Below are 1153433 nucleotides of genomic sequence, written 5' to 3' on the forward strand. Positions count from 1 at the left end.
GTATGGAGGATAGGCGACTTGATATTAAGTAAATAATAATTTAATTATTTCAATAATCCAAAATTAAATTATCTTTAAATATTATTTTGATAAATATTAGACAGAACTATAAAAGAACGATATTATATTTTGCTCAAGCGCTATCCTAAAAATATTGTTGCCTAAGTTAAAGTTAATGAGCAGTGGATTCGAACCCTGAATTCAGGCCAAAGGCTTTCTTGGCGAACGAAAGATTTGGCATTTAGTTTTTTATTTCTTCTCTTAAGGTTCAGGTGATAAATACAAAACATTCATATCTGTTTTAAATCGCTGTATACAGTAACAGTGTATTTGTGGTCCTTAACTTTCATTGTTTTTACTAGAGATCTAAAATTACATTTCTGAAAGAATTCCTGATTTTAATTTTAATGGACATCAATGATTTCAAATGTACTTTTTCACATTAGTCCTCTATTAATAAATAAATCTACGTGTCTAATAAACAATTTTTAGATTATGAACATTATTATTTAATTATTGGGGGACATGTACATATACATGTAGTCTATTCTTGAGTACATTTTATATAATGTATCTTTCATTTTCATTTACTAACCATCGAAGATAATTTACTTCTGTACACAATATTAGTATTGCTGTTACTACATTTTGGTGAAATATTAGTATAAAAGTGTCTTCAGCTTGGTTTAAATAACATTTATTTTGAATTTTATCAGGTCCAGTGTGAGGAACATGCTTCTTGGAGATACATGAGGTCAAATTCCATGAAATTTGAAACTTGATCTCCGAATTTATCGGAGATACAATGGGGAAAGTTTCTGTTGAAACCATATCCAAGTGATAAGTGTTTAGACGCCACGGAGAGCAGCCAGGCTGATAACAACTTGTACTGTCTTTCTGGACTCAGATAACAATCATGTTTTGTATTGTTGTCCACTGACCACATTACTTGTAGAAGTGGTCAGTTAATTCCAAGTCTTATGTTTTGTACAATGTACTATTATGATGGAATAAATTCATTTATCATTTATCATTTCACGCTGAAGTTTGAAGTAAGATATAATACAATGTTTGGCGAATGTGAATTTTTATTTTATGCAAAAATTGTGTAAAACTGCACAATTGGGTTAAAGTTTTAACTAAAGTCCATAAATATAGTTGAAAACAATTTACATAGTTATAACGACCATATTTATTCCATGGTTGAATTTTGGCCAGGGTGATGTGGACTACGTGTTTTACATCTATAAAGTATAAGATGGATGTAATCCATGTTCCAAATAAAAATGGTACGAATACAATGTTTTTAAATATATTTTTTTCTTTTTCTAGTTTATCAATTTTGTTTGTAAGGGACCAACAACAACGGCATTATCCAATATCTTTAGTTTTTATATTTTGCTCTTTTTCTGCTTTAGTAACTTTCCATAGTGAAATAGTATTATAAAGTGCGCGACAAATTACCTAAAAACACTAAATATTTACTTTTAAGAGTCTTTAATGCTGTTCACAGTCTTTGGAATATCGCAACTGCTTTACTAAATTTATCCCAGTTTTCTCTTCTTCACTTTCTTTCTATAATAAGCAGAACAACATCTGGTGCCTCGACGATTTTTTAAAAGTAGAAATTGTTAGCTAGCAGGGCTTTTGGATAGCAATACAACAATTCGAAACTACGAGTATATAAATAATGTCTAATCGTTCATTACTGTATCTAAATTTACAGCAAAAAAGATTTAATTCAATTTTTTAATGTATAATTTTAACAAAACCTGCGTAGCTGTAATTATTTTAACTTATTATCTTGTCCATCTGTTTCGACTTTGTGGTTTATATAATCGTTTATTACAAAGATTAAAATCCAAGACCAGATAAGGAATATGCAAATGTTTAAACATTTACCTCAATTGAAGGCATTGTCTTTTTTAATCTAGCTATTTGCAATAGTAATTTCGGTTGAAACAAGTTTTGTAAGTTGCTAGGGATAACAAAATAATTATGCCAAATCAATTTTGAAACGTTTAAACACTTTAAAACTAGTTTAGTGCGCTATTATATTAAAACTCATTTTTAGGATTAATTATTGATTTTCTGTTCAAAAATCTATTCATTAATTATTGTATTACCCTCGCAGCATGCTGACCGATAAATAAGTGCTATTCAACTATTTTTATATGCTGAAATATACCATTTTTTATTTTAATAACTTTAACTAGTTCTAAATGTGTTAAGTTACGCCTTTACAGTAATACTTTTCCCAACTGCATTGTCTTTGTTCTTGGAAGCCGATGAATGTATACAATTCTTCCTTCTTTACACTGGTTATAGAACTGGAAAAATAGGGTGGGCATTAAATACTATAGTCTATTTTATTGAAGATATGTTCTGAGCACAAGTATTCTAACTTCTAACCTAACGAAATCTATTGCCTATTGTTTTGTAGAAATTTTAAACTAGGCTATTTTATTGCAAATTTTCAAACAATGCCCTTCGTCCATAACAAAGATTAATCCTGTATTTTACTCCGGAAACTCTTTTACTCAACACAGTTTCGATATTGAACTAAATTCTCTCCCCTCACTTCTGTATTTAGGCGCCGACGTGTCGGTCACTCCCTGGGGTCAGTGGTCACCAGAGTCACTCGCGTGACCGGTAGTCACTCAGACCCACGGGCGGCGATACCCGAGCCAGATCTAGAACTCAGGGTCAAAGGCTCAGGTCCGATCGTGAAGGAACAACCGTTCAATTAGCAGTAGTTTATACTTATGCCTATATTTTACAGTGATTCACCGCAAGCAAAGACCCATTACATTCTGTTTGTTATCGCTTTTGCAGCAACATAACACAAGGTCTATAAAGTTAAAGTGCAATATCCGGCCGTCATCGTAATGGCAGTGCTTCCAGGAAGTGTTCATTGTTCGATTTGTCTCGATTTAACGTCAATATAACCAAACCGAATATTATCTATAGCTATTTTATGCCTAGCTATTATCTATAATATTTTTAGCTATATCGATAGCTATAAATGACTTACGCCGCGTACGAGCTGTAAATAATTTTCACAAAAAATATTCACGTATATAAATTTAAAACAAAACCCTCCAATAATATACTTTTTTATTTCTGTGAGGTCTCTAGTACTCAAGGAACACATCATCAGACACACATAACTGAATAAAAGTGGTTACAATAATAATACGCTTTATTCAGTTATGTGGGTCTGATGATGTGTGCCTTGAGTACCAAAGGCCTCACATAAATAAAAAAAGTATATTGTTGGAGGGTTTGTTTTAAATGTATAACTAATTACAATAAGAACAGAACTTCTAGAATGTAAAATATGTAGAATTTTATTTTGCTACTTATAAGGTATAGGATACGAATAATAATTATTTAACTTCTTATTCTTACAGATTCGTCAGTTACCATAGGTTAGATTTGGCTTCACTAAATTTATACCCTATGCAGCTAATCGACAAAGGATAACTTATCTTTTTTGCACACTTTTATAACTACGAATTTTAAATTAATTTTACTTTTTAACTAATCATATTATTTGAGCCTAAAAGGTATGCATTGCATCGTTTGTATTTCACTTTGTCGTATCACTTTCTTGCTTGGGTAAAATGTTGTAAAACTGTAATTGTATCTAAAAAGAGTACATTGCTTGAAAGTGTGGGTTTTAGTAACAAAGGTGCTCTGGAAAGTAAGAACACAAACACACAGGAAACGTGTTAAGGGTTATGAGTGTAAACCTTCTTAGAGAAATAATTGATACCCGTGATTTTTCATTGAACAAACTTTGCATCCATATGGGATTGTGGATTTCAGTATGAAAGGTATTCTAGAAAGTAAGAACACAAATACATATGAAACGTATTAAGGATTACGAATTACTCTGTGTAAACCTTCATAGAGAAATACTTGAAATCCGTGACTTTCCAAAGAACATACCTTGCATCCATATGGGGATTGTGAGTTTAAGTAATAAAGTAATTCTGAAAAGTAACACAGACACAGACAACTTATTCAGGATTACGAGTGAAAACTTACATAGAGAAATACATTGATGCCCTTGACTTGCCCAGAGAACAGACCTTGCAGCTAGATGAGAACTGCGGGTTTCAGTAACAAAGGTATTTTCGAAAGTAAGAACAACAAACACACAGAAGCTTATTAAGGATTACGAGTGTAAACTTGCATAGAGAAATACGTTGATACCCTTGACTTTCCAGAGAACAGACCTTGCAGCCAGATGAGAACTGCGGGTTTAAGTAAAAAAGGTATTTTCGAAAGTAAGAACAAACACACAGAAGCTTATTAAGGATTACGAGTGTAAACTTGCATAGATAAATACGTTGATACCCTTGACTTTCCAGAGAACAGCCAGATGGGGATTGTGTGTTAGAAATCTTGTTCGGTAAATCTAAATTTTATCAAGCACGAGAGTTTCGTCTCCAACAATGGTTGGGATGGTACTAGAAGAGGGAATGAAGCACGCAATCTTCATCTGAGTACGCTGTAACACATTGAGAGCTGAAATCTGCTGTCTATCTGTGTATGGAGAGACAAAAAAACGCCGAAACTGCTTCTCTAGGAGGAGTTTACTCCTCTGCTCACCGCATGGTTTCTCAAGTGATCCGAAACGCATAGCACAGTATTATTACCCACTATTCCTTGGCAGACATAATAAGTGGCAGGAGGCAGCGCTTTGGAAGGGAGCGATCCGTTTTAACTCTGAGGAGTGTATCTTAACTTAGATTACGGAGTAAACCAAGAGGACGACTCGATCACGACCAGCCTTGGAAGGTTTCCTAACTCAGGTATAACCTACATGTGCTAGGACTGCGTCGGCACTTGCTGATAAATTGCACTGTTACACTTTTGTAAATCCAATATTGTCATAATTCTAGATCTGTAGAGAAATCCCTGAAGTCGATATTGTCTGACATTCGTTGGGCACGGCTGATACTCCCTGAAGTCGTAGGGATCATTTCCAAGATAGGACGCAAACTCGTAGAATTCTTAATGGCGTTTCGAGATGTCAGTCTCGCGAAGAAGCGCGAGTCGCTAGAACCACGGACGGAGTATACGCGTTTGAGGAGATGTATGAGTTTTTGCCCATCAGATCGTCTTAGCCAGGAAAGTTTTAGTAGCATGCTATAATCAGCTGTCACTGTATTACAGCGTGCTCAGTAGAAGATTGAGAGCTTTGCTCTCTCTTCCAGTAACAACCAAGCCAGTGTAGTGTACTGAATTTTTGCCCATCAGATTATCTTAGTCAGGAAAGTTTTAGTAGCATGCTATAATCAGCTGTTACAGTGTTACAGCGTGCTCAGTTGAAGATTGAGAGCTTTGCTCTCTCTTCAGTACCACCCAAGCCAGTGTAGGATACTGAGGTTTTGCCCATCAGATCGTCTTAGTCAGGAAAGTTTTAGTAGCATGCTATAATCAGCTGGCACTGTGTTACAGTGTGCTCAGTTGAAGATTGAGAGCTTTGCTCTCTCTTCCAGTACCACCCAAGTCAGAGTAGGATACTAAACTCTACTACAGTAGAACCCCTCATATCCGGCCTCGGTTTTACCGCATCGGTTTATCCGGCCACTTCCCGGAAGCCAATATCGAAATTTATTTACCACGGCTTGCAGACGCGCAGTTGCACGCACTAGTCTCCCACGACTCTTGCGTTATTTTTGTGTATCTATTTGTTTAAATTTTCCTGTGTTGTCCTCAGTTGAGCTAATAGGTTTAACCTGTAAACAGTTCGTTGATTATTTCCAGTGCGGTTAGTACAGTACAGTACAATTGTTTTGTTTCGTCAAGTGCTGTGTACTGTAGGTTGGTTTATCCGGCCGAATCGTTATCCGGCCAGGGGCTCGGTCCCGTGGTGGCCGGATATGAGGGGTTCTAAACTGTACTACTAAAGCTTCCTGGCTAACACAAACAACTCGTACATTTCCTCGGGTTTTTCTGCTCATTAAATTTTTTAAATGAAATGTAAATTGATAAGTAACTTTACTATCGTGAGCGTTTACTCAATATAAAATGTTTACTTTAATACATTTATAATCGCCGTTCCCTCGTTTGTCGCTACATAACGCACAACACAACGTTTCAAATAGCGACAGATTATAGTTCAGGAAGCAATATTTTATCACAATACGACTGGTACATAATCGAAAGTGATATTAAGTAAGTGGATACAGAATAGCCGCGTGATATGGCGCGTTTTATTAATCAGCTGTTTAGAACTAAAAAAATAATCTCAAAAGATTAACATTATAATTTTGGAAAACCGTGAGGCACAGCCCTGTAAACAAGTATATTTAAAAGATACAAATGGCACATTTATAATGTGAGTTTTCGATTGATACAGAATATTTATATAAAGTCAAAGTTTTAGATATATAGAAATGCCGAAATAAGTCAAGACATTCTTGTATAGTACATGTGAAAAAGGTCACTTTTATAAAACGTAACACTTTTTGCTGATAAGTTGCTTTTTTGCACTTTTTACGTACATATAAGCATTTTTGATCCATCTGTGGTGTACCAAAACTATTTCCATATTTCTAGTAGTGTCCTAAAAATAGGTTTTGCCTTTTATTAATATTGCGTGTAAAAACAATATTATTATAATCCCTTTTTGGTTTTGCTTCATACAAATTTTTCCAAAACTGAAAGTAATCAGTCTCTATGCTGTAAATACTTTCCATTTGAGAAAACATTGGAAGTAAACTAAGATTCTTATATTTAAGTATTATAGAAAAAATATGCAGAATAAAAACTTTGTAAACAAACTGCACTAAATAGTAGTACAATAATATGGCATTTAATCTTATAACGTTACTACGATAAAGTTTGTTTTCAATTGGTTGAAAAGCATTTCTTTACTTTCTGTCAGATACTTCGAAACTGGTAATGGTTTATTTAATATGCTAATACATTTTTATTGGTACAGATATGTCTGAATTGTATTTTGCTCCTCTTGTGAATTTTAAAATGGCATTGTAATACTTTTTCAATACACAACTTAGGTATGCTTTATTATGGTATATGCGACCTCAATAGCGACGACCCATCAGTGACTCAGACAGAGACATTGCGAAATCCCTTTCCAAGAGTAACAAATCGACTAAGTACTGTAGAAAGTCGTGCCCAAACGTGGAGTCTGCAGTGATTAATCAACCAGTGCCAGCGTCAGGCAATCGCTAGTATTGTGAATCACATGGAGCGACCTAGAGATTATAGTTAGGCCTGAGAAACGATAGTATTGCTAATTACTTAAAAGCAACCTTGAAATAGCAGTTGGGTCAGGAAATCGCTAATATTGTGAATCACATGAAAGTAACCTCAAGAGGGTAGTTGAATAAAACAATCACTAGTATTTTGAATCACAAGGAAGCAACCTGGAGAGTGTAGTTAGGTCAAGATATCGCTAGTATTGTGAATCACGTGGAAGTAACCTCAAGAGGGTAGTTGAATAAAACAATCACTAGTATTTTGAATCACAAGGAAGCAACCTGGAGAGTGTAGTTAGGTCAAGATATCGCTAGTATTGTAAATCACATGAAAGTAACCTCAAGAGGGTAGTTGAATAAAACAATCACTAGTATTTTGAATCACAAGGAAGCAACCTGGAGAGTGTAGTTAGGTCAAGATATCGCTAGTATTGTGAATCACATGAAATTAACCTCAATAGGGTAGTTGAATAAAACAATCACTAGTATTTTGAATCACAAGGAAGCAACCCGGTGAGTGTAGTTAGGTCAAGATATCGCTAGTATTGTGAATCACGTGGATGCAACCCGGTGAGTGTAGTTAATTAAATGAATTGCTAGTATTGTAAATCACATGGAAGGAACCCGAAGAGTGTAGTTGGTTTAGGAAATCGCTAATGTGTGAAACACGTGGAAGTAACATGGAGAGTTTAATTGTTTCAGGAACCATTTTCTGCATATCATAAGTTAAACAGAATAAAGGAGCATCTCAGTACAGTACTAGGCAAGTATCACTGATAAGAAAGCTATGGTCACAGCCTTGACTTGAAATGCCACTCTAACTCAGATAAACATACCTTTGGCGGTGATGCAACTGTCAGTACAGTTCAAGGTCAGTAGTACTAATAGGAATGCTACAGTCACAGACAAGATGAGATAGGCCACTAACTCTAACTCAGATAAATATACCTTTGACGGTGATGTAACAACTACTCTTGCTCATAATTTTAATATCTAAATTTATTTACATTTTTAGAAAATGTTATGCTGTAGCTTATTTTTGTAAATTAAGCGTTTTTGTCCCAATCACAGCAAAGCCTTATAGCTTGATGGAGGGCGATATCTCTTCCGTATAAAGATAAAGAAGATTTATTTCTTTTTGTATTATTACAAAAATACATAGCATATCGTAACATTAATGTTAATAAATACTATTTAAAAGCGTAACCCAATCTTTAAATTTGCATCCATTGAATCGAAATAACTATGTCTGAACATTCGTAACTCAAAATATTAAGAAAGCACAGGAAGTAGGCGATAAAAAAGCTGCACAGGGGTATTTATTGCAGACTACACACTATAACGTAATGTAAATTATTGCAGTAATGCGTGGGGAAAAATTTTTGGTGATTTAATTTGTATACAATTAGCAATCCACAATGGTGTAATTTAGCTACGTGTGAGACTTAAATAAGTTTTATTGATTGCATTCTCTAGCAGTCCGCATGACAATCCCAGTCGTTTGTTTTTTATTCCCATACATCGTTGTGTTACATTAAAACCGTAGACTCATCAACGGGCTATTATTATTATATTCAAGACAGTCTTGAATCCCAGTCTTTTATCAGAGCTACGCTGTGACAACGTAATCATTATAATCAGACATCTTGGCTTAGCACAGCCTCTAACAGCCTGTAAAGTACTGTACATACTCTAAATTTATATATATATATATATATATATATATATATATATATATATATATATATATACATATATATAGGGTGAGTTTTTAAAAGTGATCCAATAGCTAACTTTTTAATTACACGACTTAGCACCACACTTTAAATTTGGAACTTGCTCAATTTTAAGTTTCACTCAGGGATACACTTTCAAAGTTTTTGAAGATGGCCGCCATTTTCCAATATGGCGGTCAACTTTAAAATCTCTTATGGAACACCCTGTATTTTATGTTGTTTTTTAGATTTTACTCAACAAAATAATACATTTTTGCTTTTGAGAGTTTTTCAATATCTCTAATGGTTCAGGAGCTACGTGGACTGGAAGTTTTTCATAATTTTTGCCAATATGGCGGCCAACTTTAAAATATTTTATGGAACACCCTGTATTTTATGTTGTTTTTTATATTCTACACTACAAAATAAGACATTTTTGCATTTTAGAGTTTTTCTATATCTCTAATGGTTCAGGAGCTACGTGGACTGCAAGTTTTAATCATCAGTCCGAAAAAATCCGAAAATATAAACATATATATATATATATATAAAGAACTTTATGTATATTAACTTTATATATGTATGAACTTTATACATATATAAAGTTCATATTGACGCATTTGAACAAGTAACAGAATATATATATATATATATATATATATATATATATATATACATACACGTCGAATTCTGTACTGTAACTTGTTCAAATGCGTCAATATGAACTTTTAAGGTGGAAGAAGAGTTGAAGAAGCTACGTGAGACAGGTGATTCTATATTCCATACGTTTGCTGATTGAAGGAGTGCGCGCAGAAGGTTCCATAATAAGTAATTGAAAGTTAAAGTTAACCCAGCCTATGCTACCGCACTAAACTCCTGAACCAACCTTTTAAGAAATATTTACGAATCATAACTCACAGCGCGTATAAAAGTCTACCTCTAAAGTGTTTTATTACGAACAATCTCTAGAGCATAAAATTTATTTGCAATGCAGATCAGATTATGATGTTATGAGATATGAAGCGAGGTAGCCGCAGAGCCTCGCCTAGTAAGACATCAACTGCACCGCACTAAACACAATAGATGCGCGCTCCGTGTGCCGTTTACGGCAGCCATTGGCCCTTTACTGCCTTCACGTGTCAATAGTAAATGCCATAGAATTATTGCAACACTATAAATATACATGAATTGAGAGTAGAAACTTTCACAGCGGGGACGAGACATTGGGCCAGACCACCCCACGAGTGAGTAACAGTGCCATTTTGTGCGTTTTAGTATTCAATTCTTCATTTATACCCGTTCCTAGCAAATACCACAGTTGACAGTCTTCATTGGTTCTTGAAATTACGTGACTAGTTATTGATCGTATGAAAATACTGATGTGATGTGATAACAGACGCATGAGCAGGCACCCTTTTGTATTGTGCTATGCTCCAAGGCATTTACGAGTTAGTAGTGTTAGTAATGGTCAGGGGAAGATATGCCCATCTCAAAACCCTGAGCTATGAAACCCTGAGAGAGAGAGAGAGAGAGGGAGGGAGGGAAGGAAGGAGAGATAGAGAGGGATAGAGAGACATAGAGAGAGATAGAGAGAGAGGGAAAGGTAGGCGGAGAGGGTGAGAGGGGGGAGAGAGAGTGAGAGAGAGAGAGAGGCAGAGAGAGAGAGATGTTGGTTAGGTATGAGTGTATGAGTGTGCGAGAAGTTCCAATCCTCCTAATAAACGGTTATCGATATAATCTTTTTCTTTTAGAAAAATTAAGTTTATATTGTTGTTATTATTTTTAATCATTCATCATTACATTATCATTTTTGCCGTTGTTATCTGATAGTCATCTCATTGTCTAACACTTGCTTTGTTGTACCTATGATGTATTTGTTTTTCTTATTTATATTTACAAGTTATATATATATATATATATATAGAGTTATATATATATATAAAGTATCCTATAACCTTCTACAGATCAAGACGAACAAATTAAAAAAAACATTAGGCGAATCCGTCCAGCCGTTTGTGAGTGATGCTGTTACACACGAACAGTTTCATTTTTATATATAGGATATAAATATAAAACTATATATATATATAAATATAAAACTATATATATATATATATATATGTATACGTTACATTAATACATATTTATATTGTAAATTTCAGGTTTTCATTACGTTATTTTTTTCCATATGAAAATTTACAATACAAATTCTTTTAATTAGTACATATTCATGCTGCTGATCGCGTCTCGATCTCCACACACAGGATACGCCCAAGTGGAGATCATTTCCTGTTTTTGTATATATGTGTGATCTGTATTTCTATGAGGAAATAAATATTCATTCATTCAAACTCGTGTGCTTCAACAGAGTTGTTATCGATATCCAAAGTGATGACATAGCTATGTATAGTACTTTGACATGATTTGCAAACTTGGATGACAGGAGCAATGAGGAAACCTCCTTAGGAGGTAAGCGTCGAAAGCATAACATTAGCATTGGAAATTTAAAAACCTTTTGTGCAGAGCACTCGAGTTACTCATCGTAGTGGAGAAGTATGTGGTAACATCAACAAATTTTCAACATTTGATGATGGTCAGTAAATGTTGAGGTAACGTTAAAGGACATTGAGAGATATATTTAAGATCGGCGAGCAGTGGTCACATAAATTCATGCTCAAATTCTAGATGTACTTGTAGTCATTCAATTGTACCTGAATGGCTGTTTTATTTAAGAAATCGAGGGAGAATTGTTACTTCACGATTACTGTAACAAAGTTTTACGTTCGACTAGTATTCTGAAACGAGCATTATCATGTCGTCACTAGAGTATAGGATTACAAAGATTACAATACAGTGTTGCGTTTTATTGGACTGTTCACTATATCGAGACTTACATGATATCATGTTCTCAAGCTTGCTTAAATTCTTTGACCACCTAGCCTACATGAAAATTTATACGCATATGTCTCTTAATCTTCGTCAACTTAAATATTCCAAGTGTACGACCTCCGCCTCAAATTACTTCAGCATGCCACTAATGCAATACAAATTGTATGATTTAGAAATAATTCGCACGCAAACATAATTCTGTTAGGTGATACCTTTACGTTAATTAAAGACCAGTCATTTATCTTAGTATGTTTTCATTCAAAGGATGCTCATTTTCCCCTATTATTTTGAGTCCCACTTTGAATCCTCTGTTTTCTCATGGGCCGAACTAAATTGTTGGAATAATCAGCACTTTCTACAAACTTCAGTATATCACCCGCAGCGCTCAGCCTCCGTCAGCTCCAGACAGCGCGGACCGTGGGCCTGAGTCAGCAGACCGGCGATTATGAACTTGACGAATGTCAAAACACAATCACCACGGAACAACAAGGGGTCAGCACTGTTCCCACAGTGGGAGCTCCGACCTCGGTACCCGCCTGATTGAGATTTATTAGTCTGATAATCAGTACTTGACAAACCAACATCTAATTGCAAGACAAATTGTAGATTGGGACGGATCTCGCGATCCTTTGGTATCTATCAATGTAAATTAAGAATTCACTGTGACTTTAAGAATTGCTTCATGGAGGAAATGAGTAATAGACTGTTTACGATCGTTGGAAATTATTTGCAGCGTGGTTGTATTAGTGGGTATGAAACTCCAACAATAAAAAAATTGACACCTCTGTACTTATGTTATTCTGTATGGAATAAAATGCAAAAATAACGTTACTTTACATTGAAGGAGAGACTCTTCCTATTGGTAACCAAATTATTTTCTTATAAAAAAACACACACAGTTCTCTAATAATTTTCAATTTCTTACACAACATTTGGACATCTAAGCTGCCAACATTAGGTGTGGCATCGTGGAAGTCGACAGACTTTGTTTAAGAAATTTTAAATTATTGGAGAATTGTGTGTGTGTGTGTTTTTTTTTTTTTTAAGAAAATAACATGACTCTGTTTCATAAAATAAAACGTACATATTGTTTAAGAGTTACGTACGATATTTATATATATATATCGCCTCTTTCGCGCGAAACAGACTTATTTCACCATGGGTCTGTTACAAAGATATGGGTGTGTTTAGTTACAAAGATATTGTTTAATTTAGGATGTGTTTGCACTCAAAATACTTAAATGTATTCCGTTTTTCTTCTGCCACTTGGAATGAAATGTTATGATATAAGTGGATATGTTAAATATAAATTGGTGTTGACCGTTGAAATAAATAAATAAATAATTTCACTTCTATGGTTTTGCCATAATTTTTTTACTTTGTGTCTAGCGCACTGGTTTGTGACTCGATTTGTAATGGCCAAAGACTCACTTAGCTCGTATGTTTCCTCAAACTGCAGTCACAGAGTGAATGGCTCGTAGATTCGTATTGGTACCCGGTCTCTCAATGCCCCACAATGTTAATAAAACTAAATTGTAATATGGAAAATAAACGGTATGGTTTAATTGGTCGCTGCTACTATCCATAGTAAAAGTTAAAAAACACAACTGTAATAACTGTATGTAGCATACTAATAACAGTTGGTATGCTAACATTGACATTTTCTTACCCAAATGGGAAAAAATGTCAATGTTTTATTCTGAGACCTAAGAAATTTCATTTCAGAATAATTTTCCTCAAAATCTAGAACTAGAATTTTGTTATTAACTATCAAATATTCTAACACAGGAATATCAAAAACTTAAAACTCTTGCATTTATAATATTATTAAGATTAACCAAATCGTAAACCCTTCCCATAGTGTCAAAACGTTTTCATTAGTACGCTTTTAAATATCCCAGCTGATTCTAAACCAACCTCGTTAAGATATAGAGACTAAATATTTGAAAAACCTCTTGAATGGATAAAAACGCAATAGATGCATATAAGTTATTAAGGGAAAATCATCTTAGATAACTGTTATTTAGTAAAGTGTATAGAGTGGTAATTATTATATTATGTTTTACATATTATTAGTACTTTGCGCTTCATAAGTGTGGTAGAAGATCCAAAATGAGTTCTTGGAGAACAAAGTCTTAAGCTTTTTACGAATGAAACTGAAAGCTTAATGAATGAACCAGGTTCATCTAGGTTATTTCAACCGTTCCAAATTCTACCACGTCTAGAGCAAGTAAGAAAGCGAAAAAGGTTGAACCAGTTTGTTATTTATAGAACAACTGGGTCATTTATAAGCCAATTTCAAATGCGTTTCAGAAGAAATATTCAAATGCATCCCGGTTTCCTTAAGGGGGTTCGGTATGCCCTATCCTTCCCATGTTAATTTGGCCAATTTTATGTACCTTTTTCTCAGAAACCTTTAAAGCTATCATTATCAAACTTTAGGACACTACTATTTAGACCTTTGTTAACATTTATAGCGGAAGACATTATAAAAATCTATTTTAAATTTTTATTAAAAAAAAATATAATTATAAATTATTTTACAAAAAATTAATAAATTTTTTATTTACAACAAATTAAATAAAATTTTTTTTTTAACTTTGTTCCGCTCTAAATGTTAACAAAGGTCTAAATAGTAGTGTCCTAAAGTTTGATGATGATAGCTTTAAAGGTTTCTGAGAAAAAGGTACATAAAATTGGCCAAATTAACATGGGAAGGATAGGGCATACCGAACTCCCTTAAAACATGGTGAAACATTAACTTTGAGGTAGTAAACTATGCGTAATTGAAAAATTATACATTAAATTAGTGTGGATTAGCAGAGCTAAATACAACGCTAGTTCATTGATTTAGAACTAAAGGGATGGAAGCAGCAAAATAATTGTGTAAGCATAATTCTGCAGAGCCCGTCGTTATTCACACAGTATATTAAGGATAATATGTCTATTATTCAAATCGAATTATGTTGTACCGAAAGTTTTACTACTATTGTTGAAGAAAGTCACTATTGAAAATGAAGGTGATATGGACAGTCATTGTGTGGTATGGAAAAGATCCGACCACAAATAATTTAATGGTTTTGATACAGATTTAAATTATAAACACATGCAAAGTAATATGTACAGAGGCATTTAACGAGTATTACAAATGTAAATGAAGATTACAAATTCAACACGATAAAGACTGTAAAGAACATTTGATAAACGGGTGGAATGAAAATACAAGGAATAAAACCAGTTTTAACGTATTCATAAGTAGAGGGTGATTTTTTAGGGCAAATTTGTATGCAGTTGGTAAGCCTTAAAGTTGCTGAAGAGAGTACAAAGGTACTCACTTGAACAAACTAAAATAGAAAAAGAATAAATGTACCTTAAGTATAAAAATATATTATGGGAGAACCACCATAACTCCAGCATTTAACTCACCTATTAATAGCGTACTTAATTTATTATATGCCCTAAACAAAATTTCTTGATTGCAAAATGTCTATTTTCCAAAACAATATAGATTAGAGACGAAATTGTACATATTTATTTTTGACGTAATTTTAATAAGACAAATCATCTAGTCTCAAAATAATAACTTATGTGATACATAATATGTTAATCCCATGAAAGAAATATGGGGTTTGTTATCACAATATACATGAGACTAAGAAATATAACAAAACATCTAATTTCCATACTACACAATAACAATAGGTTAATCAGTGTTATGAAACCATGGAAGTTAGTGAAGGCCCAAGAAAGAAATCGTATCGTTTTGCCAACATTTTTCACGCGAAACTTTCAAATGTACTGTTATTTATTTTCTTGTTGTTCAGTTAAAATTTAAACTGAAAAAAAAACTATGTAGATTGCAATTTTTATTAACAAAAAGTGGTTACTAAAATATCCAAAAGCATACAAAATAATTTCCTTCTTAAAACTTCTATTCAGTCAAGTAGACCAAAGCAATACAGAATTATCAAACCGAACTTCTGTTGATGCTTGGTTACAGATATTGATAAAGTTCTTTGCTCGAAGAACTTAAATACCAGCAAGCAGTTTAATTATAGCATATTAATAGTTTTAGTCATCCCTAGATAATAGTACTTTTCAATTCAGTGAATGAGAAGGATAACTAGGCCACGTCCACTGGGAGTGTCGCGGATACTAAACCGTGAATGAGTGAAAGGAAGGCCAAGAAACAGCCCTATCACGTAATTCCAGCCTGAGCCTGAGTCTGAATGTTTTAACATCCCTATAAATCCGCCAACTGCCTGCTAAGATGGGTTGTGTAAACAAGTGCACAGATTGTGGTGCGAAGTGTTCGACATGAGAGAGATCTTACGGTACAGCGAAGCGACCGAGACCGACCCGGTAACCTCAAGAGCACTTGCTCGAATTATTCATAAAACAGAGCACATCATATAATAAAAACTTAATCTTTGTCAACTTGTATCTCTTGAAAATGTTGCTGAAAGCTTTTACACCAATCTCATATTGAATGACAATCTTTGATGAGCTTTTGGACTGACGTAAACCGAAAAAGGATTGAACATTTTGTAAGATTATCTATTACAAAACTGCAGTTTGGGTATATTTTATACACAAAATACTATTAAAATTTTCCAAGCACTTGCAAGATATTTTATACACAAAATACTATTTAAATTTTCCAAGCACTTGCAAGGTTTTCGATATTGAATATACTAACAAATGGAACTAAAAATTGTCTTCCAAGTTTTTAAAAGTGTAATAAGAACTCTTAAAACTAAATTTTTAAACATGGGATTGCAACCCCTAGAAGAACTATTTTTCAACTTCTCGCTGTCCTTGAGACTTGAACAAGGACATCCAGAATGTAATTTTTTTTATGGACGAAATTTTACACACACGTTCCTCATAGCATCGATATAACAACAAAATCATTTTCACGAAGCCCAATCAAGCATAGACGTTTAAATGGGGTTGCAACTCCTATAAAAACTATATTTAGTTTTTTAACTTCCCTTCCCTTTTTTTGTTTTGTTGTCGTTTTCCTTTTTGTGTGAAGAAAGGTGAAATTTACACACATGTGTATTATGCCCTAAACAGACTACCGGCACAGGAAATATCTTAGACCAGAAGTAGATTATAGTGCCAGTAAGATGTTACTTTTTTACCGAAGTAGACTTTTCAGACCAACGTATTGATTGATAGCGTTTATTACAAAACTTTACACACAAAGTAAAAAACATGGCAATCGTCACGACAGAAACAAGATGGCGGCAATAAAAAGTAAGGGGGACAGGCGTGTCACAACGTTTTGGTATAATTTGTTTATTTTATCCTAGTTTATAATTATGTATCAGGTTAGTTATTTTCCTGAAGAAGAGATCAGATTGCAGATCTCGAAACGTAGTGTTACAGATATTCTTTTTACTGAGCGATGGCAAATGTCCGAAAAAATTCTGGTTCTGTACACAGAACCTAGGACCTACAGGACACAATACGTTTTCCCCGCTGTCATAGTATTGACCCGAACCTCAACCCTCCTTATCTAACATCTTCCAAAATCCATTATTCGAATAAACGCATTGCAGGACAATTAATATCAAAAAAATGTTATTATTTGTCTGTTTAAAGCCAAAGCATGTATGAGAGAATATAAACCTCCATCGTTGTAAATGAGCTGAACGACACGAAATGCCTTATTACGCCCCTGGATGTTACCTAGCTATCAGTCTCTGGCGCGGGGGGTCCCAGGTTTGCCCAGCTCCCATAAACCACGCCGCCTTGCTCATTACTTACTAGTACCTCTGCTGACTGCTAAATAGACGTCATATTTTCATATAACATTCTACTATCAGTTATGTTCTCCTGGTATCCGGTAAAGCTCATTAAACATCGCCAACCCATTAAATCTAATCAGAGTATCTAACTCATACAGGGTAGTAAACTTCAGTTCCACAAAGTACAACTGTATTTTCTTAAGGATCCAACAGGCACTCTCGCCATTCCGTCGCCCGCCTGTGATATAATTCTTGAATGAAAAAGTACTAAAGAGTTGAGACTTGGAACATATAATCATATTGTTCCACGGGTTTTATTGATTTTGGGTGAAAAAGGTCAGAGAGTAGGAAGTTGCAAAGATCTGAAAAAAGTTACAGTCACTGCGGTTAAGACTTTTGTAAAGTAATTACTTTTGTTCGTTTGATTGAGATATTATAAAGTTATAACGCTCTGGATTAATTCAATTGTGTTTATTCTTAGCTAGTCGTAACTCTTTCTTACTTAATTAATCCTATACTTTTCATTTCATCCGTTTTCTCTTTTTCAAAAATGTAACTTGATGTTCCATGATTTATGTTATATCCTTACATAATAAACACAATACTTAATATAATTCACTTTTTACCCGCAATAATAATTTTCCTGAAACACTTGAAAATCTATACTAGACCCTATTATATAAAAATGTAATGGTACCTGTGTGTATGTGTTTGTGTTTTACTCAATCACGTAAAAACTACTGAAACGGTTATACTGAAATTTTACATGGACATTCTTAGGGTCCCTGGTTAATACATAGGCCTATTCCTATTTTTAAATTCGCTTCAGGCTACGTCCCAATGGTCTGCAAAGTTGCAAAAATCCCATATTGGCCTTTAAAATTGAATTACAGAAAGAAACATTATTAATTTAAATAGCCTCATAAAAGTAATCCACTGTTCTGTGTAAACATTGTTTTATGACAACACAACCTGGTTATTAAATTAATTTCAATTTTCACTATTTTCAATTTTTTTTTCATTTATAGTCTTGAAAGTATAGAGTAAGCTTTATAATATTAACAACATTTTTGCTGGAATACTCTCAGGTGTTTGATTTGTTTCAAGATTTCTAGGCTTTGAGGAGGGAACTATCGGTTGGATAAATCGTAGCTTGGGAAAAGCAGAAAACTACTAAATTTTAAATCAAAGTTTCATCTCTCCTTCCAAAAGTTTATGGGGTCCCTCAAGGCAGTTGCTTGGGTCCGATGTTGTTCTCGTTGCACACTGTAGATCTTCGCTCCTGAGTTAAATATAGAAGTGTACATGCACATGACAACGACTATTAGCTTCACCTAACCTATGAGACTAGGGAATTTCGCCGGGCTATTGGAAGGCTCAACGAAGATCTTGAGAGTATACGTGAGTGGTAAATAAAACATGGTAACAAGTTGGATCCAAAAAAAGTGTTCAGTAATTCACATGGCATCAACTCTAATAATGCAAAGATTGCAGAAGGAGAAGGTGGACGTTATGATTGAAGACAAAGTATTGAAAGTGATCAGTGTTCTCATAACCCTTAGAGTAATGCTAGACATTAATCTCACATTTACTGACCACGTCACGTTATGTTTCAGAAAGCTCTGGGACGACTTAGGGATTTGTACAGGTATAAAAGTATTTTACCATAGGAAGCAGAATTGTAACTTGTGCAAACTTTGATTTTTCCTGTTTTTATCATTGCATCCCTCCATACGCCAACAGTATATCGAAGGAGGATATTGGCCGCATATAAAAGTTGCGAAACGCTTTCGTGCGCTTCGTCTTAGACATAGGGAAACAAGAGCATGTATCAGCCTGTCGAGATTGTGCCAATTTGATGCCAATAATTTGCTGTATACAAGCAATCTGATGCTTGGTTAGCCATATATTGAGTCTGGGAGAGCCAATGTCTGGTGGATAGGCCCCTCACCACCAGATGTTCAGGAGAGAGTTCGCTCTTCGATACACGACAGAACGACCCGCTTCATTTTCCTATAGGGAAGCTGGAATCGATATGAGCAGTTTTTCCTATTTTGCAAAAAACTTTACTTCTGTAATTTAAAACTGCTTAGATACTCAAAATTTAAAGCTAGAGTGAAAGAATATGTACAAAATACCTGATACATTGATTGTAAATTTGAATGTTGTTTTAGTTATATTTAGTACTACGTAGTTTAGACGAGCGTTGTTTTGAAAAATAGATGTATCTGAGAAACGCTTGATATTAAAAAAGCATGCTTATTAATTTATTTAAACTACTCTTATTTCGTCGTGTTCTATTGCAAATTTCTAGCAAATATTAATGTGTTTTTGTTTCTTTTTTGAAACAGTCGACTTTTACCAGATAATTATAAGCGAATTGCAAATACCGGTGCCTTGTTTCAGTGATGCAAATAAGAGCACGTGTTTTGTAAAGGATGCTCTTGAATAATTAAGCCTGCATCAGCATTTTAGGCGTAGTAAAAAACGACTTGAAACAGCATAGCAGCGCAAGTAATGGGTTAAACGCTCGAACTGGAGACATCCACTTGAATAATAATTAGTGAAACAAGAGAATAAATTTGAGAAATTCGTAGTAAATGCTAATGAGTAATGTTTGTTACGTTAAAATAAGACTGTGTAAAAGGTGTACTAAGGATATTGAATAGGAATACAAAATCCACGATGAGGCAAGTCAACACCGTGGCAGGTGAGAGTAAAACCCGCCTACCTCTTGCAGCTCTCTGATGATTTACTCCAAAATAAATCACTAGCCCACTTGAGCCGTATATCACCTCTATGGGTGGTGAACCAACAAGTGACCTTGTGGCAGAGTTTGGGACCTCCTCACTCAACACAGTGCTATTGTTACGATATTGTCTGTTTCGCATTGGGGACAGGTGATTTTCAATTCCAAACTTTTATCTTTTAGCAAAATGGGGTAGGTTACGATAAGCGGACCCGGTTTTTTATATCGAAATTGGCAAACAATATTACTTAATCATAACCACCGATATAATCAATCGATACTGATTATTTTGAAGAATTAACTTTTAATAATCGGTATCAACAGCTGTAAACACTTTCAAATAATACTCGTAATGTAATATTTCAATTTTATATAAGTAACATTTGATTATTAAAAATGGCAGTCAATTTTAGAAAACTACACGACATTGCTTTGAAAGATGATAAGTCCTTTTTTTCGTGACTTCAACATGTGGGACTCGTACCGAAAAACCCATTATGTGAAATTTGTGGGAAAGAAACAACTGTAACTGTGAGAGGAGCAAATATGGTCGTCTTCAGTTTTCCTAATTTTGGTTATAGTAATTTGTTTCATCACTGTAAATAGTAAATTCATATTTTAATTTAAAATATATGATTGTTATTGAGGACTATAGGTACTTTTATATCGATTGATAGTCTAGGATTTGAGATTCGAACATTAGGTATCGATGATTACATTCTTCGATATAAAAAACCGGGTCCGCTTATCGTACCCTACCCGCAAAATGTTACGATCTGGTTTATGACACGGATTTTAAAATAATGTATACTTTATTTATAATGCGTTTTATTTATGGTTCTAAATTACTAAAAAATACGATCAATATGTCATGTTTATCGAATATAAGATTTATAACCTAAATCAAAATATAATTTCCTCAAGAAACATTACTTACAGTTTATCTTTTATAAATTTACAACTTATTTTTATAAGTGCGTAGTAAATTGTTGACATTTTATAACTATAAATCAGCTTGCGTTTTAGGTGTAGGATTCAACACAAATATTGGGCTTCGTAAGATGCAAATGAGTAGGGATTTAATTCAGAAGATTTGTATGCTGACTTTTATTATTGAATCCAAACAAGCAAACATATATCCAAATTTTATTTATACAATGAGATCCTCTCATATAGCTAACCGGGTTTATCAATAACTCTCTCAACTTTTAGGAGAACTCGGGCTCAAAGATATTGAAAGAGGCTTGTTTGAAAGAATAAAACAGGGAAGTCATGATAACATTTCCGAGAAATTATAAAAAGTTATATTTGAAAAGGAATTTGTTTGCTACAATTATACCTGTTATTTTTCAATAATATTTTTGTATTGCATGTAAAACCCAGCTAGATGATGTTGGGAAGCTATCTTAACGTTTCCAACATCATCAGTAGTGCAATACAATGGTTCTCCTTCGTTGACTTTATTTTTTAGGGTTTTTAAGTGAGAGGTGACTTAAGATCAAACCCAGACTCTATACATTCAATCTTATAATCACAATATAAACGACAGTGTACATCAAGCTTCTCAAGCATGTGTTACAGGAGCACAGAAACGATTCGTTTTGAAGAGTAGCTGTTGTAAAGTCATCGTGGCTTGTAAAGAATATGCGACGATATAAAAATATCATCGACATTCAGGTAGTAGGTTAGTACCTGCATCAAGTGTTTCGTGTTGCCGAGGTGGTCATGGGTCGAGATAATAATTCTTTTGTTCTCTTAGGACAAGAAGCTTAGAAAATTCACTTAGTCCTATAAGAACTTTAGCGCTGCTTCCGAAGTGACAGGATATTCAGGATAGGTAAGGTTAGGAGGTAGGTACCATCTCCTGGCGAGAACCATGTGGAAGAATTAGGGCACTAATTTCAAATTTATGTTCCCCCGGAAGAAGGGGAGGCCAGCTCTGAACCAGCCTCTCCAGTCAAAGCAGGCAGAGGATGGCACACCCTCTTTGAGACTAGCAAGAACCTCTGATACTTAGTGAACGAACCCCACCAACTCCAACAGTCATCTCCCGCAGTAGACTAGACTATAGAATCATCCTTGCACCTCAGAATCTCGAAATTTGCGGTTAGTGATGTGCCGCTCCTGGACATCCGTAAGGTTGCCCAGATTTAAGTGACACCTCGGTTTTTGCTGTGCTCAGTGGTAGGTTCAACTGGAAGGTATAAACCAGCTAGAAGTGATCCCTGCTGGGTCTGAGAGAGAGAGGGAGAGAGAGAGGGGGAGAGAGAGAGAGATGATCAATTGGTAATGTTCGATTTGTCTCAGAAGTACAATGGGGAGATCAATGACATTCTCTGTGAACTAGAATGGATTTGGTCTTCTCAGAGTGCACAGTTCTTTTTGAATTCGAGCATAAACAATATTCAGTTGTTTAGGGGAATTGCGACTAAGGAACTTCGAGGTAACCTGATAAACTTCGAACCAGAGATGCAGGGGCTGTAGTGGAAAAAATAATTTATCTACCTCTCCCACATGTGAGGATTTTCTAAATATACGTGTTCAATTTAAAGTTTAAAAGAAGATGATTAACCGTCTAAATCCTGGTTCAAGATTGATTAACCGTCTAAAACCAGGTTCAAGATTGGATATGAATACTTCAATACATGTCCGATACATAAACCCGTCACTAGCCCTAATGTGTGTTCCGAATCCGACACATAAACAATGACGAATTCATTGACGAGCGAAGACAGGTGTAGGACTGGGCGACAGGTAGAGCCGTGGGCGTAGCGCGCCTCGAGCCGCCCACCCCATCCCGCCGGAAGCCCTGCCTATCATTAGACACAGATTCCAATTGCATTACCATCAGACCCGAGCCCGAGCCCGAGCGTGAGTGTAAGTGTGTGACCCAGTTGTGAGCAGTGCGGCATTGTCTCGCAGCCTTCGCTCGCACTTCAACACTCATTACTCCCCGCCTTCATGTCACTATGGGCCAGATCAGCTGATAACTCCGGAAACCCAACAGTCAATCTCCCACAGCCACCTCCGGTATCTCTGATCGCTGTCTCCCTTGACACCTCCAGCCCACCTAGCTATACACCCGGGAAGTGCTTGATACAGGCGCTAAGATAGTTTTACTTCCCATTACACTATATGGAATGCTTCAGGGTAATACTCTTCGACTTGTGCTATTTATATAAATAGTATACTTGATATTGTTACAGTCTTTCATTTTCCAAAGCCTTTATGCAGATGATAGAAAACGTTCTTGATAAAAATCTGCAGTTTAGAATTCCTCTTTACAAACAAGGTTTCAAAATGGCTAATAAAGAAAACCTTACTGCTTAATAGTTATCAAACTTTTTACGTTTCATTTGCGACTCACAAAATTAATCCTCAATCAACTTCTCTAATTGAATTGGAATTGAATTATTGTCAGTTAATTTCCTTTAGTAAAAGGTTAATGTAATTTTCTTGGCCACAACTTATTTCAGAATTTTGTGGTAAAGTAACTCAAACTTAATTTTTGTCAGACTGCTATGGTATAGACTGATTACGTGTCCTATAAAACTTTTTTGATGATTTATCATCATAGACGTATTTCTTCTCTCATGTTCTACTGAATAGTTTCGGGTGCTTCATTTCACACTTTTAAGGTGTTCAACTGAAGAAAGCCGTTTGAACTATTATAGACCTACCATTAACTTTGCGCAGAAGAATCATCCGTCAATTAAAAGTTAGTATCATTATTTCTCTTTATATGTATAATTCCATTTTTATTTATCCTAATGAATGTCCAGGATTTTAAAACACTGGATGCAGACCACAGGTTTCCGACTAGCAAGGGCGATAATACGAAATGAAAACCTGTTAAGGAAATTTGTTCATGAACTCGTTTTAAAAAATGGATGCGTTTTTCATATCATATATTTCCCTCTTTTTTATGGAGCATGCCTATAAAATGAACGATGTTTTACATCTTACACGAAAAATTTTAAATTATAAAGGTTACAGGAAATCATGTGAAGGTTATATAGAGCATTCCTGGTCTTTGGTGATCACGTACCGTAACTAGTAAGTATTTTATTATTACATTATTGCAAGTGTTAAAATATATTTAACAAAATGCGGACCACTGTCCGGACAGTTCCTCCTCATGTACACATAAGAAGAAATGGATAGAATAGAAAAAACTGTATTGCGTTGTATTCAAAAGGAAAAACTATTCGAGTAGAGCTTTTAACCATACTTCATAATTTACCATAATCTGTGATACTTCATGTAAAATAATAAAAATTAATAACACTTCCAATTTCACATATATATATAAAACTTTAATAATAACATGTAAAAAATAATAAAAGAAACTTAAAACTCTGAACTGCTCAATTACGCGGGAGCTGTTGAATTTCAACATATTGACAAAAATAACAATACTAAATGAAAAACACGAGTTCGAATTTTACTTATTAAGATGATCATTGGAATAAAGTTGTTTTTTACTGCCTTAATACCCAGAGCTGTACTTCACAAACGACGATCAACTCTAGATGAAACCTTGAACGCCTTCTTTTCACCTTCAACTGATACAATACACGTCATTCTTTTCCACTGTCTCACCACATCCTATTAATGATTTGTCGATGTTATAACGGCTCAGCCAAACACAATAGGATATGACAGTAATAAATTCTCGATTCGTTAAGCCCCAAGTATTACATCAGCGGTTTGATGTTCTAGACAATTATCACTAATTCAATCATCACTTAATAGTTAACTAGTCGGCCAAAAACAGTTGATGACTAATCGAAGAAGTCCAACAATATTACATCAGAATCCCGAAAAAATCGATTGCCCGACGAAGTATTTAGTTAAAAATAGCCAAATCGATAGTCCACTGTGTTATTCATAAAATATTGAGACCATATCTGCAAAATTTTCAGTTGAATTTCCTTCCAACACACTTCATGTGTCACGAAACTGGTTAAACCAGCGACGAATTGCTTTATTACCTGACGAATTTTGACATCGATACGTAACTCGAAGCCGACCTCTAACAACCGATTTCAATTCTCGAATCGGTGCCTTCTGTCTGTTGCACCGTAACGTACTCTCGACTTGCACCAGGCTTATCAAGCACAACAGTGGACTGCCACCGCGCAGCTGTTCTGCGCATGTCAAGGTGAACGTTCCTCCCACGCTACACGGAAAACAAAATTTTGTAATTTCAACTTCAATTTGACGTTTAAATTGTTTATGTATCTTGAACAGTTTTTAAGAAACGGCCGTTCAAAATCTCACCATTCTATTTCGGAGACCCCGTATTATAGTAGCCCTTATTTTTTAAACATTCTCCTTATATTGAGCTAAGTGTCATTTTTTATTAGATTCTCGACAACTCTTAATTTATGACAGTCGGATTATATTAAGATCTATCGATACACCGCGTCCCAGTTTTCAACGGCCCAGAAAGTCGATGGCCCCTGCACTGGCGTCTCCTGTGGCTGATGTGTTATGTATACAGAAGTACTGTAACTGTCAGGGTAGTTATTGTCTTCGGTGGCGCCAACGGCTATAAACATAATCGCCAGTATTGTCTCCCCACGCCTCAGTTACTGACCATTGTTCACTGTTTCTCTGGTCAGAACCGTGGAGAAGAGTGGCAACCTGTCAAACGTTGTGACCAGTTTTGCAAACCTCCCCCCGCCCCAACCACCCGCGGTCTCTCGCACAAACCTTAAACCTTGTTCTGTTGTCGTTGTTGTGAAACCATTTTATAGGAAATGTCTAACGTTTGCTAAAACAATGGATATTCAACACTTTATATTTTTAGTTTTATAATTTGCACATTATTTTGAAATTTATTACGTCTAAAATCATGTATATATGTTACAATAATAGAACACAACATTTCGAATATTAGAATCAATCCTCTTTTTCAGTTGTCAAAACCCCGAAATATATTTTTAAGCATGTACCAAAACATTGGAGACAAATTTGTAGCAATTAACTCATAAGTTTCATTTAGTCATATTGTTTAATTTTTTGTGCTTAACCTTATACGAATGTCTTCAGATGTTTTGGCACCTGAAGAAGAGCATAAATATTAAATCAGGAAACGTAGTATTCTATTTTGATAACGAATAATGATAGGGAGTGTTGGAAATTCTGTTAAATTATCTATCGTTAGTAAAACACTGTAAAAAAAGAATAAAAACCAGCATTTAAAATGTATTTTTACAAGGTATCTTTATTACTCTATTTGATTCCGAAGGTCTATAAACCTTCGTGGATAAATAAAGAAACAGAATAAAGAATAAAGTCGTTAATTGACAGTAATACTAAAACATTCTCCGATCTATACAAGATTTGAACCAGCGATGTTTTAGTTCTAAAAGCCATGTTTTGATACTGTTTATCTATACAGTTTCCACGCATATACATTTCAGTATTATGCATTTAATTTTTAGGTAGGCATAGATTTTAATTGTGAGTTTTCCACATTGTTAAAAAAGTCCTGCCTGAATCGTGGTGAATTGCGTCATTGACTAACAGCAGCAATCAAAATAAATTTCCAGGAGAGGCCCAGCCTGTTGCCCAATTGAGCTGTAAATCATCGACCTGGGTGGCAAACTGAGGCGTGTAGGAGGTGACATTGTATACTGTTCAGCGTTCAGCACGTGTACCGAAGGTTTTATCCTGACAGTCAACCTCAATACCCATGGCTCCGATGATTGTCGGAGGTGACATTGTATACTGTTCAGCGTTCAGCACGTGTACCTGAGGTTGGATCCTGATAGTCAACCTCAATACCCATGGCTCCGATGATTGTCGGAGGTGACATTGTATACTGTTCAGCGTTCAGCACGTGTACCTGAGGTTGTATCCTGATAGTCAACCTCAATACCCATGGCTCCGATGATTGTCGGAGGTGACATTGTATACTGTTCAGCGTTCAGCACGTGTACCTGAGGTTGGATCCTGATAGTCAACCTCAATACCCATGGCTCCGATGATTGTCGGAGGTGACATTGTATACTGTTCAGCGTTCAGCACGTGTACCTGAGGTTGTATCCTGATAGTCAACCTCAATACCCATGGCTCCGATGATTGTCGGAGGTGACATTGTATACTGTTCAGCGTTCAGCACGTGTACCTGAGGTTGGATCCTGATAGTCAACCTCAATACCCATGGCTCCGATGATTGTCGGAGGTGACATTGTATACTGTTCAGCGTTCAGCACGTGTACCTGAGGTTGTATCCTGATAGTCAACCTCAATACCCATGGCTCCGATGATTGTCGGAGGTGACATTGTATACTGTTCAGCGTTCAGCACGTGTACCTGAGGTTGTATCCTGACAGTCAACCTCAATACCCATGGCTCCGATGATTGTCGGAGGTGACATTGTATACTGTTCAGCGTTCAGCACGTGTACCTGAGGTTGGATCCTGATAGTCAACCTCAATACCCATGGCTCCGATGATTGTCGGAGGTGACATTGTATACTGTTCAGCGTTCAGCACGTGTACCGAAGGTTGTTATCCTGACAGTCAACCTCAATACCCATGGCTCCGATGATTGTCGGAGGTGACATTGTATACTGTTCAGCGTTCAGCACGTGTACCGAAGGTTGGATCCTGATAGTCAACCTCAATACCCATGGCTCCGATGATTGTCGGAGGTGACATTGTATACTGTTCAGCGTTCAGCACGTGTACCTGAGGTTGGATCCTGAAGTCAACTTCAATACCCATGGCTCCGATGATTGTCGCTCTGTCTGTACAGTTGGTTAAAGTTAGTGTTGTCTTCTTGGGTAGAAACCTATCCTAACTTTGTTTTCAGCTTGTTATGTTGGTGCAACTGTGAAGTCCTACCCAACACTTAGCCGTAGATGACTGCTGTCAAATTTGAGTTGTAAACGTTCGTATTATTTTAGCTGCTTGGCAAATGCGTTAGCTGTCCTTGCTACATGGCGCAAAGTGTCAGTGAGTGCCTAAGGAAAAATTACATCCATTAGCGTAAAATACACGAAAATTCAGCAGGTTGCCTTCGTCCATTGAGCCATTTCCGAAACAGCAATTTTTTGTTCTTTGGACTGACCTCCTATCCAATGCACGACACTGCCTAAAGTCAGATGAGCGGAAGTTACACGACAGACCTCTCGGCGATAATGCATTATTCATACATGTGAGATTTAGCGGGAAAAAGTCGTCAAGACTCTATAAAGTCATTGGACGATCAATGGAGAAGTCCTTCTGAATCCTCTAATTAATTAATCGAAAGAAAAATGGCGTAAAACAGATTTGTTAATAAAATTTAGTTTCATATAAGAGTCTAAATAATAAAGGTCTACACACGAAGTCACCATAAAATGATTTTGGATGTGTTGATATAATAAGGCCTCATGTGTTAACGAAAAAACCAACATAACTATGTGGTAACATAGGTGTGTGCACCTGTTTTTACATGTCATATGTTAAAATCTAAAACTGGGTTTGTTTAAAAATTTATTTATTCTGCCATTTTCTCGTGTTTACCGTCATGGATAAGACCAATGTAACAGTATTTGCTTACGCTCATCCATACCCTATGGAGTGACATGCACCATCATCGATCTTACTGTTCCTCATGTATACCTCATACTACTTCCTCCAAGGAAGTGAAGCTTCACGCACAATTTCAAGTCTGTAGCAGTTGGTTTGCGAGATACCGTGCGGGCAGGCAGCTTTCCGAAATAGTTAGCGACACAATTTACATTTTTGTAGTAAAGGAAGAAACTTCGGACATTTATTTTAATTCCTCCGTTTTTCAGGATGTATAGTCTTATATTCCTCCTTATTGTTACAAGCATACAAGAAAAATCAAAGAGTTAAATGTGAGCTTCTTTGAGCCATTAGTGAGGTACATGCCATCGTCCAAGACAACGACCACGAAATTCTGGTCCAACCAACTATTAACAATTATTGCACAGTAGGATGTTGCACGAACTAGGATGAAAATGTTTTCACAAACGTTTTGCAATACCGATGTCACAAGCCATGTATTCTTAAAAGCATGTTAAGTTAGCGGTCATTCACGGTTTTTGCGCTGAAAATACGTCTCAAGGACAGTTGCTTTGAAATGAGTTTCCCATCCGTCTCCACAATCATGTGGTGCCCATTAATAGTAATTATAGTGATGAAATAGTTTTTAACATAAAATTTGGTTTCGTCACCACTATGTACTTAAACTATTGTGGCCAATATTTAAAAAAACCAAGATTAATTTATACAATACCATCCTTAAACCATAGTCCTCAAATTCAAACTCATGAATGAATTGGGGTTTCCCAGGGATGAAAATTAAGTTCCTTGTGCAATGCCATACTCTATGTATTTAAACTATTGTGGTCAATATTTAAACAAAACCAAGATTAATTTATAGAATACCATCCTTCAACCTAGTCCTAAAATTCAAACTCATGAATAAATTGAGGTTTCCAGGGATGAAAATTAAGTTCCTTGTGCAATGCCATACTCTATGTATTTAAACTATTGTGGTCAATATTTAAACAAAACCAAGATTAATTTATACAATACCATCCTTCAACCTAGTCCTCAAATTCAAACTCATGAATGAATTGGGGTTTCCAGGGATGAAAATTAAGTTCCTTATGCAATGCCATACGTATCAGGCTTAATTCGTAAAACTGTCTGGCGTGTGGATTTTCGGGCTGCATGTTAACATGAATTGCATTGTGTATTTTACAGAACCTGTGACCATCAACTTTGTTTTCATCTGTCTGTCTGTCTGATTGTCTCTGGACGAGTTGTTGCCTTCATCCCAGCCTCTGCAAGCCACCATCTCTCTTGACATCAGTCGGTCTTAGATACGAGTAGGAAAGTCTTCCTGCGTAGTCACGCAGGGCACCTTAGATTTTCTAGGAGTGCTAAAATATCTTACCTATTTTTCTTTGGAAACGCTACATCCAGTAATACAATCATTAATAACAGGCTGTCTGTCATTTCTAGTACATTTTATGTGGAAATAACATTTTCTTTATCTTGCATGAAGTTTTCCTTTTGTTTTTCATAATATGTATTTTTATTGCAGTTATCACACTGTAACTTGACATGTTTTGTATTTCCTTCATATTTTGAACTTTTTCATTTTAAGCTATTATATGTTTGAACTATAATATGTTTTATTTAATTATTTAAACTTATGAAAATATTAAATATTGGTTAAAATATTAGTAAAGAATATACTGTCAGCTTCTATACATATTGTGATATTACAGAATAAGTTTAAATTCTTAAATAATGCAGTTTTAAAATAAGAAAATTTTAAGGCAATGTCTAGTTATTAGAAAAAACAACAACATGTAACAATACACGTTACTGAGCTACGAACAAAGGTACAAATAAATCAGCATTGGCAAGAATCTAAAAACGATCCTACATGCTTATCTGAATCAATTCTAGAAGGGATAAGTAAATAAAAACATCCCCTTAGTCGGTTTCATTTCAGAATTTCAGAAATTTCAGAATTAACCGACTTTCAACTCATCTCACGCCTACAACAAAATTGGGTGTTAAAAAGTTTTAGCCTGAAGATATTTTTAATACAGGACCTCATCAGAAATTTACTTGAAAACTTTGAATAGACCAATTATATTTTGTTGCCCATCGTTAAACAAGTGAGTTTTATGCCGGCTTTTATAAACTAAATCGTGGCGGTTATAAAGTTATTTCTCAAAAGCTGTTGAATAAAACACCAGATAATAAGTGATGTAAACAAAGGACAATTACGTTGTTAGACTTGACCTTGCGACACAACACTGATGGAGTGGAACTAAGTATTCAGTCACAATATCTTCATCGGCCCTAATATCGGCACCGACTCGGCCTCGCTGTCTCCTGCCTTGCTCTCTTTGTCCCCGCTTCGGATCTATTACAAAGGCTAATCTCATGACCGCATTGTTTATAAATTACCCGGAAAATTTAACATGTTAATTTCTCTTTATAATATTGAAGAATGGTGAGAAATATGGATCAATGTGAAACAGTTAATAAAAAAACCATTGTTAGTAATCTAATATGGTGAATCATATAACCCATAATACATATTATACAGGGTGTAAAAGAAGTCCTGATACATTCCAAACGGATTGAGATATCGATGTACAACCTTCACCATAATTATTAAATACTTTTTGGATTTTTTTAATGATAAATAATCCCCCCCTCTTTTCAAAGAGGGGTACGGTGGGGTAGCTTAAAATTTTCAAACTCCAACCCCTATCTCGTGACGTTTCATTTCAAAGGTCTTTAAAATTCCATATTTTTATGAGTACCGTACCCAAACTATAGATTTCACATTATCTAGTTTATTTATATACTGTCCCTTCGAAATATTATTATAGGATTTTTAGGCTTAGAAATTTCTGTGGGGGTTATAGAAGATAATCGAATCAAGTGTAGCCGAGCGTGGTTGCTGCTTGGATGGGTGACCGCTCAGCGATCCTGTCCTTGCTAAGAGTCCGCCTGCCTGGCCGTTGGTGGTGGTTCGGAGGTAACTTCTAAGCCGTTTGTCCCCAGGTTATGGGTTAGAGAGGGTTCTTAACCCTAACTTCGTCTGGTAAAATGCCATTTTTTAAAATTTTGAAATGATGTATCCCTTATGCATAAAACATTTATGAGCACAGGAGAGAGATTATAGGTGGTGGAAAGGGGGTTTAGCTATTATGATATTATTACTATTGGGCCTTCAAGAACGCCAGACTTTAAAGGAATGTATGAGACCACGCTCTTTAACCAGATGGCATAGACAACGGTGGTTGTCATAGGAGTTAACCACTCCCTCCCACCATGAATATGGTGTCCCGAAATTGTAATCAAAGTGAAAATGAACTGGAAAAAAGTTATCTGCACTGTAGCCTAATGTGTACTAACCTAGCAAGTAGTCATTGGTTTTGTGGTAACTAAACTTCTGGTAACTAAACTTCTTTCCTGAACTAATAGCTAAAAAAACAAATTAAAGTAGTTGTTTCGACCGGCTTACCTGTGTATAAATAGCTTTTTTTATTCTACAAACGTGTTTGCTTATTCTTTTTTCATCACATGCCTGTAAATGGAAAAGAATAATTTACTGTAACAATTTTATTTGTTAAGTAGTGCGTAAAAAAACATTCATACATTTCAAACGCGCATACTAAAGAAGCATTTGCACTTCCAAAGTTCATTTTACATTTTCAAAGTTCTCATGATCTCTGCTCATAAAAACGTCACACAACAATGAACATAAATTCATGCCAATTTCCTAAATATCTGTTTTATTCGATAGTAAAATCACAGAGCAAAGATATGAATGGATATGAACATTAAATATATGTCATAAGCATGTCGATTTGGAGAGTGATTTATGTGAAGAAATCTGTTAATTTCTTTCGCTATTTTCTCTATATAAAGTATTTAACTACCCAACACCACTGCTACTAAATTGACATTTTAAATTTTACCATACAAAACGTTAATGTATTTATGGTCCAGAATATTAATGTTCTTGTTTTATTACATCAGACTAATAAAAAGTCGACAGTATTTTTAAGAAACCAGTTTGCATACGATACATTAGACTTTTATTCTATTTTTAACCAGTTTTATGTATGATGACTGCGTTTTCGATGTTTATTTGGTTCATCATTTCATAGAACACAAAGGGTATTACATCTATCTAATTAATGTTACAGGCGTTTTAAAAAATATTAAAAAAACTCACTTAAAAACAAAAAACTGTAATTTTTGTGTTTTATATTTAGCGTCTTGTGATATTAAATGTGATTTTTAATTTTCTACATATGTGACGTCCTAATCCATAGGAAATGAGTTCAGTATCCTGAGATTTTATGATACTTATATGGTGTATAACGTACTTTCATTCATATAGCGGCAAGTGTTTAAAGCAGCATTTTAATAAAGCATGCAATATCATCTATATTTTATGTTCTATTTATGATTGTTTGGACACATTATGATATCGGTTTCGATCTCCTATGGAAGTGTTGGTCTGTTTGTCTTTTACAGACTCAGACACTATCTGACCGATCATTATAAAAATTTGTATGTATATGTATTTTTCCACGTAGAAGGTTTATGTGCTATGCCGATTGGTGTAACTTACCACCAGGCGGCGCTGCAACATGTCAAAGTTATCAAAGCGCCTGCACATTATACACTGCAATTACGAGACAGTTACGTATATTAAATACTCGTAGCCAAACACTGGAAGGCGCTAAGTTTTTATGTATATTTATCTTTAAAAGAAATTTCCGGTTGAAATTAAAGCTTGAATGTTAGACCACTTTATAATAAAGTACATTTGCGTGTACAATGGCTATAAACATACACTTTTGGCAGATTTTCTTGATCGTGACAACAAGGTAAACTCTACATCGGCGTTGGAAATATAATTCATGTTAACCAGAAGTGCTCGTACACGGGCAAAGTTTATGAAAAGCGTGCGAAGTTGCAGGAAACAGCTAGTTATTAATAAATAAAAGTTAATGTATAACTTCAAAAATTGAAACAACCATTCATGTAAAATATAAAATACAGCTTTCAAAGCTTGGTATTTGCTATTAAGTCCGTTTCACCACAGATTAAAACTAGAGTATCTTTTTCAATCTTATCGAGTGATATTAATTTTGATATTTGACGTCATAGCTCAAACATGACGGAAGCACACACTTTCGGACACTTCGGACGGTGTGAAGGATTTTACACGTATACCGGAAACAAATTACAAGCGCTCGAAGATGTCTTTTATCCGAAATATTCATCTGAAGCCTATGTATGTGTATATTTTCTTGAATGTAGCAATAAAAGAAAATCAAATATATAGTACCAGAAATATCTCATACCTGAAGTAGATTACAAGGAACGGAAGTAGAGTATTTGTAACCGAAGTAGGTTCCCAAAATATACATTTGTTTTAATGATCGAGACGACAAGACAAACTCAACTCTGACGTCGGAAATATAATTCATTTCGAACTACACGTAGAAATTCTAATAGTCGTGCGCAGTCTCTATTTCCTTTTTTCCGATTCTCATGTCCATGAAGACTGAAATTATATGTATTTGGTGTATTCCTACTTCTGTTAGAAAAGTATTACAGGATTCCGTCATATCACCCCACAAGTGCTTTCATTAAAAAGACTACATATTTAGAGTTTTCTAATTGCGTTCAAGTAACTGCTTAATAATATAACTTATAAATTAATAATCACAGAACCTATTGCTAAACGCTAATCTCAAGAACGGCTGGAACGATTCGCCTAATTCCTTTTGTAAAATATTCGTTGGAGTCCGAGAAAGGGTCATAAGAAGAGAAAGATTTAAACAGTTACATGGATTGTTTTGGAATCCTGAAGAATTTGTAGTATTTACGTTTTGCAATCCAAATTTAACTGACATTTTCAGCTGAAGTTTGACATGTAACACCTGTTTATATTTAAATTTTATAAAATATCTATTGTACAGTGCTATATCAATAGTGTAATGCAGATTGCAAATACAAAGTAACATTTAACTTTTACCCCATATTGCACCAGTTACGCATGTAAAACACCTAGTGCTTCGTAAATATTATTTAAACACTGTTATAAAACCAACATTAATGAACAAAAATGTGATTGGTTTCACACACGGCACTCCAAACTGATGGTGGATTTCACAGCGCAAAATATTATACAATGTTAATTTAGATATTTGCATGTACTTAATAAGAATTTCTCCCTTACACCGGCTCTAGATACGAAGTAAATAGGATTTTCCCCTAAACCATAATAGGCCCCTCAATAATATATATATATATATATATATATATATATATATATATATATATATATATATATATATATATATAATTCCTATGTGCAATTATGCTAATGCCATGCACACAAATTTTATTAATGAACTTATATATATATAATATATAATAATAACATAATAATAATATATATTATATTATATATAATAATGTGTTTTATTAGTATTTTAATAATACCTTATCTACATTATTACAATTGTTTAAATTTATTTAAATAAAAGTATCGACAGGACACATTGAAACAGATTTAACAGAAAAATATTTTAATTTTTGTATAAATATACTAACAACGATCTGTTCAACAAGCATGCGTTGAAATCGTTAGCAGGTACAAGAGCTGCTATCTGACGGTGTTCTGCTGTATGACAATGTCGGCAAAGCAGTTTAGTTAGCGATTAAGCAGGTACAAGAGCTGCTATTTGACGGTGTTCTGCTGTATAACAATGTCGGCAAAGCAGTTTAGTAAGCAAGTAAGCAGGTACAAGAGCTGCTATCTGACGGTGTTCTGCTGTATAACAATGTCGGCAAAGCAGTTTAGTAAGCAAGTGCTGCTATCTGACGGTGTTCTGCTGTATAACAATGTCGACAAAGAAGTTTAGTAAGCAAGTTCTGCTATTTTACGATGTTCTGCTGTACGGCAACGTAAGCAAAGCAGTTGAGTTAGCAAGTACTGCTGTTAATTAATCTGAGACAATATTCTTGGAGAACCTTCATATTTACTCCAGGTTTACAATATCAATACCCTATCAACTAGGTTTGCACCTTTATGCTTAATAACGGAACTTAATAAGTTCGTTTTAGTTTAAGACCACTTGAGTGATGAAGTTCTCTAAAATGCTAAATATTTTGGCTCTTATATGATATGAATATTGCATGCAGTTTTTTGTCAGATCTCAAATTATCTTGAGATTCAATTTGAGTTATTCTGTTCTACTTGGGTTCTATACTTTTTTTGAGGGATTTATAAACCTCTTTTTACTTAGACGAGAGAGCAAACAAAACACGTACACATTGACTACTCTCTAAGCACTTAATAAGGATTTTTCCTTGTGTATATATATAGTAGTTTTTTTGTGTGTGTTTTTTACATTGGGAAGATTTGACATGCTTTTCAAGGTCATATTCACGTTATATATACAAAGTATTGTGACAAGAACAAATGTAAAACACTTTACCGATATTGGTTACTTCCTTTTTTAGTTTAGTAGAAACATCTACTAAAAAATAATCGTCAACTGTCATGGCACTTTCAAAAATTGTAAAATATAGTGTAAATATGACCTTTTCAAGAAATACAAATTTTACTTTATTAAAATTTTGTGATTATCACCTTATGAATGCAATGGTTTATACTTTATTCGTTTTTGTAATATATGTATATTTATATGTATATAATATATATTTTGTAATGTAGCATAAGAACCTAATACTCTGTGAATGTTACAGTATGAAATATTAATATATAAATTAAAATATATTAATTGTATTAAATATTAATGTATTTGGTTGTTGAATGTAATATTATTTTTAAGACGACAGTCTTACATGAAATCTGACTTTCTTTGGACTAAGAACGATTTTATTGTGGTATGAACATAATTTATTTTACGTTATAAAATATTACAGTTTTTATGATTAATAATTAATCTATATTTTGTATTACTTCTAACACACAGGTAACACTATCCATGATGTACATTTTAAGAGTACTTTAACGTTACTCACTTTATCATACTGTTTGTGTTGCTTTTTGTTTTTCTTGAAGAAGACTTCCGATACATAAATATTTCTCCAACAAAACATAGGAATGCTATTATGAGTCCACACATTAAAATACTAAAAGCTCCTTGCAAGTGTCCAAAGTTCAGAGGAAGTTTCTTTTCTTCTAATACAACCTCAAAGTTTTTGTTGTGATTTACCAATTGGACATCTGACACCCATTTATTCAAAAAGCCTAATTGCATTGTAAGAAGCAAAAGTTTGTTTAAGCCATTTTCTAAAGGATTACCCCTGGTTGTTACAAGGCTAACATGATAAATCATCATGTCTTCTTTAAGTTTATGAATTTTATATATCCTCATATTTAAAGTGCTTTCTATATCGTCTTGTATTCCCATAAGCGAAACATTTCTAAATTTAACAAGCCCCTGAAGACAACCGTCCAAGCCATGGCATCCAACACGGTTGTCCAAAACTGCTCTGGTGGTTTTATCAAGATCGAGGTGGTCAAAAAATTGGAAAAGCACTCTGTTCCCGCTTGTTTTCAAACCTGAATCCTTAAGGTCATTAATGTTAGAAATCTCTTTTTCAAGTGGGGGGTTGGTCATAAGAGCAAACAGCACTGATGTGTAAGCCATATACCAATGTAAAGAGTAAATTGCCCAAAACGCAAATAGCAGTCTTAAATAGACAGGTTGTGGATTTAGAGTTGAAGATGCTCCTAGACCGATACTGAAAAGATCAGCGAAAGGGATTTTGCTGAAGTTGAAGTCAAAATTCAAAGTTGGTGTTGAGCCAGTAGTATTAAAGTGCTCTAAAACCCAATACAGCAAACACACCATTACGAAAAAAATACCAAGTAAAACCCAAAGTTTTAATGGAAAAACTTTAAAAATAATTTGCCACCGAGGAGCAATGTTGGGGTCTGGTACAAACCAACTGAGTGAGGATGAAGAGTAACATTGAGAATACCGCAAAAGGAAAATAGACGAGTGAGAAGGTATAATCTTACCGAAAGTAATATCAATTTTGTAATCCATTGCGTCTCGTATTAAACCTATCACTTCTCCATTGGGTAATCTTTGGTAAAATGCCGCTGCTCCAGTACTAATGAGCTGAGAATAACTGCAGGTAAAGTTCATTTTCTGCGAAAGCAATCGCAGAAACTCTATATCAGTACCGCCCACATACTCAAACTTCAGGTCTTTTTTAGCACCTATCGGTTTCCCTACAACAAAAGGAAGAGTAGGCACAGCTCCTGTCCGAAACGCGCATCCATTCAGGGTCTCGTATTCATAATGAACAAAATTAGAATTGTATTCCTTTTCCTCTGAACCTTGTTGAAAATATTTTAGACCGTTCTTTTCCACCGATCTACAAACGTTGTCAGTAGAGAAGGGCTTGGCTAAAACTAAAGTAAACTTGTTATCGCATTCTGACAATACGAAAAGATTAACTGTAAACGCATTTATCATCCACATCGCGTTGAAAATCATCTGGTTTTGATCATCTCTGTTTGGTATTCCACATTTTGTTGTGAACTGAATGAAAATAAAAATTGCTTTTGGGTTGAAATTTTCTTCTTTTACCATCCTTGAGATTTGCATCAAACCGCTATTATAAACCGGGACTATATAAACATCAGGGTAATACCTGACAATGCTAGAGACAACATGTGGAAAGGACCAATATTCAACCAATATATTATTACAGCAATAAGTGTCGTTAGTGAAAAACGTCCAATGATGGGAAAGCTTTTTGAGCATTATGTCCATCACAATGAACGTGTTGTCTCTTTCTCTGGGTATCACTACACTGATAAACGGCTTTGTCTTAAAGAACTTCTTCGCCACATGCAACATGAAGTCACTGAATTGATCGGCCAAACTGTCAATTCCTCTGGAAATTCTGATCTTACCAGAGCATTCCGTAGATAAATACAGTAATGTTAAAAAGATTACTATGATTTTGGCAACCATTGCTATAAATTTTCCTCTTCTTTATATCTTCAAACTATTATTCAAAGTTGGTTCGAAAATTGGAATCTGGAACAAAAATGCAATACAATTTTGATAGAAGAGGTAATATTATGGTATGATTTTACCTATAATATATGGTATACTTATTTTATATATGAAGCTCTCAGAACCAAACAGTATTTTATCTACTTTTCAGGAACGTTGGGAAATAGAGAAATTTTTAAAGTAAAATTGTTATTTAATTTACTTAAAACCTTAACCATAAATTTATCAAGGATGCAAGTATTAAACCCCCCACCCCCCAAAAAATCTAGTAATGAATAATATATATTTTTAATAGAACGGAACAATAATACGGTATAGTTGTTTTTTTGTTTCTACTATCACTTGTTAAAATATTTTTCTTTCCTCCCGGACCTCCCTGTATATATCACATAATACAAATATGCGGTAGTAATATATTGGCGGTATATATATATATATATATATATATATATGTGTGTGTGTGTGTGTGTGGTTTAGTGGTGGTAATGCAATTATATATATATATATATATATATATATATATATATAATTGCAATTAAAATATTCTTTTGTTTTAGAAGCCCTTAGGTGTTAAATTCAGACTAAGTGACAATATATCTATATTCATAATACTTATATGAAATAATATTGATATTCACTGAATAAATACTCTTTATTTACCAAAAAACATGAGATTTCACATGAACATTAGCCATACAAATTTCACTAAATGCCATTTTAAATCAGGCCTCAAAGAAATAGTTATAACAAAAATATTAAATATCAGAGTCTAATTATTTAGGGATATATCTTCTAGAAGAATAACAAATGTTGCATTATTGGAACAATTTTTGAACTACAAAAAGTGATCTATGTAGCACAATTATGACTCTACTCCAGAAAGAGCCTTTGATGCGCATGTATAACTGACTTACTCCTGATCACCTAAAAATAATAAAATATTCAATTATTTTCACCACAATGTATTGTGTTATTTTACATCACTCATCTTTACCTGAAATAATAATCTTAGAAGAGCCCCATGTATAAAAACATGTTTTAACTTATATGCAAACCAATTATTATCGAAAAAACCATATAATTATTTCTTTAAAATATAAGAAATAAAGCTAAATAATAAAGGAATAAAGGAAAATAGCATTATATTCCTAAAAATGTACACAAATACTTAAGCTGGGTAGGGTAAGGTAACAAGATATCTTCGGACATTTACCATTGTCCAGTGACAGAAAACACCGGTAACACTTTTTATCATCGAACTATAAGAAATTTCCTTAACAATTTAGTTATCTTTACAATTCCGCGATCGCATAAAACGAGCTATAAGCAAAGTACATTCAACAATATTCGACCAAGCACTTATGAATTACAAGTTTTTGATACTTATAAACAGAGTGCTACTTATCTAACTTATAAACCCTGAGCTGTTACGAAAACATACACTGACAGCAACAAAATGTAAAAAGCGATCACTAATTTCCGCATTGGCTTTGGTGGTTTGATAGCTGACAGACACATGGTAACACCATTAATAATATTTTAATGGTAACAACCTGTTACCTGGATATGTACGTCTAATGGCATTGCTTAAATGGTGCATATTCCATTACGAAATGAGGTACAATAGCTTTTTACACGGTTATGATTAAGTAGATCGTTTTAAATCGATACTTTGAACCCGACTCACTGTTACGCTAAATACAATGTCACACAATATACTTCTCTTATAAACATGAATAATAATACATAATATCTAAACGCGCCATAGAAATAAATTTTAATGTTATTTTAACGTTAACAGCAAACATGAAACGTTTTCTAGTTAATGTGAACAATATACGTAATTTTCTCACAAAATGCATGCAAATAGTGCTCATACTGACGCCAAATATTTTTGTTTTACTTGTAGTGAAAATCTGGATGCAAGTTTGTTTTTAACTGACCACATTTGGCGTTGAAATGGAATTACTTATATCTTCCGCAAGTTAGTTAGACAGTATCAATGTAGACCACATTTCAAGGTTGTAGATGTTGGTGTTTGATAAACCTTTCTTTCATAAAATAAATTATTACAAAAAATGTACCATCGTTAAAAAAATTGTTTGATAAAATTTAAGGTTTTAATATTTTAGGTGTTTAAAATTGAAAAAGGAAATAGTTATAGTTTATCTATTATAAATCTCAGTCAAAAGGGAATAGATCCTAGAATTCGCAGGTCTTTTAAAACCTTTTAACATCTTGTAAGATTTCAAGCTATCAGGCTTATAAGGGTTTGAGAATTATACAATAATACGAGTAAACGTGACAACTGCCGTAATTTCTAAATGATTTCAAATAAATTCGGTTTAGAAATATTATTTATTGATGCCTTGGATAATTTTGTTAGCCATCATTTATTTCATTGCTGTTCGCTGCCCTTCACACTTGTACAAAATCATCATTTTGTTAATTATAAAGTTTGACAAATAAATATAAGGATTTGTGACGACTATTAGTAAATTCAAACAAGTTTTAAACATTTTGCGTATCGTTAGGTGTAACGTCTCAATGTTTTATGAGTACATATGTTCGGTGACTACCAATTTTTGGTATGTTTAACTGAAGACTTAGTCGAACTTTGATTTTGTTATCATTTGTCTTTGGCCTGCCAGTTGATAGTCTTTTCTACATACTTCCTGTCTCACGAAACATGTAAACGAGCGACGAGTTGCATTATCACCTGGTAAATTTTCACCTCGAAACCGACGCTGGACGTTAACAATTTTATTGATTTCAATTCTGCGTACTATAGTACACACTATGCCTTTCTGTTCCGCCGTAAACACCGAATTCGCGACTAGCGCCAGGTGTCACTATACCGACTGCCACCGCGCAGCTGATCTGCGCATGCCAAGGTCAACGTTTCTCCCATGCTACACGGAAAACAAAACTTTGCTATTTCAACTTCACTTTGAAGTTTAATTCAATTGGTTATCTTGAATAGTTCTGAAGTAACAGTTGTTCAAAGTCCCGGCATTCATTTTCGGAGACCCTTATTTGTACATGTTTTTAAAATATTATGAAATTTAAAAGTGGCATTCGTTATAACTACCAATAGGAATATTTATATATGACATTTTAGGTATTACATAGATAAAATATGAAGACTATTCCATACTCTGAAACCATTTACCAAAACTACGTACTGTACAACACATTTCCAGTATTCTCTTCCTTTACTCTTGTACTTTACCCTACACCTTTTTTCAATGTTCCTATCATCGGTTTACAACTATTCTTCTCATTTATTAATTCTATCACTATCGTATATTACCGTCTGACACATTCAGAATTTTCCAAACTCTAAATGCAACGAATTCATTCTACTTTTCCACGGCTCTTAATAATAATTCCACTTAGCCCCTCTATAATGCATAATGCCAGTCATCTTTACGGTCTTTTCTCCTACAGCTCAAACAGGCAATTTTCCCTTAATGTTCATATTCTTACATTATTTTCATTGTTGCACTTTCACATGATGGGAATCTCTGTTTCTCAATATCCCGAATATTTTTTCCCGAATTGAAGCACCTATATATATTTTAGGGATTTTATACTTTTGTTTCCTACAAAATTGCATACGTTATTTCAAAATATCATTATTGTACAATTCAGTTATTGACTCCAATAGTACGAACTTATGATGAAAAAAGAAAATGTTAATACAAACACATACACCATAGTCACTGAACAATCTGCGTTATCTTTATTCGTATTTTATGTTTACGGTTGCTGTCTCAGCATGGAATTTCCTATATAGTGTTTTACTTCGGTGAAGGCTATTTCCTTATTGTATTGGTGTATTGTGTTATTATTAATATATGCTGAAGCACCAGTCATAAATCTGAATAGTTCGGATTAAACTCTTAGAGTTTATTAAAATTACATCTTCATGCTTGTATTGCTTGTATACCAAGACAGAAGACAATTTAATAATAAAGTTAAGCTTATCGTATAAGCAGCCTTTTATTAGTGTATACATTAAGTTCATATGAGCCTATAGCCTAAAATCATAATCCTTTCGTCTTCAAAAAGCTTTCATGGAACAGAGTTCAAATTGGATTAAAGGAATCTTAAGGTGGGGTTTAAAGATAATTAATTTAAATAATCGCTGTTGCATACCATAGTCTTTGGTTACTGAATGAAGTAAGAAGTGTTCGTGAAACAAATTTCGAAAGACGAGCTGAAAGTCGTGTGGTACTATAGTAAATCTACAGCATCTGGTAGATTTTGAGGTGGAGGTCTGTGAACTGGAAGACTCTGTGTTATACTCTTTCTCTTTCTTGACTTTGGATGGAGTGAAAGGGGCATTTCTAAGTAAAAGTCTCGCCACAGTCGCTACACAATCTTGGTGTTGGAAAGATTTATTTGTTTTAAAAACGTTGCTTTAGTGTCGTGAAATGATTCTGGCTTGTGAACAGTGTGTTCCTATGTTTAATCAGGCTGGTGAGAATGAAACCATAAAGAAGTTTCATGGTGGAAATCATAAATGGTTATTTTTTTAAAGATAATGTTTTTGCAAAACTTATACTCGTATCATAGCTTCTTTTTATCTTATTTTGTCATCTTTTCGATACTCCATGGAGAATATGTCAACTGTCTCTACTGCCACTTTCCACTTACTGTACTGTTCTCTGAAATAATATCCCAGATGTGTATAAAACAAAACTATTATTTAACTGATATAGTGTCGCATTTAAATCTGAAGAATTTTCATTGGTGACTACATTACATTGCTCCGGAAAATCTCAAATTATTCAAACCAATTATGGGCGAAGGTTGATGTATTAAAAGAAATGGTTGGGATTTAAAAGAGGGAAAGAGGGCTGAGAACAAACCCTGAGAGATTGATCGTCATTAATACAAATCAAAGATATCTATAAAATGTGGTAACTTTGAGGTTGTTATAGGCCAGCAAGTTGGAATTGCACCACCATCCCTGGTTTCATAATTATTGGCCTAAATGTTAGATAGTAATACCCTACCGCGTTTTTAGTATATTATAAATTCATACCGAGTGTGTTTTGCGTTATAATCTCCTCTAGATACAAACTGTGCTCTAAAACATGAGAAGACAACAAATCTGTGCTGAGCGACATTTATTCATGGGGAACATTAAACTGCAGATACCATTAAAACTAGCATTCTGTTGGAAATCATAATTCCTGCCGCTTTGATCCTATTTTATAGTGGCATCACGATTTAGGAGAATGAAGTTACCAAAACCGCAGATCTTTTGTAGCTTTTGTAAAAAGGTTGATCTGCCTTATAAACCATGTATCCTTTCATGAAAAATGTAAATGTATATTTTGTGAGTTTCTGTTATGAAATCAATGTCAGTTATTGGTATTTTAGCGAAATGCATTATATACTAATTCACAGAAATGTTGTAGTAGTTCATTTCCACTGCATAGCCAAGTCTTAGAGAGAGCTTTGAATTAGTATGATTAGTTCTTGGATTAATTTACTGACCATAGTTATGATAGGGGGAAAGTAGCTCATATCCCTTACTACGGTTTGTAATTGATGAGTGTCCCACACCCCTGGTGTTACTTGGGAATGGGACAGAGAGTGACTGAGTCGAGTTAACCTCTTTTCGCTACACTCGTACAATGCCAAATGATTTAACGTTAGAATTATTATTGGATACACATTTCGAAACCAATATTGCATAGTGTCAACATTCGGTACCAGGAGATAATATACAAATGATCAGTTAATTTACATATTTTTTTTTACTTTCCATTTCTTCTTGCTCAGTTGGATGTCTATTGGATATTGGCAATGTGAATATTTTATTTATTGATGTTTGTTTGAATGTAAATGTAAGTAAACATTGTATATATCGAATTGAATTTGTAGATTAAAGATAAAAAATTATATAGAAGGACTTTTAGACTTATTAGCTTTTAGAAAATTTACGTGGCACTACCACACCGTGCACATGAGGTTGTTTTGAGGTTAAGCCTATAAAATGTGAGATTTGTCCTAATTTGATGGTGGATTTCACAGCGCAAAATCTTATGCAATATTAATATTAATTTATATATTTGCATGAACTTAATAAAAATTTCTCCCTTACACCGGATGTAGATACGAAGCAAATAGGATTTTCCCCTAAACCATAATAGGCCTCTCAATAATATATATATATATATATATATATATATATATATATATATATATATAATTCCTATAAAATAATAACGATATATGATAAAAGCCTATGCAATTATGCTAATGACATTCAATTAATTTAATTAATTAACATATATATATATATATATATATATATATATATTAAATAACGTCATAATAATATATATATTATATTAAATATAATAATGTGTTTTATTAGTATTTTAATACCTTATCTACATTATTACAATTGTTTAAATTTATTTAAATAAAAGTATCGACAGGACACATTGAAACAAATTTAACAGAAAAATATTTGAATTTATGTATAAATATACTAACAACGATCTGTTTAACAAGCATGAGATGAAATCGTTAGCAGGTACAAGAGCTGCTATCTGACGGTGTTCTTCTGTATGACAATGTCGGCAAAGCAGTTTAGTAATCAAGTGCTGCTATTTGACGATGTTGTGCTGTACGGCAACGTAGGCAAAGCAGTTGAGTTAGCAAGTACTGCTGTTAATTAATCTGAGACAATATTCTTGGAGAACCTTCATATTTACTCAAGGTTTACAATATCAATACCCTATCAACTAGGTTTGCACCTTTATGCTTAATAACGGAACTTAATAAGTTCGTTTTAGTTTAAGAACACTTGAGTGATGAAGTTCTCTAAAATGCTAAATATTTTGGCTCTTATATGATATGAATATTGCATGCAGTTTTTTGTCAGATCTCAAATTATCTTGAGATTCAATTTGAGTTATTCTGTTCTACTTGGGTTCTATACTTTTTTTGAGGGATTATAAACCTCTTTTTACTTAGACGAGAGAGCAAACAAAACACGTACACATTGACTACTCTCTAAGCACTTAATAAGGATTTTTCCTTGTGTATATATATATATAGTTTTTTTTGTGTGTTTTTTACATTGGGAAGATTTGACATGCTTTTCAAGGTCATATTCACGTTATATATACAAAGTATTGTGACAAGAACAAATGTAAAACACTTTACCGATATTGGTTACTTCCTTTTTTAGTTTAGTAGAAACATCTACTAAAAAATAATCGTCAACTGTCATGGCACTTTCAAAAATTGTAAAATATAGTGTAAATATGACCTTTTCAAGAAATACAAATTTTACTTTATTAAAATTTTTTGATTATCACCTTATGAATGCAATGGTTTATACTTTATTCGTTTTTGTAATATATGCTTTGTAATGTCGCATAAGAACCTAATACTCTGTGAATGTTACAGTATGAAATATTAATATATAAATTAAAATATATTAATTGTATTAAATATTAATGTATTTGGTTGTTGAATGTAATATTATTTTTAAGACGACAGTCTTACATGAAATCTGACTTTCTTTGGACTAAGAACGATTTTATTGTGGTATGAACATAATTTATTTTACGTTATAAAATATTACAGTTTTTATGATTAATAATTAATCTATATTTTGTATTACTTCTAACACACAGGTAACACTAGCCATGATGTACATTTTAAGAGTACTTTAACGTTACTCACTTTATCATACTGTTTCCGTTGCTTTTTGTTTTTCTTGAAGAAGACTTCCGATACATAAATATTTCTCCAACAAAACATAGGAATGCTATTATGAGTCCACACATTAAAATACTAAAAGCTCCTTGCAAGTGTCCAAAGTTCAGAGGAAGTTTCTTTTCTTCTAATACAACCTCAAAGTTTTTGTTGTGATTTACCAATTGGACATCTGACACCCATTTATTCAAAAAGCCTAATTGCATTGTAAGAAGCAAAAGTTTGTTTAAGCCGTTTTCTAAAGGATTGCCCCTGGTTGTTACAAGGCTAACATGATAAATCATCATGTCTTCTTTAAGTTTATGAATTTTATATATCCTCATATTTAAAGTGCTTTCTATATCGTCTTGTATTCACATAAGCGAAACATTTCTAAATTTAACAAGCCCCTGAAGACAACCGTCCAAGCCATGGCATCCAACACGGTTGTCCAAAACTGCTCTGGTGGTTTTATCAAGATCGAGGTGGTCAAAAAATTAGAAAAGCACTCTGTTCCCGCTTGTTTTCAAACCTGAATCCTTAAGGTCATTAATGTTAGAAATCTCTTTTTCAAGTGGGGGGTTGGTCATAAGAGCAAACAGCACTGATGTGTAAGCCATATACCAATGTAAAGAGTAAATTGCCCAAAACGCAAATAGCAGTCTTAAATAGACAGGTTGTGGATTTAGAGTTGAAGATGCTCCTAGACCGATACTGAAAAGATCAGCGAAAGGGATTTTGCTGAAGTTGAAGTCAAAATTCAAAGTTGGTGTTGAGCCAGTAGTATTAAAGTGCTCTAAAACCCAATACAGCAAACACACCATTACGAAAAAAATACCAAGTAAAACCCAAAGTTTTATTGGAAAAACTTTAAAAATAATTTGCCACCGAGGAGCAATGTTGGGGTCTGGTACAAACCAACTGAGTGAGGATGAAGAGTAACATTGAGAATACCGCAAAAGGAAAATAGACGAGTGAGAAGGTATAATCTTACCGAAAGTAATATCAATTTTGTAATCCATTGCGTCTCGTATTAAACCTATCACTTCTCCATTGGGTAATCTTTGGTAAAATGCCGCTGCTCCAGTACTAATGAGCTGAGAATAACTGCAGGTAAAGTTCATTTTCTGCGAAAGCAATCGCAGAAACTCTATATCAGTACCGCCCACATACTCAAACTTCAGGTCTTTTTTAGCACCTATCGGTTTCCCTACAACAAAAGGAAGAGTAGGCACAGCTCCTGTTCGAAACGCGCATCCATTCAGGGTCTCGTATTCATAATGAACAAAATTAGAATTGTATTCCTTTTCCTCTGAACCTTGTTGAAAATATTTTAGACCGTTCTTTTCCACCGATCTACAAACGTTGTCAGTAGAGAAGAGCTTGGCTAAAACTAAAGTAAACTTGTTATCGCATTCTGACAATACGAAAAGATTAACTGTAAACGCATTTATCATCCACATCGCGTTGAAAATCATCTGGTTTTGATCATCTCTGTTTGGTATTCCACATTTTGTTGTCAACTGAATGAAAATAAAAATTGCTTTTGGGTTGAAATTTTCTTCTTTTACCATCCTTGAGATTTGCATCAAACCGCTATTATAAACCGGGACTATATAAACATCAGGGTAATACCTGACAATGCTAGAGACAACATGTGGAAAGGACCAATATTCAACCAATATATTATTACAGCAATAAGTGTCGTTAGTGAAAAACGTCCAATGATGGGAAAGCTTTTTGAGCATTATGTCCATCACAATGAACGTGTTGTCTCTTTCTCTGGGTATCACTACACTGATAAACGACTTTGTCTTAAAGAACTTCTTCGCCACATGCAACATGAAGTCACTGAATTGATCGGCCAAACTGTCAATTCCTCTGGAAATTCTCATCTTACCAGAGCATTCCGTAGATAAATACAGTAATGTTAAAAAGATTACTATGATTTTGGCAACCATTGCTATAAATTTTCCTCTTCTTTATATCTTCAAACTATTATTCAAAGTTGGTTCGAAAATTGGAATCTGGAACAAAAATGCAATACAATTTTGATAGAAGAGGTAATATTATGGTATGATTTTACCTATAATATATGGTATACTTATTTTATATATGAAGCTCTCAGAACCAAACAGTATTTTATCTACTTTTCAGGAACGTTGGGAAATAGAGAAACTTTTAAAGTAAAATTGTTATTTAATTTACTTAAAACCTTAACCATAAATTTATCAAGGATGCAAGTATTAAACCCCCCACCCCCCAAAAAATCTAGTAATGAATAATATATATTTTTAATAGAACGGAACAATAATACGGTATAGTTGTTTTTTTGTTTCTACTATCACTTGTTAAAATATTTTTCTTTCCTCCCGGACCTCCCTGTATATATCACATAATACAAATATGCGGTAGTAATATATTGCGGTATATGTATGTGGTTTAGTGGTAGTATTGCAATTATATATATATATATATATATATATATATATATATATACATATATATATATATATATTTGGAATTAAAATATTCTTTTGTTTTAGAAGGTGTTAAATTCAGACTACGTGAAAATATATCTATATTCATAATACCTCCCTGTATTTATCATATAATACAAATATGCGGTAGTAATATATTGCGGTATATATATATATATATATATATATATATATATATGTGTGTGTGTGTGTGTGTGTGTGTGTGTGTGTGTGGTTTAGTGGTGGTAATGCAATTATATATATTGCAATTAAAATATTCTTTTGTTTTAGAAGCCCTTAGGTGTTAAATTCAGACTAAGTGACAATATATCTATATTCATAATACTTATATGAAATAATATTGATATTCACTGAATAAATACTCTTTATTTACCAAAAAACATGAGATTTCACATGAACATTAGCCATACAAATTTCACTAAATGCCATTTTAAATCAGGCCTCAAAGAAATAGTTATAACAAAAATATTAAATATCAGAGTCTAATTAATTTAGGGATATATCTTCTAGAAGAATAACAAATGTTGCATTATTGGAACAATTTTTGAACTACAAAAAGTGATCTATGTAGCACAATTATGACTCTACTCCAGAAAGAGCCTTTGATGCGCATGTATAACTGACTTACTCCTGATCACCTAAAAATAATAAAATATTCAATTATTTTCACCACAATGTATTGTGTTATTTTACATCACTCATCTTTACCTGAAATAATAATCTTAGAAGAGCCCCATGTAAAAAAACATGTTTTAACTTATATGCAAACCAATTATTATCGAAAAAACCATATAATTATTTCTTTAAAATATAAGAAATAAAGCTAAATAATAAAGGAATAAAGGAACATAGCATTATATTCCTAAAAATGTACACAAATACTTAAGCTGGGTAGGGAAGGTAACAAGATATCTTCGGACATTTACCATTGTCCAGTGACAGAAAACACCGGTAACACTTTTTATCATCGAACTATAAGAAATTTCCTTAACAATTTAGTTATCTTTACAATTCCGCGATCGCATAAAACGAGCTATAAGCAAAGTACATTCAACAATATTCGACCAAGCACTTATGAATTACAAGTTTTTGATACTTATAAACAGAGTGCTACTTATCTAACTTATAAACCCTGAGCTGTTACGAAAACATACACTGACAGCAACAAAATGTAAAAAGCGATCACTAATTTCCGCATTGGCTTTGGTGGTTTGATAGCTGACAGACACATGGTAACACCATTAATAATATTTTAATGGTAACAACCTGTTACCTGGATATGTACGTCTAATGGCATTGCTTAAATGGTGCATATTCCATTACGAAATGAGGTACAATAGCTTTTTATGCTGTTATGATTAAGTAGATCGTTTTAAATCGATACTCTGAACCAGACTCACTGTTACGCTAAATACAATGTCACACAATATACTTCTCTTATAAACATGAATAATAATACATAATATCTAAACGCGCCATAGAAATAAATGTTAATGTTATTTTAACGTTGACAGTAAACATGAAACGTTTTCTGGTTGATGTGAACAATATACGTAATTTTCTCACAAAATGCATGCAAATAGTGCTCATACTGACGCCAAATATTTTTGTTTTACTTGTAGTGAAAATCTGGATGCAAGTTTGTTTTTAACTGACCACATTTGGCGTTGAAATGGAATTACTTATATCTTCCACAAGTTAGTTAGACAGTATCAATGTAGACCACATTTCAAGGTTGTAGATGTTGGTGTTTGATAAACCTTTCTTCATCAAATAATATTCAAAAACTGTATCATCGTTAAAACAATTGTTTGATAAAATTTAAGTTTTTAATATTTTAGGTGTTTAAAATTGAAAAAGGAAATAGTTATAGTTTATCTATTATAAATCTCAGTCAAAAGGGAATAGATCCTAGAATTCGCAGGTCTTTTAAAACCTAATATCTTGTAAGATTTCAAGCTAACAGGCTTATAAGGGTTTGAGAATTATACAATAATACGAGTAAACGTGACAACTGCCGTAATTTCTAAATGATTTCAAATAAATTCGGTTTAGAAATATTATTTATTGATGCCTTGGACAATTTTGTTAGCCATCATTTATTTCATTGCTGTTCGCTGCCCTTCACACTTGTACAAAATCATCATTTTGTTAATTATAAAGTTTGACAAATAAATATAAGGATTTGTGACGACTATTAGTAAATTCAAACAAGTTTTAAACATTTTGCGTATCGTTAGGTGTAACGTCTCAATGTTTTATGAGTACATATGTTCGGTGACTACCAATTTTTGGTATGTTTAACTGAAGACTTAGTCGAACTTTGATTTTGTTATCATTTGTCTTTGGCCTGCCAGTTGATAGTCTTTTCTACATACTTCCTGTCTCACGAAACATGTAAACGAGCGGCGAGTTGCATTATCACCTGGTAAATTTTCACCTCGAAACCGACGCTGGACGTTAACAATTTTATTGATTTCAATTCTGCGTACTATAGTACACACTATGCCTTTCTGTTCCGCCGTAAACACCGAATTCGCGACTAGCGCCAGGTGTCACTATACCGACTGCCACCGCGCAGCTGATCTGCGCATGCCAAGGTCAACGTTTCTCCCATGCTACACGGAAAACAAAACTTTGCTATTTCAACTTCACTTTGAAGTTTAATTCAATTGGTTATCTTGAATAGTTCTGAAGTAACAGTTGTTCAAAGTCCCGGCATTCATTTTCGGAGACCCTTATTTGTACATGTTTTTAAAATATTATGAAATTTAAAAGTGGCATTCGTTATAACTACCAATAGGAATATTTATATATGACATTTTAGGTATTACATAGATAAAATATGAAGACTATTCCATACTCTGAAACCATTTACCAAAACTACGTACTGTACAACACATTTCCAGTATTCTCTTCCTTTACTCTTGTACTTTACCCTACACCTTTTTTCAATGTTCCTATCATCGGTTTACAACTATTCTTCTCATTTATTAATTCTATCACTATCGTATATTACCGTCTGACACATTCAGAATTTTCCAAACTCTAAATGTAATGAATTCATTCTACTTTTCCACGGCTCTTAATAATAATTCCACTTAGCCCCTCTATAATGCATAATGCCAGTCATCTTTACGGTCTTTATTCCTACAGCTCAAACAGGCAATTTTCCCTTAATGTTCATATTCTTACATTATTTTCATTGTTGCACTTTCACATGATGGGAATCTCTGTTTCTCAATATCCCGAATATTTTTTCCCGAATTGAAGCACCTATATATATTTTAGGGATTTTATACTTTTGTTTCCTACAAAATTGCATACGTTATTTCAAAATATCATTATTGTACAATTCAGTTATTGACTCCAATAGTACGAACTTATGATGAAAAAAGAAAATGTTAATACAAACACATACACCATAGTCACTGAACAATCTGCGTTATCTTTATTCGTATTTTATGTTTACGGTTGCTGTCTCAGCATGGAATTTCCTATATAGTGTTTTACTTCGGTGAAGGCTATTTCCTTATTGTATTGGTGTATTGTGTTATTATTAATATATGCTGAAGCACCAGTCATAAATCTGAATAGTTCGGATTAAACTCTTAGAGTTTATTAAAATTACATCTTCTTGTTTGTATTGAAACACTACCAAGACAGAAGACGATTTAATAATAAAGTTAAGCTTATCGTATAAGCAGCCTTTTCTTAGTTTATACATTAAACTCATATGAGCCTATAGCCTAAAATCATATTCCTTATGTCTTAAAAAACCTTTGATGTAACAGAGTTCAAATTGGATGAAAGGAATCTTAAGGTGGGGTTTAAAGATAATTAATTTAAATACTCGCTGTTGCATACCATAGTCTTTGGTTACTGAATGAAGTAAGAAGTGTTCGTGAAACAAATTTCGAAAGACGAGCTGAAAGTCGTGTGGTACTATAGTAAATCTACAGCATCTGGTAGATTTTGAGGTGGAGGTCTGTGAACTGGAAGACTCTGTGTTATACTCTTTCTCTTTATTGACTTTGGATGGAGTGAAAGGGGCATTTCTAAGTAAAAGTCTTTCGCCACAGTCGCTACACAATCTTGGGTTTGGAAAGATTTATTTGTTTTAAAAACGTTGCTTTAGTGCCGTGAAATGATTCTGGCTTGTGAAGAGTGTGTTCCTATGTTTAATCAGGCTGGTGAGAATGAAACCATAAAGAAGTTTCATGGTGGAAATCATAAATGGTTATTTTTTTAAAGATAATGTTTTTGCAAAACTTATACTCGTATCATAGCTTCTTTTTATCTTATTTTGTCATCTTTTCGATACTCCATGGAGAATATGTCAACTGTCTCTACTGCCACTTTCCACTTACTCTACTGTTCTCTGAAATAATATCCCAGATGTGTATAAAACAAAACAATTATTTAACTGATATAGTGTCGCATTTAAATCTGAGGAATGTTCATTGGTGACTACATTACATTGCTCCGGAAAATCTCAAATTATTCAAATCAATTATGGGCGAAGGTTGATGTATTAAAAGAAATTGTTGGGATTTAAAAGAGGGAAAGAGGGCTGAGAACAAACCCTGTGAGATTGTTCGTCATTAATACAAATCAAAGATATCTATAAAATGTGGTAACTTTGAGGTTGTTATAGGCCAGTAAGTTGGAATTGCACCACCATCACTGGTTTCATAATTATTGGCCTAAATGTTAGATAGTAATACCCTACCGCGTTTTTAGTATATTATAAATTCATACCGAGTGTGTTTTGCGTTATAATCTCCTCTAGATACAAACTGTGCTCTAAAACATGAGAAGACAACAAATCTGTGCTGAGCGACATTTATTCATGGGGAACATTAAACTGCAGATACCATTAAAACTAGCATTCTGTTGGAAATCATAATTCCTGCCGCTTTGATCCTGTTTTATAGTGGCATCATGATTTAGGAGAATGAAGTTACCAAAACCGCAGATCTTTTGTAGCTTTTGTAAAAAGGTTGATCTGCCTTATAAACCATGTATCCTTTCATGAAAAAATGTAAATGTATATTTTGTGAGTTTCTGTTATGAAATCAATGTCAGTTATTGGTATTTTAGCGAAATGCAATATATACTAATTCACAGAAATGTTGTAGTAGTTCATTTCCACTGCATAGCCAAGTCTTAGAGAGAGCTTTGCATTAGTATGATTAGATCTTGGATTAATTTACTGACCATAGTTATGAGAGGGGGAAAGTAGTTCATATCCCTTACTACGGTTTGTAATTGATGAGTGTCGTTGACCCCTGGTGTTACTTAGGAATGGTACAGAGAGTGACTGAGTCGAGTTAACCTCTTTTCGTTCCATTCATACAATGCCAAATGATTTAACGTTAGAATTATTATTGGATACACATTTCGAAACCAATATTGCATAGTGACAACATTCGGTACCAGGAGATAATATACAAATGATCAGTTAATTTAAATATTTTTTATTTTCCATTTCTTCTTGCTCAGTTAGATGTCTATTGGATATTGGCAATGTGAATATTTTATTTATTGATGTTTGTTTGAATGTAAATGTAAGTAAACATTGTACATATCGAATTGAATTTGTAGATTAAAGATACAAAATTACATAGAAGGACTTTTAGACTTATTGGCTTTTAGAAAATTTACGTGGCACTACCACACCGTGCACATGAGGTTGTTTTGAGGTTAAGCCTATAAAATGTGAGATTTGTCCTAATTAACTGTTTTTGTTTATTAACCTTCAAAGGGCCACAAATAATAAAAATCGCATTTATATAAGTTTTGTTTGTTTGTTTTTGCTATTAGTGTGTGGGAGCTGTAATATATCGGTTAAAAAACAATAAATATAACAAATTATAATTTTTTTTTATTTATTCTTTTGTATATATTATTTTTTTAATTATCGCAAAATACTGTAGTTTTGATGAAAAAATTAAAGCCAAAATTGCAGAAAAGGAGGGGTAGCTGTTTTTGCTAGAAATATGATTCATTTTAATCAGAAGCGCTCATACACGGGCAAAGTTTATGAAAGGCGTGCGAAGCTGCGGGAAACAGCTAGTTATTAATAAATAAAAGTTAATGTATAAATTCAAAAATTGAAACAACCATTCATGTAAAATACAAAATACAGCTTGCAAAGCTTGGTATTTGCTTTTACCTCTCCGTCTCACCACAAATTAAAACTATAGTATCTTTTTCATTCTTATCGAGTGTAATTTGTTATTTGACCCCACAACTACGGCAATTGGTTCAAATTATTAAGGATTTCCAATTGTCCCCTTATACCGGAAACAAATGACAAGCGCTGGAAAATGTTTTTTGTCCAAAATATTCTTTTACAGTCTACGTATGTGCATATTTTCTTGATTGTAACAATAAAGGAAAATCTAATATATGGTACCAGAAATATCTCATACCTGAAATAGATTACAAAGAACGGAAGTAGACCATTTGTAACCGAAGTAGGTTCCCAAGATATACATTTGCATATGTTTTCTTGATTGGGGGATACAAGACAAACTCAACTGTGACGTCGGAAATATAATTCATTTCGAACTACACCTAGAAATTCTCATAGTCGTGCACAGTCTGTATTTCCTTTTTTTCTGATTCTAATATCCATGAAGACTGAAATTATATGTATCTGATGTATGCCTACTTCTGTTAGAAAAGGATCACAGGATTCCGTCATATCACCCCACAAGTGCTTTCATTAAAAAGACTACGTACTTAGATTTTTCTAATTGCGTGCGGGTAACTGCTTAATAATATAACTTATAAATATATTAATCACAGAACCTATTGCTAAGCGCTAATCTCAAGAACGGCTGGACCAATTCGCCTATTTCCTTTTGTAAAATATTCCTTGGAGTCCGAGAAAGGGTCATAAGAAGAGAAAGATTAGAAAAGTTACCTGGATTGCTTTAGAATCCTGAAAAATGAGTAGGATTTATGTTTTATATTCCAAATTTAACTGACACTAAACAGCTGTTGACACTTTCAGCTTGAAGTTCGACGAATAGGCCGAAACATCTGTTTACATTTAAATTTTATATAATACTAGCGGGCCCGGCGCGCTTTGCTGCGCATTTCAATAATGTTTTGCAAAAGTTGCCCGCGGCTTCGCACGCAATTTCCCGTTGAAAACAGTACACTATATTCACTTATTCTTTTTCTATCACATTCTAAACATTGCTGAGATAATTGATAGTCGTTCCATCGTGAGCCTCTTGGGCGTATTATGAAGGTATGTACCATATTCCTGCCTCTATCTAGCTGTTACCCACGGCTTCGCACGCAAATCTTAAGAACCGAAGTCCTTATATTACTTAGTAAATTTTTTTTTTTACTATAATAAAATTTTAGATTAAATTAGTTATATCTCCGATGCCACGATTGAGCTTGCTTTGTTGTCTCGATCGAGAGAATATGTACACACGGAGTTTTGAGAACCATACTTCTGTCAAAAAAAAACAACTAAGGTTGATTTTATAACATTCTTTATATTTGTAGCCAACGTTAAGATAGTAATTATGATATCTGCATTTACTCTTCTGATCAAGCATGAGCTGGTTTATATTAAATAAATATTGCAGTTAAAGGTGAATTTTTACGTCAAATTTGAATTGTATTATCTGGATAGTAAAGTCTATGTTTAACAGTGATTGCAAAAACAAGTTTTAAACAAAATTTGTCGTTTCTCTTAAGCTTACTCTATGCTTTAAAACTATAAGTGTAATATATGTTTACAAAGAACAGCTGATTAAAAATTTGAAAAGACGTTAACATATGTTTGCTGCAATGCATTTCTTATGGGTATTTCTGTAACCAGTGGGGCGGAAATCCTGAATCGGGAAAGGGATGGGCATAGCTTATAAACCTTCTCCGTGGAAAAATACATATACGTACAAATTTTCATCATGATCGGTCCAATAGTTCACGATTCCATAAAGGACAAACATACAAACATTCATTTTTATATACAGGGTGGAGTCAGAAATATGGTAAAATATTTTAAGACGTGATTCTAGAGCTAAAAATAAGAAAAAAATGTTTATATAAAGGTAGGTCCGGAAACGCACCATTACTGAGTAATGGCTGCCGAAAGACTTTGCTTTGTTTTTCAGTTCACCTGGTGAAATTAAGTGATTCTGAAAGGTTTTGGTCTTACTTTTTAATTAAAATAAGATAGATTTATAAAGAAAATCACCTGAAAAATCAAATAAAACCACTCTAGAGGTTGTAGTGTGAATAGCTTTTTAGAAAATGTATGACATTTGCCAAACATCTAATAACAAAAATACCGTCTTAAATGTTTGATGTCGAATAACATTGTTAAATGACCAGTAAACAAATGGTTTTTCCTAATACAAATTGTAGAAAATTTAATTCTGAAAACAACCATAATAAGCAAAGTTAACTAAATGTGTAAAAAGGTTTATGATATTGACTCCTCACGTATTACACTACACAGCAAACTTTTGCTGTTTTATAATAAAGAATGAGTATCTGATTGGTAACAGCTGGTGAAAAAGAAACATACATTTAGTTCAAAATTTTTTATTTTTAAATACAATAAAACATCTACAATTGCTTTAAGTCTCACCGGAAGATTAAAAATGATGCTCTAAATTACCTCCATTGTTCAAAAATGCACGCGTTTAGGCGTCTTCTCATCAAGTTTCGGAACCCGTTAAAAAAAACTCCAGGTTTCTGCTTAATGGTTTCTATTCCATTAGAAATGTTAAATCGGAGTTCTTCTATTGGGGAAGAGTAAAACTAATGTTTTTAAATAATGTCCCCAAAGGTAAAGTCCAAAGGATTTAAGTCCGGTGATCTTGGTCAGCTGGTTTAAGCTGGCCATGAAACTGGTCCACCTCAGCCTATCGATTGATTTGTGAAACTCTCATTTAGGTGTCCACGAACAGCCAGAGAGTAGTGCGCAGGTGCCCCGTTCATGCATAAAACGACATGTTTTGGCGCAAATGCAGAGGTACATCATCAAGCAGGTTTGGTAGTTTCGTCTCTTAAAAATTTCAAGTACACCACGCCATTAAGCCTGGGAGGAAGCACGAGTGCGACTAAATGATCTGCTAAGATTCCAGCCCAAACATTTACTGAAAACTGATGTTGTGGGCGATTAGGTTTGATAGCATGAGTATTTCTGTCTGCCCAAATGTGGTTGTTGTGGAAGTTAATGATATCTGTTCTTGTAAAGTGAGCCTCATTGGTAAAACAAAATTGTATTTAAAAAGTTTGGATCAGCACATTTTAATAGAAGCATCGACAAAAAACAACATGGGGAGCGTAGTCTTGTGGCAGAAAAGTTTGGACATGCTGGAAGTGTGTGGGTGTAACTTGGTAATCGTGTGTAGTATTCTCCGAATACTAGATTGGCTGACATTGAACTGTAGTGACAATTCTCTAGTGCTCTTTTCAGGATAATCAGAAATGTCATTAAGAACCAACTCTTCTAATTCAACAGTCCTACATGATCGGGCGATGCCTGCATTACTATGCTCAGAAGACTTCAAAGAACCTGTTTCAGATAGGCGTTGCTGAATATTGGCAAAAATCTTGCGCTTGGACACCTGCGGTTAGGAAAGTTCTCTTGATACAGACGTCTTGCTGAAGTACTATTGCAGCGTCCCAAACCATACATTAAAATGCATGTCTACGAATTCAGAGTTTTGAATACACATGAATATTTACCTTCCATTTTAATAAATGAAACACACAACACAAAATCACTAATAACATGGATGCAAAAATAGCTGGTTAAAATATTTAACACAAGCACATTAGTATCTTTACAGTTTGTTGTTTTGTTCAACAATGAAGTGACATATGTCATGTAATAATAAATGACCAGCTGATTATTTATTATTTAAAAATATTTAAACAGTTGTTGTTTAAAAGAATAATTATTACCAGCTGTTAACCAATCAGATACTCATTCCTTATTATAAAACAGCAAAACATTGCTATGTAGTGTAATTATGTGAGGAGTCAATTTCATAACCTTTTTTACACATTTAGTTAACTTTGCTTATTATGGTTGTTTTCAGAATTACATTTTTCTACAATCTGTATTAGGAAAAACCATTTGTTTACTGGTCATTTAACAATGTTATTCGACATCAAACATTTAAGACGGTATTTTTGTTATTAGATGTTTGGCAAATGTCATACATTTTCTCAAAAAACTATTCACACTACAACCTCTAGAGTGGTTTTATTTGATTTGTCAGGCGATTTTCTTTATAAATCCATCTTATTTGATGTTAAAAAGTAAGAACAAAACCTTTCAGAATCACTTAATTTCACCAGGTGAACTGAACACAAAGTAAAATCTTTCGGCAGCCATTACTCCAGTAATGGTGCGTTTCCGGACCTACTTTTATATAAACATTTTTTTCTTATTTTTAGCTCTAGAATCACGTCTTAAAATATTTTACCATATTTCTGACTCACCCTGTTGTATATAGATAAATTGTATAGTGCTAGATCAGTAGGGTAAAGCAGATAGCAAATACAAAGTTAACATCTAACTTTTACCCCATATTGCACCAGTGACGCAGTAAAACACCTAATGCTTCGTAAATATTATTTAAACACTGTTATAAAACCAACATTAATGAACAAAAATGTGATTGGTTTCACACACGGCACTCCAACTTGATGGTGGATTTCACAGCACAAAATCTTATACAATATTAATTTAGATATTTGCATGAACTTAATAAGAATTTCCCCCTTACACCGGATGTAGATACGAAGTAAATAGGATTTTCCCCTAAACCATAATAGGCTTCTCAGTCCTACATATAATTCCAATAAAATAATAACGATATATGATAAAAGCCTATGCAATTATGCTAATGCCATTCACAAAAATTTAATTAATGAACATAAATTAATATATATAAAATAACATCATAATATTGTAGCAATATATATTATATTATATACAATAATGTGTTTTATTAGTATTTTAATACCTTATCTACATTATTACAATTGTTTAAATTTATTTAAATAAAAGTATCGACAGGACACATTGAAACAGATTTAACAGAAAAATATTTGAATTTATGTATAAATATACTAACAACGATCTGTTCAACAAGCATGCGTTGAAATCGTTAGCAGGTACAAGAGCTGCTATCTGACGGTGTTCTACTGCTTGACAATGTCGGCAAAGCAGATTAGTAAGCAAGTGCTGCTATTTGACGATGTTCTGCTGTAAGGCAACGTGGGCAAAACAGTTGAGTTAGCAAGTACTGCTGTTAATTAATCTGAAATAATATTCTTGCAGAACTTTACTATTTATTCCAGGTTTACAATATCAATGCCCTAAAAACTAGGTTTGTACCTTTGTGCTTAATGTTGGAATGTAATAAATTTGTGTTAGTTTAAGACTACTTGAGTGATGAAGTTCTCTAAAATGCCAAATATATTGACTGTTTACATAATATGAAGTGTAATATTGCATAATATGGCATTTTTATTTCAGATTTCAAAATATCTTGTGATTCAATTGGAGTCATTTTGTTCTACTTGGGATCTATATACTTTTTTGAGAGATTTAAATACCTCTTTTTGCTTAGACAAGAGAGGAAACAAAAACACATACATTGACTACTCCTAAGCGCTTAGTAAGGATATTTTTTCTTTACATACATAGTATATTTTCATTTGTTTTTCATCTTTTACATCGGAAAAATATGACGTGCTTTTCAAGATCATTTTCACTTTATACGTACAAAGTATGGTGGCAAGAACAAATGTAAAACACTTCATCGACATTGACTACTGCCTTTATTAGTTCAGTGGAAACGTCTTTATAAATTAATCCATCAAACTGTCATGCCACTTTCAGAAATTGTAAAAGTAATTTTTATAAATAGTGTAAATATGACTGTATATGAATTGTACTTTTTATTATTTTGTGAGTGTCACCTTTTTAAGAGATGATTTCTACTTCACTCGTTTTAGTAATATATCCTTTATAATGTGGCATTCAATATAAGTGCCTAATACTCTGTGAATGATACAATATGAAAAACCTATTTCCAATTCATAATTTTGAACACTGCTATTATTAAACCACTAGAACTAGTTGTCATTTTGAAAATTAATTTAATCTTAATAATTTTCTATTTATAATATATTTAATTTTTAATGTAATGTTTAAAATACATTACTACGTGTATCACGTTAGAATTAAAAGTAACATTTCTAAACTAAACAACTCAACCACTAAACCACTAAAAATTAAAAAAAACATAATAAAAATAATAATAATGCCATCAAATAAAATTACAATCATGTAATTATAAGTGGGGGTTTATTGTTATATTATTTTTAAGACAACTGTCTTACATGAAATATGTCTTTTTTGGACAAAGAATGATTTTATTGTGGTATGAACACAATTTATTTCACGTTATACAGTCATGATAATTAATAATTAATCTCTATTTTCTATTAATTCTAACACACAGGTAACATTATCCATTATGTAAATTTTTAAATTACTTTAGCGTTACTCACTTTATCATACTGTTTGCATAGCTTTTTTGTTTGTCTTGTAAAAGACTTCCGATAAATAAATATTTCTCCAACAAAACATAGGAATGCTATTATGAGTCCACACATTAAAATACTAAAAGCTCCTTGCAAGTGTCCAAAGTTCAGAGGAAGTTTTTTTTTCTTCTAATACAACTTCAAAGTTTCTGTTGTGATTTACCAATTGGACATCTGACACCCATTTATTCAAAAAGCCTAATTGCATTGTAAGAAGCAAAAGTTTATTTAAACCATTTTCTAAAGGACTACCCCTGGTTGTTACAAGGCTAACATGATAAATCATCATGTCTTCTTTAAGCTTATGAATTTTATATATCCCCATATTTAAAGTGCTTTCTATATCGTCTTGTACTCCCATAAGAGAAACATTTCTAAATCTAACAAGCCCCTGAAGACAAGCGTCCAAGCCATAGCATTCAACATGGTTGTCCAAAACTGCTCTGGTGGTTTTATCAAGTACAAGGTGGTCAAAAAATTGTAAAAGCACTCTGTCCACGCTTGTTTTCAAACCTGAATCCTTAAGGTCATGAATGTTAGAAATCTCTTTTTCAAGTGGGGGGTTGGTCATAAGAGCAAACAGCACTGATGTGTAAGCCATGTACCAATGTAAAGAGTAAATTGCCCAAAAGGCAAGCAGCAGTCTTAAATAGACAGGTTTTGGATGTAGAGTTGAAGATGCTCCTAAACCGATACTGAAAAGATCAGCGAAAGGGATTTTGCTGAAGTTGAAGTCAAAATTCAAAGTTGGTGTTGAGCCAGTAGTATTAAAGTGCTCTAAAACCCAATACAGCAAACACACCATTACGAAAAAAATACCAAGTAAAACCCAAAGTTTTATTGGAAAAACTTTAAAAATAATTTGCCACCGAGGAGCAATGTTGGGGTCTGATACAAACCAACTGAGTGATGATGAAGAGTAACATTGGGAATACCGCAAATGGAAAATAGACGTGTAAGAAGGTACAATCTTACCGAAAGTAATATCAATTTTGTAATCCATTGCGTCTCGTATAAAACCTCTCACTTGTCGATTGGGTAACCTTTTGTAAAATGCCTCTGCTCCAGTACTGATGAGCTGAGAATAACTGCAGGTAAAGTTCATTTTCTGCGAAAGCAATCGCAGAAACTCTATATCAGTACCGCCCACATATTCAAACTTCAGGTCTTTTTTAGCACCTATCGGTTTCCCTACAACAAAAGGAAGAACAGGCACAGCTCCTGTTCTAAACGTGCATCCATTCAGGGTCTCGTATTCATAATGAACAAAATTAGAATTGTATTCCTTTTCCTCTGAACCTTGTTGAAAATATTTTAGACCATTCTTTTCAACCGATCTACAAACGTTGTCATTAGAGAAGGGCTTGGCTAAAACTAAAGTAAACTTGTTATCGCATTCTGACAGTATGAAAAGATTAACTGTAAACGCATTTATCATCCACATCGCGTTGAAAATCATTTGGTTTTGATCATCTCTGTTTGGTATTCCACATTTTGTTGTCAACTGAATGAAAATAAAAATTGCTTTTGGGTTGAAATTCTCTTCTTTTACCATCCTCGAGATTTGCATCAAACCGCTATTATACACCGGGACTATATAAACATCAGGGTAATACCTGAAAATTGTTGGAACTTCATATGGAAAAAACCAATATTCAACTAATATATTATTACAGCAATAAGTGTCGTTAGTGAAAAACGTCCAATGATGGGAGAGCTTTTTGAGAATTATGTCCATCACAATGAACGTGTTGTCTCTTTCTCTGGGTATCACCACATTGATAAACGGCTTTGTCTTGAAGAACTTCTTCGCCACATGCAACATGAAGTCACTGAACTGATCGGCCAAACTGTCAATTCCTCTGGGAATTCTGATCTTACCAGAGCATTCCGTAGATAAATACAGTAATGTTAAAAAGATTACTATGATTTTGGCAACCATTGTTATAAATTTTCCTCTTCCTTATATCTTCAAACTATTAGCCTATTCAAAGTTGGTTCGAAAATTGGAATCTGGAACAAAAATGCAATACAATTTTGATAGAAGTCGTTATCAGTCACTTGAGCTGAGCAGACGTGCGGGGTTTGTGCCGAGTTCAAGGTCAAGCGAGACACGTGCCGTGTAGGCAGGTTGAAATTTGTAAGTTTATTAATATCAATCGTTCAATTTTATTTTCGAGTAAGCGATAGTTATGGCAGGCATCTGTAGCGTGTGCAATGTTGCATGTGATAAAATTACTGAAAGTGTTAAATGTGCGGGTGAATGTGGACAACAATACCGCATAAAGTGCGTATCCTTGCAGGCAGACTACATAAAAACGCATGCAGCTAAAAACGATTGGTTCTGTGACGAGTGTAAGAAAGGCAAAAATACGTCATCCACGGGAGCCAGCAAAACTGCAGCGACAAGCATCACGCTGACGATAGAATTCCTCGTCTCGATGATGGAAGAATTAAAAATGGAAATTTTTGGTGAACTTAAAAGTTACTCCAAACAGTTTGAAGAATTCAAACATTCCGTAGAGTATCTATCAGATGCTGTTGACGCATCTAATAAGAATATGGAATTAATTAAACAGCAATACGTGGAAATAAAAAAAAGAAAATGAGAAACTTCAGGAAAACAATGGTATACTGACAAAACAAGTAAAGGACCTCCAAATAAGAATGAGAAATATGGAACAATATTCCAGAAACTCGAACATTGAAATATCTGGGATCCCACAGACTCCAGGAGAAAATATCCAGTCAGTAGTAGAGGACATGGGCAATGCAATCGACGTGGAGGTGAAGCGTGGAGACATCGCGGCGGTTCACCGCGTCCCATCCCCAGGAAGGAGCGGACCCCGCAGATTGTGGTGCAGTTCCACTCAAGGGTGCCGAAGACTACGTGGTTGGAGAAAATACAGGGCAGCGAGTAAGAACAACAATGGACTTATTGCAAAACATGTAAATAATATATTTCCTAGTATTAATCTATACATAAATGAGCATTTACCCCCAGAAAATAAAATGATGCTGCAAAATACAAAAGAAAAATGTAAATATGTAAACTATAAGTACACATGGTGTAAAGAACGGAACATTTTTGTAAGAAAGGCTGATGGTAATAGTTGCATCAGAATTGTTGATGAAGATTAATTTGGCCAAAATCGTTTAAAGGTTTGTATCGGTGTGCATGAGTATACATATATTGTTTACATGTTACATATATTGTTTCAATAAAATTATACAACTTGAGACCTATTAGCCTTCTACCGATAACTTTTAAATAATAGAGAAAATTATGAAAAAAAACGGCTTCTTAGTTTTCTAAACAGTAAACACTCTTTTAGCGAAAATCATTTTGGGTTCACGAAGGGAAAATCAACGGTAGATCACTTTCAGTTTTCGTTGAATGTTTATATAATAAAATCAATTTTGGCAAAAGGGCATCTACATTATTTATCGATTATAAAAAGGCATTTGACCTGGTGGACCAAACTATTTTACTTTCTAAATTAGAACATGCAGGAATAAGAGGAGTGGCACACAGCTGTTTTAATACATACCTTTCAAACAGAGAACAAATTGTAAAATTTAAAGACTGTCATAGTAATCCAGAAAGAGCTGAAAAAGGTGTGCCACAGGGCTCTGTGCTCTCGAGCACATTATTCTTGATTTATATTAATGATTTGCTGAAAAAACCATTCAAAGGGCCATTATGCTTTTGCCGATGATTTGGTTCTATTATATGTTAATGAAAGCGAAGAAGAGATATTGCAATGCATAATACAATACTTAAATATTTTGAAGTTGTGGTGTGTTCAAAATAAAATGATTGTAAATGTATCTAAATCTAAAGTAGTTAATTTTAATTTAAGAGATTTTAAGTTTATTAATGATATAACTTTTCATGATTTTGATTGTAATCAAACAAACATATGTAACTGCGATAAAATTGAGATAGTTAAGCATTTTAAATGCCTAGGAGTATTTTTAGATAGTATATTGTTGTACCGTAGTTGTAATTATTTATTCTGAATCGCGGTAGGAAGTAGGCTCTTTTGTTAATTAGACGCGGTGCGTGGACATTGTCTGTTGGTTAGACCGGTACATCAGCTGATCGAGATGTCTACGGTGATACGTTCCCGAGCCGGTTCCCGGAGAGGGGGACTAGTCTTGAAGTTTCGACGACAGGGTGTAGACGTCCAGCTGAGAAGCAGTAGTTCTTCCTCTAATCCTCTAGTTTGGGATATAGAGTAATTCTTTTAATCGGGTGTAAATTCAAATCAAGTTATTAATTTTCTTTAGTGCGTTTTTAGTTTCCTATCAGCCTCCATAGTCTTCAAAGTAGTAAGTCCCGTACCAGCGTTTAATTAATATCTTTTATTTTTTATACTGTTGTGATTAAATTTGTAAAATTTCCCATATTACAGAGTCTGAGAATTAATTAAATTTTTGAAGTATTGTGAATTAAATTTTGGTCGTAAAGTTAATATCAAGTTTTGTGTTATATTGATTTTTGAATATTTTGAGAAGAGAACTTTTATTTTATTTTGTTAATTTAAACCTTTTGGAGAAGTATACATTTTTAGTTTCATTTTAATTTTAATTCATTTTTTGATCAGACTCTTAATTAGATTTGATCGATTGTGAGAAGTTTTTTGAAGAAAATCAAATCTAAAGTTTGTAAACTTTGTTAAATTTTTGGGTGAACTCTAATCGGAATAAATCAAGTATTTCCGAAAAGTTGTTTTGATTTATAAAGTATTAGCTCCAAAGTAATATAACATATGTACTATAATAACGGTACATGGGAAAAACATATTGAATATATACAAAATTTTTTAAAGCGTCAAATTAGGAAATTTTATTATACGAGTATAAGGAATAAATGTAACGCAGATCTATTACGGACTTTATATTTTGCTCTTATACGTCTAGGTTGCAATATGGTATTCACTGTTGGGGAGGAGCTTTTAAAAATTCAATAGGAAAACTTAGAGCAACCCAAAACCATTTTTTGCGTATAATTTTATATAAAAACAAGAGAGAATCATCTTTTCCTCTTTATCAAAGGCTAAATATGTTACCACTCCAACATTTATTTATTTATAAAGTATTAAAATTGTTTTCAAAAGAAGCGGAAACAATAGAACAGAACATTTATATAAGCATACGTACATGACGCGGAACGTAAAAAACAAAGCAGTTTTAAGACCAAAAGTTAAACAATCTTTTTTTTAAATCGTTTGTTTTTTTAGGCCCAAAGTGTTTTAATATGTTACCAATTGATATAAAAAAGTGTAAATCTAATAAAACATATAAGTTCACCTCAAAAAATGGCTGATGAACTCTGAGGAAACCAAACAATTAACAGATATAATTAAATAAAACATTTCTGAATGTATATATGTGAGTGCTGAAAAAGTTGTATATAGAGTATAGGGAAAATTTAGGTTTCATGGGTTAAAATAAAATAAATAAACTACGATAGTAGCAGTAATTTGATAAGTGTGTGTAATTGTTCTAGTAATTATGCGCTAGTAATTAAGCGTTTTGGTTGCTTAATTTTACATTAATAAGAAGGGTTTAAGAATGTCCACAGTAGTTTGTAAGGTAATAAAGTGATAACACTACAGAGGCCGAATGCCAATTATCAGTGTCATAAAAGTAGTGACTTATAATAGTGTATATTGTTTGATTGCTAGCCATCAAAACTGTGTAGGATGGTTGAGTATATTCCTACCATTATATGATGCATGAAGTGTAATGTTGCAGCAGGAATAAAGATTAAAGATATATTCATTTCATTTCATAGAAGAGGTAATATTATGGTATGATTTTACCTATAATATATGGTATACTTATTTTATATATGAAGCTCTCAGAACCAAACAGTATTCTATTCACTTTTCATAAAACGTTGGGAAATAGAAAAATGTTTTAATAAAATTGATTGTTATTTAATTTACTTAAAACCTTAACCATACATTTATCAAGGATGCAAGTATTAAGCCCCCCAAAAAACTAGTAATGAATAATATATATATATATAATATATATATATATATATATATATATATATATATATATTAAATAGAAAACACAATCGAAGAAAGGACAGTTTGTAAACGGAACAAGGATAAGAGACGTTTTGGAATGTAAGGAAGCATTGTTTTATGGCTAGAATGCTTTTTGTTTCTTAATGAATTAACTCTGAGATAAAATCCACACAACTACGAACGTGCAAACAGGTTATGTTTATAGCAATGAATCTCGTAAATATTAGTCGTTGAATTATTATAACGATTCATAGACAGTTGTTTAGCAATTGTACTTATACAAAACCAAATGTTCAGGTTTACCAAAATATCAACCTGAATTTAAGGAATAATAAGACTTTAAATTGCATACATGACAGTAAAAGGTTTTGGTACAAGGCACTTTGGAATTGGAGTAGCCTAGTGGTCTAGGGCCTCTGCAGGCAAGTTAGAATAAAGGGCATTTTGTATTTGAAAATTAAATACGGCCCCGTAGGCCTATTGGATATGGTTTTAAGTAAAAGAGACTTTTTGAGACTGAAGATACCTTTTAAAATTAATGTTAATTCATAAAACGGACGTTTAGGAACTAAAAACATCTTGTTTTCAATAGAAGAATGTGCTGGGAAAAATTGAAAATAAAAACCCTAATTTCGAAAAAAGTGGATAAAGGACACTGGTTCTGGCTGCCTCATATACAGGATGGTCCGGGAGGAAAGGAAAACATACAGCATTATTGACTTTATTTACATCAATGTTCTCAGAAGTACATTCTCTACATTTTTTGTTTCTGAATTTTATGCATTTGTTAGTTGTTTAATAAAATTATAGTGCCTTAAACGGAATAAAGGTGCTTGTTTACTGTACATTTTTGTTTTTAAAGCAAGTTATGTTACAAACCTAGTACTTACAGTTCTTTGACCTACTTTATTCAATTGTTCAGGTCAAAATTCATATGAAACGATTACATTTTTGCCTTAATTACCATTCTAATGGTTTCAGTCCAGGTTCGTTTAATCCTCAGAGTGTCTAATCTGTCGCTAGCCTTATGTCGCTAACAAAGCATTTCCTGACATATTTTTATTTGAATTTTTGATATAGCTGTTTTTTGTTTCTACTATCTGTTAAATTCCTTTCTTTCCTCCCGGATCTCCCTTTATATATCATATAATACATACATACATACATATATATATATATATATATATATATATATATATATATATATATATATAAGTAACCTCTAATTGCAATTAAAATATTAGTTTTGTTTTAGAAGCCTTTAGGTATTAAATGGAGACCATGTGACAACCAATCTATATTCATAATACTTATATGAAATAATCTTGATATTAACTGACAAAATTACACTTAATTTGACCAAAGACTTGAGATTCCGCCTAAACATTGGTCACAAACATTTTAACAAACGCCATTTTAAAGCATGCCCTCAAACAAATAGTTATAACGAAAATATTAAATATCCTAGAGTAATTACTTATCCTAGACTTTCTCCTGAATACATCTAAATAATAAAATGTTTAATTATTGTTGTAAATATCATGTGTTGTGTTATTTTAGATCACTCAACGCAATTAGCCTTCCTTACTGGAAATAATAATATAATATAATGGAAATAATAAGAAGTGTCCATGTATATAAACATGTTTAAAAATGGGGTCTTTTTCGTTTAAGGGCCAGCACAAAAGACCCTAGCTTGCCTATTCAAAACTCAGATCACGCGATGCTTGCCCGCTGCGCAGCGCTTTGCGCTGCATGCTCTTTTAGAAAAAAATTAACTCGAGCTTGCAAAGTCCAAGCCCAGATCAACTCACCACGCTTTATTGACACACACAAAACTCAGACAGAACTAACGCAGGTTTCATTACAGGCAAAAGATAAGCGGCGCGCGTTTACCACTGATAAGATAAGACGAGTTTATACTAGAAGTAGTACCTGGACTACTGCCCTACGAACTAATAACACCAAAAAAAAAAAAAAAAAAAAAAAAAAAAAAACGATTAAATGCACTGTCAGTCAGGTATAGTATGTTTGTAAGGTGCTGGCCCTTAAACGAAAAAGACCCTAAAAATGTTATGCTAACCAATTATTATCGAAAAACCATATCATTATTTCTTTCAAATATAAGAATTAAAGGTAGAAATAAACTAAAATAGCATTATATTCCTAAAAATTTACACAAATTGTTTAAATGGATAAGGAAAGTAACAAGATTTCTTCGGACATTTACCATTGTCCAGTGACAGAAAACATTGGTAACACTTTCTATCATCGAACTGTAGCAAATTTCCTTAACAATTTTGTTATCTTTACAATTCTGCAATTGCATAAAACGAAGTTTTTTTTATACTTAAAAAGTAAAGTTCTACTTATCTAACTTATAAATCCTGAGCTGTTACAAAAGCGTACACTAACAGCAATAAAATGTACTTTATAAAAGCGAACAATAATTTGCTCATTGACTTTAGTGGTTTGATAGCCGACAGACCCATGGTAACACCAATAATATTATTTTAATGCTGTTACCTGGATATGTGCGTCTAATGGTATTGCTTAAATGGTGCGTATTCCATTACAATATGAGGTACAACAGCTTTTTACACTGTTATGATTAAGTAAATCGTTTTAAATCGATACTTTGAACCAGACTCGCTGTTATGCTAAATAGAATGTCACACAATATACTTCTCTTATCAACATGAATAATAACAACTAATAACTAAAGGCGTCATAGAAATAAATTAAAACGTTATTTTAACGTCAGTAAACATTCAAAATTTTCCGGTTAATGTGAATAATATACGTAATTTTCACACAAAATGCATTCTAGTAATACCGTATTCATACTGACGCTTAATATATTTCGTCACCATTTTGTTATTTGTAGTGAAAATGTGGATGCAAGTTCATTTTTAACTGACCAAATTTGGCGTGGAAATGGAATTACTTATATCTTCCATAAGTTAGTTACACAGCATCAGTGTAGAAAACATTTCAACTTTGTAGATGTTTCTTCATCCAATAAATAAGTTTAAAAAACTTGTACTACCATTAAAAACCAGTTTCTTTTTATAACTCTTCAGGTTCCAATATTTCAGGCGTTAAAGTTGATTAAGAGAATAGTTATAGTTTATCTATTATAAATCTCAGTCAAAAGGGAATAGATCTTAGAATTCGCAGGTCTTTTAAAACCTTTTATACATCTTGTAAGATTTCAAGCTAACAGGCTTATACAAGGGTTTGAGAATTATACAATAATACGAGTAAACGTGACAACTGCCGTAATTTCTAAATGATTCCAAATAAATTCGGTTTAGAAATATTATTTATTGATGCCTTGGATAATTTTGTTAGCCATCATTTATTTCATTGCTGTTCGCGACCCTTCACACTTGTACAAAATCATCATTTTGGTAATTATAAAGTTTGAAGAAATAAATATAAGGATTTGTGACGACTATTAGAAAATTCAAACAAGTTTTAAACATTTTGCGTATCGTTAGGTGTAAAGTCTCAATGTTTTATGAGTACATATGTTCGGTGACTACCAATTTTTGATATGTTTAACTGAATACTTACTCGAACTTTGATTTTGTTATCATTTGTCTTTGGCCTGCCAGTTGATTGTCTTTTGTACAAAACCATCATTTTGGTATAAAGTTTGAAGAATAAATGTAAGGATTTGTGACGACTTAGGAAATTCAAACAAGTTTTAAACGTTTTGCATATCGTTAGGTGTAAAGTCTCAATGTTTTATGAATACATATGTTCGTTGACAACCTGTTTAACTGAAGACTTAGTCGAACTTTGATTTTGTCATTTATTTTTGGCCTGCCAGTTGATCGTTATTTCTACATACTTCCTGTTTCACGAAACAGGTTAAACGAGCGACGAGTTGCATTATCACCTGGTAAATTTTCACCTCGACAACGACGCTGTACGCTAACAAATTGATCTCAATTCTGCGTACTACAGAACACACTATGCCTTTCTGTTCCGCCGTAAACACCGAACTCGCGACTAGCGCCAGGTGTCACAATAGCGACTGCCACCGCGCAGCTGATCTGCGCATGCCAAGGTCAACGTTTCTCCCATGCTACACGGAAAACAAAACTTTGTTATTTCAACTTCACTTTGAAGTTTAATTCGTTTGGTTATCTTGAATAGTTCTGAAGTAACAGTTGTTCAAAGTCCCGGCATTCATTTTCGGAGACCCTTATTTGTACATTTCTTTAAAATATTATGAAGTTTGAAAGTGGCAGTCGTTATAACTATCAATAGGGAATAGTTATATCTGAGATTTTAGGTATTATATAGATAAAATAGGAAGACTATTCCATACTCTGAACCCATTTACCAAAACTACGTACTGTACAACACATTTCCAGTATTCTCTTCCTTTACTCTTGTACTTTACCCTACACCTTTTTTTCAATGTTCCTATCATCGGTTTGCAACTATTCTTATCATTTATTAATTCTATCACTATCGTATATTACCGTCTGACACATTCAGAATTTTCTAAACTCCAAATGCAATGAATTCATTCTACTTTTCCACGGCTCTTCATAGCCCCTCTATACTGCATTATGCCAGTCATCTTTACGGTATTTTCTCCTACAGCTCAAACAGGCAATTTTCCCTTAACGTTCATATTCTTACATTATTTTCATTGTTGCACTTTCACATGATGGGAATCGCTCTGTTACTCAATATCCCGAATATTTTTCAATTGCAGCACCTATACATATATTGCTTGCTCAGTTGATTAAATAGATTTTTTAAATATTCTATGAAATTAATATTTCAGCTCTCTAGCAATTTGTTGAAACAAAATGGTAGCATTTTGAAAAACTATACTTTATAAACAGCAAAAAACAGTATTTTTTGGTTTTGTAAAATTATTTATTGTCATATTCTAGATAAATAATGCATTTCAATCAGAAAATTAGAACATAGCCTATTAAAAAACCTACAATTACAGTCCACAGTTATTCGAACTGTAATATATCCACAGCAATACACACACTGATAAAAGCGCTTAACAAACGAAGCATAAGCTCTTACAAAGAAATTTTGCGGAATCCGGAGAAGTTCCTCTTCAACTGATTGTTTTAATTATTCATCATTATTGAAGCTACGAATATAAACTTGTACCTTAAAGTAATCCCATATAAAGAAATCACACAGTTAAATCTGGGTATCGCGGTGGTCAATTTAGAAAATCACTTCCAACACCAATTCAACGGCCATGAAGGTTGTCATTTAGTAATCGCTTGACAGGATTTGCAAAATAAGGAGGAGCACCATATTGTTGGAAGAAGCGCAAGCAACATTCTTCAATCAAACAGCTGTTTTCAACAATGAGCGTTATTAAACAGCTGTTCTTTAAAAATGCAACGCAGTAATCAAAACAGGTAATTCAAGAAATAAATTTTTATAGGAAGCAAAATGATAAAATATTTTGTATGTCACCATTTTGTTTCTACAATTGTTAGGGAGCTTTAATTTTCACAGAATATTTTTAAAAATCTACTTTATTAATCGTGTAGAGTTTTAAAATGTTCGGTGCATAAATGGGCAAGTAAGCTAATATAAAATCAAACATTTAAACCTCTTCGTGGGACACCCGGTATATAATACAATGTAACATTTCTGGAATCTGGAGTCATGTTCGTCTGAAGAGATCAAAGAAAATCGACGACGAAGAAGCTCAAAACGAATCTTTACATTAGTTCCACATCAGAGACACCTACGACATCGGAGTCAAGTGTGATACGGCGTCAGATACCAGACACTGCAATAAAAAGAAAGGTGAACTGGAGCTAAACTCAACAGTCAAAAAACTAGGAATTGATTATAATTTTTTATATATTAATTGTTTAATTTATTGACGACAATATTACTTATTATTATTTTACAAAAATATAATTTATTCTGATTCTCCAGATTTATTTATTTTACTTTTTGTCTGAATTCTAATGTTTACCGTCGTTTAATCTTTTACATTAATCAACAAATATTTTTATTTTATTATTTCATTTTTATTAATGAAATAAAACCGAGACAACGAATGCACATCACACATTATCTCATTCAACCGCTGCCAGCCAGTGGCTGATACTAATGGCATGTTAAGATGAAATTCACACATGCCATGAATGTTCAGGTTCGGCTCATTGTTATACAGGATTCGCAAAAATATAGGGTCGGATACTTTTCTAATTATGTTGTATTTAACATTTTATACTCTAAGTTATTATCTATACAATCAACATCAGTGTTTATAATATTGTAACTTATTCTTCAGAAAAGTAAAATAAAATATTCAGTTACAATAAAATCAACGATTGGAGCAATGTGAAATATAATTATTTTCAGTATAGATGTATATCATGTCATGCTATTTGACAATCCATTAATGTTAATCTGTAACTTGTCCTTAAATTTGTATAAATTAATAGCGTATACATTTACAACATTTACTGTAAATATTGACGATAATGTACAGTAGCGTAAGAGTATATGTACACGTTAAAATCTTATTTAATTTCACCAAATTTTGTTCTTTTATTTCCTTGTGATTGTTTGTCAAATAACATTATATAAATAAACTTTTCCCCTAAAAAACACAAAGAAGAAAATATGAGTCCACTCATTAAAATACTAAAGGCTCCTTGCAAGTGTCCAAAGTTCAAAGGAAGTATCTTCTCTTCAGGTTCAACATCAAACTTTTTGTTGTAATCCAGAAATTGGACATCTGACGCCCATTTACTTATAAATCCTAATTGCAATGTCAGAAGTAAAAGTCTGTTTAAACCATTTTCTACGGGACTACCCTTGCTCATTACGAAGCTTACATGATAAGTAATCATATTGTCAGTAAGCTTGTGAATTTTCGAAAGCCGCAAATTTAAAGTGCTTTCTATGTCGTCTTGTAGTGCCATGACAGTAAAATTCCTTAGTGTAACGAAGTCCTTAAGACACAATTCCATATCAGGGCACTCAACATGATTGTCCAAAACTGCTGTGGTGGTTTCATCGAGTGCAAGGTGGTCAAAAAAGTGTAAGAATGCTCTTTCAACGCTTGTTGTTAAACCTGAATCCTTAAGGTCATGAATGTTTGAAATCTCTTTTTCAAGTGGAGGGTTGGTCATGAGGGCAAACAGCACTGATGTGTAAGCCATGCACCAATGTAAAGAGTAAATTGCCCAAGAGGCAAATAGAAGTCTCAAATAGACAGGTTTAGGATTTAGAGTTGAGGATGCTCCCAGTCCAACACTAAATAGATTAGCAAAAGGGATTTCGTTAAAGTTAAAATTCAAATGTGGGGTTGAGCCAATGGTGCTAAAGTGCTCTAAACCCCAATACAGTAAACAAACTATTATGAAAGCGATGCCAAGTAAAAACCAAAGTTCAATAGGAAAAACATGAAAAATAATTTTCCACTGAGGAGCAATCTTGGGGTCAGGCACAAACCAACTGAGAGAGGAAGAACTGTAACATGGAGAGTACCTCATTTGGAAATAAGACGCGTAAGAGGGGATAACCTTACCAAATACAATATCAATTTTAAAGTCCATTGTATCTCGTATAAACCCTCTCACTTGCCGGTTGGGCAGTCTTTTGTACAGTGCCTCTATCCCAGGACCTACGAGCTTTGAGAAACTGTAGGTGAAGTTCAGCCTCTGTGAAAGCAATCGCAGGAATTCTATATCTGTTCCACCAATGTATTCGAATTTGAGTTTATTTTTAATACCTATAGGTTTCCCTATTACATAAGGACGAGCGGGCACAGCTCCTGCCCGAAATTTACATCCATTAAGACTCTCCTGTTCATAGTGAACAAAATTAGAATTGTATTCCTTTTCCTCTGCACCATGTTGAAAATATTTTAGACCGTTCTTTTCCACCGATCTACAAACGTTGTCAGTAGAGAAGGGCTTGGCTAAAACTAAAGTAAACTTGTTATCGCATTCTGACAATATGAAAAGGTTAACTGTAAACACATTTTTCATCCACATCGCGTTGAAAATCATCCGGTTTTGATCATCTCTGTTTGGTATTCCACATTTTGTAGTTAACTTAATTAAAATAAAAATCGCTTTTGGGTTGAAATACTCTTCTTTTACCATCCTCGTGATTTGCGTCAAAACGCTATCATAAACCGGGACTAAATAAACATCAGGGTATAACCTGACAATGCTAGAGACATCATATGGAAAAAACCAAAATTCAACCAATATATTATTACAGCAATAAGTGTCGTTAGTGAAAAACGTCCAATGGCGGGAGAGCTTTTTGAGAACGGTGTCCATCACCATGAACGTGTTGTCTCTTTCTCTGGGTATCACCACACTGATAAACGGCTTTGTCTTGAAGAACCTCTTCGCCACATACAACATGAAGTCACTGAATTGATCCGCCAAACTGTCAATTCCTCTGGAAATTCTGATCTTACCATAGCATTCCGTAGATAAATACAGTAACGTTAAGAAGACTGTCACATTCGTGACAACCATTGCAACATTTGCTTCTCCAATATCTTCAAAGTCGATTCGAAGTTCACTCGAAAATTTGACTCTGAAACAAAAATTTAGTTTGAGTTATGACCAATAAATGAGTAATGAAATTAGTATAATATAATAATATTTATAAACACATCTTAAAAAGTAGAAAAACACATGTATCTTTTGTAACTAAATTATTTTTCCTGAGATGAAAATGTAATTTGTGATATCGGAAAATGATTTTAAGCTAATTAAATCCTCTTAATAATGAACTAGTTGTAGGGATCATTTTATCACAACTTCAGTCTTCATCTCTAGAAGTCAAGCAACTCATAAGCAACTCAGGGTTGATTTCTTCAATTTAATTACTTGTTAATTTAAAAGTTTATAAAGCGAGGTTTACTTTTCACGAGGCAACGGTGTACAATAACTCAACACTGGATTACAAAAATTACTGTTTTGGAAGTTAAATTTCCCTTAGCCTGGTATTTTATTGGATTAACATATCATAAAACGGTCATTATAAAACTGAGGATAAAAAGCAATATAGAATAATACATCAAACAACCCTACTCACATTTGAAATATTAAAACCATTTTAGATTCAATATAGAGTGTTCAAGATGGTCGCCAAAACTAAAAACCTGGCCAGACTGAAAAAAGTGTTATTTTATGGATGTTTAGTAAAATGGTATGATTAATTCTAAATTACTTTTGAGAATGTCCATGAATTCTGTACCTTATGGATATAGCTAAATTATTACCAATAAAGGCCTTTCAGAGAGGTAAAACATTTAATTAATTTTGCCCTTGTTATTGAATAGTATTCTAATGACTAAGCTCGACGATGTATTCAAGTTGAATTTTGACCTTATACGAAAATTAATATTATTTCTCTCAATTTCATTTCTATATGACCAGTATCCGTCTGAGAAGGTTTCATAATCATAACCAGCATTTAATAAATACATTTTAAGATTATTATAAACATTTTAAATACAGTGCTTAACTCACCTCTTTTTGAGAAGGCTGGTTTAGAAACAGGTTTATTAACACAAAAGGGACGTAGGCGCAATACAAACAAGGCTAAGAGTAATTCTTAAAAATCTACACAATTGTTACAATTTTGTTATTTAGATTTGTTATAAAAGTTACTGCAAACAGGAGTTACTAAGATAAGTATTATTATGCTTGTAAATCCAGCACTATAGACTATAGTAGAGACTTTCATTGACTGCAAGGTATGCTTTAGAGAAAATGAACAATAATTTTCTTCTTGATTTGAGTGGTTTGGTAATCTAACGGAGACACGGCAAGCGATTAATAATATTTTATTAACTATCGATGTTACTATGAGTATGCACTGTCTAATCACGTGACTCAATCGACGCATACTCCATTACGAAATGAGTTTTTTATTGAGTATATTTATAAATCGATATGGTTTGTTATGAATATAAACAACAATTTTTTTAATGACGGAAAAAATAGCATTTGTATTATTACGCTCATTCTTTAAAGGCCAATTTATTAATCTTTCAATATCAATAGTCTTCATAATGTCCATAAGTTTTTGAAAAAAATTGAACTTTCTTTTAACTTTAAGAGATGGATATTTCTTACTTCTGTTTGTACTCAAAAAACTAAACCATAACTCTTCTGTTCTTTTCTAGACGTAACTAAGTTTGTTTACAATTTTAAATAATTTATTTTTAATAAATTTTATTGATTTATTTTGTTGGTTGATATTCATGATTTTCACCTTACTTCAGTTGTTGAATTTTAAATATATTGTTTGTCCATAATCCTGACGCGCAGGCAAACCTGACGCGTTATTATATAAATAACGTCTTTATGTGTGCGCGAAATTCAGTTTACATAACTGTTTTACAAATGATCTCATGTCAACAACTATGAAATCTAAATTTAATTATTTATATCTAAATTAAAATGCACTCGAATTAATCAAACGGTATGTAAAATTTGAATATCTTTTCTAATGTCTTATAAGTGAGTCCCTTAATGATGGGTGGAAGGGCATTGTACTCCTGGGGTCCAAAGTACGAGAAATCTATCTTCGTTGCCACCAGCCTTACTTGCGGCAGTTGCACCATGTCGTACTGTCGGGTCTGGCGGTGTTTAATCAACCCTAATGTCGACAGCTTGCGCTCCAGGTAAGAAGGTTCACGAGTATCCAATATCTAATGTATTAATTATACTGTTTGGAGCTTGGAAAGAGTGCACGATCTTTTCTCTGTGAAGAGATCGAATAAAGCTCCCGCGTTACACAATTTTCCAACAGAGGATAGCGTAATTTATAGTTACAAGTAGAAAGGAATTAATCATTTGCAGCTTCGATGACACAGGAATTAAAGTTCTAACCATATTCAAAATTCTTAATTTATTCATAGCACGGTAAAAAATATGATGTTCAAGGTGCTTAATAAAACCTAGCTTAGTGTCAATTGTAAACCCTAAGACCTTTAACAATTGCTTATCTTCCAAACAGTTTTCACTCAAAGCAACATAGAGACGCCCTGCAGTTATTAATAGATAATGAGCAAAAATACAAAGCGGAACATTTATCCGCATTCAATCTAAGCCCATATCCATTCGACCAGCTTTTTATCATAAGCGAGGCGTCATTAACACATTGTGCAGCTTTATTGACGTCTGAAGGAGGGTTCGTCAAAAGAAGTAGAGTATCGTCTGCACACGAGTTAAGGGGCACCATGGCAATTCGTTTTCAAGGTCAGCGGTGTTTAAGATGAATATAATTGGACCCAGACACGAACCTTGGAGGACATCCATAGCTTTATAAAACACATTAGAGTAACATTCTCTTATTGTAGTTGTCTGTTGTCGTCATTTTAAATAAGTACTACAGCAATTAATAACCAGCAAACTGATAGAATTTTAGTTTAGCTAGCAACAATTGAATGTTCACTGAATCGAAAGCATGAGAGAAGTCCAGTCGCTAGGATAATCCCATGGCCCTTATTTCTTGCCATTTACAGCTCATCCGTAATGTTCAATAAGACCGATTTAGTGCTGAAAAACTATCTAAAACAGATTTATTTTGTGTAGTGTTTTCGGTTTTAATATAGGCCGTTAATTGATTAACTACCACCTTCTCGAGGATTTTAGATGAGAGTGGTAAAATTGATATAGGCCTAAAGTGAGATAGCAAGTGAGATGTTTTATTTTGGGTATGGGAATAGAAATATTATGCTTGCAACTTGCAAGCTGTAGTAAAACACCCTAACATAAACGATAGGTTGACCAGATGAGTTATAGCTCCTATACAATGTGGACTCATCGCATTTACTATTTGTATAGAGTTCCGTCAATATCGGAGGCTTTTGTTGTGATACTATTCATTATTTTCTTGATCACATTTTGAACTGTTGCAAACTTAAAACTGTTTTTACTTTCGTAAACAAATTTTTGTTTCAGAAATTGCATTACTCAATCTGATCTTCCTTCCATTAATGATATCGGCAAAATAAATTCAATTGGCGAAAGAAATAGTATCTATATCCCCACAATACTTCCCTGTGCAATAATAACAATAATCTTTATTGCTTATAGACAATAAATTAGCAATAATTGCATAGCAAGCGTCGACAGAGTAAAATAAGGAAATACATCATTTAAATGATATTTTGACAACATGCAATCTTAGAATTCTTGTTCTATATCAGAACCGGGGGGGGGGGGAGGATTCATATTGTTTAATGTTTTAAAATCTTTAAAAAAACTTTCATCCCAGCGGACAAAATGTTCAGACCATAATAAGCCATTCAATACACCCGTAGAACAAAATGTTGCAAGGTACTTATAAATAAATAAAAGGGTCATAAATGCCCGAGGAAACATTGGAGCAAACTCTTTCAATGTGTTAGCACTCGATCAAAGTGGTAGTGTGTAGTAGTGTGGGTTCCAATGAACCTAGTGGATTCAGCATCTTCCAGAAGAACGTCGTTCATCAGCCATTACCGCTAGTAATTGTTGGTCTTGCTGCTAGCGAAGGAAAAAGTTTATGACGTTTTATATTGAACTTTTCGTTTTAATACTGACACTAGAGAAATGTTCAATGAATAACTTCACTTTAGAGGTGTCGTTAGCATATTAAAGTATTCTTCCATTCTAGATTGATGAGTTCAACCTATCTACGTAAATTAGAAAAAAGAATAATATTGATCCTTGAGGGACACCATATGGTATTTTGACCCTGTCAAAGAGAGCATCCACAATCTGCATGCACTGCTCTGTGTCTTTCAAGTTAAGAGAAGAGCTATTTAAGTGGCAGACCATGAATACTACTTCACAACTGGTGTAACAATGTCGTGTGTTACACACAATCATGCCTGATGTCACTGGACTTTATCGGTCTCAGATCCTCCACGTTACGGGCCACCTCAACCTCACTTACAGGAAAAAGGACCTGTGACGAGATAGGTCATCTTCACAAAGGCTGTCCAAGTTAAATTAATTATCTGGTTCAGCCACAGTCTAAAAAATTTGTTGCACTCACTTGCCACTTTCAAGAGAACGTCAGTTATTTTGTGTGTTGTTTGGAGAGTAGAGGTTCAGGATTTGGATAAAATGCAAATATTTTGCACTATTTTATTCTATGCGCTTTCTGAAAAATTGTCTGATTGTTCAGACAAAAATCTCGTGCCTTGGCATTCTTTATTTCTTCCCAATAGTTTTTCTTAAAATTGTGAAAAAAGTGTTTAATTCTAAATTTTCAGTCGTGACGTATATTGAATGATAAAATTTGAGCCTTTAGAGAAAGTCTTCAGAAGACTTCAGAGGAAGTCGAGGATATTCGGAGTGTTCAAGATATTCCTTCTCCTTTGCTAACGCTAAAATATTTATGTAGCAAGTGATATTTAAATGGAAAATTACACAATCTTAGAATGCGTTAAAGGCTTCCTCCACTTGCTCAAAAGAACCCAAGAATTACAATGATTCTTTCTTGAGACATTTGTTAAAAATCTCTACATGAATTTTTGTTCGGAGTGAATGATTACTGCTTCCTGGGCAAAGTGATCGGAGATGGCTGTATCCAGCACAGAGACTGAAACATATGGAATATTGTAAATAGTTGTACTAGACGTAGCAGTCACTTGTGTTGGTGAGTTCACAGACCAGATTATGCCAAACGAAGTTAGAATATTGCAAAGCCACTGGGTCAGAGGATTGGCGTGGTCTAGGAGGGCAATGTTGAAGTCACGAATGATTATGAACTTCATCGGTTTGGAATTTAAAAAAATTAAGAAATGTTTTCAAGTTTTCAATAAAAGTAGTGCTACATCCATTTGTGGTGTTGGTTTATACATAATAACTCTGATTTTTTTAATGGAATTTTGATTAATTTCAATTCCGGCCACTTAAAAATCTGTATCACAGTTATAATCAATGTTCAATGGCCTAAACATCATTCAAAATTTAAGAAAAAATATCAGTACGCAGCTCTTCTACCATGAGTGTTAGTTCATCAACTTCGTTTGTGGCACATTTCATGATCAGATGCATAACGGAAAATGCTTCAGCTGGAAAAAAATCTTTAATTTTATGAATGTGATTTGGTTTTAGTGGTCTTTTGACGTCATAAATCCCCAGTTCTGACATCTCTACGATATATTTACATAAATTAGTGGTGTTTGGTATTTTTGCTAGTTTGGAATGGTAGTCGAAGGGCTAGCCTGTAGACTGTAGAACCAATGAGCTGCTTTTAACTGACAGTGCAAAAGAGTCAAAGAGCAGCACAGTTTTATGAAATCCCTTGCATGTCTGTTCTATAATGGAACACACTCTGGTCATGACAAGATATTCTGATTGATTCATTCAATGGAATTAATGTTGTACAATCAGTTTTGAGTTTGGAAAATATTTTTCTGTGTTAAATTTAAAGCATTTTAAGATAAATTTCCTGAAACAAATGGAACATTTTTTATCACAACACATGAAATTAAGGGTGTTCATATAGGAAATTTAGTCAAATATGTATTCAGGTCCAAAAGACGATTGATGATAAAAATTTACTTTTTAAAGTATGTATATGATATACAGCTTTAAAGAATGACATGTTTTTTATTCATTTATAACTTGAGAAAATTATACTTTTTTGAATTAAATATAATAGCCTAAAAAGTTATATGAAAAAGGCTGGAAACCGAACTAAAGCTAACAGTTGGTCAATTCCCCCTCCCCCCTTGGTGTATGGTATAAGTTCAATCAACTGCAAAACTCAATCCTAAACTTTAGGGAGTTTATGTTAATATAATGCTTCTCTTACGCCAGTATTATATAGTAAGCAATTTGACCACTATAACTGACTTAAGAATAACTCCACATTATTAAGAAGTGAGAATAAAATAAAGCTCTTACTTAAAGTTCAAACTGATTTACATCTTCTGATGTGAACACGAAAGTCGATTTTAATTTAACAGGTACAAATGATTTTCTGTTCAGGAAATGGAGAATGTCTGTATTCGCTCACCACTTACCTCAACAAAATATGAGAATACAGAACTTGGTGTAAATAAGATTGTGTTCTTAGTTTGTAATAGTCTTATCATACACTGGAGTCAGTGGGAAGTAAATAAACCTTAAGTTCTATTCATCAGAAAATGTCAAAGCAACAGCGTAATTCAAAGGTAGGGTAGGGAAAGGGGTATTAGCCCTCAGTAAGTTGTTTCTGTCCTCTTTATATTTCATCTCACGTTTTGTTTTGTTAGTTAAGTTTCTATACTTAATATTAATTATGTCATATCTTTCAGCCTGATGTAAATAGCTCTTTATATTTCTGGAATTATTTTCCTCTGCGCTTTTGATGAAATAGTGCACGAATATTGAAAATTCCCAGTGTTTCTTCCAGTACACTAGAAGCGATGTGGAAAAAAGAGGTGGTGTTTTCTTATTCATAGTAGCTGAACATTTTGAGCAATCAATGTTAACTTTAAAAAGAAATTTACGGTTTTAGTCGTTCCAGACAGAACAAGGGACTGTTGTTGGTTTTCTGTGTAGAGAATTGCAGAACGAAAACTGACTGTCAATTGTTATTTAATACAAATGCGATTGTGCAGTATTCTCAAATATGCCTATTTACAGTAGTATAAAATTTGATGCATTATGTTTAACTATAAATCATAAGCATCCTCTAAATATACAGGTTGCAGTAAAGTATACAAATATGATTGCAGTTATTGAAACTAATTCTTGGCATTAGAAATAAACATTCTGAGATATAACATTAAATAATCTTGTAATATATCAAACTGTCTAAAGCTCTAACAGAGTTGAATGAAGTTATTAAGGTATTAGACCATTAATTATGTGGAAGTATCATAATTATAGTTAGTATTCATCTAGAAATTTAACTAAGAGACGTGGTAAGTCTCATACTTGGTGTTTGTCTAGAAACGTAGGTAACTACAAGTGATACCTCATAGTTAGTGTTTATTTAGAAACGCATCTACACTGATAAGTCTCATAATTGGTTTGGTGCTCATCTAGAAACATATCTACAAGTGATGTCTCATACTTTATTTGGTGTTTATCTAGAAACATATCAACAGGAGGTAAAACTCATAGTTAGTATTCACTTGCAAACATAACTACAAGTGATAAAAAGTTAAGCTACACTATTACAAAATCATATCATTCATAATAGAACTATAAATGAAAGATGAATCTCTTGTTCAATAAATTGACATAGGAGAACAAATTGTCTGTTGGTATGTGACTGCAATTATGCAAAACAGCAGTTGGATCCCAGAATTAGAAATTACACCTCGCACAAGCTATATTATTAATTTACTTTCAAGTGTTGACCATATTTTAGATAAGTTACCTAGTCCTTTCAAGAACCGATACAATCCATCTTTAATAGTTTTATAGACTTTCTACCCAATGTTTTAATTGCCAGAGAAGTTTCAGCTGCTCAGAATGTAAAGTTTAGCATAGTTACTGAGTAGAAATGTCTACAACAGATCCAGAATACTGCTGACGCCAAGACATTAACAAAACAAGTAACAGCTGGCCTCGAACATGGTTTCTATGTTAATTAAGGGTTTCTGTATTGTACAGACAAATCTGGATCTAGAGGCAACATGCCATTCCTTGCCAGAACAAACCGAAATATACAGATCTACTACATAATGGTTCAAACTCATGTACAATTTTCAAACAAAAGCTAAATAAAGAAGGCAAATTTAGGCTAACTTTAATAGCACATTGCTTTTTTATTTTAACTACATTGTACAAGTTCCTTGAATTACTATACCTATATAGACCAATTTAAGTAGGTGTATCGATCACTGTTAGGTGTGTTAGATATAATGCATTCCATACATTTCAATTTTCTTAGTTTTTTTTACTCAAATAAAATTATTTAAAAATAAAGTAATACTTTGGGGCATTCTAAGCATATTTGTTCAAAATGGAATTTTACTTTTAATTAATTAAAATTACAAATACGATCTTAGTATTTAATAGCTTATTTTTAAATTATTCAAACAAGTTTGATTCACGCTCTATTTAGGATGTAGTTTTTATCTCTTTAAATTGTGTGGTGAGTTTTTGTCACTGTGTCATACTTTAATATGGCACCTAAAAGCATTCTAGGACAAGAAAATGTTAAGTCCAGCTCGTCCTATGGATACTGGAATTTTTTTTCTAATATGGTACCTGTCACTATTTCCAATAACTATTTTAAGGCTGATGTTGAATTATTACATACAAATTTAAATGTAAAACATATAAAAATGTGCAAGATACTACTAAAAAAAACCATTGTCAGTGAATAATTATTTGTTTTTTTGTATTTTTAGATTTGTTATCACTTCTGCTTAAAGATTTTTTTGAGTCAAACAACACAGAATCATTTTCTCTCTATAACAGTAGATTTCACCCTTCACAAACTAAGAGCTTTCTTCCCTTTCCTTGAGTTAACCAGACTGCATAATTGGACTGTTTACATTCTCTCCAATTTTTATAAATACTACTTATTATGATGTGCAAAAAGTACCTCTTTCAGTGGGTTTCAGTAGAAAACACTAATTTGGTCATAAAGTAGTGTTCTTTAAAGCATATTGTTTATCTTATTTTCCATCATAATATCCATTATATGAACTCAAAATAGAAAATTATTCATTACAATTAGAACCCAATTCGGATGTATTCTCAGAAATGATAACTGACTCATATAAGATTAGGGAAAGTAAATAAGTTTGTTACCAATCGCACAATAGCATGTAGCTATAGATTTACCCACTTTTTTACATAGTAAACGAGGACAAATATTGACAAGAGCTTGTTTTGTTCGGTTTCTTTAGGAGAATAAGATGAGGAACCTCTGATTGTAATTAGTCCTAAATGGAATTTTGCACTGCTTCTGGAATGACAGGATATTCTGGATGAGTAAAGTTAGAGGTATAGGGGCCGCTTATTGTCAAAATCCCATGATAAGGTATAATGGATACTATCTAGATCATTTCACCTTGTGAGAAGAACTAGCTCGGCTACAGCCTCTTCCAGTCAAGTGGGAAAGGGACACCACTCCTTTATATTCAGGCTAGCAAAAACCCTTTAATAGTAAGGGAGCTCCTCCCTTACTATCGATGAACTCACCTCCACACTACTGAAACACTGTAAGAATGAAATAGTGAGTCCTTTATGTCACATAATCAACCTTTCATTTCCACAGGGCATTTTTCCATCAAAACTTAAACTTGCAAAAGTATTCCCTGTTCACAAAAAAAGGAACGTAACATCAGAGGAAAACTATAGGCCAATATCAATCTCCCAACAATATCTAAAGTAGTGGAAAAGATCTTACTAAACCAACTGATAACACATATGACGACTTACAACATCTTGACGACCCAGCAACATGGCTTCCTCCGTGGTAAATCCAGCTATAGTTCAACTGTCAGAATTCATCATCGACCAACTTGAAGAGGGTACAACTGTGACTGCCATGCTGCTGGACTTCAGTAAGGATTTTGACTGCCTAAACCACTCTCTACTTCTCCAAAAAGTAGGGAACATGGGCATTAGAGGAGCATCACAAATCTGGCTTGCTAGCTACCTGAGAGACCGACAGCAACTAGTTGAATTGAACTACACAAACAACAATACATCCCATAAAGCAAGATTTACCTTACTCCCTATCACTAGAAGTGTCCCTCAGGGATCAATTTTGGGACCAGTGCTTTTTATTCTGCTAACGAATGACCTTCCAAGCTACCTTCTTGACTGGGCCCAAGCAATGCTATATGCAGATGACACAGCCCTTCTTATTGCACAAAAAGACTACCTCGAACTTAACTCTTTTGTAGCCTTGAATATGACCAAACAATACTGCCAACATATTAATCTTGTTCTTAATGAGAGCAAAACACAGCAACTTATATGGAAAGGCCGAAGAACCAGTAACTACTATGGCTTACCAGAAATAGCTCAAGATAACAAAGCAAAGTACTTCGGCATTATAATAGATGACAAGCTATCTTGGAATCCACACATTGACGATCTCTGTAGTAAGCTTGACTCCAGTATTTATGCTCTTAAAAGAGTAAAAAGTTCTTGTAACCAAGATACTACCAGGACAACATATTTCTCTCTAGTTGAGTCCCACTCAGGTATGAATTATTAGCATGGGGCAACTCTTCAGCAAGAAACAGGGATCATGTTGTAGTTCTACAAAAAAAAGGCTATTAGAATATTAGCAGAACTGACTCCTCACGAGTCATGCCGTCAGGCCTTTGAAGAACTTGGAATCCTGACAATGGTCTCACTCTATATTTGCGAGGCCACCTGCTACTCAATAGCTTAGAAACCTGACCACCTAGGTAACAATCATAACTATAACACTAGAAACGCATATGACTATGCCCTGCCAACACACCACCTCACCCTGTTTGAAAAGAAACCTACCTACATGGGGAGAAAACTTTTCAACCAACTCCCAGAAGATCTGAAGAGACGTAGAGAAGACAAGAACTTCAAGACATCGCTCAAGACCTGGCTGCTACAGAAATCTTTTTACACCCTAGAAGAATTTTTCAATGCCTGACTATTTATGGTAACACTTCTGTACCATATATATAAAAAATATAAACTTAGCTTCATCATCTCTTTTTAACTCTAACTGTTATCTTGACTGATTTCAACTAAGCTATTGTTGTATATACAATTTTAAGATATGAAATGTACAAATCTTTAATAACGACACCATTACTGCACTCTATGTTCATGTAAATAAAGAATTTTGATTGATATCATCAAATCCTTTTAACCCAATGTCCCCAACACTTGCAATTAGTTATGTACCACTTCATCTATGGAGTTGAACAGATTTAAGTGACACATCCGTTTTTACTGTATCTAGAGTAGGATTAACTAATTTCAATATACTCTGTGGAAGAATCTGATTTGTTTATACCTATTACTATCACTAGTATACAAACTTGTAGCTTACAGCATGTTGGGAACAGTTACAGGCAAAACACTCACTTACCTCTAAGCATCTTTTGCAATGTCATGAAATAAAGTATTCATTTACAATTAATATTGCTGTTAAGGTTAATATTTTTCATAATACTTGATGTTTTGTGTCATTTAATTTGTGCCAACAATTTTCTTTTGACTTTGTGAGAGATTTTTCTGTGTAATTTATTTTTAGTTAGAAGAATATTCAGTTTAATTGAATTTACTGAAAATCTAAATTTAACAAATAATGACAACCCATTTCAAAGTTTCTTAATCTTCACTTGTATATTTCTCTAACACCTATTTCTCAAGGATTTGAAGGGCACTGGAGTTGTTGGAGGCGTCCTGCCCTGATGTTAATGACGTTCCGTCCAACGTGGCAAAATGTAAACCCAACCTTTCTTGCGTATTCAAAGCCGCTCCCAGGGTCTGTTATGACAGGAAAACATCCACCACTCTTCTATCGGGAAATAGTCACGTTGATCTTGATGGTTGAATACCATGACGCCATTGTATTTCTCCATGAAATTACAAACAAAGAATTTTTGATTTGATTTGATACAAGTCTATTGAAATACTTTTCAAGAATTTTTTATGAATTGATTTTGATTTTCAGTAAATTGAATATGAATGCAATTGCAATTGAATGAAATTTGTGAGGAGCCTGTGTGATGGTTTTGAATGCCATCAATGTTGGTGGTTGCTTTAGGCTATTGGTCAATTTATAAATCTTAGTGTAAATACCCTTGGAGACGTTCCCTGGTTCCTAGAAGCCTTCTAGATGTCAATGAAGCGCTTTCAGTTAACCAACATTTCAGGTGACCGGTTACTGGATAATCGGTGCTCTACTGTAATTACTTTTACTCATTCTTTCTTTGGAATTGGTGGCAGTAGAATCAAGAAAACACATTGCTCAGGATCTTAATGTAATTATATATCTTGAACTTACCTTATCTCAGCACACAAGCAGTGTTGTTTTAAAATATAGGAGGAGCTTTTACATGGTTGTCTGGTGAATAATATTTACAACCATGTTTTATTGGCATAAGATATTAATTCCATTGTTTATAATAATTTAGTTCAGTATTCTCTAAGTAAATAATTGATAAGCTGGTTGAGTTGTACTGTGGACCAAGACATAGAATCAGGTGATTGCTCCCAATTGGCCGAAACAATTGAATTTAGCATCACTTGAGATCATGTGATGGCCTAATTGGTTCAGCACAGCGTCCCCTGTACGCTGCCTGTCCCTCAGTCTTTCTATGAGCAGTTTCCCTCTCGCTTGTAGAAGTTGTACAAAATACGACTTGTCCCGTAAAGTTCTTTTAATCACAATATAGTGCACAATCCTTTCAAGACAAGGTGTCGGTGTTATCTCGATTTGCCCCCTTGTAAAACCCATTGGAACCATTTTGTAGAAATTGTTTGGCACTGGACAGATATGGATTCCTTTGTTACCACTTTATTCCACTTGTCCATTCCCCCTGGATTCCTGTGACTGTTGTTGTGAAGTGTATCTCCGATGTTATCTGTGACTTTACCTTAAGCCCATTGGACACCGAGTCGACCCCATGGGAGCACCTCCAGAAGATGAGAAGTCAGACGTACCATGCAACGCATCTGGCATGTGAAAGTGACGTTGGTGAGTGGCATTTTTCTATAAGAAACCCTTTTAATTACTCTGCTGCCGACCTTCCCAACCACATCTGCCTGCCTTTTTATTTTATTGTTATCTCTTTAGTATCACAAGATTCATTCGTCTTCCGAGTTCGGATCACTCCTAGTTTTATTTATTCTCTCTTAGCCTTACACAATTCATCTGGTTTACCTGAGTTTACAACAAAATAGCTTTGGGTATGGTATTTTATAAGTTGTTGGTCAGAAAACAACTTACGTACATTAATTTTTTTTTATAGGGACAGAGGTTACACAGATATAGTAATCAAGGATGTGAAGCGGATTTCATGGTAGGTCTGAAAATGTCCTGAACTGGTTGAAGTAGATGTGTGAACAAATTTGGCTTCCTATTCTTTTAGCTTTCTGTACTGCGATGTAGTTATTGTTTCCTATATAGCGCTGCATGGATATGATTTATCACGATAAAATATATAACCAAGTTGGGTGTACCATTTGTAGGAGATTCCTTATTTTGGAATAATATGTGGCCTAATTAGATGTACTGACATCACAGACTCTTGAAATTTAGCTTTTTTATTACAACTTTGGCAAGTTAAAGCGTGACTTATAAGTTACATGTGCACTGTGCTTGCTCCTCTTAAGTGGCAAGCTTGCCAAAGGGTTTTGGACACTATTACTGACTGGTGGCATTGACTAGTAAGACGATTTGTGTGAGATTAAGATTATTAAAGCCTTTGATAGTTTAATGAACCATTTTGTCAAATAGTCAATGGCAGGAAGAGAGAGAAATGTTGTTTGAAGAGAAAACAATTTTGTTTTACACGTAACAAAATGGTGGTACAATTTGTTCATTTTAAGTCAGTCTGGTATATTGTGACAGATAGAGCATTAATATTTGGATTAGGGACATCCACTATTAACAAAGTTCACAATAACCCTTTGATGTGCTAGTTTTACTAAAGGGATTTCTTAGTTAGCTATTTTTACGGTTTATATGTTTTTTGTAACTCTTGAAAGCTATTATTATGGTCACAATTCAATAACAAATGCCTTGCAAAACATATAATAACACAGATTGAGTGATTTTTAATAATAGAGACAAAAGATGTAAAACGGGTGTTTTGTGTCTGGTAAACTTATACACGATTACACTAATCTCATCAACTTCCGCCCAAGCCAACCACCGTTAATTTAAATTATATCTATACCACAGACCAGTGACTTTCATAAGTCTACACCAGACTGCAAAGATCCATAACATCAGGCACGGGAAATAAAAAGTGTGACTGTAAGGCCAAATATGGCGTTTGAGAGTAGTGGCTTAGACCAAGTAGCCACCCTGATTTAACGTCTTGAATTTGCAAAAAGCTCAATTATGATTTCCCTGCCCCGATTCTATCCCATGAGCACCTATTGAGAATGTATTGTGTGTATCACCATGTGGCAGATACATAAAAGCATGCACATGGGTTATTTTTTCAAGTTAACTAGAAACACAAAAATCAATTCTTAAATACGATAAAAAAGGAAGAAGGGTGGAAAAAAAGTCCAAAATTATGTGCATAAGCAGCAACAAAATGTACAATATATTTATTTAATTCTTTACAATTTACCTAAACCTTTATCTAGCCTTGCTAGATCTTTGATTTGAATCACAATGTAATAGTTTTATGTAAAATAGTTTACACATATTATAACAATATAAATGATTACATTTTGAGTATCTGTCTCATATATGTAGTTAAAGGCACATTTGTTCCATAGGTAATTTGATATACAACATTTTATATGAATTCAATTTTTACAATATACAAAACATAGACAAAGTAATCTTACAAATTCCATATCTTTCTATAAAATACAATATTTTAAAATTTGGTCTAGTTTATATTTAAATATCGTACACAATAATTACTGAATAATCTGTATTTACAAAGTTGCAGTCGCCACATACTGGGTGTATCAGTGTCTCTATAAGACATCAAGAGTCTACTCGTGATGAGGGTGCAAATAAATATTGAAAACAGGTACAATAACAGTGGCCCTTCGAGATTCTTTTGAATATTTAAAATAAGGCCTCCTGGGACAAAATTAAAAGATCCTACAGTAAAGATAAAAACAATAATCTGTAACAAGGCCTCAATCGTGATCTAAACTGAAGAAAGTTGTCTCTGACATGAGAGCGAGTGGACAGTGATATGGAGAAGTGTAGTTGATATGAGATATACAACCAGTAGTCTCTTGCAGTTGCTACAGAAGGTGCAGACAGTTACTAGACCTACTTTTCACTTGAAATGTAAGCCTTTTTAGTGATTGATAACGTTACAACAAGAGTTTTTGATAAACAGACTTAAAATAACAATTTACCCTAAACTTTGTTAATATGCAACATTTTTGCAATACAAAATTTCTCAAACTTTAACTCTAAAGTGAAAAACTCAACTCAACTGCTAAAGAACTTAAAACATTGTAAAAATTATATTTAAAAATTACAAAACAATCAGGATTTTAAAATTTTAACTGAACTCCACTTTGACCATCTAACATGCTCCTAAACGAAAGTAGAAACATAGTAACAAAGAACTATGTATAGGAGTAATAAGTATTATACTGGCAAGATGTCATGTTTTCTCGTGTTGAGACTCGAAACATCATTCAGAGCTCTTGTTGGCATGTACTCTCGGATAGAGCTGAAACATAACACAATTAATTACACACAACGTAGCTATAGCAAGAAGAGTTGATTCAATTTGAATCTTGAATTTAGCTCCAAATCATCCTCCTTTTATCACAGCGTCTGGTATCTGATGCTGTCTCAGGCGAGCTCTGGAATATGGAGTCACGTTTGTCTAAAGAGATTCATAGAAGTGGGCAACGAAGTAGCTCAAGATGAACATTTATATCATTTTCGACATCAGAGACACCTAGATTACAAGATACAATAATACAGTGTAATCTGGGTGAATTGGCAGTCTCATTGTATCAAAATCAATTGTACACCATATTATTATTTGTATCTTGTAATCTTGGTGACTCTGATGTCAAAACAATGTAAAGTTTCATTTTACGCTTCTTCATCACCGACTTTCTTAGGATCTCTTCAGAAAAACATGACTCCAGATCTCGCCCACCATCACTCCCTGTCACTGAGTCTCGCCCACCACCAATCTTTACAGGGTAGATACATTCTTGAGCTACACCTTACCCCCAACAGATTACGAGGGATGTAACCTTTCCTGTAACTGAGTCTCGCCCACCACCAATCTTTACAGAGTAGAAACATTCTGAGAGCTACACACGTACCCACAACAGATTACAAGGGATGTAACCTTCCCTGTCTCTGAGTCTCGCCCACCACTACTCTTTACAGGGTAGAAACATTCTGAGAGCTACACACGTACCCCCAACAGATTACGAGGGATGTAACCTTCCCTGTCACTGAGTCTCGCCCACCACCAATCTTTACAGGGTAGATACATTCTTGAGCTACTACACACTTACCCCCAACAGATTACGAGGGATGTAACCTTTCCTGTCACTGAGTCTCGCCTACCAGCACTCTTTAGAGGGTAGAAACATTCTTGAGCTACACACTTACCCCCAACAGCTTAAGAGGGATGTAACCTTCCCTGTCTCTGAGTCTCGCTCACCACCACTCTTTACAAGGTAGAAACATTCTTGAGCTACACACTTACCCCCAACAGATTACGAGGGATGTAACCTTCCCTGTCACTGAGTCTCGCCCACCACCACTCTCTCTCCCACTCGTCCCCCTTCCTGAGTACAATGAGTCTGTCGCCTTCCTTGAAGTTCAGCTCATCCGAGTTGTGAGCTTCGTAGTCGAACACTGCGTATACAGCTCCACTGTTAAGAATTCCCAACTTTTCTTGGACACCTATAAGAAGATTATAGAACATTAGTTATTAGTTAGTGACAAATTTATTACACTACAAGATAACAATACACAATACTACATCCGTGTTCGCTTTGCTGAGGTTGCATGAAAAATTAGAAATCTACAGATTATTTCATTCAGACAGACAAGAAGTTTTTCCATCCTCCCGGCAGACTAAAGATAAATTTGCCTACTGAGAAGCAAAATAGGCTTCAATGATGCTCAGCCAAATACTACGGGTAAGCATGCACCATCATAGAACTGTTTCTTGTCTATGTAGAAATGAAAAAATATACAGAAAATACCTTTCTCAAGATGCCTTCCCACATGACACATTCACCGTTTTCTTCATTATGTTGGGTTTTAATTCCGTGTTTTGGACATTTTTTTCTATGCTACACACCAAGTCAACAAAAGATGATTTTGTATGTTGGGGTAGTTAAACTACATGTATAATATATTTCACAAATTTAAATCTCATATGATTATAATTAGTTTAGTTTGTTTACAAATTTATTTGTTCTGAAATTTTTTCCTTGCCGTTATGGTTACCCATAAGATCACTGTAAATATGTTCACAAACGCTCAGCCACATAGATCGATATTCACCATCATTGACTCAGAGTTACCTTTATAGAAATTAAGCTTCATAGCAGTCATAGAGAAATTAAATTTTTCCAGCCCTTCAAGCGATATGCTTCGCTAACGCTTACTGAATGACACATTTAATGGTTTACTTACACTCAGAAGTTCCAATTTTATGATTCAACATCATGTTCATATTTCTGATCATAAATCGTCACCTATTAAAACACTACTGTTGATTGTAAGTATTAACCAAGGCTCTACACTCTATCAATAGAAATAAATATGATAATTGATAACTGATCGTGTTCATATTTCTCATCCTATATGTATTCTCGATTATTATTTTGTCTATGATTAATACATGTATACTGACTGTAAAGGTATTCAGAACAGCCATCAAAGCCTTCCTCGTCTTCTTCACACTTCTCAGCTGCTGTCTCGTGGTCACTGAGCGTCGTCGCGAAGATACAAGCTCCATGCTCCACCAGGAACCTCACCATGCCTAGGTTGTTGCAAGATGCCGCACAGTGTAGTGGTGTCCTGAAATATACCATTCAGGATCAGATTAATGTATAACTAACATTGGAAAAACTCTCAATATAAAATTCTGCTACCTGAGGTCAAAGCTAATAATTGATAGCAACTTGAAGTTTTTCATCAAAGAAAAATCTTTTAGACCCTAGATGATGTTTTATATGCACGAAAAGATGAAAACTTATTCAGATATTGATAATATTTAGGTTTATGTGGATTGTTACAAAGTGTGCCACATAACTTCATGCATCAGGTTTCGTGTTGGTCAGGTAGTATATGGTTGAGTATTATTGTACAAAAACAAGACAATAGTGTCCAATGGACTGTGGTAATTATTTTTGAGGGTTCATTTTCTGTTGTTTTAGGTCCTACCATATGATTTAGAACAAATAGTAAATTCCACATTATATAAATCAGAAGCAACATTCTTTTGTTTTGCCAAAAAGATAGTGGTCATGATTTATCTAGATAATGTGTATAGTTTAGTATGTAGCAGGGAATTCTCATCTAAAACCACTGTTCTTTTCAATATGCCTTCGCCATATATTACAATTTAAAAAGTGGTCTAGCAAATGAAACAAATAACTTGTTAGATCTAAACCTCACTGAACATCGGACTCTCACATTTCTTTCCTTAGCAACTGTAGTAGAAAGTAATCATAACAATATTTTTATTGGTTTTTTATGTTATATCATTTCCAAATAACCTTCAGATTACAATGTGTTCTCCATGATCCTCATTTCTTGCCTTCCAAAACTCACCATCCATCGCTGTCTTGGGCATTGACATCACACCCGAACTGGACGAGGAACCTGACAATGTCAAGGTGTCCTGCACAAATGGCGTTGTGCAGTGCTGTGATCCCCTCGTCGTTGGCCGCACTCGGGTCTCGCACTTGTCCTGCTGTCCTCACCACAAGCTCCAACTCTCCCTCCAGTGATGCGTCCAGAAGCAGTGCCAGAGGATCGAATGACACTCTCCGCGTTACCTGCTTGTGACCCCCAGAGCCACCCTTCAAGTTGCCCTTCTTTGCTCGCCTCATTACCAACATGTCACCTATACCAAAACAGACAACAGACATATTTTTCAAACTATTTTTGTTCTGTTTCCAGTCATATAAAGTTATAGCCTCCTAATCTCAGTTGAACTTTTATCTATCCATAGTGAAAATTACCTTGCACCTCCCTCGGAGAATCAAAACCATGTCTTGGATATTTTTAAATTAGTTTAAATACAACTTCAATTGCAAGTAATCAGAACTGATTTCCACAATACATTGAAATTTGGAAATGTTTATGCATATAATTCGTTTGGAAATCATGAGACAAATTTGGGAAAGATTTTAATAAGCGGCCTACACTTGTTATTCAATTATTAAAGAACTATTCTATATATTATCCAAATTAGATATTATTTATTAATAATAGGAAACATAAATTATAATACATTTACAACAAGAATAAAATCTTACAATTTTTAATAACATAAATTTAACAATAACATTACAAAACAACAAATCCAACTATGGCCTAGACCTACACATCAGAAATACATTACAATATGTATAGATTGTGCGGATAGCAGTGAGTAACTGCTTTTGTGAAGGCAGTAGTCAAATCCACATGTATATCTAGAAATTTATCACATAATTTCCTCATATTTACGCTCATTATTAAATTTTCAACAAATTGGTTACTTCTTGCTGTTCACATGACAAATGGCTGTAACTAATAAGTAGGAATCATAATTATGGTTAGTTAAGTAAATTGTAATATTGAATTATTCATTAGGATAAAAACAACCATTCGGTAAAAACAACCGAATAAAAGTGTAGGCCGCTTATTAAAGTCTACCCCAAATTTACAACCTTTCCAAAGTTACAACAACAGAAAGTAGTTAGATACCTGTCTGGTCTTTATTGAGGTTATTTCTTGTCTCAACATCAGTGCTTTCTTCTGAACTCTTGTCGCTCTGATGGCTGTCCTCATTGTGAACATCCTCAGGGCTGGGGGGACCTACTCTGTCTGTCTGATCAGTACCCTCCGATGTTGACACCAGATCTGCCGGTGGAGCTTCCGTCTCCGGAAACAGAAACGCTGGCGGCATCTCTATCCTCCTGCTGGAGCTGAACACACTGGGCTCTACATTGTAGTGGCCGTCGCTTCCCTCCGCTTCTTCCTTTGTACTCTTGACTTCTGATCCTTGAGTGATTAAGAAACCTCCATTTCTTAACCTAGGGATCTCCGAGGGTGGCTGCTTCTTGATTGTCAGAGGTCGGGCTTTTATTATTTGGTCTTGAGGCCTCTTAGGTATCGTGTCCTCCAAGGGGGGCTCGGTGGTGGGTGGTGGAGGGGGGACCTGGTCCGAGGTGACCACTAAGGTGGCACTGGTAGACACAGGCTGCTGAGGTTGGTAGAGATGTCCAGGCTTCAAGGCCGCCGGGTAGTCACTCCCTCTGTAGGGAACATCAATATTTTCATCAGGTTTGTGTTAGATATAGCAGATATAATAACATAACAATCCTAAATTCACATTAGGTAGCAACAGAGGCGGTCATGTTTATGCGACTGCGCCTAAGCTCAAAATAGCTACTTGCACTCGACAGTGATAAATGTTGTATCAGGGAAGATGCGTAACCGACCACTGGGCACACCACATATCTTGCATGAGATCGGAGGTAGAAAAGAAACGGTACTTGTACTTATAATGAATCTTGTAATAATTTGAATCTTATAATAATTTAATAAACTGATATAGAGCAAAATTACTATTCAATTTTTTCAAAAGAAGGCAATTTCTTAGTACACCTAATTTCATTTTAAGCATATATTAATTAGTATTAATATATGCTATATGCTATGTTATATGTATTAGTGGGTGGGCCACTAGTTACACTGCTTTTTGCCTTAATCAGAACTAGTTCCAAATTCATTTATTCATTGTTTAAAAGTTATTAAATGTGTGAAATCACAGGTAAACTCAGATTTTCTTCCTTCGTTGTAAATTTAACACAATGACTCTACCTACTTTTAAACATGAAATGTTTTTCTGAATACTTAGAAGTGACTGTATAAATAAAATACGTACAAAGAGCAATATAAATGTTTTGTAATGTACACTGATGTTATTTTTCTCTAATGGATGCACCATCTCCAATGAGAGGATTGTATATAACATGCTTGTGTTAATAATCCAGCAAATATCTCTATACAAATAACTCGTACTATTAGCAAAATTAGTGTTTTACAGGTATTTTTATACTGGTATTAAGTTTTTTAGAACTTTTAATCTTAATGTAAAATAGCATAGTACATAATTAATCAAAAAATTAAAACATGTGAATTTCTTCTTTCAGAGAATCTCATACTATATTCAACCCACCCCTATAATTGAATGTTTCTAAAATGTCTCTATTTTTACTTGCTTTTGAGATTGTACACTTGTTGCAGCTAGACTTGTAATTTATATAACAGTTTGATTTAAATTTTTTCTCCAAAATGATTAGGGATACTTTATTAACCCTGTTTGTATGGCAAATCTAAATATAAAACACATTTGTTCATCAAACACTTTTAAAAATTTTTTCTGGTTCAAGTATTAAAGCCAATACCAAAGTACAAAATCAAGAAACAAAAAATTACAATGCGGTTCTGCCTCAAGGCACATGCCCTTAGAACCTATTATGAATTACAGTTTGCTTAAACATTAATAATTATTGTGTTCAAAAAGTTATTTACATTTTGATTTCAGCATAAATCGTTATAGTAATATCCAAAAATAACTGATACTTTTTCATATCAAGAAAGCCAACACAGTTGTTATAAAAATCTTTTATTACACGTTACATTTTTTTGTATATAAAACTTTATGTTTATATATATCCTTGACTTAGTAAAGGTATGAATTCAGCATGAACTTTTAACTCAAAATGTAATATAATTTATTCTATTATGGTCATAATATATACAATTTGACATATGTAATTCTATCTATGTCATAATATATGCAAAACATTATCTTATACCAACAAAACTCTATTTTCCACTATTTATTCAACCCAATCTAAAATAAGAAAATTCAACTGTACTTAGAGTAAGTTTTTCAGTAAAAAGTAGTTTCCTGATGATCTGTACTAATTTTCTATTTGATATCTGATGTTCACAACATTACTCAATTTAGTTATTCACAACAAAATAGAAATTATCATGAGATCAAAGAGTAAAAGGTTTATTGATTTCTGAAGATTGTAAATGTATTGGAAACGGATTTGATCAGTTCTATTCCCTAATCAAAGGGAATTGAAGCTAGTCCATTTAATCAACATGGTTGATTTGGCTATCTAGGGGGTGGGGATGAATTCTACCAATCAGCACATGGCTAATTGACAATTAACTGTGATAAACACCACAATTAACGCTCTCAGGTTCACTTACAGCTGGAATGTTACATTCAAGTCATCATTACTGTAAGTACTCCCATTCATGCAATGGACCATTAATTTAACTCAATGTAATGAAACGGTTACATGGGGTGGTACCCACTCAGGGAAACTTCTAAAGTCAATGTTTACTTGTACAACACAAGATTGTTAATTAACAGAGAATAAATGTGAATTTTTTATTTGCTAAATAATCCAATAGTTCACTGAAACTCTCAGCCAAAACTAAAAGACAAAAAATACTTTTGAATTTTGGTAGGTTACACTATATTGTCCGTGACTGGATTGAAAACTCACGGGATTGAAAACTCTATGAATTTTTTTGTAAAAGTGGATTAGAATGGGAATTTGGATGTTTTATAAAATAAATCATCTCATGGTAAAAAGAACGTGGCCAGAAAAAAATTTGGGGGGGTTAAGACAACTTTCCGTAGTGGACAGAAAGGAAGTTAAGTGCAGTCAACCGCTCATTCCTATTTTGTTCCTTAAAAAGTTCTTGACTCATTTCAATGTTGAGAATGACCTTTCGAGGGATCCGGACCCCTTAGACCCCTCACTGGCTACATTCTTGCATACTACTAGTAACTTTAAAAAATACTCTGAATTTTGTATTTATTACACATTTTGTTCAACTTTTGATGAAAAAGTAAACTATTTTTACCACAGCAACATTTTTATTTAATATTAGCAAACGATTAATTGTGTTCAATTTTAAATGTTGTGTGTGTAGACATTGAATTTTTAACTATATTGTTTGAACAATTAAATATCAACTTTGAATCATCAGTCAGCCTGTAATGGAGTTATTATTTCTCTTTAATAAAACCCCAAAGTTAAATTATCAAATGCTAAGTAAGTTCGCTATTATATTATTTATGTATTTAGTAGCTATCACTCTACATTTATTTTTTGAGGATTTTTTTGGTAAACTATTCTGTGTTTAAAATTATATGACTTATTATTTGATATCTAACTTTAAAAATCTCTAGAAGGGGTCCTAATTTAGTTTTTAATGTATTTCTATGACTAATATTTATTGAATTCTTTATGAAAAAACATGATATTTGTAAACATTTTGCTGTAATATGTTCCTATCCAAATGGCTTAGAATAACTTACCCATTATTACTTTGAAAAATAACCAATATTATTTCTTGATTTCTGAAGATTGTAAATGTATTGGAAACGGATTTGATCAGTTCTATTCCCTAATCAAAGGGAATTGAAGCTAGTCCATTACATACATAACACCAAAACGTTCTTGTACTAAATTATTGTGGTTGTAGGAAGTGTTAATATTGCTACGCTGCATTTGATGTTAATATTAATATCAAATTTTAAAATTTAAAAAAGAAATTTAACAATGATTCAAAGATCATGTTTAAACATTACGCAGTATAGACTCAAGTACCTAGAGGATGAGATAGCTGTTCCCCTGAGAACACTGAGCGCCGTGTCTACAGCCTCGGACGAGATGTCTACTTGAGCTCTGCTGGGCCTCTTACTATCCTCTTCATCCGTACTCTCCCCCGCCCAGTGGGCCTGTCGAGGAGGTGGTGGGGGTGTAGGCTTTACTGGCAGCGCAGGTTTGGGCGGGAGGGCGGGCTTCAGGGGCGAGTCAGGTGGCTCACCCTGGGCTGGCGGTAAAGGCAACTCTTCTTTTTGGTCCCGAAGAATACCCTGGAAAATAATTAAACCTATGTTATATTGACTATGTGCCATTTTCTTTTATATTAGACAAATAAAGAAAAAGCTTATCAATAACATTTTTGTTTTACAATACTTTGTACCCTAAAAGACTTCTTGCTGGAAAATAATTTACAAACATTAAAACAATGTCTACAAAAGAACTGAGATTTAAAGATACATCATCATTCAGGTGATTGAATGTACTTGAAACTTTTCTTTATGTTAGATTCCTCCATAAATGTCTTCAGCATACTAATGGGAGAAAACCAGATAAATAAATTGGTTAGGATGAGTTTAAATATGTTTTCCTTACACCTTGACGAGTTTTGTAAGGTTTATAGTTAGTTCAAATATTGTTGCAAGAAATAAAACACTTTTTACAAGAATGTATCTTTTGCTAATTACACTACTTTTTGACCATTTTATTGTCTGCACCTGTCAGTAAGATTTAATATAAATGTTATTGTAAGTGGAATTATTTTCTAAAGACAAAAAAAACCTATTAATAACTGTAATTTGCATATTTACTTAGGTAATAAACTTTACTAAACCATCAACTTCTATATATACATAAAATATGGTGTTATAACATGAATTAGTAAAACTCAAGAGAATATACGGATTTGGGAACCAGATATATTAATTGAAATGGATTACATGAACTCTGACCTAATACAAACACTCGCTACTATAGTGTAATTAATATTAAAGGAATTGATTACCGATTTGATTCTAGATATGGGTGCCTAGACATGAATTCAATTTAAACCAGGTTTCCAAGTGTACTAAATTGACTTTAAAACCAAAGTGGATGTCCTCAGCTCTTGGAAATTCCAGGTGATCAATATGCATAAAAACTGCATGAATATACAGAGCCGTGACTGTCAAGATTTTGAGAGTTTTGTAAGCCTCTCTACAGGTTTCCATTGGGGTAAGGCAAGCAATTGCTCAATGGAGCAATTATTTCACAGATTATAGATTTCAAGAGATAGCCGAGATACAACAAAATGTGCTGCCACTACATTTTGGGGTTCCAAAAAGCCATTTCAGCCCTGCATCATGCAGGAGAAACGGTACTGAGTGAAGTGTATGGCATCAGGAGGGATTTGAAAGATTGTATGTCTCAAAGCTGTAGGAAAATTCCGTCCCTTTTTAATAAAATAATCCAACTACTTTTTTATACCGTACATCCTGTGCACATCATGCTGAGATGAACTAATTAGCCAAGTAACAGGATCACATGTAGAGTTGTTACCTGTGGAGTGGAGCTGAGAGTCTGGGGTTGTACCGGATGGATCTTAGTGGATGATGTTTGGTAGATAGGCGATGGTAGCTGTACCGAAGTGGGGGCTACACTGCTTACAGGCTTCTGAACATAACATAATAACAAACTTATGTTATTACTTTTAGAAAAGATGTACTTTTTATATTTAAACTGCATGTCCATTCGCATTGATCACATGACTTCAAGAAATCGACTGATGAGAATCAGTCCAGTGAAAGATGGCAGTGCCGATGAAAATTAAGGAGGAATAAGAGCCTAAAACGTCTCCAGTCCAGGAAATCTTAGATTTATCTTAATAAATCTTCACTATCTGAGCATTAACTTCCATTACTTCTAGATTTCAAAAAATCAGTACCTAAATCATTTTGGAGCAGATTACATTAAAATTATTCAATAACAGTTGAGGCCCTTGTATAAAGACACTTAAATAATACACCCAAAATTTTACCTTTTATATTTCAAATCATCATCCAACATCCATTTTTTAATGGTGGAATTACATCCCATCAATTCTCCATACTGAAAAAAAAAAAAACTCTTTCCGTCAATAAAATATGTTGGTAATTTCTTAAACCAGTGATAAATGCTAAAACTGTAGATCTTAGGATCAATCACAAATTCTCATTCTGCTGGACTTTATATACAACGCCACAATTTATCTTGCTTAAAAAAATAGTACCAAGCAAATTGTGTTAGCAGAGATTACGAGGAAATGTTATTTATGATCTAATTAAATATTCTGCACCTGTAAGGGAAGCAGTAAACTGAACTAAACCATTTATTTAGGGTTAAATATTTGTAGCATAATCAACAACACTGTGAATTAATATGTAAATCCGGGCTTAACACTGGTATTGGAAAGTGCAATACACTTCCTGTCTACTGTACATTAACATTATTGTAACAATAAGGATTTATAACAAATCATTTTTAATATTTTTGCTTTTCAGCTAAAACATTTTATTTACAACATAACTGGCACAAAACTGCTCCACCAAACAACATATTTTAGTGATCTCTGCCCCAAACATCGGACACAACCCAATATTCATTATTGGAAATCTGTTTGTGGTTTCATGAGATATTAAAATCTCCACATGTTACTTGAACTGTGAAATAAATAATTAAAACACATATTCTACTTCTTGAACTATTTTTAAACAGATAAGTTTAATAGCTAAATGAAGTAATTCAGATAAAAGAAAAGAAATGTACAAGATTTATAATTAACTAGCAGTTGCCCGCGGCTTCGCACGCAATTTCCCGTTCAAAACAGTACCAAAAATTAATTTTCTGTCTAAGATATTTCCAGTATTATTTAGGAGTGTGCCTTGGAATGTATCAAAGAAACCCAATTTCGATCATAGAGTGTCTTCTTTCGGCTTCTATGTAACCAAATTCGATTACCTTATGTGCAAACATTCACGGATTTGGACATTGAGGTTGTTTTCATAATAGCGTTTAATAGTATTTTCATTGCATTAGATAGTTTATTGATCATTGGTGCAAAATGAATTTAAAATTAGGCAATGACGTCTTCTATGCAACCTGCATTACACTACTGATTAAGCACTTTACAATAACAAGTTTCTAAATTTTAAATGTAAACAAATGTTTCTGCCTCTTTGATGAACTTCAGCTGAAAGTATTAACAGCTGTTTTGTATTACGTGTCGTAGCGCAGTCTGTCGGATCCAATATAAAACACTCCAACATCAACAACAATTTATAATTAAAAAATTAATTAAATAAACTATTTAAATTGGACAAAATTGTGAATCTAAACCATTCTCGAATTCCATTGAAAACACACAAAAAATTTCATAAAAATCGGTCCAATAGTTTCCGAGTCTATAAAGGACATACACACAAACATTAATTTTTATATACATACATTTTTATATATGTATATAGATAATACATTTTTTATGACTTTTATTGATATTTTTAAATTTAATCTCTTTTCTATTTTGAAACCATTAAAGGAAACGGTACAAGCATTCAAGACAGACTCAGAAGATAACTAACAACATGACTCACCTGAAACTGTTCAGAGAGAGAAGTTGGAGGCAGGAAGAAGCTAGACACCGTCACCGGCGGAACAGAATGGGGCGAAGGATCATGCGTTACATTAGTAGTTAGAGGGGGCATACCATTGGAAAGAAGGGGGTTGACAATAGACTTGGTGGGAACCACCGTCTGTACAAGAGAAAACAGTTAAGAACAGTTGGCAGAACTTGTTATTGGCACCAGGCCAGCATATGTGGCCTATGCAAATATTATTGTTGTATTGTTATATTTTATGAAGTCATTGCTTTTTTTAGTTCTTTTAACTAAGTTCATAACCAAATTCCACACATGAAAAATAGATTTTTTTTAATACCAAACTTTTCTTGAACCAAGAATCAAGAAGTTTTTTTGCATAAAACAATTATTGTATTGCAATCATTGATCAACATTTTCCATTATACGGAAACATTAAAATCAAAAGTAAAACTTAATACACTTTAAAATTTACAGGTCTCTTTAAGTCATCCCCAGTTCGGCCCCAAATTGAACATCAGTCCTAGGAACTTTGTAGATTCCCTTATTCCAGGATGACGTCATCTATCATTACAACAAGCCGAATATCTGTCTTGTGAACAAAAATTGATAAATTTAGATTTTAAATAGTTTGTGCTGAGGTTAATTGCAGAAAATCTTTGAATAGAACTCAAACTAACTAAAGATTTAATTTTGAGTGCTCTGGTTTTGATTGGTAACATGGACTTTTCTTATCTGCACATTAACTCATCTTTCTGTTAAGGGTAGATGATTTTATATTTCCATATAATAAAAACAAAACAGGCCCAAAACCTGATCCTAGTAGGGCACCATGGGTAATTTTATCTTTTTAAGATATAACATCCATGATCTGTACATACTGGTATCTCTTTTAAGTTTTAATGCAATCCATCAATGCGGTAAACCACGGATGGCATACACTAACTGGTGCAGCAATGTTTTATGTTCAGTTAAAAGCCTAAGAAGGTTGAGAAATATGCTAAGTATATTCTTGCGCATATTCAGACCATCAACGACTGTTTCCATAAGATTTGATGGAACATCCAAACTGTTCTCAGCTCAAAATCTCAAACTTTTGTAAAAAATTCATGAGTTTTCCAGGGAAGACTTTTTATATACCTTACCCAAAATAAGCAATATTGATATTGGGCAATACTTTTAATTAAGTACAGATCGGCCTTCTTGAAAACGGGAATAATTTATGTTTTTAAGAAAGATGGGAAAATGGCATTTTCAAATGAGTGTTACACCGTGAAAAGTGGTGACATTGTATTGTTTCCTGGCCCCGAGATTGTACTTTCATACTTAAAACAAACTCTGATAAGACCATAATTACGGCTGAGACCCTATAACCATGTGTTCACTGTCATCTCCCATACTATGGCATGGCTTGCCTGGTCTGTCTCCCTTGGCTGATTTGGCCAGTGGCTAATTTGAATATTATTGATCCCTCATACTAAAATTTACAACAGATGATGTGCTACAACTGTTGTTTGGTGATGAACAAAGTCCAAAAACATTGCTACAACTGTTATTCATGATTGTAACTGAAACGTGAAAGACTTTTCAAGTTCTGCCAACAAATGAGCATGCAAACATCCCAAAAAACATTGCTATGTACATAGTAAGCCAAAATAACAAAAATATGACTAATGCTATGGAAGAATTAACAAATTATACCACAGATATCAAACTAACTTTTGCACTTTCCAACATTAAAAAGCATGCAAAAAAAGAGGCTTGTTGTATATATGTCTTATCCAGTTTGTTTTTATTTTAAGCATCTCAAAAAAGACTTTAGGAATTTTTTATAAACTAACAGTATTTTTGACAGTATTTTTATTTTTAAAGGTTTAAAATGAATGGGTATTAGTGACATGTGAATCCCACTTTTAATTATAGCAAAGAAAAAAACATAAATCAGATATTGTACTATTTTATGTACTTATTAAAATTAAAATGATGGATAAGCTATTAAGCACAGGATTGGCTGTTTGTTAAAAAATGTTACCTACGTTGAGATTGAATGTTGAGTCAAAAATAATATTATACATTATTTTTAAAATATTTAATTAATGCTACTCAAAAATAGCTTAGTATTCACTTTTATAATTATTATAGATTTAAATACATTTGAAGATCTTTGAATTTGTATTAGGAACATAATTTATATAATCTTTTACACATGGCAAGATATTTCACAGAATAAGTCGATTACTGTTAAGAGAACCAAACCAGAAAGAACAGTAGAAAAGGTTACACAATCACCCAGTTTAGAACAACAGAGACCAGATACCAAACCCAAACAAAGACCCAGAGTGTGGTGCTACCTGGTGGCTGGAGGTTGAACTTGTGCTGCTGTTGGTGGCGATGGAGGAGGTAGGAGAGGAGTTGCCCACTGGCTGTCCCCGGCTAAGGAGAGACACTCCCAGTCCTGTCGTGTTGTACACCCTGGACATCAACAACCATACTTAAGTAAGACAAGTGTAAGAAAACCGGAAAAATCAGTACACATTTCCAGAATTCTTTCTACAATTCATACAATGGAAAAGAGGTTTACAAGCAGATAAAAAGGATGATTAAAGATCCTTCAAAACAGCCCGTTTTCATTATTAAACAGGCCTTCTTCTTCAACCCCCTTTCGACACCAGTAGATTTTTAGATTGTTCTGGCATTCAATATCAAATTCCATCCTTACTCATTACATTCGTATTACTGGAAATTGACAAGTATTGGAAGTGAATTGTAGTATGAAAGAATTTCTGTTATTAAGATTCTTGTAGCGAAACTTTTGTTATACTACTTTGTGAATAAGATTTGGAATTTATTACTATTTTCTTGAATGATGATAAATACCAAAAAGTTAAGAGTTTTCTTTCATTACAATTTTAAAATCGACTGACCTGGGTGCCAAATTGCCCAGAACTGACAGTGACGAGGTGGAGGAGGTGGACGAGGATGAAGACATCATAGAGGGTGACAGCTTACTCTGGTTGGCAAGTGGGGTTGCTAGTCCCTTGTTGACACCAGTCGGTATCGGTATACTATGCACCACATTCATTAACTGTTGTTGAGTCACATTGTTGTTTACATGATTTACACTATTGTTATTGTTTTTAACCATTTCTATTGAATCACAGACCACATTCTCCCCCCCTTCCCCTGGTGGCCTCCTCTGTGGGACCATACCCTTCACTCCCATCGTCGGGTGCGTTACGTAATTCACGGTAAATTTTGTGTTATAAGGCAATGTTTGATATTTTGGGTCCGATTTACTGGCACCGAACTCCGGTAAGTTCTCTACCAGTTCACTTTTGTCTTCTTTCACTTTGTACCCGTCATCGACCGGTGAACTGTTTTGGTTCGGGGGTTGGTTCTTGTTGACGGCCGCTAACTTCATGTTGAAATCGTCCTGAGAGCCCGTGAGCCTCTCGTGGTTGTAGATCTGCTCGGAACCGACGGCCTCCATGGGGTGGTTCCTCCTGTTCAGGAAGGAGTCCTTGGCTTCTCTCTCGGGTTTCTCCGGTCGGAGTTGACCTGAAGGTTGTCTTGTTGGCAGTGGCTGAGGTTTTTGGTAATTGTCTCCATCGCTGGGGGAGGAAGAGGGGACATGGTGGTACGGCTCGATGGCTGCTATGTTGCCTGCAGTCAGTGGTCTTAGGATCTGCTTGGTGGGTGCTGGTCCATGCTGCTGATACAGATGCTGCTGCTGCTGATGGTACTGGATTGCTGAGGCACTCAACGCACTCCTGCAAAAATTACAAATTTTATGAACTACAATACTAATACTTTGTTATTAGGTAGATATTTATTTTTTGGCAACATCAATTTTTCAAATACCTTGTGTTCTAATTCAATGGTTACTTTTTTAAAATTTAGATTGATTAAATTATCAGCAAAGTGAGCAAACCTTAGTACTGAACTTACTGCAGATAAACTTGAAACACAAGTAAAATGTTTAACACCTATTGGTGACATATTAACTACATTCTTAGTTTTTATTTTAAAATGGCAATTAGATAACAAAGTACAAGCCATAAATAAACTTAGGTACCCTTACTGCATAAAAAATTAATACTTTCTTAATTCCAAGTAAGATATTTTGCCTTTTGTGAAGACACCACATGCAATTTTGAAATTAATAAGATAACTTTGGATAGAACTAATTATTTACTTACATATCTGTGACAGAATAATTTAAATCTATAGATAGAGTGTGTCAGTAGTCAAATTAGAGGATAATTATCAGGGTAAAATTGCCAGGAATAAAATATTGCTTGTGATGATAACAGTTACCTACAGTTTGTTTGTTGGTTGCAGAACAAATCAGATACTGACAGAAGACTCTTTATCATATATCTTTCAAAGGAGGATTTGAAACATTCAACTGATGTATGAGTTCAAAAGATGTGTTTTGATAGGAATTTCACATTGCCTCCAACAGGGATCTTACTCGTACCATATGTTCCTTAGCATACGTGAGGTCATTCAAAGGAAACTGGATCTCTGTATCTTATTCCACCTTGCTACTTCATGTCATATTTTATTTAAAGGACTCCTACAAGAGTGTTATCTGGAACCCTAGTGTAGAATAAGAAGCTTTCCACAGCAACTGTGATGTGACTTATTGGGAAAACTCCAATCTCTGCACTCAATCCTGTTCCGTGTTACGACAAGATGGATTCTTATATTATATTACTTCCAATAGAGCCGTCACTAGAACCATTACTATAAAAAATTATATACTCCCTATCATCAATGAGTTAAGTTATTATCATTGGAAGAAAATTACATCTGGGCCTCTCATTCTGTATCGTTATGTCATGTTTCATTTAAAGGACTTATAGAGGAGTATTATCTAGAACCCTACTGTAAGTTAGGATGCTTCTCACAGCAACTCTGATGTAATTTATAGTGATTGGGAAAATTCCAATCTCCACACTCAATCCTGGCTCGTTATTGCACGACAGATTTTTTGATACTGCCTCCAATAGGGACATCAATCCGTCCATTACCATGAACAATGGCATGTTCCCTAGCATATGTGATGTAAGGTGTGGGCAATGGAATAAAACTTCATCTTATTCTGTCTCATTGCTCCTTGCCATGTTTCAAAGTACTCTTATAGTAGCGTTTTCTGGAACCCTGATGTAAACTAGGAAAATTTCATTGTAATTGTGAGGTAACTTATAGTGATTTGGAAAATGTCAAACACCACATAAAATCCTGTCCTGTTAGTTCAGGGCGGTTTTTATATATTTTCATTCCAAAGCCAGATGCAAAAGTGATATCCCTAGCTATTCTGACTCAAGTCGTGGTAATTGTAAGAAAACTGCATCTCCACAATTTGATTTGTCAACCCTCTCCATATGGTTTTATATGTAAAGCTTCCCCTGTTTTCCTGGTCTGATACTTGTCCAATCCATAAAATAAATTGTGGATTTAAAAATCACAATTTCTAAGATATGAAAATTATGAAATTTTAAGTGTAATGAGAACTTAGGTAAAATAGCGTTAACACTGTAACGAAGATTGCTTGCCTAGTCATAAGTAACTTCATATCACAAATCAAAAATGCTTTGTTAACATGTTAAGCAACTCTATAAGTTTACCATTTTGTCAAGAAATAAGTAATTCAATGCAAATAAAACGAACATAAATCTACTCCTATTTGGGTAATGTTGCCAGTGCTTCCAGTGACATGAATATGAACTGATTTTCTGATTGATAATGTTTATTATTTTTCTGATACCATTTTTACTTTCACGTAGAATGTATGCATTCATTTCAAGGAAGTTTTATTTCATTTGTCCTCCATGTCATTAATACAATTTCTTTAATTGCAAAACAAATAAATACTTTCATTAATTTGTTTTTTTCCTATAAACATTTATTGATGCAAATAAAACGAACATAAATCTACTCCTATTTGGGTAATGTTGCCAGTGCTTCCAGTGACATGAATATGAACTGATTTTCTGATTGATAATGTTTATTATTTTTCTGATACCATTTTTACTTTCACGTAGAATGTATGCATTCATTTCAAGGAAGTTTTATTTCACTTGTCCTCCATGTCATTAATACAATTTCTTTAGTTACAAAACAAATAAATACTTTCATTAATTTGTTTTTTCCTGTAAACATTTATTGATGTCTACCAGTTTATGTTTATTTGTATTATGTCTATGCAAACTTGAATAGATAGGCAGAAAAGTAATAGACTTCTAGATCCTAATTCTCCAGACTCCATTGTCTTCCTCAACTGTTGCAACAATCCTCTTAAGTGCTCTTCTCCCTCTCAAATCTTCTCCCCTAGCTTATCCCATTGCTTCCGGGACAATTCTCTATTAGCTGCAGAACAAAATGTTAACTCTTAAAATACTAAGGGTTGATGTAGTCCATTCTTACTTCTCCAATACTGTTCTTAGGTCTCTACAGCCAACAAGTGATCGAAATGAATATATTTTGTGCTTGCTCAGGAAGAAAGAGACATGGGGTTTAATCTTAAAGAAGTACTTTAGCAAGGTAGCTTTTTGAAATAGATAATTATCATCTCTCTCCATTAATTTACCCCGTGTTACTTCTAAGATTTAAAGTCAATGTTTTTCACAAGTTCGTGTGAAATTGACAATGGGTTTGAAACCAACCTGAGCTGGTGTTGGTGCGAGGTGTTGGCCTTATTGCTGGCTGCTGTGATCTGGTTAGCCAACTGTTGGTTGAGCAGACGCTTGCGGTGTAATCGGTCTTGCAGCTCCGATATCCGCTTGTCTATACTTGCCATCTCCTCCTGCCGCTGAGACAGGGCCTCCCTCTGCTGCGTCAGTCGGGCATTTTGCTGTTCATTCACCTTGTTCCGGTACTGAAACAAACATGTACTAGTTAGCTAAGTGTGATTAGATGAATATATTAACTTCTTCATTATCTTAACCATCCAGTGTGTATTAGGCCATCTGCCTAACATATTTATTGAATGTTTCAATTAAAGAATTAAGGATGAATCTCTTCCTCAATTTACAGTTGCAATTAGATGGATGAAGAAACTATTTCATGTGGCCTATTTATACATTAAATTCACTCTACTTTGATCATTGAATTTTTACAGTTAGCTAAGAATTCTGGAGGTAGGTATACCCTGGAACTTTTATATTACCATCTGATGGATCTTAAATTGTCGAATTCTACAGAAAAATGAAAATTCTATCAAGGTACCTATAATTGAAAACTACTGTAAACCATATAAACTATGATAAACAATAAGTAAATATTATCTATTTAATAAATTTTAATTTTCATGATTGGTTCATGTCCATAAATACACGTTTTTATTGAAACAGACAAAAATGTATTTCGCTGAAATATTGGTGATACTTATTTGAATTATAAAATAAATTTGCTCTTCAATCTCCAATCAGGATAAACACAGATAAATTATTTGACAATTAAAATAACCCTTTTGGCTCAGTTAGAACAAAGGTAAATTTCACATGTGGCCGTCATCTCTAAAATGTCAAACTGAAGACGCATTATTAGTTTAGATGTTTAATTCGCACAAAACTGATGGGAAAAGAACTCTAAAACGATGGTATATTAATATAATCCTGACACTTTCAAGCATTTAAAACACCATAATCTTAAAAATTTACAAGACAAAAATTGTTATAAACACAGAAATTTCTTCATAAGAACGTGAACTTAATTTGGTTAAAATCAATCCTAAATTATTTTTGTAAACATATTTACTTATAGTGGGTTCCATTGCATACTTCTCTAACTTTAAAGAGCCACCATCTTTAAGAGTTATCTAAAAATAAGTAAGAATAAATGTTGCTTAAATTCCGTGGAAATGTAATAAAAGTGTAAATTTTGAAGTACAATATGAAATAGTTGAGATAAAATTTTGCCAAAAATGCTAATAACCGCCATCTTCATTTAGTCTGAATTTATTAAGAATTAGGTAGTTATCATGTTCACAATTATTTCTGCGATGTTGTATGTTACTTGAATGTTCTTACGTCTGCTATCTGCAAATCTTATGAAATATCAAATAACTAAAGAGCAAGTTAATGTAAGTGACCTGAGAATTCTGAAATTCTTTTTTGTTTTGTGCTATAATGCCTAATAACCGATAAACAACAATTCCTTTTACAAGATTCGAATAGTTGCCATCTTGAAACCTTAAGAAATATCGAAAAAAGTGAGAGGATAAAAGTGGTTTATAATTACCTAATGCATGTTAAAAATGTTTTGTTTTGGTCTATGTCCGGAATTAGTTGAGTTAAAATTTTTGCTTGAATGCGAATGGTTGCCATCTTAAAACGTTTAGTTTTATTGGTTTAAGACTGGCTAGCAAACTAATCAAAGCTAAGGAAAAATATTGCCTCTGCACCAAGTTAACTTGGATAGTTTGATATTATGGCAGTTATAGTGTTCACAAGCTCAACAATGGTGCATAAGCAAACGCAAGCATGCACGCAACATGTAATTGCAAGTATTTATATATATGTATACAAATTTTCGGATTATGAGGGTAATGATCGAGAAAATACAAAAAATCTTTTGTAAATTCCATCACAAGGGGGATTGCAACAGGCAGACTTCAATAAAATCTACAGAACAAACACACTTGCTAGTGGACAATTTGCTCAGCATGTTCACTTGGTAAATGAACAAAGGGAGACGAATGTTTAATCCACCCCACAACATTTGCAGTACTTGTCACAGTAGATGAATGAAAGCGTAACTCACTCAAACTGTTTGACTGGTGCGGTGGAATTGAAAATAAAACTGTTGATTCATAACTGTTAAAAGCACTGGATGTACATGTTCAGCTTACTGATATAGCACACACAGTACACGTTATTGTCAGCTCTCTGCATTGTACACTTATCAGTGATTTAGGCTACCGATTTGAATGGTACACTAACCTTGCACCATATGATGATTGAATGGTGAATTGAATTCATTTGGTGATGCATAATATTATTATCATCCAATTTGTAACAATTAAGATTGACAGAACAATACATTAACTGTTTTTTACATCACCAACTATGTGATGAGCAGCTGCTTCTTGGTGTAAACATGAGAGAATACACACTTAAATGTGCTTTGTCATGTTTCCCTCTTTGTAGAGACTGCCTGATTATTGTCCGTGGAAGTGGTGTCCCAAATAATGACATGTTACATGATTCACAAAGTTCCTATTCTCAAAGTGCCTAAGTGAGAGGCTCTTATACCAGGAGAAAGCCTTTGAATATAGCAACCAACAAAGCATCCATTGGGACTTTAAACTCCAACGTCCCAAAGTGAGACGAAATCAGTAGGAGAGGTTTCCTTCTTACTGCCTAATTAAGTTTGTTTTTACTGTTTATTGATGTTTCATAGTTTTTATCTTATGTTTCTAACAATGGTATCAGTTTTAAAAGTTATGTTTTGCCTCCATATCTCCCATCCATCCCAAAACGGTTAAATGATCACACCCTCATTGTAAACACATGTAAATTGTAGATACAAGTAAAATTTGTAACCATTTTCATTTATTCTGTTTTTAGGAACAAACAAAAAAACATAAAGTACCATTAATGTGGTTTGATGTATGAAGTAATAAACATAGAATTTTCTATACTTACTGTATACCCCAATGAATGAACAACATAACCTAATGGTTAACAATTGCAGATTGCCAATATTCCATATAATCTTTCCAAGCCTCCACTACACGTGATACTCCTGGTATTGGGTATAGTGCATTTTAGCTTTAGTTTTTGACCATGCTATAAAGAATATCAGCAATAACAACACCTCTAGTAACTACATCCATAAACGTACTAACAGTACAGACAACTCAGCTGACTACTTAGAGCTAATAGAAAAGCTTCTGTTTAAGCAAGTTTGAACTTCGTTCTGCCTCAGCTTACTTGACTATTAATATATATGCAATAGCTGGGTATAGCCAATTTTCAATTTAAATTTGATATTAAAGAATGCTTGCATTTGGCCCTTTCAACTTTAAATTGTTTAGACTGAAATTTAAAAAACAATGTTAGTTGATTGCATTAGGTTTTCGTTTCATTCACATTGAAATTATAGAAAAGTTGTAGTTTCTTTCCCTATAACTGTTAAGAATTCCATACCGGAGTACTTATATTTGACTCACCATGAGTTCTCTCCGGAGTTTATCTAGTTCCTGAGCCGTGGAGGGAGGGGTGGACTCCCTCCTCCCTCTCCTCAACTCCTCCAGTTGTCTCGTCAACTCCTCCACCTTCGCCACCGCCACCGACAACTCCTTCTCCTTCTCATTGAACAAGGCACGTATAGAATCCAAGTCCGATGCTGTAAAAAAAGATAGTTGATTAAAACCAAGGAAATCTATCTAATGAAATACGTTGAGTAACTATAACTCACTCAGTATTCAATGAGATAGTAAGCGAAATCCCTGTAAAATTGTTGATAATAGTTACTAAGAATAAGAATTTGCCCATTTACGAGGTGTTCAACAATGAGATTTAATCTTCTCATTAATTATTAGGCGTATGATTTTTACAATTATAATTCTATCAAAAAATAAAAATACCATGATTGAACAACACGAAACATTTCTTTGGTTGTATTAGTTACGCAAGAGACAACTCATCCAATGCTATAAATTGAGGCACGGCCAAAGTTAGCGCTCAGACTGCCATCTGTGGAGTGAGATGCGTAAGTAGCTCAGGTAGCAAATATTTGAACAGGAACACTCCTAGCGTCGAATATCAGAACTACTTCAAATAATCCCCCATATCTCAGCACACCTCGTCTGTACGAATGAGATCTCCTGTATAACTAGTACAATCAAAGATAAAACTCAAATAGAATATTCAAAATAGTTTGACTACATTGATGCAATTAGCACTCGACTTGAGCGATGCGACTTTTACTGCAATGAATTCCATTAAAACTTTGACTATTTGATGAGGCGTTCACCACCTTCATCTCATTAGATATGATTTCTCTCCTTAATTTCTGCAGGACACATTACATCCTCCATTAATCAATACATGTACATAATATATTAACAAAATATGCAAATAAACATAATGAATAATACAAGTGCGCGCAATGGTGCAAGTCTGTGAGCACTGGCCTAGTTGTTTTGCTCTAATTAAACAAATGTCAAAGGTCAGTGCATGTTACATGGGTGAGACAGAGTGCATGTTTATTACTGGAGTTATTCTAATGAGTTATGAGCTAAAATTAAAATCAACGAGTTTGAGAATTTACGTGTTATTGTAATGTAATGTATTCGGTGTTGTGCTATTTATTTGTGTTTGAAATTGACCTCATAAAGATTATCAAAAAAAAAATTTGCTTATTCAAATTCAAAGTTGAACAGTTTATTTATTTAGTTATTTGGCAGTAAAATCAATAAATCCAAGAACTGTTGTTCAATATATGGCATACAGAATGGTGGAGATGTTCATCCTGCCTGCTAATTTAGATATAATTATAGATAGAAAAGAATTTGATGAATGGCTCTCGATCATCATGACGTGTATTCAAAATTTTGGAATTAACTTCCGCCTTGATATAATCAAAGAACAACCGAACTTCCTTGTGATACAACATATCGATACAGGCAAACATACAACCAAAGAATTTTATGAAAATTTCAGAAATGTATTTAAATTTGTTTTTGACATATTCATGGTTGTAAATAAAATTAAAGCTATTACAAATAAACAATCCTGCAAAGATTGCTAATGATCTAAAATTGAGGTATACAATCAATTTTAAAATAAATACTTTATTATTTGACTATTACAATGATTTTGCTTCTATCTGTAGAAACATTTAGAGTTTTTGAACATTATATTAGAATTCATGATCTTAAGCTTTAACAACTCTGTTGGATATAGACAGTCCTCTTGGGGGTTTTTCAGTCTGCTTGTATCTTAAAGCACAATCTGCAACACTATGCTTAGTCGCTGCAGTGTATGCATATTTTACTGGCCACATATTAACAACAGAGATACTGTTATTGTACAATAATTTAATAACTAAGCACGGTTTTGGCTTTTGCACTAAAAACCTGTGTTATCTTCATAGTTATTTTACACCGAGTTTAAGATATGTTGGGGCTTTTTTTGAAAACAACCACCCATAATGTTCAGTAAAGCATGAAACCGATTCTCACACTAAAGAAATAATCCTAGTTTTGATTTTTAATTGACACCGTTAAAATTCTATCAGAGGAGCAGTCTTTAATTGCATATAGTGGAGGTTCAGATTAAACGTGTGGTTTGTTCCTGTGATTTATTAACGATACCAACAAGCTACAAGATAATTAGGAAAAGAATAAATATGACTACTTCTTAAGAATAGGACAAGTTAAATCTCTCATGTGAAAGGCAAGAACGAATGGTAGTTATTTGTTGAAAAATACTCTCAACAATTAAATCACTCGTTTCTTGACTTCATTCTCCATTAGCTCACAATGGAACAGTTGCAATTAGAATAGGTAACCACGTACGTACATACGTATGTACCGAGTCTTAAAGATACGCGGCCGTTGTTCTTGAGAAAGTAGAAACTGTCAAGTACACGCTCTAGATTACCCAGGCCTTGAATATAACACCTTGAGAGGGATAAAGTGAAAAGAAGCCTTTCTTTCGTGTAACATTCTAATGAAAGCCAAACTGTTCCTGAGGGCAGGGAAACATAATAAGGCTTTATGTTCCTCCCAGACGTTACCTGCCTCAGCTAGAGCACAAGATCACTAAAGACTGTTCAGTTTGCAGAATCAGACTTCTGTCAAGACGACGGCTTCTGTGTGTTATATGAAAGGATAATTCATTCACTCTGGTGGTTTCTATTTGGCATGAACCCTCTTCGACCTCAAACACTCTCGCATGTACTTTTATTCATTCTATAATTTAATTTAGTCAATTTTGTTACATACGTAATGTTGAAAGCAAAATAAAAAAAGTGTCCAATAATGAAGTAGTAGACCTAACTGAAATTAAAACATGTATATTAAAAAAATTATTCATTTTCTTTAACACGTCTTGTTTATGCCGTATTTAGACTAGGTTTGTTAATTCCATATTTACACTTCACCCATATTTGTTTTATATCGTGGTATGTGATATAATTATTTTAGTTCATTAACATTTTTACTAAATCCGATCTGTATGCCAAATTACTAATACATGTCTAAGCGCAGACCTAGTAGGCTGCTGTAGTGTGTGGCTATAGAAGGGTCATAATCATTTAAGAGGCCATGGCCCTACGGATCGACCATAATCTTTTTACAATTTCCAGGTAAAAAGCATTATATTAATGAAACGAAATTAATTAACTAATCGATCATACAGATTGTTATGGCAAGTCAAATTCAAGAGATAAGCGAAATACGGTGTATTATTAGTTTAAAAAGAAGGATCTAGCACATCCATTGGGGAAAATTCTAAAAATTGAAACGTGTCAATTTCAGAATTAGATTACTTGAGCATTACCATCGCCGATATTGCATCACCTCGTTTGCTAGGTGACAATATTGTAAAACAAGGTCACCCCTGGCCGCTTCAAGGGTCAACCTGGGGCTTTACCCCGCGTTTTGACCTCAAGACTTTGTTCCTAATAAAGTCAATAAAAGCCACGAGCGGCTTTTGCGTCCAACCCCCTCTCACTCTCGGCCTACACATTACCCTAATGGCAGACGTTTACCTCAGCTTTAACTAGTACGTTCTTCTTTCCACCCGTACCCGCTATTCTACCTCTTTTAATGATTACATATCTTAAATTTCTTCTCTTCTGTCCAGGTTACTTTTATTAACGTACGGATTTTAATAATAGGACACGTTTTAAACATATGTCAGATTTTCTAAGCAACGGAATTCGAATAATTCATTTTGAAGCGAATCCCATTTTAATTTCAAAATGTAAGAACACCCAACGCAAAAATTGAAGTTTATAAGGCGTTTATGATTGTTATTCTTAGGTTTGCAACTAAACCACAGGGGAAAAATAAGTCTTCCAAAATCAATAGATGATTAAAAAATTAGAATCCACAGATAAACTAATACGTGCACAAATTAAAATTATTCAACACAACTAGGAATATTAGTTTCCAGAAATATTTTAACAATGATAAAGTTAACAAAACTTTTTAGCTAAACTAAACTAGTATGATCACTAACTGTTTATTTTAAAACATTTTCTCTGATTTCTCATTTTATTATGCAGTACTCCAGATTTATACTTATATGGTACGGCAGCTTGTCTCAAAACTGGTATATTAGCTACACATGCGAGTTGTCTACGTAATCCAAGTACTTTGTATGTGGATTTTTTAAATAAATAATACTTAACATTTACAGTACATGACACAGGGATAGTTCAAGTCAAAATTTACTATATATCAAATTAATTATAGTATTTGTTTTTTGCATTACATTTATAAAGAAATACAAGTTACGATATGAATTTATATCGGAGTACAAAACTATCTTATTTTGTACTAGCTGTTACCCACGGCGTCGCATGCAATTTTTAAATCGGAGCCTTTGGCCTACTTGGATAAAGCACTTATGATGTAATATGATAGTGTCTTATGATATATTTTTGAACGTAAGTAAGCATACGTCATGTAAGTATTATTTCAGTGTTCATGGTTAATACGATCAGAGGTTAAGGGACTGGCTCTTATGACAGGTTTTACGCTTAAAGGAACATTTCTGGTTCGAATAAATTATATTACCGACACAACATCTGAGTTTGCTTTGTTACCTCGATCAAGAAAGTATAATCATATGTCTCATAAACCAACTTCGGTAAAAAAAACAACTTTTTCTTTCCAGCCCTTGTAATCTGCTTTCGGTTTAATGTATTTCCAGTGCCATGGTTGAGTTAACCTTTTTGTCTTGATGAAGAAAACATACATACAAACTTAGGGCTAAGAAGTCTACTACGATCAAAACAATCTACTCTCGATATAAGGGGGAAATTCTTACTAAGATCAAGGCACATTTAAAATAATTTTATATTATAGGTCTTGCGTATGTAATAGCTTTACTGTTTTTCGACCTATAGTTCTAGTTAAGAAGGGCTGCTTGAGGCATGTTGGTGTTCATTCTTTTATTTTCATTAAGCCACTGTAAAAATCCCATATTATAATGTCAAGGAAGCCAACCAGTTTTGATTCCCTTATGTGCTAACATTCACAGCTTTTTTCGCTACGGAGAGGATTATAACAGTGTTTTTAATAGTATTTCTAAATATAAACGGTACACAAAGTATTTACAATGTGTGTTCATTAGACAAACTTCAGCTGAAACAGTAAAGGAGGTTTAAAATGTCAACAGCTGTTTGATGTCAGTTAAATTTTTATTGTCAAACATAAATATTGTAATAATTTTCCGAATTCTAAAGTGTTGCGGGAAAATATACCGATCTTTCACTTCTTATGAACCTTCCTTGGACTTAACGAATATTTTTTAAATAGCTAAATTGTTCCAGCCGTTCTCAAGATAAGCTCAGCAACACATGCAATGATTCATTTTTATTTAAAAGACAAAACGGGAAACCAATCTACTAGAAATTACAATTAACGAGTTTGGAGAGTTTAGATATTTTTCAACATAAAACACATTTAAAGATTTTAGATGTCCAAATTACGTTGTCTACATCAAGTAAATACGACAAACGCATTCAACCACAAACACATTGAGATCTGCCAGACCAGGTGGCCAGATAGTGGGTGGTTGCAATGGGGGTGAAGGGGGGGGGTCTCAACGGAGTCCTCAGCACGCTGAGAATGCTGCTGACAGCAAAAATGTTTACTGTTTACAAGCAAGCTCCGCCACCCGAGTGCTCTCTACATCTACCTACGCCTTGCCTTGCCTGTTGCCTTACACACACCACATCACGAGAACTCAAATTGTGTACCCACAGTTTTATATGGTAAACCAAAGATACTGTCAACAATTACAAGTTCTAAACAGTGACGTTATTGATGGTCTGAGGAAGCGAGGCCAAAATCAACCCCAACAAGTTAATCAGACGATTAATTGATCGAGGTTTGACACCGAGATCCGTAATCCCAGACAGGACATAACAGGGCTGAGCACGCTAATTCTCCTTAATAGAGAGATTTAATACCATTGGTAATATATATTCATGTTAGTTAGACGTGTGCATGCCGTTAATGTCAACACTAGAGTAGCTGTAGAGAACTCGGGGATCAATTAATTATAATTGGCACAGTATGGTGTGTTCGGGTTGGCTAAAACGTATTATTTGGGATCCGGTGAGCTTAGACATGTACCCACATTAGATAGACTACATAAACAAAGTATACAGTCGATACATTCGTGTTAGTTAGACATGTGCATGCCGATAATGTCAACACTAAAGTAGCTGTAGAGAACTCGGGGATCAATTAATTATAATTAGTACAGTCTGTGTGTATTGGCTAAAAGGTATTATTTGGGCTCTGTTGAACTTGGAAATGTACCCACATCAGATAGACTACATAAACAGACTATACAGTCGATACATTCGTGTTAGTTAGACGTGTGCATGCCGTTAATGTCAACACTAGAGCAGCTGTAGAGAACTCGGGGATCAATTAATTAGTACAGTCTGGTGTATTCTATAAGGTATTATCTGGGCTCTGTTGAACTTGGAAAGTTACCATCAGGTATACATCATAAACAGACTATATTCATGTTAGTTAGACGTGTGCATGCCGTTAATGTCAACACTAGAGTAGCTGTAGAGAACTCGGGGATCAATTAATTAGTACAGTCTGGTGTATTCTAAAAGGTATTATCTGGGCTCTGTTGAACTTGAAAAGTTACCATCAGGTATACATCATAAACAGACTATATTCATGTTAGTTAGACGTGTGCATGCCGTTAATGTCAACACTAGAGTAGCTGTAGAGAACTCGGGTGATCAATTAATTAGTACAGTCTGGTGTATTCTAAAAGGTATTATCTGGGCTCTGTTGAACTTGGAAAGTTACCATCAGGTATACATACATCATAAACAGACTATATTCATGTTAGTTAGACGTGTGCATGCCGTTAATGTCAACACTAGAGTAGCTGTAGAGAACTCGGGTGATCAATTAATTAGCACAGTCTGGTGTGTTCGGGTTGGCTAGAGAGTATTATTTGGTCTTTGGCGAACTTGGAAATTCACCCCCATCAGGTAGACTACATAAAGACTATACAGTTTGTATCGGAACCCACTCTCAATGTTACAGGACTGTTAATTTACACATATTCATTCTGTACATAACTGAATTGGAAAAGCTAAAGGTACTTAACGGCTTAATTGCTGGGGCGATTTAGTGGAAAAGGGCACTTAGCATTGTTAACATCTCTTGGACTTCCACGAAGCGCATTCTCTTGGAGACCGTAGAAACTATAGTAAACATTTATGACACATAGGTCTCTTAGCACTGTATTGGTCCTTGCAGCAAAAAAATTTAAATTGTAAAATGGTACTTAGTGCCTTTAACTTTTCCAGTCTTCAATTAATCTCATTTAAGTGGTTACGACAAATCCATTTAACCAGAAATGAATGATATCGTTGCAGATGAGTCTGTGAAAGGTTACGAAAAACAATTAATAGCATACATTTTCCCTATGAACTATTTCCAATGTCATGCATCACGTGGATACTTGGCGCTGTACTACTGTGAGTTATTGATTTGTTTCCGATCTCTCTACTGTTACAATACAACTGTAAATTTCGAGTGTTTCTAAAAACATAACAAAATCTACTTCAGATCGTCTATATAAAACAAGTTATGATGTATCATGGCTGTCAAACCGTACAATTTCTTACTTGGAAGAAATTTATTTGATTTAAAAAAAAAGAAAGGTTAGAATAAGAAAGCTATACTGAGATTGATTTAGACTTCAAACTGAATTAAATTATGGAAGGAGAGATTTTATGCATAATAAAGTAAAGTGTATTATAAGTCATTATTTAACTGAAACTTTTAATAGCATTGCACTGTACAAAGAATAGCAAACCATCAGCCAACAATGTTCTATTTTTAATAATAATATACAAATTTATCGGTATTGAGAACCATATCTAAATGGCTTCAACTAACCAAAGTATTAATTAAATAGTACGAAGTGGTGCAAATGAATCGTTCCATGGTTTGTAAAGAATAAATGCTTTTTGTTAGTAGGAAAAACTCAAAGAAACCTTGCACATAATTTGCAGGGGGATAACGACAATATCAGTTTAAAATAAATTACGATCTAGCACCTACTTAACAACAAAACTAGACACAAATACCGAAATTCTATGCAGGCACGTGTGTGTTCGATCGGTGGCCTACATGTACACAAACAAGGCACACAACTACAACAACAACAAGACCACAACAACGCCTGTCACTGCTCACTACGCAAGGCGGTAGTTTAGTTTCAATTTCATTGATGTTTTGCACTACCGGAAGACCGGGCAATTTAAAAGCAGGTCGTTAACCTAGATCTGGGAGGATAATAGAGAGCAGGGAACGGTTCAAGGTTAGGTTAGGTGTAGTTCCCGCCAGAGGACCGCATTCCTGAGTCAAACTCCGGCAGTGTTGCCACGTCTAGCCGGTCGAATCACCTGATCTTGGCTCAGCAGCAGGTGTACCACTCCACGCTCATCTCAGGAGCACTGTGGGGGGAGGGGAAAGAGAACCTTACCGAATACTGACCGTACACTGCGCACATTTATCTGCTTTATTCAACACCTACTACGCCGCAGAAGCCTACACGCCGGGTGCTATTCTGGAGAGGGGGGGGGTAACGGACACTATAATACTAGTTTACTAATGAAGCTGATTTTGCATTTCAAAACAACAAAATTATGAAATGTTCAAAAAGGGGTTTACTCTATAATCAACGTTTAGTTCAATACGCAAGTTAATTTTAATGTTGTATTATACAGTACGAAGGTGCATAAAAATTGTCTAAATGAAAATTATTTTTCAGAATTTCGTAGGAGGCTATGGCCAATGTTTTACTAGTTAACATGAGCCTAGTGTGTATTCCAGGTAACCAAGGGAAAGAATATTTCTTCATTTACATAATTAATTTCTACGATTTTAGCCATGGAAATTAAACATTCAGTATTCATTACAAGTAACAAACAAATTTACTAGTAATAAATTTGTCCGTATCACTCTAAAAACTGAATATAATAATATGCAGCCGGGCTGAAACTGGAAGAAAGCTCAGTACAGTGTTGATTAAAATAAAATGCGTTGCCAAAGAGAGAACAATTAAACAGAAACAAATCTAAATGACTGCTTGTGATCCATACATTTTCTAGAATACGCCAGATCTAATAATAGCCTCGGTTAAAATAAGTTAAAAATATAACAACGAATTTAACGGAAGATAACAACCAATTTAAGTTACAATATTATTTTAAAATAAAAAAATAATACTTTGGAGTAGCATATAACACGTAATCAATTTCTTAAATCTAGATTTACCTTATGATTTTCAATAATTATATAAGTTAAGATAATCACAACCGATCTAAGAAATAAAACATCAATTTGTGCACTGCTGATTAAAACACAATAACTGATTTCTTAAATTAATTAGTAACTTAGAATGTTAAATATATAATGCGAAAGTGAATTATATTTTTAACCAAGTCCTTTTTTAAATAAAGAATCGTGTATAACGTTATAAAGGTGAAGTACATTACTATGACATACTGCACTGCACTAAAAATGCACAAGGTAGCAAAGCGAGCAGGTCAATTAGATGTACCAGACAGAGGCTGTGCACTGGCAGCGTCATTATAGTGTCCTGGCTGTCATTATACTGTATTGTGGCAGTCATTACAAAGTCGTGCCGTCATTTCGGTCCTCATCTTGGCGCTGACACGCATTTCTCATTATTTTACGAGATTTCATTCTTGTCATAACAGAAACTCTAGGTTTTAAAGGCTTTTGTCTGGGTTAGTTTGTCATCTACATTAATGCACGCTTTTCATTTTCTGATTTTCAATGATGAATGATGAATATTGAGTTGGAATATTTAAAGTGGAAATAAATAATACTCCATTTGTAAAGTGTCATTTGAGTTAAAGTAACATTCTTTAAAACGAACAACATTAACGGTTAATCCAGCGTCTGGTATCTGACACATTTACATCGTTTCGCTTTGAGCTTCTTCGCCGTAGACTTTCTTTGGATCTCTTCAGACGAACACGACTTCAGATTCCAGGAGTCAAGTCTGAGTCGGTGTCAGATACCAGACGCTGCAATAAAAGGAAGGTAAACTCAAAACCCAAAAAAACTACCAAAACTAAACTAAACTCAAAATTCAATTGAATCAACCCTTCCTACCATAGCTACAATAACGGTTAGTTATAGGGAATAACTTCACATTCCATTATTTTAGTTAATATGTACTAAGAAACAGGGAACTATTTTAAAAACTAATATTGATACTTATGATCTTTTTACTTAGAATTAACTCCTACTCCACCTCCGCTGCAGGAAGATGTATAGTATGGACGACATACATTGGATTATGATTAGTGTCTGTAGATTGATAGAACAGACTACAGGGCATGATTCATTTTTGGGGGATTTATAAAAGAAAACGCAAAAATGTATTAATCCGATTTTCGTGAATGCAGCAAAATTAGCCGAAATAGCGTCAAAAAGTAATAAAAAGGAATCCAAAGTCTATTTTTATAACGACAGCACCTATTTTTTGCGGAATCAATAGTAGGAATTTCCCAGAAAAGACATTGATCATCAGTCGCGCTAGTGTTGGTGAGCTATAAGATGGGAGGTTATCGATAGATAAAAAATATGAAAAAAACAGTGTTTCTCAAATAAAGATTGTTTAGATTAATATTCTTAAAACGAATCATCGGACACGAAAAACAGGTTTAAATAGCATCACTTAACCATCAGAAAACCAAATATTTTACTGAAAATAACAAGTTACAATATTTTGTATCTATGAACACAGTTATCTCAGAAAACAAGATTGTTTAAAATGTTTAATCGTTTGGATAATCCTCGACTTTGACACCCACCAAAACTATCGCGGCTGACAGTTAGGAGAAATTCCTCTATCACTTTCACGGAAAGTAGGTTGTATACTTATGCAGTACAAATTGGCTCTAGGTTGGTAGTGTGGGAGGGAAACGCTGATGAGATTATGAAACGAGTGCCCGTCCACATTGGGCTTCCGTTCGCCCCAACGACCAATTATTCGCATTCTATCATAGCCAAGTGTCATACACAAACTATACTCTAATCCCTCCAACTTGCGTACAGAGGAGTGTCAAACCTATGCCACAGTTCAGTCAGTAGTTGTGTTGTAGACTACTATAATTGTACAAATTCAAACTTAACAGTGATGAGAGTTTGATCGTACCAACACAAATTCTGAAATAATGATCTAAACCATATCAGTGATTTGATTATAATTAAATTCGCCAAGTAGGTATAATTTATAAACTTTTCCAGAAGAAACATATGGCTGAACTATTTTAGGATTTTATAAACACATATTGATTTTTATAGTGTAGTGAAAAATTTAATTTTGAACAATAAAGTGAGGATGTTTCACTTTCCAGATGGTATTAGACAGTTGCGCGGAAGAGCGAAGTAGTTTTACATCCATAACGTAAGTAGTACACATTATCTACAGAAAGCTGTACACAGTGGATTTAATTTTTTATTTACAATTTATATTTACAATCTACTTTTCATTTTTACTGAAAAAAGAATCGTATCATTCACTGAATCTGTTGTTTGTGAAAATCAAATTGTCCAAGTCATATGCATATAGTCTACTTTTACTGAAAAATGAGAGGGTACAGGCAAAAATTCTTTCGAAGACCTTAGTAAAAGTAGAAACTAGAATTCGGTTAGGTATGTAAATATTACAAACTTATTAATTTTTCTTTCATATACACGTTATTCTCATATAATTGCGATTAAAATTGAAGTTACAAAATTATTGTTAATTATTCCCTCTTCTTACAAGCAAACCGTACGTAAAAAATAAAACTTCTTTGAAATCACCAACATTTGGTGTTTTCTTAAAACCTCATAAACAATGCTTGATAATTGGGTCGACAATGTCACTGGTTGTGACTAATAAAAAGGTATAGTAATGATCGTTTGGACATTTCCCATTTCGAATCAGCTAGCCTTTCAGGGCTGTCACCACTCATTTACTTTTCTTGTCAAATTTTTCCTTTTTTTAACAGCATCTTACAGCGACTTACATTTAACACTGGTCCTTTTCAATTATTCATTTAATTATTTCAGTTACAAACAAAACTTTGAAATCTTATTAAAATTTAATTAACATCTCTGTCGTAACATAGACTTTCTCGCTGTCCATTGTAAACCCATTTCTACAGAGTAATAAAATTATACCAGTTACCTAACAGATAAAGGTTTAATTTTAATTTTTAAAGTAGTAACTTGTGTAGTTTCTACTTGCCTTTTAGTACTGAGTTGAGTATAAAGTGACCTACCTATGTGTTTTTTTTTTAGTTCGTAATTACTAACCAAAATGAACTGAATTCATTTATTTTATTTTATTTTCAAAATTTAAAGTCACCTTGTAATACTTTTAGTATTTTAGCTATGCCTAAAACATTGGTGAAGTTTGAAAAATCTTAAAATGCAATTGATAACAACGTTATTAATGTATGACTGTTAGAATCATGAGGTCTTATGAGATATTCCTTCATATGGGATAGAAGAAAGTTGACATATCACCCTTACTGAATTTGAGATAAGTACTGATAAAACATTTTAATTCAAAAGGGCTTAAGAGAAAAACGAATGTGCAAAATAATATTTATTACAGAAATAAACACATATGGTAGTGAGAAAAGTAGATCCAATGAGGGCGTGCTAGAAAATGCTTTAGACGGGAGGAGGGCAAACGTTAGCTTAACTTTCGACTTTCGACTGGGAACTGGCAGCATCTGTCAAGCGATGTGCTGTCAGTGCCAGTCTGCCCGCGGGGAGCCCCTCAACCCTCCCTCACTCATCCCCAGGCGAAACATTCCGCTGCTGTCAATATTAGCCATTGGCATTTAGACACTTTCCGTGTGCACTTTGCGCGTCTCAAGTTGATTTACAGTTCGGGTCTGTTTTATTGTGCAAACAAGGGATGCTGCACGGGAGAATAAATTACACGTTTGTTTATTCCCAAGTACCCGTGTGACAACTTTGTCTGACTGTTGATTCTACTACTACTTTAAACAACTAAACAATTAAAACTGTATTGAAAAACAGTTTTTTTTTTAAAGCCGATCCCTTTTAAGCCTTCCTCTGTCCGTCCTCATGGGCCACTGGCCTGTGCGAGGATCTTATCAAACAGAATAAGGGGGAGAGTCGATACAGTACAAGGTACTGATAAAAAGTGCAACGGTCACAGACAGGATTCCAACCTGCGCTATCTCTAACTCAGACTGAAATTCCAAATGTCTTGGACCGCTCAGCCATCGGCACTCCCAGTTCCTCCAACAGAGCTCACTTAATTAAGAAATTTTAAAAAATTTTGGTTTGTAAATAATTTCGTAAGCCAACTCTTCTGTAGGGGCTCATTGGACTGCTAGCGTGACTTGTAATTTACTTGAAGCTCGGATTATGAGGATGCTTTGTTTGCATGTAATGAATGAGTCTACATAGGAGTCCTTGTGTCGCCTGACTAGCTTACTTGACTGGTAGCGCGTCCAGCAATCCACTTGTAGGTTGGATTATGAGGATGCTTTGTTTGGATGCAAAGAGCAGGCTAAATAGGAGTCCTTATGTCGCCTGACTGGCTTACTTGACTTGTAGCGCGTCCCGTAATCCACTTGTAGGTTGGATTATGAGGATGCTTTGATTGGATGCAAAGAGCAGGCTAAATAGGAGTCCTTGTGTCATCTGACTTGACTGGTTGCACGTCCAGTAATCCACGTGCACTTTGGATTATGAGGATGCTTTGTTTGGATGCAAAGAGCAGACTAAATAGGAGTCCTTATGTCGCCTGACTGGCTTACTTGACTAGTAGCGCGTCCAGTAATCCTCTTGCAGGTGGGATTATGAGGATACTTTGACTTGATGTATTGAGCAAGCTAAACAGGCGTCCCTGTGTCGTTTGACGACTGCCCTAACACCTCAGATAACATGAAGGATGTCGAAGCGTTTTTGAATTATACAATTTGGCATTGAAAACTAGAATTGACTAACCTATCGTTAAAACCACATAAGATTGCAGAATTCCAGATGCAGCTAGTATAAAAACTACACTCCCCTAAATATCGTATTTGCATCCATTCACTCTCGTAAAGAGAAGAAAGGGCTTAAAGTTACAAAAAAAGTATTTTAAAATGTTTTCAGTAATTCATTTACTGGCTTATTCAGCGTAAAATACGCATTTGGTAATATTAGCGTCTTAGGTTCAAAATTGGTTATACGTAGCTGGAAACGCTCTCGGAATTATTAAGTAATTTAATTATGTTTATCTGTCTATATACAGAGAAGAATATTAAATAAAAATCGGCCTGTTGTTCAAACGCCTTTACTCGCGCTACCGCGCATACAAAAGTTACCTTTCAATAAACAAGTTACAAATTTAACAAAGGCAACAGATCGTCTAACAGCACGAGTTCAAACAGTTCAAATTCGGGGTCAAGTTTCAAGTTAAAAGAGAGTTACGTCTTAATTGTTCACGGAGTTTCAAATTTGAAAGTAACTTTTCACTTTTCACTTGGGATGGGCGTGTCCGTGACTTGAATATTATTCAACTGAACGTGATATTACAAGTGCTTCTCATTGCCTTCTGGACTTTTTTATTAATTTTGTCCACACCTTAGTTTCATTCTATAAATCAAAGTTTGCTTTATAAACTCACGAAATGTCTTTGACTGCAGTCTTATTTAAGTAGTCTTATTTAAATCACTCGGTTTGAGGATTGTATTCACTCTTTAAAGGCACAAGAAAAACAATGAAACAATAATTAATTCAAGATACATGTAAATAGGGTAATGAATAATAATGTCTGTTATAGTGTCAAATACATGTCGAGAAAAGTAATCATGGGTCAATCAATGGCCAGATCAGTCGATCGTTTCATAAGTCTAATCGACATTTTGAATTACGTAACCAATATTAATTTTTTCATACTTAATAGTTTTTGAAAAGTAAATTAATAATTGTCAAGTCTAGGAAATGAGTATAAGAGGAGGACATGGACAAAAGCAGCAAGCACAAAGCTCTGGCCACTTTGGGACGCTTGTGTAAGCTAATTATTTCTCAGAGGGGGTTCTTTATGACGATCTTGTCTGGGGAGTCTGCGACGTTACAGCCACACGCTCCCTTGCACTTCGCTGATAGTGGCATTCAAATGGAAACATCTGTTGTCTCAAGACTTGGGGAATTGCCGGGGGAGTACACTTTATCTGGAAACCTCCCTTTGTAACAGATTTTTCAGAAGTTTTCATCGATGAATTCAACAACTTTTCTACTTTTTAATAAAAAGAAAATTTCGAATGTTTTATACAACACCAATTTATTGATTAAAGTCAACAACATCGTGGGGCTTAAAATTAGAACATGGAATAATATATTATATAATATTATGGATGTTTTTGTGCGCAATTTCGGATATTATATTAAACGCTGAAACGCACTTTGCGTGCCGTATGATAAACAATCTGTTTTGAACTTCAGTTGTTGAGTAACACAGTCATACTGCCAACTTTACGCATCAAAAACTGTTATGTTGTTGTACTGAAAGAATAGCAGGTTTAAGGTTACTGAAAGAAATCATTTATATCCCTGTTCCACTGTAAGGTAACGGAATACAATCATTTCATGGTCCAATTTAAGTATGAAACACGGCTTTTATTTGTGCACTAAGACAAAAAGATATGTTATCAGTTCTGTTAACAAACTGCAAGCTTAAATAACTGTAAAACGTTTAAAGGCCGTACCTTTACTGATTTACTTAGCTCAGATTTGTCACGCTGAATATGTATAACCATTCTACTTCGAACATTACTCGACATTCATATTGAGCAGAAACAAGTAATGATCATTGATATTCTACCTCTCAGGTCTAGCGGCGTGGATAATGGAGAGTTTGGTAGCGTCAACAAGTTAGTGGTATAAGGTAGTGCTAGCTCAGCAGAGCGTAAAGTAATGCTCGAATTGCCCAGCCGCGTCAGGCATTAATACGACAATAATTGATGGGCGAATGATATTCATGAGGTTGAGTGGCTTACCGCACGGCAAATGTAAAGCTCAACTAAGCCGATAACTTTCACCTATTACCTTTTAGTGGTAAAAGATAAAGCTAGCTCAGCAGAGCGCTATGTAATACTCGAATTGCCCAGCCGCGTCAGGCATTAATACGGCAATAATTGATGGGCGAATGATATTCATGAGGTTGAGTAACTTACCGTCCGGCAAGTATAGAGGTCAACTGAGCGGATACCTCTAACCTCAGGCATTAATACTGACAATAATTGATGGGCGAATGATATTCATGAGGTTGAGTAGCTTACCGTCCGGCAAGTATAGAGCTCAACTGAGCGGATACCTCTAACCTTAGGCATTAATACTGACAATAATTGATGGGCGAATGATATTCATGAGGTTGAGTAGCTTACCGTCCGGCAAGTATAGAGCTCAACTGAGTGGATACCTCTAACCTCAGGCAGAATGGCGACCTGCGTCAAGGTATTAATACTGGCAATAATTGATGGGCGAATGATATTCATGAGGTTGAGTGGCTTACCGTCCGGCATGTATAGAGCTCAACTGAGTGGATATCTCTAACCTCAGGCAGAATGGCGACCTGCGTCAAGGTATTAATACTGGCAATAATTGATGGGCGAATGATATTCATGAGGTTGAGTAGCTTACCGTCCGGCAAGTATAGAGCTCAACTGAGCGGATACCTCTAACCTTAGGCATTAATACTGACAATAATTGATGGGCGAATGATATTCATGAGGTTGAGTAGCTTACCGTCCGGCAAGTATAGAGCTCAACTGAGCGGATACCTCTAACCTCAGGCATTAATACTGACAATAATTGATGGGCGAATGATATTCATGAGGTTGAGTAGCTTACCGTCCGGCAAGTATAGAGCTCAACTGAGCGGATACCTTTAACCTCAGGCATTAATACTGGCAATAATTGATGGGCGAATGATATTCATGAGGTTGAGTAGCTTACCGTCCGGCAAGTATAGAGCTCAACTGAGCGGATACCTCTAACCTTAGGCATTAATACTGACAATAATTGATGGGCGAATGATATTCATGAGGTTGAGTAGCTTACCGTCCGGCAAGTATAGAGCTCAACTGAGCGGATACCTCTAACCTCAGGCATTAATACTGACAATAATTGATGGGCGAATGATATTCATGAGGTTGAGTAGCTTACCGTCCGGCAAGTATAGAGCTCAACTGAGCGGATACCTTTAACCTCAGGCATTAATACTGGCAATAATTGATGGGCGAATGATATTCATGAGGTTGAGTAGCTTACCGTCCGGCAAGTATAGAGCTCAACTGAGCGGATACCTCTAACCTCAGGCAGAATTGCGACCTGCGTCAGGTATTAATACTGACAATAATTGATGGGCGAATGATATTCATGAGGTTGAGTAGCTTACCGTCCGGCAAGTATAGAGCTCAACTGAGCGGATACCTCTAACCTTAGGCATTAATACTGACAATAATTGATGGGCGAATGATATTCATGAGGTTGAGTAGCTTACCGTCCGGCAAGTATAGAGCTCAACTGACCGGATATCTCTAACCTCAGGCAGAATTGCGACCTGCGTCAGGTATTAATACTGGCAATAATTGATGGGCGAATGATATTCATGAGGTTGAGTGGCTTACCGTCCGGCATGTATAGAGCTCAACTGAGCGGATATCTCTAACCTCAGGCAGAATTGCGTCCTGCGTCAGGTATTAATACTGGCAATAATTGATGGGCGAATGATATTCATGAGGTTGAGTGGCTTACCGTCCGGCATGTATAGAGCTCAACAGAGCGGATACCTCTAACCTCAGGCAGAATTGCGACCTGCGTCAGGTATTAATACTGACAATAATTGATGGGCGAATGATATTCATGAGGTTGAGTGGCTTACCGTCCGGCAAGTATAGAGCTCAACTGAGCGGATACCTCTAACCTCAGGCATTAATACTGACAATAATTGATGGGCGAATGATATTCATGAGGTTGAGTAGCTTACCGTCCGGCAAGTATAGAGCTCAACTGAGCGGATACCTCTAACCTCAGGCAGAATTGCGACCTGCGTCAGGTATTAATACTGGCAATAATTGATGGGCGAATGATATTCATGAGGTTGAGTGGCTTACCGTCCGGCAAGTATAGAGCTCAACTGAGCGGATACCTCTAACCTCAGGCAGAATTGCGTCCTGCGTCAGGTATTAATACTGGCAATAATTGATGGGCGAATGATATTCATGAGGTTGAGTGGCTTACCGTCCGGCATGTATAGAGCTCAACTGAGCGGATACCTCTAACCTCAGGCAGAATTGCGACCTGCGTCAGGTATTAATACTGGCAATAATTGATGGGCGAATGATATTCATGAGGTTGAGTAGCTTACCGTCCGGCAAGTATAGAGCTCAACTGAGCGGATACCTCTAACCTTAGGCATTAATACTGGACAATAATTGATGGGCGAATGATATTCATGAGGTTGAGTAGCTTACCGTCCGGCAAGTATAGAGCTCAACTGAGCGGATACCCTCTAACCTCAGGCATTAATACTGGCAATAATTGATGGGCGAATGATATTCATGAGGTTGAGTAGCTTACCGTCCGTCAAGTATAGAGCTCAACTGAGCGGATACCTTTAACTCAGGCATTAATACTGGCAATAATTGATGGGCGAATGATATTCATGAGGTTGAGTAGCTTACCGTCCGGCAAGTATAGAGCTCAACTGAGCGGATACCTCTAACCTCAGGCAGAATTGCGACCTGCGTCAGGTATTAATACTGACAATAATTGATGGGCGAATGATATTCATGAGGTTGAGTAGCTTACCGTCCGGCAAGTATAGAGCTCAACTGGACAATAATTGATGGGCGAATGATAATCAAGTATAGAGCTCAACTGATATCTCTAACCTCAGGCAGAATTGCGACCTGCGTCAGGTATTAATACTGGCAATAATTGATGGGCGAATGATATTCATGAGCATGTATAGAGCTCAACTGAGCGGCTGATGGGCGAATGATATTCATGAGGTTGAGTGGCTTACCGTCCGGCATGTATAGAGCTCAACTGAGCGGATACCTCTAACCTCAGGCAGAATTGCGACCTGCGTCAGGTATTAATACTGGCAATAATTGATGGGCGAATGATATTCATGAGGTTGAGTGGCTTACCGTCCGGCATGTATAGAGCTCAACTGAGCGGATACCTCTAACCTCAGGCAGAATTGCGACCTGCGTCAGGCATTAATACTGGCAATAATTGATGGGCGAATGATATTCATGAGGTTGAGTGGCTTACCGTCCGGCAAGTATAGAGCTCAACTGAGCGGATACCTCTAACCTCAGGCATCTATATAAGTTCCTTGGTACAGAAGTTGCGAGCATTAATTCCGGTAATAATTGTTGGGCGAATTATATTCATGGAGCTGTACCACGAGACATACTCTGCTTACGCGTAATTTCGTCTGGACTGCTTTCCACTACACAAAATATTACGCACCCATGTTTAAAAGTATGTCTTGAGAATGTGGCTGATTGATTAATTATGTTATACGATTAAATCTATACGAATATTTTACATCCTTAATCAATGCTGTTTGAACGGAGCAGTATTGATTGTCAACAAATGATATAAGGATGACAGTTTCTGCTGAGTATTACAAAAACACTTTTGTTCCTAATATCCAAAATATAACTTTTTTGGATCTATAAATGTGGATTCACAGTGTTTGGCTTTGTGGAGCACTGGACATTGAAAATGTATCAATAGCATTTAACACAAAAGTTGTAATGGTCTATTCATACTAAAACTAGGTAATAATATTGTACTATTAGATGCTATTTCTGTAGGCTACATAATATATTTTGTTAATGTTCGCTCGATTGAAATCAATTCTCGGCTCGATAGACTGCAGTATTGACTTTTAAGACAGGAAGAGGGAGAAAGTGTTTATCGGAACCATTATCAGTATTTTAAACAATGTAAAGACCGTGCGGTGATTCAAGGGCGTGAACATGAAAATGAGAAAGGGTGGGGGACACACGCCAACATGAATATTCAACGCGATGAGGGGGGAGATCGTGTGTGGGGTCCGGTGGCTGACAAATACTGGAACACGACTGTCTGTCTGTCTGTCTATCTGTCTACCAGTGAGGTCGCGGACGTCGGTAATTACGTTCTTCCATTGTATAAACATGACGGCTAAATATTACAGTATGTAAATAATACTTTACATTCACGACATTAATAGTTACGCATCAGTGTTTATGTTACCTTATATACCCTCATAAAACATATATTTCATATTTTTATAATTAACTTCACTTCCAACAGAAAAACGAAATAAACATGACAGAAATAGCGGAGGAAATGAATTATGGGAAAGATAATCGAGTCAGATATTTACAGTTGTATGCCAAAAAAAGTAAGTTTATATGTTTCATCCTCAGCGTAATGAAATGTATTAATTAATTAATTTTCGAAGGACCTATATTAAGTTTTATGACGAACCCGTGTTGGAGAAACTTTGCAGGCTTGTGTAAGCAGGAATATGTTCGATAGAATTTGAATTTTAATATCTGTTTTATGCAATAAGAAGTGAAATTTGAAAAAAGGTTGTTTATAAGAGGCATACAGTGAAACGTTAGCTGTAATTGATTATATGTTTTATATAGATCATCCCAAAAGTAAGGGCAAGATTTGTAATCTGCTAGACCCTTGCTTTCGGCTTCGAGCACTGATTTAGAGCACACCCTTTAAGTCGCGTTATCACAACGTTACTATACAGTTACTATACTACAAGATCTGATATACCGTCCATTTGGATGTTATAACACCGAAATTTGGTTTACATCGGTGGTCAGGAAAAATCACAATAAATTATGTAGTTCGGCTCTATATCTGCAGGAAACAGACAGTTTACATTTGGTTATATAGCACAGTTAGCTACACCTTGCAACACATGCTGTTTTACACAATAAGTTTACAGGAAATATGCCATCCACTTATAGATTACAATGTTCATAAATACGAATCTGATAGAGAAATGTCACAAATAAAAGCAGAAATATCTGGTTTAAAGCGTATTTTGGCGTCAGGTGGAATGTTAGATTCGATGTTTAATTTGTACTATACAATATATTCAATATTCACGAATCATTTTATACTTGAATGACAAAATGTCTTCCGACTGTATTATAATTATCGTTTATTTATTATTAGTCGCTGTAATTTTGCCACTTACTTCCACTAAGAAATATAAACATAACTCCCAGTACATAAAGGGAAAGGTAATACAAGTCTGAACATTTTGTCCAAATTATGTGCAGATTTCTTATTACATTTATGTAAAGTTCCCTAATATAGAGGGAAATTTCAATACCATGTTTTTAAATGACTTTAAAAGAAGAGAATGAATAAAGATCAAATGTTGTAAAATTTTAAGGATATCGGAATTATAAAATAACAACTTGGTGCGTAACCATAATAGGTTATTCGGATTGTTTTTATCCCAAACCTACCTGAAAAATCTGATCAATATCTTTTTCAGCTAGTCAAATAAATAATATCTGTGGTCTACTTTTTTACAACTTCACGCTTGTTCCTACTCATCACAGCTATCTTCGTACCTAAGAAATATTACTAATTAGTAGAGAATGTTTTAGTATTGTGTATAGAGAATTAACGGTTGAAGTTACAATAACCGGACCAAGCGTTAGGGAAATCTTAAAACTATGGTTTTTATGCCACATGAAACACTAAGCAACGGTCCGAGTACGTACAGTTGGTAAGTGGTTGCCACGTTATAATCGGCTTGCAGAGCTCTGAGCAGTTGATAACTCTGTACTGTCACTGTATTACTGATAAATACTGTGCTGAGGAGTAGACATGCCTCATCATTTCTCTCCAGCTGTGACTTCAAGTAAGAGTTCTTGCCGAAACACTACGAGTATGTACAGTTGGTAAGTGGTAGCCACGTTATAATCGGCTTAGAGAGCTCTGAGCAGTTGATAACTCTCTACTGTCACTGAATTACTGATAAATACTGAGCTGAGGAGTAGACATGCTTCATCATTTCTTTCCAGCTGTGACTTCAAGTAAGAGTTCTTGCCGAAACACTACGAGTATGTACAGTTGGTAAGTGGTAGCCACGTTATAATCGGCTTAGAGAGCTCTGAGCAGTTGATAACTCTGTACTGTCACTGTATTACTGATAAATACTGAGCTGAGGAGTAGACATGCTTCATCATTTCTCTCCAGCTGTGACTTCAAGTAAGAGTTCTTGCCGAAACACTACGAGTATGTACATTTGGTAAGTGGTAGCCACGTTATAATCGGCTTAGAGAGCTCTGAGCAGTTGATAACTCTCTACTGTCACTGTATTACTGATAAATACTGAGCTGAGGAGTGCACATTCTTTCATCATTTCTCTCCAGCTGTGACTTCAAGTAAGAGTTCTTGCCGAAACACTACGAGTATGTACAGTTGGTAAGTGGTAGCCACGTTATAATCGGCTTAGAGAGCTCTGAGCAGTTGATAACTCTGTACTGTCACTGTATTACTGATAAATACTGAGCTGAGGAGTAGACATGCTTCATCATTTCTCTCCAGCTGTGACTTCAAGTAAGAGTTCTTGCCGAAACACTACGAGTATGTACAGTTGGTAAGTGGTAGCCACGTTATAATCGGCTTAGAGAGCTCTGAGCAGTTGATAACTCTGTACTGTCACTGTATTACTGATAAATACTGAGCTGAGGAGTAGACATTCATTCATCATTTCTCTCCAGCTGTGACTTCAAGTAAGAGTTCTTGCCGAAACACTACGAGTATGTACATTTGGTAAGTGGTAGCCACGTTATAATCGGCTAGGAGAGCTCTGAGCAGTTGATAACTCTCTACTGTCACTGAATTACTGATAAATACTGAGCTGAGGAGTAGACATTCCATTCATCATTTCTCTCCAGCTGTGACTTCAAGTAAGAGTTCTTGCCGAAACACTACCGAGTATGTACATTTGGTAAGTGGTAGCCACGTTATAATCGGCTTAGAGAGCTCTGAGCAGTTGATAACTCTCTACTGTCACTGAATTACTGATAAATACTGAGCTGAGGAGTGCACTTCCATTCATCATTTCTCTCCAGCTGTGACTTCAAGTAAGAGTTCTTGCCGAAACACTACGAGTATGTACATTTGGTAAGTGGTAGCCACGTTATAATCGGCTTAGAGAGCTCTGAGCAGTTGATAACTCTCTACTGTCACTGTATTACTGATAAATACTGAGCTGAGGAGTAGACACTTCCATTCATCATTTCTTCTCCAGCTGTGACTTCAAGTAAGAGTTCTTGCCGAAACACTACGAGTATGTACAGTTGGTAAGTGGTAGCCACGTTATAATCGGCTTAGAGAGCTCTGAGCAGTTGATAACTCTGTACTGTCACTGTATTACTGATAAATACTGAGCTGAGGAGTAGACATGCTTCATCATTTCTCTCCAGCTGTGACTTCAAGTAAGAGTTCTTGCCGAAACACTACGAGTCTGTACAGTTGGTAAGTGGTAGCCACGTTATAATCGGCTAGGAGAGCTCTGAGCAGTTGATAACTCTCTACTGTCACTGTATTACTGATAAATACTGAGCTGAGGAGTAGACATGCTTCATCATTTCTCTCTATCTGTACTTCGATTTAAGAGCTCTTGGCGAAACACCTTATACAACAGAAGTAGCATGGAAACATTGACCTGCAGAAGTTATTGTATCAGAAAGGATTATTTTTTAGCAGATTTAGCAGATAATCTTCAATATTGAACGTTTCAAGACCATACTTGACAAATGTTTGAAGAATGTTATAATACCTAACGACTTATATACGAAACATTTTATAAAGCAATTAATCTGCTACAAATAAATATCAGAAAATCATACTTTAAATAAATTTATACAATTCCATATTTTTAATAACAATTGCCTCTAATTTATGCTAGTCACATCAAACAGTAAATCCTTTAATATTTTACAATGTATAATATGGGTATAATAAATAATTTCAATACTTTTATTGTATTGTGGAACTGTTTGATTAATTATGGAATTAGTTTAATTAAAGTAGCAAATTATCTTGTTTTTGATGGAAAATATAGAACGGATTTCTTAATTATGAATACGATAAACGATGGACTTTTGCTGCAGTAAACAAGATACAACAGCGAAACAAAATGCAACCCTTTGCATCACATACAGAGAATCTATTTAAAATTCAATTTTAAATCAATTTAAGGAACAAGATGTGCCAAAACCGGAGGTGTCATGTTATAATCTCAAATGTTTCAAATGTAAACCTATGACATATAATATATTGATTTAAAGCTTTTTGACAAAAACATTACAGTGAAGTGTGTTGCCGTTTCAAAATGGCGGGACAAAACATAATAAAATTGAGGTTTTACATAAGATCCCGTATAAACACATTAATTACACTTTGCTCACACCGAAAAAATTAATATTTTTAATACAGTAGTAAAATGGGCATAACTAAACAATTTAAACAGGCGATTACGTCATATTGTACCTAATTTTAAACTAACATTTATATCATTTATAACCGCTGTTAGGTGATAAGTAAAACACTGTTTTTTTATGATAAAGATTAAAAGTATTCGGTATTATTGCTGTATATTAAAATTAGTACATTTGTCCAACGTAACTCTACATGGTATGTGGACTTAATAGCGTTGTGGAAAGAATCAGTTTGGTGCAATCAATATTTAATCATTTCAAATTGGCGGACGGGTACATATTGAGAACTAATGAAATAAATCGCTGGTGTGATTCACTCTACATGTGACTTATTGGTTACTGTCTCTACAGATGAAACACTGACCTGGAATCATTACGAAATAAAAAGGGACTTTATTTATTTTATTTTTCAATTTAGAGAAATGTCTTAAATAATTTCGCAATGGAAACGGAAAAATCATTTAACTGGTATACATATAACATATACTGTACAATTTAGAGAAATGTCTTAAATAATTTAGGAATGGAAACGGAAAATCATTTAAAGGTATACGGACGGCTTTTTACATATACTGTACTGTAAATACAAAAATGTATAATTATTTTATTTCAAGAAGTAACTCATTAGGATTTACCTTATTCTTTCTTAGTAATGAAAAATAGCACTTGATAATAGTTATAACTCTCGTATTATAAACTTACTTATTCCTATTTACCATCTTTAAAAAATATTTATTTGGACTGTGTATTTAATAAATTTAATACCATTCTGGAAATTAATATTTAAATTGAAATTTTCATGATTCCTAAAATAAACCGTTTCTTCAGCTATTTCCATATCCACTAATTTAAAAGCTATTGCACTCACCGAATAAATGCATCTACTTAAAATGGAATATTTTAATAAAAAAGTAATGAGTAATTCAAACATCTTCCAACCTATTAAACTGACAATTTATGACCACTCGACAAAAGTTATCTATATAATATACTATACATCATTTGACAATATTGGTGATAGTAGTTTAGGAAAGTCTGAAAAAATAATAATTAGATAAATGTGAATTTTGTTTTAATTGTATCTAACACTTTATGTACTCCATCCACAACGTTATCACGCAGATAAAAATTTAAATAAGATATTGCTGGTTTATTGTAAATTAGCGTAGACAAAATTTCCAGAAACACTTCAGAGTTAAACCCCTCTCCAGTTGAAATGGGATCTTCATGCACTTAGACTATAAGCAGATCAGGGCGAGCTGCAGACATCAATGTGGCAAGATTTCCTCTTTGTATTTCCCTTTGTTGAGTTAGTTAAAGAGACTCAAATAAATATACACACCGATAAAGGTAGGCTGCAGCTATAAATCCTCTGAAGTAGTATAAGAACCAATTAAATACTTAAATGCATATCATTATTCACAGTTTATGTATAGTTTGAATAGTTTTATCAACGAAGTGATGTTTAATAAATGATTTCAACCCCTACCTGAACGATAGAGAAACGAAGAATACTCGTATATTGCAAATAAGGTTGGTGTTGACACTCACGCCATGGCAAGCCATGCGTGAAAACTGATAAGGCAGAACCTAATTTCACTGAAAATTTGTTAAACATTATAATTTTTAGTTCCACAAAAAACATTCATAAAATAATGAATGATATTTTATAAAAACTTTTAGCTTATATTTAGGGCTCATCACTCCTTAAGAAACATAATTGTAATAGTAATTTAATACCTTCTCTTCATCTAAATGGAAAGGTAGACGTTTTATGAACGTGAATTACTGAAACATACAAGGTAAAATCATTGGAAACCATTATTTCCCAGAATAATTGAGGCAATGTCTTTAAACCACGGAATGACAGCCTATTAACTGACTAATAAACGTAATTTAATACTCCTTGGTTGACAGTCTCGGTTTATTAAATCGGTGCTGTTCATTTGTTTAGAATACATGTGTTTTTATTCGATTATAAATTGGGAGTGTTGTAAATTTTGTTCATTGCTGCTAAGTATTTGTATAACTATATATGATCATACTGAAAAATAACACGCTAGATTTTGTGTTACATTTCCCGATCTATTGAACATTTTCCAATAAATAGTTAAATACTCTCTAGTAAATGTGTTTCGAATTATGTATAAACTGACTTTTGATGACATTTCTACGAGTTAAGAGTCGGCAGTAATTGCAGAAATATTTATTTTTGCCTTATAAAAATAATAATATACCTCAAACACACTTTTCCACTCTCATTTATGACGGTATTCACCAGATTTCAAAAATAGAATTAATAAGCACCCAAGCACTTTTTATATTTTTAGATAATTTTAATGGTTATCCAGAAAAAAACCTCAATCTTATTTGTACTTTATCGTTTACATACTCAAAAAGTATACACTTTACAAAAAACTTAATCATGTATTTAAAATGAGATCATCAACTACCAAATCCACTACCAACAATAAGGGCTTGAATTGTTTGAGGTTTAAAATTATTGTTCTTGTGAGGTTAAACTCAAGGTCGTTGCACTACAACGAGCAAAAAGAGTGTAAAAATTAAACCAAACCTTTCAACGTCCACGATAGACCCCAATCATGACTTTTAAAAATCCTTATTGTTTCTGAATTTAGGGGTAGCAATATAGACAGAGATAATCAAAATCTTGGTAGGGCTGCCAGACGATTATACCAATAATATACAAAAGTCAGACATGACGTCAGAGAGACCGATCCACGCTCTGTAGCCCCGCCCGCACTGTTAATGCCTGCAAGCCGCTTATAGCCGATGTCGGCTGTTTGCTGCGGCTGCGGCTAAGAATGACTGCACAACATATTGTTAACAAGATCAATACTGCTAGCCGCTACAACAACCGCAGCTGCCACCGGTCCGGATCGGACTGTAAAGTTCTGTAAGTTACGCGAGGAATGTCTTACCCAGATGGTTTCCTTCGCGATAAGTTATAACAACTTATGGCTATAACAACGTTGGAGCTCTGGAGGCAAGGGTTATCTCACTGTTGAGGTTACAAACTGCCGGTCGGCTAAACCAGGTATTCTTATTTCAATCCTGTTTGTAAATATAACAGGATTAAGAACATTTGCCATCATTGCATGTTACAACAGAAACACGACGTTTCGAAAAATTTTATCTGCTGTCTACTTCAGGTATCAAATCTTAAAACATTAAAACAATTTAGAATTCGACGCCTGGAAAAGAGAGTATATCCCAGTTCCCGAAATATAATGTATTTTGTTGTAACATATACCGATAGGAAAAGGCCGAAATGTTTTAACCTTTCAAACAATGCATCTTCAAAGTTTACTACTACTGTACCAATACGTTATATAAAACAACAGATGTATTGATGATTGTATAAATTAGTGAATGATGTTTACTGTTTTGATTATATTTTTTATTGAATTTATGTTTTTACGATTACTCAGCTTGTAGTTAACAGTTATTGTGTAATAACCTGTACTAGATCTCCATCATTTTGAAATCAGTAAAGGAAGTAGTTACTCATACTCAACGTACAAAACCAAATAAGACAAAGATTAGAACAAGTAGCTTTGCGTACTACTGGTTTTATTTAATAAACTATACATTGTACGTAAGAGTTCACAAATAAACTAGATTTACATGACCCGTGATTTTTCTTATTTTCTCTCACAAGTGTCTTTGACTCTCAACACAATACACGAGCAAGAAAGGTAAATATTTATGTCCAATATTAAAATTTAGAACAGGTGTAGGTACAGAAAACCACATTGCTAAATATATTGTTTAAACAAATAAATCACCATTATGATTTTGAACGGATTAGAAATATTTTGTATTGGTTAATAAATAAGTAACCTGGAATTCGTCTGAACACTTTTCTCTGATAACGTTTGAAATATTTCAAAACTAATCAGGTAGCATTTTAGATGTGCAATCTTTCCCTAATTGCTTTTACAAAATAAGATGAATTAGTGAGATCTTATAAATCCCCCTCGAAAATTTTAAGCTGTTATATCCACGTCGAATCTGTTATAAAAAGGAAAGTAATTTGTCAGATCTTACGATTCAGTAAAAGAAGAGGGAGAAGAAGAAGTAAGATACTCGGCCCTGAAGATGTACCACAGAGATACAGTAATGTAAATCTAATGCATATTTTATGCACATCGCATCTTTTCATTTCCATGGTAAAAGTTCTGTTCTTAACCCGCAGGCGGTTTGATTCTAACGGTCTATTTAATTACAATATTTATTATATTGTGTTGGTCAACACAATTAGATACACTTTCGTAATTTTCTTAATTTTAAATACAGTTAGATACCTAGCTGTAAAATTTAAACACGGTAATCTAAGGGTAATCATAAGAATCACCTGAGTTAATTTCAAATGTGGAAATAAAGTAAAATATTTACAATTATTTAAACACTTTGGTGATAAATTACGCCCAGTAAATTCGCCCGGATGTCACATAACATAGAATAGGTTCGGACTAAAATAGTCGAGGCGCTATAAAAACAATAGTATTATATAGTGTGTAAACAAAGACAGTGAGTAAATAAACCCCTACTTTTTAGAAAACCAGACAATTCCTCTTATTGGAGAGCAAACAATGCATTTTTGTACATGCTCTCAATAATATTGTCAGTGCACAAATAAACGTTACAATTTATGAAGTGATTTCCATACTGTATTTTGTGGAATACTTAACCATCTAGATATACGAGAATGCTAGTATTTTGATTACTACGGTAAACAAGAGCAATAATGTTCAACTATATTAACATCATATTGGAGATAGTGGTCTTACATAGTGGTTATATTAGGAAGTGATAATGTTGCCCGTAGCAGAAGGAAATGCCACAGTATAGTTATTGAATTTAAACCTCTGCAATAAGAGTCAATTTAGCTATACAGGGTGTATATTATGTCTGGAAACACCCAAATATATCCTTTAATAATTTTAAATATAAATTTGAAACCTCTTACAATCGTGATAGAGATTGGGCATCTACTTTTTGGAACAATGTATTTTTATGTCACACCAACGGGGGACGTCCCTGCCGAGGGTATCGTGAATATTCTTAATGGAAGCCTATACCTTGTGATACATAATTTTAAAGGTAATAGCTTACTGAATTGAATGCCACAAACCGCATCTCAAGGGAATTATTCTATCAGAAAATAGAGCATTTTTAGTATTGAAAATTTACTGATGTTCAACAATGTAATTTTAAACATGGTTCTCGCCACAAAATGTGTTACAACTAATTTTTTAGCATTTTTTTAAATGTTTCAATTAAATAAAACAAAAATTTCATTTTAAGCTGGTTCTATTAGCACAAATTTGCCAGTTTTTATTACAGTACAATTATGGAAATAATTAATGTTATTGATTTCTTATTACAAATAAAAAATAATGTATGCTGTTAGAAAAGTCTTACAACAAACGTTTTACCTGCATTTGTGTCAAAGCAATTGTTCGAACTGTGTTCCTTCTACGGTTTGACAATGAGCCAATCTATGTGTAAAATGATTCGACACAGTTGCCTAACATTTCTTCAGTTATCAAAGCAATCTCCTCTATAATCCTTTTTTCTTAGGTCCTTCCAAATTATGAGGCTTTCTTCTATAAACAATTGGATTTTAAATGACCCCATAGGAAATAATCGATTGGTGACAAATCCGGAGATCTTGGAGGCCATTCGATTTCTCCCTCTTCGGCCAATCCATTTTATGAGGAAACCTTAAATCCCAATACTCTCTTACCTGTCTCCCATAATGGGGTGGAGCACCATCCTGCTGAAACCATACATTATCAAAGTATTCTCCTGATGCAATTTGAATAGCTGGATTATTTCATTTTGGAGCATATTGTAGTAAAGTTCGGCATTTAAATTTCCATTGATGAAAAAGGGTCCAACAATTTTGTTACCTAAAATTCCACACCATACGTTCAGTTTTTGTGGTTGCTGTGAATGGGACTCAGTAATCCAATGTGGGTTTTCACTAGCCCAGTAACGGCAATTGTGCCTGTTAACATTGCCATTTAGGAAAAAAGTTGCCTCATCAGAAAAATAGTATGTTGGTCAGAAAATCTCTATTGTCATCACATTTGCGCATCACAAGTTCACAAAACTCAACTCTTCTGTCGTAATCATCCTCACTTAACTGTTGGACTAAAATGAACTTTAAATGGTTTGTATTTATAATTTTTCAAAATCTTACTCACAGACATAGGGTGCATATCATGTTGCTGTGCAGCTTTTCTGAGCGATGTATGTGGGTCATTCAATAAAATGTTTGCAAAACATCTAGTGCATGTTCTTCATCTGTTGCAGATTGTATCCTACCCGACTTTGGCCGATTACGTACACTCCCTTTCATTTCAAAACGCTCAATATAGTTTTTTTGATATTGTTGAAACACTTATGGATTCCCTTTCTGGGAAAGTGTCATTAAACAAATTACAAACTTCCCGATAAGATCTTTGACGATCGCCATATCCTCGCATCATCAACAGAGTAATTCGTTCTCTTTCAGACAATTCCATTAAAATGCCAAATAAAAACTGAACTGCTGTAATTAGATAACTTGTTGACAGCAATGCTTCAGAGACACTGAATTAACTCGACAGGAATGATATGACCTTTGTCCATTTGTAATTCCCAAGCTTAGACCTGTCTAGTGAAAGCTCCATGCTCAACAAACTGAAACCCTGTAGACCAGATGATTAATAACACAATAATGTTTCTCATAGGCTAGTGACCTTTGTCTCTTTAAACCTTTCCTGCTGTTACTGGAAAACACCAAGTACAGATTCATAAGTAATCAGAGAAAGTGACTCATAAGTTTTATTCATTGTAATAAAAACTGGTAAATTTGTACTAATGAAACCAGCTTAAAAATAAATTGTTTATTTTATTTTAATTGAACATTTAAAAAATGCTAAAAAATTAGTGTAACACATTTTGTGGCAAGAACCATGTTAAAATTACATTGTTGAACATCAGTAAATTTTTCAATACTAAAAATGCTCTATTTTTCTGATAGAATAATTCCTCTTGAGATGCGGTTTTGTGGCATTCAATTCAGTAAGCTATTACCTTTAAAATTGTGTATCACAAGGTATAAGCTTCCATTAAGAATATTCACGATACCCTCGGCAGGACGTCCCCCGTTGGTGTGACATAACAAAACAATTGTTCCAAAAAGTAGATGCCCAATCTCTATCACGATTGTAAGAGGTTTCAAATTTATATTTAAATTATTAAAGGATATATTTGGGTGTTTCCAGACATAATATACACCCTGTATTCTTAAAAGCGGCGTGGAGATGCTTTCACTTATTGGCGGTGGTGGAATAGTAATGAAAATAATTATAGCACCTCGAAACAAATTATACAAGCACTGTAGTTTAACCTACGTAAAATGATGTACTATACGAACTGTAGTATCATACATAAACACTACAATAGTACATAAACTGAAACTCGGTTAGCAGCTCAAACACCAATTTAATAATTTATACCACAAAACAATTCATTCCTAAACGGCCGGTATTATTGTATTTGCAACTTATGAAACAATGTAGTTGTCATAATAAATAATAATGTTTAAATTTGAAGTAAAATTCTATGATGTGGTAATAGAACCAGATTAACATGCTAAAATCACAATACACTTGAATTAAATAATTAATTAACGACGGAAATTTTAATTAATTGTTACCGGTTTGTAAAAAAACTAACAAAGATACTTTTACATTTACCAAAGGACAAAAAGCTTTGTTCCGCTCTGCAGTGTTATATTGAAAACAGTGTATAGTAACATTAATTTAATTTCTGTATAATTAATTAATTACCATTTTGTTCAGATCTAAACATTACGCTACGAAATTATACTGTTGTTCGCAAACTAAAACAATCAGGGAAAATTAATTAAAATGTGTTATTTCGATTAGTACAGGATGTGTTGTTTTAAATACTGGTTTAGCAAAATTAAAAAAGAGATTAATTTCATTTTTAGGCCAACTGTAAGACACAACAACCACTTTAACTCTTGTAACTGTATTCCTTAAAGATTTCATTCCGACCTATTTCATGGAAGGAGCTTACATTTGGACGAACTCTTTCGCTAGCCTTAACTCGCGATGCGTATCCGGATTTACGCTAGTACAAACTTAGTTCTCGATTTCTTCTCAGTTCATCCTATATAAAGCTCTTTTCCGCAATAGTATGACTAAAAGGTTAGTACTTTCTAAAAGTATTGCTTAAAAAAGAACACTTTAATATCAATTTCAATTGTTATACAATACAAAAATATATTTATTGACTATCCCAAATTCAATATTAATGTGATAAAACTAACAATAATAACAATATCAGTTTCCAAATACCAACAACTGTGTACTATCGAACAAGATACAACACAAACACGTGTTGTACACTCCTACACCCCATTTATAACATGTAAAGATCACTTGAGTTCCGATGAGAGCCCCACGTATTCCGAGTCACGGACTAAATGTAATTTCGCACGTGCCACAAGCTCTTGGTTTCAACATAAATAAGTGCTTGTGTTCGTGAACTGTGGACATTTACAACAATGCATGTGCGTTGTATATGTGTGCTTCCATTCTATACAAATGTTATACAAGAGTTTAACAGTGTATATAACATAATTTCCTTTTTAGGCACTCTATGTAACAACGTAACAACGTGGTTATTTTAAAAAGTGAAAGTAATTGAAATTGGTCCTTAAATTTCGCAATCCGAGAATCCTCAATTTTATATTTTCTAATGAGCTGATTCAGGGTTAAAAATAAAGTTAGTTAAAGACACTGAGGTGCACTGAACTTTAATCCAGCATCTAAAATTTACAGTAAACATATAATTAAAATAGATAAGGATGAAGATTGAACTTAAACGAATAAATGAATGAAGAGAAGAGAAGGCCTATAATAGCTGGACTTTGCTATGCAACAATATTTATGTATTTTGGTAACGCGGTTGTTGCCATTACTACTAACTACTATACGAACTGTATCAACCAAAACTCCAAGGAATAACAACTTGAACAAGCATGAACTAGTCAATGAATAATATAATTCAAAAACACACTTTACTGGAGTTATAGATTTGGAGTTTCATTGCCATTAAAACCTGGATTTACCTATAATTCACCAATATATTGTACTAGAAGCTGGTTCCAACAATAACTGGACGCACTGACTGACCTGAAGTAGCTCGAGTTGGAAATGAGTCATCCAATTCAGTAATAAAATTTATTGGAGTTACAAAGCGTGCTGGTTCCTACAATAACTGGACGCACTGACTGACCTGAATTAGCTCGAGTTGGAAATGAGTCATCCAATTCAGTAATAAAATTTATTGGAGTTACAGAGCGTGCTGGTTCCTACAATAACTGGACGCACTGACTGACCTGAAGTAGCTCGAGTTAGTAAATGAGTCATCCAATTCAGTAATAAACATTACTGTATTTACAAATCGTGCTGGTTCCAACAATAACTGGACGCACTGACTGACCTGAAGTAGCTCGAGTTAGTAAATGAGTCATCCAATTCAGTAATAAACGCTTTAGTGGAGTTACAGAGCATGCTGGTTCCAACAATAACTAGACGCACTCACTGACCTGAAGTAGCTCGAGTTGGAAATGACTCATCCAATTCAGTAATAAACTTTATTGGAGTTACAGAGCGTGCTGGTTCCAACAATAACTGGACGCACTCACTGACCTGAAGTAGCTCGAGTTAGTAAATGAGTCATCCAATTCATAATAAACATTACTGTATTACAAATCGTGCTGGTTCCAACAATAACTGGACGCTGACTGACTGACCTGAATTAGCTCGAGTTGGAAATGAGTCATCCAATTCAGTAATAAACTTATTGGAGTTACAGAGCGTGCTGGTTCAACAATAACTGGACGCACTCACTGACCTGAAGTAGCTCGAGTTGGAAATGAGTCATCCAATTCAGTAATAAAACTTATTGAGTTACAGAGCGTGCTGGTTACAATAACTGGACGCACTGACTGACCTGAAGTAGCTCGAGTCATCCAAAACTGACTTCCAACAATAACTGGACGACTCACTGACCTGAAGTAGCTCGAGTTGGAAATGAGTCATCCAATTCAGTAATAAAACTTATTGGAGTTACAGAGCGTGCTGGTTCCTACAATAACTGGACGCACTGACTGACCTGAAGTCGCTCGAGTTAGTAAATGAGTCATCCAATTTAGTAATAAACTGTACTGGAGTTACAGAGCGTGCTGGTTCCAACAATAACTGGACGCACTGACTGACCTGAAGTAGCTCGAGTTAGTAAATGAGTCATCCAATTCAGTAATAAACATTACTGTATTTACAAATCGTGCTGGTTCCAACAATAACTGGACGGACTGACTGACCTGAAGTAGCTCGAGTTAGTAAATGAGTCATCCAATTCAGTAATACGCTTTAGTGGAGTTACAGAGCGTGCTGGTTCCAACAATAACTAGACGCACTCACTGACCTGAAGTAGCTCGAGTTGGAAATGACTCATCCAATTCAGTAATAAACTTTATTGGAGTTACAAAGCGTGCTGGTTCCAACAATAACTGGACGGACTGACTGACCTGAAGTAGCTCGAGTTAGTAAATGAGTCATCCAATTTAGTAACAAACTTTATAGGAGTTGCCTACAAAACCGGTCGGATTGACTGACCTGAAGTGGCTCGTGTTACTGAATGAGTAATCCAATACAGTAAAAACTTACTAGAGTTACAGAGCGCGCCGGTTTCGTCTGAAAGCTAATAACAAATGCATTTAGTGTGTACACTTAGGGAAAGAACTTGAGTGATTTTATTTACGAACTCGAGTTGACTCAGGAACTTTGTACTTAGGGTGGAAGTGCCTGGATGCGCCGCGCGCCTCGCCTGCAGGCACGATAGTAAATATACTGTACAACCCCACTGCCACTAGCTGCGAAGGAACGTTAACGGTATCATAGTGTTTCTCATTACGGCGAAACTTATTAACATAAACAAAATGCGATGGTAAAAGTTGTCTTAACTTTTATAACATACTTAGCATTGCTATATTTTATGTAAACCAATTTTCGTTCTTAATACGTTTCTTGCTCGAGGTCGTTTTACTCTGCAAAATATTTTGATTTCTATTAATATTTCCTCTTACTACATTCTTACATGAACAGTTTTTGTTTGAGTGTGTGTTGAGTAAAAAAATACTCATTTATTAAACGCGTAAAAGACTAGCGGTAACAAACTATTGTAGCGGAAGTAGAGGTAGTTAAAGATGGGTTTATTTTAAACTTACAAACTTTTTGATAATCAAAAAACTATATTTGATTCAAAATACAAACACTCCTTTTAAAGGAAATTATTGCTGTTAAATATTACAATGCGTAACAAAATTATACTTACCATAACATTATTTATATCTAGTAGTGTATTATACAGAGCTAATATATAAATGCTCAATTCCCGCTGATTGAATTAGCACCATGGTGTACAAACAGAATTACATAAAGTTTATCGCCCATTGTACTCAACAACCATAAAAGCCGACCAAAACCATTAAAAATAATAAAACCACAATAAAATTATTTTGATAAGCCATTGTACAACAGAAGTTACAAAAGTCTTATTTAATTAAACTTTTATGGTCTCTTACAATACTAATACAAATAATTGTATGGTCTCTTTACTAGGTTGAAGCTATGTTCTCTTTCTTAGCTGTGAATTTGAGAGCTAAATTTGCCGTTTTATAGTGGACTTAAAGCTAAACAATTTGAAGAAACTTTTACATGGTACCATCTGATATATTGCATCATCCCTTTGTTTAAAGTTTGTTATAGACTATGGAAGGTTTGAAATGATACCAGGATTTCAGACATTTGCCATCGTTGAAAGGTTATGAAATGAATAACACAACGTTTCGAGGATTGAAATCTCCCCCACCTGACGAAGAAGGTAGATTCCAACCCTTGAAACGTTGTGTTAACCTTTTATAACGATGGCAAATTTCCGAAATTCTGTTATCCTTCAAAATTTATATCGTATTAAATTACATCAGTATGAAGCAATACGGTATTAAGACTGTATTTAAATTTTACTATATTTTAATGGTAAATACAATTTCTTTAGGCTTTGATATGTTTAGTTTTAAATGAAATTGGCTTTATCAAAAATTACGAAAGATAAAAATAAAAAGTTTTTGTTTGATAAAATAATTTTTAATCGTTAGTCTGCTACGCGTTTAGTAAATTTATACACACACCGAACATTTTATACTTTCACCGAAACAAACACATGTATACTAAGTATAAGCAGTAAGAGTAAATACTTATAGAACAAAAATTTTTACATTGTACATGGAGTTTATGCACCACATAAAAATTTCGATCCAAACCAGAAAAACGTTTATACTAAATAAGTAACGTATTTTAATTCAAGTCCATTAAATTATTGTATTTATATCATGAAAATAACCAAAATGTTGAATATTTTTTACGCGTTAGAATCTGGCTCGTTATGGGTTGATCCCACAACGATTTCCATTGACTGACTGTAAGGCGGGCGTTCGTTAAAAATATGGTTGATTGATTGGAGCTCTCCCGGTGAACGGGGATGCAAATTGGACTGTTTGTTAGTTCCATTAATAAATGCCTTCAAGTATGCTCGTTATGGCCGAATCATAAATGACACATCTGTAACTGTGTGCCGGTGTCATTCTAGACATATTATTAAACCACACTCTCACAATGAGACTGTTAATTTGTACAATTCAATTTAATAATAAAATATTCCTGAGAGAAACAGGATTTTTTTGACAACACTGAGATATGTTTTAACACTTTTTAATATGAACATTTTGAGGAGTGATGTATTCATTCTGTTCAAGTATTATTTAGTTATTTCATACTGCGGTAGTTTTGCCATCAATCAGTGTTACGAAAATTTGGTAACACTACGTTTCGAGATCTGCAATCTGATCTCTTCTTCAGGTAAATAACTAACCTAATAATCCAAAACTAGGTTATTTACTTGAAGAAGATATCAGATTGCAGATTTCGAAATGTAGTGTTACTGATTTTTTTTGTATCACTGAATGATGGCAAATGTCCGGAAAACTCTTGTTTCCTTCACAATCCGTCCATCGTCAAAAAAAACTTCAAACAAACAAATATTCCCCCAACAATTTTCTCTTATGACTTTAAAAATTATACCATTATTTGTAAAAATTCAATGTCTAGATTTGTACCTCCCGGGGCTTCTGATTGCGTTCCACTGCATAGCAAAACTACCGCAGTATGAAATAACTAAATAATACTTGAACAGTATGCATAAATCACTCCTACAAAATATTCATATTAAAAGTCGTTAAAACGTATACATCACTGTTGATACCAAAAAGGTTTCATATCTAGCAACTGTAAAAGTAACTCTACGAAATGGCTTTAGTAAAAATTACGGGAAATTGAATATGTATAATTAAATACTACCGTTACTATTGAAGCATTGTTGCAAAGTATTCCTCAAGAAAAACGGGTTTGTTCTAGACTGGAACTTCAAACCTACTTTCAGAATTTCACTGCCTGGTACTTGTCTTCCCTCTACTAACCACCCTGTACTAAAATTAATACGGTATTGTTCGGTAAGGATTTTGTACCATTTGCCTGTTGGAAATTACGAATTTCCACGCCTGTAGCAGTACGACTAAGGGTATTTGGTGATTTCTTAATAACCGCCACTGAAGCGACAATTGTCTGTAGGATCTCGTCATAGGAACTAGGATGACAGCTGTTGAACCTTTTTCAGGCCACTTACTTTCAGGTCTGGTTGTAGTGAGGCGGATTAAAATGTGGTGATTGGAATTTCACACAATTACTCTCAGTGTTTTTGGGTTATTTCTTTATCAAAATAACAGTGGAAGGTGCACCTATGTTGAATGCCTCTTTTCGGGGTTTACTGCTGCTGAGATAGGGATTTCACAGAATTACCCTAATGGTCTAGGGGTATTTCTTTAACAAAGTAACATTGGAAGGTGAACCTCTGTTTGATGCCTCTTTTCGGGTTTTAGTGTTGCGGAGATTTGAATTTCACAATATCGTTTCCAATGTTCTAAGAGTTGTGGCCTTAAAAAAGTAAAAGTTGGACGCCTATTTTTCAGGGTTTAGTGTACTCTGGAGATTGACACTATTATTCGCACCGTTGTTACAGATGTACCTTTATAAAAGTAAAAGTTGGCTGTGAACCTCGTTTTGAGGCCGGGGATTAGTGAACTGTGGGAGATTTTATTTTCACACTATTATTTGCACTGCTTTTAGGGATTTGTCTTTAAAAAAGAAAAGTGTGCTCTGTAGATTGGAATTTCACACAAAGGCTCTTACAATAATACAGATATTGCTTTATCGAAGTAATGGTGGAAGGTGAACCTCTGTTAGAGGCCTCTTTTTCGGGGTTTAGTGCAAAGGATGTGGTGGTAACACCCTATAACCACAAATGACTTTAAATGCCTAAACACATCTCTGGATTATGGATCCATCTTCTTTCTTCTCAGAAGGTTCCATAATCCAGGCTAATACATGTCGGGATAGAGTCCTGCAGCCATTATCTAAGACTCGTATATCTACCTTGACGGGTTAACAAAAAGCATTCCCCATTTAGTAGCTTGTGTTGACAATTAATTATCACTTGAAAAATATGTCTGATTAATTAGTTTTAATAGTAGAGTATTGTTTGGTTACGGAATTACACTTTTATGGACCAAAGCACGTTAAAACTGAAGCTAACAAAAAGAAACATTCACAGCTACAAATGTAAATAAACAAAGCTGTTTGCTCTTTGTATAAAAAGAAAGAATGAATACGAACAACAGTTGACAGAATAAACATGCAGAGAGTTAGTGGTGTAAAAACTCGTCTCCACCGCATTACTCGCAGACTGTACATCATCAGAATTGAAGTTTGTCACTAGTACTACCTTCGCTGGTGCTCAATTCGTTAAGATAATTGTGTTACGTGTTGCAAAGTTTGATGCTGTGGACCGAAACAACATTCGAGAATTTCGTTTTACCAATTTTTATAACAGGTGGTAGCACTTTTTATTCGCAGAGCGTTAACGAAGCCTATCATCAATTTGGGGTTGGATAGTATCTCGATAATGAACTGACCTACAAATTTGAAATCTTGCATGAAGCTTTATTTGTATATAGGCGACATCGAAAATTCAATGATGGCGCATGTCACTACTTGGGATTTGAGCGTTAGCGAAGTAAAAATTAAAAAAGTAAAGTAGAGAATTTATTATTTTACCGGGCAAGGTTAGGGCTAAGAAGCCGACTCTAACGCTTAAACTGGGACCAACGGCTTAAAGGTGACTTCCGAACCACCACCAATGCCGGGCAGCGGGCTGCTTGCAAGGACATGATTGCTCAGCGGTCATCCAACCAAGCAGCAGCCACGCTCGACGTTGTTCGATTCGGTTATCTCGAGATAACCCACTAAACTGCACCATTGGGAAGTTTATCTTATCGCAGGATATCTTGAGAACAAACTGATTGAGCTAGGCTTGAATTTTGATAATTTGCTACTACTCGAACTTTGGCAGAATTATTCATCTATCTCCCTATGTATCTTGCCTACAATCTTGAGATCTTGCATGAAGCTTTGATTTTTAAGTAGGTATAATCGAGTTTCATGATAGTGCACATTCGTCCTTGGGATTTGTCCGAACGTTAGCGAAGTCTACCAATCGGAGATCTATTTTTGCCGTAGACGCCTGTCATTTACCTGATGTCACCAAGGATAAGCCTATTGCTTAGATCGGAAGTCCGGGGAGACAGCTGTACTGGAATGTTTATAGGTAACTTTTAGTACTTTTTTGCCAGTAATTAGGTCATTTTTAGGAAATGTTTTTGGCAGCTTTTTGGACAATGGGATAAACCATATGTCACCAGATCACGTTCATATTACACGGCTAAAGCCTTAAAGCCTATTACGAGACACATAATTTGGTGTATTCCTACATTATATTACAAACCATACACGATATTAACAACATAATCCACGGCAACGATTTGACTACTCCACTCCATGTTCAGAGTTCAAAAATCCTTTATTTCCCATAGAATTGTCAAAAGAATGTACATTTCCAAGTGCTTGGCACAGAACGCGTGAAAAAATTTAAATATATTTCATTCAATACATTAATTTACAAGGCTATACAAATAGTTGGCAGTTAGTCCATAATGTATTTTTTCAGTCCATTCTGTGTTTATTCTGATGCATGTCTCCATGCTACACTGTTTGCATTCAATTAAATACTTCAATATTAATATAAATTTTTTTTAATAATAATAAATATACTCGTACAATAATTCTGATATTGACGGTGCAAAAATAAGAAATAATAAATAAATAAATAACAGCAACTTAATAAATATGTGATGGGTTCCCATTAATTAGACATTTAACGTCTCGATTAAATCATTACATATTGTAGCCTAAAAATGGGATGTAATCAAGAACTTTTATAAGGATGTCACGATGGTAGCGCGCTTACAAGAATTTCCGTGGTTGGCGATAGAAAATATGAAAGATCCTTATCTCCAAAACAAATCATGTTTCGTTGAAATATATCCCGGGGCAGAGCTTTCAACAGGAGCATTATCGGAAATCCTAACTCAAACGCAGAGATATTCCTAGGCATAAAACCGGCGGCAACACCCTCATAGTTCATCTGGGAGAGTGTTCCAGCCAAACCAGCGGCGCCTCGAAGCCACAAATGAAATACTTTTCTTAAACTACAACTTGTAAAACGTGTACAAAACTTTTATGTAACAACTTCAAAATTAAAAACTTGAATACTTGTGCTTATACTGCAAGAGTAAGTATATTAAATATGTTATGAATAGACTCTTATTAATAACATAACAGAATTATCTCTTTTTATAGTAATAAATAAATATTCATAAATTGACAATATGTCAATAGTAAAACATCAGTTCATTATAGTTTTATTAAAAGCATTGGTAAGACGTATTTATTTATTCACTAGGGCAGAGATATTACACTGCATAAAAGGATTGGACGAGTGAAAATATGAGATTTAGCCATCGTACCCTGATCAAATATCGTGTATGCCCTTTATAGAACTGAATGTGCAGAAATGTATCTCGTACCTCTTTCATTTTCAATCGTTCCTTTTCCGGTGTCCTGCTTTTCATTAATGGCTTAATAAAGCGCGACAACTCGTTAGACAGTTCACGCACGATTAATGATTTTTTTAAACATTTTTAAAATTATGCGAAAATGTGGTAAATGGTTTGTCTTAATGTGGACGAAAACGTAATTAATAATTCAGTTTGAAATTTGAATTTGTAATTATTAACGTTTAAGATTGTCGAGAAAGATTCGTCTAGATAATCAAGAGATAAATGATATTAATTTCTCATTTAACAAATGTTTTAGTATTGAGGAATATTTACTAAATATTACTTTTTAGTTTTAAATATATATATATGAATACACAAAATGATATCAACTTGTACTTTACCACTTCACATTTTGACATTTTACACTCCGCTAAGCAAGTAAACAACACGTTTAGAACAACATGGGCCAACTCCTACACCTATTAAATGTCACTGAGCAATTTTCATGTGTTAATACTGTAAATTAAACTAACAATTAATTCAAACCGTGTAATATCATGGCGACAATGTCATATCTTAACGTTTAAATTCTTTAATCAATCAAAGTTTCTTTACATCTCAATAAATCAACAATATAAACAGAATATAGTTTTTATATATTTATTTTGATATATTTTATTTTCGTCACAATGAAATTTCATTTCTTTCCTTTACCAGCAACTCATTTGTTGCATAAAATTTTATCTATAATATTATTACAAATAATAAATTATTTGCAAACATATTTTTATCAATCCCAAAACATAAGATGAAGTAAAAAAACCACATTCGTGAATCAACAATACATTGAAATTATGATGGATCACAAACATGTGTCAACCGATCAAAAATCCGGTTTCAATTCAATAAAGCGCGAAAATATTATAAAATAAATTAGTTTTGTAATTTTTTACAGTTTTGTAATTTTCATCACTTTCTTATAATGATTGTCATGGAATTATTTCCATTCTCGTTTTAAACACGTTTAGGCATTAAGATTAGTACTACCTACCGCGAAAAACTCCAAGCTAAATATTCTTTATGTAAAACTCAAATTCAAAACTATTTTTTGAAAATATTCATATTACGACGAAATTCCTTAACAACGTACTATTGATTTTCCTATTTAAATTTCTCAGTACAGGACGGATGAGTGAATGCAAAATTCCATTTCCCATTTTGGTTTACCACGACCTATAGTTCCATAAAAAAACAGTTATCTTTTGATTTAACAATAATGATTCTTTTTTGGTATGATATCTGAAATCTCCTTAAAAAATGAAATATTCCACCTTTAATGTCAATCACATTATTCGCATAACAAGAACAACAGCATATAGTGATTTAACAATAGAAAATGGCTATATTTTCCCTGGTTTTAGCTCTTGGCATGAGCGAGAAAAATGGTGGATCGGTTATAACTAATAATAATAATAATAATAATACATATTTTATTCCATGAGACATTTTTACAGGAAATATATCGGAAACGTCAAATTTAGAGACCTAAAATTTTCCAATTCACTACCACAAAATTCTCTTTCGTACATACTGTACATTGTTTGCCGTCACACTCTCACTCATTCGAATTGTCCAACTCTAGTTCCTAGTCAGTCTGCCAATCGAGGGTCTCCCAATTAAATGCCATGAACTCGTCCGTGTTGTAAAAAGCGTTTGCGACTAAAGTTGATTTTAGACGAGCTTTAAATGCCTTCGGCATTGGGGCATTTTTTCTTAGAGGGGTTATAAGTTAGAGGAGTAAGATGAACTAAGGGCATAATACAAGTGCACTATTTTAAACACACGCAGTATGCATCTAAATAGTGTAACACAATTTTGAGATATTTCGAAGTTTTTAAGACAACACATTATCGAATAATCACAAGCAGACATTCGCACAGGTCAATGTCAACGACATTAATAAACGAGAGATTTTAATAAGATTGGCTCAGAGAAACGAATATTAAGGGGTTTAAAGAATTGAGAAAAAAGTATATAATGTACATTAGTGTGACAGGCTATAAACATTTATTTAAGTCATCTGGCGTAAACGATATCTAAAAATATAACATAAACTTGCTAGCACAGTGAAATTTTTACTTAATCAGGGTAACAATGCAGAGTGTAAAGCAGTAACAGATGGTAGTAATGATTTCCTGCCTCCGCACCACCGATGTGCTGGTACGCCCAGAAGGGACAGTGAACGTTTTACTTAATCGGTAACAATGCACAGTCGATACAGCAGGGACATCTGGTAGTAACGATCTCCTCGCACAACGCCACCGATGTTGAGAATAGGACACACTGAACGTTTTACTTAATCAGGGTAACAATGCACAGTGGATAAAGCAGTAACAGATGGTAGTAACGATCTCCTCGCACCACGGCACCGATGTTCGGGTAGTCAAGGCCGGAGCAATGACCGTTTTACTTAATCAGGGTAACAATGCATAGTGGATACAGCAGTAACAGATGGTAGTAACGATCTCCTCGCACAGCGCCACCGACGTTCGGGTAGTCAAGGAGCAATGACCGTTTTACTTAATCAGGGTAACAATGCACAGTGTAAAGCAGTAACAGATGGTAGTAACGATCTCCTCGCACCGCGCCACCGATGTTCGGGTAGTAAAGGCCGGAGCAATGACCGTTTTACTTAATCAGGGTAACAATGCATAGTGTAAAGCAGTAACAGATGGTAGTAACGATCTCCTCGCACCGCGCCACCGACGTGCGGGTAGTCTAGGCCGGAGCAGTGAACGTTTTACTTAATCAGGGTAACAATGCACAGTGTAAAGCAGTAACAGATGGTAGTAACGATCTCCTCGCACCGCGCCACCGACGTGCGGGTAGTCTAGGCCGGAGCAGTGAACGTTTTACTTAATCAGGGTAACAATGCACAGTGTAAAGCAGTAACAGATGGTAGTAACGATCTCCTCGCACCGCGCCACCGACGTGCGGGTAGTCTAGGCCGGAGCAGTGAACGTTTTACTTAATCAGGGTAACAATGCACAGTGTAAAGCAGTAACAGATGGTAGTAACGATCTCCTCGCACCGCGCCACCGACGTGCGGGTAGTCTAGGCCGGAAACAGTGAACGTTTTCCTTAATCAGGGTAACAATGCACAGTGTAAAGCAGTAACAGATGTTAGTAACGATCTCCTCGCACCGCGCCACCGATGTTCGGGTAGTCGAGGCCGGAAAGCAGTGAACGTTTTACTTAATCAGGGTAACAATGCACAGTGTAAAGCAGTAACAGATGGTAGTAACGATCTCCTCGCACCGCGCCACCGATGTTCGGGTAGTCTAGGCCGGAGCAGTGAACGTTTTACTTCATCAGGGTAACAATGCACAGTGTAAAGCTGTAACAGATGGTAGTAACGATCTCCTCGCACCGCGCCACCGATGTGCGGGTAGTCTAGGCCGGAGCAGTGAACGTTTTACTTAATCAGGGTAACAATGCACAGTGTAAAGCTGTAACAGATGGTAGTAACGATCTCCTCGCACCGCGCCACCGACGTGCGGGTAGTCTAGGCTGGAACAGTGAACGTTTTACTTAATCAGGGTAACAATGCACAGTGTAAAGCTGTAACAGATGGCAGTAACGATCTCCTCGCACCGCGCCACCGACGTGCGGGTAGTCTAGGCCGGAGCAGTGAACGTTTTACTTAATCAGGGTAACAATGCACAGTGTAAAGCAGTAACAGATGGTAGTAACGATCTCCTCGCACCGCGCCACCGATGTGCGGGTTGACCCGGCCAGGCTCGCATCTTGCAGCTAAACGTTGCTAATTTATCTCAGAAATTAACATTTATTACCAATTTAGATTCTTGATTACAAAATATAGAACCAAGAGATAAAAGTTAGTATTCTTTTGCAAATTGTGAATGAACAAACCGATTGAACGAATTTTCGAGAGGCCCGACAGATTGAACGAAAAAACTATTGCATAGATGACTGGCCTATAAAATGTCCCGGCGGCACCTTTTGACAATATCATTCGCTCCTTACAAGAGCTATATATGTTCATGTTTAAAGTCTATGTGACTTTTCCGTCTTGAGTTATAGATCAGATGAGATGACAGACATACAGACGGACAACGACAGGATTTTAAAGCCCTGCCGGGTTCTAATCAGGGCAATGGGATAATAGGCGCAATATTTGCCAAGATAAGTTTTGGCTTGGATCTATTCGTGGCCAAAATAATCTAAACGGCCTTACAATTTAAGGAGGAATTTGGAAATGCAAAATTCACCTGTATCATGCCAATCCTCAATTCTTCAAACTTCGAATGCATATCCTTTTTTAAATTCTGTCCGAACATGGCAAGCGGGTAAACCAATAGGAGAAAATTTCGCCCGCGTACGCAACCCCATAATGCCTTTGCTTCTTTGACGGAATGTAAGAGGCCCGTCTAAGAGATACTAGCGGACATCTTCAGGAACACTTCAATCTGGATGGAAAAGATGGAAAATCTACAATCTAATTTACAATCCAATTTGTGGTAAGAAATCAAGCTTTCATTCGCCATTACACCAGTTTAAACTTAACAAAATGTGTGTCGTAAATGATTTGCTGGTATAATGTGTAAAAAATTATATTTATACGGAGCTTTAGAGTATGTGATGTAATCTGAAAAGAAAGTAATTGAGTACTGCGGAAAATTACAAAAAAATTGAGTAAAACGAAACAATTTAAAAATTACAAAACTGTTATGTATTTTACATTTTTTTGCACTAAGTTGAAGTAGAATCCGGATATTTTCTAAATGACACATTCATTAATCATTATTACATACTATATATTGTACACTCCTCATGCGATTCCCTTCATTTTCACTGTACTGGTTCATTCATAAATTAAATGGATGAATGATTAAAACTTGTAATGGTGCCTGAGAATTTCTAAATAAATCACCATGAGACGCCAACACACTGTAAATCGCAAGGTGAAGATGATCTCAAGCGTAATCCTTTTCTCATGTAAGCTCGCATTATTTCTTTCTTAGGCGTTATTTTTCCTTCTTCTTATATGGCCTACCACAAAAATCACGTAAGGGCCTTATCTCTTTCAAAAACGAGCGTATTGTTTAGCGAAGAAAAGACAATTGTAAACCAAAAGACAATGATAGGGTTATTTCAAAAGAAACCCGAATGCTGCCTTAGGTACGTTGTGTGAATTTCCAGTTGGCGATTTCCTTTGTACCTGTGTGCTGTTCTTCAATACCAGAAACCTTTTGTGGTGGACAATAGCGCGGTCTGACGCTTTGTGCAGCTATAATACACTCCCAGCTCCTGGCGAAACATTTAGAGAATTACTAATGAATCTCTCTAACGGCTAAAGGCTGTTGAAGTAAACTACCCGCACATGAGCGGCGACTACCCGTTGTGCAATTAACGACAACAAAAATGTCATCCTTTAAAAAGAAGAATGGTTACATATTCGAGCTCAGTTTTAGCACATCGCGAAGTATTTAAACAATTACAGTTGTCAGGTTTATAGATTACAGATATAAAAGAAACCGTTAAGCCGAGGGAAGGAGTTGAAAGAGTAGCAAAGTTTATAAATATCAAACGTAAACTCACTCCGCCAAACTCAGCAGGCCATTATACTCAAGCAGTTTGGGAGATATCGGGAACTTTACAGAGTGCGGGAAATGATGTTCATTTATTCCAAGTACTCTACTGAGAACTATTCGCTCCATTTAAATCACTCCGGACCCCTATTTCTTCTGTCTTGTTCGTAATGTAAATACACTTTCAAGAGACGGATTTCACAGAGTTACACATATGATATCATCATGATTTAGCTCTACTTCATGTATTAACTTGATGGGTCATGTTTCTGCTATGTACATATGGTTTACAAAAATAAATTTTATATTTGCATTCTGCATTTGAAATTACAAGCATTATTGAAGACGAAATAAAAAAGGTAAAACCTCAATCACGAATATTTAAGCTCCCAAAAGAGGCATTAAAATGTGAACTTTTAACATTTTGAAAAAGCCTTGAGTTAAACCTTTATTGTGAAAATTCATTCTCCATTTTTATTTTAAAAAGTAAACGTAATGCCAACATTGACTTTTCACTAAAAATTGAATTTTTCTCAAATGTTGAAATAGGATTAGGATCTTTATAATTTGTGACAAAATTAAAATTTGGTTTTCAATATATGAAAATTGGATCGATTTGGACCGAAATACTCTTGTAACTCTTTACAATAAAGACTAACAAAAGGGGGGAAAGGGTCATCCTTAATAGGTTTATTTGCGTGTTTAGCGTTTATTATCCTATATAGGTGTTGTTGCCGGCTCCTCTTCAGGGAAAATGTCCTAAAAAGTACGTCAACTAACTATACAGTATTCCCTAGTTTTCTTTTTTCTACTTCAAACTTTAGCAAATGTGACAAATCTTTTGATCTCATGTACACGCTGTCAATTATAAGAACACTGGGCAGCCTGGCACTCCATTATCTCGAGGAAAAGGATTTATTACAGTACATCACGCTTGGATTAGTATAAAGAGTGTGGGAAAACTGGGATCCAAAACATTTTCCTTAAAAAGGTTTATCATTAAAAATTATGCTGCAAAACGTAACACATTTTTAATACATTCTAGAAGCTCTTTTCTAATTGGAATTATTAATAAATTTAAAAACAAACACTCCAACCACTTTTATTCACTTATGATGGTGTTCCTTGAGCGAAATAGGTTTAAAAAGAGTATATTATTGGAGAGTTTGTTTTAAAATTTATAGGTATTTTTAATATTTTACTAATAATTTCGAAATATTTTTTAATACCCGTAACGAATATTACTTGTGAGACTTTTAAACGCCATTGTAGTTTAATAATACTTTATTATCGAAAAATAATTCACATATAACATTTATCATAATACTGTTATGGTATATATCCAAAAGACCTGCTATCGCGAGTTGTAAGTTGGATTGTAAGGCTCAGCGCTCTTGTTGTATTTACACCCTGTAATTGTTCATTTCTGTTCAAAGTATTCTATTGGAATGTAGCTACACAAAAATGAACTTACTAAGAGAAGCGTTGTTGAGCTTGTTCTGATCGACTTGACCGCGCAGTGCTCTGAGCTTGCGCAGTTTCAGTTCCTGCGCCTCGACGCGGTCTCTGAGCCTGCGCAGTCGCTCGTGTTCGGCAGCCACCTGTTGATGCCGCGCCTCGTGCTGCTTGAGGAACCTCAGCCGCTGCTCCTTCGCTGCTAGCAGTTGGCGCTGGGAGTCGATCTGCTGCTGTTGCCTGCAGGCCATCTCCTCCAGCTCGCTCAGCGTCAACTCCACCCCGTCCCGCAGCTGCAACATACGACCGCAAGTTGTAGATTATATGTGATAGGACATCGCGCACGTCAATCAGATAAGAACTTTGTTACTCAACCTTTAGTGTTGTGCTTTGGACAACCGAGGTGTTCTGAAGGAGATTTGTGTAGAGCAAGAGTCGTAAGTCAGTTATACATGCAGGTCAAGATATGCAATAAGGCTATATTTAGTAGCCAACACGCCACACCCACATCACCTTCGTACCGGTAACTCTACAGTTCTCTATCTACGACGAGTGATCTATATCCTCTTTTGCTGCTAACAAATGAACATAAAGTGTAATACTTACTTAAAAAATAACATATATTACTTACATTTTTTAAATGACATAGAACTGTATTGGATTCTACATCGTTGAATTCAAGGCTAATCCGGCATTATATGCGATTGCATATCATAATATCCACAATTATTCATACATAAGAACCGATATACGTAGCATTACCCAACCTATTTTTACTTAGCCTGGTAACAATTCAGTTTGGATGTCAGACTGAACAATAATACCCCACTCTTGCAGAAGCCAGCATACTTCTGCTAGAACAATCGCTTTGTTTTAGGTTTTATTTATTACCCCGGGGATAAATTATTTTCATGTGTAACATTATCGTTATGGTGTTTGCGACCGTTTTGTGCTATAAGAAGTTACACAGGACAAATCAATACATGGTAACTGGTCACTTCTTCAAGGCTAACGCTCTGAAGCACAGAGAAGTTGGCTTGACAATCTAGAAGCAACAATACAGGTTGGTTTGTATCAAATTGTATCAAAAACATAGCCTACTACAATACCGAAATAATACAACACTACTCGTATGTTTCAATCATTCACCAATGATAACACAAAACGTGACTGTTGCTCCAAATAGAATACAACATGTCACTAGCATGTCCAGCAGATATAGTCAGCAGAAAAATTCAATGATTTGATAATTCTGGCCAGAATCAGAATAGTCAGGGTAGAGAGTACACTCCCTTACTCACTTAGGGGGCACTTCGCTTTAGTCGGTTGTTTATTACTTCAATTTGTACAGAATTAATTTCATTAACCGCCCCTTCGTTTCCATCACAATTTCCTCAGCATCACATCTTACTTTGCGTATTATAAAATAAACCGTACCTCGAAAATACGTCTCGAATACTTTTTGGGTTCTCTATATTATACAGGTATAGCATTATTATCCGGGTTTTTAGTTTTCCCCTTGACACTGAAATCCGAATTACACAACTTAGGTAGCACGTGGAAGAAGTTTGAATTTTACGAGAAACGTGGAAATAAAATAAGAATTTTAAATACATCCTTGTTTATACAAGAGTTACTGTAATATTTTTATTTGCAATATGTCTTTAAACGGCCAAAATATGAAGTAATGTGGAAACAGTTGCAAAACCTCGTTTAGAAACCACACAATAATACTTATTTTGTTTCAGAACAGCTAATACTAATTTGAATGGCCGATATATGTTCATATTTATTCAGAAAAATTATTAACATAATATTAATAGAAAAATATAAATCTAATCAGAGTGATGAGACGGTCGGTACCTGTTACAAACTTTGCAATGCCGACAGCTGGGAGAAAACACAGCGAACCAAGTTGGCGCACGAAAATCCCCCAGTTTTATTTAACTGCCATCAACATCAATAAAATATATGAGTACGCCTCACGACGTGTCACAATACTTCAATATTTGAAGAACAATATTTCAAGTCTATAGCTCATTTATTAGAGTTACAATGTCACATGTCAAATGTGATATGGTTGTATTAGTCGTTTACAAATTTATACTGCGATTTTCTCGTTGCCATCACGTTAAGCCATACAACCAATATAACAATATTCACTAACGCTCAGCCAAATCCCTTGAATTTTCATGCACCTTCTTTTAACTTTGCTTGCTTAATGAAGCTTCATACAAAATTGCAAGTCTATAGGCAACACTATGGGTATGTTGCTAAAGGCTGATTCATTGTGAATTTTCGGTTCGGCTCTATTTTACCTTCCATTTACTGCAGCGTTTGAAATCCGACACTTTCATAGATTTGACTCCTGGAATCTGGAGTCCACGTCCTTCAAAACGAATAAAAAATATCGGTAATGAAAACGTTCAAAACTAACTCTTTGCATAGTTTAGGTATCAGAGAAACCTAGACTACAATAGGTATATAGGTTATGTTCTCGAGACATCGCGCAGACGAACATAAAGTAAGAAATCAAATGTTTCCAACCCTCCCCCACTTCGTTAACGCTCAGCCAATCACTGGAAACAGTGGTATAATTTGCCTTTACCATTACATTTGTGGTAATCTACCAATACTGTGATGGTTGAACAGGCCCGGAGACATTCATCTAATTATCTTATTCCTTGCGTAAAACACGATTGCGGTAAATTACAATATATTAACTAATACTACAAAATAGTAATAATCCTGTCTTCTCAAGTAATGACCGTATTACAGATGTGTAGAAAATATCCATACTTAATATAAGCCCAGTTGCAGAGATAGAATTAACCAATAACACAGTTGAAAAGCCACTTTGAATCTCAATACAAACGAACCAGTTAATTGAAGTTAAACACAGATGAATGAAAGTTCGCAGACAGAAACCAACGTTGGTTTGATAAATTATCTCAGGTTCATTCTTGTTTTCTGTTCCGTCTGTCCGTTTCTGAGAGTCTGACTTAGCTTAATGATGGCGTTCAGTGATTAATCAACACGATAGACGATATATTTTCCGGAGGACGAACCTTTCTGACGGTAAAATATTACTTCACACAATCTGAAATAACTTTCGGTAATATTTTATTGGTTGTAACTCAGTTCAGACAGTAAAGTCCCTATTGGTGCATAATATGTTATAATGACGGAAAAATTAGAGCTGTCATATGTTGCTACCGTGAACATTTTTTTTATACTTCAGAACTCTCAGGCCTCTTTCACACACATCGAATTTGGACGTCCGATATTTTATCGACCGTCCATATTCCAATAGTGGCGCATAGCAGTAAACGGGAGCTTTCAGACTAGACGATTTCTGAACGGCAACGATAAAATGCCGTTTAGCAGCCGTCCACTGCCACTGCAGACCAACGGCACCGTGCCGTTGCCGTCCTTACAGTGGCGTACGTGTCCATTCGTGCGCTTCCAGACATCTCGATATTTTACCGTCCGGTCCTCACTCCTCACTTCTCACTGCGCCTTCTCTCTGCACAATCGCTGTTAAACTGTAACTGTGCCCAGCTTGTTAATATGGATGGAGAATTTGCTATTGATAATGAAGTGCTTATTTCCCTAGTGGAAGCCAAACCATCTTTTAACATCTCGTGAAGTTCATCAAACAAAACCGTAGACATTCTAAAGAAATTAAAAAACTTATTTCCATCACGTCGAAGTTCTTCAAAAAGGTGTGAAAGGTTCCCACCTGTTCCCTTGACTTATTAATTGGATGTATCCAGCACTTCCGCTTAATCCTACGACGCTTTATACGGCGGTATAGGAACCACATAGCCACAACACGTTTTTATTTATTAGAGAGAAGCAATACAACACTAACTACAGCACACCATATACTCGAATAACTTTCTGAACGGTAAAAAATCGATGTGTGTGTGCAAGCGGCACCCAAACGATAAAATATCGCCCGTTATTTTATCGGACGTGCAAATTCGATGTGTGTGAAAGAGGCCTCAGACCGAGCATTTAATTTTAAATGTAAGCACGGTCGTTTAGAGAACGCTCTACAAAGCTGTTTTTTTGCCGGAATAGATAGCAAACACTTTTTTTTAAGGAACATGACAATGGATATGCCATTACTTTTTTTTAATTAAATTAATATATGACTAAAGAATTACAATACATTTTTTTTAATGTACTAATTGAGTTAAATTTTTATTGCATTGCCTTCATAGCATGACGCGAAGCCTGGTTTAAAGACACCTACTAAGGAATTGTGATACACTTCTAGTTCGTAGAGATTTTTGTCAACCTCAATGCCAAAACATACTTTTACATGAATGACGCGAAAGAAGAAATTCATTATTATATGAATTTTGGCTTATTATTCAATTAACATAAATAATATGTAAATTATTTGTACTCTCAATAGCAGTATAAAATAGTATGTAAGAATGGCATATGCCATTCTTCTGTAAAGAAAATATCACTGTGATTCATTAAATGAAATAGATTAATGATTTTGTATATACTGTGTTATACTAAAATCTATTGTCCTTAAATTGTTGTCATCACCAACTTGGGTCTTTTAGTTACTTTTAATTTGTATAATTTTACCAATTTTGAAAATCTCTATAAAATAAAATATAAATTAAATAACTGACAAAACGTAGACTAGAGAAGACATCTAGCTCATAATTAGACAAACGTTTAGTGTATCATTCAATCTAATTAAAAATAACAGACAACAAGACAAACTATTTAAATAAATATCAAAATCGTGTGAATGAAATTCACATGCTATTGCACAAAACCAATGAAAATGCATAATCATTGTCATTTATCATCTGGAATGTAAGAAATAGAGGATTAAAAGTTTGTTATGATAGTTATAGTTGTCATTATATTCCTAAAAATACTTTTCATTTGCCTAAATTTTGTATGTATGTAAATAATAAATACATGGGGGCCAATTGTAAGTAGTAAATATATTTTTATTTATAATATTACGATGGGTGATGTTAAGATAGTCAAATAAAAATTCAATACTTAAAATAAAATATTATTATTAAAAATTTAAAGTACAAATACATACAAATGTACGGGTGCTAAACGAAACAAAAAACATAAGACTATAATAAAGGGAATTTATTTGGCAATTTCAAGCTAATTAACAGTTGAACGAAGGCTTTTTTATTTAATTCATCAATCAACAACTACATCATGAATATACCTTCGTATGTATATATTGTAGGAATAAATTTACAGAAAAATCAAACTTACTAATTATAGATAATTATGTAACTCAAAAGTTATAATTGCAGCCTGCAGGTAATGATACAATTTTTATGGTTCTCTACCACCTCAAGTACGAAGAAAATCAGATACAATATCGCCATCTCTCGGAAGCTGCACTGTCGTTATCTCTTCCTTAAAAGGGGATTTTACACCCCTTCCACCCCTTACACACGAGAGTGGTTTATCACTCAGTAGTCGCATCGCGAGCTCTCAGAGAGCATTTAACACTACCTTACCACTTCTACAGCCTCCTGTCTCTTCTAATATCCGCTGTAATGTGTAACACTTTGACGATACTCTGTAGACGGGACCCACTCCCTTACACACGAGAGTGGTTTATCACTCAGTAGTCGCATCGCGAGCTCTCAGAGAGCATTTAACAATCCCTTACCACTTCTACAGACTCCTGTCTCTTCTAATATCCGCTGTAATGTGTAACACTTTGACGATACTCTGTAAACGGGACCCACTCCCTTACACACGAGAGTGGTTTATCACTCAGTAGTCGTATCGCGAGCTCTCAAAGAGCATTTAACACTCCCTTACCACTTCTACAGACTCCTGTCTCTTCTAATATCCGCTGTAATGTGTTACACTTTGACGATACTCTGTAGACGGGACTTACCCCCTTACACACGAGAGTGGTTTATCACTCAGTAGTCGCATCGCGAGCTCTCAGAGAGCATTTAACACTCCCTTACCACTTCTACAGACTCCTGTCTCTTCTAATATCCGCTGTAATGTGTAACACTTTGACGATACTCTGTAGACGGGACTTACTCCCTTACACACGAGACTAGTTTATCACTCAGTAGTCGTATCGCGAGCTCTCAGAGAGCATTTAACACTCCCTTACCACTTCTACAGCTTCCTGTCTCTTCTAATATCCGCTGTAATGTGTTACACTTTGACGGTACTCTGTAGACGGGACTTACCCCCTTACACACGAGAGTGGTTTATCACTCAGTACAGTCGCATCGCGAGCTGTCAGAGAGCATTTAACACTCCCTTACCACTTCTACAGACTCCTGTCTCTTCTAATATCCGCTGTAATGTGTAACACTTTGACGGTACTCTGTAGACGGGACTTACCCCCTTACACACGAGAGTGTTTTATCACTCAGTACAGTCGCATCGCGAGCTCTCAGAGAGCATTTAACACTCCCTTACCACGTCTACAGCCTCCTGTCTCTTCTAATATCCGCTGTAATGTGTTACACTTTGACGATACTCTGTAGACGGGACTCACTCCCTTACACACTAGAGTGGTTTATCACAATGTACAGTCGCATCACGAGCTCTCAGAGAGCATTTAACACTTCCTTACCACTTCTATAGACTCCTGTCTTTTTTAATATCCGCTGTAATGTGTTACACTTTGACGATACTCTGTAGACGGGACTCACTCCCTTACACACGAGAGTGGTTTATCACTCAGTACAGTCGCATCACGAGCTCTCAGAGAGCATTTAACACTCCCTTACCACGTCTACAGCCTCCTGTCTCTTCTAATATCCGCTGTAATGTGTTACACTTTGAAGATACTCTGTAGACGGGACTCACTCCCTTACACACGAGAGTGGTTTATCACTCAGTACACTCGCATCACGAGCTCTCAGAGAGCATTCAACACTCCCTTACCACTTCTACAGACTCCTGTCTTTTCTAATATCCGCTGTAATGTGTTACACTTTGACGATACTCTGTAGACGGGAATCACTCCCTTACACACGAGAGTGGTTTATCACTCAGTACAGTCGCATCACGAGCTCTCAGAGAGCATTTAACACTCCCTTACCACTTCTACAGACTCCTGTCTCTTCTAATATCCGCTGTAATGTGTTACACTTTGACGGTACTTTGTAGACGGGACTTACCCCCTTACACACGAGAGTGGTTTATCACACAGTAGTCGCATCGCGAGCTCTCACAGAGCATTTAACACTCCCTTACCACTTCTACATCCTCCTGTCTCTTCTAATATCCGCTGTAATGTGTAACACTTTGACGGTACTTTGTAGACGGGACTTACCCCCTTACACACGAGAGTGGTTTATCACTCAGTACAGTCGCATCGCGAGCTCTCAGAGAGCATTTAACACTCCCTTACCACTTCTACAGCCTCCTGTCTCTTCTAATATCCGCTGTAATGTGTAACACTTTGACGATACTCTGTAGACGGGACTTACCCCCTTACACACGAGAGTGGTTTATCACTCAGTACAGTCGCATCGCGAGCTCTCACAGAGCATTTAACACTCCCTTACCACTTCTACAGCCTCCTGTCTCTTCTAATATCCGCTGTAATGTGTAACACTTTGACGATACTCTGTAGACGGGACTTACCCCCTTACACACGAGAGTGGTTTATCACTCAGTACAGTCGCATCGCGAGCTCTCACAGAGCATTTAACACTCCCTTACCACTTCTACAGCCTCCTGTCTCTTCTAATATCCGCTGTAATGTGTAACACTTTGACAATACTTTGTAGACGGGACTTACCCCCTTACACACGAGAGTGGTTTATCACTCAGTACAGTCGCATCGCGAGCTCTCAGAGAGCATTTAACACTCCCTTACCACTTCTACATCCTCCTGTCTCTGTAGCTCTTTTAACGATCTGAGTTTTCCCTCTGAAATTAACTATATTTTACCTTATACTATATTATTAATAGATGTATGCTCTTATAAATGTCTCTCTAAATCGAATATAACAAGGAAAATGTTTAATGTATTAAGTTTTAAAATTTTAAATTTATAACTGCTTGAAAATAAAAGAAATTTTATAAGTAAATTAACGCCTGGTAGAAATTAAATTACCTATTACTGATAACCTAAAATATTATGTGGAGTTATATTTTCAAGTATCTGTTCAACGGGGCACCATAAAAAGCGATATAATTCAATGTCTGTCGTCCCAATCAATAAGCGGTAAAATTGCTGCGATGGCTCAAAAAGGCTGCTTTGATGACAGCTAAAGATGCCACACTCACTGCACTAAAGTATACACATAACGCAGCTATTGTGGGAAGGTTTAATTCAATGGGAATGTTGAGTTTAGCTCCTATACATCTTTCTCTTACGTGTTGCATCTGAAATTTGATGCTGTCGCTGACTTAAGATTTCAGATGCCGCACGAAAGACGAAGGTGAACTGGAGCTAAACTCAACACCAAAGTATAGTGTGCGTACTCTGATGTACAGTTCTCTGCCAACGGACTGGAATAGTTCGCTACCGGGTTTGCTAATTTGTTACGTTCCTGCCTGCAGTTTACGAAACCTTTGTAGTCAAACAGTCCGTCAGTTCTCATAATGTGTTTGTTTACCTTTGCTGTTCACTGGATAGTTTCCCGAAATAGATATTAATCACGGATATTGTTTAGTGTTTAGTGAGTAACAATAATATATACATTTCAACATTATATTAACACTTATTGATCTGGGTTTGGTCGTCTGAATCAGTAAAAGAGTTTATATTAATTTAACAACAAGTTTTAAGTGAACGTTTCCTGAAATAGATATTAATCACGGATATTGTTTAGTGTTTAGTGAGTAACAATAATATATACATTTCAACATTATATTAACACTTATTGATCTGGGTTTGGTCGTCTGAATCAGTAAAAGAGTTTATATTAATTTAACAACAAGTTTTAAGTGAACGTTTCCCGAAATAGATATTAATCACGGATATTGTTTAGTGTTTAGTGAGTAACAATAATATATACATTTCAACATTATATTAACACTTATTGATCTGGGTTTGGTCGTCTGAATCAGTAAAAGAGTTTATATTAATTTAACAACAAGTTTTAAGTGAACGTTTCTCGAAATAGATATTAATCACGGATATTGTTTAGTGTTTTGTGAGTAACAATAATATATACATTTCAACATTATATTAACACTTATTGATCTGGGTTTGGTCGTCTGAATCAGTAAAAGAGTTTATATTAATTTAACAACAAGTTTTAAGTGAACGTTTCCCGAAATAGATACTAATCACGGATATTGTTTAGTGTTTAGTGAGTAACAATAATATATACATTTCAACATTATATTAACACTTATTGATCTGGGTTTGGTCGTCTGAATCAGTAAAAGAGTTTATATTAATTTAACAACATGTTTTAAGTGAACGGATTGTGTGATATGTTAAACCAGAGGAGATCATAGTTAGCATTTAAATTATTATACATTTACTGTAGGGTAAGTGTTAGTTATAGTGACAAAAATCTTACAAACATCCAATATTGTAGCATACACTCATATAAAAAATATAAAATTGCATGACGTCGAATAATTCGACATATAAATAAATAGCCTTGCAAGCATTGTCAGTAGAAAAGCTCAATGAACTGGCACTTCAGTTGTGGGCAAGTCTTGGCAAACAGTATTATGGTATTCCTCTTAAATCGAATATTTATTACTCCAATTCGTACAGAATTAATTGCACTAACATCCCTTCTACTGCCATTACCATTTTGCTTGGAATTACATCGTATATTTGGGTCTTAAGAAACAAACTGAACAAGATATATATATATATATATATATATATATATATATTACAAAACATTAACGATATAACAAAAAATTATAAAGTTGTGTGTTTGGAACAACATTTTAATTTATAAAACTCCTTTTTGAATAATATATAACACGTAATATTTCTATAATAAATATTTAATACTGCATTTGTTTTAATTTTGTCAGAGTTTTTCACCAATTAATTGGTAGTTATCTAGAAAAAGCCAATGAAAACAGTCAAACTCTAAATGAACGATATATTGAAAAAAACAATGGAAACACAGAAAAATGATTCCCGACAGTGGGTCCGATTTTTATCAAATTCCTCCAATATAACTGGGATTTATCACTCATACATTATTTATTTTCTCATTTTTCTTACTAGAAAACCAACCTTAGGAAAAAAAATCAAGAACGCTTTAAGAAAACCACGAATGTCTCTGAAGTGGTAAGCGATTACATGATTGTCGCGAAGTACTCTCTGTATTTTATTTAATGTCACGTTAACATATGTTTAATACGCGTCGCTGTATGTGTATTTGTGCCCTAAGTAAGACAATAATGATATGATTCACACTTGCTTCTGAGTAAGTTGATATAACAAAATCAATTAAATGTCCTGTTGAGGAATTCCAAAATAACAGTAGGTATGGTTTATGCATAAATTGTTTCTAAAACAAGACGACTAGGATCGTGGTGGATCATAAACATTAAAATAAAACAGTTATAAGGTGCTACAACACAGGTTTTCGCTAAAAATTACCCTCTCTCATAAGAGTTTTGCAGCCACCGAAATTTTGCGACGAGCCATGTCACCCCACAGTGGTCGTAAAGAGGAAAGTCTTCGCTCCATTAACTTTTAATAAAATTTAAGTCACTTTTTTGGATTCTTATAAACTATTCAATAATCACATAATATTTTTGTCAGACATTCATGACAGCTCAAAGGAACTAAAAAATGAACGTCTATAATTTCTTCCCAAAAAATATTTTGTTTCAAAAATCAGTACTTAACTTATATGTCAGGAATTACTCAACCAGAAGCTATTTTGAACATTTATATCGTCGAACCTTTCAACCTTTTAGGCTCCCGTTAAAAAATGTTCGGCTCTCAAAATGCAACAAAATCTAAATTTTTAATAATTCGGATGTGATTTATAGATAAGGAATATTCCAATGATGACAAATCAAAAAATGAACTCAACGTATAAAGGAGATTATCCTTTAAATTTAGGACCATGCTTAGGTAACATTTATACAGATGGTGGCTATGGCGCTCTTTTATACCGCATGAATTGTAAAAGGAGTAGCTGATACTTAATCAACCACTACAATAATTCTTGATAAAATATGGTTAAATTTCTCAGTACTTAGGTGTATGTGGGGTGACCATCATCAAAGTTTACTGGTTCAAACCCCGAACATACATTGCTTAATTAATTCATTCTTGAAATATTCTCGCCTCACTGTGAAGAGTCTTATTCTGTAAAAAGATGTTAAGCTGAAACTGGTTGGAACAAAAATCTAACTAAGTCTATTTAGAAAAGAACGTAAAGTGGATGGAGCTAGCACGTTATTACTTATAGCTCAACAAATCAGCTATCGATAACTTCTTTAGCACCGGCTGCCAACTTTTTGACAATCTAATGCTGGATTCATTTTTTAAATTATTTTCATTCTTGGTTCATTCAACGGTTTATCTTATTCTTTTTAAATAAAAGAAGAGTTTCGTCTCAATTTTGCCCAATTTCCTGCAAATCAGATTGTAAACTGATAGATCATAAGTATGAGGATAAGACGGATGTTTACTTTATTTGAGTTGAAAATGCAATGAATAAATTATCTTGAGTGAGTCACGTTTAGGTCCTTTGAGTGTATCATGACCGATTTGTACTTAATTCTGCAATTATGCGATATAACTTGAAACTCAGTTTGGTGTAGTAATTATTACCGATTATAATGTAATTTGTATAACAATCATTGATAACTGTAAGAATGTAGAAAACAAATCATTAAATATTTTACTGTTATTAATTTAAAATTGTTTTCAATACGTTACATTAAATTCAAAACATTAATGACAATAACTATATGGAATAACTTGTGTGTAATAGGAACAATTAGTCCGCATAAAATGTAAATATTGTTATGTGGCAAAATGAGAAAAGTGAATTAATTACGTGACCTTTGACGTCACATTCACTGACCAATTTCGCATTTAATAATGTTGATTAATGAACTGAAATATTCTGCCTTTGAAGCGTGCAGATAGTGGTTTCTTGCTCAGCTTAATCAAGTGTTGTGAAAAATGTTACATTCCATTCCGTCCACAGATTAGTAACAACTTAGCTTAAAGGATGACGTCATTAGTTTTATAATCATTTACATGTATGGCTTCTTGTTAAGGATTTTAACGCACAATTACATCATTATATTTTGTTTAAGAATGTAATAATAACAATCCAGATCAATACAGTTGTTGATTTAACCTGACAACAACTTGAATATCAAAACGTCTACGGAAAATATAACCACAGGTTTTGGCTTTTATTACGTGATATGATTATGCCATTAAATTAAACAAAGGTAATGCAAGCAGCAGCGAGTTTATGAATATAGATGAAGTTATAACACTCTCATGAATACGAGTTTGAAGAAGATTCGTGTAAAACGTCGACTTTATAAACAATTCACTTTTGTCGTTCTTTAACATTGTAACAAACACGTACTGTAAATGACTTATTTCAAATAATTTCTTCAGAAATATTTTGTCCAACTGTCCTTCAATGAATACAAGGAATTGATTAACCGACTTCCACTGTTTCGTGCCTTTTTTGTGAACTTTAATTATTAAACTTTATCTTAAACTTAAACTTTACCTATGCTGTATTTATTACATAACAAACATATATTAACAAGGTTACATTAAAATGTTTCCTACTGTTCACTGATGGATTTTAATCGATTACAGGAGGTTATACAATTCAAACTATTTTCATGTTCTTTTTCTTATATGTGTCCACCAAGTTTTTTCCGAAACTACTGGAACGATTTAGATTAAAAGAAAAGCGTTGCTCCGGATTGGTCCCACTTAACTTTTTTAAGGATTAGAGAAGTATCTGATCAGGAAACACTTTGGAAGTTTTACATATAAAACAATGTGGGGAAGTCCGACGAAGTACAATACGGATTTCTTACATTTAATACGAACTACTCCAAGAATTGTTACAAAACATTACTTTTCGTGTTTGGACTAGGAGTGACGACCCTATCGGGGACAATATACACAAACCGTCCTGGAGGAACGGGACAGGATTTTTTGCAGAGTTTGAAATGTTCCAAATCACTACATGTTACTTCAAAATTACAGTGAGAAGTTTCCTAGTATACATAACTTAACTTACAGATGCTAGAGAATACCCATTGTTCATATATACTTAATAGTTTTAGTGTCCTGTAGGGAGCAATGTGAAATCTTTCTTACAAGAGTAAGATATGAGAAAAGCCAGAGAGTAACGTTTTTCAAATAAATTTTTCATTACTTATCCCCTACATATTCTTGGGAAATATTTCTACATGTATCAGGATTCTTCGTACATAAATCGGTCTAACGCTCAAGCTTTAAGTTCAACCAGATATTTTATTTTAAAAACAAATATACAACAAAACGTAACGCCTTTTCGTGTTTGGCCTAGGAGTGACGTCCCTATTGGGGACAATATACACAAACCGTCCTGGAGGAACGGGACAGGATTTTTTGCAGAGTTTGAAATGTTCCAAATCACTACATGTTACTTCAAAATTACAGTGAGGAGTTTCCTAGTATACATAAATTAACTTACAGATGCTAGAGAATACCCATTGTTCATATATACTAATAGTTTTAGTGTCCTGTAGGGAGCAATGTGAAATCTTTCTTACAAGAGTAAGGTATGAGAAAAGCCAGAGAGTAACGCTCTTCAAATAAATATTTCATTACTTACCCCCCACAGATTCTTCGGAAATATGTCTACACGTATCAGGATTCTTCGTACATAAAGCGGTCTAACGCTCAAGCTTTAAGTAAAACCATAAATTTTATTTTAAAAACAAATATACATCAAAACTTAACGCCTTCAAACAGTGTGTGGCTATTCAATATGCGTAACTGTCTCGTAATTGCAGTTCATAATGTGCAGGCACTTTGGTAACTTTAATATTTTGCAGCGCCGCCTGGTGGTGGGTTACATCAACGAGCATAGCATATAAACCTTCTACGTGGAAAAATACATATACATACAAATTTTCATAATGATTGGTCAAATAGTTTCTGAGTCTATAAAGGACAAACAAACATTCATTCATATATATATATATATATATATATATATATATATATATATATATATATATATATTAGAGTGAATACTATTTTGAACTCTAAAGGACGACACAGGATAAAGCTGTAAATGTCAGATGTGATGATGTGCAGACACTACATGCGTTGCGGAACTACTTTATTGCGCCATCCTATGTGACTCGCAGTATAGAGATGCGGACCGTGTTACGGCACTTCACCGACAAACGCCCTCTCTATGGCCTGTTCATGTGTTACGTGCGCTCCCCCAATTACGGCTGCGTTAGGAACTAATCCATCCAGCCGCCAACGTGTGTCAAAGCGTTGAAAATTATTTACAGCTTAATTACGGGCACATTAATTTATTGTACACAAAGTAATTGGAACCTTGAACATTTCAAACTGTTCAAAGTGATGTGGATTAAAATCTCTATTCTGATACGTCAGGAGGGAAAAATTAGCGTCACATAACGTCAATTTACAGTTAATTATTTCGAGTAATCACCACTTACCAAATATTGGTGCGGTATAAAACTACATTCATTAAAAAAAAAAACTATAACTTTACTTGTGCATACAAATGTGAGTGTGTCAAGAACCATTAGTACCGATACTACCTAGTAACAAGAATGTTATAAAGCATTAACAACATTTATATTTAGCAGCAAGTTTGGCATATGTCTCTCTCATCTTAAAGGTACAAACTAATTAGTTCCTCCAATTTCTTTTGGGGATGTTTTCTAGATTAATTCATAGTATTAAGTTGTATATGGAAGGTATTATACATAGAACAATAAAACCAGTTTCGTATAAATCATTTTTTTTTAAATTACCAAATTCAAATAACTGCATATATATAATAAAATATTTTTACCCTCCAAAAAGTCAAAAAAGGGTTTAATATATATTTTATTTTTTTTTAAGATTTTACAACGATTGCGTTTGGAATATATCCAGGAGCACCAGGATTTCATTTATAAACGGATTGAGATATCAATGTACAACCTTCACCATACTTATTAAATTACTTTTTGGGAATTTGTTGAGGGTAAAACAATTTCCTTTTCAAAGAGGTGTAGAAGGGGGTAACTTTAACATTTCAAATTTTAACCCCTATTTTGTGCCAAAAGTCGTTTAGCAACCCCATATTATTACCTACTTTTATATATATGCAGCGGCACTCAAGATTTGTAGTAGTCATTACTGTGTCTTGCAAATGTTTACTGAGAGATACAGATACACTTGTCTAACGACTAGAGTGTGCCAAAAGGGCAACAACTTTACAAATCAAGAGTCTGATCGATGGACTCCCTGACTGATGAAGAGCCACAAGTAAAACTGATCAGTCACACAACTTGTAGGCGAAAGTGTACTACTACCAGACCTCAGTCATTACATTAGGCCAGCTTTCTGAACTCTGCAAATTTCCTTTTCGAACAAACATTTCAACTTTGACAGAAATAAGACTAATTATAACTTTGCTATTTATAAAACTAGTTTGCCTACGTTCGCAAAATCCAAACCGCAGTACATAAAGTATAAAACTGCACTTATGGCCCGTGATACAATTTTTCCAGTCCCCAAAACAACACAGGAGGAATTAAAGTTTTAAATGTAAACCCCCTTCCGAGTTTCATCGATTTTTAAACTTCTTTTTAGAACGAAAATGAACAGTGAAAGTCACTATCTCATGCCAGTATAAAGTGAAGACCGAAATGTGAACTTAAAACATCTTTAGAGAAGTAATTTTCATGAAATTTTAAAATCTAAACAGTCATGAGGTATCCATTACTTTTCCAAATATTTAAAAATTGCATACTGGATTTTTTATTTGCTTGAAATAGTAATCTCAAAATGTGGGTTTTTATTTTCTTTCATGAAGAACTTTAATAAGAGATGGAACTCGACGATGGTTAAGTTGCCCCAAACAATAGGGTTTACTGTATATTGAATATGGATTTTTAGGTGCATCCTTTATGGAGTCGATGGAAATAACTATGCTTTTTATTTAGCCTCACGATTTAAATGCAAAAACCCGACCGCACTGGACATAACCGAGTGTCATATATTGAAGATTAAATCACGGCGACAGAATGCGGGAAGAATTGTAGGGCAAGTAGTACAAACACGTGGTAACAACCATGTTATCTTGTGTTACAATGTGGGGTGACGACACGGCAGTAGCGCGGTGCGGCGGCGTTGCGGTACATGTGACGGAATGCGGAAAGAATTGTAGAAAAAGTAGTAGAAACACGCCGTAACAATCGTATTGTCTTGTGTTACAATGCGGGGTGACGGCACGGCAGTAGCGCGGTGGGGCGGCGCTGCGGTACAAGTGACGGAATGCGGAGAGAATTGTAGGGCAAGTAGTACAAACACGCGGTAACAACCGTGTTATCTTGTGTTACAATGCGGGGTGTTGACACAGCAGTAGCGCGGTGGGGCGGCGCTGCGGTACAAGTGACGGAATGCGGAGAGAATTGTAGGGCAAGTAGTACAAACACGCGGTAACAACCGTGTTATCTTGTGTTACAATGCGGGGTGACGACAACACAGACGCCTGGTATTGCGTCCAGTCACAGCGTAGCGCTATGCGTGGTATTGGGCATTATGAGGGAATATGGTTGCATCAGTTTTCGTCAACCAGTTTACAATATGGTTCACGTTTGTTCCGCAGGATTCGTTTCATTTCTGCAAGATTTTATCACCTTGCTTTCTTGATCTTAGGAATTACTTATAATATGTATATTAGGAGGGTCTAATATAGGTTTTTATTTGTGTATAAAACACTTTTAATTGTAAATAAGCAACAAATCATAAAGATACAAGAGAATAACATACGCATTTTATATATATATATATATATAATATATATATATATATATATATATATACTTGTCAAATAAACATTATTTATGAAAATTAATACTTTTTAGTTTCTGATTAATTTTATACGATACTTTTTAACAATGTTTTGTAATTTATTTTAGAATTTCAATTAGATTGAATAAAATAACAAATTTTACTACTGACAATTCGTTTAAATTAGCACTAATTAATCCTAGTATGTTATTGAATGTCCATGTTTAAATAATTAATTATTTAGAATTAAGAGGAAGACTAAATACTGCAACACATTGCATTAATTTATCCCATTAAGACTTTGAAAATTGTTCAGTAATATAACATGATTATTTAATAAGCTACAAGTTAATGTTTTTTAAGTTATATTACGCTTTGATAATTTTAATAGACCACAAACTTATTTTAAAATATTAAACTAATATATATGTATCCTTGCACTAGAATGTTTCTACTATACACTGACTATACAACTTCGGCTACAATAATCTACATTTTGGTGATGGTTACATTCCAAACCTCACAACAGCAGTTCATAAACCTTCTACGAAAGCGCATCTGTCTCCGTTACAAGGTTATTCAGTAATTAAATTACAACTCAACCACTATGAATACATCTCAGCCAAAATAACGCTTCAAAAATACGTAACATTTCAACATTAACTTCTGTAGAACAGTGCATTTGTGTAACTTCCCAATAATTGGCCTTTGATGAAGAATGGCTTTAATTAATTAGTTGACGCTCCCTACTCATTTTATCACATAGAAATTCACTCAACTTTGTATTACACTGAATGTACTAAGAACTTATAATTGAACTGTATCTCAAACTGTACTATACTCCCTTAGTTAAAAACAGCTAAATCTCCAATATATCGCGTTTAACAGCAGAAAATAAAAGTAGTACAATGTTAAAAACTTACAAAACAAAAATGTATAAAAATACAAATGGCTAAAACCACTTTTTACTGCAGATACTCGTGTGTTTGCTTCTTCCTTAAAGTAGGTCATCCAATCTCTCAGTACATCTTGGTAAAACACTTTCTAGATGTTTTCAGTAGTCACTCAAATTTATCCGTTTCACATATATGGACGTAAAAGTGCATTTACTCTGGTTATGTACATTTCCATTTGCACTGTATGAATTTATACAAACCTTTATCAACGAATACCTCGGACCATACATGTATCAAATACTCATATGACACACATAAGGAAGCAGTAGTGCATTAATGCTCATCCTAAGATAAGATTCAAAAATGACCAAAGGCCAGCAGGGGAAAAGAGTACTACAAAACACAAAATGTGTGGTATATTTATTATACGTATATATAATCCAGAAATGTAAGTTTGACCATGAAGTGAAATTGCGGATCTAATTAACATTAATAAACCGTATGTATTAAATATACAATAACTTTATTGGTGCATACGTTTTCATTGAATTCCAATAATTGATGGATGAAACACTATACAATGATCATCACAACGACATTTTTAAAGTACTAGAAAGTATCTGTCCGCATTTTAGTATCAATTCGAATTTGTAGTACTAAAACTGCCGTTAAACTTCCACACTTTGTCATGTTTAATGATATCGTTAGGTCTGCAGATGCCACACAACCGATACTGGCGTTATCAGCACATTTCCATTCTCTAGTTAGGAAACTCGTTAAAACAAGAGACAGTCAACTGCATTTAAAAATGCAGAAGAGCATTTTATGGCAGTTTAAATTAGGTAAAGCTTTTTCAAAAACCGAACTTAAAAAATTAGTTAAGGCGCATTCCATTGTAAAATACAAACAAAACGAAAATTCCTGAACAACAGTAATTGTACATTTTACCAGCTTCTTCTTATTGGAAACTAAATGCTTAATATATGATCAAACACTCCAATAAATGACAAATTTTTATTTATGTGAGGCCTTTCGTGCTCAATGAACACATCGTCAGACCCACATAACTGAAATAAAAGTAAAGTAATAATTCAAACAATTTAGACTTAAATAAAAACATATGTCTTGAAAAATACAAAGGGATAATATTTTAAAGGCCAGGAAGTATGTCTACTGTATATGTAAACATTAATATTTCATTAGATTAAAGGCAGTAACGGTGAATTTTGTAGAGGTCCAGGCTCATTATTTACTAAATAATTTTGGTTCTTCTGCATAAAAATAGTTTTTTAAGAATCAAGGAATTTGTTGTTTTTGATTTCTTTTAATAATTTTACTTGTGAAAAACAGGGTCCAGTATGAAGTGCATGTTTCGCCATGGCCGATCTTTCCTCTTGTTGATACTTCAGACATGCTTTATGTTCCTTTACTCTCTTTTTTTATCTTCCTTTTTGTTTGGCCAATGTATTTTAAATTACAGTTGTCACAATTCATTGAGCACGAAAGGCCTCACACAAATAAAAATTTGTCATTTATTGGAGTGTTTGGTCATATATTAAGCAACAGCAATAGTGTTTTTGTGACAATATTTCCCCAGTGTATAATGGACGACCGGTGACAATCTAAGAGTAAAGCTAACGTATTCACATGTATTATCCCGGCTCTTGTAAGGTGGCACAAGTGAAGAATGGGAACAATTCGGCGAATCCATTGCGGGCGTGACCAATTCCCCAGTGTCCTGCCCGGAGATGAATGGATGGTTGGTTTATTGACCTCTTGTCCAGCAGATGACGTTAGTTCGCCACTGGTCAGGTCATCGTGGTTGTTATTTTGTCGAGCAGAGTTCGAATGTTATATTTACGTACAATATATGTGCTTTTGATTACAATAAACCTAGCAGAAAGCTTTAAGTACGAGGTTACAAACTATAACAACGTAGAGTTAAAATTCGTAGTGAATATCACTTTTTCGTGTGATTCATTGAATGGTACAGCTGGTTTAATACTCTGAGAATATCTTCCGCAAAACCAAACAGGTCACAAACAAGATACAATGGCATTTCTCAAATATAATCTTTTGTTTCCATCGGTAAACGTCAACTCTCCCTCAGTTTTAATGCAAGGATTTTGTAAAATATGACTTCTATAAGTGTTTTGATTATTTATCAGAATGATTTAAATGAGAGGAAACAAAATTGACGTATTGAATAACTGTAACAACGCAGAGAAAAAGTTCGTCGTAAATACCACTCCATCTTGTGATTCATTGAAAGGTACAGCTGGTTTTATACCCCTAAGAATATCTCTCGTAAACTATGAAGAAACTAACACAAAACCGAGCAAGCCACAAACAAGAGTAAATTGCATTTCTAAAAATACTCTCCTGTTCGATTCCTCGTGCTTTTGAAATGTACTCAGCATGCTCCGCCTAAAAACGCTTGGAAATCTGTTTCCTTAACTTAACCTCATCTCTCCCTCAGTTCCAATGCAACACTTTTGTAAAATATCAATTCTATAAGTGTTTGGTGTCTATTAGTAACGGAAGTATCGAATACAGAATCGAACAGTATCCGAACACAGCTCGGGTATTCGCGTATTCGAATACCTCAAAATGAGTTCGAATACTTTATAAATGAATAACATTTCTCTAGAAGAATTGAATTCAAAGCTACAGTATTCATTCGTTTGGAATAGTAATATTCAAATAAAACATTCAAGAGCTGTATTCGCATTCATATATAAGTATTAATTAGTGGGTTTTAGATTATCTGTGTATGATATCTGGACTATGAAAGAATAATTAAAATAAGATTGGTAATTTAGAATGTTATTAAACAAATTTCAAACCTGACAAAATGTATGAATATTCTATTAATAAATAAATCTGTAAACAATAAAGACAAAATTGAATGTTGTTGAGTAAAAATAAAATGATGGCTTCAATTTATTTTTACGATATTTGATGACACAACCTTCAGTAGAAAAGAATCTTTTAGATGGAAGTAGCAAGTAAATGAATATTTTTTTCTTAAGTTCATAAATCACAGGTATGACATGTTTGCAGCAAGCACAAAAATGCAAAGGATATTCCCACATTTTTGGCAGGGCAATTCCAAAGAACCAAGAAACAATGGATTACGGGAAGGAAGTCCAGACTTCTCTAATAAAAATACTGAACGCAGATAAAGTATTCGAATACTTGTACTTTTGAATACACTGTATTCTACTCTTTTAAGTATTCGATTCTCCCATCATTATTTTCTACACGTGTATTGCTAAAGAAGGAAAGCTCAAAAACGATGTTCTTTGCAGAAATTAAATAAAGATGGTAAAGATATAATTCGTAACGTACTGTTTATGGCTTTCTAATGCGTATTTAATTAATTTTACACGATATGAAGGATTACCGAAAATGACATTGTTAATTGATGATGATGATCTGAGGACTTGACTAAGGACTCATTACAGCCCATGCCACTGACAATAATGTCAGCCAATCCTGCCAGATTGGTTAATACGTCACGAGAGATACCATCTGGATATGTCTAATTTGACCAGTGTGCTTGTATTGGATACCTTCATAGATAAACTATAGACCCCACTATCACTTCAGTAGGATAATGCTAAAATGTATGAGTAAGATATAACACTAACAATGTTGTATATCGAAACAGCCGTTTAAAATAATGCATTTGGATTTGTAAAATCTTTTTATTTAAATTCATAAATCTTATAGAAAACTTTAATACAAAAAATTATAACATTTTTGTGCAAATGCAAGTGAATATACAAGGATAAAATAAAATGTAAGGAATTTTGGTAATCATATCCCATTAAAAATTAATGACGATACACATGGAAAGATGTTACAGTATGTACATAAGTTATAGCATTAGGGAGTGACATGATTTTAATCACTTATAACAAGGACATTTTCTTTTATGAAAAATTAAAATGGGAAATGACAACGTTTTTTTAACAAAATGCAATTTATTATTGGAAAACGTTATTTCATGAAGGTATTGTGCAAATTTCAACATTTTATTATCAGACATTTTTATTTGGGCCTAGTTTCATAATTTCCTGTTTAAATGTCTATAATTCTACGTGAAGGGATATAATTTTAATTTTTAATGTATGGATTTCTATCTATGACAACAGAAACACATTTTCCACAACCAAAAATTGATTGTAACACCTTACAAATGTTTACCAGAAATAAGGTGTAATGGAATGATGAGATGAGGTCTTAAAATTTAAATAAGAAGTGTTCTCATTTTAAAATATTGTCAAATACCGACTGGGAAAAATGAACTAACTAAAGCTAACAATTAGATAGAGTGCTTTGTAATACTCTCTGTGCATGCTAGTCCAGCACGATTGACTCCTGAAGCTTTATTAATGCTAAAAGCTTAACCTATCATACTCCCTTTAAAAACGTTTAAATACTCCCTTTAAATTTTTGAAATAAAAATACAACTTTATTAATCATACAACAAATTTTAATATTATCTATAAAGGAGCAGCCCTACTCAATCTGTCAAGTTGTAAAAACACCAACGACTTCAAAATGTATCATCGCAGTGATATTGAACGTCATCGACAGTTAAATTGTGATGACGGACTCGGCATACATAGCTCGCAATGTTCTAAACTCGATATTCAAAATCGGTAATCAGCTGATTGTGAAAGGGATTGTGCTCGAACGGCCGGTTCATTCATTAGAATGTGTACGTAGCCTACTCCACATATTGTGTACCGAGCGGCGAGAGTGCACATTAAATAAATACGAGAGCTTTACTGACATTTGCTCAAACAGAATTGTAATATCTCTTACTTTACTATGCTGGGGGTAAAGGATTAAACAAAACGTTTTTGTCTCTTTCTGTATATTAAATCCTAATTGAAGGTTGTCTACCAGTTTTTGGTGCAGTGGTGTGAATGTGAATTCGCACCTTTTCCAACTAATACAGTTGAAAAGTTTTTGGTTGTTGTGATGGATCAGCATACAGTTTTGGTATCATGTAGGTGTTTGCTTCCACATATAAGTATATAGAAGTGAGTGTACGTTACGTAAGTTCTATTGGATAGTTAGAACAATTGAGATTTTTAGAATGGAGGGATTTTAACCTTATGATGTCTAAGTGATAAATACACAAATATTTATTTTGTGGATTTACATGTTAAAAAACATGTCTTTGAGCATCTGTCACAAAGTATGGTTAGCACAGATTAAATTAATATTTTAGAAATGAAAAACAATTGGTAAAAGTAGGCACGAAACTTATGTAAACCTCAGAAAGACTTTGCAAAGATGAGGGGAAAGTAGGAATTAAAAATTATATCTGAAGAAAACTCATTAAGTAGAAAGTAGCAGGTTTTATATTTCCAATTAAGTTCATTACTGAAAACCAAGGGAAAAGTTATGATGGAAGTGAAGTTTGATAATTATTAAATACTTGTTTAAGAAATAAATATATTAGGTTAAATTAAACTATATTGTTACTAAGGGAATAATTAAAATAATCGTACTAAAATTTAAGATGTGAAGTGAATAAAATTTATTTAGCTAAGATTTAAAATATAATCAACTAATTAGTTAATCATATGTATTATTATACTTTTAGACAGAATTTCCAACCAAACATGTTATTTTAAACGTTGTTCTCATTGACAATAGATAACTGTGTTCAAGTCTACCAGGTTTAGTCTCCTTTATGGTGATGCCAATTCTATACCGTCATTTGCAACTAATCTGGTCACTTTAATCACCGTTCTTCCCTCCCCACAGGCAACTGTGTACTGTGCAACCTAAGTGATCCCAATTCTATACCGTCATTTGCAACTACTCTGGTCACTTTAATCACCGTTCTTCCCTCCCCACAGGCAACTGTCTACTGTACAACCTAAGTGATCTCAATTCTATACCGTCATTTACAACTAAGCTGGTCACTTTAATCACCGTTCGTCTCTCCTCACAGGGAACTGATAAATGTGTTGAGTCCCTTCCAATTTTTGGAGATTTGTTTGACCTGTGATCTGCTGTCTACTGTGCAACCTAAGTGATCCCAATTCTATACCGTCATTTGCAACTAATCTGTTCGCTTTAATCACCGTTCTCCCCTCTTCACAGACAAGCGATTACTGTGTTGAGTACCAACCAATTTTTGGAGATTCGTTTGAGCTGAGATCTGCTATCTACTGTGAAGCCTAAGTGATCACAATTCTATACCGTCATTTGCAACTAATCTGTTCGCTTTAATCACCGTCCTCCCCTCTTCACAGGCAGGCGATTACTGTGTTGAGTCCCAACCAATTTTTGGAGATTCGTTTGAGCTGTGATCTGCTGTCTACTGTGTAACCTAAGTGGTCCCAATTCTATATTGCCATTTGCAACTAATCTGTTCGCTTTAATCACCGTCCTCCCCTCTTCACAGGCAAGCGTTTACTGAGTAGAGTCCCTTCCAAGATTTGGAGATTCGTTTGAGCTGTGATCTGCTGTCTACTGTATAACCTAAGTGATCCCAATTCTATACAGTCATTTGCAACTAATCTGTTCGCTTTAATCACCGTCCTCCTCTCTTCACAGGCAAGCGATTACTGAGTTGAGTCCCAACCAATTTTTGGAGATTCGTTTGAGCTGTGATCTGCTGTTTACTGTGTAACCTAAGTGATCCCAATTCTATACCGTCATTTGCAACTAATCCGTTAGCTTTAATCACCGTCCTCCCCTCTTCACAGGCAAGCGATTACTGAGTTGAGTCCCAACCAATTTTTGGAGATTCGTTTGAGCTGTGATCTTCTGTCTACTGTGTAACCTAAGTGATCCCAATTCTATACCGCCATTTGCAACTAATCTGCTCACTTTAATCACCGTTCCCCTCTCCTTTCCTTTAAGGGCTCTCAGGCAACTAACGGATTACTTTGTTCTAGTTGCCTTCCGATTTAGGGAAACTTATTTAAGTGTACCTGCTGAAATCCTGTAAAATCTTCCATCGGCAATAAGATACTTTAAACAAAGAATATAGCTCAATTATTAGAAAAATACAAATGTGCAACTGTTAACAAGTCAACTGGAATATAATAATTTTGTAAAATCGGTACGGAGAGAAGATAAAATATCAGAATTTAGACAATACCCTTTGTTCTTAGAGTTATGTAGCCCATCACAACTACGGTCTATATTTTCCGTTTCACACCAATTTTTGCAAAACATTGCTCACGCAATTAAATTCTTCAAATATTTCGTCCACGGCAAGAAGCCCATAGTCAGTCAACAGAATATGTCAAACCGACTGAAGATTTCTTCAACTCAACCGACTTGTTTTTGTTTTACATCTGTGTAAGAACGAAATATGTCGAGAATTGTATGTACTTGCTATGCTATGGGTATACTTTGTAACTTGTAATTTTTATTCACAAATACTCTAATTATTTTAGAACTTATAAATGTATCACGAGATACAAACATAATTTTTCCTGACCATTTTAAACTTTCTCTTCCTAGTAACTCTTTTTTATAAGGGCCTAAGGTGTACAATAGCATTCCAACTGAAATAAAACTTGCCTCTGATATATCAATTTGTAAGAAAGAAAATTGAGATTGTATTTGTCCGAGAGGGCTTTCAACAGCTAAAGAGAGGCCCTGTTACCTAATATATTATTAATGAGGATCTTGACAGTTATTGCACTGAGAGGTTTTGTCGATGCAGCATCATAGACATTATATACAGTACATGTATAAATTCCAAACGATCGTTTATTCAAATTACTTATTTTATGTTTTGAATAACGTCAAAAACAATGTTAAATGGAGAATTATAATTTAACTTTGACTTTGAATTATGTGAAAAATGTTTTGACGTAGTGTGGATCGAAACACAGATAGTAGTTATGTATCATAATTAATTAAGCAATATTACTGACTCGGTTAAGAAATATTTACACTACATTAACTGTAACGCTTCCTCACATGCACGGAATATCAGCGAAGGTAAAATAAATTATTCGATTACAGGAACGTGTAAACTTGACTTTCACCACTGATCAGTATACAATTATTGTGAACAGGTTTGACGACTAATCACACAGGTCATTGCCACAATTCAATATTCATCACGTCCACACAACCGAGTAACGAATGCGATACAATTCGTCGTAAAATATAATGTGGACACGCTAATTGAATCGTAAAATCGACAATTCAATTTGCTTAAGCTGCAATAATGATTGTGCCCAGTGGTGCGGTAAATGTGATTGGAGGCTCTCCGTAATAGAGCCGACCTTAATAAACTGTCATTTGGAACTTTAAAATATCGTTATTCAATGTCTAATTGAATTCATGTTTTATCTCCTGTCGACTGAAAAGTCGATGACAATGGAACCGTTCACACTCCTTGATCCTTAATAATTGGTATTTCTCGGAGTACTTTCTGCGGAAAATCGTATTTAATACTTCCCGTGTTCCCAAAAATTAGGTCACACATAGTTTAATCTCCGTGAGAAATATTTTATTCATTATATTTGTAATAAACTTACAGTTGAACAATCCGTGACGACTTGTCTCTTGCAATCATTTTAATCCCAGACAATCCATTACAGCTAGTTTTCATTACGTAATGGTTTAATAGCAACTGCACTGTCAGGAGAGACCGTTGTAACATATAACAAGCTCATAGTAGTCGTTTAGATGATTAAAACTAGTCCGGCATAAACTAATTGTTTTATTGCAGTTTTTTACTCAGTGACGCAGGATAGCTATTAAATTCTTTACATCCCGTATATATTTACGTCGTAAAAATGATTTCCTTAGAATAATACGTATACTCATATTATGAATGACATAGTATTCATCACTTCAAGCAAAAGATGTTCTATAAATATAGATCGAGAAATGTGTAGTTTAGCCGCCAACCACCATTTCGTAGTTAAAAAATTATTATCTCTAGAACTATTTAAGGTAGGTAATCCACATTTGGCACATGTGTTTGAATAGATAATAGGAAAATGAAAAAGAAAGTGGGTTATTTTCTGTTGAAAATACTTAAAGCCAAATAAAAAAGACACGCAAGAGACCTATATAGTTATAAAAACTTTATGAGACACCAACTATTTAACCAATTTCATTACAATTCCAACGGTACTTGTTTCACTGAAATCCAGTGCATAAGCGAACACGAGCAACAAACATTTTGTCTTTTAATAGGCATCAACTGTAAAAAAATGTTATAGGATAAAAACTATTTTTCTATTTTTATATCAATTACCACGATATTTGTTTACCGAAACCCGTCAACACATAAGCGAGCACGACCACTTTAAAGATACGCTTACACAAGCCAGGATTGCCAAACACGTTACTGTTGAGAATTATCAGTTCTTGGCTTGTTCAAAAATAAAAATCAAAATCTTTTTTATTGCAGCGACATTGTATGTACATTGTATGGCAAACGTCAATACGGGGTTTCTAAAATTCCAGGCATTCATACACATAATACACATTCATACTTACAATTTTACAATCACGCCTCTTTCGTTCTTCGCCAATGCAGCCCACTTAGTACAGCAGAGTTAGTCTTCTAATTGGGCGGTCTCCCAGTCGAATGCCAAAAACTCACCCGCATTATAGAATGCCTGAGACACCAAGAAGCGTTTGAGGCGAGTCTTTAACGCCTTAGGCGTTGGGGCATGTTTAATTGAATTGGGCAGTCTGTTGAGGAAATGCACACCCGCTTGCGAGGGTAGGCGTTCATGAACTACCGTTTTGTGTCTCCCAGTCCGGTAGTTTGCTCTGCCACGCGTCTCATACATGTGTATGTCTTGGCCTCTGGTTAAGGCACATTTACTCATACAAAACAAAGTTGTTTCCAAAATGTAGAGGCACGGCAGAGTCAACAGCTGAAATTTCTCGAAAGCTTCCCTGCACGACTCTCTAAATTCGATTTTGGCGATTACTCTAATTGCTTTTTTTTGGAGTCTGAATGCTCTTTGAAACTGAGTGTTTGTTACAATTTTTTTCTTAAAATGATGAATACTATCTCCCACAGAAGTTTGTGACACCTTTTTGTGAACACCAAAAATATTAGGAAACATTTTCGTCAAGAAGGCTACAAAATGAAAGTTGTATGCATAACTTATTTTAAAATTAAAATATTTTTGGTTCTATTTACATTATTCATATAATTTTCTAATTATTTGGATACACCATGAAATGTTGTTCCAATGAGTACAGTTCGCGGTGATTCAAGTCAGTGTTATGCACAGTAAACAGACACGTCCCCGGATATGACCCGGGATTTCGGTATCGGAAAATCGATCCTCAATCTCTCGGAAAGTTATTCATCCGGTTATAAGAACGAGAAGAAGGGGTCAAGCGATCTGACTCCACCTTTCACCACAACAACCAACCAGTGGTGTACTGCTTACGCTATTTTATTCAACACTATTGGTTTGTTTGGTTGGAGTTCCCTTATGGACTACGCGGATTTTAACACTTCCGTTGAATATTAAAACCACGGAACTAATCACCTTGTGTATTGTATTCAATAAGCGCACGGAAGTGGCAGCGAGGTGCCAATTTCCGTAATGTTCCCTTCAGCTCCTGACTATAGACGCAAGTCCGATTGAGTATTCACGAGTATGTACCAACTCTATTGTGACTGCAGAAGCCTATCCAAGAGTACAGTATGTGAACTTTCCATTGTCTGGTACGGCGACAGCATTCACCAAACTTCCTCAATAAGGCTATCCCTTCACAGTTCCAGATATGGAAACTGTCAATGCATGTACACAATGGTCTGTTGTTGGGATCAACAGTTAGTTTGTTGGAGCTGAGAAAGCTTCGTCCTGATGACAACAGAATTTCTATAATATTATATATAATATTAAAATATACATTTCCTGAAATTTGTCTATGGTGCTACAGTAGTTTTTACTTTTCTTCTTTTAAAGAGGTAGTCCTCCAGAAAGACTTCTCTAAAGATCAAAAAAGTAATTTTGTATTGCTCCATGAGGAATTAGAGGCACCTAAAGACAAAGTAATCGATTCTGTAATCACTCTCAAATAAAAACTGATAAAGATTAAAATATCAGTGTTTCAAGTATTTTAATGACTTCTAGTTAAGATCATTATTTTTTAAATTAAATATAAATTGTGAAAATAATAATTTTTCTTAAGGAAATATTTTTTTTATAAATAAAACATGATATTTCTTTCTGCGATCCTTCATATACACACTTTAAAAAATAATAACCTTATTTCCAATTATTTTCCTTTGGTTTTTATTACAGTTGCATCTAAATCGTATATACCAATTCACATGTAATGGTGAAAAAAATCTTCTGAAAATGTAATTAAAAATACTGTAGCTAAATATTGTGTTTAAAAATTCAAAAGTAATTATTCAAACCGAAAACTGATTGCAAAACCTTAAAAATATTGTTCACTCTGGAATCTTTAACTGCTTGTATCAAGGTAATAACTTGACTTTGTAGTGTTATTAATTTTGCAATTAACTTATGCTAGAGTTTTCTTCAAACTATATCAGTACCATGTAGAATTGGCTGCATTTTTTTAAGGAAAAGATTATTTAGTAACTTAAAAAATAAATCCAGCGTACTGACTGCACTGTCTCGAAACACGCCTTACAATCAAAGCCAACGTTCCAAACCCTGCGGGGCTGAAGAATTTCGGCATCACTCTCGCTCATCGAAATCCCTCCCACAAATCGACAAATCGGACAAAAACGCGCATTTGGGAGATTGAAATTAAAAGTGTAATCATTTTAATGGTTTGGCAGCCGGCCAGAGCCGGAGAGTCGAGCGCTCACATCTGGCCAGGATGGCAACATTGTGTCGGCACTCAGCTCGTTGTCTGCACTCATTGGCGAGCTCGGCTCCAATAAACGCATTCATTCCGACAATATTTTTTATTAATTTTATCCCGTTTTATACGGCCATTCACTAATACAATTCTCACTCTTTATCTTAATCGATACCGGTACTTAGCGATTAAAAATATTTTGGAACATGTTTCAAAATTTCGGATAAAATTCAGAACGCTAATTGTATTCTGTCTAGCTTTCTAAAAAAATAATTTTGTCCATTTAAATAATAATTAAAATTCTGACCATTCAATCAACATTAGTTTCTATTGTGTATTAAAAGATGTCTTTTTACTGAATTTTTCTTTTCTCTCGAACTGATTTTACAATTATTAATAATATCAAATTTGTACATTCGTTGTAATGCTTTCTTACAGGAATACCGATTAAAGAAAGAATGTACTTGATAACAAAAATTGTATTTTATCCTTTTTGCACATCTGTGTATTAAAAGATATCGTTTTACTGTATTTTTCTTTTCTCTCGAACTGATTTTACAATTCATAATATCAAATTTTTACATTCGTTGTAATGCTTTCTTACAGGAAGGAATACCGATTCAAGAAAGAATGTACTTGATAATAAAAATTGTATTTTATCCTTTTTGCACATCTTTTATTGGTTAATAATTGTAAAACAAAAATTGAATAATTTGATGATTTTATGCATATAAGTACTGTATATACTAAAATCGTGCATTTATTTTGTCATCTATTGTATAGTAAATGTGCTCTAGTTATATTCAAGTGGCCTGCTGGTAGGCTGTAGTATCTTCAAGGGACTACGTTAAAATAGTGTGTTTCGTTTTGTTTTTTTAATGCATTACATTTTAGCAATAGCATGAATGAAACTCATATTTATCTCTCAATAACCGTTTGTTTAAAATTACTGAAACGCTAAAACACTACATTGTCAATTTTATCTAGAATTATTCAAGACCATTGAAGGTTGTAAAGAAATGAAAATTGACAGCACTACTTAATATCTTGTCACTATGCAGAACATAACATTTCCACAATAAAAAAAATAATTTTACCTAAAGAAATATATTTTAAACCCTTAGCACACCTGAAATTTTAAAGTAAAATATTATTTTACCAGGCGAAGTTTATTTTAACCTGGGGATCAACTGCTTAAGGTTTAATTCCAAACCACCACCAACGGCCGGGCAGGCGGGCTGCTTGCAAGAACAGGATCGCTCAGCGGTCACCCATCCGAGCAGCAACCACGCTCGACGTTGTATGATCCGATTACCTTACTGTAACCGTTATATCCGCTACACTGCGCCATTGGAACAAAACACGCCATAAACAAAAACGTCGTTTTTTTGCTGAAAATTATTTGTAGCTCTTCTGTTACAACTTAGCATAGTCGAAAAATCATTCTTTCTGACGGCCTGGAGGATATTTCTATAAGGTCTCTGCGTCAAGATTCAAATTTAGATTGCAGGTATATATTTACCGTAGCAACATTGGCATTCATAAATCTTACACTTCACCAAATATTTGGATTGTCACATCAAAAGTTGTGTTGTATATCTATTTACGTTTACCAGTCCTTGCCAACTTATGTAATAACACTGGACTCGGAATTAGTTGACCGTCTGACAAAAATATCAGTTGCCGAATTATATGCCTAATTGTCCATATATTACAGCGCTACCTAATCATAGAACATTAATCGCTCAGAACTTACCTGTCACGAACAGCTAAAACTAAATTTAAATTCTTGGGGAATTTTGAAAACCCCAAGAAAAATCACAAGTATGTCTGTTTACTTCCTTGACATAAGGTTCAAATTGTATGTAACTTTCAATGTATTGATTAAGGAATGGAAAAATATTTAGATAAACAAACAATATTGAGAAAATAAACAATGGTATGATAAAATAGCATTGCAATGAGAAAAACGTCAGGATAATCCTCCTAAAGGGTTTTAAAACTTAACCGGCCGTGAAAATTCAAAATTCAATATTCGAAACCCACTTTAAATTAAGTTAATAACGTATAGATACTACAATAATTACACTTGATATTTAACTAATGTGTATTCGTTTGTTTGTGTAATACCGAATATTCAAAGAATCTACTTGAAAACAGCACATCGTTTATTAACAGAATATTTGTCAACAATATGTTCATCAACAGTACATTAATTTCATTGTTTAAACTTTGTTAATGATTGAATGATTTTGAAAGATAATAGGATTTCAGACATTTGCCATTGTCATGTTACAAAAATTATGACAGACTGAAATTCTAGTAAACTATTTGTCAGTATGTTATTTATATAATTCCAAAAATCAGTGTTTTGATGTAACGAAATAAGCGAGGAACGTTTTTAATTTATGATAAAAGAAAGCGCAGAGTTGTAAACAGGGTGCGTTGAACCATCGCAAAAGCGTCTTTTATTCACTTTATAAAAATCATACATTGCAAAAAATGTCAAGTAAACAGAATACATAATGACAATTCACTTTGATCACTTTACCTCGCTATCGGAGAGACTAGATGAATATTTAACTAGCTCCTTTAATAGCTTGGTAGAATTACATTGTAAATTCCCTCCCTTGCTGGGGGCCAGACATACGAGACGCGCATGTCCACCGACCTAGATCTCGACACTTATATGCGTCCACTTAAATTATAATAAAACTACCTACAGTTTATCCTGAATAATGATTCATGAATAAAAATATCTTTTTTATGTAAATTGTAAAAAACAATTTTTTCACTCGTACGTATTATCTCCAAGTTAAGTTCTCGTGTTACTAATCTCTTAGCGTAGGGAAGGGAAATTACTTAAAAAAATAAATTTCTGCATAAATTGAGAGAGAAAATGTAAGACCCCCCCCTCCTCTGTTTATTTGTTTACTGGAATTGTATGTATTGGCAAACATTGCTTAAAAGCTTATTTTACTAATTGATTAAATGAGCAGCTTTATGTATATTGTACGAGTAATAGTCACAATACTCACGATGAATGATTGGAAAATATAACACTTAATCATTTCAGCTGCAGAGTATTTTGTTCTGTTCCGTTAGTTGAACTTAGTAATAATGGGATTGCATATTGATTTAGTAATGAAAACAAACTTTATATATATATATAAAGTTATATATATATATATAACTTTATATATATAAAGTTTTATATATATATATATATATATATATATATATACCACTGGACTAAAATATTTTATCACCCTCAAGACAATTGTATTTCTTGGCTTTGTCTCTAAATAAAACTTGTCTTTTAGGGTGAACCTTCGCTCTCTACTCCCTTGGTCCACACAAGTACTGCTTTGCGTCGCGGAAGGTGGGGGGCGGAAGAAGGGAATGGTTCTGTGAGACCGAACTTTGTTTAATGCTTATATCAGATCGCGATTCGGATATCGACTAGATCATTTTTTAGATTTCAAAATCAATCGTACAAAATGTTCTGACTGAATCGTAATTTTATAAGCACTAAAATATTTTGATCGCAAATTATAATGCTAATAATATCTAAACTAAATGAAGTCAGAATAATCTTTTACAACCTGAATAAAAATTGAAATCCAATTTTTTTTAGTGTTAAAAAGTAAAAAAGAAAAGACATTTTGAAAACATTTAATGAATTATTACTATGAATTATCACTGTATAAACTTCAAGCTTATCTTCCCAGTAAGATCTGTACATTCCTAGCAAATACACTATTTATATAAAAATACATTACAAATGTTTAGTTAAAATACATTTAAAAAGATTTAAAAAAACATTTTTTAAATCTTAGGTCATGCTACCGGTGTGGTGGGACAGAACTACGTGGATATAATGACATTACACAACTACCAAAGCGTGGAGTTGGACCTACCTTTTCATCAGCCGTGCGACCGTCTACCAGCGTGACTCTAGGCGGCTCCTTACCAGTGGCACACGCGGTCACCGCACTATCACAGTCACTGGGCCCAGGGGACACCCTGGACTTGGAGAGGGAGAGCCTCCGCCGGCCGGGCCCTGGTGGTGAGGGGGTGGCGACCATCTTGCGGGCCCGGCCGGGGACCCGGTCTATGACAGGGGGTGCGGCAGGGAGCGGTACCGGGGGGTCGGGGGGTTGCAGGGACCGGGACTGGTACACACACGCCAGCATACTCCCGGCGACATCAACAGTGGAGGACCTGTGGCGGAGACAACGTTTAACATCAGCTGAAGAGTCGTCCTGGTGTACCAGGAAAGAAAGTGCTGCCCGAAAATGTCACGGCTTTGGTGCAAAGAAGCTCAGAAGCCACTGTTTGTGTAATCACGAACAGAGTTCGCAAATATTTCGCAAACACATAAAATATGATAGTTGAATATAATGTTGAAGCAATATTGCCTTCGAAAAGTAATTATGACAATTAGAAGGTCTACTTTAGTTGGGGGCCAAATGTGGGAGTCAAAGAGTTCTTGACTTGGAAGAGATTATCGATTGGTGTGGTTGAATCCGATGCTACATCCCCTTACATGTAAATACTATATATAAAGAACGAGCAAGAGGTGGTATCCAATATACAGAAATTACTGATTTTTTTATAAATCTAAACAATTGATATTATTTTGTTAAAGGAGGAGCTCTTCTTATTGGAATACAAGATTTTCTATTAATTGATAAAAGGAAAGTCACAATTATCCAACAATTTTATTTTTATACAAGAGGCCTTTCAACATCAAAGAGACCTTCGTCAGGTGGCATAATGAAAACCAATGACGTAACAAAACAAATTAAAACGTGTTCATGACAACAACCAATACCCCTAATTGTTTTATTTAGTATATACTGTACTGTGTTAGATACTGCTTTGAACATTCTTGTAAATATTTTGAAGAAATAAATTGAGTAAATATTAGAAACCATAGTGTAATACTTTAATTTATTAGAGTATGCTATTCAAAACTATTTCTTAGAATCAATTTTTGGGGGAAGATTATGTACCTAGTTGAGAAACAATGTAACTGCGAATTGATCATTGCCTTAATATAATCTTAAGCAATATTTACTTTCGAAAAATAATGATGAAAATTAGGAGGTCTACTTTATTTGGGGGGCCAAATATGGAGAGTCAAGGAGTTCTTGACTTATATGAGATTATCGATTGGTGTTGTTGAATTCTACCCTACATCCCCTTATATGTAAATACGGTATTTAAATTTACAAGAATATAAAATTCGTTGTTGTTTTCCACAAAAGCCTAAAGCGCAAGTAAGGGGTGTTATGTAATATACACAAATTATTGTTTTTGTTATAAATCTAAACAAATTATATTACTGTTTAACAACGAATTTAATCATGAAAAACAATGACGTAACTAAACAAATTAAAACATTTAACTTTAAAAACAATATACTATTGTTTTATTTAGTGTAAACTACTGTGTTACATACTGCTATGCCTTTAGTTTTTTTTTAAGAAATGTTTTGAGTAAATAAATATTAAAAGCCATAGTGTAAAACTTTAATTTATTAGAGTATCCTATTCAAAACTATTTCTTACAATCAATTTTTTGGGAGAAGATTGTGTACATGGCAGTGAAACATTGTAACACGTTATAAAATAGTCTAAACTGCAAATTGATAACTAATTAGTGGAAGTAAAGCAGATTAATCGGCGAATGTGCGATATGAGGACAGCTGAGAGTTGGGCTCGGACAGGGTATGAGGGAAGTACTCGTGAAAATTGGCATCATTTGGTGACAGTACGAGACCTGGGGTGCTCGTCTGGATTTACAAGTGCTTCTAGACGGTCTCGGTCTCCCAGCCCCTCCCCACGAGTGGTTTTAATGATGTCCACTCGACTTTATCGATTTCTCAGGCGGCGTTTTATTAATTAAACGTATAAACTTCCCGCTCGAGATTTCGCGCGTTCAGGAATAGTTTCGTACTTTATTAGATTTCCGTTAAAAGTCACCACCACTAGGGGCCCTTTAATTATAACCCCCTTTACCTGTGAAAGAGGAGTACTCAAAATTGGCATCATTTGGTAACAGTACGAGTCCTGGGGTTCCTGTCGGGATTTATAAAGTGCTTCTAGACGGTTTCGGCCTACCGATCCCTTCCCACGAGTGGTTTTAATGATGCCCACTCAACTTTATCGATTTCTCAGGCGACGTTTTATTAATTAAACGTATAAACTTTCCCGCTCAAGATTCCGCCCGTTCACGAATAGTTTCGTACTTTATTAGATTTCCGTTTAAAATTATCATCGCTACAGGTCATTTAATTATAATACCGCCCCTCCTCTTTTCCAAGTAGAGTTGTGATTTCGACTCGGACAGGGTATAGAGGAGTAATAGTGAAATTTGGCATCATTTGGTGACAGTACGAGACCTGGGGTACTCGTCTGGATTTAAAAGTGCTTCTAGACGGTCTTGGGCTCCCGATCTCTCCCCACGAGTGGTTTTAATGATGCCCACTCAACTTTATCGATTTCTCAGGCGGCGTTTTATTAATTAAACGTATAAACTTCCCGCTCGAGATTCTGTCCGTTCACAAATAGTTTCGTACTTTATTAGATTTCTGTTTAAAGTTATCATCGCTACAGGTCCTTTAATTATAACCCCCTCACCTCTTATGCAAGTACCGCTGTGAATTGGTCTCTAACAGGGTATAGAGGAGTACTCGCGAAAATTGACATCATTTGGTGACAGTACGAGACCTAGGTGCTCGTCTGGATTTACAAGTGCTTTCAGACGGCCTCAGTCTCCCAACCCCTTCCCAAAAGTGGTTTTAATGATACCCTCTCAACTTTATCGATTTCTCAGGCGACGTTTTATTAATTAAACGTAAAAACTTCCCACCCGTTCAGGAATAGTTTCGCACTTTATTAGATTTCCGTTAGTCATCACCGCCACGGGCCCTTTAATTATAACCCCCCCCCCACCATAGTTAAAGAGACGAAGTAACTAGGGCACTTGTAAAATCGCACTAGACGAGTAGAGGGAAGAGAATATGTGACAGATTACAATGTCAGCTGCAGAATGTAGCATTCATACATCTCGGCTCACGAGCGCCGCCGAGCCCGTGTCATTAATAAAGCGTACGGCCCTCTCGTATTGTAGGGTTCATTGAGTCGTTCCTCGCTCGCTTCCTCCTCAGGTCACTCTCGTCCTTCTGCTACATACGATTTCACGTCTAATCAGACGATTTACTCGTTCCGGAATACGTGTTTGGTATGATTGTTACAGAAAATAACGATGCGGACAGGATTTTAAACGTAATTCATGTTCACCTAATTAAACAATGCTTATTATTTATTTCAGCTCAAAAGCAAAATAATGAATAAAATAAAGAGTGAACATTTATTACAATTAAATTGAATTTCCGGAGGAGGGACGGCGTTTTTTACCGTTGTCTTGATTTAATTAAGCACTTATTAAAAGTGGCAACGAACCGTACTATAAGTCCTGGGGCTGCTTTAAAACAAATGAATATTTGTAGAATATATTACTAAACAGAATAAAAGTACATATTTTTTTTAAACCATGTACGGTACTCTTGTTTATCTATAGTATTAGATGAAGAATTTGAAATATATGCTTATAACTAAGAATACGACATCAACAGATAATTTGTATTAATACCTTTGTATCTACGGTAAACCAATACGTACGATGTCACGGAATATCCGACATAACATAACTTTGCTGCCTTTTTATACCTTTGGACCCAAAATCGAAAGAGTTCTACATTTTGAGTTTCAAGACTCTAGGAGCGTCTTATCAACAGTTATGTCATAGACTAAGGACCCTGAGTTCCGTATATACCACTGTCTAGCTTGTTAAACGTATGGGCTGATGTTAACCTCGTGTGTGTAAGCGTTAACCTCGTGTATGCAGCGTTTGTAAATGGCGCAGTGTATGGGGTACAACGGTTATCGCAAGATAACCAGATCAAGCAACTTCGAGCGTGGCTGCTGCTTGGATGGTGACCGCTGAGCGATCTTGTCCTTGCAAGCCGCCCGCCTGCCCGGCCATTGGTGGTGGTTCGGAAGTCACCTTTAAGCCGTTGGTCCCCAGGTTACGTTTTAGAGAGGGCTTCTTAGCCCTAACCGCGTAAAATAAGACAACTTTACTTTACTTTATGTCAAATAATGTATTGATATTGATTTTAAATCCAGTTTACTTATAGATTATCCTAAAACGAATATCTCATATACTCTACAGTACTTCTATAAAACCTCATGAATACGGAAAAAAGTGGAACTCAATTTAGAGCGATAAAAATACAGATCCTGGTAAACGCTTCGTAAAGATCGTTCAAGTATTCAGTAAAAGCGTTTAACCCCCGCACCCTTGGCTGGTGAAGAGTCGCGATGGCACACCAAACCGCATAGCTATAAACACGACTCGGACACTGATGATAAACCGATACGAACTTCGATGTAGTTCACCGGAGTGACCGACTATATATTATTCACCGGGCTGAAAGCCCAACTATCCCCGGCGGATCTGCATTAGATCAATCGAGTGCTACAAGTCAAGGCCAAGTAAATACCTAACGAGATCTTTAGTCTCCATCCCATACAGTAACTGAATTCGGAACGCCCTCAAACTTCATCTATACCGAGTGTTATTACAGATAAACAATGTTCCTCTTAAGAGGAGTATGTTTTATCTATGGTGCTATATAAAAGTTGTTGAGATTTATTTATAATGTATAATTTAAATTTATCAATATAAAAGCATTTTAAATGTAGCGATATCGTGTAACAGAATTTCAGAAATTTGCCATTATTATATGTTACAAAAATAGAACACGACGTTTCGAGGATTGGAATACTCTTCATCAGGTGACAAAATGCCTTAAGGCATAAGATTGAGCATACACAAAAATTAAAAAATCTAGTAAAAATATGGCGATTTAAAAAAAGATTTTTTGATTTTTGAGCAAGCTGAATATTACGCTGATGAAAAGGATAGATTCAAATACATGAAACGTAGTGTTTTATTTTTGTATAACATAGAATGGCAAATGTTCGAAATCCTACTATTCTTTCAAATATTCCATAGCGCATTTTCCATCGTCCAAACACTAGAAACATAATTTATACACGAATTCATTACAAGTAAGGCTTGGAAAAACGGTGATCGATAGGCCTCGAACTAGTTGATAAAATTATTCAAATCTTTTATACAAAAACCGGTAAGAGGGAGAAGAGTTAAAATAGTTACTTTAGCTTGCTGAACTCTATATTTTTGATTGAAATTGAAAATTACGTTTCATCTTTTATCACCAAGAGCCAGTTAATCATAAAAAACAGAAATTTGTGATTTTGGATCTTGCATTCTTCATAAATTTCTTATAAATAATGTAATCCTTTGCGTATGCTTAATAACAAAGAAAGGAAATAACTAAGTTAATTTTTATACAACAAATGTAAAAAAAAAATTAATACAAATAGGAATATTGAATTCATAATTACTTATTAAATCAAACAGTGGTATATCCGAAACACAGAAACAAAACAAGTGCAATATAGGTATTTTTAAAATTAATTTCATAAAATAAGGGAGGTGATTGTATACTTATATTTTTAATATAGTTATGACAATTATGCGATCAATATATGATAGTATAAACAACAATAAATGTATGTTACAAGATATGTATGTGATGGTTGGTTCACGCTAAAGGCACACCATACATCGTGCCGCCCCTCGGGGAACTGCAGGTGTCACAATGTCCAAAGTTTCTTGTAAACTACCATTTTTCACGGTTGAGAATTGCTGCTGGAGAGAGAAGTGGCTAATTTAAAATAATAACTCCAGATATTTCCCAAGATTTACGCCGGGCGCACTTCTTTGTTCAGGGAGAAATGTTCAGTTTTATTTCTTTTTTCACTTCAACAGTATAAATATTTTCTCGTGAGCGGGGAGGAATGGAATAATACAGAAGGGGCTGCAGGGTTGGTGTGAGATAGAAGATACATTCAGTTTCTTTGTTATTATACTTCCGTGAGTCAGCATGATGACAGGAAGTATTTCGCTAAGTTTAATAGTGTTTCTACAGATTTTGTTCCATTTACTATGTTTTATTTTGTATCTTTGCTTGGTATCTTTAATCTAAATCAAATTTTTGCACAATGGTGCAGTTTGTTTCAGAATAGTGGCTGGTGGTTATAAAATTGTGAAAGGCGTTACAATCAATCCATTTTATGATTACCTTAGTACCTTAGTCATGATCCGACCTAAAATTGTACTTAAAGCTCCCCTTTAAAGGGTCAGTCAGACTTCGCTAGTAACCTTCATACAATAATTAAAATCCCGATCGTATCCAGAATCCATAGTGTTCTATTAATACAACAAAATAAATTGCTTTCATACGAAACTCGTTTGCTTTTACTGGAAGAAATGATTTTCTCATGGGAGAGGGAGGCTTACCCTATCAGATGATGAAAGCCCTTAGGGAACAACTTGTGCCTGTGTTGTAGGGATCTGGGAGAAGATCGCCCCTAACTAGACTTTGATGCTGAGAGATTTGAACTACTCATCATCTAACACGGTATTCGTGCTGCATATGACGTTTCCTTTGCTATACTGGTCGTATTACAACCTAGCGAATAACTTAAGCTGATGCTGGTATATATAGTGTTGAATAGTAAAACCGAAGACTACTGAGAAATACAAAGGCACAGAGTAAATATAACGTACTATATAAGCAAGTCTTTTCAGAAAAAAACTACTTCTAGCTGAAATTAAAAAAGACAGTTATAAATTAGTTTCAATGATGATGGCAGATTTATTTACCAAATTTTGCTTCAAAACCCGACAGTTTCACAAACAATCGCAATTCAACACAAAAGGAAACGCACAACCAAATCGATTTCTCAACGTTATAAAGCAAGAGCGTAGATAGAATGCAAAGCGAATTATAATCATTATAAAGGACAAAGACCCTTCAAATATCAAACTATAGCTCCCAGCAGACGTATATAGAACATGTGCAATCAAAGGTTTTGGCTGTAGGAAAGCTAGCCCACAACTGTTTGTGTCCGAGCTTTGTTGCTAGCGAGCCTCAGGTATTATGTTGCTATGAAGCTACAATCGCCGCTTTGTCAGACCTCAAATCCCAAAACGCTACAAACAAACAGAATACAACCACAACCGCAGCTAAATACTTCTAGAAGCTGGACGTAATTATACGCCTCGAAAGTTAGACACGCGAGTACCAAAATGATAATCAATGTTTTGTCACAGTTAATGACGCTAATTTGTATAAATCACTTTGACAATCAATAATTCACTGATTCATCCAGCTGTCTCTTAGTTCTTCACATAAAGTGCCTTTCTAAGTCCCACAGCTGCAGCTAAATACTTCTAGAAGCTGGACGTAATTATACGCCTCGAAAGTTAGACACGCGAGTACCAAAATGATAATCAATGTTTTGTCACAGTTAATGACGCTAATTTGTATAAATCACTTTGACAATCAATAACTCACTGATTCATCCAAGCTGTCTCTTAGTTCTTCACATAAAGTGCCTTTCTAAGTCCCACAGCTGCAGTTAAATACTTCTAGAAGCTGGACGTAATTATACGCCTCGAAAGTTAGACACGCGAGTACCAAAATGATAATCAATGTTTTGTCACAGTCAATGACGCTAATTTGTATAAATCACTTTGACAATCAATAATTCACTGATTCATCCAGTTGTCTCTTAGTTCTTCACATAAAGTGCCTTTCTAAGTCCCACAGCTGCAGCAAATACTTCTAGAAGCTGGACGTAATTATACGCTTCGAAAGTTAGACACGCGAGTACCAAAATGATAATCGATGTTTTGTTACTATTGTTGACGCTAATTTGTATAAATCGCTTTGACAATCAATAATTCACTGATTCATCCAGTTGTCTCTTAGTTCTTCACATAAAGTGCCTTTCTAAGTCCCACAGCTGCAGCTAAATACTTCTAGAAGCTGGACGTAATTATACGCTTCGAAAGTTAGACACGCGAGTACCAAAATGATAATCGATGTTTTGTCACAATTGTTGACGATAATTTGTATAAATCACTTTGACAATCAATAACTCATTGATTCAATCAGCTGTATCTTAGTTCTTCACATAAAGTGCCTTTCTAAGTCCCACAGCTGCAGTTAAATAATTCTAGAAGCTGGACGTAATTATACGCCTCGAAAGTTAGACACGCGAGTACCAAAATGATAATCAATGTTTTGTCACAGTCAATGACGCTAATTTGTATAAATCACTTTGACAATCAATAACTCACTGATTCATCCAAGCTGTCTCTTAGTTCTTCACATAAAGTGCCTTTCTAAGTCCCACAGCTGCAGTTAAATACTTCTAGAAGCTGGACGTAATTATACGCCTCGAAAGTTAGACACGCGAGTACCAAAATGATAATCAATGTTTTGTCACAGTTAATGACGCTAATTTGTATAAATCACTTTGACAATCAATAATTCACTGATTCATCCAGCTGTCTCTTAGTTCTTCACATAAAGTGCCTTTCTAAGTCCCACAGCTGCAGTTAAATACTTCTAGAAGCTGGACGTAATTATACGCCTCGAAAGTTAGACACGCGAGTACCAAAATGATAATCGATGTTTTGTCACAATTGTTGACGATAATTTGTATAAATCACTTTGACGATCAATAACTCACTCATTCATCCAGCTGCCTCTCAATTTTTCACATAATGCGCCCTTAGTCAATTCTAGCAAGTTACATTACTGATTCATGTGTTTGTGGACAAACCGTACAAACTAAAACAGACTAAATTCCGACACAACGTAATATTGAAGAACCTGACGGAACGCAAGGAACGAGTAATAGCATAGAAAGTGAGAGAGACGGATAGACCTTTGACCTTTTGATCCAAATTCAAAAGGGTTCTTCTTTGGACCAAGAAAAACATATGTACCAAGTTTAGAACATCTTATACTCTATTAAGGTTATCGCATGGAATGAAAGTGACGCGGATGGACCTTTGACCTTTTAATCAGAAATCAATCGCGTTCTTTTTTTAACTCAGAGAAACATATGTAGCAAGTTTAAAATATCTTGTACTCTATTAAGAGCTATCGTATAGAATGAAAGCGAAACGAATAGACCTTTGACCTTATGATCCGAAATAAATATGTTCTTTTTTTGAACCAAGAGGAACCTATACATCAAGTTTAAAATATCTTATAGCCTACTTTATTCTATTAGCATAGAACGAAAGCGAGACGAATAGACCTTTGACCTTTTGATTCAAAATCAATAGGGTTCTTTCTTTGGACTAAGAAAACCTTATGTACAAAGTTTAGAATATGTTGTACTTTATTAAGAGTTATGGAATAAAATGAAAGTGAGATGGATACCTTTGACATTTTCATCCGAAATCAATTGGCTTCTTTTTTGAACAAAGAGGAACCTATTAATAATATTTAAAACCTCTAGAACCTTTCTATCAAAACTTGACGGATAGACGGACGGACAACCACACGATTTTAAGAAGGGTCTTTGGGGTCCTTAATTATAACAATGCAGGGTAATGTTCCTGACAATTTCAGTTTACGAAAATCAATAAGAGAGGCCTTCTAAAAATGCTCATATGATTTCTAAATACAGGCTGCAAAAAATTAACATCTTGCAATAAACGACAGGAACAAGTCTAGGTCTGGCGTAACTCTAAATGTTATTCACGGTAGTTAATTCCTCTCCTAAAGGGTCGATGTACTCGGGTTGACTTCCGTATTGTGCCCAGCGCGCCTGCATATGATTGAATGCAGCACATAAGGTGCTGTTATAACCCGGTATATTGCTTACGTGGCGGTGCATACAACACGGTACGGCGGCCCACATTCCGTCCATCGACATGACGCGACGGGTTGAATTTATGACTGATTTTAATATAAAAGACATTTTATTTTTTCCACAAATTTAATTTATTTTAAGAGCGCCGGTTAAAGCATCATCAGTTATTGTTTACAGAAAAACATAATTGTAAAACCCAAAAACTAATAAGTCATTAAAGTATTATGTAGAAAAATATGGTTGGAATTCATAATTTTTGAATGGATTTCTTCTTTTACTAATGGTAGAAAAATGTCACTGAAAGTTACGGAAGGTTGGGAAAAACATTTATCTTTCAAAACCGTCGTACATGTACTTTCAATTTTGTTTTCTTTTAGTCCAGGAAGTACACTTGATGATTCAAAAAGTATATGGTGATTTTCCTTTATAGCATGTTCAACTAATTTAGATTTTTCAAAGTTTTAATTTTTATAATTGTAAATATGTTCTTTTAGCCTCGTTTCCACGTCTTGATGTTCGTCCGATATACGAGTAAGTCTTTTTGTATCTACAGTCAATTTTATACATTACATTCTTGGTTTCCAGTTGTTTTGTTTTTTGGTTAAAATTTTGTTAAGCAACTTCTTAGATTATGTTGTAACTTAAAAACAGTACGGATGTTAAATTTAGAATATATCTTACGTATTTTTACTTATGTTCCTTTTACATGAGGAATAGTTACAGTAGTGAGATAATCAGGATTATCTTTTTTGTTAAGTTGCTTACAACTTTTGTTTCTAGTCTTAGCTCTTTCAATAATGGCTGGCTCAAAATAAATGTACTCGTATATATTACTTAAAGAATCTTTTTGGAGAAGATAACAGGATGAATGAATAATATAATACGATGTTTACACATTTCTTTTCGAATAGTTTTGTGTATGATAATTTCATACATTACGCGTGTTCCAATAAAAACGATGGTGCAAAGAAATTTCGATCCACCGCAATTTCTTCATTACGCATTGATTTCTAGCAACACATTTTTCCAATTAACTTTTCCAAAACCAGTTCAAAGGTCCCATACGTATTGTATGCAATGTTCGGTCATACAAGTCACATACAATACAGCGTGGACCACGCCTAAATGTATATTTAATCTCCACAGAAAGACCGCCAGGCGCCGCGCCGGCTCCATTCATCATTCCGCATTATCTGCCAGTCAATGACGACCATTAGTTTGCATTTCATTTTCATTTCCTAAAAAGCCTTTGAGCCGCTTCCCTGCACGGATTGGAAGACAGGGAGTATTGTTTCTAACAGAATGCCAGCGTTTCAGTCATCAGCTACGGCACAAACAAGCAACATCGTGGGCTCTATTGTCTATGACACAGACGATTGTTTTCCTTTCCAAACCGAATAGTTGCATTTTGACTAATTGTAGTTGCTGACGTAACGCCGTAACGATTATGACGCTTTCCAATTACTTTAGTTACATGACTGTGCAACTAAATTGCAATAAGTTTAGATTCCCAGACGGAATCCTACTTTATTAATTCATAAGAAAAATTGTTAATAATGAGTAGTTTTTCTTCATAAGTATGAATACAAGATTAATATAAGAAGAACAGTTTATTTCCGTAATGTTGTCGCTTTATCCGTAATTTCCCTTTTCTCCACTGTTTTTGACCTCCCATCACAATACAATAAAGGGATACAAACTAGACGTGCTAACGCAGAACATACAAGCCAATTTTATCACGTAGACCAGATCTATAAAAAGTCTTGCAGTGTTTCCTTTACAACAAATCGATGTTCAGTATTATACTCAACTTCTGTAAAAATAAATAAATATCCAAATAGTGCGGTAAACTATGTAGCGTGATTTCGAAACTATTTGCTGTTGTAATTCGTTCAGTAAATATCTACTACATTTTACCAGATTCTTCTTATTGGAAACCAAATGCACGAATGTGGGTCTGACGATGTGTTCATTGAGCACGAAAGGCCTCACAAAAATAACAATTTCTCATTTATTGGAGTGATTGTTCATAGATTAAGCATAAACATCTACTGTCACGTGAAAATGATAAGAATAAGCACATCAGTTCGTTTAACGTTTACTTCAGTCATATTGAAGTGTTTGTGACGAAATGAAACATTTTAATAGTATAGTTTAATTGTTGTGGAAATGAAGAAATATAACTGTTAATTTTTAAAGGCAAATTTCCAAATAAAGTACATTGTGAACAACAAATTTGAATTGATATGTAATACCAAGCAAGATTCAATACGTCATTTAGTATTAACACATGCTTCCACAACACAAATGTAAATGACAGAGCTATTTTTACTGTGCGAAAATTATATAAATTAGTATCTGCCGTGCATATTCAGTTAGTTAATAAATTAATAAAATTATTATATCGAAGGTATTACTAAGTTCAAGCAATCGCTTCCTTATCCCCTTTACTCAAAGTATTCCTAGTCAACCAACAATGATTACTAGATACTAATGAATAGTGTTATTATTCATTGATATCAGGGATAGAAATCAATTTGTTACGGATTGACTTGTAGGTACAACAGTGGTTACCCAAGCCAATCTTATCGAGTAAACTATACACAAGTTGCATGTAACACCGTGGTTACCCACGCCAATCTTATCGAGTAAACTACATAAGTTGTATAACCTGTACATAACACCGTGGTTACCCACGACAATCTTATCGAGTGAACTATACATAAGTTGTATAACCTGTACGTAACACCGTGGTTACCCGAGCTAATCTTATCGAGTAAACTATACACAAGTTGCATGTAACACAGTGGTTAACCACGCCAATCTTATCGAGTAAACTATACATAAGTTGTATAACCTGTACGTAACAACGTAGTTACCCGAGCTAATATTATCGAGTAAACTATACACAAGTTGCATGTAACACCGTGGTTACCCACGCCAATCTTATCGAGTAAACTATACATAAGTTGTATAACCTGTACGTAACACCGTGGTAACCCGAGCTAATCTTATCTGGTAAACTATACACAAGTTCTATTACCTGTATGTAAAACCGTGGCTACCCAAGCCAATCTTATCGGGTAAACTACACACAAGTTGTATAATCTGTACATAAACCCATGGCTATCCACGCCAATCTTACCAGGTGAACTTTACGCAGGTTGTATAATCTGTACGTAATCCCATGGCTACCCACGCCAATCTTACCAGGTGAACTATACGCAGGTTGTATAATTTGTATGTAAAACCGAGTCAACCCAAGCCAATCTTAACGGGTAAACTATAAACAAGTTGTACAATCTGTACGTAAACCCATGGCTACCCACGCCAATCTTACCAGGTGAACTATACGCAGGTTGTATAATCTGTATATTCGCTACCCACGCCAATCTTACCAGGTTAACTATACGCAGGTTGTATAATCTGTATATTCGCTACCCACGCCAATCTTATCAGGCAAACTACACGCAGGTTGTATAATCTGTACGTAAAACCGTGTATACACAATCCAATCTTACCAGGTAAACTATACGCAGGTTGTATAATCTGTACGTAATCCCGTGGCTGCCAACGCCAATCATAACGGGTAAACTATACACAAGTTGTATAATCTGTTGCTGTAACAGCAGCATGGTGAAGCCGGCTCAACATATCGCATAGTTCTCTAATTAACTGTGTAATGAGCTCAATGATTGGTGGGGAGGGGGAGGGTGTGGCATCCGGCCACCAGTCCCATTACAACTGATTTGTTTTGTTTCCAATGAAACAGCTGTCAAGCAATCATTCACATTCATCTGTCTCTTAGAATCCCTAACGAATATTAAGACATTTAAATTGGTTGTGAGTAAACGCTTAGGGGTGAGTGACGAGTAGACATTTTTTAGCCAATGTACGTATATTTCCCTCCTCAATGTACATTAGTACCGACTGTATTATTTTTAAAACTTGTGTTTCATTCGCAAGTTTCCTATTTGTACATTTCGTTGCAAAGAAAACACTTTCACTCGTTTGAAGTGATCTTCCGGAAGTAGCGAATGAGGTCCAAATACCTTCCCGAAACTGGTGTGAAAGAATGGGATGTCTGAGAGATTTACACACCTGACAGAAAGGAATGTTTGCCGGCGCCTGGGGCCTTGTACGACCTGGGGTTGGCAACCGTACACAACCCCAACCCCAACCCCTGACTGACTCAGGTAAGCAGGTAAGGACGGGCGGGGACACATTCCTCGCGTTTCTAGGGGCATTTCTAGGAGGCACGAATACCTCAGAGGACTGGGCTATCTCCATCTTGATATCGCGTTACACCAACATGGTTTTTGACCAATGGAAAACATCCTACGTTTTGCATAATACAATACGGAAATTGATAAGTATGCGAATTAAGCAGGATACAAATTGTTAATTTAACAATTTTGAATATTTTCCATTTATATTTTGGTTCCCATTTACACTAGTGTAATACGTTCAAGGTAGGGATATGCACAACACGTGTCGCATAAAAGGCATCGCTGAGTTGCAAAAATTTAACTCTATAACTCACTTGTTTAAGTAACGTATTATAATGACACATGAATGTATTAAAGTTTTTATACATTTATTTATTTACCCTATAATACCAATTTAAACATTATCCCCAAAGCTAATCCAGATCCCATGAAGTGTCATAAACAATCACCGAACTCGAAGTTGCTTACATATAAACGTAGCTTAATAGAACATTTCTAGTCTACAAGTTACTTTGTTCTCGAGATTTCATGCTGACAGAGAAAAACAGAAATATATAAAAATGTTTCCACCCTCCAATCATTGATTTCACAAATTTGAGTATTTTATACGGTATAACCTTGTATTCAATATAATTTTATCCCGTACTTGACTCAAACTCTGACCATTCCACAATTAAATCACCATCCAGCTCCATCCAATAAAACTGCGAACTTAAAAATGCCAACAATATCATATAAGCTGTACACGAAACTAACGGCAAAATGCAGTGTTCAAAAAAGTACTCATAAATCCTTCCATTTTAAAATGAGTAATGAGACAATTGAGGGGGAAAGGTTCGTTAATAATTACAGTACTGCCAACTTGGCGACATTCATCTTCTCTCCTTTGATTAGCGCTGTCCCGTCCGCGCCGTCACGGTCTAAATTAATGTCCTGACGTCCTTGTTGTTTAACCCTTCGCTACTTTCAATTAAGATAAACAAATAGGACCAAGGATATATAGGAAAGTCCGCTCAGAGCTAACTGACAAAACCAGGCATCTGAGGAGAACAATGACTAGTAATACTAGATTCGTAACAGATGAATCTTGTCGAATTCGTAACAGAGTTCACAACCCTTATTATTCGAATAGTTCCCCAAAAATTGGCTAAAATTTATAATACAAACATTTGAAGTAAAACGTTACCTAGGATAAAAATATACACGACAACATATTAACGACTTCATTTACTTTTAGTACACCTACTTTCATTACGTCATTGTTGTTGTAAACATGGTTTGCCTAATGTGTCAAAAGATATAACATTTGTTCGTTTACTTTGTTTTTAACGATTAAGATGCGTAAAATGGGTACAAAATAAGATATAAATAAACAAAGATACTAAAAAAACAATTTGGATACATTTTACCAGCTTCGTCTTATTGGAATGTAATACCTTAATGCATAAACAAACACTCCAATAATTATTAAATGATATATTTGTGAGGCCTTTCGTGTTCAAGGAACACATCATCAGACCTACTTTTATTTGAGTTACGTGGGTCTGATGATGTGTTCCTTAAGTATGAAAGGCCTCACAAAAATAAAACTTAATAATTATTGGAGTGTACTATTTTGAATGCTGGATTTCAGTAATCACAGCCATGAAGCCACACACAAAAGATGAATGCATTGAAGCCCCTATCAACTGATGACTCTCTTCGAATTATTTTCGTGTTTTATCTATACATATCTCCGACTGTATTTCCTAAAATCACTGTCAAAGGTCGTAAGCAAATTTAACCGTGGGGTGACAAACCTAGATTCACGCACGAACACACAAGCTGGGTGGGTCAGTCTCTGTGGTGTCCACGTTACACTCATAAAAGTAGCTGAGTTATGTTCAGGGAGAAAATAGCAAAAAAAGTGAAAAATACTCCGTGTTGAAGGAGTTACGAGTGTGACCAGTTAATTAACTACAAAGGTCATCATGGTTAATTTATTTGCAAACAAGTAAAACTGTTTACTGCATTATATGTCGTGATTAATTACAAACTGTTTACAGGCTTCGTGTGATTGCACGTCGTAATAATCAAAGTCGAAGTAAATAGTTTTAGGTCCCCCGGGCGTAATATTAATTAGTTATTTAAATATTCATAATTAGATTGCTTTTCAACTTCAAAAGACCCTTCTTGGTATCTAAAGCGCAAACTGATTAACTGGCTTTCAGTCGACAGTCCCTATTCTAATAATTATAAAAAGTACATAAATGCATTTTTTATTTTTAAAATTATTGATTATATTACTGTAATTTAAAAATAGGCATATAACATTCGATATAGCTGAAAATTAAAGGTTTGGTTTGTTTAAACAAACTATTACAACGAAGCTCTATAGACAACTTTTTATTGATCATACTAACATACAAGTATGGTTAATATGTTAATGTGTATATGAAATCTCATACCATGTTGCTGTATTATAATATTGTATGTTAAACGTAGATGAATCCGGAAAAAACAGTTGAACAAGATATATAAGCAGGTTGTAACAGATGGTGTCATTAGTAACAGCGTATAGTAACATAACAGTAGAGTTGTGAATGTATAATCAGGTTGATGTGTATTCAGAACAGATGATGCTACTGTTGTATTATCAGTGTAATGATTATCAACGCTCAGGATCAAGTGGGCTGACGATTTCAGGATTGCACTAAGCATTAATGATGTTACTGTTGTAATATCAGTGTAATGATTATCAACGCTCAGGATCAAGTGGGCTAACGATTTCAGGATTGGACTAAGCATTAACAATGTTACTGTTGTAATATCAATGTAATGATTATCAACGCTCAGGATCAAGTGGGCTAACGATTTCAAGCTTGCACTAAGCATTAATGATGTTACTGTTGTGATATCATGTAATGATTATCAACGCTTAGGAACAAATGGGCTAACGATATCAGACTTGCACTAAGCATTAACGATGTTACTGTTGTAATATCAGTGTAATGATTATTAACGCTTAGGATCAAGTGGGCTAACGATATCAGGCTTGCACTAAGCATTAACGATATTACTGTTGTAATATCATGTAATGATTATCAACGCTCAGGATCAAGTGGGCTAACGATATCAGGCTTGCACTAAGCATTAACTATGTTACTGTTGTAATATCAGTGTAATGATTATCAACGCTCAGGATCAAGTGGGCTAAAGAAATCTGGCTTGCACTAAGCATTAACGATGTTACTGTTGTAATATCAGTGTAATGATTATTAATGCTCAGGATCGAGTGGGCTAACGATATCAGGCTTGCACTAAGCATTAATGATGTTACTGTTGTAATATCAGTGTAATGATTATCAACGCTCAGGATCAAGTGGGCTAAAGATTTCAGACTTGCACTAAGCATTAATGATGTTACTGTTGTAATATCAGTGTAATGATTATCAACGCTTAGGATGAAGTGGGCTAACGATATCAGGCTTGCACTAAGCATTAATGATGTTACTGTTGTAATATCAGGGTAATGATTATTATCAACGCTCAGGATCAAGTTTATTAATGATATCAGGCTTGCACTAATGCTAAATGATGTTAATACTATAAATCAGTATACTGATTTACAACGCAAGGATCAAGTTGATTAACTCTATCAGGATGCTATATAGTATTAATGACTTTACTATTATAATATCAGGATATTCCTTATCAACATTCAGGCTCAACGATATCTGAATTGTAATAAACATTAAATATGATGCTGTTATAATATTATCGTATTGATTATATACGTTCAGGATGAAGAGAGTAACGATATTAGGATTGCAATCATCACAGGTGATACTACGGTTATGATGGTTATTAAGTCTTAGATCCAAGAGGGCTACGTTCCATGGTCGTGTTCATCATTAATAATGTTACTGTTATCATGTTCGTGTAGTGATTATCAACGTTAATTTGACGAGGGTCAACGGCAGGATTGTATTCAGTAATAATGCTGACGAGAGAATTGAACAAAATCCAAAGTCCAGCTGGGTTTCCAATTTACCGTCACAGAGTAGACGTTATGTTTAAATCCACAAAAGGAGCACCTTGATGAATATAATCCACAATATAATCCACATATTCTTAATATGAAATATTAGTTTTAGATACCTAAAGATGCCATTTAAACGTCAAGAAACTTCTTCAATAATATACCTAAATTATCTGTGTTTAAAGTTTGTTATTGATGATGGTAGGTTTGGAATGATAATAGAATTTCGGACATAGTCATCGTTATATGGTACAAAAAGTATTATATGGTACAACCGTAGTGTTATACTTATTATAACTTATAACGATAACACATGTCCGAAATCCTATTATCCTATCAATATAGATACTATTATGATATCAGCTGTCAAACTCGTGGGCAAGATACAATAATTAAAACAAAGAACTAAGGTGTTCTATATATTATATATGTACAATTTGTTACTCTGTGATTATTTGAAAAAAAAAATTAAATAAACTTACTGGAATGTACAGTGGCGTACAAAGACCAGCTGGGTGTGGGTGAGTCCAAACCACGATTCCGTTATTTTGTGTTGTAAAACATGTTTCCATTTCTTTCATTACATTCTCTAATGAATTACACTGTACGTAATTTGTTAGTACGCTATCACTGTAAACTTGGGTTTATGAAATCATTTTACCACAAGATTTTTATTTGGCTGTTCTTTTTACTTCTCTGTACTGGTAAATAGTTGAAAATTGTTTTACTGCGTACTTTGGAAGTAGTAACAAGTTTAATGTCAATTATACAATAAGTCAAGCATCTGAACTGTTCCGTTCCCGAGCAAAGTTCGCTGAGATATTGTTTGCGAAAGATTAAGCCCGGTCCTGCAGCTGAAGACGATTGGACAGACAATGAAGCCATAAGTTTCCAGCGGGTGAAGTTGAACGGGCAGTGCACTGGGGTGCGGGTTTGAGGGGGAAGCGATAACACTAACACTGCAGACTTGGATACCCGCTGCGTCTTCTGTTGGTTGGCTTATCTTTACTGTCAAACCCACAAACCCTCAAGACCTTTTGCAATAATACTGGTTGCAGAAGGTAATTAAATATAAAAGGCGTTTACAATATATGCAAAACAAGTTATATCCACTTTTAGTGTTTTTGAGATAACCTCAAAATCGTATTTGTCATAATATTTTATATCCCAAGAAAAGGGTTTTTACTCAAACAAGCTATATCCAGTCCAGTAAATTGGATTTAAAAAAAAACTGAAAATCAGGTTATAAACTTATTTTTTCATATTAGATCCCTAGACGTTTTGTTCGAATCAAATTATGTAACCTATGGAGTTTGGAACCAGGTAATGCTCCCTCGGACATCATCTAATCAAAATTGATAAAAAATTTATGTAATTGATAAGAACCAATTTGCCATTTTGAGTTGTATTTGGGTTGAGCTGGAATATTATTCATACCTCTGTTGAGTTACATTTCTACTTTCGTTACATGTACACAATCAAGTAAACAACGTTTGGTAGTGCCACCTTGATCTTATGAAATGTGAATAAAACCTATTCTATAACAGATTGCCCATTGATTTTTCATTACTTTGGTCCATTTTCACCCATATAACACAATATAAATTAGATTTAGTACAAATCAAGGTATATTCTGTCCTTAATTTTAAATTAATTTATATCCAATAAAAACAGTGGTAATTTTTTCGAAAATCAAGTTATATCCATCATATTTATTACATTTTTGAAGAATCCATAAGCATCTATTCTAAAGAAAGCCTTAATAACTACAATAGCAACCCAAAGTAAAATAAGAAAATATATTGTGTGAAGTAGAACAGTTTATAGGTTTGCAAAAAATTTTTCTTCCTCCTGTAAAATAACCAAATTGATTTATAACTTGTTTTGTAAAATAGCTCTTCAAGTTATAAGCTCGTAGTTTTGTGGTAACTTATTTGTCGCGAACGGCATATTCATAGTTGAATGTTTCAGTTGAAAAAAATGCCTCAATATCCAAAGAATTTATATTACTAAAGCAATCTCGCACATATTACTTGACGAGTGCTCTCCACATTTCCTCGTATAGAATTGGCAATAGTTTATTGGAGCGTGAGCCCTAACCAACACATGATCCAGCTAACAATTAACCCAAGTTTCTGTTGGGTAAATACATTGGTTTCCGATCGCAAACTCAGAAACTTCGACTTGTTTCTGCTAATGCATCTGAGCTCGCCTAACTCAGATCCTGGTTTTACTTACAGCACACGTGCCTGAAGGAAACCCATTTATACATTAAACCCTTAAGGTAGAGTGGCATTCCTTGTCCTTAATACTATACATACAGTAAAGTACCAAACTTTTTTTAAATTATAGTATTTGTTTTGAGTTCGTAAAGCGCAGAACCGTCCATAGTGTACCAATTTTTAAAAGGGTTTATCGTGTTTTGGTTTAATGTAGCATTTTTTTAAATTTAGAATGTTTAATATAAATAAAAACAAATATTTATAAACACGCTTGAACTATACACCATTCTTGGAAAATACAAATATCCATTTGATAGCTTTTCAAATCATAATAATAAAACAATAAAACCATTAAAATAGAGCATTGTAGGAGGACACACTCTTAAACCAATGCATTTTACAATTTTATTTGTTATATGACAAGATAGTGTTATTCGATTACACACCTACATTTAATATACACGAGGCAAGTAATAACTCAGTCAAGTCTTGAAAGATTTTGTCAAATGTGGTATAATGGAAAAGACATTTTTTCTACTTCCACATAAAATTTATTTAAATTTTTATTTAAATATAAAATTTATTTAAATTTATTTAAATTATGTGGAAGTAGAAAAAATGTCTTTTCCATTAAAACCTACACACTTCCACCAAGAATACAAAGCAGAAAATGAAATGTGGTATAAGCAAAATAATATTATTTATTATATGTATCATATATTATATCTTATTATTATATTACATTACTTGGTATTTGGTAATTTGTCATAAAGTTTGTATAAAACTTGTTGTTCTTGTAAAACCCTTTATAATTTTGAAATTGAAAATGACATAACATTGTTACTGTTTTTCATAATTATATCTCTCGGTTATATACGGATACTAAGTATATATGAATGAAATTTACACATAAAGTACAGTTTGTATCTTTAATTTAATTCATAAGGAAGTACTGAATTTTTTAATTTCAGTATATTTTTTATTGGGGAGTATAATTATATCGTGTATTCCTTATCTACATGACATTCTATTTCAGAATCGTAAACATATCTGGTTATTTACTTAACATCCTATGTAACTATTTGGAAAATAACACGTTTGTATTAGAAATATACAGTATAATGTAACCATGGTGATTTTCCAGCATGCAAGCGAAAACAATTTACAAAGCGGAAATAGGAAGAAAAAACAACTCGGAGGAAAAATTGACTACTTTAAAAGTGAGACGGAACATGATCCATTAAACCCCAGCGAAGCCGAAAATAAACGCTTGCCTTAACTGACGCACGACTTTAACGAATGGTGACTTTTATTTACTGTTGATTTATGAGCAAGTAACAAATAATTGAGCTGTAAGTATTGTATACGTTCTGGTGGTGCGTGTAAACGTTTTTGACGCTAACATATTATTATCACATTGTTGCTCAGGTTGATACAATCATATTTCACCATATGAACATGGGTCTCCGATGCTTAGTTTCCCATCCGTCTGTCTGTATGTGGTTTGTATTAAAAAAATTAATAAGTGAAAAACAAATAAAATAAATTATACCAAATTTGACTCAAATATTTTATAGCAAAGCCATTTACTAAAAATAATATAACGAAATTATCTTTCGTATTTTCAAAATGACAGCCATTAAAACTTTTAAACTTTAAATATCATAAAAAGTAACAATTTTTCAAAAATTGCAAGACAAACAGTTTTTAGAGGGTTTTCACAAATCTAATGACACTGAAATGATTTAAATCGAACAATAAATAACTGATTTATAGCAGATTTACAGTGACAAGACATGACCCACATTGAGAGCTGCCGTTTATTCAATTTTTGTATTGTTCGACTATTCGTTGAGTACCTCCATGGCCTGTATGTGGTTAGCCGACGCTGATATACCATAACACAACAAAACAGAATTACAAATCATGAAACAACAAATTAATCTATCTGCAATACTATTAAATACCCTAAAACAATATTTTCTTTTGTACTTTGTTGTGTCGGAGACATGGGTACCTTTCTTAACACCGTCTTCAAGTGAAAGGTTTGTATAATATACTGGAGTAAAACTGTTTCTCTACATTATTGTACAACACTGAAGAGAAATTATATAAATGTACTAACTGAATGAGATGACATAATTTATCTCGGTATTAGTAGCTACGTGTGAACAAGCTTGTGAAAGTTATATGAACATTTTATAATCGTTTAACATTTTATAAATATAAATGTCATTATTTCGTTTTATTCAACATAACCTAAAATAAATAGATTTTAAAGCAAATTTAGTTTTAAGAGTATTAAGCTAAATAATACGGTCTGAGAAATATTTATCAATTAATATGTTTAATCCTTATGATAATCCCCCATTTCCACCCACACCTAAACGATAGTTGTAGATCGATGTATTTTTCTACAAAGAAACGTCTATCGATTTCAAGAAGAAAAAAAGTTGATAAAAATCGGCTCCCGTTTTCTTTACTACAATGTCCTCATTTGTTTTTACAACACGTGTTGGCAAGATTATTCGAAATACTCGCCTTCGGCTCGCTGGGGGCTACGCCCCCAGGCCCCCAAAGTAAGTGCCTTAAATTCGGGGATAAGAGGGATTTGATGATTGGTAAAATTCGGACATGAGGTAATCCCAGGAAATTCCATGGAGGGGGGTTTTAATGTTACCAGGGGTTAAGACATCAGGGGGGTTTAATTTACTCAGAAGGTTATCTGGTCATACCAGATACTTCCGGGGGGGGGGTTAATGTTACCGAGGGTTAAGACATCAGTGGGTTTAATTTACTCAGGATGTTATCTGGTCATGCAAGAAAATTCCAGGGGGTTTAATGTTACCGGGGGTTAAGACATCAGGGGGTTTAATTTACTCAGGATGTTATCTGGTCATGCAAGAAAATTCCAGGGGGGGTTAATGTTACCGGGGGTTAAGACATCAGGGGGTTTAATTTACTAAGGAGGTTATCTGGTCATATTAGATACTTCCTGGGGGGGGGGTTAATTTTACCGGGGGTTAAGACATCAGGGGGTTTAATTTACTCAGGATGTTATCTGGTCATAACGGGGAAATTCCAGAGGGGGGGTTTAGTGTTACTGGGCTGTTAACCACACGTAGTTCTCTTTTAGAGGTTGTTGTGTGTGTTAAAATAAATAAATTCTCTCTGTCACTATCTACTATTGACGTTTCGCTAACGCTCAGCCAATTCCCTAGGGGGGTTGTAAATCACTCGGTAACGTAGTAATAATTGTTCAATCCGGAACCAGAATGAATTGAACAAATCATAGTAGCAAAAAATCTAAAACAACCTAAATGTGCATTTTGTAAAAAACACGATAAATATTTTACCATTGAAAGCGATTTAACAGGCTTACTAAAGGATATAAGACAAAAGGCTACCGTACCTTTTTTATAGGTCTCATAGTTTTCTAGTTATTGAATGATAAAGATTTATTTAAACTCCAATCAACGTTTCGGCTGATATCGACTCCAGAAACAAGATTTTCACGTATCAATCACAAAATAATTGCATTTTAAACGCGTTTTGCGGTCGAAACATTGTAGATAGGTCAAAAAGTCACTGGGACCTTTTTTGTAGACCACCTAATTTTCTAAATCAAACCTTTGTTTCATTTTGAACTTCCGACCAATGGTTTTTGCCGCTATCGACACCAAAAACAAAATGTTCACGTAAAAATTACAAATAAATTGCACATAACTACGTTTTTCGGGGGTTAATACATCAGGGGGTTTAATTTACTCAGTTTGGTTATTTGGTCATAACAGGAAATTGCGCGGGGGGTGGGTTAATGTTACCGGGGGTTAACGACACACCCCAGGCTCCCTTTCGGGTGTTGGCCAAATTCGGGGGATATAAGCGGAATTCGGAATTATCTTGGACCTATGTTATTTAATTTTTCATTTTTAAGCAAAGTTTTTTGACTTTTAATGGCGTTTTTACGGGTTAATCCGTTAGAGATACGAGAAAAAGTAAACTGGACCTTTCCTGTCGGAAATTTAATTTTATCTGTGCCCTCAGATTTGATCTACGACCTACCGTTCAACCACTATCAGGCAGAATGTTAAAGGGGGTTTAAGTACATCAGGGGATTTAATTTAGTCAGGATATTGCTGGTCATATGAACAAATTCCCGGCGGGGTTAATATTACAAGGGGTTAATGGCACACGTGGGCCTATTTTTAGAGGGTGTTGTGTCTGTGAACGTAATAAAAAACTCTGTCCCTATCTACTTTTGAAGCTTCACTAACGCTCAGCCAAATCCCGATGTGGAGGGGGGTTTTAGTCACTCGTTAACGTATTAATACAAGGTCAATCTGGAAAAACCAGCATGAATCGCACTAATTATAGTTGCAAGATTTAAAACCCCTAAAATTGACGACAAAGAATTTGCCTTTTAGAGCATTTACCAGGCTTACGGAAAAGATAAACGATATAAAGCTGCTGAACCTTATTTGTAGATCCTATCAATAGCTAGTTACAAAAAAATTTTTACATTTAAGCTAGGGCCAACGGTTCGGCCATAAACTGAGCCCGGAAGGTAAGTTTTTTAAGTGAAATTTTCAACATAATCACGTTTTACGGCTAAACCAAGGAAGATAGGGGTAACAGACCACTTGACATTTATTGTAGATCGCATTATTTTTGTATTAAAATAAAATTTTTAGTTTGGCCTAAACCTAAGGTTTTTTGTCTGCAACGGAGCCCAGAAAACATATCTCACGTAAAAAACTTGTAAAATCGATAATTTAAAACGCGTAATGCGGCCAACCATTGGGGATAGAGCAAAATGTCACAAGACCTTTATTGTTGATCGCGCTGTTTTCTAAATTCCATTAAAAATTGGTTTGACCCACGACCAGCCGTTTACCCGCTATCAAGCCCGGAATGTAAATTTGTAGGCGAAAAATTTCAAAATATTTTCACTTAATCGTGTTTTGCGGTCAAAACTAATGAAGATATTAGTAAAAAGTTACTTAACCTTTATTGTAGATAATATTATTTCCTAAATCTAATCTCTGTTTTATTTTGACCTCCGACCAATGGTTTCGCCGCTATCGACCCCAAAAACAAAATTTTCACGTAAAAAAAATTACAAAAAAATTGCACATAATCACGTTTTTCGGCCAAACCAATGGAGATAGGGCAAAAGGTCACTGAACCTTTTCTGTTAGATCGCGCAATTTGCTAATTGATGGCTCAATCATATTTGAGCTACGACCAACGGTTCGGCCGCTATCGGGCTCAAAAAATTATTTTTAGCGAAAAAAAATCTCTGGAATGTCAAATATTCGAGCGTTTTGTCGCTTAACCATGGAAGATAGAACAAAAAGTCACTGGACCTTTTTTGTAGTTCACTTCATTCCTGACTAACGATTTTTCATCAGATCCAAGCTAGCTCTATGGTTCGCCCACTATCGGGCTTACAAAAAAAGGCTTGCAAGGGTTAAAAAATTGCGCGCGTTTTTTTGCGAATTTTTTTGAGGGGTTTAAAATTAAAAATTCCCGGTTTTTCAGACTTTTCCTGTTGGTTATACGGCAAAAAGTACCTGCGTGCAAAAACTTCAAGTTTCTAGCACTTCTAGAAGTAGGTTAGAATTTGTATACATATATCAGTCAGTCAGTCCAGTTTCACATGCGGCTGTTTAGTATATTAGACTCGCCTTCGGCTCGCTGGGGGCTACGCCCCAGGCCCCCAAAGTAAACGCTTTGCAAATTCGGGGATAAGCGGAATTCGGTGACTGGTTAAGTCCGGACATTAAGTAAATGACAAGGGATTTATAAATTGACCTTTTTCATAGATTTTTTTCCGGATTCGTAAAAACTTTTGACTTTGAGGGCATTTTGCGGTTTAAAACGTTAGAGATACGACAAAAAGTGACTGGACCTTTCTTGTTGGAAATTTAATTTTGTCTTTCGATTGTGCCTCAGATATCTGATCTACGACCTATGGTTTAGCCAGAAATGAGCTCGGGAGAGGAGAAAAGTCTGCACGGGTCAGCTATCTTGAATTGTTTTAGTATAAACATAATAAAAACCGACCTCAAGGCAGTATTTTAAGTCGAACAGGGGGGTTTTAATATCACCAGGAGACTATCTAGTCAAGGCGAGAAATTCCCTGGGTGGGTGATTAATGTTAAGGAGGTTAAGACAAGAGGGGGTTTAATTTCGTCAGGATATTGTCTGGTCATATGAACAAAATTCCCAGGGGGGGTTAACGTTACCGGGGGATAAGTCTCCAGGGGGTTATCTGGTCATACCAGGATCTTCCCAGGGGGGGGGGGTTAAGAGATTTGGTGACTGGTAAAATTCGGACATGAGGTCATGGCAGGAAATTCCCTGGGGGGGTTTAATGTTACCAGGGGGGTTAACACATCAGGGGGGTTGAATGTACAGGAGGTTATCAGGTCATACCAGGAAATCCCCGGGGGGGGGGGGGGGGGTTAATATTACCGGGGGGTTAATGACACACTTGGGCCTTTTTTAGAGGGTATTGTGTCTGTGAACATAATAAATATTCCTCTGTCCCTATCTACTATTGACGCTTAGCTAACGCTCAGCCAACTCCCGAAGTCACTGAACCTTTTCTGTAGGTCATCTTATTTCCTAAATAAAACGTTAGTCTTATTTTGACCTCCGACCAATGGTTTCGCCGCTATCGACCCCAAAAAAACAAAAGTTTCGCGTTAAAGTTACAACAAAAATTGTACATAATCACGTTTTTCGGCCAAACCAATCGAGATAGGGCAAAAGATTACTGGACCTTTTCTGTAGATCGCGCGCAATTTGCTAATTTGATGGGTCAATCAGATTTGAGCTACGACCAACGGTTCGGCCGCTATCGGGCTTGAAACATTATTTTTATCGAAAAAAAATCTCTGGAATTTCAAATGTTCGAGCGTTTTGTCGCTTAACCATGGAAGATAGAGCAAAAAGTCATTAGACCTTTTTTTTAGTTCACTTCATTCCTGACCATGAATTTTCCGTCAGATCCGAGCTAGCTCCAACGGTTCGCCCGCTATCGGGCTTACAAAAAAATGCCTGCAGGGGTGAAGAATGCGCGATTTTTTGGGAATTTTTTTGAGGGGTTGAAAATGAAAAAATCTCACTTTTCGGGATTTTCCTGGTGGTTACACGTGGGGGAAAGCTATCTGTGTACCAAATTTCAAGTCTCTAACTCATCTGGAAGTAGGTTAGAATTAGTATACGTGAGTGAGTGAGTCAGTCAGTCAGTCAGTTACACATGCGGTTGTATATATATTAGATGCGACCAGTTTCTAGGAAAAGTAAAAATTTTAAGTTCCTTACATAATATACTCTCTTTTATAAATGTGAAAAGTGTTATATCTGACCAAAACGAGATAAGGAAAATTCTTTTATGAAGCCGGAGGCTACAGAAACGATGAGATCAACTACTAAAATAATAATATTAACTAGGGTTAATAAATTACTATTCTCGACATGAATACATGCAGTTAATTTAATTATGAAATGTTTCGTGCACCAACGGAAAGCGAATATTACAAAACGTAATCGTAAGGATAACCAAAGACTAATTCCATATTTTCCCATTGTTATATTTGATAAATACTTGTGTGTACGTTGACGTGCTTTACACATTTGTTTTATGTGTAAGCATGACGTAAACGATAAAATCGTACAATACATACATTCGTGAACAAACTGAGTCAAATGATGTGACATTTTAAAATGTGAAGTGGTAGTAACACATGAAGCTTAGTGAAATGAGGTTTACGTTTGAAATTTTGCATGCAACCTCAGCAAAGCCAATAGGCGTAATTACGTGACACGTGGTGTAGTGTACTATTAACTAGCATATTTAAATTTGCAATGAGCAATTTTACATTACAAATTTAACTGTTATTATGGCCCAATACGTAAAATCGGAATATTTAGGAGGAATAAAGATTGAAAAAACATCCTGTGAATATACCATGTTTTTCTTTATATAAAACGATAAACTTGGGATATATATATATATATATAAAGAGGTTAGGTGCCAAATGGCTCACACATTTACAGAAACAGATTATTCTCTTCTTAACAAATAAACCACGGTATATTGTTTTGAAACATTTATAAATTTTCGTGTATCTAGGTACACTTCTTCAGATAAATATACATGTGTACCTAGATACACGAAAATTTATAAATGTTTCAAACCAATATACCGTGGTTTATTTGTTAAGAAGAGAATAACCTGTTTCTGTGTATGTATATATATATATATATATATATATATATATATATATATATATATATATATATATATATATCAAGATGAACATAGAATATTCCAAAGGCGTGTTAGAGAGTATTATTCCTCCTAAGTATTAGGGTTTTCTTCGTAAGAGTTGTGCCATAGCAGCCATTTTTGTTGTGTAAAGTGTATTCAACACCAATTGCAAATTTAACTTATAATGAAAATTTGCAGTAAACATATTTTTCAACATTGCTTTGATCTCCGAACCATCACAAGCCCTGTTTCCACCATTGTGCTTTTGTGAGACGTATTGTTTTGTTTCCCTCCGGGCGATGGAGTCCTTTTAACTTTAAACCGGGCTCTGATAAAATTTGTTACAAAGCGACCCGATGAAATTTCAATTGTTACAACTTTTGGACGTACATTTAATATTTATACTTCAGAACCACGCCACGTCCCACAGAGGGCTCTATTTAACAGTTTCCATTTGATTACAGTTACATAATATGAATCGGTAATGTGTGCAAATTTACCAACTTGTTGCTGGATTTTAAATCATGTACAAAGTCAGTTTTCACAGTGACGTAGGTATTTGTAACAAAATCAATAGTTAAAAAATATATACTCGACCATTGGTGGAAGTACAATTATACATGTACAGAGTGTTCCGTAATTCCGTGGGCAAAGGTATTCAAAGATATTCAAAGTTAAAAAGTGTTAATGGCCGCCAAACAAATATATTATTCAACATGACGGAAAACTAAGAACTAGAAGCCTACATTTATATGGTGACTAGTTTGTATCAACATGAGCAATAATGTGATATACCTTAATCCAGAGAGTTGCGGGACATTCTGTATATATATATATATATATATATATATATATATATATATATATATATATTCAGAGCAGTTTAAAAGAAAATTACAATTATTGACTGTACAATATTTCGTTTACCAACAACTTTTTCAAATATACAAGTAACAAATTACAAGGTATAAAAATAATAAACAAAAAAGAAACACCTGATAACAAATGTTCTATTATGGAAATATAAGTTTTGACATCTAACAAATTTGGACAATTTGTTAATTTTCAAATAAAAGTATATAACACAATTTTGAATTTTAATAAATTTTCTAGATAAGAATCTTAGTTTACAAGTGGAACAAAATAATTTAGCGAATGTTAAGTCCATATGGTTTTTTAGATTGTAATATGAGTTGATGTTCCATTTTATAATGCCTTAGATTCAAATAGTTTCGAAAGCTATTTTCACAAGGTTTAATTTTGCTTATAGCATTGAGTTCATAGAAATCCTTAAAGCCTTTATTATGGTGAACAACGTGTAAGACTACTGGCTTTTTCGTTTTTGTGATTTATTGAAAAGCTGTTTTTTGATAAGTTTCTTAGTAACGCTACTTTTGAATTTTTCGGTCTTATTCATAATTTTTCAAACAGCACAACGTGGTTTATTAAATGGTTCACAGCCGAAAGACACATTTCAGGATTACTTCCAACATGAATTATGTATATATCTACTCGTATACGCATTTGTTGTAACAAATAACTAATTAATGTCACTTTTCCCCGATTCGTTAAAGTTTAAAATATATAAAATAATTATTTGAGTATAAGAGGGAAAATCACTTTGTCGCTTTCAGAGCGACAAGTTTGATCGCACAAGGCGGGGCTAAGAACGTCAATTATCTCCTGGGTAATAAAGAAGTTTTCTTCTTTGATACACACCGGATTTATCCAACATTTCACGTTCCGTTATACATTTTGAACCATTATGCGTTGTAAATAACTATCATTTTTATCTCATTTTTACTTGTTATTTGAATAATGCTTTTTTTTGTTAATAGTTTTGAGCTGTTTTTTGGAATTTACAAAACTTCCGCAGTTTTTTACATGGAGGGAAGCTGTTCTATCGACAAACCACACCTGAACAAGTACAGGAGTACCGATATAGGATGTATGGGTCTTTTCTATTGTAGGACTGTGTATCTTAAACAATTTTCTATAGAAACACAAAGATATGAAATTTAAAAAAATTCTATACAAATATAATGATATCAAAGCACATTCTGATAATTTACTGATAGGTACTACGTGTTTTGTGTTCCCAAAAAATACTACAACATCGTGTAATAGAACAGTTCAAACAATAATATTTTGTCTTGTGAGACTAAACGAAGGTACTACGAATCTTCGGATGAAAAATGAAAGTGATCCAAGCTAGAAGAATTCTTTCGCCGAGGAAAAGGCTGGACATTGCGGATCGTTATACATAGGTTGATTCTAACTTCCCTGACTAGTGCAACAACACACTGGCAATCCTTTTTGTAAGGAAAAGGACCAGGGCATTATTACTCAATGGAGCTATGACCAATAAAATAATGCTTCTGAACCGTAACAATAAATCAACATACTCCAGGCCTGAAGTATAAACATGTACTTTCTTCAGGGATAAACATGTACTAATTCTAGATATAATAAATTTATCTTTGTAATATAATGTAAACATACATTTTTTAATCATGCAAAACATGATTATTTTTAAACAAATTACCTTAATAACTTTTAGCGATATGTGTCAAGAACATAAGAGTGAACTGAAAGAGAAGTAATCACGGCAAAACAAAAGCTCGTTTCTTTAGGTTCTATACCAAACACATGTAGGCAATATTTCTAGACCAAATCTCCTGCAAGAATATGGATCTTTGTTTGACATCGTATTTTCTGTCATCTTTGTAAACAAGGAAATTATTTGTGAAAGTGCTTCCTTTGTGAATAAAATGTACGATTACTCCTTCTTTAACGAGGACTCTTATGCAGCTACTCACCAAATCAGTTATCAAGGCACGTTTCATGAAGAGAATATGTAATCGTAGAAGGATAAAAACCCAAAAAGTGGCATTAACATGGAACGCATTGAAAATATAAATTATTGCGTGCGCTTTACATATTGCTGACTTTTTATTTTTGTTATTCAAACGTAATTTTAATGTAGAACTAGTTCTTATTAGATTATTCATGAAACAAAGTTCGGGACTCTGACGACACTGTTATAACTTGATTTGTTCTACAAATTGTACGCCGGAGAGAATCTTTACTTCATTTTAGAGAGTCCACGGAAACTTATTAACACAGTTCTTTCAAAGCACAATGACTGGGCGAAATAAAAAAAATACATATTTCAGTTTTAATAAGCTTCGTTGGTGTAACATATTTCGTTGGTGTAAACTCGCTTCAATATACTAGTAGGCGAAACTAAGATAAATTATCAGTTCAAATAATGAATTTTGCATTTCCGGAAAATTATACTAAATGATACACAGATTAGTCACATTGTTAATGGTAAAAACAAACTTCGAACAATTGAGTTAATTTCTAACCTGTCTACGGTTATTTCTAAAAATAGTATATCATATCATTTGGTATCATACCATTCTCTTACATTTTATAATTTCCAGAAAATATTAATTTGTTAAAACAACTGAACTGTAAGATTGTATTAAATAATATGTTTGTAACATATTTATAGTAAATTCTCAATTAATTCAAAAATATAAAGAACCAATCCAAATAATAGTTTAATGGTAACACATAATAATTCCAGTCAATTTGATCGGTATTAACAATTTATCACTGTCCCATTGTTGTCATTAAAAAATTAGAAATGGTTGTCCATTGCATGCTGCCCTGGACGCTTAATGAATATTTTATTACCTAAGATTTAGATCAGCAGTATGACTAAGCCCACGAAGACGAGGCCATGTGTAATAACTGACCAACGTGTGACGTCACCACGATTACTTGTACATGCAATAGTTCCTAATTACTCATGGGCTGAAACAATTAGTAATTACCAACAAAATATGTAGTTACAATGCAACTATATGTGCCTGTCATTGCGCAACATTTTCGTTGGATTGCAATATTGTGTAAATAACGAATTGGGACATAAAAAAGTAGTGCATAATTTATTATTAACCATAAATCATACATAAATACCAATCATACATCGGTATGGTTGTATCAAAGGTAACAGGCACATTAATGAGTTATGTTGTTGAATAAAACCTTTATCGAGTAAAAAATCTTTAAAGTTGCTAAATAATATCAAAGCAAAATTATCAGAACTTAAACCTTTGTACAGTATTGCCCCACTCCCTCCGGTTCCTTGACTAACTCACTGGGAAACAAAGAAGAAATTTATAATTTCTCAAACGACTTTATAATGAACAAAATTACTATCTTTCCTCAACTTGCAACTTTATATGTAATATTAGGAGTTCTTGTACTTAAACGTTAAGGTAGGTTAAAAATACGATGACAAGAACGGAAGTGAAAGAGCTTGGAACTATTGAATTATCAATCAACTATAACGTTAACAAGCTGCAGTATAGTTAAAATAATTATGATCATAGAAGTATGAGCGTGATGTATGTGATATGGAATGAGCACATGATAAATTAAATTTCTTTTTATGTAAATTTCATTTTGAGCGGAAAATATTTGGAGAATATTTATTAATGATGGAAGATTCTCAAAAAATCGATGCCTTTTTAGTTTTATCATTACAATTATTGTGTTGACAATGGCTAATTAGTAATGTATCTTATCTATGTAAAATATTACAAGTTATTTTAAATCATTAAGTAAAAAAAATCTCTACAAAGAAAGCAGTTAAATATTCACAGTTCCATTAAACATCAGAAAATTAAAAACCAAATTGAATGATTAGGCTTTAATTAAAAGTCACACTGTTCATAAAGGCGTAAGAGAGATCTATCTCCGCCTCCATTCAATAATTCAAGAACCCGCAATTTATTAAGCTCAACCAAGACAATTACTTCAAGGAACTAATTAAAATACGAATTAAGTTCTGAAATTAGCATTCTTTATTCGTTCACATATTTAATTCAGAGTTCTTAACCTTCAGAGACTAGCAATCTCACCTAGGAATTACACTCTCTCTAAACAAAAATTAAATAAATCAACCTTAATGTATAGTCTTACTGAAAATGTTCGGTTGCTCTAAATAAAAATCAAAAAGTAACGTAATTTTTATTAGATATGTTACCTTTATAATACGTTAAAAATTAGGAAATAATATCATCTTTATTCTCACTCACACTATTTAATAAAATACTTAAAAAAATATTGATTTTAAGCTTTTTAAAACGTTATATACTTTATATAACTAAGTATGACCCATAAACTATTAAATTAACTTTTCTTTATATAATAATTTAAAATATAAAGTATCCCTACAAAACAGCATAATAAAAATGCACATTGCAGTGAACTTATTTAGAATTTAACATTTTCCAAAAAAGTCGTAAATATTGTTTTTAATCTAATATTAACTATTTGGTTATAAGCTGTTAGGATGGAAAATTTAATGCATTTTACTGTTTAATAAATAACACTAATATTCTGATATTGTAAAGAACGCAACATCAACAGTAGCCTATGAATGTGGTTTTTCATTTGTTATTTATTTATAAAAGAGATTTAATAAATTTGTCGCATTTTACATATTCGCTCGTAACAAATAAATGTCACCATCTAAAAATGAATAAACATGTGGAACTCGTTATTTTTTCCATTTTATGTTATTATTTTATTGAGAAACAATTCATCTATTCACCCGAAACCAAACATATTTTAATATTTCTCACGAAAAACACTCAGTGCGGTCGTTTGCAGAAGGAGAAGGAATTGAAAATATTACAAATTCCTGGCTCAATTTGGAGTACAATTGGAAGATAATACGTTAAAGAGCTCGTATCTAACCATTGTGTCAACAACACCGAGGATGAATGATGGTTAGCAAAATACAGCAAAGCACAAACAGGAATGAACATAAGATTGGAACCGATGTAGCAAATAGGCACCTGTCGCTCAGTTAGCAACCGCCGCTCTTGTTCTTATTACTAAACCGCAAACCCAGATTAAACACCAAGTTGTATTAGGCACACAATAGTTGCGACGCACAGTTTCCATTACAACCTCTCATCGGTAACTTCGCCAGTGTAACTTACACAAACGTGAACTTCGGTTACAATTCAATGGCGGCTCTCTACCATGCAGATAAACCACGGTATCGTATCAAAGCTATTACAACCTGTCGCTCAGTTAGCAACCGCCGATCTTGTTCTTATTACTAAACCGCAAACCCAGATTAAACACCAAGTTGTATTAGGCACACAATAGTTGCGACGCACAGTTTCCATTACAACCTCTCATCGGTAACTTCGCCAGTGTAACTTACACAAACGTGAACTTCGGTTACAATTCAATGGCTGCTCTCTACCATGCAGATAAACCACGGTATCGTATCAAAGTTATTACTACCTGTCGCTCAGTTAGCAACCGCCGCTCTTGTTCTTATTACTAAACCGCAAACCCAGATTAAACACCAAGTTGTATTAGGCACACAATAGTTGCGACGCACAGTTTCCATTACAACCTCTCATCGGTAACTTCGCCAGTGTAACTTACACAAACGTGAACTTCGGTTACAATTCAATGGCTGCTCTCTACCATGCAGATAAACCACGGTATCGTATCAAAGCTATTACAACCTGTCGCTCAGTTAGCAACCGCCGCTCTTGTTCTTATTACTAACCCGCAAACCCAGATTAAACACCAAGTTGTATTAGGCACACAATAGTTGCGACGCACAGTTTCCATTACAACCTCTCATCGGTAACTTCGCCAGTGTAACTTACACAAACGTGAACTTCGGTTACAATTCAATGGCTGCTCTCTACCATGCAGATACACCGCGGTATCGTATCAAAGCTATTACAACCTGTCGCTCAGTTAGCAACCGCCGCTCTTGTTCTTATTACTAAACCGCAAACCTAGATTAAACACCAAGTTGTATTAGGCACACAATAGTTGCGACGCACAGTTTCCATTACAACCTCTCATCGGTAACTTCGCCAGTGTAACTTACACAAACGTGAACTTCGGTTACAATTCAATGGCTGCTCTCTACCATGCAGATACACCGCGGTATCGTATCAAAGCTATTACAACCTGTCGCTCAGTTAGCAACCGCCGCTCTTGTTCTTATTACTAAACCGCAAACCCAGATTAAACACCAAGTTGTATTAGGCACACAATAGTTGCGACGCACAGTTTCCATTACAACCTCTCATCGGTAACTTCGCCAGTGTAACTTACACAAACGTGAACTTCGGTTACAATTCAATGGCTGCTCTCTACCATGCAGATACACCGCGGTATCGTATCAAAGCTATTACAACCTGTCGCTCAGTTAGCAACCGCCGCTCTTGTTCTTATTACTAAACCGCAAACCCAGATTAAACACCAAGTTGTATTAGGCACACAATAGTTGCGACGCACAGTTTCCATTACAACCTCTCATCGGTAACTTCGCCAGTGTAACTTACACAAACGTGAACTTCGGTTACAATTCAATGGCTGCTCTCTACCATGCAGATAAACCTCGGTATCGTATCAAAGTTATTACTACCTGTCGCTCAGTTAGCAACCGCCGCTCTTGTTCTTATTACTAAACCGCAAACCCAGATTAAACACCAAGTTGTATTAGGCACACAATAGTTGCGACGCACAGTTTCCATTACAACCTCTCATCGGTAACTTCGCCAGTGTAACTTACACAAACGTGAACTTCGGTTACAATTCAATGGCTGCTCTCTACCATGCAGATACACCGCGGTATCGTATCAAAGCTATTACAACCTGTCGCTCAGTTAGCAACCGCCGCTCTTGTTCTTATTACTAAACCGCAAACCCAGATTAAACACCAAGTTGTATTAGGCACACAATAGTTGCGACGCACAGTTTCCATTACAACCTCTCATCGGTAACTTCGCCAGTGTAACTTACACAAACGTGAACTTCGGTTACAATTCAATGGCTGCTCTCTACCATGCAGATACACCGCGGTATCGTATCAAAGCTATTACAACCTGTCGCTCAGTTAGCAACCGCCGCTCTTGTTCTTATTACTAAACCGCAAACCCAGATTAAACACCAAGTTGTATTAGGCACACAATAGTTGCGACGCACAGTTTCCATTACAACCTCTCATCGGTAACTTCGCCAGTGTAACTTACACAAACGTGAACTTCGGTTACAATTCAATGGCTGCTCTCTACCATGCAGATACACCGCGGTATCGTATCAAAGCTATTACAACCTGTCGCTCAGTTAGCAACCGCCGCTCTTGTTCTTATTACTAAACCGCAAACCCAGATTAAACACCAAGTTGTATTAGGCACACAATAGTTGCGACGCACAGTTTCCATTACAACCTCTCATCGGTAACTTCGCCAGTGTAACTTACACAAACGTGAACATCGGTTACAATTCAATGGCGGCTCTCTACCATGCAGATACACCGCGGTATCGTATCAACCTGTCGCTCAGTTAGCAACCGCCGCTCTTGTTCTTATTACTAAACCGCAAACCCAGATTAAACACCAAGTTGTATTAGGCACACAATAGTTGCGACGCACAGTTTCCATTACAACCTCTCATCGGTAACTTCGCCAGTGTAACTTACACAAACGTGAACATCGGTTACAATTCAATGGCGGCTCTCTACCATGCAGATACACCACGGTGTCGTATCAAAGTTATTACTACCTGTCGCTCAGTTAGCAACCGCCGCTCTTGTTCTTATTACTAAACCGCAAACCCAGATTAAACACCAAGTTGTATTAGGCACACAATAGTTGCGACGCACAGTTTCCATTACAACCTCTCATCGGTAACTTCGCCAGTGTAACTTACACAAACGTGAACATCGGTTACAATTCAATGGCGGCTCTCTACCATGCAGATACACCACCGTATCAAAGTTATTACTACCTGTCGCTCAGTTAGCAACCGCCGCTCTTGTTCTTATTACTAAACCGCAAACCCAGATTAAACACCAAGTTGTATTAGGCACACAATAGTTGCGACGCACAGTTTCCATTACAACCTCTCATCGGTAACTTCGCCAGTGTAACTTACACAAACGTGAACTTCGGTTACAATTCAATGGCTGCTCTCTACCATGCAGATACACCACGGTGTCGTATCAAAGTTATTACTACCTGTCGCTCAGTTAGCAACCGCCGCTCTTGTTCTTATTACTAAACCGCAAACCCAGATTAAACACCAAGTTGTATTAGGCACACAATAGTTGCGACGCACAGTTTCCATTACAACCTCTCATCGGTAACTTCGCCAGTGTAACTTACACAACGTGAACTTCGGTTACAATTCAATGGCGGCTCTCTACCATGCAGATACACCACGGTGTCGTATCAAAGTTATTACAACTTATTTGGAAAAAAAGATACACCACGGTACCGTATCAAAGTTATTAAAACTTATTCGAAAAAATAAGTTCCTGGATGTATACAATTATTTAATACAAATTACTAAATTTTAAACGACTCATTTATAAATTTCTTTCAATCAAGTGGATCTGTAAAGCTTTATGTATTCAATGTAAAAATTACGCATGAATCATTACAGACAGCTCCATATTCGTCACACAAAGTAATTATTTTGCTTCGGATCTACCAAATCGATATTACTTAACATCTTATTTGCCGTATGGTAAAAAAATTGTTAAAACATAAAATCATTACATTATTAACACCATAAGAAACTTATACTTTATTTTAAAATTTAACTTGAACTCCAACACTGTTAATGTTTGACTACACGATTTTCTGTTTACATTTTTCTTCATAAACGACTTTTTGTACCCATTTAAATTTTGAAACAGATTAAGAATCAAGAGGAATTTATCTACTTTTTAATTAATATTTTACAAAATTGCTAATTTGGTAATGAAAACAGTTCGTCTTCAAGGCCGTAACGGCTGGGAGTAAGTATTTACAGTCATTACATTCTATTCACCGTATTAATGCACATAGAATATTTTTAATACCATATTTTGTATTCTTCTTAAAACATATTCTCATAAATATAGAGCATGAACAGCCCGTATCAACTTAGGCATGTTATAAAGTGTGTTGAACAATAGTAAAAAAAAGCGGTTTTCTAGTAGGCCTACTAACAGAGATCATTTCCTCTCTGTCACTTCTCAGCTAAGTGATGTGGGCCGGGAATATTGCCAGTGGGAGGGAACTTCTGAAATGGGAATATTGCCGGGAATATTTCTTTGTTCCGGGAAGATACCCAAAAATTGAGAAATTGTGAAAATTTGTAATTTTGAATGTTTTAACACTTAACAACCTTACACTAGGTTAACTAAGTGTACTCATACATTTTAATCCAGGAAATTATCATTCCATGCATTCATTACCTGTATACACAATATCCTGAGAATTGTATAGTACTTAATGGATTTCAATTCCTAAACATTATTAAAAACTCAAGCATTATAAAAAGTAACGTTCAAACATCCTAGATCTAAAATATTCAATAACCCTATTTTTATACATTCACTGTTTCTTTATGTTTTTCAGCTTTACAATTTATACAATTATTGCCAATATTTCCATTTTTATACTACCAGTTTTTTTTTATTTATACTAATTTTATTATAAAATATATATCAGTTTTATAGTTTCATTGAGCAATATAATTACTGCTTTTACCAATTATATTTCCCGTTTTTTGAGCTACCTTGCAAATTAATAATAATTTCATGGGAATTTATGAATTTTGGAAATATTGGCGAGAATATTTCTTGGAATATTTCCTCCATTTTTAATTCCCGGGATATTTACATCACTATCCCAGCTTGAAAGGGTTACTAATATTATAATAATATTACATAAGGATTACTAGCATTTGAAAAAAGAAAACGAAATATTAAATAACGTTTTTAAATGTTACAGAGCGGCGAGAGTAAAAGCGGCCCTGCGATGCTATCAGCCCAGTTTACCGAAAATGTACGAAATGCGATTATAAAGTGCAATAAAATCCTCGGATCCTTTTACATAGAGTTAACAATAAAGGCTAGAGGGGTAAGAGGGGGGGGACGCACACCAGATCAGCGTTTTGCCTTGTGTTTGCATGTTCCTTTCACAAAGAGTTTGTTATTTTTCAATCTGCATTGCTTAGTTAGCAGGTTGGGGATTCAGCTAGAAGTGAAATGTTAAAATTAGCGAGTTTTGGATCATATAAAACTCACAGAGCGGGATGTGAGTTTTGTGAAGATTTGTCAGCTGTAGATACGTTCATTGCTAGTGCTCAGCGTGTGTCACAAAACATTACTCAGTCAAAACCAGTTGAATATGCGTTTAAATGGTGTAAATAAGAGCTTAGCCATGCATGGTTTACATTGTCTCATTTAACTACTAAATTTTGCCTGACTCTAAAAGAAGCATATAAATTTTCAAGAATATGAAAATGTTTATCGTCGTCTATGATCGTTTTTGTCTTAAGGTACCAAATAATTAATTAATTTTAAATTTTATAAGGGGTGTTTCAGAATTCTCTTGGTCTTTTTTCTGAACATGACTGTAAAAAATATATACGGGTATTTGCAACCTACTGTATGTTTTAATAGAGATCCATTCAATATTTTAAAATACTAAACCCAACATAACATAAAACATAATACCATAGAAAAAATAATAAATGTTATTACTTTCATTACATTAGTATATATATATATACACACACACATACAAACATATATATACATATGTTACCAAATTTTTCCTCTATGGTATTATTTTTTATGTTTCGTTTGATTTAGTATTTTAATATATATATACAGGGTGTACATAAAGTCCTGCACAGGTATAATATTTTCTGAACGATAACAGATAAATCAAAAAGATTTGGTACATCAACACTACACATAAAAATCTACTTTTTGAAGGAACTATCAGTTTTCTGTAATATCATGGGGACGTCCCGCAAGGAGTCAGAAGGAAATCTTAAATAGGAGCATAGATCAATATGCACATCATTTTAAAGGGATTATCTAGCAGAGTTTAATGCCGCAAACCGCACTCAAAAAGATTGATCCAGTACAAAATAAGGGATTAACAATAATACTACTCAATAATGTGTTTTGTTTTTGTCTGGATGAGTATATATAAATATATATATAATTTCAATAAACATTGAATCACAAAAAGTACTTGCTCCGCCGGGAGTCGAACCCGGATCTCTCACTTGCCGGGTGAATGTGCTACCATTACACCACAGAGCGCTTACTTTTTTCCGATTCAATTATTTTGTATTTAGCCGTATCTGTCACATATGCGTTTAAATAAGCAAACTAACATATGATCGGAAGACCAAACACCTGTCAAACGACTTTTATTTACGTTAAATTGTATAAATGGCAATAGCCTTATTTAATTTCAATAAACATTGAATCACAAAAAGTACTTGCTCCGCCGGGAGTCGAACCCGGATCTCTCACTTGCCGGGTGAATGTGCTACCATTACACCACAGAGCGCTTACTTTTTCCGATTCAATTATTTTGTATTTAGCCGTATCTGTCACATATGCGTTTAAATAAGCAAACTAACATATATTTTTGTGATTCAATGTTTATTGAAATTAAATAAGGCTATTGCCATTTATACAATTTAACGTAAATATATATATATATATATATATATATATATATATATATATATATATTTCCATCAAAATTACAAATAATAGGACAAGTTAATTTAGAATAATATTTTACAATTCATGATTATGCGAATTAAACGTCCAATTATTTGAAAAGTAATATGATCGTTTTCTTAAATAATTTCCATAAATAAAAAAATAAAAAAACTAGGGATGGCATTCTCTCAGACCTGTTTGGTCTGAACTATGAATAAGTATGAATGTTCACGACAAGCTTCTGAGAAAATAATTAATACAAAAACTTACAAACATAAAGCACACAGAATATTTATAGCTGTTTTCTTATTTTTATTATTTAGACTGTACATTGACAGAGCAGAGCATTTTTTTCAACAAGTGCAAAAAAATGTGTATGCATTAAAATAGAAGTACAACAATAAATACAAACAATAAATAAGGAACAATACAGTTTCTATTCTTTGCAGAACTTGTCACACTCAACTCGCAGCTAGTTAATGTCATTTCCTATAAATGAAAGTGATCCAATCAAAGTTATGTCACTTGAGTTTAACGCCGTCTGTTTCCGTCAAGTAATTAACTCAAGTAAGACAAAATCATTTCAAGTTGTGAAACATCTGGTATATGGCTTATTGTTCTTTAAGATTGTTCAAAATTAACTCGCAACTTAATTCATTGTTTTGATTTATGGCTTCGTTTTCGATATTAGATATGTACAGATATTCTTTTTTAAACCGGATAAGAATCCCAGTGAATTCCGGATTTCAGTAGATTTCATGTATACCTGCCATTTTAAACAAGATGTATAATAGTTTCGAAAGTTTAAAGTTGTAAACTATAAACTGTACTCAGTCAGAAAAAATAGTTGATAAACTCCATCTTTTATAGGACAACCATTATTGCTATTTTACTACTTCAACAATAGCGATGTTATCATAAGTTCAAAAACACTGAACGAGAATCATAAAATTGAACACACGTTATATCTTTATGGAAAGCCATATTTATAGAAAGATAATTACATACAAAAACGATGTATAATTATAGAAACAAGATAATATTCCAAAATATAAATACCACGACCTGAAATCATTATGAATAGTGTAAAATAAATAATAAGGAAATTTGTTTCGACCCACAAAAGGTTCCACTAAAACAAGTTAATAGTTTTACCTTTATACTATATTGGGCCATGGTCGAGATGTAATATCCTTCATCTTCCAATACACAGTGCGATGAAGCTGGTGTAGGTATTTATTACATAATAAAAATTTATACATCACGGTTTTTATAAGAATAGAGGTAGTTATTTTGTACACTTAATAATCCTTTATTACATGTTTTTCGAAACATCGAACAACTGTCATATGGAAACCTAGAAATACTGTCTCATATTGTATGAGTTTTTATTACTACATTTTTGAGCACAGCTAAGTTATTATCTATTTGTAAATTTTAAAAGCAGCAATCCTTAAACTTTTCCTCCAGTAGAATTAGTTTTACCTTGCCTCCAAAAATCTGGATCTATGTGACTTTAAATTGTCATGTACATAATGTCGTGTCATATAAAAAAATGTAATACGTAGCTACATATAATCGTTTGGAGAAATTTTTAACCTCAGAACTTACGATAGACGAGAAGCGGAATAACGGTTTGGTAATGTCTGAAGTCGAAAATATTTGAAGATTCACCGCTATGATTTGTTGTGTATTAAACGTTCGTATGATACAGTTTTAAATATTGCTTACCACTGGCAGTGAAAAGTAGTTGAAAATTATTAGACTAAATGCAAAACGAACAACAGCTATTAAATACACAAAGTCAAAGAAAAATCTAAATAAAGTTACCTTGAATGAGAACCCTTCGGCGGGGTCGGACAAAACTTAGTTTGCGTAAGAGTCAAAGTTGGAGAGGCAAGAAAAAGGTCATCGAGAAACAAACGAGATTTGTCACAGTCAAAAGAGTCTGGAAGATGAGATGAGTATCGGGAACTCTAGACGGAGCAATTAACAATACTCAACTTTGACTTTTTCTCTCTAAATGATTTATTTACGAAACGTCTCGCTTCATAACATTTACCTGTAACGACGGCATTTGATTGATGAAATTGTCTACTGATGAAAGTGAAAATCGTAATAGTGAAAGCTATTTTATACATCATATTTATTGTAATAATCGATCAATTCTCATACCTGTACATCTATTAAAGTCAGTGAGTAGGGAAATTACAATGAAAGCAAAAAACAAGGAATATGTTTTTAGAAATTGCACAAAAATAAGGACATCCAGTTACGAAACGTCTCTATGGTGTCTTTGATTGATGGAATTATCGATTAAAATGGAAATCGTAGTAGTGAAAGTCCTCAAATATGATTATGGGCAACATTTATGCACATCATATTATTACAACAATGGAATCGCATACATCTATTACATGTTACAGTTAGTAAATGATTACAAGAATTGCAACTGAACCGAAGAACTCGAATTATTTTGTAGTAATTAGACAAAAATAAGGAAATTTAAGTACGAAAAGTCTTGCTTCGTAACATTTACCTGTAACTCCGTCCCGTCTTTGATTGAAGAAATAATCGATTAAAGTGAAAATCGTAGTAGTGAAATCTAGAAGTCCCCACATATTTGTTGGTAGGCAAAATGTATACATATCATATTAATTACAACAATCGATTCGTACACTTCTATTGCATGTTACAGTTAGTACATGATTACGGGTATTACAATTGAAGAGAATAACAAGAATTATTTTTTTAGAAATTGCACAAAAATAAGGACATCTAGTTACGAAACGTCTCACTTCGTAACATTGACCTGTAACTACGGTGTTTGATTGAAGAAATGATCGATTAAAGTGAAAATCGTAGTAGTGAAATCTAGAAGTCCCCACATATTTGTTGGTAGGCAAAATGTATAAATATCATATTAATTACAACAATCGATCGTACACTTCTATTGCATGTTACAGTTAGTAAATGATTACGAGTATTACAATTGAAGAGAATAACAAGAATTATTTTTTTAGAAATTGCACAAAAATAATGACATCCAGTTACGAAACGTCTCACTTCGTAACACTGACCTGTAACTACGGTGTTTGATTGAAGAAATGATCGATTTAAATGAAAATCGTAGTGGAGAAAGCTAATAGTGGGAAACATTAGTTCCCACGTATATGATTATGGACAATATTTATGCACATCATATCATTAGAAAAAACGATTCGTACACTTTTATTACATGTTGAATTCAGTAGGTAATTACAATGACAGCTAAGAGCGCGAATTATATCATAAAAACTGGACAAAATCAGGACATCCAGTCATCAAAGAATTTTATTAAAGCTATTTTTGTTAACTAAGGGTCAATCACGTTAGGTACAGAGGTCGAGTAAATGACCTCCTGTTTTAGTTCACTTGAACGTAAACAGTTATTATCTATAGATTGTATATGATTCTGATAGCTAAATTTGACATACTATTACATTCTGGCTATTGCATATTTACATTCTGGCCCATCATATTTCCTCACTGATGCTCAGCGATGTATCGCGCAAAATGAGCTACGATTCTATAAAGAGTAACCTCAGAAATATTCAAAGGACTAAAACAAACACACATATATGTACATGACTGCCTTTCAGACTTGGTAATACTCATCGATTTAGTTACGACTTCCGCGGCCCGGTATCGTTGCGAGTTTTATACAGAATTATAATCTTGAAATACTTTGACCTTGCTGTGTGGAACCATCATCAACGAATTTTAACATATGTTGAAATATTTTGACCTTGCTGTGTGGAACCATCATCAACGAATTTTAACATATGTTGAAATACTTTGACCTTGCTGTGTGGAACCATCATCAACGAATTTTAACATATGTTGAAATATTTTGACCTTGCTGTGTGGAACCATCATCAACGAATTTTAACATATGTTGAAATACTTTGACCTTGCTGTGTGGAACCATCATCAACGAATTTTAACATATGTTGAAATATTTTGACCTTGCTATGTGGAACCATCATCAACGAATTTTAAAGTACCTATGTTGAAATATTTTGACCTTGCTGTGTGGAACCATCATCAACGAATTTTAACATATGTTGAAATATTTTGACCTTACTGTGTGGAACCATCATCAATGAATTTTAACATACGTATACCAAAAAAAGGCTCCAAAGCGAAACCGAAATTCAGAAGGTCATAACCGCGTAACCGCCCAGTGCGTTGACGCGATGTGAACCAGAAAATATGGTTAACACTGTAAATCTAAAAAATGCCCCATTAAAAAAAATTGGTTTAACATACTTATTTTTGTATTATTGTTCGGATTGTTTTAGCTAAGAGAAAACATATTTTAATACATTAAAGGGCAGAGAATGAGCAAAAATTTACACTAATAGTTTGCGAGGAACGATATGTTCGTAGGAACAGGAAGGGAAGGGAGGTCGGAGGGCGGGCGCGGGCGCGGGAAATTGTGAAACGATGCGTGAAATTGGACGATAGAACTATGACGAGATCAGCGTTCCACGACAATCTGAGGCATACGGGAACAATAGTTGTTGATTTATTACTCGGAAGGCATTTAATATTGTATAATTTAGTTCTATTACAACAGTAACATAATTCTCCAGTAGGTTTTTCCCTAAATACCTTAGACATAAGTTGTTTACAAAGCCTATTACAGTACGAACTGGATGACAAATACAACTTTTCAACGACAAAAAAAACCTTCTTCGTAGGCAATTTTGATCGCGACAGACGAAAAAACCACATTAAAAATGTATTAACAAATATTTACTTTGTAACAAAAAAGAGTAATATTCTGAAATATATCTCCAGCAAGTTTATTGTGTTCTCAATTCATGCCGGTGCGTTGCGTTTATTTATATAGTATATATCAACAATCACAAACGCTTTCCTTTTATCTACATAGGATATATCTACGAAAATTAGTATAAATACCCATTTGCACACTGTTAGGTATTATCCAAGGTATATTCAAATAGTATATGTTTAAGGTGTATTTAACCAAATCAAATTTTTGTAGACTATAAATGTTTTTGTGTGAATAAGTAGTTTACCGAACAATCATGTATCAATATGTGATACGTAAATTCGGTTATTTCCAAAAATAACCGAATATACTTGAATATACTTTATACTTACTACCTGTTACTTAACGGTGAGATCCCTAGGGTTAACATACGAGTAACTTGATTGTTCCCAGTTGCGAAATTCAATAACGTTGACATTTCACAAGGATATGCGCACATGCTCGGAAACACGACAATCATCGTACAAAAAACTAAAAAATTAAAACCAACAAAGTGCTACGTCATAATACAATGAAACTAACATCTGAACATACTGAACGGCACAAAAACTTTCTCACTTTTCGAAAACACGTTTTAATCCAGGGAAAGAAGTACTTTATGGAACAAATATCACACAACAAACACAAACCTGTATTCAAGAATCTAAAAATGCGCTTCAAAACTTCAACATGCTTTTTAAGCATGCTTAAAAACAAGTAATATTAAATGACATCATCTATGGAAACTACCAATATTATAAAACAGACTGAAATAAAGAGCTCTATCTAATTATAATTAATTCATTTGTCAATGTTGGCAGGATTAACCGAACACAAATTAGCAACTATAATAATTTATATGACAATTTTGGGAATTTACATCTTTCTGTCAGCCTGTAGTAAACTACTTCCTGTTTCTCTCTATAATACAAACCCTATTTACAAGATGAATGTATATAATATACTTATAAGTTGTATATATAAGTATATCGAAACGAAGAATTAAAAACGCTCGACTACTTTTGCAACTCAATACGGTTATAATCGGGTATCGGTCGAGCGTGGCTGCTGCTTGGATGGGTGACCGCTGAGCGATCCTGTCCTTGCAAGAAGTCCGCCTGCCCGGCCATTGGTGGTGGTTCGGAAGTCACATTTAAGCCGTTGGTGTTAGAGAGGGCTTCTTAGCCCTAAATACGCCTGGTAAAATAAGACATCTTTACTTTACTTTTACTTTACAAACTTGAAATTCTTCAGTGTATTGAGTGTACTTTTTTAAACTTTTTTTCGACACTGAGCGGTAATTTGTAACGTTTCGGATTATAAATCATTCGAAATTACAGGTTCAAATTTGATCACTACTAATTTGTAATTACGAAGAAAAATGTAATCAGTCACTTTAAATTAGGGAAGAGGCTGTCAAGACAACGGAACATAGGATATGACAACAAAGTTTTTACTAAGTATTATCACTGCACGTTTCTAAAGGGATTTAAAATATATTTTAGTGTTATTTCTTTGTAGTCCTTTCTTTGTTTATATTTATATTGTTATTGTTTTAGTTATTTATTTATATATTGTCGTATAGTTGTAATGTCCATATTTGTTAGTATTGGTAATAAATCTAAACTAACCAACTGAAATGAACTGATACTGCCAGGTTTAATTATGTCATTATAATTATAAATTTATGCCAACTTATTTCCCGCACGCACCTAAAAAGTGCATTGGGAGTGTTAAAAAACTGCATATATTAGTTATCTGAATTTTCTGCACGAAATGTGTATGTTTTGCATTTATTCAATGATTTCCTGAATCAAGATTTCTGAACTTGAGCTTGAATCACTACATAAGGATTGTAAACCCTGATACTGCACACTAACTTGTCATCGAAACCCCTAAAAGGGGAAGGTGTATGGGATGGGCCGGGGGAGGGTCTTGACTAACCGGGCCAGACCTTCATCTGGGGGATTACTAGAATAAATATCCGCTCGACCTGAACTCTAACGAAGCGAAACTGATGTTGAATGGATTTTAACTGATTCATCGTTTTAATCGTCCCTCAGGATCGGTCCCTTCAGTTTTGGAGTTGCATTATATTTAATTAACAGATTCATACTTCGTTCCACAATCATCAAACGTTGATCAAATGTATACGCTTCATTAATAGTAAACATTTCGTAACGAATTTTCACAGCGTCTGATGAATGACCTACACGTGTCGATCAATGGAAAGCTACAGTCTAGGAGCTGAGACACAATTACTATGTATAAGCACACAACTTGGGCTTTCTTGTAATCGATACAGGAATTTCTCCTAAGACAGGCATTGATCGTCCGATAGAGCGTTTTGGTGCAGATCGCAGTGGGCGGGTTAAAATAGCAAAGGATACTTTGATCAGATCTTATTTTTCTCAGTTTCATGTACATGAATGACAAATAGAAATTCGTTATATAACTAATTAGAAAAACGTCGTTCTATGCTTAGCTTTAAGTGATTTACATTTTTTATACGTGTTTGAAGGGTGCTTTTAAGCGTACACAGCTAAGAAAAACACAAATTGTATTCATGAAAAAAATAATCGTTTCATTTTTAAATATTTCGTTATCCACCAACAGTTGGGCGTCTGACAATCGATTTGTTCCTAAGAGAAATTCCTCAATCGATTACACGAAAAACAGGTTGGGTGCTTATACAATGTAAATTGGATCTATTTCCTGGACTATCAATCCCGTATCTTTAAAGAACCTTGTTGGTGTTTAAACTAAAAGTAAATTTCACTTCGAATTATCATCGCACTAAGTACATTAAACAAACGAATGGAAGGGGGGGGGATTGTAACTGGTAGAGGTAAAAAAAACGGTTCCCCTCTTTTTAGTGTTCCCTTCACGTTCTTTAGTTTCCTAAATCTTAACAAGTAAATATGTGATTTTACTTATTAGGTAAGAGTTATACTGTATTGTTTTATAAGCCCCACTTTTTAAACCGTTAAACCGTCCAGTCAGCATCCTCCTTTAGGAAAGTTAAGGGTTTACTTGGCTCGTATCTACAAAAATACACTTCCTTCATATACAAGAGTAATTTAAAATGCGCTGGATTATTATTATTATGGAATTACAGTAGAACTTCAAAAATTCAGACGTCAAAAATCCGGACCGTCCATAATCCGGATTCAGTTCTGGCGAAAATATTTTGATTATAGACGTACAGACTTTTAAAAATTTTCAAATATTTCGTAATTGAAGTTATTAATCAATCACAGTTTTACATTAGGTAGAGTATTTTAGTTTTATATACATGTACTTTACAAAAAATATGACTACTGTATTTTTTCTGTAAGTTAAACATTTAAAGCTTTTATTAAATAAAGTAATGAATAATTTTAATTATCCCCACCACGTAAACAACATAGGGGTTTTTGCACGATGTGCACCTAACGTTTCATTAGTTCTTTTTCATTACCTCTTTTTTGGTTCATTTCGAAAATGGGGACATTTAAAAAATCCGGACGGGGTCAGGTCCTAATTGATCCGAATTATTGACGCTTTACTGCAATACAGTCATTTTAAAAATTTTGTAAATTTTCCACCAGTGCCAGCGGCGTGTGTGGGATCGAGTAGCGGATGAGGGAGACCGATGGTAACCCGCCCCGGTATTAGCCCTTCAACCGGCGGCGATGTGTGCGTGAAGGGATGCAGGGATGGAGGGGAGGGGGCAGTAATCGCTGAAATCACAGACGCCGGCGGTTGGCGGTTTTCAATAACAGAAGCAGAGAGGGCCATTCACTGCGGCCCGAGCCTGTGAGCGCGTTTGTGTTTAGGAAACTTCCTTCTCTGTGCTCTTTGCCGTTTAATTCAGAATTAAGAGAAATATTTCCCGCACAGTGTCGATAATTGGAGAAACAAATTAGTGATATTTAGAAGGCTGTTGTCGTTTTCTGATAAAACGTCTCATGTAACCCCTACCTTTAGCCGTGTTATCTTATTCCGTAACATAAGCATTACCTAATACTTTCTAAAATAACAGCTTAGCGTTTTAAAATACGGAATACACTCATGTAAAACATGCTAGTCAACTAACATTTACGTGATAGAAATTAAAAATGCTCATGCCGCTATAAAACAGAATAAACCATATTGAGTAAAACGATTATTGAATAAACATTCAAGCTAAAAACTGCCCCAATAACCTACCGGTGTGCAAAGATAAGTTTAAAAGGTTTATAGTATTATCACGGGTTCAACAAAGAGCGCCATTAGTGACGTAACCGATCCAATTTCGAGAGAGAATTTCAGCCAGAACGATTCCTTACTTTTCAATAATAAATTTAATTATCATCATTATTTTAATTTTATTTATGCAAATCTGGAAATTCACATAAAAAGCGTGTAACAAATTAATGTAATTTAACATTGATTAATAGTTACTTCAGTTTTATTAATTGTATTATTATTGTATATTTATATCAAACACTTTTCGAGGTTACATCTCTAATAAGTTCTATTGATATTACAATTCTAAGTTGATTATATATTCTGATTTCTCTTGTATTACATGGCACTTTGTTTGCATTTTCATTTGGAACCTTCTGGTATACCTAGTGGACTTTACAATTAATGATATGTAATTAGCACTATAGGACACTATAATATAAACTTAAAATATAAATATACAACAAATTGTAATATCAATATATATTATTAAATATAGAGATAAATAAAATTGTTATTAGGAATTCATAAACAGAAACAATATTAGTGGCTGGATTATCGTTAAATGTGATGAAACATTAATATAAACATCATAAGCAAAGATATGAAAGATATAAGAGGTTTTATAATCATTATATTATCATTTTTTATAGTCATTTCACACAGCAAGTTATTTGATCAAAGTAATAAACTTTTACGTATGAAGCGTTATTGTTCGTTTCTGGATAATTATGAAAATGGGAGCCATAAAAAGTCAAACATAAAACTTAAATATGTGTTAACATTTCAGACGTTCATGAGAAACAATAACTGAGGTTTAGCACACAAATGAGGATTTTAAAGCCGAATATATTGACATTTTGACAATAATTGTGAGACAAGCGTGTTTAATTATATACGAGTAAAACCAATGACACAGTTTTGCAGTGGTTTATATTAAATTATGGACACATATTGTAAATGCCCCAGGATTTAAACGCACTGTGGTTTGAAATTCTTTTAAAGAATCGATCGACTAATTAAATAGGAACTGTTAGGAGTATCGGATCGCTGTGGTGTGGCCAGACTGCACAGTTGCCGATATTAACTGTAACTGAATACGTGTTGTTTCCAATTTCCAGGCAACAGAATTCTCAGTTATGTTGTTTATAACACCTCGGCATCAATCTCCAACACTGAAATGCTCAGTCTTGGTTACTACTTTCGTTAAAACATTATTTGTAACAATAGCTATTAGGAGCAATAAAATTAATCTATTTTTAATTATATGCTTTTTCAGTTTCAAACGAATATAAATTGTCGTTGCACTTTACTTTATTTAAGTTGAAATTTTGACAAATAGTGTTAAGTAGCTAAATTAAAGAAATTTACCTTAATTGTAAATAATATATCACAATCACAAGATGACCCTTTGAGACATTTTTCGTTTCAATAAATGTTTATTAAGATGCGATGCAATTTACGCAAACTATAATTTACATTTGTGAACAAAATTGTTTTTGTTAGTAACACTCTTATTCTTACATTGTAATAACGCTATACAAATATATAATTTATTACTCATGAGGATATCAAAATTGTTATATCTTTTAAAGGTAACGTAATAAAATAAATGATTAAATTGTTTCAAATTTTATATTTTAAAAAGATAAATATTGGGTTAAGAATTTTAATTAATGTGTGGATACGTACTATTGTTAGACCATTTATTACTTTGTCTTACTTGAACTCTAAGAAAAGAAAACGAGAAGGGTATTCTTTTAAAAAATACAAGAAAAATTAAAATTGAAAAATCCCTTACCATGTAAACCATGCGTCTTTTTTCTTTCTCACAAGCAACTTTTAAAACGTACTGTAACGTCATGGGAAGTAAATAGCATATTAAAATCTCGAGTCTGAAATTAATGACTCTTCAGCGGATGAGAAATCAGTGAAGGGGGAGGGGGGTAGCGGGAACATAACACTCCAGGGAGGACGATGATGGCACGCACTGACACTCGCGAGCGGACAGGAAGATGGAAGGCGACGAGATCCTCTCCTCTCCACAGTTACCGTGACACTGCCTCTGCCAGCTGTGTGTGTGAGGGGGGCTGACACGGCAAGGGTGGGGTTAGTGTGGGGGGCGGCCGCCAGACAGCGTCACAGTCGCTCATCATTGCCCGGCGTTAGCGAGTGCACGATGACAATACATGCAGTGCAACTCATGCCCCGGTGTGTACGGCTGATTGTAATCGATAAATCGTGATTGTTGCAAGATGTCGTGTAAGAAAGTCCTTAAATTCATTGCATGTTTCCAACAAATCGGTGATTCTTTTTGCGAAAAAAAAAAAAAAAAATATTGAAAAGTAGGTATGCAAAGGAATTCAGGAACACACTCCAAGACAACAAAAAGATAGAATCGCTGTCACCTAGAGTCCGTGACGTAAGGAACATACGTGCAATCTTATTTCCAAATTCCGTTATAACATTCCAAATAATAAACTGAATCGACACTGAATATAATAAATAATACACAGTGCAATGTTAGCGCTAAATTCCAAAAAAGATTTAGTGATAATGAACGAACATCAGAGCAGCAATATCAGTCAGAATTTAAGTAGCAGACTTAAAACTTTAGTAGTAGATCATAAATGTTTTATAGAGCTTAGGTTCAAAAGGTAGGATTACTTTTATGTACCACGATAAATGTTCAACCTTAAGGCGAAGAAACGGTGAACGGCTTCGCTCCCAATATAGGGACAAAATTATGTGGTTTATTGATTAGTGATAAAAACATATAACGATAAAAGAGACTGTTATTTACTTTAATACATTTTCTGGTTAATCCTTTCACCGATTGTCGAATATTTGATCTATATTTTTGAGACATCGTGTATCTCCTCTAACCTAAATTTCCGAACAAAAGAGGTCCATCTATCACCCTCTCCCCACCTTAAAATATAAGTTGTGTTTTGGCATCCCAAACCCAAACCTGCCTGTATTTGTATGCCAAGCTAGAGATTTCCGCGATCAGAGCACCATATCCCATTCTTTACCGCAAGAAGCTTGACATCTTCATGAACCTAAAGTAAACTTAGAAAGAAGCTATTTTGCGACACTTCTCAAGTAATAGGATACGCAGAATAGGTAGAGAGTGTTGCAGCCGCCTCCTACAAAGACGCCATGGAACAGTAGTCACCGCTTTGATCTTGAGATATATTTTCGCTCCAGTGTACATTTTTAGCTGGTTTATATCTCCCAGTAGAACTTACACTGGTTGCAGCAAAACTTATGTTATATGGTCAACCCAAAGGATGACCAGAAGTATCACACCACTAACTAAATGTCGATACATTGGAGTTAAGGATAACTTGATCGGTGGATCTAGTTTACTGCAGGGGATGAGGGATGATTATTGGAGTGGATTGGACTCCCTTAGTATAGGTTAAAACGTGCCTCAAAAGAAGAGCTGGAATAGAGCCTCTTTTCTTCCAAGGCCGTTTGGCTGAGATACTGCACGCTTTGTGGAAGCTCTAACATGGTATCTCAGTAGGAGGTGGCCGCAATCTCTCCACCTTTATCCATTAAGGATATACTATCACTTCGGAAACCATGCAGAAAACCTTGTACGGTTAAGTGAAGTAAAGTTTTTTGACTGTCCTAGTGAACAAAGTCACAACGCTTTGGTATGATTTGTTCATTTAAATCTCTTTTACCTGAAGGAGAGATCAGATTGCAGATCTCGAAACGTAGTGTTACTGATTTTTTGTTTCACTGAACGATGGCAAATGTCCGGAAAAATCCTATTTCCTTCACAGTCCTTCCATCGTCAAAAATAAACTTCAAACAAGAAAATCAATTTTCCTCTCGTTCCAATATCTAGCATTTTGGTTTGTTATCGCGTACATATAGGATGTCCAGAGTGTCCGAATGCAAATAACAAGATCATTGAATACAACCGTTAGCAGCTACAAACAGATGACATATCTGTGAGTGAAGTACAAAACTTCATTGGATGAAAGATATATCACATGTTAGAAAACAAACGTACGACGAAAGTTCTTACTAGGTGTTGTACAACTAAAGTGCTCATTCCAAAGGAAGATAAGTGGGTGAGACAGGAGCCGAAGACCACTTTCGATACCAATTTAAGTTATCGCACGGCTTAGACTCCGAGTGCCATCTGCCTAAGTGCGGCTTATCACTCGACCCTGGTCGTGGCAGATCCATTAGAAGCTAACGATTGTGTCTGACACCAACACTGCTATTATTATTCTATTATTGTCTGCTGATGTAGTTTCTATTGGAAATCAAACAAATATTAAGATTTGTTTGACCAATTCCGACACGTGAAAGTACAACAGTGCAGCGGTTATGCTACGGGCTCAGCACGGCCAAATGAAGTGATCAGCATGCAAGTCAGCACCGCTACCCGCTACTATCAGCGCAACCACGTATTGTCACATGCCGACCTCACTTTTAATGTGACCGTTGCTAACTCGACCTCACTTATCGCTCTAGCTCAGATATATTAATCTAAATCCAGTCTTTTCAGAGCGTATTGGAAAGTTATGAACGGACTGATTACACAGTATTCTGATACTGATATGGACATTTTTCACTTTTGTGTTAAGAGAAAAGTTAAATTTCAGCAGTGTTTGTAGTACAGACTACTTTGAATCATAAGATTTTATGATCAGCTTATACGTTGTATGACTCAATTAAGATCGGCTCAGAATATACGTCTAGTAAATTATTAAAACGAGTAAGTGATATGATGTCAAAAAATTCTCAAACGTGTTGAATCATGATTACAGTCTAATGATTCCTTTTAGCAACTTTATGAGGATGCGATCAATTTCCGGCTAGATTGATTTTTTTTAATTAGTCTTAACCTCTTAATGAAGAACCTTCTATGAAGACAGGACAAATGTAAAACAAGTTTTTGACAACTTCATAAATTTATAAATGTCTTTTGGATAGGTGATGTTGGCAAAATAAGACAAAAGTATTAGTTTGGATACCTACAATCTTTGCGGGGATATAGAACAGTTTATTCTTGTTTCCTGCATGCAGAGAAGGGCACGACTAGAGCTGGAACTAAAAATTCATTTTTTAACTAACCCAAAAGTAAAACGCATGTACCACATTAATGTTTGCGAAAAAAATTATAATCAAAGCGTAATCGATATTTTACAGCAGAAATTGAGAAATTGTCATCATAAATTGTACTCATTGAAAAACTGTTCAATAAAGGATATGAATGTTTAAGTGTGTATATTAAAGATGAATGGAGGGCATGACATGTGTTTATAAAACATGTATTTCCAAAATACTTTTTGTTAGAAAATATGTTCTTAAATTATATTATTAAATGGTTCTTTTCTTATCTCACAAACCATTAAAACATGTTATTTTAACACTTTTACAACAGCAAACAATTAAAAATGTTATATTTAACCGTTTTTATTTAGGCCTAAATAAAATTTTCCTATTTCTATTATAATGCATGAAATACGTGGAGTGATGAAAAATAGTTTCTTCCTCTTTGTCGTTAAGGAAGAAGATCAAAATACTATTGATTCACCACAGCATCAATCATCTGCGAAATGAAACATACGAGAGAATGTAGTATCCCCTAACCAACCTCCCCCCACCTCACCACGGTGAAAGTACTCCACTGGTTTTAGCCCACCATGAACTTGCAATAAACCTATGAACGATGTTCGTGTGGTTACATATGTCAAGAGTTTGATATTAACTTGCTTTTGCTCAAAAATACGATAAAAATAGGACTAACTGAGGTAGTGAACTAAAGTAGTGTCTTTATTTTACCAGGCGAAGTGAGTGCTAAGGAGCCCTCTAACACTTAACCTGGGGACCAACGCTTAAAGGTGATTTCCGAACCACCACAAATGGCCGTACAGACGGGCTCCTTGCAAGGATCGCATAGCGGTCACCCATCCAAGCAGCAGCCACGCTTGACGTTGCTTGATCTGGTTATCTCGCGATACCTGTAGGTAGTGTCAGCCATGTTACACACTACACAGACTCACAGTATTCGTTACTTCAGATACACGCATTTAAAGTAATACCTTATGTTGGTTAGGGTGAACTATAAATAATAATTTATAACTTCAATATTACATTTCATGGCGTAAGTAAAGAAAGCTTCACGCAACGTTTTCTAATTAAAAGTCTTTTGCCGGATTTATATTTTAAAGACATATTAGTATAAGCCTCCGACCATTGTACATTTACTAGAAGAACGTAAATGTATATTTATTATTATATTTAGTCAATAATACACCTCGAAAGATATTCTACGTGTTCTGTTAATATAAATTATTGAATGTGTTCGCCACACAGTATAAGCGTTGTAGTGGGAGGCGGAACCATTAATATACCACAGACTCGCCATTAACCGCTTTACTGCTGGGTAAAGTCCAATGGGCGCCAGGTGACTGCGAGAGTCTCTAACTCAAAATTTACGTCAACTTTCCACTTTATTTCTCAACTATTCTCGTCGAGCAAACTTTATTGAACCGTTGCCAATCTCGCAGACAGTTTTGATTCCTCTTCTGCAAACTATCACCAAACTACTACCAACGTTACTATTAGTGCATTACTAATCATAAAAACTACGAAATATTATAAATGATTGACGGCAACTTACTGAATTGTGTCCAATGGTCTTGAAATTGTACTCACCTGCAACAAAAATGACAATAATAAACATAAAACATTTATAAATTTAACAAATATAACCTTGCTACTCATCTTGGACTTGGAAATGAGGGAGGGATTGGTCTAGGTCACGTATCTTTTTTAGTAATAAAATCTCTTTTTTAATTTAAATTTATTTTTAATTTATAAATATCCATATTGACATATGCATTTATTGAGAAAGAAAAGGTGTAAATACTACGTAAATTGCATACATCCATAACAATCGTATTGGATCAGAATTTAATAAACTGTTAGTCTTTGCCCGTTTAAAAATTGAACATACTTATTAGATTATTAAGCAAACCACTAAGTACAAATGAATAATGAATATATACCTTTAAGTACCAATATTAAAATTAGATATGCTTCACATCAATAACGCAACAATGAAAAAGCAAATTTGTTTTTATTGTTCTTTTAAAGAGATTAAACAAGCGGGTGCCAATTTCTGTTGTATTGTTAAGGCGACATTTTTTTACCAAAGCAGTCTTCGTTATATGCTCATTTACATCCGGTAATTGCGAAAGTTTTATGAATAAATATCTGTTCGATGACAAGAAATATAAAAGCGTCGTTGAAATACAGAGTGGATCAAACACGGGCTCTTGAATAATAATAATTCCACAAACCTCCACCGCCAACACCCACTTCAAATACAAACCTCCACCGCCAACACCCACTTCAAATACAAATCTTCACCGCTTATACCACTTCAAATACAACTATCGCAAACACTCGCTTCAAATCAAACATCCATCGCCAACACCCACTTTAAACACAAACAACCATCGCTAACATTGGGCTCAAATACAAACCTCCATTACCAACACCCACTTCAAATAAAAAACCTCAATCGCCAACACCCACTTTAAATACAAACAACCATAGCTAATACCCACTTTAAACACAAACAACCATCGCTAACACTGGCCTCAAATACTAACCTCCATCGCCAACACTCGCTTCAAATCAAACTTCCATCGCCAACACCCACTTTAAACACAAACAACCATCACTAACACTGGCCTCAAATACAAACCTCCATTGCCAACACCCACTTCAAATAATAAAACATCTCAATCGCCAACACCCACTTTTAACAAAACACAAACAGCCATCACTAACACTGGCCTCAAATACAAACCTCCAACGCCAACACTCGCTTCAAATCAAACTTCCATCGCCAACACCCACTTTAAACACAAACAAACATCGCTAACACTGGCTTCAAATACAAACCTCCATTGCCAACACCCACTTCAAATAAAACACCTCAATCGCCAACACCCACTTTAAACACAAACAGCCATCGCTAAAACTGGCCTCAAATACAAACCCCCATCGCCAACACAGCTTCAGATACAAATAAACCTTTTAAAATAAGCCTAGTTAGATACATTATTTTAATTCGAAGTGGGATATGTTTTAGTTTGTACAGTCATGAACATGGGTGGGTGTCCATGTTACTTTACCATGAAACTCTATGTTACTTTCATAAAAGCTAATTTCACAGCAAATTCAAGAAATAAAATTCGATACTATAAAATCAGCTAACCCCCCCCCAGAATTATATCCCAGTGTGAATTTGTTTGTTGTGCTACAGACGTTTAACGGAAATCCAATTTTTCTTCATGAATGCTTTTAACGTATTGATAAATAATTTCAATACGGTGATACTGTAACTGCAGTTCTCACGCGAAGATGGTCAGCATGACGATTGTTCTCGCTGTGTTCTCATCTCTTTAACATGACCCCTGTGGGAACAGTCAGGAACAGACTGGGGTACTGTGGGTATCGTGCGAATGGACTACACTTATCCGTCCACCTAGCATGGAATAGACGTTCAACAATGCACGAACACAATTATTGCAGTCTGTCGGACGCCCATCTTGTTGGAACAACACTAGTCGTTTCTCTTCCTTGATCATTTGGCATTGACGCTGTCCAACTGAGGTATTAACTCCAGTAAATACCTCCAGTTATTGATTTCTCCGAAAAAAAAAAAAACAGTTCATTAATCAGTTAAGTCCCACCAAAATTTGCTTTAGGCTAGTCTCTCATTGGTACTCTCTGTGTCTCATACTCGCAAATTGAGTGGCGATGGACTCACATATTCACGTGGGGAGTTAATTCATTAGTAAATACGTGTTGTTAAAAAATAACCTTTGCAGATATTAATCCCAGGTAGAAGGACATCAATAATAAGAATCTTCAACTTTTAACATTGGTTTTTGTTTTATACAACATTAAAAAATGTATGTAAGATTGTTAATTAAAAATTTCTATCTATTGTGACATAAATCGTTATAGTCCAGTAGTCTCGTACAAACTCGTCATTTTAAATCGGTAAAAGAAAAACAAGCGTCAGTTAAGTATAAAAAGACTTATTATTTAGTGAAAATTGAAGAATTGAGTCATCTTTATCTAGTTGTATGACTGTGATGCAGATACAGCTATTATTTTTGTGTCTTTCTGTCTGTTTTCAATGTGCTGTAAATCGAAAAAATATGATATAAAAGAAAAATTATACTTTCGACACTCTCAAATTTCAACCTCAACTAACGAGGCAGAAGATTTTTTCTTAGGATAAATTAGGCTATCGATAAAAAAACGAGGTTATGTGATTGTACAATACAAATTTATTCACTTCAGCGTCAGAAACAACTGGTTTATACTCAAATTATATTTTCTACTTGTTGGTTTACTTTACAAAACACTGCCAGATTTGTTAAGCTGTCAAGTACGAATTGTTGCGATGCGTCGTCGTTAGTTGCATCACCATCAAACTACCGCTTGTAGTTCCGCTGCACAACACTAATAGAGTTTGTATCAATCAATCAAACAACAAATTGACCTATCTGATGTGCTGTAGCCATACCAACACAACACTGGCATTGACTGCAGTACTGCGCGGTTGAGTGATTAATCCGGCTATTACAAGATTACAAAACTCAACAACCCGCAATACCAACGACGCTGGGGAGCAGTGCTGCCAACTTCGGCTAGTCCATGGAAGCCTACAGGAAGTGTCTCAGACGCCACCTGAACCTTTAACTTACTTTTTTCTCTTTCCCTCGTTTAGTCGCTTAATTAATTGTTCTTTCTTCTGCTATAGTGAGAACCGTGTTCAACACTGACTTTTTACCTCTTGTTTTTGCTGAGCTTGTAGTTGTTTTTACCTGATTTATATTTATTGTTCCCCATTTTTTAGTTTTGTTTTTAGAATACTTTTGCTATTCTTTAAACAATTTATAATACTCATTTTAACCTTTTCTATTAAATTCTGTTTTAATTAAATTCCTTCATGTTTGTTATTTTAACTGTTATTGACGTTAACTACTATATTACGTTTATTTACCTCACTATATTGTATCTAGTCTGTGTAATGGGAAACCGTTATCTATTCAATATTCTCTATAACAGGAATATATGCACTATTATTTCAACCAAATGTTTTCTTATTAATGTTAGATAGAAGTTTAAAAAAATGCATAAACTGTTTGTACATAATACTGTACAAATCAGTTCCAAATACAGATTCGTAACATTCAAATTTATTTTTGTGAGCGTTTGTTTTGTTATAGGATTAAATCATGTTGTTTGTGGCTATTGTATATTTCTACACTGATCTAATACTAAACATGATAGCAATGAGAATAGCAGATCAAATTAATGTTTAAACATTAGACAAACTGAGTACAATAGCAAAAAAAGAGAGTGGAAAGTCAGTGTTAAAATTCGGTGACAAGATGTGATTTAAGCGCACACTTGCCTTGTAGTGGCCTCCCTAGCTTATCGGAACTTTTATTATTCTCCAATGAAACCAATCTTAATCGACGAAAATATGAATGTATCAGGTGCCAATACATTTTGAGAAAGTTTTCATCTGTGGACGATAAATTGCGTATAAAACTTCATTTCTACGTACACAAGAATGAGTACTATAATTGTGCATGTTTTCGCACAGAATTCGACTGAGCATCATTAATAATAATATCTTTATTGCGTTTAAACAACTTCCGACATTGTATTGCAATCGTCAACTTTAACACATTTTGGGAAAAAAAAAAAAAAAAAAAAAAAAAAAAAACATGTACACGTTTTCAATCAGTCAGACATACACTTTAAACATTCATACAGACACATCCATTCCGACATCAGATCCAGCTGTTAAATTTTGATTTTTAAATTTCCCAGCGGCTCATCATGAATTCTTCAACAGAGTAAAACGCTTTAGACACCAGAAGGCGCTTGAGACGAGTTTTAAATTGATTTGTGTTGTTTGAATTTTTCACACTTTGAGGGAGCCTGTTGATTAGTCTATCATTGAGTCCCATCACTCCGTAGGCTCACCCAATGTCTCTTCTGTCTGCCGGGGATGTAAAAATGTCTTTTATATTATTGTCTGTATGCAAAGTAAAGTAAAGTTGTCTTATTTTACCAGGCGAAGTTAGGACTCAACACGTAACCTGGGGACCAACGGCTTAAAGGTGACTTCGGAACCACCACCAATGGACGGACAGACGGGCTGCTTGCAAGGGCAGGATCGCTCAGCGGTCACCCATCCAAGCAGCAGCCACGCTCGACGACGTTGCTTGATCCGGTTGTCTCGCGATGACCTTTGTACTCGCTACACTGCGCCAGTAGCAAATGTAGCATATACAGGGTGATTCATGAAGTTCTCCCCCCACTTCTACAGCACATTGTACTAGTAAAAATAATGAAAAAATGTTATATAAACATAGGGTCCGAAAACGCTTCGTTAGCGAGTTACAGCTAGCGAAAGATTTCGCCCGAATTCCTGGGTAAAGAGTAAAATAAAGCCATACTGAACCTTTTGGAAAGGTTAATTAAGTAAGAAATATCGTGGATTCTTATGTATTTTTACCTGATAAAGCTAATAAAGTAGGTTTCAGAACTGTACCTGTAGTAGTTTTTGAGGGATTCAGGTTAAATGCAAGAAATTGGGGCACGAAACAATGTTTTTTTTTTTTTAAGTTTGATGTACAATAACTTTGTTAAATTGGTAATAAATACATAAAATCAACAAACATTAATTGTAGAGAATGTAATTCTGAGAAAATTGATATAATCAAAGTCTAAAATAAAACAGAAATAAGTACCAAAAAATCGATTTTATTCAGTATAATACATTACTAGTTTTAAGCAAAATAATCAGGTTGGGCCAACCGTACGCACCTTTTTTATAATAGATGTTCGAAAATGAGGCCATCATTATCAATACATTTTGCAGCACGTTTGTGTATTGCTTTTGTTGCGTTTCTTAATTTTTCAGGACTTCCCTGTATCTGCACAGCCGAATCCATAATACGGGCAATTAATTCATCACGAGAATTCACTTTTGTCTTGTATACAATGTCTTTTCATCCATCCCCAGATGCAATAATCCAATGGAGATAGATCTGGTGATCTTGGTGGCCAAGGGTGAGGCCCTCCACGACCAATCCAGTGTCCAGGAAATTGATGATTTAAGTAAGCAGAAACGGCACGTGAAAAGTGGGGAGGTGCTCCGTCATGCTGGAAGTACAAATTTTGTCTGAGATGTAAAGGAACATTCTCTAACAGCTGCGGCAACTCTTCTTGAATGAAATGCAAATAGAACTCAGCAATTAGGCGTCCAGGTAATATGAAAGGTCCAATCAGCCGATTGTGCAAAAGGCCACACCAGACATTGACGCTAAATCGTGTTGAAAGTTCTGTTCCACTACCTCATGTGGATTTTCTTCTGCCCATGAGTGTGTTCATTGTGCAAGTTAATTGACACCATCCCGAGTGAATTGTGCCTCATCCGTAAACAAAATACGCTTGTAGAGTTGATTATTAATATTCAAAAAGTTGCAAAACTCCAAGCGAAGCGGACCATCCCCTAGCTGTAGATGTTGAACCTTTTTGTTTATGAAACGGATAAAATTTGTTTCGATTAAGTGACCTCCACACCGTTTGACTGCGAAACTCCTATCCGCCTAGAAATACGTCGTGTACTTACACCTGGACTGCGATGAACAGCATTAATAACAATATCATCATCAAGTTGGACAGCTCGTTCATAATTGGTTCTAGTACTTGGTAGTGATTCCTGTTTTCCCGAAGAGTACGAAAAGTTCCTGAAATTGTTTTGGTATCTGGAATCCTCCTTTACCATTATTAGGGTAACGTAGTTCATATTCTTCTACAGCAGCTCTAGCATTACCATTACAGTAACCCAAAATAAAAACCATATCAGCGTATTCCTCTGATGTAAATAAGTAAGGCATTTTTTTTCGCTGAATAAACAATCGAATTATAACTCACAGAAAAATTGCATTTAATAACACGATTCTCAGAAACCCGATCTCCTGCTGTAGCTTGCAAAACACCACTAATACACAGTTCTAACGTAACAGTACAGAATACCATTGTTGATCAGCTGTTATTCGTGCGTTACCACTTAGAAATTAATAAAAACAAAAAACTGCATTTCGATGATTAGTAAACAATAATGGAGAAATGTTTGCTTCAATTTATTTTCGAACATTTGATGTAATTAAACGTAATAAAATATGATATTTTTATTTACAAACAAATTTATTTAACAGTTAATCTTGTTTTCCTCAATTTATCTCATCATTAAGGAACAAACATTTTGTTTTTGTTTTATTTTAACTAAATACCGTACGGTATTTCTTTACAGCTAGTAATGTATTATACTGAATAAAATCGATTTTTTTGGTACTTATTTCTGTTTTATTTTAGACTTTGATTATATCAATTTTCTCAGAAATACATTCTCTACAATAATGTTTGTTGATTTTTATGTATTTATTACCAATTTAAACAAAGTTATTGTACATCAAACTTAAAAAAAACATTGTTTCGTGCCCCAATTTCTTGCATTTAACCCTGAATCCCTCAAAAACTACTACAGGTACAGTTCTGAAACCTATTTTATTAGCTTTATCAGGTAAAAATACATAAGAATCCACGATATTTCTTACTTAATTAACCTTTCCAAAAGTTCAGTATGGCTTTATTTTACTCTTTACCCAGGAATTCGGACGAAATCTTTCGCTAGCTGTAACTCGCTAACGAAGCGTTTTCGGACCTATGTTTATATAACATTTTTTTCATTATTTTTACTAGTACAATGTGCTGTAGAAGTGGGGGGAGAACTTCATGAATCACCCTGTATATGTCTATCAGCCCGCAACCCAACAAAGCCTGCTACGCGATACATGGTGTGGCGTACTTCTGCCAAGTATGTAAACCATAAATATAAATATTCTTTTCCAAACATATTTTGATGAATAAAACTAAATCTGCTACGCCTACATTGCTGACTTCTTGTACCTAAACACGAACTAAAAATGAAATGTTACCAACAGTTTATAATAGCTAATACGTTGGAATGTTTCTCATCTTTGTTATTCAATCGTAACCTGCGATATCTATCGATACCACTTGTACGAATATCACACTATGAAAATATCAACAACCAGATCAATTTTAAGATATTGGAAACAATGTTCCCGAATGAATCTGCAGACTTTGTTCTTCTTTTCTTTTTTAACTAAAGGAGAGAGCGATCCCCTCATAAGCCTTTTTTTTGTCCGTCCTCTTAGGCCACTGGCCTGTGCGAGGATCTTATCAAACAGAATAAAGGGGAGTGTCGATACAGTACAAGGTCGATGGTACTGATAAAGGACATCGTAAAGACATCAGCACTCCCATAAGTTCACGTCGATGTCACAAAACATACGCTCAAAATAGAATCCATCCTTGAGACGTAAATCCATAAGTATATTATGGATCAACACTGTATTATATTCATATTTACAATCTAGCAGGCCATGTTTTGTCTCTCACAAATACGTTGTTTATGAATATTTAATGTATTTAAATTTCCTCTCAAACTATGCAAATGGTAATTTAATTATTTATGCCATAATTTATTTTTTGTTGCCTTCCATCCCATTTCATCCTTGATGTCTGATATCTATGACCTTGGTGGATGGTTACAGTTCTCTTGTTACATAGTGTTAAGGCTATAACATTGTTTATATCATTACTTTCATTCTTTAATCATACAAAATTAGTTATATCCATATTTATGTATGTATGCTTATTTGCATATTCTTATAGTATAAAATAATGCAACTTTAACACTTTCTGATCGATTTTATTGTGTACAATGTAAATTTCGAATTCGATGAATTCATCTTCAGGTACTTGACAAGGTATATTATATATCAAACAATTTTCGAGGCTACATCTCTAATATTCATATTCTTTATTATTTTAGGTGTATATTAGACACGTTTGATCCTCCCAATATTAAATCTACAAATAATATTTAGGTCATTTCATATTTATGCTTCACTTTAAATATCACTTCTCTATACAGCTAATTTTGAAGGCTTATCACTGAAACTTTTACTACGCATTATTAAGTATTGAGAGCTGTTAATTATATGATTGGTTATAATAATAAGTAAAAACATTTTAACTCGATAGCAAACGATAGGATTAGTCATGTGAAAGGAACTCCCGGTTATTGAGAAGGGTTTATTGAGAGGTATAAAGCGAGGTTGAGGTACGATATTGACCGTCTCGACACGCTCTCGGTGAGTGTGACGTATTGAGGGCCAATAAAACCCTAAGGGCACACAAAGAACCGGTCTGATTCCCGCCGTAAACTGCCGCCACACACCGGCCAAATTTGCTTTTCGCGGAGCCAATAACTCTTGGTCTCCATTGTGAGGGAGCGGTGCCCTTCGACAGGGGTCAGAGGTCGTCTGTGACGAGTAGGCCTTCGACTGGCAGCCGGTTTCCTAAACAGAACGGGTCATTCTGAAACTTTTGGGAGAATAAAATACCGACAGAGCTGTGTTAGTACATTCCTTGTCTACCCATTCATAGTATAAGACTTGAAAATAATGTAAATTGAACCAAGTTCATCAAAACAAAAAACTATCAAAAGCAATTATTTTTTTATTTTTAATTTCTGTGCGTCGCGTTTGAAGTCAGAAAATAAAATTAATTCATTTATAAAACGACACATTGGTATTTAAACTTTCATGTAATCAAAAAATGCTTGAAAACATTTGATACATTTATAAATCTACGCACGATACAGGAATAAATCTTATTCATTATATTTCCAGGTGGTTATCACAATCGCTGTAGGTATCTGATTACAGTTATACCCACATCATATTAATTCTAGAATATATTGCTTTTTATATATTAATTTTGTATTGGTCTTGAGTTGGCAAAAACCTAAGCTAGAAAACAAACAATGTTTATTTATTGCGCGATAATTATTGCAGTTTGTTAATTCGCAGGAATTATTAAACACGTGTAGAACAATGATTACCTACAAGAAGGCAAACTTTTGTTTAATTTGGCTGAAACAAACTTTAGATTACCTTTAAGTACAACTTGTTTCAGATTTACTAAACTTTCATAACCAGAAACTTATGTTTAAGTATTATTATCTTATTATTTTCAATTTAATTGTTGATAAAAAGACCGTAATAGTGGCACAACTATCGTAGAATGTACACCACCCATTACAAAGTTATATTTAGTAGAAGGCTGAAAGAAATTAAAGACTTTTTTACATAATAAGGAAGGATTACCGCACTCTACATGTCTAGTATCAGACTTCATTGAGATTACTGCAACAGTTGAAGAGTATACCATATTTCCAAGGCAGCATACATTAACATGCCACAAGATAAAATGTCATGTGTTTGTACTCAGTTTGTTACCACCTTTTTCTATTCTATGATTTTCTTGTTGCCATTACGGTTACCCAAAGACCAATTTAAAAATTTGTGTTGCGCGGTCCTGCTCGTGGACGAGTAATTGCAGTCCAATTTCCAGAGACAGTCCCAATAGCAACCCAAACTGAGTGGGGACTGCAAATTCAATGTATTGTTGATTAGGATTACTGTAACACATGCCTTGAGACTATTTGGAACACTGGTGTCTTCTGAAAATTAACCGGGTTGGAACAGGGTCCAAATAGAGATGGAAGTGGCAAAACAACATTCTTTTGGCAAATCCTTGGTATCTCGATATGATTCTTGTTGGCAATTATGTCGTATTCATGATTAATTAGAAGCAAGTAAGGCAGGCTAAATTGAGAAAACATTAAATTCACCAGTCTCATGGTTATTGTTTGGGGGTATATTTTCTAGTGACCCATAGGGGTATTATCCATAGGGGCTCTATTATGAATACTTTAACTACATGAGAATCACCAATTTGCTTTTTTTTAGGAGCCAAAACGCTAATCTGAATCCGTTATGAGATAGAATTGACAGCACTCCTGGTTTGTTTGACCAGTATACATTGTTTGCATACGGATTCGCTAGAATTTGCCTCATTGGTAAGCGATAAGCTCATTATTGATCAAACAAAAGGTGGCGTGTTCGGTTGTGGACTCCAACTTTGCCAATAATGGCCGAGGTCGAGTCGATACCCCCCTCTTCGGATTGCTTGGGAATCTCGTATTTATTTAAATTGGTACACGATTTGTATCTTGGTTTTATATATAGTCAGAACATATTGTTATACGTTATTTGATTCTCTGAATCGATAACAGTGAATGGCAATTAGTCCATTGAAAGGTCGAACTATAGACGATATTCTAAAACCACATATTTTTTATGAACTAATTATTCCAATTTTTTACGACCCAAACCATTCATACCACATCTAACATTTGGCACTCATTCTGCTTCATTCAGAAACAATTTTTCCCACCTCAAATCAGAAGTAAGTTTTCTGATTATGCGGTTTCCCAGCCATACGCCAAAAACTCGTTCACGTTATAAAACGCGTTTGACAGTGAACAGCGTTTCAAACGAGTTTAAACTCTAAGCGTAGGCGAAATTTTTATTGCATTTGACAAACTGTTGATGAGATGAACTTTTCCTGTGAATGCAAACGTTCATGAGCTGCCACCCTGTCACCCAGCTAGATGGTATTTTATGCCTCTTGTATAGTACGAGTGAATACATCGTCCGTTGGTCAAGGTACGTTTCAACATACAATATGTTGTTTTTATTTAAAATGTAGAGGCTTGACAGTCATTCGTTTTTGCAGTTTGAACGCTCTCAAAAACTGATCCCTTGCACATGTACCGCACAGTCCCAGTCGGTAGGTGAGATAGGGATAAATTAAATCATAATAACCTGTTACTAGAACCTGGGCAGTATCTAGCCTTATAACATAAATGTATGAGGCTAATTTGGAGCAAATGTAATAGGAATGGATTTTATTGGAAAACCTTGATCATGGTGATTTCCAAAGAATTTCGAGGAGCAGACCTCTTCTAGTTTGGCATCTTCCAACATGATGACAAGACAATATTCACAGTATGTCCAGCGTAAATGACAATTTAAAAAGTTGGATTTTGAATGGTGGAATTAGACAACACATACTAATATACAGGTTATACATTATACGTGTGTCTATACGTTACAAAATGTATTAACTTTCATTTGGTTCCTCTCAATTTATAACCAGAGCTCGTAAAATTAAAACTTTTTGATCATAACTCGCCTCATTTAAACATGTTTAAAACCTATACATCAATGTGTGGGTTTATCAATTGGTCTATTCAGTGATCAATCGATCTTGATAAATTTTTTCCGATCTTCAACACAGAAGATTTTAAACTTGTTGTTTTAGGCATCTATAAAATCAATCGTTATGATACCAAACACGTGGAATGTACATAGTGTTTCACGTAATGCCTTAGGAATATTCTATACTCCATTTTACGAGTATTAAAATCAATAGAGGTTGTCTTTGTACATTTATATTAGTCAGCCTTTGAAGTTAAGTAAACAATTCGTAGTTAAATCGCTATCGCCAGTTAATCTGGTCAGACGCGAGGTTATAAAAACTTTATTAACGTCCTTGTTCTAAGGTTTCTTACTCTGAAACTTGTCAGTGATCAGCTGATTGAAGTGATATGTAATCAAATCTTATTATAGAGCAATGTAATCGTGATGGCACCTGGTGTGGTTGCTAAAGTTACTGTAATTTATCAGTCATTATGGATAGATAATATGGGGTTGTTATGCATAATAACGAAATTCAGTAGTCAAAGTGATAAACAAACCATTTTAACCAGTCAGTATACATAATAGTTAACGTAGGATAATAACCACTTTGATAAGACATTATAGCAGATCTCAAGTTAATCAAAGGGGTAATTTCAAGATGGCGGGAGAAGTCACGTGACAAAACATAATGGCTTTGTGAAATCTAATGGTTCCATAAAGTAATAAATAATGCATGATGAACCCTTTGAGTACCGTTTGTATTTCATAGGTACATTCTAGAAATGCCATAAGAGAAAATGTACATTCGAGGTTGTTTTTGTTATGAAGCTTGCTATTTCTTAAAACACTATAACAAGATATGAAGTAAAGTATTTTGTAAATTAACTGTACATTCATGTGTATACTCAAAACTAAATTTCATTTAAAAATAAAAAAAAAAAAAAAAAAATTGTTAAAAATTTACTACCAATGTTCATTGAAATTGCGTCATCTGAAACCTCCAATAAAAATAAGATAACCTCTAACTTGAGATATAATATTATACATCTACTTATGAGTCTACACAAACAAACAGGTAATCCATCTTTCTCAGAAGTTAAAGTATAGCAAATGTTCATTATTCAACACCAATCCAAATTTGCTCATTTTGGCCAATTTTTGTTTTGTTTATATTTTTGCTCAAACATTATACTTTAGCATAAAATAAAACTTTTGGTTCATGACAATATCACATGCTTTACTTCTAAACTATACGTACACTACTTACAAAACAAAACAAAAAACACGTAAGCAAGTAGTATGGACTCTCTTTTCGCACTATTTGCAGAAGTACCTATTTCTCCCCCAATTAATTTCTGAACACTACTTGAATATAATAAAACTTAATTATAAATAAATAATGTAATTGTAACGTAGAAACAGGTAACAATTACACACAACATAAACAACAAAGACCACCTGCACTGATGCTATACCGAATTCTGAGCTTCGTGACTCAAGGTCACAGACTATCGATATACAGAACGTAAACATATAAACGATACATCGATCCTAAGCGATTGTATCGAACATCGCAACACCCAAAAACTACGCAGTCTGTAATACCGTTACAACTGAACCTCCGTACTGTACAGACCAGTACGGAGTGTTCTGTACCTCTGTTTGTTGGTCAAAGTACTGAAAATGTCACTTTGACCAACTTCGGTCGGAATGTATGAATGCTGGATAAAGTGACAAATAGAGCACAACCAATCACTTTGACCAAAACCACTTGCTATTATACATAGTGAAATCCCAATAAATATCAATCTTTACATGACGATGGGAAGAACGGTTTAGCTATGTAATGAGGGATATGTGTGTTAAATATTCTAAAAAATTGTATTGTCTTATTTTTTGAAAGTAAAGAACTTTTTAAACGTCTTTGTGTTCATTGATTAAAAGGCATTTAAGTGATGAGAGGCGGGTGAGATTTAACAATAAAACGAAGCGAGCGCTTAGTTTTAACGGTACTTCAAGTTCAAACAAAGTCTACTAAACACTTCGAATAAAAGCATTAAATTTCGGTCTTAATTTGCAATAATTCCTTTCCAAAATGCAGCTCTTATATGAATACCTCTATATTTTAAAATGTCAATTTATTCCTGTTTTGGTTCATCAGATGCTTCCGCATTATACTTTACGAAGTTAGAGACACAGAGATAAAAGTTTACAAATGGTGTTAAAAATTTGTTTCGAGGTGAGATTCTTTGTTGGCTGAGCGTTAGCGTTGTTTATCACTTGAGAGGCAGGGAATAATGTAAGTTTAGTCTTTCTGCTAGTACGCACAGTATCACAAAAACGAATTGACCTACGGAGTAGAAATTGTGCAAGAAGCTATAATTCTGTATAAGCAACATCGAATTCGATAATGGTGAATGTCACTCCGTGGATTTGCCAAGAGGAATTACTTCGCAGTCTCCACCTCTGTTTGGATTCCGATTGGGACTGCCTTCTGCAAATTGGTCTGCAATTATTCGTCCATCACCATATTGTACCCACAGTTTTGTATACAGCCGTTGTTGCATTAGCAACAATTCAATCCTGGCAATAAACACTGGTCTACATATTGTTCTTAAGTTCTTTTTTTCATCCTGACAGCCTTTCTTGCAGTGCACAAAATCACCTCTAACGATGTCAAGTTCTCCAATCAGTAAAGGACTCCCAATGCCCCCATTACTTTTTCTGCACCTTTTGTGGTTTAGGGGTTCCGCCGTTCTACTTTGGGTTCCTGCCACCGGTTTCAATTATGAACGGAATTGGCTGTGATCACGAATACTGTACGGTCCATATTTTGCAAAAAAACTCGGTCTATTTCCGCTACGCCCAATTTACGGAGTAGAACTTACTAATGATGTCTCAGTTGTTAAAATTGTTTGAGTAGAACTCAACATTAGGTGCGTAAAAAGTATCGATGTATTGATTCTGGAAGTAAATTTTTTCAATAAATCTTACAGAAGTCCAACATTTCTTTGTGTTAGTTTTTATCATAATTAAAACTTAGTTGTATAACAAGACACAAATCTCAATTATTACAGTACAGAGAGTACAGTAAAATATTGTAGATGGTTGAAACTGTTACAGAGGGGCAGGAGGGCTCGATTACGTTTACATTTGAATACCCAAAAATTCGAATATAAGTATTTTCTCGATACCTACCGCTTGAGTCATAATGCATGGCATCCGACATTCTTGCCAGTCGTATATCAAAGGTTGTATGAGCACATCGAAGTGGTGCTCAGTACTAGAATCTAGAGAATTCAGTTATACTCACGAGAATATCACTGTAATTTTTGTAATGTACAGTACTCCTTAGATACAAATATATTATTTTTTATGTATTAATCCGATATGTAAGCAATATCCATACCAAATTCCGTCTAATTCTGTCGACTAGATTTTGTGTGATTGAGTGTCAAACATAGAACATCCAAAATATACAAACAACCAAACATCATTCTTCACAAACTTCCAAGTTATTAATAATATTAATAGGATTAGCTCAAGCGGTTCCTGAAATACTGAGTGTGGACAGACAACTGGATAAAAAGAAACATCCTCTTGCCATTCTTATTGTCAGTCAGTAGCTTTTATTTTGTTAAGTCAATACAGGTTTTACACTCAATATACATTCAGTATTTTCAACTGTGCTTCTCATTTAGAAATCGCAGATATATAAAGCGTGAAAGGTATATACAGTTTCAATTTAAAAAAAATAAATTTCCTTTATTTATTATGAATATTGTTTTTTTTGTAAAGTATATTCCCTTATTCATGTCTGGAGATAAATATTGATCTTTATTGAATAAGAACGACTTCTAGTGAACATTAAAAAATGATCTGGAATGAAATCACTCGCCATTTTAATATTTCCTACATTTCGTTTCAGTTGCAAAGAATTGCCTTGAAGTTCGTAATAATGAAATTGCGCGGATATAAACAATAATAGACAAAATAAAACGCACACATACCGCAGCTTGTTTCACAAAATGGCGTAAAAACAAACAAATGACACTCTGGAGTCCTGCCGGACCGTGGCCGCAGCACCCCCTCCTCCCCCACCCCATAAGGGTCCTGAGGTCGCCACAAACACCAACTTTTGATTAAATTCCTCAACTTATAGTTTAGCTCATTCATTGTTTACATTAGGGACTAAATACTGCGTGGATAACAGGGGCCGTCCTAATGTAACAACGCAACTGCGTATTATTTGCATTCTTACTTTGAAACGTTGATCACATTAATGTTATCAATGTGAAAGTTTTTGAAGAACGATGATACTCAATTACCAAGAACGTAGCCAGGGAAAAATTTCGGGGGGAGTGGTCCAGACAACTGATATTTTCCCGTAAAAGGCAGAGAGTAAGGCCCCATTTTGTTCCTTAAAACGCTCTTGGCCCGTTGCTTTTTTGACGATCTTTCAGCAGTACATATCAGTAATACTGAGTTATGTAAGTAATAATAATGGTTCACTAAAGAAGTAATTGAAAAAATTGAAAATTTGGGGGGTCCGGACCTTTGGACCCCCTCGCTGGCTACGTCCTTGTCAATCACACACAACATCTAGTGGACGGATTCAGACGAAATTTGGCATGTACTCGTATACTGATTAGATGTAAGAATAAAACTTAGACACATTTTTATTCCGAAATACTGCGGTTTATAAAATACTTGTTACGGAATGTTGTATTTAGAAGAACAATACCATTCGTCGTAGTTTGCTAAAAACATTATGACACTCAAATTTTCTAATTTTTACTATAGATGGCAGCACTGTCGAATTAAAAAATTTTCTTTATTCTGAACACTCAAAACTAATTTCATTTACGGCTTATTTAGGTACAAAAACTGAGAGACCATACACTAATATGACTCAACGAACCATTCGCTCTGTGACTACAATTTGAGGAAACAAACGAGCACATTGAGCCCGTGGTCATTGCAAATTGAGTGTAATTTTTATCGCAGAACACCATAAAGGGGACAGTGAAAACCGTAGTTTAATGTTGAAGAGAAATACGATACTGATTAGAAATATAGAAATGCATATAATTCCTAGATTGAATCAAGAAAATAGGATGATACACAGATTTGAAAGCAAGAGCATACTGTATTTTGCATTAGGTCAACTGTAGCGATGGACATAATATACTTCATTCGAACCAGAAATGCTCCTACTCGCGCAAAACCTAAAATAACAGTCAGCCGCAATTTTGCTTAAACTCTGACCTCTGACCAGAAAACACGGGAATAATACTTACTTGATACACGCCTAACTTACTTTTTAAATCATCATCATAATTATAACTCCCGTATTATTACATTATAAGCGTTTTTACCAAAATAGTATGGAGTTCGACTTTATTATTTCTCCACTATTGGACAAAAATATATATATCAAGTAACACTAAAATAATTGGAGCTATTCTTTTAAATATCATCGAATGTTGCACACAATTTATATATATATTTCATTGGCACTTAAAAAAACTCTTTCACTCCCCGATATCAGGGTCTAAAATACTGCTATTTAAATTTGAAGTCCTATTACTCCTATTACTCGAAAATGGATCACAATTTTGGATATCATCACTCAATCATCACTAACCCCAGGAGTGTTTGCTGCGTTATTTACTAAATATATGCCTATAATGTCCCTGCTGTGGCTAAGCAACAAAAGTGCGTGCTAAGCCGCGGGTAACTGCTAGTACTCTCAATAAATAATTATTACCCAAAGATTCTCACCTAAGATCAGAAAAAAGTAAAGTCATGGTAAATATGTCGTTTTAATCCCTTCAAAACAAACTTTTCATACAAATAAAAAGTTAACTTACAACTATTTGCTGCAAATACACAACTCTGCTACAAAGTTATCTGTTATAATTTACACATAAAATGTATTGTTTATATTGATTAGTTGTATATGGTAGGGTCTCTGTTTATGCCTCAACAAACAAACTATTCCATATTGAGTACTTAGATTCAGATAAGAACTAAGTAGAATTTTGTGTTTGAATTATTTTAAAATTTCAATGCAATCGGCATTTAAATATTATTCAAGTATTCATCCGTCGCCAAGATGTAGACTCGGCAATAGTAACCGTTCATAAATATTATTATTTTAGTAATCGTAAGGAAATATGGGACTGGCAGCGAATCAAAGACAGGCAAATAGTATATAACTTTTTACTACATCTATGTTACAAAAACTTTTAGTTTGAGAATAATAAACTGCACGTAAATAAAAAAAAACTGTAGAGTAAAATACTGGAAGAACTTTACTGTAGTGCAGTTGAGGTATAAATTCCATCGTTCCTCTGCAGACCGGTAGGAGACAGCTGGTACGACACAAAATAGACCGGAACGGTGGCGCGGTGGAACGGTTCCTACTCCATGTCGTGGCGCGTCACTCAGCCGGAAAACTCTTGGGACTCCTATCTCACGCTTTTCCCTCCTTTGTGCTCCTGTGCGATCATCAAATAAATAACACCCGTCTAAAAGTTGAACTACTAACTCTGTAATTGGGCTGTAAATGTACAACACTTTAAACCCAAGATAAATTATTAGATGCGCTATATTTATTTCGGTAGAGTAATCCTGTATTACTCCAATTGTTGTATAATAAATTTAAACTGCTTATTTAAGTTAAACAATTAGAAAGAGTAGAAACATTTTTTTATATAATAAAACTTATGATAATTGTTAGTAATTGGACAATAATAAAATAATTTAAGTATGAAGTATGTATTACAAATTTTAAAATAAACATTCAAAATTTAACTCCTTATTTTTCTATATAAGGAACATTTTAATAAAAATTGGTTAAATTATTATATATTATAGACAATTTAATACAGAAAGGCCCTGTATAAAAGACATAGTTTAGGAAATTTACTCACATTATAGTTGAAAATATATAATTAAAAAAATATATTTATAGATAAAATTCTGTATTACAAAAAACCCCATAACATTAACATTAACTAAAAAAATCCAAAACACAAATATTTGTATTCAAATTCTACTTCAATGCGTTTCTTGATCTTTGAATAAGCGTTTAACTCAGAGAAAAAAACTTCAGTGAGAAATGCTGTCCCAACAGAATAATAAGGCCATGCTTCCCTTGGAAACTCAGGTCGAAAGAGAGTTACAATTCAAGGAGGGTACATCAGTGAGAAATGCTGTCCCAACAGGATAGTTAGGCCCTGCTTACCTTGGAATCTCAGGCCGGAAGAGAATTTTGAACTCAGGGAGGGAATATCAGTAAGATATGCTGTCCCAAAAGGATAGTTAGGCCCTGCTTCCCTTCGAATCTCAGGTCGAAAGAAGGGTTTGAATTCAAGGAGGGAACATCAGTGAGAAATGCTGTCTCAACAGGATGTTAAAGGCCTGCCTCCCTTGGAATTTTAAGCCGAAAATCCGTCGAATCAATTAAACCCAAAATGAATGTGATTTAAGGAGAAGACGGTATTTAGATTTTTAGTGTCATGGCGGTTTTTGTAAGACTGCTGTACTACAATGTTTACACAGCACGTAAAAACTGCCTTAATACAACATAGCAAATACAACTGTATCCTGCACTAATCGGTCTGTGATGCAGTTCGATACTGACGAAAGTCACAGTGAATCCTTCGCAAGGGGCAACAGCCTCTGTGTTATTGGAAAACACTTCGAGTTCCCACCTTGTGTAGTATCCACATAATTACAAAGAGCAAGTTACAGCATAATAAATTAATCAGTCTGTATGAGATGTACAGTGATGAAGCTAATAAAATTCATCACAGGCCAGTCATGAATGAACGCTTATAGCACTGAAAATTCAATCCTCTCACTATAAAAGATATTCATCAATGTACCAATTAAATTTATCTAAACACATTTTAATATTATTAGACTTTTAGTCCACAAAGCCATTTTCTCAGATAAAAATTATTGTTTCCGTTATAAATTTGTGAAATGTGTTCGTAGTAGTAATTTTATAACTCTCCAACATCTATTATTTAAAGACAGCTCTCCAAAGCGAGGCCGATATATTTTAAGGATTTAGCAGTATAAGCCCTAATTCGACACGGTGTGAACTGGAAAACTACCGTATTAGTTAGACCATCCGCCGCGTAAGACTACGAACGTAGTTATTTACTTAACAACGCGAGTATTAATTTCCGATAAAAGTAATTAAGGATTACGAGAGTAATTCTAATTTAGCTCCAAAACATAGTATATAGGACTTTAAATCTACGGAAAACATTGGTAAAGTACAAAATTAAAGGTTAATAATGGATTGTCACATATGAATTCTTTGGCACTAATTGACATAAATTGTGTTTTAGCATACCGTATTTAAACACATCTTTGAGTAAGCAATGATTTAAAAAATACCTTTTCAAACTGTAATAGCGATAAGGAAGATCGGTGGTGATGGAGCCACACATGAGAAAACACGGCTGCTTTGCGAGTGATACATTTGGAGCAACGCGTACATCCTCTGTCTGGTTTAAATAGTCTGACCCATTTCTCTCCGCTTTAACCTCACTGTTTCCACATCCCCTGACATATTATAACATTTCCATTACCGTTACATTCACGGTTACTGTTACAGCTGGTTGTACTCTGCTCTTTTATTTCACAGGGCATGTCACATATGGTGCCGTTCCGTGTACTGTGGCGTCGGAGCGGGCGTCCGTCCAACCCAGCGTGGCGTAAAGTACTGTTGGGTTATGTGTCATTATTCGTCACCTAATCGGTATTTAAGTCTGTTAATCATTTTAATTTTTAGTAATTTTATAAGATTTTTCAATACACTATTACAGTGATAAAAAACAAAGGAAATACAAAAAAATGGGAATTGGTTATAAGAATTAATTCTACATAATACAATCACATAGGATATATGTTGTCATTGCTTATATATATTTGCAAAGCTTTTTTACTATCAAAAAATTAATATTTGTAGTTGATACATCTCGTGATATAAAAATATGTAATTCAATTGACGTTGAAACACCAATTGGTAAGTCTCCTGTAAGTTGTAAAGAAGTAAGTGTATTGTAGGTAAATGTTTTAAAAATATAAAAAAATGGTAGATTAAATTAGTACAATATCAGTTAGTTTAGGTATTTCTATAGTTATTTAAACTTTTTATAGCTCTTTAGAGTTACTTTCTTGATGTCAGCAGCAATGTGACAGTACGGAATTGTAGGATTTACAATAGTATTTAGAATATGTTAGAGTCCTATAGTTTACCTATAGTTCGACGTGGAGTATTACAAAGACGTTCTATTTTACGGTTTAAATACCTATAGTTCCTCGTTGAGTGTTACAAAGATGTTCTATTTTACGGTTTAAATACCTATAGTTCCACGTGGAGTATTACAAAGACGTTCTATTTTACGCCTTCAGTAGATTTAACTTAGGATTGTAACTCTGACACTTGAGCAATCCAAAACCTACAATACCACCATTAACGACTGCTCAAATACCGGTCCCAGGGATAATCCTTAGCAATAGGAATTAATTGTTAATCATTATTAGTTACAATTTTATGTATCAGAAAAAATCCAAAAATTTCACAACTCACATTTACTTTTCGGAATATTGTAATCTAGTAATAAGGCAACAGAGTATCATTAAATAAACCGATACAACAGAGATTCCAATAACCCGTCAGTACGTAACGGAAAGAAATAGCACATAGAGGAACAAACAAACGGATGGACTACCACTTTTCTTGTTCTACCCCAAAATCAATAGAGCTCTTTGTTGGACCAAGTCCTAGGATTTTTCTATCAAGTTATATCACACATTCGTGCAGACGGATGGGACAGACAGACAGACTGACTGTCCTTTTGGTCTGTTTACTCCAAATCTATCAGCGTTCTTTCCCGCTCTATGTACCAAGTTTCAAGTCTCTCGGAGGTTTCTATTCAAGTTATATCACACATTCGTGCAGACGGATGGACAGACAGACAGACTGACTGTCCTTTTGGTTTACACCAAATCTATCAGCGTTCTTTCCGCTCTATGTACCAAGTTTCAAGTCTCTCGGAGGTTTCTATCAAGTTATATCACACATTCGTGCAGACGGATGGACAGACAGACAGACTGACTGCCCTTTTGGTTTACACCAAATCTATCAGCGTTCTTTCCCGCTCTATGTACCAAGTTTCAAGTCTCTCGGAGGATTCTATCAAGTTATACCACACATTCGTGCAGGACGAATGGACAGACAGACAGACTGACTGCCCTTTTGGTTTACACCAAATCTATCAGCGTTCTTTCCCGCTCTATGTAGCAAGTTTCAAGTCTCTCGGAGGTTTCTATCAAGTTATATCACACATTCGTGCAGACGGATGGACAGACAGACAGGACTGACTGCCCTTTTGGTTTTACAACAAATCTATCAGCGTTCTTTCCCGCTCTATGTACCAAGTTTCAAGTCTCTCGGAGGTTTCTATCAAGTTATATCACACATTCGTGCAGACGGATGGACAGACAGAGAGACTGACTGCCCTTTTGGTTTACACCAAATCTATCAGCGTTCTTTCCCGCTCTATGTACCAAGTTTCAAGTCTCTCGGAGGTTTCTATCAAGTTATATCACACATTCATGCAGACGGATGGACAGACAGACAGACTGACTGTCCTTTTGGTTTACACACCAAATCTAATCAGCGTTCTTTCCCGCTCTATGTACCAAGTTTCAAGTCTCTCGGAGGATTCTATCAAGTTATATCACACATTCGTGCAGACGGATGGACAGACAGACAGACTGACTGTCCTTTTGGTCTGTTTACACCAAAATCTATCAGCGTTCTTTCCCGCTCTATGTACACAAGTTTCAAGTCTCTCGGAGGTTTATATCAAGTTTATATCACACATTCGTGCAGACGGAATGGACAGACAGACAGACAGACTGACTGTCCTTTTGGTTTACACCAGATCTATCTCAGCGTTCTTTCCCGCTCTATGTACCAAGTTTCAAGTCTCTCGGAGGATTCTATCAAGTTATACCACACATTCGTGCAGACGAATGGACAGACAGACAGACTGACTGCCCTTTTGGTTTACACCAAATCTATCAGCGTTCTTTCCCCGCTCTATGTACCAAGTTTCAAGTCTCTCGGAGGTTTCTATCAAGTTATATCACACATTCGTGCAGACGGATGGACAGACAGACAGACTGACTGCCCTTTTGGTTTACACCAAATCTATCAGCGTTCTTTCCCGCTCTATGTACCAAGTTTCAAGTCTCTCGGAGGATTCTATCAAGTTATACCACACATTCGTGCAGACGAATGGACAGACAGACAGACTGACTGCCCTTTTGGTTTACACCAAATTCTATCAGCGTTCTTTCCCGCTCTATGTACCAAGTTTCAAGTCTCTCGGAGGTTTCTATCAAGTTATATCACACATTCGTGCAGACGGATGGGACAGACAGAGAGACTGGACTGCCCTTTTGGTTTAACACCAAATCTATCAGCGTTCTTTCCCGCTCTATGTACCAAGTTTCAAGTCTCTCGGAGGTTTCTATCAAGTTATACCACACATTCGTGCAGACGGATGGTCAGACAGAGAGACTGACTGCCCTTTTTGGTTTACACCAAATCTATCAGCGTTCTTTCCCGCTCTATGTATCAAGTTTCAAGTCTCTCGGAGGTTTCTATCAAGTTATATCACACATTCGTGCAGACGGATGGACAGACAGAGAGACTGACTGCCCTTTTTGGTTTACACCAAAATCTATCAGCGTTCTTTCCCGCTCTATGTACCAAGTTTCAAGTCTCTCGGAGGATTCTATCAGGTTATACCACACATTCGTGCAGGACGAATGGACAGAGAGACAGACTGACTGCCCTTTTGGTTTACACCAAATCTATCATCGTTCTTTCCCGCTCTATTGTACCAAGTTTCAAGTCTCTCGGAGGTTTCTATCAAGTTATATCACACATTCGTGCAGACGGATGGACAGACAGACAGACTGACTGCCCTTTTGGTTTACACCAAATCTATCAGCGTTCTTTCCCGCTCTATGTACCAAGTTTCAAGTCTCTCGGAGGTTTCTATCAAGTTATATCACACATTCGTGCAGACGGATGGACAGACAGACAGACTGACTGCCCTTTTGGTTTACACCAAATCTATCAGCGTTCTTTCCCGCTCTATGTACCAAGTTTCAAGTCTCTCGGAGGTTTCTATCAAGTTATATCACACATTCGTGCAGACGGATGGACAGACAGACAGGACTGACTGCCCTTTTGGTTTCCACCAAATCTATCAGCGTTCTTTCCCGCTCTATGTACCTAGTTTCAAGTCTCTCGGAGGTTTCTATCAAGTTATATCACACATTCGTGCAGACGGATGGACAGACAGACAGACTGACTGCCCTTTTGGTTTACACCAAATCTATCAGCGTTCTTTCCCGCTCTATGTACCAAGTTTCAAGTCTCTCGGAGGATTCTATCAAGTTATACCACACATTCGTGCAGACGAATGGACAGACAGACAGACTGACTGCCCTTTTGGTTTACACCCAAATCTTTCAGCGTTCTTTCCCGCTCTATGTACCAAGTTTCAAGTCTCTCGGAGGTTTCTATCAAGTTATATCACACATTCGTGCAGACGGATGGACAGACAGAGAGACTGACTGCCCTTTTGGTTTACACCAAATCTATCAGCGTTCTTTCCCGCTCTATGTACCAAGTTTCAAGTCTCTCGGAGGTTTCTATCAAGTTATACCACACATTCGTGCAGACGGATGGACAGACAGAGAGACTGACTGCCCTTTTTTGTTTACACCAAATCTATCAGCGTTCTTTCCCGCTCTATGTAGCAAGTTTCAAGTCTCTCGGAGGTTTCTATCAAGTTATATTCACACATTCGTGCAGACGGATGGACAGACAGAGAGACTGACTGCCCTTTTGGTTTACACCAAATCTATCAGCGTTCTTTCCCGCTCTATGTACCAAGTTTCAAGTCTCTCGGAGGATTCTATCAAGTTATACCACACATTCGTGCAGACGAAATGGACAGACAGACAGACCTGACTGCCCTTTTGGTTTACACCAAATCTACTCAGCGTTCTTTCCCGCTCTATGTACCAAGTTTCAAGTCTCTCGGAGGTTTCTATCAAGTTATATCACACATTCGTGCAGACGGATGGACAAACAGACAGACTGACTGCCCTTTTGGTTTACACCAAATCTATCAGCGTTCTTTCCCGCTCTATGTACCAAGTTTCAAGTCTCTCGGAGGTTTCTATCAAGTTATATCACACATTCGTGCAGACGGATGGACAGACAGACAGACTGACTGCCCTTTTGGTTTACACCAAAATCTATCAGCGTTCTTTCCCGCTCTATGTACCAAGTTTCAAGTCTCTCGGAGGTTTCTATCAAGTTATATCACACATTCGTGCAGGACGGATGGACAGGACAGACAGACTGACTGCCCTTTTGGTTTCCACCAAATCTATCAGCGTTCTTTCCCGCTCTATGTACCAAGTTTCAAGTCTCTCGGAGGTTTCTATCAAGTTAATATCACACATTCGTGCAGAGACGGATGGACAGACAGACAGACTGACTGCCCTTTTGGTTTACACCAAATCTATCAGCGTTCTTTCCCGCTCTATGTACCAAGTTTCAAGTCTCTCGGAGGATTCTATCAAGTTATAACCACACATTTCGTGCAGACGAATGGACAGACAGGACAGCCTGACTGCCCTTTTGGTTTACACCAAATCTATCAGCGTTCTTTCCCGCTCTATGTACCAAGTTTCAAGTCTCTCGGAGGTTTCTATCAAGTTATATCACACATTCGTGCAGACGGAATGGACAGACAGACAGACTGACTGCCCTTTTGGTTTACACCAAATCTATCAGCGTTCTTTCCGCTCTATGTACCAAGTTTCAAGTCTCTCGGAGGTTTCTATCAGTTATATCACACATTCGTGCAGACGGATGGACAGACAGACAGACTGACTGCCCTTTTGGTTTACACCAAATCTATCAGCGTTCTTTCCCGCTCTATGTACCAAGTTTCAAGTCTCTCGGAGGTTTCTATCAAGTTATATCACAACATTCGTGCAGACGGATGGACAGACAGACAGACTGACTGCCCTTTTGGTTTCCACCAAATCTATCAGCGTTCTTTCCCGCTCTATGTACCAAGTTTCAAGTCTCTCGGAGGTTTCTATCAAGTTATATCACACATTCGTGCAGACGGATGGACAGACAGACAGACTGACTGCCCTTTTGGTTTACACACCAAATCTATCAGCGTTCTTTCCCGCTCTATGTACCAAGTTTCAAGTCTCTCGGAGGATTCTATTAAGTTATATCACACATTCGTGCAGACGAATGGACAGACAGACAGACTGGGACTGCCCTTTTGGTTTACACCAAATCTAATCAGCGTTCTTTCCCGCTCTATGTACCAAGTTTTCAAGTCTCTCGGAGGTTTCTATCAAGTTATATCACACATTCGTGCAGACGGGATGGACAGACAGACAGATTGACTGCCCTTTTGGTTTACACCAAATCTATCAGCGTTCTTTCCCGCTCTATGTACCAAGTTTCAAGTCTCTCGGAGGTTTCTATCAAGTTATATCACACATTCGTGCAGACGGATGGACAGACAGACAGACTGACTGCCCTTTTGGTCTGTTTACACCAAATCTAACAGCGTTCTTTCCTGCTCTATGGACCAAGTTTCAAGTCTTTCAAAGGTTTCTATCAAGAGATCAACCACAAGATATTAATAAAGCCCCGCCTGTTCCTAAATAATAACAAATTAACAATTCAGATTTTTTAAAAGTATGTTTTATGTACATATAAAATGAAGTTTCTCTTAATTTGGTATAATCAAAGTTTTTCCTACAATCTGATACTGGTTTAGAACGCTACTATGTTCACTAATGGAAAATGTTTTCGGTACCGCGATTATAGTTACTTTTAGTGTACACAATAATGATAAATATTGTAACATAATTATTACGGCTATCTGTTAATTCTTCGATCGTTACGTAAGGATATGGCTAAGTATACTGTGATGTACCTCAAACATATAAAGTATTTTGAATATCTGTAGCGTTTTCTTTACATACTCGGGGTCGCCGCACATAAACAAATTATGTCACTATAATATTTTTTTTTATTTCACACAGGAGTTGAACTAATAACAGATTGGCCCTGAGGTTTGTGGCCTATAACAGGTACACTACAGACGTACGATCTGTGTCGCCCTGCCGCACACCAATATCTCGTCTCCCTGGGCTGGTCGTGTCGTTTCACGGGGCTCAGGTCTTCAAAGCCGGGGAGAGAAACAAGCCTGCACATTTTAACGCACCGCTTACCTTCCACAGATTTAATACTGAGGGATTCGATATTTGTCGCAATTTAAAACTACGCCTAAACTTCACTCGAATTACACAGAGGCGTACTTTAGGATGTAACATTAATGTTCTTTCAGTTAAATAATCCAATGTAAATTCTAATGTTTTGTACATGAAACAGATACGATATGTACACGTAAGGCGCTCTGTAAAGCACGAACTTTAACGCCCTAATGTAAACGGAAAAAAATTTTTTTTACATAATGTATCAACCGTAGGCTACTGCATTTTAAGTGATGTTATCAAATACTGTATGTAGAATGGATAAGCAATCTGGCATACAGACTACCCTAAAAAACCGGCTTGGTGAAAATATCTTGAATTTTATCCAATAATAACAACGGTACATTCCAAACACTTTGTCGTGGAGAAAACAGGATTTTCCGGACTCCATCGTGAAGTGATACAATTATACAATCAGCAACACTACGTTTCGAGATCTGCAATCTGATCTCTTCCTCAGGTGAATAATATAACCTAATACATAACTACAATTCAGGTTAAAGTAAACAAAACATATAAAAGTGTTGCGACACGCATAAGTCAAGTGCCACAACCGCCTATGAATTTAAAATAATATCAGTGAATAAATCAAGCATACATTAGAATAAGCTATCTGGCCTATAGCACACTCTAAAGAGTCTTATCCAACACGAACAATGTTACATTTTAAAACACTTTATCGTGATGAAAACAGGATTCTTTTCCGGACTCCATCGTTAAGTAATACAATACAATCAGCAACACCACGTTTCAAGATCTGCAATCTGATGTCTTACTCAGGTGAATGACTAACTTAATACATAACTATAATCTAGGTTAAAGTAAACAAAACATATAAGAATTTTGTGACATGCATATGGTAGGAACCACAACATCCATGTTGTGTCTATTCCATGAACACTAACGCTCAAAAATGCACTTAATAAAAATTAAACGCTCATTATTAAAATTAAACTACAAAATACAGGTCAAAACAGGTCTGCACTCACTAGTCAACCAAATAGACCAGATTGTATGATTATTTTATCTGAATAACCAATAACAATAACAAAAACATCTTTGAATGCAAATTAATCATATTTTAAATTAAGTATCTTACATCATTATATGACTAAACATATGGTCATAAAAGTCCTTGATGCTTAACGCTATTCTTGAGGGGATAAAATCACGATAGTCGCCTGTACAACCGATTCTTGAGAAACTAAAACCGATTTTTAAAGTTCTGGTAGCATTTATAAACTTTGTACGAAAACAGATTTGTAACAAATGTAGGGCTTCAGCAGCTTCAAAGATTTCACTCTCTACACAGTTGTCGTTTAAAGCAGCGATTTTATAACGAGCAATTTTCCACAAACACCCGACATTCACCAGATTGCTTCGTTCTGCTTGTTTTATTTAAACGTACAATATGCGGCATTCACCCGCTTAAAAACTTTGCTCGTTAAAAAGTAAACGGCTTGGTCAGCAAAGTTTCTACCTGTAATGGGCATTACCTTTATGGGCTTTATTAAAAAAAAAACTTGTACCTGATGGTTACTTGAAACTTACTTTACAGTCATGAACATATGAGATATTAATGATTTTAAATGACAAATCTTTTTATAATTTATTCCTCAAAAATGACAATTCTTATGGTAAAAAAGTTTTCTAAAGGTGGATTGAATATATATATATATATATATATATATATATATATATATATATATATACAGGTGATTCATGAAGTTCTCCCCCCACTTCTACAGCACATTGTACTAGTAAAAATAATGAAAAAATGTTATATAAACAATAGGTCCGAAAACGCTTCGTTAGCGAGTTACAGCTAGCGATAGATTTCGCCTGAATTCCTGGTAAAGAGTAAAATAAAGCCATACTGAACTTTTGGAAAGGTTTAATTAAGTAAGAAAATATCGTGGATTCTATATGTATTTTTACCTGATAAAGCTAATAAAATAGGTTTTCAGAACTGTACCTGTAGTATTTTTGAGGGATTCAGGGTTAAATGCAAAAAATTGGGGCACGAAACAAATGTTTTTTAGTTTTTTAAGTTTGATGTACATAACTTTGTTAAATTTGGTAATAAATACATAAACTCAACAAACAATTAATTGTAGAGAATTTAATTCTGAGAAAATTGATATAATCAAAGTCTAAAATAAAACAGAAATAAGTACCAAAAAATTGATTTTATTCAGTATAAATACATTACTAGCTGTAACGAAATACCGTACGGTATTAAGTTAAAATAAAACAAAAACAAAATGTTTGTTCCTTAATGATGAGATAAATTGAGAAAACAAGATTAACTGTTAAATAAATTTGTTTGTAAATAAAAATATCATGTTTTATTACGTAGTATTTTTTTTATAAAAAATTTACATCAAATGTTCGAAAATAAATGAAGCAAACATTTTTCTTATTATTGTTTACTAATCATCGAAATGCAGTTTTTTTGTTTTATTAATTTCTAAGTTGGTAACAAGCACGAATAACAGCTGATCAACAATGTTATTCAGTACTGTTACGTTAGAAATGTGTGTATTAGTGGTGTTTTTGGCAAGCTACAGCAGGAGATCGGGTTTCTGTGAATCGTGTTATTAAATGCAATTTTTCTGTGAGTTATAATTCGATTGTTTATTCAGCGAAAAAAATGCCTTACTTATTTACGCTGATATTCCAATATCAGAGGAATACGCTGATATGGTTTTTATTTTAGGTTACTGTAATGGTAATGCTAGAGCTGGTGTAGAAGAATATGAACTACGTTACCCTAATAGGAGGATTCCAGATACCAAAACAATTTCAGGAACTTTTCGTACTCTTCAGGAAACAAGATCACATACCAGGATAGAACCAATTATGAACGAGCTGTCCAACTTGATGATGATATTGTTATTATAATGCTGTTCATCGCAGTCCAGGTGTAAGTACACGACGTATTTCTAGGCGGATATGAGTTTCGCAGTCAACGGTGTGGAGGTCACTTAATCGAAACAAATTTTATCCGTTTCATAAACAAAAGGTTCAACATCTACAGCTAGGGGATGGTCCGCTTCGCTTGGAGTTTTGCAACTTTTTGAATATTAATAATCAACTCTACAAGCGTATTTTTTTACGGATGAGGCACAATTCACTCGGGATGGTGGTCAATAACTTGCACAATGAACACTCATGGGCAGAAGAAAATCCACAATGAGGTAGTGGAACAGAACTTTCAACAACCGATTTAGCGTCAATGTCTGGTGTGGCCTTTTGCACAATCGGCTGATTGATTGGACCTTTCATGTTACCTGGACGCCTAAATGCTGAGTTCTATTTTGCATTTCCTTCAAGAAGAGTTGCCGCAGATGTTAGAGAATGTTCCTTTACATCTCAGACAAAAATTTGTACTTCCAGCATGACGGAGCACCTCCCCACTTTTCACGTGCCGTTTCTGCTTACTTAAATCTATCAATTTCCTGGACACTGGATTGGTCGTGGAGGGCCTCACCCTTGGCCACCAAGATCACCAGATCTATCCCCATTGGATTATTGATCTGGGGATGGATGAAAGACATTGTATACAAGACAAAAGTGAATTCTCGTGATGAATTAATTGCCCGTATTATGGATTCGGCTGTGCAGATACAGGGAAGTCCTGAAAAATTAAGAAACGCAACAAAAGCAATACACAAACGTGCTGCAAAATGTATTGATAATGATGGCCTCATTTCGAACATCTATTATAAAAAGGTGCGTACGGTTGGCCCAACCTGATTAATTTTGCTTAAAAACTAGTAATGTATTATACTGAATAAAATCAATTTTTTTGGTACTTATTTCTGTTTTTATTTTAGACTTTGATTATATCAATTTTCTCAAAATTAAATTCTCTACAATTAATGTTTGTTGAGTTTATGTATTTATTACCAATTTAACAAAGTTATTGTACATCAAACTAACTTAAAAAAACATTGTTTCGTGCCCCAATTTTTTGCATTTAAACCCCGAATCCCCTCAAAAAAACTGCTACAGGTACAGTTCTGAAACCTATTTTATTAGCTTTATCAGGTAAAAATACATAATAATCCACGATATTTCTTACTTAATTAAACCTTTCCAAAAGTTCAGTATGGCTTTATTTTACTCTTTACCCAGGAATTTCAGGCAAAATCTTTCGCTAGCTGTAAACTCGCTAACGAAGCATTTTCGGACCTATGTTTATATAACATTTTTTTCATTATTTTTACTAGTACAATGTGCTGTAGAAGAGGGGGGAGAACTTCATGAATCACCCTGTATATACAGAGTGAGTTTTATGTCCTGGCACACCGGGATATAATTTAAACGGTCCGAGATATCTATGTGAAACCTTGACCCCACCTATTATAACATATATTTTTAATTTTTCAAGTTGTTGAAAATTTTGCCCCCCCTTTCTAAAGTGGGGTAAAGGGGGGCAACTAAATATTTTCAAATACAAACCCCTATCATGTGACCCCTCATTTTAAAGGGAATAAAAAATTAAATCCAATAATCCAAACTAGAGGTCTCTACGTTTATTTTAACAGATTTTATGACAAATTTACAATTGAGTAAAGGGGGGCTACTAAACATTTTCAAATACAAACCCCTATCATGTCTCAAGTTTTTCACACGTCTAGCACAATGTCAAACAGCCGAAGGTGAACAGTTTGAACACCTGCTACATTAAAACAGGTAACTGTTTTTAGAATTTGCGTTAGTGTTGACTCATGTTACGATAAACAGGACAAGACAGTTACTGATTTTATTATTGTAAATTTGTCATAAAATCTGTTAAAATAAACGTAGAGACCTCTAGTTTGGATTATTGGATTTAGTTATTTATTCCCTTTAAAATGAGGGGTCACATGATAGGGGTTTGTATTTGAAAATATTTAGTTGCCCCCCTTTAGAAAAGGGGGGGGGAAATTTTCAACAACTTGAAAAATTAAAAAGATATGTTATAATAGGTAGGGTCAAGGTTTCACATAGATATCTCGGACCGTTTAAATTATATCCAGGTGTGCCAGGACATAAAACTCACTCTGTGTGTATATATATATATATATATATATATATATATATATATATATATATATATATATATATATAAATTGAGAGATTTATTTAAATAAAAACTAAAAATAAAAAAATGGTCATATAACCTTCCCATTTCACGTAAGCACAATGGATGTCAAGCATGTGATATCCATGAAATTCCCTATGACTGCACAACAAGTTTCTACTTCCATTTCGCCGACAAGCGTCGTGTGACTTGACGCCTTGTGACTTTCATCTTTGGGGTTGTCTGAAGCAAATAAACTCCGAAACATCGGGGACTTAAAGGATGAAATACGATGCTTTGTCGGCGAAATGGATGTGGAAACTTGTCGTGCAGTCATAGTGAATGTCATGGACATCGCATGCATGACATCATATTCATACGTGAAATGGGAAGGTTATATGACCATCTTTTATTTTTAGTTTTTTACTACAATATTATATATCAAAATGTTATATATTTTTTAGAATCCACCTTAAGACAACAGTAACAATGTCATTTTTGAGGAATAAGTTATAAAAAGCAATGTCATTTCAAATTATTAATATCTCATATGTTCATTACTTTATACTAAGTTTCAAGAAACCTTAATGTGACTATCTTAATATATTTATTTTGAGTTTTTTTTATAAAATTAAACTTCTAAATGTCAAAACCAGTGCTCTTTTTCAATCTTCCTGTGTAAAGTTAATGAGGAGGTCAACAACCAATGGATTTGAAAAGAAAATAAGAAATCTCTTATTTTTCCAGAGAATTGACTGATATTCCGCAGTTTATTGAATCTTACCTCTATCTATAGCTCTCAATCCTATAATCCTTCCTTCATGCCAGCCCACTACCCAAGTCCTTAAACCCTCGACTCAACCTCTCGTTAAACCGCCACCGATTCCTGTATCTCTTTAATCCCGAGTTCTATACCAATAATCTAGTGCTACCTGGGATTTACCTACATTTAATTTATCACGATTATTTATGTTATCCACCATAAACATCAGTAAAACTGGATCTTAAATCTTCCGTGATTATAAACGTCGACGGTTTGAAAAGAAAAGAAAAAACAGATAAGTATTTAATAATTTGGTATAATATAAAATATTTAAATACTCTACGATTAAATCTGTACCGTTCAATTTTTATTTAGAATGTAAATGTAAATCAGTAACTATTTATTATAAATCGTAGAGGTACTTTAAACTTAATAACTAACACATCCTTTTTGAAGCAATCTAATATTTAATACATAACAAAATTATTGATCGATAACTTAAGTTTTAATTTTTGTTATTTCCCAGTAAAGGTTCCAATAAAAGGTTTGGAAGTACAAAAACTAATACTAATACTAAAATAACAACAGTGTGAGTATTCTAAATGAATACACTCAAAACATTCAAAGGATTGACTTTTTCTTTCAAGATTGAAAAAAGAACTTTCAATGATTCATTAACAAAGTCAAGATTCAATCTCCAAATCATTATCCTAATTCACTTAGGATATTATGTAACCTACAACAAAGGGGAACATTAGGAATCGCTTTTCTTTTGTCCAAAACCCACCTTAAGACTTTTTCTGTAACATTATATTATTGTTATATTTGACGTAATATTTTTCATAGTAAAACGATATTAAACTCTGTATGGTTTAAAAACGTTAACAGTGTTTTATACGCACTTATGGTATTAAACTAAAGACCCAACCAAAGTTTTAACACCCCTCTCGGTTCTCTGTATGTTTTTGTCACGGATCGGTTTTATTGATAGCCTTTATTATTTTTGCATCTGAAACAAATGTGATGAATGTTATGAGAAAAACTAAACTTTATTTTGCTCTGTTTGGCTATTTCTCTATTTCGGCAACTAGACATAAATGGTTGTAGACAATTTTCAAATACACCGGACACACGGCGATTTCGTTTTGTACATAGTCATTAATTTATATTACGAGTTAACTAATTATCTAGATAGCTTTTAATACAAATATTTATTTAATTGGATTAGTGTATGCCATTGTACTATCATATTATGTTTTTCACAGAAGACAAAAGAACCTAAAATTGTTTGGTTAATATAATTACACTAATCTAACATACAGGCCGAGGTAGACCACCCGTACAGTACGTATAGCGGCCAAACCAAACGAGGTAGATTATTCGTAACAACTTGAACCCCCTTATTTCCACCACAAAGAATTTGGAGAAATTATTTTGAAATCTCTAAAACTCCCCAAAAGGGTAGGGGTGGTTTTTGGAAAAAATTTCAAATGTAAAGGTATGTTTAGTTATAACTCATTTTAAAGGTATTTCTTCACTGATTATTTGGATGAAAAAAGGTTGAATCTATCTTGCCGCTTATGTACAGGGTACACCAAAACGTTAAAAAATCAGGGTTTTTGTGGGTAAATTTATTGCAACTACCTGCAAAAATGTAGAGAGACGATATTTTTAATCAAAACTAATGATGAGACGGCTTATCGAAAAATATCATTAAATGCTCGTTTGGTTTGGCCGCTATACGTACTGTACGGGTGGTCTGCCTCACCCTGTACCTGTACAAATACAATTATTAAATATACTTATTTGCCAAGAAGCAAAAAAGGACAATTAAATGATATTTGGAAGACTTTTACAATTACACCATGTGCAACAGTATGCTACATTATAGTTACGATATAAGCTAAGGTTGCCTATTACTCTGAACATTGCTTTCTTGGATTTATTATTTCATTATATGTGGATTTCTGCCTTAACGTCTAAATACATATCTTTTTAGAAACCAGAACTCGATGATGATTGCAAGACAAAATTAACTAATTTGCCTGTTTAGGACAAATACAAGTTGTAAAGTATCAGGTAGATTTCTCTTAAACTCGCGAAGTATTTGATAGATTCAAAGGGACTGAAAAGAAACTTAGTGATCGAACTTTTGGGGTATCATTATATCACGGCAAAACAGCGCAGGAGACTGAATATTAAAATTGTTACTGGATTATCTATAGAAAAATCTGTCCTTATGAATTTGTTAAGATCTCATTTGCATTCAAGATGGCGGCTATAACAAATTTTAAAGTATGCATAGCATTTTACACAAACTTTCTAATTGGTCTAAAAGAAAGTTAGTAAACTAATCTTATCTGTAGGAAAATTAATGCCTTTGTTACGTTTGTAATTAAGCATTATTCGATTAAAAGTTTTAAGATGGTATATGTATGTACATGGATAAATTTCTTTATTGATTGTGATTCAAAATGGATAGAATTAAAGTATTTTTGAGCTTTTTACAACTGATAAGGCGTTATAACTTTCAAAAGCTTCCTCTATTACAAAGGTTGTGATTAATGAAAATCGAGACCTCTGCAAATTTTCTGTGCATACTTCATCACTTCAAACAACGGCTCAAGTATTTCAGTAAATAGAAATTGATCGATATTATTATTGTGGAAGCGCTCATCCCTCTGTGTGCTGTTTTATTGTGTACTTTACAAAAACACAATTCAACGAGAACAATGAGAACAATAAAATTTTGCGCACTGTTAATAGTGATACAGTGAATATAACCACTCTAGTTATATTTAGACTCAAGAATTTAACTCTAATAATAGTGAAACAAGAAATCAGTAACACTACGTTTCGAGATCTGCAATCTGATCTCTTCTTCAGGTAAAAAACTAACCTAATACATAATTACAAACTAGGTTAAAATAAACAAATCTTACCAAAGCGTTGTGGCACGCCTAAGTCAGGAATCACAACCACCATGTTATTTGATTGTTGATTTTAACCTAGTTTGTAATTATGTATTAGGTTAGTTCTTTACCTGAAGAAGAGATCAGATTGCAGATCTCGAAACGTAGTATTACTGATTTCTTGTTTCACTGAACGATGTCAAATGTCCGGAAAAATTATGTTTCCTTCACAATCCTTCCATCGTCAAAAATAACCTTCAAACAAAGAATCTAATAATAGGTTCTAGTAAATAATCTTAATGATTTTCTTATTACGTTAGTCTTACTAAACATACTTATAATATCTTTTACTCATGGCATTAATTTGACAATATCTATTTTGGGCCCCTTATAAATTGGACAATATAAACAATGCAAAGTTAGAACTAATTCTCCGGAATATTATTGAAGTGTATTAACAATTAACACATACAGATCACAGATTAAGGAACTTCTGCTTACTGTAGTGTATTTAAGGTGACGACGGTGGGTTTCGATTGCATTACTTTGCATCCCCCTGGATGAGGGTGGAGGGGGAGGGAGGGGTATAATGTGAAAACGTTGCACAACTCCGATAAAAGATTATAGGAAGACCCTTCCTTCTTTCTGTTCTTTATCGGATTCCGATACGGCAAGAGTTTATTCCAGTTCCTTGCAATATAGGAATTCCCGCCCAGTCTACTCCCGAGACATGTATATTCCCTGGGAGATATCTTACGTGTTCATTGTTTACGGTTAGACTTGGTCGACTTATACGTGGAGGGTACTTTGTGAATGTATTTGTACCTGCTATGTTTCGGGATTTCGTTAAACCTCATATATTTACTTGACGATTTTGTATGTAGCAGTTGATTTTGAATAGATCTATCCCTCCCTACAGTCATAACGGGAAAGTACTTCATTTAAGTAAACAATTCCATAAATAATTTATGAATCTGCGATCTTATATTTAAGATGTAATTCAAAATGTTGCATTGTGTTTATTTTCAGCTTTGATCAAGGGAGTATAAGTGTAATGTAGCTACAATAAACTACGTATAACAAGTAAGACACTATCAAATCATCCGAACTGCCAAAATATTCAAACCATTACTTAAACTAAAATGTTTAAGGTAAACTAATAATGAAAGAAAAACCATTTATGTAACTCACTTGACTTGATTCTCTGTAAAATATCTGCTTACCTGAAAATAAAAACATGTAATTAGATAAAGAAACCTCATGTTGCATTGTAATTAAGTTGTTGGAACATTTTAAATTATAAGCTCTTTAAGAAAGTTTCTACACGGGAAATTACAGTAATTTATGTAATTTACAAATGTTGTAATTAAAACCAAATAAAATGGCTTAGGATAAAACATTTTTTTCACTTTTTACAGTAAAGATACGAAATATAAATGACATATTATTTAAGATGTAGTATGACTTTAAATAACATACCACTTATGAAAACTAAATGTTTCTCATGAACAAAAAATAAGTTAATATCTCCAGCCAGCTTCCGTATATAGATACTATAGGAAAAGCATGTTCTGATTCCCAACATTCGTTTAGCGTGATTATAAAATGCTAAGAAACCTACTGTAAATATCTGCAATCCTTCGTGGAATAATTAAGAATTTATAATTTTCCTGTCTATAGAGAAAGAGAACAAAGACAAATGGTTAAAATTCCGTTTGTAGATGTGATCTTCTGAAACAATACACATCCATGGACAGCCTTGTTGTTTAAGGTGTGCCCCAAGGTTTTATCTTAGATCCTTTACTATTTATTCTATATAAAAATGACAGTCTTGTGTTGTACCTTAATGGGCTGTGATTAAAGATATATTGTAATCTAATACGAACTAAACGAACCGAAAACTGATTGGACTAACACAACATATCTGGAATAGCTTTAAAATTATAGTTATATTTTGGGTCAACTTTATCGCATTTCATGAAGGGAAAATATCCAATCCTAATATATTATTACTGAGATAAAGAATGTTAAAACTGTGTAATATTTGAGTTTTCAGTTAAGTACTAATAAATATTTGTGCAAATAATGTGCGGTTGACTATAATGTATCTTTGATGGGAGGGGATGATTCAGTGAGAAGGTTGGGTTAGATCCAGTTCACCTTCCTCTTTAGTGTTGCGTCTGGAATCATGTCAGAGAATTGACTCCTGGAATCTGGAGCTATTTTTTGGAGCTGTTTTGGAGCTCTTTACATAGTTTCGACATAGACACATCTAGACTCCAGAATATAAATAGGCTTGTTTGAGGAGTGCCCCAAGGTTCCATCTTAGATCCTTTACTATTTATTTTGTATACAAATACAAGACTTACAGTATTGTGTTTTACCTTAAAGGGCCGTGATTAAAGATTTATTGTAATGTAATACTAATTACCCGAACCGAAAAAAAAGTGTAATCTAGTTGAAGAGGTATTGTATATACTCATCAACAACATTATGCTTCTGATGAGACAACAACACAATGGCAATGACAAAACTAAATCTGGGTACTTTGTCAATTCTATAAATAAACCGACTACAAATAAACTAGCTAATTAGAGATGCCAATCAAAGCGATCAATGGTACGACTCCCAGTGCAGCTCGATATCAGATGTGATGGGCCCACGATAACGGCCGTATCTACTCCAATCACACAACATGTAGAGACAGCTGACAACACCGAGGTGCAGTACGCCAATACAGTCCCTCGTGTCATGTCAGCGCTAATTCACCCGCGCCATTAGTATATGGCTATATTTGTGTTCGTGCCAACTGCATTGCACACTCAACAACAAACGTCATCCCACTCCAAATACAATCTGATAAACCGGTGCACTCAGTCAATTATACGCTTCCATGAATTTATTCCATTGCTTGATTACTGCGTGCCTGAAATTCGTGAATGAATGCAGGTCATCAGCCTGGTAGAGTAAAATAAAATGATTTAGAGAAGCAAGCAAATTTTCTCTCTCGGACAGTATACTTCAATTATATTTAAAAACATTTTTAATTGTTGAAAAATTGTCGGTTTTTAGTATATGTAAATAAATTTCTTATGATTCTATTATTTACTCTAAGATATCTGAAATTCATTAATCTAAGTTTGAAAAGAATGATATTTTATTGTTTAGATAAGTTGCATTTTTTGGAAGTTTGGTCCAATCGCGCAAAATCTAGGGAACAGATTTAGAAGAAATTTGGCAGGTACATTGCTTGGATATAACAATAAACATGTAGAGCTATCCTCCCCCCCCCCGAAATATTCCGAAATACTACTTATTATCAAAAACTTATTCCAGAATTTTGTTATATACATGATCAATACATCATATCTAAAGTAAACAATGTCTTATTTTACCAGGCGAGGTTATGGTCCTCTCTAACACTTAACCTGGGAAATAACAGCTTAGAGATTACTTCCGAACCACCAACAACGGCCGGACAGGCGGGCTGCTTGCAAGGAAAGGATCGCTCAGCTGTCACCCATTCAAGCAGCAGCCACACTGACTTTGCTTGATCCGGTTATCTTGCGATAACCACCGTACCTACTACAATGCGCCATTGAAATGTGTCGTAATGAGTTGTAAGAGTAATATTTAACTATAGCTATAGATGCTAACAGTGACGAATTCAAACCATTTGTTAATTTTGAATTCTATAAATTATTTTCTTTTGACATTGTGGACGAGAATTTGTACAGCAGATTAAGAGCCAAAAGTGGAGATATTGTGAGGTAATGGAAATCAACAAAGAATCTGCTTTGTGAATACAATTAGAAGAAACAATCGAGCGCAATGATCCCGTCGCCACTGCAAATAAAATCACAAAGCAAAGTAACATATACAAACTGAAATTTTATGTGGCAGAAAACCGTCGAGGAGGCAGTGGGTCTCTTTTGCACTGAAAAGACGCACAACACTGATTAGATATAAAAAATGTACGGAATTCATGTGTAGAACCGAGAAAATATGATGGTATAGCGAACAGAAAGTAGAAAGCAAGGGCATACAATGCACTTTATCAAGTAAAAAGATATTCATGCCTTTGAAGAATTAATACCGAGGGCACTAGGGTACAAGCAAAGACAGAGCTGCTTGGCCCGCTAAGTAATCTTGAATTTAATTTGAGGTAATTAATAAAACCATAAATATGATTAGCGCTTTGGGATGGTTCCAAAAGATGTCAATGTGTAGTTGTGAGTGTGTCCGCATGTTGTTTCGAGAACGATTGGACGTACAGTAGAGAGATTTACAACCGGTCTATTGAAGGCGCATCTGGATGTTTGGATTTTTACTGTATAACTTATACGTAAGTAAAATACAAGTGCCGGAAGTAGACGCTTTCTTGTGGCAGTATGCTTCTTAAAAATAAATAAATTTGTGGTGATTATGCCAACAAGACAAACTGAACAAGCCTATATTTTCTAGATTGAAAGGGTGGGCAAGAAAGCAAACTCAGCTGCAGCAATGCATATATAATTCATTAGAGCTGATGTGCTCCAAAACCTGATATGAGAGCCAGTCGTAATTTTTATTAACTTCCGTTCTTCTTAGGCATAAACACAACATTTATATGTACTTGATGCATATTTATTTCCGTTTTAAAATATTCATATATATATATTACACCATAAGTGTTTTCACTAAAAAGACTAAGGGCTTAGACTTTTTTATTTCTTCACAGTCTATACTGGTCTAAAATGATTCAAGTGGTAGTAATACCATTGGGCCTGTTCTATCATGAAATATTGCGGAGATATATTTTTACTGATACTTATAAACCTGTTTCAATCTCCCAATTCTGGGCCACAAATACAGCTCGATAAATTGAAAGCCTAATTATTCTAAAATGGGTCAGCAGATTGGAATATCTTCCAGTGACACTATCATTATCCACAGTGTTTGATATTTAAAAAATTATATGCCTAATATATCCTAGTTGTACACCACGAAATTGCGGGCGAAACTGCTGGTAGAATAAGGAATCGCGAGAAGATCTCTTGCAGCCACCATTATTCTTCATTCCACGAATCTTTAGCTTCTTTGCTTTCCCCACTTTACTAACTATACTCTAAAACATACATGTTTCTATTAACAACAGCCAGTAGAAAGCCTTTAGAGTGCATAAGGCGACATCTTTTAATGTGGGATGATCTTGATTAAAATATGGAACATTGGTAAAATTGGTACTACCTTCCTAAAAAATCGAATAAGAGATAATCTGCATTGGAAAGCCAAATAATATTATAAACGATTACATTTCTTGAATTAATTCTGGATTAGCTGACTTACTAACGAATCATTAAGTGATATTCCATATGCTTTACTGTGTCGAAAACTAACAAATGTCAGGAAGTCTCCTTATTGACACGATAAGGACTAGGAAGTGTCCTGCCAAGCTCCTGAAGACCACGTGTGCCCGCGGGTGTTGTAGCCGGAGTGTCCTGGGCTCGGTTTTTGTGACCAAGGTTTTCTCTGGGCGTGACAGCCCGTATTGACCTCTTGACCTCCGACCCGACCGCCACTCCTTCGCCCAACATCTGGCCGATTTATGGAACGGTTTCTTTGTCTTCCGAATGGAAATCTGTCCCTAAATATATTCTAGTTTTTACTGTCACCGCCGCACACAACGAAATGTGGGCTGGAATATATTCACGGGTTGTCCTTAATATTTGACTTGATCCATATTGAACACTTTAATGTAGTCAAATGTAATTATAATAGCAGAGATAATATGTTATATTGTAAGCTGGGAAGTTTAATTAATTCCTTCTAATTGTTGTAAAATGTCTATACTATGTCGAACTATTGTATTAACGCACATGCCAATGATAACGAAAATTTTATAACGAAGGAAATGATTTATAACATTGATTATCAGTTGTGAATTATTTATCAATTTTTCAAAAGTTCATAATTAAATATTCGTGAAATGTATTCTGGTGCATAACAGTATCTAAAATACAATACACAATGACCAATTGCAAGGAGATCTTTTAACAAATCGATATGTGGTTGACGTTGGTTTTAATTCACGGTTATAGAGAAGTTAAAGTACGACGACTAATAAGTTTATAAACCGTTAATTCTATAACACAGTAATCCTTAGAAACCTTAGCGGATGTTTCTGTTTCCTTTTCCAGCCACTTGTGAGTAACACTTAGGGAGTCTGCAACTTGTCAAAAGGGCTCGGGACTGCTCTTGAAGGAAACCTTATACACTTTTGGGTTGTGTTACTGTCATAACTACGAGTATAAGGGTTGTTACTAGCACTTTTGAGATAAGCCCTTTACCTAACACTTAAAAGAAAAGGAGTAAATAATGTGCGTTGTATTTAAATCACTTTCACGGTTAAAACAACAATTTCTGCATATTTGCATTACATAAATATAATAAATAACTTAATTCTTTCTGTCTTTGTTTAATTTATTTTTAACGTTGTAAAAAAAAGTGGACCATTCCTCATACAAAGAATTCACAAATGTGAAAGAAGCGGGATTTTTCAGTACATTTGCCGTCGTTCAGTGACACAAAATATCAGAATCAAAACGTTATCACTAAACAATGGCAAATGTCCGGAAAAAAAAATCCTGTTTCCCTCATAATCCTTCCACAAACTTCAAACAAATATTACTTTACGCAACTTTCACACGTTCGTAATTACTTTGACATTACAGTGATATATTTAAACAGCTGGAATATATTAAGTAATGAAATATCTCACAAACAAAAGTCATAAAATTTCCTCAACCATAAAGTATTTTCTATTCGTTAAATTAGTGGAGAATAACTAATTAGGTCAGTTGAGCACCCCATTAACTTATCAGTGTCTAGGTGAGGAGCGACATGACATCCAATAACACTTGGAAGTTGCAGAGCTGACACCGATGATATATTGGCCGAGCAGCGTCTGGAACGTGCAGATATCTCTTACGTCTCTTAGACTTGTCAGGGATCTCTTACACGACCTGAACGTGTATATAACTTGTTATAAAATAAAACACAAATCAGCCTAGAATTAAGTTTAATAAACCGACACCGAAACAAGAGAATCGAAGAACCCGATTTAAAGAAATCAACCCTTCATCAGGATTTTAAGACAAGAATATACCCTCAACCGATAATCTGCCTAATAAAAAATGTACTCGTGAAGATTGGTTTAACCTTTCACGGTTACATTTTATTCAGCACTCTGAAACTTTTCTATATTATTCGTACATGTTTGTTTCTCAGTCGATCACACATGTACCGTTCAAACCGCCTCCAATGCTATTGGTATTTTAAACATTCAGGGTGCATTATTGTTATAAATTGTTGAAATTCTTCAAGATGATCACCTCATGCATCATTAGACCCATGAAGACGATTCTACAACGCCTGGAAGTACCCTGGAAATCCTCGACTTGGATGTATCTTAAGATTCCTGTAACATGAGCATGGATGCTCTCCACCGACTCCCAATGCTTTCCCTTCAGCTCTCTCTTCAGTAGGGTGAACTAAAACAATGCACACGGAGCGAAGTTAGGACTGAAAGGAGGCTTGCGCATCATGAGGATCGTGTTCTGGGTCAGGTAGGGTACCGACGAAGGCCGTGTGGCAGGGGGCATTGTCGGGGTGGAACTTGATGAAGTTTTTAACTTCATACCTGACACGCGAGACCCAGTGTTTCTGTCTCTTGACCTTGATTATGGATCATTCATCAGAAGGGTCCACAACCAAAGCTCTTGAGCACCTTGCGGTACAAACTCAAAACGTTTCCTCGGACGTCAAAGAACACAATCAGCATTGCTTTTATGTGAGATTTGCTCATGCGCGCTTTTTTTGGGTTTTGGAGAAGGTTGTGTGTGCCACCTTCCACATTGAAATCTCGATAAAAATCTCTCCTCAAAGGCCTCTTCCAGCATTTGATAAGTTTCCACTGCATTCTTCCCAAGCCGCACACAAAACATGGCCGCGTTCCGCTGTTCCAGCGAGCGGTCCATCGCTACGTGACACAATCGAAAAACAGACTTCGGGCAAAGAAACGTCCTACCACACTTTCTGCTTGGGGCGAACTGAGACTGGGCCTCTTTGGAGGGGCACAATCCCACCACATTATCTGACCGGTCCGAGCGTGCTTTGATAAATAGTCGCATCACAATAAAGTCATGTGCATAAGCTATACTACAATAGCTTTATTTAGTTCGTAAGCAGTGTTTGGCCAACCACACAATAGATCAGAATAATTGCAAAATATGCAAAACATGATTTCATATTTGAAAATACGTATTCCAAACTTAGTCTTTCGAGACACGCTAACTTAAAATTCACATACTAAATAGAGCATAACATTTCAATGTTATTGATTTATAAATAAAATTTCAATTTACGTGATATTTGGTTTAAATTTTATATTTCCTGATGCTGATACAACAATCATTCGTGTAATATTGTTCCAACCAAGAGCAATATTGCAATTTCAAACCCGTTACAATCATTAAAGCTCACACAACAAAACTAATTTGCATGAACGGCACATACTGTTCAATGTAACCCATGTTATGCACTTTCCGAATCCGTAGCAAACAGCTGTTCGTATACTGATTCCCAGGAACAAATACATCTAGTTTTGAGGTCTGAGTTTTAAGATGGAGTGTTATGTGGGTACATGAATTGAGCAAAGCGGAACTTTAGACATTCAATCGTAGAAATAGTAAATTACTAGTAATAAATTATCGTCAATTATGTATTAAAAGCACTCAAGAGAACAGTCTGAAAATACAATAATGAGAGAACGCTACTGTGTCCTTTTAATACTATTATGATAAATACATTTCTTACAGGGTTCGAAGTGAAATTATAAACATATCGGATATTTATAAATTTGATTACAATACACAATAATTTTACCAGTATATACCTCAACCTCGTACTTTTGTTTGAGTAGTTTTGATAGGATTAGATCTTGCGAGATCATTTAGGTGTATTATTGTTCAGTCAACATTTGAAAGAGATATAAAAAAAAACCCCATTACATGAAGACGGAACTAAAAGCGCTCGCAATACATCAGGATTCATCAGTTAGTCTGGCCAGTTTCAAGAAAGATAAAGCCTTTCCCATACTTTCCATCCAGGATAACATCTATCAATAATATTAACTATTTTAGTAACTCACACGTAATTAATTTAGCAAAAAAATATGATTACATCAATTAAGAAATGAAGAACAAGTAAAAAGTACATTATATTTCAAAGTAAAATTATGTTATGAAGCATCTATAATGTATTCTATTATAAAGGGTTTCGGATAAACGAGTCTAATATCAGGATGACTCACCGTAGCTTTTATAGCCATTAAATAGCGTCGTTAGTTAAATAATTTGTTAATGACGAAACATAATGTATTCACTAACAGCAAACTAATGATGTCACAGTCAATATTGTATTGTAATTATACGTCACTATATAAATACAGCAGTGATGTGTAGCAGAGTTTCAGTAATGAGTTAGTTAATCTAACTATTTATTGAAACTTGTAAAACAACGAAATATATGATTCTAACTAGTAGCACAAATGTTACTACGCAAGTCAAGTATTTGGCAACTTGAGACGACGAAATCTAATGATGTCATGTAACCACTTACTCAATCCAATTATTTTGGAGATTTGAGACAACACGATCGGCTAATTTAATGTAACTAGCTACTAGGAGAATAGTTATTTTGGAGATTTGAGACTACAAGATCAGCTAATGTAATGTAAACAGCTACTACGAGACAAGTTATTTTAGAGCTTTGGGACTGGAAGATCAGCTAATGTAATGTAACTACCTACTAGGAGACTAGTTATTTTGGATATGTGAGTCTAAAAGAGATGCTAATTTAATATAAATAACTACTACGAATTTAGTTATTTTGGTGATTTGAGTTTACAAGAGCTGCTAATTGAATGTAATTATCTATTAGAAGACGAGTATTTTTGAGATTTGAGACTACAAAATCTGCTAATTTAATGTAACTAGCTACTAGGAGAATAGTTATTTTGGAGATTTGAGAGTAAGAGATTTGTTTATTTAATGTAAATGTCTACTAGGAGACTAGTTAATTTGGAGATTTGAGACTACAAGATCAGTTAATGTAATGTAAACAGCTACTACGAGACAAGTTATTTTGGAGCTTTGGGACTGGAAGATCAGCTAATGTAATGTAACTACCTACTAGGAGACTAGTTATTTTGGATATGTGAGTCTAAAAGAGACGCTAATTTAATATAAATAACTACTACGAATTTAGTTATTTTGGTGATTTGAGTTTACAAGAGCTGCTAATTGAATGTAATTATCTATTAGAAGACGAGTATTTTTGAGATTTGAGACTACAAAATCTGCTAATTTAATGTAACTAGCTACTAGGAGACTAGTTATTTTGGAGCTTTGGGACTGGAAGATCAGCTAATGTAATGTAACTACCTACTAGGAGACTAGTTATTTTGGATATGTGAGTCTAAAAGAGACGCTAATTTAATATAAATAACTACTACGAATTTAGTTATTTTGGTGATTTGAGTTTACAAGAGCTGCTAATTGAATGTAATTATCTATTAGAAGACGAGTATTTTTGAGATTTGAGACTACAAAATCTGCTAATTTAATGTAACTAGCTACTAGGAGACTAGTTATTTTGGAGCTTTGGGACTGGAAGATCAGCTAATGTAATGTAACTACCTACTAGGAGACTAGTTATTTTGGATATGTGAGTCTAAAAGAGACGCTAATTTAATATAAATAACTACTACGAATTTAGTTATTTTGGTGATTTGAGTTTACAAGAGCTGCTAATTGAATGTAATTATCTATTAGAAGACGAGTATTTTTGAGATTTGAGACTACAAAATCTGCTAATTTAATGTAACTAGCTACTAGGAGACTAGTTATTTTGGAGCTTTGGGACTGGAAGATCAGCTAATGTAATGTAACTACCTACTAGGAGACTAGTTATTTTGGATATGTGAGTCTAAAAGAGACGCTAATTTAATATAAATAACTACTACGAATTTAGTTATTTTGGTGATTTGAGTTTAAGTGATGTTATCAAATACTGTATGTACAGTATGTTGATTGGAAATAATGTTATTGAATAAATCAAATATACAATAGAATAAGCAATCTGGCATACAGACTCCCCTAAAAAACCGGCTTGGTGAAAATATCTTGAATTTTATCCAATAACAACAATGGTATATATAACTTGTTATTGTTTATATAATGTGTTATTGTTATGTATGTCAAACACTTTGTCGTGGAGAAAACAGGATTCTTTTCCGGCCCCCATCGTTAAGTGATACAATACAATCAGCAACTCTACGTTTCGAGATCTGCAATCTGATCTCTTCCTCAGCTGAATGATTGACCTAATACATAACCACAATCTAGGTTAAAGTAAAAAAATCGTACTAGAATTTTGTGACACGTATAATTCAGGAATCACAACAGCCATGTTGTTATCTATTTCATGCACACTAACTCTAAAATATGCACGTAATAAAAACACTCGTTAATATTAAACTACAGAATAAAGGTCACAATAGGTCTGCACTTACCAGCTAACCAAATATAACTGATGGTAAAATTGTTTCATCCGAATAACCAATAACAATAACAAATACATCTTTGAACGCAAATTAATCATATTTTAAATTAAGTATCTTACATCATTCTATGATTAAACACACAGTCATAAAATTCCTTGATGCTTAACGCTATTCTTGAGGGGATAAAATCACGATAGTCGCCTGTACAAACGATTCTTGAGAAACTAAAACCGATTTTTAAAGTTCTGGTAGCATTTATAAACTTTGTACGAAAACAGATTTGTAACAAATGTAGGGCTTCAGCAGCTTCAAAGATTTCACTCTCTACACAGTTGTCGTTTAAAGCAGCGATTTTATAACGAGCAATTTTCCACAAACAGCCGACATTCACCAGATTGCTTCGTTCTGCTTGTTTTATTTAAACGTACAATATGCGGCATTCACCCGCTTAAAAACTTTGCTCGTTAAAAAGTAAACGGCTTGGTCAGCAAAGTTTCTACCTGTAATGGGCATTACCTTTATGGGCTTTATAAAAAAAAAAAAAACTTGTGTCTGATGGTTACTTGAAACTTACTTTACAGTCATGAACATATGAGATATTAATGATTTAAAATGACAAATCTTTTTATAATTTATTCCTCAAAAATGACAATTCTTATGGTAAAAAAGTTTTCTAAAGGTGGATTAAATATATATATATATATATGTATGTATATATATATAATTTACAATTGAGTAAAGGGGGGCTACTAAACATTTTCAAATACAAACCCCTATCATGTCTCAAGTTTTTCACACGTCTAGCACAATGTCAAACAACCGAAGGTGAACAGTTTGAACACCTGCTACATTAAAACAGGTAACTGTTTTTAGAATTTGCGTTAGTGTTGACTCATGTTACGATAAACAGGACAAGACGGTTACTGATTTTATTATTGTAAATTTGTCATAAAATCTGTTAAAATAAACGTAGAGACCTCTAGTTTGGATTATTGGATTTAGTTATTTATTCCCTTTAAAATGAGGGGTCACATGATAGGGGTTTGTATTTGAAAATATTCCTCTTTAGAAAAGGGGGGGGGAATTTTCAACAACTTGAAAAATTAAAAAAATATGTTATAATAGGTAGGGTCAAGGTTTCACATAGATATCTCGGACCGTTTAAATTATATCCAGGTGTGCCAGGACATAAAACTCACTCTGTATATATATACATATATATACATTAAATTGTATAAATGCCAATTGCCTTATTTAATTTCAATAAACATTGAATCGCAAAAAGTACTTGCTCCGCCGGGAGTCAAACCCGGATCTCTCACTTGCCGGGTGAATGTGCAAGTGAGAGATCCGGGTTCGACTCCCGGCGGAGCAAGTACTTTTTGCGATTCAATGTTTATTGAAATTAAATAAGGCAATTGGCATTTATACAATTTAATGTAAATAAAAGTCGTTTGACAGGTATTTGGTCTTCCGATCATATGTTAGTTTGCTTATTTAAACGCATATGTGACAGATACGGCCAAATACAATATAATTGAATCGGAAAAAGTAAGCGCTCTGTGGTGTAATGGCAGCACATTCACCCGGCAAGTGAGAGATCCGGGTTCGACTCCCGGCGGAGCAAGTACTTTTTGCGATTCAATGTTTATTGAAATTATACATATATATATATGTATATATTTATATATATATATATATATATATAAATTGAGAGATTTATTTAAATAAAAACTAAAACTAAAAAAATGGTCATATGACCTTCCTATTTCACGTAAGCACAATGGTGTCAAGCATGTGATATCCATAAAATTCTCTATGACTGCACAACAAGTTTCTACTTCCATTTCGCCGACAATCGTCGTGTGACTTGACGCCTTGTGACTTTCATCTTTGGGGTTATCTGAAGCAAATAAACTCCGAAACATCGGGGACCTGAAGGATGAAATACGATGCGTTGTCGGCGAAATGGATGTGGAAACTTGTCGTGCAGTCATAGTGAATGTCATGGACATCGCATGCATGACATCATATTCATACGTGAAATGGGAAGGTTATATGACCATCTTTTATTTTTAGTTTTTTACTACAACATTATATATCAAAATGTTATATATATTTTTAGAATCCACCTTAAGACAACAGTAACAATGTCATTTTTGAGGAATAAGTTATAAAAAGCAATGTCATTTCAAATTATTAATATCTCATATGTTCATTACTTTATACTAAGTTTCAAGAAACCTTAATGTGACTATCTTAATATATTTATTTTGAGTTTTTTATAAAATCTATTATATAAAAATGAAACTGTTCGTGTGTAACAGCATCACTCACAAACGGCTGGACGGATTCGCCTAATTTTTTTTTTAATTTGTTCGTCTTGATCTGTAGAAGGTTATAGGATACTTTTTATCCCTTTCCCGATTCAGGATTCCGCCCCACTGGTTACAGAAATACCCGTAAGAAATGCATTGCAGCAAACATATGTTATTAAGTGAAAGAGTCTTTTCAAATTTTTAATCAGCTGTTCTTTGTAAACATATATAATGCGACAAAAAATATATTTATATATAATTTAATTACTACACTTATAGTTTTAAAGCATAGAGTAAGCTTAAGAGAAACGACAAATTTTGTTTAAACTGTTTCTGCAATCACTGTTAAACATAGACTTTACTATCCAGATAATACAATTCAAATTTGACGTAAAAATTCACCTTTAACTGCAATATATATTTAATATAAACCATGCTCATGTTTGATCAGAAGAGCAATGCAGATATCATAATTACTATCTTACGTTGGCTACAAATATAAAGAATGTTATAAAATCAACCTTAGTTGTTTTTTTTTGACAGAAGTATCAGGAATGTGGTACATACCTTCATAATGCGCCCAAGAAGCTCACGAAGGAACGACTATCAATTATCTCAGCAATGTTTAGAATGTGATAGAAAATGAATAAGTGAATATAGTGTACTGTTTTCAACGGGAAATTGCGTGCGAAGCCGCGGGAAACTTATTGAAATGCGCAGCGAAGCGCGCCGGGTCCGCTAGTTAAACTTCTAAATGTCAAAACCAGTGCTCTTTTTCAATCTTCCTGTGTAAGGTTAATGAGGAGGTCAACAACCAATGGATTTGAAAAGAAAATAAGAAATCTCTTATTTTTCCAGAGAATTGACTGATATTCCGCAGTTTATTGAATCTTACATCTATCTATAGCTCTCAATCCTATAATCCTTCCTTCATGCCAGCCCACTACCCAAGTCCTTAAACCCTCGACTCAACCTCTCGTTAAACCGCCACCGATTCCTGTATCTCTTTAATCCCGAGTTCTATACCAATAATCTAGTGCTACCTGGGATGTACCTACATTTAATTTATCATGATTATATATATTATCCACCATAAACATCAGTAAAACTGGATCTTGAATCTTCCGTGATTATAAACGTCGACGGTTTGAAAAGAAAAGAAAAAACAGATGAGTATTTAATAATTTGGTATAATATAAAATATTTATATAATCTACGATTAAATCTGTACCGTTCAATTTTTATTTAGAATGTAAATGTGTTTATAAATTAGTAACTATTTATTATAAATAGTAGAAGTACTTTTAACTTAATAACTAACACACCTCCTTTTTGAAGGAATCTAATATTTAACAGATAAAAAAATTATTGATCGATAACTTAAGTTTGAATTTTTGTTGTTTCCCAGTAAAGGTTCCAATAAAAGGTTTGGAAGTACAAAAACTAATACTAATACTAAAATAACAACAGTGTGAGTATTCTAAATGAATACACTCAAAACATTCAAAGGATTGACTTTTTCTTTCAAGATTGAAAAAAGAACTTTCAATGATTCATTAACAAAGTCAAGATTCAATCTCCAAATCATTATCCTAATTCACTTAGGATACTATGTAACCTACAACAAAGGGGAACATTAGGAATCGCTTTTCTTTTGTCCAAAACCCACCTTAAGACTTTTTCTGTAACGTTATATTATTGTTATATTTGACGTAATATTTTTCATAGTAAAACGATATTAAACTCTACATGGATTAAAAATGTTAACAGCGTTTCATACGCACTTATGGTATTAAACTAAAGACCCAACCAAAGTTTTAACACCCCTCTCGGTTCTCTGTATGTTTTCTCACGGATCGGTTTTAGTCATAGCCTTTATTATTTTTTCATCTGAAACAAATGTGATGAACGTTATGAGAATAACTAAACTTTATTTTAATCTGTGCGGCTGTTTCTCTACTTCGGCAACCAGACGTAAATGGTGGTAGTCAATTAGCAAAACACCCGAGACAAGGCGACCTTATTTTTACATAGTACTTAATTTATATTACGGGTTAACTAATTATCTACATAGTTTTTAACACAAATATTTATTTAATAGGGTTAATATACGATATTTTACTATCATATTTGATAGTGGTTTTCTTATATTATTATAACTATAGATTAATGCATACGTCGTTGTTATTATATTTGTAAATTATGAATTTTGAATATTAAACAGTAGCGCCTATTCCCGAAAATAATTTTATCCATAGATTTGTTATCAAGCTACAATAATCTAAACTTGTTTGGTTGGTATAATTAAATTAATAAAATATACTTGTAAAAATCCAATTCCTAAACATATTTCATTTGTTAAGAAGCACAAAGGGATAGTTCAATGATATTTGAAAGACTTATGCAATTACAATACTACATACTACAGTATGTTACGTATGGTTCAGATATAAACTAGGGTTGCCTATTACTTGAACTTTGGTTTCTTGGATTTATGTTTTCATTATATGTGGATTTCTGCCTTAACGTTTAAATCACGTTAAAATATATCTTTTTAGAAAGTGGAACTTGATGATGATTGTAACACTAAACCTATTTAGGGCAAATAAAAGTTGTAAAGTATTAGGTAGATTTAAAAGAGATTGAAAAGAAACTTAGTGATGAACTTATTGAGGTATTACTATATTACGGCAAAACAGTACTGGAGACTGAATATTAAAAATGTTACTGGATTATCTATAGAAAATCTGTCCTTATGAATTTGTTGAGATCTCATTTACATTCAAGATGGCGGCTATAAAAATTTTAAATTATGCTTAACATTTCAACCAAAGTTAATAACTGGTATAAAAGAAAGTTAGGAAAGTCGTCCCAGTAGCAAAATTAATGCCTTTATTATGTTTGTAATTTTGCATTATTCGATTTAAAGTTTTAAGATGGTATATGTATGTACATGGATAAAATTTCTATGTTGATTGTGATTCTAAATGGATAGAATTAAAGTATTTTTGAGCTTTTTACAACTGATAAGGCGTTATAACTTTCAAAAGCTTCCTCTATTACAAAGGTTGTGATTAATGAAAATCGAGACCTCTGCAAATTTTCTGTGCATACTTCATCACTTCAAACAACGGCTCAAGTATTTCAGTAAATAGAAATTGATCGATATTGTTATTGTGGAAGCGCTCATCCCTCTGTGTGCTTTTTTATTGTGTACTTGACAAAAACACAATTCAACGAGAACAATGAGAACAATTAAATTTTGCGCACTGTTAAGAGTGATACAGTGAATATAACCACTCTAGTTATACTCTAGAGTCACTAGAATTTAACTCTAATAATAGTGAAACAAGAAATCAGTAACACTACGTTTCGAGATCTGCAATCTGATCTCTTCTTCAGGTAAAAAACTAACCTAATACATAATTACAAACTAGGTTAAAATAAACAAATCTTACCAAATCGTTGTGGCACGCCTAAGTCAGGAATCACAACCACCATGTTATTTGATTGTTGATTTTAACCTAGTTTGTAATTATGTATTAGGTTAGTTCTTTACCTGAAGAAGAGATCAGATTGCAGATCTCGAAACGTAGTATTACTGATTTCTTGTTTCACTGAACGATGTCAATGTCCGGAAAAATTATGTTTCCTTCACAATCCTTCCATCGTCAAAAATAACCTTCAAACAAAGAATCTAATAATAGGTTCTAGTAAATAATCTTAATTATTTTCTTATTACGTTAGTCTTACTAAACATACTTATAATATCTTTTACTCGTGGCATTAATTTGACAATATCTATTTTGGGCCCCTTATAAATTGGACAATATAAACAATGCAAAGTTAGAACTAATTCTCCGGAATATTATTGAAGTGTATTAACAATTAACACATAGAGATCACAGATTAAGGAACTTCTGCTTACTGTAGTGTATTTAAGGTGACGGTGGGTTTCGATTGCGTTACTTTGCATCCCCCTGGATGAGGGTGGAGGGGGAGGGAGGGGTATAATGTGAAAACGTTGCACAACTCCGATAAAAGATTATAGGAAGACCCTTCCTTCTTTCTGTTCTTTATCGGATTCCGATACGGCAAGAGTTTATTCCAGTTCCTTGCAATATAGGTATTCCCGCCCAGTCTACTCCTGAGACATGTATATTCCCTGGGAGATATCTTACGTGTTCATTGTTTACGGTTAGACTTGGAGGGTACTTTGTGAATGTATTTGTACCTGCTATGTTTCGGGTTTTCGTTAAACCTCATATATTTACTTGACGATTTTGTATGTAGCAGTTGATTTTGAATAGATCTATCCCTCCCTACAGTCATAACGGGAAAGTACTTCATTTAAGTAAACAATTCCATAAATAATTTATGAATCTGCGATCTTATTTAAGATGTAATTCAAAATGTTGCATTGTGTTTATTTTCAGCTTTGATCAAGGGAGTATAAGTGTAATGTAGCTACAATAAACTACGTATAACAAGTAAGACACTATCAAATCATCCGAACTGCCAAAATATTCAAACCATTAATTAAACTAAAATGTTTAAGGTAAACTAATAATGAAAGAAAAACCATTTATGTAACTCACTTGACTTGATTCTCTGAAAAATATCTGCTTACCTGAAAATAAAACATCTAATTAGATAAAGAAACCTCATGTTGCATTGTAATTAAGTTGTAAAAAAAAATTAAAATTATAACTCACTAAGAAAACTTTGCTGGAGTTCTTAGTTTCTACACGAGGAATTACATTCATCAACATTATAATTGTTGTAATTAAACCCAAATACAGTGGCTTAAGATAAAATATTGTGTTTAAAAAATTGATATTGTAATATAACTGGCATTTTAGTTATGATGCATGACTTTAAATAACATACCACTTAAGACAACTACATGTTTCTCATGCATAAAAAACATGTTTTTCACTCTAGCCATTACACGTAAAGATACTGTATGAAAAGCATGATCCTTTCCCATGATCTGATCCCCATCATTCATCTAGTGTGATTATAAAATGCTACGAAACCTATTGTAAACATCTGCAATCCTTCGTGGAATAATTAAGAATTTATAATTTTCCTGTCTACAGAGAAAGACGATAAAGACAAATGGTTACAATTCCGTTTGTAGATGTGATCTTCTGAAACAATACACATCCATGGACAGCCTTGTTGTTTAAGGTGTGCCCCAAGGTTTTATTTTAGATCCTTTACTATTTATTCTATATAAAAATGACAGTCTTGTGTTGTACCTTAATGGGCTGTGATTAAAGATATATTGTAATCTAATACGAACTAAACGAACCGAAAACTGATTGGACTAACACAACATATCTGGAATAGCTTTAAAATTATAGTTATATTTTGGGTCAACTTTATCGCATTTCATGAAGGGAAAATATCCAATCCTAATATATTATTACTGAGATAAAGAATGTTAAAACTGTGTAATATTTGAGTTTTCAGTTAAGTACTAATAAATATTTGTGCAAATAATGTGCGGTTGACTATAATGTATCTTTGATGGGAAGGGATGATTCAGTGAGAAGGTTGGGTTAGATCCGGTTCACCTTCCTCTTTAGTGCTGCGTCTGGAATCATGTCAGAGAATTGACTCCTGGAATCTGGAGCTATTTTTGACCTGTTTTGGAGCTCTTTACATAGTTTCGACATAGACACATCTAGACTCCAGAATATAAATAGGCTTGTTTAAGGAGTGCCCCAAGGTTCCATCTTAGATCCTTTACTATTTATTTTGTATACAAATACAAGACTTACAGTATTGTGTTTTACCTTAAAGGGCCGTGATTAAAGATTTCTTGTAATGTAATACTAATTACCCGAACCGAAAGAAAAGTGTGATCTAGTTGAATAGGTATTGTATATACTCATCAACAACATTATGCTTCTGATGAGACAACAACACAATGGCAATGACAAAACTAAATCTGGGTACTTTGTCAATTCTATAAATAAATCGACTACAAATAAACTAGCTAATTAGAGATGCCAATCAAAGCGATCAATGGTACGACTCCCAGTGCAGCTCGATATCAGATGTGATGGGCCCACGATAACGGCCGTATCTACTCCAATCACACAACATGTAGAGACAGCTGACAACACCGAGGTGCAGTACGCCAATACAGTCCCTCGTGTCATGTCAGCGCTAATTCACCCGCGCCATTAGTATATGGCTATATTTGTGTTCGTGCCAACTGCATTGCACACTCAACAACAAACGTCATCCCACTCCAAATACAATCTGATAAACCGGTGCACTCAGTCAATTATACGCTTCCATGAATTTATTCCATTGCTTGATTACTGCGTGCCTGAAATTCGTGAATGAATGCAGGTCATCAGCCTGGTAGAGTAAAATAAAATGATTTAGAGAAGCAAGCAAATTTTCTCTCTCGGACAGTATACTTCAATTACATTTAAAAACATTTTTAATTGTTGAAAAATTGTCGGTTTTTAGTATATGTAAATAAATTTCTTATGATTCTATTATTTACTCTAAGATATCTGAAATTCATTAATCTAAGTTTGAAAAGAATGATATTTTATTGTTTAGATGTATAGATAAGTTGCATTTTTTGAAAGTTTGGTCCAATCGCGCAAAATCTAGGGAACAGATTTAGAAGAAATTTGGCAGGTAAATTGCTTGGATATAACAGTAAACATGTAGAGCTATCCCCCCCCCCCCGCGAAATATTCCGAAATACTACTTATTATCAAAAACTTATTCCAGAATTTTGTTATATACATGATCAATACATCATATCTAAAGTAAACAATGTCTTATTTTACCAGGCGAGGTTATGGTCCTCTCTAACACTTAACCTGGGAAATAACAGCTTAGAGATTACTTCCGAACCACCAACAACGGCCGGACAGGCGGGCTGCTTGCAAGGAAAGGATCGCTCAGCTGTCACCCATTCAAGCAGCAGCCACACTGACTTTGCTTGATCCGGTTATCTTGCGATAACCACCGTACCTACTACAATGCGCCATTGAAATGTGTCGTAATGAGTTGTAAGAGTAATATTTAACTATAGCTATAGATGCTAACAGTGACGAATTCAAACCATTTGTTAATTTTGAATTCTATAAATTATTTTCTTTTGACATTGTGGACAAGAATTTGTACAGCAGATTAAGAGCAAAAAGTGGAGATAATGTGAGGTAATGGAAATCAACAAAGAATCTGCTTTGTGAATACAATTAGAAGAAACAATCGAGCGCAATGATCCCGTCGCCACTGAAAATAAAATCACAAAGCAAAGTAACATATACAAACTGAAATTTTATGTGGCAGAAAACCGTCGAGGAGGCAGTGGGTCTCTTTTGCACTGAAAAGACGCACAACACTGATTAGATATAAAAAATGTACGGAATTCATGTGTAGAACCGAGAAAATATGATGGTATAGCGAACATAAAGTAGAAAGCAAGGGCATACAATGCACTTTATCAAGTAAAAAGATATTCATGCCTTTGAAGAATTAATGCCGAGGGCACTAGGGTACAAGCAAAGACAGAGCTGCTTGGCCCGCTAAGTAATCTTGAATTTAATTTGAGGTAATTAATAAAACCATAAATATGATTAGCGCTTTGGGATGGTTCCAAAAGATGTCAATGTGTAGTTGTGAGTGTGTCCGCATGTTGTTTCGAGAACGATTGGACGTACAGTAGAGAGATTTACAACCGGTCTATTGAAGGCGCGTCTGGATGTTTGGATTTTAACTTTATAACTTATACGTAAGTAGAATACAAGTGCCGGAAGTAGACGCTTTCTGATTGCAGTACGCTTCTTAAAAATAAATAAATTTGTTCGTGATTATGCCAACAAGACAAACTTAACAAGCCTGTATTTTCTAAATCGCGGGGGGGGGGGGGCAAGAAAGCAAACTCCACTGCAGCAATGCATATATAATTCATTAGAACTGAAGCGCTCCAAAACCTGATATGAGAGCCAGTCGTAATTTTTATTAACTTCCGTTCTTCTTAGGCATAAACACAACATTTATATGTACTTGATGCATATTTATTTCCGTTTTAAAGTATTCATATATACACCATAAGTGTTTTCACTAAAAAGACTAAGGGCTTAGACTTTTTTATTTCTTCACAGTCTATACTGGTCTAAAATGATTCAAGTGGTTGTAATACCATTGGGCCTGTTCTATCATGAAATATTGCGGAGATATACGAGTATTTTTGCTGATACTTATAAACCTGTTTCAATCTCCCAATTCTGGGCCACAAATACAGCTCGATAAAACTTAAAGCCTAATTATTATAAAATGGGTCAGCAGATTGGAATATCTTCCAGTGACACTATCATTATCCACAGTGTTTGATATTTAAAAAATTATATGCCTAATATATCCTAGTTGTACACCACGAAATTGCGGGCGAAAATGCTGGTAGAATAAGGAATCGCGAGAAGATCTCTTTCAGCCACCATTATTCTTCATTCCACGAATCTTTAGCTTCTTTGCTTTCCCCACTTTACTAACTATACTCTAAAACATACATGTTTCTATTAACAACAGCCAGTAGAAAGCCTTTAGAGTGCATAAGGCGACATCTTTTAATGTGGGATGATCTTGATTAAAATATGGAACATTGGTAAAATTGGTACTACCTTCCTAAAAAATCGAATAAGAGATAATCTGCATTGGAAAGCCAAATAATATTAAAAATGATTACATTTCTTGAATTAATTCTGGATTAGCTGACTTACTAACGAATCATTAAGTGATATTCCATACGCTTTACTGTGTCGAAAACTAACAAATGTCAGGAAGTGTCCTTATTGACACGATAAGGACTAGGAAGTGTCCTGCCAAGCTCCTGAAGACCACGTGTGCCCGCGGGTGTTCTAGCCGGAGTGTCCTGGGCTCGGTTTTTGTGACCAAGGTTTTCTCTGGGCGTGACAGCCCGTATTGACCTCTTGACCTCCGACCCGACCGCCACTCCTTCGCCCAACATCTGGCCGATTTATGGAACGGTTTCTTTGTCTTCCGAATGGAAATCTGTCCCTAAATATATTCTAGTTTTTACTGTCACCGCCGCACACAACGAAATGTGGGCTGGAATATATTCACGGGTTGTCCTTATTATATTTGACTTGGTCTATATTGAACACTTTAATGTAGTCACATGTAATTATTATAATAGCAGAGATAATATGTTATATTGTAAACTGGGAAGCTTAATTAATCTCTTTTAATTGTTGTACAACGTTTATACTATGTCGAACTGTTGTATTAACGCACATGCCAATGATAGCGAAAATTTAATACCGAAGGAAATGATTTATAACATTGATTATCACTTGTGAATTATTTATCGATTTTTCAAAAGTTCATAATTAAATATTCGTGAAATGTATTCTGGTGCATAACTGTTTCTAAAATATAATGCGCATCAACCAATGGCAAGGAGATGATATGTGGTTGACGTTGGTTTTAATTCACGGTTATAGAGAAGTTAAAGTACGACGACTAATAAGTTTATAAACAGCTAATTCTATAACACAGTAATCCTTGGAAACCTTAGCGGATGTTTCTGTTTCCTTTTCCTGCCACTTGTGAGTAACACTTAGGGAGTCTGCAACTTGTCAAAAGGGCTCGGGACTGCTCTTGAAGGAAACCTTATACACTTTTGGGTTGTGTTACTGTCATAACTACGAGTATAAGGGTTGTTACTAGCACTTTTGAGATAAGCCCTTTACCTAACACCTAAAAGAAAAGGAGTAAATAATTTTGTGTTATAATCTTTGCGTTATGTTTAAATCACTTTCACGGTTAAAACAACAATTTCTGCATATTTGCATTACATAAATATAATAAATAACTTAATTCTTTCTGTCTTTGTTTAATTTATTTTTAACGTTGTAAAAAAAAGTGGACCATTCCTAATACAAAGACTTCACAAATGTGAAAGAAGTGGGATTTTTCAGGACATTTGCCGTCGTTCAGTGACACAAAATATCAGAATCAAAACGTTATCACTAAACAATGGCAAATGTCCGGAAAAAATCCTGTTTCCCTCATAATCCTTCCACAAACTTCAAACAAATATTACTTTACGCAACTGTCACACGTTCGTAATTACTTTGACATTGCAGTGATATATTTAAACAGCTGGAATATATTAAGTAATGAAATATCCCACAAACAAAAGTCATAAAATTTCCTCAACCATAAAGTATTTTCTATTCGTTAAATTAGTGGAGAATAACTAATTAGGTCAGTTGAGCACCCCATTAACTTATCAGTGTCTAGGTGAGGAGCGACATGACATCCAATAACACTTGGAAGTTACAGAGCTGACACCGATGATATATTGGCCGAGCAGCGTCTGGAACGTGCAGATATCTCTTGCGTCTCTTACACTTGTCAGGGATCTCTTACACGACCTGAACGTGTATATGACTTGTTATGAAATAAAACACAAATCAGGCTAGAATTAAGTTTAACCGACACCGAAACAAGAGAATCGAAGAACCCGATTTAAAGACATCAACCCTTCATCAGGTTTTAAAGACAAGAATATACTCTCAACCGATAATCTGCCTAATAAAAAATGTACTCGCGAAGATTGGTTTAACCTTTCACGGTTATATTTTATTCAGCACTCTGAAACTTTTCTATATTATTCGTACATGTTTGTTTTTCAGTCGATCACACATGTACCGTTCAAGCCGCCTCCAATGCTATTAGGTATTTTAAAAATAAATTCAGGGTGCATTATTGTTATAAATTGTTGAAATTCTTCAAGATGATCACCTCATGCATCATTACACCCATGGAGACGATTCTACAACGCCTGGCAGTACCCTGGAAATCCTCGACTTGGATGTATCTTAAGATTCCTGTAACGTGAGCTTGGATGTTCTCCACCGACTCCCAATGCTTTCCCTTCAGCTCTCTTTTCGGTAGGGTGAACAAAAACAATGCACACGGAGCGAAGTTAGGACTGAAAGGAGGCTTGGGCACGGCGAGGGTCGTGTTCTTGCTCAGGTAGGGTAACGACGAAGGACGTGTGGCAGGGTGGCATTGTCGGGGTGGAACTTGAAGAAGTTTTTAACTTCAGACCTGACACGCGAGACCCGGCGTTTCTGTCTCTTGACCTTGATTATGGATCATTCATCAGAAGGGTCCACAACCAAAGCTCTTGAGCACCTTGCGGTACAAACTCAAAACGTTTCCTCGGACGTCAAAGAACACAATCAGCATTGCTTTTATGTAAGATTTGCTCATGCACGCTTTTTTGGGTTTTGGAAAAGGTTGTATGTGCCACCTTCCACATTGAAATCTCGATAAAAATTTCTCTTCAAAGGCCTTTTCAAGCATTTGATAAGTTTCCACTGCATTCTTCCCAAGCCGCACACAAAACATGGCCGCGTTCCGCTGTTCCAGCGAGCGGTCCATCGCTACGTGACACAATCGAAAAACAGACTTCGGGCAAAGAAACGTCCTACCACACTTTCTGCTTGGGGCGAACTGAGACTGGGCGCGTTTTGAAGGGCACAATTCCTGCCACATTATCTGACCGGTCCGAGCGTGCTTTGATAAATAGTCGCATCACAATAAAGTCATGTGCATAAGCTATACTACAATAACTTTATTTAGTTCGTAAGCAATGTTTGGCCAACCACACAATAGATCAGAATGAATGCAAAATATGCAAAAGATAAGTCAAAGATTTCCTATTTGAAAATACGTATTCCAAACTTAGTCTTTCGAGACACGCTAACTTAAAATTCACATACTAAATAGAGCATAACATTTCAATGTTATTGATTTATAAATAAAATTTCAATTTACGAAATGTTTGGTTCAAAATTTTATATTTCCTGATGCTGATACAACAATCATTCGTGTAATATTGTTCCAACCAAGAGCAATTGCAATTTCAAACCCGTTACAACCATTAAATCTCACACCACAAAACTAATTTGCATGAACGGCACATACAGTTCGATGTAACCCATGTTATGCACTTTCCGAATCCGTAGCAAACAGCTGTTCGTATACTGATTCCCAGTAACAAATACATCTAGTTTTGAGGTCTGATTTTTAAGAGGGAGTTTTATGTGGGTACATGAATTGAGCAAAGCGGAACTTTAGACATTCAATCGTAGAAATAGTAAATTACTTGTAATAAATTATCGTCAATTATGTACTAAAAGTACTCAAAAGAACAGTCTGAAAATACAATAATGAGAGAACGCTACTGCGTCCTTTTAATACTAGTATGATAAATACATTTCTTACAGGGTTCGAAGTGAAATTATAAACATATCGGATATTTATAAATTTGATTACAATACACAATAATTTTACCAGTATATACCTCAACCTCATACTTTTGTTTGAGTAGTTTTGATAGGATTAGATCTTGCGAGATCATTTAGGTGTATTATTGTTCAGTCAACATTTGAAAGAGATATTAAAAAAAAAAAACATTAGATGAAGACGGAACTAAAAGCGCTCGCAATACATCAGGATTCATCAGTTAGTCTGGCCAGTTTCAAGAAAGATAAAGCCTTTCCCATACTTTCCATCCAGGATAACATCTATCAATAAAATTAACTATTTTTTTAACTCACACGTAAATTAATTTAGAAAAAAAATATGATTACATCAATTAAGAAATGAAGAACAAGTAAAAAGTACATTATATTTCAAAGTAAAACTATGTTATGAAGCATCTATAATGTATTCTATTATAAAGGGTTTCGGATAAACGAGTGTTATATCAGGATGACTCACCGTAGCTTTTATAACCACTAAATAGCGTCGTTAGTTAAATAATTTGTTAATGACGAAACATAATGTATTCACTAACAGCAAACTAATGATGTCACAGTCAATATTGTATTGTAATTATACGTCACTATATAAATACAGCAGTGATGTGTAGCAGAGTTTCAGTAATGAGTTAGTTAATCTAACTATTTATTGAAACTTGTAAAACAACGAAATATATGATTCTAACTAGTAGCACAAATGTTACTACGCAAGTTAAGTATTTGGTAACTTGAGACGACGAAATCTAATGATGTCATGTAACCACTTACTCAATCCAATTATTTCGGAGATTTGAGACAACACGATCGGCTAATTTAATGTAACTAGGTACTAGGAGAATAGTTATTTTGGAGATTTGAGAGTAAGAGATTTGTTAATTTAATGTAACTAGCTACTAGGAGAATAGTTATTTTGGAGATTTGAGAGTAAGAGATTTGCTAATTTAATGTAAATAGCTACTAGGAGACTAGTTAATTTGGAGATTTGAGACTACAAGATCAGCTAATGTAATGTAAACAGCTACTACGAGACAAGTTATTTTGGAGCTTTGGGACTGGAAGATCAGCTAATGTAATGTAACTACCTACTAGGAGACTAGTTATTTTGGATATGTGAGTCTAAAAGAGATGCTAATTTAATATAAATAACTACTACGAATTTAGTTATTTTGGTGATTTGAGTCTACAAGAGCTGCTAATGGAATGTAATTATCTATTAGAAGACGAGTATTTTTGAGATTTGAGACTACAAAATCTGCTAATTTAATGTAACTAGCTACTAGGAGACTAGTTATTTTGGAGCTTTAGGACTGGAAGATCTGCTAATGTAATGTAACTACCTACTAGGAGACTAGTTATTTTGGATATGTGAGTCTAAAAGAGATGATAATTTAATATAAATAACTAATACGAATTTAGTTATTTTGGTGATTTGAGTCTACAAGAGCTGCTAATGGAATGTAATTATCTATTAGAAGACTAGTATTTTTGAGATTTGAGACTACAAAATCTGCTAATTTAATGTAACTAGCTACTAAGAGACTAGTTATTTTGGAGATTTGAGACTACAAGATCTGCTAATGGAATGTAATTATCTATTAGAAGACGAGTTATTTTTGAGATTTGAGACTACAAAATCTGCTAATTTAATGTAACTAGCTACTAAGAGACTAGTTATTTTGGAGATTTGAGTCTACAAGAGATGCTAATATAATGTAAATAACTAATAAAAAATTAGTCATTTTAGTGATTTTAGTCTAAAAAGCTGCTAATGGAATATAACCTTCTAGGAGACTAGTAATTTTCGAGATATGAGACGACGAAATTACAGTATTGTCATTCGTTTGAATATCAAGTCTGAAAATTGAAAATTAGTTACATAACTAACTGATACCATCAGCCCAATACGTCAATGGTTTGGAGAGCTCATGTTAAGCGCTGAGGCTCTCAGTAGGCAGTGCCTACGTTACTGGTTAAAATGGTTATTAAAATACTCAATACACCGTACCCCAAACATCCGTCCCAGCGAAGGACATTTTTCTACGTTTGTTACGCTCCATTGTCATTGAACAGCCGCGTAGGTTCTCCTTCCACCCTCAAGTCCAGTTAGCTACCTGTTATTGACCCATAGTTTTCTTGGGCATAAAGGGGAAACACGGTAACTACGCGTGGTCTACTGTGTTATAAGGTGTGCGGCAAATTATAAGTTTTTAGCTATTTTGTGTAACAAGTATGTACATTTTTAACAATGGTCTTGTTTTTTATTTACACGTGTGTACTATAATTATGTCAAGAAGAAACTAAAACCGATTGTTGTTCATTTATAAAAAGATACTTTTATTATTTGTAAGTTGCACCCCATGTCATTTAGTTAATTTTGTAATATATTCAAAGTTAATTTCATATTACACATATAAGAGAGAAAAGCGAATGGTAATTTTTAGAAAAATAAAATTCGAGCTTCAGTTCAATTATAAAATAAAATGGATTAATTAATGTCCCGCATACTTCCAAAAATGCAAATTCATCTTTATTGCAATAACAATTCATGGAATATTTAAAATATTTCCAAAATTCATTTTTTTAAATATTTAAATTAACGTCTTGTAAACAATAGTACTCCATGTATATACGTGTACTGTGCACATTAAACGTTTCAATTTTAAACAGCTGCAATATTGAAGATACTGACACTGCGGAAAGGAACTGTCACAGAGAGTTATTTCGTGAGTTAGATGGTAAAACAACTACACAGAGTTACCACGTTTCAACTGGAAAAATGGGTTACGAATTATTATTTAGTGACTTAGATAGTAACACCACTACACAGGGTTACTACAATTCAACTGGAAAAATGGGTTAAAGAGGGTTATTTAGTGACTTAGATAGTAACACGATTACACAGGGTTATCACGCTGATGACAGGGCTATCAGGTTACAAATGATCACGTAGGTCACGGAGACAACGCGTTAGATAGTGACAAGCCTATCAGGTTACAAATGATCACGTGGGTCACGGAGACACGCGTTACACAGTGACAGAGCTATCAGGTTACAAATGATCACTTGGGTCACGGAGACACGCGTTAGATAGTGACATGCCTATCAGGTTACAAATGATCACTTGGGTCACGTAGACACGCGTTACACAGTGACAGAGCTATCAGGTTACTAATGATCACGTGAGACACGCGTTAGATAGTGACAAGCCTATCAGGTTACAAATGATCACGTGGGTCACGGAGACACGCGTTACACAGTGACAGAGCTATCAGGTTACAAATGATCACGTGAGACACGCGTTAGATAGTGACAAGCCTATCAGGTTACAAATGATCACGTGGGTCACGGAGACACGCGTTACACAGTGACAGAGCTATCAGGTTACAAATGATCACTTGGGTCACGGAGACACGCGTTAGATAGTGACATGCCTATCAGGTTACAAATGATCACTTGGGTCACGGAGACACGCGTTAGATAGTGACATGCCTATCAAGTTACAAATGATCACCTGGGTCACGGAGACACGCATTTAGATAGTATCAAGATTACACATAACATACACTATCATTCTATACATCATTAATTTACCGTAATTGTGAATATTTGGGTAGTTTCTATAAGAACTGTTTAAGTACTATTTTCGTTAAGACAACAGTGTTAATAAATTACCACTCTTTAAAATGGGAAGTTAATATTTTGAGAAATTATTATAAATCAACGAATGATGGGTTGTTGAACGCAGACGTAATACCGGTCTCAGTACTGAGGGATGAATAATCCATACAACTCTATATTCGAGAGCTGATTCCACTAAAGTGGTATTCGCCGCCGGCAGAAAAGCCAGCCGTCTATTGAGATATCAACCCCCAACACACAAGACCTAATACATAATAATCCCCGCATATGAGGGTCTGTTTGGAATAAGCCGTGGGTCAAAGTTTCCCAATAACGCCAGAGTCAACACCAGCCGTCAACTCCGTGTTGCCCCTCTTTGCATATAAACATGTTTGATTAAGAAAATAGTGCGACATGAACTACAACACTTCACTCCATGACACACTTTAGGTACAACGTTAAATTACTAATTACCTAAACACTAAATCACTAAAGATTACGGGACACATTGTACCAATTACAAATACAATATTCATAATTACTATTAAAACATTACTGAAAAATTGTGATTATACAAATCATGGTTAAGACTATACAAAAAAAAAACAAATGGACAGGGATTGTTAACAAATAAACACCGAAAATATATGTGTGTTAATAGCGGAATCATTCTTAAATATAAATTGTCCTCCTGGCTCAGATTTTGTGATAGCTGAAATATTTATTTTATTTTATCTATAGGAATCCATTACATATCAACACAAAACCTTTTATCTTCACAACTGCAATCTTTACGTAATATGTAGACTTTCATTGAACAGTTTCTCGGCCGCCATTTTGTGTATTTACGTATTTAATATTCGCTACCATCCAGGATTTCACTTACGAAGGCTTTGTTATGTTTAAATTTGGGAAACTAGATCGAAACCATAGGCCTACGGATTAAGGTATATCTATATTTAAAAATGCATCAAAAATGTTCTTAAGAATTGAATGTGTGGGGTAACCATTAAGTTCAATATTATACATTAATTCATTTTCTAACATTCCTTTGAGACACTTTATATGAAACACCCTGTATAAAATACTGCTTAAAAAAGTGATAAAGGAAAAGAAATTGCAACAATAACAATGTTCAAGAAAGTTTACAATCCACACAATGTATTTAGTATATCTTATTCTTTCTAGTTAAAGGCGTACATTGATACTCAGCGTAGTTTATTTTCAATTCCAGCTATAAAAAATTTTGAATCACGCTCTTGTGTAACACTAACTGTAACAACAATTTTAATTTTTTTAACTAAATTTATAACGGACGCACTTAATTTTACATTTTTCACACGTAAATAACTAAGTACCTACCGTAAGTTACTTTTGCATTAGCTTTGGGCCAAAATCGAATAGTTTAGATTCCGAGAGCTAATTTGGATTGTATAAGCACACAGCCTGGAATTTCTTGAAATCGATAAAAAAACGTTTTCAATAAGAAAGAAACCAATCGTCAGCCACGTTAATTTTGGTGGAGATCGAATTATGAGGTATAAAAAGGGTAAACATATTAAAATAGTGACTTTTGGTCTCTTCATCTCTATGTCTGACGATGACAAACTGCTATTTATGTGTCTGACGATCGGGTTTATGTATATAAAAAGTATAAAACTGCAATCTGAGAAAAGAATTATCGTCTAATATTTCGTACACAAATTCAACTTAAAAAAATAACGTAACTTTCGATTTCTTTCGAACAATTCCTCAAACGATTTGAAGAAAAACAAGATAGTGGTCACAAAAAATTCCAAACGGCTCACGACTCCTTGACCAAAAAACCGTTTCAGTGTGTCGTTAACAAACTTCTTAAAACCTTTCTTGTCAATTTGAAATAATTCTTGTCAAGACTGAGACCATTGTATGAATGGCTCGCAGCCAAAGAACAATACTACCCGTATTATTACGTCCCTGATTAATTTCACGGTTGCACAGGTTACGGCTTGGCTCAGTGGTTTATGTGCTTAAACAATGGCGGGACTGGTAGGTTTATCTTACCAGTGGTGATAAAGTCGATCCACACGAATCGTAACTTTGCTATCACATGCACAGCAATTGTAAAGTCAAGGCCATCATCGTGGCGTTATTGTGTAACGGAAGTAACGCGCAGCAGTTGTCAAACCTGTAACGCGTTCCAACTGTTCTCTGAAGTTTCTAGGTTAATTTATTATATCACTTTGTAAATACTATTTAAACCGGTTTTTCCTTGTGTGTGCGTTCACGCGATGCTGGAGTAAATTGTAGTTAAATAAATTTTCAATACAAGGTTACACGTAAAGGCTAAAATTTAAAGAAAACTTTACAAGCAAATACTCGTATTTAGAAGTTACATACGAAAGAATTTACTCTATGAAATCCATACTTTGTCTCATAAGTATGTAAGAAGGTCTACTTCATAAATGTTTAATTATACATAGATAAATCTCCTCATATCAAACACACATAGATCAAAATAACATTTGCGTTATAATAATAGAGATGATACAATGGTTTGATACAAATAAAAATGCATAATGTAGAAAACATGGAACAAACACCCGAGGCAATGTAGTACGTAATACAAATGTTATTTTCCTATTAACATTTTAGAAAATACTTTATAAAAGTGGAAGAAAACGTATTTTTGTTTATTCTGCACATTTATAATCTTTTTGTTGAGATTTTCAATTTTAGTATTCGGAAAATTGGAAAGGATTTGTTTTCTGCTAAAATGTTAGCAGAATAAATGTAAAAATATAAAATACTTTCTATTATTATTTAAAAATAAGCACAAATACAATTGAATATTGCAATGTTTTAGTTGCTCTTCTCCCAATTTTTAAGAATAAAATATATAAAGAGTCTTTGAACAATGTAGAAGTATCTTTTTCAATTTTCTTTTTTTATATTCATTCCTTTTATATACGGATTAAAATTCATTTTAATGTTTTTTAAGAAAAGTAATTAAATAGGTTATAAGCATCGAACGTCAACAAAAATACAAAGTATTACAACAGGGTTCAATGTAAAATTTTATTTTTTGGAAATTTATTTTAGTTTGATAAAAAGGTTCACTTACAAATAGTTCAGCCATACGTATGTAAATAAAGCTATAATAATAATTATTATAAACTAAATTATATAAATAAGAAACAATTGGTAAAAATAGGAAATCGTTAAGAATAGTTTGAGATTCAAAAATTAATAAAAATTATACTTAATCTAAATCTAATATGCTTCTAATGTAATTGAATGCACTATGAGAGTTACTTGGAGAAATTCAATGATACAATTTCAGCAGTGCAACGTATTTTTAAAGAATATTTTAGTGCAAACGAGATTTAAAAACTATTGAGGTTGACAGATTTTAATCGATCAATCACTTTTAACAAAATATAATTATTGTGACAGATATCTCCAGTTTGTCATATACGATTGCAATACGTATAGTTTTTTTGTACATAATTTAGTACGTTAGATAATAATATACGCATTTTATATACATATGGCTATTTTACTTGAAATGTCTATTTGAATTGTCGATTTGTTGGTATTTTAAACTGCCAGTCTGTTAAGAAGAAAAAAGTATAAAGACAAACCCATTTTCACCATTTACCTGACCGAACTTTATGGGTTTCGAGTGAAATGTTTAATTGGTGGCATTTATTTAAACTTATTATTTCTGACATATTCCCACGTGCCTTGCTGTGAATTGCGTGTTTTGTATATTATGGAATTGAAAAGTCGTCTTTTTAATAGTTAATCCAAAATTATAAATATTGGTGATTTAATAAATTATTTTGGGGAAAGTTTGAAAAAGTTTCTTTGGTGGATCACGAAATAAATACCAAAACTTTGTAAATACATAAACAGGCTTTGTAAATAATAACTTTTCACAAACGTAAACGTATCATAAAACATCGAATATTATATATTTCTACTTAAATACGGGTTGGATCTAAATTCGTATAAAATATCTTACTGATTTGAAAAAAAATTGAATTTGTAAATTTTAATTCTACTTTTAAGAACAGTTTTTACAAATATATAATTATGAGTTGTAAAAAATATAAGTCGAAAAATTGCAATCAAGGGACGGAAAGAGGCCAAGGATGGTAGTAAAGAACTGTACGTAAGGTAGTGCATTTCCTGGGAAGTTAGAACACGTTTATTGTCGTAATTGTCAAAATATCGATATTCCAAACCCATCGCTTCAAATACTTCGCTTCCAAGTACCCTGACTGTACAACTCCACCATTACTAATACGTAAACTTACAGTGGTAACACACATTTTAGCAACACAGTAATGGGAACAGCAGAAGCAACAAATTCACATTGGGGCAACTTGTATGGGCGAGGGACCACATATGTTACATACGCTGACAGGTATTTCATTTAGCGTTAACCCTGGAGCTGTTACCCCATTCACCGGCTTCTACACTGAGATATCTTGTGGTGAACTGTCTGTGTCAGGAGTCAGGAGGTAATTACAAATCACGTGATCAATATTATTATACAATGCTCAATTACGTCAAAACCTGTGTTATTTAGATAATAAAGTAAACCGTATTTTAGGTGAGGTTTTTAGTCATGATTCGTTGTGATTCGAACACTACTGTATGTATTACACTGGTGAGAACAAGAGTTGGAGCTAATTTTTATTTTTTTTTTTAGGAGAGGCCAATCCCCTTTTGAACCTTATCCTGTCCGTCCTCATGGGCCACTGGCCTGTGTGAGGATCTTATCAAACAGAATAAGAGGGAGAATCGATACAGTACGAGGTTGATTGTACTGATAAAAAGTGCAACGGTCACAGACAGGATTTGGACCTGCGCTATCTCTAACTTAGACCCAAAGTCCAAAGTCTTAGACCACTCGGGTCCTAATTATGCATAGTGTTTCGTGAAATACAAAGAGGAATTTCTCATACAAAATAAACCGTAGTAAGCCACCGTAGTTTTGGTAGAGTCAAAATGGAACATAGAACTATAATAACTTCCTAAATCACATATCTTTAGTCTTACATTTAAAACCAACAATCACGTACTAAATAAAAGTTATATCAACTTCAGCCCACTACAAAGAGAAAATTGCCACTTTCAGCTAAATAGTCGATGTTTCTATAGCTGGCGGACACTGGATTAACTTTTATTTATTTGTCTAATGGTTGGTTTTACGTGTCTCAAGTTAACATTAAATACAAGAAAAATGTAACATTTTATTTTTAAATCTTCATGTCCTACCATTTCAATATCCATGAAATCTAACGTGGCTGGCGACCAATTTGTGTCGTAGGGGAAATTCCTCTACGGATTTCATGAAAGACCAAGTTGCGAACTTATTCAATGCGAATTGGTTCTTGTTTCCTAAACTACTTCTTTAATTATATGAGTATCTCATTCAGAAGCTGAAGAAACTATATCCATATTTTGAGGACGTTCGACTTAAAAATAGAATTATTAGAGCATTAAAAATCTACACCATTGTATAGAAATGTGTAACTTATTTTGTAAACATTGCAGTATCCAATTTATTAAAACGTATTGAGCTCATAAACTCGAGCTGTTGTACACTTTATATTGTGGCTATAAAGTCTATATAAGAACAATGTTCGTGTTTATTAATAAAAACACCGGCGTGAAAATGACTGTTGCTATTATTCCGTGTGTGCTCGCTTTTTACGGCCATCCTGTGTGAAAATGGTGACCAGCAGCAGTACAACAACTGTTGACGGACAATCCCCAGCTTTTTCCAAACGTTACAGCTCGCAGCTAAAAGCTTCCATACGCTTTCTTTGTTTATGTAAATAACGTCCCGCAGCGCGATCGTCCGTGACGTGCAATTTTGTTTTGGAATAAGATAGGGGATTAGCATGCAAAAGCCTAATATCAGTTAAAAGCTCATTACACTGGTAAAAAACGCACGTAAATTCATATAACGGTTAATTTAATTTAACTCTGAAAAATTAAACTTAACTAAAATTTGACTAGAAGTTGAAAAATAGTTCCAAGTATTCACTAAATATACAATTTCTTATTAAAATATGTTTTTAAATATCTTTTCAATACAGAAAAGTAACCATAATTGTTTTAAAATTGCAATGTTTCTAAATTTAAATAAAAGTGTCAATGTTTTGCACTTTATTAATGCATTAGCTCAAAAACGGTTTTAATTATTTAAATACAATTTTTAGAAACATTTAAAACAGTCATAGTCATAGTTAAACTAATAGTATTATTAGGAAACGAAATATGTTTGACGTTATGGAGTAAACTTGAAATACATTAAAATTGTATATTGAAGTAATTTTAGGGGCATCAGTGTGTGGGACGCAAGCACCGACAAAAAGCCAAAAATGTAGAACCAAAGTTCAAAATTTAGATCTAATGATAGCTCAAATTTATAACTTTTTCCTTAAAGGATTAACAAAATGTTTTTAAATGTGTAAATATTTTTAACAACATATATTTTAGCTAGGGATGTGTCATACTCTAACAAGATATAATATAGCTAGATCGTCAAATAAGTGTCAAAGTTTATAATACAAAGTTAAAAATTGTATTTTGCTATTTTTAGAACTTAAACTATACTTCTCTACTGTGCGCCCTTTAGAGAACATATCCAGGTAATTTTATGTAGATGATTCAATGACCTGAAGTATAAGTATGCGTAAAACCAACATGTAAGTACGTCTACAATCTACACCTTATTTTATTTTAAGAAAACATTTATTTTTATTCCCAAAACGAATATCTGGAAATTTATACCCTTCTAGAAATTCAATAGATTTTGACATAAAATTACAAAATGTAATGTCCAAAAAGTCATATGGAATATATCTACCGTTATTGCATCATAGCCTTCTAATGTGGTTAGAATACGCAGAGAAAAACAGCCAACACGTTAAAATAACCGTTTCAGTATTCAGGAGTAGGAGGGTTGCGAAAACAAATAATGGGCTAGAGAGGACAGCAAGAACGATGGTCAATTGAAGACAAATGCAGAATGTATGCCGACATCGACGTTCAGTATGCCGGGCAGTAATGCAGGCATCTGTCACCGAGGGCGACAATTTGTTCACTGTCCGCCAACCATTGAGCACAGTTATTCTGAAGATACATTGAGACTTGCACGTACTCTGACCCAACGTGACGATTCTACCAAGGGTATACGCAATTAGGGCATTATAGTTAAGTGAAAACAATATTTTAACGAAAAAACACGATTTATCGATTCATAAAAGTTTATTTGAGCTGGTTTTCAGGAAAGTATTATTTTTATTTGACTGCCTTTTCTTTACCCAAAGTCAAATAGTATCATGCATTAAGTAGTATGCTATCTTTTGGTGGCAAATACCAATTGTTTGAAGTTTGTTTTTGACTATGGTAGGACTGTGAAGAAAACAGGATTTTTTCGGATATTTGCCATCGTTCATTGATACAATACAATTAGTAACACTACGTTTCGAGATCTGCAATCTGATCTCTTTTTCGGGTAAATGATTAAACTAATACTTTGCTACACTAGGTTAAAGTAAAAAAAAAAAACATACCCAGAGCATTTGACACGCATACGTCAGGAACCACAACAACCAGCTCTATGTGGTTGGGCGGTGAGTGCAGACCTATTGTGACCTGTTTTCTGTAGTTCAGTTTTTAGAATTAGGGTTTAGATTTTAATAAGTGCATGTTTTAGAGTTATTGTGCATGGGACAAACACACAACATGGCTGTTGTGATTCTTGACATGCGTGTCAAAACGCTCTGGTAAGTTTTGTTTTACTTTAACCTCTAGTTTACATTGTAATGTTGTCATGCATTAGTTTAGTCATTTACCTGAAGAAGAGATCACATTGCAGATCTTGAGACGAAGTGTTACGGATTGTATGGAATAAATAAATGTGCGGAAAAATCCTGTTTCCTTCAAAATACTAATTATGCTTCCTTGAAATGAAATTACCAGAAATCTTACCAGAATTGTTATTAAGGATTTTTTTTATAAAACCTTTTTTAAATTCCTTTTTTTAACTGTAATTTTTTAGGGTATAATAAACATAATGGGCTGTTTACAGCCATAAATATCTATTTAAAAAATTACGTTGAAATAAGAATTGATAATGTTGCAATATTTTTCATGTAACATAAAAATAACGATTGTTACTTTTTATAATTACATAGTATATACAGTATCTCAAAATTTTGCACTATTGAAAAATCTGTTTACTTCAGTGAGATACTTAAGAAAAGCAAAATCCAACAAGCCAATATTTTTCGTGTAACATAAAAATAACGATGATTGTTACTTTTTATAATTACACAGTACGTTTCTCAAACTTTTGCACTACGATGATTGTTACTTTTTATAATTACATAGTATATACAGTATCTCAAAATTTTGCACTATTGAAAAATCTGTTTACTTCAGTGAGATACTTAAGAAAAGCAAAATCCAACAAGCCAATATTTTTCGTGTAACATAAAAATAACGATGATTGTTACTTTTTATAATTACACAGTACGTTTCTCAAACTTTTGCACTATTGGAACAGTTTTGTACTTCAGTGAAGTACTTGAGAAAAAGACAATATAACAAGCTGTAAATATGAAGCGTGATGCCTAAAAATTACAAAGGTATCAATTACGAATGTTGCGTTTGTCTGCCTTATTACTGAGTGTGTCAAGAAATAGGTGGATAAAGCTAGGTTAAAGCTGGTGAAGTTATGTTGTGGCGGACTGCCGTGCAGGCAGGCCCCGGCGGGCGCCAGGCGTACCACCGCACGCAAACTAAATAACAGCACCCGACACGAACACTATATATCATTGTTAACTTTACTGCCATGAGTCTTATTGTTCCGCTGTTAGGGTTGCTAAATCCTGTTCCTGTCCGGGCAGTCACTGTTTATATCCCTCACCACTGCCCGGTTAAATCTACCAAAACGGTTGACTTTTATCCCAGTACTCGCTCTTTGTTTCAATTCAATTCATAATTTACGTTTTTTGTTAATAATTTAAAATAACGAAAAAGATGCATTAATGTGTAGTTAAGACTTATGCCTTGATATTTTATAAACCTTTTCATAAATTGTTGTCTTTTCAATGAGCATTTATTACATGAGGAAGAAGAAGGCATTTTAATATTAGGGTATAAGCGAAGCCTTTCCCACAGCATTGTCAGAAAAGTTGCATGTGTAATTGAATAGGCAACACGGCGGACGTTTAAATTGTGCACGCAAAAACACCATTTGCCTTTGATGGTTGTAGTTCCAAAAGATACACAAGGGGTACAAAGTACCTCTTGAATATAAATGTACATTCTTAAAATGTAAAGATTTGTTGTAAACATAGTTCTACAGATTAAATTTGAGTAGCATCACTTAATTTTGTAAAAATAATTTCTTTTATAACCAGAGTAATTTAAAAAGTTTCACGGTTAAAAAATGTTTCAGTTGTTTTTTCTAATACGAAATTGGATACGACGCAACGGCCAAATAATAAAGGATTTGTTGAAATGAGAAGCCAACGGCCAGTCTATTATACTAGAAACCGTTGCTGTATATGTAGAAATTCTTGAAAGATCGAGGTAGGGAAGGACACCAGTGAAGATCGTTGCATGACACCCTTACATCCCCGGGGGCCCTTTGGCTAGTTTTAACCTTCCAGCTGAATCCACACGGGATAAAACTGAGACAGTTGTGTTATAATTGGGGATCCCGGTGGATGTCTAGGAGCATCTCGTTACTAACCGTAAATGTCTAGTTTGCTGTAGAGGATGTTAAAGGTTTCTGGAAGGCTAAACATGAAGGAGGGCTCCTCAATGCCTTTTTGACTGGAGGATACAAACAGATCTAACCACCCTTTGCTCTAAGGTGACATGAACAAGGCATAGTACTCGATATCCCTCCTCATAGTAAATGTCCAAGAGCGACTGGTCACTAACCGTAAATGTCTAGTTTACTGCGGACGATGACTGTTGGAGTATTGGAATTCCCATCATGTTAAAGGGTTTTTGGAAGGCCAAACATGAAGGAGTGCCACTAAATGCCTGCTTTTAGAGGCGGCTGGAACAGACCTAACCTCCCTTTGCTCCAAGGTGACATAAGTATGGCTTAGTGTTCGCTATCCTTAGCGGATGTACCATGGGAATTCGAAACAGGCGGCCCCTATTCCCAGAGTTACCCACCATGAATATTCTGACATTCCTGAAGCACCACAAAGGTCCTTTCAGGACTAAATGCAATGTGAGGGTTTCTCAGATTGTTATCCTAAGTGATAAAATTATTGCGCAGTCAAATGAGAATGTGAGAAATACAACCAATAAGGACACTCCTCCCAAGTACAACGGTAATCTATAACTCACTAGTTGTACTAACGTGAAATCCTGGCACGCATAGACATTACGAAAAAAATAAATCAGTGACTTTATATAAAACATAAAATAGACACAATAACATAGCTGTATGTTTATGTTTTCTTTGACAATTTTGTATAAAAGGGAGTGATATCCTCAGGGTATAAGGAATGTCAACTCGGTGTTAAGCAAATATTATTTAGATGATGCAAAGTATTGTTCTCGCCTCTCTCCTTTTCCGAAGAAAAAACCCAAGATGATTAGGCATTTAGAACGATTGAGTGGGTGGAGGAGAGAGTAAGGAGGGGGTTCGCTAATTGATGTGGCTTGTATGTGGCGGTCATGGGGGTTGTTTGGGAACAGACGGACTACAACCTGTGTATGTGGTCTGTGGTCTCAGGTGATAGCAGGGTGATTGCTTCCGACCGCACTACTACCTAACTCTTCACTTATAGTGGTTTACTGTTTGCCATATCAAACAGGTTCTATACTGCTGGATTAAGTTTGACTATTCCACTGCAAACTATTCACTATGTTTCTGCAATTCTGACGGAAATAGAAAAAAAGGCATACAACCGAATATAAAGAATACTATGAGTCTTTAATAGCTTAGTTTGATTAATTTGATATTTTACAGTAAGTTCTGTCCAGTAAACGGTAATTTATTTTAAACAAATGTGAGTACATTTTTATGGTTATTTTGGTGAGCCTATCCCAAAAAAAGAAAACTAATTACAATTTTAGTATTGTTACCCGCGACTCCCAGGAGGGTTCACTTCTAGCCAGTTTATACCTTCCATTGAGTTTGAACCCACAGTGAGTACAGGAAATCCGATGTGTCACTAGAATTTAGGCAACCTTATGGATGTCTAGGAGCGGCACATCACTAACCACAAAATGTCGCGATTCTGGGACGCAAGGTTCAGTCGATAGGTCTAGTCTACTGCAGGAGATGACGGTTGGAGTTGGTGGGTTTCTTCCCCAAAAGTCAAAGGTACTTGCCAGACCTAGATATAAGAGTGTGCCACCCCCTTCCTGCTGCTTAACTGGAGAGGCTGGTTCAGAGCTGGCTTCTCCTTCTTCCAAGGGGACATGACTTGAGATTAGTGCTCTAAACATTTCCTCATGAATGTCGACAGGAGGCGGCTCCTACTCCCAATCTTACCCATCCAAAATATCCTTTCACTCCGGAAAGCAGCGCAAAGTCCTTTTAGGACTAGGTGATATTTTCTAAGCTCCTTGTCCTAAGAGAACAACAAAAAACACATTTTGATTGTCCATAGTATGTTTCGAAGTAGATCTTGTTCTATAGCTCAACTTGTTGGAACTTGAACACCAGCGAAACCTCTTCTGGTACCATCTGGTCATCAATATATCCTAAGAAATCCCTAAAGTCAGTGAGTCCAAGTAAGAAACGTTTATTACCCTGATTCCACCCGACTCGTTGGCCCAGGAAACTTATAACCTCCAAAAGGGTTTTCGGTAATAGTCAATGGACAACGGAGATAGGTCTGACTTTGATGTCAATGTTGAAAATTACGACTTTTATAACAGTTTTGCCTGACCTTGTTTTATAGCTTTGCTGATTCAATCCATATACACGAAGGGTGAGATTATATTCTGATTGTTAGAATACTTGGCAATTTGAATTGTAAATTTAAATTCAGTAGTTGCTTACTAATTAGATTAACTTGTGTTATTGCCTAATTTTTCAAAGATATAGTTTATTAACTAGTATGTTAGGATTAGCTAGAAAAACCTTAAGATGGAATGAGTTTGACAACATCATTAATAAAACAGCTACTTAAAATATCCCTGCACACAGCTCAAAATCACTTCATCTCATTAGCAAATTAGACGCAACGTGTTTCACAATATATTTAAACTGAATATTTTTTGCAAGGCGTGTACTGTAGTCTGACATGTAGCGACGCGAAAGCAAAACAACAAGTAAACATTGGCCGTAATCCAGCTAAATCATCGCGCCCAGACAACGCTCAGTTCTATGCGGCAGTATTTATAGCTCTATCTGATGACCTGTGTCAGTGGAGTGTCGACTGTCTGACTAATGATGTATATAAACAGCTGTGCAGACGTCATTGGTAGCCATTGCAACATTATGGAACTCAATGATACGACATGAGCTTCGATAACCGCTAGCATACAATATATGATTGTCAAGGACAGTATTTATAACTCTATTTGATGACCTGTGTCAGTGGAGTGTCGACTGTCTGACTAATTATTTCAATTAATTCCTCCAATTAAACAGACATGTGCCAAATGTGTATGCTAGGGCGTAATATGGCCAGGTCAACTATAAAAAAAAATTTAATCCTTAACATTTATTAATTGTTACTATTTTTTGAAACTCCAGTTCAAATTTACATTTTCCTTCAAATTCGACACGTTTTTCTAATTTTAAACAAGTCACATATTTCGTTTCAGAAAGTTTTACTATTTATGTAGTTGACGTAACGCACATAATTTAAATTTAATTACATTGGATCCAACAAAGGTTTCCACACGTAACTAAGAAAATATTGTAACTGCATAGTAATATATTTTACTAACACCAACTATTTCAGATCTTATTGAAGATAAAATAAATACAATTAGAAAAACCACTGCATTGGAAAAGTGCTTATTGGTTCAGAACGCTCTGTAAAATAACGGATCTTTGCTCACACTAGTTCAAATAAAGGGTGAGGCAGAAAGGATGGATGTTTTTAGAACAGATAGTATTCTGATCTGGGTAGTGGGAGTGGGGCGACTAAAGTGGCCATGTGTTCGGTAGAACATACCATTTTGTCTAGTCATTGTTTAGTCGTCATCATGGAGTCGTGGAGTGTGCAACACCGTGTGTTTACTTACGACAATTTTTGTTCGTAATAATGAGAGTATTGTTGCAGTTCAGCGCGACTTTCGTCGTCATTTCAATCTTGCGAGAAATAACAGTGTACCCACTCGTAACACCATTTTACGTTGGGTTCAATAATTTCGTTCAGTAGGAACGGTGATGAATAAACGACCGCCAGGGGCTCATCGCACTTTACGCACTCCAGAAAATGTGGAAAGAGTTCGGCAAGCCATACTCCGTAGTCCTGGTCGATCTGCTAGGAGACATTCTTCTGAACTGAACATCAGTAATCGGTCAGTAAGGCGTATTTTACATAACGATCTAGGATTTCATCCTTACAAAATTGCCATTGTTCAACAATTAAATCCTGGCGATTATGTAAAGCGGCTAAATTTTTCTCGAGAAATGAAGGTCATACTTGACCAAAATGAAAACATCATTTTGTTTACGACAGATGAAGCACATTTTCATTTGAATGGTACCGTTAATCATCAGAACTGTCGTTATTGGTCTGATGAAAATCCAAATTTAATGCATGAGAGACCATAACACAGTCCCAAGGTGACAGTTTGGTGTGCTGTGAGCAGTACAGTTGTTATTGGTCCATACTTTTTTGAAGACGACAACGGGACCACTGTAACTGTAACCTCGGAACGTTATAGACAGATGTTCACTGAATTATTCCTACTTGAACTAAGAAGAAAACGTATTCCTATCCGGCAAGTATGGTTTCAGCAGGACGGGGCGACAGCTCACACAGCAAGAAATTCAATGGAAGCAATTCGGGCATCATTTCTCGGTTTGGTGACATTGATTGGCCTCCTCGTTCCCCAGACCTGTCCATGTGCGACTACTTCTTGTGGGGTTTCCTCAAGTCACGTGTTTACCAGCATAAACCACGTACACTTCAAGAACTAAAGGAAGCAATTCGTGTGGAAGTCGAAAAAATTGGCAGGGCAATGTTAAAAAGAGTAGAAGCCAACTTCCGAGAGCGGCTTGTAAAGTGCATCGCTGAAAAACGGCCGTAACCTGTCAGATGTTGTTTTCAAACATTAATTTTCTAAAATGGATCATGTGAATACTATACTGAAAATAAATGTTTTTTTATGCACAGGTAACGACATATTGCTTTTTTGAAAACCGTTCATCCTTTCTGCCTCACCCTGTATAAGCTGAAACCTCAGACGTCGAGCATTAATTAATAAACGGAAAAATAGCCAAACTATTAAAAATGAATAATATACGACTAATATGTGTTTTTCGGTTGTGTCTACATATTACGGAATGAGATAGGTGATCAACACAACAGAAAAAGCCTGTTGATGAAAAAATCGATGAAAACGTGCATGATAACAACAACCCCCGTCGTAACGGTCGATCACGTGACTCTCTACCAGTAGAACACCCCCTCCCCAGGACAATGACACAACCCCTATGTATGACAGCTGGTAGTTACTCTGTGCCTCATTACCTCCCCCTCCCCCCCCCAACACCACTAACAATTATCACCCCGCGTAATCAAGTGCCGTTGGACAAACGGAAACTAGTGAAAACATCTGCACGGATTGTCCTACGTAATTCCATTAGTTCTTTCACAATCACTGGCAGTGAAAAATAAACTTTAAAATGTAATAATAAGCTTATTAAGGGCTGAAAATGAACTATACTATAATCTGTTGTCTATAAACTTTCTTCTTCAACATACTAGTATAGATAGATAGCCCTAGTATAGTAATAGTATACAGTATAGATAGCCCTAGGAAGTCTTACTTTGACGTCAAAGTCTACCTTAGACTGTGTAATTTCCGGAAAAAGTCTGTGAGCTGATATTTTTCATTTTAAACTCGCAGTTCATAATCATTGATCAGTACAGCTTTTCTCCTAAAATCTGCACCGGACATATCAGTGGTCTTCGCTGAAATCCAACGTTAAAACTGCTAATCATGCAGACTTTTCGTTGCAAAACTGTAATGATAAGACCTTGTTTTTTGGGGCCAATGCTACACCTCAAACACAGTTATGCCCTATTTTTCGTGGTATATTTATTGAAGTTGCCTCAATTTTGGCTGTCAAACCACAATAAACATTCAAACATATATTTAGATATTTTATATAGCATTCGTACAACCCCTTCGCCAAATGTTTCGACATCAAATACCAGTCTTTCCAGAGTTTTCAATAAGAACAAAATACCGGTCTCCTAACTCCAACAAAATCTTCGACATTATAAAATGCCTTTGATGTCTAAAACGGTTTAATACGTATGAATTACATATTTAAAATGAGACAGCTCTCATAATTCTACGATAAAAATAAGGCCGTAAAACTGTATCGAGGTTTTATAGCCTATTATTCTTTGAGAGTTTAAAATCAAGATGTTGAGTAGCGCAGTTTGTCTGCACGTTGATCAGTTGGAATTCCTCTATTGTAATTATTTTCTTTTATGATGACAATAACTCATTACAGAACGGTAAACAAATTTAGAAAAGAATGTAAAATTTTATTTCGTAGTAATATTTTGTTGATATTTAGATAGTTATTGCAAGAAAACTATATGGAACTTCTCCCTTGAACTATGGGCAAGAATGAGGGCACTGATAAACTGTGATTATTTCTGTTTTAGAGCCAGTTTCCAGAATAAAATAACCTACTTAAAGATGGTGTTTAACTGGCGGAGATTGTGGGGGATAATCAAGACTACGACATGTCACGCCACGGCGGGCGCCACGAGTCACGGGGGGGGGGGGGCACACGCACGCTAGACGCTCGTAGGAACAAGCCACGTGACCCCATACTATGTAACTATGTAATCATTGCGTGACCCCTACTGGTGTCTTCGATATCGAACACATTGCTGAACTCGTTGACTTACTTTGATCTGATTCGGTTTATATAATTCGTTATAAATCAATCATTGCAGTTTAGTATTCTAAACGTGACGTAGATGTGGTGGGATGTGCTTTGGGATCATGTCTAAAACATCGCAGTGCTCTCAAATGTCCACCTAATGAGACAATCGTAATACGTCTTCACCTACATTACACTGTACTTTGTGGTCTGAATGTTTCTTATGTCAAAACGGTGTAACGAGTTCCTTTTGGGCTTCTTCATCGCTGACTTGTTTGTATCTTTTCAGGCGAACAGGACTATGAATTCCAGAAGTCCAGTCTGTGACAGCGTTGGATTTTAGACGCTGCACTGAGAGGAAGGTGAACTGGGGCGAAACTTAACATTTATATTTGAATTTAGACAATTGTTTAACACATTTTAATCACCCAGCAGGGATCACTTCTGGTTGGTTTATACCTTTCAGTTGAACCTAACACTGGGCACAGCATAAACCGTTGAGTCACTTAAATCTGGGTAACCTATGGATGTCCGGAAGCGGCACATCACTAACCGCCAATTTCGAGATTCTGGGGCGCAAGGGTGATTCGATAGGTCTAGTCTACTGCGGGAGATGACTGTTGGAGTCGGTGGGGTTCATTCCCTAAGTGTCATTTCCCTAAGTGTGTTCTTGCTAACCTCAACATAAGCGTGTGTCACCCCTGTCTGCTTTGGCTGAAGAGGCTGGTTCACAGCTGGCTTCCCCATCTCTCGAGGGGACATGACTTAAGATTAGTGCCCTAAATTCTTCCTCATAGATCTCGACAGGAGGCGGCCCCTACCCCCAACCTTAACCATCCAGAATATCCTGTCACTCCGGAAGCAGCGCAAAGGTCCTTATAGGACTAGGTGCAATTTTCTAAGCTTCTTCTCCTAAGAGAACAAGAAAAAACACATTTTAATGCGGTTGTTTTACTAAGGCACCAACCTTACCATTCTTTAATATTAAAATGACCTCCACATGATGATAGATTGACAATATTTGAAGAATCTACATATTTCTCCACATATATAAGTATCATTTGTCTATATATTATCATTAAACGCTTTAAAAACACTTTCGTAGTCTTCCGATGTTATCTATAAAAGCACACTTATCACAACAAACAAACGAGATTTCACCACATCACAAATAGTTTACTGTTAAATGGGTGAGAACAATCAAACCATACAGGAAATGAAATCTAATAAATTCTCACATAATTTCCTCCATCAATTGTAAGTACTTAAAATCAGTGCACCGCCCAGTTTGAACAACCACTTACGAGTATACCGGGAAACCTCCAACCCTTAGTCTCTAATACTAGTATTTGCTGTGGTAGATTTTTTATAAAGCAATGAGCTATATAAAAAGAGCTAAATATTTCAATGGAACAATTTGATCTAGATATCTGATATCTATATATGGTGATACATATTAGTGTGACCATCTCTCTGTGTGACCACAAGCTGTTCAAGTACATTAGACAACACACACATATACTATATAAATCAAAGTAAAGGTAAAATTTTGGAAATACCAATCCCTGGATTCCTACATAACTGTAGCAATAAACTGTAATGTTGGGCGCAGGATTCTATAAGGACGGTCGGTAGTAGTGGTCAACAAATGAAGGAAATATTGTCATATTCTAGATTCAATTTTTTTTGTCTCCTGATGTCGTGAAGCCCCTGGTTGGGACTACCAGGGAATTGATTTCCTCCTGTAAAAATAAATTACAAATGGTAATGAAAGCCTCAGTGCCGTTGTGAGGCCGGCTGAGCCGGTACATAAGCGGATTGTAGCGCCCCGTAATAGGGTTTCTACTGGCAGTCCTTGATTAACCTGCTCGTATTAGAGTATCCTGGTAATTAATTGTAAGCTGTTATACGACTACCCCTTAGTCTTCTGGCTTACTCGGGCCCAATGAGCTCAAATTGTTGTCGATGTGTATAGAGCTTGAACGAGATAAATGGTTTATTGCCTGGGTGTGTTATCCATAAATCCCAATGTTCTTAGGCCTATTGTCTTATCATCTTAAAATATTTTTTCTAACACCAATCATTGTTGTATATTTCGGATTATATACAGATCGTGTTTAAACATTTTTTAAATGGTTTTATGTTACACTCGATCGGGTACAGCGAGCGGTTTATCGCGAGATCGTCGAGCGTGGCTTCTGCTTGGATGGGTGACCGCCTGAGCGATCCTGCCCTTGCAAGGGGGGCAGCTCTTTTACTCTACGAATCGTTGTCTCAACGACCCTATTTTTATATTTGCAATATTAGTGTTGGGTCTTTTACACTACTAATCGTTGACTCAACGACCCCTTTCTGAAAAAATAACAAATAACAGGGGGTCTTTTACTCTACGAAGCGTTGTGACAACGACCCGATTTACTAAGAAAACTAAAAGTTCAATCCAATGGTTCTTTGTCACAACGACCCATATACCGAATATAAGAATAGAACTACAAGTGGGTTCGTTGACACAACGACCCTTTTTTCTATATTTTTTATCTAATTCATTAAATTGGGCCGCGTTTACACTACGGATCTTTGTATCAACGGCCCAAATATAAATTAAAAGTTGAAAAGTAGAAAAAGGTTCGTAGAATCAACAACCTAGTTTCAGAATTAAGTTGAAATATATGTATTAAGGGGTCGTTGACTCAAAGACCCTATAATGCATCTAACCTCAAATAAGACATTCTAGGGCGTTTACTCAACTGATCATTGTCTCAACGCCCCCTCCGTCCCAAACAAGCACTTTCAAACGAAACAGGGTCAATCAGTCAACTCCTAGCCCGTTAGGCATGAAGGCGCTGCGTCTGTGCCGAGTTTAGTCCTAACATCTGATATAAGGGTAAATACTTTGTATAAGTATTATATCTAAATATTTTTTTTTTTATTATACGTATATATTATTGAACAGGTTTAAAGTCTGGTAACAGTTGTATTTATAAAATATAAGAAATATGTTTAAGACATACATTTCTAGTTATGATTCCCATTTCTTGTTTATGTATTAAAAAATATATTTCACTCATGTACATAAACTGAAATAATGTAACTGTCATTCATATTTCTACTTTTGTCGGAAACAGGTTGAGGTTTCTAATTATTATTAAAAGGTTAATCAAACAGTACCCAACGTTCAAATTAAAGTTAAAATGAAAACATTGCAAACAAATGAAAACACTAATACTAGATTTTGACAACTACAACTCCAAACATGCACTATGAGGAATTCGATTGGCAGTGCCGAAGCCACTCATCTGAGAAGGACGAAAGATTTAATTTCTGTATGTCTGTAATGACCGCACAATATATCGAAAACGAATTGACTTATATATGGTTACTGATTTATAGCGATCACTTTTAAATTGCTATTGCGGTTAACCGTACAGTGGACGGGAAAATCGCAGAAGAAATAAATTTGTAAGCAAACTGTGTACAGTCATATGACATTTTTAGATGTGGCATGGTAACAAAAGTACCCTATCCATCCGCAAGATATTTCTAAAAATGTCTTTTTTGTGTGCTTTAAATTTTATATGAATCTTTATTTATACATGGACAAGAAGGAGCTCCATTTTGGCGCATGTATACTCATTTTTTCGGCTGAGCGTAATATATTAGGTATATTGTAACATATACGTACTTGAATTCTGTGCGCTCCACTACCCGTATGTTATTTTTATTATATCTGATTGAGTTCATTTATAAGTCTAGGTGAGTTACTGTAGTCGACACTATATACATCATCTGATATCAAAAACTTTCTTACCACTCAGTAGCTAATCCCATCGTGTAACTGTAGAATATTTAGCGTATCACTATACCATGTAATCGATTTGTTAATTACATGTATAAGTTGTTAAAGAGGTTTGTTTGCATTGGATAGTTTTAACAGTTTAAATTAATCTATGGTCAAATATCAATGGAATGAAACTTAAATATTCTAACTACAACTACAGAAACAACAGTGAGGTAGTCTCAGGTAAAGGCTCGGGTGAGGTGGTTCCTTCCTCAAAATGGTGTCGTTAGCAGACAAATGCAATAGTTTTATTGCAACCGGTCCTCGAGTTTACGTATATAAAATATACGTACATGTATATTTTGGAAATTTAACATCAGAGACACACCTTTCTATAAATAAGTTGCCTGGTAGCAAAATAGTTAAACAAATTATTTAAAAATACTAATATTAAAAGGAAGTAGTTTTGCTGAAAAGGTTGATTGGCTTGCCGCAACATCTCCCTTTGATATATATTTTTCATATAAAGCCATCCTATAATTGACAACAAATGACTGTAATTCTAAAAATCTAATATACCAAATAAATTGCAAGTAATGCTCCATACAATACATTGGCCAAACATCTAACCATTTATGAATCCGTATGACAGGGCATAGGTTTGATATATTCCATAAAAATAAAGAAAAACCATTAGCAAGACATGGTCTAGAACATAAACAAGAGTGTTTTACATTAAAAGGAATACACCAACTACCACCATTCCTTGATGAAAAATTACAACAGATTAAAATTAAAGCCACGTAGAGCAAACTCATTAAATCATGTTGAAGACAAAAAAAACCCATTTGGTCTAAATTTAATACAAATTTTTTAAAGATATAAATTTAAAATTATTGTTAAAGATTAAAAATTTGTCAAAAATTAAAAGTTTTTATTCCATCCTTTCTAAAAAATCAACTGTTTCGAACAAGATTAAATAAGAAAAATTTTACGTCAGCTGGACTTTATCAAATGTTATGCACTGTGTTTAAATTTATCATTTCATGATTCTTGTTTACGTTTTATAGGTTTGTATTAACTTAATTTAAAACTTCCTGAAGACGGTATTAAATCCCCTGAAATATAAAAGTGAAAAATGGTTCTTTTATTTTTCTTCTATTTAACACAGTGACGATAAATATTATTGAACACTGCATAATTTTGTTATAGGTGAAAGGAGATTGTATATTTTACAGTATTTCTTTAAGTGCAATAGAGTTTTTTAAGCCTCCTAAAATGACAAAATTATAAGATGCAGCCTATTTTAGCTTTGTGAAATGCAGTCAGAAATAAGAATGTTTTGTAAGTTTTATTGAACATTAAAAACCAGCTCATTCACAATAGTGTGTTTTATCTTTTTAAACTATTACTAAGGATTTTTATCGTTCGTTGAAAATAAAAAGAAATATTTTCATATTCATTTACAACTTTATTTCACAATTGACCCTCCGCCACCCCCCAAGTACAGACAGTAACCTGAGACTACTAAGCTTTTATAGAATTTGTAACTACTGTAAGTTGGATCAATTCATGAATTCAAGAGAATGTCAGATCCTACAATGGCATTCAAGCCAATAAGAAGGAATGGCGGTATTTCTATTTATAAGAATTATTTTCTTCAACTAGTAATTTCAGGTCATGGTTTGCCATCTCGACCGTTGACAGGGAACTGTGTTGTTGCAATCCGTAAAAATTTAATTTCTTCCACTGAGAACTTTAATGTCCAGGCTACTCATCTAGATCTTTGATAAGAAATTGTGTGGTCGACAAGGAATTTTGCAGTGGAAATCCATCAGAGTGGTTCCGCCTCGGAGAATTTCAGGTTCCAGGCTTGAAATCTAGACCGCCGACAAGGAATTTTGCTGTGGCAGTCCATCAGAGTTGTTCCGCCTCGGAGAATTTCAGGTCCAGACTTGACATCTAGACTGTCGACAAGGAATTTTGCTGTGGCAGTCCATCAGAGTTGTTCCGCCTCGGAGAATTTCAGGTCCAGGCTTGACATCTAGACCGCCGACAAGGAATTTTGATGTGGCAGTCCTTCAGAGTTGTTCCGCCTCGGAGAATTTCAGGTCCAGGGCTTGACATCTAGACCGCCGACAAGGAATTTTGCTGTGGCAGTCCATCAGAGTTGTTCTGCCTCGGAGAATTTCAGGTCCAGGCTTGATATCTAGACCGCCGACAAGAAATTTTGCTGTGGCAGTCCATCAGAGTTGTTCCGCCTCGGAAGAATTTCAGGTCCAGGCATAAAATCTAGACCGCCCGACAAGGAATTTTGCTGTGGCAGTCCATCAGAGTTGTTCCGCCCGGAGAATTTCAGGTCCAGGCTTGACATCTAGACCGCCGACAAGGAATTTTGCTGTGGCAGTCCATCAGAGTTAGTTCCGCCCCGGAGAATTTCAGGTCCAGACTTGACATCTAGACTGTCGACAAGGAATTTTGCTGTGGCAGTCCATCAGAGTTGTTCCGCCTCGGAGAATTTCAAGTCCAGACTTGACATCTAGACTGTCGACAAGGAATTTTTGCTGTAGCAGTCCATCAGGGTTGTTCCGCCTCGGAGAATTTTCAGGTCCAGGCTTGACATCTAGACCGTCGGCAAGGAATTTTGCTGTGGCAGTCCATCAGAGTTGTTCCGCCTCGGAGAATTTCAGGTCCCAGGCTTGACATCTAGACCGCCGACAAGGAATTTTGCTGTGGCAGTCCATCAGAGTTGTTTCGCCCCGGAGAATTTCAGGTCCAGGCTTGAGATCTAGACCGTCGACAAGGAATTTTGCTGTGACAATCCATCACAACTATTTTCTTCCACTAAAATTTTCATACTTTTGAGTTTAGGTTCTTGTAATGAAATCCAGACAGCTAGCAAAATATTCAACTATTAGTTTTTCAGAAAACGTTTATTTAAACTTACGGTTTCAGGTACTTAGGACGATATCCTGGTCACCGACAAGGATTCGGAGAATTTTATCCTTCAAAACTTCTGTTCCCACTGATGACTTTGGTCCTTGGAAGGCATCGTGGCAGGCCGGTACGGATTTAATCATAGTTTTGTTTCCTACTGAAGATTATGACTAATTGAGAATGACATTCTTGTTTAAACAAGATTTTAAAGTTGTAGGCATGAAATTTTACTTGATAATACATTGAATCCACTGTTTTTATTTAAAATTATGATTATTGAAGTGCAGTTTTGAAAATTTTACAGTAGCTTGGTCTGACTTTTAAATTTTGAATGAAATTACGTTTCACTTTCCATAAACCATAGTTACTGATGTCAACAATAAAAAATTAAGAAGTTGACTATCCTGTTAATTTTAGCACCTTTATACCAATTGCTTGCTAAATAATCTTTAGTACTATCGCTAGCCAGTACACACTATGGTGTCACCACCCACAATCAACATTTTTAAACGTTCAATAACTGTCCACTTTGAATCCGTGTCCACAGTAATCCGAACGCACGCTAGTCCGAACGACCTTTAGTCTGTATTTTTAGATTTTTATGTTACAATTTTAAATCCAGTGTGAGCCACCGAGCATTATATCATTAGTTGTAGAGTGTTTCTGATAGTTTATTAATATTTCCTCATATAAAGCAAAAACATTCGGATCAAAGGCACGCCTTTACAAGTTGCTAACCTTTACCTTCAATATACTAAATTATTTTGAGTACTCCCAATGTCACTCGCAATGTCAGTGTATCTCTGAATATCGGCCATATTTCAATTCAACTGCCATTCAGAAAGTATTTTTGTAACGAAGTTATATAAAACTCGAAAACTTATGTACATTTAAAAAGATTAATATAATTATCTTTGTAAATAATAAGGCAATGCTTTTCTTTTGGGAAGTTCTTATCTCCCTATAAATTGTATTTGTATTTTTATCAAGCCGCATTAAAACATTGCCCCGTAACTCTTTTTGCAAAAGTGTTCTACCAACAGCACAGTAAAAACTTTATTTCGAAATTTAAAAATTTTCAAACCAGATACAAATGTTTGAAAATTTGACCAAAACATTTGATACAAAATAATAGAATACAAAATGGTGGTAAGGAAACTTTTAGGTGCATGTAATAATAAACAGTTGCAAATTTACCTTATGCTGGAAATCTCCGGGAGATATTTAAGGATTTTCACGATCACAACCCCCAGAATCCATAACCACTACAGACCAAAAATGTAAGTAATATATATATATATATATATATATATATATATGTGTGTGTATATATATTTATTTGTTTATATATATATTGGCTATTTTTAACAACTACCAACCATAAATAAAAGAAACAAGGTTTTTGTTATTCCAGGTTTTTATCTACTATTATTAATTTGATCTATATTCTTGATATTTAGAATTGCTATTTATCGTTACAATTTCCATTTTTAATATTTATTTGCATTCCATTTTTTATCACTTCTTACTTGGTAATGTCTTATCATTACTGCTTATAAAGTATATCTGTATCCGGTTAAAAGGGGTTTATATTTAAATATAATTTTAAATGAATACAAAACAAATTATTACATTTGTAAATTTATAGTGGCAAGAGAATTATGTACGCTACATCAATACGAGCGCAACATTCAGCGCCGTACGACTGGTGCGCGGTAACATCTCGCCACAATGTCCGGCTGCACGCAGTTGACACAAAGACCCTAGTAGACTAAAAGAACCTCTGAACAGTTAAAATGTAGGTCGTTGTCTCAACGACCCTCTTACTATATTTTATCCATTGAGTTAAAAATGGGTTATTGTCGCTACGACCCCTCTTCACATTGCTTATACATTTCTCCATTTTGGTCCGTTGACACAAAGAATGGTTGAGTAAAAGACCTGGTTTTTTCAATATAAGCATTTAATATAATTTAGGGTCGTTGAGACAACGACCCATCTTTTGAAATGTTAAACTAAACTGGCAAAAAGTGGCGTTGTTGCTACGAACCCAGTTGAGTAATTGACCCTTTTTCATTCATTTTACTGGGTCGTTGTCACAACGAACCTATGTAGAAAATCTTAAATATCAAAATGGGGTCGTTGTCTCAACGACCTGTAGACTAAATGACCCTGTCTTATTTGTTATTTTCTCAGAAAGGGTCGTTGAGTCAACGATTAGTAGTGTAAAGACCCGTCACACCTTGCAAGCAGCCCGCCTGCCCGGCCATTGGTGGTGGTTCGGAAGTCACCTTTACCGTTGGTCCCCAGGTTAAGTGTAAGAGCGAGCTTCTTAGCCCTAACTTCGCCTGGTAAAATAACACATTACTTTACTTTACCTTATTTCCACTTTTGCACTCATTTCGAACAGATATAATTTAACTTGAAAGGAAATTACCAAAGTTACCGAAAACTTTTAATAAATTCAGTTTATCGTCAATTTTCATAAATTTATTTCGTTTGGAGCTGAAGTTTTACCTTTGCCAAAATGAAATAGAACAAAAGTTCTAGTTTGGAATAATCACTTAAAATATAGTCGCGATATATAGGGGGTAAAATAAGATGTTAGAGCTTACAGATTAAGCGGTGCCTAATATATATGTATATATGTATATATATATATATATATATATATATATATATATATATGGCAATAGCCTAATTTATTTTCAACAAACATTGAATCACAAAAAGTACTTGCTCCGCCGGGACTCGAACCCGGATCTCTCACATGCCGGTGAATGTGCTACAATTACACCACAGATCCCTACTTTTTACGATTCGATTATTTTGTAGTTGGCCTTTTTTATCTCATATGTGTTTTAATAATCAAACTCACTATGATCAGAAGACCAAATACCTGTCAAACAAACGTAATTAAAAGTCGTTTGTCAGCTATTTGGTCTGTTGAATCTGCCAAGGAAAGAAATGATCTGATAACAATCCCAGAGACGTTTAGCTGTAGTTTAGTTTAGTACTTTTCCTGTTCACAATTAAATATTCAAGAAGAAAGAATATCTAAGACATAATAATATTTTCCGGTTCAGGTTTATGACCCATCCATCACATTAGTTTCCCATTATTTTAGACATACTACAGTTAAACAACCCAGCACTGATAACCCCATAGGCAACTTTCTCTTTCAAAGTACAGGCAAGCAATGGTAACTTACATTCGTTTTGAGAACGTATTTTCACTCTGTTAAACATAAAATGTTCAATTATATTTATAATAATTTTATGTTTCCTTTTAATATCAATCTACTTCAATTCGTTTCTTCATTTTCAAACAAAAACATTTATGTATGTTTTATTTTAAGAAGGAATATGTTTAATGTCTATAAATTATTTAAATTTATTCATTACTACAAGAATTAATGTAGTTAATATAAATGTAAATGTATTTATGTAAAACAATAGGCATGTACGGTATGTTTAATATAATCAAAAAACGTGTTTTTATCAAATTTTCTCCCTCGATTAGCAATTTTAGAGGGTTAGATATAGTTATATGAATACTACTGTAATGTAATCCATGCTTTTCTGGATAAATTAATTTTGAATTTGAATTGGAATCTTAAACGCTGCCTGACTATCTGTGAAAATTCGGTCGGCTTGCTTCTGTATCGTGATCGAAGATTCCCACGAGCACATTCCATAATGGCTGTGACTTCTGCCTAAAAAGTTCTCTTCCCTAGCTTATAAGCAAATTTCCGGATTTAGGAATTTTCCTGAAAAGTACACACACAAGTAGTTTAGCATGTTTCTATGCAGTCGAGTGTTGGAGAGATACGTGTTACAGGTCGGACTGCAGGGTGGCGCCGGCGAAATAACGTTTGGTAGGGAGACTACCGCTGACCTCTAATCAACACGCAATGCGGTGGCCCTTTTTATTTGGCCGACACGAAAGACACGCAACAGACAGCAAGCTGTAATAATTACTGTGGTGACTGTGGCTCTGATACCTGGCTGGAATGTTGATGTGGCTCGATGAACTCATTCGGTTTTAAAGCGGTACAATCAGTTTTAAAGCGGTACAATCGGTTTTAAAGCGGTACAATCAGTTTTAAAGTGATACAATCAGTTTTAAAGTGGTACAATTAGTTTTAAAGCGGTACAATCAGTTTTAAAGTGGTACAGTCTGTTTTATAGCTGTACAACCTGTTTTAAAGCGGTACAATCAGTTATAAAGCGGTACAATCAGTTTTAAAGAGGTACAATCAGTTTTAAAGAGGTATAATCAGTTTTAAAGCGGTAAAATCAGTTTTTAAAGCGGTACAATGAGCTTTTTGTTGGATGTTTGTATCCGATTTTTTTATACTACGATGAGTGGTTGGAATTTAAAGCGGAATTTTCAAACACCTTGTAATCAGACCCATATAAAAAGGTTGAAGATAGGAACTTCTTGCAGTATGTACTACTAAAAAAATTACCGATTTTCATGAATGATTTTTAAAACTAATTAATACTAAAGTTGAAATTAAAAAATTTGTTTAAAAAGATTATTAATTCTAAAAAAATAAAATTTCCCTGTCACACCCTCAACCTGTACCTTATTCACATACTGTAAAGTTTTATATTTGTTCTCTTTAGCAGTAATTTTATTTTGGAGTTGATTACAAAATTCCAAACTATAAACGTCTGCAATTGATCGTGGACTGATGTTTTATACTTTTTATGTCGCAGGAGACATACGAAATTTAAAATCAAAATATTTCCCCAACCAAAAATTAAATTTAAACACTTCAGGCGTTTTAAAATCTGGAAAATCGTAATGCAAGAAATAAAACATTTATACTTCTCTCCACTTTCAAAAAGAATTTTAATAAGACTCATAGTAAGTAACTACAGCATAAAACAATCCAATAAGTAATAAAGGACGACATATGCATTATTCAGACTGCGGCGACGAGGTGAAACAGTCTGACGTAGTGTCGTTTACATGAAGTAGGCGGCACTCAGCAGATTAAGGCAGGTGCGGTAGTTACTGTTCACATTTCACCGGCTGCCGGACACACTGTACACTGTCTCCTCCCACTCTGGAGTACATATTTGTATAATGATACACCAAACTGTGAGTAACAGCCGGGGATGTGAGACAGTATGACAATGGTACAGTTTACATGTAGGTAGAGCACTCAGCAGATTAAGGCAGGTGCGGTAGTTACTGTTCACATTTCACCGGCTGCCGGACACACTGTACACTGTCCCTTCCCACTCTGGAGTACATATTTGTATAATGATACACCAAACTGTGAGTAACAGCCGGGAATGTGAGACAGTATGACAATGGTACAGTTTACATGTACGAGTAGGTAGAACGCTCAGCAGATTAAGGCGGGTGCGGTAGTTACTGTTCACATTTCACCGGCTGCCGGACACACTGTACACTGTCTCCTCCCACTCTGGAGTACAAATTTGTATAATGATACACCAAACTGTGAGTAACAGCCGGGGATGTGAGACAGTATGACCATAGGCGTAGCGTGACCTAATAATTTGGGGGGCACGGGGTCTCCGGGGGGGGGGGGGGGGGTCCCGTGGAAACTTTTTGAAAACTACCACTTAAGAACTAAAGTAAAGTATATGTGTATTTTTGTTAAACATTGGTTTTAATCAATTTTTACTATATTGATGGATTGTAAAAAGACTCAATTTCAAATTATACAAGTTTATTCTATTCTAGACAATAACTGCAAGGACATTTATAACACAAAAACAAATTTGTGTACAAGACAAAGTTTTAAGGTGAACAGAACTACAGTAATGGTTTTCAACGAACCAATTTTCGTTACTTCTAATGAAGCATTAGCCTCCTATCGGCTTGATTTGAAAATCTGTCAACTAACAGATCTAGTTTTTTATCTTTCATGTATTCAGACGTCAATTCTTTGCTCAATAGACATCAGGCAAGCCCACTTAAGCGGTCCTTCTGTCATGGTGCTTCGAAGAAATGTCTTTAGCCTTCGTAGTGTAGAAAACGATCTTTCTGCGCTTGCTGTTGTGATAGGCCACGAAAGTGATATTTCTAGTAGCTGCCAAACATCTGGTGCACTGGCTTGAAGATCATTCTCAATAAAAAAATCAGCCAACTCTTGGAACGTTATTCTTGTGGTTGCTTTGTCTGTTTTGACAAAATTGTTCTTTGCATAACAGTGAAAAAACTTAAGATGTACAGAGAAACTTAAAGACAAGTTATAAAACTTTTGGATTGCCATAACAGCGTTGTTGTCAATTTCGGTCCAATTAAATAGTAACTGGGCAATGCAGTTGATTTTATCATAATCGTTCTTGGAAAAACGAGATTGCAGGTTTACAATTACTGTGTCTAAAGCAGCAAAGTAAATGCCAGTCTTGAACATCTATTCAGGTTCAGGTTCAGGTGATTGATGAAATGCAGCATCTGAAGAGCTACTACTAGCTTCAAGTTTTTTTCGGAATCTTCCGTTTGCGTGGTAGTGAAGGCCTTTCAACTGACAAACCTTTCATACCATATTTGTTACACTGTTCTTCTGACTCATTCCACATCTGAATAAAAGCCATCATCATTTCCGTCCAGTTTTAAACAGTCAATGACTGATTCAACTTTTGCAAAAACCTTAGAAATGTCAAGAGATTCACTCTGCAGTTCTTTGGAGAGTATATCAGTCTGACTCAAAACGCTGTGCAATAGTTTTAAACTGAATACAAATTCAAATGTGCTGATTTGTTTGGCTAGACCATCAGCTTCGGCTGCAAATTTTACGATTTGATACATCGTTTGCAATAACTTCCAAAGTTTAGTACACTTCAGGGAGCTGCTCTAGAATTACATGGATTGCTTTGTGTCGAACTGTCCATCTAGTTCGAGACAAGCTCACCAGTCTTTTCATTTTTGTTTCTCCGCTTTGCTTACATATTGATTCAAATATTGAAAACCTGTGTTAGCTGATGCATTAATTAAGTTATACAGGTGATTTTACTATGGATAAGCAATTCCGAAGCTGTCTTATTTCTTCACAAAATCTCTGAACAGCCAGATCAAGCAAGTGGGCATGGCAGTGTGTGTACAAAGCTTTAGGCTCTTCTTCTTGGAACCTTGAGGCAACACCTTTGAATTTGCCGCTCATGTTACTAGCTCCATCATATGCCTGGCCGTGCATTTTATTTAAGCTTATACCCAACTGCTGCAGATACTGTTTAATAGTGTGATGTAAATTTTTCACCAGTAGTGTCTGACACATCAACGAAGCCCAAAAACCTTTCATTGATTTTAATGTGTCCAATCTATTTTAGTAATGTATCGAATGCAAATGCTAAGCTGTTCACGGGTTGAAATATCCGTAGTTTTCATCACAAATAATTGAGTAGGCCAAAGCCTCACTCACCTCTTGGACAATTTGTTGAAGCATTTCACTTTTTATGCAATCTATTATCTCATTTTGTACCTGGGCACTTTTGTATGAATGGACTGGGGATTTCATTAATGTTTGGATTCCTTCCTCCATTTGAGTAGATCTCAGTTGTAGCAGTTCTATAAAGTTCCCACCTGTTAAATGAAGCAGTACTCTCATCATGTCCTCTTAAGGCAAGATTCTGTTTTCCAAGGAATAGGATGTTTTCAATTATGAATTTTAAAATACCTCCTATTCATCTCAACCATTTTAGTATGTGCCGAGGACAAACGAATCTGCTACCGTGCTTCCTGCCTTTTCTATACTCATTGAGAAACTGTTTAGATTTTGATGCATTTCACTATTCTCATGTTTCCTGAATTTTTCCAAAAGCTTTCTTCCAATTGTTCATGCCCAGTTTAGTGAATGACTCCTCCCCGCGACCAGACTTATGTTGACAAAATAGTCGGCATGGGTAACAAAATGCAGCGTCTTTAATGGGGGCTATATTCGACCCAATTAAATTCACTGTACCAGGATTCTTTAAAACTGCCTCGATTTGGATTGAATCTTGCTTACCTTAAAACAATCAACAGGCTGAAATGCTCCTTTTGCAATATCTGCACTTTGTACTCCCAATGAAGGATCTCTACTTTCGCCCTGGAATGTAGCATCACGATCTGGGCGTAAACAAGATGGCGATTCATCACCAACGCTACCTCCAGTGCTACTTCCCGCTAAATGTCTATCTTCATTTACACTTTCACTTGAATTTTCCAAGTTTTTTAAAGAATGTTAGTACAGAGGACTGTTTCTTAGACATGATAACAAACGAACATCCGCAAAAATTACACAAACAATAGCAGCTCAGCTAGTAACAATAAGCTTATTGAACGAATAAAACGTGGCGACCACCTATAACAACACAACACAGCGCACTGAGCTGGTATGATATCCCTCCGCCAGGCGTCGTCAATGCTCGGAGGCCCTCGGCCGGCGTCGGCTGGGCTCGGGGTGCATTCGATCGGCTGCTCCAGCTCGGGCGCAACCGGCCAGAGTCGGCTCACCGGCACTTGTAAATTTAGTTGTAACTCGCGCATACTTTACACACACAGAATCAAATTAGATGCATACAGAAAAATAGACTAACGGGGGGATCTATATTAGTTATTCCATTCGTAACTTTTAGTGTATACATATACGTAATTTAAAGATAATTTATATTATTTTTTTTCTTTTTTTGCATAATGTTGGGGGGGGGCACGTGCCCCCCCGGCCCGACGCCACTGAGTATGACAATGGTACAGTATACATGTACGAGTAGGTAGAACGCTCAGCAGATTAAGGCAGGTGCGGTAGTTACTGTTCACATTTCACTGGCTGCCGGACACACTGTACACTGTCTCCTCCCGCTCTGGAGTACATATTTGTATAATTGATACACCAAACTGTGGGTAACAGCCGGGGACGTGAGACAGTAGTATGACAATGGTACAGTTTACATGTAGGTAGAGCACTCAGCAGATTAAAAAGTGAATGCATTTTAGATGCTCTCTCTATAGGTCCTTATTTCCACCATTACTGAATTAAATGCATCATATTTTACGAGGATAATTATAGTTATTTGTTTAATAACATATCTATGGTCAATCGTACATTGTCAATACCAAGCACAATAGAATAACGGCTCTAAACGTGTTAAATGTTACTTAAGTGATTCTGTTACTTGGGTTTACCTACTTAGATGTTAAGTTAGTACAATTTTAGTGAGAAATGGTGTGATATATCCGTAGTAACTACTAGTGTGAGATATCAGTAGTAAACCACTGGTGTGAGTTATCCGTAGTAATTTTCGTTGTGAGACATATGTAATAACTACTGTTGTAAGTGTCGTCAGTAACTAATGTTGTGAGATATCCGGAAAACTAGGACCTCCTTCCCAAAATTTTCATAACAGAAAATGGCAAAATTGTCATCATCAGTTTCGACGTCAGAGCCAACAATTAAGAACTACATTTTCTATTTTTCATAAATGTAGATTAGACCATCCCGTCCCTTATGATGGTCGATATGGGTTAGGCTAAACGTACATTGGGAATATTTATACCAGTACATGTAGTATTGAACTAAGCATTTTACCACATGTTTCCAAGAGCAGAGCCCCGTTGAATTAAAAGTGAATTAAGGTTTTGCGATCTTATACGGCAGAATCACTCAAAATTAACAAACTCAAAAGTGAGACACCAATCAAAATACGAGTAATAAAACCAATTCTGATAACAAAACATGTCAATAATAAATTCAAAATATGTGTTTTTTTAATTGTAGTTCATAAAAATTATCCGATATGAGTATTGTTGATATATTAATTATTTCATCACAAAACTTGTTTGAAAAATACGACAGAGCGGGTTTTAGACGCATTTACTGATGTGAGTGCGAATGGTACATAATAAGCCGTTGTAATGAGGTTTCAGGGCAAACTCTTTTCACCAGCGTCGAGAGCCTCTTCTCCCAACACCCTTTGAGGTTCTGAGGGCGGCTCGGCTCAGATAACATTCAATTAGGCGACTCTTATCACACCGCCCTTAAGAGACAGAAGGGCAGCTCGCATGGCGCATACACGCGGTTCTGTTCAGGCTATCCAACAAGTCAGTATAAAATTGTGTCGTATAAGTGTGATGATTTACTTTTGAAAAAAAAAAAACAACAATACTAGGAGATAATGATTTTTTCCTAAAAATATATCCATTCTGTGCAAGTTGCGTCTCTTAAAAATATTTTATACTTGAATTCCTGCGAAATAGTTGAACTTTTCAATTGTCGGCCCAATAAACTCTTACACCTACTTAAGAGTAAACTCTCGCTTTACCCTTTATCATGCAGTAATTATAAAATTTATTTTTGTTCGTTAGGACTGAGTAATTCTAGGGTGCTGTTATTTACAGTCGTATTTCATATTTTCATTCTTCCATTCTTGTTTTTTATCATTTTCTATTTGTAGCATTTTCTACTTGGCTGTTACTTTTGGTCTCTACGGAAATAACTTTTTCACTCCCATTTTTATTTTTTCCAAAGAATCTATTTATTACTCTGTATGTATTCGTTTCAAATCAGAACTTTGTTTCTAGTTGAAACAATTCGTCTCTCTCTGATTTCAATGAATTTCAAAACCATTCAATCGATACGCTTAAGTTTATTTTGTTTATAAGCGTAATTATAAACCATTGTTCGTTATGTATTATGTGAGAAATATACATCAGTATTTCAGTGTTTAATATATAAATAGTTTTAAAGTGATGAAATGTCATTAAGGCTGTTAAAAATTCACTTTGTTTTATAAATGTTTGTTGTGTGGTGTATAATTTGATAGCTTTACACAATTTGTATAATGTAACATACTACTATACATTGTGTAAAGTTTCAAATAAACATATGAATCATTTAAAGTGAGTGTAAACATCGAATTTAAAGAACAAAATGTGCATAATTTTTGAGTGTTTAGTTTTAATAATTTAATAAACAAAATTAATTTATTGAAGAAAATATGTACCCTAAAAACTTTTTTTGTTTGAGATTATTTTTGTGTGGAATATGATAAAGAGTACTGTTTTATCTACGAGTATTGGCTTAAAGAAACAAAAAGTAGTCATTTAGTAATTATAATTTTAACTGCTATTTTCAATTTTTTACCACACATCAAATACAGTCATTTCATGCAAAAAGAATACATTTCATGGAAAATTATACATAAAATTATTTTTAAAAGACCTAAACTACACATATTCTATTTCTTCCATATGTTGTGCAGTCAGTAAAGCTAACAACTTTACTGAGTTTCAACTTGAAACTTTACCCAAAATTAAAAATAGATTTTAATTTAATAACCCTTACAGACGCACACGATATGACTAGATATATTACGTTGTATTTATTTATCTCAAAAAATAAAATAAAATAAATAATTCAGTACAATTTTCTTACGAATTTAGAATTATAATATATATGTCAAAATTTATTAATAGTGTAAATTTGATTCTATCATGCAAATCTTTTGGTAGACTTCAATGAAATATTGTTGATGAATAAATATTTTAGATTTGTATTCCTTTCATACGATGAGTGAATTCTACTCGTATTTAAGTTAAAATATTAAGTGGGATCAAACAAAATGATTGACCAAAGAAGTTATTACTTACTATTCTGTTATTATTAGATTGATTAATTATAGAGTGAAGTATCCAACTATAGACGCTTGAGTGGTTACAAATGTCTATTACCAAGTTGTAACCGAGGGTCGATGACAATCTACCGTTGAGTCCCTCTCGGCTAACCCGACCCTCAAGTCAAACCCCGGCAAGTTTCAAATCACTTGGTCCACAACTGAAACTATGTTCATTTACTGTCTTACTGGCTCTCCAATAATTATGATTAAGGTTGGCCTGGTATTCACTGTCTAATAAGTATCAGACTAGCCGTTCGATAAGAGTTTTATTATCAGTTAAGTTTATAATTACAGTTTAGATTTAAAGTCAGTGTATAATATACAGTTCTTAAATTGATAATTTAGTATGGTTACATACACAAATTTCCTCTCCCAACACGTTTAAGGTGGTGCAATCGAGTAATTAAAAAACTTTACTGTCATAATTTTTCAAGGTATCCTTCTTCAATGCAGAGAAAGAATAAAAAAAACATTTTTGGATCACTTCACGAGAAACTATAGACATCTGAAGAAGTCATTTTGGGCTATTTTATATTCAGGCACAATTGAAAACTGCTGATGATAAAAATATCAAGTTTTACAGTAAGTACAGGTATGTGATGTATTACCTGATATATGTATAAATGTTACGGAAAAAATATTTAATTATATATTTTTTGGAATAAAAATGTGTTACTCCCTTTGGGAGAATGGTATCTAAAAATTGATGTTATTTAATTTTCAAACAACGTATTCATACAGAATTTGTGTTGATTAAAAAAAAGACGCCTAGCGCCTTCGTATTTTCAGTCTGTTTCCTGCCACGCAGGAGTACTAGAAAGCCATTTCCTAATCTTTTTAGGACTTTTTCGTCTTATTTTTGGACGGACGGGCAGGGTGTGCTGTCGCAGCTCCGCTCAAAACAATACACTGCTACCTGGCGGTCAGAGTTTGCATAACTGGCACAAAGACAACCTGAAAGTAATACAACAGTTTTGTTTGTGGAGACACTGTACTGAAGACTGAAAAAGTACGAAAACATTTTTATTAATCACTCCAAGAGATGATAAAAATGTGATCTTTTACAGAATGTATAACTAGTATAACAGTTCAGATTCAGAGTAACATTCTTTTATTTATTTGTGATTTAAGGAAATTAAAGTTTTATTATAAATACAAAAAACATGTACACACTGTACAAGTGTCTATACAGTTTTGCAACGGGTCTGATTATAATATTGTTTTTAATCTGCTTCAAATTTCTACTTTTCCTCCTGGAATAATCAATACATTTTTTTCCATTCATCCTGTGTTCAAAATGGTATCTTAAAGGACTGTGGGCAAATGTTTTAAACAAAAAAAAATTGCACAATCTTCAATAATTTTAAATTAAATCGTTTTCAAAGGACGATTTGTATATAAATGTCATGTTTATTTTATCTAAATCAACAAACCTATTTAAATCTATTTCAGAAACTGTTATTCCAGTATATGCTCGTATAAAAGGAACTACTACTGAAAATATTACAGTAGTATGAACTGTACAGTTATATTTTGGTAATTTATTGTTCCTGTCAAAACAAATAAGAAATGCCCGTATATAAGCTGGAGTCAGAAATACTCAGTTTACCTTTTGTCTGTATGTATTTTTAGATTTTATTTAAGAGACCAGTAAAGATAAATGCTCAAATTTAGCTCAATAACTATTCTTGCAGTCTATAATCAAGAGAAAAGTTAATATTATATTATCATACCTCGTTTTAAGATGGCGGAAAGTTGAACCCACAAAAATTAAATTTAATCAACTAAGAATTTCGTCAAAAGCAGGCAAATTAACCGATTTAAAACAATCAAAATTTATTAGTTGTTGTTGTTTTTAATTGTTCGGTTTCTTGAAAGGATAACAGGATTTCCGACATTTTCCATCGTTGTAGGTTATAAAAGGTATAATACTACGTTTCGAGGATTTGGTATGTTTGAATCCTGTATTCCGTTCTTTACTATTTTCTGCTCGTTATTTTTGTATGTATTAATACCTCCCCTACCTGACGAAGAGGATGGACTCCAATTCTCGAAACGTTGTATACCATTTATAACCTATAACGATGGAAAATGTCCGAAATCCTGTTATTCTTTCAACCCTTCCATCGTCAATAACAAATTTTAAAGAAAGAATTCTGTTTCTTGTCTTAAGGCTCTACATAGACAAGACAGAAATCAAAGTTACGCCCTTCTAAGGGGTTTGGCTGAGCGTCAGCGAAGCCAACAAGTTCACAAGATATTTCGAGACCGTATTAAATTATTTACAAAACATTGAATGAATCTTCAGCGAAGCGATTCGTGGTTTGACATACTACTATTTTGTATATAAGCAACATTATATTACGTACATAACGTATGTATATTATGTTTGTACGTACATTATGTTTCATATAAATTGTTCCTCTCGGTGATATTTATTTATAATACATTGGCTACTGACTGTCACATATCCAAGCAGCGATGTGAGTCTGATACATAGGTCAATACTAGTGCAGGTATTATCTCAGCGTGTAACATCAACAACTCTCTAACTACTAACATGAGACGTTATTATGTATCTGACATCTATTAATTAATTGGTATACAGATTTCAAATTTATGGGGAAATACGAATACGTTCAACCCTTTATGTAGCATGTATCTATTTAGATAAATCATCCTGAATGTGTCGATTGCCATTCATGTGACTCCCTCACTATATTCTGCCAAGAAAAGGGTTAGACTAGCTAGTAATAGTACTGATTAACAAGAGCATTAGTTTTTAAATTAAATCAACACATTTAAATTTAAATCACGTGTAAGAAAGACGAAGCTCCGGTAAACACGCCTGGATACTAAATCCTGGATTAAATATACAATTTATGATAATATTAGTTAATATCCTTCCTTTGGCCCTGGTACTTTTATGATTATCTCTAACTAAACCTTCTTATTTGTATAATATAATTTAATTTGTATAAACTAGAATAGACTTTTTTTTAAGTAAAGACATCTTAATCCTCAAGCTCATTATAGGAAAACTCATAGAATATAATGTTTTAATAAATGTGAAAGTAGGGAAAGGTTTCTGAAATATTTCTGAATAATTAACTTCAATAACAGCAATATGTATAATCTTAATTGCATCAATGATTATATAAATGTGAGGATATTTTTTTGTTATTTTCAAACACACATCACAAAAAAGTACCATGGCTTTTGGATGGTACAATGACCCACCCGACTTCTCTTAGTACACCGGACAAAATTAATTTTAAAATCACAGAATCTCCACCCCATATTTGTAAAGCTTCCGTATCTATTACATTTGACACCTACCCACAATATTTTATATTTAGATTTGTTTGGCAAGGAAGAACCTACATGGAGGAAAAGTAGAAAAACCTCAACTTAAGTTTCACAAATTTCTATAAATAATTTCTCTATATTTAGGTTATATATTCAGTTAAGAAAAGCTTTCCCGGGTCTCATATCTACGTTAATCAGTGAGCCAATGTTAGTGTAACTTATATATTAAATAAACGGTACAGTAGAAATAAGTTCGGTTGTTTAAATCAATGTCTGTTATAAAACTTTGATTAAACATAAAAAATATAAAAATATCAAGCTGTAATATCAAGTAAAACTTGTCATAGCACATCCAGGTGCCCAGGTAATTAATCAGTCTCTCAATGTCAGCACAAGAAAATTTAATTTAAACGAGGCTTTCTTCTGTTCCCGGGGTGCCCCAAAAACAATTAATTAAGGATAACACGTCCTACACATACAATGGATGGACGATATGGATATGTACACTCTGTACGTATGGATAAAATACAATAAAAGGACGATATAAAGTCAGACACATATAGATTAAAAAATCCATATTTGATTGATAAAATACAATTACATTGTTGACACACAAAAGGTCACAAGAATATTGCAGCCTTACGATATCGTAAAAGCGACCAATGAGAATGCTGAAATGTCCCATGAGCAGCCAACCAGTGCTGAAGTACAACTCTTTCCAGGTAGCATGGGGGGAGGGGAGGATCCGTTACACGAGAGGGAGTAAGTCTTATCAATCTGGTACCGCTTATTTACGGGCAAATCAATTTTCTCGCCACACAATAGCCACGCTACACCTGCCCCGCCGCTACCACCCTTGATCCTGCTACCGCTACCCCTGCGCCGCCAAGCCTTATCGGGCACAAACTTATCCTGTATTTTCTGGCCACACAATAGCCACGCTACACCTGCCCCGCCGCTACCACCCTTGATCCCGCTACCGCTACTCCTGCGCCGCCAAGCCTTATCGGGCGCAAACTTATCCCGTATTGGCCCATTATTTTGACACCTTCATTCTGGACCAACCAATGTCGAACAGCCATGTCATACCCTTTTGAATTTCTAGTTGTTACCCGCGACTTCACACGTCTTCGCCCATAGTATAGGGGCGTCGTATATGATCTCTTCTACAACCTAGTTCTTTGAAGATTCGTTATTAAAATTGGAAGATATTCTCTTCTTTGGAACTACTTTATAAAATGGACTTAAATCCAAAATCCTAACAGGTTTTTTAAGCGAAACTATATAAAAACTACTTTAGTTTTTCATTTGATTCTAATTGTACATCTGTATTATCAAGGAGACATAATAATTATGTAAACTGACGGGAACATTAATTTATCATAAAACCATCCATAACCTACTTTTCGAATACATATTTTTGTCCCTAACTAGAAAATTACACGTCACTTTTGACACGTCTATATTTTGATTAGATAGAGACTTACGTAAGAAGATGTAAGTTTTGTGAGACGTTGTTCTTACCTGAAACAGAGAGAAACCAATTAATTGTTATTATCTTGCAAGAATATTTCACAGCATATTACTACTAAAAAAATGGAACAGCATTTCGTCCTAAGTAGGTTTGCAATTAACCATACAGTTGTAGAGCGACCGCGGCAATACAGTGTTCCATATCATGTACGCATGATACACATAGAGATGGAACAACATTTCTGATATATTTTAGATATACATGTGCCAACTGAATTAAATTCTTATCTAAATATTGAAATCTTAATATTAATCAAGGATGTGATGAAAGCACGAAACACTGAAGTTCAATATTAGACTGGAACTCGAGGTTAGACGAATATAACCGTAGGTTATGGCCAGTATAGCCCCATCTAATATATCACATGTTTCTTAATATTGCATCCACACTAGAGGTAAAGCCGAGCCCCGCAGTCGAGGCCTCATCACTGTCACCGCATTGACGTTGACTTAGATTTATGGTGGACAATATAGCACATCACACACCTCATGTTTGAGCCATATTTAAAATATTATTGTAAAGGAAAGTTAAATAACCTTACACTACAAAGTGATTTAGCATAATCTTTTATTTAGAATTTATATACTCGAGAAAAATATAACATTTCAAAAGTAATTTACGAAAAATTATAATTTTTAACGTATTGTACAACTGTTACACTATTTAACTAAAATTTACGTTTCGAGATGGAGATTGGGAGCAAAAATGACTTTGAGATTTACAAAATAAAATAACATCTTGAGGAACCCAGCAGGGTTCACTTTTGGCTGGTTTATATCTTCCAGTTGAACCTACCACTTTTGGCCACAGCCAAAACCGATGTGTCACTTAAATCTGGGCAACCTTACGGATGTCCTGGAGCGGCACATCACTAACCGCATATGTCGAGATTCTGGTGTTTAAGAGTAATTCGGTTCTAGTCTACTGCGGGAGATGACTGTTGGAGTTAGTGGGGTTTGCAAACTTAAACTTGCAACATAAATAAGAAATTGACTACGTTTAATTCTATTCTATGACGAAAAATGGTAACTAAGATGACAGGTTTAAAGAATAAAGAAACAGACTGAATAACTATTCCGTAAACGGTAACTATTCATTCGGCAGCTTAACATATTGCAACTGGAAATTTACCTATTTCTTACGGAATTTTGATGAGAGGAATGTTTTTAGTGTTATATCCTGTATAAGGAAAAGCTACAACTTAATCTCATTCATGTTATAATAATGATTTCTATGGAACAGTAATGTTTTGCTATACACTTCTATTTTGTTATAAATTAATAAATATTTTGTGATTCAAAGCAATTCAATTTGTTGAATGACGTGTGGTTTAGATGGTTTTAATATTTTCCACCCATTTATCAGATTGAAGGTTTAATAATTACAATTCTGAGAATATTCCAAGTTAATACACATTTCTTACTCCTGATTCCTTGTAATCATTTTACATTTAAATTATTAATATAACGTATTAATGCTTTAGCATAGAACGAATGAACTAATGCATTACTCATCTACATATTTAATCAATCGTTCAATAAAAAGTTTTAACACACTTTTTAGTTAATGATCAAATTATAAGAACTAAAGTTGTGTTTCTCCTTTTATCTGTTGTTATCAAGTTTAATTGTAGTTACTTTCGTAATGAATCGCATTAAAGGTTCAGCTTACAGCGAGTAAGGTTACGTAATTGTACATCTCGCTGTTAGCAAATCACCAGAAAAAAGATTTATCGCAGCTCTATCAAAACTACTTTTGACAAACTGTGTATAGTTACAGGATGGATTGTAATATTTATACGTTATTACAGACAATATTCTACACAAGTTACCAGACTCTGGCTATTCCTAGTTCTTACAGAAATAACTTCTATAATGGAAAAGATCAAAGTACTGTTATAGCATTTCCTTTCACGGAAAGTTGTTTATCCCACACTACAGTACCATAATAGGAAAGGGCTAAACATAGTTATAGCATCTTCTTGCACAGGAATATGTATGTCAAACAGACCAGTACTATAGTAAAAATGAGAGCATATTGTTATAGGATATATAAAAACAGACAACCAGTAATGTAATAGGAAAGGATACACTATTGCTATAGCATCTCCTGTCACAGAAAGACGTTTGTCACACAAAACAGTAATAAAATAGGAAAGGATGTAATATTGCTATAGCATCTCCTGTCACAGAAAGACGTTTGTCACACAAAACAGTAATGTAATAGGAAAGGATATAATATTGCTATAGCATCTCCCGTCACAGAAAGACGTCTGTCACACAAAACAGCAATAAAATAGGAAAGGATATAATATTGCTATAGTATCTCCTCTCACAGAAAAATGTTTGTCACAAAGAACATTACAATAATAAGAAAGGATATAATATTGTTACAGCATCTCCTGTTAAAGAAAAATGTTTGTCACAAAGAACAGTACTGTAATATGAAGGTATATAATATTGCTATAGCAGCTCCTGTCACAGAAAAACTTTTGTCACAAAGAACAGTAATAAAATATGAAAGTATGTAATATTGCTATAGCATCTCCCGTAACAGGGAGACGTTTGCCACACAAAAACAGCAATAAAATATGAAAGTATGTAATATTGCTATAGCATCTCCCGTATACAGGGAGACGTTTGCCACACAAAACAGCAATAAAAATATGAAAGTATGTAATAATGCTATAAGCATCTCCCGTAACAGAAAGACGTTTGCCACACAAAACAGTAATGTAATAGGAAAGGATATAATATTGATTATAGCATCTCCTGTCACAAAAAGACGTTTGCCACACAAAACAGTAATGTAATAGGAAATGGATATAATATTGCTATAGCATCTCCCGTCACAGAAAGACGTCTGTCACACCAAAACAGTAATAAAATATGAAAGTATGTAATATTGCTATAGCATCTCCCGTCACAGAAAGACGTTTGTCACACAAAACAGTAATAAAATATGAAAGTATGTAATATTGCTATAGCATCTCCCGTAACAGAAAGACGTTTGCCACTTAAAACGGTAATGTAATAGGAAAGGATATAATATTGATATAGCACCTCCTGTCACAGAAAGACGTTTGCCACACAAAACAGTAATGTAATAGGAAAGGATATAATATTGATATAGCATCTCCTGTCACAGAAAGACGTTTGCCACACAAAACAGTAATGTAATAGGAAAGGATATAATATTGATATAGCATATCCCGTCACAGAAAGACGTCTGTCACACAAAACAGTAATAAAATATGAAAGTATAATATTTGCTATAGCATCTACGTCACAGGGAGACGTTTGTCACACAAAAACAGTAATGTAAGAGGAAGGGATATAATATTGATATAGCATCTCCTGTCACAGAAAGACGTTTGCCACACAAAACAGTAATGTAATAGGAAAGGATATAATATTGATATAGCATATCCCGTCACAGAAAGAACGTCTGTCACACAAAACAAAACAGTAATAAAATATGAAAGTATAATATTGCTATAGCATCTACCGTCACAGGGAGACGTTTGTCACACAAAACAGTAATGTAAGAGGAAGGGATATAATATTGATATAGCATCTCCTGTCACAGGGAGACGTTTGCCACACAAAACAGTAATGTAATAGGAAAGGATATAATATTGATATAGCATATCCTGTCACAGAAAGACGTTTGCCACATAAAACAGTAATAAAATATGGAAAGGATATAATATTGCTATAGCATATCCCGTCACAGAAAGACGTTTGTCACACAAAACAGTAATAAAATATGAAAGCATGTAATATTGCTATAGCATCTCCGTCACAGGAAGACGTTTGTCACACAAAACAGCAATAAAAATGTGAAAGTATGTAATAATGCTATAGCATCTCCCGTAACAGAAAGACGTTTGCCACACAAAACAGTAAATGTAATAGGAAAGGATATAATATTGATATAGCATCTCCTCTTAAAGAAACACGTTTGTCACAAAGAACAGTACTGTAATAAGGATGAAAGGATGCTAAAATGTTAGGTAATTGTAATTAGCTTATCGAATAAGTAGTCTCAAATTGTATTACCGTTTTTCTGATCTATTACTAATTCGCTAATTGAGTTATGTTAAACCTATTCATAAATTGATTATAAGAGTTTAATTTTTTGTTTCTTTGAATTAATTTTACTATTTTTATTTAAAAATTATACTTTATGGTTGTTATATTTGTTTAGTAGACTTTTAGAGCTATTTCCCAGCACACAGGCATTATGCCTTGCTGGGAACATATTTCACTTACAAGTATGTACGTATATCATGCTTACTTTGTGAAATAAAGTTTCTCATTTCATTTTAATAGGAAGGTACATAATACTGCTACAGCATCTCCTGTCACAGAAAAATGTCTGTCACAAGGAACAGTACTATAATAGGAAGATATACCATATGGTTATATAACGTTTTTACAGAGAAAAAGGTCGGTCAAACATCCCAGTATTATAAAGAAAGGTAGCAAACGGCTGTAGCATAGCCTGCCACAGAAAAATGTTAGTTACGGATCAGTACTATAATGAGTAAGGACAGAAGACTGTTGCAGCATCTCCTTTCCCAGATAAAATGTTCGTCAAACTTCTCAGTACAATAATGGGAAAGGGCAGAACACGGTTAATTCGTCTCCTTTTAACAATAAAAAGGTTCGCCAAACAAATCATTACTATAATGGGAAAGGATAGAGGACAGAATATGGTTATAGCATATCCTTTTTACAATGAAGCTGTTCATCAAACAAATCAATACTATAATGTGAAAGTGCAGAGGATGGTTATAGCATCTCCTTTTACTGAAACTGTTCATAAAATAAATCAGTACTATAATGTGAAAGGGCAGATGATGGTTATAGCATCTCCTTTTACAATAAAACTGTTCATCAAATAAATCAGTACTAAAATGTGAAAGGGCAGAGGATGGTTATAGCATCTCCTTTTACAGAAAACTGTTCATCAAATAAATCAGTACTATAATATGAAAGGGCAGAGGATGGTTATAAATATCATCTCCTTTTACAGAAAAATGTTCATCAAACAAATCAATACTATAATGTGGAAGTGCAGAGGATGGTTATAGCATCTCCTTTTACAGAAAAAAGATTTTAATACAAAAACAATTCACACAAACCTGAAGATAGAATTTGGTAAATATCAGAACTGGATTTCGTACAATACTGGTGTCCACTCATTACCGAATTACCTTCTTTTCAAGGCTGAAGACAATAACACGGTTTAAAACATAACCCACTCTGAATAAAACCGTGTAAACTGCGCTAAATCGAGCGCAGACGGTGATCTCTAACAAATCCCATGGTAAATCAATCGCTTCTATTTCTGCGCACGGACGTTCTATTACCATATTGAGCTTACATTTGTATGCGCGCCGACACGACTGAGGGTTATTTCCAGTGTACCAATTAAGATAACTTTAAACTCAGTGGAGGAAAACGTGCGAAAACTTCCATGCCAATTATTACATTCAAAGCCGTTATACAGGGTGTCAATAAATTACACAATCAAACTTCACCATTTGATTTATCACGTCAAAATAAGTAAGACATGTCATGTAAAGTATATTTCTACCTTGCTTAATTAATCGTCTGTCTCTATAGTGGTGCTTTGTATTCAAAATTTACATTTTTCAAATGATTAAAGAAAATTATTATAAAGTAGTAACTTTTCATAATATTAGTCTGATAAAAGACATTAGACTAATCAAGAAAGGACTGTTCTTCATATAACATTTCTAAATTATTTTGACCAGACAGATTATTAGGTCCAGATCAATCTTTCCAGTATCCTATGTTTAAAGTTTCTTACTGGAGATTGAAGGTTTGAAAGTATGATATGATTTGGGATATATTTTCCACCGTTATATTTAAAAAAAATGTATAACTCAATGTTTCCAGGGCTGAACCTGGAATTTTTTAACCTGTTCGTCAGGTAAAAAATAGTTAATATTTAACTAGTTAAATAGGTATAGTTAGTTATTTATTTAATGTTAATTATTTTGAAGTGTATTTCTAGAATACTTTTGTATAGTTTGCATTAATTAGATATCCAAATGATACATTGTTATCCTTTTCAATATAAAGATTTACTTTGTCTTTCATTTTTTTGTGGAAATAAACGTGATTTGATTTGATTTTTTTTTTTTAATAGAAAAACTATTTTTCCACCTGACGAAGAGGATAGATTACAATCCTCGAAACGTTGTGTTATACGGTTTGTAACATATAACGATGGAAGATGTCCGAATTTCTATTATCCTTTCCAGTATTATTAGAAGTGTAGTACAATGAAATTTATTTTCACTTAAATTAACTCTAATTTTAAATTTATATGTTCTGTCTCTAATATAACTGTGAGTTTCGCGTCTTTTGTTTATCACCCTAAAGACACGGGGTTGAATCTCGGTTCGGGCACAGACTTGTTTAACGCTAACATTTAACTATCTGGGACTAGTCTAAAATAATATGATAAACGATTATGGGATATACGAAGCATGGAAAATAAATAAAATAAACTTCTATAGCACCACCTTAAAAAGCTACCATTGCCAAGTATGGGAAAAGTTGCAGGAAGGTTTTCCTTGTGCAAACGAAAAAGACAGAATGTTTGTCTCCTCCAATCAAACTCATTCCACGACGATGTAATATAAAGCAATACTATCCTCCGCTTAGTACTAGCAATAAGAGTTTTGGAACATCCAACGGATCAATAATTCGCATTGAAATCACCCGCTTCTAGAATATTATTCAAGTTTAGTATTAGAGAATAAATTATTTTTATCTCTTTCGTTTCGTTAGATAAACCATAAAACCTGATTTTAAATTAATAACCACGCCACCAACTAATCCGGAATAGTTTGATATTTTCTTGTCACTAAATGTTTACTTCAACTATTCCCACACGAACTAAATCACTCGAAACTAATCTCATACTGGATAATATTTATAAATACACAAAATAGTTAAATTGCTACTTTGCACACAAATTTTATGGTATTAATTCTTTGGCATTCCTTGAATACGTAAGCTTAAAACTATGCAAGTAAGGGTATCCCATATATAAAGAATAATATAAAAACGTTGTAAAATATTTAACATTTAACGAGGAGATAAACATTTCTGCGAAATCTCTCGCTTTAAAGTGTTGCGTTGTTTTGATTACCTTTAGCATGGATTTCAGCGGAAACTCTAGATCGTTTCGAATAAGAATTTGTAACACATTAAGTCTTAAACTCTATTAAGTAAAAGCCTGAATTTGAAGTGTATATTGTATATTCGAAAACTTACATATATGGTAACTTAATCTGAAAACCACATTATGTACCAATTTTGTAAATAATTGAAACATTCAAGCAACTTTTACTAGTTTACTCGTTCATTCCGTAATAGGTATAGTTAGGATATTATACAAAACACAAATTAATACATAAAATTACACAATAACATTTAAATACAGTTTGTAATATTTAGTAATATACATTTTTGTACAATTAAACAAGCAAAAAGGTAAACTTAACCAATGTAAATATTCTATGAAAAGTGTATTTGTTCTGCTATGTACTAAAAAGAATTTAAAATACAAAATAAATTAACTTTAAAAATTAAAATTTGATACATGTATAACTGACAAAACTTTCAAATTACTAGCATTTAACGTAACGTCAGATAACATGCAAACGATCTGCTCGTATCAGCTTGCAGTGTCAGACATGCTTAGGGTATCGCAGTCAAATCTTATCACAGATTAGTAATTGACACTGAGGAAGAGTTACAGTAAACTGGAATTGGCCATTCCCTACAAGGTCCTTTATATAGCATTAAAAGTAACCGTCAGATAACATGCAAACGATGTGCTCGTATCATCCTGCAGTGTCAGACATGCTTAGGGATATCGCAGTCAACTCTTATCACAGTTTGTTGACACTGAGGAAGTTACAGTAAAACTGGAATTGGCCATTCCCTACCAGATCCTTTATATAGTATTAAAAGTAACCGTCAGACAACATGCAAACGATGTGCTCGTATCAGCTTGCAGTGTCAGACATGCTTAAGATGTCGCAGTCAACTCTTATCACAAATTAGTAGTTGACACTGAGGAAGAGTTACAGTAAACTGGAATTGGCCATTCCCTACCAGATCCTTTATATAGCATTAAAAGTAATCGTCAGATAACATGCAAATGATGTGCTCGTATCAGCTTGCAGTGTCAGACATGCTTAGGATGTCGCAGTCAACTCTTATCACAGATTAGTAGTTGACACTGAGGAAGAGTTACAGTAAACTGGAATTGGCTATTCCCTACCAGGTCCTTTTATATATCATTAAAAGTAATCTTCAGATTACATGCAAACGACGTGCACGTATCAGCTTGCAATGTCAGACATGCTTAGGATGTCGCAGTCAACTCTTTATCACAGATTAGTAGTTGACACTGAGGAAGAGTCTTTATCAGGCCACTGAGTCGGAAGGTCGTATGATAAGCCGCTCCGCTTGATAAGGTTAGCTCGACCTACCTGCCCGTTCTTTCCTGATTAATTTTATGCATCTGCATATAAAGTGATACATATTTTTAATAATTTTTTAAAGTTATTGTTTTTCCGTAATAAGTGAATTATTGACTAGCGTGGAGGTGTGTCAGACATATTTTTATTTTTTCGCATTTATTTTTTTTCGAAAAACCTAACCTATGGCTTTTGGTAAGTGTAAAACAGTTAATATCAAATCGCAAAGAAGGTATTAAGTGCGAGAAATGTGCAAAGGAGTTTCATGTGGCGTGTTGTCGTGTCAGAACGGTGGCTAAGTTGGAGGGTATGACAGAGAAGCAGATTGAGGAGTGGAGGTGTGAGGACTGCAAGCCGGAGGTGCCAGCGGTGACACGTCCCGGTTTGGAGGATACAGCAGCAATGAGTATTCTCAAAATCTATACAACAAGAAATGCTTAAAAACAGCAACAGAAAATAAAGAGAGTTTCGTTGCACTTGAAATTACACTTAAAAATATCAGCACTACGCTAGATGGAGTACAAACAAAATTAAACTACGCTTGAAAAAGAAAAAATGCAGACCTGAAAGTTAAGTGTAAAAGATTTATACAATAAAAACGCCCTATTTAGACAAGACAGTTGGCAGCATGCAAAATGAAATTAACGAAATACAGCAGTATTCGAGAAACCGAAACATAGAAGTTAGAGGAATCCCTTACTCTCGTAATGAGGATATCTACAATATAGTGAGAATGGTCGCCCAGGCCCTGAATGTGAATCATGCAAATGAGGACATCTCTATAGCGCACCGGTTGTCGAGACCCACTAAGAATGTTTTGGCTCCAGGCATAGTAAAACAGTTTGTGTCAAGATACACCAAGCCGTGTGGTTGTCCGCAGCCAAGAGGAAGAAGATCGAGACTACGGACCTGTCCCCGACACTCAAGCAAGCCCCTGTGTACGTCAATGAACACCTCACGGCACACAACAGGCAACTTCTAGGATACGCAAAGACCCTGGTCAGAGAGAAGAAGCTCGCCTACGCCCTGGGTTGAGTGACGGCAAGATCCCTGGTACGCAAGACAGCAGACTCGCAAGCTGTGAGAGTGCAGGACTGCGAGGGTGCCAACATGGTAGCTGCGGGACCACGGACAACATCTCAGGACAGCAACACGGCACCTGATGACACCGCACCGGCGTATGATGGCTCGAACACACCTTAAGGCAGCATATGGACCTCCATAGATTTAAAAAAGTAAGATATGTTTTAGAAAGTTACTGGAGTAAATTTGAATAGAAACCAATTATAAAAAACAATATCCAAATTTTTAAAGGTCAAACGTGACCTAACTTAAAACGAATATAAATATATATGTGTAACTATTTTTAAAACCTTCGAAGGGGGTGACTAAAGGTTGAAAAATGGTTTTTTTTTTTTTATATTTATATTTATGTTAACGTATATAAAACTATTTAAATACACAGCAAAACCAGTGATATTTTAAGATAATTATTAATAAACCATATTTTTTCAGCAAAACCTATAAGTTCAGGAAATTTAAAAGTTTTATTAACGTTTTTAAATTAAAATCTACAAAAATGTTTACGTTTAAAAAAATTATTATTAAAATTTAAAAAAAAAAGAAATATTTGAATAAACATCAAGTAGCAGTGTATTTTTCTACTATTGATTGGAACGTTATCTACTAAAAAATTTACATATATAGTTAAAATTTTTAGTAAAAATTATTTATTAAATGGTGTTTGGTTAAACTGTCAAGCTAAAAAATAGAATATACAAATTATTGGTTGAATACATACCAATTCAATTTTTATTAAAGTTTACAATGTTTTTCATTTGTATGATTTGATTACAAGAAAAATATTTTCACTTTTTGTACATAATCTTTTTACAAACAATTTACATATCTAGTTAATAGGATTTTTAGTATCATCAGTTTTTAAGTTTACTTTACAATGGTGTTATTGTTAAACTAAGCTAAAGTTATAAGATTTATATACAAATTAGTTTAAAAGGTTACATTTATTTATTTTATCATTATTTTAGTGTAATAGGAGTTTTGTTTTATAAACAGTTATGTTATTTTCATTCTAGTATGTATTTGATTACTAGAATAAGATATAATTTATTCACTTCTTCTTTTGTACATAATTCTTTTTACAATAACTATACTAATAAAGGAACTGTGTATTTAATCTTGCCCATGTGTTTTATTAAGTTTTACTGTAATTCCTTATTTTATGTAACCATATAATAACTTTACCTAAAGTCAAAGTCATAAACTTACTATATTTATTTACTTTACTTATATTTATTTAATGTTTGTTTTATAAACATTATTATGTTTATTATCATGAAAGGAAACTATTGCCTATATTAATTATTATAGTAATTTTAAAAATGTAGGGCCACAATCTAAGATTATTTCGTAAGTCCTAGTGTATAATAATGTTACCTCAGTACAAGCATTTAACAATTCAGTAACTATTAATGATTCATGTTAATTGGATTATTTACTGTAACGTCTCTATTTAAACATACCCTATAAACTTATATGCACAACTTAAATTTCTTAGCATCTTATTTTTATAGATACCTACTTTGTTTGTTTCTTAATAAATTCCTATCAATATGTCTAACAATCTGATGAGGGAAAACAAGTTAATTTTTCATTTATGTATTTTTAAAATTTAAAATTAAGTTTACATTTCAGTTTAAAATAAAACATGTACATAGATAATATAAGAGCTAGAACAGGGCGGTGGGTTTGAAAATGATTCTTTTATTTTTTATTTCTGTTTATTGAAACATTTTTTAAATTTTGATTCCTATTTTTTCTTAATTTGATTTTATTTTTATAATAAATGAACAATTTTGACCTTGAGGTTGAAGAGTATAGAAAAGTTTTTTGTTCTGTTGAAAAATTTCAAAATATTGATCTGGTGTTTTCCCCTCAGAGGAACAAAGTTTTAAAAGGTTTTTTATCTTAATATCAGAATCTACAATAAAAATTTTGATTCACTATTAATACACTTAAACCAAATTAAAAAACACAGTTTGACAATTTTATAATAATTTTAGGGGAGACATGGCTAATGGCGGAACAGGGTTGGGGATTCAGTTGTAGAGGGATATTACGTTTTATTCAAGTTCTAAAGTGAAAAACAAAAATGATGGCGTATTGGTGTATGTGAGTGAGAAGAGTGAGTGTGTCTGTGAGAGAGGTAGAGCTTGTGATGTGTACGGCATGAGTCCTAGACTTTACTTATCTAAATAAACATTGCAACCTACTTACAGTGTACAGAACCCACGATAGTGACCTTGACAATTTTACTACAGCACTAAACAACTACTATGGGGACATGAATAATAACAAGACGTAAATACTAGTGGGGATTTAATGCTAACTTAATACTTAACTGACAACAAGAGACTGAACGCTACCTGGATGTGTTTGTATGACGCTGGGTTTTAAATGTGGGATTGACAAACCAACAAGAGTAGTGGGAGAGAGTAAAACCTGCAATCGACCACGTCTTCCATACATCACGATAATTTCACAAATGTACAGACTGGAGTGATCGAAAACAGACATAACAGACCATTATGCAGTGTTTTTTAGAAGTAAAATTTAAATAGAAGCAATGCTAGCAGACACTTAACAGTAGTACTTATATAGAATAAAAAAACAACTAACCGCAGAGATAAATAACAGCAATTGGGCAGGTGTTTTACGGAAGCTTCCGATTTGAATACCGCGACCAACAGATTTTTTGGAATTATAAGTGTTTGTTTAGAGAAATCAAAAAAATCCATGAAAGTAAAACCTGCTCTTTTAAGACCTATAAAACCCTGGATTACTGAAGGAATAGTACGATCTATAAGAAGACGAGAAAAGCTTAGTAAGTTAGTTAAATCTCAACCTTTTAACAATAATATAAAATTTGTTTACTTACGATATAGAAATAGGTTGAATAGTATTATTAAAAAATGTTAAAATTCAATACTATAGAGAAAAACTCAACGAAGCAAAGTATGATCCAAAAAGCTTTTGGAAAACTGTCAACGAACTTGCTGGTAGAACAAACAAAAAAAGATATATTTCCATTGAACATTTTACAACTAATCAAACAGTAGGATCTGGAGACATTAAGTTAAAGGTAGCAGAAGAATTTAAATCAATATTTTTTCTCAAGTCGGTTCTAATCTGGCGAATGCGATTGATTCAAGCGGCCCACCTGTAGTAGACGACACTGACTATGTGACTTACTCGACCTTTACAACTGCACACTGTCACGGAGGATGACTTACAACGGCACGTCAACCAACTACGTGGTGGCTCAGCTCCGGGCTATGACGGAATATCTGCTTCTTTTTTTAAAAGACAATTTAAATGTATTGGGGAAACCGCTTCTACATATTATAAACGAAAGCATCCGCTCTGGAAAATTCCCCAACGCGTTCAAAAATTGCTAAAGTGGTACCAATTATAAATCAAATGAATTTGCAATCAAATCTAACTACAGGCCTATATCATTATTGAGCGTTTTTCACTAAGGTAATTGAGAAGATAGTAAACGAACAGTTAACTGAATATTTTAATAATAATATTTTAAACAGACTCGCAGTATGGTTTCAGAAAATCTATGAAACACTGCAGATGCACTTTTTTGTTTGAATAAAGATATCAACGAGGCTGTTAGTAGCAACAGGCGTTTTGTCGTGTTGTGGTTGTTTTCTGGATCTCGCAAAGGCGTTTTGATTCAGTAGATAGGTCAAACTGCTAAGTAAGTTAGAGTTAATTGGCGTTAAAGGAAATTCATTAAATTGGTTAAATATCTTATCTAGAAAATAGAAGCAGTTTTGTGTTACAATTAATGTGGCGTTAATAGTAGGGAAACCAACCATAGATTACGGCGTCATTCAAGGGAGTACGCTCGGCCCCATTCATTCCTCATATAATGCGAATAACCTTGCCAAATAAATATAACGGGGTAAGCTTTATCTCTTTGCCGATGATACAGCGATATTCTTTGATGGTAAGAGTTGGGAGGAATGAGGGAAGTGAGGGGCAAGGCCACCAAAGAATATTGAGTCTGTTAATGTTCAAAAAGCTAGACCACAACCTACTGCCACACTTAATGTTCCAACAAACCTCAAAATTAACTGAGAAGATTAGACGCCACCAACATACAACGTATCCATTGTGAAAATTAAACTGACGACATATTGTGGAAATTTCGCCAACACAACGTGAATGTGAAATTTTATTGGACAGTTATACATTAAGCTGGACAAACAAGTTAATTGGAACATTGAAATACATATTTAAAACTTAGAAAAATTTATTTATGGCATTTAGACAAATTAGTCACTTTTAAATAAATTAGAATGGCCTATTATGCGAGAAATTAGGAATGGTTATTGCGCTATGTACAGTCTATAGAAAATGGACTGATAGCATATGGTGGTGCGTACAAAACAATTCTACAACCGTTATTAGTTACACAAAAGGCAATAGTTACAGCAGCTCTAAGAGTAAATAGGCGATACCCTACAGATGCTGTTTTCGACAACTTAAAAGTTTTTGACATACGACAGTTATTTGTTAGAAAATTGTTGATGCATATACACAACCGGTTTCGACGAAATCTTCGACGAAATAACTCATGACTACAACACTAGAAATGCGGACAATGTTGGATGTTGGAATACGTATACCAAGACTTTTAAGAACTTACTCGACCACTAATCCGTTCATTATAGCCCACTATTTATACAGAAAATATACCTGAAGACCTACAGCACAACAACGTTTATACAAGCACGACATATAAAAAGAAAGTTAATACATGGTTACTGGAGGTTGGAAGGGACAGAACTGAACAAATTATAACATCAATATATAGGTAAAAAAAACAAATATAAACTTAACTTTCGACATTAACGTAGTATAAATGTGTGTCATTGTGCGCTAGCGTGTGTCAGTGTGTGCGGTGTGCGTGGTGCGTGCGTGCGTGTGTGTGTGTGTGTGTGCGCGCGGTTTGGGGTGTGTGTGTGGTGTATATGTGTGCGTGTGGTGTGTGGTGTGTGTGTGTGTGTGTGTGTGTGTGTGTGTGTGTGTGTGCACTGTTTCGAGTAGTGTGTATTGGGTGTATGTGAGTGCGAGTGATTGGGGAACGTCGAGTCATTAGGTGGGGGGTGGGGGGTGGGAGGGTTGCAACTGCCATAGTCTTCTCCCATATAACCAAAGAAATCTTTAGTATGTTCTTTTTAAATTATTAAAAAACATAATCAATTAATAATTTTAGTTTCTGAATATTTATATTTATTTATTTTTACAGAAATTTTAATTATTTTTATAGAAATTATTTTTAGTTTATTGTAATTAAGCTGCAATAAAATATTAAGTAACAATGCGTGTACATTACAAGACTCATTCTCAAAACACAAGTTCTTACTTAGTTTGGGAATTAATTTCTAAGTTTTATTTTATAGAGTTTTACTGCAACATAATTAGTTATTGTATTATATTTATATTTCACCTAATGAAATGTATGTAAACTAGATGTAAATGTTTTTTTGATGAAGAAATAAAATAATTTTTGACTTGACTTGACTTGACTTGAGAGTTACAGTAAACTGGAATTGGCCATTCCCTACCAGATCCTTTATATAGCATTAAAGGTAATCGTCAGATTACATGCAAACGATTGTGCTCGTATCAGCTTGCAGTGTCCAGACATGCTTAGGATGTCGCAGTCAACTCTTATCACAGATTAGTAGTTGACACTGAGGAAGAGTTACAGTAAACTGGAATTGGCCATTCCCTACCAGATCCTTTATATAGCATTAAAAGTAATCGTCAGATAACATGCAAAATGATGTGCTCCGTATCAGCTTGCAGTGTCAGACATCCTTAGGATGACGCAGTCAACTCTTATCACAGATTAGTAGTTGACCACTGAGGAAGAGTTACAGTAAACTGGAATTGGCTATTCCCTACCAGGTCCTTTATATAGCATTAAAAGTAATCGTCAGATTACATGCAAACGACGTGCACGTATCAGCTTGCAATGTCAGACATGCTTAGGATGTCGCAGTCAACTCTTATCACAGATTAGTAGTTGACACTAGAGGAAGAGTTTACCGTAAACTGGAATTGGCTATTCCCTAGCAGGTCCTTTATATAGCATTAAAAGTAATCTTCAGATTACATGCAAACGACGTGCTCGTATCAGCTTGCAATATCAGACATGCTTAGGATGTCGCAGTCAACTCTTATCACAGATTAGTAGTTGACACTGAGGAAGAGTTACCGTAAAACTGGAATTGGCTATTCCCTAGCAGGGTCCTTTATATAGCATTAAAAGTAATCTTCAGATTACATGCAAACGACGTGCTCGTATCAGCTTGCAATATCAGACATGCTTTAGGATGTCGCAGTCAACTCTTATCACAGATTAGTAGTTGACACTGAGGAAGAGTTTACAGTAAACTGGAATTGGCCATTCCCTACCAGATCCTTTATATAGCATTAAAATTAATCGTCAGATTACATGCAAACGATATGCTCGTATCAGCTTGCAGTGTCAGACATGCTTAGGATGTCGCAGTCAACTCTTATCACAGATTAGTAGTTGACACTGAGGAAGAGTTACAGTAAACTGGAATTGGCCATTCCCTACCAGATCCTTTATATAGCATTAAAAGTAATCGTCAGATAACATGCAAACGATGTGCTCGTATCAGCTTGCAGTGTCAGACATGCTTGGGATGTCGCAGTCAACTCTTATCACAGATTAGTAGTTAACACTGAGGAAGAGTTACAGTAAACTGGAATTGGCCATTCCCTACCAGATCCTTTATATAGCATTAAAAGTAATCGTCAGATAACATGCAAATGATGTGCTCGTATCAGCTTGCAGTGTCAGACATGCTTAGGATGTCGCAGTCAACTCTTATCACAGATTAGTAGTTGACACTGAGGAAGAGTTACCGTAAACTGGAATTGGCTATTCCCTAGCAGGTCCTTTATATAGCATTAAAAGTAATCTTCAGATTACATGCAAACGACGTGCTCGTATCAGCTTGCAATGTCAGACATGCTTAGGATGTCGCAGTCAAGTCTCATCACAGATTAGTAGTTGACACTGAGGAAAGAGTTACCGTAAACTGGAATTGGCCATTCCCTACCAGATCCTTTATATAGCATTAAAAGTAATCGTCAGATAACATGCAAATGATGTGCTCGTATCAGCTTGCAGTGTCAGACATGCTTAGGATGTCGCAGTCAACTCTTATCACAGATTAGTAGTTGACACTGAGGAAGAGTTACCGTAAACTGGAATTGGCTATTCCCTAGCAGGTCCTTTATATAGCATTAAAAGTAATCTTCAGATTACATGCAAACGACGTGCTCGTATCAGCTTGCAATGTCAGACATGCTTAGGATGTCGCAGTCAAGTCTCATCACAAAATTAGTAGTTGACACTGAGGAAGAGTACCGTAAACTGGAATTGGCTATTCCCTACCAGGTCCTTTATATAGCATTAAAAGTAATCTTTAGATTACATGCAAACGACGTGCTCGTATCAGCTTGCAGTGTCAGACATGCTTAAGATGTCGCAGTCAACTCTTATCACAGATTAGTAGTTGACACTGAGGAAGAGTTACAGTAAACTGGAATTGGCCATTCCCTACCAGATCCGTTATATAGCATTAAAATTAATCGTCAGATTACATGCAAACGATGTGCTCGTATCAGCTTGCAATGTCAGACATGCTTAAGATGTCGCAGTCAACTCTTATCACAGATTAGTAGTTGACACTGAGGAAGAGTTACAGTAAACTGGAATTGGCCATTCCCTACCAGATCCGTTATATTGCATTAAAATTAATCGTCAGATTACATGCAAACGATGTGCTCGTATCAGCTTGCAATGTCAGACATGCTTAGGATGTCGCAGTCAACTCTTATCACAGATTAGTAGTTGAACTGAGGAAGAGTTACAGTAAACTGGAATTGGCCATTCCCTACCAGATCCTTTATATAGCATTAAAAGTAATCTTCAGATTACATGCAAACGACGTGCTCGTATCAGCTTGCAATGTCAGACATGCTTAGGATGTCGCAGTCAAACTCTTATCACAGATTAGTAGTTGACACTGAGGAAGAGTTACCGTAAACTGGAATTGGCTATTCCCTACCAGGACCTTTATATAGCATTAAAAGTAATCTTCAGATTACATGCAAACGACGTGCTCGTATCAGCTTGCAATGTCAGACATGCTTAGGATGTCGCAGTCAACTCTTATCACAGATTAGTAGTTGACACTGAGGAAGAGTTACAGTAAACTGGAATTGGGCCATTCCCTACCAGATCCTTTATATAGCATTAAAGGTAAATCGTCAGATTACATGCAAACGATGTGCTCGTATCAGCTTGCAGTGTCAGACATGCTTGGGATGTCGCAGTCAACTCTTATCACGGATTAGTAGTTGACACTGAGGAAGAGTTACCGTAAACTGGAATTGGCTATTCCCTACCAGGTCCTTTATATAGCATTAAAATTAATCGTCAGATTACATGCAAACGATGTGCTCGTATCAGCTTGCAATGTCAGACATGCTTATGATGTCGCAGTCAACTCTTATCACATATTAGTAGTTGACACTGAGGAAGAGTTACCGTAAACTGGAATTGGCTATTCCCTAGCAGGTCCTTTATATAGCATTAAAAGTAATCTTCAGATTACATGCAAACGACGTGCTCGTATCAGCTTGCAATGTCAGACATGCTTAGGATGTCGCAGTCAACTCTTATCACAGATTAGTAGTTGAGACTGAGGAAGAGTTACCGTAAACTGGAAATTGGCTATTCCCTAACCAGGTCCTTCATATAGCATTAAAAGTAATCTTCAGATTACATGCAAACGATGTGCTCGTATCAGCTTGCAGTGTCAGACATGCTTAGGATGTCGCAGTCAACTCTTATCACAGATTAGTAGTTGACACTGAGAAAGAGTTACAGTAAACTGGAATTGGCCATTCCCTACCAGATCCTTTATATAGCATTAAAATTAATCGTCAGATTACATGCAAACGATGTGCTCGTATCAGCTTGCAATGTCAGACATGCTTAGGATGTCGCAGTCAACTCTTATCACAGATTAGTAGTTGACACTGAGGAAGAGTTACAGTAAACTGGAATTGGCCATTCCCTACCAGATCCTTTATATAGCATTAAAAGTAATCGTCAGTTTACATGCAAACGATGTGCTCGTATCAGCTTGCAGTGTCAGACATGCTTGGGATGTCGCAGTCAACTCTTATCACAGATTAGTAGTTGACACTGAGGAAGAGTTACAGTAAACTGGAATTGGCCATTCCCTACCAGATCCTTTATATAGCATTAAAAGTAATCGTCAGATAACATGCAAATGATGTGCTCGTATCAGCTTGCAGTGTCAGACATGCTTAGGATGTCGCAGTCAACTCTTATCACAGGTTAATAGTTGACACTGAGGAAGACTTACAGTAAAATGGAATTGGCCATTCCCTACCAGATCCTTTATATAGCATTAAAAGTAATCGTCAGATAACATGCAAATGATGTGCTCGTATCAGCTTGCAGTGTCAGACATGCTTAGGATGTCGCAGTCAACTCTTATCACAGATTAGTAGTTTACACAGGAAGAGTTACAGTAAACTGGAATTGGCCATTCCCTACCAGGTCCTTTATATAGCATTAAAAGTAACCGTCAGATAACATGCAAACGATGTGCTCGTATCAGCTTGCAGTGTCAGACATGCTTAGGATGTCGCAGTCAACTCTTATCACAGATTAGTAGTTGACACTGAGGAAGAGTTACAGTAAACTGGAATTGGCCATTCCCTACCAGATCCTTTATATAGCATTAAAAGTAATCGTCAGATAACATGCAAACGATGTGCTCGTATCAGCTTGCAGTGTCAGACATGCTTAGGATGTCGCAGTCAACTCTTATCACAGATTAGTAGTTGACACTGAGGAAGAGTTACAGTAAACTGGAATTGGCCATTCCCTACCAGATCCTTTATATAGCATTAAAAGTAATCGTCAGATAACATGCAAACGATGTGCTCGTATCAGCTTGCAGTGTCAGACATGCTTAGGATGTCGCAGTCAACTCTTATCACAGATTAGTAGTTGACACTGAGGAAGAGTTACCGTAAACTGGAATTGGCTATTCCCTACCAGATCCTTTATATAGCATTAAAAGTAATCGTCAGATTACATGCAAACGATGTGCTCGTATCAGCTTGCAGTGTCGGACATGCTTAGGATGTCACAGTCAACTCTTATCACAGATTAGTAGTTGACACTGAGGAAGAGTTACCGTAAACTGGAATTGGCTATTCCCTACCAGATCCTTTATATAGCATTAAAAATAACCGTCAGATAACATGCAAAAGATGTGCTCTTATCAGCTTGTAGTGCCAGACATGCTTAGGGTGTCGCAGTCAACTCTTATCACATATTGTTGACACTGAAAAAGAGTTTCAGTAAACTGGAGATGGCCATTCCCTAACGGATGTTTTTATAAAGCATTAAACTTATCCGTCAGGTTAATTATGCACCTATGGTCCCGTGGAGTAAATCTTATTTTTATAGGTAAAAATATTAAAAAAACGCGTTTGAACAAACAATATATATAATATTTGAATAGGCAGACGGTGCTATATGTATTGTTTTTATTGCAATGTATTATGGAATTGTACTATAACATAATATATTAAATAGACAATATATTCTATAAACATTTCAAAATAAAATAAATGTAAATTTTAAAGCCTTTTTCCGGGGGAAATATTTTGCACTAGAACCTTTTCGTAAATGAAAGTCCTAGAGTAAGTAATTTATTTAAAGCAAAAAGATATTTAAATGGTTGTTAGTGCATACAGTGATGTAATTAAAATTCAATTAGGAGCTTCTCCAAGAGTCCTACAAAATACATTTGTATCAACATAACATTCCGACTTGTTTAAATTACAGTAGTTAAACGTTTTACTTTCAATGAGACCTATCTAATTTATACCCTACTTTTCGTACTTTCCAATCAGATCCATCCCCGCCAATCCAAGTACTAGTTACGTCCCTGAGTGTATAATACCATTCTTTGATTACCTTAAATTACACCTAAAGGAAACAAAGGGATGCTTTACTCAAATTCAAAATAAGAAAAGAAGAAAGTGGCGGTAATCAAGGATGCTTCGTTCAGATGTTTTTTCACAAGGAACTTGTTTTGATGATTTCCCAACGACTCCGCCTTGGTTCCGCATAATATTTACATAGAGAGGGAAGTTAACGATGCAGTAGAAGACTTCAGCGCAATTTGATTGGTTTGCTAAGATATTATATTTCTTCGTTCGTTCATTGTTGAAGGTTTTCTTCAATACTTTACTGAAATAATTACTACCAATGTAATGTTTAGTGTAAAAATAACGACCTAATAAGTGTAAAAGCCTATTGTTGATTTGTGAAATTACTTATATCCTATGTATTCAACAGAATACTGTCAGTGCCCAATGAAATTAGCTGTGACAGCTGTTTTTAATCTTCAAAGATGACAAGATCGGAACACAATAATAAATTGACACCTACCATTAGTTGATGCGCTATATGCTTAATCTTTTGTTAAAAATACTGGATAAGAAATTTCAGTTAAACGACAATAACTTGACTAATTAATATGTAGGTTTTTAATCATCATAATCCTAGACGACAATGTGATGGGATATCGTACATACTCGTATTTTCTTTACAGCAAGTACTACACATAGGGTAGAGTCTAGTAATACAATATCGACGTAAATTAGAATGTCTTTTCTTCACTTTGCGTTCGCCTGTAACTGTATTATTTGAACCCAGGAGGGTTCACTTTTGGCTGTTTTCTACCTTCCAGTTAAACTTATACTGGGCGCAGCAAAAAATGATGTCACTTAAATCTGGGCTACCTTATGGATGTCCAGGAGCAGCACATCACTAACCGCAAGTATCGAGATTCTTAAGTGCAAGGGTAATTCGGTGGAGTCAAAGGTTCTTGCCAGCCTAGACATATAAGCGTGCCACTCCTTGTCTGCTGTAACTGGAGAGGCTGGTTCAGAACTTCCTTTTCCTTCTTCCGAGGGGACTGAGGGACTGAGATTAATGCCCTAAATTCTGCCTCATGGATCTCGACAGGAGGCGGCCCCTACTCCCTAACCTTACCCATCATGAATATCCCGTCACTCCGGAAGCAATGCAAATGTCCTTTTAGGACTATGTGCAATTTCTAAGCTTCATGTCCTAAGAGAGCAAAAGACAGCATTATTTCTACTCACGATGAGGTTATATCCACGAATATTAAATCATACTATCGGGAGTGCCGATGGCCGAGTGGTCTAAGACGTTGGAATTTGAGTCTGAGTTAGAGATAGCGCAGGTTCGACTCCTGTCTGTGACCGTTGCACTTTTTATCAGTACCATCGACTGTATCGACTCTCCCCCTTATTGTGTTTGATAAGATCCTCGCACAGGCCAGGGGCCCATGAGGACGGGCAGAATAAGGATTAAAAGATTAAAAGGGGATCGGCTTCTCCTTTTAAAAAAATCTACTTGAAACATCTAATGCCCATTTACACACACAACCACGTTCATTAGAGAAACAAATGAACAGGAAGGGACACGGACAGTAATACGTTAGGACAGGAACGAGCAAGTACTTGAGGATTACACACTGGAGATTCTAATACTAGACAGTTTCAATTGCTGCGGATTACATCGGGGTTAAAGTAACATCGGGTAAGCATCAAGTTTAGTGGGAAGAGAGGGAGAGGGTCGGGAGTCTAAGTTCGTAAAGTCAACTGTCGCATTAGTGGTTTAATCGGCTTGCAGTAGTTGGGCACGCAAAGCGGAGATTGTTCCTAAATAGTTGACTCGTGATTCCTACTAAATTACCCGAATTTGTATAAACTATCTAATTCTATATATTACATATAGAATTTGATAAAACCTTTTTTAATTCAGAACTCGAATTCTATCTTGCTGACCGAGTATATATACATTACAGACCACGTGTCTACAACTTTTAATTTCTTAGAGCACTTTAAAAACAAAGTACACTAATAAAAGTATTTCCAAACTCATTAAACTAACTCTTAACTAACCAACTGTTGATCTATAAATACAAATTAATTTCTTAAATTTGTAATAGTTGTTCCATCTGAAGATTACACTCTTAAACAATTTACCGCGGGGAGCTAAAATTGTTACTAAACGTTTCAAGGGGATTAATAAATCCAAAATAAAAAAAAACACTTTAGGATAAAACTTGCATTTATTTCGTTTTGATTGAATGATTGAATAGTTTTAAAAGACCTCTCAACCATAAAATAACCAGTTCACAACAAAACAGAATTCCAAACAAAACAAGTTAGAATGAAAACACGAAAAAAGCACCTAACAACCCTGTCTTCACAACTTCCACTTTATACTCTTAATATCGCTCTTTAGAGCACTTTATAAACGAAATACATTAATGAAAGTATCTCCAAACTCATTAACTAACTCTTAACTAACCAACTGTTGAGCCAACAATACAAATTAATTTCTAAAATTATTAATACTTTTTCCAACTTTATCTGAAGATTACGGTCTGATACAATTAACCAAGGGAAGCAAAATTTGTTACTAAACGTTAAAGATGATTCATATCCAAACTTAAAACAGTTGGATAGGATTCATACATAAACTATAGGATAAAACTTGTATTTATTTGGTTTAGTTTTAATGAATTATTATCAAAACTGAGTTATGATTGAATAATTTTTAAATGACCATACAATTTCAGTTCACAACAAAACAGAATTCCAAACGAAAGTAAAGAAGCACCTGGTAATAAAATAAACAATCAGTTGTTAAAACTAACTGTTGTCAGGTCAGGTACTTTGATTTTTTTCAACACCCTCAAAACCCAGTTTAATTTCAACTGATATTTTATTTCCGAAAATTACTTTTAGTGTTTTAAGAGGCTTTTTCTCTAGAATCGTTTAATATATTTGGATAATTATTATAGTTTGGGAGTGCCGATGACCGAACGGTCTAACTCGTTGGACTTTGGGTCTGAGTTAGAGATAACGCAGGTTAAAATCCTGTCTGTGACCATTGCACTTTTTAACAGTACCATTGTCCTTGTACTGTATCGACTCTCCTTATTCTGTTTGATAAGATCCTAGGACAGGCCAGTGGCCCATGAGGACGGGCAGAATAAGGCTTAAAAGGGGATCGGCCTCTCCTTTATTAAAAAAAGTTTCATTTGAATTGTGAATTTGCACATTTTAATCAGAGGATTTTTTAAATAATGACCATTATTGTTAGAAAATCAATTTAAGTAACTTTTTACAGACCAAATGTGCAAATGTTGAGTTTACCTCCAGTTCACCTTCCTGTTACGTACAGCATGTGAAATCTGACGCTCTTGCAGGCTTGACTCCTGAAATCTGCACGGAGTCATGTTCGCCTTAAGGGATCCAAGAATATTGTTGAGGGATCCAAGATGTGAGGTTGAGTGGTAGAGAGGGCTAAATAGCACTAACTCCGCCTCTTAAATAAAAGCATATTTCATTTCATTTCAAGAATATTCGGCGACGAAGAGTGAAGAAGCTGAAAACGAACCCCCCCCCCCCCGCATCATTTGGACACCAGAGACATCCGCACTACATAAATTAGTGCAATCTACGTGAATAGATATTCTCATTGTCTCATCAGATGCACATAAAGAGGTAAGAAGAAGGTGAACTGGAGATGAACTCAATATTCGCATTAAAACAGCCCTTCCCACCATAGCCGCATCATAAATATACCCAAAAATATTTTAAATAGCCCTTTCCAATGAAAAGATGCGTATGAAAACTTAGAGAAATACCTAAATGTATACGTTTAACTTTTGTAGTAATCGAGGTTAAATCCCTTAAAGATAATAATAACATTAATATAGTGAAAATAGAAGCCCCATAATATCTTAACCGTTTCCTGGATTCCATTGTTTTGCCATGAGACTTGTTTCAACAGTAAATATTTGCGGGACAACAGGCCAGTGATGGGTTTAACAAGGCAGTTAAAGGGCACGAATGCCATAAACTGTGCCGGTAAACAAGCAGTCGCGTAGTCACAGTTAAATATTTGCTGCCGGACCCGGAAATGAAGGCAGGACAGGCTCTCTGTAATCACCTGCTACCCATATTCGTATAGGCCTACAGCCGTTCCTGCGGCAGTAACTAGGCAAATCAAGAGATAGCCCATTGTAAGTCTGTATATAAATTGATGATAGAATCCCATTTTGCAGCTTACAGTCTTGAAAGTCTTGTATAACCGCCATTTTGAAACGTAAAATCTATTTCTGAAACATTTTTCAAATCAGCAGTCACTTAGACGAAACATCTTGCAATAAGTTTCAATAATATATTAACTAACGATATTATTTTTTTTTCCTACACATACAGACTGATCATAAACTAAGCAAGAACGGACTATGCTTAATATGACATTTCTAACTTAATTCGACGTGCCGAATCAGATGGTAGTACATATAAAAATATAATTAATGTTATAATGTATTATAATGTTATATAAAAATGTTTCGTTTAAATTCCGCCCAATTCAGAACTAATTCAAATTATTAGTAATAACAATGCACGTTATATCCTAAATTATTATTAATAACAATGCACGTTATATCCTAAATTATTAGTTACAACAATGGACGTTATATCCTAAATTATTAGTTATAACAATGCACGTTATATCCTAAATTATTAGTAATAACAATGCACGTTATATTTTAAATTATTAGTTATATCAATGCACGTTATATCCTAAATTATTAGTAATAACAATGCACGTTATATTTTAAATGATTAGTTATATCAATGCACGTTATATTTTAAATTATTAGTTATAACAATGCACGTTATATCCTAAATTATTATTAATAACAATGCACGTTATATTTTAAATTATTAGTTATAACAATGCACGTTATATCCTAAATTATTAGTAATAACAATGCACGTTATATTTTAAATTATTAGTTATATCAATGCAGGTTATATTTTAAATTGTTAGTTATAACAATGCACGTTATATTTTAAATTGTTAGTTATAACAATGCACGTTATATTTTAAATTGTTAGTTATAACAATGCACGTTATATTTGTTTTTAAGTTTTGATACAAATCTGTGAGATCACTATAGCAGTATCACTATGCGGAAATAAAACTGTTGTATTTGGGATAGTACTGGGATAGTATTTTTCTTAAACACTGTTAAACTTGGTGGAAGGTAACCTGGATTAATTATTTGACTTACATTTATTTCTGGTGTGGAAAAATAATTGTACAGTATTAAGTAGTTTATTTTTCATTTTAGTATTAATATTTTATTTGTTGATTTACCGTACACAGTTTTCAATAAATGAATACAATTTTTTAATACAGCATACGCGTTTAGTTCATACACAAAACAACACATGACAATTAACTTCACAGATTTTCTCGGACAAATACGAGTATTCGTGTTAAGTTAAACATTGTGAATCATGAATCTAGAATGTCTACAATCTAACAATTTTTTAACAATACTTTAAAACAGAACAAAAAATTTCGAAAATTTTAAATAGAATTACTTGATAATTTAAATCTTGAATACAAGTTTGTTTTACTCGAGATCATATTGATTTTTGGCTCCTTAGGAATTATTTTAAAAACCTAAAGGCTTATTTTGATTGCAGAGATTTGGAAGATGAATGAGTTTTAAGATAGTACTACTAAGCACCGACGGCTTTTTAGTTTTTCGATATTAACATATCAACAAATACTCTCTAATATTATTTTCATATTAAAAGATAATACGAGATACACAAACCAAAAGAGTTTTGAGGCGTATCGTTAAAAAGAGACAATTCTATGACAAAAAGTGTTTTGAGGTGTAAACCGGGAAAGTGGATATATGGTGGGTATATATGGAAGTACTGGATATATGGAGTTAATTATGGAGTCCCGTACGCATTAATTATGGAGTTAAACAGGTGTGAAAAATATTGCTTTCAAAACTACACATGACTTAAAACGTGGGTGTAACGTTGAATGCCTGGCATAAAATCCCCACCCACTTGTCTTTCGCCAAAACACGTCACTTTCTATGACGTCACCTGGCTTTCTACAGCGCACCGCTCTGTGTCTATCGTGCTGTGGTGGTTTTGTTTTTCTTGGTATTTTGCCTCACTTTTGGGCATAGTGACGTAACTTCTGTCGTGACTCTTGATCATGGATAGCATTATCCATTTTATTTTCCAACTTTCAATCCCATTTGAAAAATACCTTTAGTTTTAATTTGTACATACAAAACGCGTCCTATTATTATTCCTAGTCCTATTATTAATAATAATTCTTTATTTAAAAAAAATGAATGTTATAAATCAATTTACATAGTTTTAATTACATTATTGCACTCAATTAAATAAATAATGGGTTCCCCTAGGCTTAGCCCGTTTGGGGTTACCTTCATAATATTAATCCTAAAGAGGAAAGTGATGCCAATTATCATTTCCATTTACATAGAATAGTTAATATTAAAAATAATATATATATATATAGAAATCACCGTTAATGCTTATTTAATTGCAAAAAATTCCATTCTATACAGAGTATTGAATAGAACCTAAAACCTACTTACAGTACAGATTTACATATATTACATTAACATACATTATCATCAAATCAAGCCATTTTATTTCCTACTTTCATACAAACTTATACTATGTTATATTACTAAATTTCTCACATACATAATACAAAACAACTTGAAAATTAACAATTCGGTACAAAATCGTTATCATTACTCATAAACACACGCGCGCGCCACAACTAAATTAAAGATTTGAATAAACTTTCAATCATAATAATTCTCCCCTGTCAATCGCTACTTACAATATATAATCAATTGCTATTTACAACAAAAAAGCGATTAAATCAAATTTCAAAGCAATCAGATCTATTAATTAATTAATTGAAGTAAAAATATCGGAATAGAAGTAATGTTAGTTGAACGCATTGAGCAGCTGGGGATTCACGGAGCTTTAAGTTGCTAATGTCTGGGTGCCACTGGGGAACGGGGTTCCAAGCCATTAGCTAGAGTCCTCCGCTGCTGAGCTATGGTTATAGCTATAATGGTAAACATTCCTGACTGTATATCAATTGTTGGTAGTATTATTAATAGTAATATATGTGAGTATTTACTTCCTAACATAAAAAGAAGTTGAATTTTCGACATGAACCACTAAAAAAAATCGTTTATGTAGAGAATTTAACTGTAGAATACAGTCTGAAAGTAAATACTGTTTCCATAAGAGTCTTAAAATGTTTCAACGTCCTTGAATCGCACATCAGATCGAAGTGGTCTAAAAATTCATGTTAGTTGTGGTAAAAAATCCATCATACCACTGTGCAAAACGTTCATCTTTGTCGTACTATCATGTAGACTACAGCATTATAATATGAGTGTTTTAGTTTTCAAGGTACTCTAAAGCAGAAAAAAAGAATTTCCAGAACTGTCGAAATAAAACAAATATGAATATAGATTAAATAAACTTTATCAACATATTTTTGTATATGTAAAAGTCAACTCCATCAATATCATAATGACATACATTTTTCATCTCACCACATGCAACCTACATCCGTTACAATCTCCACAGATTAATCTGTTTAGTTTTTAATCTGTGCTATCCCTCGTATAACAGATTACGCAAAGAGCAACGATTGCTGACTATTCTAGAATAATCTGAGCTTTGAGTTCATACTGTAGTGGTGTACAGCTGTAATACTGTAGCAGAATAAGTTATTTTAGTAATATTTTTACGATATTGAATAATATTTGGTACCTATATTTAAATAAAATATTGGTTTACACCTGTATTAAGCATTAGAGGTATGTGAAATGTAATATCGTAGTACCTATTACGCTACACATTAAATGTAATACTAATGCATTCCGGATTTTACGAGTAACGGATATATTTATCATTCTTCGAATGGCGGACGACGTACTGTGAACGAATTTCCACGTAATTGGATTTTAGATAGCTAATTAAATCAATGATAACTACTTTTGAATAAAGAGATGTAATTAATCTTTCATATTTTTCGTTCTAAATATTAAGAGTAGCATTTTGTTTAATAGGTTCCCACATGTATTCGTGTGTAAACCTTACTAAGGACTTTCAGACTTAGTTACAAGTGATATAAGACAATTTACCCTTGAGACACATGCGATACTTGCCGAACGTAATAAATGTACGATGATTTATTACAGATCTGCACCTGAGTTTATGTTCAAGGCCGCTCGAAGTTGTTTTGTACGAGTCGTTTGCTACTGCCTGCCTGCCTTGCCCCCTCACCAGGCTATTGATTCAGTGGCCCATGAACTCTAGGCTATAAGGCTGAATCACTCTGTTACACTCAAACTCGGAACTCGGACGATGCCCGAAACGTTTACTCACATGAGCATTTTATTCGGACATTGGCCGAAGCGAAATACCCAGCACCAACAACACAACAACAACAACTGGTGGGTAAACGAAAGTACTCAATTTCCGAAATAAACACGTTCACCGGAGATGTAGCAAAACCGTAATATCCACAACCCGACGTGGATAAAATAGATTATATAGGGTTAAAATAGGGTCATGGGTATTTGTAATTTGCGCAAACGCCGAAAAGCCTCCTAACACAATTATACCCTACACTAATTCCATCACAAACAAATAAAATAAAATAAAATTTCCATTGAAATTCCATTTATTTTATTTAAAAAAAAAAACTAAACAGTAAAATATAACAAGTATCTTTTTATTATTAGGTGGTAAGTGGTAAAAACAAATTACTGTAGTAATAATTTAAAGATTCACTGACCGTAGCCGGGCTTAAAAGGGGATGATGGGTCTCTAAAAAAAAAAAAAAAAAAAAAAAAAAAAAAAAATATATGATACAGGTAATGAAAATTTCCTGTCTTTTGTTAGTTACAAGAACCATTTTCTTCATAAAGCTATCTTCAAATCATCAAATATTATGAAATATTATACTCTGATTTTGAACTAATGTACCAATTCCAGCTCTAAATGTTCTATGATGTTACAAGTATTGTTCAGTATGTTAACAAACAAACATGTAAAAAGTGTCGATATTAATGTACTTTTAACTGTATAGTTACCATCTAACTTTTACTATCAAGTTAAAAACCCACATAAACTTAATTATAATTTGACAAAAGTAGGCTGTGTATGTACGTATATATGTTCTTAATCGGGGAAAAATAAAATCAGCTATGAACCAATGAATAATCGCGGGACTGAATTGCGATGGCTCTTTAACATAATTTTTAACAATTCAACATTAGCGTCGGAAATGTAATGTAATGTAATGTAACAGAAGTGCTCATACACGTGCAAAACCCACGAATTGCGTGCGAAGCCGCGGGTAACTGCTAGTATATTTACATATTATGGCATCCAATACTTCACAGGTTAGTGAAAACAGTTGCTTAACACATTATGTAAAATAAAATACACTATTGTTCTGAAAGAGACAGTTATGTCGAGGTGGAAGCCGTGATGAGGTGTTACAACATTAGGAGGACCGCGAGGGGACAGCAGGTAAACTTGAACAGTAACAGTTATTTATCAGGTCACGTGGTCAGTATAACCCCTGCTATCAGTCTGTGTCCTCCCACCCCCAGTTTTTGTGACCCTCAGATATCCTCTCATATTTCACACTGATGTCTGTTTATTGTTTCACTCATTTCCACACTGCGCTGACGTTGTTTCTCGTCGTGTCCTGACAGCTGAATCGTTATAAATATCGCATTTGACACAATCTGTTTTGGACGGCGGTAGTTGTTTTTGACATCTACATTAGGATTTTTACGGACATTTGCCATCGTTCAGTGAAACAATAAATCAGTAACACTACGTTTCGAGATCTGCATTCTGATTTCTTCTTCAGGTAAAGAACTAACCTAATACATAACTACAAACTAGGTTAAAATAAACAAATCTCACCAAAGCGTTGTGGCACGCCTAAGTCAGGAATCACAACCTACATGTTGTTTGTCAACTTCACTAAACTCTATAAACATGCACTTAATAAAAAACTATACAAAACACTAATCATTAAAACTGAACTACGGAATACAGGTCATAACAATACGTCTTCATTCGTCTACTAACCACCTACGACTGACCAGAGGGATTATTGTTTCACTGAACGATGGCAAATGTCCGGAAAAATCCTGTTTCCTTCACAATCCTTCCATCGTCAAAAATAACCTTCAAACAAAGAATCTACAATTAGGTTTGAAAACTGGTGAATATCAATTGGGAAAATATATGGAAGTGTATTTCATAGAATCAGACGATGCAGATTAGCAGCTCGTACTGTTACATCTTACACTAAGAGTATTAACCAATTTTCACACAGGCAATGAGTTATCGTAACTTTGATAGTAACTCCCACGCCCAAAAAAGGTGTAATGTGTACCGATATTAACACCTGGAACATATTTTTTAGCATTGTTTTGTTTTTGGTTTTTTTTTCTTATTCTGAGCGAGAGCATACATACGGTTTGGTAGCTGATCTATATGTAGTAATATGAAACTCATTTCCTTTTAAATGCGAAGAAACCTTATTATTTAATTGCTCTGTAAGGTATAGTGAAATCTTAATTGCAATACATGTATATTTTATAAACGGTACGTACATGGGAATGATTGTTACCTTGACTTTATGTTTATACAACGGTATTAATTAGATTCAACACAAAGATACTCACTATTGTCCAAATATAATGGGGAAATCCATAAAAAAATTTGAAAAAAGTCACACGGGAAGAAGCACAAGAAGAAGCCGAAGTTACGGGTCGCTACGTAATGATGTGTGGACTGTTTCGCCACACAGTAAAGACAGCTAAGATGAATTCCTAATATACATATATATATATATACACACACACATACATATATATATATATACACACACACATACATATATATATATATATATATACACATACATATATATACACATACAATATATATACATGAATGAAATATATGTATACACACATATACAGGGTGATTCATGAAGTTCTCCCCCCACTTTCTACAGCACATTGTACTAGTAAAATAATGAAAAAATGTTATATAAACATAGATCCGAAAAACGCTTCGTTAGCGAGAGTTACAGCTAGCGAAAGATTTCGCCTGAATTCCTGGGTTAAAGAGTAAAATAAAGCCATACTGAACTTTTGGAAAGGTTAATTAAGTAAGAAATATCGTGGATTCTTATGTATTTTTACCTGATAAAGCTAATAAAATAGGTTTCAGAACTGTACCTGTAGTAGTTTTTGAGGGATTCAGGGTTAAATGCAAAAAATTGGGGCAACGAAACAATGTTTTTTTAAGTTTGATGTACAATAACTTTGTTAAATTGGTAATAAATACATAAAATCAACAAACATTAATTGTAGAGAATTTAATTCTGAGAAAATTGATATAATCAAAGTCTAAAATAAAAACAGAAATAAGTACCAAAAAATCTATTTTATTCAGTATAATACATTACTAGCTGTAAAGAAATACCATACGGTATTTAGTTATAATACAACAAAAACAAAATGTTTGTTCCTTAATGATGAGATAAATTGAGAAAACAAGATTAACTGTTAAATAAATTTGTTTGTAAATAAAAATATCATGTTTTATTACGTTGTATTTGTTTTTTATAAAACTTTACATCTAATGTTCGAAAATAAATGAAGCAAACATTTTCCCATTATTGTTTACTAATCATCGAAATGCAGTTTTTTGTTTTATTAATTTCTAAGTTGGTAACGCACGAATAAACAGCTGATCAACAATGGTATTCTGTACTGTTACGTTAGAACTGTTTATTAGTGGTGTTTTGCAAGCTACAGCAGGAGATCGGGTTCTGTGAATCGTGTTATTAAATGCAATTTTTCTGTGAGTTATAATTCGATTGTTTATTTCAGCGAAAAAAATGCCTTACTTATTTACATCAGAGGAATACGCTGATATGGTTTTTATTTTGGGTTACTGTAATGGTAATGCTAGGAGCTGCTGTAGAAGAATATGAACTACGTTACCCTAATAGGAGGATTCCAGATACCAAAACAATTTCAGGAACTTTTCGTACTCTTCGGGAAACAGGATCACTACCAAGTACTAGAACCAATTATGAACGAGCTGTCCAACTTGATGATGATATTGTTATTAATGCTGTTCATCGCAGTCCAGGTGTAAGTACACGGACGTATTTCTAGGCGGATAGGAGTTTCGCAGTCAACGGTGTGGAGGTCACTTAATCGAAACAAATTTTATCCGTTTCATAAACAAAAGGTTCAACATCTACAGCTAGGGGATGGTCCGCTTCGCTTGGAGTTTTGCAACTTTTTGAATATTAATAATCAACTCTACAAGCGTAATTTGTTTACGGATGAGGCACAATTCACTCGGGATGGTGTCAATAACTTGCACAATGAACACTCAATGGGCAGAAGAAAATCCACATGAGGTAGTGGAACAGAACTTTCAACACCGATTTAGCGTCAATGTCTGGTGTGGCCTTTTGCACAATCGGCTGATTGGACCTTTCATATTACCTGGACGCCTAAATGCTGAGTTCTATTTGCATTTCCTTCAAGAAGAGTTGCCGTAGCTGTTAGAGAATGTTCCTTTACATCTCAGACAAAATTTGTACTTCCAGCATGACGGAGCACCTCCCCACTTTGTCACGTGCCGTTTCTGCTTACTTAAATCATCAATTTCCTGGACACTGGATTGGTCGTGGAGGGCCTCACCCTTGGCCACCAAGATCACCAGATTTATCTCCATTGGATTTATTGCATCTGGGGATGGATGAAAGACATTGTATACAAGACAAAAGTGAATTCCTCGTGATGAATTAATTGCCCGTATTTATGGATTCGGCTGTGCAGATACAGGGAAGTCCTGAAAAATTAAGAAACGCAACAAAAGCAATACACAAACGTGCTGCAAAAATGTATTGATAATGATGGCCTCATTTTCGAACATCTATTATAAAAAGGTGCGTACGGTTGGCCCCAACCTGATTAATTTTGCTTAAAACTAGTAATGTATTATACTGAATAAAATAGATTTTTTGGTACTTATTTCTGTTTTATTTTAGACTTTGATTTATATCAATTTTCTCAGAATTAAATTCTCTACAATTAATGTTTGTTGATTTTATATATTTATTACCAATTTAACAAAGTTATTGTACATCAAACTTAAAAAAAACATTGTTTCGTGCCCAATTTTTTGCATTTAACCCTGAATCCCTCAAAAACTACTACAGATACAGTTCTGAAACCTATTTTATTAGCTTTATCAGGTAAAAAATACATAAGAATCCACGATATTTCTTACTTAATTAACCTTTCCAAAAGTTCAGTATGGCTTTATTTTACTCTTTACCCAGGAATTCAGGCGAAATCTTTCGCTAGCTGTAACTCGCTAACGAAGCGTTTTCGGACCTATGTTTATATAACATTTTTTCATTATTTTTACTAGTACAATGTGCTGTAGAAGTGGGGGGAGAACTTCATGAATCACCCTGTATATATATATATATATATATATATATATATATATATATATATATATATATATACATACATATATTTCATACATTTGAACATGTTTACTTTAGAATTAAAAAAAAAAACCCGTATTACCATTTTGGACATGCTGACGAGTAATAAAATAGCTAGGATATCAATGAACAATAGCAAAACTGTGTTCAAGTTATGGCAAAAGTCTAAGGACTTAATTTAATAAAAGCCAGGGACACGATTCCACTGTGCAAGTTTCGACTTGACGAAGTTTCAAAAAACAGTTCATATTATCTTGGGAACGCGTATAATATATATGTAGTATTTATAACACAGAAATAACCAAAGTTAAAATAACTTAAACCAAGAAGACAGCGCCAGATTATCGAAAATCTGGCAGCACGTGATGCAAAGTCCATATCTATTGCATAATAATCGTATTGATAGTTCAACTGAATAAGCTTCGGCCAATCACGATTAAGCTTCGCCCATTAGCTCGTTTGCGGACTTGTTTAACTAACTGGTAGTGCCAGTTTTGGTTTAAAATTTCTTGTTTAGAGATAACTTTTCACAGCGGGGCATAAAATTTAATATATCACGATTTTAATTGTGTTATTAATTCCTCACAGCGGTGAGAATCGGAAAACAGTAGATGATAATAATGCTTGATAAGACGATTAAATATTGATAAATTAAGTTTCAACCTGGTACAAAAATATATTTGATAATTTAAAAATTTAAAAATGATCAATGATTTAATTTTGTTTGTGAATCCATATAAAACATGTTTCACAAACCTTTTCTTATGAGCAATATTTTCTTTTTAATTGTTTTCAAGATATTCGAGTTAGGGCATAAAGTACTGGCGAAAATAGTTTTCAATGAAACAAGCTCAAAATGGGTAAAAATTGCATCCTATAAATATCTCTCGGCTAAGCTCGTTTGTCAATTTGTTACGCCATATCGTCCAATATTGCAGCCGTTTAAAACAATCACAACTGCGTTATTTATAGGAATACAAAAATATTATTGTTTTACAAATGAAGTTGAATCCTTTACTTCAAAAATTAATCTATTTAATGTTTAAACGATATATTCCGATTAACCGTTTGGTGATTAGGTAATACTAGTCTTTTCCTTTTACTTAGCAAATTTAGGGTACATATGTAATAGCTTTTGAGGCAATATGGTTATTATTGCAAGTTCTCCTATATTTTTCTGTAACGTGCCATTGGAAGAGAAAACTTTTACCTATACTGTGTGTCCACTGAAAACTTTGCTAGAGGTTACACTTGGGGTTAATACTAACAAGACTAAACAATACAATAGAGGAACCAGATACCATGAGGAACCAGATCTTCACAAATATCAGCCAACGAACTATTCGCTCAATGGTGGTCTTGCCAGATTGCAGCGCCTTGGGAACGAAATTTACTCAAGAATAGATTTTTTCAGTGAATCTTTGCTGTCCTTCAGGAAGAAATTATTTTATTTGATCGTTGAGCAACACTAAACTAATCTAGATGCTTAGTCTTAGTATATTCATTGAGATGTTGTCCGACGTCACACAATATGTTTTTCTGGTCAATCATAGTTGTACTGCCAATTGTTCCTGTTTTTCTTAGTTTATCCCCGTTAATGTTTTCTCTATTAAGCTCTCACCACTGTTGTTGTCTTTGCTGTTGTTTTGTTTATTATTTATTGTTATTAATGTTATTTATTATTATTGTATTGTTGAATTTTTTAGCCTCCAGTAGAATACTGTAGAATGTAGTATAGTATTTTCCATCTCGAAAATGTTCCTTTAATTTATATTACTATTGTAAATGGTGTATCCGTTGGAAGAATAAATAAATAAATAATCATATTTACTCCGATATGCAGCCTTATCGTTGTATTGCAACGAGGAAAACAACATGGAAAACAGTTTTCAATTTTGAATTTGAAAGAAACGTATATAACTTACTTTCATTATACCAGGTACTTTCTGCGATATAATAATCAAAATCTTCTAAAGGCCAGTGATTTCTAAACTAGATACAAACTTACGGCTAAATGCATCCCGTATCAAAGTGTGGGACACGGCAAGAACGTAGCCGTCAGCCGAGTCCGGGGGTAACGAGTCTGCTATTGACACCTTGTTTTGCTTTACTCCATAGTTACTTGCTGTTGCTCACCCTCTACCTGTTAACTGAACCGACGAGCCTGCCGTTTTTGTATACCCCCCAACTCTACACAACCTACGTTTAACTTCTAGAGTTGCGCTTTAATGAAAACTCACTTAGGAGAATATTCGCCTTCAATTGACATACGGTACAAATTAAGAACACAGTATACACTATTGTGTCATTCACACGAGTTCAAGACTTTAATTTTACAACTACCTGCAATTTATAACAAAAAGTAAATTATGTGTTATAAATACCTACATCCTATACTCATGCATGGTTATTCATAAACAACGTAATATAAACACCCATAGACAGTTTTCAAATGTGTATCTCAAAGTTTCTCCTATTTACAAGTTTGTAATAAAATGCTACTTTTTTATAACGAGTTTGTGATAATTATTTTATTAATTACAAAAATAAAATTACAAAACTACAAAAACGTTAAATTGTACCAGACTTGACTTATTGGTCACTTCAGTTAATTCAACATACTCGTTTATACAGCTTATCCAGAAACTACTCAAGCTTAAAAAATAAGTTTAATACGCTCTGAATTAATGTAACTATTGTATTATTTTGAGTTTTCGTGTATTTGCATCATATCGTATTTATAGACGGTCCAAGTGTACATTCGTAATTCAGAGTTTTAATTCTTACTGGTTTCTTTGTATAAACAATAATGTTGAACGATATCACTCATAATTCAAAATAGCACTCAAATTTAAATACATTTAAAATACAGACTCACTATCAGATAGTTGTATTCAATAACTCTGCTTTCAGCAATGTTTTGTATTAAAAAAATATGAGATTATTAAAAAAAATTACAAATATACGAAATAGAAGAGAAATACAGAAGGGCAATATTTTTATTTACGATACCAGACTTTATCAATTGGTCACTCCAGTTAATTCAACATACTCGTTCATCCTGATAGTTGTATTCAATCAATCGGTTTAAGTAATTTCTGGATACCCTGTTCTGTTTACACCAAGAGCAGTTTTTAGCATATATCACAAGTGTTTCGATGAGCTCGTATGTAATTATTGAGAGAAGAACAGATCTACTGTCCCCAGTCATAAAACAATTCGATGAACATTCTGATAATAAAAAACATTTACATTCACCATCGTACTAGGGGAAATAAAATGACCATAGAAAAGTAGTAGTGATATAGCGTGTCCAATGTCATCAAAGCATCGATAGAACTGGTATGACAGGACATGCGCTGTGTCGGTCCTGGTTTATGGGGGTGTTATGGCGGCAGATGGCATGGAAAGGTATTGGCGAGTGTTAAAGGCACGATAACTGAGTTTTATGACCACACTGAAGTTTATATCTCCTCACTCGGCCCTGCATACATTACCCGTGTCGTCTGCATATTTACCTGACCTGGCTAGAGGTTGTAACTCACTATCAGATCGTTGTAGCACTGAGTACTGCTTGTTTGTTAAATCCACCGATATCTCCCCACTCGGCCCTGCATACATTACCCGTGTCGTCTGCATATTTACCTGACCTGGTTAGAGGTTGTAACTCACTATCAGATAGGATTTTTCCGGACATTTGCCATCGTTAAGTGAAACAAGAAAACAGTAACACTACGTTTCGAGATCTGCAATCTGATCTCTTCTTCAGGTAAAGAACTAACCTAATACATAATTACAAACTAGGTTAAAATAAACAAATCTTACTAAAGCGTTGTGGCACGCCTAAGTCAGGAATCACAACCTACATGTTGTATGTCAACTTCACTAACACTAAAGACATGCACTTAATACAAAAACTATACAAAACACTAATCATTAAAACTAAACTACGGAATACAGGTCACAATACGTCTTCACTCGTCTACTAACCATCTACGACTGACCAGAGGGACTAGCCAATGGTACTCGTGACGGCTGGCTAAAACACGATGGCGGAAATACAAGGGAAGGGGAACAGGAATGGGCCCTTTCGTTATTATTGGTTCATGCGAGATGAACTTCTTAAAACCATATTGTGACTCCGCAGTGGTTTATTACAAATATCCGATCCGTTTGATACTTTTGGTTTTCTCTTTAGTTCATTTTTTAGAATTGGCAACCAAAGCGGCCTAATCTCGACTGATGGTTGACTGATTGGTTGGTCTGCCAATTTAATGTATGTTGCCTCAATTAATTTCCTTTTGAAGAAATGTGGTTCCCGATGTATTATGTGGGCTTCATCCCAATTCATATGATGGTCTTCGGACCAACAATGGTGTGCAATTTTTGACTTTTCTGTGAAACCTTTTCTCGTGTTTTCTTTGTGTTCTTTTATCCTTATGTTTAGTGGTCTTTTTGTCTCGCCTATGTATTCCCTATTGCAGCTACATTTTATACTGTAAACACAGTTTTTGGAATCCTGTGTGCCATTTTTTGGTTTTGTTTTTACGAGACTTTGTCTAAGAGTGTTGTGTGTTTTAAACGCGGTTCTAATGTTGTACTTTCTACCTACTCTTCTAATTTTCTCCGATAATCCCGGCACATAAGGGATTGACATAAACGCAAATTTATCACAATTCTGTTTTTCTGACTCAGGAATGATTCTTCTGGTTCGTTTGCACTTATTAATTACTAATTGAGGGTATCCATTGCTTCTGAGATCTGATTCAATTTTCTTAAATTCTTCTTTTAGTCCATCTTTATTTGAGCACAAGCTCTTTGCTCTATCAAACAACGAGTAGGCTACTCCTTCTTTGACAGATTTTTGATGGTTGGATTGATAATTTAAATATTTTCCTGTGTGTGTGTTATCTTTCGAAAAACAGTTGTCTTAAGGACATCCCTATCTCTTAATACACACACATCCAAAAAGGGAAGCTTGTTTTGGACTTCCACTTCCATTGTGAGGCGGATGGAAGGAGAAATACTATTAATGTGATTCAAAAAATTATTTAATTTAATGTCTCCATGAGAAAAAATAACAAAGGTATCATCCACATACCTCCACCAAATCTTCGGTTTGAACTGAGCTGAAGCCAACGCTTTTCGCTCAAATTCCTCCATAAAGATATTGGCGAAAATAGGAGACAGTGGAGAACCCTTCACTTAACGATGGCAAATGTCCGGAAAAATCCTGTTTCCTTCACAATCCTTCCATCGTCAAAAATAACCTTCAAACAAAGGACTATCAGATAGTTGTAGCACTGAGTACTGCTTGTTTGTTAAATCCACCGATATCTCCTCACTCGGCCCTGCATACATTACCCGTGTCGTCTGCATATGTACCTGACCTGGCTAGAGGTTGTAACTCACTATCAGATAGTTGTAGCACTGAGTACTGCTTGTTTGTTAAATCCACCGATATCTCCTCACTCGGCCCTGCATACATTACCCGTGTCGTCTGCATATTTACCTGACCTGGCTAGAGGTTGTAACTCTCTATCAGATAGTTGTAGCACTGAGTACTGCTTGTTTGTTAAATCCACCGATATCTCCTCACTCGGCCCTGCATACATTACCCGTGTCGTCTGCATATTTACCTGACCTGGCTAGAGGTTGTAACTCTCTATCAGATAGTTATAAAAGTGAGTAACTGCTGAAAATTTTGTATTATTCTTTCAAGTTTTAAGCTCAAGATCAAATTTCAATGAACTTCAATGCGTTTGGAAGAAGTAACTATAAATATGTCGTTGAAGTTTTGTATTGCAGTAATAAATAATTTGTAACGGGAACTTGTTATACACAAGTAACTTCCAAATTAAATGCATCATTAAAATATACTGAATAATGTCTCAAAAAGAATTATTGATATACAAATTAAAAAATAACACTTAATTAATTATACCAACCCCATAATTGAAGTAATCCTGTTATTTCAAATGTAAGCCTTTTGTTTTTATGTGTTTTATAACTATGTTTAGTTTTTCACCCTAGTAGTCTAATTTGAATACAAGTAAATTAATATGTTTTGTCAGAATTTATAATAAAACAAACAATGAAATGTTATGTATAATGATCAATAATAGAGTTATTTTTTAAACATGAACGCACGTGAAACTGCAATAAAATTGAAGAAAATTTCTGGTCGATTCAACGATGATTTATGTTGGAAAATGATCGTCTATCGTTGTAGGGATAATATGAGTATATAATAGGTTTTTTTCACTTGCCATCGCCGTATAAAATACAAAGTTTCGATAATTGGAATCTATCCTCTTCTTCAGGTAACCTTAAAGTATAAATTAAAACTATACATTGCAATACACTCACCCTCTTCAGAGATGCCAAGAGGACAGTAAGGCCGGAATAAACTCCACGTAGATACCAAAGGGTATTGAGTGGTTTCAATAAGCCCCACCTATGTCACTGCACTCAAGAGAAGTATTGAACTGTATATAACGCTCAAGCCTGAGATAGTGAGGGGCGATAGCGGTCTCTCATTCTCTCGCACTTTCTGAACCGAGCAGTGCGTGTTTTTCAGTGTACCTATTTTATGCAGTGACTTGGTTAGTGCTCATTCTAACCACTTTGGGCCCTTAAATAGACTAAATGTTTGAATGTCTTGAAGTAAAAATCTGATTTTGAAGAGTTCATAGTCAAAAAATAATAATTTTTTTAGCTAAATAGTGTTTTTTGTATGCTTAACACTTTAAGGCATTTTTACACCTTAAAAAGATGACGTATTCCAATCCTTAGTACGTAGTTTTCTATTTTTGTAACATATAACGATGAAAAATTTCGACAAACCTGTTTTCCAAATGATTTATCTTTTAATATTAAACTATAGATAAAGACAGAGTAGATAGTCTTTAGGGGATCATCAATACACGTTTTTATCGTCTGCACACACGGTATTGCTGTTCCGATACGACAAGGGTGATGTGGTGAAAAGACTTGTGACATGACTGCCAATAACAGTGACTAAACAATAGCTACTTCATTTTTGTGATTCCTGGTTGTTAATGGATCGCACAACTGTTTTGTGCACAGTTTATCTGGTGGTGAACAGAAACATCAAAGCGAGTAGAGTAGACCTGGCGTTCACCTGCCAATAACAGCTGGGAGTTAAACAGCGCTTCCCTTCATCAACCACACCCCCTCAACAGCTCGCGATGTTTTTGAGTTTTTATGGCTACAATTCACTCAGCCGATCGTAATATTTCAATTCAGAGTCTGTCTCGTTGTGAATAATGACATACGAGACAACATGAAAGGTTTCTCTTATGAAGAAAGTTTGAAAAACATGTGTTAAATAATGGGGCAGTTTAAATTATAAAACAAATATCATCTTAATCTAATATTATAAAATAGTTCCCAACTTGTTTGTCAGAACTGAAAATAATGTTGATAAATGACAACATACCTATGGGTGACCCACGTTTACATAATGATATATAAAGTATAATGGTTATTATATGAGTTGTTTTTATTTTGAATTGTATATATATATATATATATATAATTTTTTTGTCACGGCCCTTTAAGATATATTTCTTGAAAACAGGAAAGGAAAGATAGGACTTTCTTATCATTTCTCGAGGAACTCTTATACATTAAAAGTATTAGTTTGGACCATCTTACTATAGACCTTAGATAACGGGAAAATAGAGAGCTTATTAATATTTTGAAGTATGTATGACAAATAAGAGACTTTGAATTTTTAAATGCATGTCAATTCGTCAACTCATAATGATATAGAATTATGTAATTCTTTAAAGTTATATTTCTTTAAAACGACTCCATAAGCTTTATATTAATGCAGTTTAATTACTTCAAATTTGTAATATTACTCATAAACGTGCTACAAAAGAAAAACATACCTTCTCAGTCAGGTTTCGTTGACGGCTGCAATACTATCACAAATTACCGGTAATGACCATAATTCCTCACTGTTTATAAAGAAATTCTATCTTTCATGAAATATGTCCTAGAAGGCTGTAGCTATGAACATTACAAATAAAAATAGAAACGAAAAAAGATTGCACTAACTTACAGGGGTCCCTTAAGAGTTCTTTGCATCTCGTAATGCAAATAAAAGTGTTTTCTATGATTAAAGATTGTTATTGACAATGGAAAGTTTGAAAGAATAACATGATTTCTGGCATTTGCAATCGTTATACATTATAAAAGGTATAACACAACGTTTCGAGGATTGGAATCTATCCTCTTCGTCAGGTGGTGGAAGTATTAATAAATACAAAAATAACGAACAGAAAGAAGTAAAGAAGAGAAAGAAAAGAGTTCAAACACACCCAAAAGCTGCTGTAGCCTGTGCTAGTGTGATGTGTGATATATCCTTGTACTGATTTGTGCTCTGGACTTGCATCCTGCAACTCCAATCAGCTTTTGGGCATGTTTGAACCCTTTTCTTTCCCTTCTTTACTTCCTTCCGTTCGTTATTTTTGAATGTATTAATAACTCCCTCACCTGACAAAGAGGATAGATTCAAATCCTCGAAACGTTGTGTTATACCTTTTAGAAGTGTTTTGTTTTATACTTTACACATTATTTAAGTACAACCTGTTAATTAATAATTTGTAAGCTAAAAGACGTTGCAAACTGGAGCAATAAATCAACTGAACGAAAGTATGACAGAAAATCCTTATTGTTTCAGCCAAATATTTTTCGGATAAATGAGAGAAATGAGAACGCATTTATGACGCAAGAGTGCGCTTACATCTCTAGTTTACACAGACATCCAAACCTTCCCCATAAAGCAAAACATCAAACGAAGGCACTACAGCTGATTAACTGTTGATAACAACTCTGTCATAACAAGGCATAGCACAGTTTTTGTAGATTACCAAACTACTAACTTACGCAGGCACAAAAACAGAACGCGTGTCCTAAAACCACCGAATTAATTATACTTAGTTATTTTACGTCTTGAATTTAAAAATGATAAGAAACTAATATATTTCTTTGGTATTAGAACTGGATAGGGTAGCTCTGTGGGTTGAACACAATCATCACATCAAAGATGCCCGCCACCTCATGTTTCCATTCATTCCATATATATGTGTGAAATTGTACTGAATATACATTACGTGATTAACTTTTCTGACAAAAAAACATTCACATTAACCATAGTACAAATATTTTCTATTATTTGATCAAAGAAAAGTCACAATTATTCAATTATTTTATTTTTCAAACGAGACCTTTCGACATCAAAGATGCCATCGTCAGGTATGAATGAACAACTTAAAACAATTATCACCCGGAAAGAGCATAATACAAAATCTGTTTAATTGAAAGTAAAAAAATCAATATTAATATATGTGTAAAAGTTTAGGCCAAAAAGAATATAATTATATTTTAAAGGAAGGGTGAATTTTTAATCATTCCAAAATCATTTTTTAATATTTTATCTTTACGATTTGTATATGTATAATGTTTCATAAATATCGAGTTCTTCTTGTTTATGAACTTGTTTTACTAATAAGTTTTTAAAGGTGTGATTTGTTTTTAATGCATGTTTGGCAATAGCAGATTTTTTAGTTTGTCCGTATTTATCATATATTTCACGTTCTATCAATCTTTTTAATGGTTCTTTTTGCATGGGCAATGTAAATTTTATCGCAATATTCACAGTTAATTTTGTAAATTTCACTTTTATTTTCATATAAATTATTCATCATAATTATGATAATTATATGACTGTTTCACTGCAAAACTCGTATTAATTTCATTAACACCATTCCCCACGCGGAAAGAGAGGAGGGAAGAGACAAGTTGCGTCTGTTGGTCATCAGATGACAACATTTCATCCATATTACAACGAACGTCTTTAGGACGATCGTCAACTCGGAAAATAAAATTATTTGTGACCATTTCAATAAGGACAGACGCGCAGGTTGAAAACCAAAGCAAAGTATTGATAGCAATAATAATCTCAAAATTTCTTAAAATATCTAATTACTAATTTTATTTAAAAAACTTAATAAAAAGTGGGAAAAATCAAATTGACATTTATCACTAGTAACAACAATGATATTTACTTAAATTCTTTGTACAATTTCATTACAGTTCTTAGAATGACACATATGGAATACATTAGATGGCTTCCAAATAATGTGTGAAATTCGTTCTTATGAGCCGGCTGTATTGACGGTCACCTTAAACCAATTTAAAACTTCTAACACTTACTTACTACCGTTCTTTGACACATGTCCCATTTAAAGGTAATAATATGTTTCCGAACGCTTTTTAGGTTTTTCGGTAGCTTTATTGGTTATTCGGAAAAAAAATCTCAAACTTGCTTATATTTATAGTATAGTATAAATAGTATATTATATATAGTATTTTTTTATAACATAGGTTTGTATGTAAAAGAAAACGTGTAATTTGTTTTTTTTTTTACAAATTTACAAAGTATGAAAATGTGAAACTATGTTTTTGAAAAACAAAATTTTTATCATTAACAAAACTTTAGGAAAAAACATTTTTATTTATATAGTAACGCCAGAAAATCGTCTTATTTACAAAAATCGAATGTGAAGAAACTATTGCATTAAAATTGTTAAATTGTTTTATTTTTAGTAATTTATTTAAAATTGGCGTTAGATTAGACCCCGCTATAGCACTACGTTGATCAAAATATGGATAGTAGTTGATACCATTATTTTTTACGGAGTGTACCTCAAGGTCGTTTCTCTACAGCCGGTTCTTAAAACAAGGAAAACCCCCAATCGTTTTGTTCTACAGGTTTAGGAGGATCGAAGTCAAAGCGTCGGCAAGCACGCTGCACAAAACAATCGAAGTAGCAAATGAGATAATACTGCGTGTGTGGACTTCACCCGTTTATCGTGTTTTCTCACAACATAAGTGATCACTTTTCATAATCAAAATTACCCCAAGGGCTGTTGTAATCATACAAGTTCGCCTACTCCGCTAGATCCTTTAGAGTTGCGCTGCGAAGCCACCGAGCATGCATGCCTAGTCACCGATTCACCACGGTTTTATATGTGAAGGGTACAGGAGTCCGATTAAAGAACTTAAATTTGAACCAGGGAATTCTGAAGCGTACCCTGTATAGAAGTGCAACGTTCAATCTTTGCGTATCAAATCAAGCAATTATATTTTGGTAAGCCAAATCAGAACCTAATGAATTGTGGACATTTACCTCGAAGACAAAATACCGCTGCTATTTCCAATTTTCTGGGCAGAACCCGATCACGCACAAGATCACTCGGTAAATCCCAAGAACGTAGGTCCGGGAAACTATTAAGCGCAGTAGTTCCAGTTAAAAGTGATAAATCTTGACGGTAACAATAAGAGAGCAGCCGGGCCAGAGCGTAGAGCCTGATGGGGAAAGATGGTGATTGAGATTTATCGGCTATTGTGGAAACTAAGTCGCGTAGCCGCGCACTGTACGAGAACAGAGAATTGGCCCGGCCTGGCGACTCGTATTGATATTGTGTTTGTAAACAAACGTCGTTAGCAATATTCAATTCTCTAACAAGCACCTTATCCTAGTATGATACTCGTACTTATGTTTTAATAAATAATAAATCGTGTACACGAGGAAATAAACGTTGTTAGCAATATTCAATTCTCTAACAAGCACTTAATCCTAGAATGATACTCGTACTTATGTTTTAATAAATAATAAATAATGTAAACGATGAAATAAACGTTTTTAGCAATACTCAATTCTCTAACAAACACTTAATCTTAGAATGATACTCGTACTTATGTTTTAATAAATAATAAATCGTGTTACACGAAGAAATAAACGTTGTTAGCAATATTCAATTCTCTAACAAGCACTTAATCCTAGAATGATACTCGTACTTATGTTTTAATAAATAATGTAAACTAAGAAATAAACGTTTTTAGCAATACTCAATTCTCTAACAAGCACTTAATCTTAGAATGATACTCATACTTATGTTTTAATAAATCGTGTAAACGAAGGAAATAAACGTTGTTAGCAATATTCAATTCTCTAACAAACACTTAATCTTAGAATGATACTCGTACTTATGTTTTAATAAATAATAAATCGTGTTAACGAAGAAATAAACGTTTTTTAGCAATACTCAATTCTCTAACAAGCACTTAATCCTAGAATGATACTCGTACTTATGTATTATTTAAATACTTGTGTTTTAATAAATAATAAATAATGTAAACGATGAAATAAACGTTTTTTAGCAATACTCAATTCTCTAACAAACACTTAATCCTTAGAATGATACTCGTACTTATGTTTTAATAAATAATAAATCGTGTTAACGAAGAAATAAACGTTGTTAGCAATATTCAATTCTCTAACAAGCACTTAATCCTAGAATGATACTCGTACTTATGTTTTAATAAATCGTGTAAACGAGGAAATAAACGTTGTTAGCAATATTCAATTCTCTAACAAGCACTTAATCCTAGAATGATACTCGTACTTATGTTTTAATAAATACAGCATCGTGTAATCAAGGAAACGTACCACTTTTTTGCACTAAGTAACGGTAGTCCTGTAAGGAAAATAAGTAAAAATTAAATATATTTCAATAAAATATCCTACCGACCGTTATGAACACACAATTTATTGAACTTTTCATAGTATCAAGGTACAATTTACAATAAAACGTTTCTGTACATAAATCTTACCACAAGATTGGATTAGTCACAATTCTCTGCCCTAAACATTTACATAATTTTGGATAAATATGTATACTTGTATAAGGAAGTTTCAGATGTGTCAGGATAATAATTTAAATGCCATTCATAAAGATTATACTTGGTGACTGAAAACCCCAAATTCATAGTATATACAAGTTTTTAGTTTTCTTAAGGATACTCCAAAACAGGTGTCAAAATTAGTAAAAAATTAGGAATGCTAAATTTCTTTCTAGCTGATTGTACTCGTGTTTTGTCCTAACACCACCTTAAAATATCGCTTTTATAATCGAAACAGTTTAAGACTTACATTGCGGCTCTATACTGAATGGTCTAGAGTGGTCATTATAGACGACAGCATTCATAATGGGACCTGCAGATCTGACTTGTACATACATGCAGTTAAACTACTGTAACTAACTGACTAACTACAATACAAGTAGTTAACACCTCACTACGGCCCCTATAATAAATTATCCCCAACAAGCAGCATGCATTAGCTGCAGTCAGCGTACTAAACCTTTCTACGGTATAACCGTGTAGCTATAACAGAAGTAGTTATCACTTTAATTGCGGCTCTATACTCAGTGATCTTGAGTAGTCTTAACAAACAGCATTCATTATAGTGTCTGAAACTGTTAATTATTGTCAATTAAATAACTTTAAGAATGTAAAAAATTTAACATTTTGGGTGGAACTATACTTAATTAAGTAATTTAAATTCAGTTTGGATCAGATTCCGTTATATGCCCCCAACGCTTAAACTTTTTTCAATGAACTTAGAACGTTATAAAACGATGTAGTTTAGTAACAGAACTAACATTATGCCCCCAACGCTAATTTTTCATTTACGGATGATTATAATAAATTATAATTGGTTACTAGCTAAGAAAAAAGGGTACTTACGTATTATATCGACCACACCCCTATATTTCTCCAAACACAAAAATTCAACAAAAACAAACATTACCACCCAAACAAAAACTAAACTCTTTATTGAAACAAAAAAACACACAAAACTTGTTTTTATTTTTGATCACACTCCGCCACCCAAAATGCGAGTGCCTCCGGCCATCAGCGCGGACTTCGGCAGAAAGTGCTGCCCCGTGCTGATGTCAACGAAAGAAAAACATCCCTCGAGATAGTACCTATCAGTAAAATATCACATTCTAGAGGGGCTGATCAGAAATATAAATTGAATTGTAGTGGAAAGGCAATTATGTAAGGTAATTATGTGTAAAAAACTTAAATAATCATGTGATGCCGCGCGGCCTGCCGTAATCGGGTCTCTCGAGAAAGATAAGATAACAGCGACAACAATACCGACCGCAATACCTGGAAATGCTTGTTGATTGATGGAATGTTAGTTCTGTTACTCAACTAAATCGTTTTATAACGTTCTAAGTTCATCGAAAAAAGTTTAAGCGTTGGGGGCATATAACGGAATCTGACCTCAGTGTGTACTATCAGGAGCACAACATACAGTTTACCTAGGTTTGAGGAAATCAGCAGCGACATCAGTTGTAAGAGCGGAGTGGTTTGCATATTGCGAAGGCGGTTCTGTATTAGATTAACTTCTCGCCCTTTGACGCAAAATCCTGTTAGATCAGAGAGAAGGTTTTGGTTGTACGGTCCTCATAATGTATCTCAGGTGTACATGTGGGTTACTCTAAGGTCCTCTAATACAAATTCCAGTTGGTGGAAGAAATGGCTGGTCAAAGCTTAAGGAACTGCAAGGGTTAAATCGACAACTTTTGAGCGAAAATTGGATTAAAACGTGTTTAATTATAATTATCATTTTTTAAGCCGGGGATGAGACAATAGTTATGTGTTATAACAATTAAAGTTGTATTGTTACAATCAAAAATGTGTTATCACAATTAAAGTTATGTATTATCACAATAAAATTTGTGTTGCCACAAACAAAAAGTAAGTGTAATCACAATCCAAGCTAAGTGTTATCACAATAAAAGTTATGTGTTGTAAGGATAACATTTATGTGCTATCACAATAAACTTTATGTGCTGTCACAATCGAATTTTTGTGTTATGACAATGAAAGTTGTATTATCACAATCAAAGTTAACTATTAACGTTTAAGATTCAACAGTTTAACTTTACTGGAGATTAGAATCTTATGTCAATAATAATAATTATGATAATCGTCCTTAGTATTTGGTCTAAAATTAATATGCAAATGTTTCAAATATAATGAATATGCCAAATAAATCGGTAGAAAAATTAAAATCAAGTGGAAGCCACTTTGGTGAATCCGTTGTGCTAAAAATATCATAGAAATTAAAAAGTTGAAATCTTATCAATTATAAACATTGAAACAATACACTATGCAAAATTGTATGTGGATTTGATACATTTATACATTTATTAAAACAAAATAAATAGTAAAGAATGACTGTATTATGTAGTAATTATGCTGTTCTAGATAATGCAAAATACCAACTAGTAGCCTATAGCATATAATGCGGATATAGCCTATGTACGATTAGTGGGAAAGAGATCAGACACAGCCAATAAATGGCAAAACGCTCGGTAGAAGAGCCTGAAGAGAGTGGATGCACTATACACGAGGTGTAAAGCCTTTACTAGCAACAAGAGACGCTGTCAATATAATGAATCTGGGCTCAGTAGAATAGTGATGGATGCGCTAATGTCGTGTACAACCTGTACTAGCAACAAGAGACGCTGTCAATATAATGAATCTGGGCTCAGTAGAATAGTGATGGATGCGCTAATGTCGTGTACAACCTGTACTAGCAACAAGAGACGCTGTCAATATAATGAATCTGGGCTCAGTAGAATAGTGATGGATGCGCTAATATCGTGTAAAGCCTGTACTAGCAACAAGAGACGCTGTCAATATAATGAATCTGGGCTCAGTAGAATAGTGATGGATGCGCTAATGTCGTGTACAACCTGTACTAGCAACAAGAGACGCTGTCAATATAATGAATCTGGGCTCAGTAGAATAGTGATGGATGCGCTAATATCGTGTACAACCTGTACTAGCAACAAGAGACGCTGTCAATATAATGAATCTGGGCTCAGTAGAATAGTGATGGATGCGCTAATGTCGTGTACAACCTGTACTAGCAACAAGAGACGCTGTCACTATAATGAATCTGAGCTCAGTAGAATAGTGATGGATGCGCTAATATCGTGTACAACCTGTACTAGCAACAAGAGACGCTGTCAATATAATGAATCTGAGCTCAGTAGAATAGTGATGGATGCGCTAATGTCGTGTACAACCTGTACTAGCAACAAGAGACGCTGTCAATATAATGAATCTGGGCTCAGTAGAATAGTGATGGATGCGCTAATGTCGTGTACAACCTGTACTAGCAACAAGAGACGCTGTCAATATAATGAATCTGGGCTCAGTAGAATAGTGATGGATGCGCTAATATCGTGTACAACCTGTACTAGCAACAAGAGACGCTGTCAATGTAATGAATCTGGGCTCAGTAGAATAGTGATGGATGCGCTAATATCGTGTACAACCTGTACTAGCAACAAGAGACGCTGTCAATATAATGAATCTGGGCTCAGTAGAATAGTGATGGATGCGCTAATGTCGTGTACAACCTGTACTAGCAACAAGAGACGCTGTCAATATAATGAATCTGGGCTCAGTAGAATAGTGATGGATGCGCTAATGTCGTGTACAACCTGTACTAGCAACAAGAGACGCTGTCAATATAATGAATCTGGGCTCAGTAGAATAGTGATGGATGCGATAATGTCGTGTACAACCTGTACTAGCAACAAGAGACGATGTCAATATAATGAATCTGGGCTCAGTAGAATAGTGATGGATGCGCTAATGTCGTGTACAACCTGTACTAGCAACAAGAGACGCTGTCAATATAATGAATCTGGGCTCAGTAGAATAGTGATGGATGCGCTAATGTCGTGTACAACCTGTACTAGCAACAAGAGACGCTGTCAATATATGAATCTGGGCTCAGTAGAATAGTGATGGATGCGGTATATCGTGTACAAACCTGTACTAGCAACAAGAGACGCTGTCACTATAATGAATCTGGGCTCAGTAGAATAGTGGTGGATGCGGTTTATTAGCGAGAGACCAACTACGATGTCAATATAACTAATCTGCGCTCGGTAGAAAATCCTGAAGAGAACAATTATGGATGCGCTATGTTGTGTAATAACCTGTAATAGGGACCAGAGATGCTGTAAATACAACGAATCTGCGCTCAGTAGAAGAGCCTGAAGAGAAAAGTAATGTATGGGTCCTATGGTGTAAAGCCTGTACTAGATAGAGCCGCATACCAGACAGTCTGTGCAGTGCGGATATAGGATGTGCACGATTGCAAGGAAAGCGACCAGAGACCAGAAGCCGTCATGGCATGACTCAGCACCCATTAGAAAGCCTGTGATAGAGGAGGTGAGGAGGGGGGAGACACCAAAGTGACCCAGTGTGTGATGTGTGTCACCCAGTCATCGACCCCGCGCCTCGCTTGTCTCTCAGTAACGTTTCGGTTTCCTTTATGCTGCCTTCGTCATAATGCCAGCAGCCACAAACGCGAAGTAGCACAACCGAAAGTGCATATTTTCCAATTAACTTTATAGTCAACATGAGTCGGTGATTCACTTTCAACATTTACCGGCGTCCCTCTCTACATACAAATGAACTTCATGGCCTACTAAGGCCACGGACAGAAGCGAGGTCAAGTTTGATTCCTGGAGAAACACGGCACTTAATTTTACGATCTTTCTTTATTTAGTGTGCACGTACGGGAACCAAGGAGCGAACCAAAGAGACAATTTTGTTATTGAATAAAATAGTAGTAGATATGTATTTTGAGGTTCTAGACCACTTTTGGAAGCAAACCGTAATTCCAACATAAAATCCTTTTCAATGTACCATTATTGAGTGAGAAATAAACATTAAATGTTTTGGAGCTAAAATCACGGTTTTTTTTTTTTTTTTTTTTTTTTTTTGAAAGTATAACTTCGATTTTTCAACTTAAAAGTGTATAATTTACCCAATTGTTTGTAGAAGTATTATTCTTTTATTCGTATTAAATGGCACTGTAACAAGAGTTTAATGAGGTTGGCGATTTAAAATTCAAAGAATATAAGAAATTAATTGATTTAGAAGACAAAAGGAAATATCAAATCATGAATTTGGAAAAAATTAAAGATAAATTCGGGCTGACAATCATAGCAGAATTGGTAGATTTGAAAGTAAATTTACCTAAGAGATTTGTAAGCCTTTTAGATAAAAAAAAGATTAAAGGATTGAATAAAAATTATAAAATACACTTGATTGTTACTGGAAAGAAGACTATTAAACACAAAGAATGTGTTACAATTAACTTTGTAGAATAAAGATATTTCATTAAAAAAAAACTTAAGAAATTATAAGCCAACAATGAACATTAAAAAAATTATAGACTCGGTTATTTTTCATTCGTGAGTTACTGTTTGATTTCTCAAATCTCATTGAACAGAATTTTATGTTGAATTACGGTTTGCCTCCAAAAGTCGTCTAGAACCGCCAAATACATATCTACTGCAATGTATCAACCTGGACTTATACTACCTTCTCACATTGTGTCATGGAAAGCACTAACTCAGGCAACAGAAATACTCCGTAGCATCTCTAGGACAGCTTGAGCTATAGTACTCAATTGAGTATTCATGTATTGTCTACTCAACTGACAGTGCTTTGCATCTCTCGTACCTGAGGTGAACGGACTAAGAGTCCATGGGAAAATTCTTGAAATTGATTAGACTAGATTGACACCTGCCGAAGCAAATCTCCAAAATTGAAAGTCATCTAATGGATGATGATTTACCAGACGTTCCATACTTTTGCGAAGTTACGATTTGTTTCGTCAAAACATTGACATCATAAGGTATCCACGCATTAGGTTTCATTGTTTATTAAAATGAAAAACACAATGTACACGACACAATTAAACATAAATAAACATTAGCATTCACGAATGAATTTTATATGCCTAGCAGCAGTAGGAATGAACGTTAATTGTATCGCGAAAGTTATTTGTTTGAACGTTTATTTTCCGTTCAAACGTGTGCTTACAAACAGCGGTAAGTTTATATACGTGTATTCTTAATCCTGGATCATTTTTAAATAACCTTCTTTCAGTCGCATGCGAATCTAGATGTACCTTCCCTTCGGTTTAATTCAGGACATTCAATACAAACAGCAAGTATTTTTTACATTGCATGAATGGGAATATTCATAGTTAATTATATTTCTATTAACTAAGTTTAAAATTTATGTATACGTAATACATTCCAGCTGTCCATCACTAAATTTTACATTTAAAACAATTATGCAGTCATCGTGTAAAAAGTGTAAAACCACATTAAGGCACGTGTTGATTTGACAGATAACGTTACACGTGTAAAAGCTAATATGCCATGTAAGATGTTCTCTGGCACTCGAGGGGAAGGTGCTTAACGCAAGCATGTAAGGCGAGATGGCAGAGCTGATAATGTGTGATAACCCCGTGACGAGGTGTCGCGATCATGTGAAACGGTGCTTCATTGTAACATATCGAGACTCCTGTATCACATCGTGGTGATCACATTATTGACAGATACGTAAATGTGTAAATAAAATCAACACAGAACACAGCACAGAGCTGTACAAAAGTCACATTAAATTTATAGATGTATATATCAATCAATGGTATTGGAATGAAACAGGATTTTTCCGGATATTTGCCATCGTTCAGTGATACAAAAAATCATTAACACTATGTTTCGAGATCTGCAATCTGAACTCTTCTTCATGTAAATAACTAAACTAACAGATAATTACAAACTAGGTTAAAATAAACTAATCATACCAGAGCGTTGTGACACGCGTAAGTCAGGAATCACAACCACCATGTTATATGTCAACTTCACTAACTGTAAAACATGCAATTAAAAAACTAAACACAACACTAATTATTAAAACTGAACTACAGAATAAAGGTCACAATAGGTTGTTATTAATTTTTTTGTATCATTGAACGATGCAAATATCCTGAAAAAAACCTGATTCCTTCACATCCTTTCCATCGACAAAAACCAACTTCAAACAAAGTATTGAAATTTCTAAATTTTTGTGTGTTCAAGAAAATTATAACCATGCGTGTGCTTTTTAAATACAATAAAAGGCTTCCCATCGAAACTTGACATTTTCATGAACGATCTGGGTAAGGAGAGAGTATTTAATGGCACTTTAAAATATATATCTCTACTTGTCAAAAACAAAACGTTATAATATACCTTCTAATTTTCTTGATTTATGTAACTCTCGATGGTCGTGATAATAACGTAAATTGAAAGTAGAGTTCTATTTAAATATTGATATTTCCCTTAAGAGCGCACTCGAGTTCCCAAGGCCTCACTTCACCCCATATGAAGGGAGATGTTTCCATTACACAAATGCACGGAGGTCTACCAAACCGTTTGGGATTTCAATGTTCACACACGAACATGTAGATAGATAATTCTTGATAGCATATTTATTGTACAAGTATATTAAAATAAGAAGACAAAATTTTTGCGCCGCGCACCTGTCTTAACGAGCTTCTTGTATTAGTTACATCGAAGGTTATCGTTTATGTCACCTCATGCCAATTACGTAGAACAAAGTTACTCAATTTAGAGCGAGTATACACTTTTTTAACTTGTAAAAGTAACAATTATTTGTTATTTCTTATGTTCATTCCATACTGTATAATTTATTGAAAACGTTAATCGCAATCAGATAATTTTTTTCTACCAATATTACATTTTCTACTAACGCCGATTTCAAGGAGGCAGGAGCAGAATAAATTGGTTCACGATCGCCAGTTGGACGTAGCAAGACCTAGATCCGAGACCAAGACGTCGGTATAACTTAATATCGAGAGCCTTTGTCTTGTAATAACTTGCTAACTCGATATCTACTCTGCCTCCAGCACCCTCCTCTACCCTCAACCTCGCCCCGCACATACAACTGTCACTCTATCTATCTCTCGCTCATTCTCTGCCATTTTCACTGCAAAACTCCCTTAAAATTATATTTGATTGACTCTTTTGGATCGGAAATGGTAAATTTACAGTTGCATTATTACATCACTCACATTAGTTATTTATTTCCTACTTTACCCATGCATATATTTACTTTGATAGTCCGGAATTTGACAGTCCTACAAGCTTAATAGTGACGCAGCATTAGTCAAAGAGCAGTACGTAAAAGCTCAATCATGTCATGTTTTGTGTTTTTATATTAAAATTATTGTTTCTCTTCTCGTAAAAAAGTAATACATAAATTTTCTATTTCATACATTTGATCGTTGAAACTATAAACGATAGTTGACATCATAGTGTATCGTATATGGAATTACCAAAGCTTATACGATTAAATTCGTAAATACGTCTGATTTTTGGTATTACGACGTTTTGGGCAATCCCAGGTCCCGTAACCAATAATTATGAAATAATGATTTTGATATCTTGACATTTTATCAATTTAAAATGGCTCAATCAAAAAGTAAACAGAAAAATGAAAAGCTCGAGTGTAAACATAATTGTTCATAATACAAATCTTGCACATTTTTTGTGGTCTTTAAACCTAAAATGTTATAAAAATTCATTATTTATACGTAAAATTTCCAATGGTTAACAATTTAAATCGATATAAGATTAAAAGAGACATAATATAGTTAAGAACTGAGAGAATCAGAGAGACAAAGATGTTTCAGTTTCAGTTTAACATTTCTTTAGATTATAATATCATTATGATCTTACATAAAGTGAACCGTAACAATACACGATAACTTTAACACTTACGGCTTGTTCAAATTTGCTTTAACATGTACGGTTATTAGGTTGGAAACTAAAGTTACAATTTGTAAAATGGTCAAGCCAACAATGATAATAACGCAACTGTGGAATGTTCCTGTTTTTGAAGCGAGACATATTTAGCAAACTACTACACTCGAGGTGATAAAATTTATACTGCTTGTTGTTCTATTTCTGTATAAGATGTATATAAATATTTAATTAGTTACTCCTTTTATATAAGTAAAACTATTCATTCTGTCCTACCATTTAAGGTAAAGTTAATATTGAGTATGTGGCAAAAAGGAGCTGTACACACGAGGCTTAACATTTAACCTCAATGATTATTATAAACAATTAATTAATTAAATTGTTTTGAACAGCTATATTGAATATCTTTTATTGTTCAAATTAACAGTACTTTGCCACGTTCTAGTAAAGAATAACAAAAAGATATCGAGTGTTACGTAATCTGTAAATCAACAGAGGAACTCAGCAACAGTGTTATTTGTTGATTAGATACCTAAGTGACAATCAAGTAGCCAAGATAACCGTCTACAAGAACAGCTGCGAAAGGCGCGTATGTCCAAGATTGCTAACTGCGCAACAGTTTCAAGGCGAACAGGAACCAGGAGAATGTCAGGAGGGTACGTGAACTACGCCACAACAACATTGTTAGACAGTTATGTTTAAATACTGGATTCCAGCCTGCTCTATTTTTTCCTTTTAAGAAATAACGAGATTTGAATGTTCTTGTTCGAGTTTCCTTTTGCAACGCAAGGGCTTTGTAGGAATGTTGAAAAGTTACAACGTGACCTAGGCTTCGATTTAAATGGTAAAACCAGATGAATACTGAAGGCACTCCTTTATTATTATTTATTTATTTATTCACGGCAATACGCCAATTACAAAACTAAACACAGTTTGCAGATGGCTGCCTGCAATAATAAAATAAAAGCCATCATGACTACAATTAAAGTATGGATTAATATATAATAAGTAATATTAACAAGATTGTATAGTAAAAAGCTAGATACTTAATGAAAATAACATAACTGGATAGATGAGTGACACTAAATACCAGAAAAACGAATACAATTGATTACAACATAAGATAGACAACGATAACACTACTAAATAAGTAACAAAATTGTACAGTAAAAAGCTAGATCCTTGAATGAAAATAACATAACTAGATATATGAGTGACACCAAAAACCAGAAACGAAAACAATTGATAACAACATAATGATAGACAACGATAACACTAATAGACTATGAAAAATTAACAATGTAACATATACTAGTAACCACTATAAATACGCGACAAACTTGAAACATGCTACGGAAAAGATAAATACATAACAATTTAAATAAGTAATAACAGAAGATGCCGAATACACAATAGCCTAAGAGACGATTAGAATAAATACAATACAATAAATAATAAAGACAGATATGAGCTTAGTTAATGAAATACACCCGAAATCAGTTAAATGCCGCTATTGGTTATAGATTTCGGAAGTCAGTGCTCTAAGGATAGGAATAAAGTCCTCAGACTAGAGGTGCTGTCGTAGAAGAAATCATAGTGCCTTTGCCTGGCAATACCACGCTGAAATCAAAATGCCACGTGGTGGACCACCCTGAAATGTTTTTATCATGCCTCTATAGATTGCACTACTTGTCAATACTCTATGGATGGCTCTCAGGTCCATTTACTTTCATGTCTCAAAATCTTAATTCTGCAACTCTCACTACCTCTCCCCCAATGATAGGTAACAAAACATTTTTATTAGTTGCAATAGATCTCACATTTTGCAGGGTATAGAGCTAAAGTATTCTGGAGTGTCGAGTTCTGTAATGATCATCGAGAGAAAAAAATGGAAGAAATCTCACTGTCCAATGCTTCTAATATAATTCTAAAGCATAAAAAGGGAAGCATACTTATTTTGTGTTTCCTAAAATAACATTAGAATTGTTTCTAAATATATCGATCATACATTTTTATTACAATTAATAAATGGTACAATGTCAATAAAGGGTATAATAAAAACATAATTGACATACAAATGCAATACTTTCCTCCATTTATCTGACAACAAATTTAAAACTTAAATATTCTATTAACTATATATTAGGCTAATAATAACTCTATTAACTTATTGATAATCCTATTTACTTAATAATAAAAGCTCTGTTTAATACGGTTTTACTGTTTAGAAGGTTTCAAATTATTGTACATTTTAACATTTATAACACAACGTTTTTATGAATAAATCGATTGTATCATCATGTAATTAATGCGATGTACTTATGGATTTACAGAAGTCAAAGTCAGGAAAATCACTGATCACAATGTAAATCACCAACCGATGTATCAGAACTGGATCAGCTTTACTGTCCTACCCCTCGTGGCGTTACAGCCCTAAAGAACGGTTTTATAGATCTTAAAAAGAGCCAGCAACGTCTTATCTAGGAGTCCTGCTCTTTTATTTGAAATCTATTCCTGACCATTTCTCACCATAAACTTCCTAATCACATAATAACTTTAATGATTGCTACAAAACTAGTTTTAATTGTTGTCATAACTTACTGTATAAATAATATTGTTAATTTTCCATAATTTTTACATTTTGCACACAATTAACTTGGACTGGTATTCTGTACCGTTAAAAACTTTTTTTAGTGAAATTGCATTTTTAAATCATGCACTCTGTTAAAACTAAAGTATCTTATTGATATATAAAGCGTTAAGGAATAGCTGACGTTACCTTAATATTATTACAGAGCATTTCGGAAACTCACCTGAAACAGAAATTAATTACAAATTAATACAAATTTTAAGTTGTATTTACTAAATTCAAAATAACATTAAAAACAACTGTAAAAGGAAAGATCTGTATCTTATATTCATTTTCAGTGAGGTCCATTGGTAAGGTTTATAACATTGGCATCACGTATTCAATTATAGATTGCTAAAGATAACGGTTAGTTCTTTGTTTGAAGGTTATTTTTGACGATGGAAGGATTGTGAAGGAAACAGGATTTTTTCCGGACATTTGCCATCGTTCAGTGAAACAATCAGTAACACTACGTTTCGAGATCTGCAATCTGATCTCTTCTTCAGGTAATAACTAACCTAATACATAATTACAAACTAGGTTAAAAATAAACAAATCATACCTAAGCGTTGTGGCACGCCTAAGTCAGGAATCACAACCACCATGTTGTTTGTCAACTTCACTAACTCTATAAACATGCACTTAATAAAAAACTATACACAACACTAATCATTAAAACTTAACTACAGAATACAGGTCACAATACGTATGCATTCGTCTACCAACAACCTACGACTGTCCAGAGGGCACTAGCCAATGGCAATCGTCACGGCAGACAAAAACAAGATGGCGGAAATTAAAATGAAGGGGGAAAGGAATGGGCCCTTTTGTTATTATTGGTTCATGCTAGGTGAACTTCTTAAAACCATATTGTGACTCCGCATTGGTTTATTACAAATATCTGATCCGTTTGATACTTTTGGTTTTCTTATTAGTTCATTTTTTAGAATTGGCAACCAAAGCGGCCTAATCTCAATCTCTGATGGTTGACTGATTGGTTGGTCTGCCAATTTAATGTATGTTGCCTCAATTAATTTCCTTTTGAAGAAATGTTAGATTATTTTATTTTAAATTTTATTATTCAAATAAAAAACATCAGACTTCTTTATTATTGTGATATATTTTATCAAACATTTAACTGTATCATTAAGATAAGTTTACACACCAAAGAGGTACAAAAATGAGTTTCTGCTGGTGGTAGAAAGATTCTCACTCAAATACAACACTTGATGTAATACTGTCAACGTTTATTTGGATCTTTTCTGTAATAAGAACTGTAACAAATTTCCGAAATGTCTGGTTTCATCAATGTTCACGAACGTGTGTACATACTAGTGTCTTCTGGAGACGTGTGCTCACACATGAACCACGTTCACGAGATTGACTTTTTTGGACTTGGGCACTACAATTATTTATTTCCCACTAAATGTAATGAAAATTCTATATAATCATTTCTATTAATGCACAATTTTAATAAGAATATTTTACCACTATTTAACTAATACCATTTCGTAAATATACGACTGATATTACAGTTTTGTATTGTACTTCTAAGTACGCATTATTTTTAAAACATTGCGGCTAAACAGTAAGAGATGAATTGAAACTTGAAAAACAATTAAGTAATGAATGTCTTATTTTAGCAGGTGAAAGTAGGGATAAGAAGTCCTCTCTAAAACTTAACCAGGGGACCAACAGCTTAGAGATGATTTCCGAACCACCACCAATGACCGGGCAGGCGGGCTGATTGCAAGGATATGATTGCTCAGCGGTCACCCATCCAAGCAGCAACCACACTCGACGTTGCTTGATTCGATTATCTCACGAAAATCGCCGTACCCGCTTAACTACGCCATTGGTCTTGTGTTCAGTTTAAATATGTTAACTATCTGGATCTCACAAACCGGACATTAAAACATTGTTACAAATTTAAACTTTAAATTGAAAACTACGTAACTTGCAACATTAGAGACATGAATAAATAAATGGATAAATAATTTAAATATACATACATTAATGCGCACACTGTAGGGAAATAGAATACATAATTATTACACCAACATATAGTGGTTCACACACCGGCTGTGTTACAAGCTTGTCTAGTCGAGTATATTAGTGCCAGTAGGTCGAGTCTCGGAGAGAAATATCCAACTTAGCAATATTACTGAAGGATGATTGTTGTTATAATACCAAACCCAGGAGTGTGACAGGAAATATATATTTACTAATAAACATATTTATTGAGAAATGTAACTATTGTAATTAAATTAACTCATTCTCACGATTAATTAACAAAGTCCATTAGTTCTCGGTGTGCGTACTATATATTCTTCACGGTCACACGTTTTCTAGTATTGATTCACACAAATATAAGATATTTATAATCATAATCTGTCAGACCGATTAGGAAATCGACTATATGCTTGTTTGTGGTTTGTATAAAAAGTTAAAGTACAGCACTTTTACGTAATAGAAATGACATTTAGCATAACTTTTACACAAACATATTTTCCTTATATAAAAAAGCGAACACTTTATTAACTTTATGCAAATTTTACAAAAACCGACACACAAAATTGTATAAAGTTTATTTTTTACAATGGAAGGATTGTGAAGGAAACAGGATTTTTCCGGACATTTGCCCTCGTTCAGTGAAACAAAAAATCAGTAACACTACGTTTTGAGATCTGCAATCTGATTTCTTCTTCAGGTAAATAACTAACCTAACACATTATTACAACCTAGGCTAAAATGAACAAATCATACCAGAGCGTTGTGACACGCATAAGTCAGGAATCACAACCATCATGGTAGGGCTAATAATCACTCTCTAACACTTCTCCTGAGGATAAGTAACTCTAAAAGTTAATATTAATTTTAGTTTTGTACTAAGTGCATGTTTTAGAGTTAGTGAAGTTGACACACAACATGGTGGTATGATTTGTTTATTTTAGCCTAGTTTAGCAAATGTCCGGAAAAATCCTGTTTCTTTCAAAATTGTATATGTTTTCTTAATATTGGATTTAAAAATAAGTGAGCAAATTAATGTTTAATGCTCTGCAAAACCTTACAAAAAGAGTAGTTTAAAAGTAACAAGTTTTTATATGAAAAAAAAATGTATTATGATCCTACGAACAATTAATTAACAGCACTAAGTGCTGTTGTTGTGTTAGCTTTTATAAAATTTTACATAACAAATTTTAAATTTTCGTAAAATTTAAATCAATAGAATTTCAGATTATTAGTAATAGTTATAAAATCTATTTATTTATTTTTAACAATTTTCTCCAGCTCAGCCAAATATGGATTATTACCGACAAATAAATATTGGTATATGCCGGAAATAACTTTTCCAATACAGCAGTGTTCACAAGAGACAATGCCGCAGGGTATGTCCAGTCCATGTCGCCTAATACACCAACAAAGACACCACCAGGCGGGTATCCCTTGGTCGCTATTGTGCTGAAAACGAACAAAAGATCGTACGTTATTGTTTGAATGAACTCATCGGTATGTCTATTTCATATCCACATCGTGATTATCACATATCCGGATTTTGTCCCGTTCTACAAAACCCAAACTGGGCAGAATTGACAACCCAAAATAATTCTGATTATATAATGTGAACCATACAATAATTTAATTTAATTTAAACAAAATTGTTTATGATTTAAAGGTTAATGTACTTGTCCCTATCTAACAATAATAGAGTCACTAATTTATTAATCATATTCGCCTTTGATAAGTACAGCGCGTGCGCGTTTATAATTTATTACCAATAAGAAGAAACAGGAATCTCTAAAATAAATAAAGTTCTATCACTAGAAAAGAATTAGTGTTGTTTCGAAGCTGATGTTCTTGGAAAAGGACTGATGCGAAGAGGCTCTTTACTTCTTAAGAGTTTTCCTGTAAAGCAGCTCTCTCACAAATCAAATCAGAGATTTTGTTTTCGTGTACGGAGCGCTCTTGTTAAAAAAATAAAATGCTGCACTTCAATAAACACTCCGTTACTTCTACCCTAATGATTTTATGCTGAGTCAATAAAAACGCAACTCATTTCGTTGTATAAAAAACACGCCACGAATCAATTGAATGTTTTCTTTCATTAGTAGTATAAAAACTGAGTACGTTTTGTACTTCAAATAAATAAAGTACAATGGACTGCAATGATGTTTACAACAGAGACAACAAATGTTATTTGTTTTCTCCACCTAGTGAATGTTTTGGGATGACGGTACAAGGCAGCCCTACAATGCTGCAATAATATTATTACCACATACAGAACTGTTCTATTGAGTGTTTATTGTAATAGCAAAATACGAGTCTAAATATCATTTATATTTCCGTGAATTTGAGAAACTAAACAACGTGTGATAGAACATCTCAGATGTAATAGGTAAAAGTTTTCTTTTCTGAAATAACGGTGCTCTTTCACACAGGCTATATGTTATATTTATTATGCACAAGGTTTGTACACCACTCCATGTATCTATGCTCATTTCTTTCTCGAGATGTTTTGCTGATAGGTAAACAAAACGAAAATCGTGCAGAAAATACATTTTTTTCACCCTCCTGGTAGAAAAAAGAGAAATTAAGTGAGCCCACCGAGTGATTCCATGTTTGAAAATGCACCACAATAGAACTTTTTCTTTTCTATATAGAAAAGAAGTTTCTAGCAAAGTTTTAAACCTACAGATGAAATCTTTTCACGTGAGACATTCACAATTTGTTTTTAAGTTAGACTTCATAGCAGTGTTCAAATAATCAAGTTCCGGTTATGTAGGTGGGGAAGTATTACAACGCAACACTTCACTGAAACCAATTACCGAATTAAAAAAAGTCACATGTTAAACATATCATTACACTATGTTTGTTAACACATGTATTTATTTTGCTATTTTCTCGTTGCCATCACGGTTGCCCATAAGACCAATATAAAATTAATGTGGATTCAGCCAAACTCCACAGAGTGATACACAGCATCATCGAACTCAGAGTTGGCTCTATGGAAATGGATATTAATGCAAACGTTCAAGTCTTATATGTCAATCTTGCGGACAGACATACAGCCCAGACATTAAGTTTTACCAGCCCCTCGAGTGGTAGGCTTCGCTAACGCTCAGGCAATATAATAAATATAAATATGTAGTCTTAACTTAGATAGTTAGATTGATAATGGATGTGACCTGTACAATTTTTATGCTGTCAAGTTCCACTTTTACTAACAGAAATTCTTGTCTGTTTCGCAATTGGTCGTCTGTCACAAATTCTAATTACTGAATAAAAGTGAAATTAATATATTGTAGCTATTCAACCGTTAGGCCTACATTTACTCAGAATAGAAATACAAATAACAAGTCTTCCAACAGTCTCCAATCGATTATGAATCAAGCTAATGTTTGACGTTCGCATATGTTAGAGTATAGAGTAAACGGCATAAACCAAATTGCCCTTCTCGGTCTGGTTAGGCATTTTACTACCCTCTACTCCCCCCCCCCCCCCCCGTAATCTGACGCTTTCTCTCATCCAGGCAATCATTTTATACATTTTTAAAATTTTCACTTGTTTTCTAAAAAATTATTTAATTGATTTAAATATTAATGCTTAAATATATCCGAAGACATATCAATTTTCTAGGTCATGTAAACAAGTACGCACATGTACTGACAAAAAAGCTATCATTTTGAAGTATGACATTTCAGATACTACTTTGGCAAACGAGGGCACAGAATTTAAAATCAAAGCGAGACGTACTCATTTTTGTTCCCCAAAGCTCGCACTCGTTCCATTAATAATAACTGGATATTGAGTTTATATATTTATTTTAATATTTCAATCCAGTATCGGGATTTAATTGCTAATATTTATCTTACGGCTATAGTTGTACTAATTCGCTCAATATGTACATGTTTTCTTCAAGCAATACGGACTCCAAAATCATAGTCAATAATGGTGACTACAATAATTTCTTTCAATAATGAATCGTTTTTAGCTGATCGTTAGTGAAGTGGGCAGGAAAAAGTCCTATTCTGTATGTTGCATGTCTGTCACAGGATATCACAAGAATAAATTCAGCTAAGGATTTGAATTTGTTGCAGGAAACTTCCTTTCTACAAAAACAAAACCTAGTTCAATGATAGTGTATCGGTGGGATTTGACTGAGAGTTATGTATCGACGAGATGCCTAACTATCTCCAAAGTTGAAATTGAAGACCATTTCAAAATGTTGCATATTTTCCTTACCACTCAAGAGAGTACCAAACTTCCTCTTCGGCATCTGTCAATACATCATTCTTCTGCAGGACATTTCTAAATCAAAAGATAATAGCATCCAAATTCTGCATAAAGTTTTATTTTTATGAAATGGAATGATGCATGCTCCCTGGGATTTAGCTGAGCGTCTGCAGGACCTATCGCTCATGAAGAGTTGTGTGAAGAGGCGTAAGTGATACAATGTATGTCTGAATGGTCTATTGTCAGAATGAATTATTAGGTTAGGTAGGACGATTGTGATACAATGTGTGCATTGTCTGTTCGCAATAAAATCTATTATTAGTAGCTGGAAAACTTTCTATAACATCTGTTTGTCTATCTGTCAACAAGATAATATATCGAGACCAAAATGAGCTATACATTTAAAATTGTGCATGAAACTTCAAACGCGAATCCTAATCTGATCTGCTCCTATTGTGTAATGAATGTGGGTACATAGGAATACTTACCTTACAGGTAGACTGATCTTTATTGGAATTTACGAAAGGATGTGAACATTCACATTTCCGTCAGTAAACCAATTGTGCTTACTTACATCTTATCATCGAGTTAACAGTTAGTGGGAAAAAGGCATTACCGCTCTCAGAGGATCTTATCAAACATAATAAGGGGGAGAGTCGATACAGTACGAGGTTGACTGTACTGATAAAAAGTGCAACGGTCACAGACAGGATTTGAACCTGCGCTATCTCTAGCTCAGACCCAAAGTCCAACGACTTAGACCGCTCGGCCATCGGCACTCCCAAATGTTACAGTGTAGCAGTGTAGGATGCGGAGTTCTAAAGTTCCGCAGTTTCCTTCCAAACTAAGAATTCAAGGATCATTCTTTATGTACGTACAGTGAGTGAGCCGTGACGCAGCTAACCTGGTGAAGCCACAGTTGGGACAGCTGCTCGTGAATACTGGTTAATTCTGGTACCTTTTCATTTCAGGAAAATAAATTACAGTTGTTTCACTTGTGGCGGAGGAGTGATATACGAGTATTGTAGTGATACATTCAGGTCAGCAACTGCCCAGCCCTGGCATATTTTGGCAAGAGATCTCTCTCATCATTTGACTTCCACCACCTCTTGTCGACCACGACTGTCCTAAACTATGTACTCACATACGAGCAATCGTTCACTATGTCGTTTATGTATGCCGTGTTTATTCTTTCTTTGTCCACTTTATTTATTTTGTTTATTATAGTCAATTTATAATAGACTACTTGTTTTTAATGGCATTCTCACCAACTTATACATATAATAGTCCCTTTATTATATAAAAGTAATTCAAAAACATCCGGGTGACACGTTTTTACGAAAAATCCGCTATGTTTTGTGTATTATTACACAGAAAAACAAAACAATTTTTAAAATTTCAATTTATAACTAAATATTATAATATTTAATTTGGAGGTTTCGTAATTCTTAAAACAAATCACATTATTTCGACATGAAGATACAAAGAAAATGGGGATAGTTTATACTCTGTTTGAAGAATCCAATATTGAAAGTTTTTTTTAAGGAAATGTCTTAAATCATTTATCTAAATTACTTTATAACGGCAAAAGAAAATAAATACATTAATAATTTATTACAAATTTACTGAATATTGACTATAAGTTTCTATAAAACTTATTCTAAGAGAATATACGACAAACATATAACGCATAGAACTAAATCTGGGTTTAAATATACAGTACCTTTTTTGGTAAACTTTTAGAAGAAGTAAGTGGTGTTTTATTCGTATATTACACATATTTCTGTTTCACCATAGTTCCTACTTAACTAGCCAACAATTAACAGGCAAGGAATTATTATCCATTTCTACCCGATATAATGTCATTTCTGATCAGTCTTTGTTGACTTTTGCTAAAGCACTTACTAGATCAATAAGTTAGGGAGGAATGACTTAAATACTTAACTTTTTCTCCTCCCCCAGTGCATTTCTTAGCAATTTTTGGACATCAGAATTCTCACGGCAGCAGGATGTGACGTATCGTTGGTATTTCCTGAAGGTATCCTGGGATTTATAGTTTTATTTCCGTCAGCACTTCAAATGTATTGTTGTAGTTACACACGTGTCAGTATGAAAAGTGCCAAACTATTATTAAATACTCATTGTAATTGAAGTTTCCAGTTATCATGATTGAAATCTAATTTTGGTACAGTCTGTGTCGAATTAGGTAAATGCTTAAACAATGTGACAACTTTTACTGGCCATATCAGTACTATTGGTACGAGAGGATTATAAAGTATTTATTACTTGAAACCTGACAAACCAAAGCGCAGTATTGATTTTAAAAAAGCTACGAAGCTTGTTTTCTCCACAATCATTTAAACGGAAAATTAAGAATTGGTTGAGCATTAGCAGCCATTGGCAAGCTACAGCTGTCCATGAGACATAAAGAGAGACAAAACAGACGTTACATTTTCGATGATTTTTGTATGTATACGTTTTATCACAACAAACACATACTCATATAAAAATCATGAAATATTTAATTTAAAATGTTGAAAATGGTTATTATGGCTAGATTTATATCTTTATTTACAACAGATACGAAAGCTAAACATGTCAGAGAGATTACCTAATATTCATGTTTAAGTTTTAAACACATTGATGTATTTAAGTGCATATATTACAGTCATTATGTATAACATCTGGTTATTATTGTTCAGTCAGAATAATGTGTATAATGGCAGAATAAAATAATAAAGAAGGATTACTCATTTTGACCAACTTCAGTCAGATATTATGTATAATGGCTGGATAAAGTAATAAAGAAGAATTATTCACTTTGACGAACCTCAGTAGGATAATGTGCATAATGGCAGGATAAAATAATAAAGAAAGATTACTCATTTTGACCAACTTCAGTCAGATATTATGTATAATGGCTGGATAAAGTAATAAAGAAGAATTAATCACTTTGATCAACTTCAGTCGGATATTATGTATAATGGCTGGATAAAGTAATAAAGAAGAATTATTCACTTTGACGAACTTCAGTCGGATAATGTGTATAATGGCTGGATAACGTTATAAAGAAGAATTATTCACTTTGACGAACTTCAGTCGGATAATGTGTATAATAGCTGGATAACGTTATAAAGAAGAATTATTCACTTTGACGAACTTCAGTCGGATAATGTGTATAATGGCTGAATAACGTGATAAATAGAGCATTAATAACCACTATGACCAAAACCACTATCTATTACACATAATGACTGGATATTATATATAATAGCTAATAGTTAATTACTTTGGCTGTGTACTCGACAACGGCAATTAATACCAGAGATAAGAAATAAATAATAAAATATGAAAGTACCACCAACACCACTCAGGAGTATATTTGTGTTCACTGTTATAGTGTAAATGCGTACGGAATTTGTTTCCTACATATAATGACTCCAGTATCAGCGGTTACAATGAAAATCCACTGTTATGAGTTTTATTGACATATATTGTGAGCACGAATATTAACAGAGTGTTAAAGCCGCAGATGTAGTAAAACCTGTGGAATATAATCTACAGCCAAGGGTAAAATATTAGCAACAATCACAATTATCAATATTAAGCATAACTAGGCTTACTGCAATTGTCTCATATGAAGCACTTAAAGAACATTTTTACATAACTTCACAGAACATTACACTCAGAACCCAAAATCACCTTCCGCTCCAAGTTTTATATATATATATATATATATATATACCTAATTAGCTGAAAAGTTACGAAATATTAAACAAATCATTTTCAGTTACATTTTATGGTATTTTATGAATAAAAACAAAAATAGGTTTGTAAACAAATAAAAGACAAAAGTACCACGTACTATATAAAAAAGTAAATAAAATATGTAACTTTTCCTAAACTTTGAGAGAAAAAAAATATTGTTGATTAGCTAAGTCAATATGTGCTTAAATAGCGCATTGATCTTTCTATGACAGAAGTTATTTATATGTTTATAATGTTGATTTGTTTTTAAAGTTCTATGTTTGTTGCTATGTTTTTTAATTTGTTTGTTGTTTTTTTTAATTCGAATTGTATAAAGAGGATACTAATTGTTATGTTTTTTTTTACTGTTAATATTGGATAAATTTTATTCAAACATTATATGGAAAAGTAGTTAGAATTATCTTTATATTAGTTATATTTTTTTATTCTTATTTTTAGTTCATTTGTAGTTTCAGGCACGTCGGAGAGTGACCAGCATGTAATTTTATGTAACTCAACTCAAAAAGTACTGTATTATGTTTATTTTATTTTGTTAAACCTAATCACACTACTGGACATGTGATTAGGCTATTCCTAAGATTATATTTTTGTAATGTTTTTGTACTTTTTTTTAAGTAATAAATAATTATTCTCATATGCTATATAATTGCTCGTAGAAACAATAACTAACCAAAAAAGCAGAAAGCATTTCAAAAAAATTCATAACTGCATTATTTATGGAATATAGAAAAAGTAAAAGATTTTATGGAATGCTGATGTAATTTTTAAACATTTATAGTAATCAATTTTAATGTATTTCAAACTGTTTTCGAGATATGAATTACATATACATTTTTTTGTTTAAAGTTTGTTATTGACGATGGAACTTGTATTAATATATGCATGTATTAATACCTCCCCAACTTGACGAAGATGATAGATTCCAATCCTCGAAACATTGTGTTATACCTTTTATAACCTATAACGACCGCATGTAAATATCATAAAACATACATAATTTATTTTACACTTGACACAAAATATACCTTCTCACACTGAGCTAGAAGGATTTCTTTTAGTGCAGCATCGTGATGAGTTTTTAAAGAAGCCATAACATTGTGAATTGATTGCAAAAATATGCAGAGAAAGGAATAAAGTTGTCGGAGTCAATGTGTTTAGGCGATGTTTAAATTAGGCCTTCGTCCCCAATTATACCCCAGGGTGCTCTACAGGCTCCATTCATCCCAACTTTGATACAATACATAAATAATGTAGTTTTACAGTAGCTTGATTAATGGAGCTTGCCAAGTTTTAACAATGCAGTCTCTCAACGCCAATTTTCTTGATTAGTGTTACACTACTATGACGCTTTACGCTTTGACAAATACAGTGGTTAATTAATTAACATTACCAAACTTTATTCATAAAAACCGTTTACTCTCCAACCGGTATGTAGAATATGTAGAATTATTTTTAGACAGAATTAAGGAACACAATGAAATAACAAATGACAAAGTGCTTTATTGGATGTTCCCTCTTGAGAAAACTGCTGCCAGCAGGATTTCCGATATCTTGAGTCCTGCCCCAGCGGACCGGCCGACGGTAATATCAGGAACAGGACCTCAGAAATTGATTTGAGTGGGAGAGAAACAGCTCCTGCATCGCATCTGTCCCATCCGCTATGCTATTCGATACACTTCCTTATTCTATACGATTTTATCTTTGACGTTTTTCTTGACTCTGTGAAATAAAAACGTCCTATTAAATACTGATTGAACAAAATTATATATACTAGTTCGTAAAAAAAATTAAGTCACCAATAACCATATATTTTTTCAAATCAAAATTAACACTTCTTTCCTTATCAACCGACTATTTTGTAAGTTTCATGTTTTATATAATGAAACATAAAATAAAGACGAACCATTTGTGTATTATTTTTCATCGTGCTCTTTAAATACTTCGACTTCTTGGTTACTTGTTAAGCTTTACGTACACTACTAATAGCTTACACGCCTAAGCCTGACCCCAGTCGTAAGCATGTGTTAGGTTAGGTTAGATGAGCAGTCACGGTTACAAAATTTATTTCAGAAGTAGATTTGCTGTCACTTATAAATGAACATACAATAGAACAATTGTTGATATTGCCGATTATACATATAGTTATAAAAACCAATTTTCTTAACGTCATCACTTATAAATGAACATACACTAACCAATTGTCGATACTGCCAATTTATACATACAGTGTTATAAAAGCCAATATTTCTTAAGGTCCCCACTTATAAATTAACGTACAATAAAATAATTATTCATATTGCTAATTATAAATACAGTGTTATAAACCAATATTTTTTAAGGTCTCTACTTATAAATGGACATACAAAAATAGATTTCGTACGTATTTCATGATCGAAATTATTTAACACCACCCGTGAAAAAAATGAAAATAATATATAGTTTGGCACTTCTTACTGAAAGCAATATTCACACTAATTAACTAGCAAGTAATTCATTAACGATAACAAATCTATGGCAATGGGGGTCTGACATAATCCCCATTATGTTTGCAGCAATGCGGAGAGCCCGCGTAATCAAGTAAATGGATCACAAACAAATATTAGGTTAACAACCTGACGCGTGCGTGTCGTGTCGTGTAGAAAGTGGGCCGGTCACACGGGCACGCGCGATACGTATTGTCTTCGGCAGGCCGCCGGCCGCAGCAGTGTCTGCGGCACACGGCCTATATACATTAACTTATCTCTCTATCTACTACATATTTATGCTATTAGAATGAGCATCATTATCGACAGCGGCCTCCTGCATACTGAATCGGCCCTTTCACTGGGTAGCTTAATGTTGTTATTGTTATTAACTTATAAACATGTAACTTGGCTGTGGTGGGAAGTGTTGATTCAATTTGACTGTTGAATTTTGCTCCAGTTCACGTTTCTTTTATTTCAGCGACCGGTATTTGTTGTTGTCTTAAACCTGCCTCCTGGAATCTGGGGTTGCGTTAGTCTGAAGAGATAGATACAAAGAAACATAACACCAGATTCCAGGAGTCAAGACTGAGACAGCGTCAGATACTAGACGCTGCAAAAACAGGAAGGTGAACTGGAGCAAAATTCAACATTCAAATTAAATCAATCCTTGCTACTATAGCTACATTAACATCGCATAGCACTTAATTGTGCATCTGATGAGACAATGAGACTGCCACTTCGCCTATTTTTAGGTATCTCTGATGTCAAAACTATGTAAAGATACGTTTTGAGCTTCTTCTAAATTAAACTTTCATCCTCAAAAATTAATTATGGAAAACAGAATTTTATGTGGTAAATAACTCTTTCAAAATAGTATTTTGAGTTATAATATGTGAAAATAAAATAGAGGAATGACTGGCCTAAATGCATTTTATGCTTTTTATTTACTTCTTGCACACTAGTATACGTATTGCGGGTATTTATGAAGCATCTTAAAAAATATTTAGCTTAGTACGTACAATCAACAACTCTGTATAAAGCTAGTCAGTAATTAGAATTATAATACACTGCATCATGTAGTTCGCTATGTGTTAAATTGTCAACCACTAATTATTTTTCAACTAAAGGAGACTTAATATCGTACTAGAAACAATGTATATCAAAAACACCTGTTTTACTTACAGCTGAAAAATACCCAATACAGACAAACAGACACTGGATTTTACCGTGTATGGGAGAACAAGTTGGGGGCGGGTGTAAAAGCAATCTACGCGGTACAGTGGGGCTATATCTATTTAGTAAAGTGTACTGAAGGCTGGATGGAGAAGACTGCGCTGGAGGCGGTAAAACTGAGTATCGTAACTCTCTGAAAGTGCAGCGTCTTCTTCATTACTTTGTGCGCTGCTGAGCAAACGCCGTATCTGGACTTAATAACGTCTCCTTTACTCACTTTGTTGACTTCCCATCCGAAATTAAATCAAAGCATGATCTTACTTGGGAATGGTGAATTTAGCTGCTATATTGCTGTTGTGATTAGATTTGTTAGAGGGACACAATAAGCGATAATTTTTCAAGAGACACAAATTTACCGTATAGGTTGTTGGCGTTGAGTTAAAAGTATTGGTGGAGGGAAAAATGGGGTCTTTTTCATTTAAGTGCCAGCACCTTACAAACATACTATACCTGACTGACAGTGCATTTAATCGTGTTTTTTTTTTGTGTTATTAGTTCGTAGGGCAGTAGTCCAGGTACTACTTCTAGCATAAACTCGTCTTATCTTATCAGTGATAAACGCGCGCCGCTTATCTTTTGCCTGTAATGAAACCATTTTCTCATAAGTGAGTTATACTTAGTTTTTCTTGTTCAATAAAGCGTGGTGAGTTGATCTGGGCTTGGAATTTGCAAGCTCGAGTTAATTTTTTTTCTAAAAGAGCAAGCAGCGCAAAGTGCTGCGCAGCGGGCAAGCATCGCGTGATCTGAGTTTTGAATAGGCAAGCTAGGGTCTTGAACGAAAAAGACCCGAAAAATGGACCGGCAGAGAACTGTTTAAAATTATAAGTATTATAAAATAAATTAAATACTCAAAAGTTAACATTTAGTAGACTATTAGATTTATTGGAATTTAACTTGTAAAAGGTAGCCATCCTAAGATTTTTTCTAAACTCCAGGTTTCCCGATCAAGAAATATTTTATCGCCTATAAAAGTGAACTTCAATTTTAGTACTCTAGATACTTTACAGTGCAGGCATTAAAAGATTTAAGGAACGGACTGAGTATAATAACAGGGATACAAGTACATATAAAGTTTTACACTATCAAGTTTAATTTAGTTACACTGTGATGAGTTCGTAATAATATCATAATCTGTGAAACTGTTAAAGATGCAGCCATGTAAGATTAAATTATGTGTAATAAGAACAATAACTATTCTAAAGGTTACAATGATATGTTCTAACTGGACCCAATATTACAGAAATTTTTATACACAAAATTCAATCTCTGTGGTTAAAATAAATATAAAACTAGCAGAAAAACATAATACATTTTGTAATTTTTTACATGACTGGGTAAAAGTTATTGAATGCACTTTTACTGGGCAAAAAGTAGAATTGATTTATTGAGTTGAATATAATAAAGCTTCTAGTTACTGTTCACTTTATATTTTAGACACCAAATTTTTTGTATTAAACACTTTTTTTGTTAATGACATTTTTGTTTTTGTTTACGTGAAATTCGACAATGTATTTTTAAACTATCATAAATTCGAAACCAACGTTAGTTTTTTTGCATGAAAATATCAATAAGTTATGTATATATGCAAGTAACAATACATTTTAGGTGTTAATAACTTAAGAATTCTTCAGAAAATAAAACACTGACGGTTGTTAAAAAAAACAAGATAGGAGAGACGTGTCCACAGTAACGTTGTTGCTTATTTACGTATCTCCTCAATTTGTTAATTAATTATTTTGCTCAGGACAAATGCAAATAATATAGACGTTTAGTAGTTGATATATCGTTGATGCTTGAATATTTCATGTATAACGTAGAAAAGTGCCAGTGATAATATAAAAAGTGTTTGTTGCTAAAAGACTTGTTTATTTTTTAATAGCGACTGGTAAAAGAGGACTATAAATTTTTTAAACAATGTTAGTAATATTATCTCAATATTTATTAAGTTCCCGACAGGAACGTGTTAAAATCGTTACCGTTGTTTGCATTTTTGATAAAAAGGTCCTAAACTGATTTAAACTATACAGGTTCATATTAATCCAAACAATACTACGGAATTTGGGGTCAAAATATCATAGGTCATAAAAATTACGTTCTATATTTTGTTGTATCAGTTAGTTTAATGTTGTTATTGAAGAACTTGTAATTGTTGATGTTCAAGTAAATAGACGTTTTTGCTCGGAAAATGTGTAATTTAAATTTAAATACTCTTAAGGCTGTTTCAGAGTACTAACCAGAAATAGGCCACAAGCCAGTTTTGGTTGGAGAGGTAACAGTTTAACGTAGTTCCCCTTGTTGTCTTGTTTGTGTTATAATTACCGCAACGTTGCCGACTAAAATTGCCAGTTTGTCGTTACAAACTTACAAGCATGTTAATTATTCCAACCCGGCTTGTACATTGTTTCACTTGTTGTCTTGTTTGTGTTATAATTACCGCAACGTTGCCGACTAAAGTTGCCAGTTGTCGTTACAAACTTACAAGCATGTTAATTATTCCAACCCGGCTTGTACATTGTTTCACTTGTTGTCTTGTTTGTGTTATAATTACCGCAACGTTGCCGACTAAAGTTGCCAGTTGTCGTTACAAACTTACAAGCATGTTAATTATTCCAACCCGGCTTGTACATTGTTTCACTTGTTGTCTTGTTTGTGTTATAATTACCGCAACGTTGCCGACTAAAGTTGCCAGTTGTCGTTACAAACTTACAAGCATGTTAATTATTCCAACCCGGCTTGTACATTGTTTCACTTGAGGTTAAACATATATCCAGTTCATGCATTGTATTTGATCTCTGATTGAACACACATGAAATGTTTACTTTATTGAAGTTTATGTATACTTTTATCGTTTGTTTCAGCAATAAAACTATGATTAATACATACTCACGTGTGTTGATGCGAGGGATACGTGGGAGCGGGGTAGATTTAAACGAATTCCTCGAACTAACCATTCCAAAAATATGCAGTTTTACTTTTCCCACCCCTCTACCGTACTGCCTGCATACCCTAATGTGATCTTGTCCTCATTGCGTTTTTGTGCCTTACTCAATTTAAGAGTGTCATTTTAGTCAGTATATTTAACCTAGTGCATTATTTAACCAGTACTCGTAATTTAGAAAGTTATCTAAATTTATTGATGTTCATATTATTTTCATATAATTTTGAGTTATCATATTATTGATAAACATAAATACTAACCAATAATTAATTGATTTAATGATTGTGCGTTATCGATTATAATTGATAATTATAAATAGTTTGACAAAATTGTAGTGCGTATTTAAATATATATTAATTATTTAACTCAATTTCCTAATTTATGATAACGTTTAGAAAGCGGCCGACTTATTTTGTGATTATTTTTATCATTACGTTTTGTAGTTTTGCACAGTAGTTTAAACGTATGAATAAATTGATAACTGAAAAAGTAGAAATACAACTAATAATATTAAACGATGTTACAATCATATTCAAATAATTACTAACCCATAAAACTAATCTAATCAAATATAAAAAACTAGAACAACGACCGGAACAAGTTTTTGATAGTAATATAATGCAAACCTAAAACTGTAAGAAGAAATATAGTCGAAATTATAACTAAATTAAATTACAAATTAAATACATATTCAAAAACTTTCATTAAATTATTCATAGTCGTAATGACAATTTTACATTGTCAATTAAACATAGCGTAATGTTTTTAGAAATGTATGGAAAGTGATTGACAGGGACGCATTCTTTCCGCTGTTCCACTTGTGAGCTCCGTACAGTAGTACCTAATCAACACCAGACTAAGGGTGTCAATAATTTACAAAATGGTATAAATTAGAACCTGCATACATGTTTTTCACTGATTTAGTCTTTTTACAAATGATGCAAGGTACTATTTCTATTTTAAAGTGATTTAAAAACTTTAAAACAATCTTATTGCTTAAAATTGTATTAACGAGTGTATATAAAAACATTATTTAGCTACTATAAATTGTACTCATTTTGTGATTGTTTCAGTTAACGTTGGTATTTTATCAAAAACCCTTTGTGAACTCAACTTCCAAAACAATTAAAATTTAAATATAGTTAACTAGGTTCAACTATACATAACAAACTATAAATTTGAATATATCCGCATTACCCCATCAAGTAACGATCCGGAGATTTCACTACAAGTCGTGATGTCCAGAAATAGAACATCCTTGACATAGATCCACGCCACATTGCTCGAATGAACTTCTGAACGAAGGAACTGTACTTCTAAATTAAGTTAAACCAATCTAATAACGATATGCGCACATTGCGTACAATATTTCAACATTTTAAAGTATTGCAACTAATAAAATAACAATGAAATCATCCGATAGAATAAAAAAATATCTTAGAATTGAGGTCTTAACCTTGGTCATAAAATAGGAACATAATACATGGGAAACAATACAAATGTACTCTATTACAATACATGCTCCTTTGAACATTGCGATGTAATAAAGTCAGTATTGCTTTTGAATGCTGCCGTTTGGCTGAACAAATATCAAAGCTAATAAAGTGAGTTGGATCCCAGCCCTGCCTATGAGAAACTGGAGCGAAGATTCAACTTGAGTATGTTATATAGATACCTTTGCTTTAATTGTTGACTTAAGTTGCAGAGACGACTTTGTGCGCGAATGGGAGATAGAGGTTCTTTCACAATAACATGTTCAAGGGAATCATGAGACACACAGCGATTATTATACGAGCAAACTAATGTTAATGTTACAAAAATAGGACACTACGTTTCGAGAAATGGAATCTAACCTCTTCATCAGGTGTCAACGAACCTTAAGGTTAAGCACACAACAATTATAAGAAAACAATGATTAGAATGATATGGCGATACAGTAGTAGGCCTACCTCAAAATCGAGTTCATAAATTTATTGGTTTATTAGCCACATATCTATTAGTTTTGTTAATTTTATGTAAATCTTATGAATAACGTTTTCTACAGCTGATGAAGAGGATAGATTTAAATCCATGAAACGTAGTATTCTATTTCTGTAACATTAAAGATGGCAAATGTCAGAAACCTGTTATCCTAATCAAATCGTGAATCGTCAACAATAAACTTTAATCAAAGACCAAAATTAATTAATGTGTAAAGAAGCATAGTGTAGAAGTAAACGTAAGGTAATTTCTTCGTTCAACAGTATTGACGACTATATTGAAAAAATACAAGCATTAAAGCAAAAGTTACAAAATTGTTTGAATTCATGGAATTCATGTATGTATGAGCTGTATAATTCCGTTAGTACGTATTAGTTTTGTTGTAGCCTTAGAACTGTAAATAAGGTCTAACGTTACGACACAATTCAATTTTACTGGAACATAAACGTGTCTAAAAGTTTCAGGACGACACTATGAGCCTATTGGTGCACACTATGGAAATACTTTACAACAAAAATTTGTCACAATGATATATCACAAATTCACCGTTTGAGAATTCATATCCAACTGTACCTCTCACGCTCTCCTTGAAGGCCAATTGAATTTTGTTTTAAGCATTTTCAATATTACTTACAAATTCACAACTACAAAAGTTTTATACCTTTTGAGAAGAAATGCACTAGCGTAATTTTACTAATTTCCTAAACGCCATCGCACGACAATATAAAATTGAAAGAATACAAAAATTTACAATACTCTCAAAATTCATGCATTGGGAGAAATTCAAATTTTTATGATTATTCTTTGTTTGAAGTTTTTTTTTACGATGGAAGGACTGTAAAGAAAACAGGATTTTTTCGGACATTTGCCATCGTTCAGTGTGTTTAGTTTCACTGAACGATGGCAAATGTCCGGAAAATCCTGTTTCCGTTTATGATTAGTATAAACTTCATCATGGAAGTAACAGAATCATTCAAATTGATTCACATTACAAAATTCTGCATGAACGTATACTACCACACAAAAGTTTTGTCTATTAGTGCACGGATAAAACATCAAGCAAATTATCAACCGAACTTTACACGCCTGCAGAATCATACGGAACTGTTCAAAAGGAAAGGTTTGTCATCTGAGAAATTCATGTGAGGAATTTAACCCTATACAGATCTTTCCCTTGATCTGAGTTCTCAACAAGTAATATCATTCCTGTGCCGCTGTCACGTGTGCAACTTTCATTCAATAAATGTCAGTGAACACTCCATCTTACCAATTGTGCAGTTCGTAACTTGGAGTGTATTGATATGAGAACATTCGGCATGTAGAGCAGAGATTATTATGCCTATTTAAAAAAAAACCTAACTTACTACAAACTATATATATATATATATATATATATTATATGAAAGATAATACACTTTTTATGCAAATTTAACGAATCAAACTGCAACATTTTTACTTTCGAGATTTTCTTAGCTGGAATAAATAAGCATTTCAACTGGAGTTGGTTTTGGGCTCTGGGAATAATTATACAATGAGGATACTTGCAACAGACTAATTTTGTTTACAAAATATACATAAAATTAATGTAATGAGAAAGTTCAGATACGTAACAGCCAAGTTTGGTTGGAAAATATAACTAAATAATTTTTCAGGCTCAATCGGAAGAAATAAGTAGATTTTGTGAGAGATGAAATATTTGTTTATTCTCATGGGATTTACATGTACAGTGCTCAATATCTTTAAAACCGCTTGAGCCCCAAAAAGTGTTCATTAGAAAAGTTTAGGAAATGTAAGGATTCTAGAATACTTTAGATTTGTTCTCCAGGTTCAAAAATAAAGGAGTTATGAATTATACAGTTTGAACGGGTGTCACATTGAAACTGAATGGCACACCAGCTACCAAGGAACTTTGAAAGAAGACCTAAAAGAAACAAAATTGATATTTAAGAAACAAATTTAAAACTTTTTTATAATAATGAATATGACTTATTTATCACCAAATGAAAATTAACGAATTTGTTATGTGTTAGAGACTACAAACAATTTGGTCTGGAATCTCAGATATTTGATTTAATAAAACTAGTATGTTAAAGGAAAACAAACATAACACAAGTAATAAAAGTTTTAAACTTAAAATAGTGACATTGAGAGTATTTTAGCGACTAAAAACAAATATATAGTACTAGTAAAACATGAATGAATATGATATTTGTTTATACTTCTTCACGTGTATGCCAAATTTATTTCCAGGCAACTAGATGATAATAAATCATATTGTTTTAGATTTTGTTCTAGAAAGAACACTACACATCTGAAATTTGGGTGACCAGGCGAAATTATGGTTAAGAAGCCCTCTCTAACACTTAACTTGGGGACAAACGGCATACAGGTGACTTAAAGTTGACTTCCAAACCACCACCAACGGCCGGGTAGGCGGGCTGCTTGCAAGGACAGGATCTCTCAGCGGTCACCCATCCAAGCAGCAGCCACGTTCGACGTTGCTTAATCCGGTTATCTTGCGATAACCGCCTTACCCGCTACACTGCGCCATTAGCACAGTATCCGGAATGGTGATATTTCCTTAAAAAGTATTTACACGCGTTTTGGGTAACGAAGTTCTATAGCGTTCTATAGTGATACAGGCTACTCTCAATGTAATTCTGGGAAGTAAGGCGTCTGCTACAGTCAACGAGTTAAGGGAATTGCAATAACAGTAGTTAGTGAAAGAGTATTCATTCGAGACGTTTCATCGTTGATGATTTTTTTATTTATCCCAATATTTTTCCCCGACGATTTAAAAAATCCCCTTTACTTCCTAGACGAACTGGAAGATGCTTACGTATAGATGTAATCAAAGGCAGTTTCGATTAGACAACAGAAAATGTCGAGGAAGTAAATAAAGCATTTAAACAAGTTCTGAAAGAATAACAATAGTTTCCACTTAATATTTATATCAGTAAAAACTGAGCGATAAAAATACCTTTACTCAAGTTAATGTTAGTAAAATTTATCTTCAAAAGACAGAGTGACAAATACCCTCCCACGCATTTATTTTACAATATTAATATGGTCACTTCAAAGCCTTCATAGCCAATAAAACTGTTATTGGCAGTATGTATTCTCATATTTCCTTATTTTTTATTATCCAACTAACTGGCGCCGTATAAAGTATATCGGTTAGCATAGCAAGCAGGGTGAACGGGTGCCAATAAAGGCAAGGTGTCGAGAAGGTGGTGGCGGCGCCTATCGAGGCGCTTGCCGCTGCCCCGTGACCTCTGACCCGGACACTACATACGGTACAGTCTACTCTCGGGGCTCTGGCGAGCTGCCAGCCTCCAGGTGACGGATTGGCGAGCTTCCTGCTCCACAATTAGCACCCTCCTGGAACCCGATCTGCTTCTAATTACTCAGAGCAAGCCCTAATGCTACTTGCTAAACTTCAATTCCTGTTTACGCTGTTGTTACGTAAGTTATATTATACGTGCAATAAACCAGGCAAAATAATTCCATTATTGATTTAAATGTATAAGTTAAATTATGCTATCCCATCATTAACGTAATGATATTCATTACTAAAAAGAGTTTGATAATAAGAATATACTGGGAATGCCGATGGTCGAGCGGTCGAAGACGCTGGACTTAGGGTCTGAGTTAGAGAAAGCGCGGGTTCAAATCCTGTCTGTGACCGTTGCACTTTTTATCAGTACCATCGACCTTGTACTGTATCGACTCTCCCCCTTATTCTGTTTGATAAGATCCTCGCACAGGCCAGTGGCCCATGAGGACGGGCAAAATAAGGCTCAAAAGGTGATTGAGCTTCCCTAAAAAAAATACGTTTACATGCTTAGATCAACATGTTGAGTTGAGCAAACATTTTTAGGCTGTTGATTAACAAGCTATAAGATATTCAAGCAGCCTCAGCCTTTCTTGATGGATATACTAAAGTTATTGTTTGTTTTTGTCTGCCGTGACGATTACCATTGGCTAGTGCCCTCTGGTCAGTCGTAGGTGGTTAGTAGACGAATGAAGACGTATTGTGACCTGTATTCCGTAGTTCAGTTTTAATGATTAGTGTTGTGTATAGTTTTTTTATTAAGTGCATGTTTATAGAGTTAGTGAAGTTGACAAACAACATGGTGGTTGTGATTCCTGACTTAGGCGTGCCACAACGCTTTGGTAAGATTTGTTTATTTTAACCTAGTTTGTAATTATGTATTATGTTAGTTCTTTACCTGAAGAAGAGATAAGATTGCAGATCTCGAAACGTAGTGTTACTGATTTCTTGATTCACTGAACGATGGCAAATTTCTGGAAAAATCCTGTTTCCTTCACGAAAGTTACCTTAACGTTTTTGCAAAGTCCAAAAACGAAGTTATGCAAAATATTATAAACAGAGAACTCATTTATGTTCAACATATACATAGCTCTAAGCTGTTTAATGCATCCGCCCTCGCCTCGACGCATACATTACTTGAATAAAAAGGGCATTCTTTAGATTATATATTACAACACCCATTTCCAATTTGACACAAACTTTCGTTAATGGCTGTACGTAGACAACTGGAGACACTTCCATATATAAATAAATTCATATTTTAAATTTCACTTTTGAAGATGTAAACTACAACACTCTGTTCCAATTTAGAACTTGAATAGCCTACATTCTACAGGCTAGACAGATGTTACTTAATCATTCTAGTAACTGTTACAAACGTGTGGAAATATACGTATGCTGAGATCTGACACTTCATTGCAGCTTTGCAATATTTAGTTATTCCAATACATCACAACGAAATCATCCTTCTAATAGAAAAAGTACTCTTTTATTTCAGACTTACCATATATTACATATATAGTTTGAAATTATCAACAATTTCTTTATAATGGCTTGCAGCACGGATCATTAGACACATGTAAACACGTTTTTAATATAATGCTCAAACTGTTCATACCATGTCTTAATTTAAATACGTATACAACAGCGTCAAGTTTAAAAGAGGGACAATATTAAAAAAAAAGAATAGAACATTGATTTGGGTTGGCAGGATAAGTAGATTTAGTCGAGGGTCTAATGACCCTACCGCTGTTTGCCAACCACTAATTTCTCCCTCAGAGAAAACATTTATCATTAAATTGTCTAATGATTTGGTCCAAAGGTAATTTCAAGATTTAATGCAGACAGTTGAACGTTTTTACCAATTTGTCAACATGCCGTTTTTAATATTGTGTTGGTTATATTTTGCTTTTTTTAGTAAATTGTTGGTTGTCTGAAAAATTTTGGACTGATTACGAAACATTTTTTATGTACAGTTCCAATTTTGGAATGTGCATTCGAACTAGATTGTGCTTAAAAGCGTAACTAATGGAGAACTTTATAGCTACAGACTGCCACTGTAAGTACCATACTAACTCAGTACGTGGTCGTTTCGAATTAAAAAAAAAAACATTTGTTTAACATTTCAAGAGAGAGCGAAACGAGCGGTGTTAGGGAGGCTTTGGGAAGGAACGGAATTCCAAATAAAACGTCCTAATATTATAACGTGCGAGTGATTAGACCCAATCATCGCTCAGTGGACACTGTGTACTGCGCACTCTCCCACTAGCTTATCAAACTTTCCCGAAAGCGATCGGACTGTCAGTCTCGCTGAAGGTCAAGCAAAGGTCATAGAGCGACTCGCAAAACCGGTTTGCGGCGGCAAGTAGATCACCGATCACCGTTCCTTACCCGCCACGCTGCCGGCCGAGGCACGATCTGCTCTGTCAGTCACTTCACAAAAATTTGCTCGGAACCAATTTGTCTGAACTGGGTTTAACATTTGCTGCTGAAATATAAATATAATCTTCTACTAAACTCCAGGAATTTCAGGACTTTTAACAGAATGTTTGGTGCATTTATGAAAGTGAAGCCAGACTGGATCACGACTCACTATTTAGTAAGCAATAATGTAAAGAGAAAAAATTATTCCCTTATCAACCTAAGGCATGGGAAGGTTCAAAGGTTTGAAAAGAAGTAATTGAAAATAACGCTCGCTTTAAAAGAAGTAATTGGAATAGAAGTATTCAGCAAATATTATTTTAAATAGAAATGTTTATTTCGTACATAATATGTTGAGGTAAATTCGTTTGAACAAATTCAGACGATAAATAAGTGTGATGATTCCAGGATGACCCAGTTGTGCTACAGACGGGAAGCTTAGTACAGCTGGTGATACTTGGAAGACAAGTAATAGAAAATATTATAAGCTTAGTAAAGCTGATCCTACTTTGAGCACAAATAATATACTATTTTCATTACTTGAGCTACTTTGTTTAACACATATTACTTTTTATCATGTACTGAAAATTGGTTTATTCAAAAATTGTGAAAAGTAAATTTTTTACTTAGTATGTACAAGTCAAAGAGCACTGTATGCTAAGTGTTAATCGAATATCAACATATTTTGATGAAAAAAGAAATCTTAAATGTTTATGCATTGCAGTCAAGTAAGGGGTCTTTTTCGTTTAAGGGCCAGCACAAAAGACCCTAGCTTGCCTATTCAAAACTCAGATCACGCGATGCTTGCCCGCTGCGCAGCGCTTTGCGCTGCTTGCTCTTTTAGAAAAAAATTAACTCGAGCTTGCAAAGTCCAAGCCCAAATCAACTCATCACGCTTTATTGAACAAGAAAAACTAAGTAGGTTTCATTACAGGCAAAAGATAAGCGGCGCGCGTTTATCACTGATAAGATAAAACGAGTTTATACTAGAAGTAGTACCTGGACTACTGCCCTACGAACTAATAACACAAACAAAAAAACGATTAAATGCACTGTCAGTCAGGTATAGTATGTTTGTAAGGTGCTGGCCCTTAAACGAAAAAGACCCCAAGTAAGTAATTAGGTATATTCCCTTTAAGAATTCAAAAATAAATTTGCGTTCAGCCAAAGTAGAAATGGGTACCAAGATCCAAAATGGAACCACATAAGAATATTTTAAAATGTAATGTATTATAAAATTAAATGAGTTCCGTTCCCAAAATGAATTAAATGTTTCTGTTAAATCAAAAATAATAAAAAACCAGATTAATTTAGGTGAAAAATGTCTTTAATAATATTTTAGTTTAAGAATAAAAGATTTGTTTTCTAGATGTACATGTTTGTAGAGATTTTGTTTTCATTATCTCCCCAACATCAGTCCACCCAGTAACTAGGCATAAGCAGGATGCAGTCTTAAAACGGAAATGAATCCCTTTCTTGTTTCATAATAATATCATACATCGTTAAATTACCATTAATGCACCATACAGATCGTACATTATTGTACGTATGGGCGAAGTAGTTAAATCAATAAACGAACAAGAGTGTGAAATATGGGCGGATATCTGAGGATCACGAATCACGTAGAGGGGCGTAGACTGATAACCACGGTTACACCGACCACGTGACCTGATAAATATCCCGTAATGGTCGTTGTCACGTGGTGCCCTCGTTTGGGTCATGACCACTTGTACAGTCGCTCACCTAGCTTAGTACACGATATACGTTTATTTGCTGATATAACTATATGTAAAGTTCCATCTGGTGTATAAACTGAATGAAAAAGAATTGCACCAAAGAATGACTAACGATTCTGTAAATATATAAACTTGTTATATAACAAGAAATTAAAGCTTGCTTAATTTAAAATTAAATATTCCTCCTTAACGTATTCATAGCAATAATGAATTACCAGAATTAGTAATTAGCAGAATGAATGAATGAAATACCAGTTAAGAATGAATTTAGTCAGTTACCCCTTTATCCAATGTTTATAAAAGTAGCTAGTTTCGTATTTACAATATAATATATATATATATATATATATATATATATATATACACATATATATATAAATACAAAATAATTGAATCGTAAAAAGGTGAGGGCTCTGTGGTGTAATGGTAGCACATTCACCCGGCAAGTGAGAGATCCGGGTTCGAGTCCCGGCGGAGCAAGTACTTTTTGTGATTCAATGTTTATTGAAAAAAAAAAATTAAATTCGGCTATTGCCATTTATACAAATTTAATTAATGTAAAAAAAGTCGTTTGACAGGTATTTGGTCTTCCGATCATACGTTACTTTGGTTATTTAAACGCATATGTGACAGATGGTTCTCATGGTTAGGTAATATAATTTCATTCTTTCTTGGAATTTGCCGATAAACTAACATAGCCTACTCGTATATTGTGGCACAATAAAATAGTGATCTGTGCTTTTCCGTTTTTATGTGTGCCCTTTGCATTTTAATTAAGGACAACAATACTCTCCGACTACTGTTATAAATATTGGTGTGTAAATACCATATCTCTAAAAAAATGTTTACGAGTTTTTTATCATGAAAGGATTTCGAACATTTGGTATAAGCATTTGGTGATTTACAAAATACGTAACACAATGTTACAAAATTGAAATCTATTCTTTTCGTCAAGTGAGAAGACAGTTCGTAGATATTTATTCTTACTTTTTTGAGGATTCATTGTCATGTTCGTCGTTATTTACTTATTTAAGTTTCATTTACCACACGCTTTAGTGCTGATAAGTAAGTATTAAGGTATAATTTTTCCAAAAGGGAAATCTGTAATGTCTTTTAATCTGTTCTAGAGTAGAAGATAATCTTGTGCAAGGTAATTGTTTCCTTTTCCAGTGCAATATAAAGTCAGTTTTATTCTATGACGTAGTTATGTTAAATAAATCAAATGCTAATTTCGTAATAAATAATCAAAAGGAAAAATGAGGAAAGTCAGCAGATTACCAGGTGGTCAGTATTGATAAACATTATCAGGCAGGTCCCAGAAGTATAACCTGTGTCGCGACCTTAACCTTTCAATGACCGGCTCTCTCTAGGCTTCGTTAAAGAATCAAGAGTTGGTAAGTGTGTTTAAAATCTTCACGGTTTATCTGATAGTTTAACTGTTGCGTTAACAAGTATTTCTATTGAGTTTATGTCGCCGTCACTACCGAACGTTAAATCGAAACCGAGTATAAAATCACGTTAATTTACGACCTTGCCCCCAAATCTGGGAGGTTAATCTTGGCCGACTCTCTCGGGCCATTTCCCCCACAACAAAACATCAAAGACGCCGTGGACGTTGTGCAAGGTCCAGGCCAGCAGGCGGAGATCTAGAACGTCTATTCATAGAGCGACCTGGATGTGCGGTGTGCGGTATTGTCACTGAAGATTGCCTGCCTGCCACCCGATGATGAGATCTGTGATCAGCTGATAAGCTGGTCGTTCCAGTACAATGGACAGCGTGCAGGATGTTGGCACACCGTTAGACAGGTGCTGCCGAAGAGACGACTACATGGGGAGATGATTGCCAAAAAAGTGAATCTGGAAAGAAGAATATAGCCACACACAATCTTGTTTTAACAAAAGAAACGACTATTTATTTCACCAGAATTTTAAGAACAGGGTCTTTTTCTTCCAGCGATTCAAAATAAATAAAATCCTAGCGAGCATGAATTACGAAAATTTTAATTCAAGTTGCCGGTATGTTATCATATTTAAATAGTTTGGAAACGAAATAGTCCGATACATTTAGATATCAAATGAATTTTTAAATTTAGATATCATCTCCAATAATAGACTTTAGCGTATAGAGATAAAACTACTACTCACCGAAAGAGAGGTCGTGCATATGGTTTGGTCCGATTTTAAACGTTTAGTATAATTAGAAGTAGAATGTACTTATTTCCTAAAAATACAATGAATATTAAAATGTATTTAATTTTACATAGAAAACTAAAACTTAATTGTCTTGTTAACGGGTTTATTTTAGGCTGCATAATCCCTACTCATGTATAAACTTCAATTAAATTTATCAACACTACACAATGCCAGTTTACTGAAATAGTTTAAAAAGGAAATAAAACGTTGGTATTAATATTTTTGAGGAAATAATAGGGCCTCCAAGGCTAAGTCTGTTTGGAGGTTCCATCAATGTATTATGACAAACGGTATACAAGAACACAGCTTCTCAATAATAGAAAAATAATAATAATTCAACTTCTCGCTCAAAAAACATAAACAAAACAAAGCACGCATCTATTTCATATGCTGACATTTTGCCAAATAATGTAAAATAAAATAACTGCTTGTAAAATATACACACACATGTATACATACACATATAATAATTAAATAATATATGATAATATAATAATAAATTAAGATTATACAGTTATTACCGATACAAAAATACAAGAAATCACACAATTAATTAGCAACATTTTACTGCAATGTTTACTATTATAACTTTAACTGGCTTCATCCAGAAATCTCTGGTAGTGTTTCAATCTCTTCTGTACTAAATAACAAATGCTTAAGTCTTTTTAAGAAATACGTGTTTAGAAGTTTTCTTAATACGGTCTGGTATTAATAATAATTTAGGATGACACTGACAATAAAGCTGTTATCACTGAGTAAAACGATTGGTATTTCAGAGATACAAGAGTATGGCGTTAAAATAGTTACACTAGTATTATATGAATATATTACATGAATGTATTACATGTATTGCATGCGACATCGATTTCTCTGCTGTGATGTAAATAACAGTTTCCCCTCCATACAAATACTAATACATAAAAGGGATTAAATTACAGCACACTTAACGTATTTAAGGTGTTAAATTTTTTGTAAGAAGTAAATAGATGCACAATTAAATTTCCAAGTATGTTCCCCCAATTTAACCGGTTTCAACAAAAACCATGGGATATATTAAGTCCCTGTTTACGCTACATACCTTCCATTACTTTCAAAGTCGAAAGAGAGTTTCTAAATCCGGGACTGTATTGTACCGAGTTTATAGAGTAGCCTTAGTAACAGAGGAATTTGGCGTTATTACTGTATTTCGTGGTCGAGTTACAGGGCTCAGACTATGGCAGAGTTGTATAAACACGAACCTTCATGTCGTACCAACCTTCCTGCTTGAAAAGTCCCTGAACCCTCCCTTCTCCTCTTCTTCCCCCTTCATGTCCTAGCGATATATAACCAGTTTGTAAACGTAAATTTAAGTTAAACAACGTTTCTAATGCCGTACATACTTCCGTAAGTAAGGAGCTCTCCAACCTTTTCTGACTTTCTACAATCTGAATAGGAAAATTTTTTCACGTTTGATGATGTAACTATAATTACTATTTGGCTCATACAATCCTGAGATTAATTTGAATTATATACGCATACATCCTAGATTTTAGAAAAATCGATACAGAAATTTCTTTTTAAACCGTACCCCATTGTTAACCACGCTATATTTTATCGGTGGGAATCGAAATGGGAGAGTTTTAAAATTTTAAAATTAGTTTAAAATATAAAACGATGACGTTGTTCGTGAATTTTTTTACTTGACATACTTATAAATTACCTTTTAAATACGCGAATAAAAGTGAATTAAACAAGACAGATAATTTGGCTAAAAATACCAATTTTCACTTTCTTTGATTCCTGTTTTTTTAACTTCGGCTTTCTATTTCAGACTCGGTAAAAAGTAAAAAAAATCTTTATAATAACATGTTTTTGCATAAATAGCTCTTAGTGTGAAATAAGCGTTAGACGTATATACATATTTTGAGATATAAGTGATTTAGTTCTATAACCACACAGAGAGGGGTGGTTGTTGTTTGTTTGCTAAAAAATATTTTTTCCCAGGATTTAGAAAAAATTATTTATAAATTTATAAGGGCATTTTGTGATACTCAAAAATGAGAGACAAAATTATAAAAGCATAGTTCTAAATAAAGACTTCTCATTTAGAGTGAAACCGAAGAGAGTGAAAAGTAAAAAAAAGTAAAGAATGTCTTATTTTACCAGGCGAAGTTAGGGCTAAGAAGCCCTCTCTAACACTTAACCTGGGGACCAACGGCTTAAAGGTGACTTCCGAACCACCACCAATGGCCGGGCAGGCGGGCCGCTTGCAAGGACAGGATCGCTCAGCGGTCAACTATCCAAGCAGCGGCCACGCTCGACGTTGCTTGATCTGGTTATCTTGCGATAACCGCCGTACCCGCTACACTGCGCCATTGGCCTTTTAGGGTTGAATAAATATTAAAAACATTGTTACAAACCATTTTTTTTTGTATGGAGCTTAAATAAGATATTTCCAATGTTTATTACCTTTAATAAATGTTTTAATTTTATGTTTGTCAACAACGTCGAATAAGTGGTTAAACACTGTACACCTAAGCCAATCATTATTTTACTAGAAATGAATAAGTGTATGTATAATTTTCTAAAAAAAAAACAATTTAACGAATCGTAACGTATAGTGAAAACGATAAAAAATGAAAAGATTTTACATTAAATAAATGAAACTGTTTGTATTACAAAGTCCGGTCTGACAGGATTTTGGTGTGTTGAATTTAACACAAAAGTAAGGGATAGTGTCATTCAGTATGCCCTATGGAAAGACCATGATGTACGCTGTAGGCAGCGATTTACGGAGCATATTGCTAACGATCACATCGTTACGCTAGTGATAACTCTCGTTATCTCTTATCAGTCACTCCAATGCCGTCTCACAGCTCAGGGCCAATGCTGTTACAATACAGCATCTTTTGCACGTTTCATGTGAAGTTATAGTGGTATTGATACAATTGATGACGCCATATTATAGTTCATCGAAGTCGTGTAAACGTTATCCGCGTGAAGCTCTAATAATTTTAGTTTTGTTGATCGATGATCGATATGTAGATCGGTAACAACTAACATTTAAATATATGCCTATAATTTTTGTTTTATTAAAGTAAGAAATAAAAATTATAAGTAAAAAATGCAGACAGAAAAGTTACATTAAGAAAAACAATGACATGTTGAAAATAAGTTAATAATTATAGACAATTTCGATAATCCAGAAAGAGTTCTAAATCAACTTGAGTACACATACAGTTACATGGGGAAGACGCAATTATAACAGATTAATAAATGTATTTCATAATTAATGTACATTAATTAAAACCCTTTTTGGTTAGAATCGTTTGACATTAAACCGAATCTGATTAAGAGGATGTAATAAAAAAGTCTTGAGATTTTCTCCATAAGAACGATGTTAAACATCACTCACTTTTACGCCATTATTTTTTATCGTATTTGTAGGAGAGATGTGTCATTTTAAAGATATAATTATTAAGCACCCAAACAAAGGTTTTTAAGTGTATACTTGCATATTGAAACAATGAAGTATAAAAAGTTCCATCACGTAGAACGGAAAGATGATTGGATTGCCGTTTAGAAAGGGATCGCTTATGATGTGTCTACTATATTGCAGCTAGTATCCGTAATTCAATTACGTCACGGCTTGTGCGCTATTTTTACCAATTATTACATTCGTAATTGGATGGCGATGACGTCATGTTTCCACCTACTCGAAAAAGTATTTAACTGAATTTTATAAGCAATTTTTATGTATTTAAATAGCATAACCGTGTACCGCTTACTTGAAATTGCGATGGGTAGAAAAGATAAGTTTTGTTATAAATTGGATTTAAAAATATAAAGCGTATTGCCAATATTTCTATTCTATAATCCTTGGCAATAGAAAATTAAATTAAAACAATCTACTTCATGTTGCGTGGTAGAAAGCAAAGTTTCGAGTCTAAGTTTATGATTTTTATGCCTTACTTTAAAGAATAACTACAGAAATTACAAATTTAAAGAAAGCTGTCAGACATAAATTGAATGTCAAAGAGTATCGTAATGTATTCAAAGTATCTTATATACTTAACTTTGGATAACAAATTATTTCGTTAAATACTACGGCGTATGAGAAACCTACATTGCGGAACAGTTGTATTTCAATTCCAAGAATGGAAATTTATACGGTTGATTCCACTCCCAAGGCACAAGTTACTTATGCACAATAATACCGTCGCACTGTTCCATTGCATTATTGTTGCGTGGATTGTTTATTGTTAACATTTGGAATTGTGCAACAGCTTATCATAATTGTTTAAATTAAACTAGTGATAATGACAGCATGTCAACAAAGTAAATGGAAGTTAAAATAACTACCTATTAATTTGTTTTGCATTTAAGGTATTTTTACACTATTCTAGGAAACCTATTGTAAGGAACTCCTATTGAAATCTATTGGCCCTGGATCCCCTATAGTTATTTTGTTTTTAATTTTGGGGAAATGTGGGATAGCACCAAATCTTAAAGTAGGCCAATAGTTTAGTTAATTCAAAGGACTTTGTTAAAACAAGAAACAAATACCACCCACGTTTTATAGCTCTAAGAAGTACTTTTATGAGAGTCTTTAAAACCTAACCATCATACTACGTAAACAGAGGTAATTTTACTCACTCAAAGAAGAGTACATAATGTTATCTGCAGCGTCTTACCTACAACAGATAAAGAACAAAATTAGGGCGTATTTCAACATACTAGCTTACTGTGTTAGGTATACACTTTTTACACAAGCGAATGAACATTATATTCTCAAAATTAAAACGTCACTTAATATAACGCTTGTAATGACTCATTTCATACACCCATCTCACATTCATTTCAATACTTAGGCCTAATTTAATTTAGAACTTTATTAGTAATAATAATTAAGGAATAATTATTTATAAATTGTCTCAAATTTAACTACAAACAATAATAAATACGAAATCAAAATTAATCAAAATCCACCTTATTACATATAAAACTCAAAAGTTATAAAGTGAACTAAAGTCAGTGATACAGTGTGCAGGGATGATTGTTGAAGAGTGAAGAGAGCAGATATTTGAAAGGTGAAGAGGAGAGAGGGATCTGAAAGAAGTGAAGCAAGATTATTATTATAAAGAAACTGGTTACATTTATTCAGCAGTATTTGAAAGGTTACTTTATTAAATTCTTATTATCACTGAAGTACAAAGAAGCAGAAGACAGACATTGGGTGAGAAAATTCTTTTTAAGTTTAACAGTGATTCATTGGAAGAACATAAAACCCAGGAACATTCAATTTGGTTAATAATTCAAAATTAATAGAATTAAATTTTAACAAAATTATTCTTCAAAATTACAAAATCTTTTATAAAAAAAATACCCAATATTTCTATTTCATTAAGCCAGCACGACCACCCTGCCCTAAAATTTAAGAACTGTATTTAAAAATTTACCATTATTATTGTATCCTCCATCTTGTTTCAAAATTCAAACTTGTATGTCAATTAATTTATCATCATTAATGTTCACATTTATATCATACTGAGTTATTTGTTATTTCTAGCTATAATCATCAGAATACAAATTAAGTTTAACCATTTATTTAAAGTGTATAATAGTAATAGTATATTACACGCTATGTACGACGATAGTTCCTCAAAAACGACGTCAAAAATATTATGATAATAAATGTACCGTCTTGCTCTCTTAAAATTACCCCTACACACCACTGGGTGCATTGTCTCATATTTTGGTTTGATTCCTTTAAGTTTTGATTACATAATTACAACTTTGAGTACGAGAAGATAACAAAAAGCATTGTATAATTATTAATTTAGCCTTTATATAAGTGTATACTTATGTGATCGATGGAGGTTTAATATATATACCATCACATAAAGGTTTGTAAATAAAATCCTGATACACCTGGATGTATTGCAGCCGGATTGAGATATGGATATACAACCTTCACCATAACTACTAAATTACTTTTTTGGACTTTTTGAAGGATAAACATATTTTCCCGCGTTTTTCAAAGGGAGACAAAGGGGGGGTCAGTTTCAACTTTCAAATTGCCACCCCTATCTTGTGAAGTGTCATTTGAAGGGTAAATTCAATAGAAACACAATGACATGAACAAACCATTTCTACGACGATCCTAGCATAAGTTATTTGAAAAGGGGAGGCGAAATATTTTTACCTTCCAAAAAGTACAAAAACGTATTTTAATAGGTATTGGTAAACATTTTACATTGAAATCTCAATCCGTTTGGAATACATCCAGGCGTATCAGGCCTTAATTTACACCCTGTATAAGAAACTTGGTAATACTTTACAAAAGTAAACAAATATTGTTCCCAATTATTCAGATGATGCAAGGTGCAAGACTTATAATTGCAGTAAACCACCAAAATCCCGGACAAAACCGCCAATTCACCTCCGACACAGTTTTGTGTCTCAATAAACACAGCCGGTGTTCACACGGCACAAACAGCAAGCGGCTAGCACGCGGCTGTGTGAGTGGAGGGGCACGGAGGGGAAGGCGCGACACTACCTCGCCTAATTATACTGTAATTGCGAACCAGATGCTTGCTCCGGGGAATTCCGCAAAATTTTTATTTCACACCGGGGAGCTTCTTTGCGTCGTTCTTTCTTAGTGTTATTACAAAGCTGCTACGTTTCGCTTCCTCTTTTAATATCTTTACAAATAAATTTCGCTTTCAAGTACATGTTCCATTTTAATAAGATTTTCGAAGCTTATAGGCAGGGCCGTACTCATCTTTGGGGGGTCCTAGCCATCTTTGGGTCATCTATTCGACCGGGCCTAGACATGTCCCCCCACCGAGCCTCCGTCACACCGCTTCGCCCCCTCCCCCCCATTATCACATTTACGTCATCTTATTATTTTGTTAGTTGTAATTAATATAGAAATTCACTGTTCAGGATTTGAACGTGATGTTAATGATTTTCAAAGTAATCGTCACAGTTTCTTCGAAATTGTAATATAACAATATTACAAATGTAACGTACATTATCGTTAGAGGTATTAGATTGAGCTATTTAGTCCATCAACAAGGTCCCTTTAAATAAACTGTCTGAGTACGGGCCTGCTTATAGTTCCTTAATTTTGTCCATGGTCAACAAGAATAGACTGTATGTATTATTCCAAATTTACTATCACCACTGAAAAACGACCCTTCTCGTTGTTTTAAACACAGTACCTGGTACCAACAATTTGTACTGTTGTACTTCACTTTATGAGCAATTCGTGGAAATCCTCGCAACGCAAAGATGCACTGACACGGAGGAGGACCGGATGAGTCAAAAGAGCGAGAACAGGGAACAGGATACGCCGATGACGTCATACCGTGTCCTTGCCCCACAGGAATGCCGTCCTGCTCCTTGACTCACAGGTTCACCTGCCTTTCGGGAACAGACGGACTGCGCCTCCTCTCCCAGTCCATGCACCTGGTAGCGGTGGGAACATCTCACATCATCTACATCACATCCATCATCCATTTAATTTGTTAACATCGGTTAGTGAACAATCCTAGAACGTATTTTACGTAGTTTTTCATTATTTTTCATTTGACCTCTATTAAGGACCTAACAGATCCTTAAAAAAAGGGTTGTGGTCTTTCTGTCTGTGCAATATCACTTGATAGGAAGGTCATAGAGATTTGAAGTTTAGCATATAAGATTGCTCTTGGAGGGAAGAGAGCATTATTGAACTTGGGGTCAAAAGATAGTAAATAAAAAGTAAAATTCTATCGTTTCCAAATTGGTCTTATGGGTAATCTTGGTCGCAACGGAGAAAAAAATAGTAAAACTCAATCATATGACATTTTTCAGTAAGTTATCAACTCATGGGATGAATTTACTTCGTTGGATTGGTTCACATCATGCAAAGATGGAATATTTTAATTTAACCTCCAATGTCGTTCTTTCGGATTCATCGGTACTCCGTTGTCAGTTTATATTTTCAGCCTTCCCAAAGACTTTTCGCAGCTGTTGCGACAGCTTAAGTTGCAAGCTTTAGTTACAGAACTGTTATTGATTCCCAGCTACAAAAAGTTCTCTGGGGTGTGGGAAAGTTCTCTTAGCGTGGATATACACTACACACGTCGCTATAAAAAATGCAATTAATTTGTAAAGGTAACTAAGACGCCCGATATTTACTCCATCACACACCTAAATCAGCTAATTTGCCGTTAAAGTTCGTAAAATTAAAGGAGGTGCTCGATTAAATAAAAATTCTGAAATTAAGAATACTTCACACAGAAATAGCGAAAGATCCTAGTAAAAAACCAAACAAAATCGGTTTTGAAGTCTTAAATACCCTTACTTACAAATGTTGTCTTTTTCTTTTGGGTTTCGACTAAATATTAAGACATTTTTGTTTTCTATATTTACTGATACGCGAAGTGTTTTAATTATACACTTGAAGTGACCATGAATTTAAAACATAACCATGTTAACACAAAACATTGTTAAGCATCTTACATGTTTAGAAATACGTATGGTATGAAAGGAATGCCAAAAATATTAAAAGTATCGTCTGTCGTCTTCTTATTTTAAATCTTCATATAAGAGACCGGCATATAGTAGGTTCTTATTTCCGACATTCAAGAAAAGATAACCCTGCCGATTAAGAACGCAATAAACCTTTTTTGCAGATCCTTTGTTAAAGATATCGGACTTTCTTTCAATAATGGGAATGATTAAATACACATTTCATAGATTAGTCACACGCGTGCACAGAATATCCACATTAATTCTACAAATCATTTACTGAGTTAAAAGAAACATGCAATCCCGAACCTTTCATAGAATCCATAAAAATTTTACCTGTTTTAAGTATCGAACTCCCAATTAGATAGGTAGCCAATTTGTATAAGCAAAAAAACAACTTTCCTTGAAATCGGTAGAGGAATTTCCTCTAAGAAAGACGACGATCTCGACGGAGCTCGAGGTGACTTTCAGTATTTTTATCTAGTTTTATGATCGAGTTGCAACTATGATTTATGTATCTGCCGGCCAGGTGCCAATTTAAGAAAAAAAATCTGAGAAAAGAGTATCGTTTGGATTATTGAACCCCTTAGGTGCCAAGCATTTTTGTCTTCTACTAAAACTACCGCAGCTGAGGGTCGAATTCTTTCTTAAGAAATATTCCTCTAAGGATTTACAAAAAGGTCAGATTTTGCGCTCATAAAATTCAAATTAGATCTTGGGTCCAAGTTCTTGGGTACTACATAACAAATTTTGATAGATTCACTGTTCACAAATTCCTGATGGGTTTAATTTGCGTCATCCAAACCCATCGACTGGGTTAATTCTCCGCTAACCCAACGCTTTCTCATTTTTTTATATATATCATCAAGAAAACAAACTGAATCAAACGGGGAAAGGGATGATTGATTATGTGCTATTACCAAAAATTTTGACCCATATTGATTCGCGCATGGGAATTAAAGGGGTTCGCAGCCCTCGTAGTTCTGGTAAACCGCTGAGACGACTGGTGAAAGAAAAAGAGCTTTGATTCAGAACTCTCACTCCGAGACACCCGGAGTAGCTGGTCAACCACAACCGATCCCATAAATCCGAAGCCGACCGAATGTTCCAATCAAGACGATTCTTGGGTCAATTGTAAATCCAGACGAATGACGGCCATATCCGACGCCGCAGCAATAACGCTTAATTACATACAGAAGACTGGACTCGGCCCAATCGTAACCGCGTACTCGCTGTAGAAGGCTTAATGAAGGATGACGACAATTCTGCTGGCTCACTGGATTGTTTGAGAGTATTGCCGATACAGAGGTGAAAGAAAAGCCCTTTGAAGACATAAGTTGCTTTACACGATCTCTGTGTAACAGACCCTTTGTACAGTTACATATTTTCAAACACCTTGCTACAGATTTGTAAAAGGTAATTTTATTCTCCAGTGAACACACTCCGAAGGCCGCATTGCGGATCTCTTGAAAGATTTGTTGCAACACATCAAAAGCAACTATTCATAATTTTTTTGTAGAATATATTTGAGGTGTTCTTTCATAAAATTGATTTAAAGTACCTAACATACTCAATCAAATATGCGCGCTCATAATTATGTATACGTTGTTTTAGTAACATTATATTTACTACTTATTCTAAATATTTAAATGCTTTCCTTCATATTCTAAGTTTACCAATTATGTTACCCTTCAAGGCTGTTATATATATATATATATATATATATATATATATATATATATATATATATATATATATATATATATATATGTATGTATATATGAAAAGCTGCAACTGACGTAGACACAAATATAGTGTCATTTGGATTAATTTATAATCCACACGTGCATAAATGCACATCTGTTACTTGTGAATGTAATTAGGATTAATACTTGAAAAATTAAAAAAAATTAATAAATAAAAAGGCCTTATTCCACCGTTTTGTTCCACTCATTCTCTCCAAAATATGCTGCTGAAGTTCATGACTGGACAAACCCCAAAAATATCATAAATACCTGTGAACACAACACAATGGTCTGAACTCTGAAATCGCAAGTTAATGTCAGTTAATCAACAAAGGACAATGGCAAATCGGTTCCCAGCATTGTTGATTGTGTTGAGGAAGGACACAGGCCGCCATCCTGCCAAGGACACAGCGCCCCAAGTGACCTCAGGAGTCATTATCGTTTTTGTCATGTCAATAATAGTCTCTTCTTGTATTACAGGAATCTGAACTAGGGGAGTTTGTCATTAATATTTCGAGTATATGCAAAGCAAAAATACAAAACCGCTGACGGATAGCAAGGTAGATTTGTATTGAATAATATTGCTAGTTGTTTTTAACACTTTTGAAGTGACGTAGAAGTAGTATTGAATACCTGCAACGGTTGAGAATGGTAGATTTGTATTGAATAATATTACTACTTGTTTTAACTCATTTGAAGTGATGTAGTAGTATTGAATACCTGCAACTATTGAGAATGGTAGATTTGTATTGAATAATATTACTAGTTGTTTAACACTTTTGAAGTGACGTAGAAGTAGTATTGAATAGGCTACCTGCAACGGTTGAGAATGGTAGATTTGTATTGAATAATATTACTAGTTGTTTAACACTTTTGAAGTGACGTAGAAGTAGTATTGAATACCTGCAACGGTTGAGAATGGTAGATTTGTATTGAATAATATTACTAGTTGTTTAACACTTTTGAAGTGACGTAGAAGTAGTATTGAATACCTGCAACGGTTGAGAATGGTAGATTTGTATTGAATAATATTACTAGTTGTTTTAAACTCATTTGAAGTGATGTAGTTGTATTGAATACCTGCAACTATTGAGAATGGTAGATTTGTATTGAATAATATTACTAGTTGTTTAACACTTTTGAAGTGACGTAGAAGGAATATTGAATACCTGCAACAGTTGAAAATGGTAGATTTGTATTGAATAATATTACTAGTAGATTTAACTCATTTGAAGTGATGTAGTAGTATTGAATACCTGCAACTATTGAGAATGGTAGATTTGTATTGAATAATATTACTAGTTGTTTTAACTCATTTGAAGTGATGTAGTAGTATTGAATACCTGCAACTATTGAGAATGGTAGATTTGTATTGAATAATATTACTAGTTGTTTAACACTTTTGAAGTGACGTAGAAGGAGTATTGAATACCTGCAACAGTTGAGAATGGTAGATTTGTATTGAGTAATATTACAGTTGTTTTTAACTCATTTGAAGTGATGTAGTAGTATTGAATACCTGCAACTATTGAGAATGGTAGATTTGTATTGAATAATATTACTAGTTGTTTAACACTTTTGAAGTGACGTAGAAGGAGTATTGAATACCTGCAACAGTTGAGAATGGTAGATTTGTATTGAATAATATTACTAGTTGTTTTTAACTCATTTGAAGTGATGTAGTAGTATTGAATACCTGCAACTATTGAGAATGGTAGATTTGTATTGAATAATATTACTAGTTGTTTTTAACACTTTTGAAGTGATGCAGTAGTATTGAATACCTGCAACCGTTGATAAAAGTAGATTTATATAGAATAATATTAGTGGTTTTTAACACTTAGAAGTGATGTAATAGTATTGAATACCTGTTTTTTAACACTTTTGAAGTGATTTAAGTAGTATTGAATACCTAAAACAGTTGAGAATCAAGATAGCACAATGATATTGATTTCACACCGCAGTTCAAGAACAATTTTGGCACCTACTATCGTTAAACAGTTACAATATCGTTGTTGGAATGGCCATTCGCTGTAAATTCAACTATTAAACGATTGTATAAATACTTCATCGTCTTTTTTTGCAACGACATTTATTTAATTTTAACGTATACGATAGTGAATCGGTAATATGCTTAGTAACGGCAGGAATATACATGTACTCTGAAATTAAACCCAATAAATAAGTACAGTAACAAAAAATATTTATAAGATATTGCTGATAATACGTAAAGCAATCAGAAAAGTAATCAGTTGACTTCAATTCATATCGCTGATTAAATATTCATCTAACCGGCGAATTTACGTATTCAATTACGGTTATTGAGGTTCTATATTAAAACACCACAAAACCGCTATATTGGATTCGGTTTTGATAAAATTAGACACCATTAGTTATTTAAACAAATAATAAATTATTTTTTTAGATTGCCAATCGGCTAAATAGACATTGATAATTTTAAAACTTATTAAACTTTTCCAAGTAATTATGTTTTTGTAACATGTGGTTTGAACATTATGAGTATTTTGTAATATTCTTCAGTTATTCAATCATTAGTACCAGTACGATACGCTATTAAATAATGAACGCGTGTATAAATATCCCAGCCCTATCACCTACCCCATACATACTTCAATCTTAATGACTACCGTCGTCTTAATTAAATGGGAGTGTAACATACAGAGGTTATTAAGTTTAAGATCTTGTATTGTCGAATACTAAACTGATATTCTTTAAACACTTTATAAGTAAATAGGTCTCCAACCTAGGAGATACTAGGGTCTTTTTGTTGTTCGCTAGGGTTTCAAATCCTCGGACCGAAACAACCTAATGTTATATGATGTACTTTGGAATGAAACCACGTCATGTTATTGTACGTACCTTGGACCGAAGCCACCTCATGTTATTGTACGTACCTTGGACCGAAACCACCTCATGTTATTGTACGTACCTTGGACCGAAACCACCTCATGTTATTGTACGTACCTTGGACAGAAACTACCTCATGTTATTGTACGTACCTTGGACCTAAACTACATCATGTTATTGTACGTACCTTGGACCTAAGCTACATCATGTTATTGTACGTACCTTGGACCGAAGCCACCTCATGTTATTGTACGTACCTTGGACAGAAGCTACCTCATGTTATTGTACGTACCTTGGACCTAACCACCTCATGTTATTGTACGTACCTTGGACCGAAACCACCTCATGTTATTGTACGTACCTTGGACAGAAACCAAACTCATGTTCTTGTACGTACCTTGGACAGAAACAAACTCATGTTCTTGTACGTACCTTGGAACAAAGCTACCTCAAGTTATTGTACGTACCTTGAACCAAAACCACCTCATGCTATTATTGTACGTACCTTGGACAGAAACCACCTCATGTTATTGTACGTACCTTGGACCGAAACCACCTCATGTTATTGTACGAACCTTGGACCAAACCACCTCATGTTATTGTACGAACCTTGGACCAAGCCACCTCATGTTATTGTACGTATTCACCATGGTATGGAACTAGATATTTGGTCACACACTTGTACGACGAAGCTATGTTCTTAATCCAGAGGAATTCCTCTCGAGTTAATTTGGGACTTCCTGAGTGGTTCGAGTAGATTTAGGAGAGAAGCTTCCGCTTAGCATACTTTCAATGTGCACTGTGTGTTCTGGAATAAACACATTTTTTTCATCTTTGTGTTTATTGACTCGATATTTAGATGCAGTGGCGTCGCAAGCCCTAATAATGAGCAGGGCTTTTCCAAAACGTCTTTGTTCAGTTTTTACGGAACGTGAAAACAGCATACAAATTTAAAATACGAGTTTGAGTTGGCTTTAATAAAATGACCTTGACTTTTATCCCACAAAAAATCTTAACTGGAACTGAAATTATCTTTTTGAACTAATGTAAAAGAAACTTGTGCTCTCTCTGCCACAGAAGGCTAAGTTTTTACACTCCTTCAATTAAGACAAGGATGCTCTCTCGATAACAATTGATTAAATATTTGGCATAACATACATATGGAATTTGTAATCAGTGTTTAATCTCAGTACATGTGATTTCCTCACTGAAATACATTTCTAGACGTATTTCTAGGACACTGGGTCCGTGTGTGTGTGTGAGCTGCACTTTTATAACCACGCAATATATGGTTCTATAAATATGAACAAATCTGCATTCTTATCGTACTGATTAAACTTTCACTTCCATCATGAATGTACAACTCACCCAATTATCTTAAAGGTACAAGGTGATTTTTTAAGGGTATAACGGTTTAAAATCTTAAAGAGCCGCTTGTAGCAAAAACTCTTAAGATTTAAACCACAAGAACAGTGTTAAACCTTAAACAGTTACAAACCTATTTTGTGGTCATTAAATGATAAAAACGTTTCATCGATATAAGTAGTACACATTAGAACCCTTTAGAGGTTTTCTTCCGGAGTATATATGATCTGAATGTTTAAATAATCTCGTTTTTTGTAGATCATAACAATAATACATAACTACAAATAGTTTGGAAGTGTATTTATTTATTTATTTTTATTTTTTATTTTCCAACGGCAGCAGCCAATTTACAAATACAAACATAGATAGTAGATACAGTGTATTACAGTCTCTTAAATATATATATATATATATATATATATATATATATATATATATATATTCAACCATTCTGTAATCAAAACAAGGGCGTAAAAAACTTTCTATTATTTGGTCCAAGCAAAGTCACATTTATTCAATAATCTTTTACACGAGGCCTCCTGACATCACAGATGTTATTGTCAGGTGTGACATCTTTGATGTCGAAAGGCCTCGTGTACAAAAATAAAATTATTGGATATTTGTAACTTTTCTTTTAACAAATAATAGAAAATAGCGAACCCTAGAGAATGGTCGAGTTATACCATAGAGAGACTAGACAAAGTCTAAAAATGAAATGACGTGATTGTTTCTAACAATTATAATGTTACTGCAGTAAAATATACTGCACATGTTATAAATTGCTTTCTTTATCCAGAGAGCAGTGTTTTGTTAGAATAGCAAACTGTTAAAGCAGTGTAACTTAATTATGCAGCTAATTGCAATCAGAGTATACGTTGATAACAAAATTATCAATTGATGCGGTTTGCGATGTTCAATTACCATTCCGATATGTGTTTTACACGTTGACGAGGGCTCTGCACTGTATATAAAAATAATTTCATCCTATTCAATAAATATGGAAAATTATTAAAACTTAATTTTATTCTAATTTCTTTTTTTTATACTGGTATGAGCTTTTTCCAGGGTCTAATTGGAACATTGTATATATGTGTTGTTCTAATCAATATTTTAAAAGGGTTTAAACAACTGTATGGTTTAAAAAGTAATAAGTTCGGATGCTGTAAATATAGAAAAAAGGAATAAATCGAATTAAAATTTCAAATCGAAGGAAGAATTCAGTGCCTTTCTTTTACAAATATAAGGTAGATGTACGCCAAACCCCATGTAGCGTAACAAGGCTTCGAAGAGCACAGACAAAATTTCAAGTCAATAACTATTTCATTATTGAAAACTATTGAAAACACGAATAAAAATAAACCCCCAGTTCTGTTATACAATTAAATAGCAATAACTGCAATGGAACTGTATATTATTATGAATGTACTTGACGCATGCATGCAATGTAATAATTGTTTGACGCAATAAAGGTTATTATTATTATTATTATTCTTGAGTGTCCTACGGACAGATAGACTGACAGACGACATACAAAAAATAAATATTTACAACCCCCCCCCCCCCAGAAAAGAGAAATTGTGTCAGCCAATAATGATTAATGATATGATTCTCGTTGTCATCATGGTTACCGATAAGACCAATGTAAAAATATTTGCTAACGCTCAGCCAAATCCCATGGAATGACATGCACCACGATCGAACCCAGTGTTGCCTAGGGTTAATTGTAAGACAGGGCCTTATGGTCCTAAATTCGCCCTTTTCTATATTATGATTATAATATAAATAAAAGTCATTTCATTATGATTATAAAGCTTCATGACAAACTTTAAGCCTGTAGATAATTTTGAGACAAAAATTAAATTTGTCCAGCGCCACTAGTAATAGGCTTCGCTAACGCTCAGCCAGTTGTTTATTGTTTAAAAACAGTTTACCTAGGAAATGTACTAGTTTGGTATTTAAATCATTCTATGTATTCTATTTGTGGTTCTATGTATTAAATAGGAATAATGCAGCAAACGACAGCACTCTAAGGTTGATTACAGCTCTAACCATTGTCTAATTCTAATCTCATCCCTCCTGCCATCCCTACCCCACCCCACCGGTTTTATTCAGCCCGAAGATTAAAGCGTGATACAGAGACTCCCGGCTTTGTGGCGGGTTTCATCCCCTAAGCCCCGCCGTCACATTTCTCTTGCTGCTCGGGGTCGAAATCATTCGGTCTCAACAGAATTTCAAAAGGATTTTCAATTTTAAATCGCCTGAGACTCCAATTTCGTTAAAATGAAGCAAGCCAAGGAAATATTCCTTTCAAATTGTAGACTTTTACAAACAATGTAATGGAACCAGATAATTAATTACCAGATTTTTTTACCTGTGAATCATCTGTTCTTTTTTTTACCTTCAAGAACTAAACATAGCTATTTATATAAAATAAAAATCTGTTGATAGTATAAGTATCGATGTATATGTAAGTACCCAATATATATATATATATATATATATATATATATATATATATATATTGGTTATGTTTTAAATTCTTGGTTTGAGTACTGTTTTGTATGAGTTTTGTTTTTAATTCATTGTGTTTCTGATGAAGGGTTCTGAGAACTCGAAAATTAAAACATGAGCACTGAATATTATGTTTTTTCAAAAATTTTAAAGTACTTAGAAGATTATATATATATATATATATATATATATATATATATATATATATATATTAGACGTTACGGAAAGACAATGACGTCATCGACAGGCTAGGCGCAATGACTGGATATGTCTGACTCAACATGCTAACAACTCAAGTACGATCACTGTTGTTACAGTACATACATCATTACACTGTTAACATTTACTACTGACTAAAACCGTTTTCCCCTTTCTCTGGACTCTGATCCCCCACGGTACTGCCGCGCCGTTAGGCATTACTGTGCGGGGTATACAGCTACTGTTCTTTCTTCTAGTAAACTAAGGGAGACCTTCCCTTTCACCTTTCTTCTAGTTTCAGGCTTTTACTCTTTTCCTTTCGATCGAACGCAGGTCTGTGAGGACTTCTGCAGCAAAGGTGGTTGTGGCGTTCCGAACGCCACAAGTATCCAATATGCATATATTGATATGCGACTATAAACGTTTTGTATTCAAAATACAACGAAATGGATGAATTGAAGTGCTTACGGTAGTCAATATAAGCGTGTACTTTCATTGCAAAGTTTTACGTATTGAGTTTGGTTTAAATTGTTGGTCTACCGGAATCCTGTCAAACTCCAACTGAGAGCTGGATGGAGGAAATTTACTATAGTCTTTGGGAGGTAATCTTTGATAATGCTCACCTCTGAAACGGAGTAGAGCATTCCAAAGGTAATGCGCCCGGGCTGGGCAGGGATGTGGCGGTATCAAGCCCAAGGAACTCGACACCGGACCATCAACATTCCTGACGTAGGGTAAGTCCGCGGTTAGCCCAAAATACTCGGTTATTTCAGGCCGATATCCCTCCTGATGCTTCAGTTGAGTGGTCTTAAGTTAGGCACCTCACTGCCTCACTCTGCTAATGTGTGCCCTGGCAGCGCGAGGGGCCAGGGGAACGCAACCAAAACTATTGGTTTTACTTACACTTGACTTGTTGAGCTAGTACTTTTAACAAATTTATAAAATTGAACACATTTATTTCCCAGGCTATTATTATTATATTTTTCCATAAGCAAAATTGTTATTATCTTAATTTTTATACAATAGACACAAGAGTGTCCTTTATAAACAATACAGGAATATTGTTATGATGACTTGGTTTACTTTTAAGAGCCAGCTGTATTAAAATGATCTTGAGTATACGTCCCCCACGGGAACTGGCTGTGTATTAGCGAACACCAGAATGTCCTTTATTAACAATACAGGAATATTGTTATGTTGACTTGGTTTACTTTTAAGAGCCAGCTGTATTAAAATGATCTTGAATATACGTCCCCCACGGGAACTGGCTGTGTATTAGCGAACATCAGAATGTCCTTTATTAACAATACAGGAATATTGTTATGTTGACTTGGTTTACTTTTAAGAGCCAGCTAAATTAAAATGACCTTGAGTATACGTCCCCCACGGGAACTGGCTGTGTATTAGCGAACACGAGAATGTCCTTTATTAACAATACAGGAATATTGTTATGATGTCTTGGTTTACATTTAAGAGCCAGCTGTGGTGAAACGATCTTGAGTTTTGCTCTTTAAGAACAATGTTACAACAATTATGTTTCAATTTACACATGTGGTTATAAAGTCCATACTCTTCGAGTATCTAACAATTAAGTACAAAAACGTTTTTTGAGAATATTTTGCTGAAAACCCCAAAAAGTTGGAAAATTCAAGAAAAAGCTTTCGGGTGAGTACTAATTATTAAGACACCTCTCACACTTCTATGATGAAAATAAGGTAGCCAGTACAGCCTGCTCTTAAGAGGAAAACGTAATCGTAAAAGGTTCAGATTTTATTTATTTTCTGCATCCCCAGTAGTGTAAACTGTTACAAACTGTTAACTTGGTTATTTTCTCTACATTTAAGGTGTTTATCATGTTTGGCAGCATGGTTTTGAAGGAATGTCTACGAGGTACAATAAAGGGTTGCTACACACATGATCACAACAGACCCAAACACGATTTCGATAAGGCCACGAAGGCATTAACGATCGACCAATCGTGACTCTGTAACCCAAAATACCCGGTACTCAAGTGTGCGAACGAGAACTGGGTAGACTGTAGTAGAGACACATTTAACCGGCGACAGATCACGTGACCCAGGGGTGCTATTAGCACGGAACTGTGCTGATGTTTTCATAACTCGGTGTCGAGAGTCGTGCGCGCACAGCACGATTGTCGCATTTGTACCTTGCTCAATGCGCGGCGTGGAGATGCCGTGGCGCGAGTGTCGCAAGCGGCGCAGAGCACAATGCGGTCAGAGAAACTCGGGCTGGCTGCATCGTCTGCATTGCTCTTCTCACCACCGGGTTCATTATCATTCCTCAGGGACCGACAACTCACGAGGATGAACGAATCGAATAACTAGTTCCGAAGAAATAACAGATAATAGTTATAGCGTGGATTTTACAACTTCGAATCTGGATTTAGACTCGATTCATCCTAAATCTTAACTGAAATGAGCTACTGAATCCTGCCACTATGAATGTGTTACGTGGGTACATTTGTGACCTCGGAAGAGTAGCCGCTGAGTCACCTGACCTTGCAAGCATCCTGCGTTGCAGTCGTTGGCGATACTGTTCTGAAGACACCTTTACGCCCTTAATCTTCAACCCTCACCTGGTAGATTAAAACCCCAATGAACAAATTAACTACGACTTGCTCCAAAATGGAAAAAAAAGATGGAAGAATTACAGATTCAGGAAATTCTTCTCTGATCTCTATTCTCGAATTATATCTAGGAAGTACTTTGATGCTTCAAACTCACGAGGATGAACGAATCGAAAACGAGTTCCAAGGAAATAACAGATAACGAACAGTTATAACATAGATTTTATAACTTCCAATCTAGATTAAGACTCAGTTCAACCTAAATCTTAACTGAAAGGTGTTCTTGAATCTGCCACTGTGATTGTGTCACGTGGGTTCAGTTGTGACCTTGAATGAGTAGCTGCTGAGTCACCTGTCCTTGCAAGCATCCCGCCTACACGGTCGTTGGCGATAGATTGTTCTGGACACCTCCACGCCCTTGGTCTCCAGCATGTCTTAACCCTCACTTGGTAGAATAAAACCCCAATGAACAAATTCACCACCTACAGATTGCTCCAAAATGGATAAAAAAAATTAACATGGAAGTTTGAAGTTTATTTTTGACGATGGAAGGATTGTGAAGGGAACAATATTTTCCGGACATTTGCCATCGTTTACTGAAACAAAAAATCAGCAACACTACGTTTGTTTTATATCAGTTTTATAACTGCTTTGTAACAGTAAGTCGTAGGTGGTTGATAGACGAATGCAGACGTATTGTGACCTGTATTCTGTAGTTCACTTTTAATGATTAGTTTTATGTCTACTTTTTTATTAAGTGCATGTGAAGTTGACACACAACATGGTGGTTGCCATTCCTGACTTAGGCGTGTCACAACGCTCTGGTAGGATTTGTTTATTTTAGCCTAGTTTGTAATTATGTGTTAAGTTAGTTATTTACCTGAAGAAGAGATCAGATTGCAGAGCTCGAAACGTAGTGTTACTGATTTTTTGTTTCACTGAACGATGGCAAATGTCCGGAAAAATCCTGTTTCCTTCAGAACATGAAAGGATTACAGATTCAGGAAACCGTTTTAAAATCATATTTGGAAAGTACTTTAGTGGTTTCAAATCCTTGAGTATAAGTTTTTCATTACTGGAAGCAATAGTTAATACAGAACAGTATACTCTATATAAACCCGTTGTAAAAGTATTTTCTAATCGTCGTTGATTATATTGTATCCATTCGACTAATGCCAAACAAATTAGATTGTACAAGCAGTGAAAAGACGACTGTCCACAGAACGATTGCGAAAAGAAACCGATCAAAAAGGCATTGGCCGCGACATAAAGGGAGGCCAACAACAATGGCAGAACGGAATCTATAACAGTAGCCGACGTGGCCGTGACATCGCGTGAAAGTTGTAACGGACGGACAGATAGACGGACGGGCTTGTAGTCTCATGAATGGAGGAATGCTACGGCAAGGTTACTGTGTCATTTTTATTCGACTTTCCCTTATGCGGCGACAAATACCTGGGTCAGAACAGACCAGGTGATTACGGCGGCAAAGCGACCGTAGCAGCCGCAGCCGTTTACCAGTGTACTAGTTACAGCCGGGGAAAAGGTGATTAGGGTTTAATAGCGCAGCGAAAATATAATGGGATACAGTTGTGGGTAGAGAAATCCGTGATAATATGAGGGTCTCTTTTTCTTTCTATGCCAATAGCATTTATCTCAGTTATACCAAATGTTTTAAAGGGAAAACGGTTCAAAAATTCTATAACAAATTTTAATGACATCCACGGGAATCGAACCCGTGACCTCAATTTTATAGAATCATTGCTTTACACCTACTCCACAGAGAGGGTTTGTCCAAAAGAAAAACGTTTCAACCCTAATCATCACGGGAAATATTTATCAACTACGCTAAACGTGTTGAAGGGGAAACGGTTCAAAAATTCTTTTACGAGTTTTTTAATGACACCCATCGGAATCGAACCCGTGACCTCTCTTTTAGAGAACCACTGCTTTACACCTACTCTCAAGAGAAGATTTGTCCAAGAGAAAAAGGTTTCAATTCCTAATAATCGCTGGAAAAATTTATCAGTTACACCAAACGTTTTGAATGGTAAACTGTTCAAAACTCCTTTTGCAAATTTTAATGGCATCTTCCGAAATCGAACTCGTGACCTCTCTTTTAGAGAACCGCTGCTTTACACCTACTAAACAGAGAAGGTTTGTCCAAAAGAAACCCAATTCAGCTCCTAATCATCGCGGGAAAAACACGACAAAATAAAACATCTAGGTTCCACACGGAATCGCAATTAACAAAACATGTTCATCGTGGACTTCCAATTTACTTGCCAACGACTCGTTACTGCAAAGCCTTTAATCCGGTAAAAACAAGCGGCTGAGTTAAGGTAACACGTTTTAACGCGTTCTCATTATAAGTCTCTACGGTATTCCGCCGCCTGCCATCGCACACAATGGCTTACAGACGGTATCGTACATTCAGCGCCGGTCTCTCCCACTACTTTTTGTTCTTTGGCCTATTGTTTCGTGAACTTTACAGCAACTTAAGACACTAGGCTTACAACTGCTTCCATTCATAGGAAACGTTAATTAAATACTCGAAATTGCATAACCTTTACGACATGATCAAAGAAACAAAAAGAGGTATTTGTGACATTTTTTTAATTTGAAGAAAATGCTCAATAGATTTCACCCCAAATTTTTTTACGATGCAGTTAAATAGAATGGTATTTACTTTGTTGACAATTTATTTTTTATATAAAACAAAATAAAATTTATATTAATGCGTACTATTCGATCATCCCTTCAAACCCCAAAGGGATTAAGCCAATTATTATTCTTCAATCCTATAAATCGATGGTCGATGATGATTTATGCTGTCCTAGTTGGTTCCCTATAAGAATGGGAGTTCAGAAGGTTTAGCTCACAACACAGTGTAGACAAACCTAATTTCAGTTCAGTGGGTTTGCTTCACATTCACTTTAGGACTTCTTTAAATGGCACTCAAGATCACTTATTTCACTGCACTGTTTTCTGCTTGAAGGCAATGGCTTGTCGCAAATTGCTGATCATCCTTTGAGTATCATCCTAACTTTGTCAAGCGCTTCTTCAATCTCACCGCTTGGCTCTTCTCAATGTTATCAAAATCAGTGATAGAGCGCAAAGAAATTTAAATACCCAATTTTTTGAAGGGGGTTTTTTCTACGCCACTGGTATCTCCATTCAGGATAATAAACGTTTTTAAGGGAAAACGGTCTAAACTCAATTACAAATGACCTCCCCGAGAACCGAACCCGTAACCTTAAGGTTAGAGAGTAATGCAGCCATGCCCCTACGCTAAGGTGAAGGTAATTTAATTCCTCTCCCTCCAAACATCGTATGATTCAAATTAGAAACAATCGCTTCTAGCATTCTCTCCAAATTAAACAACTCAAGTCAAGTCATACGCAGTTTTGATAATACATTAAGATTTTCTATAACGTTGTAATTTTATCAAACTGTAAAAGAAGAAAACAGTTATTTTTACCTTAAATAGGGACCACTATTTAGCAAAATTTTACCTGTACAATATGCGTAACGACTAACGACTTGGAATTGGGTACAAATAGATGTCAATTATTACATTCAACATTTGGGCTTTGTTTACGCTAAAAATCTTGAAGAAATTTATTGAGTAATAATAGCGGACACAAATTTTAATTGTAACAAAAGATTAAAAGATTATCCCGAGGCTTTATATTCAGCCTTCAAAAGGTCTCGCTTTAAATATTTTTAGATTCAGTATTATACGACCTTGAAAGTTCTCCTTGACCTTGGACCACGAACTGTCGTCATGAATTTAACAACATGCAACTACAAGTATACTGATGGAGAGCTAGAGACCCTGAGAATAAGAAGACATAATACCTAGTGATGTTTATTGCACGGTTTACAGGGGCCATAAACTATTGTGACCGGACCCTCATTACAGCTCCTAAATATCCCACAACAATAATTGGCGCCGATTCGCCACGCAGCCATTCCAGCTGTCAATGTATTAGGTGTATTGTTATGTGTCTATTCACCGATCCCACCTTGCTCACATTTTAACTGAGATTACAAATTACAAAATCTATTGTGTAAATCACTTACAAAAATACACTGGGCAATTTTAGTTCACCCAGGGTGGGGTAAATACCCCTCCTCCTCCGCCCTCTCACAGTACCCCCACCACTGCCAGGCACTCGCCCGCTTGCTCTATCTCCTGACCTGGTCACTGCCAAATAGCGGCTAACCTCACACTAAAACGCAAATTTCCAAGGTACGTCTAGACTAAATTACTGTTCAATTAATATGTAAAATATTGCTTGTATAGGCATACACACAAAAATACAATATACTTATAGAATAGGTAAGTAGCTGCAATGTAAACAAAATGGCGCGAGCGAGACACGATCCACACAGCTGATAAAACAGAGACTAAGAGATGCTTGTCCCACTCCCCACCACTGAAGGGGGGACCTCTCCTGCGCGAAGCTGCTTAGATATTTGCTTCAGCGCAGGTTTCTTTGCGAGCGGTTATCTATAGCACACTCGGCTCGTCGTGAATATTTAAAAAAGCCAATATAGAAATCCGACTTGGGATTTGTGCTATTCGTAAGACATGGTTGTTTACATTAATATACCTTTATTAATGTTTTACAGTTCTTAATGGACTGATAAATAATGTTTTTACAGTAATGTTACTCAAATAAAACCGTATAAGTATTAAATTTTTATATTAAAAATAATTTGAATAAATTACGTTATACAATATTATTGTTTGTTTCACGTACAAAAATATAATAACTGGATGGTAATTATGCTAATGTTTTTAATAATATATTTCGTTCTTTCAATATTTAAGAATTCACACGACAGCTAAAGGGAAGACCGAAATATATCATACGTGAACTTAATGTGTTGTGTAAGTCAAATTAAGTTAGGTAGCGTAGCTACGCAAAATGTTATTTTATTCGTTCGCAGTGGTAAATACAGTTTAAGAAAACTATAGTGACAAAACCCTTAAGAGTTCTTCATTAAGAATACATCAAGAGTTTTACTAGGGGCAATAAAATGGCTGGCTCTTTAAATAACTGAATGGTTTTCTAATTGGTTATATTATTTGGTTCAATCTACATGGAATAGGTACAAATCCAAATGATCAAAACTCGTCTTTCCAAATTCGCTATAAATGTCAGTCCATAAATTTCTACGCAATGCCATTAGCACACCAAGTACAAACACAATATACAAACAATACTATACAAACTCGTAATATTCAACTAGAGATATTCAATAGTTGTAACAAAAAGTAAACTACAGAGAATTACAACCGTTAGAACTCTTCAAAGAGGAAAAAGGAGGAAATGGGCAAAGTTTGAGCGCAGGGTGGACATCGCATTCATCGCTCTGCCCAAGTTTAGCGATGAATAAAACAAAGTGTAGCAAGTTGGGACAAGTTTGTTGTGTCCCGAGTTCCAGCTGATCTCCCCGCGCGGCGAGCTGTGGGAGAAAGAATCACTCTCGGGAATATTTGTCTCCTCCGCTGGGACGGGATTGATGTTACTCGACTACACAACACAGGTGAATTAACCACAACCACACTATGATCGCTTAGAGCAGTACTGTCTATTTTATCGTACTACAACTATTCCGACTTCGGTATTTTATTCATCTACTCGGCTCAGAAAAAAAAGAAAGCGGGATCAACGTACCGAATGTGTTTACAAGTGAGTCACAAGTTCAGTACATGTAACAACAGAGAATTGGGAATTGCACCTCAAAAACGCCCACAAATCGTATCTTCTACTAACAACTTTAATTTATTCTAATTGTACACTTTATTAATTCCTAATGTGGACCATGTTTAAGTTTGCAATAACGATCTAAACCCACTTTTATCAATGTCTTAAAATAGAAAATGGATATTTCGGTTCCAGAAAGAAGTTTTAGGCGGTCGCGATCCATAATTGCATAGTAACTGATAATATGTTTGAAATTTTAGTTTATATTTCAATTCAAATAGTTCATAAAAATAGGGGACCTAGAGGAATAGGGATTTCTGGGTGGAGGAGATAACAAGCTAAGGAGAGGTAGTCATTGGTGGATGGGATAATCGAGATATCAACATTCACGCGAAAACAGTACAAAGTATTTTAGAGGTCAGAGTAAGGCTACCAACTGCATGACATGAAGATAATTTAAGAGTTATTCCATACTTTTTCATCTGTTTCGTTACTTTTGCAATAGTGTCTACCCCTATGGTAAAGTAAGAATGTCGTTTTTCCTTTGTGCTCTGTCTTATTTGCTAATACGCATCTTATTTGCGCATCTCGTTACTATTACTGTTTCCCGTTTCGTGATTGGTCAGATTTTGCTGCGCAGTACATTTCAAAATAAAGAAGTTGTTCTTTGTGTTTTGTTGTCACCATTAGCTACTTTGCATTTTGTGTGTTGTTGAGTTTGTAGATTTGCCTTTTTGTAGGACTGGACTCCGAGTATGCTACTTTTCGGACGAAACGATGGACTGAGCACTCACGTGATCTGAGCTTGAATTTAGGTACTATCTGGAGGGTGTGATTTTTTTCATTTTCCCGCATTGGGGAGTGGCGCTGAAGGCGCCACAGAAACCCACGGCCAGTATTATTAGTACTTTTTTGACGTAATTTCCATCATTATTTAGGCTTTCCTCTATTTTATACCTATTGTACTACTTTCCTATGCCTTTTTAAAATTTTGAATTTAAATTTTGACAAATAGTGTGAAATTGCTAAGTAAACCTTACATTTTAATAAATCAAACAAAAACACTAACATTGATTTATGAATGATGCATTTGTATTAGTTACTTACACCCAACAGGACGTGATGCTTCGAAGTTATAACATGATCGTAATTTTGAGTAATAAATTTAATTAGACAAATGGAATACCTTAATTTAATGTTGATGAGGGACCATTCCAACAGGTCCCATCAGATTAATGTTGTTTATTCAATGACAGTGTAAGATCCATTTCTGCGAGAGAACAAAAATGTACACAAATTGTCAAGTAACAGTACACAGTGCATGATTGGGACATTGTGCTTCTTTGAATAGTTAATATCAATATATTTAAACAACGCCAAGGTAAGAAGGCTTTGACGGTCTCTTAAATACAAGACATTAACAATGTACAATTATGACCTTCAAGGGACAAAGCTACGGCTCTATAACCCAGAGGTCACGGGTTCGATTCTCAGAGAGGCTAACAAAGTTTCAAATGGGATTTAGACGGTTTAATGTATCAATAACCATATAAAGGATAACAGTATTTCGGACATTTACGATCGTTATAGGTTATAAAAGGTATAACACAACGTTTCGTGGATTGGAATCTATCCTCTTCGTCAGATGAGGGAGACTAATACATACAAAAATACGTTACTATTACACGATAGTGGAAAGGGATTTCTAAGTCACCGTATGATCTCGATGGTGACCTCTTTATGCCTCATGCCACCTAAACAAAACAGTAAGAACGAAATACCACGGAACTTTCCTATTATACTAATCATAACCCCAAGCTTCGTTGTAACTCCAGATGTACTTCTAAACTGGTACCAAGTACATTTATTTTTGCCGACTCGAACATGTTGTTTGCTTGTGTTTGCATGTTTGGCCGAACTGAACTGGTCAGTGTTCACGGTACAATCGGTGTCTAAGAGTAAACACTTGCAACTGCACCGCACAGGAGTATTTTGGTCCGGCCGACTCGCCTTTGCCCGACTGCTTAGTCTAATGGGCCTGCAAAGCCAGTAAGCTCTTTACTGTTATCCCTGCAGACATTGTTCCGCAATAACGAAAATATAGAGGGAACCAATTACACATTCAGTGTAAATACAGTAATGTTAATGTATTAAATTACTGAAGAAAGATTAAACAATAAGTAACATGAGGCGATATTATTTTTATGTCTGTATAAGATGCAAATTTCCAACAACAGCCAATGTTTCGAGCACAAAGTTGCTGTCGATTTTTGATTTGTTAAATGATTTTTAGTTTTATAATCACAATCCTTCAAAAAAAACTTCTTTAGAGACAATAAAAACGTATTGTTTTACTCAAAAACGGTACACGTTCAGGTCTAATGGAAAAGCGTTGAAAATGAGGATGCGATTTCAAAATTCCGATGTATTTGGTGGTAAACGAAAAATGTAACCTGAGAGATTACCATATTTTTAATGTAAAGTAACCCAATTTTATTTTATTTTTTTCACCAAAGATGAAATGTTCCCGGAAAAAGTTCCCTTTGGTGTGGTTAAACAAGACTTTTTTTAATACTGTAAAATACTTATTATACATGCGTTCTAAAACTTTAAAAAAACCTAGTTTGTATTAATTTATCTTATAACTTGAAATCGAACAACTTCCTCATTACCTTTTAATTAATACGATGCATTAGAGATCTAACGGCCGGCTAAGAACATAATAGGTGAGAATATTGAAATAGGAAGTAATTATAATTTTAATTGCTAATACAATTAGATTTTTACATGCGAAATTCCCACATGGTTTCCAGCAAACTAAATAATGCCAAAGTAATTATACGTGCATTAGTTTTCTATCCTTAACGTGCTGGACATTGTATTCTGCCGTTTTCCCAGAAACTGGTAACTCTAGAAAGTCTAGAAAAGGATGTAGGTTTCAAGTTTCTTTTTTCGACACATCAAACTCATGAACATTTATTACGAGGGTCGTTCAATAAACCCTTAGAAAGTCCTAGAGATGGCACGCGTAAGGATTGATAAAAAAATTTGTTCGTACGCAGTATGTTGACAAGACAGCTGTTAAAATTTGAGCTCGATTCATTGCGTACTTTCGTTGCTATTGACGATTGAACTGAGCAAACTTTTGTTTGTTTATAATAATGGAGAAAAGTGAAGTGAGCGGTGATAAAACATTTTTATTTCAAAGACTTAACGCCGAAAAAAAAAAACAAATCTGAGTTGGATGCAGTTCATAGCAAATCTGCTCCTGTGTTTGCAACAGTTTACAATTGGGTAAACGAGTTTAAACGTGGCCGTTCATCTACAAATGATGAACATCGATCGAGACGACCAGTGGTCGTGTCTACTCCCGAAATGACTGGAAAAGTCCTGGAAATTATTTTGAATGATCGACGAATTAAAATGCGTGAAATAGTTGATGCCACAGGAATTTTACAAAGTGCAGTCGCTTCAAATTTGCATGAAAAAATTTGTTAGTCAAAAAGATTTCCGCGAGATGGGTGCTGCGTTTGCTAACCGAGGACAATAAGAACAATCGTGTGGTCGACGGCCAAAATGGCTGAATTGAAATTCGAAACGTTGCAACATCCACCGTATTCGCCAGATTTGGCTCCAAGTGACTTAACTGTTTCCGAATTTGAAAAAAACAAAATGGTTTGGTGGACGACGGTTCATTAGAAACTAGGAGGTTATTGTGCAAACGAATGCTTTTTTGAAGAACTTCCGATATATATTTTTTGGATGGCTTAAAAATTTGGGAAAAATGGTTGGGAAATGTATTTGGAGCTGAATAAAAATATGTTTAGCTAATCATAAATAACTAATCAGTACTGTTATCTCCTGGCAACAAATTCACTGTAATCATTCTAAGATAACGCGAGTAGTCAAATGTTAGACTTAGATTCAGATTATATCATTGGTGATAATTCAATGGCAATGGATTCTTAGAAAGCGCATTACGTCATCTACCAGTATGATGTGGTCAGCGTATTTAGTTATCTCTGCAATAGGCAGTAGACACTGTAATACATGACAGGCCAATACACTCCAACGAATTGTTATTACCGTACCTGCAATAAGTTATGTAAAGACTATTTTACGGCACTGGAGGAATGTTCTTCAAAGAGGTTAGCCAAGACAATATTTTGGAAGTAACTTTTGATTATAGGCTACGTATCGTAGCTGTTTAATTTTAACTCACTGTCATGGACAACGCTTATTAAAACATGCAATCCCTTTTTTCGGTCAGATTCCGTTATATGCCTCCAACGCTTAAACTTTTTTCAATGAACTTAGAACGTTATAAAACGATGTAGTTGAGTAACAGAACTAACATTATGCCCCCAGCGCTAATTTTTCATTTACGGATGATTATAATGAATTACAATTGGTTACTAGCTAAGAAAAAAGTGTACTTTGTTTGAAGGTTATTTTTGACGATGGAAGGATTGTGAAGGAAACAGGATTTTTTCCGGACATTTGCCATCGTTCAGTGAAACAATAAATCAGTAACACTACGTTTCGAGATCTGCAATCTGATCTCTTCTTCAGGTAAAGAACTAACCTAATACATAATATTACAAACTAGGTTAAAATAAACAAATCTTACCAAAGCGTTGTGGCACGCCTAAGTCAGGAATCACAACCTACATGTTGTTTGTCAACTTCACTAACTCTATAAACATGCACTTAATAAAAAACTATACAAAACACTAATCATTACAACTGAACTATGGAATACAGGTCACAATACGTCTTCATTCGTCTACTAACCACTTACGACACCCGTAGTGTTACTGATTTACACAAAAAACAAACATTACCACACAAAAACTTAAACTCTTTATTGAAAAAAAACACACAAAACTTGTTTTTATTCTTGATCACACTCCGCCACCCAAAATGCGAGTGCCTCCGGCCATCAACGGGGGCTTCGACAGCACCTTCGGTCAACGAAAGAAAAACATCCCTCGAGATAGTACTTATCATTAAAATATTAAATTCTAGAGGGGCTGATCAGAAATATAAATTGAATTGTAATGGAAAGGCAATTATGTACCGTGCAAAAAACTTAAATAATCATGTGATGCCGCGCGGCCTGCCGTAATCGGGATTCTCGAGAAAGATAAGATAACAGCGACAACAATACCGATCGCAATACCTGGAAATGCTTGTTGATTGATGGAATGTTAGTTCTGTTACTCAACTACATCGTTTTATAACGCTCTAAGTTCATTGAAAAAAGTTTAAGCGTTGGGGGCATATAACGGAGTCTGACCCTTTTTTCTATTTCTTTGAAAGGACAACAAAATTGAAAATGTAATTGCATGAGCGTTAGTGAATCCTATCACTCTTGGGACTGGAAAGTTATTCTTTGGTGTATCTGTCTGAATGACATCTCGAAGTAAAAACTCGCCTATGGGCTTGAGATGTTGCATGACGCTTCATTGCACATATGGGTAACATCGAGTTCGATGATGGTGTATGTCACACCATGGGATTTGGCTGAGCATTAGCGAACGTGTTTATATTGTACTTATAGGTAACCATGATGGCAACAAGAAAGTCTAAGAATAAATCAAATTGTTAACAACATACTGAGAATAATCATTTGACGTAGTAACACATGCAATGTATAAGCATGAATAAGCTATTAAAACTCCTACGCATACTTCTCCTTGTTTTATTTTCGGTATGGGAGCATTATGTTAACAGTAACTACAATCTTGTGTGTTGATTAGGTGAAAATTTAATAACGACTTATCATCTAAGTTGAAATAACAATGAATTAACCTAACCGTGTTGTAATAATAAATTGCGGACTTTGTGCAATAATAGCGTGCGATGTTATGTAATGAGATTGCAGGGAACGGTACGTACGCAATCGTAATGACAACAATTAGCGGTTTAATGCAATCCAGTTGGAGGGCTTCTAGAACATCTGGGAGAGAACTCTGATGGTTTTTTATTGGCAACCGCAAACGCGTTTCCGGTTTCACAGCCAGCTACAAGCTGGACTTGATTGATTACGCTACAAATCACTGTTTTAATTGAAATTAGATTAGCATATACATATACTGTAGTTACTCGTACAATAAAATTATCTATTTCAAGGTCAAAAATTCATAGAGATTGTTCTTATATTATAGTTACACAATTTAAATTTTCTGTCCGCTGTTATTTTTTACTATTGACATACTAAATATTTATGATATTTGTATTTATTATTTATCCATAGAAATTTCAATTTCGGCTATCCCGCTGTGTGTGTAAAGGTTTTTATTATATTAATTACACAAGCTAACTAATTCAGAGCTAACATTGAGGCATGGCTAAAGCTCAGACTGCCCTCCGTGGAGTGAAGTGCACTGGTAATAAATATCTGACCGATATTTAACGATCATAGTTAGTGGCGCAGCCCTAGCGCCGAACCTCAGAACTAACTGAAATTATCCTCCGGACCTCAGCACGCCTCGCTCGTATGAATGATTTACCTCATATTTAACTAATACAATCAAAGGTACTCCACCCATTACTACTTGATTGTGAAGGAAACAGGATTTTTCATTACAATCCCTTACTTGATTGATGTAATACCGGCTACATTGCACATTATTCATTTTAATACTAAGCTATACTAAGCTTGTTTTAGTATAATATTAAGTTAATGTACATATGCATTTCCATGTGTGCTTTAAATATTCGAAAACCTCCATTTCAATTGTGGGCTTAGACGGACGGTTATGGGCTTTAATGATCCTCAAAGATGTCTTTCGGCGAAGGACACTTCAGGACATTCTGCAGGCTAAATGTTGAAAATATAAAACTTTTTGTAACTATCTCAAAACTGATTACTTGTAATGCGTAAATTAATACCGAGCAGAAAATCACTACAGCTACTCACTCACTAAATTATGCATACTTACCAACAATGTTCTCTACTCGAATTCATTTTGCAGACGGTCTTATCGTTATAAATAATAGATAAAATTGATTAGTATTATCTCATTTTTATCATTTATCAGTACGTAATTATTTGTTGGAAAAACTGTGCTAATTCTTTGAAGTTTGTTTTGATAAGGTAGGATTGTAAAGAAAACAGTATTATTCCAGACATTTATATTCAGTTCTATTTGGTTGGCCGATGAGTGCAGACCTATTGTGACCTGTATTCTGTAGTTCAGTTTTGATAATTAGTGTTTAGTTTTTATAAGTGCATGTTTTAGAGTTAGTGTGCATGGAATTGACACAATATGGCTGTTTTAGTTCCTGACTTATGCATTTTAAAACGCTTTAGTATGTTTAGTTTACTTTAACCTAGATTGTAGTTAATATTTCACCTGAGGAAGAGATCAGATTGCAGATCTCGAAACGTAGTGTTACTGATTGTATTGTATCACTGAAAGATGGTAAATGTCCGGAAAACCCTTCACAAACTGTGCTAATTAGTATTTTTAAAGTTTGTATTTTGTAAAAATATATACACAAGAATAATTTACACAAAAGTACGTTTGAAGTATACTAAACTATTTTTAACGTGAGTAATCACTTTCAAAAGACAAGTACACTATGAATACAACTTACAAAATGTACAAACATTTATTGAATCTGTTAGTTTGAGGGACAGTTCAGCATACTGAGAATCGTCCTAAATCATCTTGTGACATGACGTATCGGTATCGTATACTCATTGCAAATTCTAACGCCTTTGCGGCAATTATATTATCCCAAAGTATTGTATTTACTGAATTTGTATTATTATTAATTATTGCCACTTGCCTTTGTCATCTTATTATTAGATACGTTTCACTTACTATTTTTGGTTGTGACACACGTATCATGAAAACTCAAAAATCATCAAGAAAATTAATACTGAGCCGTTCTAGACAACACAATATCAATACAAATTCCCATAAAGCGTTACCGTTTTAATTTGCGATGTAATCTTCAAAGCAAACCTTTTTGCATAAGACGAGTAGATAAATAGAGACAGAGTAGGAGAGTTAACTGGGAAAGGAAGGGAAACTGCATTCATTACATGGGTACAATGAAACATGTTGAGTAAATGTAATCAAAAGTTGGCAGCAATGCCTTTGTTGATTAAATTACGTGTTCCCCCGTGGATACCTGGAGTTCAGCTGACGCCGAGTTAATTCTTACTTTCCTGGCGAGGGAATACTGTAAAAACTGGTTTATACCCAAGCGCCGTACCTCACAACGCCGCGTCAGGTCTCCGCGGCCGCTTTACAGCACATGTTGTGTCATACTGCAGGAAAATACTCTTTTAAGACTTATAGTACATAAGTATATTGGGGCAATTCCACAAATTCCAAATAGCGTATTTATGATTTTAATAAAGGTATAAAAAAGCACTGTGATAAAAACAATAAAAGTTATCTGCATATATATAGAATACTTATTGTTTCAGTTGTATGATCATTTTGAAACAAAACAACTCAATCTTACAGCATTACATGTATATTTTGTAATGCTGTAAGATTGAGTTGTTTCGTTTGAAAATGATCGTACAACTGATGCAATAAGTATTCTTTATTTAAATGTGAAATCAAAACGCCATGGTCTGAATTTTTTCATTCATTACTATAACATGTATATTCAAAGTTTCAGCCTCACGAATGAATATAATCATTTTCACAATGAATTATGGTTGGTGTTTAAGACTTTTAGTCCATAGATATACTGGGGTAATTCCACAAAAACCCCAATAGTGTATTTATGATTTTAAATAAAAATAGAAAAACTCACTGTGATAAAAAACGATAAAAATTTTCGGCAATGATAGAAATGCATATGATTTTGAAATGCTGTAACTATTTGAGATTGAGTTGTTTTGTTTCACATGATCATACAACTGAAGTAATTAGTATACTACTTTATTTAAATGTGAAATTGAAACACCACATTCTCAATTTTTTCATTCATTATTCTAGCATGTATATTAAAAGTTTTAGTCTTACAAATTAGTATAATAATTTTAACAAAGAATTATGGTTGGTTACTTAGGAATTGTATCAATACTCTTTCCCAATTAATGTTACCAGCCACCGTGTGAGGCTAAGAACAGATCTCGACAACAATCGACACTAATTATTTGGTCGACACCATCATCACAAAATGGAAAGCATTATTCACTTAGATGTAAACAGACATCATATTTATGACTATATATTTGAATGATGGTCAATACGTCTTCACAACGAATTATGGTTTGTCACGTAAGAGTAGTAAAAATACTCTTTCCCTACTAATGTTGCCAGTCACCCTGTAAGTCTGAGACGAGATCTCGAGAAGGATCGTCACTAATTATTTGGTCGACATCATCATATCGTAAAACGTAAAACCCCCCTTACCTCTATGCAAACAGGCAATCGTATACTGGATTGAAGGCTAACATAGTGAATGAAAAACGAACATCCATTGATATTGCTTTATTTGACAAGATTTTACAGAAATTTAATTGGCTTAAAATTAAACATGATTGTATCATGAAAATGAGTGTTTAGAATTATTTTTAAGGCTATATCCAAGTCGGAAAAATATGTTTATTTATATCCACAAGGATTGAATAACACAGAACTTTGTATAGTTTCATTTTTTTTTTAAAGTATCCAAGTTACATACGTGTTACTGTTATCCTTGCTTACAACAAGCCAACCCGATGCTTGTTGGGGGGGGGGGGGTTGATGAGGACAGTGACGAACAAAACACAATCATTGTTTTGTTGTACAAGAGGAATAACTGACCTAACTCACCTGGTCACGGGGAGAGGCAGATCTCGTGATACAAACAACCCGGCCTCCCCCTCAAACAAACGGGGTAAGCCCACAACGGAAGGATGTTGATAACAACTGTTTGTTTGTTTGTTTGTTCGTTCTATCACGGTGTTCTAAGTGGTCCTGTGTAACGTAACCGATCCCCGCGCCGCGCCTACAGAGCACAGCCTACGCTTTCACACCACTTCCTCTTATCGAGTCACATTACAATAACGATTCGTTCAGACTATTTATAGTGCTCTGAATTTTTAATGATTCGGCGCTGTCTTCTAAGGCATCATTACACAACCACAAAATCTACTAAGACATACCACACCAGTTATAAACGCTTAGAACGGAATCCGGATAGTGAATCCAAAATAACGTGTACAAATTGTGGATTTTATTAGCAGAGCGCTTACTTCGTGTCAAAACAAATAAAGTGGAGTAGGAGTTTCGCCAGTAAGAAAGTGAATGTAATGTCTGTGCCAGAACAGCGCGGCGGCGGAGATGTCATTGCCCGGTCGCACACATGTACGCTCCTATAGACCGTCGGAAGCTGACGTCAATCCGCTCGCTCCACAAGCAGCGTCTGTCTTCCTATATATCTGTACTGCTCTGTTAAGTGGTGCGTCTGTCTTCCTATATATCTGTGTACTGATCTGTTAAGTGGTGCGTCTGTTTTCCTATGTATCTGTACTTCTCTGTTAAGTGGTGCGTCTGTCTTCCTATGCATCTGTGTACTGCTCTGTTAAGTGGTGCGTCTGTCTTCCTACGCATCTGTGTACTTCTCTGTTAAGTGGTGCGTCTCTGTCTTCCTATGAATCTGTACTTCTCTGTTAAGTGGTGCGTCTGTCTTCCTATGTATCTGTACTGCTCTGTTAAGTGGTGCGTCTGTTTTCCTATGTATCTGTACTTCTCTGTTAAGTGGTGCGTCTGTCTTCCTATGTATCTGTACTGCTCTGTTAAGTGGTGCGTCTGTCTTCCTATGTATCTGTGTACTGCTCTGTTAAGTGGTGCGTCTGTCTTCCTATGCATCTGTGTACTGCTCTGTTAAGTGGTGCGTCTGTCTTCCTACGTATCTGTACTGCTCTGTTAAGTGGTGCGTCTGTCTTCCTATGCATCTGTGTACTGCTCTGCTTAGTGGTGCGTCTTCCTTCCTATATATTGTGTACTGCTGTTAAGTGATGCGTCTGTCTTCCTATGTATCTGTACTTCTCTGTTTAGTGTTGCGTCTGTCTTCCTATGCATCTGTGTACTGCTCTGCTTAGTGGTGCGTCTTCCTTCCTATATATTGTTTACTGCTGTTAAGTGGTGCGTCTGTCTTCCTATGTATCTGTACTGCTCTGCTTAGTGGTGCGTCTTCCTTCCTATATATTGTGTACTGCTGTTAAGTGGTGCGTCTGTCTTCCTATGTATCTGTACTGCTCTGTTTAGTGGTGCGTCTGTCTTTCTATGCATCTGTGTACTTCTCTGTTAAGTGGTGCGTCTGTCTTCCTACGTATCTGTACTGCTCTGTTTAGTGGTGCATCTGTCTTCCTATGCATCTGTGTACTGCTCTGTTAAGTGGTGCGTCTGTCTTCCTACGTATCTGTACTGCTCTGTTTAGTGGTGCATCTGTCTTCCTATATGCATCTGTGTACTGCTCTGTTAAGTGGTGCGTCTGTCTTCCTACGTATCTGTACTGCTCTGTTTAGTGGTGCATCTGTCTTCCTATGCATCTGTGTACTGCTCTGTTAAGTGGTGCGTCTGTCTTCCTATGCATCTGTGTACTTCTCTGTTAAGTGGTGCGTCTGTCTGCCTATGTATCTGTACTGCTCTGTTAAGTGGTGCGTCTGTCTTCCTATGTATCTGTACTGCTCTGTTAAGTGGTGCGTCTGTCTTCCTATATATCTGTGTACTGCTCTGTTAAGTGGTGCGTCTGTTTTCCTATGTATCTGTACTTCTCTGTTAAGTGGTGCGTCTGTCTTCCTATGCATTGGTACTGCTCTGTTAAGTGGTGCGTCTGTCTTCCTACGTATCTGTACTGATCTGTTAAGTGGTGTGTCTGTCTTCCTATGTATCTGTACTGCTCTGTTAAGTGGTGCATCTGTCTTCCTATGCATCTGTGTACTGCTCTGCTTAGTGGTGCGTCTTCCTTCCTATATATTGTGTACTGCTGTTTAGTGGTGCGTCTGTCTTCCTATGCATCTGTGTACTGCTCTGTTAAGTGATGCGTCTGTCTTCCTATGTATCTGTACTGCTCTGCTTAGTGGTGCGTCTTCCTTCCTATATATTGTGTACTGCTGTTTAGTGGTGCGTCTGTCTTCCTATGCATCTGTGTACTGCTCTGTTAAGTGATGCGTCTGTCTTCCTATGTATCTGTACTGCTCTGTTTAGTGGTGCGTCTGTCTTCCTATGCATCTGTGTACTGCTCTGTTAAGTGGTGCGTCTGTGTTCCTATGTATCTGTGCTGCTCTGTTTAGTGGTGCGTCTGTCTTCCTATGCATCTGTGTACTTCTCTGTTAAGTGGTACGTCTGTCTTCCTACGAATCTGTACTGCTCTGTTTAGTGGTGCGTCTGTCTTCCTATGCATCTGTGTACTGCTCTGTTAAGTGGTGCGTCTGTCTTCCTATGTATCTGTACTGCTCTGTTAAGTGGTGCGTCTGTCTTCCTATGCATCTGTGTACTGCTCTGTTAAGTGGTGCGTCTGTCTTCCTATGTATCTGTACTGCTCTGTTAAGTGGTGCGTCTGTCTTCCTATATATATATGTGTGTGCTGCTCTGTTAAGTGGTGCGTCTGTCTTCCTATGCATCTGTGTACTGCTCTGTTTAGTGGTGCGTCTTCCTTCCTATGCATCTGTGTACTGCTCTGTTTAGTGGTGCGTCTGTCTTCCTATGCATCTGTGTACTGCTCTGTTTAGTGGTGCGTCTTCCTTCCTATGCATCTGTGTACTGCTCTGTTTAGAGGTGCGTCTGTCTTCCTATGCATCTGTGTACTGCTCTGTTTAGTGGTGCGTCTTCCTTCCTATATATTGTGTACTGCTGTTAAGTGGTGCGTCTGTCTTCCTATATATCTGTGTACTGCTCTGTTAAATAGTTGGCATATAACAGTACTGCAATCTCTTATCATTGCCTCTGACTTTTTATAACTACAATTGAGAGTTACGTACTCGTATTTATGTCGGAGTATATAACAGACAGCAATTGGTATCTTAGCTGTTGGAGACACATATACTACCAATACTCAAAAAGAAGCTAGTGGATGGAGTAGGTCCTAACTTGGAAAAGTTCTAGTTACTATTCCTATACACTTGAATACATGAGACAATGATTCTTTCATTTCATATTTATTTCATATATTAAATTGGTTATTCGTTTACTCTTTAAATTTATGATCATCTGATATTTTTACGCATTAAATGTTACCATAGTATTATTTGTATTAAGAACTTGTGATAAAAAGTTCTGACATGTAGATTTCAGTTATTCAGGGAATGTAAACTTTAGTAATAAGGTTTAAAAGACATGTTTGTTATGTTGTGTTATTATGTTATGTTATTATCATGTTGAATATAAAAACCATTTTTCAATCAGTTTCAGATTACGACTTTCTAATACCTATATTCAATTTTAATAAATTACTTGTTAATCTTTATCCTCCTTGTAACATAATAATATTCCAGTACAAATTAATTTAGAACGGTTACCTCATTTATCCAACATACTGTATAATCCATACAGTAATACAATTACTGAATTATTGAATTATATTCCAGTATAAAATAATGTAGAACGAGTCACTACATTTAACCAATATACTGTATAAACATACAATTGTAAACATCGCAACTGTTTATTGATTGTAACAACATACGATATGTAATATACTTTTAAATAATCACGTAATAACTGTCCAGTCCAAAAAGTCAATAAATACGTCCGAAAGGTCGAAATAAGGATATGTTTTTATTCCTTCCACAAACATTCGAAGAAAATTATAAAACATAATACGTTTATGACGCTAATTACACATTTATACGACATTTGAATAACAGAGTAAGCAAAACACAAATCAGAACAACGCCTGATTGCCATTTCAAGCATAAATTTGTTTTACAAACATGGGCTGTTTTTTCGGACTTAAAATTTTACAATTTCAAAAAGATACAAGAAATACGGCAAAATTTCAAACATATAGAGAAATAACAAGATATTAGTTAGTACCAAATAGTAAATGCCTTGGGTACTCTAATATGTATCCAGTACTTACTGAAAATAATATGTTTCCTCTTTTCATTTCGCACTTTTCTGATATTCTATAGTAATTTTACATCGGTTTGCCGTCTTAAGAAAAAAATGCAGCGTGAAGGATGAGTTTTGAAAATTCATTTGTACACAATTAATTCTAGTGATTTTCCTCAGTATGAGACACTTCACAATAAAAGGCAGCTGAAGGAAATTGATAACTCCACGTACCTTTTTGTTTTGCAATATAAAGAAAAAAATTGTAACGGGATTGTTTATTTTACATCTCATCCGTTAGTGAGGAAACTACCTACACCTTCCATCAGCCCAATCAAAATTTGTTAAGACAGTGGCATGAAACTACCACCACTCTTCTTAAAAGCAAAACCGTCCCATACCCAAAAGTAAAAATAAGTTACTTTCACATATTCACCAACATAACATATTGATCTCAAATTCAGAGGAGCTAAAGGAATCACATGTTACAAGCACCCTACCTGTAAATCTTTTCATGACTATAATCACAATTCAATTTCGGCTTACAGTATCCCCGTTGTCGCCCTTTCTCGCTTTAACCGCAAATGGTGGAAATTGAATTTTACTGTCAACATTTACGTTTTACGAATACCATCATTACACTGCATATTCCGTTACAATTCACATGGCTTTGAAAAATGTCCAGAACTCATACTTGCATAAAAGTATTATTTTTTTATAGCAACCTACGTTTTAATCTATTACACGTCTGGTTTGATACTAATGCATCTACAAAGCTATGAAACCTACAATGCTAGAACTGTAACAATAAGCAATTCACAAGCTGAATGGGCATTATATCCAGTAGCTTACTTGTTTGAACCCTTCACATCGGCAGGACCTCTGGAACCTGGACGCCTTGAGTAAGACACAGTCATTTTCCCTCGCCACTCATTTTGGAGCGTCGAAGACAGTCATGAGCTTTTTCCCTTCATTTAAGTATGCTCATTTGGATAAGTTCAGGAGTCATTATGATAGGTCTATTGAGTCTATAATTTTACACTGACAACCATTTACACGTAACTGGCCTACAATGCTGTGACAATACGATGCACATTTCAGGGCGTGACAAAAACAACACAATTAAACAATAAACAAGCGAAAACAAGACATACAAAAGGTAGCACAAAACACTATTCAACGTACAAACTACGGAAACTACGAACAGTGTTCAAAAGGGAACTCTCTTAAAAATTCACGACACAATCGACAAACACAAGACGTGTACCAAGGACTCCCAAAAGGAAACAAATGGTAATAAACATTCACTACGTTTAAAAACTAGAATTCACTAACAGTGCACAATAGAAAATCACAAAACGGAACGAGAACACGAAAAACAAGTGAGGGTATGTGGATGAAAGAGGAGTGACTCTAAGAGGCTCCACGCAGACTGAGCTGTGAGATTTGGCTTTGGCTATGAGGTTATATCTGTCCAGTAACACACAGGCGCACTCACACACGCGCAGGGAGTGGCACACACACTCAGATAATCTCTGTGTAACATTATACCCCTGTCATTGCTGCACTCACATGTCGGCGTGTTGTTGGTGTATGAAGGGACACAGATGGTTTTGTTGTCAACGATGACGAATGGATGGATGATAATGAATCTTTTGAGAGACCACCCACTAAATCGCTCTGCGCTAGATAAACAGTAGCCTCTGATGTGCGTTGTGATTGAACAACTGTGAGCGCTAAAACTGTTTACTGCTACCAATGACATCGTGTTTATTGTTGAAATTGAAATTCCTGATTAAAAGTTAGTCACAATATCTACCCGAAACTGAATGGATAACAGGATTTCGGACATTTGACATGGTTATAGGTTATAAAGGTTTATAGAAGTTAAAAGGTTATAGGTTATAACACAACGTTTCGAGGATTGGAATCTGCCCTCTTCGTCAGGTGGGGGAAGTATTAATACATACAAATATGGACATAAAGAATAAAAAGAAATAAAGAAGGGAAAGAAAAGGGCTCAAACATACCTAAAAGCTTGCTTGGAGTCCAGTCCAGGCGTTGTCACTGAATAGTATACAAGTCCCGAGCACAATCACAAAAACGAGGATCACAATCAAACAACACACCAACATAGGCTACTCACAAAAACGAGGATCACAATCAAACAACACACCAACATAGGCTACTCACAAAAACGAGGATCACAATCAAACAACACACCAACATAGGCTACTCACAAAAACGAGGATCACAATCAAACAACACACCAACATAGGCTACTCACAAAAACGAGGATCACAATCAAACAACACACCAACATAGGCTACTCACAAAAACGAGGATCACAATCAAACAACACACCAACATAGGCTACTCACAAAAACGAGGATCACAATCAAACAACACACCAACATAGGCTACTCACAAAAACGAGGATCACAATCAAACAACACACCAACATAGGCTACTCACAAAAACGAGGATCACAATCAAACAACACACCAACATAGGCTACTCACAAAAACGAGGATCACAATCAAACAACACACCAACATAGGCTACTCACAAAAACGAGGATCACAATCAAACAACACACCAACATAGGCTACTCACAAAAACGAGGATCACAATCAAACAACACACCAACATAGGCTACTCACAAAAACGAGGATCACAATCAAACAACACACCAACATAGGCTACTCACAAAAACGAGGATCACAATCAAACAACACACCAACATAGGCTACTCACAAAAACGAGGATCACAATCAAACAACACACCAACATAGGCTACAGTGCGATACTGAATACTCAATAAATTTCAGTAAATTCCTGTTCAGTGACAACACATGGACTGGACTGCAAGCTTAAGAGCATGTTTTAACCTTTTTATTTCCCTTATTTACTTTTTTTTATTCTTTATATTTGTATGTATTAATACCTCCCCACACTTGACGAAGAGGATAGATTCCAATCCTCGAAACGTTGTGTTATACCTTTTATAACCTACAACGATGGCAAATGTCCGAAATCCTGTTATCCTTTCAAACCTTCCATCGTCAATAACAAACTTTAAACAAAAATACCCGATCTGTAGTGAAGTCACTGTTGAATAGGACTATCGATTTCGACACTATAATATTCCATTAAAACCATTATTAATCAACAATTAACAATGCCAATTGTTCAATTATTTCCCAGTACGTATACAATCGCATTGTGAATACATACTTTGTCGGTGAAGCAAGTGAATATTATTTAGGCATCATCTGATTGATGTATCCTACACAACACAGACTTCTTACCATAACGTCCTCCAATAACGTTAAGTTTTAATTATCGTAATGTTAAATTATAAAAATAAGGACAGGTCAGCTTGTCTATTGGCTGGTGTTTAAGTTTAATGGTATTCCATTAAATCTAAACTGACAAAATTTATGTCTGTCATATTCTACTAGAGATTCCCCATTCTCTATCAGACTAATAGATCAATACTAGCAGGTCAATGACTCTATAATTTTTAGTTTTCTTTATGAATTGTGCCTATTATCTATTAATGTCTATTTAGAATATTTTTTATTCAAAGATTTGCAATCCAATAAAAGGGAAAAATTATATAAAGAAGATGTTTTCAAATTTTTGTAAAAATTCTTTGGTCACATATTCAATAATACTAACAATCTTAGTAACTGGACAGAAAAATATTAAAAAAGATAATTTTATTACTAAAATTGAAATGCATTTTAATATTCTAAACTAAACCTCCCATAAGAAAAATTACATTATGTTGGTCTACACACAACGTAGCTATGGTTGCAAGGGTTGATTCATTGTGAATTTTGAGTTTGCTCCAGTTCAGCTTCCTTTCATGGCAGCGTCTGAAATCAGACTGGACTCCTGGAATTTGGAGTCATTTTCGTCTTATGATATGATAACAAATTCGCCGATGAGGAAGCTCACATCGAACTCAGCATCGTTCCGACATCAAAGACGCCTAGATTAAAATATTCAGTATAATCCAAGTGAAGAGATATTTTCTTGTATGCAACAGTCAGAGTGGAGCAAACTCGACATTGGTTAATTTGGTTTACTTTTAGTAATTTTTCACAGTAATGTTGGATACACTCAAAATGTACCGTGACAATATTTTCCCATAACGTAAGTTTAAACTACGTGTATTACGCAACACTGATTTCAGTGAACAATTTCGATTTCACAAATCTGCAAGAGGTATGCAAACAAAAGTCAGCAGCTGCTTTTACACTCGGCTGGCAGCCCCAAGTTCAACCGTCTAGAAGGGTGGCGGGTTAACAAACCGAGTGTTATTTTGTTATTCCGTTTAACGGGCTTGATTTAACAGCACCGTTATGTTCTCAGTTTGATCAATTTATTTACAAAATGCTTTACAAAGAGATATTGAGAGAGTATGGTCTATTTGTGAGTAGAAGATGATCAATAATTAAACTAACTTTATTAATGATCACACGCACTTTATAAAATTTATTCATTCCTACAACTAAATACAAACAATTTATACTAGTAATAAAAAATAAATAAAACAACTTTTCCTGACCTTTTAAATATTTTATAATCATCAAATAAATAATACTGTATGCAAATTATACTGAGATAGATAGACCTAACAAGACTGAAATGTATATGTGTGATGAGATGATTTAATATCCAAAATAAATAGTAAAACTATTTCACATAATTTATTTTCCAAATATCTTACGAAACTAGGCGAATTTATCACATTCTTTTCTGAGATTAGCGAAGGCTTATCAGGTCTTCAGACCAGAGAGACGTCATGTCAACAGCTGATTTCCAAGAACTATCCGCGAACGCTGTTAGCTTATCAACTCGCCACATTAAAGAACGTTGAAGGAGCTCTGATAACGAAAGTACCAATAACAACTTGTGTACACGACCTTCGCTAGTATCATGCCAACTGATATAAAAATGAGGAATTTTGATAAACCGTCTACATCCTGGAAACTGTTTAACTATTTCTTTGCAACAATACAATTGTGCAGTACTTTATAAAACATTTGTTCTCGACAAAACTAGATCAAATTCTCTTTATTCATAACATCGTTCAAAAATATCCAACAAATTCCACTAATTAGTAAATAATAAGAATAGATTTGGAACTGTAAAATTTTCGAAACGTTCATACTCAGGGTTAAATTGTATTCAAAAAGGGGGTTGATGCTGGTTAAAATAGCTACCTCAAATTTTTTACGTTATATTTGAAGGAGAACAGAGAGCATAGACATTATTCGAACTTCATTTCTTGTTTAACAAACTTCACTAAAAGGATTGAAATGAGACTAAGCTGATAAGTAATTACTTAAAACATAAATTATAGTAAAACAAACATGTCATCAAAGGACAGCATGCGGTTTACTTACTGATAGGTAAAACAAACCAAGTTATCTCCGTGAGCAAGGTCTCTTACCTAAAACAGAACACGAAATTAAATAGAATCCAGTTATCTCTTGACATATTTAGAGCAACACGAGGCAACAGAAAAAGTCTTAAAATGTAAGCTACCTACTTAACTATTTGGAAGTCAAATTTAAAAATCCCTTACCCAATTTTCCTCTGCTGGAACTTTATTCGTATCCACCTTTCCCAATATGCGAAAACTGTGATTCACCAACACAGCGTAAATTAACTGTAGCACAATGGTCGTGACCTCAAAAATATATCCTATGGCACTCATCACTTTACAAACACGTTTATTCCTCCTCAAACCGGACGTACTGAATGGATTTCGGCAACGGGAGATACAAGGATCAGTAGCACACGACTTGGCAAGCCACCCCAGCCTACTTGGCCAACTAACGGAATGTTAAGTATCCTAGGGATGTTCATATGTAACTAGGTCGCTCTGGTGTCTTATGTATCCTATGGCACTTATCACTTCACAAACACGTTTGTTCCCCACACCGGACGTACTGAATGGATTCCGCCAACGGGAGATACAAGGATCAGTAGCACACCACTTGGCAAGCCACCCCAGCCTACTTGGCCAACTAACGGAATGTTAAGTATCCTAGGGATGTTCATATGTAACTAGGCCGCTCTGGTGTCATGTATCCTATGGCACTCATCACTTCACAAACATGTTTGTTCCCCACACCGGGCGTACTGAATGGATTCCGCCAACGGGAGATACAAGGATCAGTAGCACATCACTTGGCAAGCCACCCCAGCCTACTTGGCCAACTAACGGAATGTTAAGTATCCTAGGGATGTTCATATGTAACTAGGCCGCTCTGGTGTCTTATGTATCCTATGGCACTTATCACTTCACAAACACGTTTGTTCCCCACACCGGACGTACTGAATGGATTCCGCCAACGGGAGATACAAGGATCAGTAGCACATCACTTGGCAAGCCACCCCAGCCTACTTGGCCAACTAACGGAATGTTAAGTATCCTAGGGATGTTCATATGTAACTAGGCCGCTCTGGTGTCTTATGTATCCTATGGCACTTATCACTTCACAAACACGTTTGTTCCCCACACCGAACGTACTGAATGGATTTCCGCCAACGGGAGATATAAGGATCAGTAGCACATCACTTGGCAAGCCACCCCAGCCTACTTGGCCAACTAACGGAATGTTAAGTATCCTAGGGATGTTCATATGTAACTAGGCCGCTCTGGTGTCTTATGTATCCTATGGCACTCATCACTTCACAAACACGTTTGTTCCCCACACCGGGCGTACTGAATGGATTCGCCAACGGGAGATACAAGGATCAGTAGCACATCACTTGGCAAGCCACCCCAGCCTACTTGGCCAACTAACGGAATGTTAAGTATCCTAGGGATGTTCATATGTAACTAGGTCCACTCTGGTGTCTTATGTATCCTATGGCACTTATCACTTCACAAACACGTTTGTTCCCCACACCGGACGTATTGAATGGATTCCGCAAACGGGAGATACAAGGATCAGTAGCACATCACTTGGCAAGCCACCCCAGCCTACTTGGCCAACTAACGGAATGTTAAGTATCCTAGGGATGTTCATATGAGACTAGGCCGCTCTGGTGTCATGTATCTTATGGCACTCATCACTTTACAAACCCGTATATTCCCCACACCGGACGTACTAGGTGTATTCCGCCAACGGGAGATATAAGGATCAGTAGCACACCACATGGCAAGCCACCCCAGCCTACTTGGCCAACTAACGGAATGTTAAGTATCCTAGGGATGTTCATATGTAACTAGGCCGCTCTGGTGTCTTATGTTCGGAATATGGCCGCTAAATTTAATAATATTTCCCCATAATGTAGATTGTGAGAGTATACACGTCACAGAAATGTGTGTGAATGCAAAATAATATTGATGGACGAATTAAAACTGAACTCAAATTAAATTAACATTTGTTCGCTATTACAAAGTGTAATACGTTTCACAATCTTAGGGTAATTCTTTAAAGGATTACAAAATCCTATACACTGACAAAATACGAGCGATTCTCTTACAAAATTAAAGGAATGGTGATGAACAATTTTCGGAAGCGGAACTGTTCATGGAAACTCCAAATGTGATCCTTCTCTTAAATATAAGGCCTAATCTAAAATAAAAACATTCTTTTACCTGTATCTTACTCGTATAGAGTATTTGGTTTTGTAAGGATACCGAACTCCAATATTCAATATGATAAAGTCAATATAATACGTCCTCAATTCAGTATTATACTAACTAATATTATTAATGCCAAGCAATATGAAAGACTCCATCGAGTTCCATAGTGTATGTGATGTAAATATAAGGTATGTCGTCCACATAGAAATGGACAGGATCTAATACTTCCTGGCTTAAATATTTATAGACAACAAAAGGTTACTGTTTTATAAGCTAAAAATATAGCTGGAGCTCCTGATTTAAAAAGAACATTTTTTAAATGTATTTTACTCTAATGCATACACATTTAATTATGTATAAGAGAAGAAATACGACAGAGAACCATTATAAAGCAAATATAACTTTCCTATGTATTTTGCTTGTTGCGCAATAGATTAATTCAATGCCGATAAAGATATTAATTATGAGGTGCGCTATTTTCCTCGTTCTCAGATTAAATATTATCATTTACGTAAAACGAGAAAGCGTTATGTTTACACATTCGAATGTCTTATATTTCAAGGAAAACTCTTTTTGTGTCTTTCATTCTTCTAATCGAAATAACTGAAGTTAAACGTTCTGTGTAATGAAGATAACTAAAGCAATCGGAAAAAATTCAAATTCAATCCAACTAATGATACTCGTAATCACATAATTTTAAATATATTCAAGTCATCGTTGCCATCGTTAATATTGCGAACTTATTTTTGCAACGTTTCCATGACTATAATATCGAAAAGGCGTTAACGTTCGGCTTAGCGTTAGCGAAGCCCTTCACTCTGGCTGGATAAATTCACATCATTTTGTCCACACGACATCTCGAAAACAAACTAACCTATACATTTGAAATTTTGAATGATGCTTTATTTCTACATAGACCCTGTGTTCGATGATTGTGCATGTCACTACACGTTATTTGGCTGGGCGTTAGAAAATATATTTACATTGGTCTTGTGAATGATCATGATGGCAACGGAAAAAGCAGAATAAGCTAATCTATAAACACATTGAGTCCAATCATATAATATTTAAAAATCTTAAATATTAACATAATATGTAACCTAACTGCCGCAACAAATGCAACATCATGCGTGTTGACGTTTAGTCATAAAGTAAAAAGAAAAATAATAGAGGTGTTAAAAGTCTGTGACACGATTCGATTTCGGTGTACTCTTGTGGAATTTGGCTGAGCGTCATTGAAGGCTAATACTCAGAGGGCTACCGCAATTTCCCTTATGACTACTGATGGATGTCAACATTTTTTTTCTGTATGATTGTCTTTCCGCAATAGATCTCGAGAATTAAATATAGACTTGAAATTTTGCATGGAAACTCAGCAACGTGTTGTTAATCATGTTAATTATACAAAACACCATTTGTGTAACATTAACGATATCAAATATCCGAAAACGTGTTAGCCCTTTAAAGTGAAATTCGCCATTGTATTATTGGCGGTGGTAAATACAATATATTTAACATGACTAATCGCTAAATCATTAATGTTAAAAATCACTTATTATATTCATTACACACAAACACACAGTACACAAAGATAGACAATCGCGTAGAACCTTACACCAAAGTGAAGCATAGTAAACATAAGTCTCTCAATAACATATACCAATTAATTATGAAGTAACTATTAGTCTTCTATCTACATGTTTTTTCGATATTCTGAATCTAAAACATACCTTCCTAATTGAAATTTTTGTTTGTCCCGTATGTAAACAGAAACATCTATAATAAAACGTTATTTTAAAATTAAAACCTCTATTCTATATTCACGCCTTTGTACTGACTGTTATTTTTTTTTATTGTAATGGAAAAATATACGTTTTAATCATGGAAAGTACAAAAAAATGCAACACACATCCCGAGGCAATGGCCTTATTAAATTTTCCATTAGTAATAAAATTAAGTAAAAATAAGTTACCGCATCGTAGCTATAAAAGTTCTAATCCATTAACACTCAAGTCGGTAGAATAGAAGACCATCTAAGGGCCACTGAACTTTTGAAGAGTATCTGTGAGTGCTGATAAAGTTGTTACAGAAAATCGACAATCCAAATACATGAGAGTGTTGGAGGAATGTGTTGTCGGCCAATTGTAGATAACGACACTCCTCACACGTTCAGACATCGTTGGTGTGTGAAGTGTGATACTACTGCAGATACGGTGGAATGGCTGCCAGTGGATTAAGGGAGGAAGCACTGAGAGGGGGCGGGGGTGAAAGTATCGCAGACGGAGTTCGTGACTACAATCTAATCCGGAATTTGATGGTTCGATTATACTGGAAATATAATCTTCGGATGCACGTGCGTCGCTGTTGTAGCTACAATTGCGCTCGAGATTGGAATTGAAATTGGCAAGCTCTTCGCTACTTTGTATAAACCTACAGCTGATCGCCTTCTTCATTAGAGAAACCGGTCCCCGTCCCGTCGTTGGATCGCTCCAAGCTAAACAGTTCAATTGAGTTCTGACAATTACAAAAACTGATTAAACGCAGTACTAGACTTTCGTCCCAACACGGCCTGTAATCATTTAAAAAATTAAAAATAAAGATGTCTTATTTTACCAGGCGAAGTTAGGGCTAAGAAGCCCTCTATAACACTTAACCTGGGGACCAACGGTTTAAAGGTGACTTCTGAACCACCACCACCAATGGCCGGGCAGGCGGGCTGCTTGCAAGGACAGGATCGCTCAGCAGTTATCTACCCAAGCAGCAGCTACGCTCAACGTTGCTTGATCTGGTATCTTGCGATAACCGTTGTACCCGCTACACTGCGCCATTACAAATATAATTTGAAGCTCAACAGCATTTATGATTTTAATTATAATTGTTCCTCTATTCACGTGCCATTTTGAATGAGGAAATTCTAACTTGTAATATTAAGTAGAAAGCTTCTAGGAAGTAAGTATTTATTTGACATCAATTATGATTATCAATTAACGTTTAAAAGCCACGCTTCGGTACACGTGCTTTTTGAGGTAGAGGCAATTACTAGAAAATACTTAGAATTCATTTCATGTTTTTAACGGTTTAAAGAGATAAACTGTAAGGAAATCCACAAACCTTAACGACTTTCTACAAATTAACGCACTACACGTTTCTAGACTGTTTCATTTTCCTCCTGTTTTTAACACAGTATAGTAGGGACGTTTATTACATTTCCAGAGGAGTTTATGAGGCGTGTGCTTATGAGCGAGGATAGTTTAAAATGCTTTTGTAGGTTTACAGCGCTAAGTTGAATTATTAAATACATATAAGTATGCTAGTACATCACTTCCTAGTTGACAGATGATTGATTTTACTTCATAAAAATACCAACTGGGTACAGCATAAGCTGGGAAAAATTATGCAACCCAAATAGCACAATAAAACAACGCTGTAAATGTCATCGAGACCTATAACAGTTTTTAGACAAGGGTTTTTATGTAAATCAGAATTTTTGTATTAATGGTTTAATTCGTTCACAGAAATTATGCGTTGTGGTATAATTGAGCTCCAGATTACCATGCTTCGTCGGTGAACTTTTGTAAAAAATACCACATATAAACGAGTCTTCTTACCCCAGTCTACAAAACAATGTTTCAGGAATGTTTTGGGCAGTCTGTAGAAGGTTCTGGTAAGCATTACAACTACAGGTTCTTGTGGTTTGCTCTGCTCAAGGGTCTGTGTCCGTTAGACGACCGACACATAAATAGTTACTGGGGCAAGGGCAGACCACCACACTCAGGGTAGACCGCAGGACGCTGCCGCCTCGCCTCGCGCTTACAGACAAACAATGTCCGGTGCCCTGCCCACAGTTCCCAGGTTAGCCGCTGCAACAAGCCTCTAATGTGGTCAACAGGCTCTAATTGCCCCCACTTTCTCCCCGCTTCCGACCCCACACTGGCGGATATCGGCGAAAGCGACGCCGGTACAGGAATCTGGAACGGCCGTGTGAAATTATACCCGACGTTCTTCACGGGGAGTTCGTATCAGCGAAATCCCTAACCTCCAAATATTAAAGAATGCAAGCTATATTTATAGAGTGTGAAACTTAGCATATCTAAAATCACAAGAGATTATACATTTTACTATATCAAAAAATAAAAAATGGTGGTCTCATTTTTTATACTATTTATAATAAGGACCTTCTCATAATACCAGATATCAATGGGAATTAATACTCTTATACGAGTATAATAATATGCAATAGTGCGGTTAGTGCCGATAAATAACCAGGACAGATCAAAGGCAAGATTATAACTTTCTCTAATATTATCCTGAACACTGATAAAACCAGAGAGCCTTTAGGAAAATGGTGATCTTAGAACATCTTACGGTTACAGATAAGGGATCGAACTATTTTTTCATGGTCCAGTTCCAAGAGTACACAGTTCTAATAATACCAGAGAGCCTTCTGGAACATGATTTCAGAATATCTTAGACGTTATACATATTGGAACTAACTACTTTTTCACTGTCCAGTTCAAAGATTGCACAATATTCTTAAAACACCAGAGAGCCTTCTGGAACGTGATCTCAGAATATCTTAGAGGTTATACATATTGGAACGAACTACTTTTTCACTGTCCAGTTCAAAGATTGCACAATATTCTTAAAACACCAGAGAGCCTTCTGGAACGTGATCTCAGAATATCTTAGAGGTTATACATATTGGAACTAACTACTTTTTCACTGTCCAGTTCAAAGATTGCACAATATTCTTAAAACACCAGAGAGCCTTCTGGAACGTGATCTCAGAATATCTTAGAGGTTATACATATTGGAACTAACTACTTTTTCACTGTCCAGTTCAAAGATTGCACAATATTCTTAAAACACCAGAGAGCCTTCTGGAACGTGATCTCAGAATATCTTAGAGGTTATACATATTGGAACTAACTACTTTTTCACTGTCCAGTTCAAAGATTGCACAAAATTCTTAAAACACCAGAGAGCCTTCTGGAACGTGATCTCAGAATATCTTAGAGGTTATACATATTGGAACTAACTACTTTTTCACTGTCCAGTTCAAAGATTGCACAATATTCTTAAAACACCAGAGAGCCTTCTGGAACGTGATCTCAGAATATCTTAGAGGTTATACATATTGGAACTAACTACTTTTTCACTGTCCAGTTCAAAGATTGCACAATATTCTTAAAACACCAGAGAGCCTTCTGGAACGTGATCTCAGAATATCTTAGAGGTTATACATATTGGAACTAACTACTTTTTCACTGTCCAGTTCAAAGATTGCACAATATTCTTAAAACACCAGAGAGCCTTCTGGAACGTGATCTCAGAATATCTTAGAGGTTATACATATTGGAACGAACTACTTTTTCACTGTCCAGTTCAAAGATTGCACAATATTCTTAAAACACCAGAGAGCCTTCTGGAACGTGATCTCAGAATATCTTAGAGGTTATACATATTGGAACTAACTACTTTTTCATTGTCCAGTTCAAAGATTGCACAATATTCTTAAAACACCAGAGAGCCTTCTGGAACGTGATCTCAGAATATCTTAGAGGTTATACATATTGGAACTAACTACTTTTTCACTGTCCAGTTCAAAGATTGCACAATATTCTTAAAACACCAGAGAGCCTTCTGGAACGTGATCTCAGAATATCTTAGAGGTTATACATATTGGAACTAACTACTTTTTCATTGTCCAGTTCAAAGATTGCACAATATTCTTAAAACACCAGAGAGCCTTCTGGAACGTGATCTCAGAATATCTTAGAGGTTATACATATTGGAACGAACTACTTTTTCACTGTCCAGTTCAAAGATTGCACAATATTCTTAAAACACCAGAGAGCCTTCTGGAACGTGATCTCAGAATATCTTAGAGGTTATACATATTGGAACTAACTACTTTTTCACTGTCCAGTTCAAAGATTGCACAATATTCTTAAAACACCAGAGAGCCTTCTGGAACGTGATCTCAGAATATCTTAGAGGTTATACATATTGGAACTAACTACTTTTTCACTGTCCAGTTCAAAGATTGCACAATATTCTTAAAACACCAGAGAGCCTTCTGGAACGTGATCTCAGAATATCTTAGAGGTTATACATATTGGAACTAACTACTTTTTCACTGTCCAGTTCAAAGATTGCACAATATTCTTAAAACACCAGAGAGCCTTCTGGAACGTGATCTCAGAATATCTTAGAGGTTATACATATTGGAACTAACTACTTTTTCACTGTCCAGTTCAAAGATTGCACAATATTCTTAAAACACCAGAGAGCCTTCTGGAACGTGATCTCAGAATATCTTAGAGGTTATACATATTGGAACTAACTACTTTTTCACTGTCCAGTTCAAAGATTGCACAATATTCTTAAAACACCAGAGAGCCTTCTGGAACGTGATCTCAGAATATCTTAGAGGTTATACATATTGGAACTAACTACTTTTTCACTGTCCAGTTCAAAGATTGCACAATATTCTTAAAACACCAGAGAGCCTTCTGGAACGTGATCTCAGAATATCTTAGAGGTTATACATATTGGAACTAACTACTTTTTCACTGTCCAGTTCAAAGATTGCACAATATTCTTAAAACACCAGAGAGCCTTCTGGAACGTGATCTCAGAATATCTTAGACGTTATACATATTGGAACTAACTACTTTTTCACTGTCCAGTTCAAAGATTGCACAATATTCTTAAAACACCAGAGAGCCTTCTGGAACGTGATCTCAGAATATCTTAGAGGTTATACATATTGGAACTAACTACTTTTTCATTGTCCAGTTCAAAGATTGCACAATATTCTTAAAACACCAGAGAGCCTTCTGGAACGTGATCTCAGAATATCTTAGAGGTTATACGTACGGTATAGGAACGAACTATTTTCCATGATCCAGTCGCAAGACTGCTAGGTGCTGATAATAGTATCTGTGATTTTATCATTTTCAGTGCAGACTCAGACATCTCTGCGGAAGAACGGCGCTTACTTCTGATGAGGCTTGTCAGGATTGGTGTTGCATATGTTTATTTCACGTACTCCAACGGTTTATTGTTACAGTGTTACAGTTTACTTGTAATTCATTATTATTTTTACCATTATTTAAATTTTAATGGTGGAAATCCTCGCATTTAATTTGTATATAGCTGTTATTTATTATTATTTCTTCAGGGTTCATTTATATTCTTTTTGTTCAAAATGTAAGAACATAGTACAATACCTGCATAACAGTCTTAAATATAATTTTTTTTTTTATATCGATTTAATCCTAAAATACTGGAATATAAAATATATCTTATGAATGTTTATTTATTTTAGCGATTTAATTTTTAAGAGGTTAGCTTCAAATTCGATCGGAGTTTCGTAATGTATCCAAAAGTATTTTTATTTAACAATTATTTAGTGTCGGCCAAAATATCGCACTTTAATTTGAAGTCAGACTCTCAATATTTGATTTGCAAATTCTTTTAATACTTTCCCCTTGTTGCGTGTTTTCACTTTGCTATAACACTTAAACACTTTTAACAAAACAAACCACACGTAGCGTTGGAGCTTAATCACAGTATATTGGATGCGCTGTGAAGGACTCTCCGCTAAAAATGAGGAATCCCTGTGGAATACCAAGAGCGCACGAAACAACTCAACTATAGGTTTACTTATCAATATTGTCTTTATTTTAGATCTGAATAAATGAAATGATTGATAACGTTCTCTATAATATTTTAAGAAAAAAAAATATTATTATATTTATCAGAATTACAGTACGGGTTCCAAACAAAACAGTGTAACTAACTACACGTTTCTAGTAAAACTTGATTATTTCTGCTAAAACTACGTGAGATTTTAATCTACCATGTCTCTTATTACGCTTTTGATTTAATAACTGATACACTTCATTTCAGTGATCTCCAAACTACGGTTCCCGGCAAAATCTGGCCCTCGAGATGGTTTCAACCACCCAACAGCCAAAAATTGATTTCTTGCAATAGCAGAGCGACGATGGGTTTCAGGACTGTGAGTGACGTTTATGGACCATCTAGGATGATTGAATTATTGAATTAGTTAGAGCTTATCTTTTACATAATATTTCCAATAGTAGTTCTTGTACTACATAATTGGATCATAATATTAATCTATACCCCAGAAGATAGGAAGGGGGGGGATATGCAAGGTTCGAGCTTGCTTCCTTGAAATTCAGTTTCTCGCTCTATTTAAAAAAACATCTTTCGTTCACCACGATATGGTGAAATATTGGTGTCGTAGCCGTAGAAAAGGAAAAGTCTATCAGACCATTAGATTAGATGACGAATTCGCCAAAATGTTGCGACTGTTTTGTACAGAACGAACCGGACAGCGTGAAGCAAGGAGAGGTAAGGATTGACAGTCAGCAACTTGACACCCCCACTTTCCATACACAGTCTTCCCCTTCCCCTCTCGTGGCTCAACTAATTACAGACCGTTCCACAGGAGAAACGTCACTGATCGTCTTCACGTTTGGCATGGACTGGCCCACGTGCTCTCATGAGGAGTGTAGAGGAAAGGAAACTTTATAGATGTGCTAGACATTGTTCTAACTAGGTGGCTCGGTCTACACCACGAGTAAGTTGTTAGCTCCAAAAAGCCCATGGTCTAACCTAGCTTTACTATATCAGTATCATGATCAGAGTTAGCGAAGCTAAAAGATGCTTCTGCAGTTTTAGCTTGTGGTTTGTTCGTAACGCTTATTTCAGTTATGCCTTAGTCCAAAAATATAACATTTGATAAGCAGTATTGCGTGTTTAATGATTAGTGGGATTTCGACTACTTTGAGGTTGGAAACATTATTCAGTTCTTATTTGTGAAGAAAAACAATTTGTGATTTAATAGTGGACATTATAAAACTACTCAATGTAAAAGCAAATATGTGCAAAGTCCCGAGCCAAAAAGTTACAGCCTTTGAAAGAGTCCATGAAATCTCGACGCGACGTCACATTATTACAAAGAGTAAACACCAAAACGTGGCAGCAACTTGCAAAATATGTCACACATCAGGTAAGGCTAGCAAAAATGTTTCGTGAGGCGAGTTATGTCGTCAATACCAGCAAATAATTCATTCGCTTAGCTTGTGCCCAAATATGGATATGGGCTCTGATTGAAATTAGTCAGTTCAAAGGCGTCTGCATAAGTGAAATGGCATTTAATTGGGTCAATGGATGTATCCGATTCGGCTCAAGTTCTTTTTTAGTAGTGTTCTCTTTACTTAATTTAAGCACAATACGTTTATTTATATTATCTTTAAATAAAAAGTATGTTAAAAGGTCTTGGACCACCTGCCTCGAAAAATCCTTCCTTTTGGCCTTCACGAAAAAATTTGGAGGCCCCTGTAATATATCAATCAACCCAGTGTCGAGCAAACTTAAGTACAGTCGAATACCTCTTCAACTTACTACCAAATTCATTTTTCAAAACTGTCTAAATCATGTAATTAATTTTAATTGTAATAACAATAAACTAAAATCTTGCTAAAAATTAATACTAAAAATCTTAAATACAACATAAAGAAATGGGATTAGAATTTTATAACCGGCCGTTATCATTAATTCAGAATCGGCGGGCATGTTTTTTTACTTGCAGCAACCCTTTCAGTCATCAACAAGGGATATTATTTATGTGCTTACCAATAGTGGTTGTTGTCTGAGGTAATACAGGTAGTACGAGAAACAACTATTTATTATCTACATCAAATAGAGGTAATGTTAACTGCAGCAGCACAGAATGTTATGGCAGTAAAGGGCCTGGTGCGCGCACAGTGTGGCAGTTACAGCAGTTGGCCACACATAATTGTGGTGGTAAATCTCTACATGGCCTCCACAATAACTTCCATGTTCCGAGCTTGTGGCATTGACATCCAATCTACTTTGTAATTCTTTCTCAAGCCTACTTTGAGACAATAGTCTTTTCTTTAGGGTCATTTGTACACTTTACGACCAGCTGTCAAAAATTGTTAGCAACATTATTAGCGTTATACAGTCTGGAAACACACACCACTTTGCATATAGTGAAATTTATAGAGGAAAATACATAGAAAGAAATTAATCATCAGCCACAATATGGTTTCTGTGGAAGTTAAACTTTAAACTTAAAATATATCAAAGTTTAAAAAATAATGAACGGCACTTTTTTCACGTCATAATTATGGCTTTAATTGGGTATATCAATGAAGTGAAATGAAAATTCTCTTTATTTTTTCAGGCGAAGTTAGGACTACATAGTCCTTTCTTACACTTAACCTGATTACCTGACCACCCTGACCTTCCTTTCTTGACCTGATTTTTTTGTTTAGTCAATGGTTATACCATGCGAATAAACAAGTAAACCAGCCTCCAAGATAGAAACCAACTATTCGTATGGCTAAAAAAGGCGATTTACAGATGTGTTTTCCTTGCTTGACGGTGACACATATAAGTATGGGCTATAAAATGTGGATTTGAAAATTTTACCATTTTAGCTTTTAAATGTTTCGGTATCCCTCCACTTCTAGCTCAATTAAATCTAAAGCGATAGACGACTTGATTACGATCAATTAAATTCTCTCTATAAACTTAACGAATAATTATGTTGTATCCGTATACAAAGAGAATAGGACTTTACCTCTCCAACAATAAGTAAGGATCTTATCTCTCAAACAGTAAGTACACCATTTTAATAGTTACGTAGTTATGAAGCTGATTTTAAGCCGACATCACGTTTTGAAATTTTCACGTGTCATGTGGGGTCTTGATCGATTTTTAAATGCTTTTAAATTAACTGAGACCACATCAAGAATATACAGACACTGTATATATGCTTATTTTAATTTATTCATAATTAACAAATAGAATTTTCGTTCATAAAGAAAACAATGATGTTTTCCGAATTACTTTTTCCTGCTTGTGATTTGAAGTGGTTCCAGAATTTCTCCATTTCTCTCTCGATGAGGTTTCCTTCACCTAAATGGTAAATCTGTGCACAGTAGAACAGAATAACTCAAATTCAGGGATTAAGTTTATTTTTGCGACTTTACTTTTGTAGTACCCGACAATTTGTGATCGTAATGATCACAAGGTATCTTATGTGTACGTTCAATGTCTTAGGAATTCATGTATTCTTGTAAATTTTTATGATGTTTAAAACTAAAAAATGTGAAATGCCGTCCTTGGTAGCTAAGTGAACGTCTCAGCTTATTACCTCAGGGATCCGGGTTCGAACCTGGGGTTGAGCACAGCGTTTTGGCTAGTTTTTATTATCAAATCAGCCCAGGCAGAAGTAATGTGAAACACTGCTCCAGGTAAAGCTTCAGACGATACGTACACAAATGTGTTATTTTCAATAGCCTGATTCTATTGTGTCATCTGGGAATTTTGGAATAAATACCTGCAACTTTTACTTTAAGGAGGTTCTTTCTGCGTCATTGGTGTTTTAGCTTAATATAAAGGGTGTTCATTTGGAAACTTCAAACTCGTATTAAAAGTCATACTTTTAGCCCAAGTATCAAAAGTCTGTAAACTGGAGTGTACAGTACTAATTGGGGAAACAAAACAATATGTCCAAAATGGGAGTGCTCACCCCATACCTCCCTGAACTCAAAGCCAAAATTATGAAATGGCAACTAATTAATACCTTGTGCCACCTCCAAATGATGCTTATAAAAAATGCTGTATTTTAGTACAAAAAATTTAAACCGGCCAAGCCGTTTCGTATCAGCAGCCAATAATGTAATTTCTTACACAAGAATTATTAGTGTACAAACTACAGTAATACTGCTAAAACACAACACCATTACTTATTGAATGCAATGTTATTGCCAAAAAGCAAAAGTTTCGTGTAATATTAACGTAATTACTAATTTCGCTATCAGTATTTGATACTTGGGCTAAGTCTTTTAATACGAGTTTGAAGTTTTCAAATGAACACTCTGTATAAACGTTTTTAATGAAAAATCGTTCAAGGCCATGTTTAGAACTTCCCGGAAATCGAACCCGTGATCTCTAGCTAGAGTCGCAGCTTTACCCTTACGCCACGGTAAAGGTCAAGGAAGACTTTATCATTTTCTGCTTATTGGTAACTTATCAGCGATTACAATAACTGAAACAGATTTTGCTGGGCAAGCCAAACCAGTAGACGTAGTTTCAAACTAGGGTGACTTTAAGACTGTCCTTATCCTTGCACCTGAGTACCCAGACGTGGATGATCCTGGGACAACATCCTGCGCCGGGCAAGCGACCTGCGGTCCTGCGCGGCTCAGCAACAGTGCGGGTAATCGTGTGAGACCTCCTCACGCCTCTCACGACCGCTCCTCCACTCCTCTCCTCCTCCTCAAGCGGAAAATTATTCACTAATGCCGAGAACGGGACCTGAGAATACCAGTGCACACTGGACTCGGCAGGCTACACCACTGGCCACCACGGTCCCCTACCGTCTGTCATCACTGTCAGCAACGTAAACTGACACGAGAAACAAGAACCATATTATACACATTGCGTACCTGTTGATTCGCTTAGCTTTATTTCAACTACCAGCGTCTGAAGTCTGACACTACCACTGACTTGACTCCTGGAATCCGCCAGAGTGCATATCCGTCTAAACAGATCAAAAAATGCCAACGACGCAGACGTCCAAATCAATCTCTTCGCACCGTTTCGACATTAAGGACACTACAAAAGAGATATGTCTGGTTCAACCACCAGCCATGCAGTCTAATCATGATGAAGAATAGTCCTCTCTGTACACCTGATAACATATTTGACTTGTTACTGTAAAAACGTATTATGAATAAGGCCTATGGGGCCTATGTCCCACACCTTTGTAGAAACTGTAGGCTTCCTGGAGTGAAACCCATTGGGTGTCTCACCGTCTCTCATAACACGAAACACCACCATTACATAAACTTTCCATCACTATAACACCCGCACCGATAACCATGATAAATATACAGGATTTTCCAATACCCACATCGCTGTCCACCATTCTCCTCATACAACCCATCACAACTGTAAATACGGCGCCAGTGCCACGGCTTTCATCGTTGATTCTCGGTGTGTTATCCTCCGACCGCAGCACCCGCGCCCCGTGCACAATAAAACGTGAGTCTGCTATGGATCCGAGAAAAAGTGTAACATTTATGGTGGGGTTGATGAAGAGGATATGGATGGCGTCGACACTGTCCGAGAGTCGAAAGTAATCAATTCAATAATTACCTAGAGGATTTGTGAGGGTGCTTTTAATATTCTTACTATCCACTTGATAAACAATGCAGTAAAATTCAGGGAATACTTAAGTTAACGAAAGTTAAAATCTCCTCTCCCAGCTCTTTGGCTCTCCATATACAAGACGTTCATTCGATTGCCAAACAATCTTCATTGGTTGAAAACTTTTTAATTTAAACCGTGATTTCACAATGTTAGCTGTTAGTTACACAGGGCGGGTCGTAACTGACTCAGTAGAGTACGCAGATAGAGCAGTCGCGCACGACGCAGTGCTTCCAAACACGCTTCGTACTGCGTGCTGCGCAGTATGTTGTTAGTTAAGTCGCGCACGACGCAGTGCTTCCAAACACGCTGAGCACTGCGTGTTGCGCAGTATGTTGTTAGTTCAGTCGCGCACGACGCAGTGCTTCCAAACACGCTGAGCACTGCGTGTTGCGCAGTATGTTGATAGTTCAGTCGCGCACGACGCAGTGCTTCCAAACACGCTGAGCACTGCGTGTTGCGCAGTATGTTGTTAGTTCAGTCGCGCACGACGCAGTGCTTCCAAACACGCTGAGCACTGCATGTTGCGCAGTATGTTGTTAGTTCAGTCGCGCACGACGCAGTGCTTCCAAACACGCTGAGCACTACGTGTTGCGTAGTATGTTGTTAGTTCAGTGGAGCACGACGCAGTGCTTCCAAACACGCTGCGCACTGCGTGTTGCGCAGTATGTTGTTAGTTCAGTCGCGCACGACGCAGTGCTCCCAAACACGCTGAGCACTACGTGTTGCGTAGTATGTTGTTAGTTCAGTGGAGCACGACGCAGTGCTTCCAAACACGCTGAGCACTGCGTGCTGCGCAGTATGTTGTTAGTTCAGTCGCGCACGACGCAGTGCTTCCAAACACGCTGAGCACTACGTGTTGCGTAGTATGTTGTTAGTTCAGTCGCGCACGACGCAGTGCTTCCAAACACGCTGAGCACTACGTGTTGCGCAGTCGCGCACGAAGCAGTGCTCCCAACACGCTGAGCTCTGCGTGTTGCGTAGTATGTTGTTAGTTCAGTCGCGCACGACGCAGTGCTCCCAAACTACTATGCAGTTGCGTTGCGTAGTATGCAGTTAGTCGCTGCTATAAAAACGGTCTCATTTGTTTTTAAAAGAAACCGCGAAGCACGAAACACACAACCTAAACAAGCCCAGTCGAGTAAATAAAACCTTGCGAATACCAACCAATACACTGTTTATCAACACGACTCACCTAATAAAGTATTTATTTTTCATTTGACAATATTAATTCACTGAATATATTGTAGCGATATTAAGACAGAAAATGTTATAGTGAGATATGTGTCTGTGCACAATTACGAAGTCACTAGGAAGCACTAGTATGGAAACAAACGTTGATCAAACTGGAAGCACAGAGATTCACTCCGACCTGGTTGAATTTCATTGGTGCTGAATAGACTCTGTGTACCTGTTGCATATTGCAAGGCGGTTTGCAAGTCTAATTGCGGGGTAGCGGTGATACACGATATCGCAGCACTCCGATGCTGTTTGTACGTCTCCCGACCCGGCCACTCAGACAGGATGAGTCTTCCTGCTGCGGTGCGGCAACAAACAAACAGGTGATATCAACTTCCTGTTCCGCACACCCAGACTAGGTCAGCACCACAGAGAAACTCGTATTACACACAGACCACAGGCGCAATAATTGCAGATTTTGTGCTGCGGCGGATTTCAACACATTATTATAAAACTCGTCTGTAAAGTACAGTACTCATTAATCTCTCTAAAAACTACAGTATGAGAAGTTTGAAGTGAAGCATTTGACTTAAATAATCTTTTAGAAGCCATTACACTTAGGTGAGGGGAGGGGGTGAACAAACAAAAATAAAGAACAGAAAAAAACAGAAGAGAAAGAAAATGGTTCAAACGTACCCGAAAGCCGCTTGGAACCAAACACTGCATACGATGCAAGTCCCGAGCACAAGACATAAATACGAGAAGCAGCTTTCTGGTTTGTTTGAATCCTTTTCTTTCCTTTTTTTCTTATTTCTGTTCTTTATTTTTGTAACTATTATTACCACCCCGCCCAACCTGATGAAGATGATAGATTCCAATCCTCGAAACGTTGTGTTATACCTTTTGTAACATATAACGATGGCAAATGTCGGAAATCCTGGTATCATTTTAATTTCTTAAATCATTTATATTTATATAATATACAGCCAGTATGTAAATGAAAGGCCAATTATGTAATCTGGCATGTACTCAGATTATGTATATTTTTAGCAGTCTAGATAGAATTCACTGTATTTTATAATTAAACACATTGTTACGTGTGATAAATTTAACTATTCTATTGTAATTAATAGCAGTTTGAAATTCAGGCTTTATAACAGTTTTGGAGGAGGGGGAAATTCAATATTTGAGTGTAATATATTTTAAAGGAGTGACCGTTTTACGTTCTATATTCAGAATTCTATCAGATCGTTGTATTATTCCATTGTCTCCAAAACCTTACATTTTTCTTGGAAATCTAGTGTTTATTATTCAAGTTCAGACCTTTATCTCTTAAGTGATAGATGCTATCTCAAGGGATGTTTATCCCTCGCCGCCAAGATGGCCAGAGGTATTAGTATCAGCCCGATTATTTGATATGATAAAAGTTTGGAAACTATAAATAATTTCTAATCTCGTTCAAATAACCTTTAAGACGATTTTCTTCTTGCATTTCTATTTTCAGTAGTTATAGAAAAGTCATATCATTTAGGACAGATAATTGAAACTAGAATAATTATTCTACCTACCAAATTAGAACACGAAATATTTGTTTTCACCATAGCTTACTGAATTGGCTGAGCTAAAGCGAAGCCTATCATTGAGCGGCTTGCAAACTTGCAACTTCGCATAAAATTTCATTTAAGTTCGAGAAACACTGATATGTAACTCCATGGATTTTGGCTGAGCGTTAGCGAACATCTTTAGATTGGTCATATCATTAACCATGATGGGAACTAGAAAATAGCAGAATATATCATTCGTAAACAATTGTTATTCATACAGTAAAACTAACAATAATAGAAAAGAAAGCCACAGTTTCAAGTCGGTTACAAGAATGAATTTCAGCGCAGTCTTAGATTATAGTCCCTAACAAGGCTGAACTTTTATGAACAAAACTGTGAATGTATCATGTGACAAGATATCCCTAGAAAGATATAATGCACAGACAAGAAGGTGTTTATATACATAGAATGGCCAATCATGGAATTTTACTGAGCGTAATATGTGTTAATTTCTGTCCTGTATGATTGTATGTCTGCCTGATGGAGGACACCTTGAGAATAAAATGAGTTTTTTGTGTAACATTATCCACAGAATTATCCATCAGCGAAGCTTATCACGTGGTGTGGCTCACTATTGCCTTGTTATACAATATCAGTGTATTTATTTATAATGAGTTCGAATAACTTGAGGATCAACACGGGCGTAACACAACGCAGGCAGTTAGCGGAGCGGGGGGCGGGGGGCGTGAACTGATAACGTATTGACCGATAACAAGACCGGTAAGTGTATACTAACTGGAGATAACGGTAACTGATACCAAACACGACTACGCTTCACTGTCGACATATCTTGTTTCAAATGTTTTCCTTTTCCGTTGCAGTTTGAACTGTTTTAATGTGTGCATTATAATTGATGTAATTAACTTCGTAATCTGTTAAGCTAGCTGTGGAGAGGTTAATAACTATTTATATTGATAAAATAATATAATATAATAATAATATAAAATTATATTGATGCACAATAAAATAAATTACTCTTTTTAATTCGCTGAATCACTTCTTTAAATATAAAAATATTTAAAAAAAATAAATTTAAGAAAAATTATCATATTTTTAAATAACTACACTTATCTTAGGGACCTGCGATACTTAAATAAATATTATTGGGCAGGCTTTCATTAAAGGGATTTGGTATGAAAACGGTACAACAGAAAAACACAAAAAGCCAGAAAATCTAAAACTAATAAAAAAAGTTCAATGTATAAATATAGCTATACACTACTTATATATGTATGAAATATTAAGCCTGTTGCTTAAACACATTTTGGAAAAATTTTAAAAACTATGACTTAACGGACTAGAAATATTAATCTGAATCTTCTTCAGTTTTAGATCTGTTTCGGGCTTCAGTAAGCCTTTGGATTTTTTTCTTAAAAGCCTTTTTGTTCTCTTAGGACAACAAGCTGAGAAATTGCACTTAGTCTTAAAAGGTCTTTTACACTGCTTCCGGAGTGACAAGAAATTCTAGATTGGTAAGACTGGGGGTATCAATGAGTAAGTATTTTGGGCATTGATCTCAGTTATGTATCCTTGGAAGAAGGGGAAGCCAGCTCTGTACCACCATCTGCAGTGAAAGCAGGAAGGGAAGGGGTGGCACATGCTTGTCTAGACTAGCAACAGCCCTTAACACATAGGGAGCCCTATCAATTCCCAACAGTCATCTCCCACATTAGACTAGACTTCTCTTCTCGATCTACCCTTACAATCCAATATCTCGACATTGGCGGTTAGTGATGTGGCGCTCCTGGACATCCATAAGGTTGCCCTGATTTACCGGAAGAGAACCAACCAGACGTGAAACCTCCTGGTGTTTCTTAGAAGCATACTTACCATAATAACAGCAGCATTGGAAGAGTAGTGCTTGATAATTCCCTGACATTGTCTGTAAGGGTTAAATCGTATTAAAATATCTTAATGATTTCCAGTACAGATATTAAATATACACTTACATGGTAAACAAATATACTTAATGAAATACACGTAACATATACGAAATAAGAAACATTTTAAATTTAATATGATAATAACAGAACATAGAGTTCATACATATCCCAGATGAAAATATATTACAAAACGTAATGATTGCTATTTTAAAAACAAAGCAATAACCGCTACCTTATTGAAGTTTGTTCCTCGTCGAAAGGGAAAATATTGCTGTCGCAACAGACACAAGTTTCTAAACAAATGACGTGTGCGCCTTGTCATGACGTAGAATTGAATATAAACACTGGAATAGGCGAAGCGATGAGATTGTGTTCTGGTGGACTCAACTGCTTATACAACAATACTGCATAGAAATATCGGTCTATTCAAGAAATAGCTTTTAGTTCAAATCCAAGTGTACACTACTTCTTATTGTTTACTGTTTGAAAACATTCGAAGAGCAAACATTTCCACATAAAATTCGCGATTTTAGTAGTTTCAAAATAGCAAACTGTGTTTACGAAACTGCAATTCATAAAAATTAATAAAATACACATGTCATATTATATCAAATTGTTTTAAACAACCTATGAATAACAGTGGGATTTTGCAAAACCTCATTTTTAAATGCCCAACATACGAGTAAGTTCCAGTTTTTTTTTTAAAAAAAAAGGATTCCGGAAATTCCTATAAAAACTTCAGAATATTAAAAAAATTAGGGTTTTTCTTAGAATCGTGCGATGTTTGGAGAAGCATACAATAGATGTTATAAAAAGAAATATCACTGCAAGCCTGGTTGTTTGTTTATCTAGCTTTTATTATCAATTAGATCTCAATTAATGATTAATTTTAATACTAATGTTATCGCAGGAACCATATCTTCTATACTAATGTGAAGTTTAAAACATGCATCTCAGTCCTAAGTACACAAACTTTAGGATACAAAAAAACAATTTAGAGGTTTTTCTTAGAATCGTGCAATGTTTGAAAAAGCATACAATAGATGTAATAAAAAGAAATATCATTGCAAGCCTGGTTGTTTGCTTATCAAGCCTTCATTATCAGTTAAAAATGTAAAAAAAACACTCAATTAATAATTTTAATACTAGTTTTATCGCAGGAAACTTATCTTCTATGCTCATGTTAAGTTTACACCATACATCTCAGTCCTAAGTACAGTAAATAATAATGTATTTGCCACAACTTAGGTTTGCAATGATGTCTCGTACTATAGTTACTGTATGCTGCACATGAATATGAGCATAACTTTGATATGAGACAAAACTTGATAAAAACATAAAATTAAGCCAATATAAAGTGTCGAAAATAAAAGAATCATAGCAGAATTGAAGTTTCCGATCCCGTACCATTATAAATAATTATTTAAGACCTGCATGAATAGCAAAGAGAAGAATAAATATGAAGGTACATTCAAGGAAAAACACACAATTTTAATAAGTTCGCTTATAGGGCATTTCGTACAGTATCCACCATATAAACAATTGAAGATAAAATTTTATAAGTGTTTCAGTAATTTTCAGGCAATTGTTTTATAATAAAGAAATATGAATACTGAGTATATATGCTAGAGTATATATTCCTTTAAGAATTCCTCAGGAATATTCAGCGTGCAAGTAACCATGAAACATATTCAAATGCCAGACTTTATGCCTTCCAAAGCTAACAGTTTCATTCGTTGCCTTCTGGAAACGTTGGCTTTGTTACATATGCTGATAACCCACTTTGATCTTTTATTCCACTCTTGTCGAGGCCTAACTAGCGCGCACACAGTGCTCAAGCACATCGCGATAAACAAGCTGTGCTGTCTCACACCTCAGGCGCACTAAATCTCGCACAACTTTTCCGCTGACGAAACTTTGCCACGGCAAAAATACGAAACTGCTTCAGGAAGCAGCCCATATTTCGTTTATATATGGATATACGAAACAATTTTTAAAAGTTACGTTATTTTATAAAAGACAACAAAACTACCTGAAGTAGTGCAACTTTCCAAATCAGCTGGCAATCACCCAAATCAATTTAGATAATTCAGACTGTGTAACTTATATTGGTAAGCATAATAAAATACGTTAATAACCTTTCTGAATATAGTTGGGCAACATCGGAACAATCATCTAAAAATATTATATTAAAATAAATTTAGTAGAAAAATACAGTTTTTGATAACATTTGTATAGTACTAAAATAAAACCACTTTGCTCCAAAACAATCTATTGTATTGTATTTTAATTTGTCGTCTATTTTACCAATATTTTGAAAGTTGGATACTAATACAAGGGAGTGTTCACACACTGACGCAGTAGACAGAGTTAAAGGTTCACACACTGACGCAGTAGACAGAGTTGAAGGGTCACACGCTGACGCAGTAGACAGAGTTAAAGATTCACACACTGACGCAGTAGACAGAGTTAGATTCACACACTAACCCAGTAGACAGAGCTAAAGGTTCATACACTGACGCAGTAGACAGAGTTAATGTTTCACACTGACGTAGTAGACAGAGTTAAAGGGTCACACACTGACGCAGTAGACAGAATTAAAGGTTCACACACTGACGCAGTAGACTGAGTTAAAGGTTCACACACTGACGCAGTAGACAGAGTTAAAGGTTCACACACTGACGCAGTAGACAGAGTTGAAGGTTCACACACTGACGCAGTAGACAGAGTTAAAGGTTCACACACTGAAGCAGTAGACAGAGTTAAGGGTTCACACGCTGACGCAGTAGACAGAGTTAAAGATTCACACACTGACGCAGTAGACAGAGTTAGATTCACACACTAACCCAGTAGACAGAGCTAAAGGTTCATACACTGACGCAGTAGACAGAGTTAAAGGTTCACACACTGACGCAGTAGACAGAGTTAAAGGTTCACACACTGACGCAGTAGACACAGTTAAAGGTTCACACACTGACGCAGTAGACAGAGTTAAAGGTTCACACACTGACGCAGTAGACAGAGTTAAAGGTTCACACACTGACGCAGTAGACAGAGTTAAAGGTTCACACACTGACGCAGTAGACAGAGTTAAAGGTTCACACACTGACGCAGTAGACAGAGTTAAAGGTTCACACACTGACGCAGTAGACAGAGTTAAAGGTTCACACACTGACGCAGTAGACAGAGTTAAAGGTTTCACACACTGATGAAAAAATAATTGACAAAGAATCACAAGTGGACTTTATTACAGGTACAAGAGTGGGGCCTGTCATCTTGACTCCAGTGCAGGTACAAGGGTAGCCGACTAACAAATGACTTCAGGGGTAAGCAATGTACTGCGGGCGTCGACAGGCCAGGGCTTTGTCATGCTAATGGTCAGTACTGTCAGTGTCTGGGCGACACAGGTATAAGCGAGAGAGAGAGGGAGGGAGAGAGACAGCTAATTACACAAAAGGATGGCAGATTTACTATCTTTATCCAACATATATTCTTTAGTAATTAACAATATAAACGCGCGAGATTCTGAGAGACTGTTATAAATTATTAATAAAAGACATAACCTTTTAACACGTTTAGATATTTATTTTGTACATTTGAATTTTTTAAATTATAATTATATATAACTTGAACATTCAAAACGTAAACACGCTAGATTCTGAGATATTGTTATAATTTATTAATAAAAGACAATCTTTTATAACGTTTAGATATTTATTGCATACATTTGAATTTTATTTTAAAACTAAAATGAACATAACATGAACATTAACAACGTGAACCCACTAGATTCCGAGAAACTCATATAATTATTATTAGGAGACATTTACCTCTAACACGTTTAAATGTTATTGTATTCTCTTGAACGTTATTTTTTATATAGAACTAAACATAACTTAAACATTAACAACGTAATCGCAATAGTGCCCGAAAACTGATATAAAATTATTATTAGGAGTATCACCTCTAACACGTTTAAATATTTTTTATTCCAATTTTACTTAAAAATAGAATTTTATATTTTCATTTTTAAAATAACTTGAAAATTAACAAAATTAAACACACTAGAATTCGAGTAATAATATAAAATATTAATATGAGTCATCGCCTATAACACGTTTAAATATCTATTGTATTCACTGGAACGTTATTATTTTTAAATAGAACTATACATAACTTGAAACATTAACAAAGTAATCGCACTAGATTTCGAGTACTAATATAAAATATTAATATGAGTCATCGCCTTTAACACGTTTAAATATTTACTTAAAAATAACGTATTCACTGGAACGTTATTTTTAAAATAGAACTATACATAACTTGAACATTAACAAAGTAAACACACTAGAATTTCGAGTACTAATGTAAAATATTAATATAAGTCATCGCCTTTAATAAGTTTACATATCTATTGTATTTACTGGAACGTTATTTTTAAATTGAACTATACATAACTTGAACATTAACAAAGTAAACACACTAGATTTCCAGTACTAATATAAAATATTAAAATGAGTCATCGACTCTAACACGTTTAAATATCTATTGTATTCACTGGAATGTTATTTTTTAAAATAGAACTATACATAACTTGAACATTAACAAAGTAAACACACTAGATTTCGAGTACTAATATAAAATATTAATATGAGTCATCGCCTTTAACACGTTTAAATATTTATTGTATTCACTGGAATGTTATTTTTAAATTGAACTATACATAACTTGAACATTAACAAAGTAAACACACTAGATTTCGAGTACTAATATAAAATATTAATATGAGTCATCGCCTCTAACACGTTTAAATATTTATTGTATTCACTGGAATGTTATTTTTAAAATAGAACTATACATAACTTGAACATTAACAAAGTAAACACACTAGATTTCCGAGTACTAATATAAAATATTAATATGAGTCATCGCCTTTAACACGTTTAAATATTTATTGTATTCACTGGAATGTTATTTTTAAAATAGAACTATACATAACTTGAACATTAACAAAGTAAACACACTAGATTTCGAGTACTGATATAAATTATTATTATAAGACATCACCTCTATAGCACGTTTAAATGTTTATTAAAATTATTTGAATTTTATTTTTAAATGTTAATTAAATATAACTTTAACATTAACAAAGTAAACGCACTAGATTCCGAGAGACTGATATGAATTATTATTATTATAAGACATAACCTCTAGCACGTTTAAATGTTTATTAAAATTATTTGAATTTTATTTTTAAATGTTAATTAAATATAACTTTAACATTAACAAAGTAAACGCACTAGATTCCGAGAGACTGATATGAATTATTATTATTATAAGACATAACCTCTAGCACGTTTAAATGTTTATTACAATTATTTGAATTTTATTTTTAAATGTTAATTAAATATAACTTTAACATTAACAAAGTAAACGCACTAGATTCCGAGAGACTGATATGAATTATTATTATTATAAGACATCACCTCTAGCATGTTTATAATTTATTGCATTCACCTTGCATTTTGTTTTAAAATAGAATTATACACAACTTGAAACCAACTCTTTTATAAATAAAATAAATATAACGATGTATACGAAATCAAGATAGATTGCTGAAGGATAGAAGTGACTGCACAAAGAGGTCAACTGTGGATGGTCTCTTGGTTATGACAAATAGAGAACTGTACTTCGTAGAAAGGCCAGACATCGTCATGCTGCTGTAGAGTTTGCTATATAACTCTTACTGATTTATTAGGTATATACCCTATGTTCAGGGATTCTCCAAATGAATACTAAAAATATGAATAAAGGATGTCATAACCTGCACACATGTTAATGTTATCAGAAAGTGCAGATGAATATATATATATATATATAATATAAATACTAAACATTTTTATAGCTTGTAATTTATTGTTATGCTATTTGTTGTATTGCTATTTTAAGCAGAATGTAAGTCATCTTATAATTAGGTTCAAATTAAAACAGTAGAAGATAGATATGCATTTCTTACTCAGATTACCAAGATTACTATGATCGTTTTTTTTTTTTGTTTTAATTTGATTTTATTAAGACAAATGATTTAAAACATTTCATTTTTTAATTTTAATTTAATTTCAAAATATTATTTGAGAATTTAATTGGATTTAAAATAAATACTTTTTTATATAAATAAAATAACTAAATAAAAGACCTAAAATTTTAAGAATAATACAACGTGCAAGTATTATTACAGTATTTTCAACTGTATTTTCCGACGGTAACAAATAAAATGTTAATGTTCATTACGATTTCGATACATAAACATGATTATTCCCTAAATAATTATATATGTAAATCAAGTAGTTGATGACAAAAAAGCCAGTTTCTATATAAGCTTCAAAACATCTGCATTGATTTATATCAATATAAAAGTGGCAAGCTTTGCAGATATGTAGATCATCAGTGTTGCAAACTAAAGTCACTGCTCCTTATGTAAATAGGAACATTTTGAATTATTCAACTTTTCTATCTGCCTCATTTTCATAAATTAAATTTAAACTGTTAATAAATTATTATATAATGAGTCCAGATTTTAGTAATATCAAAATTTTCACAGAAGAAAAAGCTGTGTAAAAACCTACGTAATTAAAGATTTTAACGCGCAGTGTTTGTAATTTAGCTTATCGATATTAACATGCCGTTAAGTAAATTAATTTTTCCAATAGTTAAAAAAAGGTTTTAAAATGTTACTTTACAAAGAAGAATTTTACTGTACTCCTAACAAATGACAGATTGTAATCATTTGACATTATTAGGTATTACTTAGGAATTTGACGAATGTTAGCGTGTTACTGTCTAGTGATGATATAATATTATTGGCTAATATTTCGTACAAAAGGACAATATTCTTAAATTTGGCAATCTCTGAAACACGACTATTTGTTTGAGGCATTAAGTATATTAAATAAATAAACCCTACTAACCCTGGTGACTTTAGGTGTAGTAACCTTACATAATAATCCGAAACACTATCGGTGTACACGACAGAGCGTACCAAATTTATTTACCGAAGTTCCTGTAAATTCCTCCACGTATTGTAACTTTGGGATCATTTTTCCTTATGATCCCAAAATCAATAAAGTTCTTCCTTGGTCCAAGAGGAAGTTTATGTGGAAAGTTACAAGTCTCTAGGATCTCTCTATCAAGAGTTATCGCTGACGACACGACGACGCAGTGTAGCGGGTAAGTCGGTTTATCGCGCGATAACCGAATCAAGCAACGTCGAGAGTGGCTGCTGCTTGGATGGGTGACCGCTGAGCGATCCTGTCCTTGCAAGCAGCCCGCCTGCCCGGCCATTGGTGGTGTGGTTCAGAAGTCACCTTTAAGTCGTTGATCCCCAGGTTGGATGTTAGAGAGCGCTACTTAGCTCTAACTTCGCCTGGTAAAATAAGACCCTATTTAACTTTACTTTACACGACTATTACTACAAGGTCCTGTTGGATCTAATAAATTACACTTTTTTATATCCACAATCAGTTAAAACACACTTTGCTGTGCCCAACAACAAAATACATTTTTAGGTATGCCATTACACTTGTTTTTAGTCCGTGTTCATTTGTTTCATAAGCGTCATATATGTTATACGTACAACCCTCACACCCTCAAGTGCGTGTCGAGGTGGAAATTACAGTACGTCAAAGGTGGCAACACTGACCGCTGACGACGACTGTTAGATCTCCCACCTAACAAGGCCTGACCTGACCTGACCCGGGCCTCACAGCACAGCCACACTATCCAGTATATCCGACTCACATTGTCTTTATTGCCTTTCTTTACGATCTCTGGAGATAGTTGAACTGCGTGGGAACGTCCCAACGTTCTGGGCACAGTTCACACACACGTAACTGTCTGTCTCTCTCGGGCAGCATCGTGTACCACGCACGCTTGTCAATCCTTAGTGAACTGTGTATCTTCCGTTGGTATCTCTTTTATAAACTATAACATGAACACATTTGACATAATAAAGTCACGAGTAATTTGTACAGTAAATAGAGGTCAGTATTTCATGTAGCATTCTCGAATCCTTAAAAGGAGTCAACCACAGACCTCACTGACACTAATATATTCTAATCTTATTTCTATGAAGATAAAGCTGTAGCGTCAATTAAGCTACAATAATTAGTTACGCTTAACATATGACATTGCATACACTATTCAATACGCTTTATTATTTTTTCGGAATGTACCAGCAGTTGTACGAGTAAACAGTCCGTGTAAATTTGTATCGTTCAGGGAAATATCGACATTTGTAAACGCTCCGTGTATGTTCCCCTGAATATAATATCAGACGTAAAAATCCCCTAAATATTTCCCGGAATACGAGTACAAAATCAGTTTTAAATAGTCCGTGTAAATTTATATTAGGAAAATATCGGCAGTTGTTAACAGTACTACATGTATTTTTATACTAAAAATAATATCATATGTAAAAAGTCCCCGTATATTTTTCTGAATACTAGTAAAACATCAGTTTTAAACAGCCCTTGTAGATTTTTGCGGTTCAGCAGTTAAAACAATTAGCATTGTCCTAAATTCACCACTAAATTTGAAGTGGTTCGTCATGATTAAAGAATTAAGTGACATTATCAAGTTGATATTATTACTAATCATAATCATCACTATGTTATTAAAATCGAATAATTTGTCTTAGTAAAATAATTATCGAAATACACGTTGCATGACACTACGCGAGAATATAGTAGTTAGTGCAGCGTACATAAATTCCAATACAATCGGATATTGCGCTGTAAATTTCGCAGTCATATTGTCGCAATCAGTCTGTACTGATTGTTACATACGATTGATCGTGTTACTTGACAGTGTGTTTCCCAATTTAAATTTAATCTTCAAAGAGAGGTTAGGTGCCAAATGGTTCGCATATCCACAGAAACAGGTTATTCTCTTCAACAAATCAAGAACAAGCCACGCTATTATGATTTTTGTTGACATAATCTTACAGGTTTTCCACGAGGTTTATGGCAAGGTTTACAACCAAAGGGCTGTAAGATCAGTACAGACAAACTTCTGTTTAATATTGGTTGGCTTTTTAAATACAACTCTTGGAGAGTTGGAAAATAATTATTTAGTTTCTTGAACATTTTGAAAAAAAAGAAAGTAAATTGCTTTCCTCATGGTTGAGTTGATTTTTTGGAGGTCAAGATAAAATTTGGGTTACGAATATCGGATCGTTTTGTGGAAAATAATTATTGTTTTTGTTTGTTGGTTGATTCACATTGGTCTTGATAACATTATCAGGATATCCTAATTTTCTTCAACCACAAGTTAATATTTATATCTATCGATACTACTTGTTGTCCACAAATAAACCTTCCTTTATCATGTCCATGTAAGAAAACAGTAGCCACAGTCTTTGTTTCTGACATTGTATACGGAAAAATATACTAATTTATTAGGCTGTACAGTTGTATAACTCTGAAGTATCTTATCCAATGTTTCTCCAGAACCAATTGATATATAATAATGCTAGTGCAACCTCACCGAAACTTAACCACAAACAAATTTATACGAAAATATCATCCATACGATAGCATCTAGAAATATCTTGAATAATCCAATAAGAATAGTTTACACTAAAACTATCCATACATAAACTTTAAAAATGTGCATTCAAATTGTTCACACTGCAACTATTTGTTAATTAAAAGTTTCACGTTTAAATTATTCATAGTAAATTACACTACGAAACCTCTTTATATATATATATATATATATATATATATATATATATATATATATCGTACGAAAAAAATCGTAAGTAATTCATATGAAGAGTATGTTTACGCGCAACTTGTATATAAATGACACCGATCATATAAAGTGAATTATCACTTGCGTACGGGACATATCGTAAGCAATTCATATGAACTGTTTATTTAAACGTGCAATTTGTATATGAATGGAACCGATCACTTGAAGTGAATTATCACTTCCGTACGAAAAATGTCGTAAGTAATTCATATAAACACATGTTTACGTGCAACCTGTATATGAATGGAACGGATGGGATGATATGAAGTGAATTATCACTTGGTTGTACGGTCCATTGGTCATAACCGCGCCGGGAGTACAGACAGGGAACCGCGGTATGAACAGGAACCAGTTCCCATGACGACGAGTGAGTGCATGTAAACAAAGACCGGTGTAGGTCAGGTGCATAGAGATGCGGTACCGGAGAGTTACCGGCTGTACCCCGCAGAGCCCCGATCCCCACCTGCGGTTCACCACCAGTGTTTCCTTTTCATTAGGTTTCCTAACCCGACCTCTCCATTCGAGTAATCAATACGGAGACCGCAGACTCCAGATGTGACCACGATTGTTAATTTAATTAAATGTGTCGAGGTCAGTTTGGTGTCTGGGAGTTGTACGAGAACGGGCCAACTCTCTCTCCCTCGAGGCCAAAATTTGATACCACGCTTAAGAAAATTATCAGTGATCGGTTAATCATCTCGAACTTTGCGGTAGATAGAGTTTTCTCCGACTTTCTTCCAACACGTTTTGTCACAACCGCTGCATCTGTTAGAGCTAAGAGAGAAATAAGAGAGGAAGGCTTTCATGAAATTTCCCACCACATAAAATCTTTTTCGGTAACCATACCTATAATCCACTTTTTTATAGTACAAATATAATAACATCATATCCCACCTTATCACCACAATACGAGTGATAACAATATTACTCATATACAGAATGTAGCTAAACTTCAGACAATCGTCCCTCCGATTGTTTTTGCTTCATTACAGATCAATGAAGTCCCGGAAGTTAGATGAAACCAATGAAATACTTCCTTTTTTAAACTCGGTAAGTTATACTTGTTTCCTGCTTACATTGAGAAGAATAATAAAGTTGCATACAAATTTATTAAGGTAAGATAACAAACGTTCTTTATCAACACTTTAAGAAATATAATTTTTTCTTACATTATTAATTGAAACATTTCAAACAGATTTTATCATCCAAATAAAATGGTGAAATTAAGTGATATCCTACATTTACCGCCAACACAATTAAACAAAAATTATACCGTTCGTTATTTTTTAATTTGTGAATTATTTTGTGGAACACTACACAAATACCAAATATCCAAAAATCAAAACTCAGTAAACAAAATCAAAACTCAGTTATACAGATACTTAATTTTTTTTAAATTTGGTACGTATGACCACACATTAGTACATTAGGAAACAGTAAAAAATATGCATACGAGTAAACTAAGATTATGATATTACAATTTTTGTATTTCAAAGTAAAGTTTAAAAAAATTAATTATTGATGTATTATTGTTTTATTTAAAACACGTTATCATGTTTTACCATTCAAATAAGAATTACAATTTATAAACCTACTTTCCCCCCTACACAATTAAAGAAAAATTATCTCAATCTGTTTATTCTTTATAAGGTTATAAATTCTTTAGCTTAACACTACAAAACACACCAAAAGAGTGCTTGGCACTGAGAGAGGATGACCTGTCATAATTGCTTGGCACTGACCGCGCCAACCCCCCAAAAGTCTTTGGCACTAAAAGGGTTAATAAAAAATTACACTACTAAAATTTAGGTGGCAAAATTGTTCGAAGTTAACATTTACCTTGTATTGCTAAAACCAAGATGGGCCGTCAGTATTACCGGCTGTCGTGTCTGCTCTTCTAAATTAACGAATAACAGTTTTATTTTACAAAAACATTTTTTTAATAGCCTCAGTGAGAAGGTGCTTAAATGGGAGAACACCAATACTGAATCAAATTTTTCTAAGACCGGGGAATGCCTTTTAATTCATCGTTTTCACTGAACTTGCAGTTACTTGTTACTGACATTTGAAAATTTGACCGATTGGAATTAAACTTTGAGGCCCCAATATACAATTACACAAGTTGGTGTAAACAACAAACTACCTACCGTAAATTTCCGTGTAAACTGCAATTAGGTCGGAATAAGAAGATAATGAACTTTGCTAGCACAGCAGCAATTAGCCCAGTTGGCGGTTAAATAACAATCATCCCTTAGCACAATAACTGCTGGGTAATTGGTTTCATTGTTGAGTAAATTAACCCGTTATTCCAACACACTAACTCTCTTTTAACGGGCTTATGTTTGAACAGTATATATCGCCAATATTAACTGAGTGTTTTAGTTAACAATTACAATAGTTTACTGAGTGAACAATGCTATTCTAATATACAGTGGAGTAACTGTTATTGACCACACTCCTTTAAGACCCCGGACGTCAAGTCAAGGGCGAATAAAACGTTAGAGATGCGAAGAATAAGTGAGTATGCCCGGTGTAGTAGTGGCGCAGTGTAGCGGGTACAGTGGTTATCGGAAGATAACCAGATCAAGCAACGTCGACCGTGGCTGCTGCTTGGATAGGTGACCGCAGAGCGATCCTGACCTTGCAAGCAGCCCGCATACCCGGTCATTAGTGGTGGTTTCGAAGTCACCTATAAGTCGTTGGTCCCCAGGTTAAATGTTAGAGAGGGCTTTTTAATGTTAGCCCTGACTTTGCCTGGTAAAATAAGACAACTTTACTTTACTTTGTAGTCCAGTTATTATGTGAGGACGATGCCAACTCTAGATTATGATTTAGGTTTTGGTTTGATTCAATTGATTTTATAGACAAAGCCGACATAATTGTCCCATTAGCTGAAACGCAGGCGCAATCCAACTTAAAATTTCCTTAATCAAACTTCATCACCTCAAAACTTTTTCAGAGGTTGAATCCCTAACTCATCCCTCCAACTTGCTGAACATTTATACCAGGAATGTCAGCAATTAGCCTATTCATTTTTTTAATTTTCACTACACGTTTGATTTTTTAAATTCAAGCCATTCTAAAAATCATTACTTGGAATTAGGATCAAGTATTTATTTGAAGACATACTCGGATAATAGAAGATTCCTAAGCATTTCATATGGGAAAATAAGAAATTAATATCTCTAACTCACCTCAAATACTTCTAAAGCTACACTATAGAGTACATCAATTAGCAGTACAAGCAATCTTGTGGATTCTTACACATCTTTGAAGTGTGTGGGCCGAATGCAGGAAATGATAACAAATGAACATCCACGATAATCGATAAGGTTATCAAATTAGTCATTTCCTTCCTGAATCTGAACAGTCACTTAAAAATTGTTAGGGTTTTTGGGTTCACTCCATAATTGTAAAGTTTAATTATAAAATTATTAAGTATTCCCAACCATCCATTTTACTTTTTTTTTCTTTTTTTTTTTTTTTTTTTTTTTTTTTTTGTAAATTATAATTTAGAGACGGAAGCAAAATTAAAATTACTAACTTAACCGAGAACAATTGTATTGTGGTCTTATTTACACAGATAGGTGGATGAAAATTTCCATTTTGAAACAATAGTCTCAAATAAAAAATCAATACAACTGAAGCTATTTCTAATCAGCATCATGTGCATCACGTTTACAATCAAGAAACAATATTTATACCTGTTTTGCATTTCATACGCTAAATGGTATTCACAAAGAGTAAATCAGTGACTCAAATTTTTGCACTCCACTCTCTGAATGGTACCCATAAAGAGTATGTAATATATCTGGACTCTAACAGATATAAATTACATATGTACAATCGGAAGTTTGGACAATCATGAGGCATCAGTGCGGTAAAAATAAATATTTTATTGTGGTCTTGACATTGTGTACAAGGTAACTTGTTATCACCCCAAAGAGGAGGAAATCACATACGTTTATATTAATCACAGATATGTCTTTAGCTATTAACTTTCCTGGGACAACAATATCAATGAAACAGACTGTAGAAATGTTTCCTTGAAGAGGTTTTACCAATAATGTGCTAAAATTAATCCTATTGCTTTATGTCGCGCATTCTTTATTACACTGTTACAACTAAAAAAAAACAAGTTGTACATATTGTATCATATATCGTCATATTCCGTGAAAGCCGTAGTTTTATATTCATATATAAAGGTATAATTTTATTTCCACAAAACTTTATGTTGCACCACTAATATTATGCAACATTTGCACTTATACTATTGGATTTTTAGTGATGTAAGTTTTTATGTTCTGAATGTGCATTATATTTGGTGTCATTATATTGAGTGTTTTATAACTGACATTGTCCTCTAAGGGAAACACTTTTATGTTTGTTTAAATTTAATGTAAGTTTATTCCACAAAGTTTGTCTGTAAGTTTTGTTTCTACACATTACTATTCATTGTCATTTATTTTAAATAATGATGTATAATACGTGATTCATTGTGTAGCGAACGTGTTTTGTAATTTAAAAATAGGTCTTGTGAATATACCAATTAGGACTAAGCGGTTTAGACGAAAATACCCATCGGGTGTAGGGTTAAGGTAATATTATATCGTGCACGAGTCAATTTTCTTTGTAGTTCAAGTTTCTATTTACAATACTTCTACAATATTAATTTAAGGAAATCAAAGCAAACAAATATTGCGTTCAATAATGTTTGCCTTTAAGCGATGAGACGAAGGCACTACTTCGTGCACACTCATGTTCACGTCTAAACCGATTCAACATCCACCAATAAGTCCTCATTCCGTGGCAGTAATCTCAATTATAATTATTAATTAATTAAAAAGTTCTGAGAGAGCGAGCTGTTACTAACAAACTAATCACAAAGTAATCTGCAGAGAAGTACTGTAATTCACAAAGCTGTCATTTAAATAGACGGGTAACACAATAAACAGCGTGAAACTGGGTTATTCTCCTACAAGAGTTGTTGTCACGTTTAAAAGTAGATAATTCTGCATGAATTACAATGCTAATGGCATTATTAAAGTTAAACATAACTTAGCAACAATTAATTTTGTTTTAAATTGACAATTTAAATTGAAGTTCCTTGATGCTAAGAGATTTATTCATACCAAGAGTTGACAATATGAATCGTCTTCTTACAGAAGTAATTTCCCCTCCCAGTTGTGACGCCTGGAATTGCCTTATTTACAGAGTGACATGATAGACGACACTGATACTAACGTAATACAAGCCGCGGTTGACTGATGTCGTTCCTATTATGTGGTAATGCGCCAGGACCCGGGACCGATCCGCGCGTTGGCGGGAACGGTGGGACCATCGCAACAATACGCCGCTTACGTCACCACCACAGCCGTGTTGTAATTGATAACAGGACAAGTAAAGAATGCGCATTGTCACTCTCACAACAATGAAATATGATAAGCTCCACGGAGTTCGAGTACTTTGCATAATGGAGTAAGGACCCGGAATCCATTACTAGGAACGCATTGTTGTTTTATAAATGATATCTGGAATGTTGCGGGGTGGTCCTATTGTAAAACACTGCCGGTCTTACTGTTTTGATTAATGCTATTTTTATATGTAAATGACACAGCAAGTATTTATGATAATCTTGCAAAAATTGTACTGTCTTTTTTGTTGAGAAAATATTGGCAGAAAATGCGTTGAAATTGTAGAGAATAGAACATTATTTAAAAACATTTACTATCACTGCCCTTCCTAATATTAAAACTTAAAATTAAATTCTTCTAAATAATTCATTATTGTTATAAACCATTACGTTACTAACTAAATGATGTAAGTAACAGGTCAACTCATACTTTCTTAGAAGGTAAAATTGATCTATTACATCATTTTAACAAATGCAGTTGTTTATCAAAATTAAACAGCCCTGTATTGAATTAAAAAAGGCGGAGGAAACAGCTTTTCGTCTTTTTCATATATGTATAAAAAGTATCTAAGCCCAGTTGTTTGCTACGGTACATTAATGGTCGCACGCCTCATTATATAAAATGGTGATTCTCTGTGTTCATAAGCAATAAGTATAGGTTAAAACATTTTACTTCACACCTAGCATGATCCTTCCTACTATATGAATCTGGAAGAGAAATTAATTTGTTGGGACGTTCTCTCCCCAACTAGGATTTGAAAACTTTTCTACACGTCGAGTAGGATCCTTCCTATTATATTAATCTGTAAGATAAATTAATTTGTTTAATCTGTTAAACATTATCTCCCCAACTAGGATTTAAAGCATTTCACTTCACATCGAGTAGGATCCATCCCACTATATTAATCTGTAAGATAAATTAATTTGTTTAATCTGTTAAACATTATCTCCCCAACTAGGATTTAAAGCATTTCACTTCACATCGAGTAGGATCCATCCCACTATATTAATCTGTAAGATAAATTAATTTGTTTAATCTGTTAAACATTATCTCCCCAACTAGGATTTAAAGCATTTCACTTCACATCGAGTAGGATCCATCCCACTATATTAATCTGTAAGATAAATTAATTTGTTTGATCTGTTAAACATTATCTCCCCAACTAGGATTTAAAGCATTTCACTTCACATCGAGTAGGATCCATCCCACTATATTAATCTGTAAGATAAATTAATTTGTTTAATCTGTTAAACATTCTCTCCCCAACTAGGATTTAAAACATTTCACTTCACATCGAGTAGGATCCATCCCACTATATTAATCTGTAAGATAAATTAATTTGTTTAATCTGTTGAACATTCTCTTCCCAACTAGGTTTTAAAACATTGTACTCTATATCTAGTGGGATTCATTCTGCTATATTAATCTGTCTCAGAAATTAACCTTTTTAATCTGTTGGGACATTCTCTACCCAACTCGGATTTAAAACATTTTACTTTACATTTAGTAAGATTCTTCCTACTATATTCATCTGTAAGTGAACCAGGATTTTATCTCCAACTAGGACGCAAAACACATAATTTAGGCAGATCATGGTCGACGGTCGAGTTCACACCTCATATCAATCAAAAAGGTAGAAAAGTTTACTCTGTATAGCTGAATGAATAGTCTGAAAAGCTATCCACATCATAGCACTATTCCTAAATGTGAGTGTAGAACTGTTAGAGCAGACTAAGACTAGTGGACACCCGACACCTTACTGCAAGCAGAACCCTCCCTCATGAGGAGATTCCCCCGAGGTATTATCCGGAACGAACTCTGGAACCAAGCTGTAAAATACGCAGGTGCAGAAGCCGCCTGGAATGTCACATAAAACCAAAAATAAATGAACCTAACAAAAGAGAGCGGCAAAGGCCTCGTAAAGCAAGTTTAACTCGCCCGGCGCGGCGTACATGCGAGGGTGCAAAGAACCGCGCAGGCATTCTTTGTTACTTCACTTCGTATTTCATCTCACTGAAGTCGGAATGATCTCTTTTTCCAATGTCATTGAAATGACCATTGTTAATTGCCATTTAACGTAAAGTATTTTGGGTCTAATGAAGCACTACTGACGATGGATGACCTAAAAGAACGTTTCCATACATTCGTCATTGCAATCATAATGTTACAGCTAACATTTCGAAGATTGAGATCTACATTCTTTTTCAGTACAAAAATATACAGTCAATGTTATCTGCGCCGACGTAAAACATGACATCTTATCAAGTTCAAGACAAGTGTCACACCAAATTTTGACACCTAAATTCCAATCTCGATACGCAGTGGTATATTTTGGTAACATACAACGATGATGTATGGATCATATTGTGGTGGACTAAACTTTCGGAATAGATTTCTAAGAACGTGATTATATTTCTGTAATGCTAGAAACAAAGAATCCACTGATCACTCAAAAAGCAATGTTAAAAATAAACTCACGAAATTGCTATACAATGTCATGAGGAACATTTCGATAACATCTAATAAACTTCAAGAACAAATCCAGATTTTTAAATTCTCAAGAAATACACTGAAATAAGAAAATTATACGGTACAAGCTTAATTCAAATATGTGATTAGTTTTACAAATATTTTCTGAGAAGTACACAAAACGTCGTTTAGTTTCAATATAATCCAATTTAAATTTTTTACGTCAACAATTTTACTGAGATGAATTCAGTAATGCTAGAAATAGTTTTAAGTAAAATGTTTTAAACTATACTATTGTCTGGTAGGCTTCCACACAGAAAATCACTGTTTTTATCTAACGAAGCGTGCGACCATTAATAATGTTATCGTAGCAAATGACGGGTCTTTATCGCAATGGCAACTTCACTAACAACAGGCCTTAGTAAATAATATATTGTATTAACATCTACAGTAAACCAAGCTACTTTTTATTAATATTTTATGTTTGTTATTATTTTTAAACCGTATATAAACAAATTTTATAAAATTCTGAACAAATAAATCCATTAAAAATGTTAAATTTGTAAAAAAGAGGACGTATTTATGTTATAAGATATTATGAGTTGCCTTTTTAAACCATTTTGTTACTATTTTCTTTTTACTCCAAAAGCGAAAAATTGCTACAACGATACTACAGTGCAAAATGATTTGTGTGATAAATTAAGCTGGGTTTTCAAGTAGTTGTAGATAATTTAAAGCGTATTTGTGACTATTAGAAAATAATCATGAATTACAAGCTTTTTGTTCTCTTAGAAGCTTATAAATGAAACCTAGTCCTATAAGAACCTTTGCGCTGCTTACGGAGTGGTAGGATATTCTGGATGGATAAGGTTAGGAGTAGGGGCCGCCTCCTATCGAGATCCATGAGGAAGAATTTAGGGCACTAATCGCAAGTCATCACCCCCGGAAGAAGGGGAGGCCAACTTTGAACCAGCCTCTCCAGTCGAAGCAAATCAGGGGGCGGCACACCCTTGTTGAGGCTAGCAAGAACCTCTGACACTTAAGGGACGAACCACACTAACTCCAACAGTCATCTCCCGCAGTAGACTAGACTATAGAATTACCCTTTCACCCCACGATCTTAACATCTTCAGTTAGTGATGTGCCGCTCCTGGACATCCGTAGGGTTGCCCAGATTTAAGTGACACATCGGTTTTTGCTGTGCCCAGTGTGAGTTCAACTGGAAGGTATAAACCAGCCAAAAGTGATCACAGCTTTGTACTTATGTATAATCAGCCACAGGAAATCCTATACGTTATTTTAAAATAATTTGTGCAAGTTAATAAGTAAAATAATAACGTAAAGTAAGAAATAGTTAACATTTCAAGTTAACCTGTGTCAACGAATTCTATATTCGTTTAATGGGCGGGGGGGAAAACGGGGATTATTGAAGCATCAAAAGGTGCCGTCTCTTCACGACCACATAATCGGTCTTCTTGCAGGAAGTCAAGAAAGGAGGGGTATCTCTCACGTAGCTAATCTCTCTTCATTCAACAGGTGGGAAAATATCTACGTAGAATAGTAAAAGAAGTATAATAAAGCATGCAGGGACGACCGGGTCGACTTAAATGGGTAGTAAACAGAATTTATAGTGCCGGTGAAAAGGCGGTTTCAAATCTCTAATCCCTGCGAGATTTGTTGTCTGCTCTGTGGTGCATTCCTGACCTACCGCCACACTGCGACTGATGAGCCATTTGCATCATAAAGCCCGGTACGGCGTGGCCAATGAGCAGTCATCAGCATCACAGAGGAGGCAACAAACCGTAAATCTGGCGGGGATTTGTTACGGCCTATTTCAGCCTATCAAAGGTCACAAAATCACGAGGCCACGTATGATAATGAACAGCGTGTTCGTGATAGTCGGGTACAAATACCTGTATTTTCTTGTTTATCAAATACGACCAAATGTATGCATTCATAAGTTTAGTTGAACATCATCTCATTAGATCCTCTCTTAATGCACTTGGTTTTTTAATTAGAACTGTACATATTTGTAAATGTGTAAAACATGTTTTTAAAGTGTTCTAACTGCTTTCAGGTTAATTTGACTAGTATAAGGTTAATGCTAATACAACAAACTTATATCAGTGTTAAATTCAATTAATTTTTAACCATGGACAACACTTCCTTATTGGAAAACAATGCACTTGGTTTTTCAAGTTAAAACTGTACATCTTTGTAAATGTGTCTAACATGTTTTTAAAGTGTTCTAACTGCTTTCAGGTTAATTTGACTGGTATAAGGTTAACGCTAATACAACAAACTTATAGTAGTGTTAAATTCAATTAATTTTTAACCATGGACAACACATTCTTATTAGAAAACAATGCACTTGGTTTTTCATGATAGAACTATAAATCTTTGTAAATGTGTCAAACATGTTTTTAAAGTGTTCTAACTGCTTTCAGGTTAATTTGACTGGTATAAGGTTAATGCTAATACAACAAACTTATAGTAGTGTTAAATTCAATTAATTTTTAACCATGGACAACACTTCTTATTAGAAAACAATGCACTTGGTTTTTCATGATAGAACTATAAATCTTTGTAAATGTGTCAAACATGTTTTTAAAGTGTTCTAACTGCTTTCAGGTTAATTTGACTGGTATAAGGTTAATGCTAATACAACAAACTTATAGTAGTGTTAAATTCAATTAATTTTTAACCATGGACAACACTTCCTTATTAGAAAACAACGCACTTGGTTTTTCAAGTTAGAACTGTACATCTTTGTAAATGTGTAAAACATGTTTTTAAAGTGTTCTAACTGCTTTCAGGTTAATTTGACTTGTAAAAGAGTTAATGCTAGTATAAAAAACTTTTAGTAGTATCACATTGAATTAATTTTTAACCATAAATAATATTTTCTTATTAAAAAATAAACATAGTTTATAAACTTATTTACTTTCATTTATTTAAGTTTTGTAATGAAAGAATGCAGAACAATCCTTGATAAAGGGCAGATGTTTTTTTTTTTTTACGAAAGATACATTGAAAAAAGGCGTTTCAGTAGGTATTACTTGGACAGCGGAATTGCCCTAGGAACCTACTAACATAGATCTTTAATGATATTCTATGTATCTTCTTTATGTATAGGTACAAAATGATTACAGGAGAACACTACGTATTTGTACTGTTACGAATACGTTGTGGGTTAAAAATAAGTGAAATAGACGAAAACGATGGGAAAGCTACACCTTTAAAACCTTTTTAGACATTTCAGTCGTTGAACTACAGCTTCTAGCATCTCAGGATTATAACAATCTTTTTGAACAATTTGTATAATGACGGTTTTAATATTAATCAAAAGGAATTTAGTTTCCTACATATTTCGTGAACAGATAGACAAACTCGTAAACTTTTAGCAACTTTGGTTCTGGTTAAGAAAGGGTGTTAACTCTTATGATTTACGTGCTTTCTTATTTATATTGCACTGTTATTATCTACCCTGAAACCTTAAGTCTCAAACATTGTTCTAATTTAGAACGTTCCATTTGCTTTTCTTTGTAAATGCACATTCTACTCCATCGATATCATGGCTGTTTAAATGTAACAAATCAATTTCAATTTTTGTTAATCAGAGTTTTACTAATTAAACTTTAGTCAAATTTGTGTCTGGAAAGTTTAATAGACTTTTTAACAGTGAAATTTTGTTCACTGTACTTTCAGCTTTGTAATAATACAATGAAATTCATTCCTAGATAAAGCAGTCTATGGAAAGACTTTTATCTAAATTACATAAAAACTCATTACGTACCAATCTCTAGATGAAATCCGTCCATAGTAAAACCTATCTTTCTGGAAGATATTTTCCTTCCTTTCAACTCGGATTTTCCAGACAAAATGACAAAACGATTCCCCTAAGACCCTAAAACCCGTCACTGACACAGACAATCTCATGCAATCATATTATCTCCTCCTTTCACCGACTCGCTTATTTTACTCCATTCTATAAGCCGTTTAAGACTCCATCATTCTCCAACAATACCGAGCATAATAGAGCTCGGCAATCCCTCTCTCTCTTGTACCGGCGTTTAATATTGTTATGCATCGCCTTATCTACTTACACAACCTCCCCTAACTACATGCATACGTACTTCAGTATAGCTGTTAACATTTAATGGATTTAATTCCAATGTTAGTATCTGGCTTGAACTGTTGTGATGAAGAAATAGACTTGTTCACTTATCTAAATTACATTTAAAAGGTATCGGTGTTTTCAATCTATATATATATATTATATATATATATATATATATAAAACTTTTAACATTTTGCATGTATAAATGAATGTTTGTCTGTGTGTCCTTTAAAAACTCAGAAACTATTTGACCGATTATTATGAAAATCTTTATGTATATGTATGTTTCTCCGTAGAAGGTTTATATTCAATGCCCATTCATGTAAATCACCACCAGCCGGCGCTGCAAAATGTTAAAGTTATTAAAGCGCCTGCATATTATAAACTGCAATTACGAGAAAGTTACGTATATTTAATAGCCAATTACTATTTGAAGGCGTTAAGTTTTGATGTATATTTTCCTTTAAAATATATTTCTGCTTGAAGTTAAAGCTTGATAACAAAGAACATGTACATGTGCAATGGCTATAAACATACACTTTTGACAGATTTTCTTGATCGTGGCACTAAGGTAAACTCTACATCGACGTTGGAAATAAGATTGTCTTGAACTAGAAGTGATTATAAAGTTATAAAGTGACCGAAAAGCGTGCGAAGCCGCAGGAAACATCTAGTAATCCATAAAGTTATAGATACGGTAGAGAAATTATAGCCTACACCAACGCGTTTCACAAGTAATAGGAATATTACTAATGCGTTTCACAAGTAATAGGAATATTACTAATGCTTTTCACACGTGTGCCTATTTTAAACACGCAGATTCACATGGCTTAACTCGATGAAGCAATTTCGGTTTAACTCGATCAACCACTTTTAACCACTCAATCTGGCAATGTATAACACCCGATATAACAGCGTGTCCGGCTAGGCGATAAAGGGATACATAAAATGCCCGGACGGATCTCCATGGTTTCAATATCATCTGTATCGCCCCTTCTATGACACATATAATGGAAAATTTCAAATTCTTGAATCGTGGTGAATAATAAAGGGAATGTCTAATGTAAATAACACGTGGCAAAATATGATCCTTTTTTATTGTTTTCTACTGAATAATAATAATAATAATCCATTGCGTAAAACATAAATGAGTGTTTCAATCATTCTAGCATCAAAGTCCCTTTCAAGCTTACAATTTTTGCATTCGCTCATTCGAATTGGTCCACCACTTTCCAGGTCAGTTAACCCAGGAGAGGTCTACCATTTGTGTGCCATAAACTCGTCTATACTGTAGAACGCGTGTGTGGTCAATTCTTGTTAGATGAATTCCTTCAGCAGAGGGACACTTTTGACAGAATTCGGAAACTTGGGGATAAAACGAAGTCCTGGCTGAAAAGAGTAAGTGCTACCGTGTTTTGTCTTTCAGTTTGGTAGTCGTCCCTTGTGTTCGAATTTGGGTTTGAAAAAAAGACATTTCCAAGATGTAGAGAAGGTAATGTCAAAAGTTTCAACTTTTTTAAAGCTGGCCTGCTCGACGCTCTCCATTGAAGTTTTGAAGTTTTTGAACTGCTTTTGTTTTAAGGATGAAAATTCTGGTAAAGTTTGCGCAACCTCCCCACAGAGCCAATCCGTAAGAAAGGTGTGGGTAGATCAGTCCATAATATGCCGTCATCAGTACCTGAGCTGGGCAGTATTCGGGCAATTTCCTCAAAAAATAAATGCCTGAGTACATCTTTAAATAAACATGGTCCACATGACAATCCCACGTAAAGAAAAACTAGTAATAGTGTATTTAAGGTATGCGAATCTTTAAAACTATCCTTTGCGATTATATCAATCGCACCTTTGAGCAAAATACTTTCCTAGACTAATTTCTATTAAAGGGCCTTTGTCGCCATGTTGCTATAGATTTATCACAGTGTTATTTGCTATTATTTTATACTACTGTTACACTCATTTTATTGTTGTTACATCGTTTTAGTACTGTTATTGGTTGGTTATTTAATTAATGTTTTGGTGTTGGTCATATAATACATCTCTAATATTGTTATTCTATTATATTATTTCGCATGCAAAACTCCTTTTTAAATTATTACACCATTGGAATTAAAATAATTAAATGAATAAATCCCAGTGCTCTTAAGAGCTGACAACTTCCACTTAGCGGACAGAATTTGAACTTAAATATTTCTGCTTACTTACAAACTTGAATAAATTCGTGCTTAAAATAAATATTCAAGCGTACAAAATCAACGCTCACCAACACTATATGAACCAGGTTTGATTTCCGTTATTTTTGACGAGTTATCAGATTGTTAATCATATACATGGTTTCATTAGATTATAACTATTTAAATAGTACTGAATAATGACAAAACTGAACTTACCGAGTCCCCGAAGAATCCCGGCTCCTTCATTCCATTTCTGGTGTCGGGGCCGCCACCTGCAACACGTTTATGTCATTGCTTCTTCATAACCATAAGAAACAAGTAAACATTTTATAGAATATTGTTACAAATTACATATGATATCAATGCTCCAGAGAGTACATTGACTCTATATTAAAGACATGCCATTACTATAAAGATAAATATTCTTTGAGAGTTAAAGATTGAAAAATAAACTAAAACAAATGTTTCTGACCTCAAAAGATTAGAACTTATTTATATTAAATTTTATTCTCTTTGTTTAGTTAAGAGCCGTGACGTCATTGGTGACGTATTAATAATTATTGTATTAAAAATAATTGTATTATATCGATCACATTAAAACATCGGTACTTAATACTTACGAATAAATAATCAATATCACCAATATAATCGATAATAAGATTTTACTGATATTGAAGAAACAAATATAGTTAATTTTGTGATATGCAAATTTGTTCTGCAGTAAACAGTGACTCAATAAGACTGATAAGCGCGTCATTCGATTAAGCATCAATCAATATTCTTAAATGGCATGGATTGTGTAAGCGTTATAACGTCAGAGTACAGCATTTTCCGGTTATAACCGGTTCTGATAGCATTCTGAAGTCTTGGTTAAAACAATCGATTGTATAGATAATACCTTTATAACTGATTACGTATCTGGAGATCGGACGTATTGACATGTGTCATATTATGTAATGGGCGTGGGATGGTTTGTAAATAAATAGTAAATAATAAAATAAGATAATGCTGAAATCCTTCCAAATTATTGTAACCCAGTTTCTACTGTGGTTGTCTTAGGCACTTTCTTCTTCATGGACTGTGAATTGTTTTATTATTGAATCGTTATTGAACTACACTACATTTAAACATGTTCAATCATAACAACAAGGTGACTACAGGATTAAAAACAAATAAAGCGCTGGTACTGTGATATAATTCCTCCGAGTGCAAATAAAACACTCTGTACCGAATTTAAACAAATATTGTGTTGAAATATTCTGGTCAGCCCCCAGTGGAACAATACGTTTTGCACATTTAAATTAGAAAAGTTTGTGAATGTTGTAAAAACTCGGCGAACCTTTGTGACGTTAACTTAACAGTATTTAAATGTTTTCCTCACTTTCCACTTCAACCATGAAAAACACAATGTTGTGAGTCTACTTGCATTGAATTCTGATCCGATTGACCTCTGGTGACAAAAAGAAAATTTATATTATGTATTTCTGTTTAAATAAATAATATAAAACACTTACAGTTTCGTTCGACGTTTAGTTTTTATCTAATTTTGAAACTTCTGAAGCAATATTCACTTCATATTCTTCAAGTAACATTATCAATCTTAATTCTAAATCTAAAACGTTAATATAGGTATCTAAGTACTTTTACCATGTCTTATAAGAATGGCGTCTTTCTTATCTTATCTACTAATGCCTTATCTTTGATGCTGCCCTGCACAGATGGGCGACGAAAACGTTCCTGGAAGTAGTGGCTGCCATTTAACACATTAAAATTATATTTGGTTCGATCGTATTTGCCTAAGAGAACAATAAAATATTATGTATACAAATCCATAACAAAATCAGTGGTTAGGTGTAGCTAGCAAAAAATACCAAAAACATTTAAGAACTTATCAAAAAAATTATTGCATTGTTAGATTTGTTGCAAATGATATTGGAGCCAATCCTTAAGTTACACTTTACATTATTGTTGCAAATATTTAATTAGACTTATAATAGCTTTTATAGATTTAGATTTAGTTAATACAAAAATATGTTTTGCAACTAACACCCGTTCTATGGCAATACACTTTCATTTATCTGTTGCATGTTTGCTCATAGAATGTATCCGGCATATGCATTTGTAAAACATGTTTTACCCTATAGACTATGATTTACACTTCCAGTACTATTCTAGGAACGGTGGACATGAACCAGGGAAACTACCATAAACCTCGTTGTGCTATAGATTGTGTTCCAAATTTACATTATATTTTGCATATAACAATATGGCACAACAATATTACGTAACCATTTATATTATAATTTAAACAAAAAGCAAACGAATGAAATGAATAAATTATTTGTAGTGATATGGTAATTTTATGTAACAATGGTATATCTAAAATTAAGAACGATTCAGTAGCTTTATAACTAAGGAATTATTGATAACTGCTCAAGAATGTTTCCCTCGTTTTACCTAGGTACAAATTTGGATACAGTTATTCTGAGTGTAATTTAAAAATCAGTACTGTATTTATATTTCCTAGACAAGATGTATTTGGTGAATAAGATTTGATATACGATCTCGTAGCTAATGAGTTTTAGGACTTTGTGTTCACACCACGATGTCCATGGAGTGAAGAAAGAAAGTTTGGCGTAGCTGGGAAGCCCTACTGGAGGGGAATTTGTAAATAAGTAGAACACATCATAGGGAATACATTTAGTTTTAATAATATTAAGTTTGAAATTTTAACGAACTATGGAGCCGTTTTGTACTCAAAACTATTAATTAATAAATTGTGTAACAAGGCAAAAATATATAAGTACGAGAACCTATTCCAAGGCAATGTGTTTATGAAAGTTAAGTGGCCATAAGGGTACAATTATAGAACGATTAATCTGTGTTATCAGGGGAACGACGGCAATGTTTCAAGGTCGCTGCTCGTGAATATTCAACAGCGTGTATGTCCATATCTTTAAAAATAAACCTACTGCAAGCATATTTCACCTTCACCCTACATAGTAAAATCATCGTTAAATTGAGACGGGGTCGATACTTTTAGTATTTAAAGTTATGGATCTTTGGAGAAATTCTAATCCTGTCTGTGACCTTATACTGTACTGACTCACCCTCTATGCTGTTTGATAAAACCTTTCATTTTCCATTGGCCCATGGGGAGGACAGATAGAATAAGGCTAAAGTTGGGGCCAGCCTATTTTCTAAAAATAAAAAAGCAATACTGTATACAAAAACATTAATTCTGTCATAATGTATTCTTTTGATTTTCTTTCTTCCTCTCTTTACTTTAGGTATGTAAGTACTTTTCAAATCAATCACCGGAAAAAAATCACTAGACCCCAAATCATGAGATTTGGTAAAAACATTCCACCTACTTCCACCTATATTGAACGGAACAGATTAGGTACCTGGTAGCATTGGTAAGCCCCGTATTAAACAGCTCCCAAGAAATCGCTGCTCACCAAAAAATGAGTTTGATTTTCAGTTTATAAAATTCAACGAAATGGTCTTGCTACTTAATGTAATGGTTCAAAAGGGGTGTAACATAACTTAACCAGTAACAGTGGATAAGAGTATTTAATTGTTATTCAAGCAATAAAACAGGTTGCGACCTCTTCATATTTACAGTGAATATATGCATACATGGTTTTACTCAATCTAGAAAACATGGTGTTGTTGGACAAATTGTTACAGATTTAAACACGACGTAGCCAGGGTTACAACAATCCAACAACCTATGGATTGTCCTTGTGGAGGTTTAAGACAATCCATGGATAGCATTAAACCTTGATAAATTTTCCACATAAAATACGGTATTGGTAATAATATTTTGAATGTCGAGTTTAACTGTAGTTCACCTTCCTTATTGCAGAGCTTGGGATCTGACGCTGTTACAGACTTGACTCCTGAAATCTGGAGTCATGTTCGTCTGAAGAGACAAAAAAACAAATCGGTGACGAAGAAGCTTGTTACATCGTTTCGACATTAGAGAAACCTAGACCACAAAATCCGGTGTTATCTACGTAAAGAGGCATTCTCACTGTATCATCAGGTGCATAATTGTTAGACAATCGTTAGTGTCTCTGACGTTAAAAAGATTTAACCCATTTCAGGAGTCAAGTCAAATCTCAGATACTGCACTAAGAGGAAGGTGAACTGGAGCTAAACACAAAATTCACATTGGACCAACCCTTCCCACAATAACTACAAATAATAGTGTAATATATTTCTGATGACGTCATGTTTACTATTAAAATACATATTCTAAAATCCGTTAATTGTCCATGCTAATGAAGTTAATAAGTTATTGCGTTAATTTAGTAGCAGCTCATATCGGTGCTCATCACAGCTGATCGGTGAGGCGTGCGATGAACAATTAGCGGTTTATTGCAGTGGTTGTTAATTACCTAAACATATTTCCGGGTGAAACCAGATGGATAACTATGGCACCTCTCACTTAGGTTTTGACAGTCTTCCCCCCATACAATTAGGACCGCATTGGGGAGTATAATTAAATAAACAATAAATAAAAATGCCTTTATTTAAGGGCGTTCATCGTTTACAAACGTTTTTCATATTAGCTCCTGTCATAGATTAATATGGTTACAAGTGACATTAAAACTAACTTAGCTTAAACTAAAAACTAAATAAAAACAGTTAGACAATTTAAAATCTACTATAATTGTGTAACGTTTGTTTTAATTTGATTTTTAGGCTTTGCAAGGTGCAACACATTTAATGTATTCGGAAAGCTCGTTCTAAAGGGTAGGCCCAAAGAAAAAAAGCTTAACTGGCCAGTCTCTAGCCTAACTCCATGAGGAATAATCTCGGGTATTAATCTCATCCATGTCTCCTTGGAAGCCTCAACTTCAACAGCCACCTCCCGCAATAGACTAGACCTAACGAACTACCCTTCCAACCCCGAATCTGGACATTTGCGACTTAAGGATGTTGAAATAATTTTTGAATCACTCATTTAATTAATTACAAATTCTCAATTTTGTGCCAGAGAAACTGCGGTTACAATCCAACGCAATCTTCTAACAACACATCATATTGTGATATTGCGTCCAAGACAAAAACAATACATGATGTCCTAGTGCTGGTGTTTAAGGAGGTCACAGGAAACCGAAGCTTCTTCTCTGGTGGAAACACGACCAATCGTATCCAAGATAAGTATTTCTTTGATCGGAATAGATGTGGCCACTTCTGTCCTAATAATTTCCTTCTTTGATTGTTACCCTAGAAAAAAATGGTTTACTATTCAAAATTACTGTAGACGGCAAAAACAAAACTGATATTGTGATAAATGTAACGGAACTGGCTCAGTCACAGGAATCGTTGATTTATTCTACCGAATCAAAAGCTCATTCATCCTGGTTATTTCAGATGAAATATGTACGGAATAACATTAATGGGACTGAAACAGAAACACATCTATGGTTGAAGCACAGCTAAGATAGATCTAGGATAACTATTCCTCATATTGGGACAGATGTCGCTACTTCTGTCTTAATAATTTCCTTCCATGTTTGTTGGACTAGAAATGTGTTTTTAACCATTCAAAATTATAATTGATGGTGTTTGATAAAACAACTGATATTGAAAAGTCATGACAATGGTTAATATTGTGATAAATGTGACCAAACTCACACAAGCACAGCGTTTCCTGAGCTGGTTGTACCGAATCAAACACTCATTCATCCTGGTTATTCCAGATGAAATATGAACGGAATAATATTATTGTTATTTTTCCAAACAGGGGGGAGAAAGTAGGAGAGGCATACTAGCATTTCTGTCTGAAGTGACGTCATAAGCTGACAAGGCTTAAGCCTGTGCTGTTCGACTGTATGCTGATTGCACCGAATTACGGGCCATTGGACCGTACCACACACTCAGCAGTTACGCAATGCCAACTCAACCCGTCTGTGCTTGAACTGATTCACTGAGTCAATGACTTCAACACGCTACTTCACCGGTATGACTGAGCCAAATATCACTATAAATTTACTACGCACAATTGATTATTTTAGTCCTAAAAAATTAAAAAAAAAAAAACATATATTATTCAAAATGGTATAGAAATGCAGCAACAAACATACAACCAACTTGCCTTGCAAATTAGATTGTAAGTGACCCTAATTACTTATACAATAAACGCATTGACTTCAGGAAATCATTCCACAGTTGCCTATTCAGTCTCTATTTGCGATAGTGAAGATGGTTATCGGTCTTGGCGCAACTATATAAATCAGATTATATAGTCAACAATTATTACAGTTATGTTTAGAAGGACTTTATCAAAATTTAGGGTCTTTTTCGTTAAAGGGCCAGCACAAAAGACCCTAGCTTGCCTATTCAAAACTCAGATCACGCGATGCTTGCCCGCTGCGCAGCGCTTTGCGCTGCTTGCTCTTTTAGAAAAAAAAATTAACTCGAGCTTGCAAAGTCCAAGCCCAGATCAACTCACCACGCTTTATTGAACAAGAAAAACTAAGTATAACACACAGAACTAACGCAGGTTTCATTACAGGCAAAAGATAAGCGGCGCGCGTTTATCACTGGTAAGATAAGACGAGTTTATACTAGAAGTAGTACCTGGACTAATAACTAATAGTCCCTAAGAACTAATAACACAAAAAAAACGATTAAATGCACTGTCAGTCAGGTATAGTATGTTTCTAAGGTGCTGGTCCTTAAACGAAAAAGACCCAAAATTTATTATAACGCAAATTTATTTCCTGGTTCACGTATTGGTATCTTATCAGCGGCGTAATTTGGAACGCAAAGTAAATTGGCCTGGCCTACTGATCAAAATAAGGCTATTCTAATTAAAAAGTCCTTATGTATTCGTTTGTCTCTGGAATACCAGACCTTTTGGTTGAAGTATTAAACACTATATAAACGAAAATTCATAATAAATAATTATTTGCTATCTGGTGCTACCAATATTGAATCAAATTATTTTATACAAACAAGGTTATGTACGCATGTTCACAGCTGCATATTACACTTTTTTGTGAAGCTAGTCATAGAGATACGCGTTTCTTTCAGCCACTTTTCGATATTGTGTGTGGAAAGATTCATGAATGGTTCTATTACGTAACGTGTTTCAAGAGTAAATCGTAGTTGATAACATCAATAGTTGATAATGTAACTTCCGGGTGACGCAGTGCTACCTGAAGCTGGGTGACACATCACAAATCACTAGTGTTGCCTTGGCAGCGAGCTGTAAGCGTTTTGGATCATTATCTTTTAGTTCAATTGAGAAGAGACAGCTGCAAATTAAGGATTGAACTTATGGTAGACCTTATACAAGTTTTCTGTACAAAGGCTATCTTAGCTGTCAGCACTACTGAATGGAATAGAGTGGACGTGGAGGAAGTGAAGGTCGTTTATTAATTAAACAAAACAAAAGGTCCAGCAGGTGCGGTGCGCAGAGCGGGATAGTTATCCGTGACACAACTGTTCACCGCCATGACGCAGCTCTTCAGACTATGGGGAGTGGATACGTGATGTGTGGCTGTGTAAACAAAAGGTCCAGCAGACGCGGTGCGCAGAGCGGGATAGTTATCCGTGACACAACTGTTCACCGCCATGACGCAGCACTTCAGACAATGGGGAGTGGATACGTGATGTGTGGCTGTGTAAACAGAAGGTCCAGCAGACGCGGTGTGCAGAGCGGGATAGTTATCCGTGACACAACTGTTCACCGCCATGACGCAGCTCTTCAGACTATGGGGAGTGGATACGTGATGTGTGGCTGTGTAAACAGAAGGTCCAGTAGACGCGGTGTGCAGAGCAGCATAGTTATCCGTGACACAACTGTTCATCGCCATGACGCAGCTCTTCAGACAATAGAGAGTGGATACGTGATGTGTGGCTGTGTAAACAAAAGACGTAACGCCAGCAACTCGACACCGTCTGTAGGTGTCAACTTCGTCATTGTGCGGATCCACTCGGTGGAACTCGGCAACAATCGGCTCCGGTTACATTCCGGCAGAGATCTACCGACTTGAGCAATCTTTCTGGCGTCTTTCAAAAGTGGTGCAGTGGATAGAGACGCGTTTAGTGCTGAGATATCTGAAGTTGGAGTGAAACCTTCTACACCAATCCAAATCATGGAATTATCTAAAAGCCTCAATAACATCAAATGCTATAAAAGCTATTCGTTATTTAATTGTACTTAAATTTTTTTGTAAATATTTATTTCTATCAATTATTACCTAAAGTAAAACAATAAATTTATTACACATTGACGTAGAAAAACTTATCCGTTGATACTATCCTTGTAGTAACATTCAAGGTGGATCAAATGTCAATATTGATGATATCAGTCATTATTTTGTATTGATACTTATAATTAAACTTAGATCATGGACCACAATACACAGATATGTTTAACTTGAAACAATTTTGGACGATATTACGCCATGATCACAGTATTTAAAATTACAACTAAAAGTATAAATATATTAATTAAACAAAAACAATATCATGCGTTAATATTATTCGCGAATAACATGCACTCCCTGCCAGTCAGAGATTCGAATTCTAGTCCAGGTAGAGAAAGAATCTTTTTGTATAATAGATTCAATTAAATTTGGCGTTCTCACCATCCTTCCATTCTCAATTATCTTACATTAGTTCGCTACCATTAGAGTAAAGTAAAGTAAAGAAAATCAAGAGGGGGGGATGGAAATGGGAAATTATCTAGAGAAAATTGGTTTTGGTGAGATTAATTTACAAAAAATGCAGCTTTCCCAAATTTATTGTTGTTCGATCCTATTTTCCTGTTTTCTTTTAAAATCTTCATACTACTGTCGACAACGAGGTGAAAGAATTTAGATTCACCGATCGAGAATTTAATTCGTCAAGAGAAACAGAGGCGTATCAGCCTTTTGAAGTTCTGATTGTTTCCTTTGTACGGATTTGTAAGACAACTAGAATATATTCAATCCTTAAAAAACTGCTTGACAAAGAAACGTTCCTCGGTATCTCTGAAATGAGTTATGCTCATCTAGAGAAATCCACCCTAATCTCCCCAGTTTATCCAACTCCGCTGTTCCAGATTATTCCATAAGATCTCTAGAAGCGTTATCTTCATATATGTAATACGGTCTTAGTATATTTCATTTAGGCGTTTATATATTATACTAACTAGCATCCAGAAATAAACACCGAGTGACACATGATGCATATGATAATGCTAAGGAATCATATTTCAGATTGAAAATCTGTTTATCACTTTATGTCAAGCCCGTAAATGAAATTCCACGTGAAACCTGTTGTATTGATAAAGGAACGTCCACGTGAAACCTGTTGTATTGATAAATGAAAGTCCACGTGAAATCTGCTGTGTTGATAAATGAACTTCCACGTGAAACCTGTTGTATTGATAAATGAAAGTCCACGTGAAATCTGCTGTGTTGATAAATGAACTTCCACGTGAAACCTGTTGTATTGATAAATGAACGTCCACGTGAAATCTGCTGTGTTGATAAATGAACTTCCACGTGAAACCTGTTGTATTGATAAATGAACGTCCACGTGAAACCTCCTATACTGATCAATGAACTTCCACGTGAAACCTACTATATTGATACTGTCTATCATATTGACTTGAAAAAAAAAAAACATATTGGTCTCAAAACTACTGATTGTAAACTAGGTTTTATATATCTTATAATATTTTCGTGAGCTATGAAGCAGTAGGCTATAAACAGTATCAAAATTCTGTTCGCGTGTTATGGTGCAAATATGTAAACTTGGGCGCTCGAAAACTTAGTTTCCTGTCAAAAACCGATGAGCAATTCGGGAAGGCCTTTGACACTTTGACACAGGTAGAGTGACTTCAGTAAGGTACAATAGATACAAATCGGAATAGGCGATCGGCAGTAAATGTAGAATAAATACACAAACCTTTCCGTTAAAAACTATACTCATGTGGACAGCCGAGCTATGATGTGTTTCGTCAATACAATGCAATTGGTTTTTGCTTATTTCAGGCTCTGGCTGATATACTTAGCTCGAGTAACGATAGCCACATGATGAAGTACCATGCTAATTTAAATATTATAATCATTATAATATATAGTTTGAATTTTACTTCTACACGCTGAAATCAAACCATCGCAAGGGTTTGAATCTCGACCTCAGTGTCTTTCCATTTCTGGTGAGCGTCACAAGTTCAACGAAAATGTCGGTGTCCTGCACTAAAGTAAAAAAAAGACATTAGTTAGTAAATAAATAGTAAGAAAGCAAATAAAGAAATAACACATATAACGGTTAAAATAATTGATGTTAGTAACTGATCAGATAATCATTCGTTTTATATAGCAGAAGGCAAAATTGTTCAATACATTTTTAGAACTTTCGAAAAAGATATCTTACGGAAATGTCGTTATCTCATCAACGTGGTATTCTAAAATTCTCTAATTTTCATTTTAACTTAACCCACCTCCCCTCCCTCATTCATCAGTAATTCTGTTACCTCATCAATGAACACGTGGGTACGTAACATCCACAAGGAAAGAATAAGGTGTAGATGAATCACAAAGCAGTGCTTAACGAATAATACACGCATTGACTGTTCAGTCGCGTCAAAGTTGCGACACAATAACAGGCGCGCGTGCCGGTGCGTGTGCGTCTGTACGCTTTTAACACCAACATGTCAAGTGTAGGCGCGGTCACGGCCCAACCCTAGCACGATTGTTGCGGCATGAATACCGCAGCTCCGGTGGACTGGTCGCTGACCAAATCAGTTTTTGGGAACATTATTCGCGTAACTAACACTAGAGCACTCACTATAAGACACTGTTCACAAGAAGAACTTGAAGAAAAGTTACACAAGAAAGGAAAAATTATAAATAAATTCGCGAGTCTTACATTAATGGGTTAAATAAAAATACTGCACAACGCTTTCCAAATTTATGAAGAAACCGATAGGTTCTTAAAAATCGTGTCAATATCTGTCCGTCCGTCCGATAAAAACTCTTGATAGAAAATCCTGAAGATTTGAAACTTGGTACATAGGTTCCTCTGTGGAACCAAGGGAAAATTACACAGAAAGGAAAGAATTATCAATAAATTAACGGGCATCCTCTGGTGTTAAATGTGTTTTTAAAAAGTAAAAAAAAAAAAAAATTCCAAATATATGAAAGAACCGGTAGGTTCTTAAAATCGTTTCAGTGTCTGTCCGTCCGTCCGTGCGATAAAAACTCTTAATATAAAAGTCCTGGAGACTAAACTTGGTACATAGGTTCCTCTGGAACCAAGGAAGAATTACGCAACAAAGGAAAAACTATTAATAAATTCACGACTTTTCTCTGATTGTAATGTGTTAAACATAAATAAATAACAATGCACTAATCTTCCAACATTTATGAAGGAACCGAAAGGTTCTTAAAATCGTGTCAGTGTCTGTCTATCTGTCCGTCCGTCCGTACGTGCGATAAAGACTCTTGATAGAAAGGTCCTGGAGACTTAAAACTTGGTACATAGGTTCCTCTGGAACCAAGAAACTCTTTTGATTTTGTAGTCAACAAGTAAAATAGCACAGTCAGCTTTGTAAAGTTTCGTTGACTTCTGTCAAGTCCGTTTATCTCTATACTACGGTTTATTTAAACATAAAGGATGTGCAATCAAACCAGAGTTTTAGGCTTTTTTGTAAGTAGCAAACCAAACTAAAACACATGTGCCACATCTTTAGTAAGGTATGTGTACCATTATTCATGCTTATAGGTATAGACGTGAGCAATAATTAATGCACATGTCATCGAGACAGGTCAGCTGTACTTGGCATCTGTTCGTAATTAACTAACACCGCTACCTGTACCACATGACCTGAAACCTACCGCTATGTGCAATGATGGAGCACCGTTCTATGATCAGTAGTTCATAGCATAAAATTGTATTTGATGGATATTAGACTTGTAATATTTCGTATTATTAATCCAAACCTAAAAATGTTTATTTTTAGTTTAAGTCAAACCAAGTCAAAACCAATTGAAGCATAGCGTAAATAATATACGTACTTTTCTACTATTATTCTTACAATATTCCAAAACGTTTAGTATCAACCCTGTTTGCTTACAAGTCGATAGAAGACTGGAATGTAATTTAGGAACATACAGGAAGAATATTAGTGTTATTATTAACAGAAAAGCTGAGGTAAAGTGGTTTACCAAGATTGACATTCCAGGCCACAATAATCTGCGTCTTATAAACTATTCAGCCCCTGCGGCATCAAGGTGGTAGCGGTAGCGTCATATCACATATTATACGGTGTCAACCCTATACCTTCCTTGTGTCTCGTGGTTGGTGGTTTATAAATAGACACCTTCCTTTGAACACGTTCTTATCCATAACATTTTGTGTGTGATAAAAATAATCAAGTTGATGAGACATGCGTGTACGATGGAAACGAAATTCGCTTCCACCACTACTAATTAAAATAGCTCTAAAATCATTAAATGATTAATTATTACATTATGGTTTGATCAATTCCTGTGGAAATCAGAACAAAAACTACAGATTGCGGGTCACAATAGGTCTGCAATCACCGGCCAACCAAATACAACTGATTGTAATTCTAATTGGTTTTCTTTGGTTGGCCGGTGAGTGCAGACCTATTGTGACCTGTATTATGTACTTCAGTTTTAATAAATATTGTTTAGTTTTTATTAAGTGCAAGTTTATAGTTTGTTTGCATGGAATAGACACACAACATTGCTGTAGTGGTTCCCGACTTATGCGTAATAATTTTAGCCATTTACCTGAAGAAGAGATCAGATTGCAGATCTCGAAATGCTGGTTGTATTGTATCACTGAACGATCGCAAATATAAAAGGTTGTTGTGCAGAGAGTTGCATAAACATAACTGCACAGTTTTAAGAAGGACCTGTGGTGTGCTTAATAAAACTGTTTTATTAAGGCAGTTTTTAGTATATGTACGAAAACAATTTAACTATCCGATACATTGATAATTATATTTTTATTAAAATGCATAATAATAGTGAAGATTGGTATATTTATAAGAGATTACCCTCTGAGTATAAAACGTACCACACATGAAGCTATCGTGATGTACACAAAAGCTCAAACAGCCTTGCGCTGCTGCTCCATTATTCACTCCAGCACTATCACGTGTGCAACACATATGTTATTACCATCTCAAGGTCACCATACCAGTATTACAACTAGAAGAATGCTTTACAAAGTGAACTATGGACAAATCTACAACAATATTTACTACAAAATACAAATTAGATAGCAAATACGTTAACATGCAGGTTATTTGAGATGGACTTTGTATTTATAATTATTAATTCACAATTACAATCTAATGCCAAACAGGCATTGCAATGTCATAAACTAAATAATATATATACACCATTTATTCATACATTTCCGCAAGCGTTGGAAAAAACCAAAATGTAAAATATTTATTTAGTAGCCAAATTTAGTTACATACAAAGAAACGTCTCTTCGATTTTATTTTATTTAAACTTCACATAAATATTCACGAACAATAATTCAAATTTGTTTACATATATTAGTGACTACACAATTTTTAATTATAATAAAATTAAAATTTTGACGAAGTCTTTGACAAGGAGTAATTGCATAATGTGTTCTACAAATTGTTTTCAACTTATGAATCGTTGAAAAATACTTCTGAAAATTGGAAATGTTTCCCGTGGCAACCCAAACGACACAAGCACACTACACTTCGAGATGGAAAGTTCAAATAACTCAGAAGTAAACACACACGATCCCAGGAGCTCTCGCCCTCCCTTCAATTGCCTTGACATCAAAGGGTGTTCAGGCCCTGATGCGATGTTACCTCATTTACGCAATTGCCAGTCTAGATGCATCGGTGAACAGCGGCCTTTCTCTTATTTGCTCACAAACCTAAGGAAATGTCAGCTCACGCAGAGTGCACCGCACTGTATACTTGTCTGAGACGTTTAAAAGTGGCGTGGAGAGTCAGTGACCGCAAGCGCTTCGTTGGCCACTTGGCCTCAAGTGACTCTGATTATAGCACCATATCAGCATAAGTGATATCCTAGATGTAACAATTACTATCAGACCTAACGTTAATACAAAAAAAGTTGATCTATTATAGCACCATATCAGCATAAGTGATATCCTAGATGTAACAATTACTATGAGAACTGGTGTTATTGCCTAAAAATGTTTATCTATTATAGCACCGTATCAGCATAAGTGATATCCTAGATGTTATAATTACTATCAGAGCTAATGTTATTACCTAAAAATGTTTATCTATTATAGCACCGTATCAGCATAAGTGATATCCTAGATGTTATAATTACTATCAGAGCTAATGTTATTACCTAAAAATGTTTATCTACTATAGCACCGTATCAGCATAAGTGATATCCTAGATGTAACAATTACTATCAGAGCTAATGTTAATACCAAAAATGTTTATCTATTATAGCACCGTATCAGCATACGTGATCTCCTAGATGTAACAATTACTATGAGGACTAATGTTATTGTCTAAAAATGCTTATCTATTATAGCACCGTATCAGCATAAGTGATCTCCTAGATGTAACAATTACTATCAGAGCTAATGTTATTGTCTAAAAATGTTTATCTATTATAGCATCGTGTCAGCATAAGTGATCTCCTAGATGTAACAATTACTATGAGAACTGGTGTTATTGCCTAAAAATGTTTATCTATTATAGCACCGTATCAGCATAAGTGATATCCTAGATGTAACAATTACTATCAGAGCTAATGTTATTACCTAAAAATGTTTATCTATTATAGCACCGTATCAGCATAAGTGATATCCTAGATGTAACAATTACTATGAGAGTTAGTGTTATTGCCTAAAATGTTTATCTATTTCAGCACCGTAAGAGCATAAGTGATCTCCTAGATGTAACAATTACTATGAGAGTTAGTGTTATTGCCTAAAATGTTTATCTATTTCAGCACCGTAAGAGCATAAGTGATCTCCTAGATGTTACAATTACTATGAGAGCCAATGTTATTGCCTAAGAATGTTTATTTATTATAGCACATAATCAGCATAGAGTGCGTCTTTCAGAGAATCTTCTAGATGTATCAATGAGAGTCAATACTATTATCTACGATAAGTAACAACGATTAAAGCATCGTATCATCATAGAGTGGGTCATTTAGTGAGTCTTCTAGATGTATCAATGAGAGTCAATAGTATTATCTACAAAAGTAACAACGAACGTATCATCATAGAGTGTGTCATTTAGTGAGTATTCTAGATGTAACAGAGAGTCAATACTACTATCTACAAAAGTAACAACGATTAAAGCATTGTATCATCATAGAGTGTGTCATTTAGTGAGTCTTCTAGATATAAAAACGAAAGTCATTAACACTGTCTATAAGATTACTAACGATTACTGCACCGTATTAGCATAGAGTGCGTCTTTCAGAGAATATTCTAGATGTATCAATGAGAGTCAATACTATTATCTACAAAAGTAACAACGAATAAAGCATCCTATCATCATAGAGTGTGTCATTTAGTGAGTCTTCTAGATGTATCAATGAGAGTCAATAGTATTATCTACAAAAGTAACAACGAACGTATCATCATAGAGTGTGTCATTTAGTGAGTCTTCTAGATGTAACAGAGAGTCAATACTACTATCTACAAAAGTAACAACGATTAAAGCATTGTATCATCATAGAGTGTGTCATTTAGTGAGTCTTCTACATGTAACAATGAGAGTCAATACTATTATCTACAAAAGTAACAACGGTTAAAGCATCGTATCATCATATAGTGCGTCTTATAGTGAGTCTTCTAGATGTAAAAACGAAAGTCATTAACACTGTCTATAAGATTACTAACGATTACTGCACCGTATTAGCATAGAGTACGTCTTTTAGTGGTGTAACAACGAGAGTCAATAATACTGTCTAAAACAAATACTAACGATTACACCACCGAATCAGCATTAATGTATATAAGAGTACCAACGATTACAGCACCACATCAGCACAAAAATATCTTTTAGATGTAACAATAAGAGTGCAACAGGTATATTGAAATTATAACTATATACTGTTAAATATTTAATGATAACTACAGAAAATAGTTTAAAAGCGTGTATTATTGTTTTATCACAAAATAGATTTATCGATTTCCCTGTAATACGAATTCCGTAATGTAGTACTCAAGTTCCAATTTTTAGAATAAACGTTAGGAAACATGTTACAGGAAGTTACAAATATTAAAAGTTTAGCACAAAATACTTGTAATCATTAAGGTAAAATGTTGGGTGATTAACCCAAGAATACCAATAAACAAAATATTGGCTGTATACAAATTTTAACTTTCTATTATAGTTTTGGAATTTGGATGCCGGTATTTAATGACAAGAACACGTTTCTAGTAGCTAAGTGCTTTTAAATTAGAAACAAAGTTTTGTAATTGGAATATATTGGTCATAGATATAAATGCTGATTAAATTTCAGCTCGACTCGGGTCAGATTCAATTATAATTACACTGTTTCAGTTATCAGTAGAATGCAGAGGAACAGGGGGTGGTCGGTAGTGCGGGGTGGAGGGAGGGGAGTGGGAGGTATTGTCCGCACTATCTGTCATTACAGACTATAGTACCGACAGAGGTCACAGATAATTGGTCATTTCCTCGTTAGTGGACTCCCGTCCCTACGTCTTCTTCCTTGTGTTGTGGGAGTACCTCCTAGTTATCGATAATTGCCATAATGATTAAGGGTTAATTGTTTTTAGGTTTGGAAAATATTGGTTACGTTCCTCTCATAGGGCTTCCAGATAAATTATCTTAATATAGAAAAACGAAAAATTATTACCACGTGAAAATACAAATAATTAAAATAGGAAATTTAGGCAATTTGTAATTCAACCCATATATAAGCCGGTGAAAGAAAAAAATTGTGTTCAGTGTGTACATGATTGGGGCAGTAACATTTTTCTTTTCATTGATAACTTAAGGAAATTATATTTTAATTAAATTAAATATTTAATTAAAATTTAAAATAATGTGTTTTTTTTTTTTTGTTCAAATAAATGTGTTTTTTTATAAAAAAAACAAATTTCTCTCTGTAGATATAACTTGTTTAATGTCTGTAAACATTTTATATTTCTATTTTCAACCATTTTTTCTTAGGATTGATTTATAAAATTGCCAAAAGTTTCTACTTTAAACGCCTGTAATTTGACGTGAGTTAAAAAATTCTATTCTAAGTTATTTTAAAGAGCTATGAATTTAACATAAAATATATTTTTCAAATGAAATATTGACTGCACCACCTTAATGTAAAAGGGGAGGATTTTAATGTACGATACGACTAACTAAAAAATATCCGAGGTGATATAGTGTTTGGTTAGCGATTTCCCATATGCTACACACTATATTCCAAAATAATTTTGCATCTACACTCTTATTAGGAATGTAAATTTATAACTTAATATTTTACACAACGCATCACTGCATAATTACATTACACCAGTGTAATGTACAAAGACACGAAATTCTATAATTTGTATCTGCTTAACTTCTCAAAGGTTTGCCTCTGTTGTCACTGTTTAAAATTATCAAGTACTATTTTAACAAGATTTTAATCTGAGGCTCGAGTAAATGATGTAAACTTATATGTATTAAGACACATGTGACTCAATTCAAAATGTGATATTTGTTTTCCTGTTCTAAACAATCGTAGTAAAATATTTTAAAATATTAAACATTCACTTTGTATATAAAGTAAAAGTAAAGTAAAGTAAAGATGTTTAATATATGACCAAACAAACACTCCAATAAATTACAAATTTTTATTTGTGTGAGGCCTTTCGTGCTCAATGGACACATCATCAGGTTATGTGTTTTATTTCAGTTATGTGGGTCTGACGATGTGTTCATTGAGCACGAAAGGCCTCACACAAATAAAAATTTGACATTTATTGGGGTATTTGATCATATATTAAGCATACAGTTTCCAATAAGAAGAAGATGGTAAAATGTAAAGGAAAGATGTCTTATTTTACCAGGCTACGTTAGGGATGAGAAGCCCTCTCTAACACTTAACCTGGGGATCAACGGCTAAAAGTGACTTCCGAACCACCACCAATGGCCGGGTAGGCGTGCTGCTTGCAAGGACAGGATCGTTCAGCGGTCAACCATCCAAGCAGCAGCCACGCTCGACGTTGCTTGATCTGGTTATCTTGATATAACCGCCGTACCCGCTACACTGCACCGTTGGTAAACATATGCCTATATGTTTATTTTTGTACTCGAACATAGATTTATTCGAATCCTCTTTTTGAATACTGAACTGAAATTCCCTTTAAGAAAGCATTCTCTTTGGATATCCATATGAACACAGCATTTTAGTGATAAGGAGAGTTCTGTTGGTGGCAGTACCGTACATATATGTACGAGAAGGAACAATAACCTTGAATCGGTGCAGTGTGTTGGGGAGGAAATATCAAAGACAACTGAAGCCCGGCTGTGTGACACAACGCCGCAATCAAGGCCAGGGTCTACTAACGCGAGTTGAATTGAAATCGCCTTTAAGAAAGCATTCTCTTAGGATGTCCATATGAAACAGCATTTTAGTGATAAGGAGAGGGTTCTGTTGGTGGCAGTACCGTACATATATGTACGAGAAGGAACAATAACCTTGAATCGGTGCAGTGTGTTGGAGAGGAAATATCAAAGACAACTGAAGCCCGGCTGTGTGACACAACGCCGCAATCAAGGCCAGGGTCTACTAACGCGAGTTGAACTGAAATCGCCTTTAAGAAAGCATTCTCTTAGGATGTCCATATGAAACAGCATTTTAGTGATAAGGAGAGGGTTCTGTTGGTGGCAGTACCGTACATATATGTACGAGAAGGAACAATAACCTTGAATCGGTGCAGTGTGTTGGAGAGGAAATATCAAAGACAACTGAAGCCCGGCTGTGTGACACAACGCCGCAATCAAGGCCAGGGTCTACTAACGCGAGTTGAACTGAAATCGCCTTTAAGAAAGCATTCTCTTAGGATGTCCATATGAAACAGCATTTTAGTGATAAGGAGAGGGTTCTGTTGGTGGCAGTACCGTACATATATGTACGAGAAGGAACAATAACCTTGAATCGGTGCAGTGTGTTGGAGAGGAAATATCAAAGACAACTGAAGCCCGGCTGTGTGACACAACGCCGCAATCAAGGCCAGGGTCTACTAACGCGAGTTGAACTGAAATCGCCTTTAAGAAAGCATTCTCTTAGGATGTCCATATGAAACAGCATTTTAGTGATAAGGAGAGGGTTCTGTTGGTGGCAGTATCGTACATATATGTACGAGAACGAACAATAACCTTGAATCGGTGCAGTGTGTTGGAGAGGAAATATCAAAGACAACTGAAGCCCGGCTGTGTGACACAACGCCGCAATCAAGGCCAGGGTCTACCACCGTGAGCTACTGTACCGGTTTCTCTATGGGTCGCGCTCGACTCGAGTAGGGTTTCGTCCAACAGCATAGACAGTCTCTACTCCCTTTGTTTTACATTCTCTCTTATACTCTTGAAGTATGTCTAAGAATATTTGGAAGCATTGAGTATGTTCATAAATTGGACATTTGGATGGAAGATCTGCAGAACCACAATATTTTGCTTAGGATCAAACTGAATAGCAGAGTTAGGCCGAATTTTCTAATCCTTACAAAACTAACATAGACAGCTTAATTCCAATGGTTAAACATCTAATTAGTCCTTCCGTTGAATCCGATCTCATAATTCTCTTCTGACGAGAAGGTATCAATCTATCTGTGTAGGATAACAATTTTAATTGCCGGAAAAGCCGTCTCTATCTCGCCATAGAATTGCCAATATTAGTTGAATCTACATCTGGCTGGTTTATACATTCCTTTACTGAATCAGTTGTTGAACCTACACTGGGCACAGGAAAACCGATGTGCCTCTTACACCTCGTCAACGCCATGGACGTCCAGGAGCGGCACATCTATATCTTCAAATGTCGAAATCTTGGAACAAAAGGGTAAATCGACAGATCTAGCCTACTGCGTTGGATTACTGTTGGACTTTGTGGAACACCCTTTTACTAAAAGCTCTTGCTGGCCTAAACATGGAGTACTATCCCCTAGATTTTTCATAGACTTCTAATCATAATTGTATTTTGACTTTTGTCAGATTTCATAAATAACTAACCATTAGTTTCGTAATTAAACTTCATTCTAATGTTCTAACGATCCCAAAATCTAAATTTTGCACGTTCCATAATTTTGTAACTCAATTAGATTATTTTAAAAATTACCTGTTTGAAAAGTAATAGTGCACGTTTCAAAATCCCTCGATTATGTTTATTTGTCATCAATTTTATTTACTAACAGCTAAACTTTACTATTATTTCTTTTACACTAAGTAGATCAATTACTAGCGTAACAATCCGATAACACTAATCGATTATTACATTATTGGTCGTATTGACAATGTACATTTACAGTACAACTTAGAGGATATACTTGTAAATAGTTTGATATATTGCAGAATTTACAAAATTCTTACCAGTTCTTGACAGATAGCGCTAATAACGGTGACACAAATTTGTAAATCAAGCAGCAAACAGTTTAGCCGTTAGGTTTAACTTGGATAACGTAAAATGGCACACAAAACCCCAGTAAAGAGCTTTCCCTTTTACGCCTCAAGTCAGTAAAATGTTTACCGCTCCCTCAAATCCTAATCTTCAGCGAAAGCTTTCACGTAAATCCTACGCACGATCGGTTCCATCGGAAAGCGATTTAGGAAGTTTTCAGATACCTACCTACACATTTTGTAGATTGAACTTGACTAGAAGAAAAAGACCTTCACTAAGATTTGTTATTATCGTGGTCTTTTTGGAACGCCCAACAATAACAGTGACTTCACGCGTGACAATGATTAAGCCCACGCTCAATAATCTTGCTTTTACGACAGGCTCAGCTGTCAGGACAAGGAAGCCTTATTGTAAGATCTGATAATAGCGGTGACGTCATGGGCAGGGCTGCCACAACTACAGAAGTCTCAGACTCTGACACCAACAATGTCCTGCTTTCACTCGAGCTGTCTCTGTCGGTTCGGCTTTCTCTTTATTAGAGGGCTGGAGCTCTAAATGGTTAATAAAACGCTCTTCCTTTATATTCCATCTCAAGGAATTTCTGAATATAAATAGTTCTCTACTTCTGTCCCTGTCCCCTATCCTCTTCGGCGCCACTAATGTTCTGTCCCAAAGGAATAGGAGAGCCATGGCTTTCTCATAAACAACCACCGCCACTTTACACCTGCGTGCACTACATCGTGGTGAGGACTTACAGATCATCAACAACAGGATCATCACCTTTTTTAAGGAATAGCCGACCACTTATTCTGCCCATCCTCATGGGCCACTGACCTGTGCAAGGATCTTGTTAAACGCAATAAGAAGAAGAGACTGTTTGGTACGAGCGTGACCGTACTGAAAAAGAAGTGCTTTTGACAGGATTTGAAACTGCCCTATCTATAAATCAGACCCAAAGTCCAACATCTTAGACCGCTCAGCCCGCTTAGACCCTCCATCTATCTACTCCAAATGAAATTAATTAGTATAATTTTTCGCTACTTTTGTTAGCATTCTTGTCGGTCCAAACTCTGTAGTCACCTTCCTGCTCTAATATGGAATAATGTATAAAACACTTTAATCGTCTTTGTACCACAATAAATTGATTATAACCCTGAATGACCTACAATGCAAATAAAACAATCACTTTAAAACTCTTCAGGTTCGGCTTGTGGTCACTAACGTTTTAATAGCTTGGGGTAAACCCAAAACTCATCTTTGAATGTTTTAAAAGTAAAATCCAATCGAGCTAGTATTTCTAAGATCGAAAATAAACAGCAATGAGAGATATTCGTGAATATTAAATTTACCCTAAAGAGGTGATCAAGTGGAGCAAAGATAGTAATAAAACTATTTTATAACTGTGTGTAGCTGTTACAACTGTAGCTCACTAAACGAACGTAAAAATTTAAGTACAACAATTATTACGTCCTCAAGTCGTGTCGGGATGTACGCGCGTGTTATGATCTTTATGTTAACGCAAGGATTTGGTTGCTAACAATGATGGCCGTATAGTTTATTTCACACGTTACTAAGGTAAACAATACAATCGAAAAATGGCTAAAATAAATATTTTAACATCTAGACCAGATACTATATTATATTACTGTGACTTTTCATTTATATTTCTCCAATATTTCTTTATTGAAAGCAGATATAATATTAGAAACATGCCAGGACGTAACGTGAATCAGGGTCCAATTTAATAATTGCTTATTATAAAATTGTTCGTTGTTTTGGGGTATGACGACTTCTGCCCAAACGAGGGTGACTAGTGTTATTATGTAATAAAAACTTTTTTGGTTTCTCATTCTTCAATATATAATTTCAAACTATAAAATGAGAGGGCCATGTAATAATCATAGTAATAAATATATGGAGTAATCTCGGCACTGCATCTAGACATACAGAGAGAAATTTGCTTAGAAGGTTTTAATTATACATGTTCATGAATATAGAAACACTGCATCTTTGACGAAAATCTCATACGTGTTCTTAACAGAGATCAGTTTATTATAAAATAAATCTAATAAAAATCCGGTATATTGTAGTCTCTTACCACATTTTACATCTCATTCTAACAGCATTGTTAGAACTGTGTTGAAGACAGTTGTACTCAAATTACCACTATTATTAAAAAACTGAAATGTTTCACTAAATTCAGAATTAATCTCAAAATAAATTGGTTAAATATAACTAACAATTTTATAGTAAATAAAACAACATATATATAATATAATATTAACGTATTTTAATTAACTGTTACAAATTTAAGTAAATTGAAAACATGAAAATTCAGTGATATAATTAAATGTCATTTATTAATGTCTGTCTGTTCGCACGTTATCTCGAAAACGAACTGACTATAGACTTAAAATTGTACTTGAGGCTTCATTTTATGTGAGTAACTCAATGGGATTTGGCTGAGCGTTAGCGAATACTTTTACATCTCTATATGAGTAACCATGATGTCAGCGACAAAATAGTTGAATAAATTGATTCGTAAACAAACTCACACGCCCATAACGGATTCAAATATGACATTAACATATCCATTCCTACTCATACAACATAATTTCACATTGATAAAATAAATGTGAATATATCATGTAGCAAGATATGCCGAGAAAGATTTATATGCAGACTTTGACATTTCAATAATGGGTCAGATTCCGTTATATGCCCCCAACGCTTAAAATTTCCTCAATGAACTTAGAACGTTACAAAACGATGTAGTTGAGTAACAGAACTAACATTATGCCCCCAACGCTAATTTTTCATTTACGTATGATTATAATTAATTACAATTGGTTACTAGCTAAGAAAATAGGGTACTTACGCATTATATCGACCACACCCCTACATTTCTCCAAACACAAAATTTCAACAAAAACAAACATTACCAAACAAAAACTAAACTCTTTATTCAAATAAACACACAAAACTTGTTTTTATTCTTGATCACATTCCACCACCCAAATTGCGAGTGCCTCAGGCACGTAAGAAACGTCAACGTACGAAAAACATCCCTTGAGATAGTACCTATCAGTAAAATATCAGATTCTAGAGGGGCTGGTCAGAAATATAAATTGAATTGTAATGGAAAGGCAATTATGTACCGTACAAAAAACTTAAATAATCATATGATGCCGCGCGGCCTGCCGTAATCGGGATTCTCGAGAAAGGTAAGATAACAGCGACAACAATACTGATTGCAATACCTGGAAATGCTTGTTGATTGATGGAATGTTAGTTCTGTTACTCAACTACATCGTTTTATAACGTTCTAAGTTCATTGAAAAAAGTTTAAGCGTTGGAGGCGTACAACGGAATCTGACCCAATAATGAAATGAGCTATAATATGGAAATTTTGGATGCAACCTTAGCGAAGCCTGTTGGGACACGTAGTGTACCGTACTCTTGCCTTGTAATTAGGTAAATCCTTGTGACAATGATGTTTTACAGGTTTTTTTATTGTTTTACAGGATAACTAGCCAATAAGTCTGGAGCTTTGGAATAAATCAAATCATCGACAATTTATTTTTAACTATACTGGCGAGTAGTTTACACCAAATTTCATACAATATTCAGAGCCTCTGCACGAATGACGTATTTTAATGTTATCCACAAACGATATGACAAGAAATCAAGCAAGTTCTTAATTAATTACGTGATTACTTAACTACTTGAACTAAAGTAATTGCTCTCTAGTCGAGTAACATAATAACAAAATGTTCCAATTGTAAGTCCACAACCTTAGGCTTACTCTTTAGGTCTAGATGGATTGGTTTAAACGGCAGGTGAACCAATTAAACAGTAAAAAAAAATAATAATGAACGCATTATATTAAAGTTTGCTTAGAAGGTTTAAATTATAAATGTTCATATAGAAACATGTTTTAAAATCGATTTTAATAAACATAATATATCGTCAGAGGAATCCGCTGTAATATTATTGAAGTAGAGTATATCTAAATTATATTTATAGTTATTGGCTGAGCGTTATCGAATCGGATCACTTGAGGCGAGGAAGAAATTTTATTTCACCCTGTATGTCTATATGCACTATACCAAAGAACTTGAAATTGTGCATAAATATTCATATCTATATAACCAACAACTTAGATGATCACTCCATGTGATTTGGCTGAGCGATAGCGAACATTCTTACATTGGTCTCAAGGGCAACCTTGAAGACAAAGATAAAATAGCAGAATAAATAAATGTCTAAACAGTCAGACTACAACAGATGACATTTAGCATTCAGTGACACGTGTAGCATAATGAAATGAGCTATAGAATTGAAATTACGCGTGCACCACAGAGAAGCCTGCTACGAGACACGTGGTGTGGCGTACTCTTACCCTGCTTTACTAGTCACTTTATATATTTACACAATGTTTATTACTAGGAGAGGTTCTATCGTCAACATACCAGTGGCATTTAAATCAATTATAAATGTATTTAATGGAAAACATTCTAAATCCATCTCCTACACATAACGTAGCTATTGTAAAAAGTTCAAAACTGGTTCAATTGGAGATGAAATCCCTTCCTACCATACGAATCAACCCTACCTACCATTCGAATCAATCCCTCTTGCCATAAGAATCAACCCTACCTACCATACGAATCAACCCTTCCTACCATACGAACCAACCCTACCTACCATTCGAATCAATCCTACCTACCATACAAATCAACCCTTCCTACCATACGAATCAATCCTTCCTACCATACGAACCAACCTTTCCTACCATACGAATCAACCCTTCCTATAATACGAATCAACCCACCATACCATACGAATCAACCCTACCTACCATACGAGCTTCCTACCACTCGTAGCCCAGTTATGTGTCGATAACTTGGTTGCTCCGCCGTGTTTTTGAGATCGTGCCAGAAACATCGTAGTGTACTCAGTTGTGCACCTGATGAGACAATGAGACTACCACTTCACCTGGATTACACTATATTGATTGTATCTTGTAATCTAGGTGTCTCTGATGTTCAAGCGATGTGAAGGTTCGTTTTGGGCTCCTTGGCCGCAGACTTTTTTTGGATCTCTTCAGAGAAAAATTATTACAGATTCAGGAGTCAAGTCTGAGACAGCGTCAGATACCAGACCCTACATGAGAGTGAACTGGAGCAAAACTGAATATTCAAATCCGTTTCCTAATTTTACGTAAGATTCTCGATTAGAGAGCCACAGACTTACTCCTAGCCTATTGTAGAGGCCAGAAACATTATCGATTATAAACGCATTACAGCACAAACGCTTGGTAAGAAGCTGAGCTCGTATAATAGCTGATACTGCAGATTTATCCCGCTATTATTCATTTCCGCCGATATTCGACAGCTGGATGATACAAATCTGACAATAATTGACAGACAGCTGGCTGCGTCAATGTAGCGTCATCTCCGATTTATTTCGACGCCGCGCCTTCTTCGCATATATTATCTAATGTAAACTAAATTACGCATTTAACTACATTTCTTTTAATGATCCTGTATCTCCTTAGCTGAAGCAATTTTACCTATTAAAATCCAAAGAACTTTATTTACTTATTGTGTTGCACGCAATAATCCATAATGATTATCCGAGTTATTTGGCAAAAAACATTTTTTTATATTAGTGTACATAGAACTTGTAGGGGTGCATCTTTTCTATCAATCCCAATTCATCAAACAGCCTTATACAGGGTGTCCCGTAACTCTCTAGACAAAGGTACACCACGTTATTGCTCAGCTCAAGAGAAACATATTTCACCATATGAACATGTGTGTCTCCGATGCTTAGTTATCCATCTGTCTGTGTCTATATTTTTATAAAAAATTAATAACTGAAAAAAAAAACATTAAATTACACCAAATTTGGCTAAAATGCCAGTAAAAACAAGGCCAATCAGACAAAGATATAATAAAATTATCTTTAGTATTCTCAAAATGGCGGTCACTAGAAATTTTAAACTTTGAATACCTATCTTAAAAACTAGCATTTACTCGATCATCGCAACAATAGCAATTTTTAGAGGATTTTATGAACAATCTAATAACACCAAAATTATTTAAATAGAATAATAATTAACTCATTTAGACCAGATTTACTGTGACAAGACGTGGCCCACATTGGGAGCTGCCGTATATTCAGTTTTTGTATTGTTGGCTATTCGCTGAGAACTACAGTTGTTTATTATTCAGTTAAATAATTTATAGTAATTATTATTATATTATTGAAATTATTACAGTTTTTTTGTCATTCAATACATTTGTGAAAATCCCCTCTAAAGACTTTTCATTTAATTTCTCTAAATAAAGAAATTTTTCATTTCATTCTTTCTATATGAAACACTAGCAGGAGGTAAAACTACTGTAATATTGTTCCAAAACGATAATTTAAACTGTTATATTAAAATATTTTCAAATTCAATATCCCCGAAACGCACAGTGTTACAGTGTGGAGGTTCGACACTGCTAAATACACACAGGAACACATATCGAGGGGAAGTGCAAGTCAACATACTGTACTCCGGGTCGTGGGTAATGAGGCAAAATACGGTACAAAGTTACAAGCACATGCTAAGGAATTCTTTCTTTAAGTCTACAATCTCTGACTTCACTTGATTTAGTCCCCTAACATAGTACATTCGCCTTATTAAATTGATGAAGGGTTGTACAAGTTCTATCGCACATTATCTTTTATTTTTTTCCATTCACCCTCCTAATTTTTTACTTTTAAACTTAAACCTAGCTGCATAGAACCATTGTTTAGTTTAAAACCGATTTTTACTTGACATACTTAAGGAGGTGGTCACATATGTGGCAAGTATTAAAGTGTCAATAATACGAGAGTTTAATCCATATATTAAAATATGATATACAAAATTATTAGATTATTATATAGTGTGCCTTAAAATATCTATCTTTATTATTAAAACAATTTCTTAATTTTTGCAAGACGGTTTTAGAAATCTGCAACTATTGTTTATATACATACTGGCTGACCCGGCAGACTCCGTACTGCATCACTTGATAAATAAAAAAACTTTTATATCAAATAAACTTCAAACAAACAAAAGGAGTACGTAACTAATAAAAAAATGATCGATATGAAGGAGGTTTTATTATTATTTTCAATTAATTACACGTGATGCTGCTTGAAAAATTGTCATGTCACAAATATTAGGAGTTTACAAAATAAAGTTTGAAGTCTAACAGTTGAAATCTGAAACAGCGCCCCTATTAGTAATAAATTTGTCCTAGTATGTGTAATTTTAACAGATTTTTTAATTTTTAAATAATGTAAAATCAATTTTAAAACATGGATGTTTTATTGACCAACATCAATGACCATCGAAAATCAATGATAATCGACCATTCCTATTTCTAAGGAAAAACTAAATCAATGTTTTTATTAAATTCCTAGCATTTTTACCAAATTTACTCACCTTTTAAACCTTCCCTGGACTTGCACAAATAATTCAAGACTAAAATTAACCAAATCGGTCCAAACGTTCTCGAGTTCTAATGAGACTAATGAACACATTATATATATATATATATATATATATATATATATATATATATATATATCTCATAAAATATTCAATAGCAATCGAAAAAAAGGGAAACCCAATCTTTGAACACATTAAAATATTAAATACAGAATATAATCAAAATTACAACTGTGTCAAATAAATTTAACATCTGTTTAAATTATCTACATGGGTATTTTTAGTTGTTTATTATTTAGTTAGAGGTTTATGTTCACACTGATGATGGTTTAATACCGAAACACGTGTCAGAAATAAAATAATTTTCAAAAAGGGTTTTAGTTGACCATTCATTATTCTAATGTATAAATATATTTAATATTAGTAGAAAGGTCTTAATCTCTAGTTGTGTATTATATTGATTTGAAATACATCCGACTGGACAGTTACACCCGCTTTAAAAGTTACAAACTTACTTTATAAGAGCATTTTTTTTTGTTTACTTTAAAACAGCTGTTTACTATAACACACACGTAGCTCAGGCAATTATCCTCAATCCACTAACCAAATGAATATCAGCTTTTATAATATTTTTAAAAAATTCATCACTTATGTTCATGCAATATAACACCTGCTAATTTTGGATCTTACTGTGTGGACTTCCTAAAAAAAGATGAGCCGGGCGCCCGGGCGTCTCAACCTGACACGGCTGAGGGAGATCTGGCAACACTGCGCAGGTATGTGAGCGAGAGCGCCAACCTTGGAGGCCCGCGAATAAGACAAAGACAGCGAGCGTGCCTCGAGGCTTTACCTCTACCATTTAAATTGACTCGTGGTGGACGCACCGAAACCAATATGCCAAGAGGCCTTGATAGGTCGAGCGAACCTTGCCGGTAATGGACTGTCGATGTTACGGTCTTCAAAACAAAGCCCGAGCTCTGAGCTATATTCCAGTGGTCTACTGTTATTTACTAACGCTGAATCCAAAGTGTTTCCTTTCCGTGCTATAAACAAGAGGCAAACAAATCAATTGAAAAGTGCCAATTCAATTAGAATTGATAATTATATTTTTGGAATTCTTGAAAACCTCTTCGTATACATTATGTTGGCATAAAAAAGTTGGAAATAAATAATTCTGTTTTAAGACCACAATTAATTGTTTGCTTAGTGTATAACAGTAAATTGAAACAAACAATAGGCAAACAAACAATAGGCAAACAAATCAATTGAAAAGTGCTATTTCGATGAGATTTGTCAATTCTATTTTTGGAATTCTTGAAAACTCTTCGTATACATTATGTTGGTATAAAAAAGTTGGAAATAAATGATTCTGTTTTTAGACCACAATTGTTTGCTTGGTGTATACCACGTAAATTAAAACAAACGGGAGGCAAACATTTTTTTTGGCAAACAATTTAAAAGTGCCTATTTTATTAGAATTGACAATTCTATTTTTGGAATTCTTGAAAACCTCTTCGTACCTGTTAAGTTTACATAAAAAAATCGAAAATAAATAATTATATTTTACATTCTTCTCCCCTTAAGACATTATTTAAAGACATTTTCCGCCACCTAACACACACACAGGGAACTATAGGTATCTATATAAAACTAAATCCCACTACGTTCGATTGTGGTGTATAACAACACAGTTTTATAGTGAAGCACAAGACGCTACAGCAACAACACGTAAGTACTCGTCGAGTCAGCTTCACTACAGAAAGATAATGGTGTTCTCTCTTCCTGTAAAACCGTTTAGTAGGTGACTAATGATCCAGTCTTTCTCTCTAAACGTCGTAATTAACTTTGCAAGACTTAAGAGTTTCTACGGCTGGACTCATCTTAGTTGATGAACTCCCGGTCAACACAATGGTCTGACTTTAAAAGCTTTATCATGTTATTTCATTAAAGAAATCTCTGTCATAAATGTAAAGTCAATAGGGTATAGTTGTATACAACCTTTTCCATTGCATGGGCCAATAATTTACAAAACATTGTAATGAAATAAAAGTGTGAATGGGCTCTAAATTAATCAAACGTGATGCTTATGACCGTGAAAATAAAACGCTGAGGTCAATATGATTATATGTAACCACAAATGTATTCCAGACTTACTGATGGGAAAGGTATTTCATCTCTTTACAGTATTAAATAGAAAATAATAAAGCATAATGTAATTATTTATTTATTTACGGACAACCCATTTTGACAAAATATAGTAAAAAGTTACAAAGGCTAATATAGATAAGCTGCAACACAATACAGTAATATTAACAGAGTAGTATAATAGATACAAAACAACCTGACTAAGACGAATTAATACATGTTAGATGCAAAAGACCAAATGAATTAGCAAACAATAAGAGGTAACAATAATAAACTATGAAAAATAACATGATGACTAACAGACAACAAGGCAATAAAATATGAAAGAGCTAACAATGATCAACTATGAAGAAAAAAAAAAACAAAACCTAGAATATCAACAAACGAAAGAGAAAAAAAACTACTTTTAACAATTATAATAGATAACAATGATAAATAATGAACTTCTAATAAGAATTTCATGAAATTAAGTCATAATTTACACGATTAGGTTCAGTCCGAAACGAGTCCATCCAGTCTTTCGTTCTTTCGCTACATCAGGGTTATTCTCATTCCCAGCTGACCTGTCCTGGCATTCTGCCACACTCAAGTCGTCCACAGGCTTAGGCCAAGGCCTTTATAAAAACTAGAATACCGCTCTGAAAGAACAGTTCTTGTAGCTGAACTAACGCTCTGAGACGACCAAATACCGAGCGGGCAATATCTTGCAGGACAAAAGAGGATTTTATGAAATGGATAATCGAATTGCGAAAATTTTTCATCGTCAAGTGTTACAGAAAAGTAAAGTAAAGATATCTAGTTTTACTATAATTTTTATCAGACGAAGTTAGGGCTAAGAAGCACTCTCTAACACTTAACCTGGGGGACCAACAGCTTAAATGTGACTTCCGAAGCACCATCAATGGCCGGGCAGGCGGGCTGCTTACAAGGACAGGATCGCTCAGCGGTCACCCATCCAAGCAGCAGACTCGCTGCTTTGCTGTTTATCAACACACAAACCACCTTGGTTGAAAAGGGACAGTATGTTCCAAGAACTAATATGTTTATGTTTTTACACACAAGTTTACTTTGTTACCTTTGACTTTGGAGGGATCATCGCCATGTTGAATTCTTTACTTTTGGGCATGCTAGCATTTGTTGCCTGAAGAAGGCCAGTCCTCGAAACGTCCTTTTTTTAATTGTAAATTGTAAAGACAAACCTATAATCCTGTTATACCAACAAATAACCCATTGCCATTAATAGAATGTATTGCGATCAACATTGTATGTTTAAAACAGCCAGCTTCAACAACTGGTTATCAGAAGTAGCGTAGAACTCACTATCTGAGTGTAAAAGATACACAGGTCTTCGCCTTTTGCAGAACATATCGTATTTACAGCACCTTACATTTCTCACGCATTGCCGAATAACAGCTACTGTCTACATAGGGTAAAACAGTTATCTCCGTCAGCATTATACAGGCTGAAGCTGTCAAAATGTATTTTGAAGCATTAAAAGTATTAAGTTCGATGAACATGCAAGGTACTGAGCATTTAAATTTTGTTTTCCTCTAGAAATTATGGAGAACTCCATCTTCTCCATGTGAACCTGGAGAATTCCGACCTAGGATATCAGGACAAGTAATGTAGAATTCACGCAGCCTGCTAAGGTGATGGTTGGACTCTACTTGGGTTCAAAACGCTCACGCAGGTAGGCTACTTAGTAAATAGTTGCTACCCATCATCCTTACTAACGACATTCCACAATTCCAACTGATTCGCTTCTGAATCCATCCGGAACGGGAAACTGTCAAAACGACCGGCGATGATGACTTATATAACCTTTGCAGCCAGCCAAGCAACAAATCATGAATGGTGAAAGCCGGAGAGAGACGTCTTGGCCACCGTTAGGCATTGTACAGTATGGAAAGCAGCAAACCAAAGTACGTATAGAGCAATCAAACGATTTAGACTTGAAAGTCATCAATCTATCAAGAAGACGAGGAAGCTACTGGAAGCACTTCTGACGCTTGCTCAATGGAGCCTTCGTCGCTCTTCTCAGATTCCCCAGAGAAAGACATCTGGAGAATAACTTATATAAGATATACGTAGACGTAGTAACAATCTTGTATTAAGATTCTCGGCAGAGCCACGGGGGATTAAGGGAACTAACGCTGTCGCTTTACTTCATCCGATCTTCGGTTGCGTCGGAATCACACATCAATTCTGTAAAGACGATTAGACGGGCAGCCAGCAAATGCCAAAGAGTTGACTCGCTTGATCTCTATCTCAAAGAAAAAACAAAAATTTCTACAAAAGATCGCCTTGCCTTACATATTGTCACCATCTTAAACATACAACTAATTCACCTGCCACATCGAACGCAGTCGAACTCTGCTCACAGAGTGCACATTTGGTACTTCTGACTGTACCAAAAAGATCGCAACGTCGAAGTGTAAAATTTCTCCCCGACATTTGAAGGTACAAGGTACAGTTACAACATCGATCACCACTCTGACAAGATAACAATTAGAATTGTTCAGCACAGGCATTGTAAAAGCAACTCTGATGCAGATCAATTACCGAAACCGCTCAGATACTTGACTACTATTAAAGTGACGCTGATGTACAAAAAGTCGGCTTAACGACATTGGATCTTACAGCAAAATTTATTTATATATTTATGTTCCACATAAAATGTATTGGCAAACCAAAGAAACTTTCTTTACCCTTTTCTGTTCGTTATTTTTTTACGAATTAATACCCCCCCCCATCTGACGAAGAGGATAGATTCCAATCCTCGAAACGTTGTGTTATACCTTTTATAAACGATGGAAAATGTCCGAAATACTGTTATCCTTTCAAACCAAAGGCAATTTATTATTGTTCAAACAAATTCCTAAATATTCCATTTAGCCTACTAGTGCACGTATAATATTGAAAATGTACGACGTGAACTACGGTGAAAATTTAATAACCTAGGTGAAATAATCTAAATATATCTTAAGCCTCAAAGTTGGCGTTTAATGAATTCTACCTCAGATACAGATAGGTGTGAATGAGAAAATGTATCACTTATACCACAAACTGAGATCACTAGGAAGGAAAATACATATTTTACTAAATTGACTACTCAACACGAAGCCTTCCACTTTCAGCGGTTATTCAAACTGACCTCCACAAAAGTAATTGTTATTGTTTGTCTTGAAAAACACCCATGCACGCGGGAAGAAAAGAAGATTGCGGTGCAGAAGTTATGGAATGGTGCCGGTACCAGTACCAGTACCGTAAGCTGAGGTAATGATCGGGTAGAGGCGTGATGTCCGCCTCACGGTCAGTTCCCAGAACTCAGTTAGGTATAGTACAAAAGGGGAAAAGACCAATAAGTGTATTTACCTTTTTTCCAGAGGTATCGAATTCAGCGACTGTTAAGAAGCAAGAAGCAGACATTGATGACATGTTTATGGTCAGATGTTGAGGACAACCAGACTGACAACTAAGAATTGGAACTATGGACGTCTTAAAAAACTTAAGTTTGTCACAGTCATTAAAATTCATAAATTATGTTCTCCACGTTACCCGGTATAATTAAATATTAGTACTTAAAGAAACTGTTATCTTGACATTACCTGTTTTCTACTTTTTGTGTATTAGAAACTGAAAGAAAAAGTCCAACATTTTAATTTGTTGGATAGCTCTTGGAGACCGCTCAAGTTGATTTCTCCAAAAGAGACTCTTGGGGAGAAGAAAGAACAAAGTTTTTATTAGCTCCAATGAACAACTCCAATACGAGTTAATGAACAATTTATTTAGAGGCGACGTTTACCTTCCGATATGGTCAATCACAACTTGAAAAACTAGTTTACTTTACAAACTTTCCTCAACCGGCAGTTCCAAAGTTTGTCGTTCTATTACGTCCGATGTTATGACCCATTTTCAACGGTGACAAAATTAATTCGAGGAACTATTAGTGTTCAGGTTTATTCGTATTGATTGAATACTGATGTCAGAAATATCAGATCATATCTTTTGAAGCCTACATTAATTTATTTGAGCAGTATTTGAATCACAAGGGATAATTCTTACAGAATTTAATGATGGACAATTTGCGCTAGGTTTATGTTAGCATGGTTTCAGGGTTCCAAAAGGGCCACATGAGCCTTGAGAGGGCACAGTAGCCCTCGAGGATCGTGAGGTTAGTCCTATATGACCTATATGTTAATTTCAAAATGTCGTCCTGACCTTATTTTAAGGCGGATTCGTACGATGTTTTATCATTTTACTCGCTAAAGCACTGTGTAGGGGATCCAGTGCATTTCCTTTTCAAAAATCAAAAAACATTGTATATTTAACTCTTTTTATTAACAATTATTTTGATCACTGGATTAACTTTTTACATACATGAGCTTCAAAATACTTTTCGTTTCGTCAATTAATTACCTCGTTTAGGAACGTCAGGAGGAGGTTTTGAAATTTTAATTGATTCTCACTGGTCGGGGCGATGCCTGAGAGCCTAGTTTGAAATTTCTTGAGAAACTCACCAGATTATTTATGGCACTAAAATTCAAATGTCTTAATAATGTCTTTCTAAAGTTCTTTGCGTCAACAGTGTTTATATATGTACACCGGACGGAGGCCAATCCTGCAGAACCCACAGCTACTGTTAAGTGGCAATTCTAACCTCGCCACACCTACTATTATCGTTCTCACGAGGACCCATTGTCAAATACACTTCACTGTCCATCGTATTGCATCAAGAATCCGATTGTGCAACGGCCCATTGATAAACTTCTGTTACCAAAACAATTAAATACCAAGAAGAGAAGTTGAAGCTTGCAGAAAATAGAGGATGGTCACTATGTTATCGAGGAAAAGAACATTTAATGGCCCAAGAAAAATACGTTTAAGGATATAAAAGAGTAATAACACAAATCAATGAAGCTATAAATAAATGTATTACCTCGTCCTCGTTGTCCAGGGTCGACCGGGTTGTAAATTCCTTCTGACAGTTTGGCTTCTTGAGAGGTACAGAAAAACAAAGACACTCCAGCGCACACGCTTCACTTCCAGTAAAAATCACGCACTTTTCACTTATTTGTCACTTTTGGGTTTTTTGTATTTTCTGGATGAAATAGCCTATTCCCAGAGCACTGTATTTGAAAATGTGCTACGAAGTGTTTGAGCTATGTTACTCTGATATCTCAAGAAAAGTATTTCCAAATATTTCTTCCAACACTGATTATTTTGAGAGTACCTAGTATTAATACCTGAAAATTAAAAAAAAAAAAAAAAAAACGGGATCAAATTGGCAGTACTAGCAACGAGTTTAAAAAATTAAAACCTATTTAAACCTACACCAATAAACAGCTCAGTGCTCAGTGGTACCAAAGCCTTGCATATTAACCTACCTCAGGGATAGTAATTTTGTTTTAAGCGTGTAAAATAAAAACTAACGATTATTTTTTTAACTAATTGTAAATTTATGCACTGATTTATGAATTAAGTACAGTGATCTGTGTGTTAGGTGTCCGACGACAAGTCAATTCGTCACGGAAGAAAAGGTATTCACGAGTGAGCAAGAGGTCCAATGATCCTCGACAATAGGTGATCCTGGACCTACTCAGTTGATAGGGGTAAAAAGTCGTCAACAATGGCAGACAGCCACTTCCGTTCTGACTGGACTTCCGCTAGGCCATTCATATGTCAACCCACACCATTCATTGAATTCATAGCGGTGTATGGGGAAATGGCGGTTAAACCCAGTTTTCAAATAATATTGTTGGATAGAAAGTGAATTAACCAAAGTAGTATACCAATCTTAGTTTTTCTGGAGGGAAGTGGACCTTTAATAAATGAATAATTTATAATGAACTTATTTCGAATTAAGATTATTATGCAAAACGATTTATGGTTTTAATATTCTTCAAGTACATTAAACAATCCCAATGGATCAGTTATAAACCACTGCATAAAAAATAAGCCATACCTTCGACTAAAAAGGTGGTTACCATATGAATGGAACTGTTTCGGTACAATGCCACTCCAGAACAAGAGCTGCTTAGGTCTAGACACTCATGTCACTGTCAAAACATAATGACTGTGAAAAACTGATCTTTTTGTGACCAACTGTCAGACCTAACCTGATTAAAGCTGCACGCGACCTAACCTCATTATGCCTCTCGAGATACATGTCTGACAATACAGCTAAAGAAACTTAGGTCAGGTTGTATAAATTATGTTGAGTTGACTTTGAAGGTTCACAACACATTTGTTGGTGATTAAAATATGTTCTGTGACTATTCCGTAAATTGCTCTCTAATGCACTATTGAGATTGTAGAATAGATGGAAGTTAATCTCGTCATAACTGCGCCATTTTACGTATAGGCTAATGTATAAAATAATTGCATATATTTAACCTGTCTGATAAATCGTAAAATATTGTGGTACAATAAAACAAAAGCATATCCGAGTTAGGATTACCGATACGATCCTAAAGTGTAGGCTAAATTAAAAAAGTGTAAATAAAAATATTATGTTAGCATCGTTTATATGCAACCTATAAATTAGATTGGGTAATGATTGTGACAAAAAGTAACTCACTCTGTGTCTAATACTTAACTAATATAAAGTGGTATTATAATGTACTAAAACACTAAACCACAGATGTAGTTGAAGCGTTTTAGACTCCAAATTGAAAAATACTTGTACAGAATATACTTTAAAATCAAGCCCAGGAAGAAATATAACTTGCATATAATGGACCAGCACAACAAACCTTGAACTATATCACACCAGCATCACTAATAAAAGAAAACAACTTAATTAAATCTGGAGGAAACAAGCAACAACAGCGTATCCTGGACGCGATAACAATTCCACAGTGCGATGAAAAACCAAATCGTGAAAAACGCAATCGCGAAAGTGTAATAGGTACCGTAACAACCGGCAACTCACACAAATCGTGCAATGCACCACTGTAAAACACTGTAACCGAGAAGAGCACACGCGAACGCGAAGAGCAACAGGTAGGCAATGCCACGTTCACCGTCGCCACCAGACTAGTCCGCTCAGTGCTCGATCCGATGGTGTCGGCAGGAGAATGGCAACGCCGCCAAGAGAGGGAAATTTCAAAAAGAAACGGTTGGTCCGGCTCTGGCGGTCATCGAGTGTACTACCTGGCCAGAAAACATTTGGTTCACCGCTTCACTGACTCAGCTGATGCCACATTCGACTATCTTATCAGCTGGTAAGAGTAACTGATAGATGAACAGTGCTTTAATTCTCTCCCTCCCCCTCTCTCTCCCTACTTTTTTTCTTTATCAGAAGATCGATTGAGCCCATGAAGCACGCCATATCTATACCAGTTTGCAATCAAATAACAACCTAGTTCTGAAATTGCAACCAGATGACTGATTTGCATTATGCATACTGGAAACGTCGTATTGTGTTCCACTTTAAACTCTTAATTTCAGTGTTTTTATTACATGTCTACACACAATTTAAAAAGTGTATAACAAGTGTTCTGTGTTGTAAAAACTACGGCAAATTCTCGTATAAAATAATAATTTACTTATTGTTGATAAAAAGTTGATTGGAAATACAAAAGGAGGAGATATAGCATAGACCTTTTGTAAAACATGAATTTACTTTTAGTAATGTTCTTTATTTGTAAAATTTATTGATGGGTTTTCTGACGTTTTTGCTGCATTAAATTGTTAGAGTTTTCAAATTAATGTAATGTTTGTAAGATATAATACTAAATTACAATAATATTAGTATTAATTGTATGATACTAACATAAAATCAATGAACTTCATAACAATGTGTTCACAACCATGGTTTAAATGTGAAATACCAAAGGAGGAAACAAGTAACATTTTACATATTGTACTACTTCATTCCGTAACAATATCATTTAAATTGCAAATATATGTATATACGGCGTCCACTTAGGGCTCGATATGTATCAAAGCGTTACCGTAGTTATTCTTTACAGCACATATATTTACTACAACTACTTTTGTGACTCTACTTGAATAGCCCACACCTAGAATTCCGTGTAACTTTTTATGTTCCAAATCAAAATATATTTTACAACGTAAGTGTTGCCTATAATTTGTATGTACATATATTTTATGTGATTTCGGTTATAAAAATTACACTTCATATATGGATTATGTTCGAAGTATCATAATTGTAAATGAATATGTGACTCATTAATGCAGCCTACGTATATTCTTTCCTATGAAAATTTCTAATTACGTATACTGTGAAAGTTACTAATTATGTACATGTGTGAAATGTTTTTGCTTTGTTAAACCTCGTAGGTTACACCGCAGTCTATCCACCTTTGATCACATCATTAACTTCTTGTTTAATAGGTAGTTAGTTTCCTGTTCATCTTCAAGTGTGGAATGTAGTTCAGCGTTCGTCCATCATGATAACATTTTTAAAACTAACAACAACGATGTAAGTATTTTTTTGTTACATTTATTACTTTATTATTTATTTCCTATATCTATTTATTAAGTAATGTATTTTACATTTGTTTTAAAACAACAATTCGATATTAAAATTGTAGGCGTTAACAAGATTTTATTAAAACGAAATTAATAAACTAATGTGTGTTTTTAAATTATCATTTTTATCACTAAAAATATACAGCTAATTTCAATTTAATATTTAAAAAAATGTTAAATTTTGAGTTTTATAACTTGAAAAACGTATTTAATTTATGTTTGTATTTTATTTATTTTGTTTGCTACACAAATATCTTTTTATATAAATTACTTGTTAAATCCTTCATATCTCTAAAGATATTCAGCTATCTATCTCCCAATTTTATATTCGAAATATTTTAAAATTTGTGATTTTTAATTAGAAAGTCGTATTTAATTTATGTTATTTATGTAATTTAAAACATGTCTACACTAAATACACGTTATAGTTTGAAGTGAAAGCCACACTGAGAAATGCTCGGAACAACGCGAGCTATCATATCACGTAATTCGAGTACGTGCTCTCCTGAGCTCCTAATGGTATTAAGTGTGACATTAAGAATTAGAATCCAATTTTCATATACGTTACTTTGAGTAATTAACCTTAACGTCGAACGATTCAGTTGGAATGTACAGCATTATGTATTTCGAACCTCTATAAATTTCTAAATTCTACTTATACACAGTATAGTTTAAATTGTAAACCACGTGGAGTAAGGTTGGGAACAACGCTAGCTATCATATCACGTAATTCGAGTACGTGCTCTCCTGAGCTCCTAATAGTGTTAAGTGTGGCATTAAGAAATAGAATCCACTTTTCATATACGTTATTTTGAATAATTAACCTTAACGTCGAACGATTCAGTTGGAATGTACAGCATTATGTATTTCGAACCTCTATAAATTTCTAAATTCTACTTATACACAGTATAGTTTAAATTGTAAACCACGTGGAGTAAGGTTGGGAACAACGCTAGCTATCATATCACGTAATTCGAGTACGTGCTCTCTTGAGCTCCTAATAGTGTTAAGTGTGGCATTAAGAAATAGAATCCACTTTTCATATACGTTATTTTGAATAATTAACCTTAACGTCGAACGATTCAGTTGGAATGTACAGCATTATGTATTTCGAACCTCTATAATTTCTAAATTCTACTTATACACAGTATAGTTTAAATTGTAAACCACGTGGAGTAAGGTTGGGAACAACGCTAGCTATCATATCACGTAATTCGAGTACGTGCTCTCTTGAGCTCCTAATAGTGTTAAGTGTGGCATTAAGAAATAGAATCCACTTTTCATATACGTTATTTTGAATAATTAACCTTAACGTCGAACGATTCAGTTGGAATGTACAGCATTATGTATTTCGAACCTCTATAATTTCTAAATTCTACTTATACACAGTATAGTTTAAATTGTAAACCACGTGGAGTAAGGTTGGGAACAACGCTAGCTATCATATCACGTAATTCGAGTACGTGCTCTCCTGAGCTCCTAATAGTGTTAAGTGTGGCATTAAGAAATAGAATCCACTTTTCATATACGTTATTTTGAATAATTAACCTTAACGTAGAACGATTCAGTTGAAATGTACAGCATTATGTATTTCGAACCTCTATAATTTCTAAATTCTACTTATACACAGTATAGTTTAAATTGTAAACCACGTGGAGTAAGGTTGGGAACAACGCTAGCTATCATATCACGTAATTCGAGTACGTGCTCTCCTGAGCTCCTAATAGTGTTAAGTGTGGCATTAAGAAATAGAATCCACTTTTCATATACGTTATTTTGAATAATTAACCTTAACGTAGAACGATTCAGTTGCAATGCACGAACCTCTATACATTTTATACATTTCTTAATTCTTCTTATTAGTTTTAACAATATAATAGAAGAATAGAAAAAAATGAAAGGCGAAGAACTTCACAATAGTACCCTAACTAACCTGTAAACCGAGAGTGACCGTTGTGAAAAAACATGGAGACTACTTTGAAATTTAAAACTAATATAAATATAACCTTTTAACACTTTATATAAACTAATAAAGAATTTGAAATTTAGGTTCTTTTCATTAACCCGTTTTAACACCATGAAACCCAAGAATTCTTTAATAAATAACCTGTAGCAATACATACTTCTATAAGTGTACTCTTGTCATTTTATCTCTCTGATAAAAACTAAACCACACTAATATTTTTTGGAGATTTTTTAAGGTTCACTAATGTAAAACTACGTTTTTCTATGTTGTCGTCTAGGCTAGAAAGATCTAGCCTAAGGTTATATTCTAAGAAAACCCGAATTTTAAAATGTTACATGGAGATCCCATTCAGTCATTTTGTTTTTTCTACTTAATAGATTATTTTCATTTCGTTTATTTGCTTATCTTAAATATTTACTCTAGATAATTTAAGGGTTTCTTACTATTTATTACGCTTGTTCAGTAAACTTTGTTAGAAACTACTATACACCTGGTGATGGTACACAAGTTTCTCTTAAGATATTATTTATATCTACTTCTATAAGAAATGTAATATAGCCTATATAAAAGAATTTCACAGACTTTGAGAGATTTATAAAATAGTTCAAGAAATAAACCCTTTATTCTGATTATAAATAATACTTTTGTAAAGCGGTATTTCTTTATAATAATTTCACGTATCGTGTATTTTTAATAGCTATTTCGACACCCATTTCTACAGCTAATACAAAATAATATTTTGGTAGGTCCGACTACCACACAATTTGCTGTGAAATGCAGGAAGGTTTAAAAATCCCTAAAGTACTTCGTTTTATGAAACGATCCTAGTTTTACCGCTAGTTCTGTAGCTCTCTTGCAGTTACGGTACCTTTTCTTCTTTAAAGATAAGGCGACGCTAACTTTCTCAATAGTTTAAACACTATGGTAAAAAGAAAACTATTAGAGCAGCTTGCACCAAAATAGTCCAATAACATTTGGGGCGATGTTGCCATATCGCTGCTGACCACCAGCTGTTTCCGTTATGACGTAGCTATGGTCACTGCCTGTTTCATTTACACGTTGTCTGGAAAAACAGATGAATAACCTCAAACGTACTCGTATATGATAAAATTTAATGGTGTTTGCTTATTGCAACAGTTGTTGAGAAGGATCCGTAATTTTTCATACTCGTAAAATTGGCAACAGTGTTTGGCGCGGGGTGTAGCGAGGGGGGGGTTAAAACTCAACAGTCACCATGGGACTATTTTGGTGCGGGGTGCTCTAGTGCCTAAATATTAACTCTAGTATTTTAATTAGTGCTGTGTTTTATTGTTTATCTCCCTAACTGACGATCAGACTGTGGATAATCTGTAATAGTGAATGACTTTAGCAGCATGTGCACAGTCACCGCAATCTCTGGCACAATCGAACACCAGATTATATGCCATAATCATAAACTTATGACCTATACCCAGCGTGTGTAATTATCACACAGCAAGGTGGCATAGCCATTACAGCCTCGGATTGATATTACATTCCGTAGTTTGACATTAACCAAACTGTAGACAATTACTGTGAATGTCAGTATTGTGAATGGCAGTATGACTGACTATCAGTATCAGTATACATAATACGATAATTGGTTAGTACATTCTCTAGCGATATAGTAACTGAGGTGAGTTTTTCATTCATTAATGTATAAATTATACATTTCTATTTCGGGTTTAGATGTGTGCTGTGCAATCAAGCAAGTGAAATACTGTAATAGACTTTGAAATGGACCCTAGATGATTTACACGCTGCACTACTTTGAAAATACTGATCAACTAATGCCGTGTAAACCAAGATTAGTTTACTTCAGTCTTTCGTGTTTTTCAGTCCAGCGTACATCAATCACCGTTAAAAAAGTTAAAATAGGAACACATCAGTGGTGTTTTAACAAATCAAAATACTAGTGGACCAATATAATCTTTTTAGACTAGTTTTCGTAGTTTTATGACTATTAACCGTTTTGACTTAATCAAAATCTACCTTCTTTATTTACCTATTATCATTGACGGTGGAATAACATGATTTTAATAATCAACATTCTACCTCTGTCACATTATCAATATTCTAATTTTGTTTATTTCTCTTAATTTATGTTTATTGATCTCTTTCCTCTATAAACACGTTCGCTAATGCTCAGGCAAATCCCATGGTGTGACATACACCATCATCGAACTCGATGTTACCCTTATGTGAATGAAGCGTCTTGCAACATCTCAAGCCCATAGGCCATTTTTTTCTCGTGATATCGTAAAGACAGATACACCTAAATAATAACTTTCCAGCCTCAAGAGCGATAGGCTTCCCTAACGCTTATCCAATTACATTTTCAATTTTGTTGTCTATTCAAAGAAATAGAAAAAAGGGTTAGACTCCGGTATATGCCCGCAATGCTTAAACTTTTTTCAATGAACTTAGAACGTTATAAAACGATGTAGTTGAGTAACAGAACTAACATTCCATCAATCAACAAGCATTTCCAGGTATTGCGATCGGTATTGTTGTCGCTGTTATCTTATCTTTCTCGAGAATCCCGATTACGGCAGGTCGCGCGGCATCACATGATTATTTAAGTTTTTTGCACGGTACATAATTGCCTTTCCATTACAATTCAATTTATATTTCTGATCAGCCCCTCTAAAATTTTATATTTCACTGATAGGTACTATCTCGAGGGATGTTTTTCTTTCGTTGACATCAGCGCGGGGCAAGGTGTTGCCAAAGTCCGCACTGATGGCCGGAGGCACTCGCATTTTGGGTGGCGGAGTGTGATCAAGAATAAAAACAAGTTTTGTGTGTTTTTTTCAATAAAGAGTTTAGTTTTTGTTTGGTAATGTGTGTTTTTGTTGAAATTTTGTGTTTGGGGAAATGTAGGGGTCTGGTCGATATAATACGTAAGTACCCTTTTTCTTATCTAGTAACCAATTGTAACTCATTATAATCATCCGTAAATGAAAAATTAGCGTTGGTGGCATAATGTTAGTTCTGTTACTCAACTACACCGTTTTATAACGTTCTAAGTTCATTGAAAAAAGTTCAAGCGTTGGGGGCATATAACGGAATCTAACCCTCTATAAATATTTTTAATCACCACGTACAAAAATCTAAATCTCTCTGTCTCTCGCAGGCGCGGTTCTCAGAAACTGACGAACGCTGCACCGAACCGACTGGGCAGCTCAACACTGTTGGCAGTAATTGGACACAAAACTAATTAGAGATCTACACAAACACCGCATTGTGTGGGGCTCGGCTTCGCCGTATCAGTAATTGCTTTGATGGCCTTTAATCACATTGTAATCGGTTTAATACAATTATTACTACGTGTATTAAAGTCGTTCTACCGATAATTCAGACCATTCAAGAGATATTATGAGTTAATAATTATCGACATATATTAATTAACTGTGTTTAAAAGCATTGTAAAGTACAAAATTGGGGTTTTTACTAATTATTTATGTACTAATTATTTATGTAACAAAGTTTTAAAAGCACAATATTTAGTCTCTTGATACATGATTTGAGTGAATACATGATATGGTTTGTAACATTACTCTCGTGTTTAATGATCAGTTAACCGATCAAATTAGTAAAACTGAATATTCGCTATTTTGCCTTATTTACATAATCTTTTATAACGTAAGGTAATATTAAAATATCAAATAGTAAACAATATTAACAAAATCCTACAGTAACTGAGCGATGCCTTAAAAACTATTATTATAATATTCTACGATTGAATATTATTCCGTCCTTCAATATATATGTATACTATCGTCTGATTTTGTATCACGATTTTATTCAGCTAACAAAATTCTAAATTTTCCAAAATTTGAGAAAAAAAAATAGGGAAGTGGTTTTTTTTAGACGTATTTGCGAAATTAACCTATTTACATATAAATAAAAATGAAGTAACTTCCAAACAATTTGAGTAGAAACATTTACCAATAGTGTATTCTACTAAAATCCCAGTACAACGTGAAAAGGCACCACATTACAAAATCATACCAAAAAGCGGTCCAAAACATTATATGTAAATATTGATTGTATTTTTACAGTTATAAAAAGAGTCACATTTGTTCCTTAACAAGGAAGACGCAAATGCCTTGTTTTAATTGATCTTGGCTATTGCCAATATTATTATATTTACGTATACTCTGTACCGGTAAACCGCTATCTAAGCAATATTATTTTAAGGTGACAAAAATCTTGAACACCTAAGCGTTACACTTTTCACGAAGTAACGAACAATAATAATGTTCAGTTGTCGAGTTACGAGTGCAATACTACTGATTACTCATTTCTTTGCCGTAAAAAAAGTTTTGCACACTATGCCGGAACACGAGGAGACCAATTGTATCAGATTGATATGACCGCACACAACCATTGTAGGATGACGGCTAGGAGTAGAGATGAGATGAAGGCCGTGATATTCGCACCGTATCTCGTAGGTGAGGCGGGCCAGCGCAAGCGGGACGCGCGGGCCGAACAGTGCAGGAATGCCATTGAGTGAGTGGAGCGGCGGGCTTAGCCAGAGTCGGTCTGACCTCCTACAAGACGACTTGGCAACACCGCGTGCACGGGGCCTGGCCACACACCGCACACAACCATTGTAGAAATGAAGGCTAGGAGAAGAGATGAGATGAAGGCCGTGATATTCGCACCGTATCTCGTAGGTGAGGCGGGCCAGCGCAAGCGGGCGCGCGGGCCGAACAGTGCAGGAATGCCATTGAGTGAGTGGAGCGGCGGGCTTAGCCAGAGTCGGTCTGACCTCCTACAAGACGACTTGGCAACACCGCGTACACGGGGCCTGGCCACACACCGCACACAACCATTGTAGGATGAAGGAGGCTAGGAGAAGAGATGAGATGAAGGCCGTGATATTCGCACCGTATCTCGTAGGTGAGGCGGGCCAGCGCAAGCGGGCGCGCGGGCCGAACAGTGCAGGAATGCCATTGAGTGAGTGGAGCGGCGGGCTTAGCCAGAGTCGGTCTGACCTCCTACAAGACGACTTGGCAACACCGCGTACACGGGGCCTGGCCACACACCGCACACAACCATTGTAGAAAGAAGGAGGCTAAGAGAAGAGATGAGAAGAAGGCCGTGATATTCGCACCGTATCTCGTAGGTGAGGCGGGCCAGCGCAAGCGGGCGCGCGGGCCGAACAGTGCAGGAATGCCATTGAGTGAGTGGAGCGGCGGGCTTAGCCAGAGTCGGTCTGACCTCCTACAAGACGACTTGGCAACACCGCGTACACGGGGCCTGGCCACACACCGCACACAACCATTGCACGCCAAATCCTAACCTCTTCACCTATATCTTTCAATGATATGCGCAAATTGCCAAAGTCCTTAACTAACGTAGTGAACGAATATCTTTTATCAAAGCCAGTTAAGTTTCTAATTTAAATTTTTATATGCTTTGTCGTTTGCAGAATTTAATGCTCAGAACTTTATTTTAACCGTGTAGTTGCAAGTTACACATTATTAAACATACGTATATTTTGTAACCTCACACCAGAAGTAAAACAAATACATACATCTCAGCGAGCAAAAAGAGTCTATTTGTAATGTTACTATATTTATAATATGTTTAACTTTGTAAACTTAACATGATTAACAATTTTATAAACTAGGCATAGCTCTGCCATAGAGTAACAAATATGTTACGGAGTAAGTAACATAAAGATGTTTCTGCCCAGCGATCCTAGTCAAGTTTGTGGACCGAACCATTGATTTCACTTCCTAGTACTCTCATTGTTAAACAATGCTTAGGCCTAAATAGCTAACACTCAAAAAGACAACCACAAAATGTGTAGGTGTAACACTTAAAATGGTATATTTTTGTATTGGAACTATTTATAGTACTAAAATATTAATTTATCTACAAATTAGTTTTGTTAATTACATTATTGGCTGTAATACTACTCGTATAGCAGTGTTTTATTAATCGCAGTATTTTGATTTACTATTTATTTTCCATTACCAAATTAGTTTTCTATGTGGAATATATTTTCAATGAAAGTATAAACATTCAGTACAGGACATAATTTGAAGCTCGTTTCCGGGATTTTAACTGACAATTTCGTTTGAAAGTAATTTTTATTTTCTTGTTTGCCTCTAAAAATATATACTTTTATAGCTCTGGTTACATATTATATTGTTATTTTCTAATAGGGTATTCTTTTCAAAAAATTAAACACTTAGGTATAAAGAAATTGTCATTATAATTTTGTTACTTGTGCGTTTTTTTTTACAAAACATATTGAAGTTATTACTGTTTTTATTTCTACAGATAAATAAAGAAATTGTTTTCCGCATAATAGTCAACAATTTTTTTACTCACATTTCTTACGACAATTTTGTTACTCTAAAAAGTTGTCAAAGTAAAAATCTGGTAACGAAAAGTTTCCCTGTTCTCATTCTTCTTATGACAACATACAGTAAAATATATCATTTATACATTATAATCACTGTTTCTAAAACTACATTTCTTGAGAAAAAACATTGTCCTACAATGTGTATATTACAACATGCACAAAACCGGACATCATCTAAAAGATTTAGCATGGCTACAGAGCTAGGGTCAAAGAATTTACTCGCTAATTTAAATATTTGGTATTTATCAATAGTAAATATATCAATTTCACTCAATATTTTTACCATTATCAGTTCAATAAGTACGATCTATTTTGTTATGAAACTGCTCTAGATTTTTGGTAACAATCAGCATTTCACTGTAGACCTAGCCCCATGATGAATGTACAGGTAAAGTAGGTGTGTGCCGAAGATATTGTACGTTTCCTGTTTCCGGGGCCGCGGCTTCCGGCGGTTACGGGCGGCAGCAGCGTAGCGCTCGATCTAGTCGGACTACGCCCTCTACGCGCTCTACCGACTATGCCACTCAGTAGTCGGTATGTATAGACTACCATGCACACCTTAAAACAGCATTGAATTAAAGTAAGTTTTACTGATCATTATTACAAAGAAATCGAACATCCCTTAGTTATGAAATTGTGAAGGTTATTTCAAGTATATGCAAAAATGTGGACAGAGAAATTTACTAAATAATCTCAAAGAGGAGTAACCCTTTAAGTGGCGAGGGCATTGAGACCGGCCTAAGGCGTTTTTTTCCGAAAAGTGCCGAAGACCTACTAGATCGGCTTTTAGAGTATTTATTATTCTGTTACTAAATGTTGACATATGGCATCGTACTTAGTCTTATTTTATGCATAATAAATCTAATAAACACAGATCATCTATCTTGATTTGGTTTGTTACAGGTGGTAAAAACTATTTGCCAAATATGGGAGACAAGTTTTATTCTAGTAGAGATTTACCAGTATTACAGACACCTACTTTTTTGAAACTTGGTATGTTTGTTCCTATGTACATAAGGAACAATACAAAAGATACACCAAATAAATCACAAGTTACTAGTTTTGTATTTCAAGTTTTTGAATAATTTAAATATTTACTTGTATTACTTTTTGAAATTAAAAATGTTAACTTGTTTTATCGTTCAAATAAATATTTATTAAATATAAGTTATAGTCTACTTTTCCCCTACATAATAAAGCAAAAATCATCTCAATTGTGTTTATTTTTGAAAAAGTTGGCGGAACACTACACAAAAAGTGCTTGACACTAAGAGAGGTGACCTGTCATAAATGCTTGGCACTCAAAGGGTTAATGATCTTTATAAGTCCATATTACCACAGATGATATTTTGTTTGCAGCTGTTTTATTAATTCGCAAAATGAATAGGAGAATAAAAATCTGTACAAACTTAAAAGTGTTAAAAAAATAGCATAAATCCTAATTTTTACTCAATCTTAAAAACTAATATTCTCTAGAATAATTTAATTTTATGATTTATATTTAAGTACGGCTCTAAAACGTAAAGTAACATTGTTCCAAAGGTGTACGAGACATTACAAAAATATCAAAATGTTTTTATCAAATATACACAGGCGGTCTGTTATTAAAGGTATTTAAAGTCAATAGGGTTACGTCAGGCTGTAGAGGTGGAACTGGTGGTGCAAGAATAGCGCGTAATTAAATGACTATCAATGGAAAAGTGGATTGTACAATGGCGCGAACAGGCGTGAAGCTGATCTCGCCGCGGTGCTCAGGTACCGTTGTAGAGGAGAAAACACTCAACTGCACATTGCTCCACTATACCATAAGCTTGTGTTGGGCTAGCCGTACGCTACAATGGCACGAACAGGTGTAAAGCTGATCTCGCCGCGGTGCTCAGGTACCGTTGTAGAGGAGAAAACACTCAACTGCACATTGCTCCACTATAGCACAAGCTTGTGTTGGGCTAGTCGTACGCTACAATGGCACGAACAGGCGTGAAGCTGATCTCGCCGCGGTGCACAGGTACCGTTGTAGAGGAGAAAACACTCAACTGCACATTGCTCCACTATAGCACAAGCTTGTGTTGGGCTAGTCGTACGGTACAATGGCACGAACAGGCGTGAAGCTGATCTCGCCGCGGTGCTCAGGTACCGTTGTAGAGGAGAAAACACTCAACTGCACATTGCTCCACTATACCACAAGCTTGTGTTGGGCTAGTCGTACGCTACAATGGCACGAACAGGCGTGAAGCTGATCTCGCCGCGGTGCTCAGGTACCGTTGTAGAGGAGAAAACACTCAACTGCACATTGCTCCACTATACCACAAGCTTGTGTTGGGCTAGTCGTACGCTACAATGGCGCGAACAGGCGTGAAGCTGATCTCGCCGCGGTGCTCAGGTACCGTTGTAGAGGAGAAAACACTCAACTGCACATTGCTCCACTATACCACAAGCTTGTGTTGGGCTAGTCGTACGCTACAATGGCGCGAACAGCCGTGAAGCTGGTCTCGCCGCGGTGCTCAGGTACCGTTGTAGAGGAGAAAACACTCAACTGCACATTGCTCCACTATACCACAAGCTTGTGTTGGGCTAGTCGTACGCTACAATGGCGCGAACAGCCGTGAAGCTGATCTCGCCGCGGTGCTCAGGTACCGTTGTAGAGGAGAAAACACTCAACTGCACATTGCTCCACTACACCACAAGCTTGTGTTGGGCTAGTCGTACGCTACAATGCCGCTGAAGCTGGTCTCGCCGCGGTGCTCAGGTACCGTTGTAGAGGAGAAAACACTCAACTGCACATTGCTCCACTATACCACAAGCGTCATTTACTGGAAGCTGATTTGCTATGGAGATATTTAAAAGTCAAACTGGCGCGAAAGAATGTTTTAAGGTGACTTCCGAACAACCACCAATGGCCGGGAAGGCGGGCCGTTTGCAAGGACAGGATCGTTCATCGGTCACCCATCCAAGCAGCAGCCACGCTTGACGTTGCTTGATTCGGTTATCTCGCGATAACCGCCGTATCCACTGCGCCATTGGCACGCTGGATGTCAAGCGTGACTTTCTTGGTTTGCTGCACTCAATCGCCAATCCAAAAGGTTTTGTTCTCACGGCATTTGTTGTGGATTTGATTGTTCCACCTAATCGTTTACCGCCACATGTTTAATTCCGCATTGTACCCAAAAATTTGATGAGAAAGCGTCCACCGGAACACATAGCATTATACTATGAGAGTATACTACCTCTAGCAATTTTCAGAGAATTTTCCCGCTCCACAACAGGGCTTTAGGGGTTGTCTGGGGCATTGGGCAGTGTGAAAGTTGTAGAGGGCTGTTCCGATAATGTGGCACCCTTACATTTACTAATTTACCTAATTTTAACTTTCTTTTTTAAAAATCGCAATTTCTTTTCTATGCCAGAACATCCATCTAACAAAAGACAAAAATATTATATCGTCTCAGAAAGATTCAGACTACCTAAAATTTCATTATTTTGTTATGGACCTAAACTATATAACTCTTTACCAGTTCAACCTAAATCAATCAATAGTATTAAATGTTTAAAAACCCTTTAAGCGCCTACTTGGTCTAAAGGGCATTCTGCAGTCTACAAGAGGGCTTTGACCAGGTATGTGTGAGGCCAGCAGATCTAAGTCTAATTTTAATTGTAGAATGTAATTATTATTGTGTTGTAATACAATATCTTAATGTATTTTTAATACTATTTTTGTCATTATATAAAATATCTCGTTTGTATAACCTGCACAGGAAACTGAAAAGTTGTATCGTGTCAAATAAATACTATGACTAAATGAGTGCAGGATATAACGCTGCAACAGTGTACCATAGAATTTCATAGACAGTTTAGCGTTCGGACAATTCCTTGCAGTTCAACATTAGGCCATATTCATGTTAACAATCTATCAATCCCTATTGTCATCGATAGATTGCTCTGCTCAATTTAACAAGCGCTGCCTATGGAACGATAGGTTGTTTCTACATCTAGTCCACACATTCTACACATAAACGAACCCCACCCTGCATCGTTATGACATCAGAGAGGTGTGCTAAATTGTGTATCTGATGAGACAATGAGAATACCTCTTCACCTAGATTGTACTATTTTTTGTAGTCTGGGTGTCTCTGATCTCGAAACGATGCGGGGGGGGGGGTTGGTTTTTTGAGCGTCTTCGTTCTTCGTCGCCGACTATTTTTGAACCCCTCAGACGAACATAACTCCATTTTCCATTTCAGGAGTCAAGTCTGCAACAGCATCAGATGCTGAACGTAAGAGGAAGGTGAACTGGAGCTAAATTCAGATTATTATTGTTACATGCTTACATAACCACAGGGCCTCTTTTGTAAATGGGCCCAGGAACCTATGAGGCTTTAAAGATGAAGACACTTGTCACTCTTTGACTAATAATATTAAAAAGTTACATGACGATTTTTGTGGCTGACGTATAGCGTTCGAGACTTTGCTCCTCCGTTTGTTGGCCATGAGATTCGATAGCTGAGATAAATTTTAATCACCCGTCAAGCTTATTTTCATGTAGGTAATGTAATTATACACTAGAATATTAGTTTACAAGATGTCATTTATTGCGTTGTATACTTGATGGAAGTCACCAGGTTTCAATATAAAAGACATTTTTTATTCTTCCACAATTTAATTTATTATTAAAAGCGCTTACGCCGGTTAAGGCATCATCAGTTAGTTATTGTTAACAGAAAAACATGTGTATAAAATAGAAAACAACACACGATAAAATAGTTAGAATAAAATTAATAAAACTAATTGTAAAGACAAAACTGTTAAATTATAAAAGTAGTAAGTAGAAAAATATGGTTTGCAATTCATAATTTTTAAACGGATTTCTTCTTTTAATAATGGTAGAAAAATGAATGGTCACTGAAATTTACAGAAGGTTGGGAAATACATTCATCTTTCAAAACAGTCATACACGCACTTTCGATTTTGTTTCTTTCAGCCTTGGAAGAGTCTTTAAAACCCACATTTCAAAATCTATATGGTGTTTTTCCTTTATAGCATGTTGAACTAATTTTGATTTTGCAATTTTTGTTTTTTATAATTGTAAGTATGTTCTTTTAGCCTCGTTTCCACAGATCTTGATGTTTGGCCGATACAAGTATTTTTGCACCCACAGTCAATTTCATATATTACATTCTTGGTTTCCTATTTTTTGCTTTTTGGTTTTAATTTTGTTAAGTAACTTCTTAGATTATTTGGTGACTTAAAACAGTACGGTTGTTAAGTTTACGTTTTTAATTTTCAACGCAGGTACTGTGGTTCGTGATTGAAAATTAACACAGTTACATTAGTCTTGTCCTTTTTATGTTTCGAATGTGTGCCTCCCATTCTAACCACGTCACTGGATAACCATGATCTTTAGAAAACATGCATTCTCTTACATACGTCTTTGTGCATTTCTAGCTTAAAAGTTGCCGTGTATTTACGGGTACTCAATCCATCATGCAGTCCATACATGTACATATTGTACATTTCGCTTCCTTATCAAGCCTTCACATTCAACAAGTCGACTGCAGAGGAACGTTCGCTCGCTGCACCCTTCTCTGTCTTCAATAATTTATCCATGTCTGTGACAAGGAAACCATTAACATAAATTCTACCAGCATTCCACACCCAACAATGCAGGAATGCATTGACGGTCATAGAAGGAACATATATGGAGGCATATAACTGTTGCATTGCGTATTTCTGCTGCGTTTGAAGCTATGTAATAAAATCCGATCCGAACTCATTTTACGATATATCTGATAGATATACTATACTATTCAACCAATAAATATCACTTGTTATAGTCTTGGAAGATGCAGAGGACCGTTCAAGATGGAGGAGCTTTGTTGGTGCGGCTAAATATCTCCTCCGATATAAATGGCCCTGGGAGTAGTGAGTATAGTCAACTTACCCATAAGTGCCAGCAAGTGTCTATAATTTTAAGTGGGTTCCGAACCACCAAGGTACAATCCATATTGTGTTACCATTCCCAATTAAATCTGAGGTCAGACTAATAGACTGGACACGCCAGACATTCCTGATTGGGTTTGGAATGAAAGGGAAAGAGGACATCTGCCCTGCCTACGAGCATAAGGGAAAACTAAATAGCCTAGCGATTAATTATCCCGCTGCCATTAAAGCTGACCAATTAAAGGTAGAGTGTTTATTACAGGCTGCTGAATAAATTAACACCTACAGTTTACTATTATTGGAAATTTCATCGTGTTTTAAACGCTTTCTACTATAAATAAAAATACATATTAGAACACTCGAATGTGTTTGGATTTTGAAGTTTTCTTATAATCGATAGTCTTTGAATTTAAGTATTGGTTGAGCTTTAGCGAAGCTTATCACTCGAGAGGCTGAGAAATTTCATTTCTGTCTGTCTGTATGTTTGTCCGGACTATCGATATCTCGAAAGCGAAATGACATATAGATTTGAAGGTTTGAATGAAGCTTCATTGTAATATGAGGAAAACCGAGTTTGATAATGGTGCATCTCACTCTATGGGATATGCATGTTCATTTCTTGCCCACATACACTTGTTTTGAATCGTTTGGTAAGAAAACTGATTTAACCAAGAATCTATCAATTTACATATATATATATATATATATATATATATATATATATATATATATATACACACACACACACACGCGCGCGCGCGCACGCACGCGCGCGCGCACACACACACACACACACACACACACACACACACACACACACACACACACACACACACACACACACACTACACAACACACACACACACACACACAAACACACAAACACACACAAAACCACACACACAAACACACACACACATTCATATTTTTAAGGTATTCATAAAAGGTTACAGACTAGGGAAAGCAGAGATTTCATTGCAACCCGTATTGGTTAATGATACCAATGAAGGAAAAGTAAAGATGTCTAATAATAATTTCCCAACATTGTTATGAATTCTTGAAGTAGGTAGGCTGTCATTACTTATCAGCAAAATGTTGTACAAGAAATGGGGTAATCGTTGAGGCCTATCATTTGAAATTGTTTAGTTGTCCCCAAAATCCCCTATTTTGGGTTTGTGGATAACGTAGTAATTATGTTCGAAAATCACTTAACAACATGACATAAAGGTGTGCAAAGTTTTGTTTTGCTAGTGTGAGACTTTGCAGTATTAACAGGGGGTCTCCAGACTTTAATCCTGTACAATTCCACAGGAGGGTTCATTTTTTTTACCTTCCAGTTGAACCTACCACTGGGTACAGCAAAAGCCGGTTTGTCACTTAAATCTGGGTAACCTTAAGGATGTCCAGGAGCGCACATCATTAACCTCAAATGTCGAGATTCTGGGGTGCAAGGGTACTTCGATAGGTCTAGTCTACTGCGGGAAATAACTGTTGGAGTTGGTGGGGTATGTTCTCTAAGGTTCTTGCCAGCCTAGATATAAGGGTGTGCCACCCCCTGCCTGCTTTGGCTGGAGAGGCTGGTTCAGAGCTGGATTCTCCGTCTTCCTAGGGGACATGACTTGAGATTAGTGCCCTAAACTTTCCCTCATAAATCTCAATAGGAGGCGGCCCTTACTCCCAACCATACCCATCCAAAATATCCTGTCACTCTAGAAGCACTGCAAAGGTAACTTTATAGGACTTTTTTAAGCTTCTTGTCCTAAGAGAACAAAAAACCCCTCTACAACTAACCAACTGTTAAATGAGTGCAACATGACGAAATAAAGGTTAAAGTCAAATTATCCTCGATACACCAAGTTTGGGAGTTGTGAAGATCCTGCTGATACAGCAGCTCTGCGATCTGCACTAACAACAGCTATACTGTATCTGTCACTACTATAGCAGCTAGGTCAGTGTCAAGAGGGTCTAGCAGACCGCAGGTTAATTAACAGTTAACATCCGGTCAATACAGACCACAGCCTCGTTACCACCGGAAGTAGCCGCTACGCGGAAGTTGGGGCTGTTATTACAGGGATAACATCTCTATACGCGCGCATGGGGCTATTTTTTACCGCTTTTTGCCTCCTTATGCATACATTCATGGGCACATTTCGAGTTATATCTTCCGAAAGTTATTACAGCAGAAAGTAGTTCGTTCTGAGTTGTTGATTCGACTTAATTATACACGAGTTAATCGACTCAGATTCGTCTATAATTCAAAAAGACACGATCGTTTTTAAATAATTGCATACTTTATATTTAGTTGAATATTGCCAAATGAAAAAGGACTATAGGTTTTCTCTATGTTCGTATGCTATTTGGGCCAGTAACTTACAATCATACCTAACTTTCAGTTATGACTGGATTATTGGCTGAGCGCACTCAGGCGAAGAACACTGAATTCGATGGTAAATAAATGCGTTTATGCCTTTATTTTCAAGCGATTTTCTGTATAAAAAACAGCTTTTCAAAATAACTTTCGTCAAAACAAACAATACAATAAAAATACAAATTCGGTCTTAACCTAAATACTTATCTAATTAGAGTACATTTACGTTTTCAATATTTTTTGCAAGCACACTTAAAAAATATTTATTGGATATAATAATTACAAAAGACCTGTATAGGTATGGATAAATATAGAAGTTAACTGTGGCGATGCATCATTAAGAATCTTTATCTGAACAAAAAAATTCGCAGGTCATCTCTGAACACATCAGGAAATTCTCAAATGCTCATACCATCTCATAGATGCATCTGATTGACCACCCTGCTAAATGGTAGCATTTAGACTTGACGCGTTAAACGTCGTCACAAGACAAGTATAAGTTGTAAAATGTCACAGAAGGGCCCAATTTGGGGGTAATGGGCTAATTTTAAACGTAAACATTGGTTATTTGAAACATCAATTTAAAGGTCTATTTACACAGAATCGAAACGTGTTAAAAAGCCTCTAAAATTAAGTACTATATCAGCATAACTGAAGATTGAAAAAGTACAAATTTTTCCAAAAGCTCTCATTGCATTTTCCAAACTATACAAATGCTAAAAATTGAAGAATATAAAAGAGCGTAAAAACTTAAAATTCTCAAATAGCAATTTACAATAAATTGTATACCAAATTAATAAAAGGTATCGTTAATATCTCATAGCGAGAAAGCTTTAGGATGGGTCCATCTATTTACACTGCCCTAAAAAAGATGGAGGATTAATTAATCTACTGCAAATAGAAAGAAACAAGATATTAACTTACTTGCCCACATAAATATCAGAAGAGTTGGCGTATAACATCAATTAGGATTAAAAATGGACCGATTATTTTAAAGGGTACATATTGTCGTAAAAAGGAGCACAAAATAATGTATAAGTACGAGAGAATAGCAAAATTAGATGAAATGATTCATCACGAAATGTTACAATGTTAGGATGCTACTAAACCTTGTAGATAAGGCTATGCAAAAAAAGCTATGTTGGGATAAAAAGTGATTACAAGAATCATGAACTACAAGAATCGAGCAAATCACCTATAGATCTATGAGGAGGAAAGCGAGCGGTTTAGAGAACGCTGAACCCTAACAGACAATGAGGAGTTACGTTCCCTCATAACTTTGGTAGAAGGTGAAAGGAACATTACCTGCTAATTGGATGGTTCATTGTCCTCTGAGAAGCAACTATCTAAAGTGCAATGAGTTTTAATTTATCTTCCCCATTCCAATGTTGAGGGAAAGATGAATGTCCAAGCACATCTGATTGGAAAGATATTATGATGAGCTATAAACATTGCCTTTAAAATTAAGTACTGTGTTTGCGTAAATAAATATGAAAAAGAACGAATACTTTCAGAAAACTATTATTGAAATATTCATTGAGTGAAAGTGCGGTAAGTACACTTTTAATTGCATTTTCCAAAATAAAAAAGGTTCAAAATCAAAGAATACAATGAAGCCTAAAACCCATAATTCTCAAATCTAAATTGTATACCAAATAAAAAGGGGTTTTTAAATAATTTATTTTTGTATTTATACATTTTTTATACCTCTTACAGTATAAAAATGGCAACCGAAAAACATAATTACATATGTCGGTTCACATACTGCACAGGTGTTCTCCCACATCCTATAGCGAAACTGTTTACTATAAATAAAGGTTTTTATTTACATAATTAAAATTGCAAAATTTATTTGGCACAAATCGATACCTCTGTTTAAACAAAATAATGTTTAAATCTAGTATTAAATAAAAAAAATCGTATTTCTCATAATTGAAATTAAATTATGAGCACTAACATAGTTATATATTTTCATTTTGTAATTCGGAAATCGTCATTTCTCTGGAATCCTCAATAAAACAAGATAGCCAAAAATAATGTAACTTTTTAACTTGTACCATAAAGTGTTAAGCTTTTATCAACATGACACACTCAATAAAAATTGCCACTACATACTCGTATCTTTAAAGGTAACTCTTTTGAGAATAAATTATTTTTTAATATGTAGATCAGAGGCTGCAACATTATTAGTATAACTTTAAAAAAATATTAACTTTAAAGAGCAGAGTAAATATCACGATTTATACAACTGCAACTGTTGACTCACATTTTCACAATTTCTCTCGGACAATTGTAGAGTTACGTTAAGCAGAAATCAATCCAAACATTTCCAGTGCTCTTACTCAAACATTTTAAAATTAAACTTATTCCGTATTTTATGAAGCGTGCGAAACTGAATGGTTCATTTAAACGGAACAGTGTTAGTTAGTGTAGGAAACTAGGATTAAATGTTTCAACATCTTACTAGAAGATTAATAAAATGGAATTACTAAGTAGTGTTTTATGAGGAAGTGTAATATGCTGTTAATTAAAATTTAAAAGTAATAAAACTCAAACTTACCTAGTATTTTCTCTCCAAGTTTTCCTTGTCTAAATTAATAGTTTTCTTTAAACTAGACGCTTTTTCACTTTAATTAAATTTCTAAGTTGGTTGTTAGCTAAACGTTATAGCGAAGTCTATCTATCACTCGAGGGGCTGGTAATGTTTTTTTGTCTATCTGTCCTCATCAAATCTTGAATTCAAACTGACCTATAGATTAGAAATTTTATATGAAGCTTATATATATATATATATATATATATATATATATATATATATATATATGTATCTTTTGTTATTATCATACAAGAAATACATGTATCAAACAAGAAATAATACATTTAAACTTATTGAAAACAAAGTGAACCAAAATGATGACAAACAGGAATTATACAAACAATCTGGAGTATACAAAATTAACTGTAGTGACTGTGAAAGCTATTATATTGGGAAAACTGGAAGAAATTTTAATTAAAAGGTTTAAAGAACACATACAAGCTTTAAAAACAAATAACATGTCTACAATAAAATCAAATTTTGCTGAACACTTATTGGAGACTGACCATAACTACACAAATATTGAAAAGAACATGGAAATTTTAGATATCGAAAGGAAAGGAGAGAAATTAAACACAACAGAAGAATTACATATTTATCTAAATTATAATAAAGATCCTCATAACATTTTAAATAGTAATCTGAAAAATAAGACAAATCCAATTTTTGAAAAAATTAAAATATTAAATACTGATTATTAATAAGAAAATTACAACTGTGTCATTTAAATTTAACATATGTTTAAAAGGTCCACATGTGTATATCTAATTTTTTATTATTTATTTATGTTTGTTGTATATAAACAAATTGTAAATAAATTAAAGTAAAAAAAAAAAAAAAATGTATTTAGAGGTTAATGTACACTGATGATGGTTAAAAACCGAAACACGTGTATGGAATAAAAAGTTTTATTTTAAAGGGTTTTAGTTACTTTCATATACATTATATATATATATATATATATATATATATATACATATATATATATATATATATATATATATCACTGAGTTAGATGATGGTGAATGCTACTTCATAGGATTGACTGAGCGTTAGGGTCTATCTTATGGGTGACCAAGATGAAAACGAGACAATAGGTGAATACATAATTTTTTAAGCAATCTGTGTACAATTACATGAAATTGTAACATGTGACATCAATTTTATCCATAGAGAAAAAATATATGGACTGGAGTTAATTTTAACAGTCGGTGGTCGGCATTAACGTACTGTTACGTTGTAATACCCTCACTAATTAACGGGACATTTTATTTGAACACTTACTTATAAAGCCTTACTGCTTACTAAAACAAATCTGAATGTTTCAGGTGGAAAGATATCTCGAGAAAGGTTTCATCTTTGAAATTTGCATGAAACCACTTCCAGATAGATAAGAATGCCCAACAATGCATTTTCTGAGTGTCATTGACGGCTAACTATCGGTAGGCTAACAAAATTTCTCTTTTTTTTGCGCGAGGGATGTAAAACTTTTGTGTATAATTGCATATCTGTCCGCAGAACATCTATAGATTAAATTGAGCTATAAAGATTTAAAATTTTGCATGCATCACAGCAAAACATGTTACGCAACACGTGTGTGGCGCACTCTTACATTGTTATTTTAACCTTTTTTTATTAAAGGAGAGGCTGATCCCCTTTTAAGCCTTATTCTGTCCGCCCTCATGGGCCACTGGCCTGTGCGAGGATCTTATCAAACAGAATAAGGGGGAGAGTCGATACAGTACAAGGTCAATGGTACTGATAAAAAGTGCAATGGTCACAGACAGGATTTGAACCTGCGTTATCTCTAACTCAGACTCAAAGTCCAACGAATTTTTCTAGAACGAGATCGAGTGTAGCGATTGCCAAATTTTAAAGAAGTAAGAGGCACTTTAAGTAAGAGGCATGTACGATATTTTTCATTCCACTGCAAATATAAAAATAATTTATCAACATAATGTAACTAATGAAATATATGTATGTATGTATATATGTATATATATATATACACACACACACACACACACACACACATATATATATATATATATATATACATATATGTACTGCTTTAGTTTATTTAGTCAAGTTTTGCACACAAATATGGATTTGACTATCTTGCAAACGTTACACGAGGTTCAAGCTTTACATAAGCGGGAATCCGGGAATCCGTAGAGCTAAGTCCAGTAATTAGAATTAGTGTTGGTGTTCCGCAATATGGGCCAGTCTGACGAGGTACTTATATGTAACGAGAGAAATGGACGTGTTCCTAGGTTGTGGTAGTGCTGTTTTGTGTCACATCATTAGAGAAAATGGACGTGTTCCTAGATAGTGGTAGTGTTGTTTTGTGTCACATCATTAGGGAAATGGATGTATTTCCTAGGTTGTGGTAGTGTTGTTTTGTTACATATCATGAGCGTAATGGATGTGTTCCTAGGTTGTGGTAGTGTGTGGTTTGTTTCATATCATGAGGGTAATAGATGTGTTCCTAGGTTGTGGTAGTGCTGTTTTGTGTCACATCATTAGGGAAATGGATGTGTTCCTAGGTTGTGGTAGTGTTGTTTTGTGTCACATCATTAGGGAAATAGATGTATTCCTAGGTTGTGGTAGTGCTGTTTTGTGTCACATCATTAGGGAAATACTGTAGATGTATTTCTAGGTTGTGGTAGTGTTGTTTTGTGTCACATCATTAGGGAAATAGATGTATTCCTAGGTTGTGTTAGTGCTGTTACATATCATGAGGGTAATGGATGTGTTCCTAGGTTGTGGTAGTGCTGTTTTGTGTCACATCATTAAGGAAATGGATGTATTCCTAGGTATGGTAGTGCTGTTTTGTGTCACATCATGAGGGAAATGGATGTGTTCCTAGGTAGTGGTAGTGCTGTTTTGTGTCACATCATTAGGATAATGGATGTATTCCTAGGTATGGTAGTGCTGATTTGTGTCATATCATTAGGGAAATGGATGTGTTCCTAGTCTATGGTAGAGCTGATTTGTGTCATATCATGAGGGAAATGGGTGTGCTCCTAGGTTATGGTAGTGCTGTTTTGTGTCATATCATGAGCCTAATAGATGTGTGCTTGTAGGATATGGTAGTGCTGATTTGTATTATCATGAGGGTAATGGATGTGTTCCTAGGGTATGGTAGTGCTGATTTGTGTCATATCATGAGGGTAATGGATGTGTTCCTAGGGAATGGTAGTGCTAATTTATGTCATATCATAAGGGTAATGGATGTGTTCCTAGGTCCTGGTAGTGCTGGCTCGTGTATTATCATGAGAGAAATGGATCTGTTCCTACGTTATTGGTAGTGGTAATTTGTGTCATATCATGAGGGTAATGGATGTGTTCCTAGGTTATGGTAGTGCTGATTTGTGTAATATCATAATGGAAATGGATGTGTTCCTAGGTTAATGGTAGTGCTATTTTGTGTAATATCATAAGTAAAATGGATGTGTTCCTACCTTATGGTAGTGGTAATTTGGGTCATATCAAGAGCTGAGACAACTCCTACCTTCCACGAACCTTAATTATAATAGTAAATGTTTCCCTAACAATTGTAATAAGTTAAATCTCTTTCAACGGACTAACCAATTTGAATTCGGTTTTCGATTTGTTAATTAAGTGGGCCGTTTCTTGCCACATACACATCTAGACTCTTTATACCTTTCTGCCTTAGTTTTGCCAGCAGCAACCTCTTTTGGTAGTATTAATCAGTTGTGTTTTACATCGCAAAAATTAAATCTTTTACTAATGTAGTAAAGCCCTGCCTACAAAATATTCAGAATTCTAAATTCTATAATTTCCTTCTTTATAATCCATGCATATTTGGCTACTTTTTGTTTTTAAAGACTTTTTTAGATTATTATATCATATTTTTATGATATTATAGCTTGACTTAATTGAACCATAAACAAGGTTATTCAAGTATGTGCAAAATAACTCTCCTGCCTTTATCATATATACACACGCGCGCGCGTTACTCATTTTTATATCAAATTCTACTACAGCATGAACTGTTATTTACGCCTGTACTTTTTAATTATGTTATACTGGTTTAGTGTTACTTTATTAAGAGATCAAAATGTGTAACTATAAATAAATCTGGTCACACGTGGCATCGTATAATAATCCACTCACATATTATCATACTTGTTAGATACATGCTAACATTATACTAGCTGATGTACGATCAGCTAGGTGAACACTTCTGTTAAGTGGGTTGTAAACGTCTACCCCCACCCTTCACCCTTCACTTGCCTGTAATTATAAGTGACTTGTAGTGCTGTATCGTGCTTGTAGCTTGTATCCAAGTTACTAATGGCTACTGAGTAACAATATAAGGTAATATTGGACTGCGCCGTACCATTGCGTACCGTGATTGAAGCACATACATGATCAAATATTGCCGCCCCAACCGCAATGCAGGCGTTGCTAATACTTTCTTGTCCGTTCTTTAATTGTTATTAGCACATTATTTACACACTTTTTCATCTCAATTCAAGGCAAGAAGTGTAAGCGGAAATTCTGTAAATAGCTAAATAATTCTTAAAAAGAATAAATAAATGGTATTTTTAACCCCCCGTATCGCGATTGTTATAAAAGTTGTTGAGTAAATATTTTTCCAACAATACATCATACAGGTAGTCCATAAAATTATTATTTTAAAGGAATTTGCAAAAATGAATTTCACGACTGTCCTAAAAATCACGAAATTACTTTACCCTCTCAAATAAGGTTTAAATTAACTCATAAATACCTAATTTGTACACGATATTACGTTTATAAGATACCGTATGGCGTGAGTCGAGAAAAGTAGTTGAAAACCCCCTGAAGTATCATCAAAAGATGAAATTCATACTTTTAATATATGCCTTTTATTATTATACGGGATAAGTAATAAAAATTAAAGTTTTATCGATTTAGACCAATAAATGATTGCGTATATGTTTTTCTTTACTCCACCATACAGATAGATTGAGAGATCTTGAAACAGTGGAGGAACCCCTCATAGAACTGCTTTTCTTAGTAGTAAGTAATGCCTCTTCAAACAAATGAGGAACAAAATTCGTAAAGCGTTTCCACATAGCCTTACGTATTTAACAAGCAAGGTGTTGAACACTCGCATTTTCAGTCGTTGTAAATTAACACAAGAGTTTAAGGAGCTTAAAATTTCACAAAGCGGAATGCTCGAGTTCACGGGTCGGTAGGCAGTTATCGCGTAGTGAAGCCAACCAGTATTTCTTAACCACATCTCTCATAATACAGCCTTGTTTACTGAGCGGGAGTGTGTATTATTTCGTGCTCGTTAAAATTTTTCTTGACATCCTCGGACAGCAATTTATCGAAATAGAACTATTTCTCCGATTAAACTTTTCATTATATATTTTATGTAACTGTAACACTGCGAACTACAGTATTGGTGCCACTAATTCTCCATGTAATATTCGAAAGCTTCGTATTAAAACCAGTCCAACGTGAGTGCTTTGAAAAAATTATACATAATTTCCAGTCTTAAGAGTGGGCTGTAGTGAAATGACCTTGAATTGTACAGCATAAGGACAATTCCGCGTTTGAAGTTTATTATTGTCGATGGAAGGTTGGAAATGATAATACGATTTTGGACATTTGCCATCGTTATATGTTACAAAATGTATTACACTGAGTTTTCCAGATCTGCAACAATCATGAAAAAAAGGATTTGCTATGAATTATTTGATGAAACCCACAAGGAATCTTTAACATATATGGTATACAGTAGAGTCCCGTTAATCCGACCTAATTGGGACCGAGCCCTATTCGGATTATGTGACTGTTCGGATTAGCCAGAATTACAGAAAAATACGGCCTTTTAAACTTGAGATGGGTTTATTTTGTTATAGAATTATCAACATTGTTTATTAAAACATGTTTTCTGACTGTTGCGTTGTATTTCTTGACAAATAAACGTGTTTGCGAATACTAAGCACATTTACCGTATTTAGTGTGAGAGTTCTATTGTTAAGCAATGTGAGCGTACTGGATATTGTACGGGTCCACGCGTTCAATAGTTGTACGAAACTACGCGTCATCCAATAGACTCTCTTTAATGCGACAGAAGACAATATCTGAATTAATGTCTTTTTAACAATTAATATTGTACTCAATAATAATATCAGTACTGTACATCCAATTTTTGTTTGATTTCACTTCTTAATACATTAATTTAACTCATACTTAACCTATAAGTTTCAATTTGGTACTGTATTTAACTTCATTATTTATGTACTGTACCGTACACAATTTGTCTTAATAAAATACTGTATGTCTATTTAATTAAAGTTTTCTTTGTTTAGGTACGAAATGATGCACCCATTTTCATTTTTTATGTAATTAGTTCCTATAACTGTTCATTATCGTTATAAATAATTCCTCCTGGACCTGTTCGGATTAACCGACGTTCGGATTACACGTGTTCGGATTAGAGGGACACCACTGTATTTGAAATAAGTAAAACAATCTACTTTCTTTTGATTAAGTATAAAATGTGTCGTTGTATAAAAAATAGTTGAAACCTACAACCTTGTCTTGAAATATTTTTCATTCTAATGTGTAAAAGCTTGAAGAGATTTGATGCAGATTTCATGTAAGAAGGTTCGGTTATAGGTAATAAATAAGACGGCTGTGATAGTTTGAAAATGTTTAACAAAAAAGTTTTCTGAAGCGCAGCGAGTGAACAACGTAACCAATAACTAACTGAGCCACATTTATTTGTTGGTCTTGTTATTGCGTACAGCCTAGTCCATTTAATCTGTCCTGTATCTTTTAATGTTTATAAAATCCCTTCAGTTATAACAGAAACCTCAGATGACGTCACAGTTCTGCAGGCAGGTGTTCAGGTTGATTGATCTATCATGAGCTGATCAATCAATCGTTTGTTCGGAACTTTTATAAATAATGTTACAGTTGGGAATTACATTATGTATCATTTGATTTATACTTATATAAACTTTGTTAAAGAAACTTGGAAGTTTTTTATATTTACCATATGTTTTTAACAATGTTATTGATATCATTCGAATATGCCTCGTACAATTTATACACTAAAATGTTAGAGAGACATATTTTTGAGGACCTATTACATGAGTTCTTCTTCAAGTGCATTACATTAGAATATAAACGCATTAAATTAATGCTAGAATCTGAAGGTATAATGGTGCAGTTCAGAATTTCTATTTTGTTGTCACCATAAAAAAGATATCAAGTGCAATGCCAGAGAGTCAAGCAATAGTTGTAAGTACATCTTCAGTTTCATTTGCTTACGTTTAATAGTTTTAAACGACATACAAATAAGACCTTTCTTACTTTTCTTTATTTCTTGAAGGTTTGAGTCAAAATCCAGTGTATCCAACAAAAAGCAACTATTTTCTTTTATAGAAAATAGTTTTTCCAGTAAGAGCTCCTTCTTCAATGAATGAGCAACTAGTTTCTTTTTATAATTGAAACTAAAAATAGTGTGTGCGGGAAGTAATAATACGATTTTGTTAAAAAGTTCCAATGACTTAAATGTGGTGAGAAAATTATTTAGTGTAATTAACTGTGTTCCATAATCTACTTTCTAGAAACAAATAAAGGTCATAATTTTGTATGATTGTCCTATGAAGGCATTTTATTAAATTCCTTAATCGAGTATAACAGACTTAATTTAAATCGACTAAGTGATCATTTAAAATAATGAGCGTATTCACTGTTTACTACATGTTTGGAATTAATCTTCAATATAAGAATTCAAGTATTTTAATAATGTTTGATTACATAAATGGTTTGCGCTACTAAAAATTATATTTCCAGTCCCAAATGCAAGTGGTGTGACATAACACACACAGTGTATAATGAAACAGTCCTCTTAGACATGATACACTCAGAAATGTAGTATTATTTAAAAGCTGCCATTGTAATTTAGCAATTACCTTATATTATGAAACACAGTCCTTACTTTTCATGTATTATGAGAGTGTATCTAACATTCTTAGATTGTTTCATCTACACTAGTTAATTTTTAGACAGTACGATAATCAGTTCAGTGTTACATATTGTATTTCTATGAATTCACAAAAACTTATTTATTTAAATAACATATAACACAACATACAAGGATGTCGCGTGGGCCTATGTTGACATGCATATAAACGGAAAGAGCGGAAAGTGAGAAAATGATTATAAGAAGAGAGGAAAGGTAAAGAATAGAGGATCTTTATTGCCATTGATCACACAAAGCTTAAGTAGGCGAACTCATAATAGAGATTGTACTTAATTACAAAGTCTTAATAATTACAAGTACTCCAAGTTGTAGAATATTACAAGACACTGTATTACAAGCTAGACTAAACCTAATAGAAACACTCTATGACATACAATTCTTTATGTAAATTGAATGCTTACTGTTGCCACAAAAATTCTTCAGTTGAATGACGATTCTTATCTTGTAGTAAATTATATAAATTATAATTAAAATTGTTAATCCCAGCAAATGGAGCAGCGGCTGATTCCATTTTTAACCCTTTACACAGCAAAAGTACGCACCCTGACTGTGTGGAGCCTGAATTGCCTGTCACACCCACTACATACTGCCAATGGCCAAGCGGTCTAAGACGTTGGACTTTGGATCTGTGCTAGAAATAGAGGTTTATATCCTGTCTGTGACCTTTTCACTTTTTTATAAAAATACTTTCGACCTTGTACTGTATCGACTCTCCTCCTTATTTTGTTTGATAAGATCGTCGCACAGCCAGAGGCCCTTGAGGATGGGCAGAGTGGTAAACGGACTGTAGGTCCACGTCATAAAATTGCCGGAAGCATTTCTTACCTACTTCTTAAGGGGTGGACAGTAGGTCCACGGTCCCGGCCTGGGACCCACTGTCCGACTCACGGGTTTCTTTTGACGAGGGGTTGATAAGGGATCGTCGTTCTCACACTGCAGCACTTGAATGGATGTTTCGAGATCTAAACTCTATATCTGCTAAATAATTTGCAGTACACTACATAAGACAGCTGTAAAAAGAATTAAACGAAATTATATTCACAAAATAAAGTCAGGTTAGTTACGCCATTTCTAACTTAAGAATGTCTGTAACGATTATAGTGTCTACTGGTATATACAGTAGATATACAGTAGTCTGGATATTATACAAACGATGGTCCAATATAAGGAATAACTAATACAAACTTACTGTAGATGTTTATGATTCATTAGGACAATGCCAACCAAATTAATCAGATAGTAATATAATGCTATATGGAATTTGTTAAGATATAATCCCTATTAGTAATCCACTTCATATGTGATAGCTTGAGTAAACTGTTGTTAATATTTGCTGCTTTAGCAGTACGCTGTGTGAATGTAGTGGAAGCATCACTGACCAAAATAAAGAATAAGTGCAGGTAGAAAAACTAATGCACGGCCAGGTCAGTTTTGAAAAGTAGGACAGTTAGTCCACAGGTGTCGGCGTGGACTAACTGTCCTACCCTGCAGAAAAGTGACGTCAGCCACCCTCGTCAAACTAGGCGTGGACCTACAGTCCTACAATCGGGCAGAGTAATGCTTAAACCTAGAAGACTGGTGATTTCACAAGAATTTTTTTCACGAAGCATTTTATTTAATGAGTTGAAAATATGCCTAGCTGATTCTGGAAGAGATTGTGGTTCTGTGAAGGACGGATCCAATTCATATAATGAAGAATCGATTGTACAGTTTTACTACATCGATGAAGGACCTTACCTTTCATCAGCTTTAATTTAATCATATTAGGATAATTGAGTTCTTCAGTTTCCTTCGACGCTATGATAAAATTTACCTTGAGTTTTGGAAATCATCTCTTTTTATGACTCCAAAAATTTGTTGAGTTATTTATCACACCGAGCTTACCAATAAATTTCAGACCGAAGGTATTAAGACATCTCATAGCCTTTAGGTAACTGGGTTGTACGATCTAGTACGTCAATGTCCATTAGTGAAACAAAGTTGTTATTACAAAGTCGATGGCTCTATAAAAAAATTTAAGGTTAAATTAATTTAAAACACTATTGTTACAAGCGTTTACTAAACTTCATAAGCTAGTTATAAATATTTTTGCATGACATGTGGAAAACTGTAATTTTTTAAAGTTATAAATTAAGAAATAGAATGAAAGGTAACAAATAAAAAACTTTCGCCGTATTTTTGGTTTTACACTGTTTATAATTACGTTACACTGTGATTAATCGAATTACGACGTGTTTAACATTTGTAATTACAGATCAGGAGGACAAGCCGCTAAAAATGTGTATTTTAATAGGCCAGGGTTTTTATCTCGGAATTTTCATGTTTACAACACTGCAGTGGTTCCAGCCATAATAAACGTAAACCGTAATATAACCATAGTGGATTTGCTTGTCTTAATAGACAACTTTGGTAAACCAAATTGTTGGAAAAATGTTGATAGAGTAATCAACTAAAGTCGAATGATACATCTCACGTTGCGGCTTCAGTAAGATTTTAATAACTACTAGTGGTTTATTACCCTTAGTGTTCAACATACCCTATTCCTTATACGGTTTCCTCCAAGTCTAGTTCAAATATAACATGTAGTTAAATATAAAATAAATTTTTAACACTCCATTAAGTTCATTAATTGCAATTCAAATGTACTATCCTGCATAGTTCTAATTTAACCCTAGTTTAGTAGTGATTTAATGAATTCGGTAATAATATACGATGAATGAACGAATGACTATTTATTTCACAAGTATTAGTAAAATATTTCAATCTTAAAAAAATATACTTTTATATTAAATAAAAAAAAATAATAATAATTTTATAATCATAATTAAAAAATAATAATATTATTAATTATTATTATTAATCAATATTATTTTAATTTAATTTTATTATTTTATTTATTATTTTGTTTTTTATTTTTTATTTATTTTTTTATTATTTTATATTTTATTTTATTTTAATATTAATTTTTTAAATTTCATAAAGTAGCTTGCAACAAAAAAAGAGCACCGTAAAGGAAAGCATTGTCCTTGGGAAATGAGACTGCATGACTGGAGTTGCTCTTACTAAAAGTAATAAAGAACTGAATATTCAAAATTGATAAATTGAAAATATAGTGAAAGAGGTTAATTGTGCAAATTAATTTTGTAAGTATTAAGAGTGAAATATTTCTTTTTAAGTAGTTTGCAACAGAATAATATAAGCAACGAGGATAACAGTATCGCAGCTGGCTAAAATGTGTCTGTCATAATGATAACGGATGAAGAGATAACTCCAAATAAATGAAGATTTCTAGGAAGGACGAATTTCGACATGTTTGAGAGTCACTGTTGTGTAATAAACACCTAACCTGATATTCAGATCTCAACTGTTGCAGTCACCGGAGCTCACAAGCTGATACGATTACATCTGTTACATTCACGTGTTGACCCTAATAGAACCCCTTTGGTGCGTTCAATGGGGTTGTAATTGCATGAATACTTACTCAAAGGTAACTACGGATTTATAATACTACCAAGGTGGATGTAAATTATTTTTTGTAATAAAGTGCAATGTAGCCATTACAAACAATAAATGTACTTTATAATGATAACTGAGTAAAAGCATCTCAGTAATGAGTATTTTATGATATAAAATAAATAAATATTGATTTTATATTTCAAACGCAGAAAATTGAAGTATTAGACTAGGACGGATACGATTCTGGTATAGTAACAATATAGCTAAAATTTTTTTGTTCTCTAATTAAAGTTTTACACATATGTCTAGAACAGTTAAAAAAAGAATTAATGCAGATTCTGCTTTGCTGTAATGTAATGTGTTTGCGTTTAAAGTTACGGACAAGAAATATAAACTCTCCATTTATAAGACGATTTTAAAACCCAGTGATCCAAAGTGAAAAGCAGAATATTTTATTTGGTTGCAATTAATAAAACATTTTTTTAAGATGGATAGGCCATATGCACTGAGCAGTGTAAGACAAAACGTTTTCTTACACGATCTTAGAAGAGAAAAGGAGGAGAGGCTGTCTGAAGAAGAGATGGGTGGACATGGAGATGTTTTTGAACAAATTAGAGTGAGACGTTGTAGAAAAAGCGATCAAAACCTATATGTGTACAGAAAGGTAGATCCACAGTCCAGGGTACATGAAGGGTTGTAGCATTAGAGTAAAGGATTGACTTTTTAATAATAAAGTATGATACATTTTTACTTGAAGTTTACTTTTGGCGATGGAAAGTTTGTGAAGGAAACAGTATTTTTCCATAAATTTACCATCGTTGTGAGATACAACAAATCAGTAATAGGCTACTACGTTTCGAGATCTGCGTTCTAATCTCCTCCTCAGGCGAATAACTAGGTGAAAAATTCTCGAAATAGAAAATAATTCCTTTATTAAAAAAAATCTTCATTTAGACTTCTTAACCTAGAATAGGGTTGGCTGAATAGTGATTAGCTCCTAAATAGGTAGCAAAGGAGTATTTGAGTACATTTTGGAGGAACCTTTTTGAAGGTGCGGTCTGAACTGCGTACTGTACGCACACTGTGTTATTAATTAAATAAGAAAGTTAATATAATTTACTCATTCTGTTCACAAGACTTGTCCATATCTACTCCAAGTTATCAATATATTGAGAACACAAAATATCAGGATTAAGAACATTTTACATAACTTGCTTACAAATGAATCTGTACTATTACCTTGAATGAATAATAGAATACGAATAATATAAACCTCAGAAGTAATCAAAACGGAATATTCTAGAAAGAAGGTAATGTAAGCTCAGAATCTATAATATTTAAAGATAGAAATAGCCATATTTATTGCTGATTAGCTGACCTTCAGCCAATCCCGATATATCCCCGCCTGCACCGACTCAACTTTATAAGCGGATGTACTGCAGCTCTGCCAGTTTTGGTTTAACATCTACATCTGTTGACTGACGAGTTTGCTCCAAAGCAAGGTCGAAATATCTTAAGATTTTGTGTTAGCAGTGCGACACAGTGCGAACCCGAGATCTTGCATGATACTTTAAACATATTACACTTTCAATATATAAATATATATATATATATATATATATATATATATATATATATATATACATATATTCAATCGTACTTTGGTGGGCCAATGTATAGAGTGTAACAAAATTAACAACTTTGTGAAAGTTTAATACCGCGTAATGAAACTAGTTTATTTTCTAAAAATCTCATACTTTATCGAAAATTGTAAATATAGCAAGCAAACATAAACATATGAGTTTGAGAAGGGCGATGAAGAAACAGATAGAAAAGGAAAAAAATTGGTGCAAAAATAGTGAATACTTTTAACCCAGTCGATTTCCATACAGATAATGCACGGATATATTGTTTGATTTTGCTATACACTAAGTGTACCGTGTGAGCAAAAACGTGAAACATTATCAAAAGAAATTTGAAACAAAACCAACAAATTTCTTAATACAATTGTAATTTAAATTATTGGTAAACGCAGTAAATGGTAAATTAATTTTTAAATTAATTTTTCTCACAGATAAAAGTGCAATAGCACCATTCACAAGCACTACAAGCGCCTACGAATAAGTCATACTGTGTTTAAGCAGCATACAACAATAACAATGAGTAGAGTAGTTCAGTCTTTTAGTGTAAAGGGCAGTGAAATGCGGTTGCAACTGGATGGTGAAAGGTTGAAGAGCAACCGGGGAAATATGGTTGAAAATGTAGCAACAACATTAAAATATGAAATGTTAAGATTTTGCCTTGGCAATAGTTCTCTTTTATATTATAATTTTTATCAAATTACTCAAATAGAGAATGAGAACTGCTATAATTATGTTTAATTACATGTGTACATGAGAGTACGGTAAGTTATAACTTTGCTATATAAAATTAGTTAGAATTATTTAATTAAAAGTAAGAACATATTGCGTATCGGGTGAAGACAAAAAACTTACGAGTCCATTCTGTTTAAGGCTAAGACAAATGAAATTTAACGAGACAAGAGCTACAGTCATTGAGTACAATACTGATCTGCAAGAATATTAAACTTGCTGAAACGCGGAGTTGCCACTCCACAAACAGAGAAGCTGCCTAGTAGCACACTTACCATCGCTGAGTTCACCCTCCGTTCACTTAATCATGACTGAATTTTTTGCAAGTCTGAACCGTTGGATGAGAGATGATTTTTTAGAGTGCAATTTTAAAATTGATCCTTAAAACATTTCTAAGAACTGGGATTAAAAGATTGTGTACGTGAATCATCAGGGATCAGACTATCTTGACTGTAACACACAATAAAATCTACATTGTAATGGTAGCCTACTCGGATAAATAACTGTTTATTTTTCTATACTTGTTCATGAAATGCACGAAAAAACGAGGTAATTGCGTAGGTTTTCCTTGAAAATTCATCGTTATCAATAATTTATAAAATCTACGTGTGAAACTTTTTAACCACGAAGATAAATATATTTAAAAAAGCAAAAACGTGCAATTACTACCAGAAATTAAATAACTTTCTAATTATCGCCTGCAATCAACTAATAGTCCTAGTGTTGGTTATAATGTCCCTACGGGTATGCTAATTGCTCATGGAAGCAAGTATGGCATGCAATGATTAGATCCAGCTAATACAAAAGCTGTCAAGTAATAAAGTGCAATTTTCTTGGTATTGTTGTTCAAGTATTGATTCTTTTTTATCAAATTTTTCCTATCCACTCGTCGGATTCTAAATTGAATTTCACCATGTTGAATTTACCGAATTAATGTATGAATTAACAAAATATACAAAAAAAACATCTAAAACACCAAATCACTCCTAAACCTTAAAATGGTAAATCGATTAGGCTACCAGTTCCTGTTAAAAGTAATTTGAAGAGTGAGGGTATATCAATGTCATAGTCAGCAAATTTTATACGCTGATATCAAAGTCTATATAACTGTACAAAAATTCAACACGCCTAAGCAGATGACTCCTAATCATTGTCCATATCGGTCAAGCATATGTAACTAAAAATGACTCAGCACAATTTCAATAAGGTAATAACATTATGTAGGTAGGCAATGTTTCCCTGCCGTGGGAAACGGAACACATTGATGTTAATTTTTACACCTGTCGCGTAAACCGAGTGGACGAAACACATAGTGTGGGAGATTTCTGAGGTCGTAGTAATAAATATAGAACATTAATTAATTGCAAAGTTTACTTATAAGTTTAAACTATAGGAAATAAAACCTACAAGTACCACTTTTATAGGTTAAAATAGATATATGACTTTCCACTTTCATGCAAAAGTAGAGGTAATAATGAACTAAAATGATATCTGGAGGTGGGCCTTTTTGGTTCCAATGCTCTTTGGAACTTTGCCTACGAACTTAATCAATTAATAAAACTTTAAAATGACTTCCCTTCACGTCGATGCAGACTTACGCGCGCGGATTTAGCATCTTGGCTTTACATTGCAGCTGTAGTCGTAAAAAGGAAGATTGAATCAGAGTAGTCCTCAGAGAAGAATCATTCTAGGATTCAAGAACTCGCTTAAAACAAAACACGCGACGGAATCACCCATTTATTATCGAGATAACTTATAATTGCGACAACGTGTTCTCGTGAGAAGGACATCACCACAACTTTCAGTATTAATCTGGCAAATAAAACATCATCATAGGTAGTTAGTTACTTTACAAATTTACTTTATAACAATTCAAAACAGATGTCTCGAATAGAAGGGCTAATTTATAGTATAAAAAATGCCAATTTTACATACAGACAAGGAGCGCGAAGTGGTATCCTTGCCAATTAAGTTATTATTACGCCAAGAATTTATTTGCAAGAACATCAGAGAAAAACACCATTAATCAGTAACTAGTAACAGGTGCGACAATATATAGTGTATATAATGTAACTAAACAACGGTACAAGCTTAAGAACAAATTATATAAACATTTGGCTCAAAGTATAGATGAAAACAATACCTGAGTTCTATTCAATAAATTTACGGTAGTCCACTTAATTATGAACACACTGTTGTAATTTAATGCTAAAATGTTTATAAATGAAAAAAAATTGTAGCATTTTTAGAAATCCAAAACTGGCACAATTTTTGAAGTCTTAAAAACAGTTCATGTTTTTACACAAAATATAAAGTAAAGGAGAAATACAGATAAAATCAACAAACGTATAAGTAAAATTAACATGTCAATTATATATTTTAAAAGTTATTAAACTTTTTAAAATTCATTAAAATGTACGAATTAACCCACAATTTAGCAGTGATGAAAAGAAACATAATTAGGATGTAAATCCTTTCTGCACTTAAATATTGATTTTCTTCTCTTCCCAACAGTCTTTGTGCTGGATGCACTACAAATACCTTTTCCCTATAATTGGAATCTTTTTCAAAATACATGTTAGGAGTTGTATCTCCTGCGAGACCTCTTGCCGGGCGCCTCGGTATAACATTTGTAAGTCAGCCAAATTTGGTCCAGATTATTGTTCTAAAAGCCACTATCTTATATCCTAATGTTAGAAAATATTATACAAGTATACTATAATCATATGTAAAATCTTATTTAAAAAAAAAAATATGGTTGCCTGTAAAGTCGGTTTTACGGGCGAAGATTTTACGTGACAACGTCTTTTTCTCGGTAGAATATTTATTGATATGAATATTATTAAATTGCACAATAGGAACAAGGAATTGAATGAAAATAAGAATTGCACAAATTTTAACTATAGAAATATATTTTGTTTACTAAAACATTGTACATAATTTGAAATTAATTAAAATTTGTTATTGTAAATGGTAAAGTTGAATAAAACATTTACTAAAATTGGAATTTGAAATTCTTGCTAAACACAGTTAAATTCTAACTCCGCGCGTGGTGATTGGTCGGTTTAGTTCGTTTGTTTGGTCGCACTGTTATGACAGGTTAGAGGTTATAATTTGTTATTTTAAATGTTTGACTAGCAATACGCGCTGTTTCTTCTCAATCGACTGAATTACGATTGATTGCAGAGTGATTTAAACTAATAATTTACTTAACACTATCAACATTTGTCAATAGTATGACATAACCTATAAACTCAGTTTCTCAATTTTTGTGTCAATCTAACAATTAATCAATCAATCATAGTTTACGATAATGAAATATCAGTGTACAATTATTTACCTTTATTGTTGTAGTTGTTGTAAATGACGAATCTAAGCACTCCACATTTTCACGAATAAACATAGTTATCTGCTTTATCCCGTGCGGCGGACCCACAGTTATCTGCTTTATCCCGTGCGGATCCCGGCGGCGGACCCACTGGACGGGCATCGTAACGTTACCGGGCGTTACACTTTTTCATGAGTGACTCCGAGCCGCAACCTAATTTAAGACGTTGTCACGTCAAAAAAATAATTTTTCTAAATAAATAAAATGTTTTTGAATGTTTTTATGATTTTTCGTAACGTCCGGTTATCCGCGCATTTTAGGCGCGGTTTTTAGACGTCCGGATAACAGGAGGTTGGCACTAAAAGGGTTAATACAGAAAATCCTTCCTGTACATTTGTAAATCAGCCAAATGTAGTCTAGATTCTTGTTCTAAAAGCTACTGCTTTATACCCTAATGTTATAAAATCGTATACATGTATGTTATAATCATGGTCTTTATGTAAAACTATATGATTATAAATAAAAAAATGTTTCTAAATAAATAAAATGTTTACTTTTGAATATTTAATGATTTTTCGTAACGGCTGGTTATCCGGACGTTGCCATTTTAGGCGTAGTTTTTAGACGTCCGGATACCAAGATATTGGCACTAAAACGGTCAATACCAAAAATCCTAATGTTATAAAATCTGATACACGTATACTATAGTGAAGGTTTATATGTAACAAATCTATATATATAAAAGAAAGTCGTGTTAGTTACACTATTTATAACTCAAGAACGGCTGAACCGATTTGGCTGAAAATTGGTAAAGAGGTAGCTAAGAACTGGGAGAAGGACATAGGATACTTTTTATCCCGTTCCCGATTCAGGATTCCGCCCCACTGATATCTAAAAGTTACAGAAATACCCGTAAGAAATGTATTGCAGCAAACATATGTTATTAAGTGAAAGAGCCTTTTCAAATTTAATCAGCTGTTCTTTGTAAACATATATAATGCGACAAAAGAAATATATGTTTATATCATTTAATTACTATTTTAAATTTCTTTACACTTATAGTTTGAAAGCATAGAGTAAGCTTAAGAGAAACAGCAAATTTTGTTTCAACTGTTTCTGCAATCACTGTTAAACATAGACTTTACTATCCAGATAATACAATTAAAATTTGACGTAAAAATTCACCTTTAACTGCAATATTTATCTAATATAAACCATGCTCATGCTTGATCAGAAGAGCAATGCAGATATCAAAATTACTATCTTACGTTGTTACGTTGGCTACAAATATAAAGAATGTTATAAAACCAACCTTAGTTGTTTTTTGAGCGCCATCATTTATTACATTGTATGTGCGCTAATGAATTCCGACTTTTTGACTCCTGTCCACGATAGTCTATAGTTCAATTGTATACAAAAATCATAGAATATTGGAGAAAAATTCCAGTGATTTCACAGGTGCATATTGAGACTGTTTTAAAATTTAAATCTTAAATAGATCATGAGCTTGGAGTATCTTTCAGTGACTATCATTTATCTCAGAATGGTAATAACGACGTTCAAAAGAAATATGCCTCCTATGTCCCAATTTTTCTGTAGGAAATCGTGTGCGAAGCCGTGGGTATTTGGTTGTAATTGGTATTTTATTGAAAATGAAAAGTTTTCGTTATAAAATACTACGAATTTATTGACGAACTAGCTGTTACCCGCAGCCAATCGCGCATAACTGCTTTAACTAAGTAATATAACGACTTCGGTTCTTAAGATTTGCGTGCGAAGCCGTGGGTAATAGCTAGTGGGATTATAAATTAAAAATTTGTTTCTAAATACAATAAATGTTTATTTTTGAATTTTTCATGATTTTTTGTAAAGGCCGGTTATCCGGACGTTGGCATTTTAAGCATAATTTTGTAAACGTCCGGATAACAGAAAGTTCGTACTAAAAGGATAAATAGCCAACATTCTTCCTTACGAATCTTGACAGGAGGCGGCCCCTACCGTCATCCTTATCCAACCAGAATATCCTGCCATTCTTGAATCAGCACAAATGTTCTTTTAGGATTTCATGCAATATTTCAGTTTCTTGACCTCAGAGAGAAAAAAAACTGTTACCTTCGTGTCTGACGGTTTGTTTTAAATGTGTTTAGCTATGAAAAATATGATTTAAGAGTAAAAATATTGCTTGATGTTTTAACCTTTACAATAAATTCCCATTTAAGTTCCAACCAAAACTACCATTTACAATGCAAATTGACTCTGAGCTCCTAGACTTTAATACGAGTTTTCAACATTTAATACTTTAAAGGCCAATGGGTATTGTCTGTGGACTGAACCCAACGTAATGTGACAGAAAACTGTAAACAACAATACAGAAGTGACGATGTAACACCTCACAAAGGCATGGAGCTGTGTTTCTTTTAATTGGAGGGGCGAAACAATGTCTGGAGCACCCTCATTAGTTCTCTTCTGACAGCAGCTCCGGGCGAGCACTGTCTTCTCTCGTCTAACTGACCTAACCTCACTTTCTAGAAGACAATTACCGATGTCCTTCTTCGTTTGTACTAGTAATCAATTACAACATATGGTGTGCTCAACAAATGTTGACACTGTTTTACAGAAACTAATTTATTCATGCCTACCTCAAATAACCAATTAAGGATGGCAATCTTATTCTCACAAACGTTTTAAATGCTCATAAGGGCAAGTTATTTATGCAACAATGGTATAATTCGTTTCATACAATATTATAAAACATATGTTTCACACTTATTGGCGGAAGTTTACATTTATTGTATAGGTGGAAATGCTCTTTAGCATCCCAAACATTTTATAGAGCTGACGAGTTTTTTTGCATTGTATTGGAAGCTCGCTAAGAACTTCCAAGGGATACAGAAGGATTGACTAGAAAGCGAATCAATTGGATTATGAATGAAGATGCATGAATGCTTGTTTATTTGTAATTTTTTCTTCAGAGGGCTCTTTTAACGCCAATGGCATATTTAATTGATAGCAGTCAAGGTTTTAAGGAAAAACGATCTGACTCATTTACAGATAGATCTTTATGGACCTCCCCTGCAATCGAACCCGGTACCTGTCGGTTGGAGAACCGCAACCTATTTTACTTTGTTTTGTTTTCTTAGGACAAGAAGCTTAGAAAATTCCCACCTTGTCATATAAGGACCTTTGCAATGCTTCCGGGGTGACAAGATATTCTGGATGAGTAAGGTTGGGGATAGGGGCCGCCTCCTATTGAGATGCACAAGGAAGAATTTAATTTTAAGTCATGTCTCCTCGGAAGAAGGAGAGGCCAGCTCTGAACCAGCCTCTCCTCTTATGTCTAGGATTGCAAGAACCTTTGACTCAGGAAACGAACCCCATAAACTTAAAAAGTCATCGCCCGTAGTACACCTATCAATTATCCTTGGACCACAGAGTCTCAATATTTGCGGTTAGTTTGCCTGGAAATCCATAAGTTTGCTCAGATTTAAGTGACACATCGGTTTTTCCCGTGCCCAATGTGGGTTCAACTGGCCAGGTATAGGCCAGCCAGAAGTGAACCCTCTTGGGGGAATCGAAACCTTTCCACTATGCTACGGCAGAGATTTGGATGTGATATTGTGAACGAACTTAACTTGACGGTGGCTACGTATTACAGCATATATTACTGAAGTTTCAGAGGGTTCCATAATCCAGGATTATAGTATTTATGTGTAGTAGCAAAACATGATTGGGAGGATGATTGATTAGTTTAACCCGAAATAAAGTGAAAAGATAAAATTTACGTAGGGAATGCTAAGGTGAAAAGACCAAACAACACTGTACTTGCACTCGTAACTTGTTAACGATCTATGGCTAGAGGCGATTAAAAACGCAAAGCAGATACAAATCCTCGACGTAACTTTCAAAGCAAAAAGGATATTATAATAATCTGTAACATTTCCTCAGGCAGCGTAGCGCAGAACAAGGGTCTTTTGATTCTTTGTTCTCGGGCTTCCAATTAAAGAACAAAACACCTCGACCCTTTGTTAACTCATCTTCTTCAGCTGAGACGTTATTATTTGCTGTTTGAAGTGATTTTGAGAGTGTTCAATGTTGCAATAATCTGAGTGGATATAACAAAGTAAAAATCATTAAGCTTAAATGCAACAAAATTTTCAAGAAAAAGGAGTTAGGTTTGCTGGTTCTAAATCTAGATTTTGTATACCGTATACAAATAAATATATGAAATGCAGTTTTCAAATTTTAAGTCTAGGAAAAACACAAATTGCAATCAACTTATTTAATAAACAGCAAACATTATTACAAAAAATGGATAATTTTAATAAATTACTTGAAAATGGCAATTAAAAAAGAAAGTGTTAAAGTGTATAAACAAGTATGAAATTAAAACGAATCATATTATCAACAAAAGGAAACAAGAAACAATATCACAACAAGAGCGGATTAAACACGTGTATTTATGATTGAACTAACAATATGAGCAATAATTAATGTGCAGATTTAAAATAAATCACACAGTAATATACAATGTCAGCATTGAGAGATAGGCGAGAATGACCTGTAAGATCCTTCGAGTTTGAATACGTTATGTGCTAGAGATTTCCACGGCCTATCTAAAAACACACTAGATATAATTTATTATAGATACCTGTATGATGATTCTTCAGTTGGCATAGATCAGGTAAGTATTATTCCAGTGTTCAAATTAGGAGCATTAGAGGTTAAGGGAAATTGTTACTTGCTCTTACCAGGTTTTGCGCTTGTAAAAGGATTTCTGGTTCAAATGAATTATCTTTCCGATACTGAGTTTTTCTTATCCCGATAAAGAAAATACATACGTAGGGTGTAACAAAAAGGTTGGGCTTGGGTTGGGCTGGCTATGTATTTTCAAATTATATTTGTAATTCTAACCTAAAAATTATGAATAATTCTTTTCCAATTTCCATTTTGTTTAGCAACTACAGGTATACACCATTTTAGTTTTTTTATTAAAACAATTTTGTTTGTTGTTATCTTATTCCAAATCCTTTTAATATTTAAAACATTGTGGCAGTTTTATTTTTATTTTGTAAAATATCTAATAAACCACGGGTTTTGTCTCCATATAATCCGCGGAATTAACAAATATAAAAAAGGCCTAATTAGTTTAGCCAATTGCAACACATTTAACAATTTATTTTTATTTATAAGATAATGATATGTTGGGTTTTGCTTATTCATTAGATACGATATCACATTCTCTTCAATGGTATATGAAATTCCAGACCTCTAGTCAGTCTGTATCTCAATCAAATTTGGAGGTTACAAAATGACCTTCATGAGACCTTTAAAGAGTCCTTCGCTGGAAACCTGGAGGAATTCGTCATACAAGTACCATGATAGCACGGAGATCAATTTATTATCCACGGTAACAAATCCATATTTCACAGTATAAATTATGACTGCGATGGGTATTTATCGAAGGACACATATTTGGATTGATGATATAACATTGCTCGATTATCTCATAAGGTAGTGGAGCTTGGTATACGCAATCGCCGAGTATTTTCTTGTCACTAAATTAATGAAAATTCTGTAAAACCATCAAGTGAAACCAGTCTTTAAATGTTTGCCAACTACTCTTTCACAAGCTTAATAGCAGGGATTAGTTATTAGTTCTTTTCCTCATTCATAATTGTTTTTAATCAGCCTTTTTTCACTGTTGAATCCTCCTAGATGTTTTCAATTTGTGTTTTATTATTCAGAAGCCCACTACTGAATAAAGTCTTTCGATGAGAAGGATTCAGAGACAATTAATCCATCATCTTGAAACTGAATCAGTCGTTTTGAATGGAGGATGAATTTAATGTATACATTTTATTTGTGTTATAAGTAGCTAAAGAATAAACTGCAATAAAAAGTTGTTTTATTTCGCAGACTCGGTTCTCATTCCAAAAATGAATTAGAGCTTTAAGCGACAAACTCACTGGATTTATAAATTTGACTATGACTGTTATGAAATTAACTGGAAAATTAATGTAACAACAATTTATTGTATAACAATGGTCCGTGTCCGGAGCCTTCTCTGAATTTACTGATATTCCTTATGGTAAAAAATAAAACCCAAATTAATTCATGCTGGTTTAAAATTCGGGATTTCCTTCATATATACGAGTATACTCACTGTGTATTGTGGAACTGCCGTATATTTGAAATTGGTCCTATTTTGCTATCCTCAAAATATCAAACACTACATTGGATTGAATTTAGAAGCACCCATACACGTTTATGAAAACTCCTTGACTACCATTAATGTTAGTGTTTCAGAAATTGTTCAAAAAGTAAATGAAAGTTTACAAATTTTAATCCATTTATTTATTTTAGAATATTTTTAAAATATCAAAAACGACGGGTTAAAGGGATAAGCATTAGTATCGTTAATTAGGGAATCGTTAGGATCTTTGAAATGATTTTAACCAAATCTAAGTTAACACAAGTTTTAACAGCATCAAAAGTGTAAGTGCCTTGGACCATATTTTAATAAAATTTAGTGCCATGTTTTAATATGATAGCAATTTTGTGTTTCCTATGTTACTAACTCTTATTTAACTTTAGCAATTAATGATAAGTTGCATGATGTTAATTTCAATATTAACGTTGGATTGTGTAACAATCAGGAATGACTCTAAGACATATAAAAATTAGTATAAATGTGTCTTTTCTTTATTTAATGAATTTATGAGGATTTTTGTTGTAATCTTTTAGGGACAATCGAGCAAGTAAGGAGGAAGTAAAGCCTTTCGTCCAGGATGTTAAAACCGAAACTGTTGGCTAAAGATGCTCTACACAGTGAGGTTGAGCATCTTAATTCAACTGATAATTCAACAATTTAGCTGTGGAAGTTTCGACGTGGTGTGAACAAGAGAAACCTTGGTTTTTATGAAATCGACCGCGTAAGCTTAAGAACTGAGATTATATATCTTATGCTTTGTATGTTTAAATTACATTGTTAATTAAAATTCTTCCGGTCTTTCAGAAAGGACTGAAACTGCTGATAGAACCAGTTCAATCGTACCCGATAAGATGGTTACCCGAACGAAAAAAACTAAAATCCAGTGGGGGATCAATGCATTACAAAATGTGTAATTACACTTTTTCTTCAAAGTCTTCATTAAACATATTTTGTATTGCATTCTTTAACCGAATACCGAGCGAGTAATTAATTAAGGTGATAAATTGTTGTTGCTGGTGTGTAATTGTTGTTATTGATGTTGTGTAATTGTTAATAGGTTGTTGTTGTTGTGTGGAGTGCCGACGCAATGCACAATATTACGTTTTATTCTTTTTTTTGTTAAAGAAAATAAAACTTTCTATAGATATCAATAACATGACCGAATCATATGTATTTCAAAAATATTAGTGCGGTCACTACAACAAAACCGATAACGGTTATTTACTTGCTGTACAGTTTTATAACATCTCCTAATTAAAAAAATCACAACACACATTTAGTCAGAAACTGAGAAATAGAAATAGAAACTATGAAATAGCCAGAAACGAAGTTGTATTGTTTAGTCTACAGACAATATATGATCTGAGAAAACTGATGTACAAAAAGCAGTGAAACGTGAAACCTAGAGACTGCTCTGATTAGTTTACCACTACAAACACACCACAGTGCAGGAGTCAAAGCAACTAACAGAGTTTCACCAAACATTAACCGACCACAAATTGTAGCGGTTATTGTTTTATGTAACGGCCAACTTTTTGTCTACAGCTTAAAGGGCCGTTGACTACATGAAGCCCTTGTTACGCCCTATAGTGCATCAACTACTATCTAAATTTCATTAGGCGTTTAGTATTTCATTTCGATCAAAGCCTATTTATTAATATGTATATTAAATATAAATTGTATTACGTATAATGTATTTAAATTATATAATCTATAATAATTACTATACAATAAGTAACTAGAGAAATTAATACTGCTCAAGAACGGCTTTTTGTAAGCGGTTTACCTATAGTCGCAGAAGGTGAGAAAGGTTGTAGCCTATAGTCCACGAAAGATGTTAAAAGGTCGTTAAATTATTTATTAAATTATCATTAATATAAATAAGTATTACTCTTAACCGTATTCTATCGTTTGAAGACTATTAATTGACACACATTTAAAATTGGAAATAAATAAAATCATATGGTAGTTTTGTCATAATACAATGTTTACATAGAATAGTTGATTACATTTAACAGATCTGTCATTTAATATTTTACTACCCTAGAGACCGGTAGGGTGTAACCGGAGGGATTTTTGAATTAAGAATGACCCTAAATTTATACCATGGATTCTAAGAGTATCCATGTAAAATGTTACTATAATTGGTTGAATGGTATACGCGTAAAATCGAAACAAATAAAGCCAGTTTCGCATTTATAACATTATTACGATAAAGTATATTACGAATTGTATTAAATGTCAATAACTACAAACACAGCTGTTGTTTAAATGATTAGTTATTACCAGCTGTTACCAATCAGATATTCATTTCTTATTATAAAACAGCAAAAGTTTGCTGTGTAGTGTAATACGTGAGGAATAAATTTCATCTTATTTACACATTTAGTTAACTTTGCTTATTATGGTTGTGTTCAGAATTAAATTCTCTACAATCTGTATTAGGAAAAACAATTTATTTATTGGTCATTTAACAATGTTATTGGACATGAAATATTTAAGACGGTATTTTTGTTATTAGATTTTTGGCAAATTTCATACTTTTTCTCAAAAACTGTTTACACTGCAACCTATAGAGTGGTTTTATTTGATTTTTCAGGCGATTTTCCTCATAAATCCACCTTATTCGAGTTAAAAAGTAAGAACAAAACATTTCAGAATCACTTAATTTCACCAGGTGAACTGAAAACAAAGCAAAATCTTTCGCCAGCCATTACTCACTAATGGAGCGTTTCCGGACCTACCTTTTTATAATTTTTTTCTTATTATTAGCTCTACAATCTAATATATTTTACCATATTTCTGACTCACCTTGTATTATATATATATATATATATATATATATATATATATATTCGTTTTATTTAACTCATTGGGCTTTAATATAACCAAATATAATACTTGTTCGAATTAAAATAATATTTATAACCTACTAATAGACAACCATCACAAAATTATTAATTTTTAATATTTCGTGGGGATTTTTAACACTTTTTAGTGTTAAATTCGGATATGATAAACCAAACAAAGATAAAATTCTGTAAAAATAAAATAAGATGGATCTTTCCTTGTGCTTGTGTCCCAAATATATTAAAATTCTCGTTTTACATTTGCGCATCATTGTTATTACTTTTTTAAAGGTATTACAAGTTCTACATGGATGTGGTTGGACAACATTTATTTTTCCATAACGAAATAAAGCTTTCAACATTTTGTGATATGCAGATTTGATAACGGTTTATGACATGGTTAGGCTTAGATAAAAAATTTAATTTATAACAATATGCTTTTATCTCATTTTATTTACATTTTGATGCGTAATGATATCTGTCATAGCCTACTTGCTTGGGCCTGTTTAATTTTGTTTAGTTTCTTTTTAGATTCACAGTGGAATGTTGTATTTGTCTATTACATTATCACACTTATATTCTCGAATACATACTACGTGGGTTAAAGGTGCTTTTTATTAAAATTTGTTTGTATGTTTATGCCTTGGTAAATAATATATTGTCTAGTAAGTTCATAAATGCTGACATTATGTACTTTTTTCTATTCAATAACTATTTGACATTTTTAAACTACTAATTTTTACTATTCAATGGTATAACAGCATCTGTAAATTTTGAATTATTTATTTAGTTGTTCCATATGTGATTGCATTTCCAAATATTCCGAAAGTTTTATTTATTTACTCAGCACTAGTGTTAACACACACCTTTATGTTACCTCAGGCTTGTGACGCGACAACAAAGATACTCCGCTCTTTGTCCCTGGTCCTTCAATTAAAGAACTAAATTCGGCCCAATTCTTTGTGAGCGCGTCCTCTTAGGCCGTCCGCCTTTTCATTCGCCACCGTTGGTCGTTTACTCTCGTGTGTGTGTCGGAGTGTGAAAGTTCACAGAGGGAGACTTACTGCGAACATTTACAGGAAAACTAACAGTTATATTTAAGCTGCTTTGGTTTTAAACTCTCCGTTGATGGTCATAACTGAAATAGAGTATCAGAATATATTGTCGTTTCCCGTGTACAGCCACTTTTTCGACAGAAATGACCTTGGTACTTGAATGAATGCATTCAAATTCCAGGAATTTATTCAATAGTTTGAGATAAAGAATAGAGATTTCGTTATAAAATGTTTATCGCTCATGCTTTATGTTCTCGTAGTTTCGTAGAAAGTATGATTTTACTAAATTTATTTGAAATTCATGGCAGTTCCAGCTGTTGCAATCTTAATGTAATCTTTCATCACAGTTTCTCTTATTAGGGCTTTATATGATGCTAATAAACTTATTTAACTACTCTTTTGGTCATGGATACTCCAGATGGTATTTGGCCCTATCATCTATTCCCTCACTCTTCTCGGTCTACATCATCCTGTTCCACTCCTTCTATATTCCGTTATCCTTATCTACTTAACCCTTCCTTTATTTATTATCTTTTACAGAACCTGCTTCCTGTTGGATTTATTTTTCATATTTAATTTACCGTTTCTCCTTCCTTTCACGTGTCCTGCTCACCCTATTCCAAAACCCAAAATCTGGAGATTCCAACAGTTCTCTAATTCCACTTTCATATATTATATATACGTCATACTCTTTGATCCAAATATTTTTCTCAAAATGTTATTTTTCATATAAACTATTTTTTTAATGCTTTTTTTAAATGCCTAAGTCTCTGCAAAATAAAATAAGATTGAATAGTAAAATAATAATACTAATATAAGGAATATTTTGACTGTTGAAAAATTACTTATTTATGAATATACGTATATAAAAATGTAACAAAATAAAAAATATTTATTTAAAAACAAAACAAATCACGCTACCTACTTTATTTGTTTTTATCAGACTAAAACAAACCAGAAATTGCATGTCTGTTGCTTCGGGGTGTACGCATTTAATTAAGTGTATCTAAATTGTATTTATGTTGAGTTTGATAATAAAAATAACTTTTTATACAGTATACAATTTTTATTACAACATAACAAACAATGACAAATCAAACTTTTGATTCTGCTCAAGTATTCAGATTTGTTTTTAGTCAAGTCGTCAGTTTACAGCATTACATAAAGAGAAGTTGCAGTCTTTGAACTTTTAAAAACTTTAGAAAGGCTGAAACATAGAATATGTTTAGTATAATTTTTAAGCCCTTGACGATGTAAAATAAAACTGATTCTGTAAATATTAGTTTATGAATGAGGTACAAACTTGAACTTTCTATGAAGTTGTAGTCAGCTAAAAGTTTAGAAGTTAGGAATTCAAGTACCAGTATTACTAAACCATAACAAAACTGACGGAGATTCACAGCCAGTTTGCGATTCCCGTAGGACAACCCGCGTCCTGAATCGTAGATAGACTAAGCTACAAAGAAACAGATTTAACACACGTTTCTTTCACGTATATGGGCGTATCTAGTTTACGATATACGCTATGTAGAACCTTATACAAACCAGTTGAACAGCTTGAAAAGACATGTAGATTAAAGATTCATTATGTGTAAATATTATTTATATTTATTATATTATGTAGAAGCGTATACAAACTAGTTAAAGAACTCGAAAAGACATATAGATTAAAGATTCATTGTATATAAATATTATTTATATTTTTTTATTATGTAGAAACTTACACAAACCAGTTCAACGATTTAAAAAGATATATAGATTAAAGATTTATTATTTATAAATATTATTTATATGTATTGTATTATGTAGAACCTTATACACACCAGTTAAACAACTTGAAAAGACATATAGATTAAAGATTCATTGTTTGTAAATATTATTTGTATTTATTGTATTATGTAGAACCTTATACAAACCAGTTAAACGATTTAAAAAGATATGTAGATTAAAGTTTCATTGTAAATATTATTTATATTTATTGTATTATGTAGAACCTTATACACACCAGATAAACAACTTGAAAAGGCATGTATATTAAAGTTTCATTGTTTGTAAATATTATTTATATTTATTGTATTATGTAGAACCTTATACACACCAGTTAAACAACTTGAAAAGACACGTAGATTAAAGATTTATTGTTTGTAAATATTATTTGTATTTATTGTATTATGTAGAACCTTATACAAACCAGTTAAACGATTTAAAAAGATATGTAGATTAAAGTTTCATTGTAAATATTATTTATATGTATTGTATTATGTAGAACCTTATACACACCAGTTAAACAACTTGAAAAGACACGTAGATTAAAGATTTATTGTTTGTAAATATTATTTGTATTTATTGTATTATGTAGAACCTTATACACACCAGTTAAACAACTTGAAAAGACACGTAGATTAAAGATTCATTGTTTGTAAATATTATTTGTATTTATTGTATTATGTAGAACCTTATACAAACCAGTTAAACGATTTAAAAAGATATGTAGATTAAAGTTTCATTGTAAATATTATTTATATTTATTGTATTATGTAGAACCTTATACACACCAGTTAAACAACTTGAAAAGACACGTAGATTAAAGATTCATTGTTTGTAAATATTATTTGTATTTATTGTATTATGTAGAACCTTATACAAACCAGTTAAACGATTTAAAAAGATATGTAGATTAAAGTTTCATTGTAAATATTATTTATATTTATTGTATTATGTAGAACCTTATACACACCAGTTAAACAACTTGAAAAGACAAGTAGATTAAAGATTCATTGTTTGTAAATATTATTTATATTTATTGCATTATGTAGAACCTTATACACACCAGTTAAACAACTTGAAAAGACACGTAGATTAAGGATTCATTGTTTGTAAATATTATTTATATTTATTGTATTATGTAGAACCTTATACACACCAGTTAAACAACTTGAAAAGACATGTAGATTAAAGATTTATTGTTTGTAAATATTATTTGTATTTATTGTATTATGTAGAACCTTATACAAACCAGTTAAACGATTTAAAAAAAATATGTAGATTGAAGATTTATTGTTTATAAATATTATTTATATTTAGTTTATCATTTAGAACCTTATACAAATCAGTTAAATAACTTTAAAGACAAGAAGATTTTAAATTCATGGGTGCGATTGTTGTTTATCTAACGATAAAATGAAAATACTTAAATGTTCTGTATATGATATGTTTACAAATTTCTGTGTAATGAACAAGCTGCTGCCTTTTTTGTCACAATTTTCATTGGAGATGTACAGATCTTAATAGCCTAAATTTGTTATTACGACTCACAAAGGGCATTCTTTTATTCATGGTACATTAAAGCTGAATTAACAACACAAGCGCTAAAGCTGTTCATCTTTAATTTATTGACGAAATTGGCTGTTAATGTTGGGTGGATAAATGTTTATGTACAAATCATCTATATTGTGTAGACCAGGAACAAGTGATCTGGGTATAACCATTCAAATATTTCAGATCCCAACTACCAGTTTTCACATAAATCTAATGGGAAAACGGTGTCACTTTCGCATCGATAGAGTGAATACAGTGACGTCTAGAAAGAGTATTGTTCTCATTGTAAAACTGAGGGACAGACAGACGTGAGCCTCGGTAATGTACGTACTCTGTGTAACAAAGGCGCGTAGCTTCGGTACTTGCTGATCTTGCGTCTCGACAAACCTGGGATTCCACTTTGCAAACGTAACAAATCTTAAATTGGCTACTCTAAGGAATCTTACTTATTTTGGACATTTTTTATCGATTGCAAGATTAGATTTGATAATCGCAAAAGACACATTCAACTTGAACCGTCTCGGAAGTATTTTGCAGATACATAAAAACCAAGTTATTAGTACTTTGGGGTAAATATGTCATATATTAATAAATATTTTGTTCACATTCTGAAAATTAAAAATAACTTAGATACAAGTAAATAATTAATAATACAGCACCGAAAGGGAAGTGTACATTTAAAATTCTAGAGTCTCCATTTTTAATTTTTAATCCCTCAGGTGTTCCAGAAGTTTTTATTTCAAATTGTAGACAGCCTCACTAATAATGCCATTGAGGAATCTCACGGACATAAGCTATAAAAAAATACCGTAGTGTGTTTTGTGTACAGTTGAATTTACCAATGTAAATGGAAACAACTCAACTTATATATAAAAACATTATTATTTAACTCGTTGACATCAGTACAGATAACAAATTCACATTCATACGCGTCTGGTTATAATGATCTTTTACGAGCATATTTCAACCTGGGTTGGAATTCAATAATTAAGGGGTCAGTACCATAAAATATCGTTAAAGCTTGTTTCATAAATATGTGCTGTAAAATAGGAATAAAGCATGTAGTTTTCTTAAGTAAATATATATATATATATATATATATATATTTCCTAAAAAATATGGAATTACTATCATAAAAACAAACAAATTAAATTTATTTAGTTTCTTTTAACTTTTTGTTTTATATGCATATATATATATATATAAAACATATTTATATTGTTTATTGTTTAACATATTTATCGCGTGAAATATATTTTCAAAGGAATAATTATATTTTACCGCGGTTGATTGACAATTACAATATCGCAACCAATTACTTTTACCTCAAAGAACGCGAATTCCGGGTAAAAAACCTCAAAATTTAAAATACCCCGTTAGTTGGCTTTGAAACGTTCATTCCAATTAGTAACTGTTCGACGAACTCCGGTCACTCGCGCTAAGTGACGCAAAAACACCCACATCAAAGACATATATAACACGCTATTCAAGTGGGTGGTTACTTTGATCTCTTATTTTGTTTGGGGTTTATAAATAAACTGTTTAAATTCCATAAATAATGTTCTTAAATGCTTCAAACAAAATTTCACCATTGAGATTAAATGTAAAAAAAGGGCCAAGAGGCCTTAGTTCGCTTATTCATTCCTTCATTGACGTACTTTTATCATACTAATCAATATCATACTTTTAATATGTAATCTAAACAGTGAAATGGTCGGATACAAATTTTAAAATGGGGGATAATCCATTAAAAGAATATTTGATTTCGCCTCTGAGCTAAACAAATTTGTTTCCTAGAAATATTTACACGATTTAAAAACCAAGTTATTCTGTAACGAACGGCCTTCGAAGGTAAACAATATTTATATCAATGAGGAACGGATGTAACATTATATAAACAATTCTGAAGTATATTATTATTGTGGGTTTTGCGACAAAAATTGCTGGAATGTATTAATTCTTTACAATTCAGTTACTTTTAAACTCAAAACTTTTAAAGCATACTTTGCCGAGAAAATCTTCACCACAATGAAAACTTTAAAAACACTTCAAACTACGAAGAATAAAATCTCGACTGACAAAGACGAGTTAACAAAGGGTCGAGCTGTTTTGTTCTTTAATTGGAACGACCGAAACAAAGAATCAGAGGACCCTTGTTCTTTGCTACGCTGTCCGAGACAATTACACAGCGTATTATGATAGTCTGGAAATAAAAGCTAAATCGGATTTCAATACAAGCAAGGGTTTCAAATAACTGTATATCCTGTATCTCTTTATTTATCTTCAATGAAAGAATATTTTTGCCACCAAAGAGTTCTGAATCGGAATTGCATTCCTTAAGAAAGATCACAAATATACTATTCAGTATCTACTATGCACCTAATGAGATTTTAACATTGACTATCAATTTACACTATGACAAGATACATCTTGTCCAAAGTTTTACGGGATTTTTTAATTTACGAGTCAATAAACATTTTTAATTCGACGAAGTAAAAATAATTAATAGTAATTACAATACTATAGACATTATTTATTTATTTTTTTTATTTATTTCGTTTATTGAAGAAATGCTTACATTACAGGCATTGCCCAATTACAATGAAGCATTAAAGTAATACTAAATATACTAAATAGAGGATAAATACTAAAAATAACAATTTAAAAGTTCATCTTCAAGCGCTCTCAAGACAATGACAAACAAGTAGACTATAGTTTACAGCTGAGAAGTATAACATTTAAATCAACAACAAGCAATGTAATAAAATGTGTATGGATAATGTAAAATAATAAATAGTAATAGTTGACGACAAATAACGATAGATATCTGTAACAAATAAATAAGTAACAACAACAATAACAAGACTTAATATATAACAGTTAAATAACGATAATACAAAAACCAAACTAATTAATACTGAGTGAAACACCCTGAATAAATTGGTCTAATGAGTTGCCAAAAATATCAACATTGATTGGGAGTGAGTTATGCAAACGAATCATTACATTTAACGGAGAGTTAGCCGCCAGATTGGTACGAGAGTAACGAGGCGAAAACAACAGACGACTTCTTGAATTCAGCCGAGGGACACTGAATTGTAGTTTAGACAGCAGAGCCGAGTCGTCGAGCACACCGCCCACCAGCTTATACAGGCACACCAACATAGCCACCCGTCTTCTTTTACCCAGGGAGTCAATACAGAACAATGATAACAATTCTGGATATGGAACGACTGTTGTGTAGTGATTAAACTCTTTATAATACAAAAACCTCAGAAATTTCTTTTGGACATTCTCTATTAAGTCAGACTGATATGCGTAAGATGGGTTCCAGATGACAGATCCAAACTCCAATCTAGATCTTACTAAAGAGCAGTAAAGAAGCTTTATTACGTCAGTATTTTTTAAGAAGTTACTAGATCTGCGTATGAAACCTAAAATGGAAAAGGAAGACTTACAAACTGAAACTACGTGATCTGCAAAAGAAAATTTCTCATCGAATATAATGCCTAGGTCTTTAATGGAATTATTAGACACTAATTTTGTTCCTCCCATTTCATAATCTAAACGAATAATATTTTGCTCAGACTTTCTAGAAAATCGCATAATTGAACACTTATTGATGTTGAATTTTAAATTGTTGCAACTCCATTGAAAAAGATTATCCAAGTCATCTTGTAACTCCTCACAGTCAGAAATATTATTGATACTTTTGAATATTTTTAAATCGTCCGCATAAAGCAAAAAATTACAATTTTTTATTGATGAGGTTATGTTGTCAATAAATACAATAAATAGGAGTGGTCCTAAATTTGACCCTTGAGGGACTCCAGACTCTGGATGGAAATCAAAAGATAGTGCCCCATTATATGACACATATTGAGTTCTTTTGGATAAATAAGATGAGAATAATTGTATCAATGATGAAGACAACCCAAAGTAGTTCAGTCTAGAAAGTAATGCCAAATGGTCTACCTTATCAAATGCTTTTTCGAAATCCGTATAAATGACGTCTACTTGGCCACCAAAATCGATAGTTGAAGTACAAAAGTCAGAAAAGCTTAGCAAGTTTGAAGTTATGGATCGACCAGGGAAGAAACCATGCTGATGAGGAGTTATAAAGCTTTTTACGTGATAAAACAATCTGTTATACAATATGGACTCGAATACCTTGGCAGGTGCTGACAGGATTGAAATGGGCCTAAAATTCCTTATTTCCGATCTTTGACCTTTCTTGAAAATAGGAGTAACTTTTGAACGTTTCCAAACTTCAGGAAATTCTGAATATAAAATAGAAATATTAAATATGTGAAGCAAAGGAGTAACCAACAGTTCAGAACATGCCTTGAAAATGTAAGGGGGCAGGCCATCTGGGCCAACAGAAGTTTTCGGTTTTAATTCAAGAAGAGCCTGCTGCACCTCACTGCGTGTGACGGAACCAAGTGTCATAGTCGGTACACCCGGCATCACCGGGGAGCGGAGCGCACGACGCCACAACTCCTCACCGTCCAGCTGACAGTGTCCATACACCGAGCTAAAGTATTGGGCAAACTTCTCTGCTATCTGTGCGGCCCCCTCCACCTCTACCCCATCCAGTCTCATAACAGCCGGTATGCTATCTACAACTCTCAATTTGTTGATTTCATTCCAAAAAGCTTTAGGATTTGACTTAAGATTGCTCTCTACGTGTTTAATGTGATTTTCAAATGCTTTCTTAATATCTATTTTGATTTTGCTTCTTATTTCCTTATACTCATTTTGAATTTCAGGAAACCTGTACTTTAAGTATTTACGTCTTATAATATTTTTTCGTCTGATTAAACTAATTAAGTGTTGATCAAACCAAGGAGGGTATTTACGATTTGATTTACAATAATGCGGCACACACTGACTGATAATATTATTTAAAATGTTATAGAAATAATTTACAGCTTCATTAACATTTAAAATATTTAATAAATTAGACCAATCTGTATCTTTTAAATAATTATAGATCTGGAAAAAATCTGCTCTTTTAAAGTTAAATAAATTAGAATTATTAAGATTAATTGAATTACAATTTTGAATTGAGTAATTGAAAGTAATGTCTAGCGGAGGGTGATGCTTATCTACATTGACAACAGGACAAGAATCTACTTCTACTATTAAACCTATAATATCTGATAACACTAAGTCTAAAGTTTTTCCATTGCTATTTGTGACGTTATTAAGCAAATTCAAATTGAATGTTTTCATAAAGAACAATAATTGCCTACATACTGCATTACCTAGTTCTAACTTATAGTTAACCCCAGAAATTGGTTGATTAAAATCTCCGAGCACTAAAATCTTTTCTTTTTTTAGCTTGAATGAATCTAACTTTTCAAAAAAGGAACAGTAATCGACTAAAGGTGAGTTAGGAGGAAAGTATACATTACATAAAATAATTGTTGACTTATTCAACAACTCTAATCTTAACCATAAGTTTTCTCCACTATTTTCCAAATTATAAAGTCTTTGTACTTTTATACTATTGGAGATTGCTATAAGCACTCCCCCCCCCTTGACTTTCCTGTTTGCAGCTGACACCGGTCCCTACGGTATACTTGATAGCCGTCGGGAAACAGTTCTGCATTGTAAACTGAGCTATTTAACCAAGTTTCAGTCAAAGCTATTATGTCCCAGTCCTTACTAAGAATATTCAAACGAAAATCAGCAGTTTTTGATCGTAACCCCCTAACATTTTGATAGTAAACATGCAATATTTTATCTAATACCATTATCTACGTTAAATAAAGCCACACAGTATAAATTATAATAACTAACCTTGAACAATGTTCAAAAGATAAACCAAAGAGACATAAAACACTTAAAAATAATAAATATGTATAGATCCCAGCAAACTCCTCACAACTAAGTACAGGCAATGTAAATTCATTTTTTAATAGGTTCATAAGTCTTACTTTACTTGAGTTTATCCAAATCCGAGACCTCCGAGACCAGAACCGGTGCGTGACCCTCTATCTTGCGAAGAAAGATTTTACCAGAGTTGGTTATCCAGGCGAACTTGAAGTTGTTGTCATCCTTGAACTTTCTCACCTCGTTCCAGAGAATCCGGGACTCCCTCGACAGAGACAGGTTGATGAAGATCTTGTTGTCGCTCTGGTAGCCCAGATCTCCTGCATTGACCCATTTCTTCACCTTGGCTCGTTGACGCATCTCCTCCATATCAACGCGACGGCAAAATTTTACAATAATGCCGCGTGGAGACTCAGGCTTGTTTGGGTTCTTTGCGAGCCTGTGGGCAGCATCAATCATGGAATACTCCAAGTTGAAGTTTACAGCTTTTGCTACCCGTTTCACGACTTCAAATATGTCTTCATTTCGGGCCTCTGGCACTCCAGTGATCTCTAGGCAGTTGCTCCTCGAGTATTGTTCGCCCGCAGCAACCCTCCTCTTCAAACCAACCAAAGATTCCTTCAACGCAATGTTCTCACTTCTCAAGCTGTCAATAAGAGTTTCACATTCAGTAATCCTCTTCGAGTTACCACCCACAGAATCTTCACAGTCCTTAATTTTATTGAAACACATGTCCACTGAGGCAGTAAAGTCATTTTTAATCTTTGTAATATCTTCCTTAATATGAGTAATTTCACTTAAACATTGCTCATTTCCCACTTTAATACGACGAACTTCGTCAATCAACAGATTCAATTTATCATCCACAGTCATGTTGTTGTACTCATTCTGGCTAGAACAGCTGTTGCTCCGAGTGTTTACCATTGTTGCGCTGAGCTTATCAGTTGACCTTGACAAGCTGCCTGACACACTGCACTGCACCGCTCCTAAACCTTAAACCTGCTTACGCAGTATAAACTATTGAAATTGCACGGGATAACTATAATAAAGCATGCAATACTTGTACGTATCGGGTATATCACTTGCTAATAATAATACTTGCACAGTCACAATAGAAAATATTCACAGAAACCAGGCACAACCACGTAATAAGACGGAGCGAACAAACGCGTGTCAGTCTGCTAACATGCTCTCCCCTCCAATGGATAACTAATAACAATGGATATTATAAATAACTAATATCTCAGACACTGAAACGATAAATGATTTGTTCATTTACTTGTATTAGTTATAACTCAGGGAGCACTTGAGGTTTTATTAAAGTAAAGTAAATATGTTTTATTTTACCAGACAAAGTTAGGACTAATAAGCCCTCTCTAACGGCTTAAAGGTGACTTCTGAACCACCACCAATGGCCGGGCAGGCGGGCTGCTTGAAAGGACGGGATCGCTCAGCGGTCACCCGTCCAAGCAGCAGCAACGCTAGAAAATGCTTGTTCCGGTTATCTTGCGATAACCACTGTAACCACTACGCTGCGCCATTGGCAACACCCCAACACAACGCCCTGATTTATTCGTCGTTTAATCAGATTATCAGCTCTCTATCAACATGAACTAATATGAATACTTAATAAGCCTCATAGATACGCTATTTTAATTGTCAGTTTAGCTGCTCATACGCCTCTTAATTAGCCATCGCTCGCTAAATAAATCTCTTTTATAAATTAGACCACTCGGCCCATCTCTTGGGTTAACCACAACTATTAGACATTTAAGTAAAATTGTTTATGTACTGCCTGTGGGGGAAGTAACCGGAAACGATTGCTAACTGACGGCACAGCGAAAGTCCCTTATTGGCGTTCTTTGCCAGATACAAGGACGTAACTAGAGAGGAGGCCCAAGGGGTCTGAATCCCCCCAAGTTTTAATCGTTTAAATTACATTTTTACTAAACGATTATTATTATTTAAATAATTAAGTATTACTGACATGTAATGCTGAAAGACCGTCCTCAAAAATTATACGGGTCCTTAACTTTTTAAGGAACAATATGAGGCCTAACTTTCTGTCCGCTTAGGGAAAATATCAGTTGTCTCGACCCCCTCTTCCCTCAAAATCATTTCCTGGCTACGTTCTTGGCGAGATGCCTTAAAAAAATAATTGATAAGGTTAATAGATATATCTTAAGAAAGTATAAGATGTCTCCATTACAATATTTATTTAAATTGTAAAATAACTTATCTAAACTATACTATTGTCGATGTAAAATAAGACAGAATGAACTAACGGTAAAGATTAATGAGGTTAGTAGGACATATTCCTTCGGCCACACATTGTCTGGTATAACTTGCAACTCAGAAATAGTGTGCATTAGCTAAAAGCGATTAAAGCAACGACTGGATGTAACAGCAGTGCCTGCTCCACGCATTGTCTGCTCCACCTGTAGTAAGGAAATCGCAAATTTAAGGTAGAATTTTCGCTCAAACTCCTGCACTTTTTTATTTTATGAAAATGGTATTGGATAATCTTTATCCAACCACATCATACAGACTAGTTAATATTAATTCGAGAAACAAACATTCACTCTTTTTATTGCTTAGAGTCATAATGAAAATAAAGTTAGTATTAAAATAGTTTAATAATGCTTTAGGAGACGATTAAAGTTAATTTTGACAGTTTCGATATAAGCACGAGTATTAGAGTTCAGGAAGGAACGCCAGACTCGCTAATCAGGAGATGCTTGAAGCACAAGAGTCCTTGTAAGTTAACCCCACCCGTGCTTGCTAATTTGTCTTTAAACAATTCAAAAAATGCAGGGTAAATATGCAGGAACAAAATTTAAGGAGGCTGTTTCATCACGTTTCTGAAAAAAGACAATTATTTTTATAAACTGAAAACACCGGAGTTGTATTGGTTATTATATGTATTTCTAAAATAATTATATTTGTAACTAATATTTATTAACTAAACCCGTTTTTACAGTGAAATTTATAAACATTGTTTTATATTGTATTTAATTTATCAATGCTCGTAATATAGCATTGTGGATATTTCATAAACAACCTCATGATTTTCCAATATACTCGTACATTATCATCGCTACCAAATTTTAGAAAATGAGAATACAAAATTAAACTCCCGCGATGCTCTTTTTCCTTTCCTTTAAAATTGTGAAAATATAAAAATCTCTTTCTCTCTTCAAAAATTGAGCCCCTCAATTATACTCAAGTTTTTCATTACTACAACTATATTACTACAACTTTTTTTGTTGGATTTCCACACTGTTCCTACATTTTCCTAAAATGTTCACTCTTTACTCAAGTCCTCTATAATAGGCTGTTGAAATGTATGCATTCCTGCTTGTCTTCCTTCATGGTGTCTATTACAGCATTCCAGGAGCGTATTGTTTCTAAGTGTATTCCTCTATGATGAAGTCAATATCTACCTGAACCGAACCACTTTTCCATGAAACTTTACCTAATGACGCTTTACTTTAAAACTATGTAGCTAAAACTTTGTATAGGAAAAATTAAATTTATAGAAACTAATTTATGCAGAGCAATCTGCATAACTGGTTCTTGATGAACAATAAAGCACAATAGAATCAAACGACTTACATTTAGTTTAAACTTGCAAGAAAAGTGAATTAAAATTGAACTTTGTTAATCACTTTGATTGAATTTTGGAAATTTAGTAATTTATTAATATTTAATTTGAACTGTTTTATTGCAAACGTTTTATTGGAAATTGAACTTTAATAATTGTTTGAGAGAGTTTTATCGGAATTGCAAAGACTTGCAAGTTAAGGTACAACTAGTAGAAATAGAAGTTTGATTTTTGAATTTTGAGTGAACTTAGAAGTGATCATTTTCATTTTATTTATTTCCAAAGGATATTTGATTTTTATCTGAAAACTTTATTACTTTATTTTTGGAGAGAGTTCTGATTTTTAATTTGAGATATTTGACTGAAACTTTTATTTCTTGCCAAAGGACCTTTTAATATTACTAAACGGTTTGTCAATTTTAGTGGAAAATAGACAATGATGAAATGCAGAAGTATTGAAATATTTCATTTGCCTTTTAAAATAAATCCATTATTTTTGTTTAGAACTGTGAATCTTATTTCAGAAAAACCAGATAATATTTAATAGTTAAAAATTTAGTAATAAATTTTACTGAATATTCACTCGGAGCTTACTAATCAACAAACATTTTATATCGTCTTGGATGTCTGATTGATAATTTTATTTATAATATTCTGGCATATTAATATCTACAATCCAAGTCGTTATACACTACTTTCGATTTTTGACACCTCTGACCATTTAAATAAAGAATAATATAATAGTATAATATCAAAATTAGGATATCAATCAATGAAATGGTATATGCTTGATAATATTCCATAAGGAGCAGACATAATGATTTTTCAGATTGTCTTTGAATCTTAAATGGTAAATAGGAGCAACACGCCACCTGTAATGTTGCGAGGTACTGTAAGAGTTTTGAGGCAGTAAGGTGAAGGGCAATGTTAAAATAATATTGAAAAGGGTTCGGATATGATTTTATAAAAAAGTATGAACCTGTGGGAAGGGTGTCAATTACGACTATCTTACTTACAGTTACGAATATATTCATTTCATAAGACTGGAGCCATATTTTCCGTTATCAAGAGTTAGGTATAGTTAAAACCGCTGTCTAAAGATCAGGCTGCAAATCTCGAAACGTAGTAATAATTTTTCATTCATGGCAAATGTTCGGAAGAAATCCTGTTTCCTCTAAAATCCTGCCATAGCCAAAAACAAACCTCAAGTATCTTATGGTGCTTTACTACATTAAAGTTAGGCCAATCCACACTTTCAAACCATTGATACTGTAAGATAATAAAAAGCGAAGAATAAAAATAACAAAAATAAACATAAATATTGATAAAAATAAATGTTCTACCAACGTTGATATTTTTAAAGCAGAACTACTGGAACCACTAATATTACAAAGAAAACTAAGCTTCTCAGTTGCTTGTTTATAAAGCTAACATGCTCAATAAATAGTTTGCGGTTCCCCAGAAATAATTTATGTGGCCAGAGAATGACAGAGAGAGTTAGTTAGTAACTTACTCATGTCATGTATCGTGTCTATAAGAGGCTGGGGGTATGACGTCACGGCTCCAATCAGAAGGACCCTCACCTGAAGTGTCCTCTCCAATTATTGCTGACTATATACATTCATTCTTGTCTTCGAATTCTCTTTTGAATTTTAATTGTTAGACACTTTCATACATTCGATGTGAAAGAATATGATATATAGTAAGCTCAAAGGTTAACATGCAAATCTTACCAAAAAAGTGTAGGACCCAATCAGAGCTAATATTACCTGAAACAAAGAATGCAGTCAGTATGAAAAGTTTAGATAATAAAGAATAATGTTAGCAAACAAAAAATGTTATTATATTTTAGTGTGGTAAAAATTTGACTTATTAAACGACTTATACAGCTTAAACGACTCATTGTAGAAATAGAATTTTGAAGAACTGTTTAGTTTAAAAAAATTGATTCATACAATAACACGTGGACTATAAAATAATTTAAAATCATTAAAATAAGAAATATAAAGCTATCAATAAAAAATTTATATATTTCGGCTCAAAACGGAAAATTCAAACAATATCATAAATAAGGTTATAAAAACATAATAAACATAGAACATCAACACAGAAAACCAAAATAAAAAATTATATATTCCTCTGGGGTTTATGTTCGGTGCTATGCATACATTTTCATATTGCGATCAAAGCGCTTGTTTGCGACCGATTGCAATATTCCAATTCTGTTCACAAAAGCTACCTAAACACCTCAAACCCCACAAATACACGAAAAGCTTAGAGCATCGCAACAAAACAATAAAAGGCAACTAGATATGCACTTTTATACATTATACACAAAATTAAAACGCATTTCATAAGTACTGCAGTTTAAAGTACTACATATTTCTTAGATATATGGTAAGCTGTTGAAACTACGACATCAGATGAATTATAAGATGCTTCTATGCTGTTTGGTTTATTGCAATAAAACAAAATGTTTCACTCGTTAAACAGGTAACCATACATCCAAAATATGCAACTGTTGTAGTTCTAGTTCCTAAAATGGATAATCTTTTGTTTTGTGCACACCACAAGAAAATACACAACTTGCTTATTTAGTTATTTTAAAGTTTTGTATAAAGCAAAGTAAATAGCCATTTGTGGTGTACTATTACGATTGGACACTGTTTAGTAAATAAAATAATGTGTTTGTTATTGTTGAAGTATTTTAAGGATATTAGTTTAAAAAACAAGGCGTAAATGGAAAAAACATAATATATGTATATATAAAAAATATGTACCAAATTTGGTTTCTTTACCTTAACTAGTTTTAGAAGTAATAATTTTTGTACAAACAAATACAAAATGGTGCAAACCTTTTTTTCTCGACCCGTGTTTATATGACATTTTTCTTTCAAATGATGATTACTATCAGCCACAGAAGTATGCGAAACCCTTTTGTGAACACCCTGTATATACATATAGTGTTTTATGTTTTATTCTTGTGTTTAATATTTGACCTTGATATTTTTTTATTATGACGCAGTGTCAATTGTACAGACATAAATACAAATTATTTTTAACTTAAAAAGAAAATCCTCTGAGGAGAGTACATGGAGGTATTTGTGATCAATACTGATAGGAACACTGTGATCGCGAGTTGACAGGTCTGTGGGAGTGACACTTAATTAGGAGCGAACATCTGAACCCTCAGTAACCCGGTTATACCGGAAACTTTCCCGTAAACAAAGGTAATAAAGTTCCCAACGACTGTATGTCGTTATCGTAAGTTACAACTTACACCTGTTGGATTTATGGGTGTTGTAATCTTTAGAATTTAAATTAACTAATACACGAGATGACTACAACACGAATTCATATCCAACTCGCGAATTGAATCTAGTATCCGTTTTCTCGGTATATGATATAACGTAAATTGAGTGTAGAGTACAAAATTTCGTTATTCAAACGTTTTTAAAACTCCGTATAAAAATTACTTTCTGATGTTTATTATCTATTCATTGGACTAATATGAATAAAATACAAGGAATCAAAAGTTTAATTTACAAAATAGTATACAGCTTTCGGTGATAGATTTAGGTTTAATCATTTTTCTTTGAGCAAATAACTAGTTTCATATTACCTTGTTTTCATATATATCGATGCTTTTCCTTCTTTCCAGTTAAATGTGTTATGGGGAGCATTTAATTTGATTTTTAAATTTGTAAAATAGAATGATCGAATAGGTTTACCATCGAATAGGATTGTTTAAGGCGCTAAGTTAAAAGAAAAATTTGAGAACAATGAAATCTGTGAATCGTGAGAATTAAATTTAATTGAATTACACTAATTAATTCTTTGAATTTCTTAACTTATTTAATGTAGTAGTTAAGACTTGGCAACCAAATTACTGCTGCAAGTTATAAAGTTTCTGTAGCAGTTCTAAAAAGACAAACCTGAAAGTTTGACAGAAATCGAGAGTAAAGAAATTCAGGTTAGAAACCGGTAAGCATTAGATAGTATTTATTTGTAAACCTCACCCTAACTGTCTTCTAATGCCATTCTTAGGCTGTTGTTTAACACTCTTACATTAATATGCAAACTATAAAATATGCTGGAATGGATTACAACATAAACTTTTTCAGAACACTATTTCTTTACGTGTGGTTTATGACTACAAATATTAATAATATTTTGTGACATTAATTCAATTGCGCGTGGGTACGCGCGAGTGTGTGTGAGCCTGAATGTAAGGTCTGAGTATTTGTGAGGTTTGGGGAAAGAAAGGGTTTTATTTATTTAAACCTATATAGCCCGGGCATTTAAATAACATTTCATGTAAAAAACAAAACAATAATAAATTACACAATAAAAATGAAAACATAGAAATAAACTATATCAAGAATTTAAAAAACGGTTATTGTTTTAATACTTATAAATAAAACTTAATTGTGCTATCAAAATAAGAAAACACGATAAAATAAATATTAATTAATAGATAACAAATTACCTGATATATTATCAACCGATTTCCGGACCTTCTTGGCACCTTAGTCTACAGCTGGTAGTACGGGTTAACGTTGTCTTAAATATTATGTTCTACATTTATTCTTCTTAAAATCATTCATTCCTATTACTTTTTAAATCTTAAAGCAGCCTTATAAATGTATGTAAAGATTATAAAGCAATTAATCAATAGCGACCCTTCCCACGCACAACTATGGATAAGTGGGAAGTACATTTCAGTAAATAACTATTAGCAGAAGCTAATGTATTTGTTAGATATAAGTAAAAATAGCTGTTATCAATGTTACGTATGTTATAATGTATGTAGTAAACGATTTTTTATTTGATTTAATTTTAAACGTACCAATATACCGGGCGTCCCAAAAGTCATACCCCCCCTTTTAACTTTTGAACGGAATTAAACAAACCAATATCCTTTGGGGGGTTGTTATATAATGACAAATGATGACTTTTGCACTACATGAGAACTTAGGTCCTCAACCCAAAACAGAGGGTTGGGGGGTCAAGTCAAAATTTTTAAACGCAAACCTCCATCTAATGAAACTTCATTTTAAAGGTCTTTATAAAAGAAGAACAATGCCACAGACCAGAGGTCTCTATCTCAATCCAGTACGAAACAACGGATTGTCAAAGTTTTATTGAAAAGTTACGCTAAAAAAACTATTTTTCATAACTCATCTGTTCAGACTTATTCTTAATACTAAGTAGTGCTAAATTAAACTTAAAATAGTTAAACTTACCGTTGAAATCTTACCTCAACCTTCTTTAAGGTCAAAGTAAAGGCTCAAAAAATGGCCCCTTTGGAATACATATTAAGACATGAAAATATACTAAATATCCCATGAGGCAGACATTGAATGAGCAGTATACGAGTATGATCTGTTATACTCGTCAAGCGTAGTTACTGGTGCCTAAGTTGGCTGTAAGTTGACAGAAGACCGACAGCCACAGTTTAGCCACAATAAGGCGCAACTTGACGCAATGTTCTGTAACAAAGTTACCGAGCAACAACTTTCTGTCTGTCAACCTGAACTAAAGCAGTTTTCATCAGCATGACGTCCGTTGTCCAAGTTATTGAGTACGTCACAAACAATAAACATACTCGTTATATTCCCTATTCTCATTAATAAGATGTCCTTACAAAGGTTTAGTAAGGAAAAATTATTGGTAACATTTAAAATGATAATAAATTGTAATTTATCTGAATTATAATACTACATTCTAATATACACTACGTATAGATTAAATATAGTCTGTTTCAATCTATAATTATATTTCAATGCATAGTATCCCACTAATATTATAAATGCGAAAGTTTGAATGTTTGGATATTTGGATGTTTGGATGTTTGTATGTTTAGATGTTTGGAGGTTTGTCCTCGAATCACGCTGAAACTGCTTTACGGATTGCGCTGAAATTTGGAACAGGTATAGCTTTTGGTCTGAATTAACACTTATAGTGCTTTTTACCACCCATTTTCACCAAATATAGTCGAATTCAAATTGAAAAATTAGTTTGTTTACATTTGAATGTTATGATAAGAACGAAACTTAATAACGTTTCATAATTCAAATTAAACTGGCACTAAACAGCTGTTGACAGCTATAATTCGACAAACTGTCTGAAATATCTGTTTAAATTTAAATTTTATCAATAATAAGTAAACAGTGCTTGATCGGTAGTGTAATGCAGATAGTAAATAAAACATTAATATACAAATTTTACTCCAGATTGCGCCAGTGACGAATTAAAATCATCTAATGCATTAAATAATGTTATAAAACTAACCTTAATGTTCAAAGTTATGAATGTTTTCACATAAGTTACTTTAAACTGGTGGGCTTCCTTGACATTATGATATTACATTTTAACAATGGCTTACGGAAAAACGGAAATGAATACTATCATACCTTAAAATGTTTGTAGGACTCCCATCATATTACATCATAATTGATTTTTATAAGGACTTCGGTTCTAAAAATTGCGTGCGAAGCCGCGGGTAACAGCTAGTCAGTAATATAATATAGGATATCAGACACATAAAAGTTTAAATAACTTATTTTATAACTTACTTATTGCCAATAGGAGAAGTAGCCGTTTGGTACACTCGGTATGCTCGTAAAATCTGAGTGCAATATTCAATATGCAGCCATGCAACTGCATTGGTAAGATTTCTTTAGTAATTTGAAAGAAATTCAGCTTTAACTTAACATATGATTATGTTGTTATGATGTATGATGTTATGATTATGTAACAAATTAAGTTATCGTAATTAAACAACTTCATTCTTGTTCCTACAAGGCATCAGACCCACATATACGGGGTTGTCCTACAAAGAGATTTAAAAGTTTGATTTTATACCACTTGTCCATTTATGCACCGAACATTTTCAAACTCTACACTATTAATAAATTAGGTTTTAAAAATATTCTGTAAAAATTAAAGGTCCCTAACAATGTTTCCATTTTGCTTCCTATCAAAATTCATTCCTTGAATAACTTGATTTGATTACTGCGTTGCAGTTTTAAAGAACAGCTGTTGCTCATTGTTGAAAACAGCTGTTTTATTGAAGAATATTGCTTGTGCTTTAAAACATAACCTAACATCCTCCATTACAGTTTTAATGTTATTGAATTTCGAGAAATGGAAGTGTTGTAAGTTGACTATTGCTTTTGGCAACATTACAAAAGCAATTAGACAATTTCAGGTTGCCTACCCACGAGTTGGACCACCTAGCAATCGAACAATAACAAAAAGTAGAAAAAAAATCTTATAGACATTTAATTTTTCACACAGTATTTTAAAACCTACTTTATTAATTGTGTAGGGTTTGAAAATGATCGGTGCATAAATATGCAAATAACATAAAATCAAACGTTTAAACCTAAAAAAGTAAGAGATCAGCAAGTGAGAAACTCCGATTCAACTCCTGGAGCAAGTACTTTTTGTGATTCAATTTTTTTTGAAATTTCTACGGGATAGTTAAGCTCATTTGTGACAGAAACGGTCAAATACGAAATAGTTGAATCGTAAAAAGTAAAGCCTCTCAGCTATAGTGGTGGAAGGATCGCCTGGCTGGTGAAGATGCGGGTTCGAATCCCGATAGGGTAAGTTCTTTTTGTGATTCTATCTTTATTTTATATATATATATATATTTGTATATAATAATAAATTTATATATATACATGTATATATATATATATATATATATATATATATATATATATATATATATATATACTTATACGCACAAACATATACTTCATAAGCTTTATATATACACTTAAAATTCATCTAAAACTAAATTATGTTATGAAATTTGAATTATGGATTATAGTTTGGTAGGTAATTCACGTGGTTAAATTGTCAATTATACGAGTCTCTAATAGATAATGTATTAAAATGTCCTTTGTGTTATTAAATAATATAAAAATATTTTGAGTGTCTAACAACAGGTAGAAACCAACATTTACTTCTTGAAATAGATAAGCATTTAGGAATTTCCAAAAACAGAATACTATCCTAAAGAGTAAGGTTAAGAATATAAAAAGTTGGCCATTCAAGTACATAGCAATGATATTCAAACAGGTCAGCGTCTGTTTTATGTACGTCAAAACCTTACTCTGTTTTTTCTGCAATCTTAATCTTGAGTTTTAGGATTAAGGGAAGACGCTAGTATTTGGAAGGTCGTAGTCCTGTTGGAACACAGTAAATGTCCATAATTCTATTATTTTTTAAACTTTTCTATCAAAACACTAAATAGTTTGAACCTGAACACTAATACTAATACTAATTACTGACATAGTAAATTGTAAAGTTGAAAATTTTAATTTGATGAGTGGAGACAGAGTGCTGCAGACTATAAACCTACTGAAATATCTATCTATACTCCAATGTTATAAGTGTGAAATTCTTTTCCTCAAAGCTACTCCAATGTACGAGAAAACGTACACGAAATATGTAAACAAAAACTATACCGGAGTAACAAACACAATGGCCCGAGGGAACTTTGTATTCAGAAGCTCACTAACAATGCTAGAGTTGCATTCTGCATATCGTTATCTTCTTCGTGCTTATCCCATTAGGCTGATGCAGTGCACGCTTCCATAAGATTCATAAAAATAAGATTTCTGTAGCATCCAATTCATTTAATCGTTTTGTTCTACTTTATGATGGTGTTCTTAGAGCATTGCGGTTACAAAATCGTTGTAATAAATCTACAAACATATCCAGATTGTGAACTAATACGAGGCATTTGAGCATTGAAGTGTTGAATCTAAAAATTAATTATATAAATTTGAATTAATTATTTAACGTGCGATCGCCCTCACAATATTAGACTTAATAATTATTATTGGGGAAGGTAAAATGAATTTACAATGTAGTACATGTTTTAATGGAATGTTCAGATTAGCGCTATTTCACCATCTACTCAATGCAGCATCTGAAATATTGATACAGACTTGACTCTGCATTTCAACGCCTGTCTGAAAAGATAAAAAGTCGGCAACGAACACTTTCAAACAAAGAGACATCCAACTACACTACAAAAATAGCTCTGTCTGGTTTACACTGTAGCCATGTACTGTGGTATGTAGAAGCCTTCCCACCACAGGTAAGCTGTGTGTAGAAAATTCATAAAAAATTTAAATTAATTTTGTGTGCTATTGAATTATTAATGTAGATAGCTTGTTAAAAAAAGTATTGATTTATACCTTATTTTTAAAATTAAAACTTTGGTCGTCATTTTGTACTGGATTAATTAGAGACCTCTAGTTTTCAGTATTTTCTTCTTTTACGAGGGACTACAATGTTACTTACCCATTCCCCCCCCCATTTTTTGGGGTTGAATTTCACATATACCCCCCCCCAAAAAAAACAATGGCTATTGTCATATAAGGTGAATATCCCATGAATATTGGTTGATGCTTTTGTTTAAATGTTAATAGGGACACCTGGTAGAAATGGCATAATTTATTAGACATCTAATCTCTATTTTGTTTTCCCAGATGGATTAATTGATGAGTTGGTTTATCAGAAATGAATTAAATTTTAGCTGTACTATCATATTTTCCCATATAAAATAGTGTATTATTTGTTGTAAAACAATATTATATGTATTTCTCAAACAAAAAAAGTGCATTTACGAAATTAACATTTTATTTCATTCATTTGTCAAAAGTGACATTTCTATTAATTTGCTTTGTTACCCATTATAAATCACAGCTGCTACCAATTTTATTCTATATATTCTAAATGACCACATATGTAAATTATTGTCTTAAATATTTAAAACTATATATCAATATTTTAGTCGCTTTGTTGCGAAATAACTGTAACACACATCTGAGTTATCATCGTAAGTACATATTTGTAGAACTCCCACGTAACCTAAGAAACGAAGCACGTAATGTGAAGGATGATGGAATGCGATGTAAAAGTTTATTCCCTGTTGAGCTACTCGCTGAGAACCGGTATCTATGTAAAATAGACATTGTTACAAGTCTTGCACCTCTCACTGCCTTCGAATATTGTAACAATACATCAATTTGTTAGGCAATTGTTATTCTTTAGTTGTGATAGGTTTTATGTAAGTTACAATTTTTGGCTGAGCGTTAGCGAAGGTCATCACTTGAGGGGCTGGAAAATTCTATCTGTTCGCACGATATATCGAAAACGAAGAGTCCTACAGTCTTAAAATTTGGTATAAGTCTTCATTTCAATATACGAAGCACAGAGTTCGATAATGGTATTTGGCTGAGCAAAAGGGAATATATCTTATATTGGGCTTATGGGTTATCATGTTGGCAACAAGAGAATATTAGAATAGATAAATTTGTAACCGCACTGAGTACGATGATATGAGACTTCTGACGTGGTATTTTTATTTATAGGTTAAAGAGAATAAATTATTAGAGTTGAAGGTCCACGTCAAACGTTGATGACAATATTGGATTTAAGCGTCCTGTTGCATTTTAGTACCCTCTCTAGGTCCGGAATTTTTGTTATTTAAACACTGCTGTTATGAAGCTTTGCTTAATGTGGATGAATTACGTGGCAGGATGACTCTAGAATCTGTAGTTTTTAACTTTTGAATGAAACTTTCTTTTCTACATGAGTTTTGTGATGGTGCATACCCAACCATAGAAGTTGGTTCAGCGTCATTTAAGGCTGATACAATTTATCTCTTTTCTGTCTTGTGGATGTAAAAAAATATTTTCTTTTTGATCGTCTGCTTCTTTATTTGTTTGCAGGAAATGACGAGAGTAAAATGAGAAATAGATTTTAAATTTTGCATGCAACTGCATTGAAACCCGTCACATGTTGTGGAATACTCCTATCGTCGTATATATAGATTAGAGAAACAAAGTACAATAAGTGTATAAAATCAGGTATTGTAACTTAAATGAGGCCCAGTGACAGTTTAAATGGTGTTTTGAGATGGGTTTTAATTACCTTATTTACACTTAAATAACTGAATAGGAATTGCTTTGATGTTACGGAACAGACACTCTAAGGAGCCACTCAATGAATCAGGTATTGTAACTTAAATGAGGCCCCAGTGGCAGTTTAAATGGTGTTTTGAGATGGGTTTTAATTACCTTATTTACACTTAAATAACTGAATAGGAATTGCTTTGATGTTACGGAACAGGACACTCTAAGGAGCCACTCAATGAATCAGGTATTGTAACTTAAATGAGGGCCCAGTGGCAGTTTAAATGGTGTTTTGAGATGGGTTTTAATTACCTTATTTACACTTAAATAACTGAATTAGGAATTGCTTTGATGTTACGGAACAGACACTCTAAGGAGCCACTCAAATGAATCAGGTATTGTAACTTAAATGAGGCCCAGTGGCAGTTTAAATGGTGTTTTGAGATGGGTTTTAAATTACCTTATTTACACTTAAATAACTGAATAGGAATTGCTTTGATGTTACGGAACAGGACACTCTAAGGAGCCACTCAATGAATCAGGTATTGTAACTTAAATGAGGCCCAGTGGCAGTTTAAATGGTGTTTTGAGATGGGGTTTTTTTTAATTACCTTATTTACACTTAAATAACTGAATAGGAATTTGCTTTGATGTTACGGAACAGGACACTCTAAGGAGCCACTCAATGAATAAGGTATTGTAACTTAAATGAGGCCCAGTGGCAGTTTAAATGGTGTTTTGAGATGGGGTTTTAATTACCTTATTTACACTTAAATAACTGAATAGGAATTGCTTTGATGTTTTACGGAAACAGACACTCTAAGGAGCCACTCCAATGAATCAGGTATTGCAAACTTTACATAAGGCCCAGTGACAGTTTAAATGGTGTTTTGAGATGGGTTTTTTTAATTACCTTATTTACATCTTAAATAACTGAATAGGAATTGCTTTGATGTTACGGAACAGACACTCTAAGGAGCCACTCAATGAATCAGGTATTGTAACTTAAATGAGGGGCCCAGTGGGCAGTTTAAATGGTGTTTTGAGATGGGTTTTAATTTACCTTATTTACACTTAAAATAAACTAAATAGGAATTGCTTTGATGTTACGGAACAGACACTCTAAGGAGCCACTCAATGAATCAGGGTATTGTAACTTAAACGAGGCCCAGTGGACAGTTTAAATGGTGTTTTGAGATGGGTTTTAATTACCTATTTACACTTAAATAACTGAATAGGAATTGCTTTGATGTTACGGAACAGACACTCTAAGGAGCCACTCAATGAATAAGGTATTGTAACTTAAACGAGGCCCAGTGGACAGTTTAAATGGTGTTCGTTTGAGATGGGTTTTAATTACCTTATTTACACTTAAATAACTGAATAGGAATTGCTTTGATGTTACGGAAAAACAGACACTCTAAGGAGCCACTCAATGAATCAGGTATTGTAACTTAAACGAGGCCCAGTGACAGTTTAAATGGTGAGCATGGGGTTTTAATTACCGTTATTTACACTTAAATAACTAAATAGGAATTGCTTTGATGTTACGGAACAGACACTCTAAGGAGCCACTCAAATGAATTCAGGTATTGTAACTAAATTACCTCGTTTGACAGTTTAAATGATGTTTTGAGATAGGAATGCTTTTTAATTACCTTACACTTAATAACTAAATAGGAATTGCTTTGATGTTACGGAACAGACACTCTAAGGAGCCACTCAATGAATAAGGTATTGCGTGGGGCCTGGAGCTCTTTACTTGTGTCGTGAAAAGTTACGCTTCTAAACACTCGCAGTAACGTTCTATTACAGTATCTTACGTTGTAATTTGTCCCTAACGTAAATTATGTTACACTAATGGTTCATTTCGCAGCTAATGGTTCTACTCTTTTCTGTAGTACTGAAATTAAAAGGGAAGGTCAGAACAATCATGTACCGATACAAAAGTAAGATTGCGTTTATATTTATTTTGCATCTTTAGCATTTTCGCTAAAGGCCGTTTCACACCGCGGTCACACTATGTCACGTTACGTAACGTGACAGATGTCGCGTGGCAGGCGTACGGTTCACACCGCCACCGACGTCTGTCAGATACTGGGACATTGTTTCTGCTCTGTCAGTCGGTTTAGTTGTAGCAGTAACATGGCAAGTGGTTCGTGGTACGATAGCGCGTTTACTAAAAAATGTGCCTTGGTTGGATGACGGCGATAGTAGTTCGAATAGTGAAGAGGAACTCAATGCTGTTGTATTTGGTTACAAACCGAACACACTGGGTGCACCCTATCAACCACTAGAACTACTTACTATTTTGTTCCAGTTGCTTGCTATTTCACCCCATGCTGTGTCTATAATTGCTATCTCTATACTCATCCAAATCTGTATTCCACAGCAGTGGACGCGTTCTGACGGATTCAATTAACTGTTCCATAATAAATAACAAAAATAGCAATCCAGCTTCTTGTAAAGAGTTACAGCACGAAACTGCGCGACAGGTCTGGTCATGTGCGCGGCGGGGTAGCGAGCCAGTGCGCATGCGCGAGGCCACAGACGTCGACAGATGTTTTGAAAAGATCGCTCTCGGAGCGATTACGCAGATTCGTCTGTCGACGTCTGTGGTGTCTGTGAGGTTCTGCGAGGTCGGTGTGAATTACACCATTTAAAACTATGGAAACAGACCTTTTGAAAAATCTGTCACGTTATGTAACGTGACATAGTGTGACTGCGGCGTGTAACGGCCTTAAGACAGTCTCTTATGCTAATGATCGTTGCTGAGAAAATCATGCATAATGATTATGATCGCAAATTTCTGTGAAGTTTTTCCTTTTGAGCTTGCCGATTAAGAGCCGACTGGACTAGCGGCCAACTTGAATTTAGTCACCCTCCTCCCCCTTAAAAAAACGATCTTAAACATCATGCCTTTTACGACCTATTTTTAGTCCTTAGAACTATAGGAGGCATGATTATTATGCATCCAAATGCTTTTTAGTTTTTCAGTAATTTTATAGGTTATTCAGAAAAGATTTCAAACTTTACTGCCTTTCGTCGGTTTAAGAGTCGGCTATATTGAAGTGGCCTTGATTTTGTCGCCATAATAACAATGTTAAATCTTTAGAAATTTTAAGGCCATTGCCTTTGACCTAAAAGCCGTCATGGGAGATGTCTCATTATAAAGATATATTTAGTACGCGACCAAAACGTTTTGCAGTATTTTTGTATTTTTTTATGTTTAACATTTCTCTTCAATAAAAACATAACATGCAAACTCTTGGACTCCTGCAAACGTCTCATATGCAATTGTAATACGCTTCTGATATTGCAGCTCCCGCGATTAAAGGAGCGCTCACTAGAAGACTTTTATATTAGTATTGCAGGAAAGTGAATTAACTGTTATAATAACAAGTTGTATTAAAATTACTTAGTAAGTATTTAATTTACTATTTCAACAATTAAAAAACTAAGTAATTAGAGTTACAGACTTTTTTCACAACATTTTAACTTTATTTTTAATATTAATTATATAAAAATAAAAATATTTCAATAAAATAACCTCGTAAAAACTACGCCACAGAAGAGTACCGTAATGTTTATCAGTATCGTTTTCTTTTACTCTCTTTAATGTTCGATCATAAATGGTCTTGAAACTATTGAAAGAATTAATACAATATTATTTCATGCGTTTACATTATTACTGTAGATTATACACATACAAAAGGTTAGTTTATGTTTGTTGCTAAAAACATAAAAAAAACACAAGTCACGTACAAAGTAAGCCTATGACAGGCAATCAATGAAAATATGAGTCAGTTTTAAAAACAAGTTTACATTGTCTAGACTGTGAGCTTTGTCTGCAATATCAACAGTATTTTAAGAGCATATGTATAACGAATTGACATATTCAAGGCACCAAAGGCATTTAAGTTCCACTTCCTAGGTAAATATCTGTCCAGTACACAAACTTTAGTTAATTAGGTTTGTTGTGGACGGTTCTTGAATACACTTCTAACCACAAACATTGAAACTTCATCTAATATGCCAACACATTAAAAATAAAAATTAACCTTAGTTAATGTTTTATATGACTTCGATTGTTCTAGATCAACATATTACTTAGGTATCATGCGGATGAATAAACAGCGAAGCAATGAGGTAAAAATATATTCCTTACGCTCCGTAACACATTTAAAACATAACGCAAATTAAATAAATATAATTTATATTTAATTGTATCTAAATACGCTTTTTCTTATCCTGATATTTTCTTATCTAAAATTTTTATGAAAACCTCTCGATGCCATTGATGTTCAAATAATTGGAATTTTTTTATTTGCAGACGTACTCGACCCATTAAAGTCTAATACACAATAGGATGTAATCTATACAAATCGTCTCTACTGTTCAAACGTATGAAACCACAATTCTAATAATAAGATTAGGACGAAAGTAGTCGGGTTAAGTAATATTTCCGAGACTAAAATGCAGCATCAAGTTATGCAAAACGCCATAATCGCCTTAGAGAGGCGATAATTACCTCTAAATACCCGAGATCTCCCTGCCTTCGGCGCCTTTGATCGCGATCTTTGTTTAGTGCAATATTTACCTAAATTACGCAATTAATCTGTGCGTATTTTATCAGACTGTTTTGAAACAACGCAGCTCATGTTTTCGTTTTTAACAAACTATTTACTGTCATTTAAGTAAAAACCATTCACACAAGTAATCGAGAGTAATTTATTTCGAGATGCTTCACGTCTAAGAAAACATCAGTGACTGTCCATGTAGCTTGCCAAATATTTCTATCATACTATCAGCCAAATAATTTAATTATTATGAACTTAAAATAAGAAAACTTTAAATTTGAATACTGATTTATCGTCTTACCTGTAATTTATTGGATAAAATTATTTACTGTACTTAAAATTCTATAAGTATGGTAATAAACCTAAGTAAATTGATTTAAAATCTAAAATTGTTTCAGTTGCATTCGACCAACAGAAATATTCGATCCTTACAGCTTTTTTTGAGTAAGAACCGGAAACAAGCACACTTGGCGCTTGAAAGAGTTAATATTTTTATTTATTTGTTAGGAAAATATTTGCCAAAAGATTATCTATACAAGTGGGTGCTCTTCCCAATTGTAATACTTCAGTTTAATTTTTAATGGTGGCTAACATACTTACTTTTTACATACACCATTATATTTTTATCAATCAAATTTCTTGTCTATTTAATATTTTGTTTTAAAATTGGCCAATCACATGTTATGTGTCTTTATAGCAAAGTAGGATACAATATAATGACACACCCGTCTTCTAGTGTTTTGAACTTGACTTCTAAACAAATACTACCCGCATGTTGTCTCACACAAACTGGACGCCAAAACTTGACACTCACCACCCGCTCAGAGTTGCCACCTGTAGGGAAAACAAGCACGATAAATTACCCGACCAAGGTATAAACTTGAATCGCCAAGATATTTTTACCTTCCCCTCCCCGATATTAAACGTTGTATATCTCATTGTACTCTAAATGGGAGTAAATCGATGGTGCGGTTGTTTACCTATTCAAGATAATTTCTAGAGAATATAGATATCTTTGTATAAACATTGTTTTTGACGGTAGAAGGATTGTGATGGAAACAGGATTTTTTTCCGGACATTTGTCATAGTTCAGTGGTACAAAAGATCAGTAAACACAGAATACTAATCTTAATAATTTTTTTTCACTCGATTTTAAATGTCAGGAAAATCTAGTTTCCTTCAATATCGATTTGCCAATTTTGTTGAAATATACAATAACCTAACTGATACAGAAAAGATGATAATTTGCTTTGTAGAAAAGCATGATGCTGATGATGACTGTCTGGATAACACAAGTCTTGTGCAGTGTGTTGGAATAGGGTATGATTATGCAGAGGGGGAGTAAGATTTCTCAGATTAAACAGTTTACTGGCCATAAAAAGAAATCCTATTTCAATAAAATGACAAAACGGTATATCGAGGGATCCGACATAACACAATGATAGAGTTATTGAAAATACGGACAGACAGACCTTTTAAATTTTAACCCAAACACTAATAGAGTTCTTCTTTGGGCCAAGAGAAACATATGTACCGAGTTTAAAGTCTCTGACCATCCCCATTACGAGATAAAGCAAATAAGGGAATACAGATGGATAGAGAAACGGACGGATTGATCTTTGGCGTTGTAAAAGCAAAATCAAAATGCATAGTTGCTCTTAGTTTCCTCTAGTAGAGCAGCTCAGCGGGTGAGTTCCCACATTCTAGTGGAGTTCACCGATGTACTAGAAGCCCCAGGTAAGGATCGGCTACTTCTTTTTCAGTATTCCCTTGCATATCCGTACTCCTCACTTTAATTGGTCGTTGGGCTGTAAAAAAATGCGGACTCGATGTGGCTATGCTAAAGTAACATTTCTAAAATTTTGAATATTAGTCCTGCATACAGAGGTGTGTGTTTCTTAAAAACAAATAAATCGACTCCCACAATTTCACTCTTTGAGATAGGCGATGGCGAAAGGTTTCTGAAGAATTCCCTCGACGTACTAGACAATCTGGAAAGATTTCAACGGTTCTCTTCATATCTTCGGCGAGTCACGGTCACCAAACCATTTGCTGGCTCTTTTCAAGGACGTATTTATCCCAAAAATACCCTGAATGTATTTTAAATTTAAAACAGAATTAATAATTTGAGTACCTAATTCAAATATAACTACGCTCATGATTTCCCCCCTTATTTACTTGTTGGACCCTTTTTGAGTTCCTACAGACTTACTAAAATTAGAGATGTAGCCTTGAAATTGTAGACTGATTACACAAATTCCTATGAACACTGAAGATTTTTATAAAGAATTAAACATTATTAAATACATAGCCCAAAATAATGAATATAAACCAAGCATGATTGATATATTAACGAAGAACTACAGAAAGAAAGAAAATAAGAAGAAAGAAGAAAGAGATATCAAATACATTCAATCATACTACCTTGGTAAACATTGTCACAAAATTAACAAATCATTTTATAAACAAGGATATCAATTGGCTTTCAAAACCTCGAATAACCTTGGAATTCTAATCAAAAACAAAAGCAATTCAACAAACGAAAATCAAAATTCAAAATTCAACAATAGTGGAGTACACAAATTAAATTGCAACGATTGTCAATCCCACTATATTGGACAAACCGGCCGATCCTTCAAAATTAGATTTAATGAACACATAAAAGCATTGAAAACATCGTCAAATTCAAAATATGCAGACCATTTAAATAACACCGGCCATACATACACTAACATCGAAAACAATCTTGAAATTTTACACACAAGCAAAAAAAGTCGCTTATTATCTACTTTAGAACATTTTGAAATCTACAAAAGTGCCAAAATTAATCATAATATATTATTAAATGACAAAGATTTTATAACAAAAAAATGTATTATTCGATAGACTTTTAAACAATATACATTGATCACACATAAAATTAAATACAACAAATTTAGCCACCAAGGTAGTGAAAAAACACATGACAAATTGGTTTTAATTATTTATTTTCATAACTTAACCTTAGTACCTGAAGATGAAATCAAAGATTTCGAAATGTACATAGTAACAAAAATAAAAGTTTACAAAAAAGTGTTAAAAGGTTTATTTATATTGTATTATACATATTACAAAATTATTTGTTTTAACAACAATTGTAGCAAGTATTATCTCTAGTCGGGCAACTTTCAGGCTAATGTGTTCAGTAAAACTCGCGGTGGGAAAAAGCTCAATAGAAGTAGAGAGGTATTACTTGATGGTTTTCGGACAACGCTACTCCTACCCCAAGATTCTCGTCAGGTCTCCGTTAGATTCATTTCGCTATCGTTACTAACACCTTACTACTGTCTGACTTGACCTAGAAGTTTCTTTGACGGACGTACCAATTGAACTGCTTTGCTCAATATTAACCCCCCTTTTAGTTAAAAACTTCTATCCCAGATACCTGTAACTAGATTTAGTAAGACCATTTCATTATTAAACACGGCTGTGACATTTTCCTAAAGCTCACTCACGATGATTTGAAATCCTAGGCAACTTATTTATTTCTCGCCTTTGTAAAAGCAATGTTATTTAATAAAAAGTATTTTTCTTAGTGGGAAAATAATTTTTGAACTTAGTAATGACGTCATCATAAGTGATCTGTTGTAATTCAGACATACCTCAGCTTCCCAAGCGAGACAGTAAAGAAGTATGCTGATATGTTGCTGTTTCGGCTTATTTGAGAGTCCCGTCGAACTTCCTAACAAATGAGTTTGGTTCTTGAAAATACAAAAAATCAGGAGGTTTTACTTGATACTTCGTTTCAAAAAGACTTCTTTTTCATTCTTCACGGTTAACACAGAGCTGAACATATAACGTAGCAATGGTAGGAATGGTTGATTCAGTTGAATTTTGAGTTTAGGTCCAGTTCACCTTCCTTTTATTGCAGCGTCTGGTATCTGACGCTGTCTCAGACTTGACTCCTGTAATCTGGAGTCATGTTCGTCTGAAGAGATCCAAAGAAAGTCGATGACGAAGAAGATTTAGATCGTTTCGTCATCAGACACACTATAAATAGGTGAAGTGGTAGTCTCATTGTCTCATCAGGTATACAATTGAGTACATTACGATGTGATAGACACGATCTCTAAGCACGGTGGAGCAACCGAATTTTCTACACATAACGTAGCTATGGTAGAAAAGATCCAAAGAAAGTCGACGACTAGAAGCTCAAAACGAAACATTTACATATTTTCAACATTACATTACATGCTCTTTTAACATTTCAGGCGTAAATTTTGTCATTACCGAGTAAATATCTTCAAATAATATATGGAAATATACATAGTTAAGGCATAAAATAACCTCTTGATATAATCAAAACAACTCACATCAAATCAAAACATATCACTGCCTTATTAATAGTGAGATTGATTAATAAGTCGAATATCTAAATAGAGCTCCCCTCACAGTTAGATAATAATTTACTTAGATTTTAGGTTTTTATATTTTCAGGAAGCTTTTAAACTTTCGAACGGTTAGCATTTCTATTTTTAAGTACTAATAAAATTAAATGAATGGTTATAAGGATGAAAGAGGCTTTGTACTTACGTACAATAGTATATAACAATTCCATTATTGGATAAAATTGCAGCCACAATTTCGTTCCGATAACGAGTATCGTTGTAATGGGCTTAATGGATCGACTGTGTTCTACCGGATAATCCGTGGAGAGGAACACAATTTCCTACTTCCGCATGAATGGCTAATGTAGCGAGTATGAAACTACTATGGCATGATTCATAGCGTAATCATAGTTGTAATTCATGTTTGTAGTATTAATGTCTCTATTCTTTCTGTATTTGGAGACGGCAACGACCCATATACTATGACATCAGACTCAAATATAACTACTGATCACGCAGATCAATTACACGCAGATATAACTACTGATCAATTACACTTTTAACTACGATTATACAGTAAACATAACTCAGAGCATAAGCATGGTGAAACATACACTTCATTGATTTTTACGTTTATTAAAATAATAACTAAAAACCAAAAGTTTAATCTTATGCTAGTTATATTTCATTGTGCATGATGATTGTACTAGTTACTAGTTTTGTACTATTGTGCTATTGTGCACTAGTTGTAATTCATGTTTGTAGTATTAATGTTTGTATTCTTTCTGTATGAGAAGATGGCAACGATCTATAACGATCTATATATAACGTCAGACTCAAATATAACTACTGATCACGCAGATTGCACTTATAACTATGATTACACAGCAAATAAAAATCAGAGCATAAACCTGGTAACATATACACTTAATTTATTTTTCCGTTTATTAAAATAATAACTACCAAAGTTTAATCTTATGCTAGTTATATTTCATTGTGCATGAGTAAATACCATTGTTTTTTTGTAATTATTTGTAATTAGAACATTATTTGTACAAAAAAGCATTTTTTCGGGAAGAAACTGTCGGGGATTGTCAGTTTAAATAAATCTGGTTCTCCTTCATTCATAGAGAAGGAGAATTAAAAAGTTCACTGATTAAAAAATGACATGTAATTAGTGATATCAAATTTATCGATTTCAGAGAAGATTATAAGTTGTATTTGATAGCTTCCAAAAATAAGAAGTACAAATATTTGTATAGACTGGCCATTAAATGTATAGCAATTTGTGCTCAAATGACAACCATCTCACCCGTAGGTTAACAATTTAGGTGTTCGACCTATACGTACAATTAACAATAGGCACGCTCATTTATAATGTTAGTAATTCATGAATTATTTGTTTGAAATATAACATTGACGATGGTAATTTTAAAAAAAGAACAAGATTTAAGACCTTAACCGTTATATGTTACAAAAGCAAAACATTACGTTTTAAGGATTAGAATCCATCCTGCTCTCCAGAAATCTTAAAAAAATGTTATGCAAGCAAATTTAGCCAAAAATTAATTTGTACTTGCACAACTGTACGGTTAAGTTCCGATAAGTGAAAAATAATATCTCAGAGAACTAAATAAAACTATTAGCAACATTGTTTGTTTCTGCCACTACTAAGATGAAAATTAGGTAACACTAAAAGACAAATCTTCCATTGTCAGTTTTGGAAAAAAGAACTTTGCCTGCGTGTGTAATAATTGTTTAATAAAATTGTAACTATTTCGTTAGAAAATAAGGCTGTTTTTGTTTTTTTTTTTGCATCTATTTGAGTGCCAGCGTCGTAGCTCACCACAAACATGAATATTTAACAATGAGCACACTCCAGGACTAAGAGGCAATAATCAGCACAAGATGTCTACTTTTCGTGTACCCCCCCTTTTTTTGTTTCGCATGTGTTTGAGAGCCAGCGTCGTAGCTCACAGCAAACATGAATATTTAACAATGAACACACTCCAGGACTAAGTGGCAATAATCAGCACAAGATAAGTCACGTTGTCGTGTACCCCTATTTTGTGTGTTTCGCATGTGTTTGAGAGCCAGCGTCGTAGCTCACAGCAAACATGAATATTTAACAATGAACACACTCCAGGACTAAGTGGCAATGTTCAGCACAAGATAAGTCACGTTGTCGTGTACCCCTATTTTGTGTGTTTCGCATGTGTTTGAGAGCCAACGTCGTAGCTCACAGCAAACATGAATATTTAACAATGAACACACTCCAGGACTAAGTGGCAATGTTCAGCACAAGATAAGTCACCTTGTCGTGTGCCCCTGTTTTGTGTGTTTCGCACGCGTGTTTTTGAGAGCCAGCGTCGTAGCTCACAGCAAACATGAATATTTAACAATGAACACACTCCAGGAGTAAGTGGGAATGTTGAGCAACAACATAAGTCTTTCTGTCGTGTTTCCCCTTTTGTGTGGTGTTTTCGCGCGTGTTTGAGAGCCAGCGTCCGTAAGCTCACAGCAAACATGAATATTTAACAATGACACACACTCCAGGAGTAAGTGGGAATGTTCAGCACAAGATAAGAATCACCTTGACGTTTACCCCTGTTTTGTGTTTTTCACGCATGTTTGAGAGCTAGCGTCGTAACTCACAGCAAAACATGAATGTTTAACAATGAACACACTCCAGGAGTAAGCGGGAATGTTGAGCACAAGATAAGTCTCCTTGTCGTGTCTCCCTGTTTTTTTGTGTATTTCGCACGCGTTTGAGATCCAACGTCGTAGCTCACGAGCAAACATGAATATTTAACAATGAACACACTCCAGGAGTAAGTGGGAATGTTGAGCACAAGATAAGTCTCCTTATCGTGTCTCCCTTTTTGTGTATTTCGCACGCGTTTGAGATCCAACGTCGTAGCTCACCAGCAAACATGAATATTTAACAATGAACCCACACCTCCAGGAGTAAGTGGGAATGTTTCATCACAAGATAAGTCTCCTTGTCGTGTACCCCTTTTTGTGTAATTTCGCACGCGTTTGAGATCCAACGTCGTAGCTCACAGCAAACTGAATATTTAACAATGAACACACTCCAGGAGTAAGTGTCGAATGTTGAGCACAAGATAAGTCTCCTTGTCGTGTCTCCCCTGTTTTGTGTATTTCGCACGTGTTTGAGATCCAACGTCGTAGCTCACAGCAAAACATGAATATTTTAACAATGAACACACTCCAGGAGTAAGTGGGGAATGTTGAGCACAAGATAAGTCTCCTTGTCGTGTCTCCCTGTTTTTGTGTATTTCGCACGCGTTTGAGATCCAACGTCGTAGCTCACAGCAAACATGAATATTTTAACAATGAACACACTCCAGGAGTAAGTAGGAATGTTGAGCACAATATAAGTCTCCTTGTCGTGTACCCCTTTTTGTGTGTTTCGCGCGTGTTTTGAGAGCCAGCGTCGTAGCTCACAGCATACCTGAATATTTAACAATGAACACACTCCAGGACTAAGTGGCAATGTTCAGTGCAAGATAAGAATCCTTGACGTTGTACCCCTATTTTGTGTTTTTCACGCATGTTTGAGAGCTAGTGTCGTAGCTCACAGAAAAACATGAATATTTAACATGAACACAACTCCAGGACTAAGAGGGAATGTTCAGATACAATATAAGTCTCCTTGTCGGTGTACCCCTTTTTGTGTGTTTCGCGCGTGTTTGAGAGCCAGCGTGTAGCTCACAGCAAACATGAATATTTTAACAATGAACACACTCCAGGACTAAGTGTCAATGTATCATGCAAGATAAGAATCCTTGACTTTTTACCCCTATTTTGTGTTTATCACGCATGTTTTGAGAGCTAGTGTCGTAGCTCACAGAAAACATGAATATTTAACAATTGAACACACGTCCAGGAGTAAGTGGGAATGTTCAGTACAATATAAGTCTCCATGTCGTGTACCCCTTTTTTGTGTGCTTCGCGCGTGTTTGAGAGCCAGCGTCGTAGCTCACAGCAAGGATGAATATTTAACAATGAACACACTCCAGGACTAAGTGGTAATGTTCAGCACAATATAAGTCACCTTGTCTTGTACCCTATTTTGTGTTTTCGCACGTGTTTGAGAGCCAGTTGTCGTAGCTCACCACAAACCTGAAAATTTAACAATGAGCATACTCCAGGACTAAGAGGCAATATCAGCACAAGATGTCTACTTTTCGTGTACCCCTCCTTTTTTTGTTTCGCATGTGATTGACAGCCAGTGTATAGCTCACTACAAACATGAATATTTAACCAATGAGCCACACTCCAGGACTAAGAGGCAATAATCAGCACATAAGATGTCTACTTTTCGTGTACCCCTCTTTTTTTTGTTTCGCATGTGTTTGACAGCCAGTGTCGTAGCTCACAGCAAACATGAATGTCCACTCCAGTAGTAAGTGGGAATGTTCAGCACAAGATAAAGTCTCCTTGTCGTGTACTCCTTTTTTTGTGTGTTTCGCGCGTGTTTTGAGAGCCAGCGTCGTAGCTCACACAGGGAAAACATGAATGTTAAACAATGAGCACACTCCAGGAGTAAGTGGGAATGTTCATCACAAGATAAGTCTCCTTGTCCGTGTACCCCTTTTTTGTGTATTTTGTGTATTTCGCACGCGTTTGAGATCCATACGTCGTAGCTCACAGCAAACATGAATATTTAACAATGAACACACTCCAGGAGTAAGTGGAATGTTGAGCACAAGATAAGTCATCTTGTCGTGTCTCCCTGTTTTGTGTATTTCGCACGCGTTTGACAGATCCAACGTCGTAGCTCACAGCAAACATGAAATATTTAACAATGAACACACTCCAGGAGTAGTGGAATGTTGAGCACTAAGTTAATCCCTTGTCGGTCTCCCTGTTTTGTGTATTTCGCACGCGTTTGAGATCCAACGTCGTAGCTCACAGCCAAACATGAATATTTAACAATGAACACACTCCAGGAGTAAGTGGGAATGTTGAGCACAATATAAGTCTCCTTGTCGTGTACCCCTTTTTTTGTGTGTTTCGCGCGTGTTTGAGAGCCAGCGTCGTAGCTCACAGCATACATGAATATTTTAACAATGAACACACTCCAGGGACTAAGTGGGGAATGTTGAGCACAATATAAGTCTCCTTGTCGTGTACCCCTGTTTTGTGTGTTTCGCACGCGTGTTTGAGAGCCAGCGTCGTAGCTCACAGCAAAACATGAATATTTAACAATGAACACACTCCAGGACTAAGTGTCAATGTTTCAGTGCAAGATAAGAATCCTTGACGTTTACCCCTAATTTTGTGTTTTTCACGCATGTTTTGAGAGCTAGCGTCGTAAACTCACAGAAAACATGAATATTTAAACAATGAACACACTCCAGGAGTAAGTGGGAATGTTCAGTACAATATAAGTCTCCTTGTCGTGTACCCCCTTTTTTGTGTGTTTCGCGCGTGTTTGAGAGCCAGCGTCGTAGCTCACAGCAAACATGAATATTTAACAATGAACACACTCCAGGACTAAGTGGCAATGTTCAGCACAAGATAAGTCACCTTGTCTTGTACCCCTGTTTTGTGTGTTTCGCGCGTGTTTGAGAGCCAGCGTCGTAGCTCACAGCAAGCATGAATATTTAACAATGAACACACTCCAGGACTAAGTGGCAATGTTCAGCACAAGATAAGTCACCTTGTCGTGTGCCCCTGTTTTGTGTGTTTCGCGCGTGTTTGAGAGCCAGCGTCGTAGCTCACAGCAAGCATGAATATTTAACAATGAACACACTCCAGGACTAAGTGGCAATGTTCAGCACAAGATAAGTCACCTTGTCTTGTACCCCAGTTTTGTGTCTGTGTGTAACCCCTTAATGTTTGGTTCCACTAAATTTGGTTCACTATAATTTTAAATACTAGAAATTAATTGCTCATAAAGAATCTAGATTAAATGATCTTATCGGGAGTTTTTAAACGCCTTTCATGGAATGGCTGTAAAATATAAATGTATAATAATAATTATTTGGGAGTAATGGTGCTTGTGTTTTGTTCGTTGTTTACTGGTACAAGTATATAAATTATTACGCAATTACAAACTTTCATATTTATTAATATTGGAGAGCTTCAATAGCTGAAATGAACAAGCACTATTTCCCTAGGAGAAGGGTTTTGATACTATATCTTTTATGCACTGCGTTATACATAAATTATAAAAGTCTAAACACGTTAAAAACCCTCTGTTTTAAATTTGAATTGAACTATGTGATTATATCATAAAAGCATGTTATCATATTTTAAGTTTCATAACTAATGCTATGAGTATAAATTTATGACATTTAATTCACACATTATTACACTTGAAGGTTTGACATTTTCAATCCAGCTAAAGTGTTGCATAAGATGAGGTGTATATATCCCGGTAGGAATGGTAGCAGTAGGACAAAATATGGGTTTAAATACCATCAAATCTAATGTAAAACGGTTGATGTGGTACAAGAAAAGTCAAACATAACAATTACAGTTTATTTTGATAAGTAATGCATTAACATTTAATTCTTTAATTTTGAAATTTATTAAGCAAACACACATTATAAGAAAAAAAAAATACATTTTTAAATCTTTCACAGAGGTTATGAATCTGTAAATAAAGCTTTCACAAAGCCTTTAGTTAAGCATATTCCATCACTCTGACGCAATACATCACTCGATAATTGAAGCTCTGTCCTAACCAATTTAGTGTTTTAAAATTGAGTCTTAAAAGCTATGATGGTAATTTATAATGTTCACTTTATAGACGTTTCTTAAGAACTGGTTTTTTTATGCAGTTGCTTTAAGGAAGATATAGTGAAGGTATTTAAATAAGTATTTGTTGTATCTAATGCCAAAATGAAGTTTGGTCACCAGTCGGTAGAACATAAAAATGTAATGTAATACACTTGTATACATTTAATTATAACCGGAAATATGTTATGAAAGTCACACACAAATTTTTAAATATTGCGAGGGGCATCCAGAAAGTAAGATCCGTTTTGCGGTAACTATTCGAGCGGCGAGCGCAATGCGCATGCGCGCCTACACCCAGCATGCCTTGCGTACGAAATGACGCAATTGGCAGTAAAATCATTGTATTCTATTGTGTGCTGTTTACTTTTGCGAATTTAAGGTGTTCAAAATAATTTATCAATCCGCCGACTGCGAAAATACGATCAATTCAGTTATCCGGCTTTGACAACAAGGACCGTTCCAGCAGCGGATACTCAGATAAGGGATGGTGAAGTGTACGGCTCTAATATGATGAGTGACAGCAAGTGCGGAAGTGGGTGAGGACTTTCATCGTAGGCATGGAAAATTTCCATGATGAACCGCGATCTGGCTGGCCAAACGAACAATCTCAACATGTAAAGTTAAGGCAACCGTGTTTTGGGATAGACATTGAATATTGTTTGTCGAGTTTGTGGAACAAGGAAGAACAATAAATGCAGCCGTTTATTGTGATACACTGACTAAACTTTTACGTGCAATACAGAATAAGCGACGTGGTCTATTGACATCTGGTGTTCTATTTTTACATGACAACGCCACATCCCACTCTGCCATCCAAACCCAAAATCTCATCAGATCATTTGGTTTTGTACAGGTTGAACACCCGCCTTACAGCCCGGACTTGGCGCCTATGGATTTTCTCTTGTTTCGTTTACTCACCTAAAGGGGTTCTCAGCGTAAAGTGCTTCAGCACTGATGACAAGATGAAGGAAGAAGTTAAAGATTAGTTATCCTTACAGGCAGCAGACTTTTTTGACATCGGCATTCAAAAGCTTGTAGAACGACATGACAGGTGTTTAAACAAAAATGGAAACTATTTTGAAATATAAAAAAATGTGTTAGGAATGAAATAAAACAATTTTTAATGTGTTGATATTTTTTTAAAGAAAACGGACTTTACTTTCCGGATGACCTGAGTATTTCCACTCCCATTATAATTGTAAAATTACGTATTGTTTTTTGTCCAATACTTGGAGATCTGTGATATATATTTCTTATATTTTAATGTATTGCGTAGAAGTTGTTTATTTAAAAAAATAAGCTTTTCCAGTTCCTCCCAATTTAAAGTTGTTTCAAAAACTGTAGTATTTTACTTCACTTAAATATTTACAAATAAAAAATAAGCTATCATGAGGATCAAGTGTAATATTGATGGTAACTCCCAAGAACCTAAATGCTGCTTGAAGATCTTCAGTCCCGGTTATTCTTATCCTGGATATCCTCTAAAATCTTTCAGGACGGTCTTTGAAAATATACCAGTAACATATCTAAACCACTTTTGGAGCCATCCAAACTTTAAGTCTCGAAGCCGAGCATTCTCCATAGGCCCCGTAGGCATTCCTTAGCAGCTTTGTCAGATGGGACTTTGCGCCCATCCGACTCATTAGCTCTTATTAGTGCTCATTACTAATTAGGGCCCACTTAGCGATAGTGTTCTTCCGGTCTCAGAATGTTTCTCTCATTTCTGACTCCAGCGTTGGCAAAATATGGGAACTTTTGGTAGCGTGAATGTATACTCCATTTCACTCAAGATAATTCGTTCCAGGTTCCAGATACCAAACCTTTTTATTTAATTGCAATTTACGATTGATTATTGTCATATTAAAACAAAAATATTCCCCATATATTAAAAATACCCAAACGTCGCCCTTCTCCGGGTGGATAACTAGGGGATAAGTCAGACATAGTGCAAGTAACTATGTGGTAACATCTGTAGGTAACTGTGTGGTAACATCTGTAGGTTAATATTTGGTAACATCTGTAGGTAACTATGTGGTAACATCTGCAGGTAACTACGTGGTAACATCTGCAGGTAACCATGAGGTAACATCTGCAGGTAACTACGTGGTAACATCTGTAGGTAACTGTGTGGTAACATCTGTAGGTAACTGTGTGGTAACATCTGTAGGTAACTGTGTGGTAACATCTGTAGGTAACTGTGTGGTAACATCTGTAGGTAACTGTGTGGTAACATCTGTAGGTAACTGTGTGGTAACATCTGTAGGTAACTGTGTGGTAACATCTGTAGGTAACTGTGTGGTAACATCTGTAGGTTAATATTTGGTAACATCTGTAGGTAACTATGAGGTAACATCTGCAGGTAACTACGCGGTAACATCTGCAGGTAACCATGAGGTAACATCTGCAGGTAACTACGTGGTAACATCTGCAGGTAACTACGTGGTAACAATTGCAGGTAACTACGTGGTAAAATCTGCAGTTAACTACGTGGTAACATCTGCAGGTAACTACGTGGTAACATCTGCAGGTAACTACGTGGTAACAATTGCAGGTAACTACGTGGTAAAATCTGCAGGTAACTACGTGGTAACATCTGCAGGTAACTACGTGGTAAAATCTGCAGGTAACTACGTGGTAACATCTGCAGGTAACTATGATGTAACATCTGCAGGTAACTACGTGGTAACATCTGCAGGTAACTACGTGGTAACATCTGCAGGTAACTGTGTTCCGTGATGCTCTCAGTCAATCGGTGGCGTATCTAGAGTAACAAAATACGCGACTGTGTAGGGATTCCTAATTGAACATTAGATTGTTCGTGATTGATGTCGTATCACCTTCCTTCTCTACATTATACCGTAAACATAATCCAAATGTAGCTTTTACTAACGCTAATACTCAATTAAATATTTATACCCAATTACCTATTACAAATAATAATACAAACAATACAAATATTTACAAATAATATACTTTATATCTGTTTGTATGAACGTATTTGATATATGTATTATTAGATTATAAATTATACTATATTGCTTGTGTCTTGTGGCAAATGAAATATAGTTGTTTATTATTTATTTTAGATTTAAATACATGATTTTCAATGTCGTTACAAATTAAATGTTTTAATAATGTGATATTTTTTACAATTAAAAGGTTTACCCCGTAAACATTGTTATAAGAGTTATTATAATTATTATAATACATTTTTATTATTAAACTTATCGTCACTACGTACGAGCCTCACGTGGGACTAATCTCGTCTAAAGTGTATAATCTGTTTTTAGTAAATTATCTAAATAAATTAGATTTGGATTTGTCTTTATTTTTATAAGCATTATGTTGATTTTTAAATACCCATCATTCATTAACTTCTCATGAAAGCTTAGACTGAAGGACTAAAAATGCAGAATTTCTGTATATAACATACATTGATAACAAACAATTAATTGATATAAAAAGTAACATACTCGAGAAGAATGAATAATACTTGCAGTTAAACGTTTACAGTAATACTAAAAACGTCATAAAAATCACCGTACACGCCGTTAAACGCGTATTGTTCAAAACCGTGGACTTTGTACTCTTGCTGTCACATATAGTAAAATATATAATATACACACTAAAACAATTACTGCCGACACAAAGGCTTTGACGGGAGAGTATCTCGGCTCAGACAGCCTATGATCTATGTACTCTGTTAACACTGTACACTGTACAGCACTGAAAGCCCTAATTATAGCGTACTTCACGCCGCACTCTATCACAGCACGTCATTATGCACTGCTTATTAACTATGCATTTTTTTCTCACATTTAGAAGTGCTAAAAATCGTGTTGGTAGCATACAACGGCAGTATCATGTACACCAATAGCAATATTTGCCTTTTGTACGAGTAGTGTAATACAAGAGTTCTTAAGCGTGTTTATAACACTGTTGTAGAATCATTCTTACCTAGTAACTGGTTCAATGTGTTCAGTGCTGTCGCAGCTAGTCAACGCTTTATATTTTATAATAAATAAAAACACCGTTTGTACATTTATATTTCAGAATTAGATCTAGTGATGTATACTGGCCTAATTTTTAGCAATAGAAAAAGTCCACCATCCCGGAATTTTTAATAGATTTGAAAAAATTACTACAGGATGAAAAAAATATGTGTAAAAGACGGGGATGGGCCTTATGAAAGAGACTCGGAGCCTGGAAAAATTCTAAAGACTAAGACTATCTCAGTATGTCAGTTTTTAGGACATACATGGCTGATATACTCGTACTATAGTCACAAAGAAACACAATGAAATATTACTCGTATAGTGGTTAGGTTGTCCATAGCGAAATTAGACCCGGGGCAGAGGAGTATCGAGTCATTTTTGGGTCTTTGATAAGTACTATACAAAAAAATGTAATGGTATATCTTTCTCTCCTTCTCCCTCCTCCCACCACTATCCAACCCTTCACTCCCTCTCACTCACCCTCTCTCACTCTCTCTCCCTCCATCTTCCACCCTTTCCCTCCCTCTCATTCCCTCTCTATTCCCTCCTCTCTTTCACTTCCCCTCTCCCTCTCCCTCCGTCTCATTTCCTCTCCATTCCTTTCTCTCTCTCACTTCCTCTCTCACTTCCCCTCTCCCTCACCCTCTCACTCCCTCCCTACCGCTCCCACCACCACCATTCCAACCCCTCTATTACTCCCTCCCTGACTCGTCAGGTCTTGGTTCATAAATTGGGACAGTATTCCGGAGTCATCATTCTCAAAACTGTTCTAAACTCAGATCTAAGCATCCAGACAAATCCTAAATTTATAAACCGTCCTTATCATTACTACTAGTTCCTGCCAAATCAACTGAAACATAATCTATATTATTATATAAAAATCTAAAGATGTCTCACTGTGTGTTTGTGTTTTACTAAAAACTACTGGACCGACTGTACTGAAAACTTACAAGGACATTCTTAGGGTCCCTGATTAACATAATAGGCCTATTCCTATTCCTACTATCCCTCCGGTGTACCCCCAATTTCGATTCCCCCGCCGAAAAATCCCATGTTGGTCTGTAACGTTTCATTACAACAAAGAAACGTTGTTATGGTGTTTTATAACATCACAACCATATATTTTATTAATTTATCTACTAATTTCAATTTCCCTATACTTATTAATGTAATATATTCGTATTTAATAATATATATATATATATATATATATATATATATATATATATATAGTATAAGATATTAGTAATTCGTATATCAATATTTTCAGCAACCGCTGTTGTGCACATAGTAAGAAGATATACAGAAAAGAAAATTAAAAGTTTTAGGAAAAATATAATTTTAACTGTAGAATCTAGCCGTATTAATTTGAAAGTTCATGGTCAATATTCAAATTTCAGATATAAAAGGCAAAGTTACTATCTAATCTTTACTATAAATCTAAAGACTATTATAAAACGCATCTTAGTTGACTTTTGACAGAAGTTAGTTTCTCAGACCTCTGTGTGTATATATATATATATATATATATATATATATATATATATATATATATATATATATTATCTTGATCGGGTAAACAAGGCAAAATCAACTATGGCACAAAAAACCTGAGACCTGAGTAAATACAATGGTCATACAATACACTTGTGACATATTTTCTTGATCGTGGCAAGAAGACAAACTGAAAATTGTCGTTCGAAATTAATTTAGGCTGGAACCAGAATTGCGCTCATACACGTGCAAAGGCTATGAAATCTGTTAGTATTGAAAAAATATTGAACCATATATTTTGGCTTAAAAATCATTGCGCCAGCGTGTGATTTTAAAAAACAATTGCCTTCTTTTATGATACCAATCCAAATAAAACTATGAAATATTTGTTAGAAAAACTACGAAGTGGTGTGATGACAGACAAAAAAATCGGCACTGAAGGATATATTTAAAAAATATAAATTTACAATAATTCTTGATCTCATCATTTTCGTTGCTTATTGGAGTTCTTGATATAAGTCACAGGGGTTTAGATTTACATGAAATATTTGAGTGTTTTGTTTTGTTTAGCTAACTACGAAATCAAAATCATCTAGTAAAATATTAGTTAGAACTGACCTGAAGAACCTAAAATTCACATATTTTTCAAACTAATAGGTCTGGATCCCATTGTATTGGCCACTAGGCGAAACCTATATTTGAAAGTCCATTAGTCCAACTTCAGACTTAATTCAGCAAGAGGCAACTTTGGTTGGTAAGCCTATGCTTAATTGGAGAGGCAAGAAGAAGTATAGAGGGCGTGAAAATACAGAACTGAAACCTCATAAACATCTCTTTAAATCCTCTTAAGTCACCCTAAGAGTTACTTTGCAGCCCCACGCCATTAATACCGTATAATTTTGTAACTTTGCAACAAGTTCTGTTGAATGTCCTAGGATATATAAAATATCGTGCATTTTTATAAACAACGACTGCATATTCAGTTGGCGTCATTTATATTATTTACTCATATGAATACATGAACTTTACCAATACAGTTTTTTAACAGTTGCTAATTGTCTACATAATTGTCTACATGATATATAACAGCTAAATGACGTATTTCTACTATAGTAATAACAGAATAGTATTACAGTCAGAATTTTAATTTTTTTAAACATCGTGTATGTAGTACAGTAACTGTCTTTCACCCACTTAGTTAAATTTAGGGGGGAAATAAAAAAGAACATGTAAACAAAAGCTATCACACCGATTTTGTTTTATACTATAAATGTTAACGTTCCTTTTTTAAATTTAATTCAAACCATAATTAAATTTAAAATTTTTAACTGGCTGAGACATCTTATGAAGACAAGAAAATCTATCTGTAACGTAATTCGGTTTACTTTTTTACAGAATAGGGTGTTGATTGTCATATAAAACATAAAGGTGTCTTCTTTTCATTTTGGAAAAATCAAGATAAACAAACTGGTAACCAAAAAGAAATACCAAATAATGTTGTATATTATTACAAATTTAACAAAATACTAAAGTCTCTGAGGTTATGAGTTACAAAATGCAACCTTTCAAACTTTATATTGAGATCTTGATTGCTTTTTGTCGTAGTAAAACACAACAAAAGTACATTCTGTAGGAAAACATCACGTTCTAGATTCTGAACATCATCTTTTACATCACGGTTACAGTAACGTAAACACAGCGTATCGTGGAAACTGTTAACTGAAGCAACCAAGGATTGCTTCTGTGCATATTCAGTGGTTCTTAATGGATCGTCCTTGCATATATTCATTGTTTAGAATAGTGTGCGTGATTGTACATGTGTTATGAGACTTAAAAATAAAGTGTTATAAAATAACATACGCCATTAATGGCCGTGCTGAACAACAGCTCTTTGGGAGATTTCAGGGGATATAAGAAAATGACGATGATGAGGTTTTAGGTATTTAGTTGTCCATACCTCACCTTGCTCTTCCAAATTCTAAATAAAGCCAAAAGTCTAGAGTTGGCTATGTTAATTGAACCTAAGACTGGAGATTGGGCTAGGGAATGTTCATCAGACGTGGGTACCAATAATCAATCAATACAGTAAAACCGAGGCTTGAGTGGTTCTGAATCCCTCTAATTTTTGGATTTTTCGAGTAATTTATTACTAAAAATTTTGGAATAGCAGCAAAAGGACACACATATGGCACAAATTTCAAGTTGCTTGACGATAATATTTTCAGTATATAACTAAATAATTGGACTAACTCAATTTTATTTAGTTATCTAACAGTAGGTATTTTCGTGTGAATTAAATAAATTTGATTAAAGTTACATTTAAATTACATGAAATTACTTTTGGAATACTTTTATAAATATTTATTTACCTCTGCACTGTACTTGTCTCTGTATTTGACTTGTACAAACCGTCTTCATCTCATCAAATATACAATATGTCAAAATATAGCGTTGACCACAAATTTATTTATTGTAAATAAATCCAATAACCAACCTATTTTGCAGCAGTAAAAAATGAATAAATATTTGAAAATTTAGGATAAAGTTATTCAAAAAATAAACATTTTAATTACTAATTGGTTATTTTACTTACAAATAAAATAGTGTCCCTATAATGAGATCAATTGTAGGATTATGTTTGTGGAAAGCATTAATCTAGAACGAACTAGTTTACACAGTCTAAAATGAAATATTATTATTACTACGTCAAATAATAAATATTTTATGAAACGCAATCAAAAAGTATTTTTATAATGTGTTGAAATGAAAAGTAATTAAAAATTGAAAGATGAGTATTCTTGTATTAAGCAGTAAATGCCGTAGTAGATCTATTTCATTCTAGATTATATGAACTGTTTAAATAAATTGTAATACAGGGAACATGAAAAGATAAAGAATGCAGAAAGAAGATAAATCGTAAAAGGTTATAACTGTAATACGGTATGTATGTAATACATGACGGATTCTGATACGAGGCCGGATGATCTACTCTTAGACTACATCTGAGACGTTATGGGTATTGAGATATTCGTGGCGTATCACACAGAGAACGATATCCATGTCTGGCTCATGTGTAATAACTGTAATACGGTATGTATGTAATACATGACAAGGCCGGATTATCTACTCTTAGACTACGTCTGAGACGTTATGGGTATTGAGATATTTGTGGCGTATCTCACAGAGAACGATATCCATGTCTGGCTCATGTGTAATAACTGTAATACGGTATGTATGTAATACATGGCGAGGCCGGATTATCTACTCTTAGACTACATCTGAGACGTTATGGGTATTGAGATATTCGTGGCGTATCTCACAGAGAACGATATCCACGTATGGCTCATGTGTAATAACTGTAATACGGTATGTATGTAATACATGGCGAGGCCGGATTATCTACTCTTAGACTACATCTGAGACGTTATGGGTATTGAGATATTCGTGGCGTATCTCACAGAGAACGATATCCACGTATGGCTCATGTGTAATAACTGTAATACGGTATGTATGTAATACATGACAAGAACGATATCCATGTCTAGGTCATGTGTAATAAATGTAATACGGTATTTATGTAATACATGACGAGGCCGGATGATCTACTCTTAGACTACGTCTGAGACGTTATTGGTATTGATATATTCGTGGCGTATCTCACAGAGAACGATATCCATGTCTGGCTCATGTGTAATAACTGGACAGGTCATTTCATGGCCACTGCGCCAACCGTCCAATTTCACACCTCTCGCCCTTTCACTTCACACTCACTCATCAAGGGCTGCTTTCATCTTTTACCTGGAGTTAGATAAAGTGTTGGTCCACAGTAAACTCGACATTACTTATCAAAGTACACACGATATGTTTCAACCGTAAAGCGTGCTATAATGATCATCCACATTTGTTTGTAGTTATTAACAGTGATATTTATGAGTTAAGTAAATATGTTTAGCCACAAAACATAACGTAAAAATTCACTTATTTTGACCTCCTGGAACAACAAAATATATTTGGGGACTGTCCATACGGTCAAGAGGTATTTTCTTAATATAATCTTAAGCTATTTTTAAGATTTAATAAATTAAGTTCCTATTCATTTTAGAAGCTCTTTTATTATTCTAATTGCTTATAAACTTTAAAGCAAACTTTTTAAATTAATGTTTTTAATTTATAAGTTTAAAACATTTTTATTCCCAGTTTTGATGCAATGAAACTAATCTTATTTGAATACGACTTACAGAAATATTGCCTTCACTAGGCGGTCAGCATGTGTTCAACTGCTGCTTTTCAAGATTTTAGTTTTCATATTCACAAAAGTAATAACATTTTATCTTTATATATTGGTGTACTTTTCATATGTACGTACAAACACATTACAGAACATGATATATTACTTATTCTACAGAATCTTTGGGTTAAGTACCTAAAAGAAACGTTTAGTTTTACTTTGGTTGATAAAGATAAAATTATTTCTGTCCAAAGTCAGAAGAAATATGAATTTATTGTGATCAAAATGTTTTCATGAGATTACATTAGAGCTCATAAATTGCTTTAAATAATTTTTAAGAACTTGATCATATAGACTCATTGTTGAAAAGAAGAACAAATGGACGGATTTTAACTTGTCCAGCCTTGACAAATTTAGCTGAAAGTGAAACATTATTTTATGCTAAGTTATAAGTATAGATAGTGTTACAAAATAACTGTACTAAAATATTATTAAATTAAATAAAATTTAATAAACACTGCCTTTTAATGTGACCAAAACATACAAGAGACAATTTCCCTCAACCTCTCTGCAATAAGTATATTATAACGATAGTAGGCGAGTATCTAATTATTTTATTTGTTTTTCCTTGCAGTCATACGAGTCTAGATCCTATTAATGGATCACTTTACTAAATGTTTAGAGTGCCTCGTCATTTTATTTATTCAGAATGTACCTCGGTTTTTTCTTGAGAACAAAAATATGTCACACATCTTGGAGATGCGTCAACGATAAGTTAATGTATACTCGACAGGGGAATCTCCCTCTCACAAGTTGTCTACCTACGGGTCGGTGAAAATGCATCTTTCAGATAATAGAATTTCACAACAATGTTTTATTCCCACCAGTATAAGGAACGCAGTGCTCTCGATAGCCATGTAGCCCAATTTCTGTTCCTAAGGAAATGCACCTACGATACAGATCGCTAGCTTAATTCAAAATGTATTGAAGTAAATTTCGAGGTTGAGCAAGCCTCTATAACTTATCAGGTTAGAATTAAAGCCGAGTGATAAGCGAATTAGCAGATGTTTGGTCATGAAGAAGAACCAGAAACTGTGACATCTTAGGAATTATTTTGTGTGTAGCCAAGTTCAGTTATAGGGACTACTAGCTCATCTCGACTGAAAGTTCTCATGCATAAGCCAGGTATTCATTTTGGAGAAGTTACCAATAACTTTCAAGATCCTAGCCTACCTAAGGGACTACAACTTGTATTAAATTATAAATGTCTCATACAATACCATCTTGCATCTCTAGTTAGAAAAAGCTGCCTTATTCAAAGGATAATCGACAGAACTGCAGGACCTAGAGAATCACGTGATTCTTCCATCGTTGTATTCATTTCCGTGTTCTGAATAGTTGAAAAATGTTCGTTTTTTATACTAAAAACAATCATCCTATACAATTTTAATATTTTGTTTGTTTCTGGCAATTTAAACTATATAAGTGCACCATAATGTTTGCTAAAAGTGACATATTCTGGGAAGAAATGTCTTCGAATTAATTTAAATCTCAAAACTTTGTAATAAACCTCCAGCCATAAAAGTAAACGTTTCCCGTCGATCTTAAATAAAATCAAAGGGTTAAGAAGGCGTTTAAGGGTTATCAACTCAATCTGAACACTCGTAAAATCAAAGGGCCATAAATGTTTTATAGCTGAGTGTTGCAAAACTGCTTTTCTCATTTATTATTTAACTTTCATTACCACTCAACTCTAAATTGAACATACGAATGGGTTCTTATGCAAGTCTACAAGAAAACAAGAGATTGGATACATAAACTTTTAAAATACAGGTTAAAATTTCATAAAACGTCAGAATAGCCTGTTATTTATTTCTACACAATATTTGATTATTGTGTATTGAAATTTTTAATGTCATAATGAAATTTAAAAAAAATGAAAAAATGAAAGTATAGTATTATTTTCTGTGTATTTCAAATTCTTTACAAATATGCATTTTATTGGAAAGGTTAGTGTAACACTCAATAGGCCTAAATATTTAAGATTATGAAGATTTTAATAAAAAGAAATACCCTTCAATATACGAAATTAAATATTATGTCAAGGAAATGAAACTTTTTGGAGCTTTCATGGTATCACATCTGCTTTTCCCCACAGAGAAGTTCTTTTTCATGATTTAATATTCTATAGAAAAACATATGATACTAAAATTTGGTATCGTTTTACTGGCACATGAGGGGTTAGCTTTGAAATTTAAATGTTTGTGAATGTTAAAAAAAGGAAAACGAAAATCTTCTGAAATAAATAAAGTTCAATCTAAAATAAAACTTCTTCTTGAAAATAATTACTGGATTTCAAATTAAAATAAAAACTTCTTGATAACTTTTAAATTCAAACTTGTAATATATTCGTCACTCCAAAAATGTACAGTTCTCCAAAGTTCTTACAGCTTGTCTTTTATTCAATTTTCAAAATTCAAAACTTTCACACTCTACTCTTATATGGCAATTCTTCACTTTAATTTATCTTCAAAATTCAATTATATTTGTTACTAATGTTCTTTACTTTACTTTAAATATTACTTCTTTTCAGTGTTAGAAATTTTTATTATAACAATTCTTCAGTGTTAGAGAATTAAAATATTGCTGAAAGCATCTGTAACAATCACAAAACTCTTTTAGTATTTTTACATAAAATTGTATATACATGTGCTCACTTCACCAACAAGTTTTATATTGCACAGAGCAAAAGGACAAGTTCCTAAATTATTATTAAATTTAATTTTAACAATATTTCTTTCCCCAAAATTATTCAAAATAACTAAGAATGAATATTGACTGGACTTCAGTTAAAAAGTTCACTTACCCGCAGGTTCGATGACGGTTAGCAAAAAATTAACTCTAAGCACTTTCAAAGACTACTCGTTATTACTACTAATTTCGTTATCAAACACTGCCATCTGCGATGCGCGCCTCGCTGATAGCAGCCTCTTTTGTACTGTCCAGTCCTTATCATTCTTCTGGGCCTACTCCTTCCACCGGTAATCCAGTTACCCCAGAATTGCAATTTAATACAATCGGTAATTTCATACAAATTAGTTACTACGATAGTCAAAAAATTACTAGATCTACGTTTTATCGATAGCTTTATCTTTCCCGTATTGTAAGAATGAGCGTACTTCTTGTTAGCAAATTATTAATCTACGCTTGTGGTTCCTCGTCAAGAAATTTAGTGCTTACGTTTACAATCGTTCTATGATACATTGTAAACAGATAACTCTTTAGGTTAACTCTCTCACTCATTAACTAAATAGGTAGGAATACGACACACTTCGTGTCTGTGTAGCAGATTTGGCTGAGGTTGCATAAAGGATTTTGTTAAAAAGGACACGTTAAAAAGAATTCCTTTGAGTGAACCCAGTGTATTTACAAAATTGACTTATACTGCGCTTTTCTGGCTGCCATCTTGCTTACCCATGAACCATTGTAATTATGATCGCTAACACACAGCCCATGTAGTGACACGCACCATCATACAATACATTTTCGAATATACAATTCGATGATGCTTATATAAAAACGAAGCTTCAAGTCTATAGGTTAGTTCATTTAGTGATATCGTTAGGACAAACTGATAGAAAGCAGACACATGGATTTTTTCTACTCCTCGAGGAATAGGCTTCGCTGACGCTCAGCAATAGTTTCCCTTACTTACTATAAGTATTAACAAAGGGTGTACATGATTCACAAATATGTACTTTAGTGAAATATTAAAGTGACTTGGATGCACGATGACAGATTTGAGATCACTCGTATGCCATATTATTTAAAATCTTAAAAGTTTGGTCGTCAGGATTTTTCCGGACATTTGCCATCGTTCAGTGAAACAATAAATCAGTGACACTACGTTTCGAGATCTGCAATCTGATCTCTTATTCAGGTTGCAGATTATCGAGATCTGAAATCTAATCTGCAACCTGAATAAGAGATCAGATTGCAGATCTCGAAACGTAGTGTTACTGATTTATTGTTTCACTGAACGATGGCAAATGTCCGGAAAAATCCCGTTCTTTCACAAAACCTTCCATCGTCAAAAATAAAAACCTTAAAACAAAGAATTTGGTCACCAGTTGATTGAAGTTTATTTAATTAAGAGTTTCTAGTAAATCTTATTCTGCATAGAACAATACTCTAGCCTCAGAATCCTTTGAAATACCTTCCAATATGCCCTGCTTAAGTGATTGTCTCGACTCTCTAGAAACGTGATCTTACACTTATGAACTCAATAAGTGTTTCTCGCCTCTCTATAAAACTCTGATAAAATATAGTTTCGTCTCCTTGAGATTTACTCCTTCATTGAATAAGATACACAAAGCTTATTAAGTAAGATAATTGGTAACTGAATAACTAAATTACATGCCTTTATTCCTCTTTATTTTAAGTACATCACTGACGGTGGATAATATAAATTATATCAAGATTCCAGACATATAATATCGTTGTATGTTATAAATATACAGGGTATAATTAATTTCTGATACACCTGGATATATTCCAAACAGATTACGATATCGATGTAAAACCTTCACCATACCTATTAAAATACTTTTATGAATTTCTTGAAGGATAAAAGTATTCTCCCCCTTTTTCAACGGCGGGTAGATGGGGAGTCACTTGAAAATTTCAAATTGTAACCCCTATCTAGTGACACACTATTTGAAAGGTAAATTCAAAAGAAACACAGTTATATGAAAAAAAAAACTCTCTACGACGATTCTAGCAAAAGTTATGGGCAAACATCCCCTTACATCATATGCCTGGATGTATTCCAAACTGATTGAAATATCAACGTAGCCTACAGCCTTCACCAGACTTATAAAATAAATATTTTGGATATTTTTAGGGTCAAAAAATTTCACACCTCTTTTTAAGGGGGGTAGAACGGAGTAATTTTTTAATTTCAACCTCTAACTTGTGACATGTTATTTTAAAGGAAATCGTAGAGATGTTTTGTTTATGTCATTGCGTTTCTTTTGAATTTACCTTTCAAATGATATGTCACAAGATAGGTGTTGCAATTTGAGAATTTCAAGTGACCCCCCACCTCTACCCCCATTTTAAAATGGGGGGAAATAGGTTTATCCTTCATAAAGTTCATAAAAGCATTTTAATAGGTATGGTGAAGTTTTTACAACGATAGGGCAATCCGTTTAGAATATATCCAGGCGTATCAGGACTTAAGTTACACCCCTGTATATGTATATATATATATATATATATATATATATATATATATAATTTTAATAAACATTGAATCACAAAAAGTACTTGCTCCGCCGGGAGTCGAACCCGGATCTCTCACTTGCCGGGTGAATGTGCTACCATTACACCACAGAGCGCTTACATTTGATACGAGATCCGGGTTCGACTCCCGGCGGAGCAAGTACTTTTTGTGACTCAATGTTTATTGAAATTAAATAAGGCTATTGCCATTTATAAAATTTAATGTATATATATATATATACATTTTATAGGTTTAATTTCTTATCATTATGTATATTTATTGCGTTATAATATCATTTTATTATTATTAATATTACAGTGTTACATATTACGATGGCAAATGTCCAAGATCCTGTTATTGTCTTGTTGTCATGTTACGTTATCAAGTTGTGGTATTATTTGAAAATATTATATCTATCACTTATTAAACATTATTACAGTTGCGTTTTATAATATACAATACACTATAAAATAATTCCCTCGCGTCATCAACTGCACATTCAGCAGAAAATTGTATAAGTATATATACTGTATATATTTATATTCAAAATCTGTTCCTACTTTGTTAAGTAGAGTTTCTCGTGAGCTGAAAGCTGTGAGTTATGTATCGTTTGTGATAAGCATTTAATCGCGCTTCGCGTTCCCCTTGTGATTCATTTTGTGATCGCACTTTACTTTTATCCAAGCATAAATGCTTCTCCTCGCGTTCTATAAATATAAAACAGACAGTAACATCAACACAACTATTGTTCACACCAGCTAATATGTTTACCTCAGATTATTAATAAAATCACTATAGTGATGCAAAGTTTACTTTGAACACGTCACTAAAATTCAGATTATTTACTAATATATTTCTTAATAGCAGTTACCCGTGGCTTTGCACGATATTTTCAAAATCAAAGGGCATAAAAGTTTTTGTGAAAGCTTTTATGATTTATTACGATGGAGTCTTGTGATAGTTACAAACAGAAGTAGGCAAATATAACACAATTATCGCATTAAGTATTTTTGAATCCATGGTTACGAGATTCAAAAGTTTCTAAATGGGGACGTCAGACACTCTCGTATGTCACTGGTCTATGCCTTATGACAAACAAATACGATAACTGTAAAAAATATTTTTGTTTGAACTGATAAGAAAAAATACTTTTTGCTTCACCTTGTTTTCATATTAAACATTCCTATGGCGCCTACCTGTGTTTGAGGGCAACACGGTGTACCGCAGGATGAGGCGGACCTGGTCCTGGTGAGCACCCCACTCCTGGAGGACCTCCAGCGGCCGGTCCTCGTCCTGAAGAACCCTCTCTGAAACATAATATATGATATTATAAATTACTAGACACATTCAATTTCCCCCACCCGTATTATAAAGACAAAATCTAGGTTATGAACAGATTAATCAAACTATTTAGTATTTAGTTTAATATTATTCCAAGATACTGATAAACCATATTTTTCATAAAAGTGTAAAAAAGATACGAGAAAGACTTTCGGATAGGATGTAATAACGTTAGGGTTATTAACTATGTTATAAGAGCCAAAAGACACAAATAAAGCGAGAATTTTCGAAAATATCCATAAAAAATGAAAATATACAAGTTGGGTTTTGTTATTAATCCGAAAATATTAAACAGGTGAATCCCATTTAAACCAAGCACATTCCACATTTCTTGAAGCTTTGCTTCACATTTTCCAAAAAACCTGTACCTTAATTTTATGACGTATTATAAAACGAAGGACTCAATATAAGCTCTCCAACCCGTCTCATAGTTATTTATGTCATAATTGGATTTTGGGTCTCCATGACCCTTTTAGTGTCGGATACTTTTTTGTAATCTTAGTCATAAGTGCTTGGGTTATTTATATAGTTGTCAATTGTCTTGTAATTTCTAAAAATTTCTATACAGTTATTAAAACATGTCCATTTTGTTATTTTTATACAATTTTCATAATTATTGATTGTTTTGTGTCAAAATATATATCAGCATTGTATATACTCACAATCGTCTTTAAATATACAAATATAAGTAAACTCTTATTTTTGATGTTCAGTGTTAATTCACATATTTTCTGAATCGACGATCAAAGAAAGAAGTTCACAAAATATTAATTAAACCAATTACACTAAAGTAACATTTATCTTAACGTATCTATCAACAAGGTTGAGTACTACCCAGTACGTATCGCTTAAAAGGCTTAGCTGAAGTTGCGTGCAAAATTTCAAGTCTACCGCTCATTTCATTAGGCTCCAAATGTTACTGAATCATGTGCAAAAATGTAGTATGATCGTACACAGTTTTACAAATTTATTTACACTGCGAGTTTCTCGTTGCAATAATGGTTATCAATAAGACAAATGTGAATATGTTCACTGACTTTTAACCATATGCCATAGAGTGACGTATACCAGCATCGAACTCAGTGTTACTTAAACAGAAATGAAGCTTTATGCAAATTTCCAAGTTTATAGATTAGTTCGCTCTCGAAATATTGTGTAAGTAGACAAACAGAGAGAAATGAAATTTCTCCAGCCCTCAAGTGACAGGTTTCTTTATTGCTCAGCAAACTAATATAAAATAATATCAAAAAATAAGAATATAGCATTTGTATTTTTTTAAATAAATGACTGGCTAAATGATCGCTGAAGTTCGTTACTGCTATTGACTGATCATTATCTGTGCAGTATATAACACTTTTAACAGCATGCAAGTTTATTTTAAGGAGAATTTATATAAAAACGCATAAAAATATAAATTTTATACTTTTAGAATATTCTTATGAAACGTCCGAAAACCGGACTTTGGCATCCGATATTAATTTCAATGATTAAATTGATTTTAAAATCAATGATTCCAAAATTGACATCAGTGGCATATAAACATATTAAACAGTGAGCATCGTATTTTGTGGGGTGTTATGGGTGTCTGGTAGATACAAAAATAATTTCACTTATAAAAACTCTGGACATAACGAATTTTTTTTTAAGTTAAAAACCAAAATATTGTAAAAACAGGACATGTGAGTGTCCAGTTATTATGATGGTTTGTAAATAAACCTATATATCACTCGTTTACTGTGGAAGATAAAGCGTTGAGAAAACGAATATTTCAAATAAACACTCACAGAAAGCCCAGAGTCGGTCAATTCCCTACAACAATAACAGTATCTGTTGTGTTCATGGCTATCTGGGTACAATAAAAGCTATTGTCTGGTAACAGTTAAAACGTGTTCGAGGAACTTTATAACGTCAAGAAGTATTGTTGTTCCTGAATATACGGTTTAGTGTATTAGCTAATCAACTACAACTTATGTTCTATTAATACAGTTTCCTGCATATGTTATAATACTAAACATACACAAAAATAGTAAATAGTAAATTGAGTTTGCTGCCAGTATTTAGGACCGAGTATTATCTATATCAAGCGAAAATTCCTTGAAAAACTGCCCGAGTTTACTAAGTATACGCTCAGATCTGACCGCTTTAAAATTAAAGGTCATAGATAGGTTTGACTTTCAATCTACTGAGTAAATTTGCGTATTACTTTGTCCATTGACGATACAACGAGTTTTATCAAGATTGTATTAAATATCATAGACGAAATTATATTTTCCTTTAAATATTCCATCGTCAATAACAAACGTTAAATAAAAGAATTTATGTGAGGCAATTTTCATAATCTTTACACTTGTACGTTTTGAAAACCTAGAGGAAGAAATTTAGGTAGAATATTCTGTTTATTTGAGCTCGGATACTTAATTGATAAAATTAAATTTCGTACTTCTGGTTTTGCTACTGTTTGGCGATGTTATGATTAGGATATCGTATACGTTTTATCCGGTTTACACAGCTTTAAAACATCGTTAATCTTGCAATAGTTTTAATCTTGAAATATGTCATGTCTGCCTCACGGCGAAAAATCAAGAATGGGAAACTTACAAAATAGTCAAAATTCTGTTTAATGAACATACAAGTAGAGATTACTAAGTAAAAGCGACAAAAAACGTAATTTTAAAATAGTGTTAATATTTTATTGAATTCGAGGCTCAAATTCAAGATTAATAACAGCACAAGTCATAAAGAATGGGATTATTTGTGATTTGATTTGGCACATACATATAACCTATTCCTAGCTTCAATCATTTATTGGGGGTAGCCTACAAATCTAATCTTGAATTAACCCAATCTTCAAAGTTCTAAAATAAATTTTATAAGTATTTTATAAAAGATTTCATAGATTTCCAACTTCCATTTTATTTCAAGAGAGTAAAATTTTTACAATAAGACATCTTTTATTTCTTTTAATTCGCATGCATAAAAACTTAGATGATCTGTTTTAAAGAAATCTACAGATTTTAATTTTAATTTCCTTCATACTTAAATTAACTGTCTTTTTCAAAAAGTGACTCTTACTACCTAGCTTATGTGATTTTTATAAATATCAGTAACAATTCCTAAATTTCAGTTTTTTAAAGGAATTTCTACATTGATTATTAATATAAAACCTGATCTATAGTTGTGTTTATTGTCTATAGAGGATGCAGAAGCATTGCTATCTACGAACTACGGCTAGTGCAGTATGCTGCGATACTGTATCATATTATACTTGCTTCTTAAATATCTTATTCATTTTAACTATTAATACTTCACGCTTTTACACTTAGTTAAATTTAGATAGTTTTACATATTTTATTATATTTTTCAATTTATAAATGTGAAATATTCAGTCCGTTATTAATTTTAGCAAGAAAAACTTACAGGCACCATAACACATGCCGACTCTTTTCCTAAGGACAATCCTTTTCTTTATGGTGCTTCTTATTTTTTTCCTTTTCCTTTCTAGCTACTTTCCTGGAATTATAACATAATTTTCAATTATTACGTTTATTTGTTAAGATTGCAATATTGTACGTATCTTGTATTTGGGGAAATCCATACATTCATTCGATCCATTCTGTATAAGATACACCTTTACAGGGCGTTCCTTAACTCTATCGACAAAGTTAGGTATAAATAAACACATTTCACCATAAAATCATAGCTCTCCGGTGCTTAGTTTCCCATCTGTCTGTACGTGTTTAAAACTAATATATTAAAAACTAATAAATTAAATCCTACAAAATTTTATTCCGAATGTTCATGATAAAAAGGCTATTTACGAAAAAAATATGATATTATCTTTTATACTTACCAAAACACAGTGAATTAAAAATTTTTATTTTGAATATGTTTAGATTATCAATTTTACTAAATAATTCGAAGGATGGTAGTTTTAAATAGATTTTAGTGTGATACAATCCACAAAAATTTTATTATTTGGATTGTTTTTAAGATTTAAAAGTTAAAAAATATTTTGAAAATATTAAAGACCAATTTAATACATTGTGTAGTACATGTTCTTGTTACCATAAATATTTGAGTCGAATTTGGTGGGATTTGATCTATTTTTTATATTATATTTTTATAAATACAGTTAGAGGGACAGAAAAATAATCGTCGGAGATTCATGTTTATGTGTGGAAATGTGTGTCTTGACCTGATCAATAATGTGATATACCTTTGTCCAGAGTTACGGCACTCGCCGTATATCCGCATATACGGTACTAGCAAAACAGTTACAAAAGAGGTAGTTTTACTCAAGTGAGTAACTCAGAGTCTTAGGTTGATTGATTGATGTTGCAATGATACCTATATGAGAGAGATACCGTTGGCAGTCTCGAACTGTAAGAATGCAGAATGTCAGTCAATCGCTGGTGTTATTGGAGTCAGTCCATCAATCACATAGTCTGTGTTGTCGATGTCGATCACCACCCCTCTACAAATCTAATAATATTTAGTCACATTTATACTATGTATGTTACAGGAGTGTTTCTAACACATGTCAATAAGATTTGGAATTTGAATTGTAACGCGAACTTCATACTGTGTAAGTTTGTTCGGTGCAATATTGTTTTGAGATGGAAGCAAAGGAAATCATTGATTTATATATTTTACTACAACATACAGATGTGAAACCAAATCACCGGATAGTTTCAAAAATAAATGTGTATTACTAATTAAATCTGGCATATTGAAAATAGCAGCGAAATTTGGAATACTGCTAACAAAAAAAGTATGATATTATTTCCTCAAAAATGGGCTCGGTGGAAAAATTTGGCATGTAGTTAAACTATTCGCTTTACTTACCTGGAAACATGAAGCGAAATGAGGGTTACAGAGAAATAAATAAAAACTCCTATGTTTGAAGTTTCTTTGACGATAGAAGGATTGTGAAGGAGATAAGATTTTTCTGAACATTTTCCATAATTCAGTATTACCATAAAACCAGAAACACTACGTTTCAAAATCTGCAATCTGATCTCTTCGTCAGGTGAATGACTAACGAAATATCCGTAAAAATTCTGTCGCCTTCAATCATAGGAAGTTTGTTAATAAATTAGCTTTCCATGCATTTAACTCGCATTGCACATCAACATTATTTAAGGATAACAGCATTTCGGTCATTTTTCATCGTTATACGTTACAAAAGATTAAACAAGTAGTTTAAACAAAGAACATTATTTAGTTTTGAGTATCGGCACAAAGTATTGAAATCAAAATTATACACATATGTAATTTTCATTGCAGGACAAATAAGCACTTTGCTAATAGTTTTCACATAATTGTCGGTACATTGAACTGAATTACTCTTTAATTATAAATGTCAGTAGCAGCAAACATGTTTTCATGTAGTTCACACGTGTCCACTAAAACCAGCAATTGAAGTTGTTAGACCATAATATTATTCATTTACACAACCAAACAGATCCCTACAAATAGCAAAATTTGATAATACTCGTACATGGACACAACGCATAAGTACAAAGAGATCAGGAGCGTACTGTGCAAAATCAATGATATGGCTTAATAATTTTAATGTTTCCATAGGAACTGTATTTTAATGAATGAACAAGAAGTGGCTGGCTGTGACCTGGGATATACGACAGAGGTTATGGCCAAGTACTGAGTCTCGGTCCCGCCAATTTCACGGATATATCATATATCACCATAACTGGCAACTATAGGAACTATATTTTAATGAATGAACAAGAAGTGGCTGGCTGTGACCTGGGATATACGACAGAGTTTATAGCCAAGTACTGAGTCTCGGTCCCGCCAATTTCACGGATATATCATATATCACCATAACTGGCAACTATAGGAACTATATTTTAATGAATGAACAAGAAGTGGCTGGCTGTGACCTGGGATATACGACAGAGTTTATAGCCAAGTACTGAGTCTCGGTCCCGCCAATTTCACGGATATATCATATATCACCATAACTGGCAACTATAGGAACTATATTTTAATGAATGAACAAGGAGTGGCTGGCTGTGACCTGGGATATACGACAGAGTTTCTAGCCAAGTACTGAGACTCGGTCCCGCCAATTTCACGGATATATCATATATCACCATAACTGGCAACTATAGGAACTGTATTTTAATGAATGAACAAGAAGTGGCTGGCTGTGACCTGGGATATACGACAGAGTTTCTAGCCAAGTACTGAGACTCGGTCCCGCCAATTTCACGGATATATCATATATCACCATAACTGGCAACTATAGGAACTGTATTTTAATGAATGAACAAGAAGTGGCTGGCTGTGGCCTGGGATATACGACAGAGTTTATAGCCAAGTACTGAGACTCGGTCCCGCCAATTTCACGGTTATATCATATATCACCATAACTGGCAACTATAGGAACTGTATTTTAATGAATGAACAAGAAGTGGCTGGCTGTGACCTGGGATATACGACAGAGTTTATAGCCAAGTACTGAGTCTCGGTCCCGCCAATTTCACGGATATATCATATATCACCATAACTGGCAACTATAGGAACTGTATTTTAATGAATGAACAAGAAGTGGCTGGCTGTGACCTGGGATATACGACAGAGTTTATAGCCAAGTACTGAGTCTCGGTCCCGCCAATTTCACGGATATATCATATATCACCATAACTGGCAACTATAGGAACTGTATTTTAATGAATGAACAAGAAGTGGCTGGCTGTGACCTGGGATATACGACAGAGTTTATAGCCAAGTACTGAGTCTCGGTCCCGCCAATTTCACGGATATATCATATATCACCATAACTGGCAACTATAGGAACTGTATTTTAATGAATGAACAAGAAGTGGCTGGCTGTGACCTGGGATATACGACAGAGTTTATGGCCAAGTACTGAGTCTCGGTCCCGCCAATTTCACGGATATATCATATATCACCATAACTGGCAACTATAGGAACTATATTTTAATGAATGAACAAGAAGTGGCTGGCTGTGACCTGGGATATACGACAGAGTTTATAGCCAAGTACTGAGTCTCGGTCCCGCCAATTTCACGGATATATCATATATCACCATAACTGGCAACTATAGGAACTGTATTTTAATGAATGAACAAGAAGTGGCTGGCTGTGACCTGGGATATACGACAGAGTTTATAGCCAAGTACTGAGTCTCGGTCCCGCCAATTTCACGGATATATCATATATCACCATAACTGGCAACTATAGGAACTGTATTTTAATGAATGAACAAGAAGTGGCTGGCTGTGACCTGGGATATACGACAGAGTTTATAGCCAAGTACTGAGTCTCGGTCCCGCCAATTTCACGGATATATCATATATCACCATAACTGGCAACTATAGGAACTGTATTTTAATGAATGAACAAGAAGTGGCTGGCTGTGACCTGGGATATACGACAGAGTTTCTAGCCAAGTACTGAGACTCGGTCCCGCCAATTTCACGGATATATCATATATCACCATAACTGGCAACTATAGGAACTATATTTTAATGAATGAACAAGAAGTGGCTGGCTGTGACCTGGGATATACGACAGAGTTTATAGCCAAGTACTGAGTCTCGGTCCTACCAATTTCACGGATATATCACCATAACTGGCAACTATAGGAACTGTATTTTAATGAATGAACAAGAAGTGGCTGGCTGTGACCTGGGATATACGACAGAGTTTATAGCCAAGTACTGAGTCTCGGTCCTACCAATTTCACGGATATATTGTATATCACCATAACTGGCAACTATAGGAACTATATTTTAATGAATGAACAAGAAGTGGCTGGCTGTGACCTGGGATATACGACAGAGTTTATAGCCAAGTACTGAGTCTCGGTCCTACCAATTTCACGGATATATTGTATATCACCATAACTGGCAACTATAGGAACTATATTTTAATGAATGAACAAGAAGTGGCTGGCTGTGACCTGGGATATACGACAGAGTTTATGGCCAAGTACTGAGTCTCGGTCCCGCCAATTTCACGGATATATCACCATAACTGCCTCCAGCTGACAATAACATCGGATATGGAACTGCCCGCTTTATTGGAGAACGTCTTCGCTGTATTACTGGATCTAAAACTATGGGCAAAACTGGATGTATATAAAAATATGTGTTATATAAAATGGCATCACAACTTTTTTAAATTTCTTCTGTGACGTTTTCAATAAGCTATAAAAGCTATAATTCTAATAGAATTGACAATAACCTGTTTAGTAATTATAACCAACTCTAATTGTTGATGCCCAATATAAAATCTTTTAATTACATAACAAATATAATATATTTTATATTTAAAAACTTACTACATAGATTTGTATAATGAACATTATTATTAAGTTGTAAGTTCATAAACACATTAAATCTTTGTGATGGACTGGTGAAATTATTTGTAAAATAATATTTCAAATAAAAAAAATATTTTAAATCTTTAGTAGAACCATATAATGCCCTCTCACCCACCTCGATACAAATACATCCACAAACGACGTTAAACAAATAACTAATTTATTTTATAATAAATCCAGTACAGTGTTAAATTCATATAAGAAATATTGCTTTATATAAACATTACATTATTAATATATTTCCCCATGAAAACTCCATGTCGTTTGTATGACATAATATTCATTGTGAAACATTGAATCTCTGTATTAGATTCATTATAAAATAAAATAAATGGTTATTCCAATTCGTTTATGGGTATGTCATAAATACAGTTATGTGAGCTGCTACAAATCGTTTAATATTAATTTTAAAATTGGCTCAGTAACCCATGATATAATTTAATTAATTTATGAACTTAAATTTATCACTAATTCTATATAAAAATGTTTTGTGGTAAGTTTCTAATTTAAAATTTAATCGCTTTTTTATCTAATTTGTATTATTGTGTAATTAAATGTTATCATTCATAAAACTATATTTCTTAAATTTAACCAATTCAAACCAGACGAATAAGCCATAGTTATATTACGCTCAGAGAATTACAGTAGATAAAGCGTCTGAAAGTCACCCAATTAGTCAGTCTTTATGTGGTTAGCTGACGTTGCTTTGAAATTAATATTCTTATCTGACAGTTTTTCTTTAAGTTTATCAAGCTAAGTAAAATACGACCTTAGAATAAATTTACAGTTTTATATTTTAACCATTTTGACACCCTCTCCCCATTTTGACCAACAAAATTACTGAGGATGATATTTTTTTGTAGAAAAAAAAACTTTTAATTTCAAGGAAACCCAGGTTGTATGCTTCTGAAATGCAAATTTACTCTTGTGTCCTAGACTGTTAAAGAAATTGTGTATCGTGCAGTTTTAAAAGGGAATATAATTAGGTACATATTGATGTGAATATAATTGAAATATAATTATCGTATGTCTAAAGGTAGTGACAGGAGTCCCTCAATTAAGGGCCAGTCCTTATCCGATCCAATCAGCTAGTCCAATTTGTGTTTAGTAGTTGCAGTGGACCAACTCCTGAATGTGACTTCGGATCCATCATCAATAGCAAGTCGGACAGAGGGACTGTTCGCAAGTTCGGTATCGATCATCGGCCATCCGTCGTAGGACGGTCTATATTACCTTCTATATAAGTCTACTGGGTAACAAGTCCAACTAACACTCAGAAAGTATATTTATTTAGTCTAGTAATAAGTAAAAAGAGGAACTTAAGATAAAACACGATTCCTACTACTTACCAGTGAAGTTCTAAAAGGGAATCAGGATTTCAGACATTGACCATAATTAGACCTACCTGTTACATGAACTGAAATACAACGTTTCGAAAAAAAATACTTACTGCGGTCTTTTTCATGTTTCAATACCTAACAAATAAAGCTAAGAGTGCACAAACATGAATTAGTTAAATTCTTCTAGGTCAAACACGATAAAAAAAAAATTGAAACGAATGCTTGAGACAAAACACTAAAGTCAGAGCAATCGCAATCTATGTATCACAATGCGGACAAAGTGCTGCAACATAATGTACCATAGCTGTGTGACAGGACAATTAAAGGACGGCAAGGTTTAGGAAAGGGTGTATCGACAGACGATTGTAAATTGGCCAAAACCTCAGAAACCTGAAAAATAAAAAGCACGTTATGTTGTTTCCTGTCCTAGTTGTCAGAGTATAGTGGTAAATCATGGTCCCACGATTCTTATACTATACGTGTCGTTGATTAATATGTCATAGCACACCATGGCCATATTTGTGTGCTAAACTGAATAAAAAAATGTTCGAAGTAAACGAAAATATTTATTTATTGCACCGAATACAACACATCAGAAGGGTCAACACCGAATACTCTTCTATTTGTAGAAGTAATGTAAGGAGATAATGTGAGAGCTTGGCTAGAAAAGTAACGTTAACACATTAATTCCTTATATACTTTCCCAGCATTCTAATTTCTATTTAATAAGAGAGAATTAAAACTTTAATTAGAGCACGGTCTTGATTTCTCGGCACAATAAATAATACATACTACAGGTCTTATTAATTCTTGGATCATTTCACACTATTTTCTCTTATACTCGACAGAAAGCCTGGAAAGTATCCTGTTAAAAAAAAATTTTAGCTTGAGAACTCCATGTTCAGATCTCTGGTTAGTACCCGTCATCGAATTGAGACACTTTGAAATTTAGAAATGATTGTGTGGGTATACCTGTATTAAGCTCGGAAAAAGCACGCTCGTGTTTTTACTTAGTTTTTTTTTTTATTTGTTCAAGAAGCTTAGGACAAGAAGCTGAAAAATTACACATACTTCTAAAAGATCCTTGCGCTGCTTCCGGAGTGACAAGATGTTCTGGATGGGTAAGGTCGGGGGTAGTGGCCGCCTTCTGTCAAGATAGGAAGGATTTTGGAAATTAATATCAGTCATGTCCCCTTAGAAGAAGGGGAAGCCAGCTCTAGCTCTGTACCAGCCTCTCCAGTCAAAGCAGGGGGTGGCACGCCCTTACGTATAGGCTAAGAACAGCCCTGAACACTTAGGGAGCACCACTAACTCCATCTTCCGCAATAGAATATATCTACCGATCTATTCTTACTCCCCAATATGTCGACATTTGGACACCATAAGTTTGCCCAAATTTAAGTGACACATATTTTTGCTATACCCAGTGAAGGCTCAAATTGAAGGTTGAACCCTCTTAGGCACGCTTTTGTTGTAATTTTTAAATTTAGTAGCCATATTAGCTTGTAATATCTGTAGTGCCTGGTGATAATAATTTAAGTAATAATGGACTAGTTGAACTACCCAATGCTCATTGTTTGTGTTTCATTTCGATGTTACATATGAAAGGTAAAATGAATATTTAGTTTTTTTCTCTGTAAAGTATTGTGTTAATAAGAATTTAAGCAATCGCTTTGGATAATGTCAACTGCTGTAAGTAACACAAATGTAGAGAGTGTTGTTTATGTTATCACAACGGTTTAATAAAATTAGAGATCTAAAAGAAATCCATCACATTGGATTAGTTTTTGCAAATAAAAGAATAAAGGCATTATCTTAACCGAAAAATGGAACCAAAATGATATCAAAATATTTAAAGAATACTCATTAGCAGTTATATGGGAGTTTATGCTGGTTCTCTTCCAACATGGGCATGCAATGCGAAAGTTGAAAATGTTGTTTCAGCAAACATCTCCATTGAAAACTATAGTTATTGAAATTAAATGCTATTGTAATTCTATACCTATAAATATTTTACAGGTATAATTCTATAAATTATTGGTGTTAGTAAAATTAATTTAAACTCTCTCTATTTGGGTTTAGCCTACTGTAGACCCCATAATAATGAATGGATGTTCGGATAAATAAAGAAGTGGGTATGGGATTTACTTGTTAACACATTTAATACGATTACAATTTCAAAGTTCCTCCCTACTCCTATTTAGGAAATACTTATAGGATAAATAAAATATAAAGATTCATTTAAAACTTATAATGGACATATCTGAAATATATTTATTTTATTTGCATCAATTTACTAAACGATATGTTTACTGAATATAATTTAATGATCTTAGACAAATTTGTACACACATATATATATATATATATGGATTTTGTAATTTTGTAATAAAAGGAAGCCGATTATTAAAAATGTTACCTCCCCCACAGTAAAATACTGAACTTTTCCAGTAATCTAGTGGTATAGTACAATGTCTTTTGATTGAAGGCACACGTTAGAAATATGAAATATAATATTAAGAATGAAAGGGAAATGACCCATGTACTTAAAACTAGGTTTAAGTGTTAGATTTCTTATCAATATATTTTTAGACCTTATCAAATATAGCGACGAGATAGCGTGTTTTACCCTCATCAACGCCGGCACGCCCCCGCCGCAGCCGCTATGGCCTTGACGTAATAGTCGATATGTTCTCGTCCTCTATAGGGTAGGCTTAAACGTTCACAATCGATGTAGAAGTAACGCCTTCTTAACCCTAGACGCGGCTATGTTAACAATCCCTGTGTTCAGATGTTTGTGGGCCATTTCGCAGACATTTTTGTTTATAATTATAAAACCTATTTCTCTTATCTACATGTATTAGTGTTTCTCATAATTTTATTCAGTTTAAAATCTATAATGTAAATATATTAACTATAATGGATTATATGAGCACATAAAAAGCCTATGAGAAGGGAAACAAGAGTGTTTGGTTTTTGGAAACATAATTTTCAAAAGTAATTGCTTAGCTAAAAAAAATAATTTGTTTATCCCATGAACGTAAATGTAAACAATCCTACACAGAAATATTAAGTTTGTTGTATTAATCTAAAGCAAAAAATATTACAGTGTAAAGTGTATGTAAAGTTTCCAAAAACCGATAATCATACTTAAAAAATGTCTAAAATATATTAATTGAAGGAAATCATAATGTTTAGCTTCACTCTGCTCATAATTATTTATATATTTACCATAATTATTTTTTTTGTGTTTTACCCTTATAGTCTAAATTTTAAATTCTTTAAAAATTTTAAATTATTACACAGAAGTGTACTATATTTCCAAATTCTGAAATACTACAAAAATATAATGCATAAAATATACTACAAATACACATTTTTAATGGCCTATTTTTTACCCTCTATACCTATTAACTTTGTAAAATATTTTGTGCATTAGCAATATTGTGATTATTACAGCAACAATACTTAAAAGTAATAGATATATTGTCTTGTTTAAAGAATGAAAAATATTTTCTGACGATGAAAATATCGAAATTACACTACAAAGGGCTAAGCTAGAACTTGCCAAACATAATTATATTTTATAAAATCAAACAATAGATTTCACTATATTTATAACACTACACTAATATTTTCACTTTAATACACATATATGCAACAATAAATCGTATTTTGCACAAAGAAACCAGAAAATCACAACACACCCTCAACAAGCAAATTACGAACGCAAATCCACTGTTCTATAAAATGGCAACTCACTGAATTAAAAGCGTTTGGCTTTGTTTTGCGGAAGAAACATAAATAAAATACACAAGTAGTTCTTTCGGGCTGACAGAGCAGCTCCAGCTTCAATTGTACATTGGTCTATTGGCTTGATAATTTATAAATTAGACACAATAAGGCAAAATCTAATTGAGAATGACACCATACATACATTAGATCGAAACTGAATTTGAACGGTTTAAATTAGAATATTTTATTTATCTGGACATAGTGGCAAACTCAACTATGCCACTAGAAATATCAGACTGGAAGTAGATTACAAGGGCTGGAAACTTTTTTTTTTACCGAAGTGGATTTCTGAGACCTGTGTGTTTGATCGCGATAATAAAGCAAACTCGCTGTGGCATCGAAGGTACGATTCACTTCAACCATAAATGCTCCTGTACACGCAGAACCTGTTATAAGTCAGTCCATTAACCTCTGAGCCTGTACATTATGGTCGCTGAAATAATATCTTCCTGACGTATGTTAGATTACGTTTGAAAAATATCATATTTTTTCACGTCATTACATCATAAGTGCTTCAACTAAGTAAGCTTCGGGCTTTGTTTTAAAAACTTGCGTCCGCAGCCGCTAGTTCCTAATTATTTGAAAATATTCATACAAAATTACCAATGAACTCTTAGGACAAAACCTTTAAAAACGATGGAACGTCTATTTCGTTTTATAGTACATGCGATATGAACATATAAAGCCGGGATCTAATGGTTTATCCATGAATTTTAATAGGAATAGTGCTAATATTACGACACGGTCTTTTGATGCTGTATATGGCAGAATTATTTACGATTTATGGGACTTTTTGATTTATGGGACTTTTTGAAGTATCTAGAGATTCATTTCACGGTTTAGTTACAGGCGATGTAGTTTGTGATTACCCAGAGTATAGAAGATAATGTGGAACATACGGTCATATATACGGGCAAAAATAACTGATGACGTCATAAGAACAACACTTGTAGAATTGGGGACCCTTGTAAACTGAATGTTGTCATAGGTTGAATGTAGTAAGTAAGCACTGTATGATCTAGTAAGCACATAATCTATCACAGAGAATCCGTGTGGTTAACGCAAGTAATATAACAATAGAGTATTCAACACAAATCTAAACTTTACTCTCTTTGAGAATTTTCGTGGGGACATCCAAATCCAAATCCAGATGTGTCGTGGTGTATGGTGTAAGAAAATGTTTTAAAAATGTAATTTAAGTTTTTCTGCGTTTGCGTCCATGTTTCTTCTAACACAATTAACAATCGTTTGCGTGTCTTTTTAAACTTAACCCTTTGAATACCACAAATGACATCCACCAATTTATCCAAAGTTCAAACCACTAAGGATTATCACACTCCGCAAAGGACGAATTTAATTGATTAATTGAAATATGGTGGAACATTCTCTAACTTACAAAATAACTTAAAAATGTGTAAGGATGAATTATGTAATGTAACTTCATCCATTTTTATTTTAGTATTTTCAATTAAAATAAGCTAGTGGCTGCATATATGATTGGGAATTAACACTAATCACGTCTGTGGTCTGTTTCGAGCTGCGAGACGAGTTATAATTGGATTGCAATTAAATACAGAATCAATTTGCATGGTATTAAAAACACATCGTTCAGTGCTACTAGCAATCACCATAATGCAATATGTGCAATGATAAATCATCCACTACAGTGTGTAAAAATAAAATCCAAATTTCTATATTACTGAAATGCACAATGAAATTATGTCAACGTACACCACTTAACATGACGATACTGTACATTGGAAAATTTGGAGGAAACTGTTAAGTTTAACACCTCACATCAACATTTTTGCGTTACATGAGAATGGAATATTTACCTTTCTTAGGTGACTGCTGCGGAAGTTGGACTATACCTCGGAGTCCTCGCTGTTGTTACAAACATCATATTCCTAATTTATCCCTTTGAACTTTAAAATTTAAATAATTTATGCTTTAAAGTTTAGGATCTAGCATCAAATTAAACTTTAATCCAATTTAAAACCATTTCCAAAAATGACGAAGAAGTGCAATGTAGGGTTGTATTCCGTTAAATTAGAATTGGTGCTTCTTTTACTTGAAAGATTTCTAAATCACCGGGTAAAATATTACCAAAATTTTATCATACAACCCGTTTTTAATTTGCGTACAAACTACCGTATTCGTGGTCTTAATTCATAATGTACAAAATAAGAGTTATTATTTTAGGTTAGTATTTGCACTCCTCAAAAGAAGGAACTAAATCACCGAAAGAGTGGGAAAAAGATGAAATGTGTAGACGGTATAAATGGCGGTGGAGACGGTACACAATAAAAGGCTTACTCGGGACAGTAACACGAGGTCGACTGAGCTAGACGGACACGCATGGGTCGATGATGGTCGATTGTGGTCGATGGCTGTGACACCTCTAGGTCGTCCTTAGAATTCAGTGACCTTACAGGATAATCTTTAAGGCAATGTGCCAAGAAAGTGAGGAAAATCAATTTCACTTCTCTATTGATAAGCCGTGTAAATATCTAGAAGTAGACTGGAAAGTATGAAATAACTATGAAGTAAACAATAAATATATTTTATAGCCTGGTCGATGATTGTCGATTGTGGTCGATGGATGTGTCACCTCCTTAGGATCCACTGACCTATGTAAGGCCAGGATAATCTTTATGGTAATGTGCCAAGAATGTGATAAAAATCAATTTCACTTCTTTGTTCATAAGCGGTGTACATATTTGGTGGAAGACTGGAAAGTGTGAAATAACTATGAAGTAAACAATAAACACATTTTATAGACAAATATTTGGGGAAAACAAGATATAATATACATTGTCCTAATATACTGCCCGTGGGGAGACTTCCAACGAACGAATTCATAAAAATCCGAAAGGTGGTAAACTGATACAATGAAATATCGCCGGACTTTTACCGACCTGTCTTTGAGGGTAACTATGCTGTACTTTTACCTCCTAACACATACATATATATATATATATATATATATATATATATATATATATATATATATATATATATATATATATGCTCAGAGTATTCATATTCCGTCTTTACAACGGCCCCTTTGCTGTACTTTTGCCACAAAATCAATAGAACTATCTTTCAACAAAGAGGAAGCCTATATTGTAAGTTTAAAGTCTTAAAGTTTCAAGTCTTTATCTCACATACAAATGGACTGATAGACAATGAAACGACATTGGGAAGAATTCTTTGTTTGAACTTTGTGTTTGACAATTGAAGGATTGTAAAGGAAACAGGAATTTCCGGACATTAGCAATAGTTCAAATAGAACTTGGCCGGTTAGTGCAGGCATATTGTGACCTTTCTGTTTTAATAATAAGTGTTTATTTTTTATTAAGTGAACATTTTAGAGATAGTGCTCATAGAATAGAAACTCAGTATGATTCCTGACTTATGCATGCCACAACGCTCTGGCATGTTTTGTTTACTTTAGAATAGATTGTAGTTGAGTATTAGGTTAGTCATTCACCTGAGGAAGAGATCAGATTGCAGATCTCGAAACGTAGTGTTATTGATTACCTTATATCACTGAACGATAGCAAATGTTCGGAAAATCTTGTTTCCTTCATTAAGAAGGACCTGTTGAATCCCTATTATGGAAATAAACATGAATACATTAAGGGTAACATTAAACAGAGGTGGCTTCTAGAGGAGATAACAGTAACTCTTAAAAGCATCCACTGGCATTTTGAAAACCTACGTATCTTTATATGGAGGAAAAAGAACGCGAGGAATATCACAACACTCTAGAGAGACAAGACAGCTTGAATGTAGGAGATTAATAGATCGGCTTTTAATATCGCTGTTAAGATCTAGGCGGAGAGTTGACATTTAGGCTTCAACTTTGTACTTGACGCAAGAGATAACAGAATTTTCAAAAGTATCTGAGAAGTACAAGATAAACCTGAGTAATGGCCTTTTTGAATTGACAGGTCATGTAGCGAAGTTTCAGGTGACACTAGTAACAAAGCTTATCATTCTTAGCAATAGTAAACCTAATATTTAATAAAATATATCCTACATGTGGCTGTCATTTTAAAACGTCAAATTGAATACAGTTTTAGACGCTTAATATTCTCAAAATGGTTGATGGTACTATAACGCTCAAGTTTAGGATGTTAATATACTTGGAACACTATCAAATATTTATAAACCTAGTAATAGCACAAAAGTCTATACAAAAATTAATTAATTTATAAAATCATGGAACTGATTTAGTTGCAATTATTCCGAAATTATGTTTGTGTTTACTTACCAGTTATAGAAAAATTAGATAGGATTCAAGTAGCTTTAAAATGGCACACACAATGTAAATCTTATAATGCTTGTGAATTGTCTATCTATCTGTGTCACCAATTGACACCAAATGACATTATTTGTATGATTATAATAAAGCACAGTATTTATTTACAAAATATTAAAAATAACTAACGTTTGGAAATTAGTTTTGTACCAAGGAGCTTTGCTAAACCTCAGTACAATAAATTAACAATTTAATCCAGGTTAAACCAACTAACTACATGAATATACGTTTAAAACTGGTTAACAGCAAGATATAGCACCTCTCTTGCGACAAGTTACAGATCTTAATTTGCATCTTTATTGAATTTAGAACTGTATCCAAGTCAAACTGAAATTGCTTTGAGACTAGTGTGAAACTGGTTAACAGCAATATATGGCACCTCTCTTGCGACAAGTTACAGATCTTAATTTGCATCTTTATTGAATTTAGAACTGTATCCAAGTCTAACTGAAATTGCTTTGAGACTAGTGTGAAACTGGTTAACAGCAAAACGTAGCACCTCTCTTGCGACAAGTTGCAGATATTAATTTGCATCTTTATTGAATTTAGAACTGTATCCAAGTCAAACTGAAATTGCTTTGAGACTAGTGTGAAACTGGTTAACAGCAATATATGGCACCTCTCTTGCGACAAGTTACAGATCTTAATTTGCATCTTTATTGAATTTAGAACTGTATCCAAGTCAAACTGAAATTGCTTTGAGACTAGTGTGAAACTGGTTAACAGCAAGATGTAGCACCTCTCTTGCGACAAGTTACAGATCTTAATTTGCATCTTTATTGAATTTAGAACTGTATCCAAGTCAAACTGAAATTGCTTTGAGACTAGTGTGAAACTGGTTAACAGCAAGATGTAGCACCTCTCTTGCGACAAGTTGCAGATCTTAATTTGCATCTTTATTGGATTTAGAACTGTATCCAAGTCAAACTGAAATTGCTTTGAGACTAGTGTGAAACTGGTTAACAGCAATATATGGCACCTCTCTTGCGACAAGTTACAGATCTTAATTTGCATCTTTATTGAATTTAGAACTGTATCCAAGTCAAACTGAAATTGCTTTGAGACTAGTGTGAAACTGGTTAACAGCAATATATGGCACCTCTCTTGCGACAAGTTACAGATCTTAATTTGCATCTTTATTGGATTTAGAACTGTATCCAAGTCAAACTGAAATTCATTTTTGAGACTAGTGTGAAAATCGTTACCAGCAAGATGTAGCACCTATCTAGCAAGTTGCAGATCTTAATTTGCATCTTTATTGGATTTAGAACTGTATCCAAGTCAAACTGCAATTCATTTTTGAGACTAGTGTGAAAATGGTTAACAGCAAGATGTAGCACCTCTCTTGCGACAAGTTGCAGATCTTAATTTGCATCTTTATTGAATTTAGAACTGTATCCAAGTCAAACTGAAATTTATTTTTGAGACTAGTGTGAAAATGGTTAACAGCAAAACGTAGCACCTATCTAGCAAGTTGCAGATATTAATTTGCATCTTTATTGGATTTAGAACTGTATCCAAGTCAAACTGAAATTTGTTTTTGAGACTAGTGTGAAACTGGTTACCAGCAATATATGGCACCTCTCTTGCGACAAGTTACAGATCTTAATTTGCATCTTTATTGAATTTAGAACTGTATCCAAGTCAAACTGAAATTTGTTTTTGAGACTAGTGTGAAACTGGTTACCAGCAAGATGTAGCACCTCTCTTGCGACAAGTTGCAGATCTTAATTTGCATCTTTATTGGATTTAGAACTGTATCCAAGTCAAACTGAAATTTGTTTTTGAGACTAGTGTGAAACTGGTTACCAGCAAGATGTAGCACCTCTCTTGCGACAAGTTGCAGATCTTAATTTGCATCTTTATTGGATTTAGAACTGTATCCAAGTCAAACTGAAATTGCTTTGAGACTAGTGTGAAACTGGTTAACAGCAAGATGTAGCACCTCTCTTGCGACAAGTTACAGATCTTAATTTGCATCTTTATTGAATTTAGAACTGTATCCAAGTCAAACTGAAATTTATTTTTTGAGACTAGTGTGAAACTGGTTAACCAGCAAGATCGTAGCACCTCTCTTGCGACAAGTTGCATATATTAATTTGCATCTTTATTGGAATTTAGAACTGTATCCAAGTCAAACTGAAATTTATTTTTGAGACTAGTGTGAAACTGGTTAACAGCAAAAAGATATAGCACCTATCTAGCAAGTTGCATATATTAATTTGCATCTTTATTGGATTTAGAACTGTATCCAAGTCAAACTGAAACTGATTTGAGACTAGTGTGAAAACTGGTTAACAGCAAAATCGTAGCACCTATCTAGCAAGTTGCATATATTAATTTGCATCTTTATTGAATTTAGAACTGTATCCAAGTCAAACTGAAATTTATTTTTGAGACTAGTGTGAAACTGGTTAACAGCAAATCGTAGCACCTATCTAGCAAGTTGCATATATTAATTTGCATCTTTATTGGATTTAGAACTGTATCCAAGTCAAACTGAAATTTATTTTTGAGACTAGTGTGAAACTGGTTAACAGCAAATCGTAGCACCTATCTTAGCAAGTTGCAGATATTAATTTGCATCTTTATTGGATTTAGAACTGTATCCAAGTCAAACTGAAATTTATTTTTGAGACTAGTGTGAAACTGGTTAACAGCAAATCGTAGCACCTATCTAGACTAAGTTGCAGATATTAATTTGCATCTTTATTGGATTTAGAACTGTATCCAAGTCAAACTGAAATTGTATTTTTGAGACTAGTGTGAAAACTGGTTAACAGCAATATATGGCACCTCTCTTGCGACAAGTTACAGATCTTCATTTGCATCTTTATTGAATTTAGAACTGTATCTAAGTCAAACTGAAATTTATTTTTGAGACTAGTGTGAAACTGGTTAACAGCAATATATGGCACCTCTCTTGCGACAAGTTACAGATCTTCATTTGCATCTTTATTGGATTTAGAACTGTATCCAAGTCAAACTGAAATTGTTTTGAGACTAGTGTGAAATCTGGTTAACAGCAATATATGGCACCTCTCTTGCGACAAGTTACAGATCTTAATTTGCATCTTTATTGAATTTAGAACTGTATCCAAGTCAAACTGAAATTGCCTTGAGACTAGTGTGAAACTGGTTACCAGCAAGATGTAGCACCTCTCTTGCGACAAGTTACAGATCTTAATTTGCATCTTTATTGAATTTAGAACTGTATCCAAGTCAAACTGAAATTGCTTTGAGACTAGTGTGAAACTGGTTACCAGCAAGATGTAGCACCTCTCTTGCGACAAGTTGCAGATCTTAATTTGCATCTTTATTGAATTTAGAAACTGTATCCAAGTCAAACTGAAATTTATTGTTGAGACTAGTGTGAAACTGGTTAACAGCAATATATGGCACCTCTCTTGCGACAAGTTACAGATCTTCATTTGCATCTTTATTGAATTTAGAACTGTATCCAAGTCAAACTGAAATTTATTTTTGAGACTATGTGTGAAACTGGTTAACAGCAATATATGGCACCTCCTCTTGCGACAAGTTACAGATCTTAATTTGCATCTTTATTGGATTTAGAACTGTATCCAAGTCCAAACTGAAATTTACTTTGAGACTAGTGTGAAACTGGTTACCAGCAAGATGTAGCACCTCCTCTTGCGACAAGTGGCAGATCTTAATTTGCATCTTTATTGGATTTAGAACTGTATCCAAGTCAAACTGAAATTGCTTTGAGACTAGTGTGAAACTGGTTACCAGCAAGATGTAGCACCTCTCTTGTGACAAGTTGCAGATCCTAATTTGCATCTTTATTGGATTTAGAACTGTATCCAAGTCCAAGTCAAGCTGAATTTATTTTTGAGACTAGTGTGAAACTGGTTACCAGCAAGATGTAGCACCTCTCTTGCGACAAGTTGCAGAGATCCTAATTTGCATCTTTATTGGATTTAGAACTGTATCCAAGTCAAAACTGAAATTGCTTTGAGACTAGTGTGTGAAACTGGTTAACAGCAATATATGGCACAATCTCTTGCGACAAGTTACAGATCTTAAATTGCATCTTTATTGAATTTAGAACTGTATCTAAGTCAAACTGAAATTGCTTTGAGACTAGTGTGAAACTGGTTTAACAGCAATATATGGCACATCTCTTGCGACAAGTTACAGATCTATAAATTGCATCTTTATTGAATTTAGAACTGTATCCAAGTCAAACTGAAATTCATTTTTGAGACTAGTGTGAAAATCGTTACCAGCAAGATGTAGCACCTATCTAGCAAGTTGCAGATCTTAATTTCCATCTTTATTGGATTTAGAACTGTATCCAAGTCAAACTGCAATTCATTTTATGAGACTAGTGTGAAAATCGTTAACAGCAAAACGTAGCACCTATCTAGCAAGTTGCAGATATTAATTTGCATCTTTATTGGATTTAGAACTGTATCCAAGTCAAACTGAAATTGCTTTGAGACTAGTGTGAAACTGGTTAACAGCAATATATGGCACATCTCTTGCGACAAGTTACAGATCTTAAATTGCATCTTTATTGAATTTAGAACTGTATCCAAGTCGTCAAACTGAAATTGCTTTGAGACTAGTGTGAAAACTGGTACCAGCAAGATGTAGCACCTCTCTTGCGACAAGTTGCAGATCTTAATTTGCATCTTTTTTGGATTTAGAACTGTATCCAAGTCAAACTGCAAATTCATTTTTGAGACTAGTGTGAAAATCGTTACCAGCAAGATGTAGCACCTCTCTTGCGACAAGTTGCAGATATTTATTTGCATATTTATTGGATTTAGAACTGTATCTAAGTCAAGCTGAAACTGATTTGAGAGTAGTGTTGAAAACTGGTTAGCAGCAAGATGTAGCACCTCTCTTGCGACAAGTTGCAGATCTTAATTTGCATATTTATTGGATTTTAGAACTGTATCCAAGTCAAGCTGAAACTGCTTTGAGAGTAGTGTGAAAATCGTTACCAGCAAGATGTAGCACCTCTCTTGCGACAAGTTGCAGATCTTAATTTGCATATTTATTGGATTTAGAACTGTATCCAAATCAAACTGAAATTTATTTTTGAGACTAGTGTGAAACTGGTTACCAGCAAGATGTAGCACCTCTCTTGCGACAAGTTGCAGATCTTAATTTGCATATTTATTGGATTTAGAACTGTATCCAAGTCTAAGCTGAAACTGCTTTGAGAGTAGTGTGAAAATCGTTACCAGCAAGATATAGCACCTCTCTTGCGACAAGTTGCAGATCTTAATTTGCATCTTTATTGGATTTAGAACTGTATCCAAGTCAAGCTGAAACTGCTTTGAGAGTAGTGTGAAAAATCGTTACCCAGCAAGATGTAGCACCTCTCTTGCGACAAGTTGTGCAGATCTTAATTTGCATATTTATTGGATTTAGAACTGTATCCAAATCAAACTGAAATTTATTTTATGAGACTAGTGTGAAACTGGTTACCAGCAAGATGTAGCTCCTCTCTTGCGACAAGTTGCATATCTTAATTTGCATCTTTATTGAATTTAGAACTGTAATCCAAGTCTAACTGATGAAACTGATTTGAGACTAGTGTGAAACTGGTTAACAGCAAAACGTAGTACCTATTTAGCAAGTTGAAGATATTAATTTGCATCTTTATTGGATTTAGAACTGTATCCAAGTCTAACTGAAACTGATTTGAGACTAGTGTGAAACTGGTTAACAGCAAAAACGTGTTGCACCTATCTAGCAAGTTGAAGATATTAATTTGCATCTTTATTGGATTTAGAACTGTATCCAAGTCTAACTGAAATGATTTGAGACTAGTGTGAAACTGGTTATAACAGCAAACGTAATACCTATCTAGCAAGTTGAAGATATTAATTTGCATCTTTATTGGATTTATAACAGTATCCAAGTCAAACTGAAATTGCTTTGAGACTAGTGTGAAAACTGGTTAACAGCAATATATGGCACCTCTCTTGCGACAAGTTACAGATCTTAATTTGCATCTTTGCATCTTTATTGGATTTAGAACTGTATCCAAGTCATACTGAAATTTATTTTTGAGACTAGTGTGAAAATCGTTAACAGCAAGATGTAGCACCTCTCTTGCGACAAGTTTACAGATCTTAATTTGCATCTTTTTTGGATTTAGAACTGTATCCAAGTCAAAACTGCAATTTATTTTTGAGACTAGTGTGAAACTGGTTACCAGCAAGATGTAGCACCTCTCTTGTGACAAGTTCTTGCAGATCCTAATTTGCATCTTTATTGGATTTAGAACTGTATCCAAGTCAAGCAGAATTTTATTTTTGAGACTAGTGTGAAAAATCGTTAACAGCAAGATGTAGCACCTGTCTTGCGACAAGTTGCAGATCTTAATTTGCATCTTTTTTGGATTTAGAACTGTATCCAAGTCAAACTGCAAATTTATTTTTGAGACTCAGTGTGAAAACTGGTTACCAGCAAGACGTAGCACCCTCTCTTGCGACAAGTTGCAGATCTTAATTTGCATCTTTATTGGATTTAGAACTGTATCCAAGTCAAGCTGAAACTGCTTTGAGAGTAGTGTGAAAATCGTTACCAGCAAGATGTAGCACCTCTCTTGTGACAAGTTGCAGAATCCTAATTTGCATCTTTATTGGATTTAGAACTGTATCCAAGTCAAGCTGAAACTGCTTTGAGAGTAGTGTTGAAAATCGTTATCAGCAAGAGATGTAGCACCTCTCTTGCGACAAGTTGCAGATCTTAATTTGCATCTTTATTGGATTTAGAACTGTAATCCAAGTCAAGCTGAAATTTATTTTTGAGACTAGTGTGAAAATCGTTAACAGCAAGATGTAGCACCTCTCTTGCGACAAGTTGCAGATCCTTAATTTGCATCTTTTTTGGATTTAGAACTGTATCCAAGTCAAACTGCAATTTATTTTTGAGAGACTAGTGTGAAACTGGTTACCAGCAAGATGTATAGCACCTCTCTTGTGACAAGTTGCAGATCCTAATTTGCATCTTTTATTGGATTTAAGAACTGTATCCAAGTCAAGCTGAAATTTATTTTTGAGACTAGTGTGAAACTGGTTACCAGCAAGACGTAGCACCTCTCTTGCGACAAGTTGCAGATCTTAATTTGCATCTTTATTGGATTTAGAACTGTATCCAAGTCAAGCTGAAACTGCTTTGAGAGTAGTGTGAAAATCGTTACCAGCAAGATGTCGCACCTCTCTTGCGACAAGTTGCAGATCTTAATTTGCATCTTTATTGGATTTAGAACTGTATCCAAGTCAAGCTGAAACTGCTTTGAGAGTAGTGTGAAAATCGTTACCAGCAAGATGTAGCACCTCTCTTGCGACAAGTTACAGATCCTAATTTGCATCTTTTTTGGATTTAGAACTGTATCCAAAATCAAGAACTGCAATTTTTTTTTGAGACTAGTGTGAAACTGGTTACCAGCAAGATGTAGCACCTCTCTTGCGACAAGTTGCAGATCCTAATTTGCATATTTATTGGATTTAGAACTGTATCCAAGTCAAGCTGAAAACTGCTTTGAGAGTAGTGTGAAAATCGTTACCAGCAAGATGTAGCACCTCTCTTGCGACAAGTTGCAGATCTTAATTTGCATCTTTATTGGATTTAGAACTGTATCCAAGTCAAGCTGAAACTGCTTTGAGAGTAGTGTGAAAATCGTTACCAGCAAGATGTAGCACCTCTCTTGCGACAAGTTGCAGATCTTAATTTGCATCTTTTATTGGATTTAGAACTGTATCCAAAGTCAAGCTGAAACTGCTTTGAGAGTAGTGTGAAAATCGTTACCAGCAAGATGTAGCACCTCTCTTGCGACAAGTTGCAGATCTTAATTTGCATATTTATTGGATTTAGAACTGTATCCAAGTCAAACTGCAATTTATTTTTGAGACTAGTGTGAAACTGGTTACCAGCAAGATGTAGCACCTCTCTTGCGACAAGTTGCAGATCCTAATTTGCATATTTATTGGATTTAGAACTGTATCCAAGTCAAGCTGAAACTGCTTTGAGAGTAGTGTGAAAATCGTTACCAGCAAGATGTAGCACCTCTCTTGCGACAAGTTGCAGATCTTTAATTTGCATCTTTATTGGATTTAGAACTGTATCCAAGTCAAGCTGAAACTGCTTTGAGAGTAGTGTCAAAATCGTTACCAGCAAGATGTAGCACCTCTCTTGCGACAAGTTGCAGATCTTAATTTGCATCTTTATTGGATTTAGAACTGTATCCAAAGTCAAGCTGAAACTGCTTTGAGAGTAGTGTGAAAATCGTTACCAGCAAGATGTAGCACCTCTCTTGCGACAAGTTACAGATCTTAATTTGCATCTTTTTTGGATTTAGAACTGTATCCAAATCAAACTGCAATTTATTTTGAGACTAGTGTGAAACTGGTTACCAGCAAGATGTAGCACCTCTCTTGCGACAAGTTGCAGATCCTAATTTGCATCTTTATTGGATTTAGAACTGTAATCCAAGTCAAGCTGAAACTGCTTTGAGAGTAGTGTGTGAAAATCGTTACCAGCAAGATGTAGCACCTCTCTTGCGACAAGTTTCAGATCTTAATTTGCATCTTTATTGGATTTAGAACTGTATCCAAGTCAAGCTGAAACTGCTTTGAGAGTAGTGTGAAAATCGTTACCAGCAAGATGTAGCACCTCTCTTGCGACAAGTTGCAGATCTTAATTTGCATCTTTATTGGATTTAGAACTGTATCCAAGTCAAGCTGAAACTGCTTTGAGAGTAGTGTGAAAATCGTTACCAGCAAGATGTAGCACCTCTCTTGCGACAAGTTACAGATCTTAATTTGCATCTTTTTTTGGATTTAGAACTGTATCCAAATCAAACTGCAATTTATTTTTTGAGACTATGTGAAACTGGTTACCAGCAAGATGTAGCACCTCCTCTTGCGACAAGTTGCAGATCCTAATTTGCATCTTTATTGGATTTAGAACTGTATCCAAGTCAAGCTGAAACTGCTTTGAGAGTAGTGTGAAAATCGTTACCAGCAAGATGTAGCACCTCTCTTGCGACAAGTTTCAAGATCTTAATTTGCATCTTTATTGGATTTAGAACTGTATCCAAGTCAAGCTGAAACTGCTTTTGAGAGTAGTGTGAAAATCGTTTACCAGCAAGATGTAGCACCTCTCTTGCGACCAAGTTGCAGATCTTAATTTTGCAATCTTTATTGGATTTAGAACTGTATCCAAGGTCAAGCTGAAACTGCTTTGAGAGTAGTGTGAAAATCGTTACCAGCAAGATGTAGCACCTCTCTTGCGACAAGTTACAGATCTTAATTTGCATCTTTTTTGGATTTAGAACTGTATCCAAGTCAAAACTGCAATTTATTTTTGAGACTAGTGAGAAACTGGTTACCAGCAAGATGTAGCACCTCTCTTGCGACAAGTTGCAGATCCTAATTTGCATCTTTATTTGATTTAGAACTGTATCCAAGTCAAGCTGAAACTGCTTTGAGAGTAGTGTGGAAAATCGTTACCAGCAGCAAGATGTAGCACCTCCTCATGGGACAAGTTGCAGATCTTAATTTGCATATTTATTGGATTTAGAACTGTATCCAAATCAAACTGAAATTTATTTTTGAGGACTAGTGCGAAACTGGTTACAGCAAGATGTAGCACCTCTCTTGAGACAAGTTGGAGATCATTTGCATCTTTATTGGATTTAGAGGCGTAACCACCATGACCTCACCTGCGTGCTGTCATTCTGTGATTGATTTAAAGAACCGAACTACTGAATACTTTTTTTCGATAGTCACTAGAAAACTGAATAAACCAGTAAATATTCCAGTTCTTTCTTCTTAGATCATGAGAATAGCAAAGAATGGGTTTTAAGGAAAAGCCCAATCTTATTAGAAAAGACGCTCTTCTTCCCCCTGGCCCGTCCATCAAGCAGCCGGCAGGTCTATGTGTAGCAACCCCTTTGCGACAAATTGCAGATCGTAATTTCCATCTTTATTGGTTTTAGAGACGTATGAAAGTCAAACTGAAATTGCTTTTGAAACTAGTGTGAAATAGGCAGTGAAACTGTATGTAGTTATTTATAAGTTATAAGAAAAAAATTACTTTGTCATACAAAAATTAAAAAAAACTTCACGAAGAGCATTTAGTACATTCATTGAATTTTATAAAAAGCACAAAGAAACTGAAATTGTAATACAAGGAACTTAATTAAGGACAGAAAGTACAAGTTGCTATGAAAGATTTGGAACATCTGGTAACTCGTTTGTAAAACTTATTAGTTTTAGCTATGACTGACGATAAACATGAGATAAAATGAAGTGTACAAGAGGGTGAAGTCAGAACTTAGCTTGACCAGTACAATTTCATGCATATAACGTGACTGGTGAAAAATGGCTAATTCGTACTCAGAAGATGACTGAAAGATTAATGAAAGAAACTTTAATTATGTACAAGCAGCTATGTTGGATTTTTATGTTGTTATTTTTTTTAGCTGCCTTGAGCGTCATCGTGTCATAATTTTTGTGAAAATTAAAAATCACATATTAATGAATAGTATTAACTTTTGGCTATAACTGACTATGAACATAGGATAAAATGAAGTGTATAAGACGGTGAAGTCAGTATTTAGCTTTAAAAGTACAATCCACGCATTAACTTGGCTTGTGTGGAAAATGACTACTTCGTACTCAGAAGATGACTGAAAGTTTAATGAAAAAAACTTTAATTATTTATAGATAATTACAAGCTGCTATGTAGGATGTTGAAACCCATTACTATTGTAAACTTGGGCTATAATTGACTATGAATATGAGATAAACATGAAGTGTACAAGAGGGTAAAGTCAGTATTTGGCTAGTCCAGTATAATTTCATGCATATCGTTATATAAGTTACGTTTAACTTATGAAAAATGACTTCCTACTCAGTGTTATACGGCTTTAACACGCGATACTGTAATACCTGCGTTATATTGTGACTCCCTTTTGTGACTGATGTCATTAGTGTAATAGATCCTCTACAAAGCGACACATACTTCGTTAGGTGCACACGGTACCTCAATACGCCGGGGCCATTATAACCATTACTTTCTAATGTTAAAACGGCACATTCTCACCTTATCACGGTGTGTGGAAGGACTCGACAGTAAAACTCTACACAAACACAACGTTAAGGGATGAGCTGCGAGCGCCCCCCTTGTAGGTATGCAAACACAATCAGCCTTCTGTCAATAGCAGAAACGTTCCCTCCACCGAAAACAAGCGTTCCTATTTGTTGTTTCCCTCCAGTAGTCAACATTAACACAGCCTGGGATCGATATGTCTTGCCCGTTACATGACGCGATGCGAACTTTGCCAATCCCTTGCAGTAGTTTCGACTCAGAGCTAAATGAGTCGTGTTTACGAAGCAAACGTTCAAACCGGCTTTGCATTCTAGTTCTGTTCTTGCAGTCTGAGGTACAAATCATTACACACGTACCTCTTTAGTTCAATCCTTTGAATCAGACAATACAGTATTATTTATTTATAACAAGTATTCATAAATACACTTTTTTCTACTTTTAAACATAAAAATTACAGTACTGGTGAAAATTAACAATCTAAATGTTTTGCAGTTTCCACTTTATTTTAAATTTCTTTAAACATTTAAGAATATTTTCGTCATTAGGTCTTATTGCCAACAATGTTTTTATTAAGAATGTATGTACACGAGTGTTCAGTAAAAGTGTCCCAATTCTGTGGGATTTTGTTGTACTAGTGAGACAATTCATATGAGGGTAAGTTTCCTTCAATCAGTCTGTATGTGTTTATTACAAAAACAAATTTATCTTTAGAACCAGTAAAGATAAAGTTATGAATATCAACAAAATACTTTTATCCGTTTCCAAATAGCGGACGTTTAAATTATTCAATCAAAATAATTCAAAACCGAATAACCTCCGCCATTTTAAAACGGGTAAACGGATTCGGTTAATATGTTATTTTTACAAAGTTCTACCAAAGGTTAATACAATTCTCAAATGTTATAACTTTATCTTTAATGGTTTCAAAAACATATATATTATAATATTATAAAAACACATACCAACAGATAACTCGAAAACTAAAGGTTTTAGGACATAGCGTCATATAAACTGTTTTCCTCATTTTTATATGTAGAACGAAATCCTAAAGTATTGGAACAATTCTACTGAACACCACGTATATATAGTTATATTCACTATAACTTTTGAGGAAAATTTAAGTTTATGATCTATTTAAAACGGATAATTATGAATTGCAATGAGTATCTATTATTCAATAGAAAAATATAATTATAGCAGAGTTACCGTAAATATTACTGTAGTGTAAGCCTTTCGATTTATATGTGTACAGCATGTTATCCCAAGCTGTGTGGTAGGTAGGCATCTATATTTGTAATTTTTCTCCTGTATTTACATAAAAAGTGAGAAATATGACCTCGATTTTAAAAAACACATTCAAGAGAACTCAGGATACATGTTTCACCCCCATATGCATAGTAGCAACTTTTTTACATATAGAAATTTGAAAAAAAAACGGCAAGCACTACCCGGAACTCTTGACCTAACTAGAAAACATGTCAAAATATTTAGGCTAGTTAATATTAATGATATGTATCCACAGAGATGTAAAAAGAATGTCTGTATAATTTATTTCAGTATCTTAAGATACGTACCGTATGCATATTTCAACACGAATTCCCATTGGGGAGGAGCTATATATTTTTATTTGGCATATTTCAATACCAAATCAAACAACAAAACTCTATAGAAAGTATGTCTTATAAAATATACTTGGGTCTAACTGGATATTTTTCAATTCAATTTAAGACAAGAAAAAAATGTTGTACAGTTGTTTTGTAAAAAAAATTTGTTCATTCGATGGGATAAAGGAGTCAGTAAAAAGTACAATGGTGCAGGACCCAATCAATAGGTTGAATGGCCTCCAAATCAGGTCCACCGAGAACGTAATAAAGCTAGCGCGGTGGGGGTTGTATGCAACCGAAGTCGCATGCGCTCTATAAGAGTTTTTACCTAACTTAGATTCAAGACTACCTCGGAACAGTTTTGGAGAAATAATTGAAGTTTCGCAGATACTTGACAACATAGTGATTTATTTTAATTTTGGAAGACAAGATAATAATAATACAGTTTGATGAAATATCTTTTATGAAGTAATCTTGTAAGAGCAGCACATTATTGTATTGCATCAATGCAATGATATAACATTTATCAGTAAGAAAATTTACTAATTTCTATAATAATTTATCGAGCCTTTGTCGGACCAAGAATTTTTTGTTTTTATTGTATGTACAAATTACTATTTTTAATTTTATATACTATTATTATTATTTGAGCATGATTATATTTGTATACTTTACAAATATTAAATGTTGTATTTAATACAATGGTATTTTATATTAGTTGTAAAGTGTGTTATTACTTTTTCATGAATAAATTAATTTTATTTTGGCTTTAATAAAAAATAAATTAAAGTTTTACAGCTTCGTTAAGTATTTCCTTTTTCAATCACAAAACTAGTTCACTGATATTTCTTAAAGTTCAACAATAACTTCTTATTTTATAACATTGAAAATTGAAAACACCTTTTTTTTAATAAATTACCACCGTAAAGGCACACGAAAATACAAAAAATGTCATTCACTCTTTTCATTGTTTCCTGAAATTTTTAATTTTTAAACTTTAAATATCAGAGGGAGTCTTGCAGTTGAAGACCCAAACAAGCAATTTAGTTAAATTGACTTAGCTGACACTGTGATCTAGTTGAATGTCAAGCCTTTAGTTCAGTAGTTAGGGACATTTTAGTAGCTGCTTACAGTGAATAAATTTAATGAATTTGTATTTGTATTTAAATTATAACAATTAATATTTACTAAATTCTTACAAATCATAATAAAGATTTCTTCTAAAAACCCAAATACATTTTTGGCATACAAGTTGAAGTTTATCATGAAAAGTTTTGTATGATAGGCATTTTGAGAAATCAAACCTTTTTTAAACTTAAAACGGTTAAAATATTTATTTTATTTTTTTTAAAGACTTCAGAAATAGCAATCGGTGAATTTTTTATTAGATTTTAACAATTAATGCAAATTTATGCTTCAAAAACTGCAAATCAATTAGGGAATAAAGGTCTGGTTTAAATATAATTTAAATACGAATTGTGTGCATCGTAAACTTAAGTTGTGATCATAAATTGCTAAACCACTTTGCAGAAATTGCGCCTTTACCACAATGAACGCAATTTAAGACAATCCAGCACCAGCATCTTGCGACAAGTTTGTGCTGCTGACAGCTTCAAATTGAGCTTGCTTACCCGCCTTGCATCTCTACACAATCGAGACTGCTTCACTTCCAACGTTTATGCAACAAATAGTATCAAGAATTCTTAGTCTACATATATGTCCGGGTGAAATTTAATATTTGCATGGCTACATTAAGATTTTTGTTAGTACGAAACCAAGAGCCGATAACGTAAAGAGTTTTCAGGTACATTTCGACGCATTAATATATTATGTCGTATACATACACAGAATCTATTTGATAATAAGAGAACGCTTTGTCTGTTTTTTAATTGGATGTGGCATCCTTCTCAGATGTATCTTTTTATATACACTTCCTTCTTATATGTTGAATAAAATTTGAATTTATATATATTTTGCAATAAGCGTACGGGTAAAACTAGATTACTGACTTGAACTGGCTTTTCAATTTTGTATCAGAAGGCGTTTTAGGGACGTTAGAAATATTTTCGAACGTTTTCTAATTTCGGTTTCATAGGTAAGTTTAGGCACTTTTGAACTTAAAAATTCCTTAGACTATATTATTTGATATTTTTAATCCAGAGGGACTCAGGCTTGAAGTGTAGGACTTTGGGTTATGGTTTAGTGATACCGCAGTCCTTAATGACCGTTGCACTTGTTATCACCGTTGTTTGATAAGCACAGGCCAGGGCCCATGAGGACAGGCCTTACAAGGCAAAAAAGACGCTTACCTGACATTTCTTAAGAAATGTTCTAAAATTTGTGTATCGGAATATCGTAAATTATTTACTGTATTTGCTTCTCTAGTAATTACTATACTTTGCGTCACCCAACTTTTATTTAGGTCTTAGTTGGACCTATAGATGTTAAAACATTAACTCATTTGCTGCGGCAAAACTCACAGTGAGGATTTAATGGATGCGGCCAATTTTTAAGCATTGTGTTTTCGTGTTTCACAATGACTCCAAACTAAAACTCCTTTAGTTTGTCAATAGATACAGAGTATACACTGTTTAAAACTCATAATTACTTTAAACTAAAAAAAGGTTTTCTATTTTATGGGTTACCAGATACTTTGTGAAGTGTAATAGACCTTCAATTAATAAGTACTGTACTCCTTTATATTTTCTCCACTTATTTCAGTCTTAACGTTATCAAATTTTACCGCATGGAAAAATTAGTGGATGTAATAAATTATTGAACTATATTTGTTTTACATTGAATAAATTTGGTAATAATAATAAGAAAATAACAATAAGAAATTTTATTTTGAATTTTTAAGTATTAATTGAAATTTATTACAATCTGGTAATATCAGAATTTCAGTAAATTTAAACAGTGAAATAACTTGATCTTAAATATTTAAAACTTAAGCATTCTTAAAAGTTAGAGTGTTAAGAACTTTTCCTCACTAGTTTAAAGAGCTAGGGTAAGTCTAGTTTACCTGACTTGGGGTGTTAAAGAACTCTTAGCTCTTCTGTTCTCTCTCTCTATCTTTTCTCATTTGACTTTCAAGGATCCCATCTAATTTAAGTTCTGAGATGAAGTCTACACATTGAAACACACCAATTAAACTACAACCGTAAAAATGTATGCAACAGCCGACTAAGTACTAGAGATCCTAAGTACATCTTTCCAGGAATATCTTTACAGGCACATTTATCCAAACTTTAGATACTATACAAAGAGAAAAGTCATTACTCAGTTTGAACTCGAATTAGCTACATGAAGATCATATGTACTATCTATCTTGTAGCACTAACTGAGATAAAAAAAACAGAATTTTACAAAATATCACAGTCACATTCTTGCAACTTCTAGAAGAAATAAAGAACACACCAAATAGTTCCATAACCATTCATGTAAAGGCTTACATTTCTACTTAAAGATTATATGTACTATCTATCTTTTAGCACTAAATGAGATAAAAAAAAACATAATTTTACAAAATATCACAGTCACATTCTTGCAACTTCTAAAAGAAATAAATAACACACCAAATAGTTCCATAGTCATTCATGTAAAGGCTTACATTTCTACATAAAGATTATATATACTATCTATCTTTACAAACTATCACAGTCACATTCTTGAGACTTCTATAAGAAATTAAAAACACACCAAATGGTCCCTATAACCATTCATGTAAAGGCTTACATTTCTATCCAGTTATGCTGGAAAAATGTTTTGTCTGGTTTGTGGTCCTAATTTGTCCTTTAAGCATTTTAAACATCAGTCAGTACTAACCAAGATCAAGTACAGTTAAACATTATTTTCAGTTGAGAGCCATCAGCTGTTTTGACCTGTTTGTTGATCCTTGCGGCTTCTGCAAGCGTACCTTTAAAGTGCTCGTGCTTACTTATGGTTTGACAGATTTAGTTGAAAAAATACTGTTGAAATTGTTATAAATATTACAAAATAGTTGGTATCTTGCAAATTTTTATAACTATAATGGATTTTATTTTACTTTTGACATTTTCACAAGCACCATTTTATTGATATTAACACAAAACACTATTCATTTTTTGAAATTTTCCCTTATTAGCCACAACCAACGTGCAAATCAGCTTTACTAGTTCTAATAATAATATTATTTTGTAACAATTACAAAATGGTGGCTAGAGCTAAACGACATATTTCTCTCGACGTATGTTTAATGGCGTTTTTTGTTTGAAATCATGTGTAGCCACAGAATTTTGTGCCACTATTTTATGAATACCCTTTACATGAATCTAACGAAAAAATAATGTAGTGCTATGGGTGTGCAACGTAGCACATTTCATAACCAGTTACGTGTTTAATAGTTACATCACTGGATATCTCACAACAGAGTTTTATTAAAAACTGTAAATTTTATGTATTCCATACATCTAAAGTAAATATTTAAAAAAAACAATATTTTCAAAAAAATATACTTTAACGAAAAAATGAGATAATAGTTATCTTATTTTTTTTAAATAGTTAAGACCTGTTTAGTAGCTAAATGTCGATATATATATCTGAAGCCTATATCTGTATCTGAAACCAAACGTCAAGACTTACAGGTTCTGAAAAAGTTCAATATCAGAAAGCACAAACATTATTTTACATCTGACACACTATTAACAGTCCGCTGTGCAAAAAGACCTTTCTGACATATTTCTGGGTTTTGTAATGTTAGGTTACTGTTATGATATACTGAAATTTTGTTTTATTATTAATTTAATTTTTTTATTTTTATGTGTCATTTATAATAACCATAGCACAACTAATTATGTAGTTTATTATAAGCCTAATTAACCTTTTTGATTTTAACGTATTAATTTGAAGAAAGTGACCATTAAAAAAATAGTGCATTAATTGAATTATCATATTTCCTCACCAAAACAATTATTTTGGACTCTCATCAGTGCAGCATCAGATTTCAAATGCTGCACTTAAGAGGAAGGTGAAATGGAACTAGATTCAACGTTCACATTGAATCAACCCTTCCCACAATAACTACTATTTGTTAAATTGATAAGCAAAAAGTAATATAAAACAATCTAATTTGATTTTTCTGGTTGGTAGACAGATGCTTTAAACAAAAATATACAAAAGTACAATAACATTTCAATCTGAAATGTATTAATAAGTCTTCAAAACTTTAAATCACGTTTTAGAAGAAGTAGTTTTGTGGACCCTCATATTGTATCCCAGAGCTTATTTGCTTGTTTGGTAAAACCTACAAAAACCCCAACATTATCTGCAGCTAGTTTTAAAAAGTGTCATAAACTACTTCTGAAAAAGAACTTCTGAAATAGTATTATATTCTGCATTATTTACTTAGATTATTATTCTCAAGTAGACGAGTAACATTGCACCCCGTATTATAGATTAATAGCAATAAAAGAAGCTTGTGGAGCACCTCTTTAATGTTGCTAGAAAGTAATATTTCACATTTTATTGTTAATTAAGTTTTTTTTTTATTTTGAATAAAAAATCCCCATCATATAACACAGCTCATGAATTCGCTGGCGATTCAGTAATGCCTTGATAAATGGTACGAACCAGTGAGCTGAAGTAAGTAAGAAATACCGCGGTATTAAGTGAAACGGTGGCAATACAGTAAATCGCCTCAAGTAATCCTAGCAAACATCGCTGCAGCGTTACCGCCCTACCGCCCTCCTCCCTGCTCATATTGTAACGTTACATCTTTTTCAAGCTCACTACTTAGCATAAGATATTCTTTATGAAAGGTCAATGTCAACATTTATAATGTTTTAGTTCCATTTTCATATAATACTAGTTAATGTTGTTGTTATAACTAAAAACGCAGCAGTAAAGAAATACCGTTAAGATTCGATAATACTTCATTAGCGGTAATAATTCATATAATCTAATTACATCACAGCATCAGATTTCTGATGCTGCACTTAAGAGGAAGGTGAACTGGAGCTATATTCAACGTTCACATTGAATCAACCCTTCCTACAATAACTGCGTTATGTGCCTAATAAACTAATTATTTGGAAGCATGGGGTTTTTATAACAGTATTTAGTTATATACATTAAAGAAATTCTATAGTAAAATTACTTTCATTACGGGAGTGATCTTGTATCATCTGCGTATGGTATTATCTCAAGAAATATTACACCTTATATTCTTTCAATAACCATAGTAAATCTTATAAGTAAATAGGTTGAAGTTGAATTTATACTATGACGTATTTTGGAACTTGAGAATATATGAGGTATTTTGTATCTTAACTCCAAATAATTAGTAAATATTATTGACTGAGCGTTAGCAAAGTGTATCACTCGAGGGGACAGAAATTTTAATTTCTGCCTGTCCGTCTGTTTATTCGCACGAAATCGAGAAACTTGAAATTTTTCATGATCCTTCTGTAAAGGGAACATTGATTTTGATGATAATGCGAGAGTTAGGCTGAGCATTAGCGAACATTGGTATTATAAAATAACCTTGATGACAAAGAGAAAATCGCATTACGATAAACTTGTTAACAAACAATCATAATGATATTATTAACAAATGACATTGTACCATATGTAGACTAACTATCAGAATAAAATGAGTATACTAGCAGTTTTTTCATGCAAACTTCAGCATATTAATAAATAAATTAAATATTCTGATGTAAATAATTTGTAATAACTAGCCTTTCACACAAACTGAGTGTTATCAAGGACTACTTGTCTTCAGGTACACGAAAGGGTCATCAAAGTTACTACTGAAAACGAATAAGAAAAAGCAATTAAAAAAAATGAAATAATGAGTTTATTCCTACACAAAAATACAGTTTAACAACAATCTACATTCTAGGAATATACACTGCCACTTCATCCAGTAGTGTGGCAGCGCAATAATAGAAAAATAATGTTTATTAGCGAGAGTCCAAACTCTTCTTTATAGACTGCTCACTCCGTGCCGCCTGCCAATCACTGTACTTAATCTTATCAATACAAATTGCCTTACTTGACTAATGTACTTTCGATTGATTAGATATTAAAACAAATAAATTATAATGATAATTTAATTGTATATTTTGCAGCAAAAATGGATTTATAGTTTTGTTCTCAAGCAATTTTGCGATTTTGTTTTCAGTGATTATGTGGTGACAAGATTTTAAATTAAAGGTATTAAATTTAATTTGACTAATTTTGTGAGCAGTCTAATAAAAGAAAATCCCAGTACAAACGCTTCACTGAGATTCAATAGAACTAATAAAAACCGCTACTGATGGACAACGACTCTCCAATGGTGGTTCCTTGGTCTGGTCGTCAGATCGCACTATAACCATTGTTGGGACACTGGAGTAGACCTTTTGAGTTTAATATTTTCTGTAAGTTTTAACTTCAAGTGCTTAATTGTGTGCGATTAAACTTATTCCTATTGTGTTAGTATTGCCTTTATTTTGTAAAACAAATACTTGGTTTATTTATGTATTACCAGCGTAACAGGAGACTCATCGTCATCGCGAGGACATATTTTACACTTAATTTGCTACATAATAATCTTTTATTGACCAAACATTGATCTTACATAAGAGACCAAACAAACGCAAGACATTACATTTTGTGTTTTTTTGAACGTATAGTTAAGAAAATATGATTAAATTTAGAAAATATCGTCGTATTAAAATGCGAAAATGTTTATAATATTATATACTACTAGCAGTTACCTGCGGCTTCACACGCAATTTGTATGCTTTGCAAGTGTATTAGCACTGAATTTCTGGTTCGAGTGAATTGTATTTCCGACGCCAATGTTGTTTGTCGCGATCAATAAGGCCTGTCAAAAAGTGTATATTTTTGGCGATTGTAGTTAATTCCAGACTTAGCATTTTTTTTGTAAATAGTTGGTTTTTCTTTGTTTCCCGATCAAGAAAACACACGCGCGCGCGCGCGCAAGCGCGCTTAATATTTCGTAAGTTTAGAAATTAAAAACTGTGCTTATTAGTCTCTTGTCAGAAGTAGGCTTCTCTGTCCTGTGTGCATATGTATATGCAGGGTGTTTCGCGTGATGTTGACACAAGTTCAGTGAATGGTAGTAGGCACAAAACAAGTAAAAAGGAGCAAATAATATGAAACAGCAATTATGTTAAGCTAATTAAAGAGACATTAAAAAAATTAAATACCTATTATAACTTTCTATTTCAATATGGCGGCATGTACAATTTTTGAAACTTTGATATTCCAAAAACTGTTAATCCCACGTAAAGATTTCATCAATAATTATTTATTGCAAATTTAAATACTAAGCTAAGAATACCAAATTTATTAAAACTGGGAGGGATATAAAAATATTGTATCAATTTTAGTTGATGTTTTCCTATATATGGTCCTTATTATTTATTAATCTTCGTACTATTAAGGGATGTTTTGTAGCAAATAATAAACAATTATCAATTGTTACAATAGTAATATTAACACAGCAATAATAATAATATTATTATATTTTAATAATCTATTATTAAATAGATTATTAATCAATCATTATTAAATGTTATAAAATATTAAAATTACAGAGAAAGTTATAAACAGAGACAAAACAAAACGCAGAAGACTGTTAAAGTCAAACGTGCATCTTCTATTTAATGAGATTTTAATGAGTTACTTTTTAGAGCACACTAATGGCAATATCTTTTTATAAAGGAAAACGTTATTTATTCTTAAGATTCAGATTTATTCTTAAAACATTTCTTACCTTAATTTTAAATGACTTTGAAATATTTTGTATGGAAATATTGACATTGTACAAGATATAATCGATACAAATTTAACTATAGTGATTTGTTTTATGTACATGTGTTTGAATTGTAAGAAAAACACCAGAGATTAAATTTTTCGAATATTTTGTGAGGCAAATTTAGAAACACATAAAATAGAAATGTTAAAAACGGTGTCTGCATTATAATATTATAACCATGCTTAGTAAATATTTGTAATAATCTTAACTTACTTCAGTTAAAAGTGATTTATTTCGATATATAAATTTTCAAAGTGCGCATTTGTATATCAAAAGTGAGAGTTTGCAACGTCAGATATTATTAAGAGAAAACATTTGTTTATAAACACACCTTATTATTTTGGAAACATGGAGACACCTTGCATATAAGGAAAAGCTTCAATACGATCCATTCAAAAATATATAATTCCACTAGCCCTCGAGAACTGAAGCAAATTAAAAGTTGAACATGGGTACTCACATATTGCTACAAGATCCATACATTTTAGCAAACAGAAACATATTTTTCTGTTAAATATTGCACTAATCTCGTGCACATAAAACAATTGCACAATTGCACATAAAACATATAACTAAATGAGTTCTTTTTAACAGTAAAATTTTCTCTTAAATAAAGATAATCTTTAATCTAGGCAGTTAGCCTCCGAATTAATTGTAATAAATATTTTTGAAAAGGTACTGCATGATGTCAGTATATGAAGTTTAAACATGACCAGCAAAATACGAAAATTTTATCTTCCTTTGGTACTGAAATACTAGTATTTAGATAATACCACCGCATAGAATATTGTGTGATTTAATTCAACTATCATAAGACATCAAGTGAAGGACAATCTCAGATAGTCTTCTTGTTGAGCACCTCACTTGTAATATCACAAAACAACAAGATTTTACATTCTGACTATCCAAACTGTCTTTAAATTTATAACATGTTTTACCGGCACATCGGCATTATCAAAACGTCTACCATCTTTCTCTTCATATCTTCATAAAATTAAAGATTTAAACACAACATGAACCAACAACGATTATAAGCTACATTAAACAAATATTTACATTCAGAAACTAAAACATTCGTAGTCGAAATACACCAGTGTATGGAATGCAAAGTAGGCTATACTTCTGTTAAAATTGTTGAATATATGGAGAACTTGGAGGCAGTTACTGCTCGTCCTGGAAGGAAGCCAAGCCGCAGACTCTTAAGGAGTTAGCTTATCCTTTGGAGTTATCAGAGAGTACCTTGGGGCATTGCCAGTTACGAAAGAACTTCAGTGCTGTCCAAATATTCTTTGAAAATTTGTGTAATTTCCCAATGAAATATTGCAAGAATAAGAAAAAACCTTATTAAGTACGATAACATCTTCCAAAAATTAGTTGTAACAACTTGAAAATTACTTAATGTCAAAATAAATAAAAAAAAAACAATTTTATTAAATCTTACAGTATGCAAAAATATAATGCCCTTGGAAATAAACATGGATCTCTCTCTTGTCGGACAAGCATGCATAATTAAATAATGTTATTGCACATCCCTTTCTTTACATATATTTTAAAGTGAGAGAAATAATATGTTACACCAAATAACAGGAAAAAATTCATAATAACGTTAGCATATATATATATATATATATATATATATATATATATATATATATATATATACGTATATAAAAATGTTTTATAACTAACAAACATGTTTAAAAACACATTCACGTAACATTAAACATGTATGTTATGTTATATTATTTGTTTAACATTATACATTTATTTATGATTATGTTAAATGTTTTATGTTTTTATGTTTTATGTGTAAATGTTGTGACCTCTAGTGGTAATGTAATATAATTAGATATAAAATTTCAAAAATTATGTCATGATTCCAATTGCAAGAAGTACAATTGTGTTTAAATGTAATTAAAAGAATTCATCTCTTTCTTACAAATAGTAAATTGAACACACGATTTTACAAAAAGTAAGGAGAATTTAACAAAAATCATACAGGTTATTATGATATGAAACACAATCAAATTGATTAACCAAAAGAGTAAAAGCAAAACATAAATAGGGAAATATACAGTGGTATTATTTCATTTAAAGTTGCGGCCAATATTCAACATTTTCTCCTGCCAGCATTTTTTTCTGGGAAAGATTCAGGAGTCGAACCAAACTCTACCCTGTTCGTAACGCCAGTCACGCCCCTCCTGATCCTTAAGCTGACACCAAATGAAAAGTGAGCAGCACTAACCTACCTCACACCTAAGACTTTCCACTACCTCTCATCCTCAGTCTAGTTCACATCATTAGTCACAACCGAACAGATATTTATGTTGAGGTACATGTAAAAATGTACCAGAAGTTAACATTCTTTACTAAGCAACCAGGTAGAATTTCAACTGAAATGGTCTTTTTGTTCGAGAATTGCAAGGGCGCCAACATGTTTCACTATAAGTCAGCTATGGTTTAGTCACTAAAAATACATCTGTTAGAAGATTTTGATTTCAATATGGCTTCCCAAACCTCCTCGTATTTTATTTGAAGAATAAAAATGAATATAGTATTTCCTCATTTGCAGTAGTTTATAACTTCTAAATTCTTGTGGGACGAAGCTCTAAATTTTAAGAAAGCAGCCATTTCAATGATTTAGTATCCACTTAAATATTCATATTATGAAATAAAGTATTTACTAAAGTATTAAAAGTTCAACAATTAGGCTGTGTCCTCGTACTTAAACCTGATCAGAACTGATCATTGGCCTGCATCAAATTCAATTTTTAATATTGGCTGTCATAAAGGTTGAATACAGTGTGCTGCAAAGCAAACGGGTTGGGATACATACGTTTTATAGCTTGATAAATATTTATATTGCCTGTGTTGGGGATTAAATTCCTTAACACATACGAAAGGAACATATAAAATATTCGACCAATGTTACTCCGTTAGATTTTAGAAGGCTTCTAAATGTTATTTTTCACAAAATTAACGTGCTATAACAAAAACGTGGTTGTGGAAAACCGATGACCGCGCAGTGTAAGAATTGAATCTGAATATTATACATAACATAGATTAAAATCCTACATATGACCGTAGTAGTTTTGTCTTGTAACAGCGCCATTGTCCTTATTTTGATTGATAAGATCCGCGTACAAGCTTGAGGCCTCTAAAGACGAGCAAAAAGCGAGCATTAACGTCCTTTTTAAATATAAAAAATGCTGTCTGCACAGTTTTATAGATACATATTTTAACATATTTTTATACATATTTTTACTAATTTTCTGCCCATCAGTTTCTTGACAGGAAACCCAAAAAGTGAAAAAAGATAAATACACACAGTGATCAGATGTATATATTTCTGACGTCATTCATTACTAATCTGAAATATAATAGTTTTATTAATAAAATAATATAATTAATAAATTTTGTATTATTTGAATATAATTAAGTAAAATTTATTTAAACTTATTTAAATTGTATTAATATTTTAGTATTAATACAATATTAATAAATTATTTATCAATACATTATTTATTAATAAATAAATAAGTGTTATTTATAATAATAATTATTAAATACAACTCCTTATTCACTAAACGTTCTTTCCAATCATTATCTTGTCTGGTACACCAGGCACATTTACGACCATGCACTTTATTGTAGTCACATTCCATTTTTATCAACAGCTTCAAACTGGTCTATTATAAAGAACTAGCTGTTTCCCACGGCTTCGCACGCTTTTCGTAAGCTTTGCCCGTGTATGTGTACTTGTTTCAAGTGACTCATATTATTTCCAACACCGACGTACAGTTTGCCTTGAGAAAACAAAAATACTTGCCTATTTTTTTTAAACCTTTTACTGATGGAAAATAACACTGTTCTTGGAAATTGTAAAAAAGATATCAAATCACGTTTATCAAAAATTTGACATTTGTGACACGTTGTAAATGTCAAAAAATGTTTGTTTACATAGAAACGTCAAAAATATTTATGTTTACTTAGTTACTGTCAAAAATAACAACAATTTTTTGTCGCATTATATATGTTTACAAAGAACAGCTGATTAAAAATTTGAAAAGACTCTTTCACTTAATAACATACGTTTGCTGCAATGCATTTCTTACGGGTATTTCTGTAACCAGTGGGGCGGAATCCTGAATCGGGAAAGGGATAAAAAGTATCCTATAACCTTCTACAGATCAAGACGAACAAATTAAAAAAAAAAATTAGGCGAATCCGTCCAGCCGTTTGTGAGTGATGCTGTTACACACGAACAGTTTCATTTTTATATATATAGATAATAGGATTGTGGACTCTTGCCATCTTTATATGTTACAAAATATATAACATACGTTTCAAGGATTGATATATATATATATATATATATATATATATATATATAAAAACCTCTTTCTCAGAAACTTAAAACATTTGGACTTCCACTAGAAACAACTATCCAAAATCATATTGTCCTTCCAAACCAACCATCGTTAGTAACAAAATTTAAATAAATAATTTAGTCTATTAGGTAAGACAAGTGCTGGGTCGATGCCACAACCGAACTGGTACTGTATCAGAGAACTATAAAAATTATATTTAAAGAACCCATAATACATAGGTATATTTATAGTCTGGATTAAAAAAAGTAGTTTTCATAAAGTCTGAAGGCTTTATAAAATTACTATGTAAATATAAAACGAATATAATACCTCGGAAGTGTACATGTTGTCTTAGATATAAGTCAGAAAAGCTGGCCTTAATACCCAGCCGTAATGCGTGGCTAAAAACTCAATAAAGATGCAAATTGAGGGTCTCCAGTGTCTGGCCACTCCGACATGATCTCAAACACGTCCTCAGCTCTGATACAGGTGGCGTATAATGGAAAGCAAACAACTTCCCATTTGGGATTACATTTCAAACATACACATTGATACATTGGTGTGATACAATATTTGTTAATAATTCTGCACAGTGCTATATGTATTACAGTAGTTTTAAATATATGATTTTAGGTGAATAAAAAGTTATTCCAAAGGGTTTTACAGTATTACTAAAAAAAAGACTCTACTAGAGTCCATAGGCGGTGTATTTTTATTGAATACTAGCTGTTTCCCGCGGCTTCGCACGCTTTTCGTAAGTTTTGTCCGTATATGAGCACTTCTGGTTCAAGTGAATTATATTTCCAACGGTGATGTAGAGTTTACCTTGTTTTATTTTATTTATTTCCAACGGACACACTCCATTTTTACATTCAAGATCCATAATTCAAGATCAATAACTACAACTTAACCTAAACAAAAAAGTTTTCCTCAACTAAACATGTGGAAAGACTGAAAGGAAAATATTATACTCTATTGCAAGCCATGATATATGCTAGAACTCGCCTTCGGCTCGCTGGGGGCTACGCCCCCAGGCCCCCATGATGTACGCTTGCAAATTCGTGGGATAAGCGGTTAAATTTACGCTTGCAAATTCGGGAATAAGAGAGATTTGGTGATTGTTAAAATTCGGGACATGAGGTCTTGCCAGGAAATTCCCTGGGGGGGGGGTTTAATATTACCAGGGGTTAAGACATCAGGGGGTTTTATTTACTCAAGAGGTTATCTGGTCATACCAGGTAATTCCCCAGGGGGGTTAAGAGATTTGGTGATTGGTAAAATTCAGACATGAGGCCATACCAGGAAATTCTCTGGGGGTTTTAATGTTACCACCCCCCCCTGGGGGTTAAGACATCAGTTTTAATCAAAGTTTTGATTTTAAGGGAATTTTTGCGGCTTAACCGTTTAGAGATACGAGAGAAAAAATGACTGGACCTTTCTTGTCGGAAATTTAATTTTTCTCTTTCGACTCTGACCTCGGATTTTAGCTACGATCTCTGGTTTTAGTCGGTACAACAACGCTTGGGATAAAAGTCAGTCTGCACTGGTCAGCTGTTGTGTAAACAGATTTAGTGTAAATAAATTAAAAAACTACCTTTATTAGATTATTAAGTTGATCAGGGGTTTAATTTAATCAGGAGTTTCATCAACCAAGAAATTCCCGGAAGAGGGGCTTATGTTCTCGGGGGTTTAAAGAACGCGTGGTACTTTTCTAGTAAATTTGTGGTCTAGGCACGAGGAATTTTTATCAAAATAAAACGTTGATCAGGGGGTTAAAACTACTTCGGAAATTATCATTCCACGCCCAGATTTTTTGACAATGAACTAATATTTCATAAAATTAAATATAAAAAAAACACTCTGTCCCTATTTTACACTTGAAGCTTCACTAACGCTCAGCAAACTCACGATGTGGAGGGGGGTTTTAGTCACTCGTTAACGTAGTAATACAAGGTCAATATGGAACCAGCATGAATTCGCACTAATTATAGTTGCAAAATGTAAAACACCTAAAAGTTGACGACAAAGAATTAGCCATTTAGAGCATTTATCAGGCTCACGGAAAGATAAACGATAGAAAGCTGCTGGGCCTTTTTTTGTAAATCCTATCAATAGCTACTTAAAAAAGTTTTTCATTTAAGCTAGGGCCAACGGTTCGGGCCACTATCGAGCACGAAAAGTAAATTTTTTAAGTGAAATTTTCAATATAATCACGTTTTTACGGCTAAATCATGGAAGATAGAGTAAAAGGTCACTTGACCTTTTGTGTAGATCGCATTATTTTGTATTAAAATAAAATTTTTAATCTGAGCTAGAACTAAGATTTTGTCTGAAATAGAGCCCAGAAAACAAAATCTCACGTAAAAACTCAAAAAAAATCAAAACTTTAAAAGAAACGCGTTATGCGGCCGTTGAGGATAGGACAAAATGTTACTGACCTTTTTTTGTAGATCACGTGATTTTCTAAATCCCATTGAAACTTGTTTTGACTACGACCAACCGTTTAGCCGCTATCAAGCCTGGAATGTAAATTTGTAGGCGAAAATTTCCAAATATGTCCATTTAACCACGTTTTGCGGTCAAACTAATGGAGATATAGTAAAAAGTCACTTAACCTTTTTTGTAGATCACCTTATTTCCTAAATCTAACCTTTGTTTTATTTTGACCTCCGACACATTTTTCGCCGCTATCGAAACCAAAAACAAAGTTTTTTCACGAGAAAATTACAAAAAAATTTCACAAAATCACGTTTTTTTTTCGGCCAAACCAATGGAGATAGAGCAAAAAGTTACTGGACCTTTTCTGTAGATCGCACAATTTGCTAATTTGATGGGTCAATCAGATTTGAGCTACGACCAACGGTTCGGCCGCTATCGGGCTCGAAACATTATTTTTATCGAAAAAATCTCTGGAATGTCAAATATTCGAGCGTTTTTTGTCGCTTAAAACCATGGAAGATAGAGCAAAAAGTTACTGGACCCTTTTTTGTAGTTCACTTCATTCCTGACTATTAACGATTTTTCCGTCAGATTGAAGCTATCTCCAACGGTTCACCCCCGCTATCAGGGCTTACAAAAAAAGGCCTGCAAGGGCGAAAAATGCGCGAATTTTTCTCGAACTTATTTTTAAGGTGTTTAAAAAGTAAAAAATTCCCGGTTTTCAGACTTTTTCCTGTTGGTTATACGGCCAAAAGGTACCTGCGTGCCAAATTTCAAGTTTCCAGCACTTCTAGAACTATGTTAGAATTTGTATCTATATATCAGTCAGTGAGTCAGTTACACATGCGGCTGTATAGTATATTAGATAAATACGTATATAAATGTTTTAAAAACTATAAAAATACCATAATGAAAAGAACGCAACAATAAATAAAACTATAATAATAGAGATAACATAATAACAGAAATAACTTAATAACAGTAATAACAGAAAAAAACATAATAAACTATAAAATAATAGATAACAGGGATATTCATAACAGTGTTTCAAAACAGCAGACAGTAAAAAATAACAATAGTAAATAGACAAACTATGACATACAATTAACAGAGAAAATGAACAAACATAGACATTAAGTGGAGGCATTTAACGTTTGGCAGCACTGCAACCTTTTCACTTTCCGCTCAATGATCTCACGCCATCATGGAACAGGTCGACAGTTTAAATGGCAGTTGTTGCCGGCCCTCTGCAGGCGAGCCACCGTGATGATGTTTGCTGCATAGTTTGTGCCATAGTGTTGCCTGATGAAGAGGACATTGGAACGTCATTGGTCATTGTTGCCAAGGAAGTCAAGAAAGTCTGTCAAAAGTGTATGTTTATAGCCATTGTACACTTACATTAAAGTGGTCTAACACTCAAGCTTAAAGTTCAACCAGAAATTTATTTTAAAGACAAATATAAAAACTTAGCGCCTTCAAATAATGTTTGGCTATTTAATATACGTAGCTCACTTGTAATTGCAGTTTATAATGTGCAGGTGCTTTGATAACTTTTATATTTTGCAGCGCCGCCTGGTGGCGAGTTACACCAATGGGCATAGCATATAAACCTTCTCCGTGGAAAAATGCATATACATACAAATTTTGATAATGATTGGTCACATAGTTTCTAATTCTATAAAGGACATACATACAAACATTAATTTTTGTATAGATAGATTATGAAAACATTTCTTGAAAAGTTACTTTGTACTTGTACAATGTAATGGAACCCTGCCATGAAAATAACAATGAGGAAAACAAAACAATGTTTCTTTTAACCCTTACTATAGTTTTACTTCATCTTGTGCTTATAAAATGTCATTGTAATATCACAAAGGAAATACAAAGAAAACACATTAATTGAATGATTTTTATTTTAACCATCAAGTACAGGTATGTGCTAAATACAATAAAACTGGTTGCAAAACATTACGTGTAATAAAATTATAAAGAAATTTACAAATTTGTTTGTCTTATTAATGCATTGGATGCAGAAATAGTGGTCAATTTTCATGGTTTCATGGAGTGAAATAAAACTATTTCACTGCCAATAGCGCAGTGTAGCGGGTATGGCGGTTATCGCAAGATAACCAGATCAAACAACGTCGAGCGTGGCCGTTGCTTGGATAGGTGACCGCTGAGCGATCCTGTCCTTGCAAGCGGCCGCCTGCCCGGCCATTGGTGGTGGTTCGGAAGTCACCTTTAAAGCCGTTGGTCACCAGTTTAAGTGTTAGAGAGGGCTTCTTAGCCCTAACTTCGCCTGGTAAAATAAGACATTCTTTACTTTACTATTCCTTCTACAGGTGTACCCATATTTTGACTTTTTAACGGAAATCAAATGCCTTAAAGTAATGTAGAAGAAAATTAAAAATTTGAATATAACATTATATATCGTATATCACAAAATTAGAAGGAAAAATCTAAATAATTGTGAAATCTACATAAATGTAAATACTGCGTCCATGTTACAAATGAACCTGATTCAATATTTCCTTTTTTTTTGCTTTATAAGTAAACACTAAATGTCTATTTATATTTCCTATAATGGTAATATACATACAGCAATTATCATACCTTCGGTATTTACTATAATAAAGACAGGCGTTTGTTATTTACATCAATTTACAAGTTTTCTCAATTTTCAATCAGCCGCCATTTTTTCAGGAACCAGATAATTTATTTATCAAATTGTAATAGCTTTTTCCTACAAAATTGGATACTCTTTTCAACTAAACATCGTCTCAGCCAATCCATTATTTTATGGAAAAAGATCACAGGGGAAATGTTAAACAAACTGCAAAAAGTATAATGTAAAGGTCTCTTGAGTTTGATTTTATTATCACGACTTAAAAAGTCATAGCGGAAATATTGCTGTACGTCCACCCTGTACACCTAAAGACAATAGGAAATCCAATGATTAACGTTTGTAACCGTGACTAAATGTACATACCAATCAACGTAGAGTGGGACAAAGTGGTGGATTACAGGGGTTAACGTGGCCACAGTAATTTCCGACCTCTCCTGTGCAGGAAACTGAGGGGTTGCCAATTCATCAGGATCTGGTTGGGATGGAAGTGTCCGCTGCCGGGAAATCGACCAGACTCAATTTTACAAAACTGAGTCTTGATTGAGTGTTGCGATAGTAGTTATGTAGTTTGAAAACAATACTCAGCGTTTGAAATAATGTGTGATTGGTGACGCAATGCACAGATATAATGTGAGAATATGGAGTTCTAGTATCTTTATACACTATTATTTGTTATATTATCCAAAAAAGGTTTGTATAAATTTAGTGCAATGTGTAGTAATTTGCGTGGCAATAGAGCGCAATCCTCCTAGGACAGGCAGACGTACCGAATGAGCACTCACATTATTAAGGGAACATTGCATGTTTGCTAACCCAGATTGTCAAATGTGTTGATATTGTGTGTGTCACTAGAGCGCAATCCTCCTAGGTCAGGCAGACGTACCGACTGAGCACTCACATTATTAAGGAAACATTGCATGTTTGCTAACCCAGATTGTCAAATGTGTTGATATTGTGTGTGTCACTAGAGCGCAATCCTCCTAGGTCAGGCAGACGTACCGACTGAGCACTCACATTACTTAAGGAAACATTGCATGTTTGCTAACCCAGATTGTCAAATGTGTTGATATTGTGTGTGTCACTAGAGCGCAATCCTCCTAGGTCAGGCAGACGTACCGACTGAGCACTCACATTATTAAGGGAACATTGCATGTTTGCTAACCCAGATTGTCAAATGTGTTGATATTGTGTGTGTCACTAGAGCGCAATCCTCCTAGGTCAGGCAGACGTACCGAATGAGCACTCACATTACTTAATGAACATTGCATGTTTGCTATCCCAGATTGTCAAATGTGTTGATATTGTGTGTGTGTGTCACTAGAGCGCAATCCTCCTAGGTCAGGCAGACGTACCGACTGAGCACTCACATTACTGAATGAACATTGCATGTTTGCTATCCCAGATTGTCAAATGTGTTGATATTGTGTGTGTCACTAGAGCGCAATCCTCCTAGGTTCAGGCAGACGTACCGACTGAGCACTCACATTACTGAATGAACATTGCATGTTTGCTATCCCCAGATTGTTCAAATGTGTTGATATTGTGTGTGGTCACTAGAGCGCAATCCTCCTAGGTTCAGGCAGACGTACCGACTGAGCACTCACATTACTTAATGAACATTGCATGTTTGCTATCCCAGATTGTCAAATGTGTTGATATTGTGTGTGGCACTAGAGCGCAATCCTCCTAGGTCAGGCAGACGTACCGACTGAGCACTCACATTATTAAGGGAACATTGCATGTTTGCTATCCCAGATTGTCAAATGTGTTGATATTGTGTGTGTCACTAGAGCGCAATCCTCCTAGGTCAGGCAGACGTACCGACTGAGCACTCACATTATTAAGGGAACATTGCATGTTTGCTATCCCAGATTGTCAAATGTGTTGATATTGTGTGTGTCACTAGAGCGCAATCCTCCTAGGTTAGGCAGACGTACCGACTGAGCACTCACATTATTAAGGGAACATTGCATGTTTGCTATCCCAGATTGTCAAATGTGTTGATATTGTGTGTGTCACTAGAGCGCAATCCTCCTAGGTTAGGCAGACGTACCGACTGAGCACTCACATTATTAAGGGAACATTGCATGTTTGCTATCCCAGATTGTCAAATGTGTTGATATTGTGTGTGTCACTAGAGCGCAATCCTCCTAGGTCAGGCAGACGTACCGAATGAGCACTCACATTATTAAGGGAACATTGCATGTTTGCTAACCCAGATTGTCAAATGTGCTGATATTGTGTGTGTCACTAGAGCGCAATCCTCCTAGGTCAGGCAGACGTACCGACTAAGCACTCACATTATTAACGAACATTGCATGTTTGCTAACCCAGATTGTCAAATGTGTTGATATTGTGTGTATCACTAGAGCGCAATCCTCCTAGGTCAGGCAGACGTACCGAATGAGCACTCACATTATTAAGGGAACATTGCATGTTTGCTAACCCAGATTGTCAAATGTGTTGATATTGTGTGTGTCACTAGAGCGCAATCCTCCTACGTCAGGTAGACGTACCGACTGAGCACTCACATTACTGAATGAACATTGCATGTTTGCTATCCCGACTGTTAAATGTGTTGATATTGTGTGTGTCACTAGATCCTCGCAATTCCTAGGCATGTACGTATCGTCTAAGCACTCACATTCACATTACTTAATGAACATTTTATGTTTGCTATCCCAGATTGTTAAATGTGTTGATATTGTGTGTGTCACTAGAGCACAATCCTCCTAGGTCCTCCTACATATCCTCCTATGTATAGGTCCTCCTACGTAGGTCCTCCTACGCAATCCTCCTATATATACGTACCGACTGAGCGAGCACTCACATTACTTAATGAACATTGCATATTTGCTATCCCAATTCGCTTAGAACTTCATTCATAATCCTTGCACTCTCAAATGTTCTTTGTATTTTTTATACGTTCTGACTCCATTTACATTGATCACTAACCTCGTTGTTCTTGTTTTGATTTTGCTATATATCCAATTCCTAATCCAAATTTTTTACTGAGCGCATTTTGTGGACAATGATTTTAAGTAAAAACGCATGGCTTATACAAAAGATTGATGGTATGTAATACTTGCCGTATATAATACTTTACTACGTAGAAGATAAACGGGTAATGGGTAAGGACATGAGATCCTTTTTGTGTATGACAACCATACTATTTATATATCCCGCCACTCTACGTCTGTCCTAGCAAATAGTATAAGACATTCAACTTTACGTCAACAAATGGATAAGACACAATCTTTTAAACCACGCTTTATCTGAACGAACAATATTGGGGGGGGGGGGGGATTGAGTTTCGAAGTCGACATTTTTGCAAAAACGAAAGTCTGTTTATATAAAAATTTTGGTAATTCTAAGCAATATATGGGTCAACCTCGATTTTTCTCATATTACAATATAATGTTCCAATAGTCAATTAGAAAAGGAAATGACTAGAATTTCTTGCCGGAAAGCAGTTATAGGGAGCAGGTAACTCATATTACAATATAATGTTTCAATAGTCAATTAGAAAAGGAAATGACTAGAATTTCTTGCTGGAAAGCAGTTATAGGGAGCAGGCAACCACGAGAATTACCTATTAGTGATCAGGGGCACTGACGTGATTGGGCTTCAAATTTGGAACTACTCGAGTTAATGTTTTTTCTAAAAGAGCAAGCATCGTGCGTGATCTTCGTATATACTGAATTGATTCAGGCCAAAGGAATGACACAGATTCCTTTACCAGATTTTTACGGAGATTTTGTATTGGGCGGATTATATTGGTTTACTTTGCTTTCCAGCATGTAATTATGTGTTTAAAATTGTTTTACATACATTACCTACATTATATTGTGATATGTAATAACAATTTATCAGAAATTTTTAATAAAAAAAGGATTACGCACGATGCCTGCCAGCTGCGCAGCGCTTCGCGCTGCTTGCTCTTTTAGAAAAACAATTAACTCGAGTAGTTCCAAATTTGAAGCCCAGATCACGTCAGTGCCCCTGATCACTAATAGGTAACTCTAAGCAATATATGACCGTCTGGCGGTTGCCTGCTCCCTATAACTGCTTTCCGGCAAGAAATTCTAGTCATTTCCTTTTCTAATTGACTATTGGAACATTATATTGTAATATGAGAAAAATCGAGGTTGACCCATATATTGCTTAGAATTACCAAAATTTTATATTTAATTAAAATATTTTGTCAACTTTAAGTATAAAATATTAGGCATTTGCCTGCATTTTCTGAAAAAACCTCCTTTTTTAATATTAGATTAATAAATTGAAAAACGGCAACGTCGTAATAGTTTCCATTAATTCACGTTCAGTTTCGTGAATAGAAACTTTTTCAATGGCCAAACATTGACTCGACGTAAAGCCTTCAGGGAATTCCTGCAAAATTAAACACTCAAACTTTTTAATTAGGTTATTTCAAGATAAATGGATTCCTTATAAAAGCTGTGTCAAAGAGAGAAAGTAATGGAAGCCAAAAATCAAGTAATTTTCCTTATAAAAGTACTCCTTCACGAATGACTAAAGTTAGGATTATTTAATTAGTTCACATTAGAGCCATTTTGACGTAATTGGTTTGCACTGCACTTAAGAAACTTTTTTTTAGGTACACATATATGTACACGAGTATATGCTTTTAATATGTCCACATTTCTATTCTTGAATATCATTACTTTTATTCATATTTTTCAATTAAGGTTCCACTCAACATCGTAACATACATAACGAAAATAAACATCAATTAACACTTAATAACATTAAAATAACTAACAAAATCAAAATTAGTATGTAAATGTATATACAGTTTATGTGTGTCAAGTAATTCTAACACAGTTTTCCACTCACTGTTGATGTAAATGAACTGTTTCTATTATACTACCAAATAATCATGAGTTGCAGCTATCTGTTTATAAAAGCTAATGGATTGATCTGTTAAAGTGCTTTGAGAAAATGGCTCGGCTTCCTTGATTTACAAATTACTCTCGATATGTTATTGGTGATCGGCGTAGTAAATAATTCGCAGTTTAATTTAACTAAGGTATTTAATATGATTGTTGAGTTTAGCTCCAGTTCATCTCCCATTTAGTACAACGTTTAGAATCTGACACTGTCATTGACTTAACTACAAGAACCGTGTTCGTCTGAAGAGATAAAAAAGTCGGCGACGAAGCTTATAGTTTTTGTCATCGAATTTTTTAAATCTTTTCAAAATTAGAAACATATAAACTACAACATATAAAAATGTAGTGTAATCCAGGTGAAGAGGTATTCTCACTGCCTCACCAGTTGCACAATTGAGTACACGACGATGTTACTGACACGAACTCTAAGAACGGTGGAGCAACCGAGTCTACAGTTTTGGATCTCTTGAAAAGAACATGAAGCCTGTATAGTGCCTCACTTTCAGAGTTCTTAGACGGTACCAAGGTCCAAGAACCATCCTTGTGTATGTTTAGGTTATTTTAAGGGTTAAACCAATGATTTACGCGTCATATGACTTATTAAAAAAAAAAAAAATAGATGGTGAACTCTTGGTATCACAGCAGATACATTTTAACAATAAACCATAACAAATTCGTTTGCTAAAATATTTGAAAGTAACCTATCAAATACCGAATATTTCGAAATATTTAGTATTGTGCTATAAAAGATCCGTAAGTAGATACTAGTTACTTTGGGAGAGTATTTAAAATTTTAACTTATATAGATATATAAGATGCAGATGCATTAATTTACAAAACCCTTTCAAATAGTCAAAACTAAAACTGTACTCGCTTTCGAATCATGAACCAAGAGTCAACAGATAAACAGTTATAATTGTCGATCCAATTGTCGATAAAACTAAGAACAATTACGAAGTTTAAAACTGTACTAAGTTAATTATCGATTTTACTAGATATTACGATATATTGTGTCTTAAATACAAGGTTACTAAAAATATGAATCCAATTCAATTTCATTAATTTTTATTCCACGAAATATAAATTGGATATGTACCACGTACACAACAGTTGACGCTCGGGAAATCAAGACCTGGCCCTACATTTATGGCTACCGAGATCTCCTTGTGAAGGAAACAGGATTTTCCGGACATTTGCCATCGTTCAGTGAAACAAAAATTCAGTAACACTACGTTTCGAGATCTGCAATCTGATCTCTTCTTCAGGTAAATAACTAACCTGATACATAATTACAAACTAGGTTAAAATAAACAAATCATGCCAAAACATTGTGGCACGCCTAAGTCAGAAATCACAATCTCACTTAGCCGTGCCAAATATGTCAACTAATAATAATGTAAAATATCAGAAGTCATGAAATTGGATTATCAAGGTGTATTTTTGTCTGTGACACGTAAATCCTGTTTTTCCAAGGATTGCTTTTATATATAAAACATCTTATCCTTCACCAATTCATTAAAAATTTCATAAGATGTAAGTTCAAAATCAACTAAGCATTCATTATTTACTTTATTTAAAAATAGTAAGAAGATGCTGCTATAATGCGTTCATTACTTGTTTTAGTTCATTAATAAGTTAAATACCGTAAGTTTTAAAAAGCAAAATAGTATTACATGAATTCTATACAAGGTTAAATAAGTATCCTTTAATTCTGAGTTTATTAGCCAATCTAGGAATGAATTTTAGATTTTGATCTTTGATATCTGTCCTTAACATATAACGCCTTTTCTATTAAAAAATATATAACCAGCTCCTAATTATATGACCAGAGCTTTTCAAAGTCAAAGGTGCAGAAGGAATTGAACCTAGGCCGTATGCAGGAACTGTTCGTAGTAATTACTAAAACCGAATGTTTCTGAAAAATATAATATTAATTATATCGTACGTGTATTAGTTTTGAAAAAATTAACAAAATAATCAAAAATCAATCTCATTTTATAATGTACTTCAAGAGATAGTATAAATATACCTCAGTAAAAAAACACTCATAATGGTAATTGCTTGAGTAGTAACATTAATCGCCGTTAAACGAGATTTCAAAAAACTTTTTAAAGTTAATCTTATAATAAAAATTAATGAATAAAGCTATTGTAAAGTAAAAAACAGTAAGAATATCAATCATCTATATGAAGGAAACTTACCACAACCTTGACCCCAGGACTCGACGAGGGAACATTGCTCATCCCCTGGATCACGTACACACTCTATCACATCCTTACACGTCGTGTCGGGAGTGACAGGAACCTCGGCCACCGCGTCCTCCACATACACCCGCACTATCAGCTGCAACAGAGACGTGCGATATTATTGTTGTAGTTCAGTGGAGATTATAATGTAAGGAGAACACTACCACATCCTTACACGTCGTGTCGGGAGTGACAGGAACCTCGGCCACCGCGTCCTCCCGCGGTAGTACACCCGCACTATCAGCTGCAACAGAGACGTGCGATATTATTGTTGTAGTTCAGTGGAGATTATAATGTAAGGAGAACACTACCACATCCTTACACGTCGTGTCGGGAGTGACAGGAACCTCGGCCACCGCGTCCTCCCGCGGTAGTACACCCGCACTATCAGCTGCAACAGAGACGTGCGATATTATTGTTGTAGTTCAGTGGAGATTATAATGTAAGGAGAACACTATCACATCCTTACACGTCGTGTCGGGAGTGACAGGAACCTCGGCCACCGCGTCCTCCACATACACCCGCACTATCAGCTGCAACAAAGACGTGCGATATTATTGTTGTAGTTCAGTGGAGATTATAATGTAAGGAGAACACTATCACATCCTTACACGTCGTGTCAGGAGTGACAGGAACCTCGGCCACCGCGTCCTCCACATACACCCGCACTATCAGCTGCAACAAAGACGTGCGATATTATTGTTGTAGTTCAGTGGAGATTATAATGTAAGTAGAAACCCCCTCGTGTGTAATTGTTATTTTTAAACTACTTTGGAACTATGACATGAAATAAAAAATAACTATAAATTAGAATAACGGTGTGATCTTAGGAAAAACTTAAGTGTCGAACATATATAACTATGAGGTCTCAATTTATCTTCTTTTCTAGATTTGTGTTTATCCTTCTCTTCCACATCAGTTCGCATTCCGTCTTTCTCACGTCGCAGCAACTTGAGTAGTTGGGCTCTATAAGCCATAAGCTTTTCACAAATGGTTGGTAGAAAGTACTGAATTCTCCACTTTCCCTCATCCTCTCTACGACTAAACCACTTTAAGCAGCTTACAAGAATGTTGGTGGAAACGCTGGTTTCATTGTAAAATTAAAAAATACCCACAATTGTTATAAAACATTACAACTCTTATCCATAATTTATACACAAAATACTTACAGAAATCAGTTAATTTTAGTGTGTAAGTTCTCCTGTAAGAAACAATCTAGTCAATACTGAAACAATGGCCAAAATAATATTAGGCGAAAGACGATTATTTAGGGGTTTCAGCGAATGGAATTATACTTTTAAACTGTTAATATACGAGGCAGTTATTGCCCAACGTTTATCAACAATAAACAGCGATATAGAGGCTGAGGCTTTGCTGTGTATGTGGAGACCACCGCTATAACTGGCCAAGGGATTACTGTATCCACGGGGCGTTTGTTAAGTGGCATGTAGTGCCGGGTGGCTCTTTTGGCATTTCCAAAGCCTTTTTGAACTCAAAGTTAGAAACTCATGGTTTCAAGTTAAAACCATTTCAGATTAATCGCCAACGAACTTTATATGATAGTGGATATTAAAAGTTATTGATATTTGTGAAAATTATTTCAGTATAAAATATTTCAGTCTGTCGATTGTGTGTAACATAAAAAAAATAATTCTTAAGACCTTTATTAAACTTTCCTTAATAAATTATTATAAATAAAACAATATTTTCAGATATAAAATTTAACAATATATCCCAAAAAAGTTAGGAAAAAGATTTTTTATGAGCCGATATAAATACCTCATATACATAGTGTCCCTTAACTCTCTGAACTAAGGTAAACCACCTTATTACTTAGGTCTCGAAAAACACGTTCCGCCATATGGACATGGGTCTCCAATGCTTAGTTTCCCATTTGCCTGTCTGTATGTGTTCTTTAATAAAAAACTAATAATTTAAATTATACCAAATACCAAATGTGGCTTAAAGTTCTATGATAACAAGACCAGTTACAGGAAAATATTATGACATTATCTTTTCAATATTCTCAAAATTAAAGCCATTAAAACTGTTTAGCGTATGATATCTGAAAACCAGCAACTTGTCCCAAGAATTATAATAATAACATGCTTTAGAGGATTTTATTACAAATCTAATGACACAAAAATTATATAAATAAAATAATAAATACATTATTTACAGCAGATTTACTGTGACAAGACATAGTGCACATTGAGGCAACATTTGGGCCAAAATTTGTATAATTTAATTAATTAGTTTTTAATATATTAATTTTATAAATAATATATGCAGAAAGACAGATGGGAAACTAAGCATCTGAGAGCAATGTTCATATGGTGAAATATGTTTGTCTTGACTTAGAGAAATAACGTGGTATACCTTTGTACGGCAAGTTACGGGACACCCTGTATATCAGAGTAGTATTTCCATTTCTAAATAAAATTAAAACAAAAGATTTTCCATACATAGAATTATAATAGAATATGATATACTTATTATTCTTACTTATTCATAGTAACAGTAACTGCACGCAAAATAGGTTGTAATAAATTGTGAATAACACTAATAAAAAAAGTAGAAGCAATAAAAAAAAGAAATTGAAGAGAACTGGAGAGTAGCCATATATTTTTTCATTCCGGACACTAAACCGAGGAATTGTTACTCTCCAAAATCGCCCCACTACTAGAAGTCTAGACAGCTTGATGAAATAATTCATAAGGGCGATTTTCAAAGTGGCATACAGGGTACATCTGAGCAAGCACTCGGCTGAAGTTGCCACATGGCATCACTGTATTCGGCTCAAACCGTTGCCATTTGGTACAAATGTGCTGTACTACGATTGTTCTCACTGAGTGCAGTTCCATGCCATTCGGTAAACAAAACGTAACCCTTTTTAAACTTTGTGTATAAACATTTATTCGTACGTAAGTGTATAATATGAACAATTGCCATAAATAAACACAATATAATATATATTTATCTTATTCAGGGGTTTGTGATTTATTAATTTATAATATGCGATGGATAAAACACAATACTGTTAGCAGTAGTAGAGTCGTGGACTTGCTCAGAATATTGAAAATAAACAAACAATTAAAGGTTACATTTCGTTGAAATAAATTACGAAATAACTCTGGTAGGAGCGTAAACTAGCAGAGTAGCGATCGAACTGACCTAAACTAAGAGCTCTTCTACCAAGAGGCTCTTGATTTTTATTATCACTTTCAGATTAACTTAGCGCGCCACCATGCGGCAGGCTGATAGACCTGGGTCAGCCTTTTATCTTTCAATTGTATTTTTGTATTAATTTTGACAAGTCGTTGCTTTGTATTTGAATTAAGACTTTATTTTTGCCAAGTAGTAAATGGGGGCCATTTTGAGCATTTACTTTGAGCTTAAAAAAGGTTGAGGTAAGATTTCAACGGTAAGTTTAATTATTTTAAGTTTAATTTAGCACTACTTAGTATTAAGAATAAGTTTGAACAGATGAGGTAAGAAAAATAGTGTTTTTTAGCGTAACTTTTCAATAAAACTTTGACAAGCCGTTGTTTCGTACTGGATTGAGATAGAGACCTCTAGTCTGTGGCATTGTTCTTCTTTTATAAAGACCTTTAAAATGAAGTGTCATTTGATGGAGGTGTGCATTTAAAAATTTTGACTTGAATCCCCAACCCCCCATTTTGGGTTGAGGGGCTAAGTTCTCATGTAGCGCAAAAATCATCATTTGTCATTATATAACTACCCCCCCCCCCCAAAGGATATTGGTTTGTTTAATTCCGTTCAAAAGTTAGAAGTGGGGGTGAGGGTGGGACTTTTGGGACACCCGGTATATATATATATGCTTAAAAGCAAACACTGATCAGATTTACCATAGCCTAGCCCTTTGCCATTGCAACAGGGGACAATAAATTGAAAATACCTGTAATATTATTAGACAAAACATATAAACTACACATATTAAAACTTTCTGTAGGTTATATTAAAAAAATACAAGGAAATATATATATATATATATATATATATATATATATATATATATATATATATATATACTATTAAATTATGGACGGCTATAGGAAAATATGCAAAATGTTACATTTATATATTACAGACATAATTAAGCCCCACAAACCTGTTGTTTAAATCTTAACACAAAAATTAAAATAAAAAAATCCTCCATGTACCCCATAATAATATTTATCGTAAACAAGGCCGTAACTTAGTTTGTAATAGTTTGTAACAAATTTGTGTCTCAAACTAAAAGGACTGAACTATGCAGTTCCCATTTTAAAGAAATTACTTAACTGAAAAAGGGAATTACAGAGAATGAACTGAGTTTATTCCGGAATAAAATGATTATGTTTTAAATTAACGACTTCGTACATTAACTTCGTTACTCGTATAAATTCCCAGTTGCAGAAAACTGTAAAAAGATAATAAATGCCTTTTAAATCATAAATATTCAGATAAACTCCAGAATATCTATAGCAATTATTAAATATTTACATATAGCAAAGCTCGTAAATGTGGAAGAGAGCCAGGATATACTATAAGCAAAAACAACAGCAGTGCCTCTCCGCAACCGAGCTGTTTATCAGTTTCTTATTTCCCGAGAGGAAGATAAAGAGAGTCTGGCTTTACAACCATTCGATTGTTGAAAATTCTCCCATAATTTACAATTTCATTTTTGTATTGGTAATCAAATACATATATTTACAAATTGTATTTGCAACAATTCAACAACAAAATAATATAATTAACTTATCTAAAATGTTAATTGTATTTAAATGGAACTTACAGATCCAACAACTAATATTTAAATTTAATTCAATAACAATTTTATGTGACTAAAATTCGATAAAACTTTTTTATTCGCCCATCTGAATGAGGAATACCACTCATTTTTACGATAAATATTTTCTCAGAACAATCTACTTAATGTATGTCTAGGCAAAATAAACCCACTACATACAGTTAAAAACTTTAAATATTTAAGAGCATGCATAAAAATACTGAATGAAAACTTCAGCCTCCAAAAGTTAGCCAAAATAAATAAAGCAATATTATTTGGTTTGTTTCATTACGTTATTCAACAGAAAACTGTTTAGAAAGAATATTTTAATATTGGTTTACAAAAATTTAGTTTTGACAGTTTTAAGGGAAGGCACATAAACAGAAGATACAAAAACAGAATGGTTATTGACATTTTCTTCTGCATTTCTAATTATATTATATTTGCGAAATTAAAAAGTATGTAGTATGAATAAGGATTTAATATCAATTATGTGCCATATCTGTTAGTTCCAATGTTTATACTACTTAAACTGTAGTTCTTTTCTCATGTATTAATTTAAGAAAGATCCAATATTTCTACTATACCTCTTAATTTCAGTTCGTGTAAATAGTTTTATAGTTTTTTTATATTTTAAAATGTGATGTAAACTATGGTAAATAAGTGATTCAATATCTAATTTGAGTTCTGTCAATAATAACAATTTTTAGCCTTTTAAAAGAGTTCGGAGCTAAACAACAATACAGTTTCCAATCCACTATTCTATCCACACTTTATTAAACGAAATCAACTAGAAGTAATTCAAATAAAATAAAAAAAAACAATAGCAAATTTACAATTAATAACAGACACCAATTTCAAGGTCATAGTATGAACTGTAATAATGAATTATTTCTCGGAATTTAAAACTATTTTGTTTCTATGAGAACGAATACTCATTACTACTTTAAAATATTATGACGTCTAAAATATGCTTTATGATTTAGAAATAACAATAGCTATGTCTATGTTTTCATCGGTCTGAACTCAACGAAACTTTTGCATAAACGTTAACTTAAACAAAAGCTTTCTTTTCAAATTTAAATTCAAACTTATTCAATGATAATTTCAGAAAACTAAATGAACATATCTCTGATAAGATAAGGAATGTAAGTGTACGAGAGAAGTTAACGCTCGTGTTGGGTTTATACAGAATATATTTTCTGGAGCAGGGGGTATTATGAAGTGCATCTAATTACTTTACTCCAAATCTCTTTAGCAGCTTTTTATAAACTTAATTCGTCGCGATATTCAAAGATACTCGTGATACTTAATTTTTTAACAAATTTTCTTTTGAAACTCAGTTTATGGCAATATTAGAAATAAATATAAATTATCAACACAGTTACAATTTAAAATGCTGCCCATTGGCTCCGGATATTTGAAACGGTCACTGCGTGAGAGAAGATCTACTCTCTGGGGATTCTGACAACCACTCGGCCCCAGTCATTCCGTAACTTGATTATTTATGCAGATCTTAAAAGCGCCTTTTGCTGAGAATCCAGTTGGCTTAATTGCAAATGAACTATTAAATTGCATTAGACTGTAGCACTTTATACGTTTATGTTATGTAAAGATAATGTTACATTTTAACTTTAATACACGTTTTGAAATAAGTCAAATTTATTTAGTACGTATACTAACTACCTACGCATTAGTTTCCGTATACTTTAATTTACAAATTATTGTTTTAGGAAGTCTACAGTCATATGTAATAAAATAACTCACTTTTATCTATTGCCACGGTTTAATAGATAATTCAAGTTGAGTAAAAACAAAATTTAATCTCCATCATTTTAGATTGAAAAACATCCGTGTATCTAATTATAATTATAACAAAAAGGAAATAAAAAATAACCATACGGCAGGATATAAAATAAAATTTTTAATACTTTACAATTTCAATAGTGAATTAACTATACAGATATTACAGTAGAACTTGCCTTTAAATGCATTTAGTTTATATCAACGAACAATAATTCTGTGATGGTTAAAGTTTTCCTGTGTATATTAAAAGGAACTGGCGAGAGAGATGACTGTATGTATATATGACATAGCGTTATGTGGTCTCATATTTTTTCATTGCGTTTGTAGTTTTGCGTGTAGATGACTACTAGTTAGTTCTGAGTCGTTGATTATTACTCCAGTTGCAATAAAACATAGCACTTAAATTTAAACTTAAATTTGGGATCAGGAACATAATTAAATTAAATATAGAAGTAGGAAATGGGCTACCTTTTAATATTTTTAAATCAGACATCATTAGACTATAGATATTTGAATAATGAACATCTCATTGAGGACCAATACATGATATAACAAAAAGATATCCTTAACGTCATAATAAAACCCACGTATAAGATACATAGGGAGTTATGAAACTATGGTAATATATTAATGTCCTTCATAATTGGTGAATAATCTTAATGCAGGCAACATTTAAACGTCATTTTTTATTAAAGTTAGTTTCATACATTACTGGACAGTAGGTTTCAGTGAATAAAAAAAATAAAGTGCAAGAAAGTGTTATAATATCAGTGGGACATCGTATTTACTTAAGATATGCCTATTTAGGTTTGATACATACCTCCATCACACAATTGGACAGATGCTCACTAAGAAATAGCTATGGAGTCCAACATCAGAGCTTCGTCGAAATACAAAATTCAACTAAATAAAATGAAATCTTTCTCGTAAGTTCCAGATTTCTTAATGGCTCATAGAGAAACTATTTCGCTTTTGACTTTGCGGCTAAAAAATGCTTATTAGAAAGCATTTCTAATCATCAAGGTATTAAAAAGTGAATTCGAAGATAGAAATACCTTCCAAAGACTGCTAATTAACTCAGGAGTGCTTGAATTTCAAAAGAAACTTATGTTATTACTTTTAAACTATAAGGAATTTTAAGTTTGCTGTAACACTTATTTTCGTCATCACTGTTACAGTTACATTATCGAGAGTTAATAATTAAAAAGAATTTCCGTACTTGTGTGTAGAAAAGTAAATAAAACATCTATCTACAGGCATACTTTATTACGTTGCTGGATATTAGATTAAGAATTTTTGAAACTAATCAATATTTAAACATATAAAACAAGTTCAGGTTTTACATAAACTATCAAAGATGAACGATGTATTTAATCGGTAATTTTTAATACATTTTAAAAACTTAATTTTTTAAATAACGAATTCTAAAGTGTTATTTAAATAACAGAACTGTTATGTAAAAGTAAAAGTGGTATAGATTATATTCGGATAAGTAGTAGAGCTGAGAAAGGAGGTTTATGGAGGGCGGCCGTGTCGGGTGACTCCGGACATTTGAAACGGAAACTGAGTGATTTCCGTCTCTTGAGAGAACCTCTCTCGAAAGCCACTCTACTAACAATGTTACTTATGATCATCTTCATATTATTTATATGAATTGTCGTACACATTGTTTTCGCTAGTATATCGAAGGTTTTGAAATTAAATTTACTAGGTTTGCTCTTTCGATATTGAGTACTTCCAACATTGTATAATTACTTTCCACAAATAGTAAATTAAAATAAATAAATAATTCATCCACTATTAAGATAAATCCAGAATAATAGTAATTATTTGTGACAATAATAAACATTAACTTTTTACAATACTCAAGTATCGACAATCTTTAAAACAAATTATAGACTATTATAATCCTACTAGAGGGTTAACCGTTCCGAATCTGTTTGTCACTCGTTGTTTGTGTTCCAGTGTTCCTACATTCATTAGTAGGAGCACAGTAAGTAAATAAACTAAAATATATAAGGAAGTCCAAAGAATAAAATTGATGATGATGAAAAATCTGAAATTTATCAAATTAATTGTGACAACTGTAATTTACAATACATTGACTAAACAAAAAGATAAAAAAGAGAGACAAGGATCATACAGCATGTCTGACATATCAACAAGAGCAAAGATCGGCCATAGCACAACATGCACTTCATACTGGATACTGGTTTTCACGAGTAAAATTATTAAAAGCAATCCAAAATAAAAAGTTCATCGATGCTTGGTTTTTTCTGTATACAGAAGAACCAAAATGATTTAGTAAATAATGAGTGTAGACTTCCAAAATTCACCGTTACTGCCTCTAAAATAACTGAATATTAATGTTTACATATATAGTAAAATACTTCCTGGTCTTTTAAATTTTATCTCCTTATATATTTAATTACATTTGTTTTTATTTAAGTCTTAATTGTGTGTAGCACTTTTCTGTTATAACTTGTTTGTTTCTGTAGCACTTGTTTGTATAACTTTAACTACTTTTATTTCAGTTACGTGGGTCTGATAATGAATTCCTTGAACACCAAAGGCCTCACAAAAATACAATTTCATAGTTATTGCAGTTTTTGTTTATTACTTAAGTATTTGATTCCAGTAAAAAGAAGCTGGTAGAATGTAAAAAAGGAAGAGTTAGAAGATTGTTTGAAATTTCCCTACAGCTTCGTGTTCGAAAAGCGGACGTGGAGGAAGTGATACAATTAGAACTCAAAGACCTCCTGAGGTGTTGCAGAAAGGAAATAAAGGATTCCTTCAATCTCAATGTGCTGTTTGTATATCACCGCCGGTTGTCTGGCGTGTACAAGCGCTGCCAACAGCACTATGACTGTTTTAGAAGACTGAATTTTTATTTATAAAGACTATAACAGGAAATATAAAAATCAATGAGAATAAGTAATCTTAGTTGCAAAAGTATTACATTTTACTTGTGAAAAGTAAAAATACATACTATTTTCTTGCTTTACTAATTTTCTTATAAAATAAACTTTTTGTTTGATAAAAATTCTAAGGAAGAGACAACAAGTTTCAGACATCAGTCACCTTAGCCGTGTGAAAAGAACTTCATTTCCTCCTTTTGACATCACCGGATACGACACCTGGTTTTTCTTTGGTCTCAATTGTAGAGCGCCGAAGGAACTTCTCAACTTTTATACGATCAATTCAGCCTGATAGCAACTTTGAGATACCTTTTAATATGGAACGTTTTAATGAGTTGTGCCACATAAAGATTTTGAGCGAGACAACATAAATGGATTGTTTCATTTCCGTTTTATAGTTCAAGAACCGAAATCTAACTTGTATTTTATAAGCACAAAACCCGGTTTATCTTGAAATCGATAGAGAAATTTCCGCTAAGAAACAACTTAATTGTTATCTATAGAGTAAAAATATGAAATGACAATATATTTTCAAATTTTATTTTTCTTGGTTTAAACACAGTTTAAAACAACTGTCAGGTACGTAAATAGGTGTTAACTCATGGAAAGAAATAGGATTTTTCCGGAAGTTTGCCATCCTTTATTAATAAAAAATTCAGTAACACAGCGTTTCAAGATCTTTACTTCAGGTGAATAGCTACCTTAAGACATAATTGAAATCTAGTTTTAAATAAACAAATCATAACTGAGCGTTGTGACACAAATAATTCAGGAAAAGATCAACCACGTTGTGAGTGAAATCATGTAGACTAACTCTAAAGCATGCATTTAAATAAAGTAAATAAAAAAACAGTAATCATTACAACTGAATTACACAACATAGGTCACAATAAATCTGCATTCACCGACCTACCATATAGAACTGATGATTTGTTCATTTTTACGTCCTCAAAAACAAACTTCAAACTAACTATACACCAACCCTTAAAATGATGACTTTTAATCTTTTTATTTTGTTTTCTGGGAGGAATATAGCTATTTCTGTATCTAACTTTCGGTTTTGAGTATATCAAACTGAAATATATAATCGGATAAATAAATCGTTTCATATTTTAACCCTTTTGATACCATTCCATTTCAACTCCACCAAAAAAAGCAACGTGATTGACAATTAACTTTCTTTTAAACAAATAATTCCCCTCCTGAAAATAAACCACGTTACGTGATTTATACAGCGTAAAATTTGCTCTCAGCGGTTAGGTTATTACTTTATATTTGATTGTGAATTCTTATGTAAACTCAATTTTGTGTGTTACAGCTCTCTACTGATCTAGTTAATTACGATCTACATAATGCTGCTGCGAATATAGACTGAGTAAGGAGACCACCTGAGCAGTGAATAATGAATGCGGCTGGGAAATTTGAGGTGTTAAAATCGATTTTCTGTTGGAATAATTAATTTAGAATGTTGTTTTAATTTTAGTTTCATTACTTTAAGATACACAACAATGTTAATGTTTTCCTAATGTTAAAGTTTTAGATATTAGTTTTCTGGTAAAGAGAAAACTTGCGATAATAATGGAAACAAAGATTACTGAACCCAATACGTCATGTGTAGGCTACTCGATTGTGTAAACTTATTTGCATGGCTTTTTTAAGAAAAGTAAATAAGAGCCGACCCGTTATTTTATCATGTAATTTTATTTTAATGTAACTTCGTTCTGTAAACGGAATGGATCAACGAAATTAAATTTTAGTTTGATCTATAAAATTATAATACATATGTTAGTACACTTTTACCGCACTATCCATCAGCAGAAGTATGATAAAAATAGAGTTATCTTGCACAAAGTAATCAGAATCACCGATGGGCTGAAATGAGCCGTGAGAATTAATGTACTAAGTTCTGTTTTAGCTGCACCCATTTGTCCTCCAAGTGTCAGTTATTGACAAGTTAAATTGAAATGCTTCCAAGTCCGGCACTTTTTCATCTTAATGGATGTCTGTAAATGACTCTTTTCGCTCTATCTACATCTACAGATCTTCTTTAAGGAATTTTAAAACTTCCCGAACATGGAACTAGATTTATACGGTACTAAAATCACGTGCCACCTTAAATATAACTCTCGGCAAAACTTTTCAGCTTTTGGTCCTACTTACTTTTATCCATACTTTTGTATTTCCAAATATTTTTGCAATAAGTAATTTACATGTTAATAAAAGCTGAAATTTTTACTCTCGCCTTATTTATTAAAATATAGTTTTAAATTTTGGCGGGGTTTGCAGTTACCCTCTCAAGCAAGACTATTATTTATTGGATTTATCTCCTGTATTACAATAGGTACAATAGTTAAGTAGCAGATTAATTAAGTTATTATTTAACGTTTGTTATTGACTTTGGACATTTTGAAAGATAAAAGGATTTTGCACATATACTATCGTTTTATGTTACAACATGATGTATAACAGTAAGTTTCGAGGATTTTAATCTTACCTCTTCGTCAGGTAATTTAATGCATAACGAGTTCTAAGACGTACATCGCGCTGTAATCGACTGCTACAAAAAAGGACAAAAATGAAATCTTTGTCATAAGCAACAACAGCATTACAAACGGGAGAAATGACCTAGCCGTTGTCACTACCCAACAACAACAACAACAACAGCAACTTGTAACATATTACGTTATTTTGTAACATATAATATGGAAAATGTCCAAAAATCGTATTAATTAGGCAGTTATTTACACCCAACACTAGAATACTTTCAATACAATTTCAAAGGAAAAACAATATATACAAGGAATCGTAAAAAAACAGACGTACCCAACAGTGTTATGGTCCAGCTATTAAAACCGAATAGACTTATTATTGATACCACACAATGAATAAATATAAAGAAATCTATTGATGAATTTGAGGACATATGTACAATACATTTTGATATAGTAGAATACTTTTGAGATACTTGTAAAAACAGAGATTTAAATCGGCATAATTCGTAAAAAACTTACTGTCTAACTAGAGCATCTATAGAAACAAATACACTTTAATTACCCACGTCTTTAGAGACGTGTGTTTTAAATTCCAAGGCTGTTATTTTCACCTGTTAGTCGCTTTCAACTCTTTCAGTTTCACCATTCAAGTATTTGGAACACGCTATGCAAACATCCATATGTTTTAGGCAATTCTGCCATTGAAGAAGCTTTATTTGAAACACATAGTTTTCAAAATTCTTATCTTATTTCCATAAAATATATCTCAAAATATGAAGCATCAGACAGTTGTAAATCATACAAACATCAGTTTAAATATAGTATGTAGCGACAGGGAGTTTTAATAAACTATTCTTTAGGAAAATGTCATAGAAATATGCATATTGCAATCACTCTCCTGACAGTTTAATACGTGCGTGAATATGATTCTCAGACTCCAAAACACCAAATATTTTATATATATATATATACATGAAAACTTGACCTAGAGCTTTCCCTATACGAATAAGTGCCAAGCGTCAGCGCTTTTAAGCACTTATTTTTGATCGCATTGTTACGGTAGACGTATCATGTTAAAGATACAGTTAATGTGCATCCAAAGCTTTTTAGTTTTCTTTGTAAAGCGTATGATTTTTGAATATTAAACGATGAAATATAAACAAGTTTTAGGTTTTTTAAGAAACCTAACCAAATTTTTTTAATGAAAATTTTAAATTGATAGATGCATACTAAATATATCTTTAAAATTAACTTCTTCCCAGCAGCTGTGCAACTAAAATTAACATCATAAATATGCATCAGGTTTAACAGAGTTCTTATTAGGATACGATCAAGAAAGCCACCATTACAGATACCTCTAAATAAATAAAATAGAAAAAAATAAATGAGAAAAAAGAGATACATGCAATACAATTCGAGATTATAAACACGATATTTTTCGTAATTTGTGTTATATTTGTACGAACCTTGTATCTAGGAATAGTACTTAGACATGTTTAAATAAAATCGTTAGCAACATCGTTAAAGAAACCATTGTGACAAGGTTACTTGGATTTTTGAAAATCTTTTATCACGGGTATATAACATATACGTGTAGTAACGTTAAAGAGTATAAAACATATATTATTTTTTCACCTGTTAAAAAGGATAAAAATATGTATCACTATAGAAACAAACTTGTTATTTTTACTATCGGAATTGTATAACTACAAATTTTGTCTTTATACTGTTTTTAAGGTTAGGTTAGGTTAGGGAGGACAGATCTAAAACAAATTGACTATTAATAAACAAAGTTATGTTTAGTTTATATTTACATAAGAAAACATTAAAAAAACTAATATAATGCATATTATTTGTAACAGTAATAATCTTTTGCACAGTATTTAGAAGATTAAAAAACTATTAAGTACGCGTCAGTGAAAATGTAAAGGCATTTATAGATAAGAAGAATATATGTTTTATTGTGTGTGTGTGTTTTAGAAAAGTCCCCATAGCCATGTTGGCACGCAGTTGGTTGTCTAAAGGTGTATCAATTAATTATATAGAAGATTTTATTAAATCATAATAAATGTATATATATTTCAAATTTATGTGATGTAATGTAGTATTCTACAGATAAATTACTGTATTAATGTAGATGCGAATAAATAGGAAAATATGTGAGGAATTCAGTGATTAGAGATAAAAAATACTTTTCAATAAACGGAAACCCCAAATTGAAAGTGAATGTGAAAGTGAAATGAGCAAGCCTGGGGCAGCCAATGTATATTTACTCGACACTAAGCTCTGGATATTGAAAGTGAGGTCCATCGCGTCGCACCTCTCATACTAAAGAACTCTCTGCCATCTCAATTTCTTACAATACCAGACTTATTATTTACCGCTATAGTTTCACGGAAGAGGATTATATCGACTTTAAAATTCAACTTTAGCATAGTTAGAAATAATATTACAATACTTTGTACTTTGAAATATCAAAAAAGGTATTTTACATTTTAGTAATAATTTAAAATGTATTATTACACGTATTTTACTCACTCATGCACACTCAATCATAGGCATTCAACTGTTCACATGATGAGTATACCTATTTACCTGGAGTATACCATAGTTTGTTTTCAAGGTTGATTTCTTTAAAAAAGCAGAATACGTGTACCTTTTAAAATCATATGGTTATTTCGTCATCGTTGTGCATTAAAAATTGGTTTTTAAATAAACAGTCTGGTGCTTTAATGGAAACGTGAAAATGTGCAATTACAATATACCTACGACGGAATTAAGTCGCTTTTGTTTATGTAGCAACCCTATTACATTTCTCCATTTATCTCTGGGTGGAATGAGATTACTGTTGTTAGAAAGTAGATGGGATTAATATTGTCATGAAACAATGCAAAAGTTTTACATTTTCTCGAGTTTTATTCTTTATGTAACTCTTTTCAGTTTGTGATATGAGTACAAATTGTGAGAAATAAATGTCAAACTGCACGTTTTTACATTTTCTTGAATTTTTATTGCATAATGTATATTGGGTATAATATTACTATGTAGTTAATTTCACCCAAATAAAATGCCATTACATGAATTGTGTTGTGAATTGCAACAAAAATTAAAAAAATAAATACATTTTGTATTAAAAAATTAAACACTTATGAAAACCTAATTTATTAAAATTGCCATTAGTGTGCTAGTCCAACGACATGATTGATCTCAAATTATCAAATTTCAGTTTATACATAAACAAGGTAGGAAACGCCACACCATGTTTCAGAAATTTTAAAAATAAATAACACGTTTATCCACGAGATGCCCAGTGGACAATTGCTTCACTTTTCGAATTTAACCTTTCTCTCTTAATTTCTTAAAATTATATTGAATATGTATTGACGACTGAAATATGCATTACGATTCAACAACAATGTCCTGTCTATGTTTGGATCAGTCTAAAATTATTAAAAATTTTACAAAACTAAAAGTTTGACATGGTCGTTAACACATACTTTCTTTTCAGATTTAAAATGTATTGAACGGTAATGTTGCAACACCTTGTGAAAACATCTCTGATATCAAATCAAGCCTTGGGTTACTGAAACCAAGTATTTTATTATACTAAGAACGTACACAAATAATAGTAAATAACGCACATAATCTATAACCTTTGACACTACTCTATTATCCTGTTTGTTTTCAACCAAATAGATTTGTATTTTATTCTGCAATAATGATACGATAGAACTGACGTATCTCATTGCTTGCCCTTCTATACAGTATAAAGCGTGTTAGATTATATACAACCAACGGTGAGTATAATGAATAACAACGGATTTTGTTGTATGATCTACCATAGAACTCCTTACGTTAATCAATATGAATGTGTTGTCTACATTCCGGTTCTAGTATTGACCGCACAATACGCTCTGTGAAATATGTTAAACATAGAATGCGTACATGAAGATAATGAATGAAAGTGTACGAGAGAAGTTAGGGCTTGTGTTTGGTTTATGCAGAATATATTTTCTGGAGCAAGGGGTATTATGGAGTGTATCTAATTACTTTACTCCAGATCTCTTTAGCAGCTTTTAATACACCTTATCCGTCATAATATGAAAAGACACTCGTTTTAATATTTCTAATTCCTTTTATTTGGAACACAATATACGGGAATATTATAAATAAATATAAATTATTAACACAGTTAGAATTTAAAATGCTGACCATTGACTCCAGGATTTCAAACGCAAACTGCGTGAGAGAAGATCTACCCTCTGGGGATTCTGACAACCACTCGGTCCCTGTCAGTCCGTAACTTGATTATTTATGCAGATCTTAAAAGCGCCTGTTGCTGAGAATCCAGTCGGTGTAATTTCAAATGAACTATTAAATTGCATTTGGCTGTAGCACTTTATAATTTTACCTTAAGCTAAGATAATATTACATTTTTAATTTATTACGCATTACAAAAGAAGTAAAATTTATTTAGTACATATATTAAATGTTACATTTTAATTTACATCTATTTAATTGTTTCCGTATAGTTTAATTTCCAGATTATTGTTTTATAAGGTCTAAGGAAATAAAATAAGTAAATTTTAAGGTGAGTAAGAACAATACTTAATCTCCATAATTTTAGATTTTAAAAACATCGTCGTATCTGCATTAATAACAGAAAGGGAAATAAAAATAACGGCAAGATATAAAACAAAATTTTAATACTTAGTGGATGAACTGTACATGTATTAATGCAGAACTTTACAAGCAGTTAGTGTATATCAACGAAAAATAATTGTGTGGTGATGAAAGTTTTCTTGTCTATATTACAAGGAACTGACCAAAGCCATGACCGTTAAATGATGTAGAGTTAAAACGAACTCATATTTTCTTCATTGCGTTTTTAGTTTTGTGTGTAGATGAATATTAATTAGAGTCGTTAATTATTACTCCACGGTGAAATAAAACACACTTAAATTTTGGATCAGGAGTATGATTAAATAAAATAATGACGTGGGAAACGGGCTTATAAGCTATATTTTCTATTAGATTCTCACAAAAAGAAATAAATAAAATAAAAGATATCACTAGAATACAGAACATTGAAAATTGAGCGTCTGATTTTGGACCAAAGCTTGAATCCCGATATGAAAAAGACATCCTTAAGTCAAAATAAAAAACCACTTTAAAATGCGTAAGGAGTAATGAATTTATGTGTACTATATTAACATTTTTCAAAACCTTTATGCAGGCAACATTTAAACTGAAGTTAGTTTCAAAACGGTAGGCTTCTGTAAATAAACAAAACTAAGTTTGAGAGAGTGTTTTGATATTTGTGTGACATAATATTTACTTTAGGTATGCTTATTTACATTTCAGAATTGACATAGAGCTCCATCACACAACTAAACATCTGTTCACTACGAAGTACCTATGTATTACACCATAGGAGTTCCGTCTAAACACTAAATTCCACTAAATACCATGAAATTGTCCAGATTTCTTAATAGTTGATACAGAAACTGTTTCGCTCTTCACTTGGCGGGTCAAAAAAAAAAACTGATTCTTAGCGAAACATCAAATTATTATAAAATGAATTTAAAGGTAGGAATATCTTCCGATGACTGTCACTGAACTCAGGAGTGCTTGAATTTCAAAAGGAACGTTTGCTATTATTATTATACTGTAAGGACTTATAAGTTATAACTGTAGTATGTTCTTCTTCACTGGTTCAGTTATGTAACTGGAGGGTTATGAGTTTTAAAATAAAATAAAAAATAACTTCCTTGTTGTGTTTGTAAAATTAATATAAAGATGACCGATGTTAAATGAATGTGAAATTAAATATTTCTAGATAACACGAATACTAATGTGTTCTTTAAATAACAGAACTGTTAGAAAACAGTAAAACCGTTAAGGATTATATTCGGGTAAGAAGTGGAGCTGAGAGGGGATGTTTATGGAGGGCGGCCCGTGTCGGGTGACTCCGGACATTTGAAACGGAAACTGAGAGATTTCCGTCTCTTGAGAGAACCCCTCTCGAAATACATTCTACTAACCGAGTTACTTTATGATCATATTTATATATCATTTTATTTCATTATAATTTTTATTGTATGAATCTGTCATACACATTGTGTTCGCCTGTATGTTGAGGGTTGTAAACTTAGGTTTATTTAGTACACCCAACTACTATAATTCCTTTCATTACTTATACAAATAACGAATTGGAATTAGTAAATAATCTTACTATTTTTAGAAGAAATCCTAAGTAATGAAATTAATATCCTTAGTATTAACGTGTGCCAGTACTAAAAGATACGATTTTGCAATACTCAAGTATCGAAAACCTTTTAATAACTGATGTAATTCCGTTACATATAAAAGATGATTGTAAAAGATCCGTATAAGATTAGCCGGTGGAGTTCCGAGTGGTGATAGGAGTATCATGGTGTCGATCTGTTTGTTCCTCAATGCAACAGACCCTTAAGCTCTTGGAATAAAAAGTAGATATTACCGAGCACTAATACATTCAATGTTGGAAGAAATATTTTCAATGTTTGAAATGTTACGGAGAGTGTTAAGTTTCTTTTAGTGATATCGTGGTTATCTGTGACCCCTCACGATTTAGTTCTGAAAACATGCAAATTTTACTGAGTAAATAATATGCTCTTACTCAAAGGAATCCTAAAGGGCGTTAACAGTAATTTTAATAATTCACAAATAATTTGATAGAAAAATATTAGCAAAATCGAGGGTTTTTGTGGATTTATGCGGTTAGTCTGCGAAGTTTTCAAAACAATGCTATATTTATAAGCTCGCATAAAGACATTGTTTTGAAAACTTCGCATGCTAAATATATATATATATATATATATATATATATATATATAGCTTTTGTTTATTTTTATTGTTGATATATTTACTTATTTACCTATATCTCTTGAAAATGTCTTAAGACGAAATATAGAGAATTTTTATGTTCTTTTCTTCTATTTTTTCTATTCTTATTGAAGATATATATATATATATATATATATATCTTTTTGCTATTCAATGTTTATTGAAATAAATTAAATTCGGCTATTGCCATTTATACAAATTTAATGAATGTAAATAGAAGTCATTTGACACGTATTTGGTCTTCCGATCATATGTTAGTTTGGTTATTTAAACACATATGTGAAAGAAACGGCCAAATACAAAATAATTGAATCGTAAAAAGTGAGGGCTCTGTGGTGTAATGGTAGCACATTCACCCGGCAAGTGAGAGATCCGGGTTCGAGTCCCGGCGGAGCAAGTACTTTTTGCGATTCAATGTTTATTGAAATAAATGAAATTCGGCTATTGCCATTTATACAAATTTAATGAATATATATATATATATATATATATATATATATATATATAAAACTCATCATGTATGTGGCGTGGAGCATTAATAGGAGGCAGTAATAACTAACCTAACACATAATTAAAAACTAGATTAAAATAAACAAATCATACCAGAGCGTTGTGATACGCATAATTTAAGAATAACAATTATCACGTTGTGTGTAACTTCAGTAACTCTAAACCATGTACTTAATAAAAAACAAAACACATAATTAATTTACTTAATTAATTATCATGGATATTACGTGGAATATCAAAAGGAGACAGTCACTAAACCCGCACAAAGGTCCTTTTTCAACTTTTTGTCCTTAGTGAGGAACATAAACAATTAGGAAAAACTATGGTTTGCCTAATTGATTGTTTTAAACTACTTTACAATGTAAATAATATTAGTATTTACCTATGTAGCTCGAAGTTACAAAATATTTTCAAAATCTGTGGACAATTATTTAAATTCTAAAGCTTTATTGTCGATATACAAAAATAAATAGAATTGGAAGAGTTAGAAGAATGTTTGAAATATTCCCTACAGCTCTGTGCACGAAAAACGGACGTGGAGGAAGTGGTACAATCAGAACTCAAAGACCTCCTGAGGTGTTGCAGAAAGGAAATGAGGGATTCCTTCAATCTCAATGTGCTGTTTGTCTATCACCGCCGATTGTCTGGCATGTAGCAGTCCTGCAGTGACTATGACTGTTTTAGAAGACTGATTTTTTTATTTATAAAGACTATAATATAAAATAAAACAATAATTCACAACAAGTCATTTAGGCTTAATAAATATTACATTTTATTAAGGAAACGTTTAAAAATACTTAGTACCTTCTTGATTTAATAATTTTCTTATAAATAAACTTTGTGTTTGATAAAAATTCCAAGGGAGAGACAACAAGTTTCAGACATCAGTCACCTGTGCCTTGCGAAAAGAACTTCATTTCCTCCCTTTGACATCACCGGATATGACACCGGTTTTTACTTCGGTCTCAATTGTAGAGCGCCGAAGGAACTTCTCAACTTTTATACAATCGATTCAACTTATAGCAATTTTGAGGTAACTTTTCATATGGAATGTTTCAGCGAGTCGCGTCGCATTAATAGATTTTGAGCGAGGCAAAATTTCTCTTTTATAGTCCATGAACTGATATCCAATTTGTATTGTATAAGCTCAAAACCCGGTTTATCTTGAAATCGATAGAGCAATTTTCACTAAGAAACAACTAATCATTAAGAGAGCTACTTTTGTTAAAGCTCGAAATAGGAGGTTGTCTAAAGAGTAATTATATAAAAAGGTAAATTTTATTCAGATTTTTTTCTTGGCTTAACTGTCAGGTACGTAAATATGTGTTATATTAGCATCAGCTAACCATATAAGAACGTGGAGAAAACTGGTAACACGACGTTTTGAGATCTGCAACTTAATCTCTTCCTCAGGTGAAGAGCTAAACTAACACATAATTGCAAAAGATTAAAATAAATAAATCATAATGGAGAGTTGTGACAGGAATAATTCAGGAATCCAAACAACCATGTTGTGTGTGAAACCCATGCTGTCTAACTCTAAACATGCACTTAAATTAAAACACCAACTATTACAACTGAATTACAGAGCAGAGGTCACAATAGCTCTGCACTCACTGACCTACCGCACAGAACTGATTATTTATTTATTTAAATCTAGATTGTAATTATGTGTTAAGTTAGCTATTCACCTGAGGAGGAGATCGGATTGCAGATTTCGAAACGTAGAGTCACTGACTTTTTGTATCACTGAAGTTGGAAAATGTTTGGAAAATCCTGTTTCTATCATAATCCTTCCATCGTCAGAAACAAACTTAAAGTATATATGAGCCCTTAAATGGCGACTAAGTGTCTTTATCTAGTTATCTATGAGTAATATAACACTATTATTTCTGTATATGACGGTAGTTCTGTATATAAGTGTATCAAGCTATGAAATGTATAATCTGGTAAATAAATCGTTAAATATTTTAACCCTTTTGATACCACTCGATTTCAACTTCCAACCAAAAGTAGCGTAACTGACGATTCACTTTCTATCGAACCAAACATCCTGCAACTGAAAATCAACCACTTTACGTACTTTACACAGCGCCTAGGTTATTAGGTTATATTTGATTGTGCACACTTTTGTAAACTCAATTTCGTGAGTTACATATCCACTGATATACTTTTCCAATGCTGCTGCGAGTATGGGTAAAATAAGGGGACCGCCCGAATAGTGAATATTGCCTTTGGGAAGGAAATGTGAGGTGTTACCGATTTTTTTTAAAATTTTGGTTGCATTAATTTAAGATACACCGCAATTTTTATGTTTTATGCCATTTTAGATATCAGACACGAAGAGAAAGAGAAAAATTCGTATAACGATGGAGATAAAAAAGCCACTACGTAACGTGTAATACGATTAACTTATTTTTATGTAAATTCTCATGTGTTTAAAGCGCAAGTTGATGAAAATACTAAAAAATAATAGTACTTGAGTAAAAATTATTTAAGAAGAATTTATTATAATAAATTTAAATGGAAACAAAATGCGATCATAATAACTTGTCTGCAGGTGACGTGCAATTTGATAGCTTTGTTAAGGAAACTAAACAAGAACCAAACCGTTATTTTATCATGTAACTTGCTTTTAATGTAACTTATTTCTTGAAACGGAGTGGATCAAGGAAAGGGATTTTTAGTGTAGTGTATAAGACTATAATACGTATATCAATACACTTTTATCGTAGGATTCATCAGCAGAAATATGATAAAAATTGATTCCGCAAAGTGATCAGAATCAGTGATGGGCTGAAATGAGCCGCGAGAATTAATGTACTAAGTTCTGTTTTAGCTGCACCCATTTGTCCTCCAAGTGTCAGTTATTGACAAGTTAAATTGAAATGCTTCCAAGTCCGGCACTTTTTCATCTTAATGGATGTCTGTACATGACTCTTTTCGCTTTATCTACATCTACAGATCTTCTTTAAGGAATTTTAAAAATTCCCGAATGTGGAACAAGATTTATACGGTACTAAAATCACGTGCCACCTAAAATATAACTCACAGTTTAATTCGAGTTAAACCTTTTCACTGACGATGAGTTAGTGTTATTTACGATGAAAGTTATGAAATATAAAAGGATTTCGGATATTTGCCATCGTAATATATTATAACATGTATAAAACTAAGTTTCTAGAATTTAAATCTACCGTCTTTGTGAGATATATGAAATTTAATGCATAACAAGTACTTAAAATTTACATCGTACCGCAATCGACTGCACAAAAAAAAGAAAAAGTTATCATACCCAATACGGGTTAGGGAGAAATGACCCAGACGTTGTCACTGTCGATAAGTAATTTAGGACGTTATTTCGTAACATGTGACATGGCAAATTTAAAAAATCGTATTAATATTAGGTAATTAGTTGCTTCCATCACTCGAATATTTTCAAAACATTTTCAAAGGACAAAAATGTATACAAGGAATCGTAAATATTGAAATAAAACACTATTGTCATTAGTTGTACGGTACAGCTATTAAAATCGAATAAACTTATTCGTAGTACCACACAATAAATATAAACAAACTATTCTATCGATAAATTTGAAGAAAATAAAGACGTATGTGGAATAAATCTAGATTTAGTTGAGTATTTTTTAGGTATTTTTTAAAATATTGGCTTAATTCATAAAAAATCGTGGTTAATTAGAGAATCTTTAGAATAAATTAATTTTAACTGTGTGTTTTAAATTCCCAAGGTATTATTTTTACCTATTAGTCGTACTGGGAAGCATCCAAATATTTTCGGTAACTGTGCCATTGTAGCAGGTTTACTTGAAACACATTATTCCTAATCAAATCTTATTCTATAAAATATGACTCAAAATATCAAGCACCACAAAAAAGTTGTAAATCATAAAAACAATTTAGTTAAAATATCGTTTGTAGTAGCTGGAAGTTTCAATAAACCATTCTTTAGGAAAATGTCACAGAAACATGCACATTGCAAGTTAATCTTCTGACAGAATGTCTTAACGAAGTGCCTGCTCATGATTCTTAGACTCCGAAACACCAGGTGTAAATGAAAACTTACTAAAAAGACTTTTCCCATATAAGAATAAGTATCAAACCTCATGCACTTTTACGCACGTATTTTTGATCGCATTATAATGGAAGATGTAGACTTACAGAACCAATTAATGTACTGCATCCAAAGCTTTTTATTGTTCTTTTAAATTCGTGCTTTTTGAATAATAAACGATGAAATATAAAAACGTCAGTTTTTTAGGAAACCTAAAATAATTGTGATTAATAAATAATATCAAATTGATAGCTGCGTACTATGATATCTTTAATATGAACTTCTTCCCAGTGTTATGCAACTAACATTAACACCATAAAAATGCATCAGGTTTAACTGTGTTCTTATTGGGATACGATCAAGAAGGCCATCATTACATCTAGCCTCGAGATATGAACACAATGTAATTCGTAAATTATGTTATATTTAGAGAAACCTTAATATAGAATAGTATTTAGACATGCTTTAAAAATATTCATTTACTAACCTTGTCAAATAAACAGTTGAAACAGGGTTAATTATATTTTTGTAAGATCCTTTCTCACGGGTGTTAAATGACATACGTGTAGTAACGTTAAATATTATAAAAATATATATTATTTTTTCACAACTAAGCAACTGTTTAAAAGAATTATAATATCTACTACTGTAGAAAAAGCGTATATTATGTGCAACAGTAATAATGTTGTAAGTTGTAATAAGAAGTATCAATGGTATTTTAAAACTACTTTTCCAACGAGAAATCGTTAAAAATGACCAAATAATATACCTCAGTGAAAATGTAAAGGCATTTATAGATGAGACGAATTTGTGTGCTAGTACGTATGTGTAGAAGAGTTTCCATCCCCTAAATGTGTTGTGGCGAAGCAGAGTTGGCACGCAGTTGGTCGTCTAAAGGTAAGTCAAAAAATTAAATAAAATTTTTATTAAATTACAATAAATGATGATGAAATTAAATGTTAAGCACTGTACAGATAAATTACTGTATTTTTACATGCGAGTTAAAATGAAAATCTATGAGGAATTTAGTGATTAGTAAAAAAAATACTTTTCAATAAAAGTAAATCCCCAAATGAAAATAACGTGAAAGTGAAATGAGCAAGCCTGAGGCAGCCAATGTATATTTACTCGACACTAAGCTGTGGATATTGAAAGTGAGGTCGATCGCGTCGCACCTCTCATACTAAACAACCCATCTCTCTGCTCTTACCGGCCAATTTCTTACCGTACCACACTTATTATTTATCGCTAGAGTTTCACTGAAGAGGATTATATGGACTTTAAAACTCAATTTTAGCATAGTTCAAAATAATATTACAATATTGTTTATATTAAAATAGCAAAAAGGTATTATTGTTCATTTTAGTAATAATAAAAACTGTATTATTACGTATATTGTGTGATGAACCAATTTAGTCTAAGAGTACTTGAGTTAAGGCAGGTGCATCGGCTGTCAAAACTGATATTACCACTGCCAATCAAAACTAAAATATCCCATGGCTAGTAAGGTGGATCCCTTTAGTCAAGAGAAAGAACGCACGCTTGAGTTAATTAAATAAATAACATTGCATTGCATTTTACCTTGAGGGTTCGCACTGCTGTACATAATGAACAGTGGTGCTCTGAAGTTGAAAGCAAATAACCTTTTTTAAAACTTAAGTATACCATGAATATATGTACCAAGTTCTGAATGTTTTATTATATGTAAAGCAGTTTTTCTCTGATTTCTCTTATTAAATGTAATTATTGGATAGTAACACCACGGTTACAATGAGAATACTTCTTCACCTAGATTACATTTTTTTTTGTACTCTAGACGTCTTTGATGTCAAAAAGTCATTTTGAGCTTCGTGTATAAAACATTTTAGTTTACTCAATTGTACCCATGATGAGAAAGTAATAATACCTCTTCACCTAGATTACATTTTATTTTGTACTCTAGATGTCTTTGATGTCAAAAAGTCATTTGGAGCTCGTGTCTAAAACATTTTAGTGTACTCAATTGTACTCATGATGAGAAAGTAATAATACCTCTTCACCTAGATTACATTTTATTTTGTACTCTAGATGTCTTTGATGCCAAAAAGTCATTTTGAGCTTCGTGTCTAAAACATTTTAGTGTACTCAATTGTACTCATGATGAGAAAGTAATAATACCTCTTCACCTAGATTACATTTTATTTTGTACTCTAGATGTCTTTGATGTCAAAAAGTCATTTTGAGCTTCGTGTCTAAAACATTATAGTGTACTCAATTGTACTCATGATGAGAAAGTAATAATACCTCTTCACCTAGATTACATTTTATTTTGTACTCTAGATGTCTTTGATGTCAAAAAGTCATTTTGAGCTTCGTGTCTAAAACATCTTAGTGCACTCAAGTGTACTCATGATGAGAAAGTGATAACATCTTCATCTAGATTACATTTTATTTTGTACTCTAGATGTCTCTAATGTTCAAGAGATGAAAAACATTCATTTTGACCTATTTAGCCACCGACCTATTTTTGGATCTCTTTAGAAGAATAAGACTCCAGATTCTCTGAGTATAGTCTGCGACATCGTCAGATTCCAGGACTAAGAGGAAGATGAACTGGAACTGGATTACAAATTCAATTTGAATTAATCCTTCCCACCATAGTTACGTTATGTATAGAAAAGTCCGTCATACCGTGTTTGGAGATAGTTTCTGAAAAAAAAATTGTAGTAACCTTAATTGTGCACACAAAGAGGCAATGAAAATGCCTATTCTACCTGGAGTATAATATATTTTGTAATCAAGGTCAATTCCTTAAAAAAAAAAAAAAAAACGGAATATATGTATCTTTTAAATTTATATAAATTTCGTCGTCTTTGTGCATTAGAAATTAGTTTTTAAATAAACAATCTGGTGCTTCAATGGAAACGTGAAAATATGCAATCACAATATAACTACAACAGAATTAAGTCGCTTTTGTTTATGTAGCAACCCCATTACATTTCTCCATTCTCCATCTCTGGGTTGAATTAGATTACTGTTTAGATGATCTTAACATTGTCACGAAACATTGCAAACTTGTTAACATTTCCTGGAATTTAATTCTTTAAATGACTCTTTGGAGTTTGATATGTGTACGTTGTAAAAAATAAATGTCAAACTGTCTGTCTTTCCAATCTCTTGAATTTGTATTGCATAATGTATATTGAAAAATGAAATGCAAAATGTCTTTATTAGAGGCGAAGTTAGGACTATAAAGTCCTCTCTACCACTTAACCTCGTAAAAAATTAAACTAACATCACTAAAACAAAATTATGGTTGCCTGTAAAGTCGGTTTTACAGGCGAAGATTTTACGTGACAACGTCTTTTTCTCGGTAGAATATTTATTGATATGAATATTATTAAATTGCACAATAGGAACAAGGAATTGAATGAAAATAAGAATTGCACAAATTTTAACTATAGAAATATATTTTGTTTACTAAAACATTGTACATAATTTGAAATTAATTAAAATTTGTTATTGTAAATGGTAAAGTTGAATAAAACATTTACTAAAATTGGAATTTGAAATTCTTGCTAAACACAGTCAAATTCTAACTCCGCGCGTGGTGATTGGTCGGTTTAGTTCGTTTGTTTGGTCGCACTGTTATGACAGGTTAGAGGTTATAATTTGTTATTTTAAATGTTTGACTAGCAATACGCGCTGTTTCTTCTCAATCGACTGAATTACGATTGATTGCAGAGTGATTTAAACTAATAATTTACTTAACACTATCAACATTTGTCAATAGTATGACATAACCTATAAACTCAGTTACTCAACTTTTGTGTCAATCTAACAATTAATCAATCAATCATAGTTTACGATAATGAAATATCAGTGTACAATTATTTACCTTTATTGTTGTAGTTGTTGTAAATGACGAATCTAAGCACTCCCTCCACATTTTCACGAATAAACATAGTTATCTGCTTTATCCCGTGCGGCGAACCCACAGTTATCTGCTTTATCCCGTGCGGATCCCGTGCGGCGGACCCACTGGACGGGCATCGTAACGTTACCGGGCGTTACACTTTTTCATGAGTGACTCCGAGCCGCAACCTAATTTAAGACGTTGTCACGTCAATAAATCTATTTATCTACCTTATACATGAAAAGAATCTTAGTTTTAAAATTAAAAAAAATTATAATTAATGTAATTAATGTGTTGTTGTTGTGTCAATATTGGATTCATGTGAAAACCTATCATACATTTTCAGCCGTTATCGAGGTTAAGAAAAAGTGTCAATTTATTTACATCAGAGAGACGTATTAAAAATTTGTATATATATATATATAATATTTATATTGCTCCTAATTTTGTGATATAAATTTGGAAGTAACATTCTTATTTGAATAAATAATACTAACAAACTAGATTTTCACTCAAATGTTACAATCTAGTTAATATTCACCCAAATGAAGTGCCATTACTTGTATTGAGTTGTGACTTGTAACAAAAATTAAAATATAAACTTAAATGAAACCTAATTTATTAAAATTGTGTATAATGTATTAGTATGAGTCCAACGGTATGGAAGATCTCAAATTATCAAATTTCGATGTACGCTACACCATGTGCCACGTTACAGGTCTCGCTGAGGTTGCTTGTAAAATTTCAAAGATTGAAAAACGATAGCTCATTTATTAACGAGATATCCAGTGGAGAAATCGCTCCACTTTTCGATTTTAACCTTTCTCTCTTATTTAAAATTATATTGAATATGTATTGACGACTCAAATTTGCATTATGAATCAACAATAAACAATAAACAAAAATAGTCTTGTCTATATTTATATCGGTCTGAACTTACTAAAAACTTTGTAAAATTAAAGTTCGACATGGACGTTAACTTAACCCAAACTTTTTTTCATATGTAGATTAAAATGTATTACAACACTATACAATCATGAAACATCTCTGATAATCAAATAGAAAATTGAGTTACACAAACCTTTCAGTTTTTTATGATTTTAAGAACTTACATAAATAGTAGTCAATAACACACATAATCCATAAACTTTAAAACTATTGCCTTGTTTGTTTTCAACCCAAGGGGTTTGTATTTTATTCTTCCATAACGATATAAACGAAAAGACGTACCTCATTGTATTCCCGTCTATGTAGTGCAATGCAAAGTGTGTTTGATTATATATGACTAACAGTGAATATAATGAATGAACTAAACGGATTGTATCGTAAGTCCTATTATTTAACTCCTTATGATAAGGAATATAAATGTGCTGTCTCCATTCTGGTTCCGTTTTTTACCGCAAAATACTGTACGTGAACGGCTCCGTGAAATAAGTTAAACATAGAATACGTACATGAAAATAACGAATGAAAGTGTATGAAAGAAGTTAACGCTCGTGTTGGAATATATTTTCTGGAGCAGGGGGTATTATGGAGTGTGTCTAATTACTTTACTCCAGATCTCTTTAGTAGCTTGTAGTAGTCGTGATACTTCATCCATAAATAATGTATTTATCTTGAAACACAGTATACGGCAATATTCTAAATAAATATAAATTATTAACACAGTTACAATTTAAAATGCTGCCCATTGGCTCCGGACATTTGAAACGGTCAGTGCGTGAGAGAAGATCTACTCTCTGGGGATTCTGACAACCACTCGGCCCCAGTCAGTCCGTAACTTGATTATTTATGCAGATCTTAAAAGCGCCTTTTGCTGAGAATCCAGTTGGCTTAATTGCAAATGAACTATTAAATTGCATTTGGCTGTAGCACTTTATACTTTTACGTTATGCAAAGATAATGTTACATTTTAACTTTAATACACGTTGTGAAATAAATACAATTTAGTTAGTACATATACTAACTATCTATGCAATATTTCCGTGTAGTTTAGTTTACAAAATATAGTTTAGGAAGTCTTTAGTCATAGGTAATAAAATAACTCAATTTTATCTATTGCCACGGTTTAATAGATCACTCAATTTTAAGTTGAGTAACAAAACTAAATCTCTATCATTTTAGATTGAAAAACACTGTCGTATTTAATTATAATTATAAACAAAAAGGAAAATAAAAATAACTTAACGGGAGCATGTAAAATATAATTTTCAATACTTAGTGAATGAACTGTACATGTATTAAAGTATAACTTGTCTTTATGCATTTTGTGTATATCAACGAACAATAATTTTGTGGTGGTTAAAGTGTTCCTGTTTATATTAAAAGGAACTGGACATAGAGATGACTTAGCGTTATTAGTGGTCTCATATTCTTCATTGATTTAGTTTTGTTTGTTGATGACGATTAATTAGTTCTGAATAGTTTAATATTACTTCACATTGTAATAAAACACTGAAGTTTTAAACTGACATTTGTGATCATGAATATGATTAAGTAAAATAATTACTTGAAAATTGAGCTTATAAGCTAGGTTTTCTTTTAGATTTTAGCCAAAAGAATAAAAAAAAATCTTATTAAATGAATATTTGAAGATTTAAAATGAGATGAAGATTACAGAAATATTAAAACTGACTTGTTGATTGATATGAATTGAACCATTGCTTGGATCCCGATATGAGAAAGACATACTTAACGTCAGAATAAAAACCACGTTAAAGATACGTAAGGAGTTCTGAAACTATGGTAATAAATTAATGTCCTTCATAATACATGCATAAGCTTTGTGCAGTCAACATTTAATCCTTTATTTAAGTTAGTTTCAAGCATTTCAGGAAAGTATGATTCAGTGAATAAATACAGATGCTCACTAAAAAATGGCTATGGGCTCCAACATCTGAGCTACGACCAAATACAAAATTTAATTAAATACAATAGAATCTTCCTACTAAGTTCCAGTTTTCATAATGGTTCACAGAGAAACTTTGCTTTTGACTTTGCGTTAACCATACGTTTAACCTTTCTCTCTTAATTTATTAAAACTATATTGAATATGTATTGACGACTCAAATTTGAATTATGAATCAACAATAAACAATAAACAAAAAAAGTCTTGTCTATATTTATATCAGTCTGAACTTCCTAAAAAATTTTTAAATTAAAGTTCGACATGGACGTTCACTTAAAACGAACTTTTTTCAGACGTAGATTAAAATGCATTCAACGTTCTTGTTACAACACTACACAAACATGAAACATCTCTGATAATCAAATCGAAAATTGAGTTACACAAACCTTTCAGTTTTTTATGATTTTAAGAACGTACATAAATAGTAGTCAATAACACACATAATCCATAAACTTTAAAACTATTGCCATGTTTGCTTTCAACCCAATGGGTTTGTATTTTATTCTTCCATAACGATATAAACGAAAAGACATATCTCATTGCATTCCCGTCTATGCAATTTAATGCAACGTGTGTTAGATTATATATGACTAACAGTGAATATAATGAATGAACTAAAAGGATTGTATCGTAAGTCCTATTATTTAACTTCCTTATTATGATAAGGAATATAAATGTGCTGTCTCCATTCTGGTTCCGTTTTTTACCGCAAAATACAGTACGTGAACGGCTCCGTGAAATAAGTTAAACATAGAATACGTACATGAAAATAACGAATGAAAGTGTATGAAAGAAGTTAACGCTCGTGTTGGAATATATTTTCTGGAGCAGGGGGTATTATGGAGTGTGTCTAATTACTTTACTCCAGATCTCTTTAGTAGCTTGTAGTAGTCGTGATACTTCATCCATAAATAATGTATTTATCTTGAAACACAGTATACGGCAATATTCTAAATAAATATAAATTATTAACACAGTTACAATTTAAAATGCTGCCCATTGGCTCCGGACATTTGAAACGGTCAGTGCGTGAGAGAAGATCTACTCTCTGGGGATTCTGACAACCACTCGGCCCCAGTCAGTCCGTAACTTGATTATTTATGCAGATCTTAAAAGCGCCTTTTGCTGAGAATCCAGTTGGCTTAATTGCAAATGAACTATTAAATTGCATTTGGCTGTAGCACTTTATACTTTTACGTTATGCAAAGATAATGTTACATTTTAACTTTAATACACGTTGTGAAATAAATACAATTTAGTTAGTACATATACTAACTATCTATGCAATATTTCCGTGTAGTTTAGTTTACAAAATATAGTTTAGGAAGTCTTTAGTCATAGGTAATAAAATAACTCAATTTTATCTATTGCCACGGTTTAATAGATCACTCAATTTTAAGTTGAGTAACAAAACTAAATCTCTATCATTTTAGATTGAAAAACACTGTCGTATTTAATTATAATTATAAACAAAAAGGAAAATAAAAATAACTTAACGGGAGCATGTAAAATATAATTTTCAATACTTAGTGAATGAACTGTACATGTATTAAAGTATAACTTGTCTTTATGCATTTTGTGTATATCAACGAACAATAATTTTGTGGTGGTTAAAGTGTTCCTGTTTATATTAAAAGGAACTGGACATAGAGATGACTTAGCGTTATTAGTGGTCTCATATTCTTCATTGATTTAGTTTTGTTTGTTGATGACGATTAATTAGTTCTGAATAGTTTAATATTACTTCACATTGTAATAAAACACTGAAGTTTTAAACTGACATTTGTGATCATGAATATGATTAAGTAAAATAATTACTTGAAAATTGAGCTTATAAGCTAGGTTTTCTTTTAGATTTTAGCCAAAAGAATTAAAAAAAAAATCTTATTAAATGAATATTTGAAGATTTAAAATGAGATGAAGATTACAGAAATATTAAAACTGACTTGTTGATTGATATGAATTGAACCATTGCTTGGATCCCGATATGAGAAAGACATACTTAACGTCAGAATAAAAACCACGTTAAAGATACGTAAGGAGTTCTGAAACTATGGTAATAAATTAATGTCCTTCATAATACATGCATAAGCTTTGTGCAGTCAACATTTAATCCTTTATTTAAGTTAGTTTCAAGAATTTCAGGAAAGTATGATTCAGTGAATAAACACAGATGCTCACTAAAAAATGGCTATGGGCTCCAACATCTGAGCTACGACCAAATACAAAATTTAATTAAATACAATAGAATCTTCCTACTAAGTTCCAGTTTTCATAATGGTTCACAGAGAAACTTTGCTTTAACTTTGCGTTAACCATACGTTTAACCTTTCTCTCTTAATTTATTAAAACTATATTGAATATGTATTGACGACTCAAATTTGAATTATGAATCAACAATAAACAATAAACAAAAAAAGTCTTGTCTATATTTATATCAGTCTGAACTTCCTAAAAAAATTTTTAAATTAAAGTTCGACATGGACGTTCACTTAAAACGAACTTTTTTCAGACGTAGATTAAAATGCATTCAACGTTCTTGTTACAACACTACACAAACATGAAACATCTCTGATAATCAAATCGAAAATTGAGTTACACAAACCTTTCAGTTTTTTTATGATTTTAAGATCGTACATAAATAGTAGTCAATAACACACATAATCCATAAACTTTAAAACTATTGCCATGTTTGCTTTCAACCCAATGGGTTTGTATTTTATTCTTCCATAACGATATAAACGAAAAGACATATCTCATTGCATTCCCGTCTATGCAATTTAATGCAACGTGTGTTGGATTATATATGACTAACAGTGAATATAATGAATGAACTAAACGGATTGTATCGTAAGTCCTAGGTTTTCTTTTAGATTTTAGCCAAAAGTATTTAAAAAAAAATCTTATTAAATGAATATTTGAAGATTTAAAATGAGATGAAGATTACAGAAATATTAAAACTGACTTGTTGATTGATATGAATTGAACCATTGCTTGGATCCCGATATGAGAAAGACATACCTAACGTCAGAATAAAAACCACGTTAAAGATACGTAAGGAGTTATGAAGCTATGGTAATAAATTGATGTCCTTCATAATACATGCATAACCTTTTTGCAGTCAACATTTAATCCTTTATTTAAGTTAGTTTCAGAATTTCAGGACATTAGGTTTCAGTGAATAAATACAGATGCTCACTAAAATTTGGCTATGGGCTCCAACATCGGAGCTACGTCCAAATACAAAATTTAACTAATACAACGACATTTTCCTTTTAAGTTCCAGTTTTCTTAATGGTTCATAGAGAACTGTTTCTCTTTTGACTTGACGGCCTTATAAAAACTGCTTCTTAATGAAATATCAAATGAATTCTAAGATAGCAATTTCTTACGGTGTCTGTCAGTTAACTTCAGAATGCTTGAATTTTAAAAGGAACATATGATATTACTATTACACTAAGGAATTAAAATGTGGGTGTAGCACTTATGTTTTATTCATCACTGTTACAGTTATATAACTTAAGAGTTAAGGGTATTAAAATATAAAAAAAATTCATAGTTGTGTGTAGAAAAGTAAATTAAACATTTACAGGCAAACTTTAATATTATGTTAAGTTAAGATTTTTAGGTTAAGATTTTAGGTTAAGATTTTTTAAATCGGTGTTTTATAATAAATTTTAAAAATTTGATTTTTGTAGACAACGAACTCTAATGTGTTCTTTCAATAACATAACTGTTAGACAACTATAAAAGCTTTATAGATTATATTCGGATAACAAGTGGAGCCGAGAAAGAGGTTTATGAAGAGCGACCCGTGTCGAGTGACTCCGGACATTTGAAACGGAAACTGAGAGATTTACGTCTCTTGAGAGAACCCCTCTTGAAAGTCACTCTACTAACCGAGTTACTTATGTTGATCTTCATATTATTTATATGAATATGTCATATACATTGTATTGGCTGGTATGTCGAGGGTTTTAAGCGTAGATTTATTTATTTAGTAGTTCCAACTACTATAAATTGTTTCATTACTTTCACAAATAACAAATTAAAATAAATTAGTAATTCATCCACTACTAAAAACATCCTAAATTATGTTAACTATGTGTGGCAATATTAAAAGTGTTGGCAATACTTAAGTAATGAAAATCCTTAAACACCGATATTATATTCCTACAAGAGACCCATATCAGATTAGCCAGTTAGAGTTCTAAATGTAGGAACATCAGTCGGTGTCGACCTGTCTGCTCCTCAAAATCTCCTCAATGCATCCAGGCCCTTAATCTCTTGGAATAAACAATAGACATTACCGTGCACCGATACATTTGTTGGTTGAAAAAATATTTTTATTTTTCGAACAATATTTTTAGACTCTGTATCCAATTTTATTCGGAGAGTAAGTTTCTTTTAGTGATATCGTGGTTATGTATAAGTGCTCATGATTGATTCTGAAAACATGCAAAATATACTCGCCTCTAACTTATCCAAAGGAATCCTGTCGGACGTTAGTAGTAGTTTTAATGATTGGCCAAAAATACAGTATTAGCCTAAATAAACAGTACTGAACTGTTAATATTTTATTACGGTAAACACAGTAACATTACATATAGATTTTACCAATAAATACAAGTCAAAGGAAACAAAATCGGTTAAACTCGGGTATTAATATGTTCAATATGACCTTTCTCCTGAGTTTTGTTGCCTTCAAAAAAGTATGGTCCTTCTATACCCCTCCCAGACACCGCTCACCAAATGGTTACACGCTTACTATGCTGTAGCCTCTCTACAACAATGTAAGGACGTTCAAATCCAAGGAAACGTGTTGTCTGCTTGTTTATGAAACCATTAAGGTGCACATGACATTCATCTGTAAACAATACATCACTCAGAACCTTAAGTTCTTCATAGCGTATTGCTAACATTGAAACACAGTACTGAACTCTGGCTAGTTTGTTTCTACAGTTCAAAGGTTGTCCAGTTTGTATCCTGTAGGGAAAACCACCAGTGTTTTTGAACATTCTTCGCATTGACGTATTGCTAATATTAATTTTAAGAGAAGCTCGCATTAGGCTTCTTTCGGTGACTGTGGCACTTGCTGCAACACTCTTCCGTGGTTTTCCTTTGTACAGACGGTAGTTGGGCAACCTGAAAAGCCCTTTCACTATGTCAAAGAAATTGTACCTGTTCTTAGAAATTTTTCAACAAGACTAAGAATCACAGCATTACTAGGCGGGATTTTGTGGAAATGTTCCTGAAAACGTAATGCAGTGTATGACAAGTTTGGCCTACCCGCTCGTCCAATTCCGTATGAGCGAAAATAATGCTCTACGATAAAAACTTTCTCTACCGTTGTTAGAACCATGTTAGCAAAAACTAACCTCAAATAAGAAAGAAGTAATGAACACGAAGCCGTGGCAACAATCGTCAATTTATTAGCTGATCGAGAAGGCAACTGCAGCTGGTTCAGTTTCAGTACTGTTTATTATGGCTAATTCTGTATGACAAATATCATACAGTATTAATCAGTTTTATTGGTCATTTTTTGTTATTTGTATTTTTGGAGGTTTTTTCCAAAATTAGTAGACACTTCCATTTTTAAACGTGAAAGCTGAACATATTTACTGTCCATACACATAAATAAAAATGGAAAAGTTAGAAAAATGTTTGAAATATTCTCCACAGCTTTGTGCTCGAAAAGCGGACGTGGAGAAAGTGGTACAATCAGAACTCAAAGACCTCCTGAGGTGTTGCACAAGGGAAATGAAGGATTCCTTCAATCTCAATGTGCTGTTTGTCTATCACCGCCGATTGTCTGGCATGTACCAGTGCTGCCAACTGTGACTATCACAGTTTTAGAAGACTGAATATTTTATTTATAAAGACAAAAATAAAACAATAATTCACAAAAAGTCATTTAGGCTACATAAATATTACATTTAACTAAGGAAACGTTTAAAAATACTTAGCATCTTCTTAATTTAATAATTTTATTATACATAAACTTTGGGTTATATAAAAATTCCAAGGAAGAGACAACAAGTTTCAGACATCAGTCACCTGTGCCGTGCGAAAAGAACTTCATTTCCTGTCTTCGACATCACCGGATATGACACCGGTTTTTACTTCGGTCTCAATTGTAGAGCGCCGAAGAAACTTCAACTTTTATACAATCGATTCAGCCTTATATCAACTTTGAGGTACCTTTTCATATGGAATGTTTCAGCGAGTCGCATCACATAGAGATTTGAGTGAAGCAACATTTTCACTGACATTTTCATAATACCTTTAGTGTTTCATACTAATTATCACAACAATTAATAATAGATTTTTTATTTGCGTTTTATAGTTCAAGAACAACGATCCAATTTGCATTGTATAAGCACAAAACCCGGTTTATCTTGAAATCGATAGATAAATTTCCACTGAGCAACGACTCAATCGTTAAGCGAGCTAGTTTTGGTAAAGCTCGAAATAGGAGGTTATCTAAAGAGTAAAAATACGAAACGATAATTTTTTCTCACATTAGATTTTTCTACGCTTTACACATTAAAAGCAACTGTCAGGTACATAAATAGGTGTTATATATCTAACTATATAAGAACGTGAAGTTAACAGGCTATTGTCCGTGCATTGGCCATCGTTTAGTGATACAAAACAATCAGTTACACATCGTTTCGAGATCCGCAATCTATCAGATCTGTCCGATCTGATATTTTAATCTAATGAAAAGCCAACCTAATGCATAATTGCAAACTAAGTTAAAATAAAATCATAATGGACCGTTGTAACATGCATAATTCAGGAATCAAAATAACCATGTAGTGTGTCTAATTACCATAAACTAACTCTGAAACGTTCACTACAACTGAATTATAAAACCCGTAGAACTGATGATTTGTTTATTTTTTTACCTGGTTTGTAATTATGTGTTTAAGTAAGTTATTTACCTCAGGAACAGATCAGGCTATTGACATTTATACAAATTTAATGTATATATATATAGAATTAACTGTATTTTTATATGGAAATTAAAAAGAAAATGTGTGGAGAATTTAGTGATTAGTGATAAAATATACTTTTCAATAAAAGGAAATCCCCAAATGAAAATAACGTGAAAGTGAAATGAGCAAGCCTGGGGCAGCCAATGTATATTTACTCGACACTAAGCTCTGGATATTGAAAGTGAGGTCGATCGTGTCGCACCTCTCATACTAAACAACCCATCTCTCTGCTCTTACCGGCCAATTTCTTACCGTACCACACTTATTATTTATCGCTACAGTTTCACTGAAGAGAATTATATCGACTTTAAGATTTAATTTGAGGACAACTAAAAATAATATTACGATATTCTGAACGTTAACACAACTAAAATAAGATATTTGTAAATATACAAATACATATATAATATGTAGGGTATTTACAAGAATGCACTTTTGAAAAAATTTAATGCATAACATTTATGCAATGCATATTGTGGTTTCAACCATTTTCCATAATAAACAGTGGTGCCCTGAAGTTAAAGAGCAAATCCCGTTATTTCAAGCGAATGTACACCATAAAAATTTGTGCCAGGTCCTGAAATCTTTTGGCAGATTTTCTCGGAAACCCCTTATTTAAAGGTAAAATTTAAAAAAATTAATATTTAGATAGCAAGACCACAGATAGGCGGGCTATAGTTATGGAGATTTTGTTACCGAAAAAGTTTTCGGTAACAAAATCTCCATAACTATAGCTTTTCGCGCATTTTCTCAGTTGAGTTTCTGGAACCGTATTTATTTCTTAAGCGAACTGTATTTGTCAAAAATGGTTTCAAATTTTTGAATTTGAAAATTTTATTAGTTGACGAGATTATGTGACTGATAAAAAGATTCATGGATATAGGCGATTGCATTGAGCAATATTTGAAACCGTTTCCTAGAAACACGAAAATGTGCAAGATATTTCAAGCAATTCTATATTCGGTTGTTCTAGACTTTTCACGATAGTTTCGTGATATGAGTCTCGTAGCTTTATTTGTGGGTTATAACTTCCAGACTGACAAGAATACTTCCAGATATATTTATTTATATTCTTGAACATAAGCTGTGTGTTATGGATTGTGCACAAACTGCACCAATTGTGCAACACATTTTTGCAACACCTTCTCAATCTGATTTGGAATTCTCGGTTTATAAAGTGAACTACACTTAATTCCTAAACAGTTTTAGACAGCAAATTTCACAAATTTATAAGTGTAACTGAAAAATTTATGTACCAAACATTTTCCGAGCCTTTATTTCTTTTCTCTGCTTGAAAATAGTATCTGTATACACCGGGACGTCAAAAATTTCGTTTCTGCTAGTTTTTTTTAACGATAGTGGGTACTGTAGAGAAAGGAATATTGAGAAATTGGTGTAGGTCTATTTGGGAATTACTTTATGGTGTATTTAAATACTATTTACAAAAAAACCTATATATTTCTCAATCCTATTTTGAGGAAGTAACAGCAGCAAGCTACAGGTCAGTGTGTTTTGTAATACGCTGAAGTAAGAGAATATATTTATTGATAAAAATACATAGATTTTATTTGCTTTAGACCCGAGTTAAATTATTATATGAATTTAATTAAATTGTTCTAAATATATTTCAAACTTCAAATTAGGTTGTTCCTAAACCGTTTTACTATAAAACGGTACACTTATTTTAAACTTTAAATTGGAAAAAAAATAACGTAATTCCTTTGATTTTTACAACTACAATAACGAATGATTTTTTTATGCAATTCACATTCAGAATTGAGATAAACATGTTTTTCACTCTATTGTAACCTCGTAAATGCCACAAATATTTATTTCTTCTAAAAGTGCGCAAAATATGTATCTCTGTTAAAATTGTGTGTTTGAATTTCATTATTACATAAACTGACTGGCGCTTATTTCAGTGTAAATGTGAAAATATGCAATCACAATATAACTACAACGAAATTAAGTCGCTTTTGTTTATGTAGCAACCCTATTACATTTCTCCATTTATCTCCTGGGTTGGATGAGATTACTGTTGTTAGTGGGTAGATGGGGTTAATATACTCGTAGTAATGAAACATTACGAGAAATTTTTAAATTTTTCTTGATTTTGTTATTCTTTTGATATGAGTGAAATTATAAGAAATCAATGTCAAACTGTATTTATTTCCAATTACTTGAATTTTTATGGCAGAATGTATATCTGATTCATGTTATCATGATTAAAATAATATATTGACATTAGTTATGCAAAAATTAATAATATTTGTATTGCTGTTAATTCTATTATACAGTGTGAGAGTTAAAAGTATGAATATACTCTGTTTAGTTTTCATGGATAAAGACGGAGGGATGGAACTCGGGACACCTTTCTAGGAAATACAAGTGGACTTTTTAGTCACTGTTACAACTTTGACCATTTCCAAAAAATGGGATTTGGGGGGGGAGAGATCCATTAAGTGACACCTCATTTGAAAAGTTTTGATAAAGAAGAACAATAGTAGAAACTAGAGCTTTCTATCTCAACCCACTACAAAATGGCAACTCACTGATAATTTCAATTATAAGATCAGTGATAAAAGTAATTATACAATAGTTTGTGTTCTTAATTTAAAAGGAATGATAAAGATGAAGGATAATTGTACTGCTATATTCTTATCCATAACTATTGTTCAAATAGGTATAATAAATTCAGTAATGACATATCTGTGGGTAATTAGTAAGTCACAAAAAAGTAAAATAATCAATTTTGACACGTGACGTGTTTTATTAGAAAATATGAAATTTATATAAGAAGTCGCCTGCTTGAACTAACATAGGGTTCTATGAGGCAACGATATAGATTTTCCAACGATGCTCAAAATCCATCATAGAACTACCAAGGTTGTTAGTGTAAATGATCAAATCCTGCGAAAGCGAGCATTGAAAATATTATATAGATTAATTGAGAGAGAAAGTTGTAGATGTAATCTTCAACGATTATACATCTAATACTTTTTATATGTTCCAGTTTCAACTTTTGATTGTAACACGCAAATTTTTCAATGTTGTAAATTTGGGCTAACTACAACGACTAACTAGTGTAAACCGATTTCCGAATGCGATTAAAGGTTTATATTTTTTGTTTCTTTCAATCGAAAAGTAGATCACTTCTCATTAAAATGAGTTCTTAACATTGAATTAGTATTTTTGTTGCCAAATATTGTATTATATTATTTAGAATTTGGTCTAGAATAAAACTACTAACATGACTTTTGGTAGGCTATTATTTTTTAAATAAAGATTTCAATTGAATTTAATTCGTGATTACTAAAATTCATTTTAATAAATAATATTGTGACTATGTTTTATACATTCTGTATGTACTATAATGTATAAATTAGGTATATTCTATTGTTAAAACGCCTATTACACAGTCGGGTACTGTAGCGTAGAGAGTTCGTAGGTACACAATTTGGCAGACTGATCATCTCAAATTGTAGATAAAGTAATAAGTGATCTCAAATTTGCCACATGGTTTGTAAACTTACAAATCAAACCAATATTAAAGCAACGGACAAGACGACAGAGACGCAAATTATATTTTTTGCACCGCTGGGGTTTTTAAGATTCAATCAATATATAGTAATACCTTTACTCTGTACTGATCACAATCCGAAAAATATTGCCAATTTTACGGTGGAAAAAGTCAAGAAAAATTCATCACGTGTTTATAAGAACTTGATGATTGTACTAACAGTAAATAACACGTATGCTCTTGAGATGTAACTAGGAACACTGCCATCTAGATCTCGGAGACCGCAGCAAATGTATTATGTTGCACGTTATACACCGCATACTGTAACAAGTAATCCGCGGTGGGAGTACTGCAGGGCTCTGTGCTTGCGAACTTACATTTAAAATGCTATTTCCTAATTACTTTATAACTAAGGAAGATTCGTTAACATAATTGCTTATGAGCTCATGTATCTTAAGGTTGTAAGTGTTTTGTCTTAATGTTTTAAAGTCTGTTAGTGCTGTTGTTTAAGATTTAATCAGTATGTATCATAATATTTTCGTATAATTTAGAAACAGTTTTTAATTCATTGTATAGGGTTACTATAACAAATATATTAAGAAAATATGCAACATAGTACACTTTCATAATTTGTATTTCTTGACAAGTGTCGTGGAAATTATGCTACGAATACAGTAACATTATAACCTCACAACAAAGTATAGAAAAAAGTAAAATTAAACACATATATCGTAGATAATAAGTGATCTTTGTTCGTAAAGTCTACGTTCAGGACTACTTTCTTAATTTTGATATTTGATCAAATATTGTATTAACTTGCGTTGAATTTAAGGGGGGTAGTACACCCGTTAAATGTCAAAAATTTCATTATTTATTTTTTTCATTATAATTGTTTACTAGTTTGTTCTGATCAATACAGTAAAAAAATTATGACGATATCTTGATTTTTAGCTGAATTGTGACAAAAAAACGAAATCAATACATGAAGCTTTTTGTACAAAATCCAAATCTTGTACACTCCTCTTGTTTTTAGATTTCGGTTTCATACAGTATTCATTGATAGTAGGTAGTGTTTTGCTTTACAATCTGTGATTTGTTTTCTTATTTCTATTTTACAGCTACAGGCCTATGGCTTTGGTTCAATGTATTGTTTGTTTACATTACTTGAGTGAAGATTAGTGTCAACATTTACGTTTTCAGTGTCAAGTAATCGAAAATAGTTTGACAGACTCTGTGATTGACCAACTAGGTGTGTACTTTGGTAATGCTATTAGAGCCAATCCCAATGACTTTGTATCAATGAGAAAGGCTGCTTGGGCAGTATGGAACCACAAGGCCAGTTCGGATGAGAAACCACTTCACCATTTTTATCCGACTGGCCCAGAATCTTGGTGTAAGTACCAGCAGGCTATATATAATGACTCAATAACAACTTTTAAACATAAAAACACAATACCATAACCTATAATGGATTCCATTAAACCAATATTCGTAGATCTGACAAAGCCTGAACTTTTAAGAAGATGTTTAAAAGGAAAGACCCAAAACGCTAACGAGTCATACAACAATGTGCTTTGGAACATCTGCCCTAAAAAAGGTTTTGCTGGAAGAACAGTTTTAAATATTGCAGCACATGAAGCATCTTTGATTTATAATGAAGGGCATTTAGGTAGGTTAAAGGTTCTTACTCATTTATCCATGACTCCGGGGACTTTCTGTGAAGAATTGTTGAGAAATTTTGATGAGACCCGTGTGCGCGCATTGCTAAAGAAAGTTGAAAATCAAAGTTTGGAAGCCAGAAGAGCCAGATGGAGATTGAGACTAGACCAGCAATGGAGATTTTAAGAAGTAGAAGGTGTAACATATGCATCAGGGTCTTTTTAATGTAAGATAAAACATCGTTTTTAATAGTTTAACTTTAACGGTGGTTTTCCGAAAGTTACTTTTTTGCCTACTATTTACATGATTTCTCAAAAAGTATTCAAGATATCCTTACCAAATTTTCAGGGGATGTTTATAACATCATTAGCTATAGCATGAACTAGGATTACCAGAAATGAATCAATATAACTCAATTTATTAAGGTAAATAAATGTTTTTTTTAATAAATTATGTTTATTTTGTAATTTATATATTTTTTTATTATTTATTTTAACATTAGACCAATATCCTTAGTTCATGCCATAGCCCTAGGTCTAACAAACAGAATGATACCAAATGTATGTGTGAAACTTTAATTTGAGCGTTACAATTATGTAAATAAGTAAGCTACGTAAAAAAAAACAAAAAAATTTATAACTCAGTAATAGAAAAAAATATTTTATTAAAAATAATTTTAAAATAAACTGATGTATATATCTAACTTGCCCACAAAATTTCATATGTGTAGGTATATCAGTAGTTGCACAAGAAATAAATTTGTAAATGCAAGCGGAAAGGTGTACTACCCCCCCTTAACATTTTAATCCATCCTCTTAATAGTTTCAATATATGCGTAGTTCTTCTTCTGAATATAATTTTCTCCATTTTTCAATAACTCAATAATTATAATTTTTTCATTTATAAATTTACTATGTAGACCAGTTTGTAAGATAAAAAGTGTAGTCATGTAGTCTACAGACGTAGCGAGGGAATGGTAGTGATAAATATTTAGCTGTTAAGCTATAACTAAAATCAAAAAGAAGTTTTAAGTCTAGAAAAGCAATATCTTTTAAATATTTTAAGAATTATGATCAGAATTATCTTAGAATGTGTAAAATTTTGATCACATATTTTTCCAAAACTTATTTTACGTGTATATAAATAGAAATACTTATTTAAAATACATTAAATACATACATTCATACACTACATACATTATTGGATTGGTTCTTAAAGTTCAGGTGATTAGGAACGACCGCATTCCTGCTTATTGGTCTCCTTGTGCACTTCACCAATCAAACTCAAACTCCATATTAGTTGTTTTACCGTAAAGTGATCGGTATATATAAATAGTAAAGATCATAAAGAGAAAAATGTACCAAACAACGTATAATATAGTGAAATTGAATTGTTAAAGAGTATTGCTTAGTCTTGACTCGTATTGAATAACCAGGGTCGGGAAACTGTACGTGCTGGGGTGACACCAACAAGGACCGTGTAGTAAAGGCTTTTGCACTGCCTTTCCTATTGTAATCATATAGGCAGACGTAGCTAAGGATTGGAAGTGATAAATCTTAAGCTGTTAAGCTGTAACTAAAATCGAAACAAAAGTTCAAGCACAGCAATGTAAATGGTGTTTCCAGTTTGCTTTTGTGATGATATGGGTATATTCTTTACCAATCATACCTAACCACCAAGGAAACTGAGACATGCTGATGCATTACTAACCATGTCTAATACATTTTACCATACAGTAAACATGGTAGGAGAGGCTTCGACGAGGTTTCATTCAAAATTTCAAGACTACAGCTTAATTGCATTTTTGAGACGACCTGTGGACAGAGTGGTAGGCAGACTACAATACAGAAAAGAAATGTTTAGATCTCCAGACAAAAGATGAATTATGCCAGCCTACTTAGTTAAGGCTTCAATTACGCTCGGCAAAATCCTATGGATGCCATGCACCATCATGTAACTTGTCTATGTAAAAATGAAGTTGCAGCATTTAATCTTGGCATGCAAAATTTATAAGTAGATGGAAAGGTATCTTACTTACGGATAGTTAGTCTACATGTGTCACATGTTACAACGTCATATTATGATTGTACTCAGTTGACTCGTGATTTTCCCGTTGCCATCTTGGTTACCCATAAGACCAATCTAAGAATGTTCGATGATGCTCAGTCAAATCCCATGGAGTGACATTTGCCATCATTGAACTCAATGTTGCGAATATAAAAATGAAGATTCATGAATAATTTCAAGTATGTAGTAGGTCAGTTAGTTCTCGATATATCAAGCGGACAGACAGACAGACACCAATAGATTTTTCCACCCCCTTGAGGTTTCGCTAACGCTCAGCTAAAAATGTAATCACTGTTTTTGGATCTAAACGATTGGCGAAGATAATGCTAAAATACAAGTGGCTCATGAAGGATTACTACAACCATAATATATAAATTAATGTAATTCTATAAATCAATAGCAAAAATTACTGTTGTTACTCAATTGTTAACTAATTACTATAAGTTTTGGCCTAATATACGTTCGATGTAATACCACAATTCTCTATAGTGCCTATTTGCAACTCTGCTTACATTATTTATAGCATTTAAGATATAAGACGACATAAAAATACACGAGTAAGGTTCATTGTTAAATGAACTACTAAATATGTTCTCTAGAGTAGTTCCGTTCTATATTGATCAAAACGGGAACCAATAGCAAGCGAGAGAGAACTGGTACAATCAGGATTCAGACACTTCCTGAAATATCTTTGAAAGGAAATGAAGGAATCCTTCAGTCTCAATGTGCTATTTGTCTGCCCTTGCGGCATCTGGCTTGTCAATGTTACGTCGTTGCTACAAAACGTCAACTGAATTTTTAACAGCAAGTTTAATTTTTATATTTGAACACTTTAAAGCAGAGATTTCTCCTATATTTACATATAAAACATTAGAAACTTATCTTGTTTCAAAAATTTGTTCTGTCAATATATATCATCTTATGTTAAAAGTGATATGACTGAAATTTAAATAGCCACCCTACTATTATGAACGTTTTTTCTATTTTTAATTAATTATAAAATTATTAATATTTTTAATAGTAAAAGGTTAAGAACGTTTAATATCAAACTAATAACATATTTTCCAATACTCAAACAATGTATACTATATGCACGTACTTTTGGCCAAAAGCGTCGTTTTTCATCAGCCTCAGCATTGCCAACACCACAACAATAAAACTCCCTCTATCCCGCCAGTCTCAGTCCTGGCTGTGATATTAAACCGCCTTGAGTCAGATGAAGTACTAGTCACTACAGTGTTCGTAATCATTTGCTTCAGGCGAAGTGCTTGCGATACATACGCTTTTTCATCCTGCATGTATTTTTCACTGGGTGTTAGAGGGAAATATCTTAGTGTTGCCGGCGGGGAAACGCTGTATTCGTCAAACTAACCGATCAGATGTTAAAGGGAAAATGTGTCTCACCAGTAGAACAAAGCTCCTGCACTGAGGACTGACGAATAGGGTTAGCTTGTTGAGGACTTGTTTCCTAGTACTATATGTAAAAATGATCAATAGAGAATAGTTTCACAATCAGGCGAAATCGTCCTCGTTAGGACTCGACGAGATCTGATTGTGCTTATGTTAGTAGACACACGGTTTTTGGAGAATTCGACAAGTTGAATCCCCGGTGGAGTTTCTCACCTCTTCTTGTGTGTGCATGTTTTATGTAGTGCACCTTTATTACAACGCGCATGCGTATCACGACTTCTTTTAACAGCTCAAATTTGTTTGACACACAACTTGTTCTGTTATTTAAAAAGTTTGAATTCAACGCCATATATTAATTTCTGTTCGCTTTAACTGGTTTATTAAGTTTTTAGAAAAATGAAGAAGATCAATCAAGTATATCAATTTAAAACTCAAAACGTAATTTTCTATTCTTATAACATATTACAATGGTAAATACACAAAATCCCTTTAGCCATTCGAAATTAAATCATTAATAGACAATAATTAAGTTAAAGCAAAAAGAATGTTTCCAGTTGTAATCTTTCTATGCAAATCTTATACTCAGAACTTCGCAGCTATCAGTGACTGGAAAATGCAGAAAGGATGCAGTCTGGAGAAAGTGTATTGATGATTAGGTGGTATAAAGGATAGGGTTGGGTGGTAGGCTAGCCGGTAGTACAATATTTACCGCTTTTGACGCTGTTGTTCGAAATGTCAAAGAAGATAATAGTGCTGTCGAATTTTCGCTGAAATTTGCAGGTTTCCAGGCAAATTAGATTTCATCGTGGAAACATCCAATTGAAGAAGTGCATTGAACCAATTCTAGCCGCGAAAACATGATGAGTGTCTTCGGCTAAATTAGGTAAGTGTGTATTTATGTACGTACAGCTTCATTACTCAATTTAATTTTTAAATGATGGTTTAAAACCAGTGTTTGCTCTTCATTACTATGTTATGGCGTTATTTGCAAATAGAGAAAATTTTATTTATATCATTCATGTTTCTTATACCATGTCTTATGTACCACATTTCCAGGGTGCAGTATAATAAGCCGCCACCACCACAATCGAATTATGATTATCGAATCATCCATATTCATGAGTCTCAAATCCTCGATATGCTACATTTGGATACCTTAGTTTAAATAATTCTACTGATATTATTTTTTTATGAAAATTACAAAATGGCGGATAGCGGCTAAACGACACATTTATCTACCTATACTTATAGGACTTTTGTTGCTGAAAATTATGAATAATATCTTCTACAGAAGCTTCTGACACCCTTTTATGAACCCTTTATTCTCAGCTTATACTTAGTACTTTATGCGGTCCACCAATAGTCGACCAGGGGTCACTTTCTACGTAAAATTTGAATATTTAGTTATTCATCTAAAAAAAAATCTTTCCTGCTGTTTACCGTGAATGAAGTCAACTTAAACTACCACTATTACGTAAAGTTGCAGTTTATTTATAAATTTTCTTCGTCCGTTCACCGAATACACTACTAAGTACAACTGCTATTAGATATATAACGTTATTATAGAGTTTATGTATTAAAAACATTATTTTTGTGACAAATCAATCAATTTTATACTAAATATACAATAAAAACTAGTGTAAACCTCAAGTCAATAAGGAGATTACGAGATTCTTTATAATTGCATAGGTATGTACTGTAAGTTGGCATACATTAAAATCTTCTATAATAAGGAATATTTTAATTTACGCCTTTTAATACAGCTGTTGTAAATATTAATACTTGTTTCCAGATCATTACAGGACATTTATTATATTACAGTGAACAGTTTTATATCCCCCCCCCAATCCCTAATCCCTCATACTCCCCCATCCCTAATTATACTCTTGTCATTAATATTTTCCTCCTCATTTGACAACCAAAAAACAAAGCTACCTCGCACTGATGAGGTGAACAATGATCAGATAAGACAAAGGACCGAGTTTTCACAAACAATACACTAATTAAATACAGAGTTGACGGATATATCCCTCTTCCTGTCCCGGAAAGCAAACTTTAGCAAACGGAAGCCTCTCTTGTGATTCCCTACCTCAATCTTCCTACGGCGATAAATCAGGCTTTATTAGCTCCCGAGTTGTCTTCTACGTAACAATAAAAAAAATGAATCTCAGGAAAAATAATGTAACGTAACGGTCAACAACTCATACAATGGTTTATAAAATTGAGGTTGAAATAGCTTAATCGTTATGTATTAAGGTAATACTTTTATACAAACAGCACGCTTAGCCTAAATACTAATTAATGATAAATTGATATTAGACTATCAACACATATTGTAATAGAATAAACATAATCTACTCTTAAAATATGTAGCTAATTACTATAACTCTATAATTTTAACAATTACCTTTAATACCCCAATATAAGGTTTGGTTTGTTTTTTTTTTTAAGAGAAGCCGATCCCCTTTTAAGCCTTATTCCGCCCGTTCTCATGAGCTACTGGCATGTGCGAGGATGTTATCAAAGAGAATAAGGGGGAGAGTCAATACAGTACACGGTCGGTGGTGCTGATAAAAAGTGCAAGGATCACAGACAGGATTCGAACCTACGCTAACTCAGATTCCAAGTCCAACGTCTTAGACCGCTCGGCCATCGGCACTCCCAAAGCACACAATTGATGATTTATTGAACATTAATTAATCGCCAAATTATTAAACATTGTGGTATGTAAATAGTGCAAAATCTGAAATCCTTACCTGGGCGGTAACGTTATATTATATGAAAGGTAACGTAACCTTGCCTAGGTGGTGACGTTATCTTACGTGATGGTAAAAGACTTATTTTTCAAAATATTTCACTCATTGAAATCAAGTTTGTCGATGCTCATATTTGATGAAATGAATATGTCGCATGCAAGTATGAGATACTCATGCTGTAAAGGCATTTTGCATCAGTATCGAAAAGGTTAAACACATGTGCGCATAAGCAGGGCCTTGCTCACCACGTGACTAACATTCTAAACACATATCAATCATATCAAAAGACACTTATCAATAGCATTGATAAGATCCCATTCGACAGTATGATGGTTTTAGCGAGCTATCTCTAAAGAGAAGTAAAATATTCTGTATTCTATATGTAAGAAACACCGTATAACCCGTCTGAGCATCTAACAGGAGCCTAATTTCAAATCCTTATCCGAATTTGGAAAACCATCACAACGACATTCTCATTCAGTACCAGTGTATAGGATCTTGTGGTCTCAAATATTTGCTTCGTAAATAGCCTTAATGTCACAGTAATATATCTTCAGGCTTACTTGAGGCTGAGGAGCCGATCTTCTGACTGAGGAGTGGAAGGTTTTCTCGTTGCCACTAACCATAATATTGCTGGCGAGAAACCTATTAAAACTTCACTCCCGCTCGAAGATACTTGTTTTATGGAATTTATTCTTACGCCAATGGAATTGTAGTCGATAACGCTAATCATTTTTAAGAAACAATTGTTAAAACATTTGCAAATCTTTACTGACCTCCTATATGATTGAAACCGTGACTTCTTGGAGAGCTACATCCTTACCCTTTTGGTACGGTGAAGATTTCCGTTACTCCCAAATGTCAAAATAGAAATGCTACTGTAATTAATGAAAAGGCTGTAAATACGTTTGTGTCATGAATCATGAAAATTTTGTACCTAGCCTATTTTTCAAAATAGTGTTCAGTAGTTCTTAAAGTCTGGACGAATCTAAATAAGCGGCACTATAGAATGTAGACTTCAAGAACTTAAATGGAATAATAACTGACAGTAAAAAGGCGTGGAAAAATAGCCATTATGTTGCCAATAGCTGGTGTTCTGTACCCACAGATGCATGTGTGTAACCGTTGCGCTTTGTATCAGTACTGTCGACCTTTTACTGAGCCAACTCCCTCTATTATTATGTTTGATAAGATCCTCACACAGGCCAGTGGCACAAGAGGAACGGGTAGAGAAAAACATCCAAAATTTAAAATTAAAACACCCAAATTGCAACCAACAAGGTTGAAGAGCTAGAGATCATGTGTGAAGAGCTTAAACCCGACGTGCTTATAGTCTCAGAACACGGTTTCAAATCCGATTCAATACATCTTTTTAAGATTCAAAATTTTTGAATTGGCTAAACATTTTTGTCGAACCAGCTGAAAAAAACCGGTGTGGCGAATTTTTATGAAAAAATTTCCTCAAAATACGAAGATTTCAAGATTAAAAACAGTTTCGGGCATGAATTTTGAAGCTGAAGGCATCTCAATCATGTCCAACTCCACAAGAATAACTATCATTGGGCTGTATAGATCCCCCAATGGCTCTAGAGATTCTTTTTGGAGAGCTTGGAACTCCTTCTAATTGGTCTCTACTTTAAATCAACAAGGTTTGTAATAATTGGCGATTTCAACATTAATGTTTTGGATCACACCGAGCCCCTTACCCAGCGGCTTCGCGATCTTCTAAATTCCTTCAATCTAAATTGGTCCGTGAATTTGCCAAACACGATGACAGCCACGACGCGCCCTGCCATCGACAATGTGATCACCAACATGCCTAACAAAACAGTCTCTGTATTGAGTTCTGCGATATATGATCACTTTGCGCAGGAGGTCGTGATTCATGGATGCAAAACTAGAAAATCAAAATCCAAAATTCAAAATTACTTGGGCAATTACTTCCCAAAACATTTGCTACCTAGATGTTTAAAAACCAAGTCTTGGGCGTCTTTGAGTGGGGGTGGAAATGTTGATGACATGTATCAGTCATTTAGTGACACCTTCAGTCACTATCTGGATGTTGCAATGCCTGTTCAGGAAAACAAAAAACAGTAAAAAAGCTGCAAGGTTCATGGATAAATAAAGAAATTCTTGTATCTCGATAATGGCTCCAATTCTTCTATAACATTTTCACCAATAACTCAAAATTATGATTTTAAAATGTTTTTTTAGAAGGTATCGGAGAATCTATAAGAAGGTCATAAGAGCTGCAAAAGCCAATGACATCAATAGAGGCTTGGGTACCTTGTGAAAGTGTTTCCAAAACGGCTTGGAAAATAATTAATAACTTTTCTCGAGATGGAGGTTCCAACAAGTGTTCCAAATCTATTGCAATCCAAGTTAATAATGAAATTGTTGAAGATAAATTAAAAAGTGGGAAATGAGTTCAATAAATACTTTTCAACCGTTGCTTTTACGACTTCGTTATTTTAAGAATCCTCAGTCTCACAGAGGAGAGACTGGGGTACCTGTTTGCGTCCATGGATCTGGCTACAGTGTGTGAGGAGGAGGTAGCACGTGTCATACAGAGACTGAAATAAAAAAAGACCAGTGACGCCAATGGGATGTCAGTGTGGCTACTCAAAAGGATGTTTCAAGCATATTTTGAGTCCTCTAACAAAATTGATCAATTTTTCATGGGAGACTGGAAGTTTTCTATCTCTTTTAAAAGACGGCCAAGATCACCCCAATTTTCAAAAAGGACGATCCTTGTCTTACAAGCATTTATCGTCCAATCTCAATTCTTCCAGTTTCCAGTAAAGTGTTTAAAAATTCGAAATTCTGAATCCAGAGCAATTTAGATTTAGAAAAAACAGATCCACAATTGACGCTGTGAACAACCTTTTTGGACAATGTTTGTCGATGGTTTTGGATAGGCGAGAGAACATGTGCTTAGCACATTTTTCAATCTGTCCAAAGCCTTTGACTGAGTGCACCACGAGACACTGTTGCACCAGTTGGAGAAATGTGGCATTCGGGTCTCCCACACTTATGGATCGGTTCTTACCTTAAGGATCGACATCAGTGCGTGGAGATTTCGAACGTCATTTCAAACAAAATTAAAAATACGGAAACGGAACGGTGTTCCTCAGGGTTCTATTCTTGGGCCTCTCCTGTTTTTAATTTATGTCGGAGGATTAAATTTAGTTACCCAGCATGGAAAACTGGTTTCAATATGCCGATGACACGACTCTTTGTTTTAAAAAGTAAATCAATACAAGAATTTGGAAATGACCTCTTTCATGGAAACTGAACACTTGCATTCAGTATTTCACTGAAATGAATCTGAAAACAAATCAGCCAAAAAACATTGTAGTATATTTCTGCCTTCGTCAGCAAAAGTCTCGAAGAAAATAACTCCACAAAGTCTTTGGGAATGATTCTAGACAAAGGCCGGACCTGGAGCGATCGTGTTGACAGGGTCTGTGCTAGAGTTACCTCAGGTATCTAATGCTCTGCGCAAATCTAGCAAAATTTTGTTCCCCAGAAGTTTTAAAAAATGGCCTACTATGGCCTAATCCATCCTCATTTTGCGTATGGGATACGGACTTTGGGGAAGTTGTGAAAAAACAAAAGCGCGTCTTTAGACTCCAGAAAAAGGCTGTCAGAATCATTAGAACTTTGAATTACAGAGAGTCGTGTAGGGAATCTTTCGGGGAGTTGATATTGCTGACTTTGCCTTGCCTCTATATTTTTTGAGGTGATCATGTATTGCAGATCAAGGTGCACCTTGATTCGTGGCAGGGAACGTTCATCAATATGAAAACTAGTTACTAGAGGCAGGGACAACTTTCGAACTCATCAACGCAGATTGACATTAGCGCAACATCTACCGCAAGAAGTTGGTGTCAGATTAATCAACAGGGTCCCTGAAGAAATCAAAATTTCCAATAATCAAAATCAATTTAAAAAACGCGTCTCAAACTCCTTTTGGAGTCCAAGGCTTTCTACTCTGTTGCTGAATTCATGTCAAGCCGCTGGGATATTTGAGATTGCTGGATCTGAGGTGTTAATGCGATTGTGACTGAATGATTGTAAGAATTGTGAGTATGAGGTGTGAATGTGTAGATGAAATCGTGTAAATTGACTTAAACTATTGACGATTGCGATACGATGTAAATATTGTTAAAAGAATGTAATAAAGAGATTATTATTAATATTATAGAATAAAGCTAAAAATATACCGGAATCTACTAAAATAATTTGTTGAATCCTACCTGTGATGCAAAGTTAACAAAATTCGAATAGTTTACGTCTGAGATTACACTATGTAATAGGAACCTAATCGCCTGCCTAGGTCATTAAAACCAAACTCATTAATGTTTGCAAAGTTTACAGAACACACACACACACACACTGTACATTACATCATTTTCCATCCTACTTTGATGCGGACACTAACCACCAACATTAACTGTGCGTGACGTCACTAATGGCCGACTCTTAACAGCGACATCCTTATTATACTACAAAAAGGCATTCCAAGCAACGTGTAATGGCACATTACAAATGGGCTGCGAATTAACATACTTTAGAGAGTTTAATATGTGCAACATTAATTTATAATTAATCAGGTATACTGATTCGATTAATGCTACTAACAACTGCGGATGCAGTTAATAATGGGCCAGGAGGAATGCACTTCTAAAACACTGTCTTTAGCATTATTAAAGACATAAGTTTTCAATTAATGAATATTTCATATATTTGTATTAGTTGCGTTTAATAAGCTACAGGAAGTTCTATTTTCTTTTTTGATTACTAACTTTACAACATAGCAAAAAATACTTTAAAATTGCGTAATTGTAACGGTTAACATAGTATGTAAAATGACTATGTATAATTTTAACAATCCCTTGTTTACGTATTAAAATCACTTTAGTGCAATAACGACTGCATTTTGGAAGACGTCTCATTTTAAAAGAAGTAACTAACACGTATCCAAACGCGTTTCACTTTTTGCAATATTTTGATTAGTTATAAACGAATAATTTTAAACAATTTGTAGTAAATCGTTTTAAAATACAAAAAATAGCGTTATAAGGCGTTTTGATGCTTATTAGTAGCATTGTCAAAATGGGGCATCTCACAAAATTGTACAACCAAAAAATGAGGTTGTTAAATTGGTATAACCCAAGCTTGTTTCGCTACAGATAGATGTGCAAATATATTTTATAAGTGTAGTAAGTAACATTTGTGCAATTAAACGTTTCAGACTTGGCAACACTGCGTTCTAAATTTTGAATTATTTTTGCCATAGTGCAGTAGTTTAAATATTAAATTACAGCTAATTTCAAAAGAGATTAATAGGTTTTTTACGTAGTACAATTACGAAAATAAAGGTATGACATTGATTAATTTCTTGTGGGAAAAGATATTTTGAATTTAAATGTTCACATATATTTAAAAATGAAATGTAAACATTGAACTAAGCAGTAAGTGACACAGCATAGTAGATAACGCCTTAACATGGAAGAGGCAAAATAGATACGTACATGTGAAACGGGTTTTGCCGCTGATCGTTATATGGCGGTTTTGTGTTATATCACGTCAAAAACTCAAACTAAAAGAACGCCCCTTCACAAAATACTTACATTGCAATATTTGGAATCTGAGTGTTTAAAAGCTATAACTAAGAGTCAAACAAGCATAGGTGTTGCACAAACTAAAACCTTACTAATCAAATACATAAGTAATTTTTTATAATGTAATTTTGGGGCGTTAATTGATTTTCCATCATAAAATATCACACTGTTGACTTTAATACCGCTCCTAATGAGCTCAACAACAGTTGTTATTCTACTTACGGCAAACCAACAACAGTTGTTTCTCCACTCACCTGAAACAAAACATTAATCAGTTGCAGAACAGTTCGAAATTATATTGAAAATTTAAAACATATATATATATATACATGTATTAGAATACTTAAGTTTGCACTGTACTCTTTGTGACATGTTTTTGGGATATACAGTGTACAACTCTCAAATTATTTTACTTTTAAAGTTATAATAAATAAGATAACGGAATTCTTATTTCAAAAATCTTATTGAACTGGCATGTTACTTTTTAGAATATTTCCACGTTAAGAGTTTGTAATTATGTTTATAATTATACTAAACACCGTTTAAAGGATTTACCTGTTAAAAAGTATATTCTTTGTGGACAACACTCAAAAAACTTTTTTGGTACCGTTTAATAAGAAAAAAAAAAAACACTTTTCTAAAATACTGTTTGATAGTTAATTGACCTTTTCCTTGTTTCTATAACTCTACTGATATTTCATTCAATTTCGGTATATTTCATATTTAATCTATAAATAGACACATCAAATATATATTATAAACCAGATATGATATTTTAGAGTAAAAAGATTATGTTATACATTAGTTTTACTATCAAGACCTACTGATACTAAAAAAAAAGATTTCTCTTCAAATATAACTCCACATGAGTAAAAAAAACCAAATCCATCGTTAATTTAATAAAACAAAATGGTTTACACAGTGAAAACAGAACAGATGTCTTGTTAAACTGAAAAAAATCAAAGTACGAGTATGTTCAAAGTTTTTAATCTATAAATAGACACATCAAATATATATTATAAACCAGATATGATATTTTAGAGTAAAAAAGATTATGTTATACGTTAGTTTTACTATCAAGACCTACTGATACTAAAAAAAAGATTTCTCTTCAAATATAACTCCACATGAGTAAAAAAAACCAAATCCATCGTTAATTTAATAAAACAAAATGGTTTACACAGTGAAAACAGAACAGATGTCTTGTTAAACTGAAAAAATCAAAGTACGAGTATGTTCAAAGTTTTTAAAGACTTCATTTCATACAGGTTTAATTTCGCTTGAATTTTTATGCACTCAGAAAAGAAAGAATATCTTTTTTGGTCTTTTAAAAGTAAAAACCTGGTCTTTTAGAAATATAAATTGTAGTCAGATGACTACAATTTATCAATCAAGATTGATTGGTTAATTCATCAAAGTCCACTTTAGTCTTAAATCATACATATTTGCAATAACGGTAGAAGCGAAGGTTAAATGTAATGGTAAAAAGTATATAAAAAGCCGTATTAAAAAATCGTAACTGTCCAACTGCAATTGCCTCACATACAGGCGGGTAGTCATTACTCTACTTACAGCAGACACATTCTTTAGCCTCATATTTAAGCTGAATATTCCGTGAGACAAAAGTTCGGAAAAAAATTTTTTTTTTAATTAGCAAACATTTCAATATAACATGTTCTTCCTAGAGTTCATTTGAAGGACCATCTCACATTATTATTAACCTATAATACTCGCAAAAGTATTGCTTAGTGATCCTAATATAGGTTCCTTCAGCAAATACGCTTCACTTGTCAGGATCTAGGATCACGTACTTCTATGTGGGGAAGGTTTTGAGTGTTGGCTTGCATGCCATAATTTTGGTAGATTTACTGAGTTTATATTGAGTTGATTGAAGGGTAATACGAGTAGTATGGCCACGAAAAGCACTTTCACCTTCCAGAAATTGTTATCACAGAAATAGAACTTATGTTTAAAAATCTTGCAATCCTCGAGTTATTAAAAAAATGCTTGGTTTGTAAAATTCAAAATCGAAGGAGGCGTTTAACAATTTAATTTGGCCCCTTGTACCTAAAATAACCTTTGTACGCCATTCTGCGTTAAAATTTGCACTCAAGACGCTGTTTTGGCTTTTCAAGCAAACGCAAAGTTATTCTAGGGCTCAACAAAGGAGGGAGACTCTTCATTAAGGCATTGCATTTAGTTTAGCATTCAAAAAGTGAAAAAATTGCTGACGAGTTTGTGAAAAAGATCAGGCAAGTAAGACATTGCTGACAAGAAGAGTTCAGGACAAGTACCAGGATTCGGATGGCCCAGAAACTCCGTATTATGCATATGTAGGACACTAAGCTGTAAGTAAATAGGACAAATATGAATTTCCTTTAGTTTTTGTCAATTTAGCGAAAGTATAAATATTTTGATGTCACACAACTTAATAGGTAGGTTTCTCCTATAAAAGTTTCAGGTTATAATGTACTAATACATTATAATGACAAAGACTAGCTTTTTGTGGGAGGAACTTCATTTCTTCCTGTATATTAAAACGGTTGTCTGTTTAAAAAAATTATAAATACAGCCTAATATATTAATAAATCTTAAATAATATTAATTTGTTTTTCTATTTAAAAAGCACTCCACCAAAAGCTAGATAAAGGTGTCCCCTAAAAATAATGCGGGGGGGGGGGGGGGGGGGGAGGAAGAAGAGTTTTACGATGTTTGGACCTTAATCACGTTAACCTCCTTTTATCAAATCCACGTCTAATACTAAGCATCGATTAAAAAGCCGTGTCACTACCACTTTATATAATAATATTTTTAATTACAGTTCTTCATAAAACAAGATTAATTGCTGTTTCTTGCAATCTTGTCTTTCTCAACAACTACACCGCTACTTTGTGGATCTGAACTACACTCGGAATAGTTCCTTTACAAAGATACTGAAACTGTGTTTATTGCGGTCAACATCAACAAGATGGAGTTTAATTACAGTTCCACACTAAGCAGAGTTAATTAATGTTTACCGTAACTTGGCTTTCTCAGAATATCCACTCAGTGGCAAATTTACTAAAGGGGCCGAAGGAGCTTCAACTAGAAAATTAAAAGAAATTTACTAGTGAGTTTTTGTTAAGAATGCAAGGAATTTTATTGTTTACTTTGCTATGCACGGTTTATTTTCTCATCGTTAGGCTATTCAAAATGTAATGCATGTTATTCTAGGTTCTATCAGTAAAAATAGCTTTAGCGAATTCTTCCACTACATTTTCGTACAAATTTTTTTACAAAACTTAAAACCATTGTTAGCACTAACCGAATAATGGTTTCTAACTAACTTAGTAATAAAATTGTTTCTATATGGCAATTTTAGATCCAAGTATATTGTGGCCAAAATCAACAAGATAGAGTTTAGTTACAGTTCCACACTAACAGAGTTAATTAATGTTTACCATTAATTTACTTTTCTCAGAAAATCGATCACTACTTTTTAAATCTGCAGTAACTTGCAAAAGGTTCTTCTATAAAAATTCACAAGATATATTTTTTTAATAGAACACCACCGCGTTGCACTATTTGAAATTGAAAACGTAGCAGAATGAATTTTTTGTTCTTACTTATTTTCTTACTTGCTTCTTTGATCTTCATGATCCATCAGCTACTTCCAGTTATCATGTTTATTGCATTTAACGCTTACAAGAAAAAAACAGATTAATTAAATTTAAGACTCAAAACAAGTTAATTGATATTTATTTTGTTTTTCTTTCAACAGAATTATTACTGCCACTTTTTGAATCTTTGCTGAACATGAAATTATTCTTCTTCAAAGAATCACGAAGTAGTCATTACTGGGGTAGGAATAGAAGTAGAAATAAATTAAAGCTCTATCCTAGGAAGATTGTACCTCGGACGCTTTGTGTATACTCCATTGAAGAGAAAAACAGTTTGTTTATGAGTGCGACATGAATAGTCACATTTTTTATCTTCAAAATGCTAGGTACAAATAATTCAGGTATATAATAAATTTAATTTGTTGAAATATTCTTTCTGTTATCAAATCACACAACTACTCAAAATTTCTTGGATTTTCATTAAGCTGAGGCATACAGTTTTTGAAAACGTTTTCTTGAAGTTAATGGTATTTTATATGAAATGAAAGGGTTTTGTGGGTATTATATTGAAATACTTGTGACAATAGTTTTGTTTAACACGTTTTATTTGTGAGTAGTTTTAATATCTTGGAGCAATTTAAATTTTCAACCCAAAACTAAGTCAATATCTTAGGATCTTGATACTTAAAGATCATTTACCTTGACATCGATTATTTCCAATATTCTATTCTGAGTTTTATTCTTCATCCTCCTTAAAATTCCAAGAATAGTTTAATTTTATATGGTTACATAAATCAGGCCTAGGCTATCAGCAAATTAGCTATGGTCCGCATTTCTCACAGCACAAGAACGTCTCAGGCAATTGGGTTTTTAATGGCATTTCAGTAGCTTTCGCTAGTCAGGAACTGGGAGACTATATACAACTCAGTGTTATATTTAACAGATATTTTTTTATGGCTGTAACATATACTATTAAACGTATACAAGATTTATAATTTTAAAGATCAATGAATTCAAGTTGGAAAGTGAAAGGTTTTTCAGTAAGTACATTTTTATGAGGTAACTTTTAAGATTCGATACATTTGGAACATTTCATTCTTGCCTTATTAGACTGACTATGAAAGAAAGAAGTAAATAAAAGAATGAACAAGTGCTTTCTTTATGCAATGAACATAAATTATTACTCTTTTTGAGCTTAACCGGGAATGAGCGCTCAGCTCTATACAAGTGAATTGTTACTGCCCTCAATAAAGAACAGACTAAAACACTAAATACAGTGGTCATTACAATTGTATATCTTAATGTCACTCCTGTTCGCTTCCTAGCCTTTAACTAAAATAATTAAAGAACAAATGCTACAGCTCTAGCAATAAATACAATTAGAAGAAGAATGTAATATTTTGTAGAGTCAGTATTTTCAAAAATAATATACATTTTTATAAAATCCTTAAAACCGAATATTTAATATATGTTTTCATTTTATATTAAGAATTTTCATTTAAAAAGTAGGAATTTCACCTTCCTTATTGTTCTGCTATAGAAGCCCCATGCCACGAAGTCTAAGAGCAAAAGATAAGAACACTAGCTCTATAGCACTTCCTCTTAACTGCTATAAAAGCCAATTTAATGAACAGAAAATGTGAATGTAGCAAAAGAGTTTTAGAAAAGCGAGCTCCTACCTTTTGGACTATAGTGTCAAGGGACCGGGATAAAGTTTCATTCTATACAAAAATTTGAATTAAAATTGTTGAATTATCCAAGTTTGACTGTTCAGGAATTCAGGAAAAAATAAAATTAAAAATTCAAGGAACAATAATAATCATAAGCTAAAATTAAATATGATTGTTACAACATTTTAAACATTAAATTAATAAGTTTTATATATTACTTATTATTTTAATTGATCTTAGAGATTACTCTTTAGTGCAATACATTTTCGCTGAAAGAATACCTATGTGCCTAATTTTTTTAAACTTTAAGGAACAGTATGCATTGATGTTGCTCACTTACAAGAGAATATAATTAAATCATTCACTATAGTGACAATTTGTAATATTTTATGTTTACCCTCTGCCGAATGAGAAAAATATGAAGGGATATTAGCCAATGTAATTCTGTTTAGTTCAAATACTTACTGTATGACTTACTACTTACTACGATGGTTTTTCAGTTGAAATTGCTGCTACTCGTATCTATCTGTCTGTGTATTAGCTTTACTATGCAAATTTTACTTGAAAACTGTAATTAATACCAACTATAAATAAGTAATTTACGTGATAACAGTATTCTAAATTTGGCAAAGTTCCTACTAGACTACTTAGATGTACATAAAAACAAAACAATTATGAATTGAAAAAGGCAATTATACTAAATTATAAAGATTATATGATTAATAACTAACCTTCTTTAGGTATAATTTATCACAGGTATACTTTATCACAGCAGTTGATCCAATTTTAAAGCGACCTTCGAATTTTTATACTACATACTTAAATTAATAGTTGATTATGGTTCAGATATCTCATTCTAAGCTTAGCAACAGTGTTGTAGAAGTGTTACTGTTGCACTTTACATATATAAAAACTATATTTGCAGCCCAGATATCCATATTTTGGCTTTTTAATTCATAAATAAAAATAACACGTCTATTTAAAAACAAACATTATTGGATAAACGTATTCAAACAGAGTAAGTATATCCCATATATATTGATCACATGACATGATTGTACCGTTGTATTACATTGTTCCAAACGTTTGAAAGATGTTTACACCTGCTTGAAATCGAAATAAGATTTACCATTGAGAAAAATGGCAATAACTCAGTTCAGTCCTTCATTGACATATTTGCTTTAATTGGTTATATTACATAATTACAATGTAAATAGTTTACAGCGTATTAGCTACAACCATCAGTTTACATATTATTAATTATTAACAATTGATAACTATCGTCTTTTTTAAAAATTTACATGGCATAGGTTTTGATTCATTATTATTCTTGAGGACAGTGGAATTGTGTGTACTGTATTTCAGTGATGTACCTTTCACCGTTTTAAATTAAAGTTTTTATTATTTCTTTATACGACACATACATCAAACAGATGGTACATAAAGCATATTTGGTAAATTTCTTACTAAATTATCTTAGGCGTATGTAAGAATGGAACACTTTTTATTAATAGAATAAAATGCAATCAAACTATAGCATCAAAGAGCTCGAGTTATAGTATTAATATCTTGTATACATGTAATCCTTCTCTTATTTTGATAAACTAAATCGAATTCTAAAATATTAGTCATACGTTATGTGACAACAATCATATGTGCTAGTGTAAGAAAAATGTAATTTTTTTCATTACAAGGTAGTAGTACACCTCGTGTCGCGTAACAGACTTAGCATATTTCTATATATTTTTTTACCGATTCACTTGTTAATGTACGAGTAATATGATAACTTAGTTTGCCAGTACTTGTTTCTTACTTTGCTACTTCTTCAATTAAAATAGCAAAGAATAGTTGAAAATTGTATATTTTAAAATAAAAAACAAATAAATTTTGATTTCAGTAACTAATCAATTTCCACAAGCAGAACCAATAACTTAGAAATGAGTAAAGTTAATTAAAAGCACCGCAACCACCGTTGGTTATTATTAAATAAACAAGTGTTTGTGTCTTTGAAGATTTAATGAACGCTTTGCAATGCTTATAGCCTTTAATTAATGACTTCTATAACAAACAAACCTGTGCACCTAATAACGCATGTAATTAAAGCAATAGTTAATGCTCTTTGTTGTCACGCGCTTGATATTTTAAAGAGAATTAGGCGCATCCAAACATTTTACTGCTACGCTCTGCAGTAAATCAACCAAAACGATCATTGCAAACCTCGAATAAAAGCATGGTTTCTTTTAGTGAAAATCTACGTTATCATTGTCTTTAATGCTGGATTTATTCATACGAAAATTAAAAGTATATCACCATAAAACCAATGCAATCCACAGTATAATCGTCTACTATTAATCTAAAGTGTATTAATATAATAATCCATATACATAAAAAAAAGAAAAATTTCCGTTGAACTTTACATAAACGTATTGTATCCTTCCTGTTGCATTATACAACTTTGTAGGACGCTTGAGCGTTATCGAAGAAAATTAAAAGTATTACATGGCTTATTTTATTCATAAAACATTATTTTATAAACTGAAACAAATCTAATCATCATAATCTTTTCAGAATCATAAAATATTTACAACCTTGCACAGTAACTAATAATGTTATTATAATTCATAATATTATTACAACCTAATACGCGTGGATCGAAATGGCAAACCTATAATGCATATGTGTCATCTAAGTTAAGCTTCGATAACCAACTGTATTATTCCCGTTAATAATCTTTACAGAATTATTGAATCGTTGACGTAATAAAAACGTTTGGATGTTTGCATTTTTACTTATTTTGATTGATTTATTTCTTATAGTCTGGCTATATAATTTTGATTACATTCTTATTGGAAATACTGATTTTAATCTTTGACTGCTCAACGGGAAGTTGTCAAAGTCAGCAGAAATTACTTCACCCTCGGATACTCTAGTAAGATTAAATCGTTTAAAATCCTCTTAAGAAATGTCAGACACAGATTACCATTTGTAGTTATTTTACGCCTTCTATTCTTTCGAAAGAATTTTTAGTTGTGTACCTTTTTTTTAGTCATGGAAAAAGCGAATTGTGACAACAAAAGTTATTCAATGCCCAAATATATTATTCGAAACTAATTTCAAAGTTATCTGTAATACACAAGGGTCTTATGCATATACAGTATATCTTTTATTACAATTATTTTAGGCTGAACAGCTACGATTAGTGAAACAAGAAATCAGTAACACTACGTTTCGAGATCTGCAATCTGATCTCTTCTTCAGGTAAAGAACTAACCTAATACATAATTACAAACTAGGTTAAAATAAACAAATCTTACCAAAGCGTTGTGGCACGCCTTAGTCAGGAATCACAACCTACATGTTGTTTGTCATATTCACTAACTCTATAAACATGCACTTAATAAAAAACTATACAAAACACTAATCATTAAAACTGAACTACGGAATACAGGTCACAATACGTCTTCACTCGTCTACTAACCACAACGCTTTAGTAAGATTTGTTTATTTTAACCTAGTTTGTAATTATGTATTAGGTTAGTTCTTTACCTGAAGAAGAGATCAGATTGCAGATCTCGAAACGTAGTGTTACTGATTTCTTGTTTCACTGAACGATGGCAAATGTCCGGAAAAATCCTGTTTCCTTCACAATCCTTCCATCGTCAAAAATAACCTTCAAACAAAGAGCTACGATTAGGTTAAACTTTTGTTGCAGTACATAATACTGCTATATTAAAACTTAAAAGCACTGAACCACATACTCATGAATAGCTTAACTAAAAAATTATATAAACTCTAAAACGCTCTTAGCTGCCAGCCTCTTTCAGTTCTTAACCTCATGTGAGGAGCCAAGAGTCCGCCACATTCAAGTTTACACTGCAGGCAACACTAATAAGGCAGACTTTAATTACTTTAACACACTCGGCACAACCGATTAATATTTACCAACCAATGATTATCTTTATATATATATATATATATATATATATATAAACATTGAATCGCAAAAAGTACTTGCTCCGCCGGGAGTCGAACCCGGATCTCTCACTTGCCGGGTGAATGTGCTACCATTACACCACAGAGCGCTTACTTTTTCCGATTCAATTATTTTGTATTTGGCCGTATCTATGTATATATATATATATATATATATATATATATATATATATATATATATATATTTCTTGTGTTGGTGTGTATGTGACTGAACTCCCCCTAAACGACTGGACCGATTTTGATGAAATTTTTTGTGTTTTCAATGGAATTCGAGAATGGTTTAGATTCACAATTTGGTCCACTGGAAAATGTTTTTTTAATTAATTTTAAATTTCTAAGTAGTTGTTGATTTTGGAATGTTTTACATTAGATCCGGCAGACTGCACTACGACACGTAATACAAAGTGAACTGATATTTAACAGCTATTATTACTTTCAGCTGATGTTCATCAAAGAGGTAGAAACATTTGTTTACATTTAAAATTTAGAAAATTATTATTGTGCTTGTGTTATAAGTGCTTGATCAATAGTGTAATGCAGATTGCATACACGAAGTCATTGGCTAATTTAAAATTTATATTACGCCAATGATTAATAAACTATCTAATGCAATGAAAATACTATTAAACGCTGTTGTAAAAACCACCTCTTAGTACAAAGCCGTTGTACCGAATGTTTGCACATAAGGTAACCGAATTTACTTAGATCGAATGTAAATGAAAAGAGCTGAAAGAAGACGCTTCATCATCGAAATTGATTTTCGTTGATACATTTTCTTGATCTGAGCACAAGGGAAATTCCACAATAATACTGAAAATATCTAATACTGAAAATTAATTGCAACAGACCGATTTGATTCCTTATAACCTAGTTAGTTTATCGAGATTCATCCATATAAATTAATTGTACTGAGTAACTTATCAATACCTAGGAAAAACCACGAGAGATAGAAGCAGGACATATCGTACACAGCTTCATAATGCTCCCAAGAGGCTCACGAAGGAATGACTATCAATTATCTCAGGAGTGTTTAGAATGTGATAGAAAAAGAATACGTGGATCTAGTGTACTGTTTTTCAACAGGAAATTGCGTGCGAAGCTGCGGGCAACTGCTAGTACACTATATAAACAGTCATAAGGCTGTAGGACAAACCAAAACCGCCACAAGTAATATTTACACTGCAACCTACATTAACAAGGCAGACTTTAATTACCCTTCCACACTCTGCAGAACTGATTAATGTATACCGACCATAAGTTTTACACTATGCAAACTGTCATAAGGCTGTTGGACGAACCAAAAGATCGTCACAAGCAATGTTAACATCGCAACCGACACCAACCAAGCAGACTTTAATTACCGTTTCTCACTCGGCAGGTCAGATTAATGTTAACCAACCAAAGATTATACACTACGAAAACAGAACACTCATAAGGCTGTTGAACGAGCATTGAGATCCTCACAAGCAATTTTTACATCAAAAGCAATACCAACAAAGCAGACTTAAATTACCCTTCCACACTCGTCTAAACTGATTAATGTTTACTAACCAAAGATACACTATACAAATAGAACAGTCATACAGCTGTTGGACTAACCAAGAGCTTGCCACAAGCAATGTTTACATCACAACCAATACCAATAAATCAGACTTTAATTACCCCTGCACACTCGTCTGAGCTGGTTAATGTTTATCGACCAAAGATTATACACTATACATATAGAACAGTCATAAAGCTGTCGAACGGACTGAGAAATCGCTTCAAGCAATATTTAAATCGCAAAAAAACACTAATAAATCAGACTTTAATTACCCCTGCACACTCGTCTGAGCTGGTTAATGTTTATCGACCAAAGATTATACACTATACAAATAGAACAGTCATAAAGCTGTCGAACGAACTGAGAAATCGCTTCAAGCAATATTTAAATCGCAAAAAAACACTAATAAAACAGACTTTTAATTACCGATTTACACTCGGCAAGGCTGATTAATGTTTACAGAAGATTGTACACGATGCAAATAGTCATAAGGCTGTTGGACGAACTAAGAGATCGCCACAAGCATGTTTAAATAGCAACAAACACTAATAAAGCAGCCTTTTAATTACCGATGTACACTTGGCCAGGCTGATTAATGTTTACAGACCAAAGATTGTACACGATGCAAATAGTCATATGGCTGTTGGACGAACCAAGAGATTGACACAAGCAATTATTACATTGCAACCAACACTAATAAAGCATACTTTTAATTACCGATTTACACTCGGCAAGGCTGATTAATGTTTACAGACCAAAGATTGTACACGATGCAAATAGTCATATGGCTGTTGGACGAACCAAGAGCTTGCCACCAGCAATGTTTACACCACAGGCAGCACCAACAAGGCAGACTTTAATTACCGGTCCACACTCGCCAGAGCTGATTAATGTTTACCGACCAGATCTTACGTCTTGACTTGTTTATTCGAGCTCTAATTTACTTTTTTATTGTTTAAGTAAGAAGTGATTAAATTTAAATTATTTATTAATTACTTTAATTCGCGTTTTGTTTAACTTTATACTCTATAATTTCTAAACTAATTAATTTTTATGATAATAATTTATTATGAAGAGAGAGGGAGGGAGATACTATAGAAAAAGCAATGCTTGCAAATGGAATAAAGTGACTGAAAGAATAAAAGAAAATAAGGAAAAGAAGGCAATTCCAAACCATATTTAAATAATTAAATACAAATCTTTTAATTAATTCAGCGTCTCTCAGTACATAGCTGATTTGAGAATAACTTGTGTCAAATAGTATATGCCTAATAACTACTTAACACTAAATAACAATAACATACGTAAAAACAAAGTAGCCGTAAGAAAACACTGACAATATAAGTGACGGCATGATTTGCAGTTTGCGGACTCTGGTTCAAATCCTATGATCCACATACGGTACATGAAAAATGAGAATATAAACTTTTGGTAGTACTTATAGACACTTGAATTTATAACAATGAAACGAATTATATATATATATATATATATATATATATATATATATATATATATATTATATGTTTGAATAAAGAGTAATTCCTTTGTATTATTCATTCTTTATTGAAATAAAATTACATTAGGAATATCATTAAGGTAAATTGTCGGAATAGTCAATCAAAATCTTAACTTGATTGAAGTATTCTGCTTACCCTCCTGAAATATATATATATATATATATATATATATATATATATATATAAAACCAAATTCTGTGTAATAACCCATAACAATGTAATTCATTCGCCTAAGCTATAAATGCCAATAACGGAATTTAATGTCAATAAAGTTTGATTCTCAAACTTTAGAAATAGAACTTGCTCCTGCGGGACTCATACATTAAAAAAAAAATTAATTATTTATGAAACATTTTACTGGTTATATTTACATGCTTGTTGTACCTTAATTATTAAATAGCCCAATTTCATATCAATAAGTGATTTAATGAATAGGTATATTAAAGTCAATCGACAAGTCATCTGATCATATTTTAGTTTACGAAATTGTTGTATACAGCTTCTGAAAATAATTATTTGCTGAAAATTTGCAGTCATTGGTGGACTTTGTTCTAGTTATTGACGTGATAAATTAATCGGAGGATGTTTAGGATACATAGATAGCTATAAGAATTTTGAATAGTTAGTATGTTATAAAAAGTGTTAAGTGCAAGTCCTTATATTTATATAATACAAACTAAAGACTATCAGTTTTTGGAACGTTAAGATTATCCTTCAAGTGACAGAAGATGATGGATGTACATGATGGATCTCTCATACTCCAAACAGCACCGCCATCACACGCCGCAATGAAATGTCCTGTAATAGTTACTAATAGTAGTTAATGGAACTGAAGTAAAACACGCTTTTAACTATTACATTTTTCACTGTTACTCAATTAAAACTAAATATTGAAGCAATACAATAAATAACCATAGAAAATATTAAAACAACCAGAATAAAACAAAGGGATATTTTTATTTACTCATTACACATGACTCGTTTCGATAATCAAATTTTAAATTTGTGTGCCATCCAACTCTTGTACAACTTTTTACCGATGTAAAAAATTTGATTTTACAAAAAGATGTTTTGATGAACGTTGCAACGTCACTCAACGTAACACAGCACAACATTACTGAGAAATACACTCGACCCAGCCTAGTGGTAATTCACAGTAATGTTTTTGTATTTTTAATAACTTTTCGAACGGTTATAACACAAGGTGTCGAACAGCTAATTAGAGTTACCTCATTCCTTATTACGTTACATTTACTTTCTTAACATAACTTTACGTAAATTGGTGTAAGAATCGTGTTCACTTTCGAATAAAAAAAACGTACTTAAACGCATCACCCGCAGGCATTAAAAGCAAAACAGAGCCACATAACCGAATAAAATAATATCTTAGATCTTAATCGGAAACACCATAAGAACAGAATTTCTAATGGAAATTAATTTTTAGGACAGCTAACTCCTTTTCGAAGTTGAGGAATGAATACATATGGGCTCGTAATTATATACGAGCTCATATATATATTCATTCATTGCCCTCGTAGGGCTTGAACTTTTCATGTAATTACTCTGGAATAAGATTCAAATACACTCACCACCTTAAGTTTTTTTATTATTATTATAATTTTTAATACAATTACTGTGTAGTTGTATAGCTGTTCAAATGTCCGATCGGTCTAGCAGATACGAATAGTTTGTTAATGAATCATTACATTGAATTTATATAATCAATATATTATATTGCATCTCAAGAAAGGTAATTAATGAATGGACTGAGTCAGTGACCAGTGAAACAAAAGGACGTGCAATCTAACGCGATATTCGGACCACGTAGCCACTCTGATTGTATTGACTGCCTGACAATGGCGACGCGCAATTTACACATTTTATATTACTTTCCTATCCAACGCGCTGCGTGCTCCTTAAGATCTAATACTTTCTATACAGACTTGTTCTAATGGAACAAAACATTGTTCAGTATTTCATCGAACCATGTTTGGGTAGTGCAATATTGTTATATCTAATTATACATGTGCCATTTTTTTGTTATGTTAGGTCAAAAAGCTTATAAATTGTTCCTGGTCTTAAAAGGACCTTTGCGCTACTTCCGAAGTGACAGAATATTCAGGATGGGTAAGGTTGGGGGTAGGGGCCGCCTCCTATCGAGATCCATGAGGAAGAAGTTAGGGTTTTTAATCTCAAGTCATGTCTTCTAGAAAGAAGGGGAAGCCCGCTTTGAATCATACTCTCTATTTAACCAAACAGGAGGTGGCACACCCTTATGTTGAGGCTAGCAACAACTTTTGACACTTAGGGACGAACCCCACTAACTCCAACAGTCATCTCACGCAGTAGACTAGACCTATCGAACTACCCTTGCATACCAGAATCTCAACATTTGCGGTTAGTGATGTGCCGCTCTTGGACATCCATAAGGTTGCCCAGATTTAAGTGACACATCGGTTTTTGCTTTGCCCAGTGGTAGGTTCAACTGGAAAGTATAAACCAGCCAGAAGTGATCCCTGCTGGATCTTTACAATCACCATACTTGTATGTATATACAGGTGAGTCAGCTATTGGCGTTCTATAAGTGCAATGTATCTATAGAACAATTACAGCTGTAACAAAGAATAAAATGCAATCCCCCAATATGTATATAATTTTTTTATATATATTGTATTCCAAATCTAGAGGATCCGGCTTTGAATCTAAAAAGTTTAAGAACTTGTGCTTAATGTAGACTTGTGAAAATCATTCTTACGACAGTACTTAATTTTAAAACAAATTCTCCAATAATGATAGGTTTACTTGTGTGAGGCCTTTAGTTTTCAAAGAAAACATCATCAGACCAACAACTTAAAAAAGTGGTTACAGTAATAATATAAATAAATTTGTACTTAAATAAAAACTCGTCATTACAAAAAAGAAGATACCATTTTAAAACCAGGAAAGTATGTCTGTGTATGTATATAAAATAAATTTTATATTTAATTAGAAGGCAAAGGTTTATTATTTACTGATCTCGTTCTTCTTTGTAAAAATTGTTTCAAAAGCATTGAGGAATTTTTTATTTTGTATTTATTTAAATAATTTTGCGTTTGAAAAACAGTATACAGTTCAGAGTGTACAATTTTCCATGGCCGATCCTTCTTCTTCTTGTTGATATTTTAAACACACTCTATGTTTCTTAACTCTCTTTTTTTAACTTTCTCTTTGTTTGGTCAATGTATTGTAAATCACAGTTATACTTGATAAATTCCAGAATCTTACTCCGAAAGAATTCTAATAAGAAACAAGATTCTATAATAGACAGTATTCTTATGACAGTTTTCAAAAATATTTTATGGTTGCAATACAGCATAACAGTTAGTTTTGATAAAGGACCAGCCATTAATTAAAGACAGCAACAGCGAGGGACAGGAGTAGATGGTCGGAGTTACCTTGTTAAACGCTCTGCGGACAAGATGGCAATAATTACTTCTGTCAAGGGCGGGGACTGGCTAAGCATATCTGCCGAGTTACAGCTTGTAATTTCCTCCCAGATATTACCCATTTGGAACTGCCTTTCGTTGAGTCTGTTTACTTGAGGAAGTGGTTTTGAGTTCCTTACGAAGTTTAAACACAGTGTATTTAAGTGGCAGATAATATAAGTTTCTGCGTGCAACTGCGTAATTTTATTTTGTATGAACAACTCAAGGAAAATTAGAAAAAAAGTTAATAAGACTCATAAATTTATATGTATCATCTTACACATCAAGGAAATATAAAAAGTAATAAAGTAAAGTAAATGTGTCTTATTTTAGCAGGCGAAATTAGAGCTAATAAATCCTCTCTGACACTTAGCCTGGGGACCATCGGCTTAAACGTGACTTCCAAACCACCACCACTGGCCGAGCAGCCGGCTGCTTGCAAGGACAAGATCACTCAGCGGTCACCCATTCAAGCAGCAGCCACGCTCGACGTTGCTTGATCTGGTTATCTTGGTTATCTGGATAACTTTTATACCTTCTACACTGCGCCATTGGCAAGTACAAGTAACTAAAAATGTAATTTACATTCGAAGTGCTCGTTGCTGTAATTACTTGCTATATTATTTTATATGAATCAACAATACATTCTGTAAGTAATCGTTCTAAAATCGTAAACAATAATGGTCTGAAAAGTGCCGTTTTTCTTGCCATTCCATGTGGGAGAACACAATACCACTATAAAATGTAGAGGAAAAGTAAAATTTCTTCTTTTTGGTATGAAACATGTTTTATAGAAATATTCGTATAACGGATCGGTTTACATGATTTTGGAGTCTGATTAATTATATTTAAATGAAGAGTGAACGAAGTTTTTAGTATAGTGAGTTTACAAGTACGATTGAAAACGGAACTTAAAAATTTAAAAATTAATTAATTAATACAAATAACCGATATAGACTTTATATAAATCCAGGTTATGGAATATTAGAAAGATAAAATAAACATAATAATACTGAAAGGGAAAATTTTTGAAATCCATTTTCATGTAGCATTTTTTAAATGAAACCTTCAAGGATTTCATTAATTTCAGTCTAATAGAGTTCGATTCCCGGAGAGGTAAAAAAATTATTTGTAAGTGGGTTTGACTGGTTTTTCCTCAAAAACGTTTACTATGCCCATTTGAATTATGTCATTTCTGTAGAAATAACCCTATCAAAAAATGTTTGTACAGTTCGTACGTACACTTACTCAGTTGCTTAGACAAGTATTATTTAATTTACTTTAAATTAGCTGCAATACTTTCAATTTATGCAATACATAAATCATATGAATTCCTGCGATTCATTAATAAATACAAATTATTTTTACATTGCTGAAACTGTTGTTGAATTTTATTAACTCTAACTACAAACACAAACAAAATTAAATTATTTTATTCATAAATTGAATTAAATTAAAATCACAGAGTTTAATTTTATTGCTGCATGGGACGTTTCATTACAACCATTGACTAAACGCAAATAAGTCTGCTATCTTTTGTTAACTTCGATTTTGTGTGCCATCATTAGCAATTTTATACTCTATTACATCAATCAATTTGCCACGTTTTGATAACAATACACATTAGCCAACTACAGTTTCGGAATATTTAATCACACAATGCTCTTATTGCGGCACAAGACACTAGACAAATGTCATCTACCAATTTGCACTTTAGTAGCATTACTTTTATTGAACACCGTATTCAAAATAAGCACAGAAGCTAAATAAAACAATATATATTTAATTTATTCAATAACGCCGTTGTACATATTTTAGAAATCGTAAAATTCTTCTCATATTGGTGGCATAAGCCTTATAATATTCATTCACCCACTTTAGCCAATGCTACACTTTATCCATAATTATTTATCAATGGAACTGGTTAAAGCCTTGGCGACGAGTAATTTGTACTGTATCAGATGTGACACATGAGCGTGAGAGGTGGGCGTGGCGACAAGCCAGTTATTGTATGCTAACACTCGCTGGCCAAGCTCCCACCTTCAGATGACTTGCAAATCATACACTCAATGAGAACTGCGAGCCCTCACGTCGCCTTGGCCCTGAACCGTGTCACATTCGCAGTTACACTCGCTGGCCGAGCTCCCACCTTCAGATGACTTGCAAATCATACACTCAATGAGAACTGCGAGCCCTCACGTCGCCTTGGCCCTGAACCGTGTCACATTCGCAGTTACACTCGCTGGCCAAGCTCCCACCTTCAGATGACTTGCAAATCATACACTCAATGAGAACTGCGAGCCCTCACGTCGCCTTGGCCCTGAACCGTGTCACATTCGCAGTTACACTCGCTGGCCGAGCTCCCACCTTCAGATGACTTGCAAATCATACACTCAATGAGAACTGCGAGCCCTCACGTCGCCTTGGCCCTGAACCGTGTCACATTCGCAGTTACACTCGCTGGCCGAGCTCCCACCTTCAGATGACTTGCAAATCATACACTCAATGAGAACTACGAGCCCTCACGTCGCCTTGGCCCTGAACCGTGTCACATTCGCAGTTACACTCGCTGGCCAAGCTCCCACCTTCAGATGACTTGCAAATCATACACTCAATGAGAACTGCGAGCCCTCACGTCGCCTTGGCCCTGAACCGTGTCACATTCGCAGTTACACTCGCTGGCCGAGCTCCCACCTTCAGATGACTTGCAAATCAATACACTCAATGAGAACTGCGAGCCCTCACGTCGCCTTGGCCCTGAACCGTGTCACATTCGCAGTTACACTCGCTGGCCGAGCTCCCACCTTCAGATGACTTGCAAATCATACACTCAATGAGAACTACGAGCCCTCACGTCGCCTTGGCCCTGAACCGTGTCACATTCGCAGTTACACTCGCTGGCCGAGCTCCCACCTTCAGATGACTTGCAAATCATACACTCAATGAGAACTGCGAGCCCTCACGTCGCCTTGACACTGAACCGTGTCACATTCGCAGTTACTCTCGCTGGCCCAGCTCCCACCTTCAGATGACTTGCAAATCAAACACTCAATGAGAACTACGAGCCCTCACGTCGCCTTGACACTGAACCGTGTCACATTCGCAGTTACACTCGCTGGCCCAGCTCCCACCTTCAGATGACTTGCAAATCATACACTCAATGAGAACTGCGAGCCCTCACGTCGCCTTGACACTGAACCGTGTCACATTCGCAGTTACACTCGCTGGCCCAGCTCCCACCTTCAGATGACTTGCAAATCAAACACTCAATGAGAACTACGAGCCCTCACGTCGCCTTGAAACTGAACCGTGTCACATTCGCAGTTGCACTCGCTGGCCAAGCTCCCACCTTCAGATGACTTACAAATCAAACACTCAATGAGAACTACGAGCCCTCACGTCGCCTTGACACTGAACCGTGTCACATTCGCAGTTGCACTCGCTGGCCCAGCTCCCACCTTCAGATGACTTGCAAATCAAACACTCAATGAGAACTACGAGCCCTCACGTCGCCTTGACACTGAACCGTGTCACATTCGCAGTTGCACTCGCTGGCCCAGCTCCCACCTTCAGATGACTTGCAAATCATACACTCAATGAGAACTACGAGCCCTCACGTCGCCTTGACCCTGAACCGTGTCACATTCGCAGTTACACTCGCTGGCCAAGCTCCCACCTTCAGATGACTTGCAAATCATACACTCAATGAGAACTACGAGCCCTCACGTCGCCTTGGCCCTGAACCGTGTCACATTCGCAGTTACACTCGCTGGCCCAGCTCCCACCTTCAGATGACTTGCAAATCATACACTCAATGAGAACTACGAGCCCTCACGTCGCCTTGACACTGAACCGTGTCACATTCGCAGTTACACTCGCTGGCCAAGCTCCCTACCTTCAGATGACTTGCAAATCATACACTCAATGAGAACTACGAGCCCTCACGTCGCCTTGACACTGAACCGTGTCACATTCGCAGTTGCACTCGCTGGCCAAGCTCCCACCTTCAGATGACTTGCAAATCATACACTCAATGAGAACTGCAGGCCCTCACGTCGCCTTGGCCCTGAACCGTGTCACATTCGCAGTTACCCGTTATGGTCAAGCTTCCATCCAAAATTTTTACATGTAATATGCCTCAAGTAATAAATATTTTTATTTTTGTAATTAAAAGGAAATGTCTTAAAAAATACTTATTTCTAGAGAATCATTTTCAAACTTATACTTTTATACAAACTAATCACTTTGAACTTATAAGCCGTCTTGTCATATTTAATTTTTAACGTGTCATTCCAATGTCATAACAATATGTGTATATTGTAAAGGTGTATTTAATACTCTTTCTGCCAGTAGGGTACAACATTTACAAAATCACTTATTTAAATGCCCTTTATTCCTCGTGGGGTTATTAAACTTTGTTTATTATTTCTAGTCTTCTAGAAGGAATATTAATGAGTGTGACTATCTTTTTAAATTGCTTCTAAATACATTTGTAAACATATCCATTTTTTTAGCAAAGGGATAACTCGATTTCAATCATTTATGTACAAGCTCATTACATTTCTATACCAAAAAGTTAGAATTTCTTATTGAAAAATGTTTATCTTTTTTACCTTTTAAATGCATATTTAATATTTTTATTGAAATCAAGTCCAAATTATAGAATTCATTGTACTTCTTTAAGTTTAAAATTATTGTGAATTATAAGTCAATTATAACTTAGTATACTTCAATTCTAAGTCAAAGGTTTTCAAATTTATTAATTTTAAACACTATGTTCCATACATATCTTAAGAATATGGTATGAAAAAGCGCATTGCAGTGTGGTTGAAAAATTGATTCAAGCAAAGAACATACCAAAACCACCATGATCTTCCAAAAAAGCTATTATATGGTGGCAGAGGATATGCTAGGTTTATCCAAAGGAGGAATCATATATGAATAGATAATTTTGTATATATATATATATATATCCAAAGGAGATATCATATGAGAGTATAGGATTTGCTAGAAAGGTGCAAACGACGTATCATATTAGAGTGGACGATTTGCGAGAGAGATAACGAATCTCCTACACCATTCTTATAACATGATCATGTTCTAAAATTATAGCGGTCATTGCTAATAAAATCTCTATATCAATGACAGCTAATTACTTTCTAAAACAGTGGTAGAGGAAAAATAAGAGCAATAGAGAGAAATAGGTAATAGGACAACTAATCGTAACGTAACGAAATCATGACAAACGGTTACTCTTACTCTGAGAAAACTTGTTACGCTTTTACATACAACTAGCACATACCCGCGGATTCGCTCGCAATTTCTACGCAACATTCCGAGTATTTGTTTGTATACCTCCCACGATTCCAGTAAGACTTGAAATATTTTATATCAATGTAGAGGAACCCAAAAATCGAAGTTCATAGTTTTCTTAGTGTAAACACTTGTTGTATAATATTATAGGGACCTATGATATTTTCTAAAATGGAATTAGTTAAACATCGTGCACCAGGTACCCATTTTACAGTGTTCATGATTAAGAAAACTAAAAGTTAAGCAAAAGTGTGAGTAATTCTTATTTCAGGTTTTGCACTTCTAGTTCAAATTAATTATATTTCCAACGCAAAACAGGAGTTTGCTATTTTGGCCCGAGAAACAATATAAATATACGTAAATAATTTTGTAAATAGGTTGAATTCAAAACAGTATAGTTTTCTAAATTGTATAGATATTGCTTTTGAAAATTATAAACTAAAATTGACATCATTAATATACATTTCAATACTTACATTATGACAGTTGCCATCCATATGTAAAGATAATATTATATGATACAGTAAAGTTCTTGCTTCCCAATACATGTTCGCTATATCATACTATTTCCTTGGCCCAGTCTAGGAATTATAAAAGTATTTATATAGCTAATCAGTATCGTATACCTCATCAGTGAGAAATGCATGCGATTCATCTCAACGATTTTCTGTCATAAACATTCCACTTAGTGTGTCTCGAGTATTGTTTTGTGGCCCAGAATAAATAAATTGGTTTGTCGAAGATGTTAAAATAAGAAGTGTTGTTATTTTTGTTAATGCTTTCACTCTATAAAGGTAAACAAATTGAAAATATTGGTTAAAGCAATTAAATATGTCGTGCCGTCGTAGTAAAATGTTTACACATAACAGTTAAATATATTTCAAGGGCTCTTTGAATTCACATTACACAACTTTAGGCACAAAGAAGGGATTTTTGCTGCTTTAAGACCAGTGTGGAGTAGCCCGGAAGGATTTACGAAATATACACAGGCCTATGTTTATCCTAGTGACCCTAAGAATGTCCATGTACAATTTTGGTACAATCGGTTGAATAGTTTATACGTGAAAGCAAAACAAACAAACAAGAGCACTTTCGCATTTATAATATTATTAGGATACCGTTGAATTGATTTAGTCTATTAATTTAGTTAAGAAACTTGGTAATATTACAATATAAAACTTTAGATATTTTATACATTTTAAATCTAAATGGCTTTTGAACGGATTAAAAAACAATAACTCACTAATTATATTTATTTAATTTTCTCTTATTTCTATATAAATTTCAGTAAGTTTCCAAAACACGCTCTCTCTCTCCGTCTCGAGGGATAAAGCACACGGAAGTTAAATTACACTTAAAGTGATGAGCATGGATCCCAGCTCAACGGGCTTTTCACGACGCGTCGTTGCTTGATTGCTCAGTGATAAATTACTCTAGGATTTGAGACAGATCCACTAAACATTCGGATTGAATGACATTACGCATCTAATTTCCTTATGAAAGCAATCATCTGGAGTGTTCTTTATCATGATGAAACACTCAACAGAAATAGGATACATTGTGTGTTCTTTGTAACATTTCTTTGTTATGGAACTTGTAATACAGATATTACCATCATTACAAAATATACTAAATTAAATTTCCGATTTATGGAAATTCAGTTAGAATAAAAATACTAAACGACACTTAAATGTTTGAAATAATGCTTTAGACCAAATATACTGTACTATGCTATGTGATTTAAGTAGAGCGATACGGTATTTAATCGTGTGTTCATTCTTTCAGTAATTTACATTGATTCAAAGCTCTCCACCATAGCCACGTTATGTTGTAGAAATCTCGGTTGCTCAACCGTGCTTAGAGATCGTGTCTAAAACATCGTGGTGCACTCAATTGTATATCTGATGAGACGATGAGAATGCCTCTTCTCATACATTAGACTATATTTTGCAGCCTGGGTGTCTCTGATACCGAAACGATGTATAGGGTTAATTTTGGGTTTCTACGTCAGCGAATTATTTTTAGATCTCTTCAAAAGAACATGACACCAGATTCTAAGAGTCCAGTCTGTGACAGCGATGTCATAGTTTGTTACATTTTTATGCATTTATCAGTAAAACATAAATACAATACCACTGTTCTGACGCTTGTTATCGTCTTCATATTTAAAATTCATGTTTTATAATTTGTCTAATGAAGAAAAGGGCATATACCTTCTTGAAAAGTCGTGTTTTTATTCAGACATTTAATGAGGGCAAATGTCAATAATACATCATATATAGTTCATTTAAATAACTATGCCTGTAAATAACGTCTTCCCAAGTTTGTTGCTTTTCTTGTTTATTTTATACGTAATTCATTTACTCAATTATATAATAGTATAATTTTAATAAAATTATAAATAATAATACAACTAAATATAATAATGATAAATTGTAATATCAAGATTAAAATACGAACAAAACTTTTTAAAATAGAATATTTTAAACAGAAAATTTGTTATTGAACGTAAATTAAATCCACAACTGGAATTAAGCAATGTACAAAAAATGAAATGTACATACTTAAATGAACATTCGTGTTGTGTCATTTGGTCCATTCAAATTATATTTCTAAGCATTCATGTTTTAACCACACGATATTAAAAAATTGTTTCAAGGTAATTATAGTTATCAGTCACTATTATTTATAAAGTTTAAACGTTTACTTATATGTCTGAATTCATTCGCGTATTATTCATCATATTTAAAACTATTTTTATAAGTTAACCATGTCATTTTTTACGTGTTAAGTGTATTTTACGTGTTGGTTACGGAAGAGCGATATTTGTTACTTGTAAAATCCTCTTTCTGAGTGTTAAACTTTTAAAAATGTGGCTGGATACAGGGCTGTTATTATTTTTGGGTGTAGAGACTGCATTTTCTATGAAATATGGACTGTTTGCAGTGTATTAAAGTATTAAAGATAATTTTTAAACACAAAATTAGAACTTACCGCAATTAAATTACAATGCATAAATTTTTACTCAACTACAATTCGGTTACTGGAAGAAGACGCTTACAACGACTTACATCGATTTTGTGGTTTCCCGTTAAATTGTGTGTTCTATGTGAAATAAGAGATCAAACTTCCAGGTTTTTAATTTTACATAATAAAAATTCTTAACAGGACATAAATAAATAAATTGTACTAAAAATACGAATTGTGATCATTAAAACAATGCAATGTGATGCAAATATAGTGCTTTAAGTATTTGGAGGAAGCTACTATTGTCCAGGATGTGATAAGTTTACTAAATGCATTTACACCAAATACTAAGTGTACTAAATAACATGTGGCTTGTTATATATTCTTTAAATGCGATGTGATATAAAGGTAGAGGCTATAAGTTTATTTACATGGAGTAACCATTGTACACGATGAGACGAGTTCAGCAAATGGCGTGTGACCTGTTATGTATTGCGCAACTGCAATTTGATACAAGTGTAGGGACTGCAAGTAAGTATGTCGCCAGGAAGTGACCACTGTCCAGGATGTGACGAGTTCAGCAAATGGCGTGAGACTTGTTATACATTCTGAGACAGACATTTGATACAAGTGTAGGGGCTGTAAGCATGTCGTCAGGAAGTGACCACTGTCCAGGATGTGACGAGTTCAGCAAATGGCGTGAGACTTGTTATACATTCTGAGACATACATTTGATACAAGTGTAGAGGCTGTAAGCATGTCGTCAGGAAGTGACCACTGTCCAGGATGTGACGAGTTCAGCAAATGGCATGAGACCTGTTATACATTCTGAGACAGACATTTGATACAAGTGTAGTGGCTGTAATTATGTCGTCAGGAAGTGACCACTGTCCAGGATGTGACGAGTTCAGCAAATGGCGTGAGACTTGTTATACATTCTGAGACATACATTTGATACAAGTGTAGGGGTGTAAGTATGTCGTCAGGAAGTGACCACTGTCCAGGATGTGACGAGTTCAGCAAATGGCATGAGACCTGTTATACATTCTGCGACAGCCATTTGATACAAGTGTAGTGGCTGTAATTATGTCGTCAGGAAGTGACCACTGTCCAGGATGTGACGAGTTCAGCAAATGGCGTGAGACTTGTTATACATTCTGAGACATACATTTGATACAAGTGTAGGGGCTGTAAGCATGTCGTCAGGAAGTGACCACTGTCCAGGATGTGACGAGTTCAGCAAATGGCATGAGACCTGTTATACATTCTGCGACAGCCATTTGATACAAGTGTAGTGGCTGTAATTATGTCGTCAGGAAGTGACCACTGTCCAGGATGTGACGAGTTCAGCAAATGGCGTGAGACTTGTTATACATTCTGAGACATACATTTGATACAAGTGTAGGGGTGTAAGTATGTCGTCAGGAAGTGACCACTGTCCAGGATGTGACGAGTTCAGCAAATGGCATGAGACCTGTTATACATTCTGCGACAGCCATTTGATACAAGTGTAGTGGCTGTAAGTATGTCGTCAGGAAGTGACCACTGTCCAGGATGTGACGAGTTCAGCAAATGGCATGAGACCTGTTATACATTCTGCGACAGCCATTTGATACAAGTGTAGTGGCTGTAATTATGTCGTCAGGAAGTTACCACTGTCCAGGATGTGACGAGTTCAGCAAATGGCATGAGACCTGTTATACATTCTGCGACAGCCATTTGATACAAGTGTAGTGGCTGTAAGTATGTCGTCAGGAAGTGACCACTGTCCAGGATGTGACGAGTTCAGCAAATGGCGTGAGACCTGTTATACATTCTGCGACAGCCATTTGATACAAGTGTAGTGGCTGTAAGTATGTCGTCAGGAAGTGACCACTGTCCAGGATGTGACGAGTTCAGCAAATGGCGTGAGACCTGTTATACATTCTGCGACAGCCATTTGATACAAGTGTAGGGGTGTAAGTATGTCGTCAGGAAGTGACCACTGTCCAGGATGTGACGAGTTCAGCAAATGGCGTGAGACTTGTTATACATTCTGCGACAGCAATTTGATACAAGTGTAGTGGCTGTAATTATGTCGTCAGGAAGTGACCACTGTCCAGGATGTGACGAGTTCAGCAAATGGCGTGAGACTTGTTATACATTCTGAGACATACATTTGATACAAGTGTAGAGGCTGTAAGTATGTCGTCAGGAAGTGACCACTGTCCAGGATGTGACGAGTTCAGCAAATGGCGTGAGACCTGTTATACATTCTGCGACAGCCATTTGATACAAGTGTAGGGGCTGTAATTATGTCGTCAGGAAGTGACCACTGTCCAGGATGTGACGAGTTCAGCAAATGGCATGAGACCTGTTATACATTCTGCGACAGCCATTTGATACAAGTGTAGTGGCTGTAATTATGTCGTCAGGAAGTGACCACTGTCCAGGATGTGACGAGTTCAGCAAATGGCGTGAGACTTGTTATACATTCTGCGACAGCAATTTGATACAAGTGTAGTGGCTGTAATTATGTCGTCAGGAAGTGACCACTGTCCAGGATGTGACGAGTTCAGCAAATGGCGTGAGACCTGTTATACATTCTGCGACAGCAATTTGATACAAGTGTAGTGGCTGTAATTATGTCGTCAGGAAGTGACCACTGTCCAGGATGTGACGAGTTCAGCAAATGGCGTGAGACCTGTTATACATTCTGCGACAGCAATTTGATACAAGTGTAGTGGCTGTAATTATGTCGTCAGGAAGTGACCACTGTCCAGGATGTGACGAGTTCAGCAAATGGCGTGAGACTTGTTATACATTCTGCGACAGCCATTTGATACAAGTGTAGTGGCTGTAAGTATGTCGTCAGGAAGTGACCACTGTCCAGGATGTGACGAGTTCAGCAAATGGCGTGAGACCTGTTATACATTCTGCGACAGCAATTTGATACAAGTGTAGTGGCTGTAATTATGTCGTCAGGAAGTGACCACTGTCCAGGATGTGACGAGTTCAGCAAATAGCGTGTGACCTGCCGTTGATTGTGTGATTGCTGCGCGGTCGTGCCTAACTAACGGTCACACTGCGGACTACTGAGTAGTTATATATCTGCTACGTATACGTATTATGTGAAGAAATGACTACGCCTAACTTTGTTTCGTCCATTTACTGTTATGAATAAAGAGGAAAAATGTGACTACTTAGCAGGAGGATCTAGAGGTCCGTCAGAGGCTAGACAGTTGAGTCACATTTGTCATTGTTACTGATATTGCTGTTGTCAGGCAAAGAGTATCCTCCTCTCTGGATCCTTCCAACACGTTCGTTTCTTGAACCTATTGTTCTTCTTTTCTCAACAATTCATTGCAATATTCTTTAAAATAATCTTATTAGACCTAATTACAATATTGTATTAATCTATCTTTTTGTCTGAGAAACACGAGAAGAATGTGTCAAGGTAGATTTTATGACTTATCATGAATAACGATTATTTAAGATTAAATAACGACGTGTCGCTTAAAATGATATTCAGAGTTCATTTTTGTTCAATGGTACAGTATTGCATTGAGAGAGTGGAAGAGGCAAGGTACCATTCAAATTTTGAAGGAATACAGCTTAGGTTTTCATGAGACCGAAAGAGGAATGTTCCCAAATAAATTGTTCGCCAGTAACGCTAGTTTCCAATAGCAACCGAAATAAACAGTTAGATTTTTTAATAATAGTTTTTTGTAAATTATTATATATTAATATAATTAGAGTATACAAATATAATTCTAGTACATAAATATAATTATAATATATAAATATAATTACAATATACTATGATATTTTGTAAATTATCGTCACTCACGAATACAAATATATTGTAACATACATGGAAACCATACAGTGTCTTTGGCTCGTTGGCTGACGCTACGTTAATATATGACTTACGTATGTGACAGCTGGTTTAAAGTGTGTAAAATTTTAAAAGTTGAACTGTGAACTAACATCTTGTAGCATATTCTGAGGGAAAATTCAAATTAATGTTCTTAAGTTTTCACGAATGATAGGTTGTGTTATACAATGCATATCATCGTCTGAAACACGTTGACTAGTCGAAGTCAAAATATCACGACCAAACAAGTTCTGTTTATATTTTGCCTTTTTATTAATTTTAATTTTGGAAACACAACAAATATCTGGAGTTTTTTACTACTTTTCTGTCTGCTGAATAAGTAGGACCTTTTTCGGGTAAAGCAGGGATTGTAGACACAAGCGTTTGTCCACAATTACAGAATGTTGGTGTTGTCGTAGTTCTTTTATGCAAAGATTCAAAACATTGTTACTAATATGTTATTCACTGCTATAATATTTACAGTTTGAATTTGTACGTTTTGTTGCTTTAATTCTCATGCATAATAATGGGTCACTATGAAAACTATAATCAATGATAATTCTATAGATTTATTAAACTTCTAGCAAATAACAAGAAAGTATGTGAATGCTGAATTTAGCCCCAGTTCACCTTTCTCTTGCGTTCCTGAAATCTGATGCCATTGCAGACTTGATTCTTGGAATCTGGAGTCATGTTCGTCTGAAGGAATCCAAAAATAGTCGGATGCGAAGAACGAAGACGCTCCAATCGGTCCCCCGCATCGTTTCGACATCAGAGACACCAAGACCACGAAAAGTAGTGCAATCTAGGTGAAGAGGTATTCTCATTGGCTCATCAGATGCACAAATTGAGCACACTACGATGTTCACTAACACGATCCCAAAGCACCATTGTGCTAATGAAGGTATGGTCGTGAAAAAAATACTTATACACGAGAATCGTTGAAACTACCAATACTTATTCCCACTATTTATTTGAGTTAGACTTTCTAGTACTTTTCGTTTCTCTAGAAATCTTCGCTTTATAATAATTCGAATTTTAATGCAATATAATCAAAATTAAGGTATTGGATCCTAGTTCTCATGTTTCTTAACAATTACCAAACTAAAAGATAACGCGTATCGTGTGCAAGTTTATTTAAAATTAAAACTTTCCCTAAATTCAAATCCTAGTACATTTACAAAGAACTAAAAAATAATATTATGACTAACCTGCACTAGTTTTAAAGTTTTTCGAGAAAATCGCTGAAAAGTTCAGACTATTTTAAATGTTTATATATTTTAATCGTTTGTTTATTAGTGTAAGTAAATGTATCTTGGCGCAAGATGCCTTGATACAAAGATCAGTTCAGAAATCATACCTCTGCAGAGAAGGAGAGTAAACAATAATGTTTGCCCGAAGGGTTGTTAAACTGCCCGCAATGCACCAACTCAATTATTCAACTATCAGAGCGGTACCTCTCTAACCATTTATTAACTTTTCTCTCGGGAGAACCCATGTAACTAGTGGTAACGTTTTGTGGGAGAAAGCTAAGAGTTAAAGTTTTTCTGTCTTGTCATACATACTTAACTGTCGGCTTTTTCTTCAGTTTATTCGCCTTGCAGTAGTGCTAAATTAAAAATGAACTGATGTTTCTACAATGCTAATTACTGCGTTGATAGAATAATGAATGGTCAAGTAAAACCCTTTTTTAAATTATTTTATTTCCGGACACGTGTTTTTGTATTAAATCATCATAAGTGTGAACATTAACCTCTAAATAAATTATAACTAAATATACACATGTGGACCATTTAAACAGATGTTAAATTTATATGACACAGTTGTAATTTTTTTTAGTATTCTGTATTTAATATTTTAATTCTTTCAAAGATTGGGTTTGTCTTATTTTTATATTGCTATATAAAATGTTGTGAGTATCTTTGTTATAATTTAAATAGACATGTAATTCTTCTTTCGTGTTTAATTTTTCTCCTTTATTTTCGATATCCAAAATTTCCCTGTTCTTTTCAATATTTGTGTAGTTATGTCAGTTTCTAATAAATGTTCAGGGAAATTTGATTTTATTGTATATTTAAACCTTTTTTTACAATTTCTGCCAGTTTGTCCAATGTAACAGCTTTCACAGTCACTACAGTTAATTTTGTTATACTTCTTTTATACTTTTATACAGTTTGTTTATATAATGTTTGTTTGTCATCTTTTTAGTTTACTTTGATACACATACTTTTTCAATAAGTTTAAATGTATTATTTCTTGTTTGATAATGGGTGGATAATTTTTAATTTCTTGAACAGTTTTGTTTATTTTAGTATTGAAAGGTACACATATACAATTTCTGAATTTCATTATTATTATAATTAGGTCTTATTATGTTGGTTTTATTGATTTTTCTTGTTTTCTTCTTAATCATTTTGTCTACAATATGGAAATGATATCAATTTTTTACAGCTAGATATTTTATGATTCTCATTTCTTTAGTTCTATTCTCATCACTCATTGGTATATTTAACATTCTGTTTATCATTGAGTGAAATGCTGTTAATTGTTTACGTAATTGTACTGCGTTATTGTTTACGTGTATAGAAGCGACTAGATTGTTTTTAAGCGAGGCGTATTTTACTATTAAATAAATTATGTTTTTTTAGGTCCACAAACAAGATCCTATAGTAAGTCTCTTTTCATTGGACGATGGATCAGGTGTAGCTGTACGAAATATGAATTTATTAATTCTTTACCTTAGTAAAATCGTTTTGTGTTTTTAGATTAACATTTAATAATAAATTCTTTTGTAATATTGAGCAAATATTTATTGCCATCGGTATAAATTTCTTCTTGACTACTTAATGTATATATCCGCTTAGCCTGAATAATAAATTAAATTTCATTCTTAAATAATTTTATGACATAAACAAATTCAACTGCAAAGTTCGTACATAAACCGCCTAATGCTGATATGGTCAGTTAAAGAAATTGTCTAAGACGATTTAAACAGTAGGTTTTGTTCAAAATCTTAAGAAAATCTTTAACACAATTCACACACAGTCGAAGCTCAGTTTTAAGGGACTTTGACTCAATATAACAGTCAAACGGCTTAACTGACTGCCTTATTGGAGGCATAACTATGCCTTTCAGACAAGCTTAACTCATAAACGTAGATAAAAATAAAACAGATTGAGTTTTAATGATCATTACTTTTAACAATTATTATGTACATTTCGGGCTCAGTCAGTCCATGATCGGGTAAAGAAGTAGCTTAAGATGAGTATATATAGATTAAATTAAAACTAAATTCGTAGCTAAATGTTATGATTAATTTGTCTGTGATTAATTCATACCTTTCATAAGTCTATAAAATAATACATGTTTTGTCTATACATCTTTGTCATTTAACGATATGTCAAGATTTACACTTTCACTGCGGCTCTATACTGAGTGAAGTATGTATTCTCATAGGACAGCCAGCGCACTACGGTATATCGCAGTGAACGTGTTAATTTTGGCACTCCTTTAAAATTTCAGTTCTCTAAAGTTGACACTAGGTTACTCTTTGCATGTAGGTTATATCATATTTTTAACTATACAATTAGTTTCACTTTTTAGATATTTTAATCAAAAAGTCATATTTTACGAAAACCGAAACTTCCTTGCTTTCTACTTAGTTAATGTTACGAGATCACCAAAATTAGATAGTAAATAAAATAATCTGATTCGGATCGTCTGGTAAATTGAGATTAGAAGACAATAAAAAGTTAATTTATAGATGTGTGTTTAACTAAAATTTAATCCATTTAACAAACAAAAATATATTTTATTTTATTTCTCATTTGGAATATAACACATATCTGTAGGGCCTGCTGTTCAGAAAACTATCGCACAGTCAATTTATGTTTACTTTTTCAGAACCTAACAAATACATAACTTTTCAATAGGAATAACATATCGCCTTATTACTAATTACATGAATTAGCAGTTAAAAATAAACCGATACAACAGCATAATTATGGAAGGGTCCAATAGAACGTTACGAAATTCTACCAACCAATCCAACAAAGTAACTGTATCACATACGTTACTATGTTACATGATAAAATGTAGTTAAGATTAAAATTAAACATTTTTACAATTTTTTTTATTCAGCAATTTTTATTGCTGTCATGACAAATGAAAAATATTTGAATTTACGTTAGTCTTTAACCATTTACTCTTACAATTATGTGTCCTTCGATCAAATTGAAGAGTTTTTCCTTGAACCAAGACTGAGGAACCTATGTACCAAGTTTCAAGTCTCAAGAACCTTTCTATCAAGAGTTATCACAAGGACAAACAGATAGACGGACAGACAAAGACAATAGATAGCTAGCTAACAAGAATAATATTGATCGCTCTTAAATTCTTTTTCAAGTCAATAAAGCATCTTTGATGTAGTCTATGCTCCGAAATTCATACTTCACATCACCTCTCTCTGAACCATTTTCCAGATTGTTGCAGAATCAGTTAAAGTAAAAAAGTACTGTGACCATTGAAGCAGTAAATGCGTTAATAACCATGTGATTAAAATTAAGATAAATCCCATACTTGCATTCCCGTGTAATAAAAAATTATCGCCATCTCTTTCAAACTTTGGAACCCCAAAAGAATTCTTAAAACTTGAAGGAAATGTCCAAAGTAAGTTGAACGTTTGCAGGGAAATATCCGGCTGGTCCTGACGTCGACATGAGTGATTACGACAGCATCCTTGAACTTCAATTTCGGTGTCCGTCCAACTCCGGAGGCAATCAGCCCTTGTCTCCCATAACCTTGGCTGTCCTGTACTCAATCTCACAATTTCCTGTTTTTCCGATCATTACCGTGATACCCATCTCGTTTCCATCCTTCTTATTAACGTTGGCCTTCCATTCATGAAGAACCTGGGAAACAATTAGTTTTTCAGATGCAGCACTTTTAATATATCAGTGCGTTAATGTTCTCATTGCATATCACAAGTCATATATATCGTATAACATAATTGAAATAGTAATAATATTTCAATTACAACCAAAAGTTTTAGTTAAACTTGTGTTAATTTATTGAGGCACATTGAGGCAAATAAATAATTATTGTGGATGAAAATTTTTGTACTTATTATTGATAAATACTCATTTACTTCGGGCTAAGAGGGCAGTAAAACTTGGATGATACCCAGCTTTATTAATTACTAAGAGATTTTCTTAATTTCGTTTCAAAATGAAAATAATGGTGAGTTCATCTAACCAGTCACTTTCTTCTTGTAGGGATTTTGACTCGATCCATTGTTATAAAGATTATATTGTTTAAATTCCAAACCACATTGTTTTTATTTCAATATACAGATACACCACCTCCGCCATTGTTTTCTAACTGCAGTCCTCCCAAACTTATTCCCAGATGACACTAGTTTTCTCATGTTAGTTCCTTACTTTGTCCTCAATAAAGTAACAAGTAAATTTTAAAACGGGTGATTTAATCAAATCACTCGTTTAAATCTCTTACAAATAATACAGTAACGTTTATTGATCAATATTATCAGAAACCTTCATTTACTAGCAGTATTTAAATACTGCTATCCTGCATACGGTAACAGTATCTCTGTAGGAGACAGAGAAAGAATCCAACAAATACAAAGATTTGTCTACGACTTGAGCCGTGCTCATGTGTCTCCCTTTAAGGATGCAGGATAGTGACGTTATGTTTGATCCACAAGGTCCTTGCTACTGGAGGACCACGGTATCTAGGCGATAAGTTTCAGTACTGAGGAGAGGTTGCTGCTGAACGTAGCACCCACCAAGACAGAAAGCTCCACTTTCCTAAAATATGACTGAAAGTCGGGAGAAGAAGAAGCTTCTCTTACTTCGGCCCGAAACTATACAATGACCTCCCCGAAAGTAGGATGTTAGACTTTTCTTTTCCAAAGCTTAGACAAAAAATTAAAAGCATAATTTCATAACAGTAAATAAAAAATAATATCTTACATTAAAACATATTGAATGTACATATTAACGATGGATCAGAAAAAAAGTGTTTGACAATGGGCAGTGGTTATTTTAAAGTGTTTTAATAAATTTTAGCTTCTAGAATTTTAACTTTTAATAGTAATATTATTGTACCGCATATCCCTTTTATCATTTAGTGTAGTTATACACTAAATATTCTTGTAGTATTATGACTAAATGTAATTAAATTTTTGTGTTATTTTAAACTTAAATTACATTTTTCTATTTTTAACTTTATTATTATTTTAAAAAAACTAGATCGAAAAAATGCTTGATTATGTGACGATTTTTCACCATTTTCCAACAGATTCTCACTCTGGCCAACACACTCTGGGGACTAGGAGACTCTCCATTGAAACTAACAGAGTCAAATATTTCGTGTTCGTTTCTTGGTCAGAGTATAAATGAAGAGAGGCAATCTGTTCCAAACCGTTACCGACCAATCACTATGTGTCCCGGTGAACTGTGGTAGGCGAAGGCTGGGGCGCGCTTCTGCATTGTATGCTAATACAGTAGGCCTCATCCCGTCTTGTAGTGAGCATTCCTCGCCTATATTGGAGCTGTCGGGCAGAGTTATGTCTGGGAACCGGCGGCTTAGGGTGGGCGGAGGTGGAGAGTAGACATCACATTCCCATTCGTCTACAATTAACCTACCCTTGCCGGTGCTGAACAATGGTAATAGATAGAACCTGTAAACCTGTCTACACAGATGAGGTTTTTGATGCTTCTGTGTAGAAACAAAAATAGAATACGAGAGACACATACAAATTATTTTAATGTATTTTTTTATATAAAGGAGAAGCCGATCCCCTCTTAAGCCTTATCCTGCCCGTCCTCATGGGCCACTGGCTTGTGCAAGGATCTTATCAAACAGAATAAGGGGGAGAGTCGAACCATACAAGGTCGATGGTACTGATAAAAAGTGCAAGGGTCACAGACAGGAATCGAACCTGCGCTATCTCTAACTTAGACCTAAAGTCCAACGTCTTAGACCACTCGGCCATCGACACTCCCAACAAAGATGATGATACAATTAGTATTGAGCCGTTCCAATTCACCCCAATCAATGAACTGCTATCCTGCTTTTCCTGCTCTCCTGGCCAGTTTAAGCTTCTGTTGAGCGCTTTTTGTTGCACGACTGCAAATGACTTTTTGTTCTTATCAGTATGTGTTATCTCTTTTTGATAATAATACTGTGTTATTGTTTGTATGCTATTTCTTATTTTTATTGCTCTTCTCATTTCATTGATTCTTGTGATTGATACTGTTCTCTTATGCAGCTTGGATTGTTGTTGACATTATTGGTCATTATTATTTTTATGCCTATTATTTATATTGCTGTTGGTATCACGATTCTCTTGTTGTTTTTTTCTGTTATTGTTTCATGTATTGTTTTTTGTATTGTTAACTTTTTATATAGTTTTAGTATTTTTTCTCTCTGAAGTTGCTTTGTTGTTATATATCTATGTACTCCATCTTTATCCTTATTGTGGTGTCATACTCTGATTAGTTGTTATTATGTTTATACAGTTTGTTTATTTTTGTCTATCTTTTAAGTCTGCCATATTATGTACACGTTGTAAATTGGATGATGTCCGTTGAAAATAAAGAAATAAAGAACTGCGTTAGAGGGACGAACTACCTCAACCTCCCAGAACCTGCAGTTCTAGTTGCCATCTTATTGCACTCACTGGACATTCTACAGGTACCTCCAAGGCCAATTGGCGTAGTTCTTATAAAACCCGTGGATTCGCATTTCCACGTATAGTAATTGGAATCCCTGCGTTCCAGAAATGATAGCTGCTCGTTAGAAGATATATCCCTCAACTCCGGAAGCAGTCTCAAATGTTTGAAGATACTAACACCTCTGCAGGAACGGAATTCTTGGAAGAAAACATAAAATATTTTAGTTTAATGGCCAGTTAGTTGGAGACCTGAAGTTGAAGACCGTAATCATTTTTAAGTGACTAATATGATGCTGCTTGTGTTGTGAAAGTCAATGACTTTTCAATCAGGTATATATTGGGTCAAAGATAATCCAAACCAAGACATGTCACTAATGTTAATAACTAACTCGTCGACATAATTTGCTAATCATCTTCTCTATAATATAAAAATGAAACTGTTCGTGTGTAACAGCATCACTCACAAACGGCTGGACGGATTCGCCTAATTTTTTTTTTAATTTGTTCGTCTTGATCTGTAGAAGGTTATAGGATACTTTTTATCCCTTTCCCGATTCAGGATTCCGCCCCACTGGTTACAGAAATACCCGTAAGAAATGCATTGCAGCAAACATATGTTATTAAGTGAAAGAGTCTTTTCAAATTTTTAATCAGCTGTTCTTTGTAAACATATATAATGCGACAAAAAATATATTTATATATAATTTAATTACTATTTTAAATTTCTTTACACTTATAGTAATATATAAAAATGAATGTTTGTGTGTTTGTCCTTTATATACTCAGAAACTATTGGACCGATCACTATGAAAATTTGTATTTTTCTATGTAGAAGGTTTATATGCAATGCCCATTGATGTAACTCACCACCAGGCTGTACTGCAAGATATAACAGTTATCAAAGCGCCTGCACATTATGAACTGCAATTACGACACAGTTACGTTTATTAAATAGCCAAACACTATTTGAAGGCAAAGAAATATACGGGCAAAGCTTAAGAGACGCGTGCGAAGCCGCGGGAAACAGCTAGTTCCATATATGTGGCAAATAGAAGTTCTAGGTCTTACTATCCGATTATCCTGTGAACAGTGTTCCAGTAAACTTCTGTGTTTTATGTTTTCTATAAACAAAGTAAAGCATTAATTTCACACAACCCTCATATGAATAAGAGACCTATTTCTGGTTTAAAAACAAAGCTACAAGGGAAAATTACATTTTAGTTTTCACCGGGACTGTTAAGCTTGTAAAACGCTTAAAGGCTTAAACTATTTATAATTACTTCCTTTTAAGGAAAATCGAGAAAACTGCTCAGACAACACAATCAGGTATATCCGAGGGTTTTGGAGATACTCTTTTTCCAACAATGTCTTCATATAAGTACTTCATTTTGATCAGGTTTGTATTTTGTCCACCATGTCATGATTATTCTTTTTTAATATTTTTAAAATAGAAGTGGTGTTGTTGTGCATGTTTTAATGTATTTTATTGCTATTAACACAATGCCCCGATCTGTTTTCAATCTTTTTATTCGTTATTGAAAGATTGGTACTATTAGTTGTACCACAACACCATGTTTACTCTTAAACATTTGAATTACATAATCTTTCTATCTGATCCAAGGTTGCCAAGAAATGTCCTATGACAGTTTGGCAGGAATGTTGGCAAAGCTCTTTCTCTCATGTATCCTACCATATTTTTGTAGTACTATACTCAGCCAGCTCTTTCACACTACTATCATGATATCGTCACAACATTATCCTTCGAATACCTCGGAAAACTAACGCACACACATTCACGGTTATTGGGAGACCGACCGCCTGTGATATCCGTTACACAATAGAAAATGCCACTCGGAACCCAACAATTTGACGTGAGCCTAGGTATTATTGAGAGAAATCTATGGGCATGAGAGAGCTGAAATGGTCACTCGTGTCCAGCCACTTAGCTTGACCTATGACCCTTTATACAAACATGTTACGCAGCTACTGGAGGAGGGCATTACCGCATTCATAACCACATCGTATCTTCCAACTGCGGTTACATCATTTCGTTGCTTCTCTAGCAATTCCATGTCTAGACAACAGTTCGAAATTTAACACATACTCGTACTATGACTACACATATTACACAAACGAAGGTCTCAAGAATTTAGAAATCTAAGAAAGTAAGCGAGTAATGTTTCACGCCTAAATATTACATAGTTGAACAGTAATAATTGACATAATATTGTCAAAATTAATGAAACGGTCACTTACTTATTACGTTTTTAAATTTATTGAACTGTATAACATTTATTTATTTAACGGTTTAACACCACTTACATTATAGACATTAAAATTCCTTATGGCAGAAATTTGGTAATAGTATAGTGACAAACATACGATAAATAATCATAATACAGACATCAATAGATGGAGGATAAACAGTAGTTGTAAAAAAGACAAATAATTAATAACAATATCAATTATAACTCAACAATACAGGCAAACAATAAGTAAAGTAGTAACAATTAAGATTGGTTGATATACCCAAAGAGAAAACCATAAAAATAAATTAATATTATATACGAACAGGCAAAAATAATAGACAATAAATAACAATAGAATCAAAAATAGACATTGAGAACAAAGTCTAATACATTTATATAGTGACATAACAATAGCCATAACAGCAACAGGTAACAGAGTGTGAACAAGTAGACCTATGATATACTATAAAACAATGACGGATAATCATACATTAAACGTACACTCTCAATAATTCTTTTTTAAATGTTGCATGACTCATTCCGAAGAAGTCAATATACTCCATTGATATCTGTACATTGATTGTTTGGTATTTTGATGTTATCGTTACCAGAATTCTTTTGTCTACATACCAAATGTTCTGTCTGGTACACAATTGGTTACGTTATGGATCAGAAAAATAATTAAAGCGGTATAAAAGAGGGCAACAGAACTTTTCTATGGTCTTCTAGGGATGGGAATATTACAAAAGTCGTAGGTCTCTGGTCATGGTAGGACTAGACAGTGTGCTACGGAGTCCACTATGAAATTTTGAGAAGTGCCACTAAGGGCATTTGCTAATAGATTTGCTAACACCACGATTATTACAGTTAAAAGATAACATCATCCATGTATCAGTAGTTCGTTCGCGGTACTAATTTCGTAGTACTTTTCTACAATGTAATGTATTGCGGCTGTGAAAATATACAAACGGGTAGGTATTGTCCGGGAATCCTATGGAACTCTGCGTTCCCTGTGAAAATTACGAAAGAGTTAAGATCGCGGTGAACTCTACAAGAACACAGAAGGAGGTTTGTTAGTTTTCATTACAGAAGAAATAATAGGGCGTGCTTTCTTGCGAGAAGACGTACGAGGGACCGCCCTCCTGTGTTACACTTTTGTGACGAGGTAAAATTAGCTATCTATATTTATAGAAAATATAGTCGCGATAAATCTTTCATTATGTGCATTAAGTTTCAACACCATCTTGTTAGTATCAGAAGGACCGTTACTGTCTAAACATAACAATACTGAAATATAGTTTACTTGCAAATGATTTGTCCCTTTTAAGGTTAGGTTGTTATTTTGGATTGCTTTAACAAAATTTATCTGAACTATTCTTCTTCCTTCATTTCCAGAAGTTATACATTATATTTTCAATTTATTTTATTTGACAACATTAACATTTAGTTCATCGAATGGATTTAGGATTTAGGAAGATTATTACAAAAAACAAAATCGCTGTCTGAAATGAATTAATTATTATTTTTAAGTGTATTCTCTGAATTGTAGTAACTTTATTTCGATAAATTATTACCTCAGTAACTTTGTTTGGTTTTAATTGTTAACATTCAATGAATTATATTTGCTTAACTTTTTGTTGTTCATCTGTAGCCAATATGTAACACAGTTAAGATTATATTTTATAATACAAAAATTACTAACAAAGCTTTGATATGAAATTTTGGGAGTCATCAATGGGGTAATGAAACACAGTCCTGTGAAATTCTTTTAGCGAAAGAACTAAATCTCGAGCACTGTTCTTTTATCCATAGCTGGTAATTGAAAAAAAACATTCTGTAGATTAACGTCTTGGCAACAGAAATGTTTTTAACATCACGTAATAAAGCAGCAGATTACAATTTTTATAAATTAATTTATTTGCAACTGTTGTAAAATTACACCAAAAAAGGTAGTTTCAAAAGTATAGAAAATACTAGCAAAGTATTATCTTACAGTATTATACTTGCAAATTATTATCTTCAGCGTATCAAACAAAATAGTGTTTCCTAGCTGTCCAATAAGATCTATATTCGTCTGCGCAGTAACAAGTCACTTCACTTCGTTTCAGTAAAAACGAAGAAGTAACTTTAGTAATCCATTGAAACAACAAAGATAGCGACTGGGCCATTAGAGGGTCGAGTGTTGTGATTGGTTGTTTACAGAACTGAGTGATCGGTACTCGCAGTCACGTGACTGTCTGGCAGCGCTACACTTGCCACCTCACTAGGTTTAGAGTATTCTAAACCTTAAATGTCTATTTATTAACGTAATTATTTAGTATATGAGAATATGAAATTTATAGAATAAATAAATAAATAAGTATATAATATATATATATATATATATATATATATATATATATATATATATATACTAGCTGTTTCCCGCGGCTTCGCACGCTTTTCGTAAGTTTTGCCCGCGTATGAGCATTTCTGGTTGAAGTAAATTATATTTCCAACCCCGATGTAGATTTTACCTTGATGTCACGATCAAGAAAATATGTCAAAAATGTATTGTACATGCATAATGTATTTTATTACAAAGTGGTCTACCACTCAACCTTTAAGTTCAACCAAAAATTTAGTTTAGACAATTATACATCATAACTTAGCGCCTTCAAATAGTGTTTCACTGTTTAATATACGTATCTATCTCGTAATTGCAGGTTATAATGTGCAGGCGCTTTGAAAACTTTTCTTCATTTTATTCGTTTATATTCACGACATAAGCGAATAATTCAGATAATAACTATCCTATCTTCTAAGTTAGACTAAATTACGGATACATGTGAAATTTGATTGAAATTGGTTCAGTCGTTTTGGAGTTTATTGGCAACATACATCGTGACTCAAGATTTTTATATATATAAGATATATATATATATATATATATATATATATATATATATATATATATATATATAAAATATAACAATAAAAGAAAAAAACTTTATATAATCCTTTAATATTTCGACGAATGACGTTCTCAAAAAGGATAAAGAATGTGTATACGAGCAAAGAATTAAAATTAAACACATAATTTTAATTTTTTGCTAGTATACACATTTTTGATCCTTTTTGAGAACGACGTTCGTCGAAATATTAAAGGGTTATATGAAGCATTTTTCTTTTATTGTTTAAAGAAGCCTCTGTGCATTTATTTTCTGCATATATATATATATATATATATATATATATATATACATATATATATATATATATACACACACACACATATGTATATATATATTTATATATATAAATAAATAAATATATATATATCTTCAATAAAACAGAAAAATGGAACATCAAAACTCTCTATATTTCGTCGAAACAAGACATTTTCAAGAGGTAGCCTATAGGTAAAAATATTAACAAAAATTAATAAAACTATTATTATAAAACATATCATATTAAATATACAACAAATAATTGAATTGATAATTCCATACTGTAGTGGAGAGCTAGAATATTAGTGGTGTAATTGAATAAACAGCTATGGAAATAGTAAATACAAATACATCAGGCTACTTGTCATTTCGCTTTAAATTATAAGGAAACATTAAATTATAAACGTGACAAATTATAAGGAAAAGTTAAATTTGTACAGAACCTTTAGAAAGGATCAAATATCAAGGACTTTTAATGTGCACCTCTTAAATATACTTACTGCATAGAAGGATTGCCATTAGAGCGAGTCAATAGGGTGAAGGATTTGGGAATGATAATGGTTCCAAACCCACTGAACAACTGCTATATACTCGTATTTCTAGAAAATCCAGTGCTTCACTTGGGTTTATTTTTAGAGCTTTCCGTGACGGCTTTTATACTAACTCTTTGATGCACTTATTCAGATCCTAGGTGAAGCTGTACCTCGAGTGTGTCTCCTTGATTTGGTGTACATACCAAAGAAACTACAGCGATCTACATGAAAGGGTGCAGCACAGGTTCATATAAGCTGTTGGCGTTGTGCTGAGATATGGCTATGTGGACATTCCTGTGACGGAGTTGCAGAGAAGTCTTGGACTGCTGCAGTTGGAGACCAAAAGAGTGCAACTGTATCTCATGATCCTTTTCAAACATTTAATTGGTGGTATGGAGTGCCCAGTCCTTCTTGGCTTAGTAGACTTGCGTGTTTCAAGACACACGAGGTCTCAGGAGCCATTTGGAAAACACCTTTATTTAATCCTTAATAGATAACATGGCCCCATTCCTCAGTTGCTGAGACCTGGCAACGAAAACTCTTCACAATTGAATTTTTTGATACATCCTTATCAGTTTTCAGGTGACAGCTATTAGCATTCTCCACTGCACGATTTTTTTATATTTATTTTGCAGTGTTTTTTTGCTGTTTGCATTATTTATTATAGATTAATCTTTCTTATATATAACTTGTGTTGTTACATTTTTATACAAAGCATTTTCTCTTGTTATTGATCTTTCAAATGGTTAAAGTTTGATGTAAATGTGCACATTGTAATTTTTTTTATTTGTATGTACTTGTATGTTTGTTGTTAATTGATATTCATATTTTTCTATTAATTTTGAATGTTCAAATGTTTATATTTCGTTATATGGTCACTAAAATGTTTTCCTCTTGCACTATTTAAAGGTGAGATTAATGAATATCTTGTATTTTAGAGTTTCTATTCTTGATGGTAAATTCAATCAACCTAAGAACCTGTAAGAAATTATAACGGTTTCGACAACACTGTTTTTGTATTTAAACTGTGACGGATGAATTAGTAATAGCATAATATTCATTAATAATAGCATTAATTTTAATTAAGAATAAGTCTGCCAATGGCCAACAGGCTTAGCAGTATTGTCTAGTTCAGATCCTGTCCACCAGATTGTTGGCTGAGTTAGTTTAGGCTGAGACCAGTAGGTGCGCTGTTGTTGTTCTCTCTTCCTCAGCACTAAACACTTATTGGTATTTAAAATAAAAATACTTATAGTTAATACATTTTTAAACATTGCACTGTATTTAAAAATGAAACATGTAAAGAAATATTAGATCCTTGATTCAATATAAATGCAAAAAGAAACATTGTGTAAACATATTTAAAAGCATTCCCGTCCCCAGATTTCATTGTAGTGTGCTTATAATAAAATTACTTGTGATTTAGAAATTAGGACTATTGCCTTTTATATTGGGATTTTTCATCATTTTATTTTGAAAGCTGTAGTCAGTCATTCTTGAATGCTGAGATACAGCTCATACTGACATCGTAGTCTTGAATGTAGTGATGGGAGAATCGAATACTTTAAAGAATCGAATACAGTGAATTCGAATTCACCCTCTATTCGAATATGTATTCGAATACTTGTATTCGAATACTTTTGCTCAGCTGAGCGTTTTTAACAGACAGGTCTAGACCTGTCTTAACTTGTTTGTCACGAATTCATCACTGTATTCGAATATGTATTCGAATACTTTGGCTTTTGGTGCCTCGTATAAAACAAGTCATACCCATGATGATATACGAAACTTCAGAAGAAAATATCTTTGTTTACCTGCTACTTCAGTTCCGTCTGAAAGGCTATTTTCCACAGCAAGTCCTGTTTACTAATTACCGTAGAAAATAAACTGAAGCCAGAAAACTTCAATAATATTTTGTTTTTACACAACTATATAAAATAAATATTCATATTTGTTTTTATTGCTTAGAACTGTAACTTAGTTATAATATATCATATGTATATATGAGGAATAATGAGAATAATGAGAATAATGAGAGAATAATGATTTATTCCTTCAAAAAATTACAAAAACAGTACAAAAATAAAATCTTAGGAATAGCCTAATCACATGTCCAGTAGCGTGATTAGGATTAACAAAATAAAATAAACTTATATTACTTTTTTAGAGTTCAGTTTGCATTAAATTACATGCTGGCCACTCTCCGAGGTGCCTGAAACTACAAATGAACTAAAAATAAGAATACAAAAAAAATATAACCAATATAAAAAATAACTAGTAATTATTTATCCATATAATGTCAGAATAAAAAATTATCTAATATTAACAGTAAAAACAACATAACAATTAGTATCCTCTTTATACAATTCGAATTAAAAGAAAACAAAACAAATTAAAAACATAGCAAGCAAACATAGTACATTAAAAACAAATCAACATTATAAACATATAAATAACTTCTGTCAAAGAAAAAATCAATGCGCTATTTTAGGCACATTCACTATTACAAAATGCATGTACCTGCATTCAATAACACACAGTACATTATACATTATATGCAATAACCATCTATATACAATTTGGTACATGAAACCAAATTAATTTTTATATAAAATAAACAGTAACTTTTAACTTTAGCTAATGACTCTATTAAAAAATCTAACATCATCTATCTCAATTAACCAGTCAAATACACTATTGCTGAAAAGGTTTAATTTATCTATTGATCTAATATTAATAGGTAATTTATTAAAGAATTTTGGACCTACGTACTGAAAGCATAGTCTAAATATTTCCTTTTTTACTTTTGGTACTCTAAAAAAAAATTCTTTTATTTACGTTTCTTGTTCCATATACAGGAAAGTTGTACCTTCATTGCCACTTCTTCTATAAAAAACAGTTTCAGCACTTTGTACACATATAAATGTTGAATGGGTAGAGTTCTAATTTGTTGGAATAGGGGGAACGAGCTATCTCTGAGTTTTTTTTCCTAGCATTATACGCACTATATGATTTTTGTGATACTCTAAGATTATTTATTATACTTCTGTACGCACCTCCCCAACAGATTATTCCGTACTGAAGTCTTGACTGGACTAAAGAATAGTAGAGGTTTTCGCAATAAGAATTTATCACAGAATTGTTTTAAAAAGTAGAATGTTCTTACTGTAGATCGTATTTTGCTGTTCAGCTCCTGAATATGTTTTCCCCAATTCAATTTTTCATCAATAGTGATTCCCAAATACTTAAAATGACTAAACCTGTTCTATAGCTTGGCAGTTACATAGACTAGTTTGCGTACAATCCTGTAGGTGATATGTAAGCGGAATTTCAAAAAGAAAGTCTATAAAGCCGAAATTTTATATATTTTGTTTTGTTTACATTGATTTGCATTTTATTGTTACAGCACCATCGTTGCATTAAGGATATGTCCGTTTGTAATCCTTTGATGCAGAATTTCGATTTCTTTTTCCGCATAAAAAATCGCAATGTCATCTGCAAATGCACTAATTTTACCACGAAAAGTCTGTTCAAGTAGGTCGTTAATAAAAATAAGAAACAAAGTCGCTGACAAAATTGAACCTTGAGGGACGCCTGAATTTATGGTTAGAGGGGGACTAAGACAGCTCTCAATTTTTACCTGCTGGGTTTCTGCCTGTTAAATAGGTCGTAAAACCAATTTAAAGCTATTCCTCTGATTCCTATTGATTCTAGTTTACTTAATTAAAATTCTGTGGTTAACTAAGTCGAACGCTTTACGAAAATCAATGAATAGTCCTGTAACTTTATTGCTTTCGTTTAAATTTAAATATATCTTATTAGTGAAGTTTATTAGCGCGTCTTCGGTAGATTTCCCTTTCCTGACCCGTATTGGTTAATATTAATAAAATTGTTTCTATTAAGGAAATTAACTTAAACGTATATTGACTATTTTTTCGAATATTTTAGAGAAAATTGAAAGTAGGCTGATTGGTCTAAGGTTGCTTAATTGTGTGGAGTTTCCTTTTTTTAACAGAGGCACAACAATACTCTGTTTCAGTTTATTTGGAAAAATTCCGGTAGTCATGCTGCAATTTATAAGATAAGTTAATACTGGTGTAATAAATTATTTTAATTTCTTTTATAAGTTTGGTTACATAAAGGCGTCGAATCCAGTTGATCGTTTATTCTTTAGCTGATTGATAATATTTTCGACTTCTGTTTCTGTAGTTGGAAACATAAAAAAGGAATTCACGTAATGGGCTGGCGAGACTAGCGCAGGTAGCGGCGCGGCCGGCAAGCAGCCTGCACAGTTTGTTGTTGTTTGTTCTTGACCGTGATAGTCAGCTGATTGAACAGAGATAAAATATTTGTTTATCTCATCTGCTACAACGTGTGCGTCCGATACCACAACTCCGTTATCTAGAGTTATCTGATTCACACTTTTTTTTTAAATTCCTACCCGTTAAATTGTTTATTATTTTCCATTGTTGTTGCGATATCACCGTTACAGTCGCCTCAGTTTCCGGGAATAATATTGTGTTTTCTCGGTGTCAATTTCAAGTTTTAGGTTATTACAGAATCGAATGTAATAGTTTTTAAATACATTATCATAAGGCCTCTTTCGGTAAGTTCTGTATAGTTTTTTCTTTTTTTTCCAATTTGCTTAAATAACCTAGCTGTCATCCACGGGACTAATTGACTTTGCCTTTATCACCTTGGAATTTGTATTATTAGATTTGCTACTACTATTTACTATGTCAGTCAAAATTTGGTTGAAAATGTCATAACAATAATTCACATCAGTGAATTTGTAGCAATGTTTCCCAATTGGTTTTTTCGAGCTTTTCTCTAACCATGTTATAATCTAGACTAACCTGTGTGTTTAATCGGTCTTCCTTAATTTTACTTGCCTTACAGTTTATTGCCCATTTCAAACCTATGGCACAGTGATCTGTCAGATCAATATCGAACACAGCACTTTTAAATGAATTTAATTTTCTGTGTTTAATAAAAATGTGATCGATTACAAGATTGTGAACTGTGTGTAATTCTTGTGGGGAGTATTGACCATAGACTGAAAACCGCAACCATCCATCAAACTAAGGTAATTCTGGGTATTTACACAATCATTTAGTAAATTAATATTTAAATCACCTGTCAAGATTACATTTTTACTAAGCTTTGGTAGGATATTTGACAATTCATTAATAAAATCATTTTCTGGGAAAACTTTGTAACCTATAAACGCATACCAACTAAAGTACAAACTCACACTCTTAATATCAATGATAAGTACATCAGCAGTTACCATGCTTAAGTTTACTTTATCCGCTTGTACATCATCCTTCACATAGCATACAACCCCTCCTGCCCTGTAGTCTTCATTACAAGTTGCTAGGATTTTATAGCCTGGAATGTTGTACAAATTTAGCTCATCGGACCCAATCCACACCTCACTCAATACAATGAAATGAACATTATTTTTGACACAATGAATCTCTGCTAGAAAACTATTGAAAATTTCTTCTAAGACTTCTTATATTGACATGGATTAGATTGATATAACCATCACTAACAGTAGAAGAGAAAAAGGAATCAAGGCTTACTTGCAAATTCTCTGATGTCATTATATTATTTAGAAAATGTTATTCTAGGGATCTAGTTATTTTAAAACAGAAAATTATTTTTTCATAACATAAAATAAACTTACATGAAAATTGTAAAGTGACAGGCCTAGTAGTTTATTTTCAACCTCTCAATGTCCTCAACAGTATCAATTTTTTGACATTTGTCCCCTTCATCCTTTCTCACAAAGAATTTACCATCTCTGGTCCATGCGAACTTGTAGCCCACTTCACTGCATTTTGCCTTTAGCTTTGTTAGAAATTGCTTGTTTTCCGGAGAAAGGTGGTCACTGATGTATACTCGTTGGTCTGGATATGCGGGGTTTACTTGCTTGGCACTTAGGTTTCGTGTTTCCTTGAATTTCTTTAAACCACATATCTTTTATTATTCTTTGTTGGAACTGTACAATTATGGGTGGTGGTCGACGCTTATTGAAGGAAGGAATACGGTGTGCAGCATTTAAGTGGGTTACATCTACTTCAACTCCAATAGTTTTAGCAATGTCCTTTAGAAGGCATATTGTGTCTTCATTAGGAGTTTTCTGGCACCCCACTTATTTCTAGGTTATTTTTTCGTGCGTGTACTGTTCCAGCGACCGTACTCTCTCCTTCAGGTTACGTTACATCAGAGGTTAGGTTATGATTTTTAAGCCTAAGTTCTTCATTTTCTTTCCTGAGTGTACTCATTTCTTGTTTAATATCATGCATTAATTTATTTGAGGAGTCGATTTTGTCCGACATGAACTGCACTGATGTGCGAAGCTCATTCATTTCTAACCTAACATTGGAGATTTCTTCAGTAAGCCTCTTTATTAAATCATTATCTATGGTTGTACTCACGTTAGTTTGGTTAGTAGAACCTCTGCACCCTTTACACTTCCAGTCTCTGTTGGATCTAAGCTTCTTCCCCTCTAAATCTCCTTTAATGCACTTGTTATGAAATAATGCCTCACAAACTCCAGCACACATAACCTCACTTCCGTCTCTGTTACACTGATCGTTACAGACACCGCAGATCGATGGCATAATTTACCTTCTAATGATACTACACACTTTTAAATGCTAAATAGTATAGTTGTTTAAAGATAAGAGTACTTTAATTGCTTATTGAAAAACGGTTATGTGGAGCGACGTGGCGCCAGCTGTTTTACCGTTTCGGCTGCCTGAACTGAACTGATATTATATATATATATATATATATATATATATGTGTGTGTGTGTATATCACACAATATATATATATATATATATATATATTATATATTATATGATATATAATATAATATGTATTTTTAAATTTAATAATTATACAATTAATTATAACTTTTTTTAAAGTATTAAAATTTTGTAATTATTTTTTCAAATTATGAATCCCCCTTAAATTATTCATTTCAAAGTCTCCATATATGTATTCATTTTAAACCTCATATGAATACGAATACAGCTCTTGGATATTTTATTTGAATACTATTTGTCAGAATAAAACGAATACTCCAGGTTTGAATTCAATTCATCCAGAGAAATTGTATTCATTTCAAAAGTATTCGAATCCATTTTGATGTATTCGAAATATGTGAATACTCTGGCTGTATTCGAATACTATTCGATTCTGTATTCGATTCTCCCATCACTACTTGAATGTCTACACGAGTGGTTCTTAGGAAACCTCTTTGAACTTATGATCCATTTCCAGGGGGAGGGGCGAGGTGTAAAACACGACTAAATAAATTGGCATAGTATCGTATTTTGTAAAATAGTGAAATTAATTTTACGGTACTATCTCGCAAAATATTAAAGTATAATCAATATATGTGTGATGAGAACGTTAGGCAATAGCATGTGATGACGTAACATCTGAAAAGGTGAAACTGTCTTTACTTGCACTGTTGAGCTTTAAGGCTTCTTTTTATGCATTGTTGTTTTTGGAATATTATTTATTATATTTATATGTATTAGTGTATCTTGAAAACATGTTAACAAGTCTACTGTTTTTCATATATTACTTGTTTGTATTTTCTATTAAACATTATTGTAAATGGCACTGACCGTTGCAATATAAATTAATTAATCTGCTTTGGATATAGTAAGGATAAATTTAAAAGCATTTTAATGTTCACATTTATATTTTAACTAATGAATTATTATACAACTCTCTACCAGAATACATGAAGGAAATGAGCTTCGAAGACGACAACAAGCAAAAACTGCACAACTGACTGACGGATTGTGTAAATTCAGTTCTCCTTGATATTGTAAAGCAAGAATGTAAATCCACTTGTATTGTAATTTTGAAGCGACTATATTTCTGTAAGATTTTGTAAATAAAGAATTTCTGAATTGAGTAAACAGTAATAACAAGTTAAACATAGTATTACGTGGCTAAATTACATATTGATCACATAATTTTCCTTCTAAAACATTCAATTTCACATTGTTATAACAATTCACAGATAAATATTTGACACATCATAATGTATATTTACATAATTCATTTTTTGGAAAGCATCGATTATCTATTTTTATTTTAAGTGGCGGGAGTAAACTAAACTGTTTTGTTTGAAAATTAACAGTTAGTATCTTACTTCATTGCTATAATATGACACCTATGTCTTTTACTCAGCTGTGGCAGTTGGTCTATCCGGCAACTGTTCTATAGCTATAACCATTTCTCTATGTATATAAGCCTTAAATAGAAAATTAATACAAATAAAATTAATAATCTCATAGATTTTTAATTTACTACCAAACTTAATGAAATGAGAAAATAACCGAATTAAAATGAGATCCAAAAAATGTACTAAAATGAAAATGTGTCGAATGAATTAAGCCAAATCATCATCTTAGCAGTTTCTTGATTAGAAGTATTTATCAGTTGAAAGTAAAAGTTGATTTAATACGTGTAAAAGTAGTTCACTTTGGTTTCATTTGTGTCGTCTTTGCACCACGTGCACGAGAAGCAGTATGCACGATAAGTTTAAACAAAGTTAAATTTTTCACTTGTGCACAAACTGGTTGATCATAAAATTGAATTTCTAAATGTTTTAGAATATACATAGTATTTGTAATCTATAAAATTCAACGATTCCTTTGGATAATTAGTGATAGTATGCAAATAACGATATTTAATACGATATCTGAAGAATCCAAAATGGCAAGACATACAGAGAATGGAGGCTTATTTCAATTAGCAAACATCAACTACACGGAGTTCTACTATCTAAATTATATTACTTATTACAACTATATCCTATTAGTTTACACACTTTCAAGAGACGGGCAAAACATGACATAAAAATACAAGTAATAAATAAAATAATACTTCTGCCACTCGCCGAGTGTATGACGGAACTCAAGCGTGACATCATCTCACTTAGTACAGGTGAAAGACCAACCGAGAACAAAACTTACATGCTGTAGAGTATTCTACCGCAACGGTATAAAAAGAATCGTACTTATTTTTGACCGCATGCTCATTCAGGCTCTGAATATTCTTATTTTGTAATTATATACGACGATAACATGAATTGAAGTCATACAATATTTCCAAAACGTTACATTCTTTACATTCACAATAGTATTTATTTCAGTGAAATAAATTGATATTTTGTATTAACATATATAATTTTATTTTTATACCATTATACAGGGTGTCCCGTAAGTCTAAGATATACCACGTTATTGCGTCAAGACAAACATATCTCACCATATGAACATGGGTCTCCAATGCTTAGTTTTCCATACGTCTGATTTTCTGTGTTTTTTTTATAAAAAATTTAATCTCTCAAAACCGACAAAATTTAATTATACCGAATTTGGCCCAAATTTTTATGGTAACAAGGCAAAAAAGAAAAAAATATCATGCAATTATCTTTAGCATTTTCAAAATGGCGGCCATAAGAACTTTTAAACTTTGAATATCTTATAAACCAGCAGTTCTCCCCAAGAACTACAAGAATAATATGTCCCAAATTTGTTTATTGAGAGTTTCCAATACATACAATTCAGTTTTAGTATTGTTGTCTATTCGCTGAGAACCTGGGCCACGTCACATTGTTTCAAATATGCCTTGCAATGAAAGAAAAGTACATCTTCAGTTACTTGTAAGTATTAAGAATGATTGTTTACATATTAATTTAACCAAGTAAATACATATTTTTTAATCGTTTTGAAAGTTTTTTATATAAGACTTTAAATTAGGAACACCAAATAAGTACCATGTGACTTAACTGATAGTTCAGTTATTAAGTTTTGGATTTTTTTCACTTTTAACTTTTATTTAGTCGTTACTTAAAAACTGGAGATGTGCTGGGGGACCACACAAGATTTCGAAAAATATTTTCCTTTTTTGTTTGGCACTACAACAATAAGAGTTAAAATTAATCGGACCTAACAGATTGCTAGACTATAAACAATAGGGAAACATATAATGGAAGCAAAATGTATTCATAGCAGATACGAAAACAATTCTATGAATCACAGCATAGATTTCACGTATTATTTATGAAATTGAATTAACCATGCCAATGTAGAATTGAAATTCAATAAACTCTATTTGCAATATAATTTTAACTCACAGTGATTTTTCAGATTAAATTCAACATTCCCAGCTCCGAACAGTAAACCATTCATAAATTATACGTTTATACTATATCTTATTCAATCAATTTATGACAATACCTTTCCCTTAGATTTTAAGGAATTTTCTACTAATGTAATTTTAATTTATTGTAAAAAATGACTAATTTGTGGCGTAATATATATGTATTAAAAGATTCGTGTAAAGCGGAATTCGTGCCAAAAGTGGATGGTGTAATATTGTACCATGAGATCACATTAGCAAGCGGAAGACAATATGTGCTCTTTGTCTCTGCTAATGATGTATTGTCTCCTCCTAGACAATAGTGAAATAACATTGATGTCTTTTATTGAAGTAAGCAAATGAGATCATGATAACATTAACACTAGCACATAAACGATAAGCACAGTAGGGACACTTGTACTACTGTTGCTAAGGGTTTTGCTACTTTATTACTCTTAAAAACGTCAATGGTATAAAATTAACCGAAAAAGTCTATGTGGCTCACCGATGACGCAGCAAAATCCTCTAAATTTCGAGGTGGCTAAAACCAATGTAAATAAATATCAAACTGTACCGTTTTACTGGCACATGAGGGGTTAGCTTTGAAATTTAAATGCTTATGAAGGTTCAAAAAAAAGGAAAAAGAAAATCTTCTGAAATAAATAAAGTTCAAACTAAAATAAAACTTCTTCTTGAAAATAATTACTGGATTTAAAATTAAAATAAAAACTCCTTGATGACTTTTAAATTCAAACTTGTAATATATATTCGTCACTCAAAATGTACAAAGTTCTTACAGCGTGTCTTTTACTCAATTTTCAAAATTCAAAACTTTCACACTCTAATCTGATCTGGCAATTCTTCACTTTAATTTATCTTCAAATTTAAATTTTATTTTGTTAATAATTTTCTTTACTTTACTTTAAATATTACTTCTTTTCAGTGTTAGACTTTTTTATATTGCTGAAAGCATCCGCAGGTTCGATGACGATTAGCAAAAGTTAACTATTTTAAGCACTTTCAAAGACTACTCGTTATTACTACTTCCGATCAACTGAGACGGGAGGTACGGCACGTCTACCTCACCCCACCTCTCAATTTCGTTATCAAACACTGCCATCTGCGATGCGCGCCTCGCTGATAGCAGCCTCTTTTGTACTGTCCAGTCCTTATCATTCTTCTGGGCCTACTCCTTCCACCGGTAATCCAGTTACCCCAGAATTATTATTTAATACAATCGGTACAAAACTATCCCACTTACATATGAGAATGTACTAAAGAAGGAGTATATATAGAGGAGAGTACATAATATAGATAACCATTAAAATTCAATTATAATCTCAAATAAACTCCAATATACTTACAATTGATTTAAACAACAGATCCAGCAACAAATAAATGGTATCTATTCGTTTTTGAAATTTCTCATGTTGTGGTAATATTCATCAATAATCAAAAACTTAATAAACATAAATTTGAGTATAAACCATGAGGATCCCCCACAAAGCCTCCCACCCTATCAGTGAAAGCTCAGAGTACGGCGTAGAGTGGTGGTTAACATAATTAGAAATCGCCACAATATACGCCAAAGAAAACACATTTAGCAGCGTGTGACAGCAGAGTAAAAGGTAATGTAACATGGTCTGAGTGTATTAACAATGAGAAGCCGCTACAAAGCCTCCAACCCTGTCAGGTACACAGCTCAGTGTATTGTGGAGTGTGGGGGTAGCACGATTAGACCTCACCACAACACACGCCATAGATCATACTGGTTCTACCGTCGTGTGACCGCAGAGTAAAAGGTAATGTAACATGGTCTGAGTGTATTAACACTGAGAAGCCGCTACAAACCCTACTTACAATTGATTTAAACAACAGATCCAGCAACAAATAAATTGTATCTATTCGTTTTTGAAATTTCTCATGTTGTGGTAATATTCATCAATAATCAAAAACTTAATAAACATAAATTTGAGTATAAACCATGAGGATCCCCCACTAAGCCTCCCACCCTATCAGTGATAGCTCAGAGTACGGCGTAGAGTGGTGGTTAACATAATTAGAAATCGCCACAATATGCGCCAAAGAAAACACATTTAGCAGCGTGTGACAGCAGAGTAAAAGGTAATGTAACATGGTCTGCGTGTATTAACAATGAGAAGCCACTACAAAGCCTCCAACCCTGTCAGGTACACAGCTCAGTGTATTGTGGAGTGTGGGGGTAGCACGATTAGACCTCACCACAACACACGCCATAGATCATACTGGTTCTACCGACGTGTGACCGCAGAGTAAAATGTAATGTAACATGGTCTGAGTGTATTAACAATGAGAAGCCACTACAAAGCCTCCAACCCTGTCAGGTACACAGCTCAGTGTATTGTGGAGTGTGGCGGTTAGCACGATTAGACCTCGCCACAACACACGCCATAGATCATACTGGTTCTACCGACGTGTGACCGCAGAGTAAAAGGTAATGTAACATGGTCTGAGTGTATTAACAATGAGAAGCCGCTACAAAGCCTCCAACCCTGTCAGGTACACAGCTCAGTGTATTGTGGAGTGTGGCGGTTAGCACGATTAGACCTCACCACAACACACGCCATAGATCATACTGGTTCTACCGGCGTGTGACCGCAGAGTAAAAGGTAATGTAACATGGTCTGAGTGTATTAACAATGAGAAGCCGCTACAAAGCCTCCAACCCTGTCAGGTACACAGCTCAGTGTATTGTGGAGTGTGGCGGGTAGCACGATTAGACCTCACCACAACACACGCCATAGATCATACTGGTTCTACCGGCGTGTGACCGCAGAGTAATAGGTAATGTAACATGGTCTGAGTGTATTAACAATGAGAAGCCGCTACAAAGCCTCCAACCCTGTCAGGTACACAGCTCAGTGTATTGTGGAGTGTGGCGGTTAGCACGATTAGACCTCACCACAACACACGCCATAGATCATACTGGTTCTACCGACGTGTGACCGCAGAGTAATAGGTAATGTAACCTGATCTGAGTGTATTAACAATGAGAAGCCGCTACAAAGCCTCCAACCCTGTCAGGTACACAGCTCAGTGTATTGTGGAGTGTGCCGGTTAGCACGATTAGACCTCACCACAACACACGCCATAGATCATACTGGTTCTTACCGACGTGTGACCGCAGAGTAATAGGTAATGTAACCTGATCTGAGTGTATTAACAATGAGAAGCCGCTACAAAGCCTCCAACCCTGTCAGGTACACAGCTCAGTGTACTGTGGAGTGTGGCGGTTAGCACGATTAGACCTCACCACAACACACGCCATAGATCATACTGGTTCTACCGGCGTGTGACCGCAGAGTAAAAGGTAATGTAACATGGTCTGAGTGTATTAACAATGAGAAGCCGCTACAAAGCCTCCAACCCTGTCAGGTACACAGCTCAGTGTATTGTGGAGTGTGGCGGTTAGCACGATTAGACCTCACCACAACACACGCCATAGATCATACTGGTTCTACCGGCGTGTGACCGCAGAGTAATAGGTAATGTAACATGGTCTGAGTGTATTAACAATGAGAAGCCGCTACAAAGCCTCCAACCCTGTCAGGTACACAGCTCAGTGTATTGTGGAGTGTGGCGGTTAGCACGATTAGACCTCACCACAACACACGCCATAGATCAAAGGTTCTAGCAGCCTGTGACCGCGGAGTAATAGTCTATGAAGTGAGAGCTGATAAATCATATGCCATTATTGAAGGTCCACTCCACATACTGGGCTTGCTAACGTTTCAGTGCTTGGACATTATAATCTTGTTTTTACCTAAACAATTTAGTAACGCCTAACCTTTAGTATCCTAATATTGTTCTTACATACTCAAGTTGTGTATTTAGTAAGTAAACCGCATATCATGATTTATCTATTAAATACTGCTTAGTCTTGATGAAGTTTGAACAAAAACTTCGTTTTAATTATGCAAATTATTCAATTGATTAAATGAATCAAAACATTGTAATTAATTATGGAATGCAAACAACGGTAATGATACGGTATGGATTTTTCAAATAATACTAAACGTAGAACAATAGTCTGGAGGATAACAGAACTTTGATAGATGCTAGATTGATAATTAACCTTAAAATAGCACAGTAAGTATCGCGTATACGAAAAGTCAATATTAACATTTTTCAAATATACAACTTTTTTTACATGCTAAATGACAATTTAAAAGGTTTATTGTGAAAACAGATAAATTTAACAAATACGTCAAGTGTTGTATAAAAAGCAGGTTTATAGGTAAATAATATCGAAATAAAAGCGGAGATGTGGTAATTACATTAAAATTAAAATAATTTATTTAAAATAAAAGGAAAAATTCATTAGAAATTACGAAATAAATAATACACAATTAATTGTCATTTTACTACTACAATACTAATAAAATAGTTACGCCACATAACTCTCTTTATTCCACAAATAGTTACTGCACTCCACAAAATAACCCATTGCGAGAATGGTTTTATATTAATCCTGGATGTAAGCACGACAAACCCCGTAAATAAAGCTCGATGTGAGAAAGGTCATGACTAAAACGATTGCCGGCCAGAGTAAAGACTGGATGTTGACTGGGACAATATTGACAGAGCTATTAGTGGCCGACACTGGGCTCTCCGGGCTCATCACTTTAATGTGGGATACCCCGACCCGAGAAAACTGAGGGTTAAACTCAGTATCACGTCTGTACACTCTTGTCTGCTTTGCTTAATTATGTAGAGTGGTGTGGGTTTGCTATGATTTTATGTGATGTTGGACGGTCTGTGAAATAGATCAGCTGATAAGGACGCAATAGTCCTGAAATATAAACTACTAATAGCAGTTACCCGCGGCTTCGCACGCAATTTCGCAAGTTTTGCACCAGTATGAGCACTTCTGGTTCGAGTGAATTATATTTCCGTCGCCAATTTTGAGTTTGCGTTGTTGCCACGATCAATGAAATGCGTTAAAAATCTTATAATTATGGCCATTGTTCTCAGTAAGTTTTGTTCAATAGTTGATTTGTTTTGTTTCGCGATCAAGAAAATAGGCTATATATCACAGATCAGAGAATTCTACGAATTACATAATAAAGTATATATGTAAGTATAGTACTTATATGTATATATACATATATAAAGTATTTAGTGAAATGTGGACGACCATATTGAGTGGATGGCGCATTGAAATAGTGCCTAACTATGAATAGTCATTAATGGTGGTTTTGGACAATATCGAGAATCATATCGTATACTTTCATCGTGCACGATCATTTAAGCTGGACTTTATCGTCTCTGAGGGAAGCATTTAGCTCAATCCTTTTTTGTTTGGATTTTCCACAGGATTGTTACTTCGCGTTTGGCTGTTTTTTGTTTCGTACTTGTGTAACAATTCTAATTATTGTAGTCGGAAAACCTATACGTCTAACTACTACTTATAATTGTAATATTTTTAAGTAAGGACTGTTGAACAAAAAGTACTCACTCCACCGAGACTTGGACAATACCATAGAGCTCTTGCATTTATGTCAAAGTCAACGACCGTCAAGTCTTCTCAGAATCATTCAATTGTCTGCCTGTCCCTCTGCAGTAACTCTTGATAGAAAGATCCTAGAGGCTTGAATCTTGGTACGTAAATTCTTTTTGGTCCACGGAGGATTCCTGTTGATTTTGGGGTCAAAAGGCAACTCCAAAAAAATGCCGTTAAAACGGTTCGCCTGTCGAATCATTGAACACTCTGTTTAACGGTTAATTGAGTATTTTTTACTTTCTGTGATACTTTTAGAATGACATCTTTCTCAAAGTCGTCATGTCTAATGGTTCGATATAACTTTATTGTCTGTTTTTTTTTCCTTTTAATACAATTTTAATTATTTTAATTTCTGATACTGACAAACTGGAAAAGTATGTAAAACAAGTTGCTCTTTCCGACAAGCCAGAAACTACAAATTAATAATTAATAATTCGTAAGTGCAATTGAAGCAATAAGCAAATAAATGTATGATTGTAACGTGACTTACATAGATGAAATTTACCAAATTATGGAAATATATCAAATAACGCAATTGGAAAAACTAATATGAGAGTTGATGTAAATGGGTATATTACTTGTAAAATAAATTGAATAGCCATTAGTTCGTTACTTTAAAAAAAAACCTTGAAGTATTATTATTTTAAACCTTTAAATCGTAAGTTAGAATGTGCAGAATAGTTATAGAAGGATTAGGTTCTCAGAAAAGAACCGTTTATTAGAAAAACTTATTTAATTTAAGTAACATAAATATATATATATATATATATATATATATATATATATATATATATATATATATGTTAATAATTTAATAATTGTTAATGCAATGGTTCCACATAAATAATAAATCTAAATCGAGTCAAGATATGAGTAGTAATAGAATGGTATCATAGTTTTGGTACAGATAAAATTAAAGTTTTCAAAAGATCTCTTTAAAATAATATAGGGTAATAAAACACAGGTAAGGAAGTAAAATCAATTTTTATAGCCAACCACAAGCTCCCAGAAGAGTAAATGGACGTTTTGGGACAACGCCAAAACTATCCTTTCTCTTCCTCACAGCTGTCAACACGTAATATGTTTGTGTTTGTATTACGAGATCCAATGATGGTCTTTATGTGTTTTTTTTATCAAACCAGTTAAAAAGTCTAAACTTCGTAATTGTTCACAAACGTTTGTTTGAGATACCGCGAATCCTGTTATCTATGACCCTAACCTTACTATTAGGACACAAGTATTTATTATATAAGTATCCCCAGATATTGTAACAAAGTTATATGTTTACGACTTTCCTGTCATGATTGGTGATTTTTACAGAAGCACCTGCTCTGCAGTGAAATGGTTTGCTGTGGATAACCCACATTCCAATTGTTAATTTTGACGATGGCAATTGCCAAAAACCTGTACTGTTTCTCCCGATTCATCGTTCTTAATAAACTCTAAACAAAGAAGGAGTTGAACCAAAAATGTATTGATTCTAGGAAAAACGAGGATTCAAAAATATGCGAAACATTCAAAACTTTGCTTAATTACTATATAACATAATATAAACTTTAAGAGACATCTTCTAGCCTGTCTTTAAATCTCGATTAACATAAAAAAGTGAAGAATTTAATTAATACAACCCGTTAGTTAAAATTTAGTCTAGCCCCAGAAAAATTTAAAGAGTTTAAAAACTATTTTTATACGTGAAGTCTTCTTTTAAGTCCTTTTTCAAAGTAACCCAATACCACGGTGTATACTTGTTATGAATTTGTGCCACTGTGCCACTGATTGTCAATAATTTCAATTCCTTCAGTAACAAAGGTGATTGATTTAGTGTTCATATACACCAACCATAGTAAAATAAAAATACAAATGAACGCGTATTACTACACTTTTAGGAACCAAAAATTAATGCCCATAATAATTTGCCCATATTTAGTTTACTTATTTTTCATTTTTCCAGGGGGAAAGGGTTGACCTTTTATTCACCCTTTGAATTCCCTCATGTGCACATAATACTTCCAGAAATACCTACACGATATATTGTGCGTCGAGAACCTGAAAATAATAAACAGAAAATAACTGGAGGGCAAACAGGACAGTTCTATTACTCAAGCACGAGTATCGGGTCTCCCTTACATCTTTGGAATTCCCATCGAGCACTCCCAACCCTCTCTCAATATTGACTTGATAAAGACTGCTCTTTCAAGTTGAATTTTCGTCTGTTCCAATTTACCTTTACCGGGTATCCCTCTCAGTTACTCTAATGTTAGTGAAAAGTACAACGAAGAACGATGTTCCAACTTTACCGCTATTAATTTCAAACTGAAATATAGTTTCTATCATTCGTTTCTGGTTTCTCATTTGAGTCGCCTAAATTTAATAAATGATTATTATTGGTGATGTTACTAATATTGTACTAACAAAGTAAATTGTAATGTAAGTTTGTAGGCTTACATTTACAGTTATTAAAAAGTAAAATACTTAAGATGAAGAATTTATTACCCACTCTTTTATTTAATTGATACATAAAGAGTGGTATGATTTTAATTTTTTCTTGCTAGAAATTCCATATTTAAAATAATATTCTATAAATGCAAATTATTAATTTTGAATGTTTAGAAAATTTGTTAAGTACATTAACACACAGTAAAAAATAGTTCAGTTCAACAAATTATATTTACAGATGTTATTTTCATTTTAAATACGAAATGTATAAATGAATTCTAAATAATGGTAGTTTAAATATTTATGCAAACTTCTTGAAACCGAGATTGTGGCAAGGAAGTAGAAGACAATGTATGGAATTTAGTTACTTGGAATCGAAGTTTTTAATTGTACACAAACAATAAGTCAGGTATAAAAGTGTAAGTCTGTTTTTATTTTACATTAATTCGTCAGACTTAATCATTATAAGAGATGGTTCAATCTAACTAACAGTGCAAAATAATTCCAGTACAAAATCATTGACAATTAAATAATTAACTGACCTAAAGTTGTTTATTGTAGTTTTTAAAATTGTTAACTTTATTTGTTGATTAAGGTAATTAATTCACCACACTTATTAGAGAGATCAATTACATTTAAAACATGGTTTTCTAATGACAAATTTAATAACATTTTAAAACTTTTAAACATTTTTAGTTTAAAAAGGGATTTAGTTGACAAATTTTAAATTAATTTTTTACTTTAGAAAACAAATTATTTATAAATTCAAGGTTTTGTACTTTCGTAATAATTGTTCTTACTACAACAATTAAGGATTTTTATACGTCTTGCAATGCAATCAATATATTGGGCACGTATTTAATTATTTTACTCTACACAAAAATAAAATTGATTACACAAAGGTACACGGTAAGGATTTATTTAAATAAACTATTTTGTATTTTTTACTATAACTGTGTTTCTTTAAAGATGAGGTTTTCATGAGCACCAATATTTAGAATTGAACGTGATTAGAAATATTTATTGGAAATTAGATTCAGAAGAGTGCCGAAATTACCTTATGTTAATTTGATAAAATATGACACTACAATAAACATTTTAATAATGAAATTAAAACACTTTTAGGATTAATTTAAGACGTTCATCTTACGGAAAACGGAAAAAACCCCCAAATTACCAGTAAACACACAAGTAAGCTCTTGAATTTGAACTTGAGGACCCTCCCTATGTGACCCCTTCTCTTGGTATTCTTTTCTCCTCCGCAAGCTAAACTGATTTTAGTTATATCCTGTATTTTTGGCTGAATGCCAGCGAAACTTGCCACTAGAGCGGATAAAAAAGTTTATCATTTCTGTCTGACTTTCTGTGTATCTGCACGATATATCGATACGATCTGATCTATAGACTTAAAATTTTGCATGAAGCTTCATGCTATATTAACAACATTGAGATGCTGCCTGTCACCCGATAGGATTTGGCTGAGCGTTAGCAAATATTTTCACATTGGTTTATGGGAACCACGATACCACGATAGCAACGAGAAAATATCAGAATAAATAAATTTACACGCTGTTTACAGTTATATTACGATTTTAACAGTGGACAAAATTTATTCCTAGAGTAAAACTAAAATGTTAAAAGTATGAGGTAATATTTAAATTAAAAGCATTCTTGCGATGTAGTAACCTCGCTCGCTTATCGGAACTTTTGTTATTTGAGCACTGTTATAATACGTAACTAATGCCCAAATATGGAAATTGGCTGAGCGTCATTGAGGCCTACCACTTAGTGCTGACACAATTTCCCTTCTGTCTGTCGAGGGGATACGAACATTTCTTTCCTGTACGATTCTATGTCTATCTATAGATTTAAAAGTTTACATGCAACCTGAGAGAAGCCTGTTACGCGACACGTGATGTGGCGTACTCTTACCTTGTTTGTACGTCTCGTTTGTACGATTTGTATTTTCGCAACCGCATCGAATGTTCGTCTTTTACCTAAACTGGTGTGTAGTGTTTGGCGAACTCTATTTTCTCAAAATGGTTCATATCACGTTTCATTTTAGCAATAAATACCTACTCTAATTGAAAATTCTGTTCTTCTGGGTGCAAAAGTAATTTTGGAGCATTTGTTCCAGATTATGAAACGCCTTCCCGATAATATATGTGACGTGGTAATACCCTTGAGCATTTTGTGTTTTATTCAAAAAGCGTCGTTTCAGATTGTATGGTGATTGACCGTTGTACAGTACCAATATACGGTTATAAAGTTTGTGTTTTATATGTTCTAAACGTTTTCTTGAAACCAATGTCCCCAAAAATTCTATCTGAAAGAATACGAACTGTTTTTTGTCGTCATGCATTAGTAGTAGTATGGTGGACTTTCATCATGATGCGAATTATAAGGTAAACCGACCAAATATCGGATACTTTTTGTTAGGCTTATTTTTTACTACCTAAATATCCTTAGAACACTACCAAAATTGGCCAAAACTTCAAAAAAAAAAAACACCTGGCTACAAGTTTTGAACTTTTAAATATTGAGAGAAACTACATACTTACAAAAAATTCTTCTTTCAATAAAATAATGCACTTTTTGAGATTGAAAAAACCCGTCCTAATATCGGATAGGGGGGTTCCCAATATCGGATAGAGTTTTAATATAAGAAAAAAGACATTAGTTTGAACTCTGAAAAACACATTTATTTATTGTGTTCCGACTGACTTCCTTTTTTCCTTTTAAGCTTATGACTATTGATCTAGTACCTTGAACAACTGTAATTCCTGTTTCGTCAACATTGTAAATTTTTTGTGGTGCAAAATTCAACAGTTCTGGATGCAAAATGTCAAAAAATCCTTTTTTTATTACTTTTTCTTTTGTAAAGTTGTTTACTCTTGACAAAAATACTGCACGGGGTAGCGGACAGCGAGACTAGGGTTGCGCCTTAGAAAGCCTTTCAACCATTTCTCTCCTGCCATTCCTTTAGGCTGTGTAAAATTGTTACGCAACTTATTTTTTATTGCAAGTTGATAGGCCAGAATTCTGATATCTCTTCGTCTAAGGCCGTAAAACCGTTAATCCATAGTTTTACAGTAAGTAACTAACTCTGCTTCCAATGTACCCAAACTGGCCTTCTACCAAGAGGAACTGACACTAAATCTTCAATAGTTTGTGTTGGGTGGTTAACATTTTCTAGCGTAGATCGAGGAACATTAAATGTTTTCGAAGCCTTTAGATACCCCATATATTTGCTTTTGACAGCATTCACAGCCTTAAGCATGTCTTCTTTCTTCCACTTCTTTCTTGGCGGCATCTAAAACATACATATCAGCACTGTGTAATACATGCCTAATATCGGATATCTGATATTAGGGCGACCATACTATCCGATATTAGGACGAAGGCAAACTCATGGAAAACAAAGACATAAACTTAAAAGTAAGACCGCAATATTTGACGACAGATAATTAAAGCACACTATTCGACACTTATGTTACATGTAGTAGAAGTCAAAACATACATTTCTTTATAGCTTCAGATGTGTCACCAAGTAACCACTAAAAATATTTCAAAACTTGAAAATCACAAAAAAATTAACATCACCGACAAAAATCATGGCAGACGTCTCAAACTTACATGAGATAGTGGGCGGGGGTAGGGGGGCACCCTTAAGCTGTTTTTCACTTGGAGCAGCACCTGTCAGCTGAGATACAGTGTATCCGATATTATGCAGGTATCCGATATTTGGTCGGTTTACCTTACTATTAGTATTTATTTTTATATACAGGGTGTTCAGTAAAAGTGTTCGAACTTGCAAAAAATGATCGTTAGTCGGTGTTGAGTTATTTTGATGGCATAATTTAAACGTCCAGCATTTTAAAAACGGTAAAAAGATTTTGTTAATATCTTATTTTCCTAAAGTTCTATCAAAGTTTAATACAATTAACAAGTTTCATAAATGTATCTTAACTAGTTTCAAAGATATAAATTGTTTGTTAAAAACACATAGGCTACAGACAGATAGTCAGAAAACTACAGGTTTAAGGACATACCTTCAAATGAACTTGTTTTGCTAATTTTTATGTGTAGAACAAAATTTCAAAGTATTGGAACTCTTTTACTAAACACCCTGTATTTAGAGGGCACCGATGGTCGATGACAAAATCTCTATAATAAAGCATCCTGCTCTGTATTACCACGTACCATACATCTTTATTTACAAATTTGTGAAGATTTAGGATCTGAACTTCACTGAAGACATTCTCAATTTCTAATCTGGGATTTGCAATAAATCGTTTTGCAGCATTTACGAGTAATTATTTATGTATGTCCCTATCAAATGCAATAGTTCATGCCCGTAGTTCAATGGGCAATGTGTTGTTTTAAAAATGATTGAACAATGCTCAGTACACAGATCTGAGAGCGAACGTTTGCAGGTCTGGAGGACAAAGTTTGCGGAAGTCCCAGGATGGCCTAGTCCATTCCTATGCGAGGCATGCCTGCGACCGATGGATGTCACACAGGATGCGGCACCGAGTATGAAGTGAGGTATGTCCCTGTGCTCTGTGCTCTGTTGCACTAGACATTACAAAAACTAGCCCTGGCAGAGCCGCATTGCTCGACAGTGCTGCAGAGGGCACTGCAGACGTAGCGTGTCCGTCACCGCCACACTAAATGTCAGCTCCCCAATTACCAGAGGTCGGGAACGTACCGTCTTATCTTTAACAAGGACTGGGTTCGCCGCCACTCGTACAAACTTCGAATTAGAGTAAAAATGTTTTCGTTTGTTACGTAAAACTAGGGGTTTAACTATCGGACGGAATTTTCTGGCCAACAATATCGTCATTATGAGAATATCTATGCTGTTTAGAGAATTCAAGACTAGGCTTTTACAATGCAGCGTAACGAGTTATAGTACATTCGTAATAATTTTTAATACCAGAAACAAGGTATCTGAGCTTTAAGGAGTTGCAAGGTGTCTTATGAGAGAATAAACTAAAACTACTACTCCCATAAGGTCAACATTTTCGATCATTGGTTGAATTGAAATACACACATGATCAATAATGATGATGCAAAAGAAGAACTTTAAGCAGTGAAAGGCCCTACAAGATTTCTTTATAATATAAAAAAAAGAACAAGTATAAATTATATTAAGTGAATTTTAGCTTAAGCTTTTACGTAAATTCAAAGAAATTCGCATAAACGTTACAGTAGTAGTTCTAACAATATTATTTATAATATTTTAATTGTTGAGGTTTTTATTACCTCACGTTCTATATTGGACAGAATAACCAACGAGACATTACTTGAATTCTACGTTCAAACTTGAGGGTATAAGTTAGTCCTAAGGTTAAGGCGAATCCTGGCTGGTGCTAATTTAATAAAATTTGATCAAGGAACGAAGTTAATACCTCCTGATTGTTTTAATACTTTTTGTAACATTAGCTAACACAATGGTACCACACATCTCGGGTACGAACAGAAATAAACTTTGTAATATTTTTAGATCACCTGATAAACAATTGAGATTAACTTAGAGGAATAATTTGTAACGTATGAAGACGTATAATGTAGGAAGAAATATACATTGACTCAAATTACTATATACAAATTTTATATAAATAAGCAAATTATTACACTAATACCAGTAAATGAAACAAATCCAATCCTCAATTTTTTACATAAATACTAATCGTAAGACATAATCACGTGTTGGATATTATTGTACTCTGCTATGATACGGAGGCCATTATTATACTCTTTCCCTATATATTACTTATTATTACGCGATATAAGTAGATATATACAGGCGTACGTATTATAGATTGAAAATGTTAACCCTTACGAGCGTTCACCTGATCTGAGCTTGTATTTAGGTACTATCTCGAGATTTGGTTTTTTTTCGCTAGAAGTGCGGGATGGCGGGGACTCCGCCACCGAACTCCACCCTGACGGTGGTAAGGAGCATTTTAGTTCGGCTTTTCCTCGACATCAGATCACGTGCCAGATCGTTCAACTTGATTTGAAGTCGGAAAAGTCTGGCATCAGTGCAGACTTCGGTGGTCACTTTGGAGTCAACCAGCACTTTTGGCGTAAAAGGAAAATCATCCCTCGAGATAGAACTCAAATTCAAGCTCAGATCACGAGAGCACTTGTTAAAATCAACTTTAACATTGTTACTACTAATAGCATATACAATTTACTCCCCGCAGTGTGCTGTATAATAGTGCAATCCATATAATACCACAGTACCAAAATTATAATAAATTTCAAGCTCCAATAATAGAATATAGAATAATAAAGGTTGAATTTTTCTTTTGTTATCTAAGAAGACGTAATACACTCGTTATAGATAATCCTTCAAAAAAATAGTCTGGTAGGTAGAGATTTATATAGTTTAACAAGCTCTATTTTAAACGATCGGTAATTTCTGCACATCAGTCAGGATATTAAAATTCAAGTTTAATCTATTTTAAAAGGATAAAAGGTTTTGGGACATTTCCATAATTAATGGAACAGTACATTTGGATTGGAATCCATCCTCTTTGTCAGATGACCCAAAACAATTACTATGTGGTGATGAAATCACCACAATCATGGTTTCCAACAGGATAAGTACGTAAAAAGCTAAATCATTTACCTGAGGATTCAAGGTGATTGGAGAAATGTCACTTAACAGAACAAGCGCACTAAGGCACACAGCCGCACGCATCAGCAACTGTGAAAGACTGTCTTGAGGTTTTTTTGACAACGGAAGAAGAGGACAGATCCAATCATATCAATGTAGTGTTAAATTTTCTTCACATTAACAATGGTAAACGTCCAAAAACCTGTTATTCTTCCTAATCAACAACTTCAATAATACATTTTAAACAAATAATACTTAATTAACTTATTTATTAGTAAGACTTAATTTATAGCTACACCACAGTCATATATTAATATGTATTAAATGATAAATATCTTAAAAGGTATATACAATTTTATTAAAAAAATAAATAAATTACATAGTAACAATACAGTAAGACGCCATGAGATAGAACAATATGTGTGAAGATGAATCTTGGTTACTAACTACGCCAATTTTGATTTCACAGAAGCCCAAATTATTTACGCCCCAAGTATTCCAAAACTATATTTTAAATATATTCAATTAAAATCTACTCTAAATTCAACAAAGTTAGAAAGAAAATTGCTAAGCCACATGTAATTACACTCAAGTCCAAATTAATTTCATGTATTCCAAAACTTCACTTTTAATTCATGAAAAATATAGAGACAATTTCTACTCCAAATACGATTGCACAGAAGTCAAAATTAATTACACGTATTTAAAAAACTAGACTTTTAATATTTTAGATTAACAACGGGTCTAAATTAAACAAAGTTAGAGAGAAGATTGCTACGCCAAATATGATTACACAGAAGTCAATATTAATTACAAGCATTCCAAAATAATTATATTTTAATTATTTTCGACTAAAGTCTGCTCTAAACTCAACAAAAATAGAGAGAAAATTTCTACGCCACATACGCACAGAATTCAAAATTAATTACACGTATTTAAAAACTAGACTTTTAATATTTTAGATTAAAATCTATTAACGATACAGATTTAGAGAGAATACATACGCCAAAAATGATTACAAAGAAGTCAAAATTAATTACACGTATCAAAAATTTTAGTTTTTATTCTTGAACTAAAATCTGGTTTAAATTCACCCAATTTAGAAGAAATTTTCAAACAAGGTAGTATAGAATGTATTTTCCGTTCGTGATCAAATTTGGTAACACGGCGTCACGTAGCCACTTGACGCGGAACAGGAGTAGGTTATGTTGACATAAACTGTGTTGACGTCCTGTTAGCGGTAAACTGCTTGTCTCGAGGAGAGCAACAAAGTGAAAGCCGCTTGTTTTCTTCCTAACACTTCAAATTTATGGGAAGATTTGTCTGTCCTTTAAATATGAATTTAACTTTTTTATAGGTGTATTAAATTATACTAAACTTTATACTCATTTTTTGCCCCTTTTGTGCTCAAAAAAGACAAAATAAAAGAAAAAACCGTTATTGTACGAATAAAAAATTGATGGTTATTTAAGTAGTCCCACAAAATTCGTGTATATTAACACGAATTCCTAATTTTGTTACACACAGGAGACACTTAATCATAAAACTAATTACACATAAAGTAGCTATGGTGGAAAGAGCTAATTCGATGCGATTGTTGAATTTAGCTCCAGTTCACCTTCCTCTGACGTGCAGCATCTGAAATCTGATGCCGTTGCAGACTTGACTCCTCAAATCTGGAGTCATGTTCGTCCGAAGGGATCCAAAAATAGACGGCGACAAAGAACGAAAAAGTTCAAAACGAACTCCCCCTGCATCGTTTCGACATCAGACATCCAGAGTACAAAACATAGTGCAATCTAGGTGAAGAGGTATTCTCATTGTCTCATCAGGTGCACAATTGAGCGCACTACGATCTGAATGCACGGTGGAGCAACCGAGTCTTCTACACATAACGCAGCTATGGTGGGAAGGGCTGATTCGTTGTGAATGTTGAGTTTAGCTCCACTTCACCTTCCTCTTACGTGCAGCATCTGAAGTCTCAGTTGTGTTTTGCGCTCAATTGTGCAACTGATGAGACAATGAAGAAAACTTATTCACGTAGATTACAATATTTTTTGAAGTCTGGGTGTCTTTGGTGTCGAAACGATAAAGAGGTTCGTCTTGAAATTCTTCGTCGCCGACTATTTTTGGATCCCTTCAGACGAACATGACTCCATATTTCAGGGGTAAAGTCTGCAACAACATCTGATTTCAGATACTGCACGTAAGAGGAAGGTGAACTGGAGCTAAACTCAATATTCGCATTAAAACTAATTAATTCGACAATTTAGGATTTGTATAGATTCTTACCGGGACCATAGACGGGATCATGAGTCAGGCTGGGAGTTTCCTTTTCATCCTCATCTGAAACAGAATTACATAATTGATTATCGTTTCTAAATCAGTTCAAATAATAAGCAGAGATATGAGGTTAATAGTAAATAATCAAATATTTAATGCGGGAATAAAATACGTGTTTATAGAAAAAGGTCAATTACAAACTGTTTAGAATCAGTAGGTACGTAATGTGTACAGAATGTACTAGAAGGTGCTGTACATTTTGACACTCATTCTGCACCATACGTCACTAGTTTTCTTACTTCGAGTCGAGATCAATGTTTCCGAAGGTACGGCAGAATGTATTATTCTAATCCCCGTGGTAATCAACATTATCATTGTTACTATATGTACTCAGAAACAAGATTGAGAACTTAAAGTTGTACATTACTTTGGCAAGGTATTGTGCATTTTGAGTCAAATACCAGTTTGATAAAAATTTGGAAATCATAAATGAAAAATGCTCGCTAACGTTGAGCCACATCTCATGGAGTTATATGCCACTCGATACAACATTCGCAGATCTCGGTGTTGAGAAAAGAAGCTCCACGCAACATTTCAAGTCTATAGGTCAATTCGTTTTTTGAAATATCATGCAGGCAGACAGACAAACAAATAAAATGTTCTGCCCCATAAATTCTTTTTTATGAAAGAAGATTTTAGTAAATAACAATTTCCTCAGTAAAATAGTATTTAAAAGGAATTTTAATGTTTTACATATAAGAAACTTACCACAAAGTTCATATTTTTTGTGATCCCGATTACAAACTGCTTCCTAATTAATGCTTTATAAATACCAACAATAATAATTTCTCTTTAGTTGTTTTGGTAATTTTCATACAAGAAACAACGATATGGATATAGTTTTTTTATATGAATTTCATCTTTTTTCAATGAATTAACATTAATTGAATAATATTTGTGTATTGCAATAATATTTTAGTAAACAACACGTTTTTTTTTTCAATGAATATTACTGAAAATGAATGTTTTACGTATACAAATATTTGACTTCCTTCTTTCGTGTAGGTGTAATACACAACTCAGAAATTAATACCTGTATGTGGATATGATTTCAAGATGGCTTAAAATAAATACTTTAAATGCCTTCTACGATCATCACGGTAAGTTATTATTAATGGCAGCGACTAGGCATTTTTTTACTAGAACATTAACCAACCTTGTCAATTGCACCATCCTAACAATGGTAACATGACCGTTAAAACCAGTCAGTATTTTCTTCAGACCTTACAGTTTATAGTAATTTATAGGAGAACATTAGAAAAAGTTTATCACTAACTATAATTATTTTCAAGGGTGCCATCATAACAAAAAATAATGTCGGTATTCAGTTACGTACTGTAGATGAACTAGAACAGATTAAACCACAAGACTAGTCACTAGTCACGATGCTGACTAAGTGTATTGAAACCTTCCCCCATCCCCATCCCCAACCCCACCCTCCTCCCATCTCGACCATTAAACTACATTTAAGATCGCATCGCTTTAACAAGTGAGATAACCAAGATGAAGGTCCTTTATCGATTCCTTACAGACAGAATGTCCATCCCTGTACCGTTCTTTATAATATAATACTGTTGCATACGAAATATAGCTATAATTGTATATATCTCATACAATATAATATTATATTATATATAATATTTGTGAAGTGCCTGATGATGGAATCTTTGATTCAGAAAGGCCTTGCACAAAATAAAAAATTATATACTGGAAAATGTTGTATTCCTTTATCTAGTGATACTACAATAATTATACATGTATGTTTATGTATATATGTGTATTTCTTGCACGTAAAGTGTTGGTAGTAAAATTTGGCTTTAAAAACTATTATTTCGTTGTACATTGTAATTGCCTTATTATACATATGTTTCTTCAGTATTAAACTTTCTACATTTTCTCTGTAACAATTTATATTTTTAATGCCTATTTAACGAATTAATTGTACGTTAAACATAAAAAATCGTTTTTCGAATGCTCTTGTTTGTATTTTACATCTTAAACAATAAGAGAGACACAGTTATGGAACAAACTTTATTCAATTTAATATGTCAAAAACCATTAGAATAAACTTCATCTTCCTCTTTCCCAAACTCCGAGCAATGATCATTTAACCTCGGGTACTAAATTGTGGGTGAAATCTTTTTTTGCCCGTTACTCAGTAACAAAGCATTCCGGACCTATGTTTATATAAACATTTTCATTATTTTTTATAGTACAAGAAGCTCAAAAAGTGCCGGTAACACTACCGATTCACCCTGTGTATTATATAATTTGTATATACACACGTATAAAACTCACATTTCTAAATCCAATGACTGATTCACTGTACAATCGTGGATACATGTGGATGCATATTTTATTAAAGGCACGCGCGGTTGTTATTTATTTAAACTACGAGGATTTGAATTCCAATCCCATTGGAAAATCAAAATTATTGGTTTTATTCCCAGTGCGTATTATATATACCGGTACGCAACATTTTAAATGTACAATTTTCATGAAGGTATTTTAGCGTAATCATTATTTATTTCTAGAGCTTTTAAGTTTTATTTCACAGCGCTTGTACATTAAATATTATTACCAAGGTATAACCAATTTTAAAAAAAAACTCTTACATATTATTATTCGCATAAGTTGTTACCCAAAATTATCAATTTATATTTTTAAAAACCTATAAATAATTAATAAAATCAACAGAAAAGTTAATTATTTTCTTTGCTACTAGCTTTTTAAGTATAAACCCTTTCTTCAGACTCCCTTAAACCAACCATCATTTAGGTTCTAATAAAAATAGAAACATTTTCAACACTATAAGTCAGCAATTTAGCTCTGCAAGCAAGTAGAATCTATTGAACTAAATCTGTTGCATATATGAATGATATATAACATACAATAATAATAAAGCTTTATACAAGTATACTATTCAGTGTATATGTAATTGACATACACGCTTTAGTAAATGTATTTATTTATTACATAGTTAGGTAATAATTTTATGGTGAAGTTACTTTGAATCAAATAGTATAGAATGTGTTGGTTCGATAGCTGTCGATATTTACAAACAGAAATCTCGTCATTTCTAGCATTACAGTGGTGTACTTACAATACTATTTCAGGGGGGAATGTCACACTGTGTGGTTTAGGAGTTATAAAATATTCTCCAAAACAAGGGCTTGATAATCTCCTCCCCTCCCCCCCCCCCGGAACCCCGAGAAGTTGAGTTGTAGAGCTTTAAGACCTCCTAAATATATCCTAATTTAAAGCTAACTACTTGGTGAAATTTTAATGTCTGCCTTACAAAATCTAGGGCTGGTCTTGACCAAAATCCACGTGAACCTCTATTAAGGCCAGTTAGGAAAATAGAAATTCAATACTCCAGAGAACCTTAAGAGATTTCACATTTAAAATTTAAATCTATTAGAACAAGATGTGTATGTGTAATAATATTTTTAAACAATAATGACATGTCCTACCTCATTTTTCATACTCGTTAACGAACAACAAACACAACCAAAAGAGTAACCAAAATATTTCGCCGGACCTTCGCAAATGAGGTTAAGACGAAAAATAAACGATCCTCCCATGTATAACTAATGACAGGTGTCCAGAGGGATAACACTACATGCACAACTGCACACAATAATTAGTGCTTAGAGCCCACGAAATAAAAAAGTGTTGGGAATGTTCAGTTGTGGTCCAAGGTCGGCGAGTCAGCATCTCCCGACATCGGCTGCTCGCAAACAAACACACACACACACACACACACACACACACACACACAAATTGCGTCACTGACCGTAACCTTGCCCCGTAGCCACAGACTCTCCACTGGAGATCTGGACACTCCAGCCGAAACGTTCCGAGTTTCCTGGTATGTAATCTGACTCATACTAGTTCAAGGAAGTGGGCTATCTTCCGTTTCATAGAAGACTTAGTCAAAGATGAACTGGAAGATTTGGACTCAAGCTCATGCGATTTTGTACTTTGGGTAAATTTGGTTATTTCATTTATACTAATTTATTTATTAATTGACTTGTAAATACAAAACAGAACATTTACCTAGGAACTTAAAACTACTTTTGGTGTATATACTCAAGGGACAGTCTGTGAGCATTTTTTATGTTACTATCTGGTCACTAAAAATAATTAAACGCTAACTATTAAAAACATCATTACAGTAGCTATAAGAACAATTTTCTCTACGTAGCAGTTTTAAATTGGACAGACTTAATTAATTTCTTATTAAAAAAAACACACATAATACGATTAATATTAATTAATCATCTTCGTCAAAGATGAACTGGTAGATTTTGACTGAAACCCATGTGGTTTTATACTAAGGGTAAATTAGGTTATTTTGTTTATATTTATTTTTTTAACTTTTAAATATTAAACAGAACATTTACCTAACAAACTACTTTTGGTGTATATCTTTAAGAAACAGTCTGTGAGCATTTCTTATGTGACTATTTGGTCAATAAAAGTAATTAAATGCTGACCATTAAGAACATCAATTACAGCAGCTATAATAACTTTAATTTTCTTTACGTATCATTTTAAAATTGGCGAACTTTTTATTTAATTTTATACTGAGAGTAAATTAGGTTATTTTTTATATTATTTATTTATTTTTTAACTTGTAAATACATAACAGAAATTTAACTTAGAAACTAAAAACTTTTGATGTAACAGGAACAAGGAACAGTCTGTGACTAATTTAGTATTTGGCCACTACAAATAATTAAATGCTGGCTATTAAAAACATCAATTACAGTATCTATAAGAACTTCAATTTTTTTACGTATCATTTTAAAACTAAACATACTTTTTACGTGATTTTTGACTGAGGATAAATTAGGTTATTTTATTTATAATTTAATTTATGTATTGTTTAACTTGTAAATACAAAACAGAACATTAACCTAGAAACTAAAAACTACTTTTGATGTATATCTTCAAGGAACAGTCTGTGACTATCTGGTCACTACAAATAATTAAATGCTGACTATTAAAAACATCAATTACAGTATCTATAAGAACTTAAATTTTCTTTACATACCATTTTAAAATTTCACAGACTTTTTATTTGATTTTATACTCAAGACTAACAGTCTGTGACTATGTTACTATCTGGCTTCCTATATATAATAATAATAAATGTTGAATATTAAAAACATCAATTATAGCAGGCTAGCTAAAAGAACTTTTAATTTTCGTTACGTATTATTATGAGTAATTAAATTGGATGGACTAGTAATTTATTATTAACAAATAACACACACATTTCGATTTAATATTATAATACATCAAATACTTTAATCATTACAAAAAGAACTTTAATTTTCATTACGTATTATTATTAAATTGGATGGACTAGATGTAATTTATTATTAACAAATAACACAACACAATACGATTGATATTAATACATCAAATCTACTTTAATCAATACAAAAAGAACTTTAATTTTCATTTTACGTATTATGTATTAAATTGGATGGACTAGTAATTTATTATTAACAAAAAAACACACACAATACGATTAATATTAATACATCAAATACTTTAATCAATACAAAAAGAACTTTAATTTTCATTTTAAAAACCGTTTTTTATTATTATTAATTGGATGGACTAGTAATTTATTATTAACAACTAAACACACACACAATACGATCATATATTAATACATCAAATACTTTATATCAATACAAAAAGAACTTTTAATTTTCATTACGTGATTATTATTAAATTGGATGGACTAGTAATTTATTATTAACAAAAAACACACACAATACGATTAATATTAATACATCAAATACTTTAATCAAGTACAAAAAGAACTTTAATTTTCATTAGTATTATTTATTAAATTGGATGGACTAGTAATTTATTATTAACAAAAAACACACACCAATACGATTAATTATTAATACATCAAATACTTAATCAATACAAAAAGAACTTTAATTTTCATTACGTATTATTATTAAAATTGGATGGACTAGTAATTTATATATTAACAAATAACACACACAATACGATTATTATTATATTAATCAGAAATTCTTATAATCAATACAAAAAGAACTTTAATTTTCATTACGTATATTATTATTAAATTGGCTTGGACTAGTAATTTATTTATTAACTAAAAACACACACAATACGAGTAATATTAATACATCAAATACTTGTAATCAATACAACAAAAAGAACTTTAATTTTCATTACGTATTATTATTAAATTGAATGGACTAGTAATTTATTCATTAACAAATAACACACACAATACGATTAATATTAATACATCAAATACTTTAATCAATACAAAAAAGAAACTTTAATTTTCATTACGTATTATATTATTAAATTGGGATGTGACTAGCAATTTTATTATTAACAAAAACACACACACAATACGATTAATATTAATACATCAAAATACTTTCTTTAATCAATACAAAAAGAACTTTAATTTTCGATTACGTATTATTATTAAATTGGTGGACTAGTAATTTATTATTAATCAAAAAAAACACACACATACGGAGTAATATTTACATACATCAAATACTTTAATCAATACAAAAAGAACTTTAATTTTCATTACGTATTATTATTAAATTGAAGGATGGACTAGTAATTTTTTATTAACAAATAACACCTCACCCAATACGGATTAATATTTTAATACATCAAATACTTTAATCAATACAAAAAGAACTTTTAATTTTCATTACGTATTATTATTAAATTGCAATGGACTAGTAATTTATTATTAACAAAAAACACACACAATACGATTAATATTAAGTACATCAAATACTTTAATCAATACAAGAAAAAGAACTTTTAATTTTCATTACGTATTATTTATACTAAATTGGATGGACTAGTAATTTATTATTAACAAAAACACACACACAATACGATTAATATTAATACATCAAATACTTTAATCAATACAATAAAGAACTTTAATTTTCGTTACGTATTTATTAAATAAATTGGATGGATCTAGTAATTTATTATGAACAAATAACACACCACAATACGATTAATATATTAATACATCAAATACTTTAATCAATACAAAAAGAACTTTAATTTTCATTAGACGTATTATTATTAAATTGGAATGGACTAGTAATTTATTATTAACAAATAAACAAACACAATACGATTAATATTAATACATTCAAATACTTTAATCAATACAAAAAGAACTTTATATTTTCATTACGTATTATTATTAAATTGGATTGGATCTAGTAATTTATTATTAACAAATAACACACACAATACGATTAATATTAATACATCAAATAACTTTAATTCAATACAAAAAGAACTTTAATTTTCATTACGTATTATTATTAAATTGGATGGACTAGTAATTTATTATTAACAAATCATACACACACAATACGATTATAATATTAATACATCAAATACTTTAATCAATACAAAAAGAACTTTAATTTTTTCGTTACGTATTATTATTAAATTGGATGGACTAGTAATTTTATTATTAACAAAAAACACACACAATACGATTAATATTAATACATCAAATACTTTAATCAATACAAAAAGAACTTTAATTTTCATTACGTATATTATTTATTAAATTGGGATGGACTAGTAAATTTATTATTAAACAAATAACACAACACCAATACGATTAATATTAATACATCAAATACTTTAATCAATACAAAAAGAACTTTAAATTTTCATTACGTATTATTATTAAATTGGATGGAACTAGTAATTTATTATTAACAATATAAAAACACACACAATTACGATTTAATATTAATACATCAAATACTTTAATCAATACATAAAGAACTTTTAATTTTCATTTAGTAGTATTTATTATAAATTGGATGGACTAGTAATTTTTTATTATAGACAAAATAACACACACAAATTCGATTAATATTAATACATCATAATACTTTAATCAATACAAAAGAACTTTAATGTTCATTACGTATTATTCTATTAAATTGGATGGGACTTGTAATTTATTATTAACAAATTACACACACACAATACGATTAATATTAAGACATCAAATATACTTTTAATCATACAAAAAGAACTTTAATTTTCATTACGTATTATTATTATAAATTGGTGGACTTAGTAATTTATATTGATTAACAAAAAACACATCAATACGGAGTTAATAGGTTGTAATACATAGTCGGGTTCAAATACTTTAATCAATACTAAAAAGAACAATTTAATTTTCCATGGTACGTATTATGATTATAAGTGTTGGGAATGGGAATTAGTTAATTTATTATTTGTTAACAAATATCACACACCCAGATCGTGTTAATATGGTTAACTGGTACTTCAAATATTCGGGTTACTCAATATCAAAAAGAACTTTTAATTTTCATTACGTAATTTTTATTATTAAATTGGATGGACTAGCCAATTTATTATTATAACAAAAACTAATAAACACACACATATACGATTTAATGTATGATAATACTGCAAATACGGGTTTAATCTTATGTTAGGGGTTGGGGAAGGTAGGTGGAGTGGTGGTTTGGGGAGGGTCAGTATGTTTAATTTTCATTACGTATTTTTTATCTATTAAATTGTAGTGGGATGGACTAGTAAATTTATTAGGGTTAACAAATTGTAACACAGGGTTGGGGGATGGTAGGGAGGTGGGTGGTTTGGGTTTGGGTCGTGGTTGGGTGGTGGTTATTTGTTATATCATCTTGATAGTGGTTGTGTGGTAATTTGTCGGGTTGATACAAAAAGAACTTTAATTTTCATTGGGGCTGGTATTATTATTAAATTGGTTGTGGACTTGGGTGTTGGTTATTTATTACTATAAAACACGTGGTGTGGTTGTCTGCATTGTCAAGGGTTACGGATTAATATTTAAGGGTTAGGGGCATAGTGGTTTGGTTGTTTGGGGTGGGTCGTGGTTGGGTGGTGGTTAATCAATACATTAATTGTAAGAACTTTGTGGTTTTATTTGTCGGGTTGATTGTCACATTTTTGTTAGGGTTGGGGCAGGGTCGGTGGTGGTTAAATTTGGGGTGTGGTTCACTAGTAGTGGATATGTTATTATTAAGTTAGTGAGTGAACAAAACTAGAGTCGTAGAAAGGTTATCTCACAATAGGTTCGGGCGATTAGTATTCCCAATACATCAAATACTGGTTTAGAGTAATACAAAAAGGGTTCTTTAATTGTTCATTACGTATTATTAATAAATTGAGTCATGGACTTGTTTAATTTATTATTAACTAATACAAACGGTAGACTACCCTAGTGACAACTTTACTCGATAGAATAGAAGAATATTAATACATCTACTCACTCACTTTAATCATACAAGACACTAGAACTTTAGTTACCTTAACACTTCATCCCACTACCTACCCTATTACTCCTTTATTAAATTGGGATAGTTAAACCTAGTAATTTATTATTTAACAACAAATAACACACACAATACGATTAATATTAATACATTCAATTACTTTAATCAATACGAAAAAGAACTTTATTTTTCAATTACGTATTATTAATAAATTGGATTGGGACTAGTAATTTATTATTAACAAAAAACACACCACAATACGATTAATATTATTACATCAAATACTTTATCAATACAAAAAAGAACTTTAATTTTCATTAGTATTATATTATTAAATTGGATGGACTAGTAATTTATTATTACAAAAAAACACACACAATACGATTAATATTAATACTTCAAATACTTTAATCAATACAAAAAGAACTTTAATTTTCATTACGTATTATTATTAAATTGGATGGACTAGTAATTTATGATTAACAAATAACAACACACAATACGATTAATATTAATACATCTAATACTTTAATCAATACAAAAAAGAACTTTAATTTTCATTATCGTCTATTATTATTCTAAATTGGATGGACTAGTTATTTATATATTAACAAATAAACACACAATTACGATTAATATTAATACATCAAATACTTTAATCAATACAAAAAGAACTTTAATTTTCATTACGTATTATTATTAAATTGGATGGATAGTAATTTATTATTAACAAAATAGACACACACAATACGATTAATAATTAATACATCAAATACTTTAATCATTACAAAAGAACTTTAATTTTCATTTACGTATTATTATTAAATTGGATGGACTAGTAATTTATTATTAACAAAAAAACACACACAATACGATTAATATTATATACATTTCAAATACTTTAATCAATACAAAAAGAACTTTAATTTTTCATTACGTATTATTATTAAATTGGATGGACTTAGTAATTTATTATTAACAAATAACACTCACACAATACGATTAATATTAATACATCAAATACTTTAATCAATACAATAAGAACTTTAATTTTCATTACGTATTATTTATTAAATTGGGATTCGGGACTAGTAATTTTTATATTAACAAAATACACACACAAATACGATTTAATTTTTATTAATACATCAAATACTACTTAATATTCCAAATTACAAAAGAACTTTAATTTTCATTACGTATTTTTATTAAAATTGATGGACTAGTAATTTATTATAAACACACACAATACGATTAATATAGAATACATCAAATAACTTTAATCAATACAAAAAAGAACTTAATTTTCATTACGTAGTATTATGAAATTGGATGGACTATAGTAATTTATTATTAACAAAAAACACCTCACAATTACGATTAATATTAATACATCATATACTTTATAATACTAAAGAACTTTAATTTTCATTACGTAAATTATTATAAATTGATGGACTAGTAATTTTATTATTTACAAATAACACACTCAATTACGATTAATATTAATACAATCAATTACTTTAATCAATACAAAAGAACTTTAATTTTCATTAGTATTATTATTATATTGGATTGGACTAGTAATTTTTATTAACAAAAAAACACAACACAATGACTGATATAATATTAATAAATCAAATACTTTAATCTATACAAAAAGAACTCTTTAATTTTCATTACGTATATTATTAAATTGGATTGGACTAGTAATTTATTATAACAAAAAACACACACAAATACGATTAATATTAAATACATCAAATACTTTAATCATACAAAAAGTACTTTAATTTTCATTACGTATTATTAGTAAATTGGATGGATAGTAATTTATTATTAACAAAAACACACACAATGTGATTAATATTAATACTTGACGTTGTTAAGGTGACGATGGACACGAAGTGTGTGAAAGAGTGCCTAAAAACCACGAAAACAATGTAATTGGCCTCTCGAAAGGCATGATTGGACCATTAGCATAATTTTACAAAAAAGGACACGCAAAATGCCGGGCGAGAACAATGGCGCATTTAACAATGGCATGCGTAATCGGCCCGAGCCTTGTGGGGTTCAGTACTGAGCACGCGACTTGTACTTATTGGACACAATTGGTCTAATTGTGGCGCCAAGGTCATCCGGCCAAGGTCATACTCCACCATATGTTCTCAACTTATACTGATCCACTGTTACACGTGTACTGTGATGGTTATTTCTTTGCGTAAGTTACCAATCCGAAAAGAATTGATTTCTTCAAATTTAGATGTCATTGAATTTACGCTTTGTTAAATCAAAAATACCCATCGGTCTGCTTAAGTATAAAGATGTCTTAACAGATTCGTCGGATTACAAAATTATTTATAAACTTAAAAATTATTCTGGGCCATTAAAAAATTGAACTGAATTGAATCTTTATCGGCAAAGTTGAACGTAAAGCTTTTGAGTGTGTCAATATAGAGAAGTAAATAAGTTAAAATGAATAACGACACCCTTAATACAATAAAATTTACCTGAAATATCGTTAGGTCCGTTTTTTACAAATATGCCTATTATAAGAACTTTTAAGACTGAATTTTCGAAAGAGTTTTTTTTTAATAATATTTACAGATTATAGATCTGAGAAATCAGAAATAATATAATTCGAATTATTATACAAAACTATTCATACATACAACAGTATAATTATGTAGGCTATACAGGTCTTGAGATGTATTTAATAGCATAGCGGAAATACAAGAGTGCACGTTAACGTAGGCATATGATAAAATCGATTCATTAAAAGTAAATATCTTTACAAACAACTAACAGGTTGCAGACATCTCTTTTAGTCAAATCACGGACTAAAAACATTGATCTAATGATAAAACGCTGTTATTCTCTGGGTAAGAAAGGTTCAGGAATGAGAATAAATTTGAAGTCCAGTGTTGCCAACAGTAAGTAAGCCGTCATATTACTCCCAACTTAACTTTAAATTACCACACAAACTGATTTATATTAACCCAAACGTTTTATCTGAAGTTACCCAAAATTACTCCACGTGTTTTCGTTAATAATTTTCAAATATATATATATAAGTCAAAGTGTATGGAGTTTTTTGTTTATAATGTATTTATAAATATTAAATTAATAAAATTAGGTTGGTAAAACACAGGTTTATAAAAAATTGTTGACAAAGGCACAAATTTAAAAAATAAATTTGTAACCAACGGATACCCGAGATGTCACAATAAGTCATCACCAGGAGTGTGACAGCTTTGATGCTTTATTTTGTTGACTTCTATTTACATATTTTAAAATTGGATTTTCCCATATTTTCAGATATTGCTCTTCAGTGCTGCCTTTGAAGTCTAGAATGCGTTTAAGTACACCCTCACTGTCTTATCCTTGTCTAGATTAAAATTGTTATATTCACAAAAAAAACATTTTAAAAGAAATATTCTCAAATAACAACGCAGTGCGCACTTTATACCATCCGTCTAATCTCCCGGAGAGAGACTTTTAGAGTGGAGTAGTGTTTGTAAACAGAAATTGCGTCATACACCTTGTAATTGATGTGGGGAAAGTACTTAAATTGGACTGATTTTCTTTACAGTGGTTCAGGTCCAGTTCAGAAGGCAAACGCATGTCAATTTTATTTGTTTTGCTACTACAAAAATGATATTATTGTGGACTAAATACTACAAAGAGGAATGTAGTAATGTCAAAGAGAAAAAGCCAGTGGACGAATGAAAGTTAATTACATAGTTGAACTTCTTATTACCACAAATAACCCCAAATATCTTGTTACTTCAAGATTACCCCAATTTACCTGATTTTACCGCAAATTGGGTAATTGCTGGGATTGGCAACACTGGGTGAATAATGCGACATGTCGGCTCTACAACACATGTCGGAGGACGAACTTAGCACGTCCTACAGTCAAACAAATCTCATGATGTGACCTTATCCATTATTTTCATTATCATTATTTTTAATCATGTCACGTGACTGTCGATTACAGTTAGCAAACCTAATCGATCGTTACTACAGTTCTTAAATCATGGTAACGTTTTCAATACTTTTTAAAAAGCATTAAAACATTATCAAAAGCAAAATAACGCTTCATAATAATAAATATCAAGATTCAATAACCTCAATATTATTATCAACCGAACATATAAATATGCAGTATAATATTTTTAATTTACAAAAGTAGTAATGTTACTTAAAGATTGTAACCTTCAACTGATCGTAAAACAGTATTTTTGTGAAGGGAACAGGATTTTTCCGGACATTTTCCATCGTTCAGTGAAACAAGAAATCAGTAACACTACGTTTCGAGATCTGCAATCTGATCTCTTCTTCAGGTACAGAACTAACCTAATACATTATTTTTGTGTAGGCCCGGCTTGTACTCAAAGCAGAAATAACTCGGAATAAATTTTTCTAAGTTTTAACAGAACTTATGAAACAAATAATAAACATTACTTTTCATTACACTAAGAATACCAAGAAAGTAAAGATTTAAACTACTGAAGTTCCTAAGCAATGCATAACGTATACAGTAAATTGGCAAATCGTCACTTCTGAGTGCAAACTGTCTCTTTTATTCGCTTACTATATAGTTTGGTTGATCTTGTAAAAATATTCGATTTGGAAAACACTTTTAGGTATTAAAGAAGATTTACAGTACGTACAGAAGAGCGCTATATTTTAAATTAGCGACTATAAGAAATATCTACTTACTGCTAAAAAGTAGTCACGGTAGGCCTAAATCTAATCGTCTAATTTTAAAACTAAATGGGATAATATCTTTATAGTACTTCTAATCAAAATAAAAAAAATTTTTAACTTGAATAATTTAGTGAATTAATTTTTTTATGAATTTTGAGCACGTGATAATCTCGCTGAGATTTCCTCGAGATTTCGCCTTTTTCCGTCTAATCATAAATATGAGTAAATTTATACTGGAACCTTATATTTGTTTTATTTAAGTTGGTATAAACAGAGATGTTGTTCTAAAAGCTGAGGAGTTGCACTTAGCCCTAAGAGGACCTTTGCGCTACTTCCGAAGTGATAGGATATTCTGGGTGGGTAAGGTTGGGGTACAGGCCGCCTCCTGTCAAAATCCACGAGGAAAGGTTTTAGGCATTAATCTGAGTCATATCTCATAGGAAAAAGGGAAACCCAACTATGTACCAGCCTCTCCAGTCAAAGCAGGTAAGGGGGTGGCACGCCCTAATGTCTAGGCTAACAACAGCCCTTAACCCTTAGGGAGCACTCCCGCCCCAACAGTCATCTCCTGAGTCATCTCCTGCAATAGACTAAACCTATCGATCTATCCTTGCACTCCAATATCTCGACCGCGAAGATTAATGATGTGCCGCACCTGGACATTCATAAAGGTTGCCCAGGATCTGAGTGACACATAGGTTTTTGCTGTACCCAGTGAAGGTTCAACTGGAAGGTATAAACCAGCCAGAAGTAAGTTGATGCTTAGTACAATTCTCATCCAAGCAGGTTCAATTGTACAAAATAGCAAGTTTTAATGATTGTCAAAATTTTGAACAGTTCTACAGGGGCACAATTCCCTAATGAATGCGTCCCCCCAAGCTAAAGTAACCGAGAGCGGTTATTTCAATGCTATAATTTCTTTGGTGGGAATGAGTTTTAAACCATTGATGAGCAATTCGTCTGGAACTCACGGGAATTCTGCTATATATTTTTATAAATAACCAAGTAGACATTCACAGACAGGAATTCAAAGATTCTGTAGCAACAAGAGAGTTCCGTTTATAGAACGAGTAATAGTAGGCAAAGTGCAGTTAGTCCCAGTCAGCGGAGGTTTACAAGCGAGGTATTTCCGTCCTGTAAATACAAAGCAGCCTCACAAATCACGAGGGGGGGGGGGGGGTGGCATAGCTGACAAACCTTGGTTTCCGTCTCTTTCTGTGGTTTACAAGATCAGGTATTGGGACCATGGAAGAATGTTTGCAAATTTATGTCACAGGTAGGTGAAAGTAACTAATTTATGTCTCTTCGAACGTTTGTAAAAAATGCAACCTTGTGTAAAACTTCAATTAAACAAATTCCTCACTAATTCATTATTTAATATTGTAGCTTATAACTTTAATAATTCTCGATCCAACTATTTGTTTCAAAACTAAGTAGTTTTATTTGTTAGCCCGCACCAAACAACTTTTCTTACGTTTATATTTATAATAATACCAGCAGTTACCCACTTAAAAGTATATTAAAAATGATATTATTTACCTGTTTGTTTCTTCATAGACTGAAAAATATTTTTATTATATACGTAGAAAATTTAGAGCTGGAAATTGATACATCAAACCAAATGTGATTCTAGCGATCTTTCATTTAGCAGAGTTCTTGCCGACTGCTTCAAAGGGAGTCTTCGGAGTTTAATTCTGACCATGCTATGTACATTTTATAAGGTAGATTATTTCTACCTAATCGATGCTAATCGCTGAAATCTAAAAATTGCGTGAAAACTAAAGTAAACTAATTGAAAACCGTTTTTATCTGTCAACTGCCACCAAACAATGTTTACAAAGAATATTTAATTACATTTGAAAGGCTGTTTCAATTAATACTTCACAACTTTAGAGACCAAGATGGGATTTTCGCTACTTTAAAGGCAAGTGGGGCGTAGTCCAGAGGGATTTTAGAAATACGAATAGGCCTATATTCATGCCAGGGGATGTAAGAATGTATGTATGATATGAAGAGTTTTAGTACAATCGGTGGAATAATTTACCACGCATAGCAAAACAAATAAACAAAGGCACTTTCGCATTTATAATATTATTAGGGTTTGATTTCTCTCTCAGACATTTGTTATTAGACCCTCGAGAATGTTATTCTACTACGTTATAGAAACTATATACTAGAGGGATGTATTTCTTGCGTCTTCATCAGTGCTAAGAAAATATACCAACATTGGAGAGTGTCAGTGAGTATCTTATAACACCAATCTAACAGTTAATTGTGCTATTGTTCTATTCACTACCACAAGAACCACTTCACTCAATGCGTGTAATTCTTAGTTAAATAAGAGGAATGCGTTACGCCCGATGCAGAGGGGCATCAAAGGTGGGCGGATGGCTATAAAAGGCAGAGGACGAGTCGAGCATTAGCGGCTGACTGGCCAACTGGCGGCAACCACCACTTTCACCTTGATGAGCTCCGAATGCGAACATTTATATTGAAAACATTTACGCAAGCTTCCGTAACACTTTCATTACTTTGCAACACAGCCGCTTGCTTTCTACTGTAAAGGTTTTCTCTATCTCACCATCCCATTTTTATCTCCACATTTTAACGGCAGTGTTTAAATACTACACAACATTTCTAATTACATTATCTGAATTAACTCACATAAAATCACATTACCCTGACTAAATCAAACGTAACAGTTTTTAATGTCATAATTTTGAACAGTGTTAATAAACATACGAGAAGTTATACTAATCCACGGGGCGTATTTAAAATCCACCTCGGCAATTAATCCAGACTGCGCAGTCTTGGCAAAGACTATTACATATTTGCAGACAAGTGACGCCATTAGCTAATCCCGAATCACACACCAAGGTCTTGGACAGGCCTCCGACCATAGGTGCAGAGACCATTATACTCGTATAATTGCGACGAGTGACACCATTAGCAAATCCCGAATCCACACCAAGGTCTTGGACAGGTCCCCTCTACCAGGCCCCCGAGCACAGGTGCAGAGACCATTAAATATTTGCAGACGAGTGACACCATTAGCTAATCCCGAATCCACATCAAGGTCTTGGACAGGTCACCTCTACCAGGCCTCCGACCACAGGTGCAGAGACCATTACATATTTGCAGACGAGTGACACCATTAGCAAATCTCGAATCCACACCAAGGTCTTGGACGGGACACCTCTACCAGGCCCCCGACCACAGGTGCAGAGACCATTATATATTTGCAGACGAGTGACACCATTAGCAAATCTCGAATCCACACCAAGGTCTTGGACGGGACACCTCTACCAGGCCCCCGACCACAGGTGCAGAGACCATTATATATTTGCAGACGAGTGACACCATTAGCAAATCTCGAATCCACACCAAGGTCTTGGACGGTACACCTCTACCAGGCCCCCGACCACAGGTGCAGAGACCATTATATATTTGCAGACGAGTGACACCATTAGCAAATCTCGAATCCACACCAAGGTCTTGGACAGGTCACCTCTACCAGGCCCCCGACCACAGGTGCAGAGACCATTATATATTTGCAGACGAGTGACACCATTAGCTATTCCCGAATCCACTCCAAGGTCTTGGACGGGTCACCTCTACCAGGCCCCCGACCACAGGTGCAGAAACCATTATATATTTGCAGACGAGTGACACCATTAGCAAATCTCGAATCCACACCAAGGTCTTGGACGGTACACCTCTACCAGGCCCCCGACCACAGGTGCAGAGACCATTACATATTTGCAGACGAGTGACACCATTAGCTATTCCCGAATCCACTCCAAGGTCTTGGACAGGTCACCTCTACCAGGCCCCCGACCATAGGTGCAAAGACCATTATATATTTGCAGACGAGTGACACCATTAGCTATTCCCGAATCCACTCCAAGGTCTTGGACGGGTCACCTCTGCCAGGCCCCCGACCACAGGTGGCCCTACACCAACATTACGTGACCAACAGTGAAGGTCGCAGCCCATTCAACAATCGTCAGTCTGTGAGCTCACTGTGGACCGGGACCTCACTTTCAAACTTCCTTCAGGAAAGACAAGGACGTGATCATTGTTGAGAAGGTTATAAATACTTGTAAACACTCTTGTTCACTGGAATTGGAAGCGTCGAAATTTTTAATATTTTATATGATTGCTTTATTTATTTAATTTCAGTCGTTTTGTCTGACTTCGTAATTTCTTAATTTTTACGACATTTAGATTATAGTTTAAATAGGCTATCAAATGTTTATTATATTATCTAGATTTTTTGTATAATACAATATAAATAAACCTTTTAACACTTTTTTGTAAACTTTGATTTTTGTTACTATGTAAATTTCGAAATCTTTGATTTCATTACCTGAAGATGAAATCAAAGATTTCGAAATGTACATAGTAACAAAAATAAAAGTTTACAAAAAAGTGTTAAAAGGTTTATTTATATTGTATTATACATATTTATAAAACCCTTTTCAAGGCTACATCTCTAACATAGATTTTTTGTTTCATAAATCCATAAAAATTATTAAATGATATAACTGTCGAGGAAATCTTATTATTTTTATATATTAATTGGAGCTATTTTTTGCTATGTTAGAAGATTTGTTAAGAAAACCCTTGGGCCAGCATTTTAGAATGATCTAACAAATAAAAATTATACGATACAAATTTGAAGCCCTCTTCAAACGCTCGGAAAAGGCTCAATTGTGAGTAAAAATGTTCACCATTGCAAGCAATTTTAAATTAAATGTCAGAAACATGTTCTTTGAGACAACCTTATCTCTCTCAAACACATTAAAAGTTTAATTTTATATATCGTAATGTCAAATTGAAATGTTAACATGTTTGTAACTAAATACAAAGTTTTAGTAATGGCTAAAAGTTTGGGTCAAAAATCTTCTTTTTTGTCTTTCTAATTAGGGGGCCGGTGGGGGGGGGGCGATCGGTTGACTGTGAGTTTGTCTTAAAATTGTGCATAATGTACAATATATTTATTTCACCCTAACTGGTGATGGAGAATCTAAAACTTTCTGTTTTTCTCTTTTTCTATGGAACCAGACTATTTGATTGCCTATATCCAATTTACTATGATCATTGTTTGGTTTTTAATTTTTGATAATTGTTTTAAGAAACTAAGTACGTACCAATTAGATTTTTAGGTGGCCTATATAAACAAAATCGTATTCACACATAATTCTTCGATTTGAAGAACACTTTTTGATGATTGTGGAGGATGATTAAGAACTTTCGTAACACCGACAAACAATATTTTACTCCAGCTTGGCTGAATGTAGAAATACGTGTTTCTACGGATAAGGAAGCACGTTTAATAATGCCAGTGTTGCCGTCCATAGTTGATACAGAGCTTCACTGATTTACCCCAAATTTAACCTTTACTATAAGTATTTCATCTCCTTCGTCTCAGGGCTTTTCTACCAGATTCGCTCACTCATTCCTTCTTTCTTGGCATCCATATTAGGATTTCTGCGGACATTTGCCATCGTTCAGTGATACAAAGAATCTGTGAACGATCAGTTCAGTATTAAAAAATCAGTGAACGATCCAGTTTTGTATCACTGAACGATGGCAAATATGCGAAGAAGTCCTGTCTCCTTCAGAAACCTTCCATCGTCAAAAACAAACTAATTAATCTATATCATACCGTCATGCTGGGCCTTACAGTCCTCGACAATCAAACACCCATTGTAAAGCAAAAAGAGGGGACAAAACTCAAGTCCGTATTCCTTGTATAGTGAGAAATATCGGTATACCTTGATAAAAAAAAAAAAACTCCAAATAAGACATGTTTAATAATATTAAAAACAAAAAATCAGATCTTTTTTTAGCCAACACCAAAACTACTCAAACTTTTCTATAGGTTTCTATTACTCGTCATATTTTATCCATCGCTCAGCCATTGTTATTCTGCTATGTTACTAGATAGATACTATCGTGAAGGATGTTATTCTTTCAGGCTATCAGATCGGGGCTGCACCGAAGATCTGCTGAATGCCGAAGTAATGGCAGGAGGCATTAGTAAATAAGATAAGAGCGTTCCTGAACTTCAGTTCTTTTAAATCAAAGTAAGTCATACTTCCGCAGAATATAAAAACCTGATTGATAAACAGTGATAGTTTTGTGTTTTTTAAGAATTTTCAAAGTTTCTTGTGGACTGATAAATTACACACCACTAAATTGGTTTAAAGTGCATATTACCACATCAGGTAATAACAAAAAAGTGAAAAAGGAGCGCAGTGCCACTTACAATATATTGGATTTCGTTGAAATCCTGTTCACGCCCAAATAACATGGCAGCCGCTCGTACAGGCCATGTATGTTCTAATTCAATTAACTAACCGGCTATCATGTAGTTAACCCACCCACGAGCACGCCCTCGGGGATCCCTACTCTAGCCACCGGATGCCTTCATAGTGAGCGGGGTGCGGCAGGATCCATTATCGTAGTAGGTCAGCAATAAGAGCGCGCGAAATTCTTTATTAAACCGGTTCGGCTCACCCGCGGCAGCATTTTTGGACGTCGTTTGATGCCATCTAGCCTTGCCGTCCCTTCGCGTCGCCTCAAAAACTAATGCAAATTTTATATTGGAAACAGAGCTCACGCTGTAAACACCGACTGTTTCGAACATGCAACGATGAAGAGTAAGTGAATAGTCAATGAATATAATCAATTACAAAGGTAAGGATATTTTAGCGCTGTTATAACTACGTACTTCATAACTTAAAGAATTGGAATCTTACCAAAGTTTGCTTAAAAAAGAAAAAAAAAACTATTTTGAAAATTTATTGCGAATTTTTCACACTGATTTGCGTCGAAGTATTCCTCAAAGCGTTATTTAGTTTCATTTTATATAATACATATTTTCGCAACCATGTTACTCGTTACTGGCTACCATAAGTTTAATCTAATGTTCTTGGCGGATTAATAACTTATTGGCACAAGTAATAATCTTTTATTCGCGCGCCTTGTTCGTAATTAAAATTTATAGTTTTTAAATATAAATTAGCCCCTTCATGCGAGACATCTAATTTGAATGTAATATAAAGTCAAATTGTAAACAGTAAAGTAACTTACCTTTGATGATATTTTATTTGGGAGATTAATACAGTTAATAGTTGTGATGATGACCTTCTGACGTGACCACGTTGTCGTGATTACAAGTTGTTCGATAAATGGCTAATACCGTCGTGATTTTGTTTTAGGCGAGTTTACGAGTGCTCTTTGAGTACAACTTCGAGTACTTCCAGTATTCATGTTTTAGACTTCTAGTCTACTAATCTTCACTTTCTCCGACTACAGCTGCAATGTCGAGCCAAGATGCTGACGCCGCGCGTGTGAGTCGACATCGACGTGATGGCAAGTCAATTTTAAAGTCGTAGCAAACTATGAAGTTCGTAGGCATAATTCAAAAGAACACTGGAAGCATTAGGCCCACCCCCAGATATAAATTAAGTTCATTATTACTCTGTTTTGGCAGCAACGTGACAAGAAATTATTTGATTTTATCATCTAATGTTGTACTTGTAGGTTTTAACTTCCACAATTAGACTTATAAGTAAACTTTGCCAATCGAGCATTTATTACTACGACCTCAGTTATATCCATCTCCATGTATTTCGTCCATTCGGTACAAAGCACACATTTTCAGACAAAATGGATGATTGTGAACATTTGTACGGAATCAGTGACTATGAGTTAATACTATTCTATCACTCATACATACGAGAAATCCGACTATTGAATTCGACTACAAAATATTTGATAAGCTAAGCTTAATTTTTATTCTCATGTGAGACCTAGTTGTTCAGTATTACAAGCGGGTGTGTAAAATTACCTTCTCGAATGTCCAATGCGTAAAAGTATATACAATCGAAGAACTAAAGCTACAGCAACAGATTTAATATATTTAGTTCTGCAGGCTCTGATAATTTCCAATGGTTACCTATCGTAATAACGTATAAACAACGTAAACTCAATGTTTATGTAAGAAACAAAATCTTTTTCTTTGGTTTTCTTGTTTCTCTCGACGCACAAATGGTGTCCTAGAACAAACATATCCTAAATTTGATTACCAATAGAAGGTACATTGATCTTATTAGAATGTTATTGAAATTCCATATCGGTCAAGGATATAATACGTAATAATAATATATCATTTTCTATTATTTTACAAACGAAAACTCACAATTCTCCAATAATTTCTATATTTCTAGTATATACATATATATATTTGTTTTACATTGTTGATTCACACCTGATGATGGCATCTTCAATGTCAAAAGGCATCGTGTTAAAATATGGAAATTATTGGAGAATTGTGAGTTTTATTTTGTAAAATAATAGAAAATTGATATTTCCAATAAGAATAGCGCATCCTCCAGTATAATATATCATATCTCTACCATACAAAATTTGTACAAAATGCAATGTTTTCTGATTCCATGATTGTAAGGTAACAACTAAAAATCAACAAATAAGTCTTGTTAACTTTGCGGGACAACTGTTTCTTCATAACACTTGGTTGTATGACATGTCCCCGCAATATTTTTCCCGCCAATAACTGTCAACCGCCCACCGTCTGAGAACACAATAACGTCTGGCGGTCAAATGAATTGGAGACGGTGGAAATTGGTTCGTGCTTGTCAGCAGTTACAGTGAGACGATATACTTCCCACTACTTTCCACAACAATCTAATACCATCACTATGTCAGAGAAACTAAATACATAGAAATTCCTGACATTAACCATTTCTCCTCGGTTGTTTTCAAAGAAAATAGTCATTCCGTCTTAGTCGAAAGAAGTAGGTAGGTTTTGTGACAACTGAAGTGCTATTAATTTATTCTTATGGGATGTACATATCCTGGAATATCTCTACACTTGTTACAACATTGATAGAAAAAAACGTATGTGCTTGTAACAAAAAGTTCAGGAAATGTCACGAGCACTCCAAAACACGTTTTCTTTTTTATCTGGGTTCATAAATAACGGAGTTTTGAATATTTCTTAAGTTTGAACACCCGTCATATTGACACAAAAATGCGTATCAGGCTAGCCAACCAAATCAGCCGAGATATTTACATCATCAATTTTTGTACGATGTTTCAACTTGTTTGAACTCTTTTTGACACAAGTTTTCGCAAGCCGCGTTATATACTACAGTGCAAAAGGAAAACTGCGTTATATAAGGAAAACTGCAATAGGCTGATTTTTAATAAAAAATCTACCTAACAGGTAATCAAAAGAATCCATGAAAAAATGAGAATACTCGGTGAGTGACCTAAATCTTTTTTTATGTTCACTTCGCACAAGAAGATGAAATTACCCCTCATTACACTAAGTCCTAAAAGGACCTTTCCACTACTTCCGGATAAGATATTTAGTTTGGGTAAGGTTGGAGCCACCTCCTGCCTTCCTGCCCAAATCTTTAGGCTGGGGGGAGGGATAAAACGGGCACTATCTCAGGTTTGTCACTTTGGAAGAAGGAGAGGTTAGCTCAGTTTTAGTCTCTTCCAATCAAAAGTGGGTTGGTGAATCCACACTTCCTTATGTTTAGGTTTTGTTAAAAGCCTTTAAGATTGAGGGAACTCCACCCACTGTAACAATTCACAGTAAGTAGCCTATTACCTTGACTTTTTGTCATTCCTGGACATTCATTGGGGTTGCCAAAACACATCGGTATTTGCTGTACCCTGTATAGTTTCTATCATCAGGGTATAGTTTCTATACACCAGCAAGAAATGAACTCTCCGGGGGGATAAATTATTTTAGAAACTCGCTTGCCATTAGCTATTCTTTAAACACACTAAACACATACACTATTGATCTTCATAGATAAGCTCTAGAATTGGTCCATCATTCCTGGTGGATGTACCCTGTACGCATATGATATTTTCCTTGTTAGTCCCAATGCCACCAAGCATGGTCGGTACGTGTGTTAGTTGGTATTCCTCCACTTTGAAACGAAATTCCATTATAATCTGGGAAAACTCCATTCACAGAACTATCCAACCAACTTTACCTTAAAATTGGATTTTCGTTCAGCCAATACCATAAAACATTCGCACACCGATTCATCAATCTAATTGAAGAGCCTCGCATTAATGAATGGCACGCCCCGCTGCTTTCAAACTCACTTCACATTCGTTTCCAAATCGGTTTAGGCTTTCATGTTCAGTATCGATCCGTTCATTCAGTCTTTGAGTCCATATTGCTTTGGAAAAAATGGTAACAAGCGTACTACAAAGAGACGTGCTTACACCGTAATCACTTTTTACGCAAGCTTTACGGCATTTTGTGTGCATCAGATATATCGATACTGTAGTTGAAAATCACGTTGTTAATGAGTTAAAAATACAGTGTATGGTGAAAGCTAAGTTAATGTGCACAACAGTTTGTACGTAACAGTTGTAGAGTAACGGTTACGCTCTGCTGGAGCGGCTCAGGCTGCTGGGAGATTAGGTTATTCCTTGGAGACGCGAGTGATCACCGATTCTCCAGCTGTCACCGATATTAGGACTGAGTATAAACTTGAGTGTCTCCTTTTTTTAAACTTTCATATTTATCGATTGGTAATATCCGTTTAATGAAGCCCTCAAAAACTCAAAACTTTAGCTTTATTGTTTTAAAATCTAAATTCAAAAAGTTCAAAGAACATTGATTTTTTAATCTTAACGTATCTTGTCATGATGTTGCGCAGACATTATTGAGCTTAGGATGATTACCGATGCAGGATGAGACACGTCACACAGTATAGCTTGTAGTAACATGCGACATTACCTAAGTCGCATTATGACCCATATAAAACGTTGTAATACGTTCAGAAAATCTCATGAAAACGTTTTAAGACTACAATAACAACGGAAAGTAATTTGGATTATGATGTTTCTGACATGATCTCTTAGTAATGTGGAGCTACCGAGTTTTCTACACATAACGCAGCTAATTGTGCATCTGATGAGACAATGAGACTGCCACTTTATATATTTATAGGTGTCTCTGATGTCGAAACAATGTAAAGGATCGTTTTGAGCTTCTTCGTTGCGGACTTTCTTAGGATCTCTTCTGACGAACATGACTCCAGAGTCTAGGAGTCAAGTCTGAGGCAGAGTCAGATGCCAGACGCTGCAATGAAAGGAAGGTGAACTGGAGCTGGATTCAACATTCCGCATTATCCAAAATTCCAAAATGATTCGTTTTAACTTTCTTTTTCAATTATTTTTGTATTTTTTCAAACAAGATTTTACGTTAAGTCCATTTCACCTTGCACTTAGTGCAGCGTCTGAAATCTAAGGCTGTAACAGGCGTGATTCCTGGAATCTGGAATAAAAGTCCATCGGAAGAGATCCAAAGCAGTCGCCAACGAAGAAGCTCAAAACGTACTATTACATCGTTTTGACATTGGAGCACCTAAACTACAACAAACGTAATCCAGATGAAGTGGTGTTCTCATTATCTCATTCCAACCTTCCCACTAATGCTCTACGTTATGTGTAGAAACTTTTATGCTTGCACACTCCAAGCAAATAGTTAAAATAAATAATTCTTCATCTACATAATCTACATTCTAATGAAAACTATGGTTGGATTCATAACGATGTAGATTGTTGTTTAATTCGAAACATTATTTTTCTGCATCTAGCCTACTAGTACTATCGTAATATCCTTATACTCAAAATGTAGGTCCACAACAGTAAAATATCACAGATAGGAAATTGTGCATTTGCATATTTCTGGGTAGTACGGTATCATAAGTTTATAAAAATAACAACCGCTAGCAGAAGCTGTATTAATCCCCGGCGACCCTTCCAGAAGCCGTGAGAATGGAGAGGGTGCATTATGGGGTGAGAGAATTTCTATGGCTGCCGATGCATTTTTAACCCACAACGTTTTTGTAAGATGTCCATTCGCAATAAGCTACTACTGCAAAGTGTAATTTTATGACATTACAAAGCACTAATCGATTAAAATATGCCTTTGCTATTTATAAGCTATTTAATCAAAGATTTAACAGTCAACAATTAGTACAACTATATACCGTTAGTTAAAAGGAATATTACACTGATCCATATTCATACATGTAACATGCAGCTTTACAGATGACTAGTATATTACTTAAATGCGTTATTACTAAACCTATGTTTACAAGGGTATAAGTTAAGCTAATAGTTCATTTTAAGTTTTACACAATGAAAGTCTTCTTTACCAAAGACTAAAATAATAAAAATATGGCAGTTTCTACTCATATAATATTATTTTGCTTGTTTATCTATGTCACTTTAAATTTCACTAACGCTTAGCTTTTAACATAGTCTAAAATAATAAATCATGGCCTACAATAATATTTAAATAATTTTAAATAGTGGTTGAAATAATCATTAGCATAAAATCTTTTGCCCTATGATAAAAAAAGTTTTTGTCCTATGATATATGAAGCTGGTGTAACCGATGCGTAGTTAGATTAATTTAGTTTTACTAAGAAAATTTTTAGTTACATCTTATTAAATCATGCATTTTTGTAGCATTTTACGATGAATACTATAGGTAATCAGAGTATTATTATGAGGAATTTCATAGTCAGGCCCAAAGGAAATTAGTTGAATATAAGAGTATGAAATGTTTACAGTATGCATATAGAGTATGACTGAAGAGATAAACATGCTTTTAAACATATGAAATTAATTTTCTTAAGTAATATATATATATATATATAATGTCATGTTATTAAATTGTACTTCATTCAAAATCATTTCCCTGCGTTATTAATTATCTATAATTTTTACTCATTATTAATATTTAGTGTCTATTTAACATTTTTACGTTTACCGTTTTTATTAGAGGTTGATTACAAAATTCTTACTTTAATATTTACGATTAATAAAATTGTTCGTTCACTAATCAAAAGATTCATTTGTGTCAGGGAAGTCATATTAAAGAGCTTGGATTTTGCTATGTTGCTGTATTAAATCGAACCTTTTTTCCCAGTTTTCTTCGCCAATGAAAGATGCATAGCCTAGACGAAGTTGTTTCCCATTCTTCCCTTCTATGAGACGCCAGAATATTACAAAAAAGGGCAATAATAAAATCGTTTGGATTTATTTTTTTACTACTTCTTCCGTCCTAAATTTGCATAACTCAGATACGTAAATCACCTGTGAATATAGATATAGCAGAAACGATACTCATCAACAAACAAGGAAAACCATACGATTCAAACTGAATCATATGACTGTAGTATTACATTGATGGAACAATTTTCTATATTAATCCATATCGATTTTGTCTAGCAAATAAATGTTGAAATAAATAGCTTAAAGAAAATTTCCACCTTAATTGCCGATTGTCAAGTCTTTTAATTTTTAAACCCCATTTTCATATGTAAATACATGAATAAATGTTTTAACATTGTTAGAGCATTCAAATTCACAACAACGTTTTCCTCGTTGAAATGCCACTTCTTCAGTCAAGAACCTTGAGATGTCACACGAGGTACTGAGGCTTGTATATGAAACAATCAACTGCAAAGGTCAACGAGAGAAAGCTGGGATTCGCGAATAGGAGTTTGTGACAAATGGACACTCCCTAGCGAATAACCTTTTGGTACGGAATGAGTGAAGAGCTACTAGCGATAGTCGTTGCGGAGAGCGATGCCAATTCCCAACTGCCACCGCATCCACGCATTAGGTGTTGCTGCAAGATTACGCGTCGGCCAGTGATCATCGAGAAGTGATCTTGAGGGAAGTCATAGAAGCGTTACATTAATCAAATACATTTAGCAAATTTATTTTTTTATCAAACAAAAACTTGCAATTAAAAATTCCTTCCCGGAAGCAGATATGGCATGTTAATGAACTTGTATAAAAGTATTGAGAGAGAATACCTCGAAGAAATGTGCTGAATTTGAAAAACAAAGGTCGAACAACTTTGCTATTTTGTTTGTAAATTTGCGACCATGCGTGTGCGTGCACATTAAAAACCCTGCTAAAGACTCGAAACGCTGCACATTTCACTGTCCCAACCTTACATCATTACCGAAAGGACCTATTTTTATTAAATCAGATACGCTAATGATTACGAAATTGCTCTCTTGGGAACGTATGACTTGAGGGGTATAACCAACTCAGCGAGCTGGATAGGTATACATAGTTAGGTCGGCCTTCTCTGTCTCTGGATACTTCTTTGACGGTGACCTCCAGAACCGAACCTGGGCTCCTTTTTGAGATCAGATCTCTGGAACGTCTTGTACGACAGCCTGGTGTGCATGGAAATTCCGGATGAAGGGTTCCTTATAGGATATGCCGGCTACACTAGCTGCGGATGTACCACAGAAATGACCTAAGTCATGTTCTTTGTGACATTAGATAGTGACAATGGGTTTTGATTTAATAATGTAATAAACTCGATACCATCGTGCTGACAAGTAAGCGGGTACACACACTACCGAAGTTGTTATTGCAGAACACGTGGTCAGTTGTTTAGGAGTACAACTTGACTATACGCACGTCTTTTGGGACCGCATCGGGAAACGAGAGAAGTGAAAGAATGCCAATGGCAAATGGTGACACAACAGACAAGATGAAACACATAAGTCTCACTGGAACACTTCACAGAGGATAGAGTTAGGGACAACCATTGGAGGGACATAGCGCATCACTCACTAATTCTAATGACCGTTCCTAGCTATTAACCTCAGTGAGTCGTCTGAGTTTATACTGTCTTTGCCCGCTACAATAGAAGCAGAGATAGAAGTCGTCGGTGTAACAGATCATGTTAAATGAAGCCGAGATCTGGACAGCACCGAAATGTACGCAAGTACCGGTCTAGAATGCTGTTTTTGTTTAAGGAGTCACGGTGCTTTAAAGACAGCGTACTTATTCTGCAGGCCTTTCCGTATCGTTCCGATTGACTTCCTGGTCCAACCTATGTCTTCACCCAATTATGGAAGAGATAACATTGTAACAATGGTCTACGATATCATAGCATTGATGGAATGAAGACGCCACGTTGAAATAAACGTGGGGAAATGGTTAGGAACCTGGCAGCCTAGGAAGGTCACATCAAGGTGAACTCTTATCTCACGCAATTCTCGGCCGTTCCCGGATCTTCCGTGCGACTCTTCACGATGTAGTCAAAGTCAACTCTCCCACATTTATGGTACTGACATGGACGATACACTTTTTCATTCGTACCATCCCTAAGTTTTTCGGGGTGTTGCCAAAACGGAACTCACATCGGTAGTTCGCAGTGGCTGCTTTCGTCAAGAATGCTTGCGCTGTTCTCGGGAAGTCAGGTATCGGAATGTGACTTCGATTCGGAACGACATCCGCCAGTGATCAATATTGGGTGGTGCTAAAAGCTCATACACGGTCTCATTCCTTGCATATATTTATTGCAGTTTGTAACTGACAGTTAGTAAGATTTAAAATTACAGTTTACTACAATACGGAACTTAGAAGATCCGAGGGATAATGGTGGAAACTAAATACATCAGACAACTAGATAAGCATTTGCTAATTAAACCCCAATCAGGTTTCACTTTACACGGAATGAAGTCTGATGAGGACGTTACAGGTGGAATCACAGACGTGAAGAGACGTTGTATTCCTACCTTGTTTAGTTGGCGTCTTTGTCAGAACAATACACGTCCATGTAGAGAACTAATGGGAGTTCGGAGAACTTGTAATTAACTCGTAATTGTTACACAGCACGAAGCTATCCCATGAGCCTCTCGGCAGGGTAAGACTTATTGATATTGATCGTTGTCCTGAGTTGCGTGTTGAGTAAGTGGGATCCATACTCGGATCAATATACTCAATTTAGCGGACGGCTATGGATGTCCTCAAACATTCATACCGGCCAATAGAGAAGAGTTAAGGTTAAAGAACTAAAACTAGAAGCTCACAATATTTAAATTACTCGACATCGTTAGGTATTCCGGCGATGGTGCTCAAACATTCCAATGGCATTAATTTTATAACCTCGGTTTATATCTTCAGTGCTGTCACGAGTGATTCTGTTTATTTTATCTCAATAAATTTCCCTCCAAAACCGGCGGAGGAGCAGATGGCGTCAATGTGTGGCCATATAAGAGCGGTTGTGGGAGAACCGGTTGGTTCTAAGGATCGGCGTTTTATTGCTGACCTACTGATGGACTTCGTGCACTCCTCTTCAAGGCTAATACGCTGTAGCGGGCGCGGGGCGGGGCGGGGAGGGTGGGGTGACCTTTCTACAAATAATGGGCAAGAAAATTGAAACGCAGATCCATATTTCAATGGGAACTTTACGGTTGGACGTTAATAAGCATGTAGTTTTATGCAGATGCCAATCGTTAGTTTTCTGTAAAATGTGACCCTACTGTTTAAGCGAAATGTTAACAACACTATGATACAACACGGCAGATCCGCAAATTACTAAATTTTTGGAATCGAGCAGGGTCCTTTATTGTAAATAGACACATTTTGAATTTTATGTAAAAAGTTTTCAAGATAACAATTACAAACGGAGCCTATACTAGGTATTATGCATTTTTGGACACAATTAAAAAAAATACACACAAGAACTGTAATATTTTAACAGTATCTTCTGTATAACATTTCTCTTTGTATGTTTAAGACAATATAATTATAAATAGTAATAATTATTGCGTACATTTGAAATCGTGGCAAAGCGTAATATATTATATTTTCCTTAGTTCCTTCCATACACGCGTAGTTTTTGTAGATTTTGAAAACCAAAAGTAAATTAAGTTGTAAGTTAAAACCACAAGTTAATTTGCTCAATGGAATTTCATAACTTGATGTTACTAACCATAATTAACAATGCTGTAAACGCTAAAAATTCTGTTTGTTTTGTATACTGCACTATACAATGCTGGATATTAAATTTCAACTCCCAATTCGTACAATGATCATACTATCTCATGTAATAATATATTATGCTATTGTCACTATGTCACAATGCTATTCAATTACTGTGAAACGTATATTCGCTATTACATATCATATATTCAGCACCTTGATATAAGTTCCATATTACAATTTCGATTAGTCCATTTGAAACGTATTACGGAACCAAATCATTCAAAAGGCGTATCGTGACTATATAAATTCAAAGGACAGGTCACAGAAGGGTAATTAAACACACGAATTTCCGAGAAGCGCTAATATAATAAAAACAGTCACAGCGGAAGAGTGATTGAATGATGGATAGCTTACAACTCGGAGGATAATGTATCAGAGAACCCGTAATTAATGAACAGCTCGGCGGCACAACAAAGAATGCCAGTGACGGACCACAGGCTGTTGTAATTGGCACACCTGGGATCTTGTGATCTTACTGTGTTCTGGTCTTTAATTAGGTTACGACTTTTATAATTACGTTACTCCATGTGAAGATCTTGAAGGTAAAAAGATGGAGTATATACGAGGTGTCTCACAAATCTACCAATACATAAACTTTCAAGTAGTTCCGTATTTTAAAATCTCCTTTGGGACGTGTGAGATGTTTTTGTTGAGTTTTAAAATTACCATTCACTTCTCATCAAGAACCCAAGAAGAAGAACTAACTAAATGTGGAAGAGAGTAACTAGATTCTCCAAAGGACGGCTGAGTAATATTCAAAGGTAGAATTATTGATGAGCAAAACCAAAGGCGCCGATTTCTGATTATTAACAAAGATAATTTTATATCCTGTATTATAACTTGGATTAAACGCAATTTTTTAGAAATAGCTAACTCTCACTGCTCGTCTTCTTTTATCAAGCAAGATCTTTAAAATTAATTCCAAAAACGATAAAGTCATAGTAAACAAATCTTTTACCATCTCAAGAAAAACGCACTAACATAAAAATATTTGTCAGTAGCAAATAAACAGGTCTATGTCAAATAGTCTGTTACTTCATTAATCAGCCCATAATTGGCTAAGTACAAATCTTATAGTTATTTATCGTATTTTATATTCATTTACCCAGCAGATCCTAAATATAATATTAAATTGATAGGATTTCAGCACAGTTTTGGTTTCAGAAAAAACAATAAAATACTGTAAAATGATGAAGGTTACAACTGGTCCTTGATAACCTTTCTAAATAATGGAAAAGTATTGTGATTGAAGGAGAAGATGGGAGAGTTCATCTGTTCGTGAGGTGAAAGGAATCACAAAGTTCAGTGCATTGGTGATTTTTTCAAGTAGTCTATGTAAGCATTACATAAATTGACTTCATGTTCCTTTTTTGGTTTTATAGAATACAATTTAAAAGGTTATTTACGCGGTCAGAATTCATGTGAAACGTAAAGTCTATAGCTGTCTGTTACTATATCGCATGTTAAATTCATATTAATTTACTCTGTTTATTTAGAAATTTATTTACTTTGAAGTTTTTTCGTTGCTACTATAGTTACCCAAAAGAGCAATGTAAAAATGTTCGCTAACGCTCAGCCAAATTTTATGGAAACATACAAAATAATTCAACTCGATTTTGCCTATGTAGAAATGAAGTTTCATGAACAGTTCCAAGTCAGCACCACGATTCAGAGGCTTCGCTAACGCTCAGGCAACAACGGTTATTCCAATTCTATGAAGAATATTTAAGCAAATTCAGGACATCATTGTGAATGCAGAGAGAAGATAACACAGCGTGTCCAGCTTGAGACCCAACACAGTTGTCGAGTGTTAAACACAGCAATCTGTGGAGATAGATGGCCACAAGTGTTAATTTATTGAGACGGCTTGATCACGTAATGATCGACTGTAATGGGCCAACACGATGTATGTGTGTTTTATGGTAATGTTGCACTGACACGATGATGCCCGGTTATTGACAGGAGATTCCACTTATGTCTTTTTTCTGATTTTTAACGTAGAAGGACAAGTAACGAGAGCTGTTTTTATACGTTATCTGCAAATAGTGTGCTTGTCGTTGACGGATTCCGGTAGAGCAACGAGGCTCGTCGTTGGCGGATTCCGGTAGCTATAGCCTTGGAGGATGTAATGTAATCTGTTATGACATACCTACGTACGTCTGAAGAATATATCTTGATCGCTTTTAAAAATTTAATATGTATAGAATTTTAAGAGAGAGGTTTTGTTTAAATTACACTTTTCAAGTCAGGCGTTTTCTCAATGGCAAAAAACATTGTTACAGAGGTAATCTCAAGATAACCGAGTCAAGCAACATCTAGCGTGGCTGCTTCTTGGATGAGTGGCCGCTAAGCGATCCTGCCCTTGCAAGGAGCGTGCGTGCCCGGCCATTGGTGGTGGATTGAAAGTCACCTTTAATCCGTTGGTCCCCAGATTAATCAGAGAGATCTACTTAGCCCGAACTTCACCTGGTAAACCTTTTTTATAAATTTTCTTGGATGAGGTTACTACCAAATAGAAGAATGAGTGTTGTGCAAATGTTATAATTATACAGTTTTAAGAGATTATTACGTATGGAAAACAGTTTTCATCATATTTAAAAAAAAAAAAAAAACCAATATTTAAAATTTTGCGACACGTCAAGAGTAGTTTTTAGTTTCAGAACTCGTATTTCTCGAGATAAGGTAATGTTTGTACGAGGAAAACCAGTGAAATGAAAAGGAAATATTAGCTTGTTTATTAAACTGTAATGCAGTGCTAGTTTAAAAATAGAAATATGCCTTTATTAGATTTGAGTTCTATGTATATGATGATATTACTGAACCCACTAATTTCTTCTGGGCGTGTCAGCGCTTGGGTGAATACATTTTCGTTATTTTAACGTACTTAATTAGCCGATACATAAATAGAGTTTACACTCAAAAATATATACATGCAGTTTCGATTATTGGGAGTTTTGTTAATCGCTTTGACAGTCTGCCTCGTAAATAACAGTATCATGAAGTATGAATTAATATTTGTTCAAAACATTGTCTTATTTTGTAATATTCATAACATAAAAAATCAATTTTACTAATCAGAAAAACCACTTAGCACGCGGTTCAACATTTAAGATTATTTCATTTCAAAATTTAAAGTTAAACATTTTAAGACAAAATCTTTGAAATTCAAGATTGTTTTATTGATGAACGCGTTGGTACATTTGTAAGCTAACCTGCCAGTTGTTTCCTCTGAAAAGATTCTGTTTACTTATTAGAGCGTAATTGGAACAAATTCAGGTTGTAAAAGTAATGAACAGCTGCTAGCAGTCAGCTGGTGGGACATGCCACATCCGGTGCCCACTGACTGCCAGCCTTCGCAGTTTCCGGCGTGTATTCATTCGGTCATTCATTGCTGAGGCTCCTGCGAAGTTAAGCGCCACACCGCCCCACCGCCCACCACGCCTAGTTATTATCTCTACTTTGTTGATTAGGCCCCTGCTACATGTAGTTAAGTGGCATTCATCCAATCGCCGGAGATTTATCTGTCAGCTGGTGTTCTTACAATTGTGCAGTAACAAGTAAAAAGCTTTAGTAATGGACTAGAAGAGTTATTGTATTTTCATAGGCGTAGTATATATTTATTGACCTTTTACAATAGCCAGTGAATCTGGATAAGGTGATGCCATCGGGTTTAGGTTGGAATAATTATTATTGAGTTTTCATTTGGCCACAGCCCTTTTTTGTAAAATCTGTATAGAAAACAGGACAAATAGAAAACAGGTTTTTTATTATTCCTCAAGAAATAGTAAGTATTTGAAGTAGGACTTTGAAGCATGTTATAGCCAGGACCAAGAAAAACAATTGAACATATTTATATGCAATATTTGGCTGAGCTTTAGCGAAGCCTATAACTCGTGAAGTTGGAAAAACTTCATTCTGTCTGTCTGTCTGTCTGTTCCCATGATATATCGATAACGAACTGACCTATATATTTGAACTGTGCAAGAAATTATGTACATGAGGCACACTTGGTTCGATGGTGGTGCATATCACTCTATAGGATTTGGCTGAGCGTTGTCAACTATTTTTACATTTTTTATGGGTAACCTTGGAGGAAACGAAAAAAGAGCTAAATAAACAAACTGTGTATGAGATTTTAACAAGTGACACTTTTATTCATAGAGTAAAACGAAAATGTAATAGACTAGAGTGAATGTTCGTCGTTAACAATATCTGACTAAGGTATCTCGAAAAATATCTCATCTATATACTTACAATTTGGCATGAAAATCTATTTCTTCATAGGAAAGAACGAGTTCTATGATGGTGCGTTTCCAACCATGGAGTTTGGCTGAGCGTTATTGATGCGTATCGCTCACTGAATTTCTTCTAATAAACAACATTTCTTTTCTTTATGATTGTATGCCTGTCTATCTTTCCGTATGACATTTGGAGAGTGAAATGAGTTATAGATTTGAAATTTTACACGCAAACCTCAACGAAGCCTGTTACAACAAGTTGTGTGGCGTACTGTACTTTGTACAGTGTGTACATGAAACTGGTCTGGAGAAAAAGCTACGTATTTTATCATACAAAATTAATATTCTTGAGAAAATTTTGATTAAAAGTCTTGTAATTTTTATTCAATTGTAGTATTGTACTAAAACAAAAACATTTCCAAGAGTCTTTAATCCTTAAACAATACCGTTCCTGGGCCTATGTTATGTGTATACTAAAAATTCATATTTTTACCTTTACCAGTTTTCTTTGGACCTACTTACAACAAAAAATCAGTAACACTACGTTTCGAGATCTGCAGTCTGATCTCTTCTTCAGGTAAATAACTAACCTAACACAATTAATTACAAACTAGGTTAAAATTATAATTATGTGTTAGGTTAGTTATTTACCTGAAGAAGAGGTCAGATTGCAGATCTCGAAACGTTTAGTTACTGATTTTTTTTGTTTCACTCAACGATGGCAAATGTCCGGAAAATTCCTGTTTCCTTCACAATCCCTCCATCGTCCAAAATAAACTTCAAACAAATAATTACAACACTCCACATATTTTATACTCTAAATATTCGTAATTCCTGTGGATAGATCAAGTATTTTGACTTTAAAATTAAAAAGATCCTTACGAAAAAATTACTGCCGTAACATAAGTCAAATTAATGACCAATTAGGTGGTCACGTTGTCTTTCCTTGCTCGTAGATAATTCCTCAATAATTTCAAATAATTTTTATAGATACTAAAGCCCGCCTGTTGCGTAGTTTGGACATGAAGAAAGGAGGACGGGGAGGTTCTGGGGAAGAAGGGAAGACGGAGAGCGACTCGGCGGTCGACAGTAAACGTGAAACATAGCGTTAATTGGTGTAGTTTGCCGCCAGACACAAATAAACACCTACAGCAGTATTGAGCTCCTACCTTGCCATTAATGCTGGCCGCTAGAAGTACAGCTTCTCACAGAGTATACACGGCAGCACATGTTCTGAGTTGCACAAAAGTAACCACGCATTATAGCGAAAACCAACACATTAGTATACGTGCACTCTGCTAATTAGATAAGCATGCAAATTTATACGAAACACGTTCCCTCACAGTTCATTTATTAGGGACACGACAGTTTCTACTTAAAGTCGTGTTCTACTACGTTCAATAACTCTTGCTGGAAAGGTCCTAGAGAGACGAAACTTTCTACATATTGATCCAAGAAAGAACGCTATTCATTTTGGTGTCTGGAGGTCTACAATCAGCAACGTTCTTACAACATATGGTATTCGGTGCCATGTTCATTACGATACATGCGTATAGTTGGAGTGTAAATGTATGTATGTATTCTGTCGTGTGCATCCATACTCCGCCGTCTCGATTTAATAATAAAAATGTATTACTGTTCCATTGAATAAAATATTAACAGTAAACGTATTAGATTTCAGTCACTTACATGAATTAGCATTACAATTCAATATTACCAAAATATTTATAAAAAAAATACAGAATCAGTTAACGAACTATTGAAAGACCTAACAGAACGTGATGAGTTATCACATAAACTGGATGAACTGTATTTTTTTTTACCCCAAAATCAATAAGGTACTTCCTTGGACTAAGAAGAACCAATGTACTAAGTTTCAAGTCTCTGGGACAATTCTATAAAAAGATATTGCATATAGGGACAGACAAAACGGACAGACAGACTTCCCTTTCCACAATAAAATCAAGAGGGTTCTTCCTTGGGCCAAGAGAGACCTATATACTAAGTTTCAAGTCTCTGGGACAATTCTATAAAAAGATATTGCATATAGGGACAGACAAAACGGACAGACAGACTTCCCTTTTCACAATAAAATCAAGAGGGTTCTTCCTTGGGCCAAGAGAGACCTATATACTAAGTTTCAAGTCTCTGGGACAATTCTATAAAAAGATATTGCATATAGGGACAGACAAAACGGACAGACAGACTTCCCTTTTCACAATAAAATCAAGAGGGTTCTTCCTTGGGCCAAGAGAGACCTATATACTAAGTTTCAAGTCTCTGGGGACAATTCTATAAAAAGATATTGCATATAGGGACAGACAAAACGGACAGACAGACTTCCCTTTTCACAATAATATCAAGAGGGTTCTTCCTTGGGCCAAGAGAGACCTATATACTAAGTTTCAAGTCTCTGGGACAATTCTATAAAAAGATTTTGCATATAGGGACAGACAAAATGGACAGACAGACTTCCCTTTTCACAATAAAATCAAGAGGGTTCTTCCTTGGGCCAAGAGAGACGCCTATGTACTAAGTTTCCAAGTCTCAAGAATATATTTATTCATAAAAGTGTTCCGTACATATTTTTAAACAAGTTACAAGAATTGTATACTAATAACTTAAGAATCAATTTAACAATATTTAACACACATTTAAATATACCACTTGCATGATGACTCTTACATCAAAATAAACTAAAAGTAAAAAAAGGAAACACTTCAGTTATATGATTATACTAACAAATATTTTAATGAAACATATTGCATATAGGGACAGACAAAACGGACAGACAGACTACACTTTTCACAAGAACCAATAGAGTTCCTCCTTGGGCCATGAGAGACCTATATACTAAGTTTCAAGTCTCTGGGACCATTCTATAAAAAGATATTGCATATAGGGACAAAAAGATGGACAGACAGACTAACCTTTTCACAAGAACCAACAGGATTCTCCCTTTGGCCAAGAGGAACTTACGTATCACGTTAAGTTTGTAGGACGTTTTTACCATGAGGTGTCATACAGATGTACTGACATATCCCTTTGAAAATCAAGAGAGCTCTTCATTGGGCCAAGATGAATATATGTACCACGTTTCAAGTCTATAGGACCTTTGAAGAGCTACCGCACAGACAGACGTGCAGACACCAATACTATTTCCCTTTTGGAAACTTAATAAATTGAAACAATAAGATTCCATATTGCAGTAGTTTTGAAATAGAGTTCTAATTAAATAGATAAAGAGTCTAAATATTGAATGCTCTACTATAAGATATGTATTAAAACTATATTTTCTATGTAGTCTTTATAATTTTTTTTTACTTCATTTAAATTCTGTAATGGTAAAAATGTAATCATGATCAATGAAACTGCTAAAACATAGTACAAATTCGTCTTAATAAATAGGTTTATAATGGAAATTGTTTGTGTGGAAACTGTTTTTCGAACATTAATATTAAAAATACTGAATCTTTCGCTTCAAGGTATTAAGTTCGGTTTCTTTGCAGAATATTCGAAAAGATTTTCGGAGGATTAAAAATAAAGAAATTAAGAAATTAAAAGTTTGATAACCCTTAGCGTACATTACTGCTTATTTCTGGTCGTATCATTCATTCTGTACGACTATGTTCTTTGACAGAACCCTGCATGATGCACAGGACGCAGGATCGAGGGCACCACTCCGTGTCATCAACACCCGTTCATCATTCACGGATCTCTCATCAGTAGCTCAACCAGTTCTGGTGCTCAGGCCGGTTTTACATGTATTCATCGCAGTCTAACCTCGGCCTTCTGAATACTTGCCGACGAACGTTTATGAAGGCATGCTAATTTTCAATTATTTTGACCATGCCAAGAGGTTCCAACGATTGAAGATTATTATCTACTTTGTTCGTTTACAGAAAATATAAACCCCGTATCTTCTATGGTAAATGTAAAAAAGAAACAATAACTATTTCAGTAATACGTTCCTCGTTCCTTAAGAATATTGTGTTTATAGAAGCTCAATTTATTAAGTAAAAATATTCATCAATTTCAAGGTTTAAAGAAGCAGCCGCATAACTTTTTGGGATAAAACTACCAAAATAACAACTCTGTACTTTTCCTGCCTTTATACTCCTTACCTCCATCATGATCAGTGTTTAAAAATCATTTGCCCTATCTTTTTCACTATTACTACATCTCAACTGTTTCGATAGTCTTACTGTAGATTCCACATTTTACAAAAGTAGGTCCCCCTTCGTTTTATAAGAGCGCCCTCCTTAAAGCTCAAAGCGCCACGGATCAATGTGTTCCTTTAATTTTCAGGTATATTTTAATATCGTTTACACTGTTACACGTTTCAACTCACTCACAACCTCTCTTCTGCAAGTCACCTCTCCACCTAGAGTTCTTACAGCCACTCACTCCAGAATATGATCGTTTATGGGTGTTCTCTTGATGTTGTCAGGAAATCTGATGTACTTTTCGGAGCAAAACCCTCGTTGAGGCAGTACCGCAAAACCTCAAAGCATTTGATAACTTCCCTCCATAGTCCTTAGCACAGACATCCACCTACATCACCTGAGTAAAGTTTCGTGAACAGGGATCCAAATTTGAGTCAAATTGATTGCGACTTCTTAAATAATCATTTAGTAGAGGAGATGTGACAAAATAGATTTAATGAATGGAACTTTTCCTTCACTTAAAAGCTCGTATATTACGTCAAGAAAGGACTTGATTCTATCGTTAACCATCATATAAGAGTTGTAAGCCATGGGAATTCAAACGATACAAGAGTGAATTTTCTGATGCAGTGACCAGAATCAGAGCATTACTCCATGTATTATATATAATATTAGCCAACTATCACAATCTCTCTCGCTTTTCCGGTGGCTCAGAGGTGTGTTTCCTTCCTGTAAGAACCGGTGACCTACAGTAAATCTCCCCTCAATCTTCACGGTCAATCCTACTGTAAGCTTAGAAAACTCACATACCCTTTCCGATTCAGGTCAGACAGATATCTTTGAATAATAACATTCCTTATTCTTATCAGTACCCAATTGAAATGGCAGTGCTTAATTTTTTTAATCTCCTTAAAGCTTATGTTATCAAGGACTGAATGCAACCTGTTCAATAGCCGATGGCGACCATGCTCCCTTGGTCAGGATTATGTTCAGTTCACCACGCTGTACCTTCTGGCATGAATAACTAATACAAGGAGAGGAATCTATTTGCATGCCTAGTACGCGCTTGTTACAATGTACCGGAAACTGCTGCGCTTGTATTGTGAAGTCACTCAGGCCACAGGGTAATCGCATTCGCCGTCATGATATGTTCGAGTGTGTTTTGACGAGCTAATTCCATGTTGGCTGGATGTAGTACACGAGCAGTTGTGGGAGGGGGGGACACTCCGCCATAACCCGTTATTGTCTGTAAAATAGCCGATTTCATCACACATACACACCGCAAGAATCAGCATACCTCGATAATCTGTCATTGTTGCTAGTTCTATCTTAGCAAAAGTTACAGCCCCTTTCCATCGTGTACGATCAAGATGACAACTTTAGTTCGTTGTACTGTAGCGTATGTAGGTTACATACATACAGGAGGCTCAATAATTTTAATTTTGCTTACAGGGTTTAAAAATGCGATACTCCGTGATAGCCATATTAGTTAGATGTAACGAGCCGAAGAAGAGGACAACTTTAGTTCGTTATACAGTAGCGTATGTTGGTTACACATATAAAGGCGGCCCAATAATTTGTATTTTTCTTTCAGGGTTTAAAAATGCGATACTCCGTGATAGCCATATCAGTTAGCTGTAACAAACCGAAGAAGAGGACAACTTTAGTTCGTTATACAGTAGCGTATGTTGGTTACACATATAAAGGCGGCCCAATAATTTTCTTTTTCTTTCAGGGTTTAAAAATGCGATACTCCGTGATAGCCATATTAGTTAGATGTAACGAGCCGAAGAAGAGGACAACTTTAGTTCGTTATACAGTAGCGTAAGTTCGTAACACAAATACAGGCTGCTCAATAATTTTTCTTTTTCTTTCAGAGTTTAAAAATGCGATACTCCGTGATAGCTATATCAGTTAGCTGTAACAAACCGAAGAAGAGGAACAACTCGTTGCTATACAGTAAAAATACCGTAAGTTCGCAACACAAATACAGGGCGGCTCAATAATTTTTCTTTTTCTTTCAGAGTTTAAAAATCCGATACTCCGTGATAGCCATATTAGTTAGATGTAACGAGCCGAACAAGAGGACAACTTTAGTACGTTGTACAGTAGCGTAGGGTCGTTACATACATACTGGCGGCTCAACAATTTTGATTTTGGAATTATGCAAGCATCAACAGCGATAGGTAAGTTTTACAGTTATAATTTACCACTTAATGGGATTTCCTTTTAATTTATTATTACAACAGTTTTAAATGCATTTGTTGAAGTCGGAAAATCATCATTCATTTGGCGATTGTTTTTTTATCATTAAATGTTTAAAATATATTCGCTTAACTTTTGACTAATATTCTACTGATTTTCGGCCCAATTAATCAGTTCTATACTTTTAAATTAATTAAACAATTAGTCACAGTTTTGGCTCCTCGCACTATCTTATACCCAAGAAAAGTTTATAAAATGTTTAATTTCTTGATTTTGAACATCTTAACTTTTCTATGAAAACTGTTCTGATGGGATAGTTTAAATAATAACCTACCTTCATTTTAACTACGTATGTAAGTTATAGATGAACCAAAGTTGGTTTCACTAATCATACAAATCTACATTACAGCTCTTTGGCAAGTTAAACACATACAATGTTGCTGAGCAGGTAATGTTTGCACAGTTCAGGCAAGCCGGGATATATCCATTCATATGCGAATATATGAGCAAAATTATTCCGGCTATCTTATTTTTAAAACTCCAAACAATCTTCCTCCCTCTGATATTTATTCCTCATATTTTACATAAACGCCTTTGTTGGAATAACCCTCCTACTTAACTAAAGCTCTCAGGACTATATCTAAGCATACCCTCCAGAGAGACTTTAAATCTCGTTTTTATATCTATGGATTTTATCTCCTGATCTTAAATATAAATCCAATTCCGTTTAATAATCTTATATTATTTTTCATCTGCTGCTTTAACTTATTTATTCTTTTCTTATCTCTCCTCATATAAAAAAATATAAATGTCATAAACTCCTCCAACGGCATGGAAAGGCAATGGTGATAAATAGCATTATGTTCTTACTCTTATACATTTCCTTGCAATTTATTTTCTATCTTCCTCCCTCTCTCTTATAGCCACCTTTACTTCTCACTATTGCTTCCCTCTCTTTTCCTTCCAAAATTCTGTTTCATCACCTATATTGTATCCGTTCTTCGTCGGCCGACTTTAACTACGTGTCGCAGAACAGGCTTTGCAGAGGTTGGTTGCGAAATTTAGAATCTGCAGCTAGAGTCACTCTCAAGATGTCTTGCAGACAGATAAACAAACAGACAATCGTACAGAAAAGTAATGTTTACGTTCCTCCGGTAGACATAAGAGAAATGTTTTAGCATACTGAGTATTAGGCTTCAATAAAGCTCGGTAAATTTCTTTGGTTGGACATGCACCATCATAGGACTCATTTTTGTCTATTGTCTATATGGAGATGACATTTAATAAAAATTTACAACCTACAGATAAAATCTCTCTCGAAATATTTTGCCATATGATGTATTAACTTTCCTGTTCTTAAATTTAGGTTTTGAATAATAAAAGTTCCGGTGAGCTAGGCAGGATAACTCAATGCAAAAGGGCGCTAAAATCAAATCTAGTCACCAGATTTTAACATGGATTTCCACTCTGTTATTTTTTATTTTCTCTAAGAATGAAAATGTCACATGTTTTTATCTCATATGATAGTATTCAATTTATTTATCTATTTTTCTTTGCCATCGTGGTTACCCATAAGGTCCAATGTTGACATATTCTTTAACGGTCAGCCAAATCGCATGGGATGACATGCGCCATCATCGAACTCAGTGTTACCTATATCTGTAACGAAGCTTCGTGTAACTTTTCAATTCTATTGGCCAGCACATTTTCGAGATATCATCCAGATAGAATCATCCGGATAGACAGACTGATAGAAATGAAAATATCCAACCCATAGAGATCTACTAAGTATCCATGATTAATACTTTTGTACTACACCTGACTCAAGAAGACGAACAAGACCAAAAATGTCAATAATGAGTTAAAATTTGTGAATGTTGAGTTCTATATACGGAATTTAAGAAGTTCGACGTTTTGTCTTGAAGTCTCATAGTACCTACATTACAGGACCTTCGAGACTATCACTCACTCATTCTGTTGCACGCTCTTTTAAATACAAATTGTCCTAGTTATCTTTCAAACAACTTTCGATTTATGTCTGAAATAAGTGAACGAAGTACAAGGAGGGGTACATCCTTATTATCTATCCCAATTCATCGAACAACTACCTTTAGCAAATCGTTTACAGTTTCTGCCTGTCGATTGTGGAATGCTTTACCCGTGAACATCAGAGCCATCGATAAGCGCGCTCGCTTTGGGGCGGAGGTCAGGGCCTTGATGCTGGGGGCTCAGGGGGTATAGCGGTTGGCGGCTTTGGTGTGCGGTACTTAGGGCAATTGCATGCAAGTTGAATGAATGCGAGTGTGTGTCTTGCGATATTATTGTAAATTTGTATATAGTTACACTAATTATTGATGATTGTTTTTATTTTAAGATTCATTTAATATGTAGTGTAAATAAATGGACTAAGTTTTAGTTATAAATGTATACATATATATGTTAGTTTAACTTTTATGAGGTTAAGTGGTAGAGAGGACTTTATAGTCCTAACTTCGCCTCTATAATAAAGTCATTTTTCACTTCATTTCATTTTTTTTTTTTTTACCTCAACTATTTGAGCCGCCTTCCACCATCCTCTTGCAGCTAGAGAGGATTGTGCTAAATTATGTTCCTAGACATTATCCCTCCCCTCAATGAGAATGATAAGATCTACAAAATCTACATTTTCAAAGTACAAAACATTCAAACATAATAACTTTCTTAATACTCACGTATTTCTTACAACAGTTTTACATTCTGAAACTGGATACAATTCAGCTTTTGTTTTTTTTACTTCTACACCGAACACTATATCAACTAGTTTAAATCTATTACATTACAGATCTGGTACTACACTGTGTTTCGTAAGATTGTTACTCAGTTACAAAATAATTGATATCGCACGAAACTAAGTAATTATCAGCGTGCCAAAAACCAACAGAGTGTAAACAGAACGTTATACAGACAAATAAGTATCTCCGGATATATATCCAATTAGATTATAGCAAAATCTGGTTAGCTTTTGTTACAATCTACAAACAAACGAGACAGCCAACGAACGCGGCATGACACGTTCGTCAGGCAGCATCAATGTCCAGAACCACTCAGGCGTGCACATCCATAGTGATGTGGAATGCTTTTTGCGATCTTCCACTGTCTGATAAGCACGCTTTTTGCGATCTTCCCCTGTCTGATAAGCCCTTAATGCGCTCGACACTAAGCTCATGGTTGTAGGTAATTGGTCGCCAGCCTTGTCTATGAAACATCTATAAACGTTTAGCAAGGGAAATACGTCACTGCACTCGTATAATTGAGTGCACGTTTGTGACCATATATCTGCGAGGTTTTGCTTGAATTACACGGGTATGTTTGAGTGTTTTAATGCTACCGGTTTCCGACCTGAAGATCCATAGTATCATAACAGTACTAATGTCATCAAGATCTGTCGGTGGTCGTAGGAAAATCAAGATATATTTTTATGCTGTTCCATCATTACCTCACTTCCGTAGAGAGTGAGGTTATTTCAACTATCCCTTTGGCCAGAGAATTTCCATTTATCTAAACTCATCTCGTCTTATTGCATCAGGCCCACAAGCTCGAGATCTTCATCAAGGATGTATCCCTCACCCTTTAAAGGACACCGCGATACTCCAATGAATCTCTAAGGTAGTTATGATCCTTAGGAGAAACTCCCATCAGCTCTTTCTATGTTCTCTCTTTCTATCACTGTCCGGAATCTTGCAGCTTCATTGTGCATCTTTAGCAGAATGGCGAAAAGACCAAATGGAAAATCAAAAACTAGTTTGAACAAATTTAAATCTCCTCTTCAATGGGCAATATCAGACTCGCTTCACTGCACGATGAAATCTCCCAAATTAATGCTACGATTAGGGGTATGATCCCAATAGTCCAACTCGGTTCCATTTACTGCACAAAATCGTATAAAATCCTAAACTGCGGTAACCACAGCTCATTCTACTCTCGAGGTGCCTGCAGACAGATAGGCAGGCAGCATGGTACAGAAAACATTGTTACATTCCCCTGGCAACAAAACATAAATCTTGTCAGCCTGGTAAGTACTCGTATTTGGGTTTAATGACGCCAAGCCGAAGTTCCTTGGTTGAACTTGCACCAACGTTGAAATCATTCTTGACTATGTAGACATAAATTTACATCCTAAATTTTTGCTGCAGAGGATCTTTCTCGAAATACCTTACCATATAATACTTTCATATTTTTCTTCATAGAATAGGGTGTTTAAATAATATAGGGTCCCGTAAGGTAGGGAGGTATTACAATGCAAGATTACGCTAAAATCAAAACTGGTTATCAACTTTGTTCCTTTACTTTACACTGCATTATTGTTTCTTTTTACTGAATAAATACACTATGTTTGTTAATGCACCACATCTTAAAGTCTGGTTGTAATCAGTTTATTTTTTCTTCTATTTTCTCGTTGCCATCATGGTTACCCATACAACCAATGTGATTTAATAATATTCATGCTAACGCTCAGCCTAAACACATGGAGTGACATCCACCATTCACCGAACTCGGTATTTCTTATTATATAGAAATGAAACGTCGTGCTAAATTTCAAGTCTATCGGTCAGTTTGTTTTCAAAATATCGAGTGGCCAGGCAGACAGAAACAAAATTTATCCAGCCCCACGATAAAGCTCAGCCAATAAACCAACTAATGTATTATACTATAATTAAATTTTCACGTGCATTGTTATCATTCAAAATGTGTTATTTTGTACACATATAGAGAAATAAACGTTTTTTGAACTTTAATTTGAAATAAACCAACAAATGTTGTTGAGGTTTCGCTTTCCATTGTGTAATTTTGATCTATTACAATATTGCTACATTTAATCTTTCTACATTTTATGAAATAAATAAATAACCTATATTTTGCACACGTGCAAATTGTTATTCTTGTAATATATTTTTGGGCTTACAACATTTATTTTTTGATATTGAACTTGAACAAAATCTGGAAATGTTAATGGCAGTTTTCCTCCTTGTTGTGTAGTGTTCATAATAACAATCTACTAGAACATTGACACTCAGGATTCACCAGGTGTGGTCTCACCTCAATATCCAGTTCCCGCCAGTTAGTTGTTCTCCAGTTTTAGCTGCAGAGAGTCAAGTGTACGGTAGGCCTCCAGTGGGCGGATGTTCAAGGCTGTGAGACCGGCACACATACGACCTGCTCCACTAACTCGTCTGGTTCCCCTCACTCGCACATTTACCGCATTCTCAGACAATTCTTCGCTTAATGGTTGATTACCATCACTATCTAAACACTGATCTCCACAAATCAACTATGGATATAAAATACCTGAATAGGAATATAGTACAAGTAAGCTGGAGAATATTTACTTCCGAAGAATTTTATATCGTTATCGTAAAATATATTTACTACTAAAATAAGTTTATATAATTTTTAATCTTACGTGCCCTGTCTCAGAATATATTACCTCGTACAGTCGATGTTTTAGAGAGGCAATGACAAGTAAATTTCTTGATCCTGCTTAGCTTACCATCTGCAAGCTTCATGAGCTTGCGCTGTGTGCATCATGGGCGATTGTTGTATCTGAGAGATTCGACATATCCATGGCTGACGTTTCTACAATGTTTTTATCTTATGCAATGTTTTAGAGAGGCAATGGCAAGCAAAATGTCTTTGATCTCCTGCTAACTTTGCACTGTGTGCATCATGAGCGATTGTTGTATCTGAGAGATTCGACATATCCATGGCTGACGTTTCTACAATGTTTTATCTTATGCAATGTTTTAGAGAGGCAATGGCAAGCAAATGTCTTGATCTCCTGCTAAACTTTGCACTGTGTGCATCATGAGCGATTGTTGTATCTGAGAGATTCGACATATCCATGGCTGACGTTTCTACAATGTTTTATCTTATGCAATGTTTTAGAGAGGCAATGGCAAGCAAATGTCTTGATCTCCTGCTAACTTTGCACTGTGTGCATCATGAGCGATTGCTGTATCTGAGAGATTCGACATATCCATGGCTGACGTTTCTACAATGTTTTATCTTATGCAATGTTTTAGAGAGGCAATGGCAAGCAAATGTCTTGATCTCCTGCTAACTTTGCACTGTGTGCATCATGAGCGATTGTTTGTATCTGAGAGATTCGACATATCCATGGTTGACGTTTCTACAATGTTTTATCTTATGCAATGTTTTTAGAGAGGCAATGGCAAGCAAATGTCTTGATCTCCTGCTAACTTTGCACTGTGTGCATCATGAGCGATTGTTGTAATCTGAGAGATTCGACATATCCATGGTTGAACGTTTCTACAATGTTTTATCTTATGCAATGTTTTAGAGAGGCAATGGCAAGCAAATGTCTCGATCTCATGCTAACTTTTCACTGTGTGCATCATGAGCGATTGTGTTATCTGAGAGATTCGACATATCCATGGTTGACGTTTCTACAATGTTTTATCTTATGCAATGTTTTAGAGAGGCAATGGCAAACAAATGTCTTGATCTCCTGCTAACTTTGCACTGTGTGCATCATGAGCGATTGTTGTATCTGAGAGATTCGGACATATCATGGTTGACGTTTCTACAATGTTTTATCTTATGCAATGTTTTAGAGAGGCAATGGCAAGCAAATGTCTTGATCTCCCGCTAACTTTGCACTGTGTGCATCATCATGAGCGATTGTTGTATCTGAGAGATTCGACATATCCATGGCTGACGTTTCTACAATGTTTGATCTTATGCAATGTTTTAGACATGCAATGGCAAGCAAATGTCTTGATCTCTGCTAACTTTTGCACTGTGTGCATCATGAGCGATTGTTGTATCTGAGAGATTCGACATATCCATGGCTGACGTTTCTACAATGTTTTATCTTATGCAATGTTTTAGAGAGGCAATGGCAAGCAAATGTCTTGATCTCCTGCTAACTTTGCACTGTGTGCATCATGAGCGATTGTTGTATCTGAGAGATTCGACATATCCATGGCTGACGTTTCTACAATGTGTTATCTTATGCAATGTTTTAGAGAGGCAATGGCAAGCAAATGTCTTGATCTCCTGCTAACTTTGCACTGTGTGCATCATGAGCGATTGTTGTATCTGAGAGATTCGACATATCCATGGCTGACGTTTCTACAATGTTTTATCTTATGCAATGTTTTAGAGAGGCAATGGCAAGCAAATGTCTTGATCTCCTGCTAACTTTGCACTGTGTGCATCATGAGCGATTGTTGTATCTGAGAGATTCGACATATCCATGGTTGACGTTTCTACAATGTTTTTATCTTATGCAAATGTTTTAGAGAGGCAATGGCAAACAAAATGTCTCGATCTCCTGTTAACTTTTCACTGTGTGCATCATGAGCGATTGTTGTATCTGAGAGATTCGACATATCCATGGTTGACGTTTCTACAATGTTTTATCTTATGCAATGTTTTAGAGAGGCAATGGCAAACAAATGTCTTGATCTCCTGCTAACTTTGCACTGTGTGCATCATGAGCGATTGTTGTATCTGAGAGATTCGACATATCCATGGTTGACGTTTCTACAATGTTTTATTTATGCAATGTTTTAGAGAGGCAATGGCAAGCAAATGTCTTGATCTCCCGCTAACTTTGCACTGTGTGCATCATGAGCGATTGTTGTATCTGAGAGATTCGACATATCCATGGCTGACGTTTCTACAATGTTTTATCTTATGCAATGTTTTAGAGCGGCAATGGCAAGCAAATGTCTTGATCTCCTGCTAACTTTGCACTGTGTGCATCATGAGCGATTGCTGTATCTGAGAGATTCGACATATCCATGGCTGACGTTTCTACAATGTTTTATCTTATGCAATGTTTTAGAGAGGCAATGGCAAGCAAATGTCTTGATCTCCTGCTAACTTTGCACTGTGTGCATCATGAGCGATTGTTGTATCTAAGAGATTCGACATATCCATGGTTGACGTTTCTACAATGTTTTATCTTATGCAATGTTTTAGAGAGGCAATGGCAAGCAAATGTCTCGATCTCATGCTAACTTTTCACTGTGTGCATCATGAGCGATTGTGTGTTATCTGAGAGATTCGACATATCCATGGTTGACGTTTCTACAATGTTTTATCTTATGCAATGTTTTAGAGAGGCAATGGCAAACAAATGTCTTGATCTCCTGCTAACTTTGCACTGTGTGCATCATGAGCGATTGTTGTATCTGAGAGATTCGACATATCCATGGTTGACGTTTCTACAATGTTTTATCTTATGCAATGTTTTAGAGAGGCAATGGCAAGCAAATGTCTTGATCTCCCGCTAACTTTTGCACTGTGTGCATCATGAGCGATTGTTGTATCTGAGAGATTCGACATATCCATGGTTGACGTTTCTACAATGTTTTATCTTATGCAATGTTTTAGAGAGGCAATGGCAAGCAAATGTCTCGAATCTCCTGCTAACTTTGCACTGTGTGCATCATGAGCGATTGTTGTATCTGAGAGATTCGACATATCCATGGTTGACGTTTCTACAATGTTTGATCTTATGCGATGTTTTAGACATGCAATGGCAAGCAAATGTCTTGATCTCCTGCCAACTTTGCACTGTGTGCATCATGAGCGATTGTTGTATCTGAGACATTCAAGATATCCATGGCTGACGATCCACTCTTATTTAATGTGAAAATAGCACAACGTGTGGAAGATATGTCTTCAGATTAGATTAACAGATTTCTAATTTTACTAATTAGAATAAGTAAATGTATGATTTTGTATACCAGAACAAATTATAAAATCTAATTAGGCTTCGTTAATTGTCCTCACTTGCCATTTCCAAAGAAAACGAAAAAGTATATAATTATTCTAAGAAAAAGTTTTGAAATTCACCATTAGCATATTGTAATTTAGATTGTGGAAAAGACAACCTTATCACTAAGTAAGCACTTTTATTCAGAAAGCACTTCAGTTGGTTGTTAAAACATTTAATATGCTGAGTGGAATATGCTTTATTAGAAAGGATAAGTCTACATCTAGGATAAAATAACCATCTCCATTTCTGTACTATAATTATGGAAGTAGTTACAATTGTAAACTTATGAGTATTTCTATAGAAAAAGATACGTAGTGACAAAATCGAGATATAATTGTTTGGAAATAGCGATCTAAAAGTTACAAACATTGTAGAGCGACTCACAGAAAAGAAAGAATAATAGTAATATTCTTTTTTAACACTTTTTAAGATCGTGTCGCTATTTATCCCTTTGTTGTAGAGGGTGACAACTCTTAATAGAAAGATTCTAAAAACTTGGTAAATAGTTTCCTTTTGTTTCGAAGAAGATCCATTTGTTTTGGTATCAACAGCTCAAAGGAAAGTCCGTCGTCCGTCTGTACGATAACTCTTGATCCTTGAGATTAGAAATTTAGTATGTAGGTTCCTTTTGTTTCAAAGAATATCCATTTTGTTTTGGGATCAACAGCTCAAAGGAAAGTCCGTCGTCCGCTGTGCGATAACTCTTGATCCTTGAGATTAGAAATTTAGTATATAGGTTCCTATTGTTTCAAAGAAGATCCATTTTGTTTTGGGATCAACAGCTCAAAGGAAAGTCCGTCGTCCGCTGTGCGATAACTCTTGATCCTTGAGATTAGAAATTTAGTATATAGGTTCCTATTGTTTCCAAAGAAGATCCATTTTGTTTTGGGATTAACAGCTCAAAGGAAAGTCCGTCGTTCGCTCTGTGTGATAACTCTTGATCCTTGTGATTAGAAATTTAGTATATAGGTTTATATTGTTTCAAAGAAGATCCATTTTGTTTTAGTGTCAACAGTGCAAAGAAAAGACCGTCGTCCGCCTGTGCGATAACTCTTGACCCTTGAGATTAGAAATTTTGTATATAGGTTCCTTTTGTTTCAAAGAAGATCCATTTTGTTTTAGTGTCAACAGTGCAAAGGAAAAAACCGTCGTCGTCCGCTTGTGTGATAATTCTTGATCCTTGAGATTAGAAATTTAGTATATAGGTTCCTATTGTTTCAAAGAAGATCCATTTTGTTTTGGAATCAACAGTTCAAAGGAAAGTCCGTCGTCCGCTTGTGCGATAATTCTTGATCCTTGAGATTAGAAATTTAGTATATATAGGTTCCTTTTGTTTCAAAGAATATCCATTTTGTTTTGGGATCAACAGCTCAAAGGAAAGTCCGTCGTCCGCTTGTGTGATAACTCTTGATCCTTGAGATTAGAAATTTAGTATATAGGTTCCTATTGTTTCAAAGAAGATCCATTTTGTTTTGGGATTAACAGCTCAAAGGAAAGTCCGTCGTCCCTGTGTACGATAACTCTTGGATCCTTGAGATTAGAAATTTAGTATATAGGTTCTTATTGTTTCAAAGAAGATCCATTTTGTTTTAGTGTCAACAGCTGCAAAGGAAAAGACCGTCGTCCGCTGTGCGATAACTCTTGATCCTTGAGATTAGGAATTTTAGAATATAGGTTCCTTTTGTTTCAAAGAAGATCCATTTTGTTTTGGGATCAACAGCTCAAAGGAAAGTCCGTCGTTCCGCTTGTGTGATAACTCTTGATCCTTGAGATTAGAAATTTAGTATATAGGTTCATATTGTTTCAAAGAAGATCCATTTTGTTTTAGTGTCAACAGTCAAAGGAAAGCCCGTCGTCCGCCTTGTGTGATAACTCTTGGTCCTTGAGATTAGAAATTTAGTATATAGGTTCATATTGTTTCAAAGAAGATCCATTTTGTTTTAGTGTCAACAGCTCAAAGGAAAGTCCGTCGTCCGCTTGTGCGATAACTCTTGGTCCTTGAGATTAGAAATTTAGTATATAGGTTCCTATTGTTTCAAAGAAGATCCATTGGGATCAACAGCTCAAAGGAAAGTCCGTTGTCCGCGATAACTCTTGATCCGAGCAAAGAAGAGTCCGCGTGCGATAAACTTTGATCCTGAGTTAGATAACTCTTGATCCTTGAGATTAGAAATTTGGTATTTAGGTTCTTTTTGTTCGAAAGAAGGCCATCCCTTCTCAATACCTCGACAGACATCTGGGCGATACCTCTTTCGTTACGTTCTATTAGGCCCTTCGATACTGTGTTGTATAGTTTTTATTGCATAAACAACCACAAAAAAGATTAACAAGCGTAAATACTACGAATATAATATTAAATATGACGCTAATAGCATGGTTATACTCGTAGGTATCGTTTTTTCTATATCAGAACTGGAATTTTTTCTTCTTTGATTGTCAAAATTTGTCAAGGATTTTCCCCATTGTGTCAATCATGAACTTCTTAACAGAGTGAAAAAGTGACGTGTTTTAGTCAACATTTAAGCTTTTTGGAAGTTAAATATCCTTAGATTTTGTTATGCATACTTATTCATTACATTATTTGTAAATAAACGTTTTCAAGGAAAAATCTAAAATAATTACCAAGTGATTGAAGAAACATTTGAAGAGATGTTTTATAATTATAAGTGAATTCTTATACTCTTTATGATATCCAGTAAAGTTATATTTTCCAGACATTATACATTAAAGTACATTTCGTTTAAGTAGAGGTATGTACGGGTAAGTTACCATGGTATCTTCGTATTGATAAAAACATTATGGTCATTACTGCAATGTTACTTGTACTTTGTCAATGGCGCGCATTGAATAGACATAAACTATTCAACGTGTATGAAATGCAGGCAGGTTCGAACACTAAAAGCCATACGTAAAGGCACACATTTATGAAGAAAACTTGCAGAGTGCAGCAAACGTTTGACCTTAGATTGCGACATGGATAAGAATGGAACACGTCATCTTCGGCGTGGAGGTGCCTGAATTGATTTGCTAGAGACATTTCAATCAACCAGAGACAATGGTGTTCACGGAGCGGCCTTGGTGGCCAGGCTGGTCTGTGTTCCACCACGCGCACACTGCCAGAGATCAGCATCCAGTGTTAATATGCAGATATAGACAACTGTATACAAGCTACTAGAGTGGTGAAGAATTAATGATCTATGTAAGAAGTGGACTTCCTATTTGTTTACAATATAATCAATACATTAATCTTATTCAGCGAGCGTTGTCATATCGTCGATTGTATGGTAAATTCCCGGTTCAGTTGTGATCACAATTTTTTAAATACTTAAAAACCATCTAATACTTCATTGAAGACTCTTGGAGCAATTTTAAACACTTTTAAATACTACCAAATTTAAATAATGTAATACTTTTCCAAATTATTTATTTTTTGGATGAGTCCTTTCGAAACCAAAGGTTTCATTATCAGGTGACTCCACAAATAAATATGTTCATTATTTTTATTATGTTTGTATTTATGAAGTCTTTGGTTTCCAAAGGACTCGTCCAAAAAATAAATAATTTGGAAAAGTATTGTATTATTTACATTTAGTAGTATTTATAAGTTTTTTCCAATTGCTCCAAAAGTCTTCAATGAACATGACACTCAAGCCCAGTGAGCTGAACAGACTTTACAAATACATAATAAAAATACTTTAAATATTTTTTGTGGAGTCGCCTGATGATATATCCTTTGGTTTCGAAAGGCCTCGTCCAAACAATAAATAATTTGGAAAAGTATTTTATTATTTACATTTATTCGTACTAAATGTTTAGGTTTTTATAGCTCTTGTACTTATGGTGTCCCAGTGCTAAGTTGTCGAAAATATAAAATATAAATATATAATAATATTAAATATAATAAATATCAATATCAATTATCTACGACTTTACTAAAAGCAATTTAACTAGAACAACTCGCACCAAAATAGTCCACCTGAGATCCCCCCCCTCTACACCGCTTGTCCAACAGTGTTGCCAGTTTTACGTGTAGGAAAACTTACTGATAAGTGCCAGTCATCATCCGTTGCAATCGACAAAGATCATCAGTTGTTAACAGCATGTCAATTAAACAGACAGTTAGTAGTAACCAAGTCACGTGATAGCGGGAACAGCTGGTGGTCAGCAACGATATGGCAACACCGCCTTAAATGTCTTTTGACTACTTTCGCGCGGGCTACTGTAGAGCATAGCGGCAACAACTTTATAATTACCGGTGTCCTCAAGAAACTGAAACCGTGCACGCTGGCGAAGGTCCAATACGAGCCCAAACCCATCCTTGGCTCTGTTGTATTGGGCAACAGTAATTGGCGCGTACAGGTCGTGATGTGAACTGTCTGTGACCTCCCGACATGGATCTAGCGGGCTTTGTCGATACCGACAGGACCGTGCGCCCCAATCTCTTGCAGCCTGGGACATAGACCTCTGGAGTCTCAGAGGTGTATGGTCAGTTACAGCATGAAGATATGTACCAGAATCAAATCAATAACCTGTGTGTAAAGTATTAAGTGTACTGGATAATTTTGATATTTTTTTATTGTTTGTACCATTATTTGCAAAATTAAATTGTTTGTAAGAGTCAATTTACAACAGAAAGTAATTTGCGTCACTAATACTACGAAAAGTTTAAAGGGTTGGAGTAATAGGTGTTCTTTTAGCAAATTTTTAATTGTAGCCCTTTTAAGGTACTATTCTGAAGACTCGAAGAGCAGAAAACTCAATTATTATACGAGGAATCGTAAGCTTTTATAGTACAATTTTCTATAAAACTTATAATCAACCACACATAAAACTGTTAAAGGATATACATTTTTTACAGTAAGTATAAATAAGACTGGAATGAATTAAATTTTTTATTATTAAAATTAGTTCGTTTCTATATGATATATTATGTAATAAAGTATTTAATTTTCTTAAATTATATTTTATGAAAACGTGCATGAAAACGTGTTACTCCCTGGCACTATAGTTCTGATAGTAAAATGTTCCCAGTTTTATCTTTTAAACCTTGAGTACAAAATAGTTAAAGTTTATTACTTTTTAAGTAAAACATCAAATTGAAGATTGTGTAATGAAATATTTTATTAGAAAGCTCCAAAGTCACTTGTACAGCTATTGTAGATATTTTTTCAACTATATATTTTTAAATAGTAAGGATCGGAGATTAAAATGTTGATTATCCTGTATATTAAACTTACTTTAAAGAAATTCATTTATTGTGTATACACTCTGTATTTCCAACAATACAGATCGGGGGGGGGGTTTAATAAATATTGGAACAAAAGGGCAGAGGGTTGTATTATGATATGATTAATACTGATAAGTAGCTGTCAAGATATGATCTGAAGCGCCACTTTGGTCGTCTGACACAGTGCACAGTTTCACAAGTAAAAAATGGGGCGTAAAAAATTAAGTTACCGAAAAAATGCAAATTTCCACCTTACTACAGGGAGAAAAGAACTGTAAAAATTTTGAAGGTTGTTGCTCCCATGCGCAGTTCCAGCGGGCAAAAAGTAACCCAATTCCTTGACAAACACGGCACGGTGTTAGGCCTCTCGCCGGTTTTTGTCGCAGATAGCGCAATCTTCGTATCAATAGGCAGCGGACCGAGGTGGCAGGAGTACAAACACACGTGCACCATTGACAGGGCCAAGGACGTGCGGATAAAATCTCTTCAAGGACCGGGCGACACCATAATTTACCGTTGTCAATCCGTATTTATAGAAAATTATACATAATGTGAATTCAGTGCGTTGACTCATATTGCATCATTATACCTAATATTATTGTTTTTTTTTTTTAGTTCGGACGTGCATACAAGGTTTTATTTTAGACTTTTTACGAATTAATAGTGATAAATGAACCTAAAACCATCCTATTTATTCTTCTTATTTTTTATTCCATAAAGCACTGTGTACCATTATGGTTTCAAGCGATTTGATTCTCTACGGCGACCAGTAAAAATACGCCAGTGTACTTAAGATAATTGTGGACCTCTAAGGATTCAAATAACAGTTAGCTTAAATTATTATAATTGAAGTATAGAGATGATTAATACAGATATGATAGATTAATGCTCACGGTTAAAAATAAACCCATACTTTTTTCTGCTCCTGTCACGAATAGTTTAACCAAAATAAATTAGTCTCAAATATCTGCTTTATTTTCAAATGTGTGTCGGAGCGTTTATAAAAAGATTACAATATGCATAACACAAAAATATAGAAAGCTTAGTAAATACCAGAATAATATTTATAGTCTAAAATACTATCAATTGTTTAAATAATAAAAAAGGTATTTCTGTTTCATTCAGGTAACACTACACAAATTAATATTAATAACGTTTAATATTTTTGTATTAATATTTTTTGAAAATTGTGAACTGGTGAACAATAACATTTACTAAATAACAACTTATGTAAAACGGAAAGCAGTTAGGGATGCTTTGCCAAATCTTCATAGCACGAAAAACATATAACGTGCCGACTTTGTTATTAACGAAAATTGCAGAGTTCAGTGAAACTCGGTTTCCCATGATAACTAGTCAGGATAGCTAGCAATTCGTTAACAAATGACTGAAAGAATATTCGTCAAGTTAATTTAGTTTATAACGTCATGTTTACTTCTGATAAACCATAAACACACTAAAGATTATAAATTAGGTTATAAAAATTTCGGTCATCACAAATATAATGGTGATATTTAATAATGTTCATATACGAAGCAAATGTAAAGTATAAAGATCTGTAATGTGACAAGAACGCGAACTATCTTTATTAAGATTTTATAAAATTTACTTGACCCCTAGGGTTTTGGATTCTTGTGTAACACCTTTATCCTCTTCGTTCTGCAACACTGGTCAGGCTGTGGTGATGGATTTGGATTACTTGTTACGTTACGGAATATAACGATTGTTGCGTTGGGTTGGGTTAGTGTAAGTATCGGTATGTTGGTTTATTACAAATTTCTGAAAAAAGAATAAAAATTGCGTAACATTGCGACTCAGATAAAGTAGAATTTATTTAGTTATTTTAGAAACAAAAGTGAGTTTATGTTTGAAACTACAGCTTTTATGATAATTGGTGGGAAGTAAAGAAACCTAGATAGCTTGTTTTCGGAAGCTTTGGTAATGTGGAACAAAGGACTCTCTCCTTGATTCACAGCGAACTTAACTTATAGTATATTTAGGGAATCTTTAATTCGCATTCGCTTCATTTCTGATGACTTGAAATGTGGTCTTCAGTGATAGGTAAATATGACTATCACTCGAGGGCATATAAAAATGTCACATTTTTGTCGCTCTCCCCACCTCACCCCCCCCCCACCTCACCCCCCCCACCTCACCCCCCACCCTCTCGCTCTGTTTACGCGCTATCTTGCCAACAAATTGGCGTATAGACTTTGGAATCTTTCATGAAGCTTCATTTCTAAATAGGCAACATCGATTGTGCATGTTATTCCATGAGATTTGGCTTAGCGTTAAGGAACATTTAAATTATGGGTAACCATGATGACAAAGAGAAAGTTGCAAGATAAATAAGTGTATAAACAAACCCAGTACAAGAACATTACATTCAACATGCGACATAGTACCACATGTAGCGTAACTAACCATATGATATCTAGAGAAATGTTTCGTTTGTAGACTCATGCAAACTCAGCGAAGCCTGTTCTGTGACAGGCGATGTCGTGTTGGACAGACGCAGGTCAGTATTCTATGAAAAGGTTGGGCGCATCAATTACTTTTGAGGAATTACGTAAATTTAAAAAAAAAAAAAAAAAAAAAAACTAAATACGTGCAAAATGCAATCTAAAAAAATTCCATAAAAGTCAAGTTATTATAACATTTCTAATAATAGAAATTAGAAATAAGTATTATAGGTGAAATTGTATTTTTTACAATTTTATATTTATACTACATTTACGTTCAAGAACAAAACTGTATTCATTTTTATCTCCTAAAAGCTAGATTTTCCTTTAAACCAAACCACTTCTACGAACCGTAGAACTCAAAATAGTACAAACTCTGTCACCAGCGTCAATCACCATTACGTCAAGAGAACCTTAGCCATTCAATACACCAGAAACCCCTCAATCTTGCCCGCAAGGCCCAGGCGGCCCCAGCACTCGGCCACGACAACCTGTGATTACGCCTTAATCCGCCAGTCTGCGCTTTCTCCGCCGCCGATTCGCGTCTTTCTCCTGTCCGCTCCTTGCCGGATTCTTATACGGCACCAAACAAGGAGAGCTTTCTATCTCTTTTTCATTTGGATACAGACCACACCATCTGTCCACTGTGGTCAGACCCAACGTTATATCAATGTTTGTACACAGTAATATGGAACACATGTTGATAATATAAAAATTAAGATGAGCCGTGCCATAACACTGGAAGAGGATCTTTAGGATCCCTTCAGACGAGCATGGCCAGCTTTCAGGTCTGCAACAGCATCAGATTTCAGATGCTGCACGTAAGAGGAAGGTGAGATGGAGCTGGATTCGGCACTCGCATAGAATCAGCCCTTCCCACCATAGTTGCTTTATGTGTAGAAGATTTGGTTGCTCCTCTGTGCTTCGAGATCGTGTCAGTCTACATTTTAGTGCGCTCAATTGAGCACCTGATGAGACAATGGGAGTGCCTCTTCACCTGATTTGCACTGTTTTTTGTGGCCTGGGTGTCTCTGATGTCAGAGCGATGAGGGGGGTTCGTTTTGAGCGTCTTCGTTCTTCGTTACCGACTATTTTTGGATCCCTTCAGAAGAACATGATTCCATATTTCAGGAGTCAGGTCTTCAACAGCAACAGATTTCAGATGCTGCACGTAAGAGGAAGGTGATCTGGAGCTGGATTCGTCATTCGCATCGAATCAGCCCTTACCACCATACACCTTCGTTATGCGTGGACTAGAAGAGGCTTGTCGAGGCAGTGTTGATCGCTCAGCAAAAGAGCTTAGACTGACTACATTGGCCAAATTTAGAGGGGAATCAGTCACATTTCCAGCAGTAAAGTTGCCACCAAACCTCAAATGAAACAAATTCTCGAGATATTATTTATTTTTAATTGTAATGTTTAATTTGTATGAGAACAAAATAAATCTGCACATATTAGTATTATTTCTACTTAAATTTAAATATAAGACTTCCAATTTTTTTTTTTTTTTTTTTTTTTTTTTTTTTTTTTTTTTTTTGCGGCAATATAGTAATAAAAAACAATGTGCTATTGTTTGAAATGTCGGTAGACTGATCCGCTCAACACATATTCGGTTCTGTTAATCCTATACGCAAAACTGAACGTAGAGTTGCGAAGACTTTTATTACAAGTAAATAACCGCCAAGAATGGCTAACAGTGATCGAAGATGATCACAGTGCACTATCCAAGTGTAGCTGGAAACAATGTTATTGTCGACGTGGAAGACGTAGACGGTTGAGTAACGTCACTGATTATGACCAAGTGCCTGCACTGTATGCGGCAAACTGCGTAGTAAACTGTCTGTACATGACTTTGCTGTTTGTGGGAAGATTCAGTCTTAATAACTCAATTCCTGTAAATAACGGCTTGTCGTATTTTCACCGGACGATGCTGGGAACTTCTCTTTAGGCTGGAGTACGCCATATCTCGTTGTATCGTTACAGGATTCGCTGAAGTTGGATGCAAAACGAGTCTATAGCTGCATGTGTTACGACGTGACATAGGTCACGTATTTGTACTCAGTGTGTCGAATAATGTATTTGTCCTGCGATTTTCACAGATCCCACAAAGTGGCAAACACCATTATCGAACTTGATGTTATTTATATAGAAATGAAGTTTCATACAGAACTTTATGTTGAACGTTCGTCATTGAGGTAGCGTTAAGTCAAATAAAGTTTTTCTGACCACTCGAGTGATAGTAATACTATAACCACTAACGCTAAGCCAATAATTAACAAATTACTCACATTTACAGTTATGACTAAAATAGCTTTTTTCTTAATATGGTGGGTGTTTTACAGCATCCAATTGGCTCAGACCCTAAATCACTACTGAGGCAATGGCTGAGATAACTTTAACAACATTATTTTGCTTGTTTTTGTCGTTGAATGTTACCTTAATACATCACAAAATCCTTTTTGAGTTCTGGAAAAACATGAATGTTCAGTCACTGGCTAAAATTAAAAATGATAAATTTCAATAATTTTACCCTATCTTAAGAGAAGTTACTCTGTAGTATAATAATTATAACATTTTAAAAGTCCAACAAAACTAATAGTAAAATTATTTCTACTTATTTATTTAATCCATATTTATAATAACAACAAATACAACGTAAATGTATAGAGTTCAAGAATATAGTAAATGCATTATGATATTTTAATGTGACAGGCTCAATACAGAATATATTTCCCACTAACAATTACCCACGGTTTTGGATGCTATACCGTACGCTTTGTACGTATATTAGCATTTCTGATTTGAGTAAATTATATTTTCCAAAAAAATACATACACTGGTCTGAGGAGCCTAAGCGTGGTCATAAAGAGTCTATTTCGGCCATTATAATTTACTTCCAATCTAAGGTGTTTCTAGTGCCAAATTCGAGTATGTTTTGTTGCCCTGATCAAGAAGATATATAAGCAAGTCTGAGAAGCCTACTTCTGTCAAAAACAACTAAGATGGGTCTTATAACAGCTCATAAATGTATATTAAAAATTATATAGTAACTTAGTCTTTGATATATGCATTACAGTAATAATAAATCACTACATACTTAATTTATGTTAAAATGAACAATTAAAATATATTTTTACTAACACTTCTAATTTTCATATCTGGATAATGTCTGTGCTCAATATCGATTTAAGTAAAAGTTGAAATAAGTATTGTTACTATAAAGCTCGATGTTACTATAAAGCTGTTACTCTATGATTTCGAGAGTATAAATAAAACACGTTTAATGTTATAGTTGACTTATTTAACATAGTTTTGTGCTGTCATAACACAATATTTACATAAAACAGTTGGTTATATTTAACATGCTCTTTAAATTAATAACTTGTGTTGTGTAGCATTTCAAGTACACAACAAAAAAATGCAATTCTTATGGGGAAACCCCTCACAAATATTTAATTTCTATGATTAAAACATTGATGTACCATACCTAGAAACCTACCCTAGTTCATAACGAAACCGACAGTGAAACCCGTATCAAAATCCGTTGAGTAGCCTAGACAATATCGATACACAAAAAGCGACTTTAATTTATACTATGTATGGATGATGCATGATAATAACACATGAGGTATACGCAGATAACAAATCAAGGGAACATATGTTCGTAATTGCTCAGCTGATTGATTTTGAGGAAAGCTCACTGGAAGGCCACACGTAAGCGTAATTAATTAATCAGTGTAATTAGAAAAACAATGGGAGGTCCATGTGTGGGCAAGGCTGTTGGCGGAGGCGTTGGTTCGCGGCTAAGCTTACGGTTTCTAGTGGAGAACCGATGACAAACGAGACGAATCATCGTGAAACATCGATATGATTCGAATGTCAATCTCGAATGTCATCGTCGGTGATGTTATATGTCAATCTTAGTGATTTGGAAAACCGAATTGTTCTGGGTAATCCTTAAAGGCTGAACATCGGAAGTTGTGGAGGCAGATTAGAGTTAGTTGTACCTTAGTTTTTTCCGGGTGCTTGTATAACAACTTTATCCGTTTTCATCCTGCAATATTGGTTAGGCTGTGGCGATGGATTTGGATTAGTTGTTACGTTACGGAATATAACGCTTGTTACGTTGGGTTAGTGTAAGTATTGGTGTGTTCGTTTAGTCGAGATTGAAAAATGAATAAAAACTATGTAACTTTGCGATTTAGACAAAGTAGAATTTATTTAGCTATTTAGAAACAAAAATAGCGTTTGGAACTACGGCTTTTATGATAATTATTGGGAAGTAAAGAAACCTAGAAAGCTTGTTATCGGAAGCTTTGGTAATATGGGAATGAAGGGCTCTCCTCTGGTAGCCCTTCACAATGACCTTAACTGACGGTATATTTAGGGAATCGTTTATTTGTATTCGCTTCATTTCTGTTTTTTTTTTTTTTTTTTTTTTTTTTTTAACTGGAAAGGCACAGTTGTTGAACGTGCAATAATGGAGATTCCAATTATAATTTGATTATCATAATCTTCATATTTGACTATTACTCGAAAGCCTGGAAAATTTGTATTTTTGTCGCTCTGTCAGTCCATACGATATCTCACCAACAAACTGCCTTATAGACTTAGAATTTTGCTTCATTTCCAAATAAGCAAAATCGATTTCGTGTATTTCTTAGAAAACGAATAAACAGAACGAAAAATCTCCACCGATAACTGGGATTTGGCTACGGCTTCTTCCATTTCCACGACAGTTCCAAAAACATTCGTGATTCTTGAAGGTTTATTAAAGAATCCCAGGATACGAATTCCCAGTTGGATAACTGTTCTCCCCTATTGTCAAGTAAGGTTGTATATGGAATATGGCTATGAATCAAGAATAATAGAAACAGAAATGTATATTTTTGAATTTTTTTCTCTGATTATAACAACGTCCAGTTGCAAGTTACTGAGTCTTAATTGGTAAAAAGCTGTTTATAATTACAATACACTGTGTATCTTAACCTATCCAATTATGTATTATGGAAGTCAAAATAAGACTTGTATGCGCACTTTTTTAGAATGAAAGATCCTACAATTTTTATTTGTTTTGAGTAGTACCCAAGCTATTCTATTAACTGGTGGCTGAGCGGTTTAGAAGTCCAACTCTTGGTCTGAGGTAGAGGTAGGGTGTGTTAAAATCCTGCACGTTTGATCAGAACTGTCAAATTGGTTCTGTACTGATTCTCTCCCTTTTTTGATGAGATCCTCGCACAGGATACAGGTCGATGTTGACGGGCAAAATAAGGCTAAAGGGGGATTGGCTTCTCTGTTTCTTGAATAAAAAACTGCCATTACATCTTACGCTCAGCTCAGATAGCAATTGTTGTTTACCTATATAACGCTTGATTGAAAATTCAACGTTCTAGAACATTACACTCCCTCGCCTACCACTTAATCATTTACTACGTCTGTTTCCTGATCGGGAAAGATATACGTAGAATAAAATATTTAACATATCAAATTCATTCTATTTCAACCCAAAATCTATACCCCAAACGAGCAGTGTTATGATGTTTTGTATAATTCATTCGTCGAAAAATGCTTACAGTATAATGAAACAACTTCCATACACACATATATCTGGATCTTTTTGTTCACATATAGGACAAAAGTTGTATTTGACTATTCTATGAGCAATTTAATGCATTTAAATAGGAAAATTCATGCCGGTTTTAAATCAGGCTAAAATTAATGGTTGAAGGTAAAGTATGAAATTTGTCCAGTTATTATATGAGTTTTACCTTTTAGATAGTGAAATATGTTTAACGAATTGTGACTTAAGGAAATGTGTTCACTGGAAAGATATTCTTCACTAAAATTATATATTTTATGAATCATGAATTAGAATAAAAAAACATCATTACCTCCAGCCATTTTTAAACACAACATATGAAAGCATTTCATAAATTATTTGATTTTGTTCGTGTAAAAATGTGTATATTATCATCTTCAACGGTCTATAAAGGAAATGATTAGATGGCCTTAATTTTAATTTCCAATATCTACAACTTCTCTTAGATTTATGGATGGTAAAAAGAATTTCCTGTTTTCAATAAAGGTACCTTAAAGGACTGAAACCAAAAATATTTATCACAACTGAAAACAAACAGCACATTGCATCATATTAATAAACACTGGTGCACTGGAATGTGTTCTTAAAACAATTGAAATCTTTTTGCATTATTTTTATTAAGTAAAATATCTATTTTCGTTCTATATATGGTGGTATAAACGGTATTCCAAATTCTACACAGTTTTTTTATTACCTCATATCAAACAAGGATTTGTATTCAAATTTTAATGTAATTTTTATTACTAAGTGTACACTACATTAGATTAATTACCGGTACTGCTCAGAGTCCGTTATATGCCCCCAACGCTTAAACTTTTTTCAATGAACAATTCAACAAAAACAAACATTACCAAACAAAAACTAAACTCTTTATTGAAAAAACACACAAAACTTGTTTCTATTCTTGATTACACTCTGCCACCCAAAATGCGAGTGCCTCCGGCCATCAGCGCGGGCTTCGGCAGCACCAGAAGGTGTTGTAAATTATTCGACATTAGAAGGTGCTGACGAAGCCCGCGCTGATGTCAACGAAAGAAAAACGTCCCTCGAGATAGTAACTATCAGTAAAATATCAAATTCTAGAGGGGCTGATCAGAAATATAAATTGAATTGTAATGGAAAGGCAATTATGTACCGTGTAAAAAAACTTAAATAATCATGTGACGCCGCGCGGCCTGCCGTAATCGGGATTCAAATTCAAACTCAAATTCAAATGACTTTATTTGTATTATATATATACAAAAGGGCGAATTCTCGAGAAAGATAAGATAACGGCGACAATACCGACCCCAATACCTGGAAATGCTTGTTGATTGATGGAATGTTAGTTCTGTTACTCAACTACATCGTTTTATAACGTTCTAAGTTCATTAAAAAAACTTTTAAGCGTTGGAGGCAAATAACGAAATCTGACCTGATTACTTTTTGAATCATTAAATTTATTATTTGCCTGTCTAGTTTTGCACTGTATAAACAGACAAGAACATAGTAGGCGAGGCCGCACCGGGTGTGCAAACCGTTACGGTACGGCTTCCCGGTATTGACTTACAGGATCGATATCTATTAGGCTATAGGAGAAGCGCAAACAAGCCATTTGTTTGTTTGTTATGGCTGTAATATACTTATTGGAAACATCCTTTGGTTTCCTGTAATGAAACTCTATTACAAAATTTATCTTTCAATTCCAACTTTTATGAAGAAAACTGCTCTCTTGGAAGTCATAGCTTGGTCGAATGTTCATTTAATGTCTCTGACTAAAGACATTTCCGCACTGATTTTTGTTTCTGGCCGTTTTAAAGATATCTTGTAAACTGAAAGTATTGTAAATTTATATTCTTTCTACGGTGTCTCAATTGTCTATCACGAATGTTTAAAATAAATTTATTTTGATGCTTCACAGTTTAAAAAATGGATTTTTATAAACTTTTAAGTGTGGTTTTATGTCCGTCTTTACTTAACCCCCCTATACGTCTTAAGAACAATACATTCACATCATTTTACGTGTTAGAACAGTTAGATTTAGGACTTGGTCTAATCAGTAAGAATATAGTACTGTTAGTGAAGACATTATTCATTCACTGGTAGTATCTAATTGTAAACGAAAATATTCAATGTTTCGTACATTAGTTGTAGAGAATTGAAGGATAGTATAACCAATTCTCATTACGGGTATTATGTACAAGAACATTAAAAAGGATTTAAAAATGCTCTGTTTACAGCAAGAGCAGAGAATCTTTTTTATTCCTATTCTTTTATCATAATACGAGGAATCAAAAATCCACAAATATTCTCTATCCAAACACGATCTCCTGAGTTTACACGCTTTTCTATACGATTCAGTTGTAACAAATTTATGTTATGTAATTACCAATTCTGTTTATCTTTGCGTTATTTATTATGTCAAAGGAAGGTATAAAAAGTTAGGAACAAGAACTATAACATGTTTAAGTCAAAAATATAAGAACATTTAATGGTTGGCTTCATATTATTTACACTAAATGATGTGGAAAAACTCTGTATACACCCTTAAAAAAGTTTATTTACGCAAGGAATCATAATTGCGTCAGGTATGGAGTATCCGTTCATGGTTGCAGAGCTTTTAGGAACTAAAGCGTCAGCAGCTGCTATCAGTAAATCCACCATCTTGAATTTGGTAGGATTTTCCAAATGGGAAAGGGATCATGTGGCAGATCATATTAAACTGGCCTATTCTCAGAAATACAAAATTTTAAATTTGTTTGGACGTATCTTTATGTAAAAGTTATGACCTGTTAAAATTCTAACCGAGTAAAGCAAAGGTCTGGATACACTCCAGATGAATGATGCTATGAATCATAATGGTATCTGTAGAGGTACAACAACATTTAGGAGGTATGACGACAGTGGCGGTATTTGATTCACATGTCACATGCACGACTTCTTGACCTGTAGTTCATCTGAGATCTTCGCCGACCCTCGTGTTCTTTAGCGAGACCGCCAAGCCAGTCAGCTAGCATCTTCGCCATCGTAGTACTCTACTCAATTCTTGCACTATTTTTACCTGTCTACCGTCGCTTCTTTAAATTGTCTTTGAAAATAATCTATGTCATCCATGATTCTGTTATTCGATTTTTCTAATAATTGTTATGCAGAATTGCATGGGAATGTAATATTTCGTTGTTCGTAATTACATTCATGAGGATTTTAAAAATGCACCGTAGTTGGTCAACGTTTTATTTTTTATTGTTTTTTTTTATTTAATAGCATTTTAATCTACACAAAAACAAATAAGACACAACCCCTATGGCGTTTTAGGACAATTTACTCGTAAATAGTATTCAAATGAGCAAAGAAGTTAAAAAAATTGTTTCGTTTACGAAGTTTTTAAATGCCGCTGCCATATAAATTTCGTCAGCTTGTGCTGGTGCTATACTATTTAGAAAGGGGATTGATAAAACCATAATCATTTCCTGTTTCAGATGTGTGGATTGGAAATTCAGCCTAAAAATCAAAAAGCCTAGCCGATTTACATTTATTTTCTCATATTTTTATAATGCAGGCGTCACATGAAATTCATATCGTGTCCACTTTTATTTTGTTTGTACGGTTTCGAGCTACACAGAACTTAAAACCCACCTGCAGTTACCCACGGCTTCGCACTTGTAGAAGCCAGGAGCAACAAACAAATGATAACTCTCGACTAAGACAAGTTTGGCGTTCCCGTTTTGTACAAAATCTTTTTAATTCTTTTGTAACCAAATTAAAACAGCTTATACCTATCAAAAGACAAAATGTTTGATGCTCACAGCTTGTGGAAGCGTACCTTTAAAGTGGTCTTTCTCGATTATGCTTTGACGGATTCCATTGAAACTAGTACTGTTGGAATTGTTATAATATTCTCCAAACAGTTGGTGTCTAGTGCATTCTTTTATAACTATACTGTTTTTTTTTTTTTTTTTTTTTTTTTTTTTTTTTTTTTTTTTTTTTTTTTTTTTTTTTTGACTTTACAAATTTTCAAAAGACGCCATTTTAGTAAATATTAAAGAAAATAACACAATTTTTTTTAAATTTTCCTCTTGCATATTCAAACCTATGTGCCAAATTTGGTTTCTTTAGCTTTACCAGTTTTAAGATAATAATATTTTAATAAAAAAATACAAAATGGCGGCTAGCGACTAAACAAAGTGGAAATTGGAAAAAAAAGTTTTTCTTCATTTTTAGCTTAGAATCACACACAAAATTTGAAAACACACAGCCAGCCCAACCTTTTTGTCACACCCTGTATATTATATTCAGTGACTTTTATAACGAAGTAGTGTTGGTAGTCTTTATTTTTACTTTTCTTCCCACAATATAACTGCGACATGACGTGGATAGAGTTCACCACTCTACACACTCCCGGTTTTATGAGTTCTTATCAACGGTAAATTTACGGGTCTCAGGAGTGTGTTGGTATTCTGCGGCCTGCTAGTCGACAGTGGCTGCTTTATTAGAGGCAGTTTCAGCTGACTGCGCTAGTGAGAGTTCCGCGAATTGCAGCTCATTAGGAGCAATAAAGCTATAAACAGAGCAATAAACTGAATTAGAGCCTGTCATAAACTTGATTGTTGTTTATATTGTAGCTAGCTAACAGTACTGGGTATTTGGCCCCGCCAGAGTTTCACATTTTGGTTCCTCCAGCAGCAGAAAAATTTAAATTTAAAAATTCAAACCCACAATACATACAGAGATACTGTAAGAATTTTAGTTATTGGTTCGGTTTAGACATTGATTCTAAACCATTTAAAGGAAGCTACTATAAAGAAGACATTACGCAATTATGTTGTTTTCTTAATGGATGCCAAAACCTCATAGGTGGGAAAGGATAATTGGAAGGAAAATTAAATAATGATTTATTCTTTCAATTTTAAATGTTTAGATTACTTGAAAATCTTAAGAACAGTAATGCGGTTAGTTGGATGTAAACTAACATTACATTTAGAATTACAATATACAAATATTACAGTAAATTACAAAACTACAGATTTTATTAGTGTTCATACTATAGGACTATACAAACAACTATATGTCACCCTCGCCATAATTAAAATGTAATTAGAGCTTTTAATAACTTATAAACATCACAGAATACAAAATTAACAGAAAACGATACAGTAAACAAAATATTAAAAATTCAACTAAGCAAATGTTACAATACCAACATGAGAACTGAAATGATAGTTTTTACTTAAGAATTGTATAAAAGTTACCTCAATACATTATTTAAAATACCTGTATTGTTGATTTGTAAAATGTATTTTTTCAGTTTAATTATGAATAATTTAGGGAATAATTGATTAAAGAGATTTAGTAAACAAGAAAACTATGAAGGACAGAGATCGAGTGATGTCAACATCTAATGTTTGCAGGTGTAGAAAAAGGGTTAAAAAGAGACGTACATACAATAAAAATGTATAATTCAACCTTTTTATAAAGTAAGTGGGACTATCTTAAATAATGGAGTAAATAATAGGAGACATCGTCATATTTTATACAGAACATATACTTAAGTGAGACATCAGGACGGTGGGAATAAGATGCGAGTGGACACAAAAAGTTGCTAGAAACCGTCTCTGGATGTTGGCGTGATTTGAACAGAAGTAAAATAATCACATAAAAATAAATGGGAAGGAAGCTATAAAATAAAGCAGGCGTCTGGCCGGTGCGGCAGGTGACTGTGGTCATGGCAGAGATCGTTGAGGACGCGGGTAGACGAGAGGCTTTCCCGCGGACCGCCAAGGTGAGCTGGTATCCCGCCGCGTCGCCCGCCGCACCGCTCGGGTTCGCCGCAGACAATAAACTTGGACTAATCAGCGATTGACTAGGCTGACTACGTGTAAACACCTCTTAATATGTTCAGATGACATCTTAGTCCAGATGCTGATCTTGTGGGATACGTAACATGATATCGGAATGGTGAGATGCTTACTAACACTATTCGTGACAGGTTTATTGCAAATCAAACTAATTATAGACACAATCATGTTTTGTGGAATACCGTACACAAAAGCGTTACAGAAGCCAAGGAAAATACATCCGTCAAATTTAGCTCTCAATTTCACACACGATTGTGCGTCACTTTGTTTACATAATTAGTTACTAACTGATAACGGCAATAAATTGGCGTTTGTTAAGAATGGTATAAACAGTGTGACTAAGTAACAGGTAGGGTTACTAATATATTTTTTAAATCGATTACGGTCGTCGAAAAGAAAACATCAAATGTGACATTTGGTCGAAAATGCTCTATAAGGTCAATCTGATTGCCTATATGTCCTGGTTTTTTTTAAACATATTTTTAAATTTTGAAACCGTTTACGCTAAAACGCTGAAATGATATTCAAGCGTAATCGGAAATATAATTATTTAAATTCTCAATTGGAGAAATGTTCAGTCAAATTTCATGACATCTGAAGGTTCATACTAATACTTAATCAATTAGACAAGTTAGATACAAAATTAGGATTGACTGAGATGTTATTTTTTTCTAAACAAACTTATTATTTCATTGGAATTCAAACATAAGGTATACCTTTCAAATGTTGATCACCAAATGATTCAATCCAATGAATCGTACTGTATTATGATCAATAATTAAGATACCCTGTCATTTAAGTGTAATATGATCATACGTTATGCTCAACAAGACGTATTTAAAAGGGTTATATTTTTATATTTTAGGAATTTAAAAAGGTAAAAATATGGATAATTTTACATGCTTCACAAAAGTGTAGGCTACAATTCCACTCATCTAACTGGAAGCGTCAGTGGTTAAATATATTTAGAATGTTTTATTAGAGAAAAAAACCGGTCATCTTTTTAAATTTCATCCTGTCCTTCCTTATTAGCAACTGGCATATGGGAGGACAATAAAGGAGGAATCGGTACAGAAGGAAGTAGGCAATACTGACAAAATGTATTGCAGTTACAAATAGGGCTATTTCCCACTCAGAACTAAAGTCAATCGCGGACATACCTTTTATACCTTTGAATTCGTCACAGTTTCTTGGCTTCGACTAAGCGGTTAAATTGGCTGTAACTCCTTATAGAAATGCTTCGAAAATGTTTGCTGTTTAGCAATGTTTATGTTCATATTGTTTTATAATTGAATCATGTATTTATGTGATTGTAGTTACGTACGTTGATTATTGACTCGCACTAAATTTTTCTATCACAGACGGAGCGGCAAAGATAAGGCAGAAGGAGATAATAACTATTCTCTTATCTTCCCGCCAGGCGAGGTACAGCTGCATTTCCAGGCTAAGAAAGATAAGCAAATGTACACCTAAAGATCGAATAGATTGCCATTTTCCCGGACACCCTTACATTGCAGTAAAAATATCAAGGTATGACATTTATTTATATAAAACTTCGATGATATAGCCCGAATTCATAACATGCAATACTTTCCTCGGACGTTTCACAACTGCATTTATATGAGGGAATAAACTGTTAGATTCTGCAGTAAGAAGCTTTACTGCAGAGGTGTTATTTACTGCAGAGGTGTTATTTACCTCCGCGGGAATCGACTCTTTCGTTTATCGATTATAGATAGATAATTCGGATGTCGAAATTTGGATATGAGTTAGGTACAAATTCCATAGTACCGTTGACCTTGTGCTATATATACTTACCGCCATATTCTGTTTGATAAGATCCACGGACAGACCAGTGGCCTAAGAGGATACAGAGTAAGGTTTAAATGAGGAATTGGGCTCTCCTTTTTTATAAAAGAAAAATGAAATTGGCTACGTGAAATTGAGTAATTTACGCAATTATAGAATTCAGTCTATATTAAAGGGAAATTAGCTCAAAAGACCAACCAATATTATGAATTAAGAAATTCCCATTTTTTCAGACCAATTAGAGAAGAAATTCTAAAAAGGAACTTTTAACCTTAAATTGAGATGAAGAAATTATAACTATTCTAAGAATGTGATTTTGAGAATCAGGCATTAATTATCTTCATTTTATAGCGAGTAGAGACTTTAATGGAAAAAAATTAAAACAATTGTTCCAAAATTTGAATTTACACACTAGGCTATGAATGGTTTATATATTTCTACGTAACTTTTTGTCAAGTGGAGACGAATCCTCAGGTGCGATTGTCAATGGTTTGTTTATACGCGTAGTCTAAGTAGAGCTGTACAGCAAAACCCAATGTTACTGACTAGGTCATTCCAGAGATGTCCAAGAAGTGGTACATCATTATTGGCAAACCTTAGGCCTATATATGTTGGCCTGAGGCCATGGTCACGGCATGCAGCATGGAGCCCGGGTGTTCGCACCTATCTATACCCAACCTTGGGCCTATGTATGTTGACCTTAGGCCGTGGTCGCGGTATGCAGCATGGAGCCCGGGTGTTCGCACCTATCTATACCCAACCTTGGGCCTAAGTATGTTGACCTTAGGCCGTGGTCACGGTATGCAGCCTGGAGCCCGGGTGTTCGCACCTATATATATATACCCAACCTTGGGCCTAAGTATGTTGACCTTAGGCCGTGGTCGCGGTATGCAGCATGGAGCCCGGGTGTTCGCACCTATCTATACCCAACCTTGGGCCTAAGTATGTTGACCTTAGGCCGTGGTCGCGGTATGCAGCATGGAGCCCGGGTGTTCGCACCTAATCTATTCACAAATGTAAATGTACCAGTGTTTCCATATGTCAGGACAATGCGGTGTGGGAGACAAGGTGTAACCCACGGACCAACCTCCCACTCCCCACATAAATAACACTGGAACAATGAGCATAACATTCAACAGCTGACACCATGTGTACATAGGCCCGTTTTGGCAACATTTATAATACTTATTGTGGTACGGGATCTCCTAGACGTTCTAGTAGACCGTCATATCGGTAGGAAACGCGCTGATAAAGCGATTGGTTATCGTGCGGAGTTTTAGTTCAGCACAACTTTTATTCAAATCTATTATCTATCTCTTATCCCTGTACGTTACCTTTGGGACACTTTTCTCAGAACTCAAGAAAGACGCAGATGAATTTGCAGCCCTCAAGCAAAAACATTGAATTTAACTAGTTTTTGTGGGGAACAACATCTCAATCCTATAATAAAGGTAAGTATGTTTAAACCACCTGAATCCTTCATCGATCACTGATGGATTTGAATGTATCGTCAGTTGTTTTATAATTTCTCCTAGCGTATTTATAAATAAAAAAATAATGGTATATCCATCTCTTTTGGCTGAGCACAGCGAAGCTTATCACTCGAGGGACTGAAAAAATAAATCCCTGTCAGTCTGTCGTACTATACCGTGAAAAACCTTTTCTTGAAGGTCCTTTCAAAATAGGCAACAACATAGAGTTCGATTATGCTTTCACTCAATGGAATACAGAAGAGCGTTAGTGAGCAGTACTTATACTGTGATAGGAACTAAATAAGTGTGGAATAATAAAATCTGTAAACAAACTTACTACACTCATTTGAGATTTTAACGTGTGACTTAAATATCTGCGAAAAAAATTTCATCTATTGACTTTAAATTTCTCATCAAACTTAATTTATACATAGACAAAAATTAGTTATATGATGGTGTATGTCCAAGTATGGGATTTGGCTAAACCTCATTGAAGCTTATCACTCACTAGGCTGGCATAGTTTCTCTTCTGTCTGCCTGGAGGCTTCAACATTTTTTCTCATCCTACAGAACAAGGACATCTCAATAATCCATGGAGTCACTTTGGATTCCAATCTTGATTTTACGAGTCATGTAAAATCTATATGTAAAAGCGTCGTGATCAAGTTAAAGACGTTATACTAATGTGTAAAAGTACTGCCAGTGTCTGCTAAGTTGGAAATTGTCCGCTCAACAATTTTTCTTTCTGTGTACTATGCTCTTTCATCTTCCGCTCATTGCCTTACTCGGGAAAATGTAATGATTCTCACTAGATCGCAAAACAGAGCTCTGAGATATTTGTCTACAACCACAAAAAGTTTGATCACATATGTGAATTTAGATTAAGTTCTAAGGTGTTATTGATTAAAGATTACTGTGACTTGCAAAGTGTTCAACTTATTTACAAAGTTATTCAGACTACCAAGACTGAGTATCTCAGGCAAAAGCTTATTTTAAGGCATGAAATAAACACACACTACTCAACAGATCTATCATTAGATCAGCTAATGGCCGTGTGTATTGACGGCCTTCTTAATTTGCCAAGGATCCGTCTAAAATCGGCAAAATAGCTTTTAGATACTTTGGACCGGATATATACAATGCTTTGCCCCCTGCTTTGAAGAGTCTTAGTTACCGTTCGTTTAACATGAATGTCAAAAAGATATTTATATAGTTTTAGATTTGAATGATTTATCTGTATGCTATGACAAGAGTTGTCTTGTAAATCAAAGTCTATAACTTTGAAAAAACGCTTGCCGAATAAACACGTTATTTATTTATTTTATAATGAAATGAACTACAGACTTAAAATTTTAGATGAAACTTCTACGAACTCTATTACATGAAATTTGATAAATAATAATTAAACCATATAAGGAAGAAAAGCGTACTTGGGTTTTAAACCCGTGTTTATTCATTAGCAGACTGGAATGTATGACCACACACACTGCCGCCAGGACGTGGACTGGTGTAGCAGGTAACCTGTCGCTCACATCCTCCGTTCGGCCGCAGGACTCGTCACACAGAGTAGGTCCTTGGGACATTCACTCACTTTAAGGATCGCGTGTTCGGCAATCGTTACTCCGCCAGCAAATGTTTCTCTGCTCCATTATTCTCGGGAAAGATTACGGTTTTAATTTAGCATAATTATACAGGAGTTCTATTCTCAATTTTCGTTAAACTCCCTCTCTCCTGTTATGACTTCAATATATAACCTCGCTCAGCGCTCTCTCTGCTCTCTTTTCGCTGGTTTGAAAAAGTGTACTCACATTATCGTCTTTTATCACGTACAGTTAAATAAAGTATGTTCCATACACTTAGTTAGTTTTAGTATTTTGAATACATTAAAAATAAGGAAACTGTCTTCTCTGCCACATGAAAAATATTAAAACTCACAAAATGTTTACACTAAGTTATTTTATAAGATTAATTTATAAGTACTTTTTCTTTTCCGAGGTTAGCGAAAAATGTAATTTAGCGTTATTTTTTTTAAGTTTGTTATTGACGATAGAAGGTTAGAAAGGAAAACAAGATTTCGGACATTTGCCATCGTTATAGATTATAAAAGGTATAACACAACATTTCGAGGATTGGAATCTATCCTTTTCATCGGGTGGGGGAGGTATTATACACATACAAAAATAACCAACAGAAAAAAGTAATGAAGGGAAATAAAAGGGTTCAAACGTAACGAAATGTGTTATACGTTTTATAACCTATAACGATGGCAAATGTTAGAAATCCTGTTAACCTTAAATGAACTGTTGCAAATTATGGGTATGAAAGTCGAAAAAGTATTTGCTAAATTACTATTTCTGCTAAAAGCATTATCCTGCATCATGAAGATAACTTACTCTTTGCATAAAATACTTTAAAAAATAATACTCGAGTTTCAACATTTCCCAAAGGTTTATCTAAAAAAGCCAGTCAGTGATCGTAATTTTGAAAAATCTCATCACTTATCTATATAATAGGACCGAAATTGTGTTGATTTCAAAGGAATTGTCAAGAGATAGTTTGACATAATTGATAGCGATATTTGTAAAAGTTATACTGGGTGTTCCTTCTCGGATATTTTAGGGCGCCGTTCTTTTAGTAGTAGTAAACCCATTTTTAACTATAGTTGGATGTTTTATTTTTTTGTATTTTTTTGCACATATGTGTGTATTTTTTCTTAAAATATATATTGCAACCTTTTTTGTTCCTTTAGGATAAGAAGCTTAGAAAATTTCACCTAGTCCTATAAAGACCTTTGCAGTGCTTCCGGAGTGACAGGATATTTTGGATGGGTAAGGCTGGGAGTAGAGGCCGCCTCTTGTCGAATTTCACGAAGAAAAGTATACAGCACTAATCTCAAGTCATGTTCCCTCGGAAGAAGAGAAAGCCAGCTCAGAATCAGCCTCTCCAGTCAAAGCAGGCAGAGGTGGCACACCCTTACGTCTAGGCTGGCAAGAACCTTTGACTCTTAGGGAACAAACTCCACCAACTCCAACAGTCATCTCCCGCAGTAGACTAGAGCTATCGAATTACCCTTACGCCCTAGAATTTCGAAATGTGTGGTTAGTGATGTACCGCTCCTAGACATCCATAAAGTTGCCCAAATTTAAGTCACACATCGGTGTTTGCTGTACCCACTGTGGGTTCAACTGGAAAGTATAAACCAGTCAGAAGTAAATCCTCCTAGGGACCCTTAAACCTTTACTCATAAATTAACCAAACATTGCATGGACGTTAACAATAATTATGTATATGAAACAAGTTACAATACAAATGGTACATATATGCATTTTAAGATTGTATTCATTTGAATTTTTTACAACAGTAGTTTACACAACATAAGTAATAATTTGCCAAAAAAAATAAGTAGTTTCCATATATTTTAATAAAAATTAACATATCGTTTAAATACGTCGAATGAAAAATACCCGAAATATTGTAACTTGTAGCGCTCGTGCTAATTAATAGTTAATTTATATGTAAGGGGTTTAAAGAAAAATATGTCTTAAGAAAAGATTACAAATATACAAAATAAAAACAACCTACAGATACAATTAGGAGTATAGTTAAAAATAAGTTTACTATTGCCATAGGAGCGATTCTCTAAAATATAATACACCCTGCATGTCTTTTTTTTAACTAGACATACCACTTATTAACATTAGAGATTAGGTAGTTCAATGAGTTATATAAACTTGAAATATGGTATACTAAAGCAATTGGAGTGCATATAATAGTAAGGTAATAAACCAAAACTATTTATTTTGGGATCAATTGGGTTCAAAGTATGAAGTATAACAAAGTTCACATAACAAATAATGTCGAAGCATCTGTATCTGTATAACAAATTATAATCTACTTTACTCGGTACAACAAAAAATTAAACATTCCTATGAGTAAAGGAGAGTACATTACAGAAACCTCGTTTTCATAGTTCCATACGATAGATTTTGGCTCACTTAGCAAAATTTAAATCTTAGAGGTCGAACATGGGAAAGAAAGAAGCACGCGAGACGGTGTATATTTTTGAAGGAGGACACGATGCTGATTGTACCTTATCCAAATTTACAGTATAATCTTTTGGAGAAATAGACAGAGGGTTGAACGAAGCAAGGGAGAAGAGAGGGCCATAGCTGACTATTTTAAGATTTCAGTATATTAGTATTTTACATTCATAAAATGTAGTAGGAGTTAGTAACATTTCGTGCTTATTCTACACGATGTAGTAGGTGTCATTAGCATATTGCGTTTACTAAAAATACATTTGCATGGACGTGGACGCATGCTGTCAAGACCGATAGACGATCAGCGGCGTCGTGGAAACAAGACATGATACAAACGACGCAGAGAGTGTGCTGCACGAAAGAGACAGGCGTGTTCCTTTAGTACAGAAGCCTGTTATCTTTAGTACGAACACGAAACTTCCCACGACGTCTCGGGTTTGTAAGTAATTCTCGTATTTTAAATAAGTTGAGGAAAATAAAAAAAATTACTAAATAATTAGAAAAACTTCGGCCACTTTACTTTCTTAAACGTTTAAACGACGTCTTTATCAGTCCACAAATTTGCTGACACGCTACACTTTTAGAGCCACTTTATAAATTACTGTCATTTACCTCTAAAAGCAGTATTTCAGTTTTCAAGGAAGCGATTATGAAATAGTCGCGCCATTCTTGAGTGTAATTTAGGTCCGTCATATTCTGACGTTTTCCTGCTAAGTGGGGAGGTTAAGGAACATATTTTCGTAATAAAATCCTTTAATATCAACAGATTATGAAATTGTGTGAATAGTTAAACGCACATTTTTACGTTATTCAAAACTGTCTCTGTTTTCCTCCAAACGAACGTTGACAATCCTACGCTTTTACTTGTGTAAATCAGCGGGATTTAATCAGTTCAAGGACATTATTACCTTTCGTAATCGGATTTTCTTAAAATTATCTCTTTAAAATTTACGAGAAGCACATGTTCCTTTTTAAATATACAAGGTAAAGATCTGCAAACTGTTACACAATTATTAAAGATACACAAACATATAGTTAATAGCTGTAATTTTGTACAAAAAAGGAAGGCTTCAGGTTTGCCGATGTAAATATTCTTGGTTACTTAGCATTCTCATAGAAATTTAACTCTAATAATGTATTGCTATTTAACTTATTAATAAAAGCCATAATAAAAATTAAAATACGGTTTATATTAGTATGAATATGATCTTTTGAATGTTAAAGATACATAATTTTTTGTACCTAAAATTAATCAATTGTTAAAATCTCCATTTAGTAAATTCTTGTGCTAAGTAAAATAACTTTGATCAAACAGGCAATAAATTATTTTTGTATTCATATTTACCTCTTTTTTAAATATGTTTGGCACTGTTATTATGTTACAGAAGTATATTGTAAATTTTCATACTTTTTAAGTAGGTTTGATACAATTATTAATCTTTTAATTCTTTATTCTAATGATCAATTTACAAAAATGAAGAAACCCAAATTGATGTAAGTAAACAAACATTAGTTGATTAAATCATTTTTAAGCTTCACAAATCCCTGTTTGTATATACTCCCACTCCAGTTGCTATATCTCAGTCAATGTGTCAAAAATAATAGGTACCCATTTTGAACGATGTATACATGATGTTGTAACTAAATTATGAAAGAGTTCTAATAGGAACATTGTATTTTAACAGTAACAAAGTATTAGCTTGAGTTTGAACAACGCTTTCTACGGTGTTTTGTCAATACAAGTTCTATACAATAGATCTAAATACAACTGTTTATCTACTGTGTGTTTATTTTAAAACATACCCTCTTTCAGAGAATTTGAAACCTGAGATTTTTAAAAGTAAACGTTGTTTTAAAACAGTGTGTGCACTAATTGATTTAAACACTACCTAATTAGGAGGTTTTGTAGGCTATATCCTCTTACTAGAAACACTCAACAACTCTGAGACGGTCAGGGCTGTACCAAGAAGAAGGTAGTTGTAAAGTTTAACTAGATCGAAGAATAATTATATACCTTAATTTTTTAACGAAATATGTCTATTATATACCTTATATCATTTTTTATCTACCTTAGTTTATTTTAAACATACCTATTTCAGAGAATTAGAAATCTGAGACTTTTAAAAGTAAATGTTGTTTTAAGACAGTGCATGCACTAATTGATTTAAACATTGCCTAATTAGCGGGTTTTGTATATCTTCTTACTTGAAACACTCAACAACTCTGAGACGGTCAGGGCTGTACCAAGAAGAAGGTCGTTGGAAAGTTTAACTAGATCGAAGAATAATTATGTACCTTAAATTTGTTAACGAAATTTGTCTATTATATACCTTATATATTTATTTATATACCTCAGTTTATTTTAAACTTACCTCTTTCAGAGAATTAGAAACCTGAGACTTTTAAAAGTAAATGTTGTTTTAAGACTGCATGCACTAATTGATTTAAACATTACCTAATTAGGCTATTCATATCTTCTTACTAGAAACACTCAACAACTCTGAGGTGGCAAGGGCCGTTCCAAGAAGAAGGTCTTTGTAAAGCTTAACTAGATCGAAGAATAGTGATATACCTTAGGTTCTTTATAGATATTTGTTGTTAATAGTTAGTTAGTTTGTGCATTAATACATTTTGTAGTATGAATTAACCTTATTAATAAAAATTAACAAAATGTACCGTTTATGGTTACTTTCTTTTCCTCAAAACGAAACCTAGGTACGCTTCTGGAGGCACGGTGAGAATAGACCACATTCTTCTAATCGGTGTTTGTCTTCACTTAGAACGAGAAGATGAGGAAACCGCTATTTAAACTTAGTCTTATAAGGCCATTTGCATTGCTCTCGTAGTGACAGAACATTCAGTAAAGTTAAGTAAACTAAAGTAAAGTTGTCTTATTTTACCACGCGAAGTTAGGGCTAAGGAGCCCTCTCTAACACTTAACCTGGGGGCCAACTGCTTAAAGGTGACTTCCAAACCACCACCAATGTGGTCTTGTGGGCGGGCTGCTTGCAAGAACAGGATCGCTCAGCGGTCACCCATCCAAGCAGCAGCCACGCTTGACGTTGCTTGATCTGGTTATCTTGCGATAACCGTTGTACCCGCTACACTGCGCCATTGGCATTTAGATGAATAAGGATGAGATGGTGGCCGCCTCCTGGCGAGATCTCTTGTTACATCTACTACGAGTAAGTGTTGCAGGCACCCATAAGAAAGGTATATAGACTTCCTTTATTCTAGCCTCTTCCAATATAAGATAAGAAGAAGGGTTCTCCTTAACATTTAGGTTTGGAAACCTTTAAACACTAAAGAACTTCCAAAAACCGTCCTCTGCAGTAAACAAGATAAGAGTACTCACGTGTCCCGTAACAGATTCCGCTAAATTTTCGTGGTAAGTTTCAAGTCTATAGCTCATTTTATTTTGCTACATGTGTTTTATGTAGACAAATAAAAGACATTATGTTAAAATGCCGTATGATTGGACTCACGTATTTATTAACTCATCAATTTCCATCATGATTACCAATAAGATCAATGTAAAAAATTGTAGTTTCACTAACACTCAGCCAAATCCCATGGAGTGACATGTACCATCATTGAACACAGTGTTGTTTAAGTAGAAATGAACTTTGACGCAAAATTCAAGTCTATAGGTTAGTTCCTTCTCGAGATATCATGTGAAGAGACAGACAGCAGACATTAAATTTTCTAACTCCTCGTGTGATAGGCTTCGCTAACGTTCAGCCAGCGATTCTGGTGTATTTGTTTTATGATGCGTCGCTCCTGGCCAGGCATGGGGTTGCCAAGATGCAAGTGAAACATCAGTTTTACTGTATCAAGTCTAAGTACGTTCAACTAGCTGGTATAAACCAGCCAGAAGTGATCCTCTTGGGGTACATATAAGCAGTAACTTAAAAAATTTTAACCAATGAAGTTTACAGTAAAGACTGCCATATTCACATTCAACGTAGCCAGAAAGCATTTCTATATTAAATCCACAACACGAAAATGTACATCCTACCAGCTTCTTCTTATTGGAATATGATACTTAATTTAAAACAAGCACTCAAATAATAATTGAATTTAATTTTTGTGAGGCCCTTCGTGTTCAAGGAACACATCATCAGACCCACATAAATGACATTAAATTCAAAAATTATTGGAGTGTTTGTTTTTTAAATAAGCGCGAAAGTGTTGTAGTGTTTTACTGTCAGACGAAAATGTCTGTGATATCTTCAATTATTGTATACTTTAAAAAAATATGTCCCTCAAAACTTTCTTCCAGATTTTTTTTTTTTGTTTTTGTAAAAAGTATTCTTCTTCAATCAACCTTTTATCTTATAGATACCTACTGTTATATTTATAAAATTAGCCTTAATAGTAGGCTATAATTGACATTAAAATCACTAATTTGACAAAACTTTGGAGGAATTTGTCACAGCGTTGAGCAATTTCCTGAGATGCCGTATTGTACTGAGAACAGTAAGGAGTCTCACAATAGCTCCAAGGTCCCGGATAGGATTAGGCGTACGTAGGGTCCAGGCACATGGGTGTAAACACATACGAGTAGGCTTACTGTTGGGCGATACATCAGAAGAGAACACGACAGCTTCCCACGGACGCTCGCACGCACGCGTACACACTTGTTAAACGACATCCATGCCGAATCTCACACGTCCCCTAAGGATTTCACTTTCCCGCGGCCCACCTCGCCGCCAGGACGCCGAAAGTTTCGCTAGAGCCGCGACGAGCGGCAGGAGTGGGCATAGTTCTTCCAGAAAAGGACAAGACACTCGGCTCCGTGCTTTCTCTCGCAGACAGGATGATCCTTATCCGTACCGGGGGATGGACTGGCGTACTATCGGAGAACATAAAAATCCACTCCTAAACAGATTCCTGCCATTTCCCGTTGGTTCAGCAAGGCTTTTAAGACGCTTTCACTCAGTAATTGTGTAGATGTGACGTAAGTACATTACCGGCCCACTCTAATGATTTGATACGATGACAGTTTGCAGCGTTTTGAATAGAAAAACACTTTTTATTGGCTAAGTGTCAGTGAGGAGCTGGAAAATGTCATTCGTACCTGTCTGTCTGTTTGCCCGCAGTAACGAACTGTCCGATAGACTTTAAAGTTTACAATAAGCTTCATTTCTTGGCAGGCAACATCGCTTTCAGTGCATGTCATCCCATGTAATTTACCTAACCTTTAGTGAAACTTTTACATTAATCGTATGGGTAACCAACAAGGCAACGATAAAATATCGGCATAAATGACCAAATTTAGAACAATTATATGATATTTTAACATGTGACAATGCCACGCGTTTAGTCTACCTATAACTTATCAGCATGATCATCCCATGTAATTTGCTTAACCGCTGGTGAAACCTTTGCATTAGTTAGTCGTATGGATAAACTAGCATGGCAACGACAAAATCTCAGAAGGAATAAATTTAGTACAATTATATGATATTTTAACATGTGACAATGTAACGCGTTTAGTCTACCTATAACTTATCAGCATGATCATCCCATGTAATTTGCTTAACCGCACTGGTGAAACCTTTGCATTAGTCGTATGGATAAACTAGCATGGCAACGACAAAATCTCAGAAGGAATAAATTTAGTACAATTATATGATATTTTAACATGTGACAATTAACGCGTTTAGTGTACCTATAACTTATCAGCGTGATCATCCCATGTAATTTGCTTAACCGCTGGTGAAACCTTTGCATTAGTTAGTCGTATGGATAAACTAGCATGGCAACGACAAAATCTCAGAAGAAATAAATTTAGTACAATTATATGATATTTTAACATGTGACAATGTAACGCGTTTAGTCTACCTATAACTTATCAGCGTGATCATCCCATGTAATTTGCTTAACCGCTGGTGAAACCTTTGCATTAGTTAGTCGTATGGATAAACTAGCATGGCAACGACAAAATCTCAGAAGAAATAAATTTAGTACAATTATATGATATTTTAACATGTGACAATGTAACGCGTTTAGTCTACCTATAACTTATCAGCGTGATCATCCCATGTAATTTGCTTAACCGCTGGTGAAACCTTTGCATTAGTCGTATGGATAAACTAGCATGGCAACGACAAAATCTCACAAGAAATAAATTTAGAACAATTATATGATATTTTAACATGTGACATTGTAACGCGTTTAGTCTACCTATAACTTATCACCGTTAGTAAAACTTTTACATTATTTGTATGGGTAACCATTATGACAACGATAACATTTCAGAATAAATAAATTTGTAAACAGTTTTAGTAAGATTATATGATAATATGTGGAAATGTAACGCATTTAATCTACTATCACTTATCAGCATAAGATAAGCTATAAACTTAAAATTTTTATTGACATAGACAGCTACTAAATAGAAATGTAGGGTATGTTGATCCTCATGTCGGTTAGGATAAGTGCCACTGGCCACGATGCAGCAATTCTTTTAAAAAATTATTCGTACTTATGATATTGGTAATTGTAAGAATAATTTTTATATAAAAATGTTTGGCCAGCACACTATGGTAAGTAGTTATTTAAATAAAAATAATAATAACTTTTTATCAGGTCACCTTTAGTTAAGTAGTTATTCAAAATAGCCTCCAACCTATGAACAGTAGTATATCCTGGCCAATAAACGACAGGATCTTGCATCGAGAGAATGTTAAAGTATATAACTCTATAACGTATATCTAATAAAATAAACCGTTTTTCAATTTCAATAACATTGCTTTCAATGATTCAGGCAATGTTTCAGTTAAGCTTTTTATGTTATGTATTTTGTAACGTCAAATATTTAACGAATATTTAGTAATGATAAAAGTAGCAACATTTGAAGAACAAGTCATGATTGTGGCATCGCGTTCAGTGAAAAAAAAAACATTGAAATCGTCTATCAGAACACCGACTTTACATTTTTTAAATATGAATCTGATTCCAATATGGCGGTTTAGGATGGCGGCCCAAAATATGAACTTAATCAGAATCAAGTACTTGATCAGCGGGACTCATAGTCGATACCTGAACAAATGTGGGAAACAATTAGGAGGGGTTTAAACATTTAAGACTTACCCAGTATACTGAAATTTATACATGTGAAATCCCCACTAGCCCTAAATAATTCAATACCAACTGCCGAAATCTTAATAACTGCTAATCCAAATAAACTGTAGTTCAACATATAAATTTCAATTATTTTGTTCGTTGCTCATAAAAACTGTATTATTTTCCAATTCAAGGCACTGACAATGTCTATAAACTTCCAATTCTTCGAAATTGGATCTGAATATAAAAACATTTCCAATGACCATTACTTATCTCCTTATCCCATGAGTGCTCAGTAAGCCGTTTCAGTAGGATATTCTTATGACGCCCTATTATACAGCATGAGAATGCATGCAAAGTCGCCAGTAATATTGATTCACTTAAAATATTTATTGTAATAGTAAACCATTGTTTATGCAGATTTAATTTTCTATTTACGTGTAGTACGATGTCGTAGATAAAGCGAGGTACATAACTATCGAACTCTACATTACATCCTTGAAGTAAAATGAACTGCATTCCCGTAAAGGTTTATGCTGTGTAAGTTTATAGCGTTCGTGGACTAATCGGGTAAGTAGTTGCGTTATGGTGTAACGCCTATTAAGTATGAGAGAATTATGGATAGATCCGCCTGAGTTATTGGAATGTATTTGTAGGTACAAACCTTTTGATGGGTAGGGTACGATAAGCGGACCCGGTTTTTTATATCGAAATTGGCAAACGATATTACTTAATCATAACCATCGATATAACCAATCGATACTTATTAATTATTTTGAACAATTAATTAACTTAAATAATCTATATCAACAGCTGTAAACACTTTCAAATAATACACGTAAGGTAATATTTTAATTTTACGTAAGTAACATTTGACAGTAAATTTTAGAAAACTACACGAAATTGCTTTGAAAGATGATAATACGTGTTTTTCGCGGCTTCAACATGTTGGACTCGTACTAAAAAACCCATTATGTGAAATTTGTGGGAAAGAAACAACTGTAACTGTGAGAGGAGCAAATATGGTCGTCTTCAGTTTTCCTAACGTTGGTTATAATAATGTGTTTGATCACTTTAAATATTAAATTCATATTTTAATTTAAAACATGATTGTTATTGAGGACTATAGATACTTTTATATCGATTGATAATCTAGGATTTGAGATGCGAATATTAGGTATCGATGGTTACACTCTTCGATATAAAAAACTGGGTCCACTTATCGTACCCTATGTTTTGATTAACATAGGAACATTTTACTTCGTGGATATTTTTAATTTTTATCATAAATATTGTTATTTTTATAAACGAATGTTTTTAAAGTTTTGTCTATGTTGCAAGTTATATATTATGGATGACTGTGAAGATTGCCAACTCCTGGGCTAATTTTTGAAAGAGGAGATTCAACGCTCTAACGCCCTATTGGGAAATCAGCAGGGCCCGATTAACCAGTAGGCTAAGTAGGCTGCCAGCCTAGGGCGCGAGACCGGTGACGATTTTAGGGGGGGCGCTTCGGAGTTCAAGATGAAGTGCTTTTTATATGTAGTAAATAAAATGGTATGGTCTAAAACTTCACTATACATTTTTGTACATTATTTACACATCCACCTAGACCTTAGATTTACTCCATTTACCTAAAAATAACTATTAAGTAGAAAAAGAAATTAATTAATAGCGATTAGTGACAACGCATAGTAATTATCGTAACGGTAGGGAAACTAAAAGGGAAAATTTTGCTTCGCGCGAGGGGGCGCCGCCGGCCGCCGCCCTTCGCCGTTTGCAACACTGACGCTCTCTGACAGATAGAGACAGAGTGTAGCTGCAGCTGCAGTCAGTCGTCTCCTCGTCTGCACTGTTTGTTTTAGGCCTATGGCCTATGAATTATTTGGACTTTCGTTGTGATTAATTGGTGTCATTGCTCGTTATTATAAACACTGACATTTATTCGTAAGTCGAGTAAGAGTGTTTTGATACTGAAATATTAGAAGAAGCAGTGGTTTGCTTGTTTTACATATGTAGGCTACATTATGAGTAAAAAAACCAAGTGGTTCCGAATACCGTAAACGGGCCCGGGAGCGTAACGAACGGGAAAGTGCTCTTCTAAATAAAATTCATAGACTAGACGATTTTTTTCAATAAACCCGAAACTCCCAGTTGTTCTGCTGAGGACATTGCCGGTCGTCACGGGAACTGAACGAAACGTTGTGAGTGAGGACAGCGGTGTTATAGTGGAAGTGGAAGTGATTCAGCAGCCTGCCAGTGCCACTGCTACCGATGTCTCAGACACCACAACGGAAATTTGCACCTGTAACACGTCCCTTCACCACCATCAACCGAGCAAATAGCAGATTTGGGACATCAGTTGCAAGATTGTGTACCAGTAAATAAAGAGGTAACCGATTCAAAAAATCTTGATGATCCCGCTTTATGGCTGGTAAATGAGGCATTGCGTGAATACTTTGCAGTGCACAGCATCAATCAAAATGACAGTGGGGATTTTTCCCAATCAAAGCGGCAGTATTCTGACCAAAACCGTTATTTGAACAAAGCTTGTTTTTTCAAAAAACTTGTAAATGGAGAGATTGTAAAAAGAACTCATTTAGTTTATTCCAAATCAACTGGCTATGTATACTGTGCTCCTTGTAAGCTCTATGGGGGGACGACTGCCTAGCTACATGCGGCTTTAATGATTGGAAAAAATTCACACAAAATTCAAGAACATGATAATAGTCTAGAGCCCAGAGAATGTGTGAACAAATATTTGACCCGGATGAATGCACCTCAGAGAATTGATGCAAAACTACTTGAGCAGCATCAAGTAGAAGTGAAGTATTGGAGAGATGTATTGTCAAGAGTTGTTGAAGTAGTTAAGTATTTAACTTCTCGAGGGCTTCCGTTTTATGGTGAAAATGAAATTTTTGGGGTCAACCAGTAATGGTAATTTCCTTGGCTGTATCGAGCTTTTGTGCAAGTTTTGATCCTTTCATGGCTGACCATGTTGCTCGTTTCGGAAATAAAGGTAAAGGAGTGCCCTCATACTTATCTTCCACGATCGTTAACGAGTTTATTACTCTGTTAGCTGACAATGTTAAATCCAAAATCGCGTCAGATATCAAGAATTCTAAGTATTTTTCGATTATTGTCGACTCTACTCCAGATGTTTCCAATGTGGATCAATTGACTTTTGTCATTCGTTTTGTAGCACCTGACGGGTCACCTAATGAGCGGTTCATAACGTTCATCCCAAATTGTGGCCATAAAGGGGGAAGATATGGAGAAGGCTGTGATAAATACTCTTGAAAGTTTGAACTTAAATATCAGTGACTGTAGAGGTCAGAGTTTACGACAATGCAAGTAACATGTCTGGGTGTTACAAGGGGCTTCAAAATCGAATCAAAGAGCAAAATCCTCTTGCTCACTACGTTCCTTGCGCAGCTCATTCGTTACAGCTAGTAGGTTCGACCCGCTGCAGAAAGTAGTAGTAGTTCTGTTGAATATTTTGCCCTGGCACAGCAAATGTACAACTTTTTCCATTCATCTACACACAGATGGGAAATTCTCTTGTCGCAATATGACAAAGAATGTTTGACAGTCAAGACCCCTTTCGAAAACTCGCTGGAGTGCAAGAGCAGATGCCAGTAAAGCCATGCACAAGTCATATAAACAAATAATCGCAGCGTTACAAGACATCACTTCAAACGAAGAAAATAAAAAAGACGTACGACTTGAAGCCAAAACAACTGATAGAGAAGCTCCAGTCTTTGGAAATGACCATGATGATTTGTTTTTGGAATAAAGTACTCATGAAGTTTCATGATATCAGTGTACGACTTCAATCTGAAGATGGAGACTTAGATCAGACAGCACTTTCGTACGAGCTCCTAGAGTCTTTTCTAAGTTCATTAAGAAATGAGGAACAATTTTCTAACTTTGAAAGTGAGGCAAAGCTTATTTGCAATTCTCAAGAGTACAAACAAGACAAGGAAAAAGAAACCAAAAATCCCTTTTGGAGAAAGCAAAGAGGGCACACTGAGTTTGATGGGCGGAAATCATTCCTGATAAATTGTTACTACAAAGCAATTGATACACTCCTAGGGCAACTAACAAGGAGAAAATTAATTTATGTCACACTACGAGACTCCTTCAACTTTTTATGGAATTTGAATAAAATTCAGAGTTCAATCTTGAAGGAAAAGGCAAAAAAGCTAATGAATGAATATTCAACAGACCTAGATGATTCATTTCCAGATGAGTGTTTGTATCTTCAAAAATTTTTAAAAGATGATAATACATTCTATGAAGAGGAAAATGTACTGTCAGACAGAATGGAGGAAAAGAAGAAAGTCAAACCGACCGGGACTAAAGCTTACAGGCTATTGAAACATGTAAAAACCCTAAAACTTGAATCTCTTTTTCCGAACGTGGAAGTGGCATTGCGGATTTTCTTGAGCATGGCGGTGTCTAATTGCAGCGGAGAAAGATCCTTTTCTGCTCATTACTCGAGTCAAGAATTATTTGAGGTCGACTCTACGGCAAGAAAAACTCCAGGCACTCGCTCTCTTATTTATAGAAAGTGACTATGTACAGCTCGTTCCGTTTGATGACTTGATCGATGCGTTTGCCTCATCAAAAGCACGGAAGAAAGACTTTGTTTAATCAGGGAATATATCGTCATGAGAAAATAAAAAGTTCTTTTGTTAACAGTAGGCCTAATAATTTTATAGTTCTAGCTCATTGTTTGTTATTGTGATTAAATGTTCAAGTCACCAAGTTGTTATACCAAAGTCTAATGTCATTTCTATGTAACATAATGTACTTGAATAAACCAGAGAAAGTTGATGACCAATTTGACCATGTTCATTGATTTATTAATAATCCTTTTCAGTGATTTACAGTTAAAACGCTAATTAAACAGGCTATACGTAGCTACTTAAGCTTTCTTATTAAAATGGACAACAATAAAATCTCCATTATATGGCAGCATTTATACTGAAGTAAGAGATAAAATTCACATAATTTTAACAGCCTTAAAATTACAGTATGCATTTTTTAATTTATTTTGAAAAAAATAAGCCTACAGATTTTTTTGAAAGTACCATTAAAAAGTGCTGAACTTTGAATTTTGTGACTATTTAATGATAGTAATCTACAAAAAAATGTATAAGAATTAAAAACTCATGTAAGGTTTGGCTGTAGCTAGGACACATTTTTGTATGTCCTACAAAACCAGTGGTAAATAAGAAACCCTTGATTCTCTTTAAAGAATGTTACCTACAAGTCTACAACAATAGACCATATTCCATTTTAAAGATACAAATAAATGCTCAGCAGTAAGCATCCTTTCCCTTTGCAAGTTTGCACTTTCTATAATTTTGCTGTTTTTGTTCGTTTTGTTTGTGTGTTTTTAGGAAATGACAGCAAACAGCATAGTTCTTTTAACCGTTGAATTTTGAACATATTACATAGCAGTTTATACATACATGTATCATTAGACCTTTGAACAATAATTAAAGTTTATAGTTTAGTTGCTGAATGTTGTTCTTTTCCTAAAGTTTAATACTCTAAATGGTCTCTCTCTGTAATGGTCTTTAAATTTAAGTAAGTTGAAATTTTATTACAAAAATATAATATGGCCGCTATACAGCAGAACACTGAACACTTTTTATTATTGAAAATTGACAGAGGGAAGCCGGCCGGAAAACCGTTGGGGGGGGGCGCGAAGTACAAGATAGCCTACGGGCGCCAAAAACCTTAATCGGGCCCTGGAAATCAGACCATAACATAAAGGTATAAAGTAACTAGATTGCCTTTTGATTCATTTGGGAGACACCAACAAACGGACGGGACGGTCGGGACGGACGGGTCGAACACCGAAAACCGCTTACTGATGTGATTGAAACTTATTCGACCTTTGTGTCCGTCATAAGACTGAAATTAATTAACTGATGGGCTATCAAGAATATTAGCAGAGTTATAAAATCGTGAGTTCGCGAATATAGATCTCCTTTCTATAAAATACTGTAAGTAATTAAATGTATTTAAAAGAGTAATGCAACCATTGCTCCCCGTCAGCAATTAGGATGATAATGTAGGAGTAATTTCGATACAAAATCATATTTAATGTTAATTAGCATAATGATAATATAAACTATATAATGTTATTTCTAATTGAATTTAATAGTTAAACTCGCTATTTCCATGTTACACAATGTTACTTCATACTATATTTTTTAATTACTAGTCAATCTAATCAATAGAAAATTCGTATTAATCCTTAATTTATTGACACATTACACAAGTTTTGTGTCATTCCTCACCTCCTTGATTAATACTTAGTTTTCTGTAACGAAAACGGCGATAACTCACTTCAATGTATATAAACTAATAAATATTGAAAAATACGAGATATATATATTAAATTGTATGAATGGCAATAGCCTTATTTAATTTCAATAAACATCGAATCACAAAAAGTACTTGCTTCGCCGGGAGTCGAACCCAGGTCTCTCACTTGCCGGATGAATGTGCTACCATTACACCACAGAGCGCTTACTTTTTCCGATTCAATTATTTTGTATTTGGCCGTATCTGTCACATATGTGTTTAAATAAGCAAACTAACATATGATCGGAAGACCGAATACTTGTCAAACGACTTTTATTTACATTCAATTGTATAAATGGCAATAGCCTTATTTAATTTCAATAAACATTGAATCACAAAAAGTACTTGCTCCGCCGGGAGTCGAACCCGGATCTCTCACTTGCTGTGATTCAATGTTTATTGAAATTGTATATATATATACAATTTCAATAAACATATATATATATATATATATATATATATATATATATATATATATAGAGAGAGAGAGAGAGAGAGGGAGGGAGGGAGGGAGAGAGGGAGAGGGAAAGGGAGAGGGAGAAGGAGAGAGAGGGGGGGGGAGGGGGGAGAGAGGGAGAGAGAGGGAAAGGGGAGAGGGAGAGGGAGAGAGCGAGGGAGGGAGGGAGAGAGAGAGAGAGAGAGAGAGAGAATTCAAAAACATGTGGGTTTGTTGCTCCCTTCTTGTGCAAGCTTACCTGTAAAGTGATCGTTCTCGCTTATGCGTTGACGGATTTCATCGAAGAAGGTACCGTTGGAATTGGTATACAATTTTTTAAATAGTTGGTATCTTCTCCATTTTTAAAAAATATACTGGATTTTTGTTATTTGACATTCAAAAGGCGCCATTTTTTGTTATTAAAGCAAATAACACCATTATTTTATTATTTTCCCCTATTTATTTTTTTAAATTTCGATTGCTGTAGCTTTAATGGTTCTAGAGATATTAATTTTTTGATAAAAAATATAAAATGGTGGCTAGCGGCTAAACGTTTTACGAATGGTAAAAAGGAGCTCTGTGTGCTGTAACGAGCGGGTAACATGCCCGCTCGGGAATTGAGACCCGGGTTCGAGACCCGGCGGAGCAAGTACTTTTTGTAATTTAATGTTTATAAAGTATTATATGTATATATACAAACACACACTACTAAATTTTTATCCACAATAAACTTAACTTCAATCATCCTTCGATTGATTCAAATACTATTCACCTTCAAGAAACGAAACGTGTTATTTACTAATTTTAATTAGTATGTGAATTACAAACAAATTACTCGGCTACAAGTTTTCAACAGCCATTGATGGAATTATGGCTGACGCTATTTACTTACATTATATCTGTATTAGGTACGAAGGTATAATTAATATAGTTTCAGTTCATTCAACATAGTAATAACTATAAGACTTATCACCGAAGTTCAAATACTCATGTGGAAGACGATCATAAACCTTTCCTTTGTTTAAATTGATTCTATGAAAATAGTTTGCTACCGTACTAACTATAAATCTAAATCAAATATCATCCTTGCACTGAAAAAAAGATTGTGTATCTAATCATAACTCTAGCTGAGTGACGTTTCCCTACTGGGATGTTTTATCTATTTATTTATTTTACCAGTAGCCTTTTTGCCACTTTATTTATTTATTTTGCCTTTTTAAACACACGAAAACAGTGTGAATACAAATTATATAATAATAATTCTAATTGTAAACCTTAATAAGTATATGTATAACAAGAATAAAGTCGACAATAATAAAGTACGACTTGAATATAAATTTAAATATTGAATACAAAAATAATAAACTAATCTTTAAATGCAGCAAGAATAGAAATTGATATAACGTCAGTTTAAAAATTAATAAAACTAACAGGAAGTAAATAACAGTAACTAATAAGTATAATAATAAGAGATACAAATATAATGAACAATCAAATAATCACAATCTAATGATGGTAAGAGGGGGAAGAAGTGAGGATTGGGATGGAAAGGAATTCCTCAACTAGAGATGGTAAGTTAATTTGTTTGATTATCTCCCTGAATTTATGTAGGCTGTCGTAATGAAAGTCAACCAATCCTGAAATGGCATTCCCAAGAATCATTAGACGAGGAAGTGGATTTTTGTTCATATAATTACTGGGATAAGCTTTTCTTATAAATATCTCAGTAGATCTTCTTGACCCAGGTATACGAAAATCGATGAGTTGCAGAAGTTCAGGGCAGTTGAACAATTCACGAACCAATTTGAAGAGAAATAGGGCATCTGCTACAGCTCTCCGATGTTCTAATGGTTGAAGCTTGAAATCTATGTTAATTTTATCAACAGGCTCATTCCAGAAAACCCATCAGAAACACTGAAATAAACGCTCGATTCTTCCGCTGAACTGTACCTTTCGTGCAATATACCAGTAAAAACGTATAGTAAAGATGTCTTATTTTACCAGGCGAAGTTAGGGTTAAGAACCCCTCTCTAACACTTAACCTGGGGATCAATCGCTTAAAGGTGACTTACGAACCACCAACAATGGCCGGGCAGGCGGGCTGCTTGCAAGGACAGGATCGCTTAGCGGTCACCCATCCAAGCAACAGCCACACTCGATGTTGCTTGATCTGGTTATCTTGCGATTACCGTTGTACCCGCTACAATGCGCCATTGGCCGCAGTTTTCAACATAGCATGTTGAAAAGTTCTGCATTAACCTTTCCGTGGTTTCGGCACAGATCACGAAAATCGTTTGCTTTGCTCTTCTTAATTTCTCCAATAAAAAAGTACCATCCTATGAAAATTAGATCGAAGTAAATGTAATTTTGGGGCAATATAATGCTGATGGATGGATTATCCGAGTGTTCGTTACTACATGTGAATGTTGCCAACTAGTCGCCAGTACCCGTCCATCGCAGCGGGGTCTGATTAATCAAAGTCATCCACATGTGTCACATGTCGGCGACCCAGCGCTGTATGATTTACTCGCACACCCAACAGAAGCGGTGTGCGAGAAACAAAGGCGGGCAGATGGACAGTGTACGGCGAGTGGGCACATCTCGGTGAGTGCGCCGGGATATTTAAAACAATCACAGGGAGTTTACACGGACCACTGGGCTGTGACGCCACATTAGCCCAGAGTTACTCCCTCCATTGTGATTCGCCCTTTATCATGTGGACCATCCTTAATCCCTCATTGCTTCAGAATTAATATATTCGGCGACTCTCCCAAAGAATTCAAAGTTCAATATATTATGCTGAGGCGGGCGCATATACTCACATATTTCTACATATTTTTGCATATTTAGCTGGCGTGCCACCGAATCCTTCGGCGAAACCAATACTGTGACCAGACATTCGCGTAGCTTTCCATCAGTCGATGCAGACATTACACCATCTATATTTATAGATCTGCATTGCCTATATTGGTGAGACCTCATTCGATACTTAGCCACTGTGCTGTTTAAACGTAATCAACAACCTATAAAACTCAGTACGTGCAAAATAGTTGTAATAAATTAATTTAAATATAAATGTAAAAAATGCATCTAAATTGATTTTCATGCGTGCTTCCCACTGACTAGCCTTGTATGTTTTGGTGGAACAAAATCGATGTACACACAATGAATTGAATTACTGATAAGAAACTATCGATGTCGGATTTTACAATATTGCTGTAGTAAGCGAGAAGCTTGCTGTTGCTCTCTTTTACACATTGATTTTAACTACAGAGAGTGAGAGAGAGAGAGGGGGAGAGAGAGAGAGAGGGAGAGAGAGAGAGGGAGAGAGAGAGTGAGAGAGAGAGAGAGAGAGAGGGAGAGAGAGAAAGAGAGAGAGAGAGAGATTTGACTTTTACTTATTTTTTATTTGTTTATTCAGCCTTGCATTGGATTGTTGTTAAATATTTTTTATGTTTTTATTGAGATTCATTATTGTTGTATTTCATAGGATTACTACTGTTATTGGTGTTTTGAAAACTATACCTGTTGTGGAATTGTTGTAGCATATGATTAATGGTTGGTGTTTATTTTTTACTATACATATTTATTCATACTCTTTTTTTATTTTACTTTGCTTTACATTTATTCCAGTATAGCTTGATTACATCTTAGCCTGTTTGTCTTATTTAGATTTTGACTATATGGTTTTATTCAATTATCAATTGTGCTAATACCTAACGTTTATATTATTTTTTAATTGTGTAAATATTGTATTTAAAGCTTATTTTGTAAATGGGTTACCGTTAATTAATTAATAAATATTTTGTTTCTGTATCACCCCCTCTCTGTTCATTTGCTGGTATATTATCACCTAACGCTGTTTGGTTTGGCTGACATTTTCAGTTGAAATGACCATGGGAGGGCGGTTAGCAACAAAACTCATGTAGCCTCTTAGTTTGAGATTATTTATTCCGAAATATTTTGCAAAATATCAGTGTTCTGGTTCAGATAAGATAAATTATCTAATTGGGTAGGATTTTAAATTCTTTAAAGTAAAATAGACATTTCATGGGGTAACTCCTCTTATTAATCTACAATTATCAATGTTCGAAACGGTTTAAACCATATTACTACCAGCATTCTACATGTCACCCATACAAATTCACCCTTCGTTGAGAATAGAAAACAAGAGCAGAAAAATCAAAAGAAACACAATTAATCTCAGAATCAAAGAGCTAAAGAAGAGGAAGCTGAATGGCGTATAGCATTGGAAAGCTCAACAAACATGCGATGCCGTAATTCCATCATCTCCATAACTGTAATGCTCTCAAGTACAAGAGTGAACAATTCACTCACTTGGGATAACATTAGGGTTCTTCTGTTCTGTTCGCCTGGCATGTAGATTCGTTTACTTTATTATCTGTTTTATATTAGAGAGATGTAAAAGAGAGGAGGAAATTCGTAGCAAATTCAAACGCGAGGCATTACTTTCCTTACCTTCTTAAATCTCCATCAATAACAGTAAACTTAGATAGTAATGTCTGGCAATCAATTTTTGGATGAAATAATTTTTTAACATTTGAAGAAAGTTATTCTCAGAACATATAATCAATGAAAACAGGAAAATAGAATTAATTTGTTTCATTCCTCATGGAATAAGATCCAGTAGTAGGAATTTGATCCAAAACTTTTTGAGAAGTGATCAGGCTCATATAACAATTATTGAAGATGATGATATGCACTTTTTACAGTATGTGCATGAAAGATTACTTTAGGGGGTGATATATTTGTATTTATATTCTTTAAAGGTATTCGCAACAAATTTTTGTCAAAATTATCGCTTTTGAGATTTTTAACTTTTGGAACATATTTTTTAGCTTTGATTTTTTAGCTAAAAAAAGCCATAATACCTTCCAATACTTCATTTTTTACGAATTATTTTATGAAGCGCTGTACTTGCGTTTTCAAATGCGCAACCTACATAGTATACATACAAACAATGTGTATTGATTATTTGTGTTTGCTATGTTGGCAGCCTTTTTATAGGCCAGTATTTCTGTCATGCGTCATGTGAGAATATAAAACCTATTGTTGGGAACTCTGTAAAGAATAGATACTGCGAAAATGTCTGAGCGGGGTGGACAAAATCCTGGTGAGTACCCCAACAGCGTTATCTCGTCTCGCATTCCTAAAATATTTTTAATTAGTCATAGAGACTTCTTTGGAACTAAGAGTCACTTACAACTGCGGTAACTAAATGTTATATTCCTTGATAAAACATTTAATTTTTGCGAATCCATCGATTTTAGATTTAAGTGTTGGAAACATGTTAAAAAAATAATTATTTTGAACAGTTTTTAGTGTACCTGAACATGTGGTTTTTAAAATGGTGAAGATAGGGCGCTCCGAAACCCTTCAGAAAAAATACCACCTAAAAACATATAATTTTCTTCAGTTATTCTTTATTAAAAAATCCCTTTTGTGGTATATAAATAAAGGTCTTCTCACTTCTTGAAGCTATAACATTTATTATACATGATGTAATGAGTTCACATTATTATCTTCAGTAGTTTTTATTTGGGCTTGCTTCCTAAATTACATAAATTTCCCACTTTCAATATCCGCAATTCCTCCCAACATTTTATGTCTTCAGGGACGTTATTTAAAAGGTCTATGAATTAAATACACAAGCAAATATTACCAAAACCTTCGCCACCTCAATTATTTAAGTGTACCTGAAATTAAGTCCATAAAATGGTCCTTCCATCTTGCAAGATCTATGCTGACTAAAAACACTTTGAACACTACGATCTGTGTCCGAGTACACAAAGATTGGACACTGCAGTGGAAGAAAAGCCTGAAACGAACGCCTCTCGTGATACATGATCAGATGCCGTACAAGGGTTTCAGGTAATGAGATCTCGTGGCTGCGGAGGAAACCGACTGCCCGGTGCCCGGATGTCCGGCTCAATCTGCTCACCTGGCCGCTAGCCGGGGAATTAGCCGGCGCGATCCGGTCATTGTCCGGATAAACTCCCGCAAAGACGCAAAATCCCAAACTTGCGGTGCAACTGGTGTTCAATTGTATTGTAATAGATTTTGAATTTCCGCAGCCAAAAATAAAATCCCTTCAATATACCAAAGACAAAAATATCGAACTTTTTATCATTCTAACAGGAGTGATAAGAATTTAAAACACAATTGTGGAACATCTTTCGATTAAAAAATTCAAAGAAAAAATATTTAAAAAATTCAAAAAATTTTCAAAGAAAATATATTGAAGATAAGGACATGATAGTATTAGAGTATGTAGCCTATATGAAAGATGATTGGACGGTGAGATGTACACAAAACACTTCAACAGGACAAAAATAATATACAATATTACGTGTCTAGGGCGATGCACGCGGGTGTAATTTTTTTATAATGCTCTCTCTCAAAATTTGAAAGAAGTTTGTGAGCTGACAATTTTTTAAAAGGAATCTGAGGAGATACTTAATAGTACAGGAATTTTATAATGTAAATGAATTCCTCTCTGACAGTGGCTTTTAAATTTTAATTTAAATAATTGTTTTTGTGTGCTTATTTCTTTCTTTTGACTACTATTAAATTTGATTTTGTTGATAGCACTTTTATAAGTTTAGATTTATTCTATATTGACGATTGCGATGTACTTCTGTGTACCTTATGCAGTAAAAAAAATTGAATTGAATTGAATATATAATTTCCTTCAATTATATTTATAAAAATAAAATAAAATATATTATATATTTATTACAGTGAAGTTTTAAATTCACTGTATAGGGCTACTATAAAAAAATAAATTAAGAAAATATACAACACAGTACACTTTCATAACGTTTTATTTCCTAAGCGTGATTCGGTAACCATACCAAGAACACAGTAACATTATAACCTTTATAGCAATATTGTTTATAGTTTGTTGTGAGGTTTATAATATGTCCTGGATCATAGCATGATTGCCGAAACACGTGTCAGGAAATAAAATGTTACGAATGTTGTTAGAAATAAAATGTAAGGGTACTATGTTGCATATTTTCTTAATTTATTTATTATAGTATATAAATATAACATTTTTTATTATTATTTATTTTTTTTTTTAGAGGCTGCAACAGTCCCAAAGTTCATGGGAAGTTTAATAAGCGATCTTTTTCTCTGGATGTTGTTATTTGTTCACAGTTATTTATATTTATTGATATGGCTATTTATTTGTTATTTTTGCGTAGCATTTTTACTGTTTTATTACTGCCACTGTTTATTTTTATTTGTTTTTTCTCATGCGAATATTATTTGGTACTTATTTATTTACTAATGCTAACTTATTTATTAATTTGAACCTTGTTTTGCACGCATAAATCAGCTTGTTTACAACTTAGTTATTAATATTGCAAGATTGGGTTATTATACTCAATGTTGTAATGGTTTTGATCCGTCGGAATGAAATGAAATGAAATGAAATTTAAACACATGATTTCCTTAATTCATTAATCATTTTCAACCAACCTATGTGTAAATTCTGTCTCTGTACCTGGTTTAGAATGGATCTATTAAGAACTACGTTAGTTATCGTGTTCACAATAATTCCCGCAATATTGTATTCTACCTAATAATGTTGTACTCTCCTATCTGGAAATCCTAGGAGATATAAAAAAACACGTAAGAACAAATATTATTGCAATGACCTGAGAATTCTACATTTCCAAAATTTGAATGGCCGCTATCTGGAAACCTTGTTTGATAATTATCTACTATATTTTTAAATGTGTCGTTTTGGGTCAGTGTTCGGAATTAGTCGAGTTAAAAGTTTAGTTTGAATTTGATTGGCCACCATCTTTCAGGGTTTTATTGGTTAAGATTGGCTAACGTACTCATCCAACCTATGTGTAATTACTGTGTTTATACCAAGTTAATTCTTTATTGTTGTTAATTACGCTAGTTTTCATGTTAAAATATGTCAGTGAATATAATGTTAATTTTTGATTCTGGAGGTCATAAACGTAGAAACACAGAAATATCTCCGGAAACACTGTTACGAGGGCATTGCGATAGGCAGATTTCTAAGAAATCTACTTAAAATGTAAATGTACCCACCTCCATGCTTAAGGCGTTTACACCTCGTTTACCGTAAAATTAATTTTATAATGTAAATGAGTTTTTGGAGTACGACTAGGGAACCGCACAATAATAACAGTAACTCTCGAAATGAAGTGGGAAAGTCGGCGATGAAAAGTGCATTAAGAATGTTAAAATTTATGTCTGAATGAGTGTTTTATGTAGTATGAAAGTCTAAATTGTGGATTATTGACGTTTGATATAAGAACATATTTTATCTATGCAATACATTGACTACTGACACAATCAATCCCTTGTTTCTAGTATGATGTAATTTCCTTTTTATGGCATCATTATCTTCCTAAACTCAAAAGATTAAACCAGTAGATAAATGAAAACCACATTCACATCTACTTTTCCCACGCCAAACACAATAGCTTAGGCCATTATGTGTTGATGATGACACCGAACACAGACAGATACACAAATGAAGTGATTCAGTCAGTGAAATGTCCATCAGCCCCGGTTTCCCTGGCAAGCCAACATATTCAATAGTCCGCTTTACATGTTGTCCGCTTCGTAGTGGTCGATTCATTTTTTATTGTATCCCAAAACAATCCAAAATAGTGACAAAGTCGTTTAGTGATTACTTTTTACTTGCTTTGTATTCTATATTCAAAACAACTATTTTGTTAAAAACTTTGGATTCTATGAATAGAGAGGAGATTTTTAAATCTCATTGTGTCTACTTGTATTGTTCTAAATGTAATGTTCCTATACAGTTTATTTTGCAAAATTATTCAGGATCCTGCATAAAAACAGTTTATTGCAGAAAAAAAAACACATTTTTGGTATTGATGAATACTTAATTTAAAATTTATTTGGCTGAATTAGACATTTGCCAATTCCAAACAAATTTTAAATTATTCATGTTGATTATATACTCAAGCAAACCAATAAAGGTTAAATGTACGTAAAATCTATGTAATACTATGGCCGGCAACCACAGTATCAGATGCACGTATGGAGAAAAATTGCTCCCCAGCTTATAAAATGTGCCAACGCACATAAAACACATACGTTTGCATGCAGTATTACAGTAATTTGGAATCACTCATAGCGATTTGTAGATTGTACACGACCAGGCCTGTTGTCTCGCGTATGATCCAAACTCCGTTTATGAACATTTTGGTTGAAATATACTTTAATTTTGTTAAATTTATTATTAAAAGGGATTTTCCAATAACTATTTTGGTTTATATCACCAGATTTACGTTTAAAACTAATTTGTAATCTTAGTGTATGGGTTAATTTTTCTGCTCATTTAACCAGATTCTTAGAGATTTTTGTAATTTTGAATTTTACATAAACACAGACATCACTTGTCATTCTGTAAGTGATACTGTGCCAACGACTTTTTTGTTTGCTGGCTAGAGTGTGGTGTAAGAATATTGATCGAGACTAAACAGTGGCACTACAACATTAATATATAAACCACCAGGGCTAAATTCTGGCTGGTTTATACCTTCCAGTTGAACCCACCAATAAGCACAGCAAAAACTGATGTGTCACTCAAATCTGGGCAACCTTATGAATGTTCAGGAGCGGTTCATCACTGATTCTGAGGTTGATGGGCAATTCGATAGGTCTAGTATACTGTGGGAGATGACTGTTGGAGTTGGTGTGCCACCCCTGCCTACTTTAACTGGAGAGTTGGTTCGGCTACCAGCTGGTTCAGACCTGGCCTCCTCTTCTTCCTGGGATACATGACTTTGAGATGTAGTGCCCTAATTCTTCCTCGTGGATTTCGATAGGAGACGGCCCCTACTCCCTAACCTTACCCTTCCTGAATATCCTGTCACTCTGGAAGTAGCACTAAGGTTCTTACAGGACTAAGTGCAATTAATAAGCTTCTTGTCCTTAGAGAACAAAAAAAAAAAAAAAAACATTAATACGTCGTACGAAAGAAGCAACGACGTGTATGTTATTTTAGGAAGTCGTCTTCCTGTTTTAAGTGTTTATTATGTCACACTTATATCCAAGTAAAGGGATTGATGACTGCCACGTCTCGAAAGTACAAATCAGAGTGCAGAGTTATCTGTGGATATCTCTGTGGATATATACGTATGGATATCTCATCTCGGTCATTCACGAGAATCATCACGAGAGATGTCCAAACAAGGCATCTATCTAAATACACCGCATAGGTGTGTGTCCATCCTAGGAACAGCAGAAGAGTGAATTACAAGGGATTGGTATTTCATGCATCTGCTTTTTTTATTATTTCTCTTTTTTATTAACATCCATCGTTCCATCATTTCCATTTATACTGGTGGCAATTAAGTAGTAATTGCCTAATAAAAACATTTCACCTTCACAAGTTCCCGTAACATCAATAATTAATTCACATTTTGGCCTCCATTAACTACCGAATTTGAATACCATAATTAGCAAATACAGTTATGATGCTGTGTTATATGTAATTATCGAATTCCCAAGAACAAAATGAGGTACTTCGATCATTATCTATGACACCTCTGTTATACTGCGGGAAACTGTTGTTGAGTCGAAGAGTAACAGGTAAAATCCTGTGTATTTGTTCCCACCACGTCAGCGCTACTAGGCTACACGTCACTTTGTATCGTCCTCAGCTTGCATCTTTTACCTGATGATATCTAGCAACACATGGTCAATATGCAAAATAATAGAAATGCGCAACTATAAAAAAATAGTTAGAAATATTTTGATACTTGTTTTGATAGTTAATACGAGTTAACAATTTCGTAGTTTACAATTTTTTTACGGTCTTTTAATAATATGTGTACAAGCTTTGCTACACATCTTTCTTTATTGAGGACCCTAAATGTTATTTTTAAAATCGTGTAATTGTTAGTCTATCCAACCGCCGCGCCTATACGATCACTCTTGACCTTGAGACTAGAAAATTATGTCATACGCTCCTAAGGAAGAACTCTACTTATTTCACAGTGAAAACGTCAAAGGGCAGTCCATCCGTCTGTCGATTTGTCTCTCTGTCTGTCTGTTCTCCGTCAGTGCGAGAACTCTTGATAGACAAGTCCTAAACATCTGAAACTAGATTATAGGTTTCTCTTGATCCAAGAACGTCGCCTATTTCCTTCTTGGGACCTAAAGGTCAAATAGCAGTCCATCCGTCTGTCGATTTGTCTCTCTGTCTGTCTGTTCTCCGTCAGTGCGAGAACTCTTGATAGACAAGTCCTAAACATCTGAAACTAGATTATAGGTTTCTCTTGATCCAAGAACGTCGCCTATTTCTTCTTGGGACCTAAAGGTCAAATAGCAGTCCATCCGTCTGTCGATTTGTCTCTCTGTCTGTCTGTTCTCCGTCAGTGCGAGAACTCTTGATAGACAAGTCCTAAACATCTGAAACTAGATTATAGGTTTCTCTTGATCCAAGAACGTCGCCTATTTCTTCTTGGGACCTAAAGGTCAAATAGCAGTCCATCCGTCTGTCGATTTGTCTCTCTGTCTGTCTGTTCTCCGTCAGTGCGAGAACTCTTGATAGACAAGTCCTAAACATCTGAAACTAGATTATAGGTTTCTCTTGATCCAAGAACGTCGCCTATTTCTTCTTGGGACCTAAAGGTCAAATAGCAGTCCATCCGTCTGTCGATTTGTCTCTCTGTCTGTCTGTTCTCCGTCAGTGCGAGAACTCTTGATAGACAAGTCCTAAACATCTGAAACTAGATTATAGGTTTCTCTTGATCCAAGAAACGTCGCCTATTTCTTCTTGGGACCTAAAGGTCAAATAGCAGTCCATCCGTCTGTCGATTTGTCTCTCTGTCTGTCTGTTCTCCGTCAGTGCGAGAACTCTTGATAGACAAGTCCTAAACATCTGAAACTAGATTATAGGTTTCTCTTGATCCAAGAACGTCGCCTATTTCTTCTTGGGACCTAAAGGTCAAATAGCAGTCCATCCGTCTGTCGATTTGTCTCTCTGTCTGTCTGTTCTCCGTCAGTGCGAGAACTCTTGATAGACAAGTCCTAAACATCTGAAACTAGATTATAGGTTTCTCTTGATCCAAGAACGTCGCCTATTTCTTCTTGGGACCTAAAGGTCAAATAGCAGTCCATCCGTCTGTCGATTTGTCTCTCTGTCTGTCTGTTCTCCGTCAGTGCGAGAACTCTTGATAGACAAGTCCTAAACATCTGAAACTAGATTATAGGTTTCTCTTGATCCAAGAAAGTCGCCTATTTCTTCTTGGGACCTAAAGGTCAAATAGCAGTCCATCCGTCTGTCGATTTGTCTCTCTGTCTGTCTGTTCTCCGTCAGTGCGAGAACTCTTGATAGACAAATCCTAAACATCTGAAACTAGATGATAGGTTTCTCTTGATCCAAGAAACGTCGCCTATTTCTTCTTGGGACCTAAAGGTCAAAAAGCAGTCTGTCCGTCTATCTATTCGTCTGTGCGATAATTCTCTACACAAAGGTCTTAGTGACTTGTGTCTAATTAAGAACGAAAATTCTTTCATTAGGATCTGCCGTATCCTTTGATATACATCGGTTTGTATCATTTGGTAGTACAAACTATGTAATTCAATCTTAATTATTATAATGTAATGTTTAGACATTAGTCTAATTCTGTAAATAAATAAACTAAAAAATCAATCTATATTAACACACTTTTGTCAAATAGGTTGATTAAAATGTTTTTTGGACTTAATGACTTTTAACCACAAGGCAGACATTTTCTTCAAACCGAGAATAACTGATCAATCGGTAGTAAATTAAATTACCAGAAAATGGTTTATGTTTATGATGATTATGTATTTAATCATTGATTACACTAATTTAAACTTTAAACAAATATTCTATTAAATCTATAATATAAATTTCCGTTAAATAAAGATATTCGGAACTAAATAATAGGTACGGTTGTGCCTACGAACTGACGTTTTACAGCTGTACATGTATGAATAAATCATGGAAAATGCAGAGAAGGATCGGAAGCTAAATATAGCCTGATGGTTGCGACTAGCGGACATCGGGAAGCGCAGTAGGGAATGTCTCGATACTGGTCACTATTCACTGGTCTAGTAAGGTAAGGCAGGGCAGGAGTGCGTGAGTGCAATGGTGATGTGGTGACAGTGACTGAGATAGAGGAGTATATACTGCACCGAGACCGTCATAGAGCGGGCATCGACTCGAAAGTAGCTACTAGCTAGCGGTCACCAGTCACTGGTCTGGTAAGGTAAGGCAGGGCAGGAGTGCGTGAGTGCAATGGTGATGTGGTGACAGTGACTGAGATAGAAGAGTATATACCGTACCGAGACCGTCATAGAGCGGGCATCGACTCGACAGTAGCTACTAGCTAGCGGTCACCAGTCACTGGTCTGGTAAGGCAAGGCAGGGCAGGAGTGCGTGAGGGCAATGGTGATGTGGTGACAGTGACTGAGATAGAAGAGTATATACCGTACCGAGACCGTCATAGAGCGGGCATCGACTCGACAGTAGCTACTAGCTAGCGGTCACCAGTCACTGGTCTGATAAGGTAAGGCAGGGCAGGAGTGCGTGAGTGCAATGGTGATGTGGTGACAGTGACTGAGATAGAAGAGTGTATACCGTACCGAGACCGTCATAGAGCGGGCATCGACTCGACAGTAGCTACTAGCTAGCGGTCACCAGTCACTGGTCTGGTAAGGTAAGGCAGGGCAGGAGTGCGTGAGTGCAATGGTGATGTGTGACAGTGACTGAGATAGAAGAGTGTATACTGTACCGAGACCGTCATAGAGCGGGTATCGACTCGACAGTAGCTACTAGCTAGCGGTCACCAGTCACTGGTCTGGTAAGGTAAGGCAGGGCAGGAGTGCGTGAGTGCAATGGTGATGTGGTGACAGTGACTGAGATAGAAGAGTGTATACTGTACCGAGACCGTCATAGAGCGGGCATCGACTCGACAGTAGCTAGTAGCTAGAGGCCGCGACCGCCGACACGGCTATCGTCTCATTCAGCAGTGTTCGAACCGGTCTAACTCACATCAGGCTATGTTTATAGTTGGAAATAGAAGTTAAATTTCATGATGGCCATTTATTTTTAAAAAGAAATCATCATGTATCAAAATTATAGATTTCACTTGTATTCTCTTTCTCCTAGGATACTGGTACTAGAACCTTGGAATTCGGTACGAAGATTTACCTTGGTCTAATCCCGAACCCTACTGATTCTGGAGTCAAAAGTGAGTCCTCCAGTCAATCTCTCTGTTCGTCTGCCTAATGTGCGATAACTTTTGATAGACTGGACCTAGAACCTTGGAATTTGGTACAAAGATTTATCTTGGTCCAATGAAGAACCCTACCGATACTGGGGTCAATAGGGAGTCCGCCAGACTGTCTCTCTATCCGTAGGCGTAATGTGCGATAACTCTTGATAGACTGTTCCTAGAACCTTGGAATTTTGGTACAAAGATTTATCTTGGTCCAATGAAGAACCCTACCGATACTGGGGTCAATAGGGAGTCCGCCAGACTGTCTCTATATCCGTCTGTGTAATGTGCGATAACTCTTGATAGATTGTTTCTAGAACCTTCGAATTTGTTACAAAGATTTATCTTGGTCCAATGAAGAACCCTACCGATACTGGGGTCAATAGGGAGTCCGCCAGACTGTCTTTATATCCGTCTGTGTAATGTGCGATAACTCTTGATAGATTGTTTCTAGAACCTTCGAATTTGGTACAAAGATTTATCTTGGTCCAATGAAGAACCCTACCGATACTGGGGTCAATAGGGAGTCCGCCAGACTGTCTTTATATCCGTCTGTGTAATGTGCGATAACTCTTGATAGATTGTTTCTAGAACCTTCGAATTTGTTACAAAGATTTATCTTGGTCCAATGAAGAACCCTACCGATACTGGGGTCAATAGGGAGTCCGCCAGACTGTCTTTATATCCGTCTGTGTAATGTGCAATAACTCTTGATAGATTGTTTCTAGAACCTTCGAATTTGGTACAAAGATTTATCTTGGTCCAATGAAGAACCCTACCGATACTGGGGTCAATAGGGAGTCCGCCAGACTGTCTCTCTATCCGTAGGGGTAATGTGCGATAACTTTTGATAGACTGATCCTAGAACCTTCGAATTTGGTACAAAGATTTATCTTGGTCCAATGAAGAACCCTACCGATACTGGGGTCAATAGGGAGTCTGCCAGACTGTCTCTCTATCCGTAGGGGTAATGTGCGATAACTTTTGATAGACTGATCCTAGAACCTTGGAATTTGGTACAAAGATTTATCTTGGTCCAATGAAGAACCCTACCGATACTGGGGTCAATAGGGAGTCCGCCAGACTGTCTCTATATCCGTCTGTGTAATGTGCGATAACTCTTGATAGATTGTTTCTAGAACCTTCGAATTTGGTACAAAGATTTATCTTGGTCCAATGAAGAACCCTACCGATACTGGGGTCAATAGGGAGTCTGCCAGACTGTCTCTATATCCGTCTGTGTAATGTGCGATAACTCTTGATAGATTGTTTCTAGAACCTTCGAATTTGGTACAAAGATTTATCTTGGTCCAATGAAGAACCCTACCGATACTGGGGTCAATAGGGAGTCCGCCAGACTGTCTCTATATCCGTCTGTGTAATGTGCGATAACTCTTGATAGACTGATCCTAGAACCTTCGAATTTGGTACAAAGATTTATCTTGGTCCAATGAAGAACCCTACCGATACTGGGGTCAATAGGGAGTCCGCCAGACTGTCTCTCTATATCCGTCTGTGTAATGTGCGATAACTCTTGATAGATTGTTTCTAGAACCTTCGAATTTGGTACAAAGATTTATCTTGGTCCAATGAAGAACCCTACCGATACTGGGGTCAATAGGGAGTCTGCCAGACTGTCTCTCTATCCGTAGGGGTAATGTGCGATAACTTTTGATAGACTGATCCTAGAACCTTGGAATTTGGTACAAAGATTTATCTTGGTCCAATGAAGAACCCTACCGATACTGGGGTCAATAGGGAGTCCGCCAGACTGTCTCTATATCCGTCTGTGTAATGTGCGATAACTCTTGATAGATTGTTTCTAGAACCTTCGAATTTGGTACAAAGATTTATCTTGGTCCAATGAAGAACCCTACCGATACTGGGGTCAATAGGGAGTCCGCCAGACTGTCTTTATATCCGTCTGTGTAATGTGCGATAACTCTTGATAGATTGTTTCTAGAACCTTCGAATTTGGTACAAAGATTTATCTTGGTCCAATGAAGAACCCTACCGATACTGGGGTCAATAGGGAGTCCGCCAGACTGTCTCTCTATCCGTCTGTGTAATGTGCGATAACTTTTGATAGACTGATCCTAGAACCTTCGAATTTGGTACAAAGATTTATCTTGGTCCAATGAAGAACCCTACCGATACTGGGGTCAATAGGGAGTCCGCCAGACTGTCTCTATATCCGTCTGTGTAATGTGCGATAACTCTTGATAGATTGTTTCTAGAACCTTCGAATTTGGTACAAAGATTTATCTTGGTCCAATGAAGAACCCTACCGATACTGGGGTCAATAGGGAGTCTGCCAGACTGTCTCTCTATCCGTAGGGGTAATGTGCGATAACTTTTGATAGACTGATCCTAGAACCTTGGAATTTGGTACAAAGATTTATCTTGGTCCAATGAAGAACCCTACCGATACTGGGGTCAAAAAGGACTCCGCCAGACTGTCTCTCTATCCGTGCGTAATGTGCGATAGCTCTTGATAGCTTCTTGGTCGTAGAACCTTGGAACCTCGTAGGTTCCTCTTCGTCTACGGAAGAACTAAAGCGAATTGAATAATCACTTGATTGGTAGAGTTGTAGAGTGATATTGACAAGGCCAACTACGTATTTAAAAAATTTTAAAAAGGCATTATTCATTTGATTTGATGAACTATATTGCTTTTCGGTTTAAACGGTAAGAGGGCAGTCCGTCTGTACTATACTACTTTCATTACATTCTATCTGGTACTTCGACCGGTACTTTGTATCGGTTTATTAATCTTCCTGAGGCAATATTTTTGTTCCAAACAATGCATAACACTCGTAACATTGCACAGGCCGGCTCTATCTGGAGAGTGCAACATTAGCGTTAATAACGTCAATCATCGTTCTGCATGGCCACTTGGCACGAAATCTAATGCAATAGTACGTAATCTATGGTTATTGTTCACCTTATTAGGTGTAATGGAATCTACGTAACGAATCTCTTTATAGTATTATACATTTAATAAATCTTTACTTGTACTGCAATATCCCATGGAAGTGCTTTAAACACTGAAATCAATCATTAATCACGGTTAATTCCTCTTTCTAGTGTCCATAGGCCCGAAATAATTTCGTTTTCCCCCTCCAAAAACACTTTATTTGTAAAAACTGTTCTAAAAATAATTAGAAATTTCAAAAAATATATTTCTATTTAATTTGATACCAGTTTAAAATAAAATAAAATTTTTAACAACTACACAATCAAAAATTGTTAAAAAAAGTAACCAATATTAGTTAGTGCAGATTAACTTCTCTTGGTTTTTTGACAAAAAATCCCTAATAACACCGTCAAAGTTCATTTCAAACAGCATTTCTGTATTTGCGTTGAATCTAGTTTTAATAATAATTTTCTTTAATATTTTAGTTTGCGGTCCCTTAGGGCTTACGGTCTGGCCCTTAGTAAACCAAATGATCAATCCACTACTGGTCATAAAACAACAATGTACACTGCCTTCCATTACCAATCAAATTCTCCCTCACATTACCGTTATAACATAATTACCACGATTTGATTTTTGTATTGGATCTATTTTTGTCACAAGTCACGACATATTTCTTGTAGCACTATCGATTTACTGGAACTTCGGGTGTACAGACCATGAACGTATCGTATTGAAGGGTACCTGCTCCATTGGCACGACCTAGCAGACGAAATCGAGCCGACTAGTCCTCGACTCCTCTGTCGCAACGCTTCAAGCTCCAAGCACGCCCGGATCGAATGGACCGAGGCCGTGAAATCATTCGCATGGATATCAGTTCTCGGCTGCGGAGAAAGTTCGCGACGGAAGCAAAAAACACCGCGTCAAAAGCGGTCTGTACGGATAACCCAATTGTTGGAGCCTATTAACCGCACTCGTAACGTTATGACATAAATGCGCGAAATGGTCGGGATTGAAGTAACATCGGCAGAGAAGGAAGTCCTTGGTTCGAATTTGGCAATGAACGAACGTTAGAAGAGGCTAGGGTTGTTTACAAACAGATAAAAAAGTAATCATCCAATTATCATAAATGTAGACGAATTAGGCTAATAGAACTATTCCATCAAAACCTGGATAATGACATAGACTCAAATAGTGCTAACGTAGCAACTCTTAAGAAGGGAAAGAGGGGGTTCCGGCATGAAAGTGCTTCTCGGATGCTGAAGACCACTGTCACCCCTATCCTTCAATGAAGGGTTGCTATGCTAATTGAGTGCCATGCGGATAACCATGTGCTAAATAGGCACCTCGATAAGTGGTGTCAGGGCAGAACTGGTGTGTCTTCCTAAAGATGCTGAAACTCCTAAAATTGCTAAATTGGTGCAATCGGTTTCGGTTAGAATATTTCTAACTTTAAGGAAAATTTTCGTCACATCCCTTTAAGATGCCATCTGATGGCAGGAAAAATAAAAAAAATTCATAATATCCCAAGAGGAGTGGTAAACATTTGAGGCAGAATATTTTAACATTTTTGTATCAGGTCCAATTAAAAAACTGCTCAGGATAAGGATATCAGTTTTGTACAGTATGGACATGAAAGATAATTGGAGGGAGTGACATGTTTTTGTTTTATTTTCACAAAATCATTTCCTCACGACAAATATAGTTAAAACATGTAATTTTCTTAAATTATAGTCTACTTAGTTAAAAAAGGGATTTTCTTAAGTCATAAAAGAATAAAAAGATGTCACTCTTTGAAGCTCCCTCTTAAAAATTATTGTTACTTTCAGTAATATTAATTTGGGCCTGGTTGCAAAATTCTTTTAAATATTGTAACCTTTAAGAGTATGCAATTCCTTCTAAAGTAATAAAAAGTAGAACTTTTTCTGTTTTCAAGAAAATTATATTAAAGGGGTGTAAATTTAACATAATATTTTTTCCAACGAAAAATTGATATCACTACCATTAGTTGGTGGTACGAGTGATGTGGGCTGGGAATATTACCAGTGGGAGAGAACTTATGAAATGGGAATATTGCCGTGAATATTTCTCTGGTCTGGGAAGATTCCCAAAAATTGGGAATTTATAAAAATTTGTAATTTTGAACGTTTTTAACAGTTAAAGAACTTTAAAACTAGGTTAACTAAGGAAATTCATACATTTTAATCCAAGAATTATCATTCCATGCATTAATTTCCTGTATACACAATATCCTGGGAATTTATACAACTAAATGGATTTCCATTTCTAAACCGTTATTAAAATCTCAAGCACATAAACAATCAAGCATTTTTTAAGAAGTAATTCATATTGGAACTCATGTTCAAATATCCTAGATTTAAAAATTAAGAAATCTGCCAATTTTTATAAATTCACTGTTTCCTTTATGTTTTCAAAAATTGGGAATTTATGGAAATTTGTAATTTTGAATGTTTTAACAGTTAAAGAACCTTAAATCTAGGTTAACTAAATGAATTCATGCATTTTAGTCCAAGAATTATCATTCCTTGCATTACTTTTCTGTATAGACAATATCCTGGAAATGTATGGAACTAAATGGATTTCGATTCCTAAACCGTTATTAAAAACTGAAGCACATAAAAATCAAGCATTTTTAAAGAAGTAATTTCATATTTGAATTCATGTTCAAACATCCTAGATCTAAATATTCAAAAACTATCAATTTCTATAAATTCACTGTTTTTTTATACTTTCCAGCTTTAAAATCGTTAAGCCAATAAATTGCCAATATTCCCATTTTTATATTAGGTACCAGTTTTATTAAATATCATGTTATTTTAAAATGTGTTTCAGCTTTAAAGTTTGATTTAACCATATAATTACTACTTTGACCTATTATTTTCAGTTTTTTAGCTATCTTGCAAATCAATCGTAATTTCCGGGGAATTTATGAATTTTGGAAATATTGCCGGCAATATTCCCCGGGAATATTTCCTCGATTTAAAATTATAGCGAATTTTACATCACTAGTTATGTTACGGTATACGACTATACTTGGTTCTAACTGTACCGTTTATCTACACAACCGAAGGTACCAGTAAGGTTTGCAATGCTATTAAATGTGTTTTTTATGTCAGGATTTAGAAAAATAAATCTAATAAAAAGCCCTAGTGATATAATCACAGTTTCGAGGCTAATTATCACATGAAAAATAAATTACTTATTTCTTAATAATATATTTTATTTTGGAGTAGGTCCACGTAAAATTTATATTGCCTCTCTTGACGTGAACCGCTCTGAAAAGCCCTGTTAGAGTTACGACTTAACTTCATCAGCGCTATTTGACGTTTTTTTTCCCAGGTGACAGGCCCCGGAGTTTGTTTAAGAGTGATTATATTTATGAGGCGTCACCCCGCTGCTGACAGGTTTATTGACATCACCGCCGCCTCTCTCGACGTCACCAACAGTGCACGGCTTTTGAAAACATTTCATCATTCAGTTAAACCAGTGCAATATAGATTTAATTTACGGGGCATATGCGCCAGACAAAGTACTCGTGTACTATATACAGTGCAATATTGTACGGTGTTGAGCATTAAGTTCCTTTGAGTTCGTAGTGTCCTGACACATAATGTGTAATGTTAGTATTTAACGTCTACGTATAGCTGCACTTTGGAAACAATTTGAATTTACTGCATTTGTCTGTATAACGCTTTAGTACCTTTCTGAAAATAAAGTGTTGAGCAGCCACTTGCTTTTTTAGAAAAATATATTATGTCCCAAAACGTAAATTTTTTGCAAACATTTTCTACAATATTACAACTGTTTTTCTGTAAATCTCTAATGATAAAACATAAAGGATGTGTTTGAGCTTGTATCCTGCTGGTTGAATTATTACTGTAATAACCTCCCCCCTCTCAAAAAATGCACCCTTTCGAAATTAAATCCATCTAAATTAGCAATTGTACTATTCGATTAAACTGTACAGAATTAGAGTACCTAAGTAATTCCTACTTGGATTTCCAACACCGTGCAGCCATGACGTAACACGTCTCTTATCTCCCTACTTGTGCAGTGACGTAGTCTTAGAGGGTTTATGGGGGTTCCTCCCGTGCTCAAAATCTCAGTTCCAAAATAGGTCAGATTCCGTTATATGCCCCCAACGCTTGAACTTTTTTCAATGAACTTAGAACGTTATAAAACGATGTAGTTGAGTAACAGAACTAACATTCCATCAATCAACAAGCATTTCCAGGTATTCCGATCGGTATTGTTGTCGCTATTATCTTATCTTTCTCGAGAATCCCGATTACGACAGACCGCGCGGCATCACATGATTATTTAAGTTTTTGCACGGTACATAATTGCCTTTCCATTACAATTATATTCATATTTCTGATCAGCCCCTCTAGAATTTGATATTTTACTGATAGGTACTATCTCGAAGGATGTTTTTCTTTTGTTGACATCAGCGCGTTGATATAACGGAATCTGACCCCAAAATATAACCGAAAATAAAAAAAGTGCTGAGAATAGTAATCGTCAATCACAAATGCTAACCGGTTAATTATATTTTATATGATTCAGGATCAGGGCATTCTTAAAATCGTGGTTTTGCCAGTCCGCGAGTGCAGTAACCATTCATAGAAAGGTCTCAAAAACTTGTTCCAAGGAAAACCTCAATTTATTTTGGAGTCGGAAGGTTAAAATTAATTAATAAAAAATTCTGAAATTTGTATTATTGGCCTCAATATGGGTAACAATAAAGACAAGGAAAACTCCCAGAGTAAAAAGTTTATAAATCAACTGAGTAAAATCGTATGACATTTTATCAAGTGACATAGTAAACACACGTAAGGAAGGTACTTAGTTGGGTTGGTTGGTAAGTCTTTTCCGTTTTGTAGGGTCCTTTGATATTCCGTGTTATATCTTAAACTCATCATAAGTCTTCTATAAAAGGCTCATTTATATTGATTTGAGGGCAATACTAATTATTTAATTTTTTGAAATAAACTGTATTATTTTTGCAAGTATTATTAAATATAATGTTAGTATAAAATAATAATAGTAATAATGCATTTAAAAGTTGAAAATGTGTACAAAGTTTTAGTGACTTTTTTCATTTGCTTCCACTTTTCAGTATAACTTAGAAGTAGGAGCTATATTTTTTTTAATGACTTACCTCCAACTTAATGTGTGTGTGTGTGTGTGTGTGTGTGTGTGTGTGTGTGTGTGTGTGTGTGTGTGTGTGTGTGTGTGTGAAATAAAAATATCACACACACACACACACACACACACACACACACACACACACACACACACACACACACACACACACACACACAACGAAATCCGACTCTGTCAGCAAAAGAGAGAATAAGATGTTGAATACTGGAGTTTATAACATTCTGTAAGTTCAAAACGTATTCATTCCTTATCTTATCAAATATATTGATAATATTAAAACAAAAAAACTTTGGGATTTTCCAATTTCGAAGTGATTTTTATATTTCCCGCTTCAAAATGCTAAAATATTAACTTTCACAGTACCCATGAGTTTAAATAATGTTAAAACTAATCCAAAGTTACATTTACAAATACGCGTACATTGTCAGATGTAAAAAGAATTGGTGTGTGATTAATAATTAAATATTCCGTCTTGGATTGAAAAATAAATGGTAATAAGAAATAATGTATTTTTTTTATTATTATTATTACATAAGATTCAGTGGTGGTATGACCAGCTTGAAGTTGTATGCTTTAAATGTCAGTATATATTTTGTAGTAGACATTGTTTTATGTTTAAATTTCACGATATTTTTTTATCATGGGTGATTCAAAACTGTAAAAATCCGTATTAAAATGGCCTATAATATTTATGAGGAAAATATAAATATTTTTGGCATGAACATTCACTACTTGAAAAAATATCACAGTAAGTACCGTTTTGTCTCAGGAAAGCCGTTTTTTCCACAGTTATAGTCACTACTAATGCTAATGTACGAAATAATATTTTATGTTTTGAAGTAATGAATGTTTTAATAATAATCCGGTTTGAATTCAAATAAATAGACTTTAGTGGGTCAAAACCTAAACACCACATACCTCAAGGGAATTAAAGAACAATGTTAGAAAGTATATCGTACATTAGTATTAGCGTAGTCACGTCAACTGTGGTAAACGGCTTTCCTGAGAAAAAACGGTACTTAATATGATGTGTTTTGAAGTAATGAATGTTTCAATATTAATATGGCTTTACTTAAAATTATATTAGAAACGTTCATTACTTGAAAACATATAATAGTAAGTACCGTTTACCACAGTTACCGTGACTACGGTACGTGTAAAGCTAGGACAGGCATCCTCAGGTCGTGGAACACAGCAATTAACTTGAGACTACAAATTGCATCCAACACAATTATTCTAATTAAGTTGTCACTAATGCGGCAAATTTATCCTCTCAAGCCAGCAGCTGTTGCACGTAAACACCAGTTCCACAACAGTATTCTCGTCCGAGCACCACCCGCGCCGCCTGTTGGCTGTTTGTGTTGATAAATTCACTGTTGTTGGGAGGTCTCCTTACTTTAAATTATGTTTTGGATTAAATGCTACGTAAAAACTTCAGTACAACTTAATTTCCTCAACGTTTGCTACTAAGGGTAAAGGAACAAAAATAAATCTTATTTGATAACAAGCGTTACTTTCAAAGCGCTTTAAATTCAACTCGGGTATTCCATCGTCGTCTTCCTAAAATTAAGTATCAAAGTTGAAACATGAGTTCGTGAATAAATAATGCCTCCGAGTTATTAATTAATTTATTCAGTGGCAAACGATGGTATCTTTGCTTATTACTAAATGCTTTCAGACGGAATCCGCTTTTTAATGGATCTTAGTTCGTTATAAATTCATCCTTAAGAGGCAAAACGAATCAAGCCCTCGTCTTTGTAATTGTGTATTTCGAATTGACAGAAATTCGATAACCTATAAGGCATTAGTTTCACTCTTCGATGAATTACAATGCATGTATTTCTCGTCCCTAAAATGACTCTTTTGCGAATAAAGGGTTAGTTATTTCACTTAAAAAGGTGCTTTTAAAGATGCATACGTTTATATCATAAATTTGTGCAATTTATTTATATTAGGTCTGTTTATTTCTTAACAAAATAATTAGTTATGTTTCCTAAGGGGAATTATTATTTCGCGTCTTCATACTCGAACTCAGCTAATGCGATCACATACATATTTCTTGTATGTAAATAAAAATGAAGGAAACAGGATTTTTCCAGACATTTGCCATCGTTCAGTGAAACAAAAAATCAGTAAAACTACGTTTCGAGATCTGCAGTCTGATCTCTTCTTCGGGTAAATAACTAACCTAATACATAATTACAAACTAGGTTAAAATTATGTATTGGACTGTAATTACGTATTAGGTTAGTTATTTACCCGAAGAATATATCAGATTGCAGATCTAGAAACGTAGTGGTACTGATTTTCTGTTGCACTGAACGATGGCAAATGTCCGGAAAAATCCTGTTCCTTTACAAATCCTTCCATAGCCAAAAATAAATAAAAATGTGTTAATTATATGTTATAATAAAATAAACTAATCCGAGAACTGCGTGATGATTTCAACAGATGGCCAGCAATAAAACACAATTATTCCGACAAATGGCTGGATGTGCAATAAATTCAATTGAGAGCAATTAACCCGCTAATGAACTTGCAATCAATGACGCAATACCTGTTGTCAAATTAATAATTTATTTTTTAACAAATTTACATATCCTAATTGGTGTTACCTCAATCAGAGGGCGATCCGGTGGGTGGCGTAATTAATCCAAAGAAATGCACGCACACGCACTCGCGCACACGACACACACCACGCGAGCAGGCTGGAGACAGCGCACACACACACTACCGCCTGACGCACGCGCGACCAGCACACTGCTGACTGCTCACAGATCAGCGAGCGCCGCGCTGCGGTTTCCCGCGCTCCCGACCCAGACACTGGCGCGGCGGGGCTCGTCACTTCAAGGTAGCGGTCGTTATCAGTTACCTCACTCATATTACGTTGTGGTCTTCGGGCGATCAGGAGTACCGGCCTCTACCCAACAATAACAATACAGAGTGTTCAAAAAAGTGTGCCACAAACTTCTGTGGCTCATAGTATTCACTATTAAGGTATTTATATTTTAAAAGATTAATGTTTCTTGTGAGCGAAAGTCAATAGCTGTCTTAAGAAGTATTTTTTTCTTTTGAAATATTGTTAACAAGACGAAACCGATCTATTATTTTATACATTCATACAATTTTACATAACTTATTTCATTGCTCTTTTTTAGTTGGAAAGGTTTTTCTGCATGTCCCAAGAAGTAATTTGAGACCCTCCTTCGTTTTTTTTTACACCACGTTGTCATACAGTGCAGTTGTATGGGGTCTTTTTTAGAAGAGGACCGCAATTTCAAAATATATTTTCTACAGAAACAGGACAGTTATTTTTACGTGTATTGAACGGTTATTGGACAGTTACTATCTTAACGAAGCAGAAACATGAATTGTAGACCTTATCTAGGTAATCGTTATCTTTCCTTATCAGCTGACGCGAGCCGCTATCTGGGCTTATGCTGCTTTGGTCGGTGCAGTTTAAGTACAGACTAAACATATCGTTTTTACTGTTAGCTCGTGAAATAAATTGCAAAGAAAATGCCGTACGTTTTCTACAAGAAAAGCGTATTCTTCGTAGTGAACGTAGTTGTGTTCAAGGTCATGACATGAAACTCTATCTTTCCGAAACCAAAGACAGATGGCGGTGTAACGTAACTCAATGCAGAAGCACTATTGGATTAAGAAACCTAGCCTAACCTAACCTTTCTATTGCCCTCCACAAGTTTAAAAACTTGTCTAATATGTATAAATATATATACTAGTACCAAATATTGTTAGTTTTTACTGTTCCGTATATTTTAAAATTGCTGTCCTCTTCTAAAAAAGATCCGTTTTATGACATCTTAATTTTTTAACGTATTAGGTTGTTAATTATGTATAAAATGAATTGGATATATTTCATAATAATTTCAATTCATTTATTTAAAAAATAAATATTATTTTTTAAACTTACGATAGTAACCGAGTTTTCTTAAAGATTTTAATTATTATTTATTGTATTATATTTTTATTTTTTATCGTGCTGTAATTGAAACAGTTAATTAAAAACTCAGCCTAATAATGATTTTGTAATTTGAGTCTTCATATACGTACTTATTATATATTATATCGTTAATTATTATTATTATTAACTTGTATTGTCAATATAGCTGTTTTGTTATATATATATATATATATATATATATATATATATATATATATATATATATATATATATATATATATAAATACTATTCCAAACAGAAAATTCTTATAAACTTAACTCGAGAAATGTGTCTTTTAACAAGTACCCGCTATTTTGTATTTTTTTATACCTCTAGAACTAGTAAAGCTACAGATACCAAACTTCGTACTTCGCAGAAATGCAAGCATTCGCCAAGTACGGAGCCAGCGAGGGGGTCCGGATTCCTCCTCCCTCCCCCCTAATTTTCATTCATTTCATTTTATTAATTGACACTAAACAACAAACTATTTAAGATAAATGAAAAAATTATAATTCCAATTTCCTAACTTAATTAACTCACCGGGATATGTTTTTTTAATTTTACGTTCCAAATAACATTTGCAAGTAAACATTTCTAATTACACTTTTAACTAGGCGCGGATATGTTTATCTTGTAATTGATTGTTTTCATGCAGCTTTTTTGTAAAATACTGAGCAAATAGGATTGGGAACTATAAAAACTCAGCTACCACCTGAAACATATTGTGACAGGGCTTACTAATAATAATACTCAAGATTACATTTATTTGTAGTCCAGGTGTCTCTGATGTCGAAACGATGTAGAGAGTTCGTTTTGAGCTTCTTCGTCGCCGACTGATTGGATCTCTTCGGATGGATGTTGATTCCAGATTCCAGGAGTCAAATCTGTCGCAGTTAGAATTCAGACGCAAGTTTTAGTGGAGGGTGAACTGAAGCTGAACTTAACATTCTTACTGAACATTGTCTTAAATTTCTTCTAACGTAAATTATTTAGAAGTATCAAAACGACATTTGTAACATTGAAATAATTTTTAAAATATCTGAGAGAGTCAGGAGAATTTCTTTCCTACACGAAAATATTTTTAAGATACCTACCTAAGGGGAGATTTGATTTTAAAGATTTATTTGAGAAGCGAACCAAAGTTCCTGTACGTTTTATTTCCCTCCCACTCAAAAATAAAGAACTGAACCTACATTTTGATTGGTGGACGCCAGGTGCTTGAGTTTGAAAAACATTTTTTCGACAAAAACATAGAATAGCTAAAAGAAGCGAATAGGAGAGAAGAAGATTTAATGACGCGCAGAAAACATGGCTAAGGTATCAAAGATTACAAACCACTTTCGATTCACCTACACACACAAGGTGAGATGGGTGGGGCCTCCAGCCACCTGATTACACGTGAGATGGGTGGTCAAAGTCCCGTCTCTGGCCTTGGTCCGATACAACTTCTCGTTCCTTGTCCACAACCGTGATAAGAATACACTAACATATATTTCGACCGAACTTTGGGTTTTCAAATCAGATTAATTTTCTCTCTGAATAGACGCATTTTACACTCATAAACCGCCTATATCAGTCGTTAAGGCATTAATTTACACTTGTTGCAGAATTAAAATTCCGTTTTAGCTAATAAAAGATCTTGGGCGTTGTAAACCCTATTATCCTCACAACCTTTTTCTCAGTAAGTAAGTAACTTTGATTCTATCCCGCAGATTTCAATCACCGATAGGTTTGTTTTTTTTTAACATATTTTGATTATTGTGCCTACAAATAACTAAGGATTTTCTGACGTACCCTCTTAAAATGTTTTGAATATCATAGATTACAATTTAATTTAGGCCTGAAATTTAAAAAATCTTATTTACTTTAAATTTGGGGGTTTTTTAAATCCTAGCGCATTTGATTATATGAATATAGCGTTAATCAAATTAGCTTCATTGATATGAGCTAATTTGATACGTTAAACGTGTGACATAATGTAAAGCCAGTTAAATGATGACACCTCAACATCGATGATTCCTCTAAATTAATTTTAAACTTTATATTCCATAATTAATAAATTGATTAATTCCAAATAAATAATATCGGTTTGAAAGTTTTACTGCCAAACCAGTCAAGAACATAAACAAGCAGGACGATATTAGACCGGATTTTTGGGATAATATTATCGTCCCCCCCCCCCCACCACACTTGTACGGAGGCGGGTGGTGGTACATTAGGGGGCTCAGATGAATATCTTCTCCGGGGCCCGCCAAAGGTGAGTACGGCCCTGTAAACACGAGTGCATTTTGTATTCAGTATTCGTATATTCTCACACCCAATGCATAGTTTCTAATATTAAAATGAACCTTTTTACCTCAGACAAATAATCAAAAAGAAGCTTGCAAATAAAATCGGTCTTTCATTTATGCGACAGCTTCAAGTTTAAGACCTCATATAAAGTGAAAATAAAAGCGTAGTCTACTTAATACAATTGTTAACTACTTCCGGGTTAACTCTGTGTTATGCCGTTGGAATGTTGATAAAAACATTTACAAAACTTAACACATTGAATCAAATATTTAAGTACTCAATTTTAGAGGCTATTTATGATAAGATAGAATATCTAAACTTCAATGAATGAAAAATAACTTATAACATAAATAATAAAAATTAGATACAAAGGAGAAAAAAGTACGAAATGTAAATATTAAGTGTGAATATTAATGAAACAGTTACATTAATGGGTACTACACAAGAAACTATGAGTAAAAAAATCCAATTCCAAAACTTCATTAACTCATCGGAAATAATCCTATTAATTTTACATTCTAAATAACATTTGCAGGTAAACATTTGTAATTACACTTTAAACTAGATTTGGACATGTTTATCTCGTAATTGATTGTTTTCATGCAGATTGTTTGTAAAATACTTGCCAAATTGGACTGTGAACTATAAAAACCCAGCTGCCACCAGAAAAACATTGTTACAGGTCTAAGATATAAATATTAACAAGGACGTAGCCAAAGAGCGGGTCCAAGGGGTCCGGATTCCCCTCAAATTTTTAATTATTTCAATTACTCCTTTAGTACACTGACATGTACTGCTGAAAGACGGTATTCAACACAGATACGTCAAGAACGTTTTAAGGAACAAAATGTAGCCTTACTTTCTGTCCACTTCTGAAACACCACAAGGTGTTTCCATGCTGATTAAGATTGTACAGAGCTTACTTAGATTTTTCCAATTATCCATGGCTTAAAATTTAAATCTACCAATTAAACTCTCGCTTTAATACACCAGAATATAACGGATATGTTCCAGTTATCAGTAAATATGCTTCTGCTGTGAAGGGCAAGATCCAAGGTCAGATACTGCTGGTGATACAATGAGGTACGAACACGGCTGACACATTCCGCTCGCCACAATTCCCTAGTTCCTTCCAACATCCCTCTCACCTGCAAGAAGACAACATCCACAACACTAACACCGTTGAAACCAATAACGATCCCACATTTTTCTTTTGTCCGTATATGGTACTCTTGTTACCAATCGAGAAGAGGATTAAGTGGCCGAAGCCCGAAGAGAAAAGAGAAGAGGAGAAAGCAAGAGGCCTGGCAAATAAGTCACAGACTTGTGTCAGGCGTGGGGGTGGGAACGAGGGGCTTCGGCCCCAGCACGTCTTGTTATCAATATCATTTTCTATTAATAGTTTGTTTTTATAATATATTTGGCAAACGTTTTGGATTTAATGTAACTTATATTTAAATTTATAGTACAAAATTGCAATTTTTTAAACCTATCTCAAAATGAAAATACAATTCGGCTAGTTTTATCGGGTCCACACTCGGGTTCGGGGATATTCTTTTTTATGATATACTAGCTGTATCCCGCGGCTTCGCACGCTTTTCGTAAGCTTTGTCCGTGTATGTGCACTTCTGGTTCAAGTGAATTATATTTCCAGTGCCGATGTCGAGTTTGCCTTGTTGCCACGATCAAGAAAATCTGTGTATGTTTATAGCCATCATACACTTACATGTAATTTATTATAAAGTGGTCTAACACTCAAACTTTAAGTTCAATCAGAAATTTATCTTCAAGACAAATATACATCATAACTTCAATATAGTGTTTGGTTATTTAATATACATAACTGTCTCGTAATTGCAGTTTTTAGTGTGCAGGCGCTTTGAAAACTTATCTTTTGCAGCACTGCCTGGTGGCGAATTACATCAATGGGCATAGTACATAAACCTTCTCTGTGGAAAAATACATATACATACAAATTTTCATAATGGTCGGTTAAATAGTTTACGATTCCATAAAGGACAAACACACAAACATTAATTTATATATATATATATATATATTATATATTTTTAGAAGACCTCCAAATTTGAAAAACAAGCTTGTTAACACACTAGTTCCAAAATCTTTCAACTATACAAGAAATGGATGTGATCCGTGTAAAAAATCACGATGTGGAACATGTAAAATTATGAGTTCTTCAAGAGAATTCAATAGCAATAGTACCGGAATGACCTATCCTATAATTGGCAAAATTGACTGTAATTCAAAAAATGTAATATACCAAATTAATTGCAAGTTTTGCTCCAAACAATATACTGTATTGGCCAAACATCGAACCATTTAAGAATCCGTATGACAGGGCATAGGTTTGACATTTTTCATAAAGATGAAGATAAACCATTGGCAAGACATTGTCTAGAACACAAACAATACAAAATTGAAGAGTGTTTTAAATTAAAAGGAATACACCAACTACCACAATGCCCTGATGAAAACTACAACAGATTAAAATTAAAGCACATGGAGCAAGCTCATCAAATTATGTTGAAGACAAAAAATTATGGTTGCCTGTAAAGTCGGTTTTTACGGGCGAAGATTTTACGTGACAACGTCTTTTTCTCGGTAGAATATTTTGTTATTTTAAATGTTTGACTAGCAATACGCGCTGTTTCTTCTCAATCGACTGAATTACGATTGATTGCAGAGTGATTTAAACTAATAATTTACTTAACACTATCAACATTTGTCAATAGTATGACATAACCTATAAACTCAGTTTCTCAACTTTTGTGTCAATCTAACAATTAATCAATCAATCATAGTTTACGATAATGAAATATCAGTGTACAATTATTTACCTTTATTGTTGTAGTTGTTGTAAATGACGAATCTAAGCACTCCACATTTTCACGAATAAACATAGTTATCTGCTTTATCCCGTGCGGCGGACCCACAGTTATCTGCTTTATCCCGTGCGGATAAACTGGACGGGCATCGTAACGTTACCGGGCGTTACACTTTTTCATGAGTGACTCCGAGCCGCAACCTAATTTAAGACGTTGTCACGTCAAAAATCCATTTGGTCTAAATTTAAGATAATTTTATAACATTCAAAATTTGCCATAAATTACAAGTTGTATTCCACCTTTTATAAAAATCAACTGTTCCAACAAGATTGAATTAGAAAAATTTCACGTCAGCTGGACTTTATCAAATGTTATGCACTGTGTTTACATTTTCTGTTTTATTAATTCTTGTTTACATGTTATAGTTTTGTATTCATTTTTATTTAAAACTTCCTGAAGACGGGGGTATTAAATCCCCCGAAATATAGAAGTGAAAAATAGTTTTTGTTTTCTTCTATTCAACAGTGTGATTAGTATATATATATATATATATATATATAATATATATATATATATATATATTTCTGAACTGACTCAACTGTTTCGGTTTCCATATAACCCCATATGTGTGCAGCATAACAATAATCGATCGTATAGTCGCGTTATAAGCAATAAATCTTGTCTGTATAGGGATTGACATATTTTGTATCAGATTATTCCAGACACAGTTTAATGAAAATTGAGCAACTGTCCCCCTTTTCCTTAAAATGCAGCTCCCATGTTAAACACGTTGTAAACTGACACCTAAATGTTTGTGTTTATAAACGACTTCATACTTTACCCTCTGTACCACCATTTGTCACTTTTACTTGGGCGTTCTTCAATTTTGAAATAATGGCTTTAGATTCATTTAAATTGACTTTTAAATTCAAAATTCTGCATTATTTTTCTAGTCTCTTTGTCCTTTTTCGTAGTCCCTGAGCCTTTGTGTGACACCGGAACGTCATCATCCACGTAGAAAAGCGTATTGTCGTTTACATTCCCCATTTAAGACTTCCGGTAAAAAAAATTGAGAACCAACAGAACGATAGAGGCTCAAATATACCTTGTCTTAAGCCCGTTTTTTGATCAAAGGTTTCCATAACTATACCATAACTTAATACCATAACTATACCATATTCCTGCTGCCATATTTTGCTGGCAAATTGTGTCTTTGCACAAGTTTCTTATCAGTCTCTCAGTCATTCCATTAGTACGTACATGATAAGTACAAGATCGTGAGTGATGTCATCTTTTTATATGGTGTATAAACTTCTTAAATTAATTTAAACTAAATTTGGTACTTTGGGATTATACCGACCACACACCCAGACATGAATCGTTATTTCACATTTCGTTTCTACTGATGACTAGATTAGCGTAGAACAATATTTCGTCAATATAAAACAGGAATTGTCTTATCGCAAACACCTCCCCATCCTCAGACAGAGGTCAAAGTCGAGCGTCTAGTAGATAACGTGATTGCAGAGTCTCGCCGCCCGTTCAGCTGGTGCATCGCTTTGTTGTACTTCCGTGTTTTACCTCTACATTTCTCCAAACACAAAAATTCAACAAAAACAAACATTTACCAAACTAAACTTTTTATTAAAAAAACACTCAAAACTTGTTTTTATTCTTGATCACATTCCGCCACCCAAAATGCGAGTGCCTCCGGCCATCAGCGCGGGCTTCGACAGCACCTTCGGTGCTGCCCCGCGCTGATGTCGACGAAAGAAAAACATCCCTCGAGATAGTACCTATCAGTAAAATATCAAATTCTAGAGGGGCTAATCAGAAATATAAATTGAATTGTAATGGAAAGGCAATGATGTACCGTGCAAATCACGTGATGCCGCGCGGCCTGCCGTAATCAGGATTCTCGAGAAAGATAAGATAACAGCGACAACAATACCGATCACAATACCTGGAAATGCTTGTAAGTTTGTAATTTTGTAATTGAAGAGTTGTTTTTTCGTTCTATCATGTTTGTTTCTATAAATTTCTATTTTTGTGTTCTTCATACTGGTGTGGTCGGTATAATCCCAAAGTACCCTAAATTTACTTCCATTAACCAATTTACGACATAATCTTCAAGAAGTTGAAGATCAACCTTAGATTCTGTAGATGACTTCTTCTATTGTTGAAATTATCACTGGAAACACGTTCAACCATTTTGAATATGCGTCATCCGCATTTTATTTTCAAATGGACTTAAAAAGTCCTAATGGATTCCATCCCATGGAGTATTTGGAATATTCCACAAGCCAATTGATGTTTCAGAGTCTTTCTGTTTGCACGTTTGACTAGGTTTACTACACGTTTTCATCTTCTTCTGTTATTAAATTTATGTTTGGCCATCATACGGAATGTCTTGCAAATTATTTTATTGGCACTACTTTATAATGTCCTTCATGAGTTTTTTGAAGTGTCTGGTGAAAACAGTTTTGTTGTCATAAAGCTTTACGAAACAAAAAGTATAATTCTTGGTTTTAGATTTAAGTTATATTATAAAAAAAGGTTTTTTACTTTTATTAGAGATGGCAATGGCAAAGAATTAGTTTATTCTAAATTTTTTGTTATTAGTTTTACTTTATTTTTACGAATTTTTTACATTGTAGAGCGTTTTTTATTTATTTATTTTTTTTTTTTTTTGAAGGAACAAAAAATGAGATAGGTACTTAGTTTATTATGATTCATCAAACCATTCGCTATGTGAGTACAATTTGAGCAAATAAGCGAACGGAGTAAGTCCATAACCACAGCAATTTAAGTCACAAAAGCAATACACCGAAGACAAAATGAAATTTCCCATGGCAGAAATTTGACGATACCCTGAACCACAATGTAACCACTGTTTTTTAAAAACATTTAAAAACTATGTTTCATTTATGTAGGGAAGAACTCATATCGGACCTATGAGGTTTTGCGGGAATTTGAATTTTCCCCTTGTATGTTACAGCTACGATTATGTTCCCAGTATTTAAAAAAGTATTTTTAAACTGAACACATCAGGAAACGAAAATATGTTACTTTTCGTGGGGAGGGAAGTTTTAAGATATCTTTGTGCAAAATTTCAGTATGGTGGAAAATTAATTGATGACTTTTGTTTTAATACATGTCAATTTGCATTATTAATAACCCCTTCATACCGATGTACAGCATTTAACATGCGCAAGTGTATATACCTTGGTATTCTCTGAATTGCAGGGGTTCTGCACTAATGCTGATAAGCCCTGTACTCACGACCGAACTCTGAAAGCAGGAAGTTTTGGGACTGATAACGTCTAGACGTGATGGGTTGTAAATCTGACAAGAGTAGAACAGCAGCTTTACTCCAGAGTACACGCACAGGTTACGGTGTTTACTGCTTCTCCGCTGAGCCAAACAAAACTGTCAAAACAGAACGCGCTGCCGCACATGTTTACGTTGCTGTTACCGAAGACGTTGTATATGGCTAGTATAAACCAATATTGCACTTCAGTAAATATATTCCTACTGGAACTTCCGGAATCCCAAACACGTGAACAACCCAAATGCCTTTTATTTGTTTGTTCCGATTACGGATTTTTAAAGAAATTATAGGACGATTGTATTGTATTTTATTCAATGTACAACTAATTGTAACTATATATCTGATCCATTCATCGCTTATTAATACTGAACTTTTACCTACGATTGTACTGTTATTGAGCAGATTTAATTATGAAATACGCGCTTACACGAATATGGTTTCAGATGACGAGGCAATAAGAAGCTATGAGTCAGATTGATTCTACGTTAAAATATTGTGATATCATAAGAACCTCAGGGACAAAGTAAAATATTTATATTTGAATATTAAAAGATTTCTTCTTGGAATATTTTTTTTTTTCCAATATAAAGGAATAATACTAAAGGAAAAATACTAAAGGAAAAATGCCAACAAAATAATACCATAATATCATTTACTGTTTCAACAAATAAATAGGAAATAAACACTTTACACTTTTTAGTGATATACATACATTATAAATGGCTTGTAAATTTGGCACTTATCAGTTTATATTTATTTTTTACCCTTTATCAATCAGTCCTAACGTATTTTTTTTATCCTGTAGAACTAACTAATTTATAACATTTTTTCCCTTGACCATGGGTTTTACATATTTTAACATACACTTTGAGTGACATTAAGTGGCATTTAGCTATAATTTTACAGAGTACTCTTGAAAGGTATGTCCATATTAGAATGTTAAGTGCATCGATACAACTCTGCGTATTAAACTCATATAAGCACACAGTTTTAACATCTTAAAACCGTAATTTTACTTTGAAACGATGTAGTTTCTTGATCTAAATTTAAGTACTTTGAATTTTTATTTTGTTATTTTCCAAAGGCTACGCGGAATACTAAACTAAACCTAATCTCGTAAGTTTACAATACTTATGTTGTAACACATTCCAAACTTCATCCTTCAATAAAGTAATCATACAGTCTTGGTATGAACACTTGTGGTAAAGACCGAACCATTTAGCAAGAAGCCCAGAGCGGGGAGGGTGACGTAGTTTCTCCCCCTCCACTCCGCCAAGATAGTCTACCCCTCTTGCGCTCAACCGAGTACAGCCAGTTGCGAAACCCACGCTCCCCTGACAATACAAGTCGCCCCAGCTGTGACAGTACAACTTTCGGTTTGGACTGTACAACGTGCTTTCTTGTTGACTGGAAAGGGAAGGGTAACTCGAGCGCATGCGCTGACGCGCTTCGAGCTACTTCGTTCGGTCTGTAATAAATTTACTGTGGAAGGCCTTTGTAACTTTAACAGATTTCTATTTTTATTATTATAAACTTCACATGTCATACAACTGAATCAGTTAAACTGACATATTTAACTGGGTAGAAACACCATACGTCACACTTCTCATCCCTATTAATGAATGGCAGAGAACCGAGCAAGCGTCATTGCGAAAGACCTCACGTACGCAATAGTTCCTGAAACTGTGGACCGTAAACAGCGCTGCTGTTGAATGACAATCGCCAGTTCCACAGTTCGACGAAGATACACGTAGCAATTAGCTCAGACTATCGTTCGCGTACAACTGGACTGTTATTATAACCAGTTGTAGAAATTATGAGGTTAGTTAACTGGCTGCTACTAGCAGAGAGTTACTACTTGTTAGCGTCTGAGGAGACTGACAGCATGTTGTCTGCCAATCTACAAGTCAACGAAGAATGGGAAAATAAACAATGCCGGGAGACAGGTAAGATAATCTTGTTGTTTAAAATTAATATTTGTAAGTCATAAAATAAATATTTATACACACTGCAAGTTTGTATTTTTTTGCTTCTATATTAATATTTATACTTGATATTAGATTTCAGTTCTGATTTATACTAAACTAGCTGTATCCCGCTGCTTCGCACGCTTTTCGGAAGCTTTGCCCGTGTATGAGCACTTCTGGTTCAAGTTAATTGTATTTCCAACGCCAATGTAGAGTTTACCTTGTTGCCACGATCAAGAAAATCTGTCAAAAGCGTATGTTTATAGCCATTGTACACGTACATGTACTTTATTACAAAGTGGTCTAACACTCAAGCTTTAAGTTCAAACAGACATTTATTGTAAAGATAAATTACATCATAACTTAGCGCCTTCAAAAATTATTTTATTCGCTGTCTTGTAATTGCAGTTTATAGTGTGCAGGCGCTTTGATAACTTCTTACATATTTCGCAGCGCCGCCTGGTGGTGAGTTTCATCAATGGGCATAGCATATAAACCTTCCAAGTGGAAAAATACATATACATACACATTTTCATAATGATCATTGTCAAATAGTTTCTGAGTCTATAAAGCACATACAGACAACCATTCATTTATATATATATATATATATATATATATATATATATATATATATATATATATATATATATATCCAATAGACCAATTTTGGTCTATTGTATGAACAAACCAAATAAATTTAATTTTTTCTGTATTAAACTACTCAAATATTTGATTACTAGTGTTTCTGAGAAAAACTTAATAAAGTTTTATTACCTTTAATTAACTATGCTGCAATGATATAAACAATCCAGTATAATCCATAGGCTTAGAAAATTCCATACAAGATGTAAAAAAAGTGCTCTCTAAAAATACAGTATGGAAATATTAAGGCAAAAATTCAAACCTAAAAGAACTCTAATACATTCTTAGGGCTCCCTGTGAACCTTATCCTTTTCTATAATCTGATAAGATAGCTTCTAAAAACTGGATTCCTCAAAATTAAATTAGAGATTCTTATATTTGTGTAGAAATTTCTAATCAAAATTTACAAGAAAAATCCTTTTAAAGACAATTTCCCTCATAAAAGGGAGTTTTAGAGTTACCTTCTTTGTTTTCATAATCTTGATAATACACCAAATATTTAGATTGGTTAAACAAACATTGAAATATGGTGTAATAGAATCCCACCAAAGGTGCCAGGTTTTATTAATGACTGGCAATACTCTTTTATCACACTTCAGACATTGTTTATATTGGAGGAATGTATTTCCTTGCTTGTGTGATACTGATTGACAATACTAATTTAAGACTTTTATTGGACGTATTAAGTTGTATAACAATTAAATTTAACCCTTAATCAAAATTTGACTTTAGCAGGTGATAGATGTTTTGAAGTTTGATAATTCTGAATCCAAATGTTTATTATTTTGAACTGTTAGATAATTTTAAACTATAATGAACCAATTATTTTCTACTAAGGTCCAGAACATGTTTAGATAGTGTATATCAATGTTGTCAGATTGCTTTGAGGTTTACTCAACTGAATGAGACACAGGGTATATCGGTTCACCTGGGCTATCTGTATCGGTTGGACGAATTGATACTCTTAGAATCTTTGTTCTAACTGTTACTCCACAGTTTTTACTCTAAAGATTTAGAAAATTAATTTTAACTCCAATACTTGCCCCCAAAATAACACATTTGGGGGATGGGGTCAGTTAAAGAAAATTTGTAAATGTAAAAATTGGCTGTGTTACACCTTAATTTAAAATATCTCAAAACCCTGGTTATTTTAGCACAGTTTACAAAATATCTGTATGTTGTAGAGAATGTACAACAATCTTAAAAAAAACTCCCTCTTTTGTACATTTTAGGAAAACAACACTTGTTCAAGTACTTAATGATGTCCGTTTTCTAAAAATTATTAATTGGGAGTACTTCTCTTCCCATTTTCTAAATTTAGAAAATGTTTAAAAAGTACAAAAACTTTAAGCCAACATTTTAAAATAGCATCTATGCTGTGTTGAAGATCAAATTAAAAGACAATACAAACTTTTTTATATTTGTTCAAAATTTTGCCGTATACATCCAATGGGTTAAAGTTGGTGAAAGTACAACCAAAGAATCTCCTACCAGTTTCTGGTGAATGAAACCCAATTTCTGTCTGTCTGTATGCACAATAACTGTCAAACGAGTTGACCTAGGACTGAAATTTTGGGCTAAAACTCTACTTCTGCTACCTCTATCTACATCAGTATTGAAAATTGTACACAGTGGCCCATTGAGAGTGAGTCTCAATTATTTCTGTCAGTCACAATGTTACTGTGGTTACTTTGTTCTTATGGGTAACAAAAACTGGGTTACAAAACCCCTAAACAGGAAAAAAACTCTCCACCATATACTGCTCAGTTACTCAGAGAAGGGGAGACTTTTGAGGAGTTTTTCATCAAAAATATTGTCAGGCTTATGAAAAGCCTGGAGTTTTAACCTGAGGACATACCTTGATAATGAATAATCACTTGAATGAGAGAGTCAGTCAATCCCTGTCCAAAAAAAACTGAAAAAAAAAACACAACTGAGGAATCCAACCAAACCTTATAAAAAAAAACTGATAAAACTCACCATGAGTGAACAATTTATTAAATGACAATTTGGAACAAAATTATTCATCTTTACAGTTTGATACAGCCATCAATTCTACACTCCAAAATCCAATTTTAACAGAAACTTTACATTTTGTAGAGATAAGCCATTTGAGGAGATCTTGGTCCTACATTAAAACCTTACCAAGAAAAGTTCTGTCACGAAAACATAGACAGGCTTGGCAAAGAAGTTAAAGATAGTCAAACAGATTCTTTCACATACCACCCAGAAACTACAAAATCCCCAAGCAACGTAACTGTTTTCATCAAATTGTGGACAGAATTGGAAATAAGATAGACTTAGTAATTTACTTTTAAGATTAAATCCGCATTCAGTGTTTCTCACAGAACATGTGGGCTACATGCAGTACAATTTTGACTGTGAAACTAAGTAATTACGACCTAGTAGTACGACCCTATGTAGTATTTGGTAGAAAGGACCATACCAAGGGAGGAGTGGCCATATTTAAATCCAGTTTTATTGACAATACAACAGAAGAAATTTTAACAAATGAACACAGAGTAGAACTGGTTTTTGAAGTAGCAGCAGTTAAGGTTCAAATTTATAAGATTAATTAGCTGTATATAGTGTACAGTAGTGTGTAGTATATACAGACCTCAAGTGCTTTTTTAGACAAAGGGCTTCAAGCATTAAATGACTTTCTAGAATTTCTACTGGTTGAGCAGCTCAATTAGCATTGTAAGAGACTTTAACATTGACTGCTCGAATACGACATGGAAAAAGAAAGGGAAAACAACAAAGTCAATGCAGTAATTTTGTCATAAAATTCACAGAATGTACATGCCACCAACAAGAATTACAAAGAATTCAATCTCATCAATATACAGACCTCTTTTGCTCTAACATGCCCTTAGAATATACTACAGTTGAGATCATGAATACTGGAATTTCAAATCACACAGGCCTATACTGCAAAATAAAAAATTCCCACAATACTTAACATCAACTAACAGGAGCTTCAACGAACGAAATTTAAAAACAGCTTAAGGATATATTGGAAACCCAAACATAGGGCATATGAAGAGGCCTGCTCTCTGGTTGTAAATACTATTACAGTAGCGATAGAAATAATTTTCCCAAAAAAAGTCTCAAGATCCAAGTGACATTCAAAAGTATTATTTTGACTCAGACGCGATTGCCTTTAAAAAGTGTCTTCTAGATGCTCAGCAAAAGTACATCCTGAGTGGTAAGGAAGATGATAGACCTGCAGGTAATATAATTAAGAAGTCATATGACAAAAAATTAGTAAGCATCCATAAAAACTTGAATGCATAATCAATATCTGAAGCATCAAACAAAAGTAAAGCAGTTTGGAGAATCATAAACAGTGAACATAGCTCCAAAAACTTGTTATTTCACCTCTTCCTCTCTAAAAATTAATGGAAAAAAAGTTGAGGACACCTTACAACTGGCTAATAATTTTAATTATTACTTTTCTGCCATTGCAGACTTTACAGAAAAATAAACTGTATCCAGGGTCAACTTCAAACATATCATCAAGTTCTTTGTTTGGAGTTTGTTTTTGACAATGGAAGGATTGTGAAGGAAACAGAATTTTTCTGGACATTTGCCATGGGTCAGTCGTAGGTGGTTGGTCTGTGAATACAGAGCTATTGTGATCTGTATTCTGTAGTTGAGCTTTAATAATTAGTGTTGTGTTTTGTTTTTTATTAAGTGCATGTTTTATAGTTTGAAGTTGACACACAACATGGTGGTTGTGATTCCTGACTTACGCGTGTCACAACATTCTGGTATGATTTTAACCTAGTTTTTAATTATGTGTTAGGTTAGTAGTTATTTACCTGAAGAAGAGATCAGATTGCAGATCTCGAAACGTAGTGTTACTGATTTTTTGTATCACTAAACGATGGTAAATGTCTGGAAAAATCTTGTTTCCTTCACATATCATCAAATAGTACCCCACGGAGAGTACTCAGTAATCTCTAAAATCTCACACCTATAACTTTTAAGGAATAAATAGCATTGTAAACTCATTGGTACTTACACTGTCTACCATCACGTCTTCTAAAATATTGCAAAGAAGAACTTTCTTATCCCCTAACACAATTAATCAACAACTATGGCTGAAGGCATTTCCCCCTCCTGTTTGAAGATTGCAAAAGTGTATCCTTTGCACAAACAAAAAAACTCCAAAAAGGTAGTCCCAAACTATCGGCCCATTTCCTTACTACCCTCTGTTTCTAAGGTGTTTTAAAGGGTAGTCCTTAATAGACTCATTGAACACTTATGATGAAATGATTTACTAGTCAAAAGGCAATATGGCTTCTTCTCAGGCAGATCTACAACTACTACACTTGCAGATCTTGTAGAGTTCATTGTGAACAATCTAGATATTAGAAATATTGTTTTAAGTGTGTATATTTAGATCTTAGTAAGGTGTTTGACTGTCTTGGACATAATTTAATTCTATCTAAATTAAAAGCCTTGAGGGTGCATGGTGTGGCAGCAAAATGGTTTTGCAGCTATTTGTCTAACCGAATCCAATTCGTTAAACTAAAAGAAACTACAAATGGAGAAATGAGAACCGTTAAATCTGAGAGAGCACCTATGGAGAAAGGTGTCCCCCACGGGTCTGTCCTAGGACTAGTCCTGATTGTGCTCTTCACCCTAGACCTTCCAAAATATGGCCAAGTCTATAGCTACGCTGTAATGTTTACTGATGACAGTTTTACTGACTTGTGATGGAAAGCAACAAGAAATTAAAAGTTTTATATCTGTTAACATGCCACAAGAATACTGTCATAAAAATGATTTGGTTTTCAACGAAACCAAGACCAAACAACTTACACTAGGAAGAATAAAGACGAGCTATCACCAATACCAAACTTACAGCAAGTCTATACAACAAAATATCTGGTAATTATAGATATTTGTCGTGGACCGCTTATGTGGAGTACTTATGTAGCAAACTAGACTCAGTTTTGTATTCAATTTGAAGACTTAGAACAATTTCCACTGTAGAGGCAGTTAAAGTCACATACTATGCACTTTTTTAAAGTCGTGTAAGATATGGAATTTAGGTTTGGGGAGGCACATCGAGGAGAGAATCTCCAGAGAGTTTTAGTCCTACAAAACGTGCTGTAAGGATACTAGCTGGGCTGAAGCTAAGAGAGACATGCAAGTATGTATTCAGGGAATGGGGAATTTTCACAGTACCTTCCATCTATATACCTGAAGTAATTATGTATGCTGTACATGAGCATCTACAGAGATTTATCCACTTCATCATCATAATACAAAGCACTCCCAACAGTTTACCCTACCTACACATTGCCTAGCACTCTTACAGTAAAAGCCGTCATATGCCGGAGCAAAGCTTTTCAATGTCCTACCAACAAGTCTCAAGAATAGTCTACCAAAAACTCTTAAAGAAGAAGCTGAAAGACTGGTTCATTGACAAATCTTTTTACTCCATTGATGGATTTTTGTACAGAAATTATGAAACTCTGTAAATATTTAACATTGTATGTTTTTGTTTAGATATTATATTAGGTTAATAGGACGCACTATCTAAACTTGATGTTTATGAAATAAAGCAGGGTTGCTACAGGAGTCCAATAATGAAATTCCCTGACTTTTCCCTGATTTCCAGACCAAATTTTTCATTTTTCCCTGACTTTTTTCGACGCAATCCCCAGGGTTTTTGGCAATTAATGGGTGGGCCAGCCGAGCCGCCTTGGCTGCCTGCTTCATGCACCGCGTCGTCTGCAGGCTTGGACTCGGCGTGGCGGCAGTAAGTTTATTTGTGTAAAGGGATTTTATATTTTTCCCTGACCAATGTCGAAATTCCCTGACTTTTCCCTGACTTGAGACCGGATCCCTGATTTCCAGTCCTGTTTTTTTTTCCCTGACTTCCCTGACCTGTAGCATCCCTGTAAAGAGATTCTGATTCTGAATACGTTCCGAGAAATAGTGGTGAGTGCGCCTGCGAGTCTCTCACCAGAACACTCTTCATGCGATGACATAGGAATCAGCAATTTATAGAGCTGTAGATATATTAATGGTAATTAAATGATTCTAAATGACATTACAAACCTAGCCTAGTGCAAAAGTAATAATAAATATATTTTTTTAATCACTGTTGCTCATCTGTGTCACTCACAGGGTAAACACTTTTGTACATTCCCAGCTATCATCTGATGACATATTTTGTCATGTCAGTGATCCGTAATGGGTTAACCAAATACTGCCAGCAGTTAATTAATGATAAACTCATTCAAGGTGATTCATGGAGTAAGGTGCGTGCAAATTTAGACAAGTCTCCATACACATGTAAACGCACACACAAACAATTTTTAAAAATCACTCATAACTTATTCTAGATGCTTGGATTGGTACATATTTAACACTCTAGGACTGGTAATCACTAAAATGGCAACCGCAAGAGTGGGAAAATGGCTCATTTTTTCTTGAAAGAATTCTTTAACAACTTTGATATGTTATATTCATATGTTAAAAGACCCCAATAATTTCTTATACTAGTTTACTTTAAAGAACCATTACACTAAAGAGAACTAAGTTCACTTTTGGCAAAAATAGGCTAGACGACTCAACGGACAGGATTTAGGTTAATGGGTAAAAATAATAACCAAATTGATGAAATAAAGATAATGCTTTAATAAAAACGTTTCTGAATACTTGTAAACATGATGTATTAAAAATATGTCCAATACCTTCAATTTCTATACCTTAACCGCTAGGGATTTTTGATAAATAGAACAATGGGTTAACAGTATAAAACACGTAGACAACTTGAGTAGCTTCACATTCAAGAGTAGTAAAAAAAAAATTGTTTTGGCATTATTAAACATTAAACATTATTACTACATACAAAAATTAAGAACTTACACTTTAATACAGTCATTTCAAGAAATTTCCCTTGTGTTCTTACAAGTAATAGTTCAACACTGGAATAGTCACATGTGGGGAAACTAATTACCTCAAAAATGCTAATCAAATGTAGTTTGGCTGAAACAATTGTACGTTTAGAGGCTAAAACCGTTTTATGCAAGGAGTGAAATAATTCTACCACATTTAAAATTACCTAAACCTCCACAATGTTAAGTATATTTTTGATTAGGGATTGTTCCTATCTGTCTTTTAAGAGATAAAATAAGATTGTATTAGCTGTGTATTACGAGGATCATTTTTTAAGTAAGAATCGTTTTGTAATGGGTCAAAGAAAAATTTATGAATGAACTACTTAAATTGTATCACAAAATACATCGTCACCATGAACATTTAAACACTTTTCTAGTTGTGGCACCAGCTTTTGGATCCCATCATCAAAGCACTAAGCCGCCTGACCGTTAAAACATTTAGTAACTGTTTCTTTTAACATGTTATCATTTTCCAAACACTTCCCACCAAGAATTCCTTGAGTTTTGGAAAAATGAAAGATTGGTACTAAATTAGGGCTGTATGGTGGATGATCCAATAATTCCCAACATAACTTTAAGCTACAATCTTGAAACATAACATTTTTTAAGAAGTTCATATATAGTGAAGCGCATGTTTTGACGAATTTCCTCATCAACTTTTTGTGTCAAGTCTTCACATGACAGTAGGCCGTCAAGGTTGTTCTTCATCATGAATCGTTTTTACTTTAAAAATTACCCTCGTACTAACCAGAAAAAAGTAAAAAGAATTTAATGTAATTTTGAGGTTGAAGTGATGTTTTGCTTGAAACTCAAGTGCAATTTTAAAGCAACCTGAGCAAAATATGGGCAGTCTCCATTATTTGACTTTTATGACTCTTATAAAGTAAAATTTATAAATTAAATCATAAGAACACTTTTAAATGTACAATAAAAGCTTTAAAAACAAACAAATAAGTGACTTAGCAGTAGTAACAAGTATTTAAGAATAAAACATAACAACATAAATAATAACAATTCAGGTCCCACAACAATACACATATAACATTATCAACATATCTGAAAAATTTACAAAAAAAATATATTTACAATATGATAATTTAGTAAATGGTTTTGTACATTATACAATTACTAAATAATAATTTGAAAATTGGTTTAAGCCTCAGTTAAATTTTGTCATGGTTGAAGTTAATGAACACTGATTAGGGCTCACAGGTGTGCAATACAATATCTTAGCTAATTGTTACTACACCAGAATGTAGAAGGTATGTGCATAACATATGTACATGTTTCAACAAAAGTAAAGTTAAAACTATAAACCACAGTTATCTGCAAACGATAATTCTTATTACGTAATAATTAAAGCTCTCTAAAAATTATGTATCTAAAACAATTATGACAAAAATCTCATACATCTTTCCTGTACTGAAGGCCATGATAAAAAAACTTCAATTTTATTAATATGGCCATATAAAAAAAATCTTGGAATACTTTAAAATTCATTATGATCTTCAAAATATTGCAGAATGAACATCTATCCATATTGTACAGGAAAAAATTAAATACACTTTAGTTGGATTTTCGAATCCTTACAAAATGATGGCCTTCATTTTCAAGAGCAATTCTGTTTAAACTTTATCAAATATACTGTAAAAAGCTTTTATTTTTCATTTGTCCATGATTTGAGATTATTTGTGAATAAACTGTGTAGCCCTCTTACTGTCTAATAAGAAAGGACCATACTTCTGTACTGGAACAGTATTTACCATCGTTTTAAAATTTACTATTTAATTATATAACACTTAAAGTTCAATTTACTAAAGAAAAGGTGTATATAGATTCCTAAATATGTGAAAGAATGTTTTTCCCAAAACAAATATAGAATTTTGTGCAATCTTAAAACTTTTACTTTCAGCAAACTTTTTTATTAACTGTTTGTAACAATGAAAATTCACACAATACACAACTTATTATATTGTTTAATAATTTTAAGTTTTTGACCTTGATGCTTTATACAGTTTTTTTCTTTATACCATCATATCACATAACATGTGTTTGTGTAATCTCACAGTATCAGCCATTACAAAGAAACTGAATCTTTTAATTACGTCAAATAACAATCACCAACACAAAACCAGAGCAGATGTAAACAGAGCATTACCCAGATATCTTATCAAAATCGATTGGAAGACACACTTCATAGAAAGAGAAAAAGCTCAAATAATTGTGTAAAAAGAGACTAAGACCATTAATGCAATTCTTTTTAGTTGAAAGTTGCTTTTTGAAAATTAAATATCTTACATACACAAATTAAAAAAGCAGATTTCCCAAATTGATAACGAATGCTAAGTACTCAACATTCCTAGTACAGCACCATTTGTATTACCATAAATATGGCATTTTCCAGTTTGTGGGTTAATAGACCAAATAGATCAACTCATTGTCTCCAGGCTGGCTGAAGTTCAAATGACATCTCATGCACACAAATTCTCTATTAGTGTTTATATTAAACAGGGATATGAATGTTCATTCCATTCATGAGGCTTCGTTACAGGGATTCGAACCTGGCGGCTTCTACCATTTATTTCCGGTTCTACATATGAACACTTCTGGTTGAAATTAATCATATTTTCAGTGCCATTTGCTTTGTTACCTCCATGAAGATTATATACTGATCTGAGAATTCTATCCCCATCAAAAAGCGTCAACTTCGGCTCTTTAATCCATTTTTGGTGTAAGAGTTGAATGAAAAATCCATCATCTGGCTGTACATTATCATTCGATAGACCAACATTATTGCTACATCTCTCTGCTGTGCATCTCACAATTATTTTTCTTCTCTTAGGACAAGAAACTAAGAAATTCCATCTACTCTAAAGGGCCTTTGTGCTGCTTCCAGAGCGACAGGATATTCTAGAAGAGTTAGGTTGGGGGTAGGGGCCGCCTTCTGTCAAGATCCAAGAGGAAGAATTTAGGGCATTAACCTCGTCATGTCCCCTCGAAAGAAGGGGAAGCCAGCTCTGAACCAACCTCTCCAGTCAAACAAGGCATGGTGGTGGCACACCCTTATGTCTAGGCTAACAAGAACTTTCAACTTTTAGGGAACCCTACCAACTTCAACAGTCATCTCCTGCAGTAGACTAGACCTATCGAACTACCTTTGCACCACAGAATCTCTAATTTGCGGTTAGTGATGTGTCGCTCCTGGACATCCATAAGGTTGCCCAATTACGTGACACATTGGTTTTAGCTGTCCAGTGTGGGTTCAACTGGAAGGTATAAACCAACCAGAAGTGAACTCTCATGGGGTACATCTAACCATTCTCAAGATAAAGCGCGGGCAAGCCCACACAGATACAATCACACAAACTTTTTGGACAGACCGCCCTGATTTCCTGTCTACGGCTTGCTTAGACAATGAATATAATGATAGGTTCTTACGTAGGCAAGAAATAATGGGCATAAGAAAGTTCTAGTATAACATGGATTTTTGTAATTATAATTTCCATAAATAACAAAACCGTTTATTAGAATATTTAGTTATGGTTAATAAAGATATAAGAAAGTAACCTTAATTTGACGATTTGTCACATACAATTTTTTTTTACTGACTAGCAATAAAATAACAAAATACCCGTACAACAGAACAATATCTATGTTATGTTTAATTATCCTAAGATGGCCGCTAGTTCTTTCCCTGTGATAAGGCTCATTATCTGATGTTACTCATATATTATACTACGCAAAAACAACAATTTTTCACCAAAGCTTAACCAGAAAAAATAAATAAAATTTAAGATATCTTTTTAAAAACGTTATATTTCTTCCATCCAACCCCTCAATTAAACAATGAACTGGAAGCTAAACTCAAGATATTAAAAAATACAGTCTTAACCATATTTTGTACATTAGTATTGCATTTCTATAAACTATACAGTTAAGTTTTACAATACACCAAATGAATAATTCCATAGGTTTTCACATTATAAAACTATTAAGTCTTCAACAATTTGCATCTAACACTTTACTCAATTGCACAGTAACATATCTTTACTAAGTTTAGTTTGAATGCATTGATTAATTTAATGCTTCTATAACACCTAACAATCCTTTAGAAATGTTATATTATTTATACTTTGCCATTAAGTATTTGTCCGTAACTGATAAAAAGCCACAAATAGAAATATTTTCAACTGGTTTTCTTGTTTAATATTCCAACTCTACTTATAATTTATTTCATCAAGATCAGTTCCAGAATGTTAAATGCAAACTGCAGCACAAGTTCTAATTCCAAAGCTATGATATAAATACAGCATTCACAAAAGTACACAGAATATAAAAATATATTTTATATATTATCGAGGAATGTTAAGTGATTTGGTAGCAATATGAAAAGGAACAACAATATATTGGGACGGAGGTTGTTAGACACAACTATTGCTACAATGAGTCGGCTTTAGTAACGATGATTTACCCATAAACTTGATGACTGTTACATATACCTTTTACTACAATTACTTATATTTGGAAACCAATAATTGATAGCATCTAATTCCAAATAAATTATTTAAATTGATTTAATTATTGATATTCGACACTAAGATTCGATTTCAATACAGGTTAGTAATTTAGGTCCAGACTTATGTAATTCATAGCACACTCCAAAATAGATATAGTGTTTAATATAAACGAAAACAACAAAGAAAACTAAGGAAAATTTGTTGGAGCATTTCATCTTTATAGACACATACACTTTATAACTCATACACTTAAATTTATTATAATTTAATTCATACAATGTTATGACTTTTAAAATTACACTAGCAATAAATAGCAAAGATTTATTTACAAACAATTCAAACAGAACATTAATTTAGTCCAACTGTGATGTTTAAGTTCCCCAGTAGAAAAAAGGTATAAAAAGTCCCTGTAGTCTGATAAAATCAGTAGTCCCACCGAAAGAGACAGGCACCACACACCTTTTTCAGTTTCAAAATACTTTCTATTGACGATTTAATGCCAAAAATAGTGAGCTAACAGACTTCTACAACCTTAAGGTTCGGTGACCATTGACCTAGTCCACACAGACCACCGGAGGAGGTAATAATCCTGAATTAGGTCGCCATTACAAATCTATTCTTATTACAAAGATGGTATTGTGCACAATATTTTAAAACTAAGAAATATCACAATTAGTTACATTTATGCTTCAATTCTATTTAATAATGTAAAAACAATATATGATACTTGTATGTATGGATATAATAATGTACAACTTCAATAACTATTTTCAACCCACATAAATATCGGGTAGAGTAATTTTCATTCTTTGTCCTCCTTTTTTTCCAAAGTCCTCCACTGATAAGTTTTAACAATAAGGACAACTTTAAAGCCGACTCATCCACTAGCCTACTTTCCATTATTTGATTTCCATTACCAAATTAATAACTGCAACAACCTTCTTCCTTCATAGGGAACTCTCATAAGTTTACAAGAATCTTCTTAATTTACGATGCTATTGTAGTTATGTTTTCTCACATTATTTCTTAACAGAGCTTAGAAGTAATTATTTTCTTGAAGGCACCCTGTTGATTTGAAATTACTATTCTATTATAAGTTATGTAATTTGACATTTGAACACTAGTTAACTAATTTTTTACAAATGTACGCCATTGATGAAAGATTCCATTATCATACGCAGCCTTATTCGACAATCGATGTCCAAACGACAGGTTTAGAAGTATTCCACTTTACAAGGCTAAATTGTAAGAGACTTGGTATTATTACAGGAATTCACCTTGATACTAAATTTTATAAATGAATTATGTTGCAAACAAAACCAATCTGAGAGCCAAAAACGGACTACTTGCTTTTGTAATTCACCATATTAACCAAAACAATGAAGAGATGTTAGTACAATTTTTTAGCCTGTATATTGGTAACTATTTGGCAAAACATTATAACACACAAAAAACACAGATACAGCCCATAAGAACGCAACATGGTATGACATGAACACGTGTGGCATGAATGAAAACAGCTCAAACAATGAATATACATTTGAATCCAGCACTCATACAAGTAGTACCATGAAAATCAGATTAACTATGGGTACTTTGGGATTATACCGACCACACCAGTATGAAGAATACAAAAATATAAATTTATAGAAACAAACATGATAGAACGAAAAAACAACTCTTTAATTACAAAATTACAAACTTACAAGCATTTCCAGGTATTGTGATCGGTATTGTCGCTGTTATCTTATCTTTCTCAAGAATCCCGATTACGGCAGGCCCCGCGGCATCACATGATTTGCACGGTACATAATTGCCTTTCCATTACAATTCAATTTATATTTCTGATCAGCCCCTCTAGAATTTGATATTTTCTGATAGGTACTATCTCGAGGGATGTTTTTCTTTCGTTGACATCAGCGTGAAGCCCGCGCTGATGGCTGGAGGCACTCGCATTTTGGGTGGCGGAATGTGATCAAGAATAAAAACAAGTTTTGAGCGTTTTTTCAATAAAGAGTTTAGTTTTAGTTTGGTAATGTTTGTTTTTGTTGAATTTTTGTGTTTGGAGAAATGTAGAGGTAAAACACGGAAGTACAACAAAGCGACGCGACTCTGCAATCACGTTATCTACTAGACCGCTCGACTTTGACCTCTGTCTGAGGATGGGGAGGGGTTTGCGATAAGACAATTCCTGTTTTATATTGACGAAATATTGTTTTACGCTGATCTAGTAATCAGTAGAAGCAAAATGTCAAATAACGATTCATGTCTGGGTGTGGTCGGTATAATCCCAAAGTACCTAACTATGTATACGAAAAAATGTTATATTGTAGTAATTTTATTGAACAGTTCAAGTACACTCTTCACAGTTTCAATCTGAGCTTTAATCAACAATTCCGAATCAGAAGTGAATTAATCAAATATCAGTTGGCTTCCTTCCTGGCTGAGATCTCTACAGATAACAGTTCTAGGTTCCCAGTGTTTTGTTCTGAAACATGGATTTTATTTTAATACTTATATATTCTACAGGAACACCTAACCCTTTTAACCCCAGCCATTGTATCAAGTGTTATGCCAAAAACCCAAAGCCATTTTAAACTAAATGTATGAATTTTGAAAACAACTCATAACTAGGCTATTTTAAAGTTATCTAGCTGACATTTTTTACTTCTTATTTAACTAAATTTACAAAAATATGAAAAAACAAAATAATATCTTGAAAATCTTTTATTTTAATATATATATATATATATATGTGTGTGTGTGTGTGTGTGTGTGTGTGTGTGTGTGTGTGTGTGTGTGTGTTTTATTTTTTACATATTATATATACATACATATAATAAAAATTAAAAAATTTCAAGTTTGTTGATGAAAACCATACAATAGCAAAACAATATTTTACAAACAAATATATATTCATTATATGTTACATTTATTTCCTTATCTAAGGAAACAAAAATTATAGGATAGGCCTACTTTGTTCACAAGTTGATTAATATCAATTTTTGTAAGGTTGTGTCATTTTTCCTTTTTGCCATTTCTGTATAAGTTAATGTAACACAACCTTTGAAATTCATTGTACATTAACATAAAACCAAAGTTATTTCTGATAAAATAATTAAAACTGTTGTAGCCTAAATAAAAAAAAAAAAACACATTTTAATGCAATATTTACATCACTAGAAAATATTTTCAGAAACGTCAAGAAAGCAATCACTCAAATCGTGTCACTGCCCACATCCACGCCACTTGCAACTAAGTTACTAATTGGTGTATTTTCGATTACAGGAGACTTTGAACAATTCCTATTACTCATTTTCAAATTAAATAAATAACAAAACTACTATTTAATCGCCGTACTTTACACAGTTTTAACCTAAAGACATTAAGCAACGTGGAATATTCACAACATAGTCAAATACAGCTATATGCGACAATCAGTGAGGAGTTAGCTGAGATGAATTGCTATTTCTCAATCACAGACTGACAAAATATAGTCAGAGCTTTAAAACCTAATATATTTCGATGCAATACATCTTTGTACACGCATCTATGGAATTTCAAAGCATTTGTGAAAATAAGTGGCCATTAAAATAATAAAAAGTGGATGTCCGCATTATACGGACATTGGGTGTTGCCGCAATTTTTACTACGTCCGTATAATATGGACATCGGGGTTAAAAGGGTTAGGGGTAGCTTTTGATTATCAGAACAACTTACTTCTGATATTCTTAATACTTAAATAAATTATGAAGGAATTCTACACAAAAGTTTGAATGATAGAATCTATACACAATTGTACAAATCTAGACAAAGACATTTTGAATCATCTTGTAAATTTTTGTAATGTGCGTAAAACGGGTAAGTTTCAAATTTTAAATTTCTAAAAAGATTTACTATCTCTGTTTAAAAATATGTCCAATAGAAACTAATCAGTTAAAGGGTAAAATATGTATGTAGATGAGCTGCTATAACTGTTGTCAACTTGGTGTGAAATTTAATCATGTTGAGCATCATGTGTGCTGCAGGTCACCGTCCTCACCTTTACCCTTTATGTGGTAGAAACGTTCCTAACACATATTATGGAAAATAAGTAAGGAAAAGAAGAAAACTACCTCATTTAAAAATATTAAGACACAAAAGTTCAGTATTATATAAAATGTTACCATTTCGGAGTAGGCTACATGAAACTACCTTAATTTTTAGGCTTTGTTGGTATCGTGACATGTTGAAACATCACTAGTAAATTGAATTTTCCAATATTCGTTTAGAATCGTTTTGAGTTTATTAGACATTAAACTGAAACTCGCTGAGCCAACAATGCATTTTCATTTATAATAGGATGTGTGCACTCAATAACTTTCTTTTTCAATTAGGCCATTGATTGAAGAGTGTCTGACAGGCGGGGATACTGACCACCTTTGGTAGTTTGGACAGGGGTGGTGAATTTTCCCAGGTGGACTTGATAGGTTGTTTTCGGCGGTTCGTTGAACTGCTGAAGTTGTAGACTGGTGGGCCTCATGGTATGTTTCCGGGGTGTGCGCAAAAAGCCCTTGAGGCTTAAGTGCATGGCAGTAGGCCGCCCCAAGGGGAAAAAAAGAGTGTCTGAAGTGTAACGTTTAGAATGGCTCTGTTTATCAACATAATATATGTGTGACTTTATTATCAGTGTATTATCAGTCACTTTTCACAGCTGAATAAAATAAAGTGCAAAATATACTTCACCTCCTTGCTCTGCCAGCTCACATAAGACAGTTCTTCGCTAGGCAGACTTCTGTTTATCTATTCAGTTCTCCCTGGTCACAATAATCAGCACAACAGAAACATCTACAAGCTCTGGCGTGTACCTTTCATCTGAGAGAGTCTGACTACAGTCTGGAGTACATAGTCACAATCAGACAATCATTGCAGTTTATTTACTTTGAAAATTTTTGTAACAATTAAAAAATGTAATATACACGAAAATAGCTCTGAAGGTTTAACAGTGTGAATGATTAGGTTATTTTAGGACACATTTTTCAAAAGTTATGTGTATGAATCCCATGGAAATTTTAGATGCTTGACTTTAAAGAGTTTTACTGGTCAAGTGTTTTTGGTTAATGGAGGATCGGTGAATGTAACCTCACAAAATAAATTCATATTTCAGATTTTTCTAACCATACTACTTTTAAATGTTTAAATTTTGTTATCGCATGCCTCTAATTCTTAAAAAATTTAAATACTTTGCTTACTAAATCATTTTATTTATTTGTGCTCACAAGATGTTACAAATTAATTAAAGTCAATTGTAAGAAAGTGGTGTAAATATTTTGTGATAATTATTTTACTAAATTAGGTTTATGTCCATTATTAATGTTGTTTACATAACAGAGAATATATTAACATTATAAGAAAAATTTGTACAATTAAGGTTTATGGCCATTAAGCTACAGAGCAAAATCACTAAATCTATATACATACTTTTGAATCCAAGAATTATTTTAAAACGCAATTACAGAAATTATAGACCAATTAAGTATGGTAGTACATTAAAGGGAACTGTTTTATAAAGGCACATTGCCTTCAAAACTGTTGGTGTAAGTTAATAAAAACTATTTAATAACATATGTCGCTTGTTTCTTACCCAAATTATCGGATCAAAAATACACTGAAGCAACCCTTGATTTCTTTTATTGCAAAAATCAACATGGCAAAAAGTTATTAAATGACTTTCACCACGTTTTAATGGACTGAATCATGAAAATTCTTCAATTTTGATCACTTTTAATGAGACCTCCGTCCAAAACGGTAGTTAAAGAAGCAATAGGAAGTAGACAGGCACAGACGGTAGGAGTTACCCTGAGGCTAGTGTTGACGCTCTAGATGTTTCTTGCTCATAACCTGATTGGCTGATGTCTGACTGCCACCACCAATAGTACAGCGCAGCCTTTGCTTTCGCTTCTTTTCATCACTGGAGTCACTTGTATCAAACCCAGAGTCCTCCTGATCCACCTTGCCTCCTACGCTCTCACGCTTCTCACTCAGATTCTTCTGTATTGATTGTTGTTTGGTTCTTTTATGATCAGCAGTCCTCTCCAGAATGCAATCCATTAGACTGTCAAAGAACTTTGGATATCCATCGTAACCTTTGAAAAAATAAAAATTATAAATTCAGTACATTACATTTAAAACTATATCTACAAACAAATTTTTGAACTTTTAACTTCTATAAATCCACTGTAAATCAAATAAAGAAAAACTGAAGTCTCTCCAAATAAAGCTCAAGTAAGATGAAAAAGTGAACACATGGCTCAACGTAAAGACTTTCAGGAGATAAAACAAATACTGCTCACACTAAAAAAAAGTATCCTAGTGCGAGAATATACAGCTGTCTTGATAGTATGATGACTTTTACAAAGACTCAGTAATGTTCAATAAAATAATATTTCCTACTTCCACATTTGATTTTGCTTTTACTTGTTTATTAATTTTAGGAGCATTGGAATCTTAGGCTTTTGTACAGACCATGGTTGAGATATCATTTAAGTTTTCTAGTTCACACCACATCAAAACATTCCAAACACAATTAAAATCTAGAGATTTTTAGGCCTTGCTGTGGATCTTCAGCCAACAGATATTAAACCAAAACTCAACATCTTTTTAAATATCTCAACAGAAAATTTTAGATGATAATAAATTAATTTACTGACCTGATCTCGATCATGTTATTTTTAATTCTGTACAAACTTTGTGTCACTAGTGTTTTCATGTTCTATAAATAGGACCATTAAACACACATTGCATAATTGTAAAGTAAAATACGAGAGATGATCAAAAAGCGTGTTAAAAAATAAGACATGATTCTTCAACTTAACATAGAACATCATTATTTAAATAGAATTTACTCAAGTGACATTAAAATTACTCATTCAAGAAAAAGCTTAATGATAGACTATCAATAATAATAATAATAATTTTTAACCCACCTCGACTGATAATAAAAGAACTCCCAGAATCATACACTGGTTTTTGTCTTTGCACAGCATATTTTTCAGATATTTTTAAAAACATGTGCTTAATGCTAAGTAATAAGTGTTATATATACATTTTTTTAGAAACCAGAAAAAATTTTAAAACAAAAATATGCACTTACTAGAGTATTGCTTTTTTTATTTGTACATAAATTTAAAAATGTGTATTGTAAATTTTTTTTTTTCTAAATTTCACTCCATGTAACTTTCACATGACTTGAGATAGTAAGATACTGTGAATGTATAAACTATACACAGTTTGTAGTGAACAAAAAGTATAACATATATACACTTATTTATAACACAAAAGTTTTTTGATAAAATTGTAAAGTATATACTACTTTTTTTGGTAGTACTTGTATGCATATTGGCGTTTGATGAATTCTTTGGGCAAAAAGAATATCAGATGATGCTGAATTATTTTCACTCTCACTATTAATTTTTAAAACCCAACTCACTTCCACCAGTGTATAATCATCCAGACTACCTGACAACAAATCTGACAAAGAAATATCATCATGCACTTAATTTGCCGATATGTCACTTTCATCATCAGAACTAATATTTTCATCACCCAATAGTTCCATGTTTATTATTTTAACGAGGATCGTCCATTTCACAACATAATAATACATTATAAACAATTAACCTACATAATAACCTAGCAACAGTAGCAACAAAGATCGTCAAGGCCGTGCAGCGCGTCACCAGCTGCATAGTCCGTCAGCTGTATGCCGTGTGGCATTTGGATCAATATTACAAATATAAAGTATATAAAAAAAATTTTTATTTATGAGTAGAGGATTCGACTAGTGCAAGTTATGTCTTATAACTTAAACAGTTTTCACGTAATAACAGCGGAAAGTTGACCGTCGGCTATGCCATATTTATCAGTTCACAAGCGGTATTGATGAACAACTGTGCCATCAGTCATCAGTTGGAGGGTTAATTGTCACACAACTTTATATCACTGATATCAGTAGACTACAGCTCACAGCCAAATCAAAAATTAAATTCAAACCATATAAATGGCAGTTCACAATATATATATATATATATACACACACACGAGGTCTGTCCAAAAAGTATCCGACCGCCGACCAGTAGGCGGCCGCGGTGTAACCAACCGGCTCGAACCGGTTATTGGAGGGGAGGGACGAGCCTACTCCTTCCCATATTAGGCATTGAATACGATCCGGTCACTCAGTGAGTCACAGTGCTCTGTTCCGTACAGTACTGTCGTGTGTGTGCGTCGCATTTCAATATGACTAAACGTGTTGAGCAGCGCATTTGCGTTAAATTTTTCCAAAAACTTGGCCATTCAGCATCAGACACGATTACTACGATATGGAAAGTTTATGGTGACGTGTCTATGGGCGATACACAAATAAAAGAGTGGTTTAGGTGGTTTAAAAATGGCTGCATATCAATGGAGAGTGATGACCGATCTGGCAGGCCTTCAACGGCCAGAAACGCTGAAAATGTTGAACGTGTTCGTGCAGCAATTAATGAAAACCATCGATTGACTGTCCGAGAGCTGGAAGAAGATTTAGGAATACCAAAATCGTCAGTTTGTAACATTCTACACGAAGATTTAAAAATGAACCGTGTTTCGGCAAAATTTGTTCCTCGGCTGCTGACAGAAGACCAAAAGAAGTGTCGACTTGAAATCACAGGACAATCTGGATTTGATAAAAAATGACCCAGGGCTATTTAAAAAGTTATTACTGGTGATGAGTCATGGGTTTATGGCTACGACACTGAAACAAATGCTCAATCTTCACAGTGGAAAACTCGCGAAGAGCAACGGCCGAAAAAAGCAAGACAAAGTAGAAGCAATGTCAAGACAATGCTGACAGTTTTTTTTTTTACCAGGACAGCGTTGTTCATCACGAATATGCTCCAAGAGGCCAGACAGTGAATAAGGAGTATTATCTTGAGGTCCTAAGGCGGCTACGAGATGCAGTGCGAAGGAAACGACCTGAACTGTGGACAAGCCGTGACTGGATCCTGCACCACGACAACGCACCAGCTCTTTCCTCAAATCTTATTCAGCATTTTTTGGTCAAACACGACATGAACCAACTACGACAGCCTCCCTACAGTCCTGACATAGCTCCTTGTGACTGGCTATTTCCGAAATTAAAAATTCCTTTGAAAGGAAAAAGATTTGACGATGTTGAACAAATAAAACAAAATGCGACGAAGGACCTGTTAGCCATTCCGCAAAATGAATTTAAGGAGTCTTTCCGGAAGTGGGAGGAGCGTTGGAATAAGGTAGATGCTTGTGGAGGGGAGTACTTTGAAGGGGACCAGATTGCCGTTGCCGCCGAGTGACGTCAGTTCATGCCAGACGTCAAGGTCGGATACTTTTTGGACACACCTCGTATATATAAATGGAAGTTCAGACATTAAAAAATACTAGTGCTGCAAACATACATTTCTGTTCAAATAAATATAAGACTACGGTTTTCACTGAACATAACGATATATGATTCAATATGTAAAACTTATTTTATATTATCATAGGAATCCAATAAAGTATGTGTGATATAATGTGACTTGATCTAGATGCTTAGCGGCTGTAGGGTTAAATTTGAGAAACTTTGTTATTCAAATCAAACCACATTTGCACTTCACAAATTTGGGTTGTCAAATTTTTAAGTCTCTTAACCAAACAGTTAAACTCCCGGAGTAAAAGTTTGCAAAAGAGAGTTAACACCATTGACTTGGCAGTTGCTATGATGGAGGAAGAATATGACCGTTACTTTATAGATCACCCTCATATTTCGTCAAATACAGTACTGAAATGAAGGAAACTGACTTGGGTATGAGTTGACATCAATGATGGCGTGTCGGCCTGTTGAGTTCTCTACGACCACATCGATTCCCAGTAGAGACATGCCCAGCCGTTCCGTCACTATTTCTACGATGGCAGCCAACTTCGTAGGATCAGTAGACACACTATACAAAGAAAACAGGTTAGTCTGATGTTGATTACACTTCTTACAAGATCTAACAGAAATACTTACAATAGTAATGTTAAATCTATTAACTGTACATGATTGAATGTTGAATATACTAATACGATCTGAAACTCAACTTTATCTATGTCCAGTGTTCAGCTAATTTAATTCTTTTGTTTGTTCCTTAGGACAAGAAGCTGAGGAAGCCTCTGTTGCACAATGCTATAAAGACTTCTTTGCAGCTTCCGGAATGACAGTGTATTCAGTATGGGTAAGAGTAGGGGATTGAAATTACCTCCTGTCGATTCCATGGTGCAGCCACTATGACGAAGGATAGTGGGCATTATCTAAGTATGTCACCTGGGATGAAGAGAAGAGGTTTTTCTGTTTCAGTCGTCAACAAATGGTGAATTACCACAGCAAACAAATCTACATCTAATCACGGATTCAAAATGGCCAAAATAAATGTTTTTGCTGTTCTTAAACCTGTACAAAATCTCGAATTTTACGAATAACATGCTGAATTTAGTTTCCACACAACCCTTTCAGTGTGTGAAGTGCTTCTCAGAAACGCTTCAGGGTTTTTTGATAAAAGTACTATAAATTTATGGGTAAGATATTTTTGGATGATACTTATATGACAAGAAATTTACAATATTTTGTAAAAGTTAATTTATTTTGGTAAACAATTATTTCAAGTTGTTCTCCCAAGTTTCTAAAAAAGTAAAAATAAAGTATGGATGTTTTGGGAATGTCTATGGGAAGTTTGTTAGCTTCAAGTTCAAGTTTTTTTATCAGATATATTTTTATATCAGAGTTTTGTTGTTATCAGCAAAGAGAATTAATTTATCATGTAAATTGAGTTGTTTGGCTGTTATTTAAAAAAATTAAAAATAATATGGGACCTAAAATGTGTTATACTTGCTCTTAAATAGTGAAATGGGGATAGATATAATGGGGATGGGTATATGGGAACAGAGCCAATACCGTTTTGAACAAACACTACTACCTGGCTGAGACCCCTTAGAAAGCTACTAAACTAATTTTGTTATTTCATTCTCCTTAATTTGCTTATTTATATATATAAATTCACAGAGCTCGTGTTATTTAAAATTAAACCAGCCGAGAAATTTCATTGTAAATTTATACATTGCAGCTGCCTCTCCGCTCTCTCTGCCCCGTTTAATTACCTACCCAAGATCCCTACTAATCTTGATTTATACAGACTGGTATCTTTGTAAATATTTATTTAATTATAATTACCTCTCCTTAGTTATAGTTATAATTATCTTTAGTTCCTCTACATCCATTTAGGTGAAATTTCACATATAAATAAAAAAAAAACATTATTTGAAGCAAAATTATAAGGTCAAAAATTACATTTTTATTATAATTTGTTTAAACAATGAAAAAATTAAATGCTCAAAATGATTGTTGGTGAACTTTAAAACTATTTATAACTGTATTAATTCACTGTAATTGTAATCCAATGTTTTAAAGGTTTTGAACGCTCCAGGCACTACAATATGGCTGAATGTAGTTGATCGTCAGAACTAATTAGTTGCTGTTTTATGTAACAATCCTGTATAACTTAGAAAAATAGATAAATACTGTATAAATAGATTATATTCTAGTATTGCTTCTAAACAAAAACATTAATGAAAGAATTCTTCTCATATTGCACTAATGTCTCCTGTCTTACAAATTGGCGTTTCTACCAATAATCACAAACTCCGTTTCTCATGAACAAGGGCTATCCAGAAAGTAGATTACGTTTCGCTCTGTAGCCGCTAGGTAGGAATATTAAGGTCATTTCAATCTCAGGGCGTTTCTCCGTTCTGTGATTATCCAGCTGTGCTAGAGAGAGGTTTGTACATTGCATTTCCATTGTTTAATGATTCAACCATTCCTAAATACCACTCACTCTCACCTGGTCATACTCTGTTCCATGTCTTCAGGGTCTAGGATGGTCAGGCTGGAAGTGGAGTCAGGTTTGGACACATCATGGCTATCAAAGTGGATACTGGCTTGATCTATATAAAACAACCAATCAAATACGTACTTAGCTACATCAATTACAATATAAGATTATTTTGGACTATATTCTTCAATATGTCCAAAATAAATTAAATAAAAACACTAAGTTGAAATTTTATTTGGAACAAATAATAAATTACATAACTACATTGTTTAACCCATTGCGGATCACTGACGGCACGATGACGAGCTCAGGTCGCAAAAGCGGTCTGCTTTTAAGTTTCCCTTCAAATAGTTCTATTAATGTCTGATAGATCGGGCGATCGTCTTCACTTGTCAACTAAGAGTGTTTAACAACGGTCTACGTTTAGAGTTTTCAAAAGTTTTATAAATATCCTACAGATCGCAGTTGTATTTTGAAGTTGAAAAATCATTCATATCAGTTTACTCTCTGCTTTTTAGCGCTTCTTATTGGTTGTTTTCCTCAGCTGATATTATAATACTTTTGAGGTTAGTGACACAGAACTAAAAGACGCAGACGTACATGTTGGCGGGTTTAGTCTAGACTATGGCCCGGATGTTGTAATCGCTTTGCCCAAGCCGCTTTATTTAGACTATGATTCAGACATCATCCCTGCCACCCCGGAACCTTGCTCGCGTGTTATCGTTCCCACATCACGGATACCCCAGCAGGCCCATGTTCCATCTGAACAAATACCTTCACAGCTGAATTTTCTAGCATACAATAGCGAGCGATACAATGTGGCGCACCATTGCTGTTCGTGCGGCCGCTGACCATAAATTAATTCGTGCCCGCATGCCACAACAATACGATCCGCAATGGGTTTAACACATTATTATATGTCTTGTAATATCAGGTAAAATCAGCGCTTGATTGCCAGAGTGCTAAAATATAAAATGTTCTGGCTTATTTCCTCTAAATCTTCTAAAATAATTTAAATGTTATTTTGTAATAATAGTCAACAATGAAAATATAATTTTTAGCGATTTTAAGCTATTGTTTAACTTGCAACCGAATTTTCACAGTTTTAATTGGACAGAATATGTTATTAAACTTTTTAGTTCTGATTGACATGCCTGGATCAGCACATGTTAGCACATGTTCTAAAGCTTTATACTCCACACAGTGGAACATGCAATCCCACCGCAATAGTTTTAAAAGGACTTTTAGATGACCTGTGTAGCCTACATGTACAACCTGTTGAATTGTTAGGTACGTATGTTGACCGTAAATTATTTTTCCATACACATATAGAATATGGTCGTTACAAACTGCCAAAAATTGTGTTCCTAATTAGGAGGTTAATATGCAGTGAACAAATATATATGTTACACCAAAATAGTAACACAAAAATATTTGCATTTCGTTAGATTATAACAATTTTAAACTATATATTCAACCAGAGGTTCCTTCAAACATATATTTAAAACACTTTACCCCAAATTTTAAATCATCTTTTAGAATTTTTGATACTTCAGTTACTTTAACTGAAGCATGGATTTCGTTTGATTTCCATAAATTGCTACAAGAAAATAATGGTGTATGTGTTTAATGTACTCATATTAGTATATAAAATATATAATTTAACTTTACATATTACAGCCTGTTTAATCACATAAGTGGGTTTTGATAGCTTACTCGATGCATAGAAGTTCTTGAGTGAAGGCCTTTCAACGACCCTGTACTTATCACCAACCACATAGATCTTGAACAGCACAGCGTTGTGGTTGACAAACGTCTGAGCAACACAGGGGGGTTTGCAATCTGCTAGCCCTGACTCATTGAAGATGATCATCATCTGAAACAGACACAAGCAATATACCCTCACAGTTCAAATTTACACTACTTGCTGTTGCCCAGCACAGCGTTGTGGTTACAAATGTCTGAGCAACACAGGGGGGTTTGCAATCTGCTAGTCCTGTCTCATTGAAGATGATCATCATCTGAAATGGACACAAGCAATATACCCTCTCAGTTCAAATTTACACTACTTGCTGTTGCCCAGCACAGCGTTGTGGTTACAAATGTCTGAGCAACACAGGGGGGTTTGCAATCTGCTAGTCCTGTCTCATTGAAGATGATCATCATCTGAAACAGACACAAGCAATATACCCTCTCAGTTCAAATTTACACTATTTGCTGTTGCCCAGCACAGCGTTGTGGTTACAAATGTCTGAGCAACACAGGGGGGTTTGCAATCTGCTAGTCCTGTCTCATTGAAAATGATCATCATCTGAAACAGACACAAGCAATATACCCTCTCAGTTCAAATTTACACTATTTGCTGTTGCCCAGCACAGCGTTGTAGTTACAAATGTCTGAGCAACACAGGGGGGTTTGCAATCTGCTTTATAAGTAAATAGTAAACAGTGAAATAGTAGTAGTAGTATCTGTTAGTATTAAATTGTATTTGATAACATGTGATTGTTCATTTGCTTAGTTTGTTTATTACATAAACTTTCATAATGGACCTTACAAGTGTACAATATTTGTTTATCCAGAATATTTGTATGAAAGTAATTTTTTACTCAAATCGATTGATGATATTACTATACAATACTGCAATACAGTATATACTATACAAGTACAGCAATTACCTAACAATAAAAAATGTTAAAATTCTTTAATGGCATATTGCTTCATAGTTTTGTACAAGCATACTGTACTTATTTCTAACAAATGTACATGTATTGTTTTATCTCACAATTTTTAATGAATATATAATTAAGTATGCCATTCTGTGATAAATGGAAAATTAAATGGGCTGGCTTGGCAGTGCCTGCCTGAACAAAATTGTAATAGCAAACAGCTGACTAGCTAGATTCCAGGAAAGATCGTCACCCATCTATTTATCTTGCGTAACATATTACACAAAAACACATTTAAAAAATATAAGGTGGAATATTATTATCATATTACAGTGATAATTAACACAATGTCTTTTACTACACTATCAACTTTGGGCGTGTTCTTCCAGAGATAATGAGAATATATCACCAGTTACATAATCAGTCATAAATAGAAAGAGTTATTACAATTTTTTAGAAAACTACGAAAGACAGCTTATTGGCCATTTTATCGCTAGTGAATCATTTATGATACTCTTTTACTACAAGATTACACTCATTGACGTAATCATTGTCAAAAGTGTTTAGGTACTTTCAAAGCACAGAAGATTTTTTGGTATTGAATTTACCTGGTTTAAAATAGTCAATATTATATTTAATCTCAATTATCCAAAAATGAGAAAAATATATCAAGTATCATGCAAATTAAAAATATATACTTGATTTGGATATTAATCATAAAAGTGAAGCAGGAGCATATGGGTTTTTGTTCAATTAAACTGTATTTATCTTCTAAGTATCACAATGATTTCTGTCTAAATGGATTCCGTAAGTTCAAAACTACATATTTGGATTTATTTGTCTCTTATTTGTCTGTTGTTTAACATATTTTGTCTCTAGATACAATGTCATGAGTGTAGGAAATAAAATAAAAACACGTTAGACCAATTTAGTTCAAAGGTCATGCCATACTTCATTTCAAAATATATAATTTTTTTTTAATCACTGCAATCGATCCAGGAAACAGAAACAGGTGTGCTGGGTCTCGATAATTGCAAAAAGAAATATGTTTCACAACAGTCGATCGTTTTGTGATCTGTGAAATGGCTTACTCTGTAAGTATTTCTGTAAACTCTTACAGACAGCTTACTGTAAGATGATTTAGGAGCAAATGGCCTTTATAGAAAATACACCGTATGCTGTTATTTAAGTACTATATAACAGCCAACAATTGTGCTTGAAGGAGAAGGAACAAAGCATCGAGTCCATTTTACTAATACCCCGACTGATTGGTTTTGTTTTTGTAGACTGATTTTGAGTAAATAAGGTGAAAAATGAATGCATCTATAGCTTGATATCCTCAAATATATATATAAACAAATGTTAGGCTTTTTTCAGTTATAACAATTTTTTCCTTGAGAAAAGTAAGCTGCGTAATGTTTAATATTGTTTTCAACGAGTGATTTATTTTTGGCTCTATATCAGTATAATCTTATATGTGCTTGTTTAGAATAATATGCTCAGAAAAACTGTTAAGAAAAAAATTCTTTACATTGTTTTTGTAATTTATTATTTTATACAAAATTGTCTTTTAAATCCATAAATATTTCAATTTTACATAAATTATGATTAACTCTGTAACTATTTACAATATTGAACAAAACTGTATATTTTGTTTTAGACTAAAAGTTAGACATATGGAATATGTGGTTAAATATACTAATTGTGGGCTTGTTTTGAGATTTAAAACAAACATTTTAGTTTTGTTGTAAATTTGTTTTTTCTGCTTATAAAAAAAATAGGGGGAGGAATAGTATTGTCCCAATAGTATGATTTCTGTATAATATAACATACTGATTTTTAATATTTTACAGCAAACGTTTTAAAATTGAAAAATACAAAACTGTATTCTTACATTTTTGGTAACTGTTGTGAATTTGTAAAAACAAATTGAGAACACCTTATTTAAAACTGATCTTCAAGAACAAGAACAAGGAATAGAATCTTGTATTGCTGTTAAACACATACATGCAATCACTGAAGGCAATATAACTATAAAGTAACATTAAAAGAAAAAGAAAATTGTTGGTAACTAATAAAATTGATTTGTATGTGTTTTTTAACGTATTTAACGTTTCCTTGTAACTCAAGTCACATATACACGTCATATTATAGGTGGAGTCGCTACGCAAGTGAAGTGTTTGAACAGCTGATAGCTGTAATGGAGTATTTCATTCCAAGTAGTGTAGATTTCAACAATCTTATCTTTAAAAATGGTTTTACTTAGTCTTCATCATGCAATTATTTCTTCATTGCCAGTTTTTTTTATTTATCAGTTATATTGTATATCACCAATGTTTATGGTTTTACAGATAAGTTTTGTTCTGTATCAAGGTCAAATAATTAACAACATCTAAGACCTATTTTATGTTACAGCTAATAGTTTATCTAGCTAATTTAGAATTTTTTGTCACGGACATGACTAAGTTGGTCACTTGTAACGAATTCATAGCTGTAAGGTCTTTATATGAGATACATTTACCACACTTGTCATATTAGATGAATCCAGAAGACTAAAACATCGGTATAAGACCAAATTCAATAGCAACATTCGAGTACAGTAAATGGCGTGTCAAAGACCTTGGAGAAACCGTGGTTAGTCGAGTGATTCTAATTGTGCTTCATGGCCGTTTCTAGCTGTTAGTCATGCTGCAGCTGAGTCACAAACAGAGGGGACTGACGATACCCAGGTCAGTCTTCACAAGGCCACAGGAGAGTGCTTCACTGGCCCTCAGCCAATGGGCAGGGCAGAAGCATTTGGTATCATGAGCCCATCAATACTAGCTTGTTCGTATTCAAGCATAGTAACTGAAAAGTTAATAAAAACTTTTGCTCATTACAAACATAATTTTTTTAAGAAATATTTATTTTGGAGCATCCTACAAATTTTCTGATTTTGATGAAATTTGGCATACAAGTTTAATTTCTATCCAGAGAATAATTAATTTTTTGGTAAATGACTCTTTCACAATGTTGTCTGTGTAAAAAGTAACACTTTTTTTTGTAAGGGTTTTTGCAAATTTAATTACGTTTCATCATTGGTAGTTCTTTTAAATAACAAAGATGGCATTAATCATTTTCATTCAAAATCTTCTTTAAAAGATACTTAATTCTGATTTCATTAAAAAATTCCAATGAAAATATTAGGACTAAAACATCTATTCAGAACTTTATATTTGGTAAATATAAGAAAGAAAATTAACACTGATATAAAATATACACTTTTTGGCATATTTTTGCATTATTTATTAATTTAAGTACTGATTTTATCAATGAGAAATAAGTTCTTGTTTTGTTTGCTAACAGACAAGCTGAGTGTTGAAATCAAATAAGGAAGCATACTTTGTGGCTGGTCACTTTTGGCAATCCAAAATGTAACTTTTATACACATAAAAGTCAATCTGAACTTTTTGACTATTTATTAAGTTCTTTGATTTTTTTCAGAACTATATCTCTTTGAAGCTTAGAAAAATAAATATTTGTTTAACACTTTTCACCAGCACCATCTACCTTGTACTGTATTGTCCCTCCTTCTTATTCAGTTTCATAAGATTGCCTACTGCTTAGTGGAGGGAGGGGCGGGGAGGGGGTCACAACTAGCTATACACATACAGGATATTATCAAACATTATTTTTCTCTCTTCAGAAGGATCTAGTTCTAATGATGTGTTAATAGAAGAACTGTAATAGAACAAAGACTTACTTTTACAAATAAAAAAGTAAAGTGTATTTTCCCGGAGTTTGTTAATTGGTTTATCATACTATTTGTATTATATTTTACAAAAACAAAAATAGATTATTTTTCGTTTTCTCATCTGTTAGTTAAGGTTGTATTACACCAGCCAACAAAAACAGAAATTTAAGCTATCAATGACCTTGGAGGACACTGTAGGGCGAGCCTGCTGAATCATCTTCACAAACGTACTAAACTTACTAAACTGGTAGTCACAGAACAGGTTATTAGCTGTCTTAGTCACCTGTTCACAAGAACAGTAGGTTTGCCTTGTTACATCATCTTAGCGCTGTTTACGACAGCACATTAACACTCAATCTAGTAAAACTACCTGAGTTGTACTAGAATGTTAATCCACAAGAACAATACTGGAAACAAGATTTTTTAAATTTTATCATAAAGAAATAAAATACAATAGATAAGATTAGTTTTTAAGTAATATTTAACACTAAATAAGATATAACACAATAAAATGTATTAACCTAGTAAAAATCATTAATACTTGATAAAAATGTAACCAAAAAATTTAATGAATTATGAAATAAAAGGTTAAATATACATATAAAAGTAATAAATACTGGGATTACATTTAACACACACTATAATTACATCTTACAATCATAATACCACAGACCTAATATTCTTTAACAGTGTAAAATGCAATTTATTCTAAACCTTTCATTCATTATCAACTTAAATGTGTATATTATAACTGCTTCCTGAGAAAGATAATTACATTATTTTATTTTCATAAAGGTATGACTTCTTTTGTATTTTTCTAGGCTGACTGACACTATTCTAACAAATCATTAATAATTTATAATTATTTCTGGTGTTAAGAAATTAAATTTGTCTGAGTTAAAAATTATTTAAATTTTCCTCAACACTACGCAAATAACAAAATACTTGTATACATGATAGGTAATGTTATTATTTGCAGTTGCCTTAATTATTATAATTTACATATTATGTTCTCCACTGCACAGCTAATGTTCATACTTATCACATCTGGATTTTAACAACTCAAACTTATCTCTAATATACCGTAAATTTAAATGAAAGACCGGTCTGTTGAAGGGTGTTGAGTAAACTTGGTTGATTGGCTTCGTGGAGGTGTGAGGGGAGTTTTCCGCTGATGTAGCATCACTACCTGGGGTTTCTGGTCCTCAAAACCCTCTGGTCCTGATATTATTGATGGACTCCTCTTGATTGGCGTAGGATCCAATCTACTCTCACCCATTTCATTTTAATTTGGAGTCCCACTAACAAGAGTTTCCTCACGTTGAGTTTCCTCATTATCCGTAACAAAACTAACAGCTCAACGGTTTATTTTAATTTGGTTTTAAGTAAAACACAACTCTCTTATTGTATGTTATTCCTCTAACTTAATACTTGACCAATAATTTTAAATTCACTAATTTTATTTACCACTATCATAATTTGTTATTTTATATCACACAGACATCTTCACATGATTTTTATATTAACACTTCATAAATATGAAAGGTTCATGTTCTTCTCCTCATAAACTATCATCTGGTTGAATTTTTAAAATTTAAAAAAAAAGCCCTTGGTCTCTATTGTTAATAAGGCGTGAGTAGTAAAGGTAGAATGTTCCTCTAATATAATCTAATTTTAAATGCTTCGAACTATTAATATAATTAAATTGATAATGTCTCGCCCCATTAAGTCTTCTCGTCCACCCTCTGTTTTAAATTAAAAATACCAAGTTGTTGTTTGAATGACTTTTGATGCATTTAATTTCTTTATTACCTCCAGTAAATATATACAGTGTTTCCAAGTGATAATTTTCCTATGAAATTTTTTAATTTATTCTTCATGTACATTCATCCTCCCTCACTTGAATTAGATGTATGACAGCTATCCCATTGTCCATTTTACTTTTATTGTATTTTATTTTTACTGATTGTGAGAGATATGCAATATTAAATTTTAGGACCGTTAAGTAACATCTGCCTTAAAAAAAATAGCTTTTTTATACTTATATTCCTGGCAAATGTCTTACAAGCAGTTCAATTTTGGTGCCATGCTAAGAAGACACATACTATTTGTCATTTTTTATTGCAGTTTTGTAAATTTTTGTAGAATTATATACAACCAATTCCATTTTAGTATGTGTAGTGTTATACAGTTTATTTTTATATCGAGTGTTTAATGTTATAGAAATTACTTTTTTTTTGTCGAATAACCAATAATACTATTAACACTTAGAGTCTAATCCCTAATTTTCGGATCAGTCATTTCAATTGGTATTATCTTTACATTGTATATATTTTAAAACGTTTTGCCTACTCTACAATGTTATTTGGGTTTTAAGTAACACTATTTCACCGGTAAAAGCGTTAGATGTATTGAAGAGCTTGATGACAAAAACAACATTGGTCGCTTTGTTACGGTGCCATTTTCGCTGATGGACATTCCTTGCACCGCAGGCGAGGTCGCAAAGGCTTCGCGCAGCTTGAACACGTTGTTTCTTATGTGTTTGTCAATGCTATGTATTTTGTACATAAAACAACAAACAAGAAGAATCTTACAACTGATTATTATGCAAAGGCTTTGTGCGCAAAACTAGCAACCACGAGAGGAAAATCCACGCCGCACAGTAATGGCAGCAGTGGGAACTCGGCTCAGCCACTTTCCACCGGTAAACATTTTCTGTAAAAAAAAATTTCCAGTGCCACCAGGGAAGACCAAAAATGCAAAGGTGTGCAAGGTTTGCTCAGAAAAGGCTCCAGAGAGTGCGGAAAAGGCCAAAAGAAAGACAACTTGTTATTGTGTTCGTGAGTGTAAAATCCCCACTGTGCAAAAACATGTTTTAAGGTGTTACCACACAAAACAGATAACTATAAATACATAAAAAACATATTTGTATTATTCAAAGAAGGATCAGTTTATATTTGTAAATTGATCATTGTAAATAATTGTAGTATATTCTTATTTATTTCTTAATAAAAAAACGTCTCAAGAAAATATTTTTTTTTTTTTTCAAAAAATAGATGTTTTTCAAAAACATTTTTTATGTGTAGTTTATGAAAAATACACTAACAATCTCAGATAAAGAAAGAAGAAAGTAAGCTGAATTTAGGCATGTAAGTATTTTTCTTAACCCTTAAATACGTTTTTTTAAATACATTTTTTGAAAACCACCAAAAATCACCCAGGCCATTCTATAGATTTACATGTTATTAGGGCCAGCACCTTAAAGTGTATTTAAATTCACCCATTGGCTACCAATGATGTATTTTGCCTGTCATCGTAGATTAGTGTAATACTATGGACATCTAAATTTTGAAAGTCGAAAAATATTCCTTATATAGATTATTTTGGAATTAGTCCAGATTATTATATTGATGTCTTTAAAATATACATGTTCCATTTTAATGCTGGTCGAAAACACTCTCTCAAAAACCTTTGGTTGTATCTCTTGAATTGTTTTTTTTTTTAAATTATGTACTGTCAGAAATGGCATCACGGCAAGATCACATACCTTTTCTGAGAGTTTTAGTAACTTTGTGAGACATACTCAATAAAGTAAAAAGAAGTGAGTGATGGTAACTTGATGAGAAATTGTGAGTGAAAAATAGTAATGTATAATGATGACAAAAAATGTCCAAGTCAAATTATAAACAAGGTCTAACCTTCAAATTTGGGAGTGGGCAAGACCATAACATCCACTAATTTTATTTTTATATAGATCAGTATAAACCCAATTGTTGCTAAGCAACAAATACTTACAATATAAATAATAAATAATCTACTTTAAAAAAAGTTTTAAACATGTTTTATGGTTTTGGTAGTTTTAATATTTTTAATTGACCCAATGCACCCACAAAAAAATTTCCATTGTAAAATAAAAAAATAAATCTTTACCTGGAGTATGTGTATTTTTAAATTTGTAAGATAATGGGTTTAAAATAAAAAAAAAGTAAAGTAAAGTAAAAGTAACAATAAACTAATTAAACATTTAAATATGTTGTTTCCTTAAAATAATTGTTATAGTGGTTGTAAATGATGTTGGTTATAACATGTTAACTATAATAGTGGTCCTGGTTGTCTTCTATCTAAATGATATTATTTATATTTTTAGAAGTGGAATCGGTTAATTTAATATACCACTACTATTTATTTGACAGTTTGATTTTAATATTGTAATAATGGTTTAACTTTTTATATAAGGGAATGAAATAAATAAATAAAAAAAAAAACACTATCTAAATGATATACTTGTATAAAAAGTAATAAAAAGGGAACTCAAAAATCAACATGTATAAAATATATAAAAATATTTTTACCATTAACCAATATAATGTAATAAACACACTACATTTTACCTAATTTTAATAAATTAAAACCTATATATATATATAGAGGTTTTTGTTCAGAATTCCCCCAATTAGGGGACTTAATATTTTCAAAATATCTTTGAACTTGAAATTTTTGGCCATTTTTGTCCATCGAACCATTTTTATGTTACTGATAATCAATGTGTGTTGACAGACATTAATAACTATTTAATTCCCATACTCCTCTCACCTTATGACATTCTTTTGATCCGTGGCCAATAAAAAACAGAGGTGTGCACACTGTTACAATAACAAGAAGCTATCAGACAAATGACCTGTTACCTTCCAGACAAGGTTTTTGGGTCAAGTTTGTCTTGGTCTTGGGTCCTTTACACACAACACTACTACGTAATCTCCATTTCTGCCCATTACACTACCATCATTTCGGAGTGGTTCATCCTTCTTTTAACAATCTATCTGGCCAACTGTAATGACTCGTTAGAAGTTTATCTTGATTGCGTCTTCTACAGTATGTGTGGTAATTTAACGAAACAGTAAACCTTTTTAAAAGATATAAGAAGCTCAATAAACCTTCCGGCCCAGTAATCTTTTCAAAAAGAATAATAGTTAACAAAATATTTTTAAAATATTGATGTATCTTTCCCCCTTATTGAAAAGATTGCCTAAAACCATTTCAACTATTGATTATATTTCTTTAAAATGATTTGCCTTTACATCTTCCGTACTTTTATAATCCTTGTTTTATGTTTATTAATTGTTTTTATTAAATACTGTAATTTTATTTGGACTGAATGCCTGAAACTTCATCAACAGTTCAACAACGATATGTTTCACGCATAAGGAAAACAGAAAGTGTTGCTGATGATTTCTTCATACCAATCGGACCTAGAAATTTAAACAACTCCAACTGCTAACCAATCTAATCTAAGATAAGTTTATAGCAAATATGAATTGCCAATACTAAATTGCACCACCTGTGTGAACATCTAGTACATTTACATTACTGTTCTAACAATTGAAGAAATGATTGAAGGTGTAGCTCACCAAAAGGGATAGCCAGACCCACGTTGGCGCAGTTTTCAGCCTGTTTTTGTGCGTACTCATCACGGGTTACTCCACAAACGTGGGTATGAACACATCTGGCCACCAAAACAACATTACAAATAAAACGACTAACTAAGTCAGTACAAACCCGTTAATGCATGCAACTAGTGATGACCTTAAACTTATTACGGTGTATTTTAAATATGAATAGTCCTGTTTTAAAAACACTAAAATATTAATAATAAATTTAAACTATTGTATAAAGCATTGACAAAAAGATATGGATAAAATAGTAAACGTGGTGGGGATTTTTTGATGAATCCTATCTTACAACATTTAATCGTGTAGACCAAATTTATTGTCACTAATGAATGATACAGAAGTAATCATTGAAAAGTGAAGTCTCATCACTTTTGCAGTACAGCTATCCACTATCCAATTATTGGATATTCTTCAGTCTAATAATAACTTCGGTTCAAGATTCAAATAAGTTCAAGTCGTTCTAAATATTTCAATTTTTTTTTATAAGATTAATGGATTTTAAATTAAAATTAAAATAAATAAACTCACTTTAATTAAAATTACACAAAAATAAATGTTAACCAAATATAAATACACGCAGTAAAAATTCCACAATACACTGAGCAACAAAATTAACTGTATAAGATTGTAATGTGATAGTAATTTACATTGAAATGAATGTTTTAAAATATAGGAATAGATAATTTTATTTAGGGAACAACACTCTATCAAAAAATTCCTACCTGATAATACACAAAAGTTTAAATCAAAACATTCGATGTCATGTTGACTCACATAAGCTTTATATACACAGTGACATGTAAGTCTTGATGACTTAAACTTTAAAACAATAGGACATAGTACAACCAAATTTTGGTCATATCCGTTTCTAGTAATAGTAAGCTACTTTTACCAGCTGACTAGATTTGGGAACGGCTGCAATCAGGGTAAGAATAACTCTTAATGACAGCCTTGTTGTTTATTGTACACCAATGTAAACCTCTAGTTAAACTAAAACGGATGCCTCAAACCAGACCTTCAAAAAGTTGATCCAGATCGTCAGAAATTATAGCTGTTATAGGTTGTAAAAATGGGTAATGCATTGTAAGAATTAACAAGAGCTACAGTATTAGTATCTATTACACAGCGGAAGTGAATACGTTATTTAAGTGAACTATTTCAATTATGATCAAAAAATTTTTCTCCCTACCACAGTCCCTTGGCAAAAAGATCTCCAAAAAACTAATCTTCCAAATTTTTCTTTAAATCTGTTACAGTTAAAAGTCATAACAAACAATGCTATACTAGAATAAAGTAAATTGTTGTTTTAATCCTAACTACAACAATCTTGAAAAAACTTAGAACATACTTGTTTAATATGATATTAGTTGAAAATTTCAAAAGCCATATAATTATAATAGTTATTTACAAAAATAAACACATTCAGATAATAATAATAAATCTACAAAAAGTAGTGAAAATCCATTTTATTTATTTGAATAAAACTACAATAAAACTTTGTTCAAATCAATCAGAAAGATTTCAAAACTGATAAAAAGCTTAAAAACACTTCCAAATCTTAAAAAGAGTGTGTGTGGTGTTGGTGTGGTGTGTGTTGTGTTTATATGTAAGTAATAATATATATATATATATTAAATAATTTATAGTTAATAAATAATATATATATACTTATATATTTATATACATATATATAATATGATATTATGTATATAATATATATTATTTTTAAAATGACCAAGAACTTTTCTTTTTTAACATAAAATAATACTGTATTAAACTCAAACTGCTGATATATGGGCAAAAAAACCGCTAACAACTTAGAAATCTAGGAATTAAATTGGTGATCACAAAATAAATGTAAAAACTAACTCGTTTTATTTATAATATTTATCGTATTATGTATCAATTGTTTGTTAGATGAAAGATAATACAACAATCAGACGTTTATCCAGTGCTGTTTTATTCAATGTTATACGGGGTGACACTTATATTAGGTAGACAGGGGGGGCGCAAATGTCACTGGACAGTTGGTTAAAAATCAAACTAATTATTTGATATTATGTTTTATTACAAACAATACTACAATTATTTTTTATATTCTATTTGTGTTTCCGGCTTCATTAATACATCTTTGAAGTCTTTCTGGAATAACTGTTACATACTCTACAGCATAGTGTGGGATTATTGTCCTAATCATCAAAATGGCGTCATGTAATGTATCTTTCAGTTTCGTCAATAGTATAGCTTTCCGAAAATGACTACTCCCCAGATAAAAATTCCATTGTGTGATATCTGTGAACTGGGGGCATGCAATGTCTGCCCTCGTCCAATAACTTTTCTTTGAAAACGGTCGTTTTAAAATAATCGCGAACAGAAGTGGCGTAAGGTGGTGGAGCACCATCATGTGAAAGTTTTTGACACGTGTCAGCTTAAAACAATTCCCAGGATTGAACTCCCTAGTTCGGAATTGTTGTGTGTTTCATTGCATTGTATGCCAACTTAAAAATGCATAATACCAACATTTAGTAATGACCAACATCAACACGAAAACTATTTTACTACGTCTTGTTGTTATTTTTTTTCCTCTTTTTAACAAAACTGACCGTGACTTTTGCGCCATCCTGTACTGTAGCGTAATTATTTTATTTTTTCCAAAGTGCTAGTGTTTAAGATGTTGTTGTGTGTTAGAATTTCCATGCACAGCACTCAGTCATCTCCTTCAATATCCAAAAAAGATCGAAATTTATAAAATACTACGTAATATTATAAAATATATTTTTTTTTTATTAAAAAATACTATTTAAAGCTTTTATATAAATAAAGAGAAACAAGAAAACAGTATTTTTAAAAATATATAAATGTTATTGAAAAGACACATAGCATCCATTGTAAAGTAGTTTGGGATTACGAATAACTAGCACACACTGATCACAATAAAAGTTGAGTCGTAAGCGTATCATGTCTACACCTCTGTGGCCTTGACAGATCACGAGTTATGTTCTGAGAAAAACAAGTCTCGATTCCGTTGATGATGCCCATGTCACCATCACAACCCTCCCTCACATTCTTTATTCTATTAAACTGTTAATAAGACGTATTGAGAAGGTATGTAGTCACTCTTCTAAAGATCAGATACTCCCAAGCAAGAAACACATTACCGTGTATAGGTAATTGGACCTAAGTATAGTGGGTTCCTAAGTACTGATGCTATTTCTTCATTGAATTGGTTTTACCACAGAATGTTCCGTAACTTACATTGTTATATAACATGTAATACGTTTTAAGCTATGTAAAAACGTTCAATTTTAACAAACCTAGTCTTTATCTAAAAACAACAATGAAAATAGATAGAGTAACCAAAAACTGGAATTCCAATAGTATTAATTCACATAAAAAATAAAATACTTATCAGTGTTCTAGTAAAAGAAACTTTTTCTCCCAGTTATTTAACTCATTTAAAACAACTGTCTACTAAAATAAATTAACTTGGTTTTGTAATACAATAAAAAAAATATAGAAATGAGGAACAGAAAAATTAAGTAGTGTTTACAGCATCTATTAAACTTGAATTGTCGCTATTTGGATAAGGAGGGAGACAGTTGATTTCAGTTTTTTATTCTACTTCGTTTATAACTCTTTAAAAAGAGGAGTAACTATTAAAGATGGTAGACCTTTGAAAATTTTTGTGCGCCCTCCAAAAATTCCTTTTTTGAGGTACTTTTCCTTATGGAGTTAACTCAACCCAAACCATAATTCTTTATTGTAAAATGGATATCAAATTAATGTAATAGTCTGGACCTTAACATACTGTATCATATGTACAATACATATTAAGTTAAAAAAAATAATGAAAATAGCCTTAGAGCTTCCGCAACACTTCAACGTAATAATTTAAAAACTCCTTCCACCAGACCGCAAAATAATTAGTTTGGTTATCAGCTGACTTTCCTTTAGATGTTGGATGAAAAAGCTGATGTCTATTCTTTAGATTCATCAGTTTAAATAATATAATCATTACTTATAAAATCATACACCGATTTTTAAATTAAATGAAATGTTTTTTAGAAATGACCTGGTTATAAGATATGTCCCATATAAAAACACATATAACTAAGAAACCAGTACAAAAAATGCTAACCAAGAACACGTGAAACACTTAGCTAAAACGGTGTAGTAATGACACTTTACATCTTAAATTTTTAAATATATAAAAAAAATCACAAAAGTATGACATCCAGTAAGTACGAGTTTCAGTTTGAAGCATCTATTCTGTTTAAATTTTTTGAAAGCATTTGATGAGGATTCTTCCTCCAAAGCTAAAGGTACTTTACTGTAAAAATGCTGTCTACGTAAAAAAAGAGTTTTAAAATTGGTGTTGTTTCTTTGTATAAACACAGGTAGAGAATGCTCATTATATGTTTATGATGGAAGATAAATAAGCAAATTGTATTTTTTGTAAGGTTTGTGGTAAAACTCCATTAGGTAAATATTTCTCAATGTTAAAATTTGGTATAAGATTAAAAATGCCTAAAGAATTAATACCATTAAAAGATGAAAACAATTCCAAAGACCATTACAATGAAACCATTTAGACGTATACAATCCATATCAACTCTGGATAGTAGTTCATGTAAAATGGAAACTAAATTTGACCATAAGGAGCTAAAACAAAATATGGCCAAATTTAGATTTCTCAAACCACTGTTAGGAAGAGAGAGATGGTAAGAAGTGGATTAGTTAGCAATTCTTAACCTGTTATAAAACCAAACTAAACTAAATATTTGAGCGTTGTTAAAATTCTATTTAATTTAATACTTTAACGATACTACACATGAGGTGAGTATAGTTTGCACCACGACGACGTGGTGTATTGATATGACCGACACGCAACACGTTGTTTATGGCTATTCTGTGGGAATATAGATGTTATTGATCTTGTACCCGACCGACATGGCAATGGCAAAAGTGCCAGACCTCACAAACCGAACCGAGAAATTGCCTCTGATCTATTTCCAACGGAACAACAGTGATCATGTGGATACAAATCACAACCCACTTGATGTGAACGCTAACAAGAGAGTCCTGGATGCCGCAAGGGCTTTGGTTATCAATTAGTATCGTGGAAGTTTTTGGAAAGTAACTAACTAATACATGTACAACTCATTTATAACAGCTTTTTGGTTTACCAATATTGTAAATAATAAATATAGCCAGCAACAACCCCAGTGTCAGCCCACATTTGTATGTAACGTTCTTGTATTTGGATGGAATTCAGTAATTCCTTGGAACTATTTTAGACCATTTTAGAGAACTCCAAAAGGTGAATTTATAATTTCTTATGAAACCCTTGTAATGTAATTCGAAAGGTCCTGTTAATTTTAAAACTAAATGATCATATATCACAAGGGTATCCCATTTCTCTTGTTCCTGGAGAACCTTGTGGTGACTTATCAACAAAAAATCTTTAAATCTCCAAAATAGATGTGAACTTTTTACATGGGTATGCCTAAATTGATGGGCTCAAATTAAACGTTTTTGTAGTTAATTTCACTAACAAATTATAGTTATATTAAATACCAACTTCAGCATTCAGACTTGATATTTGTCTTGTTTCTTTCAGATCGTTAAAATGTCCTATTAGGAAAAAATAAATATGGCTAAAAAACTTCACTAAAAATGCTTTTTTTTTTTGTTAATAAATATTAGCTACTTCCTCGTCTATAAACTATAAGGTCTTTTTTGAAAGTTTGTATTTGCAGTGATTTATCCTAAAATAACAATATATTCCTTTGAACAAATCCAGAAAATTTGAAGCTATATAAATTAAAAAAGGCTCCACTTATTGAAAAAATAATAAAAATTTACTTACATGAAGAGAAGGACATTTTTGGAGATTTGAATTCGCACACATTGAACGTTCTATTTGTTAACATGTTTCTAGTACACCTGGTCATCAAAAACTGACAATACGACTAAAAAAAAGTAATTATTTACATACGTTTTCCTATTGTCGAAACTCTCAATGACAATCATATCTGACAAGCACTGAGCATTACACCAAAAGACCGCCCTTACACTCCCTGTGCGAGACCTCCGCTCTTTCCTTAAGAGATTAGCCCCCTGAACAGTTGTCGTCACAGTTTTTCTTTTGTCCTCTAGGTAATTCCTGAGTCCTTAAAACCAACTGTTAGACCACCACCACCACCCTAGAAGGATTTTGTGGGAAGTTGCTTACCTATCTAGCCAATCTGAAGAAAGATCTCCCTATGATCTTTTTCATGAACTCAGCCCTTTTCAACGGCCTTGATGTTGTATTAACATTAAAAAGAACATACGCATTTAACACTCTACGGGACTGAGTCCAAAAACATTTAAAAAAAAACTTTTTGCATGTTCAGGTCCTGTTGCTCGACAATGAACACATACAACACGAGGCCGGTTGAGTCAATACCACCCCATAACCTTATTGCCTGACGAGCCAGAGTTTTGTTTTGGTCCTTACCATATGTGTCCCACAGTCTTCTGATTGAGGAAGTCTCTGAGGCCGCCTGATCATCAGTAGACAAAATAGAAAAAAACTGAGATGTATTGATTTTCTCTCTCTAATGAGCCATTATGAAAGAGAGGCCCTTGCCTCACATGGTTTTTCTTAACACAAGCATATTTTCCGAATAGTTGATAGTAATGTCCTTTTCCTATCCTTCCTTATGTGGTCCCAGGGTGAAACGTTGTCTAGATAAAAACTTATGTACTTTTGAAAGGGGTAAAAATTAATGTAGATTAAAGTTTTGCAAAATTAAAGTTTTTAATGCCTCATTCGCGGACTTAATAACAAACCTTATATACATCACCACAAAACAAACAGGTTCAATAAACATATTAGAATATGTATGGGAACAAAACATTTTTTTTGCTGCCCGCTGATAATACAAATTGAAAATGTAAAAACTTTGTACACAACATGTATGAATGTTACATAACAATGCCAAAGACCCCCACCTCCCCATAACACACTGTTTGTGATCGATTACCATTTGATGGAGGAGGAGTGGTATTAACTGATAACAGTAACACATGCCTATTACAGGTCAGTTGAGGCATAGCGAGTACAGAAGGCCATTTTGATGTAATTCCCATTCACAATTTGATGTTAGAGTTTTTTATCACTTTTGTTTCCGAGATACTCTATCCTAAACATTACATAACAGACTTTTGTTAATTTCTATGGTCCACAGCCAGTTTTATAATGGATTGCTGCCTTCCTCACATATTGTATTTCTGTCCAATAAGTTTTATTATCACGCCCTATTCTTGAAGTAAATTATTAATAGAAACATTAAAATTTGATAATTGATATAAATTAATAGAAGTAATGTTCCAATTCACTTTCATAATACGGCTGCTAAAACACCTAAGTTTATTATTACTATAATTTCAAATGCATTGCCTACCACTAGTAATCTATGAAAAATTACAGATCAATTACATGTTGCACTTGAAAGAACATGACCTTTGTTTGTAAAGATGAGTTATTAAAAATCTTCATTACATTCTCGTAACCCCCATTATAAAATATGGGTATAGAGCTTGACAATTCTCGTGGCCGACCATTGTTGTTAAGCAAAGATAACGTTTCTTGTGTGAGACATGTTTATAATTGGCAGAGCGTTAGCGGAATCCCATCACTTGTTTCGGGGCTGAAAAATTTCAGTTTCTGTCTGTCGTTCCCACACAATATCTTTGAAAATGAAACTGACTTATAGACGAAATTTTTCATGCTTCACTTGTATAGGCAACAGTGAGTGGACCAGTCATGCATTTCCATGGATGTGGCTATCATCTAAACATGTGCTGCATATACATTTTTAGGACCTAGACCATTTTTCATTGGCAAGTCACCTCTCCATGTATGGTTATCAAAATTTTTGATGTGATATTTTTGAAAGCCTTTTTAAAAATATATATTTTAACCTAAAAACATAAATTATAGTTTCTGTTCATTCTATTTATAGAGTATAAGCTAGCTGAGAGTAATAATAGGGGTTGTGTGTAATTTTTTGTTAAATTATATAAGATATTTGATTATAATGTTTCAAAATTTTATGTCTCCAGTTTATCTGTATAGTTTTTTTGTTTAGTAAACAGTTTGTATAGTTTTATTAACTATCTATTAACTTACCAGTAACTCATTAATCATAAAGAATAAATATAAACGTGTCTAGTGTCCTACGTAGAACTTTTTAGTTGTAATTCATGTTGATAAGAGTATAGATTAATATGTATTATAAACTTAATTTGATGTGTTTGTTGTCTTTCTGAAACCTTATGACTCATAAACGGATTTAGTTCGTACTGAGAACAACAAATTATATTTATAGTTTTTATTGCATGATAAATGATACGACAAGAGGATGAAATTTAAAAAAAAGCCTAAATTAATTTTACAATTTATACCACTTCAAGGACTGAACCATCAAAAGCACCACATACAACTCTACTACTCACCGGCAATAGTATGTATACATTTCGATGTAATAAAAATTTTAGTACATTTTGCATTTATATGGAATGATACGGGGGCGGCAAAATAAACCTCCCTATTTTCATTGCTCATTTGAGTTAGGGAGGCAAATCAGAAGGTGGGGATAAGCCGAAACGAACGCAGGAGAGGGGAAGTTAAGGGACGCCTCCGCCCGTAGGCACCAGTCTTCCAGTCGCCATCATGGTGTGGACGATGTACAGAGAGCGTTTGCGGCGAAGCTTCATTCTAACAATGAAATCAGTTATCATAGCTCCAACTCGAATTCCGGACGTCGGTTTCAAATTACACTCCTCGTGATTCAGTACGGACCGCAAGACTTTTGTGCTGTTGGTGAAAAACTTCAGAGAAACTGTTAAGTATGTGCAAAAAACGAGTGGAAGGCCTCGTATGCTGCGTACACCAGAAAACATTAATGCGTTTAGGCAATCAGTTTTGGGCTGACTCCTCAACATCAAGCTCGCAAACATGCCGACGCCCTTCCGAATGTCCGACCGTCATGTTTCGTCGAATTCTACACATGGATCCTTCAATTTCCATCCTTACAAGATGGTTGTTGTCCAAGAGTTGTCCTCAACGTGAATTGGCACAGTCGTATGAAGCGTGTCAAATAATTCTTTGGATAGTCTCCAACCAGACGCTGTTGTTTTTTTCAGAACGAAGCGCATTTTTCCATCTGTCCTGGAAGTGTGAATAAACAGAAATTTTTCGCTATTGGAGTGAAACACCCGAAGGACATCCATGAGAGGCCACTTCATAGTGGAACGTGGACTGTTTGGGTGCGCGTTAACACGATGTGGAATCAGTGCCCTCAGTATTTTGAAGAGGAGGGCAATTTGGTTTACTGTGAACCTCAAACAGTATGCTACATGCTAGCCAAATGGTTTGAACCTGCCCGACAACAGAGGCTTTTGAAATTGTGGTTCCAGCAGGAACGTGCCACAGCACTTACTGCAGAATATGCAATGAATCAGTTGAGGCAAATGTTTTCTCCAGTTGATTTTATCGGAAGGGACATTTGGTGGCCAGCCGCGATCACACCGATTTAACCACCACCATGTGTACTTTTTTTCTGTGGGGTTACGTAAAGCCGAGGTGTCAAACATCACCCCAAAACCTGCAAGATCTGAAGCAAGCTATACGGGAGGAATTTCGCGCGATACCTCAAAGCCAATGCTCGAGAAGTCCACGACGTTCACCAGAATTCCGCTTGCAACAATGTTTTGATAACCACGGCACGACCCACTATCTGATATTCTGTTTAAAAAAGAAAAGTAGAAAAAACTTCCCATTCATAGAATATGTTAAAATTAATAAAGTGATTTTTGGAAAAAAATTTGGTTTTTATAACAATTAAAAATAGAGGAGGTTATTTTGCCGCACCCTGTATCTTTCATAAACTCGATTTAAGAATTAAATTGAAAATGAAATGAAATAAATTCTTTATTTTTTTACAGGCAATGTTAGGCCCAAGGCAACTCCGATTTTGGCAACGACAATATTCGTCGCCAAATTAGACATTTACATTATTGAAGTGTTTAGGCATTTTAAAGTCATATTAAAAGATTTTATTTTATATATTCTGGAAGAGTATTAACTATAGTACCGATTTACTGTTCTACTTCGATATTGTCTTCTTGTTACCGAAAAACAAATTCTTTTATGGACAGCGTTTTTTTCATACAAAGCCCGGTAACACATACGTTTTGAGGTAAAAAATTACAATGATTATTATATTTTTGGAATCAGGACATAATTTTGAATAAGTTGGACATTTACATCGTTTGATGTAAAGCTTATTGCTAAGCATTACACAACGGAATATTTACAACACAAAAGTCCCAACCAAAATTTTTTCTTACTTTTTGTAAAAAAACAAAAAATATGTTTTCCTTGGAAAACAGTAAGGATAATGTTTAGTTAATGCTCTCCATATAGTTTGAATACATTGACGTTTATATTTTGGACTAACAGTAGGAAATTATACATTGATAAGAAACGTCTGTGAGGCTGTTAAAATAGAGCCACCATTAATAGAGTGACACACCATTGCCAATTTTCTAGTTAAATAATTTCTACCCACAAATTTTTATACGTTTGAAGTTAAAAAGAAATCGCTTAATTTATATCCATTTGAAAATCCACCAACTTTGACTTACTTAAACAGAGTTGATCTTAAATAATAGAATAGAATTTAATAATCAATTAATTAAAATCACAAGAATAAGTGTCTACTCAACAATATAAATAACAAGTGTGTGTACCTGCCGCACACTTAATTTGGCTAATACATTCAAGTAGATGTAGAGCATTCAAATAAAAACAATTTTTTCAATTATTAAACAATTTTAATATGAAGGAAATGAAGGGTAACCATAATTCACAATTGTATCTTGTTTAGTTCTATACGTGGAACAATGTATGACAATCCTGATTTTTATATGTGGAATGATATTGCTGCTTTGGAATTAGATATAAATTACATGTTTTGATAGATTTGAAATTAGATATTGAAAATAGAAGGTTAGATGAGAACAGGTTTTCACGCAACACTTTTTTAAGAACATGTCCATTTACACATCCTGTTTTAGATTGTGGTACAAAACAGACTAGATGGGTCATTCTCCAGATAAAAATAACCTACGAAGCTGCCAACTGCCAGGACAACTGAAGTGGAAACTGGTCCCAAGGCAAACTACGAGAACACTTTACCAATCAAAATTTTCTACACCAATATGATGCGCATGTTCTAAGAGAAACAATCTACCGATTAATAGAAGAACAAGATAAAATATAACACAACTTCTAATTTAATATATACATCTTTATAAGATAAATTCTATATTATGTAAAACGTAGCAGATGGCAACATATAAAACTACTTATTATTGTAACAAATTGACAGAAATAAAATTGAACTTTTTTTAAAGTGATTGAAGAGTACTTTCCTCCATCTTAAAATCAGGAATTTTAGGTAAATTGATTCTATACATTATTGAGTAGATTAATTATCCACCTATGCTTCTGGTTCTCATTGTGTCAAAAACCATTTGTCAACTCAAATTTAATGTTAACTAACAGTTTTATTATAATATCTTTTGTCTGATGAATCTCTTGACAGCTACATGCAAAAATATTTCAAGATATTAAACTACGATGACCAAAAATGTTTACCAGAAAACATACACTTCAATTCAAATAGTCTAGAGTATCAGAGTTTGAAAAAAAAAGTTCACCATAAACTAACTGGTACAGTTACAATAATGGTAATTGACATTAAAATCTCGTTGTTATATCTGGCATTTAAACTATATATAAAGCAAATTATTTTACATACAATGATCCTGTAGGTTTTTTATTTTGATACAATGAAAAGTTACAGGTTTTTGTTCTTTGAACCAAACTACAACTGTTAAAAAGGCAATACGCCAATAACTTGTGATTCCAATTGGAACAAATTTGATAATAAAATATTAAAAGGAGTACTGTTTGTTAGTACAAAACGTTAGATTTGAGAACTATATGAAAAAGTTATGATTGAAGTAACCATCTCAACTGTATTCTGTGACTGGCCAATTCAATAAATTCAATATTGGTCTTGTTATGTTCTATTAAAATCATTATCTTGGTGTGTAATTGGGTCCAATAGACTGCCAAGGCAATACATAAATAAATAAAAAAATAAATAAATATATATATATATATATATAATAAATACTGTCGTGTGGTTGTGGTAAAAATAATTTTAACGTTATAATTAGATACAAACACAATAATCTTCTCATTATGAGCCCACATTATGCGCGGGCGCGTATGCTTGGTAACTAAATAAATAATTATTTTTCCATTTCAACAACCTAAATAAAATGAATTAGTAATGAGTAAATTTAAATTCTGTACCCAAGATTTAAACATGACGACACGTTTTTTGTTTTGCTTCACGCGTAAAACTATTCAATTGATTTTACTGAAATTTTACAAGGATTATTCCTTAGAGTCCCCCCTGGTATGAAAATAGGCCATTCCCCTTATTTCAAAAATCCCGCCGCTAATCTCCGAGTTGCTGATCTCTAAATGTAAGAAAGAAATCTTATCTTGTTTCGAAGTTGTGAGATGTTAATTGAAAAAGCCGGTTAAATGTAATCGACAGTTTGCTGTGTAAAAAATTTGGTATGACTGACATTAATATAAGTGTTAATTAATTTAATTGAACTATATTAATTTTGTTACATTTATAGCACGAAATGCATAGAGTATAAGCTTGATAGTAACAACACTATTATCTCAACCTATCTGCAACCGCTGTTTACCCAGAGTGAGAAAATTATCCGTAATATTAAAATTAAAAGGTTTTAGTAAATATTTGTACTTTTAACCTGCACATCATAGTATATATTGAGTACAACAAACTTAAAAGAACAATGTTTACTATATAACTTTTTATCAATACATTTATACTGGTTTAATTAAAACCATCCTTAGTGTTGTGTTGACAGAAGTAGCTTCTCAGACTTGTGTATGTATACATATTAGTCTTGCTGGGAAACAAAGACAAAATAAACTATGGAACAAAAATACTAAGACCAGAGTAAATTACAATAGCCAAAAATATACACTTTTGACAAGATTTACTTGATTAACGCCTGAGCAACAAGGTAAACTCAACATTGGCGTCGGAAATAGAATTCACTCGAACAAGAAGTGTTCATCAAAATGAAAAGCCAGTGAAATGTGCGTGCAAAGCCGGGCAATAACTACACATAGCATCAGTTGTTACCACAGACAAGTAGAAAGGATCATAGAAACTTAATAACACAATTGAATGGATATTGAATTAAAGAAATCAAGGAAGGAACATCTGACGAAGCCTGTATGGAATGTATGTGTCGGCCATGAACTCACCTACATCCTCCAGATTACTTTTGTGAATTACTTGTACGTAATATATCTGTCCAGCAGTTAACCACAGTATCCAGGGTCAATCACAGCTACCTCCGTATGATTCTCTATATACTTCTACCTCATCCTCTATCATAGACTTCGCCTGAAATGTATTACAGAGACACATTTCAAAGAAAATGAAAATGATATGCATTTGAAGTTTTATTTTGGACAGGGAAGAAATTTTGAAAGGCTAAAAAAATGTTTAACATATTTGCCTACCAAATCTTTACAGTAAAAGTCAATTATACTCTTACTAAGATAAACACTAAGCCCTGCTAAACATTTAAAATCTATTTGCTATTATTGGCTATCAAAATAATGATAACTGACTAGGAATATGTGTAATAATCCACCTATTGCATACATCAGTATAAAACCAGTTTATACGAGCTAATGATCTTGTTAAGATGAATATATCTCAACTTCACATATATTACGTTATAGTCACCAATATATTCATATATGTATGTAATTGAGGACCAGTAGTAGGTTTAATTTAATTTATTTACTAATTTATTGTACCGTGTGTCACACAGAACTAATACTAGTATTTGACAACTAAAACATATAAATAAGAATTATCAAAATCATGATTGATGTTTTACTCTGATTTCGAATCTCCCCACTAAAACCAGGTATTTTTTCCGCTCTAGCTTTTTAGTGGAATTCAGTATGAATGTGATTATGATAGCACTCTGAGCCATTTTTGTATGATAAATAGCTGATAAATTACATGTTTTTTTTTTTTTTCAAAATTACAACTATGAAAAAAGTAATAGATTTTTATTTTAATTCGCTGTCAAAGATTTTAACATTGTTGAAGATTTTCAAGTTTTATATCTTTCACGATTTTTCAAAGCACCATGGATGGATGTATTGTGACAAATTTTAACCGTCAGATACATTTAATTTACTATCATGTCGGTTTTAAAAAAGTTCAAGATACTATCTGTAACTATTTACATGGCAAACATAGCCTAAAACGTTATGAATATCAAGATTTTAGTACAAAAATCACAAGAAATTTGATAAGAAAATATAAACAAATCGAATAATAATGTTTAAGTTTATTTGAGTTACCGTTTAGAGGGCTGAAGTCTCTGGGCTTATGCTTACACTAATTTTTGGGACACCCTGTATAGATAGACATTTAAAATGTACTTATCACCAAATTATATTTTACTTGTTGACTCATCCCAACATCTTCAAGTGAAATAATAAGTTCAATAAATTTATAGGCCCAAAGAATCTGACTAAATATAATCTATCTATTGAAAATAGTCCAATTTAGGTAGATTTGTTTTACAGAAATCAGCTTATCAATTTGCCATAAAGACCTCACTTTAAACTTATAAAAACTTAATGCGCCATACTTATGAACCAGAGAAAAAAAATAAAAAGTGTTCCTGGAACGCTTACCACATTATACTTAATCCTTTTGTAATTCACAATATAGTTTTGTATAATGAACCGGTTTCAAGATAACAATAACATGTATAATCCCTAAAAAATAAATAATTATTATTCTGCTATAAAAAAATCTACCTGCTTATTCTTCAAAATATTCCGAATGAGCCGGAGGATAAACGATATAAGCATTAAACGATATTCATAACAAATAATTATACAGAATGGGTGTAACAATAATTATTACCTTGGTGTTGCCTTGCATGGTTTTGAACTATAATTTCAGTTCAACTATGGTGCAGGATCACTGTAAATGTCCCTTGTTTTCTAGGGGTTTGTCCAGGTTCATCTGAAACATGGACAAGTTGCTTGTAACAGAGTTGTCAAAATATTTAGCAATAATGTCAGTCAACTTGCGCTCCATCAAGAAACCCTTCCCACCATAGTCAAGTTATGTGTAGAAATCTCGATTGCTCCTCCGTTTTTTTTGGGATCGTGTCTAAAGCATTGTTGTGCACTCAATTGTACACTTGATGAGACAATGAGAACATCTTTACATTTAGATTGGACTAGATGGCTGCTGGGTGAACCAGACAGATCTCTTTTGTAGTCTAAGTGTCTCTGATGTTGAAAGATTCAGAGAGTTTATTTTGAACGTCATTATCACCAACTTTTTTTGGATCTCTTCCGACATGGACTCTAGATTCCAGGAGTCAAATGTGTGCCGGGGATTTTCAGATGCTGCACTAACTGGAAGGTGGAATGGACCAAAAACTCAAAATTAGCAAGATGGAAATTCTCAGAAGTTTGTACACTACATGGAATTGTGGAATTTATACCTGCATTCACTTAATTGAACTCATCACTATTATTTTATGATATTCTACAAGATGGGATATCTCCCAGTGCCGAAGTTCCTGCACTACATCCAAGTGTTAGATTTAAAACTGTATTCACTTACTTGAATCCATATTATTTTACGATATTATATAGATGGATATCGTATAATCTCTCAGAAGTTCCTGATCTACATCCAAGTGTGGGACTTCCATCCGCATTCACTTACTCGAATTCCATCACTATTATTTTATGATATTCTAAAAGATGGATATCCCTCAGAAGTAGTGATAAGATCCACCAGATAAAAGAAATTTATTCATTCGGTTAGCGGTTACCAACCGATTTGTTTGTTTGTTATTCCTGCAGTCGGTTGGACGAAGAAAATTATAAAAAAAACCATCTGGTTCTGTTTAATCGGAATTTACCCAGTTTAATAACTTATGAATAAATCATCTGGACCTATCAGATGGGTGATTCACACGTTTTACGGATTACGTGTGTATAACTCATTTGCTTGGGCATATTAAATATATCGTAATGTACCTGTAATTACTTATTTGTTCAATTTATTGGTAATTTAATTATAGAAATATATATGTTTGATTGATAAAAATTAGACCTATATCTGATTAACTGAAAAGAGTAAAATATTTTATTTTAATAAACGTTTCATTTTTTAGTGTTTATCACAACTAAATTACAATGATAGCTGGCCGGCCCGGGCTGACAGCAGGTGTGTTATAGTCTGGCCTTGGATATTTTCATTTGTTTGTTTATTAATTATATTTAACTTGTTACACATATAAATAAATTGTTATTTTAATATATCTTAGTGTAAGCTCGTGTAGAAATTACTTTATTGTTAGAGAGGAGAATTGGTGCAGTCTTTAATATTATGGGTGTTATGTATAATATTTATGACAGGGTCGCCTAGAAAACTACACGCAGCTGTCTTCTGTACTCGACAGATTAACAAAAGACACACAGGAGAAAATATAGCGACACACATTACCAGAGTCATTAATGAATGGTGACTTGAAGGTAAAGTTGTAGTTTATGGTTTCGGACAACACTAATGGCATGGTCAATGTGTCAAGAACATAGAAGTAGAACAGTTGGGTTATACTGTACACATCTTTCATTTGGTAGTGACTGATGCATTCAACAGTGATTCCCTTAAGGCTTCTGAGGCAAAAGTGTCGAAAGATTGTTACATTCTTCAGAAGCAGCACAATGTCCAGTTCTAAGCTTGCTGAATTTCCAGAGTAATTGCAGAAGCCAACCCGCAAACGGGCTGTTACCCAGCAGGGATCACTTTTGGCTGATTTATATCTTCCAGTTTAACCTACAACTGAGCACAGCAAAAACTAATGTTTTGCTTAAATCTGACGGGGCACAGCAAAAACCGATGTGTCACCTAAATGTGAGCAACCTTATGGATGTCCAGGAGCGGCACATCACTAACCACAAATGTCGAGATTCTGGAGTGCAAGGGCAATTTGATAGGTCTAGTCTACTAAGGGAGATGACTGTTGGAGTTTGAGGGTTCATTCCCTAACCTTAGAGGTTCTTGCTAACCTAGACATAAGGGTGTGCCACCCCTTGCCTACTTTGACTGGAGAGGCTAGTTCAGACCTGGCCTCCCCTTCTTTCGAGGAGACATGGCTTGAGATTAGTGTCCTAAATTCTTCCTCATGGATCACAATAGGAGGTGTCCCTTACCCCCACCCTTACCCATCCAGAATATTCTGTCACTACGGAAGCAGCGCAATGGTCCTTATAGGACTAGGTGCAGTTTATAAGCTTCTTGCCCTAAGAGAACAACAACAAAAAAACCTCGCAAACTGAAGCAAAAAGTGAGACAATAAGATGGAATTCCACATATTTTATGATAAAAAGATTACTGAGTATAATAGAGGCTTTTTCAGGCAACAGAGTTAACTGGGGGAATCAGTCAAACCCCGACAGAAAAACTGTCTTTAACAAATGTGGAACAAGATTTTATCCACACGACAAATTTACAGGCAATAAAGCTGACTAACTCATTGACCGAAGACACTTACTCAAAGGAGAACCCCTCTCCTACGAGTGATCATAAAGATTATGACATCATAGTTGTTGAGGCTCAGGTTCATCATCCTGCTCCAGCATTTAGAAGGGAGTGTAAACCTCGTTCCTCAGCCATTAAGTTAAGAAAAGGGCAGTCACACGAGGACTTCTTTAGAGAACACATTAACAATGTGAAGACAGCTGCCTCCTGGACCAATAGCTCTAATCAAATAACTACTAAGGAAGCTTTTCAGATCTAGCCTAAAGAATCAGATGAAGCTGCATTTCACGCACCTAGAAACTTACCATCTCATTTTTTATTCTATCGCCAGACAAAGAAATCAAGACACAAAATGATGTTCAACACCAGAACTATAGTAAATTCATCACTGAGAACATATACTTAAGAGAAGAACAATTGAGACAGGTTGTGAAACCTCTGAACTTGCGCAGTACTCGAGAGGCTGTTCACGAATTTAAACAGACAGACAGAAATGGGCTTACAATCTTTCATAAAAACACAGATAGAATAAAAAAGAAGATTGACAGACTCAACCATCTGCTTCACACGATGTCTCCTGATCTACTAATTGTTATTGAACATGGCCAGAACAATATTGAGATGGCTAACACTAGGCTTAGTGACTACAGTTTGGTTTCATCTTTCTGTCGGCAGAATATCCTAAAGGGTGGAGTGGCTATTTATAAACACATCAGCTAGGAGAATGAAATAGAATCGTTGGAAATTGAAAATATAAGAATTCCTTTAATATGTGAGGTATCAGCAGTCACAATCAAACTTAATAAGAGGGAATCTATTAACCTACTAGGAATTTACCGTCCTCCAAAAAATGACAAACAATCTTATACTGCTGCACTGCGTACTCTTTCCTCAGTGCTTGACAGGTGGATATCTCAGGATAATATTATTGTCATGGGAGACTTCAACGTAGATTCCATTATCCCATCTCCTGAAGGAAGACAGCTTGTGGAACTTCTGGCGACCTACAACATCCATAGGTTGGATCTCCCTCCTACACGAATCACTAACACCAGCAGCACCTCTATAGACCTTCTGCATTTCTGCTGAGCATAAAGATTATGTAAATATCCGAATCACTAATACCGGAATCTCAGATCACACTGGGCAACTATGTACATTAAATTTCAAGATGAAGAGGACACTTACAATTTCATCAACAGGCAGAAGCATAAATAGCAACTCCTTGGAAAATCTAAGGATCTTCCTCTCGTTGCAGTCCTGGAAAGAGGTCTTGGAATGTAACAACTTGGATAGAGCATATGGTGTATTTTTAATGATTATCACCCTAGCTCTTAACACTACTTGTCCATTAAGGAAACTCCGACAGAGACCAAACAGCTCAGTAAAGCATATGTTCGATGCTGAAGCAAGTCACCTCAAGAAACAATTTCTTACTGCACTAGATACTTATACACTAAGTGGACGAAATGAAGACAAAAAAATATCATCTGAATTAAAGAAATTGTATGACTTAAAACTCAGGACCCTCAGGAGAGAGGCATGTGCTGCTTTTATTGCTGATTCTGACAAGTCCAAAGCAGTTTGGAGAGTGATCAACAGTGAGAGGAAAGGCAAAGCTGAGCCGGCGGACATTAGACGTCTAGAGTTTGGAGATTTATCGTTGACTGAACCTGTTGATATTGCCAACCAATTTAACTCCTACTTTACCACTATTGCAGAGGAGACATTGAAGGCGAATCCGGAAGAGGGTGGACATCGCTTTCAGTTCTAAGACTGGGAGGTGGAGAGTCCCACTTCAACATGGGTGCCAACATCTGGGAAAGAGCTACTTGGGATTATCTCTTCAATGAAAAGCAAGACATCTGCTGGCCTGGACGATTTCTCTTCACTGATGCTCAAGTACTGCCGTTATGAATTATTGACTCCATTGTTACATGTTTGCAATCTCAGCCTTGACCAAGGTCTATTTCCGAGTAAAATTAAGACCTCTAAAGTTGTACCCCTACATAAGAAGGGCAGCAGACACAAGTTAGAAAACTACAGACCCATTTCGTTGGTGCCTACATTCTCCAAGTTGATGGAGAAAATAATATTGGCAAGAATATCGGTCCATCTGGAGGCCAATAACCTACTTTTATCTGGGCAACATGGGTTCATCTAGCAAAAGTCTACTACAACTGCACTCGTAGATCTTGTAGAACATATGATAAATAAGATCGAGGAGGGTGAAAGCGTCGTAGGTTTCTACTTGGACTTAAGTAAGGCCTTTGATTGCTTGGATCATGCAATGATACTGACTAAGCTTGAGTACTTGGGCTTTAGGAACACTGCTTTGTCATGGTTTGTAAACTATTTGAAGAATCGAGACCAACTGGTTGAACTTAAGCAGAGCATGAAAGGAATAAAAGTCTTGTATAGATCCAATAGACTCCCTATAAAGAGAGGTGTACCACAGGGTTCTGTCCTAGGGCCTGTTCTGTTTGTCCTCTTTACATCTGACTTTCCAGGATACATGGAACCCTACAGTAACACCATAATGTATGCCGATGACATGGTTCTTTTGATTTCTGGAAAGAATAGAGAGGCACTTGAAGTACAGTCATACAATGCATTGAATGTTGCTGTTGAGTACTGTGCAGTGAACGACCTTGATTTTAACGAATCAAAGACGAAAGCAAGGACTCTTGGCAGCTTGAAAGAACCATTGTCAGGATTCCCCAACCTTGACTCTGTAAATTCAGTGGAGCATCTTGGTGTTGTGGTCGACAACAGAATATTGTGGATGGACCATGTTGATAAACTGTGAAGCAGACTTAGTAGTGCCATCTTTGCAGTTAGAAGAATCAAGCATGTCGGCACAGAGGATACAGTGAGAACAGCTTACAACTCTCTGTTCGTGTCCTATCTCAGATATGGCATTGTCTTGTGGGGCGCTACGGCGAGTGGCAACCTGGAGCGTGTTCTCATCATTCAAAAACAGGTTATAAGAATACTGGCTGATCTTGACTGGAGAGACAGCTGCAGGAGTGCTTTTAAAGAAATGGGAATATTGACAGTCACTAATATCTACCTGCTGGAAGTGATCTACCTGGCATCCTCAAGACAACTGCAGCGCCACATGGACACTCACACCTACCAAACCAGGAATGCCACAGACTTTTCTCTGCCGATTCACCACAGTAGTCGCTTTCAATCAAAGCCTTCATATGCTGGAGCCAAATTTTTCCAACATCCTTCCTGACACAATCAAGAGAGCTGACCCAATTATCTTAAAGAAAAAACTTCAAGCTTGGTTGCTCCAACGACCGTTCTACACCATAAATGAATTTCTGGACTGGCCAAATTTTACTATGTAAAGCAAGTTCTGGACTGAAATTACCATGACAAATGTATTGTATTAAGTGACACCATTTTCAATCTTAAAGATTGTAAAATAAAAATATTCTCTCTCTCTCCCTTACAATGGCATTGTCTTATCTAATCACTATTGTCACGCATAATCATGTATTGTCCATAAGGAATCACTCACGTCCATAGATTGGGATGTTCTGGCTGATTGCATTTGATTGCGTTAGAGCCTATCAATGAAGTGACAGAAGAACTCTCAGGAGAGCAGTATGTGTCTTCATCCCTTGTGATTCTTCTAGTGAGGGGTTGTTAAAATGCTTTTCGCATGACCAATCCCGTGACAAGAACTGGCATTACACTTCAAAACCAATTGCTTGATGCATGTCTAAGAGAATGATACAGTATGAGGCAAACGTGTCTGGAATTTGTGCCAAGGCTACGATTTCAAACTAAAATTTAAACAATGCGGGTTTGGTCAGAGTAGTTATGCCACTAATACTGTAAACTCTATCATATCTAAGGTTGAGACCAGTGATGAATCCAAAGTAAGGCAAGAAGTTTTTGCAGCAGAAACTGTAGAACTTCAAAGAGAAGCACAGGAAAGTTCAAAAAATAAAAAAAAAGAAAGAATGTATGGAAGTTTTTTAATAAACAGAAAGACAGAGTTGATTCATTAAAAACATACGTAGAGTTCAATGTCAAAAAGGACATGTGTATATATTTTTAAAATCCACTTATTGATATGGAAAAAGATAAAAGAAATCCAAGAGAATATTGGAAACGTATCAGGATTCAATGAAGGATGTGGCTAATGCCGCATTTAAATACCCTTTGCATTCCAGTAACTTCTGTTTCTGCAGAAAGGGTACTTTTAAAGGCAAGAGAAGAGTATAGAGACCGTAGGACTAGGCTAAAGGGGATAACAGTGGATAAATTGATATGTTTAAATGCAAACCAAAACTTTGATTAATTGTTTTACTGTATCACATATCGTTTATGGTTTATTATGCTGCAGTATTTAGTATTTGCATATTATGCTATTTGAAAGTCGTAGAGTAAACTATGTTTTTAACCCTTTCAGGGCCAGGAGCAAATATGAGATGTTGCAAAATTTTTTTCACATCTCATATCCCCTTGTGACTAGTCAAAAGTGGCAGGTTAAAATTGGCGATTTTGCAGTCTCTTAGATTAAAATTTATAATTTTTCATAAAAATTAGAGAATGACCTAAAAGTTGCACCAAATTACTCATATATAGATATATACTATCAACAACAAAATATATAGATGTAGTTTTAAGTAATTTAAATTTTTTTAAATAATGTTTTAATAGATTACATAAACATTTTTATTTTTTTATTTTTTTTGGCAAATAACTAAAAAAGGAAAAATAATTTTACTGTGGGAAGCTATTTTATTATATTATACATTTAGAAAGGAACAACCATACAAAATTTTGTGTTAAATAAATAAATTTTTTATGACAAATTTGGTAAAAATACGCATAATTGTACTTCGCAACATTTTATAAGTGTTAAAGCAACTGACTCTTACACTGCAAGAAACTTAAAATAAATATTCACATTATAGATGTACCAGTAAACAGATGATTGTAGGATCCATAAACAGTTTCAATACAGTTAAAAAACACTATTTACCAAGAAATATTTAGACAATTATATTTGAAATTTATTTACACGTCTTTTTCTATTTACAAATGTGCTATTTACAATTTCACTTCCGTGAGATCGCAAATTGTCAGTCATTGTACCTACTACACACAATAGCTAAGCACATAACAAATAACACTACTAATATTTACAACCACAAAATAAAATAATGAAGAAGAATCCAGCATACAATAGTACGATTACACTAAAGCTTAAAGAATTAACAACAAAAGATCGAGTCAGCTGATAATGTCAAGTGACAATTACAAAATAAAAATGCATAGACCTCCAAAATAAAAATTATATTCATATTAATTATCTACAAATATACCAGGGAATAAAAAAAAAACATATAACTTTAATCATTTGGCGTCGTATTTATTTAAGAAAACGTCGAATATCAAGGAGACAATATATTGCCTCCTGGCACTTTTCGCATGTCACCGACGGCAATATTTTGCCGCCTGGCACTTTTCAGAGACGATCTATGGCGGCAATATATTGTCGCCTGGCCCGGAAAGGGTTAATGTGGTTTAAATTAACTTTTTTTTATAACTTTTAAAATAATTTTATTATTTACCTTAACTTAGTATTTTGCACAGCCTACCTGTCGAATAAAAAACGCAATATTCATTATTAGCATTTCAATTGTTCTAAATGTATTCTATTCATACGTTTCTTTTATCTTTATTTTGTCACACTTATTTTACGTTTAAACAAGAAAAATATTTTTTTATGATAACAGTGTTTTTCCAAATAAAGTTTAGTACCTAGTTCATTGAGGTTGTTTTAAGTAAATTAGGATTATTTAAAAATCATATTTTTTTGTGTCTTTTCTCTTCGTTAAAACATATTTTTAGTTTTTACAAATAAACATTGTGTTCTTATATTTGTTTTATTCTCCAAATAAAATATTATTAATTTAATTAACTATTTTATAAGTGTTAATAGTAGTCTGTATTATGGTATATCTGTATCCTACATATGTTCCTTACATTGTCAGAAATTTTGGTAGTAAAATAAAATATTCTTAATTAATCAATTATCCAAATACACCAAAATTCCTTGCAAGAAATAATGACGTTTTTGCTTTGTATTATTTGATTCTCTGATATGTAGTAAACCAATGAAAATATCTGATGTGACACACCAGGAATGGGTACGACATGTATCCACCAAAAATAATTGGATGAATCATCCGGGTGAAAACTATCACGTTAATTCGAAGTCAACCGGATGAATCAACATCACTTGGTAAAACCATTTGTTTGTCGCACCACTAATCAGAAGTTCCTCACTACATCGAAGCGTGGGGCTTCCATCCACATTGACATATTCAAATGTCTCACTATTAAGCCAATTTGTGTAGTTGTTATTTATGTCGTTGAAACAAGAACATTAATAATTCATAAATTTTATTTTTGTATGGTATTTATTTGTATGGCTGGTTGCTATGGAATTTTACTAATGATAAAATCAGCAATAAAAAAAGCTCTTTATAATTACAATTAACTATGCCTTTATTACAATCACAGCCATTCTGTTTGCAGCCTCTTGAACTCTTTACTTTAACGAATGTTCAACTCCATGTCTAAAGTTATTGTATTTGTGACGGTCCATCATTCATTAGTATTTTATAGCATGCCAATTTTATGAGGAGTAAATTAAAATTTATAAGGGATAAATTTTAATTTGATTATCCATTAATCAATTTTATAATTCTTAAATAATTACGTAAAAGTTATAAATTGTTAAAGGAAAATTCCACATTTAGTCTTTACCAGTATTGACAATAAATATTTAATTGGAATAATTTTAATGATCTAAATTTCATAAAAACTGCCAAAATCCTACAAATACGTGCAAACTTCTCATGTACTAATTAACAATAATTTTATACATGACCATACGTAAATGTATATGTCCACATAAGTATTATAGTTATAAAATACAGAAATAGATAATGGTAATTCTAAGCAATATATGGGTCAACCTCGATTTTTCTCATATTACAATATAATGTTCCAATAGTCAATTAGAAAAGGAAATGACTAGAATTTCTTGCCGGAAAGCAGTTATAGGGAGCAGGCAACTCATATTACATTATAATGTTCCAATAGTCAATTAGAAAAGGAAATGACTAGAATTTCTTGCTGGAAAGCAGTTATAGGGAGCAGGCAACTGCGAGAATTACCTATACTGAATCTTCGTCTATACTGAATTGATTCAGGCCAAAGGAATGACACAGATTACTTTACCAGATTTTTATGGAGATTTTGTATTGGGCGGATTATATTGGTTTACTTTGCTTTCCAGCATGTAATTATGTGTTTAAAATTGTTTTACATACATTACCTACATTATATTGTAATATAACAATTTATCAAAAATTTTTAATAAAAAAAAAGGATCACGCACGATGCCTGCCCGCTGCGCAGCGCTTCGCGCTGCTTGCTCTTTTAGAAAAAAAATTAACTCTAGTAGTTCCAAATTTGAAGCCCAGATCACGTCAGTGCCCCTGATCACTAATAGGTAACTCTAAGCAATATATGACCGTCTGGCAGTTGCCTGCTCCCTATAACTGCTTTCCGGCAAGAAATTCTAGTCATTTCCTTCTCTAATTGACTATTGGAACAATATATTGTAATATGAGAAAAATCGAGGTTGACCCATATATTGCTTAGAATTACCTAGATAATAACTCAAATAAAACCTTTACACAATGCAATAATTGGCATAAATTAATGTTTCCCATGACCAAAGGTCAACAACACACGTTCTGAGTTCAGTTGCATCAATGCCTTATCCTTGTTCTCTCTAAAGAACCCTTTTATTCACTCCTACACCCTTCTGGACTTGACATAGTTTCTTCATGTCACCAAAAAATAAATTATTTTGTTGCATTTGTGTACAATACTAGTTATGAAGTCCATAGAAATAAATGTAGGTTAGTATCATTAGGTTATTCACTAGAAAATTAATGTTAATGTGAACATTAAATGTACATTGTATTTTTCCAATTCTCTTTAATGTCATATTTTTTACCCTATACAGTGCTCTTTCACAGAAAATAGTCACCAACATTATGTATTGCTTTCACGACTATTTGCCAACAAGTGGACTCACGAAGGACAAATAAAGAGAAATATTCCATTCACGAAATAGTATTCACTTATTCTCAGGTACTGGCAACACGGTTGTGAAGATAATAGTTGAAGTAGATGTCACAATAATATTCTTCAACCATGAAATAACCAAGGCTCTACAAAACGATCCCCATCTCAGCTTAACCATAACTTTAAAGCAAACTAATACAGGGAGGAGAGCAATCTAAATTTTATGTTAATTTCTCTTTCAATAAGAAATATTAATCTTCCCAACAAAAATCCAGAAAAGGGGCAAGGAAACTTTCTCGGTGCTCACAAAATTATTACTACACTAATCTGTTTAATACTTCTACTAACAAAGCCATAATACATCTTAATCAAACTTTTGGGGCTTAAAATAACTATTGATTTTTCTTTTGGTGTGTATTGATAATAATTAAAGTTGTCATAGTAAAATGTAACCTATCACTTCAATTGAGTTAATCTATGTTTCTTTTCTAACTTTTACCCTTCATAGTTAAGAAAACTTTGAAACTTTTCTATTATACAACTATTTTATTTGCTATAAAAGATACCAAATAAAGAGTAAAGTTATTACTAAAAATGTTTTAACAAGGATAATACATACCTTCACCAAACTGAATCCGTGTTTCCTGAAAAATATAAATAAATTTTAGTCAAAATCTGTAATGCTTAATTTTGTTATTTTAAGATAGTTTCTATAAACACACAAATACTGTACCTACAACAAAGCCCTTCAGTAAATTAATTTGCTTGTATTAATTATAACTAAACCACTCAATAGATTGTAAATTATCAAATAAAATGATTAAACAGTGTGCTGAATGAAACATGGAGTATGATTACAATTTACGTAATTATCAGCTCTCATTTATAATAAATATATTATGTCAACTTTATGTCATGTTTTAGCATAATTATTATTCAATTCTTACACATTTCCAATCAATCTAATATTCACCCACACCATCATCATTTTCATAATTTTACACAACTTAGTCTAAAAAAACCTAATCATTTAACTTAACTTTAAGTTTAATAATATACTGTATTCATTTTACAATTTACTTTTATTCCCCCAAAAGTTGTTCAAACACTAATACCAATTTCCTCTTCAATATTTTCACAAATCAATCTCTCCAATTATTGTAGTGAAGAATATGAGGAACAATAATGAGAAGATGGAAGAGAAAGATGGCTGTAAACTACAGATATTGTTGTGAATTTTCACTATTTTTTCTGCGTCTTTCCCTTCTCATTTCAAATGGACTACTACTGTTAAGACATTAAAATCTGGGTACTGTCCAACTTTCCTTATTTTCCCTTGGTTGAATGATTGAACACCTAATTATATGCCTTTTATTTTATTTCTTTTTACTTTTGGGCGGCACAGCTATTAAATTACCCATTTGTGTAATGATCTTGTAACTATATCATCCTACCCGGCAAATGTACTAAGAAAGAAAATCAACATCAATCACAATAATACATTTTATAGTACCAATAGTTTTTAATACTTTTTGTAATAACAATTCTGCAAATTGTAACTTTTTCTCTCAATTTCCGTATCATTCATTAGAATTAACCTTTTTAATAAAGTTTAACGAAACTCACTATTTGCTGTTAAAAAAAACACAAAATCTGTGTTTATTTAGTTATTAGTTACATGTATTTCCAAATTATATTTTTCAACATACAACTTAAAACTCAGTTAAATTAATGATTTTTCTTACTCAGGATAAGTTTGTTCTCAAGACTGAAAGTTAACTTATTTGATACTTAAATCTGTTCAAGATTATTCTGTGATAGTCACTACATCCTTTAGGGAAAAGTTATGGTAGGCCTATAACTAGTAAGGCAATTATTGATCTTAAAAATACAAATTTGTTTTTTGTTTGTTAATATTTGTGATTGATCAGCATCATGTGAAATCTGATGTCATTCAATGGACTTATGTCAATTGCCTTGTAAAACACCTAAATTGTGAGAGGATGTCTCTTGTGAAGAAGACATAGAAATCAATAAGAACATGATAAGGCGGATAGACATGAAGGAACATAATGTACAGGCATTAACCCTGGTTTGTAATAGTCACTATTACATTAGTGAATTGGATAAAGTTCTTCACAACTACAAAAATGTGTAAAATTAATAAGAGCCGATCAAAAGGAAATAACCTTAGCAGTATTCCTGATAATGGAAAGAGCTTTTGATAACACGAGTACTCACTCAATAGTGTCTGAGTTTATATCCACAGGTACTGTTAGATGGATACAAAACATGCTCAGTAACAGAAAAGCACAGGCATCCCTGATTGGAATCACAAGATAGGTCAAAACGCAGTGAGGATGTCCACAAGGTGGTGTACTGTCACCAAGTCTTTGGAAAATAGTTGCGAATGACTTACTCTGGACTCTGAATGGACAGAGAATGTATACTTAGGGCTATGAAGACAATGTTATCACTCTCATTAGATGTAAGCATTTGGTTACGAGCTTGAAAAATAATGCTGAGGGCACTGTCCATTGTGGAGCGATGGTGTGGCGAAAAAGGACTTTAGCAGTTATTCCTTCGAAGACCATCACGATACTATTCAACATGAGAGGTAGCTGGAAATAACATAGCGAGTTCTCTTTGGGGGCAGATACATGTAATCATAGAGTGTAAGTATTCAAGAGGTTCAAGGAATTCTAACTGGATAATAATCTCACTTGGAAGATTCATCTGAAATATATAATTAACCGTTCTCAGATTACATTGATGATGGTGGTGCGTGCAGTAGGATGCACATGGGGGCTTTGACACAGTATGTTACACTGGTTATACACCTGTGTCGTAAGACCAATGACGGTGTATGGCTCACTGATTTGGTGGTCGAAAGTTCAATGGGTGACTGTCGCTAAAAGCCTGTCAAGGGTCCAACGGTTAGCTTGCTTGGGGACAATAGGCGTTATGAAAGCCACACCAACCACTGCTATGGAAGTAGTGCTAAACCTCCCACCTCTTGACATAATTGTCATAAGAGTTAGGATGGCTCCGTACAGACTGCAGTGCAATGGAATCTGGCGTTATCACCATGTTTATGTGTCATGTTGTTTTAAAACACTAACAACCTTGAGAAAGAACTGAAGGGAACGTTCAAGGAATCACCAAGCTCAATGGATCATCAATAAACATTGCAGATGCTCTTAGATTGAGTAGATCAGAGATCTGGAAGATGACTGGTTTTATTACAGGTCATTGGATATTCCGAAGCCACCTGAACAGACTAATCATTCAAGAAACCCTGTGCAGGAAATGTGGTGAGGGTGACAAAACAGTTAAACATGTCATATTTTAATGTCCGGTGATACAGAGCAAATGCTCAAGATTCCTTGGTTTTCTTAAGCATATTGTAGAGGGATTGGAACAGGTAAGCATTGAACAGAAGATCTCATGAATTTGTAAAGGCCTGGGATTTGACACAAGAATTTGGAAGACGGTGCACAATAAGCCGGTTGGCTGAGAGGCAATTACTAACTGGATAATACTGAGATTACTGTAAATCTGTGAATCAGGAAATCTGGCCCTCTGTAAGTTAGTCCATCAAGGTGTGAAGTTCAAATTTATTGTAAATTGTGAACAGCACTCAAATAACTCCTGTATATATAGTAGTATTAACTGTTAACAATATATACACTATTCATGTGTGTTGTGGTTTTTAATTAACTTGCTTTCAAGGTTTTACAAACTATATTCACCAATCACATATATTTTATTTAAGTTATTTATTTTAAACAATCACTTAAAATTTTAACATTTTTAAAGCTTTTTCATTTTTTCAATTAGGTACTGTATTGAAAATTATGCTTTCGGTGAATTAAATAAATAAAACAATTTTAATTAAAATGGACATTTTACTACGGTACCCATTCCTAAAGATTGATTGATTTTAAAATTTGCATTGCAGGTTGACAAAAACATTGTGGGAAAATATATTTTCAGGGTGATTCTGAATGTAAAGATAACGTAATCGTCTACAATAATGATGTTCTTATATTCTGTGGTTTTGTGTTTGACATGGAATTTTACTTCCCTTTTATTTGTACAACAAATTTAGTGACCATTGACCTCTAGCTGGAGATACACGGTTGTTTTGTTGTTTTAGACAGGTACCAGTAGGTGAGTTTGTAATATTTAGTGAACATTTGAGTTCTGCCTTTTATATTTGACTGATCAGTACTATATTTTTTGTTCATCACTAGAGGCATTAATACTGTTATCCCGTTTAACTACTAACTTAGTGGCTTTTACAAGTTTAAAATCTTTCTGAAATTTATCTATTTTTTTGGATTTAATTTTTGAGCATTGTCCTTGTGAGAAAAACAACAAGTACTGTGAAGTAGCTTAAGTACACAATTACCAAAATGTAAACTGGGTAGACTTTAATAAACGGCCTGCTACACTCATTTGATTGTTTTTATCCAAGCAATAATTTGATATTATGTAAAATATAGACTTCAATTTGTAAATACGGTAAATTAAATAATGTTTAATGTAAGCAATAAACAACAAGTAGTAATTAATTTTTGGAGGATTTGAATACAATGATGAATACATGATATTGAAAGTTCTTGGTTAGCTGTTATATACTGACAGACTGTCTAGCAGACCATTTTTGTGATTTCTTGAACTACAGGGCAGTGTGCCTGTCTAGTACATCTTTCCATCATTTCACAAAAGCAGTTGTTCACTGCTATCTGGGTAAGGTTTTGTAAACTATCTCTGACATTTAGGTCTATGTTAAAGTTGGTTTTGTTATTTTTAATGCTATTGTTAAAGTACTGTTGTTAGTGTAATGTGTTATTTTTGTTAATATGCTATAATTAGTCTTGTGTAAGATTGTTATATAATATCGAAGTTGGGTAATATACAGAATCGTTGGTTAATAACAATTGAATAACGAGTGTAGGCAGCTAGTTAAAGTCTCCTCTTTAACCTTAGGAAGTCACTTTAATAGGAAGTCACAAACTAAATATATAGCCTACAATGAACATCTCATAAATAACATAGGACCCATAGGACAGGAAATAGAAAAAGTTTGTAGAACAAATTAAATAATTATGTTTTCTTCTGGTAGCGGGTAGCAATGGCAGACCGCTTTCAAGATTTTTTTTAAAGATCCTCTCCATACAACCGTACCTCTCTTCTTTATAAATATTCACAGACTAAGTTAACTGTTGTTTTTATTTAGATGGTCACTTATAAATCAAATATGGCATTTATAATCTGAAAATGTGTCCACAGCTGATACTGATGACTATTTGTTCAAATCAGTCAGTTTATTATGCACCGAAGATTATGTAATATTGTATGTTAATATCGATACAAACACTCCAGTTTTATTATCATACTATACACTATTCAAGTTGTAACAAATATGTTAGGGAAAAGTTTTAGATAGCTTATACCTAAGATATTACTTTGAATATTTTATGTTCATACTCCTCGTATTTTTCTAAAGTTGATGGGAAATAATAGCATTGTTTACAGGCATGTAATCTTATAGGCTACCAATATTTTTCTTCAAGTTCTCTAACTTTAAAATTGATCATAACAATGACAAAACACTCCTTTATAGTCTGTACCCCCTTGTAAAAGTTATATGTGACATTAGCTAACTACTTCTATTATTTTCTGAACTAAATAAGCTTAATTCATTATTCAGCTTTAATAGTAATTTGTATTCAGTTACCTGCATACACCAGCAAATTCAGTCCACTTCAATTTTTGACTCTTCTTCTCTGACATCCAATAACCAATAATCTTGGAATCATTCCCCACTTTCTTCTCCGTCATTTTAGAATACAATTTCTCAATATAATAGGCCTAATGTAAAAACGTAGATGGCAGAATCACAGCTATTTAATACTGACTAACTCTTATCATTAGTGACACTTAAAAACAATAAAATTGATAACTTTCCCAAAAAGAGATAAAACTAATCATGTCAGCTTTATAATCTGAATTGTTTGATCCATTTTATAAATTTAAAATACAAAATTTACAAAAACCGATTACTGACAACTATCTATTCAGGACAAAAAGAAATCAAAACAAAACAGTGTCACACAACCCAATTCTACGGTAACAAGTTGCTCAAGCGTACACTATCAGTTCACGACTCCACGATCACAACACGAACATGTACAGTGAGTGACTTCAGCTTCTGCGGCTGAACAATGCCATATTTTTATTTACATTCAAGACACTTTTCGTCTACCATAGAAGATAAAACAAACATTTGAATAGGTATATTTTCAATCGACAAGGTATAACCTCTAAATGTAGTACATGTATATAATAATATACATATGTCTGTGTGTTTCAGTGTAAATGTAAAACTAGTATTCACTTACTAACTCTAATTATTCTAGTTTTAATTTAACAAGAATTCCAACCCCTTTTCTCAAAACTTCATGTCCAAAAGTTTGAGAGACTCTATAATTACGAGGTATGACCAGAAAGTAAGTGTACTGAGGCTCTCACAGCCAAAAGGAAATTTTTTCCGACTGTCGTGTGCACGTTTAAACGTATTTACGAAATACTGTAATACGTTTTTTTCATTATAAACCTCAACCGGAGTTTTTCCCTTCGAAACGAGACAACAGATGACACAGCGTATTTCTCACTTAGTTGGAGGTTTGATTGGCATTTTTTACAAAACGTACTGTCGCATTGACAGTTCTCAACTTACTGATCTCGAATTGACCTTGTTGTGGAGGGGAAAAAATCAGAGAGACCTCTATTATTGGAAGAGTTTTTATTACCGGAGACCTAAAAAAACTAAATTAATAGAGAGAACAGTCTTTATTTGACTTACTGTGAAAATTACGTTCTTGTTTTCTGCCTCCCAAAAAAAGCAATGTCAACAATATCTGCGAGAAGGATGCAAATCGACTGTGACAGGCGCATGGAGGCATGCGCTTAGACAGATGGCTTACAACCCTACATTTGGACAACAGACAACAGCTAAATTTGAAAACAAATAGAATGAAATGGCTACTCGGATCTAAATCAAAACTCAGTTTGAATAACATGATAATATTACATAAAACAATCCTTAAACCTGTATGGACATATGGTGTGCAGTTATGGGGCACAGCAAGCAACTCAAATCTGGAGATACTTCAACGGTATCAATCAATTGTTGAGAAAGAAATTGCAAAAGTGCCATGATATGTATCCGATAAAACGTTACATCGAGATTTGAACATCTCAACAGTCAAAGAAGAAATTACCAAATTCAGTCGCATTTATTTTTTAAGATTAGAAGATCATCCAAACCACTTTGCAGTAAATCTACTTGATAATTCTAAAAATGTCTACAGACTCCACCGAACTACTATTCTGGATCTACTTTTTAGGTTTTTGAATTATGTTAGTGTTAACAACGGTTAACATCTAACTTAATTTTAATTGTTTATATTGTTTCTGTACATAATATTTATTTATTGTTCTTCTCAAATTGAACAGATTGTAAATAATGGGAATGTTGTAGAACATATTTTAAGCTTACTCTGCAGATCAGCTGTTGAGGTGTTACGGCAAGCTGGTTAAATATTTTGTCTGATTGAAATATTCATTGTAATTAATAATGAATGTCAGTCCTGTTGGGGACTATACATTTCTTCTGGCAAGGTGAACAATATTTAAAACAAACTGTTGAAGGTCGGAGTTAATTGTTCATTAAACCCACCTCTATGAAGAATTAGGAATTTCTTATTTATATTACTATAATGTTAGTACTTCAAGGAAATGTTTGGTTAGTTACACCGTGTTTCCGAAACAATTACATTCTATATCGGAAATTTAACTTTACGATGACGTCTAAAACCAAGAATTCCTCAAGACGTGCTAGACTTATCCTAACGGATGTTTTCAGTATATTTCCGAACCTTCATACAGTTGGCTGCATGCTCGATTGTCGCAGTTGTATAAAAAAAAAGAAAAAAGTTACCTTGTTTTTCTTAATATTTGCAATAGCTAAATTGTAAGTCCCTTGCATGTACTCTTGATTTAGCTCTTGCAAGGTTGCCATGCATAGCTGCATAGTTGCCAAAACTACTACATTGCTTGTTGGTGAGTGATTAATCGGTGTTAAATATGTAATCATTTGTTGTGGAGTATTATCAATCACTATGTTGCTGTTAAAACCAGTCCACATAGGGGTATTTAACAATCCCAAAACATGACTTAACATCCAAATTCTGTCAATTCGATCGTAAAGACTCTTATGCACGATTATATTAACCTCTTCTCCGCTTTCAGTTTGAATTTTACTCACTTTTTGAGTTTTTTTAGCGCACTGTGGTAACTCGAAATAGGTTGTCTCAAAAGATCGTCGTCTAGGCCTGTCACGTTTACATCCTTCATTATCTTCTTTTACCTCTTCTTCTTCCTCTTCTACATTGTCGTCTTTGGGGTTAATATTTTGGTACATTATTACAACAGTATCATGAAGATACTGTCTTTCTAACAGTCTTTCCCAGTCTTGGTATCAACAAATCGGTCATAATTGTCGAATGCCATACCTGCCAAAAGATTTTCTTCTTTATTAATTACCTCAGGACATATTTCGGTACGTGAAACTGATGAAAATGTTGCCTCTGTTTCTAACTCCTCGACAGCGGTGTAACTTATACAATGACCGTAATGATTTATTATATCGATAATCTTACGACTGCTTGTAAGACTGTATAACGCCATGCCTATTGCAAATGTGTTTAGAGGTCTTCATGTTACTATTGTGAGTCATATATATATATATATATATATATATATATATATATATATATATATATATATATATATAAAACGTCCTGTAACAGGGACTGTACGTGACGTTGAAAACTGTCGCAATTCCGCCGTTTACGTCTTGAACATCCAAGAATTGATGAAAAAATTCGGAAATCATAAGTGGTGTTGAAAATTCACCTTTTATTAAGCGTTGACTGGTTAAATTATGAAATGGCAGCAGCTTCTCGTAAAATATCTTGTTCTTTCAAGTGCGCAAATAATGAATCATCAATTGTTGAAATACCCATTGGGGCAACAACTGTTTTTTGTTGTATGTCAAAATTTGAATTATATCGCCAAATTTCTTGCGAAGTTTTTCTTCCAAATAAGATGCGTTAAGTATTGATAATGCGTCTGAAATTTCACTTAATTCTTTAAATATTTCTTAAATATTTCAAGATACCGTACTCTTTCTTCAAATAACTCAGAAAATAATGACGTCCTCGATTTATCACATTTTCTTCAACTAAATGACATACGTATTTCTTTATAAACAGTTTTATGTACTTCTCGGGAGATGTGCCATGCTGTACGGACAGGACTTTTCACGAGTGATCTTTTTTGATTCCTAAAATTTTTCAGACAAATTTCATGGTAATATACTTCAGATGAGAGAACACTTTCTATTTTTGTTAAAGTTTCTTGGTAAATTGTAGTATCTGGCTTAAAGTTTAATAGGATACTCTTTTTAAATTGACCCTTCTCTGAAGACCTTAACCCTGGATTGGTAAGGCGTCGTCTTGATGACGACGCAAAACAGCAGTTTGTGTGTACTGCGGAAACGGTTTGTTTGTTTTACGTGTCCGTTAGTGCCAACTCAGTTGACCTTGATCCGGGTGCGTGAGTGGAGGGGATAGGCGCTAGCCCTGTTGTATCTGTGCGTAAAGTGGTCTAGTAGTCACTCCGACGAACCCTTACCGTGTAAGTAAGTTTTAAGTTTATATTGCGTAGTTCTGTGGACGACCATGGTGTCTTACAAAACTAAGAACAAAAAAGTTGTTTTACTTTTATCTACGATGCACGATCAACCCAGTATCAATAATAAAAGCAACAAGCCAGAAATAATTGAGAGTTACAACTCCACCAAAGGAGGGGTTGACTCCTTAGACCAAATGTGTTGTCAAATGTCGACCAGCCGAAAAACAAGGCGCTGGCCTCTTTGTGTATTTTATGGTGTATTAAATATAGTTTTGGTTAATTCCTACGTTATATATGTTCATAACAAAGTGTCCAAAGGAGAAAAACCTATTCCAAGAAGGCAATTTGCAAAGGAACTCAGCTGTGAGCTTCTCCGTCCTTGGATGGAACATCGTTTGCAAATGACTAACTTAAGCAAACCTCTTCTTCAATCCATTGCGAGAATTCTTCATGTAGAAGAACCAGCAGCTCGTCCAGTTCCTGTCCAACAGCAAGGACGGAAAATATGCAGTTTCTGCCCTTCAAAAAAAACGCCGGATGACAACTCACTTCTGCGAGCGTTGTTACCGAGCGATGTGTGGAGAGCATCAAGGACAATGGTGCAAGGAATGCACAATCTAACGTAAGTTACTGAAACTATTTACCTTGTGTAATATTTAAAACTTCTGTAAACAAAAAATTCATTTTTGTAAAATAAAATAGTAAAAAATAATTGTTTTTCTTAAAGTAGTCTCCCTGACGAAGCCTTACCAGTATAGTAAGTTTTAGGAGCGTTACCAATCTAGGGTTAATGGGTCAATTTTATAACGAAATTGTTTCTTTTTTTTTGTTAGAAAAAAAAACACGAATTTGAGTTTGCAGAAGCTACAGTATCGGAAGTTACAATATTAGAACATTGAACATTCGATGATTTTGCTGAATCTGAAGATGACCCCTCCTCCAACGAAGGTTCAGCTTCAGCGTCGATTTCTTTTTCTGCTTCTTTTGTCTCAAGAATGTTTGCATTGTTTACAAGGGAGTCATGTACACGTGTATCCTCAATTATTGAACTATCAGCTGATGTAGATGGCTGTACAATTGCAGACAAAGACTTTTTGGGCTGTGATATAAACTTTTTTCAACATCTGTCGTCAAATACTGCCTTTTTAATGCTGTAAATGTCTTATAACAACTACTATGATATGCTGAATCATAAACTTCGTCCGGTAAAATAACGTATTTATATTTTAATTTGTGTAATTTTCTTAACCTCAAAATCCTTTTACATTTTGATATAGTATCTTCTAGAAACAGCAATAATTTGCCAGTTTTTACTGAGTCACAAAAAACACACTTCTGTTCTGGTTTTTCACTCGACATTCTCACAAATATATTAAATAAATAATAACGAAATCAACAAAACAAAAGAAAGCAACACTACGTATTGTATTGTTTTCAATATATTTACGAAAAACAGCGCCAATCGAGCATGCAGCCAACTATATGAAGGTTCGGAAATATACTGAAAACATCCGTTAGGGTGGGGATAGAATTTGGCCCTCTCAGGTATAAAACCTGAATTATTCGAATGCTAGTAACAATACAAGACAATATCATAGGCTAGAATGAGTACAATAGTAATCAATAGGGGAAAAAAAAGGAAGATAGCTTTAAGCGGTCTATGCATACATCTGATCGGATAGTAGCTAAGATTTTCTTTTCTACCAAAGTATGTCCGCTATATAGACGTCTGCCATGATCAATATAAGTTTTTAAGACCCTAATAAATAAAATATATCAATGGCAGATCTCGTCAATTACTTTCAAAATTTTATTTTTTGAGCACTTTCAAAATCGTCTGCCGCAATGAAATCCGCGCGATAATGGTCTGCCATTGTTATTTTCCGATAATAATAATAATATATTTTCAAATTACAAAACGGCAGACGTCATCAAATACTTATGAAATTGGCCAAAAATTGATACCTGTCTTACCTGAGCGCCCGCCAAGTCGGCCACCTGGAGCTTAGTGACTCCCCATCTCATGTACAGTGGGTATAGGGGCCTCACTGTACAAAAACTCAGGTCTCATCAAATACATACAGGTAGCCGACCACTAGCTCTTAGACTAATACCTATACGTTGACCAGGGATCCTAAGATTGTCCATTTAAACATCAGTACAATAAGTCCTGTGTTTACGTCTTTAAGTACCACACAAGAACACACGGACAGACACCATTCGATTTTTATATAACAGTATAGATATATTAGTTTGCTTGGCCTTATCTTATTAGTTATAACTTGTACAGTAATTAGCAATTAATATTGTTTGTGTCATATTTAATTGGACTACATATTATTTGATCCAATATATTACTGTATTTACGTATATTTGTGATACCTTTAATTGTCTTTATTAATATTTCCATAATTTGTTGCCATATCACTAGCTGTTTTTTGTATTTACTTGTATTGCTCTAAAGATATTATTTATTACTAGCCATCGTAGTCAGGCTGGCCATACGCGTGCGTAATTGCATTTTTCCTGCCTCTCCCTCAGAAAAAAACATTAAGCCATCTATATAATAACCACTATAGTATATATTTCTTAATGGATTTGTCCATACATAAATACATTCCGTCTTATATTCGCACTCACGTGCAAAACTTAATCATACTCGACACACTCCCTCATTCACGAAGTCTCTAACCTCTCTAATATTATGTAGTGTACTGATATACAAACTAATAAAGTTTGCTTCTAAATTTATTAAAAATTAAAATTGGAATTTTTTTGGTAAAATTAGAATAATTGTTAGGCTTTGAAATTTATGTTTGTATTTCGATAATGAGAAATTCAGCATATTATCTAGTTTATGCCTCGTATCATCCATATTACGGTGTCCTATAAAGTTATAAGCGATGGATACAATTTTTTATTCAATTTAATTTTTTTTCTTATAATGAATTGTTTTGTAGATAAAGAGACTGGACATCGTACATCTGGACACAAGTTTGATGTTGAGCTTTTACGTATCACGATACGATGCGCGGAGCACTTAGCACCGTGCCGCGTTTTCCTTACTACTGCAGCAGAGAGGCGATCGGAATTTCGTATTCCGAAAAAGCTTCGGAAAACGAAATCGTACTTTTGTATTTCATATGGGTTGAAATCGACTAAATAATGTAAACTTGCCACTTCTAAATCAGTATATAAACATGTTAAGTCTTAAAATAATAATTTATAAAACACCGGTATTAGTTTTGACGTGACAACGTCTTAAATTAGGTTGCGGCTCGGAGTCACTCATGAAAAAGTGTAACGCCCGGTAACGTTACGATGCCCGTCCAGTGAGTCCGCCGCACGGGATCCGCACGGGATAAAGCAGATAACGTGAGTCCGCCGCACGGGATAAAGCAGATAACTATGTTTATTCGTGAAAATGTGGAGTGCTTAGATTCGTCATTTACAACAACTACAACAATAAAGGTAAATAATTGTACACTGATATTTCATTATCGTAAACTATGATTGATTGATTAATTGTTAGATTGACACAAAAGTTGAGAAACTGAGTTTATAGGTTATGTCATACTATTGACAAATGTTGATAGTGTTAAGTAAATTATTAGTTTAAATCACTCTGCAATCAATCGTAATTCAGTCGATTGAGAAGAAACAGCGGGTATTGCTAGTCAAACATTTAAAATAACAAATTATAACCTCTAACCTGTCATAACAGTGCGACCAAACAAACGAACTAAACCGACCAATCACCACGCGCGGAGTTAGAATTTAACTGTGTTTAGCAAGAATTTCAAATTCCAATTTTAGTAAATGTTTTATTCAACTTTACCATTTACAATAACAAATTTTAATTAATTTCAAATTATGTACAATGTTTTAGTAAACAAAATATATTTCTATAGTTAAAATTTGTGCAATTCTTATTTTCATTCAATTCCTTGTTCCTATTGTTGCAATTTAATAATATTCATATCAATAAATATTCTACCGAGAAAAAGACGTTGTCACGTAAAATCTTCGCCCGTAAAACCGACTTTACAGGCAACCATAATTTTTTATTGCTGCTGTAATTACACAGCAATAGGTATAGTTTGATTTTATTGGTCACATTTTGAATTCACTCAACTTCTAAACCGCAGAGAGTCATAACTTATACTCCTTCCTTTGTTTCTTGTATTATTATTTTGTGGATCAAAACCATCTGAAATGAACAAAATATAAGGGTCTAAAAAGACTTAATGGATCAGTTTTTAAGAATGGAATTTCTTCACTCCATGCGTGGATCCCATTTATGGAGTGTGTATTCCATGTCTCTTATGGACAAGTAAATTCAAAAAGTTCAATAAAAAAATCACTATGAAAAAATAAATGTCCTCCTGGATAGTCGGTCTGTTACCCATGGTCCGTTCCAATTTCGGAGTAGGATGTCTGCTTGATGGACCCATAGCAGTCAAGATGTACGAAATCTAACCCTCCTTAAACATCCTTCAAATCTTATTGAGTTCCATTTTGTAATTATACATTGTTAGGTAATTAGGGTCAGGAAAAACAGTTTAATGTATCTAACAGGTAGATAGTTGGGTTTATATGTTTTTGAATGCATGTCTAAATAATATATTTAGATTTTTTAACTATAACTAACCAATATGTTCTTATAATGTAAATGTACAACTTTTCAATTTGGAAATGCAACCATGAATAAAAAGTGAACTACGCGCTTGCATGTATTTTTTTTTCTAGCCGGTCATAACGACAAACCAGAAAAAACCTTGAATAACTGTCCAGATGCCCGAATAAGGAGCAGGGATCGAGTAATGATGGAAATACTGTTGAGTTTTTCGAAAAGGGGAACATGTATATGAATACGACATTACTGGGGTCGATAAGGGCAGAATTCATCGACTTTATGCAGTACTCCAATTTATTACTTGTATTTTATTTTTAAATTCTGCACGATTTCATAAGTATTCTGTTGACACTGGGAAAATATTTGTCAGTTTGATATTACATGCCTTATCTTTACATAATTTTAATTCATGGTAAATAATTAATCGACTCCACCATTTTCTGATCTGTTAGATGTCTGAAGAAGTTCAAGAGGCGACAACCATAGAGTTTAAGCGCTTCAGGCTGTACAACAGTAGAAAGTGACCATGTCTTTCAACGAATGAAGATATGATCCATAACCTACTTATACCTTCGGATCATATATTACAGGGATGCAGTTTGAATGGTCTACTCATGAACTTCAGCTGAAAGAAGATGACTAGTAATTATAATATTGAAAACTCCTTCAAACAGAAGCAATAACTCTGAAGAGGAGTATGACCTGGATACAGGCAAAGCTTGAGAGTGATTGATGTAAATTAACAAGAAAACTGAATCAGAGCAACTATATTGTACATGTTCTTTCCACTTACATTGGTTATCCATTCTAATTTCAAATATATCTTCAAATCAAATCAAATCTTTAATTGCTCGTCACAATTACACATTGTATGGCAAACGTAAGAATTAATTATAAATTTAAAACTCGCATACCACATTACCACGACGTCCAAACTTACATAATTTTCATGCATTCCAGTCTCATTCATTCATCGCCAATCTCAACCCACTTTCAGCGCTGGAGTCAGTCATCGAATTGGGCGGTCTCCCAGTTAAACGCCAGAAACTCGTCAACGCTGTAGAATGCATTTGACACCAGGAAGCGCTTAAGACGAGCTTTTGACGCCTTGGGCGTTTGTAGTACAATTTGGCAAACTGTTGATGAAATGAACACCTGCCTGCGAAGGCAAGTGCTCATAAACCACCGTTCTGTGTCTTCCAGTACGGTAGTTATCTCTGCCTCTAGTCTCATACCCGTGTATGTCACGTCCCCTGGTTAGGGCACATTTAGACAAACAGAACCAAGATGTTTCTAAAATGTAGAGACTGGGCAAAGTCAACAGTTGCAAAGTTTTGAATGCTGTCCCGCACGACTCTCTGAAATTCAACTTTGCGATGATACGAATAGCTTTTTTTTGCAATTTGAACACCCTCAGGAAATTATTGCCTGTACAGGCCCCCCACAACACCACTCCATAGGAAAGGTGAGAGTGAATTAGCCCATAATATGCCGCAATCAATACCTGACTGGGGCAGTACCGGGCCAAGGACCTCAAAACATATATTCCTTAGGACAGTTTGGCGCACACATGGTCAATGTGATTATTCCATGTCAACCCTCGATCGAGGAGTATTCCAAGGATTATCTTATTAATTTATAAAGTATTTTCTGTCCTATTGATTACACTCAACGTTTTTCATAATGGTGTGGTTGCCTTTATGTTAGTTACATTTTAGTCCAATATTGTGTTGGGCTCATTGTTACTTTATACACAAAACTAATGTGTTTAAAACAAATTATATTTGATTTTCCACCTTGTATATGTATAGAGGGTATATGGAAATAATGTTTTGATTCTAAATAAGAATTTTTGTAAATCTTGAGTTATCTCAAAAAGCCTTGTAAGAGAATAATGGTCAAATATTTGTTAAATTACGTACAAAATCTTGAAGTAAGTCAAAATGCTAATCATGAATATGCTTTTTCAATTCATTAAACTTCCTCAATGGACAACTTCCTCAGTGAAGTTGTTGATAAAATATACTTGGTTAGAGAGGTATCATGATAGTTTAATTGAATTTAAGATGTAATTTTCAAAAACCATCTGTTGGAAATGTATGAATAAAATTTTGAAAAGGAATTATTATCTACATTTAGAACACAACACAGTAAAATAACACTATTTTTGTTTCATAGATATGTATAAAATATGAACAGTAGAGCTCCATCATACCTATTATCAAACAGAATAGGTTTAACACATTGTTTTTTTTATTCTAAAGAAAATGTACACATGATTCGTATACAAATACAAAATAATATACGTAAAATATACTACAATATCATACAATAATGAGCACTCAGTTCAAACCGATCTTATTCAAGATAATTTGGGTTGTAGCAAGTTTCAAATCCTGTAGTAGAAGTTCTTTTCCAAATGCAAGTTCCAGAACTTACTCTTTTACTTTACTGAAACTGCTATATCGTCCCGGTATATCTGATGTATTTTTTGGAATGTTTCCTAGCCTAGAAAAGCCAAATCCTGCTTTAACGACATGTATTGCCGCCTCCACTGTTTTCTTGATATCTCGCTGATATCCAAGCACAGGGTTGACCTCCACTATGTCCATAAGGTTCAGTCTGCCAGTGTTGTGGACAATCTCCAGCACATGGATTCCTTCACGCAGGGACAAACCCCCTCTCACTGAAAGCAATGAAATAAAATAAACCTAGTCTTTTATTAACAAATTATTATTTTTTTCTACTCTTATTTTATGTATATCGCTAATACAAATTTAAATCACATATCTTGCACAAAGAAAAATGTAATTGATATATTTTTTTTAAATAGAAACATTTTTTATTTCCAAAAACATATACACATAGATATTAGATTTATTTACATTTGATAAATAGTAAATTACCCTTTTACTATACTTACTAAGTGGTGATAAAATAAAACAATATAATTTTAAGTACAGTAGTTGGATAAATATTATTTATATAATTTCAGTAAACTATTTATTACATATTAACATATATTCTAAAATGGAAATTAGCCTACATGGGCAAGCAGCCCGTACGTAGGCTAGAGTCGTACTAAAAAGTGTATGTTATCTAAATGTTGAAAAAAGTGTTACTGTTACGTGTCTGTGTGTTTAAGGCATAAAATGTAGAAATGTAGTTGTGTGAGATGAATATGGTAATATCATGAAGGAGATAAGAGATAATACTGTCGTATTAGACAAAACCATCGGTAGAATTAAGACCATTTACACAAGACCGTGATATGACGAGCGCTGGGGGATGAGGAGGGGTCAAGGTCAGGTTGGTCTCCAGTCTGAGTGAATGAAAGTCTCGGATCCTTGGACACCAATTTGTAACGACAGTTCTGTGACATTATATTTAAATTTTGTAATACAACGTGATTCAAATAAATTTAAATGCTGAAATTTGTTACATATGTTTCTAAATAGAATATGTGAAGTATAGTAAGAATTGGTTTTTGAAAAGGATTTATCTAATTTAATTACATGAATACCAACATGTTCTGAATATCTTGTTTGGTAAGAGTGCAAAATTTCTGGTAATATTGTATTAGCATTTTTGTAGATGTGAATTAGTAAATTTTTTATATATAACTGTCATAGTGAAAGTAGGGAGGATTCCTGAAAGAGAGACTCAGTTGGATAACGCACATTTTTTCTCAACCCTGCCTTTAGTATACTCTTTTGGGTAATGTTAAATGTTATTACTGTATATACTTAAAAATATAGTAATTAAATGACTGAAAACTACTTTAATCAAGTAAAAAATGTCAATTAATTATAATGTAATATAAATGTATGTAGCTGTATATATTGTATACATTTTAATTTCCATTAGGTTTTCTGTTTTCAGCATTCCTTTTTCGTTATTGTCACTTTTACTATGTTTTCATAACTATTCCTCATTTTCATTCAAATACTTAATATTCATATTCTTATTACTTACATTTGAACAAATGACAATACCTTTAACTCTCAAGAACTCACACTATTTAAAACAATTAGAACTTACCCACAAAGGTGACACAGTAGCACTTTAAAAATGCAAAAACTGAAATAATGTTTATTTTGGTTAAATAGAACATGAAATTCTTCCAATGTTTAAAGAAATAATATGAGTTGACATAAAAGTGTTCAATGTGTTTGAATTTATACATTTTATTATTTTTGTGATACAATTTTTTTCTGCTTTGTAATTATTCATTCCAACATTTTTGAATTGTCCGTGAATGACACAATACTATTTTTGACTTACCTGGTACTCCAGTTGCTGGAGCCTCTAGTGGGTCTAGAGCATCAATATCAAAACTGACTTGCAAAGATCTGGTCCCCATGGGATCGACCTTGTCCAGTGCCATCTCTGTAACTTTGTGGATACCATATTTTTCGACTTCTGCCATTCCAAAGGCTGTGATAGAGTATTTATCTAAAAGTAGTCTGAAATTATGAAGAAAAAGGAATTTAAAAATGTTGCTATCCAGTTAGGTCTAAAACTGAAGTCAGTTACGATATATTTCCTATTTGAAATCTAAATCATCTCTTGATTTGAATAACTTTACTTTAATAATTATACATTGTCATTTGGATTACCTTGGAGTTGGCAAGTACATTTTCTGAAACTATTGACTTTAGATTGACTGTTTATTAAAAAAAAACATTTAAAATCCAAACAATACAATTCTCCAAAAATAGCATTTTATTCATAATTTTGTTTTTGAGCAATTTACTCATGAAGAATTAAGATACTTCCATCCTGCACCCGGGTCTGTAAATTGCTCATAATTTACAATGTACAGCTGCTTGTACAGTATATTTAACTTTTAAATCTTTTTTTTTGCTTAAGGATACTCCAAAATGAATGAGATACGTGTTGTTTAGTAGGATAATTATTTTTATTTTAAAAAATCTTTAAATATGATGTCAAAAAGTATTTTATAGTCGCTAAATTTTATATTTACCCCTCAACAATCGTACTTTGTGAGTATTTCCTGAATATTAGACTTACGGTAAATCATTGGAACTGGTCTTTGAGAAAGCTTTCAAAAAGTCTACACAAAATCAATAAAGTTAAAGTCCTCAAAAAACTCAGAAACATTTTTGTATTAAAATAACTTTATTCTCAGGATTAGGAAGGAAAAAATTGAAATTTTACACAAGCAAAGGATAAAACATCTATTGAGTAACAAAATACACCCCAAAATAGGGCTGCTGGAATAATTCAAAGGAGAGGCACAAATCCTCTTGCAAAGCATTTTATGTAACTTGACTTCTAGAGTTAAAATGTTTTTGTTAAACATTGACATACCTCTTTCTCACTTAATTAGAACAAAGATAAGATTGTAAAAATGTCACGCACAAAAAAGATAAACCATCAATATCATATGGTCTCTTTTACTTGGTATTTATGTTTTGATGCGTTTAGTTACTTTTTGTCCATTTTAGCTTATTTAAAATTAATCTATGAAATTCCAATTCCCTATTTTTCCTGCTATTAGCCAATATATCTGATATTATAAATTTAAATAACATTTAATATCCTTATAGAAAATAACTGTTGTAATACCTATTGTAATTACCTTTCAAATTTATCAACTGAACGAAGACCAATGTACGCAAGGTTATTTACAGACAATCTGAAACAAAGTATTTTTGGTCAGGCATAATATTAATGTTGCTTGTATAAATATTAGAAGAAAAACAATCTGAGTGGGTAAATTTGTTAATCGGAGTTGTAAACTTAAGTTTTAGTAAACTAATTGACATAATTGTCCTTTTACTTTAAGTAATGTAATTGACATATTTTTCTTTTTAGATATGTTTGAACATTGCAGCTTTGTTAAACATATTAAACCAAGGTAAATTCTTATGGGCTTCAATACCGATTATCATTACAAGTGTTGGCTCGTTCATGTTAAGTTTAAGTTATCTTACTTTTATTGTTTAAAAATAAGTTCCAACAGTTATTTACAACTGTTTTACATTATATAAAATATAATTTAACTTGCTTTTGCTACCATAGGATACAGAAGCATTGTGTGGTATCTGTACCAACATTAAACACTGTGCCGCTTCGTAGTCAAAGTGTTAATATTAATTTAGTTTGTTTACATGCAGAGTAAATTAAGTTTTTCAGTAAGCCAGATGCTATAGCACTGGAAGAGTTTCATATTTTCCTGGAAAAAGTTAACAGCTTTAACCGGTGATTACTTGAATCGATGAAATAAACTGTGAATTTTAACTGCTGATGGACTCATACAAGACTAGTTTAGAATAGTGAAACAAACCAGTATCATGCAAACTGTGATGGTAATTTTGTAACCTTCATTGAAAGGCTCCACTGAATTATTGTGGTCAAACTCTTTCAAGAACAAATTAGTTAAACCTCCAAGTATGCTAGCAATACCAACTGAGGTCTTTGCCAGTCCATGCCGGGTAAGTAGGGCCAGTAGTCGTTTAACTCCTTGACCAGAAGAGCCACTGTCATGCCGTGAACGTTGCCCGATGGTGAAGTATCTGCAGTGTTGAGGTCAGCATGGGCGTCCACATAGATCAGCCCGAGGTCACCCTTGCTACGAATGTGAGCGTCTACCGAACCCACTACCACACTGTGATCACCTCCCAGCACCAGCACCTTACTGCCATCTGACAAGATCTCTCGCACCTTCTTGCTCACCTAGGCATCACATGAAAGTATCTTATGTAATACTTCTCTCTATACTTCAACATTACAAAAAAAAAAAAAAACTATGTGCAGGAATTTTTCGTTTGTGTGCTTTACAATTGGAAAACAGTACTATCTATGAGCTAAAACAAAATAATAAAGGGAACACATATTCTACTAGTTTATATGACAATAGAGTTTAACTGCTACTGGATACTTTTTGCTACTCAATTTTGTATTTAAGAGTTAATTTTGTACTAAGTTAAAAAATTTGTAATGTATTTTTCAATTATGCATACTTTGGAGACAATCATCCTAAACATTGTCTTACATAATGTAACTGGTGGACTAAAAAGTCACAATGAATAGATTTTTAAAAAGTACAAATTTATCTACTAGCCCAAAATGGATAGCAAAGATTTTATTATTTTCGACTTCATTCAAAATGGCCAATTATTTGGAATAGACCTATTTGTAAATTTTGGTTATTAAAAGAAGAGATTGCAGTGCAATCGAAAATTTCTAAATGTGTGTACTTATAATGTCTTAATGTTTCTTTCAAATCAGTGCACGCTAGAAGACAGTCTTCAAGGCAAACCCGCTAATTTTCCAATCAACAAGCAAGAGTTTATAATATAAAATTATTGAAATTCTCCACTATTGTATTTTGTGTCAGTTTTGTAACAAGATCTATAAGTCACCATTTGAATATTTGTGAAGTTTGAACAGTGAGTTTGGTCTAAATCTCTGAAAAATAGATAGCTTGAGTAGTGTTTTAAAATCTCAATATTTGCACATCCTTAGAAAACCATCTTTTTTTGAGGGAACTTCCTTGTTGCCCTTCTATGTGCCAGAGAAAGACTTATCTTTGCCAGGTCGATTGCTCAGCAAGGGTTCTAACAACAAAAATCAAGTTTAGTACTGGAAATGCAACTTACTATATCATTTCTACTTAACTGTCAGAATGTGGTTCTAGTTTGTGGTGATTTAGGAGAAATATAAATGGTTTTAACAGTGCAAAAAGGCCTTGAAAGGGCATAGTCTTTTATAAAAAAGTTTCCTGTGTAAAGTAATTAATTAAATTCTTTCTCCTTTATAAAATTTGCACAGGAACTAACATTTTTCAGAATAAAAGCAGATATTGGTATTCATTATCTCATCTCATTAATTTGACTGAGCTGGCAAATGAGAGAACCAGAGAACTATGTAAAATAAAACTGTATAATTAGGAAAAAGAGCAGACCTTTTTCTATCTATTTCTAGGGACCATAGGCCTGTGACAGAATCTTGTCAAACAGAATTAGAAATAAATTGGTACACAAGTAGGTGGATAATAGATCAAAATGTTTTGATCATGGAAGTATTTGAATCATATTATCTTTAACATAAATTCAAAAGCTGATTCTTTTGTGTGGCAACTCCTACAGTCCCACTTTTTTATCAAATTTTATAAATTCGCCCAAGTAAAAGAATGTAAAATATGGTTCATGATATCTTTAAAACAGTTCTTCTGTAATAAAGGTTGTATAGCACAAATACAAAAACCTATCTTAAATACATTTTTTGTATAATCTTTTTGTCTGCACGGTAAACTTCAATAACCTGACATCTACCCATAAGGTATATGAAGTAAAAAGGGCAGGAGCAGAACCATGCCCACCATTTACCTGAAGTTTTCCCAGCAAGACTTCATGTCAGATAGTCAAACATCTTACTGAGGTCACAAAAAACACAGTAATTTGGATATGAACAATGAGCAATATAACATTAAGTAAGGAAAGGGGACTCGACTAAGTAACTTTATCTAGGGCCCATCGAAGCCTATCAAATATGACACTAAATTATAGTACATCTGGTGCAATTAACTAATTTGTGCCTACTGTAACCATTTGGTAATAGTCAGTTTGACTAGCTAGTTCTTTGTTTTTGCATGACCTAGTAAGACATTGGGCTTATTTGGGTTAATTTAATTGTAGTGAGTTACTTTACCTGATGATTGCACTCTGCCACTTCAGCAAGATCTTTCATTTTGGTTTGCAGTGGATCCTGATCAGGATGTGATGCCAACTCTTCGCAATTTATGTCTCCGAAATCTCGAACATTGTGCCCTACAAGATAATATCAATGTAATGTGTATATTTCAGTGGTGTAGCTAGGAACTTGGCTTTGGGGGGATTAATCTCACTGAAGAGCTCATCACACGGGGGAATGTGGAATGAATCTTATTTGAAACTAATTAGATAGACATAATTCACAGTACAACATTTAACTGCTTTATTTCAAACAAGTTAGATTGCAGTTGTGTGTATTTTTAAAATTGTTGAGGGTTTTGTGGGGGGGGTGATCCTGTACCCTCTCCCTTCCCCTCAGTATATTTAGCCACTGGTATATTTTAGAAGAATTAATTTTTAAATGTGACTGAATTTTGATCAAATCAGTTTTTAAGAGAATAGCTTCAGTATATTGCATTCCGTATGTCAAGTTTGGATATAGACAAAATATAGTTTAATATTGAAAAAGTTCAGTTAGATAATATAATGATATTAAAAGGTTAAAACAGACTTATATTATAAAATATATCCATGATAAAATATATTTAACATTGAAAATGATAAACAACACACTAAAAATTAGTTTTAAATCTATGCAAACTTAGTTTTGTTATAATGATTTTATTTTACTAGCACCTCTTATTATGCTACTTGAAAAATTATAGTACACAAATTTAAAAAAATAGTCAAATGTTACATTTACAATCACTTCAATCAAAACATAAAATAGATACATACTAAAAATAATGTAAATCTATTTTTAATGGTACACAAGAAACCAATGTTATTGTAAAATCCCAATATATGTGGTTACTTACCCAATTCAACAAGTTCTTGTAGTATTCCTCCCTTTCTAAGAATTTCTGGACCTCTTCCAACGCCTTCATCATTTGCCTAAAAATATTTCTTTGTTGTAATTCGAAATATAATAGACTGAACCTATTTTTACAATACTTCTAAATGATTTGCATGCTTAACTTAATAATTATTAACTTTGAAACTTAATTAGTATAACATGTAGCATAGTCAAACAAGTGTACTGCAAATTGTTACCAAAATAGCATATCTTAGGGTTTGAGTTAGGGGTCCAACCCATCATCTCATATTTCATTGGAAAGAAAAGTATAATGACCTAGCTTTTTATAAATAAAGACGTAGGACGTTAAGAAAACTGTAAATAAATACTTCAAAAGTGGTTAAATTGAATGAATTAACAAAATGAGTTCTTAAATACCTGTGTGTGGTTTATTGACACCAATATAAATTTAGTTTTCGTTAAGAATATGAGCTGAAAAAAATTTGAAACTTTTAACACTTTTGGTACGTTCTCAATTTGACCTCTACCAAAACTATTGCGTCTGATGATAAATTTCTATCTTAAGGAAAATTATTCTATCGATTTCATGAAAATTAAGCACTGGTAATAAATTATACTTGGACAAAGCAAATTAGCAGTCAACTCCTGGCCTTTTAATAAACTGTGGCCTTTTACAAAGTCTTTTACAGCGAGTTTTACAACTTTTTTTGTATATAATTTAGGAGAGAGAAGAACCTTCTGAATTATACTATTGGGTTATGATTTAACTAATTAAATATATTAGTTAAAGTATATATATGTATAAATTGTATAAATGGCAATAACCTTATTTTTAATTTTTCAATAAACATTGAATCACAAAAAGTACTTGCTCCGCTGGGACTCGAACCCGGATCTCTCACTTGCCAGGTATTCACCGCATACATTTGTGCTACCATTACACCACAGAGCCCTTACTTTTTACGATTCAATTATATTGTATTTGGCCGTATCTGTCACATATGCGTTTAAATAACTAAACTAACATATGATCGGAAGACATTATATATTATATTATATATTACGTATTATATATATAATAAAAATGTACATATACATTTTAGTTTGTGTGTGTGATGTGTCCGCTCCTGTATGTCAAAAATACATAAGAATCATAACCACTTTTAAGCTAGTTTACTTTTAAAGTATTTGCAACACACATTATAATTTTTATTGATTAATTGAATACTAACGTATTTACAATTCCACTCATTTACGGAATGGACATTGAATTTACTAACAAACTTACTTGTCCTTTGCTAAAAGGCACTCCAACAACACCAATTTTATACGATGGAATATCAGCATACACAGTCCTAAAGCTGGTCTTGCTCACTCCACCCAAACCTCTTAGCAATGATTTGAAATGAGTTCCCATGTTAGACACTGTATGATCCACTGAATGTAACTGCAGAAGAACTGAGTCTTCTCATCCTTAAAAATTGTACAAGCCTATTTGCCAAATGAGCTGATAGTGATAATGTTATGCTTATTGACGTCAAAATGAAACAAAGACATCATTTGACATTACTATGAATGGTTTAAGTTAGTGTTTATCTGTTTACACCATGTTTCAATGAAACAGCTGAAGTTTTAATATCACAGCTGCTATATTTAGATTTATATCTTTTATACCCATTCTGTTTAAAATTAGTAATTGAAAACAATTTTTTCAGAATAACCAAAGCTATGTTTTTTATTCAGGGAAGGTATTTTCTGTACTAATACAGTTGAACTGTTATCTTTATTTAAAATATTTGAGTAATTTTACTGAATATTTTATAAATATATATTCTTAAAGATTGCAGTCATAACAATTTTTTGAAGTAATTCTCCAAGACGTTTTACATAATACCTACATAGTAATGTGTATAGAACTTGCAGAACAACTTTCAGAAATGAAAGTTTTTTTTTTATTATTTCAGAATGGTTTTCTGAAATAATATATCTATGATATATAATTTCAGAATATTTACTGATAAGCTTCTTTCTGTTTTGTAAGTGTTGACTTGTAAATTTCCTTTTTTGAGAATTTTTGGAAAGGACCCTTGATGTTAATAAGTACCATAACAATCCAATACTAACTAGATTTTTGGAACATGTGAGTTTTGAATTTAACCCTCTCATTCATCATAAGAACAAATATTTTCATTTTGAAAATGAAATTGTTTTACAATTTCAGATAGAGCAGGATTCTAAATATCCTTGGTTTAATTTAATTTAATCTTCTTTAATTATGAGAATTGTATTGTAGCATAATTAAAACTTTATCAAATTATTTTGAAGTGGTAATTAATTATTGGTAAAGGCAGTTAAAACAGTACAAAATATCTGGTTCAAACACTCTCTCATTTCTTATGAAGTAGAAAAAGTAATCCTTGTTTTGTATTGTTTCTACTATCTTGTTCTCTTGCCAACCTTAAGCATTATTATGAATACATCAGCTTTTTAAAGGAACCTAAAGAAATATATCTGCTTTCCCTGTTAGTACCCAATCTCTCTTGTCCCGAGAAGGAACTATGAATATACTATAATCAATGGTAAACCTTAAACAAACTTCTTGGTAGTGTTGGGGACTTCACCAGTAACCTTAACTTGCCAGTCTCATGGCAGAGTTTGAGATACAATGGCTTTGCCAATCTTGCCAGCCTCAATACAATATTGGAAATATGTTGGTTTTGCAGCAATCTTATCGGGCCAATTAGAATATACAAATTTTGGTAGCAACCCCATCTCTACTACTTAATCATAGCTCTGACAGTTTCATTGGCATTCTTATGTTTCAAGCTTTGACAGTATTCAGAATGCACTAATTTTTGTCAGGATACTCAATTTTTATAGAACAATAATAAAGTCATTTTAAAGTTGTTTAATGGATTATTGTAATGGATTGTTTAATGGAATCTAACAATAATGACAATGTTATCATAACTTTGTTAAATATAAAATATATAAACCTACATGCCACATTTTCTAAAATTCAGTTATCTCTTGTTACTGAAGAGACACATCAACAGATATCTACCAACAAACTGACTTTTTCATGAAACCACATTGTTTTCCATGTTGGGATACCCAAATAGGCATTTCTTCCAAAATCTAAAAATCAATTTTTGAGCCACTTTTTCCTAAGTAAGATACATATACAGAGTGTTCACAAAAGGGTGTCATAAACTTCTGTGGGTGATAGTACTCATCCATTTCAAACAAAAAATTTCATAGGACGAGAAATGTCTCGTTTAGCTGCTAGTAGACATTTTGCTTTTTATAAAAATTATTGTCTAAAACGACTAAAGCTTAAGATACCAAACATTCAGCTGTTTTACATCAGTTATACAAAATTTACAAGATACAAACCATTTTGAAATCTTTATAACATTTCTTCCAACGGTACTTTTTTAACGAAATCCATCAACGCATAAGCGAACACGGCCACTTTAAAGGTACTCTTGCACAAGCCAGGATCAATAAACATGTGATGCCTCTTAACCATGTTGCTATCAGCTTGTGCAAGCGTATCTTTAAAGTGGTCATACTTACTTACACATTCACGGGTTGAAATAAGTACCGTTGGGATTGTAATAAAAATTGTATATTAGTTGGTATCTAGTAGGTTTTTTTATAGTTGTGCTGGTTATTTGACTTTCAAAATTTTTAACAGATGCCATTTTTTAATATTAAAGAAAATAACATGTTATTTTTTTCTTTTATTTAACCCAACCCATGTGTCAAACTCGGTATCTTCAGCTTTACTAGTTTTAGAGATATTTGTTATAAAAATACAAAATGGTGGCTAGCGGCCAAACAAGACATTTATCAACTATGTTTATATGAAGTTTTTGTTTGAAATGATGACCTTCAGAGAAAAAAAATCAGCTGTACTTTTTGATAGAGTACAGATGTTGGTTTTCTTATTTTGTCCCATCAAGACATTTACTCTTAGATTGTACTAATTAGTAGGATATACAGAGTGTAGATTTAGCATGAGCCTAAATTATTGGTATTAAATTATTGGCAAAAAGTATTGGTATTAGTTAAATTAGAATTTAAAAATATTCCTCTAAGTATAGATCTTGGATAATTTTGTTTAGCAACTGTTACATGTTACTACAAAATTTACAAGTCTAAACTAGCGTGAGACAAAGCATGGACAGTTTGCATCAATTTTATCTTATTTACGTTGGTGCAATCAATTTTCAGTTGGAATAATCATTTTTATGTTAAAGAATTTTTTGACCACAGTCCTTTTTGAGAACAGGGAAAATAAAAAAACCTACTTTAACCATTCTGTGAGAAATAGGAATTTGAAGCAAAATTTAGGTCCATCCTATAATCAGGTTCAAATTAAAATAGTTAAGGATGAAGATATGAACTTTATATAGTATTTTACATGAAAGATAATTGTAAAGATTGACATGTTTTTTACGAATAAAAATGTAATTTCCTTAAGAAATAGTTGCTAAAAATGTGTTATTTTTCTTAAATTATATTTAACTACAAATATTATTTCTTTAAGTTATGAATAAAAAAATGATACTCCCTGAAGTTATAACTCATTTAAATAATGTATAGAGTTATCATTTTTATATCCAGCTGTTTATATTTGGGACTGATTACATAATTGCCTAAATTTATGACTTTAAATGTCTGTAATTGTCTTGTAGTGGTTTTCTGCCTACTTTTTCTATTTTCAGGAAAGACATCTTGAGGGCTATGAATTTAAAATGTAAAACTTGTCTTAACAAAAAATTAAATGTACCACTTAATACCTAGCAGTGTTACACATTAATACAATTTTTACTGGTTTAATAAACATCGATATTTAAACATTTTGCTTTCATATTTTACAAAAACAAATTTGAGTTATGAAAATAGAGATGTTAAATCAAGTGAGACTGACAATAGTGTTAGAATATTTTAGTTAGACAGTTCATTTTAACCATATTCCTAAAGACTAGTCCCTCATTGACACAAACACTGCAGTCTGATGGCTAACATTGTTCCAACAGGTCTGTGAATATTATGGTATGATTTCAGTAGCCTTGAATGCACCAGCATCACCAGGGTTATGCTTTGGCAATGCAACACAAAAACAACTAAGAAATCATAAAAGCACTGCTTCTATCACCAGTACTCTCTTGTTTCGCTTGATCTCTTCAGACAAATATGGACTCCAGATTCCAGGAGTTGTCTGTGACAGTGAAAAATTTCAGACACTGCAATAAGCGGAAGATGAAATGAAGCTAAAACTCATCATTCCAGTTTTGATTTAAATTAAATCATATTTCACTTTGAACTTTTAGTTCGTTTACTGACAAACTACAGTTGGAATCTCTGAGTATTTTGTTGTTGTTGTAAATTGTCAAAATATAATAAAATTAATAAGTAATTAACACTTAAACAGGGTTAATAATTATTACAAAATAATTAGTTTTGTGTAAAAAATAAACTTTATTTCAACAAAGAACAAACAAATAATAAGTACAATTACAACCATACGTAAACAATTGAATAGTTTCACAAACTTCACCAATTGAAGAAGAATAACAAACTTTCTGTCTAAAACTTATATTAATCATAAACGTTTATATAAACCCACATTTTGACTTACACATGCTTTGGCCTTGAATTACTCTATTAAAGGTAATGTACTCTCATTCATACCAAGGAAACCATTCCCGACTTGATCAATCTCTGTATTTAAAATTCTCACAATTCAAAAAGTTTGAATTTGTTTGATTCCTCTTTCTTTTGATATTCTGCTGGGTATAATTCAAATTTCTGTCCTTGGATCAACTTACAGATTATACTGATACAGATATAGATACACATAAATAACATATGTATGGCAGAAGTTTAACCCCCAGAGAACCACGAGGCGTCATGGGAATTCACCCGAGCCTGTTTAATTAAACGAAGAGAGAAAAAAAAAAAAAAAAAAAAAGATGATAAGCTTTGTGTATTTTCAATCAGCAGTAGAGATAAAATATAATGCCTGTGATTACATTGGAAATATTTGGTTTGTAACCAAACAACTTTGATTTTTATTTGTTGAAACATCTGAGGCACAGAGTTTAAGGCGTTAAGTTTGTCACTAATACTTTTGTGACTAACGCATAAACATCCCACATCACTTGGCTGATGAAAATCTGTAAATACATAATTTTATCCAATCACTGCAATAAATCTACTGAATAGAATCAGTTGTACTAGGTCTCTAGTAATGCAGTATGAAATATTGTTTTTGTATGATTTTTCTGTGGTTAGTTTAACAGTTTATTAAATGTTTCTATAAACCCTTATAACACAAAATTATTTAGGAATATGCACATGTCTGTTGGAATATATTACTGTTACATATTTATTTAATTATCAGAAAACATTTTTATTTAACTAAAAAATAATAAACATTATTATTCTACATACAAATTGTCATATTTTTGTCAACTTAAAAGTAGTTACAATTATATTTTACAGAGTAAAGATGAAAATAATAATAAAAAAATATAAGATTTAATTTTTTGAATGGTAGAACAAATGTAACAAACAAGACCTATAACCCTCAAAATTAAAAAGTTATAATATCAATCCTAGGATCCCTTTCTATTGTTAAATAAATGAAAACATATTACTAAAGGAGACAGTAATAGCAAGTAATAAATAATTAAGTAGGTATATATAGCTCAGTAAGGAACTTGATTAAATATGTGTAAATAAAGTAAGGTTCCTGAAACTCTATAAAAATCACAGGTATTGGTATAGTATGAAATGGGAGTAAAAAGATGGACTGTTAAACTACTATTTCTTAGGGTGTGATGGTAGTAAGAAGAAGAGAAAAATGGTTTTTGGAACTTAATCCCTAAATAAAGCAGGAAGAAAATGTGGTCATGATTTGTACAGATAAAAATAGAGTTAATATGTAAGAGCTGTCATGTTCAGATGTTCAGGATTAGAGTTTAACAAATAAAAGACTTCCAAATTTATGGAAAATGTGCTAAAACATTTTGATCATTATATTTTCCATGGCGTTCAAGATAAACAGTTTAAATCTTAAAATTGGGTGAGATCTGTTTACTTGTGAAGATATTTGCTCAATGGAAATATTGAACAATCACCTACAGATCTACCCAAGTAAACAATGTTTATTTTTAACCACTTTGTCAATCGGTCATTGTTTTCAAGTATTATAATTCTATTACTTGTCTTACATCAAAGATAATAGTAAGCAAGAGTTCAATCTGCAATTACAAATTTGCCACACAAAATCAAGTTCATACTGGAAAGTAAAAAGTAATAAAAACTATTTTGAAGCAACACAAAATAATCAAAGGATTCTGCCTCATATAAAATTTAATGTTAAAATAACATTTGCACTGGCAGTGACTGAGCTAAACATATTTACTATGGGATTACATGGAGAAGAATGTAAAACAAATTAAAAGTGTAAACAAAATATTATAAATTATTATGATAGTAATAGAAACAATTCAAAAATGATAATATAATATAGACAGAGTAGTTTGAAACATTATAAAAAAGTATGTGTATAAGAAATATCAGAAAAATGATCAAAGTTATAATACTAATGTTTTTCACATAGAGACAATTATTTAATATAGTTTATGGGTGAAAATAAATAACTAACAACAGTCTAAGTAAGACCCTAAAGAGCATGATATCTTATCTAAACCTAATGTTAATAATAAATAATTGTGGCACTGTAATATTAATTAATTAATTTATCAGCTAGATCTAGTTTAACCCTAAAAGTGGTAGTCAGAAAATTGCTGGTGAGGCATGCCATTATGATCTTGCAGAGATCTATTATGCTACACATTGTAGTCATCATACCATGTTCCCCAGTTTATTATTTTAGTACAAAATTTAATTTTTAATTAGTTAAAAGTACCTAAGTAGGATATAAAGTCACTTATTTTTATTTGTAATTAAAATTTGTTGACACTTAAAAATAGTTGTGGCATATTCAGAATCTATAAACATTTATTTCACAATTTATTTATCATAAATTACAACATACAAAAAAAATACTTTGATTTTTAATCTTGAGTTCTATTAATTGCTTTGATTTTAGATAGATTTGTAAAGAAAAATTTCAATTGTCCTTTTGGTAGCACTTAACTTTTTAAATGCTACGTACATGCGCGTGACCCACTTTGCGTTCAATTGCCACACCTGTGTTATCACATGCCAAACCGCTGGCTCACTACACAATGCATAAGATGATACACAATGGCCTCTAGTAGTGTTTATTTGAAATTCTGCATATCTACAGTAGTGCTGTTTAATTCCTACTAAACTCTGACAATCAATCATAGAGGTATCACAAAAGCACATGGTGAAGATTTACCTGAAAGTCAGAAACAGAATGTTATTGTTTTCTAGTTTTACAATTGCATTTTTGAAGTTACTACTGTAATTTATTTGTTTTCTATTCTTCTACATTGTTTTCAGTTGGTATAGCAGAAATTATTTGTATTAATGATAAGGACATTACATAAATTTTATATTTATCCAGATGAATTGTTGTAAGTTACGCATTAAGCAATGTGTAACTTTTCTGAGAATGATGGTGAGATGTGGACTCAATTTATTAACCACAATATGACGTGACAAATCAGGAGATTCTGACGGCAGTTTGGTGAATGAAGATTTTGCTGAAGTTGATCATTGTGGACGAGAAAGACGCTACATATATACTGACAGTGGAGCAGCTCTGTGTGTGGCAAATGAACCTGGCAGTACTGGGTGACAACAACACCGTTGAAAACTCAGCTCTTAAAGGGTTAAGGTAATTTTCCACATAGATTCACGAAACAGAGCCCAAAATCTTTCCACTGATCCAAAATATATGTATAAATTTGTGCTACATAATGCAACTTGTGAAAATAATAATTGCCTCAGAAAAGCACAAGCAAGTTGAAATGTTTGGTTCAATAATTGATTTTATAAAATCTCAGCTAAGCTCTGGCATGCTTGTACAACATTTCAATATAGTAGTGACCTTTAAAATTAAAGAAATTCACAACTTGGTTATTTAAGAACTTAGAGAAAAAGTAAAAAGTGTTCTGGAATGCTAATGACATTTGTCAAACCTTTTGTCAATAAAGTATGTTTTTGAACCTCGAACGTTAGTTGTGATATTGATTACGGTACATGTAAATTTCCTAAGAAATAAATTATTTATATTTATGTCATCACAGAATCTACCCACTTCTTCCAACTAAAACGAAGGGTCTATTTATATTTAATTTTTTTTTAAAGACCATACGTATTAAAGGTGTTCAATACATACAAATGATTACTTGGAATTTCATTTTTTCTTAGGTATAACTCTTGTAAGGATTTATCTTAGTTTGAAAATCATGGAGCACAAGTATTACATTTCCGTTGGTTAGTTGACTGACTTTTACCACTTACAGGGTTTGCACTAATAATTTACTGTCATCTTATACTATCAATATAAAATTACAATATGTATATTAAAATGTTGATGATTCTTATATATTAATTTACAATGCTAAACTAAACCTAATGGCTGTTAATATTATAAGTAGGCTGTTTCCATTTTGTTCTAATGTTCACTATATCTAATGGTAGGAGTATATAAGGAGCCTAATCCTCCATGTGTTTTTATGAAACGTGTATAAGAAAATCTCTTGAGCGAGGACATGACATGGTAGAGGTAAGAATAAAGTAAGTTATTATGGTATTGTGCTGTATTCAGTTTGGGGGGAGAGAAGTGCAGTGCAACTGTGATCTATTGTATGCCCTACTCTTACCTTACTGAGAAAAATCTCAGTTGCAGTGTTTCTGCCAGCCCTGCCTCTTCAAGGGATTGGAACACTTAACTAGCCTAAGAGTTTCAGCTCCTCTCCTTGCTGATGCCAATAATTATGCGGTAACTATCATTGTATTGAATCAACAGTAACATGCAAGTACTAGTGAAAATTCCATATTATTACCTAATGACAATAAGAGAAATCATAGAAACGATCAAGAAAGAAAATAAAGAAGATATAATTAAATTAATGAAAACCTGGCAGTCTGTAAGAAATGAAGTATATTGATCATAGTCAGTTGTTGGCATATTGATCAACACACCTGTGTACAAACAAAGCCTTTTTTATTAAAGTTTCAGTTTAACATTAGTTGAGGATGGCTATCCAGAGCGACACCGAAAAATTTCTAGAATATAATTATGTAAACAATTATAGGCAGCAGAGTGAACCAGAAAAGATGTTATTAGCCCAAGGTTGACAGTTGCTAATGCAAAATATGTGATTTTTAGTTGATTTCAACAAATTACCTAAGCCAGCCTAGAAGTCTTAATATACAGGTCTCTTTCCATTCTATAATTTTACTTGTAGTTGAATGTTCTTTTCCCAATACAAACAATTTCAGAAGATAGAGATATTTATCTAAAGATACAACGATATATTTTTTAAAGAAGGTTTGGCTGTTCCGAGGACTAGCAGATAATTTTAGTTATTTACCACCACCTGAATAAAATTCTTGCACGATCAAGAAAATTCTAATAAAATATACATTATTAGGAAGATGGAACAGAATTGACTATGAAGCATCCTTAAATGTATAAATATAAATGGAAGAAACCAGTGTAGAAGACGAAGACATGAGGGTTAAGACCTAAAAAAAAAACATACTTAAGTGGTGGTTTTAATGGCGGCCATCTTGAATACAGGCCTATAAGAATAATGTGAAACCTCATGCACTTTCACAGCTTCATTTTTAGTCATAGAATTATGAGATATTTTAAAGATACAATCCATATGTATTCTTTATCTATATGATGGTAAATGTCTGAAATACTATTATACTCTCAAATCATCCATCACGAATAACAAACTTAAAACAAAGACTTTGGATGTGTTAATTATATCTTTAACACTTTCACTGCCAACAATGTCATTTGATGTCGCACATGGAATTCTTTAGTCATGAAACACATGAAAACGTCTTTTGACGGTGCTGACATTTACAGTAATAAAAATGCATTCAAACGGCATTGAAAGTCATTCGGTATTTCCATTTTTTTATTTCTTACTCTATGGATTATGATCTATGGAAATGTTGTTGGCAGTCATCTGGAATATCAGAAAAAAGTGGTTTTTTACGAACTTGTTGTTACGTCGCAGTTGCTCTGACTTTTGTTGTCGTTCTCTGCTAATTCGTCACCTGCATTGTTATTGATTCGCTTGCTATTACTTTAGTTTACAACAATATTGTAAATACAATAAATCGTGACAGTGAAAGTGATGATTTATTCCAAAGTGACACAGATAATGATCCTGATTTTACTACCGATGGACTTGTTGACAGTGATTTTTACCCAAAAAAAGCAAATATCAGCATAATAGTAATAAAAACCTGTATCCTTGTGTTTTTATAAATAAATGGTTTATTACAGAATTTTACAGTTTTTTATTTATTTCCAGCTTTTGTTGAAGATTTTGATGATGGTCCTGGAACAAGTGGGTTAAGGCCCTACAATAAAAAAAATTAAACATAAGTGGATTTCAATTGTAAATATTTGTAGCTATAGTGACAGTAATTAAAATACTGAATACAGCAAATGAGACAATTGAGACATATATTTATGTTATTCACATACATGGTGATGTTTTTCGGTCAACTTTTTATTCTAAAAAAATTATATTTTTATGTTTTAAAACAAGACATTCTGTTTGAAAATATTTATACATGAGCATTTGTGTAGAACGAGGAAGAATTCATCTTTGAAAAAATATAAGTCCCATGGTTTTGTTAAAATTGGTTAAAAAATTATATTTATTTTAAAAATCATTAAAATGGGTGGCAGTATACGAAAGTTGTCAAAACGAGGAGGTGGCAGTGAAAGTGTTAAAATGAGATATCTCTCACATTCTACGACTAAAGATAAAGCTGTAAAATGCATGAGGTTTAACATTGTTCTTATCGGAAAAAACTCCTCAGTTATTTCACTAAAGGCAACTCTTATAAATAAATAGTGAAGATAAAGTAAATAATAATAAAATAGTCTCAGACTTCTCCAACAGGACGATGGCATGAAGCTCCTACTACATTTACTATGTTAATACTATAAATGTTCCCTAATGTAATGAGAATTTTGTGCCATTTTCATTGTTATTTGGTTTGTCAATCACAATGTACGTTCAAAAATTGTTGAATTAAATTACGATACACTATTATTGAGTGAAAATTAGAAATTCTTATATTCCTTTTGTATATTTAATCCCACCAAATTTCTTTGTAAGAATAGCATCTTGATTCAGATATTTTTTTTTAACAAAGTATAAAATTAGCTTTGAGTGAGTAAATTTTTCTTTTTTGACTTCTGGTGGTATTAAATGTTAAATTTATAATATATTATCTAAATAGTTAAGTTTTTAATCTAATAGTTGTGTTTATTTCCTGAAAACAGTTGCTTAATATTCCGAGAAACAAGAGCTTTCCCTACAAACATGTGGTAAATTTTGGTCACCTATTGGTTCAAAGTGTTTTGTAGTACTGTTTAAAATACCTGTCCTATATAAAATATTGTTTCTAGTGACAAATTTTCATATCGGGAATTACCTATTTATTTTCACTTGGTTTTTCCTTCTTTAAAGATAACTGTGGAATATGGTGAAGTTTCTCTGAAGAGATGAAGAAAGATGGTTTTAATGTGGTTAGACATGGTTTAAATAACTTCTTTTCTAATAGGACATCTAATTTTCCTCATTAGTCAGCAAATTCACAACCAAGTATTCCTCCAATAAAAAAAAAAAAAAAATGGACTAAAATAAAGTTCATCAAGCCGTAAATTCAATGTAACTATTGTAAAACAACTCAATATTCCAAATCGAAAAGACATCAGTCAATTATATACAATTTCCTTACTTTATATACCTTTGACTCTAAGTAGGTTGTACTTGCACTGTAATATAGTACTGTAACTACTAAAGATATTTATTTTCCAATAAAATAAGACTGATAAGTAATTATTACATTGTAAATGTAAATAATAAATGTAAATTATTACACCACAATATTCAAAGTTGTGTTGAAATTAAAACACAATCATACAAATTGTAATAAAAATAAAGTGATGACAGTAAAAATAATCATGTGTGTGTTTATCCCATTGTAACTATAAGTTTAACTTTTAGATGGCTGTACATGCAAAAGACTGTACATTTCTGGTGATTTCACAATTAAATCCATTGCTTAGCCGTACCTATAAAATATTTTGGGAGTTAGAATACAACAACTATATAGAATAATCTAATATAAGCCAACTACAGTAACTTATCTGTTAACTTAGAGCACTAATGGTAACAAATTGTGCACAGCAAAGGCTTGGCATAATACAGAATACTAAATTTGCTATAAACATTAATAACTTAAGGCACTTACGCCATACACCTAATTATTACTAAGTACTGTTGTCTATGTGGCAAATAAATATTCCTTCATCTCAGTTTATCCCACTGTTGCCAGTATTCCATTGTTTGCATCTCCGAAAGGCGAGAAACTGTTCTGTCGTACGCAAATATCTCCTCGTCTCCCGTAAAAATATTAGCTGTAGCATTTTCCTGCAAAAGGTGTAACAAATAAGATCACAACTATTTCTAACCTATAAGAGTATTTAATCATGTGGCGAAGAGTAAAACAAAAAATTGATAATTTTTAAAAGTACCTGTACTACTTTTTTTTTGTAATAGTTAATTAGAAAAAAATAATGTGCAATAAAAATCCTATTAAGTTAACCCTTTGAGTGCCGTCACCAATCACTAAAGTCACACGCTTAAAGTGCCGGTAATTCTGCAATATAAGGTAGTAGACATCCAATGGAGAATGATCTACAAGGAGTTTTTACTGTAAGCTTAGCTCAAGATGTACATCATTATGAATGGGTTGTTTAGCAGAGATGGATGCTAAAGAGAAAAACCTGGTAAAACAATGGTTTGGAGAAAGGATTATACGTAAAGATGTTTTATTGGTTTTTAAATTTTTTCTGTTATGTTATTGAAAATAATATGGAAAATACAAACAAGTTTTAGTAAATTTTGTTTTTAACTAACACATTTACAAATTTGAAAAAAAACAAAAATGTTATTATCACTTTTTATAAACTTTCATTTTATAAAATTAGAAAACACAAAAATGTTATTACCATTTTTTATAAAATTTCATGCTTATGCTACATTTTTCTACATATTTTTAAAGACTTTTTTACAGTTATACAGCATACACAAAGAATACAAATATAAATAGAATTATTCACTTAAAATACACATTTGAGATACAAACAAACCTATGCTATTACAATATAAATAAAAGGAGAAGGTCCTAGAGTGTCAGATGACTTCTTAGCCCTAACTTTGCCTGGTGAAATAAGACATTCTTTACCCTTTTTTTCGCTTCACCCTGAAAAATTAAACAATCTTTTTAAAGACTAAAACTAATACTTGACTACTACCAATATACAGTAATTATGATGTAACACTGACCGAACCACGAGTTATATTCAGATCGTCCATGAGCATCCTCTTCTCATCTGTGTATTCATCATCCCCGTGTGCGACAAAGAGTGTTTTGTGTGGTGCATCAGCTGATATTACCACTCGTACCTACAAACAATGAGTTATCTATAAATTAGTGGTTTCAGTATTTCAGTATGCTTGTAAGAACCTAGTATAAATGACATATTATAAAATTTCTGAAAATATCTACGTATTGTATAATAATAACAAACTGATTGTTTTGTCATGTTATTACGAGGCTTGTTCAGAGAGTAACTACTTTTTGTAAAGAAAAAATACTCAATAAATTTACACTTCTTATAAATTTATCAATTTAAAAGAAAACATCAAGCTATTTTCTATATAACTTATCTTTTATATAAGCTCTTACTATACCTTGTTATGAGTTTTAATACCTAGTTAACAATTATACCAACTGTACAATTACAATTAACCACAAAAAATGGTGAATAGTTGTGGAAAAACATTCTCGATGTTGGAAAAAATACCAACCGTAAATTGCTAAATTCAAACAGACTTTAATAGTAAATTTTTGATTTTCTGAGATACTTGGAGGACATGAAGAGGAAGCATAGGATCAAATCCGATGTTGTCGAGGTGAAGACAAATTTAAGTATAAATGAACTAGGTCAGTAAGTAAGTAGTTAAAAATTAAGTAAATGGTAATGGTGGAGTAGTGGTACATTATACTTACTTTGTTCTGAACTAGATGAATGATTTTTTTACCATATATTAATTGAAGAGAATTTCTCAAAAATTTGTATGAATGTAAATGTTATAAAGATGGTCAGTACACTTTAATTTGAATTTCATGTCTTTTAGTTTATATCCAAACATTAAAACTTTTAATAGATTAAAACACTATTTTTGTTATAATTCTTGTACACTTTACAAATCATATAACATAATCATATGTGTGTGAAAAATTCGTTTTAACTAACAATATTGTCCAATCCAAAATTATTTCCATATTTGATCAGCTTTACTGGTTATAAAAAAAAAAAAAAAAATACAAGCCATTTTCAATAAAAAGTTTAAGAGCTGGCTGTAGAAAAATTCTTATCCATAACAACAATGTTAAACAGCATACAGTTTTGCTTTCTTATTTTTTATTATAGAACTATGGAAGATGTCTACACATCCAAACGCTTTCTAGTTTTTTTGTAAAGTGTATACTTTTTGAATATTTAAAAGATGAAATAAAATAAAATTTGATATTTTTCTGATTAAGCCATAAAGGCAAAGATATAGAGATATAGTTTTAGTAACTTTGTGGAGAACATACACAGTGAAAGTAAAAATTAAGTGCGTGATGGAAACTTTGATGACGAAATTTTGAGTGAAAATAGCGATGAAGAAATTTAAGAAAATTATTTGACACAGCCTAACCCTCGAACTTGGGAGTGGCCGGCATGATAATGATCCACATAATTTTATTTTTAGTGTTTTTTTTTTTTTTTTTCCTTGGGGCGGCCTACTGCCATGCACTTAAGCCTCAAGGGCCTTTTGCGCACCCCGGAAACACCATGAGGCCTACCAGTCTACAACTTCAGCAGTTCAACAAACCGTCGAAAACAACCTATCAAGTTCTCCTGGGAAAACTCGCCACCCCTGTTCAAGCTACCAAAGATGGCATACCGCTCTCTTGCTATTGCAGGGCAATCAAAGAGCAGGTGCTCAGCAGTCTCCTCCTGCTCATTACACCTTCCACAGAGCGGATCCTCCTGAAGGATGCCAACTCTGTGTAGATGCTTCTTCAGGTGACCATGCCCCGTAATGAGACCAATGACCTTAGAAGACATTGATCTGTTTAATGAGAGAAGGTCCGAGGCCACCTTGGAGGAAGGTGACTGTAATACCATTCTACTCACTCTAAAACCCGGATGCAACCTCCACCTTCTCCCATGCTCCGCGCGAATCCATTTCGAGACAACCCTAGAGGATTCACACCTTGGAACATCGCAGAATGGTTGAGGGCCCGTCATAATTGTTGCTGAGCCCTGGTTGGCCAGGGCATCAGCTCTTTCGTTCCCAGGAATCCCCTCATGACCAGGAACCCAACAAACGGTTACATTGTTGATTCTGGCAAGGGAGGAAACTGTCTGATAGCAATCCCAAACCAGTTTGGATTTGATTGTGCAAGAATCCAGCGCCATCAGCGCTGCCTGACTGTTCGTGAAAATGTTAATCGTCTTGCCCCTATATCGCAGACGAAGATTCTCACGAGCACATTCCATAATGGCTGCGACCTCCGCTTGAAAGACTGTCGGATACGGACCCATAGGAACCACCAGCTCCCTACATGGTCTCACTCCCAGAATTCCAGCGCCTGTGCCGCTTTTTGTTTTAGAGCCGTCTGCGTACCATTCGAGCTCCGCTGGTGGAAGAGGTTGCTTCCCCTCTGACCAATCATCCCTTGAGGGTAAAATAATCCTAAAGGGTTTGTCAAAGGAAAACTTTTGTGGCATCTGATCAGAGATCATGTGCAAAACATCCTCCTGTATCAGAGTGCCAATTCTGCAGTGCCCACCGCTGCAGCCCGACCAGAGTCCCCGGGAGTCTTAGAGTGCCATCTTTTGGATACCTGCCAGACGTGCTACCACCGTCTTGGCTTCCGTTTTTGGCCACCATACGACAGCTCCGTACATTAGAGCAGGTCTGACCACGGAAACATAAAGCCAGTACAAGAGCCTCGGCTTCAGTCCCCAGGGCCCACCTATCACACGTCTGCATTGCATTAGAGACCACTACCCCTGGCAATGACCCTTTCCAGATGAGGTCCCCAGTTTAGAACCCTATCTAGGATCACACCCAGGTACTTGACCTCAGGCTTCAGCTCAACGGGTGAGCCTTTAAATAGAAAGGGACCAATGCCCTCCATCCGTCGCTTCCTGGTAAAGGCAACCACGGCAGCCTTGGTGGGGTTGACGGTGAGGCCAACCTTATCACACCAGTTTCCCACCATGTTCAGAGCAGCATTGGTCAGTTCCGTGATTGTTGTGTTGAACTTGCCACTCACAAGAATCACAATATCATCTGCGTACCCTTGTGCAAAGACACCGCTGCTATTCAAAGAATTTAGCAGGTCATCCACAACCAGGTTCCACAGAAGAGGAGAGAGGACGCCGCCCTGCGGACAGCCCCTCGTAGCCTTCGCACTAACACTTGCTCCCATGAGGGTTGAAACAACAACCCTGTCCGTGAGCAAGGCCCCTATCCAGTCACACACCTGACCATCAACGCCACGTCCCGAGACCGCATTGATAATTGCCTGAGTGGCTGTATTATCAAAGGCACCTTCAATGTCTAAAAAGACTCCTATAGCTACCTCTTTTGCCGCCAGCGTCTTCTCAATCCTGCATACCAATTGATGCAGGGCCGAGTCGCATGACTTTCCTGGAGTGTAGGCATGCTGGTTAGGATGCAAAGGTCGCTCCAGAAGAGCTCCCTCCCAAACAAACCTGGCAACCATTTTCTCCATGGTTTTGAGAAGGAAGGAGGACAGGCATATCGGCCTGAAAGACTTCGGCCGATCCATTAGATCTGGTATGAATCCAATTGTTGCTAGGCAACTAAATACTTAAAATATAAGATAATGAAATACAAATTTAACACTTTATATTATGGTCATTTAATATTTTTAATTTATCCTACACAACCACACAATGAAAAAGTAATTCAGTACCTTAGGATACTTAATTTAACTAATATTTGAATTTTAATTGGTAGTCAACGTGTTGATCATATCTTTAAAATTAGACACCTTCCATAGTCCTACAACAGTAAACTAAGCACGTTTATATTGCGTTTTTGTTTGTCTTGAAAGAAGAAATCCCAAAGTACTACCGGAAAGTTCATTAACACTCTGTATAACGTACAAAAACAAAAAAAGTGTTTCTAAACTCATGAAAAACAGTTAATAATCTAAGTTTTCCTGGTAATTGGACTATAGTCAGTGTTTCTAAGGATAAATTGATCTTAGAAAGCAAATAATAAATAATCTTTTACTATACATAGCACTCACTAACATTTTACACTTTGTTTCAATAGAGAGGATTAGAATTTGTCTTTTCAGAATGCAGTGTTATGATGAAACTTGTGTAGAATGCATTTATATGTTTTACACCTATATGGAATGTAACGTCATGTTTAAAACTCACCTTATGATCATAGAGTGTGTCTATGAGTGTGATGAATCTGCGCACTTGGGACCGGTTTTTGAGACTCAGAATGGGGACGTCTCTGATGATGACGGTGTGGAACGCCTGTGACAATTGTAGATAGTCGTGAGCTCCGAGTGGCTACAACAAATTTAAACAAGGTATTGTAATAATCGATAAAAATAATAAATTAAAAAGTAAAGTAAAGAATGTCTTATTTTACAAGACTAAGAAGCCTTCTCTAACACAAACTGGGGACCAACGGCTAAAGGTACTTCCGAACCACCAACAATGGCCGGGCAGACGAGCTACTTGCAGGAACAGGATCACTCAGCGGTCACCCATTCAAGCAGCAGTCACGCTCAACATTGCTTGATTCTGTTATCTCGCGATAACCACCGTACCAATTACAATTTATACACCGCCATTGACAAAAATTTTAAACAGTTTTGTATAGTTCTCACTAATAAGAAAACTTGTAAAACATTGTAATTAAAAATCACTTCAGTGTCACCAGAGGTATTGTTGTAGTGTGTGGTGATACTCCCAATATTAGTTATGGTTTGGCATCATTTGGTGGCCGGTGTTATATTTCGATAAACAATATTAGGTTAACATAATTTCAGTAAGGAATGTTGGATGGTAAAAAAAATACTGATTCAGCTGAGAACTGGATCCCATTAGACAACTGAAATCACAATCACAATAGAATATTAAATTTATACACATGAAACTGCTGCAGTTTTAAAACTTTTCCTGATAAAGTGAAGCCAGTATATTGAGCCAATCTAAATTACATATAGGGCAGAGATTTTGCACCAGAATTGCCCTATTCTAGCTGGAAGTTGGAACTTTTCACACTATCCCTTACATTGTAAGATATGTCTGTGTAGAATTCTGCACAATTATTTTGAGAACGATTTAACATACTAATGTAAGTACTGTTTAGTACCTCAGATGGTCTGTTGAATAGCCGGAAATTGAGATTTTTCACTTCAATACTTATATTGAAATTATATTACAAGTGCTGGAAGTATACATTTTTTTTTAACAAAGTAGGCTTCTCAGACCTACATATTTATTTGATCGGGGCAACAATGCAAACTCAATCATGGCAAACCGGAAGTACATGCTTTTTAATCAAATAGACTTCTCAGACAATGTATATATACATTTTCTTGATTGGGGAAACAAGGTAAACTCAACTATGCCAATGGAAATCTGAAATTGGAAATATTTCCAACATTGTAAGAGCTGTTGTAAGAGCACAACATAACAAGAGCTGGTTCTTGCTTTTCGACTGAAGTAGTCCTTAACAAATTCACTGCGGGTGAGGAGCATGCTCGTCATGCGAAAATGGCGTGACAGGCGGTGGACAAGCAAGCTCAGCATACGGCAGCTGCTTTCATATTGCCTCAGTGTGAGCTGAGCAGTTACCCGGGAAGGCTGTAACACTCATAGCGAGGTGTGCCTGTTTCAGTGAGTCAGTTGGTGCGATTCGTCGCCAGTTCGCCAATTTCGTTTGTTGTGTATGCTTTGCGATATTGTGTGAGTGGATTATATTGTCTGTTGACTGTGTAAGTGTATGTACTCATAATGGAGGAAGACGATAATGTTATTGACGATAATTTTTCATCTGATGAAGACAATGAGTCGCAATGAAATGCACTTTCTCCAGGTTGTTGAAGTAAATTCTTTTTACCTGTACAACATGTACACCTCAGATAGACTGTTCCTGTATGACCTTTGAGTTCGTGTTCTTGAAGATCTGCTCCCTCCAAAGGAAGCCCCACTGCTCATCACACCGACGCGCAACAGCATGCATCTTCTCTCCAAACTAACGAAGCGCAAAGGAAACGGCAAGTCAGTTACCCGGAGGTGCCGCGTTTGCTACCAAGAAGGCAAGCGTAAGGAAACAGTGTACTATTGTGCAGTGTGCCCTGACGAACCAGGTCTGTGTGAACTCAGTTGCTTTGATAAGTATCACGAGGACAAATAAGTAGTTTTTAGTCTTTGGCGGTGGGTAGGGATGTATATAGTTTTTTTTCTAATTTTTACTTGGGGAGGGGGGAGTGTTAACGGTTTTTGATGTTGTATATTTTTGTAGTGTATATGAACTAATATGTAATATATACATGTAATTGATGTACTATCTACGTGTCATTTATGTACTATCTACGAGTCATTTATGTGCTATACGTGTAATTCGCGAGTGTTTGTGCTGAAACCTAGTGTGCAGCAAACACATACACGGGGACTGGCACCCGGTGCAGATGACGAGCAGACTCGGAACGGACATGACGTCACCCGTTCCGGCCAATGAAGCTTCCGGAATACCTTGGACAACCCTTTCGGCTATCCTGACTCCATTTTGGGTAAGTAAAAAACAAACAAAATTCCTGCATTTTCTGTCGCCGGTAATTTTGTCATCAGCAGTGAATGTGTTAAAGACCTACATATGTACATAGTTTTTTGAATGAGGTATGCAAACAGGTTATTATCAACCATTATCTTGGCCATAAGAACTAAACCGAGATAAAACAGCAACTGTCTCAGAATCTGATGATATTTGATGGTGGAGATTAAAACAAGATTTATTAAGCTCTCTAGAGTTTCGCAACTTTTATTTTGAAGGGCAAACCAACAATATTTTACACATACAAACATTACCATGTCACAAAGCTCTTTTAATGTACTACTAGCAGCAAGTCTTACCGAAGATCACATTGCGATCTTGACAATTCATTACTGGATACCTGATGATGTTGATCTCATAAACAAATAGTAATTACCAGGACGAACTAACAATATTCTACATATTACCCTATTACTAAGCTCCTTACATGTGATCTTAGCCACAAGTTATATTGATGGTCACATTGACACTAAGGATATTCAGCACTGGATATACTAGGATGTACTAATAATATTCTAGGTATATAGAAATTACCCTGTCACAAAGTTCCTCAAATGTACTGTCCAGCACTTGGCCGCAAGTCTTATTAAAGGTCACATTGCGACCTTGGATATTCAACACTCGAGGCCTGATGATGTCGATTTCATGGGCACATAGGATTTTGAATATTTTATTGACTCCTCTTTCAGCATCATTGTTCTTGTCCGATTTCCTGCAACACATTGGGGTTATTATATTTTCATTCAATAAAATAGAGAATATTTAATGTACATAATTTTGTAACAATAGTATAAAGTCTTACTGTGGATTGTGTCTTTTTTTTACACACCATGATTAGTAATAGCAAATTTTATGGCATATTTGTATTAAAACAAAAAAAATGTTAAACTGCCGTAATTACCTAACAACAATAATATGCTTGCTCTGTTTACATCATAGTTCTTTTATACATCTTATGAATAATAAAAAAAATAAATAGCTTTTTTTCATGGGCTTAAAAGTATGCCCATGAGAAAAATTTGATCAGAACCAAAGATCTTATACACAAACACTATCCACTGGGAGACAAATTACGTCACTCTAATTGTATAAATTAGAACTCTATAAATAGATCCCTTCCTATAAGGAAGCAAAACTGTTTAACTGTTTCTTTCCAGTACTATTTTGCATATGAAACTGGAAAAATTTTCAAATATTTTTTGGTAGTTACCATTTGCGTGAGTTTTTATATAATAAATTAGTAGTATACGTATGTTTTAGGTGGTTTTAATTAAATAATTTACCTGTAAAGAAAAAATAAAAAAAAACATTAAGAACCTATCTAAAACCGTTTTGATTTTATGGATGTTTTAGTAAAATGTTGAAAAATCACTGAAATATTCAAAAAATCCGGCAGTTTTCAGCAGTACCTTGAAAAAAATCTTTGGGATTTTTTGGACAAAATTTTTTATTATGTTCTGGCACTAAAAGGATGAATAAAAAACATCCCAAAAGTAAATACCATTTAAAATACATTGAAAATGTTTCTAAAATGGTCAAATTTGTAATTCTTACATTTTTATTAGTTCTCAACATTACATTTTTAAAATTAATTATAAAATTATGTATTTAAAAAGTCAATACTGTAAGATATTAGGGTTAAAGCTCTAGTACTATTTAATTTAGCCCATGATTTCAACTGGGAGTTATACAAAACACGAATACCAATTTCAATTAGAACATGAAAGTAGTATGAGTTATTAGTTACATAACTAGTCACTATCATCTTAATTAACAGCTTGAATGTTCAAACACAGCAAAACAAACGTTTAGAATCATTTTTGTGCACGCTACAATACTTTTTAACTTAAATAATCAACTACATTAATTTTTGGTTGAGATTCAAATAAAAAAAACTTTTGTATACAAACCACAGTAACTTATTTACATTGTTCTAACATTTTATACGTGTCATGGATGTTTTAATGCCTTTCACTATAATTTTAAGAATGCCTTAACACAGGGTTTAGAGGCATAACGTTGAATTGAATTAAACACTGAAGAAAAAAAATTGCATTGAATGCTGTGCTTAGACATGGCTATTATTACAGTAAGTAGTATCTTCTACGGCTTGTTGAATTATATGAACATAGGAAAAAACTTGCCTTAACTTTATTAATTCATAAAGTAACATTTAAAACAACAATCAAAAGTGGTAAAAGATGTTTTATTGCTTATTACAAAAGCAATATGTTTTTATTAATTCATGGAAATTAATAAAAATAACATAAAACCAAGCAAACTGATCAGTTTAAGATTTAAAGATCCTTTAAACTATGTCTTTCTTTCACCATGTACTCTTCCAGTTTTGCACTGGAGCTGTTGAACCCATTCTGTAATATTGTGGGAGAAATGTTTGTGACCTCTTGGCTTATGGCTACTTTCAATTTGTGTCCTGTGTGCAGGATTTGTTTGTGTAAACCCTTGCTTTAAGGATTTTTTTAACAAGAAAAAAATCACAAATGCTAAGGTCTAGGGGAGAGAGTGGGCCATGCGATATGTCCAAAACTCAAGCCGATTTGGCCATTAAACTTGCTCTTCAAAAAGTTCATCACCTCATTGGCAGTATGAGGCTTCCACAGCTCCTCTTACTTGTTAAATATTCACTGGTGACCGAACGGGCTAACCTTGGACGGCCTGTCGACTTCTGTTTTAATGTTGAACCAGTAGATCTGAAGTTCCTCACCCAGAGCATAATGGTGTTACGAGTAGGAACTCGTCCTCTTAGAGCCACATCAAATCGTCTACGGAACTGCCACGAACATCAACACAGAAATCGCCACTTTTAAAAAACGCCTGGACAACAAACACTCTGTGCTCAGCCAACCACTACTCTATGGCTACAAAAATATCCAAGTGTGGGCTATCCCCTCCACCACCTACTCACCTCGCAGTTCAGCAGTGAAAACTGCCAGATCATACTGCCGCTCCCTAACTCCGCTGTATAACATTACTGCTTGCTAATGTACATTAGCACTTACACAAAGTAGGTTTTCTCACTGGCAGGGTTCGCCTTGGCTCTGTAGTCGATTCCGGAATCCAGGCAGGAGACCTCGCAGTGATCCTTGAGAACCTGGATGAAGGGTACAAAGTTTGACCTTTGTAATCCGTTCTTGTAAAGATCATCCGGAGGTCGGTTGCTGGTTGCCACAACAATCACACCACGATCAAACAGTTCTGTGAATAGTCTTTTCAGAATCATCGCATCTGCTATGTCTGTTACCTATAATAAAAAATATAAATTGTATTAAATCCGTATCAAGGTAAAAATAATAATGTACAAAATAAAATAGAAATAACATTTGATCCCTATATAAATATTTAGGTAGATATCCTTCATAAAAAGTTACCTAACATTTTGAACCTCTTATACTTTATGATTTTGTTTCATATAAATATTTTTCTTTGGATACAAAATCCAAATATGAAGTATTATGTAGTTAATGAATAACTACATTCAAATATCACAAACATGATTGGTTTCTTATAAATTACACATATTGTAGTTTACACATTGTACAATTTAATATTGATTTGATGTATTACATAGTGTCTGGTTTCTTACATAGACAATAGACAATAGACAAACTTCTTTATTTACATATTCATTAAGAACAGTTATAGAGTCACATAATATTATTACATAAATATGGATGATGAATGTTGGTTTTAATCTACTAGATATAACCACACATAAATGAATGTTCTTATGTTTGCACACCTCATGTGCAAGACATTGGACTGTCAGTTTCTTGCACGAGATCCCGGAAATGAACAAATATATATAAAGAGTTTTATTGTATATATAGACAGCAATAGACTGATTTTATTTCAATAAAGATTAAAACGTGTCCTGGTGAAAACGATCTGTTGAGTATCAATTGCGTAACTGGGTTTTACAGTGTACTTGCGTATGTTTTTTTGAATTTATATCTAAGTGATTTATTTACTGTGCGAGATACGTAATCTTTCATTAATATTACAGGATATAAAAATGTTGTTGAAACCATGAATAACAGTTTGTTGAGTGTGATGTAAGACAATATATGGTGCTATGTCTTGCGCTCTTCCATACATTCAGAAATTATAAACACTGATTCAAAGATATGTTTACAGTTAAAACGTAAACAAAATGTTGAGACAAATAACATTTCGATAAGAGTAAATAGTATATAATTAATTACAGTAGCTGGATATTTTATTCCCTTCCCTCCAACAGGTTTAAAACCCGCAAATAAGATGTTAGTAGTACGTCAGTAATCCAGCAGTTATGGAGTTAAAGTAATAACAGGTAAATCACAGAATCTTAATGTAATTGGACTTACCTGAAATTCATCAAAACAGATCATCCAAGCTTGTTCACTGAGTGCTTTCGCTACAGGAGGTATTGGATCAAATGGTTGTGGCTTTGTGCTTGTTACATCTCTAACAATGTCCTTACGGACCTCATGGATTCTTGCATGAACATCAACCATAAAAGCGTGAAAATGTACTCTTCTTTTACTGCTGCTCTGAAATGCACCAATTATACTAAAAATATGCATAGTACAATAATTGTAGGAATAACAATCTTTTACTGTCATGTGAGTACACAGAAGGCAGATATCATACTTCCATCTCAACAAATAGTATTTGCAGTATTGACATTAATCTATGAATAGTCAAATTCTGTACAGAATATGTTAAGTACTTGAGTGATATTAAACGCAACAAAGAGATGAACGTTTATAAACATCTAATTAATCAAATTCATGCTTGATTAAATTTCAAGTTAAAATTCATAAATGTTTAGTTTGAAGGAGCATTCAAAAACAATATTGGTAGTTAAAATCTGTAAGCAAAATAAAGGTTCCTATATAATTGCATCAGAAACTCTCAGCACCCTATTTTAAATTTAGATAAATGACTGAGGTAAAATTTTGGGTACTTTGGTACTATCCGTAAGCCAATATTTTTAGAAGTGTATTCTTACCGGGCACTTAAAAAACTACATTATTAAAAGTAACAGACTTTATTTAACTTTCTCTTAAAACTAAATTTCACTATGACGATCGGTTCTTGTTTTCTGCCTCCCAAAAAGGAGTGAAGTCGGAGAAAAGGAGGCCACTCTGTCTCTATCTGCTATTTGTTATTGGTCTAAATAAACAGGTATTATAAATATAAAAAGTTAACGAGCCCTGACATGATCTGAGCTTAGATTTAGGTACTGTTATGGGGGATGTTTTTCTTTTTTCTCCAGAAGTGTGGGGTGGCGGCAAAGGCATTTCTGATCGGTCCCTTCCCGACATCACGTTGGTAAGTATCTAATCTAAACCTACTGATATCATGTAATAACAAGTAGTAGATAGGGACAGAGTAGCCTACTTCTCGCCGACATCGCTTCCTTTTGGGAAGCAGAAAACAAGAACCGTTTGTCATAATGACATGTAATTTTCATACAAAGTCAAATGAAGTCTGTTCATTCTAATGATGTAGTTTTTAAGTTCCCAGTAGGAAACCCTCCTCCAAAAAAAGTGGCCTTAAGACAATACCAAAGTACCAAATTTTGTCAGGTGGAAATAAGTCTGAGTTATTAGGAAATATTCTATAACCTTGCAGCTTACAAACCTTTAGAGTTGCTTGACTGCTTGTACTCATAGATACTTAATTCAAGGAATCAAAGTGTGTATATATATTGTTTGTATGAAGTTTTCTTATTAAAAAGCACCGCACCTTAATTTATAATTCCTGTTTACTCTAAAGTAGAATTCTGTAAGCAATTATTAGTATGACTTGATAATATTGACTGTTCAGTGTTTGGACTTTCTACTTTTTTCATCAATCATAATTTATCAAGTACTTAGTATCAATATAGCCTTTTACGAGGTCACTCTGAAAGTTTTGAGATACCGGCAAACAATGTATACAGTACTGAAATTATCTTATCATTCGTATCTTATTTTCTGAACGCCACTTAGCACCTCACACAAACTTGAATTCATCAGTGTACTTGTGTCATCTGTTGAGGAGAATCAATTTCGTGATGTCAAAGAGTTGTAATGAGAGCATTTTATATGATTTTCAAGTTGGTTTGTATCCTAAGGAGTACGGTGAATGTATCAAAATTACTTTTGGTTCTGAAGCACTATCTCGTGCTACTGTTTTTAGGTGGTATTCATCATTTTGAAGGGGCCAAATTCACTTCAAGATAAACATTCAGAAAGCAGCATTCCACTGTCACTGAAGAAAATGTTGATTAGGTGTATGCTATGATCCAAGAGGATAGATTATTTAATGACTGAAGTTTCCTAGGGATTGGATCTGCAGCAATAAAATAAATGCTAACTTTTTAAAAATCAGGAAAATTTGTTCTTGATAGGCACCTCACAATTGGACCGATGAACAAAAAGTACAGCACTTACGAATCAGCCAGCAGACTCTCCAACTGCTTAATAATGATGTTCTGTTCATTGAATTACTTTTTAAATTTTCACTGGTAATGAGACGTACATACCATTTTATCACATTCCAACTCACGGAGAGGGCTGCGTATGGGTGTTTAAAGACGAGCTATCTCCAAAAATGGTCACGAAACAACAGAAACAATTGCCAGAAACAATCTGTGAAGAAAGTATTGTTCATTATTTTTTTCAGAAGTACAAGACTGGTGAATGCTATTAAGTTGGAGGACAAATGAATTTCACAGCAAGTTGATACACTAAATAACACTTTTCAGAAGTTCTTGAAGATTTGGAATCATTAATGGTTAAATTTGCATACTGACATCTGTTTTCACACAGGTGCAAAAACTTAAGAATGTTTTACCAAAAATGGCATAAAAACGATGAAACACCCACTTATTCACCTGATCTCGCTATCTGCTACTACTAGTTGTTCTTCAATCAGAAGAAATGTTTGCGCGGTCACTGGTTTTATTCAGAAGCCAAAATTGATGTTAAGATTAGTGAATATTTTGACTCCATTCCAAAACTTGACTTGCTGGGTCAAGTGGAAAATGGTTGGAAAATCCAACTTCAAAAGAGCAATGATGCAATGATGCCTTTGAACATGCCTAACGTTTGGTAAGTCTAGCACAAAAGTTCTTCATAAATTTCAGAACTGGATTGCAGTTTAATAAGCAGCCACCACGATAAATTAGTAATTGGAAATACCTTAAACTATTGAATCAAAAACATTCTAATTACAGCTATTTGAAATACATTTTTGTCAGCTTTTTACAATTAATTAATTAACAATATTGTCTTAAATTATGGCTGCAGCATAATAAGCGGCCACAACTGAATCCTCAATATTCATGACTATCCAAAAATAATGAAAACAAATATCTAACCAAATTACGCAATGGTTATTTCAAATAACAATATAGTTCTACATCTAACAATTAATATATTAACGATCAATAAATAACTATCTAGGCTTTGAATATTTATAAAATGTTATACTGTAATCAAAACAATTGACAAACATATTGATCCTTGTGACACAAAGAACACAAGTACATCGCAATTATACTTGCAGTCATTACTCCACACACGATTTTACTTTGAATCAATTTGGAGTAATAAAGTCGAACTGAATTACGTTACAGCATTTAAAAGATTATAGTTAAACTATATTTTTTTTGTAAAAGAATGTATGTATTTACAATTATATAAAATAACTAACATTCATTTATATTATATTTTAACAGTGTAGTAACTTACAATTACTTTACAGGGCAAACAAGTCTGACAGCATTTAAAAAATGCTTTCGAATGGATCACCCCCAACAAGGTTTAATCTTGTAACAGTTTTAAACATTGTTCAATAATAAACATATTTTCTTGTAGAGATAATAACAGTCAGATAACAATAGCTCATTTATTATTTATAAGATTGTCACTATGTGTATTATAATAATTATTTTAATTTCAAATATGATTGCTATCATGACTATAGTTATGTTGATTATGAACACGTATTCGATATATGAGTACTAAGTTTCAATGATTATTCTAGTCGATATAAAAACCGGGTCCGCTTATCACATTTCATCCCATTAGCTTACTCAGTACGTAAATGATTTAACTTTACTGAATTCAATTAATCAGGTGGCAATGAGTAATTATGAATCTGTATTGCTCAAATGTTTTTATGTTTGATAGTTTAGATATTTCTAATACCATGATTCGATTGTGTTGGTGGCCACTGCAACCTAAATTAATACAAAGTAAAATCAATTGTGAAGTACCTGAGTAATAACCACGGTACTAGGGTACGATAAGGGGACCCGGTTTTTTTATATCGAAATTGGAAAACAATATTACTTAATCATAACCATCAATATAATCAATCGATACTGATTAATTATTTTAAACAATTAACTTAAATAATCTATAACAACAGCTGTAAATACTTTCAAATAATACTCGTAATGTAATATTTCAATTTTATATAAGTAGCCAACATTTGATTATTAAAAATGGCAGTCAATTTTAGAAAACTATTATTGACAAGGCTTTGAAAGATGATAAGACATATTTTTCGTGAGTTCAACATGTTGTGGACTCGTACCGAAAAACGTATGTGAAATTTGTGGGAAAGAAAAAAACTGTAACTGTGAGAGGAGCAAATATAGTCGCCTTCAGTTTTCCTAATTTTGGTTATAATAATTTGTTTGATCACTGTAAATATTAAATTCATATTTTAATTTAAAACATATGATTGTTATTGAGGACTATAGATAATTTTATATCGATTGATAGTCTAGGATTTGAGATGCAAATATTAGGTATCGATGTTTACATTCTTCGATATAAAAAACCGGGTCCGCTTATTGTACCCTACTCATAACCACAAGTACAATGGTGATGAACATTCATTATTTGTTACATTTGAAAAAATACACATTATATAGGCTAATGTTAAATAACTTTGGCTGCTTATTATTATACTGGAGCCTTAAAACTTTTAGAATGACCCTCAAATATTAAATATATTCAACGTAAAATAACAAGTTAATATTGTACTTTTGTTATGTCACATAAATAGGCTGACAAGAATTATTAGGAACGGAGTTTTATAAGCTCACATTAAGAAACCCCATTTTTAATTCTTACCTCAACGCAATGATAGAACATATCCATGAGCATTGTTTTTCCACCTCCAACAGCACCATGTATATACAGTCCTTTCGGAAAACCTTTTTTTACTTTTTTTCCAAATAATTTTGTGAAAATGCTATCACTTGGTGGTGAATAAGCTTTTATATCATTGAATACCCTTTGGAGATCTTTAGCAATGCGCAATTGGTGTTCATCAGGTAACAGTTCCTTGTTTGATATCTTTTTATTTAAATCATGCACTGGTCCTTGTTGACTGGCTGACACTGTATCTGCAAAGTGTCTTTGAATGTTGCAAAACAAAGTATATTTGCACCCATTTAACTTTTTGTAAAAAGATATGCCATGTATTCTACAAAATGTCTTTGTGCCCCTAATAATTACAGGAGAAAAAGGTCTTGCAATTACCATGATTAAATTTAAAACGGTAGGACACAAATACTTTTTTAAATGTCAGCACTTACAATTTTAAATTCATTAAAAATAATAACCTTCAAAGTACATGAAGATATTTTACATTAGTTTAACAAAAACTGAGTAATTAGGCTATGTTTTCTATAAAAAGCTCAATCGTTTTACTCTTCATTTCACTCACTCCAATAAAATTTAAAAAAACGAACTAAAAATTTATCATTTTGTTTCAATTTAAACTGAAGGTTAACTTCCTATTCTGATATCATATCCATTCTTGCCACCCTAGGTTGGCACTTAACCCACAAAGCACAACACCGAGTCTTCTAACGTCGTCTGCAATGCCCAGCCCACAGTCTATAAAAAACTCTTGGTCGCCGATTACGACATCAGCTGTTCTCGTGGTGTTTTATGACCGAGCATAGTCAACAAAAACTAATCTTCGAATTTAGCAACCATAGGTGTTACTAGTATTACAAAATTATACAATCTCAAAATCCATTTATTCTCGCTGTGTTTATAATATAAAGCTATAAATTTATGGTTGATTGAATGAACATAAGCATGTATTGTTGATTACTTAAACGTTAACACAAGTTGGTTAGATAAGCTACGCTACGGCAACGGGAAGTATTACACATTTTACTGTACCTATATGTACACTGGAAGGCTACACTCAATGCGCTCCACTACTTCTGCTAATCTTTGGTAACTTTGACGATTGACTTTTACATTTTACTTAGAGACACATTTTACTTTGCAATTCACATACCTATAAAATGAATGTTTTTTCTCTCTTTCGAGCCTAAACGTTAGCCATGCCGGTTTCGATGTACACTGTTTATTATTCTTCACCATATTTATTATGCCTACACATAATGGGCCCTCCCCGGGATTTGAACCCGTGATCTCTTAGTTAGAGAGCCGAGACTGTAACCATTAGTCTACGGAGGAATAAAAAATAAATTAAATACTTAACTGCAAATTATTATTAGCAAATAAAAGAATCCCAAAAACTTTTATTTCAGAAATATTCAATAAAGCATGAGAGGCTTTTATACAATCAAAGGTAAAATGAGGAAATCTGTTAAGAACAACAATATGAAGCTGTAAAGGACTTTCAAAGATTTTTGCACATTAATTTTGCAAAAATTCCTTTATTTCTGAACAGAAAATTAAAATTGTAGAAGCTATTTAATTAGCGTTTCAAATTTTTATTTTGTCAAATAATTTTTACAAGATATAATGATAGTATACAACTAAACAATGACACAGCTCATAATATAATCACGTTAAACAACGCACAAATACAGTTTTGGGGGTCTGATAATGTGTTCCTTGAACACGAAAGGCCTCACAAAAATGAAATTTCATAATTATTGAAGTGTTTGTTTTTATAAATTAAGTACTTGATTCCAATAAGAAGAAGCTGGTAGAATGTATCCAGCTAATGTATATGTTTTTCTTGCAAGCGATGTATTGATTACTGGACATTGCTTGACATTCAAACTACAAAGAAAATGTGAAAATATTTTAAATACGTTATCACATCTCCATAAAGGTACGGGAGAATATCTATGCCAATGATTTTGATGAATAAAGTAATAAAACTATAATACATGTATATTACAAAGTTTACTACTGCTAGAACTTCAGATCTATGAGATTGAAAGGGCAGTGATATAACTGTCAGGTGTGGGTATCCAAGTTTGTTTACATTTCCTCCCTAAACCCTCTCTATAGCAACGTTACGTTTTGTTTGTTTTATGTAGAGGGAATTCGAAATGTTAAGCTTAGTAGACTTTAGCCTATCAGATCTAAGCAGATGCGAGTTATGAGTGTGAGTTGATGTCATATTAATGTTGCTACGTAATAAAAACAGACTTGCATTCCCGCATACACAGTGATTTTAAATTAATTACATTATTCTTTGTGCTTCCTTTCTCTAATTGCTGTTTTTAAATAGGGAATTTGTTTGCTTGATTGAAAACGAAGATTACTGTATCACATATATGGCAGAAGAAGATAAGGAAATTCCAGGTAGAACCATCGCTGTGACTTAGTTATAAAAATAGGTTTAGGCCAATATGAATAAATACCGTTTGTGATAATTTATTGAGTTATCAATCTACTTACATTGGTGATTTCTTGGGCACTGAGTACTGACTTATTGACAATACTAATAAATCAGGGTTTCAATGTATTAGCAGCATATTAAGGGGGATGCTGGGGACTGCCTCCCTAAACTAGCTGTAAAACTAAATTACAGTCCTCTGACAAGAGTATCCACATCAGGCCATCAAAACAATAAATTACGATGTCATACTAAAATTATCTATATGTTGGGTAGTGTATCATTTAAGTGGACACAGTTTTTATACCGCTTCTATTCTTATCATCGATACAAGAAGAACTGTGTACTAGAAGTAAGGAACTGTGTTCTGCAATCGGTTAGGTGTTAAATTATCTCCCTTTGTACATAGTGTGCATAGCAATAACTCACATCAAACCGATGTGTAATCCAATAACAATATGTATATAACAAAAAATAAAATAAAAACCCATTTTTGTCGCACTCAGAAATTTTGCATATAAGTAATCAGTTATAATGTGGATAAAATAAAAAAATTGAAGGGAACGTATTTCGAGTTAAAAAAACTTTATTGGAGGATTCAAAAGAATTCTAAATATAAAAAACATAGTCATGTGATATATATCAAAGTAAACAGCATTTCAAATGGAAAAAAGGGTAGGGTACGATAAGCAGTCCCGTTTTTTTTTATATCGAAGAATATAATCATCGATACCTAATATTCGCATCTCGAATCCTAGACTATCAATTGATATAAAAGTATCTATAGTCCTAAATAACAATGATATGTTTTAAGTTAAAATATGAATATAGGAAAACTCATAAATAATTAAGAAATTACAAGAATAATAAATGAACTAGAACAAGAACCATCAAACAAGAAAACTCATAAATAATTATGAACCACAATTCATATTGTTTAAATGTCATAATTATTGAATTGTTTATAATTATACACATGTAATTATATATATATTATTATGTGTATGTATAATAACAATAATTTTATTGTTTCATATATATATATATACACACACCTAATTGTATATATAATAATAATAATAATACAATTACATGTATTATTTGAAGGTGTTTACAGCTGTTGATATAGAATAAGTTAATTGTTCAAAATAATTAATCAGTTTCGATTGGTTATATCAATGGTTATGATTAAGTAATATTGTTTGCCAATTTTGGTATAAAAAACCGGGTCCGCTTATCGTACCCTACCTGGAAAAACTTCCACAAATAGCTTTAATAGCTTTTTAGCTTTGTTGTTTAGAAAATATTGAGACATGACCAAAAACTGCCTTTTTGTGGGTTTTTAAAAGCCTGTCACAAACCAAAAGGAGGAAAAATATGAAATTTTGCATTTGAACTAGTTTTGGTAGGTATAACTTCCATACAAAAAATTCATCAAAATCTGAGAGGTTAAAAGGTCCATTTGGGGGAGTTCAAGTCCACTATTATAAAAGTTGTCTGATTATGATCAAATTTTTCCTAAGCTAAACCTACCAAAATGTAAGCAGATATAATAGCCAGTTTAAGTTAAATAATACCGATAAAGTTCATAGCTGCCAGCAGTAAACTGATTACAATATTGCTTCAGCTGCAGTCGTGTCGTTTGCTAAAATTTATTTCTGTACTCCCATTTCCGTTGGTTCCAGTAATTTAATATTTGATTGAGCTTTAATTTAGGTACTATCTTGAGGGATGTTTTGCAAATTTTTTCCCACAATTTCAGGCTGCACCAAAGCTTGCACTTCTGGCCAGGGGCATTTCCGATCAGTACTTTCCTAAGCTCAGATCATGTTAGATGATTTGGTGCAAATAACACTTTGTTTCACTGTAACTCTTACCTTTATGTCCCCCATGTTACATCATATTTGGTACTTTAGGAACCAAATCTTGCTTTTGTAACAATTATGAAAGTGTAGTTGGAACCTGTTGGAAGATGTTTACAAATACACATCGATAACTCGAATATCAAGGGACTTCTGTTTTGATTGGATTTAGGATTAGTTCGAATTATTAAGGTTATAGTTTTATGGAATTTGACTTACAGAGGTAAACCAGACGTAGGAGGTAAGGAAAATAAAATACAAGTTTCATAAACTACGTTTTATTCCCTACATCCAAGAACAAAATTAAACCTAAAACACTATGTATCTCAATGAAACCAAATTATAGGAAATAGGAAATTGTAAATAATGGCTCACTTTACTTGTTCAAAATACCTTGAAAGAAGTTCGTTATTTTCTTTGCTTGAGACTGTTACCATTTTGATATTCAATAACCCTTTCAAGTGAAACAATGGCAGAAAACACACTGCCTGGCATATAGCTGATTGTTTTGCTAGGAAGACAAAGGTCTGGTAGGGAGCAGACAGATAACTCACAGACAGGTCAAAACATGCTTCTCCAAGCCTACATTCTGTTCCTGTGGTTTACGAGGTAGTGAGGTCCGAGAAAAAAATTCTAGTTAGAGGTAGAATTCTACTTGTGATGGTTGAGTTATAGAGGTAAAATTGCTCTGAACTTCGACTTACGTAGGTGAAATTTAGTGGTATAATTATTTAGAGTTATCCAAAGTATTTTGTTGATTTATAAAGGTTCTATCAAAGAGTTTGATAAAAAATTTGAGCTGTCAAAGAATTCAATGTAAAGAAGTTTAAGCCATCGAGGTTTGACTGTACAACAATGATGATTAAGTTATTTTTTTTTTTATTTATTTTTTTTTTTCGAGAGGGTTATTGTTTTTAACATATATTTTCAATAGTTTTATTCTATTTATAGATACAATATTAAATAGGAAATTGCAGCCAATTGGCTGCAGTTTGAATGTAGCTCTCAATGTTTTACTCAAATAATATTGAGTTTAGTATTAAATTTATTATTTATTACATCAAATTAACTAAAGTAAGTTATACATTAAATAAAACATACATATGAGTCAAACAAAGAAATTAGTGTTGTTTTAAAGGATGCAGGTTCCTTACAGCTTGAAAAAAATATAAAAAAAATGGATCCTTTGTCAGATAATTTTAGTTTCCCCAGAAGTGTGATAAAGTAATCTGATGATGATACTACTATGAAGTTTTTGATACTGTTCAATCATGTTTCTATGATACTATTTAGTTTTGAGTAACAATGTGTTTTTGCAGCCAGTGGAGCAGTGTTTACTTTTGGAAGAAGCCGATTCGCTGAAAACATCCCGAGCCATTTCTTTATTAGGAATGATCCTGTCATTGATGTTGGTTGTGGGGATGAACATACTGCAGTAGTCTGCCGTGAGTATCATAATAGAAAAATGAATTCTCTTAGTATTTTTATATAATATGTACAAAGTTAAAAGATCAAACTGATTGACTAATTCATTTCCCTCTGGCTGTGCATGTTACTACTTGAAATGTGGCATACTACTAGTCATTTTCATAGTCATAATACTTTATGTACCAATTCGTCAAGAACTGTAATTGCGTCAAGTTACGCATGGGTTAAAATATCTTAATACAAGATGTAAAATAAAATAATTAAAATTGAAATTAACATAAGTATATAAAATTGTATTTTATTCAGTTCTTTTATAGAAATTTAACTATTTAAATTGCAAAATATTAAAATTTTCAAAGTCTTAAGTTCATTTTTGAGGGAAAAGTTCCAAATTTAAATAATTAAATACCTATTTTAAATATAAATCCCAGTTATAAACCAAGGTGAGTTTGAATGATAAATTCGTATAAATGGAATTGTATTATTCAAATGATTTATTTGTAACATGTTTTACAATTGTTTCAAATGTTACTTTTTTGTTCTTCTAGAAAGCTATGAAATACCTAAAACTTATGTTTAAGTATGAGAAAATATCAGTGTGTGTTAGATATAGTTTTGAGCAAATTTATGGGTAAATATAAGGTTGACCGGAAAGTAAATACTGTGAAACTTTAATTACATTACACCACTCTTTTACTTGTGCACTTGTTTCTTTAATATTCATTAGCTACACACTGACACCAGTCTTGGTCTTTTATGTAAGGAATGTCAAGGCAGCCAAAATTCATCATTAGATTACAAAGATTTATGATGGAAGTGCAATTAGTGACAGAATGTGGCTTAGACAGTTCAGTGAAGGATGGACATTTGTCCACAATGAACAAGAGGTGGGAGGTTACTGTGAATGATGAATAAATTGGTTAGGAAAGTGGATGAGAAAATTAAAACAAATATACATTCACAACCACAAGACTTCCATTTGTCTTGAAAACTGCTTTGTATGCGATTGTAACTAACCATTTATCCTATCACAAGCTGTATTCCAGCTGAGGTTATTTTCACTGGAAGGATGTTTCTTTGCGGAAAGTAAAGATAAGCTGGCCAAATTCTGTGATGAATGCCTAAACTGCATTACTTGTCGATAATAGTCTAAGATACAGAATCCCATATAAAAATAAAATTATGAGTTAAAATGAACATGTTTTTGAATTTCATATTTCTAAATGGTACTTTACAGATGTGCTTTATTTATATTACAACAGAAATAAATAAATATATGTGCTGACTGTCTAATATGGTAACTTAGAATCCTTTGAGTGTCAACATTCAGTTTTACCGGATGATTGATAATGATTGAAATATATATAAAATCTTCATATGCATATTTTGACGCTTTGATATAATTTTGTCCATAAACAGGCCATTGTTTAATTATCAATTGGCACATGAATTTCAAGAATAAATCAGTGTGTAAACTATGATTATGTTGGTCCTGTACGCACATCTGATCAATTCAGCTGTTTTGAGACGTACATTCGTCATTAGTTGTTTATTTTCGGGTAGTTTCTTGTCAGTATTTATTAAATTTTGCTTCGTCTTTATATAGATCACTGAAGATCATTCTTGAGTAAAAACACTATACCATTGTTTACAATAATTGCGAAGATGACAGTAGCTTTACCCTATTTTTTAAGTAATGTAAATACGTTTTAGGTGGTTCTATGTGTTACTCCAAGTACCAAATGACTGGCACTCAAAGGGTTAGGTCTAGAAAAAATTACTTTTAGAATATACTTATAAAAGAATTATAAAAAAATAATTAACCATACTTTCTGTATTTGTGTATGATTTATATTACTTTCAAACATAAATTAAAATCACAATTATAAGGTATAAAAATGTTTACACATTCATTATAGCCTTTTGTAATAATATAAGTTTAATAGGTACCAAATTATACAAAAATGTATATAAATTCATTATAATATTTATATGCAGTGATTGACCTTATAACTGATTGATACAAGTAACTCTCAGTTAAAAATTATAATTAGAAAAATGAGGTTTACATAATAATACGGCTAAGTACAGTTTAAAAAATGCTACATAGTAATATTTAATTTTAAGTCAATACGTTCAATTTTGTTGCGTTTATGCCAAAAGTAACCACATATATATCGGTATGTTACATTCAAAATTTTTAAATTGCCACAGTATATAAAAAAATTAGAACATTTTGCTATAAGAAATATAATAGTTTTAAATAATTCAAATTAAAAATTTTATAGATTTCTAGGTTATTTTTGTAAAGAAAAAGAAAAGTTAATTTGGTTCACAAGTATAATACTAACCATTAGAACAGAGTATTGAAAAACCTGATAAAATGTGATGAAAATCTTACTAACCGTCAAAGTAATCCGTCAAAGTAATCCGTCAAAGTAATCCGTCAAAGTAATCCGTCAAAGTAATCCGTCAAAGTAATATTCATCACATTTGCTATTAAGCCACATGGACAAAATGTCAAGAGATTCTACTCAAGTTTGTTTAGAAATCCTATTATTCTGCAATTTCCTCGTTGCCACATTATAACCAACGTTAGAATTTAATTTTTACCTTTAATTTTATCCTTTTGACCCTGATACTAATAGAGTTCTTTCTTCGATAAACAGAAACGTATGTATGTAAGTCTATTCCCTAATCTTTAGTCTTAGTTAGTCATATTTAATAATTTTAGTTATTCAGTAAGCTTTACAGTGATATTACTTTGTAAAAATAATTGACCTTGTAATGAACGACTATTAATTCTTATTTTCTGTGCAAATGTAAATAAAGATATTATAATTTATTTATTTTAATTACTTGGCGTGTTTGATCAAACAAAATTCTCTTATTTAAAATATCATTAAAAGATGTAATAATGCCAATTTACGTTAGTAAACACAATAAGGTTTACATATTATATAACAAAATAAAATTGTGGGAAAAATAATACATAAAAAGTCAGTAAAAATGGTAATAAAGGTCAAGAGCAAAGAATTCAATAAGAGAGTAGAAAGAATTTTTTGTCAGGTAGCTTGTCTCCACATGTGTTGGTCATATGTTTCTGGGTGAAGCCTCCTTCTTGAGCAGTTAACATATTCAGCTTGTAATTTTGTAGGTTCAGTAGTTTAGATTGGAACACCTACTATGTGGTAATATTCTAAAATCTTACGAGAGCCTACCACCTGAAGTTGGTGTAAAATTTTTGAACAAACTTCCTGATAATATAAAGAACCAGACGAACCCTTTGCATTTTAAACGATTACTTAAGCGTTATTTGATATTAAATGAGTTTTATAGCGTGAGCGAGTTTGTGGAACATACATTGATGCCCAATCTCTCACTGGGTGTTGACATGTCTATTCTTATGTTGACATTGTTAATTTTAGGAGTAGATCTTGTTTTTTATTAGGTACAATTGTTTAAATAAAATAATTTTAAACATTAACATAATTTATTGATAAATCTATAGAATTACACGATAGTTATAGAGTTATGACGATTGCTATACAAATTTTGTATTTGTCTTCTGGCAATAAAGAATTGTGATTGTGATTGTGATTGATTGTGATATTCCCTTCTGTTATCTCTGATTTTGTGATTGCTGTGGAACTTTTGGGATTTTGAATCAATTTGAATCAAAACTATCTATATTGGCGATGGGACTCAATTGTAATAACTGTTCTTTTTGTAAATTATAACAAGAATTAACAACTTACTGATATGGCTGAATACGTTTGAGATTTCACTCATATTCATGTAAAGGCCACTGAGCCTAATTATTTTCTAAAAAAAAACGTACCTTTAATAATTTAAATTTGTATAGAAAATCAAATTGTTTAAAATAATGATAAAAAATGTATTTTAAGTTAAGTAATTTTAAGATGGTGTCTCTCAAATTGTAAGTTACGAGCTTCTCTTGTGCTGTCACGTTGCGTGAGGGACTGAAGCGGTTATGCCAACATCAATCATTGAGGGCAGGTCGCATGCTGTGGTCGATGGTGTGGATATTTACTCCACGCCTCCTGCCAAATCAATACTCTCAGATACTATCAGCTAGTTATGCTGCATCGCACCTCGTTCCGTGCAACGTCACTTGATTACGTGCACAATCAATATTCATAAATTGTATGACTGACAAGACTTCACTATCTATTTATTCATACTCTCCAAACTAATTTAAATATAATGATTTAAAAATATAATGAGAATAAATTTTCACAAGAATGTTTAAGAAATAAATTAGGGATGCAATATTAATGTGCAATTTTTATTTTGTTTTGGAAAGCATCTGTTCACTGTTCAGTGTTTACTGTACTTTAGCGTTTTTGAAAAAGATACGCTGTTAGTTCTAAAATTGTGCTATACTCCTTTTGTAAGGTACATCAATGTTTTGTAAATTGATTACAATATTTATAAAAGCTATCAGACATAAATGACTATGCAAAATGGTATTTTTAGTTGAAGCCAAAAAAATGTGATACATACATAAAATGTATATTATACTTGGATGGTATAACAATAAGTAACTTGCTCACACTTTTTTCCAATTAAACATTTGAAACAGTAAAATGTTTTATTTACTTATTGAAGTGGTAAATAATATTATATATCATGCATGTAATCTGTTCAGTTTTGATGCTCTACCAAATGATGGCATTAGAAAAAGCACTGAACAATCTTAGATATATGATTTTTGGTTGTAAACTAAAAAAAAAAAAAAAAAAACAACATTTATTTAACCTCTCAAAAACATTACAGTATACATTTTTATTTATATAAATAAGACTTTCTGCATTAAATTAAAGTTACCATCTTCCTTTCTTTATTTTTGATAAGAAAAACAGATAAAAATAAAATTAAGAAAAATTATGTTTTATAATTTTCTGTAAATAGCTTGAGTTTTTTTGCAGAGATGGATCATTCTGTGTACACATATTGTGTTTAAACTTTGTAATATTGGCATTTTATATCGTCATTTTAAAAGTTGTGGGTTATTGAATATAATTTAAAAAAGAAAAATACTACTTTTAAGATTAAAGAGATTTATTTTTTATAGTAATTATAATAAATTATGCAAATTTCATTTGACCCAATAAAAAAAAAATTAATGAAACATTAATACAGGCTGACGTTTGTTTATATTCTGAATTTCTTAAATTATGATGTGGAATATGCTGCATGGCATATATTTTTGTCATTTTGTGAGCTTTTTTCTTAGATTATTTATACCACTTTTGCAACATATTGTACGTACATACATATCTGTTCTTTTATCTGGGGTGAGGTGTCACGGGATTCTCATGTATTTCTGATTAAGATGGTTTTGTGACTTGCTTCCAAAAGTTTTATGTTATTTCTTATTAAACTTAGTACAAATATAGAATTCACAAATGAGCACTACATACTTAAATTTGTCTTCTTAACTTAGCAGTAGCCTGTATGAAAAGTTAAAACTAAAAAGATTAAAAGTATTCTCTCTTTAATCAGAAGATGGTGTTTGTTTTGGATCAAGTCATAGTGTGTGGGTAGGTCTTTATTTGCAACATATGTCAAAACATTGTAATTGCTTAGGCCAATTTTTTGTTTGTGTTGCTTAGAATGCAGCATATTACAGACAGTGCCCAATTCAACAGAATCTTTTTGTAGAATGTCCTACAATGTCCTAACCACCCAACAACATGGGTTTCTGAAAGGAAGATCAACAATTTCAGCATTGATAGAACTCACTGAATTCATTATAGATCAGATGGAAAATGGAGCTGCTGTGACTGGCCTTTTTCTGGATTTTACTAAAGCATTTGACTGCCTGGACCATAATATCCTCCTTCAAAAGATGAATAATATAGGAGTCAGAGGAAATGCAGCCAATTGGTTTACAAGCTACCTGGAGGGAAGAACACAAATGGTAGAAATATCATATACCAAAAACAACACCTCATATCGTGTAACATCAACACCACTCCCTCTAAGTAGAGGCTTTCCTCAAGGATCTGTCTTGGGGCCGGTACTTTTTATTCTGCTCACCAACGATCTCCCAAACTATCTCCAAGAGCTTAGCCAGGTACTCATGTATGCTGATGATACTGTCCTCCTCATAGCAAATAAACAAGTACAAGAACTAGAAATAGCATCCTTTATCGCTCTAAATACAGCAAAACAATATTGTAATCAGAATGACTTAGTATTAAACGACCATAAGACTCAACAACTAAACTTTGGAAGAAGAACAGTTGAATTGACAGGACTCCCAGAAGTTGACCTTGATAATAAAGCTAAATACGGGGGGTTACTATTGGTGACAAACTCACCTGGACACCACATTGTAATTCAAAAAAAGCGATTAGGATCTTAGCCAACCTCAATCCACTTGACTCTTGCAGAAGTACATGTAAAGAACTAAAGATACTCACATCAGTATCCCTCTACATCCAGGAAGTTATCCTTTACACTACTAATCAAAATCTAACAAGAACAGGACAGCTCCATTATTACAACACCAGGCATGGAAACAATTTCATTTTGCCGAACCACCGTCTCAGCCTATATGAAGAGAAGCCAAGCTAAATGGGACCAAAATTGTTTAACTGCCTTCCTGACTACATGAAGAAGATCTCCAGACAAAAACATTTTAAGAGGAAACTTCAAGAATGGCTCCTGGAGTGGTCCTTTTACTCGATCAAAGAATTCACTGACTTAAAACAACAACATCAAAATTTGTAAAATTAAAAACCACTTTTGTATATTTATATAAAATATGACTTTACTACCATGACGCCATTGTATTTCTCCATGAAATTACAAATAAAGAATTTTTGATTTGATTTCCAGTTAAAATGTGACAGATGAATTACTAATGTACACTGGCAGGTTACTATGCTTTATACTCTTGAGGTTGGTGGTCAGTTAATAGTAAATAAAATATGAAGTAAATCATGAAATGGTATTGAGACACAAAACATCTGAGGTGAATTGGGAAGAAATACTTGTTTTGAATGTCAATATAGCCTTTCCCTTCAGCACAGTTTGTTTGTAAATAATATGCATCCTGTCAATGACAGCTGTGCAGCGTATGCTTAAAACAATGATGGCCACTTTGTATTAATCATTTGTCTCACATAATTAAGTTTCTACTTTTATTCTACATTTTGTGGAAAAATACGAGTAAAATTCTAATAATTTTATACAACAAAACGGATAGATTTTTACTTTTACTTAAAATTTCATCTTTAAACCTTTTTGTTATGTTTTTTAAATGTTTAAACAATATTAAAAAGTTTTAAATACATTAAATTACACATTCTATGTATTTAAGTGGTTTTATGTTAGATTACCTTAACAAATATCTGATTCAATTTAACTAACATAAATAACTAAATAATCCAAATGGAGAGTTGTAACTTTTATAAAGTTTTTGACAGGCTGATCATCTATCAAAGCACTAAAGGATTTGTTACTTTGTTATTTGAACAACAAGTAAGCTTTCTAAAATGTACTGATGTGATTAGTTATTTAATATGGTGGTGCCTTAAACAACTGTGAGAATATAAGTTGATTATCACGGAGATTTTTGGCAGATGATAATCCAATGAATAGGTCTTAGGTTTTATAAAATTGATGCATAACTAGCATAATGTAGCAAGTGGTTTATTGTTCTTTAAATGTTTATTTTGGCTATCATCTGTCAAAAAATGTTGTAGTTACCATGCTACTAAATTTACTAATAAAAAGAGTAATTTTCTGCTGATCTACTTTTAAATTATGTGTTTGAGATACAACGGTACTAAATCCTGTGTAGGAATGACGTTAATCAGCATGTTTTATTTCAGGACAGTCAGCACGATTCCTCGCCGTGAATTTGCATGATTTATCAGATGACATGCATAATTCATAAGCAAATACAGAGGTGATTGGTAGCTTGTGTTGTATTTGCATTTCGCCGTGTATTGCGTGGCTTAACTCTATGTATTGTGTATTGCTGTAGAGAACGGACGAGTGTTCGTGTTTGGAAGCAACGAGTGGGGCCAGCTGGGGCTCGGACACCGCTCCGTTGTGACTAAACCCAGCTGTGTTAAGAGTGAGTTCATTTTGTAAAATTTACAGCTTATAATATTTTAAATTTGGAATGAAGTTAATTTGTGTCTCAAGGATTCTCATAAAAAACTTTTGAATACTTCTATTATACTGTTGCCTGCGTTGGAGTTTGTTTCAAGTGATTGGTAACACAACTTGGGTTGCCACTAAAAAATACTTCTTCAAACATTTTGGAAAAGTAAAAAAATATCAAAAACATATTGTTCATTCTTTTCAGTTTGTTTGTTAGGGTATCCTGTTGTCATCTGAATTAAGCTAGGCACAAAGTAAGAAAAGTAGCCTGAGATTACATTTATTCTATCTATTGGAGTTATGGATTTTACAGTTTTTTTTTAATTACAAGATGCAAGCAATTTACTACATTCTTTCATCATGTAACTTGGTGCATTGTTCTGGATATAAACTGGAATTCCTTTTGCATGTTTACAAAAAATGAGTTTCATTATGTTTAAATAACTTATGGACAGTATCGAACTCTTTTAATTGTCTGTTACTTTTGTTCCAATTTAATCCATTTTTAATTTTTACATTAGTTTTTAGTGTTTACTTTAATTTATAGATATATATTAAATAAATAAGCAGTATTAATGTTAGAAATATTATAACCAAACGAATCTGTTTTGATTTTAACACCAATAGTAATGTTACTTTTTACTTACATTCATTACCAAGGGATTTTAATCTTTTTTTTCCACCTTCTTAAAGTGGAATAGATGTTTTTGTTACAATTTGTTGTACTGCACAGTTGCCACTTCATTTGTATCAAATCTTCCTTTGCAATTCTTGCCCTGTAAATGCTATATTGAATATAATGTTTCAGTTTTGAAGCCTGAACAAGCAACTCATGTGGCCTGTGGTAGAGCTCATACGATAATCAGTACAGGTATGAAACTTGGCTAACTTAATTTGGCTATGGTTATATTTTAGTTTGGTGCAGTTTTGGTTTGAAAATTACATTAACTCTACATAGGGAAAAAATGGAAACGTATTTTTTCCAATGAAGGATCACATGTCAAAATTATGTTTGTGTATGAGATTTTTCGACTTGTGCTTTGCTAAATACCTTGTGCTTTATACTTATAAATGCAAAAATAATCTAGCGTATGACTACATAAGTACTTATTATTATTTTTATCCAAAAAAGATATAATTAACTTTAATTATCTTTACATGGCAATAGCAGTGTTAACAGTGAATTCCAACAAGTACGAGGGCTGTTGGAAAGTAACCTCAGGATTGTTATGAATAAGGCACAGAAGTAGATAAATAATATTATATAAGTCTTAAAACTAAATCTTTCTCTATTTTTCAACATAATATCCATATAAACTTGTACTCATTATATGTATGTAATACCTTATCCTTAATCTGGAGACTGCATTTTTGAATTCCTCATAATTGTGTGTATGACCCTGGAATGACATTGCACTTTTGTCTCTGAATTTATATACTTAACACATGTTTCATTGTCCGTTACAATCATTGTTCTTCTTGCTTGTAGCACATAAGAAATCCAAGAGCAGAGGCTATTCGCTAAGTTTCCCAACAGAATTTTTGGACTCATCGAGCACAGAACTTTTGGATGCCTAACCATATTGTCACTATCTCGTACAAAATAATCCTGAAAATTTGTAAGAATTCATTACAAAGCTTTGAGATAGTGGACTATCAATTGTGATGAATTCTTCCATTGATTTCTCTACGAATTCATTTTGTTTTTATGTTCTCAATTATATCATATAAATGTACAGTACATACTTTAGACCAGAACAGGTTATTATTATAGCAATTAAATGATTTGTATTTTGTAGATAATTTTTTATTTGTTAACGTTGTGCATACTGTATGTAATGTTCTAGCTGTTCTTACGAAGAGATCAGATAGAGTTGAGACATTATGTTTTAGTTTTCGTACTTTACAACAATGATAAAACTAAAAAATCCTGTAATAAGATCATCCATTTTCAATGATTGTCTTTAAACAAAAATTTAATTTCTAATATTGCAATAAAAAAAAACTAAAATACTTTCACCAGTTTCAAAATGGTGATTGTTGTTAAAATTGTCATGACAAATTTCACAAAAACCAATCGAATTTAGGTCATGTTAAATATTTTTCAATTTCTCAGATATGCCATTACTTTTTCTTACATATAAATTACCTTTACATTGAAATGAAAATCAAGTTTCAAATCGTTTTCATATCTTGGATTTTTATAATTTTAAGATAAATATGTCAAATTGTAGTTTTTTATGTGTCTATATATTAAACAAATTTATGTGTTAGTGTTTTTATTAGTTGTATTAAATAAAACATGTCTTGACATTTATATTCAATATTGAGTTTGATGTGGGAAAATCTTTACTGATTATAAAATAACAACCATTAGTATTAACTAATAATAGAATAATTTCATCACTATTTCAGCAATTTATCACCATTAAGGAACTGAAATTTAAGCTTATATAATGAAACCATTATGGATTTGACATGAGTTCCTATTTTTAACATAGTTTTAAACTTTAGCCTCATATTAAAAGTGGAGCCAAAGAGGTGTGGGGGTGGTAGCTATCTCATGTTCCCTCTTAATTGAGGCAGAGCTAAACCTAGATACCTATACTGTAATTAATTTCTTGGACTTTAGATAAAGACAAATCTATAGTCTATAGTATAGAGTCAGATCTAGAAAATATAGAGTGCTGATGAGTAAGACTTGCACTCACAAAAAAATCTACTATCTCACACATTTCAGAGGACATCTAGCAGTATTTCAAGAAGATGCCTACTTAACCTTTAAATGATTCTTAATGTGAATATTGAAATGGATTAGGCAATACAAGGATGCATTACCTGTCTTTTTATTTCTAGATTTTCAGCATCCTCTCTACATTGCCTAATTAATGTAGATGCCATTTAATTGATTTACTGTATCACTTTGTTTGATTATAGATAATGTTCAATTGCAGGGTCAGGGAAGGTGTTTGCCTGTGGCAATAATAGTGATGGACAGCTTGGGGTTGGTGATACTACGGACAAAGATACCCCAACACCTGTGGAGGGGGTCACAGGGCCAGTAGAGCAGCTCGCAGCGGGGTGCCACCACTCTGTGGCACTAAACAGTGAGTATCTATAGATAGATTAAAGGATTATGTAGTTAACAGAGTATTATATTCAATTGACACGTTTTACAACACGTAGATACATTTTGTAAAATGATTGTGTAGTACATACGACCTACTTTTAAGAACATGTAATTAGATATTACAAATGATAATTCATTGTACACTGATGTACATTTTGTTCAAATAAAACTATTTTAAATAGAAAATTTATTATTTGGAAATTACTAAATAAAATTTTAACAGAAAAATTTCTGGCCCAATCTGGGTCATCATCCACTGACCTAATAAGTAATTTACTAGTTGCTACGGGTTTTTCATTGAATATTTTGTTTCCACTCACTCAATCTATCCTTAATTTCAGAATATAACTTTTATTTACTTCCCTTAATTTATTTATTAGTCACTGTTATTTACTTATTTTATTCATTCTTATTACTGTAGATGACTTTTGAATTAATTTCTTTATACTACGTATTGAGCTGATAAATAACTATTCTGATTGAATCTAATAAACACTAATCAGCAATTTAATCAGATATGAAAAAGTTTCAGGTATCATAATAGCAAATTTATAAAATTTTGGTCATATTACCTCTTGAAAAAACTATATATTATAAAATTTTGTTACACATAAAACTATTGAAGTATTCATTATTTTAAAACTATTATGAACTTATTGACAATTACACCTTTTTTACACCGAAATATGTCAGTTATATTGAAATTTTATTCTTAAAAGTTGTTATTAATTTGAAATTACTATACAAATTAAACTGAGTCCTTTCAAATATTTCTACTATTTATGAAATAAAGTATTACTTAATTAATTTAAAAAAATCAGTTAATATACAGAAAAAAATATATAATTCATTATCAGTTACTAAATATTACTGCTGTTACTCAAAATAATTAAAAAGTATATAAAATACCAATAAATTAACTGTAAAAATATTGTTTTTTCTGTAATAAATAATTGAGTTGTAATTAAACCTCATATTTCATGAGAAAAGAAACTATTTCAGTCATATTTAAATATTGAACATTTTAGATTTACTGTAATTTAATTATTTTTTGTAACAAATCCAAATTTTTAGGAAGGACCGATGATTTCAAGCTATGATTATTTATTCTAAGTATGTTAATTCATTCATTTGAGTGAAACAAGAAAATAATTGAATGATACATGGTTTCTGGATTCTTTAATTTGTCTCATCACTAAATGAAGGAATGAAAGAGAGATATTTTAATAACAAATGATCAGAAATCAATTTTTCATAAACAAATATACCTTCATTCTTGTTCAATCTCTATTTCCGTGTGCTTCACATAACTTATAATAGTACCAGTACAAATGTTGTACTGGAGTCAAGAGCAAAGGCACCAATAGTCTAATATTGATGTTCACTTAAGTGCCAGGTGAATGACACTAACTCATGCATAAATGCAATGTGCTGTGTTGTCTGTGTGATTAGGGTCGCTACCTTCTGAAAGTTTTATGTGCTTGACTCCGTGAGTCATATAATATTGGGGTTACATTGGAAACTGGGCTACTATAGTTGAAAATGTTTTGTTATCATGTTATTCTATACGATAACACTGTTATAAAACTAACAAGAGATTATTTTAATTGGTATTGGTTGTTAACAGCTTTTGGTTTCATGGCTATAATGCCATTGTCTTAAGTCTCAATACAGTTAAATGTTAGTTCCAGTTTTAAAATCGAAACACATTATCCAAAATATATATATATATATATATATATATATATATATATATATATATATATATATACGTTAAACTTTATAAATGGCAATGTATATATATATATATATATATCAGATTTCACAAATGTTTGTGTTTTTACGAGATACATGGCAGTTAAAAGGTGAAATTAACCAGAGTCATGCTATAATGGAATGGTGCTGCTCTAATTTTGACTATGCAGTTGTTTTAGCCCATTACCTGCTAGCTTGCAGGCCTAAATAGGCTTAGAACTGTACAAAACGTTGTTCATAAATTCTACCATTATTTTGGTTGGAAAACTGTATAAAATACTACAAAAACAGGCAATGACATATTTTATTGAACTTACTTAGTAATTGGATAGAGTTGTGGTGAGATAGATCACCTTATAAACAAAGATGGATTTTTATTGGGTGATGGCTGCAGTGATTCTTATGATAGTAATAATAGATGCATTTAGGTCCTTATTAAACTAGGCCAGTCTAAATTATTATTCCAGGCTAGAATCCTAAGAGTAGATGAGGTTTTTAGTGGGTATTCTACGTAAGTAGGAGTCCCACACTACAGGCTGGCCTCCTGTGTGCGCAAAAGCATTTTCCTGCCTCTCCCTCAAAAAAGAAAAGAAAAAAAGGCCACTGAATAGCACAGCTGATAAGCAAGTTGCACTTCTTCCAAATTAGAGAATAGTGGCTAGTGGCTCAACCGCTTCTATACAACAGTTTAAAAGTGCTTTCTAGTACAATAAGTTCCTTTTATAATAATGTTAATGAACACAGTGGTGCAACTTTCAGCTGGGTTGCTAGTGGCGGGTCTGTCAGTGACTTTTGATGTTGCATCACTGATTTTCGAGCTGCGCCTCTGGCTGCCCAAGTGTAATAGGGTCAAATATAATCACATATTAAATGACAGTAGGACTCTAGTGGCACAACTCAGCGTTCTAGCGTAATAAGGACCTCATGCAGTGAACAGGAACAGTTCTCTGAGCTGAATTATTTTGTAGCGATGGAAGGTTTGTGAAGGAAACAGGCTTTTTCTGGAGATTTGCCACCATTAAGTGATGCAAAAATAAGTAGCGCTACATTTCAAGATCTGCAGTCTGATCTCTTCCTCATATAGATAACTAGCCTATCACATATCAAAAGTCTAGGTTAAAATAAAAAAATAATTTCAAAGCATTGGTGGAATGCATTTGTCAAGATTCACAACTATTCGTTATACAGGATTCAAAATGGAATATATTTGAATTCCAGAAAAAACTACACATAACATATACAGCGAATCATCCCTAGCTTTCTCTTATGTCTGAGGCACTGTGATGGACGGCACATCACTAACAGCAAATGTCGAGATTCTGGGGTGCAAGGGTAATTCGATAGGTCTAGTCTACTACGGGAGATGACTGTTGGAGTTGGTGGGTTTCATTCCCTTAGTATCAGAGGATCTTGCTAGCCTCAACAAGGGTGCCACCCCCTGCCTGCTCTTTCACTGGGGAGATGCTGGTTCAGAGCTGGACTCCACTTCTTCTGGGGGGACATGACTTTCAGATTAGTGCCCTAATTCTTCCTCATGGATCTTGATAGGAGGCGACCCCTACCCCCTAACCTACCCATCCTGAATATCTTGTCACTCTGGAAGCAGCGCTAAGGTTCTTATAGGACTAAGTGCAATTTATAAGCTTCTTGTCCTAAGAGAAAAAGAGATTAATTCATTTAACTTTCAGGGAAGTTACCTGATAACTATCTAAGTAATATAGTCACATGTATTGTGACGTATATTACTTAGATTAGATTATAAAACTTAGTTTTATTAAGTGCATGTTTTAGAGATAGTGTGCATGAAGTTAACATACTACATGGTTGTTGTGATTCCTGACTTCCGAGTGCCACAACACTGTGGTATTATTTATTTATTTTAATATGGATTCTAGTTATGTGTTAGGTTCTATATATCCACCTGAGGTAGAAACCAAGATTCAAGGTTTTGAAACGTAGTTTTACTGGTTTCTTGTATCACTGAGTGATGGCAAATGTTTGAATGAAATCGTATTACCTTAACGAGGATGCAAGTCATAGAATTAGGTTTCCCATATTTGAACTATGCTGTTCAACATTCCTCCTTTTTGACTGTAAATAAATACTCTAATGAGTAAAATTGTTAGTGATTAGTATCCAGTGTAAAAGAAGCATCTTTAAAAGAAACTAAGACATAAGTACGACATAAGACATTGTTTATTTGAACATAATCGTCAAGATCAGTACAATTGTCATTTTTGTGTGAGTATGTATTACAAAAGGTGTATTTGTGTGTGTGTGTGTGTGTTTGTGTGTAGCATTTTCAGAGCGATTGGTATCTTCGTCCTCCAGTTTAGGGGTAGTCCTCCTTCCACCTCAGGAACTCCTGCTTCACCGAATAGAATGGGCGGTCCATCAGCCAGTTCATAAGTCCTCTTCGGAAGGATTTGATGTCTAGTTGGGCGACATGTGCTGGCAGAAAAATTCCAGAACTTTGCACCAATAAATGATGGCTTTTTCTTGAAGATGTTAAGGCGGTGGACAGGTAGGTTATAAGTGCCAGCGTTCCTGGTTCCATAGTGGTAAATATTGCCTCGTCTTTCAAGGTTGCTTGTTCTTGCATAGATCGTGGTTTCAAGAATATATAGTCCCACGACTGTCAATATGCGTAGTTCCTTGAAAGCATTTCTGCACGAGTCTCTAAAGCCCGGTCTTGCCATCACTCTTATTGCTTTCTTCTGATGGATGAGCACTCTCTGTAGATTGCCTCCTGACGAGTTGCCCCAGGCTGCAAGGCCATATCTCAAATGCGTCTCAAAAAGGGCGAAATAAGTTGTCCTTACAGTTTTGTCATCTGAGATCTGGCTCATTCTTTTAAGGACATAGAGCCCAGAGCTTAACTTACTACATACAGTGTCAACATGCCTAGCCCAGCTAAGGTTTTCATCAAGTGTGACACCAAGGTACTTTACTTTGTAGCATACTGCAAGCTCTGGCACTCCACTTACACTACACTAAAATATTAAAGTGCCCATAACAAGTCTGGATTAAAATTCGAATGAATTCTGTTTGTTTTGTTAACATGTGAAACCTGTGACAGATAAGGGAGAGGTGTTTGTGTGGGGCAGCAACTCTGACGGGCAACTTGGACTGGGTCAGGAGGTCAAGTCTGTGACCACCCCCACCAGACTCCAGCTCAGTGAGAGTGTAGCCAAGATCGCCTGTGGATACTACCACACAGTTCTACTGACAGGTCAGTTCTAACTGGAAATTCAAAATCTTTTTCAAATGAATAACTGTTTAAGCTTTTTTGTCATAGAGTTGGATCAGCTGTAAAATCTGAAAAGTAATAGTACATCTGTTAAGGTCTGTAAACTGTTATAATCTTGATTTGGTTGGCCATTTAAATATTCTATGTTATTATTGTCTTACCGCATCCAACATGAAAATAATCCAATGACATTAGAGTTGGTGTTCCCATAATATGGCTGCTGACCACCAGCTGTTTCGTTTCCATCATAATGTGGCAATGGTCACACACTGTCTGCTTCATTTATGTGTTGTCTACAAAACAGATGATTGAATTCAAATGTATGTATATTGCAACTGATGTTGGGAAGGATTAGTAATTTTCCTTACATATAAAATTGGGAACAGTGTTGGGCAAGGAGTGTAGAGAGGAGATTCAGACATACCAGTACCACCATCAGACCATTTTTGTGTGACCTGCTCCAGTATCTGTTAGATTTTAAATTAGTCATAGTTATCATGGTTATCATAGTTCTAGAAAATACTAACCAAATGAATGTTATTATTTCAAAATAGCTTAGTGATGTCTTGAGATTTAGGAAGATAACAACAGATACGGGAGTTTGCACTCCTCGACTGTTCAGATGAAGTCTCATGTATACATAAGTGTGTTGGATTTGCAGAAGAAGGTCAGGTGCTGGTGTGTGGTGAAGGGGAGGCAGGCAAGCTGGGACTCGGCTTCACTGAGAGTGTTTTCACCCCTACTCTTGTCACATTTGATGCTTGGCCTGTATTTGTGGCAGCCGGTGGAAACCATACTCTTGTTGTAGCAGGTAAACTAATATTGTTGACTCCTGTATTTAATAATTGATTATTATAAAGTAGTTTCTAAAACGAATCGTCCTGCATATACAGTGATGCCGACAGAGTAAACTACACATGTGGCTTATGACTATGTAATTAAGTAATTGCTAATGTAACTTTTAACCTTTGGAATACAAAATGACAAATACAGAATCAGTGTGCTCCATGTAGTCTCAAAATAGCTTATCTATGGTTAATATATTTTATAGTTGTTTTTGCAAGTGTCCAAAAATAATTTACATTGGCTGTTTATGTGTAAATTTTAATGCATTTTTTTGCTGAATTCGATAGTAGTGTAAAAGGGTAAATACAATTTTATTTTTTATAGATTATTTTATATAAATTGTTCAATTTGCTCTTGTTACAAATTTTGACAAGAATAGTATCACTAAGCAAACCAATCTTCAGACCTAAAATTAAAAAGTTTTCGTTGATGAATTAGCACATATCATTTAATAATAATAATGTGAGAACTGCTTAAAATTCATCAAGCATATAAAGAAAATGGTAAGACTTCAAATATTTGTGGCTGAACAACTAACAATCAATCTGATATTAAGTTGGTTGTAGGTAGATTGAAAAATAACTGTTTGAGCAATTCACATGTATTAGTAATCAATTGTTTCAAACTAAACAAAAATATGCTCCTAAGATTATCATTGGAATTTTGGAAGCACGTGGGGCGCAAAGCCCTATAGTAAAACGTATTTCAAATCCACAAAAGGCACATCTATCATGTGAGAGCTTTTGATTTATAGCAATGTAAGTAAAATAGTTTTAGATACCTAGAATTGCCATACTGAAATTGAGAAATTCATTTAGTAATAAAACACTTTAAGGATTTGCAGTGTGATCTCTTCTACAGGTAAATAACTAACCTAACACATAGATACAAACTAGGTTAAAATAAATAAATCATACCAGAGCGTTGTGACACGCATAAGTCAGGAATCACAACCACCATGTTGTGTGTCAACTTCACTAACATAGTCATAGGTGGTTGGTCAGCAAATGCAGACTTATTGTGACCTGTATTCTGTTATTCAATTTTAATAATTAGTGTTGTGTTTTGTTTTTATTCCTTTTTTTTGAGTTAGTGAAGTTGACACACAACATGGTGGTTGTAATTCCTGACTTATGCGTGTCACAACGCTCTGGTATGATTTGTTTATATTTAACCTAGTTTGTAACTGCATGTTAGGTTAGTTATTTATCTGAAGAAGAGATCAGATTGCAGATCTCAAAACGTTACTGATTTTTTGTATCACTGATCGATGGCAAATGTCCGGGAAAATCCTGTTTCCTTCACAATCCTTCCATCGTCGAAAACAAACTTCAAACAAAGCATTTTAAAGTTAAAACACTTTATTTTCAGAAGAGTCATAAGATTCATTCTTGCAGTATTCTGAAATAAGTGTAAATAGATTGTAGTGAGATAAAACCTCTTCTTAGCTATACAATATATCTGACTGATTCCGCTAGAGATCAAGTTCCTTCAGGGTGAGTGAAATAAATGCTAGAGTCTTAATTTCATTTGGATAAACAGATACTTGAAAAAGTAATAAATGATCTGTGTATTGGATGTGTTAGTTGACGGCAAAGTATATGGCTGGGGTAGCAACTGGAGTGGTCAGCTAGGCCTACCTAACGCTAAGCAGACAGAAGTGCTAGTGCCAACTCTGATACATACTCTTGGAGATAAGGTTATCAAGGAGGTGGCCTGTGGGGAGAGCCACACTGCCTTTGTTACTGGTGAGTAAATTAGAATATTTATACATTACAGTATACAACTTAAGAGTAAAATTGTTGGAAATTATTACCATCTTTTTAAAAAGTTTTTAAGTTGCTTAAATTTAAGATTGAAAATTTTAAGAGATTTAAGATTCAAGAGTTCAAGATTGAAAATCAAATAATTGTAACCATTTACGTAGTAAGTATTATTGTAGTTTATAAATCATGAGTTTTTATGTAATGAAAGTACAACATCTGAAAAATGTACATTGTCTTATTTAAAACCTTTTATTGTATTATTTTGCAATTATTTCTTAGTAAAATGATCCTTTTGAAAAATTATATTATTATCATTTACATTATTAAAATAATTAATCATGAACTCATATGTTTTATACCTTGCTGAGATCAGGTAGATCTTAGTGAGTTTAGCGTTGACTTTCCAAAAGGATGCACTAGTTTGGTTGGTATCTGTGTGGTTGAACCAATCTGGGCAGTAAGAATGATGCTACGTTTGGGAAATTTAATCCAGAAGCAACCCATCTTCATCACACTATGATCTGTGAATATACATAGATGTTGGGGATGATTATATTCATCCGGCTAGTGTAGTCCATTTGGGAAACATAGGTTAAAGTGAGAATGTTCCCCACCACCTGAGGTTTAAGGAGGCCTATAACTGAGTAATAACTGCATTTGTGGCAATGATTGCCTTCTGATTCTTCAGGGTTGCACAGGTCGAGAGACTTTCTTTTTTCTTTAATGGATGGAGCAAAAAATGCAAGTGTGTTCTCCCTCTTTCTTCCTATGCCCATTGCTTTATTCCTTCTTTCAGGAATTTAGACAACAACCCAATTATAAACATGCAAGGATTAGACAGTCTTTCTGTTTCCTAAAAAATTAAATTTTCCTCTGTGTTAAACAACTGTAGCATTGTCCTATTATTGGTTGCAGAGCTAGGAGAGCTGTTGACGTGTGGGGAGACCCGGCATGGCAAATTAGGCTACGAGACGACAGACACCAACCCTGACTGCTCGTGTGAACCCACTCGAATATCTCGCTTCAAACCCTTCACAGTTACAAAGGTATATTACACGTACACATTGCTCACAGAAGAGAACCTAAAACAAAAGTGCGATTCTATATCCATCAACCTATGGGATGGCTGTAAAATTTTCAAAATAAATATATAACAACTGCTTTTTCATAGTTATTGTTAGATAGAAAAAAACGAGAATCAGGTGGTATTAATTTTATCTGAGTAATTGGGCGATATCAGTTTAGATACAGGATTTTTGTTCGAATGGAAATAGTTTTAGAGATGTAATCGTTCGTTCTCAAATCTGAGTAAAAATGAAATAGCTCAATAAAAATAAATCCCTCACTACTGATTCTTATTGTTAATCCTGCAACTGGCACAAACCCAGAATTGGGCCTTTTACTTGTATTCTAGATAATATTACCCAATATCGGGTCTTTTGTTATTACATCTTAAAAAGATTTGGTCAAAACTATCAGTATTAATACTATTTGGAAGAGTAATGTTTAATTTATTTAAACAATACACTTTTTGAACATTTTAATGTTACATGTCTATTCATTTTGGAAATTTATTTCTGTTCATGTCTATTAAACCAGCTGCTCGCACTGTGATGAGTCAGCTGTTGTTACTTTTTATTTACCAGTATTTATGATCAGACCCTCTGGAATTTTGAAATGTTATCTGGTGCCTGTAACATTTTTTTCGACCCTAAAATTTGTGGTGCCAACTAAAATTTTGCAGCATTAAGAATGTTGTAAAGATGATTTTAAATTGTTCTTGGTGGGGCCTTTAAACACAATATTTGCAAAAAAGTGTCCATTTACGTCTTTACAAACAATTTTCCATTTCAAGGATTTTCTCATTATTTAAGAGAAATTAACTTCATATGTTAAATAATATTTGCCACTTGTTAGTTATATGAATGTATGAATTAACTTAATTACTTAGGAAGGCAATATTTCATGTCTTAACAAAATTAACTGTCTAAAACTGTCCAATCTCGAAAACGTTGCTCTACAACGTCCAGAACGTGTATATAACAAATATTTGTTGCAATTTGGTAAAAGTCTGTTGTCATAAATAATACTCATATGTCAGGTACGTTGTGGAGGCTGTCACACCATGGCTCTCGCTTCTCCTCGGACCGATGACACAGATGATCACCTCAGCAATGGTCATGTGTCTCACAATACACTCCAACCTCCAGAGGTACTTCACCGTCATTAATGCTCTATAGTCTTCACTGTTGTAATGCTTGCAAGCTGATACAATTTCTGTAAGCAGGAATAATTTTGTTTTCTGACACCTAATGTTGGTTTGTGTTTGCACATCCATATTCTCTTCCTCTATGTTATGCTTGAAACTATTTTATTCTGGCCAAACACTCTCAAACTTGATTTCACAACTTTGTTTGACGATGGCATATGTATCTTTTTACTAATGTGGCACACTTTAATTCTCTCAGGCAATAGTTGATAGGTACTCAAATATTCTCAGACAACGTAAGCCAACACGGTTTTTATTGCAGGTGGATATTGTGTCACCACCTGTGGCTGCCAGGGGTCCGCTACCTCCACTGCAGAGAGTGCCTCATGTCAATTCTATGTTTACGGAAGACAAGCTGTCCCGTGAGAGCTCCCTGGCCTCCAATCCTCAGGTTCAGGATGTGCCTGAGGTGTCGGTGGACCTGGTGGCTCCTGATGACGTTGACAAACTGGAACCAGAGAAGGAGGAAGATGTTTGCACATCCCTGTCCATTCCCAAGTCCACTCCTGAGACTCTGTCCATGAATGAGGTAAATCAAGGAGAAGAAAAAATTTCACTATTTCAAAAATAATTTTTGAAAAACAATTTGTTTATACGTGTTTAACTCTTAACCCTTCCCACGCCAAAGACGGATATATTAGGTATGGTAGACTTTGACCAATAATGTCAAATACAGTTATATCTATAGTATGCCCCTACTATATACATAACTACTATACATATAGATAACTACTATATGTATACTAGTTATCTATAGTATGCCCCTTGGAGAGTATCTTAGTTCACAAAAGGTATCTTCGAAATGCCCAGTGCACACTCCGTGCTTATCATGGTTGCCAAGAAAGTATTTATAAATGACCTTCACTCTGCAACAGAGGGAGGGAAGCGTCCTTTGTCTAACTCTGACCACCTGCTCATCAGTTCTGCGTCTCCTAAAGAACCATAACCAAACATATCCGTGCATGTATTACTGCTTTCTTGGTTGTCACAAGTGCGCGTATCTCATTATTATTCTTCATCGTGTGGTAGTGTTGTGATTAGTTTGAAATATTTATCGTTTTTTACAGTGCTACGAGGTGAATGTAATTTAAATTAAATTTATTTGAGATAAACGGTTTTGTAAATAGTTCTTTTATTTTTATTAATAAATATGCTAATTTTAGGTAAAATGCCTTGTTTTATACTTTTTTTGCTTTTAACTTTTATAATTTAGTTATAATAAAAGTTAGCTTTGCACTTAAAGAAAGAACATTCTCTTACTTGTCTTGGTGTTATAGGAAAGTTAATCGATTTATTAGTGGCATGTGAATCGTAATTGGAATTTTATTGTATTTTTACCACTTCCTTCTAAATTTTCAGAAATTAGAAGAGAACGAAGATATAAATTCGATTATGGCATCAGCTGAACAACAGGCTAGTGACGTGCTGAAAAGCCAATCTCAAGCAGTCCTGGAGACTTGTGAAAACGTTGTATCAAGTATGAAATACTATTAATTCTATTAGTATATTATATGTCTTGTAATTATCATTTATGTTCTCCAAAACTGATTGTATAGGTACTCATGTACCATTGTAAATGCAATAATTAAATTTGCTGTTTAAAGGAAACAAGTATACAATTGAAGATTGTTTGAGCAATTGGAAAAATTTCAGTTTGATACCACTAGTTATGATTACTATCATTACTAGAAGTATCTAGTATACAACTGACTAACTCTTTACAACTGTTTTTGTGAAACTAGCAGTAGAATCTAAAACCTTAAGAGACTGATAAATTTTAATTGACTAGTGTCTTACTCAATAAACAATAAATTACAATGTTGCAAAGTACAAAGTCAATGTACATTGTAGCAGATGATTTTGTGATAGTAAAATCCATTAGATAAATCATAGGTTTTGGCAACGATTGATAAATTTATCCAAGCTGGTGACCGGTTCTTCAATCAGCCAGTTACATAGGCTTCTTTTTATTCATTTCATTCTTTTCATTTTCTATTAGTATAAAAAGCATTAAGTCTAATGTTGTGTTATGTTCGAAAGTTTCCAACATAAATTTATTTGTTAGACAGTAATAATATTCCAGTGCATGCACGGAAACATCACTACGGCTGACAACTCAGTCTGGATTCTCTAGTAGCAGTCATTTATGACTTGTGGACTGCCGTAACATACTTAAAAGGCATGTTTTAGTCAGACAGTTTGATTTTCATGCTATAGTTATTTTTAAAACAATTCGTACATAGTTTTAGTTCTGTAATTTTCTGTTTTAATATGGATTTATACCAATGAGGATTCGATTACAAAAAATGCAATTCTTATAATTACTTCAGGCAATCCGAAACTTTGGCATTCCGGATAATGCGTCCGTAATGCGTTGTCATGTGGACTAGACAATCTCATTGTTGTATTGTCTGCTCATTTAGGTTTAATAGAATGAGTGTCAGTACTTACTGTAAGTGAGCGTTAAAAAAAAGGAATGTTGTATTTTCATGTGTCTAAATGTTCTGTACAGTTTTTAAATCAATCTTAACAAGATCATCTCAAATTAATATTTTATAACCCACTTTAGTTAGGACAGGTTTAGGCATGGTTTAACCTTAATTTGTGCAAATGTCGGATGTACTGTATTTGTGAACCGATGTTATCTTTTAGGATTACAATAAGGAGTACTTGTATTTAACTGATGATCAGTTACATAATTAAAAATACATACATTTTTTAAGTAAATAAAATTCTCCTCATCAGTTGTTCAGAACTTGGGTCTCTGGAAAAATCTTGATATCATAAATAATGTGTTAAGAACTTTAAATACATTTTTACAGTGTAAATTTGTTATGTCCTGTTTCAGTGAAGAAAAATGCAATAAAGAAAATTGTCAGTGAAGAAAATGAAGTTGAAAGCAAAGTGGTGGTTACTAATAAAAAGGTAAGAAAAATTTTGTTAATAAATCTCAAATGTTGGTTAATGATTGAACATAAATAATAAAATTCATAGTCATAAAACACAACTAATGTTGCCAATTAATTAATTTGAATGTCAATACTAATTAAAATTGGTCAGTCAAATTAACAGAAAATCCCATCATTTTGTGTTTTTTTGATATCACAACTGCTTGTTCTATTGGAGATTTTAATAATTTATAGATACTCATGTTTACAGCATCAGTAAAGTTGCTACTCATCAGATTTGTTTATTTTACATAAACTGTAGAACTCCTTATTTAGATCAGAGTGCTAATGAAATGATTAATATAGAGGCTTAGAGTTCATAGACATAGAGTTCTGGGTATTAGTGATAAAATACCTAACCTGGAAATCTATCTGGAATTCCAGTCATCGATGAAGACTTCAAGTATCAAGTATCAAGTAATGGTTAATAAGTATACAAAGTCAGATTTTTGTAATAAGTATCATGTAGAATTGCACTATTATTCCTGTAGGACAGCCTAATGGAGCTGTAATAATGTAAGCATTAACTTTAGTATAAATAAGTTTTTTTAGTATTGTATGTTAAGTATTTTAAAATATATCACAGCACATTTTTGAAATAATACAATAGAGTCTAACTAATCCAAAAATATTGATAATCGAAACACCTTAGTGGGAAATGACTAGGGTTAACTGGAATACAAATAAGGTTAGCAGACATATTTCTTGAGGGAGATTTTTATGAGGAAAGTTTGTACCACTGCAGCATAGCGAAAACCCAGCAAAGGCAACTTAGAAGCCTTCAATCCTTATTAACTTATCAACTGATATTGTGGTGAATGTTTGAAATAAAAGTTCTCATTCAGTTTTCTGCCAGTTTCTGAAGTGCGTTTAATATGCCACTAAATGCTAAAGACTTGAAAGCCACTGCAATCCATCGCAAAATAATGTCACATAAGGAAAGGGCAGGATTTGAGAAAATAATTATGGAATTTAAATTTCAGAAGGATTCAAATTCAAAACAACTTTATTCATATAATTTGTACAGTTGCATTTAAAATTATACAAATAAAACCATGGCATCTGTAAAAATGGCATCAGTCATATTTTATTTAAAATATTTGTATAGTCATTCTTCAAATGAATATAAAACTTTATTGGTTAAAAATAGTTATATAAGGTGCTTTTTGAAGCAATAAATTATTTTCTACACTGAGTAAGTCTTTTGGAATTTTATTTATAAACTTAATTCCTGCCGAGCTTGGTTTTTTACAATGAAATTCCAACGAGTGTTTATGTACTGCCAACAATTTGTATTCTATTTTCGAGTAAAGTAGTTGTGATTTAACCCTAATCAAGGTAATTTGTAAACATTTGATCTGACATCATTACTTTTTCAAGTACATACATTCCATAAACAGTTAAAATTCCCAATTTAGAAAAATAATCATTCACATAATCCCGGTTCTTTAAATTTAATATTACCCTAATTGCCCTTTTTTGAAGTTACAGAATTCTTTGCACATTTTTATTACTAGTGGCTCCATACAACGCAACATATGAGAATGTATGTGGGCATAGTAAATGATTTTTTTAAATTTCTATTGAGCAATATTTGCACATGGATTTAAGAGCAAATAATCCGGACAAGATCTTTTTTTGTAAAGCCAAAATATGCTCATCCCAAGTTAGGTTTCCCATCCAAAAGTAATCCTAGAAATTTTGTTTTTGTTAACTGAGAAATTTTTACATTGTCTATTGTTGATATTTGGTATGAGTTTATTGCTATTTTTGTTTTGTGCACAAAGAAATTAAATTAGTTTTGTTAAAGTTTAGTAATAAACCTCTGCTACAAAAATAATTATTGATATACATGAGCTCCGTTTTAGCTGCAATTTCTATTTCAATCAACTTTTTACCATTAACTATTAAATTAGAGTCATCTGCATATAAATACAGCTTGCTCTGATCACTTGTCAAAAAGATTTGGATGAAAATATATGATTAAAATAGAAATGGATGGCCGTTGTTATAATGTTCAGGTGGTATAATATTAAAGGAAAGCTTCTCTCTGATCACCATACAACAGTGGACATCCTACAAGAACCTACAAGAAATTTGTCTGAAGTTTCATGAACTGTTGATATTCATGAAATTATTGTAACTGAACGACTGAAATATCACAAGTTGTGCACGCGATAAGAGCCTAGGTGCTCAGTGAAGAGTATATATTATAATCAACACTTGTTGAGTCTCATTTGCGGTATGGATGTGCGGTGTGGGGAGGAACATCTGTAAATAATCTGAACAAAATTGTCATCCAACAAAAAAAAGGCCATCAGAATTCTAGCAGATTTAAATCCACAAGACAGCTGCAGAGGAGCTTTTAAGTCTCTAAAAATACTGACCATTGTAGGTATATATGTCCTCGCAGTGGTAACAGATGCAGACTGTATGGCAAATCAAAGAGGTGAGAACTTACACTCACATAACACCAGGAGGGCCACAGACTTCATTCTCCCTCCGCACCGCACTACCAAGTACAGCAAGAAGCCATCATACACGGGATGCAAGATGTACAATGCATTGCCGCAGCATTTGAAAAGGCTCAGTGGGAAAAATCTCAAGAGAAGTCTCCAGAACTGGTTGATGGAAACGATCTTTGTACACCGTGAAAGAATATTATGAACTTACAAAACTTAATTTGTAAAGCAAGAGAGATGAAGATATATTTCTTTGTAAAATTCTATTGGACGCCATTACATGTCTTAATGATAATGTAAATAAAAAGATTCTGATTCTGAACAGAGTCTGTGTCATCTAAAATTTTCTTGACCATTTTGTGTCTGAAGTGTGTGACTTTTCTCAATTTACATAGTGATATGAGATGAATCTTGATCTTATCACAATCCTCAAGAGAGCAAACATCAACTATATGGTAGTTCTTTGTTTGAAGTTTGTTTTTGACGATGGAAGGATTCTTCCAGACATTTGCCATCGTTCAGTGATACAAAATATCAGTAACACTGTGTTTCATTGTAAAAAAATAAACTAAAAAGGAAACCAAAAGTATCAAACAGATTAGATATTTGTAATAAACCGATGCAGAGTCACAGTATGGTTTTTAAGAAATTCATCTAGCATGAACCAATAATAAAAAAAAGTTCCACTCTTGTTCCCTTCCTTTTTTTGCAACCATTTTGTTTCTGCCGTGACGATCGCCATTTGCTATTGGCCTCTGGTTAGTCATAGGGGGTTGGTCGACGAATGCAGACCTATTGTGAACTGTATTCTGTAGTAGTTTTAATGATTAGTGTTGTTTAGTTTCAATAATTAAGTGCATGTTTTAAGTTAGTGAAGTTGACACACAACATGGTGGTTGTGATTCCTGACTTACGCGTGTCACAACACTATGGTATGAGTTGTTTATTTTAACCATAGTTTGTAATTTTATTATTTGTTAGGTTAGTTAATTACCTGAAGAAGAGATCAGATTGCAGATCTCCAAATGTAGTGTTACTGATTTTTCGTATCATTGAACAATGGCAAATGTCCGGAAAAATTCTATGTCGTAGTGCTATACCCATTCTTCTTCAACCAAAACTTTAAAACTCAACAATCGTTAAAAAAAATCAGTTTTTGAAGACTGAAAAGTAGTTCTGCTGGTTATGTACAGAACCCTGTACTTTTGTCTTAAAATAATCTCTCCATGTTTAAAAATGTTTCTAAATATTGAATTATATCTTGTGTTATAGAATAACTTCTCCACTTGCTCTATTGCAATTATTACACATACATTTGAGGATATCATTGTTCAATTGGTACACATATGGAAGGCAAAATATGATAAGTTCTATTGTGCCAAAATGTTGTCCTTGTTTATTTGTGTTTGTGTGTCTATGTCACCCTTATGTTGTTTTTGCTATAAGTGATGGCACAAGTAGTAGTTAATAATTTGTATAAGCACCATATATAGTAAATAAATAGTTGTAAATAAATAGTAAAAAGTAAATAAATAGTTGATTTTGAAATGAATATAGGTATAATTCCCTTTTCAGATCAACATAGTTTTTTACGTCATTAGTCCTTGTTGTTTTCATGGTACTTCTTCTTGTTTCAGTCCAAGATGTGTACTCTCTTATGAAGATGACTACTACACTACTAAATCCGTCCATAATTTTCTGTGATGTTCATGCCTTGCACTGTGGTAAAAATAGTCTTAATTATTAATCAAAATATGTGTACCTAAGTCAGTGTTTAGGAACAGGTTAATTGCTTTTTTTAATAGGTAGACGCTGAAAGTACTTGATCGATCTAGTCAATTATTTAGTGTTTTATACTTTATAATAACGAATAAATAACAAGTAAATACCAAAGACCGTAGCATGAATACAAATTTTAATTCAGTATACTTTTATATTGTTGTTAATATAATGTAGTTGAGAATTAACTTTTAAGTGATGTGTAATTTATATGCATGTAATTTATTGTATTTTCATTTTACTGTAGATATTAATGTGTGCCTGCCTGTATGCAACAACATTTTTTACAGTTTAATACAATAATTATGACTAGCAGTTTAAGCTGAGTATTTTATCAATTTGAAAAATATGTTTTAGTAATAACATGGTATTGTTTTGAATTAAACAATCATATAAACATAATATGATTATAATATATAATATTTATTCATTGTTAACTCAAACATGATGTTTTAGTAAAAATAGGAAATAGTATTAATTTAAATTGATTACATTTTCCTAATATTGTTATATCTAATATTTTGAAATCACTGATGTAAAATTCTTTATTTTTATTTTTAATAATAAAATAATTTTGCACGTAAGTACATTGACAAATACAGCCTTGGAAGTATGAAAGTGTGCATAAAAACCATAAATATGAAGCAAAATATTACAAGAAGTATCTAAATATTTAAATGACAGATAGATATCATTGTTGATGTTGGAAGGGAAACTATGAAAAATTACCTTAAATAAAATGTCTAGTTTGAATCAGATTTGTCAGGATTTTTTTCAATCTCTTGAAGTTAAGAAATTATGTGTTTAGAGAGTCTATCATTGGTCCAGAGAAGACATGGTATTAGGCAGAGTTTGTTTTGACTTCAATGGAATAATGTTGCTTGGTTGAACCAATATCGTGCTAGTAATTTATGTCATTGATTCAAAGAAGACATGGTATTGGGCAGAGTGTGTTTTGGCTTCAGTGGGATGATGTTGCTTGGTTGAACCAATATCGAGTTAGTAATTTATATCATTGATTCAAAGAAGACATGGTATTGGGCAGAGTGTGTTTTGGCTTCAGTGGGATGATGTTGCTTGGTTGAACTAATATCGTGTTAGTAATTTATGTCATTGATTCAAAGAAGACATGGTATTGGGCAGAGTGTGTTTTGGCTTCAGTGGGATGATGTTGCTTGGTTGAACCAATATCGAGTTAGTAATTTATATCATTGATTCAAAGAAGACATGGTGTTGGGCAGAGTGTGTTTTGGCTTCAGTGGGATGATGTTGCTTGGTTGAACCAATATCGTGTTAGTAATTTATATCATTGATTCAAAGAAGACATGGTGTTGGGCAGAGTGTGTTTTGGCTTCAGTGGGATGATGTTGCTTGGTTGAACCAATATCGAGTTAGTAATTTATATCATTGATTCAAAGAAGACATGGTGTTGGGCAGAGTGTGTTTTGGCTTCAGTGGGATGATGTTGCTTGGTTGAACCAATATCGAGTTAGTAATTTATATCATTGATTCAAAGAAGACATGGTGTTGGGCAGAGTGTGTTTTGGCTTCAGTGGGATGATGTTGCTTGGTTGAACCAATATCTTGTTAGTAATGGCCAAATAGGTTGTGCTTGGAAGTGATAATGGCTCACCAGGAACTCTGGCATGATGCTTTCTGATTTCACCAGTACATTTCTGTTACTCTGATGTAATTTTATGTTGTCTCACGTATTTACCAAGTACTCATAAATTATGTAGTACTGTTTGAAGGAGTTTTATGCATAGCCTGCCCCATACATCGCACTTTACACTCCGCTTTAATATGTAATGACGGGCTTGGACAGATTAAAACGGTGTAAGATTTTTATTTTCATGTTTTTCTAGTACTAATTATGCAAATATAAAACACAATGATACAAATGCTAGCCCACATGTAAAAGTCTGTGGGTTTGTTTCAATTATATTCAATTAAAATATCTTATTTGTGAATGAAATTTCGAAAACCAATGTTTGTTTTGTAGTATTTCTTACATAACTAATCCTTGAAAATATACTAGTTTGGGTATAAATAAAAATAAAAAACAGTGCAATGATAATTAATTGTTCTTTGCAGCCAAAGAGTTAAAATCGTATGTTTACATACAAAAATGTACTTTTCATTCTTATTAGATGTGACACTGAGGAGCTGAAGATACAAGACACTTGCAGTATGAAAACGTAGATTTTTATGTTTTTATTTGGAAGCGAATGTGTAAGTTAAAAAATAATAAGATGTCCTAGAATATTTTGAACAACCTGTTTTGATATTTCACCTCAATGTTATTTAAACATTTAAAGAATAAATTTTGGTGGTAAATCAGTTTCAAAACTATGAACATACTGTAGTTAATTGTTTTAAGGCAAACTGTTTTGTGACACTTTTGTTGTACTTTTGTATCTACTTGGTGACTAGATAGATATGTCTTGTTGTGATCATTAAAAAGTGTTGCCATGTTTATAAAACATCCTGGTATGTACAAGGAATGTCTAGAAAGTTTCATTAAAAAAATTAAATTTTTTCTTGTCTGTTTTAATTTGAAGAAAGAACACATCTTAGAACTTTTTTAACATAGAATCCACCAACTTATCATCGTGGAATCCAACCAAACATCTGTCAAATAATTTTACTAGAGATATAGCAACAGTGTTCTCACACTGAGTTTGCGTATCATGTGTAGGATCATGAATTAATCAGCTGGAGCTAATGGTGGATAACCGAACTGCCCACAAGTGAAATGTTAAATAATTCAATCCATAATTATGCTGTGACTGTCACCAGTAGCGTGGTACAGTAACTGTAACATCTACACAGGTTGCAATCTGACACATATTTTACGGCTTTGTGGTGCTCAGCTCTACCTTGGTACCGCAGAGAAGCATTCCCCTCCCCGCATGTTTTCCTGTAGAGTACCGAATTTCAACATGTGGCAGTCGAGTGAAATATAGTGAGATGAGCCCAGTTCCTTTCTCAATAACTTAAGTATTTTGGATATAATTATATATAAACTATTTTCTTGTAACAGCCAGTAATTGTTGAGAGGTACTAAATTATTTTTCTTTTGGGGAATTTGGGGTCTGGAGGATAGGCAGGTGGCTGGGAGTTTATAAAAGCCGTCTGTGGTGGGATAGTTGAATACCATAGGTTATTAATTAGCATATATAATTGCGATGGTTTATTAAACGATTTATTGTTGGTTTTGAAATTGAATGTAAATAAAGCTGGTTGCAGTACACAAGGTCTAATCCTGAGACCTCTGGGAATTGCACACATGGGGATTATGCACTTGTGGGGATTGCACACATGGGGATTATGCACCTTGGGGATTGCACACGTGGGGATAATGCACACGTGGGGATAATGCACACGTGGGGATTGCACACGGGCTGGAACCTGAGCAATAGCAGGTTCGAATATACAATACACAAATCAAAATTAGAGGCAAGGGCCCACCGCCAGCTAGATAATTACTATAACTTCCCAAAAAAGTGACTACAACGTCCTGTTTTCGTTGCAAATGGTAGCAGGTCGTTGTTAAGGTCCATGGACCTCTGGGTTATAAGCCCAGCACGCTTCCTCTGTGCCTATAAATATAGAATTTTGTAAGTTAGGGCGGACTGCAACAGCTTCTATAAAAATTGAAAAATAAACATTGTAGGCAGGAAAGATGGATTAAGAGTAACATACTCTTTGGCTTTTCATTTGTATCATTGTAACATTTTGCTGCGGCAGGGCCACATGTCTCCTCTTTAATGTAATCTACAAGGGTCATATAGCGTATCATATACCACCATATTACACATCTTATCCCCACACACATTGTGCTAATAACTTATTCAAGGATTTTGTTTGTACAAATGGTTTGTAACAATGTTTTATAAGTTTTTATGTTTTAAAGCACAATAATATGCCTTTAATGTTGTGCCTTATTTGTAATGAATTACATGTCCATCCAAATGTGTGCCTATATCATTTTACGAATACAGTGAGTAGTTTATAGTATGTGTTTTCAATAAGACATTATTAGGGCATTATTTAATTTAGATTTATAACTATCGGGATGGAGAAGATATTTTCTTATGCTGTAATTTTTTCAGTTACAATTTTATTTATCAGTTTTGTAAGTTTAAAAAATAAACTTTTACTGATATTTATTAGTATCTTTTTTCCCATTGTACCACTTTCTGGTTATTGGCATTATTTTGTATCTTATTGGTTGATGGGAATTTTACTGTTATTTACATATCTGATGTGATTTTTTTAGTTTGTCAAGTTAAAAACGTACGTCTTGTGGAAAAACTATAATTTTTTTTAATCCTTTTGCTTAGCGTTTCTATTTAGACCACTACCAAAATAGTATTATAGCATGATACATTTCTTTCTTAAGGAATATTATTTTATCGATTTAACCCTTTGGGTGCCAACGTCCGATTTTACCGGACGACAAAATTTGGCCGAAAAGTGCCGACGTCTGATTTTACCGGACGTTTGGGAAAAAGTCACTAAAAATTGTAACCTTTAATATTTTAAAATAATATCATATTAAAATGTTTGTGAAGAATTGTTCTTTTCAAAATAAATTGTTATAGTACACTTCCGATCAAACTTTAAATTATGAAACTCACATATAAACATTTTTGGTTGCCATAGCTACCGGAAACAATGTGACAATAGTTTCTTAAAAGTTGTATAACTTACTCATTATTAAAGATAATAAATATAAATATAGATATATAAATTTTTCAAGATTTACAGACAATTGCATACACTTTCCAGTGATATGGACTAAGAAAAGGATATGAATTTTTTAGGTCATAATAATTTGGTGGAAAAATGAGATTTAAAAAAAGTTTTGAACTTTATTTAGGTAAGTCCATTTTTGGTATTCCTAAATTTAGTGTTATGGTAACTTTGTTATTTTATGTTAATTAAACAGAGTTTTAAGAGAAAAATAAAGAAAGAATGATGTTGATAGCTTATTAAATAATCAAACTGTGAATTTTTTACTAAAACCTTGCAAAATGCCTGCAAAAGGGCTGGCACTTTTAGGTACACTCACTAGAAAAATACCTGGCACTTTTCAGTATACCCACTCAATAAATACTTGGCACTCAAAGGGTTTGGACTGCTATGGATTTGGAGACCTATCACTAATGCATTGAAATGTATCAAAATGTTCTACCTGTTCTGAAATGTACAGATACCTGTAACATAATTCTGGGTACCGAATTGAGGGATAGTCTAATTATAAAAACGGGAATTACAATGAAATTAACAATAACTAAATAAAAAAAACTATCATAGAGAAATATTACTTTTATGAGATAAAATCTCAGAAATATTATTTATGAGTGAAGAAAGAAGAGTATTATTTATGAACCTCTGTGTGGCTTCAGTCGTTAGTGAGTTAAGAAGTGTTTGAAGTCCACAGCAGAAAGCTTTGATAGGTATGTGGCTAATTAGATGTTCAACATTGTCCAACTCAGTTAGGTTGTTCGCTCCTACATTTAAAATTTACGTTTCAAATGCTTTTTTCATATAACTTAATTAGATTTTGCGTATTATGAGGTAACGAAAAAACAATTTTACCGTCTCAAAATTGTTTAGTGATAATGTGCATGTATGAACAATTAATTCTTTAGTTTGACTATTCAGTTACTCAACTTCACCGCCCCGGGTGCATGCCACTGTGTATCATTAAAAACCTTTAAAATAATATGAACCTTGATTCATGTTTACATTTACTACATTGTGGTTAATATTTTTGAGTAGATAAAGAGTTACTGATTCTTTGTAAATGATGTTTAGATCATTTGTTGTCTAATTTTTTTAACCTAAAATTATCACAAATTGTCTATGCTGATGCTATACTAATTTTGGTATGCCACTGTGTATAATCAAAACCTTTAAAATGACATGAACCTTGAACCATGTTTACATTTACTACATTGTGTTCAATATTTTTTTTAGGTAGAGTCACTGTTGCCATGCAAATTATCCTTAGGTCATCTAATATATTTAATTTTTATGATTTCAATTATCACAAATTGTCTATGCTGGTGCTATACTTAGTTTAGAACCTGATTATTTTATTGTACTGGTAAAGAAATTGAATAAGTTTCTTGAAACTCCCATACAAATCAATAAAATAGACATTAGTTGAGTCATCTTATTATCTGTGTTGTATCCTTTGTGGAAGTAACGGGTTTTAGTCAAAAGACATTTTTATTACCTCTTTTTTTATTATGGAAATAATAAAAATGTATTTTGTACCAAAATCATCTCATTATGATAATCTATAAAAGAAGGTTACGAGACAGAAGGCATAGAGTAGCTCGAGAAAGCAGTTTCTGTCCGTATGTTAGACTCGGGCATTGTCCGCACAATGGAAGGAATATAAAATGTGTTCTCAGTTTACACACTGGAGTGGACTGTGCTCATAATGTGGGCTCAGGCTGGCAAAGCCACAATTTAGGGGGCAGTTCAAACACTATATCTTGACACCATCGCTTCATTCTTTTCTGACAAGGAAAGGTATTTGTTGGTGCTGCAGTCAGTTCTATTCAATGTAAAATATTGTAAATTTGTTCAGTTAATTGAATAAATTATAAGGTATTATTACAATGTAGTGAATTCAGTGTATTATTGAAATTGAACCTTATATTATTAAACATTTTTGATGATGCACAAGGTTTTTAATGATTATTATAGTTTATCCAAAAAAGTTCTGGAATAAAAATGAAATTTTAATTAAAACATAATATCTTTTAGGTGTTATTTTTTTGGAATTTTAAAGAGTTGGATGTACTGGTGGTCATCTTGAACCTCTGGAAGAACTAGAGAGGAGCCTGCTTCAAAATGACTTGCAGGATGATGAAAATAATCTACAAATGGCTGCTAAAATAGGAGCAATGCTTCTAGAGAAAAATAACCTACTGAAAGATGAGAACCTTAAACTTAAGCTGCAACTCACCAGTCTTGAAGGAATAATTGAAGAACATGAACATAAGGAAGAAAACTACATCTTAAAGATTGAAAATTTGCGGCAAATAATTGCAGCTGCAGACGCAGAGAAGCAAGTTGAAAACGGAAGAGATCAGTTTGCAAACATTCAACGGATATTTGAGGATCATGACAGAGATCAAATGGCTCTCATTGACGATTATGAAAAATAAAATTAAAAAACAAGACAGTGTCATAATGTCCTTAAAAAAGACAACTACAGAAGTTGGATGACAATTCAAAACAACTATCACAACTGCGAAACCCAAACTGAACCCATACTAGTTCAAACTGCTAATACCCCATCAATTCAAACTTTGACCCCCAACTCTTATCTCTAACAGAGCTAACCCAACTGAAACTGAGGCAAGACAAAGTAGAAAGGATTGTTGAACAACTAAAAACCCAACCTCAACCCCAGACTGTAGACAGTCTAATGACATCAAATAATTATGTCCAGAATTCAGATGTAGTAAAAACCTGCAACAAAAAGCTAAATGATACTGGAGAGACATCACCTTCCAGCACTTTGTACAGCGTCTCTTTACAAGTAGCAAAAGCTATGCAAAAAACCAATACTGTCGAACTAACATTAGAAAACTCTACTCTAAAGTGAAGTGGAACAAGAAACCCCCCATAAATGCCAAAGTAAAGCTAAAAGGAGGAATCTTACGAATCTTTTTTTGTCAAGCATATAGGCTTCTATAAAGAATGCATGACGAAGGGTTACAATTGCAAAGAGGCCTTAAGCGACTCGTTGCTAGTCAACGGCGTCCCTCCGGTCCCAACATCAACGCATCAGCTCCTCATCCAACAGCCAAAAACACAAGACTCGATATCTCTACATATTGAAACAAAAAATATGTTATCACCGAGCACTCAGGCCCCCTCAACAAAACAGACTCCAATTTTTTTAGAACTAAAACCACCACCAAACAGCTCCAGTCTAACTATCTTAATTTTAGCTCCATAAGAGCAATGTTGAAGCTCAAAAACTTATGCCCTTATCTATAGTCATATAATTATTGGGAAATGTCTCATTTAAAAAATACATATTTTTTTGAATATCTTTTTATTTCTTGTACTAATGAACTTTTTAAACTTTGCTGTACATTGTTGATTATATACTATAAGAATTACACACTTTACAAGAAATATTATACAGTGTTTGGGTCTGTATTAATATAATCTTTAATATGAGATACAGATTAATAAGAGATTCGGAGTTGCTGATGGCCAAGTGGTCAAGTCGTTGGAGTTTGGGTCTGAGTTAGAGATAGTGCAGGCTCAAATCCTGTCTGTTGACCATTGCACTTTTTAATCAGTACCATCAACCTCGTACTGTATCGACTCGACTCTCCTCTTTATTCTGTTTGATAAGATCCTCGCACAGGCCAGTGGCTCATGAGGACGGACAGAATAAGGCTTATAAGGGAATCGGCTCTCCTTTAATTAAAAAAAAGATAACTCTCTTAATAAATAAGGACGTTTAAGTGTTTGAGGTTTAAAATTTTTCTTTTGGGGCAAACAAAAAGTTGTTTCACTAAGGCTGGCTCTTACTTCCAACCAGTATGATACTCTAATTACTTACATTACTTAGAATGTTAAAGAAAAAATAACAATTTCTATAAGCAGCAATAGCTTGATTTCATTTTTAATACGGATTGAATCATAAAAGTACTTGCTCAGCCATGACTCAAACCAGTATCTCTCACTTACTAGACGAGTATGTTACCACTACACCACAGAGCCCTTACTTTTACATTTCAATTTTTTTGTAATTGACCCATTATGTCACATATGTGTTTAGATAAATAAACTAACATATGATCAGAAGACCGAATATTGTGTTGTTGATTCGATCTTTATTGAAAATTATATATGTGTGTATACAGTATATATAAAATAGCTGACCCGACCACGCTTCGGTGATTACTGTAAAAACTATTATGCTTACATATATATGAATCACTCAAATTACGTAGGCTTTACATGTGTATGAACACTGAGTAAATGATATTTCCGTTGCCAATGTTGAGTTTGCTTTGTTGCCACAGTCAAGAAAATCTGTTAAAAAGTGTATATTTATGGTGATTGTCATCTTCTCTGGTCTTTGCATTTTTTGTGTAGTAATTGATTTTGCCTGGTTTTCCAGCCAAGAATATATATATAACTTTTTTTATATCAACATTACAGTACTAACAAAGCACTGCATACTTAACATTTGCTAAAATGTACAGTACAAAGTATATTTTTATTAAAATTTTTAATTTTATAACTATATTTTCTTACTCTATGCTAAACAGTGGTTGCAGAAAAGGTTGATATAAGAAGTGATGTTACGCTATGCTTTCAAGACTATAAATGTAAAAACATTGAACACTGTGGTTAAATTAATTAAACATATGATTGTACTGTTATAAAACTTATCTCCAAATTTTTAGGATTTTTAATTGATGAAAACTTTTCCTGGAAATAAACATGTTGACCATATTATTCATAAAATATCTTCCCGTATTTATGCACTGAGACAATTGTCAAGGGTTTGTAGTTTACAAACTTTATGATCCGTATATTTTTCTCTAGTGCATTCACACTTATCATATGGAATAAGCATATATGGCGCAACAACAAAAAATAATCTGGATAGGTTATTAGTTCAACAAAAGAGAGCTCTACATGTTATCCTTAGGCTTAAAAAGACTGACTCCATTAAGAAATTATTTACAGAAAATGGAATTTTAACGTATACAGTTTATATATTTATGAAACAGTTCTTTATGCAAAACAAAAAAAAAAACATCACTACAATTCTAGTTAGTCATCAATACAACACAAGGCATAACAGAAATGTCCCACAACATAATCTTGAATTTTTCAAAAAGAAAACTGATTTTATGGGACATAAGTTCCTTAAAAACCTACCAAGAGAGGTAAGTAAAGAACAAAACTTAAAAAAAAATGAAAATGAAATGAAAATATTACCTGGTGAAACTAGAACTTTATTCATTTGAGGAATTTTTGGAAAGAAGGTAAATTGGGAGGTAACCGATTTATTTATATATAATATACTTTGTTGTTATCTTTATATAATTAATTTAATGGTATTTTAACGGCAAATTTGTGTTTTTATTTGACAGTATTCTTATTATGATGATTCTTATTATGAAAGTAATATTACTTGACACTATTCTTGTACATGATGTGCATTTCACGAATAAAGACTTTTTGAATCTTGAATCTATACAAAACAGGTTCAAGAAGTGAATTCAACCCTTTATCTGTAAAAAACATTAAATTCACAATACAAAAATTGAGGTTTATTAATCGAGATAAGAAGTACCCTACAAGATGGACCAAACAATACATATCTATGAAAATTTATTGAAATCGGTTCAGTGGTTTTGGAATTAGTAGGAATGAACATCGTGAAGAAGATACTGTAATATGATCAGGTCTATAATATATATATATATATATATATATATATATATATATAAAAGTCATTTGACAGGTATTTGGTCTTCCGATCATATGTTAGTTTGGTTATTTAAACACATATGTGAAAGAAAAAGCCAAAAACAAAATAATTGAATCGTAAAAAGTAAGGGCTCTATGGTGTAATGGTAGCACATTCACCCCGGCAAGGGAGAGATCCGGGTTCAAGTCCCGGCGGAGCAAGTACTTTTTGTGATTCAATGTTTATTGAAAATTAAATTATATTTATATAAATAGTAATGACTAATTGTTATGTCTTAAACAAGTTTTGTCACTTGTTTCACTATTTTAGTCTGTAATGCATTCAACATAATTTAGTTATAATTAATTATCATTTAAGTCTGAAAATATGAATTGGTTAACTCAAAAACGTGCGTAATGCAGACAAATTAAGTCTCTTACTCAAGAGAAGCTACCAGTGAGTGATCGATAACCCCTATTATGGATACAGATGTGGCTGCTGCAGGGTGTTATGACTGTGCCTGCCATCAGATAACTCTCAGCCGACGGCACCCATCAGTCAGCTGATCACAGCTACACATCACCTGTCTTACATTCTTCTCAGCCCTTCAAACTGATTTATTCTGTTGATTGTATCAAATTACTTTGTTTTTCTTCATGTCATAGAGTGGAATTTTCATGGAAAACAGTAAATGCCAAAAAATAACGGCTAATTGAGAAATTAGAATGACTGATAATGTTGGGTTCTTATCTTATATGACAGCTGATGATGTGGACAGCATTCTTGATAACTTTTATGAACTTGTTCTAACGTGTTTACCATGAGTTTTACATCATAAGAACAGGTTAAACTTCAAACACTTTCAAGTCCTAGAATAATGGAAGATGTCTCATTTTTAAAATATGATTAATTCATATCCAAACGCTCTTTAGTTTTTCTTGTATATAAAATTGTAGTATTTAAATGATAAATTACAAAGCGTTAAACATTTCTGAATAGCTTTAAAAACATTGAAAGTACTAAAACACATTTGGGTTGGTACAATACAGTTTTAAAAAGATACATCTTCCATAACTTTATGACCAGAAATAATTATGTCGTTGTTTCTACATAGCCGAAATCTTGGTGGCTGCCAGTACAACCGTTTCTTAAAAATAAGTCAAGGAAATATCTTAAGGTAAAGTGTTTTGTTTTGACAATCTTCAAACTATTTTGATCGGAAAATGTGATTTGGAGAAGTTTTATAAGTACGAGTATGTAAGTTTCGTAAAAAAAGAAAATACATTTCACGCAAATATTTTGCCAAGTTATAACATTAAATATGCTATACTATCCAAAATATAAACTCATAAATCTCTTTACATTCACTGGATATAAAGTGGCCAAAAGAATTTTGAAACAAATCTAAAATTACCAGTAGAATTATTACTTGAAATCCAACAATAGTATAAAGACTTTTATTGACAAATGTTTTTATGTTTTAGGTAGATTTTGTATACAAAATCAGGCTATTGCAATGGCCCTCATTGTAGCATTTAAGGAAACTGTCTGCATAATTTCACCAGATATCTATATGCTGTATAACATGGCTTATAAAAACTGTAACTGTCCCAAAAAAAGCCCAAAGAAGTTGAAACCTGGTACAAAATTTGATCTTGTTAACGTCTTGGCTACGTTTGTTGGTCAGCTTGGAATGCAATTAAGTTTCAAGATGGCATCCTTTTTAAACTTAAAAAAAAATTCACAACTCAGTTATTTATGAACGTTGAGAATGAAAAGTGTTTTGGAATGCTTATAAGACGTAGATGTTGCAATAAGTGATTTTTTGGTATCTTGAACGGGTTTTTAGATATTGATTACATGTAAATCCGATAAGAATTTTTTCATCACCAATAATTGGTGATACAAACATTTTCATTTCATTTCAAAAAGATTTCATTTTACAATATTTACAAACTTTACAATAGATTTATACAAAACAACAAACAATATAAAACCATCGATCTTGAAATATTTACAAACTTAAAAGTAATTAAATAATAATAATATAATCTTCAAAACAAACTAAAAGTAAACTTAACAATCAAAAAGAACTTACAACAAAAAATAAACTCAATAATTGTGAAATAAAATAGAGCATCCAATAGGCAAAAGCTCGATGAAGGATGTACATCAGATTAAACTACCAAAATAAAACTAAACTCAAAGAAGGAATGAAATCGCTACATAAATAATATATTAATAAGAAAACCATATAAAATTTTTAAAACAAGTCATGGGACGTAAAAATAAAAAGATTAATTGGAATTATAAAAGGTGATAAAAACGAATTAAAATAAAATGTACACAAGTTCAAACTTGCTACACAAATTGACCTTTTAAATACCTTGACTAAGCCACTTAAATACAGTTGGCCAGCGTGGTACACCATTTCTTTCCATTATGGTGGCCCTTTAAAATAAAAAAAAACAAAATCTGTTCTGTAATGATTATAACATTTCCTAAAGTATTTGTTAAAAAAATTATTTTATATCTCAAATGATTTTTGAGATATTGAATATATGTAAATCCTATGAGAGTAAATTAGTAATAATTTAATTGTCACAAAATCTCCCTGCTTCTTAAAACTGAGCTGGAAGGGTTATTTAACAACAGATCGTTATCTGTCCATTACTATGGGCAAATTAATAACTTAGCATCTCGACTGACTGATACTCATTTGGGCCTACACATGCTTCAGAATCTCTATGACATTGAAAGCTCCAGGTATCCTAAAAACTCGGTTTGAGAGTTTGCTTTAATGTGATTTTGTATGAAGTTTTTTGTGCTCTCTGTGAATTTTGGTTGTCTTTGTGGACTAAATTCAGCCAATGTCAATGTTATCATTGCTGTGAATCACTGAAAGTGAAATACCAAATGATGTGATTGATACCTGATGTTATAATCTAAAATTTTAATGTCTGTTTTACTTGAAGACAGATGGAACTTTATAGTATATTTTGAGTCATTACCGATATTTTTCATATTTACTAAAAAGGAGACTCATATCCTGAAATCGTTTGCTCTACCTAATCTGAAAATCACACAGCAGTTACTAATATACCCAAGAAAGGAGTTTTATATGGGGGCTCTCAGCTTATACCTCCTAGTCACTATACTAAACGAAGTTCTTGAATATTTTGTATGTCGATAATTACATTTGCACCGAAACAGAATTTATTCTTTAAAAGTAGATACAACAAGGCATATGTTGTGAGTGTGCAATATATTCACTTGAAAATAATGTGCTGTGTGCTGATACCAAATCCAAAAAGTATAAACTTTTATAGGCACTGATAATTCCATACAGCAGTGAAATTTAAAAATCCATAATTAAAAGAAAATAAAAGTAACATAATATTCTAGACAAAAGTTGTAACCCTTTCAGTGCCATATATAGTAGTATAAGGAATAACCAGACTCTCACTTGACCAGACATTGGCACTATAAAAGTTGAAATCTAAAAAACCAAATACAAGCCTAAATAAACAAAATTATATTGAGAAGTATAAATGTGTTAACAAATTTTAAACACTTACAGAATACAGAAAGAAAGTTAAAATGTAGAGTACGATTTGTTTGAAAATCAAAGTACGGAACAATGTGTTTTAAATTAGAGATTAATCCAGTTAAGCATAATGAAGTAAGAGAATAATGTAAAACATTTCTTTAAAATATCAATCAGTCAGTAATTTAAATCAATCAATCTCTCTTTATTCAATATTTTAGTAGAAGAAGAACTGTTTGTTGTTTAATACAATATAAAATTGAAGAGCACTGTACAAGCAAGTAGCAATGAACACATGGTGTTGTCATTGTCTTGCATCTTCGGAACGGAGTCCTTGAAGTTGAGGTGTGTTGGACTGAAGGGATTTATCAGTGAAGGGTCTCACTGGAGAGGTGCTCCTAGAGCGTTTAAATGCATCAGCTGGTCTGTCAGATCATTTGTACTCTCTTTGTCAACAACCGTCATAATAAGCCAGATTATATCTCCAAAGTAAGACTAGTACATGAATACTAGTCTGTAATATAATAAAACTGCAAAACTGAATATTAAAATTTTGTAAGTGAAGTAAATTAATTTCATAAATTATATTGTGAAAATGTAAACGACGAGTATAGTATTAACAATAAAAAATTTGGTTCAACATGGAAAGGTGATCCCAAGCGATATGCATCAAATTTGCATTACTAAAGTATTATTATCATTAAGAGCAAGTATTGCATCCTCGATTCATGTCATCATTCATAGGCTCCATGTCACTTCAATCTCATCAACCACTGAGTTATATAGCATATTAGATGCAGTTGCGTGGGAGGAGGTGTGTGCCACCATCCTAACATCCTGCTAGCTGTATCCCCATACGTCGTCACATGCAGCGTCTCTGCATCCTCGATGACCCTACACCTATCAATAAACTTTCCAATACAATTGGTAACAAAACAGTTCTCTTCACCAATTAAAAAAAAATAATTCTTTTACTATTCATAGTGAAAATTAAGTACAGGATTCAACTTGAACGGGTATTTTGAAAATTTGTTTTCCACAGAAATGATGTTCTTTGTAATGTTTATCTGTAGAACATAATGAATCTTTAAACTGCTCCAAATAATAATTGTTTTAATGCTTGCACTAGTGAGTGTGTGAGCTCTGCAAACTACTTTTCACTTATTTGTAATTGACATCCAAGAACTAAATCTCAACTATTAGTAAATGAAACAAGATTAGTTGGAGAGGTTGTACTTTTTCTATGAACTCATACAAGATTAAAAGTTCCAAATGCTCCAAAGGTGTTTAAGAGTCAATAGCTAGCTCATATTGTAAAAAAATGATTTTATTTTGGATTGTCACTGAAGTATACAAAATTTTGAAATTTCTCCTAAAAAGTTTAAATTCCTGCCAACTTGAGACAAAAATGAAATATGAGATATAAGGAATTTAAAGGTCGCTATCATAAATTCACAAATTCATTTTTTACTTACTTCGTTAAGTAAAAAATGTAACTACATCATATTGTGTAGTAAATGATAAAGAAATGACAAGAACAGATTATAAGGTCCAAAATAGGACAAATCTCAAAATTTCTACACTTCAATTTTGTGACATTCCCTGAGTAGGTATATATAATTTATTAGGTTCAAAGCAGTTTGCCTGTACGGTCCTGAAACATGTAAGTAAAGGACAAAAATTCAGGAGTTTCACGGAATGTGAAACGATAAAATACAAACATTTCTGTTAAATTCAGATCACAATTGATGCACATCCAAAACCAGAAATGTAAATCTTGTTTTGTTCTCTTAGGACAAGAAGCTTAGAAAGTGCACTTTTCCCCCAAAAGGACTTTTGTGCTGCTTCTGGAGTGACAGGATGTTCTGGGATGGGTAAGGTTAGGGGTAAGGGCCACCTTCTGTCAAGATCCATGAGAAAGAATTTAGGGCACTAATCTTAAAGCATGCCCCCCCCCCCCCCCAGAAGAAGGGGAAGCCAGCTCTGAAGCAGCCTCTCCAGTCAAACCAGGTAGGGAGTGGCACACCATTATGTCTAGGCTAAGCAAGAACCTTTGACTCTTAGGGAAGACCACCACCTCCAACAGTCATCTCTCGCAGTAGGCTAGACCTATCGAATTACCCTTGCATCCCAGAATCCCAACATTTGTGATTATTGATGATGCCGCTCCTGGACATTCATAGGGTTGTCCAGATTGAAGTGACACACCGGTTTTTCTGTACACAGTGCAGAATGAACTGGAAGGTATAAACCAGCCAGAAGTGAACTCTCCTGGAAAAGAGTGTAAAGCTTGCTTTATATTGTAACCTTCTGTTTCCCGCGACTTCGCACACTTTTCGTAAGCTTTGCCCGTGTACGAGCACTTCTAGCTCAAGTGAATTATATTTCCAACGCTGATGTAGAGTTTGCCTTGTAGCCACGATCGAGAAAATCTGTCAAAAGTGTATGTTTATAGCCATTGTACACGTACATGTACTTTGTTATAAAGTGGTCTAACACTCAAGCTTTAAGTTCACATAAATACAAATATACATACAAACTTAGCGCCTTCAAATAGTTTTTGGCTATTTAATATACGCAACTGTCACGTAATTGCAGTTTATAATGTGTAGGGGCTTTATAATGCATAGTTTATATACAAGGTGTTTGAAAAGTCTGGAGTACGGCTTAATATTTTACAAACCATAGCAGATAACATCTATAAACTTTGCACAGTGTCATATGGCTATATAAACTATTTTTCCTTGCCATTACCATGACATGCCAACCATGGGGGGACGGCCCACAGAGGAAAACATGGAAATCTTAAATGAAAGCATGGGTCGAGTGATACCTCATTTGAAAGAGCTCACTTAGTAGAGTTGAATGCCGCAAACCGCATCTCAAAAGGTTTATCCAATCCAAAATGGCGGGTTGTTTTAGGTACACATTGTAAAGTACATTATGCGCTGCCATTTCTGACTGGATAGTCGTATTCTGGTGCCCCTATACAAATTAATTAATTAACCCCTAATATATATATATATATATATATATATATATATATATATATATATATATATATATATTAGGGGTTAATTAATTAATTACTAAGGTTTGTAACTTTTAGTTTCGCGTCTGACGGTTGGGTAGTGTGCCTCTATAACATATAATTAAAAATAATATCAATTAATATTTTTAACCCTTTCGATACTATCCAAATTCGACCACCATAAAAACTAGAGTGGTGGCGTACGATTGTCTAAGGGAGATTTATATATAAATTTCGAGAAAAACTAGGATTTGTGCTTATTCAAGGTTCTGTGTTATTTTGAACGCCTTTTGAATTTCTCTTCACATTTGATTACTTCGTTTATTTCCAACCTTATGTGAAATCAATTTTCAACAAATCCATGGTGGACGAATTATCAAGCCGTTACTAGACATTCCCGATTTTAATTAGTGCCATTTATAATGAAATGCGTTTCACAAAGATAGGGATGGCGTGCAGACCAAGTACTATGCAACTGCTCTATTGGTGGACAACAACCTTTACAAAAACTGTGCGGAACCACTCCAGCTCGTATTTTTTACTTCGCCGTAGACCAGACTCAGGCCACATTTACCGTCACGCAACACGGAATGTCTGTCACAATCTCCGCTCAACTCTTGCCTTTCCATTCCACATTTCAAACGAAAGACACGTGCCCAAGATTACGTACAAATAATACGCTGTATTTTCCTTCTAAGGAAATCGCGCAATAATAGTTTTATTATTTTAAACTTTCTAAATGAACAAATGATAAATCGTTGTTCACTGATTTTTAAAGTGCTATTTTTTCTGTTTTTATTTAAGAGAAGTTCCACATTTACTGAAAACCCTAAACATTATTTTCATTCTTGTAAGGAAATTACGCAATACTAGTATAACTATGTTAAACTTTATAAACCAATAAATGATAAATCGTTGTTCACTGATTTTTAAATTGGTATTTTTTATGTTCTTCTGAGAAGGTCCACAATTCCACTGAAAACCCTAAATATTATTTTTATCCTTTTAAGGAGATCACGCAATAGTAGTTTTAATTATTTTAAACTTTCTAAATGAAGATAAATCGTTGTTCACTAATTTTTAAATTGGTATGTTTTCTATTCTTTTGAGAAGGTTCACATTTACTGAAAACCCTAAACATTATTCATTGTGCCTCGCAAAACGTTTTTCCTATGTAAAGTAAGTATTTCAGACTACAGTGGCATTCAAATTGTGGGAATTCTCGTTTTCTTCTTGAAACTATTTTGCCAAGAGAAGAATTTTGAATAATTCAATGTTGAATCGCCACTTAATTGTAAGAAATTATAATTTAAAACACGCCCTTAATGAAGGCTAACAGTTACCCCCAGTTTTGCACGCAATGTCATAGACTTTGAACGTGTATAAGTATTTCTGGTTCGAGTGAATTATATTTCCTAAGCCAATATTGAATTTGCTTTGTTGCCACAGTCATGAAGTTATATTTATGGCTATTGTAATTTACTCTGGTCTTGGTATTTTTGTGCCTTGTTGATTTTCCCTTGTTTCTCCGATCAAGAACATAATATATAGATGTATGCATAACATTGAAAGTGCTTAAAAATATCAATTTTCGTATTATACAGACATTTCCCTACTTTCTATGATTAAAACATTGATGTATCATACCTAGGAACCTGCCTTAGTTCATAACGAAACCGACAGTCAAAATCGCATCAAAATCGATTGGGTAGTTAAAAAATGGTAAACGGACTGTAGGTCCACGTCATAAAACTGCCGGAAGCATTTCTTACCTACTTCTTAAGGGGTGGACAGTAGTCCACGGTCCCGGCCTGGGACCCACTGTCCGACTCACGGGTTTCTTTTGACGAGGGATTGACAAGGGATCGTCGTACTTACACTGCAGCACTTGAATGGATGTTTCGAGATCTAAAAATGATATCTGCTAAATAGTTTTCAGTACACTACATAAGACAGCTGCAAAAAGAATGAAACGAAATTATATACATAAAATAAAGTCAGGTTAGTTACGCCATTTCTAACTTAAGAATGTCTGTAACGATTATAGTGGTCTTTGCTTTATTGGATACGTTTTCGCTCCGACTAGGAGGGCAACGATTAAAATATCGTAAGAATGCACAAAAAATCAGGTAAAGAGAACAAGTCATTTATATAATACCGAGATCACTATTTGAAATAACGTTAAATTTTTTCGCAGTGGGATATAGCGATGAATAGCAATTGGAAGTTTGAATGAAACTAAGCAAATTTTTTGGCAGTTCATCGAATTCCTGTTCGAGTGATATTTACAACGTATCGTTAGCGGCAAAAGGTCGCTATTATGTAAGTTAGTATGTCTGTGTAGGCAGATGTTTTGTTTACTGTTTGGATTATATGCCAAAAGCCATTATTTAAGGTAATAAAATATTTTGTCTTCGTATATATTTAACTTAATTTGGTACAACTTTTAAAAATTATATATTAGATATGAACTAAATGGTTATTTTAACTATTAACAATGTTAATAAAACAATAAACCATCAATTTCAATTAACGTGTACTACGAGTACGTGTCTACTGGTATATACAGTATTATACAAACGATGGTCCAATATAAGGAGTAACTAATACAAACTTACTGTAGATGTTTATGATTCATTAGGACAATGCCAAATTAATCAGATAGTAATATAATGCTATATGGAATTCGTTAAGATATAATCCCTATTAGTAATCCACTTCATATGTGATAGCTTGAGTAAACTCTTGTTAATATTTGCTGCTTTAGCTGTACGCTGTGCGAATGTAGTGGAAGCATCACTGACCAGAATAAAGAATAAGTGCAGGTAGAAAAAATAATGCACGGCCAGATCAGTTTTGAAAAGTAGGACAGTTAGTCCACAGGTGTCGGCGTGGACTAACTGTCCTACCCTGCAGAAAAGTGACGTCAGCCACCCTCGTCAAACTAGGCGTGGACCTACAGTCCTACAATCTTAAAAAAATATCGATGCACAAACAGACCAAGTCAAAAAGCTACTTTAATTTATACTTTGTATTGATGTATATTTTGCTGATTTTAGTCGTTATGTATGCCATATTCCCATTACTCTAACTTTATTAAGAGTTGTAATAGATTACAATCTGATAGAAACCAACAATCTGATAGGCACAGTCGCGTAGTGAGGATTTTGGCGCCATGGAGCGACTCAGTCGCTGGCGCCCTTCCCCAACTTTTACCTACATGATCAATCAGTGCCGACAGTTTACCTTACTACCGTAACAAACCTTTCTTGGCCATCATTTTATCAGCAATGTAAGGCGTCTTTGACCAACATCATTTTTTATAATAACTTACAGTCTACTATTCTTTATAAAGTTTTGTTCCTTGTAAGAGACCTAGTTTACGTGTATAGCAATATGTATTTAAATCTCAATTCAATTCCATAGGGTTTGGAATGAAAGTACAAATTTCAATATATTTAATAAATATGTATTGAAAACCCTAGTTTAAATTTGAGCACATTATCTAAAAACGTGAACATAGTAGTTAAGTAGTTACAAAACCAACTTGCGTATTACTATCTTAACTAATCTTCTTTCGTGACTTCATGTAGCAAACTGTGTTATTGTGTCGTCCAAGTTGATGTGCCTGGCTCTGCTGCGCTCTATAGATATGGTTGCCAAGGCACTCAGACGTTCTTGGGACATGGTGCTGCGAAAATAGTTCTTTATCAGTTTAAGTTTTGAAAATGATCTCTCTGCACTTGCATTTGTAACAGGTATGTGTCAAAAAAATCAAACAAGCATTCACAACATCTGGAAAGCTGGAACCAACTTGAGCACGCACTATTAAAGTATCTGCAAGATCCCTTATACTTTTGAGTTTTTCCACGCGACTAAAAAACAAGTTTTTAGCCTTACAAGCTGTGGACCTAAGATAAGGAAGACGACATCTTGGTAGTTTAATATCAAAATTTTGCTTGATTCTAAGATTTCTTCATCACTTGCTCCAACTAAAACAGAAGGCTTCAGACATTGGAAAACTACTAGTAATGTGGTAGTAACAGCCTCAAAACGCTTTTGTCAGCTGTGTTGTGATTATGTCAAGGCTACGGTTGAACACCTCAACACGGAAAACGTTTCTCATTGTCTTTAATAGGGTCATCAACTTGCACTTCATCAAACATTTCTTCTCTTCTTTTTTGTTCTTGAGTCAATGAAATGTGGTACAACTTTCCATTGCAAAACAAAGCT

General features: G+C 34.0%; 6 protein-coding genes across 13 annotated transcripts; 1 reads left to right on the plus strand and 5 right to left on the minus strand.

Moving 5' to 3' along the window:
* Positions 1-36893: 36893 nt before the first annotated feature.
* LOC124358623 lies at positions 36894-38142 on the minus strand. Its single transcript, XM_046810924.1, has one exon. The coding sequence runs from the start codon at positions 38064-38066 to the stop codon at positions 36927-36929; it is 1140 nt and encodes a 379-aa protein (XP_046666880.1). The 5' UTR covers positions 38067-38142; the 3' UTR covers positions 36894-36926.
* Positions 38143-91043: 52901 nt separating this feature from the next.
* Positions 91044-970362, minus strand: LOC124356737 (apoptosis-stimulating of p53 protein 1). 6 transcript variants are annotated; one of them, XM_046807918.1, is made up of 18 exons: positions 970201-970362; positions 854441-854494; positions 731377-731518; positions 675331-675441; positions 534632-534687; positions 163020-163293; positions 114141-114316; positions 110632-110843; positions 106885-107730; positions 106312-106432; positions 103958-104116; positions 101889-102002; positions 100356-100624; positions 96412-96962; positions 95269-95563; positions 94346-94512; positions 93185-93384; positions 91044-92179 (listed from the first exon to the last, which is right to left on the minus strand). In XM_046807918.1, the coding sequence occupies exons 2-18, from the start codon at positions 854459-854461 to the stop codon at positions 92141-92143; spliced, it is 3753 nt and encodes a 1250-aa protein (XP_046663874.1). In that variant the 5' UTR covers positions 854462-854494; positions 970201-970362; the 3' UTR covers positions 91044-92140. The 6 variants fall into 6 exon arrangements, with proteins under 6 accessions (XP_046663874.1, XP_046663876.1, XP_046663877.1 ...); XM_046807920.1 differs by lacking the exon at positions 103958-104116 and having other exon boundaries at positions 970201-970361; XM_046807921.1 differs by lacking the exons at positions 101889-102002; positions 103958-104116.
* Positions 970363-999725: 29363 nt separating this feature from the next.
* Positions 999726-1049964, minus strand: LOC124358128 (inositol-tetrakisphosphate 1-kinase-like). Its single transcript, XM_046810420.1, is given in 9 exon segments — positions 999726-1000196; positions 1003906-1004045; positions 1005978-1006080; positions 1007685-1007844; positions 1016961-1017010; positions 1033000-1033023; positions 1033026-1033056; positions 1044353-1044377; positions 1049480-1049964. Coding segments are annotated over 9 exon segments (918 nt in total). The 5' UTR covers positions 1049584-1049964; the 3' UTR covers positions 999726-999915.
* Positions 1049965-1060287: 10323 nt separating this feature from the next.
* LOC124356739 (arginase-1) lies at positions 1060288-1069186 on the minus strand. Its single transcript, XM_046807924.1, has 7 exons — positions 1068984-1069186; positions 1067697-1067772; positions 1066817-1066935; positions 1064574-1064839; positions 1063743-1063799; positions 1062422-1062603; positions 1060288-1060823 (listed from the first exon to the last, which is right to left on the minus strand). The coding sequence occupies exons 1-7, from the start codon at positions 1069110-1069112 to the stop codon at positions 1060573-1060575; spliced, it is 1080 nt and encodes a 359-aa protein (XP_046663880.1). The 5' UTR covers positions 1069113-1069186; the 3' UTR covers positions 1060288-1060572.
* A 7898-nt stretch (positions 1069187-1077084) lies between these two features.
* Positions 1077085-1098780, minus strand: LOC124356740 (putative ATPase N2B). Of its 3 annotated transcripts, XR_006921888.1 has the most exons (8): positions 1098015-1098780; positions 1093242-1093427; positions 1091898-1092139; positions 1089412-1089589; positions 1086462-1086602; positions 1082269-1082388; positions 1081172-1081350; positions 1077085-1079260 (listed from the first exon to the last, which is right to left on the minus strand). XR_006921888.1 is itself a non-coding variant. In XM_046807925.1 (7 exons), exons 1-7 carry the CDS (start codon positions 1098426-1098428, stop codon positions 1081228-1081230), a joined length of 1404 nt encoding a protein of 467 aa, XP_046663881.1. In that variant the 5' UTR covers positions 1098429-1098780; the 3' UTR covers positions 1077085-1081227. The 3 variants fall into 3 exon arrangements, 2 of the variants coding, with proteins under 2 accessions (XP_046663881.1, XP_046663883.1); XM_046807925.1 differs by having other exon boundaries at positions 1077085-1081350; XM_046807927.1 differs by having other exon boundaries at positions 1077085-1081350; positions 1093242-1093422; positions 1098015-1098210.
* A 1407-nt stretch (positions 1098781-1100187) lies between these two features.
* Positions 1100188-1132538, plus strand: LOC124356741 (X-linked retinitis pigmentosa GTPase regulator-like). The gene is made up of 14 exons (XM_046807928.1): positions 1100188-1100468; positions 1103684-1103809; positions 1111816-1111908; positions 1112746-1112808; positions 1114892-1115044; positions 1119902-1120054; positions 1120734-1120883; positions 1122505-1122666; positions 1123600-1123730; positions 1124786-1124896; positions 1125216-1125482; positions 1126313-1126430; positions 1127802-1127878; positions 1132001-1132538. Exons 1-14 carry the CDS (start codon positions 1100441-1100443, stop codon positions 1132022-1132024), a joined length of 1656 nt encoding a protein of 551 aa, XP_046663884.1. The 5' UTR covers positions 1100188-1100440; the 3' UTR covers positions 1132025-1132538.
* Positions 1132539-1153433: the final 20895 nt, after the last annotated feature.

Source organism: Homalodisca vitripennis, chromosome 3 (assembly GCF_021130785.1).
Source record: "Homalodisca vitripennis isolate AUS2020 chromosome 3, UT_GWSS_2.1, whole genome shotgun sequence".
NCBI classification, from domain to species: domain Eukaryota; kingdom Metazoa; phylum Arthropoda; class Insecta; order Hemiptera; family Cicadellidae; genus Homalodisca; species Homalodisca vitripennis.

Bases quoted from the DNA above. Each gene is read 5' to 3' on its own strand.
- LOC124356739 (XM_046807924.1), bottom strand. From the start codon at position 1,069,112: ATGGGAACTCATTTCAAATCATTGCTAAGAGGTTTGGGTGGAGTGAGC. The intron at 1,067,773-1,068,983 runs GTAAGTTTGTTA...AAATATTTTTAG, and splicing joins TGCCTTTTAGCAAAGGACAA to GCAAATGATGAAGGCGTTGG. The intron at 1,066,936-1,067,696 runs GTAAGTAACCAC...ATTATCTTGTAG, and splicing joins ACAAGAACTTGTTGAATTGG to GGCACAATGTTCGAGATTTC.
- LOC124356740 (XM_046807925.1), bottom strand. From the start codon at position 1,098,428: ATGGTAATTGCAAGACCTTTTTCTCCTGTAATTATTAGGGGCACAAAG. The intron at 1,093,428-1,098,014 runs GTAAGAATTAAA...GGTGCATTTCAG, and splicing joins TGTTCTATCATTGCGTTGAG to AGCAGCAGTAAAAGAAGAGT. The intron at 1,082,389-1,086,461 runs GTGAGTTTTAAA...CATTGTTTGTAG, and splicing joins ACACACTCTATGATCATAAG to GTACGAGTGGTAATATCAGC.
- LOC124358623 (XM_046810924.1), bottom strand. From the start codon at position 38,066: ATGAACTTTACCTGCAGTTATTCTCAGCTCATTAGTACTGGAGCAGCG.
- LOC124356737 (XM_046807918.1), bottom strand. From the start codon at position 854,461: ATGATCCCGTCTATGGTCCCG. The intron at 163,294-534,631 runs GTAAGTTCAGTT...CGTATGTTGCAG, and splicing joins CGGGATTCTTCGGGGACTCG to CTGCGGGACGGGGTGGAGTT. The intron at 104,117-106,311 runs GTAGCACCACAC...TCTCTTGTACAG, and splicing joins GTTCAACCTCCAGCCACCAG to ACGGTGGTTCCCACCAAGTC.
- LOC124356741 (XM_046807928.1), top strand. From the start codon at position 1,100,441: ATGGCAGAAGAAGATAAGGAAATTCCAG. The intron at 1,120,884-1,122,504 runs GTAAACTAATAT...TGGATGTGTTAG, and splicing joins CCATACTCTTGTTGTAGCAG to TTGACGGCAAAGTATATGGC. The intron at 1,125,483-1,126,312 runs GTAAATCAAGGA...CTAAATTTTCAG, and splicing joins AGACTCTGTCCATGAATGAG to AAATTAGAAGAGAACGAAGA.